Genomic DNA, 1,007,162 nt, shown 5'->3' on the forward strand with positions numbered 1-1,007,162 from the left:
AGTCCGCGGAGCATGCGACTCTTAATCTCAGATTGTAAATTCGCACCCCAGATTGGGTATATAGATTACTTAAAAATAAAATTTAAAAAAAAGAAAGAGAGACAGACAACAAGCAGCACTTGAGGATGGAAAGGGTCCTTTCAGGTGACGCTGTTAAAATGAAAAAAGAAAAACATCACATGCCTCCTGACCTAAACAAAGATGAAGGACTCTCACCTCTGACGGATTCTTTTGTAAATTTCCCAGGAAAGTAAAACTGCACAAAACATTAACTATAGAGTTCAAAGAATTTTCATAATGAACACAACCATGTAAACAGCATCCAGCTCAAGAAACATTACCAGCATCCAGAAAGCCCTCTCCCATGCCCTCCAGTGACTATATCCTGCCCCCCTAGGCAAACATGCTATCCAGACTTTTATCACCATAAAGTGCTTTTGCCTGGTCTTGAACTTTATGCATTGGATTCACACATTGTTTGTGGCTGCTTCTGCTCATTATTATGCTTTTAAGATTCACCCACATTGTGGAACATAGCTATAATTACACTATGTTCTTTTTTGTTAGTGTATGGTATTACACTGTAAGGATATATTGGAACCTATTTGTTAACTTGGCTGATGTTCATTTGGGTAGTTTCCAGTTTTGAGGTGTTATGAATAGTAAAACTGAAACTAAATGTAAAGCACAAGCCTTACCTAGACCCTGAGGAGATATGAGTATGTGCTAGGTATTACATATCATGGAATTCTGGTCTCTCAGGCCCAATCCTACACAGCTGTCAATGCCGGAGCCACACATTCATGGGACTAAACCCCAGGATGATCTGAAGGTTGAGACAGCCATTAGACAGTATGCGTGGGAAACGGACCTCGCCCACCAAGACAGCATAAACACTTAGGGAAGTGCTTAGGTTTTTTCAAACAATGGGAAGAGGACAAACATACAGCCAGACTCTCTAACAGTCAGAATGGCCAAGGGCATGTAAAAACCCTCTAGCAATAGGAGGGCAGAATCTTCCAGCACACAGCAGCGTTGGTGGCAGAATTTTGTCCCTGAGGGGAACCAAGGTGCTGAAATGCTAATACCACCATCTGGGGCACACTGCAGGAGCTCCTGCGCTGCACAGTTATGTCTGAGGGTTTCCACGTCCTCTGCCATTACACAAGTCTTACATCTCTTTGTAACATATGTTGGCAGCCTTTGGCCACTCACATCACTGCCCTGGCGTGACAACCCTGCCTAGACCCAGTTCTCCTAAGTCCCTCCTCTAGTGTCCCTTACACTACTCCATAACTACCATTATTACATACACTTGGGCTCTTCATCCAAGCTGCTAAGATCGTAGAGGCAAGGACCTTTAAGACTTCATAGTCACCGGCAGAATGTTGGTCACATAGCAAGTGCCAAATAAATATTTTGGGGTGATAAATAAATGAATGTTGACTGACTCATAAAGAAATAATATTTGTAGAGCTAATAAAAATATCTAACACTATTATATTCGCCAAACATCAATCCTCACAATGCCATGATATTTCCCATTTTGCAACTGAGAAACCAGAGCCCTAAAAAGGTCACCTGTGGTGTACAAGGTCACAATCAGTAAGTGATGGAGCCAGGATGGATTCTCATGTGCTAAAGGCAGTATAGTGATACTCTCACTCATCCCTCAACATGTTTCAAGATGAAAATCGGCCAGATGGGGTGGGGTCAGTAGATGAGCAGTCAGTATATAACTTAGAAAGTTATGAAAGGAAAAGAAGCAGAGGGAACAAAGGAGAGGGCCATTCCCAAGCACGTTTCTTTTCCTCCCTCCCTCCAACCCGCAGAGATTCCTCTCCACTCTGGCAGTCCCTAGCCCCCTCCTCCCCGGCTTTCCCACCAGGGCCTCTCCTTGTACTTCCCTGGGCTCGCTCTTCCCTCCTCTCTTGCTGCTCCTCCTCCTGTGGGCTTTTCATTTGCATCGTGGTCTCGCCCTTCCAGCTCCAACCCCAGGTAAAACCTGGCCACCATCTGAGACAGGCCCAGCCCAGGCTCTGCTCGCTCTGTGACATGGGAGCACATGGACCTCTCCGGTTTCTAACATCCTTCTGTCCATCCTCCTGCCATCCTCTGTACACACACCTCATGCTCCGAACGTTCCCTGCCATTAGTTCTGCCCCAACACAAAACTGCTAAGGTGGGGCCAGCACCCAGAGGGCACTCAATAAATCCCTACTGAATGAACAAGATCAGAGGATCATTTTTTGCCGCTCTTTTGCTCTCGAGCCTGGGTACTCTTCAATCACAGACAGAGTAGGTGCTCCAGGAATCCTAATGACCGACCTGTCTCATCACAGCCTGGTGTTTTCTTGCCCCCTTGTCCACTCCTCTCCTGAAAGGAAAGCACATGGCCAGCTCCTTAAACCTGGATCCACGCTCTTTCCTTGGACCCATTTACTCATCTTCTTTTGTCAGTAGTACCAGGTTCTGAAATCTGGAGCAAGGGCAAGAACCCTGACCTGGTCTAGCTAAAACTTTGGGCAAGGTTTATGCCTATGTCATTTCCTATTTCTGTTTTCAAAATTCCAAAATTTCAAAATTCCTCAGTTTCTTACCTTTGGGATGAAAACAGTCTTACCTGGAGCTGAGACCCCACAGTCCCGGGGTTCCACGTATTCCCCAAAGCAGTCTATCTGGGCTGGGGTCACATGCCTCCACTCCTCCTCGGGGAAGGCCAGGGCCATATCTTTAAATGGCCCCAATCCCTGAAACAATAGGAAATTGCTTTAGATAGAAAAATAATCCTAACGTAGGAAGAGTCTAAAAGCAGAAGACAACAGGGGACAACACTCTAGGGAAGCATGGAGCAAGAAAACAGAAGGAACTGAGTCATTAGTGGTCTTGGGGGCAGAAAGGCCTACCTCTCGACAGTTAATGACAGGGGAGTAATGGATTCATCTGAGCCACTGTATTTCCGAGACTTTGCTGCAGCCACCGAGCTTATACCCTCACAACCACAGAACCCAATTCCCATTTTTCAAGTGCCTCCATTCAAGCCTCAGAGCAGATCCACTCATCTAAAACTGATTTTCCGGGCACCTGGGTGGCTCAGTCGTTAAGCATCTGCCTTCGGCTCAGGTCATGATCCCAGGGTCCTGGGATCGAGTCCCACATCGGGCTCCCTGCTCGGCAGGAAGCCTGCTTCTCCCCTCCCACTCCCCCTGCTTGTGTTCCTGTTCTCGCTGTCTCTCTCTCTGTCAAATAAATAAATAAAAATCTTTAAATAAAAAATTAAAAAAAAAAAAAAAACTGATTTTCCCTCAGAGGTAAGTAAATATTTGGGCAGGCCTTGTCTTTTTTTTTTTTTTTTAAGATTTTTTTATTTCTTTGACAGAGAGAGACACAGCAAGAGAGGGAACACAAGCAGGGGGAGTGGGAGAGGAAGAAGCAGGCTTCCCACTGAGCAGGGAGCCCAACGCGGGGCTTGAACCTAGGACCCTGGGATCATGACCTGAGCCGAAGGCAGACACTTAACGACTGAGCCACCCAGGCGCCCCCGGGCAGGCCTTGTCTTAAGAACAATGTTGTGTTAAAATAAATTCAGTATCATTCAACACCATGAAGAACTATTACAGGAGAAGGGGAGGGTCTGGCAAAATTAAAACATGTTGTCATCCTTTATCTCCATCCTGGAAAAACAGGAATAGGAAATGACACAGGCATAAACCTTGCCCAAAGTTTTAGCTAGACCAGCCTTGATTCTTTTTTTTTTTTCCTGCCAAATGACAGCTTTCCTTCTACAAGAACTCTTCACTTTAAAACCACTGTCCCCTTCAGAAAGGTGCCATGCTGGAAATCCCCCACCTCCCTGGTAACAGCACCCAGTGGACATGGCAAGAGTGCCCCATCTGTGCTCTTTACCCCCATCTGTGGCAGGCAAAGAAGTGCAAACAAGGCCAAAACTCCTGGTGTAGCCAGGATAGGGGCCAGTGGAAACACTCTGCTCAGTGCTCCAGGGAGTCCCGAACCCTGAGTCAGCTACATTCTTGCTGACGTGGGAGAAGGAGGGTTCAGAGGAAGAGTAGCAGCAGAAGTATCCATAAAGGCTGTCTGCAAAGGGTTACTGACCAACTGCCACAGCCTAGATCAAGCCTAGGGGGTTTCTATCAATAAGGTCTTCTTCTTCCTCACAATTAAAAGAGTAATCCTGAGTCACGCAAAAAAAAAAAAAAATCACAGAGCAATAAAAATGACTGTATTGAGCCTTATTGACCCTAAGGGTCCAGGCATAAGGCTCAACTCAAGTTAACTGAGGATGATAAAGTGGAGAAAACAAAGCTGTCATATCCATCAGAACAAGAAAGGTGGAATAATTCAACCTGTGGATGGCACTTAGTTGTGCAGAGAAACCTTAGGGAAAGTGAACTCATTCAAAACAATGTCATGGTCCCCAGAAGGGCAGAGGTACAGCTCACCTGGGATCCAGCTGTAAGGAATCCAGCTGCCATCTCTTGGTCCCTGGTGTTCACTGGAGGGAGGCCAGGACCAGCCTGAAGAACTGGCAGAGCTAAGCAAAGGAAAAAAAGCATGAGAAAGATTAGCACTGTCTTGCAGTTAGCTTGTTCAAAGGTGTCCACTGCCTGACAAATAGAACCCTAAGAACCTTAAGGAGACTCCATACAGATGGGGTTTGGGTACAGCCTACCCTGTTCTCAACCAAGAAGACAATCCCAACCCAATATGCCCTGCCCCTTGAAGACCAGCCATGCTCCCTGGTCACACTCTGGAAATAACCCCCTTTGAGATTCAGTAACACAATGAAGTCACATATTACTTTTAGGGATATGGTTTGTCTGCCCACTTAAAAAATATCTCTACATGTCACCTGCATATTCCAGGAGGTTTCTAGAAAGGGATGTGAGGGAAAAGAGAAGAAAAGAAATGGTAAGAGAGCATAATCCCAGGTATCCCCTACAGAAATCAGAGAGTCAAGATACAGAAAACAATTTCACTTCATCTGTTTCCTACTGAAGTCAAGGAAGTAACCAGGAAAACTCGTAATTACAGCCCACAGGTCACTTAATTTATCAATTGCTGGGCTTGTAAAAGACAGAGTCACAAAGCACAGTTTTCTGTGTCCTTACTTCTTTACTGTTTGCATCTTACCCTGCTCCTGGAAGGCTTGGGTCCCAGCTCCAGGATCCTGACTGAGTTGCTCCTCAGTGCCTTGGTCTAGGCCTTGAACTCCTTCCCCATGGGGCATCCCCCACTCGGGCTTGATCTCCACTGGCCCCAGGTGGACACCTGGTTCCCAAGGGCCTCTTCCAAGTGCTGTCTCCTGTTGTTCTCCCTGCATGTGGCATGGAACCTAAGGACAGTCCCCAACACCTATTAGAATGAGGCCTGGGTGAGGGATTTGAATTAAAACCTAAAAAGAGAACCAAGAAAACAACTATTCCAGCTGCAAAGGAGGGTAAGAAAAAGCTGGCTAGGTTCTTCCCCAGGATGTCAGTGGGAAGGTGAAAAAGAGGCTAACTAACCTCTCTTTATCAGGCTCTATGCAACTGTTATGTGTCTATGCCATTTTGTAAGGGTCCCTTTGGCCTGACCGAATTCCACCATGAATAGTATCACAGAGAGGCTAAATATTGTTTGGTTGAGAACTTTAGCCCAAAACACTCCCTACTAGGAAAAAAATCCCCCAATTATAAATGCTAAAAGTAAAAAATACAAACCTTGATTCCGTAGTGAACTAGCTAGTGAGAAAAACTTGGCTCTAAAAATAGCAAGAAAAATCAGGACAACTCACATTGAGACACAGTCACAAAAACAGGCCCTTTTTGGTCTACTTTAAAGCTCCTGGGTTGGGAGTAAATAAAACAATTCTTAGGATTATGGAGGAAGTCAGGGGTAACTACAGTAGGAAAAGGAAGAATGAAGTGAAGAAAGATGGTTATTTGCAAGCAAAACAGTTATGTTAAGTCCTGCTCTCTTCCTTCTCAGCCAACAATCAGGTGACTGTACCAAAGAGTCACAGACACGTTGCCAAAGTCCCAAGAAAGCATCTGAGATGCAACTGCCTGGTATCACCAGAACACCACCACAGAATCCCTAATGTGAGCCACCTGAGCACTGTGCAGACCATGCTTCTTAGTAAGAATATTCACCCAAGTGGAATTCTCTGTATTCCCACATGTATCTCTACCCAAAGAGGAATGAGTCTATGAGGGACCTTAAAACTGGTCACAACTGCCTTCTTTAGGCCTGAGGCTCACAAGGGAAATATGGCCAGGCCTCTGTCCTGATGACCAAAAAGGAAGCTAACAGCCCTTCTACAGGCCCTGCAGCTTCCCTGAGAATGACTTTTCTTCCTGAAAACTCCACTGCCCTCCAAACAGTACCTCAGGGAGTCTGGGAGCAGATGAAGGAGACTGTATACCTCATCTACTCCCACTGCTTCCTCAAACTTTTCAGTTCTTTAAATCTCCCCTTCCCACACCAATGAAACAAGACCCAGATACCCCCTTCTCACCCACCGCCTTGGCCTCCAATGTTCTCTCTGTGAAGTCCTCCACCATGGCCACAAGAGCCTTGCCACTCTCCAGGCCATGCTCCCGAATCCAGGCATAGAACTCCCGTGGCAGGATGGTCAGGAACTGCTCCAGCACCAGCAACTCCATGATCTGCTCCTTGGTGTGCAGCTCAGGCCTCAGCCACTGGCGACAGAGTTCCTGGAGTTCCCTGAGGGCTTCCTGAGGACCAGCTGCCTCCTGGTAGCGGAACTGCCGAAACCTCAGACGAAAAGTCTCCGGACTAGGGTCCTCCCTTCCCCTGCCCCATGGCAACTCTTTCTCTAGCTTTACCACAGGAACACCCATCTGCTGCTGAGGGTCTTCTGCCATCCTTGGACGCTCCTTAAGCATCTTCACACCCCTCCCAGAAGACTGAAGGTCTGTTGGGAAGACCAGACAAACAAAAATGGCAGCAAAAATGAGACAAAGGAAAAGCCAGTCCATCCCAGTTCTGTGTCTACATCAATGGATATTCTGCTAGAGAACATGACAATTACTTTCAAAAGACTGAACATATATCCTGAAAATCACGTCAATTCAATTCAGTAAATATATGTTAACAAGCTAGTATGTGCAAAAAAATGTATAGGGTTTACTTTATACCCACAAACACTGCAGGATCTCATTAGGAAGGTAACACTAAAATCAGAGAATATAAAATAGATTATAATTAGATCAGTCACACGGGCCTACTCTTCCAAAGGTATAATACACCTTCAATAAATATATATGCCAGACCTGCAGAAACTAGAAATATAACACAGATTGGGTGCCTGGGTGGCTCAGTCGGTTGAGCATCTGCTTTTGGCTTGGGTCATGATCTTGAGCCCTGGGATCAAGCCCCACATCTGGCTCTCTGCTCAGCGGGGAGTCTGCTTCTCCCTCTCCCTCTGTGCTCTCTCTCTCTCTTGCTCTCTCTCAAATAAAGAAATAAAATCCTTAAAAAAAAAAAAAAAGGAAATATAATACAGAACAAAACAAACAAGGCACTTACCCTTTGATACTTATATACTAGTGCAGCAGACAAAAAATATATAAGCAAATAAATTAAAATTATAAATGGAGATAAGTTCTAGAAAGCAAATAGGTAGGGTGCTCTATTAATGGAGGATGAACAACTTGAAGAACCACTTTCTGAAAAGATGACATGGAGGCTGAAACCCAAAGAATGAGAATGAGCCAGTCATTCAGATTTTTCCAGGCACAAGGACTGAGGCCAGAAATTACTCTGTGTATCTGAGAACAAGCCAAAGTGCAGTATGGCTTCTGCAGAGTTAAGTGAGGGACAGAGCTGCACGAGAAGAGGTGGCAGAAGCAGGCAGAACCAGATTATCCAGGAACTGGGACACACTAAAAATTACGGCTTACCCTTACTTTGGCGGGAAGCCACCTGTTTTACAAAGGTCATTTTGCCTGTGTTGTGTCAATGGACTATAGATTAGAGGGGATAAGAAGGGAAGCAGCACTTACAGTGGTCCAAGCAGGAGAGGCTCGGGATGGTGGCAAAGCAGACAGAGTCAAGACATATTTTGGAGGTAAAACCAAGAGACTTGCCAGTGGCCTGGATGTGACCGTGTGCTCAGCCTAAAGAAAACAACAGAGTGACACATATGTCATTATAATTGATCAAAAGATTTTTAACTTGTGGGGTGCCTGGATGGCTCGGTCGGTTAAGGGCAGACTCTTGATTTCCCTCAGGTCATGATCTCAGGGTCCTGGGATCCAGCCCTGCTTTGTGTTCCGCGCTCAGTATGGAGTCCGCTTCAGGATTCTCTCCTTCTCCCTCTGCCCCTCCGCCCCCTGCTCTTTCTCTCAAATAAAAAAAAAATTTTGGGGCGCCTGGGTGGCTCAGTTGGTTAAGCGACTGCCTTCGGCTCAGGTCATGATCCTGGAGTCCCTGGATCGAGTCCCGCATCGGGCTCCCTGCTCGGCGGGGAGTCTGCTTCTCCCTCTGACCCTCCTCCCTCTCATGCTCTCTGTCTCTCATTCTCTCTCTCTCAAATAAATAAATAAAATCTTTAAAAAAAAAAATTTTTTTTTTACAGATTTTTAACTTGTGTAGGCTCTACCAGTTAGAAAGCCTTTGAACACACACGCTCATTTAATACTTAATAACCATTCTGTATAAGGAGTATTACACCCCCCCCCCCTTTCAAAACGAAGAAACTGGAGATGGAAGAGATTAGTGGCCAAGGTCCGCAGCCCAAAGGATATGGCACAGATAAGCCACAGGGGGAGCCAAAATGAGAGAAAGGTGAGTGTCCTTCACGTACTCATGAAAAAAGAAGGGGCTTACACTAGACTGGAGGATGAGTACTATTTAATTTCATGCCGGGTTCAGGTTGGGGGTGCAGGGTAGGCTGGGGAGACAGACCCGGGAGTCCAAAGTGGGGAAGGGGCTCAGTTTTTAGAGGAGGGAAAGATCAATCTTAATGCCACAGAGAATAAACTGGCAGGAGGTACTTCCGAAGCTCCTACTTAATAATTTTCTATTGGGTGGGGGCGCCTGGGTGGCTCAGTCGGTTAAGCGACTGCCTTCGGCTCAGGTCATGATCCTGGAGTCCCTGGATCGAGTCCCGCATCAGGCTCCCTGCTCAGCGGGGAGTCTGCTTCTCCCTCTGACCCTCCCCCCTCTCATGCTATCTCATTCTCTCTCTCAAATAAATAAATAAAACCTTTGAAAAAAAACAATATTCTATCGGGTGTTCGTGTACTTATATACCCTGCTTAGACCTATTTTACATTTCCAGTCGATTCATTTTCTCCGCTGCACCAACTGAGATTTCTCTTCCACGACTTCCCAGCTGCTGCATTTATTCACTCCCCTGTTGCCCTGAGGGCGCTACAGCGCAGACGTTTACCAATGTGTCTCCGACCACCAGATTCCCTGAAGGCGCGAAAGGTCCTCACTCATCTTTCATCCCCGGCACTTGACGAAGAGAAGGCTTAAAGAGAAGCCATTCTTCACCTGAGTGTCCCACGTCTTGCTCTAAAATGGCTACTTTCAGTTTTGTGAGAGATCCGCGCTCTTCCAGGTCTCGAGTCCGGGGACGCCCCCGACGCTGAGGCAACCCTGGCCGGGCCGGCCCAACCCCGCTCCCACCTGAGCCCCCGCGTCCCGCCCCGCCATGGCCTCCGTGCCGCGGAAGGCAGCTCTGGGGAGACGCGCCGCCCGCTACCTCAGCCCCGCCGCCGCCACCGCCACCCCCGCCACCGCAGCGGCCCGCAGCGGCCCCGAAGCCCGGCCCGCCGCCGCCTCCGCCTCGACCCAGCCACCCCAACCCGCCTCTCACCGCGGTCCCTCAGCAGCGCCGGCCTGGCCCGAGCCCTCAGCGGACCGGAAGTGGGCCGCGGACGCTGTCAGACAGGTGCGTGAGGAAAGAGCCCCTTCCGCTTCCTCTCTAGGACTCCCGGAGGTCGGTGTGTCTCTATGGTCGCTGGTCCCCTGGGCCTGTTCCAGGAGACCGGGCGCCTCTTCCCAGGCTAACTCGTCCCCTAGAGGCTCGCGGTCCTCGCGATCGTCAGGCCCTTTGGCGCCTCTGTGTTTTTGCATCTGCTTTCCCTCCGTGAGAAGGTCCCTCCAGACATACTCCTGGACGCGAAGCCTGTGTCAATGGGCTTTAGAGTCCAGTCGGTCAACACGTGCTTATTCCGCGCTTCTTGTACTTTGTGCAAGGCGCAGGGGCCGAGGGTGACAGAGGGAAGCACCGAATGCTATAGGTTCGCATAAGAGGGGCCTCCACCCGAGTAGTTGGGAGGAGGGAGTCAGGGAAGGCTTCCTGGAGGAGCCGGACCTCAGCTCAGATTTGAAGGGTGGACCTTTTAAAAAGTGAGGTGAGTGTCCCTAGCGAGTGTGGAGGGATTGACCTCATTCCCACACCACGCAGGCCACTCTAGCAGACGGTTAAACTAAGAATTTCGGTTGATAAGCTCAAGCCAATAGGAAGCCATGGAAAGGTTTAAAGGCGGGAAGGGACACATTTTGGAAAGATGTTGCTGAGAACCCGTGGAGAAAGACTGAGCAAGAAGAGGGGGAGGTGGAGAAATGAGACGGCTGACTGTCGCATAAAAAGAGGCTTAAAAAGGCAGTCCAGGAGAGAGAGGGTGAGACAGACCTGGGGCATTCGGTGAGAACAGAGATTGCAAGGAGTGATTCAATAGGAAACTTACTGAGGAAGTAAAATTGCCAAGGTTTGAGGATTGATTGGGTCTGGAGGATGAGAGAGAAGGTGGAATAATTTAGTAAATGACCAAGGCCACATTTATCAATAAGAATGAACATTTAAAAAGCAGACAACTGGCTGGTCATCTGGAAAGAGATAATGTTGGGTCCATACCTTATACCGCATCCAGGACCAAGTCCAGCTGGGCTCATGGGATCTCAGATTCTTTTATATTACAAATTACATGATCAATCCACCTTGGGAATAGTGTCAGATAGCCTCCATCCACTAACGTGCACTCACATCTGAGAGGTATGAGACAACCTTGTCATCCGGGGCCAAATGAAACAGCCCGATTGGCTCAATCTGTCTGGGAAAACTGAACTATTCCTAGTGATATCAAAAACCTTCCTTCAGCTTATCATGGAGAAGACACAGGGAAGAGAGCATTCTGGCAAAGGCAGGAGGAGATTGGATCAGATCACAGGTTTCCAGGGCAGCTTTGGAGAGGAAAGGGGACTCTGAATTGGGAAGAAAAGATTCAAAGATGAGTGATGGTCTAGGTTGGGGCTCAGCAAACTTTTTCTATGAAAGGCCAGAAAGTAACTATCCTAGGTTTTGCTGGACACATTTTCACATACTCATTTTTGCAATCCTGTAAAAATGTCAAAGCCATGTTTAGCTCACAGCCAGCACTAGATTTGACACAAGGGCTGTAGTTGGCTGACCTCTGAAGTAGATGGTTTTAAAATCATACTATGGAGGCGTTTGAGGAGTTCTTTCTTTCTTGGCCTCCTGCCCCAGTGATATTACCTGCTGAGAATGCATGGGACAGTGATAGGCTTAAATAATGGAGTAAAAACTGAAATATCTATTGTGAGGAATGATGTAAGAAAAAATTATATGGGCGCCTGGGTGGCTCAGTCGGTTAAGCATCTGCCTTCCACTCAGGTCATGATCTCAGGGTACTGGGATCAAGCCCCAAGTTGCGTTCCCTGCTCAGCGGGGAGCCTGTTTGTCCCTCTCCCTCTGCCTTCCCCCCCACACACACTCGTGCTCTCTCTCTCCCTCTCTCTCAAATAAATAAAATTTTTTACTTTTTTTTTTAAAGATTTTATTTATTTATTTGACAGAGCGAGAGACAGCGAGAGAGGGAACACAAGCAGGGGGAGTGGGAGAGACTCCCACTGAACACAGAACCCAACTCGAGACTCAATCCCAGGACCCTGAGATCATGACCTGAGCTGAAACCAAGAGCCAGACGCTTAACCAACTGTGCCACCCAGGCGCCCCCTATTGGTCTTTCTTAAGGAACTTCATGCACGGCAAAAGATTGTATGTTTTATGTATTCAAATTCAGTCAACCTTTTTTATTTTTTTTTAAGATTTTATTTATTTATTTGAGAGAGAGAGCGTGCGCGCACACACACACACACACAAGCCCAGAGCAGGGCGGTTGGGGAGGAAGGGGCAGAGGGAGAGGGAGAAGCAGACTCCCCGCTGAGCAGGGACCTCAATGCGGGGCTCAATCCCAGGACCCTGAGATCATGACCTGAGCGGAAGGCAGATGCTTAAGCAACTGAGCCACCCAGGCACCCTTCATTCATTCTTTTTTTAAAATCTCTGTGCCTTCCAGGGGCTCCTGAGTGGCTCAGTCCGTTAAGAGTCTGCCTTCGGTTCAGGTTATGATCTCAGGGTCCTGGGATCGAGCCCCGCATCAGGCTCCCTGCTCAGTGGGGAACCTGTTTCTCCCTCTCCCTCTGCTCTTCCCCCTGCTCATGCTCTCTCTCTCAAATAAATAAAATCTTTATAAAAAAAATATCTCTGCCTTCCATATTCCCAATGGCTAACAAGTTTTCCTCAATACCATTTGTTGAAGGCTCTATTTTTCCTTGTATAAAGTTGCCTCTGTATTTGGATTCCTATTCTGTAATCTACCTGGATCCTATGTCAGGACCTGCCAAATTGTTTAATAACCGCAGTTTTATACTTATCTTTTATATTTGGAAGAGCTTTTCTACATCACTGGCCCTTCTTTCCCATGATATAAAGAGAAGATTTTTGAAGAAAAATTAACAACAGTAGTCTAAAAACTGCAAAGGAAACCAGACAAATTCCAACCTCATGCTCCTGGCCCTGAGAGATCAGAATATAACCAAAGGATTGCTAGGGAAATGGCAATGTCAAAAAGAAGACAGATTTTCAGGGATGCTGAGCAAATGAAGGCACTTTTTCCTAGCAAGGAACATGGTACTGAATGAGTCGAGAGCATTGTGAGGTCCTGAGAGAAAAGAAGGGGAAAAGGGAGGAGGGAAAGAGGGAAAGAGACAAAGGGGCAGATGGAAAGAGGAAGAAAATTATCTGATAGAAGACATCACCTCTCTGGTTCTTTAAAGAAAAATGGGTAGAATTATACCTGGCCTATCTTTAGCAGGACAAAGTAAAATGGCAGATGTAAGAGTTGCTTTAGCATTAACCGTAGAAATGAAGGTTATAGGGGGCACCTAGTCGCTCAGCCAGTTGAGCGACTGACTCTTGATTTCAGCTCAGGACCTGAGATCGGGCTCCCCATACCTGTTTCTGAAGTTGCACTGCTTAAGTTATAAGAGCTTCCCCCCTCCCCCATGTGTTCCTTGCAGAGCAAAGTGGGGAAGCATTGCTGATGGGTATTGTTCAGATGAAGGGTGGATATGAAGTCTGCAGAGGGCTTGGATCACTGTTCTAGCCAGCCCCCCAAGCATTCCTACTTCCCAGCCATACCCATCCTAGCTGGGGGGCTGAGAGCTCCCCAGTCCGTAAGCACCGTCAGGACACATTAGAGATGCCCCTGGCTTTAGTGAGAGGATGTGCACCCATATGTTAGTTGGCTAACTTGCCTCTGCTTGCTCCCGGGGGGTTACAGACCCATTAGGCTCAGACTTCCAGACCTGGGGGCTTAATCCTGAGAAGCATTGACCTTTAACCACTCCCAACCCTTCCCTCCAACACATACTTAGGTTTACTGTACTGAGTCACACCTTTGTCTGGGGACATCACTTTTTCTTTTTTTTTTAAGATCTTATTTATTTGAGAGAGAGAGAGACACAGTGAGAGGGAGAACACAAGCAAGGGGAGTGGGAGAGGGAGAAGCAGGCTTCCCACAGAGCAGGGAGCCCGAACCAGGGCTCAATCCCAGGACCCTGGGACCACGACCTAAGCTGAAGGCAGACGCTCAACCAACTGAGCCACGCAGGCAACCCCATCACTTTTTCTTTTTAATGTCACTAACTCAAACACCCTCTGTTGTGGTTATATTCTGTTCGGTTTTTGTTTTACAAAAGCTCACTTTACTTGATCATTTTGTCATATTCCTTCCTCCCCTCCTGTCCTCCAGGCTGGTTTTCTTGAGGTTTGGATTAACATTCAGTAGTCATTTTATTGAAAACAGCTGCAAAACAAAACAAAACACACACACACACACACACACACACACACCCCACTCAGGAAACAGAATAATTCAAAAAACTTTTAATAAATTGCAAAGACAAGCAAGACAGAATCACTGTGAGTACGGGGAAGGGGAGCACTGATCTGACTCAGGAAGCTCATCAGAAGCTGCAGAGACTGGCTGCCCCTTAGGCCCCCACGCAGGCACTCATGCAGCTGACGGGTGGAGGACATTCTCCTGGACTAGATAATCGTTTCTTCCTTCAGCAGTGTCTCCTTTTGTATTGAGCTCAGGTCTCCTCCCAAACTCTCCAGATTCTCCAGGTGGGGGACCCCTTGGGTTTCCTCGATACTCCGGGAGTTGGGCAACCGATGGCGGCTAAGGCAGGTTGTTTCTTGAAAGAGGCAGATGGCACCTGGGTAACAGCGAAAGTTTGGGTCAGGCTGGAGAGTGAGGTCAGGAACTCCCTCCTCGAATGTGACCCCCTCTGGTCTGCACCCACGCTTCCTAGTTCTCCCCTCCAATATAGAGTATTACAGAGACAGACAGAAAATAGAATGCATCACAAGACAAGGCATACAAAAAGATGGATAAAACTCACAAAACCATAGCCAGTGCTGGAAGGCATCTTAGCAACCGGCTAACTATTAATAGGTAAGAAAACAAGGTTTAAGAGGAAGGTCAAACACAAAACCCAGGCCTCTTAATGCCCAACTCAAGACCCCCAGTAAAGTAAAAGAAAGGAAAAAGAGAATTGTTGTCATAAAACAAATGGAGACATCTTGAGTGAATAATAAATGTTGTATTAAGGTTAAGGCTAAGAGAAAGAACAACTTCTATGTTCAGCATGATAGGAGACTACATACTCTCCCAATAAAAACAACAAAAATTCTATATAAGATATTTCTTCAAACACCTATTTGTAAATACATCATCAAACTGGCATCAGGGTAAGGCATTCTTAGGAACAAAACCCTAGTGAAAACAGAAACCTAGAGAGTTTAAGCAAGCACACAATTAGCCTTCACGTTGGAGACATACACTCAACCCAGGTAACCCTGAGTTTTCGTTCTGTTGGCCATTTGGGACACAAAATGAGAGGAAAAGCTCAGGGCCTGCTCAAGATGAGCAATCTAAGAAGGGTCTGCCATATGAAGCTAGAACTGTATTGACTGAGAATTCATAAACAGAGGCTAGCTGTTCTGTGGGTCTGTAACTAAAATTCACAATACCTGTTGTGATCCTTGGCTAGCTGTGCACCCAAGCATCAAGCAGAAGCAAATGCAAATCCCTTTCTGAAAAAACGCTTTAAATACAGGCCTCAAAGAATTTCTACCCAAAAAAAAAAAAAAATTTCCAAGGAAAATGAATTCACAAACATACCAAGAAACAAGACACCATAAGCAAGAGCCTGCAAAAACAGCAGCCAATGGACTCAGACCAGCATATCATATCATTCAGTTGTTAAACTTATAGGACACAGAATGCAAAGTATGCTTAACATGTATAATAAAAATATGTTTAGAGAACAGATTAAAAATGTAAGTGAGGGGGCGCCTGGGTGGCTCAGTCGTTAAGCGTCTGCCCTCGGCTCAGGTCATGATTCCAGGGTCCTGGGATTGGGCCCCGCATCGGGCTCCTTGTTCAGCAGGGGAGTCTGCTTCTCCCTCTCTCACTCCCCTTGCTTGTGTTCCCTCTCTCGCTGTGTCTCTCTCTGTCAAATAAATGAATAAAATCTTTAAAAATTATATATGTGAGGAAAAAGAGTATAAAAATAACATGAATTAAGGGAAAATATAATTTCCAGTTATAAAAACAGATTGACTGAAATAAAAATTTAATAGGTGAAGCAGCCAACCAGACACAGCTGAGAAGTGAATGGATGAAACTGAAGATACATCTATATGAGTTATTCAGAATGCAGCCCAGAAAGACAAAGAGATGGAAAGCATGAAAAGAGAGAGAGAGACATACGATAGAGTGACAAAGTCTAACAGATGTCTTCCTGGAGTTCCACAAAGAAAAGAAAAGAGAAGGAAAGAACATAGAGATAAAAAAAAGATTAAAATGATAGAGAAATTTTGAAAGACATCATTCCTCAGACAGTTCATACCACGAGTCATGATACAAATATCCACACCCTGTAAAGTACCAAAGAAAGTCTGAGAAAAAACAAAGATTGCTTCAAAAAGAATGATATTTTTACAGTCAACAACAATGGAAGTGGTAAAATAATAATAATAATAATAGAATAATATCTTGAATGCTTGGGGATACTGTCAACTTAAAAATGTAAGTTCAGCAAAACTAATTTTCATGAACAAAAATGAAAGGAAGATAATTTCATACAAACAAAATATGAGAGAGTGTATCTCTAACTGACCCTAATAAAACCCATTATAAAGGATGTATTTCAGGCAGAAGGACAGAAGGTCTGAGAAGGTTTGATAAGCAACTAAATTGGTAAATATGTGGGTAAATTTAAACCAACAAATATTGAACGCATAAAATAACAGTACAATCAAATATATAGAATTAAAAAGAAAACAGAAGAAACTAAAACGTGCGAAATAGCATATAAATTGGGAAGGCATTACCTTGTATTATTTATAAAGAAAATAAATATGTTGATGAACTTTCACCTTTGTTTAGTAAGCATGTTAAAATGTCAAGAGTGGCTACTACAAGAATACAAATAGACTACATAACTTCCAAACTAAAGAGGGGGAAAATATAATGAGAACTGTATCGATAAAAGTCAATCAATTCAAAGCAAGGCAAGAGAGGTTGGGGGGTGGGGAGCAGAAAAAACTGAAAACAAAAAGTAAGGTGGTAGGAAAAAATAGAAACATATCAGTAGTCACAATAAATGTAAATCAATAATAAATGCTCCAGTTAAAAGACAATGATTATAAAACTGGATGAAAAAAATACAATCATCAGCTATATGATTACATATAAGTAAAAGATTAGAAAGATATATAACAGGCAAATACTAACCTAAAGAATGTAGAAGTAGCTAGAGTAATATCAGATAAAACAGACTTTAGCAAAAGGGACTACTAGAAATAAAAAGGATCACAGCATGCATAATGATTAAAAGTTCAATTCACCAGTAAAACAGAACAATTCTTTTTTTTTTTGCCTTTAAGATCATTTTATACACAATTTTCCCAACTTGTCCCCCACCCCCAAGTTAATAGAGCATGAATGGCTCTCCACATCAATACATAAAGACTTATTATACTTTTTAACAGCTACATAGTACTTCATTACATGAATGTAACATAATTTTATATATTTCCCTTCCTTAGATAATGCTGCTGAGAACATTCTTATATTTTCCCATACTTGTGCTAGTATTTCCATTTCGTTGGGTTTTGAAAGGCTTGTTCTATAGTTGAACTGAAATCTGTCAACCTGTGAATTTCTCTGCGGCTGCCACTCCTTTGATGTGGTTTTCTACTTCGCTGTGAGCACGAGTCGGCTTATAAAAAATTGTGAATACAGTTTCATTATACATATATTTGTCTCTTTTACTGGTAAAGTTGAACACATGTGTTTTCTTGCTTTATCCTTGAAGCAAGTATGATGCAATTAAAACGTGAGTTAACTTTGTTAATAACTGAATTTCTGTACAGGTATGCTTTTATAGGAGACTGTGATTTTGTGGATCTTTCCACGTTGCTTCAACTCTGTTTCTTGGCCTGAGTGATGCCAACCACATCTGTGCATTCTGTGGTAGAGCAAGGTCAATTGTCAGGTTGTCATTAAGCTGCTTATGAGGACAGTTTAGAGGAGTTTTGCAGGCAAAAATCAAGAGAAAAGCATATTTTTGAAAAACAAATTCATTATTTTCAGATATTGTTTCAATTTTTTTACTGTGGTAAGAATACTTAACATGAGATCTACCTACGTAACAAATTTGTAAGTGTACAGTACGGTATTGTTAACTATAGGCATTACATTGTGCAGCACATCTTTAGAACTTACTTATCTTGAATAACTAAGACATTATATCCATCAAACAACATTTCATTTCACCCTCCTAGGCCCTGGCAACTACCATGCTACTCTGCTTCTACAACTTTGACTATTTTGGTCATCTCATATTGTGCAATCATGCGGTATTTGTCCTTCTGTGACTAGCTTAAAATAGGACAATTCTAAATCAAGATTAGAACAATATAATAAATAAGCTTGATCTAATGTTTATAAAAGTTGCACTCAACATAAAACATGAAAATGGACCTCAAACTAGGCTATAAAACAAGTCTCAATAAATCTGAACACATTAGGATTATATAGACCATGATCTCTCATCACATTGAAATTAAGTCAAAATCATTTAACACAAAGATACAATAAAAAATTATATGCTTGGAAATGTAAAAGTATAGTTTAAAATAATTCATGGATCAAAAAAATCATACGGGGAACTAGAAAATATTTGAAATAGAACAGTAACATAAAATACTGCATATGAAAATGGGAGCTGCAAATGAAGCAATTCCTACAGGGAAATTGAAGCTTTAATTGCCTACTTAGAAAAGAAGAAGTAGGGGTGCCTGGGTGGCTCAGTCGGTTAAGCGTCTGCCTTCAGCTCAGGTCATGATCCTGGAGTCCCAGAATAGAGCCTGCATTGGGCTCCCTGCTCAGCGGGGAGTCTACTTCTCCCTCTGCCCCTCACCCTTCTCATGCTCTCTCTTTCTCTCTCTCTCAAATAAATAAATAAAATCTTTAAAAAAAAAAAAAGGAAAAGAAAAGAAGTAAGCAATGAGTTTAGATCCTGACTTAAGAAGCTGGAAAAGGAATAGCAGAATAAATGCAAAAAAGTAGCAGTGACGGAGGTTCAAAATAAGAAGGAAAAATTAATTAAATAGAAAACAAACATAAAATATGAAGGTTCAAGAAAGCTAAACGCTGGGGGCACCTGGGTGGCTCAGTCGTTAAGCGGCTGCCTTCGGCTCAGGTCATGATCCCAGGGTCCTGGGATCGAGCCCCGCATCGGGCTCCCTGCTCTGCGGGAAGCCTGCTTCTCCCTCTCCCACTCCCCCTGCTTATGTTCCCTCTCTCGCTGTCTCTCTCTGTCAAATAAATAAATAAAATCTTTAAAAAAAAAAAAAAAAGAAAGAAAGAAAGAAAGCTAAACGCTGGTTCTTTGGAAAGACTAAAAATGTGGTAAACCTCTGACAAACCTGGCAATGAAAAAAGAGAAAATTCATGTGAAAAATGAAGCACGTAACTACAGATGCATCACAAAATAAAGTTAAAAAAGAAAACATTTCGAGTAACTTTATGTCAATAAATTTCAAAATTTAGACAAAATATATAAACTTCAGAAATATATATAAATTACCAAAACTAACTCAAGGAGAAAGCAAATACCTCAATAGTCCTATAGTCATTAAAAGAAACTGAATCATGAGCTTAAAATTCTCCCACAGAGAAATACCATGCTCCTACAAACAAGCTTAGTTGTACAATTAAACACTTAAGATGGTAAAAATGAATGAACCTTAGAGTTCCTTGTATTAACATGGAGGTTATACTGTTGTATAAACACAGTATGATTATACAAAGTTTTAAAACAAGTAAAACAAAGTAATAAAGTGTTTAAGGATAAATACACATGTAGTAAATATGATGATCACAAACTTCAGAATAATCGGTTCCTGAGGGGAGACAAGAGGACGAGATCAGGAAGAGCCACATGGTTGAGCGGGGGAAGACTTCAAAGATACTTAATATTCTACCATATTTCATCAATGTTGACAAGCCCATTTTTTTCACATTTCTGAAGTGAGGATGTGCCTTACAAGCTACAACACCTTATAATTAATTATTCTTGGCATCCTTTTTTCTTTCTCGGTGATACATAAACAAGAATGTAACTTACAAACAGTGGATTCCATGAAAATATGGCTAGTTCTTAAACTAAATGGTGGAAATGGGCATACAGTTTATTTTTAATTACCTAGCTCATATATTATAAATATTTTTATATATTCAATGTATAATAAAATCAAGTTAAAATAGATTATATTATGGGTCAGGTTAATATAGCAGGAAATTAGGAAAAAGGACAAAATTAGATAGTATTGAGGGCTTAGATGGTGATGGTATATAAAGATAAGACAGTAAGGTGAAGGTGAGGTGAATAGATAGAGATAGGCATAGAAACCTGTAGGAGTCAGGACAGAATAAGATAGAATATGAAATCTGGAGGTTGGTTCTAAAGTCAAGGAGGACAAGGATGAGAGATAGGGCTGAGCTCTAGAGCAGTGCTGTTCAGTAGAGCTTTCTGCAATGATGGAAATTTCTACGTCTGCACCACTAAATATGGCAGCTACTAGATACATCATAATGTTACCAAACACCTGAAATGTGGCTAGCAATGACTGAAGAACTGAATTTCTATTTACTTCACTTTAATTAATTAAATAGCCACAAGTAGCTAGTGACTGCAGTTTTGGACAGCACCACTCTAGAGCGTCCATGGCTCTTGAATCCAGACAGAGGACAGGGAGAAGGGCACCAGCCCCAGGACACTCACCAGCCACTACGAACAGAACGATGGCAAAGCCAAGGACGTAGTAAGGCCACTGCACGGAGATCTGGGGGGGGATGGGCTTCATCCTCAGATTCTGGATCTCCAGGGCATGCAGCAACAGGGCCAGGAAGGCACAGACCCCTGCAGGGTCACAGGGAGGCCCTCTTGCTCTCCTCCCATGGCTCCCACCTTTGCTCTTAATCAGACAGAGTCTCGTGGCCCACAACCAGTGCAGCTCCTGTGTGGAGGCCCTTTTCCCCAGCCCACACCTGGGCCCTCTCAGAGCCCGCAACCTCTACCCCACATGCCTGTCTTTCCCTCCATCCCAGCTCATTTCAAAGCCCATGTGCCTCACCTCCCAGGGCCCCATAACCAGAAAGCCCTTTCCCGGGTCCCCTCTGTGGCCGTGCCATTGGCTGACTCCAGATGGGGCCCCCTGGGTGTGATGCTTTGGGTACAACTCAACCTGATCTTCCCACTGTGAGCGTTCCACCTCCTTCATGTGATGGGAGCCTCCCAGGGTAGGGCCATGGCCAGCCTTTTAAAGTCAAAAGGTTCCAAAGGGCAGAGATGGTGTCTTCCATCCATTCGTCCAAGAAACGCTTATATTTCACTTATATTATATATTTCACTTCCATATTATCATTCTGTGCCAGATTCTATGACAGTTGCTAGGATAGAGATTATGGTAAAAAGACCCCCAGACAAATGGCCCCAAGCCAACGCGTGAGTGCTGTGCTACTTGGAAGTGCAGGGTGCCCAGCGACCCCCGGGAAGAGCGACTGTCATCCTGGGGGGCAGGCTGCCTCAGAGAAGGCAGCAGGAGAGAGGGGCCCTAAAAATTCCCTCTCTCCTGACATCACAGAAACCAACCATCTCCCTGCCTTTGGGTGCCCCCCTCAAACCCTCCCCAAAGCTGAGGCTTGCCTGGGGACAAGGCTTGCCTGCCTGTTCCACACCTGTGAGGAAGCTGATGAAGGCTGACACCAAATTGTGCTTCCGGGTCCTCGGAAACAGCTGAGATGCAAAGGACACCAGGATGAAGGTGGTGAGGAAAGACAGGATGACTGCAGACAGCAGGAAAACGCGGCCGAGAATGATGTGCACTGCGGGGGAGGGAGGCTGGGCTGCAGCTGGGCACCCTGACCCGTGACAGGGGACAGAGCCCCGCAGAACCTGCGCAGAGAAGGCCCCTGGAGCTCACCACCCTCAGTCCCACAGTGCGGCCAGGGACCACGGCTCCAACCCCACCACTTTGCCTCCAAGAGTGCTCTGGTCCCAACATTTTGTTCCCTGTGACATGGAAGTGTACGGGGAAAAAAAATTAGATGGGCAAACGGTCATTTTAATAAACAATAAAAATGGGCGCCTGGGTGACTCAGTTGGTTAAGCGACTGCCTTCGGCTCAGGTCATGATCCCGGAGTCCCTGGATCGAGTCCCGCATCGGGCTCCCTGCTCGGCAGGGAGTCTGCTTCTCCCTCTGACCCTCCTCCCTCTCATGCTCTCTGTTTCTCATTCTCTCTCAAATAAATAAATTAAAAAAAAAATCTTTAAAAAAAAATAAATAAATAAACAATAAAAATTATAAAATTTGCATGTGAAAACGTGAAGAATTGCATCAGTACTGGTTCACACTGAAATAAGCCACCGGTGGAAAATCAGAACTTGTGAGGTTAAGATGTTCTGAACTCTGGGGGAAATGCTTATTTAAGTATCCTGGTTAACAGAAGTAATGAAACAGACCCAAAATAGCAGAGCCAGGGTCTTGATGATCCCCTACTGGCGTGACTCAGACCCATGTGAAAACAAGTTTATATACCCTCCTAAGCATGCAGAGATGGACAGCTGGTGGTGGGACAAAAAGACAAAGGTGTTGCTAAAGACCCAAAGGTTCTAGATTCTACTCTTGGGTTAAACCAATGGTTCTCAATTGGGGGCAGTTTTACACCCCCACCAGGGATATTTGGCAGTGCTAAGAGGTAATTTTGGTTGTCGAAACTGAGGGCATCAATCGGGTAATAGAGGGTAAGGGTGCTGTTAACTGTCCTGCAAGAAACAGGAAAACCCCCACAACAAAGGTTAGCCAGCCAAAGTGTCAGTAGCACCAAGGCTGAGGAACTCCAGATCAAAGAGCGCACACAGTGTGGCCCATCTTCCCCAAAGAGGTTCCTCCTCTTCTATTACCAGGAGAGAGCCCCTAAGGGCTCTTCCCCAAAGAGGCTCACCTCTTTTCCAAGACAGACATCCTCCTGACCTTCCCAAGTCCCTTGTAAAACACGGCCTCAGGTGCGTCCACAGTCCACTGAGCTCATATTCGTGCGCATTCCCTTGAAAACGCGGTACTCGGGCCTAAGTACCTTATCTGCAGAGCTGCCACCCAGAGTTGGACAGGTGTTTGGCAGAGGGGACAAGTGGGGGCTGAAATCCAGCCTGCACTCTACTAACAAGGCTGTTCCCCAGCTGGGAGCTGTGCCCACACAAAAAGGTCCCATGTCGGGGAGCTAACAGCAGCCCTGAGAGGTGGCAGAGCCTCACACAGTAGGGCAGGACCCCCACCCCTCCATCCTAGGTGGAGCCACTCCTACCCCAGAAAGAAACTTTGTTGCGGACACATTTGCTGCTGACCCTGGTGGTCAACTTGATACTATTAACCTTTTGCTAGCCACATACATTCCGCTAACCTCAGAGCAGAGACACAGAAAATGCCCTTATGGGCTTATTAAATTCTGTCCTCTCTGACTCCATCCAGTCCTCTGTCACCCAAGCCCCTACGCAGGCCCCATCTACCCCTGTCCTGTCCCTGCCTCCATCCCTTCTTACCTGATAAGGGTCGAGGCTTCCAGCATTTGATATGGAAGCAGTTCTCAAACAGGCCACTGAAAAACACCTCGTGGGACTCCTCGTTTACAAGCCGTACCCAGAAGGGAAAGATGGAGACCAGCAGTATGAGCAGGTAGCCCAAGGAGGTCAAGGCGGGGGCTATGGCCCACGTGAATCCCTTCACGTCCTTGTCCTCTAAAGTCAGCATCACCTGTTCAAGGGAAAAGGGAGGGGCAAGGAGATGACGCCTGCAGAAATGTTAGCACATACGTGAGCCTCAGGAAATGTTGATTTCTCTGCGTGGATAAACTTTACAACCTTACAGACCTCTTCAGCAGACCTAAAAAATGCATGACATTTTCTGCTGCTAAGTCACCGGGGGATCTTGGGCAAAGTAGGGTCCCTTCTCTGAGCCCAATTTCAGCCTCAATAAAATGAGGTTTAGGTTGGACTAGGCCATCCATCCCCAAACCTCCGCCAACCCTAAAGTTCTCACCGCTGGATTCTGTCAACAATCACCCCACCTACAAAGACCCTCCGCACTGTGCTCCACAGGCAGCTAACAGCCAATAGCCCTGGGGATTTCAGGATGACCCGGGGGTGGTAATTAGGCCAGAGTCTGAAGTGTAGAAGACAAGGCCCTCAGAGGGAGTGGGCTGCTCTCTCTGGTCCACACCCTGTGCAAACATCTGTGCTCATGCCTAGGCATTGTGGCCTCTCTCGGTCCCGAGGCAGACCCCCTCACTGCAGCCGGGGCAGGGAGTGCCTCTGAGGTTGTGGGACCCGCAGAGGGCAGAGTGTGGGTGCACTCTTGCAACCCCCCTCCCAGATCCACTGTTTATAAACACGTTAACAGCTATTCCTCTCCGAGGGCTGTCAGACTGGTTTGCAAACATCCTCATGGGCTTTCACCTCCTTCCTGTCACTAGCTTCCCTTCTTCCCACCTGAATAATCCTTCCCTCTGTCTAAGGCTCCCCTTAGATCTTCCCTCCACCCTCCAGGCCACACTGATGAGTCACCTCAACTGCCAGGCCTCAGTTTCCTTTGCTCTAAAATGATGGAGTCAGTCGGCCCCAAGAGCAGTCCTAGCTCTAAAATTCTCTGGTAGGAGTCATGGCTCCATCCTGACCCCCATGCTCCGGATGGGACGGAGTTCGCTAGACACTGTCAGCGGATGGTCTGCGCCCCTGTTTGTCCTCCCACAACCTCAACTTGTCTAAAACTGGCTTTCGTGTTTTCCCCCATTTTGGCCATGATCCGTCACCATATACTGGCCTGGAGCTCGCACTGGCCTCTCTCTCTCTCTCACCACACCTCCATCTCATCGGCCTTCCTCCTGGGAAGTCCCCAAGCCCCCACCCTTCCTGCCTGATGCCCACAGGTCTCCTTTCCAAGCACGTCCGGCCTCCACGCGGGCCTTCCTTCCCTGGGGGTGCATTCTCTGCCTTCCCTGTAAAGCTCAGCTTGGCCCTGTAAACCACATGCAGCCCTCCCAGCCACCAGCCACTGTCCGTCATTCCCTCCACACTTACTGGACGCCCCATGCCCAGCTCAGGCCAGCAGCAGCGATTCAGGGATAAAAAAAGACAGGAACTCGCAGGCTCTTGGTAACTATGGGGGAGAAAGACATATAAACAGGTCACTGGGTACAATGCTTTCCTCCCCCCTGCCTGGGTGACTTCAGGGCCAGGTGCACCCCAGCGCACCACCTCCTGTCTGTCGCTATCCCCCTCCTCCGCCCCTCCCCACCCCGCGGCTCTCCAGCGAGGAGGACCTCACCAGCCTTTTGGAACAGCCCTTAGCATGGGGATTGGATGACTGTGCCCCATGGATATACAACTTGGGGGATGCACTGATCTAGGCCAGACTCAAAGGACCCTAGCCATGTTAATACAATAGGGAATCTGCAGATCCCTTTGTACTGCTGAAATGGAGAACAGGAGACAAAAGACCCACCACTGGTCCAGGATCCCATAGTCGGTCAGCACTGGGGCAAGGACCCGAATCCCACATGGTTACCCTCCCTCTCACTTCAGGCCTCAGGCCAGGAGTTCAGTTTGGTGACTCTCAAGTCAGGAATTTAGTGGAACCTGTGAATTCTTCCTACTAGGTATGCTCATTTGCATGTGTGAGAAAGGGAGAGTGAATGGGGGGGGAGGGGTAGAACTGACAAAACTTTATTTTGCCAAAAGCATTCAAAACAGGGACGCCTGGGTGCTCAGTCAGTTAATCCTCTGATCCCGAGGTCCTGGGATAGAGTCGTGCATGGGGCTCCCTGCTTAGCAGGGAGTCTGCTTCTCCCCCAGCCTGCCTCTCCCCCTGCTTGTGCTCGCTCGTTCTCTCTCTGACAAATAAATAAAATCTTTAAAAAAAAAAAAAGCATTCAAAACAAAACAAAAACAACTGTCAGCAACTATCACACTGTCTTAATTATTATTTAAAAAGACCCAGGAAAGTAAAAGAGTTGCTCGCTCGCTCGTGGAGCCTGGACCACCGGGAGCCACCACGGGCCTGGGGGAGCTTCCTCAGTCTGGGTTCCCCTGGAAGAGTCCCTGAGCCACCCTGCAGCAGCCTGGATGCAGCCCTGTCCCCTCCCAAGGCCCCGCGCAGCCCCCGGGTCAGCAGGGAACTGTACTGGGGGTTGAAAGAGGTGGGCGACAGAAAGTACATCTGGGTTGGAATGGTGGGAGTACCTGTCAGGGCCGCAGGGAGCCTCATTCCCTTTCCCACCAGTGATTCGGGGCAACTTGGGCAGCAAACTGACCCCGGTTTGGTCAGAGGATCCTTCCTGCTGACAAGCCTCCTCGGCCCTTCTCTGGCCCCAAAACCACGGGGACATTTTCCAGACCCCAAAATGGACCCAGATCTAACGATCCGCCCCCACCCCGCAGTGAGTCCCAACAGCCCGTAGGGTTCTGTGTGGCCTGGAGGTGGGGGGTTGGGGGCCCTCTCCACGCCCCCCTCTCCGTGTAGCCACCCCACCCCTCCCTCCCCGGTGGCCTCCCCTCCCTCCTTGGGCACCGTTGGGGTCTCCTGGGCAGGACTTCCCCTCAGGAGGGCCCTCATGCGGCGGGGCAGCCCCTCACCCGCCCAGCCCCTCGCCCGCGCCTTGGACCCACGGCCCTGAGCTTCCGTTGGCCCTGGAGGCCCGCAGCGAGAGGATGCGCCGTCTGCCCACGGAGCCCGCGGGGCCCTGCGGAGGCTGGCAGGGACTCACCCGCCCTCTGGCCACGCCCTCCGCTCACCTGGCCCTTGGCCCAGGGGCACCTGGCCTCCGGGGCTGTTCGCGGGGCGGGCCTTGCTCACCTGTGCACTGAAGGGGGTGGGGGTGGGAGCGATCGGGAGCCGGGCGGAACTGAATTCGAATTCCAGCTCTGCCATTACCAGCAGGGTGACCTTGGGTAAGTTACTTCTCCTTCCTGGGTGTCAGTTTTCTCATCTGTGAAACGGGAATAATAATAGTAACTCCTCCGGTTGGATGGCTGAAAGGGTCTAATGATAAGCACCTGGAAGAAGCCCCCTGACTTCTCAGGAGCCTGCCAGGTCACTCCCCTTCTCCAAGACCCTCACCACCACCACCCCCCACCCCCCACCCCCCCCCCCCCCCCCCCCCCCGCCTCGGCCCCACTCCTGCGGCCTCCGGAGCTCCTGTCCTGCGCATGGCCCGATCACCCTCAGGCCTCCCTCATCGTCCGTCCCTCTCCCCTTCTCTGCGCTTCCCTAAGACTGCTGGCGGCACCTCTGACCACGCGGGCTGGTTTTAAACTGCGGGAAGAATCTTCAAAGAGAGGGCACTGGGTGGAGGTAGGACTGGTCTCCAGCTTAGGGAGACTGGTAGGGGCCAGAGTGGCCATACTTGGAGCTGGATAAGCCACCAGTCCCCACCCAACCCTAACCCTAACCCCACACACGCACCCCACCCGGCTTTGAGTCTGCCCTCACCAAGGAAATGCATCTGTAACTCAAGATTTTAAAAAGCCAGTACCATCTCTGGCACTTCCTCCCACCTTTCCACTAGCCCTGGACATAGTGAAAAACAACAGGAAGGGATGAGGTGGGAGGGACCACTGATTTACCCAATCACCTGGGAGAGGCATGTGACAGGCCCCTGTACTGTCCGAGATTCTGTCATCAGGTTCAGGGCCCAATTTGTAGAAGCTCGCCAGGGAGGGCCTCTACTGGCTGAGCCGGCAGGACCAGAGCTAGGCCAGGAAGATGCCCCTGGAACACTTTCTGCCTTGATCTGGGGCAGATAACTTTAATCTCCTCCACCCAGTTGGCTTTCGTTCTCCAGGGGATGGGGGAAACAGTCCGTTTCCAGACTCACATCCCTATATTTAGCCGCCTTGGAGAAAAAGAATATTTTCCTCACCCTATTCTCACTCCTACTTGGTCCATGATTTCCCAGGGAAGCATTCTAATAAGCTCAGCTCGGGTCACATGCTCATTCCACTCTGGTCAGAAAAGGTTAAGTCAGCTGTTGGGTTAGGGTTTAGGGGGTTAGGATTAGGTCATTGAGAAGCTAGCAATTTGGATCACCTATCTGGACCAACATAAGAACTTTCTTAAAGGAAAAGGGATGGTGTTCTCAGAAGAAGGGAAAATTACAGCCGACCCTGACAGCATTTTCATATGCACTGTTATATAATACTTTAGATATCATTACATAGTAAATCCAAATGACAGGCATTATCATCCTCATATTGCAGATGAAAAAACTGAGTGTCAGGTTAAGAACTTGCCCAAAAGATCATGGATGGTTGCTAAAAACATTAGCCTGTAGAGGAAAAGATTATTTGCACGGTGCTAGAGTTGATCATCCCTAAAAATTACTAATTCACTAATTGCAAAGGGAAAACACCTTTATATAGGAGAGATCTGGCAGTCGCTACCTTTAACAGGTGAACAAACAGCATTGCTTAGGGTAGAATAATTTGACGTCAGTTGCTTACTGAGATGATACAGTATGGAGACAGGACATGTGAGGTATTCTTGCTAAAAATGATTAATTAAGCCACTAAACCTTGTTCCAGTTTAGAGGAAATGCAGGGGTTGGGAAGGAAGTTAAATACCACCACAGGAAAACAGACAAATCAGTTTTGTGGAAAATACTAAAGGATAACTGTTCTTAACTCCTCCAAAAGTCAAGGTCATTAAAAAAAAAAAAAGTAGAGGAACTACTCTAGATTAAAAGAAACTAAAGGGACCAAAAAAAAAAAAAAAGAAAGAAAGAAAGAAACTAAAGGGACATAAAGCCAAATGTAATGTGACCCTTGATTATTTTCCCCCCGATTCAAAATAAAATAGCTATAAAAGTCTGAATATGGACTGCATTTTAGATGGTATTAGGGAATTGAATTCTTTTTCTTAGATATGTTAATAGTGTTGCAATTATGTAGGAAAACAACCTTACTCTTAGAGAAGCTCACTTTCAAATAATTCAGAAAAAAAGTATATGGCTAGAATGCAGATATGGGAAAACAATAGTAATTATTGATCTGAGTAGGGGATATATAGGGTGTTCATTTATACTATTTTTCAACTTTTTGGTATATTGAAATCTCTCAGATAAAATTATTGTTTAAGAACATATAGGGGCACCTGGGTGGCTCAGACGGTTAAGCATCTGCCTTTGGCTCAGGTCATGATCTCAGGGTCCTGGGATCAAGCCCCACATCGCCTCCTTGCTCAGCCGGGAGTCTGCTTCTCTCTTCCCACTCCTGTTCTCTCACTTTCACTCTCTCCTCAAATAAATAAGTAAACTTTAAAATATATATATATATATATATATATACACACACACACACATACAGCTGGACCCTAAACTCAGGTGTATCATTCAGCTACACAGTATCTGAGTGCTTTCTCGAATGTCAGATACGGTGTTTGCTGCATACAGTCCTTGCCCTCATGGAGCTTGCAATCTAGCACAGAGACAGGTAACTGAATAAATCTTTTTTTTTTTTAACGTGATCAGTGCACAAAAGAAGCATATCATGCTACAAGGATTGCAGAGTACGATTCAGTTCAAAGGAAGACCTGCAAGGAAGCAGGATTTAGACGGAATCTTATCCCCGAAAGGGGGACTGCATTGTGCAAAAGTTTTTACTCTCTCTACAGCAAGAACTACTATACATGACACACACGTGTGCACATGCACACGGAAAAGTCCCATTTACCTCTGCTATGTGCAATGCACATAAATAATGCCTATCCCACTCTGGTCCTGCCTATTTTTTTCTTTTACCCTCAGTGCTGGTTGCAACTCACTATGATAAATTCATCTTTTTTTTTTTTTTAAAGATTTTATTTATTTATTTGACAGAGAGAGACACAGCGAGAGAGGGAACACAAGCAGGGGGAGTGGGAGAGGGAGAAGCAGGCCCCCCGCTGAGCAGGGAGCCCGATGCGGGGCTCGATCCCAGGACCCTGGGATCATGACCTAAGCCAAAGGCAGACGCTTAAGGACTGAGCCACCCAGGCACCCCTATGATAAATTAATCTCATGACCCACTAGTTGTTTTTACCTACATTTGAAAAATACTTTGTTCAAGGACACAATGAATTTTAAAATGATTGGAAGGAGTAGCCCCAAGAGGACTGAAGAAATCAATGGGCAGAGCAGGGACGTGAAGGGTCTTGTAGAATTTTATTCTATGAGAGGTGAGATTAAAGCAGTCACGTTTGGGTGCCAATGCCCAAATTCCTCTTCCTCCTCCTATCATCCCTTTGCGCAAAGACTCCTACCTCTTTAAGCAGAGCACAGGAAATGCCTCTCACTCAGGGGTCCCAAGGCTGTGTACACAGTGTGGCTAGGGACTACCAGGCCAGCCCCGACTAGGACTGCAAATTTTAGAATGTGTGCACAGGTTTAGGTTATAGCCTCCTCTGGAAGCATTTTCATATTTTCCCAGGTCCAGGGTAGAGGCAGGCAAGGGAAGAGTAACTGCCTGCTGGAAAATGGGGTGGAGTCCCCATGAGCTGGGGCTCTGACTTCCCCTAGGCTCTGTGCTTCCTTGGGCCAGAGCTCCAAAGGGAAAATCCAAGTCACCCAAACTGTAGTTTTACCAGGTAACAGAACTGGGAAGTGAGCAGGTGCCTGCTCCCCACCTACCCCGAGACCGAGCTTACCCGCAGGGAATCCAATAGCTGGCCCCCTCCCACAGCTCCTTCCACCTGGGACACCCTCTCTCCACTTTCGCATAGGGCCCCTGATGCAATCCCCACTCCCAGCGCCTTCCTCTTGCTAGCCCTTAGTGACTATGCCACAGATCCTATGCGGGCTTTTTGTGTCTTTCTCTCAGCACCTGTATATTTTATAGGTTCTCAACCTTGGGTGCACATTAGAATTACCTGGGAACTTGCAAAATCCCAATATCCAGGCCAGACTCCACACCATAAAATCTCTGAGATTGGGACTGAGGCATTAGTACTTTGAAAGCTCCCCAGGTGATTCCAGTATGCAACCTAAGTTAGGAATTCCTGCACTACTGGGTCCTGTTGCAGCTAGGAGCCATGAGGGGGCAGGGAGGTGGGGTTACTATGGGGTCAGGTGACCAGCCATCCTGGTTTGCACAGGACTGAGTATTTCCTGACGTGGGACTTTCAGTACTAAGACTGAGAAAGGCCTGGCCAACAGCTGGGCTGAGTGGTTGCCCTTGTGTTTACCTGAGATCTAAGAGCTTGGTCAATTGTCTGGCCACTAGTAATACTTGTGCCCAAAGAACCAGAGCCCCACTTCAGTGGGTTGTTTTATTTTTAAACATTTTATTTCTTTACTTAATCTCTATACCCAACACAGGGCTCGAACTTACAACCCCGAGATCAAGAGTCACATGCTCTACTGACTGAGCCAGCCAGGCATCTCCCCAAATCCAACACACCCCAGCTTCGGTGCCTTTGATGCTGCTAGACAAACTCTTTTCTCCCCTTTCCTGGTCTCCACAGACACCTCTGCCTTTGGAGCCTGGCATGTGACCTCACACACTTGCCTTCTCCGCACACAGGCCCCTCCCTGCTATTCTCTGCCAATCAGAATCCCGCCTAGCCTTCAACCCCAACTCGTCAAGCCTGCCTCATCTCTGAAGCCTCTCAAGACCCCACAGAAGGAAAGGGCCCTTTCTGTGGTGAAGGGAGTGGAGAGGGACTCAAGGAGGGTTGTGTGTCGAGTGGAGTAAGCAGGCACGCTGGCTCAGAGCTCAGACCCGACCTCACAGAGTGCGAGTCCATACTTGGGACGTCCAGATGGTAAGGCGGTCCTTAGAGCAAGGTGACCCTCAGTGAGTGCTGATAATCACCTATCGATTACAGAGGGAGAAAAGTAGAGGAGTGCAGACAGGAGATCTGAGACAAGATTTTCGTGTCTAGTAAACAGATTCATTCCAGGGCCATCCACTCAATACCTACTGTGTGCACAGCACCAGACCAGGCTTGGGGGCTACGGGACAGGCAATTTTCAACTTTAAGAGTCCACATTGTAAGTATAATTTTCACTGATATTTTAGATAATCATTAACCCAAACTAACTGGAGGAAAAATAATCTTTTTTTTTTGTAACCAAAAATAACCCTTTACTTGGGGAGCCTTGGTAGCTCAGTCAGTTAAGCATCCGACTCTTGATCTCAGCTCAGGTCTTGATCTCAGGGTCATGAGTTTGACCCCTGCGTTTAAAAAAAAAAAAAAAAGGCAAAAAAAGTGCATTTACAACAAAGTAGGAATTTCTCTCAGATACCTGATCTAACAATATACTACCCAGTAGAGGTACTTTTGGAATGTCTTTTAATGATTAAAATATTCATAGTAAATGGGTGCTCAAAAGTTTGGTGTTTTTCTTTTTTTTAATTTTATGGGGGTGCCTATCTGGCTCAGCTAGCTGGTGGAGCGTGTGATTCTTGATCTTGGAGTCGTGAGTTTGAACCCCACACTGGGTGTAGAGATTTCTTAAAAATAAAAAAATCTTTTTTTTTTTTTTAAAGATTTTATTTATTTATTTATTTGAGAGAATGAGATAGAGACCATGAGAGGGGGGAGGGTCAGAGGGAGAAGCAGACTCCCCGCCGAGCAGGGAGCCCGATGTGGGACTCGATCCCGGGACTCCAGGATCATGACCTGAGCCGAAGGCAGTCGCTTAACCGACTGAGCCACCCAGGCGCCCCCAAAATAAAAAATCTTTTAAAAAGTTTTATCCATCATGTAGCACACTATTCAACTGCTTTGCTATTCAACGTTTTCCTCGACAATTACACAGTAATGAAGCTCTGCCTCGGGTGATGATGTAATTTTTCTTATAAAGGAGTTTGAACCGTGGCTTTTTCTCAAAGGAAATCTTAAAAATCATTGAGGTTTTTTTTTTTTTTCCAAAAACAGCCAGAAATTAACCATTTCTCTCTATCTCAACTTAAAATAACTGTGTACTTGTTACAAGAAGAGTAAGCATGCGTTTGACTAGGATTCAATCAGAGAAGTAAAACTACGAGGACACACACACACACACACACACAGCCCAGCAAAGGCAAAGGAGGATCCAGGGGAAGGTAGACCAGTTGCAGGCCCAGCTGCTGTGTCTCCCTAGTGAGCAGAGTGAGCAGATTAGCAACAACATGAATGAGCCACAAAATACAGTAACTGCTGCTCTTCTTCCGCCCTCCTGGTCTCCTAAGAATCTCCCTCTAGGCCACAAGAACCAAAAAATACAGGAAAGGGAATTACGGCAAATGCAGTTCAGCCGAGTTGACACATAACAAAGCCCGTAACATGTCATACTGAGAAACTGTTTGGTCTAGAAAATCTGCCCGTTTATTAAGTTCATTTATGTCATATAAAACAAAAAGATTCAATAGTCTGCAGAACACTGAGGGGCGAAATGCTGGTCTAAGACCCAAGAGCCACTTCCATTAATAGTTACAACAAATGGAATAGATGAGATAGAAGCAGAGTTACTGGGTTCAAAGGTCACCCTGATGCTTTCTTGACCTACAAGTCTGAATCCAGAATTCCCTGATTCTTTCTTCCCTGGGATGGACTTAACTCATTCCATTTTCAGAGGACAACTATGAAGATTTGGAAAGCAAACCACAGAATCTCCCTCTGATGCAGATCTTCAACATCAAATAAGCAATAGTGCTAACTGAAGGTTCCGCTTAGCCATCACCTTGGTCATGCTGCATTCTGTCCCTTTCATGCCCCTCTCTGACACACTCTCCTCCAAAGTGAATCTGCTGATGCTGAAACTCCATCTAAAGGTTTTTTTTTTTTTTTTAAGATTTTATTTATTTATTCACGAGAGAGAGAGAGCGAGAGAGAGAGAAGCAGAGGGAGAAACAGGCTCCCAAGGAGCAGGGAGCCCGATGTGGGACTCGATCCCAGGACCCTGGGATCATGACCTGAGCCGAAGGCAGACGCTTAACCATCTGAGCCACCCAGGCGCCCCATCTAAAGGTTTTTGTGCATTGAACACACCGATGAGATTTGTCTACTATCTGGATTTTCAGGTTTTAATAAGAGTTGAACCAGCACTGAAGGCCGTCCACCCTCACAAAACCCAAAGGGTTTCTCCCCAATTGCAAGCTCTCTGACATTCAATCAGAGCTGAACTCTGACCAAAGGCTCTACCACCTTCATTTCATTCAGTTTCTCTCTTGTGTGGATTCCCAGATGATTGGAAAGGTATGAACTGTACTTGAAGGTTTTCCCACATTATTTGTATTCAGAAGCCTTTACTCCAGTGTGAGTTTTCTGGTGCTGAATAAGGTGAGAGTTCCGACTGAAGGCCTTCCCACATTCACAACATTCACAGGGTCTCTCTCCAGTGTGAATCCTGTGGTGTTTAATAAGAAGTGAACTCCTACTAAAAGATTTCCCACACTCGCTGCAATCATAAGGAGTCTCCCCTGTGTGGGCTCTCTGGTGTTCAATGAGGTGCGAGTTACGACTCTAAGTTTCCCCACAGTCATTGCCCTCATATGGTCTCTCTTTGGTGTGAACTCGCTGGTGTTCTCTTAGATTTGAGCTCTGGCTGAAGGCCTTCCCACACTCGCTACACGCATAGAGTTTCTCCCTCATGTGGATTCTCTGGTGTCGAACAAGACTTGAGCTCCGACCAAAAGCTTTCCCACATTCATTACACATATAAGGCAGCTCTCCTGTATGAATTATCTGATGCTGGATAAGATGTGAGCTGTGCTGGAAGGTTTTCCCACAGTGACTACATTCATAGCGTTTCTCTTCAGTATGTATTCTTTGATGCTGAATAAGGTTCGAACTATGGCCAAAAGCTTTTCCACATTCATGACACTCATAAGGTTTCTCTTGTGTATAGATCCTTTCATGCTGAATAAGGTATGAGTTCCATCTGAGTAATTTTCCACAAATATTACACATTTGGGATTTCTCTTTAATTAAGAATTTGTGGCTGTTGGATAGAGTTTGTGCTGTTATGAAAGCTTTGTCCATATTCAGAGCCCCTTTTGTTTTGTTCACATTCATCTCCTTCGTGTAGTCGCAGCCCTACTTCAAGAGTTTTCTGCTTTATAATTAATTGATCCTCAGTCCAGGTCTCACCATCTGACAGAAAATATAAAAAAGGTAAAATGTAACAAGAAAAACTCCTGGTGGGGAACAGGATGATCAGAGTATCCCGGAAGTATGTGGTTCAAAAAAGTATGAAAAATGGCCTTGCAATATAGGGAAAAGACGGATACAAGTTGAACAGATTTGGAGAAAGTGGTGGGGAAACTAAAATTCAGGTTTATATATGAAGTGGCTAACCAGACAGACATACTGGGATTAGCAGAAAAGGGAAGCAGAGTTTGAGGGAAGTGGAGTCATCTCAGAACTTTAGAAGGGAGATGCTGGGGGCTATGTGTGGGGAGGGGCAGGGACTGAATAAAGAGGAGAACCTTCCCCCAGAGGTTCTGCCCACATAGCACCCTGGCCACATGACCATCCCTGAGGTAACAGAGAAGATTCCCTTCATGTAATCAGAGACCAACACCTTCCTCACCAGAGTATCTCTCTCTACACTCAGATGTTCACATGCTCACTCGTGACCACAGACACACTCACACCTCATATGCATCTTTTGGAAATACTGCAAGTGGGGAAGATTTGATAAAGGAAGAGGGGGGAGGAGGAAAAGTTATTTACAATATGAAGCACAGGGTACAGAGAAATATTCCCAAGTCGATTTTGACTCTAACAGAATATACAAAAACAAATCCTGTACCCTGCATTCAAGGGAGACAGGATAGAAAACATCTCCTGTTTAATATATTTCTCCTCTTAACTGAAATACGGCTTACTAATGCTAGAGAGATTGTTTTGCAATGATATTATTAGAGAAAGTAGGCCCTCTGCTAAGAGGGATCTTTATGAAAGGAGGGGCTGCTGAGAAATAGCCAATGCAGCATTTCTAGCAGCAGTGAAAGCCTAACACAATAAACAGCCTTGATTTTATTTGTCAATGGTCATTTTCTTTAAGGAATTTAATAATCGTCTGTGATATCTTATCACAGAACCATATTTACACCTATTCTCCACCTCTAAATATGTCCTCATCCTCTGTATGTTCAGTTTAGATATTGTGTTTTTAATAATTTTTTCCTTGTGATAAGAATTTTTAAGATCTTCTCTCTTTCAAACACACAATACGGCATTATCAGCTAAAATCGCCAGGTTGTACATTATTTATCTTATAACTGGAAGTTTCTACATTTTGACCCCCTTCATCCAATTCCCCCACTCCCAACCCCCCATGTCTGGCAACCACCAGTCTGTTTTCTGTGCCTGAGTTGCCTTTTTTTTTTTTTTTTGATTCCACATATAAGTGAGATCACACAGTATTTGTCTTTGTCTGATTTATTTCACTTAGTGTAATGCCCTCAAGGTCCATCCGTGTTGTCGAAAATGGCAGGATTTCCTTCTTTTTACAGCTGTACAACATTCCACTGTGTATATTCACGTATATTTGTATGTACACCACATCTGCTTTATCCACTCATCCATCGATGGACACTTAGGCTGTTTCCATGTCTTGGCTACAGTACATAATGCTGCAATGAACACAGGGGTGCAGATATCTTTTGAGACAGTGCTTTCATTTCCTTCAGATAAATACTCAGAAGTGGAATTGACAGATCTTACGTAGTTCTATTGGTAGTTCACCAGTTTACATTTTTGCCAACATGTGTTACTTCTTGTCTTTTAGGCGACAACCATTCTATCAGGTGTGAGTGATTACTGGCTTAGTGTTTTACATCCGCTTGCACATGTGTTTAACTGTTTCTCTTATATGTCACACAAATTGCAAACAGTTGGAGAACACCAACTAGGTCTAAAAAGTTAGGTACCTAAAAAAAAAAGTGATAAAGGCATCAATCAAGTCTAAATATTAGCTAGGCAGCCAATTCTTTTTAGCAAGATACCACAATGAACTGGTACTATAAATTCGAGTCACTCACTATGCACAGTCCGACAGTACTTTCTGTGGTTATACAGCTGGTCCACATCTGCACTATCCAATACAGTAGCCAATGACCACATGTGGCTACTGAGCACTGGAAATGTGGCCAGTGTAACTGAGCAGCTGAACTTTTAATTGTATTTAATTAATTTCAATTTAATTAATGCATGTGGCTGGTGCTACCCTACTGGACAGCACAACTCAAGAGCTTCCTAAATCTGCCACATCTGTCCCCCAAGCCTGGGGGCACCTAAACTTAGAAGCCCTTCAGAAAGTAAAAGATCAGGGGCACCTGGGTGGCACAGTCAGTTAAGCTTCCAACTCTTGGTTTCAGTTCAGGTCATGATCTCGGGGTCGTGAGACTGAGCCCTCCGTCGGGTTCTACACTCAGCTTGGAGTCTGCTATTCTCTCTCTCCCTCTGCCCCTCCCCCTGCTCTCTCTTCTCTAAAATAAATAAAATCTTTAAAAAAAATTGAAAGATCCATAGCCTGGGAATGCCTCCATTTGGACTTGGATTTGGAATAATTTATGAAGCAGGAGACATGTCTTCTGTGGTTGGCTTGAGCAAATACTAAAACGAAGGTTTCTTCTACATTTTTCTGACCTGGCCCGTCTTTCCAGCCTCATTCCCATCTCCTCCCTTACATGAAGCCTCTTCTCCTTTCTGTTGGACCATGCTATTTGTTCTCTCCCAACTTCTGAAGGCTTAAGTGTTCTAGAGGACGAGCCTTTTATAGGCCCACTGACAGAGAACTGACAGCCTGCCTGACATCTTCAAGAATGTAAATCCTACCGCTCTCAGGCCCTGTTCAGTATCACTTTCTCCATTAAGCTTAAGGTGATCCTTCTCCTGTAACTCTTGAATCCTTCTCTTTACCAGTCCTGTGACACTTGACTCATTCACATTTATCTTACTGAGCACCAACAACATGCCAGATACAGTTCCAGGTGCTGAGATACATCAGGGGGTAAACAGGCAAAAACTCCACCCTCTAAGATCTTCCATTATAGTAAGGGAGCTGGACAGGAAACCTCGTAAATTACATTCTACTAGCTGACACAGTGGTACAGAGACAAAGGCAAGGAAGAAGCATAGAGTGTCAGAGGGAGGGGGTGGGCAGAAGGGTTGTGATTTTACACCCCATGGTCAAAGAAGGACTAAGAAAATGACACTGAAGCAAAGACTTGAAGGAGATAAGGTTTCTGGGAAAGAGCATTACACACAGAAGAATTAGCAAGTGCAAAGGCCCTAGGTGTTCAAAGAGGCAAGTATGACTGGAACGCAATGAGCAAGGGGAAGAATAGTAAGAAATGAGGTCAGAGACCTCATTTTCAGAGAACACAGGACCCGATAGGCTACTGTAAGAGGTATGCTTTTACTGAGTGAGATAGGAAGCTATGGGAGGCTTATGACCAGAGGAAGACAAAACCTGACATTTTAACAGGATCATGCTGCCGGCTATGTTGGGAAGAGACAATAGGGAGACAATGGCAGAGGCAGGACAACCAGCCAGGAGGCTACTGCAATAATCCAGGTGAGGGATGATAGCACCCTGGACCAAGATGGTGGCAGAGGTGGTAAGAAGTACTGGGATTCTGGAAAAAAATGTTGATGGTCGTGTGGATAAGATTACTGATTGATGGGTATGAATATGAGAGAATAAAGTTTTCTCTCTGGGTTGAGTAGCTGGAGGGATTGTGTCCCCATCTCCTGAAATGGGCGATATTTATAACAGGCTACAGCATCTTCAGTAATCTAAAAAGACATTTCTACATGGCTCTCATACCAGTCTCTTGAGATCAGTATGTCTCAAACGTGCTCCTCCTTCTGGCATATGAGTATTTGTTATACTGTTCTTGCAACTCTCCGGTAGCTTTAGCATTTTTCAAAATAAAAAAGGAAGGGGTGACAACGAGCAGTGACTCCTTTCTCTGCCCCCACATCCACCCAGTAAACAAGTACTATTGCTTCTACCTACAACACACTTCTTGGTTTTTTGTCCCTACCTTCCTATTATCACTAGGAACGTCCTAAAGTCAGATCCTAATCACCTCACCTCCCATACCACACTCAACAAATCAGATTCTCTCCCTTGATATACAACGCTCACCGGCTAGCCGCCTATTAAGAAAAGCTAACATAACATACTTCAATATCTGCCAAACAAAAGCTAAGCTCTTTGCCTGGCATTCCTTTCGCACAGTCTTACTCCACTCTGCCTCACAGACTCATCTTCTATCACATCTTCTCTATACTCCAGTCAATGTGAACAGTTTCCTGAACATGTATATCCCCACACATGTACTTCTCTTCCACCTATCAAAATCCTATTCAACCTTCCAGACCCAGCTCAAGGCAGCCTCCTTCCTGAAACCTAACCCCACTCTAATCCCAGCTGGAAGTAAGCTCTCCTTTAAATCTCTAAAGCATTCGCTTCCTGTCTCCTTCATGGCATTTAACCACATTGTCTTTGGGCCTCTCCTCAAAAGTATTTTTAGTTGTGTGTGTGTTCCCTTCAATTTATGCTGAAAGCATCTCTATTTTAAAAGATGTCTTCCATTTCTTTGTCTCCAAGCCCAGTGCTATGTAAAGAACCCTGCGCACATTCAGTACTTCAAAATACTCCTGATTATTTCCCAGCAATCAAGAGAAGAATCTGTAAGTCACTGAGGGTCCCAAATAGACCATTTATAAAAAGTCTTCAGGACTGAGGCTCAAATAGAATTCAGAGAGGTATATCTCCTCATGGGTCAGAGCCACTTAGAGAAAAAATACCAAAAACGTGGATTCAAACTCTGGTAGAGAGCAGGACCCTCTGGAATGCCTCAGCAGACAGTGGCTGCTCTGAGACAGAGCTCGAGCAGCCCAAGAAGAGAGCAGTTGCCCCCTGAAATAAGCAAAGCAAATGTGTTCCCGTGGACAAAGGTTTAAAAAAAAAGTTTCCTCGCTGATCTGCTTCTAATTTAAAGGGAAGGGGTAAAAAAATCTATGCAGTTCTTCAAGTTTGTTTAACTACAAAGCCGTGGGATCCCAAGTATATTTACTTCTAACAGCAGAAGAAATGAGCAATACTTATTGTACTGGGTCCAACGGTGTCGTTTCCCTGCCCCACCCCCACTAATTCATGTCCACCTGGAACCTCAGAATATGACCTCGTTTGGAAGCAGAGTCTTCGCAGAGTTAAGACGAGGTCATAATGGATTAGGGTGGGTCCTAAATCCAATGACTGCCATCTATATAAGAGAAAGGAGAGGAAGATTCAGACATGGAAACACACAGGAAAGAAGGCCACGTGACAATGGAGACACTGACTAAGTGATGCAGCCTTAAGCCAAGGAGCACCAAGGATTGCTGGGGACCACCAGAAGCTGGCAACAGCCAAGGAGGGATTCTTCCCTAGAGGTTTCAGAGGTAGCACAGCCCTCGTGGACTTCTAGCTTCCAAAACCGAGAGAATACAGTTCCGCTGTATTAAGCTATGAAGCTGTGCTAATTCGTTACAGAAGCCCTAGGAGACAAATACACTCCCTGTTTGATTTAACCAATCAGGAAACGTACATACCACCTACTACGTGCCAGATACCGGTGGAGGGATTATAATGGTGCTTCAAAGCGCAATTAGGAAGGACAACCCCTACCTAGGTGACTGGAGATGGTAGCCTCAGAGAATGATGTTGAGCTGGATCTTGAACTATGATCAGGATCAACAAAGTGAAGAGTATTCCGGACAAAAGTAATCACATCTGCTAAGGCTCAGCAACATAGAAGGGAACACTAAGTTCAAGGAATAGGAAACAAACAAACAAACACACACAAAAACAAAAACTCCATGTGAGTGAAATGTATGCCCCATGTGGGCAGGCAGCAGGAGATATAGCAGAAAAAAATAAGAGTACAGCCAGACGGGGCACCTGGGTGGCTAAATCAGTCGAGTGTCCGACTCTCGATTTCGGCTCAGGTCATGATCTTGGGGTCCTGAGATTGAGCCCCACATCGGGCTCTTCGCTGAGCATGGAGTCTGCTTCGGATTCTCTCCCTCTGCCCCTGCCTCTGCTCACGCTTTCTAGTTCTCTCAAAAAAAAAAGAAAGAAAAAGAAAAATAGAGCAGAGCCAGATATGAAGAGGCATATATACCACACCCAGGGCTTTGGACAGAGACTGACATGATCAAATTTGTTCCTAGGGAAATTCATTCTGGCAGCAGAATGGAGGATAGCCTAGAGTAGGGTACATGACCAATAGCATAGGGATGTGTCAACAACCCAAGAAAACTAGAATGGGTCTAAAATGAGGAAATGGCAATCACAGGCAACAGAATCAGGCCTCTCTGAAGAGAAACTGACAGATTTGGTGGCTGACTGAATACGGAGGGAAGGAGAATAGTACAGTACAAATCCAAGTTTTCTAGCTTGGGAAAATCAGTCACTAAAATTAACCAAGGCAGGGGCACCTGGGTGGCTCAGTCATTAAGTGTCTGCCTTCGGCTCAGGTCATGATTCCAGAGTCCTGGGATCGAGCCCCGCATCGGGCTCCCTGCTCTGCGGGGAAGCCTGCTTCTCCCACTCCTACTCCCCCTGCTTGTGTTCCCTCTCTCGCTGTGTCTCTCTCTGTCAAATAAATAAATAAAATCTTTTAAAAAAATAAAAATTAAAAAAATAAAATTAACCAAGGCAGTCACTGGAAGGTAGGGAGGTGTGGGCCTGACAGAAAACAAGGAGCTCCGAGGTACACCCATGAACATCTAGTTTTCAGGACCCAGAAGGCAGCAAGAGCAGCAGATAGCGGTTAAGAGAAGTCCTGGAAGGGGATAGGATCACCCACAGGAGTGAAAAAAAGAGGGTTAAGAACGGTCTTGCGGAAAAATTAATGTTTAAAAACAGATGGAGAAACAGGAGTGGGGAAGGCCCAGAGAAGGCAAGAGGAAGACCAGAAGAAAACGGTGCTTCCAAAACCAAAGAACAAGAGGTGCGAGGAAGAGTGATCACATCGACAAAAAATAGGAAGGGGTCAAAAAATTAAAGCTGAAAAAAATGTGTCCAGTGGCTTCATTAGCTAAGCCATTGGCAACTTGGATATCATCAGTTCTGATGGAGCAGAAGCGGTGCCCTGCGTTACAAAAGCAATAGCAACTAGTGATTTTTTTTTTAAGAGGTATGACAGTGAAGGGAACAAGGGCGATCGTACCCAATTTCCCCCTAATGCTCAATCAACCACCAAGTCCTCAGGTTTTCGTGTAAATGTCTCTTGCATCTGTTTGTTTCCTTCCTCACAGTCCAAGTCTGTTTCAGAAATTTCACCTAGGAGACTGCCCTGTGCAGGATGCTGGGATGTGTAGTGTTTGGATAGGCAGAGAATATAGGGGACAGTAATGTATGAGAAAAAGGACACAAAGACACAACGGTGGAGAGTGCAGGGTCTTTGGCATTACTTTGTGCAGACACACCAGTCTTGCTGGTTTGTTTTGGGGCACACGAAGGAACGACTTTCAAGGTGGGTTGAGGCCACACTGCTGAGGACCCTGGATGCCAGGTTATGGAGTCTGGGCTGAATGCAGTGGGCACTGTGAACCAACATGAGTGAGTGAGTGTTTTAGGAAGGTGAGTACAGGCACTTGGCCTTTTAGAAAGACTAGCAACTGGGAGCCTATGGTAAGCATCTATCCCCTCTCATTTAAAACTTGACTCCTTTCTTTTTTTTTTTTTTTTAGATTTTTATTTATTTATTTGACAGAGACAGCGAGAGCAGGAACACAAGCAGGGGGAGTGGGAGAGGGAGAAGCAGGCTTCCTGCTGAGCCGAGAGCCCGATGTGGGACTCGATCCCAGGACCCTGGGATCATGACCCGAGCCGAAGGCAGTCGCTTAACCAACTGAGCCACCCAGGCGCCCAAAACTTGACTCCTTTCTGGGGCACCTGGGTGGCTTGGTCAGATAAGCGTCTGACTCTTGATTTCAGCTCAGGTCATGATCTCAGGGTCATGAGATCGAGCCCCATGCCGGGTTCCTTGCTGGGCAGGGAGCCTGCTTAGGATTCTCTCCCTCTCCCTCTGCCCCTCCACTGGCTCACTCGCTCTCTCTAAATAAATATAACAATAGTATTGTTGAAAGAAAGAAAGGCCAACTTGATTCCTTTCTTACTCTAAATTCTTTCAAGGCCAAACTTGTGACTTTCTAAGACTTCCTGGGCCAAAACCCAGTTCACAGGGATCTCCTCTTGTAAACTTCTACATAGTTTACTGTCCATAGCCTCTCACAGGTAACTATTCCAACTCAACTCTTAAGTTTTGGGTGAGTAGGGGTTAGGTTTTCTTTCAACTTAGTCTCAACACCTCATACTAACAGCTCAATAAATACCTGTCAAGTCAAAAATTAGTCTGAAAACATGGTTTTTACACATAAATGTGTAAAAGAAAATCTCCCCAAATAGAAGCCATCTCAGAGTCCATGATGTGGATTATCTAAGCCTTTGTCACCCAATTAAATAAGCCAAGTCCATTTTTTTAGGGGCCAGACATACATAATGGTGGGATGGCAGACTGAAACAAAAATGCTGATATCTAAGGAAAAAACGTTGATACTAATAGTTTAACCTCATTTTCCATCAGCAGGTGGCTGGCTTATCTACTGTACTTCACAGGCAAGGCACCAGCTTGGAGTTTATACCTGGGGTGGTAAATGTATCCTCCCTAAGGATGAAGGAGAGCTTGGGCAGGATGAGTGGAGGAGCCCGCTCTTTTCCTGGCACTTGAGGTACGGGACATTCTTGGCTGAGTTCATTCATTCATTTATTCACACATTCACTGAGCTTCTCCAAAGGCCAAGCAAGTTGGCAGGTGCTGGAATGACAGATCCTCCTAGACTTAGTGCTAGGATACTACCGTGCTGCAGGTCTGCTCCACACAGTCGAGAGGAAACGTTGGTTACAGGCTTTATTTACATGTAAGAGAGCCTTGGGACAAAAAAAAAAAAAAAAAAAAGTAGTTTTTCACCAGGACAATTCTAAGTGTAAAGTTAGTCGTGTCCATCTGATCCGAGGCCGCGCGGCTGGAAGGACAAAGTTTAGACAAAGAAAGCCAGCTAGGTCAGCTCCTCACCCTTGCTCTTTCGGGGCTCCTGCTTGGAGGATGGGGACAGGGACTCCGGGGTTATCTGCTCAGGCGGCTTCTCCATGGGCTGGATCCAACCCCCAGGGCTGGGGCTCCCAAAGACAAGACCTCCTCTAAAACTTCTTCAGAGCGCGGCACCACGGACGGGCAGTCGCTGCGGGAGAGGGAGGGAGAGGAGGGCAGATGTGGGGGAAACGGCAAGGGAAGCTTTTCCAGGAGAGGCTCCCACTCACTGTCCCCGGGCTGGGTGGGCCCCGGCGCGGGGGCGCGGTCAGGCCTGCGGCGCCAGCCCCACGCCCCGGCGCCCCCTCGGCCCGAGCCCCCCACCGCCCACCCCCGTCTCAGCCCGCGCTTCTCTCCGCCGCGGAGGGCGGACCCGCAGCCCCCAGTCCGGGGCCCTGATACTCACTCGCGCAGCCGCCCCGCAGCGGCGGCGCCCTCGGTCCCCGGGCCCGACTGGAAACTCGGGCTCCCCGGCGCGCACTTCCGGGTCCCGTCTAGGCAGCTCGGAGGTCTCCTCTCGATCGCGGGTTCTGCAGGGCGGCTGGGGAGCTGGGCCCAGAACCGCGTTGGGATGGCGCCCCCTTTGGCGTTCGTCCTTACCCAAGGAGGCATTGAGGGAGGATGGGGCTAGATTTCTCTATCTGCCCTTCATCGCCCACGTGGACCTGGGATCTAAATTGGTTGTTCCCTTCTTTCTCACCCGCACTGTCCCCTGTGCACCTCATTTGCCGCCTCCCTTGACCCCTGCCGTTTTACCACCCATCCCCACCTCCCTCCTTGCAAACCACAAAGCGGGGATGACTCTGCTGGACCCGAATCCCTTATCTATGCCTACAGTCCAGCCTGTCCTCTCCCTAGGTTGCTTCAACCCGACTGGTGTTTCCGCTCCATTACTCCATTGCCTCCCAATTGTGCCTGAGTATGTAAGTAAGCAGGAGTCACATTGGTACCAATGGGCTAAAAGAGGAAGAAAAGCCTTAGAAATAGGGTCAAGATTTCAAACACTCTACTGTGCCTGGATGAGTTTGCCAGAGATAGCTTTGATACGTTGAAGCAGGAAAAATGTTAGGGAAATGAGTTGTTCGTGATGGGGGGGTGGGAGGGGTTCCTGCTAAACTCAGAAACAGTTACCAGTTTTGGAGTAAACTGGCATTATCTCATTAATTTTCACAACAATCTCATTAAGTTCATTCTTTTTCAAAATTGTAGGTGCCAAAAACTGCAGACTCAGTGAGCAAGTAAAGGCAGCCTTTAGAACGCTGGCCAGTTCAAACCAGAGCTTGGAGTCAAACTGCACCTGGGGGGAGGACAAAGGTTAGACCAGGTGGAGATTTGTAATAGGATCAAGTGTGGGAAAGAAAAAGACAGATACTGTCATTATGCCCAAGTTGTAAATTTATAAACATGAATGGGATACAAATATGAGGTTAACTATTTTCTAAAAGTGAAGGGTGTGAATGGGATGCATCAGCAAAATGAAAAATTCCAGTATTTATTTTCTCATTGACTTGTACAGTACGCTGTTTGAAATTATCCTCCCAGTCTCAGATTAAAGATTCGTTCATGTGCCCGTATTTTGAAGGGAGTGTCAGATGTGATGCCATAGGATACAAATGTTAGCAAGAAAAGACAGATGTCAAGGCTTGCTGACTCCAGTAAGGAGTGCCTATGGGGAGGCAGTTCCTACCACAGTCTAGGATTCCTGATGACCTCTCAATTCATATTTAAGTTCTCCAAAACCAGAATATTCCTCCCTGGACAATGCTAGTCCTGCACTGCTAAATGCTTGCTCAATTCCCTCTTTTTTAGATTTTATGCTAAACACATTCTCACTGGTTTTTATATTGGTGTTTATGTTCGTAACTTTTTGGCACTTAAGATATAACCAGTACCTTTTACATTACCTCATTTAATTTTCATGCTATTATTAACCATCATATAGACAAGGAAACTAGAGAGGCTAACATGCCCAAAGTCACACAGCTAGTAAATAGCAAAGTTCAAACAGGTATGTCCAATTCCAGTCATTGCTGTGACAACTACTCTAATCTGTTTGTCTTCATCACTTAATATTGATGGTTTATGTTAACTGTGCCCACAGGCTAGCACTGAACATCATCACATCTGGCAACTGTACTACTGAATGAATGAATGGATGAGGTCACATTTTCAGAGGTGGGAATTCCATTGTGCTTTGCCGTTATGACACCTGAGGGGCCTCCTTTCAACTTCATTCTTACTTCCTCAGTTGCCCACATACTACTTCCTAGGGTAATGCATTCCTCCAGAGAGCTTCTTACCTTGAAGATGCCAAACTCTTTCATCTGAAGGCCTTCTGATATGCTCTTTTGCTTGAAATACTCTCCCTGCTCCTCTTCCAGTGGTCCCCATCTCTCCAGTCTACATCTATCCACACTTTTGCTCGTCAAAAACCTAGCAATCAAACTTGATTTTCCCATTACCCACCTTGCTCCAATGCTGTAATTCAGTCAGAAGTGACAGGAAATCTAATACATGTCCATCAATCAGCAAGTTCCAGTTAGCAGGGAAAAAGAGCACATTCTGGGCATTGAGAAATGGAAATGTAAATCTAGTAATGGGAGCTGGGATAGCTTGACAAGAGTTAAGAATTTGGGAGCTCTGACCTGTGGCCTGTCATTGTCAAAATCATCTAAGCCTGTTTCAGGGAGCAGGATCTCTGATCAGCTCCCAAAAGATACTGGGATATTTTCTCCTAGTACCCCAGACAGCTCTGGGAGCATTCAGATTAATTGTAAACTGGTAATAGTCAACCACTGAGGATGTAACAGGGAGTGAAGAGCTATCAAAGAAAACTTCTCTGGGTTCTGGGATGTGTCTAATATCAACATCATGATGATGGAAAGCCTGGGAGTCAGGCCGGACTTGAGCCATTAACTTGCTGAGTGACCCTAACAGATTCTTCAACCTCTCTACACCTCAGTTCCTTTGTAAAACAGAGCTAGTTCCCTTGCAGAGGTGTGAGGATTAAGTTTGAATATGAACATACATATGCATGTAGGTAGGTGGATATTTGGTGTACCTCAACTATTAGATTTCTTCTCTTCCCTCCCCTTTAATCTTCAAGATTAAAACACTAAAAACACAAACTCACATTACATTGGACTGATTAAATATTGCAAGTTTAAAGAGACATTGTCCTCCAGGATTATTTTGGTTTCTCATTTTTTAAAATGTGTTTTACTTATTAAAAAAAAAAACACCACACATTCTGCCTAGTCCTACTGAAACCTCAAACTATTTATGTGCCAACAACATCCCAATTGAATAATCCTTAAAACCCTAAACATTCAGACTTTGTTCCCCAAGTCTGTGGAAGAGCAAGCTTTGTATCAGTGTGAAGGAGACTGATCCACTCCTGTTGTGAAGCAGGTTTCTGGAAGGAACTGAGTCGCAGCCAGGAAGGTGATTCCAAGATTTCCAAATGCTTCTGATTGAGGCCTTTAGATATTTTTTGAAACAGATTCTGAGTATCAAACACACCTTTATTCAAGTGGAAGTACAAAAGCACATTCCTAAACCAAATGCATACATGTGATTTTTACATATTCTGCTATTTAGGGATTAATCTGTTTCATAATCACCAGAAGTGACCATTGGTCTCTGTACATAAGGGCATACACATTCATAAACAATGGAAAAAAAACATGCATTTTTCATTTGCTTTTACATTTAAATCAATTCATTTAGATCTCTACTTTGCCCTGATAAGATCCTATGCTTGCTGATGGCTAAGAGGCAAAATACGGTGGTAGAACGATCTTAGAGCTTAGCCATAAGAGGATTACAGAATAAGCAGTAAATTGTTATATATTTGTTGAGAATCCCTAGTGAATATTATAACATCTGAACTATGAAGGCCTCACTTGCTGGAATGACAATAAGAATTTTAAGTTAACACCTGTCTTATTCACAAAATATTATGAAACTTAAGATGGAAAAATATAATAAAATGCTTTGACAACATCTAAAGAATCATGAATTCTTGGCTAGGTGTTTACAGTGACCCTGAACTCTGGACATCCTGACATCTGTGATCACTTTTATCAATCAAAAAACCAAGTTCTTTTATATGGCCTGTAGACTCTTGTAAAATACAGAAAATGCGATGACGAATAAACAATTATACACAAAGCCCCCACACTTCAAATACTGTCCTGGATTGATGGGGGGGGGGGCGCAAAAATCCAAACAAATAAAGAAGCAATCATAGTAGTTAAAATTTTACCAGGAAGACCTGCCACTCTCTTAAAATACTCTCTCCAGAGAGATTACAGAAGAACAGCAGTATCTTTTTTGAAAAGCTGCATTCCCTTATGAAGTTCTCTGACTTTTCTGTGTATGTTCTTTATATTTTGCCCTATCAAAAGCAGACCTGAGCATTTTGCTGTCCTTCAACAGGAAGTATATAAAATAATTCTAAACTCTGACATGCAGAACAGGCGCTGAATGAATGTAGTTAGACCATCAGGAGTCTTGTTGGCTCCCTGACGTCCTTATCTCTTTTAGAGGGCTGTGGGATGCAGACAAGACAGCTATTGGGTGGGGTGTCATTTGAAAATGTTTAGCTGCCTGCCGCAAACGCAGTAGAGATGGAATCCTTCAAACTCATGGATGGACAGGATGTGGAAATCCAATTCTTTTTAAAGGTAGATGCTTCACTTTAGGAAAGAAGACACCAGAACACGAACATCAAGTAGGGATGGCAAACCTGCTGGTGAGAAGCTTAAAACTAGAAAACCATCATTTGAAGGTACTAAGAAAATGGAGAAATTAACAGGAATCCAAGTGTTGTGGCTGGAAAGCAACAGGAAAGTAGGATGCTCAGAAAACAGCAGACCTAAGAGTCTGTTTTGGAGAGAACTTGGGCTGAGAACAGCAGAAAAATCTAAATGAGCTACTTTCCAGAAGTTAATTATGTTTTTACATGGGTGTATTAACAATATCTTAGAGAAGCTGTAACAGGAACCAAATTTCAGGAAAAATAAAAATGTTCATAGGCCATATTTTAAAAAATAGTTTAAATGAGCTCCATAAATAAAGTTTATATACCTACCTACACCACCTATTAAATAAAAGAATACCATGAGGAAACAGCATTGCATTCACCAAATCACTCCTCAGACTATCTTCTTCTGCAATGAAAAAATCAGGGCTAACAATTTTATATAAAAATTTCTCTCCAGTATTTTGATGTTGAGTAAAGCCTGAAATGTAGAGGTACATTTTTTCCATTTGCATTGTATCAGATTCTGGTCTGGTGTGGAGATTCTAATGATGAAAAAGACTTGAACTCCCACTGAAAGATTTGTCACCTTTGCTACACTTGAATGGCTTCTCCTGGGCACGGATTCTTTGACGTTGAATAAGGGGTGGAATATGACTGAATCCTCCCATGCGCATACATGCTTATTACATTCACAGGCTTTCTGCATGGAATGAATTTGATGCTGAACAAGGTAGTTTCTTTGACTGAAGGCTATTTCACATTTATTACAGTGATGGAATTTTATTCCAGTAAGAATTCTCCAATGGTGACTAAGGTATGAAAATAGCATGAAGCATTTACCACATTCAATGTATTCATAGATTTTCTCATTGGTATGGGTTCGCAAATGTCGATGAAGTTTAACACTGACAAATAGTTTTCCTACATTCATCACATTCAGAGAGTTTCTCTCTGGTGTAGATTCTCTGATGCTGAATAAGGTTGAGCTATGACTGAAGGCTTCACCACCTTCAGTACATATATAATTTCTCCCTGGTGTGAACTCTCAGATGTTGAATGAGGCCTGAATTTGACTAAACGTCTCCCCACGTTCGTCACATTCATAAGGTTTCTCTTTGGTATGAATTCTTTGATGTTGACCAAGGTGTGCTGTCTGACTGAGGTTCTTTTCCCATGCATCACAGTCAAAGGCTTTTTCTCTGGTGAGGACTTCTTGCTGAAGAACAAGATCTGAGCTATGATTGAAACTTTCCTCATAATCATTACACTCATAGGACTTCTCTTTCCCATGAACTTTGTGATGCTGAATAAGGCATGACGTTTGACCAAAAGCTTTTCCACAGTCATTACATTCATGTGGTTTCTCTCCTGTGTGAATTCTTTGATGCTGAATAAGATGGGAATTCAATCTGAAGTCCTTTCCACATTCATTACACGTATAGGGCTTTTCTCTGAGATGAATTCCTTGATGTTTCATAAAGGTCAACCCACAATCATTGTATTCATAGGCTTTCTCTTCACAGTGGACTTTCTGATGTTCGGCAAGGTGTGAGGTATGATGGAAGTCACTGCCACATACAGTACACTTACAGGGCATCTCTCTGTGAATCTTCTGATGTTGAGTAAGATGTACACTGCGACTGAAAACCCTTTCACAATTACTACATTTGTAAGACTTTGCTCTAGTGTGAATCCTCTTATGTGGAGTTATGTCTGAGCTCTGACTACAGGATTTATCAGATGCTTCACAGGATTTATCAGATGCTTCACATTTATAGGGTTTTTCTCTAGTGTGTATTCTTTTATGTCGACTAAGACTTGAACTCTGACTGAAAGATTTTTCACATTCTTTACATTTGTAGGGTTTCTCTCTAGTATGAATTCTCTGATGTCTAGAAAGGGCAGAGCTCTGATGGAAGACTTTCTCACATGCATCACATTTATAGGATTTCTCTGTGGCAGGAATGCTGTCACATTTACTAAGGTGGGAGAGATCCATTAAGCTTTCCTTATATTCACTACTCTGAACATCCTGTATGAGATTTATTTGTTCTTGTTTACCAGCAGCTGAATTCTGGTTCACACCCATGTCATACTTATCAGTATCATCAATATTCTGTATTCTAAGAACTCTCTGATCTGTATCAAGGGTAGAGTCCGGACTGAAGCTTTTTTCAGGTTCATTACATTCACTGTCACTGGTGAAGGCTTTCTTGCTGATTGTTATCTGCCTAAACTCTCTCTCCAGGAAGAGAAATTTCCTTAGGATTTCCTGAAGCCTTTCTAATCTGTCCTCAGGTTTAGACACTTCTCTAGTCCCAGGAACTTGGGCAATATCCTTTTTGAGTCTTCCTACTCTCACTTTGTATGAATGTACTTCTTCCAAAATTTCCTGCTTAGGAATCAACAGCTTGTTCTCTTCTCTCGTCTCTCCATCTGATTCAATATATAAATAGAAAATGCAAATGTAATCTGTACCCTGTGCTTAGGGGGAAAAAAAAAAAACCTCAGAGAGGAGAAAACTAATCTAGAATCTACTAAAATGAGAGTTTATTTACTCTGAAGCACACGCACAAAATCTCGACAGCAGATGCAAGGGCATGAATAGGAGCAGTGAGGTAATATACAAATGGTTCAGGGTGTGGTAGAAACAGAGGATGTTTTTGGCAAAGAAGATAACCAATTAAGGTGTTTCAAAGCAGGTAATAGGGAAGTAGTTCAAAAGAATTATAGATAAGCAACTTGAACAGGGACCCAGTACAACTTGTGGATAAGGGATAAAGTAAATGCAAAGAATTCATCAAAACTGAAGGGAAAAGGAAGGAGCTCGCCATCTAGTATATAGACCGAGCTCTTCATTCTGACTGCCAAAGCAGCTACAATTTGGCTCAACAACTTGACTCTACTTCCCTACTAATTCCATCTGATTGATTCTACCTTACTCACCTGAGCAGTCATCTCTTAAGACTTCTCTATTCTTAGTTTCCAGATCAAAGACCTGTAGATCTTGTTCCCGCTGGGAGATCCCATCAGGCTTGGAAATTGGAAATCCTGCTCACAGAGAAGGAAATGGGATGTGGAGATTTATCCCCAGACACTACACAAAGACACTTTTTCTCTTAACTAACAGTTAATGGAGAGAGAAAGTAAATTCTTAGAAGACATTAGGGAAGGCCTGGAGAGTAAGAAGGGCAAAGATCTTCTACAGGGAGCTCCTACTTGTGCTCCAGGAAGAGCTGTGTTACGGGGCAAGTTGATGACTTTGGGAGAAGTATTCATTTAAACATTACTCAGACAAGGGAATTGGTGCATGAGTGTGTACCTGTCTTCACAGAAGTGATCATTTTCACTCTTCAGCTGTTGCCTATAGATCAATCTTTGTATTAGACCTGGTCTACAAGTACTAGACCAGGTCAAAAGGGAAGTCATCAAAATATAACTTCGCTGGACTGGAGGAAGGTGAATACTCAAGCACCTGTTGTGTGGTGAGCTAAACTGCAGCAACAGAATCAGGGAGGACTGATTTTCCAAGAACCAATCTCAAGAAACTTCACCAATCTCAATTCGCTTCAGTGAACATGAGGAAACAAAAATAACACATTCTTACCCATTAGGAGCTTACACTCTTGTTTATTCAACAAACATCTACGGGGTGCCTCCCATATGGAAACTATGTAGAGACAGATATAAACAACTAACTATAATACGATAGAGAGAGCCAAGTTCAATGAAAGTGCACCTTCACATAAAAATGGTCTTTCTTGGCTTACATAATGGACTGCTAGAATCTAATCTCTTTTAAAGCAAAAGCAAGAAGCAGTCTGATCCTGAGGGGGGCAGAACTATTATAGTATCAAAGGGGAAGTTTTTATACGTCTTCAGACCAGAAATCTTCTAGTAGCACACATACAAGGGCTAGCTCAAGCCCGTCAACTCCAAAAGCCTTTTCCTCCACTTACTGAATGTCTACACAATTTATTATTTGTTCCTCTTATCCTGACATGTCACTATATAATGGAGTTTATAGATTTTTATTTAACTGGCTTCAGGAATTATCATCCCTACTTCATTTATAAACTCTTACTAGCAGGGACCATGTATCTTATATCTTGTACTTCTTTTAATTTATTTACTTAAGAGCTACTTAATGAGTGCCAATTTTGTGTCCTAGCGTCAACATATAACACATAACCAGTTTATTAAAGGGCACTAGGCCTGTAAAATATGACAAACCAACAGCTGTCCTCTTGGGATTCCATGTGAGAACCTATGAACAGGAAGATACAGAACAGATAAAAGAAAGGCATTTACTGTGTTCCTGAATTCCTGCTGGGCATTAATAGTCTATTCCCCTCCTTTGGACGCTTATTTAGTTGAGGTCCTCCATATCAAATGAAATAGTTTTCAAGTTTAAAAAAAAAAAAGCATGGCATGAAGCAGCAAATATTCTGCTCAGAATTCTGATAACAGAATCTGTAACTTTTAGCTCAGATATCAAAGTGTTTCTAAGTATTTGATAACTGAAGCAAATGTTGCTTATTTATTCTGTATCTATACCCACATCACCTATACACAACAAAAAAGACCATCTCCATGTGGAAAGAAGGGTTTGATTTTAGATTGTGTTTAAGTTAATGCAGTCAGGAATAAGAGAAAATGTCTAGTAGGCAGTTAGAGATAAAATACTACAGTTCTGGGGGCACCTGGGTGGCTCAGTCGGTTAAGCGTCTGCCTTCGTCTCAGGTCATGATCCCGGGGTCCTGGGATCGAGTCCTACATCAGACTCCTTGCTCAGTGGGGAGCCTGCTTCTCCCTCTGCCCACCATTCCCCCTGCTTGTGCTCTCTTTGACAAATAAATAAATCTTTAAAAAAAAAAAAAAGACTAGTTTTGATGAGAGAACAGGGTTCAAAATATAGACTTAAAAGCCATCTATATCATCAGTACCATTAAAATATTAAGCTAAGGTTTACTGCACATTTGGTAGGTGCAAAGTACCACACCAAGAACTTTACAAATTTTCACTAATTTAATACTCATCATAACTTTATGAAGTAGAAACTACCGCTGTACCCATTTTACAAATAAGAAAACTAAGACTGACAGTTTAAATAACTCGCCCAAGTTCACAATAACTAGCAAAGCCAGGGCTCAAACCCAGTCTTTCAGAACCTGGCTTTCACATAATCTGCTAGTAAAAAATAATGATTGTGTTGAAATCTGTCCCTTCCTCCAACATATGTACAGAAAGACAACAGGAGATCAACATACCGACAATGGAGTAAAAGGTGAAAATAAATAAAAAAGAACAGAGAAGGGAGCCTGGGTGGCTCAGTTGGTTAAGCGTCTGCCTTCAGGTCAGGTCATGATCCTGGAGTCCTGAGATTGAGCCCCACCTCGGATTCCCTGCTCAGTGGGGAGTCTGTTTCTCCCTCTGTTCCCCCCCCCACCAACTCCGCTCGTGTTCTCTCTCGGAAAAAAAAAAAAAAGAACAGAGAAATAGTGATTATAGAGTAATACATGGATAGCCAGGATCCAACATATTTGGAGTCATGGATGTTCTAGTTAAAAGCAAACTAAAAGATCACTTAAGTGTCAAAGAAATGAAAGCCTCTTTAAAATAAAAATCCAAACTCTCACTGTGTTGGGCTCCATGCTGAGTGTGGAGCCTACTTAAAAAATTAAAAAAAAAAAAAATTTTTTTTTTAATCTGATCTATAGCTCTTATCACCTGCAGTCCTTTCCAAAAAAGCATTTAAGTAACTACCATGAGCCAGGTACTTACACTCACAACATAATTTAATCTAATTTAATCCTTGGCATAAACCCAGAAAAGGCAGACATTATTTTTCATGTTTTATAGTTGAAGAAAATAAGTATCAGTTTAAATAATCTGCTCAATGTAGACAGTTGGTAAAATGAACCCAAGTCTGATTCCCCAGTTTATATTCTTTCTAGTCTAACATTCTAAGGGTCACAGGAAGCATTAAGGCAGGTTTTCTTGCCATTGGCCTGAATGCCTTTTTCCTAAATTTTATTTATTTATTTATTTATTTATTTATTTATTTATTTATTTATTTATTTATTTTTTAAAGATTTTATTTATTTATTTGACAGAGACAGAGATACCGAGAGCAGGAACACAAGCAGGGGGAGTGGGAGAGAGAGAAACAGGCCTCCCGCCGGGCAGGGAGCCGGATGTGGGACTCGATCCCAGGACCCTGGGATCATGACCTGAGCCAAAGGCAGACGCTTAACGACTGAGCCACCCAGGCGCCCCTTTCCTAAATTTTAAAGTCAGAACTCTGTGCTTTCAAAATATGCATTTGCAATTAATTTTTCCTATCTAAAATTATTTAATCTTTTATTAAAACCTTTTAATTTATTTTATTATTTTTTTTAAGATTTTATTTATTTGACAGAGAGATAACGAGAGCAGGAACACAAGCAGGGGGAATGAAAGAGGGAGAAGCAGGCTTCCTGCTGAGCAGGGAGCCCAACACGGGGCTTGATTCCAGGACCCTGGGATCATGACCTGAGCCGAAGGCAGATGCTTAACAACTGAGCCACCCAGGCGCCCCAAAACCTTTTAATTTTTTAAATTTAAACCTTGACAGTTCTCCAATTAGCTTTATTATTTATTTAAAATAATTTTATTTATTTAAAATTCACCTCATTATTTGTTTTTTTGCTTATACCAGTTATGCTAAGATTTTAGCCACCTGGAAGCTTTATGCCCTTCTTCTTGGTCCTTAATAGACAAAAGAAAGCTCTCCTTAGTAATATTGTTCTTATGTAGATACCTATTTTTTTTTTTTTTTTATTTGAGAGAGATAGTGAGAGAGAGCAGAGCAGGAGGGAGGGGCAGAGAGAGAAGCAGGCTTCCTACTGCGCAGGGAGCATGACACAGGGCTCGATCCTATGACCCTGGAATCATGACCTGAGCCAAAAACAGCTGTTTAACCGACTGAGCCACCCAGGTGCCCCTAGATACCTATTTTAATGGACTGTATTCCTACACAATTTTATTTCTTCTTGAACGCATGTTCCTTCTGCTCCCAAACTGTACAACCTAATGCCCATCTGTCCAATTTTTCATGGCTTTTTCTGATTGTCATCAGAGTATAAAGCCGTAAGAATATAAAACAACCACATGTGAGGTCCCTGGGTGGCACAGTTGGTTGAGCATCTGACTCAGTTTTGTCTCAGATTGTGATCTCAGGGTGGTGACCTTAGGGTCGTGAGATCAAGCCCATGTCGGGCTCTGCACTCAGCACGGAGGCCGCTTGGGACCTTCTCTCCCTCTGCTCCTCCCCACCACTCTCTCTCTCTAAAGAATTAGATGGATAAATCTTTAAAAAACAAAAACAAAAGCTCAAAACACCATATGTGGTTGGACTAATTGTCCTAAGGGGCAAAACAATGAAAAAGAACATGAGCTTCAGATTCAGATCTGAGTCCTATGCCTAGTTCTGACCCTGAGTGGATCACTTAACTTTTGAGCCTGTTTCCTCAGGTATAAAATAAAGTAACATTTGCTCACAGGGTTATGGCAAGTACTAAATGAGATATGTATAGTACCTCGTAACACACTGGCTCCTCAAAAAATAGTAAATAGCCATGGTAGTAAAAGACATTCTATACAAAATAATTTTTGTCCTCATGACATCAATTTCAAAAACCAAAGGGTATGTGCCAAACATTTCCTGATTTATCAACTTACTTAACAACCAGAATTCCGATAGACATGTTTCTAATGATGTCATCTAATAGGACACCTGCCACACTGACCCTGTATAAAATGCAATCCAGACCACTTTCCTGGTCTTAATCTCCGGCACTAAGCCAGATAACTTCCCTTTGGGTATGACCCTCCAGCCAGTAATTCACTCGCTGTCAACAGAACATGCTTCTTTTTAGATATGTTAATGAAAAATATGACTTTTTACTTACTTTTTTATTCTTTTATTCAGCTGTTCATACTCTGTATGTTTACTACTATATAGTAAAAGCACTTACCCAAAGGAACAAAGTTTTGATGTCTGTGACAACTGAGCTACTGCTGTGGGGAAAAGATGTGAACTTGATAGTGGGGCTGCTAAGTTCATATTTTACAACACCAAACATTAAGCTAATTAGGTGTATAAGCTTACATTTCAGGTGGAGTCTGCTGAGCCCACAAATATGAGAATGATTTCCTGAGAACTGTAAAAAATAATTAACTAAAAATGCTGCTGACGTGGTCACAAAAACAAGGTGAACAGGAGGGTCTGTTGTATGCATCTGTAGCCAGTATGTGTGCGTGTGCATGAGTGTCCTGTACTTGTGCAGAGATGACACAGGAAATGGGATAAAATTCAGTCTCATGGCACGCTGTGCTACTAGGCTGACTCAAGTGCTAAGAAGTTTGTTTACTCCAAAAAGTAGACAGGTTAACTGTTGGAAATTATGTAATTATTAGATAAAATTAACAGCAGTTTACAATTACATCACTTTACAGTTTACAAAGTTGTTAAATATACATTCAATTTGATACCCTGAAATAAAGAAATTAAACTCTTGCCCTCCCATTTCCCATCCATCAAGGACAGAGCTAAGGAACACTTGATCAGGAAAAGTCATTTAAATGCATCAATCTGTATAGCACCACAAAGAATAAAGGGGACAAAGTCAGGGCCTTGGAGGGGGCCATGGGGACTTAAAGGAGAAGACTAGAGTGTTAAACATGAGGAAAGCCCAGGGGTCACAGAAAAGTCAGACAACAGAAGGGGCTGGTCATATTCACTACAGAAAAGAGAGGTGCACAGCATATGTTCCACATTCTAAAATAACATGAAAAGATCATAACTGAGGAGCTGGAGTTGAACTTTGTGGTTTGTCAGAACACAAGTAGATGACCACCAACCGTGGCTTATGAATGAACTCAGAACTCAGGTTCAAAATTCATCTGGCTGCAATGGAGGGCCTCCTTGGCCCTTCCGAAATTTAACAAAGGTCATCTGAGGAGCTGCAATTTTACACAGTGGTGGCATCCTGAGAGCATCAATCAAGTGTAATATCTTACAATCGTGGAAAAGGAGTTTCCGAGCGGGGACGAGCAATATCGATGGGAAGCCGATACTTGGGCCATCTCTTGGAGATTCCTGCTGAAAGAACTGCAAGTGTTTCTCCAGAGAAAGCACTTGCCTGGGTATGACTCAGGGCCGGGCAGGAATTCACACTATGAATCCGGGTGGTAGGAAGACGGAGAAGTATGCCTACAAAGATCAAAGAGCCAGGAATGGGAAACACACTAAAAACCTTCCCAGTGGGCAGGCTGCCTCCCCACAGGTAAAAAGCCTTCTTTAATCCTGAGCATAATCAAGGAGACAAAGGAACACCCTGGATGCCACCAGCATAGGCAAAGCCAAAAAAAAAAGAGAAAAAAAAAGTGTGATTAAATACATACATACAAAAGATTAAAAACAAAACAAAAAAAAGCAGAAGTAGAGACTGGCAAAAGAAAGAGGAGAAGGAGCAATGCTCACATCAAGGGGGCTGCCAACAGCCCCGTTGATGCTGCTCTAGAGCACTACCGGGTGCCTAATCCCGGCAGCCCGCTGTACCACCCAAACAACAAAGGAGAGACTCGGTTTAAAGCTGAAACTTCTGCTGCTCTGGGTGAGGTTACTTAGGACTACCATCTGGATGACTCACTGAAATAGACTTGCAGTGAGTCATGTCTTTAAATGAAGCCTCTCGAACTCTGCCTCTTGGAGATGAATTTAGGAATGTTAAGAGGTGAGGGATCATTCAACAAGGATTTCAGCCTATCTTTAAAAAAAGGATTTCTTCTTCCAAGAAAAATGGAAAACTTTCAGATACAGGGGCACTGAATTACCAGGAAGGAACTGTCTGGTTGTGGATTGGGAGGCTCTAAAGTCCCTCTCATAAAAAAGGAAAAGATAGAGAAGGTGAGAACTTAGGCAAAGCACAAGCAAGTTTCCCTTTTCTAACAGGAAACAGATGCCCCACGAAAGCAGGAATCGTTAATTAAAGATAAGGAGTAAAATGTCTCCTCTTGAACTCACCCTCCCCCCAAGAAAACCCACTCCCAGAGGAAATGACCTTGAAGATGGAGGATTCAGAGGTTCTAAGACCTGGAATCTGAACCAATCTCTGCTTTCTCAGAGACCTCGCACCTCCTCAGAAACAAGGAAGTAAAGAAATCCTAATACGTAAACTGAATAATAAGAAAGTCCTTACCCAGTGAGACCACGTTCCCATAATTCTCTAACATCACTTCTCTGTAGAGATCCCTCTGAACAGGGTCCAGGCATCCCCATTCCTCTCGAGTAAGGTGCACAGCCACATCCTCGAATGTCACAAACTCCTGAAATAACACAGCCTGGCTGCTCTGGGGAATGAGGCCACTATAGCATCGTGGCCAGAAAAAAGGAGATGACACAGAGAGGGTGTCGAGGGTGTCCAGTGTGTAGCAGCTGGGGAGGAGGGAAAACAGACTAGAAACTAGGGAATAAGTTCCATAACCTTTAACATCTAATAAACGCCCATCACAGCACCAGGGATAAAGAAGGAACAGTGTTTACTGGTGGAGGTGGGGAAATGGGAAGGTGGTTTCTGTGAAGTCCAGGTCTCTGAAGAGGATCAATTCCCAAACTGGGGTCTGCTATTGAAAAAAATTCGCGGCAGGGTTTACGGATGGGATGAGGGAAGGGCCACACTCGATCAGTAGCAACAGTCCCTGAGGAAAAACAGAGGGTTCCTCAGCTCACCTGATACCTGGCTGTCAGGAGCGTAGCTGCCTGGTCTCCTGGGCTTCCCTCATGGGGAAGAGCAGGCACCTGGGGAACAGGTGGAGCTGAGGGAGGAGAGAGGAGCCAAGAGTGAGAGCAACCCTTCCCCAGGGCTCCCTGACAGAAGAGGGAGTCAGTGGGACCCTTCTTCACATCAACATTCTAGTAAAACCAATGAACGTTTATCAGGTACTGAGTGCATCTACTCTGCTCCTTCTCAGCATCAGCATGCCCTCTTTACCCATGTTTAGACCCGTGATTCAGGATTTTCTTATAAAATCTCGTATTTCACTTTGTTCTCATGACAGGACATTCCTCTAACAGGAGGGTAAGCACTACACCTGTTTTGCAGATGGGCAAAGCAAAGCATAAAGACTTGCAGTGACTTGTCCAGGGCAATGACTATTTGGTTGACTTCTGATGCTTTTCCAGACACTGTTCTGTAAATCTCAGTAAGCCTTCATGTGAAAGGGCACTGTCTCTGCAACCATTGTGTAAGGCTCCCAAGAATAAGGAATGGTCATCTGTTTCCTCACAACCTTTTCCACACTCCCACAACACCCCACAGCACTCTACACACCATGGCACTCAACTGGTGTTGCTGACACATAAGTTATTTCAGGCACTGCAGTTGGCCACAGCAATTTAAAACAAGGTTCTTACAAAACAAAAAAAGTACAAGACATGTCAACCTATCTATACGATACATAAAGATGTTACTGCTGAGTCAATATGTGATATGTATACGCTCGTACAGGCGTTGTGCTCGACCAAGGAACTAAATGGTTGCTTTTTTGGCCAAAATTAGATTAGTCACAAACACTGCAGCTGCAACAGAACGGCAGGTGGCAGAGCTCGCAAAGTCATCAAGGAGGGAAGACACTAAGTGAAGGGAACAGGGGGAGAGAAGGGCCCTAAATCTAAGAGGAAGTAAGAGCGAGGCAAGGATTGTGAGATGCAGCAAAAGCAGCGTATCTTAGAAATTGTTCTGGATGTGAAACCAGGATAAAGTGAAGGTTGTATGAATGAAAAGAAGCCAAAGCAGAGTGAATGACCACCACTCTGCCTATTAAAGAAAGATGGGCTGTCCTTAACAGAGAGCCCAAGACCAGGACTGAACTGAGTCACATCTGACCCTCCCTTCCAGACCTCCCCTAGGGGCCATCTTCTTATCGACGTTCCCGGCCTCTCTCATACCAGGCCCAGGAGCCCCACTGCACCCCCGTTCTCTTGGATTTAAGTGCTCCCTTGGCCTTACCCCCACTGAGCTCCTGTTCCATGTCGGTGTCCTGCACGAACGGAGGCTCTGGGGACAGACCCTCAGACAGGCTCTCCAAAGACTGAAACTGGACAGCTGGTGATCCTGCTGCTTCCTGGGCGGATAGTTCCTCCATCCCTGTTCTGGAGGACAAGGACCATCACTGCCGGGTGAGATTGCGAGAATTTATTGCACTAAGTTAAGCCAGCCCATTATTTTACGTCCTCAGGACTTAGCAAAGTATCTTACACGCTGCAGGTACTCGATAAAAACAGTTAATAATAACCAACCGCCTTAATAAAACAACAGAAAGAAAAATGGAAATTATTCAGTTTCAAATATTTAAGAACCAAATCATATGGTCCAAGTGTGCAGCTTTAAACTCCACTAATTCAGAATTCGTGGTATTTCAAGAAAAACAAAAATCAAGAAAGCACAACTTAAAGATTTCTGAGGAAAGTTTAAAATATTTGAAATGTATAGGGGCGCCTGGGGGGCTGAGTCGTTAAGCGTCTGCCTTCAGCTCAGGTCATGATCCCAGGGTCCTGGGATTGAGCCCCGCATCGAGCCCCGCATCGGGCTCCCCGCTCCACGGGAAGCCTGCTTCTCCCTCTCCCACTCCCCCTGCTCGTGTTCCCTCTCTCGCTGTGTCTCTCTCTGTCACATAAATAAATAAAATCTTAAAAAAATATATTTGAAATATACAGACTTCTTTCAAGGGTCAAGTTTGTACCCAGAGAAACATGCTAGTTATGATTACTTTTTTTTTTTTTTTTTAAGGCAGGCTCCCGAGGAATTACTTGGCAAACACTCTGCCCACTTTGAATTCCTAAACAGGCTTGCCTAATGACAAAATTCCCACCTGGTGGGGGGAGAGGGTGGGGGTCAGACCCTTCACCAACGCAGACGAGGTGGGCAGGCCGCTTCCCACGGCCCTGACAGTGACCCAGGGAAGAGCTGAGACTCAAACAGGTTTGGCTCGTGTCCTTCAAACCCAAGGACGCCACAGGGCTCCGTCCCGTTTCCACAGCCCCAGAAACGGCCCTGGCGCCCTGCCCTCGGAAGGCCTCGCCCGGCGCTGCCCTCCTCCCACTTCCCTGTTAGGTGAACACGCGCTCCCCGAAGAGCAAGGCGGGCCACAGAGACCCAGCTCGCACCAGGGCACGGTCACCGGGCCCCGGCGGCGAGGCCCTCAGCCCGCCGGGCGTCAGGGTGAACCCTGACTGAGGAGAAACAGGCCCTCGCACCCCGGCCCCTGAGCGCTCCTGGGGACGAAATCGCCGTCGGCCGGAACCGGGCGCCTCCCCCTCCTTCCCGGGAGCCTAAACTAACGGCGACGCCCGCCGCGACCCCAGAACGGCTGCCAGGCACTCACCCGAGCGGAGGAGCAGGCCCAGCGGCCGTCCCGTCGCGGACACCCTCGCTCTAGGAGCAGCCCCCGGGTTTCCGGGGTCGCTCTAGCCCGCTCGGAGGCCGGCGCTTCTCAGTGGCACTTCCGGAGGCGGAGTCCGACGGCCGTGGGCAAAAGGCAGGCCCCGGATGAGGGTCCCGGGTGAGGGCCCCGTACCGCGAGGGTCTCGTGCTTGTTTTTTTTTATTTTTCCGTGTACTTCTCTGGGTCTGACCTCCCTCGGTGCTGACCCCTCTGGCACCCTCTGTAGCCAGTATACCGGTAATGACCGCGACAGCCCCGGATTCGGGAAAGCGGCCCCGCTGGCCCTTCCGTGGTTCCAGCCAACCCTCGAACCCCCGCTGGGTGGTGGCCAGCCCACGTGGTGCGTGTCGGGGTGAGGAGGCGTGGCGGACCTCAGGGTCCCACTTCCTTAAGTCAGCGGGGGGTGGGGGGGGGGAACAGCACAGGGGTGCAAAGTACACTGTTTTTTTAAAATTTATTTATTTTAGGGCGCATGGGTGGCTCGGTCGGTTGGGCATCTGCCTTCGGCTCAGGTCATGATCCCAGCATCCTGGGATCGAGTCCCGCATCGGGCTCCCTGCTCTGTGGGGAGCCTGCTTCTCCCTCTCCTCCCCATTTGTGCTCTCTCTCACTATCTCTTTCTCTCTCTCTCTCAAATAAATAAAATCTAAAAAAAAAATTTTTTTTTAAATAAAAAAAGATTTATTTATTTGAGAGAGAGAGAGATGGGGGGCGTAGGGGCAGAGGGAGAGAGAGAGAATCTCAAGCAGGCTCTGCACTGAGCAGAGTCTCCTGCTGTGGGGCTCGATCCCATGACCCTGACATCAGACCTGAGTTGAAACCAAGAGCCCCTCCCTTAACTGTGCCACCCCAGGCACCCCCAAAACACATTGATTAAAGCGAGGGTGGAAGGCGTTTGGGTGGTAGGAGGACCACAGAAAATCGTGGGATCAGAAACCATTAATGTTTTGGAGGAAGGGACAGGGCATTGAGGAAGTTGGAGTTGGTCAGAGAAATTGATCGTGGAAGACAGCTGCGTTCCTGGTGGAAAGACTGGACTCTACAGAAACGGATAGGTAAAGCAGGGAGCCTGAAGACAGGCGCTAGAACAGAAGCCCTGAGGGCATTGTGACCTCCCAGATCCTTCCAGAATGGGATGTCTAGTGGTGGAACTGGATTTGCAAGGGGCTTTCGATATTAGTCCTTTAAGTTTACAAATCAAGTATGATCCTTTAATGACATTTAACATTTCAAATTAAATATAAGAAAAATCAGAAGTATAGTATTCTACATGCTTTTTCAAATTCCATCAGCCTCTCAGAGATTCTAATATGCCTTCCCTTTCTTTCCTTCTTGAGTGTCATTGATCTAATGCAACTTTCTACTATGACACAATCTCTAGTCTACAGTATCGACACAATGGAGTCAGCATCACAGAAGATGCACTGCTTAGTCAGTTGCTTGCTGTACAGCTCCAGTTAGAACCTTTTTCTTGTGTTGAACAAAAATATACCCCCTGGTGATGTTTGTTGTTCCTGTTGAGATCCCTGGGACAGTAGATGGCACATTACTTCCTCCTCTTCATTAATAGCTCTTCTAATATTCTAGGATCGCTCTGAGTTTGGGGTTTTTTCCTGAGTTGCCATTTCCCCACAAGTCGTACCGATTAGACTGCTGCATTTCTGCAGCAGAGGTGAGCAAACTGCGGCAGTGGTGCATTTGTGTCTTAAGTTTTAGCTGACTCAGGCAGTTTGCTCCAGTCAGAGTACCTTAGGAGCACTCATTTAAGAGTCCACTTCTCGGGGCGCCTATGTGGCTCAGTCAGTTGAGCATCCGACTCTTGGTTTCAGCTCTGGTCATGATCTTGGGGTTGTGGGCTCCAACTCTGCACGTTGAAGAGTCTGCTTGTCCCTCTCCCTCTGCTCCTCCCTCCGTGCTCTCTCTTCTCTCTCTTTAAATAAACAAAATCTTTTTTTTAAGATTTTATTTATTTATTTGAGAGAGAGAATGAGAGAGAGAGACAGAGAGCACATGAGAGGGGGGAGGGTCAGAGGGAGAAGCAGACTCCCCGCCGAGCAGGGAGCCCGATGCGGGACTCGATCCTGGGACTCCAGGATCATGACCTGAGCCGAAGGCAGTCGCTCAACCAACTGAGCCACCCAGGCGCCCCTAAATAAATAAAATCTTAAAAAAAAAAATAAAACTTCTCTTCAGTAGGCATCAATCCCTAACAAAAAGTAGTTAGAAACTAATTTTGCTTTTGAGCAAAATTTTCAACAGTTCTTCAGATGACATAGGTGGCAACAGTTAGCCAACTCATAAAGTTTGTCATTTTTATCTTATACTCTATTGCTTCAAAGAAAAAAATATATGAACAACTATTCCTAAGGGATTGAGGACTTCCTTCGTCTTTCCCATATGCCCACCATTGCACTAGGCATGGATAGTTACAAAAGAAAGAAAATATTACACCAGAATTGACACAGGCTCTAAACAAGGGTTTGTTTTCCCTGACTGCTTTATCTCCACCGGCACCATCATCTGAGGGTTTATAGGATGCCTTATCCATTAGACATACCTTAAATCAAGGAACCCACTTTATGGTCAAGGAGGTCTGACAATGAACTTGTAACTGCAGAATTCACGGTGCTTACTCATCACCCAGAAGCAGCTATCCGATAGAACTGTGGAATGGCAGGGGCACCTGGGTGGCTTAATTGGTTAGGTCTACCTTTGGCTCATGTCATGATCCCAGGGTTCTGGGATCGAGCCCCGTGTCGGGCTCCCTGCTCAGTGGGGAGCCTGCTTCTCTCTCTCCCTCTGCAGGTCCCCCTGCTGTGCTCTCCTGCTCTCTCTCTGTCAAATAAATAAATAAAATCTTAAAACAACAACAACAACAACAACTGTGGAATGGCATATTGAAGACTCAGCTCAATTACAACCTGCAAAGTTGGGGAGCTGTCCTCTAGTATACAGTATTTGCACTGATACTCATTGAACCGATAACATATATATGATATTTTGTCTCCAGTAGAAAGACTAAGTGGGTACAGGAACCAAGGGGTTGAAACAGGAGCAGCCCCTATTACTATCATACGCAGTAACTCACTTGTGGAATTTGTGCTTCTTATCTCCAAGCCCAGAGTCTTCTGGGTTGTGGTTCTGATTTGCAGGAAGAACATTTCTTCTAGGAGCTACATTAAATGTTCCAGTGAACTGGAAAGTGAGAATATCACCAGGCCACTTCAGGTTCCTTGTGCCGGTAGATCAACAGGCAAAGAATGGAGTTATAAAGGCCCCCCACAGTCTCTGCCACACACGCTACATAAATACAAAAACATACCGGCCATCTGCATTCAATAACCTACCTTCCTGAACCTTTTAGGCACTTTAGTTTAGGAATGAAGGGGGGCGGGTGGTAGGGATGAAAAGGAGAGGGCAGGGTTTAGACAAGAAAAACAACGCATAACAATGTAATGGCTCTTGGAGATGACTTGGAACACTGGAAGGAAATTTGAGGAAGTATGTAGAGGAAGAAGTTCTGGGACTACAAGGTCTTCAAGGAGGACCATAGTTTAGTGAGTCAGCCAGTGATTAAGAAGGAAAGATCTACTCAAGTGGTTTATTGAGTCAATGGGGAAGTAGAAAGAAAACAGCGACAACCACAGCAAGGTCAAACCTCACAGGGGATGGGATATTATTTAGGGCTTGGAGGGTTACTCAGACTATCACCTGGTCATTGGTTGCCTCTGTAGCATGTGGCTCTAACTCTGGTGGGCTTTCCATTGTGCTCAGACTTGTCTTGGAATTTCGAGTGTGTGTGTGTCAGTCTTTCAAGGTCTTGGTTATGGTTTTATAAAAGGTGAGGTTTCTTGATCTTCTCCTCAAGTAATGGTAAAAGCCGTAACTACTGTGCTAACATTTTGACAGCAAAATTGGACTTACTGTAGTAATTACATTATTATGAGGCCGAAAACTCCCTGGTAACTTTCGCCAAGCTCAGAATCTCACCACTATCTAGTACTAAAGAAGTTTATTGCCCATAGAAGAAATTTTTGAAAATACTGCCCATTCAAATGGCAGTACGTAATCAGGGTCCCTAGAGCAGCCGCCACTTGGGTTTTGTGAAACCATTCATTCTTGCCTTTGATATTCCTCAGTCTGCATTTTTGTTACGGTTCCTCTTACACAGACACAGCATCACTAGTGTTGTTTGATAAGAACTAGAATTCTTATGATTACTGCCATGAATAAACGTGTAAGTATTTGAGCGGGATGGTATCAAAGGAAACTTAAGCCTCCTTTTCCGAGGCGGGAAAAGCTGAGCTGAGGTGAGAGATCCCCAAAGCCAGACTGGCGACTGGAGAACAAGGCTGCAGTCCTCCCGCGTTCCTAGAGAGAACCTCGAAGGGCAGCCCGGCCCCGAAAGGCTGGTGTTGACGCACTTCCGGCTTCTGTGAGCCGGACAGACGTGCGCGCGCACTGAGGGTAGTGGCGAGCGAAGGACTGCGTGCTGCTTTTCGGCCGTCCCAGTCACCTCCCTTTTCTGTCCCAGCACCCCCAGACTTCTCCAGGGTTCACGGTGAGACGTGGGTCCGGCTAGGGAGGATGGGCGGGAAAGAGGTGGATGTGGAGAGCCGAGTTCCGCGACTTCCCTCGCCACGACAGCCCCCGACGGGAGGAGGAGGGTCCACGTTCCCGTCCTGCATCCCAGCCTCGGCCGGAGGACGCGCGGTCTCCCGGCGGAGAACAGCCCCGGATCCAAGCGGAGAGGGAACGGCGTTTTGTTTTCCGGCTAGGATGAGGTGCCTCTGGGACCGGGAAGAGGCAGTCCACTGCGTGCCCCGCCTAGGCTCTCTTGTCCTCGGTTTTCACCCCGGGGGTAGCGGACAAAAGGACCCTGGGCTAATGTCTGTGTTACCCAGTTGTCCGCGTTTGCTTTCCTTCTGGTGAGGGCTTTTTTACCTGAGTTCTTAAGGACCCAAAAATGTAAAATGAGGAAGACCCACCAAGCTCCACGGGCTTTTTTTTTTTTTTTTTTTTTTTTAAGGGGACAAGTTTGCTAAGCCTCATGAATGTTTGCAGATCATGTGCTCACCCCCCAAGCCCATCACCAATAATGGTGGTGATTAGTGTTCAAAAACTAGGGAATAAAGTGATTTTGGACGCAGTAGGAAAAGATTACATACACTTCACTCTTTTCTTTGCAGTTTCTGAACTTTCTGACTTTTAAATGTCTGATTTCAGACATCAGGTGGATTTTTCAGTTGTGCAAGGTAATTGTGCTTGACCTCAAGCGGTGAGTGGTGAAGGGGATTTGTGAGGATGCAGTGGAAAGTGTGTTGGGCTAATAGGAGGCCATTTCCAGTGCGCTCTCTGCCACTGATTAGCAGGATGATTTTGGATGGAACATCACCGGGTCTCAATTTTGTCCTAAGTAAAATTAACTAGATTATCTCAAAGGGTCCTTCCAACTTGGAAATTCATTGATAAGTGAATTTAACTGAAAAATCCACCTGGGCCAAACCTAATGTCCCATCTCCATTTCCTGCAGTGCCACCAGAAAGATACTTCTGTTATTGAAAGTGGCAAAGGACCAAACAAACACGAAAACACAACACAGATCAGTGCTGAAGAGATTGTATGCAATTAATCAATCAGTTGCAGAGAATTCATTGAAAGCATACCAATGAAATCTATTTGCTGGAGAAGTAGGTTGGTTACACAGTGCAGTGGGAGATAAGTAACTTACCCATGGACACATAATTTATTTCTGTACTTTAAATCTGTGCTATTATAATATTCCTCCCATCCTTATTCAGATGTTTTACAAATAACTTTATAGTTTAATTTATAAATGGCATGCCCTTCCAAATGTTGAAATACCAGACTTATAACAAATTTGTTGATCTTTCTAAAAATGGGCAGCAAATACTGACCTTGTATTCAAACCAGTGTTTTTTAAATGTCTATGAGTTGCAAGGAACTACATAAAAATGACTTACAGGAAACGATAAGAGCAAAAGCACAATGGAACAGTCTAGTTGAGATAAGGCATGAAACTATTACAAATGAAATTTCAGGGTAAAAGCCATAAAAATATTACATATATCAAACTAGGAATGGAAACAGTGAGTCTAAAGTTGAAAGAGGACTGGGTTCTGGGATCATTCAAGTAATATAAAGTAAAACCCTGTCTTTCTGCTGCCCTTGCCCAGAATATTAGCACCACCACTCCTTGCAGGCCTACAGGTCAGGGAGGAGTGACTGTGCCCCTGACCTCAGCCCTGTATCTTTTGAGTTTCACTTCCTCCGTGTCCCTTCATTTTGATTCATACTCCCACTATGAGGGAACATCTAGGAACATGTGATCGATTCCCCCTTCCCCACCTTTAAAACTTTGACCCAGATGTCAAAGACTGAGATGCCTTTTCCTTCATCTTAAAAGACCACAGACAGATGGGATTTTCAGAAGATCTATCACTAAACATGGAGAGAAATGAGCAAAGAAAATTTAATAGTTGTAAGGTGAAGTTCAGCAATACAAATGGTGACAGAATTTAAGTGCTGTGAGATGGGGACTGAAGCAGGGGGGCTATCAGGAAAGGTTAAGTGGGTTTCAGTATTTTTAAAATACAAATACAGGTTTTATTTTTTTTCCCTGTGCCCCAGTGGGTCATCCTGTACACCCTACTCAGATGGTCATTTTAAGAATGACTAGATCACTCTTTTATAGTGACTAGATTAACAGTGTGGCAGCACAGCTAGGACCTTGGACTTAAGACTTGGGTTTGAGTAGTGGATCTACTACACTGTAGTGTTAGACACATTATTTAATCTTTCTGAGCTTTTTATTTTTTTTTAAAGATTTTTTATTCATTCGAGACACAAGAGATACAGAGAGAGAGAGAGCATGAGCAGGGGGAGCAGCAGAGCGGGGGAGAAGCAGGTTCCCGGCTGAGCAGGGAGCCCGATGAGGGGCTCGATCCCAGGACCCCAGGATCATGCCTGAGCCGAAGGCAGATGCTTAACCATCTGAGCCATCCAGGTGCCTCTCTGAGCTTTTTAAAATCGGAGTAATCATGTACTGCATAAGGTTTCCAAGGGTATTAAATGAGCTATATACAAAAACATAATGTAATCAACTGAATCTGTCTGCACATAGATACCAAGACATTGGATTTAGTGAATTCTCTTCATGACTACTCACATGAGGTGTTAGCACTGCACTACAATGTTACTTTTTCATACTGCTATTAAATTTTTCTACTCTGCAGGATAGCAAAAACTGGTCTCCTAAAACATCTAGGACAAAAAGGACAGTCCTGCAGACAGACCCTGTTTGGATCAAGTGAGCCAGTTCTTTGAACCTGAACACTGCTGAGTCAAGGCATACTGCAGATTGGTCTCCCCAGGCCACCCAGGAGATGGAAGGCGTAGTGATCGTGAAAGTGGAGGAGGAAGATGAAGATGAGGAAGACCATTTCCAAAGGGAAAGAAACAGCACAGAATTATGCCCACCATTTCTTAGTCGGTCTACAACCATGAATGAGAGGGCCTTGTTATCATCATACTTGGTTGCGTATCGAGTAGCAAAAGAAAAAATGGCTCACACAGCTGCTGAAAAAATTATTCTTCCAGCGTGTATGGATATGGTACGGACAGTTTTTGATGATAAATCAGCTGATAAATTAAAAACCATACCCCTTAGTGACAATACGATATCTCGTCGAATCTGTACGATCGCAAAACATTTAGAGGCGATGCTTATTGCGCGGCTACAGTCTGGGATAGATTTTGCAATCCAACTTGACGAGAGCACCGATATTGCAAGTTGTCCAACTCTCCTGGTTTACATCAGGTATGTGTGGCAAGATGATTTTATAGAGGATCTGTTGTGTTGTTTAAGTTTAAATTCACACATAACTGGATTAGCTTTATTTACTGAATTAGAAAAGTGCATTGTTGGTCAATATAAATTAAACTGGAAAAATTGTAAAGGAATTTCAAGTGATGGAGCAGCAAATATGACTGGAAAACATAGCAGGGTTATTGAAAAACTGTTAGAAGTAACATGTAATAGGGCTCTTTGGAATCACTGTTTTATTCATCGAGAAGCTTTGGTGTCCAAGGAAATTCCACCAAGTCTAATGGATGTATTGAAAAATGCAGTGAAAATTGTTAATTTTATTAAAGGAAGCTCACTGAACAGTCGACTTCTTGAAATATTTTGTTCAGAGATTGGAGTTAACCATACCCACTTACTGTTTCATACAGAAGTTCGTTGGTTGTCTCAAGGAAAGGTACTGAGCAGAGTATATGAACTCAGGAATGAGATTTACATTGTTCTCATTGAAAAGCAATCTCATTTGGCAAATGTTTTTGAAGATGACATTTGGGTAACAAAACTGGCATATTTAAGTGATGTTTTTGGCATTCTTAATGAGTTAAATTTGAAAGTACAGGGGAAAAACGATGTATTTCAGTATCTTGAACATATTCTAGGATTCCAAAGGACATTATTGTTGTGGCAAGCAAGACTTAAAAGTAATCGCCCTAGCTACTATATGTTCCCAACTTTGTTGCAACACATTGAAGAGAACATTATAAATGAAGACTGCTTAAAAGAAATAAAATTAGAGATACTGATGCATCTCACTTCTTTGTCTCAAACCTTTCATCATTACTTTCCAGAAGAGAAATTTGAATCATTAAAGGAAAATATTTGGATAAAAGATCCATTTGTTTTTCAAACCCCAGAATCAATCCTTGAGTTAAACTTGGAGCCTGAAGAAGAGAATGAATTACTGCAGCTCAGTTCATCATTCACACTAAAGAATTATTACAAGACGTTAAGTCTATCAGCATTTTGGATTAAGATTAAAGATGAATTTCCATTGCTAAGTAGAAAGAGTATATTGTTGTTACTACCATTCACAACTACCTATTTGTGTGAACTAGGATTTTCAATCTTAACACGATTAAAAACAAAGAAAAGAAATAGGCTCAACAGTGCACCTGACATGCGTGTAGCCTTATCCTCCTGTGTTCCTGACTGGAATGAACTTATGAACAGGCAAGCACACCCCTCACATTAAATCCAATCTCCATGAAATTTTGGTTTTGTACTTTTTAAGGGCTTTTTTTTTTTAGTAGATTGTATTTAAATATTAATAAAATTATATTTTGAATTTACTGTGTTTCATTTTCCTATGTAGTATCATTTCAGGAAACTTGTTCCACTTACACGAATTGGATGTATGTGTATCCAGAATAATGATGTGAAAATACATTTCTGCATATTACTGTCAGTTTTGAAAAATAGTATTTTTTTTTTTTTAAGATTTTATTTATTTGACAGAGACACAGCGAGAGAAGGAACACAAGCAGGGGGAGTGGGAGAGGGAGAAGCAGGCTTCCCTCGGAGCAGGAAGCCCAATGCAGGGCTCGATCCCAGGACCCTGGGACCATGACCTGAGCCGAAGGCAGACGCTTAACAACTGAGCCACACAGGCACCCCAGAAAAATAGTACTCTTAATACGTAGTCTTATACTCAGATCTGTCCCCATCTTCACCGCTGCTGCCTTGCTTCTCCCTTTCAGGCAGAGCCCCACTCAGGTTCAATTTCTCACCATCTATGTACTTATGTGTTCTTCCTTTTTTCTTCTCATTCCAGGAAGTGAATCTTGATGCTAATCATGGTTTAACACCATCCTCACACTGGGTTTATTTAAGCATGGGCACGTGTTATAATTCTTGCTAATGAGATGCATATGTAGGACACTCTGTCAGGATATTTTTGTGAAGGGGTCCCTTGCTCTCAAAGGGACACGAGAGAAGGCAGTGATAGGGGCATAGTTTTTGAATCTCCCCAAGTCCCTCCCTAAAAACAGAGCAACCAGGATAGCCAAACGGAAACTCATGGATATCATCTACAGCAAAATCAGGTACTACCAACAGTTAAAAACTAACATGGTCTCAAGCCATTGTGTAAAAGGAAGCAGAAGAAACAAGCATCTGATAGATTTGAAAGCTGCAAAATAATCAAAAGGTACTCATGCAAGATTTCAGTGAGCTATATTGAGACCAGCAGTTTAAACCAGGAACAGCTTGCCCACTTCAGTAGAGTTTTAGGGATTGGTGATAAACTCTGGGAGCAGGATAGACCCTGTGAAATAGAATCCAAATTTACTGGGCGCCTGGGTGGCTCAGTCGTTAAGCGTCTGCCTTTGGCTCAGGTCATGATCTCAGGGTCCTGGAATCGAGCCCCACATCGGGCTCCCTGCTCCGTGGGAAGCCTGCTTCTCCCTCTCCCACTCCCCTGCTTGTGTTCCCTCTCTCGCTGTGGGTCTCTCTCTGTCAAATAAGTAAAATCTTAAAAAAAAAAAAAGAATCCAAATTGGCTAAGACAGGGACAGGAGAGACCAAGTCTTATCTCTGTGTCCTTGAGGATTGATTGCTTTGTTTGGTTTCCTCTGCCCACAATCAAGATCTTTTTGTCTCCTGATTAGTGACAGGTGACCTTCGGCCAAATTCCAAGATACAGGTTTGCCCGAGCACCATCCCCATGGGCTGTGGCAGTTTACATGGGTCTTTTCTACTAAAATCCTGCCCCTTCTGGATCAAATACCTGCTTCCTTTGTGTTTTCTCATGATGACATAACTAGTACACATAACTCACCAGCACCATTCAACCAGGGACAATTTGGAATTGCATTGACCCCTTTGGGAGAACACATATGCACATCCTAGTCACCCATCTTTATCTGGGAAGATACTGGAATGAGGAGTGAAGCTCACACAATTTGCTGCCAGAAAGAATTAGAAAGCTGTGAAGACATCAGATACAGGCCTTTTCTCTCACTGTAGTGTGGAGCACTGTCTAGGTTAGGACTGAGGAGACCTGAGGCTCCAGGCTCCATTTCAGAGATAAGTTATGGTCAAGTCCTATCTCTGTGCCTCCATCTCTTCATCTGTAAAATGAGGACTGAACTGCTTGCTTTCCCTGCAGAGCTTTTGAAGACCATATTAAATATTATAGAACTTAAAGCACTATATAAACACGGTGTAAATACTCACAGAGGGGTGCCTGGGTGGCTCAGTCATGAAGTGTCTGCTTTCAGCTCAGGTCATGACCCCAGGGTCCTGAGATCGAGCCCTGCATTGGGCTCCCTGCTCAGCGGAGAGCCTGCTTCTCCCTCTCCCACTCCCCCAGCTTGTGTTCCCTCTCTCGCTGTGTCTCTCTGTCAAATAAATAAAATCTTAAAAAAAAAAAAATACAGAAATACATAAGAAAAAAGATATGCCACATGCTGCTGAGAAAGAATTCAGGCTTCAGAACTGGACAGACGAATTCTGTCTCCGATCCTTACTACCTATCTGACCGTGGAAAATTTACTAATTTTCTGAAGCTCAGATTGCCCAACTCTAAAATTGGGACACACATGGGACGCCTGGGTGGCTCAGTCGTTGAGCCTCTGCCTTCAGCTCAGGTCATGATCCCAGGGTCTTGGGGTCGAGTCCCAGGTCGGGCTCCCTGTTCAGTGGGGAGCCTGCTTCTCTCTCCCTCTCCCACTACCCCTGCCGTGTTCCCTCTCTAGCTATCTCTCTCTGTCCAATAAATAAATAAATAAAATCTTAAAAAAAAATAAAATTGGGACACACTACTAAGTAGTTATTATAACTATATTGTATTATAAATCTACATGTATTGGAAATACACTGGAAGCCAGTGCGTTGTAAATACACTCCTAAGGAGGACTGAATTGTGTCTCCCAAAATTCATACGTTGAAGCCCTAACCCCCAATGTGACTGCATTTGGAGACAAGGGGGTAAAGTTAGATGAGGTCATAGGGTTGGCCTCATCTATAGGACTGATGTCCTCATAAGAGGAGGAAGAGCTACCAGGAGTGCACACACACAGAGGAAAGGCCATATGAGGGCACAGCAAGGCAGCGGTCAGCAAGCCAAGCAGAGGGCTCAGTAGAAACCAACTCCGCTGTCATCCGGATCTCTGATTTCCAGCCTCCAGAACTGCACGAAAATAAACTTCTGTTGCTTAAGCCACCCCGTCTGCAGCATTTTGTTACAGCATTAGGAGCACATTGATATACCAGGTAAAGTACTCAACACAGAAATAAACACATCATCAAATGCACAACAAATGTAACTCTTCTTTTCTCTTAGAAACAAGATTATAACCCCAAAGGTTTAAGGCTGCTTATCTAGACTGACTGATGGCTTTGTGCTGACACAGTCCTGTTTTCTCCTGGTCGCACTCACAACCAGTGATATATACTGTACTTGTAATATTTCTGGCCAAGGATAAAACAAACCAGTTGCTATACTGCACCAAACTCATGATCTATTATGCTCAGAGGTACCAAGAGACAGATGTAAAGAGGTAAAACTGTCCCTGACATCAAGTCCAAAACACGTTAGTTTCTCCATTTTGGTCTTCATCCTTGAATATCCCTAATTTTTTTATCTGCTGCATTTTCTCTATCTCCGTAGGTACCTCCTTACTCTCCTACCCTTACTTTTTCTCCCTGTGTCATTCTGATTTCAAATAGTGTCTCTTAGTTCTACTACATGGGATCTGACAGGTTCAAATCTGTGGTCACTCTGATTTGTGTAATCTCCTTTTTCTGGACCTTCTCTGGGTTATGTCCTTTCTCCTTAGGTCCAAGCCACCAGAACTGCACTTACTGGTGAAGTCATTCTACGATTCTGTACAAGGCAGAAAAACGCTACTGTCGTACGTTTTGCCTCCCATGCCTCTCCTAATGGGTCCCGTCATTAGGTTTAAGCCAAAGCACAAAGCAGGGCTGGACAGGGGCCGAGGGCACCGAGAGCGAGGCGCTTCCCTCCACTTCCGGCTGGGGCCGGACGCCGCGGTGCTGACGGTGCATCTCGTGACGCCTCCGCCACCCGCACACCGGAACTGAGAGCCGCGGGGTCGACCCGGAAGAGGGAAGACGAGCAGAACACCAGACCTTCAGGACAAATACAAGCCCCAGAGAGCCCACCGGAAGCGCCTCAAATCCCGCCCCCGCCCCCCCCCACCTCATTGGTGTTCTCCAGGAATCCGGGAGGTTTCGCCGTCTCGGTGGCTCCTTGAGCCTCCTTAGTCTGGGAGAAAGACCGAGTTAGAAGCATTTCCTCCCCAATGAGAAAGAAGTAAGGGAACTATGGAGAAAGGTGCAGGTCACAAGTTCCTTCTGCAGGGAAAGTAAATGCACCACAGTTCCCCCTACCCCCCACTGAGACAGACCTAGTGAATCAGCCTTTTGTACCCCCCATTTCAACCAGACACTGGCTGCGGGGTGTGGAGGACAGCTCCCACCCCAGCTGTGAGGCAGCTCCCATCATCTGAGGACAACTGTCCAGAGTCTCTGGAGAGGGGGGAGAGTTATGAGCACTCAACAGCCAAAACTCAGAGTAGCTGGGGGATGGGCATGCCAGCTTGATAAAGGGGATCTGAGCAGGGCACCAATGTACAACACATACAGTCAACAAGTATTTATTGTTTATTGTAAGCCCAGCAATCAGTAGTAGTTCCCAGAAGCACTCTTTCCCTGTCTCTAGAAAAGACGCTCAAATTAACCCTCTCATCCATGTCATCTTTCCCTCCGACCTTCCCACAAGACAGCGCTAACCAGAACACGAACCTTTCTGCTCCTGGTTACGGTTTACTTTCAAATCCAACTGCAATCCAAACTGACACTTACTCTATACACCATTATCCTATGGAGGAGGTCTATCTCCAGGGCCACTGGGAATTGCTATACATTCTCCTTGGACCAAGATTCTTAATTCAACTTGGTCTAAGTCCTTCCACGAACACAGCTGCCCTCATTCTTGTGGGTGACGGACTGAAAACCAGCCCACAGTCTGGCCTATTTTCTCTTCACTATTCCCAAGGTCCCTCTCTCTTCTCCTTAAGATGTGACTGACCAACAGTTTCTCTCCTGGATTTACACACTTAACTCCTCTTGGTACTAGCCAACTTTGATGCTAACAGAATCAAAACAAAAACAAGGTAGAGAATGCTTCATGGAGAAATTAGAGACTGTATAATGCAATGGGAACACATACCATCCAGTCTCTGAACCCCAATTTTGACAGGATATAAATACCTTAAGTCGATTTCTTTTCAAAGGCTTTAATACTCAAGATGGGAACAATAGCTGGAGCATTCTAGTGGCTGGGATCAACGCTTCTAGAAAAGGTTCGTTGCTGAGGTACCAAAACAGATATCATGCTGAAGAGTTCTCTCTTCCTTTCACTGTGCTCTTCCCTGAATAAGCTGTCCAACAAGGCAGAAACTACAAATAAAGCTTATTTCTACTGCATTAGTGAGGCTTTTCTCAGTGTCAACGTTCTGAAATTTAACCAAAAAATGAGTGCCACCTGAAGGCTCTTCTTCATCCACCATATCCACAGGTGCTCTCTTGTCTAGATTCTTAAGCATGAAGATGCTAACAAAAGCACTTCTCGATGGGGAAAGCAAACATATCTATTCACTGTGGATTCTCCAGTGTTCCTAAGTTCTAACTGAAGGATTTCAACATATCTGTAGGTTTGATGGTTACGTTGGAGAGAATGCTGAAAGTTGTTATTACATTCATTACAGGAAGAGGGTTTCTCTTAGGAAAGCTTCTCTAAAATTGAGTAACAGCTGTTCTACAACAGAAACATCTATACACTTAAGGTATTTATGGGATCTGTCCTCTCGTGACTTCTCAGATGTTTGAAGAGGCTACAACTCCAACTGAAACTCATTCCACATTCTTTACATTGAAAGGGTTTCTCACCAGTATGGATTCGCTGATGCTGATTAAGATGTGACTTCAGAGTGAAGCCTCTGCCACACTCATTACATTGATGGGACTTCATGTTGGAGTAGGTTTTTTGGTGTTGTTTTACGTGGGAACACTGGCCAACACTTTCTCTACATATATCACATTTATTGGTTTTCTCTGCAGTGTGAGTTCTGTAATGCTGAATAAGGTCTGAACTATAACTAAAGGCTTTGCCACAGATATCACACTTATAAGGCTGCTCTTGTAACTCCATCTTCTTATCTTCAATCACTGTCAGGTTCCAACCGTAAGCTTCCTCGCAAATGCCATTTTTTTCATTTCTCTGACCCATATGGAGCACCTGATGTTCAATGAGGCTAACATACTGAAAAAAGATCTCTCCACACTCATGACACTGATGGGATTTCTCTCTAGAGTGGAGTCTCAGATGCCCCGCAAGGTGGGACCGCCTCCCAAAGCCTTTCCCACACTCATTACACTTAAAGGGTCTCTCCCCACTGTGCACACTCTGATGCTGAACAAGATGGGACCGCACTCTAAATGCTTTCCCACACAAGTGACAGGTATAGGGTTTCTCACCAGTGTGGACTCGCTGGTGCTGAGTCAGATGCACCCGCTGATTGTAGCTTTTCCCACATTCGTCACACCGAAAGGGCTTCTCCCCTGTGTGGATTCGCTGATGTTGAATCAGATGTGCACTCTGAATAAAGCTTTTTCCACATTCATTACATTTATGTGGTCTCTCTCCTGTGGCTGATTTTTTGTGCACATACGTGACTTCGTTAAAATTTATCCTCTTTGAAGAGGGCTGTCCTAATATCTCTTTCATGGGAACTCCCTGCTTTCTATCCAACTTGCCTGGGTGCTCATGGCCTTCTCCAAAATCTTGACCTTGAGAAACATTTCTTTGGATTCTTCCTGAGAGTTCCACATCGGCTTCTGAAAATTCTGAAATTTTCTTCTTAACATTCAATTTTGTATTCTTACTTCTTTTGTCACTGCCTGAAATAAAGAGGAAATGCAAATGTCACCAGTTTTTTGTGGTGTTTTTTTTTTAAGATTTTATTTATTTGAGAGAGAGCATGAGCAAGCAGGGGGAGGGTCAGGCAGAGGGAGAAGCAGGCTCCCCACTGAGCAGGGAACCTGACACAGGGCTCGATCCCAGGACCCTGGGATCATGACCTAAGCCGAAGGCAGACGCTAAATCAATGAGCCACCCAGGCGCCCCTGTCACCAGTTCTTTTACAGTAGAAATATGAACTGTCAGGAGAAAGAGGATAATCAGGTGAAACCACGATGTGAAGGCAGTAACAAAGGGACGGGGGAGGATGCCTGGATGTGCCTGACGCCAGTGGGAGTCAAAAGAATTTGTCTCATGAAAAGAATGAGATGAAGAGGCTCGCTAAGCAGGATGGTGAGAGTGACTGAGGTGAGGCAATTGCTAGGGAGGAGCACCACGATTCTAACATCCAGGAAGGAGAGAGAGGATTCTGAAATGCAAACAGGACTGAGGCAGACAGACTGAGTCAGAACAAAAACACAGCTGGATGGAGAGAGCAGATAAGAACTGAAGAATGGGAAGCAAAGGACTATGAGGGGGATAGAGCTGGAAGAATACCTGATTAGGATCCAGGACAAAAGAGCAATGAGCCAATAAAAACTATCGTCAAGAGGGTGGGTAATGATAGGGTGCCTCGGTGGCTCAGTTGGTTAAGCGACTGCCTTCGGCTCGGGTCATGATCCTGGAGTCCCGGGATCGAGTCCCGCATCGGGCTCCCTGCTCAGCGGGGAGTCTGCTTCTCCCTCTCCCGCTCCCCCCTCTTGTGCTCTCTCACTCTCTCTCTCTCAAATAAATAAATAAAATCTTTAAAAAAAAAAAAAAAAGAGGGTGGGTGATAGGTGAATCTCTGCTCTCTTCACTCTTAGCCGTCACCTGAGCTTGTTTCCCCACCAGGGCATCGAACCTGTGAATGCTCACCACCTTTCCTATCTGCTCCTCGGCCCAGACCATCAGCGCCACAAGGGCACAAACTGTGTGATTCTGTTTACTACTCTACCCCAAGCACCTAGCACCACAGGCTCACGATAATGAGGGCTGGATGAGCGCACAAAAGATCCCTCTCTTGATCCAAAAAAAAAAAACAAAAAACGGCAGGGGGGAGTAGGTGAGTGTTAACCAGGAAACTAGTCATAAGAACAACTGTCGAGGAGATAGGAAAGAATAAAGACTACTTTAAAGTAATTGCTTCCCAGGTCCGGAGTGCTATTGGATGCGTTTCCCCAAGGAGGTGGCCACCAAGCAGAAGGGACAAAACTGGCAGAGGAGAAAGCTCTGCTCCACCCAGACTCTAAAGGCCTTGAGAACTTCATAATCTTCTATTCCATGATAGAGAAGGTGGTGGTCACTGTTAATGCGAATGACAAGTAGCTGGGCTTGGGGACGTCAAAGGCAGAATTTAAAAATAAATACTTTAAAGCCAGTCTTAAGAGTTATGTGGAAAATATTAATAAGAGCCTTTAAGTTCACAGCATGTTTTTTTTTTTTAAGATTTTATTTATTTATTTGACAGAGAGAGACACAGCGAGAAAGGGAATACAAGCAGGGGGAGTGGGAGAGGGAGAAGCAGGCTTCCCAAGGAGCAGGGAGCCCGATGCGGGGCTCGATCCCAGGACCTGGAATCATGACCTGAGCCGAAGGCAGACGCTTAATGACTGAGCCACCCAGGCACCCCACAGCATGATTGACTGTGATCTCTTCCATATATAAATTTAATGTCACTTGAACAGCTATGAAAAAATAAGTAAACGAACAGGGAAAATTGTTCAACCTTACTGATAACCAAACTAATGAAAATGAATACAGAAAAGACGTCTCTTCTGCTTACCCCATTTGTGGAAAAAAAAATGTCCGGGGTGCCTGGGTGGCTCAGTCGTTAAGCGTCTGCCTTCGGCTCAGGTCACAATCCCAGGGTCCTGGGATCCAGCCCTGCATTGGGCTCCCTGCTCAGCGGGAAGCCTGCTTCTCCCTCTCCCACTCCCCCTGCTTGTGTTCCCTCTCGCTGTGTCTCTCTCTGTCAAATAAATAAATAAAATCTTAAAAAAAAAAAAAAGTCTGATCACCCTGGGAGAAATATAGTAAAACTAATATGTGGTGACTGGAAAAGCAATTTGGCAGTATGTATCAAGACCCATCAAAATGTTTTTGGCCTTTCATCCACTAATCCCACTTCTGGGCATCTATTATAAGGAAATAATCCTATTTTTTTTAAGGCATAGTTGTTGTTTTTTTTTAAGGCACAGCTATCAGAACAAAAGAGAAAAAATTAGAAGTTCAACTGAGCAACAATTAAGTGTTGATGTCTCCACACAACGGCAGGTTGTCAGAAATAACAAACAGGAGAGCCAAGCCACACTGGACAAAGTGTGTCTAATATTTAACTGTACCCTCTGAATACACCTACATAAAAATAAGCTTATAAAAAAAAGATAGAAGGAATATGCTAAATAATAACAGTTCTATTAGGATGGTGGGATTGTGGGTCATTTTTTTCCTCCTGCTTTCTTTCCTCCAAACTTCCTGCTCTAGTATTATTTTATCATTTTAAAGTAAAATGTGAGTTAACAAAATTGAGAAAAGGGGAAAGAGGGAGGGAAGCATGAGAGAGCGAGCCAAAATCCTCATTTACTACAAAAGAAAGGCAAGAGATAATGTTTAAAATCAGTTAAGTCGGGCAACAGACATATTATTGACAAATAGGGAATTAACAGGGATGCCTGGGTGGCTCAGTTGGTTAAGCGTCTGCCTTTGGCTCAGGTCATGATCCTGGAGTCCTGGGATCAAGTCCCACATCGGGCTCCCTGCTCAGCGGGGAACCTGCTTCTCCCTCTCCGCACCCCTTGCCCGTGCTCTCTCTCTCAAATAAATAAAATCTTTTTAAAAAAAGGGGGGGGATTTATCAGAAGAAACATGTAAGAGAGCTGAAAGCAGGTGCCTCTGCCAAGAGGGAAGCTGTGGGGAGGGTGGAGAGGGCATAGGTTTGCCTACTCACTGGACCAATTAAAGTATAAAACAACAAAATGGACTGTGATTTCTGCCCCTTAGCTACTGCTCCCAGTCAGCACAACCCATCTGTCCTACCGCTTTAAGCTCATAAAACCATTTTCGCCTCCATCTATTCTCTGAACACAAACTCCCAATACCTACATCTTTGGGATTTCTCTCTGAAGTGGCGTTTCAGGTGCTCGATCAGATGGGAGTGCCGACCGAAGTTTTTCCCGCACTCGGTACACCCGTACGGCCTCTCTCCGCTGTGCACGCTGTGATGTTGGACGAGGTGTGAGCTCACGCGGAAGGTTTTTCCGCACACCTGACACTTGTAGGGTTTCTCACCAGTGTGAACTCGCTGGTGCTGAGTCAGATGGACCCGCTGATTGTAGCTTTTCCCACATTCACCACACTTAAACGGTTTCTCTCCAGTGTGGATTCGCCGATGTTGAATGAAGTTTGAGGCTTGAAGGAAAAATTTACCACAATCGTTACATTTGTGACCTCTCTCGCCACTTGGGTTGTGCTTACGGTTAACATCCGCGATGGTACCAAGATCTTTTTTCTGGGAAGGGTTCTGCCTTGATCTCCCCACTGCGGGGTTTACCTGCCACCTCTCTACCATGCCATGAAGGTCACTAACTTCTCCAAACCCTTGACTCTGGGGAACATTTCTTTCAGGGCTTCCTGAAGTCATCCAGTGGGGTTCAGCGTCATTGGAAATCTGCTTTACGGCGAGTTCCACATTGTCATGCCCAGATTCGTAATCTGAAATAAGAGAAGGAAAACGGATTAGCTATTCCCCATACTGGAAGAAACAAAACGACTGAGGACATGGGTAATTATGACGCCGACGTGTGCTAGCACCGCAGGACTTGGCAAAGGCGGCTTTATGCTACTGGGAGGGGACAAAGAATCCTCCAGCAGAAACAGGCCGCGGACAGAAGAGCTGGCAAGAATGTGTCCAACGGATGAAACTGGGAGAGCAGTCCTTCTATTTAGTGAAGGTGATATCCTCTTGGTGGGGTACTTAACAGTACCTGTTTGTGCACACCTGTGCAATATCAAATTCTTCACAAAATGTGATATTGGGGGGCGCCTGGGTGGCTCAGTTGGTTAAGCGACTGCCTTCGGCTCAGGTCGTGATCCTGGAGTCCCAGGATCGAGTCCCGCATCGGGCTCCCTGCTCAGCAGGGAGTCTGCTTCTCCCTCTGACCCTCACCCCTCTCATGCTCTCTCTCTCATTCTCTCTCAAATAAATAAATAAAATCTTTAAAAAACAAAAACAAAAAAAAACAAAAACAAAATGTGATATTGGGTTGTGCAGCTAACCCAGTTTTCACCTTCTTCTTCCTGTTCATTCATACCCTGAAGAAGGAAGATGATCTTTCCAGCTTTTTTAATCCCCTAAGAATCTCAGTTTGGTATGAATAAGTCTAAAGGAAAAAAAGTATTCTTTCTATACCCAGAGAAGAATCTAGTACTGACAAGAGCTAGCTTAACGGGGCGCCTGGGTGGCTCAGTTGGTTAAGCGACTGCCTTCGGCTCAGGTCATGATCCTGGAGTCCCTGGATCGAGTCCCGCATCGGGCTCCCTGCTCGGCAGGGAGTCTGCTTCTCCCTCTGACCCTCCTCCCTCTCATGCTCTCTGTCTCTCATTCTCTCTCTCTCAAATAAATAAATAAAATCTTTAAAAAAAAAAAAAAGAGCTAGCTTAACACCCAAGAGTCACTGATGAATACAGACGCCGGACAAACTGCAATCATCTCCCTATGTAACTGGATCAACAACCTATATTTCACTTGAAGCATGGACATTCAATATGCTTTGCAGAGACAAATCTTCGGTAATTAAAAAACAGGGAATATTATTTTTTATATGCTAGAGAGAGAGACACCAGGGTCTATTGAGAACTTTCTAATAAGATTTTTTGGGGGGGGCACCTGGGTGGCTCAGTCGTTAAGCATCTGCCTTCGGCTCAAGTCATGATCCCAGGGTCCTGGGATCGAACCCCGCGTCGGGCTCCCTGCTTCGCGGGAAGCCTGCTTCTCCCTCTCCCACACCCCTGCTTGTGTTCCTTCTCTTGCTTTGTCTCTCTCTGTCAAATAAATAAAATCTTAAAAAAAAAAAAAAAAGGGCGCCTGGGTGGCTCAGTTGGTTAAGCGACTGCCTTCGGCTCAGGTCATGATCCTGGAGTCCCGGGATCGAGTTCCGCAGTGGGCTCCCTGCTCAGCAGGGAGTCTGCTTCTCCCTCTGACCCTCCCCTCTCTCATGCTCTCTCTATCTCATTCTCTATCTCAAATAAATAAATAAAATCTTTAAAAAAAAAAAAAACAACAACAAAAACCCAGCAAGGTTGTTTTCAAATATTTCAGAATAATGGTAATGAAAGCTAACATTTGCTGAGTGCTACAATGGACCAGGACTATAAGGGTTTTACGATTTTATGGCATATAATCCTAACAATGACCTTTTGAGGTAGATATTATTACTAATCTTTTTTTTTTTTTACAGAGTGAGAAGTTATAATTCTTATTCCATCAAGAAAACTTGAATTTTAATTTATTTTTTATATATTTTTTTAAGATTTATTTGTTTACTTGACAGAGAGAGAGAGAGAGAGACAGTGAGAGAGGGAACACAAGCAGGGGGAGTGGGAGAGGGAGAAGCAGGCTTCCCGCTGAGCAGGGAGCCTGATGTGGGGCTCGATCCCAGGACCCTGGCTCAACCAACTAAGCCACCCAGGCGCCCCGAATTTTAATTTCTTAAAACTCTTTTACCTTAATTTTCTTCCTAAAAAGACATCTTAATAGTAGAAACAAACATATAATAAAAAAGAATCGTTTTTTCCTCCCCCATTTAAGTAGGCAGGTAATCTCTGTCATCACAGGATTTCTTTTTCTCTTTTACTCACATCTGCTTATGCCCACACATTTTATTCTTACTAAAATTCTCTCCCAACCAACAAGTCAAAAAAGCACATGGTTTTCTTTTTCCAGGAGTGAATTTGAAAATAAATAAATAAATAAATAAATAAGATTAGCCCAATGAACCTCTTTAGTTCTATTAACAATTGCCCTTTTCCTGATATGGCGATTACATAGGTTGTCACACCAATGGGTTTACAGATTTGCTTTTTCCCTCTTTCCCCACCTCCTTCCCATGTACATGACAAGCTTTCTGTTGATTCTCTTGGGTTATTTGTGTATCTGACAGAAGACCATGCTTTTTGCTCAATGCTCTGCCCAGCTGGTTAGTAATACAATGGTGGGGGGCAGGGGAGACAAAAACAAATCAGGCAGATTTGGTGCTTTAAAGATTCAGGCTCTTCAACCTCACTGCTGCCCTGTTGGCATTCTATGTTCCTACAGCTGGCTCCTTTCCCCACTCATTTTTCTCATCAGCTATGTCAAAATATCTCCACTATGGCTTCCAAGATATATCACTGTTATTTTAAAATTCCACTAGTGTATGGCATGTTATCATGTTTTGCAAAAACGTGTGTATACAGAATATGCCTAGAGATACAATCCAGAAATTGGTAATAGTAAACAGAAGATTGAGAAGCAGGGTAGGTGACTCAGTTTTCACTTTATACCCCTTTATACTATTTGAATATGTTTCACTATGTGCATGTACAAGGTTCTCCAATGTATTCGAACCTCTTCTCTGCCACCTACTTCATCACCTGCTCATTCTCAACAGGTGACTGTCTCCTATTTGAAGGAAAGGCAAAGCTCCTTGAACATCCTACAGACCAACCAAAAACTTGTTGGCAGCCTTCCTCTGTCATCCTCCCCTCGCCTCATGGTGGAAGAGCTGTCTCTCTGACCAAGGCCAAGCCTCCCTCCCGGACCCCCGACCTCCCCATGCCATCCTGTTTTTGAGGGATCACCCTCATCAATGATCTCCTCTTCCTTGCCCCAACATTTCAAACTCACTCTTTACTAGTTCTTTTCCAGTAGCATTTAAGTATGCTTAAAACTCTCCCACTGAAAAGGAGAATGTACAGAGGTGCCTGGGTGGCTCAGTCGGTTAAGCATCCGACTCTTAATTTTGGCTCAGGTCATGATCTCAGGGTTGTGAGATCAAGCCCCATGTCAGACGCCATGCTCAGGGGGAAGTCAGCTGGAGATTCTCTCTCTCCCTCTCCCTTTGCCCGCCCCCCAATAAAAAAGAATAGAAAGAAAAAGAGAACATACAAAACCCCAATCTATCCATCTAAGCTATGTACCCTTATAGTGATAAGCCCCCTTTCTCATTTCCTTCACAATGTTCTTGAAAGTGTATCTGCGATAGCTTTCTCAAATTCCTCTCCTTTGCAATCTTCAAAGAAACTGTCTCTTGTTCCCCAACGTCCCGGACACTCCACTGAAATGGCTGTCTCCAGGATACATCTGTTTTTTTAAAATCTCATTTCTGAATCTGATGGATACTTTTAAAATACTGACCTTCTCTCTCTCTTTTTTTAAATGATTTTATTTATTTAAGAGAGAGAGCATGAGCAGGGGGAGGGGCAGAGGGATAGGGAGAGGGAGAGGGAGAGGGAGAAGCCCCACTGAGCAGGGAACCTGACAAAGGGCTCAATCCCAGGACCCCGGGATCATGTCCCAAAGGCAGGAACAAAGGCAGACATTTAACCAACTGAGCCACCCAGATGCCCCAAATCCTGACCTACTCAATGCTATTAGGAACACACAGGCATACAAATACCTAATGTGGCCTTCCCAGAGAAGTTAAGGGGCAGAAATCATCAAATGTGTTCTTAATGTAGGAGTACACTAGAGTTGTAAAGAGATTGTAATGAACAGATGGATTTTTTTAAAAATTGGAAAGGACAAATTTAAAACTGCTTGGAAAACAGTATAAAAAAGAACTGTGCCAAGTTCTGAAAGCCTGAAACCCATTAAATGCCTGCAAAGTAATTGAAAAAAAGAAAATACTACCAGGCTCAAATTAGACAAGTGAGGTATTTGAAATTCATTTAAAAAAAGAATGAAATGTTTGCTACGGTGCTGAGATTTTTATAATTTGCTCTAGGCACATAATCGAGTATGTGTTCCCAGGATAATTTAGAAACAGGTTCAAAATCTCATTTGGGGCACAAAATTCAAGAAGGGATGAGGACATGTAAAATGGAGATAGCAAGGCGAACGTCATGAAATAAGCACCCATGATCTGAGAATGGAGATGGAGTGAACAACCAGCCACCCACGCACTGGGGAAAAGGCAGATCCTCTGATAACACAGTTGCCCCTTGAATAACATGAGTTTGAACTGCGCAGGTCCACTGACACACCGATTTCTTTCGATACATACAGCCCTGAAAATGCAGTTCTTCTTCCTTACTATTTTATTTTATTTTATTTTATTTTTTTAAGATTTTATTTATTTATTTGAGAGAGAGAGAAAGCATGAGGTGGGGAGGGTCAGAGGGAGAAGCAGACTCCTCGCTGAGCAAGGAGCCCGATGCGGAACTCGATCCCGGGACTCCAGGATCATGACCTGAGCCGAAGGCAGTCGCTTAACCAACTGAGCCACCCAGGTGCCCTTCCTTACTATTTTAATAGCACTTCCTTTTCTCTAGCTTACTTTCATGTAGGAACACAGTACAGGACACATATACAAACTATGTGTTAATCGGCTTTATGATTTTTCTAAATTTTTTAATTTATTATTTATTTATTTTTTTTTTTAATTAAAAAAATTTGGGGGGGGGCTCTATGTTACTGGAAGGCTTCAGGTCAACAGCAGGCTAGGAGTAGTTAAGTTTTGGGGGAGTCAAAAGTTATACACAGAATTTCGACTGCGTGGGGGGGTCGGCACCTCTGGCCCCATGTTGTTCGAGGGTCAAATGTACTCTAATAAACAGTTATTCAGTGGAGGTCTGAGATGCTTTCACAAGTGAGAATTATTCAGTTAAGAAGTATTCAATTTGTCAGGGCGCCTGGGTGGCTCAGTTGTTAAGCGTCTGCCTTTGGCTCAGGTCATGGTCCCAGGGTCCTGGGATTGAGCCCCACATCGGGCTCCCTGCTCCGCAGGAAGCCTGCTTCTCCCTCTCCTACTCCCCCTGCTTGTGTTCCTCTCTCGCTATGTCTCTATCTGTCAAATACATAAATAAAATCTTTAAAAAAAAATAATTATTCGGGAGCCTGGGTGGCTCAGTCGGTCAGGCGACTGCCTTTGGCTCAGGTCGTGATCCCAGGGTCCTGGGATCAAGTCCCGCATCGGGCTCCCTGCTCTGCGGGGAGCCTGCTTCTCCCTCTCTCACTCCCCCTGCTTGTGTTCCCTCTCTCGCTGTGTCTCTCTCTGTCAAATAAATAAATAAAATCTTTGAAAAAAAAAAATTATTCAACTTGTCAAGGAACAGAATCCAATAACTACTACAAATCTGTTAAAACCCAAGCCTTTTAGTTCTGAGCTCTTTTATCTTAAAGCACTAAAACGAGAGCATTTGCTGGATTGCAAATACTATCCCCCAAGTATTATCAAGACATCAAACATACCCTGATGATGACGGAAATTATCAGAATAAGCTGAATAAGAAAAAAAAAAAGGAATGTCAAGGAATGTCAGTTTACTCTTTCACAGAAAAAAAAATAAGCAGTCACAGTAATTAAGTCACATACATGCTTTTATCCGATGTGCCAGAAATATTTTTTATAACAAAATTAAGATGTCCTAATCCAAGCACAGATGAAATCATTCTTACCCATGGAAGTAATACTCCCATAATTCTCCTTCCTGTCATCCCTATAGAGGGACTTCTGGGACTGGTCCAAATGTCCCCATTCCTCCAGGATGAAGGATACAGCCACATCAGCCACATCTTCAATTTTCACCAACTTCTGAAACACGAGATCGCCACTAAATTTCCATTCCCTAGGTTCAAATTTGGAGTGAGGGGAAGAATTGGGAGCACGAAGGGAAAAAACAGAGGGAGGGTCTGTGCTGCAAAGAGGAGAGGGGAGCACTGGGTAGAAGGGAAAGCGACATTCAAGTAGGAACCCCAGGAGGGCCCAGGCTGCAGCGAGAGACAGAACTCCTAATGGAGATTCAGGATCAGGGCAGCTACTTGTCCAAGAACAGACGTGGGTCCTCACTGCAGGCATGGGACGCTGGCTCACCTGGGACCCAGCCGAGAGAAGTGAGGCTGTCAGCTCCTGGCTGTCCTTCAGGGGAAGGGAAGGAACTTGGAGAGCAGGTAGGGCTGAGGGGGGAGAAAAAGAGGTGTCAGTGAGAATCTCTGCCCAGTTCCGATTGCCATCATGTTCTACTTTCACTCAAGAATCCACGATGGCGCCTTGCTATGGCAAGGCCAAATTTTTCTGCTCGGCTCTCAAGGCCCTTCACGTTGTGACTCCTCCCCCACCTAACTACACTCACTCTTCCCCCCGAAAAACTAGACTCCCTGCTTTGGTCAGGCTAATCCCTGCCAGTAATCTCAAGACTGTGCCAGTCCCCTGTAAAGGATGCAATCTGCTCCGCCAAGATCAAATCTAGTCATCTCAAAGATTAACCAGTCCCATAGCTTCCATGAAGCTGAAGCGCTACCAAGAGCCCAGGGCTTCTCAAACTTTAATGCGCACACAGATCACGTGGAGGGCTTGGTTCAGGGCAGATATGGCTCAGCAGGTCTGTGGTGGCCCCCATATTCTGCACCTCTAACAAAGCCAGGTGATTCTGGTGCTGCTCCTTGAGCCACCCTTTGACTAGCAAGGTCTTAGTCCACATTCTCTTCCTTCTAGAAGCTAGTATGGTTGATGGAGAGTCAGGCAATTAGTAATGCACTAAGTCTACATTGTGTGTTATAAGAACAGGCAGATAAAGCAATTCTTGCCTTCCAAAAACTTCACTGTCTAGTGGGGAGAGCAGACATGTGAGCCTCACTTACTTCCAGCACAGGGTAAGGGCAATATACTTGAAATTCACCCAAGTTCCCACAAGAGCATGGAAACAGGGGAACCTCCAGGCCAGAGAGGGGGAAGGTGGGAGCATCAGGAAAGCCTTTCCACAGGAAGTGACTCTGGTCAGTAGGGTTGGGGTGGGTTGGGGGGATGAGGGTGCTCTCTGGGCAGAGTGAATTGCATGTGCAACGCCTGCAGGGTCTGATCTCTAGATGTTGGTGACCTTCTGACCCCTGCTGTGTCACCTCTGCTTGTTCTTTGTGCGAGACTGGTGGTGCATACGATCTCATTGTCTATATATGCCCTGATCTGGACAGATCCACCTGGTATTAATCTTTAACCTGACAGTTTAGGATGTTGCTATGGTTTCCCTGGTCCTAAAGATGTATGTTGTTATGCAGCTTGCTTCTGTCCAAGGACTAGCATGTAATCAGCAATGACACAAAAAGAAAGAGATCATGGTTAGAGACGAAAGCCAGAAACAGAGATGGCAGCTGAAACCAGGAGTGTGGCTACAGAGTCAAAACAGGACTCAAAGAAAGGGACGAATGTAGTCTGTACTTAAACAGTGATTTTGATTTTGAGTATAGACTACATTCCAATTACAACTGGAATAATTATAATAATTACACTCCAAACAATACCACTTATTTTATGACGTTCCTGTAAAACCTTTTGTTTCTTTAGCTTTTCAGCAAATGACTTCACCCTTCTCACGCTGGAATTAGTCCCAGAGACAGAAAACCAGCCTTCGGTGCTATCAAAGGCAGGAGGAATGCAGCCTTCCCCAGTGCACAGAAATCAAAAACTGAAACAAACACAAAACAAACCTCGTAATTTTGCTGGAAGAAAGAAACTGGCTGGGTCTAGCTAACAGGGCAGAGAAGAGAAGCAGCACCTAGGGACAGAAGGAAGAGCAGCCTGGCATGATGAGACTCTGGCAGTGGCGGGAAGAGGACAGGAGTCTGCACTTGGGGGGGCCTGCAGGAAAGGCAAAAGCAGCACAGCTCGGACTGGGGTAAAAGGATGAATGCAGAGCTGGATTGCTGGGGTTAGAATCCCAGCTCAGTCACTGACAGCTCCGTGACCTTGAATGAATTACCTAACCTGACTAGGCCTCAGCTTCTTAATTTCTAACATGAGGATAACAGTAGTACCTATTCTATTGGGTCTGTGTGGACATTAACCCTTGCTATGCCAACTAAGTATATTAGACACAATTTGGGGTTTGGCGTTTCTTTTTTAAACAGTGTTAACTCGGGGCACCTGGCCCCAAGTCATTAAGTGTCTGCCTTTGGCTTGGGTCGTGATCCCGGGGTCCTGGGATCGAGCCCCACGTCGGGCTCCCTGCTCCGTGGGAAGCCTGCTTCTCCCTCTCCCACTCCCCCTGCTTATGTTCCTGCTCTCGCTATATCTCTCTCTGTCAAATAAATAAATAAAAATTTTAAAAACAAAAAATAAATAAACAGTGTTAGCTATTTTTTTTTTAGTGTTAACTATTTTTAAAGGCTGGAATTACATGACTTTTATCCCTTTAGAGGTCTTCTGAAGAAGAAAATTTATTTTAGTATTATTAAAAAATAGAATACGACTCATTCTGTCTTGTAATTTCTATATGGATCCACTGGCCTCTTCTACACATGTAGGGTACATTTTGAGATCTGAGTGATCTTATTTTTCCTGTATCATAAAACATTTTCCTAATTCATCATCCTAGGAATTACCACATATTTACCAATCATTACTCATTAATTATTCCCAATGATAGCAGAAAAAACTAAAATAGTAAGAAAACAGGAGAATAAAGGAAATACTTAGGATGATGATGTAAGAGTGAAATAATCATCATTCTTCACTAGTCTCCAAGTATTAAATTCATTGCCCAGAGTTCTGCAGCATCTTCAAGAAGGTATAAGACTATTGATACCTGCTTTTAGCTTTCATTGAGCATAGCTGTGAATTCAGAATTTTTCATTTTCCACCCCTATCAGCAAAGAGAAAAAAATTTGCAGCAAAAGACACTTCACTATTACTAGATGAGTAAGAAGATGACATGAAGAGACAGAGCAGTGTATTCTACACGATAATGATGAAACTGAAGCCAAAGGGCAAATCTTTGAAGGAGTCTACAAACAATATCAGAGGTAAATTTTCTCAAACATAAGAATCAACGATAAACACTCTATTTCTAATTTCAAAAAGGAAATACGACATTCTCATCCACTGAATTATTCAACAGGAAGGACTTCATGCGGCAAGATTTTGCAACAAGATTCTGGACCATCCCATTTTGTGAAAGGGACAGTATTCATTTTTCTAAAGGGAACAGGGACAGTACTGTGTAACGGTATTCTTTAATTTTTTTACAATGTTTCTATTATCAAAATGTACTTGATATAAAGAGGTTCTTATTAAAATTTCCTTGAGAATTATTTTTTATTATCCTTTGTTTCTTCTGTAAATTATTCATAAATAACATATACATGATAATATATATAAAATAAAATAATAAATAATATAATAAATTAAATAAAATAGTAAATATATATACATAGAATAAAGGATCCCTTGGCCCCGGGTGATAAACAGCAAAGACTATTTTTTCTGGTACACTGAGGGTTTAATGAATTCCTACAAATAAAGCACTTGGGACACTTGCCGACACCCAGTAAACTCTACCTAAGTAACACTTCTGTTATTATTACCACTGTGAAAGGAAAGCTGGAGAAGGTCAGAGCCGTGGGGCATGTGAAATGGAAGGCCTGACCCCTAAGGGGAGAACAGAAGCAAGCCTGGGGCCGAACCTGGAACACGGGTTCTCCACACTCTGAAATCCCCAAGCTCTCAATACCAAAGGCCTTCCTCTCATTAAGTTACACATTGAACTAATTTGACAGCAAAACCTGACCAGAACCGATGGGAAGCTCTTTAAAGTTTTTATTTAATCCACTCACCGTAAAGCTGCATACATTTCACTAATGTGTGTCACTGTGGAGTCCCACCTCAAATCCTGCTGGTACTGTACTATATGGTATATAAATCATATTCCCTTAATAAATCTGAAAATTTCAGGGCGCCTGGGTGGCTCAATTGGTTAAGCGACTGCCTTCGGCTCAGGTCATGATCTTGGAGTCCCTGGATCGAGTCCCACATCGGGCTCCCTGCTCGGCAGGGAGCCTGCTTCTGCCTCTGACCCTCCCCCCTTTCATGTGCTCTCTCTCTCGTTCTCTGTCTCAAAAAATAAATAAATAAATAATCTTTAAAAAAAATAAATAAATAAATCAATCAATCAATCAATCAATCAATCAATCAATCTGAAAATTTCTGAATCCTAAGATATATCTGATAGCGAGAGTTTCTGATTAGGGTTAAAGACCTGGGGACATGTGCGTCATAAATAAGATACACAGCAGCTCACTTTCACCCTTCATGTGTCTAATACACGTTAATAAGGTTGAGAGGGGGGTGGGGGAGGAGAGAGAGAGAGAACAGTTGCTCTAAAGGTCACTGCGAGGCACTGCTTGAAATAAGATTTCAAGGTGAACGACTGGCAGCCCGAAATGAGTGCAATCGGGAACTGGAGAGCTGCTCTTGCACAAGCGTAAGACAACAAAATCGACGAGGTGGAGCCGGAAAGCGGTCATAAAACAAGTGCGACACTTGCGTAAAGGACTCCTGTAGATCTTCTGACAGTCCCTGCACTGAGAGCTGTCGTCGTCACGACAGCTTTCCCATGGAACTACAGTGCACAGCCTAGCCATCCTACAAGCTGACCTCTCTCTGAATGCCAGGGACTGGATGCCAGGTCCCAGCCCTTCCCAAGCTCCCGATCCTGCTGACTGCAGAGTGGCTGCCCAGCCTGAAGTCTCTCTCACACAGATACCGCTTACCCACGTGGCCAGGGCGCCCACTTCTAGCCACATCTGTTCCACCGAATCACACGTCCTCACCATTTTCCTCCAGGAGATGAGGCTTCTGTGGCTCCTGTACAGACTGGGGGTCCACGGACGGGAGCTGGTGGCTGAGGGACTCCTGCACAACTCCAGGTGGCACCATCTTCTGAGGAAGCACTTCAGGACACACCACGATCTAACAAGCACAACCACACCGATCAGCACGTTGCAGGGAGGGCTATGGAAGAATCCAGTAAATTTCCATTCTTCTTCCATTCACTCTTTTGCCAAATATTTAATGTGCATCTACAATGAGCCAAGCAAACTGACTACACAGTGGCTTAATAAACACAGTTTCTTTCTAGGTGAAGAGGACTCCCATTAAACATATCCACGCACAAATACATAATTACAGACTGTTATACCTTAGAAAGGAGAAGAAAGCAGTGCCTTAAGACAGAACAGATGAAACTACTTGAGAGAGGGTGGCCAAGGCAGGCTTTTCTGAGGATCTGTCGCTTTAAGTAAACACCTAAAGGGCAAAAGAAGCCCGCCAGGAAAAAAGTCAGAAGTGTCCAGGGCAGAGAGAACGACATAAGCAAAGACTCTCAGGCAGAAACAGGTATCTGGTACCGTCGAGAAACCATAAGAAAGCCAGGGTAGGCCAAGTTTAGTGAAGGGGGAGAAAAGTGAGAAGGGAGGTTGCAAAGGTCAATATAGGACACAGGAAGCCATACTCAGTTCCTTAGCGTACCCCGTTCAAGTAGGACAGACCAACACCAAGACCAGAGCTAGTTCCTGTCTGACCTGCTAAGTACTCCATCTTTCTGTTCTGGGCTCTCACTCAATCCTAGGGGACACACAGTTACTCTGCCACAACCGGTCTCCACAATCTGTCTTTTCTGGAAGGTACTAGCTCAGCAGCATCCTAGCAGATACTAAGATCCTGCACTGAGAGAGAATTGCCATCCCCCTCTTCCCCTCCCTTATGTTTCAAAGCACTTTAAATTTTAACCCTCTTAGCACTGGCAGAACGTGGCACAGGAGTTACATCAACAGGTGGCTACAAAACAGTTGCGGCAAAGATCATTCTGCATGGAAATTTGTGTGTCCTTGTGGACCCGCTCAAGATAAGAGTTAAGATGATGCCAAGTATGTCAAAGGGCACATCGGCACCGAAAAGCAAAGCAGCCCTTGAGGTCCCCTGACAATAGGACAGAGAAACCAAGGAGGAGGGGTAAAGGATAAAGCCTGGGAAAAGGCCTGCCAGAGACAAAAACCACCTGGAGATAAAGCTGAGGAACAATGTCGGGGATATAGACGACAGGCAGAAAGGAAGGCAAACAAAGTGAGCTGTGAAGGCCCTTAAGAAAATCCCCTCTATGGGCCTCAAATCCCTGACTACCACTAAGAAATTATTATTTTCTGTGTCCCTTCCAAAGACGGGCTGCATATCACAATGAGAGAGGTACATGTACATAGCGGCTGTAAATCCTCTGTTTCAAAAACCCTTTCTGTTTTTAACTGTACTTTTGAATATTTATTACTATAAAAAAAGGAGGGACAAGTTTGTTTGTTAATGTCCCAAATTAGGCTTAAAAAAGGAATAACGAGATGTCACCATGAACCTTTACTTTCTGTCCTGATGGAGGCAATAGAAAGGTTCAGACATTCCCATCTGGAGGACAATCATTCAGTATAGCCAAGGGTCTGGCTGAGGGTCAGCAGCAATTCCCTCTGCTGCCCCCTTGCCTCATGGAGTGAATTAAACCTCCTGAAGTTTAACCTCAGCTGAAGAGCCTGAGGATGTTCTGGAAGGCTGAAGTACCCCTTACCCAGAGATGAAGAATAATTGGACTGCGACCTTACAATGAAGTGCAATGGCTCTCAAGAATGAGGGACGGGCACCTGGGTGGCTCAGTCGGTTAAGCGTCTGACTCTGGCTCAGGTCATGATCCCAGGGTCCTGGGATCGAGCCCCATGTCAGGTTCCCCGCTCAGCGGGGAGTCGGCTTGTCCCTCCTCTTCCCCCTGCTCACGCTCTCTCGCTCAAATAAATAGAATCTTAAAAAAAAAAAAAAAAAGAATGAGGGAAATTCTCCAACTAGCTTCAAACTCTTGTGACCCAAGGTCTCATGATTTTTGTTTCTTTGCTCAAAAAAAAAAAAAAAAAAAAAGGGTTAAGAGAGTGTGACCCTAGCAACAAGAAGGTAGAGGGTCAGGTTATAAATGAGAAGAAAAGACAAGAAGATATAACAACATAAAGGTATCGGTCCTCTTTAAATTAATACATGATTTACTGGATCCGCCCCCTACAAAAAAAAAAACTAACAGGATTTTTGGAGTGGTGAAAACTTTAAGCAATTCTAAAGTTCATAAGGAAAAAAGAAAATATTGAAAAAAATTTGGAAGGGGGAGGGGTAGCCCTATCAATACCAAAACCCTTTACAGAGCTCAAGTAATTCAGATACTGATACATTAGCAGGTAATAAGGTCAATAAAACAGAATAAAAAGACCATAAATAGACCCAAATACATGCAGAAATTTGGTATGTAATAAAGATGGCGTTTTAATCAGAGAGGGAAAAAAGGGACTACTATAAGTTCCTGGGGAAACTGGATAGACATCTGGGGAAAGAAAGTTATAACCATATCAAACACCATGCACCAAAAAAATAAATAAAAATAAAAAACTAAGAAGAGACTATTAGAAAATTTTCTTATAATATTGTAGTGGAGAAGGCCTTTCTAAGTATAGCACAAAACCCAGAAACCATAAATTAAAAAATAAATGGACTACATAAAAATTAAAAACCCTGCAAAACAAAAATCTGCATAAGCAAAGACAAACAACAAAGTGGAAAAATAAACTTGCAACTCAGATGACAGACACACTGCTTATTTTTTTCAAATAGGTAAATACTGTAAACAGGTAATTCACAAAAAAAGGTAGACACATAGGGCGCCTGGCTGGCTCACTCAGTGGAGCATATGACTCTTGATCTCAGGGTTGTGAGTTCAAGCCCCACACTGGGTGTGGAGCTTACTTTAAAAAAAAAAACCACAACAACAAAGGGTACACACATAGACCTTTAAAATACACACTGAGGTCAAACTCACTCATAATATGAGAAATGCATACTAAAATTGCACAGAAATGGAATATTGCATCTTTCAGATTAGCACTAACAAAAAGTTGGATAACATCACATTATCAGGCTGTGAGCAAAAAATTTCTCTCATACCCTGCAGTAGGGAGTAAAAACCGGTATAAGCTCTACAGAGGGCAAGCTGTCAACAGCTGTCAAAATTACAAATGCATATGGCCCCTGAGCCAACAATCTGACTTCTTCTAAGCACTTATTCTATAATTAATAACATATGTAAAAGACAATCATTGCAGCTTGTTATAGTAAAAGTTCAGAAACATCCTAAAGGAATGACTTAAATGGCTTTCAATGGGAGTTAAATTATGGTATATCCATCCACACAATGGAATATAACACAGTTTCAGAGAGTGAGGCAGCGTTGTTTGCACGGACATGGAACAAACCAAGATATGAGAAAAAAGCAAGAGGCAGAAGCGCACAGTGATTTAAAAACATTTGTGTTTTCTTAAAGCATGTCATCTACACGTATGCTTATATATAGAGAAGAAAGTCTATCTCTGTAAGGATATACAGGTATCAGGTAACAGTGGCTGCGTCTGAAGAGAACTAGGCAGCCGGGGAATTAGGGGCGGGAGGAAACTTACTTTTCATAACAACCTTATGCACCTTTTGAATTTTGTATCATGTCATTCAAAAAATAGAAACAGTAATTTTAAAAATAAATAAAATCGCTGACTGTCTTCTCCAGATTAACACACTGGATACTGCTTCTTTGCTGGAATGGCAGGAAATCTCCACAGTGTACCTAATCCCAGGAGAACAAAAGAATATGGATGAAGCACCAGAGCTCAAAGGATCTCACCCCTGCTCAGCAGCACCTAACTCTCTTCCTCTCCTTCCTCATTGCTCCAATGTGTCCCCTTTCGCTCACCTGTTGTCTGCGTTCCTCTAGTTCTCTCTGTATATTTTCTACCACAGCCACAGCCTCTTCTCCACTTTCTGGGTGATGTTCTCTCACCCAGGTCTGGAACTCTTCAGGGAGGATGGTCAGGAACTGCTCCAGCACCAGCAGCTCCAGGATCTGCTCCTTGGTGTGCAGCTCAGGCCTCAGCCACTCACAGCAGAGCACCCGGAGCTGGCTCAGGGCCTCCCGGGGGCCTGAGGCCTCATGGTACTGGAAGTGCCTGAAGCGCTGGTAAAAAGTCTCAAACACTGGAGGATTGTACTCCTGCATCCACGTGCAGTCTTCTTCTTCCACCTTCACAATTAGAAGGTCTTCTTGCTCCTGTGAAGTCTCAGCTGGAGGGTCTAAGTCTATAACTTCCCCAGACTCTGTCATTATCATTCCAACTCAGAGGGATGTCTCTCCAGGTTAGCTGTCACACAGATCAGATCTGTTTTCTGCTCTTTAAGATCTTCTGAAGGGCACTTCCATTAGTGTGCAACCTACTGATATATTGGAAATCATTATTAGCAAAGAGATGACAAAGAGGTCATCGGTACTAAAGACCACTCAACAGTGCAACTTACTTTAAAATACAGACTACAAGACAGCCGTCACTCCACCCATAAAATTACTAATAGAGAACATTTCCAACATTTAAAAAATGTAAAGAAGAGCAATAAAAATCTGACATCAGGCCTAACCGAATACAGTTTTAATGGTGAAGAACATTACATTTCATATAAGTAATAGGACAAGACTTACTAACTGGTCCAGACGCAGTCTCTGCTTTTCTCTACCACAAGCCAAACTTAAGTCAAAACAGGGGTTAAAAACATTACAATGGCCAAAACGGGTCCTGTCCTTCATGCCACAAGAGCATGACAGACCAAGAAGAGACTTCATTGGTCCCGAAGAGAAGCACAGTTATAAGTACAGATTTGGACCCAGATTCTTCAGAAGCGCCCCCGACCCCATAGTCACGGAAACCGGGCCGGTCAAGGTTAGACACAGGACCCCCGTCTGGACACAAAGCCCATCCTCTTTCCTCCAGGCACCAGTCCCGGGGAGCTCTCCTGGAGACCAAGCTCTCGCAGCCACGCTTGGGAAGACAGGTTTCTTCCACAAACGGAGAGAAAACCGAAGCCGACACTTCGCAACACTTCCTCGCCGGAAGTAAGCGAGTCCGAGCTCTCCCCGTCCAACGGGGTCGAGCCATCAATCCCACCGCCAAGAGCACTTCCGAGTCCTCTCTAGGAATCCCGGAGGTCCTCGCCTCGCAGCGGGCGGGAACCTGCCCGCCCCAGACCCCGCCCCCGAGGAATTGTGGGCCAATCGGCGGGGAGTTGGCGTGCCTCCGGGACGCGGCTGTTCCCCGCCCACCGAGCCGCAGGTTCCCAGCCACCAGAGCGGGGAAGGAAACGGCACCGGCTTCTCTCCACCCGAGCCCAAAGCCATTTAAACAGCCCGGGCTCCTCCCCTTCCCTTGGAGTGGGGGCAAGGGACCGGGCCTTAGCTGTCCGGAGTGGTTGCTAAGGCAAGAATTGCTAATGTCTGATTGGCCGTAGAACTTGCGCTCCCCCACCCCAACGCTCTGTGCCCCACTTCCAAGTAGGTTCGCCCCTTCCTGAGGGCCCGCAACCCTAATTTCTTTTTAATTTTAAATCCTTCGTTTTTTTCACCTGCATCCTCGCCCCTCCCCGCACCCCGTCTCCAGACACACCCACCTCTTCACCACCGCAGTGCTCACGGGGCCGAAATCACCGACGTCAGACGCGGAGTCGCAGGAGCCTACAACTCCCATGAAGCCCCGCGCAGGCCGCGCCCACTAGCCAATAGGGCCGTGGGTCTCTTTGCAGCCTCGGTCTCGAGAGCCTATCAGAATGCGGGAAGGCAAGGAGGCGTTTCCTCGAGCGCCTCCGCGGGCAAGGCCGATAGTGGCGGAGTGGGTTGCTCTCCAGGCTGGGGAGAGTGGAGTTGAGAGCAATGAGTTCCTGCGAAGTAGAGGACTCGTCTATGCAGGGCTTCTCTAGCCACAGGGATGCCCTTCTTAATAACCTCTCGTTTGTGTATGTGTTTACAAACGCCTAAATTGACACTGCGGTATGTCTGCTGTGGTTTCACTTTTTACATTTACTTTGCGTATGCTCACTTTTAAACACTGAGCCTTTGGTCCATTCAAAATTATCTTGGTGTACGGTGTGAAGTATAGCTCTAACTCTGTCTTTTTCCAAATCGCTACCCAGTTGTCTCATCATTTATGACAAAGTGTCTTTACCTCCCATTGATTTGTGATGCTGCCTTTTTCATACACTAAATCCTCGTGTTTTGGGGTCTATTTCTACATTTTCTATTCTGGTGCGATGTTCTATCCCTGTGATAATATGATGTTTTCATTTATTGAGGATCAGTCATTGTTTTTTTTTTTTTTTTTTTAAGATTTTATTTATTTATTCATGAGAGACAGAGAGAGAGAGAGAGAGGCAGAGGGAGAAGCAGGCTCCCAAGGAGCAGGGAGCCCGATGTGGGACTCGATCCCAGGACTCTGGGATCATGACCTGAGCCGAAGGCAGACACTTAACCATCTGAGCCACCCAGGCGCCCCAGTCATTGGTTTTAATCTCTCTCTTTTTTTTTAAGATTTTATTTATTTGACACAGAGAAAGAGCACAATTAGGGGGAGCGGCCGGCAGGGGGAGAGGGAGAAGCAGGCTCCCCACTGAGCAAGGAAGCAGATGCGGGGCTAGATTTCAGGACCCTGGGATCATGACCTGAGCCAAGGCAGATGCTTAACCGATTCAGCCACCCAGGCGCCCTTGGTTTTAGTATCTCTTAGGGCAAATGTCCCCCCAGTTCTATTTCTTCTTCAAGGTATTTTTGCTTCTTTAGTTCTTTTCCAAATTTAACTTTAGATTCAGTTTTTCTAGTTCCAGAGAGAAGTCTCTATTGGGATCATTTTTAATTTATATTCACTTAGGGAGAATTGACATTCTTATAAAGTTGATTTTCCTATCCAAGAACATGGTATGTTTTTCCATTTGTGGGAGAAGAAAGCCTAATTTTGGATCCTTCAGGAGTGTTTTAGTTTTCTTCATATATTTTGCACATAGCTTGTTACGTTCATTCCTAAGTATTTTATCTTTTTTGTTAAAATTGTGCATTGAGTTACTCTGGTGTTTAAAAGTATGTCTGTTAGTTTTTGTTGCATAATAAACCACACGAAACTTAGTGACCTAAAAGAGCAACCACTTATTTTACTTATGACTCTGTGGGCTGGTGATTTGGTCCACGCTTAGCTGGGTGACTTTTCTGCTGGGCTCCTTTTGTCTGTGGTCAGCTGTGGGTGAGATAAGCACTTCTCCTTCTGGGGATTGGCTGATTGTCAGTTGGAGTGCTAGGAGGCATGTGGGCCACACATTTTCCATCACCTGGCAGCCTAGCTCAGACTTGTTCACTTGGTGGTGGCAGATTACAAAAGCAAGAGACCAGAAGTTGCAAAGGTTCTTGATCCTGAGGCTTGAAACTCAGTGTCACTTCTGCCACATTCTGTTGGTCAGATCAAGCCACAAGACCAGCCCAAATTCAAAGGGTGGGGAAATACTCTCCACTTCTATTCAACAGAAATAGACTCCAGTTCCTCAGAGAGGAACTGCAAAGTGTATTTCTATACTTTTTGTTTTACTTTTTTGGCCATTTTTGCAATATACCACAATAAGATACTGTCAAGAGGAGAGAAAAGGGTGATGATCCAGTTAGTACTGGAAATGGACTTCTCACATAACCATCAGCCTGTATGGCAGGGTAAAAGGTCTGGAAAGAGCTGCACTTTGAATTTTGTCTTTATATTAAACCAGACCTTCAGAGAGCTGAATCTTAAACGACACTCTTTTATTTCCTTCACAGAATTAGCTCTTTTGAATTGTGCTTTAGTACTTGCCGTCAGCTAACATTGAAAGGGCATTAAAATCCATTAATTTTATTTATTACAGAGATCTTAAGATACTGTCCACGATGTCACACAGTGTCCTTTTCCTGGGCAGTCATGGGAAATTTCTCTTCCCACTTGGTATCAAGAATAGCTGCATTTCTCCTAAGCTACCATTAATAGTTTGCTTTTACCCAAGGCATGCTGCATATCATGTAACTGATCTTGTTTTCCTCTTACACTGGCAGCTGAGGCTTTTCGGAGCCAAATTGTGAGCTATTTTTTGCCAGTACATAGGAGTTTACAGTAGGCAACTTGTAATCTCATTTTATCCCTGGCCCCATTTATCCTTGCCCTATTTTTAAATTCTTTTCCTAATTATTTTTTTAAAGGTGAGACAGTATGTCATGATTAGAGCCCATAGTCACACAACCCAGAGGCAGGAGCTGGTAGAACCTGACTGGTAATCAGCTGGTGAGCAGACCACCTTGATGGGAGGGGATGAAAAATGCTTGTATTGCCCTCACAGTACTTGCTATTCACTTCCAGATTCCATAATTAGTTATATAAATGGATATTTTCTGAAGCTAGGTTTGCCTGTACTTAGGAATTTGCATTCTGTCCTTAATTCCTTTGCCCATCCTTGGCCACATGGCCCTACTGGAAGCCTTGTCCCGCAATACTGGGAAAAGAACTTTTGACTTCCTGCCAGATTGTGATAACATTCCCACAGAGATGAATAAGTAGACTTATACAAAGTTTCTGCCTTCCAGGGGCTTTCAGACCATTTGGAGAGATCAGATATAAATGTGGGACCAGTTATGTCATTAAATTATTATATATTGCTCCAAATTTCTAGAATGACAAACCTGAGCCTTGAGAATAATGAAGTTGTTTCTCTAGAAATGGATTTGTCATAAAGATAAATCCTAAAAAATCTGCCTTCGCCTCTTTCATGCCCTGTTAATGTCTAACCAAAACAGATCCCAAACAGACTAGTACAGCCACTTACCTGCTAAAGCATAAAGTAGGGGTTGACTCCGTGCTTTTGCACAACTTTTGGGTAAGTCATTAGCTTGTAATTTAAACTTTAGTCCATAGAGATGTCTTACGGAATTCTGACCTTGCTTGGGACTTTGCATTCATAAATCAGGATATTAATTGTACTCATTTAAATAGATAAATTTTTAAAATGAATTTACCTACAACATATAATTTGGATAATTCTTCCCTTGTTAAATAAATAATGCAGATGATTTAATGTAAATGTTAAACCAATGCACAGTATTTTTCATTTCAATTGCATGATTTCTTTTCTGAACATTGTTAAAGTATAAATGGATATGAAACATGTAAAACATGACTATTGTATTTTTATTATATATTGTTTCTTTTTTTTTTATTGTTTCTTGAAGCAAGAAAAAAACTACTAGAAAAATCTTTCTCTATTAAATAGCTAGATTGTGGGGCACCTGGGTGGCTCAGTCGTTAAGCGTCTGCCTTCGGTGCGGGTCATGATCCCAGGATCCTGGGATTGAGCCCCACATTGGGTTCCCTGCTCGGTGGGAAGCCTGCTTCTCCCTCTCCCGCTCCCCCTGCTTGTGTTCCCTCTCTTGCTGTCTCTCTCTCTGTCAAACAAATAAAATCTTTAAAAAAAAAAAATAGCTAGATTGTTTTCTGCTTCTGACTTTTCTGACTACATGGAATCCAAAGGTTAAGCTATTTCCACGATACTTAAATAAGTCTTTGGTATTTATATTTTCAAACACACTATAATGAGCTGCAGTCACATAATAGAATCCTGGGGTCAAAATCATATCATCATAAAATATTTTTAAATGAAGTTTAAAAATGACCAAAATTCCTGTTGCAAACTGAATTAAAGTTTAGTTTCAAATGCTTGGAGGCAAGATACCTGTGGTGGAGCTCCATTCCTTCCACAGTTTCCCCTGAAATACAACTCTGCTTCACATTGTCACACAAAATATTTATGTGTCCCGATAAGGACAAAGGTAATCTATTTACACACAATATTTAAATTTTGTACTGGTCAGAAAGGTTCATCTGATCACTGCTTCTCAATTCATGTGTATACAAATCACCTGGGGATATTTTTAAAATACAGATTCTGAGGTGCCTGGGTGGCTCAGTCCGTTAAGCCTCTGCCTTCGGATCGGGTCTTGATCCCAGGGTTCTGGGATTGAGCCCAGCGTCAAGCTCCCTGCTCAGCAAGGAGCCTGCTTTTCCCTCTCCCGCTCCCCCTGCTTGTGTTCCCTCTCTCGCTGCCTCTCTGTCAAATTACATAAATAAAATCTTAAAGAAAATAATAAAATAAAATATGTCTTCAGCCCACATGGACATTTTAAGCTTTAATCTCCTGGGTGAAGTCTTTCACCGTACCCTCCCCATCAGCCATGACTGATTATTTTCACCCCGGTCATACAAATGTACTGTTCATACATGCCAAAGTATTGCATTTACCACCCTGTCCTGTAACGATCTAAGTGTCTGACTCTTTTAGGAGACTGAGGATAGAGACTATGTTTACTCAGTTTTGTAATTATAGTGTCAAGCAGTATGCCTGGGCGTGTAGCAGTTACTCTACAAAGCTTTCTTGTATAAATACCATATGGATGGATGATTGTTTACCACTCACTGTACAGAGTTTTATCTTTTCCTGCAACAAAATTTACAAAACTTTATTCACGGACAATGTGTTTAAAAATGACATTTAAGGGTGCCTGGGTGGCTCAGTTGGTTAAGCGACTGCCTTCAGCTCAGGTCATGATCCTGGAGTCCCGGGATCGAGTCCCGCATCGGGCTCCCTGCTCGGCAGGGAGTCTGCTTCTCCCTCTGACCCTCCTCCCTCTCATGCTCTCTCTCATTCTCTCTGTCTCAAATAAATAAATAAAATCTTTTAAAAAAATGACATTTAAGTTGTAAATAAGAGTATCATTTAGTTCTGTTGAGCTAAACGACTGTAAGCGCCTCCAGGGGGGTACCCACACAGTGTCTCTGGAAGGGGCGGGACGGCAAACCACCGAGATGGACCTCACTCCTCCGGGGCGCCTAGAGAGGCCCCGGAAATGCCCGGGAGGGGAGGGCACTGCAGGGAGTCGGTGACGCACTTCCGGCCTGGTTTTTTAGTACTTTTTGTCACTGGGCGTCGCGGGTTGTGGGTGGAATACCTGCGGGTGGGAGGAGTATCGGAGGGGTCGGGCAGGGTAGGGCCCTGCTGGGGACGGGATAGTCGGGAGCCGCTGCTCTGGGGAAGTCTGATGAGTTGTGGGGCTTTTTGCAGGGTTTGCTGTCTTGTCCCCTGAAGGCAGAACTCCGGGAAAGTCAGCCCGCGCGGGAGGAAGATGAGTTCGAGCTTGACCGCGAGTCAAGTCCCTGATGCTGAGGCAGGAGCCTGGATGGCAGCTGCGAGGTCCAGGGTCGCCGCGCCGTCTCTGCGTGATGGACTTTTGATAGTGAAAGTGGAGGAAGACTCACCCGGAGGTCAGGAGCCCGACGCGCCTGGGGACTGTCAGGATCCGGAAAAGTCGCGACAGCGTTTTAGGCGGTTCCGTTACCAGGAGGTGGCTGGACCCGAAGAGGCGCTAAGCCGGCTCAGGGAACTTTGTCGCCGGTGGCTGAGGCCCGAGATGCACTCGAAGGAGCAGATCCTGGAACTGCTGGTGCTGGAGCAGTTCCTGAGCATCCTGCCCCAAGAGCTACAGGCTTGGGTGCGGAGGCACTGCCCGCAGAGCGGGGAGAAGGCTGCGGCCGCGGTGCGCGTTTTTCAGAGAGCGCTTGATGGGGCCTCACCCCAGGTGAGGAGTGAAAGTGTTCTGGTGGCGGGGGTGTAGGGAACAGAGGTATACGGGATGCTGTGAGTTTCAGACCTTCTTTCCTTACTACATTTTGTCCTAACTTCAGGGTGTGCGTGAAACTTTCTTTTCGTAGGAAACAGTGACAAGTAAATCTATCCGGGAAATGATCCTTGAGTTACAGACCTCTGAGCACAAAACCAACGTGGGAGCATTGTTTACCCATTGTAAGACACCCTGTTGTCTTAACTAGATTATTTGAGGAAGAAAGGTGACAGGTGGAACGTGGCTTCATGTCGTTAACTACTTAGGCTAGAACAGCAATTCTCTACCACTTTGTTTTACTTTTTAGAAGTTTAGCGACCCCCGTCCTCCTACGGTTGATAACGGTATTCCAGAGATGCGAGAGGGGCTCTAATGGAGTTTACTGATCATGCCTATGTGGTGAAGCCTCCATAAAAATCCCAATAGTGTGAGATTCAGAGGGCTTCCAACTGGTGAACACCTCCTTATACCCAGAGGGTGAAAAACCCCAACTCTTTGGGGACAGAAGCTCCTGTGCTCCTGACCACCCAGATCTCACTATGTATTTTTTCTTTTTTTTTTAATGGTACAACCAACCATCTTTGGAAGACAATTTGGGAGGGTTTTGTTTGTTTGTTTGTTTTTATTTATTTATTCATGAGAGAGAGAGAGAGGCAGAGGGAGAAGCAGGCTCCCAAGGAGCAGGGAGCCCGATGCGGGACTCGATCCCAGGACCCTGGGACCATGACCTGAGCCGAAGGCAGAGGCTTAACCATCTGAGCCACCCAGGCGCCCCTCACTATGTATTTTTTCGTTTGGCTGTTCATCTGTATCCTTTATCATATCTTTTTGTAATAAACTGGTAAATCTAAGTGTTTGCCTATGTACCGTGAGCTCTTCAAGCAAAGAGTCGAATTGGTAGGGGGAGGTCATGATTTGTGGCCAAGTCAGACAGGAATTGTGTGTAACCTGGAGACCTACTACTTGCGGTTGGCTTCCAAAGTTGGGAGGGGAGGATAGTCTTGGGGGACCGGGCCCTTAACCTGTGGGATCTGACTCTATATCCAGGTAGATAGTATCAGAATTGAGTTAAACTTTAGGACACCCAGCTGGTATTACAGAATTGCCTGATATGTGAAAACCCCTACATCTGGTGTCAGAAGTGAAGTATTGTAGTGAAAATATTCAGAGTATTGAAAGTAGAAGAGACACACAGAAGTGTGATTTTCCTTTACAAGGAAGCAGAGGCAAGGCTCAGGAAAAAACAAATTTTATTATACTCAGATCTTAGAAACAGGAGGCACAGCATGACACTCAGAGCTTCCTGGGAAGGACACTTGGGGTGGTCAGGAGGCAGAAAACTGGAGGAAAGGGAAAGGTTTAGGCCAGAGCCTGTACTGAGGTTTCCCAGGGAAAGACAAGGCAGGGCAGGGGGAACAGTTTAGAATTGGTTGGTTTGAATAATTTCAGCAGTCTCTAACCTGTAGGGCTGGTCCCTAGTTGGTTTGACAACTGGTTCTAGAATGAAGAAGATAGAGTATACAGGCAGGTAGAGGAGGTATGGCTTGAGATTAAGTAGTCTTGGCTGAGCCTTTTGCTCTCTCTAAGAATTGACTAGCTGTGGGAAGGGCAGTCTCCCTAGCCAGAAAGATTTTTTTTTTTTTTAAGATGTCAAAACTTAACATATAGAAAATTTAAAAATATATTTCCCTTTCCTGTCGTTTAGTGAGAGATCCTTAGAGTCCATTTGTGACCCATCACTGAAACCTAGACTGACATCTCTCCACACCAGTGTTAGAACCTTCCCTTTCCAAGAACTGTGGCTTTACCTTCTGTGAATGGTCAATTTACATTTAAATAAGCTACCTCAAAAGATCATCTTGCTGGATAATTATCTTATTGTGCAATGGTCAAGGGAAGGGAAAGTAAATTTTAATGAACACCTGCTGTCAGTGAGCTACCTTCATCTTCTTAAATTATTTGTATGCATTTCACACATGAGGTAACCAAGTCTCAGAGCCAGCACTGCAATTGGGGACTTCCTGCTTACCTGTATATTTTTAATCTATATCAGATTTCCTATTTGATAAATCACAGTGATATAACTCAAAGATTTTGCTCTTTCCCCACATTAGTATGGACAGTCCACAGAAAAGCTTTTCAGGATTGCAAGAGAATTTCAGCCTCTGTCTTTGTTCCTTTGAAACTCCAGTCAGTACAAGACTCACTGGAAAAGATTCAACAGCCATGGTTGTTAACTTGATTCCCAGGGCTTTCTGCTCAGTGTTTGCAGACTCCTCTGGAGTCTGGTTTCATCCTGAGATGAGTGGTCACTTATGCTGTCCTGGGACAGCAGGCACTGAGTAGAGGTCTCATGTTGTTTCAGGAGTTGGTGACGGTTGAGAATATGGCTGTGTCTCTAACCTGGAAGGAGTGGGACCGTCTGGACCCAGCTCAGAGGGACTTCTGCCCGGAGAGCGCACTGAAGGACTGTAGAAACACGGTCTCGCTGGTCTCGCTGAGTAAGTGCTGACTTTGTTTCAAGCTGTGTGTGATTTGTGGAGGGCCAGTCACACACCCAGGTTGAGATCTGTTAGCATCTCTTTTGTGACCCAACAGGTCCTTGCTGTTCTGTATTGTTAGATGATAGATTCAGCTTTTTATTTTGGTTCATTTTAAATAAAATACATACAGAAAAATATAAAAAATATAATGGGCACCTGTGTATCTACCACCCGGGTTTATCAAATTCTAATATTTCAGTATTTTAATATATTCCTGTATGATTCTTTTGCACCTTGCCTTTTTTTTTTTCCAGCGTTACATTTTTGGGATTTATCCATGTCGACACATGTAGCTCTCGTTCATTCATTTTAACACTTGTCTATTTCACTGTATGAATAGTCCAGAATTCATTTATCCACTGTCCTATCAATGGACATCAAAGCTTCTAGTTTTTCACTGTTACAAATAGCATCACATCAAAGATTCTTGAATCATTCTGTGTTCATTTATAGGAACTCCTAAAGAGAATAGACTTAGGCATGTTTGCCCATCTTGCTGTTCAGAAGGACTGTAACCAGTTTGGGCTCCTACCAGCAATGTGTGAGAATTCTTTCTCTGCATCCTTGTCAACATTTGCTGTTCAGCTGATGGCGTGATGTCGTAACACAGTAGCTCACATGTTCCTTTTGAAATATTACATCACACATCTGCTCAGAACCTGTTTCACGCAGAGTAAAAGCCTAATGTGACAAGGCCCCGTCACCCTGCCCACTCCTCTCCTACTCTGCCCCTCACTCACCGTGCTTCAGCCCCACTGACCTTGCTGCTCCTTGAACATGGTGGGCATCCTGCCTCCTGTTCTTTCTCTATTTGATCCCTCTGCCTGGAATAATCTTCCTCCAGATCTCCACTAAGCAAACTCCCTGACTTGTTTCAAGTCTTTGCTCAGATTTCAGTCTTCAGTGAGGCCTGACCTGACCATCATGTTTAATACTGCAGTTTGCCTTCACTGTCTCCTTCTCCCACACTGCTGACTGATCCCTTAACTTCCTCGACTTGGTCCATAGCATTTGTCACCCTCTGACTTCTTATATAATTTATGTTGTTTATTTTATTGTCTGACCGCCCCTTCTAGAATGTAAACTCCACAAGGTTGGGGGGATTTTGTCTGCTTGGTTCTAATATATCCCAAGCCCTTGGAATACTGCTTGGCACACAGTAGGCGCCTAATAAATACTAGGTGGATTAACGAATGAATGGTATCTTATTGTTTTAACTTGCATTTCCCTGATTCCCTACTGGGTTAAAGATCTTTTCAGATTTTTGTTTTGAACATTCTATGAATTGCCTGTTGATATCCTATCTCCCTTCCTTTCCTGTGTTATTTTTTTAATTGCTTTGTGGCAGTTCTTTGTTTTTTTTTTTTTTTTTTAAGATTTTATTTATTTATTTGACAGAGAGAGACAGAGAGAGAGAGGGAACGCAAGCAGGGGGAGTGGGAGAGGGAGAAGCAGGCTTCCCGTGGAGCAGGGAGCCCGACGTGGGGCTCGATCCCAGGACCTTGGGATCATAACCTGAGCCGAAGGCAGACGCTTAACGACTGAGCCACCCAGGCGCCGTCTTTGTATTTTTGATATTAACTCTTTGTTGTTTTACTGGTTATATAAGTGGCTTTTCTTTTCACAATGACATCTTTAGTTATGTAGAATTTAAAATTTTTAATATACGGTTGACTCGTACATGCAGGGGTTAGGGGTACCAGCCCCTTCCCCCCACGGTCAAAACTCCACATATAACTTTTAACTCCCCAAAAACTTAATTACTCATAGCCTACCATTGACTGGAAGCCTTATGGATAACATAAACAGTCGATTAACATGTATTTTGTATGTTACATGTATTACCTACGATGTTCTTAAGAAAATCATAACGGGGGCACCTGGGTGGCTCAGTCGTTAAGCGTCTGCCTTCAGCTCAGGTCATGATCCAGGGTCCTGAGATCGAGCCCCACATCGGGCTCCTTGCGCAGTGGAAGCCTGCTTCTCCCTCTCCCACTCCCCCTGCTTGTGTTTCCTCTCTCACTGTCTCTCTCTCTGTCAAAAAATAAATTAAAAATCTTAAAAAAAAAATGCATTCAACATGCACAAAAAAAAATCCTTCTTAAAGAAAATCATAAGGAAGAGAAAATACTCTTACGGTATTGTACTGTCTTTACCAAAAAAATCCGTACATGAGTGGGCCTGCACAGTTTAAACACTTGTTCGAGGGTCAGCTATGCTCAGATTTTTCAATCTTTTATTTGGTGGTTTGTGTTTTTCCAATCTTAGGAAAATACCAGGCCCTTCTCAGTCCTGATTCCAACTTTGCAGAGACAACAGCTTTAAAATCTTTTATTTGTTTTTCACTAGTATTTATTTTCATAGTTCTAAATAGAACTCTTATTGGGCTATTTTTTCCCCGATTTCAGGCAGTATCTCTTGACTGTCTCCTGAGGAAGACAGGAATTATGCCTCCCAACACACACACACGCACATTTAGCCGTCTGTAATTCTCTCATTATAGTTAAATCAGTCCTTTTGTATATCGATGTATAATGTTTCAGTGTTCCACTTGTGAAAATATTATCTGTATTCACTCACGTAGCTTATATGATTATATGTCTTATTTTACAACTTTTAGTTTTGCTTTTCTTTTCTTTTTTTTTTTTAGTTTTGCTTTTCTAACTATTGAACATGAGATCACTCACAGGCTCCCTGTTAGAAACGTAAAACTCGGGCGCCTGGGTGGCTCAGTTGGTTAAGCGACTGCCTTCAGCTCAGGTCATGATCCTGGAGTCCCTGGATCGAGTCCCACATCGGGCTTCCTGCTCGGCAGGGAGTCTGCTTCGTCCTCTGACCCTATCCCCTCTCAGGTGTTCTCTCTCTCTCATTCTCTCTCTCTCAAATAAATAAAAAAAAAAAAAAAAAAGAAACGTAAAACTCTATGTTCAGATGTATCAGATACACCATCAGTTTCATACTCCCCTTGGAGGAATCCTCCAGAAGCTTCTTCTGCTCCAGTGTGAATGGGCTTCTCTCCAGGCTTGTTACACAACTGTTGTCCCCAAAACCTTCTTTCACTATCACCCTGGAATTCCTTTTCTCTTTCCTGGACTCCATACCATTTTTGTCCTTGGTTTACCTACCTCAATTTGATGGAGGACATCTTCCAGTATCTTCTAGAGAACATATACTCTGGAGCTTAATTTTTTTGAAAGTTTGCGTGTCTGAAAATGTCTCTATTCCTCTCACACATCCGGATCATAGTATGGCTGGATTCCCCATTAGAAATGATTTTACCGACAGGGTTAATGGGTGGCTCAGTTGGTTAAGCATCAGACTCGACTTCGGTTCAGATCATGATCTTGTGGTCATGAGATTGAGCCCCACGTCAGGCTCTGGGCTCAGCATGGAGTCTGCTTGGATTCTCTCTCTGCCCCAACCCCTGTGCACACTCCCCTCACCCTCTCTCAAATGAATGAATGAATGAATGAATGATTTTACATTTTGAAAACTGAATATTCTGGCTAGCTTGCCATGTTGCTAGAAGAAACTGGATGCCATTGTGATATTTTATCCTTGGTGTGTGATGTTTGTTCTGCATAGAAGCCTTTAGAATCTCTTCTTTATTCCTGCTAGCATAAAGTTTCAGAATGAAGTGACTTAGTGTAAGGGTTTTTTTTTTTTCATTCATTTTCCTTGTAACATAGACACCCATGTCTTTGAGTTGCGAGAAAATTTTTATAGTATTTTTTTTTTTTATTCATTTGAGACAGAGAGAGAGAGAGAGAGTAGGAGCAGTGGGGAGAGGCAGAGGAGAGGGAGAAGCAGACTCCCCACTGAGCAGGGAGCCTGATGTGGGGCTCGATCCCAGGACCTGGAGATCATGACCTGAGCCGAAGGCAGACGCTTAACGACTGAGCCACCCAGGCGCCCCTTTATAGTATTTTTTTTTATATACTTACCTACCTGTTTATTTTTATGTCATTTTTTTCCTGTTTTCTTTCTGGGATTTCTTTTATTTGGATGTTGGAACTTGTGGACTGATTGCATCAGCTTCTTCCCTGTCCCTTCTTATTTCTTTTTTTTAAGGTTTTATTTTTAAGTGATCTGTACACCCAACCTGGGGCTTGAACCCACAACCCTGAGATCAAGAGTCACATGCTCCACCAAATAAGCGAGCTAGGTGCCCTCTGCAAAAGCTTTTTTTTATTTTGATATAATCCCAGTTGCTTATTTTTGCTTTTGTTTCCCTTGCCTCAGGAGACATATGTAGAAAACAGCCAATTCAGAGAAATTACTACCTGTGCTCTCTTCTAGGATTTTTATGGTGTCAGGTCTCACATTTAGGTCTTTAATTCATTTTGTGTTTATTTTTGTGTACAGTGTTAGAAAGTGGTCCAGTTTCATTCTTTTACATGTAGCTGTCCGGTTTTCCCAGCACGGTTTATTAGAGAGACTGTCTTTTCCCCCATTGTATACTCATGCTTCGTTTGTCATCGAGTAACTAACCACACAAGTGTGGGTCCATTGCTGGGCTCTCTATTCTGTCCCATTGATCTATGTGTCTGTTTTTGTGCCAGTACCATACTATTTTGATTGCTACAGATTTGTAGTGTATCTTGAAATCTGATGTTGTGATACCTCCAGCTTCGTTCTTTCTCAGCACTGCTTTGGCTATCAGGTGCTGTTTTATTTGGGAATTCCCATATGTTAGGCCTGGGCTGGCAAGTTTTACCTCAGAGAGATTTATTCAACAAATATTTTGAGCATCAGCGGTAAGCCAGGTGCTGTTCTAGGTGTTGGGGACATAATAGGGAATAAAACCTATGAAATCCCTGCCATAAAAATCCCTTCCCTTTCTGCCTGGAGGATGTCGGCTTCGGAGCTCACAGTTTGGGGCATGAGCAGGGAACAGTGCACTGAGCTTCTCCCAGCTGTGTGTCCATTTTCACTTGATTGTCCTGAGAGGAAAGTGGTCCCTGTCCCCTGTTCTCAGCTGTGCCTGACATCCCCAACCCAGAACTTACCTGGCTCAGTCTCCCTGGAGGGTAAGCTGCAAAAATTCTGGATTGGGGTGGAATCTGGTGGCTTGACTGCTCCTCTGTAGACTCTCAGTCAGTCTGAGATTTGTCTCCCACCCAGACCCTGCCTCCAGACATTGAGGGCACGTGGTGTATCTGTTACGATAACTCATCACGTGACTAGAAGGTCTCTTGTTAAACCGTCCTTCATTCATGGGGTACAGGCTGTCCTGCCCTTCTTTTTTTTTAAGATTTTAGTTATTCATTTGACAGAAAGAGAGCACAAGCAGGGGGAGAGGCAGAGGGAAAAGCAGGCTCCCGATGAGCAGGGAGCCCAATGCGACTCGATCCCAGGACCCTGGGAACACGACCCGAGCCAAAGGCAGACGCTTAACGACTAAGCCACCCGGGCGCCCCTGTTCTGCCCTTCTTGACACCCCTTCCAGATATGCCTCTGTCATGACATTGTGCCTCCTACAACGGTGGAGTGGAGCACAGGGAAAAGAGATGGGTTTGTGTGTGTAGGCACAAGCATAAAAGGAAAGAAACGGGGTTCATACTGGTAAATATGAGCACATCTGGCAGGTTGATTAAAATAATTTAACTTGGGGAGTGGTTCATGGAGAATATTTTGGGGGGTTATTTTACTGCAGGCACTTGCTTGTTTCGGTCTTGCAAAGGGATGAAATGTCAGCCATTTTATTTTTCTTTTTAATGTTTCAGGTTTGGAAACCAGAACCGAGAACAAAGAATTTATTCCAAAGCAAGAGGTTTTAGAAGAAGTAGACCCGCAGGGGCAGCTACAAGAAGGGTCCCACAGGAAGGTTCCCCCATTTTCTGGGTGTGATGATACCCACAAGAACAGGGTAGAAAAGCAGTCAGAAAATCCCTCACCGCTGAAACTTGAAAATTCTCCTGAAGAGGAAGGACTCTCCAGCACCACAGATCTCAAGAATGGTCCCACGGAAGAGGGAGACTCCAAAAATAATGAATTTGGGAACAGTGCCCCCAGTTCAAACTTTGTTCCTTATCAGCACATCCAGACAGTGGAGAGGCCCGTTAACAGGAACCAACAGGGGGACAGTTGTAAACAGAGTCGAGACCCGGTAAAACGTCAGAGGGTGAAACCTCACAGCTCTGTTGACAGTGAAGAACATTCCCGCAGGGCAGGTCTTTCTGAGACCCAGCGGCAGTTCTGTGAAGAAAGGCCTTATAGATGTGACCACTGTGAGAAGAGTTTCAAGCAGCGTTCTGACCTTTTTAAACACCAGCGAATCCACACGGGAGAGAAGCCCTATGAATGCCAAGAATGTGGGAAGAGCTTCAGTCAGAGTGCCGCCCTGATTAAACACCAGAGGACACACACGGGCGAGAAGCCCTACACCTGTCCCAAATGTGGGGATAGCTTCAGACAGAGCTCCCACCTCAACCGGCACCAGAGAATCCACGTGGGAGAGAAACACTTCAAGTGTAACGAATGTGGGGAAACCTGCCGCACTTCCAACCGCTTCAGACACCAGAGGATACATAAAGGGGAGAGACCCTATACGTGTGAAGAATGTGAGAAGAGCTTCAAACGGTGCTCAGACCTCTCTAAACATCAGAGAGTCCACACCGGTGAGAAGCCATATGGGTGTTCTGTGTGTGGGAAGCGCTTCAGTCAGAGCGCAACCCTCATTACACACCAGAGGACCCACACTGGGGAAAAGCCTTATAAATGTCTTGAATGTGGGGAAAGCTTTAGACAGAGTCCACACCTTATCCGACACCAAAGGATCCACAGAAATAAAGTCCCACTGTTCTGACATGGCTGCTGTCTGGCTGTTTTGGTTGGTTGGTTAGTTGGTTGGTTGGTTAGTTTTTTCCATTGTCCAGAAACTACATTCTTTGGCATTTGGAGTATTTCAGTCAATTGTGGATCGTATTTCCATGGGCATCCCACCCAAGACAGATCAGTCAGTCTGACTTGAGTCTCAGTACCTACTCAGATAGAGCATCGAAGTGAAGTAGGAATGTGTAAATGGGGAGCCCTTCCAAAGGATGGTTGCATGGAAGGGCCTTCCGACATGTGACAGTTCTGTCCTTGTCTCTTCCCTCTTCTTACCTCCACTTTCAGACCCAAGCCTTGCCCACTCCACTTACTTCCCTGAGAAATATTTTAGTCACTTAGAGTTGTCTTTCCTTTTTTTTTTTTTAAATTATCTTTCTACCTCAATGGTGGACAGGATTTCAAATACACGATAATCCAAAACACCGTGTAAAGTTTGGTGCATGCAAGAGGCATTCTGTATTTTTTACTTTCTAAACATTAATTTTGCAGAGTTTCTCTTCCCCATTCTAGGAGTTCAGTTTTATAACTCCTGTTGATTTCCTTTTAAATGAGAAGCAAAGGAAGGCCCCACCCAAACACACCCACTAATTCCTGTCACTGTATCGTTTTCGAAGCTAGTTAAATTTAAGGGCCTCTATTTGAAAACTTTTGGTTTTTGATGAAAGTCCTCCCTAAACCTTTCGTAAGCTTTGGGTGTTGGCGGGGAGAGGAGGGAGGCTCTTGTGATATCAAATAGCCTAAAACACGTTTTTTTCTGTCAAGGCTTCTTAATGTATGGGACATAAGGAAGTGCTCTGGAGCGTGTTCCGCAAAAGGTCACCAAAGGCAGAAGCTCCTTCAGCTCTTGCTTGTTTTGCGACCAGTATTCACTGACATAATACTCTGTTCATAAAATGCACCCATAGACATTTTTCCATTTGACTCCTAGCAACCCTATGAGGTAAGTAGGGACTTATGTCATTCCCAGGTAGAGAGGAAGAAGTGAAGGCACACAGTTGATGCTTCAGAACTTAGGTGAGCAGGGGCACCTGGGTGGCTCAGTCAGTTAAGCACCCGACTCTTGATCTCAGCCCAGGTTTTGATCTCAGGGTTGTGAGTTGAAGTCCAGTGCTCCATGCTGGGTGTGGAGCCTACTTAAAAAAGGAAAAAAAAAAAAGAACTCAGGTGATCTGACTGCTTGTCCAGTAACGTGAGTTTCTTCTTTGCAGTTAGCACTGGGCTCCCACCCCACCATGGCTTGCCTCTTCTCCCCGTCCCGTCCCGCCTCCCCTCTGCCCAGCTGGAGCACCTCCGTGGTAGTAATGGTGGAGGGCCATTGGCTTGTGCACATGCATCATGACGAGAAACACCAGCTCTCAAAGGGTTTCAAATTTGATCATTCTTTAACTTCCCCAGAGCCATCTTTCCACCCATGTGACTGGTGAAGGAAGGATATGGGGTTGGCTTTATTGTCTCTGGTGGATTAAACGAGGCATGCCACGAAGCCTAAGCCGATCTTACCTTTCCACTTTTTTTTTTTTTTTAAGATTTTATTTATTTACTTGAGAGAGCACAAGCAGGGGGAGCAGCAGGCAGAGGGAGAGGAAGAAGTAGGCTCCCCGCCCAATGTGGGACTCGATCCCAGCACCCTGGGGTCATGACCTGAGTCAAAGGCAGATGCTTAACCGAGTGAACCACCCAGGCTGCCCCCTCCCTTTTTTTCAAGATTTATTTATTTGTGAGAGAGAGCACAAGCAGAGGGAAGAGGGAGAGGGGGAAGCAGATTCCCTGCTGAGCAGGGATCCCGACTCAGGACTCAATTCCAGGATCCTGAGATCATGACCTGAGCCGAAGGCAGACAGTTAACCGACTGAGCCACCCAGGCGTCCCTTACCTTTCCACTTCTACACACGAGCCTGTATTGTATCTAAGTTCTTTTTGAACCTGTTTGGGGGTTTTTGTTTTTGTGTTTTTTATTGTTTTTTTTAAAGATTTTACTTATTTGACAGAGCACACAGGGAGGGGGAGCCGCAGAGGGAGAGGGAGAAGCAGGCTCCTCGCTGAATAGGGAGCCTGATGTGGGGCTTGATCCCAGGACCCTGGGATCATGCCCCGAGCCGAAGGCAGTCACTTAACTGAGCCACCCAGGCGCCCTTTGTTTTTGATCAAGGGAATATAAGGACATTATTGGATATTTGGGAAAATAACAGGAAATTACCCATAATCCTACCACACTGATCACCCGTTACTGGCATTTTGTCATATTTCCTTCTGAATTTTTTCTCTGCATACTTCTCATATAATGAAAATCATAGTGTTTATATTTTACATCTTTTTAATATTATGTCTTAAGGATTTTACATGGTTTTCATAACCTTTACGCTTAATGGCTGCATCATTTTCCATCAAGTGGACATAATGATGGAGCCATTTTCCTTTTATTGGATAGTTCAGGCATTTCTCCTCATTGTTGCAAGCAGTGCTATAGTGAATGTCAGTATAATTTGGATTGTTCTTTAGAATCTAAGGCTAGATTCCCAGAAGTAGAATTCCTTGGTCAGTATGTGAGCTAATACACTTTCCTAGTTTCTCTCCCCCAAAGCGAGTACCAAATTATTCTATTCTGAGTGTCCTACTCTAGCCTTGTCACCTTACCTCATCTTAATTTTCATTCCCTAAATGTTCAAAAACCAAAACTAAATTATTTGCCTTCCAGAGCTCACTTCCTTGATCCTGGATGTGATGGAACAGTAGTGCACGTCTTCTCCTTGGACCCTCCTTGAAACCAGCAGGAGGGACGGTGAGAGGGCTGGGCTGGGTGCCCTTAGGCTTTGGGGTGTAGACGGCCCTCTCACTAACCCCACCAGAGAGTGAGGGACCAGAGGGTCGTGAGGCATCTGAGGTTCCTTTAAGGGACGTGGGGCAGGGCCATCTTCTAGGCACACGCAGTGGGGTGGGGCTGAGCAGGTGAGCCCACTTCCCATTGTGCTAACCTGGCAGGATTCTGAACAGTCTTTGGCAACCAGTGGTGCCCCAGCAGGTGTCACAATGGACTGTGGGGTCTTATGACACAACATGGCTTGGGAGCCTCCGTGGCCACTCATCGTGGATGCCCACATATCCACATTGCCCACTTCAAGTGGTTCGCCTAGAACGTCTGTTATCTTCAGAATCCACCCTGATTATTCTGGTGGGCAAAGGGCTTATCATAATTGGGCTCCCCACTTTGATGATTATTTTTAATTGTCCAAGGCCCACTTGCCAGACTGTATGGCTTAGTTTAGCTCTTGGCCACAGCCCAAGAATAGCCTTTAGGGCATGCCTCTAGTTCTCCCATAGCTGAGTGTATGCCTGTAACAGACTCCCCAGACCAGATTGCGGATTTCCAAATCAGTTCTCATCCATGCAATGGAGAGCTGCCATCAGGAAACCAAAGTGCCATTTTTTTAAATGTATGTATGTATTTCTTTTTAAAGATTTTAAGTAATCTCTATACCCAACATGGGCCTCGGACTTGCAACCCTAAGATCAAGAGTCAGATGCTCCACCAATTGAGCCTACCAGGCACTTGATTGATTGATTGCTTGCTTTATTAGGGAGCTTTATGGCTTCCACTTAGCAGTGGAGGGAAGCACTTTTCATAGGTCCCCATCTCCCTAGGTTGTTTTAAGTGGGACTTATCTCTCACTGGCTTATTTCCCCCTCAGTCAGAAGTCAACTTTGTTTAGGTTCTTCTAGCCAATTCATGCCGACCAGTACAAAATTACTGCTTTTTGAACCCAATATACAGTCTATTACTATTTTCCTCCTGCAAGGCTCAAGATTCCTTAATTTTCTGAGGTGCCACTTCCTTTTTCTCAATAGATCTTTGTTTTTATATGTTGGGTGAGAAGTCATGGAATTGGTAGGAGCAAGAAAATAAAACCAAGAAGAAACTAGAGGGGATTTATAGGAGAGCGTCCAAATAGTTTATATTGCAGACCTAGGATGATGCTTAGGATATTAGAATTTCAAATGGGTTTCTTGTATTGGTGAGCTGTAGGGAAGAGTCATATGGTCAGCTCAACCTATGTAACCTAGGGCTCCTCGAGGACTACAGTCGACACTTTCTGAACGCAAGCAACTCACTTGTGGGGAGAAGTGTTGAAACACTGGGAGGGGAGTATAGAAGAGACAGAGCAGGGAAGACCGCTAATAAAGCAGCTGCCAAGGTGAGTGAATGCATAATCCCATGGCAAAACCGAAAACAAGTGTAAAATACATGTTTCAGAGATATTCCACCCAAGGGGAGAGGATCCTATTTGTGAAATTCCCATCAAGCATTAGCTGAGGCCTGCTCACACAATGTAGTTACCCTACAGAGCAGTGGCCTTTTGTGGTTTTAGAAAAAGCCTGCAGGCCAAGAGACACACGGTGCAACTCAGATGAAGCCCAAAAGAGGGAGTAAGCAGAGGGCAGGCAGGCCAACTATTAACAGTTGACTTAGAACTCTGAATAGAAATCTAGTAGCACGCTAATTTTAGTTTCTGGGTACATTTTAGTAATTTTTTTAAAGCAGGCTCCACACCCAAAGTGGGGCTTGAACTCACAACGCCTCAGCCAGGTGCCCAAATTTTAGTGATTCTTAATATCTCACGAGTTACTTGTGAGTAGCCCTTATTTTACTTTTAAAAAGTCAATGTAGTATCAGGTAATTTTTCTACATAAAACCAAGAAAAGTATCTTTTTACACCTTTCTTTGACTTAAAAACGTTTTCCCCCCAGTTATACAGGAAATAAGAAAAGTATTCCTACATCGTTCATAATCCATCAAATGGTCTCCAGCCTAGGGAACCACAAAGTTTTTATGCCTCCCTTCCGCCTGGACTTGGGACAATGAAGGTATGAGGAGCTCAACGGAGACTGAACATGACAGACTATTACATGTTCTATTAATTCTTGACTCCAGCAAGAAGGTTAGCTACAAAAAGAGGGTCCCCACAGCAAAACCATTTCAATTCCTGTTTATTAATTTTTATAAAACAATGAAGTTACACATAATTACAAGAGTGGTAAGTTCTGGTCTTTAAATGGTCTTTTTCCAGTTAGTATCACATTGATATCCGTTCTCTGTGAGTACCCTGATGCTTAATAAAGCTTGTGCGCCAGATGAAAGATTTTCCACATTTGTCACATCTGTAGGGTCTCTCTCCAGTATGAATGACCTCATGGCGATGAAGATTTGCCTTAAAACTAAAAGTTTTTCCACATTCTCTACATTCAAAGAATTCCTCCTTGGTATGGGTTCTTTGATGCTGAATGAGATCCACATTCCGGCTAAAGGACTCTCCACATTCGCTGCATTTGTGAGTGTTTTGTTTAGTATGAATCTGTTGATGGCTCAGAAGGGTCGAATGCCGACCAAAGGCCTTTCCACATTCGTGACATTTATGGGGTTTTTCTCCACTGTGGGTTAACTGATGTCGAATAAGGGTTGAATTCTGACTAAACGTTCTTTCGCACTCACTACATTTATAGGGCTTTTCTTTGGTATGGATCCTTTTATGTTCAATAAGATATGCCATCTGACGGAAAAATTTTCCACAGTCATGACACTTATATGGCTTTTTTTGAGGGTGACACTGTTTATGGACAAGAAGAGTAGACTTATGTTTGAAGGCTTGCCCGCATATGTCGCATTCAAAGGGATCCTCTGATGTGTGAATTCTTTGATGTCGAATGAAATTTGCCTGACGCCTGAAGACTCTTCCACATTCACTGCATTCATGAGATTTTGCGTTTGTAAGAATTTGCTTATGCCGCAAAAGCAACGATCTCTGATTGAAAGGTTTTCCATACTCCTCACATTTGCCCTGCTTCTTCCTTATTTGGGCACTCCGATCTTGAGTAAGGTGGAGGTTTTGAAGGAAGTCCTTGTGGCATTCATCACCAAGAGTGGGGAATGCAAGTCTGTAAACGTCCACCAATTCATTACATTTATGTGACCTTTCTGCAGATCTCTTGGCCGTTGTCTGCTTTACCACTGACAACTCTAAATCTTCAGAAATTTTCTGCTTTGGAGTTGGCTTTTTCGTCTTGCATCTGGCTTCAGAGCCTAACCAAATAAAAAGAAAACACAGAAATGACCTGTGCACCACAGAAGGAAAAAAAAAAGCAGCCAGCTGTGTGTGCTACCAGACACTCAAATGAAGCTAAGAAGTGCCCGCTTCGTTACGTCATCAGGCTAAAGAGGCCAAAACTCTGATTTTCACAGGGCTCCCAGCTTCAATAGCAGAAAAAGTTCTGGACATCAACTAGCTGACAGAAAAATGCACAAGTGTGTGCCAGAGAAGGGAGAATCGAACAAACCCATCACGACTACTGGAAAAATAACTTACTCTGGGTACTCAGTAGTGTGACGTAATGTAGGAGAGGGAACATCTTCTACTTTGTCGATAAGCAGGTTTTCAATAGTTCTGGGAGAAACAACTCCTTAAAATGGGGAGTGTAAGATAGAATAGGAAAGGAACCAGATAGAAGTAGGTAAAAAAGCCAAGGGAATACAGCAGTGGTTCTCAACCAGGGGTGATTCTGCCTCCTGGGGGACAGTTGGCAATGTCTGGAGACATCTTTGGTGGTCACAACTGGGGTGGTGCTACTCAAATCTAGTGGGTAGAGCTAAACATCCTACAATACACAGGACAGCTCCCCACAGTGAAGAATTATCCAGCCCAGAATGTCAATAGAGCAGAGGTTGATAAACTCTGGAGCAGAGGATATGGAATAAGGTAGAAGCAGCGATCAGGACATAGCAGGAAAAAGCAGGTACATCAAGAAACACTGTGGGACTATGAAAAACAAAATGAAAGCAAAGGAACAAGAGAAAATAGAGAGGAAGGATAAGTAACGAGGGTAAAATAAGGAATATCTAGTTTGACATAAGAACTGTCAGACCGGCTGCTTCAGAGAAGCATTCTACTGCAATGGAATGAGGCTGAGCTTTGCAGACTTGAAATCGAATCCCAACTATTAATCTGTGTGACAGATACCTGAATCTTTTCAAAGTTTATTTATTCATTTTTAAGTAATCTACACCCAACGTGGGGCTCAAACTCATGACCCCAAGATCAAGATTCGCACACTCCACCAACCGAGCCAGCCAGGCGCCCCTGAATCTTTTAGTTTCTTCATCTGGAAAATGGGGCTAATGGTCACACATACTACCTTCAGAGGGCAGCAGGGATGAAAAAGTGGGAGGAGATACACCAAACCCCTGGCTCAGTCTCTGGGGCAACACAAGGGGCTTCATTAATGTGGCTTTCCTGCCTCCTCAGGATTTCCACTCAACTGGGCCTTCTCCTCACCCACCTGGGCAAGCACTACTGGAAGCCTTCCTAGTCCCGGCTCTTGGTAGATCCAGGATCCATGGTTCTTCCCACTGCTCCAGCAGGCAGATCACCTCAGGTTTGGGAAACTGAAATCCTACTCATGGAGAAGTAAATGGGATGTGGTTAGTGAGTTATGGAGAGATGTCCTAGACCTCAGCTTAACCCCCTTGGGTCTACAGTGGCAAACAGATAAGGACAATAATCAAAAGGGCTGGTGGGAATAGAATTTGGCACAATCTGACAATCTTTATGGAAAGCTTCAACAATCATCACAGCCTTAGATGTGGTAATTTCACTCTTAGAGTCTATGGAACAATTAGGACCAAGATGAATGGACCAGAGCCGTTCAGCAGAGTTGTACCAGTGCACAGCTGGAAATAAAGTAAACATCAACAGGGCAATGTCTACAGCATAGCATTTGAATGCAGTGAAGGCAAAAGTATTCGGCAGATACTAAAAATCCATGTGTTCAAGAATATTAAAATGGGAAAATGTTCCCTATGTATTATTATAAAGCCGAATGCAAAACTCATGTGAAGTACGATCCAAATTTTGTTCTTAAAAACTATGCATGTGGGTGTAAATGTACAGAAGTATACATATATATGAAAAGACGAATAAAAAGTCCAAGAAAACATTAACGGGGATCATTTCTGGGCAGTGGGCCTGCAGAGGATTTTTATTTCCTACTCTGTTATTGAAAAGTCATTGGGTAATACAAAGAGACTTGAAAGTACCCATACCCTTTAACACCAAAATTCTGTATCTTGGGGAATAGTCAGAAATTTATATAAGGATTTATGGTCAGAAACATCCATTAAAACATTAGAATATAGAAAATGATAAATCCATAAGCAAGCCAACAACAACAAAAAAAGCCAAACTAAATATCCCCAAATGGGAAAATGATTAAATATTATAGATCATACAATAGAATTACATTATGGTCATTTACTATATTTATGGGGGCTTTTAATAGCATAGGGAAAATGCTGATATTGTAATGTTAAGATTTAAAGGAATTACAGAATTATATGAAGAATATGTTCAGCCACATTTTTTAAGGGGGAGAAAAACTAGAAGGAACTACTCCAAAATATGAAGTGTTATCCCTGAATGTTCTCCCCTCCCTGTCATAATTTCCTGTACCTTCTATGTATTCAAGGCTGCTCTTGTAATGCTTTCATAAGGAAAACAGACATCAGAAACTCCAGAGGTGGGCGGACAATCCCAAAAGAGGTGGTCAAGGCTGTGGCAAGACTGTCAATGTGGGGGTCAAAGCTGTGGCCCCAGAAAGCAAGCTATCTGTGGAAGAAACACCCACAGGAGAAGACTCTGCACTGGAATAAGACAAAGGCAGGCTCCCCGAGGAGAGAAGCAGTGAAGGTTCAGAAATGAAGTCAGTTAAGAGTCGTTTCCTGGATACCTGGTGATGCTGCCAACAAGGAAGGAACCCATTTCCAGAGAGAAGACAGAGAAAAAGAAGCTAACCTTTGGAATCCAAATCAGCCATAATCTTTTCAGCTCATACAGGTCTTACAGATGTGGAGGATGTGGATCGGGGTGGGGAGTTTTAGCATCTCTGACCTCTAAAACAAAAGGAAACTATTCTTTGTGCACAATCCCTTATTTGAAAACCTTGAGGCCAGACGTGTTTCAGGATTCAGAATTTTTTCCAGATTTTAGAAAGGCAACTTGGTGTGTATATTTTCTATTACGTCCCGCCCCCAGCAGGGGTTGGAGATGTACCCTTATTCAAACACACTGATATTTCTGATGCTAAATAGATAGATACAAAGACCAAGTGGGAAAAACAAAAACAAAGACCAACTGGGAAAAATAGGGATGAGACATAGCTTCTTGTAGGAAGAGATCAGGTTTTACCACCTGAGGACTTCACAAGTTGGGTCTTGCCGCTAAATGAATTATGGGGAAAAAACTAGTTTTCGGAGTTTCTCTGATTTTGAAATTGCACGTAAGGGACTGAGGACTTGTGTAGACACTCAGAGCCAAATCTTCAAGCCACGTCATTACCCAACAAGATCATGTTTCTGTAATTCTCCAGCATCACATCTCTGTAGAGGTCCTTCTGAGCCCGCTCAAGTTTGTTCCACTCTTCTCTGGTGAAGTACATAGCCACATCCTCAAAGGACAGCAACTCCTGAAAACAGAGACTGATTATAGGCTCAGTTCTTACAGTAACTTTGTGAGCTATCACTATTATTCTACAGGTGAGGTTTGAGGTGGTCAAGTGACTCGGCCAAGTTCATTCTTTCTTCTCTACTACAGAGTAGACAAACTTTTTCTGTAAAGGGCCAGATGGTAAATATTTCAGGCTTCCCAGGCGATTTGGTCTCTGCTATGATTATTCTGCACAAAAGCAGCCAGGAACAACGGGTAAGTGAATGGGCACGGCTGTGTTCCAGTAAAACTTGATTACCAGGTCCAGGTCAGTTTGCTGACCCCACTCTTATACAATACTACCTTTAACACGGAATATGTTTCTGCCCCGGGTCTCCTAGGAAAGAGATGGCGCATTCAAGGAGGTCACTGAAGATAAGTTAGCACACAGGCTATTCACAAAGGAAGGTGCTTCATGGAAACCAACAAGGCTGGCTCTCATGGGGAACAATCACCCACCATGTCTGAAGGGGGGAAGAAGGTAGGGGAGGGGTTATTGGAATCCAGAAAGTTGTTGGAGAGGAAGCAAGACTGGGGCCATGTGGTCACTGTCATCCCATGGCCCGGCAGGTAGGGAGCCGTGGGAATAAAACCCAATACTGCTTTCCTCCAGGTTTCTGGTCCCCTGACCCTCTCCACCCCATTGCCAAAAGCCAACTGGAAGCCAGAGGGCAAGAGAACCCACTGATGGCGTATGAAGGTCAGCCTCTGAGGGCACAGACCAAAGTGAGGGAGGGTGAAGCATACATCAAAGGTGGGCAAACAGAGACTGTTCAGTACAATACATACAGCAGAAGTTTCCATTTGCAATTGTGTTCAGCTCAAGTGGGCAGAGAATAGAGTACTGCAGCCCTTGGAGCAGAGGCCCGCTGTCTGCCCACCACACTCCCTTCCCTTAGGAGAAACTGTGTGGCCTGAGGGGCTATCTGAGCAGGGAAAAGGCGATCAGTAATAGGAAATGCCACCACCACCCCTCAGGAAACAGATACCAGAATTCCCAAATTACAGGGCGCTTCTTTCCTCCCTACCGAGCCTGACTTCCAGAGTTACCATTTCGAGCTCCCTCCTACCACCATCCCAAACGTCCCTCCTTTTTTTTTTTTTTTTTTTTAAAGATTTTATTTATTTATTTGAGAGAGAATGAGAGAGAGTGAGCACATGAGAGGGGGGAGGGTCAGAGGGAGAAGCAGACTCCCTGCCGAGCAGGGAGCCTGATGCGAGACTTGATCCAGGACTCCAGGATCATGACCTGAGCCGAAGGCAGTCGCTTAACCAACTGAGCCACCCAGGCGCCCCCCAAACGTCCCTCCTTTTACCAGAGCTGTCCTGTGGGTCTCCTCAGCTGACATTCTCAGATGCTACGTGAGCGTAAGCAAGCGCTGGGGAATAAAATGGCTTAATCTCCCACAGAGTAATCTCTATACATTCAATCATATGGCCTTTAATGTTGCCCCAAACTCTCACCCTCCCATTCCTCCCCAGGGTCTTCTGTACCTTTACCACCCTCATTCTTTCAAGAAACACTGGGCACCAATAGTTGCTAGCTTTCAAGCCATAGGCCAGCAACAAGGGGTCCAGCTCCTGCTGAGGCCACAGGATATAACCGTTCAGGCTGTGCACTGCTCAGACCTACAGGACACCATTTACATCACAGCTGTGTGAATGGGTCCCCTGGAGTTGCTACCTGCACAATCTGTATGATTCTATAGCAGGCCTGGTCCCACTTGGGGAACCGACCGTCCAGGGGGAAAGTTGGAGTCAACACGGTAACGATCCAGTGGGAGGTACTCAGAGGGGCTAGGAGGGCATGTGTTTCACCTCACCACTCCCTTCCAGAAGTCACTGCCGGTTATGTCCCAGGAAAGAGCCCACAGAGCACATGCTCCCTAATTCCTCTCACTTCCCCACCATCCCCGCCAGGCATTACCTATGTTCTCACTCATCCCTCTCTCTTTTCCCTCAGGGAAAGAAGCTGTCCTTCTAGCAATCCCTCCCCCTCTGCCTCTGCTTCCATTCCCTTGTGTCTCCCCCCCAGGGTCTTAATCCAATGACAAGGACTCTTCCATATCTTTACTCTCTTTCCCCTGTGATACCGTGATATATCCTTAGGGGCACCCAGGTGGCTCAGTCGGTTAACCGGTTAACCGTCTGCCTTCGGCTCAGGTCATGACCTTAGGATCCTGGGATAGAGCCAGGCTCCCTGCTGAGCGGGGAGTATGCTTCTCACCCTCTTCCTCTCCCCCTGCCTCTCCTCTCCCCTCGTGTGCATGCTCTAATAAATAAAATCTTTAAAATATATATATATATTTAATCTTCATCCTCATTTCCAGCACAGAGCTCCTAAAACTCTTGGAATTCCTAAGGGATAAGAGCAGGAGCATCTCTTCATATTTGGCCTTCTGTCCTTGGTTTCTGAAATAGCTCGAGTCATGAAAGAGAAAGGAGTGTCTCCTTACTCATCACAAATTCCTTTCACCACACCTGAGTTTATGTTAATGAGGTGATCTTTGGAAAGGCCCCAAGGATGGCAGGCTGGTTGCCAAGGGAACCAACCATGTGATTAGAGGGTTTGAACCCCCCAATTCGGAGGAGGGAGAGGGGCTGGAGGTTGAATCAGTCACGAAAGGGCAATGATTTACTCAATCAAGCCCATGTAATGAGCCTCTATAAAAGCCCAAAAGGATAGGGTTCGGACAGCTTCAGGGCTAACGACTGTGTGGAGGGCCGGGAGCATGGCACACTCAGAACACAGAAGCTCTGAACCCCTCTTCTGTCTGGCTGTTCCTGAGTTATAGCCTTTTATAATAAACCTAGTAAAATCTAGTAAGAGTAAACTGTGTTCTTGAGTTCTCTGAGCCACTCTAAGCAAATTAATCGAACCCGCAGAGGGGGTCATGGGAACCTCCAAATATATAGCCAGTCAAGGCACAAGTGACAACATGGACTCGCAATTGGCTGGTGGCAGAAGTGGGGGAGGGGCAGTCTTGGGGGACTGAGCCCTTACCCTGTGGGGTCTGATGCTAACTCCAGGTAGAAAGTGTCAAAACTGAGTTAAATTGCAGCCCCACCCCACCCCACTGGTGTCACAGAATTCCCTGATGTGTGGGACAAACCCCAACATGTTTGGTGCCCGAAGTGAAGTGTGGCATGAAAGTAGAAAGCAGAGGGACGCCTGGGTGGCTCAGTTGGTTAAGCGTCTGCCTTCGGCTCAGGTCATGATCCCAGGGTCCTGGGATCGAGTCCCGCATCGGGCTCCCTGCTCCACGGGGAGCCTGCTTCTCCCTCTGCCTGTCTGTCTCTCATGAATAAATAAATAAAATCTTTAAAAAAAAAAAAAAGAAAGAAAGTAGAAAGCAGAGAAACATGGAGTGTTTTTCCTAAACACTCACTTCTCCCCTCCCTCCTTCCCCTTCATCAGCAAAAATGCCAAAACCTCTCCTTTTTTTTTTTTTTTTTTTACGAATTTATTTATTTGAGATAGAGCACGAGCCAGGGGAAGTGGCAGAGGCAGAGGGAGAAGCAGGCTCTCTACTGCACAGGGAGACTGATGCAGGACTTGATCCCAGAACTCGATCCCAGGACCCTGGGATCATGATGTGAGCCGAAGGCAGAAGCTCAACCAACTGAGCCACCCAGGTGCCCCAAAACCTCTCCTATCTTTAAAAAGACATTCCTGTGCCTGCCTTCCCCTCTGGTTTCTGTTCTCTATCCTTCCCTTACGGGACCAGCTCCCAGGAGAAAACTACACACACTTCCAGTCGCTGCGTAAGCCACTGTCTGGTTTAAGCCTCATCACACCTCTGCAACTGCTCTAGGGCATCCCTGCTCCCACCTACTTGGCAGAGCTTCGGGACTCCGCAGAAAGTGAAGACATGCTGGAGCAAGGCAGTCAAACTGCAGTAACTCAACTTGCCTCCCTCCTGTCCCACCTTTCTTTCAAAATTGTTAGGATGGCTTCCTAACTTGTCTCCTTACTTTTAAATGCAACTTTTTAGAATCAACCTCCATAATGTTGCAAATTCAATAACTAAGCTTCCCTTATACCCTTTAGTACTCCCAGAGCAGAATTTATCCCTGTAATGCAAGAGTCTGTTTACATATCTACTTAAAAAAAAAACAAAACAAAAAACCAACAACCCTGTAAACTCCTTTAGAGAGAGTTTATCTCCCCCGCACAAAGGATAGTATCTGGTACATAGTAACACTCACTGACAGAAATAATGAACAACTATGGTAACAATATCTAAAATTGGAGAGTGCTTAAAATAGAACTAGATACTATGTAAAGTATTATTTACCTATTTCACCAAGTGCCTCACTTAATTCACAACTCTTTACCATAGGTGGTATCATCCCCTTTACAGATAAGTAAACTGAGGCCCAGGGACCTTATGTAACTTGCTGAAGGTAAAACATCTACAACAAAGCCTGGATTTGAACCTGTCTGATCCCAGAGTTCAAGCTCTTTAACAGCACACTTTCCAAGAAGGAAAAAAATCCCCAAATTAATAAAGATGGCTCAACCTGAACAAAGGAGTCAAAGCCATTGCCTGGCTGCAGGACTACCCTGAGGAAGGGGAGGAGGAGCCCAGCTCACCTTCCACCCAGCTGTCAGGAATACAGCTTCCAAGTCCTGGTCTCCGAGATGGGGCAGGATTGCCGCCATGAGGCTTGACTGAAGGAGGAAAAAAGATAATGAGTAAAGGCCAGTCCCAATTTAAGCCTCTCTCACCAGGCAGCCCTCGGACAGGGAATTCCAACAGGGCCAACACACCTGAGCTAATATACAGTCACGGTGTTCGGTGCTGAAATGGGAAAAAATGAAAGCAGCTGCTAGAATAGTCTTTTTTAGGGGCGCCTGGGTGGCTCAGTCGTTAAGTGTCTGCCTTCGGCTCAGGTCATGATCCCAGGGTCCTGGGATCAAGCCCCGCATGGCGCTCCCTGCTCCGTGGGGAGCCTGCTTCTCCCTCTTCCACTCCCCCTGCTTGTGTTCCCTCTCTCGCTGTGTCCTCTCTGTCAAATAAATAAATAAAATCTTAAAAAAAAAAAAAAAAGAATAGTCTTTTTTAGGAACTTCTGAAGTTGGCTCAATTTCCAAAGCTTTATCCCAGGGCCCTGCCCTCCCCTTCTCCCTAGAATATGTTCTGTAGCACCTCATTGAAAGACTGCATACACAAAGGGACAAGACCATAGATAAGAATAGAACTCTGGCCCACAACCTGCAGCAACCAGCCCAGAATCCAAATCACACCCCATTCGGCAATCAGCCCCAAACCAATATCGGGTCAATAACGGCCAACTTATACTTAATTCTGACTTCCTTCCTACAATTTAGGACCAGCAGAGAAAGCCAAATACACTCCCCTACCCAACCACATAGGATGTTCTGCTTCTATTTATTTAACCTCCAAACTGGGCACATCTGAGCTTCCTTTTTCTCCCCACCATAAGGCTTACCCCTGCCTGCCTTTGGGTCTCTGCCAAACAAGCAATGGTGACTCACACCCTTGCTATATAGCAGGATCTGAATGAAGAGCCTTTGTTTGTTCTCGTTTGGGGGTGGGGTGGGGTGGTGGTCATGTATTTCTACATCCTACAGGATCAGCTCAGAGAGTATAAAAATGACTTTAGGGCAGTTAAAGATTTCAGGCTACCTATTATAGACACAGAAGCAATCGTTGTCAAAAGACTGTTCAGAGAGCTTGACTTGATATGCATATTTATTGAGAAACACAGCAAACAAGACTTCAAAACCAAAAGCATGAAGAGGCTGAGCTCTCAGCAGCCACAGCTTAGTTCATAAGGCGTGAGGGGTAGCAGAATATGCCACCCCATGATCAGTTTGAGCTGTGGGCACTTGAAAAGTGGCAAACACAGAGAAAGGCTTTCTCTGAGCTCCCCTTATCTGCCTAAAGACCGATCATTGAAAAGGAACTCAATTGTCATAAATTCCCCTCCCAGGAGATGAGACTAGATGTTGACACCACACCCAAACTATCCTAAACCATCGGACCTCCTGTCTGCTCTTCTAAGGACCCAGTTATCTTTCCTAAAACTCATTTACTCTCCTCTAAGAGGCCTACATCCTCTCTCCCCTTTCCCTATTAAGAGGGTATTTAAGCCCGAATTCTAAGCCACTCCAGGAGTTATTCATTTTTCCGTGGGTATTTCCCACCTATACATGTTAATAAATTTGTTTTTCTCTTAATCTTTTATTGCCGGGATCTCAGCTAAGAACGGAGAAAGAAAGTTATTTCTCCGCCACTACACACGAAATGAGGAAATACCTTGTTTTCTACTGTGACTGTTTACTAGAAACTTACAACCCTTTTAGAATAGAAGCACTGCACAAGTTTACTTGTTTTTAGCTGATTGGCCAGGAAGCTACAAGGTCACCATGACATGAAGACAGCTTAAGTTTCCCAGAAGAAGAGTCAGCATTTTGGGAAATTAGGACAGTTCAAGTTTTGATTCCACAGCTAAGGGTGGTTGGCCTAAGGGTGTACCCAAACTGTGGTCTCCACTTTGGTTTTTCTGGATCATTATAAACTCAACATCGTTACTCTCGGGAAGTACACAAGTGATGGGATACAGGTGATTTTCATTTTTTTCTTGTGCTTTTTCTGGCCACAGGCGAACCTTGCTTTCTGTGAGTGCGTTTGTAAGAAAGTCTCTCGAACCATTCACGTTCCCTAAAAACATTATTTGGAAGATGCTCTGTCTTTTAAGCAAGGAGGCACTCCAAAAAATGTCCTGACCAAGGGCTTCGAGATTGGGGAAGGGACCTCAACGCTTTCATTATCTAAACTCTACTGTCTACCGTGAGCACGGTGCATTTGGAAGTCAGAATCTAAAACGCCCCTCCACTATAACCTGAACTCCTGCAACGTTCAATCACATCTCCTTTTCCCCTACAACCAAACCAAACCACAGTATTCACCAGCTATTCATTCATCGGACTTGTTCTTCCTTCCTGCTGAAGACCTGACACCACGGAAAATAGTCACAAGTTGACATCTTCGGGAAGACGCCCCGTAAATGCCCGACGACCTCCCCTGAGGGTCTCTCGAACCCGGACACCTGCCGCGGCGGGGCCGCCGGGGCTTCGCCCGCGCCAGCCACCCCTCCCATCACACTAGCTCCTCTCTCCCCACACCCGCTCCGCACCTCCAACCCTCCGCCGCGCCACCTCCTCCAGGAAGTCCTCAGTGTCCACCTGCTGCGGCCCTAGGGGCCGGGCTCCCCTCTCGAGGCTCCCAGCCCGACCCGCGCTGCGGTCCGCGCCCCTCCAATGACCACCCGCTACCCGAGGGCGCGAACGCGGAAGAAATCCCCGCCACTCGCCGGCCCTCACTGGCGCGCGCGGAGCCCAGCGTCTCCGCCCGCGTACCTTCTAGGAAGCGCGGAGGCTTCGGAACTCTTTGGTCGGGTTAGGAGGGCGGCAGCCTCCCGTCCCACGCCCCCGCCGCTCAGGTCGGGGCCAATCAACGGCCGCAGAGGGCGCCGCCTGGGCCACGTGACTCCCAGGCCCCGCCCCGGCCGGTTCCCGCCCAGCCGAGCAGGGCGGAATCTCCAGTAAAAATCACCTGAAGGCTTTAAAAACTGTGCCACCCAGGCGCTCGTTTTCCACACCAGTTGGATCAGAATTTCTAGGAGGGGGCCCTCGTGCAACTGGGTATTTTTCAAAAGCTCCTCTTTTGAGTGTGGAGTGACCAACTTTTTAGAGAGCTAACCCGGGACGCAGTCCTACCAGACGAGTAACATAATACGTTGAATATAATGAATGATTACACATATCTGTGTTACTTAACATAAAAATATGAAAAATAGGTATTTATCTGAAGCTATGTTATTCAGAAATTACATGAATGCTATTTAAACAAAGCAACATAGGACTAGTTATCAGTGGCAATTAGTTGTAATTGATAGGAGGATTTGTTTGTTTGTTTTAAGATTTTATTTATTTGACAGAGAGAGACAGCGAGAGAGGGAACACAAGCAGGGGGAGTGGGAGAGGGAGAAGCAGGCTTCCCGCCGAGCAGGGAGCCCGATGCGGGGCTCGATCCCAGGACCCTGGGATCATGACCTGAGCCGAAGGCAGACGCTGAACGACTGAGCCACCCAGGCGCCCCCCGATAGGAGGATTTGATGGGATTCCATGTTTAGCAAAGAAAAAAAAAGTAACAGGTTAAGAAAAACACTTACGTGAAATCTCCCTTTAAGTCTTGATTTCCATGGGCCAAAACACTAGAAACAGAGAAAGAAGGAGAGGCAGAGAGAGGGATAGGGTGTTTGTTTTACCAGTATCATACTAGTTGTTTGACCTGGGACGAACTAGTTCACTCTTCTGTATGTTAGTTTCCATACATGTAAAATGAGGAGACTAGGACTATGAATTTTATAGGGTTGTTCTGAGGTGTAGCACCCCCTTATCCTCTGTTTTGCCTTCCACAGTTTCAGTTACCCAAGGTCAGTCATGGTCCAGAAGCAGATGATCCTCCTGCTGACATATCCTGAGAAGGTCAATAGTAGCCGGAGGCTACCTCACAATGCCTCCATTATTCATCTCACTTCATCTCATCGCATAGGCATTTTATCATCTCACATCATCACAAGAAGAAGGGTGAGTACAGTACAATAAGCTATTTTGAAAGAGAGACCACATTCACATAACTTTTATTACAGTGTATTGTTATAATTGTTCTATTTTATTATTGTTGTTAATCTCTTACCGTACCTAATTTATAAGTGAAACTCTATCGTAAATGTGTAAGTATAGGAAAAAGTATAGTATATGTAAGGTTTGGTACTATCCACAGTTTCAGGCATCAACTGAGGGTCTTGGAATATATCCCTCCACAGGTAAGGGGGAAATACAGAGAAGAGGGGCCACTTTCTGCTCGTTTTCTACTGTATTAAATGAGTTAATATATGTAAAATGCTTAGAACAATGCCAGGCCACAGTAAATGTTCCTAAAGCATTAGGGAGAAAATCTTCAGTTTTCTAAACATTGTTAGATGAACGCAGATATTCATTGACTCAGTGTTGCAGCAGTTTGAACTTCCGAAAGACAATTAAGAGAATCAGGAAATAAAATGAAATTCATTCAATTAATACTTATTGAGGGTCGGGGCGCCTGGGTGGCGCACTCGGTTAAGCGTCTGCCTTCAGCTCAGGTCATGATCCCAGGGTCCTGGCATCCAGCCCTGTGTCGGGCTCCCTGCTCAGCAGGGAGTCTGTCTCTCTCCCCACTCCTGCTCTTCTTCTCAAATAAATAAATAAAATCTTTAAAAGAAAATTTATTGAGGGCCTACAATGTTCCAGGCACTGTTAAATTTCAAATATTACACGTTTAAATGTTACTCAAAGTATTTAGGGCTTGGGGGCGCCTGGGTGGCTCAGTCGTTGGGCATCTGCCTTTGGCTCAGGTCATGATCCTGGGGTCCTGGGATCGAGCCCCACTTCGGGCTCACTGCTCAGCGGGAAGCCTGCTTCTCCCTCTCACACTCTCCCTGCTTGTGTTCCCTCTCTCGCTGTCTCTCTCTCTGTCAAATAAATAAAAATCTTTAAAAAAAAAAAAGCATTTAGGGCTTGGTTCAGGCAAAGGGCTGCTGATCTCATACAGGAAAAACCAGTTGAACTTTTGAAAAATTATACTGTGCCATGATAACATTGGAAACTTGGGGGCCTCAAATTCAGAGGTAGTTTCCTTCTCAGGATATTTACTGGTAGCTGAAGCTACACGGAGCAGGAGGCTAAAGAGCTGTACTAAAACACTGGGAAAGGAAAAGAAGAATCTTCAATCTCCCAGTGCTTGAGATAAGGACCACTACAGGGAGGAGATCACTAACTGTAAATCTGATAAGCCATAGTTTCCACTGCTACTCTTGAAGCTGACTGATCCTTTCTGATATTTGGTTTGGGGTTTTTTTTAGATTTTCTTTAAAGATTTTATTTATTTATTTGACACAGAGAGAGAGATCACAAGTGGGGGGGGGGGTGGCAGAGGGAGAGGGAGAAGCAGGCTCCTGGCTGAGCAGGGAGCCTAATGCAGGGCTTGATCCCAGGACTCTGGGATCATGACCTGAGCCGAAGGCAGTCGCTTAACCCACTGAGCCACCCAGGTGCCCCTGTGTGTGGGGTGTGTGTGTGTGTTTTAATCTCTAGAAGTTCTATTTTTATTACCTTGTATTTCATTATATTTGTTTCTTGTTTTATGTTTGTTTCTTTTGTTCTGTTTTTTATTTTTATTTTTTTGGTTTTTTTTTTTAAGAGAGAGAGTGTGAGCAGGAAGGGGCAGAGGGAGAGGGAGAGAGAGAATATTAAGCAGGCTCCACACTCAACTCGGGGCTCAATCTCAAGTTGTAAGCTGAAATCAAGAGTCAGACACTTAACTGAATGAGCCACCCAGGCATCCGTTATGTTTGTTTCTTTTAAGTCCTTGAGCATAATTATTTTATTTTAAAAGATTTTATTTATTTGAGAGAGAGAGCACAAGCAGAGGGGAGGGGCAGAGAGGGAGAGGGAGAAGCAGGATCCCAGGTGAGCAGGGAGCCCCATGTGGGGCTCAATCCCAGGACCCTGGGATCATGACCCGAGCCAAAGACAGATGCTTAACCGACTGAGCCACCCAGGCATCCCAAGCATAATTATTTTAAAGTCCAAGTCTCCTGGGGCACCTGGGTGGCTCAGTCAGTTAAGCATCCAATTCCCGACTCTTGATCTCAGCCCAGGTCATGATCTCAGGGTCATGAGATCCCCGCACTCCACTCTACTTAAAGCTTGTCTCCCGACTCCATAATGTCTGTCATTTTTTGGATCTGTTTCTATTGACTGATTATTTTCCTGGTTTTGGATTACATTTTCCTGCTACTTTACATACCTATTGATTTTTGATTGAGTGCTAGACATTAATGAATTTTGCGTTGAGTGTCAGAGTTTGTTGTTTTCCTTTAAAAGCATTAGAACCCATATGATCCAGAAATCCCTCCTCTGGGTTAATACCCCAAAGAAATGAAAGCAGTGTGACTCAAACAGATATTTGTACACCCATGTTCATAATAGCCTATTCACAACAGCCAAAAGGCAGAAGCAAGCCAAATGTCCTGGACAAATGAATCGATAAACAAATTGTGGTATATCCATAGAATGGAATATTTTTCAGCTTTAAATAGGAAGGAAATTCTGACAAATGCTACAACATGAATGAACCTTGAGTAGATGATGCTAAGTGAAATAGGCCTGACAGACAAGGACAAATATTGTATGATTCCACTTATGTGAGAGACCTAGAGTAGTCAAATTCATAGAGACAGAGAGTACAAGGGTGGTTGCCAGGGTTGAGGGGAGGGGGAAATGGAGAGTTGATGTTTAATGGGGACAGAGTTTCAGCTTGGAAAGATGAAAAAAGTTCTGGAGATGGATTGTGGTGATCATTGCACACAATATGAATGTCCTAATGCCACTGAACTGTCTGCTCGCAAATGATTAAAAAGTTAAATTTTATGTTATATATATTTTACCAGAATAAATTTTTTTTTTCTTTAAGACAGTTCAAATTACTTTCAGATCAGCTTAACTCAAGGCTTATTTTGAAGCTTTGTAAAGATGAGTTCACCCCAAGAAGAGCTGACCTTGGCTTGAAAGCTTGAGCAAATCTTGACGTCCTCTAGGGCTAGTTTAATACTTTCACTAATTATGGCAGTCAGGACATGAGCATCTCCCAGCTCTGTGTGACCTCTGAGAATTATTCAGCTTACAGTTTCCTGTTCGTTCTTTGCCTGGCATGATTCTACTAGGAACGACTCAAGAGGACCCGTTATAGAAATTTCTAGAGATTTTCTCTGTGTAGCTTCTGGCTCCCTAGGATTCTGCTACCCAAATCCCAGCTACCTCTGCCTCCTTGAATTCAAATCTCTGTGTCCTCATCTTAGAGAGCCTGCTATGGTCTGTTTTGACTCTTCCTCCCCTGAGCTGTGGCACAGAAGGTGCGTTTTTTCAGGGATCACAGGTCTGAACTGCCTGGTGTCCCCAGTCGGAAACATTTTTTCATATGTTCTGTCTAGTTTTATAGTTTTTTACAATGAGTTCAGCCAGTCTAGTCTTAGTAACTGCATCATGGCCAGAAGAGGAAACTCAGTATAGTTGTAATATGCATTTCCTTTATTACAAATGCACTTAAAATTTTCATATACTTAAATTCTATTAAAAAGAAGCAACAGAGGGGCACCTGGGTGGCTCAGTCAGTTAAGCAGCTGCCTTCGGCTCAGGTCATGATCTCAGGGTCCTGGGATCGAGTCCCACGTCGGGCTCCCTGCTCAGTGGGGACCCTGCTTCTCCCTCTGCCTGCTCTGTCTGCTGCTCCTCACTGGCTTGTGCTCTCTCTGACATAAATAAAATCTTTAAAAAAAATTTTTTTTTAATTTAAAAAAATAAAAAATTAAAAGAAGCAACAGAGGCACCTGGATGGCTCAGTTGGTTGAATGACTGACTCTTGATTTTGGCTCAGGTCATGATCTCAGGGTCATGAGATCGAGCCCTACATCGGGCTCTGTGTTTAGCTCGGGGTCTACTTGAGATTCTCTCCCTTTCCCTCTGCCCCTCCCCCTGCTTGCTCTCTTTCTCTCTCTAAAATAAAGAAAATTTAAAAAAAGAAGAAGAAGAAACAACAGGCCCAAAACGGAGTGAGTCACTTGGGTTAAACCTGATGCCAGCAGGCCAGGTCTGGGGACTCAGAGGGGGTCCTGCAGGACCAGCCATGGGGGCCCCTGGCTGCATGTAGGATAGAAATGAAATGCAAGCCAGCAGGAAGTGAAAGCAGAGTTTACTGAAGGTGTAGAGAGAGTGCAGATACAGTGTGTCCAGGAGAGTCAGAAAGGAAAGGAGGGAGACTCATTTTTGTTCGGGGCCTGGGGGTTTTTACTGAGTACAGAGGTCTGGTGAACGTGTCCCCTCGGGCATCTAGGAACTGATCAGAACAAAGACGGAGGCCCAGGTGTTATTCCCTGGAGCCAGGGGGCCTTGGCGTCCACATGTCTCGTGCCATGGTCTGGAATGTGCATATAATGGCTATGGTGTCTAATGAGGTGTCTGTCCGATCAGAAGGGGGACCCCAAATGTGGGTCGAAGATCAGGTGGAAGCCGGTCGTGGGGCCATGGAAGAACTCACCTGAGGCAGAACAAAGGATACAGAAGTTTATGAATACACCCCAAGGGAACAATGGGCAGGACAGCAAAGCAGAGACTGTCTGCAAGGAGGCAGTGGGTGAGGGCTGTTTTTAAAGGGGAAAGGTGAGGAGGTAATGGCCACATAGGGCACTTTCCCTTTTTTGGTAACTGTGCCTAGTTGTAAGTAGCCCACTGGAAAGTTAGGGCCTATGGATATTATGAGGTGGGTCACCTGAGGGGCCTGTTTGTATTCAGCCAGGGGCTGCTGTGGGCCCTTTCAACATTCCATCGCTCAAACCTGTCTGCCTAAAAGCAGCCTCTACAGCGGCTTCCTCTGGTCATTCTCTCCTGGGCCTTCCTTAGATGTTATCAATTCCAAAGAAATCATTAGCTCTTTGTCCCTTACAAGGAGGACATTCTGAGGCCTGTGTAGAGGGGGGTGGGGGGGTGAGGGTGCAGGTCCGAGCAAGAATAGAAGCTGGAAAAGGAACAAAGAAAGCAGATTTTTATGGAGTCCTTCAGTTTCTCTATCTTAAACCCATGACACCATACCAAGATTTAATACCTGACTTAATTACTTTTGACCTTCCCTAGGAATGTAATCCTAACCTGTCAGTCTGGAATTTTCTGGTCAGCGCCAATGAAGCCATGCTCCTAATAAGTTCTCTTGTCTCCCAAAGGAAGGTTACCTTGCCAGAAGATTTTTTTTTCATTTATGACTTCCTTGTTCCACACCCTTTTTGCTTTTCAAAACCTTTCCTTCTGTAGCTCTCTGAGGCTCCATTCTATTGGATGGGATGCTGCTGATTTGTGAATCATTCAATAAAGCCAATTCAATCTTTAAATTTACTCCACTGCATTTTTTTTTCTTTTTTTTTTACAATTTCATTTGTATTTTGTGAGTGAACTGTCCATAATTGTACTTGAATGTTTTCCTCTTGGGGTATAGATTTTGGATTTTGGATTTCGGATTTTGAGACATCATTAGAAATATTTCTCTATGCCCAGATTAGAAATGAATTCAGCAGTTTTTTGGTTTCTTCTTCTTCCTCCCTCCACCCTCCTCATCCTTCCTCTCCTCACTATTCTCCTCTTCTGTTGCTGCTTCTGCTTCTACTTCCTTAATACGTAAATCTCTGATCTATTTGGAATTTAACTTGGTATGTGGTAGAAGTTATGGATTTAAATTTAACCTTTTTCCAAAACAGTTATCCGGTAGCATTTGTTTAAAACAAATGTCTTTCCCCGTTGATATAAAATGCTGCTTTTATTGTACACTAAATCTTTACATATTCTTGGATCCATATCTGGACTTTCTGTTCTGTTCCATTTGCCTATCTATTCATATGCCAATATTACACTGTTTTAATTAGAAAGGCTCTATGGTATGTGTTTATAAACGACAGAAAAATGTATTTGCTCTTTTTTCAGAGCTTTTTTTTTTTTTTTTTTTTTTTTATTTATTTGAGAGAGAATGAGAGAGAGCACATGAGAAGGGGGAGGGTCAGAGGGAGAAGCAGACTCCCTGCCAAGCAGGGAGCCTGATGCGGGACTTGATCCAGGGACTCCAGGATCATGACCTGAGCCGAAGGCAGTCGCCCAACCAACTGAGCCACCCAGGCGCCCCCAGAGCTTTTTTTTTATTATCGTTGTTATGTTTGCTTATTTATTTTTGTACATGAGTTCTAGAATTCATGAATATAGCTGCAGGGGAAAAAGACTACTTATACTCGTATCATGGGGAGGTTATAAATTAACTTAGGGATGTTTATATCCTCTTCCTCTTCCTCCATTCGGTCCTTGAATGAGTCTTAGGATCTCAGTTTTCTGGCCTGTCTCTCACCTTGGTAGGACTTGTGTCCCTGTTGCTGCTTTTTGCTTCTACTCTAATTCATCTCTAAGACTAGGCAGAGCACATTGTGTCTAGCTTTAAACCAAGTTTTCTGGGGTTCTGACTCCCTTATGTGGTTCCTGTCAGCCACTTCCTGTCTATGCTGGGCTATACATTATGTTATTTCTCTTGTGTAATCTGGAAGAATCTCATTCCATCATGTGCAGCTTTAACAAAAGCCTCATCCAGACTCTCTGCCAACCCACAGACTAGACATTCCTGGTGTGAGATAATAGAAAACATATGCATTGATCTCTGCCCCCAGTTCCCAGCACAGAGCTTCTAAAACCCTTGTAAATTCTTAAGTGATAATAGCACTAGGAGCATCTCTTGTTCTAATATTTTTTTTTTACTTCATCCCTGACACAGGACTCTTAAAACTCTTGTAAATTCCTAATGGTAAGAGCACCAGGAGCATCTTTTTTTCTATTGAGGTGACTCTGGGTGGGCTCCTAGATGGCTCCTGGTTGGGACATGGTCACCAGGAAGACCAAGGCCATGATGAGAAGCTAGGAATTTTCAGTCGTGCCCCTCACTTCTCCAGAGAGGGGAGAGGGGCTGGAAATGGAGTTAATAATTGGTCATACCTATATGAGGAAGCCTCCATAAAACCCCAATAGTGGGGTGCCTGGGTGGCTCGCTCGGTTGAGCATCCAGCTCTTGGTTTCAGCTCCGGTCATGATCTCAGGGTCATGGATTGATCCCCGCATTGGGCTCCATGTTCAGTGGGGAGTCTGCTTGAGATGCTCTCCCTCTCCCTCTGCCCCTCCCCCCAGTGCAATCTTGTGCTCTCTCTCTCTCATTCTGGAATAAATAAACCATTAAAAAAAAAAACCAAATAGTATGAGTTTGGGAGCTTCCAGGCTGATGAACACATCCACACCAGCAGCAGGGTGAACATATCCCAACTCCACAGGGACCGAAGCTCCTGTGCTCTGGACCCTCCCAGACCTCACCCTGGGTATCTCTTCATCTCGCTATTTATCTGTATCCTTTATCATATTTTTTTAATAAACTGGTAAATGTATTTCCCAGAATCCTGTAAGCTGCTCTAGCAAATTAAATAAACCTGAGGAGGAAGTTGTGGGAACTTCCAAATTGTAGCCAAATTGGACAGAAGTTGTGGGTAACCTAGGGACCTACTCCTTGCGACTGGCATCTGAAGTAGGGTGGGGGCCGTCTTATGGGACTGAGCCCTTAACCTGTAGGCTCTAGGTAGATAGTGTCAGAATTGAGTTAAAATTATAGGACACCCAGCTGGTGTTGCAGAATTGCTTGGTGTGTGGGGGGGAACCTCCATACATTTAATGATCAGAAGTGAAGTGTTTTGTGTGAGCATTAAAGGAGACACAATGGGGCACTTGGATGTCTGGCTTTTGATTTCAGCTCAGGTCACGATCTCAGGGTCATGGGATTAAGCCCTAAGACAGGCTCCGCGCTCAGCAGGGAGTCTGCTTGAGATTCTGTCTTTCCCTCTCCCCTCCCCCTGCTCTCTCTCTCAGATAAATAATCTTAAAAAAAAAAAAAAAAAAAAAAAGGAGACACACAGGAGGGGCACCTGGCTGGCTCAGTCAGTAGAGCATGTGACTCTTGAGCTTGGGGTTGTGAGTTCGAGCCCTATGTTGGGTGTGGAGATTACATAAAAATAAAATCTTTAAAAAAAAAAAAAAGAAACACACAGGAGAAAGACTCGTAGGAGGGAAAGCCTGGGTTTTTCCTTGTACCCCTAGATCCTACTAGAATTTGACCCACTTCCTTGAACTTGGTGATTTATTTATTTTTATCTTTTTTTTTTTTTAAAGATTTTATTTATTTATTTGAGAGAGAGAGAATGAGAGACAGAGAGCATGAGAAGGAGGAAGGTCAGAGGGAGAAGCAGACTCCCTGCTGAGCAGGGAGCGTGACGCGGGACTCGATCCCGGGACTCCAGGATCATGACCTGGGCTGAAGGCAGTCGCTTAACCAACTGAGTTACCCAGGTGCCCAGTTTTATTCTTTTTTAAAAGTAGGCTCCCACACCCAACGTGGGGCTCGAACTCATGACTCTGAGATCAAGAGTCACACGCTCCACTAACTGAGCCAGCCAGGCGCCCCTCAGTTTTACTCCTAACTACTGACTACTTTGGCCTTACCCACAGGCTCTGTCCCTTTGGTCCCTCGTTGGCTCCACATGTACGAAACCCTTGCAGCCCATGTCCCAAGTCAGCTGTGAGCCTCTGCCTATCCCAGCCTTCAAACGCCCAGTCTTTTCCATAAGGATTGTTCAGAAATTTGCTTCCTGAATCCCTGGACCGTTTTGCTTATCCTTACCCCTAAAAGCCATTCTCAAACATCGGCCTCAGTGCGCCATGTTTCTTTCTGGGGCTTGTGTAACCATGAGCCCTGGCTTTCCAGCTCAGAGAGAATTCCCCAAGTTTTGATCATGCCCCCTTTGACCCCAGCCTCCGATGCCCACTAGTATGTTTTTAGGCCTGAAGTGGCTGCAGATGAACTTGGGAGTCCGTGTCCGACAGAGTGCCTCGCCCCAGGCTTGATACCGTTCCCCACGGTGGCCTTCAGCTCTAGGCGTTCAGAGCGCAGCTCCCAGGACTGCCACTCAAGATGTGTGCCAGCATGCCAAGTGTCATAAACATCACTGTGGTCCTAGGACGTGCTGCTGCAGAAGAGATTTACTGGCGAGACTGAGACCCTGATCCTCTTTTCCCTTCAGATGCAGTTGGACAGGACAAGCTGAAAGTCATGGTCACTTGCAGGTTGGAGGTGGGAGGGGGATTGGAGTTTAGGAGATTCCCCAGAGGTCAATACTCTCCCTCCTGTCCAGTAGTCCTCTTTCTGAGGACCGCCATGCATATACCTCTATGGTCAGCCTGCTGGCACAACTAGCAAACTGGTGGGAATCCTTGTGTTCCTGCTTCTGGACCTCCCACCGTGGAGAGCAGAACTGTCAGCAGACTCCTGGGGTAGCCTAGAGTCCTAATCTGCAGAATTATTATGTCACTTGCTACTAAGGGCCGTGATGGCAAGAATTATGTTCCTCCTTCTTACCATTCATAACCCCACTGCCCTCACTCATTCCTGGAATTAGAGAGCAAGAATGGAGTTTAACTGGGATAAGTAGAGATTATGTATTTTCTCTAAAACATATGACATCAAACACACTGAAGACATGCCTGGATCCAAAACACAGTTCTGCCAAGTTGCAGTGTGATTTTAAGGAAAATACATCATTTGAGGAAAGTCATCTAGAATTGCATGAGATAGGCCAATAATTCTATACCATGAAGCCTTCTTAGCAATGAAAATCCAACATGGCCTAGAGGCTATAGCCTTACCTAAATTGATAGTCATTTGTCCTACGTATTTTTCCACACACTCTGTCATCATATTTTAACAAATTAATGCTCTTTTTTAAAGTTTATTTACTTAAGTAATCTCTCCACCCAATGTGGGGCTCGAACTTACAACCCTGAGATCAAGAGTTGCACACTCTACCAACTGAGCCAGCCAGGTGCCCCACAAACTAATACTCTTAAGTCTCCATTGGGATATTCTCTTAAGCCTCACGTAGTGGCCATGAGGATGGCCTTATGAGCCTTTGCTGCAGAAACAACTGGCTCGAGGTCCTAACTGCCTCACCACATGCCTCCTAGGTGCTGCTCCCAGGCACTGACTGAGTGCAGGTGGATGCTAAGGCAGACCAGCCCTGGAAGGTATGAGACTCTTTGTCACCTGCTATTGGCTCGAGATTCCCCTAGGACTTTGCTGATTTTTCCTTAAACTGCAGGGCCACATAATGCTTCCAGTGACCTTCTCTCCCCTGTCCTTCACGTGTGGTCGTCTTGCATCTTGGGCTCGCCCCAGCTTTGAGACTACCCCCACCCCATTTCCTTTCTCACAGGCATGCCTCCTGATAAAATGTTTGCATGTTTCATCCCATCTTGGCATGTGCTTCTTGGAAGACCTGGACTAACATCACAGAAAGAGCAATTTTCCAAAAGCCTCCATTCTCCAAAGCAAAAGGCCGAGCTATTTCATGTACCCCTAGCTTGTTCTCTACAGGAGATTGAAAGCTGAATCATGTATATTTCTATCCAATAAGAGGACCTCTTGGTCCTGGATGATGGGATTATTCTCCTAGTTTCACCCCCATTCACCTCTGGCACCATCAACAAGTGCCTGGCAGGGAAGACTATTTACTGACTCCTATCCATCCAGGAGTGGTGTATCGTTGAACTTGACAGACCAGAAGAGGGAACTGACTTACTTGCTACCATCTTGTGAGGATTCAGGCTAATTTTGCTATTACAGTTCTATAATAACAGCCTTTCAAACCAGCGGATAACAGCAGCATCCCACAGGCATGCTGGAAGGAGAACAGATACCTTCTCTTACTATTGAGTAATCTCTTGGAAGCCTAATTGTTTACTTTCTCACCTGCCAGGGTTGGATGTCTCCATCCTGCGCACATGCCTCATTTTTTTTTTCCATGTGCCCCATGTTTAGAGGGCCTACTTCCTTATCCCAAGAACTTAGGTCTTTTTTTTTTTTTTTTTTAAGATTTTATTTATTTTACAGACAGAGAGAACAAGTAGGGGGAGCAGCAGAGGGAAAGGGAGAAGCAGGCTCCCCGCTGAGCAGGAAACCCGATTTGGGGCTCGATCCCAGGATCATGACCTGAGCCGAAGGCAGATGTCCATGTTACATAGTTTCTGATCTCTCCTGCTAGAACCTTGACTGAAGTCTGTTAGAGTGTCATTTATATGCTCAGAAATCAGAAATGAATTCTGACAGAAGCATATAGAAGGAATACTGAAGCCTATCCTTACAGTTAGAGTTTCTGACATCAATGATGATTTTTCTATATCAAATCATAACAGACGTGTAAATTGTTTTCTCCAGTTTACTTACTTTTTAAATAAAGGTGGGGCAATTCTCAGCCCTTGGAAATAATTTCTCCCTGAACTTCTCTGAGGAGGGGGCAGTGTAATCTAGGTTCAACTAGAATACACCTCCTAGAGTTTAATTCCCAAGCGTAAAGGCAAACGTTGAGGGACAACCAGTTTAGAAGATAGGGCCTAAGAACTCTAAGGACGGGTGGAAATAGAGCTTCAGAATCCTAGCTTCTCTATACAAATGGTCTTGAGATGTGAGATGATTTTGCATTGGAAAACCATTTCTTTTCTTTTGTGTTCACACGTTTGTAGACTTTTCAACAGTGTTTTACAAGTTGTAGTCAGTTACCTGCATCAGAATTATCAGAGACACATGTTACAATGCAGATCCACCAATCCCAAGCTAAATCTGCTGGATCAGAATCTCTGGAGGAGAGGCCCGGGAGAGTGAATTTTTTCAAACACTGGGGTGATCCATATGCCTGCTAAAATGTGAGGACCTCTGCTCTTTGCAGTACATTCAGGAGGCTCTTAGGATGTAAATTGATTGAGGTGATAGAAATAGAATAGGTTTCTGAGTTAGAACTGGGGGTTGAACCTTCCTTGGAGTCTAAAGACAACCACCGAATAGGAGAGTTTGACTTGCAGTAGTGGTATCCCAAGTTAACCATCTAGTTTCCTGCTTTGTTGTGGGGTCACAGATTCCCTACTCTTTATCCCACAGTGCTTGTCAAGACTTTTCCATTTATTTGTCTAGCCGTTCAAAGTTGACGTCCTAACCTAACTTCCCTGTTTGCCTCAATGGTACCTTGTGTGCCTAAGATTAGAACATCAAAGTTATCTTGAATCTTCTATCTCTAAGCTTCCACAAGTTCTGCCCATAATTCATGTGTAATTTATTTCATACTTGTTCCGTCAACTATGTTACTGTGGTAACTCTGACTTTAGTTGCCCCTGATGTATTACAGTTGCTTCTTTATTTATCTGCTGGCTTCTTCGTTTTCACTCACACGTTTTACCCTAAATCCTGGTGCCACGTTAATCTTTTAAATACAGCTAAGTCTTGGTTAAAGAGGGTAATAGATTTGGAGGTGGCACAAAGTCAGGGATAGCCTCAAATTACAGTTAAATTTAAACCAGTCAAAACATGATTCAAATTAGACGTCATGCAAATATTTGATTTGAATGCTTGATTGAAGCTTCATTTATTATTTAGGAACACATTTATGAATTGACAACATAATAATGTAAAATTGGTACAAGTCTAAGGGCCTAGGCACACGCAACTCCACATAAGTTGACAAAAGTAGTCAAAAAGTTGATAACCTATTAAGTCATTATTGTTTGTTTCCTAAGTGACCTTTCTTCTGGTAGAAAATCAGAACATGGTGTGAAGCGGCCCAAACCCAACAACATGCTCACTTCTTCTGCCCTCCATACACCCGCCCTCACTGTTTTAGATCTTGTGAGAAACCGGAACAGCCCTGGAAACATCCTCCCTCTCCACTCGCGATTAGGACCACCACATTCCTCTTGGGCAGGTCTGTGGGAGGAAGGGATAGGACACATTAGCTACATGTCCAGTTGTCAAGGAGGGAGAGATTGCTTTGGCACAGTAGAAACAATGTGGAATCAGTTGTTTCCAAACAACAGATGATGTTTTTTAAGATTTTATTTATTTGACAGAGAGAGCACAAGCAGAGGGAGAGAGAGGGAGAAGCAGGCTCCTTGCTGAGCAAGGAGCCCAATGTGGGACTCGATCCCAGGACTCTGGGATCATGACCTGGGCCGAAGGCAGCCGCTTAACCGACTGAGCCACCCAGGCGTCCCAGCAGATGACTTTTAGTGCATAGCTGTGTTAGCTGCCTGGAGCACTTTCATTCATTGCATAAATGCTCTGTTTTTTTCTTAAACTGCAATTTCTCTGTAAATTGGTCAGTCCATCCCTGGACTATCAAGAATACAAAAGATTTTGGGGCGCCTGGATGGCTCAGTCGTTAAGCGGCTGCCTTCGGCTCAGGTCATGATCCCAGGGTGCTGGGATCGAGTCCCACATCGGGCTCCGTGCTCAGAGGGGAGCCTGCTTCTCCCTCTCCCACTCCCCCTGCTTGTGTTCCTGCTCTCGCTCTTGCTGTCTCTGTCTCTGTCAAATAAATAAATAAAATCTTTAAAAAAAAAAAAAAGAATACAAAAGATTTAGAGGCACCTGAGTGGTTCAATCAGTTAAGCGTCCAACTCTTGATCTCAGCTCAGGTCTTGATCTCAGGATTATGAGTTCAAGCCCTGTGTTGAGCTCCATGCTGAACATGGATCCTACTTAAAAGGAAAAAGAAATACAGAAGATTTATTTACTTTAAATGTGGGAATTTAATTACAGAAAGCAGCCAAATAAAAGTATTTTTCTAAAAGGATATTTTTCGGGGCGCCTGGGTGGCTCAGTCATTAGTGTCTGCCTTCTGCTCAGGTCATGATCCCAGAGTCCGGGGATCAAGCCCCGCATCGGGCTCTCTGCTCAGCGGGAAGCTTGCTTCTCCCTCTTCCGCTCCCCCTGCTTGTGTTCCCTCTCTCGCTGTCTCTCTTTCTCTGTCAAAAAAATAAATAAAATCTTTAAAAAAAATAAATAAATAAATAAAAGGATTTTTTTCAGGGTGCCCGGCTGGCTTAGTCAGAGGAGCGTGTGACTCTTCATCTTGGGGCCGTGAGTTCAAGCCCCATGTTGAATGTAGAGATGAGTTAAATAAGTGAATAAAGAAACTTAATTTTAAAAAATATAAAAGGATTTTTTAATAATCACCCATTAAAGAATATCATGTGATTGAAATAATTTAAGAAAGATTTCCTATGGCATATGGAGCAAGGAGATAGTAAATCTGAAAGTCGAACAGATAATGTCACAATGGCTCTGTCCACACGATATGGACAAGATAGGGTATATCACAATGAACAATTGCAATAACCTCATAGCTGGCCTGCTCAGTAATGCATATGTTCTGATCATTTGGGCCATTTTATTTTTTGGCAAATTACCACCATTTCGAGATGGTCAATTGCAATATTGTATCATTAATTCACATACTGGAAAAAAAGGCAAAAAATGCACCAGAAGGGGCGCCTGGGTGGCTCAGTCGTTAAGCGTCTGCCTTCGGCTCAGGTCATGATCCCGGGGTCCTGGAATCGAGCCCCGCATCGGGCTCCCTGCTCAGCGGGAAGCCTGCTTCTCGCTCTCCCACTCCCCCTGCTTGTGTTCCCTCTCTTGCTGTGTCTCTCTCTGTCAAATAAATAAATCTTTAAAAAAAAAATTTTTTTTTTCATTTCTTCCTTGAAACTATGAACAAAGTTATCACCAACCACTTGTCTGGTTATCTGAATGATGCATTTTATTTCTCTGTCAATGGTGGCACTCCCTTAAAATTATTCATATATTTTTATTAAAAGTGTATTTAGTGACCAAAACTAATAGATAATATCTTGAAATTTATTGAGCATCTCCCTGTGTGCCAGGGACTATTCCATGTGCTTTACATGAATTAATTGATAGCATCCACATAACAACTCTGTGAAGTCCGCGCTCTTGTTTTCCTCAGTGTACAGATGAGGAAAGTGGATCACAGGAAAATGTTTGCCAAATTCAGGAGGCATGCCTGTGTGCTCGTTTACATTTTGAGTGGGACTGCACTGTGACTTAGGGTTGAACCTGCAAGGCGGTTAGTCAAGTTGTGGGTAAAGGGTGATAACATGAAAATGAGCTTTCAAATCACTCACCTGGGGCTATGTATCTAGTCCCAGCAATCTCACCACCGGCTTGGACAGCACCGACTGAGATCCCCAATCAGAGCAGGGAGAGAAGGGTGAGCTCGGCAGCTGTAGTTGGATACAGGGTTTTCAGGCCCTGTCAGGAGGCATATGGTTCCCTGAAGGGCCCCTGAGATGAAGCTTCCAGACCCCCAAATGGAAAATCCTAGAGTGAAATTGGTAACAAACGGATGTCTCTGTTGATTTCCTGTCACGAAGATGATGACCCAAACTGGCCAGTAACTCCAGGTTGTGAGTCTGAGTTTAAAAAGTGCAAATGAAGTTTTAGAATTTCCTAAAAGCTACCAATATCTTTACAGTTTTTTAAATGAGTTTTTAAATAAATATGTCCACACAGAGTCTTTGATTTCCTTGGGCATGATGAAAATCACTGAATCTCCTCCATTCCAGCTTTCCCACCTCCAGATGATCCCATATAATGTGCTCAGGGCAGGGATGAGGGTGAGGCAAGTGACGCATTCACCTTGGGTGCAAAACTTAAGAGGGCACCAAAAAATTCAGTAATCAAGAGAAATGTTTTTGGGTTTTTTTTTAAAGATTATTTATTTATTTATTTGACAGAGAGAGAGACAGCGAGTGAGGGAACACAAGCAGGGAGAGTGGGAGAGGGAGAAGCAGACTTCCCGTGGAACAGGGAGCCCGACACAGAGCTGGATCCCAGGACCCCAGGACCATGACCCGAGCCAAAGGCAGACGCTTAACAACTGAGCCACCCAGGCGCCCCTAAAGAGAAAGGTTTTAAGGCAATATTTTCTAAATCAAAATTAATGCAGGGGCTCCTGGCTGGCTCAGTCAGTAGGGCATGTGACTCTTGATCTCAGGGTTGTGAGTTCAGGCCCCACGTTGGGTGTAGAGATTACTTTAAAAATCTTTAAAAAGGGGGCGCCTGGGTGTCACAGTCTGTTGAATGTCGGACTCTTGGTTTTCGGCTCAGGTCATGATCTCGGGATTGACCACACCCACACCCACCTCGTCAGGCTCCACACTGAGCCCAGAGTCTGCTTGGGACTCTCTCTGCCCCTCCTCTCTCTCAAATAAATAAATAAATAAATCTTTAAAAAAAATCTTTAAAACAATTAATGCAAAAAATCAATGAAAAATAAAATATCAAGATTTTAAATAAGATAAGCTGTGGTTTGCTTGTTTTATAACCCAGGGTTTTTGTGCACTTGGGTGTTATTTCCAATCAGCTCATGGTTCCTGGGCCATGAAGCCATCACATCCCAGTTTCTACAGGTTGACAGTGGTGTGCAAACAGACTGGGCAATGTGGACTTGGTATGTAGTCATTTTTTTAATTTTTATTTTTTTAAGTAAATCTTATGCCCAACAAGGGGCTTGAACTTACAAAACCAGAAATCAAGAGTCACATGCTCTACTGACTGAGCCAGCCAGGTGCCTGCCCCATAGTCATTCTTTTGAATTATGGAGCTTGCATTAAATTTTCCAATCTGGTTCAAAACATGGTAAAATATTTTGGTAAGTGTATATAGGGGTACATATGTTTCTTTTTGCCTCAGTATCCGATATGGCTTGGAATAGCACTGGATGGGTATTAAAATTTTTGGAGGGGGGCCTGAGTGGCTCAGTCGCTTTGGCGTCTGACTCTTGGTTTCAGCTCAGGTCGTGATCTCAGGGTCCTGGGATCAAGCCCCGCGTGGCTCTGCACTCCGTGTGGAATCTGTTTGAGACTTATTCCCCCTCCCTCTCCCTCTTCCTCTGGTCCTCCCCACTGCTCATGCTCTCTCTCCAAAGTAAATAAATAAAATCTTCAAAAAAATTTTTTTTGAGTGGCTCAAAAGTCAAAACAAAATACAGTGAAGGGCGGCACTCTACCCTGCTCCATTCACTTCATTCCCTCCAACCCCCACATGTAATTTTCCTGCATGTTCTTTCAGTTTTGTTTTGTTTTGCCTTGTTTTGTAAAAGCCGCCATACGCAAAGTACCAATCTTTGCCTTTGTTGATGCTCTATATTGTGTATCTGCTTTGTATTTTAAAATTTCTCCTCTTTATTTTTTTTAAGATTTTATTTATTTGAGAGAAAGAGAAAGAGTGCGAGTGGTGAGGGAGGGGCAGAGGTAGAGGCAGACTCCCCGCTGAGCAGGGAGCCTGACTCAGGGCCCCATCCCAGGACCTTGGGATCAGGACCTGAGTTGAAGGCAGATGCTTAATGGACTGAGCCACCCAGGCGCCCACTTTCTGCTCTTTCTTATGTATTTCCTTTTACTTTGTGTTTAATTTGCTTCCACTTTTAGTCTTTCAATGGAAATTGGAATGATGGATTTTCAACCTTCTTTTCTAATGTTAGGTAGTTTAATGCGGGAGATTTCTCTCTATACATTGCTTTAGTTGTATCCCACAAGTTTGGATATGTTGCATCTTCATTATTATTCAGTCGAAAAATGTTTTTCGATGTCTATTTTATTTCTTCTTTTCTCTTTGGTTATTTAATGGTGTTTTCCCTTAATTTCTTGGAAGTTGAGGCTTCTTCCCCCATTACCTGTTAGTGGTATCTAGATTAATCCCACTAGTCAAAGAGTATTATATATTATTTCAACCCATTTTCCTTTAAAATTTTTTACTTGGATTAATTAGAGGTATGGCATTTAATTTCCAAATATTTGGGGATTTCCTATCTTATTTTATTGATCTGTACTTTCATTAAATGTAATAGAGAATATTCTCAGTCCTTTGAATTTATTGAGCCTTGCTTTAAGGGCCAGCGTATAACCTAACTTGGTGAACATCCATGTGCACTTGAAGGGAATGTGCACTCTGAAGTTGTGTGTTCCATGTGCATACTATATTCTATATATGCCAATCAATTCAAGGTGGTAGTGCTGTTCAGCTTTTCTAGATCTTTAATATTTTTTTGTGTACATGTTCTAGCATCTGCTGAGAATGGGTTATTAAATTTTTTTAAAAGACTCATCCATTTATTTTAGAAAGAGAGCACGTGAGAGCGCAAGCATGGTGTGGGGGGCAGAGGGAGAGAATGCTCAAGCAGATTTCCCGCTGAACACGGAGCCTGATGCAGGGCTCAATCTCATGACCCATGAGATCATGACCTGAGCCAAAACCAAGAGTCAGATGCTCAATCAACTGAGCCAGCCAGGTGCCCCTGGAGTGTTAAAATTTCTAATTATAAAATTGTGGATTGTTCTTTTTAAAACTTTAGTTCTGTCAGTTTTTACCTTATGATTTTGGAAGCCCTGATGTGAGGCACATAATATATTAATAACTTAAAATTATAAATCTTACTTATAATATTAACATGTCATATTTGTAACCCAGTTACACATTATAAGAATTCCTAACCTTAATGAATTGACCATTTTAACATTACAAAAGGTCTTTCTGTATCTATGATGATACCTTTTTTTTTGATACCCTTCTTGAATTGTTTGATCTGATATGAATATGTCCACTCCAGCTTTCTTATGATTAGTGTTTTCACTGTCTCTCTCTTTTTTTTAAATGTTTTATTTATTTATTCATGAGAGTCAGAGAGAGAGAGAGAGAGAGAGGCAGAGGCAGAGGGAGAAGCAGGCTCCCCGCCTAGCAGGGAGCCCAATGTGGGACTCGATCCCAGGACCCTGGGATCATGACCTGAGCCGAAGGCAGACGCTTAACCATCTGAGCCACCCAGGCGCCCTTCACTGTGTCTCTTTATCTTTTGTTCTTTTTTTTTTTATCTTTTGAACTTTCAACCTATGTTTCTATATTTAACATGTGCCTCTTTTACATATAGTTGGGTCATGTTTCTTTTTTTTTTTAAATATTTTATTTATTTATTTGACAGAGAGAGACATAGTGAGAGTAGGAACACAAGGCAGGGGGAGTGGGAGAGGGGAGAAGCAGGCTTCCTGCTGAGCAGGGAGCCCAATGTGGGACTCGATCCCAGGACCCTGGGATCATGACCTGAGCCGAAGGCAGACGCTTAATGACAGCCACCCAGGCACCCCGTGGGTCATGCTTCTTTATTCAGTCTTGTAATCTTTGAGTTTTATTTGGTGTGTTTCTTTTACATTTAATGTAATTACTGGTATGGTTGAACTTAGGTCTACCATTTTGCTACCTATTTAGAATTTGTCCCATCCATGCCTTTCTTTCTCCTTTCCTGCCTTCTTTTGGATTAAACATTTTTTAACATGTAATTTAGTTCCTCTATTTGCATTATCATTTAATGGATATTCTATATGGATTACATTATCATCTGTAATTTCTCATAATCTCCTTAGCATTATTATTCTTTTTCATATTAAATGTAGAAACTTTTTTTTAAAAGATTTTATTTATTTGAGAGAGAGAATGAGATAGAGAGAGGGAGCATGAGAGGGGGGAGGGTCAGAAGGAGAAGCAGACTCCCCGCCGAGCAGGGAGCCTGATGCGGGGCTTGATCCCGGGACTCCAGGATCATGACCTGAGCTGAAGGCAGTCGCCCAACCAACTGAGCCACCAGGTGCCCCTAAATGTAGAAACATTTTTTATTTACCCTTCCTCCCACCTATATCCCTTGAAGTTCAGTATTAATTTGTGCACACAACTGAATTTTATTATAATTTCAGGAAATTCTAAGATACCAACAATACAGTTGGAGTCAAAAGTTTAACTGTATGGGGGTGCCTGGGTGGCTCAGGCGGTTGAGCATCTGTCTTTGGCTCAGGTCATGATCCCAGGGTGGGATCAAACCCCGAGTAGGGCTCCTTGCTCAGCTAGGAGTCTGCTTTCCCGCTCCCTCTGCTCCTCCCCCCGCTAGTGTTAGCTCCCTCTCACTCTCTCTCAAATAAATAAAATCTTAAAAAAAATTTTTTAACTCTTTCAAGTTCCCTTCTAGTCACTCTGTCTCTCCTGATTTCTGGTCTGTAGGTCCTCCTCTTGTTCCTCACAGTAAATATTTGCCACCATTGGGCCATGGGTAGCAAGCACAATATATGATCCTCATAGGCAGAAGCGATTGAGAAAGCTGTAACCAGGCTTAAAGGAGCACATTTAGCAAGGGTGAGGGCCAGAGCAGAAGTTAGTACCAGGCAGCTCAATTCACACAAAGTCAGAGAAAACAAAAAACGTCCAAACAAAAGGATCCAAAGTCAGGTTAAAAAAAAAAAAAGACATATAATTAGCAACAGAAAGAAAAGGGAGAGACAAGACACAAAGAGCTCTTGAGAGCCGATGTAAATTGTTATTATCCTTTCAGCTGCCTGTACTTCTCCTACCTTATTGAGTTGATCCTTGTGCAGAAAGAGCCTAAATCAGTAGTTCTTAATCTTGGCTGCATATCGGAACTACCTGAGGAGTTTTTAAATTCTTGATGCCCAGGCTACACCCTAGTCCAAATTTAATCTGAATTCTCTGGGGCTGGGAGCTAGGTATTTTTTTTTTTAAAGCTCCTCAGATGATTTCAGTGTACATCCAGGGTTAACAAGCACTAGTGTAAATGTTTGCAAGTGTGCAAGTGAACACATGGAGTGTAGGGACAGAGAAAAAGGAGGATTTCCTGGGCTTAGTTTTTTTTTTTTTTCTCTAGAGAAACTTTCTGGTGATTTTCCTCTTTGGGATCCTGATCCTCCCCACTTGGCTTCAGATTAAAACTACTATTTAGACAGCCATCAGCCTCAAGTACTGTTCAGTCTGCTCCTCTGATTAGTTTTTCTGTAATAGCAGATGCTTAGCTTCTGAGTCTGTTTTTCTGACTAAACCAGACTTTCTCCTTCTGTGTTTCTCTAGGATTTTTCCTCATTACTTCAGCTTTTTGAGGTTTGTGACTGTACCTCTTGTCCTCTTCCCATACTTAATAACCTTTCAAGGGAGAGAGCTATTTTTTACATGACACAGCCTCGTGTTTTTGTAGTATACCCTGTAATACTTAGAACAGGTCTACACTATCAGGAGAGAATACTTTTTTTTTTTTTTTTAAGTAAACTCTGTGCCCAACATGGGGCTTGAACTCACAACCCCAGATCAAGAGTTGCATGCTCTACCAATTGAGCCACCTGGGTGCCCCAAGACTACATAATTATTTCATGAATTTACTGCATTCTATCCATCATGAATTTCTTTGTGTTGATGAAAGGCTGAACGCACACTAAACATTTTCTCACATTTCTTACACTTGTAGTGTTTTCCTCCCATATGGGTTTTCTGGTGTTGAATAAGAGATGAACTCTGGCTGAAGGCTTTGTCACAATCATTGCATTTATACGGTTTCTCTCCAGTATGAGTTCTCAGATGCTTTGTAAGAGATGAGCTCTGGCTGAAGGCTTTCTTGCATTCTTTACATTTGTAAGGTTTCTCTCCAGTATGAATTCTCTGATGTCTTACAAGAGCTGAGCGGTCACTGAAGGCTTTCCCACATTCGTTACATTTGTAAGGTTTCTCCCCAGTATGAGTTCCTTGATGTTGTATAAGAGCTGAACAGTAACTGAAAGCTTTCCCACATTCACTGCATTCATATGGCTTTTCCCCTGTATGAGTTCTCTGATGTTGGGTCAGGCCAGACCTATCACTAAAGGCTTTCCCACACTCTGTACATCCATAGGGTTTTTCTCCAGTATGAACCCTTTGATGTTTAATAAGGGATGAGGTGTCATTGAAAGCTTTCCCACATTCCTTGCATTTATAGGGTTTCTCTCCAGTATGGATTCTGTGATGTTGAATAAGGTACGTGCTTTGGTTGAAGGCCTTCCCACATTCACTGCACTCATAGGGCTTTTCTCCAGTATGAATGATGTGATGTTGGATGAGGGCTGACCGATGACTGAAAGCCTTCCCACATTCATTACACTCATAGGGTTTCTCTCCAGTGTGAATCCTCTGATGCTGAATAAGTGATGAGCTCCGACTGAAGGCCTTTCCACACTCATTACATACATAAGGCTTCTCTCCAGTATGAATTCTCTGATGTAAGATAAAGGCTGAGTAGTAACTGAAGGATTTCCCACATTCATTGCACTTCCAAGGCTTTTTCACTGAGTAAATGTTGCGATGTCGAATTGGGTTTGAACTCTCCCCAGTTTCACTACAATCCTCCACAGGGTTTTTCTTGCGTTTAATTATGACTTGCCTTAAATCTTTCTTCTGATTTCCTTGCTGCCTTTCTAATGTGCCTTCACATTGCCAGGCTTCTATCAATCTGGAGTCCCAGGACTCATCCTTTTTAAGTCTCTCCATTATCAGCTCTCTTTCAGGAGACACTTCTTCATAAAGTCCCTGCTTTGAAAAGGATTCTTTAGTTTCAGGTATAGATTCGGAATCTGAAATAAATAAAAAGTACAAGCGTTTGTGTTCTCTGTGTTGAGAGAAAAAAACAGCTGAGTTGGCAAGAAGAAAAGAAAAGAAAAATGATGCTTCTTAAACATGTTTTTAGAATGTTTTCAGAAAGCGCTTCCTGGCAATGGCAGAGGAAGTTTCAGGGACTAACAGAGATGGGAGAATGGCTAATACAAGGCACAATAAGAGGACGAAGAGGAGGCTCTACCTAAGAGAATGGAAAACTGAGCAGACAAGTCAGGAAGGAGGATAAGCTAGCAGGATGAGAATAAATGTTAATATAAAATATCTGAGGAAGGGTAGAAAGATGAAAACACAAGTTGAGATTGGGCAGTTTTGAGAAAGTACAAGACAAAAAAAATCACTTCTAATAATCACCTGGGAATAATCACTTTTTGACTTTTTAAATAGTTCCCTCTGGTCCCCCCCCCCTTTTTTGAGAGAGAGCAGGGGCAGGGGGTGGATGGGGCAGAGGGAGAGGGAGAATCTTAAGCAGGCTCCATGCATGGAGCCTAATGAGGGGGCTCAGTCTCACGACCCTGAGATCATGATCTGAGCTGAAATCAAGAGTCGGATGCTTAACCAACTGAACCACCCAGGTGCCCCGCTCCAGTCCCTTTTTAAAAGCACAGACTTTTTTCATGTTCACCATACACTTTATTTATTTATTAAAGATTTTATTTATTTATTTGACAGAGAGAGAGACAGCGAGAGAGGGAACACAAGCAGGGGGAGCGGGAGAGGGAGAAGCAGGCTTCCTGTGGAGCAGGGAGCCTGATGTGGGGCTCGATCCCAGGACCCTGGGATCATGACCTGAGCTGAAGGCAGACGCTTAACTGACTGAGCTACCCAGGTGCCCCCACTTTATTTTTTTTTAAAAGACACTTTATTTATTTATTTATTTATTTACTTATTTATTTATTTATTTTAAGATTTTATTTATTTATTTGAGAGAGAGAATGAGAGACAGAGAGCACGAGAGGGAGGAAGGTCAGAGGGAGAAGCAGACTCCCTACCGAGCAGGGAGCCCAATGAGGGACTTGATCCCGGGACTCCAGGATCATGACCTGAGCCGAAGGCAGTCGCCCAACCAACTGAGCCACCCAGGCGCCCTTAACAGACACTTTAAATAGGATTTTGTGTTTCCACTAACCACTGCCCCCTCCTTTCCTTCCTTCTCTCCTTCTTCCCTTCCTTCTTCTCTTCCATTCTTCCTCCTCCCCTTCCTCCCTTCCTTCTCTTTCTCCCTCCTTCCTTTCTTCCTTATTTTTTGGTCATACCCAAATTTCTCAAAAAGGTCTTGTACATTTTCTCATCACATCCTTGCTCCTGTACTCGCTGTAGTCTGGCTTCTCTCCCTACTACTCAGTTGCAACTGCTCTCACTGAAGTTACTAACCATTTATATGTCACCCAAATCCAGTGGATTCTTTTCATTCTTTAACTTGGCCTCTCAACAGCACTTGACAGTGGTGACCATGCCTCCCCCCCAACCACATCCCCCCCTCATTTTTTCCCCCAACTTTATTCGGATATAATTCTGTGATTGTAAGCTGTCCAAGTTTTACTCCTGATCTCTATTTACTTGGGACTTCTTCTGTTTCTCCTTCTTAAATGTTGATGCTTCTTGGTATTCAGTCTAAGCTCTCCTTTTTTGCCCCTCCCCATCCCCCACAACATTGTCTCCATTAAAGACCTCATCCAGGCCACGGTATTAATTGCTTTTTTAGAAAAATTAAAATATATTTCACATATAACACTGTGTAAATTTAAGGTACACAACACGGTATTTTGATGTATTCATATAATATGATTACTGACGTAGTGATAGCATCTCAATTACGTCACATAATTTCACCTGATTATCCTCTTTCTCCTGACAGTTTATCTTTGTTCTGTAAAAGAACTGGTGATAGGCGCAACTGGGTGGCTCAATCAGTTAGGCATCTGCCTTCAGCTCAGGTTGTGATCCCAAGGTCCTGGGATCGATTCCCATGTCGGACTCTGTGCTCAGCAGAGAGTCTGCTTTTCCCTCTCCCTCTGCCCCTCCCCCTGCTCATTCTCTCTCTCAAATAAATTAATTTAAAAAAATAGACCCAAGGGCGCCTAGGTGGCTCAGTTGGTTAAGCGACTGCCTTCAGCTCAGGTCATGATCCTGGAGTCCCTGGATCGAATCCCACATCAGGCTCCCTGCTCGGCAGGGAGTCTGCTTCTCCCTCTGACCCTCCCCCCTCTCATGTGCTCTTTCTCTCATTCTCGCTTTCTCAAATAAATAAATAAATAAATAAATAAAATCTTAAAAAAATAGACCCAATTATATACTGTCCACAAGAAACTCTAAATAGATTTTTAAAAATGGAAAAAAACATACTATGCAAACAGGAAGTGAGAATGGCTATATTACTATCCTACAAAATAAAATTCGAAACAAGAAATATTACCAAGGTTAAAGAGGGACATTATAAAATGATAAAGGGGTCAGTTCACCAAAAGATAATTTGTTATGTGTATGCATCTAACAAAAGAGTTTCAGGTACATTAAGCAAAATACAATAAGCAAAAACTGATAAAACTAAAAGGAGAAATAGACAATACCACAATTATAATTGGAAAATTCAACACTCCTCTGTCAGTAATCAGTAGAAGCCAGTAGACAGAAAATCAGTAAGGATATAGAAGACCTAAACACTCTCAACCAACCTGACCTAATTAAATTTATTTTCAAGTTCACATGGAACATTCATCAAGACTATATTATGGGTAATACAACAAATATCAGAAATTTAAAAGAACTGAAATCATACAAAGTATCTCTGACCACACAGAACCAAACCACAAAATTGAAAACAACTTTTATTGAAAACCATCTAAAATTTGGAAATCTGCGGTGCCTGGGTGGCTCAGTTGGTTAAGCGACTGCCTTCGGCTCAGGTCATGATCCCGGAGTCCCCAGATCGAGTCCCGCATCGGGCTCCCTGCTCGGCGGGGAGTCTGCTTCATCCTCTGACCCTATCCCCTCTCATGTGTTCTCTCTCTCTCATTCTCTCTCTGTCAAATAAATAAATAAAATCTTTAAAAATAAATAAATAAATAAAAATAAATAAAATAAAATTTGGAAATCTGTAAATAACCCATGAGTCAAGGAGGAAGTCACAAGTGAAAATATAAGTTATTTTGGGCGCCTGGGTGGCTCAGTTGGTTAAGCGACTGCCTTCGGCTCAGGTCATGATCCGGGAGTCCCAGGATCAAGTCCCACATCGGGCTCCCTGCTCGGCAGGGAGTCTGCTTCTCCCTCTGACCCTCCTCCTTCTCATGCTCTCTGTCTCTCATTCTCTCTGTCTCAAATAAATAAATAAAATCTTAAAAAAAAAAAAAAGAAAAAGAAAATAGAAGTTATTTTGAACCACGGAAATGAAAACACCACATATTAAAATTGTGGAATGCAGCGAAAGCAGTCCTTAGAAGAAATTTTATAGCATTAAATGTTCATACTAAGAGAGAAGAAAGATCGTATACCAGTGATTAGTCTTTTACCTTCAGAAACTAAAGGAAGGAGAGAAAATTAGACCTAAAGTTAGCAAAGGGGAAAAATAATAAAAATAAGAGCATCAATGAATAAAAATGAAAACAGAAAACAGTAGAAGGAATCAATGAAATCAAAAGCCAGTTCTTTGAAAAGATCAATAAAACTATTAAAATTCTTAAGAAGACCAATAAAATTAAAACAGAGAAGATACAGATTACCAATATCAGGAATGAAAGATGATAAATCATTACCAGAGTGCACTCAAGAAGAAACAGATCATAGGTATGGTCCTACATCTAGCAAGAGACCAGGATTCAAGGTTAAAAACCTTCCAATAAAGCAAACCCAAGACCCAGATGGCTTTACTGGATTGAGCTTTTGATATCATATCTAATAAAATTTTGCCTTACAAAAGGTCGCAAAGACTGTCTTTAATGGTCCCTCTAGGTTTTATACTTAGTTCTGTGATCCATTGAAAGTAACTGTGTATGGTGGGAGGTATGGATTTTCTTTTGGCATATGGATGTCCAATTGTTCCATTACCATTTATTGAAAAGATTCTCCTTTTTAGCATTGAACTGATCTTTGCATCTTTGTCAGAAATTAATTGACCATATATCTGTGGGTCTATTTCTGGACCATCTGTTCTGTTCCATTGATTTACATCTTCCTTTCACTAGTACCACACTGTTTTGATTACTATAGCTTTAGAAATCTTAAAACCAATGTATGAAGGGCGCCTGGGTGGCTTAGTTGGTTAAGCGACTGCCTTCGGCTCAGGTCATGGTCCTGGAGTCCCAGGATCGAGTCCCGCATCGGGCTCCCTGCTCGGCAGGGAGTCTGCTTCTCCCTCTGACCCTAACCCCTCTCATGTGCTCTCTCTCATTCTCTCTCTCTCAAATAAATAAATAAAATCTTTAAAAAAAAAAAAAAACAACAACAATGTATGAAGCTGTCCTTTTTCAATACCAGAGACAGTGAACTTTTACTTGCCAAAAGAGAAAAGAAGCCAATTCTGAGTCCAGAGTGATCAGGGATCTCCTAGGGGATTAACGCTCTGTGGATCTGAAGCAAAACTATGCCATTTTAGATGCCATTAGTTATAGAGGAAACTTATGTCCCAGTAAGCAGTTTGCATTACAAAATAACTTCCTTACCCCAAAATACCAGGCTCCCACAATTCTCCACTTTCATATCCATGCCCATGTACCTTTGGGCAGAACTCAGCTGTTCTTCTTCCACATGAGCGAAATCCATTTCCTCATCCTTGACTGTCACCAATTCCTGAAAGAAAAAGCACATTCTTACAGGACTTAGGGACGAGAACAATCTAGAAGAGGAAGTATTTTTTAATCTGAAGGTTAAACCTTTATTTTAATGGAACAGTCTAAAATTTCTAAGTATTAGTCCATGTTAAGGAAAATAATAATAGCTAACATTTATAATATATTTTCTATGTGCTAAGTCCTTTGAACTACCTCTTGCAATGATAACTATATGAAGTAAGTACTATTATTAACATTATTTACAGACGTGAGGATCAGATCTGAGATTTGGACCCAGGCAGTCTGACTCCAAAGCTATACTCTTTTTCTTTTAATTGAAGGATAGTTGACATAAAATATATCAGTTTCAGGAGTACAACATAGTGATCTGACATCAAAGCTATACTCTTAACTATATTTTTCTGTCTCTTACATAGTTTACTAAGTAAATCTAATTTAAATTAACCACTGAATGACAACTAAATGTTAATTACTAATTATACTTAGTTGTAGGTGGGGTAAGTCTCAGACATGTAATTTATACTGATTCCTGGAATATTCGGAGAGTTTATAGAAATTCTGCTTGATATCCTGATTGCATATACACAGCCATCCTGTTCTAACAGAAGCTTCTTCTTTCTCTCTACTTAGGGCTATGACTTTTAGATTTATTTAGTTATCCTTTAATAACTACGGTTGTTCTGAACGAATGGATTTACTGATTATAAACTGAAAATAATCAACTGTTCTTCATATTCTATGTTATATTGACATTCATGTGGGTGTAATTAACTGGAGAATACTTTGTGAGAAAGTCAGTCAATAGAATACAGTGGTTAAGGGGCACCTGGGTGGCACAGTCAGTTAAGCATCTGACTCTTGGTTTCAGCTCAAGTCGTGATCTCAGGGTCTTGAGATCAAGCCCCACGTTGGGTTCCGCACTTGGCATGAAGTCTGCTTGAGATTCTCTCTCTCCCTCTCCCCCTGCCCCTCCCCCCACTCATGCTCTCTCTCTCTCTCTAAAATAAATTAATTAATTAAAAAAAAAAAAGACTACAGTGGTTAAGAGGCATAGGATTTAGGATCAGACATACCTGGGTTCTGATTAGGGTTCAACCAAGTTATGATTCTGAGCAAGTTACTGTGAGCCTCAGTTTTTGGTTTGGGTTTTTTTTTTTTATGATTTTATTTTTAAGTAATCTCTGCACCCAATGTGGAACTTGAACTTAACAACCCTGAGATCAAGAGTCGCATGCTCCACTGACTGAGCCAGCCAGGTGCCCCTGTGAGCCTCAGTTTTGCTGTGAAATAGGCATCATCCCTAACATGATTTTTTGTTTAAAATAAATAATGTCTGAAAAGTGGCTCTAAATGATAGAGTTCCCCTGAACTCAGTCATTAGACCTCTTCTCCATCCATTCTTACATACCTATAAGCAATTTGTTATTTCACCCATATTAAAAAAAAAAAAAAATCCTCAAAAAAACCCCACAAAAACAACCCAAAAAACAAACCTTCTTTTGTCTTCCTTCTCACTATCACCCTATTTCTGTCCTCTCCTTTAGCATAAAACTCTTCAAAATAGTTGTCCGTAGTCCCTGCCTCCAATTTGTTTCCTATTCTTTCCTGAATCCTTTCTAATCAAGTTTTCATTCCTACCGTTCCATGCAGTTGCTCTTGTCAGTCACCAATGATCTTCATATTTTTAAATCCAGTGGTTAATTCTCAGCCCTTATCTTACTTGACTTAGCAGCAGCGTTTTGCACAGCTGATCACTCCCTGCTCCTTGAAATACTTTCTCCAGTTGGTTACCAGGATGCCACACTTTTGATTTTCCCCTACCTCACTGGCCACACATCTTCTCAGTCTCCTTTGCTGGTTCCTCTTCATCTCCCTGACCATTAAGAGTTGAAGAGCTATAGGATTCAGTAATAAAATTTCATCTCTTTTCTGTTCCCTTAGTGATCACAGTTTCGTGGCTTAAAATACCATTCACACAGATTACTCCCAAATTCAAGGCTTGAGCCTGAGCTTTCCCCAGACTTTCAAGTCTTCAAGGAAAAATTACTTTGGTTCAGTTCTCTAGTTGGGGTTGCTGTAGACCTCTGAAGCAAGATGAAAAAAGGAAACAACACACCGTGAACGCCAAGCTAAGATTTCAGAGGAGGGAACTTAACCTCAAACTTGCCTGGAACTCAACAGGAAGGAGCTCAACAGTAGGTTCCATTTCTTCTGTGTTCTGTTTTTGGGGCAGAGAAGCATCCTCACTAGTAATGGCTGGAAGGACTGGGGAGGAAAAAAGCCATGAAGGAGGTACACTCTATTCACTGAGACGAAAACTATCACAAGCCAGCTAAATTATATACTCAAGGCCTACTCAACTTAACTCAAAAAGGTGGGATGAGGATAGAGTAAGATGATGAAGTGAAAGTGCATCGCCCAAAAATCTAAACTTGTAGACCCACAATTCATCAACCTTTTGGAATAGTCTAACAGGGAGTGGAAAAGCGTGACCTTTTATCAGAAAAGCAAGCAAAATGGAATATTCTCTCTTCCACGGCTATTTCTGTAATTCTTACCTTCTTCCTCAGCTTCAATGGTCAGATAATCCATGATCAGCTTCTCTTTCTTTGTCCTGTTATTGCTATGACTTCCTTCTTCTTTACAGTTTCAGAAGAGATAAATATGAACTTTTCAGCAATACATAATCTGCTTCTTTGTGTAAATCATTCAACTCTACTCTGAAGCTCTGGAGAGAGATTTTTGAGGTTAGGCTCACCATCCTCTGGAATTGGTTCCTGCTCCCTGGGGCATCCCGCTCTCTCTATCTCTACTCCTAGGAGGCTTATTCTTCTGCATTTAAGTCCTAGGGCCTCAGAAGTAATTCTTCTTTGCTTGAAACCTTTATTATTTAGGCTAAATTAATCTCCACAGCTGGAAGACCATTCTCTAGAGTACTGAGATCAGTCACTACATGCCACACCAGGACAAAACCAGGAGAGAATCAGGGCAGGGAACTGGGAGCCTCACACTTGGTTCCAGACTGTGCAAAACTCCCATAAGACCCTAAAGCATACAACTGGCCATATGATTATGTGGCCTGTGATTATGGCAGCAGTAACTATAAACAAGGCTTCCACCCTTGGTTCATCCTTACTATTCATAAAGACAGGCAGTTGACAGATGGGGCCCTTATACAGTTGATTCCCCACCTGCTCTTTTTTAAAGACCCTGAAAATGTACAGACAGGGATTCCCTTGCATGGTCAGAGTGAGAACAAAAGACTTCAGTAATTAGACAGTAATAACTGACAGACAAAATGGCTTCCCACCTGTCAAGGGAGAAAAACTAAACTTTTCATCAGGCTGAATGACCATGAGGAACAAAACCAGTCAGTACAGCCTAAGGTGACAAGCTGGCACAAAATTCAACAAAATTTGCAAGAAAAAAAAAAAAAGATGCCTGCAGCACATCCTGTTGAATGGCTGCCACATCCTGAACTGCCACCAGAAATTAACTTATTAACTGTATCCTGCTTGTCACTAGGCACCTGAAACTTGTGGTTTGTGCCTATTTAACCCGGAGCCTAATCCTTCCCCTTGGGAGTGTACTCTTGGTTTGTAGCCGAAGGCTGCATTTCCCAGGTTTGCAAACTGCATGGCAACAAAGCTTCTCCCTGCCTCTGACCCAATCCTGGCATTCCAGGCTGTGTGTGTGAGAGAGAGAAAAGATTCAACCCCTTGCATTGGCTGCAAAATACAGGCAGGCCCCCAAACTCTGATAGAGCAAATCACAGAAGAGTAATGAGTGAGACACGGACACCATTTTCTTCTTTGTGTCCCCCACGTTCAGAACCTTAAGGCTCTTGGTAGCGTGGCAAGACTTAAGGTCCAAACGGACGGGAGGCGCTCAAGCTCTCCGGCCTCCGCACTGCCGCTCCCAAGACCCCCCCTGTCGGCCACGCCTCCTTCAAGCTCCCGGACTCCACTTCCCAGAGGGCTTAGCGGCAACCGCGCATCCGGGACACCTCCTCGCTCAGCGCTAAACCCACAAACCCGGCTCGCCTCCCGCTCAGGGAAGCGGGAGGAGTACGCAGAGCGCGGGGGACTGGGCCCGGGACGCGCGGGCAGGGCCCAGCCCTTCCCCCCAGCCCCGGGGCCGCAACCTGAGAGCCTGGCTCGGGCACTGGAGCCGCGCGCTTGGACCGGCGGGTCGGAGAGACCCGCGCCCCGGGCCCAGCTTTCTCTTACCCCTAGACGCGCCGCGGTCTCGGCTCCGGCCACGGGGCGGGTCCCCGCAGGGCTGCGCTCTGGGAAAGACGGGACGGGCGCACGGAGTCGCTCTCCGGACTCCCTGAGCTGCGGGGAAACAAAAGGCTCGAGCCCGAGGCTCCGTCTGGAGTCGCATCTGCGCACTTGGAGGCGACCGCGCCAGGTCGGGGGTCCCGGCGGAAGGACTCCACTTCCCAGAGGGCTCGGGGACATCGGTGCCCGTCCTGGGCGGGGGGAGGGGGCAGAGCCAGGGGAGAGAACTGCAGGCCTTCGGTACCAGCCTTAAGATGGAGATCATACCTCATCCGATAGGTCTCCTTTCTGAGTAAGATGAGAAGCTGTCCTGTAAAAGCTGGGTGACTCCGTTGCTTATGGATCTGCCTTCGGCGCAGGTCCTAATCCCAGCGTCCTGGGTTAGAGCCCCACATCAGGCTCCCGCCCCAGCAGGGGAGTCTGCTTCTCCCTCTCCCTCGGCCCCTCCCTCCCCGCTCGTGCTCGGTCGCTGTCTCATTTCTCTCTCTCAAATCAGTAAAATCTTAAAATAATAATAATAAAAATAACAAAAAATTTAAAGCTCCACATATTTTCAGTGTCTGATTATTGATTGGTGGTGGTTGGGGGTCTGTTACACAAAGTCTTTTCCTTAGCCTTTCTCATTCTTACAATAAAGCCGCAAATCTGTAAACTGAGTGCTAGTGATTTTGTTGAAAGCATTCTGGCTGATAAAAACCATAGGCACGGTTGCGAAGCCATTGTCCTGAACCACGAGATACAAAGAAAAAACATGATATAGGAATGAGTTCACAAGGAAAAGTTAGATGTGAGAAAGAGGCAAGAACGAAGATTGGCTTTGAAGTGGAAAATTGTGCGGACCTGGAGTTTATGAACATTGGTACTAGAAGGGCCGCTCTCCTTGAGCCAAAGAGCGACCAGATGAAAGATACTCCTTTCCTCTGTGCAGAAACACTCCAGTTCTTCACTTCAGAAACCAGAAGAAATCAATTGTCATTCCAGTCCAGATGACCATAGTCACCTGAATAGTCTCTCCACATCTAATCTTGCCTTTCTTAATCCATGCTATTCAAGACAGCCAAGATGAACGTTGAAAAATTAAATCTGTTTATGTCCCTCTCCTCAGAACCCTTCAGTGACTTCCCTCTGCCCTGGAATAAGACATAAACTCCTTAGCACGGTTTATAAAACCCTGCATAGGGGCACCTGGGTGGCTCGGTTGAGCATCTGGATCTCAGCCCAGGTCTTGATCTCAGGGTCCTGAGTTCAAGCTCAGCATTGGGCTCCAGCCTGGGCATGGAGCCTACTTAAAAAAAAAATTTGGGGGGGGGGGGCGCCTGGGTGGCTCAGTTGGTTAGGCGACTGCCTTCGGCTCAGGTCATGATCCTGGAGTCCCAGGATCGAGTCCTGCATCAGGCTCCCTGCTCGGCAGGGAGTCTGCTTCTCCCTCTGACCCTCCCCCCTCTCATGCTCTCTCTCTCTCTCATTCTCTCTCTCAAATAAATAAATAAAATCTAAAAAAATAATAAAATCTTTCAAAAAAAAATTTTTAATTAAAGAAATAAAAGAATAAAATAAAATATACATACTAGCTAAACTGCAAAATTCTAATAAGGATGACGAAATTAACACATCTTTCTGTTGTGTGCTGTGTAGATACCCACAATACTACTACTACTCATAAAGACTTACAAAGATAGTCAATAGACTATGACTGAAGGCACTTCTCAGCTTGAATCTGAAAATCACAGGCAGGGGACACACAATTTACCAGCTGCTCAGAAACCAGGCATGGTTGTTGCTGTATTATGAAAAGCAGACTTTGCTGTTTCCCGTGATTCTAACTTTTTGGAATCAGGGTTTTTTTTTGCATTTTCATATCTCTGGTTTCCAGAAGTACCTTCCAATTGTTGTTGGCCAGGTGCCTCTAGTGTGTAGTCATCATACCTGTGGCAGGACACAGGCCAGAATGGGTATCAACAGAAGAAAACCCAAGTGACAATAGTGGAGCATACTTAAGAGTTGCCATAATTTCTATTCATGTTTTCTGTTATTACTAAAATGGTAACTTTATTTTTTTTAAAGATTTTATTTATTTATTAGAGAGAGAGATAGCGAGAGAAGGAACACAAGCAGGGGGAGTGGGAGAGGGAGAAGCAGGCTTCCCACTGAGCAGGGAGCCCCATGTGGGGCTCGATCCCAGGACCCTGAGATCATGACCTGAGATGAAGGCAGACGCTCAATGACTGAGCCACCCAGGCACCCCTAAAATGGTAACTTTAAATTTCTCAGTAGTTGAGGTCTTAATTTTTCTGTATATAAGTTGACATATTATTATTGCAAATTTCATTGATTTATAATCATAAAATAGACCTATACATTTTCCTTCTTTTCACTTATTTGCATTATTAGAACAAGCCAATTATAACTTTAAAATAAGTGTTCAGGGCACCTGGGTGGCTCAGTTGGTTAAGTGACTGCCTTCGGCTCAGGTCATGATCCTGGAGTCCCTGGATCGAGTCCCGCATCAGGCTCCCTGCCTGCTTCTCCCTCTGACCCTCCCCCCTCTCATGTGCTCTCTGTCTCTCTCATTCTCTCTGTCTCAAATAAATAAATAAAATCTTTAAAAAAAAAATAAGTGTTCAATCTTTTTATGGTAAACTTGACTCGATATTTATTTATTTTTAAAGATTTTATTTATTTATCTGACAGAGAGACACAGTGAGAGAGGGAACACAGGCTGGGGGAGTGGGAGAGGGAGAAGCAGGCTCCCCGTGGAGCAGGGAGCCCGATGTGGGGCTCGATCCCAGGACCCTGGGATTATGACTTGAGCCGAAGGCAGACGCTTAACGACTGAGCCACCCAGGCGCCCCTTGACTTGATATTTAGAGTGTAGCATTGTTTATGTTGTTAAAGTAAGTTTCAGTGTTTACATATTCTAGATTCAGACTTCTTTTTGGTCATTTTGCTCATAAAATGAATAGATCTTAGGAATGTATTTCTATTTGATAATTTTAAAATATGAGACTACCATATCAACACTCATGAAGAAAAGACCAAAGAAATGTTCAGGGAAAAGTAATATCACTTTAAATATTTTCATTATTAGAAAAGAAAGTGAAAAAATAAAGAAACTGACTAAATATTTTAGACTTTGGGGAAACAAAACAAAAAATTTAAGGAATCTAAGAGGACGAAAATAATGAAAGCACAATCCATTCAAAAATAAACAAGAGCAAATAATACTTGAAATAAGCTAGATAAATTCTGGAAACTGTGTGGGTTGGGTTTTTATTTATTTATTTATTTATTTATTTATTTATTTATTTGACAGAGAGAGACACAGCAAGAGAGGGAACACAAGCAGGGGGAGTGGGAGAGGGAGAAGCAGGCTTCCCGCGGAGCAGGGAGCCCAATGTGAGGCTCGATCCCAGGACCCTGGATCACGACCTGAGCTGAAGGCAGCCGCTTAATTGACTGAGCCACCCAGGAACCCCTGGAAATTGTGTTTTAAAAAGCAGTTAGTGACACCCAGAGCCAGTGTGGTGAGGACCATGTTGCTTCCAAACATCCTGCTCACTGGTACACCAGGGGTTGGAAAAACCACGCTAGGCAAAGAACTTGCATCAAGATCAGGACTGAAATACATTAATGTGGGTGATATAGCTCAAGAAGGGCAGTTATATGATGGCTATGATGAAGAGTATGAATGCCCCATTTTAGATGAAGACAGAGTAGTTGATGAATTAGAAAACCAAATGAGCGAAGGTGGAGTTGTTGTTGATTACCATGGTTGTAATTTCTTCCCTGAACGCTGGTTTTATATAGTTTTTGTGCTGCAAGCAGATGACAGTGTATTGTACAAAAGACTTGAAACAAGGGGTTATAATGAAAAGAAACTAAAAGACAATATTCACTGTGAAATTTTTCAAGTTCTTTATGAAGAAGCATTAGCACCCTACAAGGAAGAAGTAGTACCTCAACTGCCCAGCAGTAAATCAGAAGATCTAGAGGAGAATATCAATCAGATATTGAAGTGGATTGAGCAGTGGATCAAGGATCATAGCTCCTGGCTTACAAGACTGGCCACTTTACAACCACTCTTGTTATATCCCTGCCATAATGAATAAATTGTCCAGTTATCAGTAAAACTTTCTTATTAAGATTGTGCTGCAGGACTAGTAGATGGATAATCTAAAGGTTTATGTTTGGGCTTTTTTTCTCCATGAGAAAGGAGAACATTCTCAAGTATAGTATATATAATATCATTAAGGATTTAGAGTAAAAACTGTCATCTTAAATGCTTCAACTGCTGAAGAATAAATAAATCTGACCAAATGGGTGGCTATCTTCTAAGCTGGTTACAAGAAAATGAAGATGATCCCTTAAAATAAAACTTAAGACTAAGGATAAAGGGGTGCCTGGGTGGCTCAGTCGGTTAGGCAGCTGCCTTCGGCTCAGGTTATGATCCCAGGGTCCTAGGATTGAGGCCCGCATCAGGCTCCCTGCTCAGTGGAGAGCCTGCTTCTCCCTCTCCCTCTGCCTGCCTCTTTGCCTACTTGTGCTCTCTCTCTCTGTCAAATAAATAAATAAAATCTTAAAAAAAAAAAAAAAGACTAAGGATAAAAAAAGCAGTTAATAAGTGAAATTATATATGGGAAAACATGAACTATGTGGAAAAATTAAAATATCACTGAAGACACCATACCCAGTGATAGTCAATAAATCAGAAATTTAAAATGAAATGGTAAAAATAAGGTAATGAGAAACAGGCAATCAGGGTTTAAGCTGGACTTCCATCCTGGAGCTGTCTGGTCTATTTCTAATTCACCCAGTTATGCTCCAGCCCCTCAGTGCTCCTAGTGGAAGCATGTGGTGTTCATCAGGGCTCCTCCTCCGTGGTGGGCCTTGGACTCTGATTGTTGTCCCCCCACCCAGAGAGCTTGCATCTTTTCAGTGTTTTCAGCCTCTTAACTACCACGTTTGCTTTTGTAATCAGCAATTATCTTAGTGAGAAGGGTGGACTCAAATGTAGAGCTCACCTCTTTTGCCTCGTCTTGATCTGGTCTCTGCAAATTTTCATTGCCTGGGTAGCTCCATCTGTTTGTTTTACTTTATTTAGCTTCTCTAGTTGTTCTTCATGGGAGGGCTGGTCCAAACTCCTAGTCGAGCATAAGAAGAACTCAATTTAGTCATCTTTGAAGATAAACAGATCTTCCAGGGCCTACTCTTTATACAAAATACTTGCTTTGATGGATTCTCTTTGACTCATCTTTTTTATCTGAGCACTATTTATATGGTGACAGAATTCTCCCCTTAATGAGAGCTGAGGTCGTCATATTTGTTCTTATTAACTGTTGAGTCTTTTAGCTACCTGAGCAGGTTGGGAATGATGTATGGCCTTGAGCATGAAGAAGTCTTTCTCTGCTGCTTTACAACCTCTAATTTTGTTGAAGCTCCAAACCCTTGGATCAGCTTTGTTGAATCAAGTTCATATACTGTACCCTAGGAGCTGAATTTGAGCCTGACTTTCTTCTCCCATGTGAGGTTTGAGTTGGTGATTTTTGTCAGCAGTTCTCCTGTTTACTTTTTATATATATATATATATATTCAAACTTTCCCCAGATGATCATTTTCTTCCTCCAACTGGGTCCCAACCAAGGTCATGATTTCTGTGACATTTTTTTTTTTTTACCATACCTCTTCTGCCTTCTCAGTAAAGTGCTATTAGTCTTTCAGAGACAGGTGTGCAATAATGGTTAAGCCCTCAGTTGTTAAGTCTGATCCATGGTTTAAATTCCAGTTCCAAAACTTATTGGTGTGTGCCCCTGGATGAGTGATTTAGCCTTTCTGAGTTACAGTTTTATCTGTGAAATGGACATAATAATTGTACCTACCTTATGGATTATCGTGAAGACTAAATAGAACAAGAAGCATTTAGGGGTGCCTGGCTGGCTCAGTCTGTAAAGCATGTGGTTCTTATCTTGGAGTCGTGAGTTCAAGCCTCACGTTGGCCCAGTCATGAGTTCAAGCCCCACATTGGCCCTAGAGATTACTTTTTTAAAAAGCATTTATTTATTTATTTTTAAAGATTTTATTTATTTATTTGACAGAGAGAGATACAGCGAAAGAGGGAATACAAGCAGGGGGAATGGGAGAGGGAGAAGCAGGCCTCCCGCGGAGCAGGGAGCCCGATGCGGGGCTTGATCCCAGGACCCTGGGATCATGACCTGAGCCGAAGGCAGACGCTTAATGACTGAGCCACCCAGGCGCCCCTAAAAAAGCATTTAATAAATATTGACTGTTATTAGTTGTTATTATATTGGGAGGATCAAGTGCTTCCATTTTATTCTCCTGTTGTACAAACCCCTTAACGTCTTTTTCTCCAAATGCCAATGCTTTAGAATTTCCTTAGAAGAACACATCATGTCTGTATATTCTTGCAAAAAAAAAAAAAAAAGTATAACCTAAGTCTTATCATGAAGAAACAATCAGATCAATCCAACTGAGGATTATTCTAAAATCAATGGGCCTCTGTTCTTCAAAAACATCAATGTCAGGGGGCACGTGGGTGGCTCATTCAGTTAAGTGTGTGACTCTTGATTTCGGCTCAGGTTATGATCTCAAGGTCATGGGATCGAGCCCCATATCAGGCTCCATGTTCAGTGTGGAGTCTGCTTGTCCCTCTTCCTCTGCTCCTCCCCCGCTCATGTTCTCTCTCTCTCAAATAAATAAATAAAATATTAAAACAAAAACAAAAACAGATCAATGTCAGGAACACAAAGGCAGGCTGAGAAACGTACCAGGTCAAAAGAAATTAAAAACACATGACAATTAAATGTTATGCATAATCTTGGATTGGATGATGAATTTAAAAAATTTTGTATAAAATACATTACTGGGACAATTTGTAAAATCTAAGTATGTTGTATATATTAGATATTCTTATTGTATTAATGTTAAATTTGCAAGATTTGGTAATTTTACAGTGGTTATATAAGAGAATGCCTCTGTTCTTTAGCATAATACATGCTAAAATTTAGTGTGATGCATGTGAAAATATTTCGAAGTTATGGGTCAGGATGTTGCAACTTACTCTCAAATGATCTAGAAAATGATAATAATAGCACAAACAATATGTATACATGTGTTTGGATTTATATACCTATATAAAAAATGTGACAGAATGTTTAAAAAACAGTAAATCTAGGTGGGGAGAATATGAGAATTCATAGACTATTCTTGCAACTTTTCTCTAGGCTTGAATTACATTTATTTATTTACTTATTTTGGCTTGAATTACATTTAAAAAGTTGGAAATTCTGGCATGCTTATATTCCTATAATTATAGAGTAAAATAAAACTTCTATACTTGAGATTACCAAGAATTTCTATTAACTTCTGTGAATGGGCCATCTTATTTCTTTGCACGCCTCACAATATTTGCTTGAAAATGAACATTCTGAGGGGCACCTGGGTGGCTCAGTCGGTTGGGCATCTGACCCTTGATTTCGGCTCAGGTCATAATCTCAGGGTCATGATCACAGGGCCATGAGATCAAGCCCTGTGTCAGGCTCCATGCTCAGTGGGGAGTCTGCTTGAGATTCTCTCTTTCCCTCTGGCCCTCCCCAGCCCTGCTCTCTCTTAAAATAAATAAATAAATCTTTAAGGAAAAAGAAAATGAATATGATCTCACCGATATGAGGAATTCTTAATCCCAGGAACAAACTTAGAGTTGCTGGAGTGGTGGGGGGTGGGAGGTTTGGGGTGACTGGGTGATAAACATTGGGGAGGGTATGTGCTATGGTGAGCGCTGTGAATTGTGTAAGACTGATGAATCACAGATTTCCTCTAAACCAGTTCTACAGACATTTAAAAGAAATACATTGGGCTCTCCACTGGGGTAGCCAAGTTTTGCAAACTTTTTCTTGCTTGCTTGAAGTTCCTTCCTCCTCTCCTTCTTTCCTTCCATAAAGCTGTTTTTAAAATACACATTAAGGGTGCCTGGCTGGCTCAGCGGGTAGAGCTCATGACCCTTCATGTCAGGGTTGTTAGTTCAAGCCCCACCTTGTGGATAGAGCTTACATAAAATAAATAAATAAAATTTAAAAAAAACCAAGTTTATAGGTAATACCTGCCAGTATAGTATTACTGAGGAAATTCTTTTACAAAAAGAATTTTACAAAAGAAAGACATTTAAGGATAGACAGACATAGAAAAATACCAGGGAAAGTTGCAAATCATCACAACAGCCTTGATTTTCCCTGAGATGTTTGATTATGGGCAATTTTGTTTTCTCATCAGAATTCCCTGTATTTGGCAAATTTTCTTTTACAAAACATATTTTAGGGGCACCTGGCTGGCTTAGTCAGTAGAGCATGGGACTCCTGATCTCAGAGTCACGAGTTCAAGCCCAGCATTGGGCATGGAGCCTACTTTAAAAATCAATAAATAATATATTTTACTCTTTAAGAGAAAAAAAGTAGCAATTGTCCTTTTTTTAAAAATAGAGCAAACAAACCACAACGTCATGCTCATAAGTGTAATTCAAGGACTCTCTTGTGTTAAGGGCTGGAAGGAAGAGACTCCCCATTCCCACCATGTGACCTCCTCATCGCTGTGTCCCTTTGTGTTGTGCCTGTCACCTGTCCAAATCTCTTCAGATATTCGAAGAGGCTGGTACCTCCCTGAAAGCCGGGTCTGTTTTGTTCTCTGGCCTGTCCCAAGCCCCTAGGACTTCCACAGCAGCACGCAAGGGGGGCAGGTGAGGGCCAGGCACATGAACTTAGGGAAAGGAGAGGTGGTCAAGCTTGCCCAGTCGGTCTCTGGGAGGATGACTTGGGGAGTCAGTCCTGCAGGTCCCTTCCAAGAATGTGAACATAGGGAGGGAGAGACACGACAGGTCGGGTCCCCAGGCCACGTTTGTATCCTCCAGGTAGGACCCCGGCTCCTGCTAAGATCCCGGGAGGCTCCCAAACACGCTCCTGGGAGGACGACTGACCTTCACCAGCGTTTCCTTCTGTCTGCTCCCCCCCAGCATTCCCTGGGTGGGTAGAGTTTCCCCTGGCGCCAGCCAGTTCTGAGGACACTCCTGTATCAAAGGAACTCTCCCCCACCCACCTCACATTTCTTCTGAGTAAAATTTGTTCTTGTAGCTGCTGGAACCTGAAGTCCTGCAGAAGAGGCGGGACCAGCATCACTGTGGGGAAGGGCTGGTGCCTCAAAACTTCCTGGGGTGCAGGGGGGAGAAGGATGTTTCTGAATGGTCAAGGCAAGTATTCCCTGAGGCACCCTCCCCTCCTGTTTACTGACTTTTCACCTTACTTGGTACATCTCCTAATCAAAGGACCAGAAGCCCACAGAATTCCCAAACCCAGAGAATCCCAAACCGTCTGGATGCCTGGATCGCAAACATTGAACTGTGCAACTGAGAAGTGAGGAAATGACCCTATGTTAATTACACAAAAGGGATCTGGTGCTTGTGACCATGTCCCCACAGTAACACATCTGACTGGTGCAGAAGGTTGCACGTTCACATCACTTTGGCTTCAAAGCAAGTGCTATGCTGTCGATTCCAAGATTTCATCAATCATTCAGATCTTTAAAAAGCATGCCTACAGGGGCGCCTGGCTGGCTGGGTGGATAGGGCTCAGGACTCTTGATCTCTGGATCCTGAGATCGAGCCCCACGTTGGGTGTAGAGATTGCTCTTTAAAAAAAGAAAAATACATCTGTAAAGGATGCTTGTTTTGTTTGTTTGTTTTTTTAAGCTCAGCAAAGGACAGACGTTTAAACTGAAGGGAGAGTGAGGCTGGTGCAATGAAAACTTAATCCTGGTAAGTCCATCACGATCTCCATTTCTGTTCTCCTGTGTTTCTCCTCCATCTCAGGTCAGGGCAAGTGGTTTGTGTCTGAAACTCCATTGTTTCAAATCCCTATTAGAGGGATGCATTTATTTTCTTTCTTTCTTTCTTTCTTTCTTTCTTTCTTTCTTTCTTTCTTTCTTTCTTTCTTTCTTTCTTTCTTTTTTTTTTTTTTAAGATTTTATTTATTTATTTGACAGAGAGAGCAAGAGAGCACAAGCTGGGGGAACAGTAGGAGGGTGAGGGAGAAGCAGGCTCCCTGCAGGGAGCCTGATGTGGGACTCCATCCCAGGACCCTGGGATCATGACCTGAGCCGAAGGCAGACTCTTAACCATCTGAGCCACCCAGGCGCCCCTGGAGGGATGCATTTAAATGAATCCTAAATTGGAGCACGTGGCTGGCTCAGTCCCTGCACATGCGACTCTTGATCTCAGGGTCGTGAGTTCAAGCCCCACGTTGGGCAGGGAGAATACTTAAAAACAAACAAACAAACAAAAACAAAACAAAAAAACACACCTAAATTAAAAGGTGGTAAATTTTAGGGTAATTTCTGCTTTCAGAAAGTTCAAGAACTGCATCCTCGGCATAATAAATTTTGAATCAAGCTCACAGTATTTTCTCTTTAACCACAATGTTCAGGGGCCTTTTTTTTTTTTTTTTTTTAAGATTTTACTTATTTTAGAGAGAGAGACAGCAGGAGCAGGAGGGGCAGGGAGAGAGAGAATGACCCCACACTGAGCTCAGAGCCCTGCGTGGGACTCGATCCTAGGACCCTGAGATCATGACCTGAGCTGAAACCGACTGCGCCACCCAGGCGCCCCTGTTCAGGGGCTTCTGACAGGAAGCTCAAACCATGAAAATTCCGGGGGTGGGGATTGGGGATTATTGGGAAACCGACGTCTTCATCAAGGTCACACAAATATCGACCAGGGGCATTGTGCCATGCCCGGCTAGCGACCCAATTAAAAAAAAAAAAGCTACTTTTCACACCAGAGTGACTTCATTAGCAAAGTCTCCTCGTGTCCTCTTTTAATGTCCTTTCGGAAGCATAATCCTGCTAAGGATAGGAACAGAACGACCTCCAGGTCGGCTCCTGGGGGTTTTTTTCCCCCTTCCAGGTCATCCACACCCTTCAGCTTATGTGCCTGTGCGTTGCTGAGTTGTTCACAAGAAGTCCCTTTGGACTAAAGAAAAGGTAAGAGAAAGCCCAAGGCTGGGAGGTAGCGGACAGACGCTTAGGCTGTTTCGTTTGACTCGGGCGGCTAAACAGAAAAAGCCACAGCCGTGACCCCGACGTGATTCGAACACGCAACCTTCTGATCTGGAGTCAGACGCGCTACCGTTGCGCCACGAGGTCCTGGAGGCTGCCCCGTTTTTTGTTGTTTAGAGCGACGTCCGTTGCAGCAGGTGTCAGGTGCAGCGTTTGGTATTTTTTTTACACCGCCCATATTTTGGCTTGGAATTGACTCTGAGCCCTTTGTCCCTTCTAAAACGGGGCTATTCAAAGCAAAATATAAATATGAATGAAGCAAGCAAGCGAGGAGCTCAGGGCTCCGAGGGTACTCGCGCTCGGGATTCGGGAAACCCACCTCCCCAGGGCTTTTAAGGAGCGAGGTCTGGGAAGCGTCTGGAAAATGTCAGTCGCAGCTCCCAGGGAAGGCAGGAGTGGGGGCGTCTGGGATCCGGGTTCTCTTCGGTCCCAGCCCTTCAGCACGCCGAGCGACGTGAGGATTTGCACCCCATTCACGCCTACGGGGGAAGACTGTTTCCACTTCCCAAAAGCAGCACTTAGTTTCTTTTTTACTTTTTGCTTTAAAAAAAAATAGCACATTCATTGTAGAAACCTCATCAGATACGAAAGCAAACAAAAACAAAACTACAGTAAGTAGTGTTGAGCACCTGCAGACAACCAGGCTCTGTACATCTTGCCACCTGATGTGATCTTTCCGGTTAAAAGAACAATGGGTTGGGGAGGGGGAGAGTAATGCTTTGTGGTTGGGATGTGGAGCAGACCATGGATAATAGGATTTCGGTAGCAGCGCTCTGTTCACTGATGGCGCTTAATGAATGGAGAGGACCTGGCATCAGGGAGATTCTGGATGTAGGAGCCATGTGACAGCCAGGTGTCCCCAACTTGGGCATCATACATACAGGCTTCCTGGGTGAAATACCAAGACTGATCTCGCCACATCCTTGCTGGTGTAACGGGAAACCTTCCACTTCTGACTTTTAGGACATGCGGAACACAATGATGATTTTGAGTTGGGAACAACGAACAGATAATTTCCTCATTCCTGAATCCCAGGCATACCCAGTCAAGACTAGCACTGTTGGGGATGCTTTAGATTGAAGATTTGAGGTTCAATATTGCCTTTCTCGTGCCATTCATGAAAGAGCACCCACAGTAAAGCTTCTGCTGAAGATGCTGCAGTGAATTTGCTGCAGGGACAGAAGAACCACCCTTCACTCTGCCGGCATTTCTCAGAGCTTGAACTGAGCCACTAACAGTTGCATCAAGAAGAAGGAGCCTTTTTATTGTTTCAATAATGTATTTTATTTTTCAAATACAGCAAGTGATACTAGTTTTAAATTGCGGATATAGAGTTATGGGATGTAAATACCTGTAGATCTATGTCCTTTAAATGGGAGTTGATTTTAAAGTAACAGAACAGTAGGGGCGCCTGGCTGGCTCAGTGGGTAGAGCGTGCGACTCTTGATCTCAAGATTGTTAAGTTCGAACCCCACTTTGGGTGCAGAGAGTACTTAAAAATAAAATCGTTAAAAAAAATTAAAGTAACAGAACAGTAAAGTGAACACCTCCAAGACACAGACCTGGAGATCATTTCTATATCTAAAATGAAGGATTCTCCCAAAGCTCCAACCTGAGTGTATGGATGTCTGTTTCTCCCAGGGAGACCCCAAACACCGAATGCCCTCCTAGGAAGGGATCGACTGGTGGGCGTGAAGCTGCCAACGACCTTGACAGCTCACCTTGACAGCTCTTTGTGGCCTCAGACAATTCAGGGTTATCAGTTGCAGAGATGCATTACTCTTCCTTTCATTCCCCCATAGTCTTACATTAAAAGAAGAGGGAAAAGGGTAAATATGTTAAAACAAAAAATTCTCTTTTACTCAACAATCACAATGGAAAACTGCTACCATTGGTTTCTCAAAAACTGCATTTTTATTCAAACAAACCCACAGTACTTCCCTGGGCATGTCCTGGGGAGGCTGGGCTCTGCCATTCACCAAGCAGCTTGGTGCCTGCACCTATGGGTAAGTTTTCAGGAGGCTTTTTAGGACAGAAATGAAGCAACTTGGATATTGCTCAGATTTAAAATGTACACTCTGCCCTATAAGGTCGTTGAAGTAGGGACCTCCAGACACATAACCCAACCCTTGCTGCCCGCCCCCACCCCCCCAAGAACTTAGATTTGACCTCGATGCTCACATGGCAGGATCAGACATCTTGCCTGGTGTCTGATTTTATGGAGAAAGTATCCAGTCTTTCACTTTCATGTGTGATGTGGCTATAGGTTTTTCATAGTTTACATGAGAAACTACATATGCAGTGTCTATGGATCCTGAAGACTTTGGGATCAGTTTTCAGGAATTTTCTGGGAATTTAATACATCCTTACTTTAAAAAGCAAGGTGTGATTCCTCCAGGGGCTTCTGCCTGATGCTTCCCATAGAGCCAAGAGTGAGGGCCAATGGGAACCAGCTGAAACTCAGTAGAGCTCCATGATCCACTCACTGTAAGACCCTCTCCCTGGGACGCCTGGGTGGCTCAGATGGTTAAGCGTCTGCCTTCGGCTCAGGTCATGATCCCAGGGTTCTGGGATCGAGTCCCGCATCGGGCTCCCTGCTAGGCGGGGAGCCTGCTTCTCCCTCTGCCTCTACCTCTCTCTATCTGACTTTCATGAATAAATAAAACATTAAAAAAAAAAAAAAAGACCCTCTCCCCAACTGAAGGAGATTCCGATCATTAAGGTGAACCTTGTTCTCCCTAATGTAGGAACAAGACAGGGGGTGCTGCTTTCACCCCTCACATGCCTAATCACTGCTTAACATCGCCCATGATGGACCCCCAGAGAGTCGCACAGAACACTGACCCCATTCAACCTGGATCACTGATCCTGGATGTGACCTCACATCACAGATTGCATTGATCCGCAGTCCCCAACCATATCAGACACCACCCCAAAACCCTCATACCTCCACCTCTCATCCCCCAATTAATCTCAGCAGAAGGCCTCAAGCAGTCTCTTACACCAACCCAGTCACTGATGCCTGCAGGCCCAATCTTCAGACCCTAAATTCCTGTTGCTCTCACTGGCCAGGATCCAAGATTCTCCCATCTGCCTACTCGCAGCATATCCTGCAGGTCAGAATCCACTGCTCCTTCCTCCTTCCCTCAAGACTCTCTAAGACCCCTTTGAGCCTTTACTGGACTCAGGGGTGAGTCAGAGGTGAGGAGTGTTGAACAAGATTGATGATCACAGCAACAGGCACCTTAGTAGTAAATGTTCCCCCAAATGAACTGAGTGAAAGAGCTTCTCGGAAAGAGGAGCTTCATTTATCTGTAAAACTGTGATTCTAAGATCTTCTGTAAAGGTGTTTTAAGAATTAAAGAAGATAATGTGATGTACAGCGTGGTGACTATTGTTACTAATACTGTATTGTATTTGTGAAAGATGCTGAGAGAGCAGATCCTAAAAGTTCTCATCACAAGAAAAAAATTGTGTGTGTGTGGTGATGGATGTTAACTAGATTTATTGTGGTGATCATTTTGTGACATATCGTATATCAAATCATTTTGTTGTACACCTAAAACTGATATAATGCTATATGTCAAATATATTTCAATAACAAAGAAGATAATTGTAATACATAACATTTAAGTGGAATGCTTGCTATGAGCCTCTTGCCCATTCTAAGTATGTTATGTTATTAATCTTCTTACATCCTCTCTGTGGTAGACATTGTTATTACGAATCCCACTTTTCTGGAGAGGAAACAGAGAGACAGAGGCAAATTGCCCAAATCAATTCATCTACGAAGCGACAGCCCCGGGAAGAACCTTCCCAGCTTTTCCTTTATTGCCCAGTTAGGCAGGGTCTTTTTTTTTTTTTTAAGTTTTTTTTTTTTTTTTTTTTTTAAGATTTTACTTATTTATTTGAAAGAGAGACAAAGACAGTGAGCGAGAGCAGGAGCGGGGAGGAGAGGGAGAAGCAGGCTCCCCGCTGAGCAGGGAGCCCGATGTGGGGCTCGATCCCCGGACCCTGAGATCATGACCTGAGCCGAAGGCAGATGCTTAGCAACTAAACCACCCAGGTGCCCCTAGGCAGGGTCTTGAGTGAACAAGGTCCCCCCACAACTTGGATGGGTCCCGTTATCCTGGGTTACTCTTGGAGGTGAAAGCTTCAGACCCCTCCCTTACATCGATGGGGATTATCTCTAAGAGGACGCCTTGTCTTAGGGCAGAGGTGTTTGTACAAAGAGTGCACAGAACAGGTGATTCGCTCTTTTTTTCCTGCCCATGTATTATTTCTGATTGACCTATAACATTGAATTAGTTTAAGATATACGATATAATGATTTGATACATGTATATATCGTGGAAAGATGGTCCACCCTTTTATAGATACACATTTTCATCAATTCCCCACACAGCTGCTCAGTGCCAACTCCGCCGATGATCTGTGATGAGGTATGAAGTGTAACTGTCAGGAACAATCCTGAGACTTCCCACGCTGAAAAGCACAGAGCTTTGAGATAAAAATGCAGTTCTTACCTCATAGCTAGTTTTCCTTCACGGTCGCTCGGTTCTGAAAATGTATTCATAATGTCTGCACGGGGGGCGCCTGGGTGGCTCAGTTGGTTAAGCAACTGCCTTCAGCTCAGGTCATGATCCTGGAGTCCTGGGATCGAGTCCCACATCGGGCTCCCTGCTCAGCAGGGAGTCTGCTTCTCCCTCTGATCCTCCCCCTCTCATGCTCTCTGTCTCCCATTCTCTCTCTCAGATAAATAAATAAAAAATCTTTTAAAAAAAAATAATGTCTGCACGGGAACGCACTTGCAGCTGGTCCTGTCGTGGGGAGTACAAGTATCTCGGGAATAAGTTGCATCCCCCCCCCACCCGCCCATACACACCCCGTTCATTAACTGAAACCTTGGCGTTTGTATGTATAAAATCCTAGCTTCTGGCCCTAACCCCTCCACCGAGGGAGTGGTCATCACGGCGCTCCCCTCCGGCCTCTCTCTGGGGCCTCCTAGGAGGGGTGCACGCTGGGCTCGGGCGACGCCTGCGTCCCCCACGCGTGCTAGGGGGGGGCATGGAGGAAGGGAAGAGGAGGAGGGGACGCAGGGGCCACCGGCCGCTCCTTTCCTTCCGCTGGTGAGCCCCGTGGGCAGCGCTCTCCAGCCCTTGCGTTCCCATTCACGCGAGGCAGCAGCTACAGAGCCTCCCCAGAAGACGAGCGCTGCTCGCCCCCAGGCTCTCGCCTCCAAGCTGCGACCTCGGATCAGACGCTCGGACCTGACGCGGCACCCGTTGAGTTCAAGCCAATCAGCTCCGTGCAAGAGACGAGGACTCCCCCGGCAAATTTAGCGGGAGAGGTGGGAGGACGCCACGCCGCGCCCTGCGTTGGGTCGGGAAGCTCTGTCCGGTCCCTGCGCCACTGGGGGGGGGGGGGGGGGGGGGCTCAGATCCCACCAAGGAAGGCCCATCCCCGGAGGCTGGGAGTTATAGACCTAGGTGCAAGGGCAGGGTCTCCTTCGACTCCGATTGCTTGGGACCAGCAGCCTAAAACTAGAGGTAAGCTCCGTCTAAGGCTCAGTTATACCCCCAGACACCGTCCATGGTCAACAAGCGCCCTAAGGAAAAATTGTAATGAACTTGGAAGAGAGTTCAAGGACGCGTGAAACCATTTCGATGCAGAAGAGGAAGGGATCCAGGCAATTCGCCTGGAGGGCTCAACCCAGCGTTCCTCCTCGCGCCCCCAAGTGTGCCGGCTCGGGTTGCCAGGGATGGAGGGAGCCTGGGGGGAGCCGAGCGCTGAGCGGGAAGCGGCTGCGGGTGGGGCCAGCGCCTGGCTGGGGGCGCGCTCCCACCTGAGGACTGCAGGGATCTGCTCCCGGGAGGCTGGGATGGGGGTGGGGGGGGTGGCGCAAAGGAGGGAAGGGTGGAGGAGAACTTAGCTGCCCCCCTCAGCCTGGGGGAGAGTGTTACAGCCCTGAGCTTGGGTGTTCGCCACATCCGGATGACTGTCGTCGGGGAGCTCTCTTCCCACTTTGCGCATCAACTCCCCTTCTCAACCCAGACGCTGGCGCCCACAAGTCTGGGAGGTGGAGCAGCCCCTCCCAAGGCGCAGCCGCTTACCTATCTCCCTTTCCCCCAATGCAGGGCGGAGAGGGGAGCAGACGTCACCGTTGGCCCAAATCACCCCTGTTAAGGATGGGAAGTAGGTTCCGCTGCGAAGAGAGCAAGCGCACAAGGCCAACAGTTCCCTCTGCACCTGGCTGGTCTTGAAATCTTTTTTATTTATCTGTTTGTATGTTTGTAATCTCTACACCGAAGTGGGGCTGGAACTCACGATCCCCGAGATCAAGGGTCTCATGCTCCTCTGAGCTGGCCAGGCGCCCCTGGTCTTGGAATCTTGAAGGGTGCATTAGGAGGGGCAGTGCACGAAAACCGCCAAGGAGCAAGGAAGGTGAAGGCCAGTGCACCGGCAGGCGGAGGCAGGACCCCGAGGCCCCTCCAGTTTCCCCCTGGCACAGTGCTGCCCCCCATCGTCTTCTGGGCGGGGAAGGCGGAGAAGGAGCGCGGGGGTTAGGACTGGAAAGAGGGAGAAGCGGGGAGAACTCGGATGGAGATGGAGAGAGTCCTGGAGTGCGAATCGGCTGTCTAGCCCCGATATTCCGGCCAAGGATGACTTCTCTGTGGGAGTCAGGTGGGGATGGGGACTAACACCAAGTCCCATTGTGACCCGCCCCGAGCCTCAGCTGATGATTGGGGCGTTGGGGGAGGATGGACGATGACGTGGGGTGGGGATAAAAGCCCAGGTCACCAGAGCCTGTACTAGACACATTCTTGTTGCCCAGGGAGGCCCTCCAGCTTCTATCCTGCTGGTCCCTTCTTTTCTGGAGCCCTTTAAAGCTGACTCTACAGAGGTGACCACTCTGGCCCGCTGCTCTTCTTCTGAGTCTCAGGCATAGACTCCGGGTGCCCACTTCTCTCCCCTGTCTACTTCCTCTACCCTTGAGGAAGCCAAAGAAAAATCTGGGAAACACCACGCTGAGCTCCATTGGCTTTGGAAGGAAATACCAGCTGGTGGAGTAGTGACAACAGGAAGGGCACCACCAGAATGAAGGACAATATGAGCCAATGACTCCAGTATTATGTGAAATCTCAGAAAACTTGGCTGGAGAGGGAAATTGAAGAGAGGTTATGAAAGTGCTGTCAGCAGTAAAATCTGTTTGCAGAACACCAGAGTGAGAAAGAGCCTCAGAAAGAACAGATGCCAGGTATTTCTCGTAGCACGTTTTTTTGGGAAACAACGCAGACCTCTTCCCAATCCAGAGGAGATTAGAGGGGTCAGGTGGGCAAGAGGCTGGATGGACCTTGAGGAGGCTGAATCGTGACAAGTCCTCACTGCATGTGGCACAAACCAGAGAGGAAAATGTAGGTAGAATTTTAGAACAACAACAACAACAAAAAATCAGAGCCCTAATGAGCACCATGGTTAGAGGTTCTAGGTCTGCAAGAGGAGGAGAAATAAAAAAAAAAGGGAATGCTACATACTCAGGCTCATGCAGCGTCTTTTCTTCTCCATCAGAGCTGATGAATGAACATGCGAGTGCACACTAATGATTTCTTCATAGAAGAGTTGCTAGCGCAAAGGTCATCCCACCTGTGATAGTCACACTTACCCCACCAGGCACACTGAGGAAGCAGTGTGTCCTTCAGGGGGTCCTATCCATGCTCCCTGTGCTCCTTGGCTCCCCCCTGAGCTGTGTAAGGCCTCCCTCCACCCCTCTGGTATCAAAAGTGAAACTAGGATAGGTTTCCTAAAGGAATCTGTAATGACCCATTATTGTGTTCTTGCCTTGAATAAGCTTATTCCCCATTGACTTGGCATCCCAACAGATCCAGCTACTCTGAAACCTCATATCTCTTTGCGTGGGGACCTCCACACAACATCAAAGTAGGAAGGACTTGTTTTTTTTCCCCCAGCATTTATTTATGAAAATTTGGAAACATTATGGGAGACAAATAATTTTCCAGATAACACCTGTATCCCCACAACATTAATTCTGTCATTAACATTGAAATGTACTTGCTTTATCACATACCCCCAACCCATCAACCCATAACATTATTTGTATCCATTTCAAAGAAAATTGCAGACACCAAGTTTTTCCTTAAATAATCCAGAATGCCTATTAACTCGAGTTCAATATTTTTGCAGTATTCATTTTCGTTAAAATCTGCTTACAATGAAATGCACATCCTAAGTGATGAGTTTTGACATCTATGTAACGCAAACCTCTATGAAGTTATAGAACATTAGCCTTTGTCCCACAAAATTATCTTATGTCCCTTCTTTGTCTATCCCCACCTTCACACGCCCCCCCAAAAAAAGCTGTTCTCATTTTTTTCAATGTGAATGAGTTTTGCCTCATGAACTTCATATGAATTGAGCTTAGTGATCACCAATGCCCAATCGTTAAGCATCTGCCTTCGGCTCAGGTCATGGTCCCAGGGTCCTGGGATCAAGCCCCGCATCGGGCTCCCTACTCAGCGGGAAGCCTGCTTCTCCCTCTCCCACTCCCCCTGCTTGTGTTCCCTCTCTCGCTATGTCTCTCTCTGTCAAATAAGTAAAATCTTTAAAAAATATATTAAAAAAAAAGAATGCCCATGTAATGAAGCCTCCATCAAAACCCAAAAGGATGGGGTTCAGGAAACTTCTAGGTTGGTGGACACATGAAGGTGCAAGGACAGTGACATGCTCAGAGACAGCATGGAAGCTCCTCACCTCTTCCCCATACCTTGTCCTGTGCATCTCTTCCATCTGGCTGTTCCTGAGTAATGCCCTTTCATAATAAACCAGTGAGCTAGTAAGTAAAATGTTTCTCTGAATTCTGTGAGCCACTCTTGCAAATGAATTGAACCCAAGCAGGGGGCGGCATTGGAACCTCCTCTCTATAGCTGGTGAGTCAGAAGCTATTTGTCTCAAGTGGGGGTAGGGGCAGACTTGTAGGACTGAGCCCTTAGCCTGTGGGATCTGACGCTATCTTCAGGTAGATATGTTAGAACTGAGTTGAATTGGGGATGCCTGGGTGGCTCAGCTGTTAAGCGTCTGCCTTCGGCTCCGGTCATGATCCCAGGGTCCTGGGATCAAGCCCCACATGGGGCTCCCTGCTCTGCGGGAAGCCTGCTTCTCCCTCTCCCACTCCCCCTGCTTGTGTTCCCGCTCTCGCTAACTCTCTCTCTCTGTCAAATAAATAAATAAAATCTTAAAAAAAAAAAAAAAAGAATTGAGTTGAATTGTAGGACACCCAGCTGATGTCAGAGAAATGCTTGGTGGTGTGGAGGGAAACCTACAAGTTGGAATTGGTGTCAGAATCAGAATTATGTATTGGGAATCTAAGACCAGAGGGGGAAACTTGCCCTTGGCCACACAAGCCCCAGCATATTCAGGAAAGCAGCCGCCATCAGGATCCATGGCCCTGCTGTGATCTCCTCGTGGCTTTGGCTCAGAGGGAGCCAGCCCTATTGGGACTTCCTTATGCCATCTTCTCAGGTTCCCTGTATCCATTTTATATCACAGAGAGTAGCACCCAAGCTCCAGGGGTGGAGAAAGGGGACTGATTTTCCCCTTTCACGGTTGGCTTGGGCTTGGGCTGTGAGCAGGTGCGAGACAGGAACCTGAACAAATTTCTGACTCTCAGGATGAACATGGCACAGCCCTTCATTTTCCCCAAGTGTCAGTGACAGGATTAACTCCATTGTCTGGGACTCACTGTGGGCCCGACACTGTGTGGGAGCAGGAATGGTCCCAGTGAATTAGATGTAATGGTTGAAGTGAACCAGCTTCCCCTCCACCCTCTGTTCTCTCCAGTGGAGACTGTTGGAGCGCCCCCAGAGTCATCCCTTGTGCAGGCTCCAGATGGGATCCTACACACTCCTTCCCCCCGTGTCTAGCTCCAAAGAACGCACTGTGGTCAAGGGGACAGGCTGCCCGAGAAAGGAGGTCATTTGCACAGTGGCCTCCTGGGGATACTCCTCTGACTTGCTCCATCTCACCAGCTTTTGGACAGAAATGGCTCCTGGAACAAACTCCGTGCTGGGTTCCTGCCACAGGGTTATCCCTTGGGCTCCAGAGAGAAAGTGTTGTGTGTGTCTGTGTGTATAAATGATTCTGTGCATGTGTGCATTCCCATCCAGTAGCTTTCATGTATTAAGTGCCTACAGTGTTCCAGGCATTCTGATGGGCCTCTTCATGCAGCATAGCTTTCATAATGACACCAGCTGTCACACCATATTTTCTGATTAGACCCAGGAAGCCCAGGGCGCCCCTTCCATCTGGCTGCCTCTACCCTACTCCTCACTTATGTGGAGAAGCTGAAGGAAGCTCCCAGGTTAGGGAAGCCCAGAGAAGCCACCTTCAGGCAGGTTGTATTGCTGGGACAACAAAAAAAAAGTCTCTCTTGGGTTAAGGGCAATGGCAGCGGAGAGCCAAGAGGATTTCACTTCCAACTGGGAGACAAGACAATGATTTTCTTTTTAAGATTTTGTTTATTTATGACAGAGAGAGTGTGGGGTCAGGGGAGGGGAGCAGAGGGAGAGGGACAAGCAGACTCCGTGGGACCCAGGGATCCATGTCGTGGGACTCGATCTCACAACCCTGAGATCATGACCTGAGCCGAAATTAAGAATCAGACAGTTAACTGACTGAACCACCCAGACGCCCCAACAAGTCAATGATTTTGAGTGAAAGACCTGCAAAGACCAGTCTTGAACTGTTTGCAACTTTCTAGAAAATAGTCATCTGATGAGACTTCCCTGGGAGGTGGGTTGCAGGGTCTGGAGAACATGACAATGACACATTTCTTCTGCCCAAAGAGGCATTTCTTAATGTCTCAATTCTACTTTTTAAAATTTTATTTTTGAGTAATCTCTGCACCCAACATGGGGCTCGAACAGTCCTGAAGAGGTTCGCATGCTCCATCAACTGAGCCAGCCAGGTGCCCCTAGTGGGTCTCAATTCTTGAAAATAAAAGCTGCTGTCCTGAAGTGAGTCAATCTCTGTACTGCACCTCTAAGGCTGGGGTGCTTTGCCAGAAATGATGCCCCCAGTGGGAGGGGCTGACTGGTCAGGGTGGGCACCAGCGCAGGATATAGGGCAGAGCTGCTTACCCACGGACCATGGGTGGTGTCAGAATCCAGTGAATGCCCTCAGGTGGTTGCAGATCATGAGCCTGGCAATGCATGGAGAGAGGGCTCATTGTGTTTATCTGATTCCCCCAATCTTTAAGATCCAGAAAAATGAATGCACTTCTATGACAGGTTCCCTGCACCAAGCGTTACCCCCAGCAATTCTGCCCCAGATGTGACCTTGCATACTTACCACCTATTCCAAAATTCCATCCTCACGTGGAAAACCTATGACCAAATGAACCATTGTCTAGGATCACAGCGCAATTCAGGACTTGGGAGTAGACACAAAAGCATGAATGGAAGCTGGGTGACCATCACCTTAATGTTCACAAAATTAAGAAATCTGTCAGCATATAATCTTTCCTACTCTTTTTTAATATATTTTATTTATTTGACCGAGAGAGCACGAGTGGGGGCGCATGGGGGAGTGGCAGGCTGAGGGAGAAGCAGACATCCCGCTGAGCAGGGAGCCTGACATGGGGCTTGATCCCAGGACCCTGAGATCATGACCTGAACCAAAGGCAGACGCTCAACCAACCAAGCCACCCAGGCACCCCTTTCCTACTCTACTTTCACAAAAAAAGCAAGTATGTTTTGCCGTGGTTTCCTTGCTTGTGCTCCCAAGGGAAATGCCAGAAACTGCAGGCATTCCCCATTTTAGGGTCTGGCTGTTGTAATCAAATTGTGTGATATCACTTTAGTGTCTCGAGGGGAAGAAATGAACAATCAGCCAACGGATTTTTTTCTGTGCCTATAGTGATAAGGGAAATCTGTGTCCTAAGATGGCCCACCGAGCCAGCAAGAGAGTCCCAGCCCCCGCCCCGGGGCGCTTCCGGGCAAGCGCCAGAAAGTGTCAGGTATGCGGAAGTAGAAGTGTATAAATAGCCCCGTTTGTGCTCGGGGCTCAGACCTTTGGAGCTTACTCTGCCTCTGAGCCCGCCAGCATTAAATAAACCTCCTGTCCTCCAAGATCTCCTGGTGCCGCTTGGTTCTTCCATCAGGCGATCCAGTCCAGGTTCCGTAATATTTGGTTCCTTGACCGGGAAACCCAACCGCGCTGGCCCATTGTTGCCACCAGTTTGGGGGCAGTGGTGGGGCAGTGATGGAACGAGGGATCATAACGGAGAAGGCGCGCCCTGCCTAGTTTTCGGCAGTCTCCTGCCCCGGTCGCCTCGGGCCGGTCCCACTCCGCTATTCCCGCCAGACTCGAGGAGACTTGGCAGGTGAGGACCTGGTCTTGACGTCGGATTCCGGTAAGGCCTGGGGCCCCAGGACCCAGACAGGCCCACCCCCATTGGGGTGGAGGGGAGCCTGATCACCTCCCAGAGACCTCTTAGGGGTCTCACAGGTAGGGATTCCCAGGGAGGGAATGTAATAACTTCTGTATCGTGAATGTGTGAGTGAATGTGCAGTCCGACCTGGCTTGCTCAAGCGGACTGATTCTGTGACTCCACGGGCGGGCACCCTTAAGGTCCCCAGAAGCCTGCGGAGTCTGAGTGGGCCCCTCTGCGATTCCGTGGTGAACGGCATACAGTCTATGGCGGCATCGGAATAGTTTACGATCGTAAGTCACAACGCTGAGACCGCTACGGCTAAGCCTCACCTAAGCTCCTTCAGGACACGGCCAGATGGGCATCTGATTGGTCTCCTCATCTCAGGAGGCACCCCCCACCTTTGTCGGTCTCTGTGCCACCGCACACGGGGACATCACCATGGGGTCAGGGCAGAGTAAACCTATGGTTCTAGAGACCATGATCAAAGGTCTGGCCAAATTGTCTAAGCCCAGTTGTGTGTGAAATGCTTCAGAACACTTGATGGAGACAAAGCGGAGCAACTAAAATTGAGATAATGAGACAGGCCTGGGGGTCTGGAATTTGCAGAGGTCGGGGGACCTGGGAGTCTAGTCGGCCTTCTCTAACAAGGCAAGATCTCCAGCTGTTTAGGTTCTTCAGCTTCACAGAGCACCTTTTCTTGTCATTTCTGGGTGGTGGGAGGTTGGGGTGAGCATTCCCTCAGGGTTGGGACAGGTCTCAGGTAGGGAGAGGCAGGGGACACCGGCTCTTCTGGAGAGGACTGGGGCAAGGAAGTCGGGGGAGGAACCCTACTAAAATGAAAACAGAATAGAAGAGGTCAGATCAAAAGCCTGTAGCTTACTACACTGTTCAAAGGCAGATTCCGGTTGTCTGTCCAGGGTAGGGCTGACATTGGCGATTTAAACAAGATACCCCAGGCGATACAGATCCTGCTGGTCCACTGGCCGCACTCTGAACAGCAAGGCTTAGACACTGTTTCCAAATCTCCTTTATAAGAGTCACCTGGGAGAACCTTGTTAAAAAGGCAACTATTTGGGGGATGGGGTAGCCAGGCGATGGGTACGGAGGGCACGTGTTGTGATGAGCACTGGGTGTAATACTATCCGGCCCACGCAAACCCACTGGATCAAAATGGGTGGGATGGGGGGAATATCCCAGAAGCTGTGTGTTTAAAAAGCAACCCCCAGGGGCACCTAAGTGGCTCAGAAAAAAACTGTCAGACTTGGGATACCAAGCCTCATGGAAGAAGGCACAAATCTGCCAACAACAGGTCCGATACCTTGGTTTCCTCCTCACCCAAGGGAAAAGAGAACTAGGGCCGGAGAGGAAAAGGATCATCATCTCCCTGCCACAGCCCCAGACAAAAAGGGGCCTACGAGAATTCCTGGGGGCTGCAGGATTCTGCCGCATCTGGATCCCTGGGCTCTCAGCAAGAGCAAGACCCCTTTATGATCTCTTAGGGGGACCAGATTGAGAACCCCCTGCCTGGACTGAAAAGGAAAAAATAGCACTTGAGTTACTCACCCAGACTGTTGGACCCTAGCAACGGCCAGTTGCTTACCTGTCAAAGAAGCTCGACCCCCTGGCAGTGGGATGGCCACCATGCCTCAGGGCGCTGGCAGCCACAGCCCTACTCATCAAGGAGACAAACTTACCCTGGGGCAAGAACTTAACGTCAAGGTCCCTCATGCAGTTGTGTCCCTCATGAACGCACAGGGACACCGCTTCCTTTCCAGCTCTCGGCTAGCACAATACCAAGGGCTCCTCTGTGGAAACCCACGGGTCACCCTCGAAACAGTAAGGACATTAAATCCAGCAACCCTTCTCCCCACGGAAGAGGGGGAAGCAGACCATGACTGCTCCGAGGTGACTGATGAAGTCTACGTGAGCCGTCCAGATCTGTGGGATCAAACCATAAAGAATCCAGAGCTCACGCTGTTCAGCGATGGCAGCAGTTATCTACAAGAGGGTGCCCGGAAAGCGGGTTGTGCAGTAACCACAACCACTGATGTCCTAGAAGCTAAGGCATTACCAGCTGGATGGTCAGCTCAATGGGATGAATTATATGCTTTAGTCCGAGCCCTCACCCTTGGTGAGGGCAAGCGAGTCAACATCTACACTGACTCTCAGTACATCTTCGCTACTGTACATATACATGGAGCCATCTACAAGGAAAGGGGCCTCCTAACTGCAGCAGGAAAAGCTGTCAAGAACAAGGAGGAGAGGGGCGCCTGGGTGGCTCAGTCGTTAACCATCTGCCTTAGGCTCAGGTCATGGTCCCAGGGTCCTGGGATCGAGCCCCGCATCAGGCTCCCTGCTCAGCGGGAAGCCTGCTTCTCCCTCTCCCTCTCCCCCTGCTTGTGTTCCCTCTCTCGCTGTGTCTCTCTGTGTCAAATAAATAAATAAAATCTTAAAAAAAAAAAAAAGAACAAGGAGGAGATACTGAGACTCCTCGAAGCCATCTGGCTTCCAAAGGAAGTAGCAATCCTGCACTGTAAGGGACACCAGAAAGGAGATGACCCCATAGTGTGGGGAAATCATCTGGCAGATGACGCAGCCAAGACCGCAGCCAGTGAGGACATGGACAGAGCCCCTCCCCTCACCATGGCCCTGGCACCCTCGGAAGAAGTCCCTCCACCCAGTTACACTATAAAGGAAAAGGAATGGGCCATGGCTGAGGGAGCCACCCTGACTGAAAAGGGATGGTGGATGATGCCAGACGGGCGCATCTTTGTTCCAACAGCAACTGGAGGGCATCTAGCCCAGGAACACCACCGACTCACTCATCGGGGAAAACTGCATTAGAGACCCTTCTCAAGAAGCACCACTACCTCGGTCAGCTGCCAACACTGTGCTGAGCAACGAGTGAATGATGCATGACATGTGCTAAAAATAATGCTCGGTCTGCACTGCGGCCCCCGTCAGGTGTCCAGAGGATGGGAGCAACCCCCTTCGAAGATCTAGAGGTAGACTTCACAGACGTGCAGCCGAGCAGGGGGTTCAAATACCTCCTAGTAATAGTATGCACATACTCTGGGTGGGTCGAAGCCTTCCCGACCAGGATGGAGCAAAGCCGGGAAGTAGCTAAAGTTGTCTTGCAGGAGATTGTCCCCCCGGTTCGGCCCGCCATTAACAATCCATAGTGACAATGGACCTGCATTTGTGGCAGACATTGTGCAGGTCTTGACCAAATCTCTCAACATCATCTGGAGACTCCACACTGCTTACTGGCCCCAAAGTTCAGGGAAAGGGGTTTTCGGGAGACTATGGAGTCAGGATGAACCTCAGCAAATTGAGAACCCTATGTGAATTGGAACGGCCTACTTTTGATGTCAGGTAGCCTTCAGAAGGGACATTGGATGTCCCAATGATTCATCGAGTATTCTGAGTCATAACAGGAGAACCAGGACACCCTGACCAGTTTCCGTACATTGACTCCTGGCTAGGAATTGCTCAGACCCTTCCCCCCTGGGTGTGATTCACTTGCAATAGGCAGGGACAGGCCAGGGTCTTAATCACCTCATCCAAGCGACCTAAAGAAAATCAGCAAAAGCCCCACTCTCCACAGATCCTAGCCAGAGATCCTGAGGACAAACCGAACCTGCCCCCACCGTACATACCCCCAAGACCGTCTATACCTGGCCCTTCAGGTCCAGACACTCTGCTGCCATCGGTTTCACCGGCGCCCCCAGGCCCAAAGGATCCACTTTCTCCAGGACCAGCAGCCAGGCTGCCCGGCGCAAGCGCCCTCCAAATGCCTGTATGAGAGACGCGGGAACCCGAGAGGCATGATGAAGACGGGACGGTCCAACCAGGCCGTTCCATGATGTATTATCAGTGCTTCTCCACCACCGACCTCCTCAACTGGAAACATAACACCCCATCCTACTCTGAGAAACCACAGGCCATGGTAGACCTCATAGAATCCCTCTTCCAGCCTCATTGGCCAACCTGGGAAGACTGCCAACAGTTACTCCACATCCTGTTTAACACAGAGGAAAAGAAGAGAATAATGAAAGGTGCACGGCTGTACCTGGAAGAGCACGCACCAGCGGGAGTCATTGACCCTGCTTCCTGGGCTAATACAGCCACACCCAAAGAGCGCCCAGCATGGTATTTCACCACAACCGAGGGACAGGCCCACATCTGTCAGTACCAGGAGGCCCTCCTCTGGGGAATCCGGGCAGAAGCTAAGAAACCCATGAACATGATTAAGGTATCCTCCGTCACTCAACAACCAAGGGAGTCCTCCGGGGACTACTACGAAAGACTATGTGAAGCCTACAGGATATACACTCCATTTGACCCCGAGGCACAGGAAAGCCAACAGATGGTAAACACCTTCATGGCTCAGGCTGCCCCAGACATCAGAAAAAAACTTCAGAAACTAGAGGATTTTGCCGGGATGAACATCACCCAACTAAGAGAGATCGCCAATAAGGTCTATATGAACAGGGAGGTCACAGCCGAACGGGAAGCTGACAAAAAGGTGAAAAAGAAAGAGCCTCCTCGCTGCCACCCTGAAAGAAAAGGACAACACAAAGACAGGGAGACCCCAACCACCGAAAGGGGGGAAGCCCAGAACCCCCTTGGCAAGGGATCAATGTGCCTACTGTAAAGAGAAAGGGCATTGGAAACTGAATGTCCCAACTGGGGAAAGGCTCAAAAGTCCAGCCGCTACAAGGAAGAACCCCCGAGAGGAGGACCTCATAGGCCTTGTGGTAATGGACTCAGACTGAGGGGGACTGGGCTCTTTCCTCCTTGGCCCCCAGGAGCCCAAGGTCAGAATGAAGGTGGGGGGCCAACCAGTGACTTTTATGGTTGATACTGGGGTCGAGCACTCTGTTGTCACCTCCCCAGTGGCCCCTTTCAGCAAAAGGATTGCGACCATCCTTGGGGCCACTGGCATGCGGGCGATATAACAGCCCTTTTGCCAGGCTCGCCAGTGTGAATTCAGGGGGCCCCAGGGTCCAACATGAATTCCTTTATCTGCCTGATTGCCCCATCCCTCTCCTGGGCTGAGACATACTCTCCAAGCTTAGGGCTCAGATAACCTTTGAGCCCACTGGACACACTAGCCTCCGATTGAACCCAAGGCAAGAGGAGACAGGGTCTCTGAACAGTAGAGTGAATGATTCACACCCTCAAGGGAACCTTAGCAAAGTTTTGTCAGGAGACTAACTTCCATGGCTGGATCTGCTACCCCTAGCTCTCCTGTGTGCTCGCTGCACGCCCGGGACATCAGGTTTCTCCCCATTCGAATTAATATATGGATGGCCTCCCCCATGCTTGGGAAGCCTTCCAGGAAACTTGCATCAGGTTGGAGATAAAGGGATAAAGGAGCAACTTCAGGCCCTGGGGGCCACCCTAAATAAATTACAAAAGTACACCTTTGAGAGGGCCCCAAACTCTTCAGGGTCTCAGGTACACTTCTTCCAGACAGGGGACTCAGTTTGGGTCAAAGATTGGAAGAAAGAAGAAAGCTCATCATTTGGATGAGGATCCGCACCAGTGGAGAGTCCAGCCAGACTTCACGAACTCACTCCGGCTTCGGCGTGATTTCCCTCATCTTGCGAGTCAGATTCTACACTATTGCCCCTCCTGACTAGACTTTCCCCTAGAGGCTCCTACCTAAGGTCATAGATCCCACTTTTACTGGCCCTCTGCTGTCTACTCCTGAGCGCATTTCACCATGGTTTTCCTGGCCCCAGCCAGTCCTGGTCTTCTGCTACCTGGTGTGTTGTTTATGATTAAGTCCATGTTCGCCCCAAGCCTTGCAGTCCACCCTCAGAGTCAAACAGAATGATGCCCTCTAAACTAGGTGTTTAAAGGGGCATCAAAGCGGGGGATGATAAGGACAATTTGTGTCCTAAGATGGCCAACTGAGCCAATGAGAGTCCCAGTCCTTGCCCCGGCGCTCTTTCTGGTTCTTCTCCCTGCCCCGCTCCGCACATGCACCAAAAGTGCCAAGTGTGCGGAAGTAGAAGTGTACAAATTGCCCCCTTTGTGCTCGGGGCTCAGACCTTCGGAGACCACGCTCCTCTGAGCCCGCTGGTGTTAAATAAACCTCCTGTCCTCCAAGATCTCTGGGTGCCGCTTGGATCTTCCGTCGGGCGATCCATTCCGTAACGGTAGTGCCCCTGGTGGGTAACTGGATAACAACCCATTCTCTGAATGTAAGATGTGGTGTCATGAAGATTTTAGGGTGAGACAAGGCACCTCTTGGGGAACTTCTCCATTAGAACACACCCGGGGTGGGGGTGGGGAATCCGCAAGTGCACACAATCAGAAAACTAATACATAACTGCAGTGTAAGTTCCCTGGGGATGAACGTTTTTGTCTCTTTTGTTCAGGGCTGTGCTCCCAGTACCCATGCACATGGGTCACATGGTCAGTACGTAGTAACCGAATGGCTGAGTGATTCAAATGCCCTATTCTGCACCTAGTGCTGTTTCTCCTAATGAATTTTTGAGGTCATTCAACCAGTGAACATTTATTAATGACTTCCTGTGTGTAATACACCATGCTGAGAGACATGGGGATTAATTTTTTTTTAAAGATACTGTTCTTGTCCTAATGGAATTGCTATTTATTGCATGTGACAGACCACAACTGACTGCCTGTAACTGAGACAGCCTGTGAAGGACAAGAAAGAGGTGTTAAAGAAAGACGTGGGGTGGCGGGGTGGGGCCGAGGTAGGGGGACTGGATGTCAGCCATGCAACTCAGGGAGCCTTCCTGGTGGAGGCGCCATTTGAGCTGAAGTTGAAGGAGAAATAGAATTTCAGTAGTGGAGGAGAGAGGAAAGGGTACTGCAGGGGAAGGAAGGGAGTGTGAAGCCAATACCTTTCCTTGATATTCTTTCTCATCCTTGCTGAGGGCCATGTTTCTTATCCTGCTTTTGCTCACCACGTGGTGATTCTGTAACTCCTGATTCCCTAACATTCACCTCTCCTGGAGAACTCATCAGCTGGACCTGCCTGCCTCTCTGGATGTTTCCTTTCTTCTCTGGCCATATCCACGTCTTGGATGTTTCGTCGACCCAACAACCTTTATTACCCCAGCCCTGCTACTGAACACTGAGTGGTGTTCCCGAATCCTACAGTAACCTGCCCAAAAGTTTGACTCCGTAAGCTGAGACATCAGCAGAAGGCGATCCAAAGAAACATAGCCCTGCCAGTGACTGAGAAATCAAATTCATATGAAGGAGAGGGGCAATTAGATTTCCCTCAGGACCAAATCTGTTCATACAGAGTTATTCTAGGGGCGCCTGGGTGGCTCAGTCGTTAAGCGTCTGCCTTCGCCTCAGGTCATGATCCCAGGGTCCTGGGATCGAGCCCTGCATCAGGCTCCCTGCTCCGCGGGAAGCCTGCTTCTCCCTCTCCCACTCCCCCTGCTTGTGTTCCCTCTCTCGCTGTGTCTCTCTCTGTCAAACAAATAATAAATAAATCTTTAAAAAAAAATTGCTTAATTCACATTTAAACTTAGGGGTGCCTGGGTAGCTCAGTTGGTTACCTGGCGAACTCTTGATTTCATCTCACGTCATGATCTCACGGTGCTGATATGGAGCCCTGCGGGGCTCCTCGCTGGAGGTGGGGCCTGCTTAAGATTCTCTCTCTCCCCCCCCCTTTGCCCCTCCCCTTCCCCCTCCCCCTGCTGGCACATGCGCTCTCTCTCTAAAAAAAAAAAAAAATTTCAGGGGCACCTGGGTGGCACAGTTGGTTAAGTGTCAGACTCTTGGTTTCAGTGTGGGTCATGGTCTCAGCGATGCGGGATGGAGCCCCTCCTGGGCCTCTGTGCTCAGTGGGGAGTCTGCTTGGGTTTCTCGCTCTCTTTCCCTCTGCCCCCTACCTGCACCATGCTCGCTATCTCAAATAAATCCTTAAAAAAGGTTTAAAAATTCATATTTTTAAAAAGATATTTATTTATTTGAGAGAGTGCCAGCCCCAGTTGGGGGAGGAGCAAAGGGGGAGGAAGAAGCAGAATCTCAAGCAGATTCGTACCCAGCTCAGAGCAGATGCAGGGGGCTGGATCCCAAGACCCTGAAACCATGACCTAGAAATCAAGAGTTGGAAGCCCAACCAACTGAGCCACCCAGGTGCCCCTGAAAAAAATTCATATTTAAATGTAAAAGCAACTCATGGTTACCATACTGAACAACACAGTGTTATGGTGTCAGATAACTTACTTTTTCTCCAGATAGGGATAAGATAACTATCTCCTACAAAGAAACTGTTTCAAGAGAAGTCGTCTGATACAAAGAATTATTTTGAAGAAAGCAAACAATTGTTTAAAAAGGAAAGAAAGAAAAAAGACAAAAGTTTACCTAAAAATACTCTCAGAGCACAACACATCAGGAGGACTGGTAACAGAATAAAAATGGGCAGCACGTTCCAAACTTAAGAAAGCCATCATTCCTAGAACAGGAGACAGATGTAGAGATCGCAGGGCCCCAAAGAGGGCGAGAGGACAGTAAGTGAAATACGCGTAGCAGTGCTGGGGGGAGGGGGGGCAATAATCAAGTGGCAGGTTGGACACGCGTGTTCTGTAGGAAACGAAATGGAACGAAGGATACAAAAGTGCTGTTTTTAAAAAAAAACAAGAATTCTAAAAGATTGAACCCTTTAAATGATGTGTGTACTCTGATTTCAAAGTACAGATTTATCAGTGAAACAGCAGACCCTCCAATGCTCGAGTCCCACTCACCGTGCTCCTCCTCCTTCTCAGCCCCTGCTCCCATTCAGGACAACGCTAGGACCAGGAGGTCTTGCCTGGCAAGCGGCCCCCCCACCCCCACCCCCACCCCGCACCTTCCCCAGTTCTGCCGGGTGGGGCCACGTACACATCGGGGCTCCATCGACTTCCCTGGGAGCTGGATTCCTGGTTCTCCCGGGAGCTGTTGCCCCTTCCTGAGGACTGTAGCCCCTCCCCGCGGAGCCCAGGTCCGGGTGTCCCGAGCCCCAAGTCGCCAAGGCCAGGGCTTCGCCCCCACGTGGGCTCCCTTTCGCGAAGGGCCGGTTCCTCCCATCCGGGTTTGTGCGTTGTCGTTCTGGGTTACAGGGCGGAGCCGAGGCTTGTTTACTGTCACCATGGAGACCGCCCGCTCACCGTGGGCGGAGCTCAGGAAGGGGCGGAGTCGGGTTCGTGGGCCCCGGAGAGAGGACCGGGTCTCCAGGAGGCTCCTCCACTTGCCTTAACCCCGGGCTTGACCTTGATCCCCCAAGCAGGCGGCCCAGGGAGGAAGCGCTGCCATGCGGACCCCGGACTTAGGGGATTTCCTCTAACCCACCCGACGTCTTGATCATTGCAAGTCCTGGCTCCGAGCCGCTGCGATTTCTCTGGGGAATGTGGGACATCTTCTGGTTCTCCACGGGACGGAGAGCAGGCAGGACCAGGGAGACGGAGGCAGAGCTGGAAGGGGAAGAATGCGGCGGAATAGGTCGTTCAGCGCAGGGAGAAGAAGGGGGCAGCTTAGAGGGTCCTCAACGGATTGAGTCAAGAGGGTCCCATTGTGACGCTCCCAGAGCCTCGATCTCCAACTGGCCAGGCTTATGAAGGGCAACGATAAAAGCCCAGGTGGGGCGCCTGGGTGGCTCAGTTGGTTAAGCGACTGCCTTCGGCTCAGGTCATGATCCTGGAGTCCCGGGATCGAGTCCCGCATCGGGCTCCCTGCTCAGTGGAGAGCCTGCTTCTGCCTCTCTCTCTGCCCACTTGTGCTTTCTCTCTGTGTGTCAAATAAATAAATAAAATCTTAAAAAAAAAAAAAAAAAAAAAAAGCCCAGGTGGCCGGCCGGATACTGGACAGAGAGGGTCTGGGCGCGGAGAGAGGGGTCTCCAGCTCTGGGCCTTCTGCTGATCTCTTCCTTCCAGAAGCCCTTTAAAGCTGACTCTGCTGAGGAATCTGCCCTTAGGCCAGCCCCCTAGTCCGTTTCACAGGCAGAGACTCAGGTGTTGGATTTCCCGCGCCCACCTTCCCCTCCGACACCGCGTCCCCCATCTCTGACCAGGGCTGGGGCTGCTGCTCCCCGCGCTCGTGTCTCCGGGGTCCAGCCCTCAGTGCCAGGCTTCCCGCCCCGCTAATACCCACAGCTCCGGTTCCCTGTGCCTATCCGTCTGGAGCCACCAGGGGAGCTACTGAGTCCTGCTTTCCTGAGTGCCGGGAACGCGGGACGCCGCTCACTGTAGAGATGAAAAATTGGGGGTGTCAGTGCCTCGATGTTTAGCTCTGCAGGTAAGGGACAGTCCCCGTTTCGGGAGAGGAAAATATCCCAATGGCAACTTCTGAACCACTGGAGAATACCCAGTGTCTGAGATTAAATGAACAAAAAAAAACTGAGCTCAAAAGCCATTCAGGATTGACAATCATACTCTTTGTTTTTATAGTTTTTGCAAATGTGTATTGTTTCATGCGATCATTTTAATGTTAAATTATACTGTGTCATGTCAAGAAAGCCCTCTAGTATTATAGATAACTGAGTGAAGTAACTGAGGGTCATGCTGTGCAGAGGGAGACTAGAACAGATTTTGACAGCTAGTTTTGACAGGTGCAGAGAGGCAGCCTTTTGGATCCAGTGTGGACTATTAATCATCAGGACTTCAGGGTATGGTTTAGAAGAGTCCCAGGCATTCTTTAATGGGTGGAGTGTACAGATTTTTGCTAAGGAAACCTGGTAAGATGGATGGGATATTAGGAACTTTTATCTCCATAAAAAGGTATCAATTGAACATGGGAGCCAGCAGTTAGTTGTTCAAAATACCTCTATTAACAGGCAAGAAGTGCTTACAACATCAGAATATTAATGGAAGTCAAAGCAGAAAAATCTTTAAAGAAACATGCAAAAGATTCTCCTAAGGAAGTTATTCCAAATAATAAAGAATGGGAGGAAAATGAGCAAAGACAATCAAAGGAGGTGAAGTTATTAAAAGAAATAATTCAAGGGCCACGTGGGTGGCTCAGTCGGAAAGCATCTGCCTTTGGCTTAGGTTGTGATCCCAGGGTCCTTGGATGGAGCCCCCACATTGGGTTCCCTGCTCAGCAGGGGACTCTGCCCCTGCTTATGTTCTCTCCCTCTCTCTCACTCTCTCAGTTAAATAAATAAAATATTTTTTTAAAAAAAGAAAGAATTCAAGAAGCAGAGGAAAAAAATACAGAAAACAGAGCACTCCTACAAAACCCAGACAGGTAACTCGGTAAGAAAACCATGCCCAATACTTTGCAGCTCAAGTTTTTTCTGGAGAGATACCACCAGTAACCTGTGGTTGGCACTTGATGAATTTTTTTAAAATCATTTTTTAGAGCAGTTTGGGGTTTACAACAGAATTTAGAAAGAGGTGCAGAGACTTCCCATATACCCCTTGTCTCCATACATTCATAGCCTTCCCCATTATCAAAATCACTCGCTGGAATGATGAAATTTTTTTTGCTGAGAATAAACCTACATTGACACATCATAGTCATCTAAAGTCTGTAGTTTACCTTAGAATTAACCCTTGCTGTATATTTTATGGGTTTGGGCAAATGCATAATGGCATATATCCATTATAATAATATGCAGAGTATTTTCAGTGCCCTTAAAATCATCTGTGCTCTTCCTTTTCATCTCTCCCTGCCTCCACCTCTGGCAACCACTCTTCTTTTCATAATGTTGCCTTTTCCAGAATGTCATATGGTTGGAATTATACAGTATGAAGCCTTCTCACGTTGGCTTCTTTCACTTAGTAATATGCACCATATCTTTCTATGGCTTGAAAGCTCATTTCTTTTTAATGCTGAATAATATTCCATTGTCTGGGATGGACCATTTGAGCTATCCATTCACCTACGTAAGGACATCTTGGTTGCTTCCAAGTTTGGGCAATTATGAATACACCTGCTATAAACATTCATATGCAGGTTTTTGTGTAGATATGTTTTCACCTCCTTTGGGTTAACATCAAGGAGCATGATTTTGTTACCCAACTTTCTTCCTAGCCATCCTGTAGAATCAGTTTGTCCACATCCACAAAATAAGTTGCCGAGTTTTGATTGCGATTGAATCTATAGATCAAGCTGGGAAGAACTGACATCTTGACAATATTGTCTTCCTATCCATGATCATGAAATATCTCTCCATGTATTTAGTTCTTGGATTGTTTCATCAGAGTTTTATAGTTTTCCTCGCATAGATCTTGTACATATTTTGCTAGATGTATACCTAGGTATTTCATAGTTTTTGGTGCTAATGTAAATGATACTGTGTTTTTAATTTCAAGTTCCATCTGTTCATTCTTGGTATATAGGAAAGCAGTTGACCTTTGTATATTAACCTTGTACCTGCAACCTTGCTATTAATCACTTACTAGTCCCAGGAGTGTTCTTAATTTCTACATAGATGATCATGTCATCTGTGAATAATGACAGTTTTACATCTTTCTTTGAAATTTGTATACCTTGCCTTATTGCATTAGCAGGGACTTCCAGTGCCATGTTGAAAAGGAGTGGTGGGAGGGGACATCCTCACCTTGTTCCTAATCTTAGTGGGAAAGGTTCTAGTTTCTTCATTGAATATGATGTTGGCTGGAGGTTTTTTATACATAGTCTTTATCAAGTTGAGAAAGTTCCACCTTGTTCCTAGTTTACCAAGAGTTTTTATCATGAATGGGTGTTGGATTTTGTCCAATGCTCTACAGTGTTTTTTGGATTTGTCCTGCATGTGCACCATGCACAGGTAGGTCTGGGACCTGGGTAGTTGTTTACTCTAGTTCAGTTCTCAAAACCTTTGATTTGCAGTTTAGGGTCAGAGCCATACATTTTCAGCTTGTTGGGGAGCCCAGAGTTTGTACAGAACTGTAGGGGATCCTAAAAATACAACCTTACTAAAAGAAAATTTTATATGAACAAAACACCAAAGCCCCATCATTTTTTTTTAAAGATTTTTATTTATTTATTTGAGACAGAGAGAATGAGAGAGAGAGAGAGAGCACCTGAGAGCGGGGAGGGTCAGAGGGAGAAGCAGGCTCCCTGCTGAGCAGGGAGCCCGATGCGGGACTCGATCCAGGGACTCTAGGATCATGACCTGAGCCGAAGGCGGTCGCTTAACCAACTGAGCCACCCAGGCACCCAAAAGCCCCATCATTTAACAAGGATATTTTAATGTTCCCTTCAGATATTATCTACTTGTAAGAATTTTGTCTTAAATAATTATTTAAAAAATCATAAATACCATTTCGGGGCACCTGCCTGGGTCAATTGGTGGAGCATGGGACTCTAGATCCCAGGGTTGTGACTTCAAGCCCCATGTCGGGTGTGGAGCCTACTTTTTAAATAAATAAATAAATATCATAAATACCATTTCAGAATCTATTTTACTTAAGTATTTCATTTTTGCCTAATCTTTTCAATCATAACTTTAAATATTGCGTTGTGTTCGTATCGAAGATACTATGCCAGTATCTTAATTATCTCAATTATTACATAATTATTGCTTCCCCAGTACAGAATTAAAGTTAACAGTACCCAGAGCGCCTGGGTGGCTCAGTCAGTTAAGCGTCTGCCTTCGGCTCAGGTCATGACCCCAGAGTTCTGGGATCCAGCCCCACGTCCAGCTTCCTGCTCAGTGGGGAGACTGCTTCCCTCTCCCTCTCCCTCTGCCTGCCACTTCCCCTGCTTGTGCTGTCTCTTCCTCTCTCTCTGTCAAATAAATTAATAAAATATTTAAAAAAATAAGACTCTCTCTCCTTTTCCCTCTACCCCTCCCCCCTGTAAGCTCTCTCTAGAAATAAATAAATAATCTTTAAAAAAATTCATATGTTGAAACCCTAATCCTTAATGCGATGGTACTGGGAGGAGTTGTCTTTGGGAGATAAATAAGTCATGAGGATGGAGCCTTCATGATGGAATCAGCACCTTTGTAAGAGACACAGGAAAGAGGCTCTCTGCCATGTAAAGATACAATGAGAAGGCAGCCAGGAAAGAGGCTCTCTGCCATGTGAAGATAACAATGAGAAGGCAGCCATCTGCAAGCCAGGAAGAGAGCCCTCACCAAGAATCGAATCTGCAGGCACCTTGATCTTGAGATATTTTGTACTATTTTTTTTGCTTTTCAGTTGTGTTTTCAACATCATTCCTTGTCTACAGCCCTGTCTCTTGAATTCTCTTCATAATGTGCTATATGTTTGTTGATTCCCATTTTTAATTTTTTCAACCACCTTTTACAATTTATTTTTATGTTGCCTCATTTCTCATTTTGTCTTCATGATTTATGGTATAAATTTCATTTCTAATCTTTGTGCCTTTTAAAAGAGGGGCGCCTGGGTGGCTCAGTCAGTTGTCTGACTCTTGATCTCAGGGTCATGAGTTCAAGCCTGGTGTTAGGTTCCATGCTGAGCCTGGAGCCTACTTAAAGAAAATAAAAATAAAAATAACAGAAATTTATTTCTCCTAATTCTGGAAACCTGAAGTTCAAGATCAAGGCTTCTTGATATTTGATAATCTCATTTCTTGTTTTCTGTGTTCTTTTAACTTGCTCTCTCCCTTGTCACCATCCTTCTGTCCTATTTCCCTTTCATTGCATATAAATCAGATCCTCCAGGATTTCTCTGTTCACTCTTCAACTCCTCTCACCTCATACTGGTGGCCACCTCTGTGTACCAGGTGAATCCTCACTTCACTCCCCCTTTATGCCTCCTTGCCATTAGAACTCTGCTCCTCCCCCACTCCATGATTTTTTTTTTTTTTTTACACCTTCTGATTGTACTAGAAATGCATTTGGGGCCTTATTCCCACCTGGTGTGCTAAGATGCCATGCCGTGGTGCTCCTTGCATTTCTGACGTACTGAGCATAGGGACTTCTTCAATTGCTTTCTATCTCTGTGATTCTTTCATTTATTGTTCTGCTCATTTACCTCTCTTTTCTCACACAATAATTTAACAAACACCTATTGAACATCTTGAATGCGACAGCCAGACTTTGAGTTCAGAAACAGCTTTATTTTTAGGAGCTCAATTTATTTATTTATTTATTTATTTATTTATTTATTTATTTAAAAGATCTGCATTTATTTATTTATTTTTAAATTTTATTTGAGAGAGAATGAGAGAGAGAGAGAGAGCATGAGAGAGGGGAGGGTCAGAGGGAGAAGCAGACTCCCCGCTGAGCAGGGAGCTGGATGCGGGACTCGATCCCGGGACTCCAGGATCATGACCTGAGCCGAAGGCAGTCGCTTAGCCAACTGAGCCACCCAGGCACCCAAGGAGCTCAATTTATAGTGGAAGAAGCAGAAAAGTAAGCTGACCACTGATGGTTAGTGTCCATCAGTGTACTTGACGATATGAAAAGGACCACAAGGAATCTTGTTTGATAAGTGAAGTTAATGATCCCTACCCCCCAGCACCACGGAGGATGAGACAATGATCACAATAGCCTTTGTCAAGGAGCTCCCTGTTATGGGGTGGTTCTCCCTGGTGAGAGGCACCCTTATTATTTCCGAAGAAAGGTCATTCAAGGACACCAAAGCTGAAATGGCCACAGCGTTTTGTCTAACAGAAAGTTGCCCCATCCCCTCTGGAAACCAGATCCCAATGTCACTCCCAGAAATGCAAATCCCTTTAGAACAAATCTTAATGGGGGGCGCCTGGGTGGGTCTGTTGGTTAAGTGTCTGACTCTTGATTTCAGCTCAGGTCATGATCTCAGCATTGTGTGATCCAGCCCCACGTCAGGCTCCACGCTGGGCATGGAGCCTGCTCAAGATTCTCTCTTTCCCTTTCCCTCTGCCCTTCCCTCTCTCTCTCCCTCTCTAAAAAACCCAAAAAAACCAGAAAGAAAAAAAAAAAGAACCATGTTAATGGGTATGATGCCTCCTACTCCCACACCCCCATGCATTGCTGGTGACAACTTGTTGAACTTATCAGGACTGGAGAAGAAATTTTCCAGAAACACATGAACATGCCATCTAAAGCCACCTCAGAGAGCATGGGTTTTTTTGTTTGTTTTGGTTCTAAGAGAAAGAAAGAAAAAGTATTTCAAATGAATTAAACTGCTATGAGGAGACAAATATCAAGAAAATGGATCTCTGCCCCAGCGAGGAGTCCAGTTTCTTGATGGACCTATGAAGGGAGTAAATTACAACCCTCTTGCTGAGGGCATGGATCCTGGCACTGAGCCTCTAGCCCAGAGGGTTTACGTGGTGCTCCAGGGACAGCAAGATCCTGGGGATTCACCCCTTCTTTGTCCCTGTTTTCTTCTGAAGATGAATGGCTAAGGCTTAGAAATCATGGGTCTTGGGGAACACTGTGCATGGTGACTCCAGAGTTTGTTTGCATTCCTGGTTTTTCATATAACCACAAACCCTTATTTATTTATTTCCACAAATCCTTCTGTTTTTTACACTTAGACTCTTTCTTGAATAGGGAAGAAAACTGGAATCCTAAAGTTCCCTGAGGCAGGCCACTCCCCTGCCGCTGTCTGCTGGTGCCTGCTGTATTGCATCCCACTTTAGAGAAGGAAGTGCAGTTCAGGGAATCGAAGCGTCCTGCCCAAGTCAGAATTCCTGAACCAGGAATGGTTATCGTGGCCTTTTCAAGGCGACAAAGTAAGAAAGCCAGGATGCTCTTTTCTCCTTGCTTCCCATTTTTTGGTCCCTGCCAGCCTCCTCTCTCCTAGGTTGGGAAGCCCAAGCTGAGCCCTACCATCACCATCCCGTCCGCCATCTCCCTATCCCTCCGCCCCCAGCCCCTCTCCCTACTGCGGAATCCCGGGGCTTTGCCCTCCAGAGACTTTGCCCTTCACCCCATGGTGCACTTGCAGCTCCAGACACGTACAAACCGCGACCTGCTTCCCATGAACCTCTGCTCCCCTCGCCAGCAGGGGCGCGCGCTCCCTACCCAGGAGTCCTTGCGCGGCCTGGCAGAGCGGACACCCAGGACTCCAAGATGGCGTCAGTCGGTGAGTACCTGTAACCGGTTAAGGTTGCAAGGTTGAGGGCAGGACCCGTGGTCCGGGGTTCGGGGCTCAGAGCTGCACTGGGACGGGAGGGGGCTGCGGAGCCGCCTGCCCTTCGCTCAGGGCCTTCCCTATGGCCTCACCGGAGGGGCACCGAGCCCTTTGCCCAGGGCCCTGCACCGTTCTACCCTGCGCTCGCTCAGCGCGCAGCCCGCCTGCCCCAGGGCCCGCGTCTCTCGGCTGCAGTTGCGGGGGTGACGGCAGCCGGGGGACGCGTCTGCGAGCTTGGGAATGCACCACCTCCGGCCATCCTTCCTCCTCGTTGAAGAATATTGACCCCGTTGCAGCCCAAGCGCTTTGCATTTGAACCCTAGGCGCAGTTTCTGCCCTTTCCAAAGCTGAAGCTCAAATTAAGCTCCAGGAGGAGCGAACGCCTGGGACAGTGCCTGATACCATGTCAGGTTGGACGCATATATGTGGAATACGCGTTGAATAGGCTGAGAGAGGTGACGTGATTTATTCAAGGTCACAACTAGTGAGAGGGCTGAGCAGGATGCAAACCTAGGGGTCTGAGGCCTCGTGGTAAACTGAGCTTTAATCTCAAGGATGGCCTTATGATCTGCAGGCTTTTCAGTGACATGCGTGTATAAATCTACACGTCTCAGACTGTGCACACTGATTTTTTTTTTAAAGGTTTTATTTATTTATTTATTTTTAAGATTTTATTTATTTATTTGAAAGAGAGAGACACAGCGAGAGGGAACACAAGCAGGGGGAATGGGAGATGGAGAAGCAGGCTTCCCGCGGAGCAGGGAGCCGGATGTGGGGCTCGATCCCAGGACCCTGAGATCGTGACTTGAGCCGAAGGCAGACACTTAACGACAGAGCCACCCAGGCTCCCTTGTGCACACTGATTTTATTTATTTATTTATTTTTAGTACGGAAACCATGTTTTAGCTCTAGAGCCTCTCACATTAGCCTTGTCATTAAGTCCCTGTCTGGAACGTTGATCCCATTTTAAAGATGAAAATAAGGGTCAGAGATGTGGTGTGGCCTGCCTGAGGCAGAATTTTGATTAACCTGTTTTACCCAGTTTCTTTCTTTTTTTTTTTAATATTTATTCGACAGAGAGAGTGAGAGAGTACAAGCAGGGAGGAGGAGTAGAGGGAGAGAGAGAAGCAGACTTCCAGCTGAGTAGGGAACCTGACGGGGGGCTCGATCCCAGGACCCTGAGATCATGACCTGAGCCGAAGGCAGACACTTAACCATCTGAGCCACCCAGGCGCCCCTGTTTTACCCAGTTTCTATATTCTTTTTTTTCTTTAAAGATTTTATTTATTTGACAGAGAGGGACATAGCGAAAGAGGGAGCACAAGTAGGGGGAGTGGGAGAGGGAGAAGCAGGCTTTCCGCAGAGCAGGGAGCCGGATGTGGGGCTTGATCCCAGGACCCCTGGATCATGACCCCAGCTGAAGGCAGACGCTTAACGACTGAGCCCCCCAGACGCTCCCCCCCCCCCCCGCCCCGCAGTTTCTATATTCTTAATATCAGCCTGGAGAAATGAAGAGGGGATCAGAAAAGATGAGAATGATGCTGTTTTTCCCATCTGTAAAAAACAGGTATGAGAATATTTATCAGCGGTGGTTGTATTGTTTAAACAAGAGGACATGTGAAAAGGAAGCATTGAGACTTGGCATCTTATTTAAGTAGAGCGAAGTGATGAGCATTGTGGACTAAGGATTAAACAATTTAGTACGTGTAAGGTACTTGAAACACTGCCTGACCTGCTGTTGAGTACTGGTCATCTCAGCTTCCACTCTGTGACCTTTGAGCAGGGTCACATCTGGCCCATTCAGCATCACCCTAGGTGAAGGAGTTGAAGTCCAAGTCTTTTAAGTACTGACTATCTTTTAGCTGGTGTCTGTCGTCAGAACATAAAGCCACTAGTTCATTAGCAAATAAAGTGATGGAAATATGAATTAACAGCAATAGATGAGATCGGGTCAGCAAACTGTGGCCAATGGGCTAGATTTCCTGTGATCTGTTTTTGTAGGGCCTGTGAGCTAAGAATGGTTTTTAAAAATTAAAAAAAAAAAAAGTGTTCTGAAATCTGCTACTCTGTGGCCAGCCCTAGGCTGGATTTAGCACCCAGAAGACATTTAGCATTTTATGCCACTCCGTATAGGTGGACAGTATGCTTTGAAGTCATAAAATCAGGCCAGGGAGCCACCTACCCTCCCAAGAACATGTGGTCCTTTCTCAGCCTTCACTGAAAGTCTGTTATGACCACGAACTGTATGTGGGGTTGCTCCCACCTTCACATAGCTCATAGGCAGAAAGACAGATAATTTCCATTTACATAGTACCTACAGCCAATTACCAAGGTGGCTGCTGTTCTTTTTTTTTTTTTTTAAGATTTTTATTTATTTATTTGACAGCGAGCAGGAGAGCACAGGCAGGGGGAGCAGCAGAGGGAGAAGCAGGGAGCCCGACGAGGAGCTCGATCCCAGGACCCTGGGATCATGGCCTGAACCGAAGGCAGTCACTTAACCGACTGAGCCACCCAGGCGCCCTGGTGGCCACTGTTCTTAACCTTCTTTTACGAAGGAGGAAACTGAGGCACAGAAGGCAGGAACTTGTCCAAGGGTGCACGGCCACAAAGTGGCACTAAGCCCAGAATACGGGAGTCCCAAGTCTGCTGTGTTCTCTCTCATTGCCCTCTACCAGTGTAAGCCAGTGAATGCAGCGGGGTGTGCAGCACTGCAGGAAGTGCTGGGGGAGGGCTCCAGTGTGGCTGCCTAAGGACCAAAGTCTTCGTCTTCCATTGAGAGAGACACACAGTCTTGGAGAAAGTGTAGATGCATCTCTGATGAATCTGTTGATCTCTTGGAGTTTTATGGTGGTGCTGTTTTTGGCTCTCCTTAGGCCTAATGTGAAATTTTTCCCCCTGTCTTTATAAATTTCTTAGTTTTTGTTAAGGAAACCCTCTTTATAGGTCTGAATATATAGAAAAATGAATTTTAAATTGTTGGCTGTTTTCTCCCGTGATGTGCCAAGGCACCATGCCAGCCTCTGAATGTGGTCGTGAGAATGCAGAGTGTGTTTTCATAGTTTGTGGGATCAGAAGTGACCTGATTTTTTTTTTTTTTGAGTTACCAGCCTTATACCAGTCTCAAATACTTCGACTTAAAATACTGTTTCTTTTGTACACCTCCCCCAACATAGTACTATGATTAAGAGCATTTTTAAACCTTTTATTATGGAAGATTTCAAAGATGAAGGAAACAATAATGTAATGAACACTTCAGACTCATTACCCAGTGCCAACAGTTCGCAACATTCGGCCCTTCTAGTTCCATTTATAAATTAGTCATGCACTCCCCACTGTGTGGCCATATTTAAAGCCAGTTGGTTTTAGCATGACATGTTTGCGCTCCTCACTGCATGCAAGAAGGCTTCGAGTCTGTAGCAAAGGTGTTGACTATGTTCTTATTCAAGAATAGTTATTCTTGGACTGCGGCCTTCTGAACCAAGTGAAGACAAAACTGGCATGTAAAAATGTGTACTTGTTAAACTTTTCTCGGAATAGCATGGACAGGGTGGCAGAAAGATACAGGTCATTCTCGAATGACATTATTGTGTGGTATTACTATCATTGACACTAAACTCTCCAACAGAGATTTGGAACGTATCCCGAAATTCATTTGAGACTATCTCATATTCAAAAATATTACCGAACTACTCACATCAGTTTTCTGTTTGGAAAAGAACTAAAGGGTGCGAGTAATCCCTGAAGTCCTGTTACTTAAGACGTCCTTAAGTTTGGTTTGTATGCCATTTCTTTCTCTACTTTTGTCTTTTTTCTTTGTTTCACATAGACCTTAATGACATTTCAACAAGAATAATGTTAACACTTCACAGTTCTGAGTACTGTTCCAAATGCTTTTACATAGATTCTCATTCAGTGCTTGGAATAAGCCATTTTACAGACAAGGAAACTGGAGCTCAGAGCTCATATAGAAAGGTAGTGCTAGTGCTTGAGATAAGATGGACAGGGAAGGAGGCCTTTTAGGGAATAACATTTATGTTGAGCTGGCCGAGTGATGATGATCCAGGAGCGCGGCACATACAAAGGCCCTCAGGTGAAGAAGCAGAAAGGGGTCTGGCGGAAGTATGGTGAGCCTGCTAAGATGAGTGGGTGAGATGGTTGTCTGGCGATAGAAGGTTGGCTCCTGAGAGCAGGGCTCTCGTCTGCAGTCAGTGCTGTGTCCATAGTGTGTAGGACGCTGCCAGGCATACAGTAGGTGCTCCGTGTTTGTTGGATTGAGTCTAGATGGAAGGTTCGGGCCAGTTTGTTTGGGACAGGCAGCCTAAATCATAACCCTCAAGCTATGTATGCAAGTCTTAGGCTTATGCCTCCACCTGTCACTTGTGGCCTCTCTTTTTTTTTAAGATTTATTTGACAGAGAGAGACACAGCGAGAGAGGGAACACAAGCAGGGGGAGTGGGAGAGGGAGAAGCAGGCCTCCCACTGAGTGGAGCCTGATGCGGGGCTCGATCCCAGGACCCTGGGATCATGACCTGCGCCTTAGGCAGACGCCTAACGACTGAGCCAGCCAGGTGCCCCTCACTTGTAGCCTCTTGACAAACACTGAAACACTGGATCTGGTTCATTCGGACCCAGTGTCTCGTTCTCCAGATGACCGTAGCAGATGAGAAGCTGCCATTAAACCTTGTATTTCTGTACGGCCCAACAACCCTTGCCCTTGTTAAGTGTTGGGAAATGTCAGGAGATCTCTGGGATTCCCCTCAGTGGACTCTTGAGGCTGGTCCTTACAAAGCCTTAGTCTTTTCCTTGGATCCCCAAAATGGAGAAGAAACCTTTCTTTGAGTGATTTGGTCTGGCTCCTTCTGTGGTTGATAATCTTTAAGAAAGGACAGTAGCCTTTAACTCCTTGCCTTGAAGAGGATACCTGCCCAGCAGCTTTTTAAAGGTGATCTCTGTGGGGAGGATGAGAAAGGAGACCATTCTCTCCTTATGAGCATCTGAACATTCACAGTTCTACCCTGCTCTGGCCAGGAGCCTTTCCTGTTCTGTCCCCAGACTCTCATTGGAATATTATCTGGGGCCCATTGGATCATTTGGAGTGGTTTTTATTAAGTCATTTAACATTTGTGGCCCCAGGTAGGATGCTTGAGGCAAATATCAGATTGTCTTGAGGAGCATGGGAGCCAGACCTAAGGTTGAGCCCTGCCCTACTGCCTGCATGCTGTGTGACCTTGGCCAAGTTGCCCAACTTCTCTGAGTCAGTCTCCTCCACTCCTCATAAAATAAAGGCTTCAGCTACTTGGTGTGAAGATTAAATGAGCTAGTACATGTAAATATTAGTTTTGCAATCATTTTTCTATTCTGTCCTCCACCTGATTATTTAATTCCTCACGGTGCTTACGTTCTCTTTACAGTTATTCCCAGTAAGCTGTTATTCAAATCTTGATCATTAGTGGAACTGTTGCTTTAGGGGCGCCTGGGTGGCTCAGTCATTAGGCGTCTGCCTTCAGCTCAGGTCATGATCCCAGGGTCCTGGGATCGAGCCCCACATCGGGCTCCCTGCTCCGCAAGAAGCCTGCTTCTCCCTCTCCCACTCCCCCTGCTTGTGTTCCTTCTCTCGCTATCTCTCTCTGTCAAATAAATAAATCTTTAAAAAAAAAAAACTGTTGGGCGCCTGGGTGGCTCAGTTGGTTAAGCGACTGCCTTCGGCTCAGGTCATGATCCTGGGGTCCCTGGATCGAGTCCCGCATCGGGCTCCCTGCTCGGCAGGGAGTCTGCTTCTCCCTCTGACCCTCCCCCCTCTCATGTGCTTGCTCTCTCTCATTCTCTCTCTCAAATAAATAAATAAAATCTTTAAAAAAAAAAAAAAAAAAACTGTTGCTTTATATACACTGTGGCTTAAAATAGTGAATTTGGTGTGATATATTTATTCATAATATTCTTCGTGTGCAGCCTCTGTGTAGTGACTTTATTGAATGGTTGAAGTAAGTGACATAAAAGGATGCTATTTGTCTTACTGGAGGGTTTTCAGTGCGTGTTTTTTGCTCTTCCTTTTCAGTACCAGTGAAGGAGAAGAAGCTCATGGATGTGAAACTGGGAGAGCTGCCCAGCTGGATACTGATGCGGGATTTCACCCCTAAGGGCATTGCTGGAGCATTTCAAAGAGGTCAGAGCCTACAGCCATGTGTAAAAAAAAAAAAAAAGCAGATGCCTAGGTCTTCTGGTCTCTCTTTGCTCTGAATTAATTTGAGCAGTCAAGGCCTTGTCTCAGACCAATAAGTTATGTAGAGAAGGACAGGGACAGATTCTTAGCCCCTGAAGCTCTGTGTTTGATTGGTGATTGGTCCTATCAGAGGCTGGCTCTAAGATACTTCAGCCAAGAAAATGTTTTCTGCTGCTTGGAATTGGTACCACTGCCTTCGTCTTAAATGTCTACAAGCATTTTTACATCATAAGACTTTTTAAAGAGGAAAGAGTTTGAAGCATAGTGGACATCAGTCCATAAGGTAGCGCTCGTCCCCCTGCCAGGCAAAACTTCCAGGGTGGATGTTTGAAATGATCTACCCTTCAAGTCTGTGCACAGTCACATCAGTCCCGTGGGGCCCCTGTCCTCATTCCAGGAACCAGAGACCCATATCAACCCACGGATGCCTGTGTAGTCTCTGGCTTCGAGCCCCGCCCTCCCCCATTTTTCTTTCCAGTCCTGGCCGCCCTGTAACTCTTGTGTGGCATGTTTTCCTTCTGCCCTGAGGGGCCCTTCCTTAGCTCAGATCAGAATTCTCTGCCTTTTCCCCATACTTAGTGACAACAGTCCCTGACTTCCTATCTTCTCTCACTATTATAAACCAGGGCCTTCTAGAATCATTTCGTTGATTTTTTTGTCAACCAAGCTACAAGCCCCAAAGAGGGCAGAAACCGTTTCCTCACTGGCGGGGGTACCCAGCAAAGAGATGATCGCACAAAGCCTTCTTTCCCAACAGGCAGACCTAGCCGGCCTCAGCTAAGTGGCCTTTACTTGGGGTTGGATTTTTGGTCAAATTAGGGTAAGGGGATCCGTAGGGCTGGAGGTGAGGGTGAGGTAGGATCAAAGGCTAACAGGCTGAGTGCATTGGTGCTTTTCCCTTCATCAGCCAGTGAATTTAGGGTGAGTGGCTTTCAAGAGTCAGAACGGAAGTGGGTCCCTGAATTTAAGCCAGACTCGACTTTGCAGTGTGTGAAGCATTCACCGCAAAAGCAAACAGTGGCCTCCTCTCTCGTTTGCAGGTTACTACCGGTATTACAACAAGTATGTCAATGTGAAGAAAGGGGGCGTTGCTGGGATTTCTATGGTGCTGGCAGCTTATGTGCTTTTCAACTACTGTCGTTGTTACAAGGAACTCAGTGAGTGTCTCTCTGGTCGCCTTGCCCTCTGGGGTTGCTCATTGCTGGGTGGGACTGGTTCACTGTCAGGTTTACAAGTCCCTCATTCTATGGCAGCTGAAAAATTGGGAGGGACTTATGAGAATGTAGTACAGAGGATGCTATTTGAAGTGAGAAAATTGTGGCAAAGAGAAAATAAAGACAGGAAAACTGACATGAATCCCTGATAAAAGTAGTACTTAGGAAGCATTCTGTAAGATGCTGCAGGCTCCGCTGAGGGTTGGTGGAAAATTTTGGCTTCATCTTCCTAGCAGCCAGTGCGAAGAGAGAAAGAGGAGTGGTACCATCCAGTGTCTGTGCGGTGTTCTGGAAAGGCGTAGCTTGTCCTGGGTCTGAAGGCCGAGAGGAGCTTGTGGGGTGGGAGAGGGTAGCAGGGTGCCCGCGGTAGCCCCCGCCAGTCTGAAAGCCGGGGTGATGCTGGCTCTGAAGGCCAGGCTCTCGGGGACTGTGTCCGAGTGTGCATGTGTCCTGGGAAGGATGAGGCTGGCCAGGCTGCAGATTAGCTCGACGTGCCTTTGTACCCCCACGTCTGCTCATTCTGCTGAGACCCTGGCAGGCAGGTTCTGGGTTGTATCCTGAAAGGAATTCTTAGCATGGCTTTACCCCCCCGCCGTTGTCTTGTGCTTTCACTACACCTTTAAAGAAACTTACCATCTTGCCTTTCTAACTTCAGAACATGAGCGGCTACGCAAGTACCACTGAAGAGGGCCCAGTGTGGGGGCACATTCGGCATTCCTGACCATGACCTTTGCCTGGCACCCTTGAATCCTTTCATATTCTAATTCAGAATTAACATCCAATAAAAGATGACTGGTACTCGGACTGCTTTCCTGGTGTAGCCATCTCCCTGCCCTCTCGGAGCTCTTGCTGTACCAGTGGGGATGAGACTGCTCTGCAGTTCCCAAAGGGCGATTCTTGTCCGTGGCCCAGGGCTTTGAACCAGTGGGCTGCCCACCGTGGCTTTGGGACCTCATCCCAGCTCACTGGAGGTGGGGTGTCATCTGGTTGAGCCTGTCAAGTGCCCAGAGGGGTTTCCCTGCTCTTTGCACCTGAAGTATTCTAAGCACTTCTGGCTTTTTGTCAGCTGATGCTTTTACATCAGAACTTGGGCCAAGTGCCGAGAATGCCTTCTCCTCCCCCATCTTGCTGCATTATGCAGGCTACACTAGTGTGGGCCCTCCTGGTAAGGAAGCTTCTTCGCCTGTGGGAGGATTCAGGGGAGCAAGGGAAAACACAGGCCCTGACGAGAGCTCACAACTGCCCCCGTATCCAGCCCCCTCCTTCTTACCCTTCATCAGAGATCTTCGGTAAAGGGACATGAAGGCCAGAAGTGGTTTCTTGAGGGGTGTATGGTTAGAACATACTGCATGGAGTGTAAGGGCTGAGATGCTGTGACTAATTATCTCGTAGAAGATCCGCATCTGAGTAAGTGTTATCATTCCAACATCTGAGATGGAGTAAGGAGACCTGCCACGTGGCTGTTCAAAGGCCAAGCTTCCAGACTTTACCAGCTGCCAGGACAGAGGCCCTTTCTTCCCCTGGCAGCCTCCCTCCCCTCCGGGAGATTCACATGTGTCAAAAGGGGACAAGCAAACACCGACACCGAAGCTTCGTGCTGAGCATCTCGTGCGGCCAGCAGCAGGAGTCCTCTCCTTGGCGTGGGGTCCCTGAAGTAATGAGACGCAGCTTAAAAAACAAGCTTTAATCAACCTCGTAAAAAGTGTTCTCGTAATAGAACTTGGATAGGCCCACTTGCCCTGCGGGTTGCAGGTGATGGTTTCACATTTCCAGGTTCGGGGGCAGGATGGTCTCCGGAGGCCAGAGGTGAGTGCCTGTACAGATGCTTGGCGGGGCAGGAGGTAGGTGCACAGATGGACCAGGTCCTCCATTTAACGGGTGCTCTGCAGCTCCAGCTGGCGGTGTACCCTTGAGATATACCACTGGCAAGCAGGTGCTCCAAGGAAGTCAGCCCAGAGGAAAGATCCTCACACCCGAGAGCCCTGCGCCCTTCCGCTCAACCACTGCTGCCTTCGAGCAGGACCAGGTCGAGGCAACAGGTGCACTTAAGTCTGCCCTGAAGGGCTGCCTCGTTCAAATCACATCGATAGGCACAGCTTCTGAATTCGGCAGGACATGGAGGAGGCAGGCATGACCTGGCTGAAGCTTTAAATGATCCACCAGCCCCTGCAGTCACCAAGAACTGGTGTTTAATGATGAGGCCTCGAGGGGAAGGGCTGCCTTCCATACAGCCTGCTTAGCACAAGCCCTTCGCCCCGACCTCCTCCCCTCCCCAGACTGGTGGTGTGCAGGGAGATCCGGACAGGAGGTGGGATGCTAGACAAACATGATGCTGACTTGGAAGGACCAAACTAGAGCACCTGTCCCTTTTTAAGAAAAGATTACAGCAAAATGACAGGGAAACTGACAGACGTAGCCCCTCAGAACGATAACCCCAGCGTGCCTGCCTGCCAGCCCCGGCCAGTGCGGCACCAACACGCGTGAAACAGTTCAGTGCACGCTCCCAACGAGGGCCCAGAGCGCTTCCCAACAGTGGGCCCTCTGGGCTGCTCTGAGCTGGCTCCAGCTCCAGCTGCCGTCACTGTCCACTGAGAAAGGCCAAGTGCCCTTTGGTGCATCTGTTGGCGTAGTGTCCTTTCTCGCCACACTGGGAACAGCAGGGAGGGAGGGAGGAGACAGAAAAAACCACCGTTTTCAAATGCAATTTTCAAGTAAGGTCACACCCACCAAATACCAGGCTAGGGATGGGACTCTGCAATTCTCAGTGGTACAGACTTTCGTTCAAACATGAAGGAAAAGGAGCCCCAAAGTACAGTGGCTCAGAAACTCCAGCAACTCGGCAGATGGAAGAGCAGCTGCAGAGCCAGAGGACGATCTGCGAGCACAGCAGGGAGAGCTCCTGCACGCCTGTCCACAGAAGGTCTCATGGTGGGTGGCAGGACGATGAGAATCCCGTGGCACCAGAGCTCCCCCACCTGCCTGGGGACCAAGCTCCTCTGTATGGCTGGCCAGTCACTTACCTTTCTGAGGCACTCTTCTGGAGACAGGAGGCAACAACGTGAGAGAAGCCACCAGGCTCCTCCCCGCAACCCGGGGACTCATTGCCGTGGACACAGGGTGAGCTGCACCCAGTTTTCCCTCCTGGCTCTTGCATACTTGCCTAAGCTACCCCAGGGACAGGTTTGTTACAGGATCAGAGAGATGGGACAATGGTTAGACTTGGGCGAACAGACCCAGAGCATCACTTCAAAAATCTAGCGCTGACTCTGACTTATCTTGGCTCCGATTCTCCAGGCCCTTCCTTAGCTTCTCTTCATTCTTGTCACTCAGAAAGCAGAGGGGATTTAAAATGTTAAACAGCAGCCTCAAGCACTGACCAGGGGGTTGGGAGAAGACAGGAGGGGGCACCCACCCAGGGCCCTCGCAGTCCCGACCTCCTCGGCCTCGGGCCCAGATCTCCAGCCTGCTCTGTCTTCTGACCCTGCAGGCCCCATGTTCTCAAGTCGGCCTGATCTGTAGGTGTGACTACGTGGATGAGTGGCCCGTGTAGCTGCCAGCTGGCCCTAACACCGAAGAGATGAGCAGAGGGAAGCGCTGACCGGGCCCCTGCTCACAGCACCTGGCATGTCCATCGGCCTCCACAGCTGATCCTGGAGAACCCAGGATTCCCACAAGGTGCCTATAATGTCGACTATGAAGTGCGCGTGGTGAGAAGAGGTGGTTAGGTCCCGGCTCCACCTAAGTTCAGGACGCAGGAGAGCTTGCTGCTGAGGGCGGGGGCCAGGACGCCAGCCACACTGCCTCCGAACACCTGCGTTTCCTCGGACTTGTGAAGTGACTGGTCAGAGGCACAGCCCCCTCTCCGTACTCTCCTCACCTGGTGGGGCTCATGCTCAGAAACCTGAGGCCTTTAGTGGTTTGGGGCACCTGCCGTCCCCTCCCTGCAGAACACAAACCTCTCCTGGGAAAGAGTGCGAGCACTCTGTGTTTCACCCTGCTCTGTGTCTGACGGCTCAGCGTTTCCTGAGGGAAAGTTCTGGGAACAATTGAAGCTAAGCATACACCTCCTGACTTGAATCTTCTACTTGGAGGCATGGATGCTGCTGTCGGGCGAGAGCTCACAGATGTCTAAGTGTCAGATTCAGCACTGTTTTTAGCAGCAAAAACTAAACTGCTACCAACAGAGAACTGGTAAAGTAAACTGCAGTTCTGTACACACCCAGTGAAACAGATTTACGTTTACCGGCACAGAATGATCCACAACATGTTATCGAGAAAAAAAAGACTATACAGGACATTATACATCCCAGGGCCCTATTTGTATTAAAATATATGTTCCTTGTGCTCGTGTGAATAAAAGTTTGGCACCGCAGTTCTCTGTGTGGGGTCCCCTGTGGGGTGTGAAGGAGCACCAAAACCAAAAATCGTGACAACACAGCACATTCCGTGACAACACACGGAATCAAGTGGCTGTTTTAGGGAAGGTGGGAATAGGGACAACACTCTGCACCCAAAACATTTGTGTGTCATCTAAATGTTTTTACCAAAAGGGTGTACTAACTTTGTATTTTGTCTCATAATCCCCAAATCTGAAGTTTTTGTGGCGGAGTTCTATTATCAGTTATTTCTGTTGACTTCCCTCAGTGGTGGTGGTTTCCTTCTAGGTTTTGTGATTTTTAATTACAACTCATTCTTCAGAACTCTAGCTGTGGGAATTAGATGTGGTCGGGTTGAGAATAAATTCCTTGTAGAGCCAGGCACCAGGGACCCACATCTGGGGCTGTTTCAGATCGTAAAACCCAGTTTACAGCTTTCCAGAATATGTGCGAACTCATGAAGGGTCCCCTGGTGACTATAAACTCTCAAGGCACTTACCTCCTCGCCTTTCCATCCAGAGCCAAGAATGAGACAGGTTTTCTAGTAGGTTTTTAAAAAGTTTACCCTTTCCCTCAGGGGTGTGTGTGTGTGTGTGTGTGTGTGTGCTGGGGAAGAGGGTGAGTTCTAATCTGTTTTCTTCCTGGGTGGGCTTAAAGCTTTGTCCCCCTTCCCTTGGGGATGCCCTTGCAGGATGTGAGGACATCCAGAGGCTTCAGGGCCTACTCCCTTCCCTGGGACTTGTGCTTCTACTTTATTACCAGCCTCTCTTTCCCACAAGCTCCGTCCTTTCATTCAACAGCATGTGTGATCATTCACTTGGCCTTGGTGTGTTGTGGAAGGAAGCAGGATGGTCTCCAGCCCACCAGGGTAGCCCATTTTCACTCTTACAGTCCAGAAACAAAGATACTACCATTTTTCAAAATGAACTACACAGGGAATGAGGGCACAGCCCCACCCCACCCCCCAGCCCTGGGACTCACCTTGTAACAGGTGACCTGCTCCAGCGGCCGGGGTCCCCGGTTGCCTGCGCTGCTGTTTTGACTCTGCATGACCCCGATGACCTGCGGGGCTCTCTGCTGATTGGGAGAAGAGTTCTGACTCGTTAACTGGATCAAGGAGGACGACCTTTGTAATGGCGGATTGTTACTTTGCTGGAAAGAGTTACACAACACGGTTTTACTGCGGAAAACACGTGCACGCAGACTACCAATGGGGACAGGAGAAAAGAGGGCGGGACTGCTCCCGCACGACCAGCAGGAAGAAGGGCTTCCGTGGTGGCCCTGCTCAGGAGAGCAGGCAGGAAAGAAACATCTGGTGATGATGGCAGGAGCCGCTGCCCGAAAAACACCATGCAGACACACAAGAACGAAAAATAAAAGTAGAAAACAAAACACCAAAGAGACGAGGAGGTCTCTGGGGCAGCAGGGCGAGGGCATGAGCAGGCCTTACTTTTGTTTCTGAGGTTCTAGCTTCAGGTCAGGATGAACGCTTGGTTCAGCCAGATGTTTAGCAGCCTACACGGCGAGCAACAGTCACAGAAAAACAGTTGGGAGGCTGACATGCTGACCCGCGGTCTAGGGGCTGAGAGGGCCCTCCACTAGGGAGTCATGTGAGCAAGGGGGACGGGGGCTCCTGGCGTGGGGACTGGACAGCTAGGCCACCTCCCAACCAAGAGGCTTCCTGGCTCTGGCCCCCGTAAACAGGAGCAGTGAGCTAGAAACCCCCAGGTTGTCACGGCTGCTCCTGCACCCAGGAATTCTGGCTTTGCAATGAGGTCTGAGTTACCCCACAGCCACCTGAGGGTGGGGCTCAGTGCAACACGCCCTCCTGGCTCAGCCTGTAGCACTCAAGGATGGACAGGGCTCTGGCAGTGGGCTCAGAGTTCAACCAAGTAAAAGGTAAGGATGCAAGATCAGTAGGCGGGGGTACTCAGCCTGTTGAGACCCTGCTTAGTGCACCCAGCCAGCCTTTCTTCTGGGCCCCCAACCCTCCACTCCCATAACCAAAGCCAGGGTGCCCTTGGTTTGTGGGGGGTGGGGGGCTGCATGTGTCTCTGGCATCTCTCCCTCTCAAGCTTGAGACGATCAGCCCATTGCTGGGTTGTGGGACCCCTTGTCTAGGAAGGTGGAGCCAGCGGTCCTTCAGCGCTGTTGCCAGCCCACCCTCCCTGCCAGGAACCTCCACACGGGGCAGCAAGGGCACTGACACAGGCCGGAGACCCGGTCAGCCCCAGGCCTGCCCCCAGGCTGCTCCTGCCCAGCTGGGGGACTTCCGACGAGGCCCGCCCTGAGGACTCGGTTTCCCTGTTTATAAAGGGACGGGCTGGAACCAGAAGCGCGAGCAGCAGGCCTGCGGCGCCCATGCCGCCCTCCACTCCGGCTCCCGAGGGGGCGCACTGAGCACTCGCCAGGCCGGAAGGGAAGAGAAGCCACACGGGCGCTGGGCTCTAGCAGACAGCCCTCCACCTCTCGAGGGAGATGCAAACGGGAACTCAGGGTGACTCCCCTCCTGTCCCACCCCCTCCCCTGCCTCTCACACGTCGCCAGCCGGGTCTGGCCGACTGCGCACCGGGGACGGGGAGCTGGGGCACGGTACCTTTGTCGGAGGCTGCGTCTGCTGTGGCAGTGGGGGCTGCTCGGTGGTTCCCATTGGCAGTTCAAATCGAGGGCTGGTCACCCCGCAGCCAGAGGGGAGGACAACAAGGGGAGGGGAAGAGGGGATGAGAGAGGGGCCAGGCCAGGCAGTGTTCTCAAACTCTGGCCCTGGGAGATCACAGGCAGCCTCTGCCCAGGCACAGAGCAACACGCCTGGACGTGGGGTGGGCGCTGGCGCTCAGCCCTGCCCCAAAGCCTCGCGAAAGAGAGGCGAGAAGAACGGACTCATCTGGACTCAGACCCAGCTCTGCTCCCACCTAGCTGTGGGACCTGCAAGTGCTGCTTCCCCCCAACACACACCCTTTCCTGAGGGTCTAGCGCAGCTGCCGGACCACCTCCAACAAGACACACTCCCTGGCTCTCACCTAGGGAGTGGGACCAAGTCCGTAGCACCCGTCACCTGCCCACTGTGCAGCAGTGACCGGGATCCTGTGCTTCTGTGCAGGTGTCACTGGGGTGGATGGAAGCAGCCTGGGGACTGGGGACGACACTACTCTGCAGTCCCAGAAGTCTGACTCCACAACCACCCAAAGTGACATATGTGCACCAAGGCCTAGGAAAGGAGCTCTGAGCCCTGCCGGGCAAGGAAAACCCAGCTTCGGGGGCCACGGACCTGCCCTTGACCAGCTGCCACCCCTGCTACCATATGACCCTGGCCAGTGGCTGAGCTCTGAGCCTCAGTGTTCTCGTGTGAAATGGGGACATTCTCCATTCTCTCTCTTTCTCTCTCTCTCTCTCACACACACACACACGAAGAGCTATGTGGACTAGTGTGTGTGGAATCTCAAGGTCATTGCCTCCACAGAGGACGCCCCCAAACCGAAGTCTCCTTCCTTCAGGGCACAGGTTCTTAACCAGAGGTCCCTGAGTGACATGCCAAGACGTGAGGTTTCCTGGAGCACGGAGGCCAGCTTTTCTCAGATCTATGACCCAGGAAAGCTTAAGTGCTGGGCTCGGCAGAGCCACCTTTGAGCTCAGGGAGCAGCGGCAGCCCCTGCCCCAGGCCCTGTGGTGACACCATGCAGTGATCAAGGCCCAGGTGGACCCGGGGAAGATCTAGAGGGCAGCAGGGCCTGGGGCAGGAGCAGGGTGGGGGAGTAGGGTCTGGCTACTCACTGCATGAATTTACAGGAGGGCCCCTCCGGGCAGAATCCCACGAGGTAATTCACACAGATGACTCTCCGCGTGTGCCGGTGCCTGCAGAGGGGACCTGCGGAGCCAAGCGTCCGGGACACTCAGACGCCCTGCTTCGGGGGAGGCCCTCGTGCCCCTGGGCCAGTTGGAGCCCTGCCCACACCACTGCCGGGGACGAAGAGAGCAAGAGCAGGGCTCCAGATGCGGGCTCTGCCTCGTATCCATTCAGGGGGGACACAGGCATGGCCCACGACCCCTTCAATGGTAGTTTCCTTATGGAAAATATGGGAGAGAAGGCAGTCCACGCGGGAGGTCTGGGAGGCTCAGGTGAGCTGAGGGTGTAAAAAAGCCTCACTAGCCCCAGATGCCTAACCCCGGTCTTACTGGAACAGGTGGGACAGGTAGAGAGGGTCGTGTGGGCAGAGGAAGAGAGAACTGGCCTCTTGCTGGGGGGGCCCAGCCACCCCGACACCTACCATGCTTGCAGAAGCCACGGTCGTACCAAGGGCAGTCCTTGATCTTGGACTCGGGGTCGATGTGCAGGAAGGGGCACTCCTTGTTGCTGCATTCCCCTGCAGGGAAAGCCCAACACGCATCCACCTGGGGCAGCTCGGGGAGAGCTGGACTCAGACCGCCTCAGCTTTCCTCAAGGCTGGGGCCTGCTGTGTGGCAGAGGGCCAGGTGCTTCTGGTGTCCCTCCTGGCCTGGAGAGTCCTGAGCCCCAGGGCAGTGTCGCGGAGCCTCAGTCTCCTGACCTGTACGTGGGCTGTGTTCATGACCTGTACATGGTGCTTCCCTCTCACATGTCCATGCTGCCTTGAAGGGCAATGACCCAGAGCCAGGCACAGGGTACACACTCATCAAATAACTCATGGCTCTACCCCTTACCTAAACGGGGTGCCCTGGGCACTGTGGGGGGCCCAAATGTGCAAAGGCACCAACTGAGTCCAGGAAATGACTGGTCTACTCTGATCAGCCCTTCACATCTACGAGCTGGGATGGGGGGAAAGGTCTGAGGATTCTGCCTTTCAGGACAAAAGTAGGGAAGACTTGGGAACTCGAGGCTGGATCCCTGTGGTCAAGTGCGATGGAGCCTTTGTGATGACAGCTCCTCTCGGGAGCAACCAGCCCAGCCGGCCGGCAGCATCTGTCACCCAACTAAGGGACCGTTCGCCCAGCTGGGCGGTGGCGCCACCTCCACGCTTGCCCTCCCCGACTCACGTTACACACGAAAGGCCAGTCTGATCGCTGCTGGTCAGAGAAAATGCAAACTCCTTCCCAGACGCACCAGAAGTCCCTGTGGGGTTGAGCCCACCCCTCCCCAGGCTCCTCCTCCCCCAGCCATGCTGGGACCCCAGCTGTGCCCCCAGTGACTGGCCCCTTCTCAGCCTTCCGATCCCAGCTCCACTCTCACCTCCTTAGAGAGGCCTTCCCTGACCATTCAGCCTAAAGGACACTGTGGTCCTCGTGTGGTCCCATCGCTGTCTGTCTCCTTCAGAGCACTTCCTGCACGTCATTCCCATCTTTGTCTCACTAGTGTCAGCGGCCTCCTCCCCTGGGCCGCTAGGGCAAAAGCACCATGGGCCAAGGACTGGGTCTGTCCTGTTTACTAGGACCCTGACTTGTTTCACAGGTGACAGGAGCTGCAGACCGTGCATGCGCACCAGGCCAGGCTCTGTCGGGAAAGGGCAGGCGGGGCGCATCAGAGCATCAGGGGGCTGCGGGCCCAGCAGGAACGAAGGAACCCAGGCCAGCCTGCAGAGGTGCCCTTAAGAGTCTGCCCAGGAGGGCTGGCTCCCACCTTTGGTCCAGATGGGAGATGGCTCCCATGGAAAGGGGATGCCCCCTTCTGGTGCTGGTTCCAGTGCTGGTATGGGTGGGGCGGGGCTGGGAAGCCTGGGTCCTATTTCTGACCCTCTGTGCTTTGACTTCACAGCTTACGCTACCTCTACAAAAAAAAAAAAAAAAGCTACAACTACTGTTAATAAACTGGCGGGCCACACCTGTTGGGCTGCTGGGATAATTACCGTCTCCCGATGACAGTGCTGCACGCCCAGCCCTGCCCAGCCCCCCACAGAGAGTAGAGCTGGGGTCCAGAGCCCACCCCCATCCTGACCAACAGGGCCAGCTGAGGTTGCTGGGCACGGCCTAAGGTTGTGAAGCTGGAGAGCTGGGAGAGGGCAGAAAGCGCGGGCACACCAGCAGCTGCTTCTCCCCTCTGGGTCTCAGGTCTGGGTGAAGCCTCCCCGGGGCTCCCGAGGCCGGGCGTCTGCTTACCGAACTTGGAGTAGAAGTAGCACTCGGGCATCTTGGTCATGTCGTACTCGTGCAGGAACTCGCACTGGTCCCCCTTCTTGCACAGCCCCCGCAGCCAGTGTTTGCACACAACGGTCTTCTCGCCACTGATGTGGCGGAATGGACACATGCCCCCTGCCGAGGAAGGGGGGGCTGTGAGGAGGGCAGGGGGGCCTTCACCCCACACGTCCCTCGAGTACCCGAGAGCGACATGTCCTGGAAGTGGGGTCTGCCTCGGGCAGAAGGCCATGTGATTTCAGGTAGTACAGAGCCACACATCTTAACTCTGAGTACTTATTTTATGTCAACGCGTTCTGGAAAAACCTAAAACATGGAATCATGGTATCACAGACATCACCGTTAAATGGAAGCTTAACAAGCCTAAGGGTGGTGGGAGAATGAGCTTCTTTCTTTTTTTTTTTTAAGATTTTATTTATTTATCTGACAGAGACACAGCGGGAGAGGGAACACAAGCCGGGGAAGTGGGAGAGGGAGAAGCAGGCTTCCCACTGAGCAGGGGGCCTGATGCGGGGCTCGATCCCAGGACCCTGAGATCATGACCTGAGCCGAAGGCAGACGCTTAATGACTGAGCCACCCACGAGCCCCAAATGAGCTTATTTCTTAATTGAATTATAGCTCTAGTGATACATAGACATGACAAAAAACTGTAGCGGTAGTAAAGGAAAGACTGGGGTTTGGGAAACATAACCCTTTATAAAAAAACAGAAGGTAGAGAGGCCCACCAGCAGAAGCCTGGACTCCAAGTGGGTTCCACTTCTAGTTATGAGTGCCCACTTAGCAACCAGGAATTTAGAAAGAAAATCAACTTCGGAACTGAAGAAACACATTGTATATAAACTGGGGGAGGTCTCCTTTCTGTAGCAGGACCTGAGCGATCAGCCACCAGATGGGACAGAGCCATACCCTCAGAAACTCCTATTTCTAACTTGTGACCTGGCGGGACCACTGGGAAGGCCCAACCACAATGAGGTTGTGACGGAAAGACCTAGACCAGCCCTTTCTAACAGAACTTTCCAATGATGTTCTATATCTCTCCCATCCAATATGGCAGTCACTGGCCGCATGTGTTAACTAACTAGTAGCCACATGTGGCCAGTGGCTACTAGTTAGTTAACATAGACACAGCCACAGTGCCCTGTGTTAAGGCCAGCTGTCTGACAGATGGTGGTGGGTCAGAAGGCCAGATTTACTGAGCACAGACATGGGAAGAAGACCAGGAGCCCAGTGGGAGATGATATTGCAACCAGACAGCCCCAGGTCAACCTGGTCGGTCTACCTGGCAGGTCTATCGTTTCCGTGGGAAGTGACTGGGTTATAGAACCAAACTTGCCAAAATCATCCATTAAAACCACCCCCTTGCTCTTAATTCTGTGCTCCCTACTCACTGATTAAAATTTAGTTTCCAAATAAATTTGCTTGCAGGAAGAAAAATGCCCAGACCTATACCTGGCATCTCAGCTCCCACCCAGCAGTCTGTCTCATCAATTAGTGGATAGTCTGGTTCCAGCAGCCTCTGTTGGAGCCTGGTTAGTATGAACAAGGCTCCACAGGACAGACTACTATATGGGTTTTTGATGACATGATACAGAGGACAGTGAGCCTGTGTAGACTGTAGAAGCAGAAAGGCTTGGGTTCAGACACTGGCTCAGCCACTCGCTAACTCTGTGATCTTGAAAAAGCTCCTGAACACCTCAGTGCTTGGCCTCCTTTTTTTTTTTTTTTAAAGATTTTATTTATTTATCTGAGAGAGAGAATGGGAGACAGAGAGCATGAGGGGAAGGGTCAGAGGGAGAAGCAGACCCCCCACCAAGCAGGGAGCCCGATGTGGGACTCGATCCCGGGACTCCAGAATCATGACCTGAGCTGAAGGCAGTTGCTTAACCAACTGAGCCATCCAGGCGCCCAGTGCTTGGCCCTTCTGTCCATGTCACAGGTCAGCTCGTGGCCACAGGCAAAGTGAGGTGAGGAGGCAGACTCAGAGTAGGGTTCCATCCCGTGTTGTAGGTTTCGGGCAGAATACCCACTCATGTTCCTAGCCTGTCCAAGGCACAGTAATTTCATCTAGGGACACTGCTAGTCTGCAGAAAGCAATGCAAGCCAGAGGCCTGATGGCCTACGAGTCTGCTGGGGGGCAGGGTGATGGAAAGCACCTCAGGAGGAATGTCGGGGAGCCAGGGATTTCTTACCTTTACCACAGGCAGCTTTCAAAAAGAATTCACAGACAGCAGCCCCCGACTCTGCAGGAAGGAAAGGAGAGGCATCAAAGTGAGGTGTGCCTGGGGACAGCTGAAGACATGGGGAGGGGACCCAGTTTGCCTTTGACCCATGAAGGGTTCAGGGTACAGGAAACAGACTGGCAAAAAAATGCAAGGCCTGGCAAATACAAAAAAAGCTGCTCATTTTGGTCACTCCCTGCAAAATGAGACACCTATGTTGAGACCAGTCATTCTGAGAGCCTCCTGTAAGCGAGATGCTTTCAAGGAGTTAGGAGTGGGTGTGGGAAGGATGGGGTACAAGATCACAGAAGTTAATTACCCCCAGTTCGGACTCGGACCTTCCAGAGGGCTAATTCATGGGTCTTTGAACATGAGGCAGAGGGAGGGAATGAGCTCACAGGAAACACAAACAATCGAATGGGGACTCTGAGGAAGGGACAAGCGCCTCAGAGGTGCTATTCCGGAAGGAAGAGCATAATGGAAGACACAGAGGCAGAACTCTGCCTGTCCAAGATCTAGTTCATGGTGGCGCAACACCAACACACAATTATTAAAGGTGCAGTCTTCCGCTTCTGCAGAGGCAGCCCGTGCAGGTGAGGTGAGCGATGGAACAAAGGCTGAGTGTGGTATCAGTGACTCCAGGGGGCAAGGCTTTGCAATGAGCCCAGGAATTCACTCGCCATGGCTGCTAGAATAAATGGTCCGTGGCTTCACAGACAGTTTCCTCTATCAGCAGGCATGTTAGAGTTGCTGAAAATCCACCAACAGCATCTTGGAAAGCCAGTTTCATACCTCTCTTCGCTAACTTGCAGGAGATTCCTTGGATTCTCGGAAGCAGGCAGATTTTGCTAGGATAAACTTAAGGCTGTCAAGAGGGTATCACTCATTTGCATCTCAAAAAGCTTAGAAAGCCAAAAAGTTGTCACTCATTTGCATTTCAAAAAGTTGAAAAAGCCTTATAGTAAGGAAAGCATCATAGAAGAGTATTTCTGGGCTCTTCTCAGAGGTTTGCTTCGTTCCTTGAAGCCAGAAGTCCATAATCCTGGGGCCTGGGTCTCAGGCAGATAGGTTAAGAGTATGCCTTTAGGGGAGAACTGAAAATTCTTCCCAAAACAAGATGACAGTGAAGTGCCAGGACAAAGGAGAAAGGGTTGTGGCCTCCCAGGGCTTTAACACACTGAACTAGCTCATGGGCTGGCAGAGTGCTGAGGGTGCCTACCAAGTCTGAGGCCCAAGCCAGGGCAGCACCCGTGGCCAGGCATGTCCCACAGGTATGTGGGCCCCTTGCTACTGCACCTGCCTTCACAGACTCAAGTCTGTGCGGTCCCATGCTGGAGAAAGGTGGGTGGGAAGGAGCTGCCCTGCATGGATGGTTCCATGGCCTCAGGCTAATGCCATCAACACAGGGAAAGGCCACATGTGCAAAGGTGGATGTGCATGCACAAGCAGGAAGTGATCACGTGTGTCGAGGGGTCAGCAGCTGCTTATGCGTATCATAGAGATGCAGGTGGTGTGTGTATAAGATAAGGTTGCCAGAGGTATGTCACGTGGGTAGAAGCAATATCTCACAGAGAAGCGTCAGCATGAGTGGGACAACTCTGGTCACGTGTGCATGAGAAGTGTGGCCGCTTGACGGGAATGAAGCTGCAGGGAGGCTCTGCCAAGCCACCGACCGGTGGGAGAACGGGGGGCCTCTGGCAGTTATGGGACATGGCACAGGGAACTGCGGACTGAGCCAGTCAAGAACACTGGAGAGCTCACCTGGCTCCACCATGTACCAAGTCGCCAGGGACCAAGTGGTCTTCGGCAAGTCCCTTCCCCCACCCAGGCCTCAGATGCCCCATCTGTGGATTGAACACAAGGACCTCTGAGCTTTAATGGTACAACGTTAGACTTCAAGTGTGTCCAGAAAGGAGAGAAGAGAACTGCTAGTTTCTTTTAAAGTGCTAGACACCCACCTAAGTTGGCTGGAGGAGCTATCATCTGAAGGTGGAGAATGAAGGGAGCTCAAGCAGCTGCCCAGGTAGGATGAATGGCCCAGAATTGGGGTCCAGAGGAAAAGTGAGGGATAGGCTCCCAGGAGTGCACATCCTAGAATGGAGCTTGAGAATCTACCTGGGAATCTCCTACAGAGAGGAACAGGTGGGTCTTCCTCCAGCAAAACTCCTTCAACCGCCCAGTTTTGATGAAAGCAAGGAGAGGGTGCTCAAAGTGGGGGGCTGGAGATGAAAAGGGGGAATATCTATTTTCTTTTAGTTAGGGGAGGGAAGTAATTTCCAATCCGAGACACCCGCGTTCATTCAAGACCTATTTGAACAGCCAGACACGGTCCTGCCCTCCTGAAGACTGTATTAGAATAGTCCCAGGGGTTCAAAGACTGGAGAAAGGGGGGCTCCCGACTCTGAATGGAGGAAGGGGGTCCCAGGATGGGTGGGGGAAGGGGTTCCACCACCGATGGGGAGAAGGTCCGGGACCCAGGGAGAGGGCGTCCCGAACCGAGGGGGAGGGGTCCCGGGGCTGAGTCGGTCGCGCCCCTCGCCCGCAGCCCCGGCCCCGCGCTCACTGTCCATGCCGGGGAAGGGCAGCGGCTGTGCCCCGAGCTGCTGCTCCACTGCGATCTCCAAGTCGAACTTGATGTGGTCCACGCTGGCGATGATTTCCTGCATGGCGGCGGCGGCGGCCACACCGGCCCGACTACCCCTCAGGTCCCTCGCCGCCCTCACACCTCTACCCGCCACCCGCCCCGCCGCACACGGTCCTCCGCCTCGTCTTGCCTCGCCGCCGCCGCCGCCGCCGCCCGAGGGATGCCGGGAGCTCCCGGAGCCCGCGCCGGCCTTTCGCCTGTCCAGACCCGGCCAATAGAGCGGGGAGTACGGGACGCTCCGCTAGGCCAGGCTAGCCGCCAGCCGAACTCCCGTCTCTCCTCGCGGCCCGGGGTAACCCGCCTCCGCGCGTACGGGGCGGGGAGTTCGCGTCGCGGAGTGCGCCTGCGTGAAGCCGGCGCCGGCGTGCGCGTCAGAGAAGGTCTCTGGGAACGAGACCCTGGTCCGCGGCGCGGTGAGGCGGGCGCGGTGACGCGGAGGGGTGACGCGGAGCCGGACTGGGGGTGACTTGGGGCGGGAGTCCGGGCTGCATTTGCTGGGCCGGACTTTTTGAGTGAGTTCCTGTTTGACCTTTACTGGAGCCCCGTTCCCGGGCGGGGACAGGACGGAGGGGCAGCGAGTGTCGCAGCCGGGGTCAGGGCCGGGGACGTCTAGTGAGACGACGGAGGCTCCAAAGGCCAGTGTGGAGGGGGTCGGGCCGGCCAGAGGGCCCCGGGGAGCGTCTGGGGAGGGGCCGGTCCCCCAGAGAGGACAGCGGCAGCGCGTCTCCAATTCAGGGGATATTAGCTTGGGCAGGTGAATGAACTTGGGTAGAAAGAAAATTGCCCCTTTAGTTTTCTCTGTGTGAAATGAGCATTTCCTTCCGTGACTGACGGAGTAGCGTTAACAGGGCCCTAAACTAAGTCGTGATTTCTAATGGAGATGAGTGTAAATGATGGCTGGAGACACAGTATCTGCAGCTAATACAGGCTATCAGGTACACCGATCCCCACTGTGACAGGATGGCAGGATCTTGGTATTAATGCGTCGAAAAAGCACTAGTATAGGAGGAGTTTTTAAAAAACGTCTTGATACCTATTTCGGTATCATTGGGGTTTTTCTTGCAGTGCGGTGCATTTCATTTAATGCATGTAAGCACTTTATCTAATGTGGCTACTTGAAAATGTAAAATTAGACCTCGGAAGTGATTGCAGATTGATTAATAACCGAGGCTCAGGAAGGGGAGTGACTTGCTGGGGGTCTTGGAGCAGTGCAGCCGAATGCAAAGGTGAGACTGGCTGGCTGTGGAGCTGGGCTGCCTGTGAACCCAGGTCTGGGTACCGTATTAGCCAGCCTCTCTTGACCAGCACCCTCGTGACACTAGTACAGAGGGCCCTTAGCATCCCCTGTCTGGTGAGACCTGCCGCTCTAACAGAAATGTAACTTGAGCACATATGTAATTTTACATTTTCTTTCTTTTTTTTTTTTTTTTTTAAGATTTTATTAATTTATTTGACAGAGAGAGCAGGGGAGGGAGAAGCAGACTTCCCCGTTGAGGAGGGAGCCCGATGCTAGACTCCATCCCAAGACCCTGGGATCATGACCTGAGCGGAAGGCAGATGCTTAACCGACTGAGTCACGCCGGCGCCCCCTGGTATTTTTTTATTGAAGAGTTTGAAGTGTGCAGACCAGGATCTCTAGCCTAGCACTGTCCAGTAGAAATATAATGCAAGCACATATATGATTTAAAATTTTTAAGTAGCCACCTTAAATAAAGCTTACAAATCGTGAAAACTAAGTTACATTTTTTTTAGCCCAATATATCCAAAATTATCATTTCGACATGTCAAAAGATTATTGTGTGTAATTTACCTTCTTTTTTTGGTATGAAATCTTTGAAATCTGGTGTGTGATTTGTTCTTAAAGTGTGTCTTCATTTAGACTGGACACATTTTAAGTGGTCAGTAGCCCCATGTGGCCAGTGGCTACTATATTGAACAGGACAACTCTGGCCCATTTATCCATAAATTTTGCAGAAAAGGCATGCTTGAGTTAACTTCCTTGTGCAGAGGCCCAGAATGCTGTTTTTTTTCTAATAGTACATTATAATAGCTACAATTTTTAAAGCATCTATTAAATGAGATGTACTAGAAACATCTCATTGAATGTTTATAACCTTGTGGTGAGGTCGGTAGGATCATCCTCATCTTGCAGCTGAAGAAATCTAGGCACAGGAAGGTCAAGGGATGGGCCTGGTCCTAGAGCTCTAGCCAGGACTCAGACTCGGGTCTAACTTCCGTGCCCGGTCTCTTAGGTCACGGCTTGATAATACCACTAGCTTATGTCTGTTGAGTGCTTACTGTGCCGGCGCTGTGCTGCATGCCGTGTATCAGAGGCCTCGTTCAATTGTTGCTATGGTGCTTTGTGGGCGATGGTTCTAGTTAACCCCAGTTCACAGGGCAGGAGACTGAGACCAGAGCGGCGAGTGCCCAGGGACTCATGGGTGGTTCTTTGGCAAAACTGAAATCTGAACCTAGGCGTTCTAATCTCAGCACTCGTGCTTGTCACCACTTCTCTGTCTTCTCTCTGCCTTTTGTGACTACAGACCCAAGTAGTCTTCATTATGTTTCTGACCTGTGCCAGGCCCTGGAGGAGAAAGCCAGACATGGACCTCGCAAGATTGGCCCGGCTTTTCTCTGGACTCCGCCCTGTGGGACTGTCCACCCTCCAGCACCTTGGCCCTCTCGGAGCCAAATGGGCAGGAGGCAGGGAGGGGCCTGCATGGCTGAGGGCTGTGGGGCTGACTCGAGCCTGCAGCAGCTCCCCCTCACAGCTGCCCCTTGGCCAAGGGAACCCGAAGAACATGAGCAGCCTCAGCTCTGACCTGAGCCAGCCTGGCCCCACGTCCGCTCAGGAGGAAGAGGAGAGCTTTGGGACCCTCTCCAACAAGTACTCCTCGAGGAGAATGTTCCGAAAATCGACAGCCCAGTTGTATAACTTACGTCTCAGGGAACAGAATGCTGAAGACGAGGAAAGGGGGCTGGAGCCAGAGATAAGGCGGGGCCGGAAAAACACGCCTTACTGGTACTTCTTTCAGTGCAAACACCTGATCAAAGAAGGGAAGGTGAGGGAACCTTTGGATTCTGTTGCTCCCGGTTCTACTTCCCTGGAAGCCCAGTATTTTGGAGGGGCCACCTTACCTTCCCGATCTCTAAATATTTGGATGCTTAGGGCTCTTCTGTCTTCACTCACCCTGGGTGCTGCATTGGGCAATCCACCAGCCCCCTGGCTTTCACAACCCCCCCCCCCAATTGCAGTTCTCATGTTCGTATCTCCAGCCCAGCCTTCCCAGTCTGCATATCCAGCTACCTCACCAGCTCCCTTACGCTCACCTACATGGGCCTGAAAGTTTGGTTTCCAGCCTTGGTTTCCCTACACTGTCGTCATCTCACTAAATGGCAATTGCATTGTTGCATCCGCCCAGGCCGGAAGCCTTTGGGCCGTCCCTGACTCTTCTCTTTCTCTCACCAGCTGGATCTTCAAAATGTTGCCAATCCTCACACTTCGCACAGTGCTACCCCTGGAAGCCCAGGCCTCGCCTTATCCTCACCCCCTCAGCTATCACGACACTTGTCACTGAGCTCCCTGCCGCCCTCACCACCTCCTTCTCCCACGTCTGCGCGCAGCACAGAGCCACCCTGTTAAAGCAGATTATGTTACTCTTCCTTCCAGGACCCTCAGTGTGTTCGATGACACTGATGTTCATTTTCTTAGGTGTTGATAATGACATTGCATTTATGTTAAAAATCTCTTAGAGGTGTGTGTTGAAGATCTGGGGAATGAAATGATGTAATGTCTAGAAATGTGCTTTAAAAAATTCATTTTGGGGGTGCCCGGGGGGCTCAGTTGGTGAAGCATCCAACTCTTGATCTCCGCTCAGGTCTTGATCTCAGGGTCGTGAGTTCAAACCCCACACTGGGCTCCAATTTAGGTGTGGAGCCTACTTAAAAAAAAAAAAAAAATCAGTTTGGAGCAGGAGTACAGAGTATGGATGAACAAGATTGGCCAAATTTAATAACCATTGTAGTTATACTACTCTCTTTACTTTTGTGTATATTTGAGCTGTTCCGTAACAAAAAGTTGAGAAATAAAGAGAAGCCAAAGCCCTCAGAATAGCTTATGAAGCCTGCAGGGTCTTCCTTCCACCCCCCCCCTTACCTCTCTACTCTTATCTCTTCCGCACGGTGCTGCAGCCATCCCGGCCTCCTCTCTGCTCCTCCAGCTCCAACTCCCAGGCACACTCCTGCCTCAGGGCCTTTGCACTGGCTGTTTTTCTTAGACAGTGTTGTTCCTTCCCTCACCTCTTTCAGATCATTGTTCTGTCACCTTCTGGGTGAAGTCCTGCTTGGCTGTCATATCTAAAACTGAATCTCCCATCCCCTTCTTCAGGCGCTTCTTGCTTTATTTTTGTTTTAAAACCTAACATCATTTGACACAGTATATATTTTTCTTAGTTATCTCACTCGGCGTAGGTCTTCCACACTAGAAGACACGTTCCGTGAAGGAGTCCCCTCTTGTTCACAGCTGTATCCCCAGGAAATAGACCTTGCCTGGTACATAGCAGGATTCAGTCATTACTGGTTGAACCACTGGATGAAAAAGAAAATTAAGTTGTAAAGGAGTGAACTGAGGATTTAAAGGGGATGGTGTAAGGAGTAGGTGGGGTAGAGATGACTGTGGGCCACGGGGCTTTGCAGCCAGAGGAAGCCGGTCACTCGGGGCTGCTGTGTTGCGCCATCACAGGAGTGTTGCTATGAACGGCCCCCTGCGATCGTGCAGCACAGTGGCCCTGAGTGTGCAGAACCCGGTCTCCCATTCCCACTTAGACCCAGGGGGCTGGCGCTGCGGATGGGGTCACCCAGGAAGCAAGGGCAGGACAGATCCCAGGATTTGCAGAATGAACATTTTCTGAGGACTTACTGAGGGCCAGGCCCTGGCTCTACTGTAGGCCCACAAAGAGGCAAAGACATGGGCGGCCCTCCTTTCAAGGAGTTCGTCGTCTGGCTGGAGGGAAGGCAGCCATAGCAGTGGGCCAAGAGCCTTCATAGGTGGTGGGAGTTCAGTGGGCTTTTCCTCCTGGCCACCACAAAGCTCTCTTGCTGCAGAGCACAGGGACCAAGAGGCTGGTGGCAGAGGCCCAGAGCGGCTGTGTAGCTCCTGGGCAGGCCTGGGAGGGTCCCTCATTCTCAGTCTCCTTCCCTCTGCTAAGGGTCTCTAAGGCCGCCCTGAGCCCCCTCCCGTGTTCCCTCCCAGCTGGCCGAGGCCCTGGACCTGTTTGAGCGGCAGATGCTGAAGGAGGAGCGACTCCAGCCCCTCGAGTGCAACTACACGGTGCTGATTGGGGGCTGCGGGCGGGCTGGATACCTGAAGAAGGCCTTCCGCCTCTACAACGATGTGAGTGGGGGGCCCAGGGCTGGGGGCAGGGGGCGAGGCTCCAGAGAGCCTGGGCTTTAGAGGCAGAGAGAGCCAGGCACGCATGGTGGGATGTCACCTGCGGCCAGACTAACCTCCCAGCCTCTGTTTCATCCTCTGTAAAGTGGAGGTGATCTTGGATGATGACATGAGATGCGCTGGAAGGTCCTCCAGCACCTGCCTTGACCGCGGCAGGGCCCACGTGCCCCCTTCCTTCTCCACCGTTGCCCCAGGTGTGTTCACGTCCCCTCACCCCTACTTACTCCCCACACCGGACACACATGCGCACTTGGTTTCCAAAGCTGGTCCTCTGAAAAGGGCTTTCATTCCTCTTGGAAGATGGTTTCGCTTTATATTCATCCACTTCCTGTGTTGTATTTATTGTTCTCACAGCCAGGAAGCTGTTTCCTCTGTGAGCCGAGAAAGAGCTTTGCCTAGGAGGTTAGTAGGCTCTAGGAGGAGTGATCCCACCCTATCTCGCCGCCAGAAGCAAGACTTATTGTCATCTGGGATGTGCCTGCCCGAGGCCGGGTCATCTCTAGCTGGAAGCAAGGGGGAGGAATTGTGGTTACAAACAATAAAGTGACATATCCTCTAATAGACCTAATGAAATATCATGGTGGGGAATGACGGGAGGCTTCCCTGACCAGCAGAAAAGCGTTCAGGTGCTAAGTGAGGGGTGGCTGGTGCCAGGGGGGTGTTTCCTATGGTTCTTGGTTCACAGTCCGGTAACAGCCCTTCCTCACATGCGCAGGATCCTTAAGTGACTTACAACCTGTCACCTCAGAGAAGTGCAGTTCCCTCTTTCTTGCCTTAAGTTACTCTCCATCAATTTGCTGCTTATTTTTTTTTAATTTTTTATTTTGGAACACTTTCAGGTTTATGGTAAAGCTGCAAAGACAGTAGAAAAAGTTCCCAAATACCTGTCACCCAGCTAATCCCCATATTAGCATCTCACGTAGTGACGATGCATTTGTCAGAACTAAGAAACCACTGCTGGTACATGACTGTGGATGAACTCCAGATTTTACTTGGATCTCACCACATTTTTCCACCAAGATACTCTTTCTATTCCTGTATCCAGTCTGGGTTCTCCATTTTGTGACATTTTTGGAGTTTCCTTTTTTTCCCCCTGACATTGACAGATTTAGGGAGTATTGGTCAAGGATTTTGTAGAATGTCTCTATATTTATACTTTTCTTTTTTAAAGATTTTATTTATTTATCAGAGAGCACAAGCGAGGGGTGGGCAGAGGGAGAAGCAGACTCCCTGCTGAGCAGAGGCTTAACCGATGGAGCCACCCAGGAGTCCCTCCATTTGTACTTTCTTGTGACGAGGCTGGGGTTATGGGCTCGGGGAAGGGCTATCACAAAGGTAAAGTGCCCTTTTCCTGTCAGGGGACTTATCAGAGAGGACACGTACCTTGGTCACTTGGCGAAAGTGGTGTTTGCCAGCTTTCTCCACCTCTGCTATTTTTCCTTTGCCGTTTTCTGTGCATGTCCTTTGCAGCCCTTATTACTGTTGTTGATTACTTATTTGTCTGTTATGTTTCCTCCTGTCCTGGAGTGGAAGCTCGATGAAAACAGGCTGTGTATGTCCTGTAACCACTGGTGGCCAGTGCCCAGCCTGTAGTAAGTCCTCAGGACACATTTGTCATGTATGTGAGGATGCACACAGCATACATCATCCTCAAAGTCGGGATCATGATCCTCATTTTTCAGATGAGGAAACAGAGGCCCAGAGAGATGAAGGGCCATGTCCAAGGTCACCCTGCTTGAGAGCATTGGGGCTGGGATTTGAGCCCCAAATGGCCTGACTCTGAGAACAAGGCTCTTTACACTCTGCAAGCAGCTTGTCACCTGTGCTCGGTCAGATGGCCCTTCTCTGGGAAAGAGCACTGGGTTTACCAGGAGCTTCTCAAACTCCAGCTTGCTCAGTCACCTGGAGGGCTTGATAAGCAGAGTGGCAGCCTCACCCCCGGGTTTGTGACTCTGCAGGGCAGTGGGGGGTGGGGGGTGGGGAGGAGGTCCTGAGATGCTGCAGTGACATGCTCCTGGCTGCTGCTGGTCTGGGGGCCACTCTCCTAGCTGACCCTCACAACAGCCTTTAAAGGTAATGGTATCATCCCCGTTTTTCCGACAAGGAGCTAACTTGCCCATGACCCCTCAGTTAGTAAATGCTGGAGCTGGGGTTTGATTGTCCCCTCCTTCCTTTTCCCAGACCAGCTCCACCACATGGGTCTTAACAGGGTGACCTGGGAGCATCAGGAGGATCCTGCTATACGCATCTCAGGCCCAGAGTGGGCTGACGGCCATGGGGAGGATGACTTTTTGCTTGGTGCGTCTGGATGCAGGGTCCATTTTCAGAGCCCTCTGGCCGAGTCAGGGTTTTGGAGGAGGAGGCTCTGACATGTCACTCAGTTCCGCCTTAGCACAGGCCCTGCTAGCGGATCTGTTTAATGCAGGAACAGGGTCCTCTCTAGCTTTCCCTCAGGGTGGATGTCACCTGTGTGTCCAGCTGACCCCAGAGCCACCTCCAGATGTCTTCCCATCTCCACAGATGAAAAAACGGGACCTGGAGCCCTCAGATGCCACATATACAGCCCTGTTCAACGTCTGCGCCGAGTCCCCCTGGAAGGACTCTGCACTGCAGAGTGCCCTGAAGCTCCGGCAGCAGCTCCAGGCCCGGAACTTCCAGCTCAACTTGAAAACGTACCATGCCCTGCTGAAGATGGCGGCCATGTGTGCAGACCTCAGGATGTGCCTCGATGTGTTCAAGGTGAGGTTGCCCCTTCCTTCCTTCTCCCCACTGCGCGGCCGGTCCCACGTGGCAGATGTGAGGCTGTGGCTCACTGTCCCTCACGGGAGGGTTCGGGCTGATGAGTCGGGCTCGGGTTCACCAACTCTCAGAAGCCTCAGTCTGACAGCTAAAGAGGTCCCACCCCTAGGAGGGCGGTGGGCTGCGTGTGCTGTGACTCCGTGTGTGGGACCCCTTGGTGCCGCAGCGGGGGGCGGGGCTTCAGAGCGCCAGGGATGAATCCGTGCTACCCAGGGAAGGCCTCCTGCTTAGAACAGTGAACAAAAGTCCCCGGTTTCCAGGAGGTGCCAGGTTCGAGGGAAGCAGGGGAGTGGGGGCCTGGGAGTGCGGAGCAGGGGCCTGTCTGTGTCAGGGCTTTGGCCCAAAGCCTCTTTTTCCTTTTTTTTTAAAGTGTGCTCCATGCTGGAGCTTGGAGCCCATGTGGGGCTTGAACTCTTGACTCTGAGATCAAGACCTGAGCTGAGATCAAGATCAAATGGGCCACCCAGGTGCCCCCTGTAGCCTCTTATTCCCCGGCTGTAAGGAGGGTTTTTATTCCCAGTTCCAGAGAAGGAGACAGTGAGGGGGTTTAAGCAGGGAGGAGCACGAGCAGGGTGGTGGTTCTGCCCGCTCAGGTTGGGAAGGGAGACAAACATGAGTTAACACCTAAAGGAAGGCTCTAGGTCCCCACGACCAAACCTCAGGAGAACCTCGGCACACCCTTGGCAGCCTCGTCTTCCCTCAGGCCCATGGGCAGGGCACGCTTGCTCTCTGCTCTTAGGTTTGGTCTCGCTTTTTCCATCGCTGACTGACGCTTTTCCTCACTGCACGTTGTGAGGTCGCTCCTGCCACCCGCAGGACAGACGACCTGATGGGCTGTCCAGGCACCACGTGGTGCAGAGCAGCCTTTGACCAGACCGTGGGTTGGCTGCCTTGAGCTGGCCTGCCCTGCAGGAGAGGCAGGATCATGGGGTCTCAAGCCTGGAGACCTTGAGAGTAACGCAACCCTCCGAAGGGTGCTGTGTGAGAGGCAGGTAGGTGAAGCTTCCAGAAGAGGGCAGTGTGGCTGCTAGGCCCCTGACCTGTGCAGAGATGCCATTGATATTTTATGCAGGTCACTCTAGCTGGTGGGGGAGAGGGACCAGTTAAGAGACAGCTGTGATTGTCCAGGAAGAGGGAGCACAAACTAAAACCTCCCTGAGAGGGGCGCCTGGGTGGCTCAGTCGTTAAGCATCTGCCTTCGGCTCAGGTCATGATCTCAGGGTCCTGGGATTGAGCCCCGCATCGGGCTCCCTGCTTGGCGGGGAGCCCGCTTCTCCCTCTCCCTATGCCCCTCCCCCCTGTTCATTCTCTCTCTCAAATAAATAACTAAAATCTTTAAAAAAAAATTGGGATGCCTGGGTGGCTCAGTCGTTAAGCGTCTGCCTTCGGCTCAGGTCATGATCCCAGGGTCCTGGGATCGAGGTCCGCATCGGGCTCCTTGCTCAGTGGGAAGCCTGCTTCTCCCTCTGCCTGCCACTCCCGCTGCTTGTGCTTTCTCTTTCTCTCTAATAAATAAATGAAATCTTTAATAAATAAATAAATAAATAAATAAATAAATAAATAAATAAATAAATAAATAAAAATAAAACCTCACTGAGGTGGAAGGTTTGGTGACAGAGGTGGGGATGGGAGAGCGGCAGTGGTGGGGTAGGGTGGGGGCAGCCATGCTCACAAGAGGGACAGAGGAAGACAGGCTCGAGGAGGAGCCCCTGAGGGGCCGAGAGGTGGAAGAACGTTTCAAGAAGGCAGTGGCCAACCCCGACAGGCCCGAGGGAGGCCAGGGGTAGCAAGCGCCACGAGCACGTGCCGTGGGCAGGCACCACCCTCTGTGGTGAGGTTGTTCCAGACACCCTCTGGGGGGTCCTGCCTGTGACCCCGCTCTAGGGATGAGGAGGCTGGGGCCGGGGAGCTTCCTGCCGTGCCACACTCACAGGTGGCCAGTGGCAAAGCTGGGACTGGAAGCCAGCTCTGTGCAGTTCCAGTGCCTAAAGCACAGGGGCTAAAAGTGGCTGCTGGCGTGGTCTTTGCAGAGGGGCTGCCCAGAAGTGATCGCGCCAGCCAGGGAGAGCAGCCTGGAAGGAGAGGAGGAGGGAGTGCAGAGAGGAGCTGGTTCTGAGCCACCCTCGAGCCACATTCACGTCGCGCCTCTTCAAGGTGCACGGCCCGGGGCCTGCCCCAGGAGTGTCTGCCCTGAGTCAGAGCCCTCGGGCCCCGGCCCGGGCTCTGCCACCAGTTCTCACCACGGCCTCCACTCCCTCCTCCAGGAAATCGTCCAGAAAGGGCATGCAGTCACAGAGGAGACCTTCAGTTACCTGCTCATGGGCTGCATCCAGGACAAGAAGACAGGTTTCCGATACGCCCTGCAGGTCTGTCCCTCACAGCTCTGCCTTCCTGCCTCTCATGCAGTCCCCCTTCTCCTGTGCACCTGTATCGGGCACAAATGATGATCACATGTGCATTTGAGCTCCTGCGACTGCCCCATGCTGGGTGTTTTTACGTTTGCAATATTTTGGCCTTCGCAAAGCACACTGCTCCCCACCGTTTTACAGATGGCAGGGGGAGGAGGCCCGAGGAGGCCGCATGGCTGCCCTCCAAGTGAGGGCACAGCCAGCCCGTGCTCTTTCACTTGCTGAGTGGCCTTTTGGGCAGCTAGCTCATATCAGCAAAGCTTACAGTCTTGCCCAGAGTGCTTGTTCAGCCCACCTCCCACAGGCCCCCACTCAGCATTTCTGCATGTAGTCCTGAGAGATTCTCACAGACATCAGGGTTGAGATACACTGCTCTGATTCTACCTTAGATCCCCAGAGAGAACCTCCCCCACCCCCAGTCCAGTGGTAGCAATGGTACCACAGGTGGGAATGACCCAGAGCTCACCTAGAGCCCTCCAGCTTAAGGTGGGGCCTGCAGACCGGCAGCATCAGCCTCACCTGGGAGCTTGTCAGAAAAGCAGGGTCTCAGCCCCACCGTGGGCCTACTGTGTCCAGATCGGCATATCAGCAAGCTCCCTAGGTGGCTTCTCACCATGGCCTCCCTATGTGGAGGCTGAGCCCCAGGGACCTGGGACAGCCCTGGACCAGATGCTTGCCTTCCCTCTGGAAGCAGTAGCTTTCTAGTGAAAATCAGCCAAGATCTAGTTCCTCCCTTTCTTTGTTCTAGATCTGTTCTAGTTAGAAACGGTCTGTAGTGCTAATAGCTGGTTTGTGTTGTGCATTTATTAAACTGCTCAAGCTAGGTACCATCAGCCCCATTTTACGGATAAGGAAAGTGAGTCTGACAGAGGTTAAGTAACTGGCTTAAGGTCTCACGGCTATGAAGCAGAGCTGGGATTTGAACCGAGGTCCATCCCAACTCCTAGAGCCCGAATCCCTGCTAAACCTCAGTTCTGTCAATGCTTCCCCATGGAGGTGCCTGCTGAGACCCTTGCCCTCCTTAAGACCCTCTCAGGTGTGCAGCGGACCTCTTGCAGGCCGTCCGCACCTGGGCCTGAACGGTCCCTGCCTTGTCTGTACACTTATCCCTGATGAGGACAGGAAGTCAGATGTGAGCTCTCGTCCCACTGAATGTGGCCATTCTTTGAGCCTGCAGACAAAGAATCCAGTGTGACCAGTGAGCCCTGTGTGGCATTTTAGGAATGGCGTGGTCTGGGTGTCAGAGTGACCCAGACATGACCAGAGCGGTCCTTTGTGGAGAACACACTGAGTGTGCTAGGCGCTGTGCTGTGGGATGAAAATGATCTCATCTCAAGAGGAGATAGGGCTGCCTGGATCCCCAGCTTGGGAGGCGCTCTTCCTGGCTGAGCCCCCTTCCACCGTGCCCGCCCTGTGCTCTCATACTTCCTGGAGGCTGCATGGGACAGGGCACACAGTGGGCACTCGAAGTGCCGCTAAATCCATTTCTTAAGTCAGCCTAGACTCTTCCAGAACCTAGCCTCTGAGATCGTCCCTCCCCAGAGAAGTACAGAGAAGGTGGGCAGAGACCCAGGGCAAAGTCTGTTCCCAGTACAGGGGCCCTGGGAGGAGGCAGAGAGGTGAAAGTGGAGAACAGTTTTGGGGTGAGCTAGAGAGAGGAAAGGAGTAGCGCCCCCATGAAGTCTCCGCGAGTCCTCAGATTCTTAGGATTCTTAGTTGTCTAGAGCCTGGCATCGGGTTAGGTGCTCTCCAGCTCCTTCCTGGCCCCTTGCACTTGCTGAATGGTTGTTGACTGCTCGCGTCAGCTCACTGACAGCTCTTCTGAGAAGGAGCACAGAGCTGAGCTTGTCTCTGCCGGCAGGTGTGGAGGCAGATGCTGAGTCTGGGGCTCCAGCCGAGCCAGCATGGCTACAACCTGCTCCTGGGGGCAGCTCGAGACTGCGGCTTGGGGGACCCGGAGGTGGCCTCAGCACTGCTCCTGAGGCCCAGGGAGGAGACGGTCACGCTCCAGCCCCTGGCACGTGAGTTTTGGGCAAAGAGGAGAGCCCGGGCCCGGCTGGGTGATGGCATGTCAGTTAAGCTGCACGTGGAGGCCCTGGAGAGGCAGCTGTTTCTGGAACCTTCTCAGGTGCTTGAGGGCCTTCCAGAGCCTCACAAAGCCAGAGCCCCCAGCAAGGCCCAGCCTGAGGTGGAAACTAAGACGGAGCCTGACCGCATGGTGGCCCTCACTTCCTTGGCCCCAGAACCTTCTCGCTGGGGGCTGGAGGCCAACCTCCTGACCTTGGGAGCAGTCCCCCCAGCTGTGGTCTCCTTTGGGACTGTGACCACCCCAGCCGACAGGCTGGCTTTGATGGGGGGCCTAGAGGGCTTCTTGGGTAAGATGGCAGAGCATGGGCTCCGGCCCAACATCAAAACCCTCACGCTGCTGGCTGAGGTGGTGGAGCCCGGGAGTCCCGCAGAGTCCTCACTGCTGACCGTCCTGGACACGTACCAGGTGGAAGCTGACATGACGTTCTTCAACACACTGATGAGGAAGAAGAGCAAGCTTGGCGATCTGGAGGGGGCGAAGGTGAGGGGCTCGGAGGCGGGCACGAGGTTCAAGGCTGGGGCCCCTCCTTCCCGTTCCCTCTCACCTTCCGACAGCAGGACCTGGCTCCCCTGCAGGGGGCGTCACCTGATCCTGAGGTAGGTGGGCAGACTGACTAGAGCTTCCGTTCTGGGCCTGGGCTTGGGCCAAGCTGAGAATGGAGGGGTGACCGGCTGGCCGCCCTGCCCATCCCCATTGAGGAGCTCATAGGTGGGTGTAGGCAGACGTCCTCACGCTGCCCGAGGGGCACGTGGCCTAAGAGCCTGGTGGCTGCTGAGTGTCCCCACACTTCGGCCACACCCCCCGACCCACACACACTGATCCAGCCGTCTGTGTTAGATGCTGTTCGAAGAGCTCCCCATCCGTTCCTCTCTTCGCTGACCACACCACAGGGCTCTGCCAGTACGAGGCTTCCCCCGTTGCACAGATGGGGACACCAGAGCCCTCGTGCGATTTTGTCCACGTGTCTGTGTGACAGAGCACTGACCCGGGCTCTTGTGGGCATCAAAGGTGACAGGGACGCAGCCTCTGCCTTCAGGCCCTCAGTGCAGAGCACGCCGCCCTCTAGACAAGCTGAACAGGACAGGGCCCCTCCCTGAGCCGGCTGGGCTGCGAGGGCGTCCTCTTCCTCAGCCGCCGGCCCCCGCAGCCTCAGCTTCACTTCCCACACTGTTGTCGTCCCGCCCTGGACTGTGGGGCCAGGGCCCTCGGAGACCACTGGTGCTCACCTGATGTTGAAGGCCTGAGTGCTGGGATGGACGGCCAGCAGAGGAGCAGAGAGGCATGGGAGTACGCAGGGCTTCGGGGAGGGGGGCAGGGCGCGGTGGAGACGGGCCGGAAGGCCGGGGCTCCTCGCAGAGCCGCCCAACTCCGGGGAGCTGGGTGCTTGCGAGCCGGGCTGAGACCCACACCCAGTGTGGTCACAGAGGGAGCGGGGAGGCCTCTGAGCAGAGCTGTGCCCCTGAGGTCTCCAGCCAGCCACGGGCTTCAGCTGAGAAGGCTCCTGCCAGGCCTGGTGGGTCACAGCTTACGGTAGTGCCGTCCCCGTCCCCACAGGCGCTGCTGCCACTCCTGGCAGAAAGGGGCCTCACCCCCAACCTGCAGACCTTCTGTGGCCTGGCCACTGGGTGCCACAGGCCAGCAGACGGTCTGCAGCTGCTTGCGGACATGAAGGTGAGTGGGTCCAGGCCTGGTGGGCGGACCCATGGTGCTAACTTGGGGTGTTCGGGGAGAGAGCTGGGCCCTCCTGAACCCCCAGGCCTCTGCACCCGGACAGCACAGTGTGCATGGGGGCAGGGAGAGTGCGGTCGCTCTAGCTTGAGAGAAAGTGGACCCTGGTGATTTGCTGCAGGAACTGGCTTTGAAAACGTTAGAGTCTTGAAGGTGGTTACAGTGGGGAGAGATGGGGGGGTGGCAACAGGTCTTGGCCCCAACTCCGGAGGTAAGGGAGGCATGACAAGAGCAGGGATGTATCCGAATTCCGGGGGCAGGGGTTGCAGTAAACCCGCAACCAGGAGCCAAGGAGGTGGTCTCCTGTGCGTGGTTTACTGCCTGAGGCCATCGATCTCTGAGCGAGCTCTTCAGGCGGGGGAAGGTAGGCTGGGTGGGATGGACCGACAGTGCGGGGCACACGTGCTTTCCTTTGGAGCGGGGCATACAGCCCGTCGTTGGCACCAGGTTCGGACCGTCTTGGCCTGGTGGCTGGTCGGCCTAATGGCCATCTGACACGCACAATGGGCTGCTTTGTCCCAACGACTGCCATCACCTCGCTGATCGAATGTCTGTGATGTTCCAGAAATCCCACGTGACCCCCAACACCCACATCTACAGCACCCTCATCAACGCGGCCCTCAAGAAGCTGGACTACACCTATCTCATTAACATCCTGAAGCACATGAGGTGCAGCAGTGTCCCGGTGAACGAGGTGGTCATCCGCCAGCTGGAGTTTGCAGCCCAGTACCCGCCCTCCTTTGACCGGGTGTGTGCGCCAACCTCTCACTCGCCTGTCCTCTCTTTAACCATCCCGCCTCCCCGCGCCCCCACTCTGGGTCTGGCCTTCGGAACTGGAATTCCCTTGCGTTAAACTGTCAGTGGCTTCCCTTAGGAAAAATCCCAAATTCCTTAAACCACAGCCCATGAGTCCTTGTGGCCCACTTCATCTCTGGCCGCTCTTCCCTGGATTCAGTCAGTCCCACTGGCTTTCCGCCTCCTTCCCTTCTCGGGGTTTTTGTATTCCTTCTGCCTTGAGTAGGTTCCCCCTGTGCTTCCTGTAACTGGCTCCTCACCCTGTGGGTCTCATCGCCGACGGCTCTTTCTCAGGGGTGCCCTGCTGCTCCCTCCTGCCCACCACGTCCAGCCCTGTTGCTTGTCACTGTGTTTCACAACCTGTGATTACGCCTGCACAGGTGACTGTCACCTTCACAAAACCATAAGCCCCGCTCACCTGGCTCCCCAGTACCTGCCCATTGCCTGGTGCCCGATATAGACTGTTATTTGTCCAGTGAACGGGGATGGCAGCCGGGCTGCGACAGAATCTGCTTTGTAATGTCCACTTCTCTCTCTGCTGTACTGAGGATAGCAGGTTGTGGGGGTTCGGATTCAGGGCCCACGGGAGTCAGACCCCATGTTGAGTGCCTCCAGAGCAGTTGTGGCCTGGAGGAGCACCATCCCAGTGGGGAGGGAGGGAGACGGGCAGGGACACACCAGGCATGGGGTCAGGGACCGCTGTGCAGGCGCAACACTTGAGGGCCATTTTGAGGGCTCAGTAAGAATCCGGGAGACAGCAGTAGAGCGTATGCCAGGCAGAGGGCATAACTGGGCATCTGTGGACAGTTGGCTGTTAGTCTTGTCTGATTCTCCAGAGTTCTTTATGTGTTCTGGATACTCCTCTCTTGTCCCACGTTGCAGGTATTTCCAGGTAGTGAATTTGTCTCTCTACTCCGTGGTGTACAGTCCTCAAGGGATCTTCTCAGGTTCAGTCCAGATACCAGACTACCACAGGCCTGGATCTTACTGGATTAAATCACATTCCTAGTCCCTTACGACCGTGTCTTATTCTGTCTGTGCCTGTCAAGATTTGTTTTCTGTACTTTCAGGCTGGATTAGGTACCTACAAGTTTGGAATTGTTAAATCTTTGGAAGCCAGCTGTGTGTCATCGTTATCTTCGAATATATATTTTTGGCTGGTTTTTTTCCTACGTTATTTCTTTACCAGCTTTCTTTTGGCATCTGCCGGGCGCATCTTGTTTCCTCCCTTTCCTTCCCCTTCTCCAGAGACACTGCAGCAGTGCTGAGAGGACACAGGGGAGGCTCTCAGGCTGTGGGGGCAGAGGTAGCACCCAGGGATTCTAGCTTGGGGGGCGGGGGGGGCTGTCCCTGGGTGTAACACAGCAGCACAAACTTCGAGGGACTGTTAGCAGATGGGAAGCTGGCCTGCCCCACAGCAGCTGTGTTTCTCGACAGTAAGCAACTCGAGTATCGAACAGTTTTCCCGCCCTCTTCCCTTAAGCACCTAGAAGCAAGAACAGCTTCCCTGAGGCCTGAGCCAGCGGCCATGGTCTGGCATGAGCCGTGTGTAGCGTGCGGTGCCTAACGGCTCCTCTGACCCCGTGCTTTTCCACTTACAGTACAAAGAGAAAAACACCTACTTGGAGAAGATTGATGGCTTCCGAGCTTATTATAAGCAGTGGCTGAAAGTGATGCCAGCGGAGGAAACCCCCCACCCGTGGCAGAAGTTCCGGACCAAGCACCAGGGGGACCGAGACCCCATCACAGAGGCGGATGTGGACGGAGGCCTCGGAGGCAGGTGATGGGAGGCGCTGGGGGCCGCGAGCAGAGCTGGGACAAAGGGCAGTGTTTCCAGAGCTCTGCGGGAGCCCAGGGGCCACTCCGCATCGGGCCTGTGCATGTGCTCGTGTGGCCTCAACCCCAAGGAAGGGTCCGACCCAGAGGGAGGGAAGTAGCGTTTTGCAGGCATTGGCATGAGGACAAACACTGGGTCCAGGATGCCTGACAAGTTCGTGGCAGGTCCAGGAGCAGCCTGACCCACCTTGGCACGCCATCTCTGGTCATCCTTGTCTGGGAGGTGGTCGTCCCCATCCCGGATGAGGAAAGTGAACTTGCTCAGTCACACAGCACCTACAAGGTGGAGTCAGGACGGAGGCCCAAGGGCGACCGGTTTCTAGGGCCTGGCACTCGCCCACTGGGGTCCACAGTCCGCTGGCTCTCAGAAAGAATGAATGCAGGACCCAGAAGGTTTAAAAATTTTATTCCTACAAATCACAGCTGAGAAACACCAAAGCCTTTACATATAGAGACCATGCTCCAACTCAGGCCGGGAGCACTGCTCCGCGAGAAGAGCTGCTCCCAGGAAAGGGGGTGGCGCGACAGGCAGAAACCCGTAAGTCCCAAGTTCAGGGTGAAGACGGGTCAGGTCCTCAGGGCCTCAGCCGGAGCAGCCCCGGCAGCCGCAGTGTGTGCACTCGATGATCCGGCCCTGCAACAGAGGACAGCTGAGATGCTGCGCTCCTGCCACACCCCCCTCGTCCCCCGCAACGGGGGGGGGGGGCAACTGGACATTCACTGTCTACAGGACGCTCCTCAGAAAATCTTCGTGACAGATACAATCATGCTGCTGACACTGAAGCTATACCTCTGTGTGCTGAATTTATGCACACTGTACGTACTTGACCCCCAAAAAGTAAAAAAAAATCTGTGAATGATTCTTGTTTCCTGAATTGAGCATGACCTACCCTGCAGTCAGCTGGAAGTGGGTCTGCTACTGCTCAGGGGGCTCAGGGGGCTCAGGGCCTCTGGGCTGGGGAACATTCTAGTGGGGGCACAGGGGCAGAGGATGTGCACCGGAATCTGAATGGCAGCAGAAGGGTCTTGTCTCTTGGGCCAGGTGTGCCCGGATGTCTGGCTGAGGGCCTGCCCAACAGACAGAAGGCCCTACAGCAGTGGTCTGTGTATACTTTCCTTTATTCTCTTTTTTGGAGGAGTAAGACCCTTACCTAAACGAACAAGATTAGATGGTGAAACTCAACTAAATCAAAAACAGGATCTACTCTGGCCACAGGGCTGGGGCAGTACCCCCAACCAAATGCCACCACAGAATCTGGGGGGGGTGCGGTGGCTTCCGCCATTCCACCACCTCTCCATGCCATCAGAAAACTGGCACCCAGATTCTTCCCTTAAGGAAGAATTTGATGTCCTTGGGCCCTCATTCGATGTCCACTGCTCCCTGACTTTACAGATGATTCAGGGAGACAGAGCTGCCTGCTGAGCTAAAGCCCTTGGTCCAGAGTTTTATAAACCAGAACTGGTCTGCAACATCAAGGGACTGGTGATGAGGCACCTGTGTGACAGGTGGCCCCCTGGGAGGTGGGCAGTCTGGCCTGCCCGCCCAGCTGGGCCCACCATGGTCAGCCAAGGGGCCGCACTCAAAGGCGACCATGGCCTATGTCCCAGGAACCACCTCCCTCCCTCTGCAGTTCCATTTCAGAGAGGCTGACACTGTCAGCTCAGCAACTGCATGTGCAGCACTGTTCCTGAGCTGCCCAGTGAGTTTTAGAACAAAGTTCTGACAGAAGAAATACAACGGAACACATCTGAGGAGAAGGCCTGGAGAAAAGGGTACCTGGGGTGAGCATGCTCCCCTGACTCAGCCCTCCCCACCACCTTGGGGGTGGGTGTTCTCACCCCCACTTCCTATGTGGGGAAGGAATTCAATAACTTGCCCAAGGGTGCAGTTGGCCCCCAGACCTAACACACGACTGTTGCCACACTGCCCAGCATGGACTGCTCAGGAGAGGGACTCACTCCCTGGGGCATGGCCAGCAGGACAGTCAGCAAAATCATGTTCGATCCCTTGCGGTCAACTAGGGCGGACTTCCGAACTGAAAAAGTGACCTCAAACTCGATCATCAGACATTACAGGGGTAGAGATGTTACCACTTCCAGCTTGCTTTTGGGGACCCGGCAAATGCAGTTTGTTCCAAAATTGGTGTCCCGTGTCTGAATGCAGCGCAGGCAGCATAAGTTCTCATAGCCCTGCTTTTTCCACTTTGCTATCAGATTTTTATCTGCATAGCCTTCTTTAATACAGTATTCATATAGTTCTGTCAAAAAGAAGGGAAAGGGCATCAGACCATGGTATCACAAAGCTTCCCCAGCCCCGGCCCATCACTACTCTTCACTAGAAAGAATATTTAGCCAACGCCGACCCCTCCCCGCTTTTTTTTTTTTTTACCAGTAAGAAAACTTGACACTTGCTGAGGTTGCAAGAACAAGAACCATGAAATAAATGTGAAAGCTACTCAAGTTGGGGAGGCCGAGAGAATTTAGTTCATTACCTCTGCTTATGGCTTTCCTCTTGTAAAAGAGGTCAAAAATATACCGGGTTTTTTGGTGGTGGATCCTGAAGATAGGCCACAGAGATTCCACTTTCCTCTTTCCCTCATGAGGTTCTGTTTCAGCTGCAGAGAAAAAGGTGTCTTTGTTTTCTTGTGGCAGGTAGTGTTCATTGCACAGGATGCAGTGTTGTTGTTTTTTTTTAATTTTTATTTTTTTAAAGATTTTATTTATTTGACACAGAAAGACACAGTGAGAGAGGGAACACCAAGCAGGGGGAGCGGGAGAGGGAGAAGCAGGCTCCCCGCAGAGCAGGGAGCCCGATGTGGGGCTCCATCCCAGGACCCTGGGATCATGACCTGAGCCGAAGGTAGACGCTTAACAACTGAGCCACCCAGGCACCCCCCTTTTTTTTAATAACCAGGAATAAAGAATAAATCCTACTTCATACCCTCTAGGTTGGCTATCATCAAAAAGACCATCACAAGTGTTGAGGATGTAGGAAAATTGGATCACAGGCCGCTGGTGGAAGTGTAACATGGTGCAGCCTCTCTGGAGAATAGGCTCTTGACTTTAGAGATGGCTCTTCCCCAGGAAGTTAAAGTTACCATAAGCCCTAGCGGTTCTCCTGCTGGGTATATAGCCCAGAGAACTGAAAACACACATGCCCACAAAAACTCTCATGAATGTGCAAGCAGCAGTATTCACAACAGCCAAGAAGTAGAAACAATCCTGGTATCCATCAGCTGATGAATAGATCAACAAAACCTACCCACACCATGAAGAATCATTTAGCCAGAACAAGAAATGACCTGCTACAACACGGATGAACCTTGAAAACATGATGCCAAGTGAAAGAAACTAGTCCCCAAAGCCCCCCTACTAGATGATGATGTACAGAGAAAGTAGACGAGTGGTTGCTCAAACTGGGAGAGCTGGGGAGAAGGGGGTAACTACCAAAGGGTGCAGGGTTTCTTCAGGAGGTAAGGGTTGCCCAACTCCGAATACACTGAACACTGTATAAGGGCAAATTTTACAAAATAGGACTTCAACCTCAATAGAGCTGTTATTTTAAAAGATAAAAAAATAAGCCACATGACTTAAACAGGATTGTTTCAAGTGGCAAGTCTCTTTCTGTTAGCAGTTACAAGTTGATCCTTGTCTACCACCTCCACTCAGTTTTTAGAGCAGAGGAGAAAGATAAGGAGTGGTCAAGAAAACTGTACCTCCATTTCTCAAACTTTGGGGCCATGCTATTACTTAAGATGTAGAGTTCAGCTCCACACACAGGATTCTGTGATCCGAGCAAAAGGCAGGTGTTGCGGACTGAGCAAGTGGACACCGTGCCTGCTGCGGCCGAGGCCCTGCTCTGGGTGCTGAAGACACAGCAGTGGGGCAGGCAGAGCAGCTCTGGGGTGGCATTCCCGGGGAGGGAGGCGGATCGGCACGCGGGGCTAAGTGGTAAAGGCCACAAAAAAGAAGAGAAAACAGAAGGGGAAGTGGGGACTGACATTTTATACAGGTGATCAAAGAAGGCACAAAGGGACATCTGATCAGAGTCCTCAAGAAACAAGGGGGGTGCTGGGTGAAATGGGGGAAGGGGGTCACAGGTGCAAGCTTCCAGTTATAAATAAATCCTGGAGAATGGTGACTACAATTTACAATACTGTATTGTGTATTTATAAGTTGCTAAAAGAGAGAGACCTTAAAAGTTCTCACAAGAAAAAGAAAAAACTGTGAGGTAATGGATCTTAAATTATTGTCAATCATTTCATAATATATACATACATCAAATCACATAGAGCTAAAACATAAAATGTTTTATGTCAGTTAGATCTCAATTAAAAAGGTGGCGGGCAAACATGCTTATAAGGCATCTGGAAGCAGAGCCTTCCTCCCTGTGCTTTTGTCATTTCTCAATCTTTTAATCAAAGCAGCGCTCCCATTTTTAAAAAATCCCTTTTGGACCCATTTTCACAAGACCATGTGAACATTCTTGGACGTTGTTTTATACAGGTTCACACACAAAGTGGAAAGCGCCTTTCAGTGGGTGATGTGGAGTCCTGCCCCAGTGAGTGTAGGAAGAGAGGCCAGAGATATGGGCATCACAGCATAGACTAGATCTAGATTCCTGCCACTTGGTGAATGCCAAAAACTTTGAAAGAAATGTTCGATTAACTTCAAAACCTCAGCAACAATTCTTTTAAAATGTTAATTCTTTAAAAAACTAAATGTCCGTTATTTGTTTATGCTTGATTTTCAAATAGTTTAAAATCCTTACAAAAGCAGTTATTTAGGGGTGCTGGGGTGGCTTAGTCGGTTGAGTGTCCCACTCTTGATTTCGGCTCAGGTCATGATCTCAGGGTTGTGAGATGGAGCCATGTATCGGGCTCTGTGCTGGATGTGGAACTTGCTTAAGATTCTCTCTCCCCTGCCATGACCCCCCAGGCCCCGCACTCTCTCTCTCTCTCAAAACATTAAAAAAAAAAAAAGCAATTGAGTAAGGGATCATACTGAGATCCTATAAGGCCAACAGATGCTCGTGGCTTCAGGTAAGATTTCTAAAAAGACACTACACTGATTAATCAAGTTCAAGATCATACAGCATTTTGAGGAAACTGAACATGGTACATTCTGGAAAACTAGCAGATAATGCAAAAACAAAGTGGTGAAAACCGTGTCAGAGACCAGCAAGAAAAGTCTGGATAAAACTCTTAACGGAAAATGTGAACATGAAAAAGGACAGGATTTTCCAAGTAAACATTTTGTAAGACTCTAAATAGGTACTTAACCAGAACAGTAAGTAATTAGAGGTAGACTATCCAATCTTTATTCTCTAAGACTTTTATATCAAAGTTGGCCCCAAAATGTCTTTGAGGACCTTTTCATTAGTGCCATCTTATTTTCCAGAACTCCTAATATTCTGAGTTAATAAGCAAACAAAACAGGTCAGTGTCTGGAGGCCACAGTGGGGCTGTCTATGCCCATGTGATACCCGCATTTCTGCCTGGCCCCTGGAGACATCGAAGCCTGTGACTCTTAGACACAGCTCACCCAGTTAGAAACTCCCCCACTTACTTACCTTCTCTCATCTTTTGATCCAATTCATCCAGTGTTGGTTCGATCAACTCCCAACCATCTGGGGGAGCTTTCCGGCTCCTTTTCACTTTGGGCATTTTTTCTACAAGATAATTTGCAAAGATCTGGAGAAGGGGGAGAAATTAAATGGATTGGTTTCTGAACCTGAGCTCCCCAAAGGCCTTCACCAGCTACCCTTTTGGTGCACATTCCCTTCCCTAAATTTGTTTCCTCATCTGTAAAATGGGAACACTAGAATCTAGAAGATTTCATTATAATTACATGGAACATGCCTGCATTAAATGTGTTTAGTAGATTTTTCCCGTTATCCTTAACATCACCTATGAGCCTGGCCCTGTACTGGATGTTGGGAACAAAGAACAAGCAGTAAGACACAACTTCTGTCATCGGGAAGGTGACATTCTAGCAAGGAAACAGTGAGAAGGTAATTACAATACAGTGTGAGAAGGCCTGTAGTTGGGAGAGCTGAGAAAACGAGGGTTTAAAAGGGAAAAAGATGGTATAGAGCCAAAGCACCTTACCGTCTGCGTCCCAAGAAGTGTAACAGAAAGACCTCTGGTCTCTTCAGTTACAGGCTTAGGTTCTTGTCCAACTCTACCAATTACTCTGTGACTTTTGGGAGGTCACCTTCCCCTTCAGGTCCTCAGTCTTGTCTGTAAAATGAGGGCAGTGAATTAGCTGGACTGCAAAGAGTCTCTGAAACCCAACAAAGACATTACATAAAGGCAAAGTCATTATAAAGCCTGTACAATAGGCCAGTACAAATCCAGAGAAAACATTTTTCAAGCCACGTAGCATTTCCTAGCTGGCAAAGAGGATTCCGGTTAATTATCTCCTATTTTGAAGCACAGCAGACTCCTCTCTCCCAAACTCAACCAGTCCCTCCCTTTTGTGGGGTGCCTGACAGTTTACAAAGTACCCCAGCACCGGGCGCGCGCGCACACACACCCCCAGGCTCCTTTTCATGAATTCTCCATTGGCGACCTTACAGGTGAGGAATGAAACTTCTAGAGGTAAAGTCCGGGTCACAACAGCTGAGAACTGGCAGAGTATGATTCTGATTGGGAGGCTCCTGATTCCCAAATCTGTGGTCTTTGCACGTGTCTCCCCTGCGCTGCAGCTACAGATGGCCAGAACCTGGACCCTACCCCAGCGCGCACGGGCCGAGAAGACAAAAATACGGGATGACCACTTTGCTATGAGTCAGGGAAATTCGAGAGCCCTGGTCCATGTGTTACCAGGGGAGGTAACAGGTAGGAGGCACCTGGATCAAGAGGTGGCAGCGCTCGGGAGAAGAAACGAGTGGAAAGGCGTTCGGAGCTTGGGAGGGACAACCTGAGGGTCGGGATAGTAGGAAAGGCTCCTAGAGACCACGGCATCTGAACCGGGCTTACAAGAACAAACAGTATTTAGACAGAAAACGTTCTCGGCAGAGAAAAGAGAGGGAGGAGGGGGTGCCTAGAAACAAGAAAATCCCCAAATCTCCTATTCTCTGGGCAGAACGAGCGAGGCGCCACCTCCTCTCGGGAACTCACTCTGACCTCCCGCTCCAGAGGCCCGAACCCATCCCTGTCCAGCCGCTCCGATCGCTTCTGGGCCAGTGCAGACCTCCGATTCCTGGTCCTAGCCGTTACCAAAGTACTGGAGAATACAGAAAAGGGCTCACCTGAAAACCCGTCACCGTCAGCCGCCGCTTCTCTCCCGACGGCTTCCGCTTCCCAGGTGATAGCTTCCGGCTGGGGTCCTCGCGGAGCCCCTCCCTACCTCGCGCGGAGATTGCGTCACCTTAGGTGTCCGCAGTTTTGCCTGTATATAATTTTACAGCCGCTGTTGCCTTTTGCCCTCAAATTCCGCGGGGAGACCGGCAGGCTCACGCGTCTCCCCGGGGCGGGGGGGCCGGAGGCACTGTTGCCGGGGTAGCGTGCAGGCGAGCTTAGACTCAGGCGACGCGCGGGACAGTCTCCGTGCGCCGGCTTCCCTGAGGTCCCCGGCCCTCGCGGCGGCGGCGGCGGAGCGCTGAGGAAAACTGAGCCGGTCGGAAGAAGTCGAGCCCGAGGTGTTTCCGGTTCCGGTGTCAGTTCGAGGCGCCGCCGCCGCCGCCGCCGCCGCCGCTGGAGCCGCGATGCCTAAAGGAGGTGAGGGGCGAACGCGCGTGGCCCGCGGGCCTCGAGGGGCTGCCCGAGTCCGGCAGCCGCTGTTCATTCAGCCCGCGGGCGTCTCGGAGAGTGGCGCAGAGGGAGGGCGTCCGCGCCGGCTGAGGGCCAGGTGTGGGCCTCGACGCCCAATTGTCCGAATGGAGAAACTGAGGACCGGAGTGGCCACGAGCCCCTCCTTCGTGGGTCTGGGGAGACTCCGAGGCTCCGGGTCTTCGCCGACACGGAAGGCCGGATCTAGGGCGCACTGCTCCTGGCCTGGGGGAGCGGGAGTTTCCTCCCGCTTCTAGCCGGGGACTGAGTCACCGCGTCCCGCGCCTGTGCCGGGCCCTCTGCCTTGCGCGCAAAACGTGGGCCCTCTCGAGCTCTGGGCGAGCTGGGCCTGCCGAATGAGACCTAACTTGATGCTCTCGAGCCTGGCCGACTTGGCTTTGACCGCGCCTATTCGTCAGCGGCTCCATGTGTGCTTTTGAGCCAGTTGCTTCATCTCTCTGTGTTTGGGTTTTCTCATTTGCAAACCGGGCTTATGATTGTACCTACCTCATAGTACAGGTGGGAGGCTTAAACTGGGTAATCCACGTGGAGGGCGCATCACAGTTAAGCGCCCATTAAGCATTATTTGCAGGGTTTTGTCAGTTTCTTGGCCAAGAAAATAGAGGATCCACGGTAGACCAGTCCTTCATTGTCTTTTCCCTAAGAGTCAGAAGTTCTGGAAGTCTAGCTGTGTCACTTGGAAGAAATCACTTAATTCCAGCCTGTTTTTCTCATCTGGAGCACCTGGCTAATAACCCTTAGCTTGGAGAGCTGGAGGTAGAGGTCGTAACAAAATAGAGCACTCAAAGTGCCCGGCGAACTCCTGGCACAGAACAGATGTTCGGTTAATAGCGGTAGCTCATGTGTCATGTTGGTTAAGATGCTTCAGCCCACAGGAAATCTACTTGGAGTTCTTTCAAACCTAAATGACTTCCTGATTTTACTTGCAGAGATATTGGGGGTTACAGAGCCGAATCCATTCAAACCTACCTCCCTACCGATTTCATCTGTGGTAGGAAGAGCCCTGTCTCTTCCATTTTTCTCAGTCTTGTGTTCTGCAAAAGGAGGGTGCTAATTGAACCCTTTCGGTTCCAGAATTCTGGCTCTAAGGGTCCTATTTCATAGATACTTTGAGCCAAGGTTGGAGGTTAGAATTAGAAAATCCTAAATATCTTGGTTAAGTGACTTGATCTTTGGCTTGTGAAAAGCTTCATGGGCAGATACGATTTACATTTCTTGCTTGTGTTGATTTGCTTGAAAAGCAAAACAAAAGACTTCTTTTATTTTAAAGTATAAAGTTCTCTGAGAGAAAAGGATGCCCTCTTGTTTCCGCTGTATAAATGTGAAACACTTTTAAAGGCAGGAGCAGTTTTTGATAAAAGTTATGGTAGGCCAAGCTAAGGTCAGTCTCCCCTAGCCAGGTGTGCTGGATGAGAGCCTATAGTAGCCAGTTTTGAGTTTTGACTACTGCCTGGAATCTTAAGAGGGCAAGAAAGGGTGTTGGTTTTTGTTTTTGTTTTTTTTTAAGCGGCAGGCTTGATCTCTCAAAATAGGACTTTCATGAGCATAGACTGAGACACCCCTGGGAACCCAGGTAGTCATTAAAAATGGGTGGTGTGGTCTGTAGCAGCCCAATTACAGCTTTGCAGCTGCTGTCTAGGAAATAAGAGGAGGTTGGTTTCTCTGCTCCTGGCTCTGGAGTCCAGAGGAGCCCTGGCCGTCTAATTACAGATTCTCTACCCTCAGTGAGACACTCTGGAAGTCAGCTGGGCCGAAGCTTCCAGAAGAGGTGGGGATGGATTGAGGCCACAACCCCCAGCATCCTCCAGGACCAGCAGAGCAGGTGCCATCCTGCTATAAAACTGGCTGATGGCTTTCGCAGGGGTCAGTCTTTTGTCTTCGCTCAAGAGGGTCAGACTGTAAAACTGATACTCTTAGATGAGCTTTAATTTACAGTCACATTTTTAACTGTTAGAAGGTAGTCGGCTTCATTCTCAGCTTTAACTTTGCCGGCTATGCTGCTTACTCCAAGCAGAAGAAAGTTTTCAGTAGGTTTTAGGTTTTTTCTTTCTACCATACCACTTAGGTGAACGTGAAGTATTTTATTATATCTCTGACATTTACAGTAAATCACTGATGTGGTCAGTGGCTTTGTTTTTTTCCTCCTGCCAAAATACTCTATTAGAAAAATAACAAATGTAGCGTATGTTTCTGTAGTGCTTATTCAATGCCAGGCACCGTTCCAAGAGCTTTACACATGTTAAGTTCGTTCGCCTGAAAACTCTAGGAGATAAGAACACAGATGGAGAAACGGAGACTCAGAGGTTAAGTACCTGCCAAAAGCTAGCAAGTGGTAGAGCTGAGATTTGAATCTTAAGTGTCTTGTCCGCAGAGCAGGACCAGCTGTGACTCCTCATAGGTTTATTCTGAGGATCAGATGAGTGGATGACTGTGACAGAACATTTAAAAACCACTGTAGTCACAGCAGGATGTGAGTGTTACATGTTCTGACTGCATTTGGGTGCACTGTGTGTGGTTTCTAAGGGACCGTGGGATTTGGCCAGTTACTGTGTGTGCTGTGCCCTCCCCCATATCCTCCCCTTGGGTCTCATTTGTAGGAAGCTACATGCAGCACACAGTTGGGGCTGCCTCAGGTGGTCACATGTTGCTCCTTTGGTCCCTTTGAACATGTGAAGGTAGGAGAGTATAGGTTTGGGTGGTGCTGGGTGAGGGGTGGGGGAGGACTCTGCAGCCTCTGATGAGAGCACCTCAGGCAGGACACAGCCCCCTGGGGCTCAGGGCAATCAAGGAAGCCAATTCCCTCCCACCATCCTAAACTGCCAATCTTTGTGCAGGGAGAAAGGGAGGCCACAAAGGCCGGGCAAGGCAGTACACAAGCCCTGAGGAGATCGACGCACAGCTCCAGGCTGAGAAGCAGAAGGCCAGGGTGAGTACGTGCCTGTCCAGGCCACTGGAGTGGCCCAGGGTGGTTTCCTGCCTCTTTGGCATCCAGAGAGGCCAGGCAAAGACCACCTATTTCCTAGGAAGAAGCCAGCACCTGAGGTTCGGGGTGGGGGTGGGGCATGGACAGCAGGCAGGTGTCCCAGAATAACCGACAGTGAAGAGGAGAGCCATCTTTGATTGAATCAATTAGAACTTTGTTCTTTTAGCGGTGATTGCCTTAGTGGGTCTCTGTTCTTGGCCCTGTGTTCCTGCTTTCTGGGAGCTGTCCTTCCGCCAGGCTCAGCCCATCCGCGGCTCAAGCTCCCAGCAGTCCCCATTTGTTTGCTATAGCCATGCCAGACCTCTTGCCAGACCCAGCATGACATGATGCCCTGCCTTCCCACACCCCCAGCAGGCAAAGTACTGTTCGTTTTTCCAGGCCTTGCCAAACGTCATCTTCTCTGTGACTCTCACTGAAGCTGTTCACCTTTCGCCTCTAGTCTGAGCTTAGTAGTTCACTATACTCTGTTCCTGCAGTGTTTTTTCCAGCCTGTTGTCAGGAAATAGAATGTTTCCATCATCGTTGATGTCCACATCCCTGACTACACCATTAGATCTGCCCCTGGATAAGGGCCGAGAAGAGCATAGTCAGGCCCGATGAGTGACACAGCTGTGAAGTGCCTGGGAGCCCCTAGAAGGGAGGGGCCACATGTTCTGGGAGAGAGGGGAAGAGGGCCTGACGGAGGGGCGGGCAGCTAAACAGGACCTTGGAGAATGTGTGGGCAAGTGCTAAGGGGGAAGGACCTACTGTTTTTGTTAGGAATAGTTTTGGTGGGAAGCAAGAAAAGTGGAAGAAAGCGGCATGTTGGGTGTTGTCTTAGGAAGCCAATGCAGCAAGGCCTCTGCATGGGCAGGTTGGAGTGGCTGGCCTGCCATTAACTGTGGGAGTGGAAAGCAGAGGAGGACTGGCTCAGGATTTGGCAGCTGCGTGTGGCAGCTGGGGAAGCAGGAGGGGAGCTGCGCAGGACTGTGGTTTCCAGCCCCACAGCTGAGTTTTTCTGACCCTGGGAGATGAACTTCTCCCCCAGGTTGGACTGTGGGAATGGCTTTCAGGCTGTGGAGCCGAGTAGATAGGCTGCCTCTGACCCAGATCCCCTACTAGGAGCCAGGGTCTCAGAGTAGGACCCTTCTCCTACTTGGTCCCAGCCTTCTGGGGCTTAATTTCTCTGGGTCCACAGTCTGGAGGTGATGGGAGCAGGGGTCACAGTCTAGGGGGTTTGTGCATTTTTGATTTTGCAGGTTGTCCATTTCTGAAACAGGAAGAAGAGGAACAAGGAGAAGAAGGTGGAGATGGGGCTGCAGGTGACCCCAAAAAGGAGAAGAAATCCTTAGACTCAGATGAGAGTGAAGATGAAGACGACGATTACCAGGTACTCCGTTTGGTAGAGGCCTGGGACTTGGACTCATTCAGTCAGCAAACGTTGATCGAGTGCCTTTTGATTACCATTTCCAATGGTAGATGCGGACAGAGTCCTTGCTCAGAAGGAGTTATGTTCTAATAGGGAGTTACAATAAGGAAGTAAACGCACAGCATAATTTCAAGTAGTGGCAGGTATTATGAACAAGGTGGACTGTGATCATGAGGACGTGGCTTTCAAACTGAGATCTGAACAAAAGGGCTGGAGCCAGGTGTGTGAAAATAACCGTGCAGAGCAGTCCGGGCGGCTGGGTTAGCACACTCGGGGGCCCTGGGGTGGGAACAGGAGCAGCAGGAGGCTGCTGGGGCATGTGCCTTGGTGGATGCAGAGAGGAGTGGCTAGGGAGGAGAGAAGAGGGGTTCGCAAGGGCAGCTCCTGTGTGGCACTTGAAGGGGTTTGGGTTTCACTGTTGTGGGTGGGGGGCAGCTGGTGGAGGCCTTGAAGTGGGAGGGAGAGATGACCAGATTTGCTTTTGAAAGGTGGTTTTGGCTTCTCTGCAAAGAGTAAATCCTAGGGTGTTGAGGTTATAAGCAGGGAAATGGCAACAGGTCTCCAGACAAGAAACTGACTTGTGTTGGGATGGAGGCAGTGGCTGTGGAGACGAGTGGGCAGATTCACACCACGTTTTAAGAGATGGGCTCATTGGGGTTTGCCGAGGAGTGGCTGCAGGGGCTGAGGGAAGGAGGCATAAGGCTATGGCCTAAGGATGGTTGGAAGGAGCAGAGTGCGTGAGGCACGTTCACTTTGCGATGTCAGTGGAGGCGTTTACAGGTAGCTGGATTGGCTGTTGGTGTCTGGAGCTCTGTGTCAGATTCACTGCTGTTTGGAAGCTGTCTCCTTGGTCACTTAAAGAGAAAAGCTGGGCTCAACATGACATGAAACTTGGACCCAGCCTGTTACGTTGAGGACTTGTGCTCTTGCTGAACTTCCCCCAGGGGAGGTGGGAGGTGCAGCTTACTAGAACTGATTGTGATCTCGTGGCTCATTCTCAAGTCATTTCCGTCCCCTCAGCTGAGATGGCTGGGAGTTGGAATTGGTCCTGAGAACATCCTTGGCCCGGCCTGCCCCGGGGATCCAGCAGTGCTGTTGCCGTCATCTGTGAGATTCCATGGAAAACTGCTTGCAGGGGCCGGGCTTGCAGTGGGGGCATAGTGCTCTGTGTTGAGAGCTTGTGAGTTGGGCTTGGGTTCTCAGCTCACCTGCTGTCTACTTCCTGGTTGGCCTTAGGCAAGTTAGTTAGTCCTGTGTCTGTTCTTTCACCTCCGAAACAGAGAATAATCCCTGGTTGCTGGGACTCGGCATAGATTGGGCTCTAGTCGTGTGCATTCACCGTCCTTGTACCTCCCAGGCTGGTGAAGACTCTCCTGAGTGCTATTCCCACTGTGAGGCTCAGACCGAGCATCATGTTGGGCCGGGGGGTGGAGCAGGAGTTTGTCCCCGTCCAGGTGGGCTGTTGGGAGACGGTGGGAGTGGCCCTCAGGGGCTCTGCAGGACTAAACTTCTCCAACAGCCAGCTTCTTGTCCCATCTTAGCAAAAGCGCAAAGGCGTGGAGGGGCTCATCGACATCGAGAACCCTAACCGGGTGGCACAGACAACCAAAAAGGTCACACAATTGGACCTGGATGGGCCCAAGGAACTTTCAAGGAGAGAACGGTAATCACTGCTGCTGGGCTTGGGACCTGGGCATGTGGGCAGGGGGCTGGCCTGCGGGCCGGGGCAGAGTGGGGGCGTGGCTGAGGCGCTCAGATCCCCTGCCCTTGCCTCCTGGGCTCTGAGGTTCCCAGTGACTGGGTCGGGGCTCCAACTACAGCATTTATTTTTGTTTCATCTTATTCCCCAAAGGCTCTATAGAAGCTTCTCCAAAAACACAAAACAAAAATAATTTTTTTCTACCCAGCAGGGAAAAATAGAACAACAGATTCGGACCTGAGCGTTGCATTTGAAGTAATGCCCAAGGATACGGACGGTTATTCTATAGTCCCTTCCTTCAGGGCACCCCGTTCCAGGGACACTTCCCTTCTCCGGCCTGATCTGACCATTGCTGGCCTGCATTCTTCTGGTGTCACTGCCATGGGTTGTGGGAGAAGGCAGCACAGTGCAGAGAGGTGTACTGGCTGCCTGAGGGCTCCCCAAGTCCCAGGTGGAAATGGAGCTGCGGACAGCCTCCTCTGGGTTGTGTGAGGGTCTCAGTCCAGTACTGGAGTGCTCTGCACATGGCCATTGCTTGACAAGTAGTGCCCTGACTCTGGATGGCTGCCGGCTGATACCAGGGGCCTTACAAGAGGTTGAAGTTCTCTAGGGAAAACTGCCCTATTTTTTTTTTTTCCTTCCTGGGCTGCTAGGATTTTTTTTTTTAAAGAAGTTTAGTCTTTTTTTTTTTTTTAAGATTTTATTTATTTATTTGACAGAGAAAGACACAGCGAGAGAGGGAACACAAACGGGGAGTGGGAGAGGGAGAAGCAAACTCCCTGTCGAGCAGGGAGCCCGATGCGGGACTCGATCCCGGGACTCCAGGATCATGACCTGAGCCGAAGGCAGTCGCTTAACCAACTGAGCCACCCAGGCGCCCGCTGCTAGGATTTAAATCTGCCTTCCTGTGCTAACATGGCTGAGGGGTCTAGAAAACCCCACAGGGAAGGCTCATGAGCTCAGGGTGTGATTAGAGGCCGCTAAGGATTCTAGCCTTCTGGTAGTTTCCCTCTCAACAGTAAAAAGGGGATCCTGTTGTTACCCCTGCTTTTTGAGGTTGCAGAGTGAAAGCCATAAGGTCCAGCATCCTGCCTGGCACTTAGCCTTCACTGAGGGGGCTTTGCAGAGCCTTTGGGTAGCCTTGCTCATCATTCCGGATGCCTCCAGGGCATACACCCCTCTCCCCCCCCGGGTTTGGATCTCTCCTGCTTAGCTTAGAGGCTCCTGGCTCTGCACCTACCTCCCAGGGTAGGATCTGCTGAGCTGAGAGGTATGCTAGTCTCATCTCTGTAGCACGTTTCTTATCCAGAGTCTCCTGACTTTCGGTGGCTGGCCTTCTCTCCTTCTGTCGGGCCTGTCCCCATGTTTTGTTTCTTATTACTCAGTGCTGTGTGCTGTGAAGACCTCCGGGAGGCCAGGTCCTTCCCCCAGGCTCCTGCTAGGCAGGGCTTCCCTGCCCCCTCCTCCAGTACTTGGCTCTTCCAGGAACCTGGTATAAGTGGGACCATCCAATAGCACAGTGAAAAGTGTGCCCACTCCAGTTCAAAATCTCAGGCCTGGGAGGAAGATCCTCCATCACCTCTTTCTCTATCTAGTGGGTTGGTGACTGACACCTTTGTCCTGTGGGAGCCTAGCTCTCATTCCCACACCCTCTTCAGTGGGGGTTCATGCCCTGGAGGGCAGTCTCTTCTTACACATCTGAGCTGCCCTGATTGAGAATGTGCTGTGTTCTGTTGACCTGAGATTGGGTGGGTGTGGTTCCCATCCGGGGCTACTTGGTCCACTCCCTTCTCTACCCCTCACAGAATGTGGTTTCCAGTGCCTTCCTCCTCCTGCTCATCTTTGGATACACTGTTCACTTGGTTTTTGAGCCTCCTTTCTCGCTGTGGACATGAGACCCTAGTTAGCACCCCCTTACCCCCCAGCGCAGACATTGTTCACTCTGTGCTAAGCTCACCCCCATCCTCTGCTGTCTGGGGAAGCTGCTGCACCACTTGAACTTCCTCCAGCCCCTTAAGTCTGTCCGTCAGAGGTCCGGGCCCGTGCCTCTGCTTGTTTGGTGAGTGTCCATCATGAAGAGGGTATGCGGAGCCAGGGTGCCCTCCTCCACTTGGGCCCCAGGCCCGAGGACTTGGCTTCTATCCTGGCTTCCACATTCAGCTCAGCTGATAATGGTTGTGAAGATGTCCCCTGTGACACCATTTTATCCAAACAGAGAAGAAATCGAGAAGCAGAAAGCAAAGGAGCGTTACATGAAAATGCATTTAGCTGGGAAGACAGAGCAAGCCAAAGCTGACCTTGCCCGGCTGGCGATCATCCGGAAACAGCGGGAAGAGGCTGCCAGGAAGAAAGAAGAAGAGAGGAAAGGTAAGTGGTGAGCTCGTCTGGCTGCCTGACTCTGGTTCTGGGCAAGCCACCAAACCCTGCGCTTCAGTGTCCTCGTTGTGTGGTGGGATGGGGTTGGGTTGTTGGCTGGAGACGCAGCCTGTGGGTACATGCGTGTGCCTTTCTCGTCACGTGGAGGTGGGCGTTCCTGCCCACCACATCCCGGGGTGCGGGGAGTGTCCAGCAGCAGCCCGGAGTCAGACTAGGGTTTGAGTCTAAGCAGAGCACCGTGCACAGCAGCCGACGGAAGCCGCAGGGATGCGGCTAGGGCATACCTTCAAGGTTGGACGGTCCTGCTAAGGCATCTGGTACCTTGTGTAGCGGGGAGAGCCACCTCGGGTAACCGCTGTCCATCTGAGGGGCTTGAGAGGGTAGGGCAGGCGTGGGCTGGACCTCACACGCACCCCGGATGAAATCTGGCCCAGCTCTCCCTCTTCCGTGCTCTCCCTCCAGTGGGGTCAGAGGTTGGTGGCGGGAGCCGTGGGGAGTTGGTCTGGTTTATAGGAGCATTTGACTCAGGACTTTGCGCCTCCTGGTCTCACGCACCCCTCTGTACACGTGGGGCCACAAGAGCCCTTAGGGATCTGCTGTCCTGCCTCCTCACCAAATCATGAGGAAACAGGCCTAGAAGGGGGAGATCAGCTGCCCCAGGGTTGTCACACTACACTGGAGGTAGCCTGCTGTCCCAGCTCCCCACTGGTAGCTCTTTCCTCCCAGACCACAAGCAGGAAAGACCTTGGAATGTTGTTGCTGGTCGGAGGCTGCAGCGCCCACGGGGAGAGGGTGTGATTGTGGGGTTTCGCCTGGGGGTGGTTAGAGGTTCCTCTTTGCCCAGTAGATTGTGTGGTGGGCTTGTGTCAGGGGGCAGCCCCCCAAATGTGACGGGAATGTCTGGACACCAGGGCGCAGTGGCTTCCACAGGAACCCTCTTCCCCCCGGGCCTGTTCCTCTGCCGGCTGAGCCCGTTGCCCCGAATGTTTTCTGTGGTCTTCGAGCCCTCAGTGCCGTGCTCCCGGGGTGTGCGGGCGCATGTGTGTCGGGGGGGTGGTGTCACGTTAACACCTGCCCTTCCCTTCCCGCCCTCAGCAAAGGATGACGCGACTTTGTCGGGAAAACGGATGCAGTCGCTGTCCCTGAATAAGTAGCATGGCCTGCGGGAGGAGGCGCCAGGGGTCCGGCCGCGCCGCCAGGCCCTCTGCCGAGTCTCGCCTGCCCCGTCCTGGCGCCGCCGCAGCAGCAGCCCCTCACGGCAAGGAGCCCCCGCAGCCTGGGGCCTCCTTCTCATCTTGGCACAGAAATTGTTTGGGGGGATGGTGGGGAGGGCTGGGGGGAGGGAGCGGCTGCTATCTTTGAGACAGAAAGATGCGGGACAGCATTTCATATGTAACCATTCGAATGTTTTGCCGTTTTTAGAATTCAGAACTCTTGTTGGGGGTGCCTGGGAAGTGGGGTAAGAAGAGCTTCCATTTGTCCAGTAGGTTGCCTGGTAGGGGCTGATTGTGTGTGTGTGGGGGGGCAGCTGCTGACAAGTTTGCAACAACCGGCCCCGGTCTGTGTTGCCTGGGTGCTCACTCAGAGGGGCTGTCGTCTGGGAGCCCGTGCCCCTGGGTCCATGAGGGTCATGGCTCGTCCCCAGCCAGTCCCCTCTGCCCTTCCCCGCCCCATCCCCACCCTTCTGGCCAGCACTAGGGCCCATTCTTAACCCTCCCCGTTGATCATTTCAAGAAGCCTCTGTTTACTGTGCAGCACCCAGGCAAAACATACTCCACAAGTCCAACTTGTATATTTGGCAGATTAAACTTGACATTATCATAATCTTTGTTCTGTGATCCATTTTTGGGCCCTTGTGCCTGGGGGCCCTTTTCCCCAGCAGGGCATGGTGTTGCTCTCAGGCAGGCCTGCCCCACGAGGTTCGGGCAGCACCCAGGCGGGTGTGGGGACTGGTCCCTGGGCATTTGAGCTAGGAGAGACCTCGGGATAGAGTTCGTCCCTCCCCTCCTTTAACCCAAGTGTGGTAGACCCTAAGCCAGAGTGACCAGGGACCGGTCCACGGTCCATAGCACCAGCAGCGTGCCTCCCTGTGATGCCCTCCACGTGCCCCTGGTGTTCACAGTGTCAGAATTTCAGTGCTGGGAGGAGCATCCCAATACCTGGCATGACTGCCGGGCCTGACCTCATGCCATCCTTACCACCCTGGTGGGGATGGCAGCAGGGAAACTGAGGCTTAGCACCATCACGTGAGCTGCCTGCAGACTCGGCCACTGTGCCTGTTCCTGCTCCCGCACCCCTTCATCAGGGGCGCTCCGCCTTGTGAACACCAGCATCCTTTGCATACGGTCCTGAGAGGTCAGTAACTGGTGCCAAGCAGGGGTCTGGCCTGAGGTCAGAAAGGAGGATTTAGTGGCAGAGATGGAGTTGGGCCCCTGACTTCCAGGGATCCTGCCACGCCCCCTGGGCTTGACCATGCTGGAGGTCAACAGCCCCAGGAGCCCCGGAAGGGTTACCACAGCTGCCAGCATCTGCAGCTCCCCCTGGGCTGTGGAAAATCCCTGACCCTGGACCTGAGAAGCGGGACTGAACCTCAGAGGTTGGCCAGAGCCCCCCACCCCTTGGAGGTCGTGCAGAGCTGGTTCAGGTCTGTGCCGTGAAAATGAGTTCTCTGAGAAGACGAACAAGAAGGTGGTGGTTGTCTGGAAGGTTCACAGACAGAGTACCCTGTCTTTGGCTCCGGGGGCTGCCAGCCGGCCGAACTAGAGCCACACGGGGTGGTGAGGAGGTGGCCTCTAACGTGCTGGCAGCCGGGGGTTTGCAGGAACGGCTGGGCCAGCAGGGCTCCCTGTGTGCCCGGGACTTGTCCTTGTCTGGTTGTACCTTGGTGTGAGACTAGAAGCCAGGATGTCCCTGGTGTGTACGGGCCTCCGAGTGGTCGCACAGATCTCACCTGTGTACCTGGGTGACGTGTCGGCAAGACTTCTGGCTCGAAGCATTTCCTTCCTGGCTCAGCTAGCGATCCGGACCCACATCCAGTACGTTTCAGCAGGTGCCCCTCCAGTGGGGCTCGGAAGTCAGACCTGAGTTTGGATCCTGGCTCTGCTACCTCCTGGCTGTGAGATTCTGAGGAGGTAACTTCTTTCTCTGGCATTCAGTTTTCTCTTAAAAGGGGGTGACAAGGCCGCCCCCCCTTTTTAAGATTTGAGTGCATGCGTGCACATGGGGGGGTGGGGTAGAGGGAGGGGAGAGAAAGAATCCCAAGCAGACTCTACACTCAGCCCAACACAGAGCTCGATCTCATGACCCTGAGATCATGACCTGAGCCGAAAATCGAGGACACTTAACCAACTGAGCCACCCAGGCGCCCCAAAACCTTCCCACACTGGGGACATAATGACTCGCGTTAGGATATTCCCAGTTGTGTTCTCCTCCACTCACCCAGGTCATCCCAGCTCCTCCCTGTCCCTCATCCCCTGCATCCCGCTGGTCCCCAGGGCCTGTGTTATTCCCAGGTCACCTCACACCCACACAACTGCACCAGCAGCCTCATGTGTCTTCCCATTTTAGTGGCCTGGTTCCCCAGAATGCCAAGGACCTCCAGAAGCTGGTCTCTGGGGACCTTCCCAGTCTCACCACCCACCTCATCCCTGTCCTGCACATCAATCCTCTGGCTCCTAGAAAGGTCAGACCCTTGCTTACAGCCCTCTTGCACGTTATGACTTGCGTGGAATCTTCCCTCAGTCCCAATCCCTCCTTTTCTTGCTCCACCAGCTCCCTCCCCAACACTGGGTTGTCATCATTAACTGCCCCCACCAGACTGTGAGCTACTTGTTCCCTCCACTGTCCTCAACATCCAGTGGGGCAGGGTGTAGAAAGCCTGGCCAGTGGCCCTAGTGTCCACCACAGAACAGGGTCCAATCCCCTCCTTCCCTGATGTACTTCCCACCTGCCACAGAAGCCCAGCCCTATCCGACCTAGTCCTCTAATGCCTTTTCCTCCTTCTGAGAAGCAAAACATTGAGCCTGTCAGTTTTCAGCCAAGTACTGTGTCTCTAACGAGGGCAGACAGTTCACATCTATGAGGCCCCTGCAGCCAAAGAGCATGCTTCCTGCTCATCCTTCTCAGAGTGAGGGGAGCCTGTTTGTCAGGGTCTCAGAAGAACACTGATATTCTGGGGCCACTTTTCAGCCCTGAGGTGAGCTATAAAAAAAAGATATGTGGACACCTCCCTGGCCTTCCAGGGCCTGACAACAGTCCCGTCAGCTCTGGGACCAGAAGCTCACCTTACAGCGGGCTGGTACAGGCTGGGAGGGCCTTGGCAAGCAATTAGAATAAGAGGAGTTGTGAGGCCTGTCTCCTGGGATCTTAGAATTTCTATCTTGTGATTTAAAAGAAAGAGTCAGCGGGCCTTTTCTGACTGGGGGATATCCTGATGGATAGGCCCTAGAACAGTCTGGGATAAGGTATGTTTAGGTATCTTCCATCCTGCAAACGTAAGGCCATTCACAGTTAGGATCTGTGGATGTAACTCATTACCTGGTTGTGACTGAATAATTAGGTAACAGAAGCATGTGTTACACAGGAAAGGCCTTCTGTGAAATAGGAATGGGGGGGAAATGGTCTTAGGAAATGATGCGCATTTATCAGAAACCAGCTGCAAATGTCAAGTTGAGAAATCAGTTTCCATTAAAGCCCAGCAACAGGCTGGAACATGCAAGCACTGGTCTGGGAATCCGACTACCGAGTGACAGGGAAGCCACCAGGGTCCAGCCTTGCTCTGGCCGGACTGCGAGGGAAAGGGGAGCAGGGAGGAGAAGGCCCTTGGGCTTCGGGATCAATTTTTCTGGTAGAGCAGAAGGGACCTGTGTCCGTGAGAACACACGCTCCTCCCAAACACGGGAGACCAGCTCTAAGATTGCTTTTTTATTACATCCACGTTGTTGCAGTTCATGACCAGCACAGTACTTTGAGAACATTTTTGTTTTTAACAATAAATGAAAGCAGCTCTTTATAAGAAAAAGGCACCTGTTCCTTCAATAGGTCAGAAAAGCTTCCCATCCCTCCCTCCCTCCCCTCCAGCTGGAGCAGTCCCCAGGGGGACCCAAACTGCTACCCTAGAAACATTCAGCAAAGCAATCCTTAGCCTCCCTGACCCCCTCCCCCAGCAGCTGGGATGAGGGCAACCTATGCCTCATGGGTCATTTGATCTTGAGGTCCTTCAGGGCTGATTCCAAGCTCTGGAAGGAGACAGAACAGACAGGCTGGTTTTTGGTTGTCCCCCACACACCCACCCCCCAGGGACCTGACCTCTAGCCAGCCCAGCCCCTGGCAGAGGACAGAGAACCTGGTCTTTGGAGTTGGGCAGACCTGGGTTTGAACCCAGCCCTAAAGGGAGGTGCCCCAGGGGTGCCCATCTCCCCCTGCCTTCATCCCAAAGAAGTGCCTTCCTCCTAGAGAAATAAAAGGGGCTATCCATCGAGGAGGGCCAGGGGGAGGAGGGGCCAAGGTGGGCTAGGACTCACCTTCACGTCCCAGATGCTCATGCCGCCATCCATTCCTGTGGTGCAGAACTGGGAGCACTTGGCCTTCCCCCCGCTGAGCACCGAGATCTGGCTGCAAAGAGGAGGAGGGCTTCATGGGTCCTAGCCGTGGCCCTTTGCTGGACTCACGCCCGTCCGCCTTCCAGGAGCTCCCACCCGACTCCGGTGAGAAGTGCTGGGCTGTGCGGGTGGGGTGCGCCTCGCAGAGAGCCGGGGAAGTGGGCCGGGAGGGGATGCAGAGGAGGGGCTCGCGCGTCTGCTTGGAGGAGAGGTAGGAAAGCCCAGGCAAATGGAAGCGGATGTGCAGAGGCCGGGCACGGATCCCATGTGTGTGGGCGATGTCCAGAGTGATGGGAGTGTAGCAGGATGGGGGGAAAGCAAAACCGGGGGCTGGGAGGACCTGGGGGTCGTGCTGACGAGCCCTGAAAGCCGGGCTCAGGAGTTGGGTCTGAAAATGACACTGGACCTGACGGCCGCGGGGGGGTTACGCAGCTGGGGTCGGAGGCAGTCAGGAAGGGTCAGGAAGTCCCACCGTACTTCTCCCCACTTGGCTGCGGGGTGGGCACCTGGGGCTGGCAGGCCTGGGGCGTCGTGGACAGTTTCTCACGCCTCATCCTGCCTCACTGCTCAGGGAGGCGGCGGCAGGACCGTTTCAGCCACGGCCCTGCCCACAGGGCTGGTGGCTCTCTGGTCGTCCCAGAGAACCGCGACGGTCCCCACAGCACCTGCGCTGCCCTCACCTGATGCTGTTGTGCCACCTAGAGGTCGCCCGCTTCCTAAGTCAGGGCCCCCCACTTTTGACACTGCTGGGAGGGGAGTCAGGGTCGGTCCCGCCCTCACCTCACACTGTTCTTATGCAGCGAGTCCAGGCCAGTGCCCGAGGCCACACTGCCCTCTGAGCTCGCCTTCTTGTCCAGGTTCTGGAAGCGCTCTCGGGCCGTCAGGCCGCGCTGTGAGCTCTGCTTGGGCACGTCCAGCCGCCCGCCGAAGCTCAGCGTCCCTGTGGTGCCGTCGTAGGTAAACAGCACCGGGAAACAGTCGTGGCCCTGCGACAGGGCAACAGGGCGAGGAGGTCACAGGAGTGTGGCCGAGGGCGGGCACAGCGCCACTATCTTATGCATGGGGAAACAGAGGCTGGAGACAAGGCACGACACCAAGGGAGTCTGGTGACGGGACTTGGGTGGAGCCCCAGGGAAGCCCACACCAGCCTGGAGACACAGCCGGGCCCACCCTGGGTATACGGACAGGGACCGGGTGCTGGGGGGTGGTGGGAGCATCTAGGGGTGGCCGCCTTCCCTGGAAGCTCGGGGACCTTGTGCCCTGCCCAACCGGAGAATACCCCACAGCTGGATGCTTCTGTAGGCAAAGCAGGCCTGAGTCCGCCCTCACCCTCCGGGACCCGAGGGTGTTTGCTGGGGGGGGATGTGGGGGAAAGAGGGGAGACAGATTGGTGGGCAGGAGAAGAGCAGCGCCCTTCTGGATGCGGGGGAGAACTGTGCTGCCCCCACATACCCACTGGCCTGTAAGACGTAAGCAGAGACCTCAGGGTCCAGGGCACAATTCTCCGCCTCCCCCTTCTCCCTGCATGGCAGCTGGGGCGCATGTTGGAGACGCAGCCCCCCCGCCCCCCAAACACCTGCACTGGGGCCTTGTTACAGCAGCATAAGCCAGCCCGTTCCGACCAAGGAGGAAGAGAAGGTGGGGGGAGACCAGTGGAGAGCCGCTCTAACTAACACCGCTCCCCTCCCTGCCCCTCCCTGCCTCACCGCTGCCACCAGACTGTTGTCCGTGATGAAGGTCAGGGCCAGCAGCGGCAGCGTTTCAGAGGCCAGAGTCGCGACGCTGAGAGAGACAGCGGGGGGCGGGGGGTCAGCCGCTCCGGCCGCTCCCCGTCTGTGCCTTGGTTGCCCAACCCCCCTCCGCCACCCCTGTGGCCTGTACTCACGCCATTTTCTTGTCGGCATCGGCCAGGCACACGGTGCTGTCGTGGCTGACCCAGGCCACACGGCTGCCACTGGCCGAAAAGCAGACGCCGTGCACCCAGCCGCAGCTACTGCTGGACTCAAACATCAGCTCCCCAAAGGGCATCTTGGAGCCCCACGGGGTGGGTGCTGGCCGCTCCTCCACCTCCTTGATGTAGGCCGAGAAGATCCTGCCAGGAGAGACCAAGGGAGACAAACCGCAATGGCCGAGGGGGTCCGGGAGGCGCCTGGCAAGGGACTTCTCTCCCAGACTGGCCTGGTGAGGCCAGAGTGCCCAGCCGGGGGCTCGTGGCTACAGAGCCGGCTTTTCGTGACCTGCATCTTCATGCTGGGACGAGTCTGGGCCTCAGGGCCAGCACGGGGTCCCTGGACAGATCAGGTGCCCACAAACCAGCTTCCCCACCCACCCACAGAACCTCAGCAGGACGTTACCCCTCTCCACGTCCAGGGGCCGCCCCGGAGCCTGCTGGAGCCTTGTTTCCTGGGCGGCGCTTCAGAGACCCAGGCCATCTGTCTGGAGCTGGGAGCCCCAGGCCTTGGGAAGCTCACGGGGGCCAGGCCCAGAAGTAGAAACAGCCAGTGGGGGCTGAGGACACTACCTTCCAGGCCCGAGATAATGAGGCAGGTCTGTCTAAGCTTCTCAGTCATTTATGCCTTAGTGTGAGAAGCATACCCACTTGTTGTCCTTCAGGTGGAAGACAAGGAAACTGAAGGAGAGGAGGACATAGGAAAGAGGCCTTGCCGACATGAAGAGGTAGCAAAGGGTGCATCCTGCCGAGACTCTCCATGGGCTGGAGACAGGACCCAATGGCGACCCCTCCAAAAGCAAAACCTCACAGATGCTGGACTGAGGCCCTGGGTCATCCTGCTGGTGGCAGAGCTGGTCTGGAAGGCAGGGTGTGGGGCTCCCTCCACCCTGGTTCCCCTGATTTCAGGCCCCCCCCCCTCACCTGCACTTGAAGTCACAGGAGCCGGCAGCCAGGAGCACGTTGTTGGGGTGCCAGTCCAGGCTGAGGACAGTGGAACGAATGGGCTTCTTGATGTGCTTGCACACCCACCTGGACACACGGACAGGGAGAGGGGAGGGGGACCGGCACTCTCAGCACCCAAGGCCTCAGTGCCCCAGGGACTCTACCTTCCCATGGAGCCCTGCAGACCCCCTAGGGTCCCCAAAGGGAGGGGCCTGGGCACTGCTGGCCCACGGGCCTCTCAGGGCCTGGATCAGGCCAGTGGGGAGCAGGGTCCCTTCCAGCTGGGAACTCTATCCCTGGTGGCCTTTATTTTTTATTTTTTTCCTTTTTTTTTATTCTTATGTTAATCCCCATACATTACATCATTAGTTTTAGAATAAGTGTTCCATGATTCATTGTTTGTGCGTAACACCCAGTGCTCCATGCAGAATGTGCCCTCTTCAATACCCACCACCAGGCTAACCCATCCTCCCACCCCCCTCCCCTCTAGAACCCTCAGTTTGTTTTTCAGAGTCCATCGTCTCTCATGGTTCGTCTACCCCTCCGATTCCCCCCCCTTCATTCTTCCCCTCCCGCTACCACCTTCTTCTTTTTTTTCTTAACATATATTGCATTATTTGTTTCAGAGGTACAGATCTGTGATTCAACAGTCTCACACAATTCACAGCGCTCACCAGAGCACATACCCTCCCCAGTGTCTATCACCCAGTCACCCCATCCCTCCCACCCCACCCCCCACTCCAGCAACCCTCAGTTTGTTTCTTGCAATTAAGAATTCCTCATATCAGTGAGATCATATGATACATGTCTTTCTCTGTTTGACTTATTTCGCTCAACATAATACCCTCCAGTTCCATCCACGTTGTTGCAAATGGCAAGATCTCATTCCTTTTGATGGCTGCATAATATTCCGGTGTGTGTGTGTGTGTGTGTGTGTGTGTACACACATATACCACATCTTCTTTATCCATTCATCTGTCAATGGACATCTTAGCTCTTTCCACAGTTTGCCTATCGTGGACATTGCTGCTATAAACATCAGGGCGCACGTACCCCTTCGGATCCCTACATTTGTATCTTTGGGGTAAATACCCAGTAGTGCAATTGCTGGGTCGTATGGTAGCTCTATTTTCAACTTTTTGAGGAACCTCCATACTGTTTTCCAGAGTGGTTGCACCAGCTTGCATTCCCACCAACAGTGTAGGAGGGTTCCCCTTTCTCCGTATCCCCGCCAACATCTGTCGTTTCCTGACTTGTTAATTTTAGCCATTCTGACTGGTGTGAGGTGGTGTATCATTGAGGTTTTGATTTGGATTTCCCTGATCCTGGCGGCCTTTAAACCTCACGACAAACCTGGGGCAGGCTGTCCCATAGCAGCTAACTGGCCAGGGCTGAATTCATTCTCAAGTCCCCCAGACTCCAGCCTAGCCTCTGCCCTCAGGGACGCAGGGGAGGAAAGCATGACAGGCTGGACATTTCGGACAAGTGACCTGACCTCAGGGTGACTTACTTTGCTCATCTGAAAAGTGGGGACAACAGACGCCCAGTCCAGAGGGCTGTCGGGGTCCATGTGTGTGCGTGTGCAGGGCTTTAGGCAACGCTCACAGAGGTGGTCCTGGGGTGATCTGTGCCCTTAGTTCCGAGACAGGGCTATGGGAGTGCCTGGCACGTCACCTACAAGGTCCAGAGAGGACATACTTCCCCAGGGTCTTGTGAACAGGGCTCCTGACACCCTGTCCAGTGCTCTCTGGGACACTAGTCCCACCACCTTTTGGTCTGCAGCCCCAGGGTCCCTCCCAGCCCACCCTGACCCTGCCCAGGCACCCACCAGTCATTTTCCTGCTCAAAATAGCAGATGGAGATGACGCGGGAGCCACTACCCACAGCGAACTTGTTCTCCTGGGGAGCCCAGCGCACACAGCGAGCAGCCCGGTTGATCCTCAGGATGACAAGGGTGGGTTTCCACGTGCGGCCCTTCAGCGTCCACACGTAGGCATTGCGGTCTGTGCCACAGGTCACGATTCGGTTACTCTCGGGGGCCCAATCGATGCCTGTGGGATGGGGAGGAAACAGGCTGAAGCCATCCAAGCAGAAAGGCCCTCTGGCATCCACGTAGGAGGGGCTTGAGGCCACAATTTGGATGCAAGCTGCTCCAGGGTGTGCCACTTAGAACTGAGAGTGTTACGTCTCTCCAAAATATCACATGCTGGAAAGCCAAGAGACAGAAAAGAAATGGGTCCTTGGTAATGCTGAACTGAGCTGCTGGATCAAGCCTTTCCTGAAGCCCAAAACCTCTTCAGGTTTTCAGTAACATGAGTCAACATGATCCCTTTGTAACTTGAGCCAGTTTGAATTAGGGTTGTGTTACTTGCAACCCAAACTATCCTACCTAACACAGTGATTGGGTGGCCCTGCGCCATCCCGTCTCCTTTCCGGAGAGTGATCCCAGTCAGCCTGACGTACCTGTCACCTGCCCATTGTGCTCCTTGAGCTCGTGCACCTTGACCCACTTGGCCCCACTCTTCTCATAGATGTGCACCTCATGGTTGTTGGGGCAGATGGCAATCTCTGCAGGAGAGAAGGGTAGGGGTAGGGAGTGGGAGGAGGTGTGTGTGCCCAGGCTCCCCCTTCTCTCAAGTCCCCTCTCCCAGGAGTGCCCTTCACCCCTCTGCCTTGGCACGGGGCTCCCTGAAGCACCTTGCGACCCCTCGCCTGGGACTAGCCATCCTTCACCTGCACCCATAGGCACCCCCACAGCAGTCTCCTGCCCTCTGCTCCCAACTCCAGCCCTGGGCTCCTTGCTGCTCTGGGCAGTGCCAGGATCTCCTGCCGCCAGGCCTTGGCATGGCCGGCTCCCTCACCTCCTCCAAAACACCTCCCTGGCCACCCTTTCTAAACCAGTGCCTCTGCCTCCAATGATTTCCCTCCTCCTGCGTGTTTCTCTCCCCAGCGGCACCTGCAGCAGGGCCCCCTGGCCGGCTGCCCCTGCGTGTGCCCAGAGCTCGTCCATCCCCTCTTCCACACTGGCGACTGGAGGTGAAGGAGGGGGACAGCCAGCCCCAGAGCCCACGGTCCAGGGCGCCTGGCCGGTTTACCACCCGCATGTACTCCGGGAGCTCCCGCACCCCCCCCATCCTGTGGCAGTGGCACTCACGGGTGCGGTCCTTGTTCCAGGCGTGGCAGCTGATGGGTTCCACCAGGAAGCTGTGGTAGGCCATGGCCGCTGAGCTCCTGTGCCCGAGAGGGGAAGGGACCTCCAGTCAGCCCCGCCTCTGATCCCAGAAGAGGCCCCAGCTGACTTGTGGGAGGGCAGCAGGGGCCAGCCTGGCCTTCCCGTGAGTGGGGTGTGCTGAGCTTGTGTCGCTCATCATCTGTGCCTCAGTTTCCTCAAGGGTAGAGGGCCCCCTCCCCTGCAGAAGGATGGGGTGAGGGGCGTCTGGGTGGCTCAGTCGGTGAAGCATCTGCCTTCGGCTCGGGTCGTGATCCCGGGGTCCTGGGATCGAGCCCCGTGTCGGGCTCCCTGCTCAGTGGGAAGCCTGCTTCTGCCTCTCCCTCTGCCCCTTCCCCCCACTCGTGCTCGCTCTCAAATAAAGAAAATCTTTAAAAAAAAAGAAAAAAGGACGGGGTGAGGATGAGATGAACGCTGTACCCAGCACACAGCAGGCAGCCTTCCAGGAGATGGAGGGAGGAAGCCGGTCTGCAGGGGCCTGCGGGCAGGGGCACGGACCGACACACAGACACATCCCATCCTCAGCCAGAAAAGCCACTTGCTGTCCCTTCCACAGGAAGGGCAGGACGGGGCCCCGAATGGCTGGCTGGACTGTGGGGGTGAAGGCGGGTACAGAGGGCAGCTGGGTGCACCCCCAGGACTGGGCCCAGCCCGGACTGCAGCTCCCCAGCCTCCCCCGCTGCCACCCACTGAGCCTGAGGCAGGTGGGCTACACACCACAGTGGGTGACGGGCAGTCCCTTCGCCCCCTCGCCTCCCTGCCCAGCTCTGCCCACCCCTGTTCCTTTCGGCAGAGTCCTCCTCATCTGGAAAGACCCAAAGTGAACAGCACTTTCTCAAACCCATGCTCTCCCCACTTCCCCACTCAGCCGCAGGGCCTGTGGCGGAGCCGGGCTGCACGCTTGCCCGTGGTGACTGACCCTGGGCACATGGCTCACCCCTCCGAACCTCAGTGTCCAACCTGCACAATGGGAACAGGAGTCCTGCCCCCAGAGGCGTTGAGAGGGTAAAATAAGACATTAAGCCACACCTGGCACATAGTAGGTGTTCAGGAGACGCAGCTCCCGCGGGGTAACATCCAGCCATGACCCACCGAGTGGGAATGCATCTCCCCGGGTAGCCCCGCGGCTGATCCCAGGGCCCACGGGCCTCAGGCCTTTGCACTGGCTGTTCCCCCGGCCCCCAGAGCTCTCCCCCTGGGGGGCCTGCATGGCGAGCCCATGCTGCTGCCCTTCAAGTCCATGTTCCAAGGCCACCTTACCCTCTCTGACCGCCGTTTGCAGCTTCAGCCACTGGCCCCTACCCCAGCGCTCCCTATTCCCGATGGAAGTTTCCCCGCAGAGAATCATCACTGAGCATTCGTTACGCGGTTCTCATTCACAGCACCTGCAGTCTCCCCCAGCTGGGACTCACGGAGCTGGATGCACACAGTTCTCACGGGTCTTGTCCACACTGCTTTCCCCAGTGCCTGGGTGCTTGGCATGTAGTCGGTGCTACCTAAGTACGTGAGGAAGCCAGCTGTATACTGTCACTAGTACCCAGCAGAGGAAGTTCTTTATTAAAAATTAAAACAGGGGCCACCTGGTGGCTCAGCTGGTTAAGCGTCTGCCTTCGGCTCAAATGATCCCAGGGTCCTGGGATTGAGGTCCGCATCAAGCTCCTTGCTCGGCGGGGAGCCTGCTTCTCCCTCTGCCTCTGTCCCTCCCTCTGCTTGTGCTCACTCTCTGATTTAAAAAGAAAAAAAAATTAAAAACTACTGGGACGCCTGGCTGGCTCAGTCGGTAGAGCATGCAACTCTTGAACTTGGGGTTGCGAGTCAAACCCCATGTTGGGTGTAGAGAGGACTTAAAATCTTAAAAAATCCCAAAAAACAAAAAACAACCACCACCCAACATTTCCTGAATGCTCCTTACTTGCTAGCTCTAAGCAGTCCAGGCATTTTTTTAATTCCAGTAGCGTTCCCACAGTGTTCTTAGTTTCAGGTGTAGAGCATAGTGACTCAATTCTATACGTTACTCAGCGCTCATCAAGATAAGTGTGCTCTTAGTCCCCTTCGCCTGTTTCACCCATCCCCCCACCCCAGGTGTTCTTGACTTTAGTGCTCAGAGGCCACAGCCCCAGATGACAGACAGAGAGGCTGAGGTTCAGCGAGGGGAAGCTACCTACCCAGTCACACCTGGCAGGTGTCACCAGGAACCCGTTGGCAGGTCTGCAGCCCATGGACTGGGCTAAAGGCAGGCTTCTCCCCAGCTCTGGGTCTGAGCCCTGAACACCCCAGGAAACTAGTGGGCACCTATCCGGCCCCTCCGGAGAATGGCCACCTGTTCAGGCTCAGCTTACCCACATGGCTGACCCAGAGGCCCTGCTGGAAGGCACAGCATGGAGTTGGGGCCCAGCCGCTAGAGATGGGCTGCATGTAGCCCACTGTCCCCCAAGAAATCCAGGGCTCAGTGATGGGCCTGCCCCAGGTGGCACCACAAATCCTGCCGGGCCTGGCTTCCTGACCCCCAGCTCACCGCCCTGTGGCCCCTGCTCCTCCTGCCCACCCCAGATGCAAAACCTGTTTTTATTTACAGCAGGAAGCTCTGGGAGGTTCCTGGGGCAGCCCAGGTCTCATGGACACACAGACACACATGCAGGGACAAGGTAGGGACATGCCTGGAGCAGGGCACCAAGTGGGTCCTCAATCCACTGCTGAGGAAGAGAAAGCTGATACACCTGCTCAGGCCACACACGCTCATGCATGTTCAGCCTTGCACGTGCACACACAAGCACACTGCTACCATATGCTCCCACGTGTCCAGCCTTGCACGTGCACACGTGTCCAGTCTTGCACATGAACAGACAAGCACACTGCTCCCACATGCTCACAAGTGTCCAGCCGTGCATGCTCACACGCATCTAGCCTTGCACGCTCATACCTGTCCAGTCTTGCACGCACACACACAAGCACACTGCTCCCACATGCTCACAAGTGTCCAGCTGTGCACGCTCACACGCATCTAGCCTTGCACGCTCATACCTGTTCAGCCTTGCATGCACACACACAAGCATACTGCTCCCACATGCTCACACGTGTTCGGCCTTGCACGCTCACACGTGTCCAGTCTTGCACACGCACACTGCTCCCACATGCTCACAACTGTCCAGCTGTGCACACTCACACGAATCTAGCCTTGCACGCTCATACCTGTTCAGCCTTGCATGCACACACACAAGCATACTGCTCCCACATGCTCACGCGTGTTCGGCCTTGCACGCTCACACGTGTCCAGTCTTGCACACGCACACTGCTCCCACATGCTCACAAGTGTCCAGCCCTGCACGCTCACACATGTTCAGCCTTGCACGCACACACACAGCACACTGCTCCCACATGGCTGCTTCCCCAGCCTCTCCTTATAAGGCCTCTCTGTGTAAGGCAAAGGCCCCGGAAGTGGCACTTCGGGGCCCTCAGCTCAGGTCAGCAGGTCTGATGGGGACTTCCCCCAGCACTTCCGGTGCCGCTGGGTGGGGTCAGCATGGGCATCCAGCTTGGTGGGAGCACTTCACCATCCACACCGCAGACGACAAGCAGTGGGAGGACCAGGCCTATCTGTGCTGATCTGCCCACCCCCATTTTCCAAGGTCGCCAGCGGGGCCCAGCCGAAAGCGCTTGTTGGCCGCTGTGGAGGCCAATTCCCCCACCACCCTTTCAGCCCCTGGTGGCCCAGAAGGAAGAAGCCCTGGGGCGACAGCCCTGAGGGTCTCTGGGCCCACCGCTCACCTACAGAATGCAACTTCCCAGCTCCAACTGTCCCAGACCGTGTGCCTGGGCGTCTCTGCCTCTTGCAGGGTCTTGGCAAGAGTATCTAGACCCAGGGCCAGGCTGCAAAAGCCTGTCGAGCGTGATGTTCCAGAGTTCCAGGCTGTGAGGACTGCTGAAGACAGCAGCTCCCTTTCTAGTCACACAGCCAAGAGGACTGGGGGAGCCCTGACCATTGTTCCTTGGGACCCAAACAAAGGTCCTCAAGTGGGAGAGGAAGGGGTTGATAAAGATGACCACAGGCACAGTGGGACAGGCTGGGGGGAGGCTCAGACCACATCTATCAGCCAATCACACTTTAGCATGAATTCAGACAGAAATACTCATAGTACACTGCATTAACGAACACCTTAAAGGGGCTGGGGGGTAGATCCGGGGGAAGGGGGTGGGAGGGAAGAGGTGCATTTTCCCGTTTTCATAACTTCTGCAAAGCAACTAAAACCAGCAGGGCCTCAGCAAGGACTCCCAACCCCCAAGTTAGCAATGAGGAAGTGGTAACCCAGAGAGGGGAGTAGCTTCTCTGGCCACTGTCGCCTCAGGGCTACATCCTCCTAGAGGAGAATCACTGGATTGTTCCAGGAGGTCAGACTGGCCACCCTGCCATGGGAACTGACGTCATCGTTCCCAGGAAAACCTCCATGGGACCTGAGCAAGCACCCACCGCCAACCAGTCAGTCACCCTAAAGAATACCAACTAGAGTTGCTTTGCCCAAGGGTGTCGACAATACAGTGCCTCAGCAATGGCTCCCGGGGGGGAGACAAAGTCAGGCTGAGGCCATGGCCTCGGGAACACCCACCCACTTGTCACTGTGCCTCTGTGAGTCAGCACCATGGGACCACTGGATGATTGGGGGTCAGAGGGAAGGAGAAAGGGGCTCTGGGGACGGTGTTGGGACTAGGAGTCCATGTGCAGTGCTCTGTGCCTCATTACCCCAGAAACAGAGGCTGGGGGAGTGTGGGCCAAACGCCGAGCCTCCCCTGGCTGGCTCCCCTCTGCCAGCCTAAAGCCAGGATCTGCGCGTTCCCAGTAGCCCTTCCCCTGCATCCTTCCAGCACACAATGAACACTCAGTATGAATGGGCTGGAGATCATCCAGGGCTGGGGCTGGGAGAGCACAGGGAAGGGTGGCCTGAGGTCTGGGAGGGAGGTCGTGTCTCCAAAGTAGGAAGTGGGTTTCCCTCCAGGGGGTGCCAGAGACCCCGCACTGGGATATGGAGGAGGTAAGCTCCCTAGGGGCAGGGTATGTGCTTTGTCCACCCAGGTATCTCCCCACCAACTAGAGTGCCTGGCACATAATAGGTGCTCAATAATATTTCTTAAATGTGGTTGCAGGAATCTCATCCTTTTCTTTAGGGGATGGGCTACAAGAAATGAATATGTTTTATTATCTCAGTGGCCTACGTATGCAATTTGTAAATATTTACTGGGGAGTACGTGCTCAGTTTTTTTTTTTTTTTTTTTCCTTCCTGGTTAGGGTCAATGATTAGCAAAGGTTGGAAACCTGAAATCTAGAAGGTCCTCTCTGAGCATTTGGGAAGACTCAGCTCCCCTCCAAAGCAGAGCAAGCCAGGTGAAGGCTGGCTCAGCGCTCCTTCCTTACAGTGCTGGGGTCAAATTCTGACTCTCCATACTGGCTGGATGCCCTCAGCCAATGCTTCCTTCACATCTCGATCAGAAAAGGTTGGGGCTGAACAAGGTACCGGCTGTAGGTTCCTTATTGCTTTCAGAGAAGCTTGGCCAAGTTCCTCTGAAGCCAGAGATTTGGCTGTATCTGAGACGAAGCCAGGCAGGAGCAGTCTGGAGCAAGATCCTAGCCCTACAGGCACTCAGGGAAGTCCCCACCCAGCTCAGAAGCTCCAGGGAGCTGCCAGCAAGCCATTTTGCACACGTGCTAAGCAGTTACTCAACTTCCTGTTGTGGATGGAACAGCCCTTGCCACCCCAGACAGACCAGCTAATACCTCCTCCCCAGGTCTGCTCCCGAAGTCTTCTAAACCAGGCAAAAATCAAGTCAAGAAACATAAATGAAAACAATCATACAAAGGCACCATTAAAGCTTACTACTAAAGCAATCCAAACAAAACAAACTCCAAAAACACATAAAACTCAGTGTTGGCAGGGTTGTGGAGAAACTCTCATTTGCTGCTAATTTGTTCAGCCTTTCTGAAGAGCAACGCAATAACAATTCAACAACTGGGTCAGAACAAGCAGAATAACACCAGCAGGAACTTAAAAATTAACACTCTTTGGTGGCATAAATTCATTCTGGTGCTAAGAAAATACCCCCCCCCCCTTTTTTTTTAAGCAAACATGTTCTTAATAACCCCCTTTAGAATGGTGGAAGGGTGGAAAAATCCAGAGGACTATAAATATGGCAAGAGTAAATTGTGACACTAACATGTTGGGATACCATTTAACTAACTGAGAGGATGTATGCACAGAGACACACCTTTACCGGCATCTTTAAATGCCGAGTAGTTTTACCCAAGACTTTGACATACATTCTCTTTGAAAGCAAGCCTAAAAAGTTTTGTGGGTTTTTTTTTTTTCTTTTTTAAACCTTCATTTTGTACAAAAAGAAACAGACTCAGACAAAAAGCCAAGATTTGCTCAAAGCCACACAGCTCCTACATGGCCCAGTTTGGGATTCAGACCCCAAATCGCAGAGGTTAGCATCATCCACACACTTTGATAAATGTGGGCAGGCCTTATAATGGTGGCAAGAGTAGGAGCACATCTGTACCCTGTGTGTGCCTGGCACTTCCACACATTATCCCATGGAAGCCTCAGGACGTCCCCATTCTACAGATAAGATAGGTTGAGGTCCAGGGAAGTTAGGTGACTTGCTAAGGTCATCGGCCAGTGATGGAAGCTGGCACTCTTACCCTGGTCCCGGGGGACGGGTGTCCTTAACCACTGGGCAGCGCCGCCTGCCAGGCGCGGGGAGTCCGGGGACAGCCTGGAAGCACCCCGGGAGAGCCTCCGGCTCCGTCCCCGCGCTAGGCTGGCTACGGGGCTTCTTAGTGTTACTGTCACCGCCCTGGGCGGGCCCCGCTGCTCTCCCACCGCCGGCCAAGGAGGGGCCACTCAGTCCGGCGTCCGGACCCCCTCCCGGTGAGGACCGCGGACCCGGGCCCCAGGGGCAGGGGGGTGGGCGGGGGGGGGGGGTCGGCAGTGGCGGGGGGGGGGGAGGGAGGGGCAAGGTGGGCGGGGGCGCCAGCTCATTTCCCGGCCGGAGCAACCCGGAAGGCTGGAGGATGGAGGGGAAGTGACTGGGCGTGGGGCCCTCGCGGCCCGAAATAGCGGGGGACACCGATCGCGGGGCAGGGTCAGGAAGAGGTAGGCGGGGGCGGCGGGGGCGGCGGGGGCGGCGGGGGCGACGGGGGCGACGGGGGCGGGGGGGAGGCCGGGGCCGCCCCGAGGGCGCCGGAGGCAGGGAGCCCTGCATTTCCCTCGCCCGGAGGGGGCCTACCACCCCGGGCCCGGCCCGCCATCCCCTGGTCCCCTCCCCTCCAGGCGACCCCACACACCTGGCAAGCCCCCAGCCCTGTGCCCCTTCACGCAGGCACCCTCTCCCCGCGCCCCCACGTCTGCGGGCGTCCCGCACCCTCCTCACCTGCATGCGACTCTCCGCCCCCTCCCCTCCGGGCGCCCCCTCCCCTCCGGAGGGTCCCCCAGCCCCCTCACCTCGGGGCGCCCCGGCCGCGGACTCTGGGCAGTCGACGCGCCGAACCGGCTCTGGGCCCCGCGCGGCGCCGCAGCCACTTCCTCGTGGGCGGGGGGCGGGGCCTCCCAGCCTCAGCCCCGCGGGGACGGGGGCGGCGACCAGGGTGGCGGCGGCCGCGAGATCCCAGGCCCCGCCCACCCAGCCGGGGTGGGGGCTGCGCGGAGCCCGGGCGCCCAGAAATCGGCCGCGACCGCCCCTCGTAACTTTACGCGTGGGGAAACTGAGGCTCCGAGAGGCGCCCAGGCGGAGCAGCCGCCGGGCGGGGCGCGCACGTCCCCGCCGCCCGGAAAGCGCCCTCTCCATCCTTCCTCCGCGAGTTGATACCCTCAGGGCGCAAAAACAGTGCAGGCCCGGAACCGGCTGCGGGCAGGAAGGCGAGGCGAGGCTGCCCTCCCGCCCTCGCTGCAAACGCGCCCGGCGCAGGGCTGCCCGCTGGCCTCTCGCAGCGCCTCTTGGCTGGCCCAGCTCGTTCTCTCCATGAGGACTCCTTGCCCTTTGATTCCGCTGCGGTCCCCTTCTCGCCTTTAAGTTGCCTGGTGGCCCTGCAGCCACGTGAATTTGGATCCTGGGCCAAGTGGTCCCCAGGGGTCTTTCTGTCCTTAGCCTCTGCCTCATCAGTGGAGATGTGGCCAGATGGCGGGGCAGATGGGGAAGACCCTGGTGAAGACCCTGCTGTGCCCACTCAGCCGGTCAGACCCCTCCCCAGGAGTCCTCTCTCCCAGGGTCAGCCAGGCCACCGGCAGCAGATGGGGTGCGGGGTCCTCCCGGACTCAGGAGGTCTGGGGCCAGACTCCCACCCTTTACCGGTCTCGGGGCTGTGACACATGCTGTTCTTTCTGCCTGGAACACTTTTCCCACCCTGTCCCCACCTGGCCAACTTCGGTTTATCCTGCAGGATGTGTCTCTTAGCTCACTGTCTACAACCCCCACTGGAGGTGCCCGCTGGGCTCCCAGCAGGACCCTGCGCTCACCCATCCCAGCTCCTGTTACACTGAGCTCTTCCTCTGCGGGACGGTGGGGAGGAGGACATGTGAACATGGCAGCTCCTCCAGGAGCGAGCAAGCTTCAGCTGCGGCTTGTGGGACTACCAGCCCTCCTGGCTCCAGGAGACACTGCGGAGCTGTCACCAGCCCTCCCATCTAGCCGTGGAGAAAATCTCAGAGACATGACCAGCGCCCTGGTCAAACTCTAACTGGTCAGCTCCAGCCCTACCTGATTCCAGAGGTTTCCGGACCAGTGAGCCAAGGACTTGACTTCTTCAGCTGGCTTGAGTTGAAACTTTGTTACCCATCGCTCTAAGCACCCTGACAAATAGGACCGCCAGAGGATTCCTCCTCCCCAGGCCCCAGGGTGAAGATGTTGCACTTCGCCCTTCTCAGGTTTCCAAGAAAAGCAGCTACACACCCAGGCTGACTCTTCCGGGTTGGCTGACTTGCAGGAGGGATTCGTTTGGGGGCTGGTGCATTATCCTCAGGGCCTCAAGATTCTTTCCGGCTTTCTGTTCCTACCTCCTGGCTGCACTGGCCTTGCTGCCTCCTGGTCACAAGAGGGCAGCCAAGCTCCAGACATCTAGACTCCGGGCATGGTGGGCTGGCCCCGGCAGTGGCGAGGGAGACCAGGGAGGAAAACCTTTCCCGAAACGCCCAGTCTGATCTCCTTGTGTCTCAGCGTGTGCCCACCCCGACATGGGGACCATGGGTTGCTCTCCCTGAAATCAAGGGATTGCCACCTGATCCCTGTGAGGAGGAGGAGGAGAAACCCCTGTGTCTCCTTTCCTAGGCCACACCTGCATGTGAGGTGGACGAAGCCCAGGAGGCCCAGAACATGCTTAGCATCTCATATCCCGGGGCCGGGATGGGGGCGACACCTATTACACACCCCCTTCCAAGCCACGTGGTTTTGTAGCAGTGTGATTGGACACTACAACGGAACCCCCCAAGGTATAGTTGGAAGGGTCCCCTCCTGTCCGTTTCCGTGACCTCACCCTGGCCCCCGAGCCTGGCCTGACTCACCTGGGCTTGCTCACCAGGCATCTCCACTCCCGGCCCTCGCCCAGCAGGGGGCGCTCTCCACCTTGCGTGGGGACTCCAACGCACGATCCCAAAATCAAGAGTCGCTTGCTCCACGGACTGAGCCAGCCAGCCAGCCCCCCACCCCCGCCCTGGACTTGTTTTGTCATCTTTAAAATGTGACAGTAGGTTTCAACCCTGTAGGGTTGTTGTGAGTAGTTAACGCCTCTCAGTCGCGTTCCTTGTGCCGGGTCCAGGAGCTATTCTCAGGTAGCGCATCAAAGGTGTGGTTATAGCACCTTTCCTGGGATCCCCCAGGTGAATGAAGTAATGGTGGTGGCTTTCCAGCTTTCTTTTTTTGTCCGAGAGAGAGCACAAGCAGGGGGAGCGGCAGAGGGAGAAGCAGGCTTCCCGCTGAGCAGGGAGCCCGATGCGGGGCTCGATCCCAGGACCCCGGGATCATGACCTGAGCCGAAGGCAGACACTTAACTGGCTGAGCCACCCGGCGCCCCTTTCAAGCTGCTTCTGGTCATGACCCACAGTGATGTGTATTGTGACCCCGTACACCCCCCCACGTATATCCGAACCCTAGGTATCATGACGCACTCTTACTGCCATGCCAAGTGTTCTTTTCTTGTTTCAGTTTTTCAAATGCCAATCATGACCTACGAAATTGATTTTCACAACCACGAATGGGCTCTGACCCGCAATTTGGGAAGAACTGTTCTAGACCCTGTATCTCTTCCTTTTTCTGAATCGACAGCATATGTATTAGTTTTCTATTGAGCTGTAGCAACTTGCCACAAACAGCGCGGCTGAAAAAAACACAAACGTGTTCTCTTACATTTCCGGAGGTCAAAGTCCCCGGTCTCGGTGCGCAGTGTGGCGTTCCTTCCAGAGGCTCCAGGGGAGACCTTGTTTCCTTGTCTTTTCCAGCGTCCAGAGGCCACCTGTGTTCCTTGGCTCCGAGGCCCAGCGACACTCCCACCCACGGCCCCATCTCTGACTCACCTGCCTGCCTCCCTCATAAGGATCCCTGGGTTTACAGTGGGCCCACCTGGATAATCCAGAATCCTCTTCCTCTTTAACTTAATTACGTCAGCAAAGTTCACGGTTCTGGGGATTAGGACATGGACATCTTTGGGGGGGGCATTATTCTACCTACTGCACCCAGTATTTAAATTATACATGTATAAATAAATAACCTAACCTTATAATACATATACTGATCTACACGGGACCCGAGTCCACACGGGGTAGCTCACGTCTTGGCCACACTGCAGGTGCTGAGGGAAACCCTGACCCTCCACATCATTGCCTCCAGAGCTGGGCACACGTGGGAGCTAAACCACTTGGGTGATGGCCGTTGGGCCAAACCGAGAGTCGCCTACGCAATCAATCTGGGTTCTGAGGCTGAATATTCTCAGAATATTCTGGAAAGAACTATTGGATTTTTCTTTGGTTAGTAAGACCCTTTATACACTGCTTCCCACTCTACCAGTTATAAGGGTCTCCGGGGCCTATTATAATAGGGCCAGTGCCAAGCCTAAAAGTGAACCTCGGTTTTCCTGAGTATCTAACAGGAATTAGTTTTTTTTTTTAAAGATTTTATTTATTTCAGAGAGAGAGAGAGGGTGAGAGAGAAAGCACAAGCCGGGGGGAGGGACAGAGGGAGAGGGAGAAGCAGACTCCCCACTGAGCAGGGAGCCCGATGCGGGGCTGGATATCAGGACCCGGGGATCATGACCTGAGCTGAAGGCAGACGCTTAACCCACTGAGCCACCCAGGTGCCCCTACTAATCCTGTTTTTACTGCCATTTTACAGCTGAGGATACGGAGGCTCAGCGATGTTAACTAGATTGCTCAGGGTCACACAACTTGGCAGAACTATAACCTGACATTAAAGCCCAAAGCCTTGAATCAAAGGGCTCTGGCAGTCACCCAGAGGCCCCCCAGATTGGCAGTTATTGTGGCCCCGGGCCCGGCAGCACCGTTGGTTTCCAGCTGGACGGGTGAGAAAAAAGACAATTCTGGCTAAGTTCTTGGAGGCAAAGTTAGAAATTTTTGTTCTTTGTTGCCATTGTTTCTCTCATGGAATACGGTGTTTCTCTAAAAACCTCTGGGCTTGCTGGCCAAACCATGTGATTTAATGATACGAAAAGGGAATTTTTAGCTGATTCCTCTTTAGGGCCTACTTTTGTCCCGTGACAATGGCCTTGCGGATGCACAGGTGCAAACACGTATAACAGAAAGGGGCTCCTGCCATCCGGGGTCCCGAGAGGTGGCTACCGCAACAGGGACGAGGCAGGCCCACCAGGCCAGCCCCTCGGCTGCTGAGATTCTCTCCTGGAGGAAAGTGATGCTCCCCATGAGACACCAAAAGGGCAAAATTACTCTTCAGAATGTACCACGATATAAAGCACTGTTACCAGTGTCCTAAAACCAGGGTTGTCTTTGAATCACTGTGAGGCAGGAGGCAAGGGAGGCTCGGGGGGCAAGTTGATCAAAGTCAAGTCATTTTGGATTTAGGCTGACCCCTAACCTAAAAGTCAGCAGGTCATAAAAAGAGTCGTGAGACCCCTCTCCCTCTGGCAGTAAAAGCCACAAAGTTTGGACACTCTTACCACTGCTCCCCGTGGGTAGTTCTGCAACCTAAGCAATGGAAAAACTGCCCGATGGAAATGCTAAACCCGAAGTTAAAGAGTAAGCCCCTCCCTGTACAGCTAGCTAATTTTTAAAAACGCGTAAAACCCCTTGTTGGAGGCAAAACAGCGGTGGCGGGCAGGGGTGGGGTCCACTTCCCCATACTCTGTAAAGCAGCTCCTTTCTTACTTCTACACTTATCTTTGTCCCTTTCTATAAATGGCTTGCTCTTGAATTCTCTCTCGTGCAAAGCCAAGAACTCTTTTGGTGAGGGGCCTCAACCCATCAGACCTCAACTGCTCCCCTTCTCCTGGGCCAGGGAGAGCAGGAATATGGCTGTGCCCAAGGCTACTCTGTATTTACTTCCTTTGCTAATTATTTATATTTGCACCTCTCAAGATTCTCAGTATTGGGACGTCAAACTTCCCGTCTGATCATGAGGAGAACTCAGTTTGGGCCCAGTAATGTCTAGCGGAAACTGTTAAGGTAACGTGTCCCTTTCCTGTCCCCACGGCACCCTCCCCCGCAGCACGTCCCCGCAGCGTGCTATGAGGGGGGGCTGCCCCTGCCCCGGGCACAGAGCGGCCCCACAGAGTGGCGCCTCAGAGCAGGCTCAGCAGCTGGGCATCTCTGCGGCCTCGTGTGCAGCTCTCCGAGGCTGGAAGACAGCAATCAGTAAATGCTGCTTTTCTCAGAGGTGGGGTAGGGTGGCTCGATTTCAGAATCCAAGATTTTACCCTAAAAACGAACTAGTCTAATGAAGCGTTTGTCCCTATTTTTCTAATGGAAACGGCAGAAGGAAACAAAACCAAAAACACATCCAGTATTTTTATTTGTTTAGCGGACAATGGACATGTCTCCCACCCTTTCCTTTAAGTTAGTGTGACAATTTTCCATAATAAACTACTTAAAGAGAAGCTTTGGTCAAGAATGGAATGAAATAGCAAAAACAAAAAAACAGAAAAACCCAAATCACGGCTGCTTTTAAAAAACCAACACTGTCACCAGTTATATTCAAACAAAAACACACAAACGATATTTGCGCGAAACGGGTCTTCAGTGTCTCCGTGCGGCTGGCTCTCCTCACCACCATGCACACGGCGGGGCTGCGTCAGCGCGTTTGTCAGTCTGTGAGTCTGTCCGTTTGTCATGCTGGATCTGGGAGGCTCACTCAGCTTCACATTATCCGGAGGCCCTGGATGGAAGACTCTAAGGTCTTGAAAACGGCAGGAAGAACACTGAGAGTTACTGAGGACGTCGTGGCGTCTTCCCCCAGCCCCCCTGCACCACACGACTGCCCCCTCCCCCCGCCGCCTGATGTGCAAGCCCCGTACCCCCCAAATCTGGCTTAGCCCAGCTCTGACACCCGCTCTCCCAGGCCTGGGCCCCCTGCTGGCCCTTCCAAGCCCTGCGCTCCCCAGTCACCATGGCTCTGAGCCACAGGATCTGGGCCAGCCGCACTTACTGGTGAGGGCTGCCTGCGTGCATGTCCCGTCCCTCTCGCCACACCCGAGAGGCCCTCACGGCGGGCACTCCGTTTTCACAGGCCACACAGTGGCGGGCCCGGGGCACAACACACAGCAGGTGCTCAAAGGCGGACGGACCACAGGAAACTGCCCTGCGACCTCCTAGCGTACAGCACACACAGGAGAGGGAAGGCTGTGGCCCGAGGGATCGGAGAATAAAGTGCCGAGTGTAACTGAGCAGGGAGCTAATTTCATGGGGGCCGCAATGCCCAGGATGGAAAGCACGGGAAGGTAAAAAGGGTGGGGGGTGGGGTGGGGACTTTTAGAGGAAGACAGTTTGCTTCTCCAGAGTATTCTGAAGGCTTTTTTCCATATTAGGTATTTCACCCAAGGAGGGGGAAAAAAATCAAACATCATGGAAATGCACGGGCAGGAGCAAAATTCTGTAAACATCTACCTGTTTCGGGGGTAACAACCAGGAGAAATTAAATTCACAGGGCTGCACATGGCAGCCTTCCTCTCTTACCCCTGCTGCTCCCCTCTGGTTCCTTATCTCACCCACCATCCACCCAATCCCCAAGCTAGTGTGTGCAGAGTCCCGCTGCATTTGCTCCTCACGATGCCCCTCCACTTGACCTCCTAAATCTCCTCCCAGTCCAGAAACTTGGGGCCACACCCCTGCCAGCACTGGAGGTCACCTCCTCCTCACTTGTTCGCCGGGCTCAACAGCCTCTGCCCAGAGCCCACGGCTGTCCACGTCTTACAGCCTGGTGCTTCTCTATTCAGCTCTGGAGCAGGTCCTAGCTATCTGCACACAAAGCCCAGCGCCCTTCCCTGACCACGCCGTGGCCCGCTTCCTAGTGGAACTAGGAAGGACCCACACCACAGCCCAAACCGCTGGCGGTGCTCCGAGCTCGGCCGGTCCGCATCTGCTGCTCTCGTGACTCAGACGGCTCACCCCCACCTGCGCGTGCACCCAAAATCCCACTGCATCTGGAGATGCAGCTCAGGCCCATCTCTTCCCTGCAGTGCTGGCAATCTTCCCCCCCCCCCCACCCCCCGCCCAATTCCTCTGTAGAAACAGAGGCACTGGCCTCTCTTCTGGAGCTCCACGGAACACCGCCACTTCTCTACCAGACAAGCCGCTTGAGGGCTCTTTCACCTCAATATCCTCGGGGCCCAGTACCAGGCCTGGCACCCAACAGGCATCTCGTGAATGTTTATTAGACTGATTCGTGTAAACCATGGAAAGAGATCTAGGTCGTCGAACAGTCTGGTGGCTCAACACAGGGCCTGCTACAAAAATGCCACTCAAGGTTCCCTCCGCCAAGTGGACATCTAGATCGGTGTATCCCACCTCACTGCGAAAGTCTGCTCTTCTCCTCATGGCTTTCAGGTTTTAATTTTTTTTTAAGTAAGCTGTACAGCCAACGTGGAGCTTGAACTCACGACCCCGAGATCAACAGTCGCATGCTCTGCCGACTCAGCCAGCCAGGGGCCCAGACTGCCAGGTTTTCAAGACAACTACAAGCTAATGTTCTCCGTTTCTGATGTGCACTGGATCTGACGTTTTGTTCCAAGAAACGAGGAACATTCTTGCCAGAGAAAGAGTTTTAACGCAAACGTTTCTTCTGAAAAGGGGAAAATACCTTGAAATCCCAAATTGTCATGGCTCCATCGATGCCAGTAGTGCAGAACTTGCGACAGTCTTGCTTGTCCACCTCGTAAATAGACACCTGACTAAAAGAAAGCAAACACGAGAGACTGTCAAGTGTGTGGTGGGCGCGGGCCCCAACCTTCCCAACAGTGTAAGGGCGTTTGAAGGCAACAAATTCCCAATTCCTAAGTATCAGCTTGTCCGTCAACATTAGGCTGCAGCAGTCGGACACAGAAAATACTCAAATGCATCTTACTACCGGATGTCCGGAAAAGCCAAGACTGGAAAGGTAGGAAGCTGCAGTCGTTACCGGGACGCCAAGAGGCAGGACAAGCCAGGCCACGCAGCACGCAGACTGCCCGGGAGCAGAGTGTGGGCAGGACCACAGCAATGACGAAAATGGAAACAATTAAAAACAAACACTGGAGGCAGGATGAAGCATGACTGAAATCCAACTGGCTGCCAACAAAGACTCCCAAATCGCCTCCCAAGACAAGCAGGGCCTGCAAGTCAAGAGCTTGCCCTGCATTTGAAATGAATCATCGTAAATGTGAGCAACACTCAGACACACAAGAGTCCAAGCAAGCAATGCAGAGAATGGATGAATGAAACAACTTGTCTTAGCCTAATTAGCCGAAAAGCTTTCAAGAAAATTCCATAGCTTAGACAATAATTTTTCTTTCTCCTCTGAAACGTCTAGAACATTCCCTCTAGGGAAGGAGATGGCAAAACTACGGCACATGTAGCCTGTTAACCAAGAACAGCTTTAATGACTTCAAATGGTTACCAAAAAAAAGGTATAAAAAAATTAAGCCTATTATTTTGTGACGAGGAAATTCAAATTTCAGTGTCCGTAAAGTTTTACCGAAACACATCCACGCGCACGTATATATGTACTGCCACTGGCTGCGTGGCCGCCATCACAGATGTCAGCAGGCGTGATGACAGAGACCGGCTACCTCCTCAGCCTAAAATATTTACTCTGGTCCCTTACAGGGAAGGTGTGCCGACCCTTTGCTTAAGGGCAAAGAGGACTGGGGCGCCTGGGTGGCTCAGTTGGTTAGGCGACTGCCTTCGGCTCAGGTCATGATCCTGGAGTCCCGGGATCGAGTCCCACATCGGGCTCCCTGCTCGGCGGGGGGTCTGCTTCTCTCTCTGACCCTCCCCCCTCTCATGTGCGCTCTCTCTCTCTCTCTCTCATTCTCTCTGTCTCAAATAAATAAATAAAAAATCTAAAAAAAAAAAAAAGGGCAAAGAGGACTTAATAGCGGCAAATAAAAGCAAACGTGCCCATCTGCAAGGGTCTTTTTTTAACGCAACGAGAGCTGTTACCTTCCTGATACACGGTCTGCAGAGAAGCTTCAGAGAAATCCACAAGAAATAGTTTTGAAAGTCATTCAAGACAAATGAGAAGCACAGGGAAGACCTGCTGTGCCTTCAAGCTACGACTGTCCAGCAGAGCACAGACATTTCGGCCTATTTTAAACCCAGCGGCCCTTTCCACCGAACATGATGACAAGCACAACCTGCATTTAATAGTTCTCCCAAAGAGAAAGTCGAGAGGTTTCCATTCTTGTTCTCACCATCATCAGCACAATGCAAATCTCTCAACACAAAAGGTCTAGTCAAAAAGAGAAAATGTTATGGTACCTAACTGACCACAATCACTGAAAGTATCAAGAACAGATGACATTTCTCCTCTAGATTTAGAAAAAACCAGGCTGTCTGGTTAAAACACAGTTCACACACGCCTGATGAAAACCTGAAGTCAAGAAACTCCTTGGTTTTGCCTGAGGTCATCAAAGAATTCCGTTTCTTTAGTTAAGTGATCTTCTTACTGGTATACATCACTTGAAATCCATGGTTGAAATGACAGCTAGAATTACCTTTTCTTTTTTTTTTTTTTAAAAGATTTTATTTATTTATTCATGAGAGATAAAGAGAGGCAGAGGCAGAGGGAGAAGCAGGCTCCCCGCGGAGCGGGGAGCCCAATGTGGGACTCGATCCCAGGACCCTGGGATCATGACCTGAGCTGAAGGCAGACGCTTAACCGACTGAGCCACCCAGGCGTCCCTAGAATTACCTTTTCAACCAGGGTATAACTAGTCTTCCCATCACGTGTTCACTACCAGAGGACCATAACGTTCAGGAAGGTCTCCTTCTGTTCTCAGTCAGGGTTTGAGAAAGCAAGCCCCAGGAAGAGGCCACCCTGGCAGGCACAGCTCACGTCTGCCGTAGGATCAGCGCTCCTCACAGGGGATGCTGCGTACCAGCCGCACCTCGAAGGACAGAATGCCTAGGTGGGGGCGGCTCACTCTGTCACAAGCTGAAAATAAGAGCCCATAGTCGGGAAGCTACAGACTTCTCTCTGCTCCTGTTCCTAAAGGGATGTCTGGGCACACAGTACACGCAACTTGCAAAGGGACCCAGTCAGGAAACAAGGAGAGGAAGAAAGGCATCGTCGTCACCCAACACTTCTCCAGCGATGGGTCAGGGCCCTGGCTACAGGTGGCTTCCCGGGGGCCCCAGGTAGCTGGGGGGCACGTACGTGATGCTATTCTGGTGCAGCGTCTCCAGGGCTGTGTTGCGGTCCTCAGTCGTGGCCCTCTTGTCCATGTTGCGGAAGCGCTCCATGGCAGACATGTTGCGCTGGATGCTCTGTTTGGGAATGTCTAGTTTGGAGACGAAGGTCAAGCAGCCACGGTCATCATAGTTGAAGAGCATTGGGCAGCAGTCATGGCCCTGAAATAAGAGCTCAGTCAGGCGCCGAGGGTGTGCCGCCCACCCACCGACCCCTCCGCAGAACGCGCACACCACGGGCATCTCTTCGTCTTCAAGGCTCGCTATTCTTTTTTTTTGAAGATTTTATTTATTTGAGAGAGAGAATGAGATACAGAGAGCATGAGAGGGGGGAGGGTCAGAGGAGAAGCAGACTCCCTGCTGAGCAGGAAGCCCGATGCGGGACTCGATCCCGGGACTCCAGGATCATGACCTGAGCCGAAGGCAGTCGCTCAACCAACTGAGCCGCCCAGGTGCCCAAGGCTCGCTACTCTAAAAGGCTGTTCTGGTCTGTGCCAGGGCACCAAGTCACAGAGTGCACGCTGCTCCTGTTCTGGAGAATTAAACACAGTGTACTACGAGGGAGAACGGAGAGCATTACTTACCGCGGCTACAACGCTGTTCTCGGAGACAAACGACACACTCAGGAGGGGCAGGAACTCTGTTTTCAGAGTTGAGACCCTGAACACAAGAACAGCTGTTAAACTGAGATGGCACAGACCACGCAGCTTCTTTATAGACACGGCAAATGAGAAGGACCCATTTTCACAGGGGCTTGTGCAGCGCAAACGAACACATATGCTTAAAAGGAGCCCCATGACCTGTACTTTCAGGAATCCCAAGCATGATGCAGCCCTGGGGTCACCTGTAGAAACAGAGGCCTCTGGCCCTCTCTGGCCCACCTGCTTCTTAGGCCCCCCCACTCGTAACAAACTGGCCCCCAGCAAGTCCTTCTTCTTTCCCATCTCTGCCTTTGCTCCCACACCCTTTACCCACATGCTGTCTCTTGCTTGTCCACCAAAGTCCACCCTGGTCTCTGAAGCTCAGCTCTCATCTGATCACCTCCATGAAGCTTTCCTGGACCTCTTCAGCCTGAAGTGGCTTCTCCTCTGACCACCTACCGCTCTGTGTGTCACTCACTGGTGACTGAATGCCTTGTCCTTCCATCCTGTCCTTGCCCATGTCACCGTGGGCTCCCAGAGGGTGGGCACAAACATCTAGGAGAGTCTATTCTCTTTTCTCTGCCAGGCATTGGGGGAGGAGCTGGGGACAAGTCTTGGCCAGCCAGGAGCTCGCGCACAAAAGGGCTGGGGGAGGTGTGTGTGTACCCACATACTTAGTAGTTACCTGCTGCAGCCAAGAGGTCACACAGACATGGCGGGCAAACACAGGGCTTGATGAATTAGGATCAACTTCATGTAAAAGATGATGCATTTTGAAAACTGTCTCAGGAGACCCCACTGGAATTGGACTGAAGTCCTAACACTTCATCTTAAGGCCTTACTGTGGCACACTTGGCTCCTACTACAGGAAATATTTATGTTCGAGAAGGGGAAGGGTAGAGGATATAATCGGACTTGCAGGACTAGAAAAGCCCAATCATAAATCAATATGAGGGCAAACGGGGGACCTTAATAAGCATATGCTAAGAGCTTATTACACATTACGATAAACTGTACACCAATCAAATAACCATGACATCAAAACTAAATGACAAAAAACAAATTACTGTATAAAACGTACAGCATAATCCCATTTGTGTTCAAAATGAAAAGATATGTAAGTGCCTATACATGTACAGAAATCTGGAACACTACACCATTTATTATGGTGTTAAAAAAAGTAAACAAAATAAACCCAATTCAATCCAGTTGGTGAAAAAACATCCTCTCTGAAATGTCACTTCGTTGTCACTGTGCAGCAGAGGGGGGCAGAGACCCCTGAGGTGACCGGTTCTCAGCACACAGGTTGACGAGTTAGGAGACCTTTTGGGGGGGTAACCTTTAGCTGCCAATGGAAAAGGATTCACCAGGAAGAACAAAGATTCGTAAGGGGAAGAATTCCAATCATCATCTCTCTTCCTCCAGCGTATCACGAGCAGATATAAATTCTGATGTGGGGGGCGCCTGGGTGGCTCAGTTGGTTGAGCGTCTGCCTTCGGCTCAGGTCATAATCCCAGGGTCCTGGGATGGAGCCCCACGTCCAGCTTCCTGCTCAATGGGGAGCCTGCTTCTCCCTCTTCCTCCACCCCTCCCCCTCCCCTTGTGCTTGCTTGCACTCTCTAAAATCTTAATAAATTCTGACGTATGACAAGATGCCTGGTGCTCTCCCTAAGGCTGGGCAGGTGCCTCCCTCACAAATGAGTCACTGCAATTCAAGTTCTTCCGGCATACTCCTGAGAAACTGGTGTCAGGGTTTTAAGTATTACTGAATGAAATTCCAAATTAATGGAGTCACTGTTCACTGACTACACAGAGTAAGAACCTTATCTCCTACTTAAGACTGCTGGATGACGTGTACCTGTTGTGAGGAATTCCCACGAACAGGCTAAGTCGGCTATCTGCAGGAACTCTTAGCGGCAGCAAACCAGGAGGGTCCTGCAAAGGAATCACCATCACTGCCCCCATTAAGAAGCGTTTCGGGGAGTGAGACCTAACTCTTTAAACTTTCCCCAAATGGACCATCTAAACGTGTGTCTGTGACTTTAAAGGCAGCCTTGCGGCTCCGGGTCAGATTTTTACGCCCACATCGGGAACTGCCCCCAGGGAAGAAGAGCCTTAGCCCAGCCGGTGAGAGATCCCAAACCACTCCCTAACTCCACGCAAAAGGCAAATACTCACTGCACACTTTTTGAGGCATCGGCAACGGACACGGTGCTGTCGTGGCTGACCCAGGCCAGGCGGCTCCCACTGGCCGAGAAGCTGACCCCGTGCACCCAGCCACCAGCGCCACTGCCACCAAACTCTGACATCAGCTGACCAAACGGCATCTTGCTGCCCCAGGGCGTACTGGCCGGCTTTTCATCCACTTCCTTAATGTAGGCAGAAAATACTCTGCAGTTTAAGGGGCAGGAAAGAAGGAAAAAGTAAATGAAAATGTATGTATACAGAGACAGGCCATGGGTAGCTGCTGTAGGGTGTCTCAGAATGCAAAGGGACTGAGCCTTGAAAAGCGAAACATGACAGAGTCACAGCCACAAGTCTCTTAAGGCTTGGTTCTATGGGCTGCCTACAGGCCCGTAGGAGTCTGGCAAAACGCACTCAATCCAAGGGTATACACGGAGACCTACGATGTGTCTGGCCCTGCTCTAGGGGTGCACTTCTAGAAGCAATGAGCACAAAGCCCTTCCCTCCCAGAGGGGGAGGATCATGCTGCCCCGCCCCTCCCCCCTTGCACATGGCTGACCTTGCTAAGTGAGCATGGCATTCTTTCCTGTCTACTTCACTATCATTTTCAACACGGTATTCCAGGAAGCCCACACAGCCAAACGGTAGGAGAGGAAACTATGTGCCATGCTGCAATAAACCAATGGCATTAACCCATTTAAAGAAAGGGACATCCAAAGAGGAAGCCAAGGGAGGCCAGTGAGGGAGTAGGCAGGCTCTCCCTCAGGCCATCACGCTATCAGGGCTCCCTGTCCAGTCTTTGTGACAGGTTATTGTCTGGGGTGAAGGAGGGTCTCCTTCACAGTCGGCTGTCAGCAGTCTCTCCCTCTTGAATTCCAGGAAGCTGTGTGTGAGGAGGTTTGGATGCTGAGTCAGGAAAAGGGAGGGAGAAAGAGCAGCTGGGAATCCACCCCCTTCCAACGCTATTTCTACTTTGTAGAGCTTCTCTTCAAGAACCTCTGGACCTAAAGACTCCCTAACATGATCTGAGATACTTGCCCTGAAATGACAAGGACAGCAGCAGCTCTGGAAGAGGCAGAGCCCCTCTGGAGAGGTGAAGGGCACAGTGAGTTCTCTCTGAGTTAGAGGACATGACCTTGGAATTCCTGGCCCTTACTTTTTTTTTACTTGAATACAGCTGACACACAGTATTACATTAGCTTCATAGTGATTCAACTTCTCTATACCTTATGCCACGCTCACTGCAAGTGTAGCTACCATCTGTCACCGTACGACACTCTTGCAGTGTCCCTGTGTTCCCTGTCACCGTCGAGACTCACTCCGTAACTGGAAGCCTTACCTCCCACTCCCCTTCACCCATTTTGCCCATCCCCTCACCCTCCTTCCTTCTGGCACATCAGTTTGTCCTCCATATTTATGAGTCTGAGAATCGCTGGGCCTTAAGTCAGCAAGTGCTCTCGTCATCAGAGGCTACGCCAGGACCGGTGGTCTCTCAGTCGCCAACTGCAGACTGTGAACTGGACAGACTCTTCCCCACAGGACCACAATTCAAAGCTAAGTTTGCTTCTGGAAATTAGTATTATCGAAGAAATTGGCAACCCATTTTCATGACCAGATTCTTTTAGACATAACCTGAGAATTCAGGTGGTATGGATCATTCAGTTCCATCCTTCAAGGGAGCTAGAATGACTCTGGGTAACACATGAGACAACAAAACTCCTGAATTCTCCTAGAGAATTACACTGGTTCTTAAGTAGAAGAAGCAGTCTTTTTGCAGAGTGCCTCGACGCTGCTGTATCCCCATTCCACAAATCCCCACACACATCTTAAAAAAACCAAAACCAAAACCAAACCATTGGATATTCTTGGATATAAATTACTAGCCAGGTTTTCTGGAAATTCTTCAAACAGCCTACTAAAGAAAGATGCATACCATCTCCCAACCCACCATATTGTCAATGTGAAGTAACATTTATTTGCTTTTCTTTGGGCCAAGGGAAAAAAAGCCTTCTTGGTAAAGAGTAACTGTAAAAAGCAATTACACTGTATGATCCTTAAAGCTCTTAGCAAAGTGGCTGTGTTTCTTCTGGCCTCACGCTAACAACAAATGAAAAGGAAGAACACAGTAATAGCTCAGCAGAGCACTGTTTAGCTATGTTTTGTTCATCTTAGCTTCAGCCTGGAATTTGCCGAGTCCCTGCCTGGGTTATGAAATGAGAAATAATACCGCAGTCTGAGGGCCACTATACCTCTGCTCCAAACATGATGTTCTGCCCAAGGAAAATGTCCCTGGCCCCACCCACGCAGCTCCCTCCTCCTGCACCTCCCAAGTCTACTTCTTACCCCCTCTGTGACTTCTGTGCTTGCTTTCCTAGATCACAAGCTCCTTCTACCTCTGAGTCCCTCATGGTACCTAGCATTGTACCTTGCAAACACAAGGTTAACCTGAGAAATACTTGAAAGATGAACAAGGAACAGATCAATTCTGTCTACCAGTTCTTATTTGTTCCCACCTGCATTTGAAATCACATGATCCTGCTGCCAGCAAAACATTGTTGGGATGCCAATCCAAGCTGAGGACCGTGGAGCGAATTGGCTTTTTAATGTGCTTGCTTACCCACCTACAAAAGGAGAAAATCCATTTCAGTTTATCCGCACATCGAGCAACAGTTCCCAAAGGGCCTAACAAAGGTGTGTCAGGTGATACCCATGTGGCGACCCGCTCCTCTGCCACAGAGAGGAACGGAGAGAGGAAGAAGAGCCATAATAGTCCTTTCTGTTCTTTCAGGGTTTGACGTTCTTACCACTGAATCTTCCTGGCAACCAGGGGATCCCTGTGAGTAACTGTATTTATAGATTAACTCTGGATACTGGTCATGGAGTTTCAGATTACATGTGACTTTAACCTTTAAAATAAAAGGTGGGGTTGGAATTACTTAAATTTTTATGACAAATACTCAGTAATCTATTATTTTATTTTGGGTTAAGTTTGGCTTGTAAAATAGCTCAATTTCCTTTCTACGTCTCTGTGAAGCTGCAAATTATTATTATTATTATTTTTATTTTTTCAGAGAAATCACAACCAAGAAAATAGCAACCTCTTGTTGGAGGTTCTAACTAATTCTCCTCCACTCGAAAAGTTTATTTATGTCTGAGATCAGTCTTTATTCTGGCTTCACTAATTCAATTTCTGCCTCTAAACTGCTGCTTAAAAACCAATCATGTTCTGCTGTTTAAGAGCCGAGAGACTTAATATCGAGCCGAATGCCCATCCTTGAATGCCAAATTACTTTTCCACAAAATCTTTCTCTTAGGAACCTATCTAAAAAATTTCCTTCTGAAAAACAGACAAGTGTTCTGACTTGCTTGTAATGCAGTTATAGGCTTTTAGAGAGTGTTGTATTCACATCACTCCAGTGAAATGTTGTTCTATAGCTGAGAAACTCCCCTGAAAACACAGCTTGTTCAAATGACAACCCTGTACTATAGAAAGCCCAATTTACCTATATTTGAGACTATTTTTCAGTGAATAAAAATGTGAACAATCTCTGAGGTTGAACGTTACCTAGGAAGGAAAGTTTTTATCTATTCATTACAGTGAGTCTCCTAAAATGATTTCTGGCAGGCAACGTTTTGTTAGGCTTATTTTTACACATACTTGAAAGAAAAATGCAGGTCTTAAATTCGTAATTTAATCTTGTTGCAAATTCAGACTTTCTTTCCAAAGAATCAGAATTTGTGAGATTTCACTAAATTTCACAAAACATAATATAATCTGTTCCTTCCACTGTTTCAGCAGAAAGCAACCAGTAACAGTGACACAAAGAGTAATGTGTACTCTGCTATTTTTAGGACAAATACAAACACTGCCAGATTCTTACTGAATGACAATTCCATGTTGAAGGCTATTTACCACCCTTTGTGAATGTGTGCCACCTAGAGCAGAGTCATTTTCTTATCAAAGTAGGCGAGAAGGGTTAGTTACAATAAGTTACTTGGCCATAAAATCAGTCTCTGTATCTTGAGTGGCTCAGCTGTAAGTGATTTATGCAGAAGGTACAACAGCCTGACGATACTGCCAAGATCCCAGTCAGGTTTTACTCCCAGCAGCTTAAGTGAAAAAAATATTATACCAAGACAGATTTGGTTAGCCAATAAATTTTAAAGGAGTACACTGTTATCTGCAGGAATCTTATTTTAAGTAGACAGAGTTGTGAGGAAAAAAATTACTTCTCAGGTCATGCATGGGAATCTCTCAAGTTTATGAGTTACCTGTAAGAGTAAGAAAACAATTTGGACAGCACAGAATGAGAAGAACAGTAGCATCTTACAGAAACTACCAGTTAGGAAATCAGAACATGGGGCCACAGGTCTGCATCAACATGAGAAAGATGTGGTATCTGACTCAACGTGCATATAAGAAGGAAAATGGCTCAGAGGGAACAGAGATCTTCAGAGGAAAAAAAAAATCTCCAGACGAGGAAACACTGAAGTTACAGTTAAGCCTTCACCCAGTGCTTTAAGAGGTCACCAGGAACAGCGGTCCAAATGTGTAATTCCACAGAGAGAAATAAGAAATACTCAGAGATTGCTCACCAGTCATTTTCAGACTCAAAGTAACAAACAGAAATGAGTCGTGCTCCACTTCCCACAGCAAATTTGTTCTCTAGCGGGGACCACTTGACGAAAGTCGCTGCACGATTAATTCTCAGGATCACCAGGGTTGGCTTCCAGACACCATCTTTCTGACTCCAGACATAGGCATTGCGGTCTGCCCCACAGGTGACGATGCGGTCACTCTTGGGAGCCCAGTCGATACCTGCAAGTGAGACGTGGTGTCATCTGCTTTGCCTGGCCAATGACAAGAGACGTCAGCCAGGTGGGCACTGCCATGGCAGGGCTAGAAGTGGGCTTGGTATCTTCCTCCCCAGCCCCAACCTTCCCCTCATCTATGGTCCTGATCATCACCTCACACGCAAAGGCAAGGTTTCTCTGCGAAGTTCTGTAACTCGGGATCCTCCACGAGGCCAGGCAGAACAGAGTTGTTTTATGATTGTGGAGGTTACAAAATTAAACAGGGGCATTCTACCACCCATTCACAGGTTTCTAAAGTGATCTGGTGTAAAGACCTTTTTCTTTTCTCGTTATTAGATTTTGGGGGGTTTAAAACTACCTTTATTCATTCATTAACAGACCTCACTCCATGATATCAACTGAAAATCTGCTACGTCACATCTAAATAAAACATCAGGGTAAATTAAAATAATCTTTAGTAGTGGGCGCCTGGGTGGCTCAGTTGGTTGGGCGACTGCCTTCGGCTCAGGTCATGATCCCAGGGTCCTGGGACCGAGCCCCACATCGGGCTCTCTGCTCAGCAGGAAGCCTGCTTCTCCCTCTCCCCCTGCTTGTGTTCCCTCTCTCTCTCTCTCTGTCAATTAAATTAAAAAAAAAATCTTTAGTAAACAGAGGCAAAATATAAATTGTGACTCATTATATATTCTTCTGAGGGTCACTGTCATTTAAACTAACCTAAATACCTTTTCTATATGCTACAGGTTCTAGAAAGGGACCCTGAGTATCTTTGCATCTAAACTAGGAAGAAATCTAAATATGTATGGATTATTTTTCATATTTGGCCAGACTTTTACTTATTTGATGGCTCCGTGAAGGATCAATACAAATATAATTCCACATTGAACATATAGAAATGTTACTAATAAATTCTTTTTTTTTTTAAGTAGGCTCCACGCCCAACATGGAGCCCAACATGGGGCTTGAACTCAAACCCTGAGGTCAAGACCTGAGCTGAGATCAAGAGTCGGACACTTAACTGACTAAGCCACACAGGTGTCCCAACTAATAAATTCTTACGATAGATATCTTCCTAAAAATTAATCATTATCATTCTTAACATAGGGAAAAAAGTAAAATGAATATAAATCAAAGTTTCCATTGGTCGTAACTCACAGTGACTTTAGTTGTATGAAGAGTTCATTCATTCTTTCACCTACAGGAATAGTCTGCTCAATTATTTGCACCACTGAGGGGGAAAAAGATATGGGGGAGTGCATTCTAAGTGATGTGTATTTTGACTGCAAGTCCATTCATTATAGGATAGTTTTGCAGCCCTCTTTATTAGATTTTAGGTTTTATTTATTTATTATTTTAAAAAGATTTTATTTATTTATTCGACAGAGACAGAGAGAGCACAAGCCAGCAGAGCGGCAGGCAGAAGGAGAGGGAGAAGCAGGCTCCCTGCCGAGCAGGGAGACCGACTTGGGGCTCGATCCCAGGACCCTGGGATCATGACCAGAGCCAAAGGCAGATGCTTAACCGACTGAGCCACCCAGGTGCCCCAGATTTTAAGTTTTATTTTTAACTACAAAAGCAAAACCTGCAAGAAACAAACACCACAAAGGAAGTAGACAAAGCCCTGCCCCCATTCTTATGTCCATACACATTTCTCCCCCAAAATGATATTAATACTATGGCAAACATTTTCTTCTCCTTTTTATAAATTAGTACTGGTTATGCATTATTTCAGAACATTGATCTTATCATAATAATTTCCCAAAACATCCCATTGTTGAATGCTTTGTTAGTCTCCAATCATTTATTTATTTATTTATTTATTTTTAAAGATTTTATTTATTTGACAGAGACAGAGACAGCGAGAGCAGGAACACAAGCAGGGGGAGTGGGAGAGGGAGAAGCAGGCCTCCCGCCGAGCAGGGAGCCCGATGTGGGACTCGATCCCAGGACCCTGGGATCATGACCTGAGCCGAAGGCAGTCGCTTAACCAACTGAGCCACCCAGGCACCCTTCAATCATTTATTAAAATAGGTAACATTGGAATAAACATTCAGGAACATACCTTTTTGTTCTGGTTAAAATGATCTATGATAAATTCCCCAAAGTGTGATGCAAAATATTGTTATTTTTATGAATGTCTTGTTCTCTTAACTTGATTACAAGCTTCTTGAAAATAAGAAGTCTTTGAAACTATTGTGGTGGGCAGACCCTAGGGAAGTCCCCTCCCTATAGGTGTGGGCAGGACCTGTGACTTGCTTCTCATCAATGGAATGGTGGAAAGGTGATTAGATGTACATGATTAGTGGACAAGATTACATTACATGAATCTTACAGCTGCTAGGAAATTCTACTCCCAACAACCCGAAGGAGTTTGGAAGTGGATTCTTCCCTGGTCAAGCCTCTGATGAGAACTCGTCCCTGGCTGACACCTTGATTACAACTTTCGAGACCCTAGGCAGGGGTTCCAGATAAGCCATGCCCGGACTCTTGACCCACAAAAACTGTGAGATAATAAATGTGCTTTGGTTAAGCTGCTAAGTTTGCAGTATTTGTTACACAGCAATAGAAAACAAATGTGTCCCCTAACATCCAGAATATTGCCTTATAATGAGAAAGCTCAGTGATTTTGTGATGATTTTGACAATCTAAAATTTCACCCCTTATTCCATATGATCACCACTCTGATTAAACACATAATGTTGTAAGAATTCCTGAGGTGCTTAAGCATGAGGCACTTTTAAAAATCAACAGATCCATACTCTCCAAAAAAAACACAAGGGACCGTATTCTGCTTTGTTTTATGCTTCTAGTCTAGCTACATCTTTCATTTGAGTATGGAAGCTGTAAAAACAGTCACAGCTTCAAAGTATTTTAGATGACATTAGCTTTTAACTCTTTTTTATTTACTTTTTTTATTCTCTTATTTTAAAATTTTAAGTTTATTCAAAAAAACCTTTTAAATACTATTTTAATTCCATCAGAAGGCTTTAAAGGCAAAGGAAGAGACTCAAGCATCTACCCTGTTTTTTCCATACTAACTATATATCCAGGTAGCCAAACAGTAGATGAAGGGAAGTGTCTCTTATAAATGTAACCAACTAACAGAAAGGAAATGACAGATTTAAAATACCACCACACTGCAGCCACTATTAAATGAATGGATATGGCCACTGATCATTGATAGTTGCTAGCATCATAGAACAATGACTAGACACCATGTGCATCCTTGACGAAAGAACTTCCTAACTCCCTACCTTCAACTAGCAATTTACAAGAAATATGAGGACAGAAAAATATGTAAAATACCACGGGCTTGCAATCAGTAAAATCCAAGTTCTAGAAAACACTACAGGACAAACAACCTGATTTCTCAGTTTTCTTCACAAATAAATTACAAAGTTAAAGAGAAGAAAGGGAACCTATAGACAAAAGACTTAAGAGATATATCAACTAATCACAACCATGTGTGCACCTTATTAAGGTCCCCATTAAAATTACTGTATCAGTTATTATTGAAAAGAAGAGTCCTTCTCTTTAAGAGACACAAACTGAAATATGAAACGATACAGTTTCTGGCATGTACTTCCAAACTATACAAGGAGGAAATGAGTTGAAAACAAGGTTGGCTGTGAGGTGGTAACTGCTGAATCTGGGTGATGATGGGTATACAGGGGCTCACTACATTATTCTTCCTTTTTTATGTTATCTGTTTAAAACTGTCCACAGTAAATTTTTCTTTTAAAGAGAGTGATCACTTTTAACACAAAAAAAGAAACTCACAGAAACAAACACCAGGACTTTGATTTCTCTTTGATGTTAACCATACTCTTTTTCTCTGTAGTAATGACTGGTCTTTTCTTCTAGAAAACTTCAGATTTCTTTCTTTTTTTTCTGTAGTTACTATCTTTATGAGAAAATATGTATGATCCTTGGTCTCTTGCCACAGAGTTATATTTAGATTTTTCCAACAAAAGTTTTTTCAGATCTAAAAAAAAATGTCATTTGAACCTTTGGATGAAAACAGGCCCAAGTTCAAAGGATTCCAAAAGAGAAGCAGATGAGAAGAAGAACATAACTATTTCATTTTTTTGGCTATTTCTTTGGTCTTTCACCTTAGCCCTTTCTCACTTAGAAGTATTTCCTAATGCTAAAATTCCAATTTAAAGTATGAATGTTCTTATTTTTAGGCCACAAGGCCACTGGCAAAGGAATGTAAAGAAAATGGGCCAAACCTAATAGAAATAAGGTCATGGGAAAGCAATAGCAACAAAAATAGAAATTATAAATTATGTCTTTCGTGCTAGCTCAGTAATATGGTCAGTTGGCTCTGATGCTCACTAGCATCACATACAAATCATTGGCAAAAACAAGAAGGGATGGTCATGAGTTTTTGCTGGGGAATACAATGGAAAGGGGGCAGAAGGTCAAAACATGCTGTTTTTCTCTGGTTGGGGGGAAGGATATCTTTAAGCTAATCAGTATGTTGGAGGACTAGAGGCAATTTCAGGGTCACAATTAAAAAAAAAATTCATTATCAGTCACTTTGCTGCCCACGTAAGAGCAAATGTCATTGTGAAGAGAGGGACAATCCAAGACTGCAGTGAAAAGTTTGTAATTGAAAAGTTATGGAGAGGGGCGCCTGGGTGGCTCAGTCATTAAACGTCTGCCTTCGGCTCAGGTCATGATCCCAGAGTCCTGGGATCGAGCCCCACATCGGGCTCCCTGCTCAGAGGGAAGCCTGCTTCTCCCTCTCCCACTCCCCCTGCTTGTGTTCCCTCTCTCGCTGTGTCTCTCTCTGTCAAATAAATAAAATCTTAAAAAAAAATAAAAAGAAAAGTTATGGAGAATAAGTTCTGACATGCTTGACCAAACTGTTCAAAGCAAGAGGCTGAATCAACGCTGCCAGAAAATGGATAAAGAAGAAATTACAGTAGTAAGGATCAAGGAACAAGAATTCTTTCTGAACACAGCAGTAAGTGAGTATGTTCTTTTAAAAATAGCCAGATACCACCTCACAAAAAAGCAATTCATTCTCTTGAAATCTGGTATCAGGATTTGGTTCACTGAATTCTGAAAACCATTAGAGAAATTCTCCATTTTTATCTTACTCCTCCTCCTCCCTTATTTGATACCTGCTTAATGAAACTCAGCACTACTCTGCTTGCCGCCTTTATCCATCTATTCATCGAGAGTTTTTGTCAAAGATGAAAGCTAATGTACACTCAGGAAACTGCCTCAGAGCCAATGCTTTAAGATCCTGTCTTCCATGAATCAACAAGAAAAGGATAAAAACTCAATGGAAAAATGATCAGGAGTAATGAACAATAAAGTCTGAGAAAGAAATCCAGCATGGCTAATAAACATCAGAAAATATGCTCAACCTTTTTATTAATCAGGAAAATGCAATTTCTAGAGACACAGCCTTTCACTCATCAGACCCTCTGATCGTATCAAGTACGTGTGGGATGGGGGAAGATAAGCACTCCCATACCAGGGGGCCAGGATGAAGGCAGTATGACCATGCCTAGCAAAGCTGAGCATGTGCACACCCCAGCAGTACAAGTTTGCCATAAACAAACATTCACGCATGTACAAAGAGACCTGCACGGGGATGATCGATTTAGCACCTCACTATCAGGAAAAACTGCAAACAACCTAAACATCCTTCAGTGGAGAGAAGAGTAAATAAACAAGGTATGAATTGTTAAACAGTGGTTAAAAGGAATAAACCTGATCAACACAGAACTCAGGAACAACGTGAAATACAAAAGCAAGCTGGAGATGCACAACATGACGCCATTTATGTAGCGCTTGAACATACCAGCCCAGAGTACTGACGACTGCTTACGAATACATATACGTGTACGCGCAAGTATTAGTAGTAGTATTGTTATTATTTTTATTTATTTGACAGAGACACAACACAGCGAAGAGAGGGAACACAAGCAGGGGGAGTGGGAGAGGGAGAAGCAGGCTCCTGGCGGAGCAGGGAGCCCGATGCAGGGCTCGACCCCAGGACCCCGGCATCATGACCCGAGCCGAAGGCAGACGATTAATGACTGAGCCACCCAGGCGCCCCATGTACAAGTATTAAAAATGAACTGGGACAATGTCATACCAAATTACAGACTGCTTCTGGGGGATGGGAACAGGACTGGCGGTGGGAGGGGACTGTACTGTTACCTTGAATAATACTCCTTATTATTAAAGCTCTGTTTTGGGGGCGCCTGGGTGGCTCAGTTGTTAAGCGTCTGCCTTTAGCTCGGGTCATGATCCCAGGATCCTGGGATCGAGCCCCACATTGGGCTCCCTGCTCATCGGGAAGCCTGCTTCTCCCTCTCCCTCCCCCGCTGCTTGTGTTCCCTCTCTCGCTGTCTCTCTCTATCTCTGTCAAATAAATAAAAATTTAAAAATCTTAAAAAAATCAAAAATAAAAAAAATAAAGCTCTGTTTTCTCAGTACCCTGGCACGGTTGTTAATTCTAGGTGGTGGCAATGTGGGTGTTTGTTACGTTACTCTTTGTCCTTTTCAGTATTTTGGAATGTCTTCCTCACCCCACAAACAACATACAGAAAGCGTTTGGAAGACACTGTGTCCCCTCACTTGGGAACACAGTCTGGCTTATGTTTTCCCACAGCTGACACACTAAATGTCTAGTTTTCACATTCTCATCTTGTCACCTCATCTAAGCTCTTCACTCCTCAGAGTAGGATCAGTGTTTTCCATACACTAGTGGAGTGCTGTGAACCAGCTGGGCTAAAAGAAGCACTTAAAAACTGAGATCACGGGACGCCTGGGTGGCTCAGTCGGTTAAGCGGCTGCCTTCGGCCCAGGTCATGATCCCAGGGTCCTGGGATCAAGTCCCACGTCGGGCTCCTTGCTCAGCAGGGAACCTGCTTCTCCCTCTCTCTCCCTCTGCTTGTGCTCTGTCAAATAAATAAAATCTTTAAAAAAAAAACACAAAAAAACCCCTGAGATCACTATGATGATTATTTTCTCAAGTTTTCTAAAGAAAACTCAGTAAATGCTGCATGACTTTAAATATTAAGGCAGACTTACTTTATCAGGCTCTTTATTTAATAGAAGAGTGCTCAATTTGCAAGTATCATCTTCCTTTACCTGTAATGTGTCCGTTGTGCTCCTTGAGTTCATGAGCTTTCACCCACTGGCTCCCGTTCTTCTTATAGATGTGGACTTCGTGATTATTGGGGCTAAGAGCAATCTCTGGAGGAAAAAAGTCAACAGTTAACACCTAAACTTGAAATTGTCACCAAAAAAGAGATATGTTACAGTTGTTTTTTTTTTTTCTTCTTCAAAGATTTTATTTATTTGTCAGAGAGAGAGCTGGCGTGCAGAAACGGGGAGTGGCAGGCAGAGGGAGAAGCAGGCTCCCTGCTGAGCAAGGAGCCGGATGCAGGACTCAATCCCAGGACAGGGGATCATGACCTGAGCCGAAGGCAGAGGCTTAACCGACTGAGCCACCCAGATGTCCCTGTTTTTTGTTTTTAGATTTTATTTATTTAAGTAATCTCTACACCCAACATCGAACTCACAACCCCAAAGTCAAGAGTCACATGCTCCACCAAAATGAGCCAGCAAGGCATGCCAAGAGTCGGCATTTTAAAAATAGTTTCAAGGAAGGAGTAAGAAATCTGTTTTAAAAAAATGGGTCCCGGGTGCCTGGGTGGCTCAGTTGGTTAAGCGACTGCCTCTGACCCTCCCCCCTCTCATGTGCTTGCTCTCTCTCATTCTTGCTCTCTCAAATAAATAAATAAAATCTTTAAAAAAAAAAGGGTTCCCAAGATTTACCCCTGAAAAATTCCTCTTATTATTTTTACCTCTACTTGGATCCCATATTTTAAAATGTTTTGTAGAAAAACTGAATTTAAAAATTCATTTTAGGGTGCCTGGGTAGCTAAGTTGGTTAAGGGTCTGCCTTCGGCTCGGGTCATGATCCCAGAGTCCTGGGATCGAGTCCCACATCAGGCTCCCTGCTCAGTGAGGAGTCTGCCTCTCCCTCTATCTCTGCCCCCTGCTCATGATATCTCTCTCTCTCAAATAAGTAAATAAAACCTTAAAAAAAATATTCACTTTACTTACTACAAAGCTACAGTAACCAAGACAGTGTGGTCCTGGAATTAGGACAGACATAAAGATCAATGAACAGAATTGAGAGTCCAATATCCTTCACATTTACAGTCAGCTGGTTATTGACAAGGGTACCAAAACAGTTCATTAAGGAGAGAATAGTCTTCAACAAATGGTGTTGGGACAACTGGAGAGCCACATGCAAAAGGATGAAGTTGGGCTCTCTACCTCACACCTTATACAAAAAATTAATTCGAAATGGATGCAAGATGTAAATATAAGAGCTAAAACTGTAAGACTCTTAGAAGAAAACATAGGTATACATCTTTGTGACCTTGAATTAAATGGTTTCTTAGATACAACAGCAAATGCATAGCAGCAAAAGAAAAAAACAAACTGGACTTTTTCAAAACTAAAAACTTTTGTGCTTCAGAGGACATCATCAAGAAAGTGAAAAGACACTCCACAGAATGGGAGATTTTATAAATTATGTATTGTGTAAGGGACTTATATCCAGAATATAGAAAGAACTCTTATCACTCAACAATAAAGACAACCTAATTTTAAAAATAGGCAAAGGAGGGCGCCTGGGTGGCTCAGTTGGTTAAGCGACTGCCTTTGGCTCAGGTCATGATCCTGGAGTCCCAGGATCGAGTCCCACATCGGGCTCCCTGCTCAGCGGGGAGTCTGCTTCTCCCTCTGACCCTCCCCCCTCTCATGCTCTTTCTCTGTCATTCTCTCTCTCTCAATAAATAAAAATCTTAAAAAAAAAAAAATAAATAAATAAAAATAGGCAAAGGATCTGAATAGACACTTTTCCGAAGAAGGTATACAAATAGCCAATAAACATGTGAAAAGATGCTCAACATCATTAGTCATTGACAGGGAAATGCAAATCAAAACTACAACAAGATACTACTTTATACCTACGAGAATATAGTGGGTACAGGGCTATAATAAAAAAAGACAGGTAATGGTAAGTGTTGACAAGGACACAGAGAAACTGGAACCTTCATACACTACTAGTGAGAAAGTAAAACGGCATAGCCATTTTGGAAAACAGTCTGGCAGCTCCCCAAAACGTTCAACATAGTTACCATATGACCCAGAAATTCAACTGCTAGGTATAAACTCAGGGAACTGAAAACATATGTCCACATAAAAACTGGTATGTGAATGTTCACAGCAGCGTTATTCGTAATAGCCAAAAAGTGGCTACAACCCAAATGGCCACCAACTGATGAATAAACTGATGAAAATATGGTATGTCTAGGGGGAGCCTGGGTGGCTCAGCAGGTTGGACATCTGGCTCTTGATTTCAGCTCACGTCATGATCTCGGGGTTGTGAGGAAGGAAGAGGGAGAAGCAGGCTCCCCACTGAGCAGGGAGCCCAACTCGGGGCTCGATCCCAGGACCCTGGGATCGTGACCCGAGCCAAAGGCAGATGCTTAACTGACTGAGCCACCCAGGCACCCCAATAAAGCTTTATTTTAAAGAAGACAGTGAATATAATTTAATTTTTAAAAATAACTCATGGGCACACTACTACACTTCTGTCTGTTCTTAGGGGTTTTTTTGGCCTCCCTCTTACATACTCTGTCACTTCGCTTGTTGTACTGTGCCTACTTCTAAGAGTCTTTTCCATCCCTTTCTAGTTGGTTGGAGCTAGAAAACTAGAAACTCAAGCTTATTAAAATAATATAGTAAATAGTAGCTAATACTGCTCTTAGCACATCAGGAGTAAACTATATGTCTCTGTAATAGCTTATTTTTAGGTCTTAGTATTCTGACTAAATATTGGAGGACTGTGACATCACTACACAACCATTCCAGACGCTGGGCTCTTAAGGCAATGAAAGATGCCTCTGATATAAACCATTCTCCAACTGGTACTGTAGAAAAAGATATGGACACAGAGCCAGAAGGCTTAGGTGCTAGCAATCGCTCTAACATTAACCACTGGAAAGTCCTTCCACTGGCAACTCTAGGCCTTGGTTTCTCTTATCTATAAACTAAACTGACCTAGTTTCCTTTCGAATCCATGGCCATGCCCTTTTCACATGTGACACAAGTATGGGATCCCTAAAAAAGTGCTTACATATAAAAATATCAAAGGCACCAAAATAAAGGAGTAAAATTAATAGCATACTTACGGGTACGATCCCTGTTCCAGGCATGACAGGTGATTGGCTCTAGTAAAAACTGATGCAGGGACATTATTCTTAGTGTTTTCAAAGGATAGAAAGCTGTAATAAGCAACAGAAAAAAGCATTTAAAATGGCAGGCAACACATATTTAAGTTGTCTGGGGATCCCAAAGTGTTTGGGGATAAATAAAACAGTACTGTCCCATTAAAAAATCAATCTCAATGTCAAAACTTAATCATTTAAATACAACAAGCATTGTAACCACCAAGGTATACTTTATTCTGTCAAGGGTCATCAAGGGACTCTAAAACCATGGGTTAAAGATTGTCGGGGTACACGATATTCACACAGTCTCAAATTATCATCCCACAGATTATTTACTAATTTCAAAGAGAGAAAAATGAGCCTTAACAACAAAAAAAATCTGGCAGTCACCATCTTAACCAAGGGATCAAACTTATTATTGAAAAGACTGGAACAATCTAATCTGATGGGAGGAAACACAAAGTACACATCATCACTTAAAAATAGTGACCACTTGGGGCGCCTAGGTGGCTCAGTCATTAAGCGTCTGCCTTCAGCTCAGGTCATGATCCCAGAGTCCTGGGATCAAGCCCTACATCGGGCTCCCTGCTCCACGGGAAGCCTGCTTCTCCCTCTCCCACTCCCCCTGCTTGTGTTCCCTCTCTTGCTGTGTCTGTCAAATAAATACATAAAATTAAAAAAAAAAAAAAAAAAAAACAGTGACCACTTATCATCCAGACCAGAAATGTTTAAGAAAGCAAAAAGGGGCATTATTAATTATGTTATGACAACAGGTCACAGGACTATCCTGGAGAAACCTGGTAATATGGCCAACCCACCTATCAAGTATTTCTGCCAAACATATTTGCTCTAAATCCAATCAAGACCCAGACATACTTTCCAGTTTAGAGGAAATAAAGGGAGGTGGAATTAGTCAAATAACACAAAGGGGGAATAAACAGTTCAAACCAGAATATATGCTATCCTATAAAACAACTGGCCTGTACTATTCATAAGAGGCAATGGGTGTGAAGTGGACTGTTCTAATTCAACAAATGAAACTCGATTGTAATCTATATTTTTAAAATAGCCATAGAAGACATATTTTGTACAATAAACAACATATGAATTTATACTACATAACAATATGAAGTTATTTTCAATGTCTTAACTATAACTGTTTGCCATTAGATAGGAGCACGTTCTAACCCTTAGGATATAAAGATGATGAAGCGTTTAGGGATGAAGTGTCATGATGTCTTCTGTAATTTACTTTCAATAGTTCAGGACAAGTAGATATATAAAGAGCAAATTTGGCAAAATGTTAACAACTGGTAAATCTACAAAAAAAGTATACTATACAGGTGTTTGTTACATTGCTCTTTAAACTTTCTACTGAAAATGAAAAGCAGGAATCTGTGACACACCATTACGCTCAAAGTCAAATAAAATTCTCTATTTCATAGATACCCAAATCTGGATCCACCAAAGAGGCAACCATTACCTGAAATAAGAGAAATTTTTTTCAAAAGCAGCCAGATCCTCCTCCCTTTTATCATTTCTAAGAGGCACTCCCACAACACTCTGAAGTTTCAATACACTTCAGTACAAGTCTTTAACCTAGGGTGGAGACTGAAATGTAAGACAGGAATTCTGATGTAAATAGAAAATGAATGGAAAGGACAGCAGAAGGTTATGAAGTGAACAATCGAAGTTCAGCAGACAAAGGAGAAATCAATCTCAGTGGAAAGCAGAAGAAATGTCTCTGCTAACTGTTGTAAAGGAATCCAAAGGTCAAAAAGAGATTAAGCACACCCTTAAATAAAACATAGGATATCTTGAACTGGCAGAGAAATGTCAGTGTTTCATATTCACTATTCTAAAGTGAAGATATTTATTTAGGTCACTGGGTTTTTATTTTTACATATTCCAGAAAGCAAACTGCAACTTTCATGTAAAGAAAAAGCCTCTAACTGGAAATTAAAAAAAAAAAAAAATGTTTACATGAATTCAAATGAGGCTGCTTAATGTGTTTTTTAAAACAAACATCCAGATGCTCACTGCATGATTCTCTCTTATATCTGATATCAGATGCTTACCCGCCACAACAGGTTTTACTCATAAGTTACTCAAAATAACACACTGTGTCACAAATATCTCCTTAATTAAAAGCAATTTAGTTCGAAAGCTGTATTTTATAAGCTCATTTGTTAATTAAAACAAAACTGGCCTACAAATAATTCAATGTGACTACATGCAATAAAAGCACATATTTCGTGTATAGTTAAAAAAGAACAGTTGCAAAGACTTTCTCATTCTTTAACTCAGTTTTTAAAAAAGGCTTAATTTATTTTTAAGTAATCTCTACACCCATAGTGGGGCTTGAACTTACAATGCCGAGATCAAGAACTGCATGCTCCACTGACTGAGCCAGCCATGCATCCCTCAACTCAGTTTTTTAAGCAAAGTTGCAAAGCTTTCAAAAGAGGTAAACATTTACATAATGGCATAATTACTCCTAAAATTGCATTTCTAAATTTGTTATATCATTCAAGTTCCATATTTGGACATACACTCAGACCTGTACTTCATTTATAATCATGTGGATATTGTAAGTCTGTAGAGTAAGACAACACTCATGTTTGTCAAATTTATAAGGCACCCAGTAAACACAGTCTGTTTTCATCAAACTCAGTGAGTGCAGGAGAGCAATAGCTGGAATCTGTACCAAGAAAAAGATACCTCCTGACACAGCATGATAATTCTAATTCTAAACTGTGATTAGTATTTAAGTGAAACCTGAAAACTTTTGTCTTAATGAGAGTAGATAGGAGAAAAAGGGACAGACAAAAAAGGCGGTGATACAAAATTGGACAAGCTTCTATTGCTAGGCTTTTACTATACGGAGCTGAAAGGAAAAATGACTTATAATGATTTATAGTATGATTCCAAGCACTCCCCCTACAACCCAACTCCTTTTTTTTACCTACCGCTTTGAATACAGTCAGTCTGATGTTTGGCTGCCATGGTCTCCGGAGCCAAGGGGACCTGGGTTTGAACCTTGGCTTGGTCACATACTAGCTATGAGACCCAGGGCAGGTCACTTAACAATACAAAATCTCATTTTTTAAAAATATGTAAAATGGACATGTCACTGACATCCCAAGGCTGTAGGTATGAGGATTAAATGAGGTAACATGTGAAAACATGTAGTACAAAGCCTAGCCCAAAAGAGATGCTGAATTAGTTCCCTTTCTTCCTTTGACCCAAGGCTTTTGAACCATCTCTAAAAGCACACACTGGTTATTATCCTCTGAACTTGGAAACGTCTACATATATTTTGAATTCTTGGCCCTGAAGCCTGAAAGTATTTGTAAAGATTTCAGCTCCCTGTTTAGGGTCAGTTTCCAACACTGTGATTCATCCAGTTTCTAATTGCTCTCATTACCCAACCCAGCAATCCCAGGTACTCCAACAAGGTCACCACACCCTCCACAAGGTTCAGAGACAAGGTTTCAATGCCAGGCACCAGCCTTACCAGCAGATCATTTTAAACTTCTTTATGCAGAATTTGTTTCAGCACAGGATTAGTTAACTAGATCAAAATACCGCCACTCTTCCTCCAAGCAAGTGTTTTATTTTTCCAAGATAATCCCCTCCTCTAATTGTGATAAGTAGATGAATTAACCTTGGAAGGTTTCCGAATACTCTCTTGGTAGGAAGCAGCCAGTTACACCCACTCCCTAACAGGGCAAAAACACCCTCCAGACTGATATCCTCTCCTTTTTTCCTTAGATACCTGAAAAACCCAGGACACACCTGAAACAAAAAGGTGAGATAAAACTGATTTAAAAAAGAAAACAGCAGAACTTGGATAACTTCGGTAATTTAGGAAATGAAGGGAAGTAGATAAAAAGTAGGTTAGCATTTCCTTCAAGTTCCAGAGCTGCGTATGAGAACAGATGGCTTTCTAATCAGATCCTAAGCTACAATTTATTAAGTGTCTACCATGTTCCCAGAAGTGTAGTTAAGCACAGGGATAGGGCCAGAAACATAAATACATCTGACACTTTCCTGGTCCTCAAGTCTGGGCGGAGGTGGGGGGGGGTGGGTGGGAAAGGAACGGAAGACGATATGCACAGAAAGCCCAAACAGTAGGAATAACGAGTATTTATTTATTTATTTATTTAGTTAGTTAGTTAGTTTTAAAAGATTTTATTTATTTATTTGAGAGAGAGAATGAGATAGAGAGAGAGCCTGAGAGGGGGGAGGGTCAGAGGGAGAAGCAGGCTCCCCGCCGAGCAGGGAGCCCGATGCGGGACTCGATCCTGGGACTCCAGGATCATGACCTGAGCCGAAGGCAGACCCTTAATGACTGAGCTATCCAGGCGCCCCTCACCCCTATTTTAAAAGTGAGATCGGGGCACCTGGGTGGCTCAGTCGTTGGGCGTCCGCCTTCGACTCGGGTTGTGATGCTGGCGTCCTGGGATTGAGCGGGAAGCCTGCTTCTCCCTCTCCCACTCCCCCTGCTTGTGTTCCCTCTCTCTCTCTCTCTTTTTTTTAAAGATTTTATTTATTTATTTGAGAGACAGAGAATGAGAGACAGAGAGCATGAGAGGGGGGAGGGTCAGAGGGAGAAGCAGACTCCCCGCCGAGCAGGGAGCCCGATGCGGGACTCGATCCCGGGACTCCAGGATCATGACCTGAGCCGAAGGCAGTCGCTTCACCAACTGAGCCACCCAGGCGCGCGGAATAACGAGTATTTATTAAGCACCTACTCTGGGCCAGGTACTAGTCTAGGCAATTAATGCAAATAAACTAACTTGATCCAAATACATAAGTAAATAATAATAATAAAAAATAATAATAATAATGATAGCCCTAAGAACATTCCTACTGCGGACGAGCAAACAGGGACTCAGAGAAGCAATCTTCCCAACGAAGTGGTGGTGCCGGGACTGGAATATGGGCAGTCCTACTGGAGGGGCCGGAACGTCAAAGGGGCCACATAAAAGGCTCCACGGAGCGAGCAGGGCCGGGTGTGTGCAATACTGACTTAAGAGAAGGCGGCACTCGCGCGGAGGAAGCTTCAAGAACTCGGGGGAGGGTCTTTCTGCAGTTCGGGAGGGCCCCCCAAGAGCTGAAAGACCGAGGGCTGCCCTACACAGGGGCGGGACATTCCAGGGTCGCCCACCGCGCGCAGTACCTATTCTAGATGCTAAAGAAAGGAACCTTCCGTCGTGACGCTCGACTAGGAGGAAGGTCATCTCATTACTACGATTTTACACATTGTGATAAATGCCCATCATAGAGGAGCGAACAGGGCTACGGAAGCGCAGGTAAAGGAGCGCTAATCCCGGCACCGAAGGAGGCTCGGAGCTGGAAAATCCCGAGAGAAGCGATCTGTGTGTGGGCACCCCAGAGGCTCGGCGGACCCCACGGAGAATGGGGATCCCCGCCCCTCCGGAGGCCGGGCCAGCAGACCCGGCCCGCCCCTCAGCCCCTGGGCGCCGCGGCCTAAGCCCCCGCCTCACCGCCCCCGCCTCACCGCCCCCGCGGGTTCAAGTCTGGTGCGAGGCCGGGCCAGTGCAGGCCGACAGGGCCAGGAGCTCGCCCTGCTGTCCCTTACCTGGGATCGGGGCAGTGCGGACCGCTCGGAGCGGAGAATTCGCGGACTCTGGTCAGTCGACGCGAACAGGCTCCGGCGGACGCGGGCGGAGGACCGAGGCCCAGAGGGAGCGGCTGACAGATTCCGGAAATGGCCTCGGCGCCTGCGCGGGGCGGCCGCGCGGTGGTCTGCGCACGCGCTGAGCTTGGGCGCGCGGCCGGGGTCCGCGCAGTTGCGGCGGGGGAGGGGCCGGCGTGTGAGGGGCCCCTTGCGAGCGGCGTCGTCCGCCGCCTCGAAGGTGGTGGCGAGGGTGGCGAGGGGCGTGGAGGGTTCATTTTTTTCTTCGTAAAGTTTTCTCAGACTCGCGGACCGACGTGTGGAGCCTTAACGCTTTCACAAGTGCTTTTGTCAGGAAATGAATTAGCGAGGGCTGAGGCCTTTTAGAGCGAGCCAGGGACCCGACGAGCGACTACGTTTTTCTCCCTTCAGAGAGAAGTTTCCCTCTTAGGAGCCAGTTTCTCTGTGGAAAGCCTCTGAGGCCCTCCCCGAGGAAGCTTCTCGACCTTTCTTCGGTCGGAATCACTTGTTCCCTGCTCCCCAAATGGCGCCACATTCATCACCCCCCCAAACACGTGGAGACAGTGCTTGCTCTGCAGATGCGGCTTCTACGAAATGCCCTGAACCCCACTTCCAGCTACACTTGGTGCCCTTGAACCCATAGACATCCTGGAGCAGCGCTCCTTTGGCCGGGGCTACTGGAGGTCACCAACAGAGTGCTTGGGGGGGGGGTTATGAGTTTGACCCCAAAATCCTGATTTCAGAGCCACACCGTTTTGTAGGGTTAGTTAATCCAGCTGTCCAAGGAGCACTAATGCACTGGAAGGAAATTGGTTTTGTTTTGCCCCATGGCTACAAAGTCTTTGGTCCCAGGGAGATGGAGGACAGACTGAGAGAGCAGAACGATCATTTTAAATTAATTACCCCCCTCCCAACATCTTGGCCTAGGAAGGACAGCACACATGGAAGCGAGGATTCCTCGTGTGTCTGCAAGTTACATGAACTAATCCAGAAGCATGTAGAGTTGGTATCCAGAGTCAAAATACCAACTGTTTTATTTAGATCCCACCTCTTTGCAAAAGACGGTTCCTTCTTTGAAGGAGTTTATAATCCGGATAGATGAGAATAACACGCAAATCAATAGACCTTGGGGAAGGGGTTGATAGAAGTTGGTGCCAGGGCTGGACTCCTGATACCTGGTCCAGAGCATTTCCCATTATCACGTCACGCCCTGGGTATACGAGCTGTTGGAGTTCCAAGGAGGGTGAGTTATTTTTAGTGTTTGTTTTTTAACATGCATAATCACACTGATCTAGTATGCCAAATGAGGATTCTCTTTTAAAAAATTAGTACCAGGGGCGCCTGGGTGGCTCAGTTGGTTAAGCGACTGCCTTCGGCTCAGGTCATGATCCTGGAGTCCCGGGATCGAGTCCCGCATCGGGCTCCCTGCTCAGAAGCAGGGAGTCTGCTTCTCCCTCTGACCCTCCCCCTCTCATGAGCTCTCTCTCTCTCAAATAAATAAATAAAATCTTAAAAAAAAAAAAAAAAATTAGTACCAGGAAAGGTGGTGCTTAGAAATGGGAGGAAGTGAAGGGTTGGATAATATCATGGAATGATTTTGTTTGCTTTATTGATTCAATTGGAATAAGAAGAGGATTGAATTGGAAATTGGTCAAACTTCAAGTCATCAAGTATTTAATGAGTACTCACCAAGTGCCAAGATTTGTGCTAAGAATTTCAATAGATGTATGGAAGAGTTGGGTAAGATCTTTCTGTCCTCAAGGAGCCCAGAAGCTAGGATAAGATCAGTTCACACATAATTTTAAATACAAGGAAATACACAATGCCTTAAACCTGGAAGATCCTACTTAATATTTGTTGGATGAAAGTACGAATGAATGAAATAAACAGTCTGAGATTTCAAAAAACACAAAGGTTACTACCAGTTGTGAGTGGGAGGAAGGGCTTATATCAGGAAAGTACCCAATCATAGGTCAGGAAGATTACATGTTTGCAAAGGCCTAAGGATTTCCATCTGCTCAGGAGGGCCTTGATTTAGTAGTATCCTGAATGTGGTTTGAAGGGTAAGAAGATTGGTTCTCCCTTGAACCCCAGCTGAGCAACAGTGAACACTACTGCCATTTGGCCTCCATTTTGTTGTTTTTTCTTTTTAAAAACATTTTTAAAGTAATCTCTACACCCGATGTGGGGTTCAAACGGGCGACCCCTGAGATCGAGAGTCACATGCTCTACCAATTGAGCCAGCCAGATTCCCCTCTGCTTCTATTTTGTATTTTCCATGGGTTAATGCCTACCACCTACTCACCACGAAGACTCTTGGAAATATTTATTGAATCAATGCCTATAAAAGCTATAAGCAAAGGACAAAAACATAAATGCGTACTCTGTTAATGCTTAATTATGCTTATTGCCCACTCCTTTAGATATTGTCCTATATGGTTCCAAGGAGGGAAGGTTTCCTATGGATAGGATCTTGTACAATTCAGTACAGAGGACTAAAAACTGCGTGCAAATTTTTGCACTCTAGGCTGCTTACCCAGTTCGTTTCCATAGCACAGGGATGGAACCACTTAGTTTGTGGGGTGTCTAGAGGCATAAGGTAGTCTCAGATGGTATATAAATACCCTACTATCACAGATACCATTCTTATAAGACAAACACATGAGCAAACTTATGAATACCACGTATTGTTTTCCTAATTTGGTAAGTAAAATCTGTAGTTCACCAACCTGTAAATCTGGAGGCCACGGCCACTTAACACATTTTGCTTCTGACGCCTTTTCCATGTTAGGCAAACTTAGGTTATTTTAATAGAAAGATAGTATGATGGAGTACTTAAGAGAGTTCATTGACATTGGAAATAAATAGAACTGGGTTCAAATTTTGGCTCTGCAGCTTACTATCTATATGACTTTGGAGAAGTCAATTTCTCTTATGTTCATCTGTCAAATGAGGATAATAGTTTCCACCTCTATAGTATCCACCTCTTAGGGTTGGTCTTAGGATTAAAATAGAGAATGTCTATAAAATGCTTGTCGGTTCTTGGCTTATTAAAAGTATTCAATAAATTGTGGCAGTTATTATTTGAACATAATGTACCAAGTTGATTGTCACAGTTTATTGTTTCCTAATTGTTTTCTTCCAGTCTGTGGCTTCTCTTCATTTATTATCTTAATATCTTTCAAAGAGCAGAAGTTCTTAATTTTGAGGAAGTCCATTTATCTGGTGTCACGTCTAAGAAATCTTTGACTAATCCAAGGTTATATAGATTTTTTTCCTGTTTTTTTCCTAGATTTTATATATTGATTGATAAACTTGCATTGTTGGGAAAAGTCCTACTTAGTCTTTTTTTTTTTGGTGGGCAGCAAAACAAAGTTTATTGGGTGATAGTAAAGTGATAGTACAAAGCTCCCGAAGAGGGAGGGGACCTGAGAGGGTTGACCAGTCCTACTTAGTCTTGACATTATTTTTATACGTTATTGTATTCCTTTGCTAAAATTTTTCTTAAGAATTGAGCAATTTAGGGGTACCTGGCTGGCTCAGTTGAAGGAGCATGCAACTCTTGATCTTGGGGTGGTGAGTTCGAGCCCCACATTCGGTGTAGAGATTACTTAAATAAATAAAACTTAAAAAAAGAATTTAACAATTTAAGGGGTGCCTGGCTGGATTAGTCGGTAGAGCATGTGACTCTTATCTTGGGGTAGTGAGTTTGAGCCCCACATTGGGGGTGGAGATTACATTAAAAAAAGTCTTTAGAGGCTGTAAGCAACTTGCTCAAAGACATACTAGCAAAAGTAATAACAAAAAAAAAAAAGTCAAAGCAAATACTTAAAAGAAAAAAGGAATCTTGGCTTATGAAGGATATTGTTTTGAAGTTTACTTTTCTTGTAATTCTTTTGTTTTTTTGGTTTTGGTATTTGAGTAATTCTGGCTTCATAATGAGTTCAGAAGTATTCTTTCTCTTAAGTTTTCTGGAAGAGTTTGTGTAGAATTGGCATTTCTTAATTTTTAAACATGGGAGTTTTAAGTTATATTTTTGTTATTGATTTCTGCCTTAATTGCATAATTTCTAGCTTAATTACTAATTTGTTTTTGCTTGCTTGTTTTGATTACTAAGAAAGGTGTGTTAATATCTCCCAAGTGTTGTGGAGTTGTCTATTTCCACTCTCTGTTATTTTTTTCTTTGTATATTTTGAGGCTATATTCTAGGTGCTTCTATGTTATGGAATCGTTATGTCTTGTGAGTTGGATGTTGTATCATTATGAAATATTCCTTTTTAAAAAAAATATTTGAGAGAGAGAGTGCAGGCACACCGGTGAAGGGAGGAGCAGAGAGAGGGGTAGAGAAGCAGATTCCATGCTGAGCAGGGAGCCTGACTCCAAGCTCCATCTCACCACCCTGAGACATGATACCTGAGCCGAAATGAAGAGTCACATGCTTAACTGACTGAGCCATCCCGGCACTCCCCCCATTTTTTTAAAGTGAGCTGTACACCCAATGTGGGGCTTGAACTTACAACCCTGAGATCAAGAGTCCCATGGGCTACCAACTGAGCCAGCCAGGTGCCCCAGAATATTCCTTTCTAATAGTGCTTTTGCTCCTCTGATATACCAGCTTTTTTTGGGTTAGGGTTTGCCTAGTATATCTTTTTTTTTCTTTTTTCCTTTCAACTTTTCTATTACCTTATGCTTTTAGATGTGTTGCTCATAAACAACATGCAGTTGCAATTTATGATTATGGTATATTTATCTTTTAACTGAAATATCGATTCATTTACACTTAATTACTGATATATTTGAATTTAACTCGATCATCTTATTATATGCTTTATTTTTGTCCTGACTTTTCTGTTTTTTTCCTCTCTCCTTTTTTGCCGTCTTTTGGATTTTCTTTTTTTAAGATTTTATTTATTTATTTGAGAGAGAGAATGAGAGAGAGAGAGAGAGCATGAGAGGGGGGAGGGTCAGAGGGAGAAGCAGACTCCCCGCTGAGCAGGGACCCCGATGTGGGACTCGATCCTGGGACTCCAGGATCATGACCTGAGCCCAAGGCAGTCGCTTAACCAACTGAGCTACCTAGGCGCCCTGGATTGTTTTTTATTATTCCATTTTCAAGAACTAATTTAGAGGTGTGCTGGAGCAGGCGCACACTGGCTCGGGAGAACAGTTTGTGCTCTCTTTTCCCAAATTCATGTTCAGTAACCTCTTATTGGTAGCTTGAAATTGGCCACCATGGGAGCATTTATACCATAGAGAGTAGCAAAGGCTGCAGATCAGGGCTTTCGTCCTACAGAGCACACCAATGATTAGTACTCTCTCTTCCTGGATAATGCAAAGGTCTTAGATTACCTTAACTCCATTATTATTCTTCTGCATAGTTATATACTATCCTTGTCATACATTTTAATTCTATTGTAAATACCGTGTATTTGCCATTTTCTGAAGTTCCTGTGGGATTGTTTCTATTACCAGCTTGTTGTTTTGACTGGTTCTCCTTTGTATTCTTGTCCTCTTATATGGTTGGTTATCAATGTTGTGTCTAACATTTTAATTTTTACATTATGTAGGAATAATTTGAGACCTAAAATGATTTTATCTTTGCCCAGATAAGATTTTCATTTTAATTTTGCCAAGTGCCTGAGGATGTCAGCAATCTGGGATCACCTTAATCTAATTTTAGGATTTGAGATTTTTCTGGGTCATTCAGATGATCAAAGCTGGGCTCCAATCCTTGAGAAGAATGTTCATCTTCTAATTCACATTCTTCTCAAGGATTGGATCCTAGTGTCCCATCCCAAAGCACAGATGTGATGGCTAATTTTGTCAACTTAACTGAGCCATGGGATACCCAGATATTTGGTCAAATATTATTCTAGGTGTTTCTGTGAGGGTGGTTTTGGATGAGATTAACCTTTTAGATTGGTAGACTGAATAGAGCAGATTGCCCTCCATAATGTGGGTGAGCATCATCCAATAGTAGCATCTATTTACCGCTCAATAGAACAAAAGGCTGACCTCCTCCTAGTAAGAGAGAATTCCTTCCTCTTGACGGCCTTTGAACTGGAACATTGGCTCTTTCTGGTTGTCCAGCAGTTCTGGCCTTCAACCTTGAACAGGAATATCAACTGTGCAGATTTTTTGCTTGCTAGCCTCCATAATCATGTAAGGCAATTCCTTTTACTAAGTCTTTTTTATATCTGGGTATCTACTGATATAACTGTGTATCTATATCTGTATCTGTCTTTCTGTCTATTTCCCATTGGTTTTGTTTCTCTGGGGATCCCTGACGACTATAACAGACGTTTGCCGGGACCCTTGTCCTTGGAGGGTCCTGAGCTGCATCTTTTGTCTCTATAGTATGATAGACTTTTAAAAGTACTGGTAGGCTCTCAACCACCTGGTCTAGAATCAACAAATAGTCCTTGGGGTGAAGCAGTCCTAAAATGCTAGGCTCACTCTCTGATATTCTCTTTTCTCTTGGATATTGACCTGGTATTTACTACCTTATTAGCTCTCTCTTATCTCTTATCTTTGTATATTTTTTCCACCTTTCTAGTTATCGCTAGTGGGAGAGTTGTCTGTCACCCTAGTCCTCCATTACCAGAATCACTTGGTAAGTAATTATTTTTAAAAATGGCTCTATTTGTGTTTTATTTTGCTAAATTCTATTGCATTAATTATATATCTTTTACACATTATCACATTGTTCATTTGCTTTGCAGTACATTTGTTGCAGGTTATAGGGAATATTTAATTCTCATCTAATATAGTGTATATCATCACATACTGCTGGCAAATGTAATCACTATGGAGTTTGTTAAGTGTTAAATAATTAGGTAGTGATACATGTAAGCATATAAAACGTTTATATTATGTGGAAATGTTTGGAGAATTGTTTTATTGGTGTTTAAGAGGGTTTTTAGTGATATTTAGAGAAACTGGTTAGAATTTTTGGGCAGGCAGTGCATGCATTCTTATTTCTCATTTAAAATAATCTAATATAGGCTCCTTTGATCTTAGACTTGTTTTCAGAAATGGGTTAACCTGGGACGACTGTAGTTCTAATTTGTATTATATAGTGTACTTTTGCTTTTCTGTGCTTATATCTCAGATACGTTGTGGGCTTCTTCTGTTGTCACAGTCCCAAATGAAACTGTTGGCGAAAAGTTGAGTAATTCTACACCTGGAGGGAAGCTAACCAACACAAAGAGTGCTTCTCCAGGAACAAATTTAAAGTGGTAGAAAATTGCAAGTCTGATGAATATTTTTGTCAGAGCACTGAATGAAATGACTGGTTTGCTTATGAGCATAACTGTTCTTGTTTGGTTCCTAGCAATTTTTTTTCTTTAAAGATGAAACAAAAATTTTTTTAAAGATTTTATTTATTTATTTGACAGAGAGAGACACAGTGAGAGAGGGAACACAAGCAGGGGAAGTGGGAGAGGGAGAAGCAGGCTTCCCTCTGAGCAGGGAGCCCAATGTGGGGCTCGATCCCAGGACTCTGGGATCATGACCCGAGCCGAAGGCAGACACTTAACGACTGAGCCACCCAGGCACCCCAAGATTTTAAAATTTTTTTCAAGTAATCTCTACACACCCAACATGGGGCTCGAACCCACAACCCTGAGATCAAGAGTCACACACACTACTCACTGAGCCAGCCAGGCACCCCTCAATTTCTTTTTCTTGATCCCAGGGCCAATCCAAGATCATTTGCTGCATTTAATTGTCATGTTTCTGTAGTCTAATATGATAGCTCCTTAGCCATTTTTTTCCTTTTCTTTCTTTCTCTTTCTTCCTCTCTTTCTTTTCTTTCCTTTTTTCTTTTCTTTTCTTTTCCTTCCTTCCTTCCTTCCTTCCTTCCTTCCTTCCTTCCTTCCTTCCTTCCTTCCTTCCTTCCTTCCTGCCTTTCACAACATTGACAATCTTAAAGAGTCCACACCAGTTATTTTATAGAATGTTCTTTAGTTGGGGTGGACACCACCTTCATCAAGTGTCAAACTCAACATCACAAACAGTGGCACAAATTGACGTCACGTGTCTTCTGGTGTGATGCAGTGGGTGGGACACAACTTTGCTTATATTGTATTCCCTGCCCAAAATGCATAATGTGAATTGAATTATGACAAACCTCTCTTGCCCTCCGAATAAAGTCCATACTCCATAACAAGTCATCAAGGTCTCCTATGTTCTGTCACCTTCATCTCTCACCATGTCCTCTGTGTGACCAGACACTCTGGCTCTCCACACGTCATCACCTTTACCCTCTTGGCTCCACTACTTTTGTTCAGGTGGTTCCCTGGGAATGAGCCACAGATGTTCCTTGCCTTACATGGCAACCACATTGCCACTTGCTGCTAATTGGCTTAGGGAAGGGTTTGTGACCCATTTCTGCCAATCAGGACTCAAGAAGTCTCTTAGGGAGCTTCTGGGAATAAATATGCTCCCTGAGAAAAAGGATGGTGAGGAAGTCTTTATTTTTGCCCTGTCTTAAACATGGTTGTGGGAAGATAGGATGGTTAGAGCTGTGGCAGCTGTCTTGATAGACCCAAGAGAAGAGTAGTGTGGAAAGGTGGAGACCTGGTTGCTCACACTGCACTAATTCCAAAACTGTCTGTGCCTGCAGGGGTTGGCGTGTAAGGTCACCGAATGTCAATTGCTTGCGCCACTGTAGCTCACGTGCTGCTACCTGGACCAAGCGCGCTCCAGCTGGTCCTCCCCACTCCCACTTTCCATTCCCACATGCTCTCCCTCCCCTTTGAGGGAGAGCCACTCCTACTCATACTTCGGCTTCAGCGAAGACATGATTTCCTCCAGGATGCCTTCCTTTATCTTCCAAGACTGGGCTGAGGGCCTCTCCTGTACCTATTCCCACAGTAGTCTTCCTAATTGCTAAACCTAATGCTCATAATACACTTTTCCCCTTGGTCTAAATGCCTGGTTACTGTTTTGCTGCCTATATTTAAAAGTCATGTGTGTGTTTGTGTGTTTTTTTTAATGTGCATAGAGAAAAGTTTTATGGAATCAGTGCTCCAAAGCTGCAAGATACTTTTTTTTCTTCTTCTTTTTTTTTTTAAAGATTTTATTTATTTGAGAGAGAGAATGAGAGAGAGAGAGCACATGAGAGGGGGGAGGGTCAGAGGGAGAAGCAGACCCCCTGCTGAGCAAGGAGCCCGATATGGGACTCGATCCCGGGACTCCAGGATCATGACCTGAGCCGAAGGCAGTCGCTTAACCAACTGAGCCACCCAGGCGCCCTCTTCTTTTTTTTATTGTTATGTTAATCCCCATACATTACATCATTAGTTTTAGATGTAGTGTTCCATGATTCATTGTTTGTGCATAACACCCAGTGCTCCATGCAGAACATGCCCTCTTTAATACCCATCACCAGGCTAACCCATCCTCCCACCCGCCTCCCCTCTAGAACCCTCAGTTTATTTTTCAGAGTCCATCATCTCTCATGGTTCGTCTACCCCTCCGAATTCCCCCCCTTCATTCTTCCCCTCCTGCTATCTTCTTCTTCCTCTTCTTTTTTTTCTTGACATATATTGCATTATTTGTTTCAGAGGTACAGATCTGAGATTCAACAGTCTTGCACAATTCACAGCGCTTACCAGAGCACATACCCTCCCCAATGTCTATCACCCAGTCACCCCATCCCTCCCACCCCACCCCCCACTCCAGCAACCCTCAGTTTGTTTCCTGAGATTAAGAATTCCTCATATCAGTGAGGTCATATGATACATGTCTTTCCTGACTGACTTATTTCACTCAGCATAACACCTTCCAGTTCCATCCACGTCATTGCAAATGGCAAGATCTCATTCCTTTTGATGGCTGCATAATATTCCATTGTATATATATACCACATCTTCTTTATCCATTCATCTGTTGATGGACATCTTGGCTCTTTCCACAGTTTGGCTATTGCGGACATTGCTGCTATAAACATCAGGGTTCACGTACCCTTTCGGATCCCTACTTTTGTATCTTTGGGGTAAATACCCAGTAGTGCAATTGCTGGATCATATGGTAGCTCTATTTTCAACTTTTTGAGGAACCTCCATACTGTTTTCCAGAGTGGCTGCACCAGCTTGCATTCCCACCAACAGTGTAGGAGGGTTCCCCTTTCTCCGCATCCCCGCCAACATCTGTCATTTCCTGACTTGTTAATTTTAGCCATTCTGACTGGTGTGAGGTGGTATCTCATTGAGGTTTTGATTTGGATTTCCCTGATGCCGAGTGATGTTGAGCTCTTTTTCATGTGTCTGTTGGCCATTTGGATGTCTTCTTTGGAAAAATGTCTGTTCACGTCTTCTGCCCATTTCTTGATTGGATTCTTTGTTCTTTGGGTGTTGAGTTTGCTAAGTTCTTTATAGATTTTGGATACTAGCCCTTTATCTGATATGTCATTTGCAAATATCTTCTCCCAGTCTGTCGGGTGTCTTTTGGTTTTGTTGACTGTTTCCTTTGCTTTGCAAAAGCTTTTTATCTTAATGAAGTCCCAATAGTTCATTTTTGCCCTTGCTTCCCTTGCCTTTGGCGATGTTTCTAGGAAGAAGTTGCTGCGGCTGAGGTCGAAGAGGTTGCTGCCTGTGTTCTCCTTTAGGATTTTGATGGACTCCTGTCTCACATTGAGGTCTTTCAACCATTTGGAGTCTATTTTTGTGTGTGGTGTAAGGAAATGGTCCAGTTTCATTCTTCTGCATGTGGCTATCCAATTTTCCCAACACCATTTGTTGAAGAGACTGTCTTTTTTCCATTGACATTCTTTCCTGCTTTGTCAAAGATTAGTTGACCATAGAGTTGAGGGTCCTTTCTGGGCTCTCTATTCTGTTCCATTGATCTATGTGTCTGTTTTTGTGCCAGTACCATGCTGTCTTGATGATGACAGCTTTGTAATAGAGCTGGAAGTCCGGAATTGTGATGCTGCCAGCTTTGCTTTTCTTTTTCAACATTCCTCTGGCTATTCGGGGTCTTTTCTGGTTCCATACAAATTTTAGGATTATTTGTTCCATTTCTTTGAAAAAAGATGGTGTTTTGATGGGGATTGCATTGAATGTGTAGATTGCTCTAGGTAGCATTGACATCTTCACAATATTTGTTCTTCCAATCCATGAGCATGGAACGTTTTTCCATTTCTTTGTGTCTTCCTCAATTTCTTTCATGAGTATTTTATAGTTTTCTGAGTACAGATCCTTTGCCTCTTTGGTTAGATTTATGCCTAGGTATCTTATGGTTTTGGGTGCAATTGTAAATGGGATCGACTCCTTAATTTCTCTTTCTTCTGTCTTGTTGGTGTATAGGAATGCCACTGACTTCTGTGCATTGATTTTATATCCTGCCACTTTACTGAATTCCTGTATGAGTTCTAGCAGTTTTGGAGTGGAGGCTCTGGGGTTTTCCACATAAAGTATCATAGCATCTGCAAAGAGTGAGAGTTTGACTTCTTTTTTGCTGATTTGGATGCCTTTTATTTCTTTTTGTTGTCTGATTGCTGTGGCTAGGACTTCTAATACTATGTTGAATAGCAGTGATAGTGGACAACCCTGCCGTGTTCCTGACCTTAGGGGGAAAGCTCTCAGTTTTTCCCCATTGAGAATGGTATTCGCTGTAGGTTTTTCATAGATGGCTTTTATGATATTGAGGTATGTACCCTCTATGCCTATACTCTGAAGAGTTTTGATCAAGAAAGGATGCTGTACTTTGTCAAATGCTTTTTCTGCATCTATTGAGAGGATCATATGATTCTTGTTCTTTCTTTTGTTAATGTATTGTATCACGTTGATTGATTTGCGGATGTCGAACCAACCTTGCAGCCCAGGGATAAATCCCACTTGGTCGTGGTGAATAATCCTTTTAATGTACTGTTGGATCCTATTGGCTAGTATTTTGGTGAGAATTTTTGCATCCATGTTCATCAGGGATATTGGTCTGTAATTCTCCTTTTTGATGGGGTCTTTTTCTGGTTTTGGGATCAAGGTAATGCTGGCCTCATAAAATGAGTTTGGAAGTTTTCCTTCCATTTCTATTTTTTGGAACAGTTTCAGAAGAATAGGTATTAATTCTTCTTTAGATGTTTGGTAGAATTCCCCTGGGAAGCCATCTGGCCCTGGGCTTTTGTTTTTTGGGATGCAAGATACGTTTTTTGTTAGTCTAAGCCAGGGTTCAGGAAGTAGAGGGAAGAATAGTCCCTTATAATAGCCAGCAGGTTTCCTTCCAGTCTTGTGATTTTACTGTAATAGGTTGGCCTTTTCACAACAGATCTCCAGCCCCACTTCCTGGTAGCTTATAGGTGGAAGGATCAAGGGGTCTTTGTGATGATTTTGTGATTTCTGGAAGCCCCAAAGGTATGCTCCTTGGGATAATCCAGACTTCCTGGCTTCCCAACAGGACTCCAGGATTGGTTCACATGTGAAAGGAGGAGGAAGATAATTGGTATTTTTTAATATACCCGGGATCTGTTTAAATCAGATGTAGTAAGACATACAGATATGAAATGATTGTCATGAGGGAAGTTTTAATATATTTTTTAAGATTTTATTTATTTATTTATTTGAGAGAGAGAGAGAGAGAAACAGCATGAGAGGGGATAGGGTCAGAGGGAGAAGCAGGCTCCCTGCTGAGCAGGGAGCCCAGTGCGGGACTCGATCCCGGGACTCCAAGATCATGACCTGAACCGAAGGCAGTCGCTTAACCAACTGAGCCACCCAGGCGCCCCATGAGGGAAGTTTTTACACTCACAGACCCATCCCTAGAAATAGGAGGCATGGCATGTCATGCCACCCAGGGCCATGTGGGAAGTGCTGGTGTAGACCAGGAGGCAGAAAGCATGCACACGTCTTTATTGTGGTTTCTGTGGGAGGGAATGGGTGAGGCAAGGTGAGCAGGCTTAGGATTGGCTAGTTTGAATAATTTCAGTAGATTCTGGATCATAGGAGCTGTCCTTAGTTGTCTCATATGTGGTCCTGGGATGATTAGGGCAGAGGAATAATGCCTCCTAGAATATAAGAACAAAAGAGAGGAGGTGATTTGGAGTATGGGCTCTGGATTGGTTAGTCTGTATGAAAGCCATTTGCTATCTGTAATGGGAGAGGCAGTGTCTCTTCAGTCAGGGAGGCCCCAGGTGGCAGAGGATCAAGAATACAGAAAAAAAAAGAAAATACAGTTAATATAATCAGTGATACAAAATTTAGCAGCCTTGAAAGCTAGCCCAGAACGTTTAGCAAAACCATTTAAATAGTCTTTGCTCCATTTATTCTGCAGAACCTGGTGCCAGTGCCCTGATTTTGGTCTTCATAGATACTAATTAATGCTATTATTCCGCGAGGCCACAGAGTATATCCTTTTAGACCTTCAGGCCATTCTGAAATTACACGTCCTTAGGCAAAAACAGCATATGTGGCTAAATGAAATCCAAATTCTTATAAATACTGGATCAGAAACCTTTCCTCATTCCTCCCAATGATGAATTTTTAGCTCTGCTGTTAACTGGTCTTGGGCAAGTCACTAAGCCCGTCTATATCTTCTCCCCCCAACCCTTCCAGCGAAGTGAGGGGCTGCTCTGAAATTCTTCACATGTGGGGAGATCCACAGGTAGACTATCCACCAGGAAATGATGGTGAGGTCTTAAAACTTCATGGAATTCCCCTTGCATTTCTCCAGTAAGAGGCTTGTTGCTGTCAGCTGCCAGGCTGACAGGCCAGGCCAAGCCTCCTTTGGGAGATCAAGTGTTAAGTCCTACAGAATGCTAGAAGAAACTTGGCAAGTGTCTGAGTGTTGTGAATAATAGGCTCTGTGCCAGGTTATCTTATTTAAACTTCACATTCCTCAGAAGCAGATACTGTTATTATTCCTCATTTAACAGTTGAGAAAACAGGAGGTGAGATAGGTTAAGTTGCCCATGGTCTCACTGCTGAGAAAGTGGAACCCATATTTGTCTGACTTCAAAGTATAAGAATTAGACTTATTTTATGTAATTACAGAGGTGAAGAGTAGATCAAAATGAGGGCAAAATGCAGGGAGACATATTCTGGCTCAATGTTATTTTGAACCATGATTGTCAGTCAAAACTGTAATGGGCTTTTCTCACTGGAAGGATTCAGGTCCAAGTTGGATTACCATTTTTTCAGGGATGTTATTAAGGGGAATCTCCAGTTGATTGAGAGATGGACTATACACCCTCTGAATATCCCTTTGAGCCCTAAAATTGCAATATATGTAATTCTACAGTTGTGTGATTCACACAAATCAGTTGGAGACCCCACCGCCAGAGGGCAGTGTCTTCACATTTGATCCATTTGTACAGGAGGAATCAAGTGGTTCCCTCTGGAACTGTCTAGAGTGTGCCTGGTGTAGAACTATCACAGGGGTAAAATGGGCCAGTGTGAAGAGAGAAAGAGGGAGTCACCACCGGAATGTTAATATCCCTTCCTTTACCAGCTGAACAATGATTTCTGCCTGCCAGCGCATTCAAAAGAGGTGAGAGTGCTTAAAGTCAAAGGGAAGACACCATTTCCAGGGAGTGGGGTGGGGGCGGAGGTGCTGTTTGAGGGCTGTGCACTGGCAGGGAGCCCTCATGGTGCTGTCTCCTCCAGTCCTGCACTTTAAAGACTAGGACAGTGAGGGGAGGAACAAGGTCCAGGATGTTAAAGGTGACAGCGGAAACCCTTTCACACTTGGGAAGGTTGAAGGACCCAGGAATATTCAGCCTTGGAGAAGAGAAATCTTGGAGGGACATGAGCACAGTCTGCCATTGAGGTCGTTCTGCAGGGTATCAAAATGGTTAAAAAGTAGATGCCATCAGGGGGCAGGTCTCAACTTGACTTAAGGAAGAACTTAAATCTTGATTTAAGGAGAACTTGCCCGTGTCTGAACATCCTGGGAGATGCCGAGGTGGAGCATGTGGGGGCCTTGTGGGTCTTTAGCCTGGATAGATCCTATAACATCCATTCAGGGATTCTGTAGATTTCTCAGCTTTACGAAACCTGGTTAGTCTTCATATCTCTGGTCTACCCTTTCAAAATTTGCAGTGAACCTCACCAAGACGGCGTAGTTCTCATGGTTTCCAATAGAAATAAGCCTGGGGCGCCTGGGTGGCTCAGTCGGTTAAGCGACTGCCTTTGGCTCAGGTCATGATCCCAGGTCCTGGGATCAGCCCCACATCGGGCTCCCTGCTCTGCGGGGAAGCCTGCTTCTCCCTCTCCCACTCCCCCTGCTTGTGTTCCCTCTCTCGCTCTGTCTCTCTCTGTCAAATAAATAAATAAAATCTTTGAAAAAAAAAAAAGAAAGAAGCCTGTGAATGAGGATATAGGGATAAAACAGAATTCTGACATATTGTAAAAATTGCCTTTGGATTTGGAAGCCGTAGAAAAATAAAATTTCTTCACTTACAATCTCCAGGCTATTTTTCATGTTTCTTTTATTTAAGCTGCATTGGGACAGGGCATTAAAATTGTCCACACGAGGAATTACTTCTAGAAAACAGCCGAGGCACACAGACATTACATATTCCGTCTTTGACATGAACATGTAGGATCTCAACTAAAACAGACCCACTGTTACTGTTATCCAAGTGCTTACACAGCTCGATGCAGTCTCAGAGAAGCCACACTAATTTTAGTTCCTCTAATGGCTGGGTATTTACATCCTCAAACCCTTTACCCCCACAGCTATCTTTATTCTGTAGCACCTGTCTCTTTCTGGCTTGCACTTTCTTTTGCATAGTAAACATTCTCAGGATATCTCGTTTTCTATTTTCATATGTTTTTCCTCTCAGTGGTCTGCTGTTGAGATCTGTGTCACCCTGGAAGAAAAAAAAGAGAGAGGGTGAGAAAATCCTTGTGGCCCAGAGCTGGGAGTTCTGACATCTTTGCCTCCTTCTTGCTAGAGAGACAGTGTCCCCGAGATGCCTGGGTTGCAGCTGCGCAGGCTTCTTTCCTCATAATGGACACCATTATTGGGTCATAGCTGGTTCATTTTCTGTGAGGTTGTGAAGGTTAGAGACACCTTTGGGCCTGGGGTGCCTAACTGGGCCTGGACACCATACAGGCCATTGAGAGAGTTGGAGTGCAGTCCCCTGGGATACAGTGCTCACCACGAGCCTGCCTGTGGTGTCTCATGAGGGACCCACAGCCTTGTTTTGCCATTGTGCTATGTCTTCCCAAGAAAGAAAAGCTACTGCTCATCACATCCCACACATGGATTTAAAAATTTAGCAAGATTTCCTTAGGGAAATTATGGAATACTTGTACCCAGTGGGGCCCTTCACAGCCTCCCGCATGCCTGTCCTGCTAGCTTCGTCTCCTTCCACATCCAGCACTCTCCCCTCTTCTGAGCTCTTCTCCCCTAGTCACACTGTTCCCTTGTATGCATCTGACCTCTGCGCTTTGGCATATGTTGGGTCTTCTATCTGGAATTCCTTTCTTCTCTATCTGGTGAGGGATCAATTTTACTTACTCTTTTTAATTTCCATTAAAAATTTTACTTAATATCAGAAACAAATACTTTTATAAAATACTTTAATCATGCATTTGGATGTCATGACAGTATGAACTGCTGTAAAAATGTCTATAAACTTCCTCTCAGTTTCTGTACTTTTGTTGTCTCAGGCAGGTAACAAACGGGCTGCTCATTGAGTGGCACTGCCTTAGACTTTTCTTAGACTTTTTCCTCCGTGGACTGCTCTACCCAGCCACCTCAGTTTAAACCAGTCACTTCTCCCCTGTGATCCTCCCAGGTGAGATGCAAACATAGCATCACAGAATGTTCACTCACAGCCTTGTGGTGACATGTGCTGCTATCTCTTCACCAGTTTCTGAGCTCCACTAGGGAAGATGTTCTTTCTTACTCATTATTCATCTCTGCATCTCAGAGTCCAGGCCTAGTCCATATTCGGAGCTTGGTCAATATTTGTGGGGCTGAATATAAAGCCACTTTGGAAAACTAAACTCTTGTGGGGTCTTGGATCAGATGCTTAAGACATCTCATGGCTACTCATGGCATACCTAGCCTTGTGACCAGCAAGGGGAAATGGGATAAAAGAGCTTCATCACCTCTGGTGCTGTTGGCAGGACGGTGGCCTTGTGGTGTGGAGACAGAGCTGTTGGACCAAGAACAGCACCCCAGGAATAAACAGTCACCAAGCCAGGGCAGAGGATCTATTTCACAAGATGGCTAATCCTGGAGGCTGAGATTTAGTAGGTGGAAGGACTGAAATACCTCCCGAGTCTGGGTGGTGCAGGGAACCTGCTGACTAACCCCTGCCAAGATGAGAGTTCAACAGAAGAGACCCCTTGCAGGTTTTTGCTCCAAGAGGAGATGGTTATATATTAATTGTAGTATTCATCCAAAGGCAAGCCTCTGGTTTCCTTAACTTCTTGAGCTAACCATTATTTAAGAATTAGAGAATAAAGAAAAAGATTATCTCCTATCTTTTGTTTCCTCCCTAAGCAAATGGTAAGAAAAGGCTCAGCTTGAATTCAAAGGTCAGTGGGGTTATCACTTTGGACTAAAACCCAAACTGACCCAGTACTGAAAGAGAGCTGTGAGTGGGGAACCTTACCCTCACTGGGGGGGCTGATCCATCAGGATGTTTGAACACAAGGCCAGAAGAAAATTCCCATAATCCATGGAGGTTGGACCATCGGTACACTGAGACTTCAGCCCCATCCCCTCCCAACCTAAACCAAGTCCTTGATCTTGAGTTGTCCTGCTTAATCCTAAACAGAGGGCAGCCTTATTCATCTCTGCAGTAATTAAAATAAAAGACAGTTTGCCTTTCCATAGCACAAGGTTTGTATGACCATGAGCAAGTCACTGAACTTCTCTGAGCTCATTTTCCTCACCGGACAAATGGAGATATTTATATATCTCCTTACCATAGGATAAAGAAGATAGTGAAAGACATTACCATGTGCCTAGTTCTGGTAAAAGTAGGAGGAACCTCTGTTCCCTGGCTCTGCCTTTCTGTAAGGGGAGATTTCTGCTACAGCGTTGGTTCTAACACACCTGATCGTACATCTGGTCACCATAGGGCTGGTCAAACCACAGATGCTGGACCCACCTCTGATTCAGTAGGTCTGGAGTGAAACATAAGAATTTGCATTTCTAACAATTTCCCAAGTGATGCTGATATTGCTGCTGGTCAAAAAGACCGCATTTTGGGGTAACCACTGCTCTGGAATAATGTTCTTCACCTCTCTCCTGATCTTTCCCTTGCTCCACTCACGGGAAGAAGAGTGGTTTATCCTGTGTTTGGAAGCAGGAACCAGTAAGGAAGGGATGAACCCCATCTGGTCTCTCCTTTTGGATCTGCCTGTAGGTTTGATGAGTTCTGGTCATCCCTCCCCTTGGAGTAGGGGTTGCTCCTTATGATGCAGGGCTGTGGTGGTTCAGTTCTGCAGGTCCCTTAAATTGTGGGGTGAAATACAAGGATGACCAGGTTTGATACCCACTAAATTCTTAATCTAGAATTATAACAAAACTAGCATTTTGACTTTTATATATTTGTTTCCTCTATTTTTTTTCTCAGTTGATTCTGAATTAAAGAAAATAGGAAAGGACTATTTTATATTGTCCCCTATGGGACAGTGCTCAGAAAAGTTAGCTGCAAATAATTATTATTAATGTAAGAAGTCTAAATTCAACCAGTATTGATGAAATCCTCAGGAATGGGGATGTGGGGATGTGAAAGATGAATACACACCGGCTGTAAGCTTGCAAATGTCCCGTGGTTCTCCAGTGAGAACAAGCATTAGCACCTGTCTGTCAGGCCTAATGTCAAGTGGCATCAGGCTTGGAACCTGCCTTCAGAAAGCTTCCACCCAGATGGGGGAGCATCATGACCCCTAGCATCTGTGTTACAGGTGGACAGCACCATGCCCGAGGGCTTCGGGAATGCAGAGAGGGAGTGTTGCTGCTGAAGGGACCGGGGAGCTTTGGAATTCCCACTGCATGAGATCAGGGCACGGCACACAGGAAGCATTGAAGTCAGAAGGAGCAAAGCAGGAGCAGGGAAGGGAAACATGGAGCATGGGCATGGAGAGTGGAGTCCATACCTACTACTGGCTGTGGGCTGGAACGTGGAGAACCTCACTCCTCAGAAAGGGTTTTGGTGGAGCCTGTCTTGGACACCTGGATGATCTCCACAGAGGTGATGCCTTTGCCAGCCACGCGGTGTCTGGTGCGCAGCTTGTTCAGGGCGGTCTCTGCCATGCCGGCCCGCTCCTCAGCGTCATCCAGCTCGTGCACCGTCTTTCTGTAGCGAGCCAAGGTCTGGTTGGCTTGCTCCTCCTGTGACAAAGGCATGGTGGAAAACAGGGTGTAAACCTGGCTGCTTCGGCTTAAATGTGCATCATTATCAGTTCTACACAGACACGTAAGAGTCCAGCCTTTCAATACTTTCAACTGATTCTTTTTTGTCCTTGACATCCGTAACTCTAAATAAAATGTGCTCTGTTTCTGCTTCTGTCATTTGTGGTTTCAGGCCTCAGCTAGTGGTGCCCCACTATGAAAGATGTGGGTTCAGCACTTTCCCTAGCCCCCACCACACATCTCCCATCCCCTTGTCTCCCCAAGAGAGTCAGAGTGCTGCTTTGGTTAGAACCATATTCACTGTCAGCCTGGTCTTTATCGAACCTTTTGGGAAAGGCATTGGTTGCGTGGGTGGCTGATGGATTCGATGGGGTAGCCCCAGCATTGGCAGTGAACAATGGCAGGACCAAATATCTATGTCGGGGTGAGGGTGGAGGGGCGGTTGGTGCCGGTAGGTGGACGTGTGGTGTAGGGTTGAGACGTGAAGCCATCCTTTGCTACCCATTTGACTTGGATGTTAACATTTACTAACATAACATAAATATCCCACTCTGGGCTGTTTCCTCACCCGTGAAATAGACTAAGAATATCAGTTTTCCTGCCTTGTGTTGGGAGGATCAAATAAGGGAAGGGTCTTGTGTGTAATAGTATGAGCAGGAAAGAGAAGTTATGCTGGCAGAGGCTGCAAGGGGCGGCAGAAGTAGGATATAAGGCAGCCAAGACCTCCCAGTTTTAGAGCACACCTTGCAGTGGGCACCTTAGTTAGCATGAGTGTTCTTAGGGGATCTTTTCATTTTCTACACGTTCTTATCTTCAGTGCGTAGTGTCCAGTCTGCTTCCAACATGATAGCGAGAATGAAGTGCCATGGACACGAAGCTCTCGGGTTGTCTTTTGGCCAATACCCGATTCCTTCCCTGTGGTTAATTCTAACCAAGTCTTGAGACCTGGGCTGGGAAGGGAGGGCATATTAGGGACACGCAGTGGGCACCTACCGCTTCTTCGATCTGCCGCTTGTAGACCTTCAGCTTGTTCTGCAGCTTCTCCACCAGCTCCTGCATGCGCTGGTTGGTCTTGTGGTCCTCCTCCGTCTGGAAGACCAGCTCTTTGAGGCGGCGCTCATTCTTCCGCAGTGTCTTGACCGTCTCCACGTGCTGTTTCTGCTCACCATCCAACTCTGTCTCTAGTTCCTTGATCTGAGGGGAGAAGAGAGGGACATGGCTGAGGAAATGCAGTTTTTGAACTTGAGAGCTCAGTGGCCTTGGGTGGGGTTGTCATGGCTGCCATGTCCACTTCCTCCCCAGAGGAGAGCAGGCAAGCCCTGGCCAGGAGGGTCAGGTGGGTTCTGCCTTCCATGTACCTGCTGTGGTTGTCAGATGGGTCCCTTTCCCTGAGCCTCAAGTTTACTCCTCTGGGAAGTGGGGGAGGCAGAGGCTGGACAAGGTGACTGAACCTCCTGGCCCCTCTAGCTCTGACACCCCACAGGTGAAGACTAACGCTTCTTTTAAGTAAGTAACAAGGGAGGAACAATGTTGGAAACAGACCTCCGTCTCTTCTTGGTGGTGAATCACGTTCTGGGGGAAAGGTGGCAGGAGGAGAAGGAGAGGAGACCTTTGTATAAATAAATTGCAGCTCTTGTCTCAACTTCCTTTTCCTTCCTAGCATCTGAGTAACCCAGTTCCTCATCAAGCGCTGGGCATGGTATTTTTGGGAAAAGGCCCCTGCCCAGCCACGTCTCCCCTGTCTCTCTCCTGGCTTAGCTCAGGGGCGCCCTCACCCTGGCTTCCAGTTTCATGATCGTGCGCTTCCCTCCTTTCAGAGCCAACTGCTCAGCCTCCTCCATCTTGGCCTGCAAGTCTTTGATGGTGATCTCGTAGTTCTTCTTGATTTTCTCCAGGTGCATGCAGTGGTCTTGCTCTTGCCGGAGTTCTTCCGCCATGCGGGCAGCCTGTGGGAGGGGAGAAGAGTGAGGGGCTGGAGCTGGGTTCCTGTGCAGCCTCACAGTGCTTGTGAGAGATGAGGGACCTTGTCTTCTGGTCTCTGGGAGACCAAGTGGTGGATGAGTGCTGCTGGGTTTTGGTAGAGGGCATGCCCCATGCTCCTGGGTCCCTCTGAGTGAAAGGGGAGGAGGCAGGCACATGCACTCACAATCAGGCCTCTCAGTCCATAGACTCCACCAGCCTGGGGCTCTCCAGCCCATCTTTGCTGTCTCCTCCATGAGGCACACAGCACAGAGGGTAGGAAGAGCACAGATCTGGAGGAAGAAGATGAAGGTCTGTGTCCAGCTCCTGTGTGGCCTTCAGCAAGTCATTTTACCGTCTCATTCTTGCATTCCTTCCACAAATATTCATAGAAGATCTGCATACTGTGTATGGGTCTGGGCTCTCTGGACATAGCACCAAATAAGACTAGCAATATTCCTGAGCTCCTGGCATTTCAATCAAGTGCAAGGAGCCTGGCAATAAAATCTGTATTCCCTCATCTTTAAAGTGGGGTACATGGTTTATGCCACTCAAGGTTGTGTGTGTCCCCAGAGGAACACTGGGCAAAACCACTGGCAGCACGTCCTGCTGAATCTGCCTCTGAGCCCCTGGACATGGCATCCATCTTCCTTTCACGAACGCCCTCCTCAAGGCTGGTTTAACACTCCTCCTTGCCAAAAGGCCTGCCCAGAAAAGCCCACTTTCAATGGCTCCTTTGACCCATTTCCCAGGCCTCAAGCACTGATCTCTCACATGGTCATGCGTAGCTTGTAATTACTCCTTATTTTTATCTCTTTGGCTTTTCAGAAAGGCCTCCAGACTCCCCAGAGCAAGGACCACAATCCTAATTGGCAGGGCCCTATGCACAGTGACCCTTGAGGGGTGGGGGTGGCCTTCCCTGCCGAGTGTGGCCTGGTCCTCAGCAGGCAGCTTGGCCTGGGGCACCCAGGCCTTTTCCACCAGCACCAGGCAGCATGCACACTTACATCAGTCATGGCTTTCTTGGCCCTCTCGTCGGCCGAGCGGAATTCACTGATGAGCTCCTCGTGCTCATTGGAGATGCGCTGGACATCTGACTCCAGCTTACGCTTGACCACAAGGAGGCTTTGGTTCTGGAGGAGAAAATGAAGACATCGCCGTGACCTGGAAGTGGGCATAGCCCTTCCCGTGTCCAGGAAAGAAAAACAACCCTCTTCCGGACACATTTGCCAGGCCCCTCAACAGGCTCCCTGCTTGGGGTAGGGTCTCTCCCTGCATTTTTCTCTGGGTTTTAGAGCAGAACTCATGTCACAAGAAATCCAAGAATAATGTCATTTAGGCCTGGGGTGGGTGGCAGCTCTAGAACAATCCTGAACTCAGAGCTGGGAAAACCCAGGTTCAAGCGGCAGTACTTCCACCTGTGGATAAATTCTTTACCTCTAGGTGGTCCCCACTGTTGACCACGGATAAGCCACGGAACTCTCTGGGTCACGGTTTTTCATTTGAAAAGTGAATGTCAGACTTTGGAATATTCTAGATCCCTTCCAGTTCTGAAGTTCTGTCCTCAGCTACACTGAAGATAAGGTGATCCTTAAAATTGGCTAAATCATCAGAATCTCCTGAGGAGTTTGAATTTAAAAGTTTAGATTTCTGAGTCCCACCAGAGACCCACTGGATCAGAATCTCCAAGGGAGAGTCTGGGAGTCTGTCTTTGAAAGCTCTGCACAACAGTGTGCGTGCACTGGAAATGGTTAAGATCATCTTATGTTATGGGCTTCTTGCCATAACAAGTAATATCTGAGGTGAGGTGAGTTCTGAGGATTTCCCAAGTGGGGACACTGTCTGCCTCTAAGTTCTGAAGGGAGCCCACAGGATTTGGGCACCATCCTGGCCTTGTCCCAGTGCCCCAAGTGTGAGTCTGCATAGCACCCCCCAGGAAGCCACCATCCTACCTGGATGTTGACCTCGTTGTGCCGCTCGGTGATCTCCACCACCTCCTGTTCCAGCAGCTTGCGGGAGCGCTCGCTGCCCTCCAGGCCTGAGCGCACCTCCTCCAGCTCCGTCTGCAGCAGGCTCAGGCGCCGCTCCTGCAGGTTGTACTGCTCCCGCAGCTCCTCGTGCTGCCGAGCGTCCTCATCCATCTGGACCTGCAGGTCCTGGGGGGCAAGAGGACCCGGCCTGAGCCAACCTTTTGGGCCCTGGCATGGTGTGGGGCTGGCCAGGCCTGAGGGTGTCCTGACCTTTATGGACTGGGCTCAGCAGGGAGCTGGGGCAGGGCTGGGGAGGTGGAGGCCATAGAGGAAGAGAGTGCAAGGTGTAGACCTGCCCTTGGGGAGTTCACGGTCTGGTTGAGGCCTATCTGGCCAGGGCCCAGGTGTCCAGAGGATTTGTCCAGTGGGCAGTTAGCATGAGGTCAAGGCTTTTCTGATGATAGAGCACCTGGTGTTTCCATCAGGGCCTTCTCACGGAGGCCTTCCTCCATGACCTTGACCATCACACCCCTGCTGGCTAATCCACATCTCCCTTCTCCTGGTCCTATTATCGCTCTAGAGCACTTATCATATTTTTTTGTACTACAATTTTATTTATTTGTTGTTTGTTGCCTATCTGCAGGGCTGTCTGTTTGTTGTGTCCATTCTTGTATCCCCTAAACCTAATACAGTGCCTAGACCGGGCAGGTCTCTTAATAACCATGTGTTGAATGCATGGATCCAGCTACAGGTGCTTGAAAGACCAGCCTGACAGGGATAAAGGAAGATTTCAACTCTATGTTTATTTCTTAAGGTGAGTGGTGGGTATAGGGGTGTGTATTATGTTCTTTATTTTTCTGTGCCTGAATTCACTTTTAATAAGTCAAAAATGACTTTAAAAACCAAGACAGGCGCAACTCTCTGTTTTCCTGTTTTCTTCCCTCTTTTCGGTGGTGGTTGGGGCCTCTCATGTATGTAGTCCCCAGGTCTCCTGCTCCCTGGACTGCCAGACCCCCCACGTTGTCACTTTCATGCCTCTATCCTAGCTGCAGACATGCATACATTTAGCTTCCTGGAAGCCTGCAGGCTTGGGGATGGCTTACTTTGTGATTATTCTTCCTTCTCCCAGATTGCTACCTTGATTTGCTGTTGCAGCCTTTTCAGTGTCTTTACAAGTTCACTGTTGTTCTTGTTGGCATGGTCCAGCTGGATTTCCATCTCATTCAGGTCCGTTTCCATCTTCTTCTTGAGCCGAAGCGCCTCTGCCCGGCCCTTGGCCTCCGCTTCCAGGCTGGCCTGCAATGACTCAATTGCCCGCTGGTGGTTCTTCCTGCAAGTCCAAACAGAGAAGGCCTTGGCATGCTGGGCCCGCTGGTCAGGCTGTGCTAAACCTCCCTAGATAAGAGGTCTGAGAGCTTCAACATGGATATGGCCACCATATTTGAAATTAGACCGTATCTCCCCTTAAACATGTAAGTGGGGGAGTATTGTGCTTTGGGAAAAGAAACGAAGGTCAATGTTTACCACCTATCTTTTGGGATCTCAATTCATTTAACATGCAAAACAGCCTTGCTAGGAAACTGAGGCTCCACGATGACGAAAAACATGGCAGAGGTTTAGCCCACCATGGAGTCAGGATTGAAACCCAAATGCTAGCCTGTTTTTTAAATTACAAAATGTGAGCCTTGGCCATACAGGTCAGATTTATGTCTCTCTTTAAAACAGCAGTCATCGCTTGATTGTATATACTATATTTAATTTTATTGTAGTCAATGTAATGAACATTTTCATAAAGCCCTCATATAAGCTGTGCTAATCTCCTTTCACAGAAGGGGACCAGAGGAGGTAATTTAGATGTCCAAAAAATAGTTGTTCCATTGAGGGAGATAAATGGGTAGCACATAAAGATCCTGTCACCTGCCCCACGCTGTGTTCACCTCTGCTCCACCCGGAACACCTTTTGTGTGCTTGCACATTACTGGATTTGCAGCACTTTGAGATGTATTTAATTTCTAGACATGGGAGAAGGTATCCTAACATTCTCAGAAGGGAACAAAATTTTGATTCACTTTGATTTAAAAATAAATTCAAGAAGAACTATAAAACAGGTTGAAAAAAATTAAAGAAGATCTAAATTAATGGAAAGACATATGTCTTCATGGATAAAAAGACCTAATATTGTTAAGGTGGGATTCACTGCAATCCTTGTCAAAATCCTAGCTGACTTCTTTGCAGAAGTTGACAGGCTGATCCTAAAATTTATATAGAAATGCAAGGGACCCAGAATAACCAAAACAATCTTGAAAAAGAAGAACAAAGTAGAGGACCCACACTTCCAAATTTCAAAGCTTACTACGAAGCTACAGTAATCGCAACATTGTGGGGGTGCCTGGGTGGCACCATTGGACATCAGGACTCTTGGTTTCATCTCAGGTCATGGTCTCAGGGTTGTGGGATTGAGCCCTGTGTTGGATTCCAAGCTAGGCATGGAGTCTGCTTGAGATTCTCTCTCCCTCTCCCTCTGCCCCTTACACTTTTGCTCTCTCTCTCTCTCAAATAAAAACCTTAAAAAAAAAAAAAAAGACATTTTGGTCCTGGCATAAGGACAGACTTATAGATCAGTGAATCCAGAAATAAACCCTAGTCAATTCATTTTCAACAAGGTTGCTAAGACCATTCAATAGGGAGAGAACAGTCTTTTCAGAAAGTGATTCTGGGACAGCTGGATATCCACATGCAAAAGAATGAAGTTGGACCCCTACTTCACATCTTCTACAAAAATTAACTCACAATGGATCAAAGACCTAAATGTAAGAGCTAAAACTATAAAACTCTTAACTAATCTGGGAAACATAGGCAGAAATTTTTGTGACTAGATTAGGCAATGGGTTTTTAGATATGACACCTAAAATACAAGCTACCAAAGGGGGGAAAAAAACCAGATACATTGGACTTCATCAAAATTAAAAACATTTGTGCTTCAGAGGATATCATTAAGAAAGTGATAAGGGGGGGTGCCTGGGTGGCTCAGTCAGTTAGGCGTCCGAGTCTTGATTTTGACTCAGGTCATGATCTCAGGGTCCTGGGATGGAGCCCTGCATTGGGCTCCCTGCTCAGGAGGGACTCTGCCTGAGATTCTCTCCCTCTCCCTCTGTCCCTTCCCCAGCTCGTGCACTCAGTCTCTCTCTCTGGAATAAATAAATCTTTAAATAAAATTAAGAAAGTTAAAAGGCAACCCACAGAATGGGAGAAAATATTTGCAAATTAAATATCTGATAAAGGAAGGGTCTAGCATTCAGAATATATAAAGAACTCCTACAACTCAACAATAAAAAGACAGCCTGGTTTTTAAAATGGGCTGAGGACTAGAATAGACATTTCTCCAAACAAGATATGTAAGTGGCCAATAAGCACATAAAAGATGCTCAGCATCATTAGCTATAATGGAAATGCAATTCTAAACCATGGTGAGATACTACCTCATCCACTAGGATGGCTATGATAAAAAAGATAATGATAAATGTTAGAGAAGATCTGGAGATACTGCAGTCCTTAACACAGGGGATGTAAAATGGTGCAACTGCTTCGGAAAAGGATCTGACAGTTCTGGAAAAAGTTAAACATAGAGTTAATGTACGACCAGAACTAGGTATATATCCAAGAGAAATGTAAACCTAGATCCACACAAAAACTTGTATATGAATGTTCATAGTGGCATTATCCATAGTAGCCAAAAGGTGAAAACAACTTGAATGGCCATCAGCTGATGAAAAAATAAAATGTGACCTGCCGAAACAATGGAATATTATTCAGGAATGAAAAGGAATGAAATACTTCCTGACACATGCTCCAACATGGACGAAGCTTGAGAACATTCTGCTGAAAGAAGCCAGTCACAAAGAACCACATATTGTATGATTCCACTTATGTGGAATATCCAGAATGGGCAAGTCCAAAGAAAGTCGTTGGCTAGATTAGTTGTTGCCTCAGGCTGGGAGTGGAGGTGGTGGGGAGATATGGGGGCATGACTGCTAAGGGATATGGGGTTTATCTTGGGGGAGGGTGATGAAATGTTCTAAAATTGTAGTGATGATTGCACAACTTAAAACCATTCAATTTTTCCCTTGCCATGGGCAAACTATATGTAAATTATATCTCAAATCTGTTGCAAACTCTCTCTCTCTCACACACACATGCATGCACCACATAGTGGCATAGCTAGATATTTAGGGTGGGGGTCAGATTTAGCCTGATGGCTGCAGAGTCATGGGGCTTCTCTCCCCAGTGGCTCTCCTACAGCCTGTAGGAGTGATTGTGGGGGATGTTGTAAACTCAGGAAACCGCAGTGCAGGGAGATTTCAGACAGGCAGTTTAGGAAGGGTGCCAATGTGGACAGTTGCAACTGTGTTGATCTTCCCAGAATCATAACAAATCATATTTCTGTAAACCAAAACCTAGTGCTGGGTCCAAAAGTTTCTTAGAACCTCAAACAGCAACAGAGGACACTGGATTAAAAAATCTCTAAATCCAGCACTCCTTGGCACCCCAGCAAATCAATTCTTTTCTGTGATGTGGTGGATGTTCTCTGAGGGTTCATGAATGTTAGTGGTGACATAGTTATGTGGTTTTGCAGGTTACAATGTACTTTGATATCTACCATCTCATTTAATCCTCCCCATACCCCAGAGCCGGGATAAGGAAGCTATCATTCACATCTGTTAGATGGGACAATTGCACCTATCTCACGGGGGGGGGGGGTTCCTAATTTTTTTATTGTGGAAAAATGCTTGTTAAATGAAATTTCCTATGTTAACCATTTTTAGGTGCACAGTCCAGTGGTATTAAATATATAATGCTGTGCTGCCCTTGCCACCATCCATCCCCAGAACTCGTTTCATCTTATAAACCTGAAATCATGTCCCCATTAAACACTAACTCCCCCCTATCCTTCTTTCCCCCAGGCCCTGGCAAATACCATTCCACTTTCTGTTTCTATGACCGTGACTGCTCTAAGTACTTCCTGTAAGTGGAATCATACAGTATCTTTTTGTGACTGACTTCTTTCACTTAGTATAATGTCCTTAAGGTTCATCTATGTTATAGCAGGTGTCAGAATTTCCTTCCTTTTTAAGGCTGAATAAAATTCCATTGTATGGGGGTGCCTGGGTGGCTCAGCCGGTTGGGCGTCCAACTCTTGATTTGGGATCAGGTCATGAGCTTGGGGTCGTGAGATCGAGCCCTGCATTGGGCTCCACACTCAGCAAGGAGTCTTGCTTCTCTCCCTCTCCTTCTGCCCCTCCCCTAGCTCGTGCGTGTGCACACGCTCTCTCTCAAATAAATCTTTAAAAAAATTCCATTGTATGTACAGACCACATTTTGTTTATCCATTCGTCAGTGGACATTTGGGTTGCTTTCATGCTGTAGCCCTTCTGAATAATTCTATGAACACAGGTGTATAAATCTCTCTTCAAGACCCTGCTTTCAATTCTTTTGGGTAGATACCCAGAAGTAGAATTGCTGGATCATATGTTAATTCTATTTTAAATTTCATGAGGAGCCTCTATACTGTTTTTCACTCCATTTTACATTCCCGCCAGTGACACACAATGGTTCCAGTTTCTCTACATCCTCGCCAATGCTTGTCATCTTCTTTGTTTTGGATAGTAGCCATCCTACTGGGTCTGAGGTGGTATCTTATTGTAGTTTTGATTTGTGTTTCCGTAATGACAAGTGATAGTGAGCATCTTTCCATGTGCTTATTGGCCATTTGTATATCTTCTTTGGAGGAATGTCTAGTTAAGTCCTTTGTCCATATTTGAATTATTTCAGGTTATTATCTCATGGGGTTTTGTGATCACTTAAGTACTGTATTTCAAAGTATTCACCTAAATTGCCTAAGGTCACATGACTAGTGGGTGGCGGAGGCCCAGGTTTCTGGACTCTACTCCATCATGCTACCTCAAGTCAGCCTCCCATTGCCTTAGCCCCATACCTCGTAGCTTCAAATTCCTCTTCTTTCTCATGGATTCTCCGGTCGATGTCAGCTTTCACCTGAGCCAGTTCCAGCTGAATTCGAATCACCTTGCTCTCTTCAACCTGTCGGGAATATAAACATCAGTCTTTCTGGCCAAGTAGGTGCGTGGTCCCTGGCCAAGGGTCCAGCCTCGAAGGTGATGGCCACGTGGTTACCTCCAGGGAAGACTCAGCTTCCTCCAAGGCCACCTGGAGTTCTTCCTTCTCAATCTCCAATTTTTTCTTCAACTTCTGCAGCTCATGCACACTCCGTCCTCCCTCACCCAGTTGATCAATCAGTTCCTTTATCTCCTCTGAGGAAGGAATATTCTCATTAGTAAGGCACATTCAGCTTCCCAGGGTAGCAGTGTGGCATGTGGCTACATTGCTACGTCAGGGCAGAAGCAGGCACTGCCAGCTTCACTGTATCTAAAGAGAAGCAATATACTCCCAAGTCATAGACTCAAGGCGCATCAGGGCTCGGACATTGGAGAACAGTGGGTTCAAGCTCCTCATTTTATGGATGAGAAGCTGCGGCCCAGAGGAGTGAGCAAGCACAGAGCAGCTTTGGGGCCAGTGCCCAGGACTGCCCGGGCCTGTGAGGCCTTCAGTCAGGGCCTTCTTTTCTCAGAGAGCCCCTTCTCCTCTCTGCCTCCCTGCCACCAGGTCTGAAAACCCACCTCACAAGAAAAGAGCCTTTCTGATCTCCTTCCTCATTTGGGAGACCTCTCTGTTGCCCACCCCAAGGAACCCCCAGGGGCCTACAGCACTTTGGAGCGGTCACAAATCCCAGTCCACCACCAGAGGTGTCCAGGAAATGTAAGTGTCCTGATCAATCCGTGACCCAACTCCATTTCTACATCAAGCCTCCTTGAATTCAGAGACATCTCATTTAAGCCAGGGTCTCCCTGCCTGGGTTTCTAAGTTCCAGAATGCTCTCTATGGAGAGCATTAGGGGCATCATCTAAGTCTCAGCTGTTGGTGTCCATCTGTGCTGGCGTCACAGACACACCTGCAGCCGACATGGCTTCCTGTCACCTGTCCCTGAACGTGGCGGCTGTTTCCAGAGCATTCCCCACTGCACTGCTCTGGGACCATGAGGAACGCTGTGGTGCTGCTTTACACCCTCTCAGCCCAGGCAGGCTGTTCGGCACTCTCCCCCATGGCTCCCACCAGGCTGGGGCTACTTTACAACTTCTTTTCCTCACCTCACCTCTTAACCCCTGGGTTACCGGAGAGTTTTATCATCTGCACCAGGAGCTGGCGGGAGGGTGTGGGTGGGGAACAGAGGTGGGTAGGGGAGGAGGCAGGGCTCTGGGCCACTGGTAGGGACCCTCAGCAGTGCCTCATCATCACCTCCCTCCTATTTTCTGTCCTCTCCTAGTCCAGACAGCCTTGATCTGGGTGTTCTGGCTGTTCCTCCCCAATCTTAATTCGTGTATTTATGTTCAAGTCCTTTAGTACTTAGACTTTTGGGGTTATAAAAGCAGGGCCTTCATACCTCAAATGCCGGGCTCTCACAATTCTCCCCTGTAAGCTGACAGCTCCCCAGGGAGTGACTGCTAGGACCTTGGGCAGATTTGGGGACGATCAGGGACCCTCTGCTTCTACCCTCCATTGCAGTGACCCTACATCAGGCATCTAACCTGAACTGAGGAAACCCTGTATGGACTGAGATTTCGTTTGCTGCTCAGCACAACAGGGATCCCAAAACAGTTCTTGAAAATAAAAATACTGACATCTCTTACACAACTGATTTTGTGATTAGAAATGTGCACCTGCCAGCAAACAATGCAGTCAGATCTCTGAATGGCACGATGATCTTCAACAGATAGGCAGCATTCTTCAAATAGTATCCAAGAGAATGAAATTCCAGCCCATACTAGGAACTCTTACACGTGTATGTATATTATGTACATATGATAGATCTAAGGGCTCAAATACACAAAATCGACCGAGCCCGTATTTGTTTCAGCCACTCTACTGAGTGAAGATTTCACACATCTTGTTTCATTGTCACACCAACCTTACAAGCACCCAGATCAAGGTTGTCTGGACTAGGAGAGGACAGAAAATAGGAGGGAGGTGATGATGAGGCACTGCTGAGGGTCCCTACCAGTGGCCCAGAGCCCTGCCTCCTCCCCTACCCACCTCTGTTCCCCACCCACACCCTCCCACCAGGGTATCCTGTAAGGCAGGATCTCCCTGACTTATAGGTGAGGAAACTGAGGCACGGAAAGGTTAAGTGACTCACCTGCTTGAAGTCCTGCTGCTGAATGCCCGAGTGCTTCTGCACAGTGTTGGTAGTATGTATTTATTGGTTGCTTACGATGTGCTAGGTGCTCAAACCCATGACGCACTCAGGAGGAAGGAGGCCCTGTGTCTTTGTCCCTGCCCTCCGACTCACCCTGCAGAGTCTTGTTCTCCTTCTTCACCGACTCCAGGTGCTCCAGGGACTCCTCATAGGCAGTCTTGATCTTGAAGCTCTCTGTCATGTACATGCGGCACTCCTTCTGCGAACTGTCTACCTCCATCTGCAGCTCTTCGCACTTCTGCTGCCACTCGGCCAGCATCTTGTCAAAGACCCGCTGCTTCTTGTCCAAGGCGGCGGCTGCAGCGTTCGCCTAGGGAGAGACGGGGCTGGTCTCCGCGGGTCTGACTCTCCAGCCCCTTCCCCTCCTCTGCTCTCCTCCCTGCCTTCCCCACCCCTCCCCAGTAACTCTGGGGACTGAGAAATAATTCCACAGGTATGGCACAAGCACGGGGCAGGGAGTCTGGGAAGAGCCTCGTCCCACTCCTTAAGCTTCTACTACTAGATGTGCGAGCTTGGGCAGTCCGTCTTATCGTCCCAGGCTCAGACTTTCTTAGGTGTAGAATGAGGGCTCTGGGCCACGGCAGCCTTCCCGGATTTAAACATTCACCCAACTCTCCATAGCCTATTTCTCTGTAATTTACTAATATGTGTTATACGTCGTTGCCCAACTCAGAGATGGGTTTGGTGTTATTTTTCTTGTGAATCAAAGCTGACTTTTCTCAGACCTTATTTTTCATAGACCATTCACTTTTTTCATAACTGGCAATTATGTATTTGCTGTGGTGCAATGTTGGGTTTTGTAAATTTCTGCTTAATTTCTTACTTGGGCGGGGGGAGCAAACGGTTTTCAGGTTTTGGGACTATTTTCCTGAAGCCTCTCACGTGGCTGTGACCCTCTGCCTACATGCCCGTCACCACTGGCATGAAGTGGTTGCCCTCTCTAGACCAAGATCAGGTTGCTGTGTGCCAGGGGAAAGCTTATTTAATTCGGCCTAGAGACTTGCAGATCAATCTGCACCAGGGATGCAAACAAGAATATTTAGCCACACAAAGTGTGTGGGATGTGGTTTGCATGAGGAAAAGGAGAAGAGAGACAGTAGTTGCATGACTTCCTGGGACTAAGTTTTGTCCTCATCACAGACCTATTTGAACAGTGGCTTGTTGAGTATTAAGATCAGGCAGGAGCCTGTGTCCAGGAAGCTTGAATACAGACGCTGTGCTCCATCTTGTCGGGCCAACTCTTTCTTCTTGCTAAGCCCAGACATGTGATAGTTTCAACCAGCTCCCTGGGGTCCCTTGGACCCAGCAAGCATTTAACCCCCTGACCTTCTCCAGATCGATGGTGAGGTCCTCGACTTCTGCCTGGAGTCGCTGTTTATTTTTCTCGAGGGAGGCAGCCCGGGCTTGGGCGGCTTCAGCTGTCTCTTCTGCTTCCTGGAGCCTGGCGGCCAGTTTCCTCCTGTGGGCGAGGGCAAGAGAGGCCGTCAGGGAAACACAAGAGCCCGTGGGCTGGGGGCTGGGTTTGTGGTGCCACAGTGGAGAAGATGCAGACAAAATAGAGAGTGTTTAGAGGAAAGCAGTCACTGTCCGTCTGTCTGTTCATCCGTCCATCCATCCATCCAACAACTATTTATTGTTTCTACTCTGGGTCAGGTATCATTCTAGGTATTAGAGAAACAGACCAAGACCCCTGCCCTCATGAAACTTCTGCTCTAGTCGGGGGATAGACACAGAGACATAAGCACCATGGAGAAAATAAGGCAAGGAAGGGGACACATGAGCAGAGGAAGAGGAAGAGGAGGGCGAGGATCCTGCGTGTGTCTGGGGAAGAAGGTCCGGGCAGAGAGAGGTGAGGGGTTGAGATTCAGCCTGAGCTTTGGAGTGGGATTAGGTAGGCAGCTCCTGGACATTCTCAAGAGAAAATAGAAAAGGGCTGGAGGGCAGGAGGTGGGGAGTGGCAGGATGTAGATTTAGGCTCAATGTATAAAGAGCTTTTGATAAGAGATTTATGTCAGCTGGAGGCCACTGTGCGTATTGCTGTCTTGTCGCCACAAATGCCAGTGGGCAGGAGGCACCAGCAAGCAGGCTGGGGTCCCCTCCCTGCCCGCCTCAGGATGGCTCACACACAGGGCTTCCCGTGGGCAACCGAGCCAGCCTGTTCCTATACCTGGAAGGCGGCTCAGCGCCACATTCACGTCTCCACTCTTATTTCCTCAGGCCTGTCAAGCAGAGTATCCACTTTCCTAGTTTGCAAATGAAGAAGAAAGCTCACAAGATTTGAGGGCGTTTAGCACAGAGCAGGAGAACTGCCAGTGTGAGGGCCCTTGCTGCTGAGTGTGGTCCACATACACTCAGCATCACCCAGAGGCCTTGCTCCAGACCCACCAGACCTGTGGACGCTTCCCAAGCACTTTAGGGGCAGAGACACCCTGCCTGGAGGTGGAGACCCTGCTCCTGACCTCCCTGCTGGGAGCCTGAGCACTTTAGGGCAGAGGACGCAGAGAGCCTTGAAGAGGGAACCCGAAGGCTGGGTATTCTGCCAAGGGCACAAAGTGGGCTTCGCTGTCCAGACACACATCCCCCCCTTCAAGAAGAGCTGGTGAACTGCCTTCTCCTGGCTGTGGTCCTGGCCTCCACAGTGGCTGACATGGTCAGACCCCTGCCCACCCACCCCCCCAGCGCCACCCCCACCCCAGCCTTCCTGCTCTCCAGTGCAGGGTGACACTCACTTGGTCTCCTCCAGCTCCTCGGTCCTCTGGATGGCATCGGTCTCATACTTGGTCCTCCAGGTGGTCACCTCAGTGTTGAGCTTGGACACGAGGCGCTGCAGCTCTGACTTTCCTCCCTGCTCCTCCTCCAGCTGCTCCTTCACCAGGTCTAGGTCATGCTTGGTGTTGGCGAGACTCACCATGGCCGTGCTGCGAGACTGCGGGGACCAGCCGAGCCTGTCAGAGGCCCTACTGGTCCCTATGGCCCGGGGACTTAGATACACACAATGTTGAATCAACATTGCAGCAAGTAAAGGGGGAAAAGGACACCTGACTCTACAACCCAAACCATTAGGGTTTATTTTCCTTGTTTTGTTCCAGTTACTGGCCACAAGGATATGGAATTTTGTGTTTTCATTTCTTTGTACACATGGCATAATACCACAGTCTTGTAGTTAACTTTTTAACTTTTTATTGAATCATATTTTTCATGTTCCTTCTACATCTTTATAAGCTGTAACTTTCTTCAGAAAGACAGCTCCCTCACCCCCACCCCAGCCCCAAACAAACCTTGGATTCCTCATCCAGCTGCCTCTTGTAATCGTCCACCTGCGATGTCAGTGATGTCTTTATCCGCAGGATTTGATTGAGCCGGCTCTGGGATTCTTCGTATTCCCGGCTCAGCTCCCCATTCTCAGCTGAGTGAGAAGGGAATGGAAGAAATACTGGATGGAAAACTGGCTCCCCAGCCAGATCCTAAACTCCCCCAGTGCAGCGTTCCCAAAGTACCCAATAAATATGGTGACTTGGCCAACTGAGCTGGGAAGGGGAGCATGGTGAACCATTACAAGCCACCCAAATTTAAGTAAGCCCAGGAGAGGAGCAATTGTCCAAGCATTGCCAACATCCAGGTGTCTTGCATGGGGTACAGGGCTTCCGATCATGAAGTCCCAGCCCCTGGCATGAGATACAGCAAAGAAGTTTGAAGGAAATAGTGAGGCAGAGAGTGTTTACTTTGAAAAATTAACTGTCACGGTCCCCGAACCTACACTCTAGTCGTCTGTGAACTGATTCTCGGGGCCAGAGGCCAGGAAGACATGCACGAGCCAGAGAGGATGAGCGAGGGTTTCTGGTTCTGCTCTGGAAGTCATTAGTTTTGTGGCAAGTTACCTCATCTCACTGAGCTTCCCTTTTCTTATTTATCAAATGGGGATGTTGATTTTCGAAAGTATTCAGGGTGTGGGAAATAAGGCCAAAGAATGCCAGCAGCTTCTCTGGTGTCACAGTGGAACGTTATCTAACTGGCCTGTCTAGGGAGTATTTACTTCCCTCAGGAAATAGCATGGTTGCTTGCTGTTTACCGCAGGTAAGAGCCCAGCCTCTGCAAAGTTAGATGTTAAGTGAATAGTGATAAGTTGCAAATTATTTTTGCCCTAGAGATGCAAAGGATCTCTTCTGGTAAAACAACAACAACAACAACAACAACAAAACCAAATCCAGAGGTTCAGTATTATTGTGTTGTAAGACATTAACTGGCTTTGCGTCTAACTTAGCAAAGTTATATATAGGCATCCCTTCCCCAACCGACTGTGTAAATCTCTGCCCCTCAAATGCACTTTGAAGGCAGGTTTGCCATTTTCTGGCTCCTTCATTAGTGACACATGTTCACTGTTTGTTAGTATGAAGGTCATGTTTTAAAATGTTTAAAAATTGTGTTTTGTCTGCTGCCCCTCCTGCTGATCTCATAGGGTGGTTGACAGAACTGGGAGGGAAATGCTTTGAATAGTGTTCCCTGTTAGACACTGTAAAGATGATACTTGGAATGCTCAGTGGGTGGAATCAAATCTCCTGTCTCATCACAGGGGATGTGAATTTTCCAAGGCCAAGAAAGCTCTGGGAAGAGGACCCAGCTACTCCTTCAGTTTCCTTGAGGATCTCGGTTGTGTTCCATGCACGGTTCCTCAGGAAGCTGCAGGGAGGGGCCAGCTCACCTTGCAGGCGGGTCCTGATGGCATTGATTTCTGCCTGGTTTCGCTCCAGCTCAGCCACCTTGGCGTTGGCTTCTGCTAAGCTGTCTTCCAGCTTTCGGATGTGGGCCTCAGCATTCATCTGCTCAGGAAGAATGAACCCCATGGGGAAATGGAGAACAGGCCCTCCCTGCTTCCCACCTGGGTTCCCCTAGTGCAGCCTCCCAGACTGCCTGCCTAGTCCTTCTAGAACGTCCCTGTCTCAGAACCATCTTCCCCCCACCCCAGCTCACCATTTCTACCAACATAAACCTGGAGCCTTTGGGTTGGCACACAGACCCTCACTGTCTGGCTCATCTCCCTTTTATGGCCACTCCGGACCCCTGCAGACCTCACCCAATAAGAAAATGCAACAGGTCCGTTTAAGAAAAAATACTAGCCTTAGTGCAGGGTTCTGCAGATAAACTAGGGGCTGTGAAGATGCCTCGTGAGTGTCTAAAGTGTGAAATAGTAGTTGGCTGTGACAGGGACCCCAAAGCATCCTCCCTGCTCACCTTTGGGGCCCCCCTTTCTCTCATGTCACAAGAAGGTTCTTCACATGGCAGATGCTTGGTAAACGCATGTTGAATGGCTTACTTGATTTTCCCTATGGCCATTTATCCCTTTTTCATTGTGGTGATATATGCATTTATCCCACTAGTCTCCCAGCTCCTTGAGGATGTAGTTCTCCTAATGTAACGGTCATCTTAATAGCTCACATTTATCGAACTTTTCTTATATGCCAGGGACGGTTGTAGCCCTCACAACAGTGCTATGGAGTAGGGATTATTAACGTCTCCATTTTACAGATGAGGAAACTGAGGCACAGTTAGGTTATGAGCTTGGGATCTGGGATGGGCTCATCTCGGTTCCCTTCACAACATCCAGAACATGCCTCAGGCTTGCCGGGGGGCTTGGGAAATATTTGCGAAGTGGCCGGACGCTGGGACACTTCCCTGTGGCTCTGCAGGGGTCTTCCCTCACCTTAGACTTCTGCACAGTCTCCATGCTGGCATTGAGGTCGTCGATCTCAGCCTTCATGACCTGCTTGTCCTTCTCCAGCTTGGACTTGACCCTCTGCAGGTTCTCCACGTGCTCGGTCAGCTCAGCCATGGAGTCCGTGTGCTTCTTGCGCAGTGTGGAGGCCGCTGCCTCGCTCTGCAGGGCTGCCTCCTCCAGCTCCCTCCTCAGCTTTAGCAGCTCTGCCTCCCGCTTGCGGTTCTGCTCAATCTGGGAGAGAGGAGAACCATTGCTTAGCGGAACTGAACGGCACTGGCCTCCTGAGGTCTGACACTGCCCACCTGCTCAGCAGTCCCCCGCTATTTCTGCACCCCACTGATGGGATGTCTTGATGGAAATATCCGTCCTGAGCCTCTAGGAGGGTTGCCCACCAGATTCATTTAGATAGCGTTGTGCCTTGAATTGTGCCTCCTAAAAAGATATGCTCAATTCGTAACCCCCATACCTGCGAATGTGACCTTATTTGGATACAGGGTCTTTGCAGATATAAACAAGTTAAAATGCCATAACTGGATTAGGGAGGGCCCTAACCCAATGGCTGGTTGTCCTTCTAAGAGGCGAGATGTTTGGATCCAGGGAGACACACAAGAAGAAGGCCATGTGACCACGGAGGCAGGGATTGGAGGGATGCAGCTATAAGCAAGGAACACCAAAGTTTGCCAGCAACCTACCAGCAGCCAGGAGAGAGCCCTGGGACACACTCCCCCTGAGCCTCCAGAAGGAGCCCACCAGGCAGCCCCTGCTCCGTGGCTCCCCATATCACACAGCCCCATGATCCCGCTTCTTCCCATCCCCCTGGTGCCCTGAATCCTGTTGTTCCCTTAACTTGCCCTGCATCGCTAGACATCGTCCCTTCGTAATGCCTGCTCTCCCGGGACCTTGACCGCAGCTGGACACCAGCTCAGTAGGCCCCTCCACAGCGAGCAGACTGTGGCCAGAATGGTGGGGGGTGGGACGTGGAGTCCAGGGAGCCTTCCAGTGCTAAGGGACACCATCCACATTCCTGCTGTCAGCTCTGACCCAGGGTCCACATTTATAAGAAACCTGACTACACGGAATTAGAAGGAGAGTTTCAAGTGTCTCCTGCCAGTCTCCACGATGCCTTTATTTGAACTGAAGGAAGTTGAATTCCACACCAGAGGCTCAGCTTGGACTCCAGCCCTGGGAGTGTGGGGTCACCCCATGTATTAACCATGTCTTTATTTTCTGTATTCTGATGCTTTGACATCTGGGGCTTTGCTGACCCTGGAAGGATGGCCCCTCCCAGGGTTAGCTAACTCCTAGAGATAGCAAACAACTGGATTTCCAATGCAAAGCAACCAATCTGGAGCCCACACCTCCAACCCCTCCTCTGTGGGGTTCTCACACTCTCAGCCACTCTAACCTGCCCTCAGTACCCCCATGGCCAGGTACCAGACAACTAGGGACAGCCCCTGTGCCCTAGAGCCTGCTGAAATTATCCAAACTAGCCCATCCTAAGCCTGCTCACTCTGCCTCCCTTGTTCCTTCCTCAGAAACCACAGTAAAGGCTCTTGCCTACAATTTCCCCCTGCCCTGGCCTCCTCCTGACCTTGCTGCCTCCCCGTGTAGCCCTGCATGGCATGCCCCTCTTCTTGGGAACTGTCACAGACTCTCTTTAGTGGCAATCTTCTCTTGATCTGCTGGTCTTACTGCAGCTCACATTTTCTATAGACACGAATCATACAACGCCTGCCCTCTGCCTTCAGTCCGGTGCTGCTTCTATCAACACCACTGAGCTAAGAAGACCATACCAGCTCCTCACTTGCCTCTTCTTTATTATTGTTTTCTCCTCATGTCAGCCCCAGAAATTCAGCAAGAAACTAACCGGTCTTTTCCCCACTGCTCATCATCCAGTAATTTTTTTTTCTCCCTGCAGGCAGGCAGGAATTGGAGTTCTTGGGTCCCCTGAGGATGGTACCTGAGCAGACGTGGCTCCCCCAGCCTCTTCCAGCCTGTCACTGAGGTCTTCGAGGTCCCGGGACAGGTCACTGCGTTGTTTCTCCACCTGGGGAAGATCAATGAGCATGACGGGAGCCGTGCAGGAGCCCCCCCTTCTCTGGTAAAGACTACAGTGACCACATGGTGTCTGTGAAGCTAGGGGCCTGCACTTGGGGAGTTCTGCCCACTGCCTGCCACCCCGCACACTCAGTGAAGGATGCCTGTGTCCTTCTGCACTGGGTGGGTTTACTTGCCCTTCCTACCCCCGGCCCGGTTGGGCTGAATCTGGAGTTTAGGTGTGTGAGGATTTCGTCTCCCACCAGCTTTCTGGCCTCATCCTCTGCAGGATCCCCACCCTAAAGCCTCCTTCCATTCTTTTCTTTTCTCTTCACATCTTTGTCACTGTGCAGAGAGGTGCTATTTCTTCTCTTTGCCTAGAAATGCTTCCTGGCGTCAGTCTGTTGAATTCAGTCTCAGAGTCCCCAGGCTAATGTTGCCTCCTCTACCTGCCCCAGGCAGAACTAGCCTCTTCTCCTTGGACTCACATCAGAAATAGTATCTTAGCATCTTACATCATAATTAATATTGCACATGTAGCACTGGGCCTTGTGCACAGCTCGAGAAATCAGCGAGGCCTGTTCAATTGGAAACCTGTCCTCTTGCCTTCCTGAGTGGAGTGTCTGTCTGCTTACAGTTGGATTGTGACTGGTGCTGGGTCTTTAGACTCAAAAAGTGCAGAAGTATTTCATTTACCTTGGCTCTCATTGCCCGCTCAGCTTCCAGTTCTTCCTCCAGCTCCTCAATTCGGGCCTAGCAGACAAACAAGCAAAGGGAGGTGATCTCTTCTGGGTGAAGTTACAAACTTAACCATTTGGCCTTTTAATATGGAAATGATGGCAAGTTGCTGAGCATATGATGGACACCGTCAACAGCAGAAGGAAACTGGGCACAGAGAGTGTGTGCAATAGCCCTGAGGCAGGAGGGAGGCTGGGGAGTGGTGGGGGAAGGCTGGGTGACAAGGTCAGGGAGGGAATAGGGGCAGATTGTGGAGGGCCTTGTAATCATTGTAGGGGCTTTGACTCTAAGCCTGTGTGAGGTGAACATGGATCAGTCTCAAGGACTCTGGGGCAGTCTTGCTCCTCAGGAAACCCAGGTAGCCAAGCACCTGATGGGAGCAAAGGTGCCTGGAAGTGCATTTCAAAAGGGGAGCTCTGTCCTCTCGGTCCTGGACACACCTGGTGTTCCTTTAGTTTTCGCTGGAGTGTGGAATTCAGAGACTGCTCATCCTCATATTTAGAGTTGACAGAATTGATTTCCATATCCCTCCTGCAAGAGAAGGTTTGATCTCCTTAGGGAAAAGCTCTGAGGGGAGATCAGCCAGCTGGCAAGGGAACAGAACCTGGGCTGCTGGAGGAGGCCTTGAACCTGCTGAAACCCACTCATCCCTCAGCATCTGGCTTTCTGGGGTGGCTGCCCAGAAGGTCTCACCCTGCAGAACCCCAGAATCTGCTGCACATGCTTTCCATCTGCTTATTCATTCACTCATGCGCATCTTAATTTGGTACAAGTTTGTTGAGTAGATCTACTATGTGCCAGACGTTGTTTGGGGTTCTGGGGACACATCAGTGAACAAACCAGACAGAAATCACTGCTCTGGCGCAGTTTACATTCTAGGGGCTCCAGAATCACTTGGATGCTTTGCCTTTTTAGGGAAAATTTTCTTCTAAAAACTTTCCACCAAAGGGTGTCTCCTTCTGACATGTGGGTTCCATGTGCCAAGGAGCCATGTGTGAGAACTAAGGTGCCAGAGACCAAGTGGATGAGCAGGATGGTCAAGGTCACGCGCACCTCCTGGCATGCCACAGAGGAAATGTGCTGAGATGCAGAGCCAGCTGCACACCCTCCTAGCAGTCCATGGTGCTGTGAAACTGCCTTAGCAAAATGCACCTCAAAGATGCATTGTCCAAATTCCACTCCCTGAGAGCTTTCCTTGTCTGACTCCTCCTCATCTCCATCCCTCAGCCTCTTACTTAGTTCAGGTTTACACCCAGGCTGTTGCAGTAGCCTTCCCATTGCTTTCCTGCTTCCAGTGTTTCTCCACTCCACCTGTCTCCCATGTTATTTCCAGAGCAATACTGTGAAAATACCCCCTCAACTCCTTGTGATCTTTGAAAGCTCAGCTTATGGGTTTCTACAAAGACTCCTTGCCTTTTGGGGCGGATGCCTTGCTTAATACTTGTCTCCTTTCCAGCGCCCAACAGGCCCTGTGTGAGGCTGGGAGCTCCCTGTCCACGAGCAGCACCTACTCGCCGTCTCCCTGTATCCTCTGTGCTGGGCACGGTGCCTGCAGCCAGCAGGTGCTGGGGACGTGCATTAATGCATGTGAAGCCCCCAGCACAGTGCCCAGCACCTGGCGCCACCCAGGAAGTGCTAGATACTGCTAACGTTGTCATGGGCAGAATGAACACCTGCATGGGCATACTTTTTCACCACCTCCTCGAGGTCTAGTTTGGACCGTTCCATCTCATTGAGATTGTCAATGGTCATCTTCAGGTCACTCTCAGCTTTGCGACGAGCCTTTTCCACCTCTGCCCGGATTTTCTTTTCTTGTTCCCAGTTATCCTCCAGCTGCAGAAAGAAGAAAAACAAGAGAAAGCGGGGGTGGGGGGTGAGTCTGAGGCCGGAATGTGATGAGGAACCGGACTGGGCCTGGTTCCTTCACTGTAGCTTCAAGAGAGGCTCTCACTGTCCCAGGGCATGGGTCAGTCCAGTTCCCCAAATGCATCTGAGGACCCTGTGCCCCAGCATGGGCCTGGCCCTTGAGCTATAGCATTGGCCCCAGCAACAGGGCATTACCTCATGGATCTGGGTGCTGAGCTTGCTGTTGGTCTTGGTCAGGTGGTTCACCTTGTCCTCCTCAGCTTGCAGGTCGTCGAGGGTTTTCTGGAGGGAAAGATATACATATACGTGTGTCCCACGAGCCATGTGGGGACAGCTGAATAGACCTGGTTCTCCGCCATCACTTCTGAGCTCAGTGGACAGCTACTGAACACCTGCCCCTGGTGCCAGGTGAGGTGGGGGCAGACCCAAGCACCTGTTAGCTCAGGTGGGCCCTCACTGGTCAGTGGGGCTCTGGTTCTCCATGGGGTATGTTGGAAATCTGTGGGGGGCTTTTGGTTGTCACCACAATTGGGGGCCCCACTGGAACTTAGTGGGTGTTTCCAGGGATGCTGGGCATCTTGCCTTGCTCTGGACAATCCAGCACCTTGAAGAATCCTGCAGTCCACACACCTGATGCCCCACCCAGGCATTCACATAAGCAAAACAACAGACTCTTCTGAACCAATCACGCAGCACCACTTTCCATATAATGCAGCTATTTTTTTTTTTCATTTAGCATAGACTACATTTTTAAAAGAATGATCTACCATGAAAACTGAGAGATTTGTTATTGTCAAAATCTCCCTGAGAGTTCTTCACCATGTTGTAAACTCGCATCACAGACAGCAGCTGCACTTCGCTATCTGCGTCCCTAACACACCGTCCGTGCCCATCTGCAGCCACCTAGGCAGGCTCGGGTGGACGGCCTACTGCTCACGACATCTTCTAGGGGATCTGTCTGAGCTTTGACACGCTGACAGCACCAGAATTTATTATAAATTACATTCCATTCACTTCCTCCTTAAAAAAGAAGGGGTACACTACTGATTTTTTGAAGTTATGAATGAGTTATAATAATTTTTATTTTAGAACAGTAGAGGCTTCCAAAATACACTCTGTGCCCATTATTTGCAGATTATCTATTTGCCTTTTTACCTACTAGCTAAAATTTATTTGTAATCCCAAACCAATACTTGCAGTGCTTTCACGGTCATTTACAGACATGCGCAGAGCATTGAAAAATTTGAGCCTCCTGGGGTGCACATTTCCAGCTGTGGTCAGATAAGATGGTGCCTTGCCTTCTTGTTTCGCTCATACTGCAAACAAGTGTCTTTTTTCAGAGTCTGTTCAGTGCCATGGTTTCTACAGTTTGGTGCTTTTGTTTTGGTGATTTTGCTTTATAAAATGGCCCCACTCACATTCTGCCATCCTGTCTAGTGTTCCCAAGCACAATAAGGCTGTGATGTGCCTCACAGAGGAAATCTGTGTGTCAGATAAGCTTTGTTCAGGCATGAGATATAGGGCTGTTGACTGTGAGCTCAATGTTCAGGAACCCACAGTATGGACCAAATAGTGTCTTTCAACAGAAACATACATAAAACAAGGCAATGTATCGATTGTAATCAATACATATGATGTATTGAGTGGCCGATGAAAATGTGACCAGAGGCTTGCGGGAACCTAACCCTGTATTTCCCCTTAAAACTGAGGTTCAGGGGGCGCCTGGGTGGCTCAGTTGGTTAAGCGACTGCCTTCGGCTCAGGTCATGATCCTGGAGTCCCTGGATCGAGTCCCGCACCTGCTTCTCCCTCTGACCCTCCCCCCTCTCATGTGCTCTCTCTCGTTCTCTCTGTCTCAAATAAATAAATAATCTTTAAAAAAAAAACCCAAAAAACTGAGGTTCAGTGTTTGCTAATTCGGTGTTTGTGGTGACTTTATAGACCATGACTATCTCGAATAATGAGAATTGACTGTATTTATTGTAAAAGGGGGCTCTGAGTTTGAAGTGGTTGAGAGTCACAGCCTAGGGGGAGGTATTTCTGGAGGCAACAGAGAGAGGTCCTTGGGGGACTTGTTGTGTAATCATGGTGTCAGCAAACATGGCGATGGGGGTCCACTGTCCGGCCCTGGGCCTCAGCTTGCTCTTTGTACCTGTGTCTCTAGACCGAGGAAGTGGTCTGTGCCACGGTCAGCACCGGTGGCTGGTTGGAGCTGGCTCTGCGTTCAGGACCCTGAGCCCATAACACTTGAGTGGGTCTCCCCATGACAAGAGCTCATGCCCTTTGTTGCTGAGCTATATCAGGGTTCACTGTTGTGTCACTCATAGGGCACGTCTGTGCACCTCACTTCATCCTGGTGAGTCTGGGAACCATGCCTTCCCGCGCACCCGGGACTCTCAAACTGTCCTAGTTTGGGTGATAAATTACAGGGTCACCCCACTTACAACAAACCTGGGAGGACAGCAGCAAAACATGACAACACCCACTTCACTGATGAGGAAACTGAGATTTTGGGAGACTCTGTGCCTTCCCTACGGGCCCCAGCTGAGGGGCAGCAAGGCCAAGATTTGAACCCGGGTCCTCAGTCTCCGAGCTCCACCTGCTCTGCCAAGGGCAAACTGGTGATGCCTACCTGGTGTAGCTCCTCCAAGGCCCTCTTCTCCTTCTGGAGCTTGGCGATGGAGTCTTCCCGCAGCGAGAGGTCCCCAGTCAGGGTGCGGACCTTGTGATCCAGGGCCTGGAAATGGGGGTGGGAGAGAGAGACAGGCCCTTAAGTCTGGGAACACCCTTGGGGAGGCACTTGCTCTGAGAGAGGGGCCCTGCAGCTTGGCTATGGTCCAGAGTCACCTGGGAGCCTGAGAAATGCCAAGGCCCAGGGCACACTCCAGCCAACCACATCAGAATCTTAGGGTGAGGGCAGCAGTGAGAGCTACCAGTTCAGGCCTTTGCTATTCAAGCCCAGTCCTCAGATGTCAGCAGTGTCTTAAGAGACTAGACCCTCGGGCCCCACCAGACTTGCCCATCCGACGTGGTAACGCCAGCTACGTGTGCCTACTGAGCACTCAGAATGCAGCTAGCTCAACAGCAGAACCACATTTTAAATTGCATGGAGCTAAGTTAATAGCCCCATGTGGCTGATGGCAAGGGTCTTGGGCAGTCCTACAGTGGGGACTCTAGGTGTGACCCCTGTAGGCTTCCCAGTTCTGGTGAGGAGTGTGGTCAGGCTCCAGGGCCTCCTCACCTGCTTCTCTTTCTCTGTCTTGGCCAGTGTGGTCTCAAGGCCCTCCAGGTCCCGCTTGAGGTCGCTCATCTCCCCCTCCAGCTTGCGCTTGGTGGCACTCAGGGAGGCCGTCGTGCCTTCCTCTTCCTCCAGCCGCTCCCGCATGTCGGAAATCTGGCTCTCCAGCTCCATTTTGGTCTTCATCATCTGGGTCAGGCGCTCCTCAGCATCTATCAGGTTCTCTTGCTCCTGGGGGAAGAGCGAGCTCCCGTCAAAGGGGTCCCAAAGGGGTCCAGGCATGAGCTCCGAGCCCCACGCGATGTGTGCGACAAAACATCGTCTAGCAGTGCCGTCCCCAGACTGCCAGCGGCATCACCTGTAAGCTGGTTAGGATGCCAAGTCTCAGGCCTCACACCTGTTGCATTTAAATCTGCATTTCCATGAGATCCCAGTTAAGGTGTTGTTAGCAGAGGTGGTCCAGGAGAAGGGGAGGACACTCAGGCTGCACCACACTGGTAGTGCAGGCTCTGCCATCCCATCTGCTGAGCCCAGATGTGCCTGTGCCTCCATCTGTCAGTGGGGCCTGGGCCATCTGCCCAAATGGCTCCCAGCGCTGAGTGGGAACTTTTGTGTTCACAAGCCATTTCCCATCTGCAGTTCCTCCTTATAACAACCCTGAGGGGCAAGCCAGGCAGATGTTACCATAAGCTACAGTTTAGGGATGAGGGAACTGATATTCAGAGGAGGGTGGGGTTGTTAAAGGTCAAGTGGACAGGAAGGGGCAGAAGAGGGACAACCTGGGTGTCCACTGGGGTCTCCCCGAGATGGGGTCAGTGGTGTAGGACGACAACTGGCCACAGAGTCGAGCCAGACCAGCTGTGTGACTTATGGTTCACGGCATAACATTATTGAAATTCAGTTTTTTGTCTGCACAATGCAGGAAATCATCATTGTGAGGCATAAAGGGGTAGAGCCCATGAAGGTGCTTCTGTCAGTGGGTGGTTTTTTATCGCTGTGATCGCACTCGTACACGGCTTCTCAGAAGGCTCTCCAGCCCTCCCTCCCTCCCTGGGTCTGACTCTCAGTGACCCTGGGGATCCTGGTAGTTGCCAGGGCCCCCAGCTCCTGCTCCCTCCCTCCACTCCGCTCCAGGGCCCCACATACAGCCTGTAGCTGGATGGTGAGGTCGTTCTTCTCCTGGCTGAGCGTGGCCATCTTCTCCTCCAGCTCCTTCACCCTGTTTATCAGCTCCTGTGTCTTGGACATGGCGTTCCTCAGCTCCTCCTCCTTGGCCTTCATCTCCTCCTCTTGCCGAGCCACGTTCAGGAGTGGCTTGACCTGAGTGGTGAGCAACACCATACTGTGTCAGGGGCATGGGCTTTGCCGGGGGCTCAGTGGTGGGCTGTGGGGGCTCTGCCTCAGATGGGACCTCACACCCCCACTGGGGTGGAAAGCAGCTCTTACAGCCGTGAGGTGGAACCCCTCCACAGATCCCCAAAAGCATCCCTAGCCTCCACAGAGAAGGCCCATCCTTGCTTAGGACCAATCCTCAGGGTGCTCTTTGACCCTACGAGACACCGAGTGAGGTGTTCCTTGGCATCTAGCCACGCCCAGTGCTTACATCTGTTCTGTAAATTGTGTGTGCTTGGGAGCCCTGGCTGAATTCAAGCTCTGGTTTCCCTTGCCTTTCTCCCTTACTGATTCCTCCCTCTCTGTGTCTATCTCTGCTTATGTATATTCTCAGTGTCTCTGTCTCTATCTCTCTGTCATGTGTAGATTCTTAGTGTCTCTCTCTGTCTCTCTCACTTACTTCTTTCATCTGTTCCCCTATGTGATCTTCCAGGCCTCCCACAACCAAGCCTCGCTCACCCTGCTCCAGCTCAGCTGGTACGTCCTGCCTCGTGGCCACTGCCCCCCTTGCTCTCGGCTCTGTAGGGCTGGGCCTGCTTTGTCCCTCTGCCAGCCGGGAGCACCTGCTCCTCGGCAGCACCCACTGCACCCATCCGGACCTCTCTTCGCATTTGGCCCTTCTTACCCTGCATCAGTGCCTGGGTCCATCAGCTCGCTCCACTCGTACTCCTCTGCCCTGCTAGACCTTGAGCCCTTCAAAATTCTCCCTCGTGCCTTCTGTGTCCCTACAGCTCCGAGTGGAGCTGGCAGGACAGGCTCTCAGGGTATTTCCTGACCAATGGTTGCATTTCTCCAGAGGGCAAACTCCCCGTGGAGATGGATTTGGGAGAAGGCATCACCTCTCTTGGAAGATGACAGGGACGCCTCATTGCCAGCCTGGGCTGTAGGGACCTGGGATGGCACGGTGGCAGGTCCATGTAAACACACAACTACATAATCCTTTTTATTCCGTGAAAGCCTCCCACAATGTGTATTTTTTTCCCCATCGATTCATCCTATCTGGCTTAAATAAGATTAGAACCTAATTAAAAACTAAGAGTAAAGGATTTTTATTTTATTTTACTCTTTTACTCATTGGAACAGGACCTTGCTCCACCGTGTTTAATTAGTGGTTTTACTTTCTAGTAAAGAACGGGAGGTTTTCAGGCTTTGTCTCCTCATCTGTGACCACTGGTGTCCCGCCTGAAAGAATCTTAAAGGCTGTTGGTCTGGAGCTTCCCAGGGGGCAACGCCAATACCAAGAGGGCAGATGAGATAGATTTGGCATTGCATAGAAACCTTTGATATTCATCATTACATAGTTACTTTAAAAATTACTTTTAAGAATAAGAAACTGAATGAATCATTTTTTTAAATAATTTTTAAAAACGGAAAAGAACTCGTCAAACCCACCATTTTGTGGATAACGCTTGCTTAGGACGAGATTAAAGCAGATAAGGATACAAGTTTCCTTTTAAAATAAAAATTTCAAAATAAAAAAGTGAGTTGACATAAGGAAAGAAGGTCCGTCATAGAACAGGTGGGGAAATGAGCGGTGATGACTGAACTCTGAGAAATGCTCATCTGGACTCCTCTGCCATCTCAGGCCCTTGAGGGGGCTGGCCTGTGTGGGTGCCTTTGGAGATGCAGACCTTACTCTCCCTCCTTTGAACCTGTGGCCAGCACTGTGTTAGAAAGCGCTTTCCCACGGGGAGGGGAAAGAAGCTTCTGCACAAGTCGTGGGGGCCGCAGGGCCAGAGAGAGGGCCCACGCCTGCACACGGCCCCTGAGACATCACCATCCGCCATCCACCCGGGTCCTAAATGTGGCAGCCCTGCGTCCAGCCACGGCACGAGGAGTGTGCCCCCTGAACGGGGGCTTGAGGCGGGGACGCCATCACCCACTATAATTCCACCTGCATCAGGAGGATGGTTCATGGCCTCCTGCATTGGTTAAGGACAGGCTGGTTGCTTGGGGGTCCCGCAGCCCCACCACCTGGCTGACTCACTGCCTTCTCTGCTGTCTCAGAAGAACCTGAGAACTGGGAGGTCAGACCCCATGATTTCCTGAGGTCACTCCAGCTCTAAAGCTGAGCACTTCACTAAAGAAGTTGAAGATGCCTCAACATGCCCAGGGAGAGGTGCTGATAACCAAGCCCACTTTTTGTAGTGTGTGTCGGGGGGAGGCTCTCCATCCTAACAGGATGTTACTTTGAGGGATGAGATAAGGTGGGAAGACACACTGTGATTGTTCCTCAGGGAGGAATTCGCCCCTGTCTGGAAGGAGGCTAGATTCCTCCTTGGACTCATTTTTGGACCTTGCCTGCAGAATCCTGTGGCCTCCCACCCAGGCCCAAGGCCCCCCGTCCCCCCACAGCAGCAGGCTGGCCTGGCCCCAGAACCCTACCTTATTGTAGAGCTTCCACCAGCCCCAGAAACGCAGCTCCAGGAATTTGCGTGTGTTCCGCTGGATGACTTTCAGGCCGATTCTGCAAAAGGGAAGCCGGCGTCTCATGGATTAAAGCTTAGGTGTTGGGGCTTGGCTTCCCTGATGGAACGGTTCCTCCCAGACAGCACAAGGCCAAGACAGACCACTCATTTCTTCTTACGCTTCCCTTCCCTCTGCTCCCTCGCAGGAAATCACCCATTATTCTCTTCATCCTATCCATCTGCACTCTCTGGAATCCACCTCCTTGTCCCTGGCACCTTGAACAGACTGTGATTTACTGAGGCCCCGGGTTGGGCTGGGCTGCTGTCCTACCCTCAGCCACTAACTGGAGTCCCTGCCTTCAGTCAGGGTCGAAGAGGGCCTGGTGGATATCAGGAGCTCATTATTGCTGTTATTTGCTCATTACTGTTATTATTACTAATGCTATGACTAATACTACAACAAAGAGCCAGAGTCGACCAGAGGCCGGCCAGGCGAGCCTGAGCTATTTTCTGAGAGAGACCGCTGGGAAACATGATTCCAGGGGCAAGGACTTGGAGCGAGGGCTTCTGGGTTCTAGTCTTGACTCTTTCCGCATGAACCGGGGCCAGGCCCTTCACCCTTCTGGCCTCAGTTTCCAGGGGGTGCTGGCCCTACCACATCCCTGTCATAGTATCATCACACGGATAAATAAGGGGCAGTGACCGGTAGGCTGTAGGAGAAGAATTTATGTTAGGTGGTCCCTGTTAGGGGTTGAATTGTGTCCCTTTCCAAAAGAAATGCTGAAGTCCTAACCCCTAGTACCTGTGAGTGTGACCTTGTTTTGGAAATAGGGTCTTTGCAGATGTCATTACTTAGGTTAAGAGGTCATACTAGAGAAAGGGGGGCCCCTAACCCAAGATGCCCGGTGTCCATATAAAAAGAAGGAAGCCAGTGTGGAGACGCAGACACAGAGGGGAGGCCTTGCAAAAACAGAGGCAGAGATCGGAAGGATGTGGCCACGAGCCAAGAAACGCCTGGGGCCACTGGGACTGGAAGAAGCAAGAAAGGATCCTCCTCTAGAGCTTCGGGGGGAGTGTGGCCTGCAACAACTTGATTTCAGATGGCCGACCTCCAGAACCGTGAGAAAATACACTTCCACTGTTTTAAGGCAGCCAGGCTGTGGTGCTTTGTTACGGCAACCCTAGAAAACTAATACAGACCCCCAACAGGGTTCTTTGAGCCGGCAAAGACGCTAGCATCATCTCACTGCCCAGTGTCGCTAATGGAGCTGAGGCCTGTGTGTGTGGCGGGGTCCCTGGTCATCCCCTGTGGGTGAGCGTGGCCTCCGTGGTCCTGCCCCATTGGTGCTTGTGAGCGTGCTACCTTCGTTCCAGCATCTTCTTGAACTCGATCCTCATAAGGAAACCCCGGAGGCGACACTGTAACATTGTCATGATCTTGGCCAGCCGCTCGTCCCGCATGTCCTCAAGCTTAGCCAGGATGCCAGCTCGGAAGAATACCTAGGGGAAAGACACACTCACCTGAAAATAGCCCAGCTATCACCGGTGGCAGCCACTTGGCGGGGAGTTTTAAATTCAAGCACCAGAGGTTCGGAAAGGTCCTTAAAAGTTAAGAGGGCCAGTCTGGTGCTGGTGGTTTGAGGCCCCTCGGGAACAGCTGGCCCCAGCCTGGACACCGCCAATAGCAGGACCACTGCTGGCCCCAGCGTCGGTTTCCCCCTGCCCTTGGCTCCTCCTGTGGGCCTTGCACTTCCTAGCTGGGTTACCCTGGACATGTCTCCTCACATCTCAGGGCCTCAATTCCTCATCTGTGAAATGGGGATGTTGATCCCTCCCTGAGGGTTGCTATAAGAATTAGATAGAGATATTGGGTAGAAAAGTCTTGTATAAACTGCGAAGCTGTAAGTGAAAGGTGATATTCATGATCCTTGCTGCTATGGTGACTGCCCAGCAGCCAGGGTGGCAAGGGGCCTGCCTTCTTTTACCACCATGCAAAACAGCCTTTGCACCATCCCGGTCCCCCAGGGACCGGGGAGTGGGAAGAGGGGCTAGTGAGGGTGGGGGTGGGGTCGACTTTGTAGAAAGGATACAGGGTTTTACCAATGCTGCACAATTTCAGGCACCCAGCTCTGATGTGTGAATGGGACACATCCCCAGGAAAACAGGGCCAGCTTTGCAATGTGTTCGAAAGATCAGGAAAGACCCAACCTCAGGGAAATGCAAATTAAGATCGCAAGGTACCAATCCCTCCTCCCTCCACCTGTAACTTTTAAGACTTCCGAAAAGGCAAGTGTTGGCAAGGTTGTGGATCAAGGTGAGTTGGTACAATAGTTTTGGAAAGTGGTTTGGCATTCCCTTGTCAAGTTAGATGTTTGCACACTCCGAAACAGGCAGCTAGCCTCCTCAGCATTAACATACCGATCTCTGCCCTGGCTGCACATCGTTTCTGCCTGGAGGGCCTTGGAAAGATGCTGACACCTGGACATAGGTGATTTCAAACAATTTCTGGGGTGAGGCTCTGGCATTGGTATTTTTACCTCTCTCCAAAAGGATTCTAATGTACAGCCAAGGCTGAGAATTTCGTTCTAGAGAAACCCCTATGTAGGACCATGTGCAAAGATATTCAAAGTAGCATTGTTAATAACTGCAGGGGGGAAAAAATCAATTTCCAGGGCACCTGGGTGGCTTAGTTGGTTAAGCGTCTGCCTTCGCTCAGGTCATGATCCCAGGGTCCTGGGATCGAGTCCCACATCGGGCTCCCTGCTCAGTGGGGAGTCTGCTTCTCTACCCCTCCCCTGACTGGTGCTTTCTCTCTCTCTCTCAAATAAATGAATAAAATCCTAAAAAAAAAAAACTGAAAAAAATCAATTTCCAAGGAGAGAAGAAAGGGTAATTGTGGCTTGGCTGTCTGAGGCAGCCTCATATGACAATGACGATGAATGAATGTCATGTTCCAAACAACAAGGATGAATCTTGGACATACAATGAAGTGTTAGAAGCATGTTACAGAAGGGTATATCAAGTATGAATCTTCCATGAAGCTCAAAACCAGGCAAAACCCGGGGCCAGATGCATATATGATAAAACTATTTTTTTAAAAGGCAGGAGGATGGTTAACATTCAGGACAAAGGTTACTCCTGGGGGTGGGGAGGGAAGAGAGGAAAGAGATGCAAAGATTAAGTTCTGGATTTTTAAGTGGGCTCATGGGTGGTTTTATTATTAGTATGTTTCATAATGTAACATCTTTTTGTAGGACATGATAGAAACTTCTAGAAGGATAGAAGGAGCCAGGAGACCTGTACCTGGTGTCAGCCTGCCTTGGATGTGCTATGTGACTTTAGCCAAGCCACTCTCCTTGGGGAGGCCTCGATCTCCCCTCCTGTTCAGTGGGAGTGCAGGACCCTGACTCCTCCTAGCCCCGAGAGTCTGCGATTCCACACGTTGGGGCAGGGAGCAGAGCCCCCGGCTAATCTTTTATGTGGATGCTATGGATACCAACCGGAAAAGAATGGAAAAGAATGCTCCCTCTCCTTGCCTTCCTCCCCCACAAAAACCCAAAGAGCTAGCCACCATGGGGTTGAGACATTGGGCTTGATTTCATGAAATGTTTCTTGATATTTCACAATGGCTGCTCATTGAGGTGTGTCCTTTTAGGAGCAGTGAGGTGAGCATGTGGCTGGGGCTGGGGCCCACACACGCCAGCGATGGGGATAAGGGACACAGCTGACAGGCAGAATCATCCCGTTCTCTGTTCTGCCTCTGCCACCAGAACCTGCCTGGTCCTTGGGGAGCTAAGCTGTCCCCAGCATCCCCAGGCCTTTATCTGGACTCGAGGTTCCCAGTGCAACCCTTGCACAACCACGAACTGCAGTCCGTTTGCCCAGCCAATACCAGTGTCACATGCTGGCAACGGCAGCCCCAGCTCCCCTTCCCGTGAGCGGCGTCATGGGGCCCGAGGCCTGCTCCATCCCGCCTAGTTCTGTGGAACTGGGCACATCAGCTCCATGCCCCTGTCCCCGCTTCCTCAAGTTTCCCATCCTTCAAAGGTGGGGGTGGGGGAAACAGCTGGTATCCAGTGATTCTGACAAAACCTCAAGTGTTCCTCTAAGTCAGTTTAGCTGTGCACAGCATCTCTTAATTGTGAAGGAGGCCAAAGCTAATAGTTCTGGCAGATTCTACAGCAGCGTGAACAATTCTGCCAGCACTGACTACCAGAAGCAAGCTCCAGGGAGCTGGGGACTCTGTTCTGTTCACTGGTGTATCCCTAGAGCCTTGAACCGCACCTGGCACGGGAGGTGCTCTGCAAGCTCTGCTAAGCGGCCAGATGTGTGGGATGCACACACAGCCTGGAGCATCCACGTGCTCCAGCAGGCCTGTGGGCTACACAGAGGCAGGCTTTGAGCCTGATGCTCCCGAATGCAAAGCTGGGACCCCTCCTGGATCACCCTGGTTGTCATGCTGGGGTGCAGTCTGCTTGGGCAGCTGTAAATGGACACCTCGCACCATTAACCCGGCTGGCCCTGCTGATCCCAACTGGACTCTGCAGGGCCAGGAAGTGGGACAGACACAGGGCAGCCCACGCCCTGTGAGTTAGGATCAGGCAGACTCTCTGAGTCAGCACCGACTCACCTGCCAGCTCAGGCCTGGAGCTTTCGGTGTGGGTGGGCTGGGATTATGGTGCTTCACTCTCAGACCTCACCCCCCACCACACACAGCTTCATGCCCCAGTCAAACCTAGGACCTTGATTCTGACTGGGGCTCATACAGGTCTAGGAAATAATCTACCATTTATTAAGTACCTGTCTGAGCTGGGTCCTCACCCACATTATTGCTAATCACCTCCCAAATCCCATGAGATCAGCTGTATCAGCTCTCCTTTTTCAGAGGAGGAAACTGAGGCTCTCAGCAGCTGTGGGAGGGCTTCCCCAAGGCAGGTAGCTGGTCAGCGGCCGAGCTGGAATTCACCCCCTGAAGCCCACCTTCTGGGGACAAGGCTGGGTGGCATAGGGAGGGAGTGCCACCGGAAGACCATACCTTGGTGTGCCCAATTTTGTACTCATTCGCATCCAGGTCGATGGACCCGAGCAGCAGCTCTGAGGCCTTCTTGTTGTCTACGAATCCCTGAGGAATCACGGTGGGGTTGAGCACTTGGTACCTGGTGGGAGAGAGACAATGACAGTCATCATCATGCCCAAGCTGGTAGCTCAGGAAGCACATCCACGCAGCTGATCTTTGCGATGGCCTTGGAGTCGAGGGTTAGACCTGTTTTACAGATGGCCACAGCAGGCCGTGGGGTGGGACTGACAGGAGGCCTTGGAGAGCGAACGTTGGTGTGGGTCAGGAGTTCAGGAGGAGGCAGGTGCTCCTAGAAATGAAGACACCAGAATCTTTCCTTCCTGATCTTTCCTTCCAGGCATAGGAGAAGCACTGTTTTTCCTGACCTGCCAGCAGGTCCTTCCCTGTTTAGAGCCTTCAGAGGGCTTGGACAAGATGACCTCTAGTGACTTGTCCTGCTCCGTCCATCTGCGGTCATTTGTTCTAGCAGGTGGGGAGGGGGTAGAAGGAAAACAATGCCTAAGGTGGAGGTCTTAGTTTGGGTTCCACCAGAAGCAGACCTTGAGACGAGGATCCAAGTGCAAATAGTTTATGGGGGGGGGGGGAGCTGCAGGGTTGGGAAGGGGGTCAGGGAAGTCAATAAGAGGCATGTTATCAGATCAGTTATCACAATGGGCAGCTGGGGCTTAATGCTGCTGGGGGACACTGGGAACAGTGGTGTGCTGGAACCTGCAAGAGCCAACTGTGTGCATCTCTTCCCAACCCCACATTCAGTCATTCAGTGACGTCACACTGATGGCTCGAAATCAGCCATGGGAGTGTTTATCCCATGGAAATCCAAAGACACTACAAATCAGGGCTTTTAAATTTTTATTATTTTTAAAAATTTAACCTGGAGAGCGTATTGTTAGATCCTTATCTGGAAGCCAGTATAGAACATGCCTCATAGTTAGCCCACCAAGAAGGGTGAGGGAGTTGAAGTATTTCTACGCCAGTTGTCCTCAGTCACTGGTTGAGGGCTGCTCCCTGGGGAGGCATTACTTCCTGAGACTTTCAGCCTGCCAAGTAGCAAAGCAGGCTCCAGAGCCAGAGAAGGCCCTCAGGCAAAGAAATGTAGGTTCTAGCAGTTGTAAGTCAGGCCAGAGCATACTAACGTAATGGCAGTGAGGTGGTATCTGCTCTGAGGTGTAGCGTCTGCGGCAACAGGACCATATTTCTCAATTAGTCCCTGGAAACTGAGAACTGTAGACTCACGGTATCAGGGAGACACCACTCACCTCTGTTTGAACTCTGGGTACTGCATCCTGTTTGGGAAGCCCTTCCTGCAAATACGGATGCCTTCCAGGACTCCATTACAAGCCAGCTGGTGCATGATCAGGTGGGCGTCCACCACGCCTGCCAAGGGGGAGGGCACAGGATGCCGTCAGGACTCTCTGGTGGGGCAGGCTACTCCTTGCCACTGCAGAAAGCTAACTGAGCATCTGTGTCGCCAACCCCAGTCTCCTGCCATCACTGCCAGGGGGCCCCACAATTCAGCCGAGACCCAAAGGCGCCCCTGAATGTGGCTTCCACCTGGTGCCCACTCAGCCCGAACACGATTTTTGCTTTACAAAGCAGCTAGAACATGATTTTTGGATGATCCATTTTTTAAAAGATTTTATTTATTTGAGAGAGAGAGAGAGTGTGTGAGCAAGGGAAGGAGCAGAGGGGGAGAAAGAGAGACAAGCAGACTCTGTGCTGAATACAGAGCCCAATGCAGGGCTCAATCCCAGGACCCTAAGATCATGACCTGAGCCAAAACCAAGAGTCGGATGCTCCACCAACCAAGCAGCCTAGGCACCCCTGGATGATCCATTTTTGGGGGGATCCTTTGGTGCCCTGCTTTGCCCCAATCATCCCTGGCAATTAAAAGTAGACTTAATTCATACCTGGCTCACAGTTTGTGCTCAACAAATGTTAGCTATTTTTATTAATTGTTACTGTGTTGGTGGGTCAAAATTGTCCAAGTTTGAAAAAATTGGTGGGAGGAGGAGGAGGCAAAAAAAGAGAGACGGTACTTCATACTTCAAAAGTAATTAAACTTCTCTAAAGCGGTGGGGGGGGACTTCATTTGAGCAAACACTAACTTCACAGAGCCCCATGATGTACCTGATTGCTTGAACTCGTTGGGCACAATACAGCGGACAAAATGGGGAGCAGTGCTGTGGAGGGTGGTCATCAGCTTATTCAACTGCTCCTGGGATGGAGGAAACAGAAACAGAAGGACTGAGTAGAGCTCAGTATTGGTGTTGCAGGACACCCATGCTCAGCAGAGGTGTTTATTTAGAGTTCAATTAATTAAATTAAAATTTAAATTCAAATTGAGTTCTTCTGCCACACCAGCCTCTTTTCCAGTACCCACTCGCCACCTAGGGCTATGGGCTATTGTAATGGATAGCATCTTGGGCAGTGGCTGTCCTCTCAGAGGGACTTGCCTAAGGTGACATAGTTTTCAGTAAGCAGGGCCCTTCCTGACTAAGTGCTGGCTCATCATAGAGTCTCAGTACTAGAAGGAATCGTATGCCTGTGAGGACAAACCCCTACCCATTGTTACCCTCCCCACTGGATGGTCCCTCCTCCTCTGCTTGGATACCTCTAATGAGGTAGCCCCCTCTGCCTTAGGGCAGCTAGATCCTTGGGAAATACTGAAGTCTTTCTTCGTGCAACATCTCCCTATTGGCTGCCCTTCTGCACTTTGGAATGTGTCCCCATTCATGCCCCAAATCTGTAGAAGTTGTGATCAGCCCAGATCTGCCAGCCAACTCTAGGGCTCAAGATCTTAGGCACTGATATGTCCATTGATACCACTCTCTGGATTTCAGTCTGAAATAACATGGTTGGACTACACCATCTCTGTGGATCTTTTCTGCCCTGAGGTCCTGTGGTTCTGTGACCCCTTCAGAAGGAAGCAAACTCCTCGAATGAAAGAAGCAGCCATAGGCATAGAAATGAAATCATCCTGTCCTGGGCTGGGAGGTGGCAGGCACATCACCACACCATTAGAAGGGAGGGTTTGATGGAGGGGAGGGTTCACTGGATGTAAAGTGGCCTGTGGGGCAGCCCCATACTCACCCTATAGAAGTTGGAGACTGTCATGAAGGAAGACCCTCTCTTCTGCTTCTTGCTTCCAGCTGAGGAAGAAAGACAAGCATGTTTCATGTCAGAACACAGAATGGGGACAGTCAGCCCTATTAAGTGTTCTGTGTCAAGGAGATGCATTCTCTGGTTTAAAAAGGCTTTTCTTGGGGGGCGCCTGGTTGGCATCTGACTCTTGGTTTCGGCTCAGGTCATGATCTCAGGGTCCTGGGATCGAGCCCTGTGTTGGGCTCCATGCTCAGTGGGGAGTCTACTTGAGATTCTCTTTCCCTCTGCCCCTCCCTGCACTCTCAATCTCTCTCTCAAAAAAAAAAAAAAAAAAAAAAAAGTCGTTTCTTGGGACAAGCTTAGGTGGGGCCCTCACACCAGGAAAGGGAGATCTACCAGGAAATGGGTGAATCGGATGACTGTGGCCTAATTGTCAAAAGGGGTGTTATGCTCTCGGAAGAGTGTGTATTCTTTTGTGATTTAGGGCTACACAAGAGGGCTACACTGTTCCCATTGTCTGGGAAGGAAGAGGAGCCCACAGACCATCTGGAGGAATTGCATATTGATGGTGAAAACATCTCTGAATTTGAGGAAATTTGTAGTTCTTGCCCCTCTGAGTGGCGGCCACATTGGACAGCTCCCACCCTGGGGTGTTTCCCAGGGCTGGGCTTGGCCTTTGCCTCAGACAGAGAACAGGGAGCAGAAAATAAGGACACAGCATTTGGGCCTCAACTCTTCCAAAGCAGTATCGCTCCACCTACAGGGGATACGGGCCCAGCGATCAATTCAGTTGATGGAATTTCCCAGAATGCATCTGCATCTCTCCATTGCACCATCGTCCATGGCCTACCTCAAGCAAGTTGTCATTCATTCATCCATTTAGCAAGAGTTGAATGAGAGAGTTTTGTTTCCTTATTTCCATTTTGGTCACTAAAAGGCATCAGTCCAGGGAGACTGTACACAACAAGGGGTCAGCTGTACCTGGAGCCTCCTCTTCTTTGAAGAGAATGGCCAGGAGTCCCAGGGATGATTTCTGGAACAAGCCCACCACTGTTTCATTCAGGGGGTCTTTGTTCTTCTCCAGCCATCCTGTGATGTTGTAACCCACCTGGAGGGGGGCAAGTGCCAGTGGTTACCTTCAGGTCCAGACTCCACCTTCCAGGTCCCACAGCCAGAACCTCTATCTACAGCTCAGCTTGCTCGGGGCTCCTAGGAGCAACCTTCAACCCCATCTCCGGGGGCTTCCATTCTTGACCTTTTCTGGAGTCCTGGGATGTCCCTGAACCACAGTATGAGGTAGAGTCCCTATTATCTGCTTTCTTGGGCATTCACAGTTTGCCTGTTTAGGCCACCCTGTCTCCGAGCTTTTCTGACAAATCAGGACTCTCTAGCTACTTTCTGTCAGGCTGTGACCTCCTCTTGCATGTCTTGCTCTGCTGGCTACTCTGAGCCTGCCTAACCTCTGGCTCTTTTTCTACCCACATGGATTGATCTTTCAGGCTCAGCCCTTGCTGTGAGTGACTGGCCTTGACCAGCAAAATCCCAAGCTACATGAAGAGCGCCCTACAAGGGTGTCTGATCTCTCCTTGCTCAAGGGCACGTATCCCCTGGCCAATGCCTAGTGGAAGGGGGGGCTCCATCCATCTAGAACTGGGGGCTCCCTGTGCTCAGGTAATTGGATATCCATTAATTTCTGCTTCCCATTTTGCCACATGACCTGAGCTGCAGAGGCAAAGAGGAACCGCTTTTCAGATTCTCCCACTGAGCATAAGGAACTGAGGGAAGCAGATAAGAAGCCAAAACCTTTGGGTTTGGGCTTTCCTTCTCTTATATAGCGTATAGACATTTATCACTACCGGGCCTTACTTTAGAGGCTTCTTAGTGGTGCAGAGGCCCCATTAGACTTTGAATATTCCATTGCTACAAATACGGAGCTCTTCTCATTTCATTGAGGGAGGTGAGGTAGAGCACTTCAATCAGGCTCCCAAACCACTGTTTGCTCTAGGCATTGGCACAATTCATTTTCCAAGTGATTGGCATTGTTATGGTTGATGAGATCATCAACTCCTGGCCCCAGTGCCCAACCCAACAGCAGCTTTCCTGACAGCTCTGTTCTAAGGCTGCTGTTTGCCTGCAGTTAAACCCACAGAGGCTCAACAGACGCCGGTGGTAACAGGAGCCTTGGCATTTACGGCAATACTGCAATCCCAAGGAAACCAAACTCATTCTTAAAGGCTGGCTGAACAAACCTTGTCTCCCCTATCCATTATTCATATAGAACCCGAGTCCTGGCAGCACTTAACTCCCTCTTCCCCAAGGACTAAGTTTGTCATGAGTGAAAAAGCCACTCCAGAGATGTCATTTTTTTGGTTTGGTGGCCACGAGCTGCCAGAGCAAGAAGTTAATCAATTGGGGGATAATTGGTGGGCTCGTGGCATTTCTTTTCTCTTTTTGCAAGTGTTGGAAATTCTGTCCAAGATCTCAGTTCAGCCGTCAAACCAAGGGCCGTGGACAATGGTGTGGCCCTGGTGGGTCTGAGGGCGTCAACTGCGGTCTGCTCCCTGGATTGCGTTGGAAGTCTCAGAGGGAGAAGTGATGAGGAAGTATGAGTCAGAGGTCATTTCACTGAGCCCATCACCCTGTTATATGGCGGCCGTGCTAGTTGGAAGCAGGAAGCATCAGGAAGGGCAGGGCAGGAAGGACCTACAGTAGCCAGAGTCGAATGCAGCAGGAAGGTGGCCACAGGGGGCGCCGAGGGGGTACTCACGGTGCCTGCATAGTGGATGAGCTCGAAGTGGGCCTCAGGCCCCTTGCCTTTGCCCCCCTTGGGCTTGAGGAAGTTGCTAGACTTGCCCAGGTGGTTGTCATACAGGGCCGCCTTGAAAGTGGCATCGGTGGCCTTGGGGAAGACGCACTGTTCCTCCAAGATGGAGAAGATACCCATGGGCTAGAAGGGAAGAGCGGTGGATGGCGTTACAGGAGGCCACAGGACCCCAAGGGGGCCACTCAGGTGTTGGCCTGGGGGCGGTGGGAGGGGTTCCCCAGACACCCAGGTGGCTGGCCAGGAAGCAGAACTCTGGGCAAGGAGCCCTGGTAATGGTGCCGTAACTCCACAGTCTGGTTTTCAAATGCCAAGGCCATTCAGACTTAAAAGAGGCTAGAATTCATTGACTCTAACGGAAGATGGAGGTCAGAAGGGGCTACATAGCTCCCCAAATGCTAATCCCTCCCAAACAGTGGTGCCAGGCAGTCTTGGCCCTCCGGAAAATGGTAAAGTCAATGGCCCCTGTTCTCTTTGCACTTAACTCGCTTATCCGCTCTTGCCCTCAAGGACATTCCTGGCTACCAGGGGCCACAGATGGTTCTAGGTCTCTTCTCACAGAACAAGGGAGCTCATAAATGCTGTGTCCCCCCCCACCCCAAACTATGGAGGGTCTGGATTTCTAAGGAAGATTTCTGGAAGAGGGCAGTGCTTAACCCCAAAGTTCAAACATGAGGACATTTCAGGTTCTGTGACAGCTGGACAGGGAGGTGTTTGTAGGTGTTAGGGGACAGGTGGATTGCACACGCAGCCTGTTTTTGGAGACTTTTTTTCCTGAGAAGTTAAGGCTGGTCTCACATTAGAAACCCCTGGCCGCCTTGCTGATAGCTTCTTTATGACGGCCCCAAGGCTGAGCCTCAGAGACAACATATTATTATTTCTTTCCTTTATTTTTTAAGTTTTTACTTCACAGTAATTTTAGACTTGCAAAAGAGTGCAACGCATTCCTACGTGTCTTTCATCGGACTTCTGGAAATGTTAACTCAACTTTGGTAACAATAATGAAAACCAGGAAATTAACATTGTTACAATACTATGAGCAGACTTTTCAGATTCTGTCATCTGTCCTGTTAATGTCCTTTTTCTATCATTTTCTGCATTTGATCAAACCATATATATTCTTGAAGTAGGCCCTTTGCTAAAACGCTCCCTATGGTGTGATTACAGGGGTGGCCAGTAGACTGCCTGGGTTAGAACCTGACTCTGCCATTCACAGGTTGTGTGACCTTGGACAAGTTACTTCCCTTCTCTGTGCCTCAATGTTCCCATCTGTGAAATGGGTGTAATACATCACCCCTCCCCCCCCCATGCACATATGGTAGCTTAGGATGAGCCAGTGACTTGAGGCATCCAATAGCCCAACTAACAATGGTCATGGCAACACTATCATACCCATTTTGCAGAGAGGAAGCTAGAGGCCAGACCAACCAAGGTCATTAGCAATGTTGCTAGTGCCACCTCCCCACAGGCCCCAGTGAAATCCCCATCTGAGGCACAGCCTGGACAGAGTCCTGGCCTCTCTCTCAGCCCCACCTTTGAGCAGTAGGTTACCTTTTCCAGGAGGTCAATGCAGGCCTGTAGGTCAAGGCCAAAGTCGATGAAGACCCATTCAATGCCCTCCCTCTTGTACTCCTCCTGCTCCAGCACGAACATGTGGTGGTTGAAGAACTGTTGCAGCTTCTCATTGGTGAAGTTGATGCACAGCTGTTCAAAGCTGTTGAACTGGAGTGGGAGGGCAGAGAGTGGGGCGTCAGCCAGGACCCAGACAGAGCTTCCCTGGAACCAGGACTGAGGGTTAGGCACAAGCCGAGCTCAAATTTGCTGAGGGCCAACTCTTGTCAGGTGCTGCCCCAGAGGCCTGAATGCTGACCACCGGGCAGTCCTCCATCAGCCCTGCAAGAAGCCCTTCTTGGTCACCCTCCCCTGCAAAGGCCCAGAGCAGCTTAGCACCTGCAGAGCAGGGTTGTTGGGGAGCGGGGCCCAAACCTCAAATCCCACCTTGTGTGGCTAATGACAATCATTGTGGAAAGAATCATTTTCTTTCCAGGATAGAAATCATTTGAGAGGCTTTATGCTTCTGATCCCCTGTGTGCCTTTGGACAGTTCTCTCTCTGTGTGCAGTTTTTTTTTTTATCCTCATCTGTAGGATAAAAGGGTTTGAGGAGTTTACAAGCCTTTAAAAAAAAAATCAGAGAGTGCTTTCTCTTAATGAAATCCCATGCTACAGCCGCATGAAAAATAGGTTAAAGCAGAGGTGCCGTTGTAATCACAGAGCCCGCCCCTGTGTCAGACCCTGAGTGAGCTGTACCTGCTCAAAACCTTACAAGGCAAGAATGAGTAGTGTCCCCATTAACAGGTGGAGAAAGAGAGGCACACAGCTTGGAAGTGGCCAAGCTGGGATTCGAACCCTGTTTGTTTATTGCACACACTCTGTTGTTGGTGCAGAGTATCCTCCTTTCCCCTGCTGGCCATCAGTGGCTTCCCAGGATGCCAGGGAGCACAGTTTGGAAACTCTAAGCCTCCTTCTGCCTATGAAATTAAATGATCCTATTGTAGACAGCAGTCAAATTAGCCTTTTAGAGCCTGAAAGAAATTGGGCTAAGTTGTGTGTGTGTGTGTGTGTGTGTGTGTGTGTGTTTAAAGTAGGCTCCGTGTCCAGCATGGAGCCCTTGGGGCCTGAACTCACAACTCTGAGATCAAGACCTGAGCCAAGATCAAGAGTCAGATGCTCAACCAACTGAGCCACCCAGGTGCCTCTGGGCCAAGCTGTTTTTTTTTTTTTTTAATCCATCTGTGGCCAGTAGAAATCTTAAAATAATAGGATAGTGGAGTGAAATGAACTTTATAGATCATCTCTTCCAGCCTGTTCATTTTAGAGTTGAGAAAACTGAGGCTCTGAAAGGAGTAGCTACTTTCCTAAGGCCATACAGCTGGTTGAGGGCCAACCTGAGTCCAGAACCAGATCTACTGACTCCTAGTCATGCTGCCTCCAATTACAAAGGTAAAATATTCCTGACCCACAACACCAGTCTGTGAGGAGCCTTGAGTCGCTCTTGTGTAGGAAAGAAATGGGAGGCTACCAGTGTTGTGCTGGTAAATCAGCTTGCTCTCTCTCTCAAAAACGAAAGAAAGAAGGAAAGAAAGGAAGGAAGGAAGGAAGGAAGGAAGAGCCTGATTTGACGTGTTGGCCGATTTCCATGGTGTAAATGAATCAACATGATGTCATGTATCAACATGATGTCAACTGAATCACAAAATTCCCGAAAACTCAACAATTGGCCCTTGTGAGCCAGTACAGGCTGGCTCTAGCATGCCACCCATTCTACCCAGTATGTTCACCCCGTTCTTTATGATTTGGTGCCATACAAATGAAGATGGAACTTTCTGGATGCCAAAAATCAGAGACCCAAGAGCAAACAACTGAGATTGGCCCATCCCAGGTCCAAGATGAGAAACAAGAGAACCATGGTGAAAAGTAGCTTTTAAAAGGAAAATGGTCACCCCAAAGCAGAAACAGAATGCCAGGGCAGGCACACCTCAAAGATCTCGAAGCCAGCGATGTCCAACACCCCGATGAAGAATTGCCTCTGCATCTTGGTGTCCAAGGTCTTGTTGATCCTGACCACCAGCCACTTGAACATCTTGTCATAGACGGCCTTGCCCAGAGCCCCAATGGAGTTGTTGCACTGTTCCATGTTCTGGCCCTTTTGCACAAACTCATTGCCTACTTTGACCCGGGGCCTGGTGATGCCCTTCTGGAGCTCCCCGGAATTGAGACCCATGAGATGGGCGACTTTGTCGGCCACTGAGTAGGGACAGAAAAAGCAGGTGAATGAGAGAAACATGACGCCTTGCCCCAGAGAAACCCAGCACCATCTATTGTGGTTAGGGAAGGGAGGGAGGAGAAGGTAGCAGAGACGCCGTGTTGCCCATGAGAAAAGAGACATCTGAGATGGTTTCCACACTTGCTCAAGGTCACGTGGCAAAGCAGAGCATAGAAACCAAAATCATGGCTCTGTCACATCTCTCTGAGATTATCAATGTCTGGATGTCGAAGGAATATTCTTGGTTTACAGCATGTCTCTGAGATGCACATGAAGCCTCAGAGAGCCGTGAGCCCCTGCCACGGGCTGCCGCCTCCGTCAACAGCCCCAGCCAAACACCTACCCTCCGTGGTGTCCACTTCAGCTTGCTCCTCTCTGGGCTTCTGCTTGAACTTCATGTTCCCAAAATGCATGATGCCCCCTGTCAGCTTATAAACACTGACCTTCTCCTCTGGGCTGAAGCCCAGCACGTCAAAGGCAACCTGCAGGGAAGAGAAAGGCAAGGCATCCCTGGCTTCTCATTCCACAGAATAGAACCGTGGCCCTGCAGTTGTGGGGGTGGCACCTGTGGGCCACGGTGGCCACGGTGGTAAGGGTGTGGGCTCTGGAGATCAGACACACCCTGGCCTGGAGTCAGGTCAGTTTTCCTCCAAGGAGCTCAGACCAGATGCTCTGCAATGTAGTCATTGTATTTATTTACCCTCCCTGGTCTCTGTTTAGTCATCTGCAAAAGGGGGATCATAGGTGGTCGTAAGAATAAACCAGAATGATGTGTCAATGTTTAGTCCAATGCTTGACACATAGCACTTGATACATAATAACAAATGGGAAGTCGCGTTATCATCACCATCATTATTACTGCTAAGGCTTCATGCTAGGTACCAGGAGAGGGAAAGGCAAAGGTGCATCAGGAATCAATTCTATTGTCAGACCCTAACGGAAGTTACAGGTGCTCAGTGTCGTAAGAGGAGAGAGGGGATGTAGTGGAAACTGAGGAGACAAGAGGGTCGCTTCTAGCCAGGCTGGAGTACATGGCCCCTTTGGTTCCATGGAATCCTAGTTCGGTTCCGCTTGCTATGACAGGCTGGAGAGAAGTTCCAGCTGCAGCATCAGAGATCTCCAGGGGAGGATCTGGGCTGTTGCCCAGCCACTCGGAGTGGCCCCCACCCCAATTCTGGTGGCAGTGCATGCAGGGACCCCACAGTCTCTGTCTTGGCTCTCCCTGCCATGTGCCAGCCACACTGCTCCACTCACATCTGTGATCTGCAGCTCCTCCCCGTCGTCCATGTTCTCCACCACCGTGACGCCCTGGTTCACCCAGTGGTACTCCTTAGGGTTGGGGACCAGCAGCAAAGTCTCTGCCAGGAGCAGGAAAGCAGGTTGGCAGCTGAGTGACATGTGGTTTTCTTCTCTTTCCATTTTAAGCTGGATCCCTAAATGCCTCCCCTGTGCCCGGCATGATGGTGGGCATCGTGGGGTTACAGAGCTGGATAAGACAGGGTCCCTCTGGGATTACCCAGAGTCATGGAGGGACTTGAATGGGACACACAATGAGCTTTGGGGTGGCAAGAGGGTCTCAGCAACTTGGTTGTGTCCTTCAGTACTTGGCCCAGTACCTGGAGCCTACTGGGCCCCCTGTAGATACTTTTGGAATAAATCAATTCATATCTTTCTCCTTCCTCTGTCCTATAAAGAGCAGTTTATACTCTAAGTCAGGAGGTAACACAATGTCTGCAATGGGCAGTAACAATCATTTGCACATAATATGCATTGATATTGTTGCTTTTACATAGAGATGTACTCACTTCTATTTTCTTCATGTGCCTCTCTTGGTCTATCTTTGTTTTTCTACTTTGGGAAGAGACATGGGTGCAAGAAATATGTTCATGTTCCTTCATCTCTACTGTTGAGAAAAACTAGAGCCCAAGAAGGAAGATAAAGGTTGGCTGTCACCCTGTTCTAGGGTCTGGGAGGTAATAAGGCCTGGTGGGGAGTATGGTAGACAAGAGAGCTTGTGCTCCATCCAAAGGGGACACCACCACTCAGCTGCCTTGATTAGTGTCATGTGGGAGGGCAGGCCCATGGCTACCGGATCTTTTGCTACTCCAGAGAAACCAAGAAGTTGATGGTGTTTTGCTTTGCTTTTTATGTGAAGTCTTCCAATTTCAAAATGCCATCCATTAATCAAAAAGGACAGTGTGTCTGACGCAAATAAAGCCCAGTTGTGAGTGGGGAATGGTACCTAGTCTCTGGTAGGGTTAGGAGGTGTGTATGTGGAAGATTGAGTCTTCACCTCCCCCACTGACTTTATACCCTGAGCAGGTCTGCCATGAACAATTGAGCAGGTTGGTGCCTGCACAAGAACATCTAGGTGAGTGAGTGAGAATACTCTGTTCATTAGAGTATGTGCTCAGTGTGGGCTGTGTCCACCCAGAGGGGAATCTCTTGTTATCACACATGTGATGGTCCTGGGCTGACCTCTCTGCTCCTGTCTGAGCATTGGGCCCAGAGGCAGCAGGTCCAAGCCCCATACTCCAGGTCTGTGTCTCAGCCATGAGTTGCAGGCATTCCAAAGCCCCATCTGTGGTATGGGCCAACAGTGGTGTTAAGTCTCATGAGGCCATTGTGAAGGTGGGATGTGAGTAGAACTTTGAGAAAGTTCCTTGTAACCTATGCATGTAACTCAAAGGGATTCCTGCAGAACCACTGGGGGTGGGGAGAGGTCACTGGACCTTCTGTCCTCAGGAAACTTTTTGTTACTGAAACAGGCAAAGCAAGTTAAGGGGCAGGCAGACAGACAATAAGATCTTTACCAATAAGTTCAGGCTTCTTGTTAGAGAGAATCTGGTAGAAAATGTGGTAGCCCCTCTCAGTGGCTTGCTGTGAGATAACACGAGATTTCTCTAAGAGATCTGGAAAGGAAGATGCAAACATGTCCATAAATACAGTCCCATTCTGTCTGGAGTGCAGCGTGCCATGGCCAATGGGCTCCCCTCTCCATACAGCCCCACGCAATAGCCAGTCTGGGGGCCATACCTTTTGCCCTGGACACAGCTTCTGGGGGACTGACTGCCCACGGAGGGGAGCCCTGGGGCAGGGCCAGTCCCCTGGGCATGAGACAACACTGGACCCCACACCCTGTGTAGCTGGTCCCGCCCCAGAAGAACCCTCCAAAAGGGGCCAGACTCACAGCTCTCAATGTCAGCTCCAGCCAGCTTGCCTGTCGTTCCGAAGTGGATTCGGATGAACTTGCCCTGAGCAGGGAGGAGAGGGTCGTGAGGGAGGATACAGGTAGTTCTAGACCAACACAGTCCCTCGTTGGCAGCCCCCCTGAATTCCAACGGCGCTCGTTGTTTGGACCGTAACTGGGCCAGATGTCACTGTACGTGGAGCTGCGGATTACCCACGCAGAGGGGTAGAGAAGATGAACAGGGCTTAGAGCAAAATTTAGGTTCTGTGGGGTAGCTCCACAGGACATTTGTGGGGAGAGGAGCACCGTCAGGAGGGCCTGGGACCACTGGGAAGTCTGCTCAGAGGCAGACATGGTGGGAATTTGGCCAGAGAGTGTAGGGGGCACACTACTGAGTCTCCCTACTGAGACACCGCATGCCTCTCCCTGACCTTTGGTAGAACCATCGGTAAATTCTCCTGGCAATAGGTGTCTCTGTGTCTCCATCTCTGCTGCTCCTGGCCCCTCTGCCCCTCCCCTCTCTTCTCACCTGCCTTCACTTCCTCCCTGCCCAGCTCTGTTTACGGACAGCCCACTGGCTCCCTGCCAGCCCACTGGCTCAGACAATGAGGGACCTGAGCCGAAGACTGGGAATCAGGAGGGAAGCCCGGGCATTTCTCCTCTCTGGACAGCCCTCAGGTAATGGGAAGGTGGAGCTCCCACAAGAGGGCTGAGCTAGCTCCAGAATCCACCAGGGCCCTTGGGGATAGCACATTTCCTGCATCCCTCCCAACAGGGATGAGGTGGAGGGGAGGCATGAGGGGAGTTGTCTGCAGCTTCCAGCAGATGTGAATCTCTGGCTCCCCCGTCTGACTTCTCAGCCTCTCCATCACCCTGTTACCAAGTCTCTGCTTTCAAGCTCCTGGATTTAAATATTGACGTGGGCTCTGTTTGATATAGACCCCGACAGATAAGACCTTAAAAATCTCTGGGAAGGAGATGCCACCTCATTCCATTTGCATGTTTAAATCAGCCCCAATTTCCTTACCTGGAACGAGGTGATGACACTTCCCCCTCCCCCTGCACCCCCACCCCTCCACCCCCCGGGCTGTCGTTGCCACTGCTCATACTTACAAAGCGAGAGGAGTTGTTGTTTCTGATGGTCTTGGCATTCCCGAAAGCCTCCAGCACAGGGTTTGCCTGGATGATTTGATCCTCCAGGGACCCCTAACCCAGAGAGAAACACAAGGTTGGGTGCTGCCTGGGGATTCAGGGCTTTCAAAGGACTGTGGCTTTTGAGCCAGGAGCCAGGAGGGGAAGGGCCCTGGGAAGCCTGGAAATCAGGGCAGGAAGGAACCTGGGAAGAGGGCCACCACCTGATGACTGTCCGTCTGCGGCCCTGACATGGGAGGGGCACCTGGCAGATGACAGGCCTTGCTTCTTAGCTATTGTTCCGTACTTTGCTATTGCTGGAGAGACTCCTGAGTGAGCTGAAAACCCTTTCTCGGGCATCCCTGATCTTCCTCACAAACTCTTCTCTGCTTTGTGGGCTTTTATAGATGCCACTGGCCCAGCTATTGCTCCTTGTGCCCCCGGGCTGCCAGGGTCTGCAGAAGCAGCTGAAGGAGGAGCTGGTGTTCCCCATTCTCCCCTGCCAAGCACCAGCGGCTCTGCCATCTGCCCTTCTGGGGACGGACGTGACCTGGGGCAGTAGAATACATACTGTGGGAGGAGCCCCAGGTCTGTGGCCCCCTTCTCCTTATGTGGTTTCACCCTTCTCTCCAAGCCTGTCTACTCCTCTGTAAAATGGCCCAAACCCACAGGACAGCTGCAAGGGTCTCATGGGCTCTGCTGTGTGTGCCTTCCCGTGTGTGCCCTCCTGTGTGTGGCCCCTGTATGTGCCTTCCCGTGTGTGCCCACCTGTGTGTGCCCTCCCGTGTGTGCCTGAAGACAGGGTGGGCTGGGGTGACAGACTGAGTGTGCCCATCAGCCCTACCTTTCCATCTGAGGACTGTTTGCCAGTTCCTCCGACGTTGGCAAAGTACTGGATGACCTTCTTCGTGTTCTCAGTCTTGCCAGCACCAGATTCTCCACTGCAAGTGGAAAATAGGAGCAGACTAGTGAAACACGAAGAGGGGATTGGCCACAGAGAAGCAAAGCAATAAAAGGTGCAGGCTGAGTGTTGCCATGATTCATCCCTCAGCCAGGACAGGGACAGACAGTTGGGGGGTGGGGTTGGGGACACAGAGGCCCCCACCCCAGTTTCACAGGTGCAGCCTCGATGTCCTGCTAAGCCCATTCACAGCCTGCAGATTTCCATACAAAGTCCCACCAATTAATTCTAAGAAGGCTTAATTACATGTGTAAGACACAAACCTAATTATATGTATATAGACAGAGACAGAAGGGACACTTACGTGATTAGCATAGACTGATTTTCACGATCTGCAGGGAAGAAAACAGCAACAGGAAGATGTAATTAGGAAACACTTAGAAACTAGACATTTGACATCGCCCTGGTGAATCAGTTTGCATCTCCCTGCATCCCACCCAGCTTGGAGGTGGGCTGAAGTAACCAGCAGAGGCCCAAACCCCTGGGTCCTGGGGGGTCCACGGCCACATGCCTGCTGCTGCAGCGTGCACCTTTGCAGAAGGGCCCAGAGTTTACCATCCCCATCCTATATAGCTACCCAGTCGTAAGCAACACGATAAAAATCATTTCATGGGCCACCATGCCATACAGCAGAGATCATACAGGGAACGTGGGCAAGTTACTTAGCCTGGTATCCCGTGTTTCTGTGAAGCTCAGATGAAATGCGGCGTGAGGTAGGGCTGGTACTTAGCAAGTGCCCTGCGCCCTCCCTGAGCCCTGGTACCCGGCGTTATCATCACATGCTGCTGCTTCTTAGCACGTAGCAGAGAGCTTCAATGAGTGGTATGGAGTCAGGGTTGGGATTGGGTAGCGTGTGGTTCTAAAGCGTCTGGAGTCAATGGCAAAAAGAGTTTTTGTGGCCCACCTCGAGAGCCCCAGCAGGCCCCACCGCACTCACTCATGAGCATGTCGTGGTAGGCGTTGTCAGAGATGGAGAAGAGGTGTGGTGGCATCTCCGTACGCTTTTTGCCTTTGTACATGTTGGCCACACGGGCTCCGTAGATGGGCAGCCACTTGTAGGGGTTGACTGTCACACAGAACAAGCCCGAGTAGGTCTGGTGGGAGGTGAGGAAGACAGTTAGCCGGCCTTTCCTCCTGGTGTCCTCTTCCCTCCAAGCGCTAGCCTGCCCTAGAGGGGCCTGGCTGGAGGGCACTGCCAGCCTGGAGACATACAGTGGCCTCCCCTCCGGGAGGCAAAATCTGTATCCGAGCATCTAGTCAGCGAGCAAAACAATCCTTCACTTTCATCTATATATTGACTCATTTTCCTTTGGCTTAATTATTTGCATAGATAACACAGTCACTGTATGGGCAAATACTCGGGGGAAAAAGTCCCCCCAGCTGCTCGGTGCCCGCCTTCTCCTCCCCCCGACCCCCTTCCATGGTTTTTGATGCATATACATACAAATCCAGGCATGCATTCTTATCCCCCCCTTCTTGTTTTTATTTTTTATTTTTTTTAAATTTTTTTTTAAAGATTTTTTTTTAATTTATTTATTCATGAGAGAGAGAGAGAGAGAGGCAGAGGAAGAAGCAGGCTCCCAAGGAGCAGGGAGCCCGATGCGGGACTCGATCCCAGGACCCTGAGATCATGACCCGAGCCGAAGGCAGACGCTTAACCATCTGAGCCACCCAGGCGCCCCCCCCTTCTTGTTTTTAAAGCAAAAGATAGCTTTCTATAATACTGTTCTATATCTTGCCTTTTCCGTTTAATCTATCTGGGAGATTTTCCATGAGTTCACAGAGAGACTTCTGGGGTGTTTTAACAGCTGCAGACCCTCCCTGTGTGGGCACAACCCCTCCTGGTGGGCAGCTGGGTTTGATCTACTTTTAAGAAGGGACACCGATTTCTCTTTTCATCACAAGGCAATTTTGTAAGGAAATTGTCCCATTAAAAAGAAAAAAAAAATCGGAAAAGCCAATGAGGTAGCAGAAGAAATTATCTGAGGGGGAATAAGGGAGGGCAGAAAATGGCCACATCTGTGGGTCCCCATTCATGAGTCCCAAACTGTCCTCCTCCTCGCTGGATGTTCACACCCACCTGATACCCCTGCCCCCCACCACATGCCTCTTTTCAGTTCAACTTTAAAACCTTCCCCTTTGGCCCAAATGGGAATAAACACCTCCCCACCCTGCCCCAGCTTCTTCTCAGCATAGCTGCCATATACAAATCGAGTTTTTAAAAGTAATCATATTAAATAGAAAGTGATCCAAAGAAAGAGAAACAAAGATGAGATAGAGCTCACTTAAGGAGTTGAGAGTATGACACACAGTGTATCACCCTGGGACTCCTGCCACTGAGTCACTCTTTCCCACCAGTCCTATCTGAGGGTGGTGGTGGGGTGGACAGCAGATGGATGGATGGATGAATGGATGGATGGATGGATAGTTAGATGGACAGGGGGTGACATCTAACAAGGCCGTATGAAGTCACCAGGGGGAAAATGATGTCTTGATGGGAGAGTTTCCAGGGGTGTGGTGGGGAGGAAGACTTCCAGATGCCAACCTCAGCAAAAGGTGTTATCAGCTGCCCGTGGAGGTGGCGTCACCGCTGAGACATTGAAGGCTTGGAGTGGAAGTTCTTTTTTTTTTTTTTTTTTAAAGATTTCATTTATTTGACAGAGAGAAACACAGCGAAAGAGGGAACACAAGCAGGGGGCGTGGGAGAGGGAGAAGCAGGCTTCCCGCCGAGCAGAGAGCCTGATGCGGGGCTCGATCCCAGGACCCTGGGATCATGACCTGAGCTGAAGGCAGACGCTTAATGACTGAGCCACCCAGGCGCCCCTGGAGTGGAAGTTCTAACGTGTCAGAAACATGGTCCCTGTGCTTGCCTGAGCCATACCATGTGATGGTTGCTGGGAAGGTAGAGTAGCAGCTGTACCCTTCCCATCAGGAGAGGGGTTCAGAAGATCTGCAGCCATCCCTCATCCCCACTGCCGGCCCTGGGCACTCACATAGATCCTCATGTTGGTGTAGCGTTGGCGCAGATTGTTCAGGACGCTGGCCTCATTCAAGAACGTCATGTCCGCCATGTCACTGGCTTGATAGAATTTTGGTGGGTTCATCTGCTGGACATCATCCTTCTTCAAAGTGACAGTCTGGGTGGGGGAGTGTCAAGACACAACAGGAATTAGGAAATAGTACAGTCAACAGCCATATCAGCCTCTGGCACAAGGTACCACACAGTGATATCTTGGAAGGAGCTGGAGTCAGGTGACCAGTCGGCCCAACTCCTGGTCCAGCCATGTCCCACTGTGCAGCCTGGGCTGAGGAGGGACTCCAAGGCCATCTGAGTCCTGACTGCCTCCCCTCTGAAGTAGGGATGACAGGAGCTTCCTTGGCTGGCTGCTGGGAGAACTATATTAACTTAAGCAGGATCCCATAAAATACCTTATAAGCTATTAAATTCCATCCCTACATTCAGAGCACCTCTGGGCCCTGCTTCTCTTCCTGCCAAGTCCATTCTGATAGCTGAGCAGAACTTGCTCTTCAATCCTAGGGACACTTTGCAGAGATGTGACTCTTGGCTCTCTGCCTTGAGAATTAGTGGTGGTTTCTAAATAGCAGTGAACTTTTTCATTGAAAAAAAAAGGGGGGGGCACCTGGGTAGCTCAGTTGGTTGAGAGTCTTTTTTTTTTAAGATTGTATTTATTTGAGAGAAAGAGAGCATGAGTGGGAGGAGGGGCAGAGTGAGAGGGAGAAGCAGACTCCCCACTGGGTGCCAAGCCTGACACGGGGCTCCATCCCAGGACCCCGAGGTTATGACCTGAGCCAAAGTCAGACGCTTAACCAACTGAACCACCAAGGCGCCCTTGAGCGTCCGACTCTTGATTTCAGCTCGGGTCATGATCCTGGGGTCGTGGGATCAAGTCCCTCGTTGGGTTCCATGCTCAGCATGGAGTCTACTTGTCTCTCTCCCTCTACTCTTTCTCTAACTCTAAAATAAATAAGGGGTTGCTTGAGTGGCTGTCAGTATAACAATAGTAATATATATAATATACTAATATAATAATAATAATAAAATAAAGTAAATAAAATCTTTAAAAAAAGACATTTCCCTGCTCCCCCCAAGTCACCTTGAAGAATAAAATTGAAAGCAAGCAAGCAAACAAGACAATAATAATAATAATAATAATAATAATAATATAATGAGTACTGAGCAGTAAATGTGTCAGGGTGAAAGTAGCACCGGGTTAGGAGTCTGGAGCGCCTGTGCACGGCAGGTAAACCCCATCCACCCTCTGTGCCCCCCTCCAATTTCTTCATCTGTAAATGAAAACTAGCACCAGCTCTTAAGTTCCAGCATCTGGGACCAAAGCTCAAGACATGTGATCCAGAAAACAAACATCTTTGAGCTGCCTGCAGCCTGAGATGGGAGGCTTGAACACATGCTGGGATTTCTGGGACTTTTAATAATTTATGAGTTCACTAGGCAGATAATTTGAAACCTTGACAGTTCTGGAAAATCTACCCACTAATGGTCACCACACCCCTGGTAAATCAAGCTGGGTTTTATTCAGAGTCCATTTCCGGGAGTTCCCAGATCTCTGGACCTCACCCTCAGGCAAACCTTCTCTCTCGGCTCAGGCAGAGGACAGGGCCCTTTGCCTTTATCTTAGAATTCTGTCAGGTGAGTCAGTCTTTCTGTCCCAAACCGGCAGTGCTCACAGAAGTTACGTGCTGTCCTTAACGTGTATCCAAACCAGGGCCCTGGGGCTCCACGATCTCATACATCACTCCTTACAACACTGCAGTGCTCTGCCCTTCTGAAAAGTAGGTTCTCTGGAGAAGTAAACTTGACTTTTGTGTTCCAACCCCCTGGAACCCAGGGATAGCCTCATCTCCCTGCTGCCACTCCCCTCGAAGTGAAGCAAAGCACAAAGCTCAGCTCAGCAGCTGCAGGTTCTGATCCCAGAAGGCCTCTGGCCTCTTGTCTTCCTGACATTGACCGAGGATGCCCTCACACTCCTGCTGCTCTGCCCACCACGGGGAGATGGTGTGGTGACGTGGGGGCATGTGGGCGTTTGAGCCCAATACAGCTAGGTTTGAATATGAGCTCATCATTTACTGTCTTTGTGACCACAGGCAAGTTACGTAGTGCCTCCTTGATCCTTTACAAAATAGGAACTCCTAAAATCCTACTACATAAGATTATTGAAAGATTAAACAAAACATCCAGCGCCTCACCAGGAGTCTGCTGCGGTGTAGGGGTTTAATGAGCCAAACTTACTACCCCCTCTCTCAAGTCACCCTCACAGTCAGACACAGTGTAGACCAGTAGAGAGAGTGGTGTGCTGGTAAACCAGCTATATGGGGGAGGGGGGAATCCCTGATTTATAACATTTGCCAAGACATCAAGCTGCCAGAAGTTTAATACTTGGCTGCAAAGCCCCTGGTTGTTTAGCGTTGGGTGTTGGGTCCTTGCAAGCCAGTTCAAGCCAGCTCCAGCACGCTGCCGCCGTGCAGCAAGGGGCTCTGAGCCTCCTTCTGTGGGCATGCAGGTGGAGAGCTCCCCAGGTCAGCCAGGGTGTTCTGGGCCCTGCCTCACATTCCTCGTGCTGTTGTGGGCACACAGTGCAACTGCTGACATCTGGGATGCTCACTGTCACGCCACATGAAAGCTCTTTGGGACTTCAAAGATAAGTAATTCCCACGACAATCTCGTGCACACGTGTGCTATTTCAGAGCATACAAAGGACTTCCGTGTGTCCTACCATGTTGGAATCTCTACTGGGAGGGAGTCAAAGCTCAGAGAGGGCAAGTGTCTTGCCTAGGGCCACAGTTTGAGTGTAGCCAAATCTGAACTTGAACCCAGCACACAGGACTCAGAGGCATCAGCTCCTCTTACCATCCTGCCTCTTGAGTGTGGACAGCAGAGCCTGGGTGTCTGCCACTCCCTACTCTCAGTTTCATCCTGGAGATTACTCCCCACTCACCTGGTTGTTGATTGTCTTCACGGTGACCTGCTCGCCCTGTTCAGACTGGATCTCCCCAGCAATGAAGCCCTCTTTCTCGTCTTTGACCCAGCAGGACTTCTTGATGTCATAGGGCTTGTTCATGGCTTCGATCCTCTCCTTTTCCAGAGGCGCCAGGAAGGGCATTGGGTCCACATTGTCCCCACATTCTCCTTTGTATCCACCAGGCATCGTGGCTTGGCTGAGGGAGGAGCAGGAAGGAACCAAGGGAGGGAACCAGGGCTTCCCTGGGTGCTGTAGGGAAGAGGAAGGCCAGTTTGCCAAGACTGATGGGTAGGCTGGGACAAATGCCCCGAGAGAGAGGGGGTTGCTTCTCTCATGTCACTTTGGGTGTCTTGGTGCCATTAGGTCTTAATAATCAAGAATTAGAAACTAGGTAATAGCTCCTCAGAGTTGTGTACCCACTCCCACCAACCACAAAACACTTTTGCTTCTGCCCTCTCATATGACCCTACACTGAGGCTGTGAGGTGGGGATCAGGAAGCTCATTTTATGGAGGAGAAGACGAGAGCCTGGGGCGGTTAAAGCAAGGATTTTAACCATGAAATTGGGACAGCAAAACAATTACTACTTGGTTTTCGCTTTCCCTTAAGGTTTGAACAGAGGCCACAAGACCCAGTAGCACCCCAGTAACACAGTCCCCAACAGAAACCACAGCTAGTCTCCTTTCATTTTCGCACGGTTGCAGAAATCTCAAAATATTATTTACCCTCATCTCAACTTTGCAATCATGGTCTTATTAGATCCTCAGTTAGCTGTTATTTAAATCTACTCACGAAGAAGTAGACTTTTAATTACTATATCACAGGTTAACTTTTAAATATTTTGATAATATATTTTAATACAATTGGTTTCCTTTGTAACCCTATGTAGTTTTTTGTTTTGTTTTGTTTTTTTAATGCATTTAAAAACGCTAATCTGAGCTGAGGTCTACGGGCTTTGCCAAATGCTAAGGAAGTGCTTGGTACAGAATAATTGCTCGGATTCAATGATTACCTTTCTTAGGATGAGGTTAGCCTGGGGTCAAGCCTGGGCCTCTTGGTCTCCAAACTCAGACAATTTCACCAAACCACCAGGAAGAAGAACTGGGGACTCATGGTAGCAAAGAGAGAAGTGAGGGGCATCCCAGTTTGTCTTAGGGGTGAAGAACCTTCTCAGAAGTTTGGGGAGGGTGTGGTTGTGAGCCTTTTTGTCAGCAGTGCTGTTCTGGAGGCCAAGTACAGCCTCCAGCTCTATATAAGCCAGCTGGGGATGGAGGGTCTCAGACTGTGCCTCCCAGGATTCCCACTGCCCCAAGCTATCCTCAGGAGGGCTCCAGCTTTTCCTGTCAAGGGCTCTGGTGTTTCCAGAAGAGGCTGACCCAGGACAGGCAAGATGTGGCAGCAAAGCCAGACACTTTCTCCTGGTCTTCTCTCTCTGTGGGGTCCATCTCTCTGTGGGTTCCCCAACCCCAAAGCTGGTCTATTTCACAGGAAATAAGAACGAGAGGAAAGGGGTGGGCGTCCTGTGCCATCTGGTGATGCCTGTGTTCCCATTGGACAAAATGAACGTTTTAAATTCAGGTAGTAAAATGCATAGGATCACCAAGGAAACAAATGGTATTAAAATATAATTAACAAAATAGTAAGTAAGCCTGCGTGATACAGTAATATGCGTACTTCCTCACTAATGCATTAAATGACACGATCTGACCTCAGGTCTAACAACCCAACATCGTTCTGAAGCCATGATGGGAACTGATAATCTTTCGAGCTCTCTGCCACATCGTCCAGTGATATGAAAATCGCGGTGATTTCCATTGCTGACAAAGACACAGGTGTTGGGGACTGTGATTTGTTGCCTGTGATATAAAGGGGAGGGAATGATACATTTCTGTTAAAGGATGGAATTGTTTCCCCGCTGAAGACCCCGGAACCTAGGGCGAGAACCCTGCCTAACTCATCCTGAGTCCTGTCCCCGGGGAGCACTGGGCTAGGAGTCCTCGGTATCCCGAGAGCTTCCAGCAGTCCGTCCAGCACCCAGGAGACTTGGCTCTCCCTTGACTCTGCCAAAGGTCACCTTGGGCAGTGCTGAGGCTGCATTGGGCCTCCCCCCTACCCCTTCCTGGAAGAGAGAATTGCTCAACATAAACTTCCTTTTGTCATTTGTTGTCCCCAGTGGCTCAGTTGCATTGTCTTTTTGCTGCCTCATTTTCCTGCTTCTGTTTAACACAGATGGAAGTCACCGGGGAAATGAGACCAAAATCCACATGAAAAAGAAACGCAAGTATCAGCAAAGTCAGATTAAAATTCATTAGACTTGTCTTTAATGCAAAGCAACTGCTCGTGTCTGAGGGCTAGGTACCTTTTTAAATTGTTCTAATGTGGGAGGAGAGGCCAGAAATTCTCCTTTGTTTAGTCCAATTAGGCTGCTTCTGTGTTTTGTTTTGTTTCGTTTTTATGATGGTTTTGCCAGGACCCATAAGCTAAGGTGTTATTGCTATTGTCCTGGCCTAGGGGCCTGGGGCGCAGACCCCTGGGACCAGGCCTGCACCCCAGGGCTGTACAGGCCTCTGACACCAGGTCCCACCCCTCTCAGTGGCCACAGCCCCTTGCTCAGTAGTGAGCCCTCCTTCCAGGCCCCCCTACATATTCAAGCTACTCCTGTCCCTCCAGACAACAGCTCTCTCCAGGCATCTTTGATAACTAAGACCCACTTTTTCTTTCTTTTTTTTATTAAAAAAATTTTTTAAAGTTTATTGTTTTTAGGAATTTCTACACCCAACATGGGGCTCGAACTCCCAACCTTGAGATCAAGAGTTAGGTGCTCTTCCAACTAAGCTAGCCAGATACCACTCAGACCCCATTTTTAAAATCATAAACCACAAAACATAGAAAACATTCAGCTCAAGGGATGCAAAAGCTGCAAGGGTCCTGGGGGTGAGGCGGGGCGGGGGAACAGAGATGCATTATGGTGTGGGAAGGACAGGGCTGGGATTGAGCCCTGGGGGAACCCAGCACCTCCCCCCCTCACCCCCAACCAGGGAAGGCAAGTGGTGCAGTGAAGTGGGGCTGATCCGGGTTCGAATCCCAACTGCTCCTGTCTCACTGTGGAATGCAGCACGAGCCCCACCAGCTATCTCCTCACCTGCAGGTCCAGGTCCCTTGGAACACTGAATGATATGCTCCCTCTGCAGCCCCTGGGGCAGGCAGGTGCTCAAGAAATGCTCACCTCCTGCTCCACCTTGCTAATCTCCCATCATTACACCCACTTTCCTCAGGTGGCTCCTCCAGAGCACCCACCTCCCTGTTTCCCATCTCCCCCGGCAGCCCCTATGGTACCCACCTGAGACCACACTGGAAGAGACTGGGTGCCCAGCCGAGGCTGGCCATTCCCTTTTATACCTGCCCAACAGGTCTGAGCCAGCAAAACCTTAAAAAAGAAAAGAACCCCTCAGGGCTCTGGTGGCTCAGCTGGCTTCACCTTCCAGAGTTTGGATGCTCCCAGGTCCCTCAGGGGGGATCAGTGAATGCTGTAATTTTAGGACATTCTCCTTCCTCCCATTGCCCTTGTGGGGAAACTGATGACCTCAGCCCAGGGGTGCAAGCTGTGGGCAGAAATAGAACAGCAGGCAAATGAGTTTTCTGCTTAAAGCTAGGACTCTGCCCATGGAGGGGGCCGACGGTCAAGGAGGAAGACCCGAGTTGACTCATCCAAAGCCTTTGGCATGGATGAGCCCAGATAACCAACTGGTCGATGACTTCGTCAGTCTGGAAGGCCAGTGTGAGCTTGGTCTTCACTCATTTGATCACGGCCACGGGCCCCCTCCAGGCCACCATGGCCAGTGGAGGCATCATGATGCAGTGCCAGCTTTGGGTCCTAAAGCCCTGCCTCCAATTCCTTTACGGATTCCCACACATTCTGTGACCTTGTGCAAGTCCTTGCCCTCGCTGGGCATGCCTTTCCCATCTGTACCCTTCTTGAGCTCAGAGATGTCCTCTGGGTCTGAAAGGACAAACTGCCAGGGGGACCTTCTTCCTAGCTCTGCCTTCACCCTTATCTCCACCCCACCCACTGTTTTGTTTTTTTTTAATTGAGACAAATTAACAGAAAATTAACCACTGTGTGAGTGACTCAAAGGCATTTAGTACGTTCACAGTGTTGTGCAACCACCATCCCTACCTAGTTTCAAAACGTCATCAGCCCAAAAGGAAACCTGGTCCCCCTTATTTTTTTTTAAGATTTTATTTGTTTTTGAGAGAGAGAGCACGTGAGAGAGAGCAAGCATGCTCACGAGTGGGCGGGGGAGGGACAGAGGGAAAAGCAGGCTCCCCGCTGAGCAGGGAGCCAAACACGGGACTCGATTCCAGGACCCTGTGATCATGACCTGAGCCCAAGACAGACGCTTAGCTGAGTGAGACACCCAGGCGCCCAACCTGGTACCGCTTAAACAGCTTCTCCTGAGCCCGGGCAACCACCAATCTGCTTTCTATCTTTATGGTTTTATCTATTCTAAGTATTTCGTATGAATGGAATTGTATGACATGTCACCTTTTTGTGCCTAGCTTCTTTCATTTAGCATCATGTTTTCAAAGTTCATTCAAGTTCTAGCAGGTGTCAGGACTTCATTCTGTTTATGGCTGAACAGTATTCCATTGTATGAATCTGCAGCATTTTATCCACTCACCCACTGATGGACATTTGGGTTGTTCCCACCTTTTGGCTACTGTGAGTTGTGCTGCTATGGACATATGGTTACATTTACTTGAGTTCCGGTTTTCAATTTTTTTTTTTTTATACTTACCGAGGAATAGAATTGCTGGGTCAGTTGGTAATTCTATGTTCTTTTTTTTTTTTTAAGATTTTATTTATTTTGAGAGAGAGCGAGAGAGTACGCCTGCGTGCATGGGAGTGGGGGAGGGGCAGAGGGAGAGAGATTCTCAAGCAGACTCCCTGCTGAGCGCAGAGCCAGAGCGGGGCTTGATTCCACAGCCCTGAGAACACGACCTGAGCCGAAACCAAGAGTCAGATGCTTAACTGAATGAGTCACCCAGGCGCCCCTATGTTCAGGTTTTTGAGGAACCACCTGTTTTCACAGTGACTGAATCATTTTACCTTCCTGCCAGTGATTCACAATATCTCCAGATCCTCACCAGCACTTGTTACTTTCCTTTTCGTTTTGTTTTGTTGTTGTTTTTTAAATTATGGTCATTCTAGTGGGTGTGAAATGGTATCTCATTGTGGTTTTTATCTATATTTCCCTAATGACTGATGATGTTGAGCATCTTTTCATGTGCTTGTTGGTCATTTGTATATCTTTGGGAAAATGTCTATCCACAGGGCACCTGGGTGGCTCAGTCGTTAGGCGTCTGCCTTCGGCTCAGGTCATGATCCCAGGGTCCTGGGATCGAGCCCCGCATCGGGCTCCCTGCTCAGCAGGAAGCCTGCTTCTCCCTCTCTCACTCCCCCTGCTTGTGTTCCCTCTCTCGCTGTCTCTCTCTCTGTCAAATAAATAAATATAATCTAAAAAAAAATGTCTATCCAAGCCCTTTGCCCATATTTTAATTGGGTTGTTTATCTTTCTGTTGTGGAGTCATAAGAGTTCTTTATATATTTTAGATACTAGATCCTTTTTTTTAGAGAGAGCGAGTGAGAGAACGTGTTTGCGGGGGTGGGGGGAGGAAGGGAGGGGCAGAGGGAAAGGTAGAGGGAGAATATTAAGCAGGCTCCACACTTGGCCCAGAGCCTGATGGGGGGGCTCGATCTCATGACCCTGAGATCATGACCTGAGCCAAAATCAAGAGTCAGACGCTTAACCGATTGAGCCACCCAGGCGCCCCTACATACTAGATCTTTATCAAATATATGATATTTGATATTTTCTCCCATTCTGTAGGCTTTTTCAATTTCTTGATAATGCCCTTTAATGCACAAAAGTTAATTTTTTAAAAAGATTTTGTTTTTTTATTTGGGGGGACCCCAAAGTGAAAGTGAGAGCCCGATGCGGGGCTCGATCCCAGGACCCTGAGATCATAACCTGAGCTGAAGGCAGCCGCTTAACCGACTGAGCCACCCAGGCGCCCCCACAAAAGTTTAACAAAGTCCAGTCTATTTCTTTCTTCTGTTGCCCGTGCTTTCGGCATCATATTTAAGAAACTACTGCCAAATTCAAGGTTATGAAGATCTGCCCCTGCATTTTCTTCTAAGAGTTGTACGGTTTTAGATTTTGTATTTAGGGTGTAGATGCCTTAATTCACTCTTTTTTTTTTTTAAGTTTTATTTATTTATTTGAGAGAGAGAGAATGAGAGACAGAGAGCACGAGAGGGAAGAGGGTCAGAGGGAGAAGCAGACCCCCCCGCTGAGCAGAGAGCCCGATGCGGGACTCGATCCCGGGACTCCAGGATCATGACCTGAGCCGAAGGCAGTCGCTCAACCAACTGAGCCACCCAGGCGCCCTGCCTTAATTCACTCTTAAATGAAAAAGGAACCCACCTGAGCACAGAGCTGATTTCCTTTTTTGCCCCTCTGGGTTTGGGCCTGGGAAGCAGCTACTTTACCGAGGTAACCAAAGAACTTTTAATATACATTAATGTTTTGCAGACGTTTCCTTTTATCAGCTGATCCCTGCAGCATCATTATTGTATTCTGAAAACTGGGATCTGTCGATGAAGAATTGGATTAATAAGCAATTACGACACGGAACCTTTCCTAGCACCTGCTCTGCCTGAATACTTCACGCCTGAGGATGGACCACACTTCTTCCGTGCTGGGCCTCAGTTTCCCCAAAGGTAAAATGAGAGTTTGGCTGAGATGCCCCCAAGCATGGCTATTGTCAATGCCGCGGTGGTGCCGTTCCCGCCAATCAGCTTCTCCCCAAATTCTGATCACCTGATAGGGTCGCTTTCAATTTCTTTAGCAACAGAACTTTTAGCAGGCAGAGCTTTGTGCAGAAGGGGAAGGGGCAGAGAGAGAGAGAGAATCAACAGAGATAGGTGGAGCTTCTCTGGGGAGAGCAGGGGAGGTCTCACCACACCTCTGCACCCTCCCAGGGGGTCTTTGAAGACAGTTATCCAGGAGAGGCTGCAGGGGGCGCCGGGGCTTGGAGTCCATCCTCAGCATGCCCCACCCAAAGCCCGCTTGCTTCCAGTTTATTCCCACATGATCTTCATCTTCTGGCTGATGAGAGCAGGGGTCAGAGAGAAGAAATGGGGCCCCACTCACAGTGATTCTGGGAAGGAATGTTCCCTGGCAGGAGGTTTTCAGTCCGGGACCCAGCAGGAGAGAGCACACTCCAATGGGGTCACAGCCTGGAGTTTAAGGGAGAGGCTACTGAATAAGGTGGGACAGGGTTTAGGGGAAACGGCAGGGGGTGGAGAAGCAATGGGAAGGCCACCACACCCCGGAAAAGTGTAGGAAAAGGGGGAAAAGTGTAGTCCTCAGGGGGACGGCCCAGCTACTGCCCAACCAGACCCAGCAGGGCCAGGGGCTTGCTCAAATCTCCCCACCTGCTCACCCATCTCTTCCCCTCATCTCCTCTGGCCACACCCAACCAGAAGCTGGAGAGCAGGGACCTGGGGAGGCAGCCGGTGGAGGTCAGCCTCCTGGGACGCAGGACAAGTGGAGGAAACATAAGATATGGACGTGGAGCAAACAAGATATCTAGAACCTGCCCCTCTGTCTCTCCTAAGCTTCTCACCAGGGAGTTTTTAGTGGCCAGTGTTCCAGAAAGTTCCATTTCAGTAAGAGTGCTTGGTCGGGAGAAGGCCCTCAAACTGTCAGGTGAGTACTACCTCCCAAGAGTAGGTGGGTACACGCAATGCTCTCTGCTTTTAAAAATGCGGTAAGAATAGCACTGGGCTTGAAATTATCTGGCTCATAAAGATATCTGGGGGAAGTTTAGTTATGCCTCTCTATAGAAAGCAGGATGACTTAGATCCCCCAGGAGAAAAAAAATTCCCTGGAGTCATGGCTTGGTAGTGATACAGCAATAAAAACAAAGCGCTCCTGTGTCCATTAGCTCATTTGGATCTTTCCAGCGACCTGGGCAGGTGGGTGGGGCAGATGAGTAATGACCTGCTTTTAGCGGATGAGAAAAGAGGCTCAGAGAGGTGAAGTAATTTGCCCAAAGACACAGAGGGAGTCAGCATCTAAGATGTGGCTCTATTTTTCTTTCTAGTGCTTATCACTCTCAACGGTACATTATGGATCTATTAGATGGTTTCTGGGCTCTTTCCCTCGTCGAATGTAAGCATGGCGAGGACAGGGGTTGGCCTGGGAGGCAGTAGAGGGTGTTGATCAAAAACTGGACTCTGAAACCAAATTTTCTGAGTTTGCTCTTTACTAGCTCTGTGACCTCGCCATGCCTCAGTTTTCTTGTCTGTAAAATGGGGATGGTAGAGGTACTTTCCAAATAGGTTTGTTCTAAGAATGAAGGGAGTTCATGTATGTAAAGTGCCTGGCATCTATTAGATGATCAATAAATATGTGTTGAATGAATGAAAGCTGGAACTGTATGGTGGGAACAGTACTCTAAGCATGATACTCTGTTCGGGTGGTACTCGAGATGGGGATTTTTCTTGGCATCTACATCCAGAAACCCTTGGACTTAGATACACGGGGAGCTGGGCCCTGCCCCCAGATGGCTGGCTTAGGAAATAGGGTTGCTGGCCCTCATGTGCCTTCCTTCCTTCTCCCAGTTCTGTGAGCTCTGCGCTAAGTTCTTTGCTAGACCCTAGCAATGATAGACAATCAACTAGACACTTCTCTGCCTTGGAGGGCCTCTGAGGGGAAAACTGGGGAGGGCAGAGGAGATACAGCAGATAAAAGTGGAGGAGTGGCACCTGATCAATCCTGTGCCAGCCTGAGAGCCCCACACTCAGTACCCCAGGAGGGCCCCCCACTGCCAGGACCAGGGCCCAGAACCTCAGTTACAACAGAGTTCTCAGTCATGGGGTATTGAAGAAAATCAGACTTCTGTCCAGATCCAGGGCCAGGAAGCCAAAGTTACAGCTTTCAGGCTGTGTGTGCCAGCCCTTGGGCTGGGAACTAGCGCCTCCTGGAACAGCTCTCCTCTTATGAAGCAAAGGGCCAGCTGTGGAAGGTCCACAGGGGGTGGTTTCCAGCCTGTGAGAGACCCTGCTATTGGACATTCAACAGTCACTCGCTCAGTGCTTTTCCTGGCACCCAGAAGGACAGGCCCTACTGGAGGTCCAACTGCTTACGAGAGAGGCCTGTCCATCCGTGATGGTGGTGGGGGGTGGGCAGGTAATGTGGGTGGGGCATGGCCTTCTCTCCTTGCTTGAAATGAGAAGTGTGGCCTTGTCCAGTCGGATACTAAGTGCTTGCTTCTAGAACATTCTTAGAACACAGAAACCTCCCAAGTGGAAAGAGTTCCATGGCTTTGAGTCTCAGTTCTGCCCTTGGGCAAGTGATTTAACCTCCATGAGCCTCCATTTCTTCCCTGTGAAATGGGAATAATAATAATAATAATAATAATAATAATAATAATAATAATAATAATGATAAATGACTACTGACCTCCCAGAATTGATAGATCAAATGGGATTATGGACTTGAAAATGCTTTCTTAAACTTTTCACTAACAACCACCAACTCATGATGTCGAGCATCTTTTCACTTGCTTATTTGCCACCCACGTGTCTTCCTTGGTGAGGTGTCCATTCAGATCTTTTGCCTGTGTTTTGTCATCAGGTAGTTGTGTGTTTTTAGATTGAATTTTTAAAAAGATTTTATTTATTTTTGAGAGAGAGAGAGAAAACAGGCGGGGGAAGGGGCAGAGGGAGAAGCAGGCTCCCCGCTGAGCGGGGAGCCTGATGCAGGACTCGATCCCGGGACCCCAGGATCATGACCTGAGCCGAAGGCAGACACTTAACCAACTGAGCCACCCAGGCACCCTTTTATATTGAATTTTAAGAGTTGTTCATATGTCCTAGATACAAAACCACTGTTGGATATGTATTTTGTAAATATTTTCTCTTAGTCTGTGGCTTGTCTTGAAAATGCTTTTAAGCAGGAATATGCTGCCTACCTGTTAAGGGTCTCCCCAAATGACACAGAATGGAGACCCCAAGAAATTCCACCTCCATCTACAGATGCTTATCTCCTAGGGTGCTTCCATGGAGCACGTTGGGCTCCTCTGTGCAAGGTCAAGAGTTGGAGCTGGGAGTTCTGATAAATTGGTTTGGGGCTGGAGGTGGGAGGGGAGGGAACAGAATTGGAATGTATTTAATATGCCTCCATGTTCCTCAGCCGGTTTCTGCAGGTGTCTGCAGGGTTATGTCCTTAGCAGCCTGATCCCTGCCCCCGAAGGGGGCATCTCATTGCCACCTCTCTGTCCCAGCTCCACATTCCACGCAGTTTCAGTGTGTGGGTTATTGTTAGGCTGGTGGGGCAGGGTCCGCCCAGACCCACAGCCCTAGGGTATAGTTCAGGCTCCAGAACCCTCTGATCTGGAAAAGCCACTGAGACAAGCCTGAGGCTTCTGGCACCTACTTCCAGCCTTGGGCCCAGAGCTGCCCCTGACCAGGCACTGCCCAGCCCCAGGCTCCTGCCTCAGCCCCTTGGATGACCTCTTTAGAAGCCCAAGGGTCATCCTTCCTACTTTCCTCCCCCCTTTCTCAGGCAGCTCTGAGCTGGCTTTCCACAAAATGTTGGAAACAACTTAAATGTCCATCTATAGGGGATTAGTTAATAAAATGAATATAAAGAATAACAAATAATATAAATAATATAAATGTAAAGTTAAATAAAGTACGATGAATATTTTTTAAACCGACAACGTAAATTCATATTCACTGGCATTCAACAAAGCCCACTGCATAATGTTGGGTTGTTTTTTTCTAAAGAAAGTTTATGGAATAGCTTGAAGCCATTTTTGCAAAACATGGCACATCTGTATGAACAGATGTGCCAAGAGCTTGTCTGAAAGGATGCTCAGCCAGATGATCACACCCATTAGCTCTGGGTGGTAGAATTTCAGGTGATTTTTTGTTAAACCTTCTTTAAAGATTTTATTTATTTATTTGAAAATGAGAGAGAGAGAGAGAGAGACAACACAAGTGGGGGGTGGGCAGAGGGAGAGGGAGAAACAGACTCCCCGCTGAGCAGGGAGCCCGATGCGGGGCTCCATCCCAGGACCCTGGAATCATGACCTGAGCCGAAGGCAGACGCTTAACCAACTGAGCCACCTAGGCGTCCCAAGTTAAACCTTCTTTAAACGTTATCAGTGTTGCCTGAAGTTTTTTCAATGAGGACTGTTTTTAGGATCTGGAATTATTTTTTAGGGGGAAGAAAAAGGAAACAAACGTCAATAAGAGGCTCCCTTCATTGCTGTGCCCCAGGGTGGTGGTTGCAGGGTCCTTCCTGATAAGGTCCAGAAGCTACATTCTCAGCTGTTGTTTGCCATCTTGGAGGAAAGGGGATCAGTGTCTTCCCAGGAGGGCTGCAGGAAGAAGCCTTGGCAGGTGGAGGAAAGTTCACAATGCGCTCCTTGAAGACCAAACATGGACACAGAGCCTGAGGCCCAGAAATAGCCTCTTGCCCCAGAGACCCTTGGAATCCTGTAGGGTCATCTCAGGGAAGGGTGAGCCCCAGCAGGCCACTGCTGGAATCTTCCTCACAGGCTCTGAAATCAGAGGGCTTAAGACAGGCTCTTCTGAACACAGTGCTCTGCAGCTGGGACAGAAAGAACCTAGGACCTGGACAAGGAGTTCTCCGAAGTCAGCTCACCTTGAAAAGTCTCTGATTCCAAGTCAGCTGGAGATTTCCTCATTCATGGTGAATTTTATGGGATCCCAGAAATATGGTGTCAAGGCTGCTGGAGATAAATTTCTCCAGCTGTGTTTCTTTCTTTTTCATACTGCGCTTAGACTTATATCTCAATTTGATTTTATTTGGCACTGAAGTACCATTTTTATTTTATTATTTCAAAAATATCTAAAAATCTTTCCAACTTTTCATCTTCTTGGCATCATGCCTTTTTGCCAAGAAGTATTTATTCTTATTTTTCCAAAGGAGAGAGTCTCTTTATTTTCTGTGAGTCTCCCAAGGTTGAATCAAGCCCAGTGTCTGAAAAACCCAGGTGGACTCAAACCCCAACTCAGCTGGGTAATCTCTCATCCATCCATCCATCCATCCATCCATCATCCACTCATTCATCTATCCATCATCCATCCATCTAGCATCCATCCAGCATTATCCATTCATCCATCCATTCATCATCCATCCATCCATCACCCATCCATCATCCACCCATCATCCACTTATTCATCCAAACATTACCCATCCATCATCCACCCATCATCCACTCATTCATCCATCCATCTGTCCATCATCCATTTATCCATCTGTCATCCATCATCCACTCATCCATCCACCCATCATCCATCATCCATCACTCCTCCATCTATCTATCCATTCACGCATCCATCTGTCCATTCAGCAGGTCCTCCCTCTGGAGTCAGGGACTGGGTTGGAGTGAACCTTTGCCTTATTTTCCTGCACTCTCTGAGGAGAACATGTTCTCCATGGAGCCATTACAGGGAGTGAGAGCATTGTGCTAGACACACAGTGCTGTCTTTGAATACCTAACTCACTTCCCTATCTGGGATTATAATAATATCCATCTCACCAAGTTGTTACAAGGTGAGGTGCGAATGGCAGAAAGACCTTGTGTGATTATTAGAGCCCAGGTGCTCAAGTGCTGACAGGTGAGTTCTAAGTTCCTTGGTGGTAGGGACCCTGTCTGATTCACTCCTGCACCTTGCAGAACCAGCAGAGTGGGTGCCCAGTCCCTGGTCCCTACAGAGCCTTGTCCACGGCCCAGCTCCTGGGTCACATAGCATCAGATGAAAGCCACACAGGACCCAGGGCTCTGGGTGTGATCTGTGCCTCTGATATTCAGAGGCCCCAGAGGGGAGAAATGTCTGTAGACTGCCCCCACACTCCTGGAAAAGAAAATGCTTAGGGTAATCAGGCAGATGAGGAGACTTGGGAGCAGTGGGGCTGGGTCAGGCCATTAAACAGAACACGCTTTTAGGAAATAACTACAGTACTGAGGAATTCAGGTTCTCATTTTATCAGAGAGTCCTCAGACCTGATGAATAATCGGTCTTTGGTTTTCTTTTGCTGTCTTCCCACCCTGCCTTTTCCTTTCCTTAATATCCCCTTTTCTCATCTCCTACTTCTGGGCCAAATAGCATCTACCAAGAATCTAAAATTAGCTCCTTAAGGGGCATCATCCTGGGAAGTTAAAGTCTCCCTAGACCCCAGGGACTCTCTGACACATTTGTGTGTGCACGCACACACACACTCACACACAAGCTCTCCCATGCAGAGGCCAAGCATCTTGACGGCTGCATTTGTCAGGAGCCAGTGGATTCCCAGAGACTGACCTCAATCACGGAACTTTTCCTAACCCCCCCCAAGGAATTGTTACATCAGCTTTCTAATTCTGGGGTTCTTTTTCTTAAACTCCTTTTATATCATAATATGATGAATAGACATCTATAAATAATCAGTGATGGACCAAGTTGGGAGGGTTGTGAGAGCAGTTGGCCAGGAATATGGGGAACAAGGGGGTGCATTGACTGTAGAGGATTTGAAACAAGAATGAAAACTGACTAGAAATCAGCCTGCTTTTATTACCACCCTGCGCTGGCCATTATAAGCGAAGTTAATGATAAGTACTCCTCCCTGCCTGGGAGAACGTCTGCCCTGCACCCTGCACTTGGGATGTCACCGTAAACAACAATATTAACTACAACAACATAAAAAAATGTGTTCCTGTTTCAAAGAAAGAAGTCAGAAGGAAGGACATCCTGACACCTGCTGCAACATAGATGGGCCTTGAGGACTTTACGCTCAGTGGAATTAAGCCAGTCACAAAATGACAGGCATTGTATGATTCCACTTACATGAGGTCCTTAGAGGAGTCGAACTCGCAGAGACCCAAAGTAGAAGGTTGGGTGTCCAGGGCTGGGAGAGGGCCTTGTGGAATTAGTGTCTGATGGGGACAGACTTTCAGTTTGGGAAGTGGAAAAGATTCTGGAGATGGATGGTGGTGACAGCTGCCCAGCAGTGTGAATGTACTTCATACACTGAACTGTATACTCAAAAGTGGTTAAAATGGTCAGTTTTATGTTATGTGTATGTTACCACCATAAAAGACAGAAGGGAGGAAGGGAGGAAGGGAGTCAGGCACCATCCCAGCACAGGTCCAAGCACCGAGGCAAAGATGGGGCACACAGACCTGGCCTTCCCCTATCATGTAAGCTCGGGCAAGTCATGTCAATGTCAGCAGCCTCAGTTTCCCGCTCTGTGAAACAGGATTGGTAATTCCTACTACATCAGAGGAGTCAAGGCAGGTTAAACAAACCAGGGAAATAAACCCATCCTGGTAATTCATTCTTGAAAATTTAATATAAGAGTGTGTTGGATGGGTGTTCTAGGACAGTGTCGCCAGACCAGTGGGCAAATGGCCTGCCACAGTCAGCAGAACAGAGGTTGGGAGGGCCGAGGAGCAGGGCTCAGCAGAGGGTGGGGCTGATGGAAGGAGGCGGGGAGTGGGAGGCCGATGTGGGGGTCCTTGCGGTCAGATGGTGTGGCTGATACTCATGATTGGGGCTTAGGCATAGGGGAGGATGAAGTGACTTCCATCTGAGGACTCAGGTTCCATCCAAAGCACTTTTCCTCCCACTTCTGAGTCCTTTATGTAGCACCTGTGGGCCCTGCTGTGTGCACTGATTAGGTTTATTCAAAGAACGCTGGCTCAGCTCGATGCTTGACTTGGGAAGGTTACTGAGCATGCCCCGTGTACACCCTGGGTACATTCTGGGTGACGGGGGAGGGACATCTATAACACAGTGGGGGTAGAGGGGAGAGCCTGGCTTTGGGGCGGGGTGCCCACTTATGCATTCGAAAAATATAATGAGCAATGACTCTTTCTGGCATTGGGGATAAAGCAGCGAGTAAAACAGATAACACCCCTACCCTCAGAGCTTACAAGTTCCGTGGGGGTTGGTGGCAAAGCAGGAGATGGAAAACAAGCAAACAAGTAACTGTTCTGCATTTCAGATATTAACAAGTGCTGCTAGGGAGTTGGACAGGAATTTGAGGTTTGCTTTTAGACAGGGTGATCAGGAATGGTCTCCAAAAACTAAGACCTGAAGGGAGTGAGGGAGGCATAGGGAACAGCGGGTGCAAAGGCCCTGAGGCCAGCACGGGCCTGATGAATTTGAGGGGCAGAGAGGAGACTGGGGTGGCTGGAGCGGGACCGTGGTGGGAGTGAGGCCAAAAGGAACAACAAGGGGGGCAAGGAAGTGCACAGAGGGCCTCATACACGATTGTAGGTATGTTGGTCAGCACTGAAGTGTTTGAGGGGCAAAGTGGTATAACCAGAGCTCCATCTTCAAGGGATCCCTCTAGCTGTGTGTGTGTGGAAAAGCCTGAGGGGGAAGGGACACAGCCAAAGCAGGGATAGGGATGATGAGGGGAGGGGGACTCAGGTGCAGGGGGACCAGTGGGTGGTCTCAAATGCCTTGTGCAGAGCAGGGGGCCTGGGCCAGTCCCTCTGATAGCCTTGGATCCCACAAGTTCAGGCCTCCTGTATGTCATCCTGAATGCCCCCTCTTCTGACACCACACCAGCCACCTCGGTTTGAAACTATGCACCAGCTTACGTGGTCTCTGTCATTGTTACCCACCACCATGTCCAGTGGGTCACCGAGTCCTGCCCAGCACTGAACCGACTGGCCTTTGCTGCATCCCCACCTTGGTGTCCTCCAGGCATCTGGGTGTGAGGGTCCAACCCTGAAGCTCCATGCTTTACTCACTCAGAGCCCGGCTTCTCCCCATCCCTCCCCTCCAGGAACCAGGCTGTCTTGGGGTCCGACCCTCCTCTCTCCTCTCCCACTGCCACCACCACCGACCACCCCCACCCCCTGTCTGCCCCTGCCCTGGAAAGAATCTGCCTCTCACCTCCCCAAGGCTAGCCTAGACATTCTAAAGTGACACAGTAAGAAGGGTGGTGGATATCGTGAGGAGGAATCATGGTATTTTGGCTTTAGTTTTTCATCTTTATGTGCGAGAGATTCATTCTGAATATTTATGGGTGAAGTAATATAATTCTATTTCCTTTAAAACCCACAACGAATAGGGACGCCTGGGTGGCTCAGTCGGTTAAGTGGGTGACTTCGCTCAGGTCATGATCCCAGGGTCCTGGGATGGAGCCCCACATCAGGCTCCCTGCTCAGCAGGGAGTCTGCTTCTCCCTCCCCCTCTGCCCATCCCCCTGCCTCTGCCTTCCCCCCTGCTCCTGCACACACACTCTCTCAAATAAATAAATAAAATCTTAAAATACACCCCCCCCAACAAATACTAATAAATTCAAAGTTTAGAAGGTGGTGGAAGAAGAATTAAGATGGTGTTGGTAATTATGGAACCTGGGTGACCAGTACTTGAGGATTTGTTTGTATTTTTCTCTCAACTTTTACAGATTTGGAACTTTCCATAATAAAAAAGCAAATACAATGCAAATAGAGACCTTGGGGTGGGGTCTCTCCTGTTCTCTGGACCAACTCCAAACACTTTCAGAGTGAGTAACAGGTGGGGTGCAACTCACTGACACTGTGCAGAATTCCAGGCTCATGACGATAAAAAGCACCAGACTTGTAGTTAGGTTTTATCATTGGTTTCAAATCCCCTACAGACAGTGCAACCCCTCAGTGCCTGGACCAGGGTGGACAGCTCCCACTGCCCCCTCCCCTGTATATCAGGTCACCTTTGCTCTTCACCTGACACTGTCATCCCTCTGACAATCTCTTTTTTTAGGATTTTGTTTATTTATTTGATAGAGCACAAGCAGGGGGAGCATGACAGGGAGAAACTCGTTCCCCACTGAGCAAGGAGCCCAATGTGGGACTCGATCCCAAGACCCAGAGATCATAACCTGAGCCGAAGGCAGACGCTTAACCAACTGAGCCACCTAGGTGCCCAACCCTCTGGCAATCCTGAACGACCTTTGTTCCCAGGAGAACCATGGCCATTTTTCTCGCTTCAGTGCCTTTCCCTATGCTGTTCCTTCAGCCTGGAGCATTTTTTCTCACAGTTTTTCACCTGCTAATTTCTGCTTTTCCTGAGGACTTGGTTCTGACATCACCTCCTCCCGGAAACCCTCCCTGACCTCCCTTGCCTTGTGTTGTCCCAATTGTGGTCCTGCTCCCACTCATCATATTCACTGTTGCATGTCCGGGCCTGGCACACAGTGAGGACTCGGTAAATATTTGGATTTTTTTTAAAAGATTTTATTTTAAAATAATCTCTACATTTAATGTGGAGCTCAAACCTGCAAGCCTGAGATCAAGAGTCACATTCTCCACTGACTGAGCCAGCCACGCACCCCAAAATTTCTAGAAGCATATGCCCTTTAACATTTTTTTTTAAACTAGGCTCCATACCCAATGTAGGACTTGAACTCACAACCCTGAGATCAAGAGTTGGATGCTCGGCCGCCTGAGCCACCGAGGCACCCCAGTTGAATAACATGTGAAAGCTTGTTCCAATTTCCAATTTGATACGAAGCCAACCCATTCTCACCAGCACCCAATCTCCCTGCCTGCCTTGGGAATAAACACTTGCTAACTATTCCACGGCAGCATCAACCCTAATACTCCAATTTTAGGGGGAGGCCAATCTAGCCAGATCCCAGAAACCTTAAACTCCCAGCATGCAAACCCCTTCCCGGAGGGAGGCTGCAGCTGCAGAGGCTGAAGGTCCATGGCAGCTCTGAGGCTGTCTCTGCCTCATCCGGACATGAGAAGCACCTGGAGATCAGGGCCTCCCCCTAGACCAACTCAATCAGCCTCAGGGCTGGGGCCCAGGTGGCCGGCTGCTCAGAGCTCCCCAGGTGCTTCCAATGTGCACCCAGAGCTAAGATCCATTGACTTCGGTCAGAGACCAACCCTGGGGGGAGGGGTCAAATGCCCAAAACACCTGCTGCCTTCTGAGGGCATTTAAGGCCGGCCAGGGGGCTGGAGGCTGTGGCTGTCTTCCAGGTGAGTGGTGAGAGGGTGGGTGCCGGGAGCTCCCAATGTGGCCGTGCCCTCCCGGATTCCTCTGTCTGGGTATAGACGAGACACCTAGCTCTTGCCTGGGGATTGGGTGAGGCTGCTGCAGTCTTGGCAACACCCCCCCTGGCAAAAGCCAGTGGCCTCCTCAGAGGGACGGCTTCCAGCCCAGGCTGGGTCTCTCCTTGTTGAACTCGGTCTCGGTTTAACGAAACTGCGCGAAGTGGCACTTGGCTTGTTTTCTGGGTGGGTAAGGAGGATGTGGCGATTGCTGCATGTCTGTTTACTCAGCAGAGCCCAGATGGGGGCTGGCAGGGTATGGGGAGCCTGACCATACAGCAGCCTATAAATCTGTGTGTCTGCGCCTTTACCTGTCTTTCCTTTCCCTGAAATATCCCCCAGGACATGTTCACCCGTGGGAATCGTCCCCGGCTGATTCTGCCCCCTCCCAGAGCATTCCCAAGCCCTGAGGTAGGATCCCTGGGAAGAGGGCCTGGGGTCCTGCGTCCTTTCTTGCTGTGACCTCTGCCTCCCCTCTGGGCCAATGTGAGCCTTGGAGGGACGCCTGACTGTATGTCTCCCTCCATCAAACTTCGGGTCTGGACACGTCTTGTCCATGTTGGTAAAGCCCCGTGAATACCAAGGTGGGGTCCCTGCCCTCATGGCACCCCCGCCCCCCCAGGCCTGCACACTCCCATGACTGTTGCTTCATCCCTGTACTCATGCCTGCTTGCTGACCCGTCACTGGGGCTGAGGTCAGTGGGTCTTCCCAGGGAATGACCCTCACTCCAACCCCATGTGTAGTTTTAACTTATATCCCACTTGGTTTGAAGAAGTGGCTGTTAGTGCTGTAGATCTGAGCATTCTTTTTTTTTTAAGATTTTATTTATTTGACAGAGAGACACAGCAAGAAAGGGAACACAAGCAGGGGGAGAGGCAGAGGAAGAAGCAGGCTTCCCGCTGAGCAGGGAGCCCAACGTGGGGCTTGATCCCAGGACCCTGGGATCATTACCTGAGCCGAAAGGCAGATGCTTAATGACTGAGCCACCTAGGTACCCCAGATCTGAGCATTCTGACATCAAAAGATGTCCCAAGTTGGGGCACCTGGCTAGCTCAGTGGGTAGAGCATGTGACTCTGATCTCCTGATCGTGAGTTTGAGCCCCATATTGGGCGTAGAGATTACTTAAATAAATCTTAAAAAAAAAAAAAAATCCACAGTACAGGCAAGTGGAGAAATGTGTGGCCAAACCGTGTCTATGAAACTCCTCTTCCAGAATTAGCCCCCCAGGGTGGGTGTGAGTTTTTAAAGGCTAACTTGGAGGAGGGTAGGTTATGGGAGTTAATGCTCAATACATTTCTGAGGTATTAAATTGTCTATACCATGAGTGTTAATGTAAAATCAGAGAAATGCGCCTTTCTAGAAGCCAACTCTTGGATGATCTCGATCTTAATTTAAAATAGTTCTCAGTTCTTGAAAGATGCTAACACTCAAAGCTTGGCTAGATCTAGAAGAAGTATTTTAAAAATGGCCTGTAATGCTCCAACCAGAGAAAGTGACTCAGTGCCATGAACAAGACTTAGGAGTCCCTAGTTTCTCTTCAGTCAAAAAGAATGAAAGGTCAGGAGCCGCTTGGGAGCCTGGAAGACCATGAGCATGGCCAGGGACCCTTGGTGGGGCCTCTGCCACCTGACTCTCCCAGGGTAGAGTCTCCTAGTGTGCGGGGAGCTGCAGAGCTGCTTGAGCCGGGGGTGCGTGTAAATAATGCCCCTAAGTTGGTGCTCTTTGCCCAAATAACCAGTTTGGCTTTCTTTGGATCTCAGACTCTGGGAACTGATGACGAAAGGTTCTGACTTTGATCTTGTACCTAACTCAAAGCCTCCAGCTTGGCTCTTGATGTCACTGGTGAAGGGTGGCAGGGTGGTGGTTCTCCTGGATGCTGCAAACAGCAATGTGAGGGAAGGAAGCACACTCTGAGCTGTGACTAGAGAAACCTGTGAAAGCCAGAAGAATTCGTTCTTCAGATTGTCCCCAAATGAATGGTTTGGCTACATCTGTGACTTTCAAACTGTTCCTTCAAGATGCCCCCCAGGGGGGTGGGTGGGGAGAGGAGGAGGACACTGTTCCCTCTGAAGTTGAGCTTTTTCTGCTTGTGCCATACTGGCCTTCCCCTTGATATTTGAAGGAAGGTAGCGCTCATCTGAACCTCTGGACCTACTTCCAAGGTTCCTTAATGGCCATTTGTTCTGGGCTGTGGCTGAAAGATGAATGGTTCTCATGGAATAGTCCTGGAGCCAGGCACTGTCTTGGGTCTCGCCAGAAACCAAAGCATTTCATCCCCTTGTACCAAACTGGCCTCGTTCTGAGGCACATTCAGAGGGTCTTGTGGACCGAGCTGGTGGGGCCGCGAACAGTGAGTGAGACAGCAGTGAAGTGGCAATGCATTAGCGGAGTATTTCAGAGGTGGCCTCCCTTGCCGGAGACCTGTGCTTTCCTATTTCCAACATCTCCTCCATGTGTTAAGCGCCACCCATGAGGGTGACTTGTTTTCCTCATCAGAACTACTTACAGACTGTTGGCTGCAAAGCTTAGTGATCCAAAGCATGGACGCAGGAGTCCGATCTAGGCTGTAGTCCTGATGCTGATGCCTGACAGCTGTGGGCACTCTGGGCTTCCGAGGGAAGCGACCTCTGAGATGGTTTCCCCATCTGCAAAATGGGGCTATCTCTACCTTACTATTTTTTTTTTTAATTTTATTTATTTTGGAGAGCGCACGCCTGAGAGTGTGTGCAAGTGGGGGGAGGGAGAGAGTCCTAAACAGACTCCCCACTGAGCACAAAGCCCAAAGCGGGGCTTGATACCATGACCTCAATATCATGACCTGAGCTGAAATCAAGAGTCAGGCGCCCCATCTCTACCTTACTATTAACATTGCTTCATTTAATCCCAAGTGTGCAGCATTCCTGGCATGTGATAAATGTGTTTTGCCCGTTACTCCCTGAACCGGGCCCTTAATACTACTCAACTCCAGATTTAGAAAATGCCATGAGCCTTATCTCTTGGAGATGTAGGGTATAGCTCCTCGCTCCAAACTAAATCTCCGTTTCCAGCTGATAACTCTCTTGACCCTGGTTATTATAGCAACTAGAAAACTCTTTTGAGCTGGTGTTTTAAAGGATGGCCTGGGGACAGCTGGCTGGCTCATTCAGTAGAGCGTGTGACCCTTGATCTCAGGGTTGTGAGTTCAAGCCTGATGTTGGGTGCGGTGCGGAGCCTACTTTAAAAAAAAAAATTTTTAAGGAGTGTTCTGATTTACTTTTTGGTCCCCCAAAGCTACTCTTCTTCCTTATAGAGCAGATTTTGAGGTTACTTAAAGGTAGATGAAAGTATAGGACATGGTTACTCTCAGTCCTGAGCTGCTTATGCCTCTGCTCTGAGGCTCAGCCCATTGGCTCTATCCAGCTGTGGGTGGCTGGTGGCACTTTGTTTAGGGACTTGTGCCCGGCCCGTTAGCTGCTGTTACCAACAGTGCCTTGGACACTATCCTTCTTTTGTTCTGACTCAAATTCCCTTCTTTTTCCTTGTCCCTTGCTGGTTCTTTGTTCTTTTGGGCCCTAGTAGGGAACATCACCAAGATTGAGTTCTTGTTCAGTCATCTCACAGAGTTCATCTCTCTTCTCAAGACCTCAGTCTTGGCTCTCTGCTTCTGGAATTCTCCTACTTGTCTACACTGTCCCATCCAAATTGATGTGTCTAAATTAGTCTTTCCTCCCGAAATTAATCCCAGCTGTTCTACATTCAAGAATAGAGTCAATAGACTCTGGTCATCTTTATCCAGTTTTCTTTTCTCTGCAGTGTAGTTTGGCTCATCCCGTGTACTTGGAAACAGATGGATACTCATTGCACCCTTGTAAGAAACGTCATTCCCCACTGCCTTGTAGAAAGTTAAAATGTGGCCTGATTTGAATAACCTCCTCTAATTAGGGACCAGCTCCCTTTGTGACCTATTACCTACCATCCTCATCCAACAAATACTTGAGTGCCTACTTACTCTATGTCATGCATCGTGAAAGGGCTGAGGAATTATACATAAGACACACATGACCCCATTGTCATTGGGGCAAAGGGAAGGAAGATGCACAAACAAGATTTTAGGTGGTGGTAAAAGCTCTGGAGAATATAAAAACCGACTGGGATGATACTTAGATTCTTAGATGGAAATTCAAAGTGTTGCTCTTGGTGAAGCAGGCTGGGGCCAGCTCACACAGGGTGGGCATCATAGAGAGTCTGAGTTTTCTTCTGAACTCAGCAGGCAGCCACTAGAGAGTTTAAAGCAGAGAAAATTATCTTTAAGAGATCACGTGGCCTCTGTGTGGAGAACAGATTGGAATACAGCAATGGTAGAAGCGGGGAGAACAGGTGGAAGGCGGTTGCCATAGAGTAGCTGGAAGATGATGGTGGCCTGGTCCGGGGTCGAGGTAATCAACCACAGAATTAGAAGGAGCGTATCATGCTTGAGACCATCGTGACCCGAGGGTTGGTGGACTGGGTGTGGGAGAAGAGGCCATCTTCCTGTCCTGGTTGGGCGCCACCATCCTGCGCATACGCTTTGTACAGAACTCCTAGGATACAGCCACATGAGAGGGTTCTGGGCTTTCCTTCCAACCTACCCTAGCCATTAAAGGCCCAGTTCAAGCGGAACTGACTCCAAGAGGTATCCCTCCCTCCTGCAGCCCAGGGCTAGCCTCTGGTTCCCATGGTGCTCGTTCCCTGTTGAGCCAGCGTGGGAATGCCTATGGAAGCTGCTCTCCCATCCACTGTGAGCCCTTCCAGGGCTTAGAGCAAGGATGGCTGTGGCATAGGAACCCGCACACTGAGCACTGACTCTCTTGATAACTGTCTTACCGGCAGGTGGTTTACTGCTTCCAGTCAATATGCCGACTTTAGATGCTCCCGAAGAGAGGCTGAGAAAATTTAAGTACCGAGGCAAAGATGCGTCTGTGAGTACCCAGCCACCACTTCACTCTATGGAGGAGCAGTGTAGTGAAAATCTCATGGTTGAAATGCATAAAAAATGGGGTGGAGCAGGGGTGGCTGGGTGGTGCAGTTGGTTTAGCATCCAACTCTTGATTTCGGCTCAGGACGTGATCTCAGGGTGGAGAGATTGAGCCCTGGTGGCTCCACACTGGGGCTGGGGCCTGCTTAAGATTCTCTCTCTCCCTACCCTTCTGCCCTTCCCCTGCTCACGTGCATGCATGCTCACGCACATGAGCACTCCTTGTCTAAAAAAAAAAAAAAATGGAGTGGAGGATCAGAAGATGGGGATGACAAAGCAAATATAGCAAAATAGAGATCTAATCTAAAGAATAGATCATTTCCCCCAGGATTCTCGATGCTACTAAAGTCTATGAGTTTCTTTTGATCCAAGAAAAAAAGGGTATGTTTTGTTTTGTTTTTAATTTTAATCTCCCTCAGTCTGGCATCCAAGTAAGACTCCTGGGACGGGATCAAGGCTTGAATGACCTGTAGACTGATCCCTAATGGTGGAAATGGTCAGGGTCATGTGGAGCATGTCTTCATGGACTTCATAGTCCCCAGCCGTGCCTGGATCCCCAAAGTTGGGAAGCCCTGACCTGCTCTTCAGGGACCAATCAGCACTGAGGAAGATGGGCTCAGACTCGGGGCAATGGGATGCTTTGCTCAGATGGCTCTGCAGCTGAGAGACTCCTGGCCTGCCAAGACTGTAGATAGGCTTCCTTCACTTTGGGAAGAAGTTTGACTATTTTCGTGGATGTGGTATAGTAGGAGAAAGCAGAAGAAGTAAACCATGCTGAGACTATTTGCTGTGTGATCTTAACTCTTCCAGCCTGTTGCATCTGTAAGAGTGAAATCTGATGCTTTGATGAGTGTTCTAAAAGCTAAATGTGGTGAAAACCTGACTTCCCTGCTCTAAGGGCTCCAATTCTTTCTTTTCCTCACCAGATGAGGCGGCAACAGCGGATGGCAGTCAGCCTGGAGCTCCGGAAGGCCAAGAAAGATGAGCAGGCCTTAAAGAGAAGAAATATCACCAATTTCTCCCCTGACCCAGCTTCTGGACAACTAACCAAAGGGGTACATTGGCAATGTGGTGTTCAGGAGAGTTGTGTGTGTGAGAAACACGTCCTTAGCAAGTTTCTCTGGCTTGAAAATGTTTTAATAGATTCAGAACTTGCAAGTTCTAATTGAGAGTCTTTGAGGAAAGGGGTGGAGAGATCATGGTTAGAGCTGAGCTGGTGGTTTCGGAAAGCTAAAGGGCATTAGGTTTGTGGCTGTGAGTTTGGGATCTGTTTTCTGAGCAGGGTGGGGTACACAAGATGCTGCTTCTAATGGAAATTCACTTACCACCACTCGGCCAGAAACAGGAAATGAGGGGTTACGAATGTTCTCTCTCTGTTAGAAGCATCCAGTCACTCAACATACAAAGTCTTGCCTGGGACCCGAATGCTGTCCTCTATCTTCCATTCCCCATCCACCCCAACTTCCCTAAGTGCAAGTTCTGGGTTGATTTGCAGGCCAACACTGTTTTTGCAAATCCTTTCTGGAATGACCTGATAGGGGAGTTTCTCTTCTTTGACTCCAATAGACTTGTATCTACATGCCTTTTATGATCTGTCACCATCTATGTCCCACCTTAGCCATCCACGTGCATCATTGCACCCTGCTGGGATTAGGACTCTTATGGGGCAGAGATGAGTTCAATCTGGGCAAGTGGGCCTGATGACACAGTAGGGGTCCTCAAACAGAATAGCTGTACACGTTCTCCAAGTTGCCTTGTGTGGTTTATTTTTTTTCTCAGTATAATGTTTTCAAGGTTTGTCCATGTTGTAACATGTGTTGGTACTTCATTCCTTTTATAGCTGATTAATACTTCATTGTATGGGGGCACCCGAGTGGCTCAGTTGGTTAAGCGACTGCCTTCGGCTCAGGTCGTGATTCTGGAATCCCAAGATCGAGTCTCACATCGGACTCCCTGCTCACTGGGGAGTCTGCTTCTCCCTCTGACCCTCCCCCTCTCGTGTTCTCTCTCTCTCTCAAATAAATAAATAAAATCTTAAAAAAATACTTCATTGTATGGATATACCACATTTTGTTTATCCATTCATTAGTTGGTGGACTTGTGTTTCCACTTTTTGGCTATTATGAATAATGCTGCTTTGTGCCCAAGTATTTGTGTGGACATATTTTCAATTCTCTTGAGCATACCTAGGAGTAGAATTGCTGGGTCCTATGATTATCCCATTTAACTCTTTGAGGAACTGCTTGTGGTAAACTGAATAGTGCCCCTTCCCCCCAAATAGCTCCATCTCCCAACCCCCAGAGCCTGTAAATGTTACCTTGTATGACAAAGGGGACTTTGTAGGTGTGATTAAGTTAAGGATCTTGAGATGGGGAGATTATTCTGGATTAGCTGGATGGGTCTGGTGTAATCACATTGGTCCTTATAATAAGGATGAAGGACAAGTTAGAGCAGAAGGTGATAGGGCCACAGAAGCAGAGATTAGCATGTTGTGCTTTGAAGATGGAGGGAGGGGATCACAAGCCAAGGAAGGCAGGTGGCCCCACTAGAAGCTGAACAAGGGAAGGAGACAGATTCTTCCTTAAGAGCCTCCAGGAGGGGCCAGCCCTGCCGTTAGTCCAGTGAAGCTGATGATGAATTTCTGACCTCCAGAACTGTGAAAGAATGTGTTGTTGGAAGCCACTAAATTTGTGGTGATTTTTACAGTAACAATAGGAAACAAATAGGTAGCCAAACTATTTCCCAAAGTAGCTGCACCATTGTACATTCTGACATTCTTGCCAACACTTGTCTGTTTTCGGATTGTAGCTATCCAGTGGGTACAAAGGGCCATATTGTTACAATTCTGACATGTTTTCCTAACAACTGATGATGATCACTTTTTGATGTGCTTATTGGCTATTTGTAGATCTTTTTGGAGAAATGTCTATTCAAACCCTTTGCTCATTTTTAAACTTGAGTAATTTGTCCTTCTACCATTGAGTTGTAAGAGTTCTTTATTCTGTCTATTCTGGAGACGAGACCCTTACCAGATATGATTTGCAGATATTTCTTCTTCTTCTGTGGATTGTCTTCTTACTTTCTTGGTGGAATCCTTGGAGAACAGAAGTTTTAAATTTTGAAACTGTTCAATTTGTCCACTTTTGTCTTTGGTTGCTTGTGATTTAGACATCATATTTAAGAATCCATTGACTGCTCAAGGTCACAAAGATTTATGTCTGTTTCCTTCTAAGAGTTTTATGGTTTTAGCTCTCATGTCTAGACCTTTGATCCATTTTGAGTAAATTTTTGTAAATGGTGTGAGTAGGGTGTGACAACTTCATTGTCCTGCATGTGGATACCTTGTTGTCCCAGCATCATAAGGCCATCCTCTCCCCATTGAATAGCCTTAAAACCCTTGTCTAACATCAATTGATCGTAAATGTGAGAGTTTGTGGACTCTGGATTCTCTTCCATTGATCAATATGTGTATCCTATGTTAGCACAACACAGACTTGATTGCTGTAGCTTTGTAGTAGGTTTTGAAATTGGGAAGTGCTTTCCAACTTAGTTCTTTTTTTTTTTTCTTTCCAAGATTATTTTGGCTATTTGGGATCTCTTACATTTCCATATAAAATTTAGAACCAACTCGTCAGTTTCTTCTATAAAGACAGCTCAGATTTTAATGGAGATTACACTGTATCTATAGATCAATTTATAAGAGTATTGCCATCTTGACAACGTTAAGTCTTCCAATTCATGATCATGGGAATTTTTTAAATTTATTAGATCCCCTCTAATTTCTTTTATAGTTTCAGCATATAAGTCATGTACTTTTGTTAAATTTATTCCCAAGTATTTTATTCTTTTTGATGTCATCGAAAATAAAATTGTTTTCTTAATTTCAACTTTGGATTGTTTATTGCTAGTATATAGAAATACAAGTGATTTTCATATGTTAATCCTGAAGCCTAGCTGAGCCTCTATTTGTGTGTGGGGGGGGATTCCTTAGGATCTCCCATATACAAGTTATTGAATTTTGCAAATAGAAATAACTTTCTTTTTCCAATCTGGATGACTTTTTTTTCTTCTTACCTAATTAGTCTGTCTAGAACTTCCAATACAATGTTGAATAAAAGCAACAAGAGTGGACGTCCTTGTCTTGTTCCTGACCTTAGGGGGGAAACTTTCCATCTTTTACTGTTAAGTATGGTGCTAGCTGTGTGGGGTTTTATTAGATGGCTTTATCAGGTTGAGGAAGGTGGCTTTTATTTCCAGATTGCTGAATGTTTATTATCATGGAAGTGTGCCTGAATTTTGCATTTTCTGAGATGATTGTCTCCTTTTCCCCCTATATCCTATTAATATGACCTACTATGCTGATGTTCATATGTTGAACTGCCCTTGCCTTCCTGGATTAAATCCCAGTTGGTCATGATGTATAATCCTGTTCATACATTGATGCATTTTGTTTCCTAGAATTCTTCTTCCTGAGATTAGGTGTTTTTCCTGAACAATCTCTTTTTGGCTCAAAGAAAACAAATTGCTACAAGCCTTTGGTCAATTTCTAGAGTTCGGAAGGTTGATCTACTTGTGTTGGTTTTCTTGTTTTTATGGAGGAGAGAATTTTTGGAGGTCCTTACTCTGCCATTTTTGCTGGTCATCACTAACATGTTCTTATTGCAGGGGTTGAAAAGGTGGTGGGGATCCAAGTGATGATAGGAATTACCCCTTCCCCAGAGCATGGGGAGTGTCCCACAGATTCATGAGACCTATAAGACCACCAAGTATTCTTCTCTCCCCTAAGGTAGACCAATGTGCAGATTAGGACATATTGTCCAAGCCAGCCTGTTCTAATCAGATAGATGGCTGGACTAGATGACCTTTATGGTTCCTGTGGGCAGAGACTCTGACTTAAATGTGTCTCTCTTTGCAGGTCAGCCTCACCCTGCAAGAAATAATCAATGGCGTGAATGCCTCAGATCCAGACCTATGTTTCCAGGCCACCCAGGAAGCCAGGTACCGCCAAACAGACTTCTGCGGTTTATAGGTTCCTAGCTAGAAATGAGCTCCAGTGGCCTATTTGGTTTTGTAGCAATGGCAAAATGCCCACACAATATAAGAGGCAAGTCCATTCAAAAGTGAGACTAAATCGTTCCTCTACATCATCCTTGAGAACAACTTAAGATATGCAAGTGTTGTCAGAGATGAATTGCTTAATTTAAATTGGCCTCTATAGGAATCTCAACTCATAGATAATACCTAAAGGGAAAAATGTTGCTTTGTCACTGCAAAGTGCTATAGACTGGATTTTAGGATATTAAGTAGCTCTGGCCCACATGTTAGTCTCATCTGATAGCTAGGAATGCCAAGAACATTTATAAAGAAGGTTCTTAATATCAGCTTCACATGACTTGTGTATGTGTGTGTGTGTTTATAATTTTTTTCCCTCTTTCATTGCAAAGGAAAATGCTGTCCCAGGAAAGGAACCCTCCTCTAAAACTGATTGTTGAAGCAGGGCTCATTCCCAGGCTGGTGGAGTTCCTGAAGTTGTCACCTCACCCCTGCTTGCAGTTCGAGGCAGCTTGGGCTCTGACCAACATTGCTTCCGGGACTTCAGAGCAGACTCAAGCCGTTGTGGAAGGTGGGGCCATCCCACCTTTGGTTGAGCTCCTGTCTTCCCCCCACATGACTGTGTGTGAACAGGCAGTGTGGGCTCTTGGTAATATAGCAGGTGAGACTCTCCCCTGGGGTGGAGGTGGCGGGGGCGCTGAAACCAGTGGGTCAGGTGTCTGGCATGCTATGCGAGTTCTTTGGGTAGATAAAGATTCAATATTCTCAGTATAAATATCTAGAAACACTGGGAAGAGTACGCCAGGCTTTTCCAAAATCCAGAGTCAATTTCAGAGGCCAATAATGAAAGTGGCGGCCAGATGATGCAGTGTGTCCCGAAGCTACAGGCTGCCTGGTGACATCTGTCAATACCAGGGTCCTGCAGCCTCAGGTCTTAATGGCTTTGGGAACAAAAGACAAGTCTTTGACTCGTGCAGTATTTAGGACAGACCCTTGCATCACCCAGGAGCCTGAAAGAATTCTACCTCCAGTGAAAGTCGCCAAGGGAACATACCAGAAAAGTGTGTGCTCAGTGTGGGGTAAAGGTCTCCCCTGTAAACGCAGTCCCAAAATGGCCTTGTGAATTCGGGGCTTGATGCTGTATTCCCTGCATGGTCCAGGAAAGCATAAATGAGGAGTTAATGCTGCAGGGTTGGAAGCTCCAGGATTCCTGGCTGAATATAAATACGATGCTCTTGGGGGGATATGAACTCAATTGGGCCCCTCAGGATTTTGACAAAGTAAGATCAGCCAAATATTAGCAGTTTCAAGTTCAGAGAATCAACAACCCACCATGACTGAGTCAGCAGAAACAAACAGTATGATTAGGCCTCCAAGGACTTCAGATACTGGGATTAGCAAACACAGAATATAAAATAAGTCTGCTTGTTAAATGCTTCCAGTAAAGGAAGCGCCTATTATATAGACTTTGTCTCTCATTTTGCTTGGTTCAGTAAGGAACAGGCAAAATTGGGTGGTGTAAAGTAACCTACGCCTTGCCTTCATGGTTGAAGAATTATAAACGTAGACTGCTAAGGTCTCAAATCGGTATTTTCGCCTGAGAAGCAGATAGCAGGTGGCTAGCATTGACTCATCTCCCAGGCTAGATTCTGAGTTGCATTTGGAAGTTTCCACCCCATGCCAGAGTCTCCTGGAAAGACCATTTGGCCTGCAATAGCCAAATTCATCTTCCCGAGAACTGTGTTGTGAAGTGCCACCAGCATCTCGAGTCTTGAGGGCACTTTCCGGGCCCATTGGCTAGCTCCTTTAGGTGTCCACAGATTGCTTATAATGGTCTCTGCTCCTTTAGGTGTCCACAGATTGCTTATAATGGCCTCTGCTCCTTTAGGTGTCCACAGATTGCTTATAATGGTCTCTGCTATGTGGTGTCTGCCTTTCATGTTTGATCTATCTACCCAACTGACATCATGGAGACCCAGGATCTAGTTCATGGCTATACTATGTACTTGTCCAGCCCAGGAATGTGTTTTGGCTTCTCACCCCTTGCACAGGGTTTTAAAAAATTAGTCACTTAGTCCAGGATTCTCTTTGCTCCCTGTTCGAATCTCACATTCTTTTTTTTTTTTTTAATTTTTAAAGACTTTATTTATTTGAGAGAAAGGGAGCGAGCGAGAGAACATGAGTGGGGTGAAGGGCAGAGGGAGAAGCAGACTCCCTGCTGATCTGGGAGCCCGATGCGGGGCTCCATCCCAGGACTCTGGGATCATGACCTGAGCCGAAGGCAGACACTTAACTGACTGAGCCACCCAGGTGTCCCCCGAATGTCACATTCTTAACTATTTGTAGGTGATGGCCCAGAATTCAGAGACCTCGTTATCTCGAGCAATGCCATTCCACATCTGGTGGCCCTCGTTTCATCAACCGTACCAGTAAGTATTTTTAAAGTAGAAGAACTAGCTAGGTAACAAGTTTCTGAAATTGGGGGAGTACGTTCAAGTTAATGCTAGGTCATACAGTTGCTGCCTTGCCCCTTAGGACAGCAATTATAAGCAAGGCCTAGGACTGAATATCACATTGGGCAGAGATGGATCCTCATTTGGCCCCAAGGGCAACAGTGCTAGTTTTTCTTCAGGGGGCATTGGAAGAGGTCCATTAAAGTTTTTCTAAGCTTACAATCCTGCAAAAGTAGGTGGGGCACAGACAGTTAATGGGTCACCAGTTCTGTTCCTAGGTACCAGGTCTAGGTTCGAAGCTTAGAGTCAAAGTTGATTGATGTGGCAACAACAGGGAACCCCCTTGGGAAAATGTTGGTTCTATATTTGCCCCAAACAAAAATGAAGGGAAGGTAGCCCTTCAAAAAGCCCAGGGAATACCCATCCCTCAAGGTGGGAGAAGACCTGACATGGTGGGACCAGTAAGAGGCTGGCATGATTGAGGAGTTTGCAAGGAGAGAGCAGAGCGAGATGACAAGTAGGATGAAGGACTTAGACATCCACCTGCTGGCAGAGGCAAGCAGGAGGTGAAGTGATCTGATCTTTTGGGAAGACCCTTCTGGCTGCTTGTACAGTGAGAGCGGAGCGAGCTGGGATGCTGCCATGCTGGACACGGGGGAGTGGAAGAAGCAAGAATGCCCTTGGTTTCCGGTTAGGTTGTTTAGATGACTGTCCTCCTAGAGAAATGGGGAAGATGGAGGGAAGAAGGAATCTGAGCGCTGGTTATACATGTTAAGTTGAAGCAAGTAAGAGGCACCATTGCAGCAACGTCAGGTGGATGGATAATGCAGTCCAGATGATTGATTGTGCGTGCATTCGTCATCCAGCTAGGCAGGATCAACTAGAGCAGGGGCCAGCTGCTTGCTTTTGTAAATAAAGTTTTACTGGAGCACAGCCATCACCATTTCTTTATACCCATGCTGTCTGTGGCTTTTGTAATGTTACAAGGGCAGAGAGGACTAGTTGCAACAGAGACCCTATGGCCCATAAAGCTGGACGTGTTTATTCTCTGGCCTTCTGCAGAAAAAGTCTGCCAACCCCTGACCTAGAGTAGAGCCTGGGACCAAGTCTCGAGGGCTCTGACAATCAGAACTCAGGCAGAGTCTGCCCAAAAGACTGAGAAGAAACAGCCCGTTTGGCAAGAGAAATGCAGGTTTGGTGTCATAGGTGCCAAGAAGAGCTTTTCCAAGGGGGGTACTAAAGACTGCCAAGAGGGGCAGTAACTTTAGGACTGAAAAGGCAGCTGTTGGATTTGGTGGCTTGGAAGAAGCCGATTTCATCACTCAATGCAAAGAAGTAGGGGCAGAAATCAGACTAGAAGGAGTGGAAGAACAAATGCAAAGCTGCAAGGTAGACAGTGAATAGAGATGCATCCTTGAGGGTGGACTCTGGAAAAATAGAAGCAGGATGATGGCTAGAGAGGTGGAGGGTCCCAGAGTGTGGGAGGGATCGGGGGGAGAGGTGATCGTGGGGATAGAATCTTCAAAGGCAAAAATGGGGTCCAGATGCGGGGTAGGAGGACTGACCCTGCAACAAAGATCAGGAATGTGGTTACCACATGTTGGTAGGGTGACTGGCTGGTGGGCAGACCAAGTAACTCCTGCTTGACATTTGTTTTGTCAGTGAAAAATGAATTGGTCATCAGCTGAGTCAAGGGGCGGGGGTGGATTTTTGAAGAATACAAGGAAACCTCCACCTAACATTTGGTCTGCCTAGTATGCATCACTATCGAGAACAGATTCTGCATGAAGCTCAAACGCTTTGCTTCATGCTGGTTAATAATATTGATCAGGGATGGCAAAGACACAGGCCATTGGCATTTTTCCTCCTTTGCACCCGTTGCTGGAAGCAGTCTCATTACAGATCACGTTTCTGCGGAACATCACGTGGACCTTGTCCAACTTGTGCCGAAACAAGAACCCTTACCCTTCTGTGAAAGCCGTGAAGCAGATGTTGCCCGTCCTATCCCACCTCCTGCAGCACCAAGACAGCGAGGTTCTCTCGGACACCTGCTGGGCCCTGTCCTACCTCACTGATGGCTCCAATGAGCGCATCGGCCAAGTGGTCAACACAGGGGTCCTGCCCAGGCTGGTCCAGCTCATGAGCAGCTCGGAGCTCAATGTCTTGGTAAACGTCCCTGGTCCTGTCTGTCTCTGTCTGGGCCTTCAGACGAGAATGTGTGAGTCATACTTCCTTGAACAAGACCTCTCCCAGTCCCGGTCTTCCACAGTTGGGTCTCATACTTTATCTAGAACAAAGCTTGTCATCTACATTTCCCTGGTCTCTGCTACTCTCTAGCTAAAGACTTGAATCTATTTTGATCTGAAGTCCTAGTGGATGTTAAATAACTCACTTGTCTTAATCTGATAACTAGAAAAACTAGACAAGCACCAAATTAAAATAATCCCTCCACTCAGTAAACTATTCTTTTGTGGCCTTTCCTTCTAGGGGTCTGTGCATGTGGATGTTAACAAGTTGGCTAATACAGTGTGTGTGTGCGCGCGCGCACATTTGTGTATAAACATAAAGCTTGTTGTAACATTTGAATTTCTTACTCAAGGATAAAAAAAATCCCTCTTATCCTCTCCCCAGTTTGTTATTAGACCACTTCAGCATAGGTAAAATGAAAACAAAACAAAACAAAACATCAAATACTTTGCTATGATATGAAACGTGTCCCTTACATAATACGCTTCTTGAAGATATGCCTTGAAACGTGGGCGGCCCTTTTGATTTCTGTGGCTAATGTTGTATATTTATGCAACCTTAGTGATCATCTATGCCTAGATTAGCATAGTATTCCTCAGACGTCAAGGTTAGTTTGGGGATAGTATTGGGGAGAGGGAGGGTACAAGAAGAATATAAGAAGCTGCTTGTCCTGAGGGGTCTAGGGCCCATTTGGAGTCGTCCTGCCAAGGCTGTGATGGGCCTACAGCACTGTTTCACCTCTCGCTTGAGTAGCAAATAAACCCAGCATAAAAGGCTAGGAAAACTCTCGAACTGTCGATGGTCTGTGTGGGGGTGGTCACTGCGGTGCAGAGAAACCAAAATAAATGCACAGTCAGCCCTCAGAGGATGGTTGTCTTGAGCCCAATTGCAGATCCATCCTGGGGACCTTCAGAGTAGAGAGGGAGTTTGTGAATACAACAACAACAAAAAATGCCGTTGGGCTCTCATTAGCTCCAATTAAATATACAACAGAAACTTGCTAAATACAAATTCAGTAGAAGTTATTACATTATAAACCCTATAATCAACTTAGGGATATTCCCAGTGTAAGGATACAAAAAGGACAGCATTATTTCTTAATAAAGGCATCCCTGGACCTCTATCTTACGTGAGCCGGAACTATTGAGAGGCTAGCAAGTACCTTTAAACTATGCAAATGGCCATGGATGTGCTGAATTAATAGGGATCATGGATTTAGTCGTTATTCACGGGTTTCCTGAGCGCCATCAACATAGCGTGACGAACATGGGGGAATGTGCAGAGCTTGGTGATGGTTCCCTTCTGTTACGGTAAGTTTGCAATGCTTGGTTACATGTATAGCCTTGCTCTTCCAGACCCCCTCCCTCCGCACCGTGGGGAACATCGTCACGGGAACGGATCACCAGACCCAGGTGGCCATCGACGCGGGCATGCTGCACGTGTTGCCCCAGCTCCTGATGCACCCCAGGTCCTCCATCCAGAAGGAAGCAGCTTGGGCCTTGAGCAACGTGGCTGCAGGGCCTCGCCAGCACATCCAGCGGCTGATAGCTTGCGGCATGCTGCCTCCTTTGGTGGCTCTGCTGAAAAACGTAAGTGGTGCGCTCCGTGTCCGTGACAAGAGGCTATTTTCCGATTGGCCCTGTGTTGAACTCCTTCAGTAATTCAGAAACAGGCTAAGAAGCAAATTGAGATCACAACAGAGCTGTGAAACCGTGGTTTCCTCACTCGCCCTGGAAACAGGAAGAGGCATCCCGTTTGGGACAAACCGTTAAAGATTTGGGAGACTTAACAGGCATTGTTCAGTGAAAAGGTGATCCCCCACAGCTCCAATATTCAGCAAAAATATTGAGCTGGTAAATACTGGCTTATCTTTAGTGTTAAAAGAATGTACCATCCACTCTACGTGCTAAAAGGGGGAGGGGTTTGTTTTGTTTTAGGAGGAAAAACCTATCAGGTTATGGTGATATTATACACTGAAGAAAGTGGCCTTTTCAGTGTAAAAATCACATCAATTAGAGTGGTAATATACACTGAAAATCCAGATGTAAAAGTGGAAATACAATAAAGCTTCCTTCTTCCTCCTGATTCCCACTTCCCTTGCCTGGGACAACTACTATCTGTCGGCGTTTCTTTTTGTCACCTTTGAATGGATGAGCTCTGTTTAAATCATTTACATGTGACACAAGCCAGGAGTGGGGCAGTCTTCCTGGGGGCGGGGAGGCAAATGGAGTAGGATGGGAAAAAGAAGCTGCTGGTGGGGTGCCTGCCCTCAGGTTAGATGGTGGGTTCCCAGGTGTGCCACCCAAATCAAGGTTCAACCCAATCCATCAGACACTTCCTATCCTGTGTGCGTCCATGAGTCTGTACATATTCTAAGCAGAACGTCCAGTCTCGAGTCAAGGAGTAATCTTATTTCAAGCTGCCTTTTGAACTACAACTGGCTTGGACCCATATGTTGTTTTGGTTCTCGGTATGTTTTTGTTTTTTTTTTAAGTTGAGGTCACAGTTCTTCCCCAGCCATAAAATGGGAATAATTCCTTCTGCCCGGGGATAGAAGGATCTACAATAAATGACTCCCATATCTCTGGGCGAAGTGTTTCTTATAAATGCAAGGGATACATTGAGTGAGGTTTCAGTGGCCTTCCTCCGTCACCTCCGGGCTGGCTCAGTCCCTGAGATCACTTCTGTGTGCTCAGCTTTGTAGTGGGGAGCTTCTTGCCCATAGTTTTCCTGTGACAGAAAGACCAGAAATGTTGACCTAGGTCACTATAACCTAAAATTCCAAGCATAATGCCTATTTTCCCCATAACCTGACCTAAGGAAATGAGTCTACTTCAAACTTAAAACCTCCCTCTAAGGCCCCACAGAAGTCTGTCTGCCTACGTCTGGGCTTCTCAAAGATGCTGTCTTCTGCTCAAGAACTAGAAGCAGGATGCCAAGGTGTTCCATGTAAATTGCACAGACCATCCTGGCTGTCCCTAGCCTACCTAGGAATTGAACTAAGGGGCACCTGGGTGGCTCAGTCGTTAAGCGTCTGCCTTCGGCTCAGGTCATGATCCCAGGGTCCTGGGATCGAGTCCCACATCGGGCTCCCTACTCAGTGGGAAGCCTACTTCTCCCTCTTCCCCTCCCCCTGATTGTGTTCCTTCTCTCACTGTGTCTCTCTCTGTCAAATTAATAAATAAATAAAATCTTAAAAAAAAAAAAAAAGAAATTGAACTAAGCATCACTGTATTTAAGTTCCTCAGGATCTATAAAGAATGTATATGTTCTCTTTCTGCAGGGAGAATTTAAAGTCCAGAAAGAGGCCGTTTGGACCGTGGCTAACTTCACAACTGGAGGCACCATAGACCAGTTGATCCAGCTTGTCCACTCTGGCGTCCTGGAGCCACTGGTGAATCTGCTTACCATCCAAGACACCAAAATTGTTATCATCATCCTTGATGTTATCTCTTTTATCCTCCAGGTGAGCTGTTCTAAGCAGGTTGGTTTTTAAATAGCAGTCTCCAAATTTGAGGCATTTAATTTGGTTCTTAAAACTCACATGTGGATTCTCTTTCCACTCCTTCACCCCTCCTCCTGGTATCCTATGGGTAACAAAAACAAGAGGACTTTCAAAGAAGGTCCCTCTTCATTTTTCAAACGAGTGACTGTGTGCCCAGCATTGTTTCAGATGCTCAGGATACAACAGAACAACGTCCTTGCTCTGATTGAACTTACGTATTAATGGAGAGGGAAACAGACACAACAGCTGAGAGTTTATCTGCTAAAAGGACCGTCACTGATGGCTCAGAGTGGGGAGAGCATGGTGATCCCTTGTTTGTAGTCATCAGGAGAAACTTGTCTCAGGAAGAACATTTATGCAAAGCCCTGAGAGGAGTGAAGTGAATGAGTCTTGTGGATATCTGGGGAAGAGCACTCAGGATGAGCGGGAGCAAATGGATAGAAGGTGGTAGTCAGGCTCAGAGCATCCAGATCACATGAGGTGTGGGAGAACTTCAGCTAACTCTGAGTGAGATGGAGAAACCAATCAAAGGTTCAAAGCAGGGGAAAGAGTCCATGAACCACATGGCTGGCTCTTCTAGAAGGCTAAAACATAGGATACACTCGAAAGAGCAGCAGCAGGAATAGATCTTGAAACTGACTCCAGAGACTTGAATTAGAGATCTAGAAAGCCTTATTTCTGGAAGAAAGCCAGTGTTCATAAACCATTTGTGTCAGTTCTGTATTGCTGCATAATTGGTTACTGCCTAGTGGTCTAGAACAAACATTTATTATGTCACCTAGTTTCTGGGGTTAGGAATCTGGGGGCAGCTCAGCTGGATGGTTCTGGCTCAGGGTTTCTTGGGAGGTTTGAGGTGTCAACTGGGGCTGGTCTCATCTGAAGGCTTGATGGAGGTTGGAGGATCAGCTTCCAAGAAGGCTCACTCACATGCCTGGAAAGTTATTCTCACTACATGGACCTCTTCATAGGACCATATGTGTGTCTTCACATCATGGCGACTGGCTTCCTCTGGAACAAGTGATCTAGGAAAGCAAGATGGGAGCCCCGATGGCTTTTATAATCTACCCTTGGAAGTCATTTCAACAACATTCAATTGGTTACACAGATCAACCCCACTCAAAATGGGAGGAAACTATACAAGGGTGTTGAATACCAGGAGGTAGGGATCATCTGAGGCCATCTTGAAGGCTGGCTATATTCATTTGGTTCAGGTCCTTTTATATGCAACTAAGCTGTTTGAAAAATTTCAAAGTAACACCAGGGGACTCCTTTTAAAAGCTCACTTTAAGCATCCTTTTCATGTAACGGTCTTGGAAAGAACTGACCTGAGTCAGGAACAGATCTGAAAGAGCACCCAATTAGACACTAAGATTGAGCAAATCACACAGATGAAGAATACAGACTTGGCCACCCGTAGACAAGGTTGCATAAAATGACATAACACTTCTGTGAAAGTACACTTGTGGGCATTAGAAATTTAACTTCATCTGTTTCATTTGAACTAAACATTTGGGATTTTTTTTTTCCTTGGGGGGAGTCTGGGAAAACCACATCTGATAGACCAGAGAGAAGCACTGGAATAGCAGGTTAGGAGGACGAGGCAGGAGAGAGCCTCAAATGGGCAGCAGAGTGTAGCTGAAGTTCTTTGAAGTGACTTTGGAGCCATTTGCTGTGGTGTCGACATCCAGAATCCTTCTCCAGAGCTCTGACTGCCCTTGGTCATCCCACACTCCCCAGTGTTCTTTCTGAGGCTAACCTAGCACATTGGTCCTGCCTCGGTTTCTTTGCTCAAAGCCAAAAAACTCATTTTGGACTTGCGGATAGGACTAGAGTGTGTCAGGGTTTAGACACACAGTGCACACTCTGATCAGGTAGACAGTGTGGCCTAAATCATGCTTAATTTGAACCACAGGAGGTTTTCTTATTACTGCTCACGAAATAGAGAGCAGAGCCCTTCAGGAGTTGACACCAAAGCCTTTTCTTTATTTCTCTTCACTTCCCCCAGATAGACTGTTTAGCTGAATTACTCCCTCTTCTCCTAATATGCAACATGTATTCCTTCACATCTTTGTCCTTGCCCCTCCTTGTTTTGGGAATGCCATGATTATCCTATGGTTGACCCTGGCACAGCATTGTTCATCAAGAACATGTGCTAGTTTCCAAGTCTTTTATGCACATCTTCTATAACTTAAACCACCGATCATCTATATTCTGCTTTCTTAAATTATTTACCTGTCTGCCCTAAGAACGTGAGTTACAAAAAGGCCTTTTCTAAATCCTATCTTGATCTCTAGTTTTGTAGGCCTTGCCACGGTATATGTACAAAGGTTTGAGTGAAGGAATAGCCCTAGATGATAAATCCAACGATCCGCATTGGATTAAATCCACTCATGTTACTTGTTTCCAGGGACCTGGTTATTTGCCGTGGTGTTACTAAGGGTCCCCTTAGTCTTACCTCTTAAGGCTTTTCCAGTGAGGGCAGGGCCAGAACACCTGCATTTAAATAGCATTACTTGAACATTCTTTCAAACTGTATTTTAAACAATTTCCATTAATTATAAGGGAGGTAACTATTAAACAGTAATAGCAATGTATTTATGGAGGGCAGCATACTTGGCAAAAATTGTATTTTGTGCAATTGATATAAACCTAAATATATGTACTATAAATATCTAAAAGGGGAGGAAGATCCTGAAATCTTTTTTTTTTTTTTTTTTTTTTTTTTTTTTAAGAGGAGAGCGAGAAGAGGGGGTGGGGAGAGGGAGAGAAAGAATCTCAAGCAGGCTCCATGCCCAGCATGGAGCCCAACACGGGCTCGATCTCACAACCCTGAGATCATGACCTGAGCTAAAATCCAGAGTTGGACCTTTAACTGACTGAGCCACCCAGGTGTCCCTGATCCTGCAGTCTTAATGAGGGAAGAACTGTGGCTGCCATTCTGGAACAGGAGCCTTTGGTCTGACTCCACGGTGGTGAAGCTCTACCTCCGAAGGGCTTTTGCCCAGAGTCTTGCTTTTCCTTTATGCCCACAGGCAGCAGAGAAGCTTTCAGAGAAGGAAAACCTGTGTCTTCTGATAGAGGAAATGGGTGGCATTGATAAAATTGAGGCTTTGCAACTTCATGAGAACCCTCAGGTTGCCCTGACTGCTTTGAACATTATCGAGAACCATTTTTCTGAGGTAAGTGACTTCAGAGTGGAAAGGAGTGCCCACACCTCCTGGTGTGCTACCTTAGCAGGTGATCATTGGGCAGGTGCCCATGCTTCTCCTGTGAGCTGGGCTTCTCTCTATGACTTAGCTCTGAGTTTCTCCCCCATCCATGCTGACTGGGCCGCCTTTGAGTGGCAGCTTCCTGGCTCCTGGAGACCATTCTAGTCCCATAAAAGCTTGTCCTGCTACCTCTGGTTTAGAATTTTTTTGTTTTTTTTGTCCCCCCCCCCCCCCGACTTCTTTTGATGGGGATGGACAGATGGATGGATGGATGGACAGGATATGATGCTGAAGTGATTATTATTTTCTTTTTTCTTTTCTTTTCTTTTTTTTTTTTTACCAAGAAACACAAACAACTAAGGCAGGCCCAGCTTTTGAAAAACATTTTGGTACTTTTTTTTTTTTTAAAGATTTTATTTATTTATTTGACAGAGAGACACAGCGAGAGAGGGAACACAAGCAGGGGGAGCGGGAGAGGGAGAAGCAGGCTTCGATGCAGGGCTCGATCCCAGGACCCTGGGATCATGACCTGAGCTGAAGGCAGATGCTTAATGACTGAGCCACCCAGGCGCCCCAACATTTTGGTACTTAACACATTTTGTCTCTTCCCAGAAGATGGGGTTTGGGATAAACTGTACACAGGGCTTTTAACTTCTCTGTGGGAGCAGGGAATAGTGATCAGACAGCATTAGACACTTCTTTAAACCATTTTTTATTATAATGTGTAACATAAAAGTTTACCGTTTTAACCACTTTTGAGTGTACAGCTCAGGGTCCTCAAGTACCTTCACATTGCTATGTAGCCATCACCAGCATCCTCTCTAGAACTTTCCCATCTTTGCAAAATGAAGCTCTGTCCCCATTAAACATTAACTCCCCATCCTTCTTCCCTACACCGCCCCCAACCCTGGCAACCACCATTTAGCTTTTCATCTCTGTGAATTTGACTACTCTAAGTACCTCATATAAGTAGAATCCTACAGTATTTTTTCTTTTATGACTGGTTCATTTTACTCAGCATAATGCCCACAAGGTTCATCCATGTTGCAGCAGGTGCCAGAATTTCCTTTATATTTTAGGTTGAGTAATATTCCACTGTGTGGATAGATGTTTTGTTTATCCATTAATCATAGATATTCACTTGGACTGTTCTTTTGACTCTTGTGAATAATGTTGCTATGAAAATGGAAGTACAAATATCTGTTCAAATTCCTGCTTTCGGTTCTTCTGAGTGTATATACAGAAGTGGAATTGTTGGGTCATACAGTAGTTCTATTTTTAATTTTTGAGGAACCACTATACTGTTATCCATAGTGAATGCGCCATTTTACATTCTCACCAGCAATGCATGAGGGTTCCCATTTTTCAACATCCTTGCCAATACTTGTCTGTTTTTTTGATCACAGCCATGCTAATGGGTGTGAAGTGGTATCTCATTGTGGTTTTGTGTGGCATTTGCATTAGGTATTTTTCATAGGAAGAAGGTGAGCTCAAAGTTCTTAAGTGGCCAGGAGGCTAGGGGTTTATAGAGTGAGTGACACCCCATTAGGCATCAAACTTGAATCAGCAAAATGCAGAGCCGTACAATAAATATGACCAGGTTGGTGGTGTCTTGCTACCTGAGGGTAGCCAATACTGGTTTGGGACCAAGAGGATGCTCTCAAAGCAGAGAGGACCCAGAACAGCAATCAGCATCTTCTGGGTTAAGGCTCCTACGAACACCTTGTAATTTAGGAAACCCATCTCTTAAAGGAGGTTCAGAGCTCTAGGACTCATCCAAGGGCTCCAGGCTAAAGACTTCTGATTTGGAAGTAACAGCTACATATGCTGTGTCCTTACTCACCGTAAGGGCACTGTTCTGTGCATCAAAACTGCACTTAAAAATAAGCTAGACATAAGAACACAAATACTGTGTGCTTTCACTTACATCAGGGACCTAGAAGAGTCAAATTCAGACATGCAGTAGAATGGTGAGTGCCAGGAGCTGGGGGAGAGAAGGAAATAGGGAGCTAATGTTTAGTAGGTACAGAGCTTCAGTTTGAAATGACAAAGTTCTACAGATGGATGGTAGTGGTTGCACAGAAATGTGAACATAATGCCTCTGAGCAAATGGTTAAAAATGGCAAATTTTATGGTATGTATGTTTTACCACACACACAAACTGCATTTAAGATCCAGCCTGAGAAATATTTCCGTGCTCCTCTTCTCTGGGGGAGACTTGAGGCTGATTTTAGAGCAAATTGCTAATCCACAGAAGATGTTAAGGAGTCAGCTGTGCGGCAATAATGTGCTGAGAGCCTCCAGGTAAAATAGTGTCTCTTCTTCCCTGAAGGGAGAAGAAAGTGGCACAGTATTACCAGCCCTGGACCAAGATCATGAATTCTTAAACCGCTTAACAAAGCAATACCAAGGCCCCACGACTCCTAAACCAAGGAGCAAACCCTAATGGGTAACTTCTTTAAGAACCTTCTATGTCTTGGCATGGCACAGGTGTAAAGCTTTTTAAACTAAATGTTAATAAAATTTTCGACACCTTCACCTCCATCTATCAAAAATGCCGTTAAGCTGCTTATGTCTTGAAGTCCTGTGGAAGTCATCTCCTAAGAATGTATGGTTTAGTGGTTACCTTTAAGTATCTTGAAGACCCTGAGAACAGAGTAGAATGGTCTATAGCTATCTAGACAAATTTTGACTTGTAGACTTGGTTTAACCAGCAATTCTTACAGTTCTTTCCCCTTCCCTTTTCATTGTCATGGAATGCCTGTTAATAGAGAACATTCTTCAGGGAAAGCTGTGTGGACGATAGTTAAAAGGAGAGTGAGAGTAGGATGGGAAGGACCTAGGAACACGATACTAGGCAGCGTTGTGATGGATGTGGGATACACTTTAAGGAGGACTGGACTTGATTTGTATTAATTTGAGTGTAGAGGTGGATCAAGTTCTACTGGGCTCTAAAGCATCACACCAAAAGGTCATGCCCAAAGCAGGTCTTCGCTGGTCCTTGACAAGTGAGGAGGAAAACTGTGTGGGAGTCCATCTAAAATACTGCTGGAAGACCATTCACGTTCTCACAAACATCTCATTGAGTGGTGAGAACAAATCTGCGATTTAGTGGACACTAGATATTACAATAAGTATCCTCATCAACTTCTGGAGTGACCATGCTCGCTGCTGAGAGCTGTGTTGGTGGGATGGGATCCTCAGTGTTTTGCTCTCCACATGGAAATCCTTTTCAACTCCCTCTTTCATTCATCAGCTCAGGACATCCTAGCTTGGTACATCCCTGACCAAGCAGAATCCCACTCAACAAGGACTTTGCATCTTAGACCCAGGGACTGAGTGCAGAAGAAACAAATAATTGGCAAGTGTTCATTTACTCCAGCAACAGGACCTTACACTCAGTGGAGTAGACCTGAGAAGGTTACCTGCCTTTGCTTCTCCAAGGCTTCCCTTTGGTCCTGTCTGCTCCCCCATACTCATTTTTTAAAATATTTTATTTATCCACTTACTTATTAGAGAGCACGAGCATGAGTGCAGCAGGAGGAGCAGAGGCAGAGGGACAAGCAGACTCTGCACTCAGCAGAGCCTGATGTAGGGCTCAATCCCATGACCCTGAGATCACAACACGAATGAAAATCCAAAGCTGGTCACTCAACTGACTGAGCCACCCAGGTGCCCCTGCTCTCCCATATTCTTACAACAGATTCTCTTTTTTAAGTAGCCAGAATTAGTTTCTGTTGCTTGCAACTGAAGAATCTTAACTGACACACATGGGGTGGAAAAAGTAAACTGTAACTAGTTATTTAAATCCAAAAGATCTATTAAATCCCATTTTGTCAAGATAGACATTGTATCAAGTTTGAACTTTAAAAACACAAGTAACATATATAACAAATTGTATATATTGCTATATAGTATATATAATTATTATATATTCTATATAAATGTTTTTTAAAATTAAAAACAAAACTAAGAATGGAAAAAAAATGATCCTACCACTTCAACACAACTATTCTGGATTGATTATTTTTAAGTAATCTCAATGCCCAATGTGGAGTTTGAACTCATGACCCTGAGATCAAGAGTCACATGTCCTACAGACTGAGCCAGCCAGGTGTTCCCATCAACACAACTGTTTTTATGTTTGTGTTTTCCCTTCCAGTTTGAGTCCACATATACCTTTTTTTTCTTTTATCTTTTTCCACATTTTAAAATGCCACCTTTCCCCCCCATGGCTTAGGTGCAAAGAGGTGGTGTTGGTCACCTTCTGGCTGGGTGCCCATGTGCTTGGATGCAGTGTGTTGGGATGACTGACAGAGCAACAGAAAGAAGGAAGGAGTAACTGTCCCTAGGTCAGCTTTATGATGTAAAGGCTGAATTGGAACAACTGACTCTCTTGCATTTACCCCAAGTTTGTCATGTACCATGGAAGAAATGCAATTCTCCCGTCTACCCTACAATCCATAATTTACCTGCTCTCTGTTTTCCTGAAACATGGAGTGACCATGTTTAATGATAATAGCACATGATATTTTAGGCATAGTAGCAAAAATAACCAGACGTGGAGTTGTGGGTTGTGGGTTCTGGTCCCGGCTCTTTTTCTAAATAGTTGAAGCCTGGACAAGTCCTATAATTTCTCTGTTCCTTAATGCTTCATCTGTCAATTCTCATTTCTTTGGGCTTTCAGTTTTTACCTGCAAAATAGGGAGGTTGTGTTTGGTAAATTACTAGTTGTATAATGTTTTCATATATTATGTGCAACTCATAACCTTGAAAAGTTAAGTGTGGCAAAAATGGTCATCAGTCTCCAATGAAAGAAAGTGGAGCGTAGAAGGTTACTCAATATGTCCTGCATCTTTTAGTAAGTGGTAGAGCAGAGACTCAGGTACAAACCCTGATGTATTACCTGCTATATAACAAATTTCCCTAAAACTTAACAGCTTAAAAAAAAACCCTATTAATGCACACATTTTTTGTGGGTCAAGGATCTGGAGACCGCTTGGCTGGTGGGTCTGGTTCAAAGTCTTATGAGATTACATTCAAGCTTCTGCTAGAACTGCATTTTCATCTGAAGGCTTAACTGGGGGAAGATGTGCCTCAAAATTCACTTACATGGTAGGTGGTAGGTTTCAGTTTGTCTATGGCTGTTGGCTGGAGACTTCAGTTCTCCATCACATGGGTCTCTCCATAGACTACCTGAATCTCCTGACTATAGGAGGGCTAGCTTCTCTCAGAGCAAATGATCTAAGAGTGTGTACATGGGAAAGAAAGAGTGCTAAAGACAGAAGCCACAGTCCTTTATAATCTAATCTCAGAAGTTAATATACTATCATATCCACCATATGCTATTAGTTACACAGACTAACCCTGATAGAATGTGGGAGGGGCTACACAAGAATATGAAGACTAGGAAACAGGGATCATTGGGAGCCACCTTGGAGGCTGACTACCCCGCTCTGCCACTCTACCATGTGTTCACATTTTAAAAGACATCATTCAGATGAGAGCCTAGGGTCAGCAAAGAAAAAGAAGAGTTGAAGAACCAAATGGAAATTTTAAAACTAAAAAATATAATAATGGAAATTAATACTAGATGGGCTCAACAGCAGAATGGAGCAGACAGGAAAGAATTAATGAACTTGAAGATAGACCAATAGAAGCAATTAAACCTCTAGATCCAACTACCAACCTACAGGAAATACAGAAGACAGAGAAAATGTTAAACTACACCTCAGAGATGCAATCAGCAAAATCCAAACCCTAAGAAACTCTGCAAGACTATTCTGTTTCCTCATTGAATAAATTCTGTGAAAAAAATTGCACATGAGGGAAACTTAGAGACTTAACCAGCCAGAATGTGTGGATTATTAGTTCTATCCTGATTGTAACAAACAAATGTAAAATAAATAAAACACATGACATTTATGAGACAACTAGAAGTTTGAACATTGTATGGAGGTTTGATATTAAAGAAGTTAATTTTTTAAGGTTGAATAATCATGTTAAGGTTATGTTCATTAAAAAGTCCTTTCAGCAGTATGTACTGGATGATTTCAGATGGAATGATGTTTGAAATTTGTTTCAAAGTAATATGGGATAAGGGAAGTGGAAGAGGGAGAGATACATAGGGTAGAACCTGCACTGTGATAATGGCTGGTGGATCTGGTGATGGGACCATGGGGAGCGGGTATTACACCTTTCTGGATTTTTTTTCCTGTGAACATAGGAATTTCCAATAATTAAAAAAAAATTTTTTAAAGCCATTATATCCTTTTACTCCACAAAGCTGATTATCTGACCCTTCCCTCCCCTGATAGTAAACTGGAAGTTTGTTTCCTCAATTGGGTAAAAAAGTCTCTGTACTAGAATACACTGGGCAAGGTTAAAAGCAGATTCATGCTGAGGGGGGATTAAGTAAATTGCTTGGGAATGGTGAGCCCCCACTTACCTCACACCGTACTGGGTAAATGGAATGCTACCAGACAGGTGTATATCTTCTACACAGGAGCCTAGAAGATCTTTCTGTGGGAAATATGACCTTCCCAAGAGGAAAGACCTAAAGACACTGAAATTGTGAGTTCCACAAGGAAACAACCCATCTAGATTACCCCAAGGTGCCCACTTCTGATCAGCTTTTTAGTACCTCACTTAAATAAATAGATTAAGAACCACCAGACATTTGAGGAAGACTTCTGACATAATAGAGACAAAAACAAATAGTGCTAGTAGGGGATTTGAAAGAAAAGCCAAGCAAAGGAAAGAGAATTAAACAAAAAACAATACTAGCATACTCAAGAGATAAGATATTGCTTCCATGAAGCAAAAATAAGATGCTATTTTTAAAAGTCCAAGATCAAAAAGGACTTTTGGAAATTAAAAATGATAGTAGAAATGAACAATTCAACAGGGTTGGATGATGAAGTTGAGGAAATCTCCCATACAGTAGAGCAAGATGACAAAGATAAAAATATAGAAAAGATGAGGTTATATAAATCTGGAAGTCTAGGAGATCCAAAATCTGAATAGAGGCATTCCAGAAGTAGAGAATGAAAAAAAAAAAAAAAAAGGATAGAAAATTATCAGAGAAATAATTCGAGTATTTTCCAAAGCAGAAGTAGACATTTCCGAATTTAAAGGTTCCAGTGAGTAGCCCAGAAAAATGGATTAAAATTAACCTTTGCCAAAGCACATCATTGTAAAATTTCAAAACTCTGGGAAAAGAAAAGATCTTACAAATTTCCAGAGAGTAAAAAGAAGTCATGTACAAAAGGTCAAGAATCAGAATGCATTTTTTCTCACCCACCTAGTTAAATCTTTTATCACTCTGTAGGGCACCCAGTTAGCTAATCTATTCATGGGAGAATCCTAATGGGAACACATAGATGTGTATATATAAGAAATCTGAACCATTTGTCCAGAAAAAATAACCTAGGCTCCCATTCTTAAGTATGCATGATCAGGCACAAGAAGAAAACCAACCTGATAAAAGAGAAAGGCCAAGGTGAATGAAACAACTGTCCCCAGGAGAAACAGACATAACTCAGAGAAACTAGGGAAATTACTCTCTATATTTTCAACAGATTTGAGAAGATAGGGACTGCAGGCATTAAAAAAGAAGATGCTATGAAACAGGAACCATCTCAGAGATTAAATAAATATCAGGACAAAATTCAAGGGAAGGGTTTGAAGATAAACAGAAGAAAAGATTTCAGACTATAGAAAGGAACAGAGATGAAAAAGTTGGGAGAAAAATGAGAGAGGATCAATTTGGGAGGCCCCCCATCTGAATAACTGGAGTTCCAAAAAAAAAAAAAAAAGCAAAAAATTGAGAAAACACAGGGAAAGATATTATCAAAGAAATCATAAAAGAAAATTTATCAGAATTGAAGGAATCTCTAGGTTGAAGGAATCTCTAAGTTGAAGACTCACTTGGAATGCAAAGCTGAATAAATAGAAAAAGATGAATATCTACATTCAATGTTGTAAAATTTCAGATGACCAAGAATAAATAGAAGATCCAAAAAATTTCCAGAGAGAAACAATGTTATGTACAAAAGAATGAGATTAACATCAGATTTCTCTCTGGGGGCACTGAATGGTAGACTATAATGGGACAAAACCCAGAAAGTTTTTTTTTTTTTTTTTTACGATTTTATTTATTTGAGAGAGCAAGAGCTGGGAGAAGCAGGATCCCTGCTAAGCAGGGACCCCAATGTGGGGCTCGATCCCAGAACCCTGGGATCATGACCTGAGCCAAAGGCAAATGCTTAACTGATTGAGCCACCCTGGCACCCCAAAGCCTTGAAAGTTCTGAGGGAAAATTACAACTGAGAATTCTATAGTCATATAAAGTACAATGGTATTTTCAGATATAAACTCAGGAGGGTTACCTTTCAAATACATTCTAAGTAAGCTACTTGAGAATGTACACCATCAAAAAAGGGTGGAAACAATCTTACCCACACCCCCCATCATCACCAAAAAGAAAAACATAATATACAAGAAATAGTGGAATCAACTCAGAAGTCCATTGAAATGCAATCCCAGGATAACAGTTGTACAGTGAAGCTGGAAAGCTGTTTGCTCCTTATTAGAACAGAAAGGCAGCTCCAGATAGAATGTTTTCAATGAGAGAAATGAAATAGACCAAAGTAACAGAATGACTAAGAAGCCAGATTATGTTAATGACTTGATGAAGAAAACATAAATCTCTTCCATCAATAAGAAGAAAGTGAGGCAACTAGAAATAACAGGTAAAAAATTATGTAAGAAACTCATGACCAAACAGGAAGCAAACCAAAATGTGGTGTGATTTTAATTTTGATCCTGCAACAATCAACTCATGGAACCAGCAGACAAAACAGGGAAGTCAACTCTGCTTGCAGAAGAGAATGTGAATGTTGTCATCCTTGACATTGTCAGGGTTCAGCTGATAAATATGGAGGTGGGAGTATAGAGGACAACTATAAGAGAAGGTAAGGTATTGATATCTTCATCTAATGTGGAGGGCATCATGAGTTATGTGCTGATGGAAGAGCAAACACTAGCTCAAAAAAATTTTAAAGTACAAATAGAAGAAGCAAAAATACAAAGCAAGTACCAAAATGGAGTCAGGAGGAGGGAATTCCTTATCTTCCATAATGGGGAGCCAGATAATGTCTTAAATGAAGAAATGCCAGTGTATATATATTATTATTTGTGAGAATATTATATATCTGGTAATATATGTATAGAAAAAACATTCTGGGAGACTATTCACCAAGTTGATAACCTCTGGCTAGAAGAGAGGGAGAGTCCCAATTCTGTCATTGGTAGTGTTTTAATAATAATTAAAAATAGAAAACCTCAAAGACATTAGAATTTTGTAATCTCATGGTGTATTGCACGAATGTGAATTTGAGTCCTAAATTCCTGAAGCATAACTCCACACAATGAAAGTCTGGTGAATGACTTGGGAGTTACAGGTAATAAAAAGGTGTTTTTCAGTGTGTGAGTTTCTCTTCTCTAAAGTAAACACCCTTTCACTCGGTTTGGGTGAATCATAAATGGGAAAAGATTCCATATCTCTGATTTGCTTGTTTTTGAGAAATGTGATTGTTTAGAAAGCTTTTAAAGTGTTTTTTTTTTTTTTTCAGGGTCAGAGGGGGGAGTGGGAGAATCATAACACTTAACAATTATTAAAACTTATGGGAACTTGTATTACTTATAAAGTTCTGGTTCCTACCTACACATTCAGTTGAGTAAATTTATAAAGGAAAGTCTTCTCTGGAAGGCTGCAGGTTTAGATACAAGCACCCCTAGATTAAGAATTATTTAAATGACACTTTTACAAAGGGTTTTCACAGATAACATCTTCCATACCAGTAATTCTTATAAAAGTGGCATGATGTTGGTATTATATCTATTTTATAGAAGAAGAAATTGAAGCTCAGAGATGTAAGGGAATCACCCATGATCACATAGCCAGCAAATAGAGTATTTAAGCTCACTCTGCTGATGCCAAATCCACTCCCAGTTGTATCCCTAATGGGAGGATTGCTAGGGAATTAATTGTTCTGGGTTTACCCTGGTTCTTATGTGCCTTGGGTTCTTAGTTCTGTGTGTATTTTAAGGAAAGGAAACTCTGGTGATTGTTAAAGAGTTTGTGACATGTCTCTAGTCTTAAGGAAAGGGAGGGAAGGTAACGTCTGGGTCATCAAGATATCGGGATCCAAAGGAGGCTTGAAAGTGATTTTTTTGATGGGGGGGACCCTCCACCATCACTGTTGGGAAGGTGAAGACACAGGTGCAGATGTGGGAGGCTTCAAAGTGATTTTTATAGGACTTCTCTAAGGATTTCCAAGGAGTATACCTACCATAATAACCAGGTATGCTGTAGACACGGGCTTGCTTTCTCTTTGCCTGCGGCCATAAATCTAGCTTCCTAACTATAGGTACTCTTCTCTCAAAACCCCAGGAATGTTCTAAGCTGAGTGACTGAGGGTCAAGTTGGCAACTCTTTCTTTTGAACCTGCAGTCCAATTCTTCCCAATAAGAAGAGAAATAGCTCTTTGTCAAAAAAGACCCTAGTGCTACCCAATACTGTATTTCAGGCACTGGCAAGTTCATAGCTTGCCTAAGTCATTCATTGTTGATACCAGTCCCCCACCCCCTTTCCCCTCCTGCTTAAATAGGAATTATTCTGCAAAGGATTGCATTCAGAGTATGGAAACTCCTTTAGGCGAAGGATGCATTAGCTGATGGGTTCCATGAAACATCTCTAATGATTCTTAGCTCTACCTTTTTTCGAAGGAAGGCATTCTCCTAAGACCAGCCCTTTATTATCAAAATATTCCATTCAGATGCAATATAGTTTATTTGGGATAACAATATTCAAGATTTTTAATTTTCATCAATGAGTAGAGAATCCAACCATAATCCACAAATGCAACTGTAGAAAGTACAGTTTTTCTCCTTTGTAGCTAGTACTTTCCTTAGAAGAAAACTGTATTCCCATTTGATTTCAAAGACTCTCACTTATTAGAGAGAGGCATGGCAGTCCTGTCCTGTGCTTAGTTAAGACATCACAGACTTTGCTTGCTGAGCAAACTGCAATGTCTACATTGATTATACCTCTAAGTGACAACCTAAGATAAAAACTCACAGCAGAAATAGATATGGCTTGTTGAGAAAGCTGCTCAAATCTTTTAAAAAGCAAAGGTTTTGGGGCTGCCTTATGAGAAATAAAGTTACCAACCATACATCCTGAGTATCAAATTTAAATTGGTGATGTTTCTGAATGGATCACAGCTCATTTTTGAAACTCTTTAGAAACTTGCTGCTTAAGGCACGTGCAAGTTCTTTTTTTTTTTTTTCTACATGCATCCAGGTGAAGCAGCCAAACCCTTCCCCTTGCCTATGGACACCAATAGTGTATTGATGTCCATAAGAAAGGGAAGACTTCAGTGTGGCTCTTCTGCCTTATTTATATGTTATTTGCTTATGTGATGGTTTCCACTACCAGACATGAGCCACAAAAATGCAGGGACCATACCTCATCAACCTTTTAAAATTCTTTGCCAAACAGCCTGATTCAATAATGGACAAAGGACTTGAATAGACATTTTTCCAGAGACCTACAGATGGCCAACACGCACATGAAAAGATGATAAACGTCAGTCATCAGGGAAATGCATTATCAAAGCCACAATGAGATACCGCTTCACGGACACTAGGATGGCTATTATCAAAAACCAGAAAACACAAGTGATGGTGAGGATGTGGAGAAATTGGAACCCTTTTACACTGTTGGTAGGAATGTAAAATGGTATGGCCATTATGGAAACCAGTGGTGATTCCTCAAAAAATAAAAATAGAATTACCATATGATCCAGCAATTCCACTTTTGGGTATCTACCCAAAAGAATCGAAAGCAGGGTCTTGAAGAGAGATTTGTATACCTGTGTTCACAACAGCATTATTTACAATAGCTAAAACATGGAAGCAACCCAGATGTCCATCAACAGAGGAATGGATTAGCAAAGTATGGTCTCTCCATACAATGGAATATCATTCAGCCTTAAAAGGGGAGAAAATTCTGATACCTGCTGCAATGTGGATTAATCTTAAGGATATTATGTTAAGCGAAACAGGCCAGTTACAAAAAGACAAATATTGTTTGATTCCACTTATATGAGGTCTCTGGAATAGTCAAATTCGCAGAGACAGAAAGCAGAACGGTGATTGCCAGGGGCTGGGGGAAGGAGACAATGGGGAGTTGTTGAATGGGTACAGAGTTTGTTTTACATGATGAAATGAGTTCTGGAGATGGATGATGGTGGTGAAGCATAACATTATGAATGTATTTAATACCACTGACTTTACACTTAACGGTGGTTAAGACGGTAAATTTTATATTATGCATATTTTGCCACAATAAAAAAATTGGGAAAAAAACCTGAGAGCTCATATCCAAACTACGTAATGAATGCCTATAAATCAGTAAGAAAGACAGAAAATCCCATAGAAAAATGGAGAAAGAAACCCAAAACATTGCATATGCACTTCGCTAAAGGGATTCCAAATAGCCAAAGTAATACCCTATTAGTAATCAGAAAATGCAGTTTAATATAATGCTCATATTAGTCAAAATGCAGTTTAACATAATGTTTATATTAGCCCCAAAGTGGAACATTCAAATGTCTATGAATGGATAAATTGAAGTATAGTCATATAAAGAATACTACGCAAACAATAAAAATAAATGAACTATAGCCACAACACAATAATGTGGATAAATCTCAGAAACATAATGTTGAGTTAGAAAAAACTCAGATGCAAAATAGTACATACTATATAGTTCCACTTAAAGTTCAAAAACAGGCAAAAGAGAACCGTATACTTAAGGATTCACACTTCATTAATAAAACTATGAATAAAAGCAAAGAAATGATTACAATAAGAGGAGAGTGGTTACCCCGGGAGGAGGCTGGGAAAGATTGTGATTGGGAGGATGAATGTAGGGGTCTTTTGGGGTCTGGTGATGTTCTATTTCTTTACCTCCTGGTGACTCCATAGGAGTTTCACCTTTCCTTACATGTGTTATATTTCACAACAAAAAAGGTTTATAATAGCAAAAAAAAAAAAAAAAAAATTCCTTGCACATTAGCACGTTGCCTGGCACATTGAAGTTTCCTAATAAATGTTTGCTTATCTTCTACTGTACAATAAAGAGGAAAAGTGAACTTATATTATAAATTGGTGCATACAAATGACAAAACCGTATTCCTGGAAAGAAAAAATGGGCATCTATTCTGTGGCCTAAGCCCCATCCTCCCCTATCCTTCCAGGGGGATCCTGGGCAGACAGAGGATTGATGCAGTCTAGAGAGATGGACAGATGGACAAAGGGTCTACTTGCAGCACATGGACAGTGCTATGGAGAGGCACCGAAGAAAGGATGAACTTGGATTGGAAATAGCTATCCCTGAAAATCTTTATCATGTTCACTTAGCAGGAGTGGAAGCTAATAATTATATAAGCATCCTTCCCTCACACACAACAGAACCCCAAATTAACTCAATTTGTTTATATGAATGCCTTTAAATAATGAGGTACGCAGCTCCCGCCCCTTTCTTGGTACTAGGAGAATCTTTATCACATTCATCTGCACTTGTTTCTATTTTTGCACAATCAGGGTAAGATTAGAGCCTTGCTGGATCTCCGCAGAAAGATGAGTGATTCAAACACTGTGCAGAATGCAGAGAGCAATGATTTGGTGACTGGTTCAGCGCATCTGCAGGACTGGGAAATTGGGTCACCTCCTTGCCAGCACAAGCCCTGGTTAATATTTGTCACAGATGGGCACTTACTACAAGTCTTTTTTTTTTATAATTAGTGCAAGAGTGTGTGATTCATAAATTTTCCAGTGAATTCCTTCAGCCTTTCCTCTTGTCAGGATTCCTCTGTCTTCGCATGAGAATCAGCACGTGCTTGGGGAATCAAATACTGAACTCTAAATTCCTGGTTATCGGTTTATTCCAATCACAGCAAATGTTAGTCTGCTGCACTCCCTCCCCCATCACATTCCTGGGGCAGACATTAGCCATGTGGGAGTTGTTCAGTTCTCTTCCTATTAGGGAGAAAGCCCTACTGTGTGTAGTTTGGGCAGGAGGCAGTGGCCCAGTTCCCACTACAAAAGTCAAAGTGGCTTTATCTTCCCCTCTTGTCCCCTGGCAGCCAGGGCATGGGGCCTGGTCTAGACTCAGCCAATTGGGAACTCCTTCTGGTGCTTACAATCTTGAGATGTACGGACAGATGGCGTTAAGTCCTAGGGGAGCAGGGGTGGCGTCCTGGCCATACTGTTTCTCATTAAGAGAAAGATCTCCTTGGCTGTCCGGATGTTTTGATCACTTCCCATATTCTATCATGAAACCTAGCAAGGATTCTGTGACCTACCCCCTCACCCCCCCGCACCTGAAACTCTTCTAATATATCCCATTTTTGATTAAGTTACCTATAGTTGTTTTTGACATTCTGGCCAAAGTATCTTTGTTTTGGATTTTGCACATCACTGCTCAGTTAGGACAATAGGAAAGTAACTACGTGCCTTTCACATTGGCTCTCAAATGCAAGCCTGTATCAGAATCACCCGGAGGGTTTGTTCGACTGTGAATTGTTGGGTCTACCTTCTGAGTTTCTGATGCAGTCAGTCTGGGATGCTGCCTGAGAATTTGCATTTCTAACAGTCCCCTGGTGATGCTCCTTTTCCAGCGACCATACTTTCTAGAACCATTAGCCTAGAATACAGGAGCGCTTCCTCTAGCCTTGTCCAAAAACTAGCAACAGTTTTTAGCCAATAAACAATGATTCAGGGTCTTACTTGGGATTTCCTTTGGTTTGTTGATTTCCCTGGTTATTGTTGCTTATATATTACAGATGAGATACAATAAACGTAGAGAATACTTATCTTATTTTTCTAGACCAATAGAAATCATGAGATTCTGAGGGAGTAGTAGACCAGAAGCCTGGGCATTGCCTTTGTTTATTTACAGTAAAAATGTGATGTCTGAATTTTTAAAAATGAGCTTATTATATTCTTAGCAGTATCTTAATTACTTTTATTAGGATAGTCAATTTAATTGTTTAAAACACTGCTCATCTAAGTGGGGACTACTCTACAGACAAAACTACTTTTTTTTTTTTTTAAAGATTTTATTTATTTATTTGAGAGACAGCGAGAGAGGGAACACAAGCAGGGGGGAGCGGGAGAGGGAGAAGCAGGCTCCCCGCTGAGCAGGGAGCCCGACGTGGGGCTTGATCCCAGGACCCCGGGATCATGACCCGAGCCGAAGGCAGAAGCTCAACGACTGAGCCACCCAGGTGCCCCCAAAACTACATTTTTAAATGTATAATAGCAGTTTAATCATTTTCTCATTTTCACTATGACCTTATCTGTTTCTGAATATAGACTGTGGGGTTCAACTAGGATCTTTTTTTTTTTTTAAGATTTCATTTATTTGAGAGAGAGCAGGAGCAAGGTTGAGGGGGAGGGACAGAGGGAGAGGGAGAAGCAGACTCCCCACTGAGCAGGAAGCCTGATGTGGGGCTCTATCCCAGGACTCAATCCCAGGATCTGATCCCAGGACCCTGGGATCACGACCTGAGCCAAAGGCAGATGCTTAACGGACTGAGCCACCCAGGCGCCCCACATCTAGGATCTTTAAAGAAATTATTTTTTCTAGAATTGTCCCTAATTACTTGGCTGCATATATTTGAAGAAATAATCTAAATCTCAAATAATTCCACAGCCATAAAACACAACCACATACCTATTAGGATGGCCAAAAGGGAAGACAGTGACAATACCAAATGCTGGCAAGGATGCTGAGAAACATTGCTCGTGGAAAAGTAAAATGCTGGGGTGCCTCTGTGGCTCAGTGTGTTAAGCGTCTGCCTTCGGCTCAGGTCATGATCCCAAGGTCCTGGGATCGAGCCCCACATTGGGCTCCCTGCTTAGCGGGGAGTCTGCTTCTGCCCCTCCCCCTGCTTGGTCGTGCTCTCTCTCTGTCAAACAAACAAATAAAATCTTTTAAAAAAGGTAAAGGAAAATGCTATAGCCACTCGAAAAAAGTTTGGCAGTTTCTTAGAACACTAAACTTCCATATGACTCAGCAATTGTACTCTAGAGCTGTTATTCCAGAGAAGCTAAAACTTATTATGTTCACATAAATGCCTGCACATGAATGTTCATAGTAGTTTATTAATAGTAACCAAAAACTGGAGTTAGCCCAGGTATCCTCCAATGGGTGAATGGTTAAACAAAAGGTGATACATCCAAGTCATGGAATACTACTTAGTAATAAAAAGGAACAAACTAGGGCACCTGGGTGGTTCAGATGGTTAAGCGTCTGCCTTCGGCTCAGGTCATGATCCCAGAGTCCTGGGATCGAGTCCCGCATCAGGCTCCCTGCTCCTTGGGAGCCTGCTTCTCCCTCTGCCTCTCTCTCTCTGTCTCTCATGAATAAATAAATAAAATCTTTAAAAAATAATAAAAAGGAACAAACTATTGAAACAGGTTACAATTTGGATGAGTCTCCTGGGGGATTAGGCTGTGTGAGAAAAACCCATTCTAAAAGACTATATTGTATATGATTCCATCTGTGTAACATTTTTGAATTGGCCACATTTTAGAAATAGAGGATAGATTAGTTGCCAGGTGTTGGTGGTGGGACAAAAGGACATGAGGATGAGGAGGGCATTGTGTTGGTGTGTTCAGTAGTTTGTGGTGGTGGATACTTGAACACACACTTGTATGTATATATAGCTTAATATACATACACATAAGTCCAAGTAAAATGGGGAAAATCTGAATATTATTGGATTGTATCAATGTCAGTATCCTGGTTGTGATATTATACTATAGTTTTGTAAAATGTTACCATTGGGAAAACTGGGCACAGTGCACAAGGGATCTCTCTGTATTATTTCTTATAACTACATGTGAGTCTACAACGATGTCAATAAAAGTTTTAATTAAAAAAGATCCTACCGACGTGCCTGAGTGGCTCAGTAGGTTAAGCATCCAACTCTTAATTTCAGCTCAGGTTATGATCTCAGGGTTGTGAGATAGAGCCCCATGTGGGCTCTGTGCTGAGTGTGGCGTCTGCTTAAGATTTTCTCTCTCCCGGGGCACCTGGGTGGCTCAGTCGTTAGGCATCTGCCTTCGGCTCAGGTCATGATCCCAGGGTCCTGGGATCGAGCCCCGCATGGGGCTCCCTGCTCAGCGGGGAGCCTGCCTCTCCCTCTCCCACTCCCACTCCCCCTGCTTGTGTTCCCTCTCTCGCTGTGTCTCTCTCTGTCAAATAAATAAAATCTTAAAAAAAAAAAATTTTTTCTCTCTCCCTCTCCCTTTGTGCCTTTCTCCTGCTCATGAATGTGCTCTCTCAAATAAATAAATAAATAAAACAAAAAGATCTTATCAAAGATAATAAACCCTATCAATGATAATAATAGAGTAAGACTTGCATATTGGTAATATTAAGCTTAGGGTGTAATTAAAGGCTTCCAGGCATAGAAGGATAAATGAACATGCTAATTAATCACAATTTTGTATATCTGATTTAAAAACTTAATGTTTGGGTGAAAAGCAGAAGAGGCCCAGATCCTAGACCTAGGAAAGATCTTAAAGGCTAGAACAGACTGGTCACAGAGGCTCATGTACAGCAGTGTACTCCCAAGAGGTATTTGGTGTAGCCACCAGGGACCCTCTGCACAATATCCCCGATTTCCCTTGGGTAATAGCACTAGTAGGTTTGGGGGAAAGACTAGCATATGTATTTTACATGTACTTATAAGAACTACCATTTACCAAGGGCCTGCTCTGGTAGACTGCTAAATCTACATCTATTTAAACCTCACGATGACTTTGGGTGAGAGGCATTATTATCTCCATTGTATGGATGAGGAAACTGAGGCTTGGCGACTTCAATTAACTTGCTCTGGCACCAGTTGGTAATGTGCGGGAGCCAGAGAAGAGTGTGGGTGTGTGTGGACCACAGCTGCCCTCTTTTCAGGATGCAGAGCCACTGCCTTCCAAAGGGGTTTCTGCTGTGTTGGTTCCTGAACATTACACATACGGGATATTCCCAGTGTGATTTGCTTGATCATTTCCTTCAGATTAGGAGTTCTTAATCTAGGGGCTATGGGACCTTACAGGATCCACAAATTGGTTTCGGGAGATCATGAGCCCACTGAAATTGGATGTAAATTTGGTGCATATTTGCACATATGAATTTTTCTGGGCAAAGGATCCATTGTTTCCATCAGATTCCCTGAAGAGATTTGGGAATCAAAAGATAGGTTAAGAACCACTGCAGTTAGATCCAAAGAGAGATTTGTTTTTTTTTACCCCCACTGGAAAGTGTTTCAAATGCCCAATAACACCGACAAGGGCAAGTGATACATTTGGGAGAAATAAAATAAGCTGCCAAATCCTACATAGAAAGCAGGGTCAAAACTGCTCTTTTGTAAAGTCATTGCAAAGAGGATACTTGAAGACACTCACCAAATTTCATCTCTGTCTCAGCAGAATTGTTAAACACTTCCCATCTACTTGTTCAGGTATCTTTAAAAGATAGCATTTTTGACAAATTTGATATATAATGAAAGGATATCAAAGTACCTTAAGTTCAGGATAAGAGCTGGTCCGCAGGTTTCGCACAAAATTGTGGCTGATGAATTTCATGTGGGCCAATACCTTTTATCATCTTTATCAACTTTTTAAAAAGATTTATTTGAGAGAGAGCTCGCGAGAGCGCACGTGTGCATGCCTGCACAGGGCAGGGCGGGGGAGGGGTAGAGGGAGGGAGGGAGGGAGAGAACTTCAAGCAGACTCCCTGTGGAGCACAGAGCCTGATGCAGGGCTTGATCTCACAACCATGAGATCAGGGTGTGGGCCTAAATCAAGAGTCAGATGCTTAACCAACTAAGCCACCCAGGCACTCCTCATCTTCATCAACTTTTTGATAGAGTCAGGTGTGCAGATAGAAGATCCAGCAGCTACAACATTACTGCACTTGAACTGAAATCTGTGCTGGAAAATACATTCATTTTCCTGCCTCTGCACAAGCCCTTCCCTCTGCCTGCGATGCCCTTGTCCAGTGAACTTGAATGCTGCATTTAAGTCCTGGATCGAGGTCTTCTGTGACTCTCCCCCTGTGATCTTCCCATCTTTCTCCTCCCAGGCAGAACGGTCCTGTCGTCCATGTTCTGTCCCTCAGTACACACCTCTGTCAGTGTGTCCTTGTCAGTGGTTCCTGTGTCTGTTTCATCCGGGCCACTGAGCCTCTGAAATGCCATACCTGTGACTTATTTTGTATTCCTTGTCCCTAGCCACATAGTAGGTGGCTGGAGTTTGCCAATGATTAAAACACTAGCTTCCATTTAGGAAGGCCCTCCTTGTGCAGGCTGTGTTGAAAGACATCGTTAGGTGTATCTGGTTAAATGACAGCGGCAATTACTTGTTAATGAGTAAATGAAATGCCTTTCAGTGACCTCCAGACTCACCTGTTGAGGAAACAATCAGGAAAAGGAAGGCCCAGACATCTAGGCAGGTAAGAAAACAATGAGGTTAAGAAATGGAAGGATTTTAGGTCAGGAACAGCTAGGGATCGGAAATGGGGGCCAGCACTCGGCTAAGCAGAGAGGGAGAAGTTTAGTCTGGTTGAGAGAGAAGAGACTTCTTGAATATGAGAAGGAAGAGAAGGGAGAGATACTGGGTGGACTGAAAGAAGAATGGGGATCACTTGGGGGCAGGGGTTAGAGACTCTAAATGGATTTATGCAGACCCCAGGGACTCTTAGTGACAGTCGCCTACAGAGTAACATCTAGATTCTGGGTCTACTGCTCTGTTGCTTAAACATAGCTTGTATTCTTGGATATTTCACTAGAATTACTGAAAGTCTGAGCTGCAAGGGGCTATAGAAATGATCTGGGCCTGTCTTTTTTTTTTTTTTTTAAAGATATATTTATTTATTTGAGAGAGAGAGAGTGAGAACAGGGAGGAGCAGAGGGAGAGAGAGAATCTCAAGCAGGCTCCATGCCCAGTGCAGAGCCCCAGCGCGGGGCTTGAGATCAGGACCTAAGCTGAAATCAAGAGTCAGCCACCCAAGGGCATGTCTCTTTATTTGACTGAGCCTCCAAGAGGCAGCTTTGAATCCAGCCCAGGAGACACTCCGCTCTCATTGGGTTCAGCCTGAGGCAGGGAGGCAGGTCTAGCAGCCCTAGGGAGAGGGCTCTATTCTGAAGACTGTGACCCCAGGAAAGGTCCCTGACTGCAGGGGATGGCTGCAAAGGCTCAGAGCCTGGTTTCCTTAAGATACAAATCAAAGTTTCGAAGAATTAGGTAGTTGGTTAAAAACAGCTTTGGTAAACAAGCCCAGCTTTTCCTCTTTATTAACATAGTATTTCCTCTCCATTACAGGTTAACAAAGAGAGGAGTTGGTTTGCTGGAGAAAGCCTAAGGAGCTTTTAGTTCTACCCTGCAACTCTGGGAGGAGGGGAAATGTTAGCTTTTAGTTAAACTCTGCAAATCTGGGAGGGTGAGTGTTAGCAGAAAGCGGGGAAACGAGGCCGTAAAGCTGCCTTTTTGTTGGTTTGAATTGTGTGCAGATTGGGTAATAACAGACATCTACCTCTCAACTTTATCCCTCTCTACCAGCTTGTTTACCTTGTCCGTATATGGCACTTCCAGCCATTCTGGCAACTCTGTCACGGGTCAATAGAGCGCACTAGTTGCACAGAACACACCTAGGGGACTTTGTGTCTTTGAGGTGTCTCCACTGAAATTGCATTCTCTAAGGAAAAAAAAAAGTGTTGCATGACTATTTGTGCAAGGTGCTTGGTGTGTAGTAGCAGGCCTAAACCTCTCTTCAATAGCTGTCGGGGGCCCGGGGGCTTGAGGGAGACCTGGAAAATCAGTTCCGTCCGCATCTGCAGACCCGTTTCCTTGGGGAAAGTGGAGAAGACCCAAGGCGACGGTTCGCGGGCCCAAACGGGGCCCCGCACCCTCGCTTCCCCTTCCGCGGGCCTCCAGGGCGTGCTCCGTTTCCAAGCTGGGATCTCCTGCGCCCCGCACCCGGCGGGAGGACGCGGAAAGCCCCGGCCACAGGTTCCAATCCCCGCGCGCCCCAAGCCGGGCCGGCAACGTAGCCCCGCGGCGCGCCCCGCCCCGCCGTGTCCGCGGGCGCGCGCACGCACGCACGGCGCGGGGGCGCACGGCGCGAGCGCGCGCAGGGCCGGGCCGGCACGGCGGCGGGCGCGCGCGCGGCTCCGGGAGGCGGCGGTGGCGGCGGCGGAAGCGGTGAGGGCGGCGGGCGTCCGGCTCTGAGGAGGTGGTGGCGGTGGCGGCGGAGGCGGCGGCGGCGGCGGCTCCGGACTGGGCTCGGCTGGGAGCGGGCGAGGGTCGGGGACGCCGGGTCGAGCGCCGATCCCCCGGCTCGACCATCCTCCCGCCGCCCGGACGCCTGGGCCGCGGAGTTTGTGTCCCGGCTCGGACCCCGGCGCCCAGCCCGGAGCCGTAACCTTGAGGCGGCGGCGGCGGGGCCGGGCCGGGCCGGGCCGGGGGGCGGCGGCGCTGGATCCGCGGCTGCCTGATCGTTGGCGGGAGATGTCGAACCCCGGGACGCGCAGGAACGGCTCCAGCATCAAGATCCGTCTGACAGGTACGGCCGGCGGGAGGCCCACCCGCCTTCCCCCCCAACCCCCCACGGCCCTGCGCCCGCTGGCGCCCCGCACGGCCCCCCAGCAGCCCCGGAATTTCCCGCGGAGCGCCCCGATGGAGTGGCCCTCCCCCACGCCGGCCGTTGTCCCAGGACCTCGTCACCCCCCTCGGCGAGTGCCCCTCGCTCCTCGCTCCCGACCCCGCCCCCTCGCTGCTCCCGGCCCCGCCCCCTCGCTTCTCACCCCCCCCCCCACCCCACGGCCCTCTGGCTTCCCTCCTTCTTCCCCCACCTGACCCGTCGCGTCCCCCCTCCCGGCCCCCTCCCGTTTTCAGCCCCTCCGTCCTGGTCGCTCCCCTCCCTCTCCCCGCCTCGTCCCCTGGTTTCTCCCCTCGTGGCCCCGCCCCCCGCTGCTCAGCCCCCTTCCTCCCCCTCGCTTTCTTCCCTCGCCCCTCACCTGCCTCCTCGCTCTCCCTCCTGGCCCCGCCCCTTGGTCTCGGTCCCGCCCCTCGCTTCTCACCACCTTCCCACCCTCTCTCGCCTTCGGGTCTCTCCTCCGACGTGCCCCCGCGCTTCTCCCTCCTGCCCTCCGCTTCTTACCCCCTCCCCCATACTCTCTCCCTTCCTCTCTCTACCCACCCCCAACTTGCCCCCTGGCTTCTCCCCTCCCGGCCCCGCCCCTTTATTCTCCCTTGGCCGGCCTCCCTCCCTTTCCCCCTAAGCCCCGCCCCTCATTTTCCACCTAGTCCCGCCCTCGCTTATCTCGCAGCCCCGCCCCCTTGCTTCGGTCTCGCTGCCTCCACCCTTTCCTTCAGCCTCGAATTCCTCAGTCCTGTCGTGTCGCTTCTCCCGGTCCTGTTCTCACTTCCCCGCTGGTCCAGACCTCTTCAGTCTAGTCCACTTCCTTTCTGCCTCCGGCCGGGCCACGATCTCCTCCTGACTGTGCTTCTTCAGTTCTTTTCTGCATTGCACTTTTCCAGCCCCGCCCCCCCGCAACATCCTTGAGCCCTGAGCAGGGCTGAGGGGCCCCGCCCCCCGCTGGAGGCTTTGGCAGCTGCACCGACGCAGGCTCCTTGATTCACCCGCACGGAGTCTTCAGTGAAGTGCCCGCGTCCCCTAGGGCGCTGTGTAGTGCCACCTTCGAGGGGGAGCGCGCAGCTCTGCTGCGGGCCGGCGACGCGGTGGTTTGGCCGAGTGTGGGTGCCAGCTGTCTGCTGGAGGCGCCCCTCGCTAGCGGGCCCCGGAGATCGGCCCCTTCGCGGGCTCGCCTCCAGCTTGAATCTTCCCTGAGGCCCGATTGGAGGGCTGCAGATTCGGTCCTGCCGGGGGACTTTCCGACCTCGAGTATTTCCAGCTCTGGAGGGGAAATAAAAAGTTCAGGCTGATTCCTGTCAGGGGGCTTTCCCTTGGATTTTTCTGTTCAGTGGCCAGTCTGGTGAGGACCCAAAGTCAGATCCTTTCAAAGAGCGAATGAGCATTGTGGACACCTGATGGCAGAGGCATAGCCCTAAGTCGTCGGTAAAATCCAGGAAAATAACAATAGGTGATTGCTTTCAAACTAAAGTTTCCTTTGAAAGTACGTAGTTGTTGCACGATTTATTATTTTTTTCAAGAAAAGGGGCATATATATTTTTTTTCTTTCTTTTTTTTTCTTTTTGGTATAAAGATGTCAGATTAGGTAACGATAAGATAATATGATCAGAGAATGATTTGGACCCAAATCCAGACCCTGGTTTTGTGAAGTAACCGCTATGTATCCCAGGGATCTTTGCTTCTGGCGGAACATAATCCTTTATTCCAGGGCTAGTAGGAAACGCTTCTCACTGTGTAGATACAGTATATAACATTGTTATTTTTATGGTTACATGAAAGCCATGTTTTTGACTTTGTAATGCTTGTAAAACTTTAATTACTGACAACTTTAATTTGATTCTCATTTACAATGTAATCTGTAATTGACATCAGATTGGTTTCATTTTTCTTGTTAAAAGCAGAAGTAACTGATTCATGAGTGTTGGTAGAAATGTGATTAATGTTTCAGAAGGAATAGGTTCTAATTACAATGTTTGTGTCAGGTGTGTATATATATTAATCAAACGTAGTTGGCAGGTGTGGGCTTTTCCCTTGTCAAAGGGAGGACTTGGTCTGTCCTCCCAAATTATTTTTGGATTTAGAAATTTAGATGCCAAAGATACAGAAATGCTTTGAAGAGTTTTGGATGGCATTTGCTATTGAAGGATCAGGTGATGAGTGTTATTTCCAAAGCCCCTTTTCCCTTCACCCCTGTTGGTGTTAGTGAGGGTCTGGGATGAGCTGTGAGTGTGGTCATCCCTGCAGCAGGATTGAGTTTAGCGGTGATTGCAGACCCATGTGACCCACGTGTGTTGTCTGTTGAATGTTAATTGATGTTGAGACGCTGGAACCAGACATTTTGTTGTAGATAGAGTAGGTTTTGGCCTCATCTTTAAGGTTGTCAGGAGTTTGAAATCTCTTCATTTCTGGTATGTTGGGTAGCCATCTTTCAAAAGTTGTATACTCTTGTTACAGGTTTCAGAGTTTATTACTATGCGTGATATTTGAAAAAAAAATTTTTTTTTAAACCGAGTAGTATCACACAGGGCATAGTTCAAGACAACATCTGAAGACATTGGAGTATAAAAGAGCCTTTAGAACTTTGGGGTCCACAGTTGTATTTGGTGGTGAGTAGAGCATTGGATTTAAAATTAAGAGACGTGATTAAGAGACCTGCCCTACTGCATGATATGGAACAAATTATGTAACCTTGCTGGGTCTCTGTTTCCCCGTATAAAATGAGATTTCACCTTTAGTGTAACATTCTTTGATTCTTTCTCATTTTGGCTACCTACTTATTCCAGAATTCGTTGGGTACTTACGCTTTCTGTTAATGAGTCTCAATGCTGATTTTCAGAAATTTGTGTTAAAACACAGCACTTGTGTTTGATTTATGCAAAGCGTTCATTTTGTGTATTGGTTAGGATATATTTCTTTCTTCCTGTGGAACCCTTTCTGTTTTTGGAAACTATTGGGTGGTATATGGAACTGCTTTGGAAGACTGGCCTATGCAGTAAAATGAATATTTGAGTCTTTATATTTAAAAGAATTTAACTTTAATGAATGTCTTTGTGGTATTTTAACAGGAAAATAGTTTTTAAATAGTTTCAGTAGGTTTGGGGCATAAAATGTGCAAAATCAGGTTTTAAAGAACATTATCTTGCAGACATTTAGAGTTCACTAGCAATCAAACACTTTGGAAACGTTTTTATTTTAAATTCAAGCAGGATTTGCAAAAACTTTGTTCTTATGTGGTACGCAAATGAATCCCAGATACATTATTTAGGCCACTTTGGGTAAAAGAATGGGATTTTGAGCTCTAAGGGTTCCACAGTGCTCTTCAAGCAAATTAAATTTTATTCTCATGTTAACCAGTTAGTTGAAATGGCAAATGCCCATAAACTTTTTTGCGTTTTTATGCCTTGAAATACTCTCAGACCTTGTGTTTTTATAGCTTTTGGAGCGTGACTGTGTGTTGTGAAGAGAGAAACATTCTAATTCCAAGTAGAGGGGGGGAAGAGACCTTCCTTGATAGCATGTGGAAATGGAGGCTATTTTTAAAGTTGTAGCACATGGGAAGTAAGGCAGACTTGGGGGGTTTGGCCATCCAGATGATGCAACTTGGAGAGAAATAGCTGTATTTTTTTTTTTTAAAGATTTTATTTACTTATTTGAGAGAGAGAGAATGAGAGACAGAGAGCATGAGAGGGAGGAGGGTCAGAGGGAGAAGCAGACTCCCTGCCGAGCAGGGAGCCCGATGCGGGACTCGATCCAGGGACTCCAGGATCATGACCTGAGCCGAAGGCAGTTGCCTAACCAACTGAGCCACCCAGGCGCCCCAGAAATAGTTGTATTAATAGCTGTTAATAACTCTAATTTATCAATAACAGGTGGCCTAATTGATTTGGACTAGTTTGGTTTCTCTGAAAGGTTAAGAAAGCTGTTAAGAGTGTTGCCTTTGTCAGGTTATTCCAGCAGGGAACCTCGCTTATGTAAGGCAGGCAGAACTTTTGGTTTTAACAACTGTAACCGGGATAGGATGGAATAAGTCATTGGTGTTTAGCCATGAGCTGCTCCTGAGTTTCTGTAACATTTTCCTCAGGGTCAGCCTCAAGTTTCTGAAGGTACAGTCAAGGCATTTCTTCAAGCTGAATTAACTAAGGGTGTGGGATGAGCTAAATCAAGTAACTATTGAAATAAAAACTTCAGTTTTACTCGAAAAGAAATCACATTCTGCCAAACAGAGGTTGTATTACTGATTTTATTTGTGATTTGATCACATTAAGGTTGTCTTAAGGGACAACGTTTTTTCCCTCAAATCCATTTTTTTAAAGCTTCTTGACCCACCTAACCTGAGCAATGAAATACTTTATACACTTTATTATTATTTTTTTAAAGACTTTATTTATTTGACAGCGAGAGACAGCGAGAGAGGGAACACAAGCAGGGGGAGTGGGAGAGGGAGAAGCAGGCTTCCCACCAAGCAGGGTGCCCGATACGGGGCTCGATCCCAGGACCCTGGGATCATGACCTGAGCGGAAGGCAGACGCTTAACGACAGAGCCACCCAGGCACCCCTATACACTTTATTTTTATCTGTATCTTTATAGCAGTTGTAGTGAAATCCAACTAGAATTTTTGCCTACAAGTCTAACCATTTGAGGTCAAAACTCTGGTTTTTGCAACCATGAAAGTGGTGTCTGAACTTTGAGTTGTTCCTTCTCATCTACAAATTTTCATTTTCTCTGTTTGGTCACGTTGTTGGGTCCTAGTGTGGAACGCTGGGTGTAAGGGGAGGTTCTGGGGGCTGAGTCACTCGGGAAGAAGTCTTTCCTCATGAATAAGAAAAGAAAGACCCATAATATTTCAACATCAGCTCAATGATCCACTTAACTAGACTGGTTCTTTTGTAACATGTTTGTGCGCACTGGTTAAAAGTTAAAATAGCTGAATTGTGCATTTTAATTGAGTGCCAAGAGCAAAAGGGAAGTTCAAGAACCTTCCGAAATAGATGAAATAATTTAGTATCTTGGCAATGCTCTGATTTTCTGGTTGAGAAACCCTAACTTTTAGAATTCTTATTTGGATCACATTTTTGTAATTTCAAAACTGTTTTAGAGGTTAAATATTTTTAAACAAATAGAGAATTAAAAATATGTGGCTATTTACTTATTTTTGTCTCTGGACAACTTAAATGACTGGTTTGCTTGTTGTTCTGTAAGTAAATTTTATTGAGAGAGAGCCCCTAATTTAAATTGGCTTATTGTCCACTGCATGCTCATCCTAACTGACCACAGTCCCTAAGGCATGCTACTTAGAGATGAGCTGGAGAGCTCTGTTGAAAAACAAAAGCACCTAGCCATGTGGATCAGGCATATCTTCTTTTTAAAATGTTAGAATTTCTGTTGTGTCTACAGATGCAGTTTAATCCATTTGGATCTTTAAACTAAGTGGAATGTTGTTTCCATACTTCTGGATTAAAGGAAAAGAAAAAACCCTTTTATTGTTTTAAAACAAGGCGTAAATAATGTACAATCAATGCGTCTGGCAATGCGCCCCACCTAATTCCAGCTGTGTTCACCTCCATCGCAGCTGAAAGGAATTCTAATTGGCTGAGGAATGTCGGCAACGTTGTGTATCACTGAGCATGAACCTATTATGCTGGCTGCTGGATGATGCATTTCAGATGTTTTAAGCTCCTAGTTCAACTTGGAGGTTGGTTTCAGGAGTCTGGAAGAGAACGTTGTGAAGCTGCGGGTTGTAGACGGCAGCCTGCTTTTTTCTTTGTATGTTGGGCATTCACTAAATTCTCTAAAGGCCATGGTGCTTTCTTGTGGCTTAAATCCTGGGTTGGGAGTCAGAAGGTCTGAATTTGACTTCTAGCTCACAGAAGTGCCACAATGGGGAAAGGGGTGGGTGGAATTATAATCTTTTAGAGACTCAGTTTGCCTTTCTGTGATGCGAGATACCTGCCTTTTCACGTCGCACAAGGACTAGATGTGGATTAAATATTTTGATGAGTAGTTACGAATTATTTATAGAGTAGCATGCTGTAAATACAGTCATAGGTTCCTGTTATTTCTTATTCCTAAATAATTATGTAAATGCTAAAGCTAATGGTATACTTTGACACTGAAGAAAATCTATAAAACCTATTGATGAACATGAAAAATGTACTCAAGAACAAACTGTTAAATTCTCTATGCACTCAGAAAGTTCCTTAGAGAAATAGTGTCAGAAGCCAAAGCCAGCATCATCTTTAATTGTGAATCCTTGGAAGCATTCCCATTAAAATCAGGAACAATACAGGGATGTACACTGTCAAAATTGTTATTAGAGAAAGACATCAGGAAGCAAAATTGCTATTATTTGCAAATGATAAAATTTTATAGTTTTAGAAATCTAAAAGAATCAGCTGATAAAGAATTATAAACAATTTAAAGTAGTTGGATAGGAAATTTCTCCATGGAAAAAGAAAATGGATAAAAATTAATATGCAAAGACAAACTAGGAAAGACAATTTGCAATCTATGTCAAAATGAAAGTCTAGCTTCCTTAATATATAAAGAGCTTTCAAAATCAATTAGGAGTAGGCCAATAACCTGTTTGCAAAGAATACATTTCACAGAAAAGAAAAAAAAATGGATTTCAAACATGCGAAAGGATACCCCGCCCTACATAGCAAACAAAATACCAGTTAAAACTAGGAGTGCAACCGTTTTTTCATTTAGCGGACTGGCAGAGACCAAAGAGTTTGAAAATATGTTAGGGATGACAAAGGTGTGGAAAAGCAGAAACTCAATCACATTGTTGGCTGAGAAATGTTAAGTTGACACAGTAGGGTAAGGATGGCAGTTTGGTACTATCAGATAATAAATGTATATGCCCTTTGATCAAACAATTCTGCCTCTAGGAATTTTTTTTTCCAGCTCCATTCACACATTTGTGTAAAGTCTTACATGCTGCTGGTGCCTGCGTGGCTGAGTCGGAAGAGCATGAGACTTTTGATCTTGGGGTTGTAAGTTTGAGCCCCACCCACTTTGGGTGGAGAGATTACTTAAAAATGAATAAGTAAATAAACTTAAAAAAAGTCTTATATGCAAAATTATTGCAGCATTGTTTGAGATTACGAAAGACTGAAAACAACCTAAATGTGCATCAATAGAGCACTAGTTAAAGAAATTACGTCATATCCCCAGGAATGTGTAGCTGTTTAACAGAATAAGACAGTGCTTTATATTCTTTAAAAAAAAACAATTTTTTAAAAAAATTTATTTCAGAGAGAGTGAGAGAGAGAGAATGAACAGGGCAGAGGGAGAGGGAGAAGCCGACTCTCCACTGAGCAGGGAGCCTGACATGGGACTCGATTCCAGGACCTTGGGATCATGACCTGAGCCAAAGGCAGACGTTCAACTGACTGAGCCACCCAGGCGCCCCAGTAGTGCTTTATATTCTGATATGGAACATTTTCTAAGATATATTGTTGAGTGGGGGAAAAGATTCAAAAGAGTGAATATTGTACATACTGTGTGAGTAATAAAAAAATAAAAGGGGATATTTATATAGATCTATTCATATGGAACATTACTACAGGGATACCTCTGAAAATATGGATTGTGATTTTCTCTGGGAAGGAGAACCAGGGCCTGAGGATCCAAGTGAGAGGGACATCTTTTCCCTGTATTCCTCTTTGTATTTTTGATCTGTCTCCCTCTTCCTCCTTGAGAATAGATTGCTTTTCAACAATTATAGATGTTAAAAACAAAGAAGAATCTACAGTTCTTAAGAATTTCTTAGGGCAACAAGTACGTTAATTGCCAATAGTAATTGTTTTTATATGTAGGTGTTCTGAAAATTCATCATAATGGTGCCAAATATATTTTAAAAGACTTAAATGGCATCTAAAGGCATATATCCATGTTTATGTGCATTTATTCACAGGAAGACTCCTGGATTCTGGAGAGTAAAAAATACTCTGCATACTTTGTAGATCTCAACAAACTTATTTTCCCAGAGGATATGTTTGTTCTGATACTTAACTCCCCACCCCCCCCAAATTGTTCCAGCATTATTCTAAGTAAGCCCAAATGATTCTTTCCACATTCAGAAATCAGGTCCTCCTGAAGCCTACTTATTCTTTTTTTTTTTTTTTTTTTAAGATTTCATTTATTTATTTGAGAGAGAGAGAAAGCACATGAGAGGGGGGAGGGTCAGAGGGAGAAGCAGACTCCCTGCCGAGCAGGGAGCCCGATGCGGGACTCGATCCAGGGACTCCAGGATCATGACCTGAGCCGAAGGCAGTCGCTTAACCAACTGAGCCACCCAGGCGCCCAAGCCTACTTATTCTATAGTGTGTCCTTTGAAAGACTGGGGTGTCTTAATTCTTTTTTTTTTTAAAGATTTTATTTATTTATTTGAGAGAGAGAATGAGACAGAGAGAGAGAGCATGAGAGGGGGGAGGATCAGAGGGAGAAGCAGACTCCCTGCTGAGCAGGGAGTCCAATGCGGGACTCGATCCCGGGACTCCAGGATCATGACCTGAGCCGAAGGCAGTCGCCCAACCAACTGAGCCACCCAGGTGCCCGGGGTGTCTTAATTCTGAATAGTAGTGCTGGTTTATATCCTTTATTTGGAATGTCATTTGGCGTTATCTCTGACCTAATTTTAGAAAATAACCTCATCCCTAAAGTGGGGGTAAAAATGCTAACTTGCATAAGGCAGTAACAATAACTTGGTATTTTCCCTAAGTATTTATAATCAGTATGTTTGCTTTAAACTTTTTTTTTAATTAATTAATTTATTTGAGAGAGAGAGAGAGAAACAGCATGAGAGGGGATAGGGTCAGAGGGAGAAGCAGGCTCCCCGCTGAGCCGGGAGCCCAATGTGGGACTCGATCCCAGGACTCCGGGATCATGACCTGAGCCGAAGGCAGTCGCTTAACCAACTGAGCCACCCAAGCGCCCTGCTTTAAACTTTTTAAAAGGGATTGTTTATTAATTTTAGCTGTGCCTAAAAAAAGAAATACCTGACTCTATAAAAGTAGAAAAAGTTGTAATCACCTGTGATTTATTGCCTTTTTGTTCTCCTAAATCTTTGGGATAAAAATTCTAAGTTCTACTGAATTGCATTTCTACGTATATTACCTACAAATGGTGGGTTTGAGGATTGCTCAATGTCTGCTCATACACAGCAGCGACAGTAATGCCTTCTGTCGGTGTGTCATTGTTCTCCTCCTGTCTGTCTCCTCACTGGGGCCAAGCTATCGAACCAAGCTCCAAGAGGGTTGTGTGTTGTGTTTTGTTTTGTATGTGTTTTTATTTCCAGGTTAAAAAAATAGCATGCAATTTGTTTTAGTCTTTAGAAGCATATTTTACAGGACAGAAAAGGGTAGTTTCTCTTGTCCTAAATGGATAATCATACCATGTGCAGTTACAGAAATCCTCGGAAGCACACTTAATCCAACTATAATGAATTCATATCTTCACAATAATCAATATTATTGTAGGATTGTATTATTGATTGTCATGTGTAGGAGAAGGCCCACATGTCCTCAGGGGACATTGATTTAACTTTTCTTAGCCTTTTTTTCCTCCTTGATTGTGTGAGGTTGAAAAGTTGGCATTCCTCTTCCCAAACACGCCTAGTAGACACCTTAAGCTTAATGTGTTCCAGACAGTCTTCCTGATTTCCCTCCCCACCAGAAACCTTCCTCGCTTCATTAAGTCCACTCGGTTGCTCAAACCAAAAACCAAGACCTGTTGTCGTTCTTCATACCTAACTTCTAATCCTCCGGCCCTCTGGACTCTGCAGCCACAGTTGATCTGGAGTGTATCTGCTCTTCATGCTCGTTGCCTCCATCCTAGGTAAGCTGTGACCAACTCTTGGACAGCTGCTTTGTGCCCTTTTTGATTTAAATGTCACTTGCAACCACAACCCTCCTGCTGCTACAGTATCCGTTATTTCTCTCTTTCAAAGATGCTAAAAGATTAATTCCGAAAGTCCTCATTCTGGCTTATTCTAAAGGGGGAGCTGGAGAGAGATTTGCTAGCATTGCCCTTTCTCCTAGCTAGTGCAGCTCCTTCACCCTCCACTTCTGTGTTCACTGCCTCTAGCTTCAGTTCCGGGAGCACTGGTGAGGATGGCCAGTTGTCTTTGTCAGGGTACGTGGAGCTTCTCATGGTCTGATGATTTAGGGATGGTTGATGACAGGTTTAATTGTGTGCAACCATAGAGGGAAGTCAGGAAGCCAAACTGAAGACTACTATTTGAAAGAGTTGAGAATGGGAAATACATAGTCTTCATGGATCAGAACACCTTCTTGTACAGGAACAACACAGTGGTTGCCTCTGGATAACTCATGGTTTTTTATCCTCCTCACCCTCTACCTCCCCAGTCATTCCCCCAAGATGCTCTGATCCTTGTCTGCCCCATTTCAGTAAGTGACATCATCGACCAGGTAGGGTGTTCATTGAATTTTACCCTGCCTCCTTTCTTCAGCCAATTTCACATTTTTACTTCCGTCTTGTATTTACAATACCATACTTCATGATACTGATTTTTTTTATTAGTTAAAAAAAACCAAACAAACCAGGATGCTTTCAGGTGTAAGTAGCAGAAAACCTAGCTTAAATTGGTTCAATAGGAAGCATTTTATTCAGTAAGTTAACTGAAAAGGCCAGAAGTAGTTAATAGCGTGACAAGGACCCAGTTTCTTTTTGGCACTCAGTGCTGGGACCTCAGAGCCATTCGGGGCTATCTCTTTTTTTCTTCTGATCAAAAGATGGCTATTAGAAGCTCCCATGGCTATTTGCTTCTAGCTTTAACCAGCAGAATGTTAAAAGTCCACTTTACCAACAGCTCATTGATGGAGTAGAAGTCCTGGAGTTGAATCCTGTTGTTGGGTTGGCGTGATTTGGATCATGTGTCCATTTCTGAACCAACCATTGTGGCAAGATGATGGGATGTGCTGATTGGACAAGTAGGATCCATCTTGGAATCTAGTAATGCTGTTAGTCCCACCCAACATATAGAACTGGGACATTTTGAGGGAACAGAAAAATGGATGCTAGGAAGGCAACCAACAAATAACTAGACAATACCATTAAAAAAATTTTTAATGCTAGCTTTGTGTATGCTGAGTGTGAGGATGATAAAACTATCATTTACTGAACTTATGAAAAAGAAGTATGCCTTCTTTATAGCAGTGTGAAGCAAAAGATGTATTTTTATAAAGATGCCAAATATTTTTCCTGAGAGTTAGGATTGGTAGCTTTATATGTAAACTTACCCCAACAAATATCATTGTTGATTTGTATTATAGAATGTTTCTGGATTGTTGTGTAGTGTTGTTTTATTTGGGACTATTTCAAGACTAGGGTTTTAAACAAAATTCAGGTACGGAATCTAGAGATTCTTACGTCATTTCTCTAGAAATGATAGGGTGTTTTTGAGAGGGGAAGAATGCATGTTAATTGTAAATTGAACTTAGGATGAATAGAAAGAAAAAAATTGTTTTTTATGAGAGTGTATAATTTTTTTGATAAGATAGGTGATTACCAACTCTTCTTTATAGTAAAAGCTTTGGATTAATACCCATTCTTGATACTTGGAGCTCTGTATTTTCTTTGCTATTTTCCCAAAAAAAAACAGCGAGGGGGGGCTTGTAAGATGGTTGGCTGAGCTTTGAACCCATGTTCCAAGGAGAATGGTTGGCTCTCTCAGACGTCCAGGTTCTTGCCTCTGGAGTCAGGCAGGTGGGGTGGTTAGGAGCCGGGCTGGAGCCAGCCTGTGCCTTAAGACGAGTGACCTCATCTCTTAGTTTTCTCAGCGGAAAAAAAAAAAAAAAAGGAAAGAAAGAAAAAGGGGTGGGAACTAGTTGGACCCACTTTAGAGTTTGTGGGTATTAAATGAAACAGTCCACATGCAGTGTCTGGTCCATAGTAAGTGTTCAGTATATGTTAGCTAATATTAACGTTGTCCTATTTCAGTGAATCTGAGATGACTTTGGTTGAAAGTCACACCATTGTTTTATGTACCACTAAAAAAGAAACGCCAGTAATTACACTACAGTGTGATTCATTTGAAGATTTCAGAGATGTTAAAATCAGAAAAAATGTCTTAGAATCAATGATACATGGTATTATGGCCGCCTTTGACTTGCAAGTCCTGGAAATTGTTTGCATACCCGCAAATTAATGCTATCTGTCTTCAGTTTAAATATAATGCAGTGTGACCTGCAGTTTCTTTCTTTTTTTTTTTTTTTGTCCTAAACTTACGTTGGTGTTGGTCTCCTGTATTGCAATATTGGCAATTTAATAATTGCTAGTCATTCTGTAGGTTTAATAATACAAGACCCATGGTGGGCTTGGGAACTTTGATAATTTGCTTTTCTTCAGCGATTTAGAAAAAAAAAATTGAGACACATTTTTGGAGATCCTTAATATCGGTTGGATAAAGCTATTTGAGGTGAAAGGTAGGTGAAGTGATAGCACCCAGAACCTTTTACAACACCCAGGTTGTTGGCAGAAAGCCAGCTTAGGGAAATGTCTTTTTTACACCCAAACACATTCAGTTTAGAAGGCATAATATTGGTACTTAAAAGCAATACATGGTATTTGATTTTCCACTAAAATTTAAATGTGAAAGTATATTGTAGAGCTTAAGTGATAGTCACAGGCTAATTAAGTACCAACTTAGTGCAGTAAAAAGTCGCCATGTAATATGCTAAGCTGGAATTTAGAGTAAAATCCATAAGGAATAGCACATAGCCTTGATAGCATTCTGTTTCTCTTGGAGCCTGGTATTTCAGGTGTTGTGATGGGAGTAGTATAAGCCTGCTTTGGCTCTTTTTTTTTTTTAGACCTATTTTTGATTTTAAGATTGAAATGAATTATGGAAGTCTTTGTGGAGACTTGACCTACCTGTTTACTTATTGCATTATTTATGGCTTGCTTCATCAGCTGAATGTCAGCGGGATTCCACTTTTGTTTAAGACAACTACAGGAGAGGAGCAGATGTGCCCTTGGGTTACCTTGTCATAAGCCCCAGAGGCTGTCCCCTGGCACATCTGGCACATGAAGCATTTAAATATTATTTAAGCGTGTTGTTTATGATTTTTTGAAAAAGACTGTCTCTCTGCATTTCATATTTTAATGCATTCTGAGATAGCAGTGCTGTTTTCTTTTTGGAAACCCAGGTTTGGTTGCTGTATTTTGCATAATGTTCAGCCTAGCAGTAGAAAAAAAAAATACATTTTTATTTCAGAAAAGGAGTTTTACTTTAGGAAATGGTACCTATATTGAAATAAATATTTCCAAAAGGAAACCGTTTATCAACGTAAGCACTTTTCTTATCACCTGCCCAGTAGCATTGTTTGTTTAGAATAGACAGAAGCCAGTCAAGATCTCTCAGCAAGGCTTTACAAAATGATACGATGATGTCAGTGTTACTCCAGGTGTTTAATTTCAGGCAGTATGAGTCAAGGAACTGGTGTTTCTTATATTAGAATAGATGGAACTTTATTCAGAAAAAACAACCCAACTCAATTTGAAGTGTATACATCACAGCCTAAAAATTTCAGTGAGAGTTTTTAAATAGATTATGTATGCATATGATATAAAAGGGTATTCATTAAAAATAAGTCTCCTACCCTCCCTGTCCCTTGTCAACCAGCTTGCCTCTAGAGAAGTAACTATTATTATCATGGCATTACTAGTTTCTCTTGTATTCCAAAGGTTCTCTGTTCCCTTCCTTATCTCCTTCTCTTTAGTACAGATGATAGGATATGTGCAGCATCTTGCTTTTTCACATAATATAGAGATTGCTCCATTTTCATACACCCACAGCTGCCTCTGTAGCAGAAACTTCTCTGCTCTTGAGAAGCCTTGTGGTTAGGTGGGCCCACGTGACTAGTTCTGGCTAGTGAGCTGTGAGAAGTGATTTGTCCCACCGTGGGGCTGAAGCAGTAAGAGCCTCCAGCTCTTCTGTGGAGCCCTGGGAACCGTGTGGCATATGGTGGAGACTTTATCAGCCTGGGTCCCTGAATGATTGTGTGGAGCAGAGAGTCCCCTTCTGCCCTGGCCCACACACCACCCCCTACCACTGCCCCGACGATGACCCAGCCTAAGGTGGATATGTAGTGATAGCAGGGTAAAAACCTGTTATGTTAATTTGTTTCTGCATCATATCAACATTTCCTGATTGATGTTGCCCATTTCTTTTTAACAGCTATGAAATGCTGTTAAACATAACACCAAATAAACCCAGTTCAGATTATCTGATAGCTTAAGGACAAAAGGGCATCTCACTAAAGAAGAATCATTTTAAAGAAATATCAGAGAAATACATTGTCCCCCAATGTGTTACTACTCAAATGTAGCCTATCTATTTTTTTAAAGGAACATATATCTGTTGAAAAATATAAAGGAGAAATAAGCACTGTATTATTTTAGTGACACTTCATTCGTTAACATTATAGTTCATAATTTTTGCATTTGAATTTGATCTTAATTTTCTAGTCAGATTATTTCTAAAGGAGAATAAGCACCAAAGCCAATATGCTGCCTTACTCAGGATTGAGCACAATACTTAAGAGTGTTAAGGATGAGAGGAATGTTACAAAAATAGTCTCTACCGGGAACTTAACAGTACAGTAGGGAGTGAGACTGTCACTAGAAACAGTTGAGCATTAAAAAAAAAAATTTTTTTTTAAAGGTGCCAGATTGAAAAGAGAACTCTTTGTGGGCTACAGAGGTCTAGCTGCTGGGGAGGCCTAATTTGTAGTAGCTCTGGAAAGATCTGCGTGGGGAGAGGGACCATGGGGTAATAGCGTGGGCAAAGATGGAATGGGGCAAGAGTGTGGCCAGACGGGCACCAGAGGACCCAGGCTTCAGTGACAGGCTGGAGGGGTCTGGGTAGCAGTAGAGAGATTCGATAGGGAATTCTGATTTTAGAGGCCTGCCATGTACGAAGGGGCTCTTTTGTGCCCAGAGGGCAGCACAGGATCCAGTAAATGGAGTTGTATAGTGGCGAAGAGCCAGCTACGCTGCAGGCCTGTGTTCCAGTTCTAGTTTTGCCACTTTCTAGCTGTGGAAAGTGCTAGAAAAAGGGTACACAGGGTAAGTGCTTAGAGGAGGTCAGTTGTTATGCCTCCGGTTGTGGCTGCTATGGGAGGGGAACTTGGTAACAGCGAGAAGGAACTAGGGACTAAATTTGGCCCCTTCATGAAGTAGTAAGTGTTGAGTGTGACTGTGTTTATGCAAACGCTGGATGATCGACTTTCTAGGGGCTTTACAAGGAATCCTTTGTTGGGGCCAAGTTTAGACTACATGGTCTACAAAGTTTCTTTTAACAAACATTGATTGAAAAACTACTAAGTGCTAGGTTGCCTGTCAAGTAACATACTGGGCATCAGGAAGGGGATAGAGACCAGATGAAGGAAAGTACTTGTTATTTACCCAGTCTGTGCATTGTTACAAAGTTAACATCAGATTCCTTATTTGGCCCTAGAAAAACCCTTCCAATTAGAAGGGATAAGAAATTTCTGTAAAGCAAGTTAAGTGATGTCACGTACTAAATGGCATTGGACATCCTGAGAAAATGCAGCGGGAAAGCTGCCTTAGCCCTTCCTCCGATGTACTCTAGTATCTTGCTGGTTTATTGCAACATGCTTTCTTAAGACCGTCTTAGAAGTTCTAAGTGGAGCCCAGCTATGGCTCCTCCAGTATGAATGATAAGTTGGTGTTTGTGTAGTGATTCCCCCCCACCCCCCGCAACCCCTTTTTCTGGACACTGGGACTACTTCCATTAGTGTTGGGACGTTACTCTTTGGAGTGCCCCTTCTGCCCTTTGGCTCTTTTTATGGAAACTAGGTCAGGTGTACAAACTACCTACTGTAGAATTCTAGGGTGAATTCTGTGGTTGACTGTGAGTTTTAGGACACGCCTGAGCTGGGTTTTCCTGGTATGAGGCAGTATGAGTCAAGGAATTGGTGCTCAGGATTGGGGTCACTGTAGGCAATAATAATGAAGATATTTGTCAATTCTCGAGGCTTTTATTACTCACCAGGCAGGCACTATGCTAGGCACGTTTCATGAATTATCCTCTCAATAAACTTACTAAGTAGGCACTATTCTTGTCCCTGTTTTGGAGACCGTGGAGTCAGTCCACCCAGTTCCACCACATACCAGTGTCTGGGCAAATCACGCATTTTGACTTTAAGCCTCAGACAATAACCTCATAAGGTTATTGTAAGGAATACATGGAGTAATTCGGCACCCAGCTGTTTCCCAGCATTTGGTAGGATTTACATTGCTGGAGGCTTCCCCGAGTATCTTGTAAGTGGTATACTTTGCTTCTTACTTTATCAGTTGGTGTAAACATTGTTTCTGAATCTAGTTCTTTTTTTTGTCTCCAAATTAGAATCGTCATTAAACGTCATTCAGTTAGGAGCTCTCTTTTTCAATTGACCTTTCCACTTCAAAGGTTGTTTATGGAGGGGGAAAATGGCCCTAGCATTATTGTGACAAAGATAAGTAACAATATAAAAAGGAAAGTGAATATTCTCAAATTTCCACCTCCTCTTACCAATTTGATACTTATTTTTTATTGCTATTTCTGACTTGGCCTACATTTCTATTGATTATTTACTAAAAATCAGAATAAACTGTCTTATTATTATGTATCACACATAGATCACTGAAACATTACTCTGTAATTACAGTTCCTCTAAAAAATAAATACAGTTAATCCTTGAACAACATGGGTTTAAACCGCATGGGTCCACTTACAAAATTTTTTTTTTAATAAATACAGTGCAGTACTGTAAATGTATTTTCTCTTATGATTTTAATTTTTCTCTAGCTTACTTTATTGCAAGAATATAGTATATAATACATAGAACATTACAAAATATGGGCGCCTGGGTGGCTCAGTTGGTTAAGCGACTGCCTTCGGCTCAGGTCATGATCCTGGAGTCCCAGGATCGAGTCCCACATCAGGCTCCCTGCTCAGCAGGGAGTCTGCTTCTCCCTCTGATCCTCCTCCCTCTCATGCTCTCTGTCTCTCATTCTCTCTCTCGCAAATAAATAAAATCTTAAAAAAAAAAAAAAGAACATTATAAAATACGTGTTAATTGACAGTTTATGTTATCAGTAAGCCTTCCAGTCAATAGTAGGCTGTTAGTAGTTATGTTTTGGGGGGAGTCAGAAGTTATACACAGATTTTCAACTGCACAGGGATAGAGGGGTGGGTCAATGCCCCTACCCCCCAAGCTCCCTGTTGTTCAAGGTGTCAACTATAAAATTTTGGGGTGACTTCTGAAAATTTAAACTTTTTTTTTAATGAAGTATAATTGACACACAGTATTACATTAGTTTCAGGTGTACAACAGTGATTCGACAACTCTCTCCATTATGCTCTGCTCCCCACAATTGTAGCTACCATCTGTCCCTATGCAATGCTATCACAGTACCATCGACTGTATTCCCTCGACTCTACTTTCGTCCCCATGACTCACTCATTCCGGTACCTCCCACTCCCTTTCACACATTTTTCCCCACCCTCACCCCCCTCCCTCTGGTACCCATCAGTTTGTAAAAGTTTGAACATTGTTTAGGCTATCCCGGTGATACCTTTCTATTTGGTTTGGTCCCCAGGCCTCCTCACCACCCACTCTCTGTGAAAGAATTTTATATTCTATTTAATAGTGTCATGAAGCTGGTTGTCACTTTGAGATAGAGCATCCTGTGGTTCCATTTAATCCAGCATGTGAACTCATGAACCAGGTTGAGGAGAGAATTTGCTAGTATGGATAATTGTTGGCTCTTGGAGACATTTTGAACAGTACCCAACTCTAACACCAGTGGTTGTCCTGAAGACTCAAGAGAAATGATGGGAAATTATGATTATGTAAAAAGAAATACAGTTGATATCTGTGTGACTGAGTCCTTCTTTTTGGTAGTGCAGGGCTAAGGACATTAACACTTCAAAAATACTAAAGAACGAGTCAGTGTAGCTGTTTCTTTCTGTCCTGATGGCATCAGGCAGCTACCAAGATGGCACCTCGTCAGAAACATGCTCAGTCAGTGGAGGCTGTTCTTCTCCTGGCTCCCTGATCTCCACAGGGACTAAGTGCTGTGGGGAGCCCACTGGAACAATAGTTTCCCCTGAAGTCTGAGGAGCTTGTTCTTGGGTGTGGTGCTTCCCTCCACAACTGTTTAGTTGTCAGACTGCAATGATTTTATCTCTCAGCAATGTTCCAGGAGGTTTTAGTGAAAATATAAAACTGCCTGCCCGCCTCTCAAACAGAGTTTGAAAAGAGGTCTCTTGGGGGAGGACAGACCGAGTCTTCTAAGTGGTCTGTGATCCAAAGCATTTCCTGGGCTACGTGTTTATCAAGGCTGAGTTTTACTTCCAAACTAAGCTTGAGAAGAATCTGGGAATGTTTCCCAGCTGATTGGGGGTAGGGAGAAGAGGAGGATGCAAGCCTGAAAGAACAGAGAAATTTCACTCTCGTTTTTATCTTCTTACCACAGATATCTGCTGAAATCTGTCTATGGATATGGCTTGTAAAATAGAAACTTTCTGGAGTACGAAGCAGTATAGGATGTTGAATGTTAATTTTTATTTTACTTTATTTTTGAGAGAGAGAGAAAGAAAGGGGCAGAGGGAGAAGGAGAGAGAGAATCCTCAAGTGGACTCCCAGCTAAGTGTGGAGCCCGACACGGGGCTCGATCCCAGGACCCTGAGATCATAACCTGAGTGGAAATCAGGAGTCAGATGCTTAACTGACTAAGCCACCCACGCGCCCCTGTTGAATGTTAATTTGAAAATTATATATCATATTTTTATTTGAGGAATGGAACATTGAGAAGATTAGCTTTTATTTATTTATTTTAAAAGATTTTTATTTATTTGTCAGAGAGAGAGAGCACAAGCTGGGGGAGAGTCAGAGGAAGAGGGAGAAGCTGACTCCCCAACAAACAGGTTGCCCGATGCAGAGCTCGATGCCAGGACCCTGCGATTATGATGTGAGCTGAAGACAGACGCTTAACCGACTGAGCCACCCAGGCGTCCTGGAAGATCAGCTTTTAAATGGATCAGATTTACTCTTCAAGGTGAAAAAAAAATGCAGACAAAAGAGCATTATCTCCCTGTTAATTGCCATTAATCTCGAGTCACCCCAGTGTTTTTGCTGTGACCCTTATCTCACAGTTCAAGGTCTCAGTTGACATATTTGGGAAGAGTGAGGTGTTGGGGAAATAGTGCTAAGTAGATGGTTTTTCCTTCCTGTCTGACTCAGTGTTCGAGAACTTCTTTTAGACAATATGTTGATTTTAATACTTCGATGCTGGGTTTATGTCGTTACAGACATTCTGGTATATAGAGTGTTTCTTTGCTCTCTTAGTAGAAATCTTCTAAAGAAAACGTGTCTCCCTTATGTCACTGTTTCTTTCCCTATAAGTTTTTGTAGTCACTACTCCTTTTTCGAGAATTCAGATGTCGATGGTACCAGAAGAAAATTTCTTTGGCCTGAATAATGCCAACTTCACTTCCCTCAGTGATGACACATTCACATGGATTTTAAATTTGTTGTTTTCTCCTCACTGCGCTGCTGTGTGTGTGGGTTCCCTAGCTGGAGAGTCTGGTATTGGTGGTGAAAGACTTCAATCTAAATTTAGATTCTTTTCAGAGGTTTCATAGAATACTTCCTTAAATTAAGTCACAGACCGCAAAAGCAGCTGCTGTGTGGGGCTTCCAGGTTTGGTGGTGGTGGTTTTTTTTTTTTTTTTCCCTGCTCTCTAAATAAAGAAGATGGGGCAGGAAGGGACTGGCTGTCACTCCCAGCTGCTTGAGGCGGGTCGGGAGAGGTGGTTCTGCCATTGTAGCCAGAATCACTAGCAGCTTCTGTAAGGAATTGAAGGATAAGGGGACAAGGTTTGATGGTAATCTGACAAAAATGGAAAACAGTCCCCAGTCCGAGGAAGTATGGCTAAAACAAGCACTTTGTTTTGGGTTGTATTGTAGGTGGCAGGCAGTAATGGGTAATGATAGGACTTCCTTTTGTCTGACACCTGTAAATTGACTTGGAAACTTAGAAACCGTGAATTAAACCAGTACAGTTAATTTTTAGGGAGAGTGATACAGTTGGAAGATCTTCAGAGTCCAGAGAAAGAGTTGAAAGTAGGGTGTTGAGGACAATCATGGTGTGTTACACAATCTCCCTCTCTTTCCTGGAATACATGTTTTCACATCCTTTCAGTATGAACTCCCTTACCTGTCAGTGTCCACAGGCCCCAGACTAGAGAGCTAGATTCTCAAGTGGGAGGCGGGAGGGGCCGGGGAGCCTGAGCACTGCCTGCTGGGCAACATACTTAGCCTTCCAGTTTCTGCTGTGGCACCGTCACACTATTCATATGCCCTTATGTTTGCGAATGGTGTGATTATATTCTACAGCAGTATTCCAGTACCTTTCATTGTTAGACACAAACATGTAAATCTCATTCCCACCCAGTGTTTCTCCCCCCGCATGCATCAGCAGTCTTCCCATGAGCATATTTTCATTATATAACCACCCCTTGATTTCAGTATTTCCTCTTTTACAAAGGTCAATTTGTTTTTTTTTTTGGCGTGGGGGGTGGGGATGTGGGGGTGGGGGAAAGTATCTGTACGTGGCGTAACATGTCGACTGTGTAAGGTGACTTCTTTTAAAAAGGAAGTCTTTTCACACCTGCCCCTAACCTTGAAATTCTCTTCCCCAGAGACATTCTGGTGGTAACACTTTCTTGTTTATTTTTGCAAAGATGTGTTAGATGAAAATGCTTATATATTCTTCCTTTCCCTACCCCTCTTTTTGAAGAAAAACATAGACTCAGTTCTGTACCTTGCTTTTTTCACCCAATGATGTATCTTTGGAAAGCTTCCATATATATCAGTATATATAGAATTGCCTCCTCTTTTTTCCCCTAAGATTTTATTTATTTATTTAGAGCGAGCGAGCGTGTGTGCATGAGCAGGGGGTAGGGATGGGGGTAGGAGGGGCAGAGGGCAGGGGAGAGAGAATCCCAAGCAGACTCTGCGCTGAGCGAGGAGCCGGACGTGGGGCTCAGTCTCACGACCCTGAGATCATGACCTGAGCTGAAATCAAGAATTGGGTGCTTAACCAACTGAGCCACCCAGGTGCCCCCTTCTTCTTCTCTTTTTAAAAATTGAAGTAGAAGTTGGAGCACCTGGTTGGTGCAGTCGGTTAAGCATCTGCCTTCGGCTTAGGTCATGATTCTGGGGTCCTGGGATCGAGCCCCATATAAGATCTATCTCCCTCTCCCTCTGCTGCTCCCCCTGCTCTTGTGCTCCCTCTTTGGCGCTCTCTTTCTCTCTCTCTCTCTTTCAAATAAATAAAATCTTAGGGGCACCTGGGTGGCTCAGTCATTAAGCACCTGCCTTCGGCTCAGGTCATGATGCCAGCGTCCTGGGATCAAGCCCCGCATCAGGCTCCCTGCTCGGCGGGAAGCCTGCTTCTCCCTCTTTCACTCCCCCTGCTTGTGTTCCTCTCTCACTGTGTCTCTCTCTGTCAAATGGATAAATAAAATCTTTAAAAAAAAAAAAATAGAGGTAAAAGTTAACTGTGTATAATTCAGTGGCTTTATTATATTCCCAATGTTGTGTAACCATCATCACTGTTGAATTCCAGAATGTTTTCATTATCCCAAAAAGAAATCCAATACCCACTTGGCCATCACTCTCCATCTCCCCAACCCTAGCCCTGGCAACCGTTAATCTGCTTTCCATTTCAATGAATTTGCCTATTCTGGGCATTTCATAAAAATGCAACCCTACAATATGTGGCCGTTTTTGTCTGGCTTCTTTCACTTCACATAATGTTTTCAAGGTTCATTCATGTTGTAACGTGTATCACTACTTCACTCCTTTTTATGGCTGGATAATATTCCATTGTGTGGATGGACCACATTTATCCATCAGTTGATGGACACCTGGGTTGTTCCCACTTTTTGGCTATTATGAATAATGCTATGTGCAGATTTTTGTGTGAACATGTTTTCGGTGCTCTTGGATATATACCTGAGAGTAGAAATGCTAGGTCATATGGAATTCTATGTTTTTTTGTTTTTTTGTTTTTTTTTCATGAGAGACAGGGAGAGAGAGAGGCAGAGGGAGAGGGAGAAGCAGGCTCCCTGCTCAGGACCCTGGGATCATGACCTGAGCCGAAAGCAGACGCTTAACCATCTGAGCCACCCAGGCGCCCTGGAATTCTATGTTTAAATATTAAGGAACTGCTAAACTGTTTTTCATAGTGGCTGCACACTTTTACCATCCCACCAGCGGTGAATGAGAGTTCCATTTTCTCCACATCCTAGCCAATGCTTATTTTTTTCTTTCCTTTTCCTTTCTTTTCCTTTCTTTTTTAGAGTTACTATTATAGCCGTCCTAATGGATATGAGGTGTTATCTTATTGTGGTTTTGATTTGTATTTCCCTAATGGCTAAAGATTGTTGAGGATCTTTTCGTGTGCTTATTGGCCATTTTTCTATCTTCCTTAGAGAAATGTCTACCAATTGGGTTATTTGTCTTTTTGTTTTGAATTCTAAGAGTTTTTAAAATATATTCTGGGTACTAGACCCTTATTAGGTATATGATTTCCAAATATCTTCTTCCAGTCTATAGGTTGTCTTTTCACTCTCCTATAGTGTCGTTTGATGCACAATTTTTTTAAATTTTGGTAAAGTCATTTATTTTTTATTGTTGTTGTTAGTGCTTTTGGTGTCATATTTAAGAAACCACTCTACTCCAAAATAATGAAAAATTTACCCTTATGTTTTCTCAAGAGTTTTATAGTTTCTGCTCTTACAAATAAGTCCTTCATTCATTTTGAATTAATTTTTGTATATGTTGTGAGATAGGGGTCCAAATGTATCCTTTTGCAAGGATATCTAGTTGTTCCAGCACCATTTGTTGAAAGGACTATTTGTTGAAAATGCCTGTTGATTGGACTTGGCACCTTGTCAAAAATCATTTGACCATAAATATATTGCTTTATTTCTGGACTCTCAGTTGTATTCTGTTGATCTAGAATGTGTCTTTCTTTTTCTTTTAATATTTTATTTTATTAAATATTTTATTTATTTGACAGAGAGAGACACAGTGAGAGAGGGAACACAAGCAGGGGGAGTGGGAGAGGGAGAAGCAGGCTTCCTGCAGAGCAGGAAGCCCGATGCGGGGCTCGATCCCAGGACTCTGGGATCATGACCTGAGCCGAAGGCAGACGCTTAATGACTGAGCCACCTCGGTGCCCCTAAAATGTCTCTCTCTTTTTTTTTTTTAAAGATTTTATTTATTTATTTGACAGAGAGAGACACAGCGAGAGAGGGAACACAAGCAGGGGGAGTGGGAGAGGGAGAAGCAGGCTCCCCGCAGAGCAGGGAGCCCAATGCAGGACTTGATCCCAGGACCCAGGGATCATGACCTGAGCTGAAGGCAGTCGCTTAACCAACTGAGCCACCCAGGCGCCCTAGAATGTCTCTCTTAATGCCAGTTCTGCACTATATTGATAACTATTGCTTCATAGTAAGTTGAAATGGGAAGTGTAAGTCTTCTGACTTTGCTCTTTTTAAAATTTTTTTGAAATTTTGTTTTGTTATGTTAGTCACCATACAGTACATCATTAGTTTTTGATGTAGCGATCCATGATTCATTGTTTTCGTATAACACCCAGTGCTCCATGTAGTACATGCCCTCCTTAATACCCATCACCAGGCTAACCCATCCCCCCACTCCCCTCCCCTCTAAAACTCTCGGTTTGTTTCTCGGAGTTCATAGTCTGTCATGGTTCATCTCCCCCTCTGATTCCCCCCCTTCATTTTCAAGATTGTTTTGACTATTCAGCATTCTTTGCAATTCCATATGAATTTTAGGATGAGCTTGTTCATTTCTATCAAAAGGCACTTGGGATTTTAATAGGAATTGCTTTGGGTCTATAGATCACTTTGGGGATTGTTGCCATCTTAACGTTATTTAATATTACAATCCATGAACAGGGATACTATTTAAGTCTTTTATAGTTTCTTGTAACAACCTATTATAATTTTCAGTGTATAAGTCTTGTACTTCTTTGGTTAAATTTATTTGTAAGCATTTTGTTCTCTTTGATAGTGTAAAATGGAATTATCTCCTTAACTTTATTTTTGGATTGTTCATTGCTAGTGTAGAGAAATATAACTGATTTTAGTATGCTGATCTTGTATTCTGCAATTTGGCAAAACCCATTTATTAACTTCCATAGTTTTTGTGTGGATTCTTTGGGGTTTTCTGTAGATAAGATTATGTTGTGTGTGTGTGTTTTTTTTCATTTCCAGTGTGGATGCTTTTTATCTGGCAAGACAGACATTCTAATCTTAGTCCCATTATTAGGGGGAAACCATTTAGTCTTTCATCAATATGATGTTAGCTGTGGGTTTTTCACAGATGCCCTTTATCCAGCTGAAGGAGTTCCCTTCTGTTCCTAGTTTGTTGAGTGGTTTTTGTTTTTCGTTTATCATGAACCAGTATTGGAATTTGTCAAATGCCTTTTCTGCATTAATTCAAGTGATATTGCAGTTTTAAGAATTCTATTAATATATTACATTAAATGATTTTTTTAATTGTAGAGCTACCCTTGCATTTCTGGGATATAAAACCCACTTGGTCCTGTATAGAATCCTTTTAATATGGTATTGTATTCAATTTGCTGGTATTTCATTGAGGATTATTTGCATTTATAGTCATAAGAGATACTGGTCTGTGATGTCTTTGTCTGACTTTGGTATAAGGGTGATATAGGCCTCACAGAATGAGTTAGGAAGTAGTCCCCTGTCTTCTATTTTTGAAAGAATTTATGAAGGCATGGGTTAATTTTTATTTAAATGTTTAGTGGAACTCACCAGTGAAGCCATCTGGTCCTGGGACTTTTCTTTTTGGGATGTATTTTGATTACAGAATCTTTACATGTTCTAGGTTTATTCAGATTTGCTGTTTCTTTTCTAGTCCTTTTTGGTGGTTTCTGTGTTTTTAAGATTTTCTGCATTTCATCTAGGTTACCTAATTTGCTGGCGTACAGCAGTTCATAGTATTCTCTTATCCTTTTCATTTCTGAAGATCAGTAGGAATGACCTCACTTTAATTTCTTATTTTAATTATTTGAACAGTCTTTTCCCTTGGTCAGTTTGTCTAAACATTTGTTGCTTTGTTGATCTCTTCAAAGAACCAACTTTTGGTTTTGAGGATTTTTTGTTTTGTTTTCTACTTCACTTATCTGTGCTCTGATCTTTATTGTTTCATTCTACCTGCTTTGGGTTTAGTTTGCTCTTCTTTTTCTAGTTCCTTTAGGTGGATGGTTAGGTTATTAATTTGAGATCCTCTTCTTTCAATGTAGGCATTTACAGCTGTCAGTTTCCCTCTTTGCACTGCTTTTGCTGCATCTCATACATTTTGATATGTGGTATTTTTATTTTCACTTACCTCAAAAGTATTTTCTATTTGTAATGTTTTCTTGATCCACTAAGTTTGGTTTTTTTTTTTTTTTTTTTTTTTTTTTTGAGAGAGAGCACACGCATGCGTGTGAGTGTAGGGTTGGGGAGGGGCAGAGGGAGAGAGAGAGTCTCAAGCAGGCTCCATGCCCAGCATGGAGCTCCATTTGGGGCTCGATCTCATGATCCTAAGACCCAGACCTGAGCCAAAATCAGATGCTTAACTGAATGAACCACCCAGGCACCCCAGTGACTTACTAGTTTTTAAAAGTACGTTGTTTAGCTTCAACCGATTTGTGAATTCTGGATTTCCTTCTGTTATTGATTTTCAATTTCATTCCACTGTGGTTGGAGGAGATACTTTGAATTATTGCAGTCTCTTAAAATTTATTAAGACTTTTTTATGGCCTAATGTATGGTTAATACTGGAGAACATTTCACATACATTTGGGAAGAATGTGTTTTCTGTTTGTGATTGTTCTGTGTGTCTGTTAGGTCTAGTTGGTTTATAGTGTTAAGTCTTCTGTTTCCTTTTTAATCTTCTGGCTAATTTTTCTATCCATTATTGAAAGTGGGGTGTTGATGCCTCCAACTATTATTGTGGAACTTTCTATTTCTCCCTTCAATTTTGTCAGTTTTACCTTTATATATTTGGGGCTCCATTGTTAGGTGCATATATATCTGTAATCATTATAGCTTCCTTGTGAATTGACTCTTTTATCATTATATAAGGTCTGTCTTTGTCCCTTGTAACAATTTTTGTCCTAAAGTCTGTTTTGTCTCATGTTAATATAGCCACTCCAGTTGTTGTCTTTGGTCACTGTTAGTGTGGAGTATCTTTTTCTATCTGTTCATTTTCAACCTGTTTGTGTATTTGAATCTAAAATGAATCATTTATAGACAGCATATAGTTGGATCATGTTTTGTTATCCATTTTGTTCATCTCTACCTTTTAGTTGAAGAGTTTAACATTTAAATTTATGTATTTGTTGATAAAGACATCTACCAGTATTCCTGGAGCTTTTACATTTGTGTTACATAAGCATTTATACTAAGGAGTCTATAACCAGATGCAGCTTAGGTGCTATTGTTGGGTCCATTGTGAAGAAAATAAAATGCTAATTATTGTCACTAGCAGGAAAAAAAAAAAAGACTTCTGCCATTTTGATATTTGTTTTCTGTATGCCTTCTGTCCGTTTTTTGGTTACTGTGTTCCTCCATTATCCCTTATCTATGTTAAATCACCTGGCCCTCTTTGATGGACATGTAGGGTGTCTATAGTCTTGCACTTTTACACATGATGCTGCAGTGAATATCCTTGAATGTGTGTCATTTTACACATCTGTAAGCATGACTGTGGATGAATTTCTACATGGAAATTCAGCTGCTGCTGGAATGATGCTGACAGAAATTGGGAAACAGGCAAGAAGTCACTTTTTCTTCCTCATCTCTCACCCTCTCTCTAGGACTTTCCATTGGCAGCTCTGAACAGGGAGCCAGTTGGCTTGGTGTCTGGGAGCCCAGCCCCAGTATCACAGGGTAGAGTATAGCAGAGTGGGGAAGAGGAGAGAAGATGGGCAAATAATTGCATATGAGAAATCATCATATTCTCTTAATATCTTATTTCCAGAAGTGCAAACTGATTTTCAACTTCTTAAAATTAAGTGAAATTAACTTCTTAATATCAATTAGGAGAAATTAATCTCTTCACATCACAAATTTGTTAATCTTGTAGATTCTGAATTCCATCCATGGTTCTTACTAACCCTCTCTCTTGACGAGCTGTGCATATTACTTTAGGCTTACAGCTATGTCTTTAGTGACTGACTTGAAAAAATGGCTCTGCAAAGTGATACCCATCTAATGGACGATTCTACTGTGTCCTTTTCAAATCTTGGATGAGCAGGAGTATTGTCCGTTTCTGCATTAGTTTATTGGACAGCGTATTTCAAGTCTTTGCCAAATCTTACCTTCCTTTTCCACATGGTTCCTATTGTTCTGCCATTATCAAATAACATGCCTAAAAGGAGGTAACTTGTTGCATGTTTTGGCATCTATAGAACAGTAGAAATATCTCTTGGAAGTGGAAAAAAAAGTTTCATTTGGTGGGCATAGTCTAGAGTGACCATATTTTTTGTTTCTGCTTGGAACAGTTCTGTTTTAAACCTGTTGTCCTGGCATAATCAATAATAGTGTCCTTTCTTTTTCTAAAACGTGCCCTGGTTTGGTTGATGTGGTCACTGGATGTGAAACTTACCCATCTGACTGATGTTTAACCATATTCTCTGGTCTAGTTCTATTCTTAGAAATTCTAAAACTTAACTTCTGAGATGTTAGCTGTGTCACCTCGTGGGCAAGTCATACAGAGAGAGGCTAAAGTCTGGAGTTGAGGTTAACAGAAGGGCCTGTGACTGAAGGCATATGTAGCTCTGTAGACAACACATGAGGATCTTCATTCAACATGTGTGCTGTCACATGATGTGCATGCATCTTTCCAGACATGTGTATATCTCTGAAAAGATATGTTTCTCTATTTGGTGGTGTTATACTTTATTAAAGGAATGATTCTTTTCAAGAAGAGAGATCCTATTAATCTTTTAAAAATTGAAAGTCTTGAGTGCAAGGGCGTAACAGGGAATGCCTGGTATGGACCAGTTGTTGAGACTCTACAAAGCAACAATGGCCAAGTGTTTTTTAGTTTGCGACCGGGGTGAGTTTCACTGTAGTTTGGTTAATTCTGTTCTGTTAGTGCCTTTCACATACTTTAAAGGGATAGTCTTAAAACGTTTGAGTTTGGAGATGTCTGTTATGAATGATTTTTTTTTTTCTTTTTAAGAAGAATGACTTTTTTTTTTTTTTAAAGATTTTATTTATTTATTTGACAGAGACAAAGACCGCGAGAGCAGGAACACAAGCAGGGGGAGTGGGAGAGGGAGAAGCAGGCTTCCTGCCGAGCCGGGAGCCCGATGTGGGACTCGATCCCAGGACCCTGGGATCATGACCTGAGCCGAAGGCAGTCGCTTAACCAGCTGAGCCACCCAGGCGCCCAAGAAGAATGACTTTTGAAAGTGTTCTCGGATAGACAAATTAGATTAATGACCTCACTTTTCCTCCTTGTCACACTTTTGGTATATTTGTCATGTATTTTCTGGGCCAGGTGTAGATAAGTGCAAATAAGTTTGCTGTTGAGGTGGACATTCAAATGTCTCACTACCCTGATGTTGTTACTAATACTCAAAAGAATGAGTGAGATTTCGTTAAGAGTAACCTCTTTTCAGGAATGTTGAAAAAGAAAAGCAAAGCTGGCGGCATCACAATTCCGGACTTCCAGCTCTATTACAAAGCTGTCATCATCAAGACAGTATGGTACTGGCACAAAAACAGACACATAGATCAATGGAACAGAATAGAGAGTCCAGAAATGGACCCTCAACTCTGTGGTCAACTAATCTTCGACAAAGCAGGAAAGAATGTCCAATGGAAAAAAGACAGTCTCTTCGACAAATGGTGTTGGGAAAATTGGACAGCCACATGCAGAAGAATGACACTGGACCATTTCCTGACACTACACGCAAAAATAGACTCCAAATGGATGAAAGACCTCAATGTGAGACAGGAGTCCATCTAAATCCTAGAGGAGAACATAGGCAGCCTCTTCGACCTCAGCCGCAGCTACTTCTTTCTAGAAATTGCCAAAGGCAAGGGAAGCAAGGGCAAAATGAACTATTGGGACTTCATCAAAATAAAAAGGTTTTGCACAGCAAAGGAGATAGTCAACAAAACCAAAAGACAACCGACAGAGTGGGAGAAGGTATTTGCAAATGACACATCAGATAAAGGGCTAGTATCCAAAATCTATAAAGAACTTAGCAAACTCAACACCCAAAGAACAACTAATCCAATCAAGAAATGGGCAGAAGACATGAACACACATTTTTCCAGAGAAGACATCCAAATGGCCAACAGATACATGAAAAAGTGCTCAACATCGCTCGGCATCAGGGAAATCCAAATCAAAACCTCAATGAGATACCACCTCACACCAGTCAGAATGGCTAAAGTTAACAACTCAGGAAACGACAGATGTTGGTGGGGATGCGGAGAAAGGGGAACCCTCCTACAGTGTTGGGAATGCAAGCTGGTGCAGGCACTCTGGAAAACAGTATGGAGCTTCCTCAAAAAGTTGAAAATAGAGCTACCCTACGACCCAGCAATTGCACTACTGGGTATTTACCCCAAAGATACAAACATAGTGATCCGAAGGGGTACGTGCACCCCAATGTTTATAGCAGCAATGTCCACAAGAGCCAAACTATGGAAAGAGCCAAGATGTCCATCAACAGATGAATGGATAAAGAAAATGTGGTATACATATATACAATGGATATATATATTTATGCAGCCGTAAAAAAACTGAAATCTTGCCATTCGCAACGACATGGATGGAACTAGAGGGTATTATGCTAAGCAAAATAAATCAATCAGAGAAAGACCTGTATCATATGATCTCACTGATATGAGGAAGTCTTAATCTCAGGAAATAAACTGAGGGTTGCTGGAGTGGTGGGGGGTGGGAGGGATGGGGTGGCTGGGTGATAGACATTGGGGAGGGTATGTGGTATGGTGAGCACTGTGAATTGTGCAAGACTGATGAATCACAGACCTGTACCTCTGAAACAAATAATATATGTTAAAAAAAAGAAAGGAAGGGAAAAATGAAGGGGGGCGATCAGAGGGGGAGACGAACCATGAGAAACTATAGACTCTGAGAGACAAACTGAGGGTTCTAGAGGGGAGGAGGGTGGGGGGATGGGTTAGCCTGGTGGTGGGTATTAAAGAGGGCACATATTGAATGGAGCACGGGGTGTTATGCACAATGAATCATGGAACACTACATCAAAAACTAATGATGTGGGCGCCTGGGTGGCTCAGTCGTTAAGCGTCTGCCTTCGGCTCAGGTCATGGTCCCAGGGTCCTGGGATCGAGCCCTACATCGGGCTCCCTGCTCCGCGGGAAGCCTGCTTCTCCCTCTCCCCCTCCCCCTGCTTGTGTTCCCTCTCCTGCTGTGTCTCTCTCTGTCAAATAAATAAATAAAAAAATCTTAAAAAAAAAAAAAACTAATGATGTATGTTGATTAACATAACATAGCAAAATAAAATTTAGAAAGGCAACCTTCTTTCTTTGGGACTGCCATTTGGTGCCACTTTGGAATTGGCTTTGGGAGGGCTGGAACCAGCTTAATATTGCTCGCTTCCTATAACTATGCTATTTGGCACAAGCAGCCCTGCAAATGGAACAGAAGATCATTCCCAGTAGGGACTGTTGGAGGTCGTGTGTACCCAGATTTCTCTGTATCCGAGAAGAGTTGTTTCCCTGTTGTTGTGTTAGGTGCAAAGGATTTCCAGGAACTCTTAATGAGTGTGGATTATGAGGAATCAGTCAGAAAGATCTCAATGTAGGTTTTATATTTTTAAAAGCGAGGGGTGCCTGGCTGGCTCAGTCAGTAGAACATGCGACTCTAGATCTCGGGGTTGTCAGTTTGAGCCCCACATTGGGTGGAGAGATTACTTAAAAATAAAATCTTAAAAAAAACAAAGGTGAGGCTTTAGTTTTCTGAAAAGAAAGCGTTCTTGGAGATGTTCCCGCTGGTGAGGGTTCCTCATGGTGGCAGAGGAGTTAATGTGTCAGGTGGTAAGGGTGGATCTCAATCCTCTTCCTACAGATGGCATGGGAGAGCTCCTTCTGGGTTTGATCCGCAGGTGGTGTGGGCAGTGAGTTGCCTTTTTTGTCTTATTTCTTTTGGTGACGCAGGAATATACCTTACCCCCAAACTCATCATAGAATCTACAGTTTATTAATTCCATTTGGTTAATAACTATAAGTATGTGGATTTCTTCCTACTGTTTTCCACACTTACTTATCCAATATAGGAAAAACACAAGGGGAATATTTCATCTTCACTGTGGCAATGAGCAGGTAACTCAAAAAATGCAAAGAGCTTCTTAACTTTGATTTAGTCCATAAATCACTTGAGGAAAACCAATAGAAGGAAGACAAGAGCTGCAGAAGGCAATGGAATTCTTAGAGTGAGAGTTGGCCACCTGTCTGATTTACCTGCAGTTAGTCCCCTCACTGCTTGCTATAGGGGCGGCCAGAGTTTAGGCTTTTTCTTTGTGGTTTATGTGGCCTTGTGTTCCCAGTATTTACCAAATATTTTAAATAGTTTTCCAAAAAATTTCCTTGTTCATTTCCACAGTGTGCACATTCAGACCATAAAAGGACCTATTGAGATACATGTTAAAATTCCACAAATGGGGGTGCCTGGGTGGCTCAGTCATTGGGCGTCTGCCTTCGGCTCAGGTCATGATCCAGGGTCCTGGGATCGAGCCCCGCATCGGGCTCCCTGCTCGGCGGGAAGCCTGCTTCTCCCTCTCCCACTCCCCCTGCTTGTGTTCCTGCTCTCACTATCTCTTTCTCTGTCAAATAATAAAGTCTTTAAAAAAATAAAATTAAAATTCCACAAATGATAGTGTCTCTTAACGATGGGTTTTTAGATTTCGATTACAGGGATTTAGAGTAGTTTAATATAGGCTGAATTTTTCTAGATCTTTGATATTTTCCAGTTTGCTTCCTCGGGATAGTCTATCTTGATAGACTTCAACGCCCTGATTCCCTTCACTTCAGTACTCATTAATGGAGCAACTAAACTATTTGTGACAACTTTTTTTCTGTACCGTGGAGGATACTAAATAAAAGAAGGGAATTTATCAGATGTAGTCTCTGCTTTCTAGAATCTTACATTGGGAAGAGAAGGATTGGGAGGAAAACTAGCAGATTGCAATACATGCTCCATTAAAGGCAAACAGAATCACAGGAACATGGGGGCAGGCAGAGTCCATCGTTCATCTAGATGGGCTTGAGGAAAGTTGGTGGAGGATGTAGTATTTGAGCTTGCCATTGCATTGCTGGATGGAAATAGGCAGATGGGTGATGGGTTTGGAGGGCATTTTAAATAATGGCTTGAGTGAAGGCTTAGGAGGGGAACAGCACATGGCATTTGTTGGAGGAGGAAGGGGGATGATATGGGGTTCTGGGTACTGGGATCATAGTCTTAGTGGGAGAAGCTATAGTAGAAGATGAAGTATTTATTGGAGCCCATCTGTTTGGTAAATATCCTTTTGCCATTTACATATCAATTTTTATATCAATATCATAAAAATGTAATATAGGATCATAATTTAAAAATCTGTCATGAGACAAAAATCAAGAAGCAGTATATATGGTGGTTGAGAACATAGATTTTGATGTGGATGGCCTGGGTTCAGATCCCTGAATAGCTGTGTGATCTCGGGCAAGTTACTCAGTCTCTCTGATGCCTCACTTTCCTTGCATATCACATGCAGATAATAATAGTACTTACACATTTATTGTAATGATGAAATAGCTAATAGGTAAATTAGTGCCTGGCATATAGTAGCATGGCATATGAGTATTAGTAATTATTATTAGTAGTAATAACAGTATTAGTTAATACTGAGAAAGATTGGATCGGTGTTTCTGTAGATTATATACTTGGCGTAATTTTGCATGATTGAAATTGTAGCATCCCAGGCCTATAAATGCATACAGAGTCTCATAGCAGAATTTTCATTGGAATGGAAAATTCTTTTGGAGAACTTTTGTGCTTTGCATTATAGCTGTCTGGTTTTACTGACTGCTTCCTGGGATATAGCTGACCTGGGAAGGTTGGTTGGCTCTGTACTTATTTGTGTGTGTGTGTAAAATGGAATATTATGGGAGAGAATGAGGTCTTCTAGGGCGCCTGGATGGCTCAGTTGGTTAAGCGACTGCCTTCGGCTCAGGTCATGATCCTGGAGTCCTGGGATCGAGTCCCACATCGGGCTCCCTGCTCAGCAGGGAGTCTGCTTCTCCCTCTGACCCTTCCCCCTCTCATGCTCTCTCTATCTCATTCTCTTTCTCAAATAAATAAAATCTTTTTTTAAAAAATGAGGTCTTCTATATCAGTAAAGTGTTTTGGTTACAAGTAACAGAAACGGACTTCAGCTAACATAGCATAAGGGAATTTATGGAAGGTTGTTGGGAACTCGTAGAATGGCTAGAAGGCTGGGCACCAAACTTGAGAAGCGACAAAAACTAAGGTATCTTGGGTGGCCAGGAGGCACAACAGCCGTCTCCTAGGCTAGTGGCCTGGTCTTGGTGTATGTAGTGTTGCCGTCACTGAGATTTGGGACACCTGCCTCCCAACTGTTCCTGGTCTCCTTGTGTAAATGCCTTGCTGGAATAGCAGAAAGATTGGTGATGGTTACAGTGCCTGGCTGTAGGGATCAGAACGCCTTGTGGCACAGCCGTGTAATGGGATGCCTTGTGGCCCTTAAACATTTTATAGAAGGATATTTAATGACATGGAAACCGTTCACACGTTCTATTAAGCGGAAAAAGGCAGGTAGCAAAGCTGTATGGGTTGGATCATTATATTTAAGAATTGGATGAAGACAGGCATGGAACTATTGCCTGGTTTGACCACAGTTACTCAACCAGTAAGTAGAAGAGGCAGGACTTGAAGCTGCGAGTTAGGCTCTAGAATTGGGCCCTTAGCCACTTCGTGGACAGACAGGCATGGAACTATTGCCTGGTTTGCCCACAGTTACTCAACCAGTAAGTAGAAGAGGCAGGACTTGAAGCTGCGAGTTAGGCTCTAGAATTGGGCCCTTAGCCACTTCGTGGCTCACTCTCTGACATACACAGAAAGGCTCCACATGAAAACAGTAGGAGAGATTATAGCTAGGTGGTGAGATTAGGGGTGCTTCTAGTACTTACTCGGATAGCTCTGATGAGCATATGTTGCTTCTATAGTGACCAAACTGATGAAGTTATTGTAAAAATGGAAAGGTTTGGAATACATTTCTTCCAATAGAAAAGTTGTGTCCAGAGGTATCCACTGCAGATTTTTTTTTTTATGTAACAAGAAATCCCAATAATCACCTCCATTAATAGATGAATTTCCTCTGAACTTGTACGTGTCATGCAGTGTATATTTACCATTAATTGGACAAGTGATTACCTTCATCAAAACCAGAAAATGTTATGGGGATTTGAAACTCTGTGGTTGCTGCATTTTCGGGATTACATCAAAGCATTGATAAAATAGTTTGTGTTTTAAATGGAAGATTTAAATCTGTGAAGCTTTTTAAGATTTGTGTTTGTCACGTCTTGGCATGAGTTTCTCGTTTGTAGTCTAGTTATGAAAAGATTCTGGTTTCCATATGTATATTTAAAATGCTCTGAGTCATGGATCCAAATGAGTAATAGACCTTATATCTGTATTAGATTTCTGCTTTGTCATATCTTCACATGAAGCCAGTACATTTCTTTTAGTACTTGCAATGGCAAACACATTGAATGGGCAAAATGGCATTCATTTTAGATATTCTTCCCAGTGTTTTTTAATTAATTTTCAGAAATGACTGTATTGGACTGCAAATGTATGTTTGATTTCACAGGATGCTTAGGAAAAGGGTCCACGTGTGTATGCACACGGGCATGCCTGTATATGGTGCTGTGAGTGGTGTATGCACATTGATTGTGAGATGCACCGTTATGGTCACCCTTAGAAGGGACGAAATGCTGTAAATTAAACAATGACAGAGGTTTCTTTTTTTTTTTAATTTTTAAATATTTATTTATTTTAAATATTTTATTTATTTATTTGACAGAGACATAGTGAGAGAGGGAACACAAGCAGGGGGAGCGGGAGAGGGAGAAGCAGGCTTCTCCCGCGGAGCAGGGAGCCCGATGCGGGCTCGATCCCAGGACCCTGGGACCATGACCTGAGCCGAAGGCAGACGCTTAATGACTGAGCCACCCAGGTGCCCCACCCCCCCCTTTTTTTTTTTATTTTTAAGTAGGTTGCATGCCTAGCATGGAGCCCAACACAGGGCTTGAACTCACAATCCTGAGATTAAGACCTGAGTTGAAATCAAGTCAGATGCCTAACTGGCTGAGGCACCCAGGTGCCCTAGCAGAGCTTTCTCATTATCTTTCATTTTTATTTATACTCTTGCATATACTAAGGGTAACTTATTTAAGTATAGATTTTTATCATGTACTATTCTTGTGCATTATAATGAAAAAGTAAAAGCAAAACAGATGAAAGAATTCTTAAAGTATCTTCATATTCAGTGCCCATCTCTCATGAATTAGCTGTTAGACTAAAATCAAAAAATATTTGTGTATTTCCACATACTGTGTCATAAATAATGTTGACAGTGCACCTTTTTTAGAAGAGTGGGCCATTCTTGGGGCGCCTTGGTGGCTCAGTCGTTAAGAGTCTGCCTTCGGCTCAGGTCATGATCCCAGGGTCCTGGGATCGAGCCCCGCATCGGGCTCCCTGCTCATCGGGAAGCCGGCTTCTCCCTCTCCCACTCCCCCTGCTTGTGCTCTCTCTCTCTCGCTGTGTCTCTCTCTGTCAAATAAATAAATAAAATCTTAAAAAAAAAAAAAGAGTGGGCCATTCTTAGCTCTGTAAGTTTTTAAAAACCACTGTATTCAGACAGTCTACACACCATGCAATTCACCCATTTAAGTGTAAAATTCAGTGTTTTTTGGTATATTACATTATTAATTTTTAAAAATTGTAAAATATATAACAATTTACCATTTTAATCATTTTTTAAAAAGATTTTATTTATTTATTTATTTGAGAAAGAGAGAGAGAGAAACAGCATGAGAGGGGAGAGGGTCAGAGGGAGAAGCAGGCTCCCCGCCGAGCCAGGAACCCGATGTGGGACTCGATCCTAGGACTCCGGGACCATGACCTGAGCCGAAGGCAGTCGCTTAACCAACTGAGCCACCCAAGCGCCCCATTTTAATCATTTTTAAGTATACAATTCAGTGGCATTAATTCTATTCATAATGCTGTTGTAACTGTCACCACTGTGTATCTCCAGAATTTTTTTTTAATCCTCCCAAACAGAAGTTCTGTAGCCATTAAGTAATAACTGCTCATTTCCCCCTTCCCCAATCTCCTGGTAGCCTCTCATCTACTTTTTGAATGAATTTGCCTGGTTTAGATAGGTCATAAAAGTGGAATCATACAATATCTGTCTTTTTGTGTCTGGCTTCTTTCAACTTAGCTTAATGTTTTCGAGGTTCGTTCATGTTGTGGCATGTGTCAGTTTCTTTCCGTGTTATGACTGAATACTACTTCATTGCATGGATATACTATAATCTGTTTATCCATTAATCAGTTGACGGACACCTGGGCTCTTTCCACCTTCTGGCTATTATGAATAATGCTGCGATGAACATTTATGCACAAGTATGTATTTGAGCCCCCACTTTCAGTTCCTTTGGGTGTATACCTAGGAGTGGAATTGCTGGGTCATATGGTCATTCTGTGCTTACCTTTTGTCCTCTCTGTTTTAATGCTGTTACTTTTGATGTCCACACAGGTACAGGCAATGACAGCTAAATCCCACCTGTCACTGGCTGATTGTAAGATGCATCTTGATTTCAGAGAGTTTAAGACACAGACCTTAGAATTGATTAAGTATTGTATTTTGGTATTTCATAAAGCTGGATACCTTTAAGGAAGTGGTGGGTCAACATGCCTCTCTTAGAAGATCTTCATCTGAATATATTCTTAAAAATCATTTGTAAAAATACAGGTTTTCTGTTATACAGGAATACATCTTGTTTGTACAATATTTGGGGCAAAAACCATGAAAATATGAAGGAAAAAAATAACCTGCCCATTCTCTCTTTCTCTTAGAAATACTGCTATTAATCTTTACTCTGATTTTGTTTCTCAGTTACTTTTCCAGTCATACATGTTTTAGTTTAATTCTTCATCTTTAGGATCCCTGACAAAAGTCATATATATTCAATTTTGAAGTTACAGTAATATTTGCTATAGAAAGCCAAAGCTGTCTGCTTGTTGCGCCCCTCCCTTGTGCTCTTGCCCCATTAACCCATAAGATAACTTGGTCTATGAGTTAGAAATAGGAGCCTACAGATTTTGTTCTATGCCTGTATCAACATTTATTACTCTCCTTTTATTGTCATATTCCATTGTCATGGGGTCATACTAACATTTTCTAATTTGTTTCTCAAATCAGAAACAGATCTGTATACATAAAGCGAGCTAACAATGTCATTTTATTTTATCCTTAATTAAAATTTTTGTTCTTAAAAATTGAGTAGCTGCATATGGTAATAAATAAAATAGTAAAGCAGTACAGAAGAGAGTCAGGTGAAAAATTGACAATACCTTTTCCTGCCTTTCTTCAGGCCCCTGAGTTTCTATCCTTAGTTCCTTTGGTAACTCCAGATGATACAAATATGCTTCTCAGTGTTTACTTAATTTTGCAGAACAGCGTGACTCTGCTGTGAGAACTTTCAGGTTTGCCTAGATTCTGTTAGAAGGTAGCTGGCATCTGAGTTCTTATTTTCCACCACTGTCCCCTACCTGCTTTTGTTTATACATATCATGTCTGCTCGTCAGACCAGCACATAGTCCCTGCTCCATTACTGAATTTCTGCCAGACCTGTTTTTCCCTGTTCCTTGGTTTCTTTCACCAGTGAATCCAGGAATTTACCCACCCCACCCCCTGCCACCATATAGCATGCCTTTGTTATAATATTGATATGGACCGTAGTAGGTAAATTCTCTTTCAAAACTCCTCTAAGAGACAGATGTATGGGATGTTAGTACTATGTGCAAAGAATAGAAAAATATTGAGATGATTCCATTAAAATGTTAGTGCAATTTTAGAATAAGATCTAAAAATGTCAAGTTCCTGTTTATAGAAAATCATATTTTGCCTGTATTTTGTGCAGAGTATAGATTTAAATGGGATCAAAATTCATAATCCTAATATGTTCCTATAAAAGGAGCTAACTTATGATTCCCTGTCTTTTTTTATTTCAAGTACACACCATGAGATATGTAATTTTTATTCCCCTCCACCCTCCCCAGTATCATATTAAAATAGTCCTTAAGATTGTCTAGACATGGGAATGCAAACTAAGAAAAACGAAGTTACTGTATATTTTTGTATATATTATTTTCCCCCTTTAATGTGAGATTAAAATGTTTGGATCTTTAGATGTTGAATTCCCATTTGTATTACAAAAATTGATTGCACATCATACAATAAATATATCTATTGTGGGGGCATCTACCTTCGGCTCAGGTCATGATCCCAGGGTCCTGGGATGGAGTCCCACATCGGGCTCCCTGCTCGGCGGGCAGCCTACTTCTCCCTCTCCCTCTGCCTGCCACTCTGCCTGCTGCTTCTCTCACTCTCTCTCTGTCAAATAAATAAATAAAAATCTAAAAAAAAAAAAAAAAAAATGTATCTATTGTGTTTCAGCTTGAGATTTAAGTGTGCATGTCTCCTGTAGTGTATTCATTTGAATGTTTAAACCTCCACTCAAATATGAGCCAGGAACACCGTATCTCAGCTTTTAAATTAGTGGAAACGGCATATTAGCATTGCTGGAACATTCTTACCACTACTTCCCTCCCTGCCTCCCTGACAGTTTCTTCAGGACATAATAATAGCATTGCTCCTTAGGCAGCTGACTCTTGATTTCGGCTCAGGTCATGATCTCAGGGTCCTGGGATCAAGCCCCATGTTGGGTTCCATGCTTAGTAGAGAGTCTGCTTGAGGATTCTCTCTCACCCCCACCCCCTTCCTCTACCCCTCCCCCTGCTCATGCTCACGCTCTCTCTCCTCTCTCAAATAAATAAGTAAATCTTAAAAAAAAGAATCAGGTTCATAGGTAACTTCTCAGGAGATTGAACTGAGTTCTAAAATGAAAATAGATGGCAGGAAAATTTGAGCACGTTTAAAAATTGGATACCTCTTCATCTAATTATTAAAAAGGTCTAAAAAAATCACTTTACTAAGTAAAGGGTTCTTTTGCCTGCCAGATTTATCTCTAGCCTTTGTTTCTTGGATTTGGGTTTAAGATTTGATGAGTATTATCTTGTATCTCTCTTTAACTCTGAATATTCTTTAAAAGAATTTTTTTTTAAGATTTTATTTGAGAGAAGGAGTGGGTGAGAGAGAGAGAGAGAGCACATGAGCACGGGGAGAGGGAGAAACAGGCTCCCCACTGAGCAGGGAGCCTGATGTGGGGCTAGATCCCAGGACCCTGAGATCATGATCTGAGCCGAAGGTAGACACTTAACCGACTGAGCCACCCAGTCGCCCTGACTCTGGATATTCTTGTTGCTTTATGAGTCTGTCTACATTTCTTCTCCACTCCACATCCTGTGGTCTTCCTTGTCTACGAGTTCAGTTTCAGTTTGATCATTGATAGAATGTGTCTGGTAGTAACTTATCAACTATTACTGGGGGCTAATGATTGTCATTCTAACAAAGATACAAACCTTATTCAAATAAATGTGCTTCTTTTCTTTTCTTTTTTTTTTTTTTTTTAAAGATTTTTATTTATTTATTGAGAGAGATAGTGATAGAGAGAGAGCATGAGAGGGGGAGAGTCAGAGGGAGAAGCAGACTCCCCGCCGAGCAGGGAGCCCGATGCGGGACTCGATCCTGGGACTCCAGGATCATGACCTGAGCCGAAGGCAGTCGCTTAACCAACTGAGCCACCCAGGCGCCCTAAATGTGCTTCTTTTCACACATCACCTGGGAAGGCTGGATATATATTTCTATAATGTTTGGCTCAGAACTTGCAACTGCATTTTTAAATTGAAGTGCTGGTTGCTCTCTTCCTTTCTTACTAGATAAAGTACAACATCTTTCCAGCACTAAATTCATAGATTCCCTGCCATCTGGCCTGTTGTTAACCTCAGTGTTTTTAAGTGAACATTTGAGTACGTTAACCTTAAAAATAAAACAGTCATTTGTTTTACCAGCAAAAATAGTTTTATTTGGTAATAACAGAATTGCAGTTCAGGACAAGAAAGCAATGATAAAACCATAGGCAAGTCCAACAAAGGACAAGAATGTTATTTTATGGAGAAGAATGAGGAAGTTGAGAGGGGTTGTTTTGGACAAAAGTCCAATGGAGAAAAGCAGGAGTCCAGAGTGATGACAGTTTCTCATTGGCTGAGTTGCCGGGAGGATCCATTTCTTGCAGGGGATGCAATATCCATTTCAGTGTCAGGGCCTGTAACTGAGGACTGTTTCCTGTTAAGGTTTCTTCTGTTAAGGGTCTGTGATTGACATTGAGTGGTATGTCTCTACCTTCCAGCCTCCCCTCCTGGCATCCTGAGTCCACTTTAGCCGGGTTTCCCTTTAGTAATTTTCACAAGTATTTATAAACTTCAGTTATTAATAATGATCCTAGACTAGCTGTTTAAAATACAAGGCAGAGACTCTTTTAGTTTCAAGCATTGTTTACTTCAGTTCCTCAGAAACCATTCTGGTTCAGTTGTTAAAGCTCACGTTTTCACCATGTACTTTTTCCCCTTTGGTGTTAGTTAGCCCACATGCCCAAATAGCTCTACACTTCATAAAAACAAGAGTCTGTTGATCACATTGAAGAGATTAACCTGACGGTTTTAAGATCAAATCGATCTTACTGTGTATATTTAGAAAGAGCATAACATGTTGGCATATTTAAGGGTAAAAATCTTCATAGAGTGGTATCTCTATGCTGTTCATCCCACCCTTGTGACGATGTTTTGATTCAGTATTTTTCTAAATAATTTTTAAGCTGATTGTTAATAGAAGAAAAAATAACCTATTGATGCAGATGTCAATCAAATTGATAAACAACAGGTAGGTACAGTCTCAAACATATGTACGGGTGGAACAGCTTTATTAATATCCCATAAAATTTACCCTATAAAAGTATACAGTGCAGTGGCTTTTAGTGTATTCACAGTGTTGTGCAACCATCACCACTATCTTATTTTAGAACAACTTTTTCTTAAGTTTTTATTTTAATCACCCATGGCTCGTCACGACAAGTGCGCTCCTTAATCCCCATCCCCTATTTCACCCATCTCCCCACCCCCTCCCCTCTGGTAACCATCAGTTCTTTATAGTATAGAGTCTGTTTCTTGGTTTGTCTTTTTTCCCCCCTTTGCTCGTTTGTTTCTTAAATTCCACGTATGAGTGAAATCATATGGTATTTGTCTTTCTCTAACTTACTTCACAGAGCGTTATACTCTCTAGGTCCATCTACATTGTTGCAAATGGCAAGAAAAAATACAGAATGTTTCACAAATGTGTGTGTCATCCTTGTGCAGGGTCGTTCCAGTTATTCATTCATTCATTCATTCATTCATTCATTTTTTAGAGAGAGTGAAGGTGCATGGTGGGGGAGAGGGAGAGAGCAAATTTTAAGCAGGCTCCACGGGCAGTGCGAGCCCCACTTGGGGCTTGATCTCACGACCCTGAGATCATGACCTGAGCTGAAATCAAGAGTTGGCTGCTTAACTGATTGAGCCACCCAGGTACCCCAGTATCATTCTGATTGTAGTATATATGCTGCTGAAGTGAGCCCGAACATTTTCATTACTCTGAAAAGAAACCATGTACCCATTAGCAGGCATTCCCCATGCCCCTCTCCTGAGCCCCTGTAATCACTAATCTAATATTCTGTCTTTACGGACATCATCTGTTCTGGACATTTCATAGCAATGAAATCATAGAATATGTGGGTTTTTCTTTCACTTAGCATAATGTTTTTAAGGGTCATCCATGTTGTAGTATGTATTAGCACTCCATTCCTTTTTATTGCTGAATAATATTCCATTGTATGGGTACACCCTATTTTGTTCATTCATCAGTTGATGGACATTTGAATGGTTTCACTTTGGGGCTGTTGTAAATAATGCCACTGATAAAAATTCATGTACCAGTTTTTATGTAGACCTGTGTTTTCAGATCTCTTGGGAATATACCTAAGTGGGGGAATTGCTGGGTCATATGCTACTCTGTGTTCAACATTTTGATGAACTGCCAAACTACTTTCCAAAGTGGCTGAACCATTTTATAGTCCTACCAGTAAAGCCTAAGTGTTCTGATTTCTCCACATCCTTACCAGTACTTGATATTGTCATATTTATTTTAATTATCCTAATGGGTGAGAAGTAGCATCTAACTGTGGTTTTGATCTGCGTTTCTCTGATGACTAATGATGCTGAGCATCTTTTCATGTACTTCCCATTTGTATGTTTTCTCTTGAGAAAAATCTCTTCAAATCCTTTGCCCCTTTTTTAATTGATTGCCTTTTATTACTGACTTTTAGGAGTTTTAAAAACATTTTTATTGAGGGGCGCCTGGGCGGCTGCCTTCGGCTCAGGTCATGATCCCAGGGTCCTGGGATCGAGCCCCACATCGGGCTCCCTGCTCCGTGGGAAGCCTGCTTCTCCCTCTCCCTCTCCCTCTGCCTGCCTCTCTGCCTACTTGTTCTCTCTCTCTCTATCTCTCTGTCAAATAAATAAATAAAATCTTTAAAACAAAAACATTTTTATTGAAGTATACAATGTTATAGTAGCTTCCGCTGTACAGTAATTCAGTAATTCTGTTCGTTACTCATTGCTCACCACGATAAGTGTAGTCACCAGCTGTCACCAAACAGCATAATTATAATAATATTGACTGTATTCTCTCCTGTGCCTTCCATCTCTGTGACTTACTTATTTTATAACTAGAAGTTCATACCTCATAATCCCCTTTATCTTTTTAAAAAAATTCTCTTTTTTACTGTAAATAGAGATAACGATATCTGTATCTTGTATCTCTCTAGATAAAAGGGATTGTAGGACTTAATATATTCTGTATACAAGTCCCTTATTAGATATTTTCCAGTAATTTTGAAGTATTCTGTAGATTGTCTTTTTACTTGATAGTATCCTCTGAAACACAAAACTTTTTAGTTTTGATGAAGTACAATTTATATATTCTTTTTTGTCCCTTATGCTTTTGGAATCATATCTAAGTAACCAGTACCAAACCCAAGATCAGAAGGACTCACGCCTATATATTCTTTCTGTCAGAGTTCTGTAGTTTTAACTCTTGCATTAACTTTGCATGATCTATTTTGAATTAACTGTTATGTACAGTGTGAGGTAAGGCTCCAAGTTCATTCTTTTGCAGGTGGATATTCAATTGACCCGGCACCATTTGTTGAAAAGACTATTCTCTCATTAAATTATTGTGCACTCTTGTCCACAACCAAGTGACATAAATGTAAGGGTTCATTTGTGGACTTCCAATTGTATTTCATTGACCTATGGATGTCCAGCCTTATGCCAGTCCCACATCATCTTGATTACCTTAGCTTGGTTGTAAGTTTTGAAATTGGTAAGTGTGAATCTCCATCTTTGTTCTTTTTCTCTCAAGATTGTTTTGGCTTCTGGGTCCATTGAATTTCCATACAAATTTTAGGATCAGCTTGTCAATTTGGGCAAACAAAACAAAAAACAACAAAACCCCCCTCACCACCAACCCCAAACCCCAAAAAAACCCAAACCCAAAAAAAACCCCAAAACCCAGCTGGAATTTTGAAAGGGAATGCATTGGGTAGATGCCATCTTATTTTAAGTAGTCTATCAAGTCTTTACTATTGATTGCATTCAACTTCTGGAACAGGTCGCAGTTATTGGGAGTATGCGTTGAAGATTTTATCTTGGTGGATAAATCAGTGCACTTCCAAAATTAGATTATTTGGAGAAACACTGAACTGGCACAATCTATATATTGAAGCCCTTCCTTGGTTTCATTATTAAAAATGTATATGTGGCATCCTCTGGTCAGCATATTGGCTTTGCAGGTTTTTTCAAAACTCTTTCCGCCAGTGTTTTGAGATCAGTGAAAATGTGATAACACGAAGACAAGGAGAATCTGTGAGAACCCGGGTTCTTCAGGATCTTAGCTGTATATTAGAATGGTGTGAAAGGCCCTGGTAGTTTTAGCAGAGGTAACTGGTGTTGTGGCGGCCACTGCCCCCGTCTTGAGGATGGAATTGTCTTCGAACGCAGGAAAGCCCTTTGTAAGAAATTTAGGTGTTTTCCTGTCAGGTCAGTGCAACATTGTTCTCTTGCTATGCATAAGGCACTGAGCTAGCTGCCGCGGGGTTGGAAATGAGAGGAAGACCTCCTTGGACTATTTCAGCAGCCTCCAGATAGATCAGTCTTCCTGCCTCCTTCCTGCCTCTTCCCATTCCTTCTCACTTTCTACTCCAGTGCCAGAGTTTATAGCTTCCTAAAAAAAGCCAGTCTGATCCTGTTTGGCTCCTCATTGCCCACAGGGCAAAGTCTGAATTCCTGAGCAATTGCAGGTGAGACTTTTTCTAGTCTGGCCCTATCTCTTTCTCTTCCTCCTAAACCAAACATCCCTTAGAAGCACACTCTTGGCCCTGAATGCATCATGCCTCTCCAGCATGTCCTTGTCCACGTTCCTCGTCCACATAGAGTGACCTCCCCCAGAGCCTCCTGCTTGGCAGGGGCTAGTCCCCCTTTCCCATCTTCCTATATAGCAGGGTCCGCACAACCTTATTTGTATTCTACACGTCCTTGTCTTTGCTGCTGCCGAAGGTGAGAGGCAGAGACTCAATCCCCTCTCTCTCCAGTGGCCCAGGGCCTGGCCAAAGCAATTCTTAAATGTAATTTTAAACGAATGAGGTAGAATACCTGCTCAAAGGACCTGATAATCTAATGAGCTGGGAAGATGTTCAAAGGACTGAAAATCCCTAATACATGGCTGGATGGAAAACCGTGTATTATGCAGCTAAACTGCAGTTTCTCTGGACCGGGTATGGTACAAATATAAATCTGTCCGGTTTTACTCAGCTGCAGAGCTTAGTGTTCCATGCACTTTCTAGGCACACTGTGTTGTTTTCTGTGGCTATCCTTTGTTCAGTAAAGCTCCCAGCAGAGTATCTGTGTGACTAGGTGGCTGATGTGTGGTGACACAGGACAGAAATATGCATCAATTGGTGGTGAAAACAAGAAAGTAGACTGTTCTGCATTACAGGCCCGGTCATGTTCTATCAGATTTTTAGGAACTGTTCCGTCTATGTTGTGAGACCACCCGACACCCTGTGTTTGCTTATTATCTAGTTTTGGTGCACATGTTTATAAACAGGGGTCCTTCTAATGCAATTGCCCTTTGTAATGACCAAAAGATGTTCATTTGGGACTGAACTAGTATAGTTTCCCTGGCCCCACCTCAGTTTCTTTACCTTACCAAAAATAAGGTAATTATCTGTTACAGTTCAGATTTGACGATCAGCTTTAACTCCTGAATAGAAGAGGAAGAGGGTAGATTCTTTTCTTTATTCTTATAGTAAATTTAGCTTTATTGTATAATGACATTATAAAATTTCACTGGTTGGAAACTTTTTTGTGTTTTGGTCCATGTATGTTTCAGATAGAGGCGTCTTGTGATGGTAACAATGAAAATCGTACTGGTGGCTAACTCAGGTTTTGTCTGAAGAGACCTTCACCTTCATCTCGCTGCTTAAAAGGTGCTTTTTGCTGGGTAGAGAGTTCTAGGTTAGCAGTTATTTTCTTGAAGATGTTCTGTCTTCTGACTTCCCCCATTGCTTTTGAGAAGTCCATTGTCAGTGCTTGGAAATGAGTAATCATTCCTTTTTTGTGGCCCCGCGTAAGATTTTTCTTTTTGTTTTTCGTTTTCTGCGGTGTCACCGTGATATACCCCCATGTGTGTTCCTTTTATTTATTCTGCCTGGGCGTTCTGAATTTATGGGTTGATGTTTCTCATCACTTCTTGAAAATTTCCCAGCCAGAATATCTCTCACTGTTGCCCTGTCCTCTCTAAACACTCCTCTCTCTGAGACTCCAGGTAAACTTAACATCGAGTTTCTCACTCTGTTTATTTTGCCCTTTTTCTAATTGCTTAAGGTATAAAGTTGGATTTTTCATGTGCATCTTTTCTAATAAAAATTGTTTTTTCTAATAATTTCTAAAAATTTTCTAATAAAAATAAAAAATGTAACATTTTATGGATAACTATTGTGACCTCTGGTTATTTATTTTAAAAGGTGCAAATTTGTTTTTTGTGTATTTAATCACAAGAAGCTAGCTAATGGAGATTTGTTTTTTTCAGAATTCCTATTTTATTCTATTTTATTCAGTCTGATTGGAAACATAGCCTATTAAATAGCTTAAGTTGAAAATTTCAAGCCAGATTGGTTAGGACACTCTTTGGACATTGAGACACACAACAGAAGGTACTTCAAACATTCTGTTACAGTTTTTCTTAGTGACTTAGGTTTGTTAGTGATGTTTGAGAAATTGTAAAAGTGCAGCTTAAATTAGAGTTAGTGGGTATTGATTTCTTAATCTTAACGTGTTTACCTAGTGGTGGGTCCTTTGCCCACTTTTACAGTATGGGGTATCAAGTCCCAGAAAGTGACTAAATTTCAGTTTTCAGATATGACCCCACTGTGCCCTTTACTTTAGAAAAATAGAGAAAAAATTCCTAAATATCCTTCTAAGTACTGCTTTAGCTGAATTCCACAGATTTTGATATGTTAATTTAAAATTTTTCTTTCAGTTCTAAATGGTCTTTAATCTCCCTTAAGACGTTCCCTTTCGGGGCGCCTGGGTGGCTCAGTCGTTAAGCGTCTGCCTTTGGCTCGGGTCGTGATCCCGGGGTCCTGGGATCGAGCCCCGCGTCTGGCTTCCTGCTCCGCGGGAAGCCTGCTTCTCTTCTCCCTCCCCCACTGCCCCTGCTTGTGTTCCCTCTCTCGCTGTGTCTCTCTGTCAAATAAATAAATAAAATCTTAACAACAAAAAAAGATGTTCCCTTTCACCCATGAATTATTTACAAGTGTGGTGTTGACTCTTCACCTGTTTAGCGATTTTCCTGTTATCTTTTTGTATTGCTTTGTAGTTGAATTCCGTTATGATCAGAGAACATAATTATACAATTTCAATTCTTTTACATCTGTTATAATTTTCTTATGAAGGTTCCATATGTGTTGAGAAGGATGAGTCTACTGCTGTGCTCGTGTGGAGTGTTGGAGAAATGTCAGTTTGATAGTTAGTTGATGGCACTCGGTCCTTTCTGTCTACCAGTTCTGTGGCTTACTGGGAGAAGTGCTGAAGTCTCCAGCTGTAATTTTGGATTTTTCTATTTTTCTTTTCAGTTCTGTCAGTTTTTGCTCCCATGTGTTTTTGAAGCTCTGTTGTGAGATGCATACATATTGAGGATTGTTATGTCTTCTTGGCAAATTAACCCTTTTATCATTATGGAATGTCCCTCTTTATCCCCTCTGGTTTTCTTTGTTCTGAAGTCCACTTTGTCGACTATTAATGGAGCCATGCCAGCTTTTTTACGATTGGTGTTTGCATGGTGAGTGTTTGCATGGTGTATCTATCTTTTCCCCCAGGTGAGTGGCAATTTTCCTCGTCCTCTGTATGCTGAGTAATTTTGGATTATATCCTGAACATTTTGAATGTTCTGTTATGAGGCTCTGCATCTTGTTCAAATCCTGTGGTGAATGTTGATGTGCTTGTTTAGCAGGCATTGACCTAGTTGGGTTCAGGGTATGTGTTCCAAACGGCCTTCTGTGGCTTGTGGTTTCAGTGTCAGTTCTGTGTTCATAACCTTTGCAGTGTTGTTTGTCTCTGACCCGTGTGCCGGTGGCGGCCACCTGGAGCTTGGCCAGTGGTCTACCCTGTAGTTAGGTGTACTGGATGTGTGTATTTGAAAGTTATCACTAGTGGTCCAGAATCAAGGCTTGCGATTTTCTTGGTCACCCAGCTCACACAAAGCTGGGCTCTGTCTCAATTCCTACCCCCAGCCTGCTGCCTTTCGAGGGCTAGCCCAAACTGAGATACCCTTCGCCAGGACCCCATCCTTGGTAGTTAACAGATCCCAGCCCTCATCCCCCAACGTCCTAAAAGGACACCTCTTAGCAAATGACTGCAGGGCAGAAAGCAGCTGGACTTCTTCCTTCTCTCTAGGGCTAGTACTGACTTGAATCTGGGTTCAGTACATCCTCACTACCGTGTTAGCTATTTGGGGCTTTTAGGAAGACACTTTTCGTATTTCCCTCAGCTTTTATGGTTTCCAGCAGACCTACTGACCTCATCGGCCGTTACCAGGGGCTGGAAATACTGACAGTGTTTAGTATTCTCCACTTTGTGAATCAGAGGTTGTTATGGATTGCATTTTGACCCTCCCATATTCATGTGTGAAAGTCTCAGCCCCCCTGTACCTCAGAACGTGGTTTCCCATTTAGAAATAGGGTCATTGCAGATGCAGTTAGTTGAGATGAAGAGGGTGGGCCCCTAATCCAGTTATGGCTGGTATCCTTATCAAATGGGGAAATTTGGATGCAGATGAGCAGAAAGGGAGGATGCCATGTTTACATGAAGGCAGAGGTTACGAGATGCATCGGCAGTCCTCCAAGGACACTGGAGAGTGCCAGCAAACCACCAGAAGCTAGGAGAGATTCTCCTTCACAACCCTCAGAAGGGACCAACCCTGCCGGCACCTTGATCTCGGATTTCTAGTCTCCAGAAACGTGAGACACATTTTCTGTGGTATGAGGCCACCCAGTACCTGGTACTTTGTTATGGCAGCTCCAGCAAACTGATGAAGAGATGTTCGTTTCTCTGAAGTTGAGATCTTTAAGAAAATTCTTTTTAGGTCCTGAAGTTTAAGTACCTGGCCCATTGCCTGTACATAGTAGGTAGGCGCTTGGGAAATATTTATCGTTCTTTCTATAATGGAATATTTATGTTCCTGAAAAATCTTGCATTCTGCAAATCATGTACTAAAAATAGTGTCTTATAAGAGAAAAATAAGGCGGTGGGAGATCTCTCAAAATCTACGCAGCTTGGTAGCTACTAGCAAAAGCAATAATTGGTACCTCAGGCGATTACTTGGACCATATAGGTGAATATCTCAGTGTGGCTGGACGTTACTAAAATGGGTCCTAAAAGTGGACAAGCACAGCAAAGTGGAAATTCTAGCAATGCTTGCATTGGTGCATGGATAGTGTTTTAAATGAGGAAAATGTCTTCAAGAGCAACCCTTTAGGTGAGGAGAAAAGAAATCAAACTCTTTTTTTTTTTAATTTTTTAATTTTTTTTTAATTTATTTGACAGAGACCGTGAGAGAGGGAACACAAGCAGGGGGAGTGGGAGAGGGAGAAGCAGGCCTGATGCGGGGCTTGATCCCAGGACCCTGGGATCATGACCTGAGCCAAAGGCAGACGCTTAACGACTGAGCCACCCAGGCGCCCCAAGAAATCAAACTCTTTAGCATGCAAAATGATTTTTGCTTGAGAATTCTAGGAACGAAATTGCAGAAACTCAAAATTTGGGTGCCTTTTCTGCAGGGCTCTGGCAATTTGGTAATAATCTAATGTCATTATAGGCAGTTTGCTTTGTTGTATTTTATTGAATTTTGGGGAAGTAAATTCCAGGGCAGTCTTTGTTTTCGAAACACAATACATCTTTGTGGTGGTAGTACTGTCCGTATTCTCTCCTAATTGCTGTAGTTAGAGCTGAAAACAGAAAGGAGATTGGCTTTGCAAGGAGAGGAAAGGAAATTTGACAGTTATTGAGAATGCCAGGACTGAAGGCAGCTTTAAATTTGATTAATTCATAATTCATTTTTGGAAATGTTTTCTGAATATAGGGATTTCCAGGATTCCCAAAGCTTATAACTCTGGAAGTAGGAAGGAGCAGAGAGTAACAAGCTTATGTTTTTAGTGTGTAGCTTAGATTCCTTCCTCACCTTTTTTGAGCAGTAGATTATTGGAACACCATGTTTGGTCTACCTGTTCTTCGTTCTCCTCTTGTTCTTTCCAATGCCCGTGGCCCCCCGCCCCGCCCCCAGCCTCCCACCACTATGTCTGATGGGCGGTGTGCTAGTGGCCATGGGAGTGAAACCGTCCAGGGAGGGTGTGTGGATAATATCTGAGGTGCGGATAATTCCAGCCCTGACAGTAGGACGAGGCCTATACAGTTGATTCCCGTTATTCATGGTAGCTGCGTTCTGGGGAGTCTCCAGGAACACTGAGTTAGTGACCCCTGGCCCTTTGCGCCTAAGGAATACAGAATTTGTTTCCTGTGAACTTCCAGTCACATTTTTGTCAACTGAAGAATAGCATGTTTCACGTGTGCTCCTGTTTAAAGGCACTGAATTTGGTATGTATTAATAATTAATACTGATAATAATGCTGATTCATTAGCATTTAACTTGTGGCTAACAGTGCTGTATGTCATGCCTGAATGAAGCCGGTCTAATTACATGTATTTTTTCTGCGAGCCACATCATAGCCTTCTTGAGCTTAGGAACACTAGGTAGCACTTCAACACTAGGGGCTATTTTAAATAGCAAAATCACCAACAGAAAGCACAGAAATGTGGAAAAGGAGTCACTAAAATAGACTGCAAAAAGGATACTCATTTGTAGCATGAGCGTTGAAACAAGAAGGCAAAAGGTGTGTGTACATTGGGATACTCAAGTTTTTTGTTGCTTTGCACATGTCTGTGAATGACTGGGAAAGTGCCAGGAGTATTGATTTTAGGGTTACAAGTAAATTTTTAGAAAAGATTTTATTTAGTTATTTATTTGAGCACGAGAGAAGGAGTGAGCACGGCGGAGTGGGAGGAGGGTAGGAGCAGAGGGAGAAGGAGAGAGAATCTCAAGCAGACTCCATGCTTAGTGTGGAGCCTGACTCGGAGCTGGATCTTAGGACCCTGAGATCATGACCTGAGCCAGAAATCAAGAGTCAGACACCCAACTGACTGAGCCACCCAGGCACCCCACAGGTAAATTTTTTAAAAAGTAAACGCTACTCCCAACGTGGGGCTCGAACTCAACGACCCTGAGATGGAGAGTCACATGCTCTACTGACTGAACCAGCCAGGCACCCCCGTGAATTTTACCAAGGAGGCAAATTCACAAATACAGAATTCATGACTAATGAGGATCAACTGTACTTGCACGACTAGGATTGGGTCCTGACCCCACCATGCAATACAAGTATTGTTATCTTAAGCAAGTTAACCTCTCTGTGTCTGTTTTCATATTTGTTAATTGGGGATAAATATTACCTATATCAGAAGTTAGTGAATTTAAATGAGTAAAGTTGCTCTCATCTTGCCGCATATACAGTAAGTCCTTGATAATTAGTCGTGTTAGTAGTAATTAGTAAGATAAGTTAATACTGATAGCATCTATCTTTATTGAGTACCTATTCTGATGCTCACGATAACCCTAGAAAATAGGAACTATTATCTCTGTGATACCGATGAGAAAAATGGGGGCCCAGAGAGGCTGAGTAGTTTGCTCCATGTTATCCATCTGCTAAGTAGTTGAGCTGCAATTTGAGCCCAGAGCATGATCATTTTAAGTGAAGAAAGATTATATATGGCATCAGGCCCCTAGTGATCCAGCTGGGATCTGTACATCCAGGTGAAGGGCAGAGGGCGTCAGGCAAAGAGGACTGTGTTGGGAGGGCTGGGGCTCATGCTTCCTGCCCAGAGTGGGAGAAATCAGAGCAAGACAGAGCCTAGAGTGATCCACGTAACGGGTCTTGGGCTGCAGAGGCATGGAATTATAACATAGATTGGGGTGGAGGCCAAGGGACGCTCCAAAGAATAGAGGCCTTAGCTAGGGTTCAGCTGGCACGACGAGGACCTGGGCAGGGAACACTTATATCGCAGGGAGGTGATGAATCTGAGACTCTTTGGTCACCTTCGTAGCTGTCCAGAACTGGACTTGTAAAGAATAGCACTTATAATTGCTTCTCTGTACGTCTTGCTGACCTTCCTAGGTCCTCATATCTGTAGGAAAGTGAGCACTTGCGGAAAGCACTTTGTTTCTTAAGTACTCCAAATGACCGGCTTAAGAGGTGTTTTCCTCAGTCTTCTTCCAGAGATGGGTCCTTTTTTTGGATGGTTCTGGAGAAGGGCTTCCCATATTCACACAGTTCGTGTTTGTAGGTGGAGTGAACTGGGAACCGTCCCAGTTCTCAGAGCCTAAGGGTCTGGCGCTTTGGTAAGTAAAGGCCTCCCAAAGGCAGTTTCCACTCCCCCATCCAACAGTGACAGAGAGATTTTTCTGAGCCAAGGCTGAGCAGAGTGTTGTGAATGCCCAGACTCTGAGAGACACATGGAAATTTTCTATCATTTTCTACTTGTAGTCTGCAAATGTTTTTCAGTAGACGACAACATGGCAATTTGAGAGGAATGTTTCATGGTGTTCTTGTGGAATGCTTATTTCTTACATCTGGTTCAAGTTTGGTGGATATGCATTGCATAAATTTTGAGTTGTGTTTGTATATAGCATCCATATAAATAAATGAATAAGCCGTCAAAAGCCAGGGTGGTATTTTGGGGATATGTTTCTCTTCATGGATCCCCAAGAAGCTTGTCCACTGAGGTTATTATGTATATACGGGTCAGTACTGTTATATATTTGGAGCAGGGGCAGCAAACTTCTTCCGAAAAGGCCCAGAGAGTAAATATTTTATGCTTCGGGGCCATATGGTCTTTGTCACAACTCTTCAGCTCTGCCATTGTAGCCACAGACACTGGGTGAACAGATAAGCATGGCTGTGTTCCATGTAAACTTTATTTACAAAAACAGGCAGGAGGCCCATTTACAAAATTTGGCCCAGGGGCCATCGTTAGCCAATCACTGGTCCACAGCAAAGCTCTTACTTTAAGACCTCTGTAATTCCTTTGTAGGGTTAAACCCTAGCAGAATTTTGTGTGTGCAGCATTTTATTTATCTATTTTTATTTTTATTTTCTGTGTGTGCACAGCATTTTAAAATTTGCATTGTAACCTTGGGCAGTGAAAGTAACATTATATAGAAAACCTGTCATCGCTTATGAATTTTGCTCTAAGAAAAAGTTTGATACCAAGATACTAAGTGTTTTTTTTTTTTTTTTGTATTCTATTTTTTAAAAATTGTATTTATTTATTTCTAGAGAGAGCGAGTGTCCAAGCAGGGGGGAGCAGCAGGCTCCCTGCTGAGCAAGGTGTTTGATGCGGGACTTGATCCCAGGACGCTGGGATTATGACCTGAGCCAAAGGCAGATGCTTAAGTGACTGAGCCACCCAGGCATCCCTGTTGTTTTTTTAAGTAGGCTCCATACTAGTGTGGAGCCCAATGCAGGGCTCGAACTCACAACTGTGAGATCAAGACCTGAGGTGATATCAAGAGTTGGACGCTTAATCCACTGAGCCATCCAGGTGCCCCACCAAGATATTAGGTTTTTTTGTTTTTGATAGGAAAGGAAAATTGAAATTAAACACCAGAAACTGTAACAGCTTACTCACATTTCACTAGTTTTTCATCTGTTACGAATTGTGCATTTAATGATAAACTTTGAGGGTGTTTAATATCTCAGGACAGAAGGCAGAGGTTACTAATTAATTTTTCCCCTAAAATGCAGTGTATTCTCTCTCCCCTTTTCCATCTTTCCTTTCCTACCTGTCCCACATGTTGGGTTAGAGAAGTTGACCGTAAGAGGCTTGGAGTTATGTGGGAAGACAAGATGGTGGGGGGGGGGGTTGGTCCTGACAGCAAGCTGGGGTAGCTAGCTGTAAGCTGCAGGAAAGGGGGGCAAGCTGAGCGCTCTCAAGCCCTGAGCAACATGTTTGACCCCGATGGTTGGTTCATCATGATGAGCGAGTAGAAGATCCATTTTGTAAGAGCTTTGTTTTAATGCCCCCTTCTCAAAACATCTGAGATTACACCCAGAACCCCACACCACCTGCTCTTAGCCCCAGAGGGGTCACATGTTTGTCTGCTGGGAAAAATAGTACACATTCAAGAAACATCAACTATTATCCACCTGGTTTCTACCACCCCTTTCTAAACTGACTGTAATTTATGTTCACAAAAGTCTTTTTTTATAGTTGCCAGTCTTCATAAATTCATGGTTTTTTTTTTTTTTTCCTTCTCAGGAAGTAAGCTCTTTTAAGAAGGCCAGTGTCCTTTAAGCATTTGTGATAATATAATATGAAGAATGAGCCCCTTCCTACCACACACACATGATCTATTTGGAGATTTAAATTGGGCAGAAAATAGTAGTGTGATAAAAAGATCCATTTGGGTGGGTTTACAAAAACGTTAACCCAAAATCTTATTACAGGTGAGTAACAGGCTGAAAACGTAGACTTCTGTGTCAGCGCAAGTGTTAAGTTGTTCAGATCAATGCTGGTTTACTTTCCAGTGTGATTTTCACGAATAGTGTAGAATTTTGGAAGGTTTTGAAGACAAAAAACCCCAACTAATTGTATTTTAAAGATTCACTGTGTTATCAGTGTCTAGATCCTCCCTGCGAAATGTGTTTGGCACATGGATCCTGGGATATGCCTCCCCCACCCCCTACCCTCCCCAACTGAGTTCTGACACGACTTCCTCTTCATAAAGCAACAGCCCACCCACCCTGTGAAATTCAGCTTGTCTCACCCCCACAAAAACAAGCAAACACAGCCTAAGCCTTCCCACAATAATATTGTTTCTCTGAATTCTGGTAATCTGTCTGTAGAGTTTGATTCCATATGGCAGTGTTTGTGGGGCAAGATGTTAGTCTTAGATTTACCTCTGCGGTGGGTCTACTTTCCGTGAGTTTAAAGTCTGTTTGGAGACTTATATAAGTAACTAATAAAAAATGTGACTTCAGGGGCGCCTGGGTGGCTCAGTCGGTTAAGTGTCTGCCTTTGGCTCAGGTCAAGGTCATGATCTCTGGGTCCTGGGATTGGCCCCTGCTCAGTGGGGAGTCTGCTTCTCCCTTCTCTGCACCATTTCCCAACTCCCACTCCGCTTTCTCTCTCTGTCTCAAATAAATGCATTAAATCTAAAAAAACTATGACTTCACAGGGCAATACAGGATAGGGGATGGCTGATAGAGGAAGGGAGTCTTGAACTAGGCTGAGAAGCACAGATCTGGATGATGAGGAGGAGAAGGCGGCGCTGGGGGGTGGGACCTCAGCAAAGGAGTTGGGGGGTGGGGTGGGAATGCAGGAGCCAAATCTAGGAGTGACCAGAGAGGAAGGGTTGGTGGTGATAAGACCAGAAAGTGAGTGGGACAGGATTCTGGAAAGTTTTAAGTGCTAGCTGCTAGGAGTTTATACTTCTCCCTCTTTCTTTGTTTTTGGGCAGAGTGGTGTGGGGCAGGGAGAAATTTATATTTCACTTTGGAAGTGGGATTAAACTCAGAGGTTTATGTGTAGGGCAGTTTACATAATGAGTGTTCTATTCACTTATCCAACAAATAATTATTTCATGATTAAAATGAATTAGGGAAAAGAGATACCAGAGCCTATTGTAATAATCTAGACATGAGACAAGAGTTGCCTGCATTTGAGCAGTGGCGCTGGGACTGCAAAGAATGGATTTAAGATACTACAAAAGACGAATTGATATGACTTGATGAGTAATTGAATGTGGGTTGGCAAAAGTGAGAGGCTTTGCACTATTGTTTGGTTTCTTGTTGATGCGTTTTGTTTCTGGAGTTAAACTATAAACTCTTTTGGAACGGACTCTACATCTTCTACTCTTTTTGTCATAGGTGGCCATTATCTTTTTATTCCTGTTAAAGAATTTATGTAACACGTATTGTTCTCCACAGCATGCATGACATTTTAAACAATGGCCTGGAACTCACTAACAAGATAAAGCTAAGGCCAAAGGGTTTGTCTTATGAAAAACCAGTATTGCTTAGTCTTCAAACTACTATTGTATTTTATATTTTAATTGGGATATAATGATCATACCACAAATTTTACCCTTTAAAGTGTACAATTCAGTGTTTTTAGGATGCTCACAGAGTTGCATGATCATAACCAGCTAATTTCAGGGTATTTTCATCATCCCCAAAGCAAACTTTTGGCAATCAGGCCCTATTCACTTTACCCTCAGCCCCTTAGAGCCACTAAACACTTATTTATCACAGTTCTAAATGCTGGAAAGTCCAAGATCAAGGTGTTGGCAGACTCATTGCTTGGTGAGAACGGCTTCCTGGTTCATAGATGGCATCTTCTTGCTATGTCCTCATGGCTAAAGGGGTGCGGGAGCTCTCTGGGATCCCTTTTTTAAATTTATTTATTTAAGAGAGAGAGCGGGAGGAGGAACAGAGGGAGAGGAACAAGCAGACTCTGCACTGAGCACGGAGCTGGACCCGGGGCTCGATCCCATGACCCTCAGATCATGACCTGAGCTGAAATCAGGAGTTGGCCACTAAACCTGCATAGTTGCCAGTGTGCCGCCTGTCACCCACCTGGTAACTGATGCCTGCCACAAAAGAGAAAGGCTACCCATGCTCTTTTATGTGGCAGATAAGAATTTCCATTAAAGTTACTTAAAATATTAGGTGGTGTTACTTCCCAAGATGAGGAGCTATTTGGCTACTACAAATAACTTTGATATATTTATAGCCCAGGGGCACCTGGGTGACTCAGTGGGAAGAGCATGCGACTTTTGATTTTGGGGTCGTGAGTTCAAGCCCCACATTGGGCATAGAGATTATTTTTTTAAGATTTTATTTATTTGAGAGAGAAAGCGAGAAAGTACAAGTGGAGGGAAGGGGGAGAGGGAGAGGGAGAAGTAGACTCCCCAATGAGTAGGGAGCCTGATGCGGGGCTTGATGCCAGGACCCCGGGATCATGACCTGAGCCAAAGGCAGACGCTTAACCGACTGAGCCACCCAGGTGCCCCAGTAGATTGCTTTAAAAAAAAGAAGTAAAAAATATTTAAGCCCAATTTTGTAAGACATAAAAATGTGAAAAATAAAAAATAATGCAAGAGCCACAGACAGGGAGAAAATATTTTCGAAAGATATATTTGATAAAGGACTGTTAATCCAAAATATACAAAGAAATATTAAAACTCAATAATAAAACAACCCAATTAAAAAATGGGCAAAAGACCTGAACGGACATCTCCCCAAAGATATACAGATGGCAAATAGGCATATGAAATGATGCTCCACATCATATGTCACCAGGGAAATGCAAATTAAAACAGCAGTGAAATACTATCCCACACCTATTAAAATGGCCACAATCCAAAACACTGAAAACACCAAGGGCAGGCAAGGATGTGGAGCAATAAGAATTTTCATTCATTGCTGGTGGGAGTGTAAAATGGTAGGTACATCTACCTTGGAAGATTGCTTAGCAGTTTCTTTTAACACCAAACACTCTTACCATATGATCCAGTCATCCTGCTCCTTGATATTGTCCACACAAAAACTTGCCACACCGTAGCAGCTCTCTTCCTAATCGCTAAAGCTTAGAAGTGACTGTGATACATCCAGACAATGGAATATTATTCACTACTAAAAAGAAATGAGCTATGAAATCATGAAAAGACATGGAGGAAATGTATATGCTTGTTACTCAATGAAAGACGTCGATCTGAAAAAGCTACATACTGTAGATTCCAACTATATGACATTCTGAAAAAGGCAGGAAAAAAGATCAGTGGTGGCCGGGAGTTGGCAGGGAGGGAGGAATGAATAGGCAACACACAGGAATTTTAGGACAGTGAAGCTATTCTGTATGCCACGACAATGGTGGATACATGTCATTATACATTTGTCAAAACCCACAGAATGTACAGCACTAAGAATGAACCGTGATATATGAAATGTGGACTTCGGGCGATAGTGATGTGTCAGTGTAGGTTCATCAATTGTAACCAATACAGCACTCTGGTGGGGGATGTTGATGGGGGGGGGGGGAGAGGATGTGGGAAATCTCTGTACTTTCCACTCAGTTTTGCTGTGAACCTAAAACTGTTCTAAAAAATAAAGTCTCCTTCCAAAATACAGTTCAAGGTAGTATAGCTTTATGTGTCAAAGGCAGGAAGTACTTCAGAAGTTCAGAGAAAGGAGAAATTACTGTCAGCTTAACAGGGAAAGGATAGGATTTCAGCTATAACCCAAGAATGAATAGAATTTCAGTCACCGGACAGTGGTTCAGTGTGTGTAGCCTTGGGCAAGTAGTTCCTTGGACCCTTCATTTCTTCACGGGTTTGTGGAAGGATTATAGGAGATAACATAGGTGAAGTGAAATGCTTGGGACAGAGGCCAGCATAAAATAGGAAGTAGGGTTCTTCAACAAGTACTGTTTTTTTTTTAAAGATCTTATTCATTTATTTGACAGAGAGAGAGAGAGAGAGAGAGAGAGAGCACAAGCAGGGGGAGAAGGAGAGGGAGAAGCAGACTCCCCGCTGAGCAGGGAGCCCGATGCGGGGCTCGATCCCAGGACCCTGGGATCATGACCTGAGCTGAAGTCAGACTCTTAACCGACTGAGCCACACACGTGCCTAGGGACTGATTTTTTTTTTTTTAATTTATTTGTTTGACAGAAAGAGACACAGCGAGAGAGGGAACAGAAGCAGGGGGAGTCGGAGGGAGAAGCAGGCTTCCCGCAGAGCAGGGAGCCTGATGCGGGGCTTGATCCCAGGACCCTGGGATCATGACCTGAGCCGAAGGCAGACTCTTAATCGACTGAGCCACCCAGGCGCCCCAGCGAGTACTGACTGAGCACCGACTGTGTGCGTGCACTATACTTGAGCCCACATTCTAGCTTAGGAAACATTGGTTAGATATCATAGAGGACAGCATGCGGCATGAAGAAAGACCGAGAGGTGAAAAAAATTGCTATGTTGTCTAGAAACAGTTAAATGAACCATAGTTGGGTGGGAAAGTTGGCAAAGTAGATCAAGAGAAACTGTATCTTGTGTTTTGAACTCCAAAGAAAGCAGTTTGTAGGTGGCATAGACCCTTCAGGCATTATCAATCAAAAAGGATTCTGATAATGCTTTAAGAATAATTGGGCTTGAATCAACAGAGGAAGCAGGAATTTTAATAGAGAGGCTGTTCCAACAATTTTGAAATCATCACAGCAGTCATTAGGTGGTTTGCTTAGTGGGCAGGTTACTTACTTGTCACTCTAAAATGTACCTTACCAACATTAGAAAAGTAAACAGCGGAAGTTTTCTTTCCCCTTTCCCCTAGTTTAATATTATGGCCATCATGCTTTGTTTGAGACCCATTTCATAGGAGTTAATGTTTCCAAGCAAACCACCAGTGTGTTAATGTCTTTGACATTGGCCTAGGGAAGCGGAACATCTTTCCTTTTGATATAAATGGAAAAGTACAACATGCTAAGAATTTGTTCATCTACCTGATAGGGTTTGTTCTCTCTCTCATCTTAATTGAGGTTTAATTCACATACTATAAAATCCACCCATTTAAGTATATCATTCAGTGTTTTTTAGTATATTCACAGAGTTGTGCAACCATCACAACAGTCCATTGTAGAACATTCTCACCACCCCGAAAAGAAACCCTAGTAGCCCTTGGCTGTCATCCCCACCTTTCCTATGCAACCACGGATCTATGGGAAAAGAAATTTAAAAACCATTCCCTTTAAAGTAGCATAAACAAGCAAGAAATTCAACAATGGAAATGCAAGACTTCTATGCTGAAAACTACAAGACATTGTTGAAAGGAACTGAAGAAGACCTAAGTAAATGGAAAGATGTCCTATGTTTATAAACCAGAAGACCTAAGATGGCAGTGCTCCCCAGATTCCTCGACAGATGCCACACAGGACCCGTCTTGCCAAATCCCAAGAGGCTTTATTTGCGGAATTTGACAAGCTGATTGTAAAATTCATATGGAAATGCAAGGGATCCAGAATAACCAAAACAGTCTTGAAAAACTAGGACAGAGTTGGAAACACTTCCCAACTTCAAAACGTTCTACTGAGTGATGGTAATCAAGATTTCGGAATGTTACCCATGATAAGGACAGACATATGTAGGTCAACGGAATGAGACTGAGTCTGGAAATCCACACATTTATAGTGAACTGATAATGACGGTGATGTCAAGACCATTAGATGGGATGAAAGAAGGGTCTTTTCAGCAAATGGTGCTGGGACAGATAATGAGAGTGGTAAGGAGGTGGAGAAATCGGAACCTTTATGCACGGCTGGTGGGCATATAAAATCGTGCGGCCACTTTGGAAAACAATTTGGCAGTTCCTCAAAACATTGAACATAGAGTTACTCTGTGACCCCACAAGTCTCCCCCTATGTAGAGACCCAAGAAAATTGAACACGTAGGTCTGCATAAAACCTTGTTAGACGAATGTGCATTAGCAGCATCGTTCACGGCAGCCCAAACAACTCCTGAAATGTGGTAATAACTGAAATGTTGGTTATCTGATGACCAGATAAGCAGAAGATGCTATATCCATATAGCTGAATGTGACCTGACCACAAAAAAGAGTGAATTACTGATGCTTGCTGCAACATGAACGACCTTTCAGGATGAAATGTTGAACATGATGCTGAATGAAAGAGACCAGTCAGAAAACATCACATATAGGGCTCCTGGGTGGCTCACTAGGTGGAGCATGCGACTCTTGATCTCGGGGTTGTGAGTTTGAGCCCCACGTTGAGTGTGGAGCCTACTTTAAAAAAAAAATGTTACATATGTATGACTCCATTTATACAACATGTCTGGAATAGGCAAATCCATAGAGACAGCAGATCAGTGGTTGCTGGTGGCTGGGGAAAAGGGGAATGGGGAGTGACCACTCATGGGTGGGGGGCTTCTTTGGGGGATGATTAAAATGTGAAATTTGGGGCACCTGGGTGGCTCAGTCGTTAAGCGTCTGCCTTCGGCTCAGGTCATGATCCCAGGGTCCTGGGATCGAGCCCCTCATCAGGCTCCCCGCTCAGCAGGGAGTCTGCTTCTCCCTCTCCCACTCCCCCTGCTTGTGTTCCTGCTCTCTCTCTATGTCAAATAAATAAAATCTTTAAAAAAAAAAAAATGTTGTGAAATTAAATGGTCGTGGTTGTACAACTGAATATACTAAAACCCACTGAATTGTATTCACACTTTAAAAGTACGCGTTTCGTGGTTTGCGAAGTCTATCTTAACAGGATGGTGTGTATTTTAAAACGTGCGCTCAATGAGATACCACTACTTTACAATTTTTTTCCACCCTCTAGTTAGAAGCAAGAGTTCCCTTATTTTAAGTCATGTTTGTTTGCTTTTTTTTTTTTTTTTAAATACAGGTTTCTCTAGAGTATTCTGGCTTCCTTGTGTTGTATGTCAATTTGTCACCATAATTATACCTTTTTAAAACAGGCTGTATCAGAGTCTGGTGCCGTGTAGAGCTGGGCCTTCAGGGGCAGACAGACTCCATATTTTCCTCTTACAGGCTCTGTGGTCTTGGGTAAATAACTGAAGCTCACCTAACCTTGGTTTCCTTATCTTCTGTGAATACTAGGTAAAGTATAATCTGTAAAGTGCTATTAAGAGTGTTTGGCACAGAGTAAGCTCACTAAATATCAGAAATTGTTGTTAGTTTTATAGTTAATAATTATTAAATCTACCCCTAGATGTGTGTCCGTACCGTGGTCATGACTTCCTACAAAATCAAACCTAGAAATTTAAAAATTTTTTTTAAACTTGGAAACGTTTTTGAAAAATTAATCTTATCATGTTTATTTCCCCCCTGGTTTAAAAAGAAAATAAATGGAGGGCGGGGGGGAAGCACCAATAGTAGTTTAGATGGTCCCCTATCTGTTAAAAGGGTGGTCTCAAAAGTTCTTCTAATCCAAGATTCTACATATACTATGAGATTATTCTCCAGATGTTAAATGAATTTCTGGTCTCTCTCACATTTTCCTCCTTCCCTCTCCCGTGTCTATTGCCTTTTCTTTTTTCTCTGGGACCTATGAGATTTATTTTTTTTAAAGCAATCTGTAAATAAATATATTCTTCTTCTGAAAGAATGCAGATGGCAGGCTGAAGGCCCCCTAGTCCGCCCTTTCCAAGCCTGGAGTTCTCCCAGTACCAACCTCAGGTCACCATGATTTACTTTTTGTTCATGTTCATTGTGAGTTGGTGGGGGCTGTCGTCCACATGGTCGGTCAGCGATCCAGGCAGATGGGGGTTCTGCTGGTCCGCTGTCTCATGGAGGCATGGAGATCTCTTAGCAGCTCTTCTGTACTTTGGCCCCGAAGTGACACACACCACAGTCACATGGTCCTGGCCAACTCGAGGGAGCGGAGAAGTGTGGTCTTTCCTCTGTCATAAGGGAGAGGAGGACTAGATGTGATGAGCATTAGGGATGTCTACCACAGTCTGTCATTTTCTTTGCTCATAGTTTCTGGTTTTGATGTCAGCCTCGTGAACTCAGTTGGAGTGGCTTCCCTTGTTATTTTAAGGTGGGAATTATCTGTACCTTGAAATCTTGATAGAATTCTCCCGTAAAACCGTCTGGGCTTGATGTCTTGTTTTTGTGGGTAGATTTCTTTTTTCTTTTCTTTTTTAAGATTTTATTTATTTGAGGGAGAGAGAGAGGGTGAGCAAGCAGGAGCGGGGAGGGGGGAGGTTGGAGAAGGGCAGAGGCAGAGGGTGAAGCAGGCTTCCCGTTGAGCAGGGAGCCCCATGTGGGGCTCGATCCCAGGACCCTGGGATCATGACCTGAGCCGAAGGCAGTTGCTTAATGACTGAGCCACCCAGGCGTCCCTTGTGGGTAGATTTTCAATGACTGTTTCAACTAACTATGGTTAATGGTCAGGGTTTTACTACTTTGGGGCCCAATTTTGGCAACTTACATGTTCCTAGAAAAGTTTTCATTTTAGCCATTGGTTTAAAGTTATTCCTGTGGTGTACCGTTGTGATTTGTAAGATTTATTCTCCTGGCTTTATCTCCTCCTTTTGTCTTTGCTGGAGTTATGTATGCCGCCTTTCTTTTTTCTTGAGTTTACTTAAAAAAGATCTGTTCATTTAAAAAAAAAAAAATTAGAAGAACTGGATTCTGGTTTGTTGGCAACTGTCCTGTTTTTTTATTAATGTGTGCTGTTATCTTTATTAATTTCTTCTTTTTTCTGCCTTTGGATTATTTATCTTTTTTGAGTTGAAGGCTTAGTTCATATATTTTCCATCTTTCTGGGTTTTTAGTGAATGAAGTTAAGCCTATGCATTTTAATATATAGTATTTTTTGTTTTCATTCAATTGTAAATAGGTTCTCATTTCCACTTTGATCACAAGGGCTATTTAAAACTAGGTTTTAAATTTTCCAAATGTGCAGGGCCGCCTGGTTGGCTCAATTAAGCGTCTGCCTTCGGCTCAGGTCATCCCAGGATCGAGTCCCACATCAGGCTCCCTGCTCAGTGGGCAGTCTGCTTCTCCCTCTGACCCTCACCCCTCTCATGCTCTCTCTCTCTCATTCTCTCTCAAATAAATAAAATCTTTTAAAAAAATTTTCCAGATGTGCAGATTTGTTTAGGCTATATATTTGGTATGGATGTTTTATTACATTTAGTGAATGAATGTGGACTGTTTATCAACTTGAGAAATTTAAGTTTCCTTTGTAGCTTAGAACACAGTCTGCTTTTCTAAATTCCATGTGTGTTTGAAAAGAATGTGCGTTCTCTGTTTTAGGAGGGAAACAATTTTAGTGAGTTTATTTTCTCTTTTGTGATGTGACTTCCTGTAAATGTTTAGTGATTCTTAGTTATATATTTTTGCAGCTGGGGTTTCCTGCTTCTCAGTCAAGGTGCGAGAGGGAGGGAGGGATGAGCGGGAGATGAGCTGCAGGAGAGGCTGTTATTCTGTGCACTGGATGAGCTCTGAGCTTGAGTCACCCGTTCTCTGCTGACACACCGTCCTGTGTCCCAGAGCCACGCGCTGCAGTCACTCTTGCAGCTGGAGGCAGAGCCTGGCCCTGGGTCACTGGCTCCCAGTGGACAGTGTGCACGCCTGACGAGGAGCCGAGCTGCACCCACCGCAGGGGCTCATATCCCAGCTCCCACGCTCGTGGCCTCTCCTGAAATGCCACAGTGTTGGTGCCACCTTCTGTGGTCACAGTTACCCGCATGTGGCTGTGTCCTCTGTTGACAGCTAAGGTTTCCCTCTTTCTTGTTTGTTCTCCATCGTTCAGAGGCTCCTTTAATTTGTGAGCAGAGCTATGGGTGTATGTGTCTTAACTATCTATTTCATCTTTCCTGTTGGTTTCGGAGGAAGGGGCAGACACCATGTGTTCCGTCTGTCAGTCTGGAAACCTAATAACGTGTCACTTTTATTCAAGTTAGAAGTGCGGTGGGGTTCTTTCACTTTCCTTTTTTTTTTTTTGAGCATTTTCTTACTTCTGTCACTACAAGATACCTTGTATATTACGTGTCCTGGTCCTAGAAGCATATATTTCTCCATGGAGCACTGTTTTCTTTTAATGGATAATGATATTAGAAATGTGACTTTTTTCCAATTAAATATACTACTGATTATCTTCTCATGTCATTGTATATTCTTGTATAGCACTATGATTTTGTTTTTTACTTTTTAAAATAGCCTTTATTGAAATATAATTTACCTATAGTAAAGTGCTCTCATTTTAAGTGTATAGTTCAGTGAGTTCTAACAAATGTATGGCACTCATATAACCACCATGCAAGTCAGGATCTATAACCTTTCCATCATTCCAGAAAGTTCCTGATGACCTTTTGCAGCTAGTTTCCCTATCTAGCTCCTGGACCCACTACTCACCCAGTGCTTTGCTTTTTATATTGATCAATTGTGCCTATTCCAAAGTTTCATATACATGCAGTCATATAGCATGTACTCTTAAGTGTTTCCTTTTTTAAAGATTTTATTTATTTATTTATTTGAGAGAGAGTGAGCAAGAGAGAGCACGAGCAACAGCAGAGGGAGAGGGATTCAAGTGGGACTTGATCCCAGGAGCCTGGGATCATGACCTGAGCTGAAGGCAGATGCTTAACCAGCTGAACCACCCAGGCGCCTTACTCTTAAGTGTTTCTTTTTTTTTTTAATATATATATATTTAAATGTTTTATTTATTTATTCATGAGAGTCAGAGAGAGAGAGAGAGAGGCAGAGGCAGAGGGAGAAGCAGGCTTCCTGCGGAGCAGGGAGCCCGATGCGGGACTTGATCCCAGGACCCAGGGATCATGACCTGAGCCGAAGGCAGGCGCTTAACCATCTGAGCCACCCAGGCGCCCCACTCTTAAGTGTGTCTTAATACTTCTAAGATTTATCAATGTTTTGCTTGTATCAGTAATTCGTTCTTTTTAATGAATATACCACCATCTGTCCATTCACTTGTTGATGGATGTTGGGTTATCATTTTTAGCTATTATGAGTAAAGTTGTCAGCTTTCATGCACACATCTTTTTGTGGCTGTCATGTTTTCCATTCGGATAAGAATCTAGGCGTGGAATTGCCAGGTCATAGGGTACATGTCTACTGACCAGTTCTCCAAAGTGGCTGTTCTGACTTCTACTTCCAGCAGCAACATATGAGAGTTTTTTCTCCATGTCCTCACCAACACGTAGTATTGTCCATCTTTTTAATTTTAGCTGTTATAGTGGGTGTGTAGTGACACCTTATTGTAGTTTTCATGTGCGTTTCACTGATCATTAGTGATGTTGACCATGTTTCATTGTGTTTACCGGCCATTTGATATCTTCTTCAGTGAAGTGTCGTAGTTTTCTTTGCCCAGTTTTAAGTTGGGCTGTTCTTCTATTATGGCATTGTAAGAGTTCTTTATATATTCTGCATACAAATCTTTTGTCAGATATATATATTATGAAGGTTTTTTCCCGACTGGGGGAGAATGCCTTTTATTTTTTTATGGTACCTCATATTTAAGTCTGTGCTCCATTTCAAGTCAGTTTTTGTGTATAATGTGAGACAAGAGTTGAAGCTTGTTTATTTTTACCCTAAGGATATCCCATTATTCCAACTGGATATCCCATTTTCCAGGTGGGAAAAGACGATCCTTTTTTTTTTCCCCCTTTGTTGAATTATCTTGGCACCTTTGATGCAGATCAACTGATCGCATACCTATGGGTCTATATTTGGACTTTTTATTCTGTTCCATTGATTTTCATGATTGATTTATAAATATTTAAGTGTATAGTTCACTGAATTCTCACAAACCAAACATACCGGTGTCATCAGCACCCAGATCAGGAGACAGAGTCTGGCCAGTTCCCCAGACGTCTTCTTCATAATCCCTTCCAGTCCCTACCTTGTCCCTGCTAAAGGTTAATCACACTTGACTTCAGTATATATTAGTTCTGTCTGGTTTTGTGCTTTGTATAAATGGCGTCGTATAACATATGTTATATATGTTATGTAACATATATTGTATCTTTTATTCAATATCATCTCAATTTATGAGATTCCTTCCTAATTTTGTGTGTGGTTGTGGTTGGTTTCTCTTACTGCTATATAATATTCCATTTTGTGAATACTACAACTTCTTTATTCACTGTACTGTTGATGGGTGTCTCATTGGTTCTCGGCCTTTGGCTATTGCTAACTGCAGCTATAACCATTCTATGTGGTGAACATATGTATATGTGTGCATTTCTGTTGATCATGTACCTAAGGGTGGACTTGGTGGGTCATGACTTTTTTTTTTTTTTTGAGAGTAAGAGTGGGGTGGGGAGAAGGGCAGAGGGAGAGAGAGAATCTTAAGCAGGTTCCATGCTCAGTGTGGAGCCTGACGTGGGGCTTGATCTCACAACCCTGAGATCATGACCTGAGCCAAAAGCAAGAGTCAGACACTTAACTGACTGAGCCACCCAGGTGTCCCTGGTTGTTGTTGTTGTTGTTGTTGTTTTTAATTTAAATGATCTTATGAATCCAGTGTTGGCCACATTGTTTTGAAATTTTTAATGTTGTAGCAGATTGTTTCCTTCTTCACACTTAGTTATCTTAATGAAGGAGCATAATTCAGTGAACTGTGTGGTTTTCATTCATGACTGGCTCAAGTTCTTGTCTCCATCACTAACTTTGCTGGGTCACCTTGAGCAAGTTGTTCAATCTCCTGAGCTTTTATTTTTCTCAACTAAATTGAGCATAATGATTTTGCCCTGACTTACACTGTGATGTGAATAATGATTAGCTAAGTAATTATAAAAGATTTTATGATAAAATCATGCAAAATAATACCTTTAAATACTTCAGTGTTAGAGAACTTGGTGCTGTAAAATGATAAATGGGAAAGAAATTATAAGGGACTTCGTTCTAGAAGATTATGGGTTTTTATAACCAGGCATGGGGTATTTGCAATGTGTTACCTTGCTTTTTGGTTTGCTGTTGACCTTTCTATCAAATTAATAAAGCCTCATTTGTCAGCTTAGTAACTGGAGGAGAGAAAATGCTCAGAGAACTTCCTCCTGCTATTATTTGTTATCACTTCCCCCCCCCCCCCCCGCCTGTTTGTTTTATGTCTGGTCCAGTGATCAGGTTGTAGACTAATTTGCTTACTTCTAGCTTTCTTTCCCCTAAATCCCTCAATTTCCCTCACTCTCAGTGGTTATCACCTTGTTTAAAATGACTTAATCAGAAGGACACAGCTCAGGTAGGTGAGGATGTTTGGAACCGTGCAGGGTTCTCCTCCCCATTAACCCTGGATTATCTCCTATTAACAGAGTTCATTCCTTTCCTTCGTCCTTAGGGTGACGATCAGATATAGTTTACTTAGTGACAGGCTTTTTGGGGTTAAAATTCATTTCCTTCCTGACAAAGTTGAGTTTTATTTTATACTGTATAACCTTAGGAAGATAGTCCATGCTTGAGAAGTTGGTTTTAAGCAATTGCTATTTCAAAAAAAAAAGTTTATCTTAATTTACTTTTCTTAAACGTCAACCCCTGAGGAAGTAACCTGACGGCAAGCACTGGCGGTTTTTTTTTTTTGTGCTTCATGGAATATTCTGGGTTAGAACAGGGCTCCACCTGCTGTGGGTGATCACCAAACATTTGTTAAGAGGATAAATGGATTCCCTGCTCAGAAGCCGCAGCTTTTATGTACTAGCCTGACCGCGGTGGGGGGGGTGTGCGTGTCAAGTTAGATGATCTTGTAAAGCCTTAGCTTTCTCATCAGGAAAATGAGTATAATGACAGTAACTACCTCATGGAATTGTGGTGTTGAGTAAATGCAGTCGTGCATGTCATACTTCAGATAGTGCCGGATTACCAGGTGAGCATTCAATAAATTTTAGCTGCCGTCTTTACACTAAAGGGACTTAGATTGTATTTTTAAAGTTTCACAAAGCAACGACAAAGTTTCCAAATCTTCCAAACTGTCCCCCTTGATTCCATGGATAGGTTTCATCGGATGTTTTTGGTCAGATGGTTGCCTGGGAGATAGTCTGCCTGCCAGGGTGGTTTTGGAAGCTCATGTTGCAAAGTGCTCCTTAATTCCTGGTTGTTAAAACCACCACGCGCTTTGCAGGAGCTGAGACATTAGACGCTTGGGGGCTCAAGTGCTGGAGTTAATAAATGTCATTGCGTATGGCATTTGAGTGAGGACATTTGAAAGGAAAAACAAACATGTTTAGAGAGACAACACTGATAATTACCGATCTAGGAACTGATTACTTTTGGAATAGAACCTTAAATATTGAGATGAAACTGTATCTAAAACCAACCTGGGTTTTCCTGTGTTCTAAGGCAAGGAGATACGCTTCCACCTGTATAGTCACCCTGACCCTTGATGCCTTGGGTCCACTCTCATGGTTGAAAAACATTCCATTTGGTTGATTTTAAGACAGAAACATGATCTGGAAGTAAAAGAGACTTTAAATGAGATGCAGTTGCCTGGCCTGTGATGCCTGCGAAGAACTCAAACAGAAGCCAACAGTAGCTTTGGAAATTGCTTCCCGTGAGCCTGGCTTTGTTCATTCTTCCCACGGGAAGGAGTCCTCCTCCTGTCCATTCCGCGGGGGCGAATCCAGGGTGTCAAGAAAAGCAACACTTTAAGATTAAAATTTAAAAATTAAATATGTTTTACATCTTCTTGGAATGCAGTGGCCTAAGCAATCCCTGAAAACCATCCCTTACTATGTAAAAATGACTTTGTTCGTTAATGAGGGCTTTGTTCAAAGGAAATTTCCAGATGCCCTTTCGATTTTTATTACTGTTTTTTTGACAAATACTTTATTTCTCCCTCATTGAAATATTACCTCTGGCTTGAAACTGCAGGGGAACATTTTTTTCCCTTGGTGTCAATCAGAGGTCGTTAATGATACCTTAAGAAATAGCATGAACTTGTTCCAAAGAGCAGGACCTGCCGGGTGGCAGTGTGCACGCGAAACTGCCAGGCATGGGGCTCCCGGGATCGCAGGCAGACACAGCGCAGCCGGGTCTCCGGCAAAATGATCTCCTTCATTCATCCGTTCCTTCAAGCACGGACTCCTTTATCTCAGCAAACATTTCCTGAGCGTTTCACTTATGCCAGGCCCTGGGCTCCACGGCAGGAATGTATGTCATGGTTCAGGAGGATCATCTGTGCCTTCTTGGTGTTTATGTGCTAGTGATTAGTTAAAAAAAAAAAAAAAAAGGTTATTACAAGGGGCGCCGGGGTGGTGCAGTCGGTTAAGCGTCTGACTCGATTTCAGCTCATGTCGTGATTTCAGGGTTTTGAGATTGAGTCCCACGTTGGGCTCAGTGTGGAGCCCACTTAAGATTTTCTCCCTCCGTCCGTCTGTCCCTCCCCCTTACATTCTCTCTCTCTCTCAAAAAAAAAAAAAAAAAAAAGAAAAAGAAAAAGGTTATTACCCAATTCATTTATTCAGCAAACATTTTAAAAGTAACCTCCGTGTGCCAGGCACTGTACCAAGCTCTGGAGACAGTGGTGAATATAAAAGACACAGTTCCTTGTTCCAGTGGACACTTTTGTAAGGGAGAAACAGAGACGAAGCAGAATACAAGTAGAGGATTTAATTTTAAAGTGGTAACGGCTATGGATGCCGCTGTAATAGCGTAATGTGGGATGGGCTAAAAGTGGAGGTGGCTACTGAATCTTTCTGAATCTTAATAATTTCACCAAGAAAGTGGGGAAAAAAATGACACCTGCCCTGTATATCTGCTTGCTGTATCCTGTAAGGAAGAGGTAGAGAATAACAGAGCTTCTGAGCCTCTGAAGTCACAAGAATGGTGTTAGTGTTGCTGCTGGTGGGGACCCAGGGTGGCAGACAGAGGAGGAGGCAAATCCCCTAGTCCCTGGAGCCAAGCTCTGCTGGGGCTGTTGTGTGTGTGCGTTTGGGGGGGGGGGGCTTGTGGGTTGGGGGCAGGGGAGGCGTGTCACACAGAGTTTCTGTCATGGCAGCCCTGCCTCACCCTTCAGGATATGGGGGGGTACAAGCCAACTTTGCTACACTTCCGAGTTCAAATAGGTCACACAATTTTGTCGTTTAGCTCTTAATTTAACACATTTGTAGAAGGCAAAGCTGCAATGCTCGGATTTTAAGCAAGGAGGTGCTTGGAAAACCCGTCTAAGGATTGTAGTTTATCAGAGTCACCCCGCCTCCAAAGCCAGTAGGGACGGCTGGTGGCTGCTAAAATGTATTTGGGTCACTTGGACAATTTTCCCTGCAAAGAAGAAATCATTTTATCATCTGATGGTGTGTGAATAGTGGAAACGTGTGTGTGTGTGTGTCTGTAAGCTTACTGAGAAGGATCGGAAAAAGTTGTTTATTCCATGAAGCAAATAATGGCACAGAGTTCAGTTCTATATGGATTTAAAGGTTTGGGCATTTTGAGTCTGTTGATGTAACTGAAATGTGGTTCCCCCACCCCCGCCCCCCCATGCAAATTTGAAGATTTCTTAAACTGGTATGAGAGTTGACAGGTGAGTGACTCTGGCTCAGGGCCTCCAAAGTGACCTGCTGGTGACACTGTCCAGGAAACCTTCTGCTTTACCTTGAGCAGGGATTCTGTTTTTCCTCTTTTTTGTACAAGCTTAAAGGATTTTCCCCTAAGTTGATAAAAAACCGTGCATTTTGGAGTTAGATGAGGTAGACTGCTGAGAGTATACATTACGTGCATCTCGTGTGCTAGAGGTATCCCACGTGGCAGATGATATTTTCTAATAGATGAACATTTTACCTAGATGTTCTAAATTATTGAAATGCCTTAATGTTCTACGTTTGTATCCCTGTTACTCTCGGGCCTTTTGTTTCTTGTGCATCAGGGTCTGTGTCGCGTGGCTGTCGAGGGGCCTGCTCCACACGAAACCCCTGTCTAGAGGGAACTTCACTTACCTGGAGGGGCAAAGCCCACCTGTGTGAAAAGTAACAACTGCTCAGCCATTTGGTTCTTAAAGTAAATAGGAACACAGGAGGGGACAGATTGCTGGTGGTGAGAGCAGCGATGCTCAGATCAGTCAAAACGTTTCTGTAAACATGGCCTTCAACACAAAATTTCCAGCTTTTTGTTTTGCCAAGTCATTGGTGAAACTGTCACTGTTTTACCTCATTTCATTGTAGACAGGATATTGTAACGTGAAAAAATATAGAAAAGGCCTAACACCAGGACAAAGGACAGGCATTTGAGATAATTTCGTTCCATTTTTACAAAATCCCCACCATTTTGGCCTCACTTTTCCCATCTTGGCATGAGTGGAAATGTTATCATGGAGTGACTTTCCAGAAACACTGGCCTGAATGGGGCCTCACTGAGAAAAGAGCCTTGGCCTGGACTGTGGAGATGGAGCACAGCGAAAAGAGAGGACTGTCGAGTGGGTTGAGAAGCAAGAATAATTGCCTGGGGTGGGAGAAGAGGGTGACAAACCAAGCTGTGCTCTGAAGAATGGTGGGAAATACGGGTGATACTAGGGGATGGCACACTTTAGAACCCAGGGAGAAATTCATATTTGCAGTAAAACATAACACAGAGCCGTTGGTGGAGCTTTTTGGGCCTCAGAACATGAAAATAGCGTTTCAGAAGATTGATGTGGTGTCTGGACATCGTGTGGCCTGGGGAGGCTTGAGGAGGGAGGGTGCCATTGCTCTTTGATTAAGCTGTGAGTCATTGAAGCTAAGAATGGGAGAATGGGTCCCAAAGGAGGGGAAAGGGCAAATTCAAGAGAAATTTAGAAGAAGGAAAAGATAGGACTCAGTGACACATGTAAGTATAGGAAAGAGGGAGGGATCAAAGTGACAGAGGCTCTAGCCTTGGAGAACAGAAAAATAGTGGACGTAATGACACAAATTAGAACTTTTCTTCAGTTGAATATTATAATAAAGTACTAAATTTGTGCCACTGTGGCTTGTCCCGGGGGGTGGGGGAAACCACAAGTAGTGTTTTCGGGAAACTGCTTTTGTCGAGGACCTGGTAAAGAGGTTGTCTTACTAACTGAATCTACCTCAAGTTAGCGCTTCCCTCCCATGTATTTTCAGATGCAAAGTGAGCATTATGTAATTTGCTCTTACTTATCCCCAACATTAGGAAATTCTGGCATGTGATTATGAAATCATGGGATGTAAGAGACATGATGTGTCCAAAGTGGAGGGGCACCTGAAAGTTGGAGTCGAAGCAACCAGGCAGTGGTCTACGCTGAGAGAAATAGGCTTCATTTTCTGTTAATTGTTGTATCCTCAGAAGCTCACTCAGAATTGGTGTCTCTGGATAGAGTGGGATTTTACCCTGTGATAAATTACACTTTATCATTTTATCTCCTAGAGTGGACAAGATTACAGAATTACTCTAGTAGGAGAAATCATAATTCCCTTAACCAAACCAGATTCAGTATGGCCCTAAATGATCTTAGCACAAAATGGAGGCAAGGTTATCTTTGCTGACACTATTGATGTCCACATTGTCCACTTTATGATGTAATCAAATTCCACTGAATGAGCCTTAAATTAAAGCATTGTGTCTTGTAAATATGAACATAGATTCATCTTTTTGGGATGTGAGCAGAATTCTTCCAGTCAAAAGCAGCCCAGCACCAGCACCTTAGAAAAACGAGGGCCGGGAGCTAGTGGATAATGTTTGAGGCTGAAGAGATGAGGTAGGTCGGGGTTAGAGCATGACGGGGCTGGAGTTTTGCAGTGGGAAGCCAGTGTGGAAGGAGGCAGGAGATTTAAATTTTGGAAAGGTTACTAGGTGACGGCTGATGTTGGGGACTTGAACAAGGGTGGAGATGGTGAGGAGTCAAGACATTTGAGAGAGATTGAGAAGTAAAAGCATGACACATAGATTTCTGGCTTGTGCAGCTGATGGGTGTAGCTGATGATCTCTGAAGTAATGGATCCTGGGAGAGGACCAGGTTTTTAGGCAGAGTGGGAAGATTTCAGCTTTAGTTTTGGACATTTGAGCTTGATGTGAGAGCCTTTGAGATATTCACACTGGGGGAAAGAAAAGAGAAGTTGAAGGAAACAACATCGCAAGTCCATTTGAAGAGAGTTGAAAAAGATGGCTGATTTTAAATTAATGTAAGAAAATTAATAGCTTGCCTATATCCAAGTAACAGAAAATGCAGTGAAAGGAACATTCCCATTCACAATATTACCAAAAATCACTTAAGCATAAACCCAGTTAAAATTGTGGGAAACTTTTATGAAATACTTTAAAACCTCACTTAAGAGCATTAAAGAAGAATTGATCAATGTACTACATTCAAGAATGTGAATACTCAGTATTGTAAAGAGATAAATTCCCTCCAATTTATTTATTAAGTAATTTTTTTAAACTTCTCAAAGTGATTCTAAAGTTCAGTGGGAATACTAAGCATGTGAAAGTAGCCAGGAGAATCTTAAGCAAAGAATTAATGACGAGATTTCAGGGTCATAAATTTTCTACTTACACATTTCCAAGTTTTCATTTTTTGTAAGTATTACTTTTGTAATTACAGAAACAAAACAGTAGCAGGAGCTGTAATAAATTATGATCTATCCATGAAAGAGACTAAAGAGAGAGAAAGTGTGTGTGTCCATCCCTTGGGAAAGAAAGACATAAATATTATAATGAAGGGAAGATATTACTACTGATTATATAGAAATAAAAAGGATTATCAGGGGATACTGTAAACACCTGTATGCCAACAAATTGATAACCGAAGTGAAATTGACAAGTTTCTAGAAAGACACAAACTACCAAAGGTGATTCAAGAAGAAATGAAAAAAATCTGAGTAGACCTATAAAAAGTAAAGAGATTGGATTAGTAATTGAAAACACTTTCCACAAGGTAAAGCTCAGGCCTAGGTGGCTTACTGGCAACTTCTACAAATGTTAAAGGAAAATAAATACCATTTCTTCACTTAAAAAAAAACAAACAAAACAAGAGTGAACACTTCTCAACCCATTTTATGAAGTCAATATCACCCCGATTAAAAAAAAATCTGTAGACCAATATCCATTATGAATATAGACAAAAATTTTTTGACATATTACTAGCAAACTGAATACAGCAGGACATAAAAAGATTATGCACCATAACCAAGTAGAATTTATCTCAGAATGCAGGGTTGGTTTACCATCTGAAAATCAATGTGCTCTATCATACCAATGGATTCAGGACAAACACTAAGTGATCATCTTAGTAGATGCAGAAAAAGTATTTGGCAGAATCTAACAGTGCTTCATGATGAAAACACTCAAGAAACTAGGAACAGAAGGAAACTTCCCAAGCCAAGTATAGGGCATCTATGGACCCCTCCCCCCCCCACCGCTAACATCATACTCAGTGGTTGAAAGTCTGAGATCACGACCAAGATTAAATGCCCACCCCTGCCATTCAGGATTGTATTGGAGGTAGTGGGCATGAGAAATTAGTTAGGCATGAGAAATTAAAAGAAACCAAACAAACCCAAAAACATCCAGATTGGAAAGGAAGAAGTAAAACTGTATCTTCAGGTGGTATGATCTTTATACAGAAAATTCAAAATAATAAAAGTATTAGAGCTAATAAATGAGTTCAACAAAGTTTCAAGATACAAGTTGAATATACAAAAATCGTATTTCTGTACACTAGAAATGAATAATCTGAAAATATAATTAAGGAAACAGTTCCATTTGCAATAGCATCCAAAAGATTAAAGTACTTAGGGGGGCACCTGGTGGCTCAGTCGGTTAAGCATCTGCCTTCCACTCAGGTCATGATCTCAGGGTCTTGGGATCAAGCCCCACATCAGGCTCCCTGCTCAGTGGGGAGTCTGCTTCTCCCTCTCTCTGCCTCTTCCCCTCCCGTCATGCTCGCTCTCTCTCTCTCAAACAAATAAATTAAAAAATTTTTTAAATGATTAAAATACTTAGAAATATGTTTAATAAAAGAAATACAGAACTTATATTCTGAAAATTACAGAACAAAGTTAAAGAACTTTGACTTAAATGAATGGGGGGGTGGCATCCCATCTTCATGGAGTAGAATATTTAAGATTGTTAGGATGACACTACTCTCCACGTTTCCTGCAGATTCAGTGAAATCCTTATTAAACTCCAGGCTGGCTCTCCCCTTCTCCCCCAAATTAACAAGCTGATCGTAAAAGTCATGACAATTTGACAGATCCAGAATAGCTAAAACAATCTTGAAAAAGAACAAAGTTGGAGGACTCATGCTTCCTAATTTCTAAATTTACTACAAAGCTATGGTAATTACTATGGTCTGAATTTTGTGCCCCTCCCCCCAAAAGGAGGCAGTATTAGTAGGTGGGGCCTTTGGGGGAACTTAAGTCATGAGGTGGAACCTTGATGAATGGATTTAGGATCTTATAATAGAGATTCCAGAGAGATCCCTAGCCCCTTCTGCTGAGGATTTATAAGAAGTCTGCCTACCCACCAAACTGTGCTGGCATCCTGATCTCAAACTCAAAACTGTGAGAAGTAAATGTTTGCTGTTTATAAGCTACCTGATTATTGTATTTTGTTATAGTAGCCTGAACAGACTAAGACAGTAATCAAGACAGTGTGATCATGGCATGAGGAGAGACATACAGATCAGTGGAATAGATTGAAGGACCACAAATGAGCTCTCACATTTACAGGGAATTAATTTTTAGCAAGGGTCTAGGCAAGTCAATGGGGAAAGAATAGTCTTTTTTTTTAAAGATTTTATTTATTTATTTGACAGAGAGAGAGAGCAAGCGAGCGAGAGCAGGAACACAAGCAGGGGGAGTGGGAGAGGGAGAAGCAGGCTTCCTGCCGAGGCGGGAGCCCGATGTGGGACTCGATCCCAGGACCGTGGGATCATGACCTGAGCCGAAGGCAGACGCTTAACGACTGAGCCACCCAGGCGCCCTTTTTTTTTTTTTTTTAAAGATTTTATTTATTTATTTGAGAGAGAGAGCGAGAGCACATGGGAGGGGGGAGGGTCAGAGGGAGAAGCAGACTCCCCGCCGAGCAGGGAGCCCGATGCGGGACTCGATCCCGGGACTCCAGGATCATGACCTGAGCCGAAGGCAGTCGCTTAACCAACTGAGCCACCCAGGCCCCCGGGAAAGAATAGTCTTGTCAACAGATTGTGCTGGTACAACTGGATATCCACCTGCCAAGGACTGAACTTGGACCCCTTCTTCACATCACACTCAAAATAGATCATAGGCTAAATGTCTAGTTAAAAGTGTAAAAAAGCTAAAAGTATTAAAGCCATTAGAAGAAAATATAGGAGTAAATCTCTAACACCATTGGTTAGGCAAAGCCTTCTTCAACATGACACCAGAAGCACAAGCAACCAAAGAAAATAGATGCACTGGACTTTCCTCAAAATTAAAAACTTTGCTGCCTCAAAGAACACCGTCAAGAAAGTGAAAACCCACAGAGTGGGAGAATATTTGCAAGTCCTGTATCTGATGAGAATGTCTTACCTATAGATATCTATATATTTAGAATAAAGAATTCTCACAGAAAGGGGCAAATCACCCAATTAAAGGGCAAAAATTTTTTATTTATTTATTTTTAAAGATTTTATTTATTTATTTGACAGAGAGAGACACACAGCAAGAGGGGGAAAACAAGCAGGGGGAGTGGGAGAGGGAGAAGCAGGCTCCCCGCTGAGCAAGGAGCCCGATGCGGGACTCGATCCCGGGACTCTGGGATTATGACCTGAGCCGAAGGCAGACGCTTAACCATCTGAGCCACCCAGGCGCCCCAGGCAAAAAATTTTAAATAGAAATTTCTCCAAAGACGATTTACCAATAGCTAATAAGCACATGAAAAGATGCTCCACGTCATTAGTCATCGGAGAAATGCAAATTAAAACCACAGAGACCGACATTAACAAGTACTAGGGTGTGGAGAAATCGGAGCCCTCAGACGCTGCTGGTGGGACAATGAAATAGTGCAGATGCTGTGGAAAACTGTCCGGCACTTGCTCAAAATGTTAGATGTAATGCCTCAGAGGTTCCCAACAAGAGAAAGAAAATCGAGGTCTGCACCACAGCCTGTACGGCATCATTCATAATAGCCAAAAACTGGAAACAGTCCAGATGTCTCTGAGCTGATGAATGGATCAAGAAAATGCGGTCTATGCGTACGATGGGGTATCCGTTACGAAAAGGAACGAGGTACTGATTCATGCTACAACATGGGTGAACTTTAAAAACATGCACAGCAGAAGAAACCAGTCACAAAATGCCACATACGGTATGATTCCATTGATACGAACTGTCCAGAAGGCAAATCCACAGAGACGTAAAGGAGATTAGTGGTTGCCTAGGAGTAGGGTGAGGGGTAGTTGAGTAACAGCTAATGGGTATGGAATCTCTTCTGGGGGATGAGGAAAATGTTTTAAAAATGATTGCAGTGGTTGTGCAACCCTGTGAATATACTAAAAGCCATTGAATTGTATGCTTTAAATAGATGAATTGTTTATGAATTATATCTGATAAGGATGTTGTATAAAAATATACTGAGTGAAAAGTTTGCAGAACAATATACATGAATATACATAAAATAATATGGTTTGTCATAAAACACTATATTCTTAAAAATTGGCAAAATTTGTGAAGTGCTGGAAAAGTGACATTGGTGTATTTTCCCTTGTGATGGTAGCTTTAATCATGTAACAGAGCTGGTGACAAAATTTCTTCACAGTACCTGGTGCCACCTCGTTATTAAAGTAATAATAACATTTATTCTTTCTATATGCCAACATTGTGCTAAATTATTATTTTTTTTTAAGATTGATTTACTTATTTTAGAGAGCGAGCAAGAGAGCATGATCGGGAGGGGCAGAGGGAGAGGGAGAGAGAATCTCTACTCTTAGCATGGAGCCCAGCGGTGGGCTCTGTCTCATGACCTTGAGATCATAACCTGAGCTGAAACCAAGGACGCTTAACTGACTGAGCCACCCAGGTGCCCCTGTGCTAAATTCTTAATATGCATTTTTTCATTTATGTTTCACAACACTTGATGGTGGCCCCATCTTTTCTATCTTCTCCCTTGCTTTCTGTTATCTAGCATTTGCAAAATTGTGTTATTTATCTGAATGTCCAAAGTGCAGTTCCTTTCGTTGCTGTTAGCAGTAGCTATAAGGTAAATATTGTAGGTCTTTTTTTTTTTTTTTTAAAGATTTTATTTATTTATTTATTTGACAGAGACACAGTGAGAGAGGGAACACAAGCAGGGGAAGTGGGAGAGGGAGAAGCAGGCTTCCTGCTGAGCAGGGAGCCCGATGCGGGGCTCGATCCCAGGACTCTGGGATTATGACCTGAGCCGAAGGCAGACGCTTAATGACTGAGCCACCCAGGTGCCCCAAATATTGTAGGTCTTAATTTGAATTGGCATTCGTGTGATCCTGTGCAGTCGTAAGAGCATATTGATAAATTTATCTCTGTATGTTTAACATTTAAAGTTTAAATTAAAACATATTTGTTACAGTTGATTCCCAATTGGAGGAGAAGATACTTTCTAGTTGTCAGGTTTTTTGTTTAGTGTAGTACTAAACTTGAAAGATAATCATTGGCAGAGATAATTTCTAGATTTTTTTTTTCCCCATTGCAAATATAGACTTGTGTCTCAGTTGTTTGTGCTGCTGTAACAAAATACCATAGGCTACATGGCTTAAATAACATCTATTTCTCACAGTTCTGGAGGCTGGAAAAGCCTAAGATCAAGGCGCTGGCAGATGTGGTCTTGGTGAGGGCCCTCTTGTGGCATAGAGATGGCCACCATCTTGCTGTGTCCTCTCATGGAGAGCAGAACGAGAGCAAGCTTTAGGGTCTCTTCTTGTCAGGGCACTAATCCCACCACGAGGGCCCCACCCTGATGACCTCATCCAAACCTGAGCACTTCCTAAAGGTCCCACCTCCAAATGCCATCACATTGGGGTTAGGGCTTTGACATTAATTGGGGGCCAGTTAGGGGAGGGGGCAACACAGTCCAGTCCATAGCAACTAGTTGTGCTGAACATCTTCTCCATAAATGCTAACCCTAGATTTCTGTTTGTTTTCAGTATTATGTGCCAAGAACCTTGCAAAGAAAGACTTCTTCAGTAAGTACACACCCGCTTTTGCTCTCTTACAATATTAATATTCCTCACATGTCTTTTGCAATGTAAACTTTTTAAAAACCCCTGGGTATATTCCCTGGAAGAGTTCTGCCCTTTGCCGAATAGATCCATGCTTTGACCAGCTTCATTTCCAAATTGACTACAATGCAGAGGCTCCTTAGCTGCTAGGCACGGAGTTTATAACTCATACAAGAACACGGTCTCTCTCATTCCCTGTTCCGGCCACACCCTGTTTTCTGTCTTTCCGCCCATGAATACATTGCTTTCTGCTGGATGAAGTGCTCTCAGCTCAAATACACACAAGACATTTCTTCTATAAAATAGCTGGGTTTGAGTCAAATTGTTAGTCAAATTTTAGAAATTAAATCACATTTTGAAAGCCTCATAATGAAAGGAAGTGTAAAAAAAAAAAGTGGAAAAGATAGAATGAGAGGATCCTTCTCTGCAGGAAGAAATCACCCCTTAACTCAAAAAAATTCACTTACTATAAAGTAGGTGTCTGTAGCATGAATTTTTCACTTTTTCTGATCCTCACAAGAGTGCTGCTCAGTTCTTAAGTGGTATTATTCACACTTTAAACTTAGGCTTACAGGCTTTATTCAAGTAGCTAGGAAGCTCGGGAGTAGTGGCCCCCATCCAGGTGTATCTTTAAAGCCCTAACGTTGCCACCTCTCGGATTGTATAAATCCGTGTGATTCATAACGCCAGCCTTTAGGAACCTACCTGATTAAGACTTGGTGAACACTCGTGTCCGTAGATAAACTAGACAAAGATCAGTAAACAAGATTTCTAGGTATTATTTTTTAGAAAGTTTAAATACAATTAATTATAGACCCCTTTTCTTCCATTTAGTTAGCACACTTAGTGATCATCAGAAAGGAAATTTTGAACTTAAACCTATTTTTTATCATTTTCTAGCCTCTAAAAATCTGAGAGTGCTGTCATACTGGGTTGCCTCTCTTAGGAAGCTAACTAGCAATAACTTATTTTGCTGATCAAACTAACCCTAAATTAGAGAGTAAAATGCACCAGGGTAATCTTCACTAAATTAGATGATCTTGAAGCTCTCTGTAGCCTGTAAGACCATGTTCTGTGTCCCACGGATGGATCTGTAGTCTCATCCAGGTGTGGCTGTCCCCTCTCCTCTAGGACTCCCTGATCCCTTTGCAAAGATTGTGGTGGACGGATCTGGGCAGTGCCACTCAACGGACACTGTGAAAAACACGTTGGACCCCAAATGGAACCAGCACTACGATCTGTGAGTCGAATATTCTATAAGCCATTTGGGGAGCCCCAGGAAAGTAGGGTATCTAGCTTTTAAGAGAAGCATTTAATAATAAAGATAAAAATGATTTACTAATTTCTTATTGATAACAGAAGTGGATGGCCAAATGGATACATACTGCCTAATTTTAGAATCCGTATACTTGGAAGTTCTTATGTTTGACATTTTCATGGATTTTTATGGTTTGCTTCCATTACTGTGGTTTTCAAATTTTTCTATCTCCTGGCCATGCTAACAGGAAAAAAGGGGCCATGGTTCAGGTCCTCTATATGCTACTCTTTTTTGTTTTTTGTCTTTTCCAGTGAAACTCTAAACCTGGTTGTAGGGCTTTATTTTTTTTTTAAGATTTTATTTATTTGAGAGAGGGAGAATGAGAGAGATCATGAGTGGGGGAGAAGAGTAAAGGGAGAAGCAGGCTCCCTCTGAGCAGGGAGCCTAATGTGGGACTTGATCCCAGGACCCCAGGATCATGACCTGAGCTGAAGGCAGACATTAATTAATTAATTAATGCATTATTTTGGGGGCATCTGACTGGCTCAGTCGGTGGAGCATGAGACTCTTGACCTCGGGGTTGTGAGTTCGAGCCCCATGTTCGGTGTAGAGATTACTTGCGAATAAAATCTTTTATTATGCAAATAAATAAATAATAAAATTTATTATGCAAATATGTGTTCTATATATTTCCATCTTTTAAAATGCCACTTTTTAGTACAAGTAGATCTTCTACAAGAGTAAATATAGTTTGGTATGGTTGAATCTCTTTCAGCCTATGCAACCATCAGACAATTTCTTACCTTCATTCCTAAAATGGATTGCAGCTTGAAAACCACTGTTTTATATCCACCTACATTTTCGTGTCCCTGCTGAGAAATTTTCATTGAAGGAAACTGGAGTGATTCTTGGTTTTGTATGATACAGATTGCACGGAGTTTGGGTGGGATTTTTAGTAACTGGATTCCAAGACTCATTGCAGTTACCCTCAAGAATCCCAAGTGACTTGGAAGGTGGTGGTCACTCCTCATCCGGAAAGCTGCCCTCTGGTTGATTTGCATGGAGAGTAGGTGGGGGTGTGATGTCTGAGTTAGTGCTCTGTAGGGTGCTTTGGGTGGATCTGAGGGTTTCTAAGTAGCCCTTGGTGCAAACTGGTATTCTACATTAAAGCCTGATTAGTGGGAATTTAGGTCTCCTCTCATTGTTCTTTGGAACTGTGCAAATATAGCAAATCTCTGTTCTTATATTATCATCACGATATAGTTAGGTCCATTTGCGTCTTCCATAACTGGCTGTAGTCCTCCCAGACCATTGAAGTGAGTCAATGTGTATTTATTGAGTGCCTGTTAGATGCGGACTAGAGAGCCCCCATTACGTGAAAAGGACTCTTTTGTACTAACAAGTCAATCAGATTAAATCTCAGCGGGCTATCCTAATTCAGAAAGACAATTAAAAAGGAGTTTGCCTGTTTTCAGGTATGTTGGGAAAACGGATTCTATAACCATCAGCGTGTGGAACCACAAGAAGATCCACAAGAAGCAGGGGGCTGGCTTTCTGGGCTGCGTGAGGCTGCTCTCCAACGCCATCAGCAGATTAAAAGATACCGGATGTAAGAACCAAATGCTTTCCTGCCTCTCAATACAACTGAAGAAGGCTTATGAGGCATCTTTTTTTTTTTTTTTTCCCTTTTGAATACTGAAATAGACAATTCCTGCCTTCCTCCCTAGTTACCATTTCCCTGGGTTAAGTTTTGAATTGTTTGTTTGCAGACCAGCGTTTGGATCTATGCAAACTAAATCCCTCAGATACTGATGCAGTTCGTGGCCAAATAGTGGGTAAGAACTTTCTCATCTGTATAAAGAGATGCTTTTACAGACTTTAACATTCAGCGCTTCATCAGCGAGAAAGCACACACAGGCACGACAGTGGTGACAGATTTCAAAGGACAAGCCACATCCAGGGCCATCTTTTCAGCACTAAAAATGCTCATCTTGTGTGGTCTTATTATTTTATCGAATTCCCTTCATCCCGCCATCCCAAGTTGAGTTACAACGACTAGGCTCCGAAAACATTTCGGGTTATAATTTCAAATATAATTTTAAGCACCTCATTCATGGACGATTAATTTGTCATTGTCTCCTCCAAGCGTTTATGATAAGAGTGGTGGCCACACATGCGAAGCTAAGAACTAGTTTCTCTGGGCAGACCTATCGTGTATGAATGTACAAAGCAAGGATGACTTCAGAAGACTTCCGTGTAATAGGGATTTTATAGAGTTAGGATTGAAGTATGGAGGAGGAAAAAAAAAATCAAATGTGCTAAAGTTACAAGCCTTGACTGGAGGTATCCCATTGGAAGCGCTCTGTCAAGTGGCTTGTTCTGTTATCCATCCCATCTTATTAGCATTTTAGGGTAATTCCAATGTTGACTATATGCATTGCAAGGAGGCGGAGAAAACCTAGTATTTCAGCAGCATACCAGAGTGAGTTAGGACACCAGATCTTTCGGGCATTGTCTTGAAGAGACTTGACTCAAATGAACAGTGGGTATGCATCATGAAAACCGTCATAATGAGAAAGTTCTCACTTAATGCTTTTCTGTTTGTGATTTCTTTTTCTCTGGGTGCCGGGGGAAAACGAATAACTAGAAGCAACTTTAGAAATGTCTTTGTTGTTCACAGTAGGGATAGAGGATAAATATTTAAATTCATCTAGACTTCGCAGATACTGGAAGTGCTCTCTGTGTCCTTATTAAAGATCTTCTTTAAAAATGAGGTAACTTAGAGGAAGCGACTATTGTGAATCTGTTATTTTTATGGTGTGGGTGAAAACACAGCACCCCCTTCTCCATATTTACCAGGAATGTTCCAAGCAGTATGCGGGGGCATGCAGCTCATGGAGTAAATGCTTCATACTTGAGAGCCTAGGAGTAGATATGTTTCTGTATATATATGTGCCTTGCTTTGTATAATAATATTCTACATAAGTTACTCGCAATGGCTCGCTGTATGACAATTGTATGAAATGCCACTGGATTTTAACGCAAGACGTTCTTTTCTGTTTTAGTCAGTTTACAGACACGAGACAGGATAGGCACTGGAGGCTCTGTGGTAGACTGCAGAGGACTTTTAGAGAACGAAGGGTACGTATCCCCCTGGTGGTGCCCGCTCACGTCTCTGCTGCCTTGGGCTCTCGTGCTTCCTGAAAGTAGCCCTCACACCTTTGTGCTGACGGCTTGACATGCAGGGAAAGACTTTGGGATACAGGCGGGGTCCGGTTTCCCTGTTTATAAAGGAGGCTGTACAGATTAGTGGGGTCGCGCCCACAAGACCCGGGATCCAATTGAAAGAGATTTTCACTGGCCAAAGAGTTTGAGCGTCATTAAGAGTTATAACTACAATGGATGAAAACACATCAAATATATCAAAAATTCTTGAGTTTATCATAACACTGAGCAAAAAAAAGCCCTAAAACACTTAAAAAAAAAAACAAAAAAAACAAACCTTAAGAACTCATTGGTCGCGGTCACAGTTTTGCAATCCCCATGCCTTAATGGAGCTGGGCAGTAATCATTAATAGTTGCTTAAAGACCACAAAAGAGAGGTAATCTGACATTAACACACCTCTTGGAAATCCAGAGGATGGAGGAATGTGCTGCCCAGCCCGCCAGGAAGGCCCTAAGCAGCATTCAAAAGGGGGCGCTCTGCAGAGTACGGAAGACAACTCCATCTTCGACAACTATGTCGCAAGAGAAATAAAAAGGAGGGGAATCTACAAATTAATAATAACAGAGACTTAAGAGACATACCTACTAAATGCAGTGTGGGGACCTTGTTTAGATCCCGATAAATGAGACTACTGACTGGAGAAATTTGGACACTGGTATTTGATGATATTAAAAAAATCAATGTCCCTTTTTTTTTAGTTGTGATTATGGAAGAAGTCCTTATCTTCTTGAGATATATGCTGAAATATTTAAGGATGAAATCAGTCACTCTGGGATTGGTTTCAAAATAATCCAGTGGAGGGGGGAGAGTGGAGGAGTAGCTGGGAGCTGGTCATTGTTGGGGGGGGGGTGGTTATGGAGATAGTCTCTCAATTTGTATATGTTTGAAAGTTTTCAGTGTAAGATGTTTTTAAAAAATACTTGTGAAGGGAATAGCCTATTAAGGTAAATTGTCTTCAGAATTGTTCAGGAGGTAGAGACGTATGTTAGAGAGTACTTAAAGTCATTGCAGTACTTTATATAACCAGGAGTTCTATACCAGAGTAAGGTAACAAGGAAAATGGAGTATTTGGATTTGATTTTAAACGAGAAAAATGAAATCTCATTTCACGAGCTTCTTAGGGTGCAGGGTTGGGCTTTTCAGTCATTCAGCTCTCCCCGAGGATGGCTTCCTGCACGTGGCCTTGGGGGCACTTGACATATGGCTCCTTTGACTGCTTGTGCCTCATGAAGAGGTCTGTCTTTCTGTTTGAATAAGACAGATCAAAATTTGTACAAGTAGGCACTGGGGGCATCTCGATTGAGGGAAAGCCCAGTAAGCGGGTGTGGGGGCACCGCGGTCGGTTTTTAGGCGCTTGTCTCGGACTGGGGTCCCCATGTGCACTGTGCCCCTCTCCCTTCCAGAACCGTGTATGAAGACTCAGGGCCTGGAAGGCCACTCAGCTGCTTCATGGAGGAGCCGGCCCCTTACACAGACAGAACTGCTGCTGCTGTGGGGGGAGGGGACTGCAGGTTCGTGGAGTCCCCAAGTCAAGATCAAAGACTCCAGGCGCAGCGACTCCGAAATCCCGAGGTCCGGGGGTCACTCCAGACGCCTCCGAACCGACCCCACGGCCACCAGTCACCAGAACTGCCCGAAGGCTATGGTGAGAGAATCCGCCCCGCTGTCCCACGTGGCAACTGCCGTGGCTCCCCGTTGAAGCCGATTTTAGGGACTCGTCCGTGCCCTAACTGCTGACGTTGGCAAAGCCGTGCCGTAGGACGGCTGTGTCAGAATAAGGACAAGTAAAGAAGGTGGTGGTAGCTCATGGATTTGTCAGCAATTGCTCCACTCTCCCAGTTTGGCAATCGTGTGAGAATTTTAGGCAAATGAAATGCAAGACGATGTGTGGGCTGGATGAGGGTGCTTGTGGCGCTCCGTGATGTGAATGTGGGAAGGACCGCGCAGGGTACGAGGGAAACGGGAGCGTCTGACGGCCCCGGGGAAGGAGGAATGTCACGGAGAGGTGCAGATGATAGCAGACCTGAGAGCGGCCAGAGGTGCCTGGGGTCAGGGCGAGGTCAGTACCCAGGTGGACACACATCCAGCGCCTCACGGGCTGTGGCCGGGGAAGGGGAGCACCGCTCTGCAGGGGGGAGCAGGGCGAGCCGCCCAAATACGCGCACAGGGCTTGTCAAGTGGGCTGGTCCGGCAGAAGCTCACCGCTGTCCTCTCGTCTCCGTGATTCAAAAGAAAACCCAGAGGAAGCTTAGGCTCTGTGCGGAGAAGATTCTCGGACAACTCTTCTTGGAGTTGACCCTAACTAACCACCGCCTCTGGTTTCTCACGCAGAACAAAGAACAACGGTGCAGGGCCAGGTTTACTTCTTGCACACGCAGACTGGAGTTAGCACATGGCACGACCCCAGGATACCAAGGTGAGTTTTCTAGACTGGGCACAGTCAGAGCCCTTTCTCCAGCAGTTTCAGGGGGGCTTCCTCCCCCCACCCCCGCTGCTGCCCCTCTGCTGATTGATAGCACCCCTTGGGCTGGAGGAAGCTTGGCAGCGCAGCGAGGATGAGTCACAGGGCCTTGGACTCAGGCTCTCTGGGTTGGAGTCCCAGCTCTGCTGCCCCCTTGAGACCCCTTTTGGCACCTGGGCACCGGCTGTTGGCACACAAGTGGGTCCTTGAGAGAGCAGGCCTGATCTTGAAATCAGTTCACGTAACTGGAAAGACCCTTGGCCCTAGATGAAATCAGATGTGCTCTGGCTCGAAAACCCAATGAGCCCCTCAAGGTGTGTTGCTGTCAGTTTCATCTGGAAAGAAGCAATGGATGAAATGATGGGATGGCTGGGGTTTGCGTCAAATAACCGGGGCTGGCGGTGGGAGCGAGTGGGGCGTGTTTGAAGTAGGTGGACAGTGAGTTGGTGATGGTCGGAGTGGGTTATTAATGGTCTCTCTCTACTTCTGTATGTGCTGAAAATTTTCCATCAGAAAACGTTACAAAGGAAATATAAAGACTCTATTACCCTTTCTCTCTTCTACTTTACTGTCCCTATTGCCTCAGTCCCTTGGGGACCATTCCTGGGGGAGATGAAGCTTTTCTATACGAATTCCTTCTACAAGGCCATACATCTGAGCCCAGGTCAGAGAGACCCCCACCCCTCCCCCATCCCATAATGGAGTTGTTTCTTTCCTTTTTTCTTTGTTTTGCTTTCCTTTTCAAAATCTGTTTTTTGTTTTAGAATAGCATTACTACCTAATAACATTTTTAGTAATGCTCATTTCCTTTCTATTCATAATTTGTTTCATCTGAGAACAAGCTTCCTGTCGCTGACTTTCCGAGTCTCTGTTGAATTTCAGATTCATTATCTATAATTAGAATGGAAATGTTACCTGCAAACGAATGAGGTGTCTCTTTAGTCCCCACGGTAAGAAATGTCAGGTTTTGTGCTAATTAGACAAGCGACCTGGTCAGTGATGTTGTGTTCCCACGTGACTGGACTGTATTGAAATCACTAAGTGCGAGGCTAGGATCAGAGCCCCCTAAAGCGTGAGGTTGCCGCTTCCCGGCGCACCTGCTCAGAACGGAGAGATTTCGAAGGCATGTTGCTCTGTCCCCTGGAGCTTTACACTCGGGCTTCTGGGAGCTTTTCAGTGAAGACACCTCTGTGACCTTGGAGCATTTAATTTAGCTCGTAAATTCGGAGAGTTTTCCGGCAGCAGGCAGCCGCTTCCTGCTACTTGGCCCTCTTCCGTGTAAGAAATGCTCTTCCCGGGGCGGACCAGGTTCCGCATCGCGGCCATAGGCTCCGAGGGCTCTGTTTTTCTCTCTCGGGGTTGCTGCCACTTCCGGCACAGAGGGCTGGACTCGGTGGGAGTTCGGCGTAAGTAGCACCCTGACTGTCCCTCTTAGGGAAACTGGGCCATGGCCGCATTGAGCAGGGACTCCTGTGGCTCCTCTCGCTGAAGTTTTGGTCTTATGCCTCCACACGCAGATGGACAAACCTCTCTGTTGTCTTCCATTTTGGTAGAGACCTTAACAGTGTGAATTGTGATGAACTTGGACCACTGCCACCAGGCTGGGAAGTCAGAAGTACAGTTTCGGGGAGAATATATTTTGTAGATCATAATAACCGAACCACTCAGTTTACAGACCCAAGATTACATCACATCATGAAGTAAGACTTTCATAAAATCTTTGTTGACCTCTTACATTTATAATGTAATATTTTCTACTAATATTTCTCTTAATTTATCTACTGCCTTGTGTGTTAGTGGAGAATAAGTTAAGTAAAATATGATAAACAATTGGTGGACAGGTGCATATCTCAAGCTCTCAAGTAAGCTGTGAGCTGTTCTGAGCTGTATCGTTGCCCCCTTTTCTTGCTTGCAGCCTCAATGAAATTCACCCAAAGGGCAGTCTTAGCTCCATTCTCGAAGCTTCCACACGTGGCTCTCTGAGGAGTGCATGGCCCTTAGAGCGAGGGGCAGTGAAATGAGGCTTTTCCTTAGTGCCTGCTCGTCACCACCCAGGAGGGCTGCCGTAGTCGGCAGTGCTCCTCACCGGAGCCTTTTCCTGTGCCCGTCATTCCCGGACAACTTGGAACTGGGAGTTACCTTGGATCCCACGTTCAGTGTCCCGGGCTTGTCGTGTTCTCTAGAATGTAAGAGCCCACGTAGCCCTTTTCATTGACAGCCGACCTTAGGGGCAGAAGTGCCACTTCATCCCTCTGCTCCTCCTAGTCCTTGATTTTACTGGAATTTTGTGAGTGGGCTTAGAAATGTCTTGGTTGTGAAACTGAGGAATGGTTCCCAGTAGACTGCTCTCGCGTTGTTTGCCCCCTTTATGATAATCAGCTTGTGAAATTTTTCGTGTCAGCTCCATGCAATTCTAGCCACCGAGGCACATCTCCTAGTGCATCAGTCAGTCTCTCAGAGACATACTAGATGCATGATAAATGATCACAATTTCTGCTTTTATTTACAGCAGTGAGGATGTGTGGGATAAGCAGTGGCTTGGAATTGGGGTATCTTCGTGACTTAGGACATATCTAGACTTCTCTATTTAGGCCAGTGGTGGACACTGTCAGTGTTTACGTATCTTTGTACGTGGTTATGTCAGCAGAGAGAACATTTCTTCTTGAAGTTCTGTGTAATGAACTCTCAGTTGCTTGGTATGGGGGGGCCCTTGCTTGCAGCTCCCTTGGCCGCTGCTTTTGGAGTGACCTTGATGCTTGTCTTCTCCTCAAGTCACCAGTGCCAACTAAAGGAGCCCAGCCAGCCGCTGCCATTGCCCAGCGAGGGCTCTGTGGAAGACGAGGAGCTTCCTGCCCAGAGATATGAAAGAGATTTAGTCCAGAAGCTGAAGGTCCTCAGACACGAACTTTCACTTCAGCAACCCCAAGCCGGTCATTGCCGCATCGAAGTATCCAGAGAAGAAATATTTGAGGTATGGGATTCAGTGCAACCAGCAGTGAGGCATAGACTGTTCAACCCTGTTAACAGACAGTGAGTTCTTTCTGTTTGGTGTTTCAGGTCTTGATTTTTTTTTTTTTTTAAAGATTTTATTTATTTGAGAGAGAGACAAAGACAGCGAGAGAGAGCAGGAGCGGGGAGGACAGGGAGAAGCAGGCTCCCCGCTGAGCAGGGAGCCCGATATGGGACTTGATCCCAGGATCCTGGGATCATGACCTGAGCTGAAGGCAGACGCTTCACCGACTGAGCCACCCAGGTGCCCCTTCAGGTCTTGATTTTTTTTTTTTTAATTTTGCGAGAGAGAGAATGAGAGAGAGCATGAGAGGGAGGAGGGTCAGAGGGAGAAGCAGACTCCCTGCTGAGCAGGGAGCCCGATGTGGGACTCGATCCCGGGACTCCAGGATCAAGGTCTTGATTTTATTACTCAGCAAATTGTAGGTCTCTTTCAGGACGAATGGCCACAGAGAGACTATTTTCTCCTTAGGTAGGAGTTTAAAAGCTCAAGAACTTCTGAAGTGAAAATAAAGAGATTTATATGGAAACTAGTACTAAATAATACTGTCAATCCTCTTATCTGCTCTGTGCAGATTATATATTCCCGCAATCTGCATGGTTTCTTTAGAACCAATCATTCCTTACATTGTCTTACACAGAGTTTCACCCAATGGCTTTGCCTCCTCCGAGAAGCTTAGTGACCAACTGGCCACCATATTTTTAATGTGTTTTCTGGAAATAGGAAGATCAGGTGGTTCCTGAAAATCAGGGTTCTGTCCTTCATACAGCTCCCCGGTGGGATCAAGACCACTAAACAGGCGACCCCTCTGATCAGAAGGTAAAATCTCAGTGATGTTTGGGCCATATCCTGCCTGCCTTTGTGGAACCACTGGCAGAAGTGATCAAAGGCGACTGGATAAGAACTGAACTCAGATCCCCACTGGGCTGCAGTGGCTGGGGGAGGGGCACGGAGGGCGAGGCCGGGGGCTGTAGGGAGCCCAGTGAGATCTTCCCGGTGATGGGCACTGAGTAAGTGCCCAGGGCCAGGCTCGACACCCGAGCTCAGCCAGTGTTGGGTGATACGGACAGATCGGCCAAAATGGCCATTGAGCAGTCTTAAATGGTTGCTGGGGAGAGGAAAGTGCTGAATTATTGACATGTTGCTGCCAGATCATTTCCACTCAGTGTCCTCTTTCCCTCTTGGGTGCTAAAGCTTGAATTACATTTAAAGCATGAAAAGATTCTTAAGTGCCTTATCATTGAAAATATCTACAAACATTTAGCGAGTTCCACTCAAAAGACTGAATCTGAGGGAAGGCTGGGCTGGCCACCTGTTCTGTGTTTTGGGTAAGCTACTCTATGTCTTACTTAAACCCTTTTTTTTTGCTTTTTTGACTCCGTGCAAATCATGTGACTCTTCACCTCAGATATAAAAACAGGCTCAGAATTCTTTTACTCTTCAGATCCTCTAGGGATGTCTTCATTTTGGTTAAAATATGTAAGTTGGGATGCCTGGGTGGCTCAGTTGGTTGAGCGTCTGCCTTCGGCTCAGGTCATGATCTCAGGGTCCTGAGGTTGAGCCCCGCATCGGGCTCCCTGCATAGCAGGGAGCCTCCCTCACTCTCTCCCTCTGCCTGCTGCCCCCCCCGCCCTTGTGGGTTCTCTCTTTCTCTCTGGCAAATAAATAAATAAAATCTTAAAAAAAAAAACCTAAAATATATAAGCTATTCTTAGTATGGCACATTAAAATTAAATTGTGTGGAGAACATGGGCTGTAGTGAGGATGTTTGCTCTTAAGCCTTTAGTGATTGTGCTGACAATGGGGGTGTGTGTGTCCTTTCGGTGTGGTTTCGCCCGGCACGGGCTGCCTTGTCGTTTCTGAGGGAGACCTGGGGAGATCAGGTGACGAACTGCTGCATACGGGACACCGAATCAGCACTCTGAATGGGAACCAGATCAGACTCGGATTTAAATGAATGTGCATCCTGATTCGGGCTCCATCACCGACACCTTTCACCTTTCTAGAACTCTTAAGAATGCCACCTGTTCTTCTGACACTGTCATTTTGCTGAGCAGGAGTCTTACCGCCAGATCATGAAGATGCGGCCGAAGGATCTGAAGAAGCGGCTGATGGTGAAGTTCCGGGGAGAAGAAGGTTTGGATTATGGCGGAGTGGCGAGGTGAGGAGCTGGGGTGGCCCCACTTGCTACTGCGCGGGGCTCTGGGCCGCCAGGACGGGAGGTTTTCGAGGGCGCTTGTCCTGGGGCAGTCAGGACCCCCGCATGGCCTTCCGTGCTCCTGGGAACAAGGCTGTGTCACAGCCACCAGAAGGCACATCTCCTTCATTGGGAATTTACTTCTTGGAAAGATAGGTTTCAACTTTTCAACCACCCTCCCCATCCCCCACTTCATCTAGCAGCTCTGAACCTGAAACACGAGGGACCTGCTCCTGAAATCAATCTGGGAGCGAAGCAGCCTTGCTTTTCCTAGGAGAGGACTTTCGGGCCACTGGTGTCAAAGGAATTTTGCAAAGTGCCTCGGTCAAAATCATTCATGCAAATCATCTTAAAAATAGAAGAATGAAAAACGGTTATTTCCCATCTTACCTCTTTACACCTTTGAGACAACTGCCTTTTTTGCTCTTTTAACTCTCTCTTCTAATAGGTAACGTTATGTCACTAAATTGGCCAAGTTCAGACATTATGCGTTGACTTCAGGATGTATAGTCATAGACACAGACTGGGTAATGCTTGTGGTGAGGATCTAATTTAATACTCTCACTTCTGAGGTTGGTGCTGTCGCCATTTGTAGATCTTCTGTCATTGTCTTTGTAACTCTACATACTGTGTTTTCACCATTATTTTTGGTTTGTCAACTAGAGACATGATCTCTTGACCTCTCTTTTCAAAAGCAAAAAGGACATAAGTCCTCCTGACTTCCCCTTCAGGAATCCTTCCCCCTTTACCTCCTACATCCTGGCATCTGGCATGCTTTTGCATCGTCAAGGTTGAGGGTTCATAGTCTGTTCTGTAGCCTGTGCTTGTCTACCTATTATTTTTAAGAGTTGAAAATCAGTACATTGTTTATATTATCATGACCATGTAAATATTGTTCTCTGAGGTGTTAAGTGGTATTCTAGAGTTTATTTTAGCCTTTTGAACAAATTTTAATTTTTCCAAGAATTTCTTCATATTTGTCTTTTTTTTTTTAAAACCAGGCTTTGTCTTTATTGCCCCATTAAGCTTCATCTTTTGCCACCCCCCACTTGCCCGCTTCTTCTGTGTGTCTCTCAGAACTGTCCGGTTCTCTGGGCCTTCTGCACCATCATCGTCATGGGCCTTTGCTGCTTTCCTAGGTCAGAGCGTTGATTTGTGGATCCCATAGCTTCCTCTTCCTTGGTTTACTCCCTCATGTTACCGGAGTATATCCTGAAGTAGCTTTCTTAGAAAGGGCCTGTGGGAGGTGAATCTTCCAAGGTCTGTTAATTTGCACTTTAATAGTTTGCTTTTTTTTATAGGCTTCTAGGAAGAAAGTAATTGTCCTTTCTTTCTTTCTTTCTTTTTTTTTTTTTTTTAAGATTTTATTTATTTATTTGACAGAGAGAGACACAGCGAGAGAGGGAACACAAGCAGGGGGAGTGGGAGAGGGAGAAGCAGGCCTCCCGCAGAGCAGGGAGCCCGATGCGGGGCTCGATCCCAGGACCCCTGGGATCATGACCTGAGCCGAAGGCAGAAGCTTAACGACTGAGCCACCCAGGCGCCCCAAGAAAGTAATTTTCATTCATACCTTCGAAAACATTGCTGTCCTGTCTTCCCGCACCTAGTGTCACTGAGCGGGTGGTCTGATGACAACCTGATTTTAGTCCTTCCTTCACCAGAAGTAATTTAGCCCCATTCAGGACCACCCATCATCCAGAGTCTACTGCCTCTTTTCTATTTTTCTCCCCCCTTCCCTTCCTTACTTCCTGCTGAGATGTAACCCACCACCATCATCACTCCCTTGCTCCTCTTTCCATTTGTTGCACTTGTCCAGCAAAACCTCCAATAGTCCCATCCCGGGGCTGCCGAGCCTCGGCTGAGCGGCGGCGGGTAGCTGGAGGAAGATGGGCGCCACACTGCTGGCCTCTCTCCCCCTTAGGGACGCCAGCCTCCGGGAGGCCTCAGCGGCCTCTGCAGCCATGCTCTGCTTCTCTCGATGCTTCTCTCGCCTCCCCGCTGTACGCGTCCTCAGACCTCTCCCTCGCTCCCGCCCAGCTTCCCTCTCAGCTGCTGACTTCGCTTCACTTTAACTGAGGACCCAGAAGCAAAGTAGCGAGTATTTCCTCACTGCCACCAAATATCCAGTCTGCCAGCATCTAGACCCATGGGGCCCCATATGCCCTGTGTGGCCCTGAATGGCCCAGGTGTGTGCCCATAGAAGAGCGGCCCTGCCCCTCGCACAACGCAGCCAGGTCCTCGTGCTCCTACTGTTGTTCGCATCTGTCTCACTTCCTCAGAATGTTCCTTTCTCTCGGATCAGTCTCATCTCCATATGCATGCGCTACAACTACTCCCTTCTTAAACAAACACGCCCCCCAGACCTTCGCTGGACACTGTATCCCCTCCCTGTCTACGCTTTAAGGAGGCACTAAAGGCAAATAGAGCAAAGTAAAAAGAAAAGCAATGAGAAGTTCCAGGAAAAACACAAATTTTTTCAACACTACTCCCTCAGCCACTGACCTGTTTCTCTGTTCTCCTTGGAGCAGAACCCCTCGCGAGAGTTGTGCGCCTCCCCAGCCCTGCTTCCGCATCCTTCGCTCCTCTCCACACCCCCTCCCACTCTCCCCAGCAAACCTTTCTGCCCTCTGAAGCTCCTTGGTCGAGGTTCCCCCCCGACCCCACGATGACTCTGCGGCCTTCATCTGTCCTGCTCTGTCAGCAGCACCTGACATCGTTGGTCACTCCCTATTCTCCAAGCACTTTTGCCACTTGGTTCTGGGACACCACCCTCTCTCTGTTTGCCTCCTGCCAGTCCCCTTTGCGGGTGCTCCTCACCCCGGAGCATCAGCAGCCCCTGGCTCAGTCCCGGGGTTGCCTGAGTGCGCCCTGGGTTCCGTCTCTGCGCCTGGACCCCGCCCCTCGCTCCCCTCAACACCTGTTTGTCCTGGGCTCTTCTTAGGGACTTGTAAAGCCTCCTAAACCTAATGGTCCCGAATCTCTGATGGCCCCCTCATACTAGCTTCTTGTTTCTCCTTCCTCGGTGCCCAGCCCGCCCTCGCCTCCTCCCTTGTCACCTCCCAGAGATCCATCCGTGGTCCTCAGCAGAGAGCCCTGCCCAGACCACCTGTGGCCCCTCTGCCGCCCCCCCCTTACCCCCCTGCTTCTCACGGTCCTGCATAGGCCACCGCCAGCTTTCTGGAGACTCTGACGGTCCTCCCCTGAGCCCAAGCTCCTAGCTAACACCCCACAGGTGCACCCAGGCCTGGCCCATGGCCTCTGCCCTCCGGCCGCTGCACTCGCCGTGGCCTGCCTCGGGCCTTTGCCTTCATGTCCCCTCTGCCTAGAGTGTCCTGAGATTGTCACGTAGCTTATTCCCTCTGTTCTCTGGGGTCTGCTCACACGTTCCCCCCAGGGTCCTTCCCTGCCCCCGAGTTCCCTGCGTCCCCTGTGGCCCCGGCCTGCATGGCCTGTGCACTCGGGAGCAGTCCTGTCCTCGCCAAGTCCCCAGTTCCCAGAAGAGCCCCTCTCGACAAGGGTCCACTGAAGTAGCGGCTTTTTCCTGCTCACGGGATCTCCTCCCCTCCGTTTCCCTGCTTTGCTCTTGCTGAAGTGCCTGTTACTCCGAGCTGGACTCCCTGGTTGGACGGTTCCGGTCTCTCCTCTTTTTCTTTTATTTCCCGTCTTGGCTTGTTTTCCCCCTGCTTCTGGGAGATTCCGACTTCCAGTGCGTCAGCATGTTTTCTTAATGTGAACAGAAGTGGTGGTTCTGAGCAGTCTAGTTATTTATTTTCACTTGCTCATCCCCGAGTTGTTTTATTGCAGTATACTTGACACACGTGTGACTCAGTTTCAGGTGTGCAACACAGGGTTTCATAAACGCTTACGCTCTGCTCACAGGTGTGGCCGCCACCTGTCACCGTGCAGCGAGCGCTGCCGCCCAGCCGCCGACCGTGACCCTCTGCTGTGCCTTTCCTCCCCGTGACTCTGCCTCGTTCCTGCACCTCCCACCCCCCTTCACCCATTTCGTGGCCCCTTCCCCAGGCCCCTTACCTCCGGCAACCATCCGTTCTCTGTCTTTACGAGTCTGTTTCTGCTTTGTTCGTTTGGTTTGTTGTATTTTTTAGATTCCACGTGTAAGTGAAATCATATGGTATTTGTGTCTCTCTATCTGACTTAGTTCACTCAGCATCATACCCTCTGGGTCCATCCATGTGGTCACGAATGGCAAGATCTCATCATCTTTTATGATTCACATTCCCTGGTGTGTGTACATCCCATCTTTACCCGTTCGTCTGTCTATGGACACTGAGGTTGCTTCCATATCTTGGCTGTTGTAAATAATGCTGCAGTAAGCATAGGAGCGCTTAAGACTTTTTGAATTAGTGTCTTCATTTTCTTTGGGTAAATACCCAGTAGTGGAATTACTGGATTACACGGTATTTCTGTTTTTAATTTTTGGAGGAACCTCCATACTGTTGTTCATAGTGGCCGCATTGCTCTGGCACTTTTTTATCTTTTTATGTAATCGTAACATACTCATTTATTGATTCCATGGTAACAAAATATAAAATGAGAAAATTAAATTATCTGTCATCTATGACGGAGTCTTCACATGACTGAATCTTCTTCAAGAACACCCCTATAATTTGTATGCTCTTGTAAGAATTGTGTTTATTCATTAACCATTAAATGTCAAGACTCCACCATGTACTAGGCACTAGGGATACAATAGTGAACAAAGTAACGTGTTCTCTGCCCCCTTCACCCCTCCAAAGTCCCCATCCAAATGTGTTCTCAATCTCATGAGGTACAGACATTAATGAAAGAATTACACAAGTAATTCTAAAACCCCAGCTCTGGTAGAGGCTACCAAGGAGGCCCCTGTGTCTTGGGAAGTCAGGGGACAGGACAAAGTCACACGCTCTCCATTTAGGGCAAATTCTCAGCCCTACAGCAGCTACCCCAAGAAAAATTATGTTCTGACAAGCATTATAAATAGTGGCCTCATTTGGTTTCTGGGTAGAGCTGGGACTTTTTTTCAGCAGCCAAAAGAATTAAAAAGCAAGAAGTCACGATCTGCCCTTTGGCCCTGGATAGAATCATTCTTCCACCTTTTTCCCACTGCCTGTCTCTGCCCTCCTCCCACCCTCCTGCCAAGTCCACCGGGGATAAAGGGTGCAGAAAGGCATGCGTTTGCCTAGCAGTGAGCTCACATCAGCGCCAGCTCTCCATGGGAAACATTTTTCCTTTCAAGACTATCCCAGGGTTCTTCCTTGAAATTCTCAATCTTGATGCTAGAAACCATCTTTCTTTTGGCAAACGTAACTTCTGTTTGCCCTTGATAACACAAATTCTGTCTCTGGGCAAGAGGATTAGGTTTTCTGTCCCTCTTTGTAGCTGAGAATCTTCCTAGTTATATATTCATATTTGCCCCAACAGTTCAAATCAGACTACTTGCATTTTCTCTTCTATGCTATTTCCTGTATAGTCTGAGAAATTCAGTATCCTGAACTGTTCCAACCTACCATTGTTCCTTTGCATGGCTGGTATCACATATTCCTAGGCACGCATGTGAATAGCTTGGTTTCGCGTGGTAGGAGTTCTGTTCCTTCCGCATATCCCGTTTTTATCAAGTCTTCCACGTGGAGAGGTCTTCGGGGAGCTCCCTTGGTTGACACGGTGCTCTAGTGGAAAGAGCTGTGAGTCCTGGCTTTCCTGCCTCCAGTTGGGTCTTGCACCGTTTCACCCCTCGGATCCTTCCTCACGTCTACAGGGGATCAGACCTATCTCGGAGAGCTATGGAGAGATTTAAATCCCGTGTGTGTGCCTGCATTCATTATCTGGTCGATGAAAATCAGTCTACACTCACTTCCGCAGTGTTTGGTTCTGAACCATTTCCTGTATTGTTAAAAAACCATTTTGCCTGTATAGGTAGCTCTCCCCTTACCACTTCCTTTAACATACCCAATATGCCTCCCTACCTCGTGCGTGACGCGGTCAGAATGTTTGCTTGTGTTTTAATCATTTCCTGTCTAGACAGTTGCAGGTCCTTGGCTTTTGAAAATGACTCTTCTCAAACCCAAACTCTAAAACTTGGGGATGAATCCAGGTCTTACAGCTGGGGAATTCTGCCTTTCTAGTAAAGAATTTTGTAACATTTGGAGTCTCATTGCTTCCAGCACTTCCTTTCTGTTCTTTTGAGTTTGATACATAATTTTGTTGTGGTCTGATCTTTTTTTGTGTATTCTCACAGTGTTCTTGGATTATTTGCACATGTGCTTATCCTTTCATAATGTTTCTCAATTCTCTGCCTTTTCTATTTGACAGAGTAAGAAATTCCAGAATAGAACTTGGGGCTGTTTATCTTAATGAAATTTATCCATTTGAAAGGAATTTTGAATAGAAAGAAGAAAAGAGTCTTTTTAAGAAGTGCCGCAGGTGCTTGTGTATGGTTTTCCCCATGTTTTCCCCAGATTCCTACAGATTCTATTGAGAATGCTTGTTTTGTTTGATGGTTTCTGATTTGGGGCTTTTTTTTTTTTTATATAATGAAATGATTGGAATATACAGGAATTCTGAAAATAATTTATTCTTAGATTTCCCATCCAGATTTTAGAACCATTAGAATTAATCTTAGTAAGTATTAAGCTTGTTTTTTAAATTATAAAAGCAATGAATGTCAGGGCGCCTGGGGGGCTCAGTCGGTTGAGTGTCCGACTCCTAATTTTGGCCCAGGTCACAACCTCAGGGTGGTGAGATCGAGCCCCACGTTGGGCTCTCTGCTGGGCGTGGAGCCTGCTTAGGATTCTCTCTCTGCCTCTCCCTCTGCCCCTTCCATGCTTCTGTGCTCGCTCTCTCAAAAGAAAAAAAAAGCAATAAATGTTTATGGCAAAAGATAAGAATTCGACAAGATAGAAGATTATGAAGGGCAAAAATCGTTCTTAATCCATGTTCCCACACTGTGAAATATCTTCTCCTCACTTAAGTGTTGATAACATGTTACAACTGGAAATTTAAAAACTTTCTAGAAAGAAGCAAAAGAAAACTGCAAATGCCCCAGAATGCTAATTCTCGTTAATTACTGTCAGTGTATCAGTGTAAATCCTCCTCCTCTTTCTCTTTGCGTAGATATCTTTCCTGTTTTGTGTATATGTGCGCGCATGCACACTCTTTTAAAAATAAAAGTAGGATCTCTTGTACTTTTGTCCGTTATTACCTCATCATGAACATCATCACCTGAGATGTGGACCTTTGCACAGTAGCAGAGAAAATCTTAGCTGAGGTGACAAGGTAACTGTTGAGAACACTGCCCTTGGGAGGCGGTCCTGACTCTAGTCCACCATGGGTCTTCCTCAGCTTCAGAGCTGTGGGGGATCTGGGCCAGGAAAGCCATCTCTCGTTCGACCAGAAGCAAGTTGTTACTTCCCAGTCTGTGCAAGTCACCTTCTCTCAGAGCAGGGTATCCTGCCAGTGGGGCCTTCCAGGGCTCAGGGAATCAGTCCTTTTGGTAAGACAGAAGACCGGACACTTCCGCACGTATAAAATGACTTTCATTGTTTTTGTTCCTAGGGAGTGGCTTTATTTATTGTGCCATGAAATGTTGAATCCGTACTATGGACTCTTCCAGTATTCTACGGACAACATTTACATGTTGCAGATCAACCCAGACTCTTCAATCAACCCCGTAAGTATTCACGAATAAAGAGGGAGCATATTGGAGCATTTTTTTAAATAGATTTTCAGGTTTGGTCTCTATCCTTGGTCTACTCGTTGTAGACTTACTCAGAGTCTCTGGTAAATAGACACTGAAAAGGAGAGTGGAACTGGATTAAGATGGATGATTTCTCTCCTGTGTGTTTTGTGCCTGGGAATCACTGGTTATGTTATTTTCAAAGACAGCAAGAGTGAAACTGAGCTGCTTAGAATACTCAAAGCCCTGTATTGCCAGTTGGGGGATCCGAGGTATGAGGACTGTATTTGTTGACCGTGTCATTCTGAGACGTGGGCTATGAAGTCCATCCTCCTCCCAGTCAAAATTGGAATTTTCCATGATTGGCCTTTTTGGCCACGAGTGCTCGTGGAGGACTCTCCCCGTGGGGCTGTGTCCCGTGGTCACCGCTGCTGGGCCCACGGCCCCTGAGGCAAAGTCTGGGACCAGCTCTCCTCTACAGGCATTCAGATGTGACAGAACAGAGTGTTTTACCAAGATGGCAATGAGGTTTTGATGAACTCTGATTCTAATTCCGACTGAAAGCAGAGATGTGTGTTTCCCCGTTAAAAACCAGAACAGCTCTGGTTTTTCTGCTTCATGTGCAGAGAATTTTCCTCTATGTTCCTTTTTTGTTTTTTCTTCCTTCTTTGGGTTTTTTCTCTTCCACTTTCTCCAGGGACTCGGGAGGGATGGTAGAAGGAGGGGAATTGCCCTCCACTCTCTTTCTCGGTAATGCAGTGGACTTGGGCGCCCTGCACTTAGAAGGGCCTGTGCTTGGTTTGAGTCTGCAGCTGCCCTTTGAATTCTTAATTTTTGAGTAAGGGGTTCTGCATTTTCCTTTTACACTGAGTGCCACGGATGATGTAGCAATCCCGAGGAGGTGTTTGCATTAGGGGCCTATCACATACTCAGATGATCTATAAAGACGTGCTCTGGGTTTTGACTGCCTGACCAGCCTTCTTTCCTCCATCCGTGAGCACAACCTGTGAGTAACCAACCGAGTTAGATGGGACAGTTCGTTCTCCCAAGAAGCTTGGAGAAAGCACAAAGGTATCCACTTCGGCTGGGCCTTTTCCTACTGAATTCGTGTTCTCTGGTGCCCCCTACAGGACCATCTGTCTTACTTCCATTTTGTGGGCCGGATCATGGGTCTCGCCGTGTTCCACGGCCACTACATAAATGGGGGCTTCACGGTTCCCTTCTATAAGCAGCTACTGGGGAAACCCATCCAGCTCTCGGACTTGGAATCGGTGGACCCAGAATTACATAAGAGCTTAGTATGGATTCTGTAAGTACAGCCTCGCTGTTCAGTTAATGCACGGCCACCGCCTTGTACACCGGATAGAATTGTCTGTATGCGTGTGTGCGTGCATGTGAATGTTTTTGAGGGGTGGGTGTGAAGTTGGAGAAGAGAAAGAAAATGCTGTTTTACAACCAGAAACGTAAAAGTAGATTGAATAAGAAATACTCAGTTGACTTAATGTTCATGTTTGGCCAGTTTCACTTCATAGACTGATTTCTTTTGTTGTCCCCTCAAATTATTAAGGAAGGATCACAAGTGTTAGTCCCCCGAGTGTCATAGGTGGGTGGTTTGCTTTTGACTCTCTAGGGGGTCTCCAGTTAATCTCTGGAGGGAAAGTATCAAAAACAAAATTAGTATCGAGGTACCTTATGTCAAAACATTTGATACGAGAAAAGGATCAGGAAAAATTCTAGTCACCTTTGTTTTAGAATTCTCCTAAAATGCTCTTGAAAGCAGCTGGCCCCGTTCCACGGTGACCGTGGGTGTCGCAGGTCCTTGTCAGTGGGCTGATTCCATGGGAGCGAGAGACACAGGCTGTGGCAGAGGGAGGACGTGCCGAGGACCTGAACTCAGTTGCGTCCTGCGCTGTTGGCCCGCGGTCCCGGCTGGGAACGGGTAGCCTGCGAGGGGTAGGGCCTCCGCCCATAGGAGATCTTTCACTCTGTTTCAAGAAGCACGGCAGGCGGAGAGTCCGTCTGAACTCTCGAGTGCTCCTGTGTGAATGGCTGCCTTACAAAGGGGACCGTATCGTCTAGGTGTGTCTCCCTGCAGGTTGCTTTTCCTTTGACTCAGCTGACTCTTCGTGAACCCCTCCCTTCCGTTCAGAGACTCAGTTGACAAAGCAATCAGGTCACTGTGTCTCGTAAGATCACAGAATGGTAGAGCTTCCGTCACCATCCTGCGAAGGGGGAAGCCGAGAGTCAAGGGCCCATCTGGATGTGGAGCTGGGGTCCCCCGGCTCCTCCCAGGGCCTGCCCCCCTGCCCGGGCACAGGCTCTGTGACTGCCTGAGGCTCCTCTCTTCTCCCTCCTGCAGTTCCGGGGTGTTAGTCAGTAAATGCCATCTGTCTGTCTGTCTGTGCCCCGGATTGTTCCCGCTCCTGTTCTGTTCCCTGCTGCCTTGCGGCAAAGATCTGACGTCCATCTTCTGTCCTAACTTCGACAGAGAGAACGATATCACCCCTGTGCTGGACCACACTTTTTGTGTGGAACACAATGCTTTCGGGAGGATTCTTCAGCATGAATTGAAACCCAATGGCCGAAACGTTCCTGTCACAGAGGAGAACAAGAAAGAATATGTCCGGTAATGTTCCAGGGAACCTTGGTGGCCGCTGATGGGGCCTCCGGGTGCCCGGGACCGTCCTGGGCATGGCTGGGTCCACATTTAGATGGTCAAGACTCCTTCACTGTTAGAGGCTTCCCTGTCCCCACCAGCATGTGTGACCAGAATCACATAACTGAACTGTCGGGTTCAGCAGTGGGAGCTCTGCATGGAGGAGGCCCGATGCCACCAGGCCTGACCTGTTGAAGGGACAATAATGACCCCCGAGCCCAAGTGGCGGAAGGGATTGCCAAGTGGCCTCCTGATTCTGGGTGTGAAGGTGGTGAGTGCAGGAGAGAAGTGGAGCCTAGAAGTTTCCTTGAGCTCAGGCTCAAGGAAGTCTCCTCCATTGTGGTCCCACCTCTGACGGCAGAGAAATGACATGTCACTTACACTGGAAATCCGGAAGCATATGGGTGCGTTGGAGTGCTTGGGCGGCCAGACTGGTGTGTGGCTCTCCCAGCAGCCTCGTATCTTATTTTTAAGTCTACTTTTTTTTTTAAGATTTTATTTATTTATTTGACAGTGACATAGCGAGAGAGGGAACACAAGCAGGGGGAGTGGGAGAGGGAGAAGCAGGCTTCCCGCGGAGCAGGGAGCCCGATGCGGGGCTCGATCCCAGGGCCCTGGGATCATGACCCGAGCCGAAGGCAGACGCTTAACGACTGAGCCACCCAGGCGCCCCTAAATCTACTTTTTTAAATGATGGCACCTGCTGTAATACGTCAGGTTAATTCCTAGTCCTATTTTTAGTAAAGCATCAGAATGTGTCAAGCCTGTGCTGACTTATTTTTAACCCGGTCTTACCAGCTGTTGGGGGTTTTGCCAACCCCCCCCCCCCCCCCCCGAGGCCTGGCGGCAGGGCGTTAGGTTCAGCAGATGATGGCAGAACCCACTACGGAGGAAAAGTTGTTCCCGTGAACCATTTGTATTGCCTCCAACTTGCGAATTTGTCTTTCAGGTTGTATGTAAACTGGAGGTTCATGAGAGGGATCGAAGCCCAGTTCTTAGCTCTTCAGAAGGGGTTTAATGAACTCATTCCTCAACACTTGCTGAAGCCTTTTGACCAGAAGGAACTAGAGGTACGTGCTCACTGGGCCGAGCCAAGTCCACATTCAAGGTCGTGAATGTGATGAGTGTTTTCTTGTTTTACGCACGGCAGCAGAGTGAGGCTCACCTGTTCCCCAGCAAGGCCAGGGGTTTTGGGGGCTCCAGGATAACAGGGCTAGAGCGAGCGGGGCGTCGAGGACATCTGAGCCTGTTGAGGATCAGGCCAGGTGTCTCTCTGCTTGGCGGCAGCCAGCAGGGTGCAGGGTGTTCTGTGGCTTATCCTATTTTTCAGAATCTCTAGCAGTGGAGGTTCCTAACCCCCTCCTGTGTAGTCACCTCGGGTCGAGGAAATTATCTCGCATATAACCAGATTCTCCCAGAACGTCAGCTTTCTGTTTTTGTTCTGGCTATTATTAGCCTTGGAACAAAGTGTTATTATGTCCTTTAATCACACTGCATGTGCTTGAACATAGCGGTTCATTCATCTCTTACCCACCGCCGATGCCAAATGGCTCAGGGCGGCGAAATCCTTCTGTCTTTCTGTCCCCGGTGAGGCGCCTCCCGCCCCGGGCAGACACATGCACACAACTCCCGCCACGGTCCCTCCGCTCAGCCTTCGAGCTCCGCCTGTCCCAGCCCTCGAAGTCCCTGGGATGTGGCCCCGTTTTATAGTCCGCCCCTTTGGTCTTGCCAGTTGCTTCTTTCATACCGACTCCTCGCTGATGCGGTGCAACACCGCGAACGCAGACGTGCTTGTAAGAAAACCCCCGGGCTGGGGGGTCGGAAAGCAGCCTGGGGTGGCAGCATTGGGCACACTGCTGATCTCCCTGCTTATCCACGTCTGGGGCTTGTTTCTTCGGGCACGATAAATTCCCTCCTGTCGTGTCCTGGGAACTACCGGGTGGGGCGGGTCATGACCCTGGTTCGTACGTTTGAGAACTAACTCGCTGCTGCACGCCTTCCCAGCTGATCATTGGTGGCCTGGATAAGATCGACGTGAGCGACTGGAAGTCCAACACTCGGCTGAAGCACTGTGTGGCCGACAGCAACATCGTCCGGTGGTTCTGGCAGGCTGTGGAGACCTTCGACGAGGAGAGGAGGGCCAGACTCCTGCAGTTCGTGACCGGGTCCACTCGGGTCCCTCTCCAAGGCTTCAAGGCTTTGCAAGGTGACTGACATGGAGGCGGGGCTCCTGGCCCCACGCATCTCCCCTAGGCGCGTCCCGCTGGCAAGGCTTTGGGAAAGAAGTCAAGAGTTTTTAGATGCACTGTGGATTCGTTTCTCACTGCGTCCTGAGTGAGGGAGAGAGTGGCCTGGCCTGGGCATCAGGAGATGGAGTCTCTGGCTACCGTGTTGGTCATTAGTGCCAGGGGTCCTCCCTGGGCCTCAGTTTCGTCCTCTGTGTAAATGCACTGCCTGATGGGCTCCACTGATGGGTATGCATCCTGTCTCTCGTCCCTTCCAACTGTGATAAAAAAAAATCTGATACCCAGATTTTTGATAACCCTGAGAGCCGGAAGGAAAAAGTTGAATGATAATAGTATATTAAGACTTAGTAAATGGAATTTTGCATATTAATAGTGATAGCAGATATATTTCACATAGAGAATATTCCCGGTAGACTTTTCCGTATTCCAAGGACTTCTTATAAGGAGTGACAGAAGTTCCTTCCATCCCCTTGGGCTTTTGTCCCAGGTGTTTATGTCTTTTCCTCTTCCCATCGTACCTCTGCCTGGGGAGATTTCGTGACCCTGTATCTTGCTCTTGTTAGAACTCTGCTGCCTCTGCCAGGAGTGGGTCTGCTTGCTAAAAATTTCTGTTTAAAAAAAATAAAAACACAACAACAAAAAACGCATCACTGGTAGTTTTAAGGATTTTACCCTTCAGATACCCCCACCTGCGTGGGGGAGGAGACAGGAGGAGCATTCTCACCAGTCTTCGCTCTGCCCCTGTGGTTCTCTAGAACGTCTTGTACAGGTCCCTGGATGGCACACGCTAAGCCAGGTGGAGGCTCATGCTACCTCGCGAAGTCTGTGTGTGACCCTCCGGCAGGACGGCCCGCCTGGGCACGGGGCTGAGGGTGTGGCTGGCAGTGGGGCCTGGGCCCTGCCTCTGACGTGCATTAACTAGAATGTTTTCTCGTAAGGTTCTACAGGCGCAGCAGGGCCCCGGCTCTTCACCATCCACCTGATCGACGCCAACACAGACAACCTTCCGAAGGCCCACACCTGGTAAGGCCCGTCCCCTGGGAGCCTGTCTCCACGACGTGCCGCCCTTCGCGGGGCTTGTCTAAGCTCTTTTCTTCTGTGGAGCACTCTGCTTCCCTTATCAGCATCCCAGGACCACTGGCGATGGCCCCGGTGGCCGATGGAACAAGCACTCGGCGTGGGTCACAGGAGGGTTATCAGACGTCTCTGTTGTGAAACCACTTGTGTTGTGAGATGGGATTCTTGTTGGCTGGCGCTCCAGCAGCTCCAGTCTTACCTTCACTGGGTCTTGCATGTGCGTGCGTGAGCACACGTCCCTCTCAGTAGGAAGACTAGTTTTTAAATTTTTTTATTTTATTTTTTAGAGAGCGCATGTGTGTATGCACGAGGGGTGGGGAGGGGCAGAGGGAGAATCTTAAGCAGGCTCCATGGTCAGTGTGACATGGGGCTCGGTCTCATGACCCTGAGATCGTGGCCTGAGCTGAAATCAAGAGTTGGATGCTCAACCAACCAAGCCACCCAGGCACCCCAAAAACTATAGTTTTTATTTATTTATTTTATTTTAAAGACTTATTTAGAGAGAGCATGCGTGAGAGCAGCGGGAGAGAAAGAGGGAGAGAGAAACCCAAGCAGACTCTGCAGTGAGCTCACAGTCGGACACGGGGCTTGATCCCATGACCCTGAGATCACGATCTGAGCCGAAACCAAGAGTCAGACGCTTAACCAACTGTGCCACCCAGATGCCCCAAAACTGTAGGTTTTAATCTGGAGTTACTAGTTCACTTCCTAAGACTCCATTTTCCTTCTTGGAACTTAGTCTATGATGATGCATCTTGTGTACTGAAAAATATTTCTTCCCCAAATTTTAACTTAATCTGCTATGGTTATTATTTATTTGTGGTTTAAAAATCAAGTTAGTTACGTACACTTTGTCTCAGAAACCGTGTATCGAAAGACCAGCATGTATAGTTCAGCAGAGCCAGGTCCTGGTCATCCAGCTGCATCGGGGTGTAACGGAAGGCTCCTGATTGAGAGCCCAGGGGTGTGGCTTCACACGTTTGCACGGTCCCAAGGCCACGGGGAGGCTACAGCGCCTCGCCCAGCGTGGCCGTCACAGAAACCACGCCGTGTTGATGCTGGGCAGCTGCTTTCCTCCCCAGAAGACTCTGTCCTTTCATAGTTTGGTGTCTAGAGTAAAACAGATGTGAGAGGTGCCCTCTGATGCTAAAGCCCCCCGCCAAGACTATCACACCATTCAGCCCAATTCTTTCTTGAGAAAAACCATCCTTAATTGCTCAACCCTTTGTAATTTAGTAAGTCACTCTATGGCCTCTCTGTCAGAATTCTATATTTTTTTGTTAGTAGAGAATACCCTTCTTAAAGGGTATTTTTTTTTTAAATACAACAGTAGAAATGAATTTCCCCAGGGAAATGTTGATTCATTTCATCACTCATTTCATCTATTGATTTCATTTCAGTGTCAGGGATTTGACATTTTATTAGTTTTGAGATACAGCTTGTTTTTGCAAGAAATATTCCAGACTGCCCTGTTTGGTCTCAGATCAAGTCACGGTGGATCAGCTAGACATGCCGTATAAATTGTTAGTGGTGATCTGACTGCCGGCCAGTCTGGATTACAGTGCTCTCTGCAAAGGGGGGGTATTCCTCGTACCGAGAAGTAATTTCTCCCAAAGACAACAAACAAAACAAGCTGAGAGCTTTGTCCTCATATAACCAGGAAATAGTAATTGGTTTAATTTTGGTTTTCAAGATCTTAGGGTCTATGTTGCTGTGTGTTCGATGAAAAAAATCTCTGCTTTCAAAGCAGACGAGGACTAGGGGTGGGGGGAGAGTAGAAAACTTACCTCCACCTCTTTATCCCAACAAGGCGATGAGATGCTTTCCCGTCTCGGCTCCGTCCTGCCTATCTACGTGTGTGTGTGGGTGTGCGCTCTCTCTCTCTCTCTGCTGGCTCGGGGCCACAAATACACTGCTCCCGCCTGTCCTTGTCCTTGTCCTTGAAGCAGGTCCTACATCCGGATCACCCCCGGCAGTGACTCTCTCGCTCTTTTGTCCTGTTCCAGCTTTAATCGGATTGACATTCCGCCTTATGAATCGTATGAGAAGCTCTATGAGAAGCTGCTGACGGCTGTGGAGGAGACTTGTGGCTTTGCTGTGGAGTGAAGAGCAACCAAAGGCAACAGATTCTAGCTCATGACCACCAGACCCAAAGCAAGCTTTCTGTGTGCCTCCTCGCAGCTGGCTGAGGCCTGGGAACCCCAGATCACCGGAGGGAAAGAGCTGTCTCCCCTCCTTTTGGGGAGGGGGGTAGGGGGACTTTGGTTGGTGGCTCCCACCCATACTTTCCTCCTTTATGACAGTACTCCCACCCCCTTCCATCACCCATCCAATAAAATGCAGCCAGGTTTAGCATTTGGCTTCGGTCACACAGGATATTCCGCTCTGACTGGAACCCATATGGTGATCGGCTCACTGCCCTGTGGTCTTTATAGGGGGATCAGCCCACAAGTTCTGGAACCGAGCTTGGCTTACTGAGGCTTTGTAACTGGTAGCTCTCCTAGCTATTCTGTGTCAGAACGGTCCCGAGGCCCCTTTTCAAGTTCAGCAGCTCAAATTCCAGTCTCATCCTAGCAGCCTGTTCCAGGTAGCAGATGAATTTCTAACTGAAAAATAACCATATTGTCTAGGGGAAGTCCGCCGCAGCGGGAAGCCCGCATCAAAAGCGTGCTTCCCTTTTGGAAGAGTAAAGCGACCGGGGCCCGGGGTATGTTTCAGGGTATCCTGGCTGAAAAACTTGTTCTGCGTAGAGAAAACTGATCTTTCCTTTTAAGAGTCCCTTTGCCACGTTATCTATCTAATTCGAGATATTTTTCCAGTGAAAATACCACATAACAGAGCTTATAAAAGAACAGACCAAACCAGCCTCAGATCCACGCAGCCAGTCCCGGGTCGGGGCTCCCGCACCACCTCTGTGTCGGCTGGGTCACTGGATACTAACAAAGTGTCGTGTGGAACTTGCTGAGAGCTGAACTAACAAAAGAAGAGCCTGTTCTAGCTGCTGGCCTGGTGCGGACTCGCCTCGAAGGGAGAGGGGGAGCGGATAACCTCGTTGACTCAACCCCCCCTTTTTACTGTTAGATGCAAACCTGACTGGGGGGGGGCAGGGACACAGTTCCACTCTGGCGCACGCTGGTCATCTTCCGAGTGTCAGAGGGCGACCCTAACCGTCCCCGCTCGCTTCACTCACCCAAACATCTTCACGTGCTGAGCGAGGCCAAAGCCGGCCTGGACCCCGCGTTCCCGTTTGCCCGCGATGTTCAGGCAGCATCTTAACGAGGTGGTTTGAGTGCAGGTCGACTTCCGTGAAGGGCGGCGGCAGCAAACTGTCCCGTTGGGGTTTGTTGTTTCTGGTTTGGGGGGCAAGTGTGGGGCAACTCCTCAGCAAGACACTCACTGTTGAAACTCTGCTGTTGGTTTCGGAGTCAGGCGTTGGCATCCAGCTGTGGGCCTGAGCGGGGTTTGGAAGGAGCCTTTGGGACGACTCGCTTTTTGTCACTAACGCCTGTGGACTGGGGGGGTTGGCGGCCTGCGTACCCTTCTCGTCGTGCTGTGGTTCTTCGGTCGGCCCTGAAGCGGTCTGTGGCTTACGTGAGCAGCTCCGGGAGCTCTTGGGGGATAGACCCCCTTGGAACAAGAGGCCCGCCTGGTTTGGGGGGCCTGGGTTGCTGGCCGGGGGCTCCAAGAGCTGCGAGAGCGCCACTTGTGGGCTACGTATGGAGGTTCCAGGATAGAGGGGATGTCCGGTGTGACTAGCTGCACAAGGAGAATTAAATCCAATCAGGAAGTCCAGGCTGCATCGTGGGCTTGGTCTTTCAGAAGTTCTGCCTTGCCCCAGTTGGGCTGATCTTGTGTCTCGTTTACCATGATCCTTGTGAGGGCATTCTAGAAGCTGGCTCCCCCTGACTCTCTAGTCCTCCCTCGTAATCTTCCTCTGGAAGAGTGAGGAAATGTCAACTACAGCCCTGCCCCCAGATCGGCCTCCTCTCGAAGGCGAACCTCAACAGCGTGAGGAGGAGACCTCCACGGGAGAGCTGAGAACGCCTCCAGGCTGAGGTGGGAAGGAGCACTAATTCTTCTGTGGGGCTGGCCACAATCTGCAGGAGTTAGTGAGGAGACGAGGGCCTAGCGGGAGTGTTGAGTTGGGCTCCGTTAAGACGATCTTCCTGCTGTTGGGAGAAACGGGAGCAATCCTTAGAAAGCGTACCTGCCGGCCCCAGGCTGCTCGCGCGTGTCCGGGGTCAGCTCCGCAAGTCTTTCCTGTCTTGTAAGGCTGGGGTCTCTGCTTTTCTCCTCACACTTGCATGTGGGCCCCCTCATCAGCTGTGTGTCACAGTGGAGCCTGAAAGAGCAGAACGTTCCAGAGCCCGGGCTGACTCTCACCAAATGGGCCTGTCAGTGGCATTGCACTTCTAGAACCTTCACCATTAACAGTGGATTGGGCCGCCCAAAGAGGAGTGTGGCAGACAATTGGTAAAAGCTCCTGATCGCGCCACTTTGGGTCCGTGTGGACCCCGTTTCCCACGAGCTCTCGTTCGTCGCCCTCTGCGGTAGTCCCCGACCGCCCACCTGTCCCCCTCCCCTCACCTCTTTGCCCAGAAGCTTCAGGGGCCCAACTTCCAGGCTTGCCCTCACCAGTGGTCATCAGCCGACCCTCAGGGATGTAGCAAACCACCACTCTGCCAATGCTGTAGGTAGGAAAAACAAAGGGGCTGCTTGGGGGACAGGAGGGACAGGTCTCTTTGAGGGGAGTCTGCCCACCAGGTGGATTGTGTTCCCTAAGCTCGCTCGGCTGCATGGTCCCAATTCAGGTGAGGTGGTCCTCAAACCTGAGCTGCCGGGAATGGCCTTCTGCAGAGAAAACACCCTGCCCCCCAGCCCCGTCTGCAGCCAGGTGTGGGCCGCACGGCAGCCTTCCCGAAACATAGTATGAATTTTTAAAATTTGTTTATTTTTGTTTCTCAACCACTTTATAATGTATTTTTTAATTTATTTTGTAATGTCTTGTTTTTAAGTATTGCTGCTATCCTTGTTATTCTTCCCACTGTTTTTATTCCTGATTTATTTTGTGAAAATTGTACACTAATGTTCTGTTTTATGTCAAAATCAAAAGTATTTAAAGAAATACTAGTTCTATTTAATGTGGTTATGGAACCAGCTGGAAACACACAACAAACAGTGATTGTACAGCAGGCTGGACCCGGGAGGTCAGGTTCATTTTGTTACATATGCAATAAACTCACGACTTTACATTTTTTTGGCGTCTGATATTTTGGTGTGGAAATGAGAAAGGCAATGGTTTGAAATACTGGCAAGGGGCCTTCTAAGGAAAAAGGACAAACTTTAGAACTGTAGAAGGGACTAATAAAAACACGGCAGTTGAAAGTGCTCTGTATCAAGCAAAAACTTGTGGGACTGAGAAAGTTTTGAATCTCTTATTTTTTCCTTCCTAATTTGGATGCTTTTTCTTTCTTTTTCTCGTATAATTGCTCCGGCTACGACTTTCAGTACTATGTTCAATACACGTAGTGAAGGTGGACATGCGGTCTTGTTCCTGATCTTAGAGGACAAACTGTCAGTCTTTTACCTTTGAGTATGATGTTAGTTGTGGGGTATTTCATGTGTGCCTTTCACTGTGTTGAGGTATTTTCCTACTATTGCTGGTTTGTTGAGTGTTTTTATCATGAAAAAGTATTGAATTTTGTCAAAATGATTTTGCTGTGTCAACTGAGAGAATCATTTATTTTCCCTTTCATTCTGTTAATATGGCGAATTACATCGACTGATTTTTATGTACTGAGTGGTCCTTGCATTTCGGGAATCCAACTTTGTCGTGATGTGTATAATCCTTTTTCTTACTGTGTTGTTGGATTCAATCTGCTAATGTTTGTTGGCGGTTTTTGCATCGGTGTTCATGAGGGATATTGATTGATAGTTTTCTTGTAGTGTCTTTGTCTAGCTTTGGTATCAGGGTGGTGCTGGCCTCCTAAGAATGAGTTAGGAAACATTCCCTCTTCTTTCTTCTCGAAGTCTGAGGAGGAGATGTTAATTCTTTAAATGTTTGGTAGAATTTACTGATGAAGCCATTGGGTCCTGGGCTTTTCTTTGTTGGGAGGAATTTGATTACTAATTCAATCTCCTTACTAGCTATAGGTCCATCCAGACTTTCTATTTCCTCATGATTCAGTCTCGGTAGGTTGTGTGTTTCTAGAAATTTGTCCGTTTCATCTAGGTTATCCATTTTGTTGGCATACAATTATTCATAGAACACTTATAATCCTTCTTATTTTTGTATATTTGCAGTAAGGTGCCTCTCTTGTGTGGTTGAGTCCTCGTCCTCTTTCCCCCGCCATAGGCATTTAGCTAAAGGTTTGCCATTTTGTTGAAATTTTTTTTTTTGGAAGAACCAACTCTTGACTTCATTGGCTTTCTCTGTTGTTTTCTGTTCTCTTTCTCTGCTGTAATATTGTTTCCTTCCTACTGCTAGCTTTCAGCTTAGTTTTTCTTCTTTTCCTAATTCCTTAAGGTATAAAGTAGGTTTTTGTTTTCAGACCTTTTTTCTTTTTTAATGTAAGCATCTACAGCTATGAGTTTCCTTCTCAGCACTGCTTTCAGTTTCGACATGCCATGTTTTCATGGTCATTTGTCTCTTTCAAGAAAGGTTCTAATTTCCCTTGTGATACATTGCTTAACTTCCATGTATTTATGAGTTCTCCTTTCTGTTACTGATTTCTAGCTTCATTCCATTGTGGGAAAGAGCAAATGTTTTGTATGCTTTCAGTCTTTTTAAATTTTTTGAGACTTGATTCATGGCCTTACAGAATGTGGTCTATTATGGAGAATGTTCTCTGTGCACTTGAGGAAAACGTATATTCTGCTGTTGTTGGTAGGGATATTGTTTAGGTCCCAATGGTCTGTAGTGTTGTTCAAGTTCTCGCTTTCCCTACTGATCTTCTACCTGGTTGCTCTAGCTTACTGAGAGTGAGGTACTGAAGAATCTTATTATCGTAGAGCTGTCCATTTTGCCCTTCAGTTTTTCAGTGTTTGCTGTGGGTGTCTCTGGATTTATTTTTGTTGAATGTGTTGAGTTTCTTAAAATTGTATGTCCATTTCTTTACTCAAATTAGATTTTTGTCCATCACTTCCAAGTTCTCTGCCCCTTTCTCTTTCTCCATCTGGGGCCCCAATAATGCATATATTTGTTTGATGGTATCCCATAAGTCCCTTAGGCCCGCTTCACTTTTCAATGAATGTATTTCCTTTTGTTCCTCTGTTTCAAGGATTTCAAATGACCTGTCTTCAAGTTCACAGATTCTTTTGACAGCTCAGGTCTGCTGTTAAATCCCTTTATTGTATTTTTTAGCTCCAGAATTTGTTTTTTTAAATCCTATACGTACATGACTTTCTGATATTCTCGTTTTGTTCATATATGTTTCTTGATTTCCTTTAGTTCTTTAAGCATGTTTAATAGTTATTTTAAGTTTTTTTCTAGTAAGTTTCTTTAGGGACGGTTTCTTTGGTTTCCGAAGATATATTTTGTTCCTTTGGCTGTGCCCCATTTTCCTGTCTCTGTGTATGCCTTGAAATCTTTTGTTGAAAACTCGTCATTTGAAAAAACAGCCATGTCTTCCCATTCTTTGCAGAATGGCAGGAAGACCCTCACTAATTAGCAGGGTGTGTTCTAAGACTTGTGATCAACCCAGGCTGATGGCTTAAGTCTCAGGTCTTGTTTTGGACTGTGTCCTCCCTGGGCCTGTACCTCCCCCCAAGGCCCCTCTTCTTTTTCCCCATACACACGGCTGCTTTTAGAAAGTCCCAATTTTCCAGAGTCTCACTCCAGCTTCTTCTCGGGACCTTAGATGTGTTACTGTATTTTTCTGCCCCAGGCATCTGCAGGTCTGCACTCCCCCTGCAGCTTTTACACATTGTGTTGCTTGCTGCTGCCCTCCGGGGCTCTGGCCAGCCTGCAGTCTCAACTCTGGCATCTTCCCCTGCCTGAGCTCCAGGCCAGGCAAGCAGAAACCAGTCCCTCAGGAGTCCAGACAGCTCAGAACATTGCAGATGATTTCTGCTCCCCTTCTTTCAACACAAGGGAGAACATCAGGAACTGGGCTGGTTCCTCCCAACCACACCTTGTTGTGCTAGGAAGGGTCGAGGCAAAGGCAAGCAAAGTTGCCACAAAGTTCTCTGCCATTTTGACTGGCCTTTTCTTGATTGGGCATTCACCTGGTTGCTGTAGATTTTTGACTGATTTCCAGAGTCTGGAGTTGTTTTTACGTATGTATTTTCAGTGTTTCCATGGGGGTAGCACAGGCCTGGAGCTTCCTAGTTGGACATCTTTAATCTCTGCCTTTTGATTAGAGAGTGAGTTTAATACACTCACATATAGTTACTTATAAGAAAGGATTTGTTTCTTCCATTTTCTTATTAGTTTTCTATGTGCCTGACAGCTTTTTTCCCCCTCACTTCATTCCTGGCTTTTGTAGTTGATTTTTTTTTTATAGTGACATGTTTTGAATCTTTTCTCATTTCCTTTTGTATATATTCTATAGATGTTTTCTTCGTGGTTGCCACAGGGATTATACTTAACATCCTGAGGTTACAACAACCTAAGTTCTACCACTTTGAATAGCATATACAGATCCCTGCTCCTGTACAGCTCCATCTCCCCCTCGTTGTTGTTGTCACAAATTGCATCTTTATATATTGTGTGCCCAATAATGTAGTTTTTTATGCATTTGCCTTTTAAATCCTGTAGAAAATAAAAAGTAAACTTACAACCAAACTTACAATAATTCTAGCTTTTATAACAGTCCATGTATTTACTTTTGCTGGAGATTTTGATTTCTGCTTACAGCTTTGAGTTACTGTCTAAGCAAGCATCCTTTCATTTCTAAGGGAAGGACTTCCTTTAGCATTTTTTGTAAAGCAATTCTGGTGGTAGCAAACTCCCTCACTTTTGAAGAGGAATTTTTCTGGATATAGAATTCTGAGTTTCATCAATTTGCATAAATCAACCCTCTGCTTTCTGACCTTCAAAATTTGATGAGAAATCTGGTCATCTTATTGAGGATCCCTTAGGGTCCATGACAAGTCACTGCTCTTGCTGCTTCCAAGATTCTCCGTCCTTGTGTGTCCTTGAGTTTATTCCATCTGGAGTTTTGTCTGGCTTCTATGTGTAGATTCTTATCTTTCATCAAATTGAGAAATTTTTGGTCATTGTTTCTTCAAATATTCTGTCTCCCCTCTCTGTCTCTTCTCCTGGGATTCCCACAGTGCTTGTCTGCTTAATGGTCTCCCATGGGACTCTTTGGTTATGTGCACTTTTCTTTTTTCTCCATTCCAGTTGTCCAATCTTTAAGTTCATTGATTCTTCCTTCTTATTTAAATGTGCTTTTTAACTCTCCTAGGGAATTTTCCATTTCGGTATTGCACTTTTCAGCTCCAGAATTTTCTTTTGGTTCTTTTGATAGTATTTTTGGTCACATATTGTTTTCCTGTCTTTGTCCATGTCCTCCTCTAGCCCTTTGAGCAGCTTTCAGACCGTTAAAGCCTTTGGCCTAGAAAGTTTGCGGTCTGCTGCCTTCCTCAGTGATGATTTCTGTTCTTTCTTTGTTTCTTTGAATGGGTCATACTTTGCATGCCTTGTGACTTTTTGTTGAAAACTGGACATTTGAATTTTATAATGTAAATCTGGAAATGAGATTATCCTCTTTCCCCGGGGTGTTTTTTTTTCTTTTCAATTTTTGAGGGTATTGCTGATCAGCCTGAGGTGAAAGCTTGAGGTTTTCTCTGGTCTTTCTTGAACCTGTGTCTTTCCATGAACTTGAGCATGGCTTTCTAAATTTCCTGTTTACATGGTTGCTTTTTTCTTTTTCTTTCTTTTTGAAACAACTCCCATTTTTCATGGATCAGAACTCCTACCACAACTTAAGTTGGTCCTCTGCTCAGGGTCCCACAGGCTCCAATGTGTCAGTCATACGGCATTCTCCTCTCGAGGCCCAAGCAGGGACGAATCCTCAGTCAAGCTCCTTTGGGTTGCTGGCAAAATTCATGTCTTGTGGCTTTGTCACTGAGAATCCTGGCTTCTTACTAGTTTTTGGCTACACACCAGGCTGGGACCATAGTTACCGTCCAAGCAGTTGCTTCTGAATATACTTTTCTTTAAATATTTGGTTCCCAAAATAGGAAACGGGAGAGAAAGGAATAGCCCCAGTTGTTTTGTTATTTAAGGCCCCTGAAAGCCACATCAGCCAGTGGGGGATACAGCAATGGCTGCCCACCTCTGTATCCATACTCCTGCGGTCAAAAGCAGCAATCAGTGATCAGAACACAGAATCTCACAGTTGGAGGACAAGGTCCTTGTTGCCTACCCTGCCTCTGGCAAGTTGCACCAAGAACCCAGGCTGCCATGTGCTCGGATGAGGGGGTGGGCAGCCATTACCACACTAAATGCTGAAATAGACTGGAATTTACCCGCCAAGCTTTCCCCTGGGAGTTGCAAGCATTCAGATGGACGCTAGAGTTCCAGAATTGGTGGCGTCTTTGCGTGGAGATGGATTCCTGGTGCTTCCGATTCTGCCAGCTTCCCTGACATCACTGGTCATATTTGCCCTTAACTCCCACCCATCAGTCACTGGGACACAGCGTGTCCGTGGGCTCAGCAGACACAGGCCGTCCCGCATTCTGCTGTCTGTGAGGGGGCCATGCTCCGGTTGGGAATGTCTGGCTCACTGGGGCTCTTTCTCTGTTCACAGTTACTGCTAAGTCATGGGGGCTTTAAACAATCTGTGTACCTCTGTCCCCACACCAGCCCTGCCTACTATCTCAACAACTTCCTAAGTCTGCTCTTTTGAGACTTTCTAGTTTGTTCCTTTACCCTCCCCTCAACCAAGTGTAACACTGGCCTTCCCTCGGGCAGCCACACTGACCGCTCACTTACCTGATGGTCAGAAACACAGCGACGGATCGATATTATACAGAAGGCCCTCAAGGGGCAAGATGGCATCGTCGACAGTCAGGACCTGGAGTTGAATCCTGGCTTTGTAACTTGCCCTTGAACATGTTACCTCCCCTGTGCCTCAGTTTACTCATTTGTAAAGTGGGGAAAACAGCATCTTCCCCCCAGGGGCACTGCACCGTTTAAGTACGTTCCACGCGGATGTGCAAGTGCTCCATCCTGCTGGCTCATACTGCGCTGTTGTAAGTCCGCGGAAACCGTGCTTTCCACACGAGGGTCTCACCTTTCTGCGTCCTTGGCCACAGGGTGTTGGGCTGTTGCTGCTTCTCCCCAGCCAGCCGGGAGCTGTCCTGAGAAGCCGGGGGCAGCCTCTGCCAGAAGGCAGAAGCGCCGGGCACTCGGGCGAAGGCGTGGGTGGGCACTTTTCAGAACCAGAGAACCAGAGTCTCCAACCATCTTTTGGGGCCCTGGTTGTGACCTCCTGGGAGACGGCAGGATTAGGAGGGCTTGGCAGAGTCTTGAGTTTGAATCCGGCTCCAGTTCATAACTGTGACTTTGGGGGGCGTACTTAACTCTTGAGCCTTGGATGCAGCGACACAGAAGATGCTCAAAAATGTGGAAGGAAGAACCGGACGGAGTGATGACGGTCATGTCCAGAAGGGGCCCAAAGGAGGAGCCTGGGCCCCTGGACATGCGTGGTCCCTTGGTCAGGGCAGTGGCAAGTGAGCGAAAACAGATAGAAAAATCAGCAAGTTGTTCGCTTATGAAATAGAGGGGTAGCCCGACCTGCAGACCCCGAGGGACGTCTGCCCTATTCCTCCCCGGCTCCGCACAAGGCCTGGGTACCTGGATCCGAACCGCCTCCTGCCCTGGACAGAGGGGCAGTGCTGGGTGACCGTGGAAGCCTTTGTGCCCGCAGATTATCTTGAAGTCTCTCCCTGCCTCCCCCCATTCTTGATACGAAGACTTTCGATTTCTGTGCAGGGCCATGCAAGCTCCTTAGCTATCACTCACCTGTCAGCTGCCCCCCCGGGTCCTCCTGCCCCACCGCCCGCACTCCCTCGGCTCTCCGGCACCAGGTGTCCTCTGAGCGGGGCGGGAGGGGGGTGCCTGGATGGAGGGGTGGGTCAGACACAGGCCTGTGCAAGCCCCGCATGGGCCCCTCTAACTGGGCTCCACCCCCGCGTCCCCTTCTTTTCACTCACCACAGCATCCGCAGAGGGGCTGGTGAAAATGCCACCGCAGGGCACCCGCTCCGTCCCCACAGGAAGCGGGGGGATGTGAGGCTGATTCCATCCCGCGTGGGGGCCGCTCACGATGGCCAGTCTCGCCTCTCGGCCCCGGGGAGGCTCAGCTGACCCTCCGGGGACCTGCGGAGTCCTGTGGCCCGCGTGGAGCTGCCCTGGGAGCCGGCCAGGGGTCAGCCTCCTGTGGGCCCAGGCGCCCCCCCCGCCGCCCTCCGACCCCCAGGGGGTGCGCTTGGCTCCCCCGGGATCCCCGTTGTGACAGCAGCGTCCTGAGGGGCTTCCACCTCAAGCATTTCACCGCTTGCAGGATGGGCTCGAAATCCTTGCTCCCAGCCAGACCTCAGATCCCTGAACCGTGAACACTGGACGTTCCACGGGCTTCTAGGGAGGTGATTCGGGTACCTTGGGTGGGACCTTCCAGAAGCCCTCCCACAGCCCTCCCAGTTATTCAAAGCCGGCCAGACCCAAACCAGGAGGGGCCTGCGAGGAGGGACTTTTCTGAGCCCTGCAGGGCGGAGGCGGCCTCTGGCCACAGAAGGATGCCGGGAAGGAAGAGTGTTGGCCACGGCTCGCTCGCTGCGTACCAGTCCCCACGGCCCATGGGCCATCAGGCAGGGCCGGGGCAGCTCAAGCTCCAGGAACCACTTCTGGCCCAGGGGCCCTGTCGGTCATGGGATGGGATCCCTGCCCAGGGGGCGCCCTGGAGCAGGATGGACGAGAGCACCTCTGACTGTCCTTGTGCCCTGGGTGCCTGGGGAGCGCCCACCAACCTGCTTGCTGATGGCTGTCGTGCTTTACGTCGTGCTGGTCGTGGGGCCAAGTGGTGACATTGCTGCAGGGGACCTGAGCTGGGGACCAGCCACAGAGTGCTGTGGGAGATGGTGACAGGGTCAGACTTGACTGTTCATCACGAAAAACCTGCTTTGTGCAGACAAGACAAGGAGCCCTCCTGGAGGAAAGGCAGCACCTGTGAGCAGCTTAGCTTCACACACAGTTTGGAGACCTTGAAACGACACGAATGGAAGCCAGACTGGAAGAAAAATCAAGAAAAATAAATCTGGAGGCTACTAATAATGATCCAGGAGATGCCCTGCATCAGAATTCTCCTCTCCAGGGAAGCACAGAGCTGTTTTCAGAAGTAGGAGGAGGCTGGGGGAGAAAAGGGGGTCAGCGCATGGAACAGAGCAAAGCGACAGACAAGCCTGGAGGGCACGTGGGGCGGGGAGTCGGAGTCAGACTTGCCGCAGGGGACACTGGCCGCCCCCCGCTGGTTCCGCAGCTCAGCCCCAGGACGGTGGACATGAAGGGGGGCCGTGGACTTGGGTGGGAAGGCTCCGTCAGGAAGTGGAAAGCCCACAGAAGGCATGTCACAGGGAGTTTTGAAGACACTCACTGATGTGGCTCAGATACTTGAAAAAGTCTTGAGAAAAGACAAAAGCAAATATGTGCTAGAACAGCAGGGAAAGAAAGCCTCCCTTCATCCCTCCGCCGGCTTGTGGGGCTGACTGAGTGGCAGGTCCTGGGTGCGGGTGTTTGGAGGCCTCTCCTGCAGACCGAGCTTTCGTACATCAGCTCTTGGCTCCGTTGTTCCACACGTTGAGATTTCTCTTCGCTTGTTCACTCGTGAAACTCTTGCCATGAAGCCCAAGTGAAGAATGGGAGCTTTCCGGATCATTTAAAATCCCCAGAGGAGGCTTCACTGCAGAGTAAAACAGCGATAGGTGCGTCCATCAGATCGTTATGTTGTACACCTTGAACTGATACAATGTCATATGTCAATTGTAGCTCAATAAAACTGGACAAAAAATAAAATTCATAAACTTCCATAAAAAATTAAGTTTGGGGCGCCTGGGTGGCTCAGTTGGTTAAGCATCTGACTCTTGATTTCGGCTCAGGTCACGATCTCGGGGTCGTGAGACTGAATCCCATGTCGGGCTCTGTGCGGAGCATGGAGCCTGCTTGAGATTCTCTCTCTCCCTCTCCCTCTGCCCTTCACCCATTTTGCCCATTCCTCCACCCCCGGCGTTTGGAAAAAAGTATTTAAAACAGGCTTGGCGTTCACCTGATGGGGTTGGTGTGTCTCATTCTCGCAGCTCTGTAGGAATCAAGTTCTGATCCCTGAGTCCGAGAACTCCTTTACTCTGAGGGAAAAAAGTCAACTTACATTAACTCATGATCACATGAAGAAAGCTTGTGCTGGGCACAGAACCTGGATATTAAACATTTCCCATTTTCTTTTATGATTCTCTTAAAAAAAAAAAAGTCACAGAAAGTGAAAGGTAGGAGTTCCAGCAGAAACTGCATAAAGATGAAGAAATGAATCTCTACTGACATTCAGTCAAGAATTAATTCCCTGTGTAAAGAGAAAGGGGAATCTTCCTGAAGCAACTTAGAAGGTCAGACACATCTGGGAACAGCTGTAACCTGGTCAAGAGACAAAAATTCTTCCAGAAACAGCAGAAATCCTCAGCAGCCTTTCCCGAGGCCAGCTCATTTCCCATGAGAGAAACACAGTAATTTAGGAAAAGAAAATGCAGACTTCAGACAAAAGTTACTCAGAAGGAATTAAAAGCTTAATGTAGGTCCCTAATACCTTAGGTGAAGCATCTGGCAGAGGCCCAAGAGGCCCAGCAGGGAATCCTCTGGAGCCAGACTCCTGAGGAAGAAGGAACGTGGAGCTGTGATGATACAGGGACCCAGGGTGCGACCACGTCCCCCAGAGACTCAGGCCCTCTGGAGAGGGGACCCTCCACCGAGTGTGTCCATCGTCCTGATGGACGGGCAGACCCCGATGCTCGGACACTCACCTACCCGGAACCACGGGCCGAGATGCTGGTCTTCCCCTCGGACTCAGATGTTACCCAGGCCCAAGAGGTCCCAGGGACCGAGCCTAAGAGCACCTGTCCTTCCCTACATTCAGGAAAACAAGGACGCTGCCCTCCAGGAACTCTCTCCTCCAGTGATCTTTGTTGGCCCAACACATACTCCACTGACAACAGAAATGTCTACACCAGATGCTGGCTTCCACCTCCGTCCACAGTCTGAGGTAGTGACTTGCCTTCTGATGCGGCAGCTGGACGATCCCGAACCTTACCTAGATAGCTTTATCTCTGCACTAAAGTAACTGAGTTTTTTTCTCCTTTAGCTTTATTGCGTTTAGTTCAGAGATTATACAGTGGTTCAAATTAGAATCTTGATGAAATTATTCTTAAAATAATGATTAAATAACTGAAGAATATTTGAATGTGAATCTTATAACTTAAATGATTCCACTTCATCCTATTTGTGGGTAGTGTTAATACATAATTTTTGTTGTTACTAAGTCTGTTAAAATAATCCATTAATAAAGCAATAATTTCTACGACAATTTTGACAACTTTTCTCTTGGTTTTATTGCCGCTATTTACAATCCTTTGGGGCTTCCTTTACAGTTATATTTGACGTAAAAGTGAATCTTGGGGCACCTGGGCAGCTCAGTCGGTTAAGCCTGCCTTCGACTCAGGTCATGATCCCAGGGTCCTGGGATCAAGCCCCATGTCGGACTCCCTGCTCAGCAGGGGGCCTGCTTCTCCCTCTCCCTCTGCCCCTCCCCCTGCTCGTCTCTCTCTTTCACTCTCAAATGAATAAATAAAATCTTTTAAAAAAGAGAGTGAGGGGCGCCTGGGTGGCTCAGTCGTTAAGCGTCTGCCTTCGGCTCAGGTCATGGTCCCAGGGTCCTGGGATCGAGCCCCACATCGGGCTCCCCGCTCTGCAGGGAGTCTGCTTCTCCCTCTCCCACTCCCCCTGCTTGTGTTCCTGCTCTCTATGTCAAATAAATAAAATCTTTAAAAAAAAAAAAAGTGAATCTGTTTCCTTTTTTCTGGGTCTAGAGAATGTGAGGGTGGAAGACAGATTTTGGTTGGTGCCAGGTCACTCACTAGGGGACCTGTGCTGAGAGTACTTGAGGATTTCAGAGTTCATTTCTGTAAATCAAGGGCTGGATTTCGTCTAGTTTTTAAGACTAATGTATTTGTATAAATGAGTTTTCATTTAAAAAAATTTTAAGATTTTATTTATTTGACAGAGAGAGACACAGTGAGAGAGGGAACACAAGCAGGGGGAGTGGGAGAGGGAGAAGCAGGCTCCCCGCGGAGCAGGGAGCCCGATGCGGGGCTCGATCCCAGGACCCCTGGATCATGACCTGAGCCAAAGGCAGTTGCTCAACGACGAGCCATCCAGGTGCCCCTCATTTAAAAAATTTTTAATTTACACTTTTGTCAACTATAACTCAATAAAATATAACATTTAAATGAAAGGCCTAGACAGTGACATCAGCCAAGATGGAGGACTAGGAAGCTCCGGGCCCCCACCCCCCCCAGACGCAGTAGACAACTCCAGACTGGCTGAAATACCATCTACAAACATCTACAGCAAGCAAGCAAATGCCCAGTCAAGAAAAAGCCACATTCGCAATGATAGGAAATTTCAGTGTTTTCACTCACCCTTGCCCCCGCCCCACTCCCTCCCTGGTGTGGCATGGCATGGTTTGGGGGAAGGGCAGCCAGGTCCCCTTAAGCCTCCAAACGGGGCCACCCAGCGAAAGTCTTCCTCTGCACAGAAATGGTCTACAAGACCTGGGACATTTTTCAAATGCCCAATATTCAACAAAAGATCACAAGGCAGAAACAAGAAAACATGGTAACCACAAATAAAATACCTGTAGGATATACACAAAAGCAAATGAGAAAGGAACCAAAATGTCCCTACAGAAAAAAAAAATCACCTGAACACAAAGGAAGGCAGTAATGGAGGAAAGGAGAAGGGAGAAGGCTGTAAGACACAGAAAACAAATAAAATGGCAAAAGTAAGTCTTCTCCAATCAGTACTTAGTTTAAATGTAAACGAATTAGGGGCGCCTGACTGGCTCAGTTGGAAGAGCATGCAACTCTTCACCTTGGGGTCATGAGTTTGAGCCCCACGTTGGGCGTAGAGATTACTTAATAAAATTAAAAAGAAAATGTAAATGAATTTAAACTCCATAATCAAAAGACACAGATTGGCAGAATGGATAGAAAAGCAGGGTCCATCCGGATGCCGTCCACACAAGACTCACTTTAGATATAAGGACGCACGTGGCTTGAAAGTAAAAGGATGGAGGAAGGTATTCTGTGCAAGCGTAATGACAGGAGGACAGGGGTAGCTAGACTGATGTAAGACAAAATAAACTTCAGGACAGAAACTACTCAAGAGACAGAGAACAGCATCATATAACCAAAAGGTCAGTTCGCCAAAAAGATCGGAGAGTTACAAACATATATGCATCAGACGTCAGAGCTCCGAAACATCTTAAGCAAACACTGACAGTAATCGTGGGAGAGTCTAATACTCCGCTCTCAGTAATACACAGAAGCAGCAGCCTGAAGTTCAGGAATGAAAAGGGGACTTGAACGACACTGTAAACCAATCGCACCTAACGGACACATACAGAACACCATCCGACATAATCTCATATATAGAAAAACCTAAGAAAATACATAGCAAAAAACTGTTAGGACTAAAAAACAAATACATACCACCTTCCTAAGGAGCCTTTTAGGCATTTTTATCAAATCAGTCCCCCAAACAAGGGAACCATACTACTTCAGTTAAGAGAGTGTGGTCCAGGGGCGCCTGGCTGGCTCAGTCGATGGAGCGTGCAACTCTTGATCTTGGGGTCATGAGTTCGAGCCCCACGTTGGGTGTGGAGGTTACTTGCTTTCATACATACATAAGAAAGAAAATATGGTCTAGTGTAAAAGTAATACTGTGTTGTGAAGTTAGCATATACAGAAGTAAAAAGTATGATGTCTACAGCACAGAGGAAGGGAGGGGAGAAATGGAAGTTACCGCTGTAGGCCTCTGAGGTAGGTGATGTGTGTTTGAACACAGACTCTGATACGTCCGAGAGGAATATGGTAACTCTTGATAATTCACTAAAAACAATGCATGTTATCCAGAAACACACAAAAAATTTTATCACTACTTTCATGAGGTGTAGCAGTCAAAATAGTCCTGAATTATATTTGGTAGAGTTTTAAGATTTTTCATCTATTATCTATGCACGATGTAGGTCCACTTTTTTTTTTTTGGACTCATCATTAACTTTTGGAATTAAAAATAAGCTAAAGGTAAGAACTATCTTACACGATTATACAGAATCCCATATAATTATGGCTTGTTTAGTATTTCCCAAACTCTTCTGTCTTACAGACCAGGAGAACATACCAACCAGAACTGAGACTGGTATATAGTAATTAATTTTTTAGTTTGTCAAAGATAACATTAAAAAAATTAATAACCTATCACTAGGATTTCAAGGACATTTTAATAGCAAAACTTTTCATGATAAGACTCATTGATTGTCCTTTATGAACCTCACTTTGGTGCATCGATTTTTCTCATCTTTCTACTGATGGGCAAGAATTTCTGCACCAGCTCACGGTGGGTTCATAATCCAGTGTTTGTTATCCCTGGTTTTCCCCCTACTCTCCCATCCCTCATTAGCTGGTTCATTAACCAGGGGTGGCCCATGTGTCCATCAAAATACTCGTTTCCCCTCCCAAAGTACCCCCACCACCTTTGCAAGCTGTCTTCCTCCACACTTCCTCCCCTATCTTCCTCCAGGCTTCTTGAGCTCCACCATTTCCTTGAGACCCAACTCACATCTTTTACCTCCCACGATCTTTTTTAAAGTGAAGCCTTTCAGAGAACCTTTAGTCAGTTCTTATTTTCAAGAAACTAAACTAAAGCCTCCTAGCTTGTCAGGCTTTTTACCATGTTTGTCCACCTAAGAAAATTTATGCCAACACTATCTTAAATGTCTTTTCTTCCTGATAAAAACAAACAAAAAGACCGTCTGAACTAAAAAACGAATTCAGGGAAGCTGCGGGATACGATATAAACACGCAGAAATCAGTTGTGTTTCTGTAGGTGAACAACGAGCAACCCAAAGATGAAGTTAAGAAATGGTTCCATTTGTAGCAGCATGAAGAAGAACAGGAATAAACTTCACCAGCAAAATGAAACACTTGTACGCTCAAAACTGTAAAATTACAAAACGAAAAATTGAAGAAGACACAAAAGAAATGGAAAGACATTCTGGGTTCACGGATTGGGACACAATATTGCTAAGACGTCTTTACTGTCCAATAGGATCTCCAGATTCAATGCAACCCCTGCAAAAATCTAACAACACTTTGGCAAAACCAGAAAAATCCCCCTGAAAATTCATAGGGAATCTCAGGGACCAGGCCCCCAACCAGCCAGAACAATCTTGAAAAAGAACAATGTTGGAGACCTCACACTTCCTGATTTCAAAACACACACCAAAGCTATAGTCATAAACGTAGCTTGGTACTGACATAAAGACAGACATGTGTAGGGGGCACCTGGCCGGCTCAGTTGGAAGAGCATACGACTCTTGATCTCAGGGTCTTAAGTTAAAGCCCACATTGGGTGTGGACATTACTAGAATGAATGAATGAATGAATGCTTAAAAAATAAATAAGATGGACGTGTAGACCAATGGAAAAGAATGGAGAACCCATAAACCCCTCATGTATGGTCAAATCGACCATTCCGCGGAGGATGGCACTTGGGGACAAATGGCACTTGAAAAACTGGTATCCACATGCCAAAGAATGAGTTTGAACCTCCCTACCTTATGGACCAAAGATTTAAACAGAACAAAACTATAATAGTCTTAGAGAAAACCTAGGGGAAAAGCTTCGTGACACTGGGTTTGGCAATGATTCCTTGGACATGGCAACGAAAGAAAACTAGATAAACTGGGCTACATCAAAGTGTAGAACTTATGCGTGAAAGGAGCACTATCAAGAGTATGAAAGGCCTGCCCACAAAATGGGAGAAAGTGTGTGTAAATCCCAGAAGTAGGTGTGAATCCTGTAAGAGGCTAGTATCCAGAATATATAACATCTTTCTACTGATGGGCAAGAATTTCTGCACCAGCTCACGGTGGGTTCATAATCCAGTTCGTAACTTAAAAAAATCCAACAACCCAGTTAAGAAATGGACAGAAGATCTGAATAGATGTTTCTCCAAATGGTCAGTAAGCTCATGGAAAGATCGTCAAAATCACTAATCACAAGGAAAATGCAAACCCAAACCTCAATGAGACGGACGCCACCCTGCCCCCATTCGGATGGTTGTTACAACAAAGAAAGGAAACAAGCGTTGACGAGGATGTGGAGAAATTGGAACCTGTTTACACCACTGGCCGGGGTGTAAAATGGTGCAGTTGCTGGGGGAAACTGCATGGCAGTCCTTCAAAAAATTCAACACAGAATGACCACATGATGCAGCAACTCCACTTCTGTGCCTGTTCCCGAAGAACCGAGCGCTCGAGTCCAACAGATGCTGGCAGGCCCGTGCTCACGTAGCATCATCCACAATAACCAAAAGCGCTCCGTCGATGGGTGAGAAGATGAACAAGATGCCTCATGTAGATGCAACACAGAAAGGAAGGAAACGCTCTCACATGCTGTAACACAGACGCACCCTGAGGATGGATGCTGGGGGAAGCACGCCAAGCACCACCAGACAAGTACCATACGGCACTACTTACAGGAAACTCCCAGAGTAGACACATCCACGGGACACAAAGTAGAAGCAGAAACTCAGAAACTGCCGGCGGCGGGGGGTGGGGGTGGGGGGGGTAGGCTTGTGTTTAATGGAGGCAGAGTTGTCCTTTTGGGAAGATGAAAAAAAGTTCTGGAGAACGGAGGGTGGTGGGGGTTACACGAGCATGTGAATGCTGGACGCTTAGAAATGGTTAAAATGGTGAATTTTATGTATGTTTTCCCATAATAAAAGTGTCTAATAACAGTACTTACCTTGCAACATGCTTGGGGAACCTGGGGCACACGCCATGGAGGGCCCCCATAAACAGACCCGGTCTCTGGCCTCCCCGCTCCAGGTGCCCGACCTTCCACTTACGGATGGAGCGCAGAAGGGGCAGGAGCTCCACTGAGGAACACTCTTCTGCCCTCGCTGTTCCAAGGCTGGTTTTCCTAGAAAGCGGGGCAGTGCCGAGGGCGTGGTGTGAGCGAGCCTGGCCCAGAGCCCGGGGCCCTCAGTACGCCAGCCTCCCTCCAAACACTGACCACACGAGTCTGCCACCCCCGGGTTCTGCAGCTGACTCCCCCCTCTGAGCTGGGAACCCCTTCTCTGTGGAGAGCCCCCCCTTCAGGGCTCAGGGACCACCTACCTCCCAGGACCGGTGACCCGGCAGCAGCCCCGAGGTGGGGAAACCAAGCCCAAGGGACCAGATTCGAGGGCATGTTTCCTACCGTCAGAGTCGGGACCAGCCTTCCTCGTCACCATTGCAGAAGTTGCAAGCTGAGACCCCTCCCAGGTGTCATCTGCTCGTCACCAGAGAACCACCGAGTGTGGCTCCTGCCGGGCCCGGGGCTCGGTCCCCGAGGGGCTGAGGGAACACCTCACAGAAACAAGCATTTCCACACACATTAAGGGATGGCACGTCCTTTTATAAAATATTTATTCTAAAAAAATCACACTGTACAAATTTAGATAGAACATTCTCAATGCTCCTATTTATAAAAACGTGAACATAACAGACTGGAGTGAACCAACAAACTTTTGCGGCTGTTTTCTTTTTAAATTAGGCCGGAAAAAAGTGTTTTTCCAAGTACAGTGACAGAAAACGTGTCGAAGGCGCCCAAGAACCAGCCGATGAAAAGCGTACCGTTCCCCTGCCGCTCCCAGAGCTCACGCTCTCCCAGTGGGGTCTGACCCCACACACACAGGACAGGCGTTCCCACGGGGCGAGGGAGGCCTTGCTGACCCGCGTCAGCCGCTCGCTGAGCCCCCAGAGCCGAAGTTTGTGCTGAGAGAAAAGCCAGCACGATTTGCTCATAATTTCCTGTTTCTCTAACAAAGTGGGTTTTCCGTACACCTGTTATAAAGTCTGTACAAAAGCACAAAGCTCCTGTGAGGTGTTACTTCTGAGTTAAAAATGGACGACAGAGAACCGTCTTCTACAGTTGAAGCTGTACATTCACACAGAGGGAGAAACACGGTAAAAAATCCACGAAGCAATTCCAGGCCGGGGAATCCTGGTTTCTGGAAGGGGACCGCAGAAGCTCGGACGTCTGCGCTCTGCCCTTGCTGACGGCCCGGCCCCCGTCCCGGGCGGGCGGCGCCCCTCGGGCCACGTCTCCCGCTGCCGCGCGAGCCCAGGCCGAGGGCCCTCACAGCCAGGGGTGCCAGGCGGGGTCCATGCGGCACAGGTTGTCCAGGCTGTTGGCGGCGGCCACCAGCGTGTTCACTTTGCTCTCCCCGCCTTCGAACTGGGCCAGGTTGTGCAGGCGGGTCATGATGGCCGTGACCGCTTTCTGCACCAGGGACACCAGCTGCTGGCTGTCCATGTTCTCAGGCTGCCCAGCGGCCGAGAGTGGAGAGGAGGTGTCCTCCTGCGTTTTTTTGTGCCAAGCGATGATCTCGTCCCGAAGCACCGTTTTCAGAATGCCGTCCACCTGCAAGAGGAGAGAAGAAAATGGTGCTGGCTGATCCAAGCACAACCCGGAGGGGCGGCTTCCTGACGAGGCTGGGCCTGGCCACGGCAGGCCACAGTGCCCAGGGCCTCGTCGATGCACCAGGGAAGCCGCCTGGGGTCCAGCAGTGGCCGGCCACAAGGCACAGCTTTTTGGTCTGAGCAGGGCACGCGGGTCCCATGGCACCTGCTGCTGACACACTGCTTCCTGGTGCCAAATGTCTGCTTCACTCCACGCATCTGAGCACCTGTCGAGGGCCTGTTCCCGGCACTGCAGCCAAGAGTGAACAAAACAGAAACCCCAACAGCCCCTTGCCCTTAGGGGGCTTTGCTCCTGACAAAGACATGCCCGACATTCCCTGTGGTGATGGGTACTGAGCAGAAACAGCAGCTGAGCCGGGCTCGGAGCGGTTCTGGGGGAGGGCGGGGTTGCTGGTGACGAGGTCACATTGGGGTGAGACAGGAAGGAGTCAAGGACGCAAGGCATGTAGCTGTCACACGACCTGTTTCTCGGGCCAAGGAGAGCCACCCTGGGCCTCCGCGTGGCCACAGCAGACTCTGGGCTCTAGCCCCAGCTCCACCACTTCTGGCCTGGGTGGCCTTGGGAGAGTTACTTTGCCCTCTGTGCCTCAGTTTCCCCATTTATACACAGGGCATAGTAATAGAGCCTCCCAAAGGTATTTTTAGAAGAGATTCCCATACAAAATGGTCTACGTTTTAGCCAACCTACTGGCATTCTCTACATTTAGGCTGTTAGGAAATTTGGGTCCAGAGTTTGGAGACAGTCTGATTCCTTCCCATCTACGCTGCACTGTCTACACAAAGAGGAATGCATGGCATTATCCAAGTTGTAACAGGCCTTTGAAATATGGGGAGCCGCCTTCATTCTTTTTAGTTTCCAAATAGATGCCATTCTAAGGACTGCCCTATGATTGCTCCCAGGAGTGTAACATTTCAATCTACGTGAGGACTTCCTATTTCAAGCCTTATGCCGCAGGTAGGTGACCGTGAACTCGCTGCATCAGAGCACAGACTGCTCCTCACGGAGAAATCCCGGGGCTATTTTTACTCATGTTCATACTCATGCTTTCCCCAAAAAGCACTCCCCACTGATGGACACGTGCAACCGAGCACTGAAAAGCACAAGACGTGTATAACGTAAAGTCTGTGTTCCCAGTTAAACAGTTAGCTAATAATTTTAAAATTTCTCTGAGTAAACGCTTTTGGAAATCGATAGGTATCTGAAGTCCTCTTGAGACACAAACTGCTCATCAGTGGAAAAAAAGAAAAAAGAAAAGAGGCACAAGTGATCTCTCCAGTTAAAAGGAAAGTAACTTGCGTTCAGTCCCCAGTTGTGAGGAGAGAATTACTCCGGTGGTGAAGACAGGCTGGGAGTCAGCGTGAACTGGATTCGAATCCCGGCCTGTCCTCCCCACTGGCCTGAGCGCCTTCCCTGCCCTCACTCCCCATCTGTACGGCCTCCCGGAGCATCTGACGGGAAGCCGCCCAGCAACCAGGGACGGGCGGCCGGGGGAAGGCACCGGGGCCCCTGGCCTGTCACCGCGACAGAGCCGCCCCATGGCTTCCTGTGGCCGAAGGTGTCCTGGGACTCCAGGGTGTGCCTTGCACGTCACAGCCCTTTAGGCCCCGTAACCACAGTGCGAGTAAGATGGGTGCCATCCTGCGGACAACACCTCTGCCCTTTTATTTTTAAGTAATCTCCACGCCCAGCGTGGGGCTCGAACTTGCCACCCGGAGATCAGGGGTCGCAAGCTCTACTCATGGAGCCAGCCAGGCGCCCGTCTTCCACCCTTTTATAGCGGAAAGATTTATATACACGCAAAACGGAAGGCAGCTATGAAACCAAGTAAACAAAACCGATGAGCAACAGTCATCGCTGGGAAAATCATCCAATAGAGGCTTCCAAGTCCTTTGTGTAAAACTGGTTCCTCAACATCCTAAATGCTTTCAGACAACAAACATTTTGAAACACTTTTTCCAGAAAGCAGCAGCTTGAATTGCGCAGCAACAATGGGCTTTCTCCCCGCTTACTAGCCGACCAGCAGCCTGTAGGCCGCGTGGTGTTTGAGCGACCCCGTGTGCGGTGCACCAGCCATTGTGGCCTACCTTGAAGTTGGGCTGGGCGAAGCACCGGGCCACGGCGATCATGGAGGCCGTCAATGGGCCGGAGACGCCGATGGTGGTCAGGAATTCGGAAATGTTGGGGGTGAGGCGGAAAGGGACGGGGCGGTTGGCATCCAAGTCTCCGGTTGCGTCGTTTATATCAAACCGAAAGTAGGCCACATTCAGTTTGCCAGTGTCCTAAACACCAGAAGGAGACAGTCTCAGAACTCACACAGCACGATGCAGATGCTGAAGGAGAGGCTCTGCCTGGTGACACCCAATTACCTGAGCGATCTGTAACATCTCGGGGTTGAGTCTATTCAAATGCAAGACGAATTCTGCAAAGCCAATGAGTGCAAGCTGGATGGTGAACATCTTCCGGAACGTCCAGTAGTCCGTGGCGTTGGGGAACGTGTGCAGAGCCCACTCTTTCAGCATGCTGCGTGGCACCATGTTACTCTGAACTTCTTTGAGGATGTCTCGAAGGACCTGAAATGATATATCACTCCACCATAGCTTCCCTCAAACTTGTTTTTTTTCAAAAGGAAAACTTTCAAATTGTAATTTTGTACTTACTTGGCACCAACAGAGTGAATTCTGTTGACAAATACATATGTGATGTCGTTTGACTAAACAAGGGGATGTCAATTTTCCTCTAGGGCTCAGGTCGTATGCTTAAAGCAACAAGAGAGCCATCGAATAAAAGCCTTAGCTGCACGATGTGTGGTATTTGTTTTACCAAGAATTTAGATAAAATCCGAACACTGTAACTTGTTAACTACAGGATATACTAGACCACTTTACAAAAAGAACAAACGAATAGTTGGATACCAACACTTCACACCTAAGACTACTAAAAACAAAAGTCTTATAAACTGAAGGAGCTAGTTTCTTAAAGCAGAGCAGATGTTACACAACACTTCACACTGAATTTCAGTGTTTCAAACACCACAAATTCAGAGACAGTCTCAGTAAAAACTTTAACTAGAGTTAATTTCGTTCTTGTTAGACCAAATGGTAAAGGCACAGGTCTATTCTGGGCTAAGTTCTACCCATAGAGAAGCCACTAGAATGCAGGCCCTAAGCAACCAAGAACCACGCAGACCATCAAGAACACTAGCACAAATCATAAAAATAAACTTAAAAAAAAAACCAAACAAAACATTTTCATATAAACTTTGGAAAATTTTTTAAATTCTGGAAATTAAAGGCTTACAACAATCTGAGTAGCTTTTAGTCAAGAAAGAAAGGCTGAATCTTAGTGACAGTGAGCTTTGCAGCAGTTTAATTACACTATTCCCCTCCCCTTTTACCCACCTCCACACTGGCCTTGAAAACCAACAACTTTGCAACCATGGCAGCTGTAGAAACCGGCAGCCTAACAGCCACTGGCATGGGCAAATGTGTTTAGTGAGCCCCCCAAAACCTCATCTCCAGAGAATTATCACTATTTAACTGGTCGCTTCCTAAAAAAAGCCCCATTCATTGGGCTTGTCTGTTGGACTGAACTCAGAGTTCAGTCAGTGAGGAGCATCCTATTTCAACTGAAGAGCATTTGCTGAAAACAATCAGTGACAACCATTTAATGCTGCAGATGCCCAAGGCAGTGATACCAGCTGGAGCACAAAAGATGAGGGCAAACAAGAGGAAGAGCTAGGGAATGAGACGACCACAAGAGGCTTTGAAGAGCTTCAACATATTCCTAAGAATCTAGAAGATCACTTGTATGCTCATGAGAAACCTCAGAAAGCCCTATGCTCTCACATGTGGTTGACCGTGAGACTACATAAACAGGAAGTGAAAGCTAAGGCAGAGATGTAAATTACTTGGACATGTTGAAGGCACCCCCTCACCACACAAAGAGGCCCTCAAAAAGGGGGAAAACGTACTGCTTCAAGGAATTTAAGAAAATCTCTGTCAAATCATTAGCTAGCTGAGCAGAGATTTCAATGGCTGCACATGACAAAAACAGACTTTACAAATTAGTCCAGGAAAGTCACTATAAACAAACAGCAACAACAACAAGCCTTGGGGAAAATTATCTCATTTCTAGAGTTGTCACCTATTATTAAAAATATCAATTTCTCAACAAAAAATCATGAGAAAAGCGAAGTAACAGAAAAACATAGCCAATACACAGTAAATAAAGTGAAATCACTTACATCCAGAACATACAACGAATTCTTAGAATCAATAATAGAAAGACAAATCATGTAATTTAAAAATGAGCAAAGGACTTGAATAGACATTCTCCAAAGAAAATATGCAAATAGCCAATTAGCACATGAAAAGCTGCTCAGTATCACTTGTTATCAACCAAAATGAATGAGAATGACTATAACCGAGAAGAATAATAACTGCTGGCAAGAACGCAGAGAAAAGAGAACCCTCATACACTGCAATCACCTGGGAAAACAGTTTGGCAGTTGATATAATGTTAAACATAAAACTTACCATGTGACCCATCAATTCTACTCCTAGGTATATGTCCAAGAGAAACGAAAACATACGTCTACACAAAAACATACACACGAATGTTCACGGTCATTAGCACTGGTCATAAGTCAAAAAGTATAAATAATCCAAAAGCCCATCAACAGACAAACAGATAAATTAAACGTGGTATAGTCACACAAGGGGATATTATTAAGCAATAAAAAGGAACAGACTACTGATACATGCTATAAAATGGGTAAACCAGGAAAACGTTATGCTAAGTGAAAGTGAGCCACAAAAGAGCACCTATTGGGCGCCTGGGTGGCTCAGTTGGTTAAGCGACTACCTTCGGCTCAGGTCATGATCCCACGGTCCTGGGATTAAGTCCCGCATCGGGATCCCTGCTCAGCAGGGAGTCTGCCTCTCCCCCTCTGACCCTCCCCCTCTCATGCTCTCTATCTCATTCTCTCTCTCAAATAAATAAAATCTTTAAAAACAACAAAAAAAAGAGCACCTATTGTAGAATTCCTTTTGTATCATAATGAAGAATAAGCACATTCACGAGACCGAGAGATTCGTGGTTTCCAATGTCAGGGGGCAGAGAAGAATAGGGAGTACAGGTAATGGGTATGAGGCTTCTTTTTGGGGTGATGAAATGTTTTAATTTTTTTTTCTTAAATAAGCTCCACGCCCAATGTGGGGCTTGAACTCCTGACCCTGAGCTCAAGAGTCACACGCTCTACTGACTGAGACAGCCAGGCGCCCCTGGGGTGGTGTCAACTGCACAACTCTGTGAATATACTGAAAACGCTGAATTGTACATTTTATTGTATTTGGGGGGGTGGAGAAGGAGAGACAGAATCTTAAGCAGGCTCCACGCCCAGCACGGAGCCTGATGTGGGGCTCAGTCTATCAACCCTGAGATCATGATCTGAAAAGAAATCAAGAGCTGGATGCTTAACCAACTGAGCCACTCAGGGACTCCTGAACTGTACATTTTAAAGGGTGAATTTTCTGGCAAGTAAATGATGTCTCAATAAAGGTATTAAAAAAAAAGCAAAGGATGAAGACGCAGCGTTAGTAAGGAAACAAGCTAGGGTACAAAGAGTAAGGGGCCATGAGACTGGCCTGTTCTGTACTGTTGCCAGCATCTCAGGCTGGCCCAACAGGACCCCACATGGTCTCTAAGCTGAACCAACCATCACCTTCATCAGTCACACGGCCGACTGTAAAACACTAGGAGACCCTCATGTCAGCAAATATTCGCAAATGGAGGTCATCAGTTTCCACAGTCAAAGGCAAATGCCGCCAAGAATACGACCCATTCATCTCCCACAAACACGTCAGAACTGTCCTTGGTCCACAGAGTGACCAGGCAGTGGCCTGGGACCTGATGAAGCTGTGACGCCAGTTCCCAAGGGAGGCCACAAGCTCTGTAGACAGAGGGACTGCATGCACGCAGGAAGCTGCACCAGACCCCAAGGCCTGGACTGCCTCAGGCCCTGCCTGTGCCCTGAACACTGCCTAGGCGGGCAAGACGAGCACCTTGTGGGCGCCATCTTGCTAAAAACGAAGTCTCCCAGGTCTCGGACTAACTGAAATGCTGACATGAGGATCCCCTAGTGTTTTATAAACAGCAGTGTGACTGATGAAGGTGATGGATGGTTCAGCTTAGAGACCGTGTGCGTGGGGTCCTGCTGGGCCAGCTAGACCTGGACGGATGGAGACAAGGACACAGCTTCCAGCTCCATGGCATCTCGCCCAGAAACTGCGAGGCCTTCTCGGAAGGCACAGGAATGACCACAGTGGCGTCTGGGGAGCAGGCCAGGAGAGCTGCCTCTTGGTGATGCACATGATCCCGTACAAAACCTCCTCATCCAGACCCCACACCTCCCCTACTTCCTGCCAAAGGCAGCAATCTGCAGGCGGGGAGGGCCCTCCGTCCAGGCCTCCTGTGGCAGGCACTATTGCTCCCTGCCAAGCGAGTTTCACCTCCCGACACAGTTGGGCCGACATGTCTCAGCGCTCACCGCTTTCTGTATTTTAGGAAGTGTTTATGGTACAGACACCGCACGTTACCTAATGCCCCAGCAGCAAACCCGATGAACGGACTACGCAGTGGATAAATAGCCTCATGTCCCTTTGACCAAGTTTGGCCGCCAAATGAGCTTCCCCTGAAGTTGCTCTGCAGCAAATGTCACTTCATTAGGGTCCGAGGCCACCTAATTTCTACCACCTCATGAGGCCAAGGAGGGAAAAAGGTACCTCTCGGCTGCCCGCGAGGCTGTAGGTGGCAGCTAGCGCTCCCAACCGCCCCGATTCGGTACCTGGTGGCTGGCCTGGGTCCCGCGTGCCTGCACCGTGGCCAGCCTGTCATAGTACCGGGAGATGGGGTTGTCGTGCTCAATGCCCTTCTTGGCACAGCGCTGCTTGTAGATCTCCACGAGGGAAAGAGAAGAGGGGTTGTCCTCCACGAGGCGCATCTGTGGGGACACCGCCACCACACGCGGAACTGGGGAGAAAGGAGAAGGCAATGGGAGCAGCCCGAGAGAACACGCCGGGGCAGCGCTCGAGCCCACTTCCAGGGCTGTCCCCGCTGCAGCTCACTCAGCCCTTGGTGAGCAGAGGACGCGGGGCAAGTCGGAAGTCACACACCGAGTCCTAACTCGGCACATGGCAGGAAGCCCGACCTCCTGGGTGACGGAGCCTGAGCTGCCATCACCTTGTGATTAAGACACAGGGGAACAGAAATTCTTTAGAAAGCCATCTTCAAAAAACCTAGAGACTCTGCCAACGGTTCACTCTTTAGAGGCCCTCCTTCACCGGGGTTCTATCAGCAGAGTTCAATCGTCCCCCTCACTCCACGGTGCCCGTCGAGTGTGGTTACGTTAACCTGCCTTCCAGTGTCGGCATGGCTGGCCCCCATCTTGGGGAAATTAGGAAAATGCTCCAGTCCTTTTCTGTGTTCTGTGGTTCAGTGACGGGAAGCTCCCAGAGTGAATCTGATCATTCCACCCAGTTACGTCGTGGAGCTGTACTGAGAGTGAGGCACATTTGGGACCCCGATGACCACTCTTGCACTGGACATGCCTTTTATGAAGCGGTTCATCTCACATGCTGATAACCTCCATTGGGACCGCACTTAACTAGAAAGTGCCGGGCGTGCCCGCCCTGGAGCCAGACAGCCCGCACTCACATCCCAAGTCTGTTTTCCCAGTGATGTGACCTCGGGAATGGTCACTGGACGGCTATGAACTTCAGTTTCTTCATCTATAAATAAAAGTATAACACGTACCCCATAGGGTTGCTGGCAGACTAAATAATACTTTAAAGATATTAGATCAAGGTAATATTACTAAGACTTTTTTTCTAAGTAAGCTCTATGCCCAGTGTGGGGCTTGAACTCATGACTCCAAGATCAAGAGTCATATGCTCTACCGACTGAGCCAGCCAGGTGCCCCTGAAGACATTTTGTTGAAGATATTTTGTAGAAAGCTGAGAAATGTCCTGAAGATAGCAAAGAAGGTAGCGAAATCAAGCTTGTCCAGCATGGGGTCACAGCAGCGAGCTGCCCGGGTGCTGCTGAGTGGTCCAGCGGAAGCTGTGGAGTCCCTGTGCCAGCACCAGCCTGTCCCTAGGCCGTTCTGACTGCCTGCACCCACGCTGGGCGTTCACGTGATTCTGGCTTCTAATGAGCCAGAGTGGATTCGGCCTAATGTCCGTTAAAGCACGACTACTAGCTTGCTGCCAAGACGTCACCCCACCAAGAAATTCCACAGTGACTCGAGGGCACTTATCTGAACTGTCGTTTGATGCTGACCAAGAGTTTGTTTCTTTGGAAAAAACAAAGAACCATCTACTGCCCCCAGATGTGATCCACGCTATAAATCCCATTACATACATGTTAACACGCATACGGTTTTCTATGGACTTGTTTTTGAGATCTACTTCTTCCTTTGGGGATGTTGAACTTAAGGGTAAGAGATTTTAGGTCAAAATGGGTTGGATTCTTAGTGGTCAGAAGAAAGCTCCATACGGGACTAGGTAACGTGCATTGCAATGGGCTCTTAACCTCAGAGATTAGATGCTAAACTGTTTTAAGTGGTTCTCTTCTCTGAATGGGATGACAGCTCACCCCTGCCCCCATTACAGACAGAAATGGGTCACTCACGAATCACCCACAAGTTGGTATGGAAACCCCTTACTCAGAGGCTGCTGGTCGCCGCATGACCAAGATTTCTAGGGCCTTCACGGGGCTTCTCGACTCTCCCTTGCGCTGCATTTCCCGCCGGGAAGGCACGTTCCGGCCGTGGCCACTCGGTGCAGTGTAAGCTCCAGGAGTCTGTCAACAAGCTCACACCACGGCCTGTGCTGAGCCCACGTTTCACCAGAGCACGGACGGACTCCCGGGCAGGGACAAACAGCCGTGGGCGCAGACACGGCAGTCCCTTTGCCAAACCAATACCCATGAGACACTCGTCTAGCAGCAAGGAGCCTAACGGCTGGGGAGTGGCTTCTTCTGGGAGCAGGGCCCTCATTCCAGAGCCTTTCCTGCTTGGTGTGCGTTGGGGCACTCTCAGCTCCCAGGAGACGGCACACGAGAAAACCCGCAAAGGCTGATGGGAGTGGCCGTGTACCCCAAAGGGCACCTCTCCTACCTGTGAAAAATAAGTGCCTCTTTGTGGTTTCCTTCCTCTTCTCCAGACAGGGGTTCAGCAGACGGAGCAGCTGCAATACGCGCTCCTCTCGCCGGGACTCGGTCAGGCAGGCGTCGTTCATGACGAGGTACGGGTAGATCTTGCCGTTGTGGCCGCGGATGTAGAGTCTCCGGGCTGCAGTGTTGTGCTTCTGCACGATCTCCACCCTGGGCATAAACCTACCCAAGCAGGCACACAATGAAACAGCAGCTCCCCGAGCCCTCAATTTCCAGTCCTTTTCTTTGAGAAAAAAAGGGAACTTTACAGGAAGGGCATCCGGAGTTGTCGCGGCCAGACTCCCGCAGGTACAGCCCTCACTCTGACAAGGTATGAATGGCATGACATTCTTCTAGGATGCGGGGAAGACCCCCTGGCAGAGGGGAAACGCAGAAGAGAAGAGGACGCTGCAGTTTTAAAACGATCAGCCACGGGGTCCCTCTTCAGGAGCTCAAGGAGCGCTGCTGATTGGCTCTGAGCACCCCAGCTGCAGAACTGGGGCGGGGGGGTGGGGACAGGTGCCCCGGGAGTGAGCTTGAGGACTACACACCCTCGTCCTCACCTCCCTCCCGTGAGCCAGGGAGCAGGGACGGTTGGCCAGAGGGGAGTCACATCTGGAGGACCAGGAAACCCGATTCTGGATGCACGAGGAAGCAGACTTCTGGGTCTGATTATGACCATTTGTTACAGCACTTCTGACATTTACAGTAAGATATAACATCTACTCTAATAAATCTTACAACTGTCCAATTCTGTTTTGAATACTGAGCTTTAGAAGTTTTATGGACTGGGTGACTTTGTCCAGTTCCGTGGGGATTCAGAAAAGGTTCTTTTAGAAGCAAAAGAAACACAAACTTGACTCAAACAAAACATTTCACCCATCAGTTAGGACAGACCCTTCAAGTGCCTGATTCCTGAAATCCGAGCACAATCTCCCATTCTCCCATTTCAGGGGCAAGGAGAGCATGGCGGTGGGGGGGGAGGGAACGAGCCTGGACGGCTGCACGAGGTCTGCCCTGAGGTCTGTCCCGCGGCGGGCTCGCCCGGGGCGGGGTGTGTTGGCGACTAACTGCCACGCTGGGCTCACTCACCGAGCAATCTTGATGTAATAATGTGTCGGCTTGGGCATCAGAAACTCCCCTGGAATTTCTACTTCCGCTGTCTGTGCTGAGAAATTGCTCAAAAACCGGCACTTCTCTTCTATGAGGAAGAACTTTGGAAGCTGCTTGGTTTTAGCCTCCAGGATTTTGATCCACTTTTTCAACTTAGAAATAAGATTGTGAAGCTTCATGGATCCTGGAACACTGAAGTCAAAATCTTCAAAATAAAAAATAAAATATAATTAAAAACAGTTTTAATCATCTGGGCTATCTGGAATTCACTACAAGATCATGCTCAAAAGCCTCCCAGGTAGGAAACAGGCATGTTTTATTTTACATCTTCTGACCTGGAGCAGAGAACATCTCAGTCCCTGTCACTCTTTAAAGTGTAAGTTGAAACCTGAGTGACTGGTCTACCAACCCCCAGACTGGAGGAGGGAAGGGGTGAACCGCCAGCAGGAAGCCTCACCCCCAGTCACCACAGGTCCCGCGGAACCCTCCGAGCCCACTGGGCCAGCCCTGAAGGTCACTGCCCTCCGCCCACCGGCAGCCCCGCCTGAGAGCAAGCCTCACACCTGGGAACCACGGCCCTGTGCCAAAAGCCAACACAGTAATTAACTTGAGGCTAAGGGAGAAAGAAACCAACCCCGGCGAATACTAAATTATAAATCAGTTCATCAGAAGAAATTAAGGCAAGGCACTTAAGTGACAAAAATGGAAACCATGCCCTTTTCATTTAAGCAATTAAAATACTCCTTATTGCTGTATATCTCAGATTTTACTGAGACTCGGTATTGAAAGGTCAATTAAACTGAAAAGCTCTTCTTTAAAAAAAGCGCCCGTTCCACACAGACGAGCACCAGGGGTCAAAGGGGCTCTGAGTTACTCCAACTTGCTGGAGCCCGAAGGTCAGGATAAGCCGAACCTTCTCTGTTGCAAATGGAGCCCGTGGAAGCCGCGGTCCCCTCGCTGACAAGGGCCGGGATCTGTGACAGGGCAGGGGCTGTTGCACTCAAGCGGAAAGGCTCTGTGGAGCCTCTCGCGGGCGCTCTTCTGCAGACCCAGGTGGTGTGGGGGGAGCCTGGTGCAGACTCCTGCCCCCAGTCCTCACTGCATCCTCCCCACCGCCCCTCCAGGGCTGCAGCAGGCTGGGCCAGGGCCAAATGCAGGGAAAGTGAGCGGGGGTCAACAACGTGCACGTGGAACCAGGGGCCGGCGGAGGCCCCATCAACACCCACACAGCGGCCCAGAGGGGCGGTGGCCATCCGGACGCCAGCGCAACCTCAGCACGCCCAGAAGCACTGCAGTCGAGGTGCTCAACTGTCCATCAGCACAGATACCCACTCTTAGCCCTATGGCTGCACCCGCCTCTGCCCTCAATCCCTAACTCCTGGCCACCACTAACCCATTCTCCACCTCCATCCTGACGTTATTTTACAAATGTTTCCTAAGTAAGGACCACGCAGTAGATGTCCTTTCGAGATTGGTTTTTTGCGCTCAGCATGATGTGAGGTTCATCCAGGTTGCCCTATCGCTAACTCCACGAGTATGGATGTGGCACACTTTGCTCATCCATTCTCAATTTGGTGCTTTTGCAAATAAAATGGCTGCCACGTTCATGTTCAAGTTCCTGCCTGTACGTTAAGTCCTCACTCCCTGGGATAAATGTGATGTACTGTCTCTGAACTTCTTCCACCTCCTTACTGGGGTGGGAGTCAGCAGCCAACAGAGGCGATTCTGCCCGAGGATGGAGGTGGGGTAACTGTCCTCTGTTGTGTGGACGGGAACGCGGCGCTGAAACACAGAGCCGGTCCTTCCTGGGAATGGAGGACCAGGGGCTGTGGAGCTCTGAGTTACGTATGAAATGCCTAGGCTTGGAAGAGGGTCAGAGCCTCATAGCGGTCTTCCTTCGAGTTTCTGGTTTTGTATTTTTTTATACCAAAATCCAAATGACTTGTCTCACTCTGAATTCTCTATTTCAGACTACGTTTGATTTAATGAGTGGACATTTTAAGATAAAGACATACTATCATTTGAGTAAAATAGGATAATTTCCATAAAATTCATCTCAGACTTTTCCTTTTTCAGGGAATAGTGACCAAACACATCATGTGAACGTCACGAAGAAAAAAATCTAGGGGCGCCTGGGTGGCTCAGTCGTTAAGCGTCTGCCTTCGGCTCGGGTCATGATCCCAGGGTCCTGGGATTGAGCCCCGTGTCAGGCTCCCTGCTCCACGGGAAGCCTGCTTCTCCCTCTCCCACTCCTCCTGCTTGTGTTCCTGCTCTTGCTCTCTCTGTGAAATAAATAAATAAAATCTTTAAAAAAAAAAAAAAAAAGAAAAGAAAAAATCTAAGATGATGGAAGCGCTTCTTCAGTGGAAAAAGGTGTGGAGGCTCATATTTTTTTGTTCAAAGAGCATCTTCTTCAAGGTGTGAATGCATCGGGGGAAGCTCCTCGACCTTAAGGCGAGTCCAGCGTTACCTTTAATGCCCCTCTCACACCATACGGGGAGGAAACCCGGGGCCCCGGGGCTGCCTGGAATGACAGCAGGACACGCTGTATCTCACATGGATCAAAAGAAAGTCATGGCTGTAGCTGCAAAGCATCCTTTGCAATTAGTGGGATAAATATTTTCTTTTACAGGATTTCAACCTCGTCTACACAGCACGTATTTCTAGCTGTGTTCTCCGTGATACGAGTTCTTAAAAGATACTTTAAACAACTAACAATGTGAACCATTATTCTATGGCTTAGTGTATCAGTATAGAAAGAATGTTCTGGAGACAGTTATAAAATTTAGTAATTAAACTAAAATGTTTCTTTTAGCAGGAAAATTGACCAGGCAAATCTTGTTTCCCATGATGATCACTCAGGGGTTGACACTGGAGACATAAAGGCCTGCAGAAGTTCCCCAGGTGGCCAGAGAGATGCTCTGAGAACTGGGGCTCACCTGGGCTCCTGTGTCAGTGGGGTGGTGGTGGGACACGGGTGGCAGGATCCCCTGCACCCAGGGGACACGGTGGCCTGTGTGTGCTCATGCTGTGGGAACCACGGCCCCTGTGTGGCAGGTAAAGACTGAGGCCAAAGGAGCTTGGACTCATCTGCCACCGATCACGCAGAGCTGGGGCCAAGATTCACGCTCCTGGGGGTCTCAGAAAATGCACGAACCCAAACCAGGGGCCAGTCATGATGATACAATCTCCTTGTCTTTCTGCCATCTGAATCCACTATAGATTTGAACTCTACTTGTCACATTGAGCCCTGTACCTTTGAGCCTGTCTCACCTCCCATCGTTCAGTTTTCCCACAAAAACCAAGTGGAGGGAGGGACGGGAGAGGGTAGGTTCAGCCTGAAACCCTCCTCTTCCTAACACCCGCCATCCCCTCCCGCGGAGCCTGGCTCCACATCTTCACCCTTCACTGAGTGAAGGTCTGTGCAGCCTCGAGCCGCTGAGTGTCACAGTGACCTCATGATCGGAGTCCGCATCTTAAACAGAGAACAGCAAGCTCAGCCAGGACCATGCTCACGAAAACGAGGAAATAACAACTAGCTGATTGTTAAAGACAGGAAGAAGAGTGAACAGAACCTTCTCTGGGATCAGGAAGGGACTCACCAGTTGTGAACTGGCCCTTCAGCTTCTGGAAGACGGGGTCCTGGGCGGTGGCCTGTGCCCGCCTGGCTAGAGACTCGGAGGCCGCACTGGAGAACATGGTCGAGACGTTGGACACGTTCTCCAGGCCCACCCCGAACGTGCTCACCAACTTCTTGACGAAATTTAGAGTGTGGGGGGTAATTTTGGCATCGGACACGGCTCCGCTTTTCTCAAATGCAACAGAGTAACATTTCGCCAGGCCCTGCTGGAGCTGCCTGAGAACCTGGTGGGGAGAGACCGGGGACAATTCACACAGCAACTCTCCAGGCCAGCAACTAGCCGACCGCAGAGCATGGACCCAGGACGTCCCACCCCCACTCCTGGCACACGGGGTAAAATCAGTGAGGACAACACAGAGGCAACCTGGGCGCACCACACCATCGGCTGTGCTTTTAACCATGAGGACCAAGTGTCCTCAACATTAAAACAAAAAAACCTCCACTTTTTTGGGGCATACACCTACCCTTCTGTTGATTAACGGAGGGAGAACACTGTCTATGCAGACAACTTTGCAGTCACAGCTGCGTGTCCACACGCACACATCAAGTAACAGTAACACAAGGCCGCCTCTTGGCCAACAAGATAAACATCTAGATAATAAGGGCTCATCCTTTTGTCATCAGCTTATGCAAACACCATTAAGCAGAAAGGCTGGCGGCTGAAAAGCTCCCTGAAAAACTCCGTTATCTACATCACAGCCACCACTCACACCCAACCCCCGCTGCGCACACCCCACGGCCCCACTCACACCCCACCCCCACCGCTCACACCCCACAGCCCCACTCACACACACGGCCCCGCTCACACCCCACCCCCGCTGCTCACACCCCACCCCCGCCGCTCACACCCACGGCCCCTGCTCACACCCACGGCCCCGCTCACACCCCACCCCCACCGCTCACACCCCACAGCCCCACTCACACACACGGCCCCGCTCACCCACAGCCACGCTCACACCCACGGCCCTGCTCACACCCCACCCCCGCCGCTCACACCCACGGCCCCGCTCACACCCCACCCCCGCCGCTCACACCCCACCCCCGCCGCTCACACCCACGGCCCCTGCTCACACCCACGGCCCCGCTCACACCCCACCCCCGCCACTCACACCCACACCCCACGGCCCCGCTCACACCCCACCCCCGCCGCTCACACCCACGGCCCCTGCTCACACCCGCCGGCTCACACCCACAGCCGCTGCTCACACCCAAGGCCCCGCTGCTCACACCCACGGCCCCTGCTCACACCCGCCAGCTCACACCCACAGCCGCCGCTCACACCCAAGGCCCCGCCGCTCACACCCCACCCCCGCCGCTCACACCCACTGCCCCTGCTCACACCCCACCCCCGCCGCTCACACCCACGGCCCCTGCTCACACCCGCCAGCTCACACCCACACCCACTGCCACTGCTGGTTAACTGGTATTAGGTGGTAGTTAATGACAGCCCACAGACGTGAGCACAGTAAGCACGTTAAGGCCAGAACTGGCTTTCTCAATTTCATCTTCTTCAGGCATATCCTGCTTCAAATATTTGAGGCGACATCAGTACGCAGACATCAGCTATCTGCTCACTCCACTGTTCAATTCGACAGCACAGAACACAGACACGACCAGGCAGCTAATCTGAAGGGAAGACAGCGCACGGCACACGGACGACAGGTTCCCTCCACATACCTCTTCGTGCCAGTTTTCTCTGAACCAGACCATCTGATCGACGATGCCTTCCAGGGAAGACAGAAGGGTTGGGTGGAGCTCTCGCTGCATGTGCATGATTCGGCTGCAGCGCCACATGGGTGCTGTTGCTCTTATGGGCCCTGGATCTGATGCAGAATGGGACTGGTTACCCACTGAACTTGGCTGCTGCTGTCCAGAATCTGAGAGTAACACACACAACGCCAATGTCAGCGCAAAGCTGGCCCGATGCGAGAGCTCGGTGCTCTAGAGGACCCATCGGCCAAAGGAACGCTGGTTCCTGCAGGCGTGTTAACACATCATGAGACCGGTTCCCCAGGGACTGTGGGAGCCGCCCCGGCTCTAAGGAGACGTGCGCTGAGGGGCTCGGGCACAAGGAGCGCGACTGCCTACGACCTGGCCCCAGACGTTTCAGTGAAAAGCAGGAAGCGTCACGTCGAGAGAGAGAGAGAGAGAGAGAGAGAGAGAGAGAGAGAGAGCGCGCGAGCGCACAAACAGGGCCGTGTGCTACATGGTGAACTGAGGTGAGGGGGCGCGAGTGTTCACTGTCCTCTCCTAACTTTACTGTAAGCGTGGGCATTTTTTAAATGTTTGGAAAAAATATTTCACAATACATTCCTTGCAGATAGCTCAGAGAATCTAAAAGTAATTAATGAGCGATCTACATTTTTTCATCTAGGAAAGCCCAATTGTGTGTTAAAAAGGTATTTTTGAAAAATACAGTCATTTGCGGTGTGAGAAGTATGTTGTAGAACCCAAATGCCCATTTCTCTAGCTCTGGCTCACTCGGAATAAAAACACCCTAACTTTCAAAGGACCCAAACACCCATCTACGTAGGTAGACCCGTGAGGCCAGAGCTGGAACGTGCCGTGAGGTCTCCCGACCAGCCCAGCTCCTCAGAGGGGGTGCTACCATGCCCAGTGGATCAGGTCACCTTCTCACAGAGTCTTTGGCCTCGAAGCATGAACATCTGGGTGTTAAAAATGGCCTGAAGCAGATGGCACTTTAACGATTTACAAGATACCATGTGTAGTGGGCAACAGAAACCACTGATAAGTTACTTCTTACATACGAGAACTATTCAGGACAGATTAAAACTCTTCTATCTGAGTGAACCTGGTAAGACTGATTTCTATGCTGATTCTTCTGACAGCTGAGAACATTATAAACTAAATGACATACATAGTAAATGACGTTTATACTGTTTACCAGCATGCATTATTAAACTTTGTAATTTTCCAAGGCTAAAAATTTCATGTATTTTTCCTACTTATGGACTAAATCACTTAGGTAAACCAACACCCTGTTAAATCACAACCACGGAGAACCATCGACTTGCTTCAGAGATCTGGCTTGGCCTCCCAGCCCTACAGTGTCCTCTCACTGGCTAAACGTAAACAGGCTGAGGACAGGAGTGTCTACAGCTGTGCAGACATGGAATGTCCCCACGGACTGAGCCCTTCGTGGTCTGGCCAGCCAGCCCCGCCCGAGACATACCGCTCTTGTAGCGTTCCCGCTGCTCGATTTTCAGGGTCAGGTACAGGGTCCGGATGGGAAAGTAGACCGCCTGGGGATACACGCGTCCAACCTGCTCAGAGACATGGGGCGTAAAGAGCGCTGCTCACCACTGTGCTTCTGGAGGATGACAATTTGTACGGAAAGTAACTGTCACCACGTGTAATGGGCTGGGGTCTCCATGTGAACCAAGGAGGCACATACTGTACCACGGGGCTCATCCATGAGCCCAGATTAAACAGTAGGTCAAATACCTGGTTTACCTCTAAAAGATCTGAGAAAGATCAACATGGTGCACTCCCACAGTTCTGCCTGGGGGACTGTTAATGACAGAGGAACCACACCTGCCTTTGATTTGGTAAATCTGAGGACAAAACGCACTGATCCCCGGATCTTACTCAGGCAAGGAACGGGAAAACACAAAATGACACTAGTCAGTCTTTATATTGGGTGCCATTCACTGGGACCGGAAACCGATTCTAACTGACAAATAGGTTCGTTACTAACTTCATGTAACTGCAGCAAGGGCAAAACTGAAAATTTTGTTTAAGGTAAGAAACACCAGTCTTACCAAACTGGGGTTTTATGGCTTCTTCAAAAGGCCTGAATAGCTACTCTGATGTTACTGCGACCCTTCCAAATGCACCTATAACAAGACGACAGGAGTGGTATCTAGCTCTGTCACAGGCCACAGGAAGCTGGCTAACATAAAGAGAGGTCTGATGAATGGTGATCCTACCACACAGACCGAATCTACATCCCAGCAGGTAAACTCCAGGCAAAATGCCAGGACCCAGCACATTGCTGCAGCCTCTCAAGGGGAAAAAGAAAATCATTTCTGGGTACAATGTGGATGATGCATCAGGTGCAAAGAGCAAAGTAAGCTGGACAGACAGAATGATGAGCAGCATGTTCCTAAATGCTTGGTCAGGACGCTCTTCATTCATGAGAAGTCAGTCACAGGACTCTCTAACTTTACAAAAAGAAACACGGTCACAGGCACTGTACGCGACACAGAACTGCCTCCAAATTCCCACCATCCGGGTCCTTCCTCTACCCATCGGGCTCCTCACACGGATGGACAACTGAAATCATCCCCATCCCCAAGGCACACAACTTTCATCCCAAACAACTGCACGAGGGGTGAGGAGTGAGAACTACGATTACAAGGACTTCAGTCCGAAGGGAAGCTCTGAAGAGCTCCGGCACTGACGAGGGGAAATCGGCTACAAAGTATCCATCACATACACATTTCACTAGTTCAGCGTATTCACTAGCGATTTTAAGAGAATACCTGTTTTACTTGCATCTTTATGTGGCAACATATGCAAAGAAACTGGCATTTTAATACTGTTACGATCTAGTGGGTTATCTCATTTCCAACCCTGGATTATTTCGTTCCAATCACTTTTAATTGTGCTTTAGATCAAGTGATGTCTAAGTGTGTACGGCTTCCTACGTGTGAAATGAAGATGTAATTTTCTTGTGAACAAGGAGACCCTGTTGCTCCCACCTGGCTAATAAGGTTCAGAAGCAGCTTTCCCTCGGAGCCGACCAGGCAGGTGAGCAGCTGCGGGATCCAGGCCAGCCACTGGATGGGAGGCACGCCGATGCAGTACTTGTCAACAGCATCGGCCAGAGTGTTTTTGTCGTCATCAAAGCTCAAAAGCCACAGCACCTAAGACAGAAGGAAAATCCCAGAGGTGAATAGAAATTCTGAGGCCCTCCATCAATGACTTTTCCTCAACATTAAAACAGCACACAGAACAGCCTTGCTGGCAATGTGGGAAAAGGGGTACAAAAGGGCCAGGGATATTGCTAAACTTAATGTGTAAGTCGTACAGACAGATGAGACCCCAAATGTGAATACAGTTCTTACCTAGATGAGGCATTACCGCCAATCACTAACGCCCCAACCTAGCGACCCAAGGGCCTGCCAACCTGCTAATTCACACTCACGACCTCCCCAAAACAAAATGGACCTCTGCTAAAAATCCCTGATGAACACCACCCCAGAATGAGGTGGCCACAAGCTGGCAGCCTGCTGTTCACGGATGTCTGAAACGACTACATCCAGAAGGAGGCAAATTCGGGGTCAAATATTTAGGGAGCTTCTCTGTGTCACCATAGCTGGCGTGTTTCTGGAGTTGGCTTTAAATACTAGGTGCTGATGTTCACTCCACATTTGGACATTAAGGAGTTTTAAGAAATCTAAACCTTTAATGGGACAAAACAGAAAAGGAGAACAACTTTTTCCTAACTTTTCTGCAAGGATGAATTCTGGGTTTTATTTATGTGTTTCCTGAGACACGAGAGAGGGCGCAACACTGAAGAAGGAAGGTCAGTGTTAAGCAGTCACCTCTGGGCAGGTGCATGTCAGCCACCGGCCCCGCCCCCCGCGCTGCACTGGGGCAACCCAGGGACAAGAACGCCAGCGAGTGTGCAGAAACCCTGTGATCCCATGTCACCTGCGACTAGCACTGAGCAGCTCTGGGACTGGGGGCATCTCCCCTGCAGGTGAGAGGGGAGAATCTACCAGGTGTCTGGTGGGTGGGTTCTCCTGGCAGCGTCCTCTTCGGTCTGCAGGAATCTCTGTCCAGGGTGAGGTCCCACAGAGAACGCTGGACTGAGTCCTAGGACTGACTCCAGGCACGGTTTTGCTGCTTAAAAGTCCTGGGACCCCAAGTATGTCAGGCCTCTGTTTTCTCAGCTTTCAAATGGAATTGTGACAGATCCCACGAAGAGTGACGGAAACGGACTGGGCAGGCATGAAATAATGCCTCACCCCCAGCACGGATCAGGCAGAAGCTGGCTTCTCGTGCAAACCGGAAGGCCACCAGACGGCCCTGGGTCTCACCTTGGCTAAGTATTTCCTTGACTTGCTCTCATTCTGATGCCGGCATGCGTGCAGGTAACAGGTAATGGCGGACACGCCCAGATGCAGCTGCCGCTCCTTCACGAAGATGTTCTCCAGATAATCGCCCCACATGGCCCACGCTTTCACCAGCACGTCATGCATTTGCACGGCTGCAGAAAATGCTTTGTTTGCTTCCTCAGATCTGTGGGGAGGCAAAATCAAAACATAATTTCTTTTTTAGGTGAGCTTCACATAACATAAAATCCAGCATTTTAAAATGAGTAATTCAGTGGCATTTAGTACATTCAAAATGTCCTACAACTGCCACTCTGTTAGGTGCCAAAACACTCTATTGTCGTCCCCAAAGAAACCCCATACCATAGAGCAGTCCCTCTCCATCTCCCCCAGCCCCCAGTCCCTGGGACCACCAACCTGCTTCCTGGCTGACGGACTGACCTCATCTGTGTATCTCACAGAAACGGAATCCTGTATTATGTGACCTGTTTTCGAGGTCCACCCATGCCGTAGCAGGTATCAGCACCTCATTCCTTTTTACGCCTGATACTGCTCCGTTGTGTATCTAACCAGGTTTTGCTTATCCATTCATTTGGGGGGTTTTGACATTTTGGCTACTGTGGACGGTGCTGCCGCCAACATTCATGAGCAAGAACCTGCTTGAACACCCGCTTTCAGTTCTTCTGGGTATATACCTAAGAGGGGAATTCCTGGGTCATAGGGTAATTCTGTGTTTAATTTTTTGAGGAGCTCATGAGCTATTTTCCACAGTGGCTGCACCACATTACTATCTGCAAATGAGAGAGAGTTTTACATCTTCCGACAACGTACAGGACATAAGAGAACTAGATACTCACATCCCTCGTGATTATTAATGCAAACCAAATCCAACAGCACGTGAAAAGGAGTATACGCTATGACCAAGTGGGATTTATCACAGCAACGCAAGGTGGTGGGTCAACATAAAAAAAAAAAAAAAAAAAAAATCAACCCATGGGATGCATCACATTAGCAGAATGAAAAAGGAAAACATGATCATCTCAGTTGGTGCAGGAAATCCAACATCCTCTCATGATAAACACACTCAACTAGCTAGGTACAGAAGAAAACTACCTTAACATAATAGAGGTCATACAGGAAAAGCCCACAGGTAACATCTTATTCGATGGTGAAGGACTAAAAGGTTTTCCTCTGCGATCAGGAACAAGGCAAGAACTTTCACCACCTCTACTGAACTTACTACCAGAAGTCCTAGGTAGGAGCAATTAGGCAAGAAAAAAAGTAAAGGCATCCAGAGTGGAAAGAAGATGTACAACCATCTCTTACAGATGACATAATTTTATATACAGAAAACCCTACAGAATACACACACATAAAACAGAGCAAATAACATTTGGCAATGTTGAAAATGTAAGAGCAATAGATAAAATTTAGTTGTATTTTCTGTACCTTAGCAATGGAGAATCTGGAAATAAAATTAGGAAAAAAATGTTATAGTAACATCAAGAAGAACAAAATATTTAAGAATATATTTTGCGTAAGAAACGCAAGACTTGTACACTAAAAAATATAAAACACTGTTAAATGACACAAAGATAAACAAATATCTTACGTTCGTGAACTGGAAGATTTAATATTGTTAGGACGGCAATACTTGCCAAATTAACCTACAAGATTCAATGCAATCACTCCAATAGCCTCTTTTGCAGGAATGAACAACCTAAAACTCATGCGGAACGTCAGGGATCCCAAACAGCCAAAACAATCCTGAAAAAGGATAAAGTTGAAGAGCACTTCCCAATTTCAAACCTTACCGTAAAGCAACAGTAAGCGATACAGTGTGGCCCCAGCAAAAGGATGGATGTACATCAGTGGAACAGAGCTGAGTGTCCAGAAATAAACCTTTATTTTTCTGGTCAGCTAACTTTTCAAAAGGCTGCCAAGGCCCTTCTAATGGGGAAAGAAATCTTTTCGATGACTGGTGCTGGGACAGAGTCTATACACATGCAAGAGAATGTATTTGGACCACTAACTCCTGCCACATATAAAAATTAATTCAAAATGGTTGAAGACCTGACTGCAAGAACTAAACCTGTAAGACTCTTTGAAGAAATCATAGCAGTAATCTTATAACCTTGGGTTAGGCGATGGTGTCTTAGCTATGACACTAAAAGTATGAGCAACCCAAGAAAACAGATACAACCCAACTTCAAAATGAGAAACTTTGTGCGTTAAGGGCACGGTCAAGAAAGTGAGAAGACAGCCTGCAGAAAGTGTGAAAATGTCTGCAATCACACACCTCAGAGATACATCCAAAAGTCTAAGAATTAGAGCCGATGATAAAAAGCCAAATAGTCCAACTAAGGAATGGGCAAAATAACCAAATACATGATGCTGTCGAGGAGACTTGCAAATGGCATAGAAAAGACGCTCAGTACCACCAGTCACTAGGAAAATGACAATCAAAACCCGTGAGGCCCCACTTCATCCTCACGAGCACAGCTACAGTCCAAAAAATAGAAAGTAACAAATGCCAGCAAAGATGTGGAGAAGCTGGAAACCACAGACACTGCTGGTGGGAACGTAAAATGGCGTAGCCATTGTGGAAAACCACCTGGAAGTTTCTCGACAAGATAAATAAGTACCACATGACCCAGCAATTTCACCCCTAAGCATATACCCAAGGCTCCCACAAAACCCTGTACGTGAACATTCACAGCAACATTACTCACAGGAGTCACACGTGGAAACAGTCAAAATGTTCACTGATTGTTGAGTGGATAAACAAAATCTACAGACACACCGTGGAGGACTGTGTTCGGACACCTGCTATAGCACAGACGACCCCGAGAACAGACGGCCCCTGAGTGAAAGCAGCCAGGCACAGAAGGCCACAGACTGTAGGATTCCATTTATTCGAAACGGGCACAACAGGCACATCAGAGAGACAGAAAGAAGATCAGCGGCTGTCAGGGGACAAAGGAAGGGGACAACAGGCAGTGACCACTAACAGGTACGTGGTTTCTCTCGGGGGGGATAGAAAGGTTTCAGAATGAGCAGCTCACAGTGATGGTTGTACCAACACTATGGATGTCTAAAGCCCACTGAACTGTACCCTTCCAAATGGTGCGTTTTAGGTCATGTGAATTTAAAACGTAAAAAAAAAACACTTTTATCTTGACAAAATCACTTCCTTATTTAAAATAAGCTAAAAATGCGACCCCTTTTATTGAAAATGTGAAAAGTGAGCTTTACAGCTCCACATAAGGCAATGAGCAGCCTCTTGTAAGCGTATCTCATTTGTGTACTTTTCACAAAATTTCATCTGATGTTCATTTCTCTAAAACAGGGTTTTGTGACCTTTCTCTGAAGGGCCCAGACAGTAAATGGGTTTAGGCTTTGTGGGCTGGACAATTTCTGTCACAACTACTCAACTCTGTGGCTGTCGTGTGAAAGCCGCCATAGAGCCCGTCAGTGGGGGTGGGCCTGTTCCCAGACCTCGTTCACAGAGACCAGACGCTGGCCAGGTTTGGTCTGCAGGCCACAGCCTGACCCCCTGCTCTAAAACAGGAACTATCTCCATAAAAGGAATCAAATCAACTCTGGTCCAAAATGTCATGCTGCGAAAATGGGGAAATGAATCTATGCCATCAGCAGTCCTATGTTCAAAAGCAACTCATTTTTAAAAAGCGTTTTTAGGGGTGCCTGGGTGGCTCAGTCGTTGGGCGTCTGCCTTCGGTTCAGGTCATGATGTCAGGGTCCTGGGATCGAGCCCCGCGTCGGGCTCCCTGCTCAGTGGGAAGCCTGCTTCTCCCTCTCCCACTCCCCCTGCTTGTGTTCCCTCTCTCGCAGTCTCTCTCTCTGTCAAATAAATAAATAAATAAAATCTTAAAAAAAAAATAAAAAAATAAAAAGCGTTTTTAAGTCCTACCCATCAAACTGGTTTATCCATCCACTGTAAGTTACTATCTTCACAGAGACAGAGTACATCAAGTCTCACACCTGACAACCATCACCAAATCATACCGACCTTGGGCTGGAGCTTCACACCGACTTCAAGTTGTAAATAACTATTAAAATAATATGATGAATTTTTCTCCTTCTGTATAACATACATACTTGTTGATCTGAGCCAAGAACATTCCCTTCAGTGCATAAAATTCAGCTGTCATCTCTTTTGTAAAGTATTTCAAGTTTGTAGATTCAATCACTTCAAGACCCTGTTTTTAAAAAAAAAAAAAAAAAGAGGTAGGGAAAAAATTCTTGAAATTCCTAGACAATGGTGTTAAAACTGTATTACAATATTTATCTAGGCAGTAAGCCCTAAAGGTCACTGACAAGTGCACTTGAAGTTGACGGCTGACCTCGCCTACCATAAACAGTTCTTGACTAACAAGCGTACTTAAACTGAATCACTAAATGCCACATTCAGGCCTGGATACCTTAAGGGTACTGCTTTTTCCAAAACTTTCTATGTCTAGTCCGTTTCATTGTTTTTATTACTATTCCTCTGAACATCATCGAAATATACTCTACATCCTCATAATCCCACAGTTTTTCATTTTCTTTCCTTAAATATATCAACCAAAGACAGTGTAGAACAGAGACGGTAAAATGTACATCAAACACTCAAAGTGGTTTCCTTTCCCTTTCTGGTGGTGAAGGGACTGTTTCTGGGAAGTTCTGACCCTCCTTTCCCACTCTCTGCACCAGGAGTTTCCACGGGACACCCGCGCTCTGCTGGACCTCCCAGAAGAGGGGCGGCCGCCGGCCCCCGTGGTCACTCTACCTGCATACATTCGTTTTTCCCCATGACTCCTGCCAGCTGGAGGTAGCATTTGACTTGCTGCCGAATCTTCTGGAAGCAATCCACGATAGGCACCGTTGGAATAGTATGAATGCGACTTAATATGTCCAGAGCTACGTTGACCAGTCCTTGTTTGCGGGCGATCTTCCCATACTGGATGATCGCCGACGCGGACGCGTGAACCCCAAGCATGGCGTTGTTTGAACTTGGGTCATGCTGAGAACTGTTTTCGTAGGCAGTTACGATAGCTAGAGAGCAAAGAAAAGAGCTATCAGTCCATGCCAAACATCTCTCAAAGCGTTCCACAATAAGGCTGAAATAAAAAATGAAAATACGCACACATGGCTTATGAAAACAGGAAGCTCTGTGATAAACCCTCATTACTTTTCCTTGGGTTTTACACAAGGAAGGTACTTGATTCGGAAGTAAGAGGTAAAAAGCACGGACTACTGAGCTGAGCATTACCATCGTGGCTAACTAAATCAGGAATGTGGCTCTAACAGATGCCCGGCAGGTTGAGGGGATGAACAAAGAGGACCAGGAAAACCGGAGAAGGTCCACAAGGCCACCTTCAAGCAGCTCCTCCTCGGGCGGCCCTTCACAACGAGCACCATACCCCGGAGCTCAGATCCCACCGGCCTGCGCCCCTAGCGCCCACTCTGTTCTAGCTGGAAGAGTGTTAACAGGTGGGGGGAAATCTCCCCATCTTTCCCTGCCTTCCCCTCTCCCCTTGCCAGACCAACCACCACACCTACCAACCCTGGCAGAAATTAGAACATCTGGTAGAAGAAAAAAAAAAAACACAACAAAACCAAGACATGAAACCAGAACAGTGGGGTGTCTGGAAAATTACATGATGAATGCATGCCGGACCAGGTAGGTTTACCCTGGTAATGATGCTGCCTCCACATGAAGACGCTGCTCCAGTGCGACAAGTCGTCAGACACGATGGGCAGCCTGTTCCTCCACGTCTTCACCACCGTCTTCATGTCGTGCAGGCTGTTGTTCCTGCCCAGGTTGGTGGGCTGTAAGCCGGCGTTGATTTGTGCGGCTTCCTGAAGTTCGATGATCTGCTGGGCTGCCTGAACGGGAGCAGCACAAGGGATCCCACAGTGAGCGCCAGTGAGGAAAATAAACCAGAGTCCATCAGCAAACTGAGGACTATAAAGGTCTCCCGGCTCACTTCCCGAAGGACGCACTCTCGCTTACATAGACGCCTCACTTCCACATTTCGTTTACTCTTCACCCCAAACTCTGCTCTTGCGATCCCCTCGCTTTTACAAGTTCAGCTCTGTGGCTACTGCGAAGTAGGGAGGGAGGACAGTGGTGCAGGCAGCACACCTCGCGGAGAGCCCCCCAAACTCTCGCTCATTCCCTTTGCCACCACCTAAGTTGGGCTCTCCTACCAAAGGCTCAGATTAGAACAGCCTGGCCCGCCTGCCCTCGGGCTCTCCTTCCAGCAACACTCCAACCCCGTGGCCACACTAAGCATCTCAGAACACGGTTCGGGCCATCCCTTTGGGCTGGCACATGGGTTTCCATCACGAACCTCGTGAGCCTGTCTGGGTCACTACCATTTACACCCCAGACGCACTGCTAGCTCCAAACGCCCTGGCCACGATCCTGAGCCCATCCACGTTCTCCCCGTGAGGTTCCACTCCCCTCCCGTGGGGATTCCTCCCTTCTCTAAATCCTGTGTTTCCTCTGTCCCACTGCACAGCACTGAATCACAGGCTCCCTTTGGTGTGAAAGTTTGCTTCTTACGGCTCTCCTCTCTCCAGCTAGACGCTCCTCTGGGGCAGAATCTTTGTTTTGAACTTGTTAGAATCTCCTGAGCACAGCACCTAGATTCAGTACTTGCTATCTTGTTGACTGATCTTTTTTTTTTTTTTTTTAAAGATTTTATTTATTTATTTGACAGAGAGACACAGCGAGAGAGGAAACACAAGCAGGGGGAGTGGGAGAGGGAGAAGCAGGCTTCCCGCGGAGCAGGGAGCCCGATGCGGGGCTCGATCCCAGGACCCTGGGACCATGACCTGAGCCGAAGGCAGATGCCCAACGACTGAGCCACCCAGACACCCCTCTTGTTGGTTGATCTTAACTGTAGATACTCCCTGCAAGGGCCTCTGCTTTCCATCTGGACCTTAAGTTCAGTTCGTTACCCTCAGTTTTCTGAAACCTCCCTCTCGCCGAAAGCCTACTGAAAGCACAGCAGCGTGATATCTGTTTTATACCAGCTTTACTGAAATACAATTAAAACATCACCGAAATCACTCTGTAAAGTGTGCAATTCGGTAGTTTTTAATATGTTCCTAGAAATGTAGAACCCTCACTACCACCTACATATGGAACGCCTATCTCAAACCAAAAAGCGGCCCCGGATCCGTCAGCAGCCTCCCCTGTCCTCCCTCCCCCAGCGGGTGGCAACCACTGATCCGAGTTCTGTCTCTGTGCCTTTCCCCATCCCGGACACTCCTCAGAGATGGAATGATACAGCGTGTGGCCCTCTGTCTGGCTTCTCCACTCAGAGCGTTGCTAAGGTTCACCACACTGTGACAGGGCTCAGTACGCGTTCCTTTTTATTGCCGAACGACAGTCCGCTGCCTGAGTCCGCCACTTTTTATTTATTCATCAGCTGATGGTCGTTTGGGCAGTTTCCACATTTTGGCCATTATGGATATCGCTGCGGTGAACATGGGTGTGCAAGTGTGTGTGTGTGTGTGTGTGTGTGTGTGTAGGATCAAAACTGCTGTCATCTAGGAATTCTGTACTTAGTATTTTGAGAAACTGTCAGATTGTTTCCAGTCTATTTTACAATCCCACCAGCAATATACGTGGGTTCCGATTTTCCCCACATCCTTACCAATGCTCATTATTGTTTTTATTCTATGAGTGTAGTGGGTGTGAGGTGGTATCTCACTGTGGTTTTGATCTGCATTTCCCTAATGACTAATGATGGTGAGCAATTTTTCCCACGCTTGTAAGCTCATTTGTGTATCTGCTTTGTAAATAAAATTGGTTTATCAAATTTGGGGAGTTTTCAGCCATTATTTTTCAAATATTCCTTTTGCCCCTTCTTCTGGCTCCATTCTCTCTGGGACCCCCACTCTGAGTATACTGGTACACTGAGTCTATCAAGTCTCTATTATTTGCAGAACGAAACCACTGAAGTCTCTGCTCAGGTGGCTTAGGGGTCAACCAGTTAGCCAGAGATGTCCCTAAAGACCAGAACCACTAAGTTGCTCAGCCTTTGCTGAGGGCTGTGTGCCTGCAGCCTGCATTCGACAGTTCTGCCTTAGCCTTCACTTCCTGCTTGTACGGAGCCTCAAGGTCAGGCAGAGGGGTGGGAAGAAGTACGTTCTGGGGAGAGAAGCAGCATGTGTGCGGGGCTGTGGGAGAGCCAAGCAAGTGAATGGTGGCCTGTGTGGCTAGAAGGAGCTATCAGAAACTGTGCAGATGATCCAGCGAGGAAGAAGCTAAGGCACAGGCTACGAAGAGTCTCACAGGATGCACCGTGGCATCACAATGATGGGGGATAGCGGACATTAAAGAAATGCCTGGAGCAAAAACGAGAATCATCAGAATCACTCCTGAGATGTCATCTGTCATTTAAACCCCATGGAAGCTCCAAAAATGAGAACATTTTATTCCCCTGTATTTTGACTCTGGCCTTCCTTCCACTGAGGACAAGTGGAAGGATTTTCCTCCTTGCCGTCCGGCTCGGATTACGGACCTCAGCCTGGGCAGGAGGCGCACTTCTGGGAGGGGCCCCCAGGACGGCTGGGTACGCGCGCCACGCCCACCTGGAGAAGAGGTGTGTGCACGTGGGACACCACGTGGGGCAGCCGCCGCCACTCGCGGATGGCCAAACTGCTGGCCATTTCCACCAGGCGCTCGATGAAGCTGAGCTGCTGCTCCTCGGGGTGGCAGATGGCCAGGTATCCACGGTACATGTTGACTTTCCACGCCATCTCTTTGGGACAACTTACTTCCACCTGGTGGCGAAAGAGCATTACATGGAAGCAACAGGCAAGCTGCTCAGTACGAAGGGCCAAAAATGCAAGCCAATTTTTTTGTAGCCAATCATGCAAAGCGATAAACAAATTAAGCTATGAATAGATACTTATTTTCTTGGAGAAGACAAACATTTAGATTGCATTTTCTGGATACTCTCCTTTTCCGAATACTAGTGAACAGCCAGTCTCTACAGGTTCTTTGCCTTAAGTCATCAGCAGTTCCAGAAAGGAGGGAAACCGATCAACAACGATGTGACAAACCAGATTAATGATCACCCCTTGGCTACAAAGTCAGCCAGCAAATTTCCAAAGTATTAAATATATGTTCGTCTCCACTTCGATAAATATAATTTTGAATTGTTTCCAGTTCATACTGTTATCCTGGGAAATTGATCTAACTTGTTCCACATTATACAAGGAAGCAAAAGGCAATGATTCCGGTTGACAAGAATATGAAAGAACATTCATAAATTTGACTGTCATTCAAAGCTGCACTCTGTCACCTACTATAGAATTTCGCCCAGATTTCTCACGTTCTGGTTATCAGCTTTCTCGTGAAGTACACTGAGCCTGGAACTGTCAGATTTCCTCTCCTCGGCTCTAACCCTGCCCCCACCGCCCCCACGTGGCTCAGAGCCACATAAAGGCTCCCTGTGCTCCCCCTTCTACCCTCGAAAGCTCTGTCTGCCACCACCCTCTAAAGGAAGCATTAGAACTGGTCTCATTTTATCAATCTTATACAGAGCATTTAAAAACATAAATGATAAAAATTAAGGTCTTTTCAAAAATAATCTCTGTGTATGAGAAGAAAGGATATCTCTGTTGAAGGTATTTGACAGGACCTGCTGTAACAAGATCAACATAACATTCATTCTGAAACACCTTTGGGCAATAATAAAAATATACACGTTTTAGTGCCAAAATACTGTCTAAATGACATAAGTATAAGGATGATGATGATGATGATGGTGCCATCCTGCATTTATGTAACTCTCTGGCTTGTTTTTTTTGACATCTTACTTCTTTAAAGCACATTCACATTCATGGCCTGTCTTAGATCTCAATAAGCCAACGATGAAGAAATTTAGGAAGACAAGCTTGTCAAAACATCTGCTTCCAACATGATCCGCTAAAATCACACCAATCGCACATTTTCTGGGCTTAAACACTATTCAAGATAGGCTTTTGTCAATCACCACATCTATCCTCTGTAACACTGAGAACAAAGGAATCTCTTGTTTCAAACACCCTGAAACAAGTTACCCCATCAATTAAATCAAACCAAGAAAACCATACTTCTGCAAGCAACCCTGAAATCATAATGCACAGGAACAAAAACAGAAGTAATTTGAGTGGTTTTTTTTTCTTGAAATACCAGTAAATGAGTAAATAATTTTGGACTTCTACTTGGACCAAGACTATTTGAATTTACTGCAGACAACCCAGAATGCTTATTCGTATACTTTGAGCTTTTTTTCTAATTAGTATGGGCCTTATAATTTTTAGGAAATTATTAAGGGTTTCTGAAAGAAGAAACTTATTTCTCAGACCTATGGACAGCACGGCGCTGCCCGCATCCAGCTAAGAGAAACCCCAGGAAGGGAGAAGAAAGGAAACAGCAGGGCGAACTATAAATATGTACTCAGCAGAAAATCTATCAGAGCAAGGACAGAACAATCCACTATAAATGTGTTTTGTCAGAAACAATATACATTTTACTGATATAAGGACTGGTTTTCTCTGGACTAAAGTCCCTGCATCAGACGAGCAATTTCCAGGTCCCAAGCCCAAAGTCAAGCCCTGGGCTGTCTCTGCCCTCTGTGGTTCACCATCTCAGTTCTACAATCTTCCACAAGTTAAAAAGCGACATCAGTAACAACATAAACATGAGAGCCACGGTACAGGTTCATCGTTTCAAAGACAGCAGCTCTATAATCTCAGTGTGCTTTGCAGTCTCCGAATTACAAGAAAAGAGGAAAATGACTGGTGTGAGTGTCACGAAGCAGGGCTGGGTAGCAGGGCAGGTGAGAACAAGGTGGCAGAACTTCCTCCACCTCCAGCCCAACCACGAACACCACACGGAAAAGGTGGAGACGAGGAGCAGAAGCAGGGAAGGGGCCGAGGGAGAATACGAGCGAAGGGCCCAGATGCAGGGAACGATAAAGAGCAGCAAGAACGGCCGCATCCGAAGACCGTCTAAGGCCAAAGTAATAATGTGTCGTGGGGTTCAGGGGACACAGAGCTGCGCTGTCCCATACTGTGGCTTTCGGATCCCCCCAGCGGGAGGAAGGGAATGGGGCCTCTGTGCCCACTCTCCCACTGAGCACTGAATTCTTCTGGATGCAGTTTAATAAAAAAAAAAATGTGGAGCTCAACCGAGTTCACGACTCAGCCTCACTGATCCTATGCTGCCCTCACTTCCACCACAAACATGCCTGGAAGAGAACACAGCTTCATTCAGCAGACTTCTGCCGACAGCAGCGACGAACCCGCCAGGCCCGGCGCAGGATTCACCCTCGCCGCGCTCACCTCCAACAGCCCTTCTGCACCAGACCCGCCACGATGAACTAATGCTGCATCTGACTCCCAAACTGAATACATCTGGGAAAGGTGTTAGAGAACCAGAGATAATGCTTGCTTCCCAAGAGCTATCTCTCATCTGCCAGAATGCCCTGCTTGTTCTAAGTGAAGAGAACTCTCTGGAGATCCACACAATCTGAGCCCGGGATAGTCACCTGGAGGTGGGAGGGAGGTCTCACCTGCACCAATGCCTCCTTCATGGCAGTCCAGTTGGACACCCGCCACGCACACTCCAGGACCAGGTAAGGGTTGATGTGACCTTTGGACTGGCCATACTCTGTCAAGGCTTCCCACTGGTTCAACTCCTTAGAGCACCTTGGAAGACCAGGGATTCAAGAGCAAAAGTTCAGTTACCAACACACCCACAGATTCAGAAAGGGCAAGGGATAGACTTTAAGTTGTTTATTGCGAAAAAAATTCTTTCCCCCCATCGGGCAAGGGGTGGGTTCCCAAGGTGCCCCACTGCAGAGATCCCCCTGCTCTCTGAAATAAAGTGTCCCCCTGGACACCGAGGGCCGCCCGTCATGCAGCAGAGAGCCCGAAGCACCTGAGCCAGTGGGAGGCAGAGATCATTTGTTGCTTCTCCAACAAATGCTTTTAATTACTCATGGGCCGAATGCTGTTCTGAGGTGGCTCTTTTCTTTATAAGGCCATAAAGAAAGTAGCAAAGTCCCCTTTTAAAAGCACTCATTACAAGAAAATTTCAAAGACCTTTTTTTTACCGGTTCCCTAACAGACTCCTGAATACATCAAGCACTGTGGCGTACCGAATCCAGTGGTCCTCCCACAGCTGGTACTCTGGGAAAATAGCAGGGGACGCGTTACTCCTCTCATGCTCCTTCTTGGCTTTGTCCATTGCCTTTTCGTAAGATTCTTGTGCCTGAAGAAGTCAATAATGCTCTCGATTATTTAGGGCAAGCTGGATCTCAGGCCTGGGGGGTGCCCTACGCTCTTCTCTAGAAGATCACTGGCCCGAGGCTCTGCACACACAGGGAACAGAGGTGGCACGTCATTCCCCCCTCCCCCCACCCCGCCCCGCACAGAATGGACAGAGTGGAGACTGCCCAGCCCTGGGATGCATCTCTCCATCCTTCAGTGAGGACAGCAGAGGCCACAGCTTGTGTCTGTGCTTCTAGAGTTTCTGTGGCTCAGTGGCCTACACTGAGAGGCTGAGAACCGTTTCCTGGGATAGGGGCCACACTTCAATGAAAGGACAAACATGAGGATTACAGTTTAAACACTAACTACAATCTATCCGCCATTTCCAACAGGACCACTGACTGCAGATAAAAAGCATCCACATTAGCAACCAATGGTAAAGGCTTTAGGACTGAGTTTCAGAAATGTTCGTGTCATACGTGTAGGTTTCTCTTAAATGGAGACTTCAATCAAAGGCCCTTTCTATGTAGGATAAACGCTTGGAAATAAACCAGTGAACTAATTTAACACGAACTTTGACTTGACATCATTAGAAATGACCTCTCTTCAGCCATGCGGCCCGGCCATGTCACTGGACACAGGACGCTGGCTACCTGCTCGAAGAATCCATGCTGTTCGTAAGCAATGGCCGTCGCCGTCTCTGAATACTTGCAACGCTTCTGCCACAAACCAGCCCACATATCTTCCTCTTGTAACAAAGAGTACAGTTCAGCCAGGGAATCCAGTATCTCCTGAAAACAGAGCGTGGTTTCTTGAGTGCTCGTGACAATAAGGCAACTTCACCGAGCTGTCATTTAAAATCACTGGGGAGAGGTTTACTGAAACGGGGAGGTCACTGGCAAAGGCGACGGGACCTGGAAGATGAGGCAGGCCTCACCTGTTGAGGTGGAGTTATGCTCTCCTGCTCATAAAATTCCGTCGTTTGCTTCGGCTTAATCTGCAGGCTCAGACCTTTCTCAAAAGCCTGGTGCTCTAGCATTAATGTGGAGCGGAACCAAAGGTTGTGCGTCTTCCCCAAGTACTTGAGCACGCAGGGTCGGATGGGAATCGGGGGGACGCACTGGGACATGGCCTCCACGAAGCAGTTGAGTGCGCTGGGCTGACAGTCCCGCTGCACCTGGTGGCTGCCACTGCACAGGAACGGGCTGATCTCACCAGCCAGCGCCTGAAACCCAAGAGCGCGCCACGTCAGGTCTCCACTCAAAAACCAGCACGGCCTCACTCTCACGCAGCCTCTGACAGTATTTCGGAAGAATTCACTCTTGGACAACGGTGAGCAGTTCCCTCATCCTGTGACACTTAACAAGATGGTTTTCTTTCACAGATCTTTATCAACACCTAAAACTACATTTTCCAAGACCGGCTTTAAAACATATACTCACGTGCTGCTGTCTGTCAGACAGAATTTTCCACAATCTGGGAAAAAGCTGGACCCATGTCTTCTCCGCCAGTGTTGTGGAAATGTGACACAGCTGGACAAAGGCGCTGAGCAGGGCTCCCGTCTACAGAAAGAAGAGAGATTCATGGAGCCACGCGGGACGCTCCTCCACTTTCAAACTTTCGAAGACAGAGCAAGTGTCAGGTCAGAGCAAAAACACAGATTCTGAGCGTCAGGAACCCACGGGCATGCCTACATTTTTTAACTTTCAAGGGCATTTTCTAACCACGTCTGAGAGGTAGGAACGTGACGCTGATGCGGACGTGTGAACGAGGGGCACAGAGATGCCATCAAAACCGAGGCTGCTGGAAACATGAAAGAGAAAAGAGGAGGAGCACGCGCACAGGAGGTAAGTTACTGGCCAAAAAGTACAATTCTGAAGAACAAACCAAGAACTGAGAATTCATCGTCTCGGCAGCTGACGGCGGGGGAGAGGCGGACAGGGAGGGGCCCGGCTGGAACAGGACGCCCTGCGAAAGGGGCCAGGGTCGGAAACAAAGGGCCCCAAAAGTGAACCAAATCCACAGATGCCTCTGTCCACAGCTTTGCTGTTTTTGGAAGTCTGAATTAGCTGCCAAGATTCCTTATGAACAGGCAGGTTTCTAGCCGGCTTGAAGGCGCCAGGCCAATGGGGCCCACGTCCCCACGGAGACGGAGACGGAGCTTCAGTGATGGATGAGCCACGATTATGCTTTCCTTTCTCCAACCGCAAACCCAGGAGAGGAAGTCATCCTCTCGTTCATGTCTACCGAAAACGCAGAAAGCAAAGATATAAATATTTCAAGGAAAATGGGGGAAACACTTAAGTGAAGGATGCTTCCGGATGGCACTTAGGCTGCCCCGTGACCCTGGATGACCTGACATGGCTGCTCCGCCCTCCCCGGCCAGTGTGTCAGCGGTCTCCCGGCCCCGGGTCATTTAGCAGAGGCCAAAGCACTGCTGGGCCACACGCGATCACAGACCTGCTGATAAAAATGCTCCTCTCGAGCTCAGGTGGAGGATTCTACAGGTTCCTGGCTCGTTCTCATTTACACATGAGCACAGGGAGATGTGAAGAAGGGCTGTGGATGCTGTGTGGCCCTGGAGCACCAGGGACACAGCGAGGGGACACCGGCTTCAAAAGATCTCCCACAGACAGTAAGACGGTCGATTCTGGGACAAGACACCCACAGCAGAGATGAGAGCAGACGTGCCTGGTTTTGTGAAGGACCTATTCAGACGCCCCCCAGTCCCTCTAGACTTAGAAACAAATAGTCTGGAGGCACCCACTTCACAGGCAGAGGAGCTTCGGGAATGAAAATGTCAGGGTCGAACTGACCTATAAATGCAGGGACTTTAACCCTACTTTGCTCCATAAAAAATAGCTTCCATAAACACATGATACAGTAACAGGAACACTCTTGCCATTTGCAATGATGTGGATGGAACTAGAGGGTATTATGCTCAGTGAAAAACTCAATCAGAGAAAGACAATTATCATTATATGATCTCACTCGTATGTGGAATTTAAGAAACGAAACAGAGGGTCACAGGGGAAGAGAGGAAAAAATAAAACAAGATGAAACCAGAGAGGGAGACAAACCATTAAGAGACTCTTCTTACCAGAGAGGGAGACAAACCATTAAGAGACTCTTAATCAAAGGAAACAAACTGAGGGTTGTTGGAGGGGAGGGGGGAGGGATGGGGTCACTGGGTGATGGACAGTAAGGAGGGCACGTGATGTAATGAGCACTGGGTGTTATAGAAGACTGATGAATCACCGACCTCTGCCTCTGAAACCAATACTACACTGTATGTTAATTAATTGAATTTAAATTAAAAAATGTTTAAATGGGATTGGACCATCAAGAAAAAAAAAATACATATATATATATATATATACACACACACATATATGAACACCACTCCCTCTAACTCCCTAAGCCTCATGGCTGCTTTATTGTTCTCCAGAGTGCTCACCACCTAACACATACATACTGATTTTACTGCTTTCCGTTTATTGCTTGCCCCCACTAGAACACAAGCCCCATGAGGGCTGGCTACTCTTGTCTGTTCCATTCAGTTACCTAGCACTGCTAAAATGTACTCTGATCTTCCACAACGAGCTGATCATCAAACTTATGCCGAGGGAACCAGTAAGTCAGTATCTACATGGTGACTTATCCTGATGACTGTTAGCCATGAAAGGCCTTTTAGGTTTGGGGGCACTGATCCATCACGCTACCTTCTGGCAGTGATGACCGGAGGGACAGGGGCCTAGTAAGGTCTTCAGTCTGTGAACTAGAGAACCTTACATCTACATGTAAGAATGCTCTGCTTCCTGTTCCGTGCACCAGAAGACCAAATGTTTTATGTTTCTCCACACATTAACTGCCACAACTATCACTCAGAGAAAAGTTCAAAGATTGGGGCGCCTAGGTGGCTCAGTCGTTAAGCGTCTGCCTTCGGCTCAGGTCATGATCCCAGGGTCCTGGGATCGAGCCCCGCATTGGGCTCCCTGCTCCGCGGGAAGCCTGCTTCTCCGTCTCGCACTCCCCCTGCTTGTGTTCCCTCTCTCGCTGTGTCTCTGTCAGATAAGTAAATAAAATCTTAAAAAAAAAAAAAAAAGTTCAAAGGTTGACTTAATGCACAAATTCGGGATAGGTCACTAGAGAAGTTTAAATGCAGAAAACCCTGTGATAACTAGTTTCTAATTTTTTTCACCTAGCTCATGGTATGAACAGAATCATCACTGTTTCTTTGTAATACACCTCAAAAGCAACTTGGTATATGGAGCCTTAACTTTTTTTTTTTTTTTTAAAGATTTTATTTATTTGAGAGAGAGCGTATGAGTAGGGGAGAAGGGAGAGGGAGAAGCAGACTCCCTGCTGAGCAGGGAGCCTGACAGGGGACTCAATCCCAGGACCCCAGGATCATGACCTGAGCCGAAGGCAGATGCTTAACCACTGAGCCACCCAGGCACCCCTGGATTTTCTTAGTCTTTAACTAAAAATGATTATACCTATAATTAACCTGAGAGTTTGTGGAAGCGAGAGTTTCTAGCTGGCTATATCTCAAAATGGATGCATTTGGAGGACCTCTCCCTGCAAAGTGAGGTGGACTTCGTTTACCATGTGAACCTATTCTCATTTTCTCCTTTTTTACTGGATTTGAAAAATAATCCAGCCAAGTCTCATCATGTATTTGGTAAACCATTTTACCATTTCTTTCAAGAGGTAGCAGTGGAAAAATTAACTTCTTTTTCTTACTTTCTCCCATAAGATACTGTAAATCCTTTCTCAAATCTTTGCGCAGAATATCCACTTCAGAGTCTCACAGAACTACGATGGTGTCGATTGAGAAAGGAAAGAAAGTTAATTGTAATTTGCAGAAGATGACCTCACACTGCTGTGGAGTAGTCCTGCCTGAGGAGTCAACATATTCAGGGGAAAGAAGAACCACCATCCCTCCGAACCCGCACACAGACCTTCACTTCCCGGAGAGTATCAAGGAATTTGTCATGTCTGTTGGTTAACATGTGCAGCTGGTTCCCAATGTCCTTCTCAGAAAGCTCTTTGGTTTTGGGTGTGCTGGTCTGGTCTCCAGGAGCCAGCTCAATATCGATCTCTACATCCTGCAAAACAAAACACAAATAGGTAAAACCAAAAGGTCAAATGGTTACAGAAAATCCAACAAACAACTCTTACAAACTTCCTGTTATGTTTTTGAAAGTAAAATTTTGGTCAGTTTCCTCGAAGTTCATTATTATTTAAATAATCTTGAGTTCTAGAATAAACAACAAGCAGATTAACTTGACCAGACCTCTCTTTAAGTGACACTATGGAAAACAAAAACAAAAAAAACCAACACTAAGAAAGGTCACTGTTTTGCTCTCCTATTTGGATTGTGGAAAGCAAAATCAAAGTACAAACTTTAAACAGCAAAAATAATAAAGATTATAAGGGATAATAAGGAATTACAGCCTGTCATTCCTCAAAGTGCAAGAGAGCTGTCTAGCTGCCTTGCTCATTCAGATTAAGAATATTGTCAGGGCCACTGTGCAGAACCTGTTGGCACAACATTTTATAGGACTCATTCCCAGAAAGGAATAAACCTTATTTCTGTCTGAAGCTTCTGAGAAGTCACAGCCAAAATCTAATCATCAAACCAGCCTCTGAGTTAAGTTACCGACCATTTGGTATGTGCCCATGAAAAAGCGGGAAGAATCACTTCAAAGTTGGTAATTTAGTTCACACAGAATTACAGAAGGAAAAGATCATATCACTACATGATCTAGTGTTCAGCAACGGAGAAGAAAATTTTAAATTCTCATTTGTTAATGAAATGAGTAGATACCCCACATATAGGAGGGATCAAACTATCCCTTTTACAGCAAAGAGTGCGCCTCCTCCTTCAATACCGGCTGCTCTGCTTTTTAAGATTTTATGTCTTTTAGACAAAGTGTGCGTGCCCGCACGAGTGTGGGCGGGGGGGGGGGGTGCGTCGCAAAGGGCGGGGGACGAGCCTCCCTGCTGAGTGCCGGGGCCGGATGCTGGGCCTGATGCGGGCCAGTCTTTCGACCCTGAGGATCATGACCTGAGCGGAGACCTGAGCCGAAACCAAGAGTCGGATGCTTGACCAGCTGAGCCCCAGCTGCCCCCCGGTAGCTGCTTCTAAAACCCAACACTCCAGGGGGAGACTGAGCTTCTAAGAGCCAACAAACCAAAGGAGACACAGTTTAAAGATCAATGCCTGGAGCAGTGGCAGCCGCTCCTCTCGGAATGCTAAGGGCCATCAAGATGAGGTATCAGCCCTGGTGGCCAGTTCTTGGCTCTAGGGCTGCCCCTGCCAGGACGAAGTGGAGATTCAGGAGGTTCACAGCAGGCTGCTGGTGGGCACTCCTCCTCAGAGTAGTCCTGTCTGCTACAACATGGGCTACCTAGCACTCGGAGAGAAAAATCACCCACACTAGAATATCCTATGCTAAGCAGCACCAGCTCATGATAAAGTGAGTTATCTCAAAAGTAAACGGCAATATGAGATGCTTTTCAACTCAACCTAAGTGCCCATCAACAGGTAAATGGATAATGAAGATGTGGTGTGCATATATACAATGGAGTATTATTCAGCCATTAAAAAAAAAATGAAATCTTGCCATTTGCAACAACGTGGATGGATCTTGAAGGCGTTTTGTTAAGTGAAATACGTCAGACAGACAAAGACAAATACCGTATGATCTCACTCATACAAAAATCTCATAGAGAACAACAGACTGGTGCTTGCCAGAGGCAAGGAGATCAGGAATGAGCAAAACGAGTACAGACTTCCAGTTATAAAATAAGTCCTGGGGACATCATGTACAGTATGGTGACTACACTTAATAACGCCGTACTGCACGTTTGAAAATTGCTAAGAGAGTAAATGGTAAAAGTTCTCATTATAAAAAAAACTTCTCTGAGTGGTGACAGATGTTAACTAGACTTATCGTGGTGACTGTTCAGTAATATATACAAAGAAATATTGAATCATTATGTTGGACACCTGAATTTAACGTAATTTGTATCAACTGTACCTCGATAAAAAAAGAAAGAAAAATCTAACTGAATGCAGATACCACATTCAGAACTTTGAGGTAGAGACAGGTTTTTTTTTCTTGCCTTCCCACCTCCCCCAAATCAAAGGCTGATATAAAATCCGCCAACAGAAACAGGAATTCTGCTGAAGATGAGACAACCATCTGGAGCATTACCTCCTCTTTGGACTCGCTGTTCTCTCGCTCCCGAGGCTCCTGCTTGACATGTGTGACCATAGCGAAGGCCGCTCGGTCGTGGCTGTCGGCCAGGTTGATGACGTTGGTGATGGACGGGAGCATCGCTCCCTGGCAGCTGGTACCAATGGGAGTGCTCTTCTCACACACCGCCAGGAGCAGCTGAAGAGGGTTTATAGAGAAAAAGATAACAAACCTAGGACATTCGCCTGGCATGTGGGGTGCAGGGACTCTCGGTGAAGACCTAGTCCTCTCGACTGCAGCACACATGCTGAGGACTCCTGAGCCCACAGCTCGGCTGTATGCTTCTCCCCAGCTTAGACAGAGCCTGAACCTCCCTTCCAGACACCCCTCACTCAGGATCTCAGATTCCGTGTCTAAGCGTAAGCTCGGGATCTTTCTCGCCTACCAGTCGGGCTTCCTCCTGCCATCAACTCCTGCCTGGACTAAGTTCCTAACTCATCGACTTTCTCTTCTCAAACCTGTCTCCTCACACACAGCCGACCTGAGTGCTCTTCTCCCTGTGTTCCCCCAGTGGCTTCCCACGGCCCCGAGGGGACAGTGCAAGCTCCTCAGCGGGGCTCATGAGCTCTTCTGCAACGTAACACTCCCCACTCACAGCCAGCACTCCCGTGACTCTTCCCCACATCCCAATATGCTTCGCCCCCTGGCCTCTGCCCCTAGGCCTGGCTGCCACTCAACTAAAGCACTCGTGCATTTTTGGGGCAGATATTTACTGAGCACCCACTTGGTGCTGTGTGAGGCCCTGGATTCATTTGTCAACTTCACAAGCAGGCGCCCCTGCCCTGGTAGAGCTGAAGCGTTAGAGGGAAGGACAAGACCAACATCAACACATCAACACACACAGGGTAAAAAATAAAATAAGCAAACAAACCCCCAAACCAAACCAAACCAAGAAGATACATACTCACTGTGATAACACAGCCAGGAGATGGACAGAATAAAGGGTGCCCTGTGACAGCCTGGGTGTCAGGAACGTGGCATGTCTGGGAACATGAGAGGCCAGCGGGGCTGGCGACTAAGGAGGGAGGGAGGCCAGCAGAGGGCTGGACGGAGGGGCAAGGGTCTGGTCACCTGGGGTCCAGAAAGACTGTATCCTGCGAGTTGGGAGTTTGTGCCGAGTACAAAGGCAAGGAGGGACATGATCCGCTTTATTAAGGACAATTTTGCCACAATAGCAAGACTGTGGTGGGTAGGAGGGAAAGTGGTGACGCTGGGTCAACTGCTCCCATCACCCTTGTGAGCAATGATGGTGGCCACACGAAGGAGGAGGAAGAAAAAAGAGTGAGAAGCAGGTGGCCCTGAACTGGTAACACGCAGTGACAGACCAGACACGCAGGACAAATGAGGGAAGGAAGGGCAGATCTCCAGCTGGCGCCCTCCAACCCGTCCTTCCTCCATCTGCTCCAGCGTGCCTACCGTGGTCAAGGTCGTTTCCATCTCTGTGTCTCTATGACCTGACCCAGGGCTTGGCACGTAACAGCAACCGATAGGTCCCTCGAACCCAAGATGAATCAATCAGGAACTGCCCACTGTGTGGCCATTCGCCAAGCTCCCAACACGTGCTGCACAGTGCTATGAAATGCTCACGCAGCACCAACATAAACACGTCAGCAAGTCTCCCTGACGTCCCCGGGGAGAACTGCACAACCGTCGGTCTCACGGGACGAAGTAACGTGGTAGGTCACCTGCTGGCTCCACCCATTCCGCACCAGCAGACCAGGATCACCCGCCAGCATCGCTAACCCACGGGAAACCAGGCTGCCTGGTGCAGCAAGGAGGTAACTAAGCCAACGAAGGATCGTGGATTTCAATAACCAACCAACAAGACACCAGAAGTCTCACTACCATCCTGTCAGCAACATCATGAACATGTGACCAGGCCCTGAAAGAGTCTGCCGGTTTACACAGGCCCTTGTCACCAGCACCCCGACTCCTCGTACCGAGCGCTCCAAGTCCGTGGCTCGGTCAGGCTGCTCTGGCCTGGCCGCCCTACCTTCCGGCTCTAAGAACGACAGGACCCCACAAGTACAGTACATTACATCCCTAAGGGCACGTAGACAGAAGGTACAATTTTTGTATTTGAGGAAAAATGCATCTTTTAGCTATAAGCTAGAAAACGCTATTCAACTTTCTAAGAGCTTAAAATCACCCCTAAAAAACTTCTTGAGCTGAAAACACAACTTTAAGTCTTTTTTCTTCCCAGAAGACATTAGAGCAGATTAGGGTGGAGGCTTCCAATCCCTCCCAGACAGTGCTAACATCCCCTGGTTTCGGCATCACAGACGCTGAGCTGAGCCCGTCCTACCTCAATGCACTGCTTAATCCAGAAGTGGTTCCCCATGGCTTCCCAATTCTGGGAACACGTCACATAAAGCAGGCGTTCATAGACCCGACGTTTCATAGAGTTGTCAAAAACCTCGAAGAACTTTGCTCTGATGAGCGGCTGGGCACAGCGCAGCCCAGAGAGAAAGGCCGGCTCGAGTTTTGCGGTCAGCTCACTGCCCGACAGCGTCTCATCCCTGAAACGGAAGGAGTAACACGGGTTGGAAGAGCTGCGGCGGAGGCAGCCTCTGCAAGCCGCAAGCAGGGGCCAACGTTCCGGAATGCCAGGACGAAAGCCATGGGTATATCACGAGTCCCCTGGGCTGATGCAGCATTTGAGCAAAAGGTGTGTTAACGATGCCAAAATATGTTAACGGCACTTGGTGTTTATATGGACAGTCAAGCTTTAGCTATCATGAAAGATTAAATGTTACATCGGTTACTCCAAGGACACACTGGGAACACATACGTGCAGTATCTGGCTGATCGCTGTCGTTACCTGTAGACATAGTTCACGAGGTCTAAAAACTGGGCGTTTAATTCGAGGTCTTCCGGAAAGCGCTTTTCTATGTAGGCCATCATTTTCACGAGCAAAATGGACTTCTCCCGGAGTGTAGGCGTCTGTATGAATTGGGGTGTTTTTTTGTTGTTTTTTTTTTTAAAAGAAAAGGTCAGTTACTTCTATTTGAAAAAAGACACATTCAAAAGTATTCCAGCCATCTGTCCTATTATCTTTTAAGCTCCTACAACTTTGTCAGTAAAAATAAGACAAGATCATTTCTAAACACAAAGATCCTGGCTCTATCTGCAAATACTTAAAATCAAGACAGCTGCCGATCCAATTTTCCTACAGGTTGCAGCCCACTTTGAAGAGAAAGCAACTAAATTATACAACAAATCAGAAGTTTGCAAGCATCTTACTAAATTAATTCTATTATAGTCCCTCACTATTAATTTTGGGGGCTTACCTTTACCACTACAAAGACTAAGAAGTAAGGTTCATTTAACATTTTAATACAAGTAAAACTACATTCAGAGGAGTGACCACTCATTTCAAGCTTTTAATTAAAATCTGCTAAGCACAGTGAGAAAAATTCATCTTGAGGAAAGATACCGTCAGTGCCAACACAGGGGAGAAAACGTTTTGCTGGAGAATTTTCAGAAGAGCTGAGAAAACCGTGCTTGAACTTTCACACACACACACACACACACACACACACACACACACACACACCCCCACACACACACGGAGGCGGGGGGCCTGGCCAGGGCACAGCCCCTCTGGCTGCTCACCTGATTGGCTGCCATCGGGGAATTGTTTTTAACCCACTCTTCCACGATTTTCACCACAGCCCGTAGGATCTTGGCATCTGGTGATTTCTCAATGAGGGAGGTCAGGATGGCCTGAATGAAGTTCTTCCTCATCTCCATGCTCATGACGGCTAGGCGCGTCTTCACCAGCTCCAGACTCAGCATCACCAGCTCACCGGTTCCTGCTCACGCAGAGAAAGACGACGCACCCCAACAATCACATGTGCGTCCACGGGCCACCACTCTGCATTATGTGGCACGTCGGAGTCTGCCCATCACCGCTCCCCCCCCCCCAATATTTTCTCCAGTGAGAGCTCTGGGATTTGAGGTGCTGCTTCACTACTTCCCTGCTACTCTGCCCTGTGAGGGTGGCCTCCTAAGAGCCTCCACACGGACGAGGGGACGATGGAATGGATGAGCAGCTCGGGGAACCCAGACACAGCCAGTCCTGAAGCCGCATTCACGGCACTTCTGTTCCCAGCTGCCTCGAACAGCGGTGCCAAGCTAGCTCCCGCCCACACCGACGTATCACTCAGGTTCCTGGGGCCCACTGCTCAGGCCCGGAACCCGCAACTTAATTCTTCGTCAGGCATGATAGCTCTGGTTATGCAATGTGTTTTAACCATTCATTAGACAGCCCTCGTTTAGTGGTGAATGTTCCACATCAATGTGCAACCACTTAAAAATTTCTTCATCCTCATAGTCACAAATTTGGAAGGTAATTCGTTTTAAAAACGAGTCTCACTTTGGTTTTAAATGAAATGCTCAGAACCTCTCTGGTGAGAGCACACGGACAAGGGACTGCATAAAAACAACAGGAATTCACGTTCGGTTCAGAATTCAACGGAGGTGTTACACAAAGTCTGAGAAAACCCCACGGGGACCATGGCTGTCACCTGAGGTCGCTTCCGTGCTGCCCGACGCTGCCTGTGGGTTCAGGTGCTCGCGGACCATTTTCTGCAGGGAGCGCATGAAGACTGAGATCAGCCTGTCTATGTAGCTCGGGTTGTTGCTGCAGGCGGACTTGAGGATCATAAGGGTCCCTGAAAGGCAGAAATTTGCTGGTTGTTTTTTTTTTTTTTTTAGAAAAGTTTAAAAAAACAAAAACAAAAATGTGCCATTTAAAACATTTTAAAATGTGTTAAACAAAAATGTGCTCTTTCTGACAAAAGTATAGATGAGCCCCAAATGTCAGCGTTCTAAGTTTTTGTAAGGCACATGCTACACTTTGTGGAGTGCTGTGTTTTCACTCCTAATTCTTAATTCATGATCAACACCAGGCACGAGAGCCAATTTCTGCGCCGCGGTAGAAACAACATTCATACCTTTAGTTCTGGATTTTATCTTTAGTTTATAGCAAAGCACCCTAAGTGAAATTTTTTGTCCCATGATATGCTTGGGGGGGAAAAAGGAAGAAAGAAAATCCTTTAAAAAAAACCCTAGAGTATCTGGACATGATGAATATTATAGAAGTCTATTTGTACCCATTCTGTAAAATTGCCTAGGATCAATAAAAATGAGCAAAATGTCAGCACCGACACGAAGTATGTGAAAAAAAATATTACCTTTCCTAGCTGACATTTTTATGACCTACACGTTACATTTTAAATTTATATCCATGGCTCCCATTATAGACCAATAAAAGGGTATTTATTTGCCATTTATAGGTGCAATCGGCACAGATTTGGACAATTTCTCAGTAGAGAGTGAATGTATGATCAGTCTGATTCTACAACAGGTAACCTGAGACACTTGTGACGATGGCTCAGTACCTGAGCCTCAGGGCGAGGACAGGGAGGGGACTGGGGTGACCAACTCTCTAGACCCCAGCCGCAGTGCCGCCCCCGTCCCCGGCCCACTGTCACCCTCACAAAGGAGGGAGGCAGGGCCAGTGGTGGTCAGCTCTTCTCAAAGAGAGTCCTCTGGAGAATTAACAAGACGTTTATGCTGCTCTGGAAGCCAGGCTGCAAAGCAGGATCTACTGTATGATCCCACTTTTAAAAAAGTCACAAAAGTATTCAACTATCTAAATCTATCTGGTTCTAGAATAGGGATGGCAAGCTTGAACAGTTAGGGATACAATTTTAACTAAATTTATCTGGCTCCTGAATTTCAGATAGCAAGTAGCAAGAGTTTGGAGAGCAAGAAACTCATTAAAAAATAATGTATTCAGTTTGCAAATTCAGAAATAAGTGTTTGCATGACAAGGGCTACCTGTACGTATATTTATATGCTTGTATATAGAAAAAAGACACACGTCAAGATGTTAAGAGTAAACGTTACTAATTACAGAGGCAACTTTTAGTTCTCCTTCCTTTGTACTTTCAAAATTTTATACAATGACTAAGTTTGAAAAATTTTTTAAATTTCTAACCCAAAGTCTAATCCTTCTCAGAGATGAGAGTTTTCACAAAAATCAGACTTCTGGGTATCTCTGGAGGCCAAAGTTGGTCAGCTGCCCCGATTACCTGAGAAACCAACTTTCATTTCATTTCAGCCAGAGCCTCACCAAGCAGACAGGGACTAGTTCTTGTCTCGTGAGTGGTTTACTAACAGGTGGGCATATTATGAAAGGTAGTAGTTATCCACATTTGCACACAGCTTTGGCAGCATCTCCGTGTTCGAGGTAGAATTGGGTCAGCAAGATCCACGAAACACGGGACTGTTCCCCCACAACCCGATCCTGCATCTGAGGCTGAGGCGGCAGGGACTGAGGGAGCACAGACATTGGTTGGGCGGAGGGCGTTCCCCTAAGACCACAGGAGACGGGCCTCACGTGTACCAGACCACACACACACACACACCCACAGCACACGTCAGCTCAAAGCTCCTTCCGACATCCCGAGACTTTCCCAGAAGGAAAGTTCGTCCAGAGAGCACGGAGAGATCCATGCCAAATGGAACGGCTGCTAGAAAAACCAGGGCAGACACACACTCACCAAAGAGCTGGGAGGGATTTGCGTTGGTGGCCTTCTCGTAGTTGGTGAGTCCTTCGTAGATGACCTTCCCGACAGCCGCGTAGAGGCACTCCAGCTCTTCGTACTTGGAGGCCACGCTGGAAGTGCCTGCAACAGAAGCGAGAATGTGGGCCCTGTGGTTCGGGTTCTCAGGCCTGTCCGGGCTCTGGGAGGCCAACTTTCCTCACACTAGACACTGAGCTTTAGTTTTCTTGGGATCTGCAGCAACTGGCCCGGGTGCTTCTTTCCCACTGCAGGACGCGTGGTGCTCCTCTCTGGGCTGCTTCTGACTTGACCAAGCTAAATGACGTCTTATCTCACCACGCCTAACCGGAACACGCTCAAGATACACTTACGTGGGATACGCCAAAATCCCATCTTGGCAGCTGCTCGACATTTGACAACACATTATGACCCAGCTCCCCTTTACTGCCTTAAGGAAATGGTCACGTTCGGCTGATGAATAACAGCATTTCCAAAGCAAAACAAAAAATACAACGTCATGACTGCTGCCATTAAGTTCTTATGTCTATTTTTTTTTTTTTTTTAAAGGAAGGGTGAAAGCACAAAGAAAAGCGGGATAATAGAACACTCCCTACGGTAACCAGAGGATGAGCACTCTCAAGTGACACTCTCTGTGCCCTCCCATCCACTCAGGCACCAGGGGAAGGGTCACCTACTTGGCTCTGTTGGGAAAATGCTCATTAGGCGGGAGAGGAGGCTATGGACCGCTCGGAGAACCTTGGTGTTTGCGCACGTCATGCACGCGGCGATGCCTCGCTGCAGGGGTTTGAAGCTACTGAGGATGGCCGGAGACTGAAGGACAGTGAGCAAGAAACTCAGCACTTCCAGCCCCGTGCAAATATTTCCATAGTTGACTTGATTAGGTTGCTCCTGGAATGGAGAACACAGGTCACACACAGACGTCATCAATACTCTGGTACAGTCCATTACAGAAACACAAATCAAGCACAACTTAAAATTAGTTAAACCTCCTAATTTAAAAGCTCATGGAAAATACTAATACTCAGTATTAAAAGGTGAAAACCAGGGGCACCTGGTTGGCTCAGTCCGTACAGCATGTGACTCTCAATCTCAGGGTTGTGAGTTCAAGCCCCACGTTGGGTGTAGTGATTACTTAAAAATAAAACTTAAAAAAAAAAAAAAAGGAAAATCTTTAAAATTGGTCTAAAAAATCAATCACTGAATTCCACTTCTCTCGTATCATTTTTATTTACAATACAAATAGGAAGTATCTTTGAGACTATGGGTCATGAAATCAATCTAACAGATGATGCTAGCATTAATAACAGAAAATAGAGCGTATGGTTTGCAGTAAAGTATTGCTCCTTGAAACGTTTGTTTCTGTGGCTTGCACACACAGATGCCCTGCATATACACCGTGTGTGCTCACTGGGTTGAGATAAAATCTTCCACTTACTGTGGGAACAAGGTGGAAAGCTGCTGTGAGCTCGGCACTCTGCATCATGGAAACGTTAGCCTATTACGTGCCAGAAGCCATCTGCTAATGGCTGAGCTCGACTCAACTGTGACTGCGTGTGACAGTAATTTGAATCAAAGCATGTACTGCACACAGGCAGCCTATGATCACACTGTTTTCATAGCACAGGGAATCTTTATAACCTTTCAAAAACTGAGGCAATTATGTTAGTCTTTGCAATGCAACATAACAAAGATTTAAAATGGGGTTGTAGCAGCCAGAAATTACAGGATCATGGTTTTTACAGAAATAAACCAAATAAAAACCCACCAAATAATCAGCACTGGGGGCTTATTTCTTTGCTGCCAGACTTTACAGTGCTCAATAACAATATATTATATGTGCCCTCTAAAAATTCACATTTATTTTAGAGGTTGTCGCATAAATCAACTAAAACTATTTATCCCAAGCCAGCTGGGAAGTCAGTTTAAGAAACGAGATTTCAGTAGGCAAGAGAACTAGGACGTTTCCAAAGCTCCTCACTGCTTGGGGCTGGGGGCTCAGGCTCAAGTTTTAAAATCTCTTCCAGGGAGTGAAACTCCCTGCTCCTCCTTAGCGTCACGACTGGCTGAGGGACCGGAGGGTTCGGGGTTCCGCGGCCCGGCCCCAAGCCCGGGAGCGGAGCACAGACACAGGCACGCACCACACTCATCAGCAGCTTGTCGAACCACTGCAGCTTGAGCTCAGACTTGGACCACATGTCCGGTCGCAAGGCGGTCTTCAGGAGGGTCACACACCGGCGAGACAGCACCTCCCCAGGAGAGCCGGCCGTGTTGGTGTTGTCGTTGACCTGAAAATGCACTCGGGTTCGAGGCCCCGTCTCACCGCGGACGTCTCCAGTGTCCTGACACTGCCTCTCGCCCGCACAGCCCAGCTTTCTCCTCCTGGCCACCTCCTCTCCCACCTGACTCAACGGGGCCTCCTCTGCCTCAGGGCCCCTCTCAGACGGGGCCCTCCTGCCCCCGTGCTAGGGGGTCAGGTCAGTGGTGATGTGCACTCGTTTGTGTGACGGATGGATCAGTGTCAGGCAGCTCCCCAAGAGCAGAGCCTGAGCTCCCCCCCAGCCCCACAGATCTCCCGGGCTGTGCCTAGTGCCAGAGCACCAAGAAGGCACTGGTTTGAAAATTCAGTAGAGTCTTCTCAATACTTTGAAGTCCTCACCAATATGGCAAGACCTACTACTCTAATAATTATATAAACTTAAGATCCCCAAATTCTTAAAAAAAACTAGTTAGAAAAATTTCATTTACTTTTTTTTTTTTAAAGGAAAAATGAAGTTTCAGGAATAGATTTCCAACAAATCCATGAAAATACACTGACGTGAATAACAAACACAAGTTTTATTTATTTATTTTTTAAAAGATTTCATTTATTTATTTGACAGAGAGAGACACAGCAAGAGAAGGAACACAAGCAGGGGAGTGGGAGAGGGAGAAGCAGGCTTCCTGTGGAGCAGAGAGCCCAGACGTGGGGCTCGATCCCAGGGCTCTGGGATCATGACCTGAGCCGAAGGCAGATCCCCAATGACTGAGCCACCCAGGCGCTCCACAAACACAAGTTCTAAAGGCACTTAAATTACTAAATGTTGTACATTAATTTATGTATGTTGGATCATCCCAGCAGCACCTTTATGAGACAGGTACCTTGGAAGTTAAATAATGTGCCCAAGATCACTGATCTACTGCCATTGTTTTGCCAACACCAAGATGCCCTTAATTATAAGATACCCCCTTACTGGGGCACCTGGGTACCCCCTTACTGGGGCACCTGGGTGGCTCAGTTGATTAAACGACTGCCTTTGGCTCAGGTCATGATCCTGGGGTCCTAGGATCAAGCTCTGCATTGGGCTCCCTGCTCAGCGGGGAGTCTGCTTCTCCCTCTCCCTCTGCTGCACTTCCCCACCCCACCGCTTGTTCTGTCAAATAAATAAAATCATAAAAAAAAAAAGATAAATTATTTCATCACCACTGAAAGAAAAAAATGTTTCAAAAAAATCTTATCACTCATAAAACATAGGCAGGTTTCAGAAATATTAGCATGTCATGAAATCAGTCAAATTTGGCACGAAAGCGACAGAGCTAGTCTCAGACCTTGGTTTGTCTATTTCTATCGGAGGTGACGTTCTGGGTTCTACTAAGAAGTTTTTGTTCTCGAGAACCCCTAGCAGAAGGCGTCCAGGAAGCCGCACCTGACAAGCCACGCGGATGAGGAAGTTCACCACCGTGTCTGTGTGCTGCTTATCTATGGGCTTGGCAAGAAGGGTGTCCGCTCCGGGCAGCGACTGGCTCCTCCCAAACACCTAGAAGAGGCAGCAAGAGCATCCCCACGACGCATTCGCAACACAGGGCACTTGCGCTACCAGCTCACAGGACGCGGTCCTCCTGGGGGCAGACGCTGTGCTGCGCGCTGCCCGGACTTAGATTTGGGAAGAGAGCCACCGGACTCTGCTTTGTGGACTGTGTGTGCAAGAGGAGGGAGAGGAGCTGGGAGGCCCCGCGGCGAGCGGCAGGGCGCGCACCACGAAGACCTGCTTGCCCCCGCCGTGTGCGGACACGTAAATGGACAAAACCTCACGTGTTCCGGGAGTCCAACCTGAGCACAGGTGGATGCAGGGACCACGTCCTCGGGGGGAGTGGTGAAGGGAGGGACAGTTCAACCGAGGCCCAAAGTGACAGTCATCACCTCCACAAGGGGCAAGGAGGGCGAGCATCCCCAGGGCTCTCTTGGCGGCTGCCCTCCAACAAAATAGGACAGTCTTTTAAAATACCGAACACAACATGGGTGCACGTTCTCAATCAATTCTCTTAGCCTACAGTTTCCCTCAGAGCCTTACTGCAAGGAATGAACCATTCTCGCCAGAACTCTGAGGGTATCAAACGTGCATCAAGAAAAACGTGTGCTGACTTGGGAAACACCTGCGGCTAAGTCGGGTATCACTGGGTTTCTCCCTGCTGAGCGCAGCCTCTCCCAGCTGTGTCTTGGGCACGGTGCCGGGCACTGAGGCCACGCTCAGAATTTGTGGAACAAATGAACAAACTCCCTCAAGGAAGCGCAGAACCCGTAAAAGCAAGCACACGCGGCGTGCGCGCACGCTTACCGCGCTGATGGCCCCCGTGGCCGTCCTGAAGCGTTTCACCTCCTGGGCGGAATCCACCGACAGGCCTCTTTTAATAGAGGATGAGACAGAGTTGACGCCTTCTCCGCTTGAATTTGGGTCCATGTCTGAATCCGGCTTAAAAACACACAAACACACACACACGTGACTTTGTGGACTGATTTCTAGGGAGCAGCAGAAGGAACGTCATCTGGGACGACAGAAGTCTGGTGGCCACACCTGCTGGTCCTTGATCCTCTGCAATTCCCACTTGATGACGACTTCGGACAGGTCCACGGCCAGCCTCCTCTGCTCGATGGTGACGCTGGGCGTGAAGCCTAACCTCTGCATGGCGCTGACCATGTGCTGGACCAAGTGGTGTCGCACTGGGTAGTACACCTGTGGGCACGGGCTCTGCGTCACCCCAGGGCTGCGGGACCACGCCGAGACCCGAGCACGAGGACGCACACGCGCGCACACATACGTGCACTTAACCCAGACTTCTGACCTGTGACTTAGCGAGGAAATTCTCATCACCTTATGGATGTGTGTATTTATCACCCCCCACCCCAGCCCCTTGCTAAGTGCCAACAGAACACTGTACTTCAGCCCTGTAGTACCATCTTTTTTTTAGATTTTATTTATTTGACAGAGAGAGACACAGAGAGAGAGAGAGAGCACAAGCAGGGGCAGAAGGAGAGGAAGAAGCAGGCTTCCTGCGGAGCAGGGAGCCTGATGTGGGGCTTGATCCCAGGACCCCGGGATCATGCCCTGAGCCGAAGGCAGACGCCCAATGACTGAGCCACCCAGGCACCCCCCTTTAGTACCATCTTTAAAGAATGGTGAAACACTGGGATGCCTGGGTGGGTCAGTTAAGCGTCTGCCTTCAGCTCAGGTCATGATCCCAGGGTCCTGGGATTGAGCCTCGTATCAGGCTCCCTGCTCAGGGGGAAGCCTGCTTCTCCCTCCCCTCCTGACCCTACCCCCCTGCTCATGTGCAATGCGCACTCTCTCAAATGAATAAAAAATCTTGAAAAAGAATGTTGAAATGCCAAATTCTCTCTAGGTAGGCAAAACTAGTAACATGTACCAAACTTCAGACTTGATGTCACAGACATTCAGCCATACCAAGAGGCAAATCTCCACTTCTAAAAGAGCTGGCTATAATGAATTTTCTCCTCTACCTGAAATCTACAAGGAATATCTACATTTGAATCAATCTAACAAAGTGGGGGATTTGGCTCTAAAGAAGGAGGTGCCAACGACACAAACAACTCTTCGAGCCAAGTTACCAAAACCTAGAGTTAACGATGACTACCTCCCAAAGTACTGAGTATCAGTACTCACTGTTACCCGAGTACTTACAAGAAAAACACAGTCCTAGACAGAAGCAGATACCTGGGACATAGTCTCTAAACCAGAACCATTTCCATGTTGACAAAGCACCCCTCCATCCCCAAACACACAACGGACCAGAAATACCTTTACCAAAAGATGAACAGCCACCTTATTACTGCAAATTAAAGATAAGCAAAAGGGCAAAGCCAATGCCTGGGCATGCAGAACAGCCCCGTCTACAGTACTTTCTACACACCTTGAAATGCTGCACGATCAGATGCAGAATGTGAACCAGCTGAGGGACCGTGTGGCCCTCCTCCACGATGATCTTCCTCGTCCAGTGGGTCAGCATCTGGTGCCCATCCTCCATCCTAGCAGGCACTGCTGGAGTCAATATGGCCATCGCTTGTCTGACGATTGCTCGAGCTTCCATCGCGTGGGCCTTGAGCAGACTGTGAAACACCTAACGCAGGGAAGAGACTCTTACTTGGGATGAGAACAAAGGCTCAGAGAAACAAGAAAAATCCCAATCACTCTGAACCAAGGCAGGGTACTTCTTTTTTTTTTTTTTTAATTTTTTATTGTTATGTTAATCACCATACATCATTAGTTTTTGATGTAGTGTTCCATGATTCATTGTTTGTGCATAACACCCAGTGCTCCATGCAAAACGCACCCTCTTGAATACCCATCACCAGGCTAACCCATCCTCCCACCCACCAAGGCAGGGTATTTCTGCAGAATGATTTTTACAAAATTCCTCAGGGCTATCTTATTAGGAAAGAACGCAACTGCTTTCTCCTTCCTTAAGTTTTGAGTGATGCACACATTCATTCCTTCCCTCCCGAGCACCCACTTTGGGCCGATGCCGGGCTAGCGTCCGTATACAAAGATGAGTGAGATCTAGCTCCCTGCAGGAACCTGCTCTAGTGTAACCCACGGGAAGTCAGCTGAAGCACAGAGACGCTTTCTTTCTGGCCACCGTGTGGCAAATGGAGCTGAAGGGGCTGCTGTCAGAGGCATTCTCCGAATAGTGCAAGTGAGAGGTGACGTCCTGAGGTAAGTAAGGTCAGAGGACACAAAGACCACCTGATAGGTGCTAAGGGTGGAGGGGACAGGACAGGTGTTGGAAATCAACAGGATTTGCACACACCCAGACACCGGGGGGCACTAGAGGGTGTCAGGGATGGTCCCTGGGTCTCTGGCTGGGCGGACAGCGCCACAGAGACATGCCTGTGGGAGGTGATGTCCGAGGCCATGGGCTTTGTCGAGGTCTGGGGTTTAACACCACAGAAGCTCACAAGACGAAGCGGTCAGAGGAAAACAATTAGAAATGACCTCACAGAATAGGACAAGGGCGATCATTTATAAAGTGTTAATGGGACAGACAAGCTGAGCACTGAAGTATATCACTACCTTTAATTCTTACAAAGACAATAATTGACTCACTCAGGGTCACAAGAACTTGTGACTGCAAATAACAAACTCAAACCCAGGGCCGCCTGGCATCAAGGCCTAAACCACTGAGGGACTCAGGGAAGATGTGCTCGTCGTCAGCAGAGGGTCAATACAGCATGAGGTTCTCAAGTGCCTAGTATCTTTAGCTAAGGAGTGGGCTGGGCCCTTCCAGAATGGTTTCAACGGACCAGCAGAATGGAAGCCCGTAGAGGAACGCAAAGCGTAGAGGAGCATGAGGTGGACAAAGGAGACATTTTGTTGTTTTGACGGCAAGGCAGCAGAGGAACGAGAGAGCAGAGCAGTAACTGGGGAGGAGGAGAGAATGCACAGTCACGGGAGGGTTCACGGCGCTTATAAGACGGCAGAAACGAGCATTTTCAATGGTGCTGGGAAAGACGACAGGAAAGGAGGCCACGACCGTAGGAGGGGGCAGCATGTACATGTGCGCAAGCCCACGGAGTGTCGGGAGGAGCGGAGGGGGGCCGGGAGGGAGCCTCGCGGTACCTGCAGGACGATTTTCTTGTGTATGGCGAATTTGGCAATGATGTGCGCCAGAAGTAGGTGGCCACTGTATTTGCAAGCCGGATCCACGCAGGCCTTGGAGAGCAGGCAGGGCCACGCGAAGGTCATGAGGCGGCGTAGCTTGCTGTTGCGGTTCTTGTTGTTGTCGTGGATGTGGTGCGGCGCGTGCTCCACCAGCAGCGTGGCGTACTGCAGGAGGTAAATCCTCAGGGAGTCCAGCATGTCCGCCTGCTTCTCCGGGTCCAGGACCTGCGGGAGACGCAAGCAGGAAAGCTCATTTCTGGCCCTGAAGCGTGTCACCTACTAAGGGTTACACAACACGCTTGAAACTTTTAAAAAGTGTGTGCAAGCGCACGCACACGCTATATATGTGTATGTAACAGCAAGTTTTACGACAAGGGAAGCAATGTCACATCAATTTTCCTTTTACGTGCATGGATTAGAAACTCACTGAATTTATTTCAATGCCGGAGGGCAGGCACCCCCTGCAATGGGTGAAGGAACCTGAGGGGACAAGGAGGGCCTCCTCTTTGGTACAAGGTGATTGATTCAGGGTGGAGTTTCTTAATTTCCAAGTAGTTGGGATTTTTCCTAGTCAGCTATTAATCATCTAGTCCTGATTTTTCAGTATTATGATCAGAAAATGCCACCTAGAAAACAAATCTCTACTTTAATAAAACTATTAGTTTTTTTGATTGAATCAAAATATATATCTATATATATCAAATATCTGATAGAGTTCCGCGTTTTGTGAATATAAGAAACGTAAGAAAAAAAGCGCACTCCGAGAACACTCCACACGTCTCTACTGAATCCAGGGCACGCCTGCATCATTCAAGTGGGCATCCTGACCACCTTCCGTCTACCAGAAAGCTCTGAAAGGCTGAAGTCTCCCCCACAACTGTGTTTTCATCAGGGCCCCTTGAGCCCCCTAAGCGCCCTCTCCCCTGGATTTGCTGCTTCCCGATGGCCCCACCCCGGGGCCCCCACCTGCGCGCTGCCATCTGTCCTCCAACACTCAAATCCCAGCTCCTCACTTGAATGCCGCGTCAGCAGCATCCGACCCAAAAGACAGTCTAGAGAAGGGAGCACGGGGGAAGGGGCCGCGTCTGGGTGACCATCTCCCCACAGTTGCCCAGAATAAAGCAAATACCAGCATGGGGACTCACAAAGATCCCCTGGGCTCAGCTCGCATTCCTAGAGAGGGTAAAGCTGGGGTGAAAACTGCAGGAAGGAGGCCTGTCTTTAGGGACAAAGACTATGTAAGGACCAATAAACTGCCAGTGAGAACAACAGTCCCCTCCACCTGGACCCCAGGACGGAACAGCGACCAAGCGGTGAGAAACTGAGTCCTTCCCAAGGGCATTCGTGCATATGCGGCAGGCTGCTGAGGAATGCCCGTCGCTCACGCACGCCAGCGGAACGACGTGTGAACAGAACACTCTACCAACCTCAAGGCAAACACGGCACCCGCCGGCAAAGTTTGAAGGCCTGCCGAGCACGGGACAGGCCCCGTGAGGAACACACTGGGCGGGCATTTCTCAAAGAAACACACCACCCCCCTGCTGCAAACTGGAAATACAACTGTAAAAACGCAGAGACTTTAACACCTAAGGTAACTTCAGACGTCACTGCCGCCAGCCATGGTTTCGTGAACCTGACCAGACCCGGTCTGATGTTCCCACTGATTTTTGGTAGATTCTTTTGCAAAGCTGAAGACAAAAACTGTACTTCAAATACGACCAGCAAGAGGGGTTTTTACAAAATAACTCTGATAATCTGAGTTTTCACTGACCTATCTTCTATTTCTCACTGGACTCTATTAGTGTGGAAAGTCAATGCATCCTAAAGTAAAGCTGCCTTTAAAACTGTACCAGGAAGAATTATAAATGCTCTACTGTAAATTAAAGCAAGCATGAAAAATAAAAACCTTAGGAAAATATGTTTTTCAACGAACCCATCACACATGCTCACACACTCACACGCACACATTCTCTCACTCCCTCATCTGCTAAGTTACTTTTTGTGCCAACATATTATTAGTGACGCCACCTTGGTTATAAACACGCTGGTGATGCTTTCCGGGTTATCGCCTTCTGGATTGGGAGGTCCTAAGAGCTGTTCTCCTTCCCCCTTCTCAAAGCTGTATAAGAAAGCAGGATTCAAGATATGCTGCAGAACCTACAAAGAAATTTAAAAATGAAGGAGGAGGAAAAGCAAAGCCATGCTCTTCATTTCTCTACTAAGGTGGGTGGGACCACCAGCGGGTCACTTTGCACCCGAGAAGTTAGAGCTCAGTCAAGGGTGTGACTTATCATCCTGACGTTTACTCAAGCAGTCGGCTGGAAAGGGAGAGTGAAACAGGAGGAAATGCGACGTCAGTCTGTCTACTCTTCTCATGTCTGATAAGTCATTTTCTAAACACAAGGACACTAACAAACTACTTCTCAACACCGGTTCACTCCGGATCTGTCGTGTGCCCCTCAACAAGGGCATTTTCCTCACGAACAGTCCAGACCACTGTGGACACAGCAGAACACCAACAGTACTCTCGCTTCCCTAGAAAACGAGCTCCTGCGCCCGCAGCTCCCCCTGCCTCACAGTGGGACTCACCTTGGCTTTCAGTTCGTCACCAAAGTTGGGGTCATTGAAGTCCACAAAGCGAAAAAACAGGGCACGTTTTTGAGAAATGCTGTAATTTTTGGGAATCTCCTCCTCCATATACTCCTTCAAGAACGTCATGTTGCAGAGAAAACGACCCGTGAAGGCCCGGAGCAGCTGGAACAGCAATTCTATATCTCCGTAATTCCTTCTGCAGGGCCAAACAAGAACAGATTAGGTCACGGCCCGCTTCACGGCCACACACGATCTCTGAGTTGCCTTTAAACAGTTCAAAGTCCCAGTCTGTTCTCTGTAACAAACGTGACTACATGTGGCCAGTGAACCACAGCCCAGCCCAAACTCCCAGACAGGCTCTGGTTTCGCCTGCAGGCCAGAACAAGTCACTCGACGTGAAGACAAACGGATGCACCCACTTGCAGTAATTCAGCAGACAGTAGGCCAGCAGCTTGGGCTCCTTCCAGTTGGTGGCAGCCATGTTCTCTTTCCGGTGTCTTTCTTGAAAGGTTTCGCTGACCCACACACGTCTCAACTGACTCACCAGAGAATGCTGATTGGCCAGCCAGGAGTCATCGTTTTTAACTATGATACTTATGATCTGTCAAAGAAGCGACAGGGTTAGGGAACTGACAGGGTTCTCTGTGCGTCTTGCCTGAACTTTTAAGATTTCAGGTGCTCAGTGACGAGACGCTACCTTGATGGCCTGAAACTGAAGGTCCAGGCGCATGGTGCTAGTGCTGGGGGAGCCGGGGCGAACAGCGGTCTGGGCGCCGCCGGGCACCAACAGAGTGATGAACCGGTTGGGGTTAGCTGCCAGCACGTCTCGCAGAGGTCTGGCATCTTTGTGTTTTAAAAAACTCTGAAAACAAAACAAAACGAGCCATTTTAAGCTAGTCAAAACCCACAAAAAGTTTAGATGTTCTGAATTCTAAGGTTCTTTCTAAATCTCCCCAGGCAGGCTAAAAAGTCGCTATAAACACCCTTTTAAAAAAAATGCTTCTTAGCAGTAATAACACTTTGTGATTATGGATTTCAAAATCCTGGCAGCTCATTCGTCACCACCACCAAAATCCTCAAGAAGGATCACCTCCACTCAAACTTTTCACATACACAACGGTGATGTTTCGAACACTCGGACACATCACCGAAAAAATAAAGCCAAGGCGCTGAACAGTGAAATAGGAATTTCAGATTTCAGAGCACACTGGCTGACGCGAGTCTGCAGGGACACCTGACTCCAGCTCCCCGCGTGCCTACCATAAACATTCTGCTCCACTGAGGATCATTCAGTGTAGCTTCCATCATGAACAGCTCTACCGTCTGTGAGGGGTGCCGTGTCAGGAATTTGATCAGAGGCTCTCTGAAGGGACTGCCAGCCTAGAAAACATGGGGGGAAACGGCGTCTTCTCGGGGCTTGAGGCTTTGGTTGGTCTAAGACCTACCATGGCAGGAGGAGGCATGTCTCCCCTCCGTAACTGGAGTGTGCTATAGCCATAAGCAAATATTAACATCAAACATCTTCAGGCTATTAGATTAGTCCATCTAAAATCTAACGAAGTGAGAACATCACAAGCCAACAGACGGAGGAAGAATCAGAAGAAACCCCAAGTTTGACCATTACCTCAATCAACATAGCCCGTTCAGTTTTCATCACCACCTCTAACAAAGGCTTGACCAGAGTTTGAGGTGCAGCTGGGATCAGGTGAAAAAGGTTTATAATTGCCGAACAAATTTTCATTTCCTAATGAAGAAAACCAGAAATTACGGAATAGGCCAATTAATTTTGCCAGCTAGAGATACCAACATTACTACAGACCCTACTATGGTCTAGCTACATTCGCAAGGCTAGCCACCAGAAGCAAAGAATTAACATGTAAAAAGCCACAATTTACCAATGTCAGGTTACTGCTGTGGCCCAAGGAAACTAACTGCCCTTGGTGTTCAGATTTCACCTGTCAATGGAGGGGAGAGGGAGCTGTGTGCCCCCGATGTGACTGGGCTGCGTCTGTTTTCAGGAACAGGGCCAAGTGTTGGAAGTGAGCTGCAGGGTTGCCTGCACCAGCCCCTCGTGGAGGAGGGGACGAGCATGCCTGTGGCCATGAGAGTGTTAACGATTCCCCCGCTTTGCTGTGACATCATGGGGTCTTCCCGGTACCCTAAGTTCTGAGGGCACAGACTTCTTCTGCCCTCTGAACTTAGCACAAAGAAAGTCTTCAAAACATTCTCAAATATTTATCCTGAAAATTAATCATTGTGTAAATAAACGACTGACCATGGTACTAAGTATTTGTCAACCAGGCCTGAAGATGAGGCTGGCAAACTGCTCTACTGAATCATATGGAAAATGTGAAATGCCAAGATTTCCGCACTTTTTAAGGTGCTAACAGCTCAGTGGTCAATCGCTCTTGTTCCAACGTTCTGTTCTCAGTGGCAGTTCCCATGGTTTGGAATCTGCAATTCAAAGAGATCCCACATGGCCAGAGCCATGGCCAGAGAAGGGAAGACTCCCTGATGTACCACCCTGCCTTGTGTGCAACAGGAGGTCTGTCACACTCAGCACAGTAAAATGGGGATGATAAACACTCGTCAGGAGGGACCACATCCCAGTAGCATCTGCGATACTTCCCCGAATGCCTCTATGAAGAAAATGGGAAAGAAGAAAAGAGAGTTCTCTTCTACGGAATTTCCAGGTCTGCACACAGAGCAAGCTCTACTCTGAAATTACAACATGCTCATAATGGCACTTTTGCATTATGGGTTTTCGTTTTCAAAGCGCAATCAAGAAATCACTTCTTTTGGTCTTCGCAACACCACCGGAAGACAGGACCGACGGATGTTATCATCCCCATTTTACAGCAGAGGGAAAGCTCCGGGTTTGTCCAAAGTCCCAGTGTCGGGACTACGTCGGTGTGGTGTGTATGTGCAAGAGATGCGGGAGACTGGGCACGGAGGGGCAATGAGGTCTTAAACTCCAGGTAGGCAGGCACTTAGGAGTGTGGAAGAAAACAGAGCTCCTCCCAATTCCTAGCAGGTAGAATACTCTTTGTGTAGTTTCCTCCCAAGAGGTTGTTGAGATGTAGGAGCTCATTCGAACATTCTGAGAGCAAAACCCAGTTGAATCTTAAACGGTATTGACACATTGCAATTCGAACATGTAGAAAACCAAAGAGCTTAGAATCTTGCTTAAAACGTCCTAACAGGAAACATGCGTGGCATCCGGACAGTTCACAGCAATGGTACTAATACGACTCTGCCACAGACAGACGATACGGCTCACTGCACTCCAAGGCACAATGCACTCTGTCCACCACAGAACCACAAGTCACAGCAAAACCAAATACAACAACACCCCCTCCTGCACCTCCACTGAGATTCTCACCTCTACCCCTTCCATGGCAGGCTGAACCAAAACAAAAATTACAGCATGAAAAAAGGCAACAAAAAGGTAAAAAAGAAAAGAAAAGAAAAGAAAATATAAACTGTTCTTCACAGTGCAAGTCATAAACTGACTTTAATAGGGTTGTTCTCACCTCAAACTGACAGAATGGAGACAAGGAACATCTCCCGCACTCGGAAATGCTTTCCTGAGGATGGGGAGGAAAATCATCTTTTTTCTATTTATGTTATTTACATAAAAACTTCCCATATACTCATACACAGTAAGGATTATTGGGGGAAACAAGACAGTAAAGACAATTATCAAAAAGCACACAATAATTAACAAATGCTCAACAGCAAAAAAAGTACACCTTCCACCCTTCAGATGTCAAAACAGAGCCCTTCAGATAGTGTAGAATAGCATACATCCCTTCCCTAAATCAAATTTAAAAAGCAGGAATTTCGGAATTCTTGCCCAGGGGGAGAAACTGTTGTAAGCAAATACATTTAAAAATCTGTTTTTGTTTCGAGTAAGTTACGATCTTTATGTGCAGCGCGGACATTAAAGAAACTTTCTTCCTCTTTCCCAGCAGAAATCTGGAGAGTACCAGGTGGTTCAGCCCCCTTAACCGGGCGTGTGTGAGGCCCCCACACCCGGAAGAACCCTCAGGCCATGATGCCACCCACAGATAGCTGGGTTATTTTGGGAAGTGAAGCTGTGTATGCACACAGACATGGCACCGCAAGGGGTCAGGCATTCTCCCCTGGGAGCGTAACGCTAAAACGGCAAACCTTCCTAAACATGGTGCTCGTGCAAAGCTCTGATCATCAGGGTACCCAGCATCACAGAAAAGCTTGTATTTGTTTTCTTATAAACAGTCGACTATTTAACATGTCTTCAGTTGCAGGTTCTCAATCATGTAATATCATTTGGGGATTCAACCAAATGGGGACAAACTATGATCTAAGATCCATTCCCAATACTGAACAACATCCATACAAAACGATCAGAGCTCAAGAGCAGAACGGCAGCTTGACCCTGGGCTGAGGTGATGAAACTGCGGGCATGCTGCCCAAACACCACAGCCTGAGGCCACCCCCACAGAGCTGGGTGTTCCCAGGCCAGTCAGGGAGTGGACTCCTATGATGGTCATGACACGTTTCTGCAGGAGCTGGAGGACTTCCTGGTGCCCACAGCTCCGTCTCCTGCCCACTGCCCCTGCCCCATCCAAGGAGCCCTCCGAATAACCTGCTGTAAACGTTGATGGAATCTTTCTGATCTAATGGAAATCATTCACTTGCCCCCTAGAGACTGTTAAATATTTATTCTAGAACTAACCGTGTGTTTCAGAGAATTAACAGATTATAAAACAAATATAAAATTTAGAGCAAAAATACCTAGCGGATGAGAGATGGGGAGGAAAAGCACAGAGGCATCTGTACCTACTCCCAAGAGTTTAAGCTTTGAACATACACTCTGCTCTCCCCCACGAAGAGTTCCTGGTTTTTCCCTGTGTGTATGAATAACAAACCTTCAAAGAGGTCATGGTGGTATAACATTCCTAAAAAAAGTGTAAAATCCTGGTTTAGTTTTGCTTAGTTGGCTGTTTTTAGAAGCAGCAAGAATTGAGACTTACATAAACAAAACACCTTGACACAGAATGGCCAAAACAAAGCATAATAAAGCCAAAAAAAAAAAAAAAATCCAAGTTGGGATGAAACACAGCATCCAACAAATACGCACAGGAAGACAAAAAGCCATGTTGATTATGCCCCTGAAGAGCTAGAGCATCCCCTCGTTAGGACACTGCTGTACAATTTCACCAGGTGTTACAGGACCTTAGGGAAAACACGATCCTACCGATAGGACAGTCATCAACTTAAAAAGTATTTTAAACAAATATTAACATATACAAATGAGATTCAAAACAGCAAAAACCATTATTTTTAAGAGTGAAGTCTTAAAATGACCAACATCAGACACGTAAAAAAATTTAAAGTAGTTTTCCCTTAAAGCCGTAAAAATGTGTTTTGAAGTCCTGGCCGTTTGATTTTTGGCAAACAGTTGGGGTGGGGGAATCGGACCCGTCAACATACATGCCAGTATTTATGTGATGCTTTGCTACATTATCCTCAGTGTCTGAAGTCCTGAGACCTACACTCAGTTTCATGAGGCAGTGATGATGGGAAGCCATGGGAAACCACAGCTGAGGAATGCACCACCATGCAAACAGCAGCTGCCAAGAACATTCTAGAAAACATACTTTATACACTTTACAGCAAAACCAGTAAAATTAAAATACTAACATTTCAAGCTTTCCAGAATTCTCATCAACAAAAACGTATTAAGGTGAACAAAGGAGATTTCAAAGAAACACAAAAAAGAATGTTCAATAATTAAGAAAAATAAATGCAAAATGTAATGCTAGTATAAGATGTTCAACAATTTACACAACTAGAATCACATAAACTGGGTTTCTGACCGGTATTTTAGTTAAAAGCACTGCTCCGGTATTAACATTGCAAACAGCAGTGCCCGCCCGGCGCGGTTGCCCTTCCCAGAAGCAAACAAGTCACTCACGTTTCCGTCGCTCCTCTGGCCCCCTTTGTGGGTGAGGACCACCACTTCCATCCACTTTCGTAGATGTTGCTGTTGAAAAAAACAACATCCTTAGACATCTTTCCCCCACATGTGATCAGTTCAATTCCATGCTGTTCTTAAGTGAGAATTCACAGGGAATCATCATTTTCCATCACAGTCAGTGTGAGGACGGCAGTGTCCAAATGTGAAAGAGCCCGACCACTGAACCAGAGGGAACAACGGGCATTTGCCTCATGCTGCACGAGCAGAAGGCCGAACTGACCCTGATGTCACAGGAAACGTCCTGAAACCTGGCCCTTCCGATGCTGGCATTTTACTGCTGTGCTCCTATGGCCACCTTACTTTGCGCTGCACCTGTTCATGGAGAGCCTCGAGGAGCCAGGCACCAGGCCAGGCCCCCGGGGGGCAAGGGGAGCAGGCGGACATCATCCCTAGCCTCGTTCCAGCTCAGTTTCCAGTGGGGAGAACCAGGTGAAATACACAGTCACGGTAAGGGTTGTGAAAGAGGAATAGGAATCAGCTGGAGAAGGGGGTCAAGGTCAGCGAGAGCCCTGCTGAGGCAGACTCTCCAGAAGCTCAAGCACACCAGGCAGAGAAAGGGAGACGCGAAGGCCCTGAAGCCACCAACAGGAAGGCTGGCCGCTGTATATGGCTAAGGAGTAGTGGGCACAAGGGGGGCGTGCAGGATGGGCCGGTGAGATGAGCACGGATCCCATTTGGTCAGAGGCTGCACAAATGAGTGCCAACAGGAAGCAATTCCCTTCTGTGCAGAACCAGGGCAATCGTTACGTGGTAAGACTCTGCGTTCTACGGCAAAAGCACGAGAAGAGAGATCCCTGAGGCCAGAGCGACTCTGGTATGACCGGGGCACGCGGCAGCCAGGCTCCCAGCCTTGGTGTCCGGCAAAACCTGGCCGATAAGCACTCAGAGCCTACAGGTAAAACCACAAGACTATCCAAACAACAGAACTACCTTCACTTCCCCCACTGTCCAAACTTGTTCTTCACATACTGAAGCCCTACAGGAAGTTAACTAGTTGTTTTAAAAAGAACTCCATGGTCAAAGAGGCTTGGGGACAGATGACTTAAATCCATCTAAACACTTACTGGGCCAGTGTTCCAAAGAACACACATTGAAAAACACTAAAATATATGTGCTTTCAAAGAAACTAAGTACATTAAGCTATTTGCCAGTAAAATTCCTGGAAAGATATTAACAATTACCAAGATCTAGGTTCATGAAACTCTTATCTTACTACAACAGCTACTCTACCAAAGATAAGAGAGGAACAAAACTAAAGGCGAAGGAAGCAGCCAGCTGCATTCCCTGAATATTCACTCTGCTTTCAGATGCCCCAACGGAAAAAAATAACACTAAATTGTATATAAATTCACTTCTAGCTCAATAAGGAGCTATCCACGGCAAATATCCACATGAGAGACTTGAAAAATGTCCAGCAGTTCACATTTTTAAAAATGCAAATTATCAGGGTTGTTTTCATGAATGCCCATCCTACACAGCAGGGTGTCTTAGCTCTTAAAATTATGCTGAAGGCTTGAGCTGTTAACCTCAAAACATATCATATGCGGGAAAACAAAGGCTTGGTGATCGAGCACGGCGCTAAAGAACAGGACTCAAAAAGGCCAATGTGTGCCTGACTGCCACCCCACCCTTGCCCAAGTGAGGCGGGCACGAGACACATCAGAAGACCCCCATCAGCACAGACCCCGGGCTGGACCCGGGCAAGGTGGGGACCAGAGGAAAATGGCTGGACAAACGGCAACTCAGTCCTTCTTTATCCAAGTATGTCAACACTCTCTGCTTTCAGAGAAATTTTAACCCTTCTGAAAACAGCTCTCATGCCAGAAAAGGGGGAAAAAGTCCCCTCAACAAACTGGACACACAAACCCCCGGACTTCACTGTAGGGAGAAAAGACTCCTGGCCTACGTCAGAAACGACGACTCCAAGGTAGTAGAGCAGTCTCTTCAGACGGCTCTAAAAATTCTGGGCAACAACATGCGCTGAATGAATTCCCAGCTCACAGCAAATGTGAAGGGTCAGCCTGGCGGTGAGCCAACCAACTAGCCGCCAACACGTCGCCTCTGGCAGGCAGGAGAAGGCAGCAAGAAATGGCAGTGGAGAAGGAAGAGATGCAAATGACAAGGCCGGGCCATGTGGAACACAGCGTGGGTCTCACACTGCAAGCACCGAGAGCTGCGGCGTGATGGCAGATAAAGCACGGATCTGATGTGCTCGCGTCAGGAAGTGACCGTGACCACACCTGTGAAGGTGTGCGTGCGCGGACACTAAAAGGGGTGTGTGTTACACACATCTGGAAGCTAAAGAGCAAGGAGACTTTCGATTCGGAAAGCTTACTTCCACGGAATACCGTTTCCCAGTAACACTCTAATAGGGCATCAGCTACAATTTTTAGGGCCAACCTTAAGACTGCCAACTCCCAGTTAGGTGTTTTGGTCACTGTTCCCTTCTTAGGTGTCTGCAGATACGAAGAAACCGTATGTGAGGTAAAGAGCTGTGTGGTCCTCACACAGCCATAGATTTGCACTCCACACACACTACACGTACTGCAGTTACCGAAACAAATACCTTCAGGACCCTGAGATGTCTAAATGGCCAGAGGCCACTTGAGAAACGTAAGCATGAAAAGTACGTGCACGTTTGCAGTCACTTACCCTGAAATCCTAAGTTATTTATAAACATCTACTTACCAGAAGCAAAACTGAACGAATGCATAAGAAAGTTAACAGCTGAATCTCCTGCATCTGTTTATACTTCAAATTTAAACACTGTCAAACAGGTATTTTATTTGCGTAATTACTTCCTTGGTAATTTTAAAAACCCTAAAGACTTCTAAAGTTCTTACACGTTTTTCACTACATCACTGTCTATAATAGCAAAAGATTGGGAGTAATCTAGATGCTAGTCAGTGGGGGAATGGTGAAATGAATTTTGGCATGTCCACGAACTGAAATATTATATAGCCACGAGACAGAAGGAAGAAGCACTTCATGTTCTGATCTGAAATGATGAGTAGTAAATAGAAAAAGAACTGTGTGTATATGGTGCTTCCTTCTGAGGAAAAGAATATACGTATGTCCTACTACAAATGTAAAACATCTCTAGATAGACATACAGGAAACCATTAACACTGGATGTTCCCCAGGAAGGGGAGGTGGGCTGCTGGAGTTCAGGGACGGGAGACTTTCCCAGTACGCTTTTCACACTTCCTGAATTTTAAACCACATATATATATATATATATATATATATACACACACACACATATATGTTACTTACCTAAAAAAAAAAAAATAAGCTAAAATTTCAGGTTGATTACAAACTATGTTTAAATGCATTTGACTTACCATCATCTGATCACAAAATTTATCATTGAAGGAGTTTGGGAAGAGCCTGGTAACGGAAGTGAGACGATTCACGACATTCAGCGTCAAGCTTCGATAATCCCCCAGCATCATCAACAAAGGCCGCATATGCGTATGGATTTGATCTACTTCTATGGTAGCACCTTCCAAAAACTATTTAAAAAGAAAAGTTACAAAGGAAAATAGACAACAGAACATACTTTATAATAAACTCATTCAGCTCTAGCAGCAAGTTTGTGGGATGTTAACCACGTACATTCCAAAAGTTTATGATGAAATGAAGCCTAGTCATTACTGTTCAATATTTTAAAAAGGCTCAGCGTGACTAGGAAACAAGCGGAGACAGTACTGGAATCCAGTGTATGTTCACGCGAGGCCGCCTTCCAGGCGTACAAACCAGGTGAACAGGAAGAACCCCGGAGACAGAACACACACACGTTCGCACGCACACGCCACTCACTCACCTTTCTCATGCAGGCTTCTCCGGCCTCCTGCAGCTCGCTGTTTGTGGAATTCAGGGCTTTGAAGAGTGCGGCGATGATCTTCTCCCTGGACTGAGGAAGGTAATTGCAGGCAGCAAGTGCATCTTTAGGGAGAGAGATCAATACAATTTCATTATTAACCTGAAAAACATATCAACAATTTCCTCGTCTAAAGGCTCTTAGCAACCAACACCAAGTATCAATCACTGACCCACTTCCCAAGTGTCTGGCCTCGAGAAAGACCAAAGAACACATGGTGTCCTAACGCATGTGTTCAGTGTTATCTAAGAGGGAAGTCAACAGCCTGTCAGAAAGGCCATGATAGATATTACCCCGTCCAGATAAAAGAAGGGCTGGAGGGGAAAAGAGGGGGCACCCAGTGACACCCCTTCCTTAAGACATCCCCACACAGGGCGAGAGGATGGCTGAGCTGCGGGCAGATGCACACTGAAGTGACACAGAGGGCTGGCTTTGAACTCTGGTGCTGAGGGAACACACACACACGCAGCCTGGCTTCTCTTCCACTATCCGTGTCTCATCAGGCAGCCTCCTCCCAACGTGGGGGGTTAAAGGCTTAATCCTCTCTGTTAGCTCAGAGATAATACCTGCCCAAGAGCAATGCCCGTATTAGCCAATAGGACTACATGAGAGGCGCCGGAAGAAGGGAATCCCCACTGAAGAAAGAAGCTGCCAAACTTGGCTGAGGAGAGCGAGCCTCCCTCCCTCCCTCCCACCTGCTGTGGCTTCCACACCCCAGCCCCGCGCTCGGGCAGGTATTTCGGTCTGCCTCTCAGCAACTCCACCTCTAATTCAAGGAGGATTCTGGCAACATTTCACGTAGAGTATAAAAACCAACAAAGCAAGAGACCAAGCCAACTAAAAAAACTTGTACTGGGTATTTATCCACCAAAAAAAGAAAAAGTAGGGGGGACTGATGCTTCTAAGAGAGTAAAATTCAAGTGAGTAAAACTTCAACAATGTAGCTGACATTGCTCATGAAAGCCTAAAGGACAGCAGGATTCTTAAATGCTACCGAACCACTGAAAACCCTATGAAGGTTGTAGTAGACCTTCCCGTATACTCCCGATTTGGGCGAAACTGGCAACAAATGAACGCTAGGACTACTTTCTTCAACTAGAGTGTTAGATTCATCAGTGAACTATAGCATTTAGAGTTAATTACTATAAAGTAAAATACATATTTTGTAAGAGTAAACAATTGTTTAAATCCTAACCATCTATATAATCCACTGACATCTCATTATATCATTTGACAAATACACAAACATAATTATCCCACCTTAAAAGAACATAAAAAAAATAAAACCCCCCAGGGCGCCTGGGTGGCTCAGTCGTTAAGTGTCTGCCTTCGGCTCAGGTCATGGTCCCAGGGTCCTGGGATCGAGTCCCGCATCGGGCTCCCTGCTCAGCAGGAAGCCTGCTTCTCGCTCTCCCACTCCTTCTGCTAGTGTTCCCTCTCTTGCTATCTCTATCAAATAAAAATCTTTAAAAAAATAAAAAAATAAAAATAATAAAACCCCCCAAAAGGCCACTGCCTCCTTGCACCTTCGTACCCATGACTCATTTCAGACTTAATTCATATGAACTTACTTAATGCTGCAATTCGCAAAGGTACGAGTGACGGAAGACTCTTGTAACAGGGCAGCTTTGTTAAAGCGGAGTCTTCAGCCTCACACAAATTTAATAGCTGTAAAAGATAAAATAATTTAATTTAGCCAGCTCCTACTGTGAAGACACAGTAACCTTGAAAATAACAGAACACAGCAATCTTACCCACACACAACACAATTAACAACTGACAAACTAAACTCAAACCCTAAGGAATTTAGTACCGAATGTGACACAGCTTCCTTCTAAAGCAAACTCCGTCAACCTCATGAGTGAAATAAATTCTTAGATAACTTTCTCACCCACTCTGACACCATTAATACTGTTTCTCGACCCAGGGGATCACTTGAACTGCAAATATGATGGCAGCTACGTCTCCCTCCTTATTCAGAGCTGCTTCCCAGTGCCATGGGCCAGTGTTCAACAAACACGTGCTGTAATTCAATCCTGGAGTCGTAATACTTTCCCCAAGGACAGAAAAGTATAAAGAAAGGAGTTGAAAGTCACCGAGAATATCGTAACTCAGAGATTCCTGTGGCTATCTTTCTGGACATTTTATCACACCCCAGTATATACTAATACATCTAATACACAAAATATCATATATGTTGTTCTATTACTGTTTTCCCCTTCTATTTACATCCTGGGAAAATGGTATAAACTTTACCGTTACCTTTTTTCCCTTAAAGATTCCTACTTAGTAAAAGATTTCAAAAAAAGGACATATACTAAAAAGCACTCCAGGCCACCACCCTACTCCACTCCATCACTACTACTCTCCTCCTATATAACCGTGTGTGTGCGCCCACAAGTGTAGGCAGACATCTGTGTCTGTAGCTCCCTCTAGACAGAGTGAGAGCATACACCAGAGTCACCTGGGACGCTTGCAGATGGTCCGTCGGTCGGTCTGACCCTAAACCTCAGGGAGAGGACTCAGGAGTCTCTATTTTTAAAAGGACCCTCACGTGTTCTGATGCAGCTAGTGCACCGATAAACACTTGGGAAACCAGCTGCACTCCCTTAGATTTATCACTTAACACTACCAGGTTCTGGTCTTAAGCATAGTGAGGGATTTTCCACATAGGTTAAAACACATCTGCCTCTGGAACCACCAAAGGCAGACTTCCTCCCATTCTCCAGTGGCTCTCCCAGAACCTCTCTCAGGTCATATGAACTATGACTCTTACACAAGGGATACAACAAGGTATAAAAGATCAAAGCTAGACCATGTGATCATAGGATTCTATGTCCAGGCAAATACATAGGACTTAAAAACTCAAGAGGCAAATTTTTCATAATTGGAAATTCAAACTTAGTGTGGATCAGAAGAACTTGCCTCCTTAGGACTTTTACTTCAGTTTATTCTGATAATGCCTCCAGCGTAGGACTTAGGTCTTAAAAAAATTTCACACTGGGACTGATCACCAGACCATTACTGTATTCTACGAATTAATGCTTAGTGGAATTTGACTGTATCTACAGTTCAATCTATTTCTCTCTGTCTAGTGTCACCCCATACTAGAATGTTTACAGAGAGAAATACCTATAGGATGCCATCTGCCATTGCCCCAAACGAGAATAATCGGTATCTATAGTTCCCGAAGAGCTGTCAGAGCTAAATAATGGCATTCATGTGAAGTCAGTTCTCAACAGCACATGACACATTCTTAAGTGACAAATACGTTCAATACACTGGCACGTTCCCTGAGCCAGTCTTATTCTGGGCACCAGCTGATGACAGTGATCAAAGCAGAGAGTCCATCTTTCTCCAGATGACATCCTTAGGGCTCTGCAGAGCAAGGTGCCCTGGAGAAGGCTACCAGAGCTCTAAGCACTCCAAACACAGCCATGTCTGGTGGAACCTCTCCAGTCAGCAGGCCTACCTCCTACCACATACCTGCGCAGGGCGCTGTGCCAAGTTAGGGCTGGTTACCTGGGGTCATCACCCGTGCCTTCTCTGAGTGCTGCCTGACCAGTCTTCGCGCACAAAGACAGGTTACCAGACACACGTCATCACCATCCACACCACGCCGCACCACCACCCCCCTACCTCTGTGTAGAACACCTTATGCTCCACCACGTTAAGATCCATTGTGAAGAGCCTGGGCTGCAATGTGGTGCAGAACGTGTTTCCCTCCATCAGGCCAATCTGCGCATTGGCAGGCTGATGTCTGAGCAAATGCTTCTTCGGCGGGACCATATCCTGGAGGACCTGGGGAAGGCAAGGAGGAAGCACTACCAACCAGCCATCCCTTAAAGAGCAAACACTGCTCACCACAGTATCTTAAAACAACTATCAGGCTGGAAACCGTGAGATGAAAAGTTATGATGTCCCTTTAGTGCGGCAAGGGAGGGCACATTCCATGTGCTAAAACTGGCTGGTGGAGAGCAACGTGTCAGATACACTGAACTAAGTCTCCCGAGTAACCGCTCTCAAACGACGTAAGAAAAGAGCGACCAGGGCGCCTGGGTGGCTCAGTTGGTTAAGCGACTGCCTTCGGCTCAGGTCATGCTCGGCAGGGAGTCTACTTCTCCCTCTCCCGTTCCCCCCTCTTGTGCTCTCTCTCTCTCACTCTCTCTCTCAAATAAATAAATAAAATCTTTGGGAAAAAAAAAAAAGAAAAAAGGAAAGAGCGACCAGACTGGGGCTACAGAGACCCAGGCAGCCAGCCTTCTGTTCTTTTGATGCTGACGACTATGGATGTAGCCGCTGATACCAGGACATTGCTTTCTGCGTATCTGAGGTCAAAGGGAACACGTACGGTAGCGCCTTGTAAAGTGGACACGAAATTACAAATTACATGTCCTCTCCAAGTCAGATTTGAAGAAAAAAGGTCTCAAAAGTATTGCTCAAATATCCTAGTTCCAGGGACAGAAATTTCACCTCTTTATGGGGTTCCATGATCACAGTGACACTCTTTCCAGTGACCTGGGCCAAGACCTGCAGTGAATGCATGGCCTGTTTTCTCACAGTGGAATTTGGAGAGGTGACTTCTCGAACCAAGTCATGCGTCACATGGTGAAAGGACTTCTCCTGAGCTGCCACGATCTCTTCGGCTCTCTCCTCATCCTTTAAAGGTGTCGCGCATCTCATCAGAAGCTGTTCTAGGGTGGTCTTTGCCATGGCGACGGCCCCATTGGAAACCTGCAGGTGAGGGACTCCTTAGAATGAAGGGGTCATTCACTGTGGGTCCACCCCCCCACCCCGCCCCAGGTGAGCTAATTTAACAAGACTACTTCCTAACCTTCATACAGTACTTCAGTGGCTAAATCACCTTAGCATTCCTGTACGTCACTCAGAAAAGAAATGGGGATCCAGACAAACTCCTTGTATTTCCCAAATGAATAAGCCAGCAAGGCCTACCACATTCGATTTGAGTTATACTTGCGCACAGCTTCATGAAGAATGCAACTTCCTGAGAAACTCCTGCAGCACGTGCACTATTTAGCCCCACGGCAAGAGTGAGTAGGATTACTTCCCTCTACAGATGTACCGTGTTAAGTGCTCTGGTCTGTGACAGTTCTTTATCAACGCAGACAGATACTCAGATAACCAGGGAAGCCTATGGGGTCCTGTTCTGTCCTCGTATTAAAGATGCTGTAATGAAATCTAGGCTTCTAGGAGAGCGTGTGGGCAGAACTGCCTCATACTAACTATGCTGTAGGCAAATCAGCTTTAGGAACCGCTTGGTTCGGTTTGGGGTCACCCATCACCTACCTCTCCAGTCAAGTCCATCATGACAAAGAGAAGCGCTTTGAGGAACGTCTGCTGGTTCTGGAGAACCCAAGTGAGAGGCAGCCGCTCCATGAGGAACTTAATGGACACCACACCCCCCAGCTTTGCATACCAGGCCTGCTCATAGCAACAGGCGCACAAGCGCTCGACGATGTAGGAGAACAGAGGCAACTGGCACGCCTGGGGAGAAAACACAGACACACCATCCTGTTATCCCCACTCCGGGTAACCAGTTTCTAGAATGACTACCCACAGGCACCAATATGCCCCAAACAGCAGATACTCCTCAGCCCTTCCTTACCCTCTCCTTTGAGCCCAGGATGATACTTGCAACATCAAATATGACAGCCAGGGCCACCTCCCCAATCTTGCAAAGTTCCTTCTCTTCATATGCCATACAAATAGCGATTGCATCAATAAGGACCAATGGATCCATTCCTTTCGACCCATTTTCTTCGCTGTGAAACATGGCTGTGCTGGGCTGGCTGCCCACCTGGTAGCAAGGTAGCAGGAAAGGACCTGGAAGAGAGGCGGCGGCCATGGGAGAAAGCAGACCTTATTTACATGCACGTTCTTGTCCCTCAAATGGCAAAACCACCTCATTATAAAGTTTATTTTTTTAGTAATCTCCATACCCAACGTGGGGCTCGAACTCACAACCAAGATCAAGAGTTGCATGCTCCACCGACTGAGGCAGCCAGGCGCCCCAAAACTACCTCATTCTTTACTTTGAGGTTCGGAGCTCAGTAAAAGCCAGCACTGGTACTTTCGACCAACTTCCGTTAAACTGCAATTACTTGTGAACTAAGTGGTCTGATTCGTACTAAGGCTCTTTTCCTGAATGTCCTCCATTATAAACTGTGTTCTTTTTAGATTTTCTCTATGATAAGGAGAACCACGTATCTTCTTTTAAAAAAATCATTAAGGGTCAAGGGGTACGGCAGAGAAATGAGTATGGGCTACACTCTAGATATTCCTGACACAAAGAATAATTAAAAAGCAACCCGCTATGACACCCAACCCACACAGGGAACAATCTGCTATGAATTAATGCCTCCCAGGTGCCAGGCAAGATGGGTGTTCGCTATCAAGAAGCTTACAGATCTGCTCGAAAGACATTAACAGAGGAACACTGAGAAACGATCTCAGATCAACGGGATAGCAATGACTATTCGGACCAAGGGCAAGAAGAGTTACAAGGGGGAAAGTTCTCAGTGTTCTGCAGCATTCAGAGAAAGCTGCTTTGTCCATCTGGAGGGTGAGGGGCCTCGGGGACACAGAGTGCCGCAGCGCTGTTCCAGTGTGTCCACCGACCAGCGCTGGTCTGTCTTCAGACCAGTGTTCAGAAACTTCTATAGCAACTGGCAGTGTCGGGACACTTTGTCTTTTTCAAGAGCACCAGTTAGCGGTGGATTAGAAAGAGAAACAAGCAGACAAACAAGAGTGGTCCCCCCGCCAATCCGGAGGCTGAGGACCCCACAGCAGAGGCGGGGAGCAGCAGGGAGGAGCACCGCAGAGAGGAGCCGGCCGAAGGGCAGGGAGGGGAGGCTGGGCCTTGGCAAACAACACATGGGGGGAAGACCAGCCACGAGGGAGACCACAAACTGTCTCCTACGCAGACTGTCCAAAAGTATTCCGCCCCCATTTTCATGAAAAGCAAAGGGTGGGAATCTTCCATCGGGTGCACTGTACAGAGAAACTTGGTAACGATCTTCAAGTCACTATTGCACTCGTCACCGAAATACCAATTACCCTGCAGTAAGCGGGAAATCAGAAAACAAAGGCCAAGAATGAACCAGCCAGACGGCTCCTCCGAAGCACCACGTCCCGATGGCACCTCTGCAGCAGCCCAAGCAAGTCCCACAACCACCTCCTCCGCCCACTCACCGCACTGCTGGGCGACTGCCACCATCGTGTAGTGGCGGATCAAGCTGGCGACAAAGGGCAGGGCGCTGGGCCGGAGATCTTTAATGACAGCAGACATGAATGCCCCGGTCAAGGCCTGCTCAAACGTCTTCCGAGCTGGAGTGTCTTGTGCTTTGTAGCGATGCGATATGATGACATTAGGTATGGTCTTTTCTGTAAAGCTGCAAGATAAAATCGAGTCCATCCTAACACTGAAATCCTGAGCTGATGAGTCCACGAGGACTTAAACGATGAATTTCATTATGAACGTTTATAACCGATGGTTCTAGAGACCCCCAGTATGTTCTACATAACACGGAGCACAGGCGATGAATCAAAGCCATGTTACAACGTGGCGGCAGATTCAGTATTTTTATAGTTTTTAAATAAAGTTGATGTCTGACTTTGATTTTTTTTTTTAACTAAGTAAGCCAAATTCTAAGAAGTAACCCCATCGATGAGCAAACAGAAATGAAAAAAGCTTAAAGACTGCTATACGCCCATTATGTGTTGAAAAACCACCCCACAGGAACAGAATCAGACGAGGTTACAGACCTCACTGACAGCATGTGTACCACCCGTCACTGATGCCGTGAGCAATGTGAAAACACACAGGGAAGGTCCCTCCCCCAAAACGTGGGACACAGCAAGATAACATACACACATGATCACACAAGACCATCATCTAAGGTCACAGCCCTAACTGGTAAGAGTAAAATACAAATATCACGGGACAAATATTTGGGGAATGAAAGGATCACTGTGGACCAGAAAAGCAAAAGATCCACTGAACATCTGCCATATGCCAAGCACTATGGATACACGAGTGAGCAATGGGAGAGAAAAGGGCAGGACCGTTGCCTCCTGAAGCTGACAACCTCAGGGAGAGGCAACCATCAGGAACACGACGACTGAGGTAAACTCTAATTCTCAAGCACCTCCTGGTTTCTCCTCTTCATTTTCTCTAAAAGACCAGAAAAGCACCACTAGGCAGGTAAACTCGCAGGAGCATACTTAGCGCTAGGAAACCTGGGAGGTCCTCTGCACCCCTACGTCCTGACGTCTAAGATGCACCGATCACAGGGAACCACATTCCCAACATACTTAGGGTGTGCAAGAAGCTGGTAGAGGGCGTGTTTATTGTCCTCCAGACTCATCATTGCCACCAGGAAGCACTTGATCACCTCCCACGCCTGCCTCCGGTAGTAGGGCTCAGTGTTGGCACTTTTCAGGCAGTCCAGAGCGGTTTCTATGGCCTAAAATGACGACAAAGAAATACAAAAACTATGTTTATGCAGAAATTACATGATTACTCAAGTCTTTATTTATTTTTAAAGATTTTACTTGCCAGAGAGAGCGAGCACGCAAGGGCACAAGCCCGGGGAGTGGCAGGCCGAGGGGGAAGCAGGCTCCCTGCTGAGCAAGGAGCCCAATGCCAGGACCCCGGGGTCATGACCTGAGCCACAGGCAGACGCTTCACCGACTGAGCCACCCGGGTGTCCCACTCAATTCTCTCTTTAGAAGATAAAAGGGTTTTCTTTATTATTTTTTCCCCCCCAGAAAACCTACATAGCTACACACACATTTTATCCTACTCAGGTTGAGAAGGAAGGCAGGGGAAGGCACAATCACACACAAAATCATGTGAAGCCTTTAATAGCTAAGAGGCCAGTCACCCTTAAGGACAATTACACACCTATCACTCAAAAAACTGATCTGTGTTCAGGAGGCAACATTTCCCCAGGCTGTGTGCGAGGAAGCAGAGAGGGGCTGCCAGGGACAGCAGCTGCCCTGCAGGCTCACGCGTGGCCACACTGAGCAGGGGCACAGCTCCTCGCTGAGTCACCCCTGGCTTGCGGGGCTAATTTCGGAAGTGGTTAAGGATCAATGTAACCTTTAAGCCAATTCCCTGCCAAAAGAAGAAAGGACCGCCAAGTGTGCCCAAAGGGGATTATCTGAATGGGGATTCCCTGGCACTCGGCTTGGCCAGGCTTCTTCTTCCCTTGGCCTCGGCAGCCCCTCCGCCCTCAGCTGCTGGGAAACCGGCCCCTCGTGCACCTCAAGTCCGTGTGGGGCTGCAGGAGGACTTGGAAGCCTCTCTTCAAAACTCGGTTTCTTCTCGGGGGAAAAACTACTCCTAAAGAGATTTCCTGGCTCTGCTTAGTCTATGCAGAGGTCAAATACAGGTCAGGTACCTTAGTTTTCACTACTAATGCCCACCAGCCCTGACAAGGCCGAAGCAAACAGAATCCTGTGCGAAGGAAGTTACCTAAAATGTGGGAACGTGCTACTGACAAAGGATGTTCACTAGAGCAACTTTCAATGTAAAGACGGACTTTTAGCTGTAGTCTCTTAGGAGGAAACTAGTGTTTAACTGGCAGGTATTTTTTAAAAGGCTTGGGTGAGAAGCCGGGGTTACACCTCCCCCTGAGGTCTGGAGAGGACCCCCATCCATGGTACGGGGCTGGGGGAGGGTCAGGGACAACACATGTGCGTGAGGAAGTGTGGGGACAGGATGACTGAGAGATGAGGATGCAAAATAACTAGAGGGACATTTACCCATGACGGATATCATTCCTCCCAGATGTTAAGAAAGTCGTTAAAAAAACAAACCAACCACCACAGAACCCACTAGTGGGTAAACTCCGTACACAGACAGGTGAGCAGGCAGGGCTCCATGGTATGACACACCAGGACAGTTAGCCTGAGCACAGGGAGAGCTCTGAGTCGCTCCAGGCCGCAGAATGCTGGTTTAAGACCAGATCTTCAAGGAGTTCGGGAATCCCAGCTGGCATCTGGCTTGTGAAACAGCTGAGTCACACAGATGCACGCAAAAGGCTACTCTCACACCCTTTAAAAAAAAATACCCAGTCTATAATGGCTAGATAATGGTAACAAAAGCTGTTAAGACAAGGTGGAAAAAGGCTGGCTCTGTGATAAGGGGGAGAGTCGACCTTGACAATATAGATGAGAACCAGGTGGAACAATATGCATGTGACAAAGGACTGGGAGGGCTCAGTCAAGTGAGTGGGAAACAGCTTTCAATAAAGGTAAAGCAAAAGTAGTAGAGTGGGACACCCTGGTAAGATGTTGGGGACACAGTCTGTCCATTTTTTACCCAATGAAACAGGAGTTCTAAATGGCAGATGGAGAGAGAACGAAGAGCTGTCTGCAGCGGGCTAAGGAGCCAGGAGAGACAGCAGGTGCTCAGGAGTGATAAGTATTGGATTAACCTGGGTTCTAAACGACACTTGAAGTAGAGCCTGCCGGGCATCAAAACAGACTAAGTTCAAGGGGAGGATGTGCTGGGTATCATCACCTGCTGCTCTGTCAGGAAAGATGAAACTGCTCAAGCGTCCAAAGTTCTCACACAGCACACCTCCACCGACCTTCTGGTGTGATGAAAGGCCCCTTGCCAACCAAGCTGGTCCCCAAATACATTCTGCACTTTGAGTCAGAAATTCCCTAAGGGGCACCTGGCTGGCTCAGTCAATAGAACATGCGACTCTTGATCTCAGGGTTGTGAGCTCGAGCCCCACATTGGGTACTGAGATTACGTAAAAATAAAATCTTTAAGAAAAAAAAAAATTCCCTCTCAAGACAGTACATGTTTTATTTATGTATTTTCAAATAGAAATCAGCGTTCTTAAAATGAAATGTGTAGGATCTTTAAGAAGCTCCTGAAAATTTCCAAATTTACCTTCTCCATCGGGAGCTGAAGAGATGCTTTACAATCGGAAAACTCCACTGTGATACTTGGGCCTTGAACCTCAGTCACAACATAGTGCAGCTTCTGGGATTCCTTCAACATCTTCCTGTTACTGCCACCAAATTTACCAAGGACACGGTAGGCCACGTGAGAAATGCTATCAGCAGGATTGCGCAGGGTGCGCCATAAAGCCTACAACCCAACACACTTTCATTAAAATCCTTTCAAGGTGATGCATTCTCGTGGTTCATAGATCAAAATTCGCAAGTTATAAAAGACTATTTAGCAAAAATTCTTCCTCCCATCTCTGTCCCCCAAACATGCACTTCCCCTTCTTGGGAGAAAACCACTGTTATTAGTCTTGTGTGTCCTTCCAGAAATATTTTGTCTTTAAAGAAAATGCACACATAAACATAAATATCCTTCAATGCCCCTGAAATACAAACGGTAGCATATGATAAGTATCGCAGAGCTCAAAAGCAAGAAAACTAAGCAACATATGGTTTAAGCATATATACAAAATAAGATCAGAAGCATGGAGAGAAATGCTAATTACTGATAAAGTTCTTGTCCTGGGGTTTGATGGTGAGTTCTCAGGTTTTTACTATTATTAGGCTTTATAATGTATAAACATGACAAATTCCTACAAATAAGACAGATAAACTATCTTACACATTTCAAACCTCACATTAGAAAGGATGGTGAAGAGGGGAAACACGGATCATGACAGGACCTGCCTTACAGGAATACATGACAAGGACATGTACCTCGTACTTACAATTAGTGTAAGGACCACACGCACTCACTTGTTTCAAAAAACTCTTGCCAATTTTCCCACATTCCCTTAGCTGGACTATCTTAAGTCCTAAAAATTACTATGTCTATTTAAGTCAATTTTCTTAAATCACTTTCCATAACAATGTCAGATAGACAACATAAAATCTTGAACTTTTCTTTAAAGCAAAATTTCAATTTCTCTTACGTCCCTAAAGGTCCAAAAAGACTTGTCCTTAATGAACACCTGTTGAGAGGTGCTAAGCCTCCCTACCTCCACCCCTGGACCCAGCCCAACCACTCCTCATGTATCCTCAGGAAAGGGAAATTCTGCTTCACTCCCCAGGAGGGGGTGGCACTGGGAATGAGTGCTGGTTGATGGGATCACAGAGAGATGCTCCTTGTCTAGTGTGGGGGCGGGGGTGGGGAGTTTACGGTCTCTCCAAAAGCAGGAAGTCTCTCCTTAGGGCTGTCTGCCCCATGGAATGGCAAGAGGCCCATGAGCCCATCCCTGTCTCCTCCTCCTCCTGCATGGTGCTCACCCACACCTGGATCAGGCCCATGGTCTGCCTTCCAGAACCAACAGTGCTGTTCTTGAGGTAGGCTCTTGGTCGAGTCTCCAAATGACAACTTGGAGAGTGGACTTAGGGCCCTGAACTGACCTTCAGTATCATCCTCTCCCACCTAGATGGAGCCCAAATCAGGACTGGTGGGGTAAGTCTCCCACGCCCAGCCTCAAGTGCATGCTGCAGTTTCTAATCTGGACTCCTGTCTTTTAGGAGTTAGGGAGTCTCCATCATATAAAGCTGGCGTTCTGACCCCCTCCTTGGGGCCAAATACTCTATACCAAAGGGGCAGATGAATAAGTAACTGGCACCCTAAACCTCTAACAATTACTATGTTATGAATCAATACGACTGCAAAACACGAAGCAAATACCTGATATTTAATATACAGACTCTCATGAAGAGAAAATACAAAATGTTTTCACAACAATCTCCTTGATTATCTGCTTCATTTCCCTTGACCCCAAAGTGGACACCTGCGCTTCCCTTAGGAGTCTGCTTCTCTTTACTGTGGTATCTCAAGACCTTCTGTGGATAAAGTAAGGATCTCCCTGGCAGCACGCAGTAACTGTAACACCTGCCTTCATAAGTCATCAACTGAATGAGGACGTGCCACATGTGAAAGCCCCCCGAAAAAGGGAAATGCTACAAAACGAATGTCTATTCCATACACAGAGTATTTCTTCACATCTTTTCGTAAGCCAGAAGACTCCTAAAGTTGAAAGCTCCACCACTTCATCTTGCAGAGAGCCCAACGTGGGGCACAGGGAGCTCAATGGAGGCCTGTCACTTCTGGAAACCACTAGCCTAAAATTCCCAGTAAAAACTAGATACGTGAGCACCCAACGTCCTGCCCTGTGCTGGCCCTGGTGAGAACTCGAGCTTACCTGCATGAGCTCTGCGCGGACTGGCTGAATGTGGTCATAGAGGAAATCAGGCTGCAGGTTGTCCACACACAACTCCAGGGTCCTCAGGCCTTGGCTGACCAACGTCTGCGACCCGTTGAGAGCAGACACCAAGGGGTCCATCAGCATGGGCAGGTACGGCAAGAGCGAGCTCAGCCTCACGGGCACCGTGAGACACAGCTCCACGAAGAGGTCCTTCATGTGCTGCTTGTGCAGACCGCTCTGCAGCATGTTCAGCCCTAAACACGGGGTTTGCAGACGTCAGAGAGGACAGTTACTCCCAGACAGGCCGAAGTCAACTGTACCAAGTAACGGTTCTGCCTTTTATTATCAACATACCTTTTCTGTAACCATGACCCCTTCTGTCGGTCATGTTCACAGTAACAATAGCAAGCTGAACACAATTCTAAATTATAATTTAAGCTATAATCACTTAACATCAATCTTAATGAAACAGTTAATATTGTACATAGATCTTTTAAAAATCGTGTTACATGGGGTGCCTGGGTGGCTCAGGCGGCTGAGTGTCTGACTCTTAATTTCGGCTCAGGGTCATGAGATGGAGCCCCACGTTGGGCTCCGTGCTCAGTGTGGAGCCTGTCTGGGATTCTCTCTCCCTCTGCCCCTCCCACCCCTCAAAAAATAAATAAATAAAATCCTGTTATGTTTTTAACAAGCCCAATCCAAAGACACAGACCAGTAAGATGCATTCACCTCAAGCTTGAGGTTTACAACTTTACATCTTTTATCAGGCTTCCAACAGACCACAATTGAGGTCTATGCTGTAAAATAAACATTTTCTTCAAAAAAATCCACTTTTGTTTCCTATCAATAGAGAGGAACTTCCTTTTTACAAAGTCAACCTCCCCACTCTTCACGAGGGTACCCTGAACTCCTTCCTAACTGAAACATGTCAGATCAGGACGTGCCCCGAGTGCTCAGAGACAAGCTAGAAAGGATGGAGAGACCCAGAGAAAAGAGGTACCACAGCAGCATCACTGGATTCAGAGTCCAAAGGAGGAGGAGGAGAGGGAAAGACCAAGTTCCCAGAAGGGGATCCACCTGAACACAACGAGGTAGGGAGAAATGAGCTTGGGGACAGCACAGAGAGTGCAGGAGGAGGAAATCAGACTCCTCAGAGCAGAGGGCTCGGCTGGGGATGACCAGAGATGGGGTTAAATATGGACAATGGAGCTGGATTATGGGTGGTGGACAAAGGGCCATGTTACAGGCAATGTGGTCAACCATTTCCCAATGGCTCCTAAGTACCGTATGTTGTAAACGGCTTCTTTTTAAGAAGCCCCTTTTTTAGCTCTGTATCTTGGAAGCATTCCTGCTTACATGGCAACTATAGGATTCTGTTTATGCAAATGTGCAGCAAAATAAAAATATAAACTTATAAATCAGGTTTATAATTGTCTTTTCCCTGTCTTACTCAGATTCTCTTTCAATCTAGGGATCCTTGACATTATTACTAAGCAACCCTAGAAACCATTTTCTAGGCTTGCTTATTACCAAAGGCTACAAAAATACAACCAAAGCCTGACCAGCGTGATGAAAACCTTCCAACTCTGTTCAACTCTGAGCAGGGAGGGGAAGGTCCATCCCTGAACAGGAGGGTTCCCTTCAAAGTCCCACTGCCTTTAAAGAGAGTGGGACACAAGGATGGATGGATGGATGGACACACACACAGACACACACACACACCCCCCTCTGGCAGGTGACATACACATCCACCCCCTTACCATGACCTTCGCTGGGTGCAGAGGATGAACCCCACAAACACAGGCAGCCAAACTCATATGTGCACACAAGACTAAAAGGCAACCAAAGTCACTGCTCTGACCTTGCAGGAGGTTTGGTAGGAGAGGCAAAAACTCCTGATACAGGAGGTCATGGCTGCCTCCCCCAATGGAGCGGAAGAGAGCCCGAAGAAGCAGGAAGTAGTTATAGGGTTCTTTGGCAGTCTGTGCAAGCTCCATGGAGCTGTTCACAATCTTGTGCAGGTGGGGCTGCAGGGTGGAGAAAAGGCAGGTTAATAGGCTCTAAATGAGGAGGGGCCACACCAACAGTTCACTGCAAACAGGAATGGAAGATAATTCTGATGACTTCATTCCAAAAGGAAAAACAAAACAAGACCTTTCCAACCTTTATTTGGCTCAAATTAATTGGTCTTAAAATATATGCTGGTTTCCACCAGGGTGGCCGCGAAAGAAGCATTGAATAGGTTCCTATGTTACTGTGTAGTTACCTGATGTTGAAAAGGTGACACCCTTTTTTGGCCCTGCAATTCCTGTGAATATGGTCACTTCCTTTGTAAGACTAAGTCATCAAACAAGATGAAGATGCCCATTTCCTATAACAATCTAAGTGCAAAAATCACCTAAGGGAAGTGAAACTTCACTACCAAATATGATATACACACAGTTTGAAGAGCCGCAAAAATTGAGATCATAAGGGGGCATCTGACTCTTGATTTCAGCTCAGGTCCTGATCTGAGGGTGGTGAGACCCAGGTACGGCTCGCACTCAGTGCAGAGTCTGCTTGTCCCTCTCCCTCTGCCCCTCCTCCCGCTTGCCTGCCTGTGTACGTGTGCTCTCACTCAAATGAATAAATAAAATCTTGGAAAAAAAAAAACTGAGATTATAAGGTTTTGGAAGACTTAATCGGAAAAAAATGGGTATTTCTTTAATAAAAAAAAGCACTGTATTAGCTTATCATAGCTTTAATTAATATCTTAAGCCAGATTAGCTTTTTATCTTGTACTTTTCAGGTCCTGGTTTTAACATGTGACAGGTTAGGCTGCATGTGAAACATTTTACAGGCTCATTTAACGTGAACTGAGAAGTGCTGTGTGGTCGATGACATAGTTCCCAATTTGCTGTCATAGGTGGCACGATAGATTTATTTTACAGACTAAATCAACCATATCTATTATTTTGACAAAAAGTTCTATGAAATTTATTCTTTGAATGTTTTTCCAGAACAATACTCCAACAACCTACCATTAGGGTTTGTTCTGTTTTTGTTGTCGTTGTTCTGTATCTAACGTTAGCAAAATTTAAATTTTTTGACGATACCAAATCATGCGGACACAGACTGAAATCAAATATTTCTTCTTAGAAAAATTCAAGTATTTTTCTTTCATATGAACACAAAAGTAATGTCAAGGTTGTTGACAAGTGATTACTCTAGAACTGAAAAACTCCCTAAGGAAACAGTCACATAAAAGCAGAGATGACCGGTGCTCTTTGTCACCATCTGTACTTTTACTACTCCAGGAAAAAAGAAAAAAAGGATCTTGTTTACTTCTTCAAAATTCCCCCACAGGAAGACATCACTCTTCACAGAGACAACTGGTGATAACATTCTACTTTCCGCAAGAATTAAAATATTCTGCCTTCAGTGGAAGTGAATTTTTATTAGGTTTTCTGTTACACCATCTGCTGCTTTTTCAGTGGTAGATGGAACCACGGGTAAGTTTTTTAGCCATTTGCTAAAATCAAATAACCGATGACATCAAATTATACTGCACTAGTCATCCACAAAAATGTCAAGACGCACATCCCTCCAAGACCGTATTCATAAGGAATACAAATTGGTTAGAATTCTTGATCTAAAGGGGGGAAATAAACAACCGGTCCCGAAATGAGATGTTCACATATTGCCACAGAAAATAAGAACACAGAGTAGAAACAGAGTTAAAGTGGAGGAAGGCTAGCGTCATCAGAACGGTTACAAAGCCAACTGTTTCTCTTCAGCTAGAACTCGGTGCAAACATTTTCTCCTTCTTTGTTCCTTTCCATCGCTCAGTTTTTAAAATAGGAACGATGGGTTCCTATTTTACTTGTGTCATCAATCCAGAGAAAGAAATTCGAATTAAAAAAAAATCAGCGGTGGCGATACCATCAGCAACCCGCTGCCGACCACAGGCATCCTGAAGTTCTTGCTTTAAATCTCCGATACATTCAGCTCTGCTTAGAAATGTATGAAATGTTTCTCACATCTGGTCCTTACTGGTTCCAAGTATTTACTAATTCAAAGAGCACTTTACAAATATAAAAAAAGCAACTCCAGTCTGTGCAAAAGTGAAAACAGGAATTAAAACACAACAAAAAAAAACCCCAAACGAAGTACACTTGGATCTAAGTGAGCTTTACCTTCAGCATTTGTTCGTTTTCAGCTGCAAAGAGGGAGACGGAGCCAAAGACCAACTTGAACAGCTTGAGGTACAGGTTGGAGAGCTCCACATGGGAGCCCATTTCCGGCAGGCGGTCCAGGAGGTACTCCACCAGAATTGTAGCAAACAGGGCCGAGGTAGTAGGGTTCGCCAAGAAGGAATTGGCAACGATCTGTCCAAACAAGACACACGTGTGACAAAAATAATCCCCTCCTCAAAGGAGCTTGAGCACAAAGTAATGAACTGTCCCAAAGTACAAAATCAAAGCTGTATCAGATACTCCAAGAAATTAACTATCCACCCAAGGGAAAAAAAATTAATAAATCTGCTGAGCATTGAGTGGAGTTCACTTCAAATACTTAAGTCCCTTATTTTATCCTCACCATCAAATACCAAGAGCCTACATCATTTCTACTAATCAAAGAAACTGATCCAAAACATCTTGATATTTTGAAAAAAAAGATTTTTCTTAAAGATTTTATTTATTTGAGAGAGAGAAAGTGAGAGAGACCAAGCATGAGAGGGGACAGGGGCAGAGGGAGAGGGAGAAGCAGACTCCCCGCTGATCAGGGAGCACAACACGGGGCTCGATCCCAAAACCCTGGGATCACGACCCAAGCCGAAGGCAGACGAGCAACCCACTGAGCCACTAGGCTCCCTGAAAATTTTAATATTATACCCTAATTTTTCTCTAGTCGGTTAACTGTCCAATTCTTGATTTCAGCTCCAGTCATGATCTTAGGGTCCTCAGATTGAACCCCACATCAGGCTTTGCACTCAGCAAATGGGGGGGGGGCGCAGAGGGGGAGGGAGGAAAAATCTCAAGCAGGCTCTCTGCTCAATGCACAGCCCAATGTGGGACTTGATTCCATGACCTCGATCACGACCTGAAATCAAGAGTTTGACCCACTGAGCCACCAGTTTGTTTGAGATTCTCTCTCTCCCTCTGCGCCACCCCCACCCCCTGTTCGCACATGTGTGTGTGTACTCTCTTTCTCAAAAAATACTAAATAAATTTTTTCTATGAGCACATCCTTAGACACATTACTTAGAAAGCCCTCCAAATAAAGAGAAAGCCAAGTATTCAACACTTAAACCAGTAACTTTAAAGTTAATGTTGAAAAGATATGAAAAAGGAGTTTTATACCTGAAGAGCATAATTTTTCGAGATTCTTTCCACCATATAAGGGACCGTTGTTTGAAAGATCTCTTTAAAGGTTAGGGGATTCATCATTGTGAATACACCGGCAAAGTGTTCCAACACCTCCTTCTCTTCCTTCATTCTGACCGTCTGGCAGTTCGCTACTCGAATGTACGTTTGTCCATTTCCTGCTATCTGGACCTAGCACAGGGAGAAAACCCATGGACATCAAAACTAGGCATCTCTGAATGTATTCCAGAAGTAGATTACCTACATATTTAAAATGGAACATTTTAATTAGATAAGAAATGCCCCGTCCCATCTTTTAATTCACTCTTCTCAGCTTAATTTTGGAAAATAATTAAAACAAACAAAAAAGTTTTTTTAAGGGTTCCAAACAGGAACAAACGGAGTCAACTTCAATTGTTTCTACTGCCGTCCACTTACACCACCCGCCACCCCAGAGAATGCACATACTGATGCAAGTGAGACCCTTCCCTGTTAACACAATGCTACGCTACTGAACAAAAGCAAACCTGGGCAGACAAACACTGTCGACCAGCCAAAATAATGACAGATGGGACTCTCAAGACCCCTTCCATCACTAGCACATCTCCTCCACACTCGGGAGCCTGGTTCCAGGGCACTGCCTTACCTGATAAATATCTAAAGCCTGCATTGCATATTTCACAAGTTTTATGTAAATCTGAGTCTCTTTGGGCTGTAACTGCTTGTTGGGAATGAACTGAGCTTCTGGAAGAGAGAGAGCATAATCAGTTACTGCGAATAAACCCACTCTGTGAAAAACATCATGTCTAAATAATTCAAGAGCAGAATTACCACCAGGCGCTTTACATGATGTTATGCCCCATGTGATTGTCTTGACGCCACAGACCAGGGTTTTTACCAAACTTCGACAATCTGTGACCTGGAATGTCTGCTTGTCCTCCTTATCCTTTTCTCCTTGCTTTTCAAATGGAGGCACAGGGGCTGGGGTCACGGGGGTGGCGGGGGTGGGGGGTGGAGGTGGGGCGGGGGCGGGAACGGGTGCGGGGGAGGGGGCAGGGCCCGGGGCTGCGGGGGCAGTGGGCACCCCGGGCAGGGCTGCCTCCACGGCTCCGAGTTCTGACTGGGGCTTGCACTTCTTAAAAATGGCAGAGAGCTGGTACCGGGCGATGGTGTGGAATTTGAGAACAAAGACCTGGCAGGAAGAGAAAGTGGCGAGAAAGACAATCATTCCTCTTCGATAGGCCAACCTTTTCAGAAGACAGAAAAACAAACTATGAAAGCACTTGTGGAAGTCACTCTGCTTCGCACGAAGGAAGTGTGCCATTTCCCCCAATGGTAACCAGAGTGGCATCACCACGGCCACTGTCGCCATGAAGAATCTGACTCAGAAAAGCTGGGGGACTTGTCGGGTAAGCCTGGATGCAGCCCAGACTACTCCAAAACCCACACTATCGCCCACCGGCCTTGGCAATTACACCCTACTCTGTACCCACACACCCAACTGGGTGCCTCTCCAGAGGTGTTCACAGCGAACCCAGCCCTTGGCTACACAGTGTCCCAGAAATACCTCTTCTAAGTACTTGCCAGGAACCGTGCTAAGAGCAACCGTGAACTGTTTTATCATCTCTCATGACAATCCTGGGAGGCAGACCCTGTGATTATCCCTGGTCAGATGAGTAGGCCGGCACAGAGAAGTTAAATATCTTGCCCAAGGACGCCTGGCTAGTTAATGGGGGGTGGGGATTTGAACCCAGGTGGTCTGACACCCGGAATCCAGCTGGGCAATCTGACGGCAGCACAAACTTGTCAGTAAAGCACAAGTATAGCAGTGGGAGAGATGGAAGAGCAGGACGCCGACATCTCTCAGGAGAACCAGTACCTCCAGCATCCGCATTAGCACATCTCTCCCATTGCCGCTCTCCTGCTCGCTCTTGGAGCGGATACAATCCACCAGGTTCAGCAGCAGCTTGCAGGACATGGTCTGGATGCTGCTGGGCAGAGACTCGTCATCGATGTTCTTGGCAAAAAGCTGGACGGCGAGGGAGAGGTCACTGAGGGGCAGGTGCTGACGGACGTGGTGCACGAGATCGGCCAACGTGCTGTAGGCGAGGGGCCTGTGGGCAGAGATCTCTGCTAGCGTGCGGGTCAGTTCCCACGCTCCCACATCTGCAGGCCACCGTTTCTCCCACCACGTGCCCCAGCAACACACAGGATGGTACACTTGGGGCACGCTTTCTATGGTTCCAGCTTCCCCAGCTATATGACCACGAGGCTCAAGTCTGGCCTCGGTGCCTAAATCTTTACTTTCCAAGTTCTCGCATCTCATGGTCACAGGGGCACATACGTGAGCAGAAATCATCACCAGCTCAGTCACACATGGAACGGGTTTTGTTACTCAAAGATAAACAGTGACATACTCAGTGTGTGTCAATTAACACCTTATACATTGTGACCATTTCACAGAGACAGAAAAAGAACATTTGGGCTACTGAGTACTCACTGACTAAAGGTCTGGACACCCACCACGTGCCAGCCATGAGCCAGACACCAGATCACCAGTGACCAAGGTGAACAAAGCCCTGGCCCTCAGGAAGCATATTTACAGGAGGGGAAACACCCCAGAATGTGCTGTGGGAGACGTGAAAACACCGGGACGAAGACCAGAGGGGGACCCACTCTCAGGGGGCAGGCAAAGCCCCTTTGAAAAGGTCACACCGATGCGGAGACCTTAAGGACAAAGGGCCCCGGGGCAAAGAGCCAGGGAAATTTCCAGAAAGAGGAAACTGGATAGACACAGGCCCTAAGTGGGAAGTGCCACTGAGGCCAGCGTGGCTGCGGCAGGTCCGGAAGGGAGAGCCAAATCCCACGCAAGCGGTGAGTCTGGTGGTCTTTTCCAAGGGCAACAGAGAACCACAGGAGGGTCTCCAGCAGGAGTGACATGATCTCATGTCCAACTGCAGCCAGGTTCAACTGCAAGCTATAAAAGAAGCATCTTCATATTTGTAACTACTTTATACGGAAAACGTAATGGATAGCCTGTATCATATTGAAAGCGTTCTGCGTATTTTTCAAAAGATCTATGACACCTCCCATGTTAGAACCAAAAAAATTACTAACATTGCTTCATTTTACGTTGTAAAACATGATAAAATATTAACTTTCTCCTTTAGAAATGATAAACATGATCACAACTACATTTATTCTATAAAATGCATAAAAAATAAAGCTAGAAAGAAATACACCAAAATATTATCCATGTTACTTGAACTCCCTCTTGTGTAGAACCGAAAGGTTTCCTTTCCTTCTTGCTTGTTTGGTTATTAAATATTCTTTTATAATAAAGAGACACACTTGTTATATAAAAAGAAAAAAAAAGCCAACAGAAAAACTAACACAAGTCAGATAGTTTTATGTACGATTTAAATCAAGACAACTATTCTGATTTTTCCCTGTAAGCTAAGGCACAAAAACCAACCTAAGGCATTTCCAAACTTCCTGCAATTCTAAATCCAAAGGGACAGTAAAGCCTACACCTGTTGAAACACTCATAACACAAAGTACCACGTCTCACTGCCCCCTCTGCATTTTTTCAATAGATACCGCACATTTAATACCGTACCTGAGAGTCTCTCGAGCAGTATATCCTGATCCAATGAGTATGGATTCATCGAACAGCTTGTCCATGCAAGGAATGAACTCTAGAACACAAATGTCCATTGCACATGTCACCAATTACACCAACAACACAAGAGCCAACCTACAGTCAATTAGCAATCTAGATTTGGAAATGCGTGGGGAGGAAAAAAACCCACATGCATATTTCAGTCCAAGACACTGGCTCTGTGGGGCCACATAAGCTGCCTGCTGTCAAAGACGCAGGTAGGATCACATTCAGTATCAGAGAACGAACGAGAAAAAAGTGAGCTTCCCGTTCCTTGGCAGAGAACCTGCCCCTAGTACTTGGCTGGAGGCCCGCCCATCCCACCATCCTTAAAAGCTGTCTCCAGCAGGGCGCCTGGCTGGCTCAGCTGGAAGAGCGGTGACTCTTGGTCTTGGGGTTGTGAGTTCAAGCCCCATGCTGGATGTAGAGATTACTTAAAAATTGAAAAAAAAAAAATCTTATTAAAAAAAACCCCAAAACTGCCACCATCCACCCACGCCTATCTGGAGAAGAGACTTTATTCACTGCGCTAAAGTCATCCTTCTTAAACGTTTTATGGCTACTCATTATGGAGAAATAAATTACAAAAGTCTAAAAATTCTACAGGGTTCTCCTAGACATGGGGCCCAGGTTAGGGGTCCCCACTCCTCGAGTGATGCTGACTAGAAACTCATGGGGGTTCTGTCCAATCCTGCAGATGGAATCATCAGCAAAGCCCCTCCTGGTCCCCTGCAGGCCTGCAGACTTCACCAGGGTAGAAACAGCTGGTCTTCACTCAGGGACAAATCACAATTCTGAGGATGTGCAGATAGGGAGCAACCTGCGTATTTTAGGCCTCTCCTCCACACTCCCCCAGGGAACTCTGGCCACAAATATTCGAAGGATGTTTAGATTCTGGAACAAGCCTGACATTGTGGCCAGCTTCAGTAAATAAAGTACATGCTCCACCAGCTAACAACTACGACGGGTCAAAGATCAAACAGAAGTGCGTGCACTGGAGAGACACAATGCACGTCTCCAGGTAACTCCCAAAGCGAGGCAGCAGAGGGAGAAGTGCCAAATGGAAGCAAGCAACCAGCAATCCCTCTGAAGTCAGAGAAGGGAACGTGCCTGGGATGTCCTCAGGAGGTGGCCCAGAGGAAGGAGGCACAGACGGAAAGATGCTAAGGACTCAGGCACCAAGTGCTGGCGGGCTGGCTAGGAACGAGCAAAGTGTGCAAGGAGGACGTGGTAAGAAATTAAGCTGTAGAGCACTAATTCCCAGATTCCCTCCATGACCTAGCATCAGAATCTCCAGAAAAATGGGTAACACTGTTGAACAGCTAGGTTTTCTCAAACTACTGCTCTTCAGGATTAGTGCAAATGGGTTACCATGTGGTATCGTTTCGGATACCAAAAAAAAAGTAGGGCTAACTGAAAATGTTAGTGGATGTGTAAATTTTAGCTATGTGAACACATTTTTTGTATTTTCTAAGAATACATAACAATACTAACATTTAAAATGATTCTTTAAGTGTTTCTTTAAATAAAAGTCCTTTTGAGATGTGATGTTTTTTTACCCACTTAAGTCCAAGAACTACTATGGGTTTCTAAATAAAGTATCCTAAAGTATCTTGTTAAAAAAAAAAGGGGCGCCTGGGTGGCTCAGTCGTTAAGCGTCTGCCTTCGGCTCAGGTCATGGTCCCAGGGTCCTGGGATCGAGCCCTGCATCAGGCTCCCTGCTCCGCAGGAAGCCTGCTTCTCCCTCTCCCCCTCTCCCTGCTTTTGTTCCCTCTCTCGCTGTGTCTCTGTCAAATAAATAAATAAAATCTTTAAAAAAAAAAAAAAATCAGTAGAGAGACTTAAAAGGGGGAAGGGGGGCTCTAAAAGCTGAATTCAACCAGCCTAATGTGATCAAACCCTGAGAGCAGCATCTTGGAAACGCACTGATCTTTGTGGAATACCGTGAAGACCAAAACAGAGCTGTGCGGCTCACGGGGCCAGGCTGCAGGTGATGGAACACGATTATCTGATAAGCATGGGAAAGGTTTTTTATCTGTCAGCATTTCACAAGTAGAAACCTCCTGCTACACAACTCCCCAAAAGCACCTCCCAGAGCCTCATGACTCGAATGGCAGGAATGCCGATAATTAATCTGAGAACTGCAATGAATCGGTTTTAAACTATCCCACTTAAAATTCTTCTATGTTGATACTGTTCAGAGATGAACATGTAGAAAAGCCACATACGGCCAAGGGAGCCGGGACTGGACAAACTGCCAACGGTCCTCAGCCCTGGAGGCACGTGGTGATGGGGGGCAGGGGGGCTCTGCGTGCCAGTGACACAGAATTTCTCAACCTGGGGGATGTGCACGTGCGTTTGTTCTGTAATTTTTGGCAAATCATACATTTCTTTTGGGCACTCTGCTATGTTACGTTTTTTTTAAAAGGTTTTAAAAGTGTCTATATTCCACTCAGCTATATCCATATGCAATATCACTATAATTTGTATTTTAACAGCATAAAAACATCTGAGCTTTATTGTATTCACTCATGTATTAGCACTCGAACTATACCTTTCCTTTCATATTTAAGAACTATGTAAGAAAGCCCAATCTTGGGGCGCCTGGGTGGCTCAGTTGGTTAGGCGACTGCCTTCGGCTCGGGTCAGGATCCTGGAGTCCCGGGATCGAGTCCCGCATCGGGCTCCCTGCTCGGCGGGGAGTCTGCTTCTCCCTCTGACCCTCCTCCCTCTCATGCTCTCTCTCTCAAATAAATAAAATCTTTAAAAAAAAAAAAAAAAAAAAAAGAAAGCCCAATCCTAGTTTTATGTACACTCCAATTTACAAGTCAGGCAAATAAAACATTGAATACTGAATCCTTACTGGGGGAAAAGGATTACCATCTCAAAACAATTAGGATTAACTTCAACATAACGATTTGGACATAACAAATAAAAATATAAATATTTTTAAATTATATATCAATAATTTTAAACTATATATCAATAATTGATATATTAATTTTAAATTATATATCAATAGTTGATAGAAAAGTTTGATTATCAGATTAGCAAAAAGCAAGTAATAATCTTGTGCATAAAAAGAGGACCCATCCACCATTTTCACAGTATGGAGAAAGAAAACACTGTTTTCTTCTCACTTCCTAAAGTTTGTTAGCTGAGAGTTAATAAGCAAACAGCTCCTTGCATTTTCAAAAGATATGCAGCCAAAAGGCACAGAAGTACCATGAGATGCTGAGGACATGCAATATGCTAAGGAAATGATCACATTAATTATGAGGCTGTTGAGAAGATACAGGGAGAACCCTGGTGGCAGGCAAAGAAGAGAGGCAGACCAAGAGCGCGGAGGCAATGAGGGAGGAAGAAGGGGAAAGAGTAAACCCAAGATAGCAGTAGAGAAAGGACACACGGAGCCTGAAACACCCGAGTGAACTAAAGCCTCAGCCCAACAATGGGATGTCCGCAGTCCCATAGGCAGAGAGGTCCACACAAGCATTGCAAGGTAAGGTGGACGTACGGTTTCTTAGCTCTGTGGTGAGGATATGCTTTGCAGCAATCAGAAGCTCCTTTCTGAGGTGTGCAGTCTCCGCAGGGCAATTTGAAAGTAACTGTAACATTCCTTTTACCATCTGCTGAGAGTACTTAGTCACCAACTCCTGTAAAAATGAGGAGGAAAACAACGGTTACATTGATATAGACTGGGGGGGAGGGTAAGAAAAGCCCCAATTTTATAAACTTCAAAAAAGTTCAGTAAGACTAAGTGTGGCTCAAAGGACCCTCAAAAGAAATCATCCTAATAAACAATTATTATCCAGAAAGCTTTAATAGTCCGTGCGATCATTACCATGGTGGAAGGATGTACAGCAATGTTAAGTAGAAGTTTCTTTTACACAATGGGATTATGGATGACTTTTTTGGACTTTTCTGTATTTTCCCAACTTCTAATAATGAATATGAATCACTTATTATTGGTGGGGAGGAGGGAGAATATTGAAAATTTCATAGAGAGCGCCTGGCTGGCTCAGTCGTTAAGCGTCTGCCTTTGGCTCAGGTCATGATCCCAGGGTCCTGGGATCGAGCCCCAGGTCGGGCTTCCCGCTCAGCGGGAGCCTGCTTCTCTCTCTCCCACTCCCCCCTGCTTGTGTTCCCCCTCTCTTGCTGTCTCTCTCTCTCAAATAAATAAAACTAAAAAAAAAAAAAAGAAAATTTCATAGAACATAATCTACTCAGTTGTCCCATTAATGTATGTTGTGAATGACACGAAAGAGACAGAATCTTTCCTTAACTCAGAATAAGCTCTCATCAGTTTCCTTCTGAGGAGTATGAAGATAGTATTAAGATAGCTCAAGCTGACTAAAATATCCAGGGGTACCTAATTCAGATTTTTTTTTTTAAAGGTTTTTTTAAACTTTATTTATTTGACAGAGAGATAGCACAAGTAGGTAGAGCGGCAGGCAGAGGGAAAGGGAGAAGCAGGCTCTCTGCTGAGCAGGGAGCCCGGTTCCAGTGCTCGATCCCAGGAGCCTGGGATCATGACCTGAGCCGAAGGCAGCCGCTTAACCGACTGAGCCACCCAGGCGCCCCTCCTAATTCAGATTTTTAAAACCAAAAGTTCCATATTCTCAGTGCAAATTATCATTATCTAGAGAAATGCCCTTAAAAAGGGACAAAAAGAGTTACAAATGCTTTCAAAGGTAGTTTTTACTCTACACAATTTGGCAACGTGTTTTCGTTTTTACTTTCCTGAAAATTAAGTTTTTTCCTTAAAAAACAAAAACAAAAAAAACTGTAATATAATTCCACTGCTATACATAACTGTAACTACACCAGAATTTTACTCAAAAACATTGTATGACTAATGGGAAATAAGGTGTCATTTCTTTCCTCCAAGTTCTTCTCAGGACTGAAATCAGGACAGACTACAACTATGAGTGCGGAAGAACAGAAACAAAATCACTCTTCAGGCTCCTCAAAAGAGCATCCCAAACTCTTCTATCACTGGCTTATGAATGATGCCATTTTTTTAAGTTCCAATCTCTCCTCAAAACTTGCTGTAACACACAACTTTCAACAGCAGCGGAAGTCGATGCACCAAATACATCCATATGAAAATCTGGGTGCCAGGGTTTATTTACGATGGACTTATTAACAATGTCCAGAAATGGGGGCGCCTGGGTGGCTCAGTTGGTTAAGCGACTGCCTTCGGCTCAGGTCATGATCCTGGAGTCCCTGGATCAAGTCCCGCATCGGGCTCCCTGCTCGGCAGGGAGCCTGCTTCTCCCTCTGACCCTCCCCCCCTCATGTGCTCTCTGTCTCAAATAAATAAATAAAATCTTTAAAAAAAAACAAACAAAACAATCGGCATATCTACCGATCGAAAGGACATGGGTGGCTATCAGGGGCTGGGGACCATAGGAAAATGAATGTCGATGGTCATCAGGATGGGGATTCTTTTTAGGGTGACACAGTTCTAAAATTAGATGGTGGTGACAGTTGTATAAAGCCTCGAATAAACTAAAAACCCCTTAACTGTACACTTTAAAAGTGTACAATTAATATGTGAATTATATGTGAATTATATTATGATAAAGCTGCTTAAAAAAAAAAATTAGAAACAACCCAAATGTTCAGCAACTGGTGAATGGATAAACACAGCCTGGTGCATCCATACAGGGGGGTACTGCAGCTACAGATGACAGTGTGTCCCCCCCGCGCCCCAAATTCATGCTGAAGCCCTCACCCCCATTGTGACTGTACCCAGAAACCAGAGTCTTTAGGAAATAATTAAGGTTAAATGAGGTCTTAAGTATGGGGCCTTAATCCAATGGATTGTGGCCTTAGAAGAGAAACAGTAATGTCTGCATCTCATTCCTCCCCCACCCCCACCCCATGTGAGGACACAGCAAGAAGGCGGAGTCCTTGCCAGAAACTTGCTAGAACCTCGATCTTGGTAAGTTTTTGTTGTTTGAGCCATCCACTATGGTATTTTTGAGGGAGCCTAAGCAGACTAAGACAGCTAACCACCAGTAAAAATAAAATAGTAAGACTAAATCTCAGCGCTACTGCTAAGTGAAAGAAGTGACACTCAAAAGGTTACATACACTACCCAACTATGGGATTCATTTGTTCGACATTCTGGAAAGGGCAAAACTAGGCGCCAAAAAACAAGTGTTTGCCAGGGACTGGGGAGAAAATGGACTGTAAACATATAAAAGAAATTTTGAAATGCTATTTCATTGTGTTGGTAGTTACTAACTGCATGCATCTGTCAATTCATAGAACTGAATACCTACAAAAGGTGAATTTTATTGCACGTAAATTGTATCTCAGTAAACTTGACTTAAAAGTCAATGAACTTGGGCGCCTGGGTGGCTCAGTTGGTTGAGCGGCTGCCTTCGGCTCAGGTCATGATCCTGGAGTCCCTGGATCGAGTCCCACATCGGGCTCCCTGCTCGGCAGGGAGTCTGCTTCTCCCTCTGACCCTACCCCCTCTTGCGTGCTCTCTCTCACTCTCTCTCTCAAATAAATAAATAAAAAATCTTTAAAAAATAAAAAAATAAATAAATATTTTAAAAAAGTCAATGAACTTACCTGATAAATTCTGATGATATAAGCTAAAAATGACAATGTTTTAATCTGAGCAGCAATAAAGTCAGCATACAACTCCTTGTTGTAAAGCTTATGTTGCCTGAATGAGAAGTGAACAGAATTGACAATATTAGCTCAACTCTTTAGGTGACGTTAATATTAATCAAAGCTTACAGGAATTACTAAAATTGTGATTTCTAAATTTGTGATCTGAAATTACTAAAAATGCGATTTCTACACAGACCAGAACGCAGCACCAACTGTAAATATTCTACATTTGTGTGCAGTTCCAAATAACACAAGGGTTTAAAGGCATGAAGCAAGCAGTTCTCCAAGCCATTCCAGAGCAGCTCCAACGTGCATCCCAGAGCCCAGGCCAGACTGATCCACTCAGCCAGCAGACTCTATCAGGAGACTGACTGCTCCGTGACAGACCCTAGTTAGGGCCCCCAACGGCTGTTACAGCTGATTCACCCTCAGATCTTGCCCTCCAATGACTCAGGGCCAGATGGGCTGCAGTCAAGAGAGTGAGTGACAGAGGCTTAAGAGAATGCTGCTAAGTTTGAGGAAAAAGCTTCAATGGGGCTTCAAAAGATAAACATGCACGGTTCACGTGTTCAGTGACGAAGGGTGACAGGTGAGAGGGAACTAGGGGTATAGAACATTCTAGCACTCATGCTGAAAGACACAGCATGAATGGGCTTGAAGGTGGAAAGGCTTGCTTCTCCCACAGCTGGGAGTGAGCACAGTAACACCTAATGGTAATTCTAAATTCACAAGACACCCAAACCCAAGATATTAGCTCATCTTTTCAAAATAAGGGACTGATAGAACTATTCACATCATTATTGAAGTACAAGTTCAAAAAGTCAAAAGTGCGTATCATTTTACCAAAATTTTATCACTCAAAATTTTCACGTCTTACAAAAGACGACAGCAAGTATATTTTTACTTGGAATTATAGAACTGTGGCAGTCAGCCATGTCACTGTCCGAAGAAACCTCACCTGGCTTGTGCAGATACCTGAATGGCAATGGTATTCATGATCAAGGGCACAAACTCAGCAACAACATTGTGGATGTTCAGTTTGTAGAGCTAAAAGCAAACATACCAGATTTTCATGCTCTTACACTCTGCTATGGCAAAATAATGTGGCATACCAAAAACCTCTAAGATTCACTGCATTAGTTAGCATGTGTGCATCCCACGCATCTTCCACTGGCCAAAGAAAACTCTGTCATCCTACAAGAAGCCCCAAACCCAAGAGACACTAGTAAGCAATATGCATACCTGATACATCAGAACAACAATAATGGGCAATTCTGCCAACACTTTCAGAGAAAGAGATCCTCTTGGAATGATGGAATGCTGTAAGAGAGAAGCAAGCAGGACCATGGTTATCACCGTGGCACGTAACATAGCCCACTACTAAGCATCGCCCCAGTGAAATGAAGAGAAAGTACGTGTGGTGAAAGAGCAAACTATTTTTGAAAATAAAGCACAAAGAACTACCATTTAATATAAGGGTTTTTATATTTTCCAATGCCCTCACCCCCAGCAAAAACATCAGGAAAATTTGTCAAAACTTAGACATTCAAATCACTTGAGGAAATTTTAAATTGGTACCTATTAACTAACTCAAAATAACAGCAAAAAGTACAAATTTACCCAGTGTTACTCAAAAATATTTATAAAAAAAGAACACTTATGATAAATATACCAAAAAATGTAATAGTCTAAATATATAAGAACTCCCAGTGCAGGTAAGGAAAATGTCAGACTCAGAGAGAGAAGGACAACAGACAGGAGCAGAGAAGAGAAGAAACACAAAGACTGAAACTGAAAAAAAGTTTCTGATTCAGGAAGAGAAAAGGAATGAAAGCTTCATTCAAAATGTAGATTCCTGTTTAGCCTAGCACAGACTGAAACTTTTACTGCAACATTTACTGCAAAATGACTGCAGTAAAACAAATACAGATGAAATTCTTAATTCAATCCTGAAAACACAGTTGTTGTAACTGCTCCCTACAGAGTACCGGTGTGCCGGATACTTCAAATACGACACATTACCTGCAGACAACACCAGCATTCCCTTCACAAAATTACACAAGGCACGTTTTTCAGATAATGAGAGAGAAAATTAAGGCCAGAACCAAAATTATGTGCTTTGCTACAGTTAGAAAGCCCAAGCGGTGGGGCTGGAACATCGTCCCCAAGCTTCTGTGCCCAGGGCCTACGCTCTCAGGTCCTGGGCTAGAAATTTCTAGGTAGCTTAAAGAGACCTCGTTAATGTCAAAGCTAAGGATGGAGCAGAGGCCCCGTAGCCTGGGCAGCTGTCTTTCCAACAGGTGATTCTGGATTTCCACTACAGTTTGATCATCTGATCTCTGCATCCATGGTGAGCAACAGTCTCGTTCAGCACTTCAAAGCTGCCCAGAGAATCAGTGATGCGCTCTCAGGCACACACACATGTGCTATCTTAGCTGCCTCCAGTGCTTAGCGAGAAACCCCCCCAATACGCTAAATATATGCATAAAAAGTCAGTATCCTCTACCCAGTACAGAAGACAGGGATAAAAACAAAACAAAACAAAACTGAAAAAAACTTACTGTTCTTGTCTCACTGTCCTCACGCTCTGGATTGACTTTCACAGCAATTGTGGTGATCATACCAACCATTTCGGGGGGAGGGACTGTGTTCTCGGGGATCACCTGAGGGTTCTCAAAGTAGCGGTTCTGCATAAAAAGAGCACAAATCATTCTTCCTCAAGTCAGACACGCTATTCCTCAGTGAAACACACCTGACCTGTGGTGGACGAAACCCAGTGTCGTACACGTCTCTGTCGCACTGATGCCATACAATTTGGGGTCCTCTTTACGGACCAAGATAACATGACAGCGACAACATTCTCCACCTCCAACAACAGAAGACAAAAACTTGCCCAAAATGCTTTCTACCTTTTTTTCCTGGCTGGTAAAAGATGAAGTGCATGGCATAATATATTACTACCTCAGCAGGCAGGGGAGAATGTGGCCCATCCCTCTGGTGGTAGGAACCGAGGAGCTGGTCTCCACCGAATCCACTTTGCAAACAGTCTCCTCCACAGAGATCAAAGGGAGGAACCGAAGCAAAGGACAGACATTTTTAAAATGCCAGGGCCTCGTTGCCATCCTTAGTCCTTAGTGCAATTTGGGCTTTCCATGAAATAAAACCACTTCTTATAAAAAGCAGCTTTTCTGACTGAAGTGACAGGTGACAGGACTTGGTAACCAGAACTCAATTAAGTTTTAAGTTTTATACATTCTTAGGTTAAAATCCTCAAAATACCATAAGGAGTCCATTTTACCTTGATAATTTTTAAAAATTGTTTTTAAAGCTTAAAAAAAAATCTTTAGAATAAAAACTCTGACATATGGGGCGCCTGGGTGGCTCAGTTGGTTAAGCGACTGCCTTCGGCTCAGGTCATGATCCTGGAGTCCCGGGATCGAGTCCCGCATCGGGCTCCCTGCTCAGCGGGGAGTCTGCTTCTCCCTCTGACCCTCCCCCCTCTCATGTGCTCTCTCTCTCTCTCTCATTCTATCTCAAATAAATAAATAAAATCTTTAAAAAAAAAAAACTCTGACATATGAACACATTCACGCAGAATGATTTTTACCACTTCTTATGATTACTTGTGATAGTTAGGAATGGAAAACTGGGAAGAGCCGCATCAAGGAGACAGTCCAGGTACACGCATAGGACAGGAAGTTTATGGGGCCACTAAGGACTATGACTGCCGGCAGAAGCGTTTTAAGAGACCGTTCCAAACTGGTCCCAGTGGCGCCATCTACTAGGCGAGGCTAAGGTGGGGAGGAGCCCACCCTCATGCACAACACACACTTCCACAAGCAGCTGACACCACTCAGAAAAACTTCTTTCGATATAGGAAAGAATTTTAATGATACTGAAAAGGAGGCTGAAAGTGTACACCCCTGCCCAAAAAAGGCAATAGGAGTGCAACCATCTTCAAAAAGCAGGAAAAATGTGAAGAAAAAACAAACAAAAAATCCTCAACATCAGTGGTTGCTTACAAGTGAAAAAATTATGGATGACTCGCCTTGGGTTTTTGTTGTTGTTTTTTTTTTGCAAATTTCTAAAATAAAAATATATTACTGTTTTTATGTCAAAAATAATGTATTTAAACTGTGAAAGCAAGAGAATTCTTCTTTCGAACAGCTGATTTATCAATCTACATTCTGACCACCACTAACCACTCCTCATTCTAAAATCAGCATCCCCCCACCCCCCAATTATTCCTTCAACCCAACTATTCCAAATTCCCTTTAGAATGAAGAAGTAATAAATGAATATAAATAACGGAGTCAAACAATATTAAAAACATACCACTACTTTTGGAAGCTCCTTGTAAATCTGTTTCACAAAATCCAAAAAATGATGAATCTAAAAATAAAATTAAAAAAAGACAATATAAGGAAGATATTTATCAACAGAAAATGCTGATAATAAGTAACAAAAATATTCATAGTCTTACTATATAAAAACTCATAAAAACAGGCAGGAAAAATGTCAGACTCAAAATACAAACAGGCAATGGACGTAAACGGACAGACAAAAAAGGAAATACAGGGGCGCCTAGGTGGCTCAGTCGTTAAGCGTCTGCCTTCGGCTCAGGTCATGATCCCTGGGTCCTGGGATCGAGTCCCACATCGGGCTCCCTGCTCGGCGGGAAGCCTGCTTCTCCCTCTCCCACTCCCCCTGCTTGTGTTCCCTCTCTCGCTGTGTCTCTCTCTCTGTCAAATAAATAAATAAAATCTTTTAAAAAAAAGGAAATATAAAGGAAGTAAGTTTCTAATTCAGGAAGGGCAAAGGAATGAAAATTAAAATAAATGCCACGTCTTGCCTTTCAGAAAGTACTGCTACACCACGCAAGACAGAGTCCAACGAGAGGGAGACTCTCCCGTACTACCAGGGGAAGCGTCAACTGCTCAAACCTTTCTGGAAATAGACTTAACGTTAAAGCATTAACACTCTGGACTTGATAATCCTACTCTTACAAACCTAGTCCACGAAATAATCTGAACTGTCAACAAGATACTCAGCAACAGTCCTAAAATAAAAATTTTGAAATACCTTAATTATCCAAACACAAAGGCATCATAAGAAAGACTACTTATTACGCATCCATTAAAAACTACTATAAAGGACTTTTTATGATTGGAAAACACTCTTTCACGATGGGAAGGGAAACAGGATATAAAATGCCACACGCAGTATCATATTTACACAGAAAATATACATAAAATAGGAAAAGGAACAGAAATAAGACATTAGTTTTCTTTAGATGATGGGAATTCTACTTCATCTTTATTCTTTTAATTTCAAAATAATCTACAACAGGCTACTAAGGTTCACAATAGAGAAGCGTATCATAATTACGGCTAACACAGCATGTTTAGTGCCTACTAGGCAGGTGCCAATCACCCTAAGAACTTTAACTTTTGTATTTAATTCTTCAAATATCTCAGGGTGATAAGAGGCTTCTCATCCATTTTCAAGACTTCAACCAATAACCACTGAGTGGCATTTCGACGGGCAAAATCAAAATGTAGTCAGACAAGCAAGGGTTTATTCTCGATATGCTGAAAATCTCCTAAAGGATCCTGACTCCAAATGGAAGTCCTCCGATCCACTAAATCCTCATGTTTCCCTATTTACTGCATACCCACATATTTAACTCGGTATGAGTTCTCTGGTGTCACATAAAATAGGACCTAGAACCAGAGGTTTTCCCACACTCACTACATTTATATTTTACTCCTGTATGACTTCCTTAATGAAAACCTGATTTTTGACTGATTTTTCCACTCTCATTATATGAACGTGGTTACTGCCCTCTATGAACTCTTTTACATCTAACTTGAACCAATAAACAATGAGTATAAAAAACAGGCATTTTGTGGGAGGGTATCTTTGCCAGGATATACAGATTGTAATTATAGGTTTCAAAAAAAACTCTTTTAATTCTTCAAGCAACCTTTGGAGGATGTGTCCTGTGAGAATCCTCATTTTATGGAAAAGCCTCCAAGAGGGGCTAGGCGCTGACCAATGTCAATACCCACTAATTACAGGGCTGAGATTCCAACCCAGTTCTGACTTCAGAACCCACATCTTAAACCACCGCACAGCATAAAATGATGGAGCCTTCTGGCACAGCAGACCTGTACATACCAGAATTACCCAAACAGCCCTGCCAGTCTGGTAGTTTACCGCATTTCAACGAATGTACAAATTCAGGCAAATATTCATGTAAACATTGACAAGAAAAAAGTCACTGTGAAACCCATCAAGAATTTCCCCCAAGCTTAGGCTATCCTTTTCTTGAAAATAGCACGTGTCCTGTCAACTCTAAGAGAGTAAATAAACCACACGGCGGGAAAAAACCTGTTGTCACACTTTTATAAATGCTAACCGGATAAACACTTACTTCTTGTGTGATGGGCGGCCTGAACTGTTTGTGGAGCTCAATGATTATTCTTAGACAAATAAGAACATTCTCTTCATTTTCCGTCTTAAAAAAAAAAAAAAAAAAAGGCATTTAAAAGAGAGTTATATTTCTGAGGTTATTTTAATCTAAAGATTACAGACTATCTTCCAAGCATTTTCCTGTATACACACCCTCCATCAGCCAACTCAGATTTGATTTGTTGAACACAGAACATAATTATCTCAGGTAAGAAGCTCTGGAGGTCTTTGGTGGACCATGGGAAGGGCATCCTGCCAGTAAGCTCTGGAAAGTAGTACTCTGACAGATGAAAAACTGGCACTTAAAGCAAGTCACACCATAAGCGAAGGTCTTAATGGTCCAAATGACACTTCTTCATTGCTTGAAAATATTGTCAGAAAAACCCACTATGTTTTTATTGGATCAGCTGCTAAACACTTCACATTCTTGGAATGGGGTGTCTTCCACATCTTACCCATGGCAAGTTAGGACTCATAGAAGGTAAGCCACGCGGCTAACATGATACGGTTAACACACGGCAGAGCCGGGATCTGAATCCAGCTCTATCCCCTCCAAAGCTCATCCTTCCAAGGGGCCCAGAAACACAACAGAATTCTAAACATATCGAGACTAAGAACAGCAAGAAAACAATTTAGAGGCTACAGTAACAGGCAGGTACCAGATGGATTCACCTGAAGAATTTGAGAAACTCTTCATGAGCATCTACTGTGTCTAAAGTAGCACAAAGCCAGAGAGCCTTGCACTCTGAGTTTATCAGCCCAGCCCTTGCCAAAGATTTCCACCATGACTAGTCAATTCCCTGTTGACTCAAAACAAAGAATCTTCAATTAATATTCCTTAATTTGGTCAGCAAAATGGGGGGAAAACGGACATTAAGAAAATTTTTACTCGTGTGAATCAGAACTTTAGTGAAAGGGAAGTAGTTGTGTAATACTAGATTCCACAGTAAGAAAACCGATAACCTAGATATGGCTAAATAACAAGAATTCTCAAAGATTACCTCTAAAAAGCGAAACATCACAGATAGAACATTTTTTGTATGAGGACGAAGATGTTCGTTGGTTGGTATCCTGTGAATTATCTCGAGTACTAGCTTCCGCAGTTGCTGGTGAGGAAAAATAAAAAATGTAAATATCAAATCCTCCCGAGAGTCTCAAATAATCCTTTCACTCTGTAAATTACACGGCTATCTGCATCCAGCAGGGGGAACCGCCAAACTACGAGACAGACCCCATTTCAGAAATAATCCTGTAAATTACTAAAACGTAATCCCAAGTATGTACCACAAACCATTCAAGATTTCTACAGTTGTGCACGAAATCAAGCAAGCCAAACTTTCCCTCTTTCACAACTAATCATTATTTCCAGGGGAAGGGCACCAGTGTGTGAATGTCTGGTGGATTTCACATGAAAGAGCACAACACAAACTGAACTTGGTTTGGGATCTCCCTCCAACACAGGTTTGGTTCCTACAATCCTCTCTCCCCAACAACTGATTACACCACAAGCTGACTAAGCTTTCAGGATTCGGTCTACGGAGCCGACAACTGAAAGGCAGGTCAAAGGTGTAGGCCTTCGACTGGTACAATATGAAAATTTGGCAATAACTTTCACTGGCATTATGGTAATTTTTAAAGACTTATTTTTAAGAGACACACTGAAATTGTTATAGAAAAAATTGATATGAGACTTTTAAAATGATCAACGTGGGGAAGGGGGCACAAAGAATGGGTAGGGGTACAGATAAAACTGATCAGAAGTTACGAGAATTGACAGCAGAAGAGCAGAGGAGGGCACTGGGTATGAAGAGGGTCACTAAAGGGTCATTCCCTCGTTTTGTGGATATTTGAACTCTGTGTACACATGTCATCAGCTGGCAAATGTGAATGATTTAAATTAAAACCTTAACTGAGGAGGCATGGTCGGGGACAGAGTCATCCTTACATGACAAAATCCTACTTTAAAGTGGAACCCTAAATTTTCTCAGGTGTTTTAATTCATAAATGCTTGCGATTTTACACCATGACACCCCCCCTCCCCCATCTGATATTTCTGAACAGATTACCTGGGCTGGTTTCTCCTGGAGAAACTGAACTTCTCCGTCTTGAAGAAATGTGAGAAATCGAGGGATGATATGTTCCAGGAACGTAGAATATTGAGGAGATGACGTTACATTCTAATTATGCAAAAATAAAAGAAAACCCCATCAAGTTTGTGTATATACTTTCCTTTCAAATTCACTATGTTATAATCTCAAGAAAACATAAAACATTTTAGCAAAGCCAACAGTAATTTTTAATGCTTTTAGACCCTTCAGTGGTAACACAGTTTTAAGTACAAGGATCAGTGCTTCTGAAATCCAATTTAAGATGTGAAGTAAATGTTAAAATTCACTGTAATGCTGGGGGAATGTGGAATGTGGCCCTGTTCTAGAGGCCCTGCTGTGCACAAGCTAAGCGTGAGACCTCTGAGAAATCACTTGGCTTCTAGATCTTAGCTTCTTCAAGTGGAAAATGAAGTGCCTCAACAAACTGGCACCTTTTGGGGCACCTGGGTGGCTCAGCTGTTTAAGTGACTGCCTTTGGCTCAGGTCATGATCCTGGAGTCCTGGGATCGAGTCCCGCATCAGGCTCCCTGCTCAGCCGGGAGTCTGCCTCTCCCTCTGCCTCTCCCCCTCTCATGCTCTCTACCACTCTCACTCTCAATAAATAAATAAAAATCTTTAAAAAACAACAACAACAAAGTGGCACCTTTTTCTAATCGGAAAAGCTAATTTATTGGTCAGATCTATGTTAATTAGATGATAATCGAACCTCATCTATTATTAATCCCAGCGCTGACTTTAAAAGGAGAAATGAAAATGAACCTCCAGTCTGGAGACAGTGCGGTAAAACGGCTCCTAAGCGGTTTCTGGATCCCGCTTAGGAAGTGGAAACCTTGGGCAGTAACCTCGTCTCTGTGCCTCAGTGCCCCTACCTGTCGACTATCATATTATTTCCCACCCTATGGAATCACATAAAGATTACATGAGTTAATTTAGGACATAGGTAAGGCTCTACAGTAAATGCTCACTAATGTCATCTGGTGTTATTACCAGAGCACCTGTGGGCTAAATACTGAGCTGTGTGTTTTTACTCTTTCTCACTCAGTCCTCGAGAGCCTAAGGTAAGTGTTATCTCCCTTTCACAGGTAAAGAGGCTCAGAGAGGTTATAAAACTTGCTGAGTATCAGTTCATAAGCTTTAGAAGTGTTCGGAAATTGAGTCTTTAACAGCCAAGTTCTTTCCCCTATTAAGGCCTCACTTGCCCATTCAACAAATAGTCACTGAGGCTCTATCATGTGCTCAGCGGGGATAAGACGAAGAAAACACAGGGGCACCCGGGTGGTTCAGTCGGTTGAGCATCTGACTCTTGGCTTTGGCTCAGGTCACGATCTCAGGGTCCTGAGATGGAGCCCCATGTCAGGCTCTGCGCTCAGTGGGGAATCTGCTTGGGAATCTCTCTCTCTCCCTCTGCCCCCTCTCCCCGCTCGCTTGTGCCTGCCCACGTGCACTTTCCCTCTCTTTAAAAATAAATAAACCTTAAAAAAAAAAAAAAAAAAGGAAAGCAGATACAATTCATGCCCTCAGAGATGGGGGAGGCAGTCATGTGCTGGGAAGACAGATTAAAAAAAAGAACAATACAGAATTAGGATGGAGGAAACACTGGCAACTAAGGGAACACCATGTACTGGATGGAACCAAGGGCAGAGAGCGCCTTCCTCAAGAAGGGATGTTTACACTAAAACTTAAAAGGCCAGCAGGAGTTAACCATGTGAGAACGTAGAAAAGAAGGTTCTAAGAAAAGCCTATGCAAAGGCACAAAATTGAGAATGCATGGAAGTAAAAGGCACTAAAACTCGTTTAGCACAGCAGGGGATGGGAGCATGAGAGCAAGGGGTTCAACTGTTACTATCGTGAGCCTGACAAGCCCTTGACAGGAGGCATCTGGGCAGTTGATTAAATACAAGTGTCTGAAACTCCAGACACTGATCTGGGCTGAAGATAAAGACGTGGGGTTGTCTACCATTATAAGGTAATCTTGGAAGAGGAGTCTATGAAGAAAGAGACAGAGAAACAGATGAAAACCAGAAAAGTGTTGCCACGGGAGCCAGGAAAGAAAATCGTGTGATTCCTGGAACGTGTGCCTGAGCACCAGGCTCCCCGGCCCAACCCAGGGCTCCATTCACACAGACCACCGTGGGAGAAGCCCTCAGGTACCTCCCAGCCTCTCCCTAAGCAGGCTGGGAATTCACTGGGGGCAGGAACTATGTGTGTCACCTTTTAGCCCCAAAGCTTAAGACTTTTTACAAAATACCCACATTCAAGGATTCAAGGAACATTTCCACTGGAAGATTACCAAGGTTACCAAGAAATCAAGCCATCTGCACATAAGCCCATACCAACCGCTGCTTCCATAGTTTTCAAAACAGAGTTTCCAATTCCTCCGATAAAAAAGATTCATTCGGGCGCCCGGATGGCTCAGTTGGTTAAGCGACTGCCTTTGGCTCGGGTCATGATCCTGGAGTCCCGGGATCGAGTCCCGCGTCAGGCTCCCTGCTCGGCAGGGAGCCTGCTTCTCCCTCTGACCCTCCCCCTTCTCATGTGCTCTCTCTCATTCTCTCTCTTTCAAATAAATAAATAAAATCTTTAAAAAAAAAAAAAAAAGATTCATTCAACAAGCTGCCCGGTTATTCTGCCAGGATTTCAACTCAGCCCCCAGCTTTCTGATCCATATGAATTTTTCATGTGAGTTCTAACTTGAAGGTTCCTTTATATCCTGTCCTGAAAGATGGCCCACAGAACCTTTACCTAGCCCACAATTTTATTCCTAAATGCTTAGTGAAATATGTTCCTAAGACTCCTGAAACCACTGGGATTTTTTTTTTTTTAATCTCACTCGGCTCATTCTGATATTTTTCTGGAGTGGTAGTGGTGGTAATTTGGAATTACCTACGGAGGGTCATTCTAGTATTTAATGCTTTGAAGGGCTCAGTCATCTGAATTTCATGGAAGGCCAACGTTTCTATCATACGGATTTCCAAAGTCACAATTTTCGAAAGCCCCAAGTACACTTACTGCTTCACTGCCTTTTAGTTCTGTGAATTTAATCAATTTGTCTGTGACCAAAGTCAGAAATTAACTTGCTAACTGCCAGACAGGACAGGAGAGAAAGGGGTAGGACACTTAGTGCCCACACTCAGAGGCTGGACACACACGTGCTTTCTGCGGGCTCACCAGCTCCCCCATGACTCCACCCTCTCAAAGCCGATGGGGCTATGGTTCTCACTGAGCAGTTCTTCCAAAAACACAGAATGCAGGCCCATCATGTCCTGCCTCCCACCTCTTTTTTTATCTTTTTTGTTTTTTTTTTTTTTAACAGCTTGCGTTAGCAACTTGGGCAGAAGAGAAAGCTCTTTAGCTCAGTCTCTGAATACCTCGGGACTTCTTTTTCCCAGCTCAGTTCAAGGCAACAAGTCCTTAAAAACGTCTACTTAAGGGCGCCTGGGTGGCTCAGTTGGTTAAGCAACTGCCTTCGGCTCAGGTCATGATCCTGGAGTCTCGGGATGAGTCCCGCATCGGACTCCCTGCTCAGTGGGGAGTCTGCTTCTCCCTCTGATCCTCCCCCTCTCATGCTCTCTGTCTCCCATTCTCTCTCTCAGATAAATAAATAAAAAATCTTAAAAAAAAAAAGTCTACTTAAAATAAAACCACCAAAAAAACCTCCCACCAAACGGAAATACTACCCAGTGCTACAGAGAGTAGGGCACGGATTCATTCCCACTAGCATTTATTTGATCCTTTGTAATTCAAATGACCATGCCAGAAGCTAAAAACATTTTATCTGCTGTTCTTAATCACATTAACTGAGAAATGTTTTATCATCCTTACTTTAAAAAAAAAAAAAAAGAAATGTGACTTTCTCTCCTGCCTATGCAACTAACATGAAACTAACCATAAAGTTGGACAAAAAACCAGGGAACAGTTTTCAGGTGCTGGACAAGAGGCAGGGGCTAGACCACAGCCTTCAGGAGAAGGGGAGATTATAATGACCACCATGGCTCTCGGTCTGTGCACGCATGTCCTGACCGGAGCTCAGCAGGCTGGCACCCAAGGAGAGCAGAATGGTCCTGCTGAAGTGAGGAGCAAACACAAGTTCTGAGCAGTTCAGGTGGCCAGAATCTGCAAAACAGAGCCCCAGAGAATATAGCGGATGGTCTTCTCTGAGACCTTGACTGAGGACTGGACTGCACGTATAAGTAAGATGAGGTAAGACCACCTGAAGCTTACCAGACAGTGACGGCTTTGGGATTGAGAGATCTCAAGAGGTATCAGAGGTCCAGCAATGTTGGAGGATGGTGGGGTTCCAGCCTGGACACAATGCCAACACTTTTCCTACCACCTCTTTAACATCCCAGACATCCAGCTGAGGAAGGACCGTGCCCTAGAGGAAAGCCTATTCCAAACCTCTAAAACAAGCCAGGCCTAAAATCAACCTGTGATGATATCCATGGGAGCTGGAGTTTGGAGGTTGAATCTGGCCAAATTAGAGAGACCTGGGGAACACCTTAGCCTTCCCACGGATCCTCCATGCCACAGCATAAAACCAAGCCTACGCATGTTCGAGGAGATCAGCTAGGAACTGAACTGCCTATCACAATCAAAATATCAGTACTCTTCAGAGGGAGGTCAGAATCTAGAGTCCCTATACTTCACAATACAGTATTCGCCACATTATCAAAAACTACTAGACAACGCAAGAAGCAGGATAATGTGACCCACAGTCAGTAGAAATTAACCCTCATCTAGCCCAAATGTTGTAAACGCAGTCATTATAAAATGTCCAAGAATAACAACAACAAGATGGTATTGATACACGATGATAATCTCTGTGAAGAAGGGAAATCTGAAAGAAGAACCAAACGGAAACTCCAAAACTGAAAGTATAAGAACTGGGAAAAATATAAAAAGTAAACTGAAATTTTAAAACCTCTCAGCCAACTGGAGAGGACACAGAAACAGTGAGCAAACCTGAAGACAGATAATAGAAATCATCCGATCCAGAGAAAGAGAAGACTGAAGAAAAGTGAACAGAGCCCAAGGACCCATGGGACACCGGGAAATCGTGGAACGTGGAGAAGAGAGGAACTGCTCAAGGTCACGCCAAGTGCTCTCAGTCCACAGTAACACACCCTCTATTACGTGAAAGTAATGAATCTACAATGTAAGTCTGAGTGCATCCTGAAAGTTTATGCCTCAAAATGGAAAAAAGCTGAACCACCAAAACCAAAGCAACATCCCTCAACGTCACTTGAAGTTCACGGTCACTAGTGTGAAGAAGTTGGACAACACTGCACACAACAAATTTCAGTTCTGAAATACAATAAATCACATTAATAGAACGATTTTTGACTCACTAGTAAGACTGACAGAGAAGCGATTGGAAAGTACGCGTGATTATTTACCTCATAACAAAAAAAATGTATTAAGCTCATACCTCAAAATTTTCACTAACTTCTTGCATCATTTTTAACTTCGTTTCATCAGCTGTAAATGACAAGACAAGTCATCAGGTAATTGAAATTATGTTAAGGATCTTCATAAAATTATTGAATTTAGTAAGAGAAGCAATCAGATCTTATCAGTTTGACTGTCATGGTCCAACAGAAGGCACATAACTAGTTCCCTATAACAAGTCACACACACTCACACTCCCAGACGAGGATACACACACACACACACACACACACACACGTGCCTCTTTGGGGCTCCAGCTAGTAATGCTCATCACTTTGCTTCTCCACAAGGCAGAGAATGGGAAAATTAGGGTAAGAGTTAATATTGCTGTTCATCTCAATGTGCACGTCATTTGAACTGAGATGAATGAGTCACGATAATGCATTTCTTAACAACAAGAAGGATCAACTCACGTGTATTTACATCCGTGAGAGCTGCCACAAACTGAAGGTATTTTTTCATCAGAGTGGTTTGGTCAACCACCGTGGCCCCCTGTGTTGCAACAAATGCCATTTTTTTGTTGTTGTTGAGTTCGTTTGTTTCTCAAGAGAAAAGTATCAGGTCCATGAGTTCACCCAGCCTACGAAAAGAAGCGTATGGTGAGCCAACTTATTGAAGGCACAGGCTCACTGTCTCTCTGATAATCTTACCTAAATGATGTATTAAGCTAAATACTTTTTAATTAACCCACAATACTATTCCCTCTGCTTTTTTGAAAGTAAAATTTACTTGCATCCATTTTTCCTATTAATTTCTAAACATCATTTTTATAAACAGACTCCCCACCCCCCCTTACTGTATATCCTTTTTTCCCTAGGCCAGGGGTGGGCAAATTCTCTATATAAGCCAGACAGTAAATATTTCAGCCTTTGTGGTCTCTATCACAACCACTCAGCTCTGTTACAGCCAGAAAACAGCCACGGATCACACATAAATGAAAGAACATGGCTGTGATCCATAGAACTGTATTTATGGACACTGAAATTTGAATTTCATGTAATTCTCAAATGTCACGAAACATTACTCTTCTTTCAACTTTTTCTCAACCACTTAAAAACGTAAAAATTCTTTGTTCATGGGCTGTATAAAAACAGGCAGCTGAGGGGCACCCAGCAGGCTCAATCCACAGATGCGACTCTTGGTCTCGGGGTTCTAAGTTCCAGGGCCACGTTGGGTGTAGAGATTACTTAAAAATCTTAAAACAACAAAAAACAGGCAGCTGACTGGATTGGGCAACCTCTACCCTAGGTGACTGGTTCTCAAACTTCAGTATGCACGAAGATCACCAGGTGCCAAAGGTGGGCCTCCAAGCACTACCCGGAGACTGCGGTTCAGTGAGGGGCGCAGGAAGCCCTAAGTTTTGCTTGCAGCTAGCCCAAAGTAGGCACTTAGAAAACCTGCTTGAATGAATGAATGAATAAATGCTTCAGGTTGTTGATGACCACGCGAGGAATGATCTCTCCAGGCTGACACCTACACAGAGGGAGACCCGGTTTGTTTTAAGAGCACTCCCAAAAGTTTCTTGGGAACCTGATGAATTTGCTTTTACCCATCTTCCTTGTATATAGAACCGCTTAATTCCACTCTGCATCAAGAGGCAGCTTCATGACTTAATTTTCTCCTTCTCTCTGCAGGCCTTTCAAAAGCCCTCCCTACCGGAAGCCCTTCCTAGCAGCTCACACTGCTTGCTGCCCCAAGCGATGGGGACCCCCGACTCCACAAAGCCTCTTCTTCGGGCCACTCTCTTCGAGACACCAAAGCACTTCTCCGATGCAGAGAAGCCGCCGACTGCTGCTCTGTCGCACTCCTCCGGCTCAGAGCGGGAAAACTCCCTGAGACTGAAGAGGGGGACTCTGTCGGCCCCGCTGGATGACCTGACTACTGCTTCCTCTTTCAGGTCACACGCCCTCCTCCAAACACCGATGCCCCCCATCCCCATCCCTGGGGACCCAAGAATCAGGGTCATGGCCTCTCCGTGCCTACGAAACTTGTGGTCGTGCCCAAACTCCTTAAAAGCTTGAACCCCCTCTTTCACCGAAGTCGTCCACTCTTCCAGTCCCCGGGGCCCCAAGAGGCCAGGCCCCGCGTCCTGCCGGGCCGGGGGGGGGGGGCGGCTGAGGAGGGAAAACGGCCCATCGCGCCTGTCCGTGCGACAGTGACTCGAAGACACCGGGGGCCGAGGGCCTGGGCCTGGCCTCCGCCGGGCCCCCGCGTCCCCGCCCAGGTGGGAAGACCGGAGCCGGCGCCGCGCCCGCGCACCGACAAACGGCCCCGCCGCCCCGCCCCGCCGCGCCGGGCCAGAGGGGGCGCTGTCTTCGCCGCTACCTTCGCTCTCCGCGCCGGGCCGGGCGAGCCAGGGGCCTGCGCGGAGGCCGGGAGGTGCCAGGCTGGCCCGGGGGCGCTTCTGGGGGAACCGGGCCCCAACCCCACACTCTCTCTCCGCGGTCTCAAACGGCTCTCCGCTTCCCTCCTTTTGTCGCCGTCTCCGGACACCCAGCGTCCGCCCTCCAGGCCGTGGTACGGCGAGCGCCGAGGGCCAATTCTCGCGCCGCTAGCCCTCCGCCTCCCAGAGCTCCCCAGCGCGGCCAAGCAGCCGGAGGCTACAGGGCGGCCGCCGGCTCCAGCCTGCCGGGCTGGACACGCATGGGGGCCGGGAGGGGAGGGCCTGGGGACCGGGCACACAGAGCCTACCTCTGTCGCTGAGCGGAGCCGCCGCGCCGCAGAGGCCTCCCCACGCCGGGGCCCCGCCGCAGCGGTCCGGGCCTCCGCGCGCACCTCCCGGGGCCGTTCCGCCGCCCTCCCGCGCCTGCCCGCGCTTACCCTGATCTCGGCGGCCGGCCTCCCGCAGACCCAGCCCGCGGCCCCCAGCGCAGCTCTCGCAGGCACCGCCGCCGCCGTGCAGTCCCGCCCCCGCTTAAAGCGGCCGCGCCCGCCGCGGGAGAAATAGGTCCGGGCGCACCGCCCCCAAGTGGGTGCGGCCTGGGCGGGCGGCGGGAGCGGGGAGGGGCGTTGCGCCCGGCGGAGTCCGCCTGGCCTTTAAACCTCCGCCTGGTGGGCGGGGCCGCCCTCAAGGTTGGTGAGGCCCGCAGGTGCCGGGAGTCTTTGGGCCCCTTCTGCCCTAAATATGCGCGCGGGAGGCAGGCCCGGGAAGGGGAGGGGAGGGACAGCGGGGGCTGCTGCAGGGGGGTGGGCACCCGAGGGGCTCCCTTAGCAGGCGGCGGTCGGGCCAGGGAAGAGTCCATCCCTGAACTGAATGTGGCAGGCCGGGCGGGGTTTCCTCCCTCCTCCCTTCCTGGGGTCATTCTTAACCATTCAAAGGGGAGGAGGTAAGCAGGGGCCTTGGGAAGGCGAAGGCGGAGACAGACAATGAGACCCTGTAAGCAAAGGAAAGCCCCGGTGTTCTGCTTGGAGGTGGTGGGCCTGATCATTTGCCCCGCAGCTACATCACCCAGAGGCTGGACCACAGACGATCTGTGTCAGCTCCTACCTGGTGGGGCAGTGATGAGAAGGAGGGGGAGTGGGGCAGAAAGCCCTGATGCCCAAGTGAGATGGTGTGGGCAGGATCAAGACGACTTAGAAGGGAAAAGTACTGTTGGACCTCACCTACGACTCCATCTAGAAGAGTGGTTGAAGAGTGAGCGGCTCCTGGTTACCATGTTAGATGGACAGAACAATAAAGTGATGACCTCTCTCCCCCACCTCCAGGACCTGGCTCCACCTCCTCCCCTTTCATGACAATATCTCACCCCCCTCCCCCATCATCACTAAGTTACCAAAGTCTTTGTGTTCCCTTCCCAGACAGATACATTTCACACTTTGTAATAAATGCAGCTTGCAATACCTGCAACGTATCTCGGAAGAAAGGGGCCTTATTCAGAAGCATGCTTCTTGTTTAAAAATGTTGCCACTCAAGAACAACCCTCTGTTGAACTGCTGGGAATTTATATGAATGTATTTAGTGTCACTTATTTCTGCCCTGGGAGAAATAAAATGGGTCAGAATACCTTTTCCCCCATGGAAAAATTTCTTGCAAGCAAAATCCTCTCTACTCCTAACCGCCCCCCCCCCCAAACTAATAGGTCCAAAGTTGGGGAAGGTTTAATAAATCTGAGGGCTGAAATCAGTGTGAAGACAGTTATTGTTTCATATTGTTTGGTGGGAAGGGGGTGGAAAAGAAAGCAGGAGATAGATAAATCCTTTGATAAGTTTCAAATTAATTGCACAGCCTAAAGTCTTATAGTTAAGTCTAGCTCTAATATTGGCTAATTCCCTGCACTTCTCATGGCCCTAGCTTCTCCTAACAAAGTACCCAACACACTATTACGATTTTTGCCTGTTTTCTTGTCCACCTCCTGAACTAGAGGTCAGAGACAGTGTCAACTCCATCCCTATCAGGTAAATTAGATCACGCCCCTCCTCTGCTTAAAACCCTCGGAAGACTTCAGCTCAGCCTCATTTCCTGGCCCTATGTACCTCCCAACCTCACTCTTCATGTTCTAGCTGGAGTGGCCTTGCTGTGCCTCATGCCCACCTAGGACCTCTGGAATGTTCTTTCCTCAGAGGCACACAACTGACTCCTTGTCACCTTGATGATCTCAAATGTCACCTCCTCAGAGACAACTTTCTTAAAGCCCAATGTAAGAAAACCACTGTTCCTTCCACCACCACCCCCATTCACTATCTCATAATACTGTAATACTGTAATAATTTCACCAGGGGAAATATTCAAAACACTGTATTTTCCCCCCAATAACCTCATAATCTGAACATCAGGTTCAGGGTGGCCTTTGCAGTGGCTTCTGTGACATAGATAAGACTATCTGTGACTACTATAAAATTATTATTCAATGCAATCAAGTAACACATAAAAAACCAATATCTTATTATTTTGTTTTCTGAATTTAGCTCAATTTTTAAAAAAATTTTTTAAAGATTTTATTTATTTGAGGGGTGCCTGAGTGGCTCAGTCGTTAAGTGTCTGCCTTCGGCTCAGGTCATGATCCCAGGGTCCTGGGATGGAGCCCTGCATCGGGCTCCGTGCTCTGCGGGAAGCCTGCTTCTCCCTTTCACACACACCCCCCCCCCTTGTGTTCCCTCTCTCGCTGTGTCTCTCTCTGTCAAATAAATAAAATCTTAAAGAAAAAAAAAAGATTTTATTTATTTGAGAGAGAGAAAGCGTGCACGCATAAGCTGGGGGGAGGGGCAGAGGGAGAAGCAGACACCCCACTGAGCAGGGAGCCCAGCGCAGGTCTCTGAGATCATGACCTGAGCCGAAGGCAGATGCTTAACCAACTAAGCCACCCAGGTGCCCCTAAAACAATTTTTTTTAGATTTTACTTTTAAGTAATCTCTACACGAGCATGGGGCTCAAACTTAACAGCCCTGAGGTCGAGTCACATGCTCCACCCACTGAGCTAACCGGTGCCCCTGCATTTAGTTTGTTTTAAAAGCCACTAATAACCAGACCTTTGAATAATGTTAGTTAAATATTTGAAACTCGGCTTATAACCTTAAAGTACTTTTTTTTTTTTTCCAACCACAATTTTCTCCTCAATTCCTGATGGACAAGCAAAACTCTCCCAGGTCTGTAAGCAATTCCAATGATGACAGCCAATACTGATAGAATGCAATGTCCAAAGCACTGTTCTATGTATTAACTCATTTTGTCCTTGCTACAGTCTCATAGGGCAGGAACTATTTCCATTTTAAAGAAAAGGAAAGTGACTTTCCCAAGGTCACATAACTCTCAGGGAGAATCCAAAGTCTCCGGCTTCCTAGGCCTGGTATTGTCCCCACGATGGTGATTGATGCTACTGGGGGGAGGAGGGGGCCGTGACACCTGTCTAGCACTTTCAACTTTCCTAGGGGGGCTCACTCAAATCTGTTCTCCCTCCATTAGGGTGAGATGGCAGGGTGGCCAGTGAGCCCATCCTCAGTGGAGGCCACCACTGTCCCAGAGACAGAAGCCATACCTGTAGTTGTCTTCACTCCCATATGGGATTCAAGTCATGGTCCATCCGTGCCCACCAGGCCTGAGGGGGTTCATCCAACTTCCCTCCCTGTAGGTGGGATCCCTTGTCCAAAGTACAGAGTTAAGCAAAGGCAGAGATGGGACAAGGATCCAGGCCGCCAGCTTCCAGTCTTGAAGACCAGACAGGAACAGCCACCTTCTAGAAGGAAAGACATGCTCCACTCTATTACGTTGGGTGGAAGTGCCTGCCTAGGCCAAGAGGGGCCTGGTTACCCCTCATTGCGGTTGTCTGAGTCTCACAAAGCCCTCAGTGACAGTGATGGCACCAGGGGTCCAACTGTGAGCGTGAGCAGTTTTAAGGCAGGGACCCGAGAGGGTAAACTGAGGAATGACGTGAGTCTCAGCGTAGGTGCTTGAGCCCCTCCCTCAGGAGGGATGTGGGGTGTTTGCCGTCCCTCTGCCCGGCGCCTGGCACACAGCGGGCGCTCCACGTGAATGAGGAGCCGCATCTCCAAATCGTGTGCGTCAAGACGGGAAATGGCAACAGGAGAAGAACCCAAAGGGGCCTGCGCGCGGCTTTGCAGCGGGGCGCGCGCCTCTGGGGACGCTGAGTCAGAGCGGGCGGGCGCGGACGCGGGGAGGCGGCGCAGACAGGAGGAGCGCAGACCCGGGGAGGGGACAGCAGGGGAGGATCATGGGGAGAAGAGGGGTAAAGGGAGGGGAGAAGCGGGGAGGGGAGGGGGCGCGGGAGGCGGCGCCGACCGCAGGAGCGCGGACTCCGGGAGGCGGGGGTTCGAGGGGAAAGGAGGGGTGCGGCGAGGGGAGGGGGCGCGGCGCGGCTGACGTGGGCCGGGGTCGGCGCGGCAGGCTGTGGGCGGCGGCGGCGGCGCGCAGCGACACAGCGTCGCGAGGCGAGGACGAGCGAGCGCCGCTCCCGCACCTCCCCGCATAGCCCGCGCCGCGCGCCCCGAGGAGCGGCCGCAGCCGCCGAGTCAGCCGCGTCCCCTCGGCGCTCCTGCCGCTCGGGGCGCAGCCATGGCCCCGGCCCTCGGGCCGCGCCTCAGCCGCGTCCTCTGGCTCGCCTGCCTCCTGCCCTTGGCCCCGGCTAGGGTGGCCGCAGGTAAGGCGCTGCGCGGGCCGGCCGGCCGCCCCCCTCCGGCCGCGGCGCGCCCGGGGCCTCGGGGCGGTCCAGCCGTGCGCCCTGCGCGCACCTCCCGCCTCCCGGGCAGCCTCCGCAGCGCGCGGCCGAGGGGAGCGTGGCCAGCCGGCGCCTCGAATCCCCCTCTTCTCTCCCCGCATCCTTCTCCCCAGAAGTCGGCCCGGCACTCGAGGGGCCTCCCCGCGCTCCTCGGCTCCTGCTGCCACCCCCAGATCGGCCCTGCCCTGGGAACTGCGCGCGGTGGCTGGGGCACCCATGCGGATGCCTGGGGTCCTCGCAGCCGCTGGGGGGTGGGGCGGGCAGGACGATGCGGGGAGACGGAGAATGTGCGGGATCTCTCATCACGCCCCAGCCCCCCAGGGAACGCGGACAGGTTGCCCGCGGAGCAGCGTCTTTGCCTTTAAATGTTGTCTTATCCGGAGAGGTCTTCCACCCTGCTGGTGTTGGCTTCGGGGAGGTTGAGATTTTGGAGCCCAAGAGGCCAGTCTGCCATTTCGTCTTTCCAAAATGGACCCCTAGCTGACGGGTGCTGCTAGGTGCCGCCTCCCCGCCCCCTGCCCCACCGGGCCGTGCTCCTATGCTCCCTACTTCCCCTCCGTTCCCCACCGCCGGAAGGCCAGCACCAACCTTTCTGCCTCATTTTGGCGACAACAAAAGGACCCGGATTGGAGAGTTGGGGGACAGGTGGGACGTGGGCAGCTCTGGTGGTGTGCGTGTGTTAGTCAACATTTTTCATTACGCCCCTACCCCCCCCCCAAGAATGGTAGCGAGAGAAAGAGATCTAATGCCAAATTGTGAAAGAATCCAAAAGGTAAAATAAAAACCTGCATCTTAGGGATGGATTAGGAGAATTTTGTGGGAATTATGCTTGGTCAGGATTCCCTGCTTCCCTCCTGGAAATGTCATGTAGAGATGGGGGCCTCTTATCCATTGGGTTTACATGTGTCTGGAAATGATCACCGTGGCCTAAATTGCAAAAAAGAAAAAAAAAAGTACATTAATTTTTGGAAGTCATGTCTGGTTCCCAGCCTGGCCTAGTCAAGATATGATCAAGATAAGCTGGGAATGAGGTTGGGGAGCATACCTTCTCCTTCTCACACAGGGAAAAAACAGAGACTTGGAAGCCCTTTCCATTCTTCCTGGGGTCTGGGTCAGCGTGCACCTGATGCTTCCCACACTAGAAGTGAAGGTCAGAGTCCAAGTACTGGACCATTCATTAATTCCAGGTTATGTTGTTCAGACTCCGGAGGTACCTTGGGAGGTGTTTGGGGCTATCCACAGGTGCAGTGTGAAAGACCCGATTCAGCCATTTTCTAGAATGTTCAGGGCCCCACATGCTGTGTTGTCAGGGAAGATGTGCTCCACGGGGCCTGCTAGTGAGTGAGTGTTGCTTGCATGGGCTAGGCTTCGTGGCAGTTGCCATTTTGCCTTTTGCTTTGACCCTTTCAGCTCTGGGTCACACAGTGCCCCCGTTGAGCCCCCGAAGGCCCTCCCTTAGCTGCTGCTCTGTACTCCAGGGCCATGTCCCCTGGGCTCCCAAACCTGGAAAGAGAGGTTTGGATGGGTAGGGCAACAGGATCTGGGCTCGGTTCCTTTAGCCACACGGGGCAAAGCCTTCCCGGTCCATTTTAGCTTGGATGCCCTGGACACTTCTGAGAGCCCTAAGGAAGAGAGGAGCAACATTACCCAGGGGCTGTGAAACATCTGCTTGGGAAAAAAAAAAAAGCTTGAGGAAAAGTGCCCTCGGAGCTTCCCTGTGTCTGGACAGGTGTGGGGGCGCCCAGGAGCTGGACCAGCGTCTGCAGCAATGTAGCTTAGCTGTAGCCACAGCCCCTCCCCCCCACCCCCATGCCACCCCACCCCTCCTCCCAGCCAGTCCATTCCCCTGGCAACGGATCTGCGTAGTGCTGACATGCGCCTGTCTCCAGTCTCGCTGCAGATGCTGGATGGCCATTAGCATGCAGCCAAATGTCCCTGCCACCTGCTAGCCTCGCTCTGGCCCACGCTCCTCGCCTGGGGGGACGGGAGGGAGCAAGAGGAAGAAGGGAGGGGATGGCCTCTCTTTCCTGGCCAAATGCTGCCTCACAGCCAAAGGGAGGGAGAATAGAACTCAGCCCAGGGGAGGGGGGGGTGGGTACAGATTTGCTTGGTGACTCCAGGTAGTTACATGGGGACCTCAGGGGACTCATGTCCCTCAATGTAAAATACACACTGTATTTTCTTGCAGAAATTTCTGCCATAGGATCTGGAATTCTCTCTTTGGGATTAAGACACTGCAGGTCCCTTTGTCAGTGCCAGTCCAAATGACTTCACACTCCAAAATAATGGCTCTGGGGAAGGGGATTCCGAACAGGGAGTGTGTGACATGGACGAAGGGAGAGGGTAGAGCAGGAGTCCCCAGCGAGGACAGGCAACTGCCACACAAGGCGAATGGGACACAGTTGAGGACACACTTGCTCCTGTCCCAGGTTTGCTGAGTCCCGCAGGTCTCCGGTGAGCTCCCTGAGGGCAGGAGGCATGTCCTACACTTCTGGGTTCCCCCCAGCACTTGTGGCGTGGGGCACAAGGAAGGGGCTCAGTCAGTATCACCTGGGTGGGCAGTGCTAGGTGGGCTGGTCCCTCTGCCACACCCTTCTCTCCAGGAGCCTTGGGCAGCAGCAGTATTGAACACCTACTATGTGCCAAGCACTTTGTTGGGCACATGGGGAGACGACAATGACCCCTGCCCTCAAGGAGCTTGCGGTGCAGCAAAGGAGACAAAGCTTCATGCTGACGTGGAGTTGGGACCACTGTGTGCTCAGGCTGTTTGGAGAGCACTGAGGGGGCAAGGAGTTCAGGGAAGGTTTCCTGGAAGAGGTTATATCCACAGACGAGTAGGTAGAGAAAGGCAGGGGGGGGACAGCATGTGCAAAGGCCCTGAGGTTAGGAAGGACAGAACATGTCGAGAAAGCTGCAAGAGTTAAAGTGGCCAGCCCCAGCGCGGATGTGAATTCGGACTCCACACTGAGGCTGGTCTGTGAACACATTAGCTGTGGAGGAAGCTCCTTGTTGGTGGGGGCAGAAGGGTGGATGGTGCTGAGAGAGGGGAGGACCGCAGGCCGAGGGCCAGGGCCAAGGATGAAGTAGTAACAGCTGAATGCTAGCCTTTAGCAATGCTAGTAGTGATGGAGAGCAAGCAAACTCGTTCAGATGGGAGGAGTGGAGGCAAAGGACGAGGGATTGATTGATTCCTGGGACAGCTGCTCCCTCCGGCCCCAACAGAGAGCGATGGCTGAAAATGGTAGGTGTGGGGAAGGGAGACCCCTAGACCAGCAGCACTATCCAGCAGAACATTGGATGATGAAGGAAATATTCTATACCTGCCCTGAAGAGTAGCTACTGACCACATCTGGCTATGAAGCACTTGAAATGTGGCTAGCTCACCTGAACTGAATTTCTAGTGTTGGTTCAATTTAAGTAATTAACTCTGATTCATTTAAACGTAATTACAGGTGGTTAGCAGCTCCTATTTTGCTCAGTGCAGATCTGGAGCCCAGAAAGTAGGTCTAGGTTACTTGGTTCTGCCAGCATTTAGGAGACACTCGAAACCAGGGGAGCAGGTGGGTGGGAATGAGGGAAATGAGCAGAGAGGGGCTTGGGGCCCCTCCAGCCTTCCTTCTGTGTCACCTCTTCTGGTGAAGTAATATGCTGTTGCAGGCTGGACACTCTCTAACCTGCAGCCCTTCAGAAATCTCACCTGAAGAGGAAATACACAAATTATAACAAAATCGTCACGGCAAGAGTGAGGGGTTCTGGGAATCAAGGTATACCTGCTTGGGGCGCCTGGCTGGCTCAGTTGGTAGAGCGTGCGACTCTTGATCTCATGAGTCTGAGCCCCACGTTGGGGGTAGAGTTTACTTGAAAAAAAAATTAGGGGTGCCCAGCTGGCTCAGTCAGTGGAGGATGCAACTCCTGATCTCGGGGTTGTGAGTTCGAGCCCACGTTGGGTATAGAGATTGCTTAAAAACAAAATCTTTAAAAAAAGATATACCTGCTTGAGGGATTATCATACCAACAGTGAAAATCACATTAGTGTGACCACAGACATGCTTTTAACATGTTGTCATGTGAAAATAAAATAATTCAAAATTGTGTGAAGAGTGTGATTATGTCTAAATTAAAAAATGCTATGCATGAAAAAGAGACATGAGGACAGCAGCTGTTTTTTGGAAGTAGGGTAATGGGACATTTCTAATATACTTTCATGATGGAAAGAAACCTTATTTTAAAAATCTTACTTTGTTTAGATGATAAAATATTATGCACATAGTAAAGCAGTTGAAGAATAATGACTTAGGAAAATGCCCGTGATATGGAATTGAAAACAACAACAATAGAATATAGAATTCCAAAGTACAAGCACGTTTTTTTTTTTAAGTAGGAAATGCCCATATATGGTAACACTGGTTACTGATTATTTTTATTTTAATAAAATTGTTTAAGTTTTAATTCTCTATTTTCTCTATTTTCAGGTTACAATTAGTCTTACCTTCCATGCAGTAGTCAGTCGGGAGGGGAGTGTTATTTTAAAGGGTCTCTGACCCGGCCTCCATCCCATACGCTCAAGGCCCTGTTCTCTGTTAGGATCCTCCAAGACTGATTCCCAGGTTCCCTGTAAGAGCTGCATCCCCCATATTTCAGTTCAAGTTCCCTGAGGAGTCGACCAGCTAGAGTTCCAGCGTTGGCCCCAGCAGGAATCACAGAGGTCATTTAAGAGCAGTGAGCAGTGCCGTCCAGTGGGACCTCCTGTGATAATGAAGATATTCTGTATCTTTGCTATTGAGTGCTTGAAATGCAGCTACACAGGGAGCCTGGGTAGCTCAGTCTGTTAAGCACCTGCCTTCAGCTCAGGTCATCATCTCGGGGTCCTGGGATCGAGCCCCTCATCGGGCTCCCTGCTCTGTGGGGAGTCTGCTTCCCCCTCTCCCTTTGCCCCTATGCCCCCCTGCGCCCATGCTCTCTCCAGCGCTCTCGCTCTCAAATAAATCTTAAAAAAATCTTAAAAAAAAAAATGCAGCTACTGTGGCTAAGAAAGTTAGTTTTAAATTTTGTTTCATTTTAACTGAAACTTACACAGCCATGCGTGGCCGTGGCCGTGGCCAGTGACAGCTGTGTTGGTCAGTGTAGAAGAAGATTTGGCTTGAATCAGAGTGGACCTTTGCCCGAGGCTTGTTCCATCGCTGTCTAGGCATTAGGCCTCTAAGAGGCTCCAGACTCAGCTTTGTGTTTCAGATCAGAATTGTGTTTGACATGGAAAGACTAGTCCAAAGGAACAGGTGATAGAGGACATTTTTTTTCTTTTCGGGGTAGCAGCCGAGGTGGTCCCTCCTATGACATACGTTGGCAGTCATTTTCATAGCTAAGAAATAAGTCTGGCCAGGTCAGGCCTGTGCTCTGGAAGGCCCCGCTTGGCTGGCCTAAAAAGAAAATCTCTGGACTCTGTTGGGCCTGGGTTCGAGTCCCAGCTTACAATCAGCTAGTCACTTGAGCTGCCGGGGCCTCAGTTTCTCCACTTATAAAATAGAATAATAGAAGCCAGCCCAGAGGGTGACAGTGGGTTCCTTACCACACCTCTCCTGAAATACAGTCTTTTGTCTCTGGGCTCCCAGGGCTGTATGAACTCCACCTCACCACTGATGGCCCTGCCACCACGGGGGCAGAGGTGACCATCACAGCCAGCCTGGTGGCCAGTGACAATGGCAGCCTGGTCCTGCCCACCAGCACCCGCCTCTACCACTTCCACTGGATCCATACCCCACTGCTGCTCACGGGGAAGACTGATGAGGCTTTCAGCTCCACCATCCGCGCCGTGGGGACCATGCCCGGGGACTTCCCGGTCTCTGTCTGGGTCACCGCTGCCGACTGCTGGACGTGCCAGCCTGTGGCGAGGAACCTCCTTGTCCTCCCCATCACAGGTAAGGACCTTTTCTGTTTGCTAATTGGCCTTCAGACTCTTGCTGCAGAGAAAACCATCCAGCCTGGTTAGTAATCGTATAAACAGAGGATCAGAAAATGGCTACTACCCGATGCTGGTCAGCATTGTGCTGGAATGGACACGTAAAGCACATGTTGCTACTGGGGGTATAAATTAACACAACCCTCTGGAGAGGAGCTGATCGATAATGTTTCAATGGTTATGCACTATTTCAGTCTCTGGTCTGTTCATTCTCGTCCCTCCAGCCTCCCACCCTAACACTCCTCTCTCCTTGCAGGAAGTCCCTGCTCTCTTGGAGTTTACAATCTGTTAAAGAATTTGTCTTCAGGAAGTAAATTTCCATTTGGGTAATGTTTTATGCACAAATATGTTCATTGCAGTGGTGTTTATAACAACAGAAGAAAATATTAGACAAGCTACGTTTGCAACCGTAACAGGACTGGTTAAGTATGTGGATATAATTTGTATGATGAGTAACGATGACCCTCACAAAGAGTTTGTACTGTCCCGGGGAAATACTTCTGCTTATAAAATTTTAAAAAGCAAAACACAAACTTCTATAACCAATTTGCTCAACTGTGTTTAATATGCATACATATGTATATGTAATGTCCGCTTCTATTAAATACATACACACAAATGCTTTGTAATTCTTCAAAACGTCAACAATAGCTGTGTTTGAATGACAGGCGGTTTCTTTTCATCCTATGTTTCAGCATTTTTCCAAATGAGCTTTACTGAGCACACCTTACTTTGTTTTTGGGGTGAAAAAAAATCAGCTCCTAATTTTTTTTTTTTTTTTTTTTCTTTTAGAGAAGGAGACACGGAACGGTGGTCCTTACCCAGCCCAGCACATTGCGTGTAGCGCTATGATCAGTAGAACTGCTAATTTTTTTCTAGGCTCATCTAATAATCTGAAATCTCTCCTGAGAATTTCTTTCAAAGCCTATGCATTTCCTCCTGGTCCTGGGCATCTTTTGTGCCAGAAAGTTCGGGATCCTGGTGAAAGTGGCGTAGGAGCGAGGCTGTGTGTGTGATATGTGCCGTGAGTCTTCACCAGTGTCCCAGTGTCCCATGCAGCAGGGGCAATGGTGTGGGGGACCTGCAGGTCCCCTCCTGCCACCACTCAGCTCTGACAGCCAGAAGTTCGGGGGTGGGGAGAGGCTGTCCTGCCAGCTGGCATGTGAGGTCACTCCCTGGCTCCTCCTTCCCGCCCCCTCGGGGGGACTCACCCGCCTATGGTCTCTCTCCCAGAGCTCCTCGTGGGGAACCTCGTTGTCACCCAGAACACCTCCCTGCCCTGGCCCAGCTCTTACCTCACCAAGACAGTCCTTAAAGTTTCCTTCCTCCTCCACGACCCGAGCAACTTCTTCAAGACGGCCTCATTTCTCTACAACTGGGACTTCGGAGATGGGTATGTCTTTCCCCGTTGATGCCCCAAAGCTTTGGCCTGTGGTTGGTGGCCCCATCGTCCCACGCAGAGTGCTCTGTACTTTCCCACCCTCACCTGCTCACGCTCTCTCCCTCTAAACCTTCCTGCCACTCCTGCTCTGTGTCCAGTGTGGGGTACGTGGGGACCAGTGGTGAGCCAGTCATGGGACCTGCCTTTGAGGTGCCTACAACCTTGTACAGGAGGTCATTGGTGCCCCTTACGTGCCTTTAATAAAGGTCAAAGTAGGATTTTTCTCCATTTGACTCTGGAAGGACCTACCTGGCTGATGGCACATGCAAGTATACTCCTGTGGTAGAACTCAGGTGTTCTGGCCTCATTTCTCCTGACTTCTCCTCTCCAAACAAGCCAGGCTGGAGGAGGCAGGTCAGGAAGTGGGGGTCAGGCACTGAGCCCAGGCAGCCCACAGACACCCCGAGCTCCTGTGAGGGTGGTGTTCTGCAAAGACCCCTCACTCCATTTAGGTCCCTTCAAGTCCCTGGCTGATGGTCCTTCCTACTCTATCCCATATGTTTCCACCGTCCATTTTTTGGCATTCCTTAAGACATTTCTCAGGCTTGCAGAGAAACACAGACCAACTTTCCAAGTTCATCAGAAGTTTAGTAATCCTTCTCTTGCATCACTCCTCACCCCCATGGGACTTAAAGGCTCAATGTGCTTTCTTATGTATAGTAATAAGTTAGAAAACAAAGTGGGAACTCCTAATTATAGCAAAAATAGTACATAAACATAGGAACACACTTACCTGGAAATGGGTAAAATCCTGTGTGAAGAAAACTAGAGCTACTAAGAGGTATCAAAGATTTTTTTTTTAAATTTTATTATTTATTTGAGAGAGAGACCCCAGAGTGAGAGTGAGAGGGAGAAGCAGACTCTCTGCTGAGCAGAGAGCCCAATGTGGGGCTTGATCTCAGGACCCTGAGATCATGACCTGAGCTGAAGGCAGACACTTAATAGACTGAGCCACCCAGGTGCCCCAACTAAGAGGTATTAAAGATTTGAGTAGAGGGCGCCTGGGTGGCTCAGTTGGTTAAGCGACTGCCTTCGGCTCAGGTCATGATCCTGGAGTCCCTGGATCGAGTCCCACATCGGGCTCCCTGCTCGGCGGGGAGTCTGCTTCTCCCTCTGACCCTCCCCCCTCTCATGTGCTTGCTCCCTCTCATTCTCTCTCTCTCAAATAAGTAAATAAAATCTTTAAAAAAAAAAAAAAGATTTGAGTAGAATGTGTTCTGTACACCATGTCTAGGCTGGTGAACCTTAATATTGTAAAGATGTCCATTTCCCTCCAGTTATCCCGTAAGCTTGATGCAAGTCCAATAAATATTCCATTAAGTATAATTTTGGATTGTGATGAAGATTCTACAGTTCATCTAAATTTGGGGTTTAAGTTGCACATAATATACACATATATACATATGCATGAATGCATGTATGCATATATACATGTATAAAAATGTATGTCGGGCGCCTGGGTGGCTCAGTTGGTTAAGCGACTGCCTTCGGCTCAGGTCATGATCCTGGACTCCCTGGATCGAGTCCCGCATCGGGCTCCCTGCTTGGCAGGGAGTCTGCTTCTCCCTCTGGCCCTCCCCCCTCTCATGTGCTCTCTCTCTCTCATTCTCTCTGTCTCAAATAAATAAATAAAAAAATCTTAAAAAAAAAAATGTATGTCATTATAAACATACATGTGGTTTTATAACCTAAAGAACATCTGGAACATCTGTCTCAAACCAGGGGACAGTCTCTATACTAATTAGGGGCATTTCTTTTCACATTAAATACATTATTCACTATTTTTACCAAAATAGAACATTTTTGACTAGCCCATGAAATAAGACAAGAAAAAGAAATATAAATACTGTAAAGGAGGAAGACAAAAATCATCACACGTATAGACGACCTGGGAAACACAAGAGACTCAACTGAAAAATCTTAGAACTAAGAAGAGATTTCAGTGATATGGCCGGTTACAAAACAAAGATTCATAGCCTTTCCATATAATGGTAATAGAAAAAAATCTTTTACAATAGTTATAAACCATAAAAACTGAGAGAATAAACTTAGCCCCAAATGGTAGGATTTATGTGAATAAAACCATAAATTGTACCTAGAACCTTAAAAAGACTTAAAAAATGAAGAGAGAATGTCTCAATATTGTCAGAAGGAAAAAAGATCAGAAAAACAATGACAATGAGCAGGGATGAGGAGAAGAACTAGAAATGCATACATAAATGTATTTTCAAAGCTACAAATAAGGGCACCTGCCTGGCTCAGTTGGTAGAGCATGCAGCTCTTGATCTCAGGGTTGTGAGTTCGAGCTCCATATTGGGTGTAGAGATTACTTAAAAGTAAAATCTTAAAAAGCAGTCACAAATAATTTGCAGCAACAAAAGGCTGCACAACAGAACAGAATAGAAAAGGCAGACACAAACCTGAGCTTATACACACCTAGTATATGGTAACAGTGGTATTTCTAGCCAGTGAGTAAAGATAGATTATTTAATAAATGGCACTCAGGCAATTGGTTAACTATTTAGAAGAAAAACAATCTGATCCTTAACAAAAGCGATTCTAGATAGATTGAAAAATTAAACATAACAAACCAGGACTAGATTGAAATGTAGATGATCCCCTGCAATTGGATAATTTGGCAGTGGGGAAAGCATTTCTAAGAATAGAGAAACAGAGGCAGAAACTGTAAAGGAAAAAAATGCTAGATTTGGCTCATGAAATTTAAAATCTGGGTATGAAAGAAGTAAACCAAAAAAAAGAAGTAAATCAAACCAAAAAACAAATGTTAAACTGGGTTTAGAAAATATTTGGAAGATATTTAATAGGCAAAGGTTTGTTAAACTTCATAGGTAAAGAGCATTGAGAAATCAACAAAGATTTTCTTTACTGTTATTAGACTTCCTTTTGAAGTAATTCACGTAATTGCAGGAAAAAGCATGATATTAATAACCTATGATAGAGATATTATTCTGTTTTACAGATGAAAAAAGTAAGACTTAGAGCTATATAGATAGGAAATCTAGAACTGAGATTCAAAGCCAAGTATGTCTTAACTCCAAAGTGTATATTTTTTCCCTCCCAGGATTGTCCTTGTCTCTAATGCAGGGCCTCTTTTAGATTCCTGGCGGAAGGGGGCAGAGCACTTGCTGGCAGGTGACAGGCACTTTATTGCTAGGAGTTCTCCCACCTGTCACTTACAAGCACAAAGATGACCAGCAGCCAGTTCACCCAAGCGTGGCTGACCTTGCATCCCGGCCAGCTCAGGGGGCTGCTGTGATGATGCCCAGTTTGCTCACAAGGCGTTGGTAGCCAAGCTTGTCACTCCACGGACACCCTTGACTCTAAGAGGCCACATGAATCACTTCTGTCATCTCCCTCCTGTCACCTTACAGCACCCAGATGGTGACGGAAGATGCTATGGTCTATTACAACTATTCCATCATTGGAACCTTCACCGTGAAGCTCAAGGTGGTGGCCGAGTGGGAACAGGCAACGCAGAACGCTGGGAAGGGCATTATGCAGAAGACAGGCGACTTCTCTGCCTCGCTGAAGCTGCAGGGTGGGTCTCCGGGGGTTGGTGCAGGTCGAATGTTTGGCCCCTTGGGGAGCCCTGGGCAGAACTCGTTCCCAGGTTGGAGCCCATGAAGATCAGAGTGGCTCCATTTGGGCACTGGGCTGAGCTTGGATGCACATCCTCTCTTGTCATCCCCTGGGCAGCCCTCTGAGCAGAGGGTCGTTATCCCCACTTCTGAGAGGGCACTGGGGGCCATGTGACCTCTGCCATGGCCACCAAGTGGCAGAGCTGGATTTGAACCCAGACCTGCCTGCTCCCAGAGCCCGAGCCTGTGGCCAGACACTGTGCTGTCGGCTGGTGGGTCCACGTGGCTCTTTGTTCTCGGGCCACATTGGCGTCCTGTCGAGGACTGGCCTGTTGAGGCTAGGACAGCCTTGGCCTCCTGTAGAGAAGAAGCACCCAAACCCGCCTCCCCTTGCCTTTGGCCAGAGTGGGTGCTTGGGCAGCTGCGGCAGATTTCTGAGTTGTGCTGCAATGCGTGCGGATGGGGTGGCACTTACCCCACGTTGCACAGGTGGTGGGGGAGGGGGGTTCTCCGGAGCTAGCCCTCCGTCCAGGTTACCAGAGCCCCGCCTGCTTCCGCTTCGTCCAGCATCCTCACTCGGAGCGGCTCCTGCTGCTGTCGGGTTGGGGGGTGCGGGACCCAGGCATGCCCTGGATGGACCTGCGACCCCCACCTCGGGAGAGAGCCTGACGGGGTGGTGGTCACACAGCCCCGGGCCCTAGGAGCTCTGGGACCGCTGTCCTCAGCCACCAGGTCTAATGGGGCCCTCTCTGCCTTCCAGAGACCCTTCGAGGCATCCAGGTCTTGGGGCCCACCCTAATTCAGACCTTCCAAAAGATGACAGTGACCTTGAACTTCCTGGGGAGGTGAGTGAACCCCAGGGTGCATAGTCGGTGACTCGTTGCCCTGCCAACACTCTCCCATGGATGATCCTGAGCCTAAGAGTTCCATCCCCCGCGGGGCCCCAAGTTTGGGGGCCAGTAGAAGCTTCTGCCACCTTGCCCCGCAACCACGGGAGAGTTGTGGGCACGGCTCCATACTCGAGGTCCAGGGGAGAGAGCATGGGCCTTTTGGAGCTGTCTGCAGTGTGGGCATCAAGGCAAAGGCAGGTGAGGAACCAGTCAGGTGAAAAGCCCTCTGCACAGCCCCCAGAAAGCAAACCGTCTTGGGTAGGAACCGGCCCAACTCTTGGCAAGAACATTAGGCTGAGTATGTAGTAAGCGACCGAGAAGCCGGGCATGTTCTCTGCACCAGGGTGAATGGAGCCGCAGAGGTCGGTGGTCCAGGCTCAGCCCTTCAGGGGCCGCAGAGGTCTGTGGTCCAGGCTCAGCCCTTCAGGGGCCGCAGAGGTCGGTGGTCCAGGCTCAGCCCTTCAGGGGCCGCAGAGGTCGGTGGTCCAGGCTCAGCCCTTCAGGGGCCGCAGAGGTCGGTGGTCCAGGCTCAGCCTTGCAGGGACTTGGGTGGGGAGGACCGGCCCCACCCCTCAACACAGGGCCACGACAGGGAAGCAAGGCTCGATGGGGAGCAAGCAAAGCGGCCAAGAAAAGACGAAGATTAGCCATGGGGCTGGAGGAGGTTTCTGAAGCTTTGGGGGCAGGTGCTTAGCACTTGGAAGAGTGGGCTTGGCAGACCCGATGGCTGAGGTGGCAGGAGTGGGTGTTTCACTGGGGCCTGGGGTTGCCTGCTCCATGTTGCTGAGATGGACCTGTGCTTTCCAGCTTCTGAGCCTGTGCTGTGGCAGGTGGGTAACCCGGAACGCCCTCGCCCCTCCCAGCCTGTCAAACGTCTACTTATCCTTTCAGATCCTATTCAAATGCCACCTCCTCCGAAAAGCCTTCCCTGACTTCCTCATTAAGAATGCACCCACCTGTCCCCTGTGCCTCCACAGCACTCCCCGTGTGTCACTGGAGCACTCGTCCTGCCTCGTCCAGCACTCTGTGCCTATCCCTGTTTGCCTCACTAGCCTGGCACCCCCTTGGGGTCGGAGGGGGGCATCTCTTATTTACCACTGTGTTCCCTGGGTCTGGAAGGGGTGAAGCAGAGGCCAGGACAGCTAGGTTCACGGCTGTCTGGCCCTTCTCAGCCTTGGTCTGTGCTCACACTCCTTGCTGGGCCATGGCTGAAAACCCACCCCTACTTCCCGGCAGCCCCCCTCTGACCGTGTGCTGGCGTCTCAAGCCCGAGTGCCTGCCGCTGGAGGAGGGAGAATGCCAGCCCATGTCGGTGGCCAGCACGGCCTACAACCTGACCCACACCTTCAGGGATCCCGGGGACTACTGCTTCAGCATCCGGGCTGAGAACGTCATCAGTAAGACACACCAATACCATAGGATCCAGGTGTGGCCCTCCAGTAAGTGACCCCACGCTTCCGCCAACACGAGAATCGTCACCAAACCTGCTGGCCCAGCCAACACGGTTGACCGTGTGCCCAGACCTCCCCCGGCCGGCCCTAGCACCCCTCGGTTCTACCGCCCTGCAACGCCAGCCCCACGCACACTCCCCGCGGCCCCTCCGGCACCGTCTGGACCTGGGCCATCGATCCCGTGCCGCCCAGCAGCAAGATGGCTTGAGCTCTCACTCACTGCCACTGTCCCTGTCCCGGTGTCCTTCCCACGTATCACCAGTGCCGCGCTGTCCCCGTCGTGAGCACTCTCCCGCTGGGCCCCCACAATCACAATGCCCTCCTCTGCCATCACCCTGATCCTGGCACCGAGGTCACCACTAAAACCAGCCCCCAGGGAGTGGGCGCCGCTCAGAAAGTGTGAAGTGGGGTTCCTGTCATCTGCCAGGACCCCTGGCCACCGCCCCCGGGACGTCCTTCCCTGAGTCACTGTCAGGCCTGGCCGCTGGCTAGCTGATGATGGCGTGAAGTTCTACCCTTCTTTTCTAGGGGGGGGTCTCTCCTGCGACCCCAGAAAAGCACTTCCTTACATAGAGGAGAACCCTAAGGGATGGTCTTTCAGGTGCCCAGGCAGGTCCCTGCACTTGTCCCCAGGGTTGGACCCACAAGTGCACTGCTGCCCTGGTCTCCCCAGTCCCTTTCTGAGCCACTGGGCAGATGCTGTGCTATGGGCCCTGGCTGGCCTTGTGGGCCCCATGAGGGTCTGGGGCCCTGCCTCCCCCAGCCTCTCCTGGGCACTGAGTGCCTCGGGACCCCCTGAATCCTGCAGAGGACACAGCATTCCAGGTAATCAGTGCTGACTCTTCCCGGGAAGCAGAACCTCATGGCACACAGTGGTGTCTACACCAGGGGCAGGGTGGGGGAGGGGGGTGGGGGACCCACACTTGCTGATCCCCTGCCGTGCGCCTGGCACATTCACACCCCTCCCCTCGTGGCATCCCTGAAGCAGCCTTGTGGGTCAGCATCAGCATCAGGGAGCATGGTCAGAGCCGGGTTCGAACCCAGGACTGCCTAACTGCAGACCCTGGGTTCTCCCTGTTCCGCCACACAGCTTCCTGGCTCAGGGGCGCAGGGAGCCTGGAGCTGGTGGAGCGCAGACAGCTACGACAGGTCACAAGGCTGTGGCGTGTCCTCACAACATGGCTTCCCATCTCCAACACAAGTCACCCCAGAGAGAGTGGGGAGGGAGCTGTGATTTCTTTGATGGCCTGGTCGTGGCTCCTGTCCTGTGCTATTCATTAGGGCGAGTCATTAAATCCAGCCCACACTCGGGGTGGGGGATTTAGCTGCACCTCTTGAAAGAGACCATCAAGTAACATGGGGACGTATTTTAGAACCCTAACACAGCCCTACTTGGCGTTTGTAGACTCCTAGATTGGCCTGTTGGGGTTGCCTCGTTGGGATGCAGGTACCTAAGGAAATGATAGCCCTTGTGGGGTTTGACTCAGCTGTCCCCCACCGCGGTCTGAGAGCTGGCCTTCACCACCAATTCCCCAGACCCGTGACTTCACTGTGTCTCACTCCCAGGCATCCAGCCGGCTGTCTTTGCTTTCCCGTGTGCCACGCTGATCACCATGATGCTGGCCTTCATCATGTACATGACCCTCCGGAATGCCGCTCACCAGAAGGACATGGTAGAGGTGGGTGCTCAGGAGGGTGGGGGCTGGATCACGGGGCCCTGACTGGAGAAGAGGGGCCTGGCGGGGGCCTGGATGTCAGAGCGAGGTCCTAGGGCTGGGGGCGATGTGCCCGAGACGCATTCATAGACGGACCACGTTGAGCTGGCCTCTTCCCATCTGACTCCCTGCTGCGCTCACCCCTTAACGAGAAGCTGTGCCCAGTGCTGGGCGGGGGGGGGGGGGGGCAACCGAAGGAGGAAGGGCCCGGGAGCAGAAAAGCCAAGGGCGTGGGGCAGCACCGTGAGCCGCCAGGCAGCTGAGCTCGTAAGGCCACCTAACGGGGGTCTGGCAGGCGGGTGATTGACCCGTGGGGTTTCGTTCACCATAGGTGGCTGATTTTGACTTTTCCCCCATGTCTGACAAGAACCCCGAGCCGCCCGCCGGGGCCCGGTGCTGTCACCACATGTGCTGTGGGCCCGTCTTGCTGGACACTCCCTCGGAGTACCTGGAAGTTGTCCGCGACAACCGCGGGTTGCTGCCGCCCCTCTACAAATCCGTCAAAACGTACACCGTGTGAGCGCCCCCCAATCCCGTGTCAGCGTTAACTGACTGCCAGCCAGGCGCTCCAGACAGCGCGGTGCGACCGCCGAGCAGGAGGGGCGTGCGGGTGCGGGGCTGCCCACCCTGCCGGCCATCCATCCGTACTTCCAACTGCACCACAAGCCCCCCTCAGCCCCACAACCCCCCATCTGTCCACCTGTGCAGTCCAGCCCCTGCTGCAAGCCCCTCTCAGTCCCGCTACCCCACCCCTTGCCTTTGAAGAGCCCCAGGCAGGGCCCCGAAGCTCAGCGGGGTCCCTCCTCCCTCCCAGGGCTGCCTGGCTGCCCCGCACCCATTCTTCCCATATTGGCACTTCTGCCGTCCATCTGGGGTCTGAGCTTCCCTCCCTCAGGTGACCCTGCCTAGGTCAGAGAATCGGGAGGAAGGTCACCAATGGTTAAGGCTACATCACAAAAGGTCACACATACAGAGACAAGCGCACGCACACACACACGCAGATACACACATCACACGTGTCCCACAGGCGTCTCCGACAACGTCCTCTGTATCAGTTACGTTGGTTGCTAAAAGGACATGGGACTTTCTCCACTTGGCCCCCCGCAGCTCCTGGGCCTGGCCCTCCCCTTCGTGCACCAGTCCCCGTGGCTCCTGGGGTCCATTCTAAGGACACCCTGTTTCCTGCCTGCTTGCTGGGAGGAGGGTGGGGGCAGGGCTAACACTTTGTGGGTGCAGAGGGCTTCATGAAGAGCGCCTTCTTGTCCTGAGACCCTGTTAACTTCCACTGAGGAAAAGGAGGAACGAGCCAGTGGGGAATTGGGTTCACTGTGGGGGATGGTGTTCTTGCCCCTCCGCATGGCCTGGAGAAGGAGGCAGGTCTGGAGGGAGCCCTCGGGGCAGGGGGGAGCCCAGTGGCCCGGGGGAGGCAGGGCTGGTGGAGAGGGCAGTCCAGGTGCAGAGAGAGACCACAGTGAGGCCCCCCTGCACAGCCGTGCAGGAGCGTGAGGAGCCAAGGGGGCCTGTTTGGGGGGGAGGGGGCAGGGCTGTGGGGGCAAAGCTCTGTTGCCGTAATCTTTGCTCTCAGACTTTGTGCAGACAACAGCATTCCCGCTGTCGTGCAGCTCATTCTCATGAAATACTGCCATTACTGCTGAATAAAGCTTGTGTGCTCTAAAAATAGCCAAGCAGATGCCAAGGGGCCGGAGTCTCTTTCTTTTCTGTGCACGGGGTGGGGGGGACGGGCATCCCCGCTGTGTTCTCTGGCAAGTGTGGCTGGAGCTGCTGTCTGGGGTGTCGTGTCCCAGTCGGTCTTTTGGACCAGCGCTCCTTAAACGTCCACTCAGGTTGCATTGCAGACGGACCAGACTCGGCGGGGGGGGGGGGGGTCTCTTGGAGGTGGGTCCAGGTGTCCCCCCATGACTCCAACACGTAGCCAATTCTGTGGCTCCCCGGGCAGACACTAGATCAGAGCTGGGAGGAAGGCTACATTCAGGGAACTTGGAAATGCAGATCCAGGGGCCCCACCCACACCTGAATCTGCACCTGCTGAGGGGGCAGCCACCTGGGTCCCTGAAGGCCCACAGGAGTCCTGGTGCACCATCAAGGGTGAGCACCTCTGGTCTCACTTGAACTTGGATGTGCCTGAGAATCACCAGAGGTCTTGCCAAGCCACATACTTTGATTCAGGAGGTCGGGAGTGGGGCCTGGGAATCTGGGTTTCTAACAAGATTCAAGATGCCGCTGATGGTTCTGGTCCAAGGACCACACTTTGAGTTACATGCCTCTGAGTCGGCTTCCTTCCTAAGCTTTTCTTCTATAACAGATCTGGGCTTTTTTCTTAATTACCTCTGCTCTCCTGCCACCCTCACCACCCAACCCAGCTAGTCGGTGTGCCCTAAGCCTCAAGCTGAAGCGTGGTGGGGAATGGACCCCAACCCCACCTTGGCTGTACCACTCTGGGAAGCCCCACTTTTCAGGAGCCAAGGCATTTGAGGCACTTTCTCAGACTTCAGCATCAGCATGTGGGGCGGATGCTGCCACACCCACCTGTCCATTGACCCCCCCGCCCCGCCCCCCCAGCCAGGGATCAGTGTGTCAGGGTTTGGGGCGAGAAGGCACCTGAGTGTTGCAGGGGACCCTTGTGCCTCGGATAACTGGTTAGAGGATCAAATGAGACCTTGGAGAAAGTTGACAGGGTGGGGGGTGGGGGAACTGTTCTTGCCTTAGGTCTTTTTAATGTGTTCCTAATAGATGAGGGGTCGGGGCAGGTATTCTCACCAGCCTGCCCTTCTAGGAGGGATCCAAATATTGCCAATGAGAGGCTGTGGGTTCCTATGACCACAGGGGTCAAGGGTAGAATCAATTGGATGCATTTTTGCCTGGACTTGAGAAGAGCCATTTTTCCCTTGAGAAGCCTGGTCCAGGACTTAGTGGAGTCCCCCACTCTGTCATCTTGGACAGCGTGGGTTGTTTTTTGGAAGGATTCTGAGCATTTGAGCCTGATGGGATTAAAGTGGGTTTCCAAGGAAATGTCGATGAACACACCTGTACTGAGTTGAATAGTGACTCCCCCAAATTCACGTCCACCCAGACCCGTGAATGTGCCCTGATATGGAAATAGGGTCTTTGCAGATGTGATCAAATTAAGATGAGGTCTTGCTGAGATAAGGTGTACCCTAAAACCAATGACCTGTGTCCTTATAAAAAGAGGAGAGATGCAGACAGACACACAGGGAAGACAGCCATGCAATGGGGGGCAGACCCCGGATGATGTGAGCACCAAGTGTTGCTGGCACCACCAGAAGCTGGGAGGCACAGAACGGATTCTCCCAGGTTAGCCTGCGTGGCCACCACAAGAAGCACCACGGCCAGGTGGGTTCAACAACAGACATTTATTTTCTCATAGTCCTGGAGGCTGGAAGTCAGAGATCAAGGTATGGTGTCTCCTGAGGGCCCTCTGCATGTAGATGGCTGTTCCCCTCTGTCCCCCTGTCCTCTGTGCATGTGTCTGTGTCCTAATTTCTTCGAAGGACACAGATTGGGTTAGGACCCACACTAATAGCCTTATTTTAACCCAATTACCTCTTTAAAGGCCCCATTTCTGGGGCGCCTGGGTGGCTCAGTTGGTTAAGCGCCTTCGGCTCAGGTCATGATCCCAGGGTCCTGGGATCGAGCCCCGCATCGGGCTCTTTGCTCAGCGGGGAGCCTGCTTCTCCCTCTTCCTGCCGCTCCCCCTGCCTGTGCTTTCTCTCTCTCTCTAATAAATACATAAAATCTTAAAAAAAAAAAAAAAAGGCTCCATTTCCAAATAGGGTCACCTAATGAGGTGCTGGGGGTCAGGACTTCAACATAGTAAATTTGGATGGACACAGTTCAACCCACAACAACTTGATTTCAACCCACAACACCTTGATTTCAGACTTCTAGTCTCCAGAACTGGGGAAAAAATAGATTTCTGTTGTTCAAAGCCACCCGGTTTGTGGTATTTGCTTCGGCAGCCACAGGAAATGAATGCGCTTCCCGTGTCCTTGCAGTAGCTGGTCTCACTCCGCACCCACCCATCCAACCAGCAGATCCAGCATCCAGCCACTTCTCCCTGCCCTGGAGCCTTCGCCTCTCCACCGTTCCCTCCTCACTCTGCCCCACGGGTGTGCACCAGGACCGTGTCCTCTTCCACACAAACCCCTCAATGTCTCCCAGCTCAGAGTCCTTCCAGTGGCCCAAGGATGGCATGACCTGGCCCCTTTGGCCTCACTGCCCTCATTCCCTGCTGCTCATCCCTCCAGCTCTGCCTTCCTCAGGGCTTTGCTTCGGCTGTTCCCCTGCCACGCTCTTCCCTACACACACACACATACACACACACACACGGCTTCCCCCTCTGCTCCTCTGCTCAAGTGTCACCTGCCCCGTGAGGCCGACTCCAGCACCCCCTGCCTCCTGTACCTTGTATCCCCCACCCCCAATAGCAATGATCACCCTAGAGCATACTATTAATTCTACTAATTTATTTATTTAATCTGCCTTCCCCCATAGAATAAAGACTAAGAAGGAAGAAGCTTTGACTACCGTGTTCACTAGCACCTAGGACAGTGCCCAGCACATAGTAGATGCTCATTAAATATCACCCATGAAGGGAGGGGGGCCTCACAATGTCTGGAATTTAGGAAAGAGAAGATCCTAAGGAAAAGACTCAGTGTCTCCCCAGATTGTCCAGAAGGACAAAAATGGCCTGGAAAGCCCTGATTTGGGCAAAGGGGTGATGTCCAGGTGACAGGATGCAGAGGCCTCCCTGCCTGCATCCTGGAGAGTGGGACCGTTGTCTGGTGGGGGGGTTCTTCCCTGCCTGGGGGACCCGGAGCTGCCTCACATGATGGCATTTTGGAAACTGGTTCTGCCATTTGTCCACTATCAGAGCAGAAAGCCACGGGGCTGGCTCTGAGGATGATGCCTCGTTCTGTGCTGAGGAGGGGGATCTGAGGGTAGAAGCAGGGAGGCAGCCAGGCTGCGGATGGTGAGGCAGGGCTAAAGGGGTGAATTTGGCTGGGACCTGCTTGGCATCCCGGCCAAGGGGCTGAGGAGGAGCTGGGGCCACCAGGCAGGGTCGGGGCCAGGGGCTCTTAACCTGGGGTGCCCGGCCCCCAAGGGATTCATGAGGAGAATTCACAAACTCGGGGCAGGGGAAGAAATTGCATCTTCAATGTTATGAACCTTTGATCAAATTGTGGCGTGGCAGTTCTGTCCGCCGTAAATCTAGGCAGTGCCGTTAGCCGTGCCCGCGACTTCGCGGGCGGTAGAAATCACAAATGTGTTCACATCACATGCCAATTGTCGCAGGTCTCTCAAAACATCATGTACCCTGATCACGTCTTCAAAATTACAGCTGCTGTTAGACCTGCTGCTGGATCTCATTTCACTAAATACATGTTACAATCACTCTTTTGATAACTGTATTTCAGTATAATCGGTTTCCTTTGTGATCCTATGTGCTTTTAAAAACTATTCTAAGGGCTGGATTGAACTGGAGGGGAGCTCATGGTACCAAGAAAGCTCTCTGGCCCCTGTAGCTGTTCCTTAGAGAGGCTCAGAGGGCATGGGGGCAACAGCGGGGGGACTCTGTTTTCTTTGGGGCAGAAGAAAGAATCCTTCCGGGGGCCCTAAAGGCTCCCAACCCCCCAGCATCTGCCCCAGAGACCAGGTGGGGCCACCCCTACCCACAGGCCGTCTGCCTGCAGCACCCAGCGTGACCAGCAGGTGGCAGCCCCATCCAGCATCCTTCTGCAGTTTCCTTCTTGCAGGGGTGGCTTGCAGATGCCACAGAAGGGACACAGGGGACCCAGGTGGTGCGCGTCCAGGCAGCTCTGGCACCCACAGACACGCACACACCTGTGCACATGCATGAACACAGGCACACGCCGCACAGAGGCATGCTCACACTCACACAACTGTAACAGCCTGCCTGAGAATCAGCTTCCAGAGCATTGCCCCTCTTCTAGGACAAAAGGCATTCCTGGGACTCTGGAAGAGAGGAGCCCCCCTTTGTTTTGCATCATCTCTTCCTTCCCTAATGGTCTTTCTGAGGTGTCCACAGGTCAGCACGCGCCAACTCCAGCCACAAGTTAAAAAACCAGCTGGGGCGGGGAGCGGGCTGCAGTCTGGCTCCGAGACCATGGGCAAGTGACAGTCTGAGCTTTAGTTTCTTTGTTTTGCACGATTTGTACAAAGAGTGAACTCTTTCAACCCAACAACAAAAAGACAAACAACCCAATTAAAAAATGAGCAGAGGACTTGAGCAGACATTTCTCCAGAGAAGATCTACAAATGGCCAATAAGCCCATGAAAAGATGCTCACCAGCATTAGTCATCAAGGAAATGCAAATCAAACCACAATGAGGGCGCCTGGGTGCTCAGTTGGTTAAGCGACTGCCTTTGGCTCAGGTCATGATCCCGGAGTCCCTGGATCGAGTCCCGCATCGGGCTCCCTGCTCAGTGGGGGGTCCGCTTCTCCCTCTGACCCTCCCCCTTCTCATGCTCTATCTCATTCTCTCTCTCAAATAAATAAATACAATCTTTAAAAAAAAAACAAAAACCACAGTGAGATACCACTTGATGCCTACTAGGTTGGCAATGATAAACCAAACCAAACACAACGCAACAGAAACAAAATAATAAGTATTGGCCAGGCTGTGCTGGTGAGAATGGAAAACGGAAAACGGTCTGGCGGTCCCTCCAAAAGCTGAACACAGAATTAGCATGTGACGCACGGATTCCACTCCTGGGTCTACACCTAAAAGAACGGGAAACAGATGTTCAGAGAACTCGCTCGCGGCGATTGTTCACAGCATCGGCACGATTCGCAATAGCCGAAAGGTGGAAACAGCCCAAGCGTCCATCACCAGAAGAATAAAGAAATTGTGGTCTATGCCCGCACTAGAATATTATTCAGGCTTAAAGAAGAATAATGCACTGACGGCTGCTACAAAGTGGATCAAACCTTGAAAGCGTGAGGCTCCGTGCAAGAAGCCAGACACAAAAGGCCACATATATGATTTCATATATAGGAACGTCCAGAGCAGACAAGTGCATAGACAGAGCAGACAGGGTGGTGGCCAGGGGGCTGGGGGGGACAGACAGGAAGTGGTAACTTAGTCGGGAGTGGGTATTCTTCTGAGCCGATGAAAACACTTTGAAACGAGAGAGGTGGACTTTGTACAAGGTGCGGAATGGGCTGCTGCACTGTGTGCTTTAAGATGGTCAGTCGTATGTTATGTGAATTTCACCAACTTTTTTTCAATTAGAAAAAGAGAAAGAGAGAGTGAATGGTGCATTTTCCAGGCATTCATTCAGAGAACATTCTGGCAGCATCGACAAACCCCGTACCAGGGCCCCAGTGGATCCAGACACACGGTCTTCTTTCCCAGCTTGCTGCTTCATGGCCTGGGTCTGTTGTGGAGCCGGAAGATGGAAGATTCTGGAGGAACAAGGGTGAGGGGAGACTGAAGGGAGCTGCTGCAGGACCCTCGTGGGGGGCCCCACCATCTTTTCCTGCTTCTGAGCAGATCCGGGTGGCAGACACACGCACCCCTCGCTGGGGTGCTAAGCGAACTCCTCACTCAGCGGGTATCCTTCTGTCGGGGACACTGAGGCCCAGAGGTGAGAAAGCCATCTCTACCTCCCTGGCAGCGTCTCTCATCTGCTCACGGGACCTTCGTCCCCTCCACCAGGTGCTGAGGAGCAGGCCCCCCTCAGGAGGAAACAGAACTGGGGCGGGGGGAGGAGTGGGAACAGGGGCCACAGGCTGGATCCCTGCACACAGGCCCTGGGGAGAACAGGGAGGACTTTAGGGATCCAGGGCGTGCTAATCACTGGGTCCCCCTGCTTCTTTTCCTCAGCGCTGAACAGCTGCTGTTCCCCCTAAGGCCCGACTTCCGCCCCTGTGACCGCAAGCTCCTTCCACATCTATTTCTTGTGCCTCTGCGACAGCTCGTGTCTCCACACCTGTGCACGTGGGTGTGCATGCACGTGTGTCCATGCGTGGGTGTGGGTATGGGCATGGGAGTGAGGGGCACACAGAGCACATCTTGAGCTCCTCAACTAATTACGCCTCCAAGACCTTATTTCCCAACAAGCTCACATTCTGAAGTCCCGAGTGGACATGATTTCCGTGGATGGGGGACACTGTTCAGCCCCCTACACAGGCCAAACCCGGGGTTATCCAGGACTTGGTGACACGTGGGGGGGACCCCAGGGCCTCCAGAGTGAAAGAGGAGCTCAGCGGACCCCTAGGAGCAGGAGCGTGAAGACTCACATTGGCTTCAGGAGCTGGTGATGGAGAGCATGCTAGGCACACTGCAAAGGCGCGAGAGTCTTGCGCTGAGTTCGTATTTTGGAGCCTGTGGTGGGCAAACCGCCCTTGGAGCAGAGGTCCTGCCGGCGGGGATGTGGGCCTTGCCTGCCTTCTCATTCTGTTCCCCCCAAGTTCCCGTGTGCGCCTAGGAACAGGCAGCAGGGGGTGCCATAAGCTCTTCTGAGAGGGAGCAAGCCGCAGAGCGAGGAAAGGAAAGCCAGGCCTCCCTCTCGGAGGGTGGCTCCCCCTCTGGCTGTGGTTTCTGCCCCCCCATCCCCTCCCCCCTCAGTTCCTCAAGACTGTTTGGGCGCCGGGCCACACCTAGCCTGGTCCCGGAGGAGAACGGACGGGTATGGCATCTTCTTTCAAAGACAAACCACAAATGGAGGTTGGACCTGCTCACTCTCCAGCTCAAAATCCTCAAAGGCCCCCCAACCCCCATCACCTTTAGCACCAAGTCTGAACTCTTCGTTTGGCATTCACGCTCCTCCTGCCTGGCTTTCCCGCCTTATTCACGATAACATTCCCCCTTTCACCACGATGCATGCGGTCTAACCACACCCCCACTGCTGTCAAGGCTCCCCCTTCATTCACTGGGCCAGCATCCACTGTGCCAAGTGCTCGGAATGCAGCCATGAACCAGCAAGGCCCGGCCTCCTGGGGCTTCCTATCCCTGGGATGACCGACACTGAGTCAAGAACCGCAGAAACAGCCACCAAGTGTCAGGGGCTGTGGTTCCTGCTGTCCCCGTGCCTCTCTTTCACGCCTGCCTGGGGAGCATGACTGAAATCTGTCCGGCGACCGGCACGGGGCCTGGTCCACAAGAGGCTGAGTTTCCCGACTCCAGCCCAGACCACAGTGACGAGAGTTCTGGTGACTGCCTGTGGCTCTTCTGGCAGAAAACCACGAGGTTTCCCTCACCCCCACCCCATCCACCCCCACTCAGGTCTCCCAGGGAGATGCTCTAGGACTCTGAGCTCAAGGGGGCAGAGACCCCAGCATATGGTCCAGCGGGAGCCTTATTACAAGCAACCCCATCAGCTACTCCCAGGGCCACATACCCACTTCTCCCAGATTTTAACAACTAGGACAAAGATTATTGCCCACGATCTCTTTATTCCCGTAGTTCTCTATGGACACAAAGAACATTCTCGCTATCTTCAGACTCAATCGGCTAATGAGTACAGCGTTCTCACTCTTGACCATGTTGATTTTTCCCTCAGCCCTGAGCTTCTGGAAAGCAGTAGGACTTACAGGAACCCCACCCCCTTTGTGTTTTGGAAAATGACTTGCAAAGAACCAGCTTTCTCCACATGACTTAGACGAGACTGATGGATGCTCCCCGCCCCCCTTGTTTACCTCTGACAAGGACAGACACAGACCCTCAAAATCCCCTTCATGGACCCATACATGATTACCTGAACTGCTTGTCCCCACTGGTCAATCGGAGCAAAGTGCTTGTTAACCAGATATTGGTTAAACGTCTCTCCTTCCTCCGGGCCCTTGAACTTCAGTCCTCAGCCTGAGCCAGCAGACAGCCCCTCCCGGAATAGCCCTGGAACAGGGTTAGACATTCTCTGATCTTCTATCCCACTTCCCCACGCCGGATTCCTTCTGCCTTTGTTCGCTCCTTTCTGGAGCAGAGAAACTCTCGCCTCTCTCCCGACTCCTGCAGACCCGATGGTCAGAGCCTTCTCACTCTTACAAGAGTTCTTCCCCCACCCCCTTGCAACAATCCTTATGCGTAAAATCGCTCTTACCAAGTCTGGATTTGTTTTTATTTGACACTCTGGAGGGAGCAACATGAAGATGGTCGCTGACGACTCAAGTCAGCAAGTCACCGGGGGCCTGAGCCACCGATGACCACCTGCCTTAGGTTCTACACAGGGACTCACCGGATGTTGGGGGAAGTGCTTTCGTGTCCGAACAAGCCAACGCCAGGATTCCTAGGAACACAGCTGGGCTCAGTCATTCTTACTAAGGAATGGATGCTTCCCTCTGGGCTCAGGCCCGTCTCCCCAACGGCTGGGCCTGGGGCAAACCCCCCCAGTTCGGCATTCACCACAAAAGCCAGGAAGCGGTCATTGTCTGATACAAAGACCTGGAGGCAGAGGGACACCGAGGCCTGCTGTCTTCTCGGAACATGGAAGGGGAAAACGCAACAAGAACAAAACACAGATTACTTGTTCAGTGCTTTCTCTGGCCTGAGCAGCTCGCCCAAGGTCTCGGAGCTGGGGGAGGGGTGGCGCAGCTGGAATTTGACCTCCTGGCTCTTCGGTTTCCACGCCCCGCCCCTGCTGGGCTCCCAGGGTGCTCCCTACAGTGTATAAGGAAGGCTGGAACCGTGGACACAGAAAGAGCCCCGGGGTTGAGCCACTGACCTCTCTGAGCCTCAGTTTCTCTGACAGGATGCCTTGGAAGTGGTTGGGAATTAGGTGTGGGGATGCGTGTGAAAGCTTTAGCCCCAGAAACGTCAGTCCCACCTTGAAGCTCCTTGAGAGCAGGGACCAGGCCTGAGGGCTTGGTTCCCAGCGTGGAGCAGGGTACACGAGTGTACGCAGTGAATATGCCCTAAATAGAGGGAGCCGTGTCTATGCGGGGGGCCCAGGGGGTGGAGTGGATTGATACAGTCGTGGTCTCTGGGCGCCAGAGGCAGGAACCAGAGGGGGAAGGAATGGTGGAGACACGGGGGCGGGGGGGGGGGCAGTTGTGGCATCTCGTTTTGGAAAGCAAAATTCTGGGGCGCCTGGGTGGATCAGTGGGTTAAATGTCTGACTCTTGATTTCGGCTCAGGTCATGATGTCAGGGTCGTGGAATTGAGCCCCGCGTTGGGCTCTGCGCTCAGCGAGGAGTCTGCTTGTTCCCTCTCCCTCTGCTCCTTTCCTTGCTCTCTCTCAAATAAATAAATAAAATATTTTTAAAAAATGCAGAATCCTTTGGTCCAAGGGAGCGAACTGGGGACACTGCGGAGGATGGAGGGCCACGCTGGGCCAGTGCCTCCCTGGCTGCCCCTGGGGCAGGATGGAGCTAGGTTCCAGGATTCTCACCCAAGACCTCCCCCCCTTCTAGGGCCCAGCTGGCGGGGGGGGTGTGAGGTGCACCCCCAGCTCTGGATTTTTCCTAAGTGCCGGGTGACCTTCAGAAGATTGCTCTCTGTGATTTTCCTCACAGCCTCGCCTGCAGCTCCATCTTTAAAAATAGTTGCAGAGAAACCCATTGCTTATTCAATGAGCTCTTTTGTTAAAAAAAAAAAAAAATACCCTGCAGCTTCCGTTTGTTTAGTTCATAAAAGGCCCACTGTGATTATCAAAGAGCCAGCTCATTAAAGAAAAATTGGATGCTGGGAAGGAGTGGGAGAGGACAGGGGTGGCGCAGGGCGGGGCGGGCCCAAATCTCAGTCCCCTCTGGAGACCTGGGGCGGTCAGCCCACCTCTTGGAGGCTTAGCTTGCTCATCTGCATGGGGATAAAAATAATAAGAATGCCGGGTCCTCAGATTCAGAGCCGAGCAGGCCACGGTGCCCCCCTCCACCCCACCGCCTTCCACCTGCCTCTCTCTGCGGCTCTGTCCCCACCCCACCCCCAAGCCAAACTTCTGGAAAGAATCATGCCCACTCCAGCCTCACCTCCCTCTCATTCCTCTGCCTGCCCGCATCTCCTCTAAACTGCTCTTCCCAAGGTTATCAGTGATGCTCACGTGGCTAAGCGGACATCAGTGGACAAATATTTGTCCGGCACCTCGTGGGAGCCGGGCGCTGTTCCTGCAGTTGTCAGCCCTCATCTTGCTGGGTGCTCGGAGGTGTTGGGTCCCGGGCAGCAGCAACAGACCAAGTTCGGCTGACAAAATCCAAAGGCAGGGAGATGAGTGGCATTGGAGCGAGAAAGAGGTTTATTTGAGCGAGGTCAACACCAGGACGACAGTGGACTAGTGTCTCAAAGACTGTGCCAAAGGGCTGAAAATGCTTCCCGGTTTATAGAAGGAAAATGCAGACAGAGGTCAGTGAGTATGCGCAGGTGGGCAGCGAAGATCAGGTCAATCCCTGTCTTGGGGTCACTGCTTGAGGGGGGTACTTTTGTTCCCCTCCCGGGATGCTTTGCCCACAGGGTCTTTTGCCTGAATTAAGAGATAAACTGGAAAGAAACACTTGTCAATGAGAAAGTCTGAGGTCAAAACGAAGGTGGGGGACGTCCTCTTTCAGGCCCACTTCCCAGAAACCCACAGACACTGTGTTCTCCTTGGTTCCCTCCCACCCTGCTGGCAGGGCCTTCTGTCTCTCTTCCCTTGACTTTCTCCCAGTGGAAGTGGCTATTTGCCCACCCAGCCTCTCTTCTTTTCATTTTCCTCAGGATGGGGGAGGGGTAGGAATCCCATTTTTTTGTGGACCGCCATGAGCCCAACAAAACACTTACATTTTCCAGTGCCCCTACAGCTGCGGGTGGCTGACAAGAGAAAAGCAGAAGTTTGGGGTGAAACATCTGGAAAGTCCCCTTAAAAGGGACACAGGCAACACCTCTCCGTTCTGATCTAAGCCACTATCCTGTCTGATGAGCTTGATAACAATGGCTTTCCAACTGGTGTCCTGCTCCCCCATTCTCCCCCAGGCGGCCAGACAGATCCTTCAGAGGCATCACTGCCCTGCTCAAACGCCTGCTGTGGCTCCCCGTTACCCAGGAAGAAGTACAAACTCCGTGTTGAGCCATCAAGACCTCCACGCCCACTACAGACCTCTCAGCTCACTGCCCAGCTCTCTAAACCTCGGTCTCACTTTGTCCCATAGAAATACATTTGAGCCACGTAATGGATAATTTTCTGCGGCACCTGGGTGGCTCAGTCGGTTAAGCATCTGCCTTCGGCTCCGGTCATGATCCCAGGGTCCTGGGATCGAGTCCTGCATCGGGCTCCCTGCTCAGCAGGAGGCCTGCTTCTCCCTCTGCCTGCTGCATCCCCTGCTTGTGCTCTCTCTCTCTTTCTCTGTCAAATAAATAAATAAAATCTTTTAAAAAAAGTAATTGATGATTTTCCAACGGCCACATTTAAAAATGAAAAGAAACAGGCCAGATTATTTTAATAATACCTTCTCTTAGTGCAATATATTCAAAATATTATCATCCCAACATATAATCAATATAAAGTTTATTGAGACGGTTTACCTTTGTTTCCTCATACTACATCTTCACCATCTGGTGTGTGTATTTTCCTCTTAGAGCGCATTTCAACTTGCTCTGTGTCTAGATTTTATAAAATGTACAGTTCGAAAAGTGGATTCACATACCCAACTTGTTCCAAATATGGTTAAAAGCCTTCCAATGACAGAATTAAAGATCCATTTTTCAATTTTAATTTTAACGAGTTAAAATTAAACAAAATTTGACATTCCTTTCCTTAGGGGCCCTAGCCACGTTTCTAGAGCTATGGCCAGTGAGCATCCTGGGGTCTCCACCAGCGCCGGCCGGCAGACTTTCCAAGATGATGAGAATGCTCTATACACTTGCCCATGTGCTGTCTGACGCTTTTGAGCACTGTGGAACTGAATTTTTAATTCTGTTTCATTTTCATGGATTTAAACTTAAAGGCCACACACGGCCAATGGGTACCCTACTGGAAAGCTGCTGTCATTCCCCGGACCTCTCACCTCCCAGCCTTGGCCCCGTCTTCCCTCTTGGCTGAGTCTTTTGTTTGTTTTAAAGATTTTCTTTTATTTTTTCTTTTTCTTTTTATTTTTTTTTAAAAGATTTTATTTATTTATTTGACAGAGAGAGACACAGCGAGAGAGGGAACACAAGCAGGGGGAGCAGGAGAGGGAGAAGCAGACTCCCCACTGAGCAGGGAGCCTGATGCGGGGCTCGATCCCAGGACCCTGGGATCATGACCCGAGCCGAAGGCAGACGCTTAACGACTGAGCCACCCGGGCGCCCCAATTTTCTTTTATATTTTAAAGATTCTATTTATTCATTTGACAGAGAGAGGGAGCACAAGCAGGGGGAGCGGCAGGCTGAGGGAGGAGGAGGAGCAGGCTCCCTGCTGAGCAAGGGGCACAACGCGGGACTCGATCCCAGGATCCCGGGATCATGACCTGAGCTGAAGGCAGACGCCTAACCGACTGAGCCACCCAGGCGCCCCTTAAAGGTTTTATTTTTAAGTCATCTCTACACCCACCGTGGGGCTCGAACCCACAACCCTGAGACCAAGAGTCCCACGCTCCCCCGACTGAACCAGCCAGGAGCCCCTTGGCTGAGCCTTAATACAATTCCTTGTCAGGTTACTGCCTCCCTTCTCTGCAGTTCCGCATCACCCTGTTTGGTTCCCCGTCCCAATAATGACATTTTTATCACAATTAATTGTTCGCTTTTTCTTCCTAGGTGTGTGTGTGGGGGGGTGGGCTCCATGAGGGTGTGGGCCGTATCTGTCTTGTTCATCTCTCTGTGGCCAGAGTCTTGGAACTAGCCTACAGTGGGCATTCCATAATGCTGAGTGAAAGAGCTACAATTCATAAATGGATGAAGTGCCACATTACCTGAGATTCCACCATTATTCACTCCATGGTGTTTAAAAAGAAAGGACCCAAAGTGGAGTCACCTTGCCCCCAGGACAGAAAACATCGCAGACTACTGAGTTCTCAGCCTCTCCAGGAGTGGAACTTGAAAGCGATCAGTCTGGAATTTCCTGGTCAGTGAGGTCATCTGTACGAGAAGACCACATCTCTTCCCCTAAAGGAGGATACCCTTGCCTAAAATAATCCTTTCTTTTCTTTTGCTAGTAATAATCACCTTGTCCTGCCCCTCTGCCTATCAAAGGCTTCCATTTTGTACAGCTCCTGGGAGCATCTGTGTGTTTACTGGATGGGATGCCGCCCCATGCGTGAATGGTTGAATAAAGCCAATTAGATCCTCAAATTTACTCAGTTGAGTTTTTGTTCTTTTTTTTTTTTTAATTTTTTATTTGACAGCGAGAGAGGGAACACAAGCAGGGGGAGTGGGAGAGGGAGAAGCAGGCTTCCCGCGGAGCAGGGAGCCCAATGCGGGGCTCGATCCCAGGACCCTGGGATCATGACCTGAGCCGAAGGCAGACGCTTGACGACTGAGCCACCCAGGCGCCCCAAGTTTTTGTTCTTTAACAATCGTGAAGCATTGCCTTTCTCTTCTTGTGAAACACACATCCTCCCATTGCAGGCCAACAAATTCCTGATCCTATGGAAATAGCCGCCATGTATATTATGGCCACTGGAGTAACAGTTACTACCTACTGAGCCCTTGTAATGTGTTAGGAGAATGGCTGGAAGCACTTTCCATTTACTAGCTCACTTGATCCTCACAGCATTCCTATGATGGGGGGGTGGGATTATTAGCTGCACTAAGGCACAGAGAAGTTTAGTAACTTGCTCAAGGCCACACAGCCAGTAAGTGGCAGAACCAGAACCCAGGCAATCTGCAGAGGCCATGGTCAGATTAACTATGAGAAATAACTTTCTAGCTCTTTTGACCATGACCCACAGTAACAAGTACATTTTACTTTCAGACCCAAAACATCATACACACACACACACAGAGCCCTGAAAAAAGTGTCACCAAGTATTACATTGTTGTACATGACACATTCTGGTATATTCTATTTTATCCTTTCTCATTAAAAAAAAAAAAATGCCCGGGGCGCCTGGGTGGCTCAGTTGGTTGAGCGACTGCCTTCGGCTCAGGTCATGATCCTGGAGTCCCTGGATCGAGTCCCGCATCGGGCTCCCTGCTCAGCGGGGAGTCTGCTTCTCCCTCTGACCCTCCCCCCTCTCATGTGTTCACTCTCTCTCATTCTCTCTGTCTCAAATAAATAAATAAAATCTTTAAAAAAAAAAATGCTGGTTGTGACCCACCCAATTGATTTCATGACCCACTCCACTCCATTATTTTGACAAACATTTTATTAGGGAACATTTCTAACATAAAAGTAGAGAGAAAAAAAATGACTCCCCCCCCCCCCCCCCCCCCCCGCCGCCATGAACCTGTCACCAACTTCAACAATTACAGCTTGCAGCCGATCCTGACTCACCTCCGCTGGCTTCCTCTTCTGCATTGTTTTGAGGCATCTCTCTGACTTGATGTCATTCAATCTGTAAATATTTCAGTTCTGGTCTTAGTTGCCTAGGGCTGCCATAACGATACCGCAGATGGGACAACTTCAACAACAGACATTTATTTTCTCACTGTTCTGGAGGCTGGCAGTCCAAGATCAAGACTCTGGCTGATTCGGTTTCTAGTGAGAGGCCTATGCTTGGCTTGTACACGGCCACCTTCCCGCTCTGTCCTCACCTGGCCTTCCTTCAGCGTGTGCATGCAGAGAGCTCTGTGATGTTCCATCTTATAAGGACACTAGTCCTGTTGTGTCAAGGGCGCTACCCTGTGACCTCATTTGACCTTATGTACATAGGCCCTATAGCCTAATAGGCCCTATATCCTAATACAGTCACATTGGGGGATCAGAGCTTCAGCATATGAATTTGGTGGTGGTCGGGGGTGGGGTGGGGGGTAGGACACGAGCTTTCAGTCTGTAACAGTTCTATAATGGTTTTGGCAAAAATGTCCTCCTCCAAGGGAGAGGAGGATGAGGACATTGAGTACATTGGGGACTGGAGTGGAGGAGACAAGAGAGGAAGGTGTTAAATTCTCCCCACCTCAGTCCAGCACCCCTGAACCTGGAGAGGCTCCCAAGGGGCCTCCAGGCCCTGCCTGCAACGGAATTTTGGCTGCATCAGAGATCTCAGCTGTAACAGCAGGGAAAAGACGCTCATTCAGAGAGCTGGTCTTGGAGGATTCTGGGGTGTTCAAGGAACGCCCACTCACAGCTCTGTGTACCTGGGAGTGCCTGCTGGCCCCTTGGACTGGGATAAAGACCTCATACCGAGTCAGGAGACCTGGGTGCTCTGTTGCCTGGGACCGCTAACTCATGGCCTGACTTAGGCAAGCTGATTCTCTCTCTGGCCTCAGTTTCCCCTCTGTAAGAAAAGGCTTTCAGATAAGGTTGCCTAGCACACACATTCCTGGATTCTCGCCACTGCAGCTCGAGGTTGGGGCAAAGCCCAGCAGGTCTCTCCAGGATGTGTTTCTAGAAGGACCAAGGGACCGGCTGCCTTGAGGAGGGCTGGGAGGGGGCACGTTCCTGGTCCAAGTGGTGAACCAAGATCGGGCCGATTCCATCTGAGGCAGGGATGGGGGTAGGAGGGACAAGGGGCTGGGGATAGGACAGGGACTATCTTTGTTTAGCAAACCCCCAGTGGGCCATTCTGATGGAAAGAGGAGCCTTGGTGAGGCCTGGACAGGGGTAGGTGAGGGCTCTCTGGCCAGGACAGTTCCCAGAGGAGGACTGGCCATGGGGTTGCCTTATTTCAGTTGCAGGGCATGTGACAGAGCCAGGAGAGAGACAGAGCCTTGGGAGCGAGTCCCGGCAACTCCGCAGAGGTGAGGCCCGGGGGCTTGGGGGGGCGGTGGCGGGGGAGTTGGGGTTTAGGGCCGGCTGCCCCAGGAGCCCGCACCGCGCAGGGCAGATGGAGGATCCAGCGGAAGTCCGGAGCTCGGCGCCAGGTGGGGCTGGAGCCTTGTCAGCCTCAGCGGACCCCCGGGGAGCAGAAGGAGGCTGGCGTCCCTCCCAGGCTCTGGACGGGGGCCAAGGCCAATTTTGTGCAAATGCGACAGGACAAGGTGACCCCCCGCGGGCCGGCGGGCGCGGGGGCGATGGCAGAGGCGGACAGATGGTCCGACAGTGGAAGAGAGCCCACGCCGCGACCCCGCGAGCTCACAGGCGGCCGGCAGGTGCGCGCACCTGCGTCCGTGGCCCCGTGGCCCTCGTGGGCGCGCCCACAGACATGCGCAGACGCGCCCGCGGCGGGCTTACCTCCCTGCCTCCCCCAGGTTTTACCACTGACACTTGCTGTTCCTAGAGGTGTGTTGTCCTAGAAATCCCTTTCCATTCAAGGATTTCTTGGATGCCGCAGCCAATTTTCATTCCTGCCATGGAGTTCCTCCGCAGACTCTGCCAGGAACATCTCTTTTTCATTTATTTCAGGCGCTGGAGAGGCAGTGACAGGAAGAGCCCGGCAGACGGCTCTGTGGTATTTTCATCAACACGACAGCCTGCCGAGCACGTACACCCTTCGGAAGCCGGGGCCTGGCTCCAGGACTGGGTCTTTCTTCGCCTGGGCAGGAGTGGTGACACCAGAGTCCCTCCCCCCTCGGAGGCAGGGAAGCCCTGGGTGGGGAGGGGGGTGTCCCGGTGCACAGTGCAACTCCATCCCCAACCTGATCCTCCCCACTTGTTCGGTTCCCAAATCTTAGGTCCCATGAGGGCCAGGAGCCATGTCCCCCCCCCCAGACCTCGGAATGTGACCTTATTTGGGATTGGGTCTGTGCAGACATAATTAGTTAAGGACCTCAAGATGAAATCACCCTGGATTTAGGGACGATTTAAATCCAATGAGTGGGGGGGTCCTTACAAGAAGAGCAGGCAACACAGACACACAGGCAAGAAAGCCATGTGACAATGGAGGCAAGATTGGAATGATGGACGCCAAGGATCGCTGGCGTCCAGTGGTTTCTCCCTAGAGCCTCGGAGGGAACCGACCTTGTTGATAACTTGGTCTTGGACTCTGGTCTCATAAACTGCAAGAAAAGACATTTCTGTTGTTCAAGCCCCCCAGTTTGTGGTGACTGGTCACGACAGCCCCAGGGCATGGACACAGCTCGAAGGGGAGGGGGCGAGGAAAGGGAGACTGGGAGACTTGGGGGAGGGTGGGTGCGTTAGGACAGGGGTGAAGCATAATCCACCTAGGTTTTAACGGGCTGAGACCAGACCATGAAGGGATGGGACAGAAGGTACAGCAATAATCCAGGCAAGAGATGGTGATGCCTCGGACCAGGCTAGGAGATGTAAAAGTAGAAAGAAATGGGTAGAATCAGGATCTACCCTGCAGTTTATGAGACCAGAGTCCAAGACCGCCGTCAGCTTGATGCAATCTCAAGGAAAGAGGGAGAGGTTTGCAGGGAAGTGTGCTCAGCTGAGGTGCAGCCTCCGGGGGGGCTCGAGGCTCTTGGGAATCCCTGGTTGGGGGAGTCCTGGGTACCCCAGGAACGGGTCTGCTGTGGACCGTTGTGGCTGGGAGCAGCCCAAGGGAAGGGTGGCCTCGGGGCAGATGCAGCTGTGGCACGTTGCCACGGCCACCACCGTGGTTGACGGGATGAATGGACAATGAAGGCCAAGTTGCTGTTGGCCTGGGAGAGATCCGGTTGGAGCAGCTGAAGCCAGAGATGCTGCCTAGCAGAAGCCTCTAGAGGGGAGGGCCTGCATCTGTTGCCTAGGGCCACCCCAAAACTACCCCAGACTCACAGCTGGCTGGTTGCAGAGGAGCTGAGCTCCTTGTCCTGAGCTGCTGTCGGCTTAAAACAACAGCAAGTTATTCTCTCCTAGTCCAGGAGACTGGTTAGTCCTCACTTCTGACCCCAGTGACAGAGTTCAGGGGCCTCCAAGACCACTCTCATTTCTGACACCAGTTGCCAACTGGGGGGCCCCCGAGACCACCCTCAGGTTCTGTCATTCACTGGAAGGGCTCACAGAACTCACCTAGAGCCGTGGTACCAATGGCGGTGGTTTCTTACAGCAAAGGATAAAGATGAAGATCGGCCGAGGGAAGCGGCTCGTGGGGCAGCGTCCAGGGGGTTCCAAAAGCAGAGCTTCTGTCCGATGGCAGCTCCACCCTTGCACGGTTGTCCCCTTCCGGTGGAGTCAAGGACGGTGCTCACATTGTCCAGCAACAACATGCGGCAGCATGCATGGAGCACTGCCCACCAGGGGGTCTCACCTGAGTCTTGGCGTCCAGAATCTTGACTGGGGCTCAGTCATATAAACACGGTCGACTTGCAATGTGGCTGACTTTAATGTCCAGCCTCTCTGGAGGTCAAGTTCACCCTGCATGACCCAAAGCCCCCACCCTAAATCACATTGTTTGCTGTCTGGCACGGCCCAAAGCCCCCAGGTAAACAAAAACCCTCTTATCAGGCAGGACGTTCCCAGGGCTAAAAGATCACCTCCCAAGAGCTGAGGCCAAAGACCAGAACTCTCTTTGGTTTGGGTTCTTTACGAGACACCTGCCACGGGACCTCAGGTAAGATGTTAAACCTCATGGTGCCTCAGTTTTCGCATCTGTAAAATGGGTATGCAGGTACCTTCCCTGCAGCATCGTCAGGAGGATGCTGCGAGGTGGCATCTCTGAAAGCCCCCAGCCTGGTGTCCCCTGTAACACAGCTGGTCCTCAGGAAGAGGGCAGGGCTGGCTCGGCCCGCTGCCTGCCTCACAGGTGATTCATCATCAGCCTCGGGACCACAAGATCTAAGGGTCCCCAGCCAGCGTAGGGGGCGCTCTTCAAAGGTGAGCTGACAGCCCTGACTACAGAGTGAGAGCGGAGCTCATTATGTGTGGCCTTTTTGATGAATTATAAAGAGCCCAAGCCTCATGCTGAGAATGGAGAGGAAGAGATGTAAGACCACCGGCAGACGCATATGTTTTATTTCTGAAGTGAGAGGAATTCTGGTTCTTTGGCTGGAGAGTTGCACCTTCGTGCAGGACGTCCACGCAGACTCCAGGCTGAGAGGCGCTGAGCCTGGAGACACGAGACCCATCACAGAGGGGGCAGCAGGGCCAGGGGTCAACTGTTCCTTTTAGGGGACTCTTGGCTCTGTTAGAAGCTTGGGGCTGTGTTATCTGTTGGCAAGGAGGAGTTGCACCAATCACCTCTCTGAAGGTGTTTTTTTTTTTTTCTTTCTCCTTCGAGACAGGCATGAGCCATTGCAGGAGCAGGAGACCCTGGCTCTCTGGTGAGGGCTCCCCTGGGTGGCCCTCCTGAAGACGAACACTCAGAAAGCAGATGGCTGGTGGGGTCCTTGGACCTCCCACTTTCCTGCCCTGCCCTCCTCATCCTGTCTCCTGAAACGGGCTCCCAGTGGGCGTGGGGTGAACCTCTGCTCTCCTCCCAGCTCTGGTCTACCTCCATCCAGCTCTGCACAGCCTTCCCCTTCATTTGATGGCAACTCCACCCTTCCTGTGGCTCAGGCCAACACTTGGGCTTGCTCTGGATCTCTCTCTCTTCTTCAACTAGCTCATTTATTTGTTGACAAATCCCATTGGCAACCTTCACAATTTATCCTGATTCTACCCATTTCTTTCTACTTTTACATCTCCTAGCCTGGTCCGAGGCATCACCATCTCTTGCCTGGATTATTGCTGTACCTTCTGTCCCATCCCTTCATGGTCTGGTCTCAGCCCATTAAAACCTAGGTGGATTATGCTTCACCCCTGTCCTAACGCACCCACCCTCCCCCAAGTCTCCCAGTCTCCCTCAGGGTCCGTGATCTACTCTCTCTGGACTCTCTATACTGCAGCAAGGGGATGTCGTGGACAGCAAGGGGTCAAGGGGATGGGAAGAAATGCTCAGGTTCTCTCCTGTTGGAAACACCCATCCTGTAATCAGGCACCAGAGTAAGACCTGGGCTCAAGAGGTGAGCTGGCTCCATCTGGGGTCTTCCCCTCTCTCTACAACCTCTACCAATGCAGGAAAAAACACCCCATGAATAAGCAGAGATCTGCCCATGGGGAATATGCTGACCGCCATTTTGTTTCATGATGGCAGCCAGACTCCCAAAATAACTTTCTAAATATGCACACACAGGTGCACACACGCACATACACAGCACTTGCCTCCAAGTTCTTTATGTGATTCGATTCATTTAATCCACACAACAGCCCATGAGACAGGTTAGTACTATTATCTCCAGATGTGCTGGCTTTCATCATATTCTCTTTAGTAACATTGCAAGTATTATCAACAACAACTAATTATTTAGAAATTCTTCCTGGGGCAGGCAGAAATATGGGAAGCCCTACACAGCTGGGCTAGAACACAACCCTCCCTTTGTGCGGCCAACTGGGGCTCAGTAGCCACTAGGCTTTGGAATAAACTGGAAGAGTTCATATCCCACCCCCCTCACTCCAGTTGAGCATGGGTTGGAAAAACCCTCAACACTTGCTCACCATGGGGGCACTCTTGCGACTCTAATACTAATAGCTGGTGCGAATTCTGGGTTCGCTATGTGCCAGGCCCACTGCTAAATGCTTTGTGAGATCTGTCTGCTTCAATCCCACCAACAGTTCAGCATCGTGGGGCGTGTGAGCTCCATTTTACAGATGAGGAGATCAAGGCTCCAAGAGGCTAAGTCAATCGCTCCTGGCCACTCGGTGGTAAAGCTGCAGAGCTGGTCCTGATCATGGGGGATTCACTCTGATCACCCACCCTCCAGGAGGGATTTGTATCCAAAGCAGAGGAGACCTGCAGCCTCACAGGTAAATCAGGGAAGGCCCTCCCTCCCCCCAGTGCTGGGGACTCTTCTCCCTGACTCTGCGCCGCTGGACGGCTGTCTGCCCGTCCACCCACTTGCCCTCCACGTTTTTCGAAAGCTGCCAAGCCCTAGGCCCCCCAGGGCTGCCTGTCACAGCTTTCCAGCAGGATGGCCACCCCTTATCCAGACTCTCCAGGCTCTACTCTGGGACCAGTTTCCAAAAATAGGCATTGGCTCCAGCATGTGGCTGAAGGGCAGGACAGCTGGGAATTGGTGGGGGCTGGTGCTGTGCCCGAGTCATCTGGTTAGCTCTCTGAGATGGAAAATTTTACCCCAAACTTCTGGAGGTGAGGCAAGGACCCGCTCCTGATGCTGAGGCCCATGTGTGGAGGATGGGTGTCTGGGACATCTGGTCTCCTAGGTCTCACCTGTAACCTCTGTCGGCCCCAACAATGGTCAGGCAACTCTTCCCCATTGTGAAGGCAAATGTGTGTGCGGGTCCATAAAACCTAATGCATTTGCCACCGGGAAGACATTTTAATAAAAGCCACTCTCCACCCTTTTCAAGACAGGCTTGTCTGATGAATAGCTCGGATGAGCCTAATAAAGTTATAGGTGAATGGAAATTAGGCCTTTAATGGGTCCAGTAGCAGCTAAGGATTGTTCACACTGCCTTTTTATGAGACCAGGATAAAATTCCCCCTCCTTCTTTATTCCTTCAGTTCTACCCTGGAGCAAAGGTTCTCATAGCTGAGACCTAGAATGTTCCATTAGCCTGTTCCAATCCTCTGATCTTCCATCTCCTTTTGACCACATGAGCCGAGAGGGCATAGATATTCTCAGTCTGCCTTTGATTTGCCCATCCTGGGCTGAACAGCGATCTGGCTCTGCGCTCATAGCATCCTCTGCTGATGCCCAAGCTAGAAGCGAGGGGCATGGGGGCCCGCATAGTGCACGGAAAAAGCAAGTCTGCACCCATGAGAGCCAATTCTGTTTCACAGACTTGTTCTGAGTCTCCACTATGGCCCCAGCTATGGCCACATCCTCCCTGATGGGCACCTGGAGAAACTGTTCCAGAGAGGAAGGTGGAGGCTTGACACAGTGAGGTGAGAACATGGCTGTGGGCTTCAGAGGTACCACTGCTGTGTTGGCTCTGGGCAGGTCCAGGAGGAAGCCCCCTCCCCCTCCACTGCATGCGTGAATATGGAGGACGCTGTCCACCTTCAGACCACTCTCCATTGCAGCCCGGATCCCAGCTGGTCGTTCCAAATTACAATGGGCCCCCGATGCTGGATTCTTCCTCCTCCACGTCTTTTTCTTCCACGGGAAGCAGGATGGGTTTTCTGTGCACGATGCAGGGTGCTTGCAAATGTCCTGGCCGGTGGAGCCTCATGCACCACCATGGAGCTCGCCTTTGGGGGCTGTTGGTCCGTGTGGAGCCACTGTGCATGGCAAGACCCTGTCCCCCAACCCCAGATGGCCCCCGGATGAGGGTGTGCATCTGCGAGCGTGCGGAGGCAGTGGCCACGCCCCGGGAGCTGGGAAGCTGCCCAGCCAGAATCAGGACCTCAACCTGTTGGCTCTCCCACTGGACCTCGTGGCTGCTGGCCTTGCAGGCTTCCTTGGATCATTGGATCTTCTGCTGCTAAATACTATTTATAGATCCACGGAGTGCTTGACACAGAGTCTTCGTCCAGTTGGGCTTCTAGAACAAACTACCATAGACGTGGGGGGCGGCTTATAAACAACGGAAATTTATTGCTCACAATTCTGAGGCTTGGAAATCCAAGAGCAAGGCATCAGCAGTTTTGGTAGTCTGGTGAGAACCCGTGTCCTGGTTCACGGACAGCATCTCCTTCCTGTGTCTTCACAGGCCAAAGAGGGGAGGGATCCCACTGGGGCCTCTTTTATAAGAACGCTAATCCCATTCAGAGGGCCCCTCATGACCTAATCACCTCCCAAAGGCCCCCCCATCCCCCCAAAACATCACATGGGCATTAGGATTTCAACAAATGAATTTGGAGGGGAGGACACAAACATTCAGTCTATAGTACCCAGAAAGCACATCTTGTGTAAATTAGGATGAAGGGAAGTGGAAGTTTTTCTTAAAATGACCAAAAGGGAGCTACACACAACTTTGCAGAGTACAACGTTCACAGGGCTTCACTTCTCCAAAGGAGCTGCTTTCTTAGATGATGACAAGATGGGCAGGGCAGAATGGATCAAAGCCGTGAGTGGGGATGTCCCAGCATCTCATGTTTATTTTTCAAGTTCACCTGATGGTCATCATGACGGGTATACCTCAATGTTCACCCGTTTGGCCAGGGACGGCATGCCAGGGACCAGGGGTGTGAGTTAGACATGGAGTCCACGCCGAGGGTGGGGGCTGGGGGAGGTGATGTGGATGCAGGTGCTCAGTGCCCAGGATGGGAAGGACAGCCAGGAGGAGCCCCTGGGGGACAGTGCCGAAGAGAGAGATTGAACCCCCAGGAAGAGGTCTGGGTGTGAGCGGGCGGTAACTCCGTAGAGGTTGTGCGGACGGAGGGAAGTTGAATGTTCTCCACTTCTTGAGAACTTCTGATTATTTATTTATTTATTTATTTTTAAAGATTTATTTTTTGAGAGAGCGAGCAAGCTCGAGTGGGGGGAGGGGCAGAGAGAGAGGATCCCAAGCAGACTCCACGCTGAGTGCGGAGCCCAATGCGGGGCTCGATCTCAGCACCCTGAGATCATGACATGAGCCAAAATCAAGAGTCGGTCCCTCAACCGACTGAGCCACCCAGGTGCCCCAAGAGAACTTCTGATCATTTAAATTTGACCTCAGAACCATCCGTGAAGAGGTGGTCTGCCAAGCGAGTGAACAACGTAGACAAGCTTGCAGGGAGAAGGTTCATAAGCTGCTTTAGAAAGAATGTTTCAAGCCCTGGAAGGACTTTGAAGCCGACGGATGAAGTCAGCTGGGGAGCAGGCGGGTGATGAGCAGCGGTGTGGCGCACCAGGGATGGGCCTGGACGCTGACAAAAATCCCGGTGCCCTGGCCGCCAAGAGACTCCGGTTTCATTGGCCCAGGGTAGGGCCTGGGCATCGGGATGTTAAAAATCTCCCTAGGTGATTTCACTGGCTGGCCTGGAAGTCAGGACAGCTGGGGTTCCTGGGTGACACCGAGGCCAGCTGGTGTCCTTGGGGCGTTCCTTAGGTTTCCCTACATGGAGGCAGAACTAGGTACACAATGACCTGTTCTCGGTCACCCAGGGCATGGACGGCTAGTCCCCCCTGGCTAGCAGAAGTGGGCATTCCAAGACTCTGCGGAGGGAAAGCCAACAAGGAGGCAAGGGTTTCTCTCCTTCCTCCACCCGAGACGGGAGACGGCCCTCCCTGTGGGGGCCCTTGCCGCACTCCGCTCCCGCAGCCTGACCTGCCTCATCTAGCTTCCCTTCTGCGTCATAGCCCAGAGCCACCTCCACCAGAGTCAGACCTCCTCAGGGTTCCAGTCTTCCAGAGCCTTCCCCGCGCGTGGGGAAGGGGGAGAGGGAACTTCCGGGCTTTGGCCTATTTTCCCAGCTTGCTCTGGCTCAGCCGCTGCCCAGGGGCCTGGGGAGCTTGTGATCCGGGGCAGCGAGAGCCTTTGGTCTGTGCCCCAGTTTCTCCAGCTTGTGGGCTTTGGCTGCCCTCCTGTGGCCTGGAAAACCGAAGCCAGTGACCCCCTCTGGGGGGGCAGGTTTGGTTGCCATGGAGGCTGCTGGATGGAACCCAGGGGTCCACCACCAGGGCCTGGAGTGGAGGAGTGGATGTTGGACTGAACCCCCTGGTACAGGGTGTGGAAACACTTCATAGGGAGTTATGCCCGTTTCTGCTGGAGAAACGGCTCCAACATTTATCAGCTGTGTGACATTGGGCAAATTGTTTGACTGCTCTGAGCCTCACTTTCCTCCTCCAAAAATTAGGGCTGGTAGTGATTGAGCTCACATAATGAGGATGGTGAGAGATGGAGCAAAGGGGTGGACGTCATCAGAGCTCAGAAATATTAGCTCTGAGGATTATTAATACTCCCGCCTTGGTGGGTACACACGGCGGCTAGGGCCCCAAAGGTCCAGTGGGGAAGGAGGCCTAGACCTGAGACTTGACTCAGACGTCCATGGTAAGGACCCTGCACCGGCTGTGGCCATGGCAGGAGGGGGGTTTTGTGCAGAAACATAATTTCTCAGATTTGTCAGTGGGATCCAAGCTGGGAAGAGTTGGTGGGCTTGTGTGAGCCTCCACCCTCCCATTACAGCCCCCGGGGAGGTGCTTTAGCACACTGGTGAGCCTGGCTCTGCCTCTGGATGAGCCAAAAATGGCCACAGCGATGCTGCGTAATAAACCAGCCCATAACTCAGGGGCTCACAGTCGTAAGCGCCCACGCTCATGTTCGTGGACCTGCAGATCTGCTGAGGGCCCCGGACCCCGGCTGGGCTCTGCTGGGCGCCTCTGCTCTGGGAGGCAGGTGGGGCTTAGGTCCACCCCGTGTGTTCATCCTGGGGCTCAGGCCGCTGGGGCCGCGGCTCCCTGGGGGAAGCGCTCCTCGTGGTGGTGGGAGACGTGGGAGAAGGCTGGCACCTTTTGTGTCTTTGCTCCACTAGCCTCTGCTTCTGTCCCATTAGTTGGGTCACCGGGGTACGCCTAATACCAGTGCTTGCGGGGCGCCTGGGTGGCTCAGTTGGTTAAGCGACTGCCTTCGGCTCAGGTCATGATCCTGGAGTCCCGGGATCGAGTCCCGCATCGGGCTCCCTGCTCGGCGGGGAGTCTGCTTCTCCCTCTGACCCTCCTCCCTCTCATGCTCTCTGTCTCTCATTCTCTCTGTCTCAAATAAATAAATAAAATCTTTAAAAAAAAAAAATACCAGTGCTTGGGGGAGTAGGAACTGTGCCCAATAACCCAAATGATGCTGCCACTCGGCAGCTGGGCAGCCGTGGGCACATTCCCTACTTACTGGGAGCCTCACTTCCTTCCCCTGTAAAGTGGGAAACCGTGAGCAGCAGGTGCTGGGTGTGAGCACGAGCCAAGATCAGACCTGGGGGCTTCCAGCCTGGCCCTCACATGAAGTGACTGTGGCCGATTCCCGGGGCTGCCCGTGAATCCCGGGATTTCTGCTCCCCGGCTGAGCGGAGGTGGGGATGGGGGGAGCTTTCTTGTCCATGTTCCAAACAATTAGACCTCAGTGCAGCCAGCTCAGGCCCTGGTGGTCCCCACGGGCCTGCAGTGGGGCCAGGAGGGGCCGAGCCCCGATGACAAGCATTCCCGAGGGGATGGGAGGAATTTTCCTAGCGTGCTCCCAGCCCCAGTTTCTGGTTCACCACTACCCTCTCCGAGGGCAGTTCCTTGCCTTTATTTACCCGTCCACGCCAACCCCAGGGTGGAGCTCCGTGCAGATGGTGTGCAGATACCTGCATGCATGTGGCATCCTTTGCAAGAATTGCAACCACCGTAATCACTCCTTAGGGCCCCCAGCGCACCCCCACACCTGGCCTCCCACATTTCTACAGCACCTTCCTTCTCTCGAGAGCACTGGGAGGTCTGCGCTGTGTCGCCCGATGCTCATTCAACATAGGACCGCGGTTGCGGACCTCCAAGCAGGACTGGATGCTTGACCCCTGCCTGAGGCTCTGTCCCGGCTTGTATCATGTGGTCGGAACCTGCTATATGCGTTACTGTCCCTCCAGCCTGGCCTGTGGGCGGGGCACCACGTCTCATTCACGTTTCTCATATCCCGGCAAACGGCTGGCCTCAGTTAGGAGGCAGGCTGGAACCGAGTCCCGGCCTTCCCACGACATCGCTGCGGCCTCCAGGGCAAGTCCCAGGTCCTTGGCAGCCCATCAGCTGCCCGGGAAACCTCCGTTTCATTACCTGCATGACCCCCGGGGCAGCCAGCTCCCACCCCTGCCCCCCAGGCCTCGGTATTCTCTGCCTGGAAAACTAGAAGTTGTTTTTTTTTTTTTTAACTTCTGCTGGCAGTTTGAGAATCTTGTGATTTATACGATTAATATGAGAAGCAACATCATTATTCTGTTAATATATTATTCATTTCACTAGTGATCTATTCTCTCCACACCCAGCTCCGAGAGTCAATTTTCCCTCCCTGCTATTTTAATAGAGCCGCATTTTAAATGGTGAGAACAGTACATTAAACATGTATAAGATGTAATCTCATTTAGAATGTGCTCTTCCAGTGGATCCACCTCATAAGCATAAAGACAACAATGCTGCCTCGTCTTATCGGGGGGGCCCACTCGAGTGGGCCGCTGAGAACAAAGTCGAGCTCTAATTAAGGAATATGTTCAAACTTTTGATTTGGGCCTCAGGCTCATGGTCAAGGGGAATCGGCTCTATCCTGAGCCACCTAGATTGTGCCCACACCGAGCGTCTCCTTCCCCGACCCTGCCTGTGACAATGTGATATTGGGGGGGGGAGGGAAGGAGGGGTTCCTCTCTAAGAGAGTGGGGCCCTCATCTTTCATTTAATTAAAAAGCACTTGCGATGGCTGCTTTTGACTCCATGAATCAAACCATAAATCCAGCCGTGGGGCTGCATGGGCGCCCCCTACAGGCCATCTGAACCAGCCCGTTTTGGTGGAGCTGTGTTCTCCAGGCAAGGTCAAAGGGGAGAGACGGAAGGGAGCTTTGAAATGTTCCAGAAGCATTGGGTCATTGTTGTTACTGCTGGGATTTGGGGGATACGGGGAGCCCGTGCTATGGGTCTTGACCTTGCGGAGCTTCCGGTTGACCCAGATCAGTGACTCTCCCTGGTTTGGAGCTGGGAGGTGCCCTGGAATCTGGCCATGGTGCTCTCCGGGCACAAAATTGAGAGCTGTTATTGTGAGGTCACCACTGAAGGCTTCGTAGGGGAGAGGGTGTTTGGATGGCCCAGAAGGACAGACCGGATTTTGCCAGGTTGGGCTCACTGGGGAGGGCAATCGGCAGCCGCAAAGACAGGAGTAACAGCATGAGAGCAGAGTGGAGCCAGTTGACGGAAGGCTTTAAACTATAAGCCAAAGAGCTTGGACCTGCTGCAGGCCATGGGGAGTCACTGCAGGTTTCAGAGCTGAGGAATGGCCAGTCAGAGCTATGCAGGTTCCCATTCTAGAATCCCATGGCTAAGGGATGGGCAATGCTGTCCAGGTGCATTCTGCAAATAGCTCAGGGCTAAGATGGGGGAGGTGGAGGCCTTCCTGTGCTTTCTTCTCCACAGGCGAACTCCTATTTACCCTTCAGGATCTTGCTCAAGCGGCCCCTCCTCTGCCGAGCCTCCACTAACTCCATTCTCCGCTGCCCCTGAGCTTTGCCCAGCCCTCTGCCGATAGTGACCCCAAATCAGCCCTGGCTCTCAGAGTGTGATCCACGAAGCAGCAGGCAACTGGGGACCTCAGATGAAAGTCGTAGGATGAGGCAGGATGGGAGCCCGTCTGTCTGGGCTCCTCCAGAAACAGAGCCGGAGACGAGGAGCCGAATGCAAGTTATTTGGGAGGTGTCCCGGGGACATTTGCGAGGCAGCCAATGAAAGGTGAAGTATCAGGCGAGTTCACACTACAGGAAACAAGCTGAAAGCTTCTGGAAAGTCGTGGGAGACAGTGTGGAGCACATGCTTCGGGGTTACCCACCCTGGTGGGGGCTGGCGGGGAGCTGAGGCACCGATGCCCTCAGCAGTCACTGGTTGAGCACAGGCTCTGGAGACTTCGGGCCAGCTGCGTGTCCAAGAGAAAGTCCTCGGGCCTCGAGACGCGGAGGCTGGCCGCCGGAAGCCCGGTGGCCACAGGGGATACGGGCGCTGCATCTGCCCTTGAACCTCACAGGGAGTCCCGTCTGCGGGAAGGACAAGTGTGCAGCCACAGGGCTGGGACTTCAGGAGACGGGAGCTGGGGGCACATGTCTGGTCCTGCCCTGTCTGTGGCTTGGTCACCACAAAACTGTTCTCTGCGGAGGGGCTGGTCCAGCACGCCAGCCGGGAAAATGCACCTCTCCCCTCCCGGTACGGGCTCCCACCGCCTCCTGTCTGGAGGCCGCCCTGGGGAAGGCTCCTGGGCGGCCAACTGGAATGGGACATCAGTGAACAATCCGGGAAGGATTTCTTCATCTTCTGAGACAAGGGTCCCCTCTGCGCCCTGACGGTTCCCAGTGTTTGCGTGACGCTCGGGACCAGGCTGCCCGCTTCCTAAAAGATGCTTCTCTGCTCCCCTTCTAGCAGGAGCAGCCTGGAGTGCAGCCTCCAGCACCCCGTCTGCGAATTACCCCCTCCCTGCGTGTTGCCGCCTCTGCAATGAGCACCTCGGGGCAAGGACTGGATGTAAGGAGATTCTGGCCTTGGAGTCCTGTCCCAGGGCCCGCCACAGAATGCTAAGTGGGCCAATGAATGGTGGCCATCCCCCAACGTGCACCACCACCAATGCACTGACCAGACCCTACATTCTCAATGGGGCGACAGCACCCCCAAGGGGCTAAAACTAGTTGTGGGAGGAGGGCACAAAGAAGTCTTAGCTATTATGGTTTGTGTCCATCCAAACCTCAATGCTACCTGCTATCCAATAAAATCATATTCCCTAGAATTTAGTTTCATGGGCGATGGGCCAATTATTTAAAAAACGTCTAAAAAGGCTCCTCGGGAAAGTGATAATGGAAAAAAAATTGAGAAATGCTGGACTTGAGGTAGGCTGTGTGACGCCAGCTCACATCCGTGCCCATTCATAGCTCCGCACAGATCACACTTACCCGACTGGGGAGAGGAGTTGGGGCTGGGGCCCAGGTGGCGGGACCAGATGTCTTGTTACAGAAGGGAGGAGGGGGCTTTGGATCCAGGCCCCCAGCATTGGAATGGTGGGTCTCTCAGCCCAGGAGCCCCCATGGTTCCAGAACTGAAGGGCCACAGGGAACCTGATAGATGCCCTCTCCCGCCTCCCGATCTGTTCATTTCTCAGTCGAAGCCCGCAGCCTTGTGCCACGAGGGTGGGCAGGTTCGATGTTGCTCCTCCTCCAGCCAGCTTTCCAGTGTCCCTTAGTTCTTGTTTCTGCTGCTAGAGGACCAGAGGGAATGACTGTCCCCGGGGAGCCAGCACATGAGGCTTGACTTTCTTTCCCGGCAATTGGAACGTTTCATCTAACTTTTTGTTGCTTGCTCAGTGAACTGGCAGAAAGGGCTAGACTAGCACCTCCATCCCAGCTGAATGGCTGCATCCCCCTCAGGGGTCAGCCCTCTGCCCTGGCCCCTCTCCCCCAGGAACGCAGGAGCCACGTGGCCGAGAGAGGGGTTGCCCCCAGCCCTGCAGCGACCCCGGCATCGGGTGTGAGGGTGGACATCGGGCCTTCCCACGGGCGGCTCAGCCACCTGGTCTGCGCTCGGTGGCAGAGTGGCCACGCTGCTCTTCTGCGATCACCAAGCCCTCGGGTCAAAGCGAAGCTCTCCCTCTTGGGCGCTCCGTGGCCTGTGGTAAGCCACCTCATCGGCCGTTGTCAGTAAAGGTGTGAGAGAAGAGTCACCCAGGGTGAGGGCAGTCCTCACCTGCAGCCCCCGTATGGGTGTGTGCGTAACAGCTAGGGCCTCCCTGGGGTGGGGTCTGCCCGATTCCCTGCGAGGGCCAGACTCTGGACCATGGGGCAGAAGGGGTGTGGCCATGAGGTTTGTGTGAGCTACCGTGGGCACCTGGCAGTTGACTCACCAACACAACTTGGATGCCCAGGGCAGATCTGGGGGCTGGGGCTGTTTCCTGCTGGGCCCAGGCCACGCTGGGGACTCCTGTATGACCCAGCGTCCTCCGGAGCCAGCAGGCCTGCACCCACCTGACCACTGGACCATGGGGAGCTGGAAGAGGCTGGTGTGGGCGGGAACGGGCTCTCCTCCTCTTGCCTTCCTGGCCCCATGTGGACCCACTGCGTGACCCTGGGCAAGTCCTAAGCCTCCCTGCACCCCTGGAAACGAGCAGCTGTGCTGGTTGGCCTCTCTGGCTGAACCCTGTGATCCAGAGGCACCCCGATTCCCCATCGCTGCGAAAAAGCTGCATCTGTGGGGCCCAGCCCTGAGCTCTGGTCTCTGGGAGTTTGGCCTTTTGGGTTTGCTAAGTGGCAGATTTGGCTGCTTGGGAGAGACCCCTTGGTCTTTGTGATCTGGGCTTGGCAGCCCCTACGCCGGTCCTACGGCTAACACGGTTTCTCTACTTCGCCCCACCCTCCCACCTCTCCCCGCTCTCCCCTCCGTCACCCCCACTCTGCCCTGTTAACGAGTCCCAGGGAGATGCTGCGTGCTGGTGTTGCCTTTCGTGTTGGCAGACGAGAGGCCCTGAGAGCCCCTGGCAAGTGTGGGTCTGCTAAGTGCAGCCCTGACTCAGGGTTTCCATGGCAATGGCACTCTCGGTAACTGCCTTGGCTTGTTGCCAGGGCAGATGACAATCGTGACAGTCTGTCAGCCCCCTTCCAGCTGTGCTTGCAGCCAGAGGGGACAGGACGCTGGGGAGGGGGGCTCTCCTGCCCCTCTCTCTGCCCAGCCAGGGTTTAGCCTGGAGCGCTGAGCCCCAGAAGGCCACTCCTCTGGCCTGGACAACCTCAGCAGGGTTGTGGGGGCTTAGAAGGAGCCCCGGATGGGGACAGGACCTAGGAGCAGGCCAGACCATACCACTGCCTTGCTGTGCAAACTTGGGCAAGACCTGTCCTCTTTGGGCCCCATCTACACGAGAGGGCTGGGCTGGATCACCCAGCTGCAGGGCCCTCGGACTCTCCTGGGAGCAAGTGCCTGCTTAGGGTGGAGGACCCATTTCCCCTCAGGACAGGTGTGAGCCCTGTCCCTGCCTGTGGCCCTTCCTCCTCCACAGTCCTGGTCACACTCCCTGGACCTGGGTGATCGGGCTAAGTGGTCTCTCAGTGACACTGTGGCTCTCAGAGGGGGAGCTAGCCCTCCTTGGAGAAGGCTTATTATCCCAACAATGCCCAGTGTCCCTGTAACCCCTACATTTGCAGTCTCTTGGGGCCCTGCTGCTTCTGACAATTCCACAATTCTTAGTTCTAAATATCAAAGAAAGGACAGCAGAGTAGAGGGCGCTGGAAAAGGGAGCCTCCCCAAAGAGCCTCCTACCCCAGCGCCTTGCTCACGGTGGCCACGCGAACACGTGCTTCTTGGGGTCATCACCCACTGATGTCTCACAATGGGTTTTCTGCAGATTTCAGCCCTGAAGGAGGTGGAGTGTGACTCCTGCAATTTCATTTCTCCACTGCCAAGTAACAGACTGCCCCGAGCAGCCATCCTATTATCGATTATATCACCAACCTATTATGCTGGGCTGGCTGGGCTCAGCAGGGCAGTTCTTCTGATCCCACTGCAAGCCTCCAGAGAGTCGCTGGGCTGTCATCTGTGGGCTCGACTGGACCCTGAGACAGCTGGGCTTCTCTCTGCTCCACACGATCCAAGAGCGCCTCTCGGGCCATCTTCCTGGAGGGGGCCTGTTTTTTGTAGATGGGGCACAGAGCTCCCCAAAGTGCAAGATCCTGGCAGCCCTCTGACAGGCCAGACCTGGAACTGGCACGTCTCTGCCACATTCTAGTCACAGGGTTGACTCCAAGGGGGAAGGACCGCTTGAGGGTGTGACCACCAGGAGGCCATAGTTCACCGGCATCTCAGGAGACTGCCCCATTGCCCACACCCATGGATGGGAGAATTGGGTGCAGGTGACTTATGTGATTTAACTCTTGATTCAATGAGCGGTGTCCTTGTAAGAGAAGAGACCCAGATGCATGTGCTCACACACAGGCTTGACGGAGGTCAAGAGTTAATGTCAGGAGTGAGCTGGTTGTGCAGCAGGCATTCAAATCCAGATTGCCCGGGCTCCCAACACAAGACTCTGCCACATCTTCAAGGAGAACTTTGGGGCACCCGGTGGCAGAGTTTCCCATAGCATTCAGAGGAAAGGGCAAATGGGGACGACGGGGTTGGGTCGTCGCTGGATGTGCTGCCTTGGGTCTCCTCGGCCTCCCGGCCTCCCAGGACTGTGGCTGTTTGCTCACAAAGAGCCCTGGCCACTGCTGCTGCTCTGTGCAGGCCCCCTGCCTCACTTGCACCATGGGGCCACCCCCTACCCGCTAAGGCCCCCGGTAGTTCTGGGGGTCCTCAGATGCCACCGTAAGGAAGCATCTGCCATCTCTCTCCTTCTTTGGCTGAGGCTTCTGCTGCTCGTGAAGCCGCAAGACGCTGCCACTGCCTTGGGTGGCCCTCATTCCAGCTGCCTCCTCCCGGCCCCGGGAGCTCCAGCAAGCCAACAACCCACAGCACGTCTCAGGGACTTCCCACAGTAGAGGCTGACTTCTCTCGCACGCCCGAGTCTGGCGTGGGCTGAGTGGGTGCTCGGCTCCACACAGTCATGCAGGGGCCCAGGCTCCTTCCACCGAATGGCTCCCATCTCTCCTGGGGCCCTGGGATCTGGGGAAGGAGGGAGGGTGGAGGAGGGTTTGACGGGCTGGACTTGCAGGCATGGGGGGTGGGGGCTGGGAAGTGTAGTCCAGCTGTGTGACCAGGAGGCACGTGCTAGACCGTCTCTGCTCCAAGCACCACCAATGCACACAGATTTCTGCATGCCAAAGCATAGATGTGGACAGACCTGGAGGGGAGGGCCAAAGGGTGAGTCCCAGAGAGGGCTGGAGGGGAGAAGCAATCCTTGCAAGAGACACAAGAAGACCTTGCCCTCTCTTACCACTGGCCCTTGGCCTGGGAGCCTGCAGCTGGCGCTCAGAGCAAGCTGAATCTGCATGCCAGGCTTCCCTTCCAGGGTTGAAAATGCCTTGCCTGCTGCCCTGTGGGACTCACACACTGGCCTTGGTGGCTTGGGGAGGCAAACCTGGATCCCAGACCAGCTGCTGCAGTTTCCAAACCTCGTCCCTGGGCAAGCCTGCCTGTCTACTTCTTCCCCCCGACCGCATACAGGTGTCACCAGCCGGCCCCACACACCAAAGTCACTGGAGTCCCCCGTGAACCTCGAACCTGACCCCTGACTCCAGCAGAGGAATGGAGTTCATTCCCGCCACCTCCCTGGAACCAGTTGGCATTCAGTCCTGGATATGAGCCCCAGTCTGTTTGTGCAGCGTGGGGCTGGAAATGAACATTTCTCCCAAAATAATAACATCAACAGCAACCTAATTCAAACCGAGCCCATGCGTGCTGAGAGCTTTCAGCACCTCCCTGGGAGGGCTGGAAACTGGGCCGATACTTGTGGGTAGAGCCGAGCCTCTCAGGGGGTTGGGCAGGCTGGCTGGGAACAGGGAGTGCAAATGTGCAGGGGCAGCGGAGGGACCTTCTGCTGGCACTCACTATCCGGAGAGCACAGCTCTGGGGTGCTGGTGGGTGTGTTCCACAGTAGCCTGCTTCTGGGGTAGGGGGGCAGCTCCTGGGGTTTCAAGCCAATAGCATCTGCTGAGCCCAGTGCTGAGAATCTGCCCATGGGGACCTGCCACACTCACGGGGGGGCAGGGGTGCTCCTCAGCTCCTGTCATCCGCCACGCTCAGGGTGTCCCTTGAGTTCTGGACCTTAGCGGCTGCGCGATGTGGGGGCATTAGTGCAGGTTCAAATCCTCGCCCTACCTCTTCTCTGTTGTGTGACCCTGAGCCTTGATTTTGTCATCCATAAAGTGGGGACGGTAGCAGCTACCTGTCTTGAGGGATTAGAAATCCCATGTGAACGCATCAACGCGTGGAACACTCCAGAGAGCATGGCTGTTGTCATGGCGATGAAGATGCTACGGAGATGGCTCCAGAAATGGCTCCAGACCTGGTCCCCGCCATGCTCCCCTCCCCCACCTCCTGCCTGGCCCTGCCCAGCTGGATCCCAAGAAATAAAAGGAATGGGACCTGCCTCCTCCAGATTAGTTATTTTCAGAAAATCTTTCTGGGTGCCATATTCATCTTTCCTGGGTCTCATCTGCGAAGTGAGTGGTGGGGACCACCTCGGGCTCAGAAGCATTGGGGTGCTATACCCCAAACATCAAAGAGCCTTTGAGTGAAGATGGGAGCAGGGCCTACCATTAGGCCCCCAAAGCTGACTCTCGGGGGGGGGGGCAGTGCGGGACACTTCTAATTCGATAAGCTCTCCAGGTCACTAGGAACCACTGGCCAGGTGACAGCACAGGGGTCAGCTACATTACTGCAGGTGTGGCGTTCTACACCTTTAGGACATGCTCATGCCTCAAACAGAACTGCAGACTGCCGCTGTCCTGGGATAGCTCTTAGGGACCATCCCACCCTCATCATGCAGAGAAAACTGAGGACCAGGGACAGGGAAGGACAGGCTTGAGCTGCAGTACATGGTCTTAAAAAGGCTCTGTGGACACAGAGCTGCCTGTCCCTCCCTCGTGGTCTTCAATCCAGACCCAGTGCCCCCTGTCCTGCCCACCTCTGTCCCTACATGTGCAGTGACTGGTCTGTATATTGCTCACACCCTCCGCCAGCCTCTGACACAGCTGGACACAAAGAACGGATGCAGCATGTGGCCTTCTTGTGTGGCATTGGCCTTGATGCCTCCCTAGAGCCCTTAGTTCGAAACATAATCTCCAGTGACAGGTGCCCAGGGCTATCTCTGCCTGGTGGTTTATTGAGACAGAGTGGGGATTATTCTTGCAGACCCCAGGGTGGGCTGCCTCAGCACGAGGACACCTGGGACCACGGGTTCTGGGTTTGCCCAGACAAAAAGAGGGTGCCCATCCTGGAGAGAGCAAAGCCCCTTAACCACTACTGAGTTGCTTTATTCATTTTTATTGTGGCAAAATACACATAAAATTTGCTGTTTTGACCATTTTTAGGGGTGCAATGCAGCGGCATTAAGCATGTTCACATTGTTGTGCTACCATCACCAGCATCCATCTCCAGAAGCTTTTCATCTTCCCCAAAATGAAAGTCTGCACCCATTACACACTGACTCCTTGTTCCTATCTCCCCCAGCCCTGAGCAACCACCATTCTCCCTTCCGTCTGTATCTGACAACTCTGGGGACCTCAGACGAGTGCAATCACACAAGATTTGTCTTTCTGCGACTGGCTCATCCCACCTCGCACTGTGTCCTCAAGGTTCATCCATGGTAGAGCACATGTTCGAATTTCCTTCCTTTTTAAGGTGGAATAACGTTCCATTATACGGATAGACCACCGTTTGTTTATCCACTGGTCTGTTGATGGACACCTGGGTTGTTTCCTCCTTTTGGCTCATGTGAATAACAGTGCTAGGAGCAAATATTTTTCAAGTTCTGGCTTTTAGTCCTTTTGGGTACATATCTAGAGATGGAAGTGCCGGGTCACATGGTAGTTCCATGTTTACCTCTCGGAGGGAGCGCCATCCTGTTCTCCATGGCGGCGGGCACAGGACATTACAGTGAGGGGGGAGAGGAAGATTCAGAGGCAGGGAGCACGGGCGTCACCTGGCAGTGCTGGGGAGCTGCTGGCACCCAGACCTCATCCCTACTCCGCACCTTCTCCCAAGCAGCTTCAGTTTGCAGCCATCTCTGGAGCCCCTGGGCTCCCCAGGGTGGATCCTGGTCCCTGCACTCTGCCATCTCGCGGGAGGCCTCCCAGGCCTGGCTGGGACCGCCACAATGTGTGCGCATGGGTGGCCGGGCCTCCTGAGAGATGGAGACGGTCCAAGAGCTCACCTGTGTGCTGAGGGCTGGCCAGGCGCTGGGGATCCAGGAAGCACCTCTGGGGGTCCTCTCCCCTCAGCCCTGGACACCTCCCTGCCACGACTGCCCCTCCTGGCAGGTGTCTATGGGAGTCCAGGAGCCTCCGGTTTTCCAAACACGGGAGTCCTTTCTTCACTCCTGTCCCCTCCAGCCCACCACCTGCTCATACATGGGCACCGTCCTCCTGAGCTCAAGCCAGTGGTGCCCTTCTCCCTCCCAAGGATCCTCTTTATCTCAGGCACTTGTGAGGACCGCCTGAAGCCTAGTTTTGCTTTCCCAGGAATCACGACTTGACTTTGGCCCACTTGCAGGGAATCTGTTCTCTGCTCACCAAGACACACCTGGTTAAGTGTTGCTTTGCCCGATTAACTGTCTGGTTCTGCTAACTCATTCTGCTATTCATACAAGTCCTTCCCACTCGCCAGCCTCAGTTTCCCTACTTGTAAGGTGAGGAGGGAGACTCCAATTCTCTGTGATGCATCCTAACTCTTTCTCCTTGACTAAATAACTTGACTTTTAATGATTATTATGTTTAGTATGATTTCATTTCTTTTTCACGGAGAACTCTCACAATGGCATTACTCACCCAGCCTTCCATAGGTTGGCACAATGTGACCTGCTCCAATGACTCTGGGTCACTGTTTCTGATGCTATTGTTTCGGATGGGGTGGTGCTGGTATTCCTCTGGGTGCAAGAGCACCAAAGGCTGGTAGAGCTACGAGACAGGTTTGTGTTAGGAAGAGAGAAAAAAAGAACTAATGCTGGGAAATAATACTGTGTGCCAAATTCTTCACCCCCTCTATCAGCGGTCTATTGCTTTGTAACAAATTACCCCAAGAGTAGTGGTTTAAGACAACACACATCTATTATCTCATATTTTACTGTGGGTCAGGAATCTGAGCACAGCCTAGCTGGGATGTTCAGCTCATAGCCTTTTACAGTGATCAAGGTGTGGCCCAGGGCTGTGGTCCCATCCAAAGGTTCAACTGGGGTGGGTCCACGTCCACATTCAGTCACTTGGCTGTTGGTAGGATTCCGTTCTCTGAGGGCCTCAGTTCCTTCCTGGCTGTTGACCAGAAGCTGCCCTCTGTTCCTTGCCATGTGGTCTCTCCATAGGGTGGTTTACAAGATGGCAGCTTGATTCCCGTGGAGCAAGGCAGGGACAAAAGTTGACAAGCAAGGTGGAAGTCATGGTCTTTTTGTATCCTAATCTTGGAAGTGACAGCTCATAAATTTTGCCATGTTCTATTTTTTTTTCTGAGAAGTGAGTCACCAGGTCCAGCCCACACGCAAGCAGAGGGGATTTCACAAGGGTGAAATCTCATAGGCTGCCCACCATACTCCCCATCATGTAGGATTTATTATCTTGAGATAAGGCTCCAGGCTATGCCCTGATGCATCCTGGTCCTGCTGGATGCAAACCCAGGCTTGCTGGTTTCGAGGCCCATGCTCTTCTTTTTACCTCTACTGATCCCCCTTTCACACTCAGCCGTGACTGGGGGACTTCGACCTTCACAGGGTTCCTGTCCCCTCTGACCATCCCACACTCGCTACATCAGAATCTTCCCTGCACACGTAACACTGAGTGTACATGGGCCTAAGGTGGAAGCCGGTGCAGCAGTCTGGACCCCTCGAATCCTTACGCCACACAGTGCATATCGTGCGGGGGGCAGCCTGGCTGAGCACCTCCAACGCCGTAGGCATGCTCTTGATCTCCACGTGGGGCAGGACCGATCCACATGTGCTGGGCGCCAACAGAACAGCCCTGCGGCCAATGACAGTTGGGAGCTGGAGGAGAGCTTGCTGACTTCTGTCTACTTTCTATCTGACTACTCTAGGAAACTCATGTAAATGGAATTGTACAGAATTTGCCTTTCTGTGACTGGCTTATTTCACTTAGCATAATGTCCTCAAGGTTTGTCTGTATTGTGGCATGTGACAGGACTGCCTTCCTTTTTAAGGCCGAATAATATTCCATTGTGTGGATGGACCACATTTTGTTTATCCACTCATCTGCTGATGGACATGTGGGTTGCTTCCACCTTTTGGCTCTTGTGAATAATGTTGCTAGGAACATGGGTGTACAAATATCTCTTTGAGACCCTGCTTTCAAGTGTTTTGGGTAAATACCCAGAAGTGGAATTACTGGATCATATGGTAGTTCTATTTTTAATTTTTTGAGGAATTCATCCACTTCTTGCATGCATTGCCATTTATGAATTTGCAGGGGAGCCAGGTGCATGCGGGAAGAGTCTAGCATTTCTTTCAAAAGGCGTTGGCAGCATGGCTCCGGGCCGGGGAGGTGGGCGAGGCCCATCTGCCTTCTCACTTTCTTCAGGCATTGCTGGTAAAAGCTGACACTTTGATCTCATCAAATTTCCAAGAGAAAGAAAAAAGGAGCTTTGATGGGTAGGCAACATGACACAAAGCCTCCTCTGGAGAAATCTCATGATTTGGGGAAGAAGAAAGTTGGAGGGGAGTTTGCCTTTGTTCCATTCTTGTACAATTCAGGTCCTGAAGCTTCACCCCAAATACTGGTTTGTGGCTTTTGAGATCCACCAGGCAGGATGGGAAGAAGTAGTAATTCCATTATTCAAAGTGTGGCTTAGTGGGGGCAAGAACCCAGTTCTGTGCATAATGAACACATGTGGTGATGGTTGGGGCATCGCCCTTGTAAAATGCACCAAGTCAAACTGTCTGGACTCAAAATAACTGTTTTCATATACACAGGCCCCCTGGGAAGGGGGAATCCACTGCAATCCAACATTTAAATGTTAAAAAAAAAGTCTTAGTTGTGTTTGGGGGGGGGGGCAGAAAATTATCACCAATTTGCTGACAGTTTTGGAAAGTATCTTCCAATTGATACAATGCATTAAGTTTCAGGGAAGACAAGGACAACCATGTGTGATGGGAAGGAAGGCCAATGAAGGCCAAGAAGACCCCACTTTGGACACAACTAGCATAGAAAAGCCTGTCTTGGGTTTGGGCAGATTTAAAAATCTGTGGGGAGGATGGGAGACCACCAGAAAAATGGCCAGAAGCTGCTCTGAAATCTTCTTGCTTTGCAATGAATCTGATGCACCAAGAAACCTCTTCCTTCTGATCCTTCTGTCAGGCTGCTGGGTCCTGAATGGAGCCCAGGAGCCTGCCTCCTGCTTTTGGGGCAGTGCCCTTCCTGGGTAAACAGTCCTGAGGGCCTCTCGGGGTATCCCAGGACGAAATCTTGCCAACAGGTTCAGGTCAGAAAAAGAAAGTGAGAGGGGCAGAAATTGATTGCCTCCCTGCCCCTTGACCCAGTGGACTCCAACACAGGGAGGAGCACAGACACAGGGCAGTGACACCATGACCCCAACATGGGCTGGAGGTTCTACCGACATTCCATGATCCACTCCAGCCGTTGGCCAGAGCCGTGGGGCAGCGGGCCTGGGATTCCCGCCTCAAGGCCACATTAGCCCATCACTGGAAGCTCTAGGGAGATCCAGGCTTGCACAAGGCTGCAAACTGTATTCTTTTCTCTCTGGAACAATCAACTATGAAGCCCAGGATGGCTTCCTGGTGGAGAGAAGGGCTGCCTTGGGAAAGATGCCAGAACTCTGCAGCGTTTCCTATACTCGGTCTCTGCTTACCTTCTCAGCTACCCTGAAGAAAGGAATCATACCCACTGCTGCTTACCAACCACTTTCAATGTGTCTGGCGGTCTCTATGCAGCATTTCGTTTGATATGGACTGAATTATGTGCCCCCCAAATTCATATGTCAAGATCCTAACTCCAGGATCTCAAAATGTGACTATGTGAAAACAGGGTCCCTATCTATCATCTATCTATCTATCTATCTATCTATCTATCTATCTATCTATCTATCTATCATCTATCATCTATCATCTATCTATTTTTAGTAGGCTCCATGCCCAGTGTGGAGCCCAACATGTGGCTGAACTCACAACCCTGAGATCAAGACCTGAGCTGAGATCAAGAGTCAGACGCCCAACCGACTGAGCTGCCCAGGAGCCCCAAAGACAAGGTCTTTAAAGAGGTGATTAAGTTAAAATGGAGTAATTAGGGTGCATTCTAATAAATCCATTATGATCGGTGTCCTTGTAAGAAGAGATTAAGATGTGGACACACACACACAGAGACCATGTGAGGACACAGGCAGAAGATGGCCATCTATAAGCCATAGAGAGAGGCCTCAGAAGGAACCAATCCTGCTGACACCTTGATCTTGGGCTTCCAGCCCCCAGGCTGTCAGAGAATGTATTTATGTTGTTCAAGCCTCTCAGTCTGTGGTACTTTGTTACAGTGGCCCGAAAGAAAGAGTATTTTAACCATCAGAAGAGCCCAGGGGGGTGGAAGGAAGAGGTTTGGTGAGGTCAGACCCCTGCTAGGGACCCTGCAGGCTCCAGCAGAGTTGGAGTTTTGTTTCCTGGGATTGTTTCAAGCTGGACAGGCGGCAGCTGGACTGACTGGGGTCTCCCTCCACCTTGATCTGTGGCTGAAGTTGTGTCTCCTCCTGCCATGCCCCAAAGCACTGTCTGTGTCCTCAGTGACCATTTGGGTCAGATCACTGCCTTCGCTCCTTCCAGATTCATGAACTGCAGGCAGCAAGAAGGACAACAGGGCAGCCAGGCCAGGGTCCGAGCCCACAGCACTGCTTAGGTCAGGGAAGCACCAGCTAGAGGGTCTCTGGAGAGTCCTGGGCACTTGATAGAAGCCAGTGGCGGGGCTCAAAGGCTAAGGGATGGGGCCAGAACACCATGTCTCATCTCAGTGTGGGGGTCTGCACCCACTAGAGGCGGTGGCATGGGTATAACCCAGATAGGGCCCGTGTGCGGTCCACACTGAGCCCTTTGCTGAAGAAGGCCAGACCTCTGGCTGCTTGCTGTGAAAATTCCAAGTGATTTCAAGTCCTACCTTAGGAAGTCTCTACTGGTGGAATTTTTAGTTCACATTCGTTTCTGGACACACACCCCCCCTCCGGGGGTCACCCCTGATGGGCATCCGGTACCTTCAGCCTGTGCCACCATCCCCATGATGCCTACCTCCCCAGGAGCTCCAAACATTGTCTCCTTTCCAGAGATCCTAAAACCCCATCAGTAATCAGCGTCCCCATGTGTTCAAGAGAAGGCAGGGAACTCCTCTCTCTTCTTGGGTCGTGTCATTTTATTATCTGTTGGCCGAGTTGCTTTCCCTCTGCTTCCTGAAGACTGCATCATTGTGTGTGCGTTTGATATGTGATTTCTTTCCTGGGCCTGGATGCTGGGTGGGAAAGTCAAAGACTGTGACTTCCCCTCGGAGAAGAGAGAGCACATCCACTGCGTGGCCCCAAGAATCTGTCATAACACATCAGGCACAATTTACTCCATGGAGTTTGGAATGGAAAAAAATTGCTTACACATTTGTATTTCAGTCAAGTGCAGGCTGTTCCTTCATCTGTAATATCATCTTCAAATAAAAAGGAGAGTGTTGGACATCCCCCTCCTCTCTCTCTCTCTCTCTAACACACACACACACACACACGTTGCAGGTGTTGAGGTATTTAAAAAAGCAATGTGCTGGGCATCAGATCTAGCCAAGTTTGAACCCTGGGCCCACCACCTACTTGTTATATGCATAACCTGACTTGTACAAAACTGACCTGATAATTAGCTTAAGTGAAGGAGGATTTACTGGAGGGACAGGTGACAGTGACTGGAGGAGCCAGGATGGAAATGGACAGGAGGCAGGGAGCTCAGCAGGACCAAGGAAGCAGGGACGGTTGTGACAGCCTGGGAGAGGGCCGGTCACAACTCAGGCACCGTCCCACAGCCCAAGGCTGACGAGACCCGGGAGTCAGAGCCAGATGGACGAGCCTGGTGGTCTTCCTCTGCCCCTGCTGATCTGGGGAGGAGAGCTGGGGGGTCCAGTGCCTTGGCCATCATGGTGGGGGGCAGGGACAGGTAGGGGAGGCATGACGCAGGACTGACAAAAGAAATGGCAAATGCCAACACAGTATGTGGCTGCCCAGAGCTCTAACGGAGGGTTCAGAATCTTGGCACCATGATGGATCATGGGGGTCTGTAAAGGCCCTGAAACGGCGTGTACAGGAAAGAGCCTATGAAAGCATGCAGCCATGTGCATCTATGGGACGAGGGCATCCATGGCTCTCATCAGGGTCTCAGAGCCAGTCTGTTGCCACCACTCTCCCCAAGAAGGCTCAGAGTCACTGCCTGAATCACCCCCATGGCCACCTGGGGCCTCGCCCACAGCACACCTGTGTGAGAGGGTCTGCCTGCCCCCACATGTCCCCACACTCCATTCCTCACACAGCAGCCAGAGCAGCCCTTGGAAAAGTCACAGAGCTCAGCATGCCCCACTCCGGCATGAGACGCCCCCAAGTGTTCACTTTCTCTTAGCTAGAATCCGTACTTTCCTCCATGAACAGCAAGGCTCCTGATGATCCTGCCCCTTCTCAATTTCTGTGTACATTTTGCCCTACACTCTTTGCTCCAGCCTCTCATGATCCTCTGGGTGCCCCATCTTGGGGAGACCAACACTCCAGATACCAGTGCCATGGGGCTTCCCAGGACTTGGGACTTTCAGTGCTAAAACTGGGACAGTCCCCGCAAACCAGGACAGCTGGTCACCCTAGTTCCCTTCTCTCCTGCCCTTGGGAGCTCTGCTCCCTCCTCATTAATGACCAACCACCCTACCCACAGCAATTTGGGTGCCCCTCATCTGTGCACCCACATGGCCCCATTCTTCCTGTCCTAACGCCCACCCTGCTGTACTGAAATTGCTTATTTAATCATCTCTCTTCCTGCTGCCTCATTCACTGCAGCATCCCTGAACCAAACGTATGATCTAAATTAGCTGAATAATGTGTGTGGTCGGGGCAGAAAGGAGCAGATGATTCCACAATGAGCAACCCTCATGTCCCCTCCCTGCCTGGGGACCCACCTTACAGGGGGCAGCTCTCTGGTTCTGGGGTCAGTGAGGAACATCTGACTGCCAGCAACAGACAAAAAAATCTGAATACAGTAAGCCCCCCTCCTCATTAGGAGGCTTGAGGTAGCTCGGAGTTGAAGGTGAAGCAGAAGGAGGTTCCCCACAGGAAAATCACCCGGCTGGTGGAGTATGGCAGGGCTCACGTTTGACAACCTTGGGATTCAAATTTCAGGGATGCGGCACTGGATCAGCATCTTGGCCAGAGCAGGTGGGGGCATTGTGACTGACGTTCCCATGGTATTAGTACACTATGGACTTGTACACCATTAAAAATACCCCAAACCGGGGGCGCCTGGCTGGCTCAGTCAGTAGAGCATGGGACTCTTGATCTCAGGGTTGTGAATTCGAGTCCCACGCTGGGTACAGAGCTTACTTAAAGAAAAATAAAACAGACTGACTTACACACCAGAAATGTATTGTCTCAGAGTTCTGGAGGCTGAAGTCCAAGATCAAGGTGTCAGCGGGGCCATCTTCCCTCTGCAAGCCCTGGGGGAGGCCCATTCCAGGCCTGTCTCCCAGCTTCTGGTAGTTTCTTGCCTTCACGTGGTGGTCTCTCTCAGTGTGTGTGTCTCTGTCTGAATTTCCCCCTTTGACAGGGACACCAGTCATATTGGATTAGGGGCCCAGCTACTCCAGTATGACCTCACCATAACTAATGACATCTGCAGTGATCCTATTTCCAAATAAGGTCACATGCTCAAGTACTGGGGGTCAGGACTTCAACATACCAATTTGGGGAGGGGGAGACAATTCAACTTATAACACCCACCGAGAGAGAGAGTACAGAGAGCAAGGGGGTCCCTCATAACAAAGTGAAGGTGCCACCCCCAGAAGAAGGGAGAATGAATGCTGGGTGGCTCCACACCACAGCTGCCCTGGTGGCTACAAGAGACCCCCTAGCCGATCAGGTCACCAGATGGCGGAGGGCCATGGTGTCAATCAACACCTTTCTCCCACACCTCAGGGCGTAAGAACACAGACTTCAGTCAAGTCCCCCCGGGGCAACCACTTAGTGGGCATTTCCTGAGCACCTAGAGCTCTGTCCAGCTCTGTTCAGGCACTTGGGCTACAGCAGTAAAGAAACCAGATGAAACCCCCACCCTCTGGAGGCTTCCACCCGGAAACCTCTGATGAGCCCCTTCCAGAGGCAAGTGGGGCCTCACCTTTCCCACCAGGGTCCTTCCTGCTGTGGTTTCAGTGCTCAGAGATGAGATCCCTACGACACTTGTCCTGGGGGGACAATGGCCACCGGGGGCGTCAGCCCCTACCCCCACCTCCTCCATCTGGGGTCCCCCTCCCACCCTCACCCCGTGTCTTTCTTTGTCTCAGGAACTAAAACAGGAGGTGAGTTTATCAGACACAAATTGCTCAAGGACCTCATTCATTTTGTGCAGTAATTAAATAGAAGCTGCTTGGAAATACGATTATAGATGGGCCCATCAAAGCAAATTAAATCTTTGAAGAGTAATGGCCTAATTAGCTTCCAGATTCTGCCATTTTTAAAAATCCAAATGCCCTGTTGTCCCGAACCAGGAAATATCGGGGCCCAGCTGTGAAAGGCATCAAAGGTGGCTGTGGGTGCTGATGTGTCAGGGATGAGGGGCCGCGGGTATAGACCCGTTTCTCAAGACTAACCTGGCTGGTCAGACTTCTGTTCCTCGTTTAGTTATCTACTTGCTTCACAGTGGACTTTTTCAGTGGACATTTACGTATAAAGTATGCACTCGGGAGCCTCGGCGCTCAAGCTCCTGGCCGCCCCCCTCCCGCCCTGCTCTCCTACCCCAGACTCGGCCTCCTCCCTTTCCTTCTTAAAGCTGCCCCCACGCATCTGTCCCGGTTCCTCAAGACCAAGCCTGTCTCTGCTGCAGTCTGCCCCACCCCGACCCTCCTCACGTTCGCCGTGTTCCCACTGACCTTGGCGAGAAGACAGATGAGGTTCTGGAAAGTTCTGGGATGTATGGGCCTGTCTCAGGTCCTGTCCCCGTCTGAGCCCAGACTCTGCATAACGGATGGACCCCTGGGCCTCGGGCTCCACTCCGCCTTGCTCCCCCAGGGTGGGACGCCCCCCGCCAGGGTTGGAACCGCGGCCTTCGGCTGTCACCCTCCCACTCCTCTCTCTGAGTAGCAGCACCAGACTTCCCCACGCGGAACGGCCACGTGGTCCAGGCCTGGCCAATCAGAACACTTGATCTCCCTGGCCAAAGTGATTGGCCAGCGTTGGGCACGTGACCCAAGCCAAGCCAATCAGAAACAGCGTTCCAAGCGGGTTTTCCCACAGACTGGCTGAGCCGGAAGTTGGCGTGCGGCGAGCCTCCCGGAGGGTGGGCAGCTCTCGGGAAAGTCGAACCCTGGGCCGGAGCCCTGGACCCGCCTGGGTCGGGAGTGAGGCCTCCCTGGGCTTTTCGGTTACTGCGTGAGCCTCTCGTTTTTCACGTCTGCCGGTTTGAGTTGGAATGCTGGCAATTGAAAATGCTGTAGATTGCAAGCTTCTGCCTGTCAGCGTTGCCAACCCATCAGGCCCAGTTGCCAGCACATTGCCAGCCTCGCGGGGCTCCCCCGGGGCCCCCATCTTTGCCCTCTCTCCCCCAGAGAGTGGCTGTTTTGGAGCTTCATCCCTATAGGTCCCCTCACAAGCAGATAGGCCTCCCTCTGCACCCCCAAGAGTGGATGCTATGACCCATGTTCGAATTGTATTAGGAGAAACGTTTGTGGGGAAAAAATGGGGAGGAAGTCAGGAAAAGCTGGGGGCCTGGTCCGCCCACGTGCAAGGCAGACCCCGAGGGAAGGCAAGAGTGGGGGAGAGGATGTGGGGTGGAGCATCCGAGATGCTATATAGTTTAAGGGAGTCTCAGCAAGGCTGCTGGGGAGGCATGGAGCCCCCATCTCCCACCCTGTCACCCTCCGTCACCAGCTGGGAGCAGGGGGTCCGGAGCCATGGGGGCCCTGGGTCAGTCCTGCTCCCTGTAGGGAGAGGTCTGTGAGGAGACTCTCAGGCTGGGGGTCTCAGCCCTCCCTGCATGGGATCCCCAGGCTGGACCCTGAGGACCAGCTGAGTTTCAGGGCACAGAGCCTGAATGGCTCCTGATGGGGACCCTCTGTGGGCCAGGGTCAGCTCTGACTCCACGGCAAACTCTATCTGATGAGGCTTGTCTGTTGCTAAAAAAGGACTTGGGAGCCCCACTTATTGTCTGTGTAGTCCCCACGTTGGGCATGACTTGTTGAGCTCAGTGTCTTTGGCTGTAAAAGTCTCTCCAGGGGTGTTGTGTGGATCGAAGTCACTCACTCACTCATTCATTCTTCATTCATGTGTTCATTTGCTCATTCACTCTCTTGCTAGGCCCTTTCTGTGGCCAACTGGAAATGTGGAAATTGGAGTGAATGAGTGGGTTTGGGGCACTGCCATCACGGAGCTAGAGTCCAGTGGGGAAGACTGAGAAAAAGCAAAAAATTAGCAAAATGATTACCACTTCATGATCAAGAGGGATTCACTGTGTGTGTGCATGGTGGGATGAGAAGGGGAGAGGGAAGGGACACTCCCTGGGACAGAGTTACCTCTTCTCTGAAGAGGTAACATTTATAGCTGACATTCAAAGGATCAGGAATGAGCCCCAGAGTGTGAGGAAGGGGGGTTATGAACGAAGGAGAGGCTGATCCTCTACGCTCTGGGCCTGGAGAGCTATAGTTTGTGGTGTGTAGGCCATAGAACCAACAGCCCTCCAGGGGTGGTGAGAAAGCTAGGCTGGTCCTGCCTACAGGGGAGAGCCCTTTGAGATGCAACCAGGGTGCCCCATGTTAGCTGGCATATGGCAGAGAGAGAGGCAACAGGGCTGGCCTCCAGCAAGAAGAGTGCCCAGCCTAGAGGCCCCAGAGCGTTCCTTTGGCCAGAGCCTGGAGCTATCCACCTCCTCCTTGTCAAGTCATCATAGATAAGAAGACACAACCACCCCTGATTTAATAAGAGCTTGGGGGAGGCAAAAATACTGCATTGGAGATGGTCACTGGTTTCGAGATACATGCAGATTTCAGGAACATTAAAATATGGGAGGAAATGGAATCTTAGAATCGAGGAAATACAGAGATTGAAATCCCCTCAGTAGTGGGGTAAATTGTGGCCCTCTCCAAAGATATATCCAAGTTTTAGCCCCCCATAACCTGAGAATATGCCCTTATTTGGAAAATGGATCTTTGCAGATGTAATTAAATAAAGGATCTCGGGATGAGATCATCCTGGATCAACGGAGTGAGCCCTAAAGGCAATGACAAGTGTCCTTATAAGAAACAGAAGAGAAGACACAGGCTCATGGGGGGAAAGAGGCAGAGATTGAAATGATGCTCTTACCAGCCAAGGAACACCAAGGATTGCTGGCAACATCCAGAAACCAGGAGAGGGAGAGAGGCATGGAACGGATTCTCCCTCAGAGCTGCCAGAAAGAACCAACCCCGCTGACACCTTGACTTTGGACTCCTAGTCTCTAGAACTACGAGAGGGTAAGTTTCTGTTTTTATAAGCCACCCAGTTTGTGACAATTTGTTACAGCAGCCTCAGGAAACTCGTACCGCCTCTAAGATGGGGAACAATTTCCCAGGGTTTCCAGAGGCTTTCTAGAATGGGCTCTACGTGCACAGATGACACAGCAAAGAGGGCTCAGAAACTAGTAGGCAGGGAGGCCTGTGTACCCAGGGCCCTTGGGGTACCCTGCATGGCTCACTGCTCTCTTGAGGGCAGGCCGGGCCAGGGTTGGGCTAGGAAATGACTGTTCCTGGAAGCATCTGGAGTGGCCAGCTGAGGCAGGAAGGCATCTCCAAGACCCTACTTCCCCACTTTCTTCATTCTGAGGCGGGACCAACAGACACACATGATGAAGTTAATACTGGACCCTGATGGAGGTCCCACCATATGCCAGTGTGTATGTGTACGATCTCCTGTAAAGCTCACCAGCAAGAGGATGTGCTGTCATTGTCCCCACTTTATAGCTAAAGAAGTTGACCACAGAGACATCAAGTAACTTGCCCAAGGCCACACAGCCGACAAGAGGCAGAGCCTCCTATCTCCATGGCAGTACCAGGGGTGTTAGGCCTGGAGAGGCTGCTAATGACCTTCGCGGGGCTGTTCCTGGAGACCTTCCTTCCCCTCCCCTGGGCATCAGTTGCTTCACCAGAAGGAGGGGTGCTGGAATCCAGGTTCTTAAGCAAGGTGTGTGCCAAAACCATCGGGCAACTTCTGCAAAACCCAGCCAGGCCTCACCCTGTGAGCGGGGATCATTAGCGTGCATTTTGTACAAGTTCCCTGGGTGACGCTCCCAGGGTGAGTCTCGAGAACCCCCGACCGGGAGAATCCTCTGATCCTCCCAACACCCCAAATTCCTCCCCATGAGGCAGCTGGAGTGGAGAAGGTTTGATTTATTCGTGTTCATTACGGGTTAGGTTTGCAGAGCTGCGGGGAGGATCGGCTGGCAGACCGGGCTGCAAGTGAAAGCCAAACACATTCTAAATTATGAAATGCACAAAAACCCCCGGAAACCAGGCTCTTTCATTCAGATCCGGAGGACTGGATGCCGTATCCTTGGCAACGTGGTTCGAGAGAAACAAGTCCTTCTCCCGCCAGTGTGGAGAGGCCCAGGCTTCCATCTTGGGGCCTCGCTTCAGCCTCCTGCTCCCACACTCCCTCTGGATCAACCTTGCGTGTGGCTGTTGATTTGTGGGCCTGGGAGGGAGGCCAGCAAACGGTGCGATTTGAGAAACTTTCTGGACACAGCGAGAAAAATGCAGACCTAAGAGTCACGTTGATCTCATTTCCGCAACTGTTGCAAACCAATTCCCATTCCCCAATTTCCTTAATCTTTTTGATAAATGGGGCCTGTAATTACATCTCCTTTCGAGATGTCCAACAACAAAAACTCTAAGCCTGGGAGGTAAAATAGTTGCTTTGTCATCGCATTATTCAAAGGCGACAAGGAACACGTTCAGGATAAATTTTGCTTTACATTTAATTTACTCCGTATTGATTTTCATCAGTGTGATTTAAGCAATTACCTCTGAGCTAATTTTAGTTAAAAAGAAGTTAAAAGTTATACAACGTAGACATAAAGATCTCGAAGCTTCATGATGGATAGAGCCATAGAGACTGGGCGCCTCGCTGCTGGGTGCCTTGTGCCACATGCCTCCATTTCCACAAGTAACGATCTGATAAAATGGTCCAGGTTGTGGGGGGCAGGGGCAGCCACCGTGGAAAGAGTGAGCCCACCGCCCACAAATGGTGGATGCCCTGAAACGCAGAAGTTGCCTGATGGTTTTGGCACACATCTTGCTTAAGTGTCCCGAGGTGGGAGGGAACTGGGTTCCTGTGCCTCCCCAACAGAGGAGACAGGTCACCAGCGATGTCTCCAAGTCAGCAGTGAAGAAAGCAAACCGAACCCCTCGGTGTGCTTTCCCTTGGCCCCCATCCTGCGCAGACCCACTGCGTTCATTCCGTCTGCAGTACTCATGAGCACCTGCTCGCTGCCAGACGGACAGGTCTCCCTTAGCTCTGTCCCTTGCCAGGTACGTTGGGGGTGGTCGGGAAGGCTCCAGGACCTACGGAGAAGGCCAATTTGATGCACAAAGAAGGAGGAAGGGGGAAGGATACGAGAACTGATCAGATACAAGGAAAAGAAGAGCAGGCAAATGGGGGAAAGGCAAACCCAGGTGGCCCCCCTGGGGGACTCCGAGCTCGAGCTCGGAGCTCTGCTCTACAGGACACCCTGCCCCCTTAGTGTGCGGGTGGATGGGGCGTGTCCGGGAGGCACAGGCTTCGGAATAATGTTTAGGAGAGGTGTGGTCCCAGGAAGGAAAGGGGAGAAAGCCTGGATGTAAAATAACAGTAACTCCAGGTGCGATTTATTGAGCTCTGTTGGGAAAGGCAGAAAGGGAAAGCTCTGTTGGTCCCCGCTTGGTCACATAAGGATAGACCCTGGCTTGGAACACTTCTTTCCCAGGAGGGAGGGAGACCACACAGCCCGTGTAGACCCTATTGCCTCACACGGGAGGACCTTTAGCTATTTCAGACCCAGTGTGTGCTCCTTTGTCCCATTGAAGTGGGTGGGCCAGTGGCCGTCAGGCATGCCCGCAGATGTCTGTATTTTAGACCCCACTGTATGCAGGGACTCGGGACAGGTCAGGTCCTTTCCGCTGCAGCAGGAAGTGGGGTGCGTGCGGCCACCCTGCCCGAGCCAGCTGTGGAGTAGGTCCACGGGGCACGGATGTCCTGCAAGGGGCTGGCGCTTATGCATTCGGTCCTCTCCAACCTCGCCTGCAAGTCAGCCCTGCACCACTTGAGCCTGGCGCGTGTGTCCTCTGTGCTCACCTCTTCTCATCTTGATCATGCACTGGTCTCTTCCCTGGGAGGCACTTCCTGCCTTTAACCTTGACCGTAGGCACCGCCTGGCCGCCCAGGGAGGCATGAGACAAGCACCTGCTCCAGTCCTCACATGCACCGTGGCTGGCGGAAGTGCTCCTGTTCGTCACACAAAGAAACTGAGGCTCGGGGAGGGATGTGGCTCGAGGTATCACGAGAATCTCGTGAATACAGTCAGCATTGGGTGGTGCGAAAGGCAGAAGGTGCCCTTCAGGTGGGGCTCGTGGGAGACCTGCAGGGAGGGAGCCACCAGGAGCAAAGGGCAGGGGCGGGGGTGATCCACGAAGGGAGGGCAGGGTGGGAGGGGGGCTTTGACCTTTTCTCTCTTAATGTCTCGATCTCTAAGACAGTTCAGAGGCTCGGAGGAGGCCAGGCATGCTAGGGAGGGTCTCCACTGACCCGCAACCCATTGCTCCTTAGCCAAACCTCTACCTGGCTCTGCAGGGGTCCGACTGGCCAAGTCCCAGGGAGTGGGGAGAGAGTGGACGCCTGCCCCCACCCCCACAGCCCAAAGAGGAGAACCATAGAAGCTGGATCCTGGCCATGCAGGAGTGGGCCAGCTTTCTCTGACCGAGGGCAGGCGCATGTGGCCTCCCAGGCGGGGCTTGCCTCATCCCCAGGGACATCTTTGAATCAAGAGAGGAGGCATCCAGGTGGGGGTGTTCCACCTACCAGGCCTCGTGGGCACAGGGCCTCTGCACTGCAGCCTTTTCCAAGGCAGAGAGAACATTTGAAACGGGAGAAAGCCAACATGGGCTGTGCAATACGGAAAAGAAATTGCAAAATCGTAATCAATACAAGTTTAATTACACCTCTACACAATGTCACATCATGGCCGCTGGTTGGCAGGGAGGTGGTGTGACTCCTGTGTTGTTGGACATAAGCGTCTTTAAGGAGGAGCCCAGGGGCACTCGAAGGTGCTGAGGGCGAGGCGGAAGGGGCTCTTGGTTTCCCGGGGACACCGTCACAAATCACCACAAGCCAGGTGCCTTGAAACAATAGAAATTTATTCTCTCACAGTTCTGGAGGTCAGAGTTGCAAAATCAGGGTGTCAGCACGGTGACCCTCCCCGCAGTCTCTAGGGGAGGCTCCCTCCTTGCCTCTTCCAGCTTCTGGTGGTTGCCTGCCATCCCGGGCCTGTTTGGCTGGTCGCTGCTTCACTCCCGTTGATGTCCACCTGTGTCTTGCGTGGCTGTCTTCTGTGGGTATTTTGTGTGTGTGTCACGTCCTCTTCTGATAAGGACCCCAGTCATTGGATTGAGGGCCCACCTGAATCTAGTGTGACCTCAACTTAACTCGATGACGTCTGCAAGGACCCTATTTCCAGTTAAGATCACGGCCTGAGGTGCTGGGTGGATGTGAATTTGGGGGCACGCTATCCAACACGCTACAGTCTTTAAGGTAAGAAAGAATGCCTGGGGACCAGGAAGGACTGGAGCGGTCTTAAGGGGAGGGAGGGTAGGGGCTGTCCTTTGAACCTCCGAGATGGGGAGTAGGGTTGGTCCTGCCCAGGAGCCGGCCCTCCTGGCCAACCATCACCCTGGCTGCCTGGAGGGAGAGGAAAGGCGGGACAAAGAATGAATGCAGGTGGCCTGAGCAGATCTGCAGAAGGGAGAGTGGGGACAGGGAAATGGGGCAGATTTGACATTAAGGAAATACTAAAACCAGCAATAATGATTGTCAGCAGTTTTTGAGTATTTCATGTGGACCAGGCACAGCTCTTCACTATTGTGAGTTTGAAGTCATCAAATTCTGCTATCTGCTGTTGGACGCAGGTTCTGCCATCATTCCCATTTTACAGAAGAAGACACCGAGGCACAGAGAAACGAACCTGCTCAAGGTCACGTAGCTAGTAAGGGGGAGAGTGGGATTTGAACCCAGAGCCGTGGCTGTCTGCCTCCCCAGCCTGTACCCATTCCCATGGCCCAGGGCTGCCTCCACGTGGAAGATACGGAGGCGGCAGGTTGGATGAGGCGAAGATCAAGGGGGAGACCACCCTCCCAGCCCTGCCCCGAGATGGGGAATGGTGGGGAGGAGCAAGTTTGGGGTGTGTTGGGGGGGCAGTGAAAGAACACGTCCTCTTAGGACGTGTTGGGGAGGAGGGGCCTTGGGACACCCCAGGCACGGCTTGGTGAGTGGCCAGGCCCTCGGGGGAATCGGAAGTTGGGTTTGGACAGTTTGCTGGGAGTTTACAGACCAAGAATCTGAATAAAGCAGAACATCGCCACCCCCCAGCCCCACCGCCCATACACGCACACTCTCTCCCTCAATAGTCAGGCCCTCGCTCCCACCTCTTTTCCTGCTTTCATAAAGCTCCCTTGACAACCGGCCTCCCTCCACTTGTGTGGACACAGCAGCAAACGAGGGCTATTTTAGGACCTGCTTCATCTTCACGTTGTTTTCTTCCCCCACTGGTTCTATTCGCATCGGGTTGTTTGGCACAAGGTTTTGAATTGTTGGTTTTTGCGCTAAATTCATTTCCCAGAAATGTCAAGCATCACCAAGGCCAAGAGTGGGACACGTGTTGTTCTCTGCCTTTTGTTCTGAGGCTTCTCTTTTCATGCACAAATGCATTCTGTCATCTGGCAGCACGTGGAACCCTGTACCTTGAACTCAGCCAAGAGCTGCAGCCCCACCTCCCTGCCAACCCCCTCCATCCGCCTCCACCCCAAGGGCGGCCTCCTGTTTCAGCCTCCCTTTGACATAATTCCTTAATATTTGATGAGGGGGGAGAGGAGGGGTAGTCTAGGTTCTCAAACCCTGAGGGTATTGTGGATGGAGGGCACACACCTCTGGGCAGAGCCGGATGGACACCAGCCTGAGTTCCCTGTAAATGGGCCACGAGTCTGTGTGGTTTGGGTGCGAAAAGGGGACCCTCCTCCCTAGCCCTCCTCCTAGGCTGTCCTGGGCAGAACTCTGGGCAGTGTGGGCAATGCTGACTTTCCTCTCTGATCCTTGGAACCCTGATATCTGCCAATTCAGCATGTATGCTTGCTCTTTGGGCATCTTCTTGATGCTAATCCTGTGTATGGTTGTGAATATTACAGAGAAGCTCTGGAGGGTTGAAACTTTGATGATCACACCTACAACAGAGCGTCGAGGCTGTTGCCATTTGAAACAAAAAATAAACTTTGTCCTTGTGGCATTGGTACTTTTCTTTCTTGGTTTCACATTTTTTAATAAGTGGCTTGCACTTCTTCCGAGCCTGAAAACACAGCACGAAATCTGTCACTTTGGGCTGTGGGTCTGGTGAACCTGGCAAGCAGCTGTGATTGAGGGCAGGTTGGGAAATGACTGGCAGGTGCCCCACTGGGGTGGTATCAGCTCAATAGCGAGCGCTTAGGGTATTCACAAGAGTGGAGACCATGACTCAGTATATAATAATAGTAGTGATGATAACCAAAAAACCAATCATGTACTTGCTATGTCCCCCCACACTATTGTTGATGCTTTATATGTATTAATAATTAATCCTTATAGTAGTCCTGCTGGTTAGCAGCAATGCTTTTGTCCAGGTCAGGGTCATCTCCAAGTGTTAGGAGTTACATTGTGTCCTCCCAAGAAAGATCCAGTACCTGTGATTGTGACCTTCTTTGGAAATAGGCTCTTTGCAGATGATCAAGTTAAGATGAGGTCATCAGGGTAGGCTCCAATCCAAGATGACTGGTGTACTTACAATAAGGGGAAATTTAGACAAAGAGACACATACAGAGGGAAGACAATGTAAAGAGACAGGAAGAAGACAGCCATCAATGAGCCAAGGAGATCCCGAAGAAGGGGCCAACCCTGCCAGCACCTTGAACTTGGGCTTCCAGCTTCCAGAACCGCAAGACAATGGACTTCTGTTAGGCTGCCTAGGTTGTGTTATGGCAGCCCTAGGAGACAAATAAAATAGCACTTGTTTTATTAAGAAATGTCTCCCATTGGAGATTAACCAGAGCAGAGTCATCCGGGCTAAGGGGAATGCCCAGCTTCCTGCCTTTGTCCTTGATTTATCCATCCATCCATCCATCCACCCACTCATTCGTTCTCTTGCTCACTTCACAAAGCACTTATTGAATGCCTACTGTGGACTAGGCTTGCCAATTAAGGAAGCTTGAGGGGATTTTTATTTTTCATAAAAGATTTTATTTATTTGTCAGAGTGAGAGGGAGACAGAAAGTGCATAAGCAGGGGGAGCGGCAGGCAGAAGGAGAAGCAGGCTTCCCGCTGAGCTAGGAGCCAGATGCGGGACTTGATCCCAGGACCCTGAGATCATGACCTGAGCTGAAGGCGAATGCTTAACCGACTGAGCCACCCAAGTGCCCCAGAAAATTATCAATTACGTGACTCCCTTGAGGGGGTTTTTAAAAAGAAACTTGGATTAACTATTTTTTTTTTAAAGTTCTCCTCTACATGGTTATGTCATTAGTTTGATATATAGAATGGTTCGTTTATTTTTGTTCTTAATCATTTGGGGGCATTTCCCCCCATCCCTGTTGAGTTAATTTTTTTTTAAAAGATTTTATTTATTTATTTGACAGAGAGAGACACAGCGAGAGAGGGAACACAAGCAGGGGGAGTGGGAGAGGGAGAAGCAGGCTTCCCGCAGAGCAGGGAGCCCGATGCGGGGCTCGATCCCAGGACCCTGGGATCATGACCTGAGCCGAAGGCAGACGCTCAATGACTGAGCCACCCAGACACCCCTGTTGAGTTAATTTTTGATGCCAAAGTGAAAACTGTATAAAAAAAGGTATATTCAGAGAAATATCCCATCCACCTCACCCCCCGGGGGTAGCCAATCTTGTTAATTTTGAGGTTACTGTGCAATATTTCTGTTCACAAAAATTAGCCGATATGTATGTATATGTATTTTTTCCCATTCTTTCTTATACAGAAAACAACCCCACAGTAAGGACTTTTTCATACCTTGCTTTTTCCACTTAACAATGTATCCTGGAAACCAGGATATAGAGATCTTTGTTTTTTTTTAAGCAAGTGCATAGTATCCATTATGCGAATGTACCACAGGCTTTTCGGTCACCCTCTGATGTATGAGTGTTTATTACAGATAATGCTGCAGTAACCTGACAGTTTATCTATGTAGTATCATTGGCAGTGTTATCTTCAGGGTTGGTTCCGGGAAGTGGGATCGCTGGGTTGGGGGAAGATGCATGGTATTTTGTTAGCTAGGATCAACTTTCCCTCCATGGGAGGGTTGTACTATTTTGTACTCCCACCAGCAATGTATGAAAATGCCTGATTGGCGGGGGGCGGGGGAGATCCTAACGGGCAGATCTACGTAGAGCCTCATTCTGTGATGCCCTAATGGCATCCCTCTGCCACCAGGAATATCCATCAAAGGGAGGGATGGAAAGCAGATAGATGAACGTGGATTTGTCTGCAAGATGTTTTCTGCTTGTAATTAGGCAGGGTGAGGGGCTCCAGAAAAGGTGGGAGTCAAACAGCCCTCTGGTTCTTGCACAAGAGATCCTGTTCCTTAGGGAGACATCCTGGGAAGACAGCCTTCCCCAAACAACCCTGTCTGCTGTCCCCTTGAAAGGGCAGGGAGGGGAGGGAGAGACTACAGGTCTCCCTTATGAAGACAGCCATAAAGACCCTATGATGACTCTCTGCTAACCCCCAGAATGAGTGGGGCCGGGGGTTGGGCATCAAAATAGTTCACATCACCATGAATTGGACATTGACCTCTCTGGATAGACATGGCCATATGCCAGAGCAGGGTCCAGGGTCCTCCAGGACCCCCGCTAGGCCAGGGATGACTCTCTTATAACTGGGGGCGGGGTCAAGAGAAGGTTGGGGGCTCCAGGGGAGTCGCTGGGGTAGCCAGGACAAAAGGGACACTCAGGAAGCTTGGAGCAGAGGCCATTTACCATGTCATAGTTTAGAACGTCAACAATCTGTAGAGTGCTGTGAGAGCGCACTGTCCATTTCAATTATCTCTTGCTTGTGTGTTAGTTATTTATGGGTGCATAACAAATTACCCCAAACTTACCAGCTTAAAATAATAAACATTTATTATCTCATACAGTCTCTAAGAGTTGGGAATCTGGGAGTGGCTTAGATGGGTAGTTTTGGCTCAGGATCTCTTGTGAGGTTTTGCAGTCAAGATGTGGGTGGGCTCTGCCACCTTCCAAAGGCTTGACTGGGACTGGAAGATCCATTTCCAAGATGGCGCACTCACATGGCTGTTGGCAGGAGGCCTCAGTTCCTCATGTGGGGATTCCTCCATAGAGCTGCTTGAGTGTCTAACAACATGGCAGCAGGCTTTCCCCAAAGTCAGTTATCTGAGAGAGAGAGGGAGGAGGGGTTGGGGAAGGAGGCACAATGCCTTTTATGACCAAGTCTTGGAGGTCACATGCAATTACTTCCAGCTTACGCTATTCATTAGAAATGAGCCACCAAGTCTAGTCCACGCACAAGTGCAGGAGAATTAGACGTGAGGTCTGGGGGGTTGTCCACACTGTAGTGTGCATTCATCCAATCCCATTGCTTCTGTCTTTTCCCTTCACTCCCTCCAAGCAAAGCCAGCGTTCAGATGGAGTGAGAGCTCTGGCTGGTTCCAGGGACAGATCTCCCCAAAACAAATGCCAACTGCTTTTCAAGTCTGTCTCCACCTATCCTTCACTGCCTTAATATGTCTCCATCATGGGTGATATACTTTGTAATGCCAGGAAGATTTTCTGGGAAGCACAACACATATTTATGTTTTTATCTATTCAATTGTCCATCCTCCATTGACCAATCGATCTATCCACCCATCTATCCATCCACTCAACAGGCATATACCCTGGGAGGCATACCCTGGGAGGCCACTTTGTGGGTATAGGGACCTCAGTGTGACCCAGACATGGCCCCCACAGTTGATGAACTCACAATCCAGAGCACAAGTGTACACGGGCCCATCTCCACCATTAGTGGATGTTATGTTTTGCCTGAGGAGCTGGTCAGAGAGAACAGGAGACTTATGAGTGCAGGCTAAGAAGGTTGGTGGCTGGAAGCCCTGGGAAAGGCAGGACTCTTGGGTAGGCCTGGGACCAGAATAACCAGGTGGATCTTTTCATTCTTGAGAGGCAGCATGAGACCCTGACCAGACATGGTGCTCTAGAGCCAGGCCACCTGAGTTCAATTTCTTACTCCTTTATGAACTCATGGTATTCCCTTGAGCAATTTACTCACTGTCCTCATCTGTAAAGTGGGGATTCATTCACTCATTCAAAATATATTTACTGAGCACCTACTATGTGCGAGGCCCTATTCTAGGCTCTTGGGATACGTCTGTGAACAAGAGAGATAGCAAGATCCTTGTGGACCTTAAATTATTTTGGTGAAAAAGACCATAAACAATAATATTGTAAATGGGTAAACATAGACAAGTAAATAAATACACATAAAAATCAGTAAGTGAATTAAAAGATGATGAGAAAAAATTTATTTATTTATTTATTTACTTACTTAATTTGACAGAGAGAGACACAGCAAGAGAGGGAACACAAGCAGGGGGAGTGGGAGAGGGAGAAGCAGGCTTCCTGCTGAGTAGGGAGCCTGATATGGGGCTTAATCCCAGGACCCTGGGACCATGACTTGAGCCAAAGGCAGACACTTAACAACTGAGCCACCCAGGCACCCCAACAATTTGAAATTTAAAGAAGGATGGTCAGTGTTCTATATTTGGGCTTGGGTGATATTTACCCTGCATGTATTTGTCAAAACTCATTGAACTATACACTTAAACTCTGTGCCTCTCACCACATGCAGATTATACCTCAATAAACAGAGCATTTAAAAAATGATACAGTAGACCTGATTAAGACAGTGAGGTTTCTAAAAAGCTGGGGGGAAGGCGCAGTGGGTGGTGGTAGCAGCTAGAATAGAGGCTTTGAGCAGGAATCTCCCACAAGCATCTAGAAATCCACCTGGAGCTATGAGGACTGATAATACCCACTTTGGTTGATGGATGGGTCAGCTTGGACCAGGAAGGACAAAAAGATGGGGTAGGGAACTCATGGAGCATCATGGAAGGCAGGTGGATTCACCCAGCCCATTAGGCCTCATTGAGGTCTATCAGTCAGTTTTTACTACAATAATGCTGCATAACAAACTGTCTTAAAAAAAAAAAATCCTAGTGACTTACAGCAAAAAATATTTATTTCCCTGTGCATGGCTCTGGAGGTCAGCTGGGTCGTGTCTGGGCTCAGCTGGGTTCAGCCAGGCCTGGTTCCACATCAGGCGTTGGGTTCCCCATGCCTTCACTGCTCTGGAAACACAGGCATGTCTCAAGCCTCTGCTCATTTTGCATCTGTTGAAGAATATTGCATGGCCAAAGCCAACGTGGATGGGCAGGAACATGTATGACAGCCGAAAGTTCTTCTACACATCACGGAGCAGAGAGCATGGATGCATCGTCCCATCACAGGGAGGGAAGAATTGGGAACGGCGATCCAATCTACTCCAGGATCTCTGATTGAGACAGTGACCTGTGACCTCTGAAAGCAGAATAGAGCCAGTGGGCCTTGGGGTCTAGCCACCTTTGCTCTCAGAAGCGCCTTGAATGAATGCCCAAGAGAAATGCCAGACACTTCGATATTGTCATTGTTATTAATGAGAGTGCCCGCACAGGTGGGGTATGGTTCTGCCACTTTAAGAGATGTGGGAACTACCTTTCCCTGTCTTCTGGGGTATGATCTGGGATCCTCCGAGAGCCTGTCCCACATTTTTTGGGTTTGGGATGTTTTCTGGACATGACAGGAAGAAGCTTCCAGTATGTAATACTCTGATCTGACACAGTGGGCTGGATTCGAGGTTTTAGCCTGTATCCATAGCAAAAGAAGCTTTCATTTCTAAGCTTTATTGGACATTGTTGTGCCTTTTTTAAAAAAAATAATGACCCATCTACAACTCCTGAACAAACTATAATAAAAGTGACAAATATTGGTACATTGTACACAGATTGTCACTTTGGATTTACTGCCCCTCCAACTTTTTCTGGCGAGTCTCACTAAATTTACGCTTTGGGCCTTAATCCATCACTCTATCTTTTAATGCAACATCTAATCTCACCGCTTCTTTTCTTCCTTTAGTACAGTTTCTCTTGAGGTGCATTTGCAGGACTGATTTTTATCATTTGTAATGTGGTTAAAACAACGTGTTGGTTATAAATCAGAGCCATTATTGGAATGTTTGAGAAGTCCCATTAAATACAATAAATTTAGTGCCTTTGATTCATCCTGGGAAATCTGACAGTAGGAAGACTAACTGAAGCCCCTTTGAACTCTGGGGATGGGAGAATCATCCCTTCAAGGTGAAAATCGAATGTTTTCTCCAACCTCAAAACTTCCATTCCTTGAGACCAGGATTTGGGAGCTGATATCAAGCAGCGGGTTGGCAGAATCCCCCAGGAGCCAGATAAATCTTGGTTTGAATCCCAACTCAGTCCCTCACATGCTGCATGACTTTTGGCTAGTCACACAACCTCTCTGGGCCTCTTTCCCACTTTTAAGATGGAAAAGGATTGCTGCCTCCAGGGCTGATGGTCTCTCAGCAATCAAGCCCTCTGGCCCTAGGACTTGGTTCCTTCTGGAGGAAATAAAGCATCATTGAACCTCAGTTGAGTGGAAGCCTCCAGGGTTCACACCTGCAACCCTCGCTTTTTGCCCCAACTCAGAGCCTGATGCTGAGGATTGCAGGGCTCCCGGGCCCCTGTCCCTGCCTTTAGTGCCTTCCCAAAGGTGACTCAGAACTTCCTGGGGTCTCCAGGGACATTCCTGCCATTCCCAGTTGCATCCAGAAGGAAACCTAGCCCTCCCCCACAGTGCCGTTTATAAGGTCGAGGTTCTATGAGACCTGTCCTCCTGTCTCCACTTCAGAGACCTCACCCAACCTCCCCGTTTTACATGGAAGATGGGCTCCCGTGCTGGGTGTGAGGGTGCTTGTGTGCAAGGCAGGCAGGTGCTCCAAGCCTCAGTTCATCCTCGGAGTCCTGATATCCAGCTCCCAACAGCTTTGCACGGGACCCAACAAGATGAGAGCAGGACTCCACTGCCACCCCACAGTCACGGCACCCTGCAGCAGGCACATGTCAGGGCCAGAACGTAATACAGCCACAGTAAAACCCAGACAGAGGTTGTCCACCCCACACGTGTATATCTCTCTATCCTTCCCTCACTCCATTCATTCACCTGTCATCCTTAAGGCTCCTACTCGGCTCTAGCTTATGGATCAGACCCAGGATGCTACTACTCTGGCTACTGGCTTCCTTGCTGTGTGAGCACGTGGAAGCATGCTGGACCTCAGGGCCTTTGCACTGGCTGTTCCCTCTCCTGGATGCTCCTTTTTCCAGACTCCAACACAGCAAGGAGTGTCCAGTCTAGGGGAAGCCCAGTCTGGACACACACGTTCTCTGCCCGCCCAGTGGGGACAGAGCTGGTGTCAGGGAAGGATGAGGGACTGGAAGCCCAGAGAGGGAGAGGGCTCTGCCTGGGGAGCAGGGGCAGGTTTGAACAGCCAGAGATGGGACCGGGGAGAAGGGTCCTTCCCTCCTCCTCTCCCTGCCCCACTCATGTTCTCTTGGACCCTCCTCCATGTGTTTGCTCACTCCAAGTCCTTCAGCAGGTGTGCCCACTGCTTCTCGTAACCTTTCCAAAGCCCCTGGTTCTCAGGGCCCTCCTCAGCTCCCATCTTCTCTGAGAAGGGGTCTCTGGCCCAGTCCAGCAACTTCCCTCCATCCTCTCTAACTGTGAAGTCCTCAGGTGGCCTTGTGAATGGCCATTTGGGGGATGGCATCTCTCACAAACTCACCCCTATAAACTGCAACCCCAGAGTCCCTCCTGAAGCCCTGTCCCAGGTGGGGAGAACTCCAAGGGGGAGGCTCGGGTGTGGTTCCTGCTGCTGGAAATGAGGCCACCTCAGCCTGGAAGCTCCTTCTAGAATCCACACAGCAGCTGAAATCAGGGGTATAGATGGTCCCCGGCATTGGTACCAGCAAAGACGCTTGGGGAACATAAAATTCACAAGGAATTAGTCACTCTAAATTGCTTTATTTAGTTTGAACTTAGAATAGTGCCTAAATTATTCAGCCAGGGAGGGGGAGGGAGGGGGCAGGAACGGGTTGCCAGGCCCTGCATCAGCCTGAAGGAGTCACGGGCGGGAAAGTGGTGACATCTGTCTGGGGGTGGCCGTTGGTAGCTTGTGGGCCGCCTGGATTCCTTCTGAATTTGGTAAAAGCCCCCGGGATGTGAGCGGTGAAAGCACGACTTCGCATCAGGAATGGGCCCTTTCTTTTTACTCCACGGTGTGGATGCAGGGAGGTGTGGGGACTGCTGCAGCTGAGACAGCTCTCCCCACCCCACCCCCTGCTCCAGTGGCCCATCTGCCTGCTCCGCTTTGCAACACGACCCTCCCTGGCTCTGCTCTCTCCTCCCCGCCTCTCGCAAACTCGCCCACGCCGCTCCTTGGGATGCTCCCGAAGCTTCGTGGGCTCACTCCGGTCCCCTGGGAGAACTTTCTTTCCCTGGCTTCCTGGACCACACATCCCAGCTTGTTTCCCGCCTCGCAGGCAGGTTTCTCTGTCACTCCCCCGGCCCTCCCTGAAGTCCTAGCCAGGCCCCAGGGCTTGGATTTTGGACCTCGCCCTCTGACTACACTCCTTCTCCTGGCGAGCTTCAACCCCACCATCAGTCAGCGACCCCTGAGTGTATCCCTCTTACGCTGCGGACTCACACACACAATTGCCTTTTTGACTTTTTCACTTGGATGCCTGAAACTTACCCCCCACCCCCCCAACACACTGAATTCCCAGCACCTCCCCGCACCACCCCAAGCCCTGCGAAGGATGTCTCCGCTCTAGCCTTTATGCTGCTCAGGCCCAATCCCTGGCCACCTGCCTCATCTCCTTGGCTTTCACATCCCCTGCCTAATCCATCCCTAGGACCTCCTCCTGCCAAACAGATCCAGAATCCACCCCCCTCTGCTCCCACCCTGGTCCCAGCCGCCCTCTTCAGTACCCGAGGTGGGCTGCATGAGCATTTCCTGAGTCCACTGCTGACCCAAAGTCTAATCTCAGCAGGCGGCCAGAGGGACAGCACGAGGTGTGTCCTTGTACAGAATACAAACTCTGTGTCAACAAACTTTCTGGCACCAAGTCCTTACAAGGGCCGGCAGGACCCACTTCCAACCTCTGTCCTTTTCCCCTAAGCCCCTTCTGCGACTGGTCTCTGGGCTGCTGGAACGCAAGAGGCACGCTTGACCCCAGAGCCTTGGCACTGGCTGTCCTCATTGGTGGACACCAGTCTCCCGGACACCTTCGGTTCATTTCTCATCTCCTTCAAATCTCTGCTCATCTGTCACCTTCTCAAGAAGGCCCACTCAGGCTGGCCCACTTAGCTCAACCTCGCTCCTGGGGCTCCTGGATGGCTCAGTCGGTTAAGCATTCAACTCTTGATTTCAGCTCAGGTCATGACCTCAGGGTGGTGAGATCGAGCCCCTCCGTGCTGATGGTGGAGCCTGCTTGGGGTTCTCTTTCCGCCTCTGCCCCTCCCCCCCAAACAAACAAACAAACCTCAACCTTACTCCCACACTCCACCTAGCTCTTTTTTTTTTTTTAAAGATTTTATTTATTTATTTGAGACAGAGAGAATGAGAGAGAGAGAGCACATGAGAAGGGGGAGGGTCAGAGGGAGAAGCAGACCCCCCGCCGAGCAGGGAGCCCGACGCGGGACTCTATCCAGGGACTCCAGGATCATGACCTGAGCCGAAGGCAGTCGCTTAACCAACTGAGCCACCCAGGCGCCCCCACCTAGCTCTTAATAGCATTTACTCTCCTCTAACACACCATGCAACTTACCTAATCATTTTTTACTATTTATTAGTTATCCCGCCTACAATGTAAGCTCCAAGAAGCCAGGGGATTTTGCTTCTCTGTTCACTGGCTCTATGCCCATGCCTCGGACAGCACCTGGCAGATAGGAGGTGCTCAATTAAGCATGTATTGGATGACAAAATAATGCCATGAAGCCTTGGCTAGACTTTAGGGGACCCCACGGGGAGGCTGTGTTTGAGCCAGAGGCTGTAGAGTTTAGTCGGCTGCTTGCACAGTTCCCTTGACAAGGGCCAAACCAGAGGACTCTGCTCGCCCACGCCGGGGCGGGTTTCACTGAGTTAATGGGGCAGTGGGCGACCGCCGCCTCCCCATCAGGGCCGCCCGCCGCTGCCGAGGCCTTGTCCCCAACCCCACGGCGGCCTCCTCTGTCTAGAGAGCAAGACGCAGGGTCGGTGAGGGCAGCCGGCTCGCCGGAAGGAGCGAGCTCCTCGCAAGACAGCGTCCAACTTGAAGCATTAAACATTTTTCTTTTCATTTTCTTTCCTGTATAAAAAAACAAAGCCCAAGATTCCAGAAAAATGCAAAAGTCTGATGGAGAAAAAGGAAAGCTTGGAAAAGGGGGAGACGAGGCAGCAAGCTGAGGGTGGCCCATCCGCAGATGCTGTGGGGTGTGTGGGTTGCTGAGTTACACGGACGCGCCCCAGGTGCCTGTCAGGGGCTGAGCCTCGTGCCCCACACTCCGCCTCTGACTGTCCTTAATGCCCAAACGACCCAATGGGGCCCTGGGGGTGACATCTCTGGTTTCCATCTACCCAGCTCCCAGATTCCCCCTTTCCTGGTTATAATACCCCCGTTTTCCTAGGAGAACCATCGTCTCCCAATCTCTGGCCATAAAGTGTGTGTGTGTGGGGGGGTCCCTACCACCAGCAGCTGGGGTGAGCATGTGACATGGGCTCAGCCAGTGTGTGCCAAGGTCGGGGTGGGGATGGGGGGGTGGAGCATTTGACCTAAACTCAACCCATTTAGCATATTCCAGAAGGGCTGGGATATATGACCCTCTCAGCCAATCAGTGCCTCCCGCACCGCTGGCTGGAATGTGATTGGCTGGGAGTCAGGTAAGACCACGTCTCTATTGGTCCAAACAGAGCAAACCCCAGACATTGCTTCCTACAGGTCCCTGTGACTCTGCCTAAGAGCTTGCCCTGCTGCAGGAGTGAGTTCGCTCCAGGAGTGAACCGGATGGATGGATAAGCATTGGTGGGTAAATGCTCCACCTGCTCCCTCAGACAGAACAACCCCGAGGCATGTTCTCAACAGTCTCCTAGACTTCCCCTGTGGGATTACGCTCCAGGTGCCCATCGGGGAAATTTGCTTTGCAATGCACACTATGTTGGCTGCTTCCCTTCCCTCTCTCACTTCCTGGCCCCCAAATCTCACAAATAAATGATTTCACTCAAATGTTTGTCTCAGGATCTGCATGGGGGGGTGGGGAGTGCAACTTCCAACACAGGCACAGAAGGAGCCCATCCACATGAAACCAATTCAGAGGCTAGCATAGCCAAGAGAATGAGCCTTGAGCCATGCTTGTGCCCCTTGATCCAGGAGTACCTGAAGTCCTCACTCTGAACGTTTTAGTAACACGAGTCCTTACATTTCTCCTTCTCCTTAAGAATTTTTGAACTTGGATTTCTTTCACTTGCAATGGAAGGAGGGCTACTAATATTTCCATGTTATCAATGAAAAACTGAAATTAGGTGAACATCTAAGCAGATCATGCTTCTCAAGCCATGGCAGCCGTCCCGCCCTGTGCTACAGTCACAGGCCTCGTGATGGTGAGGGGTGATGCCTCAGGAAGTTGCAGGAGGGAGGAAGAGGGGTGTGTTACAGACGGAGCAAGGTGGACAGATGAGAAACATTTTAGCTTCCACAAACATCTGTTGAGTTTCTGCTGCATGCTTGGGGTCCTCAAATTCTGGGTGGTGCTGGGGGACAGATAAATGCAGTGGAGTTCCAGAAACTCTCTTGTAGCCCCAGGAGTGGGGGGCCCCAATGCTGGGCACAGCTCATTAAACTTGCGATTGGCCTGCAGCAGGGACTGTCCCCACTTCTGAGTGCAGTGCAGAGTGTCTCCTAATGACCCCCATGCCCCATTGCTGAGGCTGCTGGTTCACCCTCCATTGTGGCTGGAGCTCCATGCTGGGTGGCCATTCTGTGGACCAACACATGTCATGTACCCCAGGGTTCGTGGCTGGTGGGTTTGGGGAGCTGTTGCAGATGGAGGTGCTTGTTGAGCACACGCCATGAGCTGGGCGGTCCTCCCCCTCAGATGGGTCCCTGCTGGCCGGTACCCCATGAGGTCAGGAGCCCACGGCCTCAAGTGTGTGTAGAAGGCTGCCTCAGCTGACACCCTGTCCACCATTGGCTCATTCATTCAGAACTCTGTGCCAGGCCCTTTGTTGGGGGGTGGGGAAGCTGAGCTGAAAATAGCCCTGTTCTAGAGAGTTCCTGGGGTCTGGGTGGGGAGGGCCGAGACATATGCATACAGGATGGTGGGACTGTGATAACTGTTCTCACATCGCTGGGAAGGAGGCAGGCCTTGGCCACAGATGAGAGGCTAACTGAGGCATGACTTGAGCAGAGCACAGTGGCTGGGCCACAGAGAAAACGTGATGGTGGTACGGACAGAGTGGGCAGCAGGGTGGAGGGAAAGGGGGGGTCTGGGAGCTGGGTAGAAGCAGAGAGTCTAATGTCTTGCCCCATCAGGCAAGGTGGCCCAAGGGAGCCTGGGCCAGCAAGCTTGACCAGCCCAGGCCAGGAGTGGGGGCGGGGGTGGGAGGGTCTCTGTGAATCCTCGAGCAAGGTATCGAGGACAGGAGGTTTGTCTTAGTACCTGCCTCACTTTGACCTGTCCAGTGTGGTGATACATGGGGGAGACAGAAGCCTGGAGTGGCTGCTGGTCCTTTTTCACTTTAAGGACAGTCTCCCTGAGAATAAAGCCAGCCCAGAGGTCATAGAGTCAAGAACTGAGGATAGATAGATTACTGAAGACCCATTTTGACACCTGGATCCAACTATACCTGAAGTCAACTTACCCTACTCCTAAATTTTCTATTGTATGACCCAAGAGATGAGTTGCTCTCCCCCACAACTTCATAATCTAATTGAACCGAACAATTTCTGTTATTTGCTACCAGAAAAGTTCTAATAGACTTACCCCTTTACACTTAAGCTTATTCACCTGTAAAGTGGACACAAGATCTCTCAGAGAGGATTCCTATAACCTAGTATGTAAAAGAGTTTGTAAACTGTGAAGTGCTGAGTAGCAATGTGGGTGGGGGCCATGCACGTCCTTATTATGGAAGGAACCTCTTGGGTCTGGGCAGAGGGTGACAGGATTGAGCCAGCTGTGGGAGGGGGACTAAAGAAGGGACAAAGGGGTTGTCTGGGGTCCTGAGCCAATGCCAGGTCAGCAAGCGCCCGGGCTGTTATGCAAATACCTGGGGGCCCCCTGCCTCCAACCCCCGCCTGCACACAGTAGGTACAAAAGCAAATGAGAAGAGCTCTTTCCACGGACAAGTGAGGTGCACTTGTTGCTGAAAACATTTTCAGGACATACTTGTTCCCTCCCCTGTGCCTTGGGCTTTACGAACATCCCTGCTCATTCTGCCCATGAGTCTGTGGCCGCCATTTCTTGGCTAAATGATGAACAAGGATTCTGGGATGTTCAGAGAGCCCCAAGCTGGGTCCTGTGTGGGAGTCAGGGATGCCCCAGGGCTGCGAGGATGCAAAGCAGACCCAGAGGCCTTCCGTGCAAAAGGCCTGATCAGGCCCTTAAGTTGGCAAGTAATTAACTTGCTTAATTAAGGCGTGCAGGTGCAGGGCTCGTGCCCGGGATGCACTGGGGAGCTGCACAACACGTGCCACGGAAGGGGCCTCCCACACCATTGTTATCACGTCAGGGGTTGGTGGGAGGAACCTCATTAGACAGAGTTTGGGAAGCGTAGCCCCTTGGAGCAGAGGCCTTGGCATGCTGGGGCCCTGGGTGCAGGCAGGGGGTGCGGGGAGCACCAGCTCCCCAGGATGGCCCACCCCTGGCGGGTTTGGGACAGGGGTTGGGTGGGGGGAGAGCTGCCAGTGTCCACCAGGCTGCAGGCAGGCACAGTGGAGCTGGCAGGTTGATATTTTTCACCCACCCCATTAAATTCTCTTTCCAGAAATGATGGGGCAGCCACTCCTCCTCCCAAACCACAGGTATGAGATGGAGAAGGTTCCAGAGAAAGCCAGTGCCCTCCTTCCCTGGACCAGGAGGGCCTGTTTCAACAGCCTGAATGGGGGCCAAGAGAGCCCACACAGTAGCCCCCCCCCCAACCCCCAACCCTCAACTTGCAGATGGCACAGAGACAAACAGACAGTCCTTGAGCCTGAGGGGACTCCGTCCTTGGCTGGGCGGGGTGCGGGGGAGAGCAGGTCTGTCAGGGGCGCTGAGTGCTACCAAGAGGGACGCGACAGGGAAGGAGGCTGGCATCAGGGCCGGTCCGAGGAGTTCCTTCTGAGGAGGAGGCTCTTCCGGGCTGAATCGCGTCCCCTGCAAGTTTATATGTCTCCCCGTAGGTAACGGGAGACAGGCCTTTAAAGAGGTGATTAACGTTGAACGAGGTCACAGGGGTGGGCCCTCATGCAACGTGACTGGTGTCCTTTTTTTTTTTTTTAAAGATTTTATTTATTTATTTGACAGAGAGAGACACAGCGAGAGAGGGAACACAAGCAGGGGGAGCGGGAGAGGGAGAAGCAGGCTTCCCGCCGAGCAGGGAGCCCCATGCAGGGCTCTATCCCAGAACCCTGGGATCATGACCTGCCTGAGCTGAAGACAGATGCTTAACGACTGAGCCACCCAGGCGCCCCCGTGACTGGTGTCCTTCTAAGAAGAGATCAGGACACAGACACGCACAGAGGGGCGACCACGGGAGGACACGGGGAACACGGCAAGTTACGGAGGGAGGGAGGCCTCAGAAGGAACCAATCCTGCCGACGACACCTTGATGTCAGGCTTCTAGAACCGTGAGACCCGAAGGTCCTGTTTAAGCCCCCCAGCCTGTGGTAGCCTGCTACGGCCGCACCAGCAAGTGGACACAGGGGTCTCTGAGTGAAGCCCCGAAATGAGGCACCCACCGAGGGCCGCCGGCTGCATTCCACAGGAGCTTTTGGGGTGAAAGCATCCTGGACGTGTTCAGACACCAGCGAGGAGGCCTCGGTGGGTGCTGGGCGGTGGGAGGTGAGCTGCTTGCTCCGCCCCGGGCCGGGGTGGGGTCGTGTTCGCAGCCAGAAGGGGAGCGAGGGGCACGACTGTGGGGCAGGCCTGAAGTGGGGAGAGAGGCCCAGAGAGATGGGACAAAATCCTGGGGCACCTCCAGAGTGAGACCCAGCTGACGGTTGTGGCAGGGGTGGCCCTGCCCGTGGGAAGCAGGTTTACCTGGAGAGCTGTCGGTCCAGGCACACGAACCCCACAACCTCATAGGATCTACCTACCTGCAGTCGTGGAGGGTCCTGCAAAGAACAAGAGCCAGGCCTGGCCGAAAGGGCATCCTGGTGAAGGAGCCACATGGGCAAAGGCCCAAGGTGGGGTGCAGCTCGCAGCCCTTGGGGAGCTGAGCTGAGCAGAGCAGAACGCAGGTGAAAGGGAGCCGAGGGCTGCGAGGCCTGGAGGTGGTGTTGATTTAATCAAACTGAATTGGCCCCGAGCTGCTTCTACCCAGCTGAGGGCTGCACTCGGGCCATACCGGCCTGAGGACCCACGTTCCAGGCCTGGCTGTGAATGCAGGGATGCTGGGGGCATCTGGATGCACACTTCTGTCTGCGACCAGGCCTCGTAAGGGAGATCCTCTCTTCTGATGAGCCACAGCCCAAGGTCAACAGAACCAACTCTGAGAATGAGAATGAACTCCTGGACCCTCCCCGCCCCTCTGGCCTTCCGGGTCAGGGTCTTGCCAAGTGTTGGGAAGGGCTGGGTCTGGGCCTGGATCAGAGCCCTCCTGATTGGCTAAGTGTCTCCCTGAGTCTCTGGCACATCCCCAGCTCCTAAGCAGAATCTGGCTTCTCCTGGGAGAATTGACAAGTGTCTGGATGGGAAACTGCAGTCCCAGCCTCAGCTGCACCTGGGCCACAACTTGCCCAGGGCCTGGCTGTCCCCTCCCTGCATGTCCTCGGAGCGGGCCCTGGGCTGCCTTCCCATCCTGCAGGTGTCCTGCAGGGCGCACCAGGGAGAGTGGGTCATACCGATAGTCCTTCCCCATGACCCTTGAATGCAGTTCTTCCCTCCATCCCTTCTCATCACCATCTCCTTCCTCATGGTCTGGCCACAATGATTGTTCTAGAACACCCTTTCCTCACTTCACACTCCTTACTGTAATCACAACAGATTGAGCTGTCCAGCCACCTCTCTGCCCCCTTTCTGAATTAGGCTCTGTGCACGAGCCCCATGGACCTCAACCTCTCCTTCGTTTTAGCCCCAGGCACCACACACAGGCTGTCATTCTAGTATTTTCTGCCGGGAGCCCCCTCTTTCTTCATGCAAGCAAGAACCTTCAGGGAAGTGTGCTGAACTAGGCAGCTATGGGTAGGATCAGAGTTTCTGGGTTAAAATCCTCATTGTCATCATTTCCTGGAGCTTTAGTTTTCTTAGCTATAAAATGAGAACAGTGACAGTCTCTTTCTTTCTCTATTGGCAATAGGGAACCAACTGGGTTAGTTAGGAAGGTTTGGTTGCATGTGAAAGCCCAATTCAGCTGGCTTAAACAATACAGGAAATACATTAGCTTGTGGGAAAAGTTTAAAGGTAGGTGGGTGTCAGGTGAGGGTTGATCCAGTAGCTCAATGATGTCAAGCAAGACTGTTTCTTTCTGTCTCTCTACTTCCACAGTGCTGACTTCATCTTGGAGATGCACCCCCTTCTGGTTGCAGGATTGGGGCACATGTCTTCATTCACATCTAATAAAACAGTGAGAGCTTTTCCCCCCAAAGCAAAACAAAAATCCTGGGCTATTGGACCCATTGGAGCTTTCTGTCGCCTTTAAACCAATCACTGTGGCAAGGGGAATGGGATGCTGTGATTTGGTTTAGACCAATGAGGGTCCACTCCTAGACCCAAAGGTAGGGCCAAACCTCCACAATCACTATGGCTATCACCCAATGGGCGAGTTTATGGTAGAGATCAGAGAAGCCACCACAAGACTCCAACTCTTGGCTAAATTGGACAAAAAACAGGTGTCTTGGAAAGACACGGTGACTCCCCAAACCCAAGGACAACAGGAAGAGGTGGGCGCCGGGAAGGATAGGACCATGTCTGCTCCAGGGACCTGGTCCCAGGAGCTAATGAGTTTGAGTGCTGTTGTTGGCTGGAGAGGCTTAAATGTTTTCAGCCTTTGTGTTGCCTGCTTTAGCTTCTGGCTGACCTGGCCCACTAGAGACATGTGTCTGACTTCTGGCCGCGGTAGATGGGAGACCCTGATTAACAGCCCTGCCAGACCATGTCCAGTGGAAAGGGGGGGATCCCCAAGAAAAATTTGGGCACTGCCACCGGAGGATAAGGCTGTGACTGCCAGGTGCCAATCCCAAACATTCACATTGCCTCGGTGGGACAGATCAGGATAGAGGGGAGTGAGCCAATTGCTTCCTGGAATGAGTCTCGGAATGCTCAAGACTCCTCCTCCATGAAGCCTTCTTGGACTGGCAGTGGAGCTTTGGGGCCTGTGTCCCTGGGGATCAGCACAGGGTCTGGCACAGCACAGATGCCTTGGGCTCTGCCTGTTTCTCCTGAGCTTAGCCCTCCATCAGTTCTCTGGGTTGAGTTCCCAAGGCTCCGACTGCATTGCTATCAGTTGGGCAAAGCAGGGCCTGCCCGACTTTGGAGGAGGAGTTGGGGGGGACTGGTTAGGAAATGGAGTTATGCAGGAAGGAAGTCTGGAATCCCCTGCTCTGAAGGACACGGCGGACCCCAAGGCTGCTGTACCAAAAACAAGACATTCGTTTCAGGCGGATGCTGCTCTTGTGTTTTGAGTCCATTCTGGAGGAGACTGGAGTCTGCAGAGCCTGGCCTCCTTGTGTTGCGCTGTGAAGAGGGAGACCTCAAAGTGAGTCCATGCACAGCGCCTCGCGCATCCTTCGCCAGTGTGCTAGGAAAGGCTCGTTTAGAGTAGGGGCTCCTAAACTGCGTGGGACCCTTGGCAAGGACTGAGGAAGTAATGGGACCAGATTTGGATTGGGAAGGCACCGAATCTATGCATCAATTCGAAGGCAACTGATGTCTACACAATATTGATCCTTCCCATGCAAACAGAGAGTATTTCTCCCCTTATTTGATCTTCAGTGTTGCTCACTAAAAATACTTTAGGGTTTTCTAAGAAGTCTTATGTTCCTTTCCTTTTGAGAAAAAATTTAATTGAGACATAATTTACATACCAACAAAATTCACTATTTTAAAGCGTGCAGTTCAGTGGTTTTCAGTATGTTCGTAAAATTGCACAAACGTTGCCGCTATGTAATTCCGGAACATTTTCATCACCTGTCGAAGAAACCCCAGAGCGGTCAGCAGTCACTCCCCGTTCTCCCCAGTTCCCGGCAACCACTAATCTGCTTCCTATCTCTATGAATTTGCCTATTCTGGACATTTCACATAAATGGCGCCATATATTATGTGAACCTTTTGTATCTGGCTTCTTTCACTCAGCATAAACTTTTCCAGGCTCCTTCACGTTGTGGAGTGTGTCGTCACTCTGTTCCGTGTTACTGGGGAACAATATCCCATTGTACAGATATACCACAATTTGTTCATCGATTCATCCATTGATAGACATTTAGCTTGTTTCCACCGTTTGGCTATTAAAAATCATGCCACTATAGGGCGCCTGGGTGGCTCAGTTGGTTAAGCGACTGCCTTCGGCTCAGGTCATGATCCTGGAGTCCCAGGATCGAGTCCCGCATCGGGCTCCCTGCTCGGCAGGGAGTCTGCTTCTCCCTCTCCCGCTCCCCCCTCTTGTGCTCTGTCTCTCTCTCAAATAAATAAATAAAATCTTAAAAAAAAAAAATCATGCCACTATAAACATCATGTACATGTTTTTCTGTGGACATATGTTTTCATTCTTTTGGGTATATGCCAAGGAGGGGAATTGCTGAGTCACATGCTAACCCTAGGTTTAACTTTCCGAGGAACTGTCACTTCTTTCCAAAGCAATGTATGAGGAGGGTTCCAATTGGGAACCTCACAGACCAACGCCTGTTATTAGCCATCCGCTCTCTGTCTTGTCCTCTAAGGTCGTTGGGTGGGTAAGGGATGGCCACTCACAGATGAGGAGCCTGAAGTTCAGGGAGGAGCGCTCACTGAGCCCCAGCTGCACAGTGAGAAATGGCAGAGCTGGGATCAGATTCCAGGTCTGTCTAATGCAAATGCCACACTCTGCCCTCACCAAGAAACATCCCAATAAACAGGGTCAGCGGTGTGCCTTCCACGGGGCATTAGGAGACTTGAGCCCTCGGTGTTGGGGGTCCTGGAGGAGGAAAGAGATGGAGAGATCAAAGGATGATGGGCACAGAGTGCTCAGTCTGGTGCAAGCTCACCTCGAATAACAGTACGGTGATTATCATGTTAACTACAGGGTCCCTGCGTGCCATTGCATGAATTGTTCATCCTCTGGCCTCACCCCCAACCCAAATGCAGAACAGCTGCTGGACCGGGTCCCCTGAGCCCCAAGCCTGCCCTTGACCTAGCACTGCCAATTGCTTTCCTTTTTTTTTTTTCCTGTGACAGGGTTTTTCAGCTTGACCCCCATACCTGTCACATTGGGGGACGTGCTGTGTGATGTGTTCCCTCATCATGGCAAGTCCTCAGCCCCCAAGACCTTGGCGGAGCCCTTCAGATGCGCCCAGGAAGCCTAACTCAAAGGCACAAGGTGCGCACATTTGCCTTGGATGAAGAATAAGGTGTCTAGTTTATTTTAATTTAGATATGAGCCCACAGTTTGTCAAGAGATCAATGAATGTGGGTCATTGAAAGAACACAATTAAATGCTCTTCAAGGCTGTATTGGGAACAGATGTGCAATTCCTGGCTATTGCAAGCTGTCATCTGCAGAGGAGGGTGGGTCGGCTGCGTGTATTTTGCATATTGAGAAGGACTGAGGATGAGACACACCCCTGGGATATGCCCACAGGATATTTCCCCTGGAAGCTTCTAAATCACCTGCAGAAAAGGCTGGGAAAGGGAAGACCCATACTGCGGAGGGCAAGGACCCAATTTCTGGTTGAATCTCAATGCCTCGCTGCCATTTCTCCAGGCACATCCGAGCTCAGCTGCGGGCTGGCCACCTGGTGCCTCCCCCTGCTCTGCCAATGTGCCCCCCAAATAACTGCCCCCCATCCCCAGCAGTTCAGATGATTACAGACACCCCTCCCTGCCGGTAACAGCTGGTGGGGCCCATGATTACAGGAGGCTTCCGGCTGGGGTGACGTGGGGAGTGGGGCTGGCTGCTGAGAAGGTATTAAAACACAACTTTTAGTTGTGTAACAATCTCCTGGATAAAAGTCCCGGCCCCGGTGTCCAATGGGCCCGCTTTGAAGGGACACGGGGTCCCTATAGGAGTGGCAACTTCACAGCACAAGGGCTCTGGTTGCCGCTGGGAGAGGCTGTGATGCAGGCTGGGTACCACTGTGTTATGGGTTCAACTGTGTCCCCCACCGACCCCTACGTGGAAATCCCAAACCCCAGTAGGCCAGAACGTGACCTTAGTTAGAGATAGGGTCTTCACAGAGTTAAGATGAGGTCATCAGGGCAGGTCCCAATCCCATATGACTGGAGTCCTCTTAAAAAGGGGGAAATGTGGATCCAGGCACACGGATGCACAATCGTGTACTCACGCATGCACGCGCGCACACACGCAGAACACCGCGTGCAAATTGGGAGTTACGCTGCCACGAGCCAGGGGACTTCCAGAAGCTTAGAGAGAGGCTTGGGACAGAACGGTCCCTTGCAGCCCCAAGAACCCAACCTCCAGCCTCCAGAACTGTGAGACAATAAACTTCTCTTGTCAAAGCCCCTCAGCCTGAGGTGCTTTGTGAGAGCAGGTCCAGCCAACGCATGAGTGCCAGGTGCACGAGGGGGGGCGGGGGGGATCTGTGATGTGGTTGACGGGGCGCCCCCCTCCCCTCAAGTACCTGAGGCAAGGGACAGTCACCTGGCACAGACTTCCTGCCCCACCTGCTCCCAGGCTTCGGTGGGGGAGCTGACTTGCTTGTGTAAAAGAAACAAAAAACCGAGGGAAAGATTAAAGTCATTAAGAACCCGTTTCCTTGGGTGCCTGGGTGGCTCAGTCGGTTAAACAACTGCCTTCGGCTCAGGTCGTGATCCTGGAGTCCCGGGATCGAGTCCCACGTCGGGCTCCCTGCTCGGCGAGGAGTCTGCTTCTCCCTCTGACCCTCCCCCCTCTCATGTGCTCTCTCTCTCTCTCTCATTCTATCTCAAATAAATAAATAAAATCTTAAAAAAAAAAAAATCATCAGGCTGCTTGTTAGTAAAGCAGGTTTCTGAACCCCCAAATCAGACCTATCAAATTATTTCTGAGGTTAGAGCCTAAAAATTTACACTGAAAAGCAAGAACTGGTAACGGAGTAGAGAATATTTCTGGAGGGAGATGAGCAAGGTCTTTTAAACCTCCTCTAGGGCGCCTGGGTGGCTCAGTTGGTTAAGCGACTGCCTTCGGCTCAGGTCATGATCCTGGAGTCCCGGGATCGAGTCCCACGTCGGGCTCCCTGCTCGGCGGGGAGTCTGCTTCTCCCTCTGACCCTCCCCCCTCTCATGCGCTCTCTCTCTATCTCATTCTCTCTCTCAAATAAATAAATAAAATCTTAAAAAAAAAAAAAAAAAAAGAACCCGTTTCCTGAGAGGGGTGTAGCTGTTCTCCCTGTGAAAGCCGGGCCCTTCTCAGGCCGGCCTGGACACGACGTCCCCTCCCAGAGGCAGAGGAGGGCAGCCCACCCCACTGCGCCTTGCCTGAATGGCCCCTGGCGGGGTTCCTGGTTGGGGCGGTTACCCTCCCTGTGGAGGCTTGGACCTTGTGCCAACCACAAGAGAGATGGGTGACCCCACACCGTGCTGACGTCCGCTGCTGTGTAAGTGGGCTTCCTGCTTGGGCACTGACCCCCGATGCCCTGCCTGGCCCTGCAGGGCCCCACAGAAAGGCCCCACTGCACACACGAGGCCTCGTCCCCAAGCCCACCAGGGAGGGGGCACTCTTGTGTGGAAGTGTGTGCGGCCCGGGAGCCCCCGAGGGCAGCATTGGGGTCTCTTTTTTGTTCCTGGCACAGAGCAGGTTCTAGCTGGTGAGCACAAGCACTGCTTATGGGTGGGGCCAAGTAATGACATCGCATCTTTTTCCAGTAGGGACTTTTGTGGGGATGGGGATGATGGGGGAGGAGGATCCAGGGCAGGATATAAGCAAGACGGAAATATCGGGAATCTTCCTTTGTCTTATGAGTTGTATCACGTCCCCCAAAAAGGATGTGTTTAAGTCCAAACCTCTGTACCTGTGAATGTGACCTTATTTGTAAATGGGATCTTTGCTGATGTAATCAAGATGAAGTCATTAGGATGAACTCTGATCCAACATGACTGGTGTCATGAGGCACAGTGAGGGGTGCTTGGCTGGCTCAGTCGGTTAAGCGTCCAACTCTTGATTTCGGCTCAGGTCATGATCTCAGGGTCATGGGACCAAGCCCTGACTCAGCAGGGAGTCTGCTTGAGATTCTCTCCCTCTGCCCTTCCCCCCTCTAAAATAAATAAATAAAATCTTAAAAAAAAAAAAAGAGGGGGGCACTGTGAGAGGCAGGTGCAGCTCCAGGTATGAGGGTGGAGGGACAGGATCTGATGTGTAAATGCTATTTGGACAACTCGGGGGTCCTGGGCAGATGAGCTTGGCTTCTCTGGGCCTCTCTGGCTGGGTCTGCCTGGTAAAACCCAATGAGGTCCAGTTAGTTCTTCCTCCCGGGTAGGAACGTCATCTTACGTGTAAGGAATCTGGCTTCCCCTAAAGAGAGGTCTGGACTTTGTCCCAGCTCCTGGGAGGTAACCTCTACGCATGGGGCATTTCCCAAGTAATAGAAGGATCTTTGTTATTCAGGGACCTCTCATACCTGATCGTGTATGCTAATGAGATGATTCTGGTAGACCTCCCCATAGTTTAAGTGAAGGGGATGACTCAGGGTGGAGGCTGGCCACAGGGAAAAGACCAACCACGTGATTAGGGCACTGGAGCTTTCAGCCATGTGATATCAGGCCTGACCTCTGGGAGGGGAGGGGGCTGGAGACTGGGTTCAGCCATTTGGCCAGGGATTCAATCATGCCTACATAATGAAACCCCAGTAAAAACTCTGGACACTGAAGCTCACATGAGCTTCTCTGGTTGGCAATATGGTCATTGAGTATCGTCACACATCACAGCTGGGAGGGGGAAACATCGTCCAGGACTCTGTGGGGAGAGGACCACAGAAGCTCCACGTTTGGGCTCCTGGTAGACTTTGTCCCATACAAAAGCCAAAGCCTTCCTTTGGCTGGTTCTATTTTGTATTCTTCTGTTCTGACAAAACTGTATTAGTAAGTATAGTGCTTTTCCTGAGTCCTGTGAGTTGTTCTAGTGAATTATTGAACCCGAAAGTGGTTTTGGGAAATCCCTGAACTGACGTTGAGGTCTTAGCCTTGCCTTGCGCTAACTCTGGGTTCAACCCAATGCCAGCAGGGGGGAATGAGGAGAGAGTGGGGCTAGCTCAGGTGGAAGAGCGCCTGCCTGCAACAGATCAGTACTTATGCCCCAAATAAGAGGAGCAACCAAGACATCTCATTATTAGTCTGTCCCTTCCTCTGCTTTTCTGAGTTGAAGAAAGAGCCTCTCCACTCTACCTCAGCAGAAGGCTAATAAAAATGCAAACACGGGTCCCTGATGGTGAGAACAGTTTCCCCATCACTAGCACTGCGTCCTGGTGCTCCTTTCATTCTCCTTTTAAAATAGTTAAGGAAGGAGTATTTCTAGACTCAGAATGTAATTTTTGATCTGAAGATGCTCCCATGATAGAATAAATCGTCACATAGCAAAGAGCAATTGTAGTTAATGAAGCCCACACAATGATCCATCCCTGGGGCAGATCTGCCTTTTTAATGTCATCATCGTTTTCTGGGGGGAAGAACATCTTGTTTTCTCTTTCCCACACGGCCTGGACTCCGGACAGAGATACGTGGACAACTCCCTCTCCGTGCATCTGAGCCACCTCAGGGCTCCAATAATCCTGTGGTCATTCAAATCACATGGGAGACTAATTGCACCCCCAAATCACCACATTGGAAAATTAATTTCTCTCATTGTCTGAAAACAATTTTCCAAGTGTTTCCTTGTCACTTTAGAGCAGACTTAAGTCCTCTATTGGTTTCCTTTCATCTTGATTCGTCTGATGGATCCTTCTGAGGATTCCACTTTGAAAATGTAATTGACCGTATACAAAACAAAGCCGTTAATGGCTTTGTGAGACTGCGTGTATATACAATATTTGATGGGCTAATTTTACCACATTTTAATTACAACACTGGATGGTATTATAAATTTGTGTTCAATTAGGCTCAAGCCATCAACTGCGGAATACATTATAAATTTTGTTAAATCAGCCCAACTGATGTTATAAGCTCCACTGTAATAGCAAGCAAAGATACTGTTGTCAGATTAATTTAACCCTCTAATCTCCACCCAACTTGTATTTGTAGCCATAAAATTGGCTAAGTAAGGGAATAGCAGCCTTATAATGAACATGAGTGTGGACATAAAATCAAAGCATAAAACATATAGCAAAGTCCACAGTAAATCCGTAATGCTCTCTCCCTCTGACTCTATAAACTACAGAAAGAGAACGGGCATTCAAGCAAAACTCAGTCCCCCCCTGAAGAAAAGAGGAGGCCCAGAAAGTTTCAAATTGGATTTCTGTTAAATCTGACCTACCTAGCTGCAGCAGATCCTTCGAATGAGGTGCACTGGCTAAATGTTCTAGTTAGAAAAAAAAAGGGGGGGATTAAGAACTGGGTGGATATTACTCTTGTTCATCAACCTCCTGTTTGCCTTTCCTTCCCAGCTCATGGCAGCTGCACCCTTATTGTTAGGCCGTATCTGGCCGATGATATACAAGGAGTGGTGTATATCATTTCTGAGTCGAGGCACTGAAAAGGAGACACGATTCTCCAGGCTCTTTTCTTGCCCTGGCTGGATGATTGAGAAGGCCTCCACCAGCCTGGATCTCTGAGTGACTGCGTGGAGAAAACATAGGCAGTCCTTCCCTGGGCCCTGCCTTCATGTGCCGGATACGTACCATGAACTAGAAAGAAATCTATGTTAAGTCATTGAGATGTTAGGGTTATTTTGTTAATGCACAAAACCTCTTCTATACTGACTAAGACAAGAACTTTAACATAACTGAAATAGGGTAAAACTCAGAGACAAGTCCAGTTTGGATCATCACTTTACTGTGTCTTTCCTGAGAGAGCTTTGAGGAAGGCACAGCAGTGTCTAGGAGGGCTTTGGGTTATTATTTTGACTCTTAACGGTTAATGTACAAATCTGTCTCAAATTGTTCTTTGATACCTATGTTGCCCTAGGCGATAGTTATGACCTGACCTTCTCAGGTCCTGTGTTTTTTTCTTTTATTTAATATTTTATTTATTTATTTATTTGAGAGAGAGAGAGAGCAAGAGCAGGGGGAGGGGCAGAGGCAGAGGGAGAAGCAGACTCCCCACTGAGCAGGGAGCTCAATGCTGGGCTCGATCCCAGGACCCTGAGATCATGACCTGAGCCGAAGGCAGACGCTTAACTGACTGAGCCACCGAGGTACCCCTCAGGTCCTATGTTTCTAAAATGAGGTTAGATTTCATTCATTCATTCGTTCATATGTTCTGAACATCAGGATGTGTTTGGGCCTGTGTTAGGAGCTGCAGGGGAATAATTATAAGAACTGATATTTATTGGGAGCTCGTCACGGAGCAGACATAATGCTGAATGTTTCACAGGCATTATGGGACTTCATGCTTGCCCTCCCACATGGGGCAGGCACCCTCCTCACCCCAATTTTACAATAGGAGGAATGGGAATGAACCAAGCGGAGGCAGGAACTTGCCCAGGGAGTCCCCGCCGGAAGTGACAGAGCCAGGGTTTACACCTGGGCCCCCAGACTCAAGAGCCTATGCCTCAGCCCTGTCCATCCAGGGGCAGGAGATGAAGGTCCCTCCTGCCAGTCCCTTTTCTGAAACACTCATTAAACACCTTCAAAGACTCCCTGCTGCTCTTAGGACCCTGGCTTACACCTCTACCCTGGCTTCAAGGTCCTGGCAATCAGGCCCCTGTGGCTTTAGGAGAGAGTGGGACTAGCTCAGGCGTCACCCTGTCCCATCTGTGTCACCTTGTCCCATCGGTGTGACACTTGTGTCTACCTAAGGAATCTCCAAGGCTGCACCTTCCATGAAGTCCTCCTACTCCTTCCGTTCCTCATGTAGTATCATCACGGTTTATTCCTGGTTGCTCAACCCCCTGGTCCCAGGGTCCCTCATGTTCGTCTCCCTGGCCCGGCGCAGTGCCTGGCGCCCAGTGGGGTTCAGCGCTCATTGGTTTGGTTACATCCAAATGCACCTACTGGGGGTGGGAGCAATCCCGGCAGATCTGGAATGGCAGTCAGCTCCACGTGGGGGCCGCCACAATCTCAGGGATGACAGACCTGACTCTGAGAAGTGACATCTATATACAGCCGTAATCCTGGACTTGGCAGCTCCCTAGAGGCCCTTGCCCCATTAACAGAGAGTAATGGCTGCCAGCAGGTGATTTGGCGCCGTCTAATCCTAAATAGCAGTCATGAGCACTCGTCCTTTGTGGTTAAAGAGGACACAGCGGAAGGAAGAGTTTGAAAAGAGCCACTTTTCCCATCTCTCAGTCAGTCGGTCACTGGACAAATATTTTATGCTGGCTGCTGGGCGTGGAGGGTCGCCGATACTCGGCCAAGAATCCATCGATCAGACCCACTGTGAGCCCATGGGGCCCTCTCTCTCTCCACATAAAGTGTTTGTAGGTCAGCTGGGGGAAAACATTCCAGAGGCAGGCCAGGAAGGTGGGTATTGAACCTCACAGACCCCCACGGACAGTATATGAGGGGCCTTATACTGGTTCTCTAGAGTTTAAAATGAAGTTTTGTCAGAATTTTAGCTGTTATGATGCCCGCCTCCCCTCTTTCCCTCCTTCTTTCTGTGTTTCTTTTCTTTTTCTTTTGTAGGTACAGGGACCATTTCACTGTTATCAGCATTATTTCTTATCCACTATTTTCTTTCCAACAATAAAACCCTCCTTGGTGTCTCCATTCATGAGGATATTCGGAGTTATTTGCATTCTGACAGCTTAAATCACGTGTTTTAAGACCGGTCATGAGCAAAGCAGTAAATCTATGACTTAGCTTCAGCCCAAACAAATAATAAAAAAAGATCTCCCATCAAAGCAATAAACACTGGCAGTGCCGGTGACTCGTTAGGGTTCAGGATTCATAATCGTGACGGATAAGTGTTTTAATAAAAAGAGAAAGGGCAGTGGGAAGCCCAAAAGTTTGTTTTTCTTCCTTTTGATCACTCTTTTCTCTTTATCTAGGCCTCCTCGTTGTGATTTTAGATGATAAGTTCTCAGGGCGTGAGAGACCTGAGGCCTTCTGGTTTTGACTAGTACATTCGGTCAGAGACGTGCTTGTATGGGCAGAGGTAGAAGGAAAAGCAACACCACCATAGGGAGGAATCACTGGGCGAGTCACAGCCACATCAAAGAGACTCCCACCTCCCACTCCGTTTCCTTACCAACATCCCACCTTGTCTGGGGCCAAATTATCCTCTATTTCCAGAGCTCTGTGGCAATCCATGATTACTTATGGTTATCACCGTGGTACCTCTCTTTGTGCTCGAGTCCCCCTAGCATGTGTGGATGTAGATACTGTAGCAGCTACCCCTGGGTGCGTAACAAATCACCCCAAATCTTAGCAGCGGAGAACAGTAAACATTTATCATCTCACACAATGTCTGTAGGTCAGGAATGGGAGCATGGCTTAGCCGGGGGTCACTAACAAGTTTAAGTCAGGGTGTCTTTGGGTGCTGTTGTCATCTGAAGGCTTGGCTGGGACTGGAAAATCTGCTCTCAGGGGGGCTCACCCACGTGGCTGGCAAGTTAAGGGTGGCATGTGGACCTCCCCACAAGGCAGCTTGAGTATCCTCACAACATGGTGGCTGGTTTCCTCCATGGGGAGTGATTGAGAAAGAACAAGGCAGAAGCCCCGAGGCCTTACATGATCTAATGTTAAAGTCATGCTGTCATTTCCACAATATCCCATTGGTTACTCAAGTCAGCTGTATTCAGTGTGGGAGGGGACCACGCCAGGATGTGAGAACCATTGGGGCCATCTTGGATATGAGCCGCCACAGATACAGATCTTCCCCAAGCTCCCTATGAACAGGAAAGGAAATGCTTTGAAGGGCATCATGCACAAGCCACAACAAGGCCTGTGCCCATGTTTTCAGGGACTTTTCTATCAAGAAGGGAGGGAGAAAAGCTTGGCATATAGGTTGTATCTTGCATGCTTTTGCATATCAATTGGTGGGGCTATCTGGAGCAATGGAATGAGAAGGATGCTGAGCTCCAATCTGCGCTCAGCAGGAAAGCATGGTAATTGATTTGTGGTCCCTGCCACAGACACAGAAATGGGGACTAGTGACACGGATGCACCCTTATTACTCTGACTTACCATAGCCAGGCTCTCCAGGGGACATAGAGCGATCAGATATAGTAACAAGCCGCAAGCCCTAATATGATACCAGGCAGAGTCACAAGGCCCTACCACCAGACAGGTGTGGAGGTGATCATCCACTGAAGAGCGGCTTGAGAATAAACCTTCCCCACTAAAAGTCTGTCCAGGTCCCAGAATCACATGATCAAATCACAGTCTCATGAAACCTAGAACCAGAAACCTCCCTAGAGGCCGCTAAGTCGAGTGTATTTCGAACAGTTTTTGACTTCAGAACCCCTTAAAAAAAAAAATCCCCTCCAGGACCACATCATACAAAACAGGTAAAGGTAGAATTGTTCGGGTGGAAGCAAAGTGGGGGGCTCCGAGCCTGCCCATTCTGACTTCCCCTGGATCATCACAGGGAACTCTGAGGTGCCCCTGTTAAGGTTCCGTGGCGCATGGTTTGAAAACCGCTGTTTTACTCCATTTCCTCCATTTTACAGCTGAAAAAACTGAGTCCAGGAGAGAAGCAGGGATGCCCAAGAACATGTTGGAGAGGGGCTCCTGGCTTAGTTTTCGCAGCGTTGGGTCTCCAGATACCCATTGCTTCAGAGAGGTGGAGGGGGATCTGTTGCCTCTGCCCCACCCCCACCGCCCCACCCTCACCCCATCGGGGCCAGTTGGGTGCTGGCGGCTCCACCCCCCCCGCCCCCAGGCAGCGGGATTGACGGACAGGTGGGCTGTGATGGGGATCCCCGCCCCCCCGGCTGCTGCGGGCCGCGAAGGCGCTAGCGAGAGCCCCGACACACGCGCATGCGCATGTGCGTTCCTGTCAAGCACGTCCGAACCCGCAAGACCGAAACACGCCGGCGATTTTCAAAGCCTGATGAGACAGTGTGCGGAGTCTGTCGTTACCTTTCCCTTCCTCGCGGAATGAAAGCAGCGGGCCGGAGCTTCTGGGCAGCTTCCACCGAGGGCTAATTTAGTTGCGATTTGTGGCCAACATGTACGGTTTAATAAAGTGACTTTCCGGTTGCTGAGTTTATCACAGCTCAAGTGAGGAGTCTCACCGGGGAAGCAGGTGGGGCTGATAATTATTAAAATAAAAACACTTTGGTGAGCCATTTTGTCAAGCTCCTTCAGAGTGACTCAACCTCCCCGAGCCCAAATGTGAGAAAAGGGAGAGAAAGTGCAGGGAGGGGGAGGTTGTGCGCAGAGAGGGGGGGTCTTGTCGGGAAGGGTCTCGGTGGCGCAGGCGAGCAGGGAGGACAGAGCCCCCCCCCATGTGGTGACTAAGGGAACCACCCCATGTGCCACCTCCTTAGACCACAGACCTGGCACCACAGTCATGATCACGCTAATTGCAACCGTATGTTAATGACTTCGTTTCACTTTTTGTGGGTGTGTGTGGGTTCTAGGAGTCCACAGGTGCCTTGACTTCTGTGGGTTTGGGGGTATAGCCTTCATTCCAATAAACGGGGACCCACAACTCTCTGGAAATCAGAAATTTCTTGTTCTTTTCTTTTTTTTTAAGATTTTGTTTATTTCTTTGAGAGAGTGAGAGCACCCCCAGATGGAGAGGGAGAAGCAGACTCCCCACTGAGCAGGGAGCCCAACACAGGGCTCTGATCCCAGGACCCTGGGATCATGACCTGAGCCGAAGGCAGGTGCTTAACCCACTGAGCCACCCAGGCGCCCCAGAAATCGGAAATTTCTGATTGCAAATGGCCACAGGCTGAACTGTGGCTCCTTCCCAATTCACATGTTGAAAGTCCTAACCTCTGGGACCTCAGAATATGACTGTATTTGGAAATGAAGTCTTTAAAGAGGGAATTAAGGTAAAATGAGGTCACTAGGGTGGGCCCTCATCCAATTGGACTAGTGTCCTTATAAGAAGAGATTAGGACACAGACACACATGGATGGAAGACTACTGAGGACACAGGGAGAAGCAAGTTATCTACACACCAAGGAGAGAGACCACAGGAGGCACCAGCCCTACTGACATCTTGATCTCAGACTTCCAGCCTCCAGAACCGAGAGAAAACCAATTTCTGTTGTTTGAGCCACCTGGTCTGTGGTGTCCTGTGGTATCCTATTATGGCGGCCCGAGCAAATAATACACAAATGACCGATGGAGATCTTTAAAGCAGCCTGTTTGTTCTCACTAACTCAGACCCAGGGCTCATCTGTGAATGCTGAGGATGAATTCTACTCTAAAGTCACATTAACCCAGATTTTAAAAATAACATTGTTGAATGCTAAGTGAAATGAGACAATGGGAGAAAGACAATTATCATATGATCTCACTCATATGTGGAATTTCAGAAACAAAACAGAGGATCATAGGGGAAGGGAGGGAAAAATAAAACAAGAAGAAATCAGAGAGGGAGACAAACCGTAAGAGACTCTTAATCATAGGAAACAAACTGAAGGTTGCTGGCCGGGAGGGGGTGGGGGGATGGGGTACCTGGGTGATGGGCATTAAGGACGGCACTTGATGTCATGAGCACTGGGTATTATATAAGATTGATGAATCACTAAACTCTACCTCTGAAACTAATAATACACTATATGTTAATTAATTGAATTTAAATTAAAAAAAGAGAAAAAAAGACTGAGGAATCACTGAACTCTACCTCTGAAACTAATAAGACACTGTTAATTAATTGAATTTAAATTAAAAAAATTAAAAATTTTATACTAACTTCATACATGGGCTCATTGTAAACTATTAAAATGTTTATAAAGAAAAAATAATAAAAATAAAAATAAATTTTAAAAAGGTATCTTACATACAAAAAATTTTTAAAAATAAAATTTTTCTAGTGTATTATTCTTTTTAGAAAAAATAATACTTGCTAACTCTATATTTAACAACTAGATGCATACTAATTAAAAAGCATTATTTTTTTTAAAAAGTATTACTTTAAATATTGTCTGTCCCATAAAAATGTTAGATCTAAAAAAAATCAGCTCCAAATGGGAATACTTCTCTTTGTGGACTCAGGAAAAACCTCTATAAATTTTGCTAACTATTTTCCAATGCAATAAAACACATTTCCAAATAAAGGGGAAAAAAAAAACGTTGAAGACAGCAAATTTTTCAGGCCCCTGAGGACCGTTGCTGAGATAAGGCTCCCTTCCGAGAGCTGTTGTCTCCCTCACCCAACACGGGAGGAGGCTGGAGGAATATTAATATGTCTTCAAATTCATTCATTATTCATTTGTTCATTGAGTCTTTCAACAAACAGTAATTTAGCACCTAGCCCCATAGCCTACGAGTGTTGACTCCAGCCAGCATAGGAATTTCTTCTCAAAATGTGGTCCTTAGGGCTTCTTTTAAAAACCCCAGACTTGGAGGCCCCACCTCAGGGCTGATGAGTCAGAATCTCCAGGGAATCTGCTTCTAGAGCACACTTTCTGTGTATCTGTGCTGGGCATTTGGTCTCTGCACAGACACAGCGGGTGACAGGCTTGCCACCTCCCGAGGGGGCCCCGTGTCTCACGTGACACGGCGTGCATTTCTTCCTCTTGGAGCTGAAACCCGTGTCCTCCGGCTTCTACCCTGGGGTCCTGGCTGCACCTTCCAGGTCTCCCTGTCTTCCTCCTCCCAGCATACTTCTGGGGCCTGAGAACACTCATGTGAGCCGCTCGAGTGGGCAGGAAGGGAAAGAAGCCAGCTAAGGGCAGAGCATGAGTTGCGGGGAGAAAGAGAGGGACCAGAGAGAAAGTGCTGGAGGACAGTCGGTGTCTCCATTCCCGCAGAGGGGAGCGATGAGGAGAGAAGCAGAACGGGAGGCGATATTTTACAATCTTCACCTTCCTGCTCTTCTTTTCTGGACGACGTTAGGGGCGTTCAGGCAGCCTCGGGATGAATTAGGATGGTTGAGGCTGAGTTTCCAAGGGAAATTCAACTTCAGCTTCCAGAACAGGCTTTTGAAGGGCGCTCAGGAAATGATCCCGGTGAGAGAAGCCGAGAAGTTTCCAAAAGAGTGCCACCCAATAGAAACAGAATATGAGGGGCACCTGGGTGGCTCAGTTGGTTAAGCGGCTGCCTTCGGCTCAAGTCACGATCCTGGAGTCCTGGGGTCAAGTCCCGCATCGGGGGCCCTGCTTGGCAGGCAGTCTGCTTCTCCCTCTAACCCTCTCCCCTCTCATGTGCGCTCTCTCTCTCTCTCAAATAAATAAATAAAATCTTAAAAAAAAAAAACAAAAAAAAAAACAGAACATGGGCCACATGGGGAAAAAAAAGGAATATATCTAAAATATATAATATGTATGTGATAGATGTATCTAAGCCATTTCTAAAGGAGATCAGTACACTAATCAATACGATAACTCAGAATGGAGACTTTAACATTATTTTGGAATCCGAGGTGTATCCGACGCACACTTACAGCACTTACCAGTTTGGATGAGCCACTAGTCAAGTGCTCAGGAGCCCTGTGTGGCGAGGCCACCGTGTTTGACAGTGGAGTTCTTGATGATCAGACGGGAAGGCCAGATACGCAGGGCCGGGGGTTTCAGCCACACCAGGTGCTCTGAGTGAGCAGGGGGGGTGACTCGCTGCCCTCCCCACCCCCACGGACAAGGGGCAGAGGGGATAATGCAGGCTTGTGGGTGGGGTGGGGTCTGACCACAGAGGAGTGTCAGGGGAAGGTCAGGTGAGTGATGCCCAGTTTAAGGGGTGCCTAAAACTCCGCAATTAAGGTAAGCAATACTTTTTTTTTTTAAAGATTTTATTTATTTATTTGAGAGAGAAAGAATGAGACAGAGAGAGAGCATGAAAGGGGGGAGGGTCAGAGGGAGAAGCAGACCCCCTGCCAAGCAGGGAGCCCAATGCGGGACTCGATCCAGGGACTCCGGGATCACAACCTGAGCCGAAGGCAGTCGCTTAACCAACTGAGCCACCCAGGCGCCCAAGGTAAGCAATATTTTAATGCAATGTTTGAAAAAAAATCAAAAGGGATGCAAAAAAAAAAAATCTACGATGAGTAAGATATTAAAATTATAAGAACAGGACCAACACTGCCTGGGCCTTCACTAGCCTTACTCACCTCCCCCCAACCCCAGCCCCTTCGGATTCGTGGGTCTCACAGCCTCGTGTCTTCTCCCCCTCTCAGGTCTGTGGTTCCGGAGGATGGCCCACAGCCCTGGCTCTGGGGCTGGGCTGGTGACCCAGGCCTTTCCAATGGAAGTTACCATTTGTGTTAATTATCTATTCCCTCAAACTCACTGGCTTCACGGAATGAAGAAAGCGTGTATAATCCCCTGGTTTCTGTAGCTCAGGGATTCGGGAGCGGCTGAGCCCGGTGGTTCTGGCTCCCGATCTCTCCCGAGGCTGCAGTCAGGTGATGAGGGAGCACCTTCCATGAGGTTCTCTCGTGTGGCTGCCGTGTTGGTGGCAGCTGGTGGCAGGAGGCCTCAGTTCTCCACAGAGCGGCTGGGGCGGCCTTATGACATGGCTGCTGGCTTCGGCTGGAGTGGGAGGTCTAAGACGTACAAGGCGAAGCTACAGTGTCCTTTATGACCGATCTCAGAAGTCACGCTCCCTCATTTCTGCAACACCCTCTTGGTGACAAGGACCAGCCCTGTGTCCGTGGAGCGGGGATTACACGGTGGGAATGCCAGGAGGCGAGAAAACCCCTTCAGTTTCAGGAGTGCATGTGTGGCCCATGCTGGTTCCAGAACTTTCTTTGGAGTCCCTGGGAGAGAGGTGGTCTTCTTTGCAGCAAGGCTGGTAACTAGGTAGAAGGCCTGCATAACGCTGACTCTAGAGTGGTTTCTCGGGCTTCCTCATGCCTTGAGTATTTATTTAACATGCATTTTTTTTATTATACAAATAAATTCTTTATAGAAATATTTTAAGATTAGTCCTAATCTTGTCACTTAGGGGGACTGCTTGCTAACATCTTGGTGTATTTCTTATTTTCTTCCCCTTGGTCTCTGTCTGTCCATGTCTGTCTGGCTTTCTTTCTCTCTTTTCCCACCGCCCCCCATCCATCATCCTTTTTATAGCAAGACATTTAAGCTGATCTCGTGGCTGTACATCTTCTGTGGCATAAAACTAAAAATAATAGCTAATGAGTCATGGTATCTCCAGGCTCTGGCTCCCCAGGAACCTCAATGGTTGGGGGCTTGCAGCAGTCTCATTATGACTCCAGAAGAACCACCAGGTTCTACCTGTTCCCCCAGGGGGCTGACAGGACACCACAGGGGCCTCGGCCTTCGTTGGGGTCATTGTTAGAGTCCGGAGGCCCCACCCAGCATAATGACTCGGGGGGAGTGGGCTACCTGCCCCTAAGCCTTCGGCAGATCTGGCTGCCGGTCTGGGGGACTGGGCAGCTATGAATACTGTGAGTCCCAGGGCCTGGGGCAGGCTGGCCTTCGGGGGGAGGTGGGTGCTCACGTTTGCCCTTCTGCCCTGGCTTCTAATGCTTGGTCTCTTCCCTGGGGTCAGCTACATAGTGGGGATGACTGGATCAAATTCCAGTGGCCTCTGATGGCAGCTGGATTGACAGAATTGTGGACTGACGGACTCTCCTGACCCCACCCACCCTCTTGGTGATTCTGCTCTCTTGGTTTCATCTTCTGGTAGGGCACTCCTCCCCCAGGCCTTGGCAAAGCTGAGAGCCCGCTCCTGCCGATATGCACAAACCTTCTGGCCCAGCCGGAACAGGACAAGCAGAGAGAGGGGCTGGCGGGCCCAGGTAGAGCCTGGGGCTCCTGGTCTGGCTCGTAGCACACCTGATTCCAGCCTCTTTCCAGCCCAGCTCTCCCTCCTCCCACCCCTTTACTTTAGGTGCCATCCACCTTCAGGCCCCACTGGCTCATGGCCACACCCCAACTCGGAGTCACTCCTGTCCCTCCAGCCCTCTCTCAGGACCCTCATCACTAATTGCTGTAATCATTCTCCACCACACCTGAACTTATACTAACGAGGTGACTCAGGGTGGGCCCCTAGGTAGCTTCAGGGTGGGGGCTGGTCCCAGAAAGACTAAATATGGGATCAGGTGGTGGGAGAACTTTCAGCCTCACCACCCCCACTGGCCTCTGGGGAGGGGAATGGTGCTGGAGATTTGGGGTATAAAAACGCAACAGCCCCTGGGTTGGTGAGCACGCTGACTCACTGGGAGGGAGGTGTGCCCGGGGAGGGCATGGACGCTCTGCACTCTGTCCCCCATACCTTGGCCCGCATGCCTCTTCCATGGCTGTACTGGAATTGTCTCCTTTACAATAAACCAGTAAATGTAAGCCAAGAGTTTACCGAGTTCCGTGAGTTGTTCTAGTGAATTATCATCCCCGAGGAGGAGGAGGTGTGGGCCGGTCAGCCGGAAGCACAGGTGGCCCCTGGGACTGGTGACCGGTGTCTGAAGGAGGGGGGCCAGCTTGTGGGGCTGAGCCCTTCACACATGGGCTCCGTGCCAACTCTGGGAGTCAGTGTCAGAATAGGACTGAATGGTGGGACCCCCGGTTGGTGTGTGGAAAGCTGGAGAACTGGATGGTGTCGGAAAAGACATCACACTTGTGGTTTCGCAAAGAAAAAGACACATCAGGCAGTGCATGCAAACGGGGACATTTGGGAGAGGATATGAGGGAGCAGCCGGGGACCGGGGGCCTTCCGATGTGGAGCGACCTTGTCCCGCTCCCGCCCAGGGGCTGCACACATTTGCGCCCCCCCAGCGGCTGGGGTCACGGGCACTGGCACACCTGCCATCACGGCGTGTGATGGCCAGGCTGAAGCCCGACGCTTCGGTTGGAGAATTTCATCGAATCAATCCAACCGGCAGCCTCCCCAAGCGTTACCCTCTCTCTTTTGTTGTTGATGAGATTCTGATGCTAACCCCACCCAAATGTGTCTCACGCTGCACATATTTGGAAACTGGCTTTTTATGTTGCTCATTTAGAGAAGAAGGAAGCCTTCCTTGGAACACAGGTTGTAATTATTAAGTCACAGCCAAGGAAAAGTGGCCAATGTCTCAGGTTTGCAAGGAAGAGGGCACTAAGCTATTAATTTGGAGTCTAGTATATCAAGGCCGTCGGTAACCTCACCCCTCTGTTCTTGCCGTGAGAGCACATTCCCGCTCAAGCAGGGATCCGTTTTTCATCCAGATAATCCTTGGCTCTGTCAAAATCCTAATATGACCCCCTCCCCTATCTCAGCACGAGTTCTGGCCAGGAGAAACAAAGAAATTTCTGGTCTCAAATTCTTCCCCTGAGCTAAGTAGGCCAGCATTCAGCAAGAAGTACACAGAATTTGTTTCCTTGAAAAAATTGGTTTGGCTTCCTTCTTGTTCATTCAAAGAAAGAATGTGTCTGCCAAAGGAGAAGGGAAAGGAGAGGATGAGGGACAGAACAGGGAAGAAAGGAAGGGAGGAAGGGAGGAAGCAAAGTGGTTGGAGGCTCTATTTGGCTTAGTGCATGGGCTGTAACACCAAACATGTCTGGATTGGGTCTGGGACACAGTCAGAGACCCTGGGACCTCTCACGTGTCCTATGACATCTCAAAGTCTGTTTCCTCACATATAAAATGTGAGTTATCAAATCTGCTCCACAGGATTGTTATGGGGCTTAAAACAGGAAAGAGACAAGAAATGTCTATGATTTAAAAAAAAGTAATTCAGGAAAAAAAAATGGGCAAAAGATTTGGGCAGACCCCCAAAGCAAGTACAGTTGACCCTTGAACAACACGGGTTTGAACTGCACGGGTCCACTAATATGCAGATTTTTTTTTTCAATAAGTACAGTACAGTTCTGTAAATGTATTTTTGTTCCTTCCTTATGATTTTCTTTTTTTTTTTTTAAAGATTTTATTTATTTATTTGACAGAGACAGCGAGAGAGGGAACACAAGCAGGGGGAGTGGGAGAGGGAGAAGCGGGCTTCCCGCTGAGCGGGGAGCCTGATGTGGGGCTCGATCCTGGGACTCCAGGATCATGACCTGAGCGGAAGGCAGACGCTTAATGACTGAGCCACCCAGGTGCCCCTTTCCTTATGATTTTCTTAATAACATTTTTTTTCCCTAGCTTTATTGTAAGAATATGGTATACAATATACACAGCATACCAAATATGTGTTAATTGACTGTTTACGTTACCTGAAAGGCTTCTGGTCCGCCATAGGCTATTAGTAGTTAGATCGGGGGGGGGGGGTCAAAAGTGACATGTGGACTTTCAACTGTGGGGGTGGGAGTTCAGGGTCAGCCCCCTTAATCCCTGCCTGGTGCAAGGGTCAGCTGAGCACAGATGATCAATAAGCACATGAAAAGATGCTCAGCATCATTAGTCATCAGGGAAATGCAAATTAAAACCACGAGGACACACGATTATGCACCTATTAGGGCAGCTAAAATAATATTTTTTAAGATTTTATTTATTTATTTGACAGAGAGATAGAGAGAGAGCACAAGTAGGTAGAGAGGCAGGCAGAGGGAGAGGGAGAAGCAGACTCTCCACTGAGCAGGGAGCCCGACGCGGGGCTCGATCCCAGGACCCCGGGATCATGACCTGAGCCAAAGGCAGCCGCTTAACCGACTGAGCCACCCAGGCACCCCAACAATATTTTTAAAAGGAGAGAATGACGGCACCAAATGCTGGCGAGGGGGGCGCCTGAGTGGCTCAGCCAGTTAAGTGTCTGCCTTCGGCTCAGGTCATGATCCCGGGGTCCTGGGATCGAGCCCCGCATCGGGCTCCCTGCTCCGCAGGAAGCCTGCTTCTCCCTCTCCCCCGCCCCCTGCTTGTGTTCCCTCTCTCGCAGTCTCTCTCTCTGTCAAATAAATAAATAAAATCTTAAAAAAAAGAAAAACTTAAAAAAAAATAAAAACCAAATGCTGGTGAGGATGTGGAGCCACCAAATCTCAGTTGTCGGCACAGCCGCTCCAGAGAACAGCGTGGCGGTTTCTTAAAAAGCTGAAGCCAGGCTTTCTCACTCTGAGGCCTGCTGACGTTTGGGCCTGATAGCGCTCTGCCTCGGGGCCTGTCATATGCACCCACCGTGTGACAGCCAAAGATGGCTTCAGCACCGCCAGGTGTCCCCTGAGTGTCAAGAGCATCCCCCGCCGAGAACCACTAAGTTAAAAGTACTTAGCATTTGACCCAGCCATCTCGATCCTGGGCATTTATCCAAGAGAAATGAAAACTTATGTCCACGCAGAGGCCTGGCCTCTGATCTCCATGGCAAGTCTAATCATAATTGCCCAAACGTGGAAATGACCCAAGTGTCCCTCAGCTGGGGAGCGGATAAACAAACTGGTACATATGTAAAATTGCATATGTATTAGGCTGAGAAAAGGAGCCAGACCGGAAAGGCAACATGCCGTATGATTCCATTTATACGACAATCTGGAGAAGGCAAAACTCTAGGGATGGAGAGCATGTCCGTGGTTGCCGGGGTGGGGCAGGGGGAGCGGGCGATTCCAAAGGGGTGCGAGGGAATTTTGTAACACAATGGAAATGCTCTATACCTTGACTGGGGTAGCACAAGCTGTAGGCGTTTGTAAAAAGTCTTGAAATGTCCAAGCAGAGAAGTGAATTTTATCGTATGTAAATTATGCTTCGATAAATCTGATCTCAAAAGAAAAAAAAAAAAACCCAAAAAGGAGAAAAGGAAGAAGGGAGATGGCAAAAGGGGTGGGGGAAAGAGAGAGAGAGAGAGAGGAAAGAAAAATATTGAAAATCACAATCCGCAGTGTTCAGGTGGCAAACAGTCAACAAACTTTCTAAATCATCACTGTTTTAAAAACGGAGAGACAAGAAGACAGGGATAGTTGGGCAAGTCCTGCATCAGGGTCCCTCTCTCTCTGCTCCTCCCCTCCCCCTGCTCGTGCTGTCTCTCTCTCCTCTCTAATAAAAAAAAAAAAAGAAGAAGAAGAAGAAGAAAAGTCAATGCTAAATTCTGGGTCTTCGTAGCCAGAGCTATACCCCTCTGTGGATTTCATGAACTAACGGAAAATAAAGACAGCCTCATCTATTTCATTAAGAGATGCAGTTCTAACAAAATTTTATTTTTATGCTTATAATTTTTTTATAAAAATGTGTAATGAATTGGTTTTGATAAATTGGACACTCATAAATGTACTGTTAGCTCAAACCAGGAGAAAAAAATTTTTTTAACTCCCGAGCTTTATGGTCTTAGGTAATTAAAAAATGTAATTTTAACTTCTGTACTTTTTGTTGAGAGAATTATGATAGGATGATTAATAAAATACTTTCAAGCATAAAAATATATTACATTAAGACGCAATTCTGTGGGAGAAATGGGACGGAAATAGGAGTTCAAGGAGAGACACGGAAGTTGCAACATTTTTGACTATTTAAAAAAGACTTGTTGTGTATCTTCTAAATGAACGATGATGGATATTGAATTGCTACGGCATTCAGATTTCATTGGATACATTGAAAGGAGTGATTTCATAGTGTTATTTTTACAGTGTTAATATTTGCAAGGCATAAGACAGTTTATCCTTTGCAACCATTTCAATTCATGAAAAAGTTTGATGTCAGCTAAAAATAGGTGAGGATATAAAGTGTTTCTTTTTGGTGGTGGAGGAAGGTACATAAGAAAATAATAATAATAAAAGATGATTGTTGGGGGACCTGGGTGGCGCAGTCAATTAAGGGTCCGACTCTTATTTTCGGCTCAGGTCATAATCTCAGGGTTGTGAGACTGAGCCCTTAGTCGGGCTCTGCGCTCACTGTGGAGTCTGCTTGAGATTCTCTCTCCCTTTCCCTCTGCCCCTCCCTCTGCTCACATGCTCTCTCTTTCTCTCTCTCAAATAAATAAATCTTTAAAAAAATATGATTGTCCTCAGAGAATTCCTTGAGACTCTTACCTTGGGACCATTAACTCTTCTTTTGCAAAAAGTGCTAACAAGCCTCAGTTGCATCACTTCCCAGCCCACAGTTACCAGAAGAGTCAAAATAAGGGTAAGTGGGGGGGGGGGGTCTGCCTGTAGGAGGGATGCCTACAGATGCAAACAATAGCTACCCTGGCAGGAGGAAGGAGACAGGAAAATTAAGAACCCGGACATTATAGGTGTCTGGTGCTTTCAGCTTGGAGTAGACACCTTGCCACATTTCCACCTCACGCTGGTCCAGTGACACAGCAAGAATCATGTGACAGCCATCACTGTGTTAGCTGCAAAAGGCTGACCTCGCTCCTGTCTCAAGACACTGCCGGAGAATACGTAACACATTTCAGAAACATTTTCATAAAAGCTCTAAAGAAGTAGGCATTTAAGAGGGCAAGGTTCCAGTCTTCAGAAAAAGTTTACTCCAACAAACTCTGGTCCACAAGCTTTGCTTGACAGCTCGCTTACTCCAGTACTGCTTGCTGACGGAGTGTCTGTATGGGACACGGCCCTTCTGTCCCCAGGGGGCTGCACAGAGCAGGTTCCACGGGCCATCGGTCAAGCTTCCAGGGATCACGAGACAAGCACGCGGACGAAGGTCCTGGGGGAGAATCAGAGCATGGCTTCTGGGCTCAGGCTGAGGGGTCAGGTTCAAGGGGATTATCCTGAATATCTGGGTGGGTCCTTAAATATAATCATAGGTGTCCTCGGAAGTAGGAGGTGGAGGGAGCTCTGACGCAGGGGGAAGAGAAGGCGACATGAAGGCAGAAGCTGAGATTAGCTGAGGAACACCAGCCACCTGGAGCTGGGAGGGGCAGGGAGCAGGTTCTCCCTTAGAGCCTTCAAGCGGAGGGCAGCTCTGCCCACACCAAGATTTCGGCGCAGAGATATTGATTCCTGACTTCTCCAGAACTGTGCGAGAATAGATTTCTATTGTAAGCCACCAAACTTGTGCTAATTTGTTATAACGACCACAGCAATGAATACGCCTCTTACGTACACCACCTGAATGGAATCTTTGACTCAGGGTCTGCGACTGGGGGATCCCAGCCTCTGACAGCAGGCATGGGGCGCTGGGCACATGGGTCCTGATGCGTGTGTTCCAGAAGGCTGAGGGTCCAGAAGTCTGACCCCGGGGCTGGGGGCCCAGACATACAGCAGGGGGCAGAAGCCTCATTCCCTGGTGAACAGCAGGAAGTCTGGACGCGTGATCCTGGAGAGCCTGGAACAGCACTTCTCCAAGTCCAACCTGACCTGCCTCAAAAATGCAGATTCCTGCACCCAGGACTGAAGAATCAGCATCTCTGGAGGTGAGGATCAGGAGTCTGCCTTTCTAACATGCTCCCCAAAATGTCGTCATAAGAGAGATTCAGAAGGATGCCTGGCACACAAGAGGAGACCACAAGATCCAGAGGCAGAAATTGGAGTGATGCAGTCACGAGCCAAGGAATGCAGGTAGCCATCGGAGGCTGGAAGAGGCAAGAAACAGATCCTCCCCTAGAGCCTCTAGAAGGAGTGCAATCCTATCAGCACCCCGATTTTAGGCCCCTGAAATGGAATCTAACTTCTGTCCTCCAGAATGGTGAGACAATAAATTTCTGTTGTGTTAAGCCACCTAGTCTGTGGTTATTTGTTATAACAGCCTCGGGCAACCCATACAGGTAGGTACCCTTATTATGCCCATTTTGCAGACAAGAAAACTGAGGTTCAGAAGTGCTGTGTCAGGGCTGACTTTCCCTCCCTACTCTCTGCAGGGTGCTTGCTCCCACAACAGCTGACTCAGACATGCAGGCCAGGTTGGCAGTGAAGGACCCCTCAGATCCTAGGAGGTGCTCATGACCTTGGGCCTCCTCCCAGACACTGCCCAGCCTGCTGGAGCCATAAGACCTCCACTTTAAGGCAGGTCTTTGAACACCTATGGAAAATCATTTCAACACATGCAATGCAAAACTTTTGACTCCTGGGGACCCAAATCACCCGAATTTTGATGAATTGAGCAGATGACAAAGTCCCACGGGAACACTGGCCCCTCAGCCCAGAGGGGCATGCCTTTAAGCAAAAAGCAAATCTTTTCGTAGAGAAACTTGCAAGGGCAACGGCAAATCTTGACCTACTAGCAGTTTCTTTAAGACCACAGCTTCAGTGGATGCAGGATTCATTTACAAACCATATCTTCAAGAACCAGGATGAACAATTTTAATTAACAAAGCCATGATAGCCAGGGACAGAGTTGGCCTCAGAGACCCACAGAAGGGCTGAAGGGAGGTACAGGGCAGTCGAATTTTAGCAGCTACTAAGAAGGTTTGGAGAGGTTGGCACCTAAAAAAAAGGCTGAGGCATCCAGGGAACCGCCGTGGCAGGCACAGGGACCCCGGGTGTGGGGGGTGGGGTGGGCAGTCGCATTCTAGAGAAATCATAACGGGGGGGGGTGTGAGACATTAGGTTCACTGAGGTCCTCAAGCCGGGCATATATAGTTTTTTAAATTTACTATTTAATAAGCATAAAATATTAGGCAGATTTTTTTTTTCCTGAGGGGAAAAATCACATTTTTTTTTCCACAAAAAGAAAACCTCTTTGTTGATCAGATATTTTAGCCAATTAAGAAAATTAACTTCTGAACTTGGTTAAAAAGTCATTGCTAGCTGGGGAATTAAAAAAAAACAAACAAACCAAACCCACCTTTCTTTTTATTAAGGAGAATTTCAAATACAAATAACAGAGAAAGTGAATGTCAAGTACCCCCCTCTTAGCTTCAATAAATGGCCAACTCATGGTCATTCCTATAACCTGGAGAAACTTAGCCCATCTGACTCCATGTGGCTTCTATTTCCCTTGCTGCTGTGACCTCTAGCTTAGGAACTTCTGACCAGTCCATCACGTAGGCATGTTAATTATCAAAAGAATTTTGCTTACAGCTCAGATGGGCAAAAACTGTTTTTTATTTACCCAGAGTCTACCTCACCCGAGGAGATAAGATGGCATGGCCGGATTCCTGTACCCAAAGATCAACTGACTGAGGACATAGAAGTTACCCGACCCTCCTCCGATGTCTACAGAAGTCAATCACCTTTTGACTCCAACCCCCCACGTGTCCCCCTTAATGCTGACATAAAAGCAGCTTGGATTTCATGGCAAGAGGACTTAGTTCTTTGGGACGAGAGCCCACCATCTCCTTGGTGTGCTGGCTTTCTGAATAAAGATGCTTTCCTCACCCTAACATCTTGCCTCTTGACTACTGGCCTGTTGTGCTGGGAGCAGAACGAGCTTGGGGTTGGTTATGTTCCTGTTCCATCTCTGCCCCACCATCCCCGTCCTGGGCTGTTTTGAAGCGAACTCCAGACCATCATCTTTTGCTAGTAAATATTTCAGTACTGTGTCTCTAACAGATAAGGACATGCTTTTTAAAAAAAGCATAGCCACATCATCCTCATATCTAAAAAATTAACTATAAGTCCCCAATATCATCAAATAGTTTGAAGCATTCAAATTTCTCATGTCCCCAGTTCTCTTAAAAATGTATATATTTTCTACAGGCTGTTTAGATCAGGATCCAGATGGTCCACATCTGGATCATCCTACGTCTCTTTTATTCTGGAGGATTTCCCCTCCCTGGATCTTCTTTACTTTTCCCCCTCCTTTGTGATTTACTTGTTGGAGAAACTTGGTTGCTGGTTCTGTTGGATTCTCCCATCTGGATTTTGCCGATGGCAGCTGCCTGGTGTCCCGTAACCTATTCCCCTGTCCCCCGTATGTAAGTTAATCAAGTAAATCCAAGACCTGTCAGATTCAGGCTGAGTTTTTGGCAAGATCACTTCATGAGTGACAGCGTGTCCTCCCATCAGGAGCATGTTTTGTGTCAGATGGCATCTTTTTAAGATCACGTCATTGCTTAGGTTGCAATATCTATGCATTCTTCTGTGCGTGCAAGCTGGAAGATTTCTACAAAGAAAAAAATGCCCCTAACCATCTGGTTATTCTCAGGGAATGTTTATTCAGAAAGAGCAGGATGAATGCTTGATATTTTTTCCTGCCTTTGTTGACCGATTTTCAAAATCATTGGTTCTTTCAATCAATGTAATTAATTCCCTCTCTTAAGAAAGCAGATATTTAGTGAGGACCATGGAAAAAAGCACAAAGCAAAGAGTTCAGCTGGCATGACTTTGGTGGAGAAATCCCTGATTGGGGGTTCTGCTCTTCAGACATGAAGATTTTATATTTGAAAAGTCTGCTCGATCTAATTTGTCATCAGCATATTTAACACTCTCGAGGGAGAACTCTCAAAGATTGTTATGCCTCAGATGCTTGATCTTAGTTTTGGAACAACCTCAGAATAAAGTAACTCACCTTTTATACTAAATTACCCTGTTGTGTTAAATTCAGTAATTTCTGGCTCTTCTTTCAACCGCCACACAAAGCTATGTGCTTGGATTTGGTGTATAAATGATATCTTTGTAGTGAAAATTATCAGTGAAACCTACTTTAATTGCATTACAGAGAACTGGATCATTTTGCCAAAACGTTGTACTTTGGCAAAAAAAAAAAAAAATCTAAATGTCTTTATAATTCGGAATGCTGTATTATGGGCTGGTTCTGTTAATGTTGCAATTTGAACCCAACCAGAACACAAAAGTCATTTCCCAAATTTTGAAACGCTATGAACTTAAACTGAGAAACAGCTGTTCATATCTTCAATGCATTCTTCTCGCCATGTGACAAATCATTCCCTAGGAATTGCTGTAACACTGATCTGTTTATTTAATTTAAATGCTTAACTACGTTTTCCTTTTTGAAATAAATGGGACCTCATGAAGTATTTCTTTACATGAAGTCCTGTACATGGTGTGATTAATTTCCTGCCTTGATATGAAACACAAATCCCAGCTATTAATAATCCAGTGGCATGAGGGAAAAAAAAATCACTAATCACAAAGTGAAAATGCCCTGAAGCTTTTATTTATGGGCAATCCTTCTTTCTGGTGTCAAAGGGTCAGCTGGATTCCCCAAAACACAATTCAGTAAAAGTAATTTGTTTCACTGGCAGAACATCTGAAATTAAACAGTGTTTCTGACACCAAATTATTTCTGTAATTTTGATGTGGCATATGGAGTATTCTGTTAAAAGGAAATCAGGCCTTTCCTTTAATTTGCAATGCTTAATGTAAGTGATAAGTTTTGACTCCAGTATATCATGGAACAGCTAATGAATGCTTGTCTGTGAGCCACCGAGATGGATGATCACTGGATTATGTGAAAATTAGTCTCTGTCTACTTGAAATATCATTTGGTTTGAGATTTTAAAAATACATTTGAAAAAGCAGCTCAAATCTTAAGGTTTGTGGATCTTTTTTTGTAACCATCATAACATTTCAGCCAAACAGAAGATGCGTACTGGCTGGTCTCTGATATGAGGTTGGCTCGTGGATGTCCCATGTGCTAAGCTTATTCGGGGAAAGCTCTCACGGTGGCATCTTTCTAAACATTCCTGTATCGTGTGTAGTTCTCAACCGTGCGATCTGTGGCAAATTACATATACGTCTTTTGTTTTGAGATGCAGTCACCCTGTTGGTAAGTAGCTATCAGATGTGGCCTCTCCCATTAAGATGTAGCCAACACACACAATGAAAACAGAATCCATGGATCCATTCTCTAACAAGTGAGCAACTGATTCAACCCACCATGACCCATGGAAGGAACAAACGCCACGAGGAACAAGGACCCGACGACTGGGCTGCGCGCCCTGCAGCCACCACCTCTAAGATCTGTGCACCTGGGTCACAGGGCACCTGTCAGCTCCCCAGAAGCACTGCCTGTGGGCTTCTCTTTGTACCCGACTTGCAGGAGTCCCAGAACTGGGTGGCACCCTGTGGCCAAGCAGCCCATCCTCCCACCAGCAGGCTGCTCAACTCCCCCTTGGGTCACTGGGCTCCGTGTCCCTGGGCAGCCGGGTCTGGCTAGCAGGTGGGGGCGATCCTCCCGCTCTGGCCACAGCCCCTCAGCATCTCTACCTTTGAGCCACAGGCCCCCACGTGCTGGGTTCTGCAACACAACGCACCAGCTTCTCCTGTCCCCATGAGTCTCAATCTCCTGGCAGGCCTGGTCTGGCTGGCCTCCCTCACCTCACCTCCTGCTCCTACCTGCTACCTGCCAAGCCAGGAGCCACAAGGCCCTCGGGGCCCCCAGTGGTGGAAGGGTAAACCCTACTGTATAACAGAATTAATTTTCTCATGGTTCTAGAGGCTGGCAGCACTGGTTTCTTCTGAGGCTCCTCTCCTTGGCTTGTAGACGGCCTCCTTTTCCCTGTGTCCTTGCATGGTCTTCCCTCCATGTGCCTACGTATGTCCTGATCCCCTCTTCTTATAAGGACACCAATCAGACTGGAGTAGAGCCTGCCCCATGACCTCATTTAACTTTAATTACCTCTTTAAAGACCCTATTTCCAAATACAGTCACATTCCGTGGTACTGGGAGTTAAGATTTTAACATGTGAATGGGTTGGGGGGGGCACAATTCAGCCTATGACACCTACGGTAAGTCTCTTGTATGTATAGTTCTTAGAAATTCTGCTGCTCTGATCGAAGCCTAATACGCCACCACCCCATTTTTTGTGTCTTCCCATTTTCACCCATTTGGTGTTTCTGCATCTGTTTGGGATGGCACGTTTGGGTCAGTGAGTTGTATGCTCCTCTAGGGCATCTTCTCTGTCGTCTTCTTTCTCACCGTGTTCCTTTGAATAGTCACTCCACAAACCCTTGTTGAGCACCTACTAACATCAGGCCCCATGCTAGGCTCCAAGGACTTAGTAATCAAGAAGGCAGCTCGTCGTTTGCATTCAGTAGGGTGGACAGACAGTAAATCACACATCAGTCTCTGAACATAATCACTTCAGATGGTGGTGAACAGAATGGAAAAGGAAGGGTCTAGCCAGGTGAGGATCCGGAGGTGGAGAAGGCTACATGAGGCCAAGAAACAAGAGCACCAGAGCCCTGGTTGATGTGGCAAGGCCTTTATCATAGTTAGGAGCCTAGATTTAATTGTAAGAGAAATGGGAAATCTTCAGAGGGCTCTAAGTGAGAGAATGTCTGATTTATACTTTAATAAAGTTATTCTAAATGGGTATAGAGTTTCAGTTTTGCAAGATAAAAAAGTTTTGGAGACTGGTTTCATAACAGTGTGAACATACTTAACGCAACTGAACTGCATGCTTAAAAAAAGGATGAGGGGCGTCTGGGTGGCTCAGTCATTAAGCGTCTGCCTTCGGCTCAGGTCATGATCCCAGGGTCCTGGGATCGAGCCCCGTGTCAGGCTCCCTGCTCAGCGGGAAGCCAGCTTCTCCCTCTCCCACTCCCCCTGCTTGTGTTCCCTTTCTTGCTGTGTCTCTCTCTCTGTCAAATAAATAAATAAAATCTTTTTAAAAAAAATGGTAAAGATGGTAAATTTTATGTTATGTGTATTTTGCCACAATTTTTAAAAATCTGAGATGCTGAACTCTTGGAAAGAAACAGGGTTTTGGAGGGGAAGTGGGGGAGGGGATGGGGTAACTGAGTGTTGGGCATTAAGGAGGGCACTTGATAGAATGAGCACTGGGTGTTATATGCAACTGACGAATCACTAAATTCTATCTCTGAAACTAATAAAAAAAAAATCTAAATGTGAACTTTATCCATACATGCATTTGATAATTTTGTTTGATTTTTTTCCTCTGATTTTGGGGGTGAGGAGAAAAAAAAGTGGGATGATTTAAAGAGAGTTTGTTCAATATATACAGAGAAGGATTAATTCTCCACTCACGATAAATAGGAGGAGTTTCATTATCCCGAAAAAAAATTCCAAATATTCCAATCATTAAAGTAAATGAATGGCCTGAGCTCATTTTAAGGTGCATGTCTACTTTAGGTATTTTAGTTAAACAAGTGACATATCATTCATTGGTACCAGTTGGAATATTAACATTTACAAGCATATGAGAAAATTTAGTTATTGCAGGTAATAGGTTGGGGGTATTTTATTCTTTTCCACAGGAGAATATACCTGGCCTTCTGACAATCTAGAGAATTTATGACAATAGTAAAGTTAATAAATTATATATGTGTTATATATATATTATATGCATATATATTATATGCATATGCATACATATGTTATATGTGTAATATATATTATATTATGTGTCTATGTAACCACCATCAGATAAGAGTGTAGAACATAGATACTACCTTATGGAGTCCTGGATGGGAAGGGACATGGGGGCCCCTCTGGGGTGCCAGAATGTTCTACATCCTCATCTGATCGTGGTTACAGGGGGCACATGCATACAAATTCATTGAGCTGTGCACTTAGGTCTGTCCACTGTATCATAAGTTATATCTCTATAAAAAAGTGGAAACAAAGAGGGACGAGCTGGAGGAAGAACATACATGCTGCCCCGAATCAACTTCACACTTTTCAACAAGTAGCTCAGGCTTTGCTCACACAATTCTATCTCTGTGTCGAAGGCGTCCGCTTTCCTGACCTCCGAGGGACTGTGATGGTCCCCGTTCAAGTCCCCACCTTTCAAGCCTGCCTCTCCACAAAGCGCCAAGGATAGCACTTTGGGCTTGTAAAACCTGAAAGGAAATGAATTGAAGTATCAAGGCCATAGAAATGAGTATTTAAAACACGGAGTGCACCCAAACTTCAGTCTAAGGCTAAAAAATCGAGTCTGACTTTCTTGAATGCCGATGTTAAGAGCTTGGGTAGCTCCCTTTCATGAGAGGGCCGTTTAAATATTGCATACTGGGCCCCCATCTCCCTGGGATGCGCCCCAGCCCCGTTTCATCTTCCGTCTCCATCAAAGGCGGGATGGCTTCATCATAGATTCAGAGCATGCAGTTGTCGGCCCCCTGGGCCAGCCCACGAAATTAGCATTTTCTACATGCAGCTGATGAGACGGGGAATAAAATAAGGCAGACATGCGGAAGAGGGAAATGAAGGCTAGAGCCACAAGTGCTGGAACTTTGTAGGAGAGGGTGGCCCCTGGGGTGGGTGCAGCCCGGGGAGGCTTCCCGGAGGAGGTGGAGTTTGAGATAGGACCCTATTTACTGTTACCCCTACTGCTGCAGTTGCTCCCCTCTCCTCCTCATACTCGTCCTACTAGTAGGACAAGGGTCTTACTCTGAATTCTGCCTAGAGGCAGACCCTGAGACAAGGATGTCAGTGCATGTGGTTTATTCAGGAAGCCCAGGGAATACCACTAGAAGAGAGGGGTAAGTGAGGCCGGGAAGAGAAGGCAGCCCCCAGAGGGTGTGATGCCAAGCCAGCCTACCCCGCTGGGGACTCTGGGGACATGCACCCGGATAACCCCATCCAAGTGCGAGAGAGCTGGTGTTTGCACACGGTTGGCGGACGGCTGTTGGACAAGCGGATATCTGGCTTGACTTCCTGCCCGTCCACTGTACCATGGGCACCATCAGAGTGGGCTCTGGCTGCCAGGAAAGCCACAGGCAGAGGGACGCAGATGGTGGAAGGGACCAGCTGCAGGATGGCCTAGCGGTCACAGTTGCTGTGCATTGTGTGCTCATCACGGACCCGGCACTGGGCTAAGTGCTCTGTCTGCCCAGCCCACTCCAGCAGCCCACGGGGACGTATTTATGAGGAAACTGAGCTCCAGACAGATAGAGGAATGAGCTCAGGTTGAAGTGTAGGGAAGGACCCAGACTCTGTGTCAGCCACGGGCTGCTACCGGGGGTCACACGGACAGGTGGGGGCCAGCAGCCCGTGATCACCACCTCTATCCACAGCTCTTCCTCCTCACCCTCCCCCCACCCCGACCCCGACCTGAAATGTCCCCAGGATAGAGTTTGAGTCCTGATCAAGGTAAACGTGTGCTGTTATCTGAAAGGAGAAACACACTCTTGGGACTCGAAAAAGCCAGGCGCAGAAGAGATGGCACAACTCAAGTGTCCACCAGTGGGTGGATGGGTAAACACACGGGAGTACATCCAGACAACCGGACGTGATTCGGCCACAGAAATGGAGTGCTGACCGGAGCTACAGCATCAGTGAACCTTGAAGACATTATTACACCAAAGCAAAAGGAGCCAGACGCACGAGACCACATACCCTATGATTCCGCTCATGTGAAATATCTGGAATGGGCAAGTTCGTAGAGACGGGAAGTAGCTTCGAGGTTACCAGGGGCTGGGGGATGGAGGGAAATGGGGAGTTATTGGTTGATGGGTACAAAGTTCCTGTCTGGGTGAGGAAAAAGTTTTGGAAATAAATGGTGGTGATGGTTACACAACATTGTGAATGTACTTGGTGCCACTGAATGATACATCTACAAATGGTTAAAACGGCAAATTCTGTATTTTCTTTATGTATTTTATAATTTATTTATTATTTTTTTAATCAAGATTTTATTTATTTATTTGAGACAGAGAGAATGAGAGAGACAGAGAGCACATGAGAGGGGGCAGGGTCAGAGGGAGAAGCAGACTCCCTGCCGAGCAGGGAGCCCGATGCGGGACTCGATCCCGGGACTCCAGGATCATGACCTGAGCCGAAGGCAGTCGCTTAACCAACTGAGCCACCCAGGCGCCCTGTATTTTATAATTTAAAAAAATTTAATATAATATACTAGAAATCATTGACTTGTCCACCTTAAGTGTGTGTGCTACAAAGTGTGTGAGTTATAGCTGTTTAAAAAATAAATAATAAATATAAATAAATACAGGGTGCCTGGGTGGCTCAGTCGTTAATCGTCTGCCTTCGGCTCAGGTCATGATCCTGGAGTCCTGGGATCGAGCCCCGCTTCGGGCTCCCTGCTCAGCGGGGAGCCTGCTTCTCCCTCTCCCACTCCCCCTGCTTGTGTTCCCTCTCTCGCTGTGTCTCTCTCTGTCAAATAAATAAATAAATAAAATCTTTAACGGAAAAAAAAATTTTTAAAAATAATAAATATAAATAAATACAAATAAAGGTGTTGTGGACGCAGAGACAGGCCTTCAACCCCTGCCTCCTCTGGCTGCTTCTACTCTTTGTGGAAGGAAAAGCAGGTCCTGTTGGAGGGTGAGGGTCATGTGGATGGTTGCCACACCTAACAGGATGCTGGCTGGTCAGGACAATGTTGGGACTCACAGAGGATCCCGGGAAGGGCAGGGCTGTGTGGGGGAGGGGGTGGAGGCCACCCCAGAAGGCCACATCCCTGGAGGGCACTGCAGAGCCCCAGTAGACCAGGCCGGGGGCCCTGGCCCAAGAAATGGTCAATACCTGAGAGGTCCCACCTAGCCATGGGCTTGGGGATGACTGATTCACGGCAGTATGGCACTTTACCCAGCTAGGATAGCTTAAAAAATATATATAATATGTATATTATATATATTATATATATATTTTAGTAAAAAAAACTTGTTCTGCTTTCTGATTATATACAAATGCCTGATAATTGTCAAGGAAATTGCAACAACATAGACAATTAGAAGGAAGAGAACTCACCTAAATTCTATCACTATCACATTTTGGAGACCATCTTTTCATGAATCTCTACACATTTACACATCGACACACAGAGATTCATAAATGGGATCATATACAAGCATATTAAATCATGGAAACTTTTGCTTATCTTCTCTCTCTCCCCCATTCCTTCCCTCTTCTGTCTTCCCTCATCTCTGACCAATGTTAACAGCCTGGTAAACATCTCAACCCATCCCTTCTCTACTCATGTTATCTTGAACAAGCATATCACCATATATCTCATTATCTATTGCTGCCTAACAAACTATCCTAAGCTAGAAACACATGTATTTTAGTAAGCTCATGGTGTCTGTGGGTCTGGAATTCAGGCATGGCACATTCTTTTTTTTTTTTTTTTTTTTTTTTTAAGATTTTGTTTGTTTATTTGGGAGAGAGAGGGAGGGAGAGAGAGAGAGAGATCATGGAGGGGGAGGAGCAGAGGGAGAGGGACAAGCAGACTCCGTGCCGAGCACAGCGTCTGACGTGGGGCTCGATCCCACGACCCTGAGATCATGAATTGAGCCGAAACCAAGAGTCGGACACTCAACGGACTGAGCCCCCAAGATGCCCCATGCAGGGCACATTTTTTGTTCCACATGTGTGGGGCCTCAGTGGGGAAGATGCAAACAGCAACAGGTGACTGGAATCATCTAGAGGTTTCCACTCACACATCTGCTGTCTGAACTGGGATGTCTTGAAGGCTGGGCCCAACTGGAACTGTTGCCCAGGACACCTAAACATGACCTTGTGTGTAGCCTGGGCTTCCTCACAGCATGGCCGCTAATTCACACAAGGAGGGTCCCAAGAGGAACCATCTGGAGAGGAAGAGTTTCAAGAGTCTCAAAGTCACGGGCATCCCTTCCTTCTCCATTCTGTCGGTTAAGGGTGAGTCATAAGGCCAGCCCAGGTTCAAGGGCAGGAGAATTAGATCTTCCCAGACCTTGGCAGGGGGGTGGCAAGGTCACACTGCCCAAGAGCTGGTGGGATAGGAGATGAGGTTGAGCCATCTTTGGGACATGGAGTCATCCTCACGGTAGCTGTATCTATGGCTAAACACACACAGTCTTGAATGTAAGATCATACTATAAATCTTTTTCTGGCTCTGTCTTCCTTAGTGTTAAGTCTTGGAGTGAGTCATGCGGTCACGTGGTGAGGTTCCATCCACTGCTCTCATGGTGGCCGTGAGGATGTAGCGCATACATTCAGCTACTTGCCCTGTCTGCAGTGTTTGGCAGGGTCCTCAGTAAAGCTCCTGCCTCCTTGCATCATATAGGCCAGGCCTGTGCTGTGTGGAACATAAGCAAAGTGGAGAGTGACATGTCATCCAAGGCGGCGAGACAGCTGGAGGACATCTATCTGCACAGGCAAAACGTGTTCTGAAACCGAGAGGTGACCACATAGGAGTCTAAGAGAGGACCTGCCTGAGCCCTGTTCCCCTAGGTGGAGCCATGACCAGGGAGGGTGGGAGGGCAGTGTCTTGGCTGAGAATGAGCAGGAGTTACTCCATGCCACTTGCACAAGTGTGCATCTTGTACTTGCCCCTGATCACAGAGCGTGGAAATCTCTGTCCCCTGGTTCACCAGGCCTTCACAACCCCTGATTGTTTGGGGATCCGACCCAAGTGGAGGAAGCCCAGAGCTCTGGTGGCAATTTAACCTACTGGTAGACCAGTGACACAGGAGGAAGCAAACAGCTCTAGAATTTGTTGCTGTTTGAAGAATGGCAGCGGGAGCGAGAAATAGACCTACCATGAAGCTAATGAAATTCAGATTTCAAGCTTGAAATTCAGATTTCAAGCTCCTCCCTTGCAAGGGCCAGTTCCAACACCTGCTTCTAATGCTTTCGTGGTAGCTGTGAATTCTCTTCTTAAAGAGCATCCCCCCACGTCATACAAGCCTCAGATCCTGCAAAACCCAGACCCACCCCTGGGAAGTGCTATCCCAAAACGTACTTAAGGCAGGGTGCCGAGTCTGTAACTTTGAAACTTCTAGCAATTCCCGAAGAACAGTGATGGAGAAAACCACAGCTGCATATTTAGTTGTCGAGTCTTTGTTTGCTTGTTCTTATTTTTGTCAGGGACACAAAGGTTAGTGATGGGAATGAAGTTGGGAATGGGAAATGTATTTGCATGCTATCAGATTACTAAAAATAAATACTTATCATACTGTACTGGTTCCCCAAATCCAAATGCAAATGCGGGCGGAGATCCAGGCCTTGGAATACAGCCCTCCTTAAAAAAGGCAATTATAAGATTTCATTTTCAACAGTGTCTTTTATTGTCAAGCCCTTTGGCAAAGAAGTTGAAAGCAAGCCAAGCCTGTAATGGCTGCAGCGATGAGCAGCATGCTAATTCAGGGGTTCTCATTCCGACCGAGAAAGTCACAATCTTGGACATTCCCCCACACAACCAGAAATCAACACACCAACCTACCACGCTCAAAGCTGTGCAGGAAAGGACGTCACTAAAAGGAGGTTGAGTGGCTCCAGGATCACAGGCAGGATTTGGGGGGAGGTTGGTTCAGAGCCAGCCACAGGCCTGGCCTGGTGAGGCCCCTGCCACTGAGCCCTAAAAAATCCAGTGGGTGGGACTTCACTTTGACACCGATACAGGTCACTGACCAACGTGTGTGGCCACTGGAACCATGACAGCCACTAAAGCCAAAATGGACTCTACTGGCCCGACTCATTCCAGTCACCAGCTCACAATGTACAGATGGGGCTGGGTGCATCGAATTGGGCAAGCCTGGATTTCATGACTGCAGCCTAGTTGCAAGGGAAGCTGGGAAAGTGACACTCAGACTTTGTTTGTTTGTTTATGTAGAAGGCACACTTCAAAAGCATAGGAGTGGACAAGAGATTTGAACAGACCCTTCACAAAAGCAAATGCATGAATAGCCAACAAGCACGTTAAAAAACAGTCAATATCGCATTACTTGCCGGGGAATTGCAAACTACAACCACAGTGAGATGCTACTCTACATCCACTTGAGGGGCTAAAATTTAAGACTGACAACACCAAATGTTGACAAGGATCTGGAGCAACTAGAACTTTCTCATACGTTGTCAGCCCAAGCATAAAATGCTACAACCACTTTGGAAAAACAGTTCAGCAGTCTCTTACTGATCTGTCTGACTCTTCATATTTTACACTGCAACTTTTTGATTATGCAAGCAAACTTCTCCTATTGGTCCGACAGGTCTCACCCATCAGGACCAACAGGCTCGCTGGGGAACCTGGTCTGACCCCTTGTTAATGCCCCCTGCCCAGTCCTGTACGGAGAGGGAGCCAGGAACTATGTCACCACCCCACACCCGGGGCCATGCTGCTCGTGTGCAGGATTCCCTCTCCTCCCCTCTGGACCCTCCTCTATGCTCCTCCAAGCTGCTCTCTTCCCAGGGCTGCCCTGTGCCAGCCATACCCTGTGGCTCTCTGCTGTCTGCCTTCTGGTTAGGTTTGGCAATGGGGAGGATAAAGTGAGGGAAGAGAGTGGGGTCTGGGTATTTGTTTCTCAGCTGTCTCTCATCAGAGACCATCTTCATCACCACCAGCTGGCTGTTTCATCTGACAAGGGCCACAGGTCCTATTACATGGCTCTCTCTCCTCAGGCCCCTCTGATGCCAGTCTCAGTGGCTATGCCTGTTCCTTGCCCCCCACCACCCACCCCAGTCATGGAGCCCAGGGCACTGCCTCAGCCTCGTGGTTTTCCTCTCCCCTGCTCACACCTCTGACACGTCTCTAGTACGTTCCCCTCAAATTATCCTATCGTTTGGTGTTCCTACATGCTGTTGGTATCAACACATCCCTCCTTTCTAACCACACTCAGCTTCTCTTTGTGTGGTTCCTTAAGTTTAGGTAATTTGGTACATATGTGGGTCATCCACCAAAGCAAATCAGGCCCCGACCAGGTTGGTCCATTCAGAGCCAAGCTGCTCTGGGACTCTTTGATGGCTGTGGGAGGCTATTCTCCTGCTCACCCTCCCCTCCTCACCCCCCTACCATGAGAAGGAGGAAGCCTGCAGCTGCGTGTCTCCTGGCAGCCCTCTTGTGACCATGAGGGAAACCAGTGTGAGGAAGAAGCCAACAAACAGAGGGAGGGAGATGAGAGAACAGCAGAGAAACTGAGTCCGAGTCTGCTCGGAGAGCCCTCCTACAGGACTCTTTATTTATTATATTTTTAAAGATTATTTATTTATTTATTTATTTATTTATTTATTTATTTATTTAGAGAGTGTGAGCTGGGGCAGGGGGACTCCTTGGGGTGGGGGAGCAGACTCCTGGCTGAGCACAGAGCCAGAGGCAGGGCTCAATCCCATGACCCTGAGATCGTGACCTGAGCCAAAGCCAAGAGCAGGACGCCTACCTGGCTGAGCCAGTCAGGCACCCCATGGACTCTTTAGTTTTCTAAGATGACAAAGAGTTCTGTATGCTCAAGCTAGTTTGTACTGGATTTTCCACCATTTACAAAATATTACCTTCAAGAGATTTACTAAAGACAGTCCCTAAACCACTTTACCTTCCCCCTCTTTTCCTAATGGATTCTACACTGCTCTTCGCCCATTTGCATTTCTCTCTTAGATGCGCAGCTGATTAGATCACTTCTAGAATGAAACCCAGGGCTTATCTTGTGTAAGCAACCACCTTCATCTCAGGCCATGCAATCACTTTTATTCTTACCCTGGAGCCTGGCACCGTCTTCCATTAACTGTCAGCGTGGAGCTCCCCGAAATAAAGTGCTGGAGCACAATTGTTGAGCTGGGCTAATTAAAGATGTGTATCATTGGTGGAATTGTCTCTTTGGAACCAAAAAATTAATTATGTTTCTTTGGCCTGGTGACCAGATGTGGAAAACAAACCAACAGATACACATAATTGTTTGCTATCTACTGTTCTAATAAATTATCTCCAGAACTCATTTGCTTTTTCAGATTCTGTGGGTACCAGAGGATGAGTGTCCAATGGGATCTAAAGAAATGGACCTCACATGGGTGGCAGGTTCTTGGAAACGCTTGCTTCCCTCCTGGGACACGTGACTGGGGAGGAGATAGAGGCCGCGTCCCAAGGAAGGTCCGTAACTCTGTAGATCAGAAGTGTGTCTGTTTGCTTGCTGGCACCAAAACAGGGAAGTGGGGGTTTCTGCAAGGGGACCCAGATGGTAGTGACCTATTCTTCTGAAGAGGAGTAGCTTCCAGAAAGGGCCTCGAGGGACTCCTCCCTGGTCCTCCCTCCTGTGCTCCAGGTGTGGGTGGCCAACGTGAGCTGGACTGAGGGTGTATTTTGAGGGTATATTTTGCACATGGTGGAAAATCCAACTGTGGGGCTGGCCACTTTCAAAGTTAGGGGAACAGTCCACAAGACCACCACCCTCCCTTCTGACCCCAGTGGTCCCCAAGACCACTGGTTCGATCATTCACTAAAAGGACTCAGAGAATTCGCCAAGAGCTGTTACACACAGGGTCAGGGTTTATGACTGTGAAGGAATAGAGATTAAAGTCAGTGTAGGGAAGAGGCTCATGGGAGAGGGTGTAGACAAGATCCAAACATGGAATTCCACGGAAATTTCCATGGAAATGTCCAGTTGTTGCCCACCGGTGGAGTCAAGGGCTGTGCTAATGTCCCCCAGGCACACGTGACAATATGCATGGGGCACGGCCAAGCAGGCAAGCCACGCAGCCTTGGTGTCTAGAATCTTTACTGGGGATCCATGGTTGACTCCCCATGTGGCCAAGCTCAGTCTCTAGCCCCTCTGGAGGTCAAGCTGACCCTGTGTGACCCAAGGCCCCCACCCTAAATCATATAGTTAGACTGTCTGCCATGGCCCAAGGCCTCCAGGTAAACAAAGACACTTATCAGGCGGGACATTCCAAGGGCTCAATGTATTCTTGCACATATATACACATCGTAGCCACCCAGATGAAAACACAGAATGCCTTGTCTCTTTCTATCCGTCCAACAGAATCCGCCCCAGCTGGTGAGGTTACAGCTTGTCTCCTCAGGGGCCTTCCACAGCCTGGATCCTCCCCCCAAAAACACACCCGCAAAGCCTCCCCAGAGGGCAGCCAACACAATAGGATCAGCTACAAAATCACTGGGAGTTTTGCACAGAAGGCTACCCCCCAAAATCCCAGCTTATCCCCCAAAACGGGTTCTCCCTCCAGGGTTGCAAAGCGACTACTCAAGGGCCAGGCTGAATCAACCTGACTCTGCAAATGAGTATTACAAGGGTGTCTCCCCAGAGTCATTTGAGCACGAAGCGGCCAAAAAGTCCTGGGTGTCTATTTCTCGACCTTTTCACCAAATTCCAGACTGGTTCATACAACGTAGGCCTAGGACAACTACAGAAGTCATGTCCTAGGGCGTAATTAGGTTTTTTGAATTGTAGGGGGGTCTTACCAGGCGGTACCTGGACCAAAGCCCTCATTTACAGGTGAAGGAATGGCTCGGAGGAGGGAGCAGGATTGTAAGCCTGCCAGCAGCCTCTCTCTGCTTGCAGGTAGATCCAGTAGTTAAAGGGTTTGACAATTAATGTAATGAATGTCATTCCGGGGGCCTTCTGCAAAATTGCCAGCTTAGAAAGGCTAAAGTCAGATCTTGTCTGATCTCATTTTAAGCTCCGTGATTAACCAACAGCATGGCTGGAAGCCACACAAAGTACAAGAAATGCCCGCGGCCAGTCCAAAGCCTTCACCGACATTTGCGGTCGAGACGCGGGGAGGCCACCAAGATCGGGACACTGCCTGAGTTCGGCAAGAAAGGGCAAGATTGCAGAATCACAAAAGAGACCCCAGATCACCAAGTTTGTGGAAACACACACCCCACCATGGCGGCTTGCTTTCACATGCACACAGTGGGCACCGTGTGTCCTTTATGGCTTTGTTATTTATTTTTTTTGCATTTGCTACCAATACCAAAAGCCTGCTCTGCAGCTTTGTGTCCAATTTATGGATGCACACGTCTAATTACACCGGTATTATATGGCTGCACATAAAAGCTGACTGTGGAATCTCATTAGTTTTCACTTCGGTAAATCACCATCCTAGCTCAACTCAACAAAGAAGTGGTTTGTTCGGCCGACAGGTTGGTCTGCTACGGAGCTCCCTAATTATGATACACTCTCAAGGGCTCATCAGGAACTAAATTACATCCTAGTCATTGAGGAAGCTGGCTTCCTGCTTTGCAAGGCGGCACACCGGTTGGATGAAGGAGTTTTGTTATATCATTCATTCATTCACTCCCTCCCTCATTCATTCATTCGTTCGTTCATTCATAATACGAAATTGGAGATGCTCAGGGATTGGCTATGGCCTCCTTGGTGATTTGTGCAAGCCAGTGAGCTGCTAGACTGTATTTCCATTAAGAGACATCCCAGCCGGTCTGCTGGCCCCACCTGCATTTTGCATTCAGCCAAATGAGTTTTGGGAGCTTACTGTCAACTAAATATGAGAAATGTTGTTAAACGTTGATGGGGAGAAGCTGGAGAATATGGTAACACACATCTTGAGAGTTGATCCTAGGGACACCCAGGCTGTTGCGTGGAACCCAGGAACTGCTCCGGGTCACCTCCGCACCCAGGATCCCCCACGGGAATGGCTCCCTGTCCATCCTGCCTCCGCTGACTGTCCCTGATACGGCTCAGGCTCCTCGTCTCCTGGCTGGACAGGTCCCATCTCCTCTTGAGCACCGCCACCCCCCTCAACCCTCAAGCCCGCAATGGTGCATTGTCCCCCTGCTGTCACATCTGGCTTTCTAGCACCTACTTCAGATCGTGGCCTGCTCTTGCTCAAAGCCCCTGGGTGGCTCCCTATTGCTCCCTAACATCCAGATTCCGGATGACCCAGTGCTTGCTCACTCTGTCCTCATCCCATCTCCCTGCCTCTCCTGCTCCCAGATGCTCCCTAGTCCCTGGGTCCTGTGCTCCTTCTCGATGCTGCTTCCTCCGCCCTGAGTGCCCTTCCCCAGGACGACTCATCTCTCCTCTCCCTTCCAGGCTCAGCTCATGTATCCACATCTGTGATGTTTTCCTGACAAGACTGAGGACGTGGAAAGAAGAGCTCGTCCTAAGGATGGCACAGAGCAGGGGCACTCAGGATGAGAGACTAAAATGCCAACCACAGGCCAGACCATATATGGAGATAGAACTTGAATCCACAACCCGCTGCATCCAGCCCCAGATGGTCAGGACTTTATCGACCAGCAGCTTCTCTAGTCTTTCTTCCTGCTTCCAATTTAGGACAAGTCAGAGAAAACCAAACATGCTCCCTTAACCAATCACACAGGATGTCCCACTTTTAGTGAGCCTGCCTCCAACTTCCTCAGGCCCGCCCTGGTCCGGGCATGTCTGAGCCTCCCCTGTGGCCCACCGGCGGCCCGCCTTTGGGTCTCTGCCAAATACAAATGACAGTGGCTTACCTGCTGTCAGAGGTTCTGGATAAAGAGCATTGGCTTGTCCTCATTTGGGTGGCCTTCAATTTGTACACACTGACCCCCTCCTCCTCCCCGAGAGCAAGGTCTCACCCTCCACAGCTCACCTCTGTCACTGGTGTCTTCTTGGCAAGTTAGAGTCACCTGTGAACACATCTGCCTGCCCAGCACCCAGCACAGGGCCCGCCCCAGCAAACGCTTGTGGGTGGAGGGAATGAATGAATGCACAAATGACATGGATGTCTACAGGCTTGGTGTCGCCATGCCAGAATGCCCCAAGTCCAGAGTCCTCACCCTGCACCCACGAGGGTATCAGGCCAGTGAGGACCAAAGCCGGTGCCTCCCTGGGCTTTGAGATGTTCGAGAAACAGGATGATTTGGATGCTCCTCTGTAGCACTTGGCACCATCGTGAAAGTACACATGCAATTCCTGAGGATGGTTCCTGTCGTCCCCTAGGCCGTGCGCTTCCTGAGGGCAAGGACATGGCTCCATTGTCCGCAGTATTTGGCATCTTTATGGGTGTCTGGCACATATTAGGTGCTTATTACATGTTACAGCAAGGAAAGGAGGGAGGGCAGGAGAGAGGGAGGAAGGTGGGCAGAACCTTGGGTCTCCTGGGGTACCCCCTCCCCTCCTCCCTGGTTTCGTCTGGCTTCTACCAGGCCAGCACAGGACAGGAGTGAGGACTCCGCATGAACTTGCGCAATGCTAATACGTTTCTGAGCATCCTTAAATGGGGTTTGAATCCTACCACTGACCCAAATTCCCAGGCCAGGGCCAGCCGGGAGAGCCTGGTGCACGACTCTGAGGAGGGGACCGTCCCCGGGCGTGTGCGCCTGACCCCAGGGAAGGTGGCAAGGAGGGTGCGTCTCTGCCGAGACGGGGAGCCTCTTTTGAAAACAACACCAAATGCCAAGCACCACAAATTATTCCGCGAATTTACAGGAACCATAAATATTACATAGCACATTTCCTCTGTTCTGCTAGCCCAGGAAGCAGGTGCGACACGCACTCCAACTGGTAATTAGGCGGCCTCGGCCAGAGACCAGCCTCAACTATAAAAATACTGCCACTCGCCGTCTGCAGACCGGTCATTAGGAGAGACCACAGTGAGAAGAGTCCAGTTGCAGAGAACGTCCGGAGTTGACTTGTGGGTTATCTCATAAGAGCTCCAGATTTTATTTTCGTTTCAGTGCCATCTGAGGCTGATAATGGCCCCACCAAAATCCAAATTAAATACATATTTTAGGTATTTTAATCTAAGCAATACCAGCAAGTGTGCCACTTTGGGGATGAATTATTTATTTGTTGGAGGCTAAGAGGAGATCCGCACAAGGAGACAAAGGCCCTGGAATTGCGGAAAGTAAATTAAAGTGGCAGCTTGTGGCCGGCTTAATGCGCTGACAGCCCCTTGCCGCCCTTAAGTGTCACCAAAAATGAACTCGATGGGCCCCGCCCGGGAAATGCTTAAAGATTTGCTTGTCTCAGACTTCGCTTTTCCACATGTTCTTGGAAGCATTTGTCTCTGAAAAGCTTACTGAAATTTTTTGGTTTCAAGTCCCCATCTCGAAGACAAAGGTCTAGGGGGAATATTGAATCAATCTGCCTTCTCATTCTGGGCTTCTTGGCCCACATTGTTTGCAGAACCGTGTTTGGGTTTTTGCAAAGGTATTACAAGTTTCAGGAGTGGGGGGTGCCTTTGGGGGCCACGTGGAGCGTATGCCTCCACCCCAAGCCCCGCAGGGGTAAGGGAAGGGTCCGAGGCAGTGTCCAGACGGGTCCTAATTCATTGTTCATAAGTGCCTCTGCCCAAAGCACACAAAGGCTGGGATCTGTTCCATTCAACAGAAGTCTCTGCCCAGTGGAATGTCCTCTATCTGAGCTGTCCAGTACGGTGGTCAGTGGTCCCCTGCAGTTACCGGGCACTTGAAATGTGCTGGCGTGACCAAGGAGCTGAACTTTTCATTTAAATATTTCGTTTGTTTTCCATTCATTTACATTTTAAAGTAGATGCTTGACACGGTTCTTGGAAAACTCTCAAGGATGTTTGGAACAACTTGGGATGTTTGAATCTGCTTTTTCAACGGCAAGTTTTATGAAGTCTAAATACAGATCAGGTATTTCTGGTGAAAATTTAGGGGTCTGAATTGAGATATGCGGTCAGTGTAAAACATTTCATTAATAAATTGATATTTATTTATATTGATCCTACGCTGGAATGACAAACATTTCGGGTATTTGGGATTAAATAAAATATAGTATTAAAGTTTATCTTCTCTGTTGCATTTGTTGTTTCAGTGTGGCTAATGGAGAATTTCGATCACACGTGTGGCTCGTGCAATGGTTCTGTGGCAGTGTTCATGGCCTGGGCTCAGCTAGGCACTCAGTACGGGGGTGATGCGGTCTCAGCTCTCATGGGGCGCTTGGTTGGGGGCCGGGGGGACACAGACAAGCAAATGAACAAGCATCAAAATAGCAGGAAGACAGGACGAAACCCTCCCTGTGCATGGAGCCTTCCAGGACCGTGTGTCTATAACCTGCTCCACTGTAGGATGGCATCCCTGTTGGGGGTTCCAGATGTGCAGCTCCCCAGATCAAGAGCAGAAAAGCCAACAACCAGGACGGGGGAAGTCCTAATACAGGCACAGCCAATGCAGTGCCACCAAGGCCTCAGTGACCTCATCTTCAGAACAAAACTCAACCCCGTCTAGAGTCTCAGCTGTGTTGGAAAACCTGGACGTCCCCCACCTCCCAATTCCCTTCCCGACCCAGCGCTGCCCACAGCCGTGACCACATTGCTACCCTGGGTTAATGGTCTGTGTGCCACTAGGGGGTCCCAACCTCAAGCAGTGGTAGAACCCCTTTGTCACGTCAGAAAAATCCACATAGCCAAGGATGGTGGTGGTGCTCTGAGCGTCTGCGGCTGGAGACACCAGTAGAGGACAAACAGCAACTTGAATTAACTCAGGTGCATTTAAAAAACAATTTGCAAGTGATTTATCACAGCATCTCCATACATTTGAAACCGAATCCATTGTGGGGAGACTGTATTTGTGCCAGGTGCAGAGTGGGGCTGGAGGGCAGATTTGAGAAAGCCCTGGTGGGAACTCTCAGCAGCATGTTGGGAGCAGGAGGTGAGAGGGAAGGGTCTGGAATGCCCTTGGGATCCCCAGGCCTTGAGTGCTGACACCAGCCTGGATTCAGGAGGCATTTTTCCACCCAGGACGGAGGAGGTGAGTTTCCTGGGAGGCTTGAGACCCATAGAAGAAGCAGGTCCCTGGGGCTGGATGCGCTGTCCCCAGACATGCTCTGTGCAGAGGCCATAGGTAACCCAGGGTAGCGGTGATGCTCAGAGGGGAGGCCAGCCCACACGGTAGAGCTCTGACATTCCCTGTGTCTTGGGTTGGGGCTTCTAGAAGGTGACTCAGAGATAAGAATTTGAGGACAAGTGATTTATTTGGGAGGGAAAGGGATGGGGTTGGAAAGTGAGATATGGGAATTAATCCCATGGGCAGACCCCAGGACCCAGTGTGGAGCACCACCTCACCGTTACCCCATCAGAGCGCAATGCTACCCGGCGGTCTGATGGGGTAACGTCTCTCTACGAGAAAGCAGGTCTAGATGGAGGGAGCTCAAGGCGTGGAGACTCAAGACCTGGATTTGAATCCTGGCACTGACCCACTTTGTGAATGTTGACAACTCTGTTAGCCTCTGGCCCTCCATTATGTCATCTGCCAAATGCGGTCCTTTCATTTGCCCAATTATGTTTACTGAGCACAGGAAGGCTGGATGGCTCAGTTGGTTAAGCATCTGCCTTTGGCTCAGGTCATGATCCCAGGGTCCTGGGATGGAGCCCCGCATCGGGCTCCCTGCTCCACGGGGGTCTACTTCTCCCTCTTCCTCTGTGCTTGCTCTCTCTCTCAAATAAATAAATAAAATCTTAAAAAAAATGTTTACTTAGCACTACTGTGTGCAGCGTTCCTTCATAGATACTGAGGTCACAGCACCTGCCCCCTAGTGAAGGGAGAAGGATAGTAAACAAGTAAGCAGTTAAGAAGGAGACATTTCAAGGTAAGTGCTGGTAAAGAAGAAAACAGGAGAAAGAGAGACTGAGTGACCACTCTCATTAGGACGTCATGATGTCTGTGCTGACCGCTAAAGCCTGAGAAAGGGCCTAGTGAAGATCTGGGGGAGAACCCATTCCCTGGCTGAGGGCAAAGCAAGTGCAAAGGCCCTGAGGCAGGAATGACCTTGGAGGTTAAAGAGAAGATCAAATAAATGAGTCAAATCTGGTTATAGGTCAGGCTCTGGGGGTGGGTGGGAGCTGCTAGGGGGAGGATGGAATGATGGACAGTTATTCCCCATCACAGCTTAGCCCACAGGTCCCAGAAGGAGGACACATATGTCAGGCAACAGCCTCTGACTTTCTCAAATCCAACCCCACGTGGGGCGGTGATTCCCCAAGACAGCCAGCTGCCTGGTGTCTGTTTGCCATTAGGACACGAATACTCCTAATTTAATTTTTCCTTTGTGTCTCTCTGAATGACTAACTCCACGAGTCATCTCTAAGAAGAATGTGCTGGAGGTGAAAACCAGCAGATTTCTGGGCACCTGGGTGGCTCAGTTGGTTAAGCGACTGCCTTCGGCTCAGGTCATGATCCCAGGGTCCTGGGATCGAGTTCCGCATCGGGCTCCCTGCTAGGCGGGGAGTCTGCTTCTCCCTCTGACCCTCCCCCCTCTCATGCTCTCTCTCTATCTCATTCTCTCTCAAATAAATAAATAAAATCTTAAAAAAAAAAAAAAAAAGAAAGAAAACCAGCAGATTTTTAAGTGAAAACCGAGAGCTGCATATAGACACTTGGCAGCCTCCAAGGGCGGTGACCTTGTCTGGTCCAGGGCCGTGCACACAGATGGTGCTTAATGTATGCTCAATATGCGTGAATGACCTCACCAGTCAGGATGCTCTGTCTAGTCCCTCCCAGGCCTTCCTACTGCAAAGGAACATTGGAGGAGGTGGGCCAGCTAGGAGGTTGCAAGACAGAAGCCACTCATCACAGTGAGTCAGGCCAGGTGACCAGCCAACCCAAGTGTGGCTTCTTGTGTCTCCTGGAGTGGTACCTGGCATCTCCCACCCCAACCTGGATTTCTGGAGCACCTACCATGTCCCAGATACTGAGCTTACCCACTCAGCCCTCATGGACTTTGGGTACTGCCTCTACACGACCCCAGGCCACGTCCCATCACTTCCTCAGGACCAGGGGCTGCCCAGGCTCCTAGGAGACCAGCCCCAACCAGAATGGTCTTGGGTGTCCCAACAGTTGGCCCCATCCACTCTCCCACTCTTAAGCCCTTGGGGGCTCGCTGGGCCAGAGGAGCAAAGACCAGGGCTCTCCTACGCAGGAGTTCTGCTGGCCTGCTCTTCTCATTCCCTGGTTCTCACCCTCACGGGACCTCAGAAGCCGGGGCAGCCCGCACAGCAGCCCGCACCTCCAAAGGGCGATCAGCTCAACTGCTACTTCCTGCTTAGAGATCTTTCCACTGGCAGACCGGCCGCCCCCAGCTAGCTTTCATCTTTCATTCGTTTGTTCGAAGCAAAAAAATGCATCCCAGGAAGTGGGAGTGGGGGTGGGGAAAAGGATGGGCTGGGCACGCGGCTGGGTTACCCCGTCTTGTGGTCCGGTTCCGAGTCCCGCGTGAGCCGGGCAGGCTCGTGGCTGTGGCTGTGAGCCCGCTGGGCACACTCTCCCTCTGCTTCCTCCCAGCTCTGTTCCCCTACAGGCAGCGAAGGAAAGCAGGTTAGCTGTTTCCACCCTCACCCCTCAGGCCTCTTCAAATAGAACTCTAAGCTACCTCTACAGGGATTTCTGGAATATATTTCTGTGTAATTTGGGATAGTTCAGTAATTTTCCAGAAATACATTAACTGGGCCTGCTGCCTGCCTTTTACATAAATATTGTTTTCCCATTATAATAATATTTGCCATGTATTAAATAAGTACTGTATTCCAGGCATGGCAACCCTGGGAAGGAGGTGCTGTTGGCGTCCTCATATTCCAAATGAATAAACAGAAGTTCAATTAAATACTTTGTGCAAGGTCATTCTAAGTGATGTTGCCAGATCTGCCTGTCTCTGGCAACCAGACAGGATCAGATGCCCAAAGCCATTCCCAACTTGCTTTCCCTCTTCTAAAGAGAATAGAAAGCTAAAATACTCATCTTGTCAGACTTCCTTGCAGCTAGAATGGCCAAGTGACCAGTTTTGGCCATCAACATGTAAGCGAAAAGGACCAGGCAGAAGCTCTTAGAGCAAATTCAGCCATTCAAATTTTGCCCTTTCTTCTGTCTGGAGTTCAGGTATGATACCTGGAGGCACAGCAGCCGTCTTGTAGCCATGAGGTCAAATCCCCATGCCAAGGATGGCAGAGTAGGAGGGTAGAAATAATCTGGGTTTCTGATGACATTAGTGGATTGCCGTCCCCTGGATCCTTGTTTCATGAAGCAGAAACATTTCTTACTTATTTCATATACCATTTATTGGGTTTGTAGTTTCTTACTAGCAAACAAAAATAATTGACACCTGGCCCCCTCAAAGCCCATGGTGTTACACAATTCTGAGGCTGCCCATCAAGGGGGCTTTGGACTGGGCCTTGGAAAACAACATTAGAATGAACTTCAATTTGTCAAAAGCCAAGGAATCTGATCCACAAAACACCACCAGAGTGTCCAGAGAATTTTAGAGGTGGAAATTTCCATTTCCTCAGTGGGCCAACCACGTCATTATTGGGGTAAAAGATTTTGAAGTCTCTGCAGGGAAGCTGCTCCCCACAGGAGAGCTGGGGGTCTTGTGCTGACTTCAGTTTGCGTCCTGGTGGGCTGCTACCACAATTGCCCCTCTCCTACTCTGGGGAAGCTGGAAGCCTACCGCATTCTCACCAACCCTGGCCCGGCATGTTGGTTCTGACCCACTCATGAGGGCCGTCCCAGGCACACGAAAGGCAGTGGCTGTGCACAAGATGCACAAGATGCACAAGATGCAAACGGACTTTGCCTAGGGCTGCCCTGGCCTGGAAAGGCACTATCCGGGGAAGCTGTTCTGGGCATCCAAACCCAATGGGCAGATGTCCAGCTGAGGGCAGAGATGGGGCCCTCGTGCCTAAGGAGATGGAGCAGGAAGGATGCTCTGTCCGCACAGGAGGTCGGGGAAGGCAGAAACCAAAGCAAGAGCCCACAGGTAATTTGCTCCCTCGATACAGAAATAGGCAGTGGCTCACTTGGGTGTGCGGCACGCTCACTGTGCAGAATGCCGGGGCGTCCTGAAGCCAGGTATCAGACGCAGTGGGGCAAAAAGGCCCTGCAACGAGGGGTCACGTGACACGGTGACACTTCGTGAGCCAGCTTGGATGGCGCTGCTGCATACTCTGCCCGCAGTGATCCCAGGTGAGCCCGATGGCGCAGGAAGAAGGAGCGTCATCGATTATCCATCAGAAGGCGAGGGAACAGTTGCACACTCCACCCGGCTCCCCAGCAATGGAAACCCCCCATTTTAGGTGTAGGCTCTAGCACCAACTCTAGACCCTACGGTCCAGGTATTACACGTTGGCCTCCATTTCACAGAAGAGGACATGGAGGCCTGAGATGCCAAGTCCCATCCAAAGTCACATGGCCAGTTAAGGGGCGGGAACAGGCTTTCCAATGCAGGACTGCTGGACCCAAAACCTGTCCTCCTTCCAGCAGACGACTCACAGAAGTCCTGCAGGGGGTGGATGGCATCAGGCTGGACAGCTAGTAGGGGAATCCCTACCTCAGTGACCCAGGAGGCTGGGAACCCAGGTTCAGGGAAATAACCGTGGCCTCTAAAAAGATCTAGGACAGGGATGTAAGCACAAGCCCGAGACCCCAGTGTGGTCCCCGGGGCTCAAAGCCAAGCTCAGGCCTGGGAAGCAGAAAGAAACTCGGAATATGGGATTGAGCAGAGCCAGTCCAGGCTCCTTGGACCCTCCCTGCAGGGGACAGATTGGCTCCTGTGGAGGGTCACCCCTCCATTCCCCCCCACCCCATGCCTGACACTCCTCCCACAGACTGTTAGCCCAAGGCAGGTGGCACTTCCCTTGGTACCTTCGCATTAAAATATTGTCTGCATATGGTGGGGAAATTAATGTCCCTTTTTCTTTTTTTTGTGTTTTAATGACTTAATATACAACAAAAGGAGAATTTTTCTCCTGGGAGGTTCCAACAGATGTTGCTATTTCCATCCAGGCTGTGCCTCCCCTTCCAGCTGCCTAACCCAAATAAGGCGTATTATCCCAATAATCTGGATGCACGTGGAGGCACTCCCACGTCAGAACACAATCAGGACATGGCCCAGCCACGCAGTGGGGACTGTTGGATCCAAGGTGGGCTCTTTGAGATGGGGGTGGGAGTCAAGCTCATCAGCTGGCACTGGTTTTCTCCCAAATGGAAATGCCAATGGAATCAACAGGGATGCCAGCTCATAACCACCCTCTTGGGGACTCTTTGTCTGGCTGAAGAAAAGCCCCAAACAGCCTTCCTGGCTCCTGCCCGGTCCCACCTGCCACCTTCGCCCGGGCTCACCTCAATCAGACATTGGTGTTTGTCATAACTTCCCCCTGAGTTCTTCCCATGCTGTATTCACAAGTATTTGCAGCAAAGAGGAAATCTCATTGTAGACGGGCTAGGAGCAAGAGCTCTGGAACAAGTGGCCCTAGGTTTCCAGTCCTGTTCTGGGTGACCCGGGGGAACCATGGGTTGCTGACGTTTTGACATCTGGACCCGGGAGAGACTGCCCCTCCTAGGGCTAGCCAATTCCCTGACACAGTAAGTAAAGTGCTCACCTTGCAAGTGTGTCGTTTACCTGCAGACCAACCAATCCGGAGCTCATACCTTCGACTCCCTTCTCAATCAGGCTCTCACCCTCTGGGCCACTACCCCCTGCCCTAATTGCCAGACAGCTGGCGACAGCCCCTACATTCCAGAGCCCTCTGCAATTATCCAAACTAGCCAGTCCTAAGCCTGCCTTCCTGCGCAAACCACAGTCAAGTCTCTCACCCGTCCTTCCCCCGACTCCCTCTTCCTCCTGACTGACGCTGGTACTTCTGTGTGTAACCGGTGGGGTGGGGCGGGGCGGGGCGGGGCGGGGCATGCCCCTGCCTCTTGGGAACTATGAGTAACTATCTCTTAAATGACAATTGTGTCCTGATCTGCTGGCCTCACCACACGGGAATGATAATACAACCTACATTTTCAGTTCCTTAACCATCTGGACCTTAGAATCCCTCATCCTTAAAATGGGGATAAAAATAGCATTTGCCTCCTGTGGTTGCAATGAGGATCAAATGAGTTCATAACTCATTTATTACCCTTATTACATTGCATTACCAATGCTCAGTTGCTGAACACACGGCCCAGCACATAGTAAGCGTCCATTCAATGTTGGTGATGATGATTACAAAGCACAGCACAGTCGCTGTGGGATTGCTGTAGAGAGAACACGATTCTGAGGTCAGAACTCCAGCATTCCTTAGCAGGGTCACTGGGTTACTCAGCCTTTTGGGGACTCTCAGTTTTCTTATAGAGAAAGTAGAGATTAAAAATATCAATTGCATGATATTGCTGACATAAATCACCCAAGGTGTGCTGAATGCTGGCACCTAGACCTACTCCTAAAAAAGAGTGCTATACTGGGAACAGGATATCTTTTTGACAAATATGAAAGAATAAGTCTTAAGCCCAAAATATTGATTGAGAGTTTATTTTGAGCACAACCTATAAGAATAGTTGGTCTTTCTGTCGTCACTGAGCCTGACTTTTGCCACCTGGGATTTCCTGAGGTGTGTGGCAACTCATCCTTCACAGCACCCAGTAGTTATAAAAAGCTCTCACCTTCCAGAAGAGTGACTCAGGGCGCCTGTTCTAGAAGCCCTGGGCCTGGGTTCACGTTCCACCTCAACCACATTTACTAATGGTGCCACCTGACAAAAGTGACTTTATCTCAATGTGCCTTGGTTAGCTCATCTGTAAAATGGGCTCTGGCGAAAATGAGCTGGACCATCCATGCAAAGTGCTCAGCGTGGTGCTGGCGTGTTGCAGGCCCTTGTAAACGTGGGTTCCCCCGTTCCTCTGGCACTCTCGCTGTTCATCAGAAACCTAAGCTCTTGAGAAATACAGGGGGGCAAGCCGATGTTCCGCCTCCCACCCCGTGCTGGAAACCGTAGGAGCTGAGGGTGTTTAGCCTCTAAGAGGAAAGCCACAAACATAGACAAACAATTACTGAGCACCTACTGTGTGTTAAGCGTGGTTCTAGATGCTAGGGATTTAGCAGGGAGTGAGACAAACCCAGTTTCTGCTCTCATGGAGATGACATCCTAACTGGGGAGACAGACGATAGAGAAACCAGCAAAGCCTGCACAAATTTCATGTAAGGAAAGAGCTATGGAGAAGAAAAGGGGAATCTGGGATGGTGAGGCCAGGGAGGGGGGTGGCCGGTGAGCGCAGGCTGGGCCCCCCGCTGGCCTGGATGAAGGATCTGCATTCTATTCTAAGCTGTCCTGGGAGCTCTGCAGGATCATGCTGGCCTTCCCTGCCGGGGCCTCCAGCCGGAGGGGGAGGCCAGGAAGCCCTAGGAGAGCAGGAGAAGCCCCTCAGAGCTGTTTTAATTGAAAGATCGCTTCTTCCCTGTGTTCTCTGTAGGCAGTGAGGCCTTTGAATTAAACATGAGTGGTGATTTATTTATCAAGTCTTTGAAAAAAATCTGACTATGATTTGCTGCACCTCTCCAGTTAACCCTTCCTGGCCTCTGACCAGGGCAGCTGAGAGCATCACATGCCAAGTCCCTCTGGGGAACGTGTGTGCCTGTGGCAGGGAAGGGGGACGATGCACTCACCTGGGGAGGAGGTGGGATGAGGCTGCTGAGGGATGGGGCCTGCTGGCTACTCTCAACTTGCTCATTCAACCTCCACCCCTCCCTGGGCATCCGGAGCCTGACTCTGAAGACCATCCCCCCTCCCTAGTGGATGGGTTACTTACTGGTCATGATTCCTCACTCCCCAGTAGCAGAAATACACCTCCCTGCCCTTGCCATGGCTTGGTGGCAGGCAGAGTGATTTTCCCCACCCACTGACTTGGCCAATGGGAGGCTAACGGACATGAGGAACACAGGCTCGAATGTGCTTGCGCAGCCGTGACAAGGACCCACCCTGGGCAGCTGTGGCCCCTTTAGCCTGGGCCACAGAAGGAGATATAGACAGGTGGAGCAGAACTGCCCAGTTGATCTGAATATCCTTGAACATGAGAACAAATGATTGTTGTCTGAAGCCACTGAATACCGGGGTTGTTTGTTACCAGCATGATAATGATAGGAGCTGACCAGTACACCCAGGCTGCATCGGAAGGACCCACCAGATCTGATAGCTGGGGGAAGTATGTCAGGATATCACTGCCCCTTCACCAACGGCCCTGCTCCCTCTCTGCCTTATTGTGGTTCTAGAAGCCCTGGTTCCTGCTGGGCAGGCCCAAACACTCCCTGGACTCTGCTAACACCTTTCCCTGACCTTGTCCATCAGGCCTGGAGGTGGTAATGACTTTCCACTCTTAAGAGTCTTTGGGTGTATCACCATTTTTTGTTGGTTCTTCAATCTTGCCCCTAACTCCGTAAACAACCCTTCATTCAAAAGTCACTTCAAAAAAATCCCAGGTGACTACGCCCATGTTCATCGCAGCATTATTCATAATAGCTAAAGCGTGGATGCAACCCAGGTGTAGACTCAGATGAATGGATAAACAAAACGTGGTATACATACAGTGGAATATTATGCAGCCTTACAAAGGAAGAAAATTCTGACACCTGCTACAATGAACCTTGAAGACATTATATTAAGTGAAATAAGCCAGTCACCAAAATTCAAATACTGTATGGTTCCACTTCTATGAGGGCCCTAGAGTCGTCAAATTCAGACAAAAAGTAGAATGGTAGCTGCCAGGGGCTGGGGAAGGGGAGTTAGCGTTTAATGGTGACAGAATTTCAGTTTGAGAAGATGATCCTGGCCTCACCTGCACCCAGGGGCAGCCCTTAGACACGCTGGCAGCTTCCCCTCTGGTGCCTGGGGGCGGGGAGCTTGGCCTGTGAGCAGGGACGCCCAGACATCTGGGGACTTAACACTCCTGGACTCAGCATCAGCTGTGGGAGAATGGGAAAGGGTGGCTGAATAGCCTGGCGAAATCATCTCTTGGTGGGACAATCCTGAGTCCCAGTTCCCATGGGAACCTGCTCATTAACATGTCCTTCTCGGATTCCCTGCCTTCTCCGCCTTGCTTTCCCTGCTCCTTAATCCCTGCTTCCTGGAGCGTCTCCCCAGTAACCCCCTGCACCTGAGCCCTTGTTCCTGGTCTGCTTCTGGGGAACCCAAACTAAGACGCATATAGATAAGAGAGCACAGGATGGTGACAGAGGAGCTTTCAGTTCTGGGTGACCATTTGGCACCTGGGTCCAGACGGTAGCCTCTGCTGGGAGAAGGGGGGTGGGAGCGGATTCCTGAGAATCCAGAGCAGGGGAGATCTGGCGGACAAGTGAGCCTGCTTTCTGACCCTGGGGTCTGACATGTGAGCAAAGCAAATTATGGCTTTTCCTTATGCTGGCACCCACCAAGATAGCAGATGGCTCACCCCTATGAATGAGGGGGTTGGGCCCGCCAGGGCGCTTGGTGGGGGGGGCATCGCAGCCCTGCAGCTCAAGAAGGTGGTCATTCTGCAAGTCCTTGCTCCTATGCTGACCGCCTCTCCTGGCCTGGAATATCAGCCCTGTGAGGCCAGGAACCTGGTCCGGCTGGCTCACTGCATGGAAGGGCGGCGGTCGTCCTAGATCAGGAGCCCAAGAAACATGGGTGGGAGAGCAGATGCTGTTCGGCCAATGGCGCCCCTTTGCTCCTCTTCTGCACATGGAACTCAAGGAAAAAGGAGTATGGGAGTTGGTGGGAGGTCCTGACTGGAGCTTCCCTGCCCTGCGTAGGATGAAGCATCCCTAGGGCCCCCCGAGCTCTGCCAGGACCTCCTGTCCTGTTACCTGCTGGCATCTCTGGGCTCCTCCTCCCCTGCAAACCACCTCCCACCGGGCCAAGCATTGATCCAGAAGGGCCAGATGGCTCCATGAAGCAGCAAGGCACGGCTGGACAATTTGATTAACTCGCCTAATGAACTCTGAATTCACTCCATTTTTTTTCCCATGACAACTGTATTTTCTCCCTAAAATTGTTATTGATTCCTCGTATTTGGGGACGTAGGTGTAATAGGAAAGACTGTTCTGCACATGGCAGACAAGGAACCAAATTGTGGGAGTCGAGAGAGGTGAGGTGGGTGAGGGGATGACTCCGTGTTTCTCTAGCCAAGAGGTGGTTGGATGGCCTCTTCCTAAGACCTGGCCATAAATCCTAGGTGTGGGAAGCAAGCTTTAGCAAATGAAAGTTTGCCAGATTTAGCAAATAAAAACACAAAATGTCCCATGAAAGCTGAATTTCAGATAAACAACAGGTAACTTTGTAGTATAAGTATATCCCAAATATTGCATGGGATATACTTATGCTACAAAATTATTTGTTGTTAATCTGAGATTCTGATTTTACTGGGCATCCTGTATTTAACGGTCAACCCTAAGGGTATGGTGTGTTGTATCTCCGTGCCTCGGCTCCCACGTTCCTATCCCCAACCTGACTCTTGGTCTCTGGACTCAGACGCACACCCCCACCAGATGCCTACAAACACCACCAGCTCCAGTGCCCACACCGGCCATGCGACGTCCCTAAACCCACTGCCCCTGTTCTCCGTGTCAGCACATAGCAGCACCACGCCCCAGCTCTGGCCCAAACCTGAGTCATCCTCACTGCCCCTCCTCATGCATCCACCACCAACCTTCGGGGGAAACCCTGGCAGCTCAACCTTCCGAGTCAGTCTGGAAGCTAAGCCCTTCTCACTGCCACCCCCTTGGGCTCAGCCACCACCATTTCTGTCCTGAATTTCTAGACAGGCTCCCCGTCCTTCTTGCCTTCTCCCTGGGGCCCTACAGCCTGTTCCTGCAGCAGCCGGGGTGTCCTTAACAGCAGTGGGACAGTGCTGTTGTCTGGATACTCCACTGGCTTCCCATGATACTGGAATGAAATCCAAAGTCCTTACTGGGGCGGCGAGGCCCCAGAGGCTGTGGCCCAGGAGACCGTGTCTCACCACTCTCCTCCTCCTGCCACACGGGTCCTGCCTACCCTGTGTTTCGCTGAGAACATCTCCTGTCTGGGTCAATGCACCTGCCTTCCCTCTGCCTGCGTATCCTGTCGGTTCTGCTTCTCTGGAGAACACTGACGAGTAGTTATCATATATATTTTACTGTATATATTACTGGAAGAAAGATAGATAGATAGATAGATAGATAGATAGATAGATAGATAGATAGATAGATAGATAGACAGACAGATACCATATAGATTCTGTATATATATTGCTCTATTTACTAGAATATAAACACCATGAAAGCAGAGATTTCTCCTTATTTTATTTCCTTCTGCATCCTCAGCATCTAAACAGTGCCTGGCACCTAGTGAGTGTCCCAAAATGTTAGCTGAAGTCATCACTGTCTTATTCAGCTTGGGCTGCCACAACGAAATACCATTGACTGGGTGGCTTACACAGCAGACATTTATTTCTCATGGTTCTGGAGGCAAGAAGTCCAAGATCCAGGTGCCGGCCAGATAGGTTTTGTTCTGAGGCCTCTTTCGTTGATTTGCAGAAACCTGCTTTCTTCGATCTCACATGGTAGAGAGAGGACTCTGGTGTCTCTTCCTCATAAGACACCGACCTGAACAGATGGGGGCCCCCTCCTTATGACCTCATTTAACCTAAATGACCTCCTAAAGGCTCCATCTGCAAATATGGCCACACTTCAGGTTAGGACTTCAACACATGATTTGGGGTGGGGGCGTGGGGACACAGTTGGGTCGTAGGGATTGTCATCATCCTGGAAAGCTTCTCTGACGTCAACAGTAATCTTCTGGGAGTCAGATCCGGACTCCCACTTGCCTGCTGTGCAGCTTCTGGACACCCCATCCACTTTGGGGAAATTGCTCGTCTGAGACTTCTCCTACCTGTACTTGCTTCCTAGGGCTGCAGTGACAAAGTGCCACCAACTGCAAGCCTCAAGACCACAGAGATTTGCTCTGTCCTAGGTTGGAGGACAGGAGTCTGGAATCAAGATGTGGGCAGGGTGTGTCCCCTCTGGAGACCTCCAGCGGGAATCTGTTCCATGGTTGTGTCCTCGCTTCTGGGGGCTGCATAACGCGACCTCTTCCTCTGTGTTCTCATGGCCTTCCTCCTGTGTCAAATCTCTCTTTTCTCTTAGCAGAACACTGGTCATTGGATTTACAGCCCACCCTTAATCCAGGATGATCTCCTCTCCAGATCCTTAACTTCCTTACATCTGCAAAGACCCAACTTCCAACTAAGGTCATATTCACAGGTACCAAGTGTTAGGACTCGGCTGTATCTTTTGGGGGGACACTATGCAACCCCCTGTCCTACCCAACCTCTCTTCCTTCCCCCCACTCCTCCTTGGGGTCAGCCAGCACCCCAGTCCTCCCTCACGGGCATGTCCCCAATACATTTCTTGCACCTGGATCCTGTCTAATCCCATGCTGCTGTTGTTTCTCAGAGGACCCAAAATAACAAATACAGATGTGACTTTTACACAAAAGGGATTATATATGTTGCTTCGAAATTTGTTTTATTTTACTATCACGTGTCTGTTCCATGACCATGCACCTACAGATGCATCAGATTGTTTTTGAAGAGCTGCATAATATTCCATCTTGATTTGCTCCCAGTGCTTCTGAGTGTCTATGGATAGCTTTTGTGCTGGTGCCCTGGCGTTATAATATACCTGTGTAATTTGGGGCACCTGGGTGGCTCAGTCGGTTGAGTGTCTGACTCTTGGTTTCAGCTCAGGTCGTGATCTCAGGGTCATGAGATGGAGCCCCGTGTCGGGCTCCACGCTCAGTGGGGAGTCTGCTTGGGATTCTCTCTGTCTCCCTCTGCCCCTCCTCCTGCTCTCTCTCTCTCTCCCTAAAATAAATAAATCTTTAAAAAAAAAAACCCCAAAACACTACACATGTGTAATTTACAACAGTCTCCTGGTACCGACAGCTTGCCACTTGGAAGTGAGGCGTGAAGACCTTACTTCTGTTTCGGTCCCTATACCTTCCCTGCTTTTAGATGTCATTACCTAGCGTATCAGCTGGTGTTAAAATTTTTGTCTCGATCATCAAATATGATTTAAAAACCCATGAGGAGAGGCATAGCCAGTCTACTGTGTATTACCCATATGTCCTTTCCGGTGCTCCTTCTCCCAGAGGCTCCAAGATTCTTCCTCCTTGAAGAACTTCCTTCAGCCAGTCTTTCTCAGTAGGTCTGCTAATGCCAAATTCTCTTAGTTTTCCCACATCTGAGAATGTCTTTATTTCCCCTTCATTCCCGAAGTCACCGGATAGAGAATTCATGGTTTATCTCAGACCTTGTGATTCTTATCTGTAAAAGGAAAGTCTAGGTCTTTGCTTTTCTATCTACCATGTCTCTGCTTAACATGCTCTGTTATGTTACATAGGTTATGTGTGTGATGCTATATATCTTTCCTCTGACTTCTTAGAGAGAGAGAGAGTTCATCCTGCATGACATCCTCCCATACACTATGTGCTGGCTCTGGGTGAGTCCTTTCCTGGGGTGGTAGCCTACATCCAAGATGCCCCCTTCTCCATGATCTCTGCCTCCGGAATGCACAGCCTTGAGTAGACCCCCACCTGGCCACATATGGCACCAGAGCTGGTCTGTGTGCCCTGTAGAACACAGCAGGGGTGATGGCATGTCACCTCCCTGAGACCAGGTTACAACAGATACCACGTGCCATGAGATCACTCACTACGGGAAGCCAGATGCCCTGTCATGAGCAGCCCTTTGGAGAGGCCCACGTGGTGAGGACCTGAGGCCTGCCAACAGCCATCTTGGAAGTGGCCCCTCCAGCCCAGTCAAGCCTTCAGAGACTGCAGGCCCGGCCAGAGTCTGAATCACAACCTCATGAAAGATTCCGAGCCAGAACCACCCAGCTAAGCCACTCCTGGATTCCCGACCCACAGAAAATTGCGAGACAATAAATAGTTGCTGGTTTCAGACATTAAGTTTCGGAGTATTCTGTTACACAGCAACAGATAACTGATACATCCATCTTGGCTCCTTCAATCCTCGGAACAACTCTGTGCTGTGCTTTATTCTTCCATTCCCCAGGCAGGACACGGCAGCTCGGAGATGTGGAGTCACTGGCCCCGAGTCACCCAGAGGGGACGTTGGTACCGAGCAACTTGGGTGTTTGCATCTGATACAACCAGCCCTCCAGGCTTTCCGTCTGCTGACAAGCACACTCCTCCTCAGAAAGCATGTCCTCATCTGAGGGCTTTACTCCTCAAAATAAGCCCCGGAGAGCTAATTGCCCTTATTTTACAGACGAGCAAACTGAGACTCAGAGAACCATGACTTGCCCAGGCTCATGCAGCTGGGAGGGAGGGTGCGCAATCAGAACTCAGGCCCCAGTCCCCAGCCCCCTGGGGTCACTGGAAGCTGGATCCCTCCTGCCCAGAGGAGGCACCTCTTCAAAGAAGAAGTCAACCCTGGGTGTCCCCCTAAGGAGGCCTGTGTGACCTCAAGCTCTTCTTCCCCGGCCCAGGGCTGTGGGGCCTGATGGAAGCCTGGAGCCCCTCCTCCACTGTTCTCGACCCCTCAGGCGGCAAAGGGCTCCCAGCCTGGAGCGATGGGTACATTGTCACCTGTGGGACTGAGTTTTCAAGAAGCAGCTGTTTACTCTATGTCTTGAATTTTAAAGAGGTTTAAAGTCCAACTTGGACCCTTAACTCCTGGGATGCCTGTAACCATGGCAGCACCTCACGGAGCAATAGCAAATACTTGCAGAAGCAGAGAGTGAGCCAGGTAGGAAGGAAAAGAGACCTGAGGATATGGGAATGGGGCTTTGCCCTGGGGGCCTGCAGATGGCTGGGGGCCATCCCCAGGTCCCGGGGGACTCTAAGATGCCTCCAGTAATACCTGGGGGTACGTGCCCCACCTCTTGCCCCCATTTCCTGAGTCTCTGCGTGAAATGTGCCCTTGGGACAGCACGTCCAAGGCCAGATCCTGGGGGGGAGGGCCTCCTCTGCATCAGTAAGCCCCTTCTTTTGCTTGAGTCTGTTTCCTCATCTGTGAAATGGGAATAACAAACCTGCCTGCCTTTTCGGGGATGTCACGTGGCTTCAATGAATTCCAACCCCCTGAAACATCCTCAGCAGGGATTGTTGTAAAGATCCCCCCACCCCCACCCCAGCTGGCTTCCAGGACAAAGGGATGTCAAGATCTCCGGGCCACCTTCCAGAGAGCCCAGAGAGGGAAGTGGCTTATTCAAGGCCACATGGCAAGTGCAGCTGAGCCCACAACCTAGCCACCCAGCCCTGCTGTAATCTCAGGGCACGAAGCCCTCCCTGACCAGCTGAGCGGCCGTGAATGATGGCGGCAGTGTGCTGCCCTGTGGATGTGCTCTGGGCTTAGCCACAATCTGGGTCAGGGCTCGGGGTGTGCCAGGCACGTGGACAGTAGCTGCCAAGTGTGTCTCAGCTTGGCAGGGAAGCAGAGCCTATAGCCCTGAGCTGCCAGGGAGGGGCCGAACGTTCCCGCAGAAGACTGAGGAAGGGACCCTGGGCTCTCCCTGAGGGCCGTCCCCATCACCTGGGGTCGCGGGTTAACCGGTCCACATACACACCTTACAAGTAAGCCAAAAGCTGCGTTTATTTTTAAGTTACATTCTAGGGAGTGAAAAAGATTACATCCTATTATTAAGAGAGTAAGGGGGCGCCTGGGTGGCTCAGATGGTTAAGCGTCTGCCTTCAGCTCAGGTCATGATCCCAGGGTCCTGGGATCGAGTCCCGCATCGGGCTCCCTGCTCCTTGGGAGCCTGCTTCTCCCTCTGCCTCTCTCTCTCTCTCTGTCTCTCATGAATAAATAAATAAAATCTTTAAAAAAAAAAAAAAAAAAGAGAGAGCAAGGTGTGCCGACGCAGCATGTGGAATACCACTAAGAGGTCCAGAATCGAGTCTTGGCTCTTTTAGAAGGTCGGGGCCTCAGTTTCCCCCATGTAAACAGGGAGTCTGTTCTCAGGAGACACTGTTCTCAGAGTCTCCTTGCAGCCATCTACACTCTGCCTCTTTTCTCGGATGGAACACAAATATATGTATTTATTCCATTTCCCTATTTCTTGCACTGGACACTCCTAAAATAGGACAGGAGGTGGGGCCGTGAGGAGAGGTCCCAGGCAGAAGCTCTTCTCTGAGGGCCGAGAGGCAGCTGGGGCTCTGCTGCCCACAGAGTGGGGAGACCTGAGCTCATCCCTCCACCCCGATACAGACCTGGCCTGGGCCCAGGACAACATGACCCCCACTCCCCTCCGCTCTGCCAGAGGCCCCGGCTTGGGAGCCAGTTGAAGCGCTGCTCTGGGAACAATAAAGGCTGTGTCTCAGCAGCCCAGTGGCCCTGGGGGACAGCTTCCTGCGGGGAAAGTCATGGGCAAGAACACATCTGCAGGGGTGTGGTGTCCCAGCCACACGGGGGCCAGCTCCCAAAAGGCAGCAGCTACGGAGCCTCATGGAGTGTGTACCCAAAGGAAGGACATCGGAGAGCTCCTCCCAGTCAGGCCCGCCACCCTCCTTGGGCAAACAGCTCAGCCATTACACTGTCCCTGGACAGAGGGACAGACGGAGTCAGAGATGCACAAGACCACACTCCTCCCAGACTACTGAGGACTTGTGGGGCAGGGCTCCTGGAAGCCAGGCTCAGAAGTGATATAGATGTTAAAAGAAAGAGACAGGGACATTAAAACAATTATTATAACTGTTCAGCATGTCCCCAGAGTTTTTCTGTTCTGTATGTCCAAAAAGCTAAGTGAGGCATTATGAAATAATAATATATATACACACACATTAGTTTCTGACCCTACTTCCTGACACTGAGCTACTAAATCCCTTGTAATTTCCTGGGTGATAGAGCATCCTCTGTTTTAATGAGGCAATTCTTTGTTTTAATGAGGCCCCTTGATGGGGCTGGTCGCAGAAAGACCAAGTCCTGATTAGATGCTTGGAAATGTCATCCCCCCTACCCCGGAGAGGGACTGGAAATAGAGTTAATAATTAGTCCTGACTATGTAATGAAGCCTCCATTAAAATCCCCAAAGTGTGAGGTCTGGAGAGCTTCTGGGTTGGTGAACACATCCATGTGTGGGGAGGGTAGTGCACCCCAACCCCATGGGACAGAAATTCCTGAGCTCGGGATTCTTTCCCCGTGTCTCTTCATCTGGCAGTTCATCTGTATCCTATATGATAAACCAGTAAATGTAAGTAAATGTCTCCCTGAGTTCTGGGAACCATTCTGGCAAATTACCAAACCCAAGGAGCAGGTCATAGGGACCACAATTTGCAACCTGTTGGCCAGAAGTACAGTTGACAATGTGGGACTTGTGATTGCTGTTGTGTTCCAGGCCTGTCTCCTTGCTTCTGGAAGCTTCAGATGTCCCCTGGTTTACTGATGGCATTCTCCGGGTCTTCACGTTGTCTTCCCTCTACACTTGCCTGTCTCCGCATCCAAATTTCCTCTTTTTATAAGGATACCGATCATAGGACGCCTGGGTGGCTCAGTTGGTTAAGCATCTGTCTTCAGCTCAGGTCATGATCCCAGGGTCCTGGGATTGAGTCCTACATCAGGCTCCTTGCTCAGGGGGGAGCCTGCTTCTCCCTCTGTCTGCCACTCCCCCTGCCTGTGCTCTCTAGCTCTCTCTCTCTGACAAATAAATAAATAAATAACATCTTTAAAAGGATACCGGTCGTATTAGATTAGGGCTCATCTTAATGACTGCATTTCAACTCCATCCTCTGCAAAGACCCAATTTCCAGATAAGGTCACATGCCCAGATCCTGCCAGTGAGGACTTACAACATCTTTTGGTGGGGGGAGGACATAATTCAAACCGTAACACTTGGTTCAACATGAAGATGTTCCTATCTTTCAGCCCAGCCATTGTGCTCCTGGGCACTAGCCCTAGAGAAAATTCTTGCAGGTTGTACTAGTAGATACCCGCCATCCAGAAGTTCATCAGCAGAAGGACGGATAGATGGATGTAGTATGTGCATTAAAGAAAGATACACGGGGGCGCCTGGGTGGCTCAGTCGTTAAGCGTCTGCCTTCGGCTCAGGTCATGATCCCAGGGTCCCGGGATCGAGTCCCACATCAGGCTCCCTGCTCGGCAGGAAGCCTGCTTCCCCCTCTCCCACTCCCCCTGCTTGTGTTCCTGCTCTCGCTCTCTCTCTGTCAAATAAATAAATAAAATCTTTAAAAAAAAAAAAAAAAGAAAGATACATGGTGGTGAAAATTAGAGAATTACAGCTACACACACCATCCTGGAGAAAGAGCAAAAGCATCATATTAACTTATAAAAAAAAGCAAGTCCCAGAAGAGCCTGTAGTCCGATCATGCTGTGAAGATCTGAGTGGTCAGTTTTTCTGCCTCCTTCCAAGTCTTTGCTCACACATCACCTTCTCAATAAAGCCTACCCCATCAACCAACCTTGATGGTAAAGCCCAGGCTCCACAACCACACTCCTATTCACCCTACTCTGCTCTACCTGTCCTTTTCCCAGAGCATTTATCAACTTATCACAAATTATATATTCCTTACTCATGTCTCTAGCAGTTATTGTCAACTTCCTCCCTCCAGAACATTAGATCCACAAGGGTGGAATTTTCTTCCCTTTGATTCATTGATGTCCACCAAGTATCTAGAATCGTACCCGGCACAAAGTAGACCCTGAACAAATTTTTTTTTTTTTGAGAGAGCGAGGGAGGAGGAGGGGCAGGGGGAGAGGGAGACAATCTTAAGCAGGCTCCATGCCCAGCATGAAGCCTGATGCGAGGCTCGATCTCACAACCCTGAGATCTTGACCTGAGCCGAAATCAAGAGTTAGATGCTTAACTGACTGAGCCACACAGGTGCCCCCAGGTATTTCTTAAACTGAGTGGTTGGTACACTAATGTTCATTTATGATTATTTTTAAACTGTGCACATGCATTTCACCTAGTCTGTTGTATATAGGATGTCTCCTAATAGTCTTGGAGGAAAACAGATGTAATTCTTGCAAGACCTGAATCTTGAGCGGAGATACAGACCTTTCATGGTCTATGCTATTCCCTTAAGCACAGAAAGCCAGGATATGACTGCATTATTCCCTCAGGATGTGCTCTCTGGTGCGTGATGATGAGTGACAAGGAAATGTCAATCTACCCACAAGCTGCAGTCTTCTGTGTTTTATTTCTGCTTGAACAGGGTTTTAAAATGTGCTTGTGAATATTTGCACTGACAACTACACAGAGCAGGACTGCTTTGTAGAGAAGAGTAAAACCACCTGGTAAATTTGCCCCTGTGCTTCCTTGAGAAAACAATGGGAAGCCAGCAGCCTGTCAAGGGCAAAGTCCTATAACCAAACGTGTGTAATCCTGGCCTTGACAAGCTTCCCTATCCTATCGAAATCGCTACTAACACTCAAGTCCCTTCTGTAAGATTGCCCAATGCCAACCCCAGGCAGAGTCAACCGGCTGCTCTAGGAGCCACTGAGGTTAAGGGCAATGGTTGGATTGGTTCAGTTTGCAGTTGAAATGTGGAAAATGCCCCTTCCCCAGCATTGACCACCCATGGGTTTTTGGAGACAATGATTTGCTTATTTGGCTTAATTGGTTTAATTGTCTCGTAACATGTGCATGTTCCATCCTTCTAAATATGACTCACAACAGGATCCATAACCGCAGGTTGAATTAAACTGGCTTGTGCGTGAGTATGGTTCCTACCAGTGACGGTCCTGTCGTCATTTAAGGATGAGCACACCTATGTTTCTTTACATTTACTTTAAAAAAGTGCAGAGACTGGGTAATCACGTTGGGAGTGCCTAGAGGGTGGGGGCCATGTTTTTAACCCCAATTTTCATCTCCACCCCTGACCTCTTGCAAAATCCAACTGCCCACTAGACAGCTCCACAAAAATGTGTTGTAGGCATGTTAGATCTATGTTCAAAACAGAACTCTTGATTCTCTTCCTGCTCAAACCTGCATTTTGCCCTCCCCCATCTCCCCATCTCAGGAAATGGCATCTATCACCTGCCCAGGTTCAAAACCGCACTTTTTTCTTTTTAAAATTGAGATATAATTTGCATGCCACAAAATTAACCCATAATTTTAAAGCGTACAATTCAGTAGTTTTTAAAATATTCAGACTTTTGCAACCATCACAACTCGTTTGAGGACATTTTTATCACCCTAGAAAGAAACTCCATACCCATGAGCAGTCACTCCCCACTTCCCTCTAACCCCACACCCACCCTCAGCCCACGTCAACCGCTAATCTACTTTCTGTCTCTATAGATTTGCCTGTTCTGGACATTTTATATAAACGAATCGTACAATATGTGGTCCTTTGTGCCTGGCTTCTTTTACTCGGCATATTGTTTTCAAGGTCTACCCATGTTATAGTACCTATCAGTATTTCATTCCTTTTTATTGCAGAATAATATTCCACTGTATGGATATATCACAACTTTTTAAATCTATTCATCCGCTGATAGGCATTTGGGTGGTTTCTACTTTCGCACTATTGTGAATAACACTGCTGTGAATATTTGTGTGTAAGTTTTGCGTGGGTATGTGCTATCAGTTCTCTCGGGTATATACTTAGGAGTAGAACTGCTGGGTCATATGGTAACTCTATTTACAATTTTTTGAGGAACTGACAAAATGCTTTCCGAAGGTGGCTGCACCATTTTCCCACCAGCAATGTATAAGGGTTCCAATTTCTCCACATTTTCACCAACATGTTATTTATTTACTTATTTTTAAATTACAACTGAACTGTCTCCAGTGGATATGAAGTGGTATCTCTTTGTGGCTTTAATTTGCATTTCCCTGATGACTGATGATACCAAGTACTTTTGCATGTGCTGTTGGTCATTTGTATATCTCCTTTGGAGCAAGATCTATGCAAATCTTTTGTTCATTTTTATATTGGATTATTTGTCCACTTTTGTTATTGAGTGGTTAAGAGTTCTTTACATATTCCGGATACAAGTTTCTTATCAGATATACAATTCCAAGTATTTTCTCTTATTCTCTGACAGACTTTTCACTTAACAGTCTTCTTTGAAGCAGAAAAGGTTTACTTGTGGTGAAGTTCAATTTATCAATGTTTCTTTGGGTTGCTTGTGTTTTGGGTGTCATATCTAAGAAATCACGAGCTAATCCAAGGTCACAAATATTTATAGCTATGTTTTCTTCTGTGAGTTTATAGTTTTAGCACTTAAATTTAGGTCTTTGATCTACTGAGTTAATGTCTATATATGGTGAGGTAGAAATCCAGCTTCATTTTTTTTTTTTTGCATGTGCATACCCAGCAGGATTTGCTGAAAAGACTCTTCTTTCCCCACTGACTGGTCTTAGCACTTTTTTTCCCCAAAAAATCAATTGACCATAACTGTATAGATTTATTTCAGGATTCTGAAACTATTCCATTAATCCATACGTCTTTCCCTAAGCCAGGACCACACAGTCTTGTTAGTATAGCTTTGTAGTCTGTTTTGAAATCAAGAAACTTCAAATTTGTTCTTTCTTTTCAAGATTATTTTGGCTATTCTGGATCCTTTGCATTTTCATACCAATTTTGGGATTCGCCTATCAATTTCTGAAGAAAGTCAGGTGGGTTTTTAATAGGGATGGTGTTTAATCTGCAGATCCATTTGGGGAGTACTCTCATTGTAATAAGTCCTCTGAATCCATTTTTTGACATTTGCCTCTCCCTCACTCTGATGAGAAAGCCCAGGTGCTCTCTCCCTTGGTGCAGGTGGGAAGTTCAAACTCTATACAGAAACCCCAGCCCAGTCCCACCTTCTACCCATCATAAAAACCCCAAATTAGTGTCCTTTCCCTGCCCTCAAGCCAAGTGCAGCCCAACTTGGGAGTCACTGTTATCGATTTAACTGATCTGAGTTGGAAGTTTAGATAATTGGCATTTTAGACAGGAATGTGGGATTGGGGCTCTCCTTAAATTGGTCCTGGGTCATAGGTCTTGGCTCAGACTTATCCATGTGTGTCAAACTGAATCCTGTCTTTTAAAACAAATTTTATTTATGTCTTAAAAAAAAATATTTATTATTTATCACAAGCTGGGGGAGCAGCAGAGGGAGAGGGAGAAGCAGTCTCTCTGCTAGGCAGGAAGCCCTATGTGGGGCTCATCCCAGGACCCTTGGGTCATGATCTGAGCCAAAGGCAGATGCTTAACCAACTGAGCCACCCAGCTGCCCCAAATCCTGTGTCTTGATTCAATTCTAGCAGATCAGTGTGTCCTCTCCCCCACCACTGCAAGACCCTGAAGCCTCGGCTAAATCCCTAAGAATTTTTTGGTAAACTGAAGGCCACTCCATCTCTGACACGGCCCAAAGAGTTATCATCTCTCTCAGCATCCACAACATTTTAACAAGCCTAACATCTTCTAGGACTTCTTTGGGTTCTGGAAGCTGGGCATTCTGCATTTACAAATCTTTTAAAGCTCACTTTTGTTGTTACTTGCAAATCGCCCCACAACAAAAGACTCTAGAATCTGTGCAAACTGCAATGCAATCTGCAATGCAACTGGCATTCCCAACAGTACCCCCAGAGGGTCCTTCACTACAGAGGCCTCAGCAACGCCCTCTCATGCCTCCTGGAGACTCTGGAGCACCTAAGTTACCCGTGGGCTTCTGACACAAGAAACTCCTTGGCCTCACGCTATATGCCATTAGACCTGCAATTGCTGGTTGCATACTATGAGATCCTGGAAATAGTAGCTGTCCTAAGCCCTGGCCTGAGACCTCCCATACCCAGCTGTTTCTATGTCGTAGGTCACAAAAGCAACATCCCAGCAATAATTTCAGTATGGCCACCAAGGCCTTTCTGCTACATAATAGAGCTAACCCTGGACCCTCTGGCATATCCCATCTGCAGCAGGGGGTGGCTTTTCCTGTCCTCAGACCCTTGCCAGATGCCTTGGTGCTGAAGGTCACCCCTCTCTCGGACTCCTCGAAGCCACTTGCCATCAGCTGAATAAACAGCAAAGGGAGTTCTCATGCTTTACAGATAGCATAACCACCATGACACCCGCTAGAGCTCCATGGGGGAGCTGCTGTGTTTTATCCCTTAACCAGGATGTCCCCGAAGAACAGGACCCAGGGGTCAGCACAACTGGCCAAACTTCAGAGAGTCATCTTAGCACGGGGCGCCCTGGCCTACAATTGACCCATTTGTACATTTTTTGACTCTTGAGCCAGGTTGCCCCTTTTGGGGTAAAGAACTCTGGGAATCTCTTGTCTCACAGACACCCAAAATATAAATCAAGATCACACGTATCTCTCTACTTACTGAAGCCACAATGCAAGACCTCAAGATACCCCTCTCCTTCAGAGTTCCAGATCTTATTAACAGTGATCAAGATACTCATCGCACTTCTCGAAATACACAGTTCTGGGCCCTTGAACAGGCATTCAACAGAATTCTCACCTCCCCTACCAACCTTAAGCTACAGACCTCATAATGACTTAAACAAGTTCAAATTCAATTAAATGCAACATGGCACATGTCAGCCATTAGTCAAACATCTGGGGTGAATTGTAGTAAGAGGTCTACAGTTTTTGATGTTTGACTGCTGACAGCTTTTAAGCCTCACCTCTCGTCTTCCCAGCATGCCCCACATCTGGGCGAGTAATAAGAGAGTCTAAGTTCTTTTTCCTTCAGTAGCGGGGGCTGGGGGAGGGGAAAGGGGTTGTGCAAACCACACGGTGGAATCATCACTCTGGTCCTACCCCCTTTACCACCATAAAAAAACCAAGCCAGGGGCGCCTGGGTGGCTCAGTCGTTAAGCGTCTGCCTTCAGCTCAGGTCACGATCCCAGGGTCCTGGGATCGAGCCCCGCATCGGGCTCCCTGCTCCGCGGGAAGCCTGCTTCTCCCTCTCCACTCGCCCTGCTTGTGTTCCCTCTCTGTGTCTCTGTCAAATAAATAAAATCTTTAAAAAAAAAAAAAAGAAAAAACCAAGCCAGTCTTCTTTCTCTGCCCTCTCAAGCCATTTTGAGACCTGTGTGGGTGCTACCCTGATCTCCCCCAGAAAGTCTCATTATATGATCAACCTTTTTGTACCCTCTGAGTGTGTGTGGTATTATCATCTGGACATCTGAGCCGAATTTTTCCCCACTATGTGTCCACAATGGCAATCCTGACACTATTAAGTCTTAATCTATGAACACAGATATATTTCCATTTATTTAGGTCCTCTTTCTCTATATAATGTTCTAGATATAAAAAAAGAAAAAGAAAAAATAATAACGTTCTGTAGTTTTTAGCATACAGATGGTCCCCGGCTTACAGTGGCTTGACTTACAATTTTTTGACTTCGTGGTGGTGTGAAAGCAACACATATTCAGTAGAACCTAGTTTGAGTTTTGAAGTTTGATTTTTCCTGGGTGAGTGATATGCGGTACGACACTGGGGATGCTGGGCAGTGGCAGTGAGCCACGGCTCCCAGTCAGCCATGCGATCACGATCATGAGGGAAATCACAACAGGGCAGGGCCTCCAGAGCCATAGGCTGGCTTGACCCCAGCTCTTCCCTTAACTAGTCACGTGATCCAAGTCACTGTCTAATTGTTCTATGCATTCACCTGCAAATCGGGATTCACTTTCACGGGGTTGTTAGGAGGAGTGAAGGAGACGTATGGTAGAACACGGAGTAGGTGGCCAACAGGTGTCACGCCTGGGACAAGGAGGTGAGTGTCATCTAGGTAAGTTTGAGTCCTAGTTAAGAAGACAGGGGCCGGCTGGAGACTGCCCCCCTACCTCCAAGCATTTCGGTGCCCCTGGGTCTGCCAGACACAGGCCCCAGACTCATGGACTGTGGCAAAGCCCCACCCCCCTACCCTCAGCCCCAGACAGGGAGCAAACAGATACGGAGGCGTCTTCCAGTGCACTTTAATCAAAATTCCGTCATCATAAGAGTTCTTGTAGCATACAGTGTTAGGATGGGCATGTCAACTTGGTCCTACAAATGGAATTTCCACAGATTTGCACTTCAAACATGTATGAAAAATAAAATATATAATATTTAGCTTTATAAATTTCCCCACTTCATCACTCTCCTTAAAATAAGTTACTACCTCTGTCCAATAAATTAAGCAACCTGGAGTCACTGAGCAAATATCAGCCAAATGACTTCCATTTCCTGAAAAAGTTCTGGGGGAAATACTTGAGACAGTCAAACGCTTACAGTAATCAACATGGATTAAAACTAGCACATTCCTCACAGTGGGGCGAGACATCAAAAATGGAAGGCTGCTAATGGCTGTTCTTCTCTGTTGGGAAAAAATAAATCCCCCCTGACCATACCAAATGGTTGGAGAAGCTGCAACTGAACTTTTGGCACCGGTGGAGAAAGGAGGCTTTGCAAAGAAGCCATTCCCAGCGACGAGTCCATCAAAGCATCGATCGGAGGGAGAGGTGACAGAGGGGGAGGCTCAGCTGCCACAGCCCTCCTCCAGAACTCCCTTCTGCGGTCCCGCTCCCAGCCCCCTCTGGAGGCCCGGATGCCCCCTCCATCTTGGAGAAGGCAGGGTGTGGTCTGGGCAGCCTGCCCCCCTCGTCGAGCTGAAGAGTTCCTCAGAGCATAGTAAAGAACACCAAGAGAAAGGCCCTTCTGTGAGCGGCGGGGGCTGCTTTGCTGCGTGCTCAGGGGACAGCAGGGTATACTCAATACACAAGGGACACAGATACTCCAGCAGGATGGCCGCACAGCCTTTAAAGGGGACAGACAGAAGGTGCACACGGGACATCGAGGATCCAAGAGGGTGGGCAAGGCTGCGGTGTGCTCTGCACGGGGCCTCAAGGGCCTTAATCCCCCCGTCCCCAGCCGGAAGTCAGATTTGCCCACCTGCAAGCTCAGGGCTTCTTCCCCCCTCAAAACAACACAATACTGGTAAAGAACAAAGAATCCAGTGACAAGGGCTGCTACAGAGCCTCGGCCTTCCAAGAGTCCCTGGGAATGAGCTTTGGGGGCCCCAGCCCATTCTGGCAGGGGCTTTTACACAGTTTAGCTGGGGGAGGAGGTGGCCTTGCACTTCCGACAGGAACAGCCCAGCCCTGGCCTCCTAGACAGAGCAGGAGGCAGCTACAAGTCAAGGAGACGCTCCTCACAGGTCTCCACGGGCCACTTTGAAGCCCCTCCAAACACATCGACGTTGTTGTCCACCCAGGGTACGATGTTGCCGGGCATGTTCGTGGAGCAGTTGGCAATGTTGATAATTTCTTGCGCACGAAGGACGCGGTCCCATATGTTGAACTGGCTGAGCTCCCCCACGAATGCCTGCGTGGCATCGAACCTGCCCCCAACGGTGTCCTGGGAAGGCGCGGGGGAGCAGAACCACATCGGCGCAGGTTCAAAAAGCAGACACACCCGCTAATTCTCCTGGACCGTGAACGGCCTTCGGGAAGGGATGCCAGCTTGGGAGGGAGATGGGGAGACTGGGCCATTTTCCCAACTCCCTCCAACTCTGGCCACACCCCCTGACCCCTGATTCGTGCACATCCCGGAGCTCCAGGGCACGTGAAACCACCTCGAGACTAGAGTGGAAAGACATCTGCCCAAAGTCCCAAAGCTAGAACTAGATCCAGGTCTCCAGACTCCCAGCCTCTCCCAGGGAAGTGAGGGGAGGAATGGGCCGTCAGCAAACCTCAGACATAGGCTGAAACATCAGCTCTTATCAGCCCAGGAGCAGACAAGCAACTCACATTTCCCCTCTCCCAGAGGGTGAGTTTCTTGAGGGCAGCTTCTGAAGTCACTTCCTCACCCCCATCTCCCTCAGGAGGCTAAGCACCCCACAGGCATGCCCTAAGTGCCCCAAAACATTGAGCCAGCAGCTCCTGGAAGAGGCCATGTCAGCCCTTGGCATCCTGAATCAAAGCTGTGCCTGGCAGAGCCCAAACACCTGGAGAGAACCCGAAGTCCCTTCCTGATAACATGACCCCAGGGACACTCCTGATCACCTGTGTTGGACTCCAGTCTGGAATCTATCTGACCCATCACACCAACTTGGTCGACCGCCCTCTGGCCCTCAGGCCACAAGACAGCGTGGGGCGAGCTTGCTGTCAGGCCTCAGTGGCCAGGTCTGGCGGGCAGACAGCTGGCCAGGGGCCCCGGGGGCCCCAGGGGCAGCCTGCAAGTGTGGCCTTGTGCTGCTCGGCTGGCCAGCGCGCTCCCCTCTTGCACCCCCTGCACTCACCTGTTCCTGCCCAAGGATCAGCACACCCCCTGGCTTGATGGGGTGCCAGGGGGCCAGGTTTTCCCCAGTGCCGAGTTTCTCCCCATCCTGGAAAGCTTCCCACATGCCATCCCGCGTCGTCCAAGTGATACAGATATGGTGCCACTTGCCGTCACTGACAAACAGGGGCAGTTGGGCAACCTGTGGACAGCAACATGCAGGTGAGGGTCCCCGCAGGGTTTCCAGAAGTCTGACCTGCAGAAGGACTGGAGGTCCTGCTGCTCCCATCATGCAGGGTCCCGGCTCATCTCCCCTTCTCTGCACTGTGGGTAACATGGGCAACTCTGCCCCTCAGAACGCCTGGGGTGGGGGGAGACACTGTGTGACACAGACAGCCAAGAGGAAAGGGGCAGGCAGCCTGGGTACAAGCCCCTAACCCCAGGGTGGCCCGGCTTTCAAGGGGATACCCTTGGTCCCAGGTTTGGCTGAGGGTCCAGGATGCTGTGCAGACTGAGAAGATGTGAAGTGAAGGACAAGCCCCCTCCCTGCCATGCCTGGACCTGAATGCCTCATGCCGGAGAGCCTGAAGGGAAGTCAGGGTTCTACTGGGCCAGCTTCTTTGGAAAATAGTCAGACCAGGCATCTACACTCTAGGCAGGGGCTCAAATTCTATCATGGCACTTGGGGACTCGTGTGTGTGTGTGTACTCCTGTGCAGAAGACCAAAGGCCTACAATTATGTGGGAGTGTGTGCTGGGGGGTGCAGACAGGGACCCCCCCATATGGAAACGGAGGAAAGTCATTTTGACCCACGTTGTTCTGCCCGTAGTCCCGTGAGCACTACAGACCAGCCCACCAGGTACCATCCTGTTGTTACTGCTGGTATCCTAGCAACCCGCTGCTTCCTCCCAGGAATTGGCTGTTTACGTGCCACCTGACCCAAGAGGTAAACAAGGTTCTGGGCCCTGCTGTGTCCAAGGGCGTTATTTAGAACAATTAATCCCTGCTCAGGGACATGGTCACCTCCAAAAGGAGCCCAGCGGGGAGATTCCACAGCATTTGCCACTTAAACAAACTCCCCCCAGGATGGTTCAGTAACGTCAGAGTAAGGGGTCAGGGCAGAGGCAAGAGGGAGCTGGAACAGCCACTCGAACGCTCAGCTCCAGCAAGGACGTGAGGACACAATTCTTTGGCTATGTTGAGTCTGACTTCAGAATGGAAGTTTAAGTGGGGTTCCTGGAGGTCCCGCAGATGCCCAGGGCGGAGTTCTTGAGAAGATCCGCTCTTGAATGTCGAAACCAGCCAGTGTATTAAAAAGGGATATTTACCCTGGAAAAAGCAAGACTGTAGGGACAGAGAACAGATCAGTGGTTGTCATGGGCTGGCATAGGGGCAAGAGCGGACCACAAAGGGGATTTGGTGGGGGAAGGAGGGGAGGAGGGAGGAGGGAAGAAATGAAACATTTCCATATTTCAATTGTGGTAGTCACACAACCTCAGACATTTGTCAAAACTGGTGGGACTGTTGACTGAAAACTGTAAGTTTTACTGTAAACTGTATCTCAATAGACCACCCCCAAAGGATAGGCTGATAAATATCCTACACAGAGAGACATACACATACCACCTCCCCTAATCAGTACGGCCCTGGGGAACAGCCCTCACTCATCGGCCCAAGGGCCTGTGACCATTCAGGCTGGCCCACAGAGACCCCAGCTCTGTTCCTTCCACACCGTCTGGCTTGGAGCCTGTGCCCCTTCTAGGCCAGACTCACAGCTCGGATCTCCACCAGCCACGACTGCCTCCCCCTGACCCCCCCCCCAGACAGGCGGCCAGAGCGGGGCTGAGTCAGTGCAGAGCTGTCCCCACTGCGAGGAGGAGAGCCCTGCAGGAGAGCCCGCCAAGGAGGCTGGCTGCCAGACGCGGCTGCCGTGATGGGGGCAGGTGGTGTCCAAGTAGTCCTCACCTTGTCGTTGATGAGCAGCTCGATGGGGTTGTTGCCCCACTCTATCAGCACGATCTCGTTGGCCTGCCCGGGTACCGCGTAAGAGAACGGGGTGCCGATGCCCGGCAAGGCGCTGGATCGCAGCCACAGGCAGATGGTGAAGGCGTAGAGTTCAGGCAGTGTCTTCTTGATCTTGCCATACAGGTAGTTTGTGCGGAGCGGGAGGGACACTTTGAACGCATCGGGAGACTTGAACGCACTGTTGCCTGGGGGGTGGAGAAGAGAGGTGGCGCTGCGTGAGCCTACTCCCCGCCAGCAGAGCCCACAGCCACGGCTCACCCGGACCCCAACTTCCCCCATGTTGGTCCTTCAAGCAACAGAGCACCCGCTACCAGGAGGCCGTGGTGCAAAGTGCTACCAGCCCAGGAGTAAACAAGAGCGGCCTTGCTCTTGAAAGCTTGAGGAAGCGGGTAGGGACAAGCTGGATTTAATTTTCCGGTTAAATTAAGCCAGAAAACCCTTCTTCAGCTCTTTTCTTGAAATCCTGACCTCTTCAGCTCCTTCAGCAAGGGCGGGGTTAGGGCCCTGCTGGACTTGGGCTTAGAGGCAGGAAGTCCTAACAGAGACCTGGGCACTCGATAGACACTCGTCAAGCCAGTAAGCCCCTCACTTCTCACCCTACAGAATCCCTGCACCCAAGCAAAGGAGTCCACATTAGTGACTGGACACGACAGCTTAACTCAGAAGTGGCTTTTTGGACTAAATCCCTCACATGAACCACTTTGCTCATGATTCACCCTTTCCTCCTAGAGAGAAGATTGCATCTGTCGACCATTTCCTGTGGTTTCGCGCCAGTCAGAGGCAGAGAAATACAGAGGTGTCCCTCCCCGCTGAGGTTAACGCCCTGGCCAGAGCCTTGAGCCCTTGGGGCCCGCCTGGCACTGATGAGAACCCCGACTGTCCTCATGTAAATGGTGCTTCCAAAATCTTTGAAAGCCACTGGTACTCTTAAATGGGTCTAAATAATTTCTAATAGTTTTGATTTAAGCTCAAAATTAACAATAAAAATAAACACACAAAAAGCAAGTCCCCGTCTCGAGTTATCACAGATTCTGAAGTTTGCAGGGTCCCACCCGATTCTGTGAGCTGTCATGGCAGAAACTTTCCTCTTATTTGGGGACTAGATGCTTCTGGTGAAGGAGCCTAAACACCCTTCGCTCATTCAACAAGTATTTATTAGGTATCCACGAAGGGCCAGATGGACTCGGTCACCGTGAAAAACAGGCAGGCTCTCTGGACCCAGAACCAATGGAGCCAAACTGCCTGGGTCTCGAGTGCATGAATCAGCCCCTTCTACAGAACAGAAGTCAGAACAGATGAGCCTTTCTCCCCTGCAATCTCCCAAACTCCTTTGCTTTCATAGAAAATAACACGTGAGAGAAGCTCTTTGGGGCCATGGTTCACCCCCACCCATGGAAGACCTGCAAAGAAAAGCAACAGGGCCCAGCATCACCCTTTCGACCTGTCTGGACCAGGCAGCAGAGAAAGACTAGCCTCTGGGCTTCACAGGTACTATTTACTTGAATCTGCGGCTTGTGCAGTCTTGCCCAGTCCATCCCGAGCTCCCGGTCTGCGGAGCCGCTGAGTACCCGGCGAGGGTTGGGAAGACTTGGTCACCCGGGGAAGCCGAGGGGGGCCAGGCCGGGTACAGGCTGGGACTGAGCCTGCGTTAGGCTGAAGCAAAACTGAGGTTAGGAAGCCCCACCTCCCGATTCTGCGGGTTGTGCAGTTGAGGCACTGAGTCTTGGAGGAGCGAGGGGACTTCCCCCAGGTCACACAGCTAATGAAGGACAGAGCAGGGAGCGGAAGTCCCTCGCTCAACTACGTGCAGCCACTAGTCCTTAATCTGCAAATGGCCGTGTTCTTCACAAGGCATGATTAGCTAATAAAGAGAAATGGCTTCTATCCTTGCAGGTGGGCAGGCCTACTGATTTAATAAGGCTCGGTGTCGGTAATATCATTAGCTAGGTGACAACAGATAGGTTTAATTAGACCTGGGAGAGCCAAAGGGCAGAGGAGGGGCCCACACCCCAAAAGCTGGTGCCCTCTATTTATATCAAACAGCTTGGAGGTTTAGAGGAAACTTCACTGAAACCAATTAAGGCATTAAAAGGCCTGACCAATAAATCAGAGGCTGCAGGTGGCAGACAAGTGAAAATGGGGGGCAGCTGGGGCCAAGGAGAGATGGGCTCTGTCTTCTCAGTGGCACCTCCAAGGTGGGCTGTGCCTGGCCGGCTGGCCCAGAACCTAGAGGCCCCTGCAGACGAGCAGATCCCACGACAGAGAAAACAAGCATCCGTGGGATCAGGCAGCACGAGCATGTGCATGCAGCGTTGGATGCTCACCCCTGGGCTCTGGGGAGCCTCCTGCTCAGTGGGGCTGGAGCCCACACACTGCTCCAGGCTCTTGTCCTCTGGGGTCACCACCAAGTTCAACCCCAGCTCTGCAACCTGCTGGACCCGTGAATGCACTTAGCTCTCAGACTCAGTCAGTCCCTCATCTATAACTAATGCCTACCTCACACAGTTGTTGCAAGGGTTACAGAAGACACAGAATGTGGAAGTCATAGCCTGGTGTTTGGCCCAGAACAGGCCCATAACGGGCAGGAGATGATGGACTGAGGGCCAGAGTCCCCAAAGCCCCCTACTTTGTGTATGCTTGAGGTCCATTTCCTCCAGGCTCAACAGGATGTTTTGAGAAACAGAGTATATTTTCCACTCATGGTCTACTTGGGGGCTGGGAGTTTATATATCCCTTTATTCTTATCACAAATAGGACAGATAGAAACTCAGAATTAGCCGGAAGACAAACTGGCAAACGATCATTTTCCTCCAAGACTCATACCAGAGCTGGGTGGAGCACAGAGAAGGATTCTAGAGTTCTCCTGATGGGTCAGTACCAGGTCCTGGGGGCTCTACAAGAAGGCCAGTCAGGGGCCCCTGCCCTGCGGAACACAGTGCTAACTAGGACATGGACACCACCTTTCTGTGCCAGATGAGCTCTGAGGGCTTCCTGTAAAACCTAGGTATCAAGAGCGTGGGTGCTGGAATCAGGCTGGGGATGCGAGGGACAGTCACAAAGTGGCAGCTCCTGGGCGGTCAAAGCCATGTTGTTGCTGCTCACCAGCTGGTGGCCCAGATCCCACCTCAGTCCCCTCTCCCCAAATGACATACCTCTGGCCGAAAGCTTCAGGGCACCTTTCTCATCTGTGTAATGGGTATAAGAGAAGTCCTATCTCACAGGGGTGATGGGCTCAGCACACACTAACCCAACAGGCTTCTATTAACCTACATCCTTATAGCAATTCAGCCACCGAGCCAAGCAAGACTCAGCCACCAAGGTCTCTGGTGGAGCTCTCTTTTCGTGCTACAGCTACCCCCTTCGAGATACTAAGTGACTGTGGTGTCCCAAGGTTCCACTGTGGGTGAGGCTGGGGAAAGGGAAGGCAAGCCACCTTCACCTTGGACCTAATGCTGCCTTTCTGTCCTCCTATCCGCAAGAAAGGCTGCAGCTGCTCTGCCTTCAGGGAAGGCTCTTGAGACCTAAGGAGCTTCCTGAGGTCACCCAGCAGAGGTGAGGCAGAGGACATTCTTTCAGAAACTCCAGAATCCAAGTCTAACGGGTAAGTCACCCACCCCTTACAGAGAAGGATAAGGAAGAAAACAGAGAGTGATGAAGGAGACCTGTGACTTCTGGGGAGGTGCTGTAAAATGGAACAGAGACACCATCCCCTTGATCATCTGGCCCGCCCCCACAGGTGTCACTAAAGGCATAACTGGATGTACTCCTATCAGTTCATGAAATGGAGTAAGGAGAAACTGTCTTTGTCAGGCTGGTGCATTTCAGAAGATTACAATCTCATCTCCACTATCGGCAAACTTAAACTTCACTCTCAGGCCCCCTGGCAGTGTGGGCCTCAATCACTTAGGGCCCTAGATCCCTTCCCTTCCTGTGCCCCATGGGAGAAACTTACCCACCACAGTGTGAGCCGAGAAGAGAAAGATACTCAGAATCCACCGAAGGATGAGTTAAGAAGTGGCTGAAATGCCCACATGGCAGAAGGACGGGGTTAGGTGGTTTGTCCAAGCTGGTCCTGAGGGCACTGGCTTTCCCATGGATAACGCCACGGGGCTGGGGTTGGGGCTAATTCCTGAGACAACCATCCTCAATCACGCTTATTTGCTCAAACAGCCACGAGCTATCTCCATGCAGGGTCAGGCACTGCAGACACCCCGGGGGGTATCTGCAAGGGATGGAAACCAGGCTGCTCCCAGCAGCAATCGGCCCCTTCTGTCTCCACTAGGTCGGAAAATGTATCAACAAGGCCGTTAAGTTGGGCAACTGTCAGGCAGAAACCCTAAACCCCTGTGCACCATGAGAGATGCCTTAAGTTGAAAGAGCAACACTTCATTTGAGAAACAGAGAAGGGAAAGCGGAGAGCTGGGGATTGGTAAAGAGTGCTATGGTTTTCTGCACATAGGACAGGTAGGTTCGGAGATGACCCAAGAGCAGCCTCAGAGCCTATCCCAGCAAACAGGAGCAGAGGCCAGTGCTGAGAGTCAGCAAGCAGAGGTCACCACTCCCTCAAGGGCCCTAGTGATTGCCTGTATGTAAGTGGGTGGCTGTGGGCCAGCCCCCCTCTGCCTGCTCTGAGCCCAGCTTCCCTTACACTGCAGCCAAACACTAGGACAATGGGGTGGGTGGGGGGGCTGAGAGGGATGTCAGCCAGAGGGCGACAGAGAAGCTAGCCAAGAACTCACCTCGCTCCAGCTCAGTCACCCTCTGCAGCAGAGCGTTCAGGGCAGTCTCGGTCTTCTGCCGGTGAGCCGAGGTCTCATTGTGGAGCAGGGACTTCTCATCCTCCAGCTCTGCCACTTTGCTCAGTAGCTGCCTCTCCAGCTCCCCCAGTCGCTGCTGGAGCACCTCTCGAAAGTCGCTGGGCAGCACTGCGTTGGACACGTTCACTCGGAGCTGGTGCTTTTAGATGGGGAGAGGGACACATGAGGGAGAAGTATTAAGGTCATTTAAAAAGCAATTGTGAAATGTAGCTCTAAAAGCCCAACCACACAGGGAGAAGCTTCCAAAACGGGAGTATTAAATCGTGCCAATGGCACAAAGGGGAGCACTTCACGGATGCTTTTTTCTTTTTTGTATGGAAAGGATTTCAAAGTCAAACAAGAATTACCTTGCTGCAATATTTGAAACTTACAAATTTCATTTTCCTCTCTCAGAAAGCTATTTTCCTCCTCTTGCTAAAAAGTCAAAATTTTAATCACTATCTACCATCCTTGGGTAAAGGCCACAACACAGTGAAATTAAAAAAAAAAAAAAAAAGTTAACCAAATGGTACTCAAAGCAAATGAGCTTTCATCTATAAGTGAAAACAGCCCCCAAGTCCCGATATGGCACAAAGGTGAATAACTATGCTTGCAGAGATGTTACTGGAAAATGAGAGACCTAAAACATGACAGTTCTGAATTCCAGGAATCTTTGCTTTGAGTGCTGTTTCTAAATCCTCACTTCCTATGTCTCTTACTCCTCTACCATCATGCTGGCTCTGGAGGAAGTCTGCCACTGGCTAGCCATGAATCCTTGGCAAGCTATTTACCCCCTTTCTAAGCACTCCAAATTGTAAAATGCAGTTACGAGGATCTGCCTCAAAGGACTGTTGCAAGGGTTAAAACTGGTGTATATTTAGTAAACCAGAAATGTTAGCTGCTATTAATCAGAATGAATCAAGGGATATACAGATGCTGGAAATACTGTATTTAGCTATCATGCCACAGGAAATCCTCAAATAATTTTTCAGTAATTACCACCCGTAATTGAAACCTAGTTTTGTTAATAAGCATTTTGGTAAACGTCTTTAACAGAAACGTCCACACTTCCTAAACAGGGTTCGAAAGTAAAGATGGAAGTTAAATGAGGATTTCTCTTGCCAAGTTCCAAACTGCATACACACTCCCAAGAGAGAAACGGAATAAGGTCCCTTCCCCCAGAGCAGCCTGGAAGGGCGCCTTAGACCCGGCGCAATTCGCGGACAGAGCGTCTTTGAAGTTAAAACCAGCTTCCCTCCGAGGCGCCAACCGGTGTGTGGCCCGGGACCCGCCCGCGCTCGCCTCCCCGCCGAGACCCTGGGGTCGCCGCCCGCTCTGGTCCAGCCCGACCTCATTTATAAAAGGAAACACGGGGCAGCCGGGGCAGCCGACCGCACGCGGCAGCCGCACGTCACCCGGCACAGCCTCTGGGAGCGCGTCCGGCCCCGGGAGACTCGGACATTTACAAGAAAGAAGAGGCCGTCCCGGTCCGCTCACCCGGACCTCGGTTAGTGACTGGCCACTCGGCGGACAGTCCCCGCGCGCGGGGGGAGTTAACCCTTTCCTTCCAGCAAGAAGCGGGGTGGGGGGGGCGGGATGAAAGCCCCGCAAGTAAGTTCGCGAGCCCGACCGAGAAGCAACCCCCCCGACCCCAAGCCCAGCTCGCTGCGTCCCGCACAGCCTGGCGGGCAGGACCACGCGCCCCACCACCACCACCCCGCGCCCCCCAGAACCCGCCGCGCTCGGCTACCTCGAGGCTCTCCAGGCGGTCCTTGAGGGTCTGCAGCGAGCGGCTGAGCTGCTCCACGACGTGGCCGGGGTCCCGGGGCAGATCGCCCATAGTGTCCTTGCCCGTAGCTGCCGGGCCCTGCGCCTTGCCGCCCGCCAACCCCTCGCAGCGCGCCAGCTTGCCCGTGAGCTCACGGATGGCCTCGCGCTGCGCGCCCAGCGTCTCCTTCTGCTGCACGACGGTCTCGCGCAGCTGCAGCACCGCGGCCCGCAGCTCCTCCTCGGGGCTCAGCGCGCCGCCCTGCATGGGCATCGCGGGCAACGGGCAGCCGGCGCGCGCCGCTTCCGGGGGCAGCGCCGTGCACACGAAGCGGCTGCCGGGCGCCGGGCCGTCTTGGGCGCCGGCGGCCACGGCGAGCGCCACGCCGGCGGCCAGCAGCGCCAGCATCCCGCCACCGCAGCGCTCACTCCAGCATCAGCGGGCAGGCGGGCGGGCGGGCGCCGTCGGGGCGCGCGGCGGACGCGCCTCCGCTGCGGGCTGCAGCCGGGCGCCCGCTCGAGGGCAGCTTGAACGCGGGAGCTAACGGAACCGCCTGCCTCACGTAGCTCGCGGTCTCCGCCCGGCGCAGCGCTCTGGTCCGACCCGGCCCGCGCGCCCTTTCTTAAGCTGAGCGGGGGGGGCCGGCGCGTGGGGCGCAGCGCCGCGAGCTCTGATTGGCCCGGCTGGGCACGCGTCACGAGGGGGCGGGGCGGGGGCGCCTTCTCCCGGCGGGCGGGCGCGCGTGTGGGCCCGAGTCGGGGGCGCTAGCGCGGGGTTGTGGGGCCCCCAGAAAAGGAGGACTGAGGTAAAAAATAAAAAAAAGGAAAAGGAGGAAAAGAAAAAGAAGAAAGAAAGAAAAAAAAGGCCGCCCGGTTGCCTTCGCGAGCGTTGGCTGGCGTATCCAGGCGCCCCCGACCCACCCGAAGACGCGGGCGTCGCGGGCTGAAGAGAAGCCGGCGGCTTTCCCGGGGCGGCTTCTGAGCCTCCGGGTCGGCGCGACGCCTCGCTCCGCGGCCACCGCCGCCCCCGTGGGGAGGGACCCCCACTTCCCAAGTGAGGAAAGTGAGCAGGAGCCCCAGGAGGAACTCGAACCCCGGGCTGCCGTCGAGAGCCCCCCCGCGGACAGCGCGGGCCTCCTCGTCCGGGCCGCGGCCGCCTCGCCCTGAAAGCGGGAAGGAGACGCACGACGGCCGCCCCCGGGCCGCCCGCCGCGTGCACGTGCACCTCCCCGGCCCCCGCCGCCACCCGCCGCCGTGGGAAGACTTCTCAGGTCCTCGCGGACCGGAAACGCGCGCCAGACGCCGACTGCGCGGAGGGGGCGCCCGCACATCGCCCCCCCGGGGCCACGGCGCGGGGGCCGGCGTCACGAGGCCACCGCGGAGCTCTCCCGTGCTGGGGCCGGCGACAGCCCAGCAGGTGGTGGCCTTACTCAGCAAGACCTGGGCTCCGTGGGTCCATCGGAGTGCAGCCATCGCGATGGTACCGCGTAGTAAAGCCGGGCCCCACACTCGTAAGCCGCTGCCCCCAGGTCCAGTTTCCCAGTGTGAGGCCGCTGTCCTCACGTCCTTGGAGAGCCCAGATATGGACAGAAACCCCAAAAGGCGGGAGCAAATTTGTTTCAGAATCTTGGCTGTGGCTTGCCAACAAGTTCAGAGGGATTTTGATGCACAGCTACAGACCGAGCTGGTTACTGCACATAGTAAATGGAAACTTTATTTTCTCTCTGTGTTTTTAAGAAATCCTGTGGCAGGGTCATTAATCACATTATCCATTCATTATACGAGAAACAAATGGATTTGTCGCTTGTGCACAGAAGCTGAGGTTGACTCTGAAAACAAATTGTATCAAAATAAATGAAATTATTACGATAATATAAAATAGACTGCAGTGATTAATCGCCGGAAACCAAATTTTGACCTGCTTTGCACTTAAAACAATAGGTTCTGTTATGTAAATACTTGTGGGGTTTTCAAGGACAATGTAACTAAATTACAAGAAAAGTTCTATTCGTGAAAATCTCTTCATGGAGAAACATCAGAGACAGAAAACCTGGTCTATACGACACCTAAAGCAGAGGACAGTGGAAGTGGTTCAGGTAAGAGTATTCGTTGGTAGGAAAGATACGGGGTGGGGATGGAGGGAAGTGGGTAATGGGCTAATGCCACTGTTGGCCCGCATCACCAGGAGGTGTGTCCGCTTCACAAAGTAAATATGACCTTGAACAGGCTCATTCCTCCTACATCCTTACTTGAGCTCCTTGAAAACTCCAAAAGTTCCAGTGAGCCCCTATATACACAAATTGCAATGATGAAGGCAGTAAGGTTGCAAAGCATGTTATAAAATATCATTTTAGGTGATTCCGTAAGGCACCAAATCCAAACATGTCCAGAATTACCCGGATAAGGATTTCACTTTTCAACTTTCACTCATAGGTCTGATGGTTTTTGTTTTGTTTTGTTTTTGTTTTTGTTTTTTTTACTGAGACCTAGGTGGATCTTAATTGAACGTGAAAATAGAGTAACATAGCCTATATTGTTCCATATATCCATTCTAGACACAGGCTGATACATTTGTATTTGCAACTACTTGAAATAGATGCTTGTTCCTTTAATAATTAAATAAAATCAAGTGTATTGTAACGTATGGGGATTAACATAAGAATAATAAAAAAAAACCCTAAGGAAAAAAAAAAATCAAGTGTATTTCCAGAATTCTAATTTTCTCCTGAACAAAGAAAGCAGTGTATAAGGAGACATAAAAATAACAAAGCATATATCCCAAAATAATTACTCTTAAATTTCTCAAAAGAGATTGCAGTATGAGAAATGGTCGGTGAAATTGCCAAAGATGGAGAGACGGAGGCATTTAAGATGTTATTTCCTTTGGAGGCAGTGTAATTAGAGGGCTTAGCTCACAAGGGTATTATAGGCTATTTAGGGTTTGATTTTGTTTTCCTGGTGCAGTGGGAAAGTCTGCTGGCTTAGAAAGAGAGGGACCGAGTCCTAATGCCAACTCTGTCACTAGCTAAGTGGTTTGGGGCGAGTCATTTCTCTTTCCTGGACCTCAGTTTCCTGTGTGTAACATAAGGGGGTTAGACTAGATTCTCCAGAGACCCTTCTGGCTATGCTCAAGAGCTGATAGTTTGAAAAAGAATCACTGTTCAGTGTGATGAACATTCCAGAGGCTTGACCTTTCTGTTTGTGTTATGAACTACCTGTAGCCAATGATGAGTTTGGGAAGGTGGGGTATTTGTGTATACAGCAGGTAAACCTTCACACAAAGATATGCTGTAGCTGTGGTTGAAACCTGGTCTCGACGACATGAAAGCTTGTCCTTGGTTTACTCACAGCACAACCACATTGTCTACCTGAAGGATCCTGCATATCTGACTCATGCTGTCCATAAGGATGGTTATGTGAGTGGCAGAGACCAGGGCCCACAGATTTTCCTCCACTTGAAAAGTCGTGCAGATCTGCTGCAGTGAATCAGCTCCACCTAATCTCTTAGCGTAACTGATGCTGCAGCATAGTAACCACCCACTCATTCACTATGTCTCCTGGCTCCCAGGTCAGCTGAGAGCCCAGTATGGACTTCAGCCTTGTGCTGGAAATCCTGATGAGCTCATTCCGCCTCCATTTTATTGCCCCATCTGTTTGGTTCCCTTGTTCTTCTCACATGCATTTTTTATCTTGGTCTTCTGGGAAATGTGCTAATTTCCACCATGGTGTCAGAGGATCCCATCTTATACTTTCTTACATTTCCTCCTCTCTTTCTCAGTGCCACTTGGGAAGTCAAGAATGGGGGTGTGAGCTCAATAACAGAATCCAAGGACAGCTTTCTGTGAACATGACTCAGTAACTGTCCTCACTGCTGAATTTCAATTGGGAGAGGAGCTAAGAGTGTGTGATGTTTTTGGGGTGTTTTTGTTTGTTTGTTTTTCTTTTTTTCTCTTTTTTGTAGGATTCAGTGCAGATACAACAGAATTTGTAGGCTCTAGTGAATTGTACCAAATACTCTTTTATACCTAAAATGCTAAGACCTTTTCGAGAGCGAATTTTTCACTAGACTGAACTAACTGCATGTAGAGTAGAAAATGCTTGAGCTTTGGAGTCTTGTTTCAGCTCTTGTTTCAATCCTAGTTTTATAACTTGCCATTTGACCTTGAGAGGATAGCTTAACCTCTCTGAGCCTCATTTTTCTTACCTCTAACACCAAAGCTAAATTTACTACAAAGTATTATTGTCAGGCTTAGTGAGATAATGTATGTGAACATGTTTGGCATATAGTAGGTGCACAATAGATGATAATTGTCCTTTTCTTCTCCTTTTCTCCACTGAATTCAGAGCTGAATTATATAAGTTCTTTCAGAAACAAAGTTTAAATTCTTCCTTTATTTTCTACAATATCCATTTGGAATTAAATGAAAGCAAGAATTCTTGAGAAAGAACAGGCAAACCTCTTTGGAGGAAAGGCAAGGGTTGAGAACTTCAGGAAAATTTACTGGTGTCTCAGAGAAAGTTATCCTATCCTAGTGTGTGTGTATGTGTGTGTGCATGTTGTGTGCGTGTTAAAATAAGGCATTGTGCTTAATTATAGGATTCAGCCAAACTATTTCACACCTACACTAACATATCACTAGACCATGTGCCTGAACCCAACTAAAAGATTTGTAGTCTTTAACATTTCAGTGACTCTGAGTTTGTATTGCTATGGGATCCCAATAGATTTAAGGCCCCCAAATAAAGCAAATGTTCTTTCTTCAGTGCATCTGGGTTCTTCTTGAATAACATATTTCTGGTTTAATTTGGGGAGTATGTGATAGGAGACATTGAGTTTCAGACAGTGTTCCTGTACGAGTATATGATCACATGTGGCTGGAAAGCCATGATTTGGGGATTGATTGATAATGCTACCCAACAGATTTCAATGAACAAAAAAGGCTTTTGGTGCACTCTCTGATTTCAAGCAATAGAACAAGTTGCTGGATAAACTAGGAATACTATCTTTGCTCCATTTTTAAAAGTAAAGACTAGTAGATTAGGGGTGGGAGGAGGGTGGAGGAAGGTTTGAGTGGAGAAAATACTTGGAAGAATATAGTCTGAATTATTCTATATTAGGAAACACTTGGAAAGTGCCTTGCACTTGTGAAAACAAGTTTCACAAGTAGTGAAATTGACCTGTATCCAATTGGTAGCTTACTATCTCCATATAGTTTAGGCACACAGTTAGCTTGCTTGAATCTTTGAAAGTGAGAGAAGAGATTTTATAGAATTTTGAAGACTAGGAAATAGCTTAAGAGGGGTTAATAAGTCGTATGGCTACCTAACAGCGGGACCAAGCTGGAACTCAGGTTCTGTGGTTCCCAGTCAAGGGCTCTTTCCTCTGTACTGCTCCCTAACTTACTCATTAACCCTGTAAAATGCTTGACCTCTTCAAAAACAACTTTCTTAAAAATCAACAATTTGCCACACCAGATCCAATGATCATTTTTCTGTAATTCTCCTGGAACTCATTATAACATTCAACATTGTTGGCTATGGCTTTTTTTTTTTTAATTAAAACTTTTCCATTGTTGGTTTCTATGATATTGCATTCTTCTGGCTTTCTTCTTGCTTTCAGAGCTCTTTCTCTCCTTACTTTCTTCCTTTCTTTCTCTCTTTCCCTTTCTTTCCTCCCTGGGTCTTTTTCCATTACCCCCTCGATACATGTGCCCAAAATTGAGTTGTCATTATCTCTCTCCTTTCTCCCACTATTCTTTCTACCTTAACAAGTTTTATGTTTTTAGCTATGATCTCTAGGTTAATGACTCTATCCCTGATCTCTACAGAGGTCCAGAACATAATAAACCAATTGCATGCTGGACAGACATGTCAAGGAAGTACTACCACCACTTCTAACTCAGTATGTCCTCAACTAAATTCATTGTTCTCTTCTTCATCCCTCTTTCCTTCCTTCCTCCTGTATTCCCTGTTGTGACATATTAATGCTTTCCAAATCATCCAAATGGAAAACTTTGGAGTTACCTGTGTCTCCTCTCCCACCCTCCTAGTCCATTCAAATTCTAGTCAGTTTCTAAGTTCCAGTTGTACTTCTACAACATGTCAACTCTACATTCGCTGCTACAACCTCATGACTCCTGTCCTAAACTATACAACTGCTTCCTAGCTGAATTCCCCAACCCTACCTTCTCCATTTCAGCATACATTCTGTTGCCATGTCAGTTTTCCTGAAGCACAACTGTGAAGCATTTAGCTTCTCTACTCAGAAAACTTCCATGTTTCCCTATGCAAATCTGTAACTCTTTGGTCTCCATTATGTGCCCCCCCCCCCCCAGTTTCCTATCCAACCCCATTTTCTATTATCTTTCTTGACCACTTCACACTGATCCAAGGAAGGTATTCGATGCTCTTCACCCATGATCCACACTCTACATCCTCCAGATTTGGAGCCCATGTTATTTCCTATATCTGTAATGATCTTTCTCCCAGTTCTAGAACCACGTAACCCATTCATCCTTCACAGCTGTGCATACATATTACCTTCTTCACAAAGTTTACTCTGATTTTGCTCAATCTGAAGCGACACAGTCAAGGACAGTAGTGTATCTTTGCATTCTTTATTTCTTTTACTACTTTCAGTCAGTATTATAATTATCTTCTCTACCGGACTACAAGCTCATTGAGAGCAACACCTAGGTCTGATGTACATTCTCCTTTCAAAAAATACCTTGTTGGAGGTACACAACAGGGATAGGGCTGTGGAAGAGAAACAGAGAAGATTTTGCTCAATGTATGATTTGTTCTGTGATTTTGCAGGAAGAAAGTCACCATGTTAGATTGGCAGAGGACATTTTCATGTAGAAGTTAGGAATTAAATTGGCCCTAAGAGAAGATAGTGGAAGGTGTACTTGATAGGAAATGTTGGGTGGGTATTGAAGGAGCAGGCAAGAGAAGGAAAAGTCGAAGCCATTGGAGAAAAGCAAGATACGCAGTTAGTAATGTCTGACTTTTAGTCCTCTCTTCCAAATCTGTTCTGTTTCCAAGGATACCTTAAGATAAATTTATCTCATTTCTGGTAGAAGATAACACTCACCTGGCCTCCATAGGGAAAGACAGGGTCATTATTTTGGCCAGGTGACCAGAGTAGCTACTTGCAAGAATGAACAAAGTGTTAAGTAGTAACAATGTTCAGTTTTTAATTGAGCAAAGGGAAGTGGGAATTTGTGTCTGAAATGTCTACACATTCCAGACTTTCTGAAATTCTCCCAGATGGATACCCAGATGGAAGTGTTACAGAAATGGTGGAGGAAGGGTTAGCATTTTTTTTCTGCTGGCTCTATAACACCATTTGGTGGGGGTTAAGGTGAAATTTAAAAGAATGAACCTCTCTCTTAGCACTATCAGACGTCTGAGCCCTAAGACCAATTGATAATACAGGGCCAGAGCCAAAACAAGTTCTCCAGTGTTGTTTATTCTCACCATGTTAGGTTCAGTGTCTCCTTGAGCTTTGAGCTAAAATTCTTATTGCTTCTTTCATCTCAGCTGAATTATTTATTCCCCCTGGAATCTTGATGTTCATACCTGGAACAGCCTCACCTTAGCTGAATGAAAGGTGCAAAGAGACTGCATGTTTTAGATTGCTAATCAGAGAGGAATTGCACTATTACCAGCCTCCATCAGGGAATATGTTCATCTGTGTTCCAGATATCCTGTTGCCATCTCCACTCAGCCGGCAACCACATGAAGTGAATTAAACCCTTCATGTACGTCGCTGCTTTTGTTGCCGAGGTGGCAACTTATTCCAACCAGACTCTTTCTTCTTTTGCTATGTGATTCAGTCTAGCTAATGAACAGCCCATCTGAGTGGAAGGGGGTGGAGAACATTTCCCTTAAATATAAGCAGCCTAAATAAATAAATTCTACTAAGATTTTCTTTCCTCTTCAACAAGAGCCAGTTAAGTGATCTTTATTTCACTGCCCAGCTCAAATGAATCCCAGTTGGAATTCATCACAAAATATTTAAAAACTCTTAAAATGAAGGAAAAATCTTTGGTGGAAAGAGATACTATGTTACGATTGGTTTTTAAGTCTAGCTTCCTGAAAGCTACATAAGGTAGTAAAAGGGTTATAAGAACAAAGGCATAATGCTGTATTGCAGCCTTGAGTCTTTGGATTTGACAGATAAGGTCAATTTAATGACAAAAGAAAAAAAAAGAAAAAACCTCTCATGGCATATGAAAGCAAAAAGAATTGGAGTCAATGTGTAGCATTTTAGGTCAAAGCTTAGACTTCCTTCTTTTTACTGTGTTTCATATTTTTCTTTGCTATTTTGGCACTAAAGAATTCTCTCAATTTCCAAACCCTATAACAAAATAAATATGCATTGAGTATGCTACTTGAAACTGCAGCTAATGTTTTGATGTTTAATCTTTATTTTTAAACAAATAAGCAGTAGCCTGAGTCCCGGTTTGGAAAGCACCTAAACCAGGAAGTATAAAGAATATATGTGTTTGCTAGGTGGTATGGCAGGGTGGGTAGTGAAGTGGGAAGATTGCTATTTCCTCTGCAATTGAATTCAATGTTAATCCTCAAATTATTACATAAATGTAATTCACAATGCTTCAAGTCTTGCTGAAGATTATATTCACAGAGTAAACTGACCAGGAAATATTATCTCAACTGATAATGATAAGGGATAAATACTTTGTTTTTATTTACTTCTGTGTCTCTAGCTCTGGATTAGTGCGTGGCACATTGTAAATGGTCAGTATTTGTTGTGAAAGATGTATGTTGTAGAGGGGCTCTATGCCTCACAAACGTCATTCACATGAATAGGTGATATACCAATTTAGAGTAAAAGACTCCTAACTTCTTGATCCAGAAGGTTTATTAATAGCTTAATTTGCTTCTGAAAACTACAGGCGAGACAACTATATTGCAGTTTTAACTATACATTGGAAATGTGTGAGTCTAGGAGAAACGGCAGAAACAGAAGCCCTCCTGATTTTGACTGCCTCTTGGGGAATTAGAGAATGGAAGAATAGCCTTGTCCAGAGAATGGAAACTATAAAAGGGCATCCTTTGAGGAGAAGGAGCAGAAAACAGAGAACAGGCCTGAAAAGGCTTTTCCACTAGGATAAGCCTCAACTATTCTCTCTACATCAGTTGCAATTAATACGCCTTATGGAACGTCAGTCATCATCTAAACCACATAGATGCACATGTAACAGACTGTAAATGGAATCCTGGAAATGCAAAACAAAAGAATGAGAACATTTACCTCCAGCATTGCTTATATCCTGGTTGCCATAATTCTAGAGCTATAATGTTTACTTTAAGCACAGCACTTGGGGAATCTTTGAGTTGACCTGGGTTGAACAGGAGTTATTTCTATGACCTCCCCCCCAACCCTGTGGGCCAATATTGGCAACTGGGAGATAGAAGTGACCCCAGTGAAGTTTTGTTGAATCATCCATCAATCATCATTATAAACACATGCCTTCAGGAGGCTATTTTGAAAAATCTAAAACAGAAATGCTTTGTTAAAAGCTAACACATTGACCTGTTTCATGTTTAGTATCTGAGCTGACGTATTGGAAAAGAATGATTCTGCAACTCAGTTTCACAACATGCCTTACTGTTGGAAGAAATGAAAGCAACTGGGTAAGTAAGTGGCAGAATGAAGGGGAGAGCCTGGCTAACGATATTGGCTATCTTTTCTAGTTACCTGTGGAAGGACTAGGGAATATGGCTTAAGAATTTCTGGTTGTGAAATAAGAACTTTTTTTGAAAAAGAGAACAAAATTGGAGGACTTCCATTATGTGATTTCAGGTCTTATTTGAAAGCAATAGTAATCAGGATAATGTGGTTTGGAGTAAAGATAAGCAAATAGATCAATGGAGAGAATAGAGAGTCCAGAAAAAGACTCCACATATATAGTCAATTGATTTTTGACAAAGGTGCAAAGTTTAGTGGAGAAGGAAAAGTCTTTTTTTTTTTTTTTTAGGATTTATTTATTTGAGAGAGAGAGAGCTAGAACTCACAGAGAGGGGAGGGACAGAGGGAGAAACTTAAGCTTGATCACGGGGCTTGATCTTATTACCCGAGATCACAACCTGAGCTGAAACCAAGAATCCAATGCTTAACCGACTAAACCACCCAGGCACCCTAGGAAGGTCTTTTACAAAATACTTTATACCTGGGATGCCTGGGTGTCTCAGTTGGTTAAGCATCTGCCTTTGGCTCAAGTCATGATCTCAGGGTCCTGAGATTGAGTCCCGCATTGGGCTCAGCGGGGAGCCTGCTTCTCCCTCTGCCTGCTGCTCCCCCTGCTCATTCTCTCTCTCTCTGACAAATAAATAAAATCTTAAAAAAAATTTAAAAAATATTTTATATCTATGCCCAAACAAATGAACTTTGACCTATATCTCACATCATATTAAAAAGTAATTCAAAATGGATCATAAATCTAAATGTAAAGCCTAAAGCTGTCAAACTTATAGAAGAAACATAGGAGAGATTCTTAGTGACCTTGGATTAGGAAGAGATTTCTTAGATATGACTCCAATAGCACAATCCATTTTTTAAGAATAATACATTGGATTTCACAAAAATTAGGAACTTGTGCTCTTTAAAAGACACTGTTAAAAGAATTTTTTTTAAGCCGTAGAATTGAAGAAATATTTTCAAATTATAGATCTGACCAAGTCCTTGCATCCAAAATATATAAAAACTCTTAAAACTTAATTATAAGACAACAAACAACCTAATTAATAACTGGCAAAAGATTTAAACAGATGCTTCACCAAAGAGGATATACAGATGGCTAATAAGCACATGAAAAGATAGACAACATAGTTAGTCATTGAGGAAATGTAAATTTAAACCAGAGGATGCCTCTACACATGCACTAAAATGTCTAAAATTAAAAAAGACTAACCATACCAAGTGTTGGCAAGGGTGAACTCTCGGGTACTGCTGTAGGAGTGTAAAATGGTACAACCACTGTGGGGAAGCTTGACAGTTTCTTAAAAAGTTGAACTTATGCCTAACTTATGAACCATCTACTCTACCTCAAGGTATTTACCAAAGAGAAATTAAAGCTGAGTTCGTACAAAGACTTGTACATGAATGTCTGTAGTGGCTTTATAATAGCCAGAAAGTAGAAACAATCCAAATGTTCATCAATAAGTGGATGAATAAATAAATTGTGGTAAATACTCAGCAACAAGATGGAATGAACTATCCATATGTGTAACAATATGGGTGAATCTCAAAATGATTAGGCTGACTGAAAGGAGCTGGAGAAAGAAGAGTAATACTCATGATCCCATTTATAATAAATTCTACAAAATGCAAAATTAAAACAGGTCAGCAAGGGGAATTGGAGTGGAGAGGGGTTGAGAAGGATTACAGATGGTCAAAAGGAAACTTGGGAATAATGAATGTCTTCATTATCTTGATTGTGGTAATGGTTTCATGGGTGTATACATATGTAAAAATTTACCAGAGGTGCCTGGGTGACTCAGTGGGCTAAGCATCCGACTCTTGATTTCAGCTCAGGTCATGATCTCAGGGTCCTGAGATCGAGCCCCAAGTCAGGCTCCACCCTGGGCATGGAGCCTGCTTGAGACTCTCTCTCTTCCTCTCCCTCTCCCTCTGCCCCTCCCCCCCCCAAACAAAACAAAACAAAAAAACCCTCACCAAATTGTACAGCTCAAATACATGAGGTTTATTTCATGAAAGTTATACCTCAGTAAAACTTAATAAAAAATAAATATGCCAATGATCGTGTATACATGTGATGCAACACAAATAAATGTACGAGTGAGATCACGTGCGTGAGATCACGTCCATGAGATCATACTTTTGTACATGTGGGAATATGTACATCTAAATAGTGCAAGCATCTGATAATAAGTATACATACAGATTAACAGACATACTTGAAAAACCATAAATGTACATTTGAGATAACATATCCCATGATAGAACATTTGTAATGGCCCATCATGGAAACGTAATGTAATAGAGGAAAACCCAAGAATAAATTTTCATCCAGTGAGGGTGAATTTCCTTCCTTCTTCCTGGGCTTAGGGTCCTGGCTCATGACATGAGTAACCAGTTTCCTTCTGTGAATTATCTTGTCTTCTTACTCACTTTGACCTCAATAAGGAAAACACTTTGACCTCAAGCCTTCCATGGCTCTCAGACTTGGAAGCTGGCAATCTAATGCCTTGTTCACATAGCCACCATTTGTTCTGGGACATTGCAGGTTAAGCCAAGAGGATTTTTCTCTGAAACAAAATACTTTCAGTAAAGCTGCAAAAAAGAAGCTTAGAGAAGCACATTGGGTAAAGATACAGGATTTTTTTAAAGAAAATTATTCTTTGTTTTCTGCAAGAGGCCAAGGCCAGGACTTGAGTTCGTACAAATCTACGAGGAAGAATAGATGAGTAATTCTCAATTCATTTGGACCTTGACTGATTTTTTTCAAGGTTAAGTAAAACTGATCCTTAGAGAACGTTCCTGTCATAATATAGAATAAACCAGTTACATAAACTTGTAAAAGTAATACAAGTCTTTTACAACATTCACTTTCCATCTCTCTCTCTCTGTCACATACACACACACACACACACACATTCTCTCTTTCTCCCCCCGCCCCCCCCCAATACAGTAAATTTGTAAAGGGATACCTTTGGGTGACATTTCCTCACCTGTAAAATGAAGAGTTGCATTATCTCTAAGGCCCATGAGAGAGCATCCAGCTTGCAAATGCTATGAGATATACTGCTCAGTTATCACTGTGGTTCTAGCAAAGCCGAAACTAGGCAGTATTTTAAGACACAGACTAAAAAACTTCCCTGGTGTTGTGCTGTGTGATGTCGGAAAGCTGAAGAGTTTTAAGAAATCTAGTAAAGCAACCTGTTTTTAAGATCTGAATGACATTAGAGAGCTGATCCTTCTGATTTTAAAAAGGGATTAAAATCATATCTACATAAGTGAGTTTCAACCCTTGCTGTACATTAGAATCGCCTGGGGATTTAATTAGTGCAAGGGAGGAGCAGTGAGGTGTTTTGTTGTTTTCTGCTGTGCTCCCATTCTTCAGTACTCCAAGCAAGCCTAATATGCAGCTAGGGGTGAGAACACTTCTTTTATTCCATGCCACATATAAGGATAGAAGCAGGTACTTCAGGGACTTAATATTTGGATCTTGGTGACTTTGTTCAGGCCCAGCCTAAATCTAAGAGAACATCTGGGAGTAGGGCTACTTCTTTCCTGAAACCCAGGCCTTCCAGCCACTGGATGGGTCACACAGGTCACTGTGTAAATTTGAAAAGGTCAGTTAGTGCAAAGCAAATACATTTTCAACATTAAAAAAAATTTACAAGTAATACTTGTTTTTTGTAATAACTCAAATAATTCAGGAGTAAATAAATAAAAATATAATAGTGATCCTCCTGTCTCCACTTCCCCACCTCCCTAACACAATTCCCTGAGGTAACATTAATAGCTCGAAGTATATCCATCCATACCATGTATTAAAATACATGTACAAGCACATACAAATATATGAGCTCATATATCATGGTTTTGTTCTTTTTTTCTTCCTTCCTTTGTTAATACAGAAACTAGGGTTTTTTTTGGGGGGGGGGGTTTCCACCCTCAATGTGCTTTATTCACTTAATCTATATCATGAGACTTCAGTTAAGCCTGGTGGATTAAATACCCTCCTGCAACCTCACTTAAAATGGCAGCCAAGGGACGAAAAAGGACATGAGCTGCAAGGATAAAGAGCACAGCAAAGGAGAAGAGAACAATAAAATCTGGGAACTGGAAAGCAAATGGAGGAGCTGCAAATGTCTTAGGAAACCAGAACAAGGAAAACTGGAGATCGGAGAAAGTCCCCAAACCACTGCTTTCTAATTCAGAATCTCAGGCTGCAGAGGTAGGGGCCCAGGTACTTCTAAAAGTGAATGTGCGGGGGACACCCGAGACGGGATGAGAGCCTGCACAAGAGCTCCTGGATTGTTAGATCCCCGTCCCCACTCTGAACAACCGCGTGGCCCCCCCTCCCCAACAGAAGCCCAGAGAAGTAGTTCTCAAGTGTGAGCAGGCATCAGAATCCCGTGGAGATTGCTGGGTCCCACTCCCAGAACTTCCGGTGCAGCAGGTCTGGATGGGGCCTGGGAATTTGCATTTCTAACAAATTTCTATGATCTGGATACTATACAATGAGAACCACCGGATTAGAGATTTCCTCTCTGATTCCAGACATGGGCACACAGGGTAAAGTTAAGGGTGCAACCACTCTACAGAAAACGAGAGTTATATGAGTACTTACATACTGACTGGGAGACCCTCAGCCTCTTCTTCCAGTAGGGTCCCAGGATGCTAGCAGCCAGATGCCTAGCCCGCAAAGTGAAAGATGCACGTTTCTTTTCTGAGGGATCTGGTTACCCCAGAGGAAAAATATATCCTATATTGGTAGCTGAGGGCTCCCCAGTGAAGGGATCATTCCCCCCCGCCACCCTCTGCAGAGGTTCTCCCCCCTGTACAATAGAATTACCTGGAGAGCATTTAAAAATATGAATGACAGGGATGCCTGGGTGGCTTAGTCGTTAAGCGTCTGCCTTTGGCTCAGGTCATGATCCCGGGATCCTGGGATCGAGTCCCGCATCGGGCTCGTTGCTCAGCGGGGAGTCTGCTTCTCCCTCAGCTGCTCCCCCCACTTGTGCTCTCTCTCTCTGATAAATAAATAAAATATTGGAAAAAAAATATGAATGACAAAGTCTCAACCAATTAAATCAGATGCTTCAGAAGTGTGGCTTTGGCATTTGTATTGGTTTTAAAGGCCCCTAGGTGATGAAAACATATAGCCAGGGATGAGAAACACTCCTAGTGCAGATCACCAGTCAGTAAGCTATAGCCACACACACACAGAAACACTTTTGAGTGCCTCACTCCTAAGTATGAGTTGGCAGTCACCAAATGTCTGAGGAAGCTCTACTATGAAAGTCAGAGACTGAAACAACAGAAGGAAAAAACTCAGAGGAAATAAATGATGCAAAGAGCAGAAGAAGACTTCAAAAAAGCTGTAAATTATATCTTCAGAGATAAAAGAAGATATTCCATTCATGAAAAAAAGAACAGGATGTTCCCAAAAAAATGTTCAGAGAATAAAAAAAAAAAAAAAAAAAAAGAGCTCTCACAAATTAAAAATATTCTGGTGGAAATACAATTTTCCATAAAGGGTGTGCAGGTTTAGTTGAAGAAATATCCCTTGAGCAGAACAGAAAAAGAGAGATGGAAATGTAAGAAATAAAACATCAGTCCAAGGGATCCAATACCTGAGTAGTAGATGTTCCAGAAAGAGAGAACAAAGACAATCAAGGGACGGTTATTAAAGTGATAATTCAAAAGAATGGCCCCCAGAGTAGATGGGTGGTTACTTAGAGCTGTGGAGGAGACCAAGGGACGATTGCAAATGGGCACAAGGTTTGTCTTGGAGGTGATGGAAATGTTCCAAAATTAGATTATGGGGATAGCTGCACAACTCTATAAATATACGAAAAACTATTGAACTGTATCCTTTCAATGGGCAAATTTTATGGTATGTAGATTATATCTCAATAAAGCTATTTTTCTGAATGTCCTAAGAAATCTCAGTGCTCAGATTGAGGGGACCGCCAAGAGCCCAGTGCAGAAATAGACCTACACTAAGCACATAATCATGTAATTTCAGAATATGGGAGACAAAGAGAAATCCCTAGAAGCAAAACTCCCAAGGAAACAAGCAATTCACACACAAAGGATCAGGAATTGGAATGGCATCATACTTCTCAACAGCAACACTTAACTCTACAAGGCAGTGCAGCATTGCCTTCAGAATTCTGAGGAAAACATTATTTCCAGCCTGGAACTCTACCTAGCATAAGGATGAAGAATGGCTGAAACCCATTGGCTAATGCCCAAGTGAATGAGGAGACAAAAACTTTACTCTGAAAGTCCATAACACTATATATCTCGCTTTATTAAGGCAGAAGTGTGACTGATGCTCACGTTGAAGCCCGTGCGCAGCAGTCTGCTAGCTGGAGGAACCAGCCAGTGGCTCACCTCCACTTCTCAGGGGGACTCTGTTGTTTTCTGTCTCCATGAATCCAGCGCCTCTCGTAATATGAAAAATAACTGGGTGGCTCAGTCGGTTACATGTCCAACTCTTGGTTTCAGCTCAGGTCATGATCTCAGGGTCCTGGGATCGAGCTCTGTGGTGGGCTTCCTGCTCAGCGGGGAGTCTGCTGGAGATTCTCTTCTTCTCCCTCTGCTCCTCCCCCTGCTCTCTTTCTCTTTCTCTCTCTAAAATACATAAATACAAATCTTAAAAAAAGATAACTGTGTTAAATCATGAACATGATCCTGAAAAAGAAAGCCCTCAGCCAGCAGTGGCATTGTATAGAGTTTAAGAATCCCGGCTTTAGATCGCATAGCCTGTGTTCAAATCTTAGTGGTATCACTACCTTCTTGTAACTTGGGGCCAGTTACCTAACTGCTGAGATTTAATTTCCTCTCCTGTAAAATGAGATGGATACTATCTTCCCATGAGGTTGTTGTGAGGATTAGATGAATTACTATGTTAAGTGGAGAGCATGGTGCTGGTACAGAGCGACACTCATTAATTATTAGCAGTAATAGTAATATTAGTACTAGTAGTGGTAGCAATAAAATAAAGAGGTCTAATAAAGTGATGTCATTGAGCAATTCGGATTTGGTAGTTCATAAATGCCAAAGACGTATACATGCTCAGGGTTCAGTTAGCCCCTTTTATACCAATACACTTCAAAAAAGAAGACAAAAAACAACCTATATATATTTTTTCATCTATACTGAGATAGATTTTCCATTCTACTCATGTTCTCTTAGGAAGAGGCCTAATAGCTTATATCTCTATCTGTAACTATTTCTGAAACACAGTTTCGAGGTTTGAAAGCCTTCTCTTTCTATTTCTCATTGTTAACATCATACTTATGGCATCTCGAAAAGATTCAAGTACACAGTTTATAGGCGTGATTTGTCTATACTAGGCGTATATATTAAGAGAGGAGCAGAGAGGGAGCATGAGTTAGGAGATGATCCTATACATTCACGGCAATTCATGGCTTTGTCTTTTACTGCACTGCAACATGGAAACATCTCAGGTAAAATACCTGGTTAATGTTGTAGAAGGAATTCGGGTACAAACGTCTGTTTTCAAGAGGTAACAAAAACACCCCAAATAAGAGTGAGCACATCTGAGTGTGTGGTTTTATGTTTGCTTGGCATCTGGCACCCTGGTGTAAGAAGAGAAGGATTCCATGTCAGTCAGAACAGAGGCACATGACAGGGCACAGCTGGTGTCCTCAGGTGGGAGTCAGTGAGGGCCTGAGGGGTTGGGAATGGCGACAGACAAGAGAGGTGATATCCCTCCTCTTTTAATAGATTTCTATGCCCTTATTCCACAGAGGGTGTGGAAATGCTGCCCCCACCCCGGGGTCTGTGCATGGGCATAATTATCCACACCAGTTTGGCATCTCCACCATCCACTCATCCCCTCTCGGGAAACACATACCAGACATCGCTCGAGTGTTGAGAGGTTATTCTTAAAAGACACAGACATACAACACAAACTGCTTACAGGAACACATATACTCCCACAACTCCCCCCACCCCAAACGCACACACCCTGATCTTCTAATTCACAGACAGCACTTTAAAACACCTGCAGAAATTTCTTAGGTGCTTTGTCATTTGATACCCATAACAACCCCGTGTGGGGCATCACCATTTTCTTTCTTACAGATGAAGAAGCCAGAGAGGTAAATGGCTGGCCAAGATTGTGTTATTACGTATAGTAAATTATTTAATCCTCATCACAGTCCAATTTTACAGAGAAGGAAACAGGTACGAAACAATAGATAGCTATCCAGAGAGGTTATGTTACATTCAGAAGGCATTCTGTGCTCTAAACTCCTACTTAGAGTTTCTTTTTTTTCCTACTAAAGTCCAAGGTACTTTGCCAAATTATTTGTGTCTTTTTAGTAACTGAAGGACTTCTTAGCAAGCACCAGTTAGATGCCTACGCTGGATGCAACCCTGACTATGTGGGGCTATTGTGAGGATCACCTCCACTGAGAGAAGGATGATCCCTCCATTCCGTGCCTCCCACTTTGTTGGAGAGGCAAGATAGTGCTGTGACTATCCAGGCCTTCTCAAAGCAATGGGCATGAGCATTTGTGCCTCTGGCACTTCTTGGAAGTGAAGTCTATGTATCTGCTTCCTGCCATGTGAAGTTTCCTTACATCTGTATGTCAGTGTCATGTAGGCCCCAGGATACCTCTAATTCCAATGTTTCAGCCACCATACATTAGTCTGTGTTCATACCCTGTATTCTTCTGGAGACTTCAACCTGTGCCCTTTGGTCTAAACCTTCTAAGTTAGGGTCCTAACCTGTCCAGTCTCTCTTTCTTCTGCAGGAATCACTTCAATTCCCTGACTACTTGGTTGGCTTTCTTTGAGATTCCTTCCAGATCCCTGGCCTCTTCCCCCTGAGTTCCTGCATCCAGAATGGCACCGAGCTCTTCTGTAAAGGTCAGTGTTGAATCCCATTTCTGCTGGGTGAGTTCACCTTCCTCGCATGCTTGTTAGATACCAGTGGCCTTCATGCTCAGAGAGAGCCTACACTGAAAACTAGTTCCATTCTCTCTCTAAGCCCGTTTGACCAAAGTTTAATTACTTTCAGTGGTTTATTTCTGTCTTTTCTTTCTGTTAAATGGTCCACATGCCCCCCACTCTGGCTGCCATATATTTATTCATTTGTTTAGGAGACTATGCTCCAGGCACCCTGCAAGGATCTAGAAATACAACAGTGAACAAGACAGCCATGGTCATTGTCCTCTCAGGGAGACTGAATAGCAAACAATTAAAACACAGTATGAGCCGCATGGTTGGTGGAGAAGTACAGGAAGTATGAGGAACACAGAAGAGGAACACCTAACTGACACTGGGGGATCAGGGAAGACTTCTAAGAGAAAGTGAGAGTAGGGAGTAAAGGATAAGGAAGAGTGAGCCAGTCAGAGGTGCTTGAGGGAGTGGTCATGGGAAGGGAGGAGGTGGGGGCAGAAAGAGTGTCCCAGACAGACACCCCTCACCTCCCCCAACCCCGGGCACACATGTGCGCACACACATGCACAGGCCTGGTGCAGCCATAAAATTAAAAGACCTTCCTAAGGTCAGAAGCAAGACATTCAAGAGAAGCATTGAAAAATGAGGCCACGAAGATAAGCAGAGGTCAGATCATGCAAAATTTTATGAGCCATGTTAAGGCAACTGGATGTTATTCTGAGGGCATTGGGAGGCCATAAAAGAGTTTTAGGCAGGTCAGCCATCATGTGATCAGATTTGCATTTTGGAAAGGTCTCTGGCTGCAGTGTGAAGGGGCCCAGGGAGGAGGGAGGTGATGAGACACCATCTGCATTAATAAAAGAAGGGTGTGGGGCGCCTCCGTGGCTTAGTCCATTAAGCGTCTGCCTTTGGCTCAGGTCATGATTCCAGGGTCCTGGGATCAAGTTCTGCATTGGGCTCCCTGCTCAGCGGGGAGTTTGCTTCTCCCTCTCCCTCTACCCCTCCCCCCTGCTCGTGGTCTCTCTCTCACTCTCTCTCTGTCAAATAAATAATAAATAAAATCTTTAAAAAAAAAAAAAAAGAAGTGTATGCCATGTGTGTACCTCCTGTGTATGCACCTTTCCGGTCCCCTAGGGCCAAGACACTTGTCCCTCAGCTGCTCGGGGAGGTGACCTTCCTCAGTTCTCAGCTGAGAACCTCTCTGGGGTCTGTCCTCAACCGACTCATCTAAAGTCACACTGCTCCCCAGGGCAGCCACATCCAGTGATTGGTCAATGGGACAGTTTCAGGGTTCAGGCCTTGTTGTCTCAAGGCAGGATAGGATGACTGTGAAGGGCTGTCCAGCTCCAGAACTCCTGTGGAATAGGCTGAGGCCTCTGTTGCGGCCATATCACAGCTCAGCTCCTTTATCTTACAGTCCCCCACATGTGTGGGACTCTGAGGCTCCCCAGTAAACTTCCTGACTGCAAATCTCAGAGTCTCAGAGCCTGTTCCCTGAGGAACTGCACCTAAGACAGCTGGGATCAGGAGTGGTCCAAGGAAGAAGACTCTGAAGTGGGACTTTGGCCCTTAGTCACCCACCGGTGTGGGGTGGCCTAAGGCTGTATCAGTGGCAGGTGGCGATCTGCTGGTCCTGATGTGCTGTCGTGGTAAAACTGGGAGACCTTCGTGAAGGAGAATGGGGCTGGGATGGGGGAAGGAGTCCTGGCAGGGCCAATATCTCTGGCTCTTGAGAGGTTAAGGGCCTAAAATAATACTATAGTGAAATGAATGATCCCAATGAAATGAGATGCTTTTTAATGGGGGCCATTGATGCCTTGGAGAAAGACTATAAAAAGCAGAGTATGAAAGTCAGAGGGCCTCCTCAACAGCATAGAAAGAGACTCTTATCTCCTGCATCTATGAGACAGGAAAAGTCAGGCTCAGGACTTTGTCATGGGAGTAGCCCCAGTCCTCCAAAATGGATTGAGTTCTCAACCCCAGCAAGTCTGCTGTGTCAACTCAGGACATGAGTTGGGACGGAGGCACCCTGAGGATTGAGATGGGGTCATTCTGGTGGATGCACTTGAAGACCTTGAAGCCCCATGACCCTGCAATGGTGGCCCACCCCTTCAGCGGGGAGTTAGCTGGAAGACCATGCAGAAGTGGGGTCGCCTTTCAAGGCAATGTGCACCCCTCTCAGGATGTGCGCCTGCCTGCCCTCCCAGCACCAGACCAAAATCAGGGGTCAAGTCTTAATACAACCCAGCTGGGGAAGTGGAAGGCCTGCCAAAGGAGGGAGGTGACTGTCCCCAGGAGAAGAGTACATAGGGACAGGATCCTGGGGGTCTGGACCACCCAGGGAGAGGGGTACAAGATGGCATGAGGGAGAGTTTGTTGATGTGGAAGCACTTCGATATCCATATACCACATGCAACCCCTGGAGAAGGTCCAGCATGCTGCCAAGACGGGCCATGGACGCTTGGAGAGATCACTGGTGCACATCAAGTGAAGCAGAAACGTCTGAGCCACTGTGGCAGAGGAGGAAGAAAGAGTCAAAGGCTTGGAAGTGCACACTCCCCAGTACACGTCCTGCACACAGCAACTCGGCTGGGACAAACAGCTTAAAACAGTCAGGAAGGTACGTTCATTTTAATAGCTCAAAATGAATTTGCCTCCATTTTCCTTTTTTTTTGGAAAGTTTTTAATTTACAAGAAACTTGTAAATCTATCTCAGCTCACTTGAGGAAAATGCCCCTCAGTTCACTTAAGGAAAAATGCCTTTTGTGGCTCATGATCATTCTGAATATGAAGTATTTACTGAAAGAAACTTTCTGTCCTAAGAGAATTTAGTAAGCAGATTGTTCAATTTTTCTTTTTCAGAGAAAGCTCTCTGTCATATCTTTCTTGAGAACAAATTTGCTTACTTCTTATCTTCCTGGCTGGTGAAAAGTTCTCCCCTGGATAGCATCACTACTTGGTTTTCTTTTCTTTTCTTTTCTTTTTTTTAAGATTTATCTATTTATTTATTTGACAGAGAGACACACAGCAAGAGAGGGAACACAGGCAGGGGGAGTGGGAGAGGGAGAAGCAGGCTTCCCGCCGAGCAGGGAGCCCGATGTGGGGCTTGATCCCAGCACCCTGGGATCATGACCTGAGCCGAAGGCAGACGCCTAACGACTGAGCCACCCAGGCGCCCCTACTTGGTTTTCATTATTCTATTTTCCTGGCTGGGCCATGTAATTTCTCTCCTTGTAATTTTCCTTGGTATGCTGTGTGAATCACATACGAAGCATCTTTTGAGTCATTTCCTATTAGTTAGGCGTCTGGGTAACATTTCAATTTTACCAACGGTGTTTTATTTTTTATTTTCTTTATTTTTAAATTTTAATTCCAATATAGTGAACATACAGTGTTACATTAGTTTCAGGTATACAATACGGTGATTCAGCAATTCTGTACATTACTCAATGCTCATCACAAGTGCACTCTTTAATCCCCGTCACCTATTTCCCCCATCCCCCCACCCACCTCCCCTCTGGTCACCATCAGTTTGTTCTCTATAATTAAGAGTCTATTTCTTGGTTTCTCTCTCTCTCTCTCTCTCTTTTTTCCTTTGCTCATTTGTTCTGTTTCTTAAATTCCACATATGAGTGAAATCATATGGCATTTGTCTTTCTCTGACTGATTTCACTGAACATTATACCCTCTAGTTCCATCCACATTGTTGCAAATGGCAAGATTTCATTCCTTTTTATGGCTGAATAATATTCCATTGTGTATAATTACCACATCTTCTTTATTCATTTATCTACCAATGGCGTTTTAGACCACATCAAATAATAACACCAATACAAGAACCCCACAATGTTAACAGACACTTAATGAGCAATTACTGTGCATCAGGCACTGTTCTCAGGACTTTCCATGGTCAGCTCATTACATCCTCACAGCAGCCTTGACTGAAGAACCCCCCATCCTCTAGGCGAGGAAGCTAAATGGTAAGAAACCTCTCATGACAGAAGGTAAACAAATTGGGAAGCTTCATCTCCAGGTTACATATGTAGAAACTGAGCCAGAGGCCCTCCAGTCTGTGTGGGAACCCTGTCCACAATGGCCGGCTCAGCCTTTCCCAGGCAGTCCTGCTCAGGCGGGGCTTGGTGTCCACACATCTGAAGGTTTGGGACTTGGAAGCCTGGCAATATCCATTGCCGGCCCCCAGCAAATAATGAGGCAGGCCTTGTGAGGTCACCAGCCATAGATGGAAATTTAGGTGGCCTGGGTTCTAGACCTTCCCAGGAACAGGTAACTTTTCCCCCTGGGACTCGGTCTCTCCATCCATAAGAAGAGGGCATAGACCAGATTAGGAATTGCATATTGTGGCCTGTGGGACCCTGGGAGCCCACAGGTGTGTTTTGTTTGTTTGTTTGTTTGCTTTTGAGGCTGTATGTACTGTTTTGATTTGTTTTTTCAGGGGGTTGTATTAAATTTGCATTCCTTTAAAATGACCAGTTCAGATACTGGGACCACACCTCGTTATTGCTGTAAGCCTGATTTACACATTTACATGCTCACCTGGCACATATCTCAGCAGGCTTTTGAGATTGCGGATTTGGGATTAAATCATCTCTGAGACCCATGTCAATTGTGGTTTTTTCCCCCTGGAATCCCATGAGGAGATGCGAGACCCTAGGAGGGCAGAGTGGGTGAGAGGACTGGAGTGGTTTGCTGGCCCTGCATGTTCTTAGTGTCCTGGGATCATAGACACTTGGCTGGCCTTGCCCAGTAGTGCCCAGTCCACAGTGCCAAGGAAGGCGAAGCAGTGATGAGTTCTGGCTGGGAAGGTGGAAGTGGGTTCGAGGCTCTACTCTCATTCACAGACTGTGAGCAATGGTCAGCACGCTATGGGAAGGAAGCATCAGCAACCAGCAGAAGTAAGTGCCTGTACTTTTTGGCAGGGTCTACAGTTGCAGTTACCCACTGAGGCAAGTGGGAGCTGCCTGCAGTCTTCAAACCCATTCCCCTGGGAACAGATCAGCCTTGACTGTGCTGGTGTCAACCTTGATAGATCCAGCTCACTGCTCTCTTTTGCTGTCTGTGGTTGTCATAGTTACGAGGCTTCAATGCCCCTGATTCCCCCTCTTTGTGATGAAGGGGCTCAAACTTACTTCTTACTGGGACCAAGAAGCCTTTTGCCAATTGCATACATAGAGTTCACCCTAGGATTGCATCACTAATGCCAGTTTGGCCCCCAAACGTCCTGGAGAGTATGGAGGGCCCAGTTTCTTCAAGGTGTGTGAATGACCTTGACTTTCTTCCTTGTAGGCCCTCTTCACTTACTTATTCCATGCCCAGCTCTGTGACTGACATAATCAGGGCTGGTATTATCCCTCAAACAATATGACATTTCAAAACACCCAGGCATCAGGTGGACGGAGATAATGTCAGGGAAGCTCAATAGGGTTCCTCTCAGGCCCTAATGAGAAACACAAAGGAGCAAATTATGGAGACTTTCTATAGAGCCTTCTGGTGAGCACAGGAAGGGGGTGGGGAAAGAATCCTATCAGTAATAAGGGCCTTTTTGAGAAGAACTAGTGTTATCCGTCTGCTCTTGAATCCAGATTGAGTTTTATAGGTGAGAGAACTCTCTTCTCTCTTTGTAGATTTCTCCGTGTGAGCTTAGGGAAAACATTTCAAGCCGAAGAGAGAATTAGATCAGCAAATGAGAGTGTGTATGTGTACCTCTGGCAGAGAAGCCCATAAATTAATTTCGTGCCTTTGTTTTGGCTCTCAGCTAGAATACCCTGTTTAAATTAATGTTTTTAACAGCATTATTTAAGCTGTACCATTTTACAAGCTATACTTAAGGTCAGAACTTTTTATAATTGTTCATTTCCACAGAACTCCTCTGAGGTACAGTAGGATTAAAATTGTTTATAGGGGAACATGAGTCCTTAAAGATACAATGCACAAGCTGATTTTTAAAAAGACACTATATATTTTCATATTATTGTGACATAAAATACTTAGGAAGCCAAAGCTACTTGAGAAATTATTTCTTTTCTTGCAGACCTTGTAGCATTGAGCATTATGCCTTATACATACATAGTAGGCGCTCAGTGGATGTTAAGATGAATTGAGTTTATCAAATATTTATTAAGTCTTCTACATTTAATTATATAGTTTTGCTGGAGTCAGAATCCTACTCTAATAGCTTTATTCCAATTCCAGTTTTGCAAGGTAGACTTAATTTGCTTAATTTATCCCAAATAGCTCAAAAAATTATGAGGGGCGCCTGGGTGGCTCGAGCAGTCATTAAGCATCTGCCTTCAGCTCAGGTCATGATCCCAGGGTCTGGGGATCGAGCCCCACATCTGGCTCCCTGCTCGGTGGGAAAGCCTGCTTCTCCCTTTCCCAATTCCCCTGCTTATGTTTCCTCTCTCGCTGTCTATCTCTCTCTGTCAAATAAGTAAATAAATAAAATTTTTTAAAAAATCATGAAATATTTTGTCATTAATGTAATCACTGTGAAGTAGACCTGGGCTGAACACTTTTCCCGTGCGCTGCAGCTCATATGCAGGTTAAAGTTAAATTGGCAGAATCCTTAAACAGATTTTTATTTTTTAAAGGTTTTATTTCTTTATTTTTGAGAGAGGGAGAGAGAGAGAACATGAGCAGGGGAGAGAGGCAGAGGGAGAAGTGGACTCCCCGTTGAGCAGGGGGACCCTGGGATCATGACCTGAGCCAAAGGCAGACACTTAACCGACTGAGCCACCCAGGCGCCCCTTAAACAGATTTTTAAAATAACCTTCTCCTTGATTATCAGACAGCTTTGGTCTGATCCTTTGGAGTCCCAGGCATCTTAGAACTCAAAATAAGTTTGTGAGCAGTGCAAAGCAAAAGAAAAAAGAAACTTACCATCTAGCCAGCTGCGTAAAGAGGAAATCCATTCCCACCTGTCTGCATTTGATTGAACCTCCGTGAACTGCCAATGCCACACTCCCTGGAGGAACCAGATTAAAGACCTACAGGAGATGTCTTATAGATCTTCTTAGACAGGTACTTTTCACACCTCTGCAGTTTATCTAAGGCTCACTTCACAAAGACTTGGAGGGAGCCCTGCCCTTCCTGAAGCACATGAAGTAAAATAAACCCAGAGCTCAAGATAAGATGTTCAAGGTTCAAACTCAGAATTATGTGAATGACAGACGGAAGGGAGACAGCCAGCCTCCTTTTACTAAAACCCTATACATTTGGCATTTCCCACATTCAGCAGAAGTCATCACTGTTCACATACTCATTTGTTCATTTACTCATTCAGCCCATTCGGATGGAGTGCTCACTGTGTGCAAGGCACCATGCTGGGAGTGTAAGGGATCTCTGGCAGGACTGTTGAAATGACTCTCTACCCTACAAGTTTTATGTCTGGCCCTATAGGTGTGATTACTATTTGGATCCATCTCTTTGCTTACACCCAGGTATTTGGAAGTATAAGGATCCTTAATCCCGTTTGCCCAGTCATCCTACATACTTTAGGTGAGGGTGGATCTCACTTAGACCAAAAATATCTGTGATTCAAACTTTAAAAAAAATAATCTTAAAATTCCAGAAGTAAACTGTTATGGATTGAATTGTGTCCCCCAAAATTCATTTGTTGAAGCCCTAACCCCTCAATATGACAATTTGGAGATTAGGCCTTTGGGGAGGTAATTAAGATTAAATGAGGTCATAAGGGTAGGACCCTAATCTGATAAGACTTGTGTCTTTATAAGAAGAGGAAGAGACACCATAGATCTCTCTCTCCCTTTCCACATGGGCACAGGAAAGAGGCCATGTGGGGACACAGCAAGAGGGTAACTGTCTACAAGAGAGGAAGGAAAGGCCTCAACCAGAAACCAGCCCTAAAGGCACCTTGATCTTGGATCAGCTTCCAGAACTGTGAGAAAACAACTTTCTGTCATTTAAGCCACCTAGTTTGTAGTATTTTGTTATGGCAGCTAGAGCAGACTGACACAGAAATATTGCAAAAATCCCCCAAACTGTTTTCACAAGATTATGGCACTTATTACATTGCCAAGCACACCAAGTAGACAGTAGGCATTTACCAAGAGAGTGGTGAAGAGACAAGTCAGGGGACCCCTGGTCCATGAGGTCATGCAGTGGGCTGGGAGATGGGCCCAGTTACCAAGCGATGACCTCTTCTCTGTCTGGAAGCTGCATTGCTCATCTAATTTAGGCCCTTTCTACATTATGGGAAGACTCCACAAAGGTTGGATGATGACACTAAAACACCTTAAACTTGAAAATAAAAATGAGAACACTTGGGGTGCCTGGGTGGCTCAGTCGTTAAGCGGCTGCCTTTGGCTCAGGTCATGATTCCAGGTCCTGGGATCGAGCCCCGCATCGGGCTCCCTGCTCGGCGGGAGGCCTGCTTCTCCCTCTCCCACTCCCACTGCTTGTATTCCCTCTCTCGCTGTGTCTCTGTCAAATAAATAAAATCTTAAAAAAAAAAAATGAGAACACTTGATCTTTTCCTCTACATGCTCTTCCCCAACGTACTTCCTTCTTTAGCTGAAGAGTAAAGGCAGAATGACAAGTCAGGGTCACCTGCACTTCTTGACCTGCTGTTCATGGCAACCCCCCTCTTAAAGGAAGAAGATGCGTGGCCAGTTCTTTGGTACCACAAGAGTTACAAATTACAATCCCTTTGGAATTGGAAGAAGGCCTGCATTGAGCAAAATTGTGAAGAAGGATTCGCTTGTTTTCAGTGTGTCTTCTTCCTACCCCACGTGTGCCAACTGCTCCCAAGTTGCTTGGATGTCTCTCAGCACATCTGATCTGACAAAATAATCCTCAGTAAAGTCTTAGAGATTAAGATTTAGTGACTAATACTGGACACACTATAGGTTGGGTTTGACAGAGTTTATACACAGAAGTTATTTCTTTCTTTCTAGGTTTCCTACCTGAAATTTGAGTAACTTCCAGCATGGTCCCAATGGCCAGACTTTCTGAATAAGAAGCACACATAAAAAATGAGCAAAAGTTAGGATGCTTTTCCACCCAATTGTTATTTCTATTAAAACAGAAGGTTTGGGGGCACCTGGGTGGCTCAGTTGGTTAAACGTCTGCCTTCAGTTCAGGTCATGATCTCTGCGTCCTGGGATTGAGCCCCGCATCCGGCTCCCTGCTCAGCAGGAAGTCTGCTTCTCCCTCTCCCTCTGCCTCTCCCCCTGCTCATGCTCTCTTTCTCTGTATCTCTCAGTCTCAAATGAATAAATAAAATCTTTAAAAATAAATAGTCTATTAACTAATAAGAATATTGCTAATATTTGCATGGTTTGTCTTTGGAAGGATAGTCTATAATTCAGAGCATAATTTAAGAAAATACAAGTATTTTGCTCAGTGACTATTTACTATCTCCACCGTCTGGTTATATTGCAAATTTGAGAAGAATAGCACAAGCTAACTCAGCCAGTTGGAGGACTGTAGGAGGAAACTTGGAATTTTCCATACTTCCATAGGTTTTGAACTCCCTGAAGCTTGTTTTTACTGGAAATCTAGCTGCCTTACCCCACCTTAACATTCTCATTTGTACTTAACACTCCCCCTGTTAATCCAGGAGGCATCTTCCCTACTCCCAGCCAACTGAACTTCTACTTTTTGTAAAAATTCAAACTGTACTTTTAATTATTTTTAGTGAAGCTAAAATGTCATATTTAAAAATATATTTTAACAGGGGCGCCTGGCAGGCTCATTCGGTGGAGCATGTGACTCTTGATCTTGGGGTTGTGAGTTTGAGCCCCACATTGTGTGTAGAGATTACTTAAAAAAAAATAAAATCTTTTAAAAAATAAATAAAATAGGCGTGTCTGGGTGACTTAGTCGGTTAAGCATCCAACTCCTGATTTCAGGTCAGGTCATGATCTCAGGGTCATGAGATCAAACCCCACATTGCCCCAGCGGAGCCTGCTTAAGATTCTCTCTTTCCCTCTGCCCCTCCCTACTTGCTCTCTCAAAAAAAATTTAAAAAAAATAAATAAAATAAAAATTAAAAAGTTAAAAGATAAATAAAAGTGAAAATATATTTTAACGGCTTCCAGTTAAAGTTGGCAGAGTAAAGACAATTTTTACTCTACCCCCTTTACTTGAAATCCACCAAAAATAAGAATAAAAAACATGAGGGAGAAGGGACATAATCTTTTATGAAGCAAGAAAGCAGCTACCACCCACTTCACAGACTTTGGGAGCATCCCTGTGAAACATTATGACATTGGACTTAAATGCAGGACACACCTATGTAAACAAGTTACAGGTATCCTTAAGGATACAGGTCACACACCTGTTTAAAAAAAATAGATAAATGTCTTTAAATGTTTTTTAAAGACAAAATTAGATCCCTCATACTTCATATCTCATAGTATATATGAGAATAAACTCCAACTGGATCAGTTATCTAAAATGCTATCTGAACCTCAAGAAACAACAAGCGTTGGCAAGGATGTAGAGAGTTGGTGGGAATGCAAATGGTGCAACCATTGTGGAAAACAGTATGGAGGTTCCTCAAAAAATTAAAAATAGAACTACCATATGATCCAATAATTCCACTACTGAGTATTTGCCAAAAAAATACAGAAACACTAATTTGAAAAGATACATGCACCTCTCTGTTTATTGCAGCATTATTTACAATAGCCAAATTATGGAAGCAGCCCAAGTGTCCATCAATAGATAGATGAATAAAGAAGATGTGGTGTATATAAAAATATACAATGGAATATTACTCAGCCATAAAAAAGAATAAAATCTCGCCATTTACAACAACATGGATAGAGCTAGAGAGTATAATGCCAAGTGAAATAAGTCAGTCAGACAAAGACAAATACCATATGATATCACTCATATGTGAAATTTAAGAAATAAAACAAATGAACAAATCAAAAAAGAGACAAGCCAAGAAACAGAATCTTAACTATAGAGAGCAAACTGATAGTTACCAGAGGGAGGTGGCAGCAGGGCGGGGGTGGGGGGAGATGGGTGAAATAAGTGAAGGGGATTAAGAGTACACTTGTCATGATGAGCACTGAGTAATGTATAGAATCGCTGAATCACTATATTGTACACCCAAAACTAATATAGCACTGTATGTTAACTATACTGGAATTAAAATTAAAATTTTTTTAAAAATTAAAAAGCTATGTAAATCTAAATTTATCTAAATAAAACCCTACAAGTACTAAAATAAAACATGGATAGTATCTAGTAAGTTAGTGTTATAATAAATACATATGGATTAAACTAAAAAAATTAAAAAACACATGGATGAATTTCTCTTGAACCTGGATGTAGAGAAAGGCTTTTAACTGTGACTCAAAACCTAGATGCAATAGAAGAAAAATTAATAAATTTCATGAAAGAAGACTTCTCCCTCCCCAAAAAAGAAGGAAGGAAAGAAAGAAGACTGCCCCTTATACATAAAGTTAAAAGGCAACTAACAACCTTGGAAAACTATTTCAACATATATCACAGATAATAAGTTAATATATCTAATATATAAACAACTATTTGAAATTGAGGGAAAGAAATTTAAAAACCGTAGAAGAAAAATGGGCAAAAACATGAACCAACAATTCACAGAAAAAGATATAAAAATGGTCCTCATATGTATAAAGATATATGTTCAACCTCATTCATGATAAGAGAAATGCAAATTAAAACTACATTGAAATACCATTTCTCATCGTTGGATTGACAGAAATTAAGAAGCATAACAACACACTGTTGGTGTGAATAAAGGGAAATGGGCTCTTTTACAGATTCCTGATAGGAGTACAAATCATTACAACCCTCATAAAGGGAATTTGTCTAGCCAACAAAACTACATATGCTTTTACCTTGTGACCCAGCAATTCCACTTCTGAGAATTTTCCCTGAAGGTACACTCCAACAATAGAAAGTACTGGAAACAACCTAATTGTACACACGGCAGAGTGATGGAACAAACTGTGGTACATTCACACAATGCAGTACTATGCTGCTGTAAAAAATGAAGAAGATCTCTATGAATTGATTGAGAGTAATTTCTAGGATGTATTGTTAAGTGAAAAAAGTAAAGCACAAAAAAGTATCTATAGTATGCCATCTTTTTTGTAAAGAAGAGAGTAAATTAGGAAATATGTATCTATCTGCTCCTTTGACCAAAGAGAAACACAGGAAAGATAAACTAAAGACTAATGAGACTGGTTACTTACAGGGTATGACTGGGAATGAAGAGACAAGGGTAGAGAGAATGAGAAGGAGAATGACGCTTTCTTGAATATAACTTTTTGTTCAGTCCTGCCTTTGGAACAACCTTAATATTTCACACAAAAAGAAAGAATTTAAGAAGGAAGGAAGGAAGGAAAGAAGGAAGGAAAGGAAATCAGTAGGAATGGGGGAGGAATTCTAAAATTGAATACAAACAAAACAACAGAACCATAATTCAAATGAATAACATGACCACTGAGATGGAGGAAAAAGAACTAACCCAATTAACTTTTGAACACAGTATTTGGACTAAATACCCTTGGGCTAAAAACAAAAAACTCTGAATAAATATTGAACTCTAATTAGTAGGCTTCATTTTTCTCAGAAGCATGAGCTAACAATTCCGAAATTACTTTCTGAATATCCTAGGATTGAGCTAATAAGTACATTTACTGTGGATAATGGATATCAGTTTTTTTACTGTCAGAGAAAGGAGTTACAAATATGGAAAGAGAGAAAGATGGAATGAACCCAACAGTATTATGTTGAAATTGGAGGTATGAGTGTAAACTTGTGGGTTTTAATCTAGTTGGATATAGAAATGGATATAGATTGTGAGGGTATGGATATGTATGCATGTATGTATGTATGTACATATGATGATTCAAATACCTATAAATCTCAGTTCCATTTGCTGAGAGAAGTACTAACACCCCACCAGCAGTGAGCACACCTAGTGCCCAGATCTTGGTTTCTAAATACTATTCTCCCCAAGGAACGAATTCTCTTTGGAAAAATGGCTGGCCCCAGGCTAGAAAGGAAAAATGCAAGATAAGCCTGAAGTATCATGTGCCAAGAGGGAAAGAAAACAATAGTAAAGAAATGCTCAAGGAATTATCAACATATGTCAAAAGAACACAGTAGCCAGCTTGAAGATGTTCCTGGTGGCAAAGTAGAGGACAAGTTGAGCACCAAATAAATGATACTGTCAAAGGATTATAACCTGTCGAATCCATGAGTCCACATTTATATAAATAAATAATAAGGTGAGGAAAAGTTCTCGAGTTTTATATATTTGGTTTTGTTATGTTTATATATTGATTTTTCAGTAGTTTTATGGAGACAAAATACACATACCATACAATTCACCCATTTAAAGTATACAGTTAAGTGGTTTTAGTATATTCACAGAGTTGTGCAGCCATCACCACCGCTAATTTAGAACATCTTTATCACCCTAAAAGAAACCCTGTCACCCTTTACTTCTCACCCTTTACTTCTCACCCCACCACTCAGCCCCAAGCAACCACTAGTCTACTCTCTCTCTTTGTATATTTTTCTGCTCTGAACATCTCATGTGAATGGATTCATACAATATGTGGTCATTTGTCACTGGCTTCTCTCACACTGTGTTTTCCATATTTTGTTTATCTGTTTATCACTTGATGGACATATGGATTGTTTCCACTATTGAGCTATTATGAATAAATATGCTATGAAGTATGTGTACAAATTTTTATGTGTGCAAACTCATGACAATTCACATACAAATTTTTTTGTGGAATATGTTTTCATTTCTCTTGGGTAGATTCCTCCAGGAGTGATTTTGCGGGCATATGGTAACTCTGTGTTTAACATTTTGAGGAACTGCCAAACTGTTTTCCACAGCAGCTTCACTGCTTTTACATTTCGCATTTTACATTGCCACTAGCAATGTATGAGTGTTCCAGTTCCTCCTTATCCTGTTATCATCTGTCTTTCTGAGGACAGCTGTCCTGCTGAGTGTGAAATGGTATCTCCTTGTGGTTTTGAATTACATTTCACTAATGACTGATGATGTTGAGCATCTTTTCATATACTTATTGTCCATTTGTATGTCTTTGGAGAAATGCCTATCCAGATCCTTTCTCATTTTTTATTGGGTTACTGACCTTTTTATCATTAAGTTGTAGAAGTTCTTCATGTATTCTGGATACAAGTCACTTATCAAGTATATGACTTGAAATTATTTTCTCCCATTCTGTGGGTGAGTGGTCTTCTCATTTTCTTGATGGCATCATTTGCAGCACAAGTGTTTTTAATTTTGATGAAGTCAATTATCTATATTTTCTTTTGTCATTTGTATTTTTGATGTCCTATCTAAGAAACCATTGCCTAACCCAAGGTCATGAAGATTTGCTTTTATGTTTCCTTCTAACAGTTTTATTTTTAACTCAAACATTTAGGTGCTTGATCCATTTTTATTTTTTTGAGGATGGTATGAAAATATAGGCATCTTACTTCATTCTTTCGCTTACTGATATCCAGTTGTTCCAGCACCATATTTGAAAAGACTGTTCTTTCCCCACTGAGTTGTCTTGGCAGTCTTGCTGAAAATCAAGTAACCATAAATGTAAAAGTTTATCTCTGGATTTTCAGTTCTACACTATTGAAGTGTATGTTTATCCTTATGCCAATACCATACTGTCTTGATTAATGTAGCTTTGAAGTAAGTTTTAAAATTAGAAAGTGTTAGTTCTCCAACTTTGTTCTTCTTTTTCAAGATTGTTTTGGCTGCCCTGGGACCCTGAGAAGAGTCAATTTTAGAGTCAACTTCTTAATTCTGGTTAATTTCTGGGGGGAAAAAGCCAGCTGGGATTCTGATAGAGATTGTTTTGAATCTGTAGATCAATTTGGGGGGCTATTACCATCTGTAGATCAATTTGGGGGAATATTACCCCCAAGATTACCATCTTACAATACTAAGTTTTCTGATTCATGAACATCTTTTCATTTATTTAGACAATCTTTAATTTCAGAAAGCTAATTTTTTACTGTAGAAAGTCAACTTATAATTGCAAAAGGAATGATGATATTAAAAGATCATCATTTGGCAGTCATCTTAGTAATGACTGATTTGGATGAGAATCATCAATGAATACAAAAACTAGTGGGTTAAAGTTTGAGAGGTAATAACATATTTATACAATTTTAAAGTATCTCCTCAAAAGATACTTATTAATTAAGGGGAGGATGAAATAGTGCCTTTACAGTGGAGAAATGCTGTAGGCACCACCTTAACTTTACTCTCTCATGTAATCCTCATGCCAAAATCCTCTGATAGAAAGACTGTCGTTAACCCCATTCTACAGATAAGGCAACTAAGGCCTTAGAGACTAAGTAACTTGCACAGGGTTGTGCAGCTAATAGTTTAAATTTTTCTCATTCCAAAGCCTGTGTTTTTAATTGCAATGTTAAACTGAACACTTTATTTCTGCCAACCAGTCTATTGTGTCAATAATTTAAGTGGAGAAATGTCAGTATTGTTCTGAATGAAAGTCATTTATGTATCGATAAAAGTCACAAATAATGGCTCTTTATGCAAATATCCTTCTTGGACTGTTAGCCAGGAAAGAGCATCTCTCTTGAGAAGTTTGTCTGCATTGTTTTATCAGACAATGAGAATTATACAACTCATTTCTCTTTTTTCTTCTCTGCTAGGAACTTAAGTTAAAATAAATGCTCAAGTGGAGTAACTCATTTGGGTGCCTGGCAAGTCTATTTCTAATTTGGGGGATCTGTATTGTTCTTATTAGTTGTCCTGTTTATATTGTGTTTAATTTTGTAAGCAACCTCAAATCCTATTTGGAAGTCAGTAGGACATAAATAACAAATTAGTTAATGTGAATACGCTAAACACTGTTGAATTGTACACTTTAATGGGTGAATTGTCTGGCCTGTGTAACTCAACAAAGCTGTTTTAAAAATGAGTAAGTTCATTAACGATGTTTAATGATACAAAGAAAGGCCAGGTGAGGGGTCTCAAACTGTCAAAGAAGATACTGTACTGGGAGAGGAGGCACATAGCCTCTAGAAATCAGGGAGTGTTGAGTGATAAGAAATACAGGACAGGTCATTGCAAACAGGGGCATTCAGCAACTGGATGAGTCTGAAGACTAACCACTATATACCATGGACTAGAAGGAAAGTTGTCTATGGGCTCAGGTCATGAAGCCTTGAAAAACAGGCCTGGGTGGTGGGGTGAGTGATACCTCACATATCAGGCTGAGAAACATGGAACTGATTTTCCAAGCCAGGGGTTGCAAACTGGCAGCTGTCACAGCATATCTGGCCACAGATTGTTTTCTCTGGCCCACACACTATTTTGACAAATTTTTAAACTAGTCGCCAACATCACAAATTGGAAAATTCATGCAAAAATCCAGATTTCCAGCTTATCTTAGAAATCAGAAAACCTGTCCACATGGCCTGTATTCTCACTTGGCAAGGGTAACCTGGAGTTGAGAAGCATTTGTTTGCTGTAACCAGGCATGTATGTGCTCTTGGTCAGTTCCACCTTCCTCATTTAGTCATGCTTCCTGCCTGGTCCCCATAAGCATTTGCATTTGTGACTGTTGCCCAGACAAGGGAGAGCTGTTGACATTTTGTGAGAATAGAGGGAGACAATGATGCTTTATGTTTTATGATGCTGAATCATAGGATGGGCTGAAGGGGAGAGAGGAGATTATAAGCAGAGAGACAAGTAGGAGTCCAAAATGAGGACGGAGAGAAAAATATTTGGGGGAAGGAATAGGCAGGAATCCAGAAGTGGCTGAAATCAGGAGATGGAAATTTCCCCATGCACAAAGTAGTCTCAGAGTTGCTGGGGAGAAGACATTTTAGGGTTCATTTGCTGGGCACTTGGGGATGCCAGCCACCCTTCATTGTGCAAAAGTTAGTACTTGGCCACTCCTTCTTTCTCATCCATCGGGTGTATCAGGGGACCAAGCTCCTGCCATTGTAACCGAACAAACTGAGTTCACTTCCTGGTGATAGAGACTACACCGGTGGGGGGACTTGTCACACAAAGGAAATTTTATTTACAACAAATGGGGATCATGGGGAATAACTTCCAAGGCCATGACTCCCTGAGTGGGGGTGAGTGGGTTTCTTTTATTTAGGGTTAGGATGAATATTCAGAAAGGGGAGTTTTGTCATCACATGTAAAGGGGGGCATAATGCTGTTGCATGGCATACTTAGAAAACATGCCTATACATGTACCCTATGTTATGTTAATGAGGCTTGTGCTCCTCTTTGGGTGGAGATTTTAACATTATAACAAGGTAGAGGTAACTGTTGGGCACTCCATGGTCCATCTATGCAGATGTGAGTCAGTGGTCAAGCTCAGACTGGTCTAGGCCAGACAGAGCTCCTCCTGTTGTTTGCCTCTAAAAGATAAGGTTAACATTTCTGTGAAGAAGGAGGAGGAGTCAGTGGGTCTTTTGCTGATGACAGCTTTAACCCTTAACCCTGTGGGCCATGTTTTCACCATGTCACCTGCGACAGGCTAACCCTGTATGGCTGACATACAGACTTAGCCCCAGTGCATGGCTCTCTCCTTCTCATTGAATTGCTATATATATTAACTACTAGTTGACTCACACCTTTCTGCTTCTTGTGATTTAGCAAACATCCCCCATCCTTGTCCTGGAATACCATATCCTTGTCTGCTGGTATATCGTTCTCCATTAGTGAAAAATTCTCCTTGTCTGACTCCACTCTGGTTTCTCCTCAGTTTCCCTTGTTCCTTCCCATTCAAAATGGATAACCCAGAATTCTGTTTCTGCTTTGGATGAAGAAAGGCAGAAAGAATGTCACTCCTACCCTAACAACAAGAAAATCATAACTTTTATTGAACCTATCAGAAAGCCGAGGTTGCAGGGCAACCAGGTAGTCTGAAAAGTAAGGAAAGATGGGTCCTTTAAGGAAAAATGAGACACAGGCACTGAATCATTTGTGGTAGAGCACAGGGGGAAAGGGCATCAGGTGCCATACAAATGGGTAAGAAGAATTCAGGAAAAAAATTTTTAACTTTTAAACACCAAAGGAAGGTTTATATGAGAGTATAGAACCATGGGAGCAAACTCCCACTTGCAAGCTCTGCTCTACAAACCTCTACTGTCTGCTCACACTAAAGACTAGACATAGAATGGGAAACTAGAACATACCTCACAAGCATAGAGGCACAAAACTCAGTATTCAGGACTCTTGCTCTCTTTGGGATAAAGCCCTAAAGTACTGAGAGGGATGGGCAGAAAACACTATCATCCCCAGAACACAGTTGAAGACCCATTGCAGGTGGCATAAGGGTAAAAGAAAAAAAGTCTGCCCCTGAGATGGGGTCAGGAAGAAATCATTCTGAGCCCAGAATCCTATACTAATACCCTTAGATGTCTCCTACTGCTGGTAAAGGAACAGGAAACTCTCTCCCTCGTAAGACCCACCAAAGTTACAAGGCAGAGTTTGGCTGCCATAGGAAAGTAGACTGGATCTCTGAAAAAGCCCCACCCCCAAGACCCAGGGACACTGGGCCTGCCTGTGTCAAAGGTGGATCAGGAAACAGAGAATATTTTTGTTCACCACCCCCAGACTAGCACCAAGTGACAGCAACAGCAATCCCCCTGCAGGGGGAAGGGCAAGAGCATGGAACCCTCTTTCAGGTGCAGACACACAGAGAATACTAGAAGCTGACAATGTTACAGAAATGATTAAAAAAAAAAAAAAACAGAAACCCTCTGCACCCCAGCCACCACCCCAAACACAAGGCATCTCTAGAAATATTTGAAGCTGGTGGTGCGCTGAAGGTAACTACATCAACAACAAAACCCAGTTTTATTCCTGACTAAATTAACACACTAGCAGTCAAGCAGAAGAAAAGGCTTGCCCATTTGGAGGCATATGTCTTTATTTTAGTCTACTCTTCTAGATACTGTGTCTGGCATTCAATCAAAAATTATAGGACATGCAAAAAGAGCAAGTGAAAACAACTCCATGCCAAGAGATATAGCAATCAAAAGAACCAGACTCAGGGATGAACCAGATCAGTTAGAACTCTGAGACAGAGATTTTAAAATAACTAATATGTTGAATGCTCTGGTAAAAAAAAAAAAAAGTGAAGAACATTCATAAACAGTTGAGAAATTTTAGCTGAGAGATGGACACTATAAGAAAGAGTCAACTGTAAGTGATAGAATTAAAAAATTATAATAAAGAGAAGTGCTTTCAAAGGGCTCATCAGAATACTTCACACTGCTGAGAAAAGAAAAATGAACTTTTAAGGGAGATCAGTGGAAATTCTCCAAACTGAAACACAAAGAACAGTTTAAAAAAGAGCAAAAAGAAAATTTTAAAGGATAGAGCATCCAGTATGTATGGGACAATAAAAAATGGTCTAACATAAGTGTAATTGGAAGCCCAGAAGGTAAAGAGAGAGGCAGTGAGGCAGAATAAATATTTGAGGAGATAATGGCCAGTAATTTTCTAAAAATAAAATAACATCAAATTACAAATCCAAGAAGATCAGAGGACCACACCAGAATAAATAGCCTATCCCCCAAATACTAACAAACAAAAAACTCAGACACATCCTATCCAAACTTCTGCAAACCAGTGATAAGGACAATATCTTGAAGGCAGCTAGAGGAAAACAGACACATTACATACAGAGGCATAATTATGGAAAACTTTTCATCAGAAACTATGGAAGCCAGAAGATAATGGAATAACATCTTTTAAGTATTGAGAGAAAAAAATCTGTCACCCCAGAATTCTATCTCTCAAAAAATAAACATGGGGCACCTGGGTGGCTCAGTCAGTTAAGCGTCTGACTCTTGATACCAGCTCAGATCTTGATCTCGGGGTCGTGAGTTCAAACCCCGTGTTGGGCTCCATGCTGGGTGTGGAGCCCACTTAAAAAAAAAAAATTAAAAATTAAAAAAGACTTTTCTAGACAAACAAATGCAGAAAGAATTCATTATTTGCAGATGTATAGTATAAGAAATGTTAAAGAAAATCCTTAAGGAAGAAGAAGAATATGGTATCAGACAGTAATTTGGATCTACACAAAGAAATTAAGATCTCCAAGAACAGTTTGAAAGAAGGTAAATGTTTTTTAAACTTCTTTATCTTAAACTGTCCTAAGAGAGAACTGACTGTCCAAAGCAAAAATAATTGCAATATATTGTGACAAAGGATTTGTGTGTAGAAGACATAAGAACTCTAAAAAAAAAAGAAAAGAAAACACAAACAATCCATTTTTTTTTAATGGGCTAAAGTTTTGAGCAATTTACCAAAGAAAATATACATATGGCAAATAAGTACATGAAAAGATGCTCAACATCATCAGTCATCAGGGAAATGCAAATTCAAACCACAGCAAGATGCCACTGTGCACCTATTGGAATGGCTTCAGACAGACAAAAATCTGGCAGCACTGAATGCCTATACAGATGAGAGAGCTGAAGCTCTCGAACATTGTGGGGGGTTTGGGTTTGTTTGTGGTTTTTTCGCTTTTTTTTTTTTTTTTTTAATTTATAAAGTGAGTTTACTTATAGTTTAAATACACAAAATCCTATTTTCTACAGCAAACATTCTAAGATTAAATGAATATTCTTCTCGGCAAACTATTGTATTCTGGGGAGACGTTAAGCAAGAACTTTTTAGTTAACATTGTTGTTTCTTTTTTTTATTTGAGTGTAGTTGACACACAGTGTTACATTAGCTTCAGGTGTACAACAGAGTGATTCAACAAGTTTAAGCATTGTTCTGTGCTCGCAAGTGTAGCTACCATCTGTCACCATACAACACTATTACAGTATCATTGACTGTATGCCTTATCCTGTGCCTTTTATTCCTGTGACTTATTCATTCCATAACTAGAAACCTGTATCTCCATCTGCCCTTTACCCATTTTGCCCACCCCAAATCCCCTCCCCTCTGGCAACCATCAGTTTGTTCTCTGTGTTTACAGGTCTGATCCTGCTTTTTGTTTGTTTATTCGTTTGGGTTTTGTTTTGTTTTTTAGATTCCACAAAGAGTGAAATCATATGGTATTTGTCTTTCTCAGTCAGACTTATTTCAGTCAGCATCATACATTGTTGACAAGAGGACCAAACAGTATAGCCGTTTTGGAAAAACAGTTTGGCAATTTCTTATAAAGTTAAACATATATTTAAGACCAGCAAATCTCACTCCTGGATATTTACCTGAGAGATGAAAACTTATGTTCACATAAAACTTGAAAATGAATACTTATGGCAGCTTGATTCATAATCACCAAAAAATACTGGAAAACCATCCAAATGTCTTCAACTGGGAAAGGGATAAACAAACTGTGGTCCATCTATACTATGGAATACTATTTAGCAATAAAAAGGAATGTACTGTTGATACCCACAATAACAAGGTTCAATCTCAAGTGCATTGTTAACCAACAGAAGCCAGACTCTGAGGCTACATACTGTGTTATTCCATTTATATGATCTTCTGGAAAGGCAAAATTATAGGAACAGAAAACAGATCAGGGATGCCAGAGGCAGGAGATGGATAGAAGGGTTGACTATTTGAGAGGCATGAGATAACTTTTTCGGGTGATGATATGGTTGTGTAACTCTGTGCCTTTGTTGAAACTCATAAAACCAACCCTATGCTAAAAAGAGTGCATTTAGCCCTATGTAAAGTATACCTTAATTAAAAAAATAGACAAACCAGGCACTGTTAGCTTCTGTCTGGGTTCATACAGTTGAGAAGCTGCTGGGCTGTGGTAGAATGGCTCCAGGTCTTCCCTGCATAGACACTGCAGCATTCTACACAGGGAAGGACGAAAAACAGCATTTCAGCCAGAATGTATCAAGTACCTGCTATTGATAAGACCAGGTCAAGACAGTGTATGGGGAAATTGACTTATGTTTATTCAACACCTTTTTGTTTTTATCTGAGCTCACTGTAGGTTGTCATGCATGCAAAAACTGACAAAGGGCTTATCCCACCAAACCACCGCCTATCCTTGCCCCTGGTGGGAAGGACGCAGTCTCGTCGCAGGACTGACTGGATGGCAGCTCTGCCAGCAAAGCAAAGGTGGAGACCTCTCAGTGCCTTCACACACTAGAGTGAGCGAGGGCAAATCAAATTCTGTCTCCTATCCACAGCATAAGAACATTTTTATGTATGTGGAATTTGGTTAAAATGGGATCCAAGGTCTTGAAGGGGCGGAGTGGGAAGAAGGAGGCATTGGAAATGGTTTGGGGCACAGGCTAGGGATGGACAGGCCTGGGTGACAGTGAGGGGGCAGTGGTGCACACGCTTTCCTTCCTGCCCTTGTCAGGCAGAGTGTGCTTTTGAGTGTATTCCAAGCAGCACTATCCAGTGGGCTCCAGGCATCCCTCAGCCAGAGCTGAAGACAGCCCAAACACAGCCCACCCCAAAAGGGGCACCAGATTTCTTTCCCTATTGCTGGTGTAGACCTGTCTTGAAGGCCCAGATATGCCTCCTTGAAGTGTCAGTTCCAGAGCGTTGTCTGTCTTGTTCATCACTCTCCTGCCAAAGCCTAGCACAGTGCCTCGACATGCTCAGGAAATGCTTGATGCGGCCATGAATGAATGGATTGGTTTCTCTAGACAAAGTCATCTCTAGAAACAGCTTGGACATCCAGAGGCCAAGTATAATCAGGCAGAGGCCTTGGCTCACAGAAAGACCTGACCCCTTTTTGCAAGTCCTGCATGGGGTCAACATGGCTTATGGAGCCAGAACCCCTCTCTCAGGCCATGTGGGTCTTTATCATGATAGGGAGGTTGGGAGCAGTGACCCTGGAGAGAGTTTTCCCCTGACCTCAGCTCTGCCCCTTCTCCTCTGTTCCAGGAAAGGAGAAGGAACAGCAGAATAGAAACCCAGTGCAGGAGGGCCAGAGCCAGCCAAGGGGGCTGCCCAAGCATTACTTACTAGGCCATACTTCAGGGGCTTCCATGGTCACTAGGAGCACATCCACAGTGTTGCCAGTGGATCAAACCACACACCAGTGTATCCGGAGCTGAGACCAAGAGCCAGTCAGATGCAGGGACGAGCAGAGATCAGCCAGGCCAAGCAAAGCTTGTAGGATGGAGTAAGGCCAGTATGTGGCCTACCTTCCCATCCCCAAGCTCCAAACCAGGTGTTTCTCCAAATGGGGCTGCAGTGACTGGAGTGGGCCCTGGTTATCAGAGCATCAGGGTCATGATAGGCTTTTAGAATCTTGGTCTGCTTGCCTGGCCTGTTGGAAGGAGACTGAACTGTGGTACAGTGATCCCAGGTCCATCCCTGCCCCTCAGAACATCCATACCACACCCAGGCATTTTAACCCTCTGTGACACACAGGCCTGACTTCTCAGCCTCATGTCTCCCACATTCTCAGCTTGTGTCCTGTGCTCTAGCCACATAGATCAGCTTGCCTTGCCATTCCCCAAGTTCATCATGTACATCTCTCCAACCTGTTCATACTACTGCCTGTGTCATTCTCTGCACCTAGAATACCCCACTCCCATCTTTGCTTAATAAAATTCTGTCCATCCTCTAAAGCTTATCTTGGATGATGCATCCCCCACAAAGCTTTTCTGATCCTGTTGACCCAGTGGTCATCTACTGGTGATGGGGGAGACCATAATTACACTCTACCTTCCAATCCCCTTCACTATGATCCTGCCACTGGAAACAATGAGATTTGATATCATATGACACCTTCCCAGAACGAAATTGAAAGCTACTGCAATAACCTGACATGATTATTCCATCTTGATGGTGGATGGTGGTGGATGGCTACATGATGTTACAGTGATTTGTGAACTTGGCTTTGAGGAGTTTCTTCTGGCTGCATGGCAGTGTGGCTTACGGAAGGCTGGCTGGCTGTCAGGCCAGAACGAGGCCCATAGACAAGGCCTTGGGGCCTTCACCGTGGTACAGCAGTCTACCACACACTAGCCCCATATCTCCTCTTAACCACTCACAAGAGACTGATGTATAAAGCCAATTTGATAATTTATGAGAAGATTGAACTACTAAATAATATTAACAGAGGCCTGACCGGCTCCTTCTCTCCCTATAGGCATACCTGTACAGGAAGATAATTTTAATTAGGAGGTGGTTTAGAGAGCCAGGAACCAGAGAAGGGAACAGTGAAGCTGCTTCATAATTAGTGTTTACTGCGAGGGCACCTGGGTGGCTCAGTTGGTGAAGCGTCTGCCTTCAGCTCAGGTCATGATCCCAGGGTCCTGGGCTCGAGTCCCATGTCGGGCTCCTTGTTAGGCAGGGAGCCTGCTTCTCCCTCTGCTTGTGCTCTCTTTCTTTCTCTCTCTGATTGATAGATAGATAGATGATAGATAGATAGATAGATAGATAGATAGATAGATAGATAGATAGATAAATAAAATCCTTACAAAATATTTTAATTAAAAAAATAGAGTGTTTACTGCATCAGGTTCTGTGTATCAGTCAGGTTTCTGTGCTGATGATGCTGTGTAACAAACCTAACATCTCACTGGCCTAAAACAACAGTGTTCATTTCCCATTCACGAGTTTGCAGGTGGACTGTGGAGACCCCATTCCGGGCTGCAGTTTGGGTTCAGGTCAGCTCCACGTGTGTCTCATTCTGGGACCCAGACTGAAGGGGCTTCTGGGACAAACTTCTCACGGCGAATGGCAGACGCAGAAGAGGCAGGCAAAGCCCCTGCTCACGTCACAGCCACTCACATTCCACTGGCTGAAGCAAGCCAAGGCTAAAGGCAGCAGAGTTGGGAATAGACTCGCCTCAGGGAAGCCGTGCCAAGGGCAGACAAGGAAGAATTGTGTACAGATAATTCAATCCACCACCCATGGGTAGCCTAGGAAGTGCCTCCAGGTCACAAGAATATCCCTGCCGCAGGGGCTGGACCAGGGTGCCATATCTCCAACAGTGCTGGGACAGGTGGGGGAAGGAGTCCTCTCCAATGACTTTCTTTCTGCTCAACACAATCTTTCTTTATATGTTACGCATTAAATCCAATTACAGTCCTGCTGACTGAGGACTCTCTCTTAAGGTGACTTTGCCTACTCAGCTCTGATGCAGGAGGTCTCAAGTCCATAATACAGCTCTCCAAGGTGAATCTTCTTTCCCTTACCTCTCTGTTCTTTCAGGAGGCCTCACTACTCTCCCCAGGTAGCTCCTCCACAAGAAGGCCAGTTTTTGAGGGCAGGGACCATTTGTTATTCATCTTAGAATTTGCTATGGTCTGAATGCTTGTGTTCCCCCAAATTCATATGTTGAAACCTGCCCCCAAAGGTGATGGTATTAAGAGGTGAGGCCATCAGGAGGTGATTAAGTCATGAGGGCTGTGCCCTCTTGACTGGGACTAGTGCCCTAATAAAAGAGACTCATAGAGCATCCTAGTCCCTTCCATAATGCAAGGACATAGCAAGATGACATGATCTGAACCAAGCAGCTCTTACTAAACAGTGAATTTGCTGGTGCTATGATCCTGGACTTCTCAGCCTCCAGAACTAGAAGAAATAAATGTGTGTTGTTTATAAGCCACCCAGTCTGTGGCATCTTGTTATAGCAGCCTGAATGGACTAAGGTAGAATTTCTCCAACTACCACAACACACCTATGTGGGATTGAGTATTGGCTTCCAGGAAAACTGATGTGAGAGCACCCATTTTCATTGTCTGTGTCCCCACTAAGCTCCATGAGAAGGGTGGTATCTTGATCACCAGGGTATCTGCAGTGCCCGGAATAGTGCTTATCACAGAGAGAAGTCTAATAAATACTTGCAAGTAAATGAATGAATGAATGAGTCAGTGAATTCTTGCTCTTCTCCCCCCATCGCCAGCTGCCAGTAACTTCCCCATCTTCTCTGCCTCTCAGCCTGACAGCCTGAGAATTGTCAAGGACATCCCCTAGATCATTGTCCCTGCCACAACTCTGCTAAACAGGCACTTCTCACGGGAGGACAGAACGGAACGTTCCCTCTCGACACCTTTCCCACTGGTTTTTGCGTTTGCCTCCCTCAGACTCAACAATGGCTGATTCAAGGCCATGAGTCATGCTGGCTCTGAATGTGAATTAATGGGGGCTGTTGGACGGATGTCACAAGAATCACACCCACTGACAAGGTGCTGCTCTCTGTTGCTCAGACCCCAACAAAGAAATGGTCTTCTGGCTCTCTAGGGGGCCAGAATCCCAGCCCCAGACCCCGCTTCCGCAGGTGATTGTGCAGATGAGCCTCTGCCTTCTTTCCTGTGGCACATTCACGATGCCTGCTCCCAGCCTCAGTGCACAGCTCTGCTCAGGCACCGCCACTCAAGGAGGCCGTTGTGTCCTGGGCCTCTTCGCAGAGCCCCGTTTCTAGGATCAGGCGCAGTGCCTGTTGCCCCCGAACCCTTCAGAAGCGAACACCAGAATCTCCATGGACTGTTCTGTTCAGCTCCTACTCATTTTTGCTACACATTCAAGAAGTGAGAAAAAGGTGCCCTGTCCATCTCCAAACACTGATGGGAATCGGGGGAGGATCCCTCCCGTCACAGCACATTTTCTTCCCTGTTCCTTGTTTCTGAAGTTAATTGGTGCCCACCAGGGTCTGCTGGTGCATTTTTAAAAGCATTGTAGTGGTCAGGGGGCATTTATTGATAACAGGAAATCGGATAGAAATGAGAAACAGCTTTTATCTCCTTGGGGGCCTGTGGGGGCCAGGCTGCTCCTCCAGCAAGGCAGCCAGGGCGACCAGCTATGACTGTTCACCGGCTGAGTGGCCTGGTTCCTGCCATCAAGTCGGTCACTGTCTGTAGCCATGAGAGGACAGGGACACAATTAACTGCCCCAGGTGGCAGCACTTGGTAGAGCCCCCGAGGAAGCAGAGGATTCCTTTGCATATCAGGCTCACTTTTTTCAAGAAGGAAGAAGAGTCCTACTTCAGGTTAAGAATGGCTGGCAGAGCACCCTCAGGCCTCTCGCGTTTGGAGTGGGGGGAGAACGCGGCATTGGGAGTCTCAGAAGAAATCTCGGTCCTCTTGGACTCTTCCACACTCCTTTCCCTTTTCTAAAGGCACACTTGACACAGTGCAGTGGGCAGCAGCCGAGAACAACAATATCACAAGCACAGAGCACTTTAGAGCTTCCATCTTCCCATCTGTTATCTTTTTTATTCCTCACTGCCCTTTACATAGGTGTCATCGCTGTGCCCATTATAGATGAGAAAACTGAGGCTCGTTGAGGTAAAAGGAATTGTCCATAGCTAACCAGCCAATGAATGGTGAGGCAGAGACCCTAGTTCTGTCTTGGGTCAGCCTGTCGCTTGTGGATCATTTCCACTGACCCCACACAGAAGGAGGGAGGGCGATGTTGTGAGCCTGAGACTGTTCATACCCAGCCAAGTGGGGGAGGCTCCTCCTCGCTGTGAGCTGTGGGTGCACGCTGCCAGTGCCGATATAAGGGCCGCTTGGGAACGAAGACAGCATCATCTCCACGCGGGGCAGGATCCCTGGGCCTTCTGTAAAATTGTGTTCATGTTCAGGCTGGTTGCCAAGGGCATAGCAGATTATTCCGCTCTGGCAGCTCGTTAATACCCATTAACTTTGCTACCTGGGAAGTGCGCCCCCAACCTCCCACCAGAGTAGTCCCCTCCACCTCTCCTCAAGTTTTTCCTTATTTCAAATTAATCCACATCCTGCCACCACGGCAGTAATTGAGGGCAAACACTTCAAAACCTTACACCGCGTGAAGATGGAACATTTTTTTTTTAATTGCTTCCCCAACCAGTGGTGCCCCTAATGGAATCAGAAAACTGAGCTCCTCTCTCTTGTCTTTCAGCTGCATCTTACAGGCTCTCGGCTTCCTTTGTCAGGGGAGTTGTTTTGTTTCTGTGGAGTGTGTCTTGTCTTACGCTGAGCCAGGGTTTGGGGGTGGGAGAGAGAAGTTGGCCAGAAATAAAGAGATCTAGGCTCCTTTTGTTCTTTGCAGACAGATGCCTGAGAACTTTCTAGTGCTGGCCGAGAAAAGGAAAGTCTATCTGGTTACAAGACTAGTCTGTTAATTTAGTTGAGCCTACAAAGCAAGTTCTTTATCAGATTGTGAGTTGTTTTTGTTGTTGTTGTTTTTTTAATGATAATTGCCATAGCATCTGGCCCTGACAGGGGAACTCAGCATCAGAAATAGTTGTGGTACCAATGTCCTAATGACACAGGGATAGCAGCCTTTACGGAGAGAAAAAACAAATGTCAATTAGCACAGACTTTTGGATACAAGCCAGAAATGTCTCAAAGCAAAGGACAGTAGCTGTGAGTCAAGGGTTCCCCCAACACACACACAGTTTTGTTTTGCCTGCTCTTAAATTAGCTAATCTAAATAGAAATATAAATGTAAATAGGAGCTAAGACATACACACACACCATCATTAGTGGTTCCTCTGGAACTCAGGACCTAGAAACAGCCACGCTCTCGAAAGCCAGGGTGACCTCCGAACATCCAAAAGTTCGTTAACACTATTTCAATGTGATTGTCACAGCCTGGGTTCCTCATCCCCAGCCTGAGCTCATTCCTCTCCCTCCCCAAACAGAATTCACATGCCCTAGTGGATTCTTCTGGGAATTTCCTGCTCTCCCTTTGTCACCATTCAGGATCCTGATGGCAGGAATGCAGTTTGGACCCCATCCTCTTCAAGGACCTCTGCAGTCCTGGCTGCAGCCACAGATGTGGCATCCTCTCATGTGTCCCCCCCCCCCAACTGCCTGAGCTTTCTCTCCCCCAGGCCTCTTGTAGAGCTCCTTCCCTGCCTGGGGGGCGGTGGGGCTCACCGCCTTGGTCGTCACGGGAACCAGGGCTAATGAGGCACCCTGGATTTCAGTTCTGATGTTGGTGCTGTGTCTCAGCAAGGGTCCTTGGAAGTAGCTCTTCCAGGTTGCCCGACTTCCTCAAGTGAAGAATGCCTGTGGGCTCCCTGCTCTGTGGCACTTTCCTTCCTGGGGTTCACCTTGGGATTTTCTCTAGTGTGGTACAGACCCTCCAGGAGTGAGGAGCAGCCCCCTCTTCCACCTAAGGCAGAATGTAATAAAAAGTGAAAGGGAAGCTTCTGATATTCTCTGAGGCAGAGCGTCTCCTTGGAACTGAGTTCTCCCCCGACTACTTGCTGTCGTTTCTGCCAGAGGAGCTGGGCTAAAATGCAGGAAGGCAAAGCTGCTCTGGAGGAAACCAGGAAGTCCTCACGCCGTAGTGTTGGTGGGACAGACAGACACTCACATGCTGTTAAGTGACTCCACCTAAGGATTTATGATGAGGACCAGACAGGTCAGTTACAGCATGCCAAGGAATCACAGTGACGACTTGAGGACGAGACACACATCCTGCTCTTCATTTATTCATGGTCATCCATCAATCCATCCAGCCATCCAGCCAGGGAGCCTGTTGTTCGGCCCTGGTAGCAGTTAGCATAATGCTGAGTCCGCAGTGGGGGGTTAATTACTCTGCTAAACTCTGAAACTGCCAAATAGACTGGCCTTAATGCTTGCCAGAGTCTCACAGATCCTCAAATCCATTCCTCTTGTTTCGTTGGCATTACTGAAGGTGTGCAACCAACCCCCCTATTTAGTATTCTTCTGATGGGATATCAGAGAAACTCTATGAAATATAACTGATAGGAGCAAACCAGATGTAACAGGATTTTCACTGGAAAAATTCCACTTCTTCTGGCCACTGATCTCCAATTCATGCCTCGAATTTTGGACTGTCTTTTGGGATCAGCTTTTGAGGTCTGACGGAGGCTGGAGCCAAATAGATCCTGATGCTCTGGACACATGGAGGCCCTGAGGTCAGACCCCCAGGGGCTCCCCGCAGCCTGAGTTTCATCAGCCTGATGGTGGGGGCAAGGCCTTCACTCTTTGTCTCTGTTCATTATTTCCACTGAAATCACGAGTCTCCAGAGTACGAGATGTGGATCAGCTGTTCTCCTGGGCTCTGCGTATGCATCTCATTGTCTAAAGCCAGAACACAATGTACAAGAAACGGGAAACTGAATGTCTGAGTAGTGCTTGTCATTCACGAGGATCAGGCAGCAGCTCCCTTCATTGGAGGCACTAATGGATCAGGGTGTTGGTACCTGGTGCCACATCCGTTGGCCCTCCAAGCACTCTTCAGGAACAGTCCTCCATTGTGTGTATTAATTACATTATGTGAAACCGCCTGACCCTGAATCCAGTGGTCCTGCCCTTGGAGCAAAAAGAGGGGAGGAGCACTCACGAGACCAAACTGTGTTCTCCATGTGCTTTGCTGGGCAGCCGCCCGGCCACATCCATCCCAGAGAGAACCACGGGAAAGACTGAATTCCCTGACAGCAGAGGCTCACCCTCAGGGCACGCGGGAGCGTCACTTCCCTTGGTTCCTGCGGGCACAGCCCACCAGTGTCACTCCTGTCCCTGGCATCGGGAAGGAGGCATGGCTTAGAAAGCTGTCATGCCACAGCCATCCTAAGGGTGTATACACGTCACCACAGCGGCTGCTGCTGCGTCCGCTCACAGGTCCTACGGCAGGCATGAGCTGAGCTCACCATCTCAGTTAATGCTGGAGACAACCTTGTGGGGTAGAGACTGTCATCCCCACATCACAGACCAGGAGACACGGCTCAGGCTGGTGACTTGCCATGTAGCCGGCGATCGTGGGAGCTGGACTTCAGCCCAGGTTGTCTGCATCTGGGAAGCTGTAAGTGCCTCTCAACGGGAACAAACGCTGGAAGAGAATGTGCAAAATAAAAAGGGTTTTGTGCCAACTCCAGCATCCCCATCCCTGCCCTGCGCTCGTGCTGTGCTCTCTGGACACTCCGGGATGTCCCAAGGGCACAGCAGCGCTGAACCATCATCTCCTGACCCAAGCCCATCCCCCAGGCCGTGTCTTCTTTTGTTTCTTTTTTAAAAAAATATTTATTTACTTGAGAGAGAGGGTGAGAGAGAGAGAGAGCACTAGCACCGGGAGGGGCAGAGGGAGAAGCAGACTCCCCACCAAGCAGGGAGCCTGACGTGGGGCTCATCCCAGAACCCTGGGACCATGACCTGAGCTGAAGGCTGATGCTTAACCGACTGAGCCACCCAGGCGCCCCCGTGCCCGTGTCTTCTAATCAGATTTTCTAAGCCAGATACAAATACACTGAAGGTAACCTTGATTTTTGCCACCTGCTATGTCCAACGGGAAATCCTCTCTGCCTGACCCAGCATTCCTCACCTGCTGCCTGCACCACCCTCCTCTTTGACCTACTCCATCTCACTGCCACAGCCTGGCAGATGTATTAGGTCCCATAAACCCAGCTGCCTACAGGCATGACTCTCCCTTTTCTCTACTTTCTCTATTCAGGCCATTACTGCCCGGCCTTAGTTTACTCCTAAAGCCTCATTTGCTACCACCACCCCTCCCTGCACACACAGCCAGTCTCTGTACCCTCTTGCTTTACCTCTGTTCCCTAAATATGCCATGGCCTTACCATGGCCTAGCACCCACACACCTCCAGGGATAGTCAGTGCTTCTCAAGTTCCTCTCTACCTGGGTGCTCCACAACTCACCCCCCCATGAGCGTCTCCCCTCTGCCCCTTCAGTCCTAATCTCTCAAAGGTAGGGGCTATCACCCATCTCCACTCCCCCAGCACTCAGCTCAGGGCCTGGCACCCAGGTGCAGCTCAGACAACGAGAGCTGGATAAATAAACCAGGCAATATAGAAGAGCCTGTGGGTCCTCCCTGAGCCAGGACCTGTGTGAACTTGAGCCAGTTCCTGGCAGTAACAGAGGACAGGGGACTCACAGCCTGGGGCTCACAGTGAACTACCAGCCTGCTCTTCATTTGCATCTTGTGAAAGTGGAGTCAGTGTGCCCTCTGGGTTGGAAGAGACTGTGTGCCAAGCTGAGCACCTTGTCGAACACTCTGGGTGCCTGAGTCTCTCCACCTGGGTGAGGTGGCCTACCGCCGCGACTGCCCAGGGACTAGTGCCATCAGCTCCAAGAGCACCCAGGCAAAGGTGCTCCCTTCCCCACTTTCCTCCTGCCAAGGGCCCCTGCGCCTGAATTAATTAGGCGATTGTTAGTCCTGAGTACTTAGCTCTGACGTGGGCCCCCTTTCTGATTCTGCACAAGTTTGCCAGAATCATGAAAAATGTCCTCCAGAAACCATAGAGAATGCCTGGTCCTTTGAGAGCCTCTTCATCTAGTTGTTTCCCCTCCCTGAGAGGCTAGAAATGCGCCCATGCATCCAATCAGAGGCTCTGCTGCTTCAGTGAATATGCAGAACTGTTTGTTCAGTCCTGCGAACATGGGAAACAAGCATCAGCATCCCTAGGGGCTCTAGTGGCTGCCCACCAGTATCCCCTACCCAAGCATGTAACAGGACAGACCCCCATGAAACATCAGGCTTCAGTGAGCTGTCCACCTGTGCATGTGATGAGCTCTGGCCATCTAAACGGTCAGGGTGATCCCATCCCTTGTGCCATGGGTGACAGTTTCAGGTGACACAGGACCCAGCCAGTCAGCCCAAAGCATTCCTGACATTGTCTCAGGAAGGAATGGAATGTGATCCATTTCGGGGGAATGACACATAAGGAAAATCTGTGCTAGGAACTTCCTGGGAAAAAAACTTCCTTGCTTTTTGGATTTTACCATATGTCAAAAGGAAATATGATAGTGGTTGCAAGGGTTAAAACTCTGGAGGCTCTTTTGCCGCCATGAGGGAGGCTGCTTGAGGACAAAGCTGCCATCCTGGAAGGCAGAGCCTGAAAGAAAACAGGGGGCTTGATAGTGTTGTTGAGCTGCTGAATCAAACCAAGCCTGAAATCCATCTTTTCTCTGAATCTTCCCATTATGTGAGCCCCTTTGGTGATGGAACTAGTGTGAGATGAGTTTTCTTTCTCTGACTGTCCTACCAGATTCACTCCATCCTGGAAAATCATTTCCTGTACAGGTGAGAGCTCTGCCCCTGTGTTACCTGGAGCTTCTGTCTCCCTGTGTCACCTGGAGCCTCCGTCTCCCTGTGTCACCTGGAGCCTCTGTCCCTGTGTCACCTGGAGCTTCCATCTCCCTGTGTCACCTGGAGCCTCTGTCCCTGTGTCACCTGGAGCTTCCATCTCCCTGTGTCACCTGGAGCTTCTGTCTCCCTGTGTCACCTGGAGCCTCGGTCTCCCTGTGTCACCTGGAGCCTCTGCCCCTGTGTTACCTGGAGCCTCCGTCTCCCTGTGTCACCTGGAGCCTTCATCTCCCTAGGATGGCCTCCTCAGAGTGATCTGGTCATCTTAGTGAGGGGGTGAGGGCTCTGGACAGACAAAAAGGGAAGCCCACTGCACTCCCAAAACAGGAGCTCTGCTTAGCTTAAGGACTGCCCCCCATAGCAGGGCAGACACCTGTCTTTCCCTTCCTATGTCCCCACCCTTGCCCTCCCTCAGAGGCCCTGGCAGCTGAGAGGAATCACTAGGTGGCATCCCTGTCCTTCCTGGCACCTCTCCTCGCAGGACAGTCTCTCGGCCCAGCACTGGCTTGCACCTCATCCTGAATCCTTTCAGCCTGGTCCCCTGAGGCTTGGAAAAGCTGTAGGTCCTCCGTGCCTACAAGAAATGGATGCTTACCTCCAGAGACACAGGTTGCATGTGGAGAGTTGCCAAAAGAAATTGAAAAAAAAAGTAAAATGAGACACAGAGAGGTCTGACAGCCCAGCAGGTGCTCAATAAACGACACCCTCTTCCTCTCCCTGCAGCCAGGCCTCTTGACAGCTGAGCCACAGGTATCTGTTGCTGAGTTTCTGTACCAGCCAACTCCCCCAATGCCCGCTGGTGCCCCTGTTTCTACCCCCATCCTTTGTCGAAATCCTGTTCAAACGTACCTTCTAGAGATGTCAAGGCTCTGCATCACTTACTAATTCTGTCAGTCTTCAATAACTTATGAACCAGTCCCTACATTAGACGATGGGAGAGCCTGAGCTATCCTCCCAAGAGGTATGGGACTCGGAATGCCACTGCATGTAAAGAAAAAGGCGTCTGGGAAAAGAGGTCCTGACTCTGCCTTGGGGTTTCTGAGTAGCCAGAAAGCACCTTGAAGACACGGGCGCTGTGGGGAAGAAGAATGCTGGGGAGACACAACTGGGTACTTATGTTTGAAATATTCATGATTTTCTGAAGAGGTGACTTTGTTTCTTGAGAAAAAAAGGGGGAAGGGACATGGTATGTATCTGTGTCTGGATCAGAGGCCAGAATGGCAGGAGCTAAAGCAACCATAGGTAATCTCATCAAACCCCCAGTCTTCCAGTGCTGGGGCCTGAGGCAGGGTAAAGAAAGGTCCGTCAGGGGGCCCCCACTGCTGTGGGGGAGCCCAGATATGTCACGGTTGCTCTGAAACCTGCAGCCACTGACAGTCAGGGGCCCCCGTGGACTTTGGGCCGCAAGAAAACGCTCACTGTCATTTTCCGCTTATGTGGGTGGGAGAACCTGAGGAAGACGACAGCAGCAGCTAACAGGGGTTTCATTTCAGGAGTACCCAGTCCCACCTCCCTATCTGCCCTTCTCTGAGTCTTCCTGACCATATTGCTTCTGATGTATTGCACTAATATTAGCAACCGGCAGTCAACATTACTGTATTCTTGTTAATTTAATTAAAAGCCATGTTTTGTACAAAATAGATGCAGATGGCTGCAATAAGGAGTTAATCACCGCTTGCAGTTAGTGAGACCCAGGGAAGCCTGGCCGTGAGCACAGGCTATGGGTGACCAGTTATGGATGCAGACACCCTGGGAGGAGAGAAACTGCTCTCACCCTCTCAAGTTCCTGAGTAAGGAAGCAGGCTCTATTGGTAAGGGCCTTTTGGGATTCAACCCCCCATCTTCTGGGGGTAATTACAGCAGGGCTTTTTGACAGCATAAAGTTTATTTGCCCTCCCCTCCACTCCCACCCCGAAAAGAAGGCAAACCCAAGGAGAGAGGGGCAGGTGAGTACTTCCCGTGGATGGCTGTCAGACACACAAGTCCGGCTCTTTCCTCTCATTGATCGTCTGCCCTGCCACTCTGCCTAACACCCCCGCTTTCCTCTGCTGGGGGCGGGTGTGTTCCTCTGCCCGCCTGCCCGCCCAGCCTCTGGGCACCAACGCTGATGAGCAATTACCAGGTTCCTGGACGGTTGCAGAAGCCACTAATATCAAGTCTCATCAATGACCATACTTCCAGGAAGCCACAGAAAGCTCTGTCCCCTGCCGCCTGGAATTTCATTTGGCTCTGGCACCAAAACCATCTAGAATGGAATCAGCGGCATGTCTAGGCACTTAAGCCATTTGTGGTAAGAGGATCCGGATGTGCAAATGGCTGAGTTCCCTGATACTGGGTTGTTTTTTCCACTAGATGAAAAACAGATTTTTTTTTTCAACTGGCTGCAGCTCCGTTCAGGTAATGACAAAAAGAACTTATGGTGGCACATTATATACACGGTAAGTCTTTAAAAGAGAAGACTTGCTTGGTGTGAGGCCCAGCTTGGTGACATGGGTGTCCGATGTATTGGTTCAGTAGCCTCCAAGCCCCTTCTTGTGCATGGGACCGTGGGGGCTGAGCCGAAAAGGAAATGCATGAAGAAGGAAGACCACAAGGCAAGGAGAAGGCATGGGCACGCCAGGCCGAAGATACATCGGAGGCCCCAAGGAGGGCCGGGCCCGGATAGGGACAAGGGAGTCCTCCTATACAGCTGTGATGGGGGCCGCCCTCAGGACAGGTCAGATTCTGGGGAGCCAGGAGTAAAGGCGCTCCCCTGTCACCTGTTAACCTGAACAGTACCCCAGGTGTCAGGCTGAGTAGGCAGGTGGAAGGGGTGAGGCCAGAGGCAGGGAGGCCACTTAGGAGGTTTCCTTATGAAACATTTATTAAGCTCCTACTGTGCACTGGCAATCTGCTGAGTCCAGAGGTGGGACAGAGAAAAGACGAGAAAAGAGGACCAGATCCTGCCTCCCCAGGGCTGTATTCTCATGATAATCGGGGGAAACAGATGTTGCGATGCATCATGAGGAAATTAAACAAAGAGGAGAAGAAGCTGGAAGCAGGATTCAGCCGTGTGGGTGTTGGCTTTCCTCCAGCCAACAGTGTAAATAGCGTGAGATTAAGATGTTCAAAGGGCTTTGGATCCATTCTTTAAACCATGCACTTCCCTTTCGGAATGCGTGCAAGCCCTGGGAGTACAGAGCACTCCAGAAACAGGCATGCAACCCTTCCCATCCATTTGCACAACCTCTGTCTCCGCTTCCTTTTCCCACCCCCCCCACTCTGGGCCATACTGAGAAAGGGATGGGGAGCTTCACTTTCTCTTCCAGTGAACTGAGTGTGCTGCCAGAGCAACTTCTGAGCCTTTTACCCACACTTGATTTTCTTTCTTTTTTTTTTTTTAAGCTCACACTCCTACTAGGAAACCCGGCTCATGTGGATGCCCCACGTGGGCAGCGGTGTTTTAAATGCCATGTAGACAGAGCACAACTGAGCCGTGTCTGGACGTCGTACGTTTTTAGCCATGTAAAAAGAGCAGGGCTTTGTTGGCGCTGCGGGGATTAAGTTTCAAATCTGTTAGATCCGAGATCTCAGCAGCTGCCGAGGCAAGTCACCCGGTTAAATAGCGACTCTACAAATAGATCACTGCCAGGAACTCCTCCCAACAGTGGGGCTGTGGGAAGGCTTCTTTGCAAGGAAAGGGGGGGAGCCTTTACTTCCCTCAACCTACATCCACACAACACCCCGAGTCATCATGGAGACTGTAGGACACCTACTCGCTCAGGGCAGCTCTGCCATTTGGGGTGGGTGATTTGGGCACATGCGCCTGGAGCTGCAGTCTTTGTGTTCGTTTACGCCTTTGGTTTATGAACGGATGGTTTGGTGGCTTTGGGGCACCTCTAGCTGAGGACATAAGAAGGAGTGGGCAACTGGCATTTTCAGCTAACGGTTCAGACTAAAGCCTGCTTGTCCCCAACATGGGGGCCGGTTGTGCAAAAGAAAGTCCTCTTGGCCACACCAGCCTCTCATGACAGAGAAGGATCTGGGAACTCCTGATTCATTTTAGGAATATGTGTGGGAATATTTTCCCTGTTGAATGAAAAGGGGAAACCAACTGGGTGTACTACAGTTCTATACTACAATTCAGTTCAGCTTAACCCAGGATTCTGTGCCACCTGGAGTTAGCACAAATCCCTTAAGTTAAGGGCTCCCCAAAGCTGCTCTAGTTTCACATACCAGCCACACTGTAGGGACCCCCAAACCACTCATACTTCTGAGCAACTGGCTACAAATTTGGGGGTTTCCACAACACCCTTGGATTTGATAATTCTCTGGAACAACTCATGGTATTCAGTGAGTTACTGAGTTACCTGTTCTCATGAGAGGTCCTATAGCTACAGGCTAATTGTACTCTTCTGCATGTCCAGCAAATGGCTCCACCTCTCTTGATGAGATTGGAAAGACTCACATGTGCTTTGAAATTCTGAAGCATCCGCATGCTGCCCAAAGACCCAAGGAGCTGCCAGAGTTGATACAGAGATTTCCCCACATTTTGTATGATCAAGAAAAGAGTTGGTCCCCAAGCTTGCATTTAATTCTGCTACCTTGGGTCTTGAGCTATTAAAACTTTATAGAATTCTTTCACAGCCTTCCCCTGGGACCTTCCCATGCTGGCGGGTGCTACACTTCAGGATTTATGCTCTTTCCTTTCTGAAATTGAAGATTTCATGTCTTTCCTTGCTGCATCTCGCTTGGGCTAGAGTAGAACAAATTACCTTGGCAAAATACATCCTTACCAACCAGTAACACTGCAGGAAAGAAACTAAATCCATGCTTGAAATAAATCTGAGCAGGATATTTTGAAGATCATCCAGAAATAATGCGCTACTGGCCAATCCATTAAATAGATAGAGCTATGTCTGGGTGTGTGATCTCAGGGTGAGGACTCACCCCGCAGAAGCCCCGGGAGTTGGCCTGGAAGACATAGGCCTGAAGAGGAGGACAGAGGCCCCAGAAGAGCTGGAGTTGGAAGAGTAAGGACTTGCCTTTGGGAAAGGCAGCATGCTTCCATCTTACTACTGTTTTTTGTTGTTGTTGTTGTTTTGTTTTTGTTTTGAAAAACAGCATCCAACTAATTCAAATTTCTGGTTATTGATTCTAAACTTTTCTTCCCCAAAAACAAGCCAAGAAAGAGGCACCTGGCCCAAATTCAGCTGGGTTTCTTTCAAAATATTCTTCGTCGATAGAGGTGACCTCAGACTCCAAAATGAATCTCCCTTATGGGAAGCAGAAGAGGAAAACAGGAAGAGGGGCCAGAAGAAGACTCAGTGTAGGCATGTGCCCCCGCAACCCCCACAGTGCCGTCTCCTCAGTTGACCCCCAAAACTTCCATTGGAGAGGCATCCAGGTCACTGTGATCCTCGTCAGACAGATGAGGAAACGAAGATTAAGAGCTTTTTAATTCTTTTCCTTCTTCATAATAGTATACAAGGTGCATATGGCTTTAAAGTTCTACAAATATTCTGTGGGTGCCCCTCCTTCAGTACTTCCTATAAAGTCCATTTGACCTGATTGGACTTTTTCCAACCCACTCCCTTATGAAATGACAGGATAATGAAAGAAACTTCTTGGAACTTGGGGGATATTGAATCTGTTACATGAAATGGGCAGGGTACGTTGGCCCAGCCTCCTCAGCCATCACACAGAGGTCATCTGGATAAATGACCATGACTTAGATGTTTGTAACAAAGATGTGCTCAGTGGGAAGAGGCAATTTCAGACTTTTCACGAGTCATAACGCCTCCCTCCAAAAACACATCTTAAACTTTTTGGAAAATGCTTAAGTAAAAAGAACCATAATCCTTGCTTGGAACTGAATTTTTTTTTTTTTTTTTTTTTTTTTGGTAAGTATAGCAGCTCTATCATGAATCATACTAATTCTACTCTAAAATTATACTTGACCCCTCAAAGAAGTTGATCCAACTGCATACCTCCAGACCATGATTCAGCCCTTGGGAGTGCTAAAAATGTCATTTTGCTCTCCAACAGCTTAAAACAAATTGATGTATTTATATCCTACCAATCTGTAAGTTCTCAGGGTGTGAATTGGTTGTTTACTTTAAAGAGCAGACAAAAGTAAGAATTGTAATAGTGGTTGTTCTGCTCTGAGAGCTGAATGCCAAGAGTGGACAGAGCCCTCTGGGACCGCATAACCCACTTCCGGGAGTTTGTGAGGGAAGAAGGTGCCCCTTGTGCCCGAGAGGAGGAAAGCCCTGCCCCTACTGCCGATGATTGCAGGCTTGTCCCTGCGTTCATCAGATGCGTGTGGGTGATAGTGGCAATCACGGAGTGCTCCCTGCCCTTCTCATGGAAGAAGGCACGTGCTCTCCACCTTTTTAACCTGAGGGAGCTGCTGGCCTCTTTCCCGTGCTACTGCAGGGGAAGCTGAGCTGGGAAGCTCAGGGCAGAGTCCCCACCAGGTTCTTTCCCACAGCTTCCCTAGCCCCACTGTGTGCTTAGAGCCCAGGCCCCTAGGTTCCTGGCCACCCAAGCCCAGACACAGGAACCCTTATCAGAAGCGCATAGGAACTGACTCTGTGTTTATAAGAAGAGATCTCTGCAGTGAGGCTGGGCCCCATGTGGGTGCTGCAGGGCGCAGACGCTCACAGCAGTCAGCATAAACAGACAAGGCCCAGCTGGCCCGACTTCTTTCCCACAGGACAGCACTCGGGACAGCCCGACAAAGACCAGTGTTTCACATACGCGTAACTGGATATGGCAAGCTGAGCCATAGCCAGAGAGTTTAATTAACATAAAATATTTGAGTGGCTATTTTAACTTTCACTCATGTGTTCAGGGTCTGACCTGATTGGCCAAGCGTTCGTTGCCTTTTCTTTTTCTCCCTCAGCTGTTTTGGTCACATTCTTCATTTGGTGAAAAATGGACTCACAACACTGCAAGTTGTATTTTTCAATAAAAATGGATTTGTGATCTGGGGCTTCCTTGTGTTCACAACTCATATGTGCAACAGTACAGTAATTCATACGCCAGAAAACAGAGCTGCTGCCCCAGAGGCTGCAGAGCTGCCTACGAGTGTCGCACTTGGTTTATGAAACGCCACCCTGGGCCCCTGGGCCCTGCAGGCTTGCTCGCCTGGACACAGGGCTGCCTGAGGAGGCAGATGAGGGCATGTGCTTCCGAAGAAGCCTGTCATTTTGTGGGGAGACTTGGGTCTGGAACCAGAGGCCTGAGCAGGACTCTGGGCTTGACCATGGCCAGACCCCAGGGCCTCAGGTCTGTCCCATGACACTGAGCTTCAGGGTCCCCAGGCAGGGCTGACACAGGGTCGCAAAGGCAGATCAGCCCGGTGGCTGTGATGGGAGGGCCCAGCTGGCTGGTCCTCCCTGCACACTCATGGCAGAGCTGTGGAAATGGGGGTGATGCTGGATTTCTGCTCAGAAGGGCTGAGTAGTAGCTGAATAATGCCCCCCCCAATTCATGTCCACCCAGAACCTCAGAATGTGACCTTATTTGAAAACAGGATCTTTTCAGATATAATTAAGTTAAGGTCATACTGGATTAGCATGGGCCCTGAATCCAACGTGACTGGTGTCTTTGAAAGAAGACAGAGGGCGCCTGGGTGGCTCAGATGGTTAAGCGTCTGCCTTCGGCTCAGGTCATGATCCCAGGGTCCTGGGATCGAGTCCCGCATCGGGCTCCCTGCTCCTTGGGAGCCTGCTTCTCCCTCTGCCTCTCTCTCTCTCTGTCTCTCATGAATAAATAAATAAAATCTTTAAAAAAAAAAAAAAAGAAAGAAGACAGAAGACAGACCCACACTCACAGAGAAGGAGACCGTGTAAAGAAAGAAACAGATTGAAGTGATGTGTCCACAAGGAAAGGGACACCAGGTGTTGCCAGGAGCCACCACTGCTGAAGACCCTGGAAGGACAAGCATGAGCTTGGCCACGGTCCACCAGCTGACACAGAGCAGGGTGTCCCTCCTGAGACCACACCCAGATGCTCTGAATGGACACTGCTGACCCGGTGACCGCTGCCTCCAGCCAGGAGTACCAGGACGCATGGCTCGCAGGAATGAGAAAACACACAGCAAGTCTGGAGAAGGAGGAATCGGGAGGGGCCGGGCCTCTGAGCAGCCAAAGCTGATCAACTGCCTGCCCTGAACGAGCCCAGTGTGGGGGAGTGAGTGTCTCCAGCATTTCCTTATGCCCGCCTCATTCCATTCCAGATGCAGAGCCCCAGGAAAGCGTGTGCCTAGACCCATGGGGGCGGGGGGCGGCCTGCACGCCCCTTAACTGCTGAGGATCAGCAGTCGGCACCTCCTCCAGGGATGCCCGTGGCTTCCCCAGGGTGGGCAGGCCCAGCTTTGCCTTTCCACGCAGATGGTGCAGTGGGCCAAGGTGGGAAATGATTCCCCAGGGGGAGCCCCAGGCCTGCTCGGGGAAGGTGAGGGGATGGACTCCAGGGGGCCAGAAACGAGTGCCGGACTTGCATCTGGCATCATCCTGAAGAGTGGGGACCGGAAGGCGTGACATGCATGGTCTGCTCACCTATGTCTACAGCCTCCCCCACGCTTTTCCTGAAGGTGGGCTTGCTGTGGGGTGTCCAGGCCCCTGGGGGATACAGCATTACCCAGAGGGCAGAGCACAGGGTGCTTCTTCCTGGTTTAGCCCAGTCTGGCACTCGCTGCTTCTGCAGGGCTCAGCTGGCTCCAGAGACGGGAGCCGGAAACCAGGCAGGGGGGCAGAACTTTAGCGGTGGTCGTGGCAGCCACACCACTTGGACAGGCTCAAGCACACCCGCTGCCTGTGAGCTCCTCAGAGGTCACAGAGGAGGACAGCAGGGCCGGGAAGGGAGGGTCAGGGGCTTGCCCAGGGCATGAGGCCAGGGTGGGAACCAGGCTGCCTGGGGCCCAGGCCAAAGCAACGAGGAGACTCCCAGCAGCGGGATAACACCTTCCAAACTGTCTCGCAGCCATCACTCTCCCACAGATGGAGGAAGAATGTGCAGTGGGCCAAAGAGCGTTAATTAAAGTGTGCTTTAGCAAAGGCACAGTTAAAATCTAAACAAACAGGTGTGCTAAGTGCAGGAGCTTTGGGCAAATGGGCTCACAGTACCTCTTTATTTACCAAACACCTGTGATCTGGCAGGCAGGCGCTCTGCTCGGTGCTGGGAACAGAAACCTGCCCGAGGATACAGGCATCTGAAGGCAGAAACTTGATGCGTTTACACCTGAGCACCCGGCCTATGACAGGGCCTGTGCATTGTGCATGGTGGGTGCTCAGGAAACCTCAGCCAAATGGGTGAATGAATGAATGAGTGATAGAGGAAGCAATGTACACATCTAAATGCAGCCAGGATGGGAAGGGGATTTGAGCTACAGAGGAGAGAGCTGTCCATTCAATCTGTGAGCAATCCGGTAAGACTGCCTAGGGGAGGCAGCACTTGGTCTAAGCCTGAAAGATTGAGTAGAGCTTTGGGGACTGGAATAGGAGGCCACAAATATATATATATATATATATTTACCCAGAAGCAAGAGTGATATTTCTGAGGAACTTGTACAAGGCCAAATAGAATCAGATTCTAGAACACTAGAACACTGAGGCATTTCTGTACGTGACGGAAGGGTCACACGAGGATCCCCCGAGGAAGTCAGGGGTGGGGGCAGAGTTTGGCCCGGGTCTCCAAGGGGAAGGTCCAGTCCCTGTTCCTCTGCTGACGTGGCATTACAGGGAGGGGTTAGATGTGGGCAGGGCACACAGCAAGGCCAGAGCCTCAGGGGTCCTTCCCTGGAGAAGGGGCCTATCACAGGCTGAGGATGCAGGCCCTAGGTGAGCGCAGGAGGGGGCTTGGCCTCTGTGGGCCCGAGAAAATACACAAGCTGGTGGTCAGACTGGCAAAAACTAGCATTACTAGACACTGCCCTATGCCCGGCACAGTCCCGGGAACTTTGCCCTTTAAGAGCCCTAACCAGAGAGGCGGGTTCCATACATTCCCAGCTTCCAGAAGAGAACAGGGAAGCTTAGAGACAAAGTCACTTCACCAAGGCCATCTGTCTGGGGAGGAAGGAGCTTGGACTTCCATCCAGAACCTTGAGACCAAAATTCGTGAACTTTCCAGAACCAGATAATTGGCATTGGGTTGCCCACTGAGAGGGGAGGGAGGTGGCCCCAGCCTTTGGAAGGAGCTTGTGCAGAGGTGTCAGAATCCTGCCCTGGCCAAGCAGAATTTCGGTTCCATAGAACACTCTCCTCCCAGACTGGAGTCAGACGTGGGTCCCAGAGGGAGCAGGCTGGGGGTGCTGAGCTCAGTGCTTCTCTGTCCTGGAGCAGCCCCTGCCCCTGCCACTTCTCCTCAGGACAGACCTTCGAATGGGAAACTTTGTTCCTTTGGGGCCCCACTAACCCACTGGATTGCCCCATCTTCATCAGGGTTTTAGTCACACGAATAAATCAAATTGGCCATTTCTGGGCTGGTGGGGAGTAAAGGGGGAGCAAACTTCAGTGGGGGTTCCAGGTGAAAAATGACAGTGTTGCCAAGCAGGCCTGCAGCCAGAGTACACATGGCCAGGTGATGTCACGCTTGGGAAGGCTGGGCCACTGTCTGGCCAGCACACCTAGAGCGTCTCTCCAGGTGGCCCATATCCCCCTCCTGTCACCCAGCACTCCTCGGATAAGGGTTTTAGAGAGGGGTCTGCTTTTGCCCTGAGCTCCGGTATCATGGGAAAAAGTAAACCCATCAGAGGAGAATATGCACTAACCTCTATCAGTGTCTTATGAAAGGATTTTCAGGTGAGACCGCGACTCTCCTACAAATATAAAATAAACACGTGTCAGAGATCTTACTTCACTCAGCAGTTAAGGAGTGGTTACCCTTGGTTTCAAAGAGCACTGACTGAAAGACTCTCACGAAGAAGGCTGACATGGTGAATCTGCAAACAGATGCAGAACAGTGGTGGCAACACATTGCTTTCTAGTAGCCACGCCCCGTTTGCATTTCGGGGGCCAAGAATCATTTGCATGGTTATGGGTTTTCTGCAACCGGCGGAGCCCAAAAGCACAAAGACGAGGAAAGGCAGAGATTGCGGAACAGTGAGCTAGCCCTGTCGCTCTGTCACCTCGCTTGCCTGATGAGCTGCGCCCACAAACTGCCAGCAGGCCTCTCTGCGCCCCACCTTCCTCTGGGCACAGACCCCCATTCCGCCTCTGTCCTGCATCGTCATCGCCTTTGTGACGGCTACTGGACCATTCCCAGCAGCATAAAAACAAGCTGTTACGCCTCCCACCTAAAATCAGCAAAGAAACGTTTTTAAAGAAGAAGAAAAATTCCTTGATCCCACTTCCTCTGAAAACTACACTCCTTGTCTTTGCTCTTCTTTGGGGTAAAGCCCTCAGAAGAGTTGTCCAGACCCTGCCGTCCCCATTCCCGCTTCCCTGCTCTCTTGAGCCCACCTGACTTGATTTGCCCACCACTCCCCTGAGGTGCTTGAATTTGTCCCCTGGCGCCCCCACAACAAAGTACCACAGATGGGGGGCTTAAGCAACAGACATTTTTTTCTCGAAGTTCTGGAGGCTGCAAGTCTGAGATCAAGGTATGGCAGGGTTGGCTCCTTCTGAGGCCTTCCTTCCTTGACGTGTAGACGGCAGTCTTCTCTCTGGGTCTTCACGTCGCCCCTCTGTACATATCTGTGTCCTAATCTCCTCTTCTTACAAGGACACCAGTCCTACTGGATTAGGGCCCGCCCTAGTAACCTCATTTTACCATAATCACTCCTTTAAAGGCCCCCAAATACAGTCAAGTTCCAAGATCCTGGGGTGTTAGGGCTTCAACATATGAATTTGGGGAGGACGTGATTCAGCGCATCACAGTTGTCAAGGTCAACAATGACCCCTGTTACAGCCTCAGCCCCTAACGGTAGCTACGCTGCCCCCTGGGCTGGTTCGTTCACTTCTCTTTGACTTCTTGACTTTGGAGGGCCCCAGGGCTCAGACCTCGGCCCTCTTCTCCTCTTCATATACCCCCACTCCGTTAATCCCATTCAGTCTCCTGGCTCTAAATTTCATCCATAGACTGATGACTCCCAGTTGTACATCCCCAGTCTGGATCTTCCTCCCAACGGCAGACTCATATCCAGCTGCCTGCTGGGTATCTCCAGGGAATTGTCCAGTGGACATCTAAACTCAACCTTTCCAAAGCCCTACCCCTGACCTTCCATCCCAGACCTCTCCTCGTGTGGTCTTACCCCATCCTTGTTGATGGCGGCCAAAGTCTTCGGTCATCTTTGACTCCTCCCTTCCCTCACACTCCACATCCAATCTGTCTGGAAATACTCTTAAAAATACATCCAGAAACCATCACTTCTCACCACTCCACTGCAACCACCCTGGTCCAGGCCATCATCATCTCACGCCTGGATTACTGTGGCCTTCTGCTAACTGGCCAGCCTGCCCCATCCTTGCCTCCCCCTACAGCAGATAATGTCATTCCTTTTATCAAAGCCCTGCAGTGCCTCCCGATCTCATTCAGAGTGAAAATTCAAATACTTCAGTGGTTTCTGTCAGCTGCCACCATGCGCCTGAAACACACCATGCACACTCCTGCCACAGGGCCTTTGCACTGTCTCTCTCTCTGTCCAGATGCTCTTCCTCTGGATCTCTACTAGGCTACTTCTCTCATGTCCTTGTACAAGTCTTTGCTCCAGTGCCGCCTGCATTGAGACTTCCCCTAACAGCCTTATTCGATATCGCAACCCCTTCCCAGTGGCCACCCTTCCACTTGGCTACAGTCTCAGCCCTTACCCAGCCAGGCTTTTCCTCTTCCCATAACACTTGGCTCCTCTAGCCTGATACAGAAACTCCTTATGTATTCTGCTTTTGTCTCTCTTCCACTGGAATGTAAACCCACAAGTGAGGGATGGCTCATTTTTTGGTTCACTAGTGTCTCCCAAGCACCTAGAACAGAGCCGGCACCCAGCTCCTTCCCCGGTTTCACACAGTGTTCTTTCCAACGTAAGAAACCATTTGCTTTCCTTGCCTCTGCGCATTGCAACTGCACCACCAGCCCTGTGCCCCGTCTCCCGGGAGGGACCCCTGAGGCTTGGCAGGTGAAGTGACACACCCAACCAAAGTCACCATGCTGGGAGGACAAGAAGAATCCGAACCCAAGACTTTGTCACCCCAAGCCTGCCGTCTTTCCCCAAGAGGTGGGCAGGCCTTAGAGAGCTGCACCTGAGTCAGGCGTGTCAGGTCTGCCCTGTGTCATCTCCTTCCGTGTCCTTGTCCCCTCAGACTCCGCAGCAGGGCCCTGCAGATCAGATCAGAGGGCGCCTATGTTGACAGAAGCTCATATTTTTACAGGAAAGATGGGCTCCATTGCTGTGGGAGAATTTAATCTCGGAGTGGCATGCCCTTGTCCAAGACGATGTCCGGGCAGCCTGCAACCCAATAAGGCTCTGACCCAATTAGCCTCGAAGGTCTGCAGCACCTGGCACGAGATTTGGGGATGGCTGGCAGCAGCAGCCGTAATCCCATCCGGAAAAAGGAAAAGAAAGAAAGAAAGAAGAAACGTCCTAATGCAGCTGATAACTGTCCGTTGCTCTCTTGGGCTCATTTCTAGTTACCAGGGGGCTAGAGAGCTGAGGGGTGGGGGGCACCAGGGAGGGATGAGTATAGCCTTGACCTCTCCCAGCTCTACACTGCCCCTTATTCCAAGCACCGCCCCCCACCCCACGCCCCCCTCGCCCCCCACAAGTGGCTGGCTCCTGCCTGTGGTGCATGATGCCGCCCCCTGCTGGCCACTGGGGGTAAATGCTCCCCCAGAACAATGCAGGTGCAGATGAAAACCCTGGTTTCCTTTTGCCCACAGAGGAAAGCTCAGCCTTTCACAAGACTTTAACCAGGTGATTCAGGAAAGCTGGGAGGGAGTCGTCAAGAACCATATAAACGGGCTCATTTCAAATTCCGGCTTTCGGATCCCACAAAGACTGCAGCCTGTCCCAAATGGCCGATTCCACCTGGCACCTCTCTGACCCCGTCGGGAGGCCCCTGGCACCTTGATCTCTGGGCTCAGAGCTTATCTGGCGGTTCTGTGGCTGGTGGCCTGGAGCCCAGTGGGGGCTCAGAGGCCATCTGGGAGGCAGCACAAGAAGGGGCTATGACCCTTCTGTCTCTTTCTGCAATACCAAGCACCTTCTATGATAATTGGCTTTTACGAAGAGACTGTAGTACAGCTTCCTGCACTGTCTTTTGGAAAATTTTCAAAGCAAGGAAATGCAAAGAATCTAGTTTCCTGCTTAGAACCTGCATTTGTTTCCTGGGGCTGTCATAACCAAGAGCCACAGGCTGGGTGGCTCACACAACAGAAATTTATTGTCTCTGAGTTCTGAAGTCTAGAAGCCCCAGATCAAGGTGTTAGCAGGATTGGTCTCTCCTGAGGCCTCTATCCTTGGCTTATGGGTGCCGTTTTTCTCCTTGTCTCTTCCCATTGTTTTCCTTATGGGAGTGTCTCTGTGTCCAAATTTCCCCTTTTCATAAAGGCTACAGTCATATTGGATTAGGGCCCGTCCTTATGACCTCATTTTAACTCAATCATCTACAAAGACCCTATTTCCAAATAGTTGCATTCTGAGGTTAGCTAGGGGTTAGCACTTTAACATATAAATTTGGGGAGGGGGACACAATTCAACCCATAACAAAACCTGAAGGTGGGGAAAAGATAGATGACATGGACACACAAATTAGGATTCCAATATAGGATCTGCTGTCTGTGAGCCCCCCCACCCCCAGTTTGGAAAGGACAAGAGCGGGATGCGGATGGTATATGCTCAAAGGGCAGACCCCAACACCTGGGGTCAGTCTGGAGCCCTTGGGCAAGTCCAGGCACTCTTCTGCACCGGTGGGTCTGCTTCGGAAAATGGAATAACACAACCTTGTGGGGTTTTCACGAGGCTCACAGATAGAAAGTGTTCATGGAGATTTTTGGAATCATTCACAACTCTTACTTGGCTTCACAGGAACTGGTTGCCCCTGAATGACCAGGCTGGCAGAAATATGTCCGTTTCTGGGCACAGGGAACATCTTCACAGGAGCAGGAGATGCGTGGGTTGATTGACCCAACAGCCAGTTCATCTCCACCATTTTAAAGATGACTTGATAACCCCCAAATTGCCCCGGGTTGAGCAATTGTTTTAAAGCTGTGACGAAGTTAAGGATGAATGGAATTGTCTGGAACATCTATAAAGGGAACCCAGAAAGCCCAGGCAGCCGATCATCAGAAGATCATGCTCAGGCTCTGTGGATTGTCTGCCCAGGGCAGCTCAGGCTTCTGTTTGGCGTCTCGAGACCTGTTAAAAAGGCTGATGTGGTTTTCCTATTGACAAGGCAGACTGAATAAAGGATAGAAATATAGAAGGACTGTACCCACCAGGGAAGGTTATTGGTGAAGAGGAAACGTCAGTGGGTTTCTGGAAGATAAGGAAACGGATGGGGCCATGTGGCACGATGAAGTGAGAGAAGAAGCCAAGACACAGGATCCAATGTGGGGGTGCTCCAGGCCTGATGTGGGGAGAGACCAAGAGTGGGGCAGTTATGAAACACCTACACCTATGCTTCTCCACGAGCTCCCCTCCCAGGCCACCCAATCGCAGGTCAGGAAGCCCAGGCAGACCACGGGGCCATCAGGAGAGAGGGACACTGTACCCAGAACTGCCTTCCTCCAATGGGAACTTGGGACGCCTGGGACCAACCTCCCACCCACCCTCAGACGGAACCCAGTTGTTGGCATACCTGCCTGGGGTTCAAAGACCCTGTTCAGGAAACCAACACAAGAATAAAAAAAGAACATAACCGTCACCCATTGGGAGAGGCTGGGAAGCAGAGAAGAGAGTGGGGTGAATCACCTAAATTCTCACGGACCCTAACAGGATGAGTAGTTACCCCCTAAACTTGGCAAGTGAGGCAGCAGAAGAAGAGGCCCGGCATCTAGCATTCCAGCCACCACCACTGCAGTTACTGCCAGCGGCAACAGGGAGGCCATCCATCCCCAGGCGAACAGGATGGCGGGGGATGGGCCAGGAAACTGCCGCTTTCCGTCCCACGCTCCTCCACTCGGTCTGATGGATACCCGAGCATCTATCTTGTTGTAAACTGTTTTTGTAGATTTTTTGAAACACAAGAACATTTTCACAAGCTTGATGGGGCCCAGGCACCAACCACGGTGGAGAAACTTACTGGGTCCCCGTTTTCAGACCCTGTCGGCAAACATCTGCTCAAATGACATTAGCCTTCCCCTGTCCCCGACTCACCTAAGGCAAATGAGTTTATACACCGATTTGGATAGCAAAGAGGGAGAAGGGGTGCAAGCTGAGGGGAGGAGCAGAGCAAACATTTGGAACTCGGGGTATCCAGTCCACCTTATATTTATTTTTTTAAAAAATAAAAAAGGCAGGGCGCCTGGGTGGCTCAGTTGGTTAAGCAACTGCCTTCGGCTCGGGTCATGATCCCAGAGTCCTGGGATCGAGTCCCACATCGGGCTCCCGGCTCAGTGGGGAGCCTGCTTCTCCCTCTGACCCTATCCCCTCTCATGCTGTTTCTCTCTCTCTCTCTCAAATAAATAAAGTATTAAAATTAATTAATTAGGGCGCCTGGGTGGCTCAGATGGTTAAGCGTCTGCCTTCGGCTCAGGTCATGGTCCCGGGGTCCTGGGATCGAGTCCCGCATTGGGCTCCCTGCTCCTTGGGAGCCTGCTTCTCCCTCTGCCTCTCTCTCTCTCTCTGTCCCTCACGAATAAATAAATAAAATCTTTTAAAAAAATAATTAATTAAAATAAAATAAGGCAGTGCTGAGAGCTCACAGGGCATGTCCAAAGGTGACAGCTCGGTGAGTGCAGATAGACTCCAGAGGTCCTTCTGAGAGGTGTTCTAGAACTTTCTTTGCATCTTATGGGCTAAAGGATAGATCAGGACCACTAAGAGTGCAAAAGAAGAAAAATAATGACAAATTCACAAGTCAAAGTTCTACATTCTATTTCTGTTCTAGAGGAAATCCTTTTTTTCTTTTTTTATCTAAAGCAAGGACTTTTACCACAAATGCATGTATGAGCAAACGCTACAAAGTCCCCCAGCTGAACAAATCACCAGGTCTGTATATGCGGCTGCCTTTACCGCAGGCGGAGCATCTTGTTTAATTAGACAAAGATTAGATAAGTGAGAACAGAGGGGCAAGATCATGTCCCTGCAAATTGCCTTTTGCACAGGCCTGCAGCCTGTTGTTTGCCTTTTAGCCACATTCACACCAGACATCTGTGCCTCTGGCTCAGGAATGTGAGACTAGAGAGGTGAGACCATCGCTTTTCTTATCCTGACCAGCCCACATTGTATGGTTGGAGTTCCCTAGAGATGAGGCTGGGCCCACTTTTAACACGGTGTGTCTCCTAAGGCCAAGGCCAATGTCTACACTGCAGATGACTCACTGCAGCAGGGGAAGGAAAGACTTTATGGGTCCCAAGTGTTGGGTTGCTGGATGCTGGGTGTTCATACCCTGTCCTGGGACATGTTTAAGATGTGTAGACTTGCATGTATAGGAAAAGACACTGCACCAAACACTCATCATCGCCATCGTCCCTGGAAGGGGAAATAGGGAGGAACCAAGATTTTAAACATGAGACTCTCTATACAGAAGAGCCAATAGTGTAAGTTCCAGTCCAAGTCCAAAGGCAGGAGAAGACTGATGTCTCCCACCTGGAAGAAAGTCAGACAAAAGGAGTTCCCTCTTCCCGAGGCTTTTTGTTCTATTCCAACCTTCAACTGATTAGATGAGGCCCACCCACGTTAGGGAGGGCCCGCTGCTTTTTTGGGTCTTCTGATTCAAATTCTAATCTCATCCAAAAACACCTTCATAGACACACCCAAAATAATTTTTGACCAAATATCTGAGCACCCCGTTGACCCAGTCAGGTAGAGACATAAGATGAACCATCACAGGTGAATGCCAACAGTGTGTACCACACAGCCAGTGTCTGTGCTGAGGGTCTTGTGTGCCAGTGTCCCTGAAGCCACAGCCTCCCTGGGCCCCAGCTGAGCCCTATTGATATATTTAATAAACACTGACATAGCACTTGCTATGTGCCAGGCACCATTTTATAAGAAATGTAACTCATTTCTTGGTGCAAAAACATTCTGGGACATGTATCTCAAGAAACTTGAGAGTATGCTTTTAGGATAACTTCATGGCAGTGGGGTTGCAGGGAGTATTTTTAATTTTCATTATTATGCTCTAATTGTCTTCTGGAAAGAGGGCGCTGATTCACACTCCCACCCACAGTGTAGGAAAGTGCCTACTTATCCTCACCAGCCCCGGGGCACCTCAGTTTCCCACTTTGGCTAATCTGATAGGTGAACAACAGACTTCACTGTGGTTTGTTTTACATGACCTTCATCAAGAATGAGGCCGGGCACGTGTCCCGCATTTGTTGGCCATTTGTATTTATTTTTCAGTAAATTGCCCGTTCACTTCCTTTGCCCATTTTTCTATTGGGTTATTTTTTTCTTATCGATTTATGTGAACTCTGTGATGCTGGGAAATTGGCCTGTCACATTTGTCTGCCACAGATGTTGCAAATATGTTCTTCCCAGAATTTCATCTCTCTCTTGACTCTGTTATGGTCTACGCCATCAAACAAAAGTCTCGGATTTTTATGTAGCCAAATTTATTGATTATTTCCTTTCTGAGCACTAGGTTTTGCGTTTTATTTCACTCATGCTCCTTCTGTAATTTTTATGTCTTTATTGTTTTTAACTTTTTATTCTGAAACTATCACAGATTCTCAGGAAGTTGCCAATATAGTACAGAGAGGTCCCTGTACCCCATCTAGTTTCCCCTGGTGGTTACAACTTCCATAGTTATTGTACAACATGAAAACCAGGAAACTGACATCGATTCAATGTGTGTGTGTGGTTCTGTGCCGTTTATCACTTGCATAGGTTTGTGTAGACATCACCACAATCAAGATACAGAACTATCCATTTCCACAGAGATCTCCCCCACGCTGCCCCTTTATAGTCAGACCAGTCCTCCTTCCCCTACTCCACCACTTGTAGCCCCTGGCAACCATGAATCTATTTTCCATATCTGAGATTTTTTCATTTTGAGAGTTTTATATAAGCGGAATCACAAAGTATACAACCATTTGAGATTGACTGTTTTCACTCATCATGAGACACTTGAGATCATCCAAGTTGTTGCCTGTTCCAAGAGTTCATTCCTTTTTACTGCTGAGAAGTATCCCATGGTATGGATGTTCCAGAGGTTGTTTAAACATTCACCTGTTGTAGGGCACTATGGCTTTTTCCAGTTTTTTGGCTTTTACAAATAAAGTTTCTATGAATAATTAGGCTTTTCTGTGGACATAATTTTTTCCTTCTCTGAGACAGATACCCAGGAGTGTAAGTGCTGAACCATATGATGAGTGAATGTTTAATTTTTTAAAGAAACCACATGGCTTTTCCTGCATGGCTAATTTTTTTTAATTCACTCTGTCGACCTTTGTCTTAATTGGTGTATTTAAACTATTTACATTTAATGTAATTATTACATAATGGCAGACTTAAGTCTGCCATTTTATTTTTTGTTTTCTGTTCCTTCTCTCTGTTTCTCATGTCTTGTTTTCTTTTTTATGGCTTTATGTGGGTTACTTGAACATTCAACATTGTTGAGAGTTCCATTTTGATTTATAAGTAATGTTTTGGAATTTATCTCTGCGTCTTTTTAGTGGTTACTTAAGGTATCTTATGAAGCATCCATAACATCATAGTCTACTGGTGTCAGCATTTAACCAGTTCAAATAAAATATGAAAACTTTACATTCCATTACACTCTCCCATTTATAATATAATTGTCTTAAATATTTCCTCTACATATATTGAGTACTTCATCAAATAGTGTTAGAATTTTTGCTTAACCATTAAACATACTTTAGAAAGCTTGAGAATAAAAGGAAAGTCTTTTGTGTTTACTCATATTTTTACTCTTTCTATTGTTTTATCTTCCTTTCTGGTATTCCAAGATTCCTGTTTTTATCATTTTATTTCTGTCTTGAGAACTTTCTTTAGCCATCCTTTTAGGGTAGATCAGCTGGTGACAAATGCTCTTAGTTTTCCTTCATCTGAGAGGGTCTTCATTTTCTCTTCATTCTGAAGGATAGTTTTATTTGGCGGTTCTTTTCTTTAAGCTTTCAAAAAATATTGTGCTGCTTCCTTTTGGTCGCCATAGTTTCTGATGAGAAATTTTTTATAACTCTAATTATGTTTCTCATATAGGTAAGGTATTGTTTCTCTCTCACTGTTTTTAAGATTTTTTTCTTTCTGTTTAGGTTACAGAAATTTGAACATGATGTATCTTAGCATGGATTTCTTTAGATGTATCCTCTTTGGGGTTTACTCAGCTTCTTGTATCTGTGGGTTTATGTCTTTTCCCAAATTTGGGGAGTTTTTGGCCATTATTTCTCTGAATAATTTTTAGCCCCACCCTCTTTCTCCTCTCCTTCCAGGACTCTTGTGAAATGAATGTCAGACTTTTTGTTATCATCCAAAGGCCCCTGAGGCTCTCTTTTTCTGTCATTATTGTTTTTTAGTCTATTTTCTCTCTGTTGTTCAGACTGGGTAATCTCTATTGTTTTCTCATCAAGTTCACTGATTCTTTCCTCTGTTCCCTCATTCTGCTGTTAAACCCATTCATCGAGCTTTTATTTTTGTTATCTCATTTTTCAGTTCAAAATTTCCATTTGGTTCTTCTTTATTCCTTCTATCTCTGGCTGGAACTTTCTATTTCTATATGCTAAGATGTTCTGCGCTTTCTTTTGTTTCAAGCATGTTCATTATTTCTTGTTGAAGCATTTTAATGATGGCTCCTTTAAAATCCCTGTCAGATCATTCTAATATTCTAATATCTATGCAACTTCAGTGTTGGTTTCTTTTGATTGCCTTATCTCATTCAAGTTGAGATACTCCTGGGTTTTGGTATGATGAGTGATTTTTCTACCGAAACCTGGATATTTGGGGTGTTATGTTTTGAGAATCTGGATCTTATTCAATCTCCTGTTTTACCAGGCCTTCTGTGACATCGCTCTGGCAGGGGAAAGTGGGGGGCACCTTCTTACTGCTAGATGGGGTAGAAGTGCAGGCTTCCTTTTAGGCCTCAGATGACACTACCCCCATCAGGGAGGAGCAGGGGACCTTGTTACTTACCACTAGATGGGGCTTACCCCAGGCTCCACACACAGTGTCCACCAAATTCACAGAGGGAGGGGTCTCATTACCACCAGCAGGAATGAAATTTGTGGCCCCCCACTAAGGCTTTCTCTGCCACCACTTTAGCAAAGGGGGTGGGTGGGGGTCTCTCATTACAACCTGGAAGGGGTGAAGGTCTAGGCTCCTCACTCAGCCTATGCTGGCAGGGGTGGGGATGTGGCCTCTGTTTTCAGTGGTGTTAGGTGCTCTGCAGGAGTACAGAGATCATTCATTGTCCAAAGTTACCTGCTTTACTAGGCTGCCCCTTTCCTGGTCCTTTGACCAGAGAGAGCAGATTCTTCTTAGGGCTTTCTTTGTCTGCACCTGTTAGCATTTCTAGGTTGCTAGCTTCTCTGGCATTCAGTCTGAGATATATAAATTGCACAAACACACACACATCAAATTTCGAGGAACCCAGTGCCATGTCATTTCTTGGGTCTGGAACTCCCTGGCCTATCTGCCTTCTCTCCATCTTTCAGAGATTTCTTATGTTTGTTTTCCATATAATGTCTGGGGATGTTAGCTGTACTTAACAGGGAGAATAGAAAAAAATATCTATTTCATCATTCCAGGAGCCATGGCCTTCTTTTTCAGTAATACATTTAAACTTCTGATCCATCTAGAATTCATTTTCACATAAATAGTGATATAGGGGACCCCAGCTTCATTTTTTCCAGACTATTCTAAGTTATCTTAATACCACTTATTGGATAATCCCACTTTTCCCACTGATCTGAAACGCCATATATCTTTCCATGCACGTGTAGGGCTGTTTCTGAATGTATTCTATCCCATTGGCCTATGTGCTTCCTTAGTACCAGCAGCTTATCTGTTGTAGCACCAAACGTAGGCACTATTTGCTGGAACTTGCCCCTCCTTGCTCTTCTGCCCAAGAGACCCTAAGAGTTCACCTCTGCAGACCCTCTCCCCACTCTCTGAAACTCACCATGATTTAAAGCAAAATAAATTTAGTCTCTCACTGTTCTGGAGGCTAGGAGTCCAAAACCAAGATGTTTCAGGGCTGGGTCCTCCTCAGGGTCTTAGAGGGAGCATCTGCTCTGAGCTTCTCTGTTGGCTTCTGGTTACTGGCAGTCCTTGGCATTGCTTGGTCTGTAGATGCATCTCTCCAATCTCTGCCTCCATCATCACATGGCTGTCTTCCCTCTGGGCATCTCTGTGTCTCTTCTTCTCTTATAATTGATAAGGACCCCAGTCATATTGGATGAAAGGCCTCCTACTCTACTGGGACTTTGTCTTAACTAATTATATCTGCAATGACTCTGTTTCCAAATAAGGTCACATTCTGAAGATTGAGGAAGGACATGAATTTTGAGGAGATGCTATTCATCTCCGTATAGTCCCCAACAGGAGCACTTGTCAAGACACCCCCCCCAACACCTCCAACATCCACCCACCTTCCCCATCTCCTCAGTGCACAGCAGGAGCTCCAGCTTCACAGCCCAATCAGGTCCTCTCTCTGTCCCTGGGTGGGGATCACTCTGCACCCCAGAAACCCACCGTACCATCTCCCCAGCCTGCTCACACCCCACCATCCCCCACGTGGGCTCTTCTTGGGTGTGCAAGAGCAGTGGCCCATTGAGGGCTCACGCATGGTGGTAATTCCTTGGTCTGGAGAGTAGGCAGGGCAAGACACCACCTGCCCCCTGCAAATGGGCGCCAGCAGAGGACGCAACCAGGGGCTCCTCTATCAGGGCAGACAGGGTCCCCAGCTCTCAGAAGTCCTGCATGGTAGAGGCAGACATCTGTGAGAATATCGTTCCACTTGCCACCTTGTTCAAAATCCATAAAGTCTTAATCATCGGAGTTGCTCCTCTGTGTTGAGAACCAATTAAATGTCAGGCACATCACACAGACTATTCCTATTGCTCAGGGAAGCTGTGATGGATATACTGCTCCCATCAAACAGAAGGGGAAACAGTCCCAGAAGGGGTTAAGTAACCTCCCAGGGTCACAAGTGAGGAAGAGGCAGACAGAGATTTGAACAACTCTGTCTGGCTCCTCCACTCACCTCTGGGCGCCCCTGGGGCCCTCACAACCTGGCTGTTCTGCTGGGTCCACCGGAAGCACTGGATGCAATTTGTCCAATCAGTATGAGTAAAAAGGGGCCTCCCACCACAATGTTACTTTAATGGAGATGAAAGTTTTAATGTTCTTTCTCCTGGATTCGGGGAGTTTGTATTTAAGCTCTTTCAAGCACCCCCTCCTTTTTTTATTTTTTATTTTTACAGAATCATTAGCACCAGATCGAGGCCCTGCTGGCAATTTTCCAACCATCAGCCACAGACGATGGTGTTTCCATGAACCACGTCACCATCTTCACTCTCAGGGAGCAAGATGCCCTCCACTCCAGCTACCCGGCCCCATCACTTCTCCTCTGTGCCCGAGCCGTCCTAGGTCTCGGTTACCCCCAGCGACGATCATGAGTCTTGGTGGCTCAGAGGTAGGCTCGGGTGTCAGACTCTGGGGTTCAAATCCCCGCTCTGCCACCTACCAGCTGGGTGACCTTGGGCAGGCAAGTAGCTTAGCTTCTCTGAGCTTCCATTTCTTCATTGGTACGTCCTCCGCAGGGTTGGTTTCGATAATCTACATACAGCACACACGACATGTTTAGCACAGTGTCCAGCCCATGGAACGTTCCTCAGAAATGCAAACTGTCAGTATTACCTTCGCGGCTAGGACAAGTGCTGTTATTCAGGCGGGACCGTGATCACTTGCTGGTCTGAAATACATGAGCCTCTGGATTCCAAGGACCAAGCCGGAACCAGAGATGTCAGTCACAGTTTAGACCAGTGCCACTCTGAGGAATGGGGTCTTGATTATTGGCTTGTATCCACTAATAACAGCTCGACATTTGTGCCGTATCCATGCCCACCTGCGCCTGCTGGCACACGCAGCCTTCCCGCCGCCCTGGGAGGAGGCTGGAGAGGCAGCTGTCAGTCATTATGCAGACAAGCCACGGAGAGGACTTTCCTGAGGTCGCACATGTGCGCAGGGCAGAGGTGGGCACCAGCCAACTGGGTCCGGGTTCCACCCCTCTGAGCTCTGATCTTGGGCTTTTCTGCCTTCCAGCCCCTCACACCCACGGAGAGAACTCTGGGACCCTCTCTGGGGACGTCTTCACTGCACTTCCTTAATTTGGGATCCCAGTGTTTCCTGGGGGGATCTTGGGTAGATTTCAGGGGCTTGTTAAAAACTTTTTACTTTTGTCACTCAACTCTGTGAAAAACCCTTTTTTGGCTGAGGGTGGTGGTTCAGCATGGGGCAGGCGGGAGGGGAGCTGTGCAAGTCTTGCCATAATCCCGGTGACCTTCCGTAGAGGAGAAGGTTCGCAGTGTGCCCGGCCCCCCATGGGTCTGAAGCAGTCCCACACTGTAGGCATTTTCCCATCCATGGCATCCACCCATGTGGTTGGGGGCACTGAGGACTGCCAGCCGGGAGTGAGCTCCAGGCCTCCCTCCTGGACTTGGAGTATGTGATGGATGGATTTGGATGTATGGTCAAACCACAATCACCCAAAACAGTTGATAACTTGGTTCCTTTCACCAAACTGCAATGAGAACCCACAGTGTGCTCTATGTCCTGGAGACACAGCTGAGACGAACCTACCAGTCAGTCCCTTGCCCTCATGGAGGACAGATGACAGACTCCAGACAAGTAACTGAGAAGATGTTGGGTGTGAGGCATGTGTGCAGGGTATTACAACAAGATGACACCATGGAAAGTGACCTGATGCCCACTTCAGGTGGGTTATCACAGACGCTCAACATTTAGAGGGCATCCGCACTGCAAATGGAATGTCTGAAGGAGCCAAGCATGCGAATGTCAAGGAGATGAACATTTCAGGTGGGGAGAACAACCCGTGCAAAGGTCCTGAGGAAGGAATGAGTTTGCCACGCTGAGAGAACAGAGGAGGACCAGAGCTGCTGGAATGCTGAGACCAGGGCAGAGAGGATTCTGCACGGTATGGAGACAAACCCAACTCTGGCAGGCAAAGCCAGGTTCTGAGACTGTGCTCTGCCCCTTTGCATTTGAGGCACCCTGTGGCCAGTTCATGGGTAACCCCAGCCTGACCTGTCTCCTACCATCACCATGATAAGGGAAGCTGCACTCAGCTAGGCTGCCATTTGTACATTTTATGAGCACATTTCCGTTAACTCTGTTCTCCAGCAAGCCTGGCAGATGAGACCTTCTGTCTCAATCAGATACCCTGGTTAATGGAGCATTACATCTATACCTTACATGGATCTCCCATTCTCAAAGAATTAGAAAACAATAAAATGCATTTGGCACTAAAACCTCAGTGACCATAATTTAATCTGGCTCTGATAAACACAGAGTCTCACCAGGATTTTTTGTTGCCTGAAAGTCATAATTAAGAGTATCGGTTTCTATTTGTACTGTAAATGTACAGATCTATAGGTTAATAGACATTTCTGGTAGGGGAAAATGCTGTATTGACCATCTCTTATGATCTACACCTTTTGCCAACCCAGAGAAGTTACACATACAGATGAAGACAGTTTTCTCCCTCCCACAAATGCCCGTCTTAATGAAGATGTACATTACTCTGTTTACTTGCCCTCATTCCCGTCAAAGTTTGCATTCTCGGTGTATGGCAGGCGTTTGCAGAACAACCAAATATCTCTGCACTTCACTCAAGCAAGATCTTCAGCCATATGCCTTTCCTTCAGGAAGCTGGATGATGCTTGGGAATCAGCAATCTGCTCCCGGGTCCTTCTGCCCTTGCCGGTCCATGAACTAATACAAATTTACTCCATCAGTCCCTGGTAATTAGACTCTGCCGAACTGATCTATCAGATGAATACGGCAAAGTTTAAAAGAAGCCCGAATTAATCTCACAGAGGAAAAGGGGCATGAGGCACTCCGAGACACTATTAATGTCAGGAAGGTGCAGTAAATTTTATTTTTAACATTCCATGTGGATTGATGTTCTCATTATCTATCACACTCGCATATGATAAAAAGCAAATGCGCAAGTGCCTGTTTTCCATAGAAGCGATCTTATACACTGTATTGAGGATGTGATCATTATACTTACACATTTTACAGTAATGTTTTCTTAACAGCCAAAAGTACTTTCATTTAATATTAATAAAGCAGATGTTTGGTTGAAAGTGGCTGGAAACCACATGGCTTTCCGCACGTTCGTGAGTGAGAGCGCCTCCCACTGCATCTCCCTGCCCATGGAATCTGGGGCAGCCTGCTTCAATCCCAACCCCCCATCTTTCCTCACACTCCCAAAGGAGGGTAAACTGGGGAGAGTAGAAATCCCGTTATCCAAAAGATAAGGAGGGGCTGGAAAATGGAAATGCCATTTCTGTATCCTCCGCCCCTTCACCCACACCAACTGTAATTTTGAAAGGAATTTGGAAATAGGCACCCGAACACGTGGCTTTGGCACCCAAGTCAGTCCTGGTAAAGCTTGAGGGGTGGTGCGAAAGGACAGCGCTTCTGCACAGAGCCCGAACTGCGAACACACAGGACCTGCTTGCAAACTGTTCTTGGGCCACATGACAGCATCATCGCCCATCTATGCGCCTGGCCACTCTCCCTCTCATCATAAAAAAAAAAAAAAAAAGCAGCTGGTTGGTAAGTTTCCCCTTGGCAACCTCTTGCTCAGATTTTTGAAATGTGTGGGGATGTTTTCTCTGTAATATTCTGGAAGATGCAACACTTGGCTTGTCCCGGATGACATGCCCTATAAATATAAGTGAAGACCCCGCACCGGTGATGCAGGGCCAGGGCTGGTCTTGCCTTCCAGGCAGACAAAGGCCTTATCGGGAATGCCTCCTGTACAAGCCAGGGAAGGAGTGCAAGACGAGCGCGGTGAAGCTGAGGACATGGAACCTGGAGAAATTATTTGTTGGCAGAGCCACCTTGCCGGCAATACAAACGCACAGAGTAATGGTGGGGTGAAAAGGTTGGATGCTGTCGGGCTTTGAGGAATAAGATGCGGGCAGCCCTGATCAAAACAGGGGTCCTGGAGCACCCCCGGGAGTGGCCCTGGGGGTGTGCAAAATTGAGGGATGCTTCACCGTGTTCACAAGAAGCCAAGTTGACGTCTGATTTCAGCTCAGGGCTAAACCCATCCGAACACATTACACTGCACAAAAACCTCTAATCCACAGGGACACCAAGCCCTCCGGTCAATTACCCAGATAACCTGGCCTTGGGTGGACACATTATTTGGGAATTGATTGCTTCATTTGACACCGAGCAGGGTGCCTGATGCATGACAGGCATTCGGTAATGCTTTTAATGAATGACAGAATGAGCGAATTAACGGATAGAGGGACGCCACAGTTTTCTCGGGGGTGATGAGTTAGCGCTCCCAGCAAAATGTGTGTGTAGTCAAATTGCCTTGGAAACACCCTTACGTGAGCCAGAGAGAACCGGGACAAATGTCGCCCCGGCAGGGATTCATGGCCATGTTAACAGGCCCTCTTGGGAGCTTGGCATCATTTCCCAGAGGGCCAGCTTTACACCCCCACAGGACAGTCCCGGGTCCCCGGCTGCGCCCATATGGATAGAGCCGTGGGCTGGCTGGTGTTCCGTTCCCGGCTGCACTGAGCACTCAGTCTATATGCCAGAATTCACTCTGCCCAGCCTGGGGAACAAACTCACTTCCCACCTCAAGGTGGGGCCCACGGTCCTGTGCGTTTACATCAGTATTTTCCTGTCCCGCCACACACCCCTCTTATAGATTATGCTGAGCGTGACGATTAAAGTCTAGAATTTTAAACAACTATGTGAGGCCATGGCAAGACAGAGCTGGCCGTTTGAAATCCCGACAGCTGTAAGCTTCGTTCACGCCAGGAATCGATTGCTACTCCAGGCCCCAGGCGCTGGGCGCCCATCCATACCGCGCACGGAGTCTGCAAGGCCGGGAGCTCCTTCCCCGGCTCCCAGAGAGGAGGATATGCGCGTGGTGCCAGGAAGCCCAGGGCATTTCAAGGGAATGGTGGAAAATTACGCTTGCTATCAAAAGGTAAGAATGTCTGGCCAGATGAATAATGAAATGGTCTTCAATAATCCATCGCTTTATACTTAAAATTCCAAAATGTTATAAAATGTGCAGATAGAGGATGGTCACTCTATGTTCTGGGGGACTCTACGTAGGCAGGAAGGAGCCTCCCTAGACCCTCACCGCCTTGGCCACAGGAGCACCAGTCCCACCTGGACCCCCCTTCCTTCTTGGGCCACCCCCACCTCCTCTCACGCCCCCACTGCTCTGCACACATGCTGCTATAACAGCACCACAAGCTGGGAGGCCTCACACAAGCGAAACGCAGTCTGTCACCGGCCAGGAGGCCGGAAGTCCAACCCCCAGGTGTCAGCAGGGCTGCTTCCTTCTGGAGGCTGAGGGAGAATCTGGTCTAGGCCTCTCTTCTCTCCTCTGGTGGCTTCCGACGACCCTTTTAGACTCCCCGTTCCCCTCTCTGGCCCCCTTGTCACACGGCCTCCCTCCCTGTGTGGTCACCCCACATCCAGGGCGACCTCATCTCAGGATCTTTGCCTTAGTGCCATCTGCCGAAGCCCCCATTTCCAAGTGAGGTCACATTCCTGGGCACAAAGGGCTAGGACTCGGCCATATATTTGGGGAGGTTGTTACTCCCCCCATGACGTCCATAAACACCGGGAGCGTTGAGGTTGCCAGCGCGAGTTGCTGAATCCAGTGTTGCTTCTATTGCTTCTCCATCCACATCTCATGTGACCCAGCACTCCTCTTTCGAGGTGCCCCTTCCCTCGGCCTCCAGGACCCCTGCTCTCCCTGTGGCTCTCCTCCTGCCTCCCCCCACCTCCCCCACGGGCTTCCTCATCCAAGGGGGTCTCCCCATCGTCCTCGTTGTTCAGGTCAGAAATCACGGTGGTGGCATCGGCCCCTCTCCCTCTTACGCATCCCATCCAACAGCAAGTCCTATGGGCCCTCATCTCTCTCAGATGCTGCATGAGCCTCTCGACTCGTGTCCCTCTTTCTGTCCCACTTAAATCCATTCTCAAGAGCAGCCAGCATGACCCTGTGAAAACATGTCAGCTCAAGCCAGCTCTCCACTCAAATACTCCCATGGTGCCCATTTCACTTAGAGCCAAATCCTTGTAGGGTCTACCGATCTCTCCTGGATCGGGCTTCGGATGACTTTTCTGAGCTTTACCCTCCCCCTACCCCCAACCCCTCTGCTCCAATGCACGTAGGCTCCTTCTAGTTCCCAACTACCCCCACCATACCCCTACCCCAGGGCCTTTATACTGGCTGTTCTCTCTTCCTGGAATGGTCTTTCCCTAGATACCCAAGGGGTTCCCTCCTTCACTTCCTCCAAGGCTCTGCTCCAACATTGCCTTCTCGATGAGGAACCCCTTGCCATCCTATGAAGATTACCAACTGCCCCCTAGCCCTCCTGATCTTCAATGTCCTCCACTCAAACATACCTACCCCCCCATGGATCCCAATGCCTAGAACAGAGGAGGCACTCAGCAAGTGTTTGTTGAATAAATGAAGTGGGAAAAGAATGCCATAAAAACAAAATGCTTTAATTGTAAACTACATCATATACCAAAAGGTGGTATGTGTATATAACCTTTACATATAGTTTAAAGAAGAATACACACCCAAGTACCTCAAACCCAGCTTAAAATAAAAATATGGCTGTCCATTTGAGCCCCTGTATGCCCCAAATCACAGCCCCCTGACACCCCCAAAGTTAATCACTATCCTTCATTTGCATGAATCATTCCTTTGCCTTTCTTTAATGTTTTCCGCATACGTATGTCTCCCTAAATACATGTAACACATATTCTGCATCTACATGATAGATATGATAAATATTGCTGATTCACATGTTTTAAAAATATATAGAAGTGCTGACGGTTATCGTCTCCAAATTATGGGTGACTTTTAATTTCCTTCTCATTCTTTTCTGTATTTTCGAAGCTTTTATAATAAATATATATCGCTTTTGCAACCCGCAAACAAGGAGATACACGGCCACAGATACCTGAACTGTTTCATTGTGAAACAAGAAGCACGCTGGTTTGCGAAACAAATAAATATTGTTTCCGCACTTAGGTCCCTCTAAGACTTACCCTCAAAAAAGGTTCAGATCTGTTTAATGTGGTGGAGAAGCAAATATTGCTGAAATGCATCTCGAACCGGACGTGCCCCAAGTGGCTGGCTGGGTGAGCTGCAATGAAGCAGGTGCTCTGGGTGTAGCTCTGGGCTCGGCTCTGGGAGAAGTACCTGGCGTCCAGAACTGCTGCTCCTTCCATGATTTGTGAGCCGATGTGCGTCCTGAGCGGTGACTTGTCTCTTCTATTACAAAGGACACCAACAGTCCTATATTTTTACTCCTTTCCCTCTGTCTCTCTGGGCGAGGCACTGTGTGGGGCAGGGGGCTGGGGGGTTACACCAGGCCCCCCTGCCCCACCCACCCTCACCCTTGACGTGACCTTGGACCAGCGGCCTCAGAGCCCCAGCGTCCTTCTCTGCAGCCGGCAGATGGCACCCAGAGGAACATCTGCCCTGTATGTTTCTGTTTTTCATCTTTTTCCTTAGATTCATTCTTCTTCTTTCCTCAAGGTCACCGAGCCAAACGGCCTGGACCTCTATTCTGGCTCAGGGCAGACTCCCTTTCTCCATGCCTCTGTTTGCCCATCAGTGAAATGGAAATGACACAGAATCCCAAGGCGGATGACCTGAGGGAGAACTCAGAGCAGGGGCTGCTCACCACGAGCTCTTGGTAAATGTGGGCAACATTCCTTCTACACTTTTTTCCCTCTACTATTTTGGGAGTTAGACATTCTGTTTCTAGTTTTTTAGCAGTTGCTCTTACATTTTTTAAAACATGGATACTTAACCTAACAAACCTGAAGTTAATTAGTATCTCCTGTATCGTGAAAGGTTGCCCTGAATCACCAGGATTTGGGATGCATTTCAATGCACTTTACACATCCTTATGGGCCTCCCCTACTTCTCGTGATGTATTTTACTTTTATCTTCTTATTTTTTAAGGATTTATTTATTTATCAGAGAGAGAGAGAGTGGGGGGAGGAGCAGAGGGAGAGGGAGAGAAGCAAACTCCCCGCTGAGCACGGAGCCCCATGCACAGGGCTCGATCCTATGACATGACCCCCAGACCATGACCCGAGCCAAAACCAAGACCCTGTCCTTCTAGGGCACCCATGTCCTGCTCCATGCAGTCCCAGGGTGGCACCATCCCTTGCCCCCACACAGGCTCTACAGAGGGGAGGCTGTATGGAGCACCCACCCCCCACTCCCCTGCCCTCTCTCTGGTAGGGTTGATGGTGGCTGGTAAATCCATCCTTGAACCAGCCTTACCTTGGGAGCCCAGGAAGGACAGGCACTGGGCCAGGAGCAGAGCCAAAGTGGGCAGAGGGTGGAGGGAAGGAGACCATAGGCACTCGGAGTCAGGCTGGAAGCTACGTTTTTAACACAGGCTGCTTCCATTCCACAGAAGCCAGGAACCACAGGTGCTCACCCATAAGAGCCAATCAGGGCTGAAGGCACCTTCTACAAGGATGGAAATGTTCCATATCTGCTTTCCCCAGTACCGTAGCCAGGAGTTACCATGGCTCTTGAGGACTTGAAGGTGGCTAATATGACTGAGGAAATGAATCTTAACTTTTATTTAATTTTACTATAAATAGCTGCATGTGGCCGGTGGCCGGTGGATAGTCAAGCAGCACGAAGCCCCACTCCTCCTTCCCATCCCGTGCAGCGCACAAACAGCAGGCTGACATTTTACATTTACCTCCGGGGTGGGCCGCTCAAGAGCGAGCAGCCTCAGGCTGCATCAGTGATGAATGAGCAGCCACAGCTGTGAGATCAGGCCTCAGCCCCTCCAGGTTCCTGGAACCCCAGGGGAGAAGGATGCCTCCTTCTCTCTCAGGCAGGCGGGCTGGGCCAGGCCAGGGCAGACAGGGGCCACCAGGGCAGGCCTCGTCCCAGCCATGGCACAGACCTCTGCCCTCCAGGTATGGGTGGCAGAGTGGCCTGCCTTGCCCTCCCCACTGGCTGCATCTGGCCCCAGATGGGAGCCCCATGACTGGCCCCAAGGGTGTTCCCACCCCCTGAGTGCCACAGCCAGCTGGAATTGTCCAAATCCTCTAAGGTGGCAATAAAGAGGCAATAAAGAGGCCAGGAAGGCAGCAGTGGAATCCAACCCCGGCTGGAAACGAGGAGAGTAGAGACACTCCCCCCACTGCTGTGAGACCTTGGTGGGAGAGATGGGAGGACACTTCTGCCATCTTTAGTTACAGAGCCTGTGGTCTGGACAGGACCATCTGAGAGGCACCAGTAACCCCCCGCAGTGTCTTAGAGCAGAACTGAGATAGGATTCAAGGCAAATAGTTTTTTGGGAGGTGACCCCAAAACCCAGGAAGCACCATGAGAAGCAGGGCAGGTGTTTTAGACTGAATTACGTCCCCACGAAATTCTTATGTTGCCGTCCTAACCTGCACTGTGTGCCCGTATTTGGAGATTGGGCCTTTCGGGAGATAATTAAGGTTAAATGAGTTCATAAGAGGGGGACCCTGATCGAATAGGACTGGTGTCCTTGTAAGAAGAGGGAGAGGGGCGCCTGGGTGGCTCAGTCGGTTAAACGTCCGACTCTTGGTCTCAGCTCCGGTCTTGATCTCAGGGTGGTGAGTACAAGCCTCACGTTAAGTAGGCGCCCAGCATGGACCCTACTTAAAAAAGAAGAGGAAGAGACACCAGAGCGCTTGTTCTGTTTCTCTCTGTCTGTCTCTCTGTCTCTCTCTGTCCAGGAGCAGAGAGGAGGCTGTGTGGACACAGCAAGAAGGGGGCCTTCTGCAAGCCAGGAGAAGAGCTTTCACCAGGAACCAACCCTGCAGATGCCTTCATCTTGGACTTTCAGTCACCAGAACTGTGAGAAAATAAAATTCTATTGCTTAAGCCACCCAGTTTGTAATTTTCGTCACAGTAGCCTTCACAAACTAATACAGGAAGGAAGGCGGCTAATAAGGGCTATATTGTCAAGCCACCGAGCCAACATTTCCTCTGCCCTAAATCACCCAGGGCTGGGTACCAGACAGCGAGTGACCACCCCGTGGCTCAGAGCCCACTCACATTGTTCAAACCAGCCAGTCCTAGGCTGTTTCCCCTGCCTCGCCCTACCTCCTGACCCACCCAGAGCCCCGAGCTGACTCTGCTGTGCTCAGCGCCGCTGGGAAACACACTTAGCAGGTGCAGGGAGTAGACGGGGCGGCTGGGCTCTAACCAGGAGCCCAGGAACAGGGCCGCGCTGGGAGGAGAGGGGAGGCTGAGGCAGGTTACGTAAGACGGGGAGGCTCACGCACATTTGTAGGCTTGGGGGAAGGGTCTGGGAGGGCGGGCCAGATGGCGCATGTCCCCTTGGGCGCCCTCCCACACAGGCTGTGACGATGCTTCCCCGAAGACCATCAGTAAATGACTAAAGGTCGACATCAATCCACAGACCTGAGGTCCATTTTATTTCTGACTCCTGTCTTTCCTAGGAGTTGCTCTGGATGTTGTTGAGAAGGTGACCCCTGGGCCCTAATAAAAATAGCAGTCTAGGGGCGCCTGGGTGGCTCAGTTAGTTAAGCGACTGCCTTCGGCTCAGGTCATGATCCTGGAGTCCCTGGATCGAGTCCCGCATCGGGCTCCCTGCTCGGCGGGGAGTCTGCTTCTCCTTCTGACCCTCCTCCCTCTCATGCTCTCTGTCTCTCATTCTCTCTCTCAAATAAATGAATAAAATCTTTAAAAAAAAAAAAAAAAATAGACTCCCCGCACCTGCAAAATGTTTTGCCAACGTGCTTTTCCCGCTGGTAGCTTTTCCCACCCTGGCCAGCCACATGTGGGTCCCTGATCACGGGGCTGTTCCCCATTTGCAGAGAAGGGGGTCGGAAGGACACCCTTTGAGGGTGGGGCAGTGGCCTGTCCCCACAGAGGCCGTGATTCTGGCTTGTGCGGTGCAGGGAGACAGCGGACAAGGACAGGGCAGAGGCAGGCACTCTCTTGACAAGAGGCTTTTTTTTCCTTCAGAGGAGCGTCTCTTCGAGAAGATTTCTCTTCAAAAGACGGAGGCACATCTGAGACGTTCTCTTCCCCCACTACAAGGCCATAAATTTTCCTCGCCAGTCTCCACTCCTACCCTGTGAGTTACAGCAGCTTCTTGGTCATTTATTATTCATCATTATTACGGTGACATATTCAGTCGTTTAATTCACTGTCTCCAAGCGCAGACTTCATCTCGTTCCTTAAATGCTCACCCGGCTGGAATTTCTTCTGTCAAACTCCTGGCCCTGCTCTGGCCTTATCTTTCCCCAAACAGGCATGATCATTTAGAACTTTATTGGCGATCTCATAAAAAAGCCCTTCAGAAACAATCAGGGCTTCGATCTATCACCGATCACTTAGCACTTAAGGGAGGACACCAGAGGATGACATGAAAATGCCCCATCTTGAGGCGCCACGGAGGAAGTTCAAGGTGCCACCGCCACAGTCCCTCCTGGGTCAGAGGAGGCATCAGATACGTCCCTTGGCTCCCGAGGGATGCCCTGACTGCCACATCTGTGGAACGCCTGAGAAGGGTGGAGGATGAAAGCTAAGACCGTGGATTCCCTCAGGGAGGCAGCAGGCTGTTGGCTCGCTGGGAGGGACGGTGAGTCCTCAGACCCTCTGCAGTCACTCCTGCTGGGGCCCCCACGGCCCACTCACCCTGTTCCCACCCACACGCTGCCTCCTACTTACTGCCCAGAGGGACCTCTGCTGTGGACCCTGACCTTCACTCCCTCAAAACTTGCCTGCCCTATTTCTGTGCCTTTTAGGGACCTGCCTCCTCTCACTGATCTAAGGCAGTGCTGCCCGATAGGACATTCTGCGGTGATGGAGACATTCTCTAACCTCACTGACCAACAGGTAGCCACCCGGCTGTATGTGGCTACTGAGCACTTGAAATGTGCAATTGCAGTTGCAATCAACAACAGCATTTTTAACCTTATTTAATTTTAAGTTAAAAGTCAATAGCCACGGGCGCCTGGGTGGCTCAGTCGTTAAGCGTCTGCCTTCGGCTCAGGTCATGGTCCCGGGTCCTGGGATCGAGTCCCACATCGGGCTCCCTGCTCCGCGGGAAGCCTGCTTCTCCCTCTCCCACTCCCCCTGCTTGTGTTCCCTCTCTCGCTGTGACTCTCTCTGTCGAATAAATAAATAAAATCTTTAAAAAAAAAAAAAAAGTCAATAGCCACATGCGGCCGGTGGTGACCGATTGGAGAGGCAGGGCTAACGGGGGGCTTATCTGTTCGTGAGGCACGTCGACTCTCCCAGAAAACAGTCATAGTTAACACCAAGTTCCTGACAGGTGCTAGGCATGATGTTAGGTGTGCTCTGTGCCTCACCCCATTTCATTTTCATGGTAACCACGTGAGGTGGGTATCCTTAGATGCCATCTTGCAGACAATAAGACTAAAACTCGGGGAAGGTTAAGTCACATTACTGAGAAGAGATTCAGATTCGGGCAGTCCAGAGTGGAGGCTAGGAGAAAGGGGGCAGGCTTTCTCCAGGCCCCAGGGGTCTGTGTGATAGGCTGGGCTCTGTGGCATATCTCACCTCGCTGGGCCCCAGGAGCAAGAGGACACAGGGCTGTCCAATGTCCTTCCGCCATCTCTGGGTGGCTAGGAATATTACTGTCCTTTCTCTGGTTAAAGAAAGCTTGACACTCCTCCCAGGACAGGATGGCCCACCCCAGCTGGGGTCTCGCTTTACCCTCTTTCCCGTGAGCCTCAAACAAGAGGAAATGTTACAGCAGCAGGGATTTAGGTTAGCCATGAAGGGTACTTTGCAGGCCCTGGAGTGAACTTCAAGGGAGACGACACAGCTCCGTCTTTGAAGAACCATAAAAGCAGCACAGCTTTCTGCCTGGGATCATGATGACAGGGTTCTGTCCAGAGGCAAGGGGAGGGCCAGACGACCCCCCACAATGCTCCCTCAGAGCCTGTAACCTTTTTCTATGAAAACTGCTATTTGTCATTAAAATCCCTCTGTACGTTACTGGAGGAAAGGCAATATGGAGCAAGATTTAAAGAAATAACTCTGGGACTAATGGGGGGCCCCTCTCACATAGATTGATTCTCCTCGAATACATCCCTTCTGTGTTAACCCTTGGTTTCTGCTCCTCTTCTCAGGAAAAGTCTGCTTCTCCCTCCCATGAATAGCTTTGTCTCCCTCACACTCTCTGAGTCTTACGATAAGAAGCCGTTCCAGCAAATGCTGCTGTTGGGACTAATGGTCTGTCCTTCCTGCACTGGCTGGAACATTCTCTGTTCCTGGGTCTGAGACTCCCCTACCCGCAGGAAGTGACGTGGGGCTTGCTTTTCTGATCAGATGCTCCATCCCTAAAACAGAACAAAACTTCCATCACCCTCATGCTCTCTTCCAACTCATTGTGGGGGGGATGTCAGGTGTCGCCAGGCAACCAGCTGTTCTGCTCTCTCCCCACCCCAGAAAGCAGCCAGGTCACCAGCACGCGAGTCTAGAAGCAGCTTTACATTTTCCTTCCAATTCCTTTTTCTTTTTTTTTTTTTTAACCACCACTACTTTTGTTCCTCTAAGATCAGTCTCTCCATTGCTTTTTCCCCAATCTTGCTAACTGGATGAAAAAGAGAGATCCCTCATCCATTTGCCGCAGGATTACACAGATCCACACTGCATGTAGATGTGCAAAGTGTAGCTTCTTTATTCCTCTACAAATAATATCTACACAATAATCCGATCTTCCTCCCAGGCCCCCACCCGGTTTACAGCTGGAGGAAGGGGTGGGGAGAGAAGAAAACAAAATGCAGGGCAATGCAGTCAATATACATCCTTCCATAACCTAATAGTTTCTTTATTCTCTTCAGGGTTCCTCTGCCTTCCAGTCATCAACAGCCCCCCGCCCCCGGCAGCTCCCTCAAGATTGTGTCCCAGCCTGTGTGGATGGTGGGTGGTTTTATGACCTCATGGCACTAGGGTGAAGGGGCCCTGGCCTTGGATGAACATGTGGCTGGTGTCTCCTGAGAAGGACGGGCTACACAATTTGCAGAGCTCAGTGCCAAAGGAAATTATGAGGTGCTTTGTTCAAAAATGGCTAAGAATTTCAAGAAGGTGACAGTGGAGCATTAAACCAAGCGAGAGCCCATCTAAGCGCAGGCCCTGTGACCTGCACAGGCCCATAGAATTGGCCCCACCCCTGGTGTTCATGTGCAGACCTGCCTCTTGTTAAAGTCTATGGCCGGGTGAAGGCGGTTGGAGTCTGTTCTCCTGAGACTTGGTCAGAGCTGCTCATGACTCTGGCCTTTCTTACCTCTGGGAGGGGTGCTGGGTCCCATCCCCCACCAGGGCACAGGAGGTTGGCCCTACAGCCCTTTGATATGGAGCCCACAAGTCCCAGACCCAGAGATCCCAACCTCAGTCCAATTGGGAAGCCCACCCACCTCATCCCTGTCCCAGGAATGTGGGTACTTCCAATCCTGCCCCCATCACATAGAAACACGGGCACTTGGAGGAGCTGGACTCGGGGCTTCCCTCTTCCTATGGTGGGGAAGGAAGGCTGGGAGGCCACCTGTCCCCACCCGCACCCAGAATCCTAAAAAGGAAGTATAACAGAGGCCCCTATGTAATGCATCACCCATATGGGCCCCAAGCCTACGGAGAGACGTTTATGACAGGCTCAGTACCCCTGTCCCCATGTCCCTCTTACTGCATGAGCCACTAAGCTCAAAGGGACAGACTCCCTCTGATTCAGTCCACCAGGCCGGCTTCTTGATCTACTAAAGGGGAAGCTGAAGTAATTTCAAGAACCCTTACCTCTCTTGACCAAACCTAGCTTCCTTAATCTTGCTGCAGACTTAAAAATCTTATTTCGTGCATCAAAACTGATATTAGCTTTCTTCCTTTTTGCAGGGCTGGTATAACTGCCTTAATCCCCCACTCTGTCTCCCAGGAAACTGAAATGGTTTTGTGTCCACATCGCATGAGTCTTGAGCGGTCAGTGGACCAATTTCATAAGATCAAGTGCCAAAGGACAGAGAGTGTGGCCCCATGGCTCACACATGGCAGAGAGACCCACCCTGCCTAGTTGAGGTCCCTGTGCTAGAGAGGCAAGGGCGGGAGATTCAGAGGTTTCCCCCCTTTCAGGTGAAATTTGAAGGAGAAACAAGTGTGAATTTTGCAAAGGTGAGTGGAGATGAACAGGTGCAAGAAAATGGGAGGGGGGAGGGGAGACACCCACCCTGGATTAAAGGGGCAGTCCCCAGCTCCTGCTCATTTTGCCACAGCGGGGAATGCTGGTCCACTAAGGTTTTTACAGATTTTTTACGTTTTTAATGTTGACAATTCATTCGATTTTTTAAAAAATAATAAAACTGTGTGGTACATCATGTAGGAACCAAACAAAGCATGTTTTCTGGTTGAACCCAACCACTAAAAGAATGGAGGGAAGACTGGATACTGGGAATTGGGGGGTGGGGTGAGACCAGAGGGGCAGATCTTGCAGGATTATGTTGTATTCTGAGAGAAATGTGTTCCCACCACTGGGAAGCCGTGACATGGTCTCAAACAAGGCAAAGTCACCACCAGAATTGTGTCTTGAAGAGACCCCTCTGGTTGGCGCATGGAGCCTGGCTTGAAGGAGAGAAAGTGGACATGGGAAGACCAGTTAGGAGGACAGAGCTGAGGATGAGGTGGCAGTGAGCAAGGAGAGATACTTAAAAGGTGACACTGGTGAGCCTTAGAGGTAGACAATCATTAAATAAGCCAAGAATTGATTCCCTGGCATAAGCCAAAACTACGAGTAAGATCAACTCAGGAACTGGCAAGATGCGGACCAATGGAAACTCTGGTTCACTGCGGATGGGAACGTACAATGGTACTCCCACCTTGGAGAACAGTCCGACACTTTCTTTGAGAACTTAAACATGCTTCTACCATGTGAGCCATTCTTTTCATTTCTAGGCATCTACCCAAGAGAAACGAAGCTCCCACATGTCCCCACAGAGACTCAAACACGTGTCCACAGCCGCTTCATTCACAATAGCCAGAAGTTGGAAACAATCGAAACGTCCATCAATGGGTGAGTGGATACAGAAATGGTAGTGTGTCCATCCAATGGAACACTATTCCCCAATTACTCATAGATAACCACGTAAATCAGTCTCACCTCATTCTACTGAGTGAAAGAAGCCAGGCAAAAGAATACATGCAATATGACTTCATTCTACAAAATGCAAATGAATGGAAAGACCTATCAGTGGTCACCTGGGGGTGGGAGGGTGAGAGGTGAATTTCAAAGGGCCGTTAGGAAACTGTGGGAGGCAACAGAAATTTTTATCTTGAGTGTGGTGATGGTTTCTATGTATATATCAAATTGTACAGTTTAGCACACTTCAATTATATCTCAATAAAATTGGAAAAACATTAACTCAAGGAACCAGAATAAAACATTCTGAGGAGAGCCCCACCTCCACATTGGCTCTGCATTTCTGCCTCTTTTAACCCAATTTCTAATTTTAGACAGAAAATAAAAAAGTGGGGGGAGACACCAAAGTGAGATCTCACTTTAGAAAGGTGTTGAAAATATATTAAACACTGAGATTTACCATAATAAATTAAATGAATAATCTTGGATCTCTCTCATCAAATGTTAAAAAAAATTTTTTTTAATTAGCAAGTACAGAGAAAACTAACATGAGCTAATAATTTTAAGGAATCTATCCTATTATGTTCTAATGAGTGGTTTTTTAAAATTTGATTTTATTTTTCTAATGGAAGTTTTTATTTCCAAGACTTCATAAAGGGGCTTTCCGATTACATGTTTTTAAAGTACAATTTGAAGAGAACAAGTCAGCTTTTAAACAATTATATAATGATGTTCCCACAGGGCACAAACTTGGAAACTAACCGGTCCTTAGATTCAGTTCCTGTCTGTTTCTTGTTTATTGTGAGGCCGGGGACAAGTCCCCGTGCCTGCCAGAGACTTGGTTTCTCCATGTGGAACACAGAACTAAAAACCCTCTCACCTCCAGTAGCACAAACTATGAAGACTGAACAAGGATTTCCTCCTTCTATAGTGGTAGCTGATAATTATTAGATTTTATACTCAGTCCTAAAATTGCTGTCTCCCAAAAGGATATTTGAAAGGAGGAAATTGCAATGCTCATTCCCTTCGTTCAATTCTGAATGTTGATCATACAATGAACTGGATGCTTCTGGATGCATCGTAAAACGTTCTCAAAACAATCCCACTTTTCGTTCCTCACCTGCCAGGGAGCTGAACTGCAGCTTTATGAAATATGACGTGAGTCCTCTTTTATAGCCAGGCATTCATCTTCAGACTCCTTGGCATATGAGTCCCTCCAAGTCATTTTATTATTTCCAAGAAACTGTAACTGAGCTTTTTTATATACCTTCTGTTGTCATAAGAGTGATCACACATAAAGCATGTCAACCAAATATGAGAAAGGCATCCTTCATGTAGTTTACGGTTTCCTTGAGACAACCACTCTCTGGGCCTGGTCAGCTAACAGCTTTGAAAGGGTACTGAATGTGGCTTTTAAGGAAACTAAACCTGGGACCTGTAGAAGGTCCTTCCTTGGTCAGTTCAGCCAGCAGTCTGGGGTCCCCCCAAAGCTACTCCTAGCAGATGGGGGCCTGGTGGGCCCCACCCAGGCCTGCAGCTGCTGCCGGGTGAGCCAGGGTGCTGAGCTTGGGCTAGATGGCTAAGGACCAGCTTTCCCTCTGTTCCCCACCCCACCCCCACCTGAGGTTCCAGTCCAAGATTTCAACCCCAAGGTCGCCTCCCCCTTTCCTCTCTCATCTTGTTCCAATGAGGCAGACCTGGTTCCAGCTTGCCTTCCTGGGCCTCAATTTCTCAGTCTTTAATATGGGGATAGAAAATATGCCAGAGCATCAGGGAAATCCAAATCAAAACCTCAATGAGATACCACCTCACACCAGTCAGAATGGCTAAAATTAACAAGTCAGGAAATGACAGATGTTGGCGGGGATGCGGAGAAAGGGGAACCCTCCTACACTGTTGGTGGGAATGCAAGCTGGTGCAGCCACTCTGGAAAACAGTATGGAGGTTCCTCAAAAAGTTGAAAATAGAGCTACCATATGATCCAGCAATTGCACTACTGGGTATTTACCCCAAAGATACAAACTACTGGGTATTTACCCCAAAGATACAAAAGTAGGGATCCGAAGGGGTACGTGCACCCCGATGTTTATAGCAGCAATGTCCACAATAGCCAAACTGTGGAAAGAGCTAAGATGTCCATTGACAGATGAATGGATAAAGAAGATGTGGTATATATATATATATATATATATATACATATACATACATACATACAAAACGGAATATTATGCAGCCATCAAAAGGAATAAGATCTTGCCATTTGCAACGACGTGGATGGAACTGGAGGGTATTATGCTGAGCGAAATAAGTCAAACAGAGAAAGACATGTATCATATGATCTCACTGATATGAGGAATTCTTAATTGTAGGAAACAAACAGGGTTGCTGGAGTGGGGGGCGGGGTGGGAGGGATGAGGTAACTGGGTGATAGACACTGGGGAGGGTACATACTCTGATAAGCGCTGTGAATTGTGCGAGACTGTTGAATCTCAGATCTGTACCTCTGAAACAAATAATGCAATATATGTTAAGAAAAAAAAAAGAAGAAGATAGCAGGAGGGGAAGAATGAAGGGGGGAAATCTGAGGGGGACACGAACCATGAGAGAGGATGGACTCTGAACAACAAACTGAGGGTTCTAGAGGGGAGGGGGGTGGGAGGATGGGTTAGCCTGGTGGTGGGTATTGAGGAGGGCACGTTCTGCATGGAGCACTGGGTGTTATGCACAAACAATGAATCATGGAACACTACTTCTAAAACTAATGATGTAATGTATGGTGATTAACATAACAATAAAAAATTTTTTAAAAATTTAAAAAAGAAAATACCCCAGAGCGAATTTTTTGCTTTTTGTTTTTCAGTAAGGATCAAATCAGATGGCGGCGGCAAACACTCTTTGTAAATTACCCAGAGGTGCGCTGTTATTGTCATTATCATTCCTGCTTTGCATCAGGGAGCCCCAGGCCCGGCGGCGTGCATATGAACAGCTTATGTTTGCCACTGGGTCCCCGCAGAAGCGCCACTCCCGGGAGCCGGCTCAGCCCAGAACTGAAGAAATCATCCACCGACTCAGTGAGCGCCGGCCTCCCCCTAGATCTCCCGCCTCCTAAAGGGACGGCCCGAATCCCCCAAAAGTTATGAAAAGTAATTTTAGTTTCATTAATTCTGGAAACAAGCAAGTGCAGAGGGAGAAGGAAGATGACGACCCGAATTAAAGGACAAGGCAGAAGGGGCCGAAGTACCTGGGGGCGTGAGGGTGCGGGGACCCCAGACTCCCGCACAGACGCGGATAGCCCGACGGAACTGGAGGGGTGGGGTGAGGCCTGGGATGCGGAACCCAGAACCGAGGCGGCGCCCGCAGGACCGGAGTGGCGCAGCGCCTAGGACGGGGGCGGGGCGCAAGAAAGGGGGCGGGGTCACGGGAGGGGGGCTGGGCCCGCGGGAAGGGGATGGAGCGCAGGGAAGGCGAGGAGCGCACAGGACGGGGGCAGGGCGCACAGGAAGGGGCGGGGCCCGCCGGACGGGGGTGGAGCGCAAGGACGGGGGCGGGGCCCACGGGAAGGGGGTGGAGCGTAGGGAGGGGGAGGAGCGCACAGGACGGGGGCGGGGCGCACAGGAAGGGGCGGGGCCCGCGGGACGGGGGTGGAGCGCAAGGACGGGGGCGGGGCCCATGGGAAGGGGGTGGAGCGTAGGGAGGGGGAGGAGCGCACAGGACGGGGGCGGGGGGCACCGGAAGGGGCAGGGCTTGGGCAGGGAGTAGAGGGAGGATGGGGCAAAGATGGGGCCCAGCCGCAGGGTCCACCCCTGGGGTTAGTTGGAGGATGCCTGGCTGCCACTACCTACAGCCTCCAGGATGACAGAGTTATCCAGAGAAAGAAACAAGGGCAAGAACATGGGCAAGAGTTGGCGGGGATGCGGAGAAAGGGGAAACCTCCTACACTGTTGGTGGGAATGCAAGCTGGTGCAGCCACTCTGGAAAACAGTATGGAGGTCCTCAAGAAGTTGAAAATAGAGCTACCCCAGGACCCAGCAATTGCACTACTGGGTATTTACCCCAAAGATACAAAAGTAGGGATCCGAAGGGGTGCGTGCACCCCAATGTTTATAGCAGCAATGTCCACAATAGCCAAACTGTGGAAAGAGCCAAGATGTCCATCGACAGATGAATGGATAAAGAAGATGTGGTATATATATACAATGGAATATTATGCAGCCATCAAAAGGAATGAGAGCCTGCCATTTGCAACAACGTGGATGGAACTGGAGGGTATTATGCTGAGCGAAATAAGTCAAACAGAGAAAGACATGTATCATATGATCTCACTGATATGAGGAATTCTTAATTGCAGGAAACAAACTGAGGGTTGCTGGAGTGGGGGGTGGGGTGGGAGGGATGAGGTGACTGGGTGATAGACACTGGGGAAGGTATGTGCTCTGGTAAGCGCTGTGAATTGTGCGAGACTGTTGAATCTCAGATCTGTACCTCTGAAACAAATAATGCAATATATGTTAAGAAAAAAAAGAAGAAGAAGAAGGTAGCAGGAGGGGAAGAATGAAGCGGGGGAAATCGGAGGGATAGACGAACCATGAGAGACGATGGACTCTGAAAAACAAACTGAGGGTTCTAGAGGGGAGGGGGGTGGGAGGATGGGTTAGCCTGGTGGTGGGTATTGAGGAGGGCACATTCTGCATGGAGCACTGGGTGTTATGCACAAACAATGAATCATGGAACTCTTCATCTAAAACTAATGATGTAATGTATGGGGATTAACATAAGAATAAAAAAAAAGAACATGGGCAAGAACATGTCAGGTGGAGGGAATGGCATATCCAAGTGTTATGAGTTGAATTGTGCCCCCCAAATTTCGTATGTTGAAGTCCCACACCCCAGCGCCTCAAAATGTGACCGTATTTGGAAAGAGGTTCGTTGCAGATGTAATTAGTTAAGATGAGATCATTAGTAGGGGTCCTAATTCAATATGACCTGTGTCCTCATTCTGGGAAAATGGGGACACAGTGATGCTCACATACATTACATCATTAATTTTTTTTGTTTTGTTTTGTTTTTAATTTTTTTTATTCTAATCCCCATACATTACATCATTAGTTTTAGATGAAGTGTTCCATGATTCATTGTTTGTGCATAACACCCAGTGCTCCATGTAGAATGTGCCCTCCTCAATACCCACCACCAGGCTAACCCATCCTCCCACCCTCCTCCCCTCTAGAACCCTCAGTTTGTTTTTCAGAGTCCATCGTCTCTCATGGTTCGTCTACCCCTCCGATTCCCCCCCCTCCCGCTACCTTCTTCTTTTTTTTTTCTTAACGCTATGTCAAGAGACACAGAGAGAAGACAGCCATCTACAAGCCAAGGAGAAGGGTCAAGAACAGATTCTCTCTCACAGCCCAGACACTGACCTTGGACTGCTGGCCCCCAGAACCGTGAGCTAATAAACCCATGTTGTTTGACCCACCTGGTTTTGTTACAGCAGCTCTAGCAGATGAGTTCACCAAGTCACAGAGGCCTGAATGAAAGGGCATGGTGTGCAGGACTGTGGACCGTTTGTAGCCAAGTAGGGAGCAGGAGTGGTACTGATGAGGCGTGGGGGTGGGGCGCTCAGAGCCACGTTCAGGAGTTTAGGGTTCGTCTCGGGTCAGTGGGGAGACAAGGAGGCCTTCTAGCCAGCAGGGAAATTGGTCAGTGTGGGCTTCAGGACCCACTGTGGCTGCAGACTGGAGGAAGCTGCTACCGCCACCTACCCAAGAGACGGAGTTCACGGACAAGGGGTGGTGGGAATTGGGCAGTTCCAGGCATTTGTGGGCCTCCTGGTCAGCAGGACTCCTGGGGGCTCGCAGCGGGGAGGCATGTATCAGTCACACACGCTGGGCGGCTGAACCTACAGACGTTTATTCTCTCACAGTCTAGAGGCTGGAAGTCCAAAATCAGGGTGTCGGCAGGGTTGGCGTGTCCTGAGGGCTCTCTCCTCGGCTTGCGGATGGACGTCTCCTCCCCGTGTTCTCACATGGTTGTCCTTCTGTGTGTGTCTGCGTCTTAAACTCCTCTTTTTGTAAGGACACCAGTTATGGGGGGTGAGGGCTACCCTAATGACCTCATCGTAGCTTTTCAATCCAAATGTACATGTATTGAGCCCATATTAAATGGGACAGTTAAGAAATGACCCTCTCCCCAGCTCCTATTTCTTGCTGATTCACTTGCTTTCTACAATCATGCAAACTTCTATAACGTGCTTACGTACAGAAGCTCAGACTCCCCAGAAAGCGGTGGGTAACGCAGCCCAGGTGAGTGGCCGTCATTTGAAGCTTGCATGGAGCTTGAGTTGTGGCTTCCTATGGAGGCACCAGGCTGGCGCCCCAGTCATGGGCTCTGTGGAATGAACAGCCTTGACATCTGCATGATCTTGACTCACAAGGTGTGAATGGAATTGAAATCAGCCGTGGTCCCAGTGGCTTCTCCCCACAAAGCTGGGGGTGGTTGGCTTTGCATCAGTAGAGAATTCGAATGCCTGTGTGTGTCTTTTTCTTTTTTTCTTTTTTGAGAGAGCACGAGTGGGGGTAGGGACAGAGAGTGAGGGAGAGAGAGCTGTCTATTCCTTTTTTTTAAATTTATTTATTTGAGAGAGCACACCCAAACGGGGAGGGGCAGAGGGAGGAGAGAGAGCTGTCTGTGTCCTTTTTTTTAAGATTGATTGATTTGAGAGAGAGAGCACACGGGGGAGGAGGGGGAGAGCCGAAACCAAGAGTGAGACACTCAACCGACTGAGCCACCCAGGCGCCCCTGTGTGTATTCTTTAAACATGTGTCAGTGGCTTACTCCAGGGATGGTGTGAGCAAAGTCACAACTAGGGCAAACGGGCCTTCTCGAGTCAGCATGGTGCCGGCGGGGAGCACAGAAGGCTCTAGAAGGAAGACAGGCCCTAGAGGATGCTAGACAGGGAGCCCTGCTGGGCTTTAATAGAATCCTCAGCTCCACATCCCTGAAGGCTGCATTCCAAGCTGGTTGTCTGCCTCATTTTATGTACCTCTTTATTTTTTATTTATTTTTTAAGAAAGAGAGAGTATGAGCCAGAGGAGGGGCAGAGGGAGAGAGAGAGAATCTCAAGCAGGCTCCACGCTCAGCGAGGAGCCCCATGCGGGGCTCAGTCTCACAACCCTGAGATGATGACCTGAGCCAAAATCAAAAGTCAGTCGCTTAACCGACTGAGCCACCCAGGCACCCCATTTATGTACTTCTTTAAAGACCCTATCTCCAAATACAGACACATTCTGAGGTATTGGGGTTTAGCACCCCAGTATATGAGTGGGGGGAGACACAGTTCAGTCCATAATGAAGGGATACCCATATTTTGTTGCAGTTTGCATTCAAAGCCCATGGCTTGCTGTGACACCCAGAAGAACCCAGCACAGGCCGGCCGCTCCCCCAGACTGGCCCTCGCAAGGCCAGTTTTTCCTGGGAACTTGTTTTTGTCTGGGTTCAGCCTTCCCAGCACGCTCAGGAATCTAATTTTCATTCATTCGAGTGAATTTATCGAGCTGGCTCCGCACCAGACGTTGATTTTCTGGGCACAGCGAAATGGCTCCATCTGTCTTGGGGGTGAACTGGCACCAACCAAGTTCAAAGAAAGTGATAAATAAAAAACCACAATGCCAATTTAGTGATTTGCCCTGTGAGATAACAGCCACCGGGCATGCAATTGATAGGCCCCAGCCTCTCTCCCTCAGGTGACCTCCAACGAGAGCCAGATGACCACTGGGGGCCACTTTGGGTGGGCAGACTCTTGCAGGCTAACCACACTTTCTTGGCTAGCAGGCAGGCCTCCTGGAGAATGACTGATGCCCCCACATTTGCCTGAGTAGCCTGGAGTCAGAACAAGGAGAGTGAGGAAAACTTGAGCAGGGGCTTTGGGCCCACACAGCCTGAGGCTCTCTCTCTCCCATGCCAGGGATCAGCCCTGGCACGCGGGCTTCGATGCCTTAGCCAAGATGCCTCCTGCCCTGTCCCCGCTGGACGGCCCTGCCCACAACTGTCTCCAGGCCCTGGCTTACCAGTACCCCGCCCCTTTCTACGTGATCTACTTCCAAACAGTATAATTCAATTGGCCAGATTTCCATTGACTAAAGTTGCGGAGCTCTGCCAGGCTACCTCCAGGAATGTGCCCCCGAATCCCAGAATTCTGGGTGTTTCCAAAGCCTCTAGCCTCTCACTCATTCACAGACCCTGGGTCCCCCCACAGAGGCAAATCCCAGGCAGGGCAGAGATGTAACTTCTCTGGGCAGAGGTAGATTTTCGGTAAAGCTAAGGGAGCTCCAGCGTCAGGACCTCCTGTTTGCTTGGGCCCCGGTGAGAGCTGGAAGATCCTGGGAGTCATAGAGCATTCTAGGTAGAGAGAAAAGCCAGGAAATCAGCAAACATGTCTAGTAACTTGCCTAAAGAGATGGCAGAAGAAAGGCACCTGAATTCCCAGGGCTCTAAGACTTTGTGGTGATTTCCTTTCTCGTTCTAAATAAATATTCATTTTCGTACCTAAGTTTGTATTGTATTTATGTATTCTTTTTCTCAAAGGGAATCCCTCAACTGATCAGAGCTTTGCTCTCTCAAACCCCGGATCCACTCCTGCTTCTTTGCCTTGAGTCCTCAGTCCAGAACGGTGCTGGGGGCAGGGGAGTGCCCCTCGAAGACAGACAGCTCCCTACCTTCCCGACTCACAGAAGCAGGCCCAATAGGTAGGTTGAAATGATGACCCAGAGGAAGAATCTGGCAATTTTTGGCATAGAGCCTTCGGTGTGTAAAGGAATATTGGATCTGAGCTCTGCCTGCACAGTGAAGAATACCCACTATCCCCTGGGCCACCCTCAAGGGGACCACCACTGTTGGGAATACCCACTTGGCTGGTGCCTTCATTTCATTGAAGGGAGAGACTTGTCTCTCTTAATAACACATGCCTTCGTGTTATTTTCCAGGGACATTTTTAAGCTTACAAGAAAGAAAAAAAAACTTTGAAAATGGCTTTAAACGTTAAATCACGAATTTTTGTCCTCCCCCTCGAATTCAAAATAATGTATTTTTGCAAACGACAGAAACATCAGACATCTTCCCTCAGTCATCTGTCTGTCTGACAGACACATTTTTAGGGACAGGCGACTGCAGTGCTTAATTTACATCTTTGTGTGTTTTAATGAGCTTTGTACCATTATTTTGATCTGGGAGTTGCTGCGCGGCTCTGCATCTCTCATTAGTCTGGTTGTTTGTCACCTTCTTACCTGTGGAGAGCTCTGCCCCTACCCTGTGCTTTGTTTTGTACCTGCTGGCTCCCTCCCCACCCCACCCCCATGTAAGCTGGGCCCCATATGGGAGTTCTTGGGGCGCCAAATCCTCCCTTCATTCAGGATAAAGTCTGTCACATACGGGGCGTGAGCGGGAGGTGCATTAGCCAGGACCCCATCACCATGTGAACTGGTGGCAGGGCTCTGGACGCTGCAAGCTTCACCTCCATGAGCAGACATCCACCTCCCCTTCCCAGGGTCTGCTTCCTCCTGCTCTCTACCCCCACTCCCAGCCGGAGCCCCAGACCCTTTGCCTCCCACAGCACACAGTGGCTCCGCCTCCCTCTGTAAGAACTGCCTCCTCTCTGAGCAGCAATCACAGAAGCTAATGCATGATTCATGGGAGGCTCTTGGCCTGGGAGTGAGCGCCAAGGGAGAGGATCATGAGGCCCCCAGAAGCACTTTGGTTCAGGGAACATTCTTTCATTGATGCACATCTGTGCTGCCTGGAAGTGCATTAAAGAGAATCAGATGTGCTGCTACTTCTAAAATAGCTTTTGAATGTGCAAAGTGCCCAGGGAGGATGGGGAATGGCACGGAGCTGACGAGGCACTGACGATTCAGTGGGAGGAGCTAGTGCAAGCACAAAGCACCCTGTGCCCAGGAGGGGCCCTTCTGGGCTCTTGGGGAAGAGCAGCCTGTCTCAGCAAGTGCTGGACTGCTGAGACTGCAGAGCCCCAGCCCTCCAGCCCCTCACCAAGCTCAGCTCTTTCGGCTCTGTGGCATTTTCAGAAACAGGGAGATCTCTGTCATCCTGCCTAACGAGGAGATCTCCCCATGGCCCCCACCAGAGGCCTAGCTTCGGGCAAAGTGGCCCGGGGGCCCAGTATCCTGGTTCAGTCCTCACTCCACCACCCACGACCTGCAGGCCTTGTTGGGCAAGTCACCAAGCCTGGGGATAAGGAAAAGTGTGCCCTACTGACTGAAAACTTCCCAGGTGGTACCCCACCAATTTCTGATCTGTTTGTCTCCATGCTATGGGGTATTCAGAGAGACCACTCATCCTGGGGGCAAGATTTACAGAGCTGCCGGGCAAGGAACACTGAATCAAGAATGTGTGTGAAGGCCAGGGCTTTGGCCCAAGGCACATATATCCATCATGACTTCCAGTGGTAAGTGATTCAAATCTCAACACACAGAGGGAACTTACTAGCACCCATAGGTGAGGATGCCTTCAGGCACAGCTGTATCCAGGCATAGAAACAATGTTGTCCAGACTCTCTAGTGCTACGGCCCATGATGCTGCCTTCCCCTCCATTGGCTTCATTCTCAGGCAGGCCTGTCCCTTGTGGTGCCTTCACAGTTTTGCCAGCCCAGTGGAGGAATGTCCCTCTTGTCCAAGGGCTCAGTGAAAGTCTCTGTGACCAGGAAGATGGATTGAATGATGGGCTTGGGAATGAAGGGTGTCAGCACTACCCAATCCACACAAAACGAGGGAAGAGATCCCTAGAGGAAACTCAGAGTCATCAGAAGTACAGGGACAGTATGCTGGGAAGAGAGAAACACCAGGGACCCAACGTGGAGTGTAGAAAGGGGCCCTGTCAACCGTTCTGTGCTGTTTACACAGACTGAAGCAATCATTTGTCCTGTCAGGTTGTTCTCCCCAGAGCTCAGGTTCTAGCAGTTGGCATTTGAGCTGAGCTGCTGAGAGTAAGCATGAGTTTTCCAGATGGGAACGGAGGGAAAAGAGTTCCAAGCAGTGGGACCAGCATAAGCAAAGCCACTGAGGTGTGAAAGTGCATGGCACATTCATAACCAGTGATCCCCATTCTTGTCAGCACCTCAAGGGCAGCAGAAATCACAGAGTGGGAAGAGCACTGGTTTGGGAGTCAGACATACTCAGGTTCAAACCCCAGCTCTGCCACGTCCTCTCCGTGAAATCTTGGCAGGTCCCTTCCTTTTGCTGGGGTAGAATTTACTACTAGGACACCGATATGCACAGGAGACCCTGAAGTCCCTTATGACACTGATATCTGCTGTTTTTACGGTGCCCCCTCCCACCCAAACACACCCCCATCCTGTGCCCTTCCCTGTCCACTCAGGCAGAAGACTACATTTCCCAGGCTCCCTTGCCCTCCTGTTTCTAGGTAGGTTTAGTCAGTGGGAGGAGCTAGTGCAAGATTGAAAAGTGACACAGGAAAAGATGCTCAACATCACTAATTATTAGGGAAATCCGAGTCAAAACCATAATGAGATACCACCTCAGGCCCATTAGGATGGCTACTATTTAAAGCAACAGGGCACCTGGGTGGCTCAGTTGGTTAAGCGACTGCCTTCGGCTCAGGTCATGATCCTGGAGTCCCGGGATCGAGTCCCACATCGGGCTCCCTGCTCAGCAAGGAGCCTGCTTCTCCCTCTGACCCTCCCCCCTCTCATGCTCTCTCTCTATCTCATTCTCTCTCTCAAATAAATAAATAAAAAATCTTTAAAAAAAAATAAAGCAACAACAACAGCAGAAACTAACAAGTGTTGGCAGAGATGTGGAGAAAGTGGAACTCTGTGCACTGTTGGCGGGAATGTAAATTAGTATAGCCATGCTGGAAAGAGAATGGTGGCTCCTCAAAAAATTAAAACTGGGATTACCATTTGATCCAACAATGCCAGTTGTGGGTACATATCCAGTAATTAGAGAGCAGGGTCTCCAAGACGTATTTGTACAGCCATGTTCATAGAAGTGTTATTCAGAGGAGCCAAAAGGTGGAGGCAAGCCAAGTGTCCATCAACGGATGAACGGATAAATGAAACGTGGTCCAGCCATACAGTGGGATCTTATTCAGCCATTAAAAGGAAGTTCAGGGGCGCCTGGGTGGCTCAGTTGGTTGGGCGACTGCCTTCGGCTCAGGTCATGATCCTGGAGTCCCTGGATCGAGTCCCGCATCAGGCTCCCTGCTCAGCGGGGAGTCTGCTTCTCCCTCTGACCCTCCACCCTCTCATGTGCTCTCTCTCATTCTCTCTTTCTCAAATAAATAAATAAAAATCTTTAAAAAAAAAAATTTAAAAAAAAAAAGGAAGTTCATTCTGGCACCTATTACAACATAGATGGACCTTGAGGATGTTATACTAAGTGGATTAAGCCAGGGCCAAAGAGACACCGTAGGAGAACACTTCTATATCTAAAGTGTCAAATCCAGGGGCGCCTGGGTGGCTCAGTCAGTTAAGCGTCCAACTCTTGGTTTTGGCTCAGGTCATGATTTCAGGGTCATGAGATCGAGTCCTGTGACGCGCTTGGCGCTAAGCATGGAGTCTGCTTGAGATTTTCCCTCTTCCTCGCCCTCTGCCCCTCCCCCCACTCACACGCTCCAAATAAATAAGTGAATGAATGAATGAATGAATGAATTCCTTTAAAGTAGTTAAATCCACAGAAACAGAAAGTAGAGGGTGGGAACCAGGGCCTGGGGGAGTCAGTGTTTGATGGGGACAGGGTTTCAGTTTGAGAAGATGAAGAAGTTCTGGAGATGGATGGTGGTGATGGTTACTCAGCAGTGAATGCACGTCATGCCAGTAAGCTGCACACTTACACATGGTTAAGATGGCAAATTTTGTTATGTGTATCTTATCATAATTTTTTTTTAAAAGACCGGGAGGCAGGATGGAGGAAGGAGCCAAGATCTGGCCCCCACTGTCCGGTGGGGCGTCCAGCCTTGCCGTTCCTCCATGGCTCTGGCACCTGCTGCATGGTAGTTCCCTCCATTGTCCCTTCTTCTGCCGACCAGCTACTGCCATGGCTCTGCCTTCTGCCTAACGGCCCCAGGTGCTGGGCTCCCGGAAAACCACTTCCTCCTTTGGTCTCACCAATCCCAGGGGCCGTTGCAGCTTTCAGGTTGCTAATCTCTGAGTTGTCTCATTTTCCCCTTTAGGCTTCTCTGCTCATTAATCACCTGGGTAACCAACAAATTCACTCTGTTTCAATACCTTGAGTGCTTTCTCTTTTCCTGACTGGGACCATCTGTAATACACACTAACATGTGTGTGGCCAGTGGGCAAGGGGCTCCCCAGCAGCAACCCCCAGCAATCCCCGACAGGCTGGGACACACGGGGAACCAGCAGAAGCCTGGGTGCTTGGCTGCCTCTAGGGCAATCTGCTCAACCATGAACCAAACCCCAAACAGCCAGCCTGGAGTCTCCATTTCCCCAGCAGGTGGGAAACATGAGGCAGAGTCTCCTCAGGTGAAAAGGAGAAATCAAAGAGAATCCACAAGCATTCTCTGCATGGTGTTCCGTAAGTAGCTGCAGAGTTTCATTATTTATACCTGCTTGCAGCAAACGCTCCTCCTCGAGCCTGAGCGGGGCTCCCATTGAGCCCTGGTGTGCCCTGGACTGACGTTGGGGACACCCTGGGAAGTTGTCTCAATGACCCCTCAAATCCTCCTGCGTTTCCTCAGCTGGACCCCTCCTCGCTCGAGATCTGCCATCCTGAGCTCATTTCCCTTCCGACTCCAGGGCCGGCCACTGTCTCCCTAAGGACAGCCCTTCTGCAGAGCCAGGAGAGAGGAAACCCTGCTCCACTCCCCAGGTGAGCCGAGGCCCCGTCTGAATCCTGATGCCTCTTATCCATAGCCTCCAGCTTGCCGCCCCGACTCAGGCAGACGCATGGAGAGGCCATTTGCCGCTGGACCAAACTCCATCACGGAGAGCAAAGATGAGAAGAGGGCCTCCTGAGAACCCCCAAAACCAGCACCGCCCCCTGAGATGCAAGAGGAATGAGGCACAAAGAGGTGAGTGGGAGCCGATGTCCAAGGTCACATAATCAGTCGAATGGTCAGGGCAGGGTGGGCCAGGAGCCCCACGCCCCCAGGGGTGGACGGGGCTGGGAGTGGGGCTGTTAATGTCAGGGTTGCTCTCCCTGGGCCGTGTCTGGCAGGCCTGGGGGTGGGGGGCAGCCACCCTCAGTGTGGTGGGCCGTCGCTGCCCTCCCTCATCTGAGGCACCCGCCTCACCCCAACCCTGGCTGCCCTCTCCCGAGGGGCGTCCCACCCTGCACCCTGGATCCCCCTCCACATCTGACTGTGGCCATGCTGCATTCCTTCTTGTGTCAGCCAGTTTCTGAATCGCAAGCCACAGAAAGGAACTCCGGTTAATTTGATCAGAGAAGGGAATTGATGGAAAAGGTATTGGGGAGCTCACAGACTCATAGGCAGGCTGGAGAACCAGACCCCCAAACAGGCAGAAAACTGGACAGCTGGGGCAGCAGGCCTGACCAAGGTCAGAGAAGATGTGGCTGCCACTGGGGACACAGGGCCCACGTGGCCACTGGTATGACCATCCCCCATCCCCCGACAATACCACCCCCACCTCTACCATCACCCCACCCCCTGTCCCTACCCCCCCCACCACCCCAATGATACCACCCCACCTCCACCACCCCATCACCCCCACCACCCACCCCCAATCCCTCTACCACCCCTGTCACCAACAATAGCACCCCCACGTACTACCACCCACCATCCACTCCCACCCCCACACTACCCCCACCTCCACCACCTACTACCGCTCATCCACCCCCAGCCCCCACACCCCAGTCCCTCTCCTCATTCGTTCTGTGCCCAGAAATCCAGGAGCATCACCACTCTGCCTCAGGGCCTTCCTGGGAAGATGCTGGCCATTGCTGATGTCCCTCTTCAGTCCCCAGCCTGGTACCTGTGGCTGGAGATGGGCAGGTGGCATCCAGCACTGTAGACTGCTCTGTTAGCTGTCCGTACTGCTCTGCACTGGTCCCCAGGAGGCCTCGGCCGTGTTTAGTGGCCCCCAGCCCGGAGAGGAGCCACCCTGAGCACCACCTGCTGTTGGGGGGCTGAGTCTTTGGAGCCAAAGGCCACAGGCCCTTCCCCATCCTGGCAGACCCAGAACCTTGCTGGTCCCCAAGGGCAGCTCCCTCCTCTGCTCCCAGCTTGACCCGTAAAATGGGAAATTCTGCTCTCCCTTCTGCCTTCCTGGGAGACACTGCGAGAGCAGCACCCACCCACCCCACTCTCCCTTCTTCCCTGTCATGGTGGGCCCTGGGCAGGGGCCTCAAGATGGGGAGGAAGGGACAGTCCCTCTGCCTCACACCTGAAGTGGCCTCCCTCCTCTGTCAGCCCTTGGACGTGGGCAGCGGGACCTGGCCCTCCGCTCTGGCCCCAGGATGTGTTCGCGGTGCTGAGCAGACTCCCCTCACAGGCACAGAGGGTAGGTCCAGGAGGTAAGGCAAAGAATAGGGAACCCACTCTGGTTTCAGAACTCTCAGGGGCCTAACTCCCCTCTCGGGTGGTAAGCTCTGCTTTTATTCTCCGAACAAAAGAATTACAAGTTGCCTGGAGACAAACACCTTTTGCCCTTTGAAATGCAATGCCCTCACCTCGCTTAGCTGTGGCACGCATTTTCATAATTCACAAATATCCCCTCTTCCCTTTGGGCTAGCCTCACTGCCCTCCCCACTCTGCTGTGATGACCCTGGCCCCTTTGGTCTGTCTGCCAACTGATTCCCATTTAGAGGGCCTAAGAGGCTGAATAGTGTCCCCCAAATCCATGTCCCCCCCCCAGAACCTCAGAGCGTGACCTTATTTGGAAATCGGGTCTTTGGGGAGGAACGATTGAGGTTAGAGCTGAGGGCATACTGATTTACGGGGGGCTCCAATCCAGTGAGGGTCTCCTCCTGAGAGACACAAGGGGACCCGCAGGGACAAAGGCCCCAGGAGGATGGGCAGAGACTGAAGTGAGGCCTACGAGCCCAGGAAGATCGAGGAGCTCCAGGAACCGCTAAAAGCTGAAGAGATAAGAACAGATCCTCCCCTGGAGCCTTCAGAGGGAGTGTGGCCCTGCAGACAACTCGCTGCTGTTGGTCTTTTGGCCTCCAGAACACTGGGAGAGTACATCCCTGTTGTTTCGAGCCACGCATTGACAGTACTAATACAGAGAGGGTACGGGGTGGGGAGCCAGCATCCCGAATCGCCCACAGTGCTTGACCCTCAGCCACAGACGTGCCCAACCTCTCCCCTCCCAGGACTCCACTGCAGCGCATGAAGCTGGGGCTGCCGCCTCTTACAGGCAGCCTTTCGGTTCAGAGTCTTGGAAAGCAAAGTGACCGGTGGTCCTTCCCCCAGAGCCAGCCAGGCTCCAGAGTGAGTAGCTCTAGCTCCCCCCAGACAGCCAAGCAGCGGGGCCCAGAGCCTGGAGGCTACCCCTCTGCTTGCTTATTTCCAGGACGGTGCGCCCAACATTGCCCCCACCCCCACACCAGTTTAAAAGTAACTTTTTTTTTTTATGTGACTTGCTCATTTTATGATTAGGCTCCTCCCGTCTTGTTTTAATGTTTTATTCTATCAAATACAGAAGGAAGTCTTATTTCACGGCCGAGATAACTCCCCGTCCCCCCGCCCCCAGGGGCATGTTTCAGTAGAACCAAGATGAATGCGTGGTCAAGAAATTCAGAAAGAACAAAAGTCATGAACAGGCAAAGGCAAAACCCCGGTAACTGACAAGTACGGGCCGATGAAGACAACGGTGAGACGCCACTTTTATCCACCAGATCGAGGAGAATCAGAATCGGCTGCTATTAAATGTGGGGGAAGACATGCAGCAAGGGCAGCCCTTGTGCGTGGTGGGCTGGGGCGGCGTCGATGAGGTGGAGCGTCCGCCTCTGCCCTAGACGGCGCCTCTCACTCCGGGAGGGGACCCGCACCAGGACGCCCATCGTGGCCTTGTTTGAGATGGCAGGTCGAGGGAACCCAGGCTGGATCCCTCAGGGTCCTGGTGGGAAATGGGCAGCATGCCCAAATCAGGATCATCCCAGGAGGGTTAATTTACAAAGGAACTATTTACAAAAGTGTGGGTACAGGGGAAGCCCCAGGTTCAGAGCAGCAGAGCTGTGACCCAGGCCTGAAGGGAGGGAGCAGTGGATGAACCCAAATGGGAAGAGTTGAGTGGACGAGTAGGACCCAGCCAGCTACCCTGCTGCTGCCAGAAGGATCCCCAGAAAGCCCTGCCCTGCCCTCCCCCTCCCCCTGAGCCCCCCTTGGCCAGACCCCATCAGAAGCCAGAGAGCAAGGAGCCCATCGTCGGGGCTCATACAGGGCAGCCCGCTGGGCACAGAGCTGGAGGGGAAGGCGGAGGTGGGCCTGGAGGGGCAGAATGAGGGAGCAGAAGACACCCAGCTCCCTCCCACCCCGGAGAACGGAGGCAGCACGCAGAGCAGATGCCTACTGTGGAACACAACACAGCATTTGGAAGAAGTGAAGGACACCTACAAGCGATGTCACTGGGTCTTGAGATCTGGTGCTGAGTTAAAAAAGAAAGACCTAAAACCAGGTGGAGAGTACATGTACACAAAACCAAATCTTTTCGAAGATACAGGGACCATCCAAGGCACCAACCAGCCGAGGCTAGACCTTCAACGTATGAATCGAGGGAGGACACAACTCAGCCCACAACAGGCTGGCTCAGTGGGTGTCTCAGTGGCCCTAAGCCCCTTGGCATGTCCACTCCCCCGGCCACGGGCATTGCTGTCTGCTCAGGTGGATCTTGGGGCTCCTGCTTGGATGTGGGATAGAGACTCCGTCACCATCCAGACGGTGGGGCATGAAGAAGTAACGTAGATGATGTGGAACCATAACGTGGAGCCAACTGAGGATAAAGCTTTTGTTGCAGAAGGCAGAGCAGAGAGATGGGAGGAAACCCTTCATGACACCCGGGAACCACTAAATCAAACCCACGTGACCCCTTCCTGCCTCTGGCCTTTTAGTCACAGTAGCCAGGAAATCTTCAATGTTGCAGCTGGTGTGAGTTTGATTTTCTAATGCAAATGCTGTTCACATCCTGTGTCTCCACAGTTCCTGGCGTTGTTCCCTTGCTCTGCCAGGCTCCCTGGGGAGCATGCGGGCCGATGGCAAGATAGAACAGCTATTCCTCTCCCCATGGGTTTCTTCTTGGACACTTACCCTATCCTGATGGGCCTTCAAAGCCTTATCTTTTAACAAATCCACATCCAGCTTTCCTGAGTGTCCTTTGGAATTTAAACAGCAGGATGTCCCAGAGAGACGGCCACTGGCCGTTTATTACCTTGCATAACCCAGATACGTCAGGCTGTCCTCATGGGCCAGTCCCTGCACCGAGTATACTGATGTAGGTCGTTAAAATTGACTTCATCAAAGGGGAGAGCAGGGGTTTTGCCCAAAACATCATGTGGAAATTTCCTGAAAATTCTCATTAGGCATCATCTGCGGTTGGAATCTGCTAAAACATCTCTGCACCTTGTCCATGTGGCTCTCTCTATGCCGCTCATTCCTTCCTCCTCCTGAGGGGCTGAGTCCCTCCAGCCACCTGTGCCCCTGCCCTGCGACCCCCCCATACACATCCCCTAGTTATCCTTTCTCCTGAGCATCAGCCCCTCCTGGGAGAATAGTGAATCGTCCTCTCCAGCACACACGCACACCCACACACATACCAGCTCACACACACTCACGTTCACACTCATACACATAAACTCACACAGTTCTACGTCACACACAGTCACATACAAACCCACTATACACTAGGACACAAATTCACGCAATCACATGCACTCCTTCAAACACACATGTACAAACATACACACCACTCACACAAGACACTCATACACAGGCACGCATCCACTCTCACACACATGCATTTGCACCTGCACATGCATGCTTACACATACACGCTCGTATTTACACAACTCCTTACATTCAAGTTCACCCGCACACTTACACACGGGCATACTTACACTCCCACATGCGCACATATATTCTCACACATCCTATTCACACACACTCACACTCATGCACACACATCTCCCCTTCTTCTCCGGGGTCTCTGGAGATGCTCTTGGACCCCTCAGGCTGGCCCATCACATTTCCTCACAGAGAGTCCTAGAGCTCAGGGAGTCTAACCTCTCCCAGGCGGCAGACCTCTTGGGGTCGGCATTGCTTCTGCAGCCTGCAGGGTCTGTGTCTGCTGCTGGGAGAGCGAGGCGCATCCTTCTCTTGTGGGGGCTGCTGGCTCCTGGATGTTTCTTAATTCCAGGCCTAAGGAAGGGGCCAGGCCATCCCCGCTCCCAGATTTCTGAAAAGCCTCTGAGTGGTGGGTCTATGAAATACCAGGGCGTAGGAGGCCCGGCCATCCAGAAATGGCACTGCTGACCCACCCTACCACCATGGTAGCGTGTTGGGGACATCATGCTTTCCTCCAGCCCCGGCAGGCTCTGGGGGGACTGCTGATCACCCCACCCACTGGGAGGCACACCCACATGACATCATTGACGTGGAGGCTATTGAGAGGGTCTCTTTTCCTTCCCCAACTCTGGTGAGTCTAACTGTGAGAATCGGGAGCCACTCTATTTTATAATTGTATTCAGCAATTCTTGCCTTCTGGAAGTTCTCATAAGCACCTGGCCCACCATGTCTGAATCTCCAAACTTTGTTCAACTGCCCCTGACTGGGGAGGGGCGGTGTAGTCCACAGTGACTCATTTTCCCCATCTGCTGGGATGCTCCTAACACATGAAGCCCAGCCAGATGCTCCTGTGGGGCCAAGAGACTGTCCTTCTCAGAAATGAGGCCCTGGCTTCCGGGCCAGAAACACCTCCAGCGTGGGATCTTCAGACTCTCATCCACCAGTGCGTCTCCGCCCGGGTCCACCCATCCCCGTGAGGACTCAGGATGTCCCCAAGCCCTTCCTCCCGCTCTCGGCATGCCATGTCCCTCGCAGTCCTCACACCCCTGCTAACGGCTTACCCTGCGCTCATGGTGTGAGAGCTTCCCCCACGGCAAACTCACCACCTCGCAGGAGACCTTAGGGACTGAGCAAGGATGTCTGCCACCAGCCTCCTTTCCCCGCCCGGAAATGACTCTCAGTTCTTCTCAAATGGGATACCGCTCAAGGGAAGGCTGAAAATTACTTCCCAGCCCTTAACTTCGTGAAGCTTTTAGACTTCCTTGGTTTAATGAATTTATGTGGAAATCTGGCCCTCCAAATCTGTGCCTCCTCCTAAAAATAGTAATTCCGATCCCAGTGTGTTTTTCACAACATCGCCCCTTTGACACCAGCGGTATTCCAAGCTTCACGAATTCCTTTAGTAACATGACATTCAACAGTGAGGTGGTATGTGTGGCGCCCACCACCAGGCCCGACACAAAATAAGCTCTTGAAAAATATTTCTTGGTGGAAAAAAAGTGAAAGAAGATAGGGTGTTCTCTCGGCTCTGCATTTACCGCAAGGCCCTTCTATCCACCTGGGCTCAGCACAGATTCCACAGGCTTGAGGGCAGGACCCTGGGTAAGACCGCTCCCGCTTCAGCCACTGGGCGCAGGCTCAGGGATCCCCAGGCCCCCCGCAATTCTGACCACCTGGCCACAAATCTGGGGGCAGGGCGGTTCGTGACCCCCATCAGGGTCAATGATTTGCTAGAATAACTCACAGAGCTCAGGTAAGTGCTGTACTTCTTTTTTTTTTTTTTTTTTAAAGATTTTATTTATTTATTTGAGACAGAGAGAACGAGAGACAGCATGAGAGGGAGGAGGGTCAGAGGGAGAAGCAGACTCCCTGTTGAGCAGGAAGCCCGATGCGGGACTCGATCCCAGGACTCCAGGATCATGACCTGAGCCGAAGGCAGTCGCTTAACCAACTGAGCCACCCAGGTGCCCAGTGCTGTACTTCTGATTACAGTTTTATTATAAAGGATGCAGATCAGGACCTGTCAGATGAAGAGCTACATAGGGCGAGGTCTGGGAGGGACTTGAATCCACTGCTTCCGGGCCCTCTCCCCATTGAATCTGGGCACGTCACCCTCTGGCACACCTATGGACGCTTCATCCAACCTTGGGGCTGGCATGAACCGGGTTCCTGATACATCTGGTTCATAGATGGCCGTCTTTGCAACTGTGTTGTCACATGGCCGAAGGGGTGAGGGAGCTCTGTGGGGTCTCTTTTATAAGGACACCATCACATTCGTGGGGGCTCCACCCTCAAGGCCTGATCACCTCCCAAAGGCCCCACTTCCTATTACCATCACACTGAGAATCAGGATCTCAACATATGAATTGGGGAGGGGATGTGCCCGCAAACATTGAGACCATAGCAGGCTGATATCCCCTGGCTGGAGGCCCCAGCCTGCTAATCATGTGGTTGGTCTCTCTGGCGTGGCCAGCCCCCATCCTGAGTCATTTCATTAACATGAATCCAGGTGTCATCCCAGGAGGCCACACACTCCTATCGACTCTGAAAATTCCAAAAACTTAGAAGCTCCCTTCCTGGAACTGGGAACAAAGGCCAGTCAGATTCTTTATTATACAATAGCTCAGATACTGAGTGATTACGTAGCCAAGGGGCTGCAACCGAGCACAACACCTGGTTCTCAGATTCTGAGGGTAACTCTCTAAATGTAATCTGAGTTCATCCCAAGGCTCCAGGTGGCATCACCTTTAAAGAAACACACCCATGACATAAAAACTATCAAAAGATATTCCGATCTGCATGCTGTGGTTCTCAGAGACTCGCCCACTGATGCTCTTCATGTGTCTTTCCCATCTTCTGGCATTTGCAATCCCTCATCCCTGACAGCCACCCCAGAGCTCCCAGCATTTCCTCCCCTGCCTCAGGAAATAAGCTGAGCTGCCAAGGACCATGCCTCCAATTTCATGAATGGAAAGAGGCTTTCCAGATGGTGATGTCGATTTAACGTTACGTGTCAATTTGACTGGCCACGGGGCGCCAGGATTTAAACATGATTTCTGGGTGTATCCATGAGGGTGTTTCTGGATGAGATCAGCATTTGAAGTTGTGGATGCAGGAAAGTAGATGGCCCTCCGCAGTGTGGGGTGGACCTCATCAGATGCATTGAGGGCCTCAACAGAACAGAAGACAGAGGAAAGAGGAATTGGCTACTTTTCTCCCCGACTCACTGCTTGAGCTGGAATATCTCCATCTCATTTAATCTTCTTCTGTACATCAGCTTTTCTGGGCCTCCAGCGTGTAGATGGCAAATAGCAGGACTTCTCAACTTCCATAATCACGTAAGCCAAATTCCTCATTATATAAATCTCCTCTGATATACATTGGATAGATAGATAGTTTGATAGGTAGACAGATAGATGGTATGTTGATAGATAGATAGATGCATAGATACATAGATAGATCGATCCTATTGGTTCTGTTGTTCTGGTGAACCTTGACTGTAGACAAGTCTAACTTGGGTTTAAAGAAGACATCGGGTCCTGTCTCCTCCCTCCTCTGGTTGATTACAGCAATTTGTGTTTGCACGGGGATCTGGAAGTCAAGGTAAGAAGCTCATTCAGTGTGAGCTTTACAACACCCTTGGACGATCAATAAAGCGAATACTACTCTCTTCTGCTGTTACAGAGTGAAAACTTGTAGCGCAGCCAGTAGGCCAGCCCACCTTCAGCCTGGGTCTTCTGATGCTGAGACCAGGGCATTTCCAGAACACCACGCTGAGACTTCACGAGTCAAACCCCGACCCAGAAACACCACAGGATCCTCAGTAATTCAAATAAAGGTGCAACCATATTTATCCTACTCTCTTTACCAAAACAGACATTCTACGGAATTGTTTCAGTATGATTTGGAAGTTTGAACCACAGGGTCTTTTTGAAGAGCATTCAACTGATAAGAACCAGACACACCCACCTCCCCTGGCCACTCACCGGTTCCCTGAGCCCTCTCAATTTCGGGAGAATTTAGTTTGAACACGCATTTCTAACCAGCTCTGTTTCCTGCATTTCTGAGCAATCCAGGTACCCACTACTTGTAACCAAGAGGATAACCATTGTGTCTGCCTGGCTTGGTCATAAACTGCAGCCCTCAGACAAGAGAAGATGCTTCCAGACATTTCCCGGTCATTCTCCTCCATACCTCACCTCACCTGAAAACATGCAGTGAAGGGCGCCTTTTCCTGCCCAGAGGTCTCCTCACAGAGGTCTCCCGAAACATTTCTTTTACAACACGTTTTTGCCTTCCAAAGGGGTCAACACACAGCTCCGGTCTGGGAAGCCGTGGTGCAGAGAAGTATAGCAAGTCAGATCCAATCTCAAACCACTCCCTGGGTAATCCTGGACACGTGATAGGTCTCGCTGAGCTGCGTCCGTGCCCACAAGTTTGGGGGAGGTGGGACTCCCCTGCTCCAGCCCAGCCTGCAGGTGCTCTCAGAGCCCCACACGTGGTCGATAAGGTAAGGGACTTGCGTGCAACAGGTGGCATCTCTGGGTGTCCTTCCCACTTTTTGCTTTTCTTCAAGAAGCCTCCCTTGAGGCAGATTCCATGCCCCGCCCACCCCAGAAAAATAGCCTGCAGTGCCCCTGACATTTCTAGAAGCCCTGGGTCCCAGTGGGGTGAGGGCCAGCCCCTGCCCGCCCACGTCAGAGGCAGCCACCCCTCCCAGCCCCAGCTCAGGCCGGGGCTGACAAAGAAACTACAGCCCTTGCTCCCTCCTCTTCGTGGTGGCTGAGGAAGCGCTGTGAGCCAGTCCCCGGTCACGCCAGGTTTCCAGTGATCCTACGAGCCACACTGCTATGCTTAACTTCCAGACAGAAGAGGAGAAATCAATGATGTTTTGCTTCTCCTCCCTAGCTCCCCGCTCCCTGCCCCGAGCTGGGCATTCTGAGCAGAATGCGGGCCCCTTTGGATGCCCAGCTGGGATCAACTTGGCAGAACCACACAGAAGGTAAGAGACAAATAACTCGAAAGCCAGTTTTGCACAACTGGGTCCATTTCTCCTCCAAGAAATTTCACACCTTGACACAAATGAGCAGATTTTAAGAAAGAGGCATTCAAGGTTAGGTCGCATTTTCAACTGTGGAGGGGGACATAAAAACCACCTTCTTCTCTGTGGGCAGTGGCCCCCTGGGATACGTGAAAGGGAGTCCTTTCCCCGCAAAAGGTGTCCCTCCCGTGACATTCCAACCCCAAGTCAGCTTATCTCAAAAGGACTCATTTGGAGGTAGGTCAGTAAGAATGACACCTGGAGCAGCCAGTTAGCTGGCATTTCCTGGCATACAGTGGGTGCCCAATAAATGTTGGGTGGATGGATGGATGGGTGAATATATTACTCAATGCCTCCATCAAAAGCCAATGCTCATTAAAGCTTTTCCATAATGATCTAGGTGTGGAAGAGCAGTTTATGGAAAGGCAAGAACCCAATTTGCAAACCCTCCTGTTGGCTTCACAATAATTCATGCTCATCTGCGTCTAATAAAATATGGAAGCAATTTTACAGGAACATTTTGTGCTTTAGCGATTCATTTAACTATTTCCTCTAGGGGGCAAGTCATATATTCTCCTCCAGATGTGTGGGGAGTTCTGTGAATAAATCTGCAAATATCAAGATGAGATGCTCACCCCACCCCCACCCACGGGAGCCTGAGTCTAACTAAAGGAAGCATAAAAGTGGAGACCAACAGGAGTCCTTCTGGCCTCCATTCCTCCCCATGGCGTCCAGGCCCAAAGCGCCCCGGGCCCATCCCCTGCTGAGGTGACCGCAAACTGCTACAGGAGCTGAGTGCCCGGGTCACTTTCCTCAAAGAACTTTCCTCGGTCAACTCCACACCCCTCACTCGCGGGGCCTTGGAGAGATGAGCCGCTCTCCACCCCATCAACTCCCAACTCGAGGACACTAGGAAGGATGCTCAGGTGCCACAGTGAACACCACCGTCCCCTCACACGCCACGCATGGCCCCTTCACTAGGCTGCGTCCCCTGTGTGAGCTGCCCCCAAGCCCCTTGCAGATTGAAGAACTTATGAATGCAAATGAGTAACACCTGCCTGGAGCCTCCTATCACTCCATTCACATCCCGATTTTCTGGGTCACCAATTTTTTTAATTAAACTTTTAATTTTGAGATAATTGGAGATTCACATGCAGTTGTAAGAAATAATATGGAGAGATCCCATATCCCCTTTATTCCGTTCTCCCCTCCTCCCTGCCTTATGGTAATATCTTGCAAAACTGTAGTATGGCACTGAGTCACCAACTTTTAAAAATGTAACATTGCACGCCTATTTCCTAGTGTAAGACAGGAAGTATATTTTCACCAGATTGAGACTCCTGACCCAACCTCCTCCCAACGCAAAGCCCGCTTGACATGACCATCCAATATTTCCCATTTTAATAAAGGACATTCCCTACCCAAGAAAAAAATTCAGATTTTTCTCTCTCTTCCTTGCGTTCTCTGACTCAAATCCAAACTAGCAACCAGTCCTGCGTGTCCAGGCCAAAAAGTCCTGAATCCACCCACTCGTCACTCTCTCTACCACAATGAGCTTGCCATTAGCCATTGTCAGTGCTCTTGACAGAACCAGCTACAGAACTTGCAAGGCCCAGTGAAAAATGAACACACGGAGCCCCTTGTTGGAAAATTATTAAGAATTCCAATATGGTGGCAGCATTGCATTAAACCCAGCACTGGGCCATTCTCAGTGCAGGGCCCTGTGGACCACACGGGTCCCACACCCACGAAGACCATGCTGCCCTTCCAACTGTGACCACCGGGAGCCCTAGGGCATGTCAGTTAGGACCCGTTAGAGGATCGAGGCTTCTGTTGTATGATGTGGGGCAGGGGTAGGGAGAGCTCAAGGAAGCAAGGTTTGCTCTGGATTGGATGCTATCAGATATCAGAGGTGAGGCTGTGACTGGGCGTCTTAATAATTCTTACCTGGAAGGTGACAAGGACAGAGCAAACTATAGCTGATGTTGATTTAAAAAAAAAAGGGGGGGGTCACATTAGCCAGGATGGAGGATGTCTGGTTAATTGTGTGGTTTGGACCACGTCCACACCTTGTCTATGTTCAAACATGATTTCGGAGGGGTCTTGTTGCTCTCTTGATCCATCATGGACACCGTGGCCTTGTCTGAGGTTGGGATCCATGACATTGTTCGTGTCCAAGAGGAGAACACCTTTTCTCTTTCTCTCCACCATCTCTGGCACCCTTGCCTGCCGCAGAACCTCCCCAACTTGCCGTTGGTCCAATCTCCACACGGCAGCCAGCGTGATGCCACTAAATCACAAGCCACTTCTTAAACTACAAGTGGCCTCCATAGCGCGTTGAATTGTGTCCCCCCAAAAAGAGATGTCCAAGTCCTAACCTCAGGTGCCTGTGAATGTGACCTTATTCAGAAATAGGGTCTTTGCAGATATAATTAAGTGAAGGATCTCAAGACGCTATCTATTGCCTTTAGGGTGGGCCCTAAGTCCAGTGGCTGGTATCCTCGTAAGAAGAGAAACACAGAGACACGCACCCAGAGGACCGTGTGAAGGCAGAGATGGAGACTGAAGAGGAGCCAGGGAAAAGCTGGGGCCACCAGAAGCTGGAAGAGGTGAGGAAGGGTCCTCTAGAGGCTCTGGAGGGACTGTGCCTCTGCCGATACCCTGATTTCAGACTTGTGACCCCCAGACCTCTGAGAGAGGTCTGTTTTAAGTCACCAAGTTTGTGGTACTTTGTGGCTGCAGCCCTGGGAGATGAGTATTGTCTCTCCCTGCAATTAGAAAAGAATCTGTTCCTTCCTGGGGCCTGCTGGGCCCCATGGGACCTGGACCTGCTTCTCCTATTCCCCTCCCCCACCCAGCCATGCCTGTCTTCCTTTCCCTGCCACACACCAGCCCTTTGCACATGCTGTTCCCACTGCCTGGATTCCACTCCTTTGCTCTTTCCGTGGCTGATCCTTGTCATTACTTAGGTCTCCGTGCAGATACCCGTCCTCTGGAAGACCTTCCTTCATGTGCCTGGTTAAAATAACACCCCATCCCACCCCACCCCACCCCCCCCCACACACACACACCTGCTACTTACCCTCTATCCTGTTGCCAGTTTAATTTTCCTCGTGACACTGCAATTATATCATTTCTTTGTTCACATGTTTCTAGTTTGTCTTCACCCTCCATGTGAAGGCTCCATGGGGTCAGGAGCATCCTTGCATTCCCTGTGCCTAGAACAGCTTATTTTTATCAAACAAACCTTGTTTACTGTATGCCAGGCACTCTGCCAGATGATTTATGAATACTACCTCATTTAACCTTTATGAATAAGATAGTTTACAGATGAGCAAACCAAGGCACAGAGAGGGTAAGTCATTGTCCAAAGTCACCCAGCTTGTAAGTGGTAGAGGCAGGCTTGGAACCCAGACAGTCTGTCCCAGAGTCTTCAACACTCTGCTTGACACACTGAAGACTTCAGTGAATGTCTACTGTGTGAATGAACGTCCCTTCAAGACTGGACACTAGACGGGGCACCTGGGTGACTCAGTTGGTGAAGCGTCTGCCTTCGGCTCAGGTCATGATCTCAGAGTCCTGGGATCAAGCCTCACGTCAGGCTCCCTGCTCAGCGGAAAGTCTGCTTCTCCCTCTGCCTCTGCCCCTCCCTCTGCTTGTGGGCTCTCTCTCTTAAATAAATAAATAATAATAATAAAATCTTTAAAAAGAAAAAAAAAAAGACTGTGCCCTAGCCCTTTGCAGGAACCTATCAGGTGGGAAGGCAAAGGACCCGGGAAATTTCTCCTGTACTGTGCTTCACCCACTGAGCCAACCCACTATTCCCTCCAAGGCTCAGGGGACAAGTGAGGGAGAAAAGAGCACCAAGGTGGAGGGTTCTAGAACAGATGCCTGATCTGAGGATTCTGCCTCCCACCGAGCAAACCCACCACACAAGCCAGTACCCAGGCACTCAGGGGGCTTCTGCAGCCTGGGCCGTAGCCCACCTTCCTCCAGCCACAGTCTGGGGGGTGCTGCCAGGGGGAAGGAGGAGGAGACTTTTTCTCCGTGTGCTGGCACTTCCTGGCATGTTTTATATAATATTAGCATGTGTTGCATTGGTAAACAATCCCCAGGAAGCAGAAATGAAGTGGGTGGATCAAGAAATAAATTTTTTAAAAAGGAGGAAGAGCCGTAAGAGGGAAGCCTAACCAGAAATGGGAATGTGAGCCTTGCCTGGGAAGAAATTATAGGTGGGCCAGGTGGGAAACGAGCGAGCAAGGAAGCCCGAGAGAAGAAAATAAAGCTTTCACAGCAAGCAAGCCAGAGTTCTTGCCAGGAAGAGAAACTGCTCCCGAGGGCCCCGGCCGGCGCCTTGGCGGCCCTCAGCAATCCTTCCGGCTGCAGGCCTCTGGGTCAGCGCCGCTTTATGATTCATAGGTCGGTGGTGATCTTTTATTTTCAGGTAAAGAAAAAAAAAGAAAGAAAGAAAGAAAGGAATAACTCTGGTTCCTTTGGCAACCTCCCTTCCTCGGTGATTCCCTGGGCCCCCAGCATGCTGTAAACACAGTTTATAGCTACAGCCCGGTTTCTTGTAAATTCTCCGGAGCTTCTGTCTCCTGTGGGTTGCTGGGAAGCATGGGAGGTGAGCTCCCTGGCCACCAGCAGGCCTGCCTCTCCAGCATCGACCTAACAGGGGGCGCCTTCAGAGAGATGAGTCCATCTGCCGCATCCACAGGAAAAACTTGGTGGAAAAATATCTCCCAGCTTGTTCTAGATGCGAAAGAAGGTAGTTCCCACATCACATAATTAGCACCCTCCACCCTCCAAGCGATCAGCATCCAGGAAAGAGAGTTCTGATTCATGAAACTTCCCTGGAGTTATAATTAGGGTTCCCTCCGTCTCTTTTAAAATTATATCTGTCCTGGACGTTACGCTTAACTATTCATAAGGCAGCTTCGCAAACATGATCTCGCCTGGCTTTCCCTTCAGGATTCTAGGGCAAGACTCGCTCACAAAGCTTTCCTAATGTACCCCAGCCCTTCTAGGAGGGAGGGGCAGGGGTACTGGTCAGATTCCAGGCCTGTCATCAGAGGGCTCGCACGTTTCTAGTGCTGCTCGCCTCTCTCCTTTGACCTCAGATCCTGAGATCTGGGGAGTGATGGGAGTCAGGCCTGGCCAGGCCTCCTCCCATGCTGGGCCGACCACCCCCTCTCTGCTTTGTGAGCCACCCATCAGGCTGCAGATGACATCAGAGGTGGACAAAGGGTTGGAGGGCTGGGGGGAGGGGGACAGACACCAGGATATGGGTCCTGACCCCATTGTCTCTCCATAGCACCACTTTGCTGCATGAGAGAGATGCCAACTTCAAGGTGAAGACTGAAAGTCACTCCCACACACACTTACCAGTAACGTATGCGCTTTGGGATCTCGTATTTCATATATGTGCATGGACTCACTTGTCAAAATTTTATCAAAGGGACAAAGGAGGAGGAAGAGGAAGAAAAAGAAGAGGAAAATCAGCGTTGTTACTGCTATTTCACAGGTAAGGAACCTGGAACACAGAGAGGTTCGATGATGTTTCCCTGGGCGGCACAGCTAGTGAACATCTCCATACGAGTTCATACTAAGCCCATCTGATTCCCAAAGCCCACAGTCTTCAACACACAATGAGGTTTTTTTTTCTTCCTTTAAAATGTAAGAATCCGCTGTCACCAGCACATCTCATCTTTTAAAGCAAGAACTGGGAAGAAAGCAGGCGGAAACATTGTCCACACTCACGATACGTGGTTTAAAAAAAAGATTTATTTGTTCATAGAAATTGCATAACACTGACCATGGATTCACGTAATTTAGGAGTCTGTAGGTAGAAAGTGAATGGGCTCAGATTCCCGACACTGATACCCTTACTCTTGTTTTGTAAACCAGGATGGCGATTTCTCATTTTTGCTCATAACTAATTTCAGGGTAACAGTAGTTATTGTAACAAACTGTGTCATGAATCCAAAAAATGACTCCCTTTGACAGTTTATGTCTCGTTCACGTAGAGTCGTGAACGGGGGTCTGGAGCCACGGCTGGTTCTCCTCAACGCCATGATGCGGTGGCCCAGGTGCTTCCACCTGTGGCTCTTCCAAGGTCACTGTTTTTGTCTACACCAACCCAACCCAACCCAACCCAACCCAAGGCACGTCTGGTTCTGAACAGGGCGACTGTATAACATACCTCCCAAATTGAGGCACTTCTGAGAGTGAAAGGGGGCGTTTTTAAGAATTAGGGCGGGGGGCCACTTGAGCAGTTGAGCATCCGACTCTTGATTTTGGCTCAGGTCATGATCTCAGGGTCGTGAGATTGAGCCCCGCGTCGGGCTCCACACTCAACATGGAGTCTGCTTGAGATTCTCTCTCTCTCTCCCTCTGCCCCTCCTCCTGCTCTCATGCTCTCGCTCTTTCTCTCTCTTTCTCTCTCTCTAAAGATAAATAAATGAATAAAATCTTAAAAAAAAATAATTAGGCCAAGACAATAGGTGTCACTGAGTCTGTGCAAACCGGGCCATACGGTCTCCCTACTTCTTAAACACCTCGATCCGGAAATGACCCATCTCACTCCCCTTCGCGTGGTATTATGGTTATCTATTTTTGTGCGACAAGCCACGCGGAAACAGTGGCTTAAGACAATAACGGATCATTTTTTGCCCGCGAATGCAGGGTAATCTGGGATCAGCAGGGCGGTTCTGCTCAGGGTCTCGCCCACGGGTGCAGTGGCAAGCGGGGGGCAGGGAGGGAAGACTGTCCTGGAGAAGGCTTCCTCCGTCACATGTCCGGTGCAGGCTTGGAAAGAGTCAACAGGGCCTCGTGCGCCTTGATCTCCATGTGGTCTCTCCAGCAGGTCGGCTCCCGGACAGCCCAGCTCAGGCACGGCGGCTCAGGGCTCCCAAGAACACGTGTCATGGGAGGGAGCCAGGTGGGAGCTGCACCACCTTCTGTGTCCCCGCCTTGGAAGTAAGTCGTAGAGCATTATTACGTCTACTCACTCGGCTGGATGAGGCTGTCACAAAGACCCTCGCCCCGTGCAAGGAGGACATAGATTCCACTTCTTGATGGAAGAGCAGCAAGAACAGACGAGACCAGAAATAGTGTTGACATCATTTGGGGGGGGAAATACAACCTGCCACACCTAGGCCCCCCACCCAAATATAAGGGGGCAGGGCGCTGCTGGGAAATGGAGACCGGCTGGGCAGCCCCTTCCCACCTGGGTCTGCTATCCCGGCTGCTATAACAGAAATAGCCCAGACCAGGGAGCTTATAAACCACAGAAACTTAGGTCTCACAGCTCTGGAGGCTGGGCAGCCCAAGATTAAGGTGCCAGCAGATTCAGGACGTGGTGAGGGCCTGCTTTCTGGCTTATGATGTCACTGTACCCTCCTGCTGTGTCCTCACGGAGCCGAAGGGGCGCGTGAGCTCTTTGGGGTCTTTTCTCGAAGGGCACTAATCCCATTCACGACGGTTCCACCCCTGTGACCTAATCGCCTCCCAAAGGCCTCACCTCCTCATACCGTCACCTCAGGGGTTAGGATTCCACATGTGAGTTTGGGTGGGGGGTTGGGGGCACGGACATTCAGTGCACAGCACCAGCCCTACTCTGAAGTCTAGAAAGGAGCGGGATTGCAGTGCCCACTTGGCCATCTTTCCCAAAGCAGCAGCCCAGAGAGGATGACCAGGTCGTGCCGTGGCACCTGTGAGAAGTGGGCCTCACAGGTGGGAAGGAGTGGGGTCAGACCATGTAGCACCCAGCCTCCTATGGGATGAAGAACCCAAAAATGTGGGTGTCAGCTCATCCTTGGCTGAGGATTCTGCATCAGGCAACACAAGGCTAGCATCTCACGGTTGGCCCATTAGAAAAGGATTTTTTGGAAAAACAGTGAAACTGTTGGTGGCTCGAAGTGATTATTAAATGAACCGCTTTGTAAATGAATCATGGGAACATTTTTAAAATTTCAGTTTAAAGAAAACCAAACATTTCTGCTTTCCAGTTCTATTGGGATCCCGTGGAATCCTGGCAAAGCTTGAAGTGTGCTTTTCAGTGCCAAGATGTGCTAGAGGAACAATTCCTAGAAGGTTCTAGAAGGACCCACTAAGTGCACTTCCAGGAGTCCTCCTATGCAGCCATTCGGGGCTTTTTACCCAGCCTCAGCACATGGCAGTCACCCACCATCTGTGTCTGCTCCTTTTCAAGGCCAAATCACACCTTGTCTCACTTAGCAGACACAGTTTCTGTGATGGTTGACTTTATGTATCAACCTGACTGGATCACAGGTGAGAGTGTGTACAGATCTATCTCCTATTGGTTCTGTTCTTCTGGAGAACCTATTTAGAGTTTCTTTTTTGTGCCTAAAAATTCCTCCTTTTCAAGAGATCTTTTTCCTCTTCCCCCTCAACATGCCATCGGTACTCTGTAAATATTACAAGGTGGGAAGCAATTAATTCACCAGCAAGAAACAGGGAATTCATACCTGGAGATCAGAGTTTTACCCTCTTTTTTAACGAGAAGTTTCTACAGAGGGAAGCACTTGAGCTTCATTTGTACAGAAATGACAGCGGTCTCCCTGTTTTCTGATGCACTCCGTGGAAAGGTCTGACACGTGTCCCATGGCTCTGGAAACGGAAGTTCTCACCAGCAAACCCAAGTCTGTCCTGTTTTACCTGCATTCTAATGAGAACATCCAGTCCTGGTGGATTGCTACATAAAAGTAGACAAAACCTCAACTTCCCTCCTGAGGCCCACGGAGGACAGCTTTCTCGTTAAGCATTTTCCTCAGGTCTAGCTTAAATGAGAGTCACTCTGCCCCGAACCAGAGAGGTCCTCAGCTTCTGACAGGTGGAGCCTTCCGCTCGCTGCTCCTCGGGGCTCTGTCCCCTCCTGCCACCTCCGGCAGGCCACGGGCAGCGGAAGGCGGCCCCACCAGACTCCCAAGAGCCAACAGTGTGCATCTCTTCCCAGCTCCTAACCACGTTGGTGGCTTGGCATCAGCCACACTGAACCCGGGAAGCCCGTTGGTATACGACCACAGGACTGCAAGCAAGAGGAATCAGGACATCCCCAGACCTTGACAGTTCCAACTCACTATCTCTGGGACTCCAGGAAACTAGCCTTTGTGGCCCATGTCACAGGCAGAGGGGACAATACCCTTCTGAGGTGTCCCAACCCCCACTCTTACACACAAGCCAGATGGCCCCCTGAGATGGGGCCAGCTAGACCTCAGGGCCTGGGTCTCTGTGGGATTGTGCTGGAGGCTTCTTTTCCTCACTGGGCGGGACCTCGGGTATGGTCCCAGTAAGGAGTGGCTTCTCCGCTTTTACCAACAGAACCCTGTTTCTGAGGGGCCGTGAGACCCAGGAAAGCCCGGGCCTGTGAGCTGCACCTGTGATTGGTCCTTGCAGGGGAGCCCTGGAGCAGAAGGCACAGGGAGGTCCCCTCGCTGAGTCAGACAGGGACGGCAGGGCAGGTGAGCCGGCTTAGGACTGAGGGCATCAGAGCCACGACCCACATCAACACAGCCCCGTGGCAGACCCCACCCCCCTCTGTCTGTCTGCCTCCCCCCTGCCACAGATAGCCCTTCTGATGGGTTCCAGGTGTACACTTTTATTCGCGGGTATTCTGAAACACCTGTGTTGTTGTTTTGTGTTGGTTTAACGAACACAAATGGTGATGGGCCTTCTGGGGTTTCTTCCTGTGTTCAGGCAACACGAGGCTTGGAGATGCTGCTGTGTGCACATCTAACCTGTGAGCCCTGACTCTGTCTGCACGACATTCTGCTGTGTGTCTCTGACCACCCTGCCTACCCCGACGGGGAGGGACATCCAGGGTACCTCCCTATCCCCAGCATGAGTGAATGATGGTGGGAGCCGCAGCCTTGGATGTGCTCGCTTAGGGACCTGCGTGGGGCTGTCCTGGAAGAGTGAGGTGCTCTCGATGTACCATCTCAGGTATATCCTGCCTGGACACAGAGGTGTCCCCTTTTCACCCGGCAGCGGTGGGAATGATTGAACCGGGTGGAGGGTTGGATGAGGACATGGCTGCGAGAGTTCTGAGATGCTGTTCTGTGTCAGAGCTCATTACTTCCAGGAAGCCACCCTGAAGAGGACATGCATGCACCGTAGGCCAGGGGTCACCTGCGAGACTGTGTACCAAGAGTAGACCTCCCCGCCACAACCCTGCTCCATCCCTAGCCAGGTGACAATTAGAAAAAATCCTCTTTACGGAAAGCTGAGTGACATTGGGTCTCCAACTAAAGAGCCACTTCTTCACCCTCCAGTGAAAGCCTCCTGTTGACAAGAAAATGGGGACAAGCCGGAGCAAGCAAGAAGGTATGGGAACCAGAGCTGGGGGCGGTGGGGCAGGCGGGGCAGCTGGCTTCCTAGAGGAGAAGGCACGATTCTTCCAGGATTCTTCCGCCTTGACAGCAGGAATGCCGAGAGGTGCAGGCGGGGGTAGGAAGACAGAGAGCTCACTCCGCTGGCTTCGAATTTCTCCACCAAGTCAGATGTGGCTCCTCTGAGCAGAAGGGAGGGAGGGCGGGAGCGAGGGCGGCTCGGGGAGACGAGGAGAGGAGGTATGAAGCCGTCCTGCGGGAGTGCGAGCCAGCAGTGGGGCTGCCTGCAGTACCCCTAGGTCCCTGAGCAGGAATTTAAAGTGGAAGCCGTCCCCCTGATCGACTGCTTTCCCCAGGGATGCTGGCCGCCAGGGTGCAGGTGCGGGAGCAGGATGGGGGGCCAGTGGAGAGGGAGGAGGGCGGTGGTCACATGGGGGCACAGTGAGGCCATGAAGGGAGTGTGGATGGGCCGGTGGAGTGCAGGGGCAAGTGCAGGTGGGGGTGCTCGAAATCTCCCTCCCCCACCGCCCCCCCACCGACGTGGGCAGTGTCCCTGGGCCACGGGAAGGGGCGGCAGGGACAGAGTGTTGGTCGAGATCCCTGGAGGTGAGCAAGACAAGATAGCAGGAGGCCAAGGAGGAGTATGGCCATCTGTAGGGTTGTTGAGAAGAGGACAGGCGGAGTATGGAGGAAACAGCAGAAGTGGAGGTCGTTGGTGACCCCAAGACCAGCAGATGGCAGCCACCGGGAGTGACAGCAGGTGATGTGGTTGGGTCTCGAGTGAGAAGGGAAGAGAAATGTCTTAGAAGCAGCCTTGGCAAGCATGGAGGAGGCTGAGCCCACCTTAGCCTCAGGGCTTTGTGGGGCGTCAGAGAAGAAAGCCCCCCCAGCCCCCCGCGGAAGGCACCAGGTGAGGCGGTGAACCAGGTAAGAGTGAGGAGAAGCTTCTTAGAAGAGGCCAAGGCTCGAGAGGCTCTGGGGAGTTTGCTGGCTACAGATGGTGCCGTCAGCCCAGCTCGGGAGGGTGAGAAGGATGGGGGTGAGGAGGTGCATTGAGTCCGATTAGAGGATGAGCCGGTCTGGAAGGAGGGTGCGAGGCGCTTGGTCCTTTGCGGGTGACCGAAATAACAGGGGAAGCAGAGCATGGCGGGAATAGCCCTCCAGGACCCTGAGAGGGACACATAATCTTTCTGAGCCCTGGTTTGAACATTGCAGGAGCTTCAGGCAACTGCTGGGGTGAGAACTCCCCCTGGTGGCTGAGGCAAGAAGTTCCATGGAGAGCGCCCGCAAAACGTTGCACCTGGAGACCAGGTGGCCGCGGGTCACCGAATGCCTGCAGCTGAGGGGTTGGGGCAGTTGGAACAACAACGAAGCCCAGGTGCATTTCCCATTCCTTTCCCATTATTGTTACCTGTGGGAAGATTCCAGCCCAATAAATTCATTGTCGGGAGTAAAACCCAACAATCTCCCGATGTGTCTCTTCTCCCTGGTACACCAATGGCTTAGAACCTGTTACCCTTGAGAAATGTATCTCCCTCCAATGGTAGAAGTCTCAGTTTAGGAAAGATCCCGATTTAATAGATGTGAGTGTGGGCACCAGCATCAGAATTTCCCTCCAACATTTTATTATAAATATGTATTTTCAAACCTAATGAAAAATTCAAAGAATTTAACTGACCCTCCATTCCTCTATCCATCCGGCAAGCCATCTTATTTTTTGATGCATTTCAAAATGAGGTGTAATGTCAATGCATTTCACCCATAAATACTTCAGCACAAATATTATTTAGAATCCAATGTTTGTTTACAGTCCTTTTCTCCCCTTTGAGGCAAAATATGTATAAAACAATCTCAAGTGTACCATTCCATAGATTTTGACAAACCCGTACACCTCTATAACCCCTATTCCCAGCAAGACAGAACAGTACTATCACCCCAGAAATGTCCCTCCTGCCTCTTCCCAGTGAAACCACCAGTCCTCTATCTACCCCAGGCATGTTGTGATTGTTCTCATCATAGATCAGTTTTTGCCTGTTCGAGAACCCAATATAAATAGAATTATATGGTATGGATTCTTTGGTACAGTAGCATTGGAATTTAAAAGGTAGCCCGGGTGATCCTACTGTGCCAGCGGGGCTGGGAACCTCTTCCTCACATTACAAATGGGGAAGCTGAGGCTCAGAGGGATTTTTTTTTTTTTTTACATTACGTGACAGTTAATTGGCTATAGATGCAGACTAGAACTCATATCTTCTTGCTGATAGCCTTCTATTTACTATACAAAAATGGGGCACCAATCTAGAATAGTGGTTCTCAAACTTCAGCATCCATCAGAATCCCTGGAGGGCTGGGTAGACCTCATCGCTCCAGAGTGGGGCCCAAGAATCCAATTTTTTTTTTAAAGATTTTATTTATTTATTTGAGACAGAGAGAATGAGAGACAGAGAGCATGAGAGGGAGGAGGGTCAGAGGGAGAAGCAGACTCCCTGCCGAGCAGGGAGCCCGATGCGGGACTCGATCCCGGGACTCCAGGATCATGACCTGAGCCGAAGGCAGTCGCTTAACCAACTGAGCCACCCAGGCGCCCCCCAATTTTTTTTATTTAAGAGAGAGAGAGAGCATGCACAAGCAGGGGGTGGGGGGTAGAGGGAGAAGGAGAGAGAATCCCAAGCAGACCCCATGCTCAGCGCGGAGCCCGACGTGGCGCTGGATCCCACAACCCTGAGATCATGACCTGAGCCGAAATCGAGAGTCAGACGGCCTAACCAACTGAACCACCCAGGCGCCCCCCTCGAATCTGATTTCTAACAGGTTCCCAGGTAACGCTGATGCTGCCGGCCCGGGGACCACAGTGGAGAAGCCCTGTTCTAAAAGCCAGGTATGAGACTATCAGACACGTAGGATGCTTTCCTATAGCTGGCCGAAATGGGTGAGCATCATAGCCGCTCAGACCTGGAGGCGCATGGAAACTGATGGTGGCCACATTACCATGGGTGTCCTCTTCCCAAGCCGGCTTTCCTAAGATCTTCCTCAAGGTCTGTATTCAGCAATCACACTAAGGACTTCCTTACATTGTTTCAACAAGAGCATCCCCACTTCACCTCATTTTCTCTTGAATTAGGAGGCGGCTTCCTCTCCCCCAGCTGAACCATTTTTATGAGTACCTCAGCCGATGCCAGGGCCCCTCTTCCCTTCAGCTGAGGTTATTGAGTTGTTTTCAAGATTCACTGCTAATTCCAAAGGCGGGGAGCAGCCCTGGACAGAGCTACCCTCTGGGACAGAACCCCCACATGCCGTCTGGGCAGCGTGGGGCTGGAGGAGGTGCTTTTAGGGGAACACACCATGTAATCTTTTTAAACTTTCTTTTAAAGATTTATTTAAGATCTTTTTAAAGATTTATTTGAGAGAGAGAGAGCGTGCATGAATGGGGGGCAGGGCAGAGGGAGAGAGAGAATCTCAGACTCCCTGCTGAGGGTGGATCCAGGCACAGGGCTCGATCTCACGACCCTGAGATCATGACCTGAGCCAAAACCAAGAGTCAGATGCTGAAATGACTGAACCACCCAGGAGCCCCACACCATGTAGTTTTTAATTCTCATATTTATGAATTGATTTTCATGGGCTTTAAGAAAGTAGGAAACCCATGAATGTATACCTTTGGCATATTACTTAAGCCGTTTCCTCTTTAAATAAGTTTGATTTTAGAAAAGGAATTGAAGAAGCAATACTGACAGACTAATAATACAGGTGCCTATAGGTAGGTGAAGGTACAGTAGGCTGCCTGAAGTCTGAGAATCTCTGCTTCAGCAGATTCCAGAAAGCACGGGCTACACAGTGTCATTGAACAGAGTGTCCTGTTAGGAAAACTCACATCCTTCCCCTGCAACTTTTAAACCACTGGACTAAAACATAAAAACAACTCTAGTTCTTTTGCATTTTGTATTTTGACCTCTTTTGCATGTTATTCTCAGAATCTTGCAATAACTTGTTTATTTGCTTTAAAATATGTGAATTTATCTATTTGCTGCAATTTTAAAGTGATTCTTATAACATTTCGGGACTAGCATTCTTTTTCCTCAAGGAACACATTTTCAATTTTATAATGAAAGTCAGCTGGAATATACAACTCTGCACATAGAAAATTACTTTAGAGACAAATTTCCAATATCCTTTTTACTTATAAATGAGTTGTATTGTTATTAAAAAGCAAATTTATTCAATTATGCTTACTTCTTTTTGTTTGTTTGTTTTTTTACACTCCCCCTCATTCCTTAGAGATGTGAGACAATTCTAGCAAGAACAGGTTTGATAAAGTAAAAACTTTAAAACTAAGACTGGGAATTAAAAATAGGAAGTCAAGGTGGAGGAAAGTAAAAACACAAATATGCAGACCCTACAGGCCCAAGTGGTTAATGTATTACAGTTGAGTTTCTAATTTGACTCTGAGCTCCCTGGCAGCTAAAGAGAAAAGAGACACACACTCTTTTTTTTTTTTTTAAAGATTTTATTTATTTGACAGAGAGAGCACAAGCAGAGGGAGAGAGAGGGAGAAGCAGGTTCCCTGCTGAGCAAGGAGCCCGATGTGGGACTCGATCCCAGGACCCTGGGATCATGACCTGGGCCGAAGGCAGCCGCTTAACCGACTGAGCCACCCAGGCGTCCCAAGAGACACACACTCTTTTCATGATTTTCATTTTGGGGAAAGAGGAAGCATATTCATTTCCTCAGGGAAAGCAGAGCTTTTCCCAGGATTTAGAAAAAAGACGAAGGAGGGTGCCTGGGTGGCTCAACCAGTTAAGCATCTGCTTTCGGCTCAGGTCAAGATCCCAGGGTCCTGCGATCGAGCCCCGCATCAGGCTCCTTGCTCTGCAGGGATCCTGCTTCTCCCTCTGCCTGCCGCTCCCCCTGCTTGTGTGCTTGCACACTCTCTCTCTCTGATGAATAAAATCTTTAAAAATTTTTCAAAAGAAGAAGATGAAGGGGTGGAGGGAACATTGCATGATGTAATGGATCATGCCCTTGACATTCCTAAAAGAGAACAAAACTCCTCTGACACCATCAAAGGTAAGCTACCCTCATCTTCCATAATTCTCACCTAAAGTCCTTAGAATCAGCCCCGTGTCTGTGTGTATAAAATGCTGCACTTAAAAGTTTCTCTTTATAACCAGCCAAAATGTTTTAAAACCTTAAACTGTTGATACCATCTTTCCATCAACTATTCTCAAGTTTATATTCTCCCAGCTCCGGGCTCATATATTCAGTGCTCCCCACGTATCCTCGCTTGGGGGTCTAATGGACATTTTAAACTTAACATGGCCAAACTCCTCCTCTTCCCCCCAAAACCTCCTCCATCCGCAACCTCCCCCACCCTTAGCTGATGGCAATCCCATCTTCCTATTTGATGATGCCAAGAACCCTGAATCCGTCCCATTCCTCATCCAATCTACCAGGAAATCTCCTGGTTCCATCTTCAAACTACATCCAGGATCGGACCATCGGACCTCCTCTCATCACCTCTGCTGGCACCACCGCTCATGAGCCACCAATAATGTTCACCTGCAATACACAGTAGTCTCTTACTGGGCCTCCCCGTTTCCATCCTGCCCCACCCCCACTCACTGTCTGGTCTCAGCCCAGAGGCTGGACTGATCCTTTGAAAATGTGAATCGCATCATGTTGTGTTTGAGCTCACACCCCTACGACGGCTCCCCTTTCACTCAGAGAACATGGCAACATCCTTACATGACCCCAAGGCCCCATGTGATGATGCTCTGTTACTTCCCTGACCTCTCCCCAAAGCCCGTCTCAGTCACATCAACCATCAGACATGCCTGCAGCCTTTGTTCTGATCGTTCCCCCTGCCTGGGATACTCTTCTCTGCGGACACCTGAACGGCGTGCTTCCTTCTCCAAGACCACTTTCTCAGTGAAGCCCACCTTGTTTGCCCTTCCATCTACCCCCCCACCCTTCCACACTTATCCTACCCAATTTTTTCTTTTCCCCGGGGCTCTGATCTCCTTCTGGCAATCTATGTAATTATATTATTTCCCTGTTTTTTTTTTTAATCGTTGTATCAGAATAGGCCAGGTCATGCTGTGGCAAGAAACACCCCCAAAGTCTCAGTGACTTAGAAAAACGAATGTTGATTTCTCACTCATGCTGCATGTCTCGGGGATCTGGGCTGACTGCACAGCCTCAGTGTGAAATGTTTCTGGTTGCCATGTCAGGGGGCAGAAGGAACACTCCGAAGGGTCTCACACCTGCCATTAAAAGTTCTGGCCCAGAATAACACGTCACTTCTCACCATTAATTGGCCAGGACTGGCCACATGGTTTCACTCAACCCTAAGAAGGCCAGGGAGTAAAATCCTGCTACCTAGGACAGGGAGAACTGGAACTGTTGAGAGAATGACACCAATGGCTAGTACAATTTGGTCAACGTTTACCATGTCCCCTCCCCCTCTAGAACGGAAGCTCCATAAAGGCACCTAGGACAGTGCCTGGCACATAGTAGGTGCTCTTGAATGAGTGGGTGGCATCCATGGTTAGATTCGTATCAGGAACCAAAAATTAGGACTTAACTATAAGCCCCAAATCAGACGCATACACTGCAAACATGTAGGAAAGAAGTTCTTAATCTATTTCTGTGCTCTTTTTTTTTTAAAGATTTTATTTATTTATTTATTTATTTGAGAGAGAGAGAGAGAGAGAGAAACAGCATGAGAGGGGAGAGGGTCAGAGGGAGAAGCAGGCTCCCCGCCGAGCCGGGACCCCCGATGTGGGACTCGATCCCAGGACTCCAGGACCATGACCTGAGCCGAAGGCAGTCGCTTAACCAACTGAGCCACCCAGGCGCCCTTCTGCGCTCTTCTTGAAGCCTATGAAATTACTTTCAAACCTTTTCCAAGGAGGGTCCCTAGAGCTTTCACCAGGTTGTCAAAAGATGCCTCTAAAACAGATCAAGAGCTACTGATCCAGGGAGAGGGGAAGTTTGGGCATGTCGGGTAGAATGCCAGAACCCATGGCTGATAGTAATTAGGGACTAACGGCTAGCAGGTGAGTCACTTCGCCTCCCTGCCTCAGTATCCTCACCTACGCGTTGGGCTTGCAGCGGAGATCAATAGAGCAGGTGCTCTCCACCGTGGCAAGCGAGGGGAAGCGGAGGGGACGGCCGTGCGGCGCTCACCCGCGCAGCCAGCGCGCCATCTAGTGGACACGGCGGGCACTCAGGGCAGCCGGCCCGCCCTTGGCCCTCCTGGATCCCAGGCAGCGCCTGGCACTCAGGAAGGTTTAAGGGGCTCAAAGTCTGTGCAAACTGTAGAGCAAGACAGGCCTTCCCCGAAGGGGAGAGAGGAACCTGGGCAATCCTTCTGTCCGTCCGTATCTCTCTGGTTCACAGACACAACACTGGGCATGTGAATTGAGGGAGGAAATGGACCCGGCGCAAAACTTAAGGGAATGCCAAACGATTCCGTAGTCAAGTTATCTTCGTGCCATGTTCTAGAAAGTCGAATGCAAAAAAAGATGCATGATGAACAAAATAGCAAATGCTCAAATATAGAAAGGATCAGTTTTCCCGATCTTTCTAGCCATCTCAGGCTCTGGTAGTGCTCACGGGGCATGTTACGGATCCTGTGCCTCATCAGCCTGGTCTTAGGGGAGCCCCCAAAGGATGAAAGGCCCCTGCCGCACCAGCCAGTTGACCAGGCTGAGCCAGAGCCTGGGGACCAGTGGAACCCCATAACCAAGAATTACGTGACCCTGAAGGAAATGGCAAATTCCAGTCCCAATGGGGACTCTTCCTTTAGACAGGGAAGGAGATTGATTTAAATTCTGTCTTCAGTGATGGAAGCAGGCATGGAGCTAGGGGCTGAGCCTGCCCTCAAGGGGCCCACCATCTTTTGGCTGAGACAGAAGCAGAATATCAGGAGCCTCTCTGGTTGGACTTTGAAAACAACAACAACAAACTAACACTTTACTGGAAGTAAATGCTTTACTGTAGCAAAGTGACAGGATGACCCTGAGGACTATTCTCCACCCTGAGATTCTCAGTGCCTCCACAGACACGTCATGGCATAGAATTAACACTTATGGGCTTGGTGTCCTTCACCCTTTGCACAGAGGCCCAGCCAGGGTGGAGGCATTTATCTCCAAGGCAAACAGAGCTGCCACCTCATCTGTCTGTGTTTACTCATGACGTCACATCCATCCGGGCTTCCTGATCGATGTGACTCAAGGGTGAGCTGCTGGTCAAGGTGAGTCATGCCTTGACCCACCCGAACAGGCAAGAATCTGGCTCCCAGGAGGGCCGCAGTCGCTGGGGAACTAAACTGGAGTGAGACCCTACAGATGAGACATAGCGTCTGACGTCAGAAACGTCAGTGAAGGGGGTCCCAGCAGCCTGCCGCAGCCTCTGTCAATGCCATGTACGTAAAGCTCCCAGTATCTCATTCCCGTTTCTCAAATGGTGGGGAAAGCCTCAGTGGGGTCAAGTGTCTTGCCCAAAGACACACAGCAAACAAGACACAGGAGAGTTTGCTTACTGCCTGGCAGCCCAGGCAGCAAAGCCAGGCCGGAAGCGACGATTTCAAAAGGCAGAGGGGGTGGGGGGTCGGGGGGTGAGGGGCCTGCCACAGAAGGTGGGCCAAACTGGGTTGGAAAGAAGCAGGGAGCTGAGATCAGAGATTGGGGTGTGGGCCCAAATTCCAGCAGCCTGTCCCACTTCCTCCAAAGTGGTTTTCTGCCAAGAGTGGCTGGGGAGCCGGGGTGCCCATTTGGCTCAGTCGTTAAGCATCTGCCTTCGGCTCAGGTCATGGTCCCGGGGTCCTGGGATCAAGACCCCTGTTGGGCTCCCTGCTCGGTGAGCCTGCTTCTCCCTGTCCCTCTGCTGCTCCCCCTGCTTGTGCTCGCTCTCTCTCTCTGGCAAATAAATAAATAAATAATCTTTAAAAAAAAAAAAAGAAAGAAAGAAGAGTAGCTCGGGAGCCACGGGGGAGCCCAGCATAGTTTCAGCCTGGGCACCCGGCCATCTGTGGCTGGTCCCCTTCTCTACTGTCGCTTCTGCTAAAAGTCAAAACGTCAAGTTAGAAAGTGTTCACCCTTCAAAAAGTAATAATAATAATAGCAAAACTTGAGATGCATCTGCCCATGAGCGGTGTGGAAATTCCCTGTGACTTTACAACCAAGCTTGGAGCCTGAGGTGGGTGTGAAAAGCAGGCCAGCTGATCTCAGGGTGAGCTGCAATCTGTTGACAGTGACATGGAACGATCTGGAGATCAAAGGCAGCTGCGTAGGGGGCGGGTGGGCAGGCTACAGCCTCAGAATAGGGACCCGTGACCTCTCAGCCTCCGCTAAGGCAGCTCTAGCCCTCCCGCCCCCCCCCCCCCCCCCCCCCCCCGGCCAGTAGCCCCAGAGCAGGGCGACTGCCCTGGTCTATGCAGCTGCTTCCGATGCGGAGCCTGGCCAGGTAGCTGCAATTCTGGAGAAGGGCCGCTAAGGAAAGCATGACCCCTCAACCACCCTCAGAGTCATCTGGAATACTGTCTACCCCCACTCCTATTGATTAGGACACACAGGTCCAGGGACACGGCGTGACTGGCTCCCAGTCACACGGGGGCCGTTATCACTGAGACTAGAAACTAACCTTCCCACCACACCGGGGACACTGTCGTCACACTCTAGCCCTTTCCAATGGCAGCAGGAGACCCGAGTCAGCACGTGGCAATGGGGACAGGCCCCAGGAGCCCAGAGCTACTCCAAAGCCGATGTCAGGCTTACAAGGGTCTGGGAACGCCCCGAGGCACAAATACTCCTCCTCCATCCCCCTGCTGTATCTACACGGAGGAAGAGGCCCTGAGTCTACACACCAGAGCCGACTCAGTAACCCAACGGCTAGCTCAATCAGAATGGGAGGAAATGCAGACCCCCAGATATTTTGCCGGCTTAATATCAAAGATCCAAATGTTTTACCCCCCAAGGAGCTTCGAATGACACTTTGTGCCAAAAATCTCATCTCTTTTCGTGTTTGGAAGAAAGCCACTGATACAGGGGAAATCTTCCAAGAATTATGAGCTCAATTATAGGCCAAGAGATGGATCCATCTCTTTTAGCTAATAATGCATGAATACTTTCCTTTTTGTGTCCTCTGGGGATATTGTCACTGTTGTTTGTTTTGTGGGAACAGTGACTGACTCAAAAGCAAAGTGGATGATTTATCTCTACAAGGCTTTTATTTGCCAACTTTGAAAAATGATTCAGAAACATATTTCTTGGAAAGTGGGCATAAAATTACGTTCTCTGATTAAAGTAAAATAAAAGTGCTTTTAAAAAGTGGCTTAAGGATATAAACTCTTAAGACAATTTTCTAGGATTTTCCAGGAGCGTCCCAATTTTAACAACATTCCCCGCTCTGGTCTCCATAATCATATTCTTATGTGGCAGTCCATAGATCTTTTCGTTTTATCTCCAAAATATGGTCATCCCCGAAATGAAGACATTTAAATGTATTAAACGTTTCAAAAAGTGCTTTCTCACTTTTTGGATTTTTCATCTGAAGATTCATCATGTTTTGTATATGTTGACATCAACACAATCACAAATTTTCCCAAATTTTAATTACAATATATGTCACTTAGGAATGCTTTCAGCTGCAAAGAACAAAAAACTCAGTGCTCACGTGCTGACGGGGTCCCATTCTCTCTCTTTCCACACATCAATCTCAATTCTTTGACACCAGTCTTGTTGCTGCTTGGAGCTCGCAAGATGGCATCCACCTCTTTCATGGACATGACCATCTGCTTTCTAGGAAGTTATTAGGGGGTCAAGCAAGCAATTGCCTGAACGAACCCTAACTACTTTGCTTTTTACCTTCTCAGCAGACCTTTGTTTATTTACTTTGTCTCTTTGGTGAGGACGGTGTCTATTTTGTCATTCCTAATTGCAAAGGAGACCAAAAATTCAAGTTTCTTCCTCTCCAGACCCTATAACAGAAAAGGGGCATTGAGTATCTGACATCATATGCCTGCTTGTTCCTTTACCAAGGTTATAGCAACTGCAGACTTTAAAGATCTCTCAAAACAACAAATAATGCATAGGGTGCATGCTTTTAATTGGTGAGCGCATCCTTTGAGAGCATTAAAATGGTGAAGCTCTTTCCGCCATGAATTTGTGACTCCTACTTCTGGGCCCAGAGTCCTGCCTGACATCATAGCCAAACGCATGCTTAAAGTTTTATAGCGATCGGATACTAATGGGACATTACAAACTGGCTTAAGTGGCAAAATCTGCCTTTTGGACTCAGCAGAGTTTCCATTGATTCTTCAGCCTTCTTTTGCTTCTTGGTCAATGTCAACGTGAGGGACATTTTTTGGAGAAACACGTAAATTACTAGTCAAGGTTTTTGCTTAATTATTTATAATTGCACGCATTTGCCTAATGGAAATTTTCATTTTATGCTGAATTTCAAGATCCTCGGGGCTAATATTTCCCCTTTTAGTGATACGATTGCATTTCCCTCTTCATTTATCGCTCTCATAGATCCATGAAAATTCGGAGTCAGAGCAGGGGGACAATGATAGAGAGAAAGGTTACAGATGGTCTGAGCTGTTCTAGAAACAAGTTCACTGGAAATGCCAGGGGGCATTGAAGCTTGAAGGGACCCTTGCGGTGAGGTGGCACCTGGCAGGTGCATGGACAGAAACATGGGTGCATAATAAGGAGGAGGTGCAGAAAAAAATGTTCATCAGAGACAAGCCTTTGCTGTCTCGGAAAGAGAATTAAAGTGTTGAAAGACAAATTGTCCTGGTGGAAAAGAATATTCAATTACATTCCACTTTCTCAGCACCCCCTCCTGTTCACTTTGGGGAATTGCTCGACAATCCCGGTATCCTTCCCCTTCTCGGCTGGGACAGTAGCCTCAGGGAAGGACATGAGAATCATCTATCTGGCTCCATAGATTTCTGTAAAAGCACTTCAGAGTGCCTTTCTCCAAGTCTGTCCTCCAAGAAGAAAAAAAAAAAAAAAAAAACCCCAGCTCAAGGTAAAATTGTTCCAGAACTTACTGTGCTTGTCTATCAAGATAAAGTATTGGGCACTCGGTGCAAGAATTTAAGTCTTACAAAGAGGAAATTTGCAGATGTGGTCGATGTTTGGCATTTGCTAAGTACAGAAAACAAAGCTGCTCAGGAAAAGAAAGTCTGGAACTTTCTCTGCTGATGTTTTCCCATGGAAAAAAATAAAAGACAAGGCAAATGAAGACAGGCCAGGCAGATCCATTTCTGCAAATGCAGCCATTTCCCCCATGAAGCCAAATCACTGAGGGATTTTCAGGACAACAGACAAGTGTCTCTCCCTTTCTGCCCTTGGAAAAGTAAAGAATTCAGGTTATCGTGGCCTCTGGCAAACAGCCTCTCCTCAGAGAGGCCAAACTGCACCTAGAGAATACTTCAGAATAAGTGCTATGGAAAGAAGTTTTTAAAAAAAAAAAATCCGAGAATTTTAGAACTGAGAGGAACTTGAAGACCAACCACCCTATTTCGGAGGTGAACAAAAACTGAGACCAAGAAGTGGGAGATGCCGTGCCTGGTCCTGCTTCCTGATAGAGGCAAACCGGAACGTGATCCTTGGCCTCCTAGCCCCGTACTTATCACACCATAAGCAGTTTCAAATGGAGGCTACAAAGGCCCTTTCACGCTTCTGGCAGACTGTACAACCCAGAATTACCCCAGCTATAAATACTTGAAATTACATATAAAATGTAACAAAAATATTTTAACACACAGCCAAGTTTGGGGGGAAGAAAAAAGGAAACACCAGATGCCAAAAACACAAAGGGAAGCAAAACAAGCCCCCGGGACAGATGATATGGCGGCCGTTGGGGGTGGGGTTGGGAGTGCTGGAGCTGGAGATGGGCCCAAATGGTCAGAGTTTCGAATGTTTTAAGTTCCACTTGTATAAGGACTTGTGACCTGTGCAAGATGGAGAGTAGACACTAAGACCCATTCACACCGGTGGGACCCTCAGGAGACTGCGTGCCAGTAAGAGGGGCAATAGAAAGTACTTTTGGGGTAGGGGGAGGACAGAGGAATTTGGCTTCACTGGAGTGTTTAGTAGAAAAAAAAATACCATCCCAAGAGAAATTAACCCACCAAGCCTGTGACATGGGGCAGGTGCAAAGTCTGAATTTTATACTCTTCCTTCGTAGTCTTCTTCTTTTTTTTTTTTCTGAAGTAGGGCCCTGAGATCAAGACCTGAGCTGAGATCAAGAGTCAGATGCTTAACCAACTGAGACACCCAGGCACCCCACCCTTGGTGATCTTTTTGGAGTGCCCTTCAGGAACATACGCAAAGCTTTTCTGGAGGAATACTTTATAACCCAGGCCACAGGAGGTTTTTGTACACAAAGTGGATCACCACTAAAGATGACTTCATAATAATTACCAGGCCCGCCAACATGGGCTGCATTCACACCAAAACCATGAAGAAAGCAGCCTGGTCACCACTGAGAAGTACTGCATGTGCCTAGACAATGACTCCCACACCAACAAGCTCAAGTGTAAGGAGATCGCTGTTATTCCCGGCAAGAAGCCCCTCAGCAAGATCACAGGCTATGTCAAACATCTGATGAAATGGATTGAGAGGAGCCTGGTGAGTGGTATCTCCATCCATCTGCAGGAGGAGGAGAGAGAAAGGAGAGATGATTATGTTGCTCAGATCTCCACCCTGGATCAGGAAATCATTGGAGTCGATCCTGACACTAAGGAAATGTTGAAATTCTTGGGCTTTATCAGTCTGTCCAAACTGCAGGTCACTCAGCCTACAGTTGGGATGAATTCCAAAACACCATGTGGAACCTTGAACAACAACAATGACAAATTCCCAAAACAGATAAGGAAATGTGATTTACCATGATAGAGAATCAGCAAACACAGTCATGGCTAAATGAAATGATAAATAACCAAACCAGACAAAATAAAACAAGTAAACTACACAGAACTATCTGGGAGAGACTATAAAATAATATTGTAAATGATTACAGAGATGAAGGAATAGAAACCACAAGGAAATAACATTCAAAAAAGAAACTGGAAGATCCTATAAAAAGAGATTAGATTAGCAATTTTAAAACTTCCCACAAAACAAAGTTCAGACCTAGTTGGCCTCCCTGGCAAATGCTACTAAACATTCAAAGAAAGAAAAATACCAATTCTTCATAAACTCTTCCAAAAATAGAAGATGAGGGAACACTTCCCAATTCCTTCTATAGGGTCAGTTATTGCCCAGTTATCAAAACCAGTCAAAGACATCACAAGAAAACAACACATCAATGTTCTTTATGATATAGATGTGAGAGTCATCAACAAAATACTAGCAAACTGAATCCACCGATAATAAAAAGGCTTATACATCATGACTAAGTGGAATTTATCCCAGGAATGAAAGGCTGATTCAAAATACAGAAGTTTAAGCATTGTAAAACACCAAATCAACAGAACAAAGGACCAAATAACCCATGATCATCTCAATAGACATAGGAAAAGCATTTGACAAAATCTAACGCTTTCAAGATAACAACACTTGACAAACAAGGAATAGAAGGGAATTTCCTCAATCTGATAATAAGGTTACCAGATAAATATACAAAAATCAATTATATTTCTGTACCCTCTCAATGGACAATTGGAAAATGAAAATAAGAACACAGTTCTATTTATAAGAGCATCAAAAAATACTTAGGAATAAATTTAACAAAAGAAGTGTAGGTGGGGGCATCTGGGTGGCTCAGTCAGTTAAGCATCTGACTCTTAATTTCAGCTCGGGTCAGGATTTCAGGGTCGTGAAATGCAGCCCCATGTTGGGCTCCGTGCTCAGCATGGAGTCTGCTTGAGATTCTCTCCCTCTGCCCCTCCCCCTGCTCGAGCTCTCTCTCTCATACATACATACATACATACATACATAGATAAATAAATAAATAAATAAATAAATCTATCTTTTAAAAAAGGAAGTGTAAAACTTATACTTTGAAAACTACAAAACATTGCTTAAAGAAATGAAAGACCTAGATAAATGGGAGGACATTCCATGATCATGGATCAGGAGAGTTAACATTGTTAGGATAGTAATACTTCCCACATTGATCTACAGAGTCAATAAAACCCTTATCAAAATCCCAGATGCTTTTCCTGCATAAATTAACAAGCAAATCCTAAAATTGATATGGAAATACAAGGCACCCAGAACAGCCAAAAACAATCTTGAAAAAGTCAAAGGACTCACACTTCCCAGTTTCAAAACTTACTAGAAAACTACAGTAATCAAGGCAGTATAGGAGTTCAGTGGTAGGAGAGATCAATTGAATAGAATCGAAAGTCCAGAGATAAACCCTTGCATTTATGGTCAATCCAAGACAATTCAAATAGAGGAAAGAATCGTCTTCTCCATAAGTGGTACTGGGGCAACTGGATATCCACAAGCTGAAGGATGAGGTTGGAACCCTTTCTCACACTATATTCAAAAATTAACTCAAAATGAAATCTAAATATGAGCTAAAACTATAGAACTCTTAGATGAACACATGGGGGTAAATCTTTGTGACCTTGGGTTAGGCAAGGTTTCTTAGATAGGACACCAAAAAAAATGGATAAATAGAGGATGTAAAATTAAATTTTGTGTGTGTTTCAAAGGACAACCCACAGAATGGGAGAGAATATTTGTAAACCATATATCTGATAAGAGACTTACATCCAGAATATATGAAAAACACTGACAACTCAATAATCAGAAGATAACATAACACAATTTTAAAATGGGTCAAGGAACTGAATAGATATTCTCCAGAGATGATATGAAATAAGCGTCTGAAAAGATGCTCGAGGGGCACCTGGGTGGCTCAGTCAGTTGAGCATCGACTCTTGGTTTCAGCTCAGGTTGTGATCTCATGGGTCGTGGGAATGGGCCCCAAGTAGGACTCTGTGCTCAGCAGGTAGTTTGCTTGGGGGTTCTCTCCCTCTGCCCTCCTCCCCCTGCACCCCCCCCCAACACTCACATGTACTTTCTCTCTATCTCTATCTCTCTCAGATAAAGAAATCTTAAAAAAAGAAGATGCTCAATATCATTAGCCATTAGAGAATGCAAATCTGAACCACAAGCTACCAATTCATACCCAGTAG

At 47.5% G+C, this 1,007,162-nt stretch overlaps 23 protein-coding genes, 4 long non-coding RNA genes, 2 other non-coding genes and 1 pseudogene across 113 annotated transcripts in view; 12 read left to right on the plus strand and 18 right to left on the minus strand.

Moving 5' to 3' along the window:
• ZSCAN25 (zinc finger and SCAN domain containing 25) overlaps positions 1-10,005 on the minus strand; it is a 12,643-nt gene extending 2,638 nt beyond the window's left edge. Inside the window, exons 1-6 of one of the 3 annotated variants that reach the window (XM_045875732.3) lie at positions 9,851-10,005; positions 8,028-8,141; positions 6,522-6,937; positions 5,152-5,353; positions 4,461-4,552; positions 2,624-2,750 (exon numbers count right to left, since the gene is read on the minus strand). In XM_045875732.3, coding sequence (XP_045731688.1) covers positions 2,624-2,750; positions 4,461-4,552; positions 5,152-5,353; positions 6,522-6,908 — 808 coding nt within the window. In that variant the 5' untranslated portion in view covers positions 6,909-6,937; positions 8,028-8,141; positions 9,851-10,005. Of the gene's footprint in view, positions 1-2,623; positions 2,751-4,460; positions 4,553-5,151; positions 5,354-6,517; positions 6,938-8,027; positions 8,142-9,418; positions 9,645-9,850 lie in introns of those variants that run through there. The other 2 variants (XM_064593264.1, XM_064593265.1) reach the window with 2 other exon arrangements.
• A 4,207-nt stretch (positions 10,006-14,212) lies between these two features.
• Positions 14,213-47,557, minus strand: TMEM225B (transmembrane protein 225B). Its single transcript, XM_045875765.3, has 8 exons — positions 44,496-47,557; positions 44,075-44,240; positions 26,829-26,961; positions 25,055-25,133; positions 23,522-23,732; positions 21,660-21,806; positions 20,704-20,841; positions 14,213-14,562 (listed from the first exon to the last, which is right to left on the minus strand). Exons 4-8 carry the CDS (start codon positions 25,064-25,066, stop codon positions 14,390-14,392), a joined length of 681 nt encoding a protein of 226 aa, XP_045731721.1. The 5' UTR covers positions 25,067-25,133; positions 26,829-26,961; positions 44,075-44,240; positions 44,496-47,557; the 3' UTR covers positions 14,213-14,389.
• LOC135364312 (zinc finger protein 514-like) lies at positions 34,455-46,548 on the minus strand. Its single transcript, XM_064590333.1, has 4 exons — positions 46,390-46,548; positions 45,221-45,386; positions 37,776-37,933; positions 34,455-34,850 (listed from the first exon to the last, which is right to left on the minus strand). Exons 1-4 carry the CDS (start codon positions 46,546-46,548, stop codon positions 34,455-34,457), a joined length of 879 nt encoding a protein of 292 aa, XP_064446403.1.
• Positions 47,558-47,592: 35 nt separating the features above from the next.
• Positions 47,593-62,424, minus strand: ZNF655 (zinc finger protein 655). Of its 12 annotated transcripts, none has more exons than XR_008506142.2 (6): positions 62,286-62,418; positions 60,911-61,073; positions 59,632-59,717; positions 59,102-59,228; positions 51,804-58,113; positions 47,593-48,839 (listed from the first exon to the last, which is right to left on the minus strand). XR_008506142.2 is itself a non-coding variant. In XM_045875745.3 (6 exons), exons 2-6 carry the CDS (start codon positions 61,044-61,046, stop codon positions 49,903-49,905), a joined length of 1,845 nt encoding a protein of 614 aa, XP_045731701.1. In that variant the 5' UTR covers positions 61,047-61,053; positions 62,286-62,424; the 3' UTR covers positions 47,593-49,902. The 12 variants fall into 12 exon arrangements, 11 of the variants coding, with proteins under 11 accessions (XP_045731701.1, XP_045731700.1, XP_064449322.1 ...); XM_045875745.3 differs by having other exon boundaries at positions 47,593-51,293; positions 51,804-51,908; positions 60,911-61,053; positions 62,286-62,424; XM_045875744.3 differs by having other exon boundaries at positions 47,593-51,293; positions 51,804-51,908.
• Positions 62,425-62,546: 122 nt separating this feature from the next.
• On the plus strand, positions 62,547-71,518 carry FAM200A (family with sequence similarity 200 member A). Of its 4 annotated transcripts, XM_064593263.1 has the most exons (3): positions 64,448-66,905; positions 69,601-70,184; positions 71,018-71,154. In XM_064593263.1, the coding sequence occupies exons 2-3, from the start codon at positions 69,751-69,753 to the stop codon at positions 71,028-71,030; spliced, it is 447 nt and encodes a 148-aa protein (XP_064449333.1). In that variant the 5' UTR covers positions 64,448-66,905; positions 69,601-69,750; the 3' UTR covers positions 71,031-71,154. The 4 variants fall into 4 exon arrangements, with proteins under 4 accessions (XP_045731712.1, XP_064449332.1, XP_045731711.1 ...); XM_045875756.3 differs by lacking the exon at positions 64,448-66,905 and adding an exon at positions 62,547-62,684 and having other exon boundaries at positions 69,601-71,518; XM_064593262.1 differs by lacking the exon at positions 64,448-66,905 and adding an exon at positions 62,877-63,399 and having other exon boundaries at positions 69,601-71,518.
• A 3,774-nt stretch (positions 71,519-75,292) lies between these two features.
• ZKSCAN5 (zinc finger with KRAB and SCAN domains 5) lies at positions 75,293-98,794 on the minus strand. 8 transcript variants are annotated; one of them, XM_064593249.1, is made up of 7 exons: positions 98,774-98,794; positions 97,035-97,549; positions 93,052-93,190; positions 88,322-88,404; positions 87,907-88,042; positions 81,355-81,963; positions 75,293-78,152 (listed from the first exon to the last, which is right to left on the minus strand). In XM_064593249.1, exons 2-7 carry the CDS (start codon positions 97,446-97,448, stop codon positions 77,026-77,028), a joined length of 2,508 nt encoding a protein of 835 aa, XP_064449319.1. In that variant the 5' UTR covers positions 97,449-97,549; positions 98,774-98,794; the 3' UTR covers positions 75,293-77,025. The 8 variants fall into 8 exon arrangements, with proteins under 8 accessions (XP_064449319.1, XP_045731695.1, XP_045731696.1 ...); XM_045875739.3 differs by lacking the exon at positions 98,774-98,794 and adding an exon at positions 97,812-98,298; XM_045875740.3 differs by lacking the exon at positions 98,774-98,794 and adding an exon at positions 97,812-98,298 and having other exon boundaries at positions 87,907-88,039; positions 97,035-97,552.
• A 5,329-nt stretch (positions 98,795-104,123) lies between these two features.
• Positions 104,124-114,196, plus strand: ZNF394 (zinc finger protein 394). Its single transcript, XM_045875753.3, has 3 exons — positions 104,124-104,786; positions 107,194-107,329; positions 113,098-114,196. Exons 1-3 carry the CDS (start codon positions 104,334-104,336, stop codon positions 114,177-114,179), a joined length of 1,671 nt encoding a protein of 556 aa, XP_045731709.1. The 5' UTR covers positions 104,124-104,333; the 3' UTR covers positions 114,180-114,196.
• Positions 114,197-118,801: 4,605 nt separating this feature from the next.
• ZNF789 (zinc finger protein 789) lies at positions 118,802-131,107 on the minus strand. Of its 6 annotated transcripts, none has more exons than XM_045875760.3 (5): positions 130,922-131,107; positions 128,330-128,407; positions 123,586-123,712; positions 121,532-121,645; positions 118,802-120,278 (listed from the first exon to the last, which is right to left on the minus strand). In XM_045875760.3, exons 2-5 carry the CDS (start codon positions 128,396-128,398, stop codon positions 119,275-119,277), a joined length of 1,314 nt encoding a protein of 437 aa, XP_045731716.1. In that variant the 5' UTR covers positions 128,399-128,407; positions 130,922-131,107; the 3' UTR covers positions 118,802-119,274. The 6 variants fall into 6 exon arrangements, with proteins under 6 accessions (XP_045731716.1, XP_045731714.1, XP_064449339.1 ...); XM_045875758.3 differs by having other exon boundaries at positions 130,900-131,077; XM_064593269.1 differs by lacking the exon at positions 130,922-131,107 and adding an exon at positions 128,507-128,748.
• A 399-nt stretch (positions 131,108-131,506) lies between these two features.
• LOC135364590 (uncharacterized) lies at positions 131,507-137,912 on the plus strand. The gene is made up of 3 exons (XR_010412021.1): positions 131,507-132,355; positions 136,835-136,997; positions 137,495-137,912. It is a non-coding gene; the product is annotated as an uncharacterized LOC135364590 (long non-coding RNA).
• Positions 137,913-147,002: 9,090 nt separating this feature from the next.
• On the minus strand, positions 147,003-164,281 carry LOC123844842 (zinc finger protein 892-like). 6 transcript variants are annotated; one of them, XM_064593258.1, is made up of 6 exons: positions 164,128-164,281; positions 163,807-163,914; positions 162,136-162,305; positions 161,745-161,842; positions 159,449-159,575; positions 147,003-154,750 (listed from the first exon to the last, which is right to left on the minus strand). In XM_064593258.1, the coding sequence occupies exons 3-6, from the start codon at positions 162,167-162,169 to the stop codon at positions 153,537-153,539; spliced, it is 1,473 nt and encodes a 490-aa protein (XP_064449328.1). In that variant the 5' UTR covers positions 162,170-162,305; positions 163,807-163,914; positions 164,128-164,281; the 3' UTR covers positions 147,003-153,536. The 6 variants fall into 6 exon arrangements, with proteins under 6 accessions (XP_064449328.1, XP_064449329.1, XP_045731706.3 ...); XM_064593259.1 differs by lacking the exon at positions 163,807-163,914; XM_045875750.3 differs by having other exon boundaries at positions 162,136-162,216; positions 163,807-164,281.
• A 2,914-nt stretch (positions 164,282-167,195) lies between these two features.
• Positions 167,196-168,367, plus strand: LOC123843031 (adenylate kinase isoenzyme 6-like). Its single transcript, XM_045872157.3, has one exon. The coding sequence runs from the start codon at positions 167,394-167,396 to the stop codon at positions 167,967-167,969; it is 576 nt and encodes a 191-aa protein (XP_045728113.1). The 5' UTR covers positions 167,196-167,393; the 3' UTR covers positions 167,970-168,367.
• Positions 168,368-174,987: 6,620 nt separating this feature from the next.
• TRNAW-CCA (transfer RNA tryptophan (anticodon CCA)) lies at positions 174,988-175,059 on the minus strand. The gene has a single exon. It is a non-coding gene; the product is annotated as a tRNA-Trp (tRNA).
• A 29,182-nt stretch (positions 175,060-204,241) lies between these two features.
• Positions 204,242-212,667, plus strand: ATP5MF (ATP synthase membrane subunit f). The gene is made up of 4 exons (XM_045875788.3): positions 204,242-204,381; positions 210,485-210,592; positions 211,690-211,806; positions 212,519-212,667. The coding sequence occupies exons 1-4, from the start codon at positions 204,369-204,371 to the stop codon at positions 212,545-212,547; spliced, it is 267 nt and encodes an 88-aa protein (XP_045731744.1). The 5' UTR covers positions 204,242-204,368; the 3' UTR covers positions 212,548-212,667.
• Positions 212,668-213,532: 865 nt separating this feature from the next.
• On the minus strand, positions 213,533-227,344 carry CPSF4 (cleavage and polyadenylation specific factor 4). Of its 4 annotated transcripts, XM_064593280.1 has the most exons (9): positions 227,125-227,277; positions 226,323-226,405; positions 224,532-224,582; positions 222,306-222,458; positions 220,505-220,600; positions 220,011-220,104; positions 218,836-218,908; positions 217,221-217,391; positions 213,533-214,510 (listed from the first exon to the last, which is right to left on the minus strand). In XM_064593280.1, exons 2-9 carry the CDS (start codon positions 226,333-226,335, stop codon positions 214,442-214,444), a joined length of 720 nt encoding a protein of 239 aa, XP_064449350.1. In that variant the 5' UTR covers positions 226,336-226,405; positions 227,125-227,277; the 3' UTR covers positions 213,533-214,441. The 4 variants fall into 4 exon arrangements, with proteins under 4 accessions (XP_064449350.1, XP_045731736.1, XP_045731739.1 ...); XM_045875780.2 differs by lacking the exon at positions 226,323-226,405 and having other exon boundaries at positions 227,125-227,344; XM_045875783.3 differs by lacking the exon at positions 226,323-226,405 and having other exon boundaries at positions 217,221-217,313; positions 227,125-227,341.
• Positions 227,345-227,490: 146 nt separating this feature from the next.
• PTCD1 (pentatricopeptide repeat domain 1) lies at positions 227,491-245,166 on the plus strand. 8 transcript variants are annotated; one of them, XM_064593273.1, is made up of 10 exons: positions 227,552-227,717; positions 228,641-228,797; positions 229,787-230,267; positions 232,457-232,597; positions 235,175-235,393; positions 237,718-237,819; positions 239,723-240,430; positions 241,505-241,621; positions 242,244-242,426; positions 244,075-245,166. In XM_064593273.1, the coding sequence occupies exons 2-10, from the start codon at positions 228,712-228,714 to the stop codon at positions 244,255-244,257; spliced, it is 2,220 nt and encodes a 739-aa protein (XP_064449343.1). In that variant the 5' UTR covers positions 227,552-227,717; positions 228,641-228,711; the 3' UTR covers positions 244,258-245,166. The 8 variants fall into 8 exon arrangements, with proteins under 8 accessions (XP_045731729.2, XP_064449346.1, XP_064449343.1 ...); XM_064593274.1 differs by having other exon boundaries at positions 228,663-228,797; positions 229,749-230,267; XM_054507689.2 differs by having other exon boundaries at positions 228,663-228,797.
• On the minus strand, positions 244,697-251,723 carry BUD31 (BUD31 homolog). Of its 3 annotated transcripts, none has more exons than XM_064593282.1 (6): positions 251,565-251,723; positions 250,420-250,551; positions 249,882-249,980; positions 246,802-246,924; positions 246,384-246,567; positions 244,697-244,943 (listed from the first exon to the last, which is right to left on the minus strand). In XM_064593282.1, exons 3-6 carry the CDS (start codon positions 249,973-249,975, stop codon positions 244,877-244,879), a joined length of 468 nt encoding a protein of 155 aa, XP_064449352.1. In that variant the 5' UTR covers positions 249,976-249,980; positions 250,420-250,551; positions 251,565-251,723; the 3' UTR covers positions 244,697-244,876. The 3 variants fall into 3 exon arrangements, with proteins under 3 accessions (XP_064449352.1, XP_045731741.1, XP_045731743.1); XM_045875785.3 differs by having other exon boundaries at positions 249,882-250,002; positions 251,565-251,720; XM_045875787.3 differs by having other exon boundaries at positions 246,401-246,567; positions 249,882-250,002; positions 251,565-251,716.
• A 151-nt stretch (positions 251,724-251,874) lies between these two features.
• PDAP1 (PDGFA associated protein 1) lies at positions 251,875-285,508 on the plus strand. 3 transcript variants are annotated; one of them, XM_054507691.2, is made up of 6 exons: positions 251,875-252,033; positions 254,940-255,031; positions 256,347-256,457; positions 258,038-258,159; positions 260,411-260,562; positions 282,769-285,508. In XM_054507691.2, the coding sequence occupies exons 1-6, from the start codon at positions 252,021-252,023 to the stop codon at positions 282,918-282,920; spliced, it is 642 nt and encodes a 213-aa protein (XP_054363666.1). In that variant the 5' UTR covers positions 251,875-252,020; the 3' UTR covers positions 282,921-285,508. The 3 variants fall into 3 exon arrangements, with proteins under 3 accessions (XP_054363666.1, XP_054363665.1, XP_045731740.1); XM_054507690.2 differs by lacking the exon at positions 282,769-285,508 and adding an exon at positions 268,785-269,867; XM_045875784.3 differs by lacking the exon at positions 282,769-285,508 and adding an exon at positions 261,667-262,395.
• ARPC1B (actin related protein 2/3 complex subunit 1B) lies at positions 265,482-281,054 on the minus strand. Of its 6 annotated transcripts, XM_045875776.1 has the most exons (11): positions 279,784-279,891; positions 273,706-273,789; positions 272,219-272,295; positions 271,528-271,632; positions 270,893-271,115; positions 269,044-269,151; positions 268,057-268,263; positions 267,878-267,953; positions 266,952-267,157; positions 266,094-266,184; positions 265,482-265,808 (listed from the first exon to the last, which is right to left on the minus strand). In XM_045875776.1, the coding sequence occupies exons 3-11, from the start codon at positions 272,280-272,282 to the stop codon at positions 265,770-265,772; spliced, it is 1,119 nt and encodes a 372-aa protein (XP_045731732.1). In that variant the 5' UTR covers positions 272,283-272,295; positions 273,706-273,789; positions 279,784-279,891; the 3' UTR covers positions 265,482-265,769. The 6 variants fall into 6 exon arrangements, with proteins under 6 accessions (XP_045731732.1, XP_064449348.1, XP_045731731.1 ...); XM_064593278.1 differs by lacking the exons at positions 273,706-273,789; positions 279,784-279,891 and adding an exon at positions 281,036-281,054; XM_045875775.2 differs by lacking the exon at positions 273,706-273,789 and having other exon boundaries at positions 279,784-279,862.
• ARPC1A (actin related protein 2/3 complex subunit 1A) lies at positions 285,290-313,858 on the minus strand. Its single transcript, XM_045875789.3, has 10 exons — positions 313,704-313,858; positions 308,057-308,149; positions 304,935-305,039; positions 297,600-297,822; positions 295,517-295,624; positions 292,998-293,210; positions 290,763-290,838; positions 290,147-290,340; positions 287,591-287,681; positions 285,290-285,691 (listed from the first exon to the last, which is right to left on the minus strand). Exons 2-10 carry the CDS (start codon positions 308,118-308,120, stop codon positions 285,653-285,655), a joined length of 1,113 nt encoding a protein of 370 aa, XP_045731745.1. The 5' UTR covers positions 308,121-308,149; positions 313,704-313,858; the 3' UTR covers positions 285,290-285,652.
• Positions 313,859-313,985: 127 nt separating this feature from the next.
• On the plus strand, positions 313,986-355,514 carry LOC123843043 (uncharacterized). 2 transcript variants are annotated; one of them, XR_010412023.1, is made up of 4 exons: positions 313,986-315,003; positions 320,317-320,373; positions 352,964-353,146; positions 355,277-355,514. It is a non-coding gene; the product is annotated as an uncharacterized LOC123843043 (long non-coding RNA). The 2 variants fall into 2 exon arrangements; XR_010412022.1 differs by lacking the exons at positions 313,986-315,003; positions 320,317-320,373 and adding an exon at positions 325,592-328,244.
• Positions 328,884-389,065, minus strand: LOC123844856 (myosin-16). The gene is made up of 43 exons (XM_045875791.3): positions 388,805-389,065; positions 385,823-385,966; positions 383,767-383,923; positions 383,134-383,161; positions 382,713-382,809; positions 381,851-381,943; positions 380,738-380,801; positions 380,361-380,459; positions 378,802-378,905; positions 377,891-378,029; positions 377,260-377,528; positions 375,275-375,445; positions 373,670-373,849; positions 371,884-372,010; positions 370,891-370,949; positions 369,928-370,015; positions 369,057-369,174; positions 367,759-367,879; positions 364,087-364,223; positions 362,701-362,782; positions 360,070-360,243; positions 358,927-359,154; positions 358,318-358,422; positions 355,882-355,968; positions 355,508-355,653; positions 354,261-354,351; positions 353,779-353,835; positions 353,006-353,092; positions 351,031-351,276; positions 350,032-350,149; positions 348,611-348,738; positions 348,062-348,258; positions 346,659-346,791; positions 345,426-345,642; positions 343,196-343,332; positions 342,999-343,102; positions 338,144-338,336; positions 336,989-337,192; positions 336,044-336,169; positions 334,853-335,023; positions 334,071-334,271; positions 332,822-333,056; positions 328,884-329,568 (listed from the first exon to the last, which is right to left on the minus strand). The coding sequence occupies exons 1-42, from the start codon at positions 389,012-389,014 to the stop codon at positions 332,856-332,858; spliced, it is 5,838 nt and encodes a 1,945-aa protein (XP_045731747.1). The 5' UTR covers positions 389,015-389,065; the 3' UTR covers positions 328,884-329,568; positions 332,822-332,855.
• Positions 389,066-396,364: 7,299 nt separating this feature from the next.
• KPNA7 (karyopherin subunit alpha 7) lies at positions 396,365-448,976 on the plus strand. Of its 9 annotated transcripts, XR_010412024.1 has the most exons (12): positions 410,843-411,173; positions 411,816-411,904; positions 412,887-413,015; positions 416,876-416,958; positions 417,405-417,673; positions 419,359-419,441; positions 421,368-421,631; positions 423,068-423,301; positions 424,996-425,178; positions 428,250-428,396; positions 447,955-448,017; positions 448,887-448,976. XR_010412024.1 is itself a non-coding variant. In XM_045875792.3 (11 exons), the coding sequence occupies exons 1-11, from the start codon at positions 411,119-411,121 to the stop codon at positions 430,870-430,872; spliced, it is 1,650 nt and encodes a 549-aa protein (XP_045731748.1). In that variant the 5' UTR covers positions 410,842-411,118; the 3' UTR covers positions 430,873-438,697. The 9 variants fall into 9 exon arrangements, 8 of the variants coding, with proteins under 8 accessions (XP_064449364.1, XP_064449362.1, XP_045731748.1 ...); XM_045875792.3 differs by lacking the exons at positions 447,955-448,017; positions 448,887-448,976 and adding an exon at positions 430,759-438,697 and having other exon boundaries at positions 410,842-411,173; XM_045875794.3 differs by lacking the exons at positions 447,955-448,017; positions 448,887-448,976 and adding an exon at positions 432,667-438,697 and having other exon boundaries at positions 410,842-411,173.
• Positions 448,977-449,796: 820 nt separating this feature from the next.
• Positions 449,797-561,034, plus strand: SMURF1 (SMAD specific E3 ubiquitin protein ligase 1). Of its 12 annotated transcripts, none has more exons than XM_045875801.3 (18): positions 449,797-450,126; positions 529,902-529,940; positions 531,108-531,216; positions 532,710-532,843; positions 533,004-533,069; positions 534,300-534,375; positions 535,864-536,105; positions 536,792-536,876; positions 538,475-538,621; positions 539,694-539,892; positions 541,989-542,092; positions 549,680-549,794; positions 550,931-551,109; positions 552,289-552,426; positions 553,406-553,526; positions 554,461-554,662; positions 555,641-555,725; positions 557,786-561,034. In XM_045875801.3, exons 1-18 carry the CDS (start codon positions 450,072-450,074, stop codon positions 557,883-557,885), a joined length of 2,196 nt encoding a protein of 731 aa, XP_045731757.1. In that variant the 5' UTR covers positions 449,797-450,071; the 3' UTR covers positions 557,886-561,034. The 12 variants fall into 12 exon arrangements, with proteins under 12 accessions (XP_045731757.1, XP_064449356.1, XP_064449357.1 ...); XM_045875802.3 differs by lacking the exon at positions 449,797-450,126 and adding an exon at positions 459,668-460,057; XM_045875800.3 differs by lacking the exon at positions 449,797-450,126 and adding an exon at positions 527,703-528,012 and having other exon boundaries at positions 555,650-555,725.
• LOC135364592 (uncharacterized) lies at positions 554,659-557,787 on the minus strand. Its single transcript, XR_010412025.1, has 3 exons — positions 557,567-557,787; positions 556,628-556,889; positions 554,659-555,310 (listed from the first exon to the last, which is right to left on the minus strand). It is a non-coding gene; the product is annotated as an uncharacterized LOC135364592 (long non-coding RNA).
• A 16,455-nt stretch (positions 561,035-577,489) lies between the features above and the next one.
• On the minus strand, positions 577,490-690,774 carry TRRAP (transformation/transcription domain associated protein). 8 transcript variants are annotated; one of them, XM_054507693.2, is made up of 73 exons: positions 690,368-690,772; positions 688,456-688,622; positions 688,023-688,072; positions 682,553-682,663; positions 681,488-681,592; positions 680,449-680,532; positions 678,348-678,404; positions 676,574-676,699; positions 675,255-675,332; positions 674,971-675,059; positions 673,968-674,064; positions 670,894-671,032; positions 667,335-667,413; positions 665,595-665,829; positions 664,547-664,907; positions 664,362-664,459; positions 663,713-663,907; positions 662,546-662,737; positions 660,232-660,397; positions 658,368-658,624; positions 656,132-656,332; positions 653,536-653,687; positions 652,414-652,613; positions 650,828-651,045; positions 650,509-650,706; positions 649,675-649,935; positions 648,841-649,002; positions 646,773-646,869; positions 645,145-645,266; positions 644,663-644,833; positions 641,256-641,324; positions 638,827-638,880; positions 638,676-638,696; positions 636,918-637,037; positions 636,554-636,673; positions 635,991-636,155; positions 635,713-635,894; positions 635,291-635,489; positions 634,730-634,858; positions 632,660-632,926; positions 630,954-631,160; positions 629,600-629,758; positions 629,363-629,497; positions 628,454-628,564; positions 626,909-627,055; positions 625,445-625,658; positions 624,747-624,872; positions 622,704-622,850; positions 621,790-621,989; positions 620,996-621,117; positions 620,480-620,693; positions 618,133-618,312; positions 615,871-616,017; positions 612,349-612,468; positions 611,844-612,131; positions 611,560-611,697; positions 610,795-610,907; positions 610,207-610,342; positions 607,235-607,426; positions 604,318-604,513; positions 603,414-603,679; positions 602,744-602,844; positions 598,610-598,811; positions 597,266-597,430; positions 595,735-595,825; positions 594,219-594,418; positions 592,504-592,765; positions 588,881-589,106; positions 587,754-587,971; positions 585,423-585,607; positions 580,945-581,148; positions 580,663-580,857; positions 577,490-578,518 (listed from the first exon to the last, which is right to left on the minus strand). In XM_054507693.2, exons 2-73 carry the CDS (start codon positions 688,553-688,555, stop codon positions 578,234-578,236), a joined length of 11,619 nt encoding a protein of 3,872 aa, XP_054363668.1. In that variant the 5' UTR covers positions 688,556-688,622; positions 690,368-690,772; the 3' UTR covers positions 577,490-578,233. The 8 variants fall into 8 exon arrangements, with proteins under 8 accessions (XP_054363668.1, XP_045731762.1, XP_054363667.1 ...); XM_045875806.3 differs by lacking the exon at positions 638,676-638,696 and having other exon boundaries at positions 594,219-594,364; positions 604,285-604,513; positions 690,368-690,774; XM_054507692.2 differs by lacking the exon at positions 638,676-638,696 and having other exon boundaries at positions 604,285-604,513; positions 690,368-690,773.
• LOC135364593 (uncharacterized) lies at positions 581,405-585,415 on the minus strand. Its single transcript, XR_010412026.1, has 2 exons — positions 584,808-585,415; positions 581,405-584,252 (listed from the first exon to the last, which is right to left on the minus strand). It is a non-coding gene; the product is annotated as an uncharacterized LOC135364593 (long non-coding RNA).
• On the minus strand, positions 688,150-688,327 carry LOC129045839 (small nucleolar RNA ZL1). The gene has a single exon (XR_008506176.1). It is a non-coding gene; the product is annotated as a small nucleolar RNA ZL1 (small nucleolar RNA).
• A 4,274-nt stretch (positions 690,775-695,048) lies between the features above and the next one.
• Positions 695,049-710,783, plus strand: TMEM130 (transmembrane protein 130). Of its 3 annotated transcripts, none has more exons than XM_045872172.1 (8): positions 695,049-695,133; positions 700,821-701,126; positions 702,401-702,560; positions 706,001-706,167; positions 706,968-707,052; positions 708,334-708,536; positions 710,115-710,227; positions 710,595-710,783. In XM_045872172.1, the coding sequence occupies exons 1-8, from the start codon at positions 695,049-695,051 to the stop codon at positions 710,781-710,783; spliced, it is 1,308 nt and encodes a 435-aa protein (XP_045728128.1). The 3 variants fall into 3 exon arrangements, with proteins under 3 accessions (XP_045728128.1, XP_045728135.1, XP_045728142.1); XM_045872179.2 differs by having other exon boundaries at positions 710,631-710,783; XM_045872186.2 differs by lacking the exon at positions 700,821-701,126 and having other exon boundaries at positions 710,631-710,783.
• Positions 710,784-854,544: 143,761 nt separating this feature from the next.
• On the minus strand, positions 854,545-866,033 carry NPTX2 (neuronal pentraxin 2). Of its 3 annotated transcripts, none has more exons than XM_064593298.1 (5): positions 865,409-866,032; positions 863,602-863,818; positions 858,803-859,047; positions 856,860-857,039; positions 854,545-856,080 (listed from the first exon to the last, which is right to left on the minus strand). In XM_064593298.1, exons 1-5 carry the CDS (start codon positions 865,832-865,834, stop codon positions 855,589-855,591), a joined length of 1,560 nt encoding a protein of 519 aa, XP_064449368.1. In that variant the 5' UTR covers positions 865,835-866,032; the 3' UTR covers positions 854,545-855,588. The 3 variants fall into 3 exon arrangements, 2 of the variants coding, with proteins under 2 accessions (XP_064449368.1, XP_045728153.1); XM_045872197.3 differs by having other exon boundaries at positions 855,599-855,976; XR_010412027.1 differs by lacking the exon at positions 854,545-856,080 and adding an exon at positions 857,861-858,181 and having other exon boundaries at positions 856,914-857,039; positions 865,409-866,033.
• Positions 866,034-1,004,446: 138,413 nt separating this feature from the next.
• LOC123843086 (small ribosomal subunit protein eS17-like) lies at positions 1,004,447-1,005,367 on the plus strand (annotated as a pseudogene). The gene has a single exon (XR_006790511.1). The product of XR_006790511.1 is annotated as a small ribosomal subunit protein eS17-like (transcript).
• Positions 1,005,368-1,007,162: the final 1,795 nt, after the last annotated feature.

Source organism: Mirounga angustirostris, unplaced genomic scaffold (genome assembly GCF_029215605.1).
Source record: "Mirounga angustirostris isolate CCGP_5_RB_7025 unplaced genomic scaffold, mMirAng1.0.hap1 SCAF_5, whole genome shotgun sequence".
Taxonomy (NCBI): domain Eukaryota; kingdom Metazoa; phylum Chordata; class Mammalia; order Carnivora; family Phocidae; genus Mirounga; species Mirounga angustirostris.

What these genes read in the sequence shown, in the direction of transcription:
- TMEM225B (XM_045875765.3), bottom strand. An exon ending in GAAGCCTCGACCCTTATCAG is followed by an intron (nt 21,807 to 23,521) that starts GTAAGAAGGGAT and finishes CCTCCCCCGCAG; the next exon opens with TGCACATCATTCTCGGCCGC. An exon ending in CGTTCTGTTCGTAGTGGCTG is followed by an intron (nt 14,563 to 20,703) that starts GTGAGTGTCCTG and finishes GCTGTTACCCAG; the next exon opens with GTGCCATCTGCCTCTTTCAA.
- LOC135364312 (XM_064590333.1), bottom strand. Translation starts at nt 46,548, where the DNA reads ATGGGAAAATCAAGTTTGATTGCTAGGTTTTTGACGAGCAAAAGTGTG. An exon ending in AAGAGTTTGGCATCTTCAAG is followed by an intron (nt 45,387 to 46,389) that starts GTAAGAAGCTCT and finishes TCCTCCCCCCAG; the next exon opens with GTGCAGTTTGACTCCAAGCT. An exon ending in CTGAACAGGGCCTGAGAGCG is followed by an intron (nt 34,851 to 37,775) that starts GTAGGATTTACA and finishes TACCTTATTCAG; the next exon opens with CATGAAAGGATCTATACACA.
- ZNF655 (XM_045875745.3), bottom strand. Translation starts at nt 61,046, where the DNA reads ATGGAGGAACTATCCGCCCAGGAAGCAGCAGGATCACCAGCTGTCCAG. An exon ending in GGAACAGGAGCTCAGTGGGG is followed by an intron (nt 59,718 to 60,910) that starts GTAAGGCCAAGG and finishes CTCCTCCCTCAG; the next exon opens with CTCCACCTGTTCCCCAGGTG. An exon ending in CTTAAGAGATGACTGCTCAG is followed by an intron (nt 51,294 to 51,803) that starts GTGAGTAAGGTA and finishes ATATTGAATCAG; the next exon opens with ATGGAGAGACGAGAGAAGAG.
- FAM200A (XM_045875756.3), top strand. Translation starts at nt 69,751, where the DNA reads ATGGAAGGCGTAGTGATCGTGAAAGTGGAGGAGGAAGATGAAGATGAG.
- ZKSCAN5 (XM_064593249.1), bottom strand. Translation starts at nt 97,448, where the DNA reads ATGATAATGACAGAGTCTGGGGAAGTTATAGACTTAGACCCTCCAGCT. An exon ending in TAGAGGAACGCAGACAACAG is followed by an intron (nt 93,191 to 97,034) that starts GTGAGCGAAAGG and finishes TGTGCTTGTTAG; the next exon opens with ATCGTGGTGTGTCCTGAAGT. An exon ending in TCATCTCCTGGAGGAAAATG is followed by an intron (nt 88,405 to 93,051) that starts GTGAGGACGTGT and finishes CTCCCCCCTCAG; the next exon opens with CCCTACCTGCTCTCCAAGTT.
- ZNF394 (XM_045875753.3), top strand. Translation starts at nt 104,334, where the DNA reads ATGAGTTCGAGCTTGACCGCGAGTCAAGTCCCTGATGCTGAGGCAGGA. An exon ending in TTGATGGGGCCTCACCCCAG is followed by an intron (nt 104,787 to 107,193) that starts GTGAGGAGTGAA and finishes ATGTTGTTTCAG; the next exon opens with GAGTTGGTGACGGTTGAGAA. An exon ending in GGTCTCGCTGGTCTCGCTGA is followed by an intron (nt 107,330 to 113,097) that starts GTAAGTGCTGAC and finishes TTAATGTTTCAG; the next exon opens with GTTTGGAAACCAGAACCGAG.
- ZNF789 (XM_045875760.3), bottom strand. Translation starts at nt 128,398, where the DNA reads ATGGCGGCAATCCTGCCCCATCTCGGAGACCAGGACTTGGAAGCTGTA. An exon ending in TCCTGACAGCTGGGTGGAAG is followed by an intron (nt 123,713 to 128,329) that starts GTGAGCTGGGCT and finishes CTCTGTTTTCAG; the next exon opens with GAGTTGCTGTCCTTTGAGGA. An exon ending in TTCCAGTAGTGCTTGCCCAG is followed by an intron (nt 120,279 to 121,531) that starts GTGGGTGAGGAG and finishes TTATTTGGTTAG; the next exon opens with GCTCTGAAGCCAGATGCAAG.
- LOC123844842 (XM_045875750.3), bottom strand. Translation starts at nt 164,125, where the DNA reads ATGATCTCCATCTTAAGGCTGGTACCGAAGGCCTGCAGTTCTCTCCCC. An exon ending in CATTGAAGCTGAGGAAGAAG is followed by an intron (nt 161,843 to 162,135) that starts GTAAGAATTACA and finishes TTTCCTCCCCAG; the next exon opens with TCCTTCCAGCCATTACTAGT. An exon ending in TCCTTCCTGTTGAGTTCCAG is followed by an intron (nt 159,576 to 161,744) that starts GCAAGTTTGAGG and finishes TTTTTCTTTCAG; the next exon opens with GAATTGGTGACAGTCAAGGA.
- LOC123843031 (XM_045872157.3), top strand. Translation starts at nt 167,394, where the DNA reads ATGTTGCTTCCAAACATCCTGCTCACTGGTACACCAGGGGTTGGAAAA.
- ATP5MF (XM_045875788.3), top strand. An exon ending in TGCTGGAGCATTTCAAAGAG is followed by an intron (nt 210,593 to 211,689) that starts GTCAGAGCCTAC and finishes TCTCGTTTGCAG; the next exon opens with GTTACTACCGGTATTACAAC. An exon ending in TCGTTGTTACAAGGAACTCA is followed by an intron (nt 211,807 to 212,518) that starts GTGAGTGTCTCT and finishes TTCTAACTTCAG; the next exon opens with AACATGAGCGGCTACGCAAG.
- CPSF4 (XM_045875780.2), bottom strand. Translation starts at nt 227,227, where the DNA reads ATGCAGGAAATCATCGCCAGCGTGGACCACATCAAGTTCGACTTGGAG. An exon ending in GCCCTTCCCCGGCATGGACA is followed by an intron (nt 224,583 to 227,124) that starts GTGAGCGCGGGG and finishes TCCTTCCTGCAG; the next exon opens with AGTCGGGGGCTGCTGTCTGT. An exon ending in GAAAGCTGCCTGTGGTAAAG is followed by an intron (nt 222,459 to 224,531) that starts GTAAGAAATCCC and finishes CTTCCTCGGCAG; the next exon opens with GGGGCATGTGTCCATTCCGC.
- PTCD1 (XM_064593273.1), top strand. Translation starts at nt 228,712, where the DNA reads ATGCTAGACTCCATCCCAAGACCCTGGGATCATGACCTGAGCGGAAGG. An exon ending in AGTCACGCCGGCGCCCCCTG is followed by an intron (nt 228,798 to 229,786) that starts GTATTTTTTTAT and finishes GACCTGTGCCAG; the next exon opens with GCCCTGGAGGAGAAAGCCAG. An exon ending in GTTTCCGATACGCCCTGCAG is followed by an intron (nt 237,820 to 239,722) that starts GTCTGTCCCTCA and finishes CTCTGCCGGCAG; the next exon opens with GTGTGGAGGCAGATGCTGAG.
- BUD31 (XM_064593282.1), bottom strand. Translation starts at nt 249,975, where the DNA reads ATGCCCAAAGTGAAAAGGAGCCGGAAAGCTCCCCCAGATGGTTGGGAG. An exon ending in GGATCAAAAGATGAGAGAAG is followed by an intron (nt 246,925 to 249,881) that starts GTAAGTAAGTGG and finishes TTTTCTCTGCAG; the next exon opens with CTGAAACAGAACCTCATGAG. An exon ending in GAGGAAAGCCATAAGCAGAG is followed by an intron (nt 246,568 to 246,801) that starts GTAATGAACTAA and finishes TCTTTTTGACAG; the next exon opens with AACTATATGAATACTGTATT.
- PDAP1 (XM_054507691.2), top strand. An exon ending in GAACTTTCAAGGAGAGAACG is followed by an intron (nt 258,160 to 260,410) that starts GTAATCACTGCT and finishes TTATCCAAACAG; the next exon opens with AGAAGAAATCGAGAAGCAGA. An exon ending in GAAAGAAGAAGAGAGGAAAG is followed by an intron (nt 260,563 to 282,768) that starts GTAAGTGGTGAG and finishes TGTCTTTTCCAG; the next exon opens with CGTCCAGAGGCCACCTGTGT.
- ARPC1B (XM_064593278.1), bottom strand. Translation starts at nt 272,282, where the DNA reads ATGGCCTACCACAGCTTCCTGGTGGAACCCATCAGCTGCCACGCCTGG. An exon ending in CTGGAACAAGGACCGCACCC is followed by an intron (nt 271,633 to 272,218) that starts GTGAGTGCCACT and finishes TCTCTCCTGCAG; the next exon opens with AGATTGCCATCTGCCCCAAC. An exon ending in GCACAATGGGCAGGTGACAG is followed by an intron (nt 271,116 to 271,527) that starts GTACGTCAGGCT and finishes CCCATCCCACAG; the next exon opens with GCATCGATTGGGCCCCCGAG.
- ARPC1A (XM_045875789.3), bottom strand. Translation starts at nt 308,120, where the DNA reads ATGTCCCTGCATCAGTTTTTACTAGAGCCAATCACCTGTCATGCCTGG. An exon ending in TCATGTGATTTCAAATGCAG is followed by an intron (nt 293,211 to 295,516) that starts GTGGGAACAAAT and finishes CTTAAACTGCAG; the next exon opens with AGTATTTTCTGCCTACATTA. An exon ending in TGACAATTTGGGATTTCAAG is followed by an intron (nt 285,692 to 287,590) that starts GTATTTTCCCCT and finishes GCCGTTTTCAAG; the next exon opens with ACCTTAGAGTCTTCCATCCA.
- LOC123844856 (XM_045875791.3), bottom strand. Translation starts at nt 389,014, where the DNA reads ATGCCTGGTGGATACAAAGGAGAATGTGGGGACAATGTGGACCCAATG. An exon ending in CTCGAGGAGGTGGTGAAAAA is followed by an intron (nt 354,352 to 355,507) that starts GTATGCCCATGC and finishes CTTCTCTTGCAG; the next exon opens with GAGGGATATGGAAATCAATT. An exon ending in GGCTGCAACAGCAAATCAAG is followed by an intron (nt 337,193 to 338,143) that starts GTAGCAATCTGG and finishes CTTGCCCCCCAG; the next exon opens with GACCTGCAGGTCCAGATGGA.
- KPNA7 (XM_064593292.1), top strand. Translation starts at nt 411,119, where the DNA reads ATGGAAATTCAAAGTGTTGCTCTTGGTGAAGCAGGCTGGGGCCAGCTC. An exon ending in CTGGACAACTAACCAAAGGG is followed by an intron (nt 413,016 to 416,875) that starts GTACATTGGCAA and finishes CTCTCTTTGCAG; the next exon opens with GTCAGCCTCACCCTGCAAGA. An exon ending in TCGTTTCATCAACCGTACCA is followed by an intron (nt 419,442 to 421,367) that starts GTAAGTATTTTT and finishes GTCTCATTACAG; the next exon opens with ATCACGTTTCTGCGGAACAT.
- SMURF1 (XM_045875799.3), top strand. Translation starts at nt 527,949, where the DNA reads ATGAATGGATCAAGAAAATGCGGTCTATGCGTACGATGGGGTATCCGT. An exon ending in TGCAAAGAAAGACTTCTTCA is followed by an intron (nt 529,941 to 531,107) that starts GTAAGTACACAC and finishes CCTCTCCTCTAG; the next exon opens with GACTCCCTGATCCCTTTGCA. An exon ending in GGACTTTTAGAGAACGAAGG is followed by an intron (nt 534,376 to 535,863) that starts GTACGTATCCCC and finishes TCTCCCTTCCAG; the next exon opens with AACCGTGTATGAAGACTCAG.
- TRRAP (XM_054507692.2), bottom strand. Translation starts at nt 688,555, where the DNA reads ATGGCATTTGTTGCAACACAGGGGGCCACGGTGGTTGACCAAACCACT. An exon ending in CTCCATTCTGTCAGTTTGAG is followed by an intron (nt 637,038 to 638,826) that starts GTGAGAACAACC and finishes TTTCTTCATTAG; the next exon opens with GAAATGAAAATTTGTTCGGC. An exon ending in GTGACGAACTGAAAGCCAAG is followed by an intron (nt 634,859 to 635,290) that starts GTGAGTCCCACT and finishes ATTTCTTTGTAG; the next exon opens with GTTCTGCAGCATATCTTGAA.
- TMEM130 (XM_045872172.1), top strand. Translation starts at nt 695,049, where the DNA reads ATGGCCCCGGCCCTCGGGCCGCGCCTCAGCCGCGTCCTCTGGCTCGCC. An exon ending in CCCGGCTAGGGTGGCCGCAG is followed by an intron (nt 695,134 to 700,820) that starts GTAAGGCGCTGC and finishes CTGGGCTCCCAG; the next exon opens with GGCTGTATGAACTCCACCTC. An exon ending in CCTTGTCCTCCCCATCACAG is followed by an intron (nt 701,127 to 702,400) that starts GTAAGGACCTTT and finishes TCTCTCTCCCAG; the next exon opens with AGCTCCTCGTGGGGAACCTC.
- NPTX2 (XM_064593298.1), bottom strand. Translation starts at nt 865,834, where the DNA reads ATGCTGGCGCTGCTGGCCGCCGGCGTGGCGCTCGCCGTGGCCGCCGGC. An exon ending in ACCGCCTGGAGAGCCTCGAG is followed by an intron (nt 863,819 to 865,408) that starts GTAGCCGAGCGC and finishes CCCATCTAAAAG; the next exon opens with CACCAGCTCCGAGTGAACGT. An exon ending in GGTGACTGAGCTGGAGCGAG is followed by an intron (nt 859,048 to 863,601) that starts GTGAGTTCTTGG and finishes TCCACCCCCCAG; the next exon opens with GCAACAGTGCGTTCAAGTCT.